The sequence below is a fragment of the Thermobia domestica genome, chromosome 2 (assembly GCF_964235325.1).
Source record: "Thermobia domestica chromosome 2, izTheDome1.hap1.1, whole genome shotgun sequence".
Taxonomy (NCBI): domain Eukaryota; kingdom Metazoa; phylum Arthropoda; class Insecta; order Zygentoma; family Lepismatidae; genus Thermobia; species Thermobia domestica.
In genome coordinates, this window is record NC_137455.1 from 34,224,870 (window position 1) to 35,261,355 (window position 1,036,486).

Below are 1,036,486 nucleotides of genomic sequence, written 5' to 3' on the forward strand. Positions count from 1 at the left end.
TTATCATTCACTTGCTTTAGTTCTGAAATTCGCCACCACCACACGAAATTGGGACGATGCAGCAACTAGTTGGCAATAATGTTACGAACGTATCTAATTCCAACAGTAACACCTATATTTGTACTACTAAGATCGTTATTATCACTATCTATTCTGCACTTGTACACGAATTACATAATACAACCTATTTCATTCTAAGAATTAATTACATAATTTGTTAAGAAATTCGTTTCTTTCGAATGGAGATACGAGAATCCCAAGACAAATTCCTAAAACAAAAATAAATAAATAATAAAAAAATGTTTAAAAAGCATATTTTACCAGACTTCTGAAACCAAGCAAACATTCAGAATTGCAATATATACTGTGCGGAGCGTATTTTATTAAGAGTAGGACAAAAATCCACCAAAGTTTACTTAATTAGGACAAAAGCTCACTGGACATTTCACGAGTGAACATTAAATACCAACTGTCAGTGGCGTATTTAGGGGGGTGGCTTCCGGGCTTAAGCCCCCCCCGAAATCACTTAGTATAGTAAAGTAAATGAAATATCTTGCAGAATTTTCACATTTCCAGGCAAAGCCTCCCCCCCCGAAAGTTAGCAAAGCCCTTCCCGAAACAAAATCGTAAATACGCCACTGCCAACTGTATACATAAAGAACGCAGTAAATTTAAAATTGAGCAAAGAACATTTATTATGCAATACAGTGGGTGACATTAATAAGTCTTGAACGTGTAATGTAATTGTTTAAACCACCAATATAGGATTCTTCGTTTGTTTACTGTAGACTTGAAGTGGTGATATCACCGTTGAACAGCACATCGCATTAGTAGAGGGGAAAGAGTTCTGAAAGTGGTATTCAGTTTAGACAGCTGTTGTGATTTCGAACAACAAGTTACAATCTGAAGTATTGTGTCGTAAGCGGTTACGATATTCAAAGCCTTCAACAGTTCGTATGGGTCAGTTAGAAGTGATCTTGACGTGTTTTGTGTATTAATGTTTTATTCTATGAAGTCCTGTAATCGCGGCATAATTTGAAAAGCCAGAGACCTTTCTTCCCGTAAAGTGGAAGTTGTCAAAACACTTCTGGTGAAAGGAAGATATACATGACAAATTGCTATTAGAGTTGGGGTAGGGCAAAAATTTGTGAGTAAAATCTCCGTTGCGATGAGCAAGAAGCAAATGTGTCAGCAAAATAGGCTTTGGAACAGTGGGTGAGATCCAAAGCTATTGCTAAGAGGTATCAAAAAACTAAAAAAGATTGGCTCTGGGAAACAGAAACGCAACTTCTACAGACTTAAACATTAAAATGGCTGAGTATGGTGTAGACATTTAGCCTGAAAATGTTCGAAGGGTTCTTTGTGTTAAGGGAATAAAAGCACTCAGGTCAAGAAAGAAAGCAAAAATTACTCCAATCATTACAAAGAAGCGCCTCGAATGGGCACGTGGCAAAGAACATTGGACTGCTGACGATTGGAGAATAGTGATGAATCATATCTTCGTGTCTGATGAATGTTACAATATGTGCAACTAGTGTTGCAAAGGTCTAGAAAAAACAAAAAGGAAATTTTGGGTAAAAAAAAAAACACAATTTTTTACCGTTTTTCCCGAACCTGAAAAAAACGAAAAGATTGGGAAAAATGGAAATATTCGAATGTTTCACACATTATGCTTTTAAAATGAAAACTACACTATTTTATATTTACTGCTTTACAGTTAAGATCATTGAGTAGTTATGTTTCTTGTATTAGAATAGAGAAATTTAATGGCAATAAATATATTTACACCATTCCTTTAAAGGTAGCACCGTGATAGAATGGAGTTATGGCTACAAAAAATTCTGAAATATAATCGAAGTTAGATTAAATAATATAGACGCATTTAAATTATCTTAAGTAATCTTATAAAGTTACCGTTTCATAGCAGGGAAGTGTTAAAATAACAGGGCCAGAATCATTTTAGTTAATACCAGTATGTTAAAATCAAATATCTATTTTATGGATACACGTATCTTCCTTGTGCTGTGTAAATTTTTGTAAATTTTGAACCCATTGGAAAAAATCTTTTGTTCGGAAATATTGGCAAAACCCGGATAATGTAATTTAAAAACTATTTATTCGCCTGATGCTAATCTTATTTGCTGTAAAGTGTCTGCAGCATCTATACATACAACGTATTTCGCTAGCAGGAAAAATAGTTAAAGCAACATCTTTTAATTTTACTTTTTAGTTTTCTGATAAAAAATACCTCTTTATTATTTGTATACTTTTCGAAGAACTCAAAAAGAGAAACGATTTTCTTTACATATACACACATACACCGCATAAGTGCGTAAATTTGAGCAGCGACAAATATATTAAAGAATATAACATGTGAAACTTCCGTTCGTTATTCTTAAGGACTAGCAGATTACCCGTTCTTCATACGGGGAGAATAGTTTCATTTTCGGTATAAGGAGCGTCAACAATGTCACCAGTGAACTTAGGGACCCCAAAACTATGAGTTTGACACTAGTATCAGTCATTTTCACTTACATGTCATCCTCTCCCTTTAGGAGTAATAATGGGGGCTGAATTTGGATTTAAACGGCATCGGAAGTGTCACTGTTCACCTCAGCCACCCAGAAAAGTATGGATTCGACACTGATATCGACAATTTTCGACCATTTTTATATACCCACATCTTCTCCCGCCACAAGTTGCGGTGCTGAATTTGGATTTAAATGTCATCGGAAGTGTCACTGTTCATCTCAGAACCCCAAAAACCATGAATTCAACACTAGTATAGATCATTTTGGATCATATATATATCCGCCTCCAAGTTGCGGGGATGCATTTGGATTTAAAGTGCATCGGAAGTGTTACTGTTCATTTCACCGACTCTAAAAACTATGGATTCGACACTAATATCGGTCATTTTCGATCATTTTTATATATCTCTCCGCCTCCAAGTTGCGGAGATGAATTTGGATGTAAACGGCATCGGAAGTGTTACTGTTCATCAAAGCAACCCCAAAAACGATGTATTCGACTATAATATCGGTCACACACACACACACACACACACACACACACACATATATATATATATATATATATATATATATATATATATATATATATATATATATATATATATATATATATATATATACTATTTCATATATATACCCCTCTCCTCTGTCCCCAGGTCACGGCGCTTAATTTGGGTTTAAACGGCATTAGAAGTGTCACTGCTCATCTCAGCAATCCCAAAAACTATAGATTCAACACTAATATCAGTCATTTTTGATCATTTTTTTTTTATATATCACCCCCTTCCCCCTCCCTAAAGTTTCGGCGTTGAATTTGGATTTAAACTGCATCGGAAATGTTACTATTTATCTCAGTGGCCCTGAAAACTATGGATTCACACTAATATCGATTATTTTCCAACATTTTAATATACCACCCCCTCTCTCAATTTGCGGGGACAAATTAAAATTTTTTAAACAGCATCGAAAGTGTCACTGTTCACCTCAGCGACCTCGAAAACTATGGATTCACACTAATATCGATTATTTTCCAACATTTTAATATACCACCCCCTCCCTCAATTTGCGGGGACAAATTAAAATTTTTTAAACAGCATCGAAAGTGTAACTGTTCACCTCAGCGACCCCAAAAACTATGGATTGGACACTTATAGCGGTCATTTTCGATCATTTTATACATCTTCCTCTCCTTCCTCCAAGTTGCAGTGCTGAATTAGAATTTAAGCTTCATCGGAGATGTCAGTGTTCATCTCAGCAACCCCGAAAACTATGGGTTCGACACTAAGATCGATAATTTTTAATATATATCCGCACTTCCTTCCTCCAAGTTGCACCTTCAAAGTGAAATGATAAAACCATCTCAGGCCCGAACCTCATCTATGTTGAAAGTTTTTGTCGAAATCAGTCTGGTGGTTCAAGTGTTGTTAAGTTACAAATATAGTTACTTTCATTTTATATATATATATATATATATATATATATATATATATATATATATATATATATATATATATATATATATATAGAGAGAGAGAGAGAGAGAGAGAGTTACATTCTTTCATTTCCAGTCTAGTTAGTTACATTCTAGTATACTTTCATTTATATAGGCTATATGTTTATAAAAAAAACTCAGCTATTGCTTCTGCACTATTTCAATGGTTCGTACTTTAAGACATCCCTTCCTCAACCATGGTTGCGGAATTGATTAAACGTAATGTTCTTGTATTAAATAAATGTATTTTAAATATATATTTCTCATTAATTTCAATTAAGTTGCTTTTCAAAGATCCTCTAAAATTTCAATGAGGCAATATGGGCTATAAGCCATTAACTTCTATGGCCAGCCTGCTACAAACTACAGACTTAAATATTCGATAAAGCATTTCAGTACTAAGTAGTTGCCACAATACCAATATGAACGTATTTAATTCCAACGGTAACAACTATGTTAGTAACACTAAAATTATTATTAATAATGATAACGAGTAAGAGTTTAGGATATTTCGGTGTAGGACGTTTCGGTGTAGGATGTTTCGGTGTACGGACGCTACGGTGTAAGGACGGTTTGGTGTAAGGACACTTGCTGTAAAGGACGTTTTGGTGTATAGCCTAATATTTGATTGCATTAATCATATGCTTGTAATGAAAAGGCATGAAGTGTCATAGTGTAGCCACTCTGGAATAGTGTAAACTGATTAACATTGTTATTGAGTCTCATTGTTATTGAGACAGGATGATAATACAACACCAATCCATTTGCAACAATAATTTCTATTCAGAGATGTCCATAGGCGAGTTTTATAGAATAATAATCAAATTTACTGCAAAATATTCAGCATTATTTCTAAATTGAAATAAATATATTGTACAGTCAGCGACAGTAGAAAATGGAGGTTGGATACATAAGAAATGATAGCTATTTCCAGTAGCAGAATAGTTTCACTCGATGTCTGATAGTTGGACAACCAACATGACAGCAAATACGTGCCCGAAAACATAACATGCCAGGATATTCCTCCATTTGGAGGAAAAAGTATTACTATCTGAGAGCATCACTTAGAGAAACAACCACGAGATAAATCTGCAGAAAATCCATTCACTTTAAGATCAAAGAGATAGGAATTAATGCAAAGGAAACGAAAAGAATAATACGCATCATGCAGAGACCGAAAAAGTATGGAAAGCTAAACAAAATGAGAAAAGAAGGAAAGAGGCAAAGGAAAGAGCAAAAGACATGGGAATAAATTAAATTTTAACACTTAAGGATAAACAGTGTCCGTTTTTCCTCCTGCCCGCTGTATCCGTCCTGGTTTTTCTCCCTTCATAGGATAAATCTCATTCAGCATCAAACGCGAACATCATTTATAGTGTTTTAATTCCTTGAAAAAAAATTAACTCCATCCAGGCTGAGACTCGAACCCCGGACCCTTAGAACGACAGTCAGACGCTGTAACCACTTACCTACACACGCTATGTCAACTGCGGGTGTTTATAAACCAGCCATTATCCGCGCTGTTATCAAACGTCTTAAATCAGCCAAGTTAATCTATACTCTTACTTACTGTTGTCTATATATATATATATATATATATATATATATATATATATATATATATATATATATATATATATATATATAGAGAGAGAGAGAGAGAGAGAGAGAGAGGTATATAAAAATCGGATTAATGGGGGTTAAAAGAATGATTTCGTAACCTCGAAATGGGTCTTCAAGACGGTGATCGCACCACTACTGACATCTGGTAGCCGTGTTAGGTAACACACACATTAGAAATAATGCTTCGAAACCATTAGTTGCACGTTCTGCCGTGGATAAGTCGGTAAGGTGTCTGCTTGTTGAGTAGGCAACTCGAATACACCAATTACTTTTTCCTTCAAAATACATTTCTATATTTTTATATATGTTATTAATAATTGCTTTCTTGCATTTTTGTAAATTACCTTAAATTAGTGAAGGTTCAGTAAAATCAAGAAGGTTAAAATACATATATATGATTGTTTTATCCGTATGTACAGTCCAGAGATGGAGCGGGTCGGGGGGCCACGGGTCAACAGAACGTGACCCACTGCAACCCCCCACCCACCAGGACCCACTTTGTCTTAACAACGTATTACGACCCACAGACTCATTCTGCTCAGTGCATTGTAGACAGCTTCTGAACACTGGTGAATTTGTCTACTTTCAAGGCATCCTTTTTCTTTTCATTTGTTTCTATTGACAAAAGAACTTCCAAATTCACGCTATTCGGCTCTTGCCAGGGGTCACCAGGCAGGGGGGGGGGGGAGAAATATCGAAACATATAAAAGTAATCCAAAATGACCAATATTAGTGTCAAATACATAGTTTTCGCGGTCGCTGAAATCAATGGTGACACTTCCATTAGCAATGAATTGCAAATTTAATAACAAATGTATGCGGACCGGGACTCAGCGGCAATGGGGGGGGGGGGGAAGAATTACCGAGACATGTAAAAATAGCCCAAAATGTCCGATATTAGTGACAATTCCATAGTTTTTGCGCTCGCTGAAATCAATGGTGACACTTCCATTAGCGATGACTTGCAAATTCAGCTACTATTGTATGCGGGCCGCGGGTCAGCGGGTAGGGGATACCGAGACATGTTAAAATAGCCCAAAATGACCGATATTAGTGTCAAATTCAAAATATTCGCGGTCACTAAGATCAATGGTGACAATTTTATTAGCGATGACTTGCAAATTTAGCTACCATTGTATGCGGACCGAGGGTCACATGTGGGGGGGGGGTTACCAAGATGTAAAAATAATCCAAAATGACAGATATGAGTATCAAATCCATAGTTGTCGCGGTCGCTGAGATCAATGGTGACACATTCATTAGCGATGACTTGCAAATTCAGGTGAAATTGTATGCGGGCCCGGGTCACATGTGGGGGAGGTTACCGAGACATGTAACAATTATCTAAAATGACCGATATAAGTGTCAAATCCATAGCTTTCGTGGTCGCTGAGCTCAATGGTGAAACTCTGAGCGCATTCACCCAATTCGGCTAAGGGCCGGAAGTCACTGGGGGGCGACACCGAGACACGTAAAAGTAATCCAAAATGACCGATATTAGTGTGAAATCCATAGTTTTCACGGTCGCTGAAATCAATGGTGACATTTCCATTAGCGATTACTCAAAATCAGCTATCATTATATGCGGTCTGGAGTCACCGGGGGATACCGAAACATGTAAAATAATCCAAAATGACCTATATTAGTGTCAAATCCTTAGTTTTCACGGTCGCTGAGATGAATGCTGATTCTTCCAGAGGCGTTGACTTCTAAATACAACTCCCATCAGCTGGGGACCAGAGACGTTCTTTTTAAATTTCAAACAGGGGTGTCTCAGGGCGCGTTTACAGTGATATGTAAAAGTAATAGAAAATTACCGATATTTTATCGTTTCGTAGTTCAGTATGTTTACATAGATATTTTATCTGACCCTTGCGAAAAGTGGGTATTTCAGCTAGTTATTAATAAATGCAAGATATAAATTATTAATAATATACAGGGATAAAATTTTTAAAGCTTACGCCCAAAAGGCAAGAAGAAGTGAACCGAAGTGATTGAAATTGTGAACAGAGATTGCAGACGTAAAATGAGGGTACGGGTTTCGTATTTTCATAAAGAAAAACGGTTGGGTGGTGCACGGACCCCTCCAAACCTTTGACCATGAAATATGAAAAGTGTTAGTAACACTAGGTCAAATGTGTAAAGGACATGAAGAATTGCAGGGAAACTTTACGTGTTGACAATACGCAAGAAATAAATGAATACTGGTTTTTATTTTCTGCGTCTAAACGGTTTTAGAGGGCGAAACTATCACCGAAAATTTTGAAAGTTTACGCCCGAAAGGCAAGAAGAAGTGAACCGAAGTGAATGAAATTATGCACAGATATTTTACACACAAAATAAGGGAATACGAATTTCGTATTTTCCTGGAAAAAAAGATGGTTGGGTGGGGCACGGAGTCTTCCAAACATTTGATCACGAAAACATTGTAAGCGTTAAAGGTGCCTCCCGAAATATTATAAAATACAATATATACTATTTGTGCTTACTGTTGATCTTCCAAATTTGAAAAATCAGATGGATACACTTGTGAAACGCGAAAGGTCTTATTTCACATATCCAATATCTACACACAATTTCTTTCGCTTCTGTCCACTCCTTCCGCCACCAGACGCCTCGGTCCACCCATTTTTTTTCTTTGCAGGAAAATACGAAACACGTATTCCTTCATCTTACCTCTACAATATTTGAGCACAGTTTCATTCACTTCGGTCCACTTGCTTTTGCCTTTTGGGCGTCAATTTTCCAAATTTTGTGTGAGGGCCTTTTCCCCTTTACCGTTTTTCCACAGAAAATAAAAAAACGCATTAGTTTTTATTCGCATATTGTCACTACACAAAATTTCGTTGCAATTCTTCATGTTCTGTAGGCACTTCTGGCATACTATTATTAGCACTTTTGATATTTCGTGATCAAAGATTTGGAGGGGTCTGTGGCCCATCTAACCGTTTTTCCAGGAAAATACGAAACCCGTATTCCCTCATTTTATGTCTACAATATATGTGCACAATTTCATTCACTTCGGTCCACTTGTTATTACCTTTCGGGCGTCAACTCTCAAAATTTTGGGTCTGGTTTATCGCCCCCTGAAACAACTTTACCACAGAAAATAAAAATACACGTATTAGTTTATTTTATGTGTAGTATCTACCTACCAAATTTTATCAAAATCGTAGTGTTACACTTGGGAAGTGTTACTTGTAAGTCATTGTAGAATTATTTTCCTTGTTTTCCATCAATAAGAAATTGCCTGACAAGTAAAGAGTCCAAATGGATGACTCGAGTTGCGGGATGACACTTAATGCGACTGATAGAGGATATAGAAATATGTATATGTGCAAAGTTATAAGGGCTGAACGCCATAAGAAACGGAGGGGGGTCAAAATAGATGGGAGGAGGGCTATGCTATGTTATTGAAATACATCAAATAAACTATTGAATCATGAAAATAGTGAAAGATAGACAATGCAAACGGTGATAGTTTCTCATATTGACAGAAGAAAAATGGTCAGAGTAGATCGCGAACCTCTGGCGGCACCTTCAAATCCGCCATTTTGAAATCTGTGATAATTTTGGAAATGGAAAGGTAGTGATGTGATATATCAGTTAGGGCCAGCATGTTCTCAAAAGTCAATTATGAACTTTAGTGATCGGTATCTGTACTTAGTTGTTAGATTTAGGATAATCATCATAGTTATTTACGAAAATCTAGGAGACAGATACTCGTATGTTGAAAGTTTGGACTATCACGAAAACACATGTAAGTTGAACATGTCTAAAGCCAAGAAAACTAACCTCGAAATTTGATATCCAAGTTATATATTATTATATTTCACTGTCGAATATCAAATTTCACTGTTAGTTTTCTTGGTTTGTAGATATGAGTTATTTTTTGTCCATAATACGACTAATAATGCTAAAAGACTCACAAATCAAATTTAGTTCGTACCTTTAGCATTTCTTACAATCAACGTTCAATTGTAGTTCTTGGCCTTTCAAAATTATGAGCCTCATAGACTCCTTCTTTCTTACAAATATTAGTATCAGTAATATAACCTATTGAAAAATTATATTAACGGTAACCCACCGACAAACTGTAAGCAACCCCTGTAAAATGAAATGAAGTATTTCATTTTAACAAACCACGATTATGCTCTTTAGGCTAAGGGAGACAATGATTAAGGCAAGTGAATGTTGATGGAAGATATGATGGAATGAGAATGTGGAAGGAAATTAAAGTATTCCAAGAAAACCCACACATGATACGATGGTGTCCACCACAAAGTTTCTTGGCTGAGGATCGAACCAGAGGCCCCACGTGCCAGAAACAAGTGTTTACCACTGCTTCACCGTGTCCTCCCCAATCCCTAAGAGACGCGGGCATCCAGTTAAGAATAACTGACATAAAAAAACGTACTTACCATTTTCTCACAAAGAAAACTCCACGAATCCCACATTCTGACCGTTTGTACTTCTTGTATGTTGGTTTATCACAAACATTATTTAGCATATCGATACATCTGTCAGAATAATAGTGTTTCCTCCAAAGTAGGAGCAGGTAACTTAGTGATAGAGCGCTTACTTCTGGTGCGGGATGGACCTCGTTCGATCCCAGACTTAAAGTTTGTAGTGGATACCATCGTACCCGTGAGATTTCTCGGAATTATCATGTTTTCTCCTACATTCTTATTTCACGAATTATTTCCCAAAAATTAGCTTCCATCCATTACCTCTCTTTATTATTGGATCGGATTTCAGTTTAGCATCCCTTGGGTAGCAAAATTACATGAGATATGGAGCTACGGATTAACGTGAGATCCGAAATGCTTGCACTCCCGCCGCGAATCGGAGCCGGGTCTCCTTTGCGAAAGTCGCAGACGCTACCCAATATCCATGCGTGATCTCTCTGTCTTCATTAGCCTAGAAGGCATAACATTTAAACTTTATGGACTTCATGTAATTTCAGTTCTTCCTTGATAGCCAATTCTATACTGAGACATAGTAGATCAATCAAATGTGTCCATCTTCCCTTTTTTATAATTTTAATGATGTTCTTGTAACTTTGACCGTGTTCTAAGATTCCTGTTAGTTGAATATCGTATTTAATTGTAGTTAACTTGCCTCGGTCAACGTTTCATAAAATATCCCCATAATTCTTCAATTTCTTTGAGATGACCATTGTGCTGCTCCTGTACCATATCCAGTTGTGCATTGATGGAAGCCATGGCTAAAAATAATATACATTTCCTTTCCCCCGACTTCGATCCGATATTTTGTTCTCGAGTTATCGCTGTTTTCGGCATTTTTGCGACTGGTTTTTGGCTGGTCATAGCGCCAAAAGGAAGCATTTGTGCACCCAGGTTGTCTTATCATGGTGTCAGGAATCAGCTCCCAAACGTTGTCAGTGTTGTTTTGAAACACGCTCTATATTTTCATCCTGTTTCTGATTAGCTTCTCTTTGCCAATCAATTTCCAGTATTCCCAAAACAAACCAAAAGTGAACTAAATTCACTAAATTGCCTACCCCCTATGCTTTCTTCTTGTATAGTACTTATTATATATTTATATTGTAGCTGACAGAGATTGCCAATATTGATTGATATATCTGGTTAAAATGCTAGTAGAGGAATTCCCTCTTCAGTACAGAAATTCCCTCCTTGCATCCTACCGTAATTTTAGGCGATATGGGATTAAGTAAGATGGGAATTCCCATCTCGCCTAAAATGATAGACATTCTTATCTTGGAGATATAAGTGGCTGATAAATCGTTAGGCTAAGTGGGATTAGGCTAGATGGGATGGAATCATCTGAAAATGTAGGAAGACGGTAGGTAGCGGCATGACGTCACGCCGTATCCCATGCCTATCTGTGTCCATTGTAAATGCTTAGGAAGTGGGGGGTCGCGATACCCAGTTTTTTGGGGGTGGGGTAGGGTCCCCCGCGTTCCCACGCACTTTTACCTCTGCTGCTAAGTATTAATTGCTGTGAGGACTAACGAAAAATATTATGTGATAATAATAATAACAATAACAATAATAATAATAAAAATAATAATAATAATAATAATAATAATAATAATAATAATAATAATAATAATAATAATAATAAAGGATCTGAATGATACAGATATTTTTTCAACTTTTATTACAATTGCTGTGGGTTCCCATGAATCTGGTTATATTGTTTTTGTAAGGAATAAAGAGGCTTCAAACAATATGATTTGTATAAAAGAAAAAAAAACTAACCACTTATCACTGACAAGTGACCTTGTGTCTGTTTTTTTAACACAATGTTACGAGGCACAGAAGCCACCACGCCTGCGGTGTGCTTGCTTTTTTGCCTCAGGCAGACAGTACTACAATTCTGTCAATTTATGTGTAGCTATCAGTCAACCACACAGGTTCTTTGCAACACTGAATTTTACAAGAAAGGTTTTGTCCATCGGATAGGAAGCGAACGAAGCCCATCGTACGTTGTAATTCCTTCCCCTCTTTTGCACAGTGTGTGAAATTTAACTTGTATACTGTAGTGTTACAGAAAAGAGAACGCTATTTTTTTTAATGACATTATCGAATAAGATTGACCACTATTACAATATATTCAAGATGAAAAATATTCATTTAACAGTCGTCGTACTTAGTTGTCTGCACTGAAATTCCCATAATGTGCTTTCTTTTTTACTAATATGAGCTCCGAGCTTCTTCGTGGCTAAGTGGTTAGCGTACGCGCCTTTGGCGTGAGAGACCCGGGTTCGATTCCGGTGAGAGCTCATGTAGTTCGGATTTCACGATTAATCAGTAGGTCCCGTCTCATATAGCCTCGCTGCTGAAAGGGACGACAAAATCAACTCAACTCATATTCAGCAATATAGGAGATATAACTCAGAGGGGAATTTTGTCCCTGGAAAACCTCCCAAAATCATCAACGGTACGAAATATGTCTGCAATGCAAGATGTCAATCATTTCCAACTCTATGCTCTGTGACCTAGTTTGCTTTTCATGTTTTCAGTAAACTAGACAGACAAAAGGAAGAATAGAGGCTTTCTTCCAGAAAATTGTGTTCGAGGGTGGGGGGTCACACAGGCCCGTATCCATGGGGAGTCTAGGGGGAAGGGCTCACCCTAAATTTTTACATGAGAATGATTTATGAGCATTAAAGTAGTCAGCCATTAAGATTTTTTCTTTTTGTTTTAGGATGATACTAGATTCGACTCCTGGTGTAAGCTCAACTTTCAGTCCTGTGTCATTTGCATGTCTCGTTTCATACAGATTCGTTGAAAAACCTCTAAACATGTGCTATGACTAGTATGCGAACTAGTTTTTTTTAAGCAAAAAAGAGAAATTTCTTGCTTTAGACTCTGCCTTGTAATCCAGTTTTTCTGGAGGCGAGATAGTATGGTTGGGAACGGCCAATCAGATTCAAGTTCCGAACCCACATTAAAAAGACCTTCCTTTATAACCTTGGTGTTGTATAAGGACGAAAAACAAAAATATACTGATAGCTCCAGTAATAGATATTATGGGAAAGATTAAAAAAATAGGTGGTTTTGAAATAGAGAAAGGACAATCCCTGAGCTTTATTAGTATTACTAGCATATGTTATCCGCTTTGCTAAGTTGAAATGAAAATTTAAAAGCACAACTCCGTATTTCATGTGTTTAGTACCCGTGAAATATGCTGTTTTCGTTTTTAATGGCATCGATTTAAACAGCATCGGAAAGATCATTGATCATCTCGGCGACCCTAAAAATCATGGATTCGATACCAATAATGGTCATTTTCGGTCATTTATATGTATATTTCCTCCTCCCCCATGTTGTGGGCCATGGCACACGTTGCCCCCATCTGAAAATATCTAGATTCGACACTACTAATATATATATAATTAAGAAACAATATGTTTGTGACTCTAAATCTCCCGAACCGCCCCACCGATCTTGATCAAATTTGTAACATGGATGAGTTTTACGGCTGGGCTGGTTAAAGGCTATTCACTTTGAAGGTAGAACTTAGGGGGAGGGGGTGTAAAAATAAATAAAACTTAATAACTCCTGAACCACTCTACAGATCTTGATTAAATTTTCAACATACATGAGGCTCAGGCCTGGGATCGTTTTTGTAATTTTAATTTAACGGAGCAACGTGGGGGGCGGAGAAGGAGGGGAGATATATAAAATCAATTTATATAAGACTGAAAGTGACTATTTTTGTAACTTAATAACACTTGAACTATATCTTGAATATCCGACCGATCGCAATCAAATTTTCAAGATATATGAGGTTTGGATCTGGAAACATTTTTGTAATTTCACATTAACGGTACATCCTAGGGAGTGGAGAGGAGGATATATAAATAGAAATTAATAAAACCTAATAACTTTTGAACCACCCAACCCATCTCCATCTAATTTTCAACAAATATGAGGGTCGGGCCTAGGGTGTTTTTTTTTATCGTTTCGCTTTGACGAGCCAATGTAGGGTTGGGGGAGGGGGAGATATATGTAAAAAAAAAATATGACTGCCTTTGTGACTTCATCACTCTTGAACCACCCGACCGATCTAAATCAAATTTTCAACATACATGAGTGTAGGGGCACGGATTACTTTAGGCTGTTCACTTTGATAAAGCAACGTAGGGCAGGGCGAGAGAAAGAGAAATTTTAAAATGATCAAAAATGACCGATATTAGTGTTGAATCCATAGTTTTCGGGCCCGATGAGACAAACAGTGACACTTCTGATGCTGTTTCAGTCCAAGTTCAGCCCTAATAGTTGGGAAGGGGGTACAATGGAGGAGAGGGGTATAAACATTTAAAAATGATCAAAACTGAGTAATATTAGTGTCGAGTCAATAGTTTTAGGAGTAGCTGAGATTAACAGTGACAATTCTGATTCTGTGTGCCACAGCACGGGGGAGGGGGAGCTGTATATAATAATAATCAAAAATGACCAATATTAGTGCCTAATCCATAGTTTTCAGTATCATTCTGATGAACTGTGACATTTTCGATCCGGTTTAAATGAAAAATCAGTTCCGCCACTTGCAGGAAGGGGAGAAATTGATAAATAAAATGATCGATAATGGCCACTATCAGTGTCAATTTTATAGTTTTCTGGGTCGCTTAGATGAACAGTGGTACTTTCGATCCCGTTTAAATTCAAATTCAAACCCACAACTTGGGGGAGAGGGAGGAAGAGATATTTAAAAATAATGGAAAATGACCGATAATTAGTGCTGAATCCACATTTGTGGGGGGTCGCTGAAATGAACAGTGACAGTTTCGATGCCTTGGCCCGCAACATGGGGGAGGAGGAAATATACATATAAATGACCATTATTGGTGTCGAATCCATGATTTTTAGGGTCGCCGAGATGATCAATGATCTTTCCGATGCTGTTTAAATCGATGCCATTAAAAACGAAAACAGCATATTTCACGGGTACTAAACACATGAAATACGGAGTTGTGCTTTTAAATTTTCATTTCAACTTAGCAAAGCGGATAACATATGCTAGTAATACTAATAAAGCTCAGGGATTGTCCTTTCTCTATTTCAAAACCACCTATTTTTTTAATCTCTTTCCCATAATATCTATTACTGGAGCTATCAGTATATTTTTGTTTTTCGTCCTTATACAACACCAAGGTTATAAAGGAAGGTCTTTTTAATGTGGGTTCGGAACTTGAATCTGATTGGCCGTTCCCAACCATACTATCTCGCCTCCAGAAAAACTGGATTACAGGGCAGAGTCTAAAGCAAGAAATTTCTCTTTTTTGCTTAAAAAAAACTAGTTCGCATACTAGTCATAGCACATGTTTAGAGGTTTTTCAACGAATCTGTATGAAACGAGACATGCAAATGACACAGGACTGAAAGTTGAGCTTACACCAGGAGTCGAATCTAGTATCATCCTAAAACAAAAAGAAAAAATCTTAATGGCTGACTACTTTAATGCTCATAAATCATTCTCATGTAAAAATTTAGGGTGAGCCCTTCCCCCTAGACTCCCCATGGATACGGGCCTGTGTGTCCCCCCACCCTCGAACACAATTTTCTGGAAGAAAGCCTCTATTCTTCCTTTTGTCTGTCTAGTTTACTGAAAACATGAAAAGCAAACTAGGTCACAGAGCATAGAGTTGGAAATGATTGACATCTTGCATTGCAGACATATTTCGTACCGTTGATGATTTTGGGAGGTTTTCCAGGGACAAAATTCCCCTCGGAGTTATATCTCCTATATTGCTGAATATGAGTTGAGTTGATTTTGTCGTCCCTTTCAGCAGCGAGGCTATATGAGACGAGACCTACTGATTAATCGTGAAATCCGAACTACATGAGCTCTCACCGGAATCGAACCCGGGTCTCTCACGCCAAAGGCGCGTACGCTAACCACTTAGCCACGAAGAAGCTCGGAGCTCATATTAGAAAAAAAGAAAGCACATTATGGGAATTTCAGTGCAGACAACTAAGTACGACGACTGTTAAATGAATATTTTTCATCTTGAATATATTGTAATAGTGGTCAATCTTATTCGATAATGTCATTAAAAAAAATAGCATTCTCTTTTCTGTAACTTACTACAGTATACAAGTTAAATTTCACACACTGTGCAAAAGAGGAGAAGGGATTACAACGTACGATGGATGGGCTTCGCTTCCTACCCGATGAACAAAACCTTTCTTGTAAAATTCAGCGTTGCAAAGAACCTGTGTGACTGACTGATAGCTACACATAAATTGACAGAATGAAAGTCCTAATTTTAGTCCTGAAGCTGCCTAAGGCAAAAAAGCAAGCACACCGCATGCGTGGTGTTTTCTGTGCCTCGTAACATTGTGTTTTAAAAAAACAGACAAGGTTTGGATTATTTTTACATGTTTCGGTATCCCCCGGTGACTCCGGACCGCATATAATGATAGCTGATTTTGAGTAATCGCTAATGGAAATGTCACCATTGATTTCAGCGACCGTGAAAACTATGGATTTCACACTAATATCGGTCATTTTGGATTACTTTTACGTGTCTCGGTGTCGCCCCCCAGTGACTTCCGGCCCTTAGCCGAATTGGGTGAATGCGCTCAGAGTTTCACCATTGAGCTCAGCGACCACGAAAGCTATGGATTTGACACTTATATCGGTCATTTTAGATAATTGTTACATGTCTCGGTAACCTCCCCCACATGTGACCCGGGCCCGCATACAATTTCACCTGAATTTGCAAGTCATCGCTAATGAATGTGTCACCATTGATCTCAGCGACCGCGACAACTATGGATTTGATACTCATATCTGTCATTTTGGATTATTTTTACATCTTGGTAACCCCCCCCCACATGTGACCCTCGGTCCGCATACAATGGTAGCTAAATTTGCAAGTCATCGCTAATAAAATTGTCACCATTGATCTTAGTGACCGCGAATATTTTGAATTTGACACTAATATCGGTCATTTTGGGCTATTTTAACATGTCTCGGTATTCCCTACCCGCTGACCCGCGGCCCGCATACAATAGTAGCTGAATTTGCAAGTCATGGAAGTGTCACCATTGATTTCAGCGAGCGCAAAAACTATGGAATTGTCACTAATATCGGACATTTTGGGCTATTTTTTACATGTCTCGGTATTTCTTCCCCCCCCCCATTGCCGCTGAGTCCCGGTCCGCATACATTTGTTATTAAATTTGCAATTCATTGCTAATGGAAGTGTCACCATTGATTTCAGCGACCGCGAAAACTATGTATTTGACACTAATATTGGTCAGTTTGGATTACTTTTATATGTTTCGATATTTCGCCCCCCATCCCCCGCGGTGACCCCTGGCAAGGAACCGAATAGCGTGAATTTGGAAGTTCTTTTGTCAATAGAAACAAATGAAAAGAAAAAGGATGCCTTGAAAGTAGACAAATTCACCAGTGTTCAGAAGCTGTCTACAATGCACTGAGCAGAATGAGTCTGTGGGTCGTAATACGTTGTTAAGACAGAGTGGGTCCTGGTGGGTGGGGGTTGCAGTGGGTTACGTTCTGTTGACCCGTGGCCCCCCGACCCGCTCCATCTCTGGACTGTACATACGGATAAAACAATCATATATATATGTATTTTAACCTTCTTGATTTTACTGAACCTTCACTAATTTAAGGTAATTTACAAAAAATGCAAGAAAGCAATTATTAATAACATATATAAAAATATAGAAATGTATTTTGAAGGAAAAAGTAATTGGTGTATTCGAGTTGCCTACTCAACAAGCAGACACCTTACCGACTTATCCACGGCAGAACGTGCAACTAATGGTTTCGAAGCATTATTTCTAATGTGTGTGTTACCTAACACGGCTACCAGATGTCAGTAGTGGTGCGATCACCGTCTTGAAGACCCATTTCGAGGTTACGAAATCATTCTTTTAACCCCCATTAATCCGATTTTTATATACCTCTCTCTCTTTCTCTCTCTCTCTCTCTCTCTCTCTCTCTCTCTATATATATATATATATATATATATATATATATATATATATATATATATATATATAGACAACAGTAAGTAAGAGTATAGATTAAGTTGGCTGATTTAAGACGTTTGATAACAGCGCGGGTAATGGCTGGTTTATAAACACCCGCAGTTGACATAGCGTGTGTAGGTAAGTGGTTACAGCGTCTGACTGTCGTTCTAAGGGTCCGGGGTTCGAGTCTCAGCCTGGATGGAGTTACCTTTTTTTCAAGGAATTAAAACACTATAAATGATGTTCGCGTTTGATGCTGAATGAGATTTATCCTATGAAGGGAGAAAAACCAGGACGGATACAGCGGGCAGGAGGAAAAACGGACATTTTTTATCCTTAAGTTAAAATTTAATTTATTCCCATGTCTTTTGCTCTTTCCTTTGCCTCTTTCCTTCTTTTCTCATTTTGTTTAGCTTTCCATACTTTTTCGGTCTCTGCATGATGCGTATTATTCTTTTCGTTTCCTTTGCATTAATTCCTATCTCTTTGATCTTAAAGTGAATGGATTTTCTGCAGATTTATCTCGTGGTTGTTTCTCTAAGTGATGCTCTCAGATAGTAATACTTTTTCCTCCAAATGGAGGAATATCCTGGCATGTTATGTTTTCGGGCACGTATTTGCTGTCATGTTGGTTGTCCAACTGTCAGACATCGAGTGAAACTATTCTGCTACTGGAAAAAGCTATCATTTCTTATGTATCCAACCTCCAGTTTCTACTGTCGCTGACTGTACAAAGTTCCTGAGACACAGTAATAATATATACAAACTGAATAATACCTCAAAGGAATTTTTGGCGTGGGAGACCCGGGTTCGATTTCCGGTGAGAGCTCATGTGGTTCGGATTCCACGTTAATCAGTATGTGGACGTCTCATATAGCCTCACTCCTGAACGGGACGTTAAACTCAGAATCAATTCATCTCAACTCAAAGGAATTTTGTTGAAAAAAATATAATTACATAGAATCACTCAACTCAGAATCTAAAATTGCAAGCAATTCCTTTTAAGAATGAAATTACATCAGATTTGTAATTTTCACAAACGTTGCTCAGTCTCTTCCTACCATAGGCGTATTTTTTCTTTGTTCTGACTTCATATCCGCCAATTAACTTATTTTTTCCATTTGAACAGCACTAACAAGGAGACTTATGGAAGTGTAATTTACTGATTTGAATGAAACTTTGCATACTTGTAGAATATCAAAAAATAATCGTCACTTTTTTTAATTTTATTTTTGGCAATGGTGCGGGTTTAAGGGTAGAAACCACTCTTTGAACGTTAAAGGTGGCCTCCAAGCATAAACAGAAAGCAATCATTAAAATAGAAGATTAAATGATACGACCAGCTTACTGTCAAGGAGTTTTTAGGACAGGTGATTCAGAACCTGACGTTGAAATTACAAAATTCAAATTGGCGGATCCAATATGATGATTACAATTACAAAGTCTTCTGGTTTGAAATGTTCTGCATTTAGCCAAGAACAATTATAATTGGCAGGGGCTACTGAGAGAAGGTGCAGACTGATTTGAAACCCCTTTTTGTACTTATTTTAACAGGACGTTTGATTAAATCTATAGCCAGAAAGCTAGAAGCCAATGCCAATGCACTTGTCGTGAATGTGAAGCAACACATATTGGAAAATTAAATATTTATAACTCTGATCAATAGGTTTAATTTTTAAATGCAGACGGGACGTACTCTAGTGTTTACGGGGACACAAACAGTAGAAAGGGTGGTACAGTCAGTAAATTCTATGACTCGTAGCTACATCATACAGCCTTCAATTTCTGCAAATAGTGTTTTGTTATCACCACTTTTAATTGTTTTGTAGGAAAACAATGGAACATTTGGTCTTATAGTTCAACACAACCTCTTTAAATTTGAAGATATCCTTGTAAAAGCATCAAATCCGGAAAAATTAACATCAAGTCTTGTGAGATCATGGTTCCAAGAGATTTTTCTTCAAGCGTCTAATGCAAAGTCCATTTTGTTATTAGTTTCGTGGAGTGGTCACAATTCAACTTTGACCTATTTTAAGAACAAAAGAGTAACTCATAATAGAAACAATTTCTGCAGGAACAACTGGTAGGATTCAGCCTCTTGTTGTGTTCTTTAGGCCGTTAAAAATTTTCTTGAGACATTTTTCTGACACTGTCCTTCTCTACAACTATAACATGAATTTACATCTCCGTAATAATATAATTAAGATCTCATCACTGATTCATAATCAGTTTTCTTTTCCTAGATTTGCTAATCTTATTGGGAATGCATGATATAAAAGCGGTTATTGGAAGAAAAACCATCTGTGTTTGAAAATTTTCTTTCAAAGATTGTGCAGCATTTTGCGATTTGTGCACAGTTATTGCCGTAATAAGGTGTGTGTGGTGTACACAATGTTTATGCATCACACACTTTTTTACTATATATCATTACCGTAAAACGTTTTCCCAATCAATTAATAATTATAACATTTGAGGATATAAGAAGTTCTGACATAGAGTGAAGCGAGGGGACTCACTATAAATAAGTAACCCTTGCCAATTACAGAAACATTTAATTTTTATTTTATTTATTAATTTATATATTCTACTTCGTGAATTTATTTCTCCCTAACGAATAATTTTCATTTTGAAGAGTGGACGTTTCGGTGTAAACATTAGAACTTTTACACCGAACCAGCCTCACACCTAAACGTCCTTACACCGAGCAATCCGTACACCGAAACGCCCTGCACCAAAACGTCCTACACCGAAACAGCCGTATCCCAGGAGTAGTTAATTACGAATATGACAATTATTTGCTACAGAAAGACTTCTGTACAAGAAATATATGTGTAAAAATAATTTACTTCAAAACAACACAAGGAAAGCAAAATTTATGACGTACATAACTAAAACACAATATTATGTTACTAATATGAAGTCAATGGTGTGGAAATAGAGAAAAACAGACATTATGAAAGATCTGGGAATCACATTTGGTAGAAAGTTAAAATTTTGTCAACATAGAAATATATCATGGAAAGAGTAAGAAAGGACAATAGGCTTCATTTATTTATTTATTTATTTATTATTTCAGAACGATAGAATATGTATTTATACAAATAACTGGTAAGAACTAAGGCTCTGTAATATGAAACAGTATATCTAAAACTTGACTAACAGATTGACAGTATTCTTCTTACGGACGCGATGGTAGCGCCACAAGAGATTTTTAGGACTTCTGCACTTTAGGACTTCTGCACTTTAGGACTTCTGCCTCGGTATGATTTTTAGGACTTCTGCCTTTTAGGACTTCTGCATTTTAGGACTTCTGCACTTTAGGACTTCTGCATTTTAGGACTTCTGCACTTTAGGAATTCTGCACTTTAGGACTTCTGCCATTTAGGACTTGTGCCGCGAAATAATTTTTAGGACTTGTGCATTTTAGGTCTAATGCCGTTTAGGACTTCTGCATTTTAGGACTTCTGCCATTTAGGACTTCTGCCGCGTCCCCAAGAAAATAATTCGAACGCATATTTGATCACACAAACTAAACGAAACTCTTCACAGTTATGTTGTCCATAGATAATGTTATTTACAGAAAACCCACTACTTTAATAACAAGTGTAACTAACAAACTAGCTAAAATTATAATAAATATAATTAAAAAATTTGAAGTTCCAGTGAAAACAGGGAAACTGAAGCCTGCAGTACAACATGCGAGAAATTATCTTCAGCAGTTACCAGGAACTCTTCGTCAACGAATGCTGGCAACAAGCATTATATTGCTTCATGATCGTCACATGGAGAAACAACGCTTATTAGGTTATTTCTACAGAGGAATTCCAAAGGAGGGAATATTTTATATTGCTTATCTATTCTTGTCATCAAATATGGATGAAATATATATCCCTTGCTACAAATTTTGCGTTGAGACAATTCCACCAGAAGAGTTTGAAGAACTTCTGCAATTATTGGTCGACTTACATATACAAAATTTGCGAGCAATAATGCTTCCTGAGATACATATGCATGACAAAGTTTCAACTGTTTCTTACAGAGGAAAAGTGAATGAAGAAATGGCTGTGTCGAGCATTATGAGATGCACTTGGTTATTACAGAGTCTACTGCAGAAAAACAATTTGCTGACACATCTCAACTTGAATAGGATTAGTACAAATCATATCTTATGGACAATTGGAAGAACATGTCACCACCTTCAATACTTAGATATATGGATGTCCTTAGTAAGCGACAATGGCATCTGCTACCTAACACGCGTGTGGGACTACCGTAAGAATTCCTTTGTCGAGGTAGAACACATAGAAGATGAAATTTCAATGAAAGATTACATATCATATGTTATAAATGTATCGGAATGTGGCACGAAGGAATATGTAAATGATGACATCACGTTGAATATTCAAAACCACCAATCAAGTCTTTGTTTAACATTAAAGTTTCTTTTTGTGCATGAAACTAATATATCACCTGAATGTTTACTTATGACATTGATTCTTCTGAGGAAGTTGGAAACTCTATCATGTTCTATAGATGGTGTACTAAAATATTTGCATGAACGTTACAAGGAAAGTGATAAAAATTTTCAGTGTCCAAGTTTCAATGTGAGTTGTATACATGTGACATATTTAGTACCAGAGTATATAGTTTTGCTGAAATCTGTTTGTCCCAATATTAGTGATTTGAAGATAGAGGCTTTCAGGGGTCTTCATGATGGAATGAAATGGGATGGGCAGTTTAAGCAGTATATAAATTATATTGGAATTAATTTAAGTTTCTTATATGTGGGTAATGGGTTATGTTCACATGATTTGTGGTTTTACTTAAAACAATGTCCTAATTTAGAAAGACTGGAAATTGAAAGTACTAGGGACGAGAAACTAATTTGGAGTAACATGGACGAACTGGTCCCACATCCAAAACTGAAGAAAGCTAAGCTTTTGTGCCTTGTCAGTACGAAGATAGCACAATTATTTCTTGCAAGTTCATTTTCATTAGAGAAGGTGTTATTTGAAGAACCGGTTGAAGACAACTTCTTGTCATCTCTTTCTGTTAGTCCGATGTCAAATCAGTTAACACATTTCCTTATCCCTACCCGTAGAAGTATTCATCCAAAGGACGTGTCCACATTTTGGAAATACAACCAGCAAATTAAAATTATGGGATATTTTAATTTTGAAGTCGAGGATTTGGGTTTGGGGAGAAACATCGACCTCGCTTTCGATAAATCGTGGGAAATGAATGAAGTGTTTTTCTAAATTAATCTAGGACTACCTTATCATACATATATTGATTAGGAGAGATTAACTCTTAAAAGTAATCATCATTAAAAACAGTAAATTCAGACTAAAAAAATACTTCGTTATTCAAATAAATTATAATTAGAGAATTTCAGGTAGAAAATAGTAGCCGCGTATAGAGAAACGCTACACTGGTTGGTCAATTATTTTTAAATAGGGTCTACTTTGTTTTATTGAATAATTACAAATAAAATACATTTGTAGACCATTACAAGAGTTCTTCTTTCCTACAATATACAGTGAAACGTCTTTAAGGCGACCACTCAAAATTTTCAATTGAAGTCAGTAATCTAGAAAATCGATCTTCTGAAAGTTTAATCATTTACCACGTGTTCTTAATTCAGGAGTGAAAACTCAATACGAGACGAGGTGATATTGAGTTATGAGAAGGCTTTTCCGGTACTTCTACACACAAGTTTCTCTCCTATTAACCATATTATATTGTATGCCTTGATGCTTTCTAAAGCATTAAGACAATACACGGAGCAATTATCCTTTTTGTCAGTAAGAAAGAAAATTACTTAAGACTTTTTTTTTTAAACGTTTCAAAAGACCCGATTATGCTAATAATTGCCTACTTTTTCAGATACAACGTGAACATACGATAACATGAATCATTGTGGATCTTTCTCCTGAATTAACACTCACCAGTTCATGTAAAAGCAGTATTTATTATGTCTGTTTATTACTGACGGTACTTCACTAGGAAACTGTCCTTGAAGAGCATAAATATAGGTCACTGCTTACTGGTAATGTTCGAAAATCCAGTAATATCCAGTCTCCAATAGTATTTTCTCCTTGGTGTCCTGAGTTCACTAGTAGATTTTATTCTGTCGCGTGTCTTAGTTACGGAGGAATTCGCGAAGAACAGTCCGTGGAATCTCAAAATAAGCCGATTTTGTTGATCCCTTAAACAGTTCTACAATGAACATGAATAATTGGGAAAGATAGCTTCAAAGCATGTAAATAATGGGAACAGCTTCTGTTGTGTCTTCTATCGTACTTATAAGCGATCATAGAACCTTGAGCTTTGTGCGAGATTCTATTTATGAGTTCGTTTTTTTTATCAGTAATAGGGTCGTTCCCCATCAATTGATTGATCTTAGAACAGATTCTCTTCTTCTGTGGAATCCTTCTTGGCTAGAAGTTTCACAATGATTGTTACAAGTAAGCAATAGTCACTTTCTGTTGAAGCAATTTAATCCAACTAAGAACGGTCTTAGAAGAGCAATTCCATAGGATTCTGCTGCTTGTTATTAGACCTAACTTTGCGTTCTCTTTATTTTAAGATCAAAGCAAGGCTATTAGATACAAGATTACAATAGAGAAGTATGCACATGCTTCTTTTGAAATGTCTGTTTATGTATTATATTAATAAAATCTATTTTCATTTTACGTCTGCTCTTCAGTAATTACTACAGGTAATATTTTCACACTCCATTAATGTAAGTACTTATGGGACTACTGTAAATTATAACTTCATATCTAGAAAGAAAATTATTCGTATATTCATAGGCAATTGTTTTTCAGATTAGGGACAAACTCCAAAATTTACAGAATAATCCACAAACTGTCACAACTAAAACAATAATAAAACAAAGAAAAATCATTCCTTGAGAAGTGATGGTCACTGCAGTTGGCTTAACTTACAGGATTACAAATTGTTATCAAAATTTTATGAAGGTTCACGTGTTTAATGCGGGATTTGACCACCCATGGCATACAGAACAGCTCTGATTCATTTTAAGTTGGAAGCATATATGGTAGAGTCACGGTTTCTTCTTTTCTAGAGGAAAATTTTACATCTCATGCAGTTCACCACTCACGTCCGGAGCGAGGATGCAGGAGGATATCTGCTCTGGAATCTTAAGTTCAAGAATTTGCCGCAGATGTTCAATAATCTCAATTAAATGTGTTTCAGGAAAGCTGTACTTCATCAGGACGTTCACGAAATTGTCCTCAATAACTGCAGCTGTGTGAATTGGGGCATTGTTATCTTGGAAAATCACTCATTATTCGGAATCATCTGGACCGTAAGATGCACATAGTGAACTAAGATGTTCACATGATCACTGACAATATGCGCCCTGTAAGTTTAATGACAGAATCACGGATTACCAGAAATTGCAGTCTACAGAATCACCGCCGTGTTTGATGATAGAGAAACGACGTCAGGACACAAGCTTCTTTGGGTGTTTGTTACATATAATCATGATTTATTATTGGAAATAAGGTGAAAAACTAATCATCTCCTACTTAAGAGTATATTCAGGGCTACATATATACTCAGATTGCGAATTGAATATTTTTTCAGGGCTTTAGTTTGGCTACACGAAATAAAAGTTATGCTCTGTTTTTAACGTCGTGACGATTCCAAAAAATTCTAGAAGGAAAAAAGTTATTACTACCAGGGATGAAAATTTTCTTCTCGATGGGAATAAATTTTTGTCAGGGGGAAATCTCTGACACTCTCTGTCAATTTGCACACTGCTCGTCACGGCTGCTTTGCTGACCTGCACGAACTCAAACATGTTGCCATTAAGGTGGAGTTTCAACTTCGGGAACAGCGAGTAGTCCGCTGGAGCCAAATCTGGTGAGTACGGACGATGGCCTGCTTTTGGCCAAAAACCGCCTCACAAAGTTACAGTTATGGGGCATTGTCGTGGAGAAGACCTCAGTTATAAGAGCTAATTAATTGTGGTCTGACCCGGGTCATTTGGTGGAAGATTAACCTTATAACCTTATATAGATGCTGCCATTAATGGACTGGCATTCTGGAACATTTATGGTGAATGAAAAACTTGGCATTAAAAAGGCAATCAACAAACGCTTGACTCCTGGCTTTTCGAATAAGAACCTTGGTTGGTCTTGGCGTCCCTAGATTGACCCACACCAACTGCTGTCGTTTGGCAAGGGGGTCATAGTTGAGACCGGGGCACGTTTTCCAACTGGCTTTAGTTCTGAAAGAATCCTGCGGGTGGACTGGCTGAAGCAGCAATGCTTGGCACGCCATCTACGCAAGTTTCAGTTGAGTAGCTGTGTTGATGTAGACAGATCTTGTGAAATCATTTTTTCGAAAATGAGTAAACTAGCAGGTCTGCATTAAACATAAAATAAATGTACTAGTGTTAAGCGTACTGCTTTGAGATTGCATGTACTAAAGATGGTGTTCTTCCTTTACGTAATGATGTGTTTGTTTTGCAAATAATATACACCATTACTTGTCAAGGTTATGTTGAAGTTCAAAAATGGCGATGAGGCAGGTTTACCAACAACATACAGGGCACGTATTCCAATATTTTTCCGCTCTCAGTCAGTTTCTCTAATTTTAGTAGAACTATAACTGAAGGGTAAGGGGGAAAAGCAAGCAATGTCCATGTATGTGCCTTCTCGGGTGCTTTGTCCTATCTGTTGGTACTATTTGACTGTATATGCCATGCATACGTAGATGTAAAAATGTCCATGTAAAAAGGGGCAAAAGATGTAACTAACTCTATTCTTCTTACGCGGTTTTCAATATTAAATCGCAGTTTTCTTGAAAATGCAGTTTTGTGACATTCCTTCTTTTCCCCCCTTACCCTTCACTTTACATGTAGGGCCTACTGTGTACAGAAATCTCCGAAATAACAATTTATGGTACAAAATACGTAGCCCGTGACCAGGCACGCAGCCAGGGGGAACGTAAAAAAAGTTGTTATTCTATGCTGACATTTTTTTTTCAAAAATGTCCGAACAACCCCCTCGAAATATTGAACCGGCTGTGGCCATATCCCTCCCCCAAAACAATACTGAGTACGTGCTTGCCATTGACCATATAGTCTATCGTGTAAAAAACTTTAATTTGAGTGATGAAGATGGTTTATGCATTTATTGCTTTGAACCTTTCCCCAGCTCTCAGGCAAAGGAGAAGTGGGTGAGGTACGCAAAATGCAACAACTGAGCACACGAAAACTGTACAAAGGGAGATGTTGTAATTTTTATTCGCGTTCATTGAGATTCAGACAATAATGACTTTTGTTAACTTGTTGATTAGGCCTACCATAATCTCACTTCTTTATACTGTCCAAACAATAAACAAAAAGTATGATACATTTTCAGTAAAAGCAACGATTTATTACCTGTGTTTTAGCACGTGGAGTATTTGGAACACTTGCCGCTGGATAGTTTTAGTAGGTTGGCCAACTTGCCCCGCATACGGGGCACATTTTCCAACGTCACATCATCACACTTAACCATTGGTAATGAAACTCAATATTCATTTTGTGAAAAAATACCTGTTCCACTTCGTTCATAAAGGTATAAGGAAGAAAATGATATCCTGTTTACCTCTAAATAGGTTTCAGATAAACTACCACACATGCAATTAAAAAAAAAAAAAAGTTGACAAATGTGCCCCGGTCTCCCCTACTTGATACACCACGTTTCGTCCCAGATAACAATGGTTTAAAAGAAATTGACGATGAATCAGTTGTCATGACGAGTCTTTCTAACTTGACACTCGCTACCTCTTCTATTCAAAACGAGTGGAAAACTTCCTTTTCCGCAAGTATTCAAGGATGACACGTCTAATGATAGTCTTACTAATGGCAAGGATATTGCTGATTTCCCAGAGGTTCAGATCATTGTCGTTAGGAGGGAAGATGCTCACGGAGTTCACAGTTTTGTCACGACCCGCTCGGGAGAGTAATACTCCCGGAAGTACGTTTTCCGCGCGCTACTCTAGCCAGCTGTTTTACGCGCTATCCTAGTCAGTTGTTTTAAGTTGGTCACAAAATTTATTATGAAGTACAAGGGGAACAAAACAAGCCCTATATCATGGAGTACAAGGGCATAAGTACTACAGCTACTTATCTGCACAAAAGTAAATAAATCACTTTTTTAAGTATTATTTTCATATTATTTTAATTTAATAAGTGTTATAAAAATGTAAAAAAAAAGCTTTCCTCGGGCCGGGTTTGAACTCGCGCGAAAAGAGACTTTTATTACTAGCATATAGCGCTAGCCCACTCGGCCACCAAGGTTGACAGCAGCAAGCGTTTGATTTCTGTTATTTTAATGCAACGTGGCAAGAAGTGAATAACGCCAACCAATCAGAACTGTGTTTCTCGTTTCTACTTCCGGGAGCATTACTCTCCCGAGCTAGTCCTGTTTTTTTTCTTTTTTCTTTCTTTTCTTTCTTTCTTTCTCTTTTTTTTTTGTTCTTCGTCTTAGATTTCACTCGGTGTTGCCTATGAATTCATAGGGAAATTCGTAAAATAAGTTGTTTTCTACTATGCTAGGATTTTCTTCCTGTCTTTTCATCCATGTTTTGAATTAAAATCTGGTAACGACGGGTGCTTATAGCTAGTAATTATATACATATGTCTGTGAGTACAGTCTTTTAAAGGGAAGTGTGTGACCTGATTTCTTTAAAGAAGCTTGTACTACCATGAGCAAAATAAATGACGCGTCTCTTTATTTTGAAGTTTTTTGAAAATATCTCCGTTTTCTTTATATGTTCGAAATTTCGGAAGGTTTCCCCAGCAGGACAGGTTAATAACAAACCCGTTTTTAATATTTGTGTTAGATATTAGCTTAAAATAAAGAAATTAGAAGCAAAAAACATTAAATCGACAGAAATCTCGAGAATTACCAACTCTGCTAAAGTGGGAAATTTTCAAGAACACGAGGGAATTCTGCATTTCAACACGAAGCAGCGACATCTATGTCATTGAGAGAAATGTGGATTAAATCTACAAACTAAACTTTTAACGAATATTTCTAGTATGTCTTATTATATGCATTATCTGCAAACTCCAAATATATGAATATATGCTAAGTATTAACATAAAGATAGAGCAAATAGTGGAAATTATCTATGGAAAAGGACGAATTGGTATGACGATCGTAATGAAATATCGTCTTTACCGGAACAGGCTCAGTTCATGTAAAAAAAACAAATAGCTCAGTTAGTTAAAGCAATGAGTCTGTATGCTGAAGGTAGCGGGTTCGATCCCACGGAAATGCCGTTGTCATTTTTATCTCTACACTACTGTTATTTTATTTATTTTTTTATGTGGGAAAGAATTAAATTGTAACGTATGTGTAAAACTCATGACGACACCAAAAAAAGAAAAAAATGCCGTTGTCGCACTTGCATTACCGTCCCTAATTTTGTTTGCAAACAGTTTCGTAATTATTTCCCCTGTGCTCACTGCTCACCATATGCTCGCTGGCGCATAACGAATGTTTCCCAGTAAATGTTAATTCTAATTTGGAGAATTTTATAAAGTTTCACAATATTTCTCACTAGATACTCTTCTATCTACGTGTTTGGATATTTTGATAACAGATGTCCCTATTAAATGTTTAATTTTCCCTAGATGTTTAATTACGGAAAAGTTTTACAATGTATTTGTATTGAATTGAAATTGTTTTGAATTTACTACATAAGGTAAGTAGACCGAAGGAGGAGAACTCAAGTAATTGATATTCTACGTAAAAGCAACCTATTGTAGAATGATGATGCTTCTTACCTTCAACACATAATCTTTACGTTAGAGAGTCAGACAGAGAAAAATCCTGGTTTTTCCTCCTCTATGACCACCCATCTTAAACCTCTACATATCACTGTTCGTCTCACAAAATTTCGGTGCTCCAAAAACATTCAAATAATAATAATAATAATAATAATAATAATAATAATAATAATAATAATAATAATAATAATAATAATAATAATAATAATAATAATAATAATAATAATAACAATAATAATAATAATAATAATAATAACAATAATAATAATAATAATAATCCTGAATATGCCATCCTTACATAATGTAAGGATATCTTAGTTTCCTAGTTTAAATCTTAAATATCTTAGTTTAAAATGCTTTCTTTAGTACTTATTTGAGCAACCATGTAGGAGGGGGTACGACTTTTTATTTTGCCCCTCTCATTTCAGTAGCCTTCCAACAGAAAGTAATTTTTGATAAGCAGGACAGACAAAATGAATAAGAAATATATTTACAGCATCCTCTCCCCTTTCATGATTGGAATATCACGTAATATTTTTTATTCTACGAAAGATGGCCCTGTGCGGTTAGGGGTAGGTAACTAAAAAATACCTAATATATAGCGCCCCTTGATTGTAATATTACCGCTTCTTTATTTGTACGAGGGAGCCCCTACACACAAGGGTGACAAAAAGAATAGGAAGAGTGTCTATTGATTCCAGTGGTGGATCCAGCACGAACTCCTGGGGGAGGGGAGTTGAAGTGAAACATTCTTTTGATGATGTGAAGCTGTCACAAATTACCACTTAACTAAACTAAACAATAGTGGGGGGAACCGGAACCCAGTCAGTTTAAATTGATGTAAAAGTTTAATTTTTGGCTTCATATTAAAAGTTATGGTTTCAAATGAGAATTTCAGTCCAAGTGGTCAATCATCAAATCTCGTGGGGCTCTTCAGTGTAGGCTAATACAGCCCCCTTATGAGAAAAGGCAAAATTATTAACATGTTTATAACTTTCGAATTTTTCGTCTATTTTAAAGAAATATTTTGCTTCGTATTAAAGTGTTGGTTTGAAATGACAAATTCAGTCCGAGTGGACAATGATCAAATCTCCGGGGGGGGGCTCTTCAGTATAGGGGGCTACGGCTCCCTTATAAGAAAAGGCAAAAATATGAAAATGCTTATAACTTCCGAATTTTTCGTCTATTTTAAAGAAATTATTGGCTTCATATTAAAGCCTTGGCTTCAAATGACAATTTCAGTCCGCGTGGACAATGATCAAATCTCGGAGGGCTCTTCGGTGTAGGGGTTTCGGCTTCTTTATGGGACAAGATTCACGTAGTTGATATTGCAAAATTGTTTTGTATATATAAGTGGAAACTTGCACCATTTGGTTAATTTTACCTCGTATGTTTTGCAGATTCATATTCCAAGCAATAGTTACTTCGCAGAGCTAAAAGAAGGCACTTACTAGTTTCATTAAAATGAAATGTCTTTTATGAGAAGTTCTCATGGAGCCGACGAACGAATAGGCACCCAAACGTTGGTTAAGTCGAACGGTTGAAACCCGTTGAGCTCGCTACAATTATTATTATTATTATTATTATTATTATTATTATTATTATTATTATTATTATTATTATTATTAATAATAATAATAGAGCATTCACCTTTGGTGCATGGGGTCCGTGGCTCGATTCCACTTCGCGCCAAGTGAAATTTGAGGTGGACAAATACCGTGTGCATGGGTATGTGTTTTCTTGAGATTTTCCATTTTCCTCCCACTTTCTTCATTTCACCATTTCATTCATCATCATTCTCCCTTAGCGTAGGTGCATAATCGACCAACGTTAAACTAGATATTGCAATTTCAATAATAATAATAATAAAAATTAATTCAACTGAAAGGACTGTAATTTATGTGGACAGCAATTATCATAAATATGCAACCATTATAAAAACAATGCTTTGAGTAGAAAGATAATCCTTTCCAAGTGTTAACGAATGCGCACGAGATAAGACATGTCTCGAGAAAGAGACAAGACGCGCTTTGTGACATCCAAGATAATACGAGGCAAATGTTTTGGATACGAGATAGCTTGTAAAATGTCTCGTCTTGTCTGGAATGTCTCGAAAACAAAAGTCTAAGTTTTAATATTATCTTTCAAGATCTATTCTCTCAGAAGTAGTTCTCTGCCTTAAAATTAATAACAACATTTGTGATTTAAAAAAAGATAAACAATGCCTAAAGTTAATAGTTAACTTTTCGAAAAGAAGCTTCATTAAGGGTGAACCTGAAATATGTCCACAAACTTCGGGAGGTGATTCGTGACATCAAAAGGAGACAAATGGTCCTCTTGCAGTTTTCGAATTCAGCTTCGTTGTCGAGATACAGGGTTGCCAACTGGTCGTGTTTGAGAAACTCACTGAGAATAAATTCAAGTCCAAGAATAAACTACTACTCATATATTTTTCAGGTCAATTGACTTATACCATGTTGTAAGGTCAAATATTTATTTATGAAGTGTGTACAAAATTCGCCAGGGTCTTTTCTGAGAAAATCGTCGAGAAAAAGTCACCTCCAAGAATAAACTACCCCTTGTAAATTTTTCTAAGAGAAATATCTGATACTGCAATATAGGGTTGTTAATTAAATATTGATTAATGAAAAATAAACAAAATTGTTAAAACCATTTTTGAGAAAATAGCGTTTTTCGATTTTCGGCTGTTTGTAAACCACACTTATTTTAGGTGGTAGGAAAAAATGGAAAAGCTCCTGTAAGAATACTAAGTAAACCCTACGTTTAAAATTTGGTGTAGATAAGTTGAACGGTATGGCCTCTAGGCGAGTGCATATAAAAGTGTGCCGAACGGACGGACCGGAAGGACGGGTGTCAAAAAGTCACATTTTCGGTATGTAGACGCCATGAAACATGTAAATCTGTTGAAATCTGAATTTGATATTATTTTCATAATCACTATATTTTCTTCTCTCTTTTGTCGCTCGAAAAAGAAAAGCCTAAGTTTACCACAAAAAGCTAGGGAGTTTCTCAAAAAATATTCAATTACAGGGCCACCGCACTAAACTTTTTCAATTCAATTTCTTAACTGTGTTAGGCCGCAGTTGTTACTGAAGTGTGTATTTGGATAATACGAATAAAATTATCGTATTATTCAAATACATCGAATGTCAGATTATCGAATAAAAAACTTCGATTGAAGAAAATCCACACTACAAAACTAACTCACACTTTGAGCACATTTTCATTAGACATATAATAGACCAATTAATGCAATCATTGTTTATGAAATATGAAAAAAATCAAATGAGTCACTTTGGGAAAGTCGTTCAAAAAGAACACGTGAAGAGTAACCTACCTCTTGTGAATTGTTTCGAACAATGAGTTAAGATATACTTTTGGTTATTAATGAAATATTTATTTGCGAAATTTGAACAAAATCGCCTGTCGTTCGAGAAAATTGTCGGGGAAATAACCCTGACCCCAAAAATAAACTATCCGTTGTAATTGTTTTTCATAGAAATGACTTATACTAAAATATAGGGTTATTAATGAAATACTTATTTATGAATCATCAATAAAATTGTCCGAGTAATTTTTGAGAAAATCGTGAGGGAAAAATAACTCCCCGAATAAACTATCTCTTGAGGATTCTTTCAGGGTAAGCGAGTTATTCCATATTACTAGGTTTTTAATGAAATATTTATTTCTGAGTACGAACAAAATTGCTTGACTCATTTTTGAGAAAACCGTGGAGGAAAAACACCCCCAAGAGTAAACTACCCCTCGCATATTTTTTCAGGACAAACGAGTTTTGCCATATTGTTCGGTTATTAACGAAATATTTATTTTTGAAATATGAATAAACTCTTTTGAGTCGTTTTTGAGAAAATCGCCCAGACAACACTCCACCAAGAATAAACTACCCCTCGCATTTTTTTAGGACAAACGAGTTATGCCATATTGATAAGTTATTAATGAAATCTTTATTTATGAAATATGAACGAAAACATTTGAGTCCATTTTGAGAAAATCACTGAGAAAAAACTCACCCCCTTAGTATAAACTACCCCTTGTAGATTTTTCTCAGATAAATGCCTTATACCACAAAATAGGGTTGCTAATTAAATATTGATTTATAAAAAAAGAAAGAAAACAAGATCGTTAGAGCCAGTTATGAGAAAATATCTTTTTTCTATTTTCATCGTACAGGAAACTATCCTTGTTTTGGGAGTAGGAGGGAAATAAAAAAAACTATAGGAAATACTATGAAAATCTTAAACTAAAATTTGGTGCAGATAAGTTGAACGGTATGGCCTCTAGGCGAGTGCACAGAAAAGTGTAGCGAACGGGCGGACGAACAGATAGACATGTATCGAAAAATAACTTTTTCGGTGTTAGGGGCTATAATACGTATAAATTCGTTGAAATCTCAAATTTGATTTTTTTTTTCGAACACCATACTTTCTTCTCTCATTTGTCACTTCAAAGTAAAAGGAACTCAGAACTACAGATAAAAGACACCTACTTTTACACATAGACATTATTTATTGATTTAAAACTGTTTTAGTTTGTGTCATTTCACTTCCAATTGAAAGGTTTTACAATGATTAACGGCATACCAACGACGAGACGGAAGTTTTCAGGAAGTAAATGCATTCAGAAGTCTAGACTGCATTACAGCCTGTTTTTATTTCTGCAATTGTTAACAGCTGTAATTTCGTCCAAACGCTACATGAAATAATTTTTCGTTGACGTCATTGTATTACTATTTTAGTATTGTTCTCTTCAGACTTGGTTGAAGTTTTGTCTTAACGGTTATACATTTTTTTCTTATTTCATCGTTACACATAAGAATAAAATGTTGTGGTGACTGGATAGATTCGAACCTACGAACATTGAGTTTTTATTCTTCAAACAATTTACCAATGGACCAAGCTTTGTCCTCACGTTAACGTACGGTTACAGGGTTTATTACGATTTAAATAAAATGGCTGGCTGTTAGAGTTTCCTGCCCAAATATTTCGATAAAAAATTTTCATTGCTTCGTACATTGTTTAGATACACATTTTAGGAGCATTTTAGGAGAATTTTGGTGTATATAATAATTTCATGCCAGATAAAAGCTGGATAAGTTTTAATAACATGTTTCATATGTAGTTCTCAATAATAGACTTGTTGTTCGGGATGACGTTCCAAGGTTTAGCATTGACTAGCAGTTTTTGCTATTAATATCCCTTCTAGCAATATTGGCAGTAGACAAAAGTTAGCCCGTGTTAAAGCTTTTTGCTCCTAATTTAGTTATTTTACTTTATTATTTAACGAATATATTGAAAATTGTCAGAGACACGTATGCAGTAATTTATTTCGGGAGGGGTCCGACTTCAATATTAGGATAAATTATAATAAAATTTTAAAAGATAATCCCCAAAATTAGGCTAAATTTACAGAAAAGTTTGGGTTTCAGAGGGGGTCCGGACCCCCTAGACCCACCCATAAATGCGTTCTTGTTTGTCAGTAACATTTCCTCATTTTGAAACCCTCAAAAACTTCGGATAGACTATATAAAGGAAAACGAGTTATTTTCGATGAAATATCACTTCAAGGAGACGCGTCAGTTTTATTGCACAGTGTGGTATCCCACGTTCACAATGGCAAGAGTTTCTTTCCTCTGATTCTCTGTCATTGTGCTCTATCGAAAGGTTAGGTTTGTAACATATTACTCCTACGAACAAGCATGACTGGCAGATAGGAATACTGAACACAACTCCAGAGAAATGCATGCTGGAACTTACGTTTATAGCTACGCTTTGGTGATTTGCCCTCAAGGTCAATCGAGTGGTAATTCAGTTCCGTCTCTGTTCTTAAGCCATGTTCGTATTACTTCGAACAGTTTTGATAATGAAAAGCATGCCTCTTAATATAACAGACTTCTCTCACGTAAGAAATCGAAACTCAGTTGGTCAGAGCAACTAGTCTGTACGAATTAGGTTGTTAGTTAGTTAGGAGCCCAGTACGAGTGAGGGTTTTTATTACTATTGTTTTTATCTCTTTTATGTGAGGAAAAATCAAATTGTGACATCGCGATATCAAATGTATTTGGTTAGGTAGCTTTGTCTTAGCTAAACTTTAAACATTAGTAACCGTCGAAATTATTTCACTAACCGATCAGTTACTGAACATTTCAAACACGTCAAACCAGTGGCATAACATGAAGGTTAACCTCTCCTCCGCAGTCCTTAGTTATGGGTCCGTACTTTCAAGGGCGGACTAAGGGCCGGGCGACTGCCCGGGGTGCCAGAGAAAGAGGGGCACCAAAACGAGCCTCAAAAAGTAAATTTTACAATGTGCTTTCTACTGACGTTTTTGGTTTATATTCTTGTAAAGTAGTGGCAATTATATGATCTTTTTACATTTCACTATGGAAGAAGAGAGTTTCATAGTACTAAGGGGGCTGTATCGAAAAATTGAGAGATGGCATGTAGAATAAAGAGTGCCGGGAATTAAGTATTGTTTGTTTGTTTGCTTGAGTTTAGCGTTCCACGGTAATGCCTTAATGGGCAAGGGAGATGTGGATACTAATTATAGTGGAATCCGAACCACTTTTATCGTTCAACAGTAATCCACCGGGAATTGGACCCGGTACCACAGAGGGCAGGCGTGCTAGCCACTAGACCAGAGGGGGTGGAGTTGGTATTGTTTATAGCGGGCCATATTCTTTGTGAAGTTTTCCTAGGTAATGGATTTCTTTTTGAAAATGGGTTTAAAACAGGGGCGTCATTTAGGGAGGGCAGGGAGGGGCATTTGCCCCCCCTGAGTTTGAGATGTATATAGATTTTATCATTAGAATAGTAGTAAATCAGTGAAAAACGCGAAATTTTACTTATATCAAGAGGTCTTTCCCCCCCCCAAAGCAAAATCTGAAATGACGCTCCTGGTTTAAACTATTAAAAACACCATGATAAAATGTAAAATATAGGCTACTACTAGGGGAAGGGCGTCAAAAAGTCACTTTGCCCGTGTGAAAATTTGGCCTGCTCCGCCCCGGCGTACTTTCTGTATATTTTTTGGCCTTGCAGCTTGTGCGGTCCCCACGCCACATTGTTGCGGGGGCGCTATTTACGCCTACCTTTCGAACGTAATTCAATAACTGTTTAAGAAATTCTACCATCAGCGTGGAAACGGGAATATATTTTTCTAATAATCCCATAGAACTTTCACTCAGAACGCCAGATGCAATTTTTCAGAGTGGGCTCTGGCTCATATTCAGGAATAATAATAATAATAATAATAATAATAATAATAATAATAATAATAATAATAATAATAATAATAATAATAATAATAATAATAATAATAATAATAATAATAAATATGAATGTCTTTGGAGAGCCGAAATTATGTGACACGAATCATTATAGATAGAGCTTTAAGATGAGTGGTCATAGGGGAGGAAAAACAGGATTTTTCTCTCTCTGACTCTCTAACGTTAAGATTATGTGCTGAAGGTAAGAAGCATCATCATTCTACAATAGGTTGCTTTTACATAGAATATCAATTACTTGAGTTCTCCTCCTTCGGGCAAATTTCCTTATGTAGTAAATTCAAAACAATTTCAATTTAAGACAAATATTTATAGAGAAAATTAAACATTTAATAGGGAAATCTGTTATCAAAATATCCAAACTTTTTTTTTTTTTTTTTTTTTGGTATCGTCATGAGTTTTACACATATGTTACATTTTGATTCTTTCCCAAATAAAAAATAAATAAAATAACCTTAGTGATAAAAATGACAACAGTACTTCCACGGGATTGGAACCGTCTACCTTCGGTATACAAACTCGTTGCTTTATCTAACTGAGCTATTTGCTTTGTTACGTAAGCTGAACCTGTTCTACAGTAAAGACGATTTTTCATTACGATTGGGCTAACAGTTCGTCTTTTTCCATAGGTAATTTCCACTATTTGCACTATCTATACGTTAATACTTAGCATAGATTCATATATTTGGAGTTCGCTGATAATGCATATAATAAGACATACTAGAAATATTCGTTAAAAGTTTAGTTTGTAGATCTAATTCACGCTTCTCTCAATGACATAGATGTCGCTGCTTCGTGTTGAACTGCAGAATTCCCTCGCGTTCTTGAAAATTTCCCACTTTAGCAGAGTTGGTAATTCTCGAGATTTCTGTCGATTTAATGTTTTTTGCTTCTAATTTCTTTATTTTAAGCTAATATCTAACACAAATATTAAAAACGGGTTTGTTATTAACCTGTCCTGCTGGGGAAACCTTCCGAAATTTCGAACATATAAAGAAAACGGAGATATTTTCAAAAAACTTCAAAATAAAGAGACGCGTCATTTATTTTGCTCATAGTAGTACATGATATTATTTTGCGAAGAAATATACAGATTCATGAAGTGTTTCTGTTGTTTCCTTCTATCTTGTGGAGCTAGTGCAAACCGATCTGTTCGGTATGCCTCTGGTTACACTACAAGCAATGAGATGAAGTTATTATTTAACATATTTAAAGTAAAGGATAACTTACCTGACAAAGTTTCAACTTCTCTAAGCTTCTGCAAATCACAAATGACACGGAAACACAAATAGGCCAATGACGTGTATAACGGTTTTGGAATCATTCAGCATTCTGCAATGCAACTTAAGTTTGCCAATTTTCGTACAGCGATCGACAGATCTATATTTACCACAATTCCACTATCCTGGGGTAAAATATGGCGGTGTAAGTGTCAAGGTGGGATACAATTTGAAAAAGTGGTCGTACGTAGCTTTGGAATGGGCACATCAAATTGAGACTCATGCTGCTGAAACAGGAGAACTATCTCGTACACCACGGAGGCACCATGTCACAGAGCAAAACTGATCCCGCTGGAAGAGGCAAAATGGGATTCAAACTGCCGCACAGTGGTCGAAATATATTTAGCAAAAAGCTGGACAAAACCCCAAAAATGAACTCTATCACTGTAGCAAACGTCTATAGTCTTTCAGTAGGGGAATATCCACTCTCTATAGAACAGATCTGGTTTACATCCTGGCATCACTCGTTCATGAGAAAACACCTGTCGAAAGTGGATAATTAGCCGTCTTTGTAAAAATGCTTTTCGTGTGTGGTAGTATGATGGACAAAGTCTCTTAAGTATGTTGATAGTTATGAAATGCAAAATATTGGTATTGTTTATAAGAACAATAGCAATCCTTTAAGGCCAATAGGAAGCCTCTGAGGCACATCGTATGCGCACTGGGGGCATGTTTACAACACTATATTAAAAATCAATGCTTTGCTAAATATTTGTAGAATTTTAAAATTTTCCTAACAAATCCAAGGTTTCATTTTCATTTTAATATTTTCTGTGGTCTCTTAATTAATGATTTTTGTTGGAATTAGCTGCTACTACTTGTTAGCTGGCAAACGAAGCGAGCTTCAATGAGTCTGGGCGCACGATCAATGCTTACAGAGACTGACTGCTAGTCCCATTGTGTCGTGTTGCCTTGGCACCTAGACAAGTCTTCGTGCATATGATAAATAGCTAGAGGATTTACTATACCTGTAGCTCCTCTCCTAATAGAGATAGCCTATTAAGTGAAGAAGCTCAGAAGCCTCGAAACAGACTTCTGTAGATATCGCAAGAAATGGTGCCGGAAAAACTCTAGGAAAGATATAAACATAGACTTGCTACGCATTTTTTTTTTTTTTTTTTTTTTTTTTTTGTCATCGTCTGACCCGAAAATTTCATCATTCAAAACCAGTATGCCCCAAATCATAACAATATGCTGAACGAAATGTTACAACTTTTAAACAGCCATCGCCAATGTTTGGGCACCAGAGACTTTTGAAAGTAATTAATTTCACAATCGAATTTTGTGATTTTTCAATAGTACTTGATTGGGCAACTCCCACTGTTTTGTTTTCAAATATGCATGTTGCGAGATAGTTTCGTGCCTGTAAATATTTCTTTCACGGACTGACTTTTGATTAAATTCATTATTCATGTTTATATGTAATTCTTCGTTACTGTAAAAAAAAAAAAAATGTTTATTTTGTTTATATAATGAGATCTTTACTCTACAATTATAATAACATTACCACAGGTTCTAAATTACTTTTTTTTTTCATAACGACCCAAGATGCTATTTGTAAACCTGATTTTGAAAATGTTGACTTTTTTTCGCCACCTATAGGCTATATGCAACCCGCATCACTGACCATAAGCGGTAAATTACTATTCACATTACAGCAGAAGAGACAAAAATAACCTAATATGCTCTCAAAAAATACCATATCGACAAAAACGAACTTTCAATACGCCCGCAAATAGTTTCGTCACATTTTCTCGTCACTCCGACCACTGCGTGCCGTGGCCTGAACATGAGACATGTCCTACAACTACCCGGCGGGAGCTCATGTGGTTCGGATTCCACGTTAATCAGTAGGTCCACGTCTCATATAGCCTCGCTGCTGAACGGGACGCTAAACTAAAATCAACTACAACTACCATGTCCTACAACTAAGGCCGGCTGTATATTGAGCAGAGGACAGGACAGTTGAAGCGAGGTTCATTATCCTGAGCAATGCAAAAAACCTCATGCTACACAAAAGCCTCTCCAACATTGTGACTGAGGCACATTCAATGCATTCAGGGCTCTCTCTCCGCATCCTCTGCCTCGGTTTGGATGGCCCTCCTTATTTTAATAAGGTACTTAACGTCTGTAATGTTTATACAGTAAAACCTGTCTTAAGCAGAATCGAGCGGGACTTTCAAAAATTTCCGTTAAAGTCAGGTTTCCGCTTAATGGAGGTAAATGTTGCCTTTTAAAAAAAATACATGCTTATAACGGACATACTGAGAAAATATTGTGCGTGCGTTGTACGTACCTTTTTTCAATTACAATACTTCAATTTTCTCTACGAATTAATACACAAAATATGCTATGCATATGCTTTCTTTATTTTTCCCAGTAGTCAAGCAGAGTTTTCTTGATACGTTGCTGCTTGGCTGCTCTACTTTCCGCACACACTTTAGCCTGAGAAACTACACTAAGTAAATCAGAGTATTTTTTTTCGCAAGGCAAATTGTTGCAGTTCCTTTAAACTTCTGAGAGCATCTTGATACGTCTTTATTCTACACTCTTTTTCGAATTCGGTACCGTATTCGTCTTCTTCTTCCATCTCGTCTTTTTCTTTCTGACTTTCCATATGATCCTTGATAAAGGTGAGGGGATTAAGGACAAATTGTGGGGGTGAATATGAGTAGTGGTTGGGGAAGGTCAACAATGCCCAGAAAGATTTAACAAAAGAACAAAGAATTTATCGCAGACATGTAATACATACATATATATATATATATATATATATATATATATATATATATATATATATATATCCTCTTATAGAATGTAATGTATATATTTACCCTCTTACAAAGTTCTAAACGCTGTAGTTCGGAACTCAGAATTTTCCGTTAAAGTTTTATTTTGCTTTCCGTTGTCCGCATAACACAGTTTCCGCTTAATGAAGGGACTTTTACACGTTTTTCACTCCAAAATTCATGGGGCCATGAAATATTTCCGTTTAAGACAGTTTTCCGTTTAATAAAGGGTCCGTTGAAGGCAGGTTTTACTGTATATATATATATTATATAAATCATAAAATTTATTTAAATAAAAGAATGAAGTAGAGAGAGAAGGCGAGTTAAAGGAATATATCAATACCGGACATCGAAAATACCATGAAATCCGGTATTTGGACTTGTCATTTATAGTAATTACATAAATGTTTCAGCGTTTATCCTATTTGATCGAGAAAAGAAAAAACGAGGATGGGAAGAAAAAGGGGCTGAGATTACAGGTACTATAATGCATCCATAACTCGGAATTCCTTGAAGTTAGAAACAAAATTTGGCACTTAAGACTTTCATTTAAAATAGTAAGACAAGTGTTTCAGTGTTTCTTATTTTCATGATTATTCTTAGCCTAGAGTGGAAGAAAATGGGGTGAGCAGCAGGAAAAGAAGTGAGACTACAACTATTATAATTACATATCTCCGAACACCTTAACTTTAGAATGATTAAATCTGTGTTTATGAGTTCTTTCATATTTGTGCTAGAAAGGAAGAAATGAGATGGAAAGAAAGAGGGGTGGAAGTTACATTATTACAAGATACCCATATCTCAGAATCCTTTAAGGTTAGAGGCATGAAATCTGTTGTTTGGACTTTTCATCTGAAATAATTAAACACAAGTTCCAGCCATTTGAAATGTTTAACCTACTTGTACATTGGAAGAAAAAGAGATGGGGATGCTTCCCTAAGATGCGCATATGAGATGTTCGAATTTTGGCTGATATTTTAAGTTTGAGAATTCTATATGAAAGGTGCTCAAATACGAATGCACAATAATCCATAGTGACACGTTAAGGCCTTTGCTTGTTTTAGTATAAAATCACAATTTGTTGTGTCTAAAACTTTTGAAATGACTGGGATCCTCCCTAGTCTAGTGGTCACAATGAGATTATTTGATGCACGAGATCTCGAGTTCGATTCCTACAGCATCGAATGCACTACAGTGGTTCAGGTAACTCTTTTCCAAGCGACCCTAAATGACTATTCAAACTCTCAAGATCTAGACAAGTCGCGTTTCCACATTAAAAAAAAAATATATATATATAATAATAATAATAAAATAATAATAAATTGTTAAGCATTTGGAACAATTAAACGAAGAGAAAGTAATTATATTTTCAAACTTTCATAAACTTTGTTCACCTTCTACGTTGTTAGAATCTAAACATGATTATACACACTACAAAGTTACCTTCAATTTTATATCCCGAGCCGTCCTACTGGTGGGAGCTATTGACCTAGGCCCTGTGTGATAGGAAAAAAGGGTCAGTCCCTTGACAAAAGGCAATAAATTTACTATTCATTCTTGGATTCAAAATACTTCGCTGAAGAACTATCATTTGTAAGACTTTTTTGAGATTGTACCTAGGTATACTACTATTGTAGCGAAGTGCACTTCTAGTGAGATATCACTATCAATATGAAAAACGTCGAAGTTGCTGCAAAATAATTTACTGATGCTGGACATGGAATTATCACGATCATTAGCCTCGCAAGTCGACCGGACGGCCATGCCTATATCAATGTTACGTTGATTATGTCAGTGACTTTTGACTTGTGATCTTAATCAAAGCAAGTAGAAAAGATGGGCAAACTAATGTAACATTGATTCAGAACACTGGATACGTGAGTTTATATATAGCTAGTGTTCAAAGATGCGTACTTTGCTACCGTAAATATGGTATTTTTATTTATGAACCCTATGATCATCCTGATATTTCAGTGAAGGTTCCATTAGAATCATTTTTGTGTTTTTGAATTAATTTCACAAATTGTTGCGCACAAGCCTTTGGCGCGCTGTGCTCTCACTATACATTAAAAATCATGCTTAATTAAGTGATATTTTTTACATTTAACAAAAGCATTTATTTATTTCTGTAAGCTTGCCTATCAACCACTCAAACTCCATACCAGTACCATTTTTTTATGCAATTCACGGACTTCATCATACACAATACCGCAGGTACCGACATCTAATAGTGTCAATGATAGTGCATGTAGCGACGTCTATTAACGTCAATGTGCACCTAGCGACATATTTATGCAACAAAACCTCATGCTACACAAAAGCCTCTCCAACGTTGTGACTAAAGCACAATCAATGCATTCAGAGCTCTCTCTCTGCATCCTCTGCCTCAGCTTGGATGGCCCTCCTTATTTTAATTAGTTACGTAACGTCAGTAATGTTTATATATGTATTAATGACTGTTTATTATTAAGAATTACTGCGATTTATTTGTTTATAGTAATTAATTCTCATTGTGCTCCTCGTCTTTCTACAACCAACATTAGCAAATTCTTTACGCATTGCAGGATAATAGTGTTGCACACAGAGTGACATGTTTTTGTATTACACTAGTTAACAAATTTAAACTTTTTGTTTGTTACATGAGAAAAATCACCTGATCTTAAAGGAACTTTTTGCGCTGAATTCGAATATGCACTCGGTTTCTCTCCATCACGTACAGTTTTCCCGTAACAGAGGGATTTGCGGGAAATTCCCTCAAAAATTTCCCTTTTTCAGATATTTTATTCCCCTAGCTCCTGTCCCCTCACATATAGTAACATAGAAATTATACCTAAGTATACCTTGATTTATATTTAATAAACCCTAAAAGTTTCGTAAAAATCGCTTTGTTCTTTCTAGAGAAATAAATATATTTGTATGTATACTGTGTGCACTGTTTATTGCACCTGATAGTAATGCTTTCCGATCTCCTGAGTTGGGGTAAAAACGATTTGCTTTATTACTACAAACACAGACATAAAAATGAATATTTACAATAGTCAACAACACACTTGTATTGCTCTCTGTAAATTAGAAACGTGTATAAAAATAGAATGTACTTCCAACGTATATTTTTTTTAAACGTACAGTATATGTATATCTTAATACATATATATATATACAATTCTCCAAGTTTTTTCGTTTTGTTCATGAAATGATTATCAATATTTGTTATCAAATGTAACAGAATGCAAAAGAAAGAAAGAAGCTGATGACAAACATTATGAAGTGAAGGAATGGGAACCTAGAGTGAATTACGTACCTGGAGAATGCAACGTCAAATACGCTCCTTTGGTAGATCCTAATAAGATATTACTACCGCCACTTCATATCAAGTTAGGACTTATGAAAAACTTTGTCAAAGCCATGGACACATCTGGTGAAGGTTTCAAATATTTGCGAGATAAGTTCCCTAACCTGAGTGATGCTAAGATTTCAGCGGGAGTGTTTATTGGTCCCCAAATTAGGAAATTAATGCTTGATGATACCTTTGACAGCAAGTTAAACAGTGCTGAGCTAGCTGCCTGGACAGCATTTAAGTGTGTTGTGCCCAACTTTCTGGGCAATAACAAAGCTGAGAGTTACACAGAAATCGTACAGGACATGATACAGAAATACAAAGAGTTGTGTTGTCTTTAAAAATCCACTTTTTGCACTCCCACCTCAGCTTCTTTCCTGCTAACCTAGGTGCTCTCAGCGACGAACAGGGGGAAAGATTCCACCAAGATATAATGGCAATGGAGAAAAGGTACCAGGGACGATGGGATCCTTCAATGATGGGGGACTATTGTTGGGGTCTTGTTAGAGAATGCAACATTTCTTACAAAAGAAGGAAGTAGTGTACGTTTTTGTAACCCAATGGAAGTTTCATATATTGTGATAGTTTTGATTCTCTTTTCATGACCTTTTGGTACATTTGTATTATTGTTTATTGTAAATTGTCACACTTGTAAATTATATTGTATTATATTTTATATATGTGTTTGTGGTAATAAAGCAAAACGTTTTACCTCAACTTAAGAGATCTGAAAGCATTACTATAAGGTGCAATAAACAGTACACACAGTACACATACAAACATATTTATTTCTCTAGAAAGAATAAAGCGATTATTACGAAACTTGGAGGGTTTGTTAAATATGAATCAAAGTATACTTAGGTATAATTTCTATGTTAGTATATGCAAGGGGACAAGATCTTGTAGTGTAAAATAAACGAAAAGGGAAAATTTTGAGGGATTTTCCCGAAAATCCCTCTGTTACGGGAAAATCGTACGTGATGGAGAAAAACCGAGTGCATATTCGAATTCAGCGCAAAAAGTTCCTTTAAGAACAGGTATTTCCTTTTATGTAACAAAACCTTTGTTAACTAGTGTTATAAATATATACAAAGTTATTTAGTGTACGGGGGATGTTTCCAAACTTCTGAGAATTTTATTATCTTAAACCTGTAAAATCTTTTATTTCGATCAACTTGTCCAACTGTCTTAATTGACCTCATTTATGTGGAACCTACATTCAGTTGGCCCCGCATCTTGAAACTTGGTTGCATTGAAACATTATTCCTATGCTGTTCACGTTAACATTTCTCTTTTTGTTGGACTGTGTATATATATGATCTTTTTTATTGCATAGAAACTCTCTCAGAACATATTTCACTGTTGTTATAAAGGTCAATAAAGCAAACAGAAGTGTGAAAACTTGTTCCTTGAGAGTAGTTCCAAAAATTATAGGAGGCGATTATACTATTTGCTGTTGATACCTTCTACCGGCAAATATATAAATAGATCAGCCCATTCATATTCTACAGTGCAAAAAATATGGTGACGATCTAATTCACATGGATTTATTGGGCTATTGGTGCCTTCAGTTTTTGTCACGTGCTCGAAGATTTCTACGGAAATTTGTAACAAAGATCGGACTGAAGTCGCCACGAGTAAGAAAAAAAGAAAGGGTGTGCAGTCCATCTATTGGTCTGCATCACTAGTTAGACTTTCAGTTCGTGGATTAAGTATGGAATTCGTTTCGTCAGTAATTTATTGATTACTATAGAATACGTCCCTGTAACGAGCTAATAGCTCTTGAAGTTGATGAAAGTGTCGCAGCTGTGTAGTTCTGTTACGGTGCCAACAAACGAAGAATCCAGTATCCTGACACCTTTGCTGACTCCAAACTGATCGTTCATAATCTTGACCTGTCGTCTACCACTACATATACTCGCACTAACTTCGCGAATATTAGTCAGTCTTCTTGCACCACGTTCTTCTCAGCAGTTAACGTCTAACGTATATATATATACACACCTCTATTTGGGTATCCACAAACCACGTCTTTTAGAGCTGTTCCATCAGCTGTAACTCAATGTTAAATCACACTTTTCTATACCAAATATTCCTTCTAATCGCCGAGCGATTAGAAAAATTTTAATCTCAGTTTCCTAAAGAAGAAGAAAAGGACCGTTTGAGAACTGTCTTCCTTCTTTAATACAGCGTTTCACGATTCTGTCTTATAGCTTCATGGAGACAGCTGATTAATGAAAGAACGACGAGAAAACCCAGACATTATGTTTTACACCACTAACTCACATGGTTTGTGATTGAAATCACATACACTAAACGTAAGCACTGTACCATGTTCTTCCTCCTCTTGGCGTCTTTCGTATTTTCAGAGTAAACACTTAAAAAACACGTCTGTACTCACATAAAGGCTAAATTCTATTGACTGGTGTTAACATCGCTGGACAAATATGTCATGACTTGTATTTACTGAGAGAAGCTGTAGATCACATATTCATAACAAAGCAACTTACCGTGTGCCTCCAACCTCTTCTTTTAATAGATTATTCCTTCCTCGCTGTGACCATCCTCCACACTATTCTTGTTGTATTACATCTCCTATTGTAATATTTGTTATTCTTTACAGAACAATTTAGCCCAGCAGATGTAAAGGTAAGAATTCGGTAATGCAGCAGAAATGGTGGTGACAACGTTCCAATCGAGGAACGAAATATTCAATTAAAAGAAAGACGGAGGCGCAAGGTAAAGTTGCTTTATGTCACGACTTGGTTCCACATTAAAATATTAGCATATTCGCTCTGCATTATTCAGTGGCCCAAAAATTCCCAAATAAGATTAAAACCAAAGTGATAAAGTGCATAAGAGCAGGACAGGAAGGGGCTAGTAGGAGAAAAAATCGAAGGCATTAAGACGTTCCCCTCTTTAGGAAGTCTAATATCCTCGGACGGAAGAAGTGAAAAAGACGTAAGTTCCAGAATAACTCAGGCTAAACAAGCATTCAACAGGAAAAGAGAACTGCTAACATCAAGAAATGTGTCGTTGGACGTTCGAAAACGATTTATTAAGACACTGGTATGGAGCGTGGTGCTTTACGTATCAGACATGGACATTGAGAAAAGCTGAAATATCCAAGCTGGAAGCATTTGAAATGTGCTGTTGGCGCAGAATGCTGCGCATATCATGCATCAGAAGGAAAAGGAATGAAGACGTACTAAAGGAAGCTAATGAAGGACGACAAATCATGAAGATAATAGGAAAAAGAAGAAATAATATGCTTGGCCATCTTATTCGGCACTTCGATTGGATCACCGTGTTGACAGAGAGAAAGGTAGAAGGAAAACCAGGAAGAGGAAGACTATCTAGTTGCAGTTACGAAGAGAACTTATCAAAGTATAAAACAGCTCTCCCAAAGGAGAAAATTTTTTTAAAATTTCCATATTGCCCACCAACCTTTGGTTGAGGTGAACAAGAAGTATAGGAAAGTCATTCTGTTGTTGCAAATTTGTGATAATATTCTGACTTTCATCAAGTGAATTTTCGTCGAGTTTGATTGTCCATACCTGTGATACCATTTATTGGGGTCTCTTAATCATGATGGCTTTGAAAAGGTTACTATAGAAAAAAAAGAACCCTATTTTTTCAGAAAACAATATTTATTAATCTAGAAAAAAATAACACTCGCGTATACTGTACATGGAATTATTTTGTCTTTGCTTTAAGAAATTACACATTAAAAATATACAAATTAAATAATACTTGCTTTTCAGGAAAGTAAGATTTTTGAAAAGTTCATCCGTAAAAATAATACATGATCCACAACCTTACTGATTATGCCCAAAAAAAGATCACATAAATAATATGCAAATGAAATGTAACCTTCTACGAGCATACATATCAAAAAGTTAAAAGACTTTTAACAATACACTGCAATGAAAAAAAAAAAAAAAAAAAAAACAAAACAAAAAAAAAACAAAAAAAAAAAATAGCTCTTCTGTTTGGTTATGCAGCCACATGGACATGAATATTACGTACATGATAATGGAATGTTAGTGCATGATCAGGTAAACATTCACTTTTGCAGATGAACAATCGCATGCGCACTATCACACACAATCTAACACCGTTTATTAAGTTCACTTTTAAAAAAAAATTAAGAACGACTTCATTTTACTTTCACTTTTGGTTTTTCATAAACTCTTGCGACTAATGCCCTTAATATATTTCCAGGTACCCTTTGATGTTTTTCTATTAAAGACTCGATTACATGTGCCACCTAAAAAATATAAAAAGAATAAAAGAATTAATATACTATATATATATATATATAATTTTTATGCACTACTTCAAAAAGAAATATTAACAAATCACGTTCAAAAACATGAGCACTCATCCATTTTCTTGTTAAGCTCTTTACCCGTAAGAGCCTGCCTTACTAAAAATACTACAAACTTTACCATTTTTCTTTTGCTTGTTTCTTCATAAGTGAAAGGAGATAATGAAATGCAACTTATCACAATCATACATAATGTTATTCTACAACAGAAAATATGAATCTGAAGAATTTTCAGTGTTACCATCTATAAAATCTTCAATGTTCCCAGAATAACAATTTCCCCAAAATCTACGTTAAGGCAGAGACTAGAGGAACGAACTCAATTGCATTTGATTGCGTATCATGTTGTCTTGGAATCCTGTGAGCTATTTTTTAAAGAATAGTTGTATTTAGTTTACTGAAAATTCTTCAGGTTCATATTTTCTGCAGTATAATAACATTATCTATGATTGTGGTGAGTTGCATTTCATCATCTCCTTTCATTTATGGAAAACAAGCAAAAGAAAAATGATAAATTTTGTACTATTTTTAGTAAGGCAGGCTCTTAATTGCACGTAATATGCTTTTGTATAGAGTAAACACCAATTCCAAGGCAGTAATTTAACAAAAAAGTCTTAATAAATAAAATAAAAAAAGACACAATGAGGTCCCAACTGTCTCCTTTAAGATCTACTCCTGACGAGATGTAAAAAACGCATTAGTATACACTAGTGGGAACGCTTTTAAAAAACACTTAAGTAGAAATTCCTGGATCTGGTTCAAAGTTGGTACACTCTTAGGTCACCTGAAACACCCATCCAGAGATGATAGTAGATGCTTTGAAAATTGTTTACTTCCTTCCATTTTTTTCTTTGCATTCGCCAACAATATTGCCAGATCTGAAGATTTTTATAAAGTAGTGAAGTTGTGCTTCAAAAGTAGCGGATTTGAACTATTTCTAATCCGAACATAAAAAAAAAAAAAAAAAAAAAAAAAAAAAAAAAAAAAAAAATTCTAGCTATATAATTTTATTTATAACTATAGTATAGTATAACATAATAAAATGGACGACCTTTCTTATTTCCAAGGTGATATATATGTGATTTAGTTAGTTTTGTGGGCTCTAAAATACACTTTACAACATGCATGCTTTTCATGTTGCATGTTTTACAGCATGCAAGCATGTTTACAGCATGCTTTTTCACTGTTATTCCTCAATTCTTTAATTCATTTGCTAAATTCTTTATCTGGGAGCCATGAATTCTGGAAGTTTTTGTTGTAACTCCATTTCACTCATTATGTTAATATGGATAATACAGTACCACAAATTAAATGTCAAATGTTAACACAGCTCTGTACAACTATTTTAGGCCTGGGTGTTAAACTGAAACAACAACACAGTATGTGATACTGTAAGAGCGCAAATTCAACATAAGTCTAGCGTTGTCAGATGTGAAGATTAAAAAAAAAAGTTCTAAAAGAAGAACTGAACTAGTATTCAATATGTTAGTTTTAGTACAACTATTGTTCATTGCGAATAGAATACTCAGGCCCGTATTTAGGTAAGTGCTATTCTGTGCTCGAGCACAGGTCGGCAAAATTTTGGAATAAAGTAACATATAAAATTAGCAACCCGCAGAGTCCCGCGCAAGCGCGAGAAATATGTTAATGTGTCTAATTCGCTCTAATTACAGTAGTTACTAATTAGCTAGTTTATCTAATTATTTTTAAAAAGTCATTGTCTCCCACCCCTACCTCAAGGGGTGAGGATGAACTTGATCATCATGAAAACTGATACCGTTAAACTTAGTTATCTCGAAAACTATGAATTCAACATTCATATTGGTCGTTTTCGATTACTTTTAAAATCTCGCCCTCTCCCTGAGGAATGGAGTATTACCTTGAAGTTGAATTGGATTAAAACTGTCACTATTTATCTGAGCGACCCCAAAATCAATGAATTTAATTCTAATATTGGTGGTATTCGATTATTTTTAAAATGGCCAAATGTTATTGATGAATGGTTAAGCTTGTTGCCTTGTAATCAAGGGGTCCCGGGTTCGATTCCCGATGGGGACACAAGTTGTTGGGATTCTAAGTTAAGCTGCAGGTCTCGTCCTTAGTACATCATTATCATCCCATGGAAGGCAATGGCAAACCACCATGGGTTCACCTTGCCCAGGGACCTTCAGGCAGAACACCATATCATAATCATTATTGAGAAAATTAGGCCATTTAAAATTACGTTGTAACTTTTGTAACTTGTAATAACTGCTATTCAACAAGAGCTGATATATTTGCAAAATCATGGCTTGTTTCCTTGTTTGAGACATAAGTTTTGCGGGGGGTAGGAATTATTTACAGCACAGAGGCGCACAATATATAAATACGGGCCTGAGAATACTGAACGAATAAAACTTTTATTCTATAATATCAAACTAATAATTTGAGATTTCATATGAAAATATGAAAGTAACGCATTCTGAAGAGTTATACCCTGCAAATAATTAAACGTAGTCCAAAATGTAGCGTGTCGCCCAATTTAAAATTTTGCTAGCGAGAGCATTTAAAACGTAGCCCAATTTGGTAACACGCAAGCTTTAAAGGGGTATATTTTTTTTTTACCTATCTTTATTAGCTTTACTGATTGAAGTTACAGGGTACATACTACATAAATACACTGAAACCTCTGAATAGCGGAAAAATAAATCTCGTTTACAGAGAGATTACACTAATTTAGATTAGGCCCGTATTTATATATTGTGCGCCTCTGTGCTGTAAATAATTCCCCCCCCCCCCCCCACAAACTTATGTCTGAAACAAGGAAACAAGCCATGATTTTGCAAATATATCAGCTCTTGTTGAATAGCAGTTAGTTATTACAAGTTACAAAAGTTACAACGTAATTTTAAATGGCTTAATTTTCTCAATAATGATTATGATGTGGTGTTCTGCCTGAAGATCCCTGGGCAAGGTGAACCCATGGTAGTTTGCCATTGCCTTCCATGAGATGATGATGATGTACTAAGGACGGGACCTGCAACTTAACTTGGAATCCGAACAACTTGTGTCCCCACCGGGAATCGAACCCGGGGCCCCGAAATACTCCCAATAGTGTTCTACATACTGGGAGATTGAAGGGCAAATTCTCTATAAAGAAGCAGAAGTATCACTAGAAAATGTTTACACAGGCGTTGTTGAAGAAGATGCAAATCCTAAATGACAGAAAACTGAAATGGAAGAAGATCCACATAGAATTGTTGATCATATGATTGGCTCACCCGACTTTATATTCTTTCTAGGTTCATTTTAGGATTTCCATCAGAAAACAATTTATTGTGGACAGAGAAAAGGATTTGAAGATCAGCTTACAAGTGTTCTGTGTGGTAGATCACCAGATCACCAACATCTGACAAACATTTTGTAGGGAGGGGAGATTTTCTGTTTACTGTACTGTATCGTAGAATAGTACAGTACTTTATTTTGAAATAACACAAAGTATTTTCTGAGCTAAATATGTCTGAACTGAGAATCGTTCCTGTCCGTTATGAATAGGTCACTAAAACGTTTGGGAAAAACAAGTGTACCAAGGTCAGTAGAAGGGAGGGCTCTCTCCCGTAATACTACTTGCATTTTTGCCGAAAAAATCACGGAGATGTTCGATATTGAGAAGTTTCACTGTATCGGTAGATCTACCTTTGTACTGCTTTTGCCAGTGTATAAACTGAAGGAGCAGCAAGCTATTTACCTAAAACCATTGTTTTTTCAGAAAATTCTGTGTTCTCACGTTCTTACAGAGCAACATCATAAAAAATGAATATTTAAATACCAAGTTACACGAAAGGATTGAAGTGAACCAAGTCCACAGTGCTGATCGAAATTATCCACGAATAACAAGATATTCGACATAGAACAAATGTCTACTGATATTTATTTTCGCTTATTTCGATGGGAATTTTCGGATATTGAATTACTAATACGGAAGGGAAATCCACGTTAGATATGCTTCAAAATTACGATTTTATAAAGACAACTTCTTGAAACAGGGTAAAACAAAACGCAAAATTAAATGAAATACCTGTAATTGTTAAGACTGTAACCAATTGAATAAAACTGAACAAACTCGAGAAAACCAAAGGACCTGTTCATAGTAACCAGGAACCCTTTTCATTAGTGGTGGTGGGTGGTTACAACGAATCCCCTATCTATCAGAGTACCTGAGTTGTAAGTGAACACCGATGTACATATCACACTAAATCAGAACAGAGAGAGGAGTATGCAAAAAATCTACCATCCTACTCTGCGCCGAAGTGCAAACTAACTCTCAGCTGAGAAGAGAAATGTAAAACACGAAAATGCCAATCGAAAGTCAAGATAACGACCACAGGACAGATATAAACTAGACAAGGTCCTTTAATCACCTTAGTTTGTTAAACATCAGATATAAAAGTGGCATATTGTTCTGAATTGAAACCTTAAGGAAAAAAAGAAAGAAAAAAATTAACGAAGAGACTGTAAGGAAGTTTAATTAACTCCTGCAGCGAACAACTCTCTATGGAATGGTCTTCCGTCTCTCAATTTCTCTCCCGCGCAATTTTCAAGATAATCACAGGAAGAACAAAGAATAACATTAAAATTTGTGGCCTATAACTTAGTTAACTAAACTGTATGGCTTATGAAACCCGGTTCAATGTCTCATTCATAAAAGCTCTTCATTGACTTCTGTTCTTAGCCAACTGGATTCAGTTTCTATTTTCTATTCCTACTTCTGAGAGATCTATCTTCATATTGATCTCCCATCTATGCCTAGGTCTTCCTAATGGTCGTTTTTCGATTAGATTTCCAGTTGAAATTTTGAAAGCGTTCCTACTTTCTTCCATTCTGGTTACATGACCCGCTCACCTGAGAGGCTCCTGGACTTGAACTTAACGATGTTTGGTAAAAGGTAAAAATTATGTACTTCATCGTTATGAAGTTTCAGCCACTCCCCATTCCCGTTCCTCTTGGGTCCGAATATTCGCCTCAGGATTCTATTCTCAAATATTCTTAGTCTGCGTTCTCCCCTCAGAGTAAGCGACCACGTTTTACAACCATACAGCACAACAGGTATGATTATCGTTGTATACATTTTAAGTTTCAAATTCCTCGACAGAATTCGTGACAACAAAAGATTTTGAACTGAACAATAACACCAACTCCCTGCTTTCAGTTGGCATTTAATTTCTTCGTGGATATGGTTTTGGTCTGTTAATACTGATCCTAAATATATGGAAGTAATCTAGGAACTTTGTCGAAAGCACCATTTGATACTTTGACGTATTTAAAATTTGCAATATTACGATCCCGGCGAATTTCCATGTATTTAGTTTTATCTGTGTTTACTTCTAACCCTACATCCCTGTAAGCGTTTAATAAAACCTCTGTACTTTTTCCTACTGTTCTATAATCTATCACATTTATATCATTCAGCTTATATCACCACCTGGTGAATACCATTCAGCTTTAGGCCCTTGTTACTAACTATGATTTTTCTTATAGCGTACTCCGGAACGAAGTTGAATAATAATTGCGACAACGCTCTCCTTATTCCAGGCCATTCACGACATGTATCTTCCTACCCGCACTTTACTTTGGGATTTATTTAAACACATCTTAATTAACCTAACTAGCTTTTTCGGTATTCCGAATCCTTCATACGAGAATGCAAAAATTTTATTCGACCACCCTCAAATTGAAATAATAACTCCACAATGACAACATCTTAACACATTGCTGTCGAGATAATGAATACTTGCACTCATTTTAGTTCCACAGGGACTTATACGTTCTTTAAATACCCCTTACACACGTGTTTAAAAAAAATTAAAAATTGTTAAGATTGAAATTTAATCAAGACTTTTTTTTTTAATGTGCTCATCATCCATGAAGACTGTATCACACAACAGATCTCGAGTATGAGGTAAAATCTATTTCATCGCATTGCATCGTATTGTGAGTTTTATATCCCTTGGTTCTGCTCTTTACACAAAGGGAGACAATAATAAACGAATTATAACAACACTTACATAATAACCACGCTCTGAACGGGATTCGAAACCGCGGTAGACAGGCCGCCTTGAGACTGCCAGCCGAATGTCTTACAAAATTTGACAATACCTATCAGCTATGTTGTGTTGAAGTTTCGAAGTTACACAATGTACACTGAATAGTAAGTAACAAGTCGTGATTTTATTTGCATGTAACTTATTTCTGAAAGTCCCTTGTACTTCCTAGCTTTCAGCTCTCCCCTAGTCTTGTTCATAGAGGATATAGACAGGAGGCAAATTTTAAATATCAGGAAAATGAAGAAAAGCGGACTTACTGGGGTAAAGCAAACTGTTCACCTACCTGCCAGTCACACATCGAAAGCTAGAAGTACAAGGGACGTTCATGAGTCACAACTGCATGCAAGTAAAATTGTTAAAATTGCTAAGCGTGTTTGAACGTTGTCTGAAACAGGCAATGGATGTTACTATAGTCATGCACAGTTGCCGACGAAACAATAGAGCATCCTTCATATTCAAACTCTATATACACACACAACATGACCTTTTCTTTTGTCGCCAGCTCCACAAACATAATTATTAATATTACTATTAAAACTGCTACAGAAAACGTACTACAGAATTATGATCCTAGCATACAGTCAAAGTTATCAAACGTAAAATAATAATAATAATAATAATAACAATAATAATAATAATAATAATAATAATAATAACACCGTCAGATTATTAATTACTACATTTACGTGTAATGAAACATACCTTTAATTGCAATTGTTCTGGAGTCAACGTTTCATCATATGGAATTGGCTTCCCTATATGTGTTCTTAGTTTAACAGGAAAACCACCGTAGACTGGAACTAATGGAAGTCTTGTTGCAGAATATAATCTCAACCAAATATTATAACCCCAGCTGACATTACGGAATGCCTCTCGAAGATTTTCAGTAAACATCGGAATTATTGGCTAGAAGTAGAAAGATAAATTAAATGTATGAACTTAAAATAAACATTTCAATAATATACACTAAAATTTCAAGAATTTCTTTCAAATCTCGGAAAAACTAATTATGAAAACATGTTAATTGTACATTGGATTGAAAGTGTTCTAATAATTTTCTATTATGATACTACTGTAACATAATGATGCATTCGGTAACTTCATTTGCTACACCTATATAGTTTACATATAATCTGAGTACATGAAAACCAGATCAATGCACTACGCAAAGTGGTAACATTTCACATCTAGTGGAAAGATCGCACTTTTAACCAAATGTAGGCCTGTGGTAGCTCAGTGGTACAGCCGCATCTCTTGTGTGAAGGGTCATTACCCCGCGCCAGGTGAGTTTTATTGTGGACAAATACCATGTGCGTGGGTTTTCTCGGAGTTCTCTAATTTCCTCACTCTTTCATCATATCACTATTATCGTACATATAGTCACGGTCATCTCTCTTAAGCTCGATGCATAGTCGTAGGACATTAAACAAAAAGATGGACAACATACTAGTAATGCAGTTATTCTTTATTCTTCCCTTTGTTTCCAATTTCCTATTTCATCGATTCTTCTTAAGTTATCTGTCTTTATCACCTATCATTTTTGCTACACAGATTATAACAGTGGGACGTAAAAATTTCGTTTCACTTTGTATCTCAACTTTTGAAAAAAAAAAAAAAAAAAAAAAAAAATCCTTCGTTATTAGAGGAGAGCAATATCTTACCTAATCACTTCCTCTCAGATTTAATCATAGTGATAAACGTGATTGTTCTTAAAATTTGCCAAGTTGCTTCCTTGATATTGCTATTACATCTTTAACCAGCAATATATATATATATATATATATATATATATATATATATTGAAGATCCAAGGTAACTGCGTGTCTGTTATTTTTCATCTATATAAAGTATCATTTTGTACTCCCAAGTGTTTAATAGTTTACTAATGTTTTAAAAGAACAAGAAAAATAACAGAAATTCAGTATCCTTTACAGCTACAATATCTTTCAAATGTTTTTCCATGCTGAAGTCGATTTTGGAAGCTCAACATTACTTACACTCTATGTAGTATACTGTATATGACATTATTAGTGTCTTGCATTATGTACCCACTTAATATTTCCATAATAACAGTTTTGAAAGATATTTCAGCGCGTTGATTGAATTTCAGAAAAACTTACTGACTTCCAAAAAGTTAAAAATTAACATTTGACGCATTCCGTAATAATACGGAATTACTTACTGTTCCATCCGATTTTTGTAAAATTCCAATGATACTTTCGTACATGACTATGATACTTAACACCAAAATTATAAAAGGGGCAGCGGTGGCAGAAATGGTAGAGCGCTCACCTCTGGTACGTGACATCCCTGGTTCGACCCCAACTTGTGCTAGATGATCTTTGAGGTGGACAAAACCGTGTGTGTGAGTTTTTTCGGGGTTCTTCCGTTTCCACTTTCTTCATTCTACCATTTCATTCATTATCATTATCACTGTCCCACTTAGCCTTGGTGCATAATCGTAAGATGTTAAACCAAAAATCTCATTTCATTAGAAATTACAAAATAAATACGTGAATAGTTCTATCACCAAATTAACATTGGAGCATATGATCTGACAATCAATATGCAGAGCATAAACTCACGTTAGTTACAGCAGTGTAACATATTCATAACCTGCATATATATTGTAAATATGTAAAGCGAAGCACGGTGGCACAGTGGTAGAGGACTTACCTCTGGTGCATGGGGTCCCTGATTCGATCTCCCGGCCAAGTAAGTTTGTGCTGGGCAACATCGTGTCCGTGGGTTTTCTCGGGGTACTCCCGTTTCCTCCCACTTTCTCATTCTACTAATTCTTCCATCATTATTAACTTGTTTAATCATCGCCTTCCTTAGTCTAAATGTCATAATCGTGGGACGTCAAACTGAAAGATTCTATCCTCATTTGTATATATGTAAATAATTAAAATAATTCGCCCGACATTCCTCGGTAAATGATATAATACTACGAGCCTTCAACACAGCTGGATTTCCTTCAATACGGGAACCTTCTGGTTGCTGTCGTTCGGATGGAAAGCGACGGGATGGGATGACACTGATTCCATGGATGAGAGGTAAATGTTTATTGTGGGACTTCACATGCGCTGATACATACGCTCATTCAAGTCTCCCTCTGTCAGTAATGAACGCTGGAGCTGTTGCTAATCGCAGAGAAGCTGAAAAGCAAAGAAAATACAACAACCTTCTCGAAAAGTTTGTTTTCACTCCAATCGCTATTGAAACAAGTGGTGCTTGGGGTGCAAGAAGTCTAGAATTCATTAGGGAGGTAGGAAGACGCATTTCTTGTGTTTCCGGCGAAGTTCGCTCCACATCCTATCTAATACAGCGCATATCCGTTTCTATCCAACGTGGTAACGTCTCGTCGGTCCTTGGCACTTTACCACCTGGCAAGGAACTGGATGAGGTGTTTATACTCTGAGAAGAATTGTCTTTGTAGAAGAACGTAATCACAATCTAATTGCTTGATATTGTAAAGATTAAAATAAATATTTCTTTAATATAATATTTCAGCGTTAACACCACTTTGCAGTCTAAAAAATAAATTTTAAAACAGGAAACTAGCCAAAATTTTACAATGAAAAGAAAAAGATCAAGAGAAACAAGCTCGAAGATTCATTGATATGGAAAGCTAAGCAGGCGTTGACGAAACTTTCATTGGAATTGGGACAAAAATCGTACGCAATTAGTAAGCTACTTCATTTTACAGACTTTACTAGAATAATGAATAATATAATTGCACAATAAACACAGGAACGGCAGCACAATGGCACTAAGAGACAAATGGCCTATTGGAAGTTGAATTTTTCGATAGAATCTGCGAGTATAACGCAATACAAGGCACTTAAACATAGTATACCTGTGAGACAAACCCACGATTCTGAAATAATTCCTTTAGTGTACGGTAACACAATTCTAAAGTAGCTTTAAAAAGAAGTTTTTGTTATACAAGTACAAATTCAAAATTAAATGTTGTAATAGATTAGTCAAGGATCTGACTCAGTACATAGTCGAAATGCCTTTATGTTGGAGAAACTCTGCCTTTGTGTAGACAATAAGATGATAATATGCGAAAACATTGACGGACATAAATTTATATTATTAATGACAAAATTACGTACAACTTTCGCTTCCAAGGCAGCTTTTGCAAATCCCAATCTTTTTTTCCACATTAACTGATAATATGAGTTTCCAAATTGAGCCTCATACACTCCTCCTGGAGCTATCGCTAAAAGATTATTTTCTTTTAAAATTCCAGCACACGTCTGCACTGTGCCAGGAATAACTTTAAATGCTTCCAAAACTATGGACCATCCTGTAAGAAGAAAAAAATATCCAATTAGTGTCTATATACTGTACACCAAAACTATGACAACAAAATTATTATTTGTAAATAGTTAAATTTTGTATTTCATAAATTCATGAAAATATTTTAAGTCTGGCTTGAATACAAGAACAACATCAACTGTCTGAACTAAATGGATTAAGTCAGGTTTCTTTCCAGGACTCGAAAAATCCCGCGCGCACTATGGTGACTGGAAAAACAAATATGGTGCTCAACTTTTCTTTGCCCGCTAGTATTCACAATTTTTACCTGCCAGTAGTTCTGATTTTTATGTGGTTGGATGGAATAACAACAAATTCTTTGTGAAGTTCAGTTTTCAATTTACCTCCAATCTTAACATGAATAGCTCGTTTTAGAGAATTTTTATCTACACAGAAGAATAAACAATTAACATTTCAGTGCACAAACTACAAAAAGTACATCGACATAAAAAACACACTGCTGTTTCGTAAAACTTTACTTACATTGTCTTCAATAGCTGTCATCTTGAAAAACATCCTATATACTACGGTAAGCTTGTACTTTTTATACCAGTAACTATAATTTACGGCTAAACCCGGCCAAAATATCGAACAGAATTATTATGGTGCCTGGATTCCCGAACTGACGCTTAGCTCGGAAGAAATATTTTCGAGCCCTGATTGATCCTAAAATCTAATTCAAACTATTGAAGACAACCCAAAACTTATTTTACTCAACCAGATAGACATGTAAAACTATGAAAGGCACATTTCAGGATTTCATATAAAAAGGTCCTCTGGACTGAGCATAACATCATTCGTCTGATTTTGGCACAAGAGTCTTGCCATTTGTCTAGTGTCACAATTCCAGCAATGCTCTGTCTCTACAACATCTGCTAGTAAGCTAGAACGTAAGTACCTTTGCATTACTTTCTCTGGTTATTTCGAATGCTATTTCTCGTATTCAAGCACAGCATTTAAAGCCACTATAATAACAGTAGTTAATTGGATTAGAACTTCTTTAGCATTTTATAACTGGATTTGCATTTTCATCATTATATTTTCAAGATATTAGGAAGACTGGGAACTGACGACTAGTAGTTCGGTTCATAGTTGAAGCTCTCGCAAGTTGTCATATAAGGCTCGTCAGGAATGTAAAGATCCAAACAAAAACATAAAATATACAAGAAATGTATTGGACGCAAGGCAAGTTCCACTGAACACACTGGTGCAGTAGTTATTTCTCTACATATACATAAATGCCACTATTGTGCAAACAATTGTTAAAACGCGGAAAAATTTTTATATCACAGAATCGTAAACATCCAGTAACTGCATCTAAATCCACGTTGTAACTTCTTCCTTGATCTCATCGTCGTCGAACATGTTTTCCCCGAAAATAGTCCTTCACGCACAGGAACAGCTCGTAATCGCTAGGTGCATGGTAGGAGCTGTATGGCGAATGTTCAAGAATGTCCTATTGAAAATAGGGAAGATTTGCTGAATGGGGCTGGGCGTTGTCATAAATAAATAAAGCGGATTCCACATGATAACATGTCCCTCCGTTTGTTTTAGTTGCACGCGAAGATGTTTCAGCATGGACGCTTTTCTTGTGTCTACTAAAACCTAACCACGGTGTGCATTTCGGTGGTTCGGTTTTGCCGCTTCCATTTCCAACGCGTGCTTCTCGCACAAGACTCAGCCCAGCACTGACGAATCACTCCCAATTCTCGTCGTAGGGGTCAAGGTTACTGCTAGTCTTGCGAACTTTTGTATACATGTCCCTTTCACGTACAAATGTGCATCTTTACTTTCCTGACAAGCCTCGTATATATAAATAAGTTTACCGCTAATGATTCATCGTTATTAAAGGAATTCGAAAAATAAGTAACAATACTTAAAGCGCAAATTGAACAATAAAAAAACAACGATCTATAAACTTATTAATACTACCTTCTGGTCAATAGTAGTTTTCAAATTTTTCGTTTAGTGTATGCTACAGGAAAGATAATTAAATATGTGCTGTATGTGATGACATAAATGCAATGAAATAAAATCTTTAGTTGAACACCTTACTAATATCCCTACACACTAAAGGAAACAAACAAAAGTAGAAGAAAAGTTGCACCTAAAAAACTAACACAAAGTTTATTCATCACAAAGCCCTCATGGTTCGGCAACGTCCCCTGATCTTATATATAATATATATATATATCAGCGATTGAATTTGACTCACTGTGATTACATGACATGACTGTTTTCAAAAGAACGCACAACACAAAAGAGGAATTCAGTCTTTCCAATATGTTTCAAACCATACATGCTTTTATTATTCTCTATATCACTAGCACTTTCATCACACGTGCGGAAGATCCGATTTTCATTCCCAATGAAAGTACGGAAAGTTTGGATCTCATGCCAAGTTTCATATAAGCCCAAAGCTGAATAGATAATCCAAGAAGTCTGCTATTATTTTGTATGACTTTTTTAAATCGTAAGAGGTCAATTAGATGGATTACTTGCTAGAAAACTTACTATGCTTTTCTTCACGTTAACTACTTAACTTTAAAGAAAGTGTGGGTGGCATAGTGCCAATGGAAGAACTACAATACATTCATTAAAAGGTTTCTCTTATACAGAGCACCTCTTCTGAAGTTCAAGCTATCGTTTCATAAACTTGCAAGCATATTAGTGTTGTTCCAGAGAGATCCCAATCGATTTTCATACATTCTTGGCGTGTTTGACAATATTTGTTTTATACATTTACTTATTTATTTGTTGCTAGTGACTGACCAGGGTGTCTTCATCCACTCCTGTTATCTCTTTTAGGATTGTTCATACAGAAGTCAAGCATTCCACCACAACTAAAGTTATTATTTTAATATCATAATGGTTATAAAATCTTCATTAAGCAAACATACCATTTTCTTAGAAATAATGTATGTAAAAGGCTAATAGTCACCGCAAGAAACAAACCACATCACTTTCGAAGAACATCGTCTTCATCGTCAGCCTGGGCACCCTTCGAAAAGGATTTAAACCATAGGAAAGAAATTATGGATAGGTAAAAATGCTTAAAAAGAATTTTAAAAATATGCGAAGTAAAAATCTTCTTGTCACTAGAAATAGACATATGTTAGTATTTCCTATTGTGATATGTGATTACTATTAACGTATGTCTGTTTCTAGTGACAAGAACATTTTTACTTCGCATATTTTTAAAATTCTTTTTAAGCATTTTTACCTATCCATAATTTCTTTCCTATGGTCCATAGTGTGCCCAGGCTGACGATGAAGACGATGTTCTTCGAAAGTGATGTGGTTTGTTTCTTGTGGTGACTATTAGCCTTTTACTTACATTATTTCTAATTATCACCGCTCGCAATACAGTGATAATACCATTTTCTTATTTTTATTATTTACAATTTCCTGTTGTTTTACTCTACTAGTCTAGGCTTGGGTAACTTTTTTTTTTTTTTAACCTGCCTTTTGTTTCCTAAATATTTAATTCTCTGTTCGGGAGCTATAATTCCAATTATATCTAAAGTTATTCCGTTATGGATTCAGGACAACGGCAAACAGGAATACCCGTGAAACCTTCATACAGCTAACTATTGTAATATCCCTTCATATACCCTCCCCTAGTAAACTATGTCATGTGTTTCGGCACAAGCACCAACAAGCAGTTGACGGATGCCTTCTCCGAGGGAACACGAAGAGATACGAAGAGGACCCCTTCAACCCCTACACAGGCTCTGCCTTTAAAGACTGGCTTTAAAAAAAAAAAAAAAAAAAAAAAAAAAAAAAAAAAAAAAAAAAAAAAAAACCTCGATGCAGAAGACTTCAGTTATCAACCGTCACATCCTACCTCTCTCTCCAAGCTGCACTGGGCGGTAGAGACTCTTCTATCCTTACCTTTAAGCTGCATCGAGCAAGAGGTATCCTCAGCTATCTCCACACTGCATCGGGCAACAGCATCTTACCCATTTTCGCATCATCGGGGAGGAGATATTACCCTACCTCTACGCTGCATCGGGCATGAGGTTCTTTTAGACCCAGCTACATCAGGGAGGGTCGTTCCTAATCAACAATCACTAAACCTCCAAACTACTATGGACAGGAGGTCTAACTTATAGTGGGAAGATCTATCAGAGAAATCACTTATTTGTAATATAGTGTATGAACTGTATAGAAACTTTTATAATAAAAAAGGTGAGGAAGAAACCCCTGTACCGTTACTCTACGAATATTACATGGTGAAGGTGCCGGGTATCTCTCTATAATATGAACGAAATTATAAAAGGCGTTTTCGTAAAATGTCAAAGGTAATTCACCATTAAAACTAAACTACTGCTTATGGATTTTTCATTTGAAACGACAAACCATATTTCAGGGTTGTTATTCATATTTATTTTAAAAATATGAAAACAATCACTTCAATTTTTTTTTTTAAATCGTTTGAAAAAAACTCATCCACAGTAAACCATTCCTTCTGGATATTTCCTAGATAAACGACTTATATCATACTAGCGTCAATTACCCGCTTAGTTCGGTTAAAATAAGACACTTTTTACTACTACTGAAGGGCTCTCTGATAACGGTCACTTTTAATCATTTTATATATATATATATCCCTTCCCCAAAGTTGCGGGACTGAATTGGAATTTAAACCGCATCGGAAGTGTCACTGTTCATCTCAACGATCCCGAGAACTATGAATCTAACAATAATATCGATCATTTTCGATTATTTTTATATATCTCTCCTCTCTCCTCACCCTAAATTAGTTGCACCGTCAAAGTGAAATGATAAAAACTATTCCAGGCCTGAACCTCAAAATTTGATCGTGACTGGTTGGGTGGTTCCAGACTTAAGTCACAAACATAGTCATTTTCATTTATATATATATATATATATATATATATATATATATATATATATATATATATATATATATATAGAGAGAGAGAGAGAGAGAGAGATAGGGCTGTTAACAGTACACTGATTTATGAAATATGCACAAAATTGCTTTACACGTTTTCAAGAAAATAGCAAATTATGCCCTTCCAGTAAGGGAAGGAAGAAATTAGTTACTTCTACAAAATATTATAAAACAGTATGGTCTGTAAATTTAATAGGGGATAACAGGAGAACAATAGAAAGAAATGCAGAGATCTTATTAAACGCTTGCAGAGACATGGGTTTAGAAGTAAATGCAGAGAAAACTAAATACATGGAAGTGTGTCGGGACCGTAATACAGCAAATTATAGATGCGTTAAAATAATTCTTTTGTTAAAGTGGATACTTTCAAATATCTGGGATCAATATTAACAAACGAAATCATATTCACGAAGAAATTAAATGTCGACTAAAAGCAGGAAATTAATGTTATTATTCAGTTCAAAATCTCTTGTTGTCGCGAATTCTGTCGAGGAATTTGAAGCTTAAAATATATAAAACGTTAATCATGCCTGTTGTTCTATATGGTTGCGAAACATGGTCGCTTACTCGGAAAGAAGAAATGAAATGAAATCTTTGAGTTTTACGTCCCACGGTTATGCGCGGTTAGGCTAAAGCAGACAGTGATTATGAGAAATGAATGAAATGGTGGAATGAAGAAAGTGGGAGGAAACGGGAGAACCCCGAGAAAACCCACGCACACGGTGTTTGTCCACTACAAAGTTCACTTGGCGGGAGCAGGATTTGAACCCGGGACCCCATGCACCAGAGGTGAACGCTCTACCATTGAGCCACCGCGGCTTTTGAAAAGAAGAACATAGACTGAAAGTGTTTGAGAACAAGATCCTGAGACGAATATTCAGACTCAAGAGAAACGGGAATGGAGAATGGCGGAAACTTCATAACGAGGAACTACATAATTTATACGGTTTACCAAACATTGTTAGGGTCATCAAGTCTAGGAGGCTTAGGTGGGCAATATTAAGATGGATCTCGTAGAGATAAAAATACAAAGTAGAAACTGGATCCAGTTGGCTAAGGGTAAGCCAGTGGAGAGCTTTTGTGAACGCGGCATTGAACCTCCGGGTTCCATAAGCCATAAAGTTAGTTAGTATGGTCTGTAAACGAGTATACATTGATTGGTGCGAACGGACGTACAAACATCCAAAAATCCATTTTTTGAAATGAAGTAGCCACGAAACATGTAAATCCATTAAAATTTCGCTTTTTTTTTTTTTTTTTTTTTCCACGATGACCATACTTTCTTTTCTCTATTGTAGCTCGCAAGTGAAAAGAAAAGAAATTAATATTCAACTGACTTTACTGTTGATACTAATGTGTACATCCACTTTGATCCTGGTAGTCAAATTGTTGGTGCACAAGTTTTAGGGTTCGATTCCCGGCAAGGTATAAAATTTTGGTATCTTGCATTTATGATTCGTTCCACTGATCACGCATCACCCAGTGGAACCTGCACTATCTGATTAGCCACAGTCCTTCGTTAGTTATAGCATTACCCAGTCTAATACAAACCTTAAGGTCACAACATAAATATAATGCAACCCGTGAGAATTCATGGAATCGGACAGTGTACAATTAAATTTTAAAAAATAAATAAATAAAAAATGTGATAACAAATGAAAAGATGGAGGACGAAATAACTGATAAAGTATGGTACAGTCCGCAGCAAAAAACCTGCAACATGAACGTAAGTTTATTGTGAAACAACGAAGTCTTTTGCTCCAAAATAAGTGTGCAGGGGAGCACGCCAAGGTTTATCATGGCGTGATTCGTGCCACTTAGACATTATGTTGATTCAATGCGCTATTAGACGTAGTTTCTCAATAAACTTACATGCTCATGTTGCAGGCTTTTTGCTGCGGACTGTACCTATCTGAAAACACTTGAAATCATTTGTCTTATAAAACAATCATATAGAAATCTTCGTGTAAAGTACAAACCTGGTATTTTAAACAGAAATCGATCCGCAACAGTGTGGACTAGGCGACTTTTAAATAACAAAGTCTTTGCCATAAAATAATACATATCAACAGGTATAGCACCATGATAATAAACAATTAAAGCTGGGCCATCTTCTGGAATATTTTCGAATCCTTCAATTTCATAACCTAGCAAAAGAAAAAAGAAAAAAAAGTTTTTAAGAGTAGCTATCAGGAAAAGTATGTTCTATACTTGTAAAATGAGACTAATTTTCCCAGCTGTTACAAACATTTAAGTACACAGAGTCCAATTTTCACGAAGCTTTAACAAAAAACTTTTTTTATTTCTATCTACGAATGGTTATCTTTAATCTCTGACATTTAGAATCAATTTACTTCTTTATTTGAGTTCTGCTAATGTACACTCATGTCCAAAATGATTGTTGCATATCTATAACTGTCTTGTTGTGGGAATATAATTTGATAATGATTTTGCAGGGTACTTTTAATACTGTTACTACGTGTATAATCGGGAAATGTATATTTGTAGTAAATTTCATAGGAAAATAATTATAAATACGAAAATTAGAATGAGTAAAACAAAATGGTGCTAAGTGGACAATAAAATATTTTTTCGTTATATTGTTCTTATTTTCTGCTCTTTCGACATGAAATTTGCCATATTCATGTCTTTGTCTATTATAAACATACTAACATTATAAGAAATACTGGCGAATTCGTTATCAAATTATATTCCTACAACAACATATTTACAGACATGCGACAATAATTTTGGACATAAATGTACATTGGGAGATAATCGCCAAAAAAATTACAGTTAAAAGATAGTTTAAGATCCCTGGCCGAGATAACATGATTCGGGGTTTTGCTTACTTAACCTAATACACAAAGATTATGTTTAATAATATTTCTCATTTTGTGGGCAAATTTGACTACTTATGCGATACAGGATTAAAAAGATTAGTATTTATTCATATGAAATATACTAAGACTATTCATGGCTTTGGATTGTTTTAACAAAAGAGACACTGACCAAAGCTTAATACTTTACTTTATTTTAAATTATAATTTGTTACTGTTTCGGATATCTAGCATATCCTTCTTCAGACACGATCGAAATTAATGAAAATACAGACATTTATATAAATGTTGTTATAACAGAGTTTAAATTCTTTATCTGAATTTATAAATAAAGAAAAGAATTTAAACTCTGTTATAACAACATTTATATATATGTCTGTATTTTCATTAATTTCGATCGTGTCTGAAGAAGGATATGCTAGATATCCGAAACAGTAACAAATTATAATTTAAAATAAAGTATTAAGCTTTGGTCAGTGTCTCTTTTGTTAAAATGAAATATACAAAGAATGTGAAATTTTATAGTGATTCTTTTGAGACGATGCTCAGGTCTGCAGAACTGAACTACAGGTAATATCATTATTTAATCTCTAAAAGATTGGATTGTAGCAAGGTTTCTTAACTGTACGGTAATTCCCCGGTGAGTCCTTCCTTTTAATTTCCAATAGCTTTTTCTCTTGTTTCTAGTTTTACTCTCCGTAAAAAAGACAGGAATCAGACATTAAAGCAACTGAAATGATTGCAATATTTTAATTAGTGTGGATGAATGATGAACAAAATAGATATTCGAAGCTGAAAGTATACATAAGCATCCATAAATGAAGATAACTTGCATTTGTTTCGACGATCCATTATCACTATCTTCAGTGTGGTTAGCCGTATTGAATTCATTTTCATTTAAAGGACGCTTAAATGTACATTTTTCCCACTGTTTAAAATGCGATACAATATTAAGATTAAGAAAGATACATACGCATTATATCCAGTGTTTTTGTATCGCAAAAAAAATTAATTATATACTATTTATAAATCACACTCCTCACAATACATTTATTTTCTATAAGTAGGTCATTTTTCTGGTGAAACCGTTGATGGCCATTATTGACAGGCTTCGCTGTATGCATATATTACCAGAAATGGTTAATATTATCACCCAAAACTAAAGAAGGTAATACTAAGAGCTTTTGCTAAATTGTCGACTGAAAGCAGAACGTTCGTATTATTATTCAGTTCAAAACCTTTTGGCGTCGCAAATTCTGTCGATAAATTTTAAGCTTAAAATATATAAAACGACAATCATGCCTGTTATACTATATGGTTGCAAAACATAATCCCTTACTTTGACTCGCAAAGTTTTAACTGGAAATCTAATCGGAAAACTACCATAAGGAGGCCTAAGTGCAGATGAGAGGTTATTTAGATGGATTTCACAGAAACAGGACTAGAAGCTAGAACTTGGATCCAGTTGGCAAAGGACAGAAATCAATGGAAAGTTTTTATAAACGCGGCATTGAACCTTTGGGTTCCGTAGGCCATAAAGTTAGTTAAATATTTAGTTAGATAGAGAGAGGGAGAAAAGAAAACAAAATAGAGAAGTAGTTGTGAAATTGAGCGCCATTTTTGAATCGTGTAACAGTGCTGCTACAATACAAACAATATTATGTATTCATTTCTTAAAATTTTATTTACTATTTTTCTAAGGGCTAATTTAGTTTATTCTCAATATTGATAAGATTTGCGAACTGAACACACACACAATAATAATAATAATGGAAAGTACATAATATGAATAAAATTCCCAATACTTTACCATGCCAAATCCAGCCATGTGCATCCCAAATGGCAGCAACTGTTTGTCTAGCACCATCCCAGAAGTCCCTTTCGTAAGCGTTTAACAATCGATCCCTAAAAAGAAATTATATCCAAACAATATTAATAAAAAGACGTACACATTATACACTGATACATACAAACACAATTTGGATGTATTTTAACTGAAATTTACTTTCTAAATAAGCAAAATAAAACCTCACAACAATCAAGAATAAAACTACTAAACCACCTGCTCCAGTTATTACTGAAATATTTTCTTGTGAAATACGAACAAAATTATACGGTATTTTCGGAAAATTTTATCAGATCATTAATGAAACATTTACTAATGAAATATTAACAACACTATTTCAGTAGTTTTTGAGAAAATCGTCCGAAAAGACCTCACCCCAAGAGTAAACTACCCCTTCTCGATTTTTCCGAGATATGGCTTATTCAACAATAGAGCGTTGTTATTGAAAAATTGATTTACGAAATATAAACTAAATCGTTAGAACAGCTTTTGAGAAAATCCCTAAATTTAATCTTCATTCTTTAGTTGAGCGAGCACCAAACAAGAGAACAAACTAAAATAGTAAGTTACTAAGAGAGGAGGAAATTGGCAACTTTTAGTCGAGGTTACTGAACTAAAGAAGCAAATTACTACAGGAGTAAATTTATTAACTTCATAGAACGATCACTAATGCAATAGTCTCTGTGATGCTAATACGAAGATCCAGGATGATAATTCGTAAAGATACCGGACACACGTGTTGTTTTGAAAAAATCCCGTAAAAAATGTTACAGAGTGTAAGGTTGGGAGAATGCTGAGGCGAACGCAAACCTTCACTATCATCTCTACCAGCATGCCCAATCCATCTGTTTGGCAATCGGCTATTCAATTAACGTCTGCCATCTGAGTGAAAATCGGGATGGTGCTCCATTATGTTAATAAATGAAGCCGAGGATATGCTGTTAAAGTTGTGAAAGAAGCAATGTCTAACATTTGGAGGTACGAAGTCTTGTGTGTACTTGTCGAAGAAGAAAGTGCCATATACTCTTTCGTGGCTCATAGCCCAGAAACATGTACCTTAGAGGAGTCGCGTACATGCTCCATTTAACATCACAAGATTTTCCAGATTCTGACATATTTGTGCACTTTAACAAATGGTCTCATCACTGAACATCAATAATTATGTGAAACAATCATCATCCATTTCGACTTGTATGTCCTTCGCAGAAAGACTGTCTCTTAGCTTTATCGTTCGGTTGCAGGGCCTGCAACAACTGCAAACGGTAGGATGGAAACGTAAAAACCTTCTCACAGTTAGTTTTGGGATGTTTAATTCTCTGCTGGCTGTGGTGATTGATTTCCACGGATTTCATATAAAACTCCCTCTCATACGCTCTATTTGCTTTAGATTCACAATACCCTAATGGCCAGTGGCTGCATCTTCACCGAACTTCCTAAAATTATGTAGCAAAGTGAAACTAGAGTGAAAAAGTGAAAATCCAACCCACAAAACGCCTCCCTGCCTTCATTGGCAGTCAATTTCTCTCCTATCACCCTAGCGGCGAAAACGATAACTACGTTTTTCTTTTCATTTCCATTCATACCACTTTCACGTGTCTGGGTGTTGCTAAGCAAGATTTGCGTCAGGTTTGTAGTCGGGAAGACCGTCTGTAATAACACTGTATATACACACACAGATATTGAAATTAGCTAACAACAAAAAGCGAAGAACAGTTCCAGAATATACATCTGCATTAATAATTCTTACTTACCGATGAAGCTTATAGATATACAGTATGAGCGCAGTGACGTAAAGTAGAAGAATGATGACATAAGGAAGCAGAAAGGTAATCAGTAGTGGAGTGAACAGCCATGTTAACCACAGAGTATAATTAATGTCGATGTATTCCACTGAAAGAAAGAAAAAATATCAAATATTATACATATACTGCATAAAATAAAAACATACGGTTACATCAAGGTCAAACTAGAGAATGTTCTTTTTCTCCTCACGCATTTTTCAATTGCCTGATGAACTGTCTACAGTAATGATGGACTAAATTTTTTTAGAAGAAGGGAATAAACAAGTGGGCGATAATTTATTAAAAGCAACAGTACATTTTCCAAATATCTTTTAATGCTAAGTCCCATTAATGATTGATGTTTCTCGAAGTCTGGTTCGATCTGAGACGCAGTAATTCTCACACGTAAAGTAATGCTCACACTGATTCTAATATAGCTCTTTTGATTAACTATATTTTCTTTACATTCGTCAAATTATGAACCATTTTTGCGAGCCAGATAGAACCTTTCAGGGGGCCGAATTTGGTCCGCGGGCTGTATTTTGCCCATCACTGAAGTGCTAGGTTGGCGGTCACAAGACCCACCTGTCGTGGATTCGAATCCTGTTTAGCATGATCGTTATGTATTGTCATTTAACAATTATTCTTTTCTCACTGTCTCCTCCAACCGACCCTACCGGGGAAAGGGGGGGGGGGTCGGATTCCTGCCTGTTGGGGGACCAAACGGAGGTGGGGGATGGGCCAATCCCAGGAATCTGGGTAACGGTTCTGATCCCGCCAAAGGGAGAGGAAACTATGATATTGGCCGGCACCAAACTCAAATGGTGACTTAACACGTACAATTGGGTCCGGGATGAGATAAGGGAGTGTCTCGACGTGTAAGTGGTACCTCTACACGACAAGGCGGTTGCCAGTTGAACGATAGAGGTAGGCTGGGCCGGGATTGAACAACTCCCTCGGGCATTGCCTAGGGCCCTGGATTTGGGTTGGACTCTGCCGGGCTGTGGTCATACCGTGGGATTCGGTAGCTTGTGGAAAACAATCCCAGGAATCTGGGTAACGGTGAACACGGGCGGGAGGTGAGCTTGCCTTATAACGCTCGGGCGCCATGCCTGCAGAGCATGGTAGGACTGACTCGTTAGCAGTCTGCCTCAAACAGTAGGTTAACTGGTGGGCACTCAGGACTTGGTCCGGCCGCGCAGTGGGCGTATCCCACTCCCTCAGAGAATGGGGGTTACATCGCTTAGGCAAGTCAGAATTAGGGGACAAATTCTGACGGTGCACCACGTGCACGTGGATACACCAACGTATCGAGGAAATACGGGCGCGGTGCGGAACATTTTCGCGGAACCCGCCCATCAAACAGACCGAACGGTCGCGGGCATGCTCCCCATGCATGCAACTAAGCGTGGCAGTAGTAGACCACTAGCAAACAATGTCTCCTCCAACCTAAAGGGCATAACTGTGAAACTTAAAATTCAAAAATAAACAAATGAAGTGATACGGCGTTATTTTTTGAACTCTATCCACTATGACTAAGGAACTTATTACATAAATAACTAAATTCCTGACCAGAGGTCAATACACTTATTTATTAAAACTAAAATACATAAATGTACAAAGCGTCAGAAAATGTTAGTTATTTTTGGAAACTGTTGACTGCACTCTAGCAAATTCGTAATTTATTCTTTTAAATTTCTCACAAGCTAGGACAAAGAAGAACAGGAGCTCATTAAAAGAAGACACTCAATAAAAATAGTAAATTAAAATGAGCATGACTGAAAGAAAATAATAATCTAGATCTCAGTTCCAAGCAATTACCATTCATGTAGAAACTTAAGTAACTATATGAATCATAAAATGTAAATGTGTTGTATTGTTTCAATAATCATGCAATTTTTCTCTTAATTCATGAGGTACGATTCAACAAAATACAGCCCGCGGACCAAATTCGGCCCCCTGAAAGGTTCTATCTGGCTCGCAAAATGGTTCATAATTCGACTAATGTAAAGAAAATATAGTCGATTCGAAAGAGTTGAATTAGAATCAGTGTGAGCATTTAACTTCACGTATGAGAATTACTGCATCTCAGATCGAACCAGACTTCGAGAAACATCAATCATTAATGGCACTCAGTAGTAAAAATGATTTCACGATTCAACAAATACTTTTGAAAGAAAAAGATCTTGAGATAAACAAGTATTAACAAAGATATTACTAATATTTGTTACAAGAACTGACGAAGAGTATCAAGAAGACGGAAAGACACTGTTTACTTTTAATAAATTATAACTGACAAAGCATTGAAAAGACTGGAACTAAATTTATGTTGTTTTAATGTACACTGTATCATACCCCACAAGAAAGCATTTACGTTTATTTTTTTCACATTGACCCGAAATCTCAATAGCTGATATACTGCCTATTAAAGACATAGCACAAATTGCCACAAATAATTAGGGTTGGCAATCCGTTGCACTGTCACATTCACAAATACTGTAGTCTTCTTTCTTTAACAAAGTTTCTAGGTATAAAAATAGAGTTTCGATAAGTTTCGTGACCTTTTCTTTACCAAACCATAAAATTACGTATCATTCTCAAGAGTGAATTGGGTGCGAATTAGGCCGAATTTTCATGCATGCGATAGACATTTTTGGTGGTCAATTTTGACGTTTTATAGAACAAAATTTTCCAATCTGTACTTATATTTGTACAGAAATTGTGACCCAAAAGCTAAATTTCTTGACAGTTTTCTGATTTCGTGATTTCGTGTATATAATATAGGACTCTACGATGATGATATAGGATTGTAATTTTTTTTTGGACGTCTTAATAGAAGTGTACGATAATGAAGGTGTACAAAACACAGATATACTATTCTAGATCCCCAAAAAATCAACACTGAAAAAAGTCAATGACTATTAGTAATGGAGCAATCATCAGTGAAAATGTTGCTACAGTTATTGCAGCCTTGATTAACGAATCAACGGAACACGATGGTGTGTCTAGGCTGTCAGAACCTATCAATGAATTTCCTTTGCAATCTTCTCTTACGTAGCACAGAAAATAGCGAATAGCTTTGCTAGATTTTCGCAGAAATTCTGTCAAATACTGCTATTATGTATAATTGTAATAATTTTATCATCGCTTAAATGATAGTCCTAGCATCGACTAACTTTTGGTGAATTAACAGCGAACATACAGAATACAGATCTGAAAAAAAAAAAAAAAAAAAATACTATATTCTAGTTTGTATATGTTGGATATTTTGGGAGACAAAGTTTGAAAAATGGTGTGACTTCTACCTGCTATGTACAGTCTTGTTATAACAATATGTGTCTTTCAAAAGCGCTGTACTCTAATCCACATTTGGAATTAAACTAAACAAATGTTAATTTGATCAAGTCAACAAGAGCTTTATGTAAAAACTATCTATTTGAATTTCCTATGAATGGTTACCGAAATACAGGGTATATCAAAAAGGACTTTACAACTGTGAAAACTCGTATTGATTTATTCATTTAACTTACAGACATGCTTTTAGTGTCATTTTGTAGCAAACTACATCAAGTTTTGACTCACGTAGTACACTAGTTCAGAAACAAGCTACCACAAGCGCTAGCGGGAGTTGGGAGCAAAGATGACTGAGTTCACTGGTCCTGGTAAATGAATCGCCCCAGATGGGCCAACTGCATGGCCCCCACGTTCACCAAACCTGGCAACTATTGATTTCTTCTTTTGGGAGTTCACCAAGGATATCGTGTTTGTTCCACCCTTACCGGCTTCTCTACCAGAGCTCAGAGCTAGGATCTAACTCGCAATTGAACAAGTCACACCTGGCTGTAGGTAATAGACTTCAGATCGGATGTGGCTTACCAATGGAAGCCATATTGAACCTCTTTAGGTATAAGGTGAAAAACTTGTATTTTGCTACAAAATGACCCCAAAACCACGTCTGTAAGCCAAATAAATCAATATGAGATTTCAAAGTTATGTCTTTTTTGATACACCCTGTATAGCCCCTTTTAAGAGAGATAGGTGGCTAAGAATTTTTGAGAAAGAAAAGAAAACCTGTATTCCCAAAATAAATTAATTTCGATTATTTAAACCTACTTAGTATCAGGGTTGGCAAAAACCAATATTTTTATTGAAAAGGGGCCGCGGTGGCTCTGTGGTAGAGCGTTCACCTCTGGTGCTTGGGGTCCCGGGTTCGATCCCAGGCCCCGCCAAGTGAACTTTGTGGTGGACAAACACAGTGTGCGTGGGTTTTCTCGGGGTTCTCCGGCATAACCGCGGGACGTAAAACTTAAAGATTTCATTTCATTTTTTATTGAAAAATAAAAAAAAAATTTTTTTTGGTTTAAATAATTTGCTCTATGTATTTATATCACATATGGACAGAAATAAGTTTGTTACGCCTTGGTGTTATTATGCAACAACCGGGCTATGTTGGAAGGGGTCACATAAGCTTAAAGCGGAATCAAAAGCGCTTCTCGGCTCTCATCCGAGTGAAATTCTCCTCCATTTGAACTCGAAACCGGGACTAACTGGCCACAAATGCGATACGTCTACCGACTCACTCACGAAGGACTCATAATAAAAATACATTCTACAGATATTTACATACATGTTAATATAATGCTCAAGAGTCATTTCAGAAGGACAAAAAGATAAACAGTTGCACAATTGAAACCACTATAAAGAATTATATATGGACAATTTCAAAATACTGTAATAGTCCAAGTTTGTTCACGACGACTTTTATTAGTCCAAGTTAAAGAAATACGACAACTTAACTTGCATATCAGTAAGAAAAGTGAATAAAGATACGAATTATTTGAGTCCACTTTGGCTCTGACCCATTTATACATAGATTCCAAAGACACTTTTGATTTCAATAATGCCCCCTCCCCCCAAAAAAGTACGGCATTTCGATGTATTTTTATCAATAGTAAACATTATTAAAACGAAACAATATTTAGAATTTTTCTTTGATTGCATTGTACAACAAAACAAAAAAATCACAGAAAAAAAAAAAAAAACAATCATATACTCATAAAAAGCAAAAGTTGCTTTTGTATAATAATCTCTTTGAGTAACGAATGGGGAATTTAGGTCTGAATATAATATGAATAATATTCAGGAGTAAAATGTGATAACCCACAAATGTGTGTTCATCAAGATTTTACGAACACTTACCTACACTTTTACGAACATTTTTCGGTTCCTGGTTTAAACCACCTTGGTTTAAACCAGACAGTCCTGCCTAGTATGCAACGTTGATTATACCAAATGATCACAAAATACATCTAATTATTCTTAAATTTTTATTACTATCAACAACATACTCACCTAATACATCTTGAATGTATTGAGTAAAACTGCTCAATAGATTCCACATATTATTAAATAGGCTATTATGTTATCAGGAGATCAAATATCATGAACTGTTACACTTCATCTTTGTCTGGATCTTTCTAGTAGAAGCCTTCATGTAAAAGTATCTTCAATCTATTCCGCAATGACATTGTACTGCTTGTTGTTTGTAAGTAGAAAATCCTGAAAAAGAAACATTCTTATGAATTATTTATCACAAATTCCAGGACTAAACCAAATCAATGTATTTCCTTTCTTTTTTTTTTTATGGTCAATAAATTAACAAATGCTAAAAAAAAAAAAATAATACATTGAAGGCCATGTGACTTAAATAGCGTAAACTGGACTCTCCGTTCACTGAGATGACACACTTCACATTTGCTATGTAAAGTAAGTGACAGCACTTAATGTATGACTCACCGGGCGAACATTTGAATATACTGCAAATCAATGAAAGACTGTTTTCTTTCTCAACAATGCAATCTACTGAACTTTTCAAAATACAGCAAGAAAAAATATGTGGTCCGGTGTTCCCAACGATTTTAACGTCATTTTGTTTAGCGTGATGAGATTTATCTATTGATATACGCTTCCTCATTGGATAAATTTATTCCATTATACACTAATACTACTCTTGAATTGTTTTTTTTTTTTTTTTTTTTTTTTTTTATGTCTGCAATGTCTTTTAAAACTAATAGCCGTGTCACGTGTACACCAGTGAAGGAGCTCGGTTTCTATGGTACGATATTTTCTCAATTAATATTGAAACTTCACTTTCGAATTGAACAAAGACTAACAAAGAAGATGGTACCTATACTTAAAATAGAATGTTACTTAAATAATAAAAAAAAAAAAAGCTTCTCGCTCTCTCTCATAGTTTTTTCCTCTATAAAAATCAATACTGAAACCAGAAATTGTAATGGATTTTCTATCACTTCCGGTTCTAGTACAGACTTAAGGATGGGAAGTCTTGGGATGCTTAATCGATTGCAAGAAACCGCTTCTCACTATATATATATTACCCTTTTTGCTCTACAGTGATCAACGTTAAAATCGGACATCAGGGCACATAGTGGTCAGGTCTCTTGTAAATAGTTGAAAAAAGACCAAAAACACACGAAAAAGTGACCAAACGCACACAAAAAGTGACTAAAGCACACGAAAAAGTGACCAAAAGCACACGAAAAGTGACCAAAAGCACATGAAAAGTGACCAAAAGCACACGAAAAGTGACCAAAAGCACACGAAAAGTGACCAAAATCTCATCATGCCCCCTTTTTTTTTCCTTTGTCAATTTCTCCATCACCTCTCTGTTTGTTTGTTGTTTTGTTTCATCTTTTCTTCTTTAATTCTTCTTTTTGAGCTTCCTCCTTTTTTAAGTTTTCTAAGTATGCTTTGTAGTTACGGTTAGCAGACTTAGCAGATGTAAGAAGCTTCTGAGTAAGTGGAACCAGTTCTGGCCTATTTCCGACTTTCTTCACCCCAGACATTATATTTAACTTAGCATTGCGAGTTCTCAAAGCCATGAAATATGCAAATTCATCTCCTACTCTTAAGAAGAACATACAAGAAGCATAACACAAGACGAACATGATGAACCACACAAACACACACACAACGTTGAGCGGAGCGTTAATTATTACGAGAGAAAACTAAAAGGTTATTATGATAGAAGAAAGAATAGACAAAGAAGGGTTCTAAACCACACCTTGAGAGCTTAAGCATCCACCAATCATCCACTGTGCTTTAGAAAGAATAAAAGCTGACTGTTTCACATGTGGCAGCAAGTACTGAAGCTTTCCGAAGAATAATGAGTAACAAGTTTCTGTCTTTTTCCATTTTTATATTTTTCTTAGAAAACTGTCAATACAGAACATAAATCACACGAAAAAGTCACTTTACCTCCTAAAAAACGAACTTCTAGTGACAAATTTGAAAAAAAAAGTAACTTTTAGTGACCAACTTGAAAAAAAAGTAACTTTTAGTTTAAAAAAAAAAAGTGACTCATATGAGCCCTAGGAAATTGTTGATTTCAACCACTTCCAGTTTGGATATCACCTCTATAAACGAACTAGATTCCTACTTCTTGGTCCTCTACATCCTGGCCAAAATTGGTTATCATCAAGTAATTTTTGAGATGGACAGGGTAAATGTAAATATAAGTGTTTTGGTAAAATAATCTTTTTAGAAACAGTGTTGCCATATCTGAAGATTAAAAAGTGGAGAGGTGTTCTAAAAATAGCGGATTTGAACTATTTGTAGCCCAAACATAAGATTGATTTTTTTTTCAGGTAAACACTTACCATTCTTATCCATTTAATAGAAACACTTGGAGTTGGACATACGTCAGATATCTGGGTTGGCAACGGTCAGGCTGCGACTGCACTTTCGTACGTTAGCAATGGTATGCGTGTTACGGAAAACTCCATACTACGCCAGGAGCAGTACAACTGCAGTGTGGAATAACTGGGAAGATGGGCGATCTTTCTGATTTTCAAGGGGACATGCTTGCTGTAGTTAGTTTTGAGAGCTTTGAAATACACTTTACAACATTTACACTTCTCACTGTCATTTATCATTTCTTTAATACATGTTGCTACATTCTTTGTCTGGGCGCCATGGGATTTTTAAGTTCTTGTTTGTACTCCACTGTACTCATGTAATCCAGTGGATAATACAGTAACACAATTATAGTCACGTTTACACAGCTCCGTTGCATTACTTAACCTTTTCAGGACGAACGGCTCAACCCTTGAGCCAGCAATTCAAACCTCTCTAACTCAGCTCCTAATTAACCTAGAGATATGATTTTGGTATGTACCTCTTCAGAAAGGATGGAACTTTCTAATCCTGGTATATCATTCATGTAGTGGGTCCCGCCGTGAAGGGGGAGGGGGGCAAAGTTGGGTGTTTATAGCTTTCCCTCTCTCCCTTCAGAATTTGGGGGAGGTACCCCCTGATGGAGCTACAAGGATAAAAAATGGCATCCATAGAGACAAATGAACATACTTACTAGCCATACCCAGTCCATGACTTTTGGGCTTGAGAGGGGTGAATAGGAGGGGTATTGAATTTACCCTCTTTCTTATTGTATATTTTCTTATAAAGACAAAAAAAAAAAAAAATTTCAAACTTGAGGAACTCTGGCAACATTGTTATTCATCGTACGCAAGAAAAAAAAAATCTCACATTTACGACAGATATTTGGGACAATGATACACAAAAGTCAAACCCGTCGGTTCAATACGAATGGAAAAAGAAATTCGGAACCCCACACCTACGTGACACATCCTGTATACTATTCAATATCCACTGTAATGTACTCTAACGTTGACAGCCCTAGCGACATTCCTAATTATCACAGACTCACAAACCATACCTCGTTGAAAACCGTATAGACCAGCCATTCCAACAATGTAACTTGTGTGTGTCTCGGGCCAAACCAGTAAAAGAAGACGAAAGTCAAAATTTTGGGTGGAAAATCAAATTTTTCCAAATTTGTCCGACTATGGCAACACTGGTTTGTCGTACACAAGGAAAAAAATTCTCACATTTACGCCAGACATTGGGAACAATGATATTAAAAAATGCCGGGTTTAGGTACAATAGGAATGGAGAAAAAAATTCGGAACATCCAACCTACGTGAATCATCCTGTATTTTGCTCGAGAGATTGTGGTATATGCTCACATTGGCAGGCTTGGCCACGCTCCTAATTGTCACAAACATATCAGCTATGCCTCGTTGGAAAGCTTATTGAACAAACATTCCAACAAGGTAACTTTCGTGTCTGTCGGGCCAAACTAGTAAAAGAAAAAGACGAAAATGAAAATTTTGGGGGTAAATTCAAATTTTTCGAAATTTGTCGGACTATGGCAACTCTGCTATTTGTCGTACGCAAGGAAAATAATTCTCACATTTGCGCCAGACATTGGAAACAACTATGTAGAAAAATGAGGGGTTTAGGTGGAATAGGAGTGAAGAAAAAAAATTCGGAACACCGACCCTACGTGAATCATCTTGTATGTTTTCGAGAGATTGTGGTATAAGCTAACATTGGCAGACTTGGACACGCTCCTAATTGTCAAAAACATATCAGCTATACCTCGTTGGAAAGCTTATAGAACAGATATTCCAACAAGGTAACTTATTGAACAAACAAACACACACACACACACACACACACACACACACACACAGAGAGAGAGAGCGAAAGGAAAACAGTTATCACCTCAGAACGCACCGTTCTATTTTTAGCCTGGTCAAGGTCAGCTATAGTTATCAGTTGAACCTAAGGGTCGTAAATATGCAATACATTTCTTTCAACTTCAAAATCTTCCTGCCGAAGCCAAAGGAAAGAAAAGCAATGATCTTTCGACGAACAATGTTAGGTGAACCAATGCGAGTTTATTCTCTGCCGTTAGTAAGATAGTATTTTTCTGCATTCCTACTGCACTTACACGGTTTATTTTTTGCACAATTGTTCACAATAACGGGGATAAATGTGAGAATTATTTTTCTTGCATACGACAAACAACAGATTGCCATAGTCCGACAAATTTTGAAAAACTTGATTTTCCCCCCAAAAGTTTCATTTTCGTCTTCTTTTTCTTTTACTAGTTTGGCCCGACAGACACGAAAGTTACCTTGTTGGAATGTTTGTTCCATAAGGTTTCCAACGAGGCATAGCTGATATGTTTGTGACAATTAGGAGCGTGGCCAAGCCTGTCAATGTTAGCGTATACCACAATCTCTCGAGCAAAATACAGGATGATTCACGTAGGTTGGATGTTCCGAATTTTTTCTCCATTCCTATTGTGCCTGAACCAGTAATTTTTTATATCATTGTTCGCAATGTCTGGCGTAAATGTGAATTTTTTTTCCTTGTGTACGACAAATACCAGTGTTGCCATAGTCGGACAAATTTGGAAAAAATATTTTTTTCGCAAAAATTTTGACTTTCGTCTTCTTTTACTAGTTTGGCCCGAGAGACACGAAAGTTACCCTGTTGAAATGGGTGTCTCATAAGGCTTCCAACGAGGTATAGCTGATATGTTTGTGACAATTAGGGGCATCACCAGACTTGCCAATGTTAGCGTATACCACAATCTATCGAAAAAATACAGGATGATTCATGTTGGTTCGGTGTTCAGAATTTTCCCCTCGATTCCTATTGAATCTAAACCCTTCATTTTTTGATATAATTGTTCCCAGCGTATGGCGTAAATCTGAGATTTTTTTTTTTGATTGCGTACGGTATATAAGAGCGTTACCACAGTCTGACAAAATCTGAAGAAATGTATTCTTGAAAAAAAAAAATATTTTCGTCTTCTTCTTCTTTTACTAGTTTGGTCCGAGAGACACGAAAGTTACTTTGCTGAAATGTCTGTTCTATAAGGTTTCCAACGAGGTATGGTTTGTTTATGTGTGACATTTAGGGGCGTCGCCAAACCTGCCAACGTAAGGGTAGACGAAAATTTCTCGGGAAAATAGGAACAGGATGATTCACCTAGATTCTATCTTCCGATTTTTTTTTTTTTTTACCTAGTTATTGTACCTTTGCCCTTCATTTTTTTGGTATAATTATTATCAATGTCTGGCCTACAGGTCAGAATATTTTTTCTAGCGTACGACTAGAAACAGTGTTGCCACACTCACAAATTTCGGAAAAAATAAAATTTTCACTTTTTCCTCTTTCTTTCTTTCTTCTTCTTCTTCTTCTTCTACGGGTTGGGTACGGAAGCCTCGAAGGTTATCTTACTAGAACCTTTGTTTCATAAGCTTTCCAACAAGGTATAATTCATACCCATGGAAGAATTAGGAGGGGTGCTAGGACCGCCAAAGTAAAGGTCTACGATTTTCTTGAAATCCCTGCCCGTCCTGAAAAGGTTAAAACTAATAATTTGTGAATTCATATATGAAGGGTAAGGGGAAAAAACAAGGAATGTCCATGTATGTGCTTTACCGGGTGCTTTGGTCTATCTGTTGGGGACTCTTGGTACTATTTGATTGTATATGCCATGCACGCGTAGATGTAGAAATATCCATGTAAAATGGGACGAAAGATTTAATAACCCTATTCTTTGTACGTAGTTTCCAATATTAAAATGCCGTTTTCTCAAAAATGTAATTTTGTGACATTCCTTCTTTTTTCCCCTTACCCTTCATATGAGAAAAAGAAAGAAGTGCATTCCTAAGAATTATAGCCTGCAAATAATTAAAAATAGCCCAAAAAGTAGCGTGTCGTTCAATTGGAAACTTTGGTAGCGAAGGCATTTTTAAAATCGCCCAATCCGCTATCTGTAGCCCAATCTAGTAACACTGCTTAGAAAGTGAAAAAAAAAATAATGGGATAAAGCTGATGGGCAACTTTCCATACTCAAGCCATAAAGAGATGTGGTCCACAAAAGTTAAATGATCACCAAAACATAATTAACTGTTTCAAAAAATCATGCTTCGATATAACTCACCAGTACTTTTGACATCACTAACACATTTGTGCAGTCTTCTGAAATTGACGTAACTTGTTACAAGATAGAGGATAACTTTTTACACGACCAAGTCATTACTACAATATCACAAGAGCATAAATCCAAAGTGGAACTGCTTTAAGTTAACTAGTATATATATCAGGTAACCAAGCAAATTCCGTCGCTTTTCCACCCACTACCTTCGAACATCGATATGTCACCTAAGACGTATGTGGAAGATAAAAAATAGTAACCATCAGCATCGACGACCTTCTGCCAACGTTCTGGAAGGCCACGGATTTCACTGCCGTAGAACTTGGTGGGCCGGCAAGCGAAGAATGCACCACGTGCATTTTGCACCTCTACTAGAGTTTTGAACTGGCCTCCTTTAAGGTGACTGTCCAAGGAATGGAACAGGTGATAATCGGACGGTGCAATGTCCGGGGAGTATGTCGAATGCAATAATGTTTTCCATCCAAGGTTAGATGATGTCCCGGGTCATCCTAGCCACATGGGGCTTAGCGTTGTCCTGTAACAGAAGGACCCTTTTGCGATTCAGAAGTACTGGCTCCAGAGTTTTGAGTTTTTCTTAAAAACACAGCTCAACTGCTGACAATACACAGTTGCATTGATGCTCTGACCAGCTGGTAGCAGTTCTCAATGCATGATGTCGCGAGCAGTCCACCAAATACACAGGAGGACCTTCTTCTGGTGCAGTGCTGGTTTCAGCTGTTTTGGAACCGGTTCATGGGATGCTAACTAATGATGATGCCGCCGTAGAGCTTCGTACAGGACCCACTTCTCATCACATATCAATATCCTGTCCAGAAATGGCTCCTTCCTCAGACGAGACAGCAAAGAAACAGGTGTCTGCTCGTGTTGCCTTCTGGCCCGGAGACAAATCATGTGGGATCCATCGACCTAACTTGTAGTGCTTTAGAAGTTGATGGAGATGCTGCCGAGTGGTTTCTCCACTTACACTGAATTGTAGTTCTAGTTCTTCACATGTCTGTGCACTGTTCGCCTCAACTGCTACCTGTAGATCTTCATTCTGTACATGTGTTGGTCTTCCGGCACGTGGTGCGTTTCGTTACCGTCCTTAAACTTGCTAAACCACCCTTGCACTATCTGCGTAATCACGACAACCTCTCGAGAGGCCTGAGATATCTTCCGACCCGCTGCAGAGGCATTTGACCCCAGTTTGAACTCGTATAGTATACACGCCCTTATGATGCTCTGTGGAGGTCCCATGTTCACTCTGTTCTTACGCAAGTTCACGGTGTATCGGAACTGCCACAACCAGGTAGTATGTTGGATATACTCACACCAACAACTGACCTTCGTTTTATCTTCATTCGCATTCAACTCATGGTGTGAGGGCCAATTGAATACAGACGTCCACAAAAAGCGACAGAAATTTCTTGGTTACCGTTATACATTCTTGAACTCATCGATTGTATTAACAGCCTATGTATACACAACTACTTAACAATAGTACACTTTGAAACGTCAATTTGGCTCCATGGATCAAGCTTTTTTTTGACACACACACACACACAAAAAAAAAAACCTCAATTGACAATAACCAAGGAAAAACTGCAGCAGGTGTACATACTTTTTAAAACAGTTGTACAATTAAATCAAATGAATGTTGAAAAAAAAAATCTTTCCAATTGTGACAGATCTTGACTTCCACAATAAATTCAGAAATAACGGCAAAAAAAAATCTGTGAAGGAAACATACGTGTAAACGATATTTTTTCCTGGAAAGTTTACTTCATAATTGTTATTTAACTATTAAAAGAAACAAGCACAATTCTTAGTTTCAAATTCCGTGACGAACTGATCAACAACCTTAAAGAACACAAGAGCTATTTAAAAGAAATCTTGGAAAGTCGTGCATGAAGGAGCCTCAATGAAGCGTTCACTCAATTTAACCTTGGATTTGCTCACTACGAGTGATTTGAAATCATTGCAAGAATTTATGGACGTAACATTGTAAAGAGAAATACACATAACACTGAATATATATCTGATATGTTTCTTCACGAAGTTTGGAATGGTCAAATAACATTATTGAAGCGACCTTGTGCCATTCGTCATGATAGTATTGGTGTGTATACGACGATAACATTGGTAAAAATCACCTATTTGCTGCAATTTTGTGTATTTTCTTGCAGATTTTTCCCAAACAAATATTCCTTAGGGTTATAACTGTTCATTCAGTGGTTAATAGAAAAGGGGTTAATTCAATCTCAACTTGTCATCATCATCATCATCTTCTTCATTATAATCATAGGTATATTCTCAAATTATTGGTAGGAAAACTTCCTTGTAGTCATATGGTCAACGTACGTGCTTTCGGCGCTGAAGTCCCGAGTTCAATTACCAATGGGAGCTCATGTGTTTCGGATCCCACTTAATCTGTACGATCACGTTTCAAATAACCTCGGTGATAAATAACGCCAAACTGCAAATCGACCAACTATTATTGCCAAGTCAGTTGCCGCAAAGTAAGAATCTTCCATTTAAGTTGAACATAAACTGGATATTGCTCATACTTCCAATGGGGCATATGTGGAGGTATATCGGTGTGTGGAAAAGAAACTACGTTTTTCGTAAACACTCCGAAATATAATTGCCTATCATTCATGCTTTCTTCTTTGCGATTAATTGAAATTAGAGATATTTGAACGGAACACCAGTAGTATTTCCACGTGATAACTTTTATGAAACCTAACATTTCGAGTTTCTCTGCGGCTTAAAAATCCTCCCTATCGATTGTGGTTGAAATATCTCAACATTACGGGTTGAATTCAACATCCAAACAATAATAATAATAATAATAAAAAAGTTTGATATCTTTCGTTCAAAGAAAATACTTAAATACGGTTCTATCTTCTTTAACTATTTAAGAATCACTGCTTGAGTTGAATTCGATCAGGGATTAGGAAAAGAAAGGGAGATTCATCACTTCAACTTACACATACTGTAATTTCTTGTACTGTTAGTATAAATAAAGGATATTTACGAAAAATAGTAAATATTTTTGGTAAATATTACAATCGAGTATTCTGAGTGAGAGCATCTAAAATCACATATGCAATTCTCTATGCGTTTCCCTTTCTTTGTGATTCTCAATCTTGTAGTTATCTTTCAGTGTAACGTTTGTAACACACAGAGATGTTCACCCTCGCGAGAGTGGCCCTCTCGAGGGCATCCTCACCCTCAAGTTCCCTCGCCCACAGTGACGCGAGGGCGAGGACAAGTTTTGGCCGCGAGGGCGAGGACAAGCTTCGATGGCGAGGGTGAGGGTGCGCGAGGGCGAGGAAAAGCTTCGACGAAGAGGGTGAGGGTGCGCAAGGGCGAGGACAAGTTTCGGCAGCGAGGGTGAGGGTGCGCGAGGGCGAGGAAAAGCTTCGACGAAGAGGGCGAGGGTGCGCGAGGGCGAGGACAAGCTTCGATGGCGAGGGTGAGGGTGCGCGAGGGCGAGGAAAAACTTCAACGAAGAGGGCGAGGGTGAACGAGGGTGAGGGCCAAGTGTTACTGCGGGAGCGAAGGTGCACGATGGCTAGAGACAACTTCCTTCAGAAGAACGAGGGCACGCGAGGGAGGAGGACAAGCTTCCTTAAAAGCAACTGTTTTGGAGTTTGCTGTTTGACCTCTTTTGGAGAGAGGCAAAATTAAAAATATCATCTTCCATGTCCCCTAGATGAAAAGTTAGTGTCATAGCTAGGTTATACATTAATCCTATATACATTATACATTTTACATACATTATACATTTTTCCTTTCAATTAATTGCAGTAGACAATTTCTCGTGTGTACGTACATAATTATTAAAAATAATAATGCAAATAAGAATAATATTTGATTTTTCCCATGAAAGTTTCCGGGTAGAAATAGCGCTACATTAAGAAGTAAGTGTGCCTCATTGTTGCCCTCCCTGTGCTGGAGACGTTTTAGATAAGAAGTGTCTACTACACTGCCATGTTTAAAGAGTGTTGGTAGACAGACAGACAGTCACTCACGTCATTCAGCTGTAAATGACAAGAACGCTGATATTTGAACAAACACAATCAATGAGAGAACCATCAGAATGCAGTAGATCAGATGGAAAAAGACTTGATGGAATGACTTTGGTTCATAGATGGCCATTTTGCTCTGGACTCTCTCGGACTCGGGCTCATTTTTTCAACTGGACTCTCGCTCATTTATTCCTTTGGGAATCGTGCTCGGGCCCACTTCCCTCAGTTGGACTCGCGCTGACTTATTTCATTGGCGCTCGGGGTAGCGCTTAATTATTGAACCCGAGAACGGTCGAGCGCGAATGCCGAGCTAGCGAGCGTTGGGCTCGTGAGTTTGGATACCCATGAAATGGGCTGATTAATAGCATACATCCTCCTCCAATGTCCACCAGTGATGAAGTTGTTACAATTAATCGGAATTTTTAACTTTTCATAGTTTTGTGACAGCCCAAACTATTATCTGAATCGATATTTGTTAAAATAATGTCAGTCACTATTATATCGATTTTCATTGTTTCTGCTTTTATAATCTACGTGGGTAGAGCTATCATTTAGTTACAAAATAAATGTTTTTCTTGTCCTTAAATAGAAATATCTGACACGTTAATACTGAAATTTTGTTAAAAGAGCTGCTTTAACAAAATAAATTTAATAAGTTCCACAAGACATAAGTTGTTTATGCAGCCGAAATTTGCAACTGTTGACTGATTGCCATTTAGCGTCCTCTTTCGTCGGCGAGGCTATGAGAAGTGGACCTATAGGTTTAACGCGGAATTCGATTCACTGTCGTTCAATGTTCTCTCACTCGGAATTGTCCCCAGGACCCCATGCAACAAAGCGTGCAAGCCAGTGAGATAGGGTTTGTATGTTGTGTTGTTCAATGATTTTTATTAGGAATAAAATACGTTACAGGATGATATACTGATTGTAAATATTATAGTGGAAGTATTGAACGATTGTGTGGTAAAAGGAGAAATATAAATTTGGACAAATTAAAAAAAGGCCTGAAAAAACTGTAGGATATATGAAACATATAAAACTTAGGAAAAGCCACTTCGGCAAAACGAGCAGGATTTTGTTGTGGGTAAACAGTTTAATCATATTATTAATTTCGCACAAATCTGCCACACATCATAGCATGGGCGGCGATTAGGGGGGCAAAGGGGGACAGTTACCCCCCACTCTTTTGAAATGACCCATTAATGTCGCTATATAGTTTCATTTGGAAATATAAAGTTTTTGTATGTATTAAGGTTCATAGAATGAAAATTGTGCCATAAAATATTTGTCGTTCCGTGAGTACGTATTAGTCGTCTTCCCGTGCAGTTAAGAAAGCTACAGGAGTTGTGTTTTAATTGCCACTAAAAATGGCTAAAAATTAACCTATCCGAGTGTACTTTCATATTCATTTCTTCTTACAAGGGCTCGATATGTTAGTCAGCCGCTTTGGAACTAATTGAGATAACATTTCGCAGAAAAAGAGGTCCTTCATAAGCAGTGTTTCTTTCAGAAACAATGTTCTGGGGGGGGGGGGTACACTTAGTATCCCGGGGCGGCACTGCAGGTACTATTCTATTCATTATTATATTATAGACGTATTATTTTGGTCTCTCAGAGCTTCGGGGGGCAGTACAAAAAAAACATGTCTGGAAGAAACACTCTTCAGACTGTTGATAAATGATGTAAACGTCACTATCGACCGAGATCTCCATTGTAACAGTTGTTCCATTTTAGGTGTTCCACAGTAAGTTATACGATGATATGTTTAGTTTCCTTTCTTTAGAACGTATGTTAAGCAAGGGTGGATCCAGGACGGACTTCTGGTGGGGGTGGTGGGTTGTAATACTGCTACTTAGAGCTACTTTTAAGAGCTCCAAACTCTGGGATGCGTTTTGTTTGTATATATAAAATAAAGAAGTTTCCTCTTCTGGGGGGGAGCGATCGCCCCGATCGCCCACCTGATCCGCCACTGACGATAAGGAAAAATTCAACAAATAGGTTGAATAATCGATGCTCTGATCCTCACGAAGGAGGCCCTCTCGAGGCCTCCTCACCCTCAATTACCCTCGCCCTCAATGATATGAGGGCGAGGGTGCACGAGGGACAGGAAAAGTTTTGAGCACGAAGGCGAGGGCGAGCGAGGATAATGGACAACACCTATCGCGAGGATGAGGGTGCGCGAGGGCGAGGAGAAGCTTCGACAGCAAGGGTGAGGGTGCGCGAGGGCGAGGAGAAGCTTCGATGACGAGGGTGAGGGTGCGAGAGGGCGAGGAAAAGCTTCGACGGCGAGGTCGAGGGTGCGCGAGGGCGAGGAGGACAAGTTTCGGCAGCGAGGGCGAGGGTGCGCGAGGACGAGGACAAGCTTCGATGGCGAGGGTGAGGGTGCACGAGGGCGAGGAGAAGCTTCGACAGCAAGGGTGAGGGTGCACGAGGGCGAGGAGAAGCTTCGACAGCAAGGGTGAGGGTGCGCGAGGGCGAGGAGAAGCTTCGACAGCAAGGGTGAGGGTGCGCGAGGGCGAGGACAAGCTTCGATGACGAGGGTGAGGGTGCGAGAGGGCGAGGAAAAGCTTCGACGGCGAGGGCGAGGGTGCGCGAGGGCGAGGACAAGTTTCGGCAGCGAGGGCGAGGGTGCGCGAGGACGAGGACAAGCTTCGATGGCGAGGGTGAGGGTGCGTGAGGGCGAGGATAAGTTTTGGCCGCGAGGGCGAGGACAAGCTTCGACAGCGAGGGTGAGGGCGCGCGAGGGCGATGGACAATTCCATTCGCGAGGGCGAGGGTGAACGAGGGTGAGGGCCAACTGCTACTGCCAGGGCGAGGGTGAGTGAGGTCGAAGTAAAATGAACATCTACGGTAACACACAGACGTACACGAGAGGGAGAATGGGTTTGTTAAATTAGCATCAGCAGCTTCAAACATATTATCTGTATGTATAAAGACGTTTCATAGTGTTCGGGCCACGGGTCTGCCTCAGTTATTGGGTCTTCTCGGGTTATGAGTCTCACTAGTGACGTATTCCATCACTTGTATTTCTTCAATATACTTGCACGGTTTCATTGTTAAGAGATAAATAAACATCATCTCATGAGACTAATAATTAGCGAGTGCAAATTTCATTTTTTGAGTGGAATCACTTTTTTTTTAACGTCTGATCCAGAATCGTGACATAATTCAGGAACAGAAACCCATTGATAATGGTGATGCAATTTCATGAGTTGTCCGTGTATTTGTTACCCAGTTACACATGAGGTATAAGGTCCTTAACAAAACGAAATGACCACAACTCTAAGAAACGCGATAACTTCTACGTTCGTCAGGAAGAACGAAGCAAAAACCTCTGTATGTAGCATTACTTCTGAACTCGCCACATGTGACAAGGAGAAACCCTAAGACACTGTGACGACGTGGATCGTCACGGATATGTGGGTCACTTATTATTATGGATTTATTAGGAAATAGATGGCGCCATCTTTTATTTTTATGGAGACATACGACCTTATTCTCCCTTCGCCCTTTTCCATCCTACCCTTTTGGTCTCAAAATCAGGTTTGTGTTGTAGTAAGAAAATATACTAGAAGATCTGGTACCAGCTGGTAAGGTAAAATGACGAGGTCCTCGTAATGTAAAATCCGGATTGTGATTGGTTGGTTTTGAACCCGGAATGGAAGCCATGGATCAACTGACGTAGATCGTCAGTTGGTCATTGTTCGAGGTATGTAGTGTTTCTTTTTTCAAATCTGTTAAATTAAATTATTGTTTTTTTGTGAAAATTGGTGTGAAATTTATCATCAGAAAATTCGTGAGTATACTCATAAATGTATTTGAAAAATGATAAATACTTATGGATTGTCACATTTAGTCACGAGCAAGTGTAAAATATTGCTGATTGAAAAATTAGATTACTGAAAGACGAAAATTAGAGGTTGGTGTAAGCCATGTTGGAATGGCGACCTTTTTTTTTTAATGTGTGCTAGGCTGTTTTTCCATCAGAAACAGTAAGATTGTTTATTCTTCTTATTACTATTAATATCCAACTGTTAATATTTTGTGTACTATTTGCTCTTTTTTTATTTTTTATTATTATTACTTTTTTCTCTTTGTTATAATAAATTGTTTATCCTTGTTAAAATTGAAATAGTAGGTTTTGTCATTGCTAATTAACTTCCTTAAAACAACTGAGAATTTTTGCTTGCATTTTTCGTAAATTAAAGGTGAGAGTTATACCTATACATATTCTGGGTGCGCTACGCGGCCTTTTAATACAGTACCGGCGAAAGCTCTCCTCGCTTTTTTTCAGGATTATTTCCCCGGTGGGCGGGTCTGTATTTGGATGTTTAGATGTGTGCTATTCTTTTTCATTCTATTCGAGTATGGATTTTGGCCCGGGGTGGTCATTCTGAAAAAGAAGGGGGATTAAGGGTGTTTTTCGTTACAGAACAATGACCAACTCGGTTAAAATACTCTCATTTATTAAATTTAAATTTAAATTCAGTTGTTTACTTTCATGTTAATGGCATATAAAGTCAGTGCTGTGCATGTAATTACTTGCTCGTATATATTAATTGGGTACCTTGTAGGAAGTCTTTGTACGGCAGTTCAAGGAATTGGTTCCGGGGATCGAACCCATGCTATCTGGTATATAAGTATAGAATCGTATCCAAAAATAAAAAAAACAATGGCTGTAGGTGGTGACTCTAGTTTCTTTCTTGAAGAAGAGTTTGTAGACGAAATTCCTGTGGATGTTAATGCGTTTTTGAATATGACTATAGACGAAAAGCAATCAAAAATATTTTCTATGAATGAAAGTGACGCTAAGAAACTGCTGTTGTCCATAACAACTGCTAACAGCAAGAGTGCACCTGTTGGTTCGGGTGTTGTAGTAGGTCAAGGTAGAGGCACTGATAACACAACCATACAGCCGGGTGGAAGTGTGTGTGTGCAAACAGCTGGCAGTCAGCCAGGTCATTTACCTTTTAGCTCGGTGAACGATAAAGCTAGAGTTGAACCTCTATCTGAATTGACACAAAATAGTTGTTTTAATAAGATGGAACAATCATCAGCATTTTTGGTTTTACGTTCATTCATGGAATCATTAGAGAATTGTGATGGTACGGATCCCTTAAAATTGTATCAATTTATTCAAAAGATTGATGAATTTTGTAATATTGAGCGTTTTCCTTTTTCTGCGGTTTTGTATTCATTGCGTGGGAAAGTTACGGTCCACTGCAGGAAATTCTGAACGAGCTGCCACATACATGTAAAAGCTGGGATTTTGCACGTGATTTTGTTTTTCATAATTTATTATCAGAATGTGCTATTCAGAGAATAATAGTAGAATACATGTATCGCCATCAAGAGAATAACGAGGATTTAAAAGCTTTTGTAAAGCGTGTAACCACTGTTGATAAACTTTTGAAGTTGCGTTGTGGGGACGAAAAGCTGATTAGTTTTATTACCAGTGGCGTTCTTCCGAACATAAGGGAGCGGTTGTTTTACCAAAGAAAACCCCAGACAATAGATGAACTTAATAAACTAGTTAGTGAATACAGGTATCATGAACTTTATATGAAGCAGTTTAGTTATAAAACGAGGTCCCAAACAGGGTTGCCGGATGCTCCGGTAGGGAGTGACTTTAAGAATTCTCGTAGAACTATAAGCTGTTACAAATGTCAGGGTCCACATCCAGTGAGGCTATGCCCAGAAAACAAAACTTCGAAAACATTTTCTTCTTTTTCAAATAAGACTAATAGGAACTTAAATCGTTTAAATAAAAAAGATGATGCGGCGTGTATAGAAGTTAAAGTATGTGGAATTGCAGTGAATAGTTGTTTAGATAGTGGGTGTGTGACTAATCTTTTGAATTTGGAGCTCTTCAATAAAATTAAAAACTCTAGTGATGTGCAAGTAAATTATAAAGAGTGTTTTAAAGGAAAGACTATAAATAACGAATCTATGGTGTTGAGACCTTCAGTTTTGGTTCCGTTTACGGTGAATAATTACACCTTTAAATGCAAACTGTTTTTGTTTAAAGATTTGGAATTTCCCATTTTGATGGGACTAGACTGTTTTCGTCAGGAAGGAGATTTAGTGGATTTCAATGAATCTAAGGTTGTTTTTAGCAAAGGAAATGTTACAACCCCTCTTGTTGACTTCCCCTCCCCCTCATCTTTCCAAACGAATTCTTCTGCGGCTTCTTGTCATTCCAGGGGTCCTGGCGACGGAGGGTCATCCGCTAGGCTATTTTTGGGAGATCTCTCTAGTCCCGATGGTACGCCCTGGAGCAAAAGAAAGAACAAACGTGGAGTAAATAGGCAATTGATCTTCGCTCGCTCGAGTTTTCCTGAAACTACTGCTGATAGAGAGAGCGACACTGGAACTTCGTCTGGTGGTCCAAGGATGTTTGGTAATGGAGAGGACAATAACAGGTTTGACAAAAAGCATTCATTCCGGAAGAAACAACATAAAACAGTAAATGGTCTGAGAAACAATAAACATTCGGTTGCGGAACTAAATGAGAATTCCAGCTTTAATTCTAATCTCAAAAGTGTCGCGGATGTAGGTGGCTCTGTTAGTTCTATGCCAATAGAAGGAGAAAAACAGTGTGTTAATAATGATGTAACGTCTTGTTATAGTAATGAAGATAATTTTTCTGATGTTTTGAGTCAGGAAGGGGATCCGTTACTATTAGCATTTAATAATTGTAAAGGCGATAAGTGGGAAATTAGTACAGATGAAAAGGTTAAGATTTTGAATGGTATTGATGAGGATATGGTGAAACAAGATCCTACTTTGGTTCAGTATGTAGAATATTTATTAGATAAATATGCGAATGTCATTACCCACCGAATTGGTACTATCAGTGACTTTGAATACACTATTCAATTAAAGTCTGATGAAGTAGTTCGGGAGCGCCAATATCCTTTTTCGAAAAGTCAGCAACAAGAGTTATCAAACTTAATGGAACAATTATTAGAAAATGGTGTGATACAACCTTCTAAGTCTGAATATAGATCTCCGTGCTTCCTAGTGCGTAATAAAGATGGGTCACCTCGATTAGTAGTCAACTACTCTAAACTGAATCGGCTCATTTGTGGGGACGGCTTGCCATGTCCTAATATAGAGGAATGTATTAGTTCGCTCGCTAAAGCTAAATATGTAAGCAAGATCGATGGGAAAAAAGCCTTTTTCCAGTTACAGTTGACTCCCGATAGCCGTAAGCTCACAGCATTCGCCGTACAGGATAAATTATATGAATATTTGCGAATCCCCATGGGTATCTGTGTCGGAGTACAAGCACTTATGAGGGCCTTGGATGATATCCTGGGAGCCCTACGTGGGCGCGGGGTAGAATACTATGCAGATGACATTGTGATCTTTGGTTCTACACTCCAAGAACATAATCGGTTATTAGAAGAAGTCTTATCGCGTTTTGCGAAAAGGGGTTTAACCATCTCACCAGATAAATGTTTACTTTTGAGGAGTAGTATTGAATTTTTGGGATTTCTTATTAAAGATGGTGAGATATCTATGTTGCCAGATAGGTTGCAAGCCATACAGGATCTCAGTCCGCCTGTAAATCGCCGGGGGTTGTGTAAAATGTTAGGATTTTTAAATTTCTACGCTAAATTCTGCGATAATTATGCAGGTATCGTAGAACCGATGAATCGATTAAGATCTCCGAAGTTGAAGTTTGAGTGGGGTCCGTTACAGGATGCTAGTCTTGCACAAATAAAAGAGGCTTTTGCTGAAAAAATTATTTTGCGAATTCCAGACATGAGTAAGCGCATTTACTTGCATACCGATGCAACTTTACGTTGCCAATCGGCTATTTTTGTCACAAAAGGATGAGCAAGGATTATTGCGTCCTGTTTGGTTCTACAGTAAAACTTTGAAACCAGCTGATTTTAATCGCACTATTTTTCAACTTGAACTTCTTGCTATATATAATGCGGTAATGAGATTTCGCCCGTTTTTGTGTTCGGAGTTTACTATTTTCACGGATAATAGTGCCTTGGTTAATATGCTGCGAAACCCTAAGAACTTAGGAAGATATGCCAACATTGTGCAGAACTTATTTGAGTTCAGATTTAAAATAGTGCATGTTTCGTCTTATAAGAACTATCAGGTAGATTTTCTTTCAAGGATTTATGAGATTAATCCGAATGATATTGATGTTGATCCTTGTCCTTTTAATGACTCAGAGGGATATATGTATAGTCTGTGGAATTTACCGCTAGCACATGAGGACATTAAACAGTATCAGCAATCAGAGGCAGATACTAAGGATATTTATGAGATGGTAAAGAGCCATGGCGGAGAGCATGAACAATATAAGTTAATGAGAGATACTTTATACATAAAAACCAAGGCCAAGGTGTCGCCTTATAAAATACTCGTCCCACGTATTTTGAGACCTCTACTACTAAGCTATTATCATACTTTATTGCCCAATGGCGGGCACTTAGGTTTGTTGAAGGTATACAAAAAGATTTGTAGATATTTTTCTTGGCCAAATATATTCAACGAAGTGCGGGACTTCGTTCGCTCGTGCCATGAGTGTCAATTAGTAAAGGCACGAAATACTCTTCCGCAAGGACAACTAATTTCGGAATATTGTAAGGAAGTTAACGCCCACTATTACGCAGATTTAGCGGGGCCGTTGCCTTCTAGTTTCGGGTATCAGTATGTCCTTCTGTGCTTAGATAATGCGAGTCGTTATCTACATTTAGTTCCCTTACGCAATGCTACTAGTAAGTTAGTAGTTAAGGCGTTATATGATATTTTTTGTAAATATGGATTTATTAGAGCTATTTCCACGGATCGGGGCCCTTGTTTCTCATCGGCCTACTTCAAACAATTTTTGTTTGGTAATGGGATAAAGCACATACGCTGTTCTCCGTATTTTCCAGGAGGGAACGCAGTTGAAAAATATGTGAGACTGGTTAAAACGAGCCTTCGGGCATATCTGGATGGTAAGCAGGAGAAATGGGTGCGTTTCCTGAATGAGCTCCAATTTTCTCTTAATGCTGCGGAACATGCGGAGCTTAAGTTTAGTCCATTTCGTCTGTTTTTTGGGAGAGAACCGGTGGATACGTTGATGGTAAAGTGGAGTATTACACCTGAGGATTTGGAGGGTCCTAATAATGCCCAAATATGGGAGCAAGCTTTCGTTAATATGGATAAAGCATGGGAAGCAAGGCGTCGGTTGTATAATAAGCGGATGCTTCCAGTCACGTTTGCTGTCGGAGACAGGGTGTTGGTTAAGTCTCAGTTAAAATCTTCCTTGAAAGATAACATAAAGTCATTGATGCCACAGTGGTGGGGGCCAATGACAGTCGTATCTAAACCTACTGCTAACACACTTCAATGTAAGACTGAAGATGGTAAAATGGTTGTTACCCATACAAGTTTAGCAAAATTATATAGAGAACAAAGAAATGTTAATAACATCAGTGATAATTGAAAAGTATAATGAGAAGTGAGGGTACCAGTTTTGTGTGTATATGTTGTTATTGTTCACCTTCATAATCAATCAATCATCTACTAACACTTTTTTTCCATCATCATTTCATTTCATCTTCATTGAAAAATGTGTAAGGTACTCCTCAAATCTGGTTAAGATGATTTAATTTGTTCATTTTATTGAAAATTGGTCAGTAATGAAAAATTTCTTTGGGTAAAATTTTTCATCTAAGGAGGGGGATGTGTGACGACGTGGATCGTCACGGATATGTGGGTCACTTATTATTATGGATTTATTAGGAAATAGATGGCGCCATCTTTTATTTTTATGGAGACATACGACCTTATTCTCCCTTCGCCCTTTTCCATCCTACCCTTTTGGTCTCAAAATCAGGTTTGTGTTGTAGTAAGAAAATATACTAGAAGATCTGGTACCAGCTGGTAAGGTAAAATGACGAGGTCCTCGTAATGTAAAATCCGGATTGTGATTGGTTGGTTTTGAACCCGGAATGGAAGCCATGGATCAACTGACGTAGATCGTCAGTGGGTCATTGTTCGAGGTATGTAGTGTTTCTTTTTTCAAATCTGTTAAATTAAATTATTGTTTTTTTGTGAAAATTGGTGTGAAATTTATCATCAGAAAATTCGTGAGTATACTCATAAATGTATTTGAAAAATGATAAATACTTATGGATTGTCACATTTAGTCACGAGCAAGTGTAAAATATTGCTGATTGAAAAATTAGATTACTGAAAGACGAAAATTAGAGGTTGGTGTAAGCCATGTTGGAATGGCGACCTTTTTTTTTAATGTGTGCTAGGCTGTTTTTCCATCAGAAACAGTAAGATTGTTTATTCTTCTTATTACTATTAATATCCAACTGTTAATATTTTGTGTACTATTTGCTCTTTTTTTATTTTTTATTATTATTACTTTTTTCTCTTTGTTATAATAAATTGTTTATCCTTGTTAAAATTGAAATAGTAGGTTTTGTCATTGCTAATTAACTTCCTTAAAACAACTGAGAATTTTTGCTTGCATTTTTCGTAAATTAAAGGTGAGAGTTATACCTATACATATTCTGGGTGCGCTACGCGGCCTTTTAATACAGTACCGGCGAAAGCTCTCCTCGCTTTTTTTCAGGATTATTTCCCCGGTGGGCGGGTCTGTATTTGGATGTTTAGATGTGTGCTATTCTTTTTCATTCTATTCGAGTATGGATTTTGGCCCGGGGTGGTCATTCTGAAAAAGAAGGGGGATTAAGGGTGTTTTTCGTTACAACACCTGTCTTCCGAAAATATTTACTGAGTAATATTCTATACTACTTGAATATACCCATTCTTTGCATGGGGGCACTATTTGGAAGTCAACGCCTGTGGAAGTATTACCATTCATTTCGGCGACCGCGAAAACTATGGATCTGACATTAATATTGATAATTTTGGATTACTTTTACATGTGTCGGTATACCTCCCTCGCCGACTCCCAGCCCGCATACAACTGTAGCTGAATTTGCATATCATTGCTAATGGAAGTGTCACCATTGATCTCAGCGACCTCGAAAACTAGGGGTTTGACACTAACATCGGTAATTGTGGATTATTTTTACGTGTCTCGGTATACCCTCCCCCTCTTGCTGACTCCCGGCCCGCATACAATTGTAGCTGAATTTGCAAGTCATCGCTAATGGAAGTGCCACCATTGATCTCAGTGACCGCGAAAACTATGGAATTGACACTAATATCGGTCATTTTGGATTACATTTATGTGTCTCGGTAACTTACCCCGACCTCGGAGGCGAATAGCGTGAATTTGGAAGTTAATGCGATCGGAGTTTCACCATTGATTTCAGCGACCGCGAAAACTATGAATTCAACACTGATATCGGTCATTTTTTACTACTTTCACATGTCCCGGTAAACGCCTCCCTGGTTCCAATTTTGACAAAAACGTTTAACTCTGGTCTGGAGCCTGGACCAAGGTATTCCTGACTAAAATTTGGTAACTCTCGGTCAATTTGTCTGGTTCCCAAGCCGGTTCCGGTAAACGCCCTCCTGGCTCGAAATTTGAAAAAAGGGGCTCGTCTTGATCTGGGGCCTGGGCCAAGGTACCCCTGACCAAAATTTGGCAACTCTCGGTCCACTCGTCTGGTCTCCAGGCCGCACACAGACAGACAAACACACAAACAAACTCTTTATTGTATTTATATTAGAAGAATAGATTAGATTATAAAAATGAAAGTTACTATGTTTGTGACAATAACTCTCGAACATCCGACCGAATTCTGACAAATTTTCAACATAGATGAGATTCGGGCCTGAGATGATTTTTATCATTTCACTTTGACGGTGCAACTTAGGGAAACATACTTAGGGGAGATACTTAATGATCGAAAAATATGGATATTAGGGTCAAATCTATAGATTTCGGGGTCGCTGAGACAAACAGTGACACTTCCGATGCCGTTTAAAATCCAAATTCAGCCCCATTAGTACTCCTATGGGAGGATGATGACGTAAAAATAATTGAAAATGACATATTAGTGTCAAATTCAAAGTTTTTGGGTCCCTACGGTGATTGATGAGAGTTTCGGTGCCCTTTATGCCCAAAATGAAAAGTATTCTCTCCGTGCGAAGAAGGGGCATTCTGCTAGTAATAACTAAATCTAAAAATAAAAGCACAGTGAAAGTATGACTGCTTAAGATAACTATTTAGAAGCTGCACTTAAAATTAATTCATATGCTTCGGTAGTGCTACGGATTACAAGATGTGAAAACTGGCTATCTTCATAAACATTTACGTCTTCAATGGCAATAGATGAATAAATGAGAAGAACTTCGATAGAAAGCCCAGAACTATCTCAATATTCTACATATCGTATAAATAATGTATGGGTTGAATATACTCACCTATTACCCACTCCAAATACCAATAAAATTCAATATTAGTACTGCTCAAAGTGATCACAACGTTAATTGCGCAACCACCACTGTTTGACCTTTTATAGCTCAAAATTCAAGCCCCTCGCAATAATGTCGGACATGTTTTTGCGTGTTCTCGTATTCACAGTAGTTTCGCAGATACACAGAGCGGCAACGGACTTCATGCGCACGAAATGTGAACCACCGCCATTTTCGACGGGGTCAACATAGCGACCTGAAACTTTCGGCAAAATATTTCTCTTGTTGAGACTTTTCCCAACGATATATTACTCGACTCCCTTTGCCATTTGAAATTTTTAAGTTGACCGCACGTACCTCAATATGGGATGTACCTTTTACAGCTTAAAAGTCAAGACCCTCCAAGACGTGTTTTTGCGTTTTTTCATATACGCAGTCGTTTCGAAGATACACGGGGTGGCAACGGACCTTATGGATATCATATATATATTCCGGAAATTTTACGTTCTTTTACGGGGAAGGAAATAAAAATCACCAGTTAGGAACAGGGTTTTTCGTTCATAAACGTATATTACCAGCAATTAAACAGGTTGAATTTGTTACTGATACACTTTCTTTTATTACTCTTAAGGGACGGTGGTGTGATATTGTTTTAAATGTACATGCCCCAACTGAAGATACGGATGACGATATAAAAGAAAGTTTTTACGAAGAAGTGGAACAGATATTTGATGAACTCCCACGATACCATATGAAGATTCTATTAGGGGATTTCAATGCGAAGGTAGAACGAGAGGATATTTTCAAACCGATAATAGGGAACGAAAGTCTGCATAAGGAAAGTAATGACAACGGTGTTAGACTCGTGAACTTTGCAACATCCAAAAACCTAATCGTGAAGAGTACAAAATTCCCACATCGCGACGTTCATAAATACACTTGGACATCACCAGACGGAAAAACACACAATCAAATTGATCACGTTTTAGTAGATAGAAGAAGGCAATCTAGTATAATTGATGTCCGGTCGTTTAGAGGGGCTGATTGTGACACTGACCACTACCTGGTAGCAGCGATAATACGAGAGAGGTTATCGTTGAATAAAGGTAATATTCATTGTCCGAAAACGGAGAGATTCAATTTAAAGAAATTAGAAGAGAGCCAGGTACGAGAGATATACCAGATTGAAGTTTCGAATAGATTCTCGGCTTTAGAAGATTCGGAGTGCACTAGTGTTGAGGATACCTGGATTAAAATTAGAGATAGCATTAAAATTTCAGCAAAAGAAAAATTGGGACACGCGGAAATACGTAGGAACAAACCAGGGTTCGACCAGGAATGCATTAAACTAGCAGAGAAGAGAAAACAGCCAAAATTACGCTGGCTACAAAATCCGAATGAAATAACTACACAAACTTTCGCAGATATCAGGCGGGAAACTTCCAAAACTCTTAGAACAAAGAAACGCGATTTTCTGAAAGCTAAAATTAAAGAACTTGAAGATAATAGTTAAAATAAAAACATCCGGGACATGTATAAGGGAATCAACGAATTTAAGAAAGGCTATCAACCTCGTGCTTATATATTAAAGCGGGCGGATCCACTACGTAGTTTGTATCAGTATCAAGAGAGGTCACCTGCGTAGGTCGCTTCTAGCGCCTGTAGTGAACTCAGTTGGTTCTTGCTTCTCAAAGTGTTTCCATCTCAACATACCAAATGATTTCGTTTCGTTTCGTTTCATTAAAGTACAGGGTAAATCACCCTGAAATTGGCACAGGCCAGTTTTTTTTTTTTTTTTTTTTTGGCACTTTGTAGATTTTTTCAGATTTATTAACATCGGCGTTATCTACTTTTCCCCCTGTCTTTCGTCGATGACATTTCCAAGTGGCGTCTGTTTATTTTTTTTTAATTTATTGTAAAAAAAAAAAAATTCGCTTTTAAGTGAAAGGCTTTCATGATATTGAAGTTTTTTGCTCGATTCTAGGCAATAGGTTAAGGAATGTTTTCAGTGTTTCCGCGTTATTTATTGTTCTAAAGGAAATGTTGCACATATTTTATGTTGATCCCTTCGTTAAGCCCTAAAGAATGTGCATTTATGTCATACTGTTAAAAATTGTACATTCGTCGCATGCTTACAACGGTGCCAGGAACGTGGCTAGGAGAGGACATGGGGGCCTACGGACCCCCTAAAAGTTGGCTTAGCCCTCCAAATATTTATTTAAAGTTATTTATATGGAGCCCATTTGCTAATATGGCTTCCCAAAATCAGAACTCTAGCTACGTTCCTGAACGGTATCAAAAATTAGAATTTCTAATGTACAGTCATGTCCAAAATTATTGTCGCATGTCTATAAATATGTTATTCTAGGAATAAAATTTGATAACAAATCCGCCCAGTATTTCTTACAATGTTAGTATGTGTATATGTGGCAAATTTCATGTCAAAAGAGCAGTAAATAGGAACAGTAAAATGAAAATAAAATTGCCTTGTCCATTTAGCAACATTTTATTTTACTCATTACTTCTACTAGTGCATTCTCTTCAACTCCATACCCAGTAAATATGCAGATAATCCCAATTATAACATTAATTATTACTTTGTGACGATTAAGGTGTTGCATATGAAAAATTAGTATCCTCCCAATTTCAAATTTAGTCAAAAACTATAATTTGTTCGACACTGTTTCAGGAGAAAAGACATAATTAAAGGCAAACTGCAACTCTTCAATCAAATTAAACTCTCGTGAATTACAAATTATGGGCAATATTTTCCCTTGCAGTTCCACAATCATAACTATTTGAATTCATATTGGTACGAGAACTGGGTGTGAACGTTTGCACACAAACACATATAGGTGTTATTGAAGAATGGAATACTAAATTATTTGTTGTATAACTACACGTATTATAAAAATCGCCTTGTAAACGTTGAAGTTTATTCAGGAAAAACAATATTTTTTTTTTAATGTTTAGGCTTCTAAGATTTATGTAGAAGAACATATTTCGAAATTATTTCGAATTTTTTAATTATGATTTCGTATATGCTAAGACATATTCTCTATCAAAACGAATCCAACGAACCCTTTGTTTAAATCGTTTAAGTAAGTTTCGGCTGTAGAAGATAACACATTAATATACATACATACATATTTCCGCGTTGCCATATTTAGGTCATTCAAACAAGATCCGAAATTCCCTTGCTGAGAATTTATGTAAATAGCAAGCCGCTATGTTTGTAGTACTCACAGTCATCTTGATTATTTCATTCTTCGTTATATATTAAAGTGATGAAAAAAAAAAAAAAAAAAAACTGAAGTAAAATAAAAATCTAAATACAGGAAAAGAAACAAGAATACACAACGCCTTGCCACTCACTCACTGTAGCTAGATTGAAGAAATATATCAGCAAGGCGACTCCGGCATTACCGGCAAAATTATTGGGATGCTTTACTTGGGATGCCTCTCGTAAGCCTCTGTAAAATCATGATACCCTCTCCCCGTGATATATGATGTTCCTTCACTGCAAACTTTTTTTATGCTTACACTGTTCGTTTCATGCAAAAGGCAGAGACAGTTATGACAGGTTATGAAAGGTTTATGACAGAGAAATAAATGTGGAAAACTTAGTAAATAAAAAAATTAACTAAAAATCAATGGTAAAATGGAAAAAACATCCCTAATAGCAAGGAATCGCGAAATAATATTTATCAAGTATTGCATAAATATAAACAGGGTCATACATCAGTTAAATGCCAACTCGGACCCTTAGAAGTACCAATAAAATTTTAAATTCTCCTTAGGAAAAAGTTCCAAGTTACGTCACTGTTTACCAATTTGGTTATTAGGAATCTATAAAAGGCATGGGTGATGATAACCAAATTAATTTAAGATTTTATGACCGAATTGTTTGAAATAATTTATATACGAGGAACGATCAATAAAAAATTCCCTTGTCACATTTCCAAGCATCGTAGAAGCATGCAATATCGTATGTGTAGTTCTGCATATCTGTATAGATCGAGGTCCACACTGGATGCCCCTGCCGTCTATACCTATTGATTATACTATAGAGAGATTGAACCACTTTTTCGGTTAACTGTACCCCACCAGGAATCGAACCCAGGACCATGCGCACCGAAGGCAGGCGCTCTAGTTATTAGACCAAGGATCCTACTGTATACTTTGGGGTTGAAATTAGAAGGAAGAGAGAGGGTCGCTCGCGTCTACGATACATAGGATCATTCAATGTTTCATTTATTGCACAGAGGCCATTTTATATTATAATGCCAACGCAAAAAGTATGTAAAAAAGGCAGGCAGAATAAAGGTAGTTGTCTGCCGACACTCAGACAGCATTGCCAGAGTGTACGATAATTATCAAAACAGATAATTTTGTGCTCACTGATTATAAAACGTACCATAATTTTAAAATTGGGTAGTGGAATATACAATTTCCTCTAGTACGAGTGCGTACTTTCTTTGTGCATACGGAAGACTGTTTGTGTGGAGATAGATAGAAAAAATAATGAAACGAAAGAGCAAACAAAATGACACTTTTCTCTTTGGATCCTAACCGCTTCAGCAGACAAATTTCAGGCCAGGAAGTTGACCATAAAATCGCAATGAAGCTCGATTTTTTTTTTTCGAAGGGAACATGTGTAGCGTTGTTCTTTCCTGTACCTCTGCACAAGAAACAGAAAGCAGGCTTTCTGCTAAATTGAATAGCACAGCGGTACTTCAAATATTGCGAATGGACGTTCCTAACTGCTTTTCCACTTTCTCGACCGACGAATTGTACATATCCCTGCGCAAAGTTTTGTGTGTGTACATAAGTCATCTCTGAAATCTTTCCTGCTGTTTATCACAATGGAAACTGGGAACGCGGCGTATAATGTGTAGTACTGTATGTTGTATGTATTACTGTAAGTGACCTGCTAGGAGTACGATTGTAATTCCTGGAATAAACTAGACGATGGAACATGACAGCTATTGTCACGGTCGAGATGCAAGAATATAAAAATAGTTCGTGCCGGCAGGGTCAGAAACAAGAGAATGTCATTCCCCCCACCCCCACCTATTCCAGTTGGGAAGGAGACCGAGGTGTTTGGAATCTTGGCTAAGATAATTGCCGCTAGTCTAAATTGTGAATCAGCTAGTACAAAAAATGTACTGGAAAAGGAAAAGGTATTGTGGTTATAAAATTTCATCCCTTCACTTCAGCTGTTGCTTTTGGCAATGAGATAATATCGAGTTTGCAGAAGGAAGTCTGCAAATGGGAACAGCTCTTCAATCTTCTCTTCCGTGGTCAATAAACCCCCACCCCCATTTGCAGTAACCTTCACAAAAGACTATTTCTGCTTCAGAAGAAAAATAATATTGGTTGCTTTGTCCATTCATCTGTGAAAGCTTTCAGGAATGTTTCGGAGCTCACTTGGGTGTTCAGAACCGTTCAGAAAAAATCAGTTTGAATTTTACTTTGTATAAAATGTAGATAGCGACTAAGGCTTCACCTCTTGACTGGGATACGGCTGTTTTGGTGTAGAACGTTTCGGTGTGCGGGTGTCTCGGTGTAAGGACGTTTAGGTGTGAGGCTGGTTCGGTGTAGAAGTTCCAATGTTTACACCGAAACGTCCACTCTTCAAAATGAAAATTATTCGTTAGGGAGAAATAAATTCATGAAATAGAAAATATAATTTAATAAATAAAATAAAAATTAAATGCTGCTATAATTGGAAGGGGTTACTGCGAGAAGATTGCAGACCGATTTGAAACCCCTTTATGTATTTATTTTAATGGAATGCTTGATTAAAGTGTCTACCTCCCACTAGTCGAGGTGCTTATTTATAGTGAGTCCCCTCGCCTCACTCATATGTCAGAACTTCATATATCCTCAAATGTTATAATTATGAATTAATTGAGAAAACGTTTTACGGTAATAATATTCCGTATTAAAAAAAAAAAAAGCGTGTGATGCATAAACCTTGTTTATACCACACACGCCTTATTACGGCAATAACTGTGCACGAATCGCAAAATGCTGCACACTCTTTGAAAGGAAATTTTCAAACAGGTGGTTTTTCTTACAAATAACCGTTTTTGTATCATGCATACCCAATAAGATTAGCAAATCTAGAAGAAGAAAACTGATAATGAATCAGTGATGAGATCTTAATTATAATATTATTACGGATTAATACCCACTTCCAATAGAAACAGTGCCCCAAACAGCTGCAGTATTGATTACTGATCTTTTAGACCAGTGGTGTCCAATTATAATGAGCCTGAGGGCCATAACCGTCTTTGCTAACAAGGTGAAGGGCCGCAGCTAATAATAATAATAATAATAATAATAATAATAATAATAATAATAATAATAATAATAATAATAATAATAATAATAATTATTATTATTATTATTATTATTATTATTATTATTATTATTATTATTATTATACAAAAGAAAAATATAAAAATGTATTTGAAATATTACATTCAATGTGATAAATGAGGATGACTAGGAGAGTTTACAAGGGCTGGGATATCTACATCCAATCCTGTTGTTGCGAGCCGCAGAAGATGTAAAAGAGAAGAATCTCCAAGGCAGCTTCTGAAGCGGTTCTTCGCAATTTTCATGGTGAATTGGTATGGTTGGTTTTATTTGGTTAATTGAAGTAATCGTTCTTTCAGCAACGATGCCTTGCCTATAGCTACATTACTGGCTCCAGTGTTGCCTTGGATGTCCGGGCCTTTTTGTTGTACAGAAGCGATAAATGGATGCCTTATTTTGAAAGAAGAGTGGAAACATTAAAAGAATGAACATAAATGAAAATATTATCAGTAATAACAATCGTATGTTGTGAGAGCTTTGTGGGCTGCAGAAAATGGTTTGGCGGGCCGCCATTTGGACAACTCTGTTTTAGACTGTTGTTCCTCCTCCGTAGAGTGACATACTTCGCGTTTGCACACGCGGCACTTGAAATAGAGATAAGACACTAGTCCTGAACGTCTCTCTCTATGAAAATCCATTTTTCTTAAGACACATATCTTTCTGTGGTTTTCTTGGAGCTTTATGGACCACTTGAGAATGTGTCCCAAATTTACAATTCGATAGCCATTTGGAAAGTTATTGCGACTAACAATCTCTGTTTCGGGCTCCACTACAAGAGATGGTAGAGACTCAGTGTCAGAGCTGAAATGACATAAAATAATAATAATAATAATAATAATAATAATAATAATAATAATAATAATAATAATAATAATAATAATAATAATAATAATAATCATATAAAGAATTTATAGAAATGAAAATGAAATTTACAGAAATTTGGTGCTTATATGTTGAACGGTATAGCATCCACGAGAGTGTGAATAGGGTGAATAATTGAAGGACAGATGGTGAAAATTACTTTTTTCCTGTATGTAGGGCTACGAAATGTGTTTATCTTTTTAAAAATTCGAATTAGATTTTCTTCTCTATGACTATTATATTATCTCCTATTGTCGCTCGAAAATTAAACCAAAAAAGTAACTTTTATTTGAAGTTAAAATGTGAAACTGGTTTTGTTCTTTCGTTTGCAATTCAGATAGATTAAAACAGTTCAATTTTAGACTCGGTTTCATGACTTTTCGGGGAATAACCAAGAGTAGAAAATCATGTGGAGCAAAAGCAACGACGAAAAAAAAAAAAAAAAAAAACTCCACGTTGCGGGCGAAAATCATGCTGGTTTGATGAAGCTTTGATGTAAACAAACACTGAATGTTGTTGTAGGAGGCTGAGTCCCCTTCAGGTGTGTGAGTTGACCAAGTATTTCTAAAAATTACTTAGTAGGAATAATCTGTAAATTATGATTTTTTAAATGCTTTCCACTAATAAATTACGTATAGATTTAAAGTTTGAATTTCAGACTTTTTTTTAAAGTAACATTTCGATACATAAAGAAAATATTTATTGTTGAAATTAAATAAGAGAAATAAATCGCACGAAAAAAAAGACTTTTAAGTATAAGTTAGTGAACAACGTGTGTATATATATGTCGTTGGTTTAGTGGCTAGCACGTGCGCTTCTGTGCAAGGGGTCCTGGGTTAGAGTCCCGAAGGGAGAGCATAGAACGATTGTGGTTCGGATTCCATGTTAACCAGTAGGTCCATGTTTCATGTAGCCTCGCTGCTGACAAGGGACGCTGAACTAATATATAATTATGATCGGAGAGAAAAGTGAAATTTGCCATTGCTTCATAAAAAAGTAATTTAAACAAGAATACTTATGATATCTACTGAACCTAATTTCGATTTTTGCAAACTTGTTAAGATCAACGGGTTATCAGTGGTCGATTTGGAGGGAATACGGAGAACGTCGTTCTCCATTTACCAGATAATCGAATATTCGTTCCCCTACTTTATTTCGTTCTCGGACGCGTTCTCCCGAAATCTTAGATAATAATTTTGTTATTCAGTCTATTAGAGCATTTTATATTAATACCTAGAGAGTGTTCCCCCACTTCTTTAAAGCCAAATTTACTACTGCAGGTCGTAAGATATGCAAGGATCGTAAAAATAGTGACTTTTTGTTTAATGTGGCATATTGTTCCAAGCCCTTCATATATAACATTGCGCATAATACTATTATTATCACGCAAATTTTTCACGTAATTGTATTTTAAAAAAATAATACACCTAGCAATATTATAATAATCCACTAAAAGATTAGTGAAACATGTGAAGGGTACAGGGAGAGAACATGGTAAGTATATTTTTTCTTCAATTTTGAGATTGCACCCAACCGTAAAAGTATGCGTTGCACACGATGTTTTGGACTACTCAAAGTATTAGTAGTAGTAGTAGTAGTAGTAGTAAAAAAAAAAAAAAATCATTCCTCTGTAAATTGGATGTTAAAAGCAGCTATATGCATAAAGAACACGCTCAGTCAGACTACAAAAATAGTTTTGGTGTAAAATCAACAAAACTGGATTTACAATGTTCTTTCCCTGTATACATTTAGATAGAATGATAATTTTATAAAAGAATCATTTTATGTTGGTTCAAAGTAATTAATAATCAGGATGTAAAGTAAAATAAATCTCACCTTTCTTTATCGTCTGATTCATCCCTTGCAATTGGAACCTTCATAGAACTTTCACTTGTTTCTTCCAAAGATACACAAACAGAAGTGTCACACTTGGAGCTATCTTCTATTTAAGGTCTTTTTATTCAAGATAAACGAATAGCCTTAGAAAGCTTATTTCTCTTCCTACTTCTGGAAGGACATCGCCGCGTACGACCCATTTCTAAAATACTACCTGAATAAAATTGTGCGTTGGTAACTCTGTCAAGACTTATCCAGACTGCAAGAAGTTCCGAAAAAAAACGTCGCCTAAAGTGGGAGGCGCCACCTCACAAACCAAGAAGGTGGCATTTTACATATTATGAAATTGTTTCATGTCTTATTTTGAAATGCATATGTCTATATCCAAAACTGTGGTACCAACCAAAAGACAAATATATAGGGATTTGCCTGATATGCAATATATAGGAATAAATAAAGTATTTTTCACAAAAATAGTGCTCAAAACTGAAAGTTTGTTCCTCATACGGAATTCAGTAGTATCAGCAATGCAATTTTCCATTTTCAATTAATAATAATTTAACATCTGTCACGATATTTACGTGTATTATTATTTTATGTCAATGAGAAATGTGTAAAGAATCATATACTTTTAAAAAAAATGTTTCTGACAATTGATTACAGAGAAAGACACGTAATAAAAATGCATCATTAATAATTAATTATGCAGCATTTAATTATCTAATTTTGTATAAAATCACTTTTAATCATACATATAGTCAATGTAATTGTGTTTTCATGCAGACAGAACGTGAGTAATGTATTAATATTAGTAAATCTCAAAATGGCAAATGTCTCCTTAAAGAAATCTGACGGTACAGTTCTCATTGATAGGGATAGCATCTTAAATAGATGGAAAGATTTCTTTGACGATTTGCTTAACACGCAACGAAAAACTAGTGTGCGTGGAGAAAAGGTGATACACACCGCAGAACCGTATATTCCAGAACCCAACCGAATAGAAGTGGAAACCGCTATAAAGAAATTGAAGAAACACAAATCTCCGGGTGTAGATGAAATTCCGGCTGAGTTAATTTTAGCTGGAGGCGAAAAATTGTGGAACAAAATACACAAACTCATTCTCCTTATCTGGAACAAGGAAGAATTGCCACAAGAGTGGAAAGAATCAATCATTGTTCCAATTCACAAGAAGGGCGACAAAAATGACTGTAATAATTATCGAGGCATTTCTCTTCTGTCAACATCCTATAAAATCCTTTCAAATATTCTGTTAGCAAGACTGACCCCATACGCAGATGAAATTATTGGAGAGTATCAGTGCGGATTTAGACTAAATCGATCAACTATCGACCAAATATTTACCATTCGAGAATTCTCGAAAAAAAGTGGGAATACAATACCCCGGTACATCAACTATTTATTGATTTTAGAAAGGCGTACGACTCGGTTAGGAGAGAAACATTATACAACGTTCTCACAGAACTTGGAATACCGAGGAAGCTAATTAGATTAATAAAGATATGTTTAAATGAATCCCAAAGTAAAGTACAGGTAGGAAAATTTTTGTCCACGAGCTTTCACGTCGAAAATGGCCTGACACAAGGAGATGCGTTGTCGCCATTATTATTTAACTTCGTTCTGGAATACGCTATAAGGAAAATCAAAGATAGCAACCAGGGCCTACAGTTGAATGGTATTCACCAGGTTATGGCATATGCTGATGATGTAAATTTAATAGGGAATGATAGGAGAACAATAGAAAGAAATGCAGAGATCTTATTAAACGCTTGCAGGGACATGGGTTTAGAAGTAAATGCAGAGAAAACTAAATACATGGAAGTGCGTCGGGACCGGAATACAGCAAATTATGGATGCGTTAAAATATTAAATAATACTTTTGATAAAGTGGATACTTTCAAATATCTAGGATCAATATTAACAGAGAAAAATCATATTCATGAAGAAATTAAATGTCGACTAAAAGCAGGGAATTCGTGTTACTATTCGATTCAAAATCTCTTGTCGTCGCGAATTCTGTCGAGGAATTTAAAGCTTAAAATATACAAAACGATAATTATGCCTGTTGTTCTGTATGGCTGCGAAACATGGTCACTTACTCTGAGGGAAGAACATAGACTAAAAGTATTTGAGAACAAGATCCTGAGACGAATATTCGGACCCAAGAGGAACGGGAATGGGGAATGGCGGAAACTTCATAACGAGGAACTACATAATTTATATGGTCTTCCCAACATTGTTAGGGTCATCAAGTCTAGGAGGCTTAGGTGGGCGGGTCATGTAGCTAGAATGAAAGAAAGTAGAAACATTTTCAAAGTCTTGACTGGAAGACCAAGCGGAAAACGACCATTAGGAAGACCTAGGCGCAGATGGGAGGACAATGTTAAGATGGATCTCGCAGAGATTGGAATACAAAGTAGAAACTGGATCCAATTAGCTAAGGATAGAAGTCAGTGGAGAGCTTTTGTGAACGCGGCATTGAACTCCGGGTTCCATAGGCCATAGAGTTATATATATATGGTAAATATAAATCTCGGTAATAAAAAAACACATCTCAGTCATTTACAATTCAACAAATAAAATGAAGGTTACATGGTTTTTACAATGCTTTTTAGTAATTTAAACGCAATTAAACTTAAGAATTCTTCAATCAACGAAAAACTACCGATTAATACAAATGAGCTAGATGATGTTGCAATTGGCTGAATCTGCGGAATGAACATTAAAAAAAAAATTAAAAAAAAAAAAAAAACTTGTGAACACAGTAAACATCATGAGGGTCATACAACACGTGAACCTTCAACCTTATGTAAATCATGTTCAGCATATTAATGTGTTTTTAAGCACCTTCAAGGACATTCTGAGCCAAAATTAGATGCATTACTGTCATACATGTAACATACGGAAATCTATATTCCTTTTACTATTACCAAGAAAACCTCAGGTTTTATACAAGTACTGGCGAACTCTGACAGAAATCGGCTTAATTACGATTATCTACTTTTTCTTCTGTAATAAAATCTGAGTATAATGTCGGTATTAACTGGTCAAGTAGCCAATACATTTACTTTCTACGTATGTAGTCCCACATTTATTTCTGATAAGCTCTTCTCGCTGGCCCAAGTGGCTAGCGCGCAATCCTTTAGTAAATGGGGTCCAGGGTTCGATTCCCGATGGGAAAGTTTAAACACATTATGTTGTGGGGACCTTAAACTGTAGGTCCAAGTTTCATATCAGTAACGAAAAGAGACACTAACACCAACCAACTTACTTGTCAAAAATACTCCTGTCACGTTTCAGTACTACTATATATATATATATATATATATATATATATATATATATATATATATACACGAGGGTGAGTCAAAATTTATCCACAATGTAGCTATAACTTTTCTTACGTTGTTCATATTGACCTCTGTCCTCGTTTATTTTATTGTTATGCTGCTGTGGTCATGCTATGAAAATCTGATCCTGATTTCTCCATCTGTCTTTCTTTTGTTGGGAACAGACTGCGGCTTCAATTTGGTGCAAATGGCGGGTGCGAAGACCATCATTTAAAATTAACCATTCCAGACTATCTCTCTTCGAGGAGAACTAAATTACAAGATGAAAAAACTAGTCCCAAACAGACCATTCCATACTATACTATCTCGCCTCCAAGAGAACTGGATTACAGAACCAAATAACTGCTCCTAAACAGGCCATTCCCCACCACACTATCTCGCCTTCAAGAGAAATGGATCACAGAACCAAACCACTGGTTTTAAACAGACCATTCCCCACCACACTATCTTGCCTCCAAGAGAACTGGAAATGAAATGAAATCTTTAAGCTTAACGTCCCACAGTTATGCCAGTTAGGCTAAAGGAGACGGCGATAATGAGAAATGAGTGAAATGAAGAAAGTGGGAGGAAACGGAAGAACCCCGAGAAAACCCACGAGCACGGTGTTTGTCCACCACAAAGTCCACACGGCGCGAGCTGGGATCGAACCAGGGACCCCAAGCACCGGAGGTGAACGCTCTACCACTGAGCCACCGCGCCCCCTTCCAAGAGAACTGAATTACAGAACCAAACATCTGGTCCTAAAAAGACAATTCCTCACCACACTATCTCGCCTCCAAGGAACTGGCAGGATCAAATCACTGGTTCCAACTTGTAACTAGAAAAGGATGAATTAGGGTTCACACAAATTCCGGTACTGATTTCCGTGAATTTCCATCATTAAGTAGGTAAATTTTCCGACCCGCAAACACAATTATTTTGTCGTTAGGCTTAGAATTTTTTAATCGGCCGCCACCATCCTCATTGCCATCCAACGCTCTTCTTCATCTGTTGAATACAATACAAACTTGCTCTCCTACTGTACTTATTTTTAAGTCAAGCTCTCTGCATTTAAAATATAATAACACACTAATAAGAATCAAGGTTTTGGCCACATGACTGAAAATAGGCGAAAGTAAGTCAATTTTACATCCTAGTCACGAATATGTACATAAAAATGTCAATTACCAGGGTGTCTACTAAAATTCCAAAACAAAATTTCGTGACCTTGTCTTTCCCAAATCACAAAATTTAGTAACATTCGCAAGAGCGATTTGGGCCAAATTTTCATGCACGCGATAGACACGTGCTTTGATTGTGATTTGGTAGCGTCTAAAGTAGACCATAGTCATTTTTAGTGGTAAATTTTGACGTTTTATATAACAAAATTTTCCAGTCTATACTTACATTTGTACAGATTTAAAAAAAAAAAAAAATCGTGACGAAAGCTAAATTTCTTGACTGTCATAACCGTTTTCTGATTTCGTGACCGATAGACACCCTGATCAATCACATTTTATAGATGATTACAATCCATTTTATACTGGGACCAGTGGCGTATTATCAAATAGGCTTACTACGCACGTGCTTCACGAACCAGCTGGAAGTAGAAACAGTAGGGACTGACGCCTTTGTCTCTAAGAACAAAACGTGGTATTGAGGAACTGGCATAAAGGTAGCTGCAGAAAGCTGAACTTCGAATATTAAGCTGCATTTATTGAACTGCAATACGTATACGTATACAAAACGTAATAAAAAGTGAATGCATATGTAATACTTCATAAGGCAGCCATGATGAACTTAATTTCTATGTGAATAAGGCAGCCATGATGAACTTAATTTCTATGTGAATACACTCTGTAATTACAGAAACATTCGAAAATCATTCGATACTTAAGGCATAGCAACGCAGTCTCATTCGACTATCCTAGTTCAACCATACGGATGCACCCACGAGCAGGTATACCAGATTTGCCCTACTACTGCGCGGGTCATATACAATTCATACTTTTTAGTGGCCACTTAATATAGGTTAGTTGGTGGATTCTGCACTATCGCTTTTACGGTATATGCTCGCATGCTGTATTTAAATCCGTATCAGTTAAGCACTCGTATAGCGAATCTGTACCCAGGAATGCAACTTCTCCCACATGACATAATTAATAAGATGTTAGGAGTGTATTCCCTGATGATGAGAAAAAAAAAAAAAAAAAATCATAAATTGGGATAGCACTAAAAATAACAGATTTAAAGCCTTTGGATAGTTTTTCCACGGTGATGGGGTAGTTTTGGCGCACCATATTTTGGAAGAAGGTTTACAGGTAAAATTCAATATTATGCATAAAATGACATGTTTGCAGGCGACAGAATTACATTACATACTTGTAAATACAAAATAATACAGCTGTATTTTAGGGTTACAAGTGTAGGGTTACTAACAATGTAAAATCATTACACCTGCTTTACAACGGATAAAATAAGTGAGTACATTATGAAAGATGACTATGAGACGCTATTTCCCACCGGCGGTATATTTCTGCACAGTGTAAGAACCTATAGTTCACTTCACTAAGAAGTGAAGCGTTCGTAGTATGAAACCAAGTGCTACTGAAACTCGTAGCATTTCGACGCACCTATCCCCTTCAGATGCAGACCGCGCTGGCTCAAGACAAGAACAGTTGCACAACGGAAACCATTATACCGAATTACATATGGACAATTTCAAAGTACTGCAAAGTACAGAAGAACTAGTCATTACTCCAAGTTAAAGATATAAACGCCCTAATTTGCGTATCAAAGTGAATAAATATACGAATTATTGGCAAGTCTTTACTTTGACTCCAACTGTGACTTTAATCGGTTCTTATAGGTTTAGTAACATTGTGGCCCTTGTACTTATAGTATAATTCTTAACTTCGTATAGTAACATTGTGGCCCTTGTACTTATAGTATAATTCTTAACTTCGTATAGTAACATTGTGGCCCTTGTACTTATAGTATAATTCTTAACATCGTATAGTAACATTGTGGCCCTTGTACTTATAGTATAATTCTTAACAGAAGTCACAGTTGGAGTCAAAGTAAAAATTTGCCGAATTATTAACTCCACTTCGGCTCTGACCTATTTCTACATAAATAGATACCAAAGACATTTCTGATTTCAATAAATGCCTCTCGTGGGGTTTGTATGACCCCCACCCCAAAAAAAGTACGGCATTTCGATATATTTTATTAATAGTAAACACTATTTAAACTAAACAATATTTAGAATTTTCCTTTCATTGCTACTACATAACAATAATAAACTATAAAAAATCACAAAAGAAATATTCATAAACTTATTATTAAAAAAGTTGCTTTTGTAGTATAATCTCTGAGTAATGAATAGGGAATTTAGGTCTGCAGATAATATGAATAATATACGGGAGTAAAACCCGATAGCCCACACATGTGTATTTATTAAGATTTTACGAACACTTATACTTTTACAAACATTTTTCGTTTTTTGATTTAAACTAGTTTTTTTTTTTTTTTTTTTTTTTTTTTTTAACAGCTTGTTTACGCCATGGTTTAAACCAGCCAACCCTGGTTTAGGTTACTTTATATTAGATTATATTAGCGTAGGAGTCCAGCATAATTTTCGAAAAAATGACAGAATTTAACTTATTTCTAATAATATTAGGTTAGTTTAGTTCAGTTCAGGTTAGTTTAATTAAGTTTAGGTTAGATTAGATTTGGTTAGGTCTAAATACTTGCATCTTCCATTTCTCCCGTAAATTTTGCATTTTCTATATACTTTTGGAACCCGTCTGCTAAACATTTACCGAGAATTGTCCAGGATAAGAACTTCCGCTTTTGGAGCATTTGGACACAATGTACGAAAGCATGATTACGTTCACCATTCATTCCAAACCATTGCAGGCGCTAAATGAGGGTTAAAATACGTACAAGTGCATATCAAAGATGACTGTTACGTGACATCAAGTGTCTTCAGCACTATCCCCGTTTATGTACACACCCTCCTTCGTTGACACGCTGTTCTCTACGGATACGGGTCCCCTTGCTGCGCTCCTTTCCTAATTGTTAGATAACATTCTCAAGTTTTGTGGCCACCTAGCACAAGTTTGGGGATAGTTTTGAAACTGGGGGTCAATACAAAGTTAACCTATTCTACCCTAATCTGAACCAACAGAAAACACGAAGAAAATAACACATCTTAACTCAAAATAATTCTGGCCCCCAAAACCGAAAAATATGACGTTCTGGTTGTCGGTTTTAAGACATACATCCGGATGAATATTTATACCCCAAAAGGTAAGCACATCAGTCTTAAAGCATATTACCGATCCGTAAACAATAATTTGGGCATACGCCAAAGCAATAGCAAACCAGAACGTCTTAGAGAACCACCTGACGCAAGAAAACTTCCAAACTTTATTTTTTCTTAAACTGACGGACTATTATAAACCTGCATCGGGCAAGGTTCAAGAACACTGGTTCCCCTACCCGTTGAGCTGTAATAAAGACAGAAAACAACGTACACTGCGGGGCTCTAACCCGCCTTCACTCGCTTACGCTTGTACGGCTATATTACGTGAATTAAATTTTAAATTTTGGTACAGAAAGGAGCCAACGTTACTATTAATCTTTATGGCGGGACGTGTGTTCTAGAACCTTCCCCTGCACCGTTTACGATTGGCTTTCCCCTTAAAGCAAAATGCATTAATGTATATCAGGTTAGTTCAGCATAGATTTAGTTTTCTTGCCAATTTCGTGGCTCATTAAATTAGAGCCATTGAAATTTTTACAATGTTAACTGCTGTAGTAATTTAAGAGGATGCAACGCGATAAATATATCTGAACAAAGTTCAAACTGCCCGGAAGAGTACAAATTGTACACGATTATATGAATAATTGCACACGAGAAGAAAACATTTGTTTCTTAAAGTTGTCTAAACTGCGGAAACAGAATGAAATGAACACAAAGACACAGCAAACGAAGCGAAATAAATTAATATTTAACATATTAGGAAATAGATGTGTGCTTTATACATTATTTCTATATGTTTTTCTCAGTTACGAATTGAATTAAAACTGTTTCAAACTCTTACCTTCACATTCTTTTCATCTCCTTATCTCCATGAAGAGTTAGAATGTTATTTAAGTCATAATACTCTATAAATTACGTCGTCATTTCCTGTCTATTACAATTCAAACTTCCATAAATTTACAAATAGAACACAACTCTGCCTATTCAGCATTTGGTCCTTGAATGATCACCTGTGCCTGTTGTAGAATAACAAGTAGATAGATGGCTCTCGCTCCTCCTGTCAGTATGTTTCCAAAATCACTCCGTAACTCGCACCGTCCCTCATATCGTAAAAAAACACAAATACACCCAGCCAGCAATGGATGTAGATTATGCTACTTTGGACATACACACACTATTGCTATTATATTGATCCATTTCTAAAGAACAAAGACAAATTTAAGCATTTACAGTATGTTGGTCAATCAGTCAGCGTGAGAACTTCCCTTGATTTTCACGTTTTATCGAGAAGTTCCCTTTTCCTCTATTTGCTAAATTTACCTATGAAATCTCTCTATAAAGATTTCCTTCAAATTAAGAACACTGGTGTCAGTGAAGGAGACAGTCTTCTTATTCCCATATTTTCCTTTTTGTTATTTCTACAGGTCTTTTACAAAATACGAAATTAAAACATAATAATTATAGATTGCGAATACAACGGTTGCAAAAACAGCTTAACGAGGGATAATAGTAATAGAGATAATCATTATTTAAGTATTAAGTTTATTCTACAGCTTGTGTAAGCAGCCTCCAAATCAGTACATATGATTTTATAGTTAATTACTGAATCTGAGTAGTAGAAAAATTACGGTTCTGGGCAAGGGGACCCATCAGGAGGGAAGGTGGGACTCACGCCCACTAGAGGAAATTGTACTTCGGAATATCGAAAACCCAATAGAATTTTTAGAGTCGCTTTTCTTGCCCCCGTAGGCGCCCTTTAAATGCGACTGACTTGTACATGGAGCAAGGTATTCAGATCCTATTTCCACATTTAGTAATAGGTCATCAAGTAATACATGTCCCAAAAGTACTGACCATCGAGGTGAAAGGTCAAATATTTAGGCCTTAATAACTTCTAAATGGAGTAATTTGTCTGACCTATTCAATTTCGTACCAAGCTGAAAAAAATAAAAATGAATAAATTTGGGTGTTCTACTTTTTATACCAAACAATAAAGCAAACAAACGCCAATTTAACTAACTAGTGATTTTATTACTTTCGTGATATTCAAATAAACGAAGGAATAAATTTGTACCACCAACGAGAAAAAAACGAAAAAGGACCATTTTAACTAGCTCAGAATTTATGTAACTTTTGTAATAAACAATCCAAAGAATAAATTTGGATGTCCTACTTTTTATACCAACGAAAAACAAAGGACCATTTTAACTAGTTCAGTTTTTTTTTTATAACTTTTTGGGCTATTCAAATAAACAAAGGAATAAATTTCAGTGGTCTATTCAATTTTGTACCAAGCAGAAAAAGTGAAGAAGGTTCATTTTAACTAACTCAGAATTTTATATTTTCTTGCCTATTTCAAACGAACGAAGAAATAAATTTCAGTAGCCTATTTGCTTTTTGTACCAACGAGAAAAAAGCGAAGGGCCATTTTAACTAGTTCAGTATTTTATACCTTTTGTATTATTTAAACAAACGAAGGGTTAAATTTGTGTGATCTATTCAATTTTGTACCAAGATAAAGCAAAAGAAATGCCATTTTAACTACTGAGAATTTTATAACTTTTGTGCTATTCAAATTAACAGAGGAGTCAATTTGTACAAACCAGAAAAAGCGAGGGATTATTTTAACTAGCTCAGAATATCTACATTTCGTGCTACTCAAATAAATGAAGGAATAAATTTGAGTGGCTTAAAATTATTTACTTTTGTACGAGAAAAAGCGAAGGGCCTTTATAATTACTCAATATTTCTGTACCATTTTGTACTATTCAAATAAACGAAAGAATAAATTTGGTTCTTCTATTTCCTTTTGTACCAAGCACAAAAAGTGAATAAATTAGGTTTTTTGTATTAACGAGAAAAAAGCGAAGAAAGTCCATTTTAACTAACTCAAATTTCTGTACCTTTTGTGCTATTCAAATAAACGAAAGAATAAATTTGGGTGTCCTATTTCTTTTTGTACTAACCAGGGAAAAAAGCGAAGTTCCATTTTAAGTAACTCAGAATTTCTGTACCTTTTTATGCTATTCAAATAAACGAAGGAATAAATTTGGTTTTTATTTATTTTTGTAACAACCAGTAAAAAGTGAAGGACCTTTTTAACTAGCTGAGTATTTCTGTACCATTTTGTACTATCCAAATAAACGAAAGAATAAATTTGGGTGTCCTATTTCTTTTTGTACTAACCAGGGAAAAAAGCGAAGAAGTTCCATTTTAAGTAACTCAGAATTTCTGTACCTTTTTATGCTATGCAAATAAACGAAAGGAATAAATTTGGTTTTTATTTATTTTTGTAACAACCAGTAAAAAGTGAAGAAGGACCTTTTTAACTAGCTGAGTATTTCTGTACCATTTTGTACTATCCAAATGAACGAAAAAATAAATTTTGGTGTCCTATTTCCTTTGACCAAACAGAAAAAAGGAAAGATATGCCATTGTTTTAGATCATTTTATACTAAAATAAACGAAGTAATAAATTTGGGTGTCCTATTTAATATTGTAACAACCATAAAAAACCGAAGGTCCATTTTAACTAGCTCAGAATTTCTGTACCTTTTTGTGCTATTCAAATAAAAGAAGGAATAAATTTCTACCAACCTAAAAAACGCGAAGAAGTTCCACTTCAACTAACTCAGAATTTCTGTACCTTTTTGTGCTATTCAAATAAACGAAGAGATAAATTTGAGTCGTCCATTAATTATTTACCAACCTAAAAAGGCGAAGAAAGACATTTTAACTATCTTTTTCTTATCATTTTGTACTACTCAAATAGACGAAGGAATAAAATTGTTCTATTTACTTTTGTACCAAGCAGAAAAGGACCATTTTAACTAGCGCAGAATTTTATACATTTTGGGCTATTCAAATAAACGAGGAAGTAAATTTGGGTGTCCTATTTTATTTTTGTACCAACTGGAAAAAGAGGCCATTATACCTTTTTTGCGCTACCCAAATCAACGAAGGAATAACTTTTAGTGGCTTAGTTATTTTTGTATCAACGAGAAAAAAGAAGAAATGTCATTTTAACCAAGGATCTTATAAAATAGAGAATCTGCCCTTACAACAAAATTCTGAAGCCATACGTCATAGTTTCGAAACCCCTACTCTGCCCACTCCGCCCAATAGGATCGCAATATTTTGAGCCAACAATCATGGCGGAAACAAAAGTAGCCAACAATCATGGCTGGGCTATACGCGTGACATGGACGTATGGGCCTTATTTTCTCTGCTGTGTTATATAGGGGTTGAAAGTGTTCATAAAAGAGAACGAATACACCCCCTAAAAAGGGCCGTAAAAGAGAACGAATACACCCCTATAACAGAGAACTCAATTTATCGACTCCGGTTAGCGTACGCGCCTTTGGCGCGGGAGACCCGGGTTCGACCCCCGGTGGGAGCTCATGTGGTTCGGATTCCACGTTAATCAGTAGGTCCACGTCTCATATAGCCTCGCTGCTGAAAAGGGACGTTAAACTCAAACTCAATTCAATTTATCGACTCGTACCTGGGTAGTCCGGCACTGGGACATTTGTTCTCTGCATCAGTCGGAACTGACGAAATGTGTGTGAGCTCAGTGGCCCAGAACCGGCAATTTTCTACTACTAATCTGTAATAACTTTAAGAAACAAACAATTGAAATTGTGCAGAGCAAGAAGTGAACCTTCATAATTATGCCCAAAGCACAATAACATGAATTCACACAGATGTTCATTTCTAATTTGTATTTTCAGACAAATACTACTGTAGGGTTGTCATATTTCAAAAATGAAAATCTGGGACGCTACTAAATTACGAGAATGTTTGAAATGCTTAAAATGAAAAGAAGTGTTATATACTAATTTACTTTCTTCGATTAGATAGAATTGTTCAAGTATTACGTAAACACATTTTTAGTCATTTTAACCATATCGGTCCAGGCGTCCCCCATAGGGAACACAAAATATGACGATATTATTCTTTCTTTACAACTTTAAAATCAGACTGGCAACATTGAAAACTGTTTACAGGGTAGAGGTCTGCACGGGCCGGAATTTTTAGCCCGAGTTCGGCCCGTGAATTTACAATTTGAGGCCCGACCCGAGTCCGAAATATGTTTTAGGATTTGGTCCAAGCTCGTGTGATAATCAAATGAGCCCGAATTACACAAACTTAATTCACGCAAAATTGAATTTTTATTTGCAGCAATTAGAGGTTTAATTTGGAGTTGTGCTTTGAAAGTTTTTCAGAAAGAACGGTGCAATATATATCGTTATACAGTATATTTACAAGTTAGGCCCCAAAAGGCCCGAGAAATATGGTTGTATATTTAAAAATTTACTGTCCAAGCCCGAAATTATATATGCTTTGTAGACCCGAGCCTGTGCAGACCTATATTACAGGGGACGATCATAAATGGATCATGCTATGTAAACAGTTTTCAATGTTGCCTGTCTGATTTTAAAGTTGTAAAGAAAGAATAATATCGTCATAGTTTATGACCCCTGTGGGAGACGTCGGGACCGACATGGTTAATAGACCTTCTCCTCCCTAGTTAAGGAAACGTAAGCAGATGATTTACCCCCTACTCCCGATAACATTAAAAAAATCACGATCTGTTGTTTCGTGGCTTTCAGAGTCTGTTTTAGCTCATTCGAGGTATGTTTATGTTTCCTTTCAGTTTTGTCTTATGACAGTCGTCACCTCTCACAATTGTGTATGTATTATTAAATAAAATTTGTATTTTTATTTTTGTTTCACTTTGTATTTTTTTTCTCGTGTTCTGTTTGGAGTCTGGATAGAGAAGAATAGCTTTAAAAAAACAGAGCAGTGGTCATCTCACTAAAGATCCGAGAACCCTTGCTGTCACCATGGCAATTTATCGCTCTCGGGTGGCGGAGAAACCCAAGCCATTTTAACGGACACACAAACACACCCACACAGAGAGAAGAAAATTCAAAAATTAACAGAAGAGAGAGAAAGACAAGATTTTAAAAACTAAGTCAGTTGCTACAGGAAGCGTGCAGCGAGAACACAAGACATAACGATTTCTTCACAACGCCTTTGCACACATATGTATATTTTTATTTATCGTTATTATACAAATATGTTCAGGAAATAAATACTCATAGTTAGTGTCGTAGCAATGAAGGTGCTGATATCCCGAATTCCTGCACAACTTGAACTCTCTCTCGTATTGAAATGGACAGTTTGTGTGTGTATAAAATGGTACTCTGTGTCTTCTCCAAAAAAGCGAGTGCAAGGTCCAGCTGGATGCTTTAACACCGGACTCCAAGTGGGACATGAGGATTCTACGTGTCGTGTAAAATTAAAAGACAAGGTAGGATCTATACTTGCTTTCCTATTGGGAGGCGTTTTCCATTTTCATATAAATCTTTCTTGGCACGAATACTTTCAAGACGTCCAAAGGGACGCCAAACAATTTGTATTATATGGGTCAGTTTGGAAGTGTCCAGATCATCGAAATGAGACTTCTGTTATCATTTTTTTTAATTGCTCCTTTTCTTGACCCATTTATTCAGATGTTGACTACTACTGACTCAACAGTCATTTGCCCGCGATTGAAGTGACAAAAGAACATAAATGTTTGAGGGATTTTTAGTGGCCAACTTCCCAGAAACGCTACTCATTTTTTTTTAATTTAAAGTTTGATCATGCAGTGATAAACTTATTTGAAGTACATTTTTTTTGAGTGTGTGTTTTAGAGAATCCTGAAATGAATTATGAAAAGTTTCAAGTGCAGTTAAATCATCGTATCTTCATCACTACGGAAACCAGCTTTTTTTTTTATTTTACTCTATCTAACATCAGTTATTATACATAGTCATTGTTAATTAATATAATCTATCAAAAAAAATCGAAATGTAACTTACGTTAAATTATTCTAAATAATAACTTCAAAATATAATTGGTCATTATTAAGTTATTCAGCCCGCTAAGATAAAAGGTATCTCAAGGGACAGGAATAGATTTTACTTTAAAACAAGAAATATTTGTTTTGTTATTGATAGACTACTACTACACTTCCATTGTGTTGGAAAGAAAGTATCTCAGATAATTTTTGGTTATTGTACGAAGTATAGAAAATGGAATACATATGACGAAATGTGTGTAAGCAAACATAAAGTATTACGATTAATTTTAAAATCATATTTAAACTTTAGTCTCTTTCTATAGGTAGTTGTTAGAGAAAATAGGCGTCGACGACCTAAAGTAATGTAGAGTATAAATATTGGCCAAGAAAGATCGATCTCTAGAAGTAGACTTGTGATTTAATTTCCTGTGTATTGATTTATAGTAATGTATGTTTATGTCAAGTGTGAATCATCTATGTCAAGTGTGTGAATACAACTATGGTATTTTCGTATTAGTATTAAATAGTATTATTAGTTTGCTTTCATAAATATAAAGCAAATTATGAAACTGAATTTTATATACTCTAAAAATATCATCCACTATACTTCATTTTCCTTGTCAATCTTCTTTCAAGTAACTCAAAATTAAAGGTCATGACCCCTATAATCTTAAATTTTCATTAAGCAATATTCTATCTTGCTATTCTTCTATACTTTTCTAAAAGTTTTCCGTCATTTAAGTAACTGATCAAACTAATCAATCAGCTTCTTCATAGATTCGATTCTGGTATTGTCAATACAAGTAATTTGTATACGATAGGAAAACTATTCAAATTTATCAAATGGAATTATGATAATTAGCTTGTAATGTAAAATCTTCTTACAAACTTGAATTTTAATTAAAGAATCGTAATTTGGTTTAAAATGCCGTTTGTATTAATATTACATATCAGTATTATGCAATTTTTGCAGACATTCAAAATTTAGAAAGATATTTCAATGTCCATGTAGTAAATTCATTTTTTTTAACTAATCACCTTTACAGCAAAAGTTCATTGGAATCAGTATGTCACTTTTTTTTTTTAATGCAAATGTTTTCATCAGATGTTGTTACCTGTTGCTATTTTTCTTATCTAAATTAAAAATTCTATCAATGTTATCCAAATTCAGTGTTATCTTTTCTATTCAATCAAGTTCAGATTACCTCTAATCTCAATTTAGGCAGAATAACAAAGCTTTGAGTATTGCTACATAGGGATCTAGCTGAACTGACTTTCACTTAAAACATTATTTTTTTTATAAGTAACTTGGCAATATTCTTCGTTAATTAATTTCTAATAATTTTTCTGGCTACCCATTTTCCTTTTTGTATAAATTATACAGCACAATGAAAGTCAGTGCAGCTCTTCCCAGAAAATCAAAATTAGAGAAACATTTTCCTTTTTCAGCCATGCAGCATGTGTTATATGAAAGAAGATCGGGAGCAAAGCATTTTTTTTTGGCACTTGCAATTTTTTTTTATTCCACTTTTAAGACTTTCCTTTCTCCAAAGCCCTGGAATCCGTTCGGAGAGGGGTTGGTCTAGGAGTGAAGTAGGAGGGGAAGTCATATTTAGGCAGCCCAGCGGACGAATCCCCGCATCTGTAGCGTTTTCAGCTGAACCGAGGTTCGACTCCAGTCGGACTCAAACCCCGGTAAAGCTAACCGTAAAAAAATGACGCCGCGAACAGGCACACGAATTAAGTATACCGTGAAAGTCTGTTCGTGTTGTATAATTTTTTGAACGGTTAATTCATTGCCAATATGTTATGGTGGTGTTTGTTATCTTTAAAGAACTTCTTTCATTGAATTTTTACTTTATTTCTCTTAAGAGAATAATTATATACCTAATCCTATGAAAAAGCAAACTATAATATTCCCTTCCTTTCTTCTTAGCTGAAATCCGGGACATTTAAGCGTCCCGAGAAATATTTTCGGGATACCGGGACGCATATCTTGATTACGTGACGATCCCGGACTTTCCTGGACGAATGGTAACCCTATGCTACTGGATTTCTTTTTATTATATATAATTTCCACTAGATCTCAGAGTTTTTGATAGTGTTGCTTTAATTCTACCTCTTCTCTACACAGGTAATTATGCGTAATCTATTGTTAGGATGTAACATCTTAGGCTAGTTTAGGACGGAAGCATTTATCGTAGCACATCTCGTAACAGATGTGCTGCCAAAAATCTCGTATAATATTCTATGGCATCAAAAGTATATGGTGCTTTTACACGGTAGCATTTTGATAATCATCTTCTCATGACGTAGTAAACAAATCACTGGAGAAGAGTGCAATTATGGTTCCGAAACTAAAACCAGAGATTTCAGTCGCTATTTCTTCTAAAGCCCTTTGTTGCATATACTTATTACGATACAAAGGACTTTTAACATTGTACAAACAAGGATGCTCTTCATATTTTTCAATCAGGATAATAATAGCATCCCTACGCCAACTCATTTTTTCTTTACTACAATTCAATTTCCCACACAAAACAAAGAGCATGGTTTATTTGGCACAAAATCTTTTGCTTTTTTTTTAATACACCACAGCGGTGCAATCGGACCAGAAATGCTGGAGAAAATGCTACGAAATAGAACAGGTTCTATCGACAAGAAATATCATAGGATATGCCATGGCATGGAAAATGCTATAGTATTTGCTATTTTACACGGTAGGATATTGATGATACGATTTTTGCTACAAGAAATGTTACGATAAATGCTTCCGTCTAAAACTAGCCTTAGACTAGTGTTGCTCAAGATGAGAAGTGTTTCTTCTTTTTAAATTCGAGGTGGGATGAGAAACATGACAAATCTTGTCTCATTTTCGAAGCTAGAATGCATACAATACAAGAAATTTCACGAGTCTGTGGGCAACACTAGTTTATCCCAGTCTTAGTTCTCAAACACTGCTTTAGTGTTACATGAATTTGCCTGAAGAGGTGGTAGTCGCCTGGCGCCAAATTTGGAGGATGATCAGAAACATCCCCGTAGAACTGCTTTAAAACTATTTGAGTACGTGAAGCATTATCGTGAGCCAACACCACACCGGAAGTCAGCATTCTCCAACAGTTCTGGATGCCGCTCGTCTGAGTTGTAATGAATCGCAGCTGCCGAATGTTTATTCGCACTCGATTCGATCGTATTACCACACGGACGTGGAAGACCCGGGTTCGATTCCCGGCGGGAGCTCATGTGGTTCGGATTCCACGTTCATCAGTAGGTCCACGTCTCATATAGCCTCGCTGCTGAAAGGGACGCTAAACTAAAATCAACTCAACTCAAATCGTATTACCACACGCACTTTACATTTGGAGGTTTTTTTTCTATTGGAGCGTTCATTTTCAATTGTTATAGCGGACAAGTGAACTGCAACACGACCTTTCCCTTCCGCTTCTCACTGTCTACTAAACTACTGCACACACTGTCACAGGACTGATTTAACTCTTCCCGATCATTTCTTGCATATGCGCAAACGGGGGTATTTTTCGAATTGCCCTCGTATATCGTACGCAATCTACGTAAATCATTCGATCTGAATGAAGCTTAACATGGAGGTAGACCTTGCATTTGCTTAATACGCATATAAAAAAATCCTGTGCAGGCCTTTGGTTCCCGAATTATTGCCTATGACACTTCTACTTCAGACTTACTCAAATTTTCGAAAAAAGAAAAGAAACTTCGCTTGTTAGAACAAAAAATAGGCAAAATTACATGGAACAAACCTGTTCAATGTTAAGTAAATGTAATATGTTTCTTACAATGTAGATTTGCTAAACCCAGTGACAAACAATCTTTTTCTTTTCCCTTTAATCGGGAAACAAATTACCACTTTTCTCTATTTAACGAGAATGCTTGTTGAACGATTACCGATACGAAACAAGTTATCTACTAGAAAGCGTTTCACACGCAGTTTGGTATTTGTGTCTACGTCAGTCAAAAAATAACTACTTTATAATCAATTTATGGTCATCATTATTCATAGTTAAAACTTTATGTCAGGTTAAGTTATTTCCTTTACTTAAAATCATTCCTTTCAGTGCAGTCATAGGAGGCGCAACAAAAGGTAACGGAAATGTGGACTAGCTTTATTTAAATTTACGAAGTAGAAATGAGACTTATGGTTTTTGGGCAAATCCAAAACCTGGCTACACACTTCTCTTTAAAAAACTGTATTATCAAAGCCTTGTATAGAATTATTATTGTTTTAGTTTGAAATAACGATAAGCGTACAAGCTTTTTAAGGAGGTAAATGCCTACAATTTTTAAAGAAATTTGGTTTACAAAAACTCTTTTTATGCATTTACTGTCTGTCAGGGAGACAAGTATATCTAAGAACTACTTAATGGATCACCATCAATTTTGGCCAAGATGGATCAACCATTCCTGGTTTCTACGTTGATTTCTACCTGTTCAGGTTTCAGTAGTCAGTCGATTGGAAAAGGACTATATTCTTGAGACACTTAATTGATAGCAGAAAATCACCAGCGATCAACATTAAAACAGTAGGTGGTTGATTTCTGCTACTTCCGATTTGAATAGAGGGTTAACAGAAAAGATGGTATCTGTTCTTCTTAGAACGTTAAAACGATTCCAGAAGATAGTTTCTCTCTATGTCTTATCGTTTTACTCTATGTAGATCAATATTGAAACCGGAAGTTGTAGCGGATTTCTATCACTTCCGGTTTTAGTATAGAGTTATTGGAGATAAAACGTATTCTTAATTCGACTGCAGGAAACAGCTTTTTGCGGAATCTATTACCGTTTTTGGTCTATAGTGATCAACGTTAAAATCCGAAATGGTTGATTTCTACTACTTTTGGTTAGAATATTTGTGGGCGCGGTGGCTCAGTGGTAGAGCGTTCACTTCCGGTGCTTGGGGTCCCTGGTTCGATCCCAGCTCGCGCCATGTGGACTTTGTGGTGGACAAACATCGTGCTTGTGGGTTTTCTCGGGGTTCTCCCGTTTCCTCCCACTTTCTTCATTCCACCATTTTTCACTCATCTCTCATCATCACCGTCTCCTTTAGTCTAACCGGCATAACCGTGGGACGTAAAACTTAAAGATTTCATTTCATTTTTTAAAGAATATCATTTCCATTAATGAGCTCGATTCCTTATTTTTGATCTTTGTCCTGGCCAAAACTGAGACTTTTTGTCTCCCGGACAGATAGAATAAATATTACGAAGTGCGCACCAAAGTACATGCCCTATTACCATAGTTCAAGAACTAATAACAGTACATTAATATTATTAAACCTGAATTAAACTTTCGACTTTAAAGTTTAACTGTGCAAAATTTCAAGCTTCTAACTTGGTTCGTTTTAAATCTATTCACCTATGAAATAAAGTCTTTATTGATACTCCCCTGAAATGGCGGATTTTAACATAGAGGTATCTCACAAAGATTTTGTGTACATGCTGTGGAAAAGGTACGAGTGACATTCATCACCAGTTAAAGGATGTTTATGGGGCACTGTCCTTAACCGTACTGAGCGGAAGGGTACGAAGGAATTTACAGGGGAAGGGGGAGGGGGGAAACTCAATTCAAGACTTGCCAAGGTCCGAAAGCTAATTTGTGCAACCACTTAAAAAAATTGCTCTTGTTGAGGCCGTGGACAGAAAGCTAACTGTTGAGTAGGGCGGGGCAAAAAAAATAATTGATGCAAATTTAATGGAGATCGCTGCTCTTGCATGTGCTAAGCACACTTTCAGTATGATTTCTAAAAAAATCACACTTCTACTGGTCGCAACTGGAATTTGTCTTGTCTTGTCTTATGATTATTATCAGTCAAATAGGCAGGTGCACCAGCTCACTAGTCATATGTGCTACAAATGCTAAATAGTCAAATGTGTACCTCAAACAGAGGATTTAGGATTCAGAAGTAAAATAGAATAAAATACAGGACACAATCGGGAAAAATGGACACAAGTCAGGAAAACAGTCAAAGTCAGGGAAAGGTCAAAATCGGGAAAGAAGTTCAGACAGGGAAAGAGGGCGAAAAGCCAAGATGAACAGGGCAAAAAGTAAGGGGAAGTGGGAAGTATAACGAATTTGATTCGGTAATTTTATTATTTTGTAATTTTCCAATTTCTCGCTAGATGGCACAACAAATGTCAGTGTATTTTTGTAAAACAAAAGGTTTTGCGTGTAGTTGCAGAATTTCCTTACCACATATTTTAATTATAGTTTATACATATTTTTATTTTTCTCTTGTTTTGCTTAAAATAAATGTTTGTTCGATGCAATTAACACAGTTCCTAAAACTTTCAACAAGTTTTTACCAAATCTTGCATTTATATCTGTACGCCGTGATTTTTTATGAGATGAAAATTTCACTTTGTGGAGGATCAGTCTCTGGTCGACATCACCGTGTTTCTCGTCTGAGACCACAGGGGAGCCACAAGAAAATCTATATTTTTGAAGGAGTTTACACTGTGAAGGATCATAAGATCGACATCACCGTGCTTTTCTCTTATTGAGAGCACAGGGGAGTCACAGCTAGCTTTATACATTCGATTTGAGGACACCCGCCTCATTAATAAACGTGTTCTCACTTTAAGTGGGAGCAGAACAATTTAATAATCATCTATACTTTCGATTTGAGGACACATGCCTCATTAAAAAACGGGTTCTCACTTTTAGTGGGAGCGGAACAATTTAATAATCATCTATACTTTCGATTTGAGGACACCCGCCTCATTAATAAATGGGTTCTCACTTTTAGTGGGAGCAGAACAATTTAATAATCATCTATACTTTCGATTTGAGGACACCCGCCTCATTAATAAACGGGTTCTCACTGTGAGTGGGAATACAGCATGCTATCATCAAATATCTAAGAGGGTGAACCACCTCAGAGAAAACGGACTTCTCATCCCTAGTGGGTATGAAGTATATCTCTTAATCTATTACATTCATATTTAGTTTTAAATTTTCCATACCGAGTATTACGATTTTGTGAAATTGTATGTATTTCAGTATAGCAAACTAACAGTGAGCATGGCTTCATCTTCGAGAGGACCACTGACTCGATCAGAGTCTCGCCATTCTTTATTTGGTCAGCCTGAAGTATTTTCTGGAAGACAACTCCCGACGAAGGAAGAAGTAGTTAAATGCTGCCTGTTCTACAGAAAAATGCTACCTGAAGAGGGGAAAGAAACACCTTCTACGAGAGATATTTTAAAATATGTGGCAAATGATCTTGTCAGTATCTGGAACAAAGCTAGCATTCCAGTCACATGGGATATTCCAGCGTTTTGGGCAAACTTTCAAAGCTCATACGACTTGCCCAACAGCTCCAAAAATATCCACCAGCAAAGCGCACATCACTTACATTCAAAGCGGACTTCAGTAATTTCAAACAAGTATTTGATATCTGTACTTGCAAGTGAGTTAGAAACAAAATAATGGACAGACAGTTGTGTAAATGCGCCATAAAAGTACCACAAATTGAGAGGCATTTCTGGGTAGATCAGACTTCGGGTCGGAAAATGGTAATCGGTTCGATTGACAAGATTGTTTCGAGTTCACTTCAGAAAAAAGCAGAGAGGAAGAACCAGGAAGAGCGGTTTAGGAAAAAGCATTTGCAAAGCCTAACTACGACTAAAACTACTGCCTGTCAGTTGAACTTTATGGAAGAAAATGAAGCAAGTGGTGTGGCCTTGGAAGATGAATCACCTTATGAAGCAAACACATCCGACTCTGAAGACACAGTTTCCGAAAAACGGCCAGCACAAAATAGGCATCAGTACCCAAACTTAAGACAAATGATGGAAAGAACTGGCGTTAGTAACCGAGATGCTTGCAAATTAATTAATGCATGCCTGAAACTGGCTGAACCGGAAAATATACTAGAACCTACAGAGTTGCGGAGACAGCGAATTTATTGGAGAGACAAGGGAGCAGAATCTCGTTCGTTTGACTTGCGCAGGCTAATTTGTGTTGGTTTTGATGGGCGCATAGATGAAACCAGACTATTTGTACCAGATGGAGGACAACTAATAAAGAAGGAGGATCACTACGTTAGTATTATATATCCTAGTGAGCAATACGTGGATCATATTGCTCCACAAAGTGGCAAAGCAGAAGATATTTCAAATGAAATACTCTCTGTTATACGTGACACGGATTCGACAGCTACTTTGCGCGCTGTGGTATGTGATGGAACAAATACAAACACCGGCGAACATTCTGGAATTATACGTCGACTGGAAACAGCTTTAAATCGACCTTTACACTGGCTCATTTGTATATTGCATCTGAATGAGCTTCCACTAAGAGAAATTTTTAAAAATATTGATGGCAAAACAACTGGTCCAAAGGGATTTTCGGGGCATATCGGAAAGATGCTAAGTTTTGATCCACGGGATGTCCAATAGTTGATTTCCATCCCATCACTGGAAATGTCAAGGAATTTTGTGTGAATATCACAAGATTTTAGCGGTGATCGAAAGTATTTGCTGAAGGCTTGCATCGCAGTACAAAAGGAAAAGGACAACGCTGATGCTGCTGTTATAAAATTTTTACAAACTGCTTCTCCAGGTGCCCTTAATCACTCCAGGTGGTTGACGCTCACCAATCGAACTCTTCGTTTGTTCATGAGCACAAGAAATTCATCCAAAAATCTATTGAAGCTTGTAACCTACATCGTTAGAGTGTATGCTCCAAGTTGGTTCGAGATAAAAACCCATTCCAACTGCACTGATGGATCACGTAACTTCTATTTTATTTTGGAGAAAGTTAGAAATTTACCCGATAGTGAGATGAAGGAAGCTACAATAAGATCTCTAAAGTTAAATTGTTATTTTGCCCACAGTGAAAATATTCTTCTTGCAGCTCTTGCAGATCCAGACATTGAAGTAAGAAAAGATGCAGTAAACAAGATTGTTGTTGCAAGAACGACCAATCAAGCTGGAGTGAGAAAATTTTGTATATCAAATATTATGATTCATCTCGAAGAAGAAAACTACTACAAGGTGATTGATTGGGATGCTTCCGTCACAACGCCACCTCGACTTGTAAACTCAATGTCAGATGAAGAATTGCTGGCAAGATTGAAAGAGGACCACTGGAATTTACAGGAATTCAATGTTATTCACAAGCAGTTGCACGAGTAGTAAAAGAAATTTCCAGGGTTTCCACAAAAGTTTTTGGTCATAAAGCCAGACATGGAATGATTGCTTCATCCGAGGAATCAAGAAGGAAGTTTGGATACTAAGCATGCGTTTCTGAAAGCAGATAATTAAGTAATACTTCTTTTAAAAAAATAATGCAGGTTTTAGAACAATAAACCTACTGAACAGAAACAAAACTACTTTTTATCATACGCTAATAATAGCTTCCTTGTTAACTCAAAGTTGGGACCCTTAAATCAAAAGATAAAAATCTGAAATTTTACATACGAAATTATCTTTACCTGTATCAACTTTTAGAACTAGAGACAAAAGCTTCTTTTACATTTCTTGAAGTTCGCCCCGCCCTACTGTTGAGAATATCTGTAACCTTATAGGATTCTCTCATTGCATCGTGGAAGGGTTTTGACAGTCCATGTCAAGGCCGGTTCATGTTACATCCTTCGACAAGAGGGTCTGCTGGATAAGAAATAGGCTTTTTGCAGGATAAAAGCATCGATGGGGTCTCTCATCCATTCTGCTCCAAAGAACTCTCCTTCACTGACCTGTCTATATTCAAAACTAAAGGAGCCATTGCAAGACAACCAACGTCTTGAATCCAGAAGTGCCTTCAGAAGTGACGTTTTTCAGTGTTTAAAACACACCTGATAACAGACTTTTTATACGAATTCGTAGTGAGATTACAATGGTGTGTGAAGATAGACGGAGATTACGCTGAAATGTATGGAAAAAATCTCACCCATATATTGAACATGACCGTCGGAGTTATATGTAGTCGGCACCTACGGTACCTCGGTGTGCACCTCATATAAAGAAGTTTTGGTAAACTGAACTCTTTAAACATTTATAAATGGGTGGCAGTCCAGGTACGAAGAAGAGCCTGTCATTCATACTGCTAACGATTGAAGAGTTCTCTTAAACTTTCTGAAGATGAGGAATCAGAGAAATAACTACTCATTATTTGAAAAAAATATATGTATTAAGAAAAATTCCAGTACTTCAATTACTCTTATGAAATTATTACAATATAATAATATATCAATACATCATGACTAGAATTAAAGAAAAAGTCATTACAAATATCATTATATATTTCTACATTATTTACACATTAATTGCATATTTTCTAAAATAGATATAACAGAACGTTAAACTCGCTATTGAGCTATAGTATTCTAATAAGTAGAAAGAGAATATGTCATTTTTATATCAATGGAACTAAAATTGTCCCTCCGTTGCTTTAAAGGTTAAGTATGGCACATTTTTGTTAAGATTCACAACAATTAACATTTCAAACCGTGTCCTTAGATCCCAATTGGATGATTACATATCTGGAATGATTTAGGCAACCAATCCTGTTGTCATCAACTTCCAGATACTAATTAAAGAACGCAGAGTTTAGGCCAACGTTAAATTTGAACGAGAGCAATCTTAACAAGGACTGAGATATACAAACAGCTTCGTTTAAGAACGCGAATCTCCGTTGCTTTAAATTGTATAGATAACATTTTTTTACTTTAGTTCAGAGGCTACGCGTTGAAGCCACTGTTTGTTTGTTGCAAAGAAAAACGACGTACAGTGAAATATTTCAAATTGTGAATAGCGTGTAAAAATAGTTGCGCCTGAGATTGTTTTTTATTTTATTTTTTATGTATAACCTATTTTGTTAAATTTTAAGCTAGTGTGTATAGATGATCATTAATGTTCTCTCTGAAGAAGACTAAGCTGTGAAGCCTACGTTCTTCAATTAGTGTCTGGCAATCAACGGCAACACGACGAAAAAAAGTAACCACCCAATTAGGAATACCTGGGCACACACAAAAATCTTAGTGATTGTAAATTCCAATTCATTATTCATTATCCTGTTTTCACTGTATGTACATATTTACTTAATATCCAACTCACAGGGAATTGATATATTTATGAGTATGAAATACAAAATTTACAAATCGTATTGTAATAGGAAAAAGAAAAGAAAGAAATACAACTGTGACATTTTTTTGCAGTTCAAACTAAGAGATACAGTTACATATTTCGTGTAGATTCGCGCTTATGAATAATCCTACATATGGTAGGCCAAAAGTCTGCATATATAAAGCACACGTAGATACACTTATCCTAGTGTTAACGTCTGCATTAGAATCAGAATATAGTTCAGTATGGCGTTTAACGTGCATTATCCCAAATGGAAATGTGAAATCATACATATTGAACAGCTTGACTGCATAGCTTCTGGCGTTATGTATGTACATCCTTTCAAGGTTTGTTAATTGTCCTTTCACGATTTGTTGCTTGAGATGTTCCATGTTAAAAATCCACACCTCTGTCTTCACATTGCCCATAGGTAGAATTGCAAGAAAAAGAGGTCAGAGGTCAAAGCAAGGACACTCCATATGACCCTGCCCTCCAGTCCATTTTCTTTGAAACCGCAAATACAACACAGCATCAGTCAATTTTACCAGATAACCAGAGTTGAAATAAAATAGTATATGCAGCGCATGGAAGCAGATTACTGTTAAATACAATCATACATTATTATGCTTATTTTTCAGTTTAGAATTACTATATTGCATTTTTTGTAACGATTTTGTTCCATAGTAATTTCACACTCTGACACACTCACTGGAAACACGTCTAATCTTACATTAGAAGCAGTATAAATGATACAGTAAGAACAGAACCGATAATATACGAAACGCTATTTACAAAATTGACAGTAACATTCTAAATATTTTCGAAACTGTACATTACTACCTGCTTTTATCAGTCTTTCGAAAGGAGAATATTCCTTCTCAGAAATTTGGGAAGCTTTATTATCCTCACTCAAAAATCAATAGACCGCGCCTACTTTCAATATTGTTTCCTAATGAATTGCCAACATACAACACACAAAAACTGCAATGGTTATTTAGTTTGCGGCAACTTACAAATATTACAAAGAAGACTTTTCTTTTTAATTTCCAGAAAAACCAAAGACTAAGATATTTACATAAAAATATGTATCTACATAAAAAAATGTTAAACATACAACTTCTTCACAGCTATACATCACCGTCCCGGTGGAAGCTCACGTGGTTCGGCTCTCACGTTAAGCTGTAGGTCTACTTCTCACACAGCCTTGATACTGAAAGGGGCCTAAACTACAATCCAACCAGCCGAATATAAAATACATATGATGGACTGTATTTTCTTTACCCAGCTAGTAAGTTGTTCACAGAATTGCATGATTTCTCTGATACGAGATGTAATTAATTTTCTTCATTCTTCCATTGCATTGATTTACAAATTAATAATTCAAAACACTGTACTAGTCATAGGAACTCCATACAAGACACTGTTTAAGTGATACATTTAACCTAAATAACATGCATTATCTGTACGAAACAGTGACAGCTGATTGCAGTATAATTCTATGGATTCTACTGTTTCCCCCTTTACCATATTACCGCAATTAGACATATATATATATATATATATATATATATATATATATATATATATATATATATATATATTTGCCAAAGTACAACTCATAGACAGCTTAACATCACATTACAGCAAACCTGATACTTTAAAAGTATTAAGGATGGCCATGAGTAGAAAAACGAAATGAATAATCTAAGAACGTAAAGAAGCATAATTTCAAAATTACAGCAAAGGCTGTAAAACACATATTACATACAACGAGACACATTATTACCATACATTTTCATAATCTTATTGGACCACATCATCAAAGAAATACACTCGAAAACTAGGAAAGTCCAAGTAGAAAACTGGAACCTCAAATCCATTAAACTATCAGAACTGCTATACGCAGATGACATAGTTCTTTTTGCAAATGCCCAAGCTAATCTACAGAGAAATTTGGATATAATAAACCACGAACTGAATAAGCAAAATATGAGGATAAACAAGGGAAAAATGAAAGAAATGAGCATCAGCAGGACAGCATGCATAATACACCTGGGGCTAGAAAAGCTAGAATAAGTCGGCAAATTCAAATATCTTGGAGTTGTCATTAACAGAAACGTACAGATAGAAGGAGAACTGAACTCCATAACAAATAACAAACTACTATATGGCGCCACTAATAGAAGATTCTTAGGGAAGAAAGAAATGAGCCAGGAGACAAAAATAGCAGTCTACTAATTAGTATAGTCTCTACACTTACCTATGGGTGTGAGTTATGGGTACTAAGTGAAAGACAGAAACAAAACCTACAAGCAGTATAAATGGAATTTTTGAGAAGAATTGCAGATCTTGAGGATCTGCAAAACAAAGAAGGATCCATTAGGAATCAAACCATCAGGCAAACATTAAAAGTTAAACCCATGCAGTTGCATACTGAACAAACTCAACTTCGATGGCAAGGGTATATTAGGAGAAAAAAAAAAGAAAGAAAAGGAAAGGTTTCCAAAACAAATGTGGGAAGCAAGATCAGGAGGGTTAGGGATGAAAAGACGGCCAAGATAAACCTGGAAAAAGGCTATGGAAGAGGTTTCCAAGAGACACGACATTCACTGGAAAAGAGTGAAGGATCTGGCGCAGGACAGAAGCAAGTGGCGAGCTCTCTGGAAAACCTTGACACCTAAGTGGTATAAGAGGACTAGATTAAGTAAGTAAAAATAAAGTAAGAATCCAGGTCCGGGAATTCCTGTCAGTACATGACACTTCGCTCTAAAGATTTTATACAACTGAAGAACTGGAAAGACGAAAACATGAAGAGATGTAATTTCATGGATGGTAAAATCCAGAACAAAATTCTGGAAATCATGGGCCACGAAATTCTTTTTTACATACGTAACAAAAATCTCAAACCGCTCTTCTGTTCTCTATCACATCTGATAGATCCCGTGAAGTGAGTGGTGAAGAACAATTAAGTATTTGTGCCAGGTGGGTTGATAAAGACCTGTCCAAAGTTTTCTTGGGTTCCACAGTACATCAAAAACTACTACTGAGTTTATAGCTTCAGTTATTCTGGATGCGATGGTGAGCCTCTAGTTTCTCTAGCTTCTCATTGCTCAACTCAGAGGACAATCTTACTATGATGGCGCTCGAAATATGAGTGGTGAAACATTGATGTTCAATCTATCATACGTAAACTTTTTGCCTTGTACGTACAATGTGGAGCTCACTGCGCTAATCTTGTGAATGAGGATGTTTGTAGTGTGTCAAAAATAGTGAGAAACTCTTTGCAGGGGGTGCATGAACTAGGAATACTGTTTTCGCAGTCACTTCCAGTGAGGTGAAGATTTGCTACTCTGATCGAGGCTAATGCTGGTGGTCTCGTCTTAAATAACTGTGAAAAATTAGATTCTTGTAGCGTAGAAGTATACCTTAAAAATAATTTGGAAAAGACAGGATATAAAGGACGAGATATGAAGACTCTGAGTGGGAGAAGAAGGAAGAAAAGAAAAGTCAAGAGAAAATTTATATCGAAATCAGGGATTAACACTAAGATACCCGCAGAAACCTGTCATACGAACTTTAGTATTTTTTTAATGCAATTCCTAAACATAATATTTTCTTATACCGCTATCAAAAAAGAAAATTATAAGAAAACTTTTATCATTGATATAAAAAGTTTTTTCAATATCTGGACAAAATTTTCATTGTAAGCTTGACGCCCAATTAGTATATAGATATATATATATATATATATATATATATATATATAAAATGAAATGAAATCTTTGGGTTTTACGTCTCATGGTTATGCCGGTTAGGCTAAAGGAGATGAGTAATGATGAAATGGTGGAATGAAGAAAGTGGGAGGAAGCCCAGGCACACGGTGTTTGTTCACCACGAAGTTCACTTGGCAGGGACTGGAATCGAACCCGGGACCCCAAGCACCAGAGATTAGCGCTAGAGGGTTTCTTCTGCAAAATATCCAATACCATGAAAACTAGTCAAGCAAAGGTGGTAAATCCTTATTAAAAATCATTTAGTTCGCACACACACATATAGTCCAGAGACACATACACACATATGAATCAATTCGCTAGAAAATTTTTACAAATTCTCAACTTCTTATATTCAAAAACTTGCATTCTTACGTACAAATTAGAATATAACTGTAAGATCACTACAGCAGAACTGGAATGTTACGGATTTTTCCCTAATAAGCGCATGAAAACTCAGAATCAAAATTGAAATTTCGTTTTATTAGCTTTCCATGACAAAGCATACTGATATATGTCCACAAATCTTCGGGCATTTTCAGAACAAGAAGGCAAAAGATTGCAACTGTACGTAACAAACACACCGAATCTTAGATATATATTGTCCACAAAGAAGATTGAAGTGTGTATTGGTTTCAACATTGTAGTTTGTTGGGTGCAAGAAATTCTGAATACATTAATTTGCGTTCAGATTTGCACTCACTTCATGTATGGAAACTACCAATAGATTTCTTGGGTTAGGAAATTGTAAAAAGGACTGGCGAGGTAAAAGTTTACAGGTATATATATGATATGATATGAAACTCTCATTTCCACTCAGTGGTTAAACGTACACATATCGCGTTCTGTGTTTTCCATGCTATAAAGTTAAGCAGAAGAAGTATTCACTACAATTCATTCAAACTTATTTTTTCTTTCCCTAAAATAGTTTCCAACTTATAGTCTTCGTCACTATGACTGTTCCGCATATACTTTTTTCATAACAACATTTATTAAGATTGGGAATATTTTTGGACACGAAGTTGATATTGTGTGTGAATGATATTGTGTTTGTCGTGTTTTCACGCACTCATATTACGTCATCCTTCCTACCGTGAGAACAAGTGTTCATGTCCTGCAGGAGTCGTAGGTGAAATGACTCATACACACAATTACAATCATTCGCTCCTTTTCACTGAACTGTTTTATGTAGTGCATAAAAATCCAATAACCATGGGAAGAATTTATTAGTTTATACTGCTACATTTTTTTTTTAACTATTATTTCCAAGCTTCTTTCTCACGGGACCAAATCAAATGTTGCCAGTGTTCTCTATTATAACATCGACCTATTGACATTGTCTATGAATGCAGAAAACTTTAACATTTTCTTTATTATTTTACATAATGCATTGTCAACTCTAAGTCTAGCGGACGGGTTGTTCCCGAGCGTGAGTAGAAGCGAGAGTTAGCAAAAAGAGTTCATAGTAAGAAGAGTTAGCAAAAGTTCGTCGTAGAGAGAGCCAGTGCAAGACATCGTAGGAAGTGATAGTATGAAGAATATTGTGTCCCCACATTAATATATAGGATGTGAAGCAAAAGGACAAACGAATACCTTCTGGATACGTAGCGTCCTTTAGAAGGCAAGATACTTCATTGATCAGTATTTCCCCTTTCCCCTTGTCATTATTACACAGTGAAAGTCTAGACCCAGTGCGAATAGCCAATTTATAGTGCAAGTGATATTTAAACAAGAGCTATGTTTCTAGTGTTCGTATATAGTGTGCGCGTATCTACATTTACCATGCAGTGTTAAGAGTTTTATTCTCCATTTCATTTACTCGATTGCCTCAGTGCAATTTCTTCTGTTTGAGCATTTAGCTCTGTAAAGTGAGAATTTTGTGTGTTGTCAATATATATATATATATATTTCTTATTCCGCTCCGTACCCACATATATTCATATGCAATAAATAGGAATTTACCTAAGTAAATATTATCGTCTTCATTCATGTGTGTGTGAATTCCTGCGAGCAGACGGCTTGCCAGTTGCGTATATGTATGCGTGTGCATACGCAAAAGTAAGTATAATACAACCTGAGTCTCAAAAGCACCAACGTGGCTCATGTCAAATCGCTGGTCATATTTCGATATTATCAATCTGCGCCCAAACAGAGTGTGAGCCTGGACCAGAATTGTTATCAGTTGTTTTCTTAGGGAGTTCTTCGGGAGCCAGCACCCAAGGGAAACGGTAGGTAGCATAGATTTATAATAAACTTATTTGTGCATTACTTTGGTGTGCCCACCTCCGACAATTTAATCATTATATTTTAAATGCTGCTATTTCTTCACGCATAGCATAACTATTTGTTGTACATTCTCGTAACGTATATATCAGCAGTAAAGCAGACGATAGCAGTCGACGGCCTTGGCCGCCGCCAGCTGCCAATCACAGTCCTACCTGTGCTTACGTCAACCTGGTACGTGGGACTCACGTACGCAGCAGGGACAAAGGAGATGCATGATGTAATCAGCACTTGAGTGCCGGAAACGAAACAGAAGCAAGCAACTTAGAAAACGCTGCTCGTAATAGTTCAAGTCATGTCGTAATAGTTCAAGTGTGTATTGGTCATCCACATATTATAATTTCTTAAAATTGTTTTCCTATTGTCATACAAATGTAAGTATATCATGATTTGAAAATAGAGCACTTATTTTATGAATATCTCATTGTGTCAGTCTGATTAGGTAGCCTCGTGCGCCTTCAGGGTGTTATCCATAGTACAATAAATTGATACGAATATTTTATTGTTTTGTGTTCTCTTTCAGTTGAAATGATGCTGAAACTTTATTCTATTTATAAGTTTAAGGTTATTGTTTGAATCTTTGCCTACGTGTTGTTAACGGTGAAAGAAGCTATTACTTTAGTGATAACTTGTTTCGTCGTTAATGCTCGGGCAAAATATTCGATCAATGACTACCTAATGTAATGCTTACTCTACTTGGATTTCCATCCTCTGGAGTGAACATCACAGATTCAAAAATTGAATCAATTACTGAAGTAGTGGTGGAGAGATTGGAAAGAACTCTGGAGTTTAGTTCTGAAGAACTGCATGATCTTCGGAAAGATCAGGGACACAAAAATTAGTAGTCTTCAGGAGAAGCTAGCGGAATTGAAGAAATACCAGTGAAGGGAAAACCTTCGGAATACTAGAAAGAACAAAGAAAGATACTGACACCATAGCAATCAAATTGTTTGAAGAGGGGCTAGGTGTTCCCATGAATATAATGAACATTAGTCGAAGTCACAGGATTGGTCCCAGATTAGCGGGAAAACCACGGCCATGTGAAGTTTGCGAACTGCCGAACAAGAGCTAAGGTGTTCAACAATAAAAGCAAACTGACAGGCTCCATGAAAGAGAACTTGTGTCATCATCGACTTGAATTGTTGCGTTCTGCAGTTCAGAAGTAAGTTTACGAGCAGGTGTATACCCAAGATCGAAAAATAGTAGTCCTTAAAAGCGGAAAACTAGACATTTCATCTCTACCAAGGATGAACTTAACAGCTTGCATCTCAATTGTTTGTGTGCGTGTGCCTGTGTTATAGTGATCTTTATTATGAACTAATTTTGACGATATTCATTTTATTTCATGCATTGGACTTAAAGAAGTGCATTTCGTTTCATTTCTGCATTATTTTATTTTTTTCATTTTACGTTACAATGCACTCTTTGTTCACGTTTGAACCTCCCCGTGGGAACTATTCTGATAACGTATTATTACATACCTTTCTTATACGCCATGATAATGCTCCAGCCAATGAGTGTACATGTGCAGAAAAAATGAATAAAATTTTACGCCTGGGTTCTAGACCCATAGACGGAACTTCGGTAGGGAAGCGAGAAGAAACAGAAACCAGTTTACAAGATGGCGGTATAGTGCACAGATCTGCGTTGTGAGTCGTGTTCAATTCTTCTGTTATTAAATTCTTTTCATTTATTTTTCTATACCTTTGTGTAAGTATGTAGAAAGCTAAGAATATGAATAATACAAGTATAGTATATTAGATCTTGTGTGTATTTGATTCAGGATTTTTCCTCTATACATGTTACGTGCATAATTCGCCGTAGTAGATTTTATCTATAATTGCTTAATCCATAACTTCTAATATAGTGGTTTATCGTGGCTATTTGTAGGGTTGGAACAAGACTTCATTTTGTTTGAATCGCATCACAATTTGCAGAAAAACAGCACATGTGTGCAGATAGCTTTGTATAAATTTAGAACTTCTACCAATGTTTAATCGAGACAATGAGAGAGGTTATAGCGAAAAAAAGATCCAGATAATAACTTCAAAACTAGTTATATATATATATATATATATGTAGGATGTTTCAAAACAACACCGACAACGTTTCGGAGGTGATTCCTGACACCCAGATAAGGCAAAAAACTATAGACCAACCTGGGTGCACAAATGCTTCCTTTCGGAGTTATAAGTTGTCGAAAACATGAAAAGTAAACTTTAAAGGTCCATAGCTTCAAAACTATGGGACTTACCGTAGTCGGGTCTAGACTTCACATAGTAACTAGTATGTACTCTATTCAAATATCAAAGCTTCAGAATCCTGCGGTACCTCCGCAACAATTTTATAGAGGTAGTTGACAAGTATTTCAAATTATATTCCAGTAGCCAAACTCCCTCTATAAAAACTGTTCCGGAAGCACTGCAGGATTCTGAAACATGGATATTTCGGTAGGGCACACATTAGTTTCTAAGTGAAGTCTTGACCCGACTACAGTAGGTCCCGTAGTTTTGGAGATATGGACCTATAAAGTTCAGTTTTCCATGTTTTCGGTAGCCTATAACTCCAAAAGGAAGCATTTGTGCACCCAGGTTGGTCTATACTTTTTACCTTATATTGGTGTCAGGAATCACCTCCCAAACGTTGTAGGTGTTGTTTTGAAACACCCTGTATATATATATATATATTAGATAGATAGGTAAATAGATAGATATAGATATATATAAAGTCCAGTCTGAACGACAAACTTTCTGGTTGACGAAAGATAAAGTCAAAAATACCAAGGAATTCCTTCTATGTCCGCCAGAAGCAGCAATATTCCAGTCGATTCAAAACATTGCCCAAAGACAGAAATGGACGTGTCAACCCTTCCTTCCTACGCTAAGCAGCTGAGAAACTTGGGTATTACAATGGATAATCACCTGACGTGGAACGAACATGTAATTAATACAACCAAGAAAGTTTACTCTACATTGCACTCTCTTAATAAACTAAAACACTTTCTTTCAGTAAAGCAAAAGACTCAAATCTGTTAAGGTGCTTCTGCTTCCTATATTTGAGTATTGTGATGTAGTATTTAACGACCTATCCACTACTCTTTCGGCTAAATTGGATCGTATGTACAACACATGTATTAGATTTATCTTTAATCTCCGTCGCTACGACTATATTATGCCGGTATTGAATGGAATAAACTGCTACCGCACCACATTCAGAGGAAACATCACATGGCCCCTCCATATATAAACAATAATTATCAATTCGTTGACCGTCACGGCCGCGTCACTAGGACAAGTAATTCTTTGCTACTTCCTAAACATCGCACAGAGACATAGGTCAAATCATTCGTGCCAACTAGTATCCATCTCTGGAACAGTTTACCTCTCAGTGTGAGAAACATAAAATTAAAATCAAAATTTGCCCTGGAAACGAAAAACCTGCTAAAGCAGAACCTGTCCACTTAACATACCCATTCTCAGATAAACGTAACACAAAACTTCTGTAAAATTTTTTTGCAATTGTCATATTTATATAGTTTTGTTTTGTATGTGTTCCTAATAAACATGTGTGTGTGTGTGTTTTGTATTTATGTATATGTCTGTAATGTGAATCAATGTATCGTGTTTTTTGTTTGTATCAGTTTTCAATTTTTTGTTAGTATTTAGGCGTAAGAGAGGGCCTAACCTCGATGTGTAGAAAAAGGCAATAAATAAATAAATAAATAAATAAATAAATAATAAATAAAGATTACGAGAAAAATCTACTCAAAGCAATACAGCAATTTGTTCTAGTTGATGCAAAGTAAATGTCAATAAAGACTAACAGAACTTGATTTTAGAAACTCATGAAATGCCACCCAAAGCTGACAGAAGAAAAGATTATAATTATCAGCAAAGGTTACGCTGCAGGAAAAGAGATGAAAGAATAACAGATTTGTTTATCAACTTAAACAAATGATCGTCTTTTTATATTCAACGATCCTTCCCGAATTTCCAACGCTGAGGTCTATTTCATAAAATTCCTGAACATGTTTGAGCAACAAGCATCAGGAACTGTTCGATATTACGAAAACGGATTCACTGACGTTTCTATTCCAATCTCCATTCAATGGATGATAAACCAGGAATATTCAACTATCTAAACTCAGATGTTCGACCATATAGACAAATATTAACGTTTAATGAAAAGACTTTGAAAACTTTAAATAAAAATAGTTTTCAATTATTTTGATTGGTTGGATTGGGTTGATGTTTAGAACCGAGGTTATATGAGACGTGGCCCTACAGTTTAAAGTGAAATTCGAACGACCGTTATGTGTTTAAAATTTCCTACCGAGAATCGAACCCAGACCCACCATGCGATTGGACCAATGGAGAAGGCCAACGGTTTTCAATTACTATGATGATATAAGGAAACTGCTATCTGAAAGAAGCTCACCCCTGGAATGTGGAAAATCCAAGAGAGATGGTATGGAAGATGTAAAAGCATATCATAACATGAATTTATCGCAATTAAATAAATGACGGAGTAACACACTGCGTAGAAATTAATGACGAATTACGAGTGTTTATACTCTTGAGTCGAACAACTGAGTTCGACATCAGAGACAAGCGTGCGACATTTCACGGAAAGACAAGACTCCTTGAAAACTTTTGGCAAAATTGTTTCCAAATATCAGAGAGGTATGAACCAAGTAGCTGAGTGTCAGCTATTAGCTGAAAATATTATTATTCCTTCTAGTAAGAAATTATGTTTACAAATTCTCGATTTGTCACTAAGTGTTCGTAAATATTTAAATTTTACATCCCACAGTTATGCGTCTAGGCTAAAGGAGACTGTGATGATGAGAAATGAATGAAATGCTGGAATAAAGAAAGTGGGAGGAAACGGGAGAACCCCGAGAAACCCACGCACATGGTGTTTGTCTACCACAAAGCTCACTTGACGCGAGCTGGAATCGAACCAAGAATCCCATGCACCAGAGGCGAACGCTCTACCACTGAGCCATGGTGGCCCTCACTAAGTATTCGAGACTGGATGCATTTCCGTTATATGTTTCATAACGTAATTTTACCAGCATTCTTTCTGCCTTCTTGTCCTAAGGGTAAGCCTGTAATATATCAATGTGTTTTGTGTTGGGAAGCTTATGAAGGAAGTAAATAAATATTCTGCTAATAAAATTAACGTGTAACATAAAAATATAAACATTGAGTTGTATTTGGATGCATTTCCGTTATATGTTTGATAACGTAATTTTACCAGCATTCTTTTTGCCTTCTTGTCCTAAGGGTAAGCCTGTAATATATCAATGTGTTTTGTGTTGGGAAGCTTATGAAGGAAGTAAATAAATATTCTGCTAATAAAATTAACGTGTATAATATAAACATTGAGTTGTATGTGCGTTTTAGCTTTTCTTATTGTTAGTTACATAGATGTTACCTATGAAACCACTAAAATATTCTCCCGCTAGTGTTTCGATTGTTTCACTTATATTATTGCATATACATCCATGATTCTGTTTTGTAGAACTTTTAACAAGTAACTTTGCATCCTTCTTGTCAGATGCAGGCGATTTACCATAAGTATCTTGATAATCCAATTGCACCTTAATGTTCATATAAACACTTTTTATTTACTTTTTACTTAACATTCAATTCTTCTCACCTTTGTTAATATAAAATTAGAATATTACACCGTCCAATATAGTCACACTGCTTCAGAACGTAACGGACCGTTACTCGGCCTTGGGGCAGTTCTATTTTCTCCGTACAACACACCACTTCGAAGCAGATCAGGATGCGGCGGTCTAAGAAAATGATCTGCTGTAGTCTGAGGAATTGGTGGAGGTCCCAACATACAACCTAAAATAGGAGATGGCTCACACACTCCAAGTGCCGAGCCTACAGTTGCAGATAAGCTGGTAGGAACACTCGGTCGTTCTTCTCCCTCCCTAGAATCTCGACTCGACGACTGCTGATGTGGGGCAGGAGGCGGAGGAGGTTGACATAACGGTGCCATACTAGGTCCAGGAGCCATGGATAAGGAGTTAGTAGGAGGAACAGACTGACTAGAGTGAGGAGGTAATGATGACGAAGAACTCGATTGACTAGACCGTGACCGAACTCGCACTGTAGACTTGCCAACTCCGAAATGTAACAGTTCCAGGTGACGACGAAGATTCCGTGATTGCCGTATCGTTGCTCCGCACAGTGGGCACACCGCCGGTTGGTCTGACACACCTCGAATTTTGGAAGACGCTTTGATGAAAATAAATAAATACATAGATCAGCTATAGAAGAAATGGTAATAATTAAGAAAACTCAAAATATAGCAGCTATATCTTTTGAAGTTGATAAACAATTTTAAACACGCATATTTGGTGATATAAAATCAATAAGAAATATAACAATATATCATATATATATACACACAGGGCCGGCTCTACCATATGTGTAACTCATGCATTTGCAAGGGGCGAAGAAATCTGGATAACTACATTATTTAAAACAAATATTTCTTGTTGGAAACAGACTTCATGATGACGGTACTTTAATTTACTAAGCTGACCTTCTATTTGAATACTACGTTCATAAATCAGGTTTAGTTTAAAGTCACATGGGCAGTGCTAAAGCAAACTGTCTAACAAATTCCAGCATGAATTGTTTGATTGTTGTCAAATACAAGAACCCAAAACTCGAACAGTAGCGAATCTCTTCCATTTAGCTAGTTATTACAGAAGGAAAATCAAGGAAAATAGATAGAAAATCAAGGAAAAGAGCTAGTGGCACTGGAATTGCAAACTGATATATTGAAATTGATGCTCGATATTGAATTCTATAAAAAGGATTACCATCTTTCCTCTGCAGGTAGTTTGCTTTATCGTTCACTAACATAATAGAATATTATCTAAAGAGAAAAGCAACAGACACAATGATATTGCATTTAGGCCCTGGTATTTAGGTAGTGCTTAGACCTTTCTGAGTGCGAGTGCTTTCCCTCTCCTTCGTTGTTCATGAAGGTATAGCACACTTAAAATCGTGGCTTTTAAGACTTCTTCTTTCTGAAGAAAAGGGGGGGGGGGAAATTGTCTAGGAACGGCCCTATATATATATAATTGTATTGCAAGGAGAATGTTTGACACATTATTACCTACTTAATAATATTAATAATACAACTGACTTTATTGTACCTGTACCGGTATATTTATCATATGAAAATTTTCAGGAATTTTTCTATTCTCTTTGTCAGTCAAGATATATAGAGAAAAACGTAACGCTAAAACAACACTCACATTCCTGCCATTAAAAATTAAATGCACAGATTTTATACGAGATCTAACTTCGTCATACGAGAACAGGGTATAATCACTGTTTAGAAAGCACACATGTAACTAATCTGTCAAAAACGAGAAGACACAAAATTGTATTAATATACGTTAAAAAGCCAACAATGAATGCTCATCGTAGTGCGTGGTAGCATATTATAGGATGGCACGGAGCCGAATGACACATTTCAAAGTTGAATATTGTGCAGGCGCGATAGCTTGAGAGTGGGTTACGGCTGAAGCATGGAAGTACATAGGATGCCATTTCAACAGAACGCCGCAATCGTTACAATGGACCTTTAGCGTAACGTCAGGTAACGATGAAATGTCTAAATAATTGCTACTCTTTAATGAATGACTTGTTTCGTAATAAGTACGAGTACAGAAAACACAATGTTAAACGCTCCAACGATGTCCATGGTAACTCTTACGGCAGTTCTATAAAATGGCATCCTATTCCCTTCCAGTCTCCCACCCGTAACCCATTTCAAGCTGTCGCGCCTCCGCGCCACTCTTATAACGTCTGAGAACATAACAGACTATCACTTTAAGTTCCACTGTAAAAGAATACACTCATTGCATCAGTTTTTACTAAATATTTGTTTTTTAAAATTTTATCTTGTCTTTTGAGATTAAACTATTTATTTTCCTACTTACTTAAATAATAATAAAAAGTCCTTAAGATATACTCACATCCTTCTTCTCCACTCTGGCTAGCCCCATCAGTATCATTCCTTCTAGAAGTATCCGAACTATTCATGTCATGATTGGAGACCATAGCACCATCGGAGCCATTTTCGTTTAATTGTCGTTGCCATTTTTTAACCGAACCAGATCCTGAACCTGTAACGAATATTCTCGTGTCACCATAGAACAAATACTAACGGCCGAATGAGGGACAAGAATACAATAGAATTTCAAACAAATAAACTTTTCAATATCTTAGTATCTTACTTACTAACTCAAATTTTAATTCCTGAATAATAATTGCATTTTTAGACTGCTTTTCCCATGAAGACGGTTCGAGGTGCATAAAAGTGAGAGTAAATGAAAAAAAACTCTAGGTTATAAATAAGGAACAAATTTATCGGGAAGAGGAGAACAGAAACTTTGCTCTATATCAGAAGTGATCAACGTGTGGACTGCAGACTACTAGTCGACCAGCAGGTTGTGAGACCCGCGGAGGTGCTTATCATATGTCTGTGTCGATTACTATTATTACGTATTATTTATGATTCCCTCTAGCAAGCTAGTAAAGAGATAACTTGATTGCTAGTGATTACTGAAATGAAAAGCTGCCCTAAAAACCTAAAAAGGAAGACCACTCCTGCCTATATATTGCTAAAGTTTACGCGTCAAGTGGCGCTGTAGTTTACTTGAATGGCGAAGTCGGACTGTATATTGTAACGTTCTTGTAATGGGTCGGTGAAGACTGATGGTATGGGGATTTTTTTTTTCTTAAACCATTTTATTACAAACCTTGCTTAATACAGATGTTACAGGATCTCTTTATAATGTTGTTTTAAAAACTTATTACCGTCTTTTAATACAGTGCAGAGTTATAGTGGTATGGTATATGAGGTTTATAGAGCCCACCGCAGCCAAGAGAAAGGTTAAGTGAGCCTCAGGACCCTGAGCAGCCAAAAGAGCAGTAAGAGGTTCTCAGGGCCCAATCAAGAAAAAGATGTGTACATTTCACGGCCCAGTGCATCCAAAAAAAGTAAGAGGTTTCTAGGGCTAGTGCAGCTAAAAAGAAAGAAAGAAAGAAAGAAAAAAAAAAAGATAATCAATCTAGCCAGACTGATTGTTGTCCAGCGTGCTGCGGCTTTTTTAATACCAAAACTTTGTAGTATGTCTTTGGCCTTTTTTGTGGATAGCGTTGTTGTAGCCTTTCCTTGGGTTACCTATCTGGTGTTGATACTTGTCTGCTGATGATGATGTTTATTTTTAGTACGTGGAAACGATATTATAATATTCCTTTCTTTGCCAAATCAATGTTTCATTATAAGAAGATTTACCGATGGATCTACGAATCAGCAAACTAAATGAGGTTCATCCCATGATACACAAAGAATGAAAAAAATGCACGATTGGACTGAGAACCGAACCAAGGTCTCCGGATTATCTTGCCGATGTGGAACCTAGTTCATTCTCTGAACAGCCATACATTCTTCAATTCTACTAGGGGGTGCGGTGGCTCAGTGGTAGAGCGTTCACCTCCGGTGCTTGGGGTCCCTGGTTCGATCCCAGCTCGCGCCAAGTGAACTTTGTGTTGGACAAATACCGTGCTCGTGGGTTTTCTCTGGGTTCTCCTGTTTCTTTCCACTTTCTTCATTCCGCCATTTCATTCATTTCTCATCATCACCGTCTCCTTTTAGCATAACCGGTATAATCGTGGGATGTAAAACTCAAATATTTCATTTCATTTTTCGATTCTACTCCTCAGAGCACATAGACTGTGTCACAACTTCTGTTGTGCTTGGATAATCCAATGTCTATTACAGAAAACCTCTGACGGTTGATTATTATTGTGATCGCATCACAGCCGAACCGATGGACATGAATCCTTGAACATAGTACATGTCTCAAACTGGGTTATCATCATGTCCCTTTAATTAAAATGTGTACAGTAAAGGAAGTATCGAGACTACAAATTGCAGGCGGTGATAATAGTCAATATAGCAAGTAAAATAAAAATCACAAGCATTAAGGAGTATTTTTAAGGAACACGGTCTTCATCTTCACTGTGTACTGAAGTTTGAAATAGGTTAAAAAGGTAAGACCTTGTGTTAAAGTAAAAAGGATTAAAAATAATTGGGAGTAAATCCACACATTACGTTAGATACTGTGGCACATGAACCATCGTAACAAAAGATTGGTATTCCTCTGATTTCGCAGGTTTCGGCAAAGATAAAGGATGTTTTAGAAAAATGTAATACTTTAGAAGTTTTCCCCCAAAATCAATTGGGAAATACCTAATTTAAGTCTTACAATTCAGTGGGATTTACAATGTCATTTGTCAGTGTGAAAAATTATATATTGGTCAAACCAAAAGGAATATTTGTATCAGAATAGCTGAACATGTTTGTGCAACTAGGACTCTCAATCCTCAACAATCATCTGAACTGATATTACATGTTAAGGAAAGTTAACATAATATTGGCAATGTAAGTTTAACGGAATAATAATAATAATAATAATAATAATAATAATAATAATAATAATAATAATAATAATAATAATAATAATAATAATAATAATAATAATAAGAAGAAGAAGAAGAAGAAGAAGAAGAAATGACCGAACGCAAACTTAAGGTTTTTCCTTCATTTTTGTTTGTTTTTGTTTTACATTCAAAAATTAAACCCTTCACTGAATTCTTACAAAGGGAAAATTAATGCGATTTGGAGTAACCTTTTTACTTCATACTTACGCCGGTTAAAAAAAAAAAAAAAAAAAAATGAATAGTTTTATACTTTGTAACGATGATTCATGTGTCACAGTATCAATCTGACGTCAAGTGCGAATTTATTTCGAATTATTTTCAATTATTTTTATATTCCCGCATTTTTTTTTTTTTTAAACTTTTCTCAAACTTAAGTAAGCTAAAGACGAGGACCGTGTTTCTCGAAAGTACATACTTCTTAATGCTCGTGGTTCTTGCCGAGTTCAAAATTTATATCAGGAACAGAATATTTCAGACCGTAACAATGAATTAATTCGGAGTTTCTCAAATTAGAGGTCGGGATCCCTAAGGACGTCGCGAAATGAGGTGAGAAAGGTAAATAATTACGATCTAGTAGCAGAAAAAAAATATATTTTAAAGGCAGATCTTTATTTCCATACTTACTGCCAAATACACCAAAGAATATTTAAAAAATTTTAAGTAAATAAAGAATCGTTTTGACAAAAAAAAACAACTCCAACAAACGAGGGAAGCAATAAGCAGAAATAATTATACAGCTTTTACAAACCGAAAGTCATTTATGGGTCGCAGGCAAGAGTATCTGATATAAGGTGGGATGGGGGATGTAACGATAATGTTTTAATCTTCAGGGCAAAAAGTGTTTTTAAATCTGACACGAGCCAGAAAGAAAGAAAAAGAAGAAAAATGTAGTGTAGTTAATATTAAATTGCTTGTTTTTTTATGCTTTAAAACAGACTGTTGTTATTTACTAACCACTCGGACAAACACTATATTTTGTTCTTTATGGTTGCTATAGAGATTAGCCTGCTATGAGTGATTTGCAAAGATATAATGCATATACAACAAACAGAGACGTAAAAGTATAGTGACACACAGAATCTGTAGAAGACAAATCTTTGAAAAATATGAGTTTAAAAGCTATTTAACTCAGTATGTCATCATTTGGATATACTGTGTGAATTATGTTTTAAATAGTTCTGTAATTCCGTTTGACGAACTTCGGATAATACGAAGGGTAAGGGAAAAAAAGAAGAAATGTACAAAACTGTATTTTCGAGAAAACGACGTTTTAACATTGAAAATCGCGTACAAAATGAATAGAGTTAGTCAAATCTCTTGCCCCTTTTCTTGGACATTTTTACATCTACGCATGCATGGCATATAGTCAAATAGTACCAAGAGTCATTAACAGATAGAGCAAAGCACACACATGGACATTCCTTGCTTTTTTTCCCTTACCCTTCATATATAACTAACAATCAGTGTTTTACGGTAAAAGGGGGAGAGAGTCGCGATGTGAAATAGGTTGAGAAAGCCTGGATTAATTAATTATTACATTTAAATATTATATATTTTTCATTGTTACACCTCATGAAAGTTAGATTGTTTCTAACGCAGACTCTCAACGTAAACCACACAATGTCAGCGAGGAAACGAATAAACTTATGATGGAAAACTATAGTGGTCGCAAGAAGTCGTGAAGTTTATCCTGGATCTACCAATTTCAGTATCCAATAGAACGCGAGAGTATGTTCTAGTCCTCAACTGCCACCTATAAAATTTTGCCAGTGTTGTCTCTCGCACTATACGGAGAACATCTCCTGGGGATGCAGTGTTCTCGGATTGCTGCTAAGTTTCGTTTTGTTGTTATTTTATATTTTGCTATTATTACTGTTACCGTTCAATTCGAATACAGGGTGTCTACTAAAATTCCAAAATGAAATTTCGTGACTTTTTCGTGACCTTGTCTTTACCAAATAATAAAAATTTCCTAATATTTTCAAGAGCGAATTTGGGTACGAATTAGGCTGAATTTTCATCCATGCGATTAAAACATACTTTGCTTGCGATTTGGTAGCGTCTAAAGCCGACCATAGACATTTTTGCTGGTGAACTTTGACGTTTTATAGAACAAAATTTTCCAATCTGTACTTACATTTGAACAGTTAAAAAAAAATCGTGACCCAAAAGCTAAATTTCGTGACTTTCATGACTATTTTCTGACTTGGTGAATTCTTCGTGACATTCTTGACTTTCGTGACCGATAGACACCCTGGGATAACTGTTAGTGTTCATGTTATAGTTCTGTATCTGCTGTATTTGTGTCGCTAGTTCACAATGTCTTCTAAATTTGGTAACACTTTGGTGCACTTCTGTTGTTTCACGTTTTTTCACGTGTGCGTTCGGAAAGCAGCTCCACAAATAGTACCGAATTCTTCCAATGCATCACACGTGATGAATGCAAAGCAGTTATGATTGGTGTAGAACCCAGGATTCACGAGTAGTCGCGGTAACTATTGACTTGCTATTTCCATGACAAAGTTAAAACATACCGTATACACTCGCGTAATGTCCGCACTTTTTTTTTTTTTCGGACATTATGCGGGTCGTTCAAAAAACGCGCAATTTCCAGTCACATTTTTTTTGAAGCAAATATCATTTTGAACTTCCTACATAATATCGGTAAATAGTTAAATGAAAAGCAAATGAGGACCACTAATTAAAACAAATTTATGGCATTTAAAATCAACAAACAAATTAAGTCTTACCTTTATTTTCTCCTCGAACATAAATTATATTAAATTTATATTATATTTTACACAAAATAAAATAATCCACTATTATTTTGTATAATTTATTCTAATTTTTAAATAGTGTGTCTGGTGCCAGAAGTACGAAAATTGGTACCGTATTAGAAATACCACAAGATCTAACTTAGATTTTCAAGCTGTGATTTTTAGGGTGCGTACATTATGCGGGTCACTTTTTTCCCCAAAAAATATCTCTGAAGTTGGGGTGCGGGCATTACGCGAACGTATACGCTAAAAGCAGGCGTAAATCACACAGAAGAGATTAGACGAGACAAACAGAGTAATAGCAATCAGAGCAAAACGTAACATCTATTTATGCATGTCTAGAAACAAAAGCATTCGGAGTTCTCTCACATACAATCAATTTATAATGTAAGTGTATGAAAGCGCTCGCCATGTTGTTCTTTCTAGTCATACACAAATATATTCTTTTAAGAGTAATTTTCTTCAGAATTAAGAGTACATTTGACTTTTTAGTACAATATAGTTTATTTTTTACTTTTTGTTACACGGTGTTTTCACATTCAATCAGTTCTTGAAATCTATCGTACCTTCGTAAGTTGAAACGTAATTTAGGAAGTATGTTATACTGGACATGGACTCGGGATAATTTTGGTTGCATAACATAATAGGATATATATATATATAGTTAGTAGAGAGCAATATAAATAACTTAATAAAATATATATATAGAAATACATAAAAATAATAATGAAGAACTGTATTGTCACCCGCCTTACTGTGATATAAATTAATCTTATGTATATTAAACTAAATAAATACAATGGAGAGAGCAAACATAACCAATGGCTTTAAAAGCAAGCACTTGGTTTAATTTTTTCCCAAGAAAAGGAAACTAACCTTATGTATATTAAATTTTATATTTTTACTGTAAATGTATATTTTGTATTTGAAAAGGAAAACAGCCAAGCTCGTTTTCTAGAAAGCCAGAAAAACAGGAAATATAAACAAGAGTGAAAGTATCGAAATAATATACGAAATTAGAAAACAAACAGGTGAAAAACAAAAACTGAGGTGTATGTAAACTGTTGTCAACCTGAACAAAGGGTCTTTCCTTCTTCGATCAGTCGGACACTTAGTCTTCTTTCTTCGATATCATCTGGCTGTCATCAGTAGGACTTGAAGGCTTGGAACGAGCAAGATGGCATTCAGCTGCGTGGGATCAACATACTTAACTCCGTAAGATATACCTTTCTTGATATTGTTATGTTAAAACTCAAAACAAGAAGTTCTGAGAAGGCGGAGATTTTCCGCCGACAGCGCTATTCTCTTTGTTTCATTCTTAAAATTTAAACACTTCATGATTGTTAAGATCTGTATATCATATTTGTAATTGTAAGATGTCGCAAAATCTGTTTGTACAGGTCATATTTATTCTTTATATTTTCTACATTAGAATCCATAAAGGACGCATCAGAATTCTATTTCACTATGCTATCTTCAATAACAGTCTGTATTTAAATCAACCATTAGTTCAAAATTTAATCAAATTATCTTCATTTATTTTTATATTTTACCGAGTTAAAATTTAATTAACCGAAGTATATATTAATTTACTGAAACATTACGTCGCTGTGTAAAATTTCATTAGTCCATGACATCGGAAAATAAGTTAAACTAAGGTTACGAGATTTGAGGACAAAGCTGACCCAAGACATGCGTGAGCCATTGTGAGTTAAAGAAAAGCATGTAAAAATATTAAGCAAATCTCACAAAATGCCATTATTTACAAGATATAAATATACCTTCTATTCTTTGCAACAAATACATATTAATACTACAGCAGTCTACTATCAAGGACTACATACGCATCGGAAACTTTAAGTTGACACAATTGCTTTAAAAACTTCCAATAAAATTAGATATTCTCACCTGAACTTTTATGCCGACGTTTTCTTCTCTTTCTTATTGGAAGAAACGAATTAATGACTTCTCTTGTCAATGCTTGATGAGTTAATGACGGAGAAGTAAGTTCATCCAATTTCTACAACAAACAGAACATGCTATTTACACAAGTATTGTTAACAAATGTAAGTGTTTTACAACAAACAATCAATAATCTCGTATTAATGAAAGGTGAAAACAACCGAATGTTTTACACACCAGATCCTCTGTGGTTGCGAATTCAATAACACATAAAGAGTAAAAAACGGATCAGTGGACCGGGATTCGAATCCAGGATCTTCAGCATTGCATGCCGATGTGTTACCTATTACGCTACCCAGAACTGCCATACACTTTCTCACTCCTGAAGTTGTACTTTCCACTCAGACCACATGGCTTGTACCACACTCTAGCTGCTGTGCTTGGACAATCCAGTGTTTATATATTGAGAACACCTTTTTTGACGGTTGTAATATCATATATTAATGAAAATGAGGAAACAACCGAATTTTTTACACACCAGATCTTCTATAGGTGCGAATTCATACAAGCAATGTGGTCTGAGTGGACAGCATTGACCTCAGGAGTGAGAGAGTGTGTGGCTGTTCTGGGAAGCAGATTGGATAGTGTAGAGGTTAACGCATCGGCACGGTATGCTGAAGATCTTGGATTCGAGTCCCAGTTCAGTCATTCACTTTTTACTCTTTGTGTGTTAATCAATCATCTTTCCTTGCGTGCTTTGGGATTCTTATTCTGCTACTTACCTCGTATTGTTTACGTAACAAACTGCTGCCATCATAAGCCAGTCGCAGGTAAAATATTTCAAATTGTAAATTTGTTATGTTTATATATCACAGTTATCTTCAACTTTTCAGCTCTTTTGCATAGGCGATGACCTTTAATAGTTAAAATAGTGACTTTAATATCAGTATTTTCCTAGAAAGGGACTAAAGTGAAAAAATAAGTATATTTCCTTAGAAGCCTATGTTCTTCAGTTTGACACATGATGACAACAGTAATAATTGATGCCACAATACCAAGAAATTAATCATTAGAATAAAGAGTCTCAGAGCACATAAAAAAATATGTTAATGTTTGTTAATATTCATAAAAAATATGCTAGACTTCACGTTTGGCAAAATTTTCAATTACTATTAACTCGTTGCCATAATTACAGTACCAGAAAACAGTGAAAATCACAACCACTTTTACAACACATTTACGCAAAAATGATGAAAAACGACTGGAAAATTTCGAAATGTGGGTGTGGAGAAGGGTGGAGAGAGTTGGTGGGTCGAGCTGAAAACTAATGAGAGGGTATTAGAGATGATTGGGGGGGGGGGAGGAGAAAGAGAGAACAATTTTAGATATTATTAAGAAAAGAAAGAGAAACTGGTTGGGACATTGGCTAAGAAAGAAATGTATCATGAGGAACGTGCTTGAGGGTACGGTAGCAGTTAAGAGAGGGAGCGAATGAAGGAGACTACAATTAATGGATGATATCAGAACAGAAAAATCGTACGTGAAGACAAAGGGGTTAGCGGAAGACGGTGAAGCATGGAAGCTTGTCAGTTGTGGCAAGTGTCCTCCAATAATGGCAGAATACTTATGATGATGATCGTCACACAGGAATGGGACGAAATATGGAGAAAAGTACAATCAAAATCAAATACGAGCAGCGCCACGTGTACACCGCGTGAAAGAGTTTGGTTTGTATGACGTGATAGTTTCTCGCGTAATACTAAAACCAGAAGTAGTAGTAGTAATTTCCACCACTCCTAATTTTAGTAGAGAAATCACACTGAAGATTGAATATATTATTGGGACATTTATTGAATGCAGGAAACTGTTTCTCTTAATCTAATATCGTTTATACTCTATGGTGATCAACGTTAAAACCGGTAGTAACTGATTTCTGCCACTTCTGGTTTGAATTGTGGGTTAAGATAGAAGATGGTATTTACTCTTAGAACGTTAAATTGATTCCAAATAAACAGCTTTCTGCTATCTTTTTATCATTTTTGCTCCATGTAAATAAACACTGAAACTGGAAGTTATAGTACTTTTCTATTATTTCTGAATTTAGTAGAGAGTTAAGAGTGGTGGTGAATTTTATTCTTGGGAGTCTTATTCAATTTTAGGAAACCGTTTCTCCATATTCTCAGTAAACTGGACAGACTGTGTCTGAATACACTCCTACATAGACAGTCCGTTTGCATAATTCTGGGAACATATTCCACACTAAGCTCTTGAAGTCAAATGCTTGAGAGCTTGTAGGAAAGGATGTTGCTCAAACTGAGAACGTGCTGTAAGCGTAATTTTAGCACTAACATGTGTACCATATTTTTGCGAATATAGGACACACCTAAACTTTTATCACGAGTTTATAGAAAAAGTAAATTTCGAATATAGGCCACACTACTAAATTTACGAGAAAGTTGTGTATCAGTCATCCATTCAAAACTAGTGTAACACAATTCTATAGAAATTACATCATGAACAAAGCAACTTCGACACCAGGAGGAAGTTTGCAACGTGCATCTGTCAGAAGTGTGCCTTTGGATTTTAGCTGCTTGTCGGTCAATTTCGAAAGAACCTGTCTCACGAGAAAAAAAAAATGGAATTTTTAATAATATCTTAATGGGGCTGAAGATGACCTGCTTCGTGTTGAGTTGAGTTGATTTTGAGTTTACGACCCGTTCAGCAACGAGGCTATATGAGACGTGGACCTACTGATTAACGTGGAATCCGAACATGAGCTCCCGCCGGGAATTGAACCCGAGTCTCCCACGCGAAAGGCGACTACGCTAACCGCTTAGCCACGAAGGAGCTCAGACCTTTGTGACACTGAGCAGCATTCTGGATCGTCTATTGAGGGTGAAGAATCAAACGCTGGTGATGATGAGATGGTAGGAAGTGATTGTGCTTGACTTGGGTGGGTACAAACAAGATGATGCAGTTTTGGTAAAGAAAGTTGCTTTCCTTTTTTCGAGAACAGGTGCTGTATATAAGTATACTGTATAACAAAGATACGTATTCCTGTTAATAAAAGTATTAAGTGTACAAGTGATTTTTGAGCCAGTGTAAGGAGTTATCGGTACCCAATGAAGGTGACAATTTCTGCGAAAAAGGTAAGGATTTCTGCTATTCTCTTTTTAAGTCTTTGATAGTTTACCAACGCAACCGCAGTAACTTGTAATTGTATTAATTTCAACCCACAAGACACGGTTACATACCATTTTGAAACTGACGAGTTACTATCTGAGGGGGAAAGTCTCGATTATAGGCCGCACCATTATTTTTCAAGCCAAAATTTAGGAGAAAGAGTACGGCTTATATTCCCACAAATATGGTAATACGTGGATCTGTACTATATTACTTTTTTTTTTTTTTTTTTTTTTGTTTGTGTGTGTGTGTGTGTGTGTGTGTGTTCATTGTAGTGCGATACTACTCGTTTGTATGATTGATGTAAATCAACCCAAATAAAACTGCTGACAAGTTTGGTTGCATAATAACCTAGGAGAGAAAGGCAATGTCACTTTGCAAACAAGACAAGCCGGCTGGCCCCGGAACAAAGAATTCACAAGTATTATGTTGAATAAAGCATGATAGTAAATAAAGGAAGCATAGAAAGATTTAAGATGAGAATTATTTCTTTTTCTCTCAAAATGGCTAGCCTTATTTCATCTTTAGTCCACAGTAAGCCAGGAAGACGCCTCCCAATGGGTCTTAGGGAGGTAGGGTAATAGTTCTGACTGGATTAGCTTCCCCTTATCTTTTCTCATTCTTTTATTTCTTTATTTACATTACTTCTGCATCAGCAATTCGTATACAGGGTGTTATAAAACTGTGTCATAATGTTTTGGGAACAAATTCCTCAACATCAAAATAAGAAAAAAAAGTTCGTATTGACCTGTGCTCAAATGTGGATAGTTTCGGAGCTATAGGATGCCGAAAACGTGAAACAAGTGAACTTCAAGAGTTCATAGTTCCACTACTATGGGACCTATCGTAGAAACAGAGGAGTTGGTATATGAACTATCCCCTATCCATGTTTAAGAATGATCCAGTGCCTGCACACCAATTTTTAGAGAGGTAGGCAGAAAGTGATCAAGTACTCCCAAACAGCCTCTCTAAAAATGATTGTGCAAGTACCGAAGGTTCTGAAAGATGGATATTTGGATAGTTCACATACCAGTTCCTCAGTAATGTCTTGACCCGACTACGACCGCTCCTGCAGTAGTGGAACTATGGACCTTTAAAGTTCATTTTTGCACGTTTTCGGCACCTTATAACTACGAAACTATACACTTCCGAGCAAACGTCCATATGAACTTTTTTTCTTATTTCCATGTAAGGAATCCACTCCTAAAATATTGTGACACCCTTTATGCTATCTGCATTTATCAATATAAATATTTCATAAAGCTAAATAAATAAATTTCTTGTATCCTAAACACACCTCTGGATGTACGGCCCCTGGTGCCAATCCTTGAATATTAAGGCAATGAGCAGCTTGTAAGAGCGAAGGAAGCTGATTAGGGTCGACACTAACTTCACCTCTATACACAAATTCTAGGAGAGCCTCCAAATCATGGGCAGTGACTCCAGCCAAAAGCACTACCGGATGATGACATGGTGTACTCTGCAAAGAAGTACATGAAATCAAACATTGACATACTGTTACTATAATATATATACGTCTATTTATAACGTGAAAGATGTTTGTATGAAGAAACATAGCAATATATCATATACTATAGAAGGAACATTTTGATTGACAGATGATGTCCAAGTTTCTCTAATCTTCTGATGAAATTCCTTCTTTGTATTATGATTTAATTCTATTTGCCAGAACATGTTTTGTTCTTTCTACTTTTTTACGTCACTTAAGCTAGGTTGCCATACTGCAAGAATCTTGCAGCTGTCATTAAAAAAAATCTTGCAACAATGTTTTCATCTTGCAAGAAGTCAAACCATGTTCAACTTTCTGGGTCGTCATGCTTGCTACGTGCTATCGCCCTCTCACTGACAAAAAAAAGCAGCTTCCGAAACGACGGATTCTTTTGGACGGGAAGAGAAACCGCGCCAAAATACACATTTTTAACGAGGAGGTGCACTATTTGTCCACTAGAATGCAGTGCTGCATGGATGGAGATATCCTTCTTGCTTTCAGAAAGTTGCAAAATGTAAACAGTAAAATACAAAGATAAGGTTGCAAGATTTTTTTAATGACAACTACAAGATTCTTGCAGCATGGCAACCTAGCTTCATGCATTCCTGTGCAGGTATGACTTCTGATGGATAGATAATTTTCGGCTTTAGCTGTGTATCATGCCATAACAAGGGAACTACGTGAATTACAATGAAATGGTTTATGGGTCAAGTACATCAGAAATAATGGACATCTGGAGTTTATATTCTTTGACTACGTATAACAGACGAAAAGCAATCGGCCAGATTACTGATCTTCGAAAGATTCAGAATCAGTCAGCTTCCGAAATTGTAACTGGAAGCCCAATAGGAAAAAATTCCATTAGGAAGACTTAGGCACAGATAAGAAGAAAAACAGATGGATTTCACAGACATCTATATATATAAAAGAGAACGTACAATTCTTTGTCCGCTCATCACGCTAATACGGCTGAACCAATTTCTTTCATTTTTGGGGGGTTATTAGGATTTGGACCCTAGATGGTTTTTATCATATCACTTTAATTTTTAATTACCAGTGTCTTGAGATAATTGACCATTCAAGTGTCCATAACGTACAAATCCTTTGTTATTAGTTCATCATAGGTAAAAATAAACGTATTTATATGCAACCCGCATGACCGTGTCACTCGGCGGGTTAACATAAATGACAGGCGATATACAGCGGAAAATAGCTTGAATCTTCTGTTTAAAATTTTTTAATTGATTTGCTTATTTTTACAGACACTTTTACAATATGCCAGCACCGGGATGAACGCAGCGAAGCGGGGCGGGTTAACATAAATGACAGGCGATATAATGTTAAGATTTACTGCAATCTTCTATGGTTTTTATCATATCACTTGAAAGCGAAAAAGTAAAAATTATCTAAGTAACAAAGTTTATTGCGTTCCGGGGTGACCGCAGCGAAGCGGGGTGAACGCTGCTAGTAGAAATATAAAGTAGAAACTGGATTCAGTTGACTAAGAACAGAAGTGAATAATGAGCTTGTGTGAATGCGGCATTGAACCTTCAGGTTCTGTGGGCCATAGAGTTGGTTTGTTTCTTAGTGAAATTCAGTGTAGTTTACTTTTTGTTGTATTCATTGTGAATAATAAGCACTTTTTCATACGATTACTGGTTATGAATAATAGATTAAATTTTAATAAAATATTAGGATTGTTTTACTAACATGTCTTGAGGTTATTAACATGTAAGAAGCAATACCTGAAACAGAAAGAATTCAGCCGATTTCAACTGACGAATTTCCAAACGAAGATTTCACTGCTAGCTATGTTGAAATATCAACAGTCAATTCATACAAAGATTCAGCCTAAGGTACAAAAGAAGAAGGAAACTATTCAGAAATACATGTGCACATTGTTAGCGCTAATTGACAAATGTGGTTCCACACTCATAAACAAGAAAGTAATAGATATAATAACGACCTTATTTCATTGGTAGACTAGCAGGGAGGTCGTCTGCTAATGTGGAAACATTTATAGATTTCTTCAACCAATTAGAAACAAGAATGTATAAACCAGCAGAAGTATGTATATAAACAATTAAAACGTGTGCAAAAGAAAGGTCGTCCTTGTCTAGTAGTATATCAACGACTGATACAACTCCATCATCTAGCGAACCCTTTAAGAAATCAGATACGGATTCCAATGTTGATTTAAAAAAAAAAAAAAAAAAAAAAAAAAAAAAAAAAAAAAAAGCACCCACGATTTTAACTTTTCTGTATATGTTTTAATCACTTATTGTTGTCATCTTAAATACGTATCTACTAAGGCATTGTTCCATCGTTTCGTGAACTTATATTACCGTTAACATTCCAGTACCGTACTCCGTTGACACTAAACACTACTCTGAATTTACTTTAAAAGAATCACATGAAGAGTTAATGTACTTATATCTATTAACAGAATGTACGATACTTCACTATCACCCCAATGTTTGTCTTCTGCTATGCCTTTTGAAGTGTGCTCTGATAAATCTAACGGCATATCTGGGCTATAATTTCGGAAAGAGGAAGAAAATAAAGAAAGGAAATACATATATAATTACTATAAGGAAATACTTATATAATTACACATATTTACAGTATTTTTAAACCGATTTTGTCTATCTTCATGGCTGCTGCATTGTATATCAGCATCTGCAACCACTGATACAGCGCATTTTCTGTTGTAGTACTTAGCAACATTTCTCATAGTTCGTTACCATCTACCAATGCATTAAAATGGCTGACTTCTAAAACATTTTTGTAAATCCGTTTCAGTTGACTTTTGATTTTCTGCTTTTACTATACTTTAATTAAGTGTTCAATACGTGAACATTAGTAGTGGCGTATACAGTTTTAAATAACAGTGATATATTGTGTGCACAGATTTTTAAATACCTTTTAGATAGTATCAACTGGAATAATCAAGGGTGGTTCAGGAGATCTTTAGGTTTATTTTGCCATGAGGAGGAAGAAGGCAGACTTACTTTTTAAAACAATTTAGTCGTATAGAGGTTTCTTGACGGATGTGTCGTCAAAGCTTCTGGATATGTATATATATATATATATTTACAAAAGCTCTGCATTGACTTCTGTTCTTAGTCAAAGTGAATCCAGTATCTAGTTTGTATTCCAATTTCTGCGAGATCCATCTTAATATTGTCCTTCTATCTCCACCTAGGTCTTTTTTCAGTTAAAATTTTGAAAGACTTTTTACTATCTTCCATTCTGGCTACATGACCCGCCCACCTGAGCCTCTTAGACTTAACGACCGTGTTAGGTAAACAGTGCAAATTATGCAGTTCATCGTTATGAAGTTTCCTCCATTCCCCATTCCCATCCGTCTTGATCCCCGCCTTACATTTTTACTTTGAAATACTCTCTGTCTGCGTTCTTTCCTTAAAGTAAGCAGTATATATATCTGTGTGTGTAAAATTCTATTATAAAATATGAAAGTTCTAGTATTAAGTTAATGGTAGGATAGAAAAATTCCTACCCAAGAAACTTGTAAAAGAAGAAAAAAAAAAACATATATATTAATGGAGTTTGATTCGATATGATACTCAAAGATCTTTTTTTTTTTCCTTATACTCCAAAGTTTATTCGAAATCATGTTACATAAATTATGGTATCACTATATTTGCACACCAAGTGAGAAATAAGAGGAACGTCATATTACAGAATATCATCCTAACTCATTTTGTATCTAGATGTACCTCGAAGATATGCAAAGCTGTTGGAAGGAACTGCGAACCTTGAGAAGCTCCAATAAGAAAGGACTCGCAGCTGAAAGCACAATCTTGTGAGCTGGAAAGCTACGACCACCAGCCGCCAAAGTGACATCCACCAAATCTCCATGACATCGCAACAGCTGAACTGCTGACATCAATGATGTTCCAAATTCTCCCCACGTCAAACTATACAACTGGTTGCTGCCCATATTTCTGTAAAGAAATTATAACAATGAGTGGTGGCAGATAAGAATTATTTCACATCTTATAAAAATAATAAGAGATGTTGCTTTCACACCAATGCCATTCTGAAAAAAAGTCATATTTGTCAATAAACGCTATAGGATACATATTAATAATTAAAATAAGCACTAACCTTGTGGCTTGAAAGACTATATATATATTTTAAAATTATTTATATAACTAGCGTCAATTACCTGCTTTCATGGGTTAAAATAAGAAAAAATCAGTAATATGTTCCTTTAGTCAGTCACTTTTTACTATTACTCAAGAGCACTCTGATAGTCGATTTTTTTTTTTTTTTTTTTGTCTTGCCAGTCATTTTCGATCATTTTTATAGGTATATTTCCCTCTTCCCAGTTGTGATGCTGAATTTGGATTTAAACGGCATCAGAAGTGTTACTTATTCATCTCAGCGACCTTAAAAAAAAATATGGACACGACACTAATATCGTTCATTTTTAAACATCATCTCTTCTCTCACCAATTTGATGCATCGTCAAAGTGAAATGTTAAAAAGCAATCCCAGGCCCGAACCTCATCTATGTGGCAAATTTCCTTGAGATCGGTCGGCTGGTTCAAGAGGCATGAAGTAACAGATATAGTCACTTTCATATTTATTTATATAGATTTCAACCCTCTCTAGGGTGTTCCTAAATAACCCTTCTTGCTGCTATATCTTTCTTTGAATGTTCAAGGAGGAACGTTCTTCACCACCAAAACTATAACGTACAGTAAGAAAAAACACCAACCGATCTTTTTGTAGTTTGTAGAATTTCACTTTTGGGCTTCTGTTCTCGAAAATTGAATTATAAGCATATAAACGATGAAAACAATTATTTAGAAAAGTGTACCACTCATAATGGTAAGAAACTAAGCACACAAATGTTCGAATATTTCCTTTCTTCCAACGCTATTATGCAAAAAGAGTAATAGTTTATCTCTATTTAGAAAGCCGATAGCAGAATTTTGTCTTTCTGCGATGAGCTTTTGTAAGTCAAACGTTTTCTGCAAAAATTTTCTGCAGAACAAACACTTGTGACTCTTAAAAATACGCTTTACGCGACGTAAAAAACAGTTCAAACTATATGTATGCGAGTAGTCCGTCCACTTAAGACATCTACACATAGCAGGTATGTTTTTGTACTTTTCTGTTGGCTATTTTTTTCTCCTCTGGCAATTCTTCTGCACAGGCATGGCAAATTTTCTGTGATCACATCACAGATCGCGGCATGTTCTGCTATGAGGTTAGAAATTATTCAAAATTCTTCGTTTTCATTTATTTATTTTTTTTAAAGCCTGTTATTAAGGGTAACCTTGAAAATATCCTGTGAACCTTCCTCTTTCCAAAATAGAGCTACGACATAAAAAATATGGGAATTTTGTACAAATTTAACGACACATTATTCTTATCAGTTTCTAGTATCTGGTTAGGTTAGACTTCTCATTTAAAGAGATTAAAAAATGCACAATATCTCATCTTCTGACTTTTGTTTTATTTAGAATGATAGTAGCTTAAATCAATGTTACATGACTTATTATTTACAAGATATGGACAGCAGGGGTGGCTGGTTTAAACCAAAGAAAAAAAAAAAAAAAAAAAAAAAAGAAAAAAGAAAGAAAGAAAAATGCTTTATATCGTGTGAACTTAATGGTGACGTTTCCACATATCAAATCATCCGCATTACGTTTATCTACTTTTCACCTTTTAATCAAGGGATCCCGTGTTCAATTCTCGGTCGAACCACAACCCATCTTTCAAGTGTAAACCAAGTAGCGATTCGAGGTGTCCCTCTAAGCGAAAGTCTTCTCCGTGATAATCTTTGTATTTCATAAGTATGTTAAGCATAAACATACGAAATGAAACCAAATTATATATTTCTACTTGAATGTTGTTTTATAAAGAAGCCAAGCTTGCCTCTTATTGATAGAAATTGGCAAAATTTATTAACTGCCTACGTAGCTTCCAACATCAATTTGTACTTGACTTTGTTTTAATTTTATTGAATGATATCTACATACCAAATTTGTAATTTAATACCTTAGTTTTAGCGTAGTGATTATGATATGTTGACCTTAAAATTTTACATACAAATATATTTAAAGTAATAACAGGATTTTCCCAATGGCTAAGGCGGGAGTTTCCCGATTTATATATAATTCTACTTGTGTAACAGTTTATCTTTTTGTCCTTTTGAAATGATTCTTGACAATTATATTAACAAGAACGCCTATGTAAAGATCAGTACAACGTATTTTTATCAGGAGTCCTTCGTAAGTGAGTCGGCAATCGCATTTCTGACCAATTAATCCCGGTTTTGTGTCCAAATGGACAATTTCTCTTGGATGTAAGTCGAGAAGCGGTTTGGATTCCGCTTTAAGCTTACGTGACCCCCTCCAGCATAACCTTGTTGTTGCATAATAACACCAAGGCGAAACAAACTAATTTCTGTCCACATCTAATATAAATACATAGAGTAAATTATTTAAACCAAAAAAAATCTGGTTTAAAGCCAAAAAACTGGGTTTAAACCAAAAAAACCTGTTTTTTTTTCAATAAAAACCATGATTTTTGCCAACCCTGATGGACAGTAAATGATGCACCTTAGCAAAAACCTAATTACTGCAGCTGATAGACAAAACAGTTCTCTTTTTAAATCTGTAATCAAAATTAAAATATCTTTTTAATTTTCTCTCAGAATCCGACAAGGGTCGGTGATTGAGTCCCTGTGTAAGTCCAGAGACATTTCAGCTACAGTAATTCATTCAAAACTGTAATCTTTGTATGGAAACGAAATCCTGGAGAGATTGAGACAGATGATTTTTATATCAGTGACAAAGGGATGATCTTCCTCTGCAGCAAGAGACCAAAATTTGGCTCGTATGGAGGAAATGATTAATAATAACTGGATAATAATGAGTTGTCAATTGATGGAAAAATTATCAATCTCAAAACGAAGTGCTCTTAGGATTCTTTCAAAATTTGCATATGGAAAATTGTGCTCAAAATGGATGCCAAAGATTCTAACAAGAGAAATGATGCAAACTTGAAAAAAAAAAAAAAAAAAAAAAAAAAAAAAAAAAAAAAAACTTCATTGAATCTTTTGAAGGAACACATACTGTGGTGTTTAAAATCACCATAACGTGTGATGAGACTTGGGTCTATCATTATGACCCTTCTTCAAAAGGCCAGTCAATGTAATGGACCCATACAACGTCGCCAGTCAAGACAAAAATAAAGCTTTCCTTTTCCAAATACAATATCATAATCACCATCTTTTAGGATCAAAATTGGCTCACCTTCACAATGGAAAAAATCTTCCATCAACAATAACAGATGGCCTACTGTAAATCTTTAGAAAAACTAAAAACAGAAATTACAATAAGAAGACCATGCCTAAGGACTTTGGAATTAAATTTCCTCTGGACAATGCAAGACTGCGCACCAGACGCTGGCACAAATTGCAAGACATGGGTAGACTTTAATGCTTCATCCAGCTTGCAGCTCTGACCTGACTCCCTCAGATTTCTACGTTTGGTAGAGTGAAGAATATTCTATAAATATTTAAAAACGATAACAGGGGTAGTTTCAAAACCAAGATGTAACATTTTTACCAAGGTGCCTCTGTGAATTGGAGAGAACGCTGGACCAAATGACAGATAGAGTTATAATTCTTGTTATGGTATGTACATAGGGAAATAAATAAACTATATTTTATTATAATTTGGTTTGCGCATGCGTATATTTTTGTACATAAATTAACAAACGAACGCCAGTTTATCTGAAAGTCGAAGTTTGCGAATTTTTTCGAGCACTTCCGGTTCAAATTTTAGAATTCTGTTTTCACGGTTGGTAACACCTAGTTACCCGCTTTCCGAAAATAATTTTGTATTCCTTCTGTGTGCAACTGTTTTGTCGCAAAAAATTCGAGAAATTGTCAAATTTTCAAAAATCGCCATTTTCTCGAAAACACCATATTTTAAAATTCTGAAATTTTGCCAGATTGTTCAACTTTATATGAATAATAAACACACCACATATCATTCTCAACCAATGCTTCATAAATTAACTACAGCCTTTTGAAGTTAGCGAAGTTCCGTTCACTTTGATGTCACAGATGGCAACACTGGAAACAATAAAAGTGCAACAATTCGATGATGTTCGTGATTCACATTCATTAAATGAAGAATAAGTCTTTTCTTGACTGATTTTTATTATTTTCATCAAGAATGCTCTCTGAAATATTAAAATGAGCCACCCCTACTCCTCCGTTTTCTTAAGCCGAAATAATCTGAGATGGAAATAACGATAACAAAACACAAAAATTTTAAGTTAACTTACTTAAAATGGTCTTCGGGAAAAAAAAAAAATTCGCTGATTTTTTCCCCCACATGAACCAATCATTTGCTTGCTTGGTGTCTTCTTCGCTAACAGCATGTAACCGTGCAGATGCTCCAATACGTGTTGGTGCACTCACAACTCGTAGCACATTGTCGGTAGTCACAAAACACTTATTTTCACTCCTCTTATCTCTTCTGGAAACCTGTACCCTGCTGAAGGTCCATGTGGAAGCATAAACAGCACTTTAGCTTCACGTAATACTTGATTTAATCATAATATTTCTGCTAGCCACCACTGGTTATCATATACTCATGTAACAAAAGTTCCTTTTTGCAGATTTCTTAAATCTACTCTTTGAATTGCAGAAGTTCAATTTTGGGGGAAGCATGAAGTTAGTTCACGGTGACCAGTTACTGCCATAAAATCTTCGCCACTTTCCGAAAGCCAAAGGTGACTTCGTTGAATACCAGTTACCGGCCGCACACTTTCCCACTTTTTCATTATTTTTATTTTTATTTTCGGAAATTGTCGAATTTAGTTCCAGGCAACAAAACGAGAGTAATTCCCGGAGTTTGTACTTGCACTATACTCACGAATTCTTCTGCAGTTTTAATAATGTGTATCTGTCTTCGCCTAATGTTATGCCGCGTTGTCACATTCTTTACAAACCCCCCCCCCCCCCCAATACCGTCGCAGAGACTCTTACATGGCCGGTTTCACTGAAAAAGCACTGCTTTATCGGACCTGTCTGCATCTCGAACATTTGAAAGCGATTTTTAAAGTGGGATGCAGCACCATCAGAAATCACTGACAACTATTTTAACGTATTCGAACCTTTTTCTATAACCTATATTTTCGCTTTCCTTCGAGCATTTTTAGAATCTTGTCTATGGCTATGAGTACACGAGCCAAATCGTGTGTATTGTCGTCACTTATTACAACAAAACTGTCAGTTGTTTCATAATAATGTACCACTGCCGTAAAGATGGAAATTTGCTCGTTTTTCCGGTGATAACTCTGAATGTCACTTTGCAGAATAACAGTCCAGTTTTCAGCGAAGTCCACATGAAGTAAAATAGAATTTGTATCTTGAAATTTTATACGATGTTTTTCGGTAGCAATTATTTCTCATTGGATTTTCTTAATGTAGTCATGAATTACAATTCTTACAGTTAAACCAGCAACGTACGATACGAAAACAGAAAGTGGCACAGTTTTTTTTAAACGAGATCATTGTTTTCCCAAATGGCACACGTAACACTTTCATTTTCATCACAAAAATCATCAAATTGTTGCACTTTTATTGTTTCCTGTGTTGCCAACTCTTGACATCAAAGTTAACGGAACTTCGCTAACTTCAAAAGGCTGTAGTTAATTCATGAAGCATTGGTTGAGAATGATATTTGGTGTGTTTATTACTCATGTAAAGTTGAACAATCTGGCAAAATTTCAGAATTTTAAAATGTGCTGTCTTCGAGAAAGTGGCGCCCAAAGGTGGCGATTTTTGAAAATTTTACAGTTTCTCGAATTTTTTGCGACAAAACAGTTGCACACAGAAGCGATACAAATTTCTTTTCGGAAAGCGGTTAACTAGGTCTTACCAACCGTGAAAACAGAATTCTAAAATTCGAACTGGAAGTACTCGAAAAAAATTCGCAAACTTCGACTTTTCAGATAAACTGACGTTCGTTTGTTAATTTATGTACAAAAAGATACGCATGCGCAAAGCAAACTATAATAAAATATAGTTTATTTATATCATTATGTACACTCATGTCCAAAATTATTGTCGCATATCTATAAATATGTAGTTGTAGGAATATAATTTGATCACGAATTCACCCGGTATTTCTTACAATGTTAGTATGTGTATAATCAGCAAAGACATATATGTGGAAAATTTCATGTCAAAAGAGCAATAAATAAGAACGATAAAACGAAAATAAACCTTTCTTGTCCATTTGGCAACATTTTGTTTTACTCATTCTAATTTTCATATTTCCTTTCCTATGAAATTTACCACAAATATACATTTCCCGATTATACACATAGTATCAGTATTAAAAGTACCCTCCAAAATCATTATCAAATTATATTCTTACAAGAAGACAGTTATAGATATGCGACAATCATTTTGGACATGAGTGTACATACCACAACAAGAATTATAACTCAATCTGTCTCCATAGCTGAATGGTGGAGCTCCGAAGTTGACTATTTTGCTTGTCTTTTACAATTTATAAACTTTATTCCCCGTCTTTGACGGCCCATTACTTGACGGGAATTTTTTTTTTCGACAAAACAAAAAAATGTAAGTCTCTTAAAAACATGTCTAGTTGCTATAAAAAAAAGTTTCAACAATATCTGAGATGGTGATGGTACATGCTCTGCCTGAGTTGAAATGGAAGGCATCTAGAACAACACATTTTATGATGTGAATAAAACCCTCAATTAATTTGTTGTATTCTTAGATAGAGAAAAGGGAAAGAGGAGTCTGCAATTTGGTATCACTGCGCTAAGTATCGTGTTGCTTCTCATCTGAGAAAAGCTGTAAATAAATCATGAATTCATGCATGGAACAGTAGCACAGGATAGCACGTAAAATAGCGCCCGCCCTTGAGCTATGGCTCCTAAATCGACCGACTTCTTTTCTCTCAGGCTCCCCACTGTTCCATGGTACGAAACAAACTTCTTGTGTGAGTATACTAGTAAAATGGCATTCCATTAATTGAAAAGTCTTCATATTTTTGGATTTGGGATACCAGAAATTTTTTGAGTTAAAATTTCTTATCTTCTTGGTATATTTTTATTTTTTCTGCTGTTCAGGTTAGGTTAGGTTATAGTAGATTACGTTACTTTCGGTTAGGTTAAGTTAACTTTGTATTGGTCCCAAAGTTCCAAACTATCCTGAATAGTCTCTTCAGGAGAATTTATTTTGTTAGCCCCTACCAGCCTTTCAATATGACAGTAATATTGGTGCTGGTTTAATCTTGGCGCACCATATTTTGGAAGATTAACAGTAAAATTGAATACTTTGTACGAAAAGACCTATCTACAAGGAATACATTTCTGCAGCCGACAGACTTTTATACAAAGCAATACATCTGTATTTTAGTTTAGAAGTGTAAGGTTACTAGTGTAAAATCATTACAAGTGCTTTATGATGGATAAAGTACTTGAGTGCATATGAAAGATGACTATTAGATGTTATTTTGCATCGACGGTGTATTTCTGCACAGTGTGACTAGTATGAAACCATGATAAGTACTGTTTTGAAACTCATGTCTCTGCCAAAACCCACTGCTTTTTACTATCCTCACTTATGCATATACCCTCCATCACTGACACGCCTGCTCCCTTCGGACGCACCCTAGCGTGAGCTCATTAGCTTTGCCCTGCTCTGACTAGGTTAGATAGCGTTCGTGCTTTTCACTGGGCACCTAGCACAGGTTGGTTTGATTTTACACCGTACGTTTTATTCCATACATCCGGAAGCCGTATTGATACGCAAATCGAAAAATAATTGTATTTCTTTTTAACAATTACTTCTGGTGGACCCCTTGAATTTTATCTATGTCAAGTGAGATATTTTCATGTTGTCCAGCGCAAATCTTTCAGGAGACAATATAAAGGAAATTACTGAAAGAATTATAATTTTTCAACAATTATTTCGAGTGGTGCGCCAAAAGGAAACCTGCAATATATATCTTATGAATAGGTTAAGATTGGCTTTGTCCACATATTTAGTACATACGTTTGGCACGACGGACTTATCGGAACTTAAACCCCTTTAGAGCATTCGGCGATGAGCCTAATCTCCCTCTCCACAAAAGAAGAAAAAAGACAACTGCACCCATAATATGAATGCTGAGGTATTTTCAATCAGCATAAGAATAGGGTTTAAGTATTTTACATTTCTTTAAGAAAATGACTGTAGTTGACTTTGGGAATATGTTTATACAGGGTTTACACTACACACAAACAGACTTGTATATATTACCGGTAATTGTTCATCACTGTAAAATGATACGGAAACCGAATTATTCAACCTACCTATTTCAGAGAAAATACGTTATTTAAGTTTGTTTATAGATTAAATTTTTTAAGTAATTATTTTCACAAAGTGTCACTCACTCAGTACAATTTTCAAGTTTGATACGCTGATTTCGTTTACAAACACGAAGCACAATCTTGTTTTCTTCTTTTACCACTGCAAGCGCTACGATCTGTTTATCAATTTTTTCTTCCAAGATCAATGGAAGAAGTAGACACTAGACATAAGACAGTCGGAAGACAGTGTAAGCGGGTTGAGCGGGTAGCGGGGTATATAGTAACATTGGGGGTGATGATGCAAGGAAAGAAATGTTTCTTGGGGTAAAGGGATCAAAAAGATGCAAAAATTTCTAACACTTTAAAGTATAGACTATCTGCTCATCAAAACATAGGAATTCTAGTCAAGATAACATAGGATAGAATAATAGAATAGAATATTTTATTGTCATTGAGCTTTACAAGCAATAGACAACGTCCGAATGAGATATACATAAAGATACAGATATATATAAAAATAATCATTGCATACAGACAATCAGTTATCTATATATATAAAAGAGAACGTACAAAATTTTGTCCGCTCATCACGCTAATACGGCTGAACCAATTTCTTTCATTTTTGGGGGGTTATTAGGATTTGGACCCTAGATGGTTTTTATCATATCACTTTAATTTTTAATTACCAGTGTCTTGAGATAATTGACCATTCAAGTGTCCATAACGTACAAATCCTTTGTTATTAGTTCATCATAGGTAAAAATAAACGTATTTATATGCAACCCGCATGACCGTGTCACTCGGCGGGTTAACATAAATGACAGGCGATATACAGCGGAAAATAGCTTGAATCTTCTGTTTAAAATTTTTTAATTGATTTGCTTATTTTTACAGACACTTTTACAATATGCCAGCACCGGGATGACCGCAGCGAAGCGGGGCGGGTTAAGATAAATGACAGGCGATATAATGTTAAGATTTACTGCAATCTTCTATGGTTTTTATCATATCACTTGAAAGCGAAAAAGTAAAAATTATCTAAGTAACAAAGTTTATTGCGTTCCGGGGTGACCGCAGCGAAGCGGGGTGAACGCTGCTAGTTGGTTAATATTATAATGAACAACCTAATAATATTTGAAATAAAGTGACACTGCAAATTAGGACACAATGTCTTGACATTCACTAAACTCTTGAATCGAGTAAATGGATTCGTTACTAACCAATCATATAACTTTTTCTTATAGACCTTAAATGGCAGCTGCTGTATCGAGGATGTTAGTTTATCAAACAGCTTTGGTCCTATAACTAAATGACTGTTTTTGATCTTCGATAATCTAGTGAAGGGTATATCAATTTTCTTACACAATCTAGTATTATATGTATGTATTTCATCCCTGAGTGTCATATTTGCTAGGTTTTGCTTAGTGTAAAATAGCACTTCATAAATATATACATTAACTACTGTCATTATCTTAAGCCTGATAAATAAAGGTTTACAGTGTTCTTTATCATGTGTTCCAACAATAATCCTGATGGCTTTCTTTTGCAAAACTAGAACATCATGTGCATAGCATTAAAGTAAGGCACATAGGCTAGATTATAAAATATATAAGTAAATCAATAGTATTGTCAAACAAACAATATTTCCAGACGTGTGTCTGACTAAAACTAATAAGAATCAGTGGCGGTTCTAGAGGGAAAAACTAGAGGGGTTAATATGATTTCAAAAAATAAAAGAAAAAAGAAGAAACAGAACCAAAGATTTCTACTTTTTATTTGTAGGTCGGACTAGCATTTCCTATATTATTTTTGTAGTAAGAAGTAAGTCGGACAACGATTAGTGTTCTGTCGTTTTCGGTATAAGCTACTGGTGGTATAAATTCGTAATAACACCGCATTGTCTATCAGCTATAAATTAAATTCGTAGATGGTGTGTAGTGATTTTCCCTATGTAACAACGTTGTTGATAACAATAAAATAACTACTTGAAACTTATTCTAAGAAATGAAAAAATCATTTAAAACTCGACTAAATACACTTTTTAACATACAGTGTGACTCCTCCCCATCCCATGTTTATAGAAAAAGCTTATCATGGTAAACTTTAATTTCATGTTCAAGAATCGATAACATTAAACTTCTTACAAAATAAATATTAATTATGGGCTACTAAATATTCCAAGACAATTGAAAATATTAGCAGGGGCGGACTGGGTATGTTAGGACCTAGGCCGCTGTTGCCAAGGAGGGCCCTCAGACTATAATAGCAATTTCTAAAATATCGTACAATAAACATTGCGATGAGTCATCGCGTTATGCAGTTGTAAATTCGTTGTTACTTGGTAGTTTTTGCAAGCTATGATTTATCATTGGTCACTGGAAATTTGATGTCACAGCAACTTTTAATCAAGCAGCAAAAGCACAGCATTTTCAGAAACACAAACTCTCGACAGAATATTTTATAATTATTATTGTATTGTCATATGGTAGCTGAAACATTAAACAAATAATACCAATAACTTTGTACTACGGAATGAACAGGGTAGCTTACTGAAAATTCAAATACTAAACAACTAATAATTTTAAAAAGTTAAGACGCTTTTCAGTTCAAATGATGAATTGCAGAGTTACTGGATAACTTCTTCCAAGGACACTAAATTGGAGAACTCAAAATTGAAGAATTCGCAAAATATCATCTCTCTATGACTTACAGTTCCCGAGATATGGCTCCTTAGATCTCCTGAAATTGAAACTTTTTTTTTTTTTTTTTTTTTTTTTAACCAATATCTCGGGAACGGTAAGAATGACGCGAGAACTTCTATCACTACTTTCAGGTAGTTTTTGATGCTATATCAAATGGAGGGCTCAAAATTGAAAAATTCGAAAATAGCACACACACACACACACACACAGAGAAAGAGAGAGAGATAATTCAGTAACGAACTTTTTAAGTTCGTTAATTAGATGTATACCATTCATATTTTATTATCACAGATATTGTTCATTTTTTACTTGCCTTTAAGAGTAGCACGAGGGTAGAGGTGTCATATTAAGCTACAAGGGCGGCAATTGCCACCGTCTTAAGTTTTAAGTGGAGGCCGTGGCTCAGTGGTGGGTTCTCAGCGTGGTTCGCTCGAGGTCACTGGTGTTTCTTTCGAGCAGCTACTACTGCTAGTGTAGTGTGTCGGTTCCTCTTTCTTGTGTGTGTGTGTGTGTTATTTGACTGAATTTAATTGTATTTTTCACCTGTTCTTAATATTATCACATAGTTTTTTTTTTTTTTTTTTTTTGAATTCAGTTTTCTGACAAGTTCGATATGAACACGATTCGCCTCAATACACTTCGCATCAGTTTTCAAAATGTGGTAACTGTGCCACCTTCTATTATTTTACATGAGTGGATTAGAGATACCTTTGGGTTACCGTTGGAAACTGTGCTCAGCATAGAAATGGATTTTCCACGTAAGCTATTAATATATTAAATTAAAAACTCAGGAAGATTGTGAACGCATTTTAAATATATTTACAGATACTGTTAAGTATTCTGATGTTGTAGGTTCGTATAACCTACCTATTGATTCGGCTTCATATTTGATTAAATTGGTCCGCATTCATGCGGTTCCAATGGAAGTTTCCGATTTACACCTTAAACAAGTTTTTCTTTCCTATGGGAAAATTCTGTCTTACCGATGAACTCTACTCTACTGGACATTTTTACCCGGTGCGTACCGGACGGAAATTACTTAAGATCGTCCTCAAAAAGAACATTCCGTCATATGTCACAGTTCGTGGTCTTCGTTTATGGGTGACATATCCTGGACAAATTAAAACTTGTGCGCGATGTGATAGTGATCAGCATTTGATTTCGCAATGTGATAAACGACTGCCTAAACGTGCTTCTGTGACTGTCCCGGTTTCTGGAGGTTCTCGACTACCTCCCGAGTCAAATTCACGCTTGGCTCCGACTCCAGTGCAACTTAAAGCTGTTCCAGATGTTACTAACTTCAGTGGTTTTCCTGTACTTTCTACTTCTTCCCTAGTCAAGAATACTAGTGCTGATGGTGATGTGGAGAATAACCATCCCTCCCTTAGTACCCCTGGAGCTCCTTCTTTAGAGAAATCTTCTGTAACTATTTCGCCTGCTGATCTTTCCAGCACAGGTGTGATACTACCTTCTATTTCTTCTGGATTGAACAGTGGCGTCTAATGTTGGTGTTGCAGCGTTGCGCAACGATCAAAGTATTTCAAGAAAAAAAAATATCAATAGTAGTAAAGAACAGAAAAATACTTTTTAATACTCGCATATATACACTTTAAATAACATATTTTTTACTTTTGTAACTGTCCGTTCCGTTAATCCGTTTTAAAAAGCGAAAAGTAATCCGTCACAGAGTCTCTAATTTATAATGTGTTGCAGCGAGCATACAACGACCAGATTCCTTCAGCGCGACAATTCCTTCAGAGCGAAAGTCTCTTTTTCCCTATCTCAGAAGTTAAAGGGACTGGTCGTTGCAGTGCTTCTGCAACACAGCCTGGTTTCCAGTGAAGAAGAAGGTTTCTCGCGCTAAATAAGATTTCTGAATTTTATTTCACTAGCAATTAACAAATGGAATTTGCTTTTATGCATTCATATTTTTATATTACGGGACTATACTGGAGCAAATCAATATAATGACAATTTTAAAATGCGATAGCAGAATTACAAAATAAGAAAGAAAATATGTAGTAGAGCATAAAAGAAATGAAAGTAGACCCGCGTTTACAAGTTAATTGTTAGCTTATATAGATAACTAGCAGCGTTCACCCCGCTTCGCTGCGGTCACCCTGGAACGCAATAAACTTTGTTACTTAGATAATTTTTACTTTTTCGCTTTCAAGTGATATGATAAAAACCATAGAAGAATGTTAACATTATATCGCCTGTCATTTATGTTAACCCGCCGAGTGACACGGTCATGTGGGTTGCATATAAATACGGTTAGATTTAGCTATGATGAGCTAACAAAGGATTTGTACGTTATGGACACTTGAATGGTCAATTATCTCAAGACACTGGTAATTAAAAATTAAAGTGATATGATAAAAACCATCTAGGGTCCAAATCCTAATAACCCCCCAAAAATAAAAGAAATTGGTTCAGCCGTATTAGCGTGATGAGGTAACAAAGGATTTGTGCGTTCTCTTTTATATATATAGATGAAGGCTTCTTTTACAGTAATTTGTGAACCAAATATTAATAAATCAATATGTAGAATCCACGCCCCTGTGTGGATAGTATTTTAGTATATACATATTTCTTTTATAAAATAAGTATATTTTATACTGTTGATAATTTCCACCTAAAACTGTATGATGAGGAACACCACATTGAATTTGGGACTAGTTAACAATGCTCAAGGGCGTAGCCACGAAGGGGGTCCACCGTGTCCGGACCTCCCAAAAGTTTCGAAACGTGACTAACATTTGTAGACTTTCCTAACGAACTATACTTGTCTGACAGAGAAGCGATTGATTTAGGCTCAATATTTTATTTTACGCCTCATCATGTACTCTTTCTTTTCTTATAAAAATAATCGTTCTATCATTTTTCTAAAAATAGGTGACAGCAATTTAGAATTACTTATCGTTTTTTCGGGTGCATTATCAGACAGGTTCGATATTACGTAGACCTATTGGACCCCCTCAAATACTTAGGACCCCTCCCAGCTAACATGCTGTTCCTACATCTGGCGGTTTTCAAGGTTGCTTTCCAGAACTATGACATTGATAAGCATTGTGTCTCCTCATGTTGAAGTATATGTGTTCATCGTGCATTGCGTAACAACCAAGACAGATGATTTGGAATGTAGTTTTTTCTTTTACGCACATGTGTGTGTGTTGATGTATAAATAGGGTTGCCAAGGCACCTCCTCAAAATTCCCTATGATATAGGTCTGGGCGTGAAGTATCTCTGTTCGAAACTACCCATGGAATGGAAATGTACTATCGTGAACGAAAGTGCATTAGCACATATATTCTGTATGTCCTTAGAACATTCACTAATAAGCTTAATAGATACATTGTGCTATAAATGAGAAACTGAAAATGATCAATCGGCATTGATGAATTGATTGTATTTACCAGTAATTACTATTTCTTTAAAATCATCGAAACAAATGAACAAAAGTATAATAATCTTACGTGACAATTTTGAATGTGGAAAATGAAATTTACTCTTTAAACATATAGAGCCATATGCAGAATCGTTTTGACGTATGATTAGCAACATACTAAAGGCCTGACTACTCCAGGAAACATATGTTAGTTGAACTCTGTAGAACGGCACTAATCATGCGTCAGAACGAGTCTGGATAAGGCATATAGTCTCTACTTCAATTACAGGAAATCACTTTTACACTTTTAATAAATGTATAAAATTACTTGAAAGTAAATTCGAAAATTTCCCTGATACAGTCCCTGTCATCTATCTAAAATTATCTAAACAGTGAACAAAATATATTAATCGTTGATAGATGGTGAAAGGTAACAGTTTTGGGTTTACAGAATGGCAGCTAATTTCTCAATATCTATACTTCAAACTAGATGAAATTGCTTCAAACTAGATACAAATTTGAGAAAAAAAAGTCATAAAGGGGCTGGTGAGAAGTTTGTACCCGTCACCGGCTTTAATCAAAATAACAACAATTTTTCCGACCGGGAAGGTGAAAAACCAGCTAGTTGGCAGCCCGATGTATGAATATGTGACATTCGCAATTCATATACCAGTACTTCTTTTGTATCAGCTGTTTTGGTTATTAGTTATTAGATTTAATATTATTGTGTGTGCTTTAATCCTGCAAATAACCTTCAAATTTTGAATGAATTGTATACCATGACTTCTGTAAATAACTTACAAAAAAATGCCCAGCTTTCAACTGAGGAAAAACTTGCAATTATGACTTAGACAAAAACAAGCAAAGTGCAATTCAGGAGTGTTCAAAAAAAAAATTAAATTTACAGGACATCTTATGGCACTAATATTGTATGTACTAGATACAGTTCCACAATTTATTTTAAATTTTCCTAGATAATTTGTGAATAAAGCGTATTCAATGTACATCTTTTATAACACTAATATCTGCTACGAACTGTCTTCAGTCTACACTGAAGAGGAATTCGGATCACTGTCAGGGACTGAGTTTGCTAGAATGAATTGTTCGCAATAATCTAGAAAAAATATTTAGTGAATCTACAAAACTTCTGAAATTAATATTAACTGTACCTATGGCGTCAGTAAAAGAAGAAAAGTTTTTTTTTTCTTTTCACATCAAAAAGAATTGACACTTTCAAGGAATGTCCCAAGAAAGTTTATTACCATTGGTTATGCTTTCCATCGAAAAAGACCTGACAATAAGAATACTTGAGTTGAGTTTATTTTGAGTTTAGCATCCCGTTCAGCAGCCATGCTATATGAAACGTGGACCTACTAATTAACGTGGAATCTGAACCACATGAGCTCCTGCCGGGAATCAAAAACAGGTCTCCCACGCCAAAGGCGCGTGCGCTTACCGCTTAGCCACGAAGGAGCTCATGAGAATACTAGAGTTCAACCAGCATGTATTAGGCAAATTTGCTCCAATCAAAGAGAGAAGAATGAACTAACTAACTAAATAAGATGATTAATCGGATAAAATGTTCTGCATTTTTTATTTTTTAAAAACAGAATTTTATTTAATTTAACATTTCACATAGCATTTGCTTCTAACGTTATGCTGATTAGTCAATGAGTAAACTTTATATCTTCTGTCTCTTATCGTTCGTACTGCAACACCCGAAACCACAATCCACCGGCCGCCACTGGGATTGAATCAGTTAAGTTCGGATGATATTTTAGAGGCTGCTGCTGCGATGTCGTTAGTAGTGGACTCGTCTCTTTCAACGCTCTCAGTGAACGTTTTAAGTGACCACTCAGTATATGAACAACACGCTGCAGTGTCTAGTCCGGAACTTGTTACTTCTCCTAGTGTTTCTGTTATTCCCACCGGAAATTTGCCTAGTGTGGTGAATGTTGAGATGGTACCTTTGGATACTTCGAAAAAAAAGAAACGCCCTCTCCTTGATAGTAAAGCTCCTAAGTTCAAAAAGTGCTTGCCTCATCTCTGTCTGATGAACATAGTATTGCTCTCCGCACGCGATCTAAACAACTTTCGCAACCACAGGTGCCCACTGTGTCTTATGAACATTCCTTTTCGTCCAACCAAAATGCTGAAACGTCATCTTAATTTTTGGTTAATTTTTTGGGGGTTTAAATTTTTGCGGTGTGGTAATTTATCTGCTTCGTGCATAGGCTTTGCATTTTGTATATTACTCCCCTATGTTTTACATTTTTACTTTTCTATTTTCCATATTATGTATGGTGTTAGGATTGGTACTACAGGGTGTCCGAGAAGTCCTTCCCTGAATACAGAAATTGATAACTCAGAAATAAGATAGAAATATGAAACTGGTGTTGAATTGTTTACAAACTATAAAAGTTTTTGTCTGTGTTAGGTTTGTTCTGTTTTACCAAGTCTCAATTTTTTTGTTTTTTGTTTTAGGTTTGTAGTACGTAAGTAAGAAGCCCAAGAAGCCATGCCAACCAACCAGGAGAAGGCACAGTGTGTCCTGTGGTACCATGAGACACGATCACCAACCACGGTGCAGAGACAGTTCCAGACAACATTTGGGAGGACTCCATCTGATGTCAAGAGCATTAAAGCCTGGTATGAGAAGTTCAAGAACACAGGGTTGGTTGCTGACCTTCCGAGGTCTGGTCGACCAAGAACCTCAGCAGACACGGTGGGAGAAGTCCTAAGTCCTAAGTCCTTCTTTTCTGAGAAGTCCTAAGAAATCGGTGCGCAGGGCCTCACGTGAATTACAGATGCCAAAAAGCTCTATCCATGACATTTTACACAAACGTTTATTGTTTCGTGCTTACAAAGTGCAACTCGTTCAGGCCTTGTTGCCCGACGACGGTACACGTCGATATGACTTTGCGGTCGAAATACTATCACGTATTGAGGACGATAATGGTTATCTCAGACGAATTGCCTTTTCCGACGAAGCGACATTGTTTGTCAGTGGAGTAGTGAATCGCCACGTGTACCAGATCTTGAAACCCTGCAGCAACGAATAACCACAGTCGTTGCATCGATCCCTCCAGTGATGTTGGCTAATGTGTGGATGGAAATTGAATATCGCCTAGATGTGCTACGTGCTACAAAGGGTGCTCATGTGGAAGTGTACTGATGTGACCAAAACTTTTATAGTTTGTAAACAATTCAACACCAGTTTCATATTTCTATCTTATTTCTAGCCTGAGTTATCAATTTCTGTAATCAGGAAAGGACTTCTCGGACACCCTGTATAAACTTTAACGGACTTTCTTCCGCTACGAAACAAGATGCAGTTGCTGCCTTTATTAATACTAGAATGATTGATATTTTGTTTGCCCAAGAGATTAAAATTACTGATTTACACGGTTTATATAATTATACTTTTCTTAGTAATGAAACTGTAGCAGGTAGAGGTACTGCACTTATTTATCGCAGTGATTTACACCTCGATCAGGTTTATAATTATCCTGATGGTCGCATTATTACTGGCAATTTGGAAACTATAAACCTTTGTAATTCCTATAGTCCATCTGGCTCGCAAAACCGTATTCAACGTAATAATTTTTCAGCGATGACGTTGCTACTGCATTGCATGCTGGTACTCGATCTATTATTTGGGGAGGCGATCACAATGAAGTTCCCGGTTCTCAAGATTACTTACAGAACCGTGCCCCTTCCACTAATTTGCTTCATGTTCTTACTCAATTTGGTCTCGTGGATGTTTGGCGTCATTTTCACCCTCACGACCAGGATTATACGTATGTTCATTCTCAAGGAGCATCTCGCATCGATGCTTTTTTCATCTCTGCATCCTTGCTTCCTTATGTGCAGAGCATAGAACTGGTCCCAGACTGTTTTTCTGATCATCATTCTTTTTTTAACTGTTAATTTACCTTTAACACAATATCTACGAAAATCTTTTTTTGGCATCTTAATACTAGTATTTTGTCTCATCCATCCTTTCAAGTACTTCTTCGACACAAATGGAATGAAATAAGTAAGCAATCCTTACGCAATCGTAACATTATGCAGTGGTGAGACTCTCGGGGTAAACCTACCCTTAGACGTCCCTGTCGAGACTATTGTCGTGAGCGAAGTAAAACCTTTCATGAGCAGTATAATTATTATTATCGACTTTTGCATGAGTACCATCTTGCTTATCAACAAGGGGCTCCTGTTTTATCACAAATTAAACAGGTGAAAGCTTTCCTTTTATCATTACATCGTACCAAATTATCCAGTATTAGTATGAGGAGTAAAATTATTTCAAGTCAGCCCACTAAATCTCCCGGTCTGGTTCAAGTAACTACTGAAAGACGTCGGGGCAAACAACGGCTAATCGGTAAGATTCAAGATGAGGAGGGTCGTTTATGGTTGAGAACCAATGTTGCTCCTTGTTTTACCCGTTATTATACCCGTCTTTATAGCCGACATCCTTCTTCTCCGTGCCCTGATGATTTGTTTTCTGAGTTGACTCCCTTAGAAACTGCGGCTCAAGATGTTTTGAATGCCCCTTTTACTGAAAATGAAATCAAGCATGTTATAATGACCACGCCAAAACATAAATCTAGTGGTGTGGATGGATTTCCTTATGAATTTTATCAAACTTTTGCTGATCTTTTTATTCCTTTTTTTTACCGAACTTTTTAATGATTTTCGTGTCAACTTATGTTTAGGGACCTCTCTTACACATAGTATTATAGTTTTACTTCCGAAGCAGTCTCAGTCCCCTTGTGTCACTCAGTACCGGCCTATTAGTCTTACTTGCTGTGATTATAAACTTTTAACCAAGGTTCTTGTTTCTCGTTTAAGTAATTTCCTTCCAAATATTTTACATTTTGCCCAATTTGGTCATGATGTCCAACACCCCCTATATTTGGCGCTAGCAAATATTCGTGACACAATCGCTTTTTTTTAGCGTTATCCCACTCGCGCCACAGCAATATTAAGTACTGACTTTTCCCTTCCCAGACCTTTGATAAAATTGATCATGACTATCTTTTTCGTGTTTTGGATGCATGACATTTGGGCACCAGTCATTTTAATATGCTCCGTGCTCTTTATCGAGATCGTACGGCACAATTGAATCTAATGGAGCGCTTACTTCTTCATTTCGGCTTGAACGTGGTCTAATTCAAGGGTATCCTTTATCCATCCTTTTGTACAGCATTGCAATTATGCCTTTAATTAGTAAAATTTATCATGAAATTGATGGCATTTGTCTTAATCAGGCGGTTCTCAAACTAGAAACGTACGTTGATGATTTTAGCTTCTTTTTTCATTCTCAAAGTAACTTTGATACGATTCATTATAATTTGCACTTATTTAGTCAAGCATCAGGTGCGACCCTCAATGTTGATAAAACTAAATTGTTATGCCTTTCCGACCAAGCACATACGTCCTTTGTTTCCCCCTTCACATCTGTTTCTTGTCATAAAATTCTTGGTATTACCTGGTATCCATCCGTTAAACATACCATCTCGGTAAATTATAATCTTGTCGTTTCTAAGTTGGTTACTTTATTCTATCAACATAAAACAAGAAATCTTACCCATTTTGAACGTGCCACTTTTATTCAGGTTTATGCTCTTAGTCTTTTATATTTTATTATGCAAATTTTCCCACCCTCGGTTGCTATTCTTAACAAAGTAAACAAACATATGTTATATTTTCTTTGGTATCAACATACTCTTCGGGTAAATCGCCAGGTAGTTTGCAGTCGACCTTCTGTTGGAGGCCTTGGTATCAAGGACATTGCTTTACAGGCCAGATGTCTTTTTCTTCATAGAACCTGTAAATTGCTTTGTGTTTTTAGCAATTTCTTTTCGTCACAATACATCATGCGCTGTCTGAGTCACGTGACGCTTACTGCTCCTGTCTCCGTTCATAGACGGTCACAGACCTATCCTTATTTAAAAAAGGTAGTCCTCGATATTGCATATGGCCTTATCTCACGGGCTCGGCTTGAAAATATGACCGTTTCACAATTATATCAATATTATGTTTCTCCCTCTTGCGTTTCGCTTATAGTACGTAAATTTCCTAATAATAACTGGCCTCAAATTTGGCGTAACATTGGTTCCCCAGTTTTATCTTCCCCCATACGTTCGCTTTGGTATTTATTGGTGCATAACTTATTTTTAACAAATGCACGAGCTTATACCCTGGGCATCTCTCCTGCTTCCCTCTGTCATATTTGTGGACAAGCCGACACCTTCTCACATCGTCTTCATACATGTACTAGGATATACCCTCTTTGGCAAAAATATACTCAGATCCTTGCCAGAATCCTTCGCACTGGTACCGAATATATAACTTGTTACAATATGATTTTGCGCCCCGATTTTGTTTTCTTCCCTCCAGTTAAACATAATTTTGTTGTGTGGTTGACTATTACAACGGCTGATCTTTTTCTTCATCTTTCTACGGATCTCTCCCCGGATTTATACATTTCTTGGTTATCTTATTCTCTTTTTGCGTATACCTGTTCCCCAATGTCATCGCTGGTTTGCTCAATATTATCAAGCGATCTACTAATGTTTTTTTTGGCTTTAACTACTGGTATATGTTTATTTTTTGTATTTCTTGTTATTAGTTGCATTTTTCTAATGTTTATTATTGTAACTATTATGTAATTGCTAAATAAACACTATTAAAAAATAAAAAATGGTAGAGCGTTCACCTCTCGTGCGTGGGGTCTCTGGTTCTATTCCCGCTCAACACAAGTAAACCTAACACCGTGTGCATGGGTTTTCTTGGGATTCTACCGTTTCCTCCCACTTTCTTTATTCCACCATTTCATTCATTTCTCATCATCACAGTCTCCTTTAGCCTAACCGGCATAATCGTGAGACGTAAGATTGAAAGATTGCGTTTTAAGTGTGTATATACTTTTAATCAATAATGTACTTCTATACATCTATTTGTAAGGCTAAAGTTAAGAGCCTTTTAATTTAAGTAGCCTTCTAACTGTCTCACAATGCTCAATCAAAACCATAAACTGATTCGAACTGGGAACCATGTGCTTCGAAGGTACGCATTAACTATGGCAGCGCTTTAGTCAGTCTCTTCGATTTCAGAAGAAATCTAAAACTTCAGGAAGCGGGACCATATTTATCGCCTATGTGATACACCTGTATCTTCAAAAATTTTGAAAGGAATTCTCGAACTTTGGGGAGATTCCCCCTAACATCTCTGAATAAAACACTAGGTATGGTAAAATAAGTTATTTTCTGATATATAAACTCAGGATCAATCCATGCAAAGTGATCGAGAAAAAAGAAAAATTGCCATTTGACCTTTTCAAAAAAAAATTATTTTTTTCATGAATGTTTAACCTATATCAGGGTACTTTAAAACCACAATGAATTATCTTTTACAATATCGAATGGCGCCATTTTGCGTTTTTTTCGATTTTAGGCGTTCACATTGGTTTGAATATCTCAGCATGCATTTGCCCTACCAAATTGAAAATTGCTGGGCGTCTCCAACTCGCGCAGAGCTAAAACTTTGATCTCTTAATATTTTTGCCTAAAACAACTTGAAAGTGAAAGGGGTGAAACCAGGGTCTAACAGTAGTAACATTTTTGGACATTGAAGACATGTTTGGGAAGAAGAAACAGTTGACTTAGAGGTCTGAATTTGTGAGTGCATGTAGTCCGAGATCATAAGTTAATACACAAAATTTTACAGATCTGTAGCTACTCCCAAAGGCCTGGAAAAAAAATCGTAAATTTGGGAAATTATGCCAATTTGGCATATTTCACTGTCCAATATCTCTAATGGACCTGGCTGAAAAAATCTGAAATTTTGCGAATAGTTAGTTCTTTAGTATACCATAATACACAACAAAGCGCGTTTTGTATTTTTGAGCAGAAGGGTGTCAAAGTATTCAGTAATGACGTCACACTCTAGGAGGTGTTTTGTTCATAAATTCAACTGGAAATTTGTTGTTCTGAAGAAAAATAAAGTAGGATGAATGGTTAGTCCAGTTAAGGTTCTCAAGCTCGTTTCTTTCCTCTAGTTGTAACACTGTCTTATCACACCCACAGCAGCACTGGTGAAGAATGCCATTATCAGCAGAAGGCAAGGAAAGTCAAAATGCACACTTGACATAAAAAAGTCCTTAAGTACTCCTTGCTCTTTCTGCTTACTATATCAATGGTATTCAATCATGTTTATTCTTGTTTTAACTGTCAACTCATGCAGAAGAGAAGGGGATACCAGATTGAAGTGTAACAGACTCGTTTTCTAGAAGGTTTTGAGAGCACTAATGTTGAGGATACTTGGCTTCAAATTTGGGATAGCATTAAAATTTCAGCAAGAGAAAAACTGGGGCAACGGGAAATACGTGGGAACAAATCATGGTTCGAATAGTAGGGGTCCCGTTATATCACGCCGAGTCAGCAAAAATTTTTGTGACGTCATAGGTCAAAGGTCAATGACCTTGGCCAGGAGTCAATGACCTAACCGTATTTAGGACCACCCCCTCTAAATTTTGGCATCATAGGTCAATAACAGATCACGTGACAATACTCATATTTGACATGATTTACCCAAAGAAAGAGATACCACCCAATTCTAAGAACAATTACCAATTATTAATTTAACAATAAGAAATGTACCCCTCCGAAAATTTAAGATTGGTACATAAATACACCTGTGTCTTATGAAAAAGTAATAAATCCTGTACTCATTCCATAATAAAGCCGGTCAATAACCTTTAATATTTGAATAGTTGGCCATAAGAGAGACACCCACATTTGCAATGGGTCCTAGAAAACGTTTACCGAATTTTGTTATTTGATAATTCCCAAATTTAAAAGGGAACATAAACATATAAAGGTAATAAACCTCTGTACATACCCATATAACGTGCTAAATCCTTATCAAAGGGGGTCAATAACCTCCGAAATTTGATCTTTGGTAGTTCTTTACCCATGAAAGGAAACGAGGTGGACCATCCAAATTTATAGTGGTACATATTGAAGTCCTGTACCATAATACCAAATGCTTATATTAAACAATTTCTAAAACTGAGTGGATGAGCCAAGATACTTCTCCCAAATTTTTAAAGGTTGCATCAATGTACCCATGTCTTTTAATAGGAAATGAACCTATATACATGATCATAAAATCATATAAGGTAATAAGACCGCATCAAAGGGGATAAATTGGGCCAAAAACCAAACACGTGGTACAACATATTGCTTATGTTTATATTTTGGCAATTTTTTACCCATGAAAGGGAACAAGGTGGACCACCTAAATTTATCATGATACATGTTGAGGTCATGTACTATGATACCGAATGCTTAAATTGGAAAAATTCCAAAATTTAAGGGGTTGGCCATGGTACCCCTCCCAAAAATTTAAAGGGGTGCACCAATGTACCCATGTCTTATGATAGGAAATTGACCCTATACATGACCATATAACCATATAAGGTAATAGGACCTCATCAAAGGGGATAAATTGGGCCAAAAACAAAACACATGACCGTAATAATTTTCAACAATTTTGCACCCCTAAAAGGGAACGAGGTGGACCATCCAATTTTATCATGAATCACATTAAGGTCCTGTGCTATAATACCGAATGCTTAAATTGGTAAATTTCCAAAATTGAAGGGGTGGGTCAATGTACCCCTCCCAAAATTTTAAAGGGGTTCACAAATGTACCTATGTTTTATAATAGAAAATGGACCCCTATACATGACCATATAACCATATAAGGTAATAGGACCTCATCAAAGGGGATCATTGGGTCAAAGACAAAACACGTGGTACAACTTATTGCTTACGTTTATATTTTGGCAATTTTGTACCCCAAATTTATAGTGGTCTATATTAGAGTCCTGTACTATGATACCAAATGTTTAAATTGGTCAATTTCCAAAATTGAAGGGGTGGGCCAAGGTACCCCACCCAAAAATTTAAAGTAGTGCATAAATATACCCATGTCTTATAAGAGGAAATGAACACCTGTATACGTCTATATCACCATGTAGGGTAATTAAACCTCATCAAAGGGGGATAAATTAGGTCAAAAACCCCGAAATTTAACTTTTTGGCAATATTTTACCCATGAAAGGGAACGAGGTGAACCACCCAAATTTATCATTATACATATTAGGGTCCTATACTATAATACCAAATGTTTAGATTGGGCAATTTCCAAAATTAAAGGGTGGGCCAAGGTACTCCTTCTAAAATTTTTTAGGGGTGCATCAATATACCCATATCTTATGAAAGGGAATGGACCCCTCTATACGCCCATATAACTTTATAAGGTAATAACATCTCATCAAAGGGGATAAATTAGGTCAAAAGCCCCCGAAATTTGAATTTTTGGCAATTTTTACCCATGAAAAGGAACGAGGTGGACCCCAATACTACTAGAGGTAAATACTATGGTCCTAAGCTACCATACCCAATTTTTAGATTTGGAAATTTTCAAAATTTAAGGAGGGTGGTCCTATGTACTCCTGCCAAAATTTAGGATGTGGACCAAGGTACCCCTGCCAAAATTTAGAGGGCGTGGTCCTAAGTACCCCTAGGTCATTGACCCCGGGCCAAGGTCATTGACCTTTGACCTATGACGTCACAAAATTTTTGCTGACTCGGCGAGATATAACGGGACCCCTACTACTTTCGACCAGAAGTACACCAAACTAACGGAGAAGGGAAAATAGGCGAAACTGCGTTGGCTACAAAATCCGAACCATATAACCACTAAATTTCGTTAACAACATACGGGAAACTTCCAAAATGTTTAGAAGAGAGAAACGCGATTTTTGAAAGCTGAAATTAATGAAAAATAATAAAAGAAAAGAAATCGTGACATGTTCGAGGGCATCAACGGATTTAAGAAAGTGTATCAACGCATATACCGGGTGAGCACAGAAACAGTCCCAGGTTTCAAATTAGTGTAAATTTAATATGCGAAGGAATATTTTGCTGAAATTTTGAACAGTGATACATAAACTCAAAAAGTTTTTGTAGCAATAATTGAAATCACAAACACTCGATGTGCGCCCCACCTACAACGCGGGGAAATTTCGAGGCGGTAATCTAGCTCCAACCACACGTTGTGAAGCATATCCGGTGTGATGGAGTTGACAGCATCACTGATGCGTTGTTGGAGATCGTTCAGAGTTGCGGGCAGTGGAGGTGCATACACTTTGTCCTTCACAAATCCCCACAGAAAGAAGTCACAAACAGTGAGGTCAGGTCATCTCGGAGGCCACTTTCAAAGAACTTGATCATTGACTCCAGAGCGCCCTATCCATCGATTTGGGAGGTTCTCGCTTAGAAACCTGCGTACAGCATGATGCCAGTGTGACGGCGCTCCATCTTGTCGTAGAACGAAGTCGTCTATCTCTGCATTACTAAGTTGCTGAATCAACCAGTTACGTAGCAATGCTAAGTAACTTTCAGCTGTAATTGTTTGTTCCTGAAAGAAGAACGGACCGTGAACCCGACGCTCTGATACTGCACAAAAAACATTGATTTCCGGTGAGTCATGTTCCACATTTACAGTTGCATGAGGATTCTGGGTTCTCCATATCCTTACATTGTGTCTATTCACCTTTCCATTTAAGTGAAATGTCGCCTCATCGCTGAAAATGATCTTCGTCAGAAAGTTTTCGTCGTCCTCCATGAAATTATGCATAGTTTCACAGAACTCACGGTGCTTTACCTTGTCTTGTGGGTATAACTTCTGAACCAACTGCCGTCGGTACAGGTAACACCGCAAACGTTTGCGTAAGATCGTGCTTACTGTTGTTTGTGGCATCTGCAACTCTCTGCTAGCTTTACGTGTAGACTTCTGTGAGCTGTGTACGAAGGCTGCTCTTACGCGCTCCACAGTTTCCTCGGAGACTGGACGTCGCCCTGAATGTCCTTTTCTTTGATCACAAATGCACCCCGTCTCAATAAACGTTCTATGTCACTTCACAATGGATTTGTGTGTGGGTGGATCAGCATTAAATTGTCGTTTGAAATCACGCTGCACTCTCACTAAACTGCTTGTTTTTGCAAATTGTAAAACGCACCAGCTTCGTTGCTGTTGGGTGAATGCCATTTTCGATGTTAGTGCCCTCTAGCTGCCCTGGTCAGAACTAGGAATCTGAAAAGATAAATGGGAAAATACTTTGAGTTTACTGAGCTCTGTACAAAATTTCATGTAAATATTCAATTAAATGTTAATTATAGTATATGCCACTTTAAAATCAGGTACGGTACTGTTTCTGTGCTCACGCTATTAAAGAGAGACGAAAGAACAATTCTTACTGATGCAGATAGCATATTGAATAGACTAAAAGATGTCTTTGACGATTTGTTTAACACGCAGACAAAACCTAATGTTCTTGGGGAAAGGGAAATGCACAGCAGAAGCATAAATTTCAGAGCTTGAGTTAAGTTGATTTTGAGTTTAACGCCCCGTTCAGCATTGAGGCTATATGAGACGCGGACCTACTGATTAACGTGGAATCCAAACCACATGAGCTCCCGCCGGGGATCGAACCCGGGTTTCCCACGCTACAGGCGCGTATGCTAACCGCTTAGCCACAAAGGAGCTCATAAATTTCAGAGCCTAGCCGAACAGAAGTAGCAATTGTTTTAAAGAAATTAAGGAAACATAAATCTCCGGGTGTAGACGAATTCCGGCTGAGTTAATTTTAGCTACAGGGGGAAATTGTGGAATAAGAAACACAAACTCATTCTCCTTATTTGGAACAAGGAGGAATTACCAAAGAATGGAAAGAATGAATCATCGTTCCAATTTACAAGAAAGGCGACAAAGTGGATTGTAATAATTATTGAGGTATTTATCATCTGTCAACATCCAATAAAATCGTTTCATTCATTCAATTAGTAAGATTGATCCTATATGCGGTTGAAATTATTGGAGATTATCAGTGTGGAATTAGACGAAATCAATCAACTATAGGCCAGATATTTACCATTCGACAAATACTCGAAAAGAAATGGGAATACAATAGCCCGGTACATAAACTATTTTTGATTTTAGAATGCCTTAAGATTCTATTAGGAGATAAATATTATACAACATTCATACAGAATTTGGAATACCGAAAAACCTAGTTAGGTTAATTAAGATGCGTTTAAATGAATTCCAAAGTAAAGTCTGAGTAGGAAAATTCTTGTCCACAAGTTTCCTCGTCGAGAATGGCCTGAAACAAAGAGATGTGTTGTCGACATTATTATTCAACTTTGTTTTGGAATACGCTATAAGAAAAATCAGAGATAGCAGGGCCTAGAGCTGAATGGTATTCACCAGGTTATAGCGTATGCTGATGATGTAAATCTGATAGGAGATTATAGGAAAACAAGAAAGAAATGCAGATATTATTAAATGCTTGAAGGTTTAGAAGTAAATGCAGAAAAAAACTAAATACATGGAAGTTCTCTGGGATCTTAATACTGCAAATTGTGGATGCATTAAAGTATAAAATAATACTGTCGATAAAGTAGATACTTTCAAATATCTAGGATCAATACTGACAGAAGAAAACCATATTCACGAAGAAATTAAATGTCGACCGAAAGCAAAGAATTCGTGTTGTTATTCAGTTCAAAATTCAGTATTTTGTCGTCGGGACTTCTGTCGAGGAATTTGAAGTAAAAAATACATAGAACGATAATCATGCCTATTATTCTGTATTGCTGCGAAACATAGTCGCTTACTTTAAGGGAACAATGCAAACTGCAAGTATTTCAGAATAAAATCCTGAGACGAATATTCGGACTCACGAGGAACGGCAATCGGCAATGGCGGAAACTTCATAACAAGTAACTGCATAATTTACACCCTTTACCGAACATGGTTATAGTCAGGGTCGGATCGAGCCACCGGGCTACCGGGCAATGCCCGGTGCGCCCCTCCAAAGAATCGCCCCCTAATATGCAACGTATAAAAAGAAATCGGAAGAATGGGCCAAGCTTTAACCCATGAAAATCGACGCGGCGTCGTGGAAAGAAGGCAAACCTATTAGAAGCAGATGCTGATTCCTGCAAAAAAAAAAAAAAATCTTATATCCTAAATCTTCGAGACTGCCAACAGACAGACTGAATACAGTATTGAAGTTAGCGATCCTACCTCATGTGCTACGAATGCTACTGTAAGAGTGGAAAATGAACAGGAAAACTCTAGTTTCATGTATGCTGGAATTAGTGCTCCCACGCTACGAATGCCACTGCCAGAGTGGAAAATGAACAAGAAGGTTCTACTATATCAGACGTAGACCTACTGATTTACGTGAAATCGGAACAGCCTCATGAGCTCCCGCCAGCAAACGAACACTGCTCTCCCACGCCAAAGGCGCGAATGTTAACCGCTTAGTCACGAATGAGTTCTATATTGATGAAAGAATGTTTTAAATGTTAATACTATTGACTTACTGTAGAAAAAAACTGTACAACTTGATTTCTGACATTGCGATGCTAGTGCTGCGTGTGAGGAAAAAGCGCCCGCGCTCCCCTAGTGATGCCTATCCGCCTCTGGTTAGAGTAATCAAATCTAGGAGGCTCAGGTGGGCGGGCCATGTAGAGAGAATGTCAGTTGTTGGTGCGGATATAACCAACATACTACCTGGTTGTGGCAGTTCAGTTACATCGTGAACGTGCGTAAGGACAGAGTGAACATGGGACCTTCACAGAGCGTTATAAGGGCGTGTATGCTGTACGAGTTCAAACTTTGATCAAACGCCGCTGAAGCGGGGCGGAAGATATGCCAGGCCTTTGGCGAGTATGTCGTGACTACGCAGAGTGCAGCGGTGGTTTAACAAGTTTAAGGACGGTGACGAAACACTCGAAGACGCACTACGTGCCGGGACACCAACACATTTACAAAATGAAGATTTTCATGCAGCAATTGAGGCGAACAGTGGCCAGACATGTGAGGAACTGGGACTACAATTCAGTGTGAGTGGCGATACCATTCAGCAGCACCCTCATCAACTTGGGAAGCACTACAAGTTGGGTCGAATTGGTTCCACATGATTTGACTCCGGGTCAGAAGACAACGCCAACAAACATCTGTGTTTCTTTGCTGTCTCGTTTGAGGAAGGAGCTATTTCTGAACAGGGTGTAGACATGTGATGAAAAGTGGGCCCTGTACAAAGCTCCACGGTGCCGTTATTATTGGTTAGCATCCCATGAACCGGTTTGAAAACAGCCGAAACCGGCACTACACCAGAAGAAGGTCTTCCTGTGTGTTTGGGGGACTGCTCGTGGTATCGTGCATGGGGAACTGCTACCATCTGGTCAGAGCATCAATGCAACTTTGTGCTGTCAGCGGTTGAGCCGTGTTCAAGAAAAACTCAAAACTCTGGCCAACTCACTTCTGTCAACGTTCTGGAAGACCATGGATTCGCGGTAGAACTTGGTGGGTCGTGAAGCGAAGAAAGTATCAAGTGTATTTTGCATCTCTACTAGGGATTTGAACTGGCCTCCTCTAAGGTGATTGTCCAAGAAATGGAACAGGTGATAATCGGACGGTGTAATGTCCGGGGAGGATGGCGGATGCAATAGTATTTCCAATCCAAGGCGTAGAATGGTGTTCCGGGTCATCCTAGCCACGTAAGACTTAGCGTTGTCCTGTAACAGGAATACCCCTTTGCGATTCAAAAGTGCTGGCTCCAGAGTTTTGAATTTTTCTTGAACACGGATCAACTTCTGACAGTACACAGTTGCATTGATGCTCTGACCAGTTGGTAGCAGTTCCCGATGCACGATGCTGCGAGCAGTCCACCAAACACACAGGAGACATTCTTCTGGTGCAGTGCTGGTTTTGGCTATTTTGGAACATGGGATGCTAATCAATGATGACGGCGCTGCGGAGCTTCGTACAGGACCCACTTCTTATCACATGTCTACTCCCTGTTCGAAATGGTTCCTTCCTCAGACGAGACAGCAAAGAAACACAGGTGTCTTCTCGCGTTGCATTCTGATCCGGAGTCAAATCATGTGGGAACCATTGACCCAACTTGTAGTGCTTCCCAAGTTGATGGAGGTGGTGCCGAATGGTTTCTCCACTCATACTGAAATGTAGTCCCAGTTCCTCACATGTCTGGCTACTGTACGCATCAATTGCTGCCTGAAGATCTTCATTTTGTACATGTGTTGGTCTTCCGGCACGTGGTGCGTCTTCGAGTGTTTTGTCACCGTCCTTAAATTTGTTAAACCATCGCTGCACAGTCTGCGTAAACACGACACCCTCACCAAAGACCTAGCATATCTTCCGCCCCGCTTCAGCGGCGTTTGACCCCAGTTGGAACTCGTATAGCATACCCGCCCTTATTACGCTCTGTGGATGTCCCATGTTCGCTCTGTCCTTACCCAAGTTCAGGGTGTAACTGAACTGTAACAACCAGGTATCACAGTATGTTGGATTTACCCACACCAACAACTGACCTTCGCCTTATCTCCTTTTGCATTCAACTCACAGTGTGAGGGCCAATAAAACACAGACCTCTACAAAAAGTGACAGAACGTTCTTGGTTACCTTCATATGAAAAATAAGTTGGTGTTTTTTCAAAAGTGATCCAACTTTTCCTCTGCACTTTCTGTACTGATACATACTATTCTTAAACAATTATTTGGGCAATGAGTTCCGAAAAGTGGTTTCTATTAAAACGTTCACACAAGTGATTTTGAGTTAAGAAGCCCGGGAGACTGGCAATGATTTCAAAAGTTTGAAATGTTAGGTTTGTTTGGATGATTTATTGCTGGGACTTTACATCTAAAATTGTTTCATACGTAGCTTTACTTAAAACCAAAGAGTGTTATTTTCTGTTTTTTCTGTTTTTAATTGGTTCCGACCCTGGAATTTAAATTACGTACTATCCTGTAATACTAGCATTGTTTCCGTTTGTTGATACGTACACGAGACATGTAACATTTGATACGGAATGCTGTAACGAGTTTTCAATAACAGTACTATTTGATAGAGCAAGTGCTATCTGCAGTTGCGTATTTACGATTTTGTTTTGGGAGGGACTTTGCTAACTTTTGGGGGGGAGCTTTGTCTGGAAATGTGAAAATTCAGCAAGATATTTCATTTACTTTACTATACAAAGTAAGATTTCGGAGGGGGGCTTTAGCCCGGAAGCCATCCCCCTAATACGCCACTGGCTATCTGGTACTATACATTTTTATTTCTACGCTCTAGTCGAGTTCTTTTGGAGTCATTGCCCACTAAAACTGTTGTTCTGTAGTAGCAATTCAATAACACATAACAGACATAGATGCCAAATCGTAGAATTTAATGAAAAGTGTTTCCTGTAAAGTTATTTCTTTTTCAATAATAATAGCAAAGAAATAGTAATTGATACCACTTTCCTTTTGTAATTTTGCAGTTGACCTTCTGTCGAGGTACTGTATTCTCGTCACGCTATTGGATATAGAAACATCAGCATTTGATTCTTCACATACGATTTAGTTATTGAATATAATTTGTTTGAAGTGTCTACGTGCACTACGAGCTGAGAACAGTGTCTGGCACGGGTGGTCGGATACTCCTTTGAATATATATACGAGGGGATATCGTAAAGTTTTAATTATCATAGAAAAAAAATCAAGATACAGGGATTGTTGTGATTTGTAGTTGTTAACCCCTTTCTATGTAGTCACCACCCAGATTTACACATTTCTCCCAGCGTTCCTTCAGTTCACGAATACCGGCATTGTAGAAGTCCGCACACTGTGTTTCAAACCACTCTTCTACCTCATGAATGACGTCGTCTGTGTTGTCAAAATGGTGACCTCGCAACGGATTCTTCACTTGGGAAAACAATAAGAAGTCACTGGTGGGAGATCGGGAGAATAAGTGGGAAGCCACACACCCTTGCTTTGTCGACAGCAACTTGAGATAATGAGCTGGTGCATTGTCAAGTAGGGAAAGAACGGCTTTCGAAAGCATGTCGTGGCGTTTCGTTTTTAGACCATCGTGCAATTTGTCTAGGAGTTTGCTGAAGTACTTTTCAGTGACGGTTTGTCCTTTTGCAAGATAATCTGTGAGGATTACTCCACGAGAAAAAAAAAAAAAAAAACGAACAGCATGACTTTCCTTCCTGTCTTTTGCAGCTTTGCTTTCTTGGGAGTTGGAATCTGTATGCTTCCACTGCATGCTCATGGTTTTTGTCTCCGGATCATACTGATATATCCATGTTTCATCCATGGTTACCAGACGCCCGAAAAAAAATCCCTTTCTAACAGCGTCAACGTCTGTTGGGAAAGGTCACACTGCGAGCCTCAATCTTATCCATCTTGCACTTTGGTCACTTTTGGCACACCCTGTAACAAAATAACAATCGTTGACCATAAGAACCAAATATAACACTAACAATATTTCATCATCATATCTTAATAACTTTTTGGTGGTAATTAAAACTTTAGGATATCCCTCGTATATATATATTAAACAAAACTCGAGGACATTCCATTTAATAAATGTGAGTACCTATAATGTAAATATTGAAGAAATATGAGAAATAGGTGTGAATTTTCCCATCCTTCTTACACAATAATCGTTATTGTGTTAACCACTCAGGTCATATTGCAAGTGACATAACGGATGAAGAAAAACGCAAAGAGACATTGCTCTTCGAATCATCGAATATAACTGTTCACATCGAAATAATATCATTTTCAGTTGCTAATTTGATTTTTACACTTAGGAAAAAAAAAGGCTTAAGCATGCATGAAATAGAGGAATCCTTTATAACAATGACTTGTTGTTAACATTCTAATGTAGTTCCATCCGCAATGTAGTCCCTAATTCTATTAGTGTGTCGCTGCAAGCCATTGTCGATCTTCTGTTTGTTATTCGACTGCGATGGTCGCGAGGCAGTTGCCAACTGCTCAAGGCATTAGTGATCGTCGAAACAGAAACTGGCCTCGTAACAGCCAAGGGACGTGGCTAGACTCGACAAAGAACACAGAAGCTAAAGATTAAAGAAATAAAGAAGAAACGAACGAAAAGACAACACTCAAAGAAAGAAAGATAAAAAGTAAAAGGAAGAAAAATCAAGAAGGGACGGACTACTGTCATTTGGAACTTCATTCTAAAAATGGCTTTGAAAGAACTATCTTATTCCTGGTTTTCTTTCCTGATATTAAGAAACTATACCAGGCGCGCACTCAGAAATTTTTGTTGGGAAGAGTCCAAAGTTTAGGGGGGGGGGGAGGGTACAACAATACAAGACAGTACGTCTATGTAATACTGAATCATTGTTATTATAATCCGAATATGTGGTAATTATTGTTAAGTACAAAAATTATAAAAGTATAGATTTTTTATATAAGAAAAGAAAGAGTACAGAAGTATAAAATCGGCTAAAAGGAAGTTACCGTGGCACCATACTTTTCAACTTTTTTCTGTTTAAATTTTTATTTCGATGAGCTTATCCTATAGCACCACTTTTGATTTCTGGAACTGGCCGCTTCAAACTCAAATTAGGGATCAAAAATAAACAGTAGGACCACTTGGGCAATGCAGACCAGACTGGGACGAAATGGGTGTCATTCGATTCGTATTCATACGTACATGAATCTTATTTCATTTCCCCGAAAGTTTTATTTTGACTCCGAAAATTAACGAAAATCTCGAAATTTCGATCTTGGATTTTCGTTAATTTTCCGGGTCAAAATATAATTTTTGGGCAAATGGCATATCAACTATTTGTGTATGTGTAATAGTGGGCTACAGTGGGCTGCATTGCACAAATGGTCCAACATTTTATTTTTGAACCCTAACGTGACCTTAAAGTGGTCGGTTCCAGAAATCAAAAGTGGTGCCATTGGACACAGCTAATCAAAGTCTACATTTTAAACCCCCCAAAATCTGAAAAATATGGGGCCACGGTAACTCCCTTTTAACCGCAAAATCAAACCTTTAGGCTACATCAATCACTTTTCTGCTAAACAAGTATAGTTATGTTAAGAAAATGTATGAATGTGTGTCGAGTTAAGATTTTTGGGGTGTCCAGATCTGGTGGACTGCCCATGTGGGTGCGTCCCTGAGCTATACTCTACCATTTTTTCACAAGAAATCAATAAAATTAACATAATTACTTTTGTAAAGGTGGTTCATTAATTTGGAGTTTAATTCCTTTTATTAGTCTTCCAAATTATGCAATGCATAAGCATCTAAACTCAGAACAAACCCTACCTTGTGGTTCAGTGGTTAACACCCATGTCTTTGGCGCACGGGTTCTGGGTTCGATTTCCAGTGGGGGATCCTTGAAATTTAAACGCATTACGATTATTCGGGTCCCACCTTAAATTATAGGTTCACGTCTTACATAGTCTCAGTGCTGAAAGGGACGCTGAGGTCTAATGGGCCTAACCCAACAATAACAGTCTTATAGAGCAGCCGTGTCTGACCAGCCGTCTGTCTATCGACATGTATCAGAGCTAGAGTTGCCTGCAAGACAAGAGTTACGACTGTCTAGTCTCGAAAAGGTGTCGTAAATGTGAAATTTCATTTCGGAAAGTGAATATGTTTTTATTAGACGAGCACTGTTTACTGTTTGCTTATGAATATTATTTGTTGATATATTAGGAGTCTTCAAGTAGGATGGCAACACCATTAATTTAAAGCATTTCTTGTTCTGATGCTAGCAATGCATCGAAACGAAAATTATCTGCTAAACACGTTCTCCTTTACCATGTCTTATTCCTTGAGACTTGAGCTGTTGATGTAAAGATTGGAAGAAAGAAGAATGATACAAAGGGTCACTTTCTGAAGAAGAAAATATTTTCTTCAAATAAAAGAGCTATTTTCGAGAAGATTAGTGTTACGTGAATATAGAGACTAGATCGAAAATTTTTAGTGTTGTATTAAAAGTAACCTAAATGACGTAATGTAAGCGTATTCGTCTGGTACTCAATTACTGCCTGGTGTGTTCTGAGGAAATTATTTGCCAAAATTATGGGGAATTTCGGAATAGGGATTAACCGAAACAATACAGTAAAGGATTTTCCAGCTAATTTAATTTTAATATACGTAGCATGGGTCAGAACCATTGGTTTGTCACTGATACCATAAATGGATGTTTGTAACGGAAAAACAGACACGTTTTTTGGCAGTGCGGACCACGGAATTATAGACGTTTCTGCGCCACTGTCCAGGAGAAAACGCTTCTTTACATTACCTAAATGACCTTCCACATATGCTAATTGACCATCGAGGTGTAGTGGTAGCGTAATAGACGAAGTTGCATGACGTAGTGCTGTTGCTGCAGGGGTAGGATCGGGCGAAACTGCAGGAGCGGAAGGCTCCTGCACCGTACCTAGTTTTTTTGATCAGTAACGGCACTAGAAGTTGGCGGTGGCTGGGCTACCGGATGCGGCGTAGGTTGGTAGAATGGGTATGGAGGAGGAGGAGGGTATCCATAGTATGGATACGGTGATGCATACGGAGGGTATGCACGGGGAATTTGACCGACATATGATTGGGAATTATTTCCAAGGGGCTGTTTATTTGCCTGTTTTTTCTTTTTGTTCTTGGGCTTCTGGTTCGTGTTACGTACTGGGTTCGATTCCGAGCCTCTGTCAGAACCTTGCCCTTTCTTATATCCCTTTTGTTGCCATCCATGAGAGCACGGTGGACATTGTTGGCATGTCGGTTGCGGCTGAGGATGGTGATGCTGCCGCTGATAATTACCATCATTAGCAGGTGAATGTGCCCGTGGGGTGGGGGTGGGGCGATAAGATTTTTCGGCAAAATGAACATGCGAAACGGATGCCTTTTCATTAAACTGTAGTTGGAGTGATTCGAGTTTCTCCAATATCTCAGAAAAAGGATCTGCCTGTGCTACCGGGTTCGATTGCATTTTGAGAGCCGTTGCTGGCGATGCCACTGCATGCTGCCTGGGATCGCTAGCTACAGTCTCTTGATCACAAAGACGTTTTTGAAGCAGTAGGTCTGCTTTTTGACGTGTAAACGCGTCCTGCACAAAAGCATCAAAATTAGGGTACGTCTTCTGTGAAAAATAGTGCATATGCGATGGAAGCATAGCAATGACCGCGTCTGCTACGAAACCTTTAAATGATAGATTAAGATTGTATTTATCTGCTAAAAAATTCTTTTCGAATAAGAAATGCGTTACGGGGTTGACACTACTTGATCGACTACTAGAGCGAGTATTAGCCATGTTAATGCAATCACACACAAATAAACAGAGACAAAAAATGCAAATTGCACTGAGAGAGAACAGCGAAAAATACAATATCACTTAAAGATTAGGAGCAAAAGTCATGCATAGCATAATATCAGAACCAAAATAGCATAGTCCTTATAATTCCTCTATCAATTCGGGGAGCCATAATACATAAATTTACGTGATTAATTGTGATTACTTGATAGCATAATGGTTGGGATGATGTAATTATTAACTAAGTTGAAGGAACTTACATCTAACTCGCTAATTACCTTGTCACGTGAGAGAGAACGGGGATTTTAATAACAACTATTAAAGTTTAATGATAACACTCATTGCTAGTCTATCATTTTATTTACAATCAAGAGAAGTTATCAGATTGAGCTTAATTGGCCCTTACAACTTTATCAAAGTTTACATTAATGCGCGACCTGAATGTCGGCATGAAACTGGAGCCAATTATCTCATATAAATACTTATAAACCAAATCAAAATGACTGTCCATTTTCAATGAAATGTTATTAAATTAAATAATCTGAATTAAATGGAATGATCATGAGTCTACAAATGCAAATATAGATACAAACATAAATACAAGTCCTGGCACAAAGGACTAAGGTGCTTGAGGAATGTAATCTGGACTAATGCTACCTCCGGTTATAATTTTATGCGTGTCAGAAAACAATAAAGATTAATTCCAACTTACATGATTAGTCTCCAATAGAACATCCAACAATAGAGTAACAAGACGTACAAAGTTATTCGCGACTAACGATTTCGGAGAACGCGACTCGTATAGTCTCATCGTTTAAGTGCAACTCTCCTCTGGTAGATTTTACCAGAGCTTTTATACACGATTTGTTTTTCACTTTTCATCTTTCTGTTCTCTATTTCTGGACTATCTTAACCACAAAAGGGTTGTTTTCTGTGACGTCAGTACGGAAGTCCTTGTCTACCTTCACAAATATTTTGTCACAGGTATACGTTTCTGTTTTACAAATAGTAGCTGTTTTTCCTTTCACTTCACCTTGTTTGTTTCTAAAAGTGGATTGTTTCCGTGAATTCGCTTTCTAGACACCTTTTGAAATTAATCGTTTAATACAACACTAAAAATTTTCGATCTAGTCTCTATATTCACGTAACACTCCTCCACTTAAAAACATACTACTGAGTGATCCTGAAATGGACACCAATAATTGATTTCGATCTAGTCTCTATATTCACGTAACATTAGAAATGCATTATTTAAATTGAACGTTCAGAATTGAAGTAACGGCATATTTATGGAAGAAGTAACACCATATTTATGGATGAGGAAAATTATTGTCTTTAATAGTATTGTCCAAGAGATGAATAATTTCTCGTCTTGTATAGGAAACGAGAAGCACATTTTAAAATTTGAGACAATATGAGAAGAAAGGCCATTTCATGAATCTCCTGGGTAACACTAATTCAACCAAATCTTAGATATCAAACATTGTTTTAGTGTTACCCATCATCAGTATAAAAACTCATGATTCATAGTGCAAGGGCTATCCAGGAAGTAACAGACGTTTTGAAATAATAAAAAGTAAGAGAATGAACAAAACAAATTGTTGAAAGGTACACTCTTAAGCTGTTTGTCCACAAAATCGCCATGCAAATTAAGGAACTTATCATACCATGGCACAAGTTTCTCAATACCGTCACGGTAGAAGTCTGCCGCCTGCGATTTCAACCACTGGCTTACACCGGCATTCAGTTCGGCGTCAGTATCAAAGCGTTGTGTAGCGAGCCATGTTTTCATCGCTGTGAAGAACCGGGGATGATTTCCACAAACTTTGTCGTCAAATTTGCCTCATCAGTTCATCAGACACAAAGCTCGGCCTAACACTGATCCTTATCGTGAACATTGGAACGGTCATTTTTTAAAATCAATGCACCATTGCCTCACTCGGCACTCACTCATTATTCCAAGTCCGTACACTTTACACAGTTGGCAATGGATTTTAATTGGCTTTCTTCTTTTTGCCAACAAAAACCTAATCACAGAACGCACTTTACAAGAGGAGAGATTTTCTATTGCAGCGCACATTGTAACACTATAGAAAAATTAGTAAGACTGTCACAGTTCTCACGTTATCACAGCTGGATGCGTACTGAGTGTAGCAACGTTGTGACACTAAGATGACGACTCTAGCCCTGCCCACTGTCGCTATAGACCTAAACGTCTGGTACTTTCTGAAAAACCCTCGTGTAAGGACTGAGTGTTACATGATTCATAGTATAGAAACTATAAGTGTTACATGATTCATAGTATAAAAACTATAAGTGATACATGATTCATAGTATAAAAACTATAAGTGATACATGATTCATAGTATAAAAACTATAAGTGATACATGATTCATAGTATAAAAACTATAAATGTTACATGATTCATAGTATAAAAACTATAAGTGTTACATGATTCATAGTATAAAAACTATAAGTGTTACATGATTCATAGTATAAAAACTATAAGTGTTACATGATTCATAGTATAAAAACTATAAGTGATACATGATTCATAGTATAAAAACTATAAGTGTTACATGATTTATAGTATAAAAACTATAAGTGTTACATGATTCATAGTATAAAAACTATAAGTGAAACATGATTCATAGTATAAAAACTATAAGTGTTACATGATTCATAGTATAAAAACTATAAGTGTTACATGATTCATAGTATAAAAACTATAAGTGATACATGATTCATAGTATAAAAACTATAAGTGTTACATGATTCATAGTATAAAAACTATAAGTGTTACATGATTCATAGTATAAAAACTAAAAGTGTTACATGATTCATAGTATAAAAACTATAAGTGATACATGATTCATAGTATAAAAACTATAAGTGTTACATGATTCATAGTATAAAAACTATAAGTGAAACATGATTCATAGTATAAAAACTATAAGTGTTACATGATTCATAGTATAAAAACTATAAGTGATACATGATTCATAGTATAAAAACTATAAGTGTTACATGATTTATAGTATAAAAACTATAAGTGTTACATGATTCATAGTATAAAAACTATAAGTGATACATGATTCATAGTATAAAAACTATAAGTGTTACATGATTCATAGTATAAAAACTATAAGTGTTACATGATTCATAGTATAAAAACTATAAGTGTTACATGATTCATAGTATAAAAACTATAAGTGAAACATGATTCATAGTATAAAAACTATAAGTGAAACATGATTCATAGTATAAAAACTATAAGTGTTACATGATTCATAGTATAAAAACTATAAGTGTTACATGATTCATAGTATAAAAACTATAAGTGAAACATGATTCATAGTATAAAAACTATAAGTGAAACATGATTCATAGTATAAAAACTATAAGTGTTACATGATTCATAGTATAAAAACTATAAGTGATACATGATTCATAGTATAAAAACTATAAGTGTTACATGATTCATAGTATAAAAACTATAAGTGTTACATGATTCATAGTATAAAAACTATAAGTGTTACATGATTCATAGTATAAAAACTATAAGTGAAACATGATTCATAGTATAAAAACTATAAGTGATACATGATTCATAGTATAAAAACTATAAGTGTTACATGATTCATAGTATAAAAACTATAAGTGTTACATGATTCATAGTATAAAAACTATAAGTGTTACATGATTCATAGTATAAAAACTATAAGTGATACATGATTCATAGTATAAAAACTATATTTTTTAGTGGGGTGGGGGGACTCTGAACGGCGGGCGACTCTGAACATATTAACGTTTGTCATTTGTTTCCAAAAACCACCACCTTGAGTTTGGTAGAAAGTGGTGGAATTGGAAGACGTTCATGTGGTGAGCTAAATATTCGTGCGACATGAGGAACTCACGTTTGTTTTGGAGAGGAAAGCGAAAGAGACAAACACAAATGTAAAGATCAAGTAATAATATAGCCATATTGTAGTTTGAGACCTTGTGTATATAGTGTGTAATTTCTATGAGAGACAGCACAGAACCACGTTGTTGATGCATGGAAGTTTGGCGAGGATTTAGTCATGCCTGACTGCTACATGGTGACTGGTGCTGCCATCTGTGAAAAATTACGAACACTTAACCGACAACCTGCGTTGTGGGGCTACTCTGAACAGATTTGATGGGGTGACACTGAACACAGCTTTGTATTGCTGTTATGATGTTTTTACTGTACAATTTGTATACAGTGCCTTATCAGAGTTTCATGTTTCATTACAGCTACCCAGAGACTACAAGAGAGTAAAGAATGGCACAAAATACGAACGATGGAATGAGCAAACAATAGCGGAAGCCTTGAGGAAATTAAAAAAAAAAAAAACTGTCCCTCTGTCAGGCTGCCGAGAAATACGAGATACCCAAGGGCACGTTACACTTGCGGTTGAAATCTGTCAGTAGGAGGTCACAAGGAGGTCAGTCCGTGTTTGGGAAAGAAGAGGAAGACGAAATGGCAAACTTGTTGCTCAAGGTGGCACGGAAAGCTTTCCCTATAACATCGCAAAATGTATGAAAAGCCATATTTGACTACGCTGAAAAGAAAGCACTGAAACATCTTTTCGACAGGGAGACGCGATCGGCGGGAAAAGACTGGCTTCGATTGTTTCTCAAATGAAACCCTGAATTATTATTACGAACGCTGAAACAGCTATCTCTTACAAGAGCAAATGTTTTCAGCAAGGAGGTTGTCACAGAACATTTTGATCTCCTGCATCAAACCGTAGAAGGCACTGGCTTGGTCAACTCTCCGGAACACGTCTACAACGTGGAAGAGACTGACCTTTCTTTCAACAATAAACCAAAGCGTGTTGTGGCAGACAAAGGTTGTTCAAATGCAGTGTTCGTGACATTCGCCGAGAAAGGAGAAAATGTTTAGTTAATCACGTGATGTAACGCTGCAAGCGCTTTTATTTCTCTGTCCTGGGTTATCTGCAATAGGTAACTGAATCCAATGTTCAAAATGCAGTCGTTGGTACCGCATAGTCTGTGTGAGCACTGATGACAATGTACTTTTTATCTGTGGACGATGCAAAACCAGTGCGTGAGCACATGTCAGCATTGCTTCGTTTTACGGGGTCTACGTTCCCCAAAGAGTTTTAATACACAGTAGATATATTATTGATTTTGTTTTGACTTTAGTAAATCTCTTCCTTTGTTTTTATTGGACAGATGATACATGCAGATTATTTTTCCCTAAAATATATACATTTAGTATTTCTGCATATTTTTAGTGCTTTTTTTAATGTTCAGTGTCACCCCTCCTTTGTTCAGTTTCACCTCTCGATCGTGGGTGACTCTGAACACAACACACGTGTTCATTTCCACGCACGTAGCATCCATTCTATACCAGATATTGCGCATTGCTTGCACCGAGAGTTGAACAACATATTGGGGTTTCGATTCCATGTAAAGTTTCTTCCATTCGTTGCGAACCGTTTGCTTATAAGATAAATTACCACGAAATTGTTCAGTGTCCCCCCACCCCACTTTCTAAGTGTTACATGATTCATAGTATAAAAACTATAAGCGCTACATGATTCATAGTATAAAAACTATAAGTGAAACATGATTCATAGTATAAAAACTATAAGTGATACATGATTCATAGTATAAAAACTATAAGTGTTACATGATTCATAGTATAAAAACTATAAGTGTTACATGATTCATAGTATAAAAACTATAAGTGTTACATGATTCATAGTATAAAAACTATAAGTGAAACATGATTCATAGTATAAAAACTATAAGTGATACATGATTCATAGTATAAAAACTATAAGTGTTACATGATTCATAGTATAAAAACTATAAGTGTTACATGATTCATAGTATAAAAACTATAAGCGCTACATGATTCATAGTATAAAAACTATAAGTGTTACATGATTCATAGTATAAAAACTATAAGTGATACATGATTCATAGTATAAAAACTATAAGTGTTACATGATTCATAGTATAAAAACTATAAGTGTTACATGATTCATAGTATAAAAACTATAAGTGTTACATGATTCATAGTATAAAAACTATAAGTGTTACATGATTCATAGTATAAAAACTATAAGTGTTGCATGATTCATAGTATAAAAACTATAAGTGTTACATGATTTCTCGTGTCATCTTGTGTCGAGGATAACACTACTCTTTTATATGTAGTTCCAACTTGTCTTTTGGTAGTAGTATAGTTACTTTTCATTGTCTGTTATTAATGTTTCTTCCAGTATAGAATGACCTGGAAACAGCAGTGATTTCATATTTCCCAGTGGCGACTTTAAATGCAAGGGGGTGAAAAGCAGCATTGAAAATATATTGGTAATCCACGATTAAGCTTGATCGGAGATACGCCCCACGGATTACCCCCTAAAATTATCACTGTTCGGAACACTGTACAAGGTATGACAACGCTGTAACACGACATCTATCCTATATGAAAAATTTCCGGATAGGTGGAGTGGACGAGATAGTCTGATTCGGTGACCGCTATTATCATCTGACTTCACAGCCATATTTTTCTTATGAGGTTTTGTAAAGGATCAGGTGCAACGAACCACTATAGACGTACAGGACTTCAAAATACGCATTCGCGATACGTTTGAACATGTCACCATGGATTTCCTAGGGAGAACATGGAGAGATATGGAATACCGAATGTATCCTCGTCGCCATAAGTGCCTTTACATCGCAGTGACGGGTATGTGACCGCGCAGTACTCCAAGGAAGGGATGGTTGTATAAGAATTTTTTATTAATTTTGAAGAGTTTTTATTTTGACTAGGGAATTAACATAGGTATAGGGAGTAAAGACACAGATTTGAAGCATCAGTGCACGAAAAGATTCGTATTCTCACTTTTTCTATTTATTGCTTTATATGTTAAGTTAAACACCACAATATGTATCACTGATATCGCAGATCGAATTATTTTGTAAAATCGTGTCTGTAACCTATTGTCAAAACATTCATCTCAAGACATGATGTAGAGAAAAGAGAAAGAGATAAGACATCTGTAATATATGTATAATTACTCAATAAGTAATTATAATTAAATTAGACTCAATAAGTAATTGTAGAAATTAGTTAAAGGACACGTAAGAGAGCGAAAAGGAGGTCTAGAAGTCTGAACTTTTTAGAAACGTCCTAGATAGGTGAAAATATAGTTAAAAATTGCAAAAGATATCATGTAATTTATCTTTCTTTTCTTATATCCTAGTATACTTTTTTCTTTCACATCCAAACATCTCTATTCAGAATTACGAGATAAAGATGAAGAGAGAAACATTTCAATCTCAAGAATTATATCAGAAAAAGATCTTTTGACTTAGGTGAGATTCGAACTCGTAACCCTTGAATCCATAAGTCTGCGCTCTACCGATTGAGCTAACAATTGCTGTTGCAAAAGCATGATTTCTACAACTACCGGTTGCTGAATGGTGTGTATTAACGAAATTGGCCAAGACAATTGCTTCATATAGCTATTGCAATAATAATAATAATAATAATAATAATAATAATAATAATAATAATAATAATAATAATAATAATAATAATAATAATAATGAACAGGATTTAAAAAGTCGCATTGTTAAAAGTTTGATGTGCGAAGTTAGTCCTAATATGAGATTTTATTAATTATATATAATAAATGTAAGCGTGGTTTATTCGTGCATGCTACTCAAACTGCGCAACTCATAAGGGTTGTACGCGTATGGTACTGTAGCCTTGCGTCCTCCAACCGTGAAGAAAGATTCGGTTTGAACCTATGCGTGTTCTAAGAGGAAGGAGGAGATTCAAACAAAGAAAAGTGGTTTAGAAATTATGCAAAAATAGAATATCTCACGAGGTGAGGTGATATAGAGTTCAGCGTCTCTTTCAGCTGTGACTCTATACAAGATGTGCATCTACGACTTAACGTGGAACCCGAACCACAGGACTCCTGCCGACACAAGGGCGCCCATATTGTGGTTTTCAAAGGGGTAAGTATAAGCGACATTTCAAATATAGTTCCAAATTTTGGGGTAAATATTCAAACAATTTTTGGGTTTTCGATCTTGCAAAGTATAATTTCCTCTAGAGGGTACAATCGCCCCTTCTTACTCCCTTAATGGGCGCCCCTGGAGACACAGGGACATGCAAAAATAATCGAAAATAAACGATATTAATGTTAACTCCATAGGTTTTGAGTACATGAATTATGAAACCTTCTATATCGTTCACATCAAAGTTTAGCATTATCGGCATGGAGGTTTAATGGGAGGGGTGAAAATTTAATAATTCTTAATTGAAAGATATGAGTGTCTATTCAATAGTTTTCGGTGTTGCTAAAATTAATAATTACACTCCAGATACCATTAAAGCCCAAAGCTTTACTCTTTCGTTAGCAGGAAGGTTATTCATTTACTTAACTCAGGAGACCTTAAAGTTAAGGATATGAAACTCGATGCATATATTTCTAATTCAAAATTATTAGATACGTATTGTAGCTTAGACTTCTAAGGAGGGGAAGGGCCAATTTATGCAATGATTTCCTTCACATTCGAATAAAATACTGTTCCATTATATTGCGAAAACTCATTTCGAGTAGTGTCATTGCTAATAGTTTTCCGTGTTTGTTAGGCCCCTACTCATTTATAACAGAATCTCACTTTTCCTGTAACACCTAAGCAAGCACTTAGTAAAGTAAATGCCATTAAAATCTATATTCATAGGACAGTGGTGCAAATGCAGTTGAGCTCTTCGGCAATCTTTAGCATGGAAAGAGAAAAAAGCCACCACATTGATATTGGAAAAGTAGCTAATGAATTCCTCCCCGAAAAAGGTCACCCGCACATTTATTTTACAGATGGTGGTTTATAGCTATACGTAAGTTTGTTGAAATTGCTCCATAGTTGTGGGGGTGAGACACTGAAGCCATCCGTAATAAGGGGGCAAGTGGCATGTAAAAGTACTCAATATGAACAATATTAATATCGAAATCTTTATGGTATTAGTTTTCGTGTTCGCAGATGAATAATGACGCTGTCGATGTTGCTTAAGTTCAAGTTAAGCTTTGGTTGGCATGGAGGTCAGAGTGGGAGGGTGACAGGCAAATAAATAAATAAATAAATAAAATCAAATCAAATCGAAAACATCCTTTATTTGTGTCGAATATATATTTTTCGGGATCTCTGACATAAACGGTAATATTCCAGATGTGGTATATGACCAAGGTTGGCCCCATTCGCATGCGGTTTCAGAGGAGAGAACCGGTGAAGATTTCAGAACAGTTCCTTTGACTTAAGTTTCAATACACTTAGAGTGAAGAGTGGTAATACACAAATACTGGTGTCACATCCGGACCTATCAGAGGTACGATTTCTGGGGAACTGTCGTTGCTCCAGGGAGGCATTACCCCATGATCAGTCCCTAAAATTCTTACTGCTTTACAGGAGCGTAGGCAGGAATTTATTTCAGTGATCGAAAGCATTTTTAGGGTTAATTGTTCAGAAGGTAATGTATACGTATACTAAATTCGTTTGAAATCCCTCCAGGAGCCCATGTTGCATCGTACGTTCAACTGTACTTTTTTCTGAATCAAAACTCTCTCTCTCTCTCTCTCTCTCTCTCTCTCTCTCTCTATATATATATATATATATATATATATATATATATATATATATATATATATAACAGTAACAGGATCGGTTGTAGACATTTTGTAAGTGTAAATAAACAATATTTAGTCGCCCCCGCCTAAATGATAATAAAAGAATAGAATGCTGTAATGGACAAAAATTCTTCAGATAATTGTTACAATTACAAATTTCTTCAATATATAATAATTCAGTCTTCCTGTGAGTATTAAAGGAAAATGGCGAAATTAAACCTAATTAACTGTGGATGAATCATGTCCAAAGTTCCAGTTTTAATAATTTATATATTTTTTTTATTAAATAAGCACAGGAAACAACTAAAATGTATACCTAAGATGTATTTTGACAAATACAGTTGAAACATAAAAGTCGAAACAGAATAGATCTAATGAGCTTTAAGTTTAACATTATCACAGGTTTGATTTTGACAAAGAGATATGCTCTTACATTTCATTAAAAGCATATTTAAGTAGTGTTTTCCAGTGATACAAATATGGTAGTTAGCTTAATTTCTCGTTTTCTTTGTTACTGTAAAGTTCATGTTATAAAGACACTTTTCTGGCTTTCAATTTGGCAAAATCTCTTATTATTGCATCAATATCAATTTCATTCAGAATGTAATTTTCAATGGCCATCAAAGCTAGTCCATTTAATCGTTCTTGAGATATACTTGATTTCAAATAATTCTTTATTAATTTTAGTTAAACTAGTTCAATACACAACAAATGACAAAAGTGTGTGTCTTAATTGATATTTAATTTGTCCTCGATCCGTGGCAGCACTTTAAAATCAGCTTCCTTCGCAAAAATTCTTTTCAGGGCCCTTTAGGCCTATAGAACAATTCAATTCTTTCATGTTTCTTTCCAACATAAACGTACGAAATCAGGCAGTAACACAATGTAAACACAAGCAAAGATGCAACCAAGTTTTTTCTTTCGGGTTCGAAGATTTTTCGGAATAGCCTACAAATGCAAATAATTTTGTGTATCTGCCCCTGAAATTGTGCTAATTGAAGGATCCAGACTCTCAGACTACCTGTGCAGTGTTTCGTCCACACATATTTTTAGGGGGCCACTTTCCCCCGGGAGGAGATCAAAATAATACGTCTGTAATATAATAATAAATAAAAGAGTAGCAGCAGTGGCCCTCTGAATACTAAGTGTACCACACCGGAAGATTTTTTCTGAAAGGAACACTGCACCTATTAGGGATGCCCACGAGACAAGATGTGTAGCCGTCTCGTCTCGAAAATGTGTTGTAAAAGTGATGTCTCGACTCGAAAAATATATATTTCTCTATTGGAAGAACCGTGTCTCGACTCGAATTTTGTCTGGAAAATCCTGTCTCGATTCGTCTCGTGCGCATCCCTAGCACCTATGTCGGTGCATCCCTGAACACAAGTAACTAATAATCAAAACTCTACTTTGCATTAGAATTATTACTAATTTAAAATATCGCTCCATCTAAATTTAATAACAGAGAATGGATTAATAATTATTGTTATACTGTTATAATAAAACAAGCATCTGTATATGCTGCTGTGATTGAAAGTGAGAGTACTAAAAAAAAGAAAAAAAGGAACTACTTGTCATCCAAATGACCTTTCATCGCTTTCGATTATATCCTTTCAAGTTATATACTTATATGCCGCGTGAAAACTAATTGTAATCAAACATATTTTGAAATACATGAAATTTAATTCAGACCCGTAACAGAAATGACCGTATCGTCCCATTTTAATTCAACAATTAAATTACTGCAATCAGGTAAAATAACCTTAGTTTCAAAAGAATGTCGACCTGCAAATGCTTCGTTAACAGTGACTGGTATTGACAACTCCCCACCTCAACATTTGTATGATTTTGTCCAGAACGCGAAAGAAACCTTTTAGAGCCTTCGGTTGCCTCTTATCTTCTTTCATGTTTTGTAGCTTTTTTTCGATAAAATGCTCACTTGGTTTTGTATCGTTGCTCATTATTATTACATGAAAAACAAAGTACTATTAAAAAGTGAAAGCACACATCATTATAAATTTAAAAAATAAAACAAAAACGAAATGACTTAGGATAGAAATGAAAATCTTGACGAACGACAAATGAACTAATAGATATTAAACAAAGTGAGCATTAAGCACTGGACAGCGATTTGAGCCATTAGGAACTTAAGTTAAAATTTCCCTCAGAAATGATTTTTAAAAAATCCGTTTGTACCGCCCGTCTTTTCTTAGTATTCGCTCCACTCCCTGGGCGAATGGACAAGAAAAGCCTACTTGCTTGCATGGGGGCCCGAAGAAATTTTTTAGAGGGGTCATCTTCCTGGTTGGTATATTACGTTTGGTATTTTTATTTGTATTAAGAAAATCTTAAGAAATTATACATATATATTATACTTGTCGTAAGCCAGGTGGGGCCCGGCCCCCTCGTCCCCTTTTGGGCGCCCATGCTTGCTTCAACTTTGATAATGTGAATTTCATTTACGGTGATCTTTCTCAACCTTTAACTGAGGTCATTGAACCCAAGTACTATGCGAAGACACTGTTTAAGACAAGATGGAGGAGCACCCTTGGAGACATTTCTTTTTACTGTGATAATGCCACCCAATCAATAAACAATACTTGCGGTTGAATTCCTTTCGTTTGTTGATCCATTCGGATTTTAAAGACATATTTGGCAATGATATTCTCTAGCAAGGTGTCGGAAGGATTGTTGAGGAAGGAACGAAGAGTCTGTTATATTTGTATGTTGTGCATATGGTGGGATTGTGGAAAGAATACCACTGTCTTTAGCTCTACGGTCATAGTGCTTAATACAACATCTATTGGAAAGCTAAATTTACCTTCATTTTATCCCATATTCGTAAAATATCCCTTTTCCCTCTTTAAAAAGGTCTATCCTGCGCCGTGGAAATTTTCCTGAAACTAGCATCACTTGTGCGTGTGGTATTGGCATCAATTGATGTACGAGTCCATTTCATTTGTAAAGGGTGTTTTACAGCCAACCACGCAAAGATTCGACTTTATTGTCCTTTTGATGTATTTTATCTGTATCTCAGTCTATACAATATTTATTTGAAGCTATATGAGGAAAATTTTTCATCATAACATTTTTTTAAATAAATATTTACATTTAAAACAAAATTCATTTTTCTAATTTGGCTCCCTGTTCACCTGGCGCCTCCTGCGAACGCGTAGTTCGCAGGCTTCAAGATCCGGTCCTGCAGTAACAATGAAATTCTGTATTACCGCCCGATTATCGTTGTTGTGAAAACATTCATCATGATATGACGTAGGGAAATGAGTTACATTAGGGTTTTAAGATCTAATATCAAAGTTGAAACATCGCAAGTAAAACAAAAACATGTAATAGCAAATAGTTTTGAAAATAATTTCAGTTTAAACTAGCTGCGACTACATTTAATTCAAAATTAAACTTCTGGAGTGCAACATATGAGCGTAGCTAAAAGAAAAAATCAATAAGAACAGTCGGGATTTGAACCTAAGACATACAAGTAGGAGTTCCTTACACTAACCATTCATCTACTATATTTTGTTTACTAAAAATATTTTCCATGCAGCAAAATGCCATTTCACACTGAAACATTAACAACATAAGAACAAAGATTTCAAGAAAATTTGCCAAAGCTTATGTATTAAAGGTATCCTGGTATTCGCCCAGTGGTACTGCAAAATCACTAGTCAGGATGCCTCGTATCGAAATTTGAACCGGGAGACTCTCAATTACGAAGCGTCAACACTAACCAGTAACCTTCGTTCGCTCAGTAAATGTCTTCAAATTACTTTTCTGTAATTATTTTTCAAACATGTTTATTATTTTCATGAAGCAAAGAGCGCATCTTCTACTTGGGTTGAGAACTATATCTACTATACTTCTAACAGTCAACTAATAGTTGATGTTCATTATTTCTATCGATTTTCTACGTCTACTAAGTTATTTCAATTTTTTATAAGTTTTCCCTTCCGTTTATGACAATGATTAGAAATGAAGGCTTCTCTTCTTATAGAAATCTTGATCATTGTAACATTTTTAGTCAAAATTCTGAATTATTGAAAATATTTAAATTAGTTAGAATGAAGAGGATAATACTAAGAAACATGGTTAGAAAAAAAGAAACATTGTTGTTTAACGAATTGATAAAATCAAGCTTTTTCAAAACATAAAAAAATACTGTATGGTATGGGATGATCATGGAAAAAGTAAAAATAGCCATCGAGGACACACTAACCAACTACTGTACGCGGATAAGTCTAGGTTTGTTAACTTGGTAGACGTATATGAAGAAACCACTAACAGAAAATAGCTGATAGCTTTACGCCTAATCATCTCAGCGACCTCGAAACTATGAACTCTACATTAACATAGGTTGTCGTTTTCGATCATTTTATATGTTACTCCCTTGTCCGAAGGTATGCCTTACCCCTTATCCCAATGCATGAAAAGCAAATAATATTTTCGCAAACACCGCGAGGGGCAGGGAGGGAGTAACAGAACGCACACAGCTCGCTGTATAGCTTTAGGGCAAATACCTAAAGGCATAAGCAATAGGCCACTTGACCAAGAGCAATGTTGCCAAACGTAAGACAATGTAAGCCCACGCGCAGCCTGTCTCTTCGCGTGACATTACCTTCTACACAAAATCACTGACCCTTCGAACAAGATAACATTGTTGCGCCTCTCAGAGTCAGGTTTAATTGCATTTGTGTTGAAGAAATGAAATGAAATCTTTAAGTTTTATGTCCCACGGTTGTGCCGGTTAGGCTAAAGGAGACGGTGATGATGAGTAATGAATGAAATGAAGAGAGTGGGAGGAAATAGGAGAACCCCGAGGAAACCAACGCACACGGTATTCGTCCGCCACAAAGTTCAATTGGCTGGGCCTGGGATCGAACCCGAGGCCCCAAGCACTAGAGGTGAAAGCTCTGCCACTGAGCCATCGCGGCCCTAAAGGAAAAGAAAAGAAAAGCGCACCCAAGACAATACCTCTAGAGTTGGGGGGAAACTTGTCCAAATAGACTTTTCTTTTTATTTACATTTAAAAAGAAATAAAATATATTTCCATGATGGAATAAAATTCCACTAATATAATAGACATCTAAATTAGAAATAGCAAAAACAGCTGAAAGTAAGGAGAAAGCAGTAATTTCACATCAGGTTCCAAAGAGAATAAACAGCACCGAGTAAGCAAACAACAGCGTTACTCCTCCTGTGGTCCTGTCCCGAGCATGTGTCAAAGGTGACGTCATTGCACGATATGACGGAAACGCGTTCAGTGATGAACTTACCAAGCCTGTAACTACTGTATTTACACCACGGAATTCGACACTCTATAAAGTGCCTTTTTTATCTATACAGGATTATGCGCGAACAACATTATAACTGTTACATTTTTCATTCTCTGTTGCAAGAAAATAATTGACATAAGGATAGGACCTGTACTTAAACGCAAAATTACATAAACGGTCTGGTAGTTTTAGTTAGAACGATCCGTCAAGTGGAGGTGGGGTAAGTTCTCAAACATTTAAATATACGACGTCTTATATACTGTAGGTGCACTACGCAACCAGTTACTAAAGAACAAACCTCGAAGTAGGACTGCTATCAAAACGAGACAATACGAGACTATTTACAATATTAGTCTCCTTTCAACCGACAAATAGCGGTCTCAGTCTCGTCTCGATAGTTTCGAAATAAATTATTTGAAATTATTCCACACTAAATTCGACAGTAGATAAATAAAATACACCTCCAATAGTTCTCCTTATTGCTTCAGAATATATAATGGATGCACGATTTTCTACTAGATAAAGTATGAATTAGCAATTCATATACAACATTCAAAAATACATATGTCTGTTTCCATTAAATATACTCATTGTTTCTTAAATTATTTATTTACTAATTGAAATACCCGGCGTTGAAATACTAATTGAAATACCCGGAGATTAGTTTTCCCAGTAGAATACATATTTGAATCGGAATGAAATACTACGAATCCATTTCCAGCAGGAGCAAATGAATTAACTTGCCGCTAACGAAGAATAAAAACTTGGGCTTTTATGGTATCGGGAGTGTCATTATTCACTTCAGCGACCCCGAAAACTATTGAATAGACACTCATATCTTTCAATTAGGAATTTTTAGGACCTCGAAAGCTATGGATTTAACATTAATATCGTTTATTTTCGGTTATTTTTACATGTCCCTGTGTCTCCCATGATAGAGCTAGAGGTGATATGGGTTTCGATTCCCGGCAGGAGTCGTGTGGTTCGGGTTCCACGTTACGTCGTAGATTCATATCTTGTATAGAGTCGCAGCTGAAAGACACGCTGAACTCTATATCACCTCACCTCGTGAGATATTCTATTTTTGCATAATTTCTAAACCACTTTTCTTTGTTTGAATCTCCTCCTTCCTCTTAGGACACGCATAGGTTCAAACCGAATCTTTCTTCACGGTTGGAGGACGCAAGGCTACAGTACCATACGCGTACAACCCGCGCAGTTTGAGTAGCACGCACGAATAAACCACGCTTACATTTATTATATATAATTAATAAAATCTCATATTAGGACTAACTTCGCACATCACTTTTAACAATGCGACTTTTTAAATTCTGTTCATCATCTTCTTTATTATTATTATTATTATTATTATTATTATTATTATTATTATTATTATTATTATTATTATTATTATTATTATTATTATTATTATTATTATTATTATTGCAATAGCTATATGAAGCAATTGTCTCGGCCAATTTCGTTAATACACACCATTCAGCAACCGGTAGTTGTAGAAATCAGGCTTCTGCAACAGCAATTGTTAGCTCAATCGGTAGAGCGCAGACTTATGGATTCAAGGGTTACGAGTTCGAATCTAGACTAAGTCAAAAGATTTTTTTCTGATATAATTCTTGAGATTGAAATGTTTCTCTCTTCATCTTTATCTCGTAATTCTGAATAGAGATGTTTGGATGTGAAAAAAAAGTATACTAGGATATAAGAAAAGAAAGATAAATTACATGATATCTTTTGCAATTTTTAACTATATTTTCACCTATCTAGGACGTTTCTAAAAAGTTCAGACTTCTAGACCTCCTTTTCGCTCTCTTACGTGTCCTTTAACTAATTTCTACAATTACTTATTGAGTCTAATTTAATTATAATTACTTATTGAGTAATTATACATATATTACAGATGTCTCATCTCTTTCTCTTTTCTCTACATCATGTCTTGAGATGAATGTTTTGACAATAGGTTACAGACACGATTTTACAAAATAATTCGATCTGCGATATCAGTGATACATATTATGGTGTTTAACTTAACATATAAAACAATAAATAGAAAAAGTGAGAATACGAATCTTTTCGTGCACTGATGCTTCAAATCTGTGTCTTTACTCCCTATACCTATGTTAATTCCCTAGTCAAAATAAAAACTCTTCAAAATTAATAAAAAATTCTTATACAACCATCCCTTCCTTGGTGTACTGCGCGGTCACATACCTGTCACTGCGATGTAAAGGCACTTATGGCGACGAGGATACCTTGTTCGTGCCGCTAGGAGTGCATACCTTGACGTGTATGAATAACGTGTACGACGTGTATGAGGAAACGAAACTTCATGTGTTATCTTGCTACATGTTGAAAACCGTTTGTTAGTATCTAGTATAGTTTTAAAGTTATTTAAGTCTAAAGTTATAATTTCCGGACACACGGTATAAGCCTATTTGTGACAGCTTATGTGAACTGGCAACTCTGCTATGAGTAGGTATATAATTTTATTTTTATTTATTATCTTTCTCGAAAATTGGTTTTTGGCAAACAACAATGCCTCTGATCTCAAAGTATCAGTAGAATTCAGTTCAATTTATGGTAATCTCAATTGTCATGGTGACATAGCTGTTTTTATCCCTTCAAATAGAATGAATCTGGTGAAGGACAAAAAAATGTGGTGTCGCATTGCAGGTAGCTTTGAGAACGAGAATAACCACGAGATTTAGACAGAAACATGATTCTCACTTATCACATTGGGTTTTTATTATTGTTATTTTCTATATGGTCATCATATTTACCTTTTATCTTGCTAGAAAACTGTCGTAACTATATTTCACGCTCTTTATGTTTCCGAACTGCAAAATGATTCCCAAGCGGTATAATAAAGTCATCTCTCGTTACGTTTGTAGCATCATTTTCAATTTTTCCTGCCTTAAATCAGAAAGGCTGCAGAAAAGAAAGGAAATATGGTTCTACTTGACTTTTTTTTGTTGTTGTGTTAATACCTCCTCAATACTTTGTGTCAAGAAAGAAAGAAAGAAAGAAAGAAAGAGAGAGAGAGAGAGAGAGAGAGAGAGAGAGAGAGAGAGAGGAAAGAAAGAAATGAATCACATGAATAGAAATCATTGAAGAAACCAGGGCATTGTTCCGTATCCCTTAATAAATTCTCACTGGTTAAATACGGGACCGGCTCTACCATGTGTGCAACATGTGCATTTGCACAGGGCGACAAGGTTCGAGGGGCGGCAAAATCTGTCATAACTATATTATTTAAAATAAATATTTCTTGTTGGAAACAGACTTTATGATGGTAGTAGTTAAATTTACTAAGCTGGCCTTCTATTTGAATACTATATTCATAAGTCATGTTTAGGTCACATTAGTTTAAGGTCACATGGACAGTGCTAAAGCAAATTGTCAAACAAATTCCAGTATGAATTTGCTTGATTGTTGTCAAAGACAAGAATTCAATTCTCGAACATTAGCAAACACCTGCTCCATTTAGTTAGTTATTACAATTTTGATATGAAAACTAGTCTTGTCTTTGTCACAAACAAGTCCCTTATCATTAAAGGTGGAAACAAGTTTTTATTTATTTTTTAACAGATGTTGAAGGAAAATAAAGAAATGAATATAAAAGAGCTAGTTGCACTGGAATTGCAAACTAATATATTGAGATTGAAGCTCGATATTGAATTCTATAAAAAGAATTACTATCTTTCATCTGCAAGTGTGTTCGTTTTATCTTTCACTAACATAATAGATTATTATTTAAAGGAAAAAAAAAAAAAAAAAACAGACACAACGAGATCGTATTTGTAGTATTTAGGCCTTTCTGAGTGCAAGTGCAGTTTCCCTCTCCGTTGTTCATGATGGGTTAGCATTCTTAAAATTCGTGTTTTTTAAGATTTGTTCTTTCTGGAGAAAGGGGCAAAAAATGATGCCATAGCACGGGGCGGTAAATTGTCTTGGGCCGGCCCTGGTTACGGAGAACTTATTAATGGATAATACAAGTAATTTCTTCACTTCAGATGACAAGTGAAGTGTATGATGCCAAATTCCAAATATTGCGATAGGTTATTTTTTGTTCATTGAAAGGTTGGAGCCTAGATAAACAAAAAGCACGTTTGCTTTGAGAGGACTTGTTTTCGCTGGACTCTACTACTATTTGGCTTGACACGTTGTGTCTTGCAACTACTCAATTACTGTTAAGTCCGCTAATAAACAATAGTCCGATTAAAATAAAAGTTGTCAACGGTAATAAACTCTTGGTGTATGTAAAAGTGAAGGTGCTTTAGTATTTGATACGTCAACGTAACGGTAAACGTGGTATTTCTGAGTCCCCGTTTTTGAATCAAAAGATCCAGTATATTTTAGTCAAAACTTTTCTTCTAGGCCTTATATCTCGAGAACTACATATATTGTATCCAAACCCAAGCTATCACTTAACTCAGTATGATGTGCTTATTCCGTCTAAAATACGAAAACTCGATTTAGGGACCCTTCAAAAATTTTGTGGCCAAATTATCGGCCAAGATCGCAATAGTTTGATGCATTTTTTAAATCATCTCTAAAAGTCTTGTTTGAAATCTTATTTTAATAATTGAGTTTTAAGTTTTTTTAAAAAAATATTTTGTGCATTCTATTTTCTAGATGGTAAGAAAATGTCAAAATATTCGTGACAGATGATCTGAAACTGATTTACGTAAACTCTGAGGGCCACCGAGGAAGTTATGAGAATCTCACGTTTAACATGTACGTTTAATATTCTCCGCGGGACTTTGAGAGACTGGTTCAAACGAAGCACCAAAAACCATATGGAAATATCCCTGCAGTTCTGTATTGTCCTATGATTTTTCGCTAGGTAATCTCATTTTCACCTTTGCAGCAAGTGGTGCTTCAGAGCAAGAATAACCCATAGTACTTACAGACACTCAATCTATTTCTGCATTTCCCTCAACATCACCCAGTGGCCCACTCTATTCACTAGCTGCTACCGACACAACAGATCTGTCGGTGATCGTTTCTTATATGCTAAGGAAGCATTGACAACACATGTCATGTTTGCAATAGCTGTTTTACTTTCCTAGGACAGAGAAGCGCAAATCGTCAAGAAAGATAGAGACTTGTTTTGCGAGGACTGTGGGATATATTACTCCGATCTCAGGAGTCCTATTAATTGGAATCAACATACTGAATGCAAACCATAGTTTCACTAAAGATGTGATTCAGGTAGCATTCTTAAATGTGGTTTGTGACATATTATGTGATGTTTCCTAGCTCTGACAAATAGTGGTACACGTGATAGACAGTTATGTTCCAACATTTGCAATTTCAACCTCGTGTTCTCAATGGTATGAGATATAGAGCCAGACAACATATTGCCACTAATGCTGTTTAGTTTGCATTTAAAATGTATTTACTTAAGCCAATTACACTCCTCCTGTAGTTACGAACGTAGTGGCGTTATTTCACGACATGCCTGGTTATAACGCCTTCTTATATTCATTCGAATTTTGGGAACATTGTTGTCGTCCATCTGTAAAAATACTTCAGTTTCTTCATTGCATTGCAGCTAAGGGTTCACTTTTTTGCCATGTAAATTTTATGGTTCTAAAAGTAAACTACCTGAATACCACAGCGATATATTCATTGAGTGCGCAATTTCCCGATGTTGCCTTATAACATTTTAATAAATAGTATTTATAACGGGGAGTCTTGCTCTCCTCCAGCAAAAATTGAAATGCTACTGGTTAGGAGGAAAATTCACAAACAATTTTCCCCACCCAATTATTATTATTTTGTTGAATGTTGAAAGAAGAATAATTTACATATCTAAAGGAAAAACAAGTTTTTTTTTTCGAACTTCTAAATGAAATAATTATGTTAACTTTTCTCTGTTCTACAGTTTAATCAAAATTTAAGGTGGATCACTAGGTGTTCTCGGTGCTATGCTAAACGCTGCTTGAATAGTGCGGCGTTGCCAGGTAGTGTCGTGTGTTTACTGGTGCCAGATAATAAAGGATGTAATCATGGAATTCTGCTTGGATACTTACTGGAGAAATTAGTTTTCGACTCTTACCGCAATTCACAGCTAAGTTCCGCTTCTCGAACTGCAATGCTAGAATCCAGGAATTAAACGTACAAATTTGGCAACAACGCATTATGGCATTCTGCGCAGGTTTCTTCTCAAACTCTATTTCCTTAAATATAAATTAATATTTAAATAAAATATGAAATATAACACGAAAAACGGTCAAACAATATATCTATTTCGTAATAACATCGTTACTTTACACATACAAATAAACATTTCATAAAATCGAGCACTTCTAGTAAGATCTAACAGCTCATTGTAAAAGGAATCAAATATTTTCTTTTATTTGTTACCTTTTTCGATATCAGAAGACACAACCAAATGAATCAGTGTTTTGTGTTGTAGCTGAAACATAACTTTATCTTATAGTACAATATTTATAATATGTAACGTTTCATTGCGCAGAAGTTAAGGGAATGAGCTAAAATATGTACTGACTTCCGGGTGGAGATCCACCTTAACTCGTAGGAGAACTTCAGGTTGTTTTAGTAACTGTGGTATCTTTCTTTAAGCTTACAATAGTCCCTCTTCTCTCTCCCTCATTATGACATTATTCCTCATTGTATGGGCTTAACTTTTAATTACCGAGATGATTAAAGCAACAATAGCATGTATTTAGAATTTCACTCGATTTGTTTTGAAAATGAAAGGAAAATAAACTATTAAATTGTGAAGATGAACATCGAATACAAAAATAAAATAAAGCAAAATGAAATGAAATAAAGCAAAATGAAATAAAATAAAACAAAATGAAATGATATAAAGCAAAATAAAATAAAATAAAGCAAAATGGAACAAAATAAAGCAAAATGAAATGAAATAAAGCAAAATGAAATAAAATAAAGCAAAATGAAATGAAATGAAACATGTAAAGTTTTATGTCCCACGATTATGCTGTGTAGGTTAAAGGAGATGTTGATGATGAGAAATAAATGAAATGGTGGAATGAAGAAAGTGGGAGGGAACGAGAGAGTTCCGAGTAAAACCCACGCACACGGTGTTTGATTACACCAGCTTGCGCCAAGTGGACTTTGTGTTCACCACAAAGCTCACTTGGTGCAAGCTGGGATCGAACCAAGAACCTCATGCACCAGAGGTGAACGCTCTACCACTGAGCCATCGTGGCTCAAAATAAAATAAACCATCAAACTAGAAGGACGAATACCGAACCTTGTTTAATCCTTTACAAGACGGGGCTCGCAGGGCTTTAAATTCCCCGTTGCGGAGGGTTTGTAATGCCAAAAGGAAGTAACCAGTTCCATGAGTAATATGTTACTAATCTGTCAAAACTGATTAACACCTATGAGTAACATGTTACTTATTAGCCTTGTAAAGGTTAAGGTAAGGAATTCAAAGTAGAAACGGGTTCCAGTTGGCTAAATATAGAAGTCAAGTGAAGTTTCTGTAAATGCGGCATTGAATATCTGTTTCTTTAATCCATAGAGTTAATTAGTTAGCTTAATGTAGTCCGATGCCTGTACATGTGACGTCAGAGTTTAATATTCGGAAACACAAATCTGTATGTATATATTTGGAAAGACTCGCCTATTTCAAAGGATTATATATCCGATTGAACTTTTACGTTGGTTCGTAGTATTGAAATATCGAGACGTACTGCTTTAAGTGGGGTTTAACCCTTTCACAGAGGAAGTCGACTTTTGTCGACAGAACCAAATTTCCTTAAAATGCGAATGTCGACGATAGTCGACGTGTTAAAATTTGTTTGTCCGTATCTTGGCTTTGTCGAGAGTAGTCGCCAAAGTTGTACCGTTCATTTTTGTTTGTGTTCTATTGTTTTCGAAATCACACAGAAAACCTTTGGCGACTACAATCGACAAACCCAAGATACAGACAAATTTTAACACGTCGACTATAATCGACATTCGCAGGTTAGGGAAATTTTTTTCCGTCGCCTTCCACAGTGAAAGGGTTAAACTACTTATTCATGTTTGTATTCGAGACTAGCATGCTCACCGGAGTTAGAATTACAGAAATACGAAACAGATTATCTATCTGACTTTTTCATACTAAACATACATACTTCTTAAATGAATGCATAGATCTTTCTTCGGAACTTTTGCCGGGAAATACAAGCAAAGTTTTCAGTGAATATTGCTTGATTATTTAATAAGCATACGTCCGACTGTTTCGAAAAATACAACGTCTACTTATCCTTATTCCCTCCATTGCATCCCTGAAGCCAGGGGCGGATCCAGGACGGGCTTTGGGGGGTACTAATACTGCTACTTAGAGCTACTTTTAAGAGCACCAAACTCTGGGATGGGTTTTATTTACATATAAAACAAAAAAGTTTCCTCTTCTGGGGGGGGGGAGCGAGTTATTATGGAACACTGCTTTTAAAATCATGGAAGAGGATTTTTATATGCTCACAAATCTATAGATACGAGAAGAGAAAGGCAATACGAGATGAATATGTAGACAAGGATGCGTCTGTGACCACATCCCTCTCATCTCTATCTTGATGACGGTGACAACTTTCTGACATTGTCTCGTATATTTGGAAACATTCGGCGTTAAAGTATTACATTAAAACAGAAAGGAAGAGAACCGCGAAAATTGTAAAAATAAAATAAAATAAAAATAAACATGTGTTTAAAACAAGTCTTAAAAATACACGTGTTTAAAACAAAATGTTTAAAACGTATAGAAAATTTGTTTTAAAAGAAATAAATTGTTTAAAATAAGTTTTAAACATTTTACTTTAAACAAACAACCCTGGTTAGAATTGAGGGTAAACGGAGTGACAGAACCTATTGTTGGAACGCTGAATTGATTGCAAAAAATCGCTTTCGAATAGACGGTTAACGGAGGGATGGAATCTATTGTTGGAACGTTTAATCGAGTGCAAAAAAATTCGGTTTTGAATAGAGGGTTAACGGAGGGATAGAGCCTATTGTTGGAACGCTGAATCGAGTACAAAAGAAAATCGATTTTGAGTTGAGTTGATTTTGAGTTTATCGTCCCGTTCAGCAGCGAGGCTATATGAGACGTGGACCTACTGATTAACGTGGAATCTGAACCACATGAGCTCCCGCCGGGAATCGAACCCGGGTCTCCCGCGCCAAAGGCGCGTACGAAAATCGATTTTGAGTAGAGGGTTAACGGAGGAATGGAACCTATTGTTATTACGCTGAATCAATTGCAAAAAAGAGAAAGAAAATAACCTTGACAGATTTTACTGTTTTCTCTCAATGGAAATCAGTATTGAAGCCTGAAGTACTAGTAAATTTCAACCCCTGCCATTTTTGGTCGAGTGTTGCGCGTTATGATGGGATGTTCCCTTGAGATGCTGAATCTATTATAGAAAATCACTTATCGACATGCGCGCACCAACAAGATTTTTAGTTTGATAGAAACAAAATAAAATAAATATTTCTCACTTGCCATTATCAAAAAAATAATAAGCGATTAAAACACTGAGATGGAAGTTAAAGTTTCTAACCTCTGAAACATAATTATTTCTTTCAATGTATAAAGGCAACCAAGCAACACATTTAAGTTAGTCATTTTGTAATTTATGTTCACAATAAAATCCTTGCATAGTTTTTTTTCTGCAATACCATTAAAATTATTTGCTTTTATGAAAACTTTTTCACTTTAATTTGTATGAATGTGGCATTTTCTTTTAGTAACGTGTTGATAATATCATTCCTTCTTGCAATTATTGTGCATTATCTAAGTTGTTTAAAGTATTCACTTACGATTACATAGAATATTCAGTACAGTAACGTATCTTTAACCTTGGACCCCTGTTTGAGCCCGTTTCTCTTACGTTTTAGTCAGCCGTATAACCGACTGAGCTGGGGCACCCCAACTTATCGTTATAGTACCGGTATATTTTACTTTACAGCACAGCTCTTTATGACAGTGTTCATGGAAGGTTTTAACTGAAAGGAAATCAATAAAATATATATATATATATATATATATATATATATATATATATATATATATATATATATATCGAGACTCTCCTGAGAACATATAACACGGCCCACCATTGATATGCACCCACATAAGTTTCGGAAAGTCGGCCCCGTTGCTTGTCGATATCTATTAACGTTTTTGTTGTATGGCGATAAACTTAGAAACCGGAAATTGATAATTAAACCACTTTCGGTTCCAATAGAGTGGAAAAGGAGGAATTGGAACCAGGACCGGATCCAGGATTTTCTGAGGGGGGATGCACCAATAACTATCAGTACATTTGAATTAAATGTTAATTTTTTTAAATGCCTTTTCGCATCTGTGATGTGTATGAGGAACTCACTTAAACTATTGTGTTTAGCAAAACCACTTTCTTTTAAGCCCGAAACGGAAACATGACATGAAATTTTAGGAAAGTATTGCTATTTCCACTGCCAGTTTCTCACTTTAGATAGTGTATATCCAGAACGGACGGGGGAGGTGCACGTGCTCCGGTGCACCACCCCCTAAATCCGGCCCTGGTTGGAACCTATTCTTGGGACACTGAATCAATTGCAAAAAAATTGCTTCTCGATATCTGTTACCATTTTTTTCCTGATACTTGTTGCAAGACAGATGGACGGATGTACATTGCCGTTCTATAAGACTTTCACTCTTATACATCGCATAGTTTGAAAGTCTAACAATTAGTAAATTATTTACTAAATTTATTTCCTGATAAAGCTGATTACCTGAGTGGATTAGAAAATACATTAAAATTAAACCGTGACGCGAGGACCCGAAAGTCTTTCTCCAATGGGTGACCAGTGTATAATTCATTCAGTCGGAGTTGATTTTTTGGTTTCTCGATTTCTTGAGTTAGGAATTCATGTTTCTCAGTTCTACACTTTTTAATTAGATTACACACGAAATTTCAATTTGTGACACCTAAGGGATCAATAATTAGGGGAGATCAAAGTTTCGTAAATAAATAAATATACTTTTAGGACTTCAATCCAAGGGTGTCAACTGGGAGTGTAGAAGGAACCAATTGAGGCACCTAGTATCAAAATTTGCCACATCCATTTCGCTTAGTTTCGAATAATCTCGCAAAACGTACAGTGAAGCTCCATATACACAGTCCCATATACATATACACAGCTCCATATACAAAGTCCCATATATGAAGTAGTTTTTTAGTATGATATATTAAGCTTTCAAACAAAATTCTGTTTGCATGGAATTCCTTTAGATTAAACATATAACAAGCGATATATAACTTAATTTCGGTAAAAAAAATGGATACTAGGCGCCTCAATTGCCCTCTCTCCAAGTTTGGAATACTCAGATTGCAATCAATAGTATGTGAACCTTACTTACTTACTCTCTCCCTCAAACAAATTCTGAAATCATGCTACAGCCTTGATTCGTATAGCCTCGGTGTTAGAAACGTCATTAAACAACATACACACTACTACGCTACCACTATGTCAACTACTACTACTATTACTACTATCACTATAATAATAATAATAATAATAATAATAATAATAATAATAATAATAATAATAATAATAATAATTCTAACAAGAATTTGGTGTCCTTAATTTTTTATTTTTCTCGACTGATATCTGAACCTAAGGTAAGGATTGATATAGAAATATCAAAGTGTCTATCAATTTCGATGTGGGAATGGAACAATGATCGGAGGCTTTCCCTTAGTACCACAAACCAAACAGGATTATCTTTACTCTAATGACGGAGGAAAGGATTAATGTAATAAATTCTGATCCACTTCATTTAAAAAATTCCCTCAGATATTTTATTGTTAATGTTTCTATCGGAAAAGATGTGCCAAATGTTTGAAAACATTGTTAGTAAAACATAAATTAGAAAATTGTAGACGAAATACATAAGGTAACAATTCAAAGTATTAAAATACTTCGTCATTTTACCATTCTCGGATAATTACATAGCTGTTTGCCGAATACTCTCAAAATAAAAGACCTTTCGCTATAAATTCGTTTCTTGTAAGTCTTATATACAAAGGTGAACATAGTAAAAGATAAATTTTGTAAGAACATCAGATACACTCAGATAGGGTGGAGTCAAAATTACATTTTCGTTTTCACTTAAAAGCGCGGACCGAGCACACTGCCTTAGGGGACGCCAAAAGATAAATTTTGTCAGCCGTACATTAAAATTCGGTGGACTGTTATGGCTTATTGCGATTGTTCTCAGGGACATTTTCTCCTTCAGAACATTTCTGTTTTTCAGGGGAGAAAATCGAGATTCAGAGTAGAAAGTAAGAAGAGAGATACACGGAAGGAAGGAACCATGGTATAAGAGGGACATATAAAGAGAAGAGAGAAGTGCCAGCAGATAGAAAAATAAAAGAGAAAAGAGGGCGTGGAAGAGGGGAAGAGGAAGAAAAAAAAAGACCTTTTCTTTTACAAGTTGTGACTTGCTCAATTCAGCGAAACTGTGAGTTATTTACGATGTTCGTTGGGAAACTCGGCACCCACCAACTTCTTGTCCTTGTCGTCCTCCTCCATGATTAATGACAAATCGTCTCAAAGGATGTCACCTTTTCACAAAGTAACATCTCAAAACTTATACTCCGTTCACTGCCAGCTTTACCTAACAAAATCAGTGTCGCCTTTGACACAGGAATATTCATGAAAGAGTTACAGCCTATCTCACAAAATCAAAAGAAAGACTCGCTTTATTTCTAAACGTAACGTAAAATATATATTGAAAAAAAAATATTATTTGATGTATACAGATCATTATCAAGATGATGAAAACACATGTAGTTTCAAACACGTCGAATGTGCAAAGCAGTAACGCAGAGAGCTATTGTTAGTATATACGAAGGATAATCGAAAAGAAAAGCATAAAACTTTTAGGTTATTCACTGTAACTTAAGAGTCTTCATCCCGGCGAAATTAAAATACCGCTAATTTTACATTAATTATGTGATATCTTCAAATAGATAAAAGATAATCGAAATGTGGAACAAGAGCGCCCTAGACAATATTATTTTACATTAGATACCGTTGTCACGACTCACTTATCTGCTTTCGATTTCGAGCCATTTTGAAAATCGGCATTTATTTTCGCGTTTCTAAACGGCTGAAAACATAAAGCCACTAGGTGACTTCTGATAACGGTACCTCTCGCAAAATAATATTGTCTAGGGCGCTCTTGTTCCATATTTCAATTATCTTTTTATCTATTTGAAGATATTACATAATTACTGTAAAAATTAGCGGTATTTTAATTTCACCGGGAGGAAGACTCTTAACGAAAATTTATTTGTAGATTAATAACATGTCTATCTTAGTGTAGGTGTGAAGAGTTCGGATTCTGATCATGTATATCCGAGAAGCGGAAGCTAAAAATGATGCATCGTCTGGAAAATTGGTTAAGAGTAGAAGTGGGGTTAGTGGTGTGGTTCCTGTGGACCAAAAAAACACTACACTGGCTGATATTCGTAGGCAGATGGTAGAGGTGTATGGGGAGGTCTAAATTTCAAAGCAACATTTTGTAGGGAATTGGTGTCGTACCTTCAAAAAAAGACGGACCAATATTGTTAATGACAGCCTTCGACACAGCGGTAAACCCAGAAAACTTCTGCCTTTGTGATAAGCGGCTGAACAAAAACTATGATCCCATCCAGGACTAGTGTTGAGTGCCCTCTATCATCAGGTGTGTTGATCTTCCAGTTATGTCTCACACATAAGCCATAATTAGGCTTTGTAACCTTGTTTTTCGATCATCTCTCGTTTAGGTGATCATCTGTAATACGTCACGTGGGGTAGTACGGAGTTATGTGTTGAAGCGGACAGGCGGTGGAGAACAAAATGGAAGACTACTCTGAATTTCAAATAGGTTAAATTGTGAGTGCGCAGCTGTTTCAGGCAAGTGCATCTAAGGCTATCAATGTGCTATATGTGTCATGGCCTACAGAACTCAGGGCAAAACAACATTAGCGAAGAGTAGTGGTGAGTGGAAAATAAGATTCAGTGAAGGGATTGCCGAGGATTGAAGAAAATTATCGCTGATGACCATAGAGTGAATGCAGCAAAAGTGGTTGCGAAACCGAACCAGCACCTGGAATAGCCTATTGCAATATCACAGTCCGTCTCGAGTTGCATAATCTGGACATTTGAGGTCTGATTGTATTTTTCAAGCTAATCACCACTAGCAATGGTGTGGAGAGACGCAAAGTGGGCAGACGATAAATGGAAACATGTAATATGATGCTATTATTACATGTTTCACCTTATTTCCAGCAATACTCCGTGTCTCATTATGACGAACGCCCAAAGAAGAAAATTCTTGGTATTTCGTGAGTTTTACGTACGGACACATCACACATTACTGCCAATGCTTGCAAATTTTAGGTGAACTCGTGCATTCTACAGTCTGGACGTTTCTGGCCAATAACTAGCGTCGGATTTCCGGCTAGGCAAACAAGGCAAATTGCCTAGGGCAACAGGACTTAAAAAAATAGAACAAATATTTTTTCTAAATTATTATTTTAACGTTTTATGTTTTGTTTGATATGGTACGTTTCATTATTACTCTAAAATAACAAACCTAATTTTATGTCAAAATTCAAACACCTGGCGCACTTGCCACTGATCAGAAAACGTTGCAGGATGCCTTTTACTGAACTGCTGACTCAATGTTCGCTACAGCTGACGGATGAGTGAACACTCCCAGTCAGGTGGGTAGTGACGGGCAAGGGCCTCTGACCATAAATTGTCTAGGGCCGCAAGATACGTAAATCTGCTACTGTCAATGACGCGATTTCTTAATACACAATGTGTCATTTCACACTGTTGGGGAAGGGGGGGGGGGTGAACTATAACACTTTCTCTGATCTGCTGTATTAGAAGAACTTAATGTTATTGAATATTTTTTTGTTACCTCTGACTCCAGAGCATACAGTATATGCTCTTTTACTCTTACCGTCGAAACTGAGCCCTGCATTGCACGGTAGCTCAATGGTAGACGCTTAGCTCTGGTGCGTGACGTCCTTTGTTTCGATCTCCGACCAAATAAGTTTGTGATGGACAACATAGTGTCCGTGGGCTTTCTCGCGGCATTTTCTCCCATATTCTCATTCCACCAAGTCTTCCATTATCATTCACTTACTTTAATCTGGTACGTTAAACTGAAATATTTCATTTCATTTTTGTTTGAACACCAAGGCTGTATGAAACGTGGACCTACATTTCAAAATAAAATCCAAATTATAATAATAAATTCAAATGTTAAGGCTCTTCCACTGGGAATTGAACCCGGAAACTCGTGCAAGAAAGGAGCGTACTGTAGGTGCTAGAGCAGCGTTAAGAGCAGGAACGAAATAGAGGCATAGATCATTACATATAATATGTAGATTGATTGCTACGCATCTGTGTTCACAGCCCACACGTACGAATACTGAGACATAAATCGGATTTCGAAGCACTTATTTACTTGCAATTTCATGTCACACACATTAGTAGAATAGAAATCATAACAATTCGATATACTTTTGTTCAGGAGCTAGGATCACCTAAACTCTTTTACATATTTACCCTGCCTGTCTGTGTGTCGGTCAATCCGGGAGACCCCCCCCAAAAAAAAAATCCTCTGTGAAATTTTGTTCAGGATGTAGAGGGCTGTAAGCAACCATGACATCGCCAATGCATTGAGCAGTAGCGTAGCCAGAATTTTTTCAGGGGGGGCAATGAAGGGCCCAAGAAAATTTTGAGGGGGTCATCTCCAGTGAATGAAAAATTTTATTCACACACACACACACAAGTTTATATATATATATATATATATATATATATATATATATATATATATATATATATATATATATATATATATATATATGTTTGTGTGTGTGTGTGTGTGTGTGTGTGTGTGTGTTTTCAAGGTGAATGTTTTCAACTTTGTTGTTCATAATTTTACACTTTTACAGTGAAAATGTAAGAATTAAGTACCTTAAATAACTAGGATACATTACACTACAATTGATTTCTAATATAAGTAAATAGTTATTTAATCTCTGCCTTAAAATATGTGTGCCTCGTTTATTTAAGTGGAAGCAGAAAATTACACTTTTACAAGTAAAGAAAATAATTTATAGGTTCATGCCTCTAGTTGAAAGAGGATTTTTCTATTCTTGTGGACAGCAGCAAACAAATCAACAACTTCTTTAAGATCTAACGATTTAGCAATTTTTTCAATATAAAGTAATCCTAAGTTTTTCAACAGATCATTAACAAGATAAGGCATCCAAATGATACAGTTATAATAGCTAAAACCGAAGGAGGACTACAGGAGATGATTGACTAAATAGTTGTCACTGAAAAACTGTGTGGAGTGGAAATTAACATCGAAAAGTCGAAAGTCTATCCCGTGGAAACGCACCCTTACGGATCAGAATAGTACAAAGAGAGCTTGAAGAGGTCGATAATTTCACATATCTGGGAAGTATTTTGACGGGAGACGCTTACTGCACCAAAGAGATCAGGTCAAGAATTTTCATAGTTAAAGAACCATTCAACAAGAAAAGATCATTCTTAACTAACAGGCTCAATATTGGACTTAGGAAGAAGTTGGTCAAGTACTATATATGGAGCATTGGACTGTATAGTTCAGAGATTTGGACATTACGGAAGTTAGAGAAGAAATATTTAGAGAGCTTCGAAATGGGGTGTTGGAGAAAAATGGAGAAGATGGAATAGATAGAGAGAACAACAAACGAAGATGTTTTAAAACGGATAGGAGAGTTGAGTTGATTTTAGTTTAGCGTCCCTTTCAGCAGCGAGGCTATATGCGACGTGGACCTACTGATTAACGTGGAATCCAAACCACATGAGCTCCCGCCGGGAATCGAACCCGGGTCTCCCAAAACGGATAGGAGAGAAGAGGACACTTTTAGCTACCATACTTCGTAGGAAGGCCAATTAGATTGGACACATTTTGTGAAGGAATTGTCTTCTTTACACTGCCATAGAAGGAAAGATGGAAGGGAAGCGACGAATAGGAAAAAGGACACAGCTGATCGATGGTTTAAAAAATAGAATTTAATATTGGGAGTTAAAAGAGGAAGCTGAAGATCGAGAAATGTGGAAGAAACATTTCCAGGCCCAAATCTAAAATTGAAAAAGAAACATCCTTAGTCCCACGACCTGCCGAAAGGCAGAATACTTAATAATAATAGTAATAATAAGTTTTTCAACCTATTATTAGTCATTGAATTGCGTTTATGTCTCTAATCATTTCAAATTTGAGAGTAACCTTTCACATGTAACACTAAAAGCTGGTATATTCACAGAGATGATATCTAGCTTGTAGGTTTCTAGTAGTGCGTTGTTGTAGACGCAAAGATAAACGATATTCATCAAGGAATCAACTTTGGTTTTCTCTTGTCTTCATACAACTTGATTGTATTTGGAAAGATTTTAAGTTCACATTTTCAGATCACTTCCATAATGCTGGGCCATAGGCTCGACAATGTTATAATTTAGAAAGTTTTTACTTTTTGGATGTGATGATTGATCTAATGATTTTGCTACATGATCCTTATGGTCTTTTTCTGATTAATCTTCCAGTTAAGACTTTGTTCCTACTTTCTTCCATTCTGGCTACATGACCTGCTCACCTGAGCCTCCTAGGTTTGATAATAACAATGTTTGGTAAACCATATAAATTATGTAGTTCCCCGTAATGAAGTTTCTGCAATTCCCCATTCCTGTGCCTCTTGGATCCGAATATTCGCCTCAGGATGTTGTTCTCAAATACTTTCAGTCTATGTTCTTCCCTCAAAGTAAGTGACTACCTATGATTGGTTTCGGAACCATACATTACAACAGGCATGATTATCGTTTTACATATTTTAAGTTTCAGATTCCTCTACAAAATTCGCGATGACAAAAGATTTTGTACTAAATAATAAATTGGATTCTTTGCTTTTAATTTCTTCGTGAATATTGTTTTCGTCTGTTAATATTGATCCTAGATACTTGAAAGTATCCACTTTTTTCGAAGTATTATTTGGTATTTTAACGCACCCATAATTTGAAGTATTACGATCCCGACAACGTATTTAATTTTCTCTACATTTACTTCTAAATCCATGTCCCTGCAAGCTTTAATAAGACCTCTGTATTTCTTTCTGGTGTTCTCCTATCACCCCCTGTTATATTTACATCATCAGCATACGCCATAACCTGGTGCATATCATTCAGTTCTAGGCTCTATTTGCCATGTTTGATTTTCCTTATAGCATACTCCATAATAAAGTTGAATAATAACGGCGACAACGCATCTTCTTGTTTCAGGTCACTATCAACAAGGAGATGCGTTGTTGCCTTTATTCAAGTTCCATAAACTTCATTTAATTATCATGTCAACTGTTCATATGGTAAAGTGGATATTACCGATTCTTGGATAAAAATTTCACGTTGATTATTTTATTCCAGGGAGTGTAATATTAGGAAATGAACAAAGTTTGGATTGTAGAGTTTCCGGGGCCTACTGTTATCATTGAAGTAGATTGCGTTTTAATGATTTTTAAAAATATGTAATATTAATATTCTTTACATCATGCATGTGGAAGTTGCATCACGGGATGGGCCAATTATAGAGGAGTTACTAGCATCGAAGGCCGTACTATTCAATGGAGAATCTCGCCCATCGTACACGAACATCACAGGGACACAAAATCTGTTATAACGGTAACCATCATATTTACTTACTAAAGAAAAGCAGAAGAAAATCTATTTATTTACCATTTTAATGGAAAACTTGACCGTTTATGTTCTGGACTTGTCTCTCAATGATTGGTGGTACACTAGAAATCGGTTAGGCTGAAGGAGACGGTGATGATGAGAAATGCATGAAGTGGTGAAATGAAGAAAGTGGGAGGAAACGGGAGAACCCCGAGAACACCCACGAGCACGGTGTTTGTCCACCACAAAGTCCACACAGCGCGAGCTGGGATCGAGCCAAGGACCCCAAGCACCGGAGGTGAACGCTCTACCACGGTACACTGGATGTTCCAGTGCGGAGAATACTTTCAAGGTGGGCATCAGTTATCCAGGAAATAAAAACCCAGTCCAATTTAAGAGATTACATAAGAAATAAACTTTCAATAACGGGTCAGGCAGGCCAGATGAAAGAGTTCAATGGGCCGAAATTGGCCCGGAGGCCGGCTGAATTGAATTGGAGTTTTACGTCTCACAGTTATGCCGGCAAGGCTAAAGGAGACGGTGATGAAGAGTAATGAAAGAAATGGTGGAATGAAGGAAGTGAGAGGAAACGGGAGAACCCCGAGGAAACCCACGTACACGGTGTTTGTCCACCACAAAGTTCACTTGGCGGGAGCAGGATTTGAATCCGGGACCCCAAGCACCAGCGGTGAACGCTCTACCACTGAGCCACCGCGGCCCCCGGAGGCTGGCTGTTGCACATGGCTGTTTTATAGGATATTAAATTGGCTATATAGAGACTTACACACAATGAAATAGAACGGCCAAAATATTGAACCAAATTTGATAACATGTGCTGTTAAACTAAGAAATAAAACTAGGTTTGACAGATGTTTGAGTAATCGGTAAGAAATGCTCGTGTAGGAAACTTATGTTTTTCTTTAAAGAGATACAAGAAAAGAGTATAATAAAATAATATAACTGAAAGAAGAAACAAGTAAAAAAAAAGTATAGTATACTTCTAGATGTCCATCCTCATGAAGTTTCGGACAGTTGGACGGCTTCAAGACACGAATCCCTGATCTAGTTTGGTTTGACGTTCCCTAGTGAATAAGCAAAGAGATACGAGCTATTTTTTGTTAGGTCTAAGGAATCTCACAATTCTAGACACGTTCCCATCGTATGCCAGGAGAAACAGCGTGTGGTTTAGAAACAGGTACAGTGTTCTCCGTCTTCGGCACAAAAAAAGGAATAGATAGGCGAGCTATATATACATGCTTTCTTCTCCTTCTTAACTTCCATAGTATTTGAAGACAAAAACGAGAGCATACAGCCATGTTATAGGACGTTAAGGTACGTGAAATATTATAGTCATTTCAGGAATATGGGGCTATCGAATCTGAAATACAACTTTACTTAGCAGAAGAGAGCAGGGATAAACGGTTCATGATCAGAATATTCTCTCGTTCTTGCTTTTTCTAACTTTTTTTTTTTTTGGTATTTTGTTTTGTAATTTCGTAGTAGAATGTTTAAAGCCGCTGCCTGAAGCTACTTTTTTTTTTTTTTTTTTTTTTTTTTTTTTACTCCATTCTTTCTGAATTTCAAAAGACAATCAGCAAATGGCAGAAACTTGTACGGAATTTCTCTTTTATCCTCCAGTAATTGAAGACGATGAGTTGCTTTAGGTTCTATATTAAGGGAGGATTTTTTAAAAAAAAATCTTTAAGCTGACTAGAAATGCGATTGACGCAAATTTGAATGACTGCTGAGTTAGTATATTGACGCGGATTTCAAGCAGCTTTGATCACTAACCCTTTCGTGGGTATAGAAAAGTTTTCTTTTCCCAAAAATCATACCTGGAGGATCTCTTACCTGCTTTCACTTTGAGGGAAGGATTAAAAAAAGTATCGAAATAAGTCGTTGCAAGGGAGAGTTTCCGGGTTTTAATCCCATCCCCTTGAGCAAGATTATTATACGAAAATTAACATTTAAATATCGAAATGAAATGAAATGAAATCTTTGAGTTTAACGTCCCACGGTTATGAACGTTATGCTAAGGGAGAAAATGATTAAAGCAAGTGAATGATGATAAAAGAGATGGTGGAATGAGAAAGTGGGAGGAAATTGAGGTAACTCGAGAAAACCCACTGGAACGATGTTATCCATCGGAAACTTACTTGGCTGGGATCGAATCAAGGACGCTATGCACCAGAGGTAAGCGCTCTACCAATGAGCCACCGTGACCATATTTACAATATTAATATATGCAAAAAAAAAAATCACCTTGAATGATATTAACTTTACAACTTGACTTCCCCTTTGATAATGTTCTGCGTATTCCATCGGAATATGTGACTATTGAGCATACATTAGCAGGATAGTTGTTGCAAATTGAGAAGTTCCCTTATAACTGACCTTCTCAGTGGCCTCTTCTTGGCACAATAGTCATCTGTTCTTATAAGAAGTTCTCAACGTTCATCAACTGTGATCTTTTCAACTTTGTTCTCTTTTTAGACCACCAGTCCCTGGTTCGATTCCCGATGGGGATAATCGGTCGAAATTGTGTAAAAAGCTTTTTCAGGTCAGCCAACCTAAGTGAGATTTCCCTCATTCACAACAGGCAGAGGCCAAGATGGTACCTACTATGCAGGTCCCAGGTCGCTTCCTTTCTTCCCCAATGCTTGCTTCCTACCCTTTCCTTAGATAATGTTGTCGCCGAGGGACGTCATCCCTCATACTTGACGGGCAAACATGGCTATAGATGCCGAAGGTCCAGAAATCTAATTCCTAAAACTAATCCTAGTGAAGGGCTAACTGGCCATAGATGCCGAAAGCCCAGAAATCTAATTCCTAATCCTAGTGACGGGCTAACATGCCCATAGATGCCGAAAGTCCAGAAATCTAATTCCTAATTCTAATCCTAGTGACGGGCTAACATGGCCATAGATGCCGAAAGCCCAGAAATCTAATTCCTAATTCTAATCCTAGTGACGGGCTAACATGGCCATAGATGCCGAAAGCCCAGAAATCTAATTCCTAATCCTAATCCTAGTGACGGGCTAACATGCCCATAGATGCCGAAAGCCCAGAAATCTAATTCCTAGTTCTAATCCTAGTGACGGGCTAATATGGCCATAGATGCCGAAATCCCAGAAATCTAATTCCTAATTCTAATCCTAGTGACGGGCTAACATGACCATAGATGCCGAAAGCCCAGAAATCTAATTCCTAATCCTAATCCTAGTGACGGGCTAACATGGCCATAGATGCCGAAAGCCCAGAAATCTAATTCCTAATCCTAATCCTAGTGACGGGCTAACATGGCCATAGATGCCGAAAGTCCAGAAATCTAATTTCTAATACTAATCCTATTGAAGGGCTAACATGCCCATAGATGCCGAAAACCCAGAAATCTAATTCCTAATTCTAATCCTAGTGACGGGCTAACATGGTCATAGATGCCGAAAGTCCAGAAATCTAATTCCTAATCCTAATCCTAGTGACGGGCTAACATGGCCATAGATGCCGAAAGCCCAGAAATCTAATTCCTAATCCTAATCCTAGTGAAGAGCTAACATGGCCATAGATGCCGAAAACCCAGAAATATAATTCCTAATTCTAATCCTAGTGACGGGCTAACATGGTCATAGATGCCGAAAGTCCAGAAATCTAATTCCTAATTCTAATCCTAGTGACGGGCTAACATGGCCATAGATGCCGAAAACCCAGAAATCTAATTCCTAATCCTAATCCTAGTGACGGGCTAACATGGCCATAGATGCCGAAAGCCCAGAAATCTAATTCCTAATCCTAATCCTAGTGACGGGCTAACATGGCCATAGATGCCGAAAACCCAGAAATCTAATTCCTAATCCTAATCCTAGTGACGGGCTAACATGGCCATAGATGCCGAAAGCCCAGAAATCTAATTCCTAATCCTAATCCTTATAGACTTCCAAACTATGCTTTGCATACGCTAGGGAAGCGTTAAAGAACGGCTATACCTATCCGTCCGTCCAACACTAGGTATTAGAACAGAAATGGTAAGAGATCACGAGAAGTAGCATTTACAATCGATTCAGCATTTAAAGAATAGTTTCCATTTCCGCCTTTACTTCTCTACTGAAATCTCAAGTGGTAGAAAATTTTTCTACTACATCCGGTTTTAGTATTCATCTCTATAGAGCGAAAACAAGTAAGACATAGCGAGAAATCACTTTTTGATATGGATTCGGCACCACACGAAGATATTCTATTCTGTTCCGACCTTGAACCATTTATTCAAACCGGAAGCGGTGGAAATCTAGTTCCTATAGTGGAAAACAGTAGTTCCTATAGAGTACGTCAAAAAGTATCCACAATTTTGACATCTCTTCTTACATTGTCCTCGCTTATTTTATTGCTATGCTATTGTGGTCAGACTATGAAAGTTTGACTGTAATTCCTCCACTTGACTTCCTTTTGTTTGAGATAGATTATGGCTGCTACATTAGAAGTGTGCACCAAAGAGGAACAATGAGCAGGGGCCGCAACCCATCAAAGACTTTCGGCACAATATGGAAACAGTGTTTTGCCGCAACAGAGTATCTATGAATGGATTGAAAAATTCAAAAATGGTCGCACAAGGGTCAAGCACGAGGAAAGAGCCGGACAACCATCTACGGTCGCAAATGATGATAATATTAAGCGTGACATGGTTCTGTTAGACAGAGATTGACTACGAAAGAAGTGTCATATCGTCTGGCCCCTGATACACCTTCCGACCCAAAAAAACAGATCACTGCTCCTTGTTCTTTTTTGGTACAAACTTCTAATGGAGCGGCCATGATCTATCTGCAAGAAAAGGAAGACAAATGGAGGAATTGGGAACAAACTTTCATAGCATGACTACAACAGCATAGCAATAAAATAAACAAGGACATAGATCAATATAGACAATGCAAGAGGAGTTATATTTTCATTGCGGATAATTTTTGTCTTACTCTCGTACATAGCGGCAGCCAGATTTTAAAAATAAGGATTCGGTACCGAACAGTCGTTCTTTCAGAAAAAAATGTTCCGGGGGGGGGGGCACTCTGCTGGTACTATTTTATTTATTATTATATTATTGACGTATTATTTTGGTCTCGTCCGGGGGGCACTCTCAGAGCTCAGGGGAGGGGCAGTGCCCCACAAAAAACGTGTCTGGAAGAAACACTGATACCGGTCCCGAAATAATATATTTCATTCCAGTTTCTATTCTTCTACTCAAATTAGAAGTAGTAAAAAAAGGAAAGAATAGAAAACTAATACAACCAGGGCCGGATTTCCCAATAGGCCCGGTAGGACCGGGACTATGGGCGCAAGCTCCCAGGGGGCGCACGGCCGAGAGAAAAAAAATAAAAAATCTAGAAATAAAAATAAATAGCCATAACTTAACATATTTTTTGAATTGATTTTAAAAAATCAGGCTAATAAAGCATTCTGATTTTGAAGTTTTTGTGTCACGTTATCAAAATACTTCATGTAAGCTGTGTTTCTGAGATTAAAACTATTTTATAATGTATTACAGAGATTTTTTTTATTTATTTGCCCAAATGGCTAAATTCTAAATGACTATATTCTTTTATTGCAACCAGAATTTATGAGTGTATTACTTGCATTTCAGTGTTGAATTCGCATTAGATGGAAGTCTACCGTAGTTTCACACAGTGAAACGAAACTTATATATCCTTCACTATAGCTTTCACATCGTCTCTGTAAATACAATTGAAGGGAAGACTGAGAGAGAGAGAGAGAGAGAGAGAGAGAGAGAGAGGGGGGGGGCAAGCCACAAAAACTAAATTCCGAGAAATCGAAGGGTAAAGTTTAGAACAAATAACTGCAAACTTTCCGCTGTGATGTTTTTTTTTTTCTTATTTCTGCATACTGCTCTACAATAGGTAAGGTTAGGTTTCTAACCTAACCTAACCAAATTGTCCGTGTTATGGTCTGATTTCAGATTTCAGTAGAATGGGTGGTACACGGATGGAAAAATGGCATCATCTTTATCAGATCACTGTACTTCAGATCATTGATCTTCCTACCATCAGGAAAGTTGATCTTCCATCCATCCAAGCTGTCCAACAGAGGCCATAGATCATCCGTAGCGGACACGATACATTTGCTTCCTGTGCCTGAATGTTTCTGGAACACACGAATTTTCCTCCATACCTCAACAGATGAGTAGGTGAGGATGAGCTTAGGTTCAGTAGCCGATACTCTGACACCAGTCACCTTTCGCATTTTCACCTTGCTCCCAGTTTCATCCACTGTGGGTTTAAATAACACTTTGGAAATGGACTGTATATCTTTCATATCAGATGACATCATACGTATTACATGAAATGGATCCTGCACTCTGGCTTTCCAACAAGATTATACCCCTGTTCAGGCAGGTATATATGATTTGTTTTCCTGATTTTTTCTCGATAACTACAAAGTCAGCATCACACGGCATAAAGGCGTGGCTTGGAATCAGGTAGTAGTAACATATTTCTTCAAAGTTGTGTGAATGAACCAGAATGTAATACAACAAGAAAATGGTAATGTTCTTTTTTTTGTCCAAAGCAGCAGTCCGAAAAGAAACATAGTTCTATCTTATGTAGAACATGGCCCGGATTCAGAAGAAATTCCAGTAAGCAGGATCCGATTTTAGATGAATCACGGGAAACTACTGTTTCTAGGCACATACACATGTAAACATTTTCCATATTGCATTGCTGTCTACTGTTTCATTTCTTTCTTGCAACATTTCGTTTCCGCATTTAACATATGTTTACGAACTTTTGTTGCCGTTGTGTTTGGTAGCGTGCTACCAGGCTCCGCCATCTTTGTTTACAAGCAGACGTGTCTTCTAATTGGCCGTTCTAGCTGGACTGTGGTTTGACCCCTTCTCTCAGGACATGAGTTGTGCCGTAAACCGTCACATATTTTCATTCCTATTTTTGAAGACACAGGGAACAAATCAGATCCATACTTAGTTCGGAAACTGATAGACAGATGACAGAGCAATGCATTTCCACCATAATCTCATTTTTCGTCAGCGTATGGTTTGGCACCCTCTCTCGCTCAGCCCTTCAATTCCTTCTTAAACAATGTTCTAACCAGGTTCTTTTGCTTATTTTATGCCTTCAGAATGTTATTCTTTCTTCTCTTTCTATTCCTAGCACTTCCTCCAATTCCTAGTTTTTCGGTTGACTAAACTTATTTTCTTCATTCTTTCTTTTGGTTTTACCTTTCTAGTCTTTCCATTTCAAGGGGCCACGGTGGCTTACTGGTAGAGCGTTCATCAGAGCGTTCGAAAGGGGAAAGAGAAGTTGCTATGACCAAGAAGGATACTTTCCCCAAAGCAAATGAAAGATTTTCTCCGCAAGAGGGCAGAGCGGATGGGGCCGAAGTATGTTTCACATATGGGGTCCCTGATACGATCCCAACTTGTGCCAAATGAACCTTGTGGTGGACAAACACCGTGTGTGGGGGTTTCCTCGGGGTTCTCCCGTTTCGTCCCATTTTCTTTATTTCATTCTTTTCACTGTTTCCTTTAGCCTACACGGAATAACCGTAGGACGTAAAACTTAAAGATTTCATTCCATTTCTTTCTATTTCCAGTGTGTCTCTGCTGGCGCTACTGTCAATGTACGTTTTCCCGTACCTCCCTCGAAAGAGGAAAGAGAAGTTGCTATGACTTTCCCCAAAGCAAATTGAAGGTTTTCTCTGTAAGAGGGAAGAGGGATGGGGCCGAAGTATGTTTCACATATTTTCCGAGGGCACACTTGAAGTAGAAAGACTCTACTATTGAACTGAATTGTAATGTAATAGTTGAGCTACGCGTTTTGGTATTTTATAACAAAACAAAAACGCGCTCGTGCCACTAACCCAAAGGGAGGGAATTGCCTTTTACTTCTTCGTCATTGGACTGGAATCCCTGGTGGCGGGGCCCTGCTCTCGTTTTCTCATATGACCAAATCTGATTTCAGAGTTGAGAGTACATAACTTTGAACAAGTCTTCTCTGCAATGTTTCTTAAAGAGGGAGATTTATAAGTTCAGACTTTTTCGACCAAAGTTTAAAATTCAGAAAGTAAAAACAAAAGTCAATAATAGCCTACAGTAATATGAACAGATACAAGATATAACTAAATTCGTACAATTTATTATATGGCGAGGTACGAGCTATACAAATTCGCAAATGGGGTGAAATATGTTTCTCTGTAAACAAGATAACTTTTTACCTATAACAGCTAGAGGGCTGAAATTTGATATGGAGGTACTTTAGGTCGATGCTGAGATCCAGTAACCGAACCAGCCATCTAGGGTCACTCTCAAGGTCAAAAGGTCAAATTACTAAAAAATTTCTAAAATCTATAAAAAGAGACCTATACGTTACAGTGGCCTTAAAAAGGATATGTGTAAGCAGATGACGCACACTTACCTGCACAAAATAGGAACACCCATGGGTCATATTGAAGAGTAGGAAAATTATTTTTTCTAGTACATCACTATTTGTTCTTGAAAAGTTTTTTTTTATTCAGTGTCAAATACTAATAGTGGTTTACAATAACATAAAGACAATGCATGTTTTTCAAGTTAACAAATATTAAATACATTCACTAAGGAATATAAAAGCATCACGCTAACAGTTGTATCATACCACTACAAATTTGTGTCACGATACTGATACATCTGGTTATTATTTAGCGAGAAAGGTATTTCGCACCCAGTAGCTAAAAAAGTTGCGAAAAGGGCACAATATATATATATATATATATATCGCAATTTATTGCGTTATACACATATACTACCATAAATCTGTTTGTATAAGAGCTCACTTAATTAAGGGACAGGTACTCCAGGTCTTGCTCTGTGATACTATTTGTGAATTAGTTGCTTCAATCTTTCGATGCGTGTATCTCCCATACCATACGAGTCGATTATTCCAACTTACTCTATCACGTTGTTAATCTCCAAAACCTAAACACAAGTGCCCATTATTGGCATATGGGAAGAAGATCAACTGTGACTAGAGCATCTTTTCATCACAATATTGGTGTATGCCGCCGTACTCGAATGTCGAAACATTGTACACCTTCATCAGCAAAACTTCGTCGAAGACAGAATAAATATTAGGTATAGGGCAGAGTGAAAAGGGGCGGCCAATTATTCGAATGTCGGTTATCGTTTATGTATCCGCTCAACATATAAAAATAAATTATCATCACAGAAGTTGACACGTTCCGGGTTGGATCCAAGAAAGGTAAAACCTCTGAAATTGAAGGAGCCACTCTTACGTCATCATAAAAGTTGAAATCTCTGGCAATTATAATTGCTGTGGGGATTGAGTCGTATAGAGCAGTTGTCCGGCGTGTTATGCCTTTTCTAGGTAAGAGTAGAAATCTTATGCTAACTTATGTGCTTCGGAGTTATATTCATTACAAATATCCATTTTTATAGGCTATATAGAAGTTCTTGGAATGGAATGGAATCTTTGAGTTTTACGTCCCACGGCTATGCCGGTTAGGCTAAAGGAGACGGTGATGATGAGTAATGAATGAAATGGTGGAATGAAGAAAGTGGGAGGAAACGGGAGAACCCCGAGAAAACCCACGCACACGGTGTTTGTCCACCACAAAGTTCACTTGGCGGGGGCTGGTATAGAAGTTCTTATTTCTATATTTTCCGCAATTATTTTAGCTTTTCTACAGGTAGTAGTGCATGTTTTATCTGTATTTTTCTTGGTTTTAAGGGTGTTTGTCTCGATGTTTGCACCAGACTCATATCTATCACTTGGATATCAGGGATTAAAAATCCTAAATTTTCTTCATATTTCCGACGCTGTACAACTGCAGCTAAATATTTTTTCCATCGGAGTTCAGTGAACATTGGGTTGAACATGATGCCGGATAATGTTTTGTATCTACTTATATGTTAATCCCAAGCTAGCTTCTCTGTTACAAATGCCCACTACAGCTTTGTCAAATCAATCAGTTTTGTCAGTGCGGTCATAGATTTAATTTGGGCTGGAAAGGGTTAAATTGTCTGATAGATCATGGAGGCAGAGGCGATGGGGGCGGATATCTTCAACCGACGCCGGGAGAAAGGGTTTTTCTTTTTCCTCTCGCAGAATCAGTTGAGAAATACGTTCGAGAGAAGTTAATTGAACACCGGAAGTGAGAATGAGGAAAATTTAATTGATGTGACTATCTTTAATTTCTATGTGTTTCATTTTTGAAAATGTGTGTTTTTTTTTAAACTACACTTATACCCCCTGCTATGGTTTTAATGGGGTTTGAATCTATCATAGGAACCTCGCCATCTTTGTTCCACGAGCGCCTAGTATTAGGGGCAGCCAAATTGGCGTTGGCGTGAACCAATGAACATGGAACTCACTGTTATCAAACCTTCAGTGAGAATTTAATATTTATTGGACAAATATTGCAAGATATGCACGAAATTCTTGTCTTACTGAAAGCAAACATACATATCACCCAAATCAGGCTTTTACACCACAATGTTAGCAATGTCTTTGTAATTGAGTTGGTCGGTGTGCGAGCTATGCTGAAGGTCGAACATCAATTCTACTGCCACACAAAGGAGTACAACTAGTCGAATACAATACGCATACGAAATAATGCGCAAGAGAATGTAAGAATTGAAATAACATATTTTCCGGTGAATTATGTAAGGTGCTTCTTATTATAGGACACACCCCAAAATAAATTTCATTTGTTTTAGAGAAACCAAAATTATAAGGAAAAGAATGACAATAATTTAAGTAATAAAAGTTAAAAATATAAAAAATATAATTTTTTGTAATGTGTGAGCTATCAGGTAAAGGTCATGCATACAGTTCTGTTACGTGGTTTCAAGAGTTCTTGGAGCACCAAAGGAAGTGCACATGAGGAAGATTTTGGAAATTAAAAGAGAATGCGCAAGGTTTTGTTAAAAAGAGAAACACAATGATTTGTGCCTTCAATTCATAAAATCCATTCCACTTTAAGACCTATTCTAAGGGTAGATAAAAATAGGATATATTGTTCTAATTTAAAAAACTTCATTTATATTTTTCCGCTGAAAAACTATTTCTATACTTGAAGGAAAGAATGAATGTCAATAGTTTGTGCTTATCATTAAATTTAAAAAAATATATATATATTCAATATAAAATAATTGCTAAATTTTTTGGATACCAGCAAGGGCGCCGATTTCTTTGTAAATTTTGGGGGGGGGGTGGCATTCAGATGCCGAAGCTATATATATGAGGATTTTAAGACAAATTGCATTCAAATTATGCCAAATATTGTATATTTATAAATACAATAGCGGGCCCCCCAGGATCGGCGCCCTTGAGTACTAGGGTAATATTTCGAAAAAAAAAATACTAGTCTTGTAGTATCAAATACTTACAAATTAAGAAAAAATACAATTGTAAATATACAGTAAAACTGTGGTAAGTTGAGAAAGAAAAATACTAGGATTCATAAATAAACATTTGCTTCAATTTTAGTGTTTTTATAAAATTCTCCACGGGATGAAACGTAACCATTCTCATGACCAGACACGAGACAAGAGAAACAGAGATGTTTCAACAGAAAAAAAAAAAAGATACATTTTCCGAGGCAGATAATCACTTTCCCGACATCGTTTGGAGACAACACATTCTCAACTCTCTTGTCTTCTAGACAACCGTTGTTTTGCTTCACGATATTTTACACATATAGATTTGTAAGCTTTAAGAATCCGCTCTCAACAAGGTGACTCAATCTATCACTAAACTTTGCTTATTACTAGAGACCGGATATTTAGGCATTAAAAATCTGGAAAATTGGCACTTAAAATGTAAAAAAATAGGCAGTAAAATAGGCACTAAAATAATTCGAAATAAATATAAATACTCAATACAATTAAAAAAATAAATTCAAGTCATAGATAATGTTCAAGGAATATAGGAACATACCTGTTTGTTAATATCTTATTTTACTTTATTTTACCTTTGTTAATATGTATAGGGTCTATAGAAAAACGAAGCTTGACATGTATTCCATGCATATTTGATAAATACATTCTATACAGCATTTTATCCTACACAGAACAGTCCAAATTTTATACACTTTATCAGTACACACAGCAGTCCAAAGTTTCACAGCACTTTATTAGTACACATACTAATCCAAAGTTCTACTGCATCTTGTTACTACAAACAGTACGTATATTTCTCGGAAAAGGCAGAATCCTTTCTTGAAACACTAAACTAAATATTTTTCTCAATAAAGTCATATTTTGAAGGAAGTTCATACAATAGGCAACATTAGACACTAAAGCAAATATTTAGGCTGGGAGGGGCGAAATAGACAAAATAAGAGGCTTTAGTTGAAACTATAACCCCCAATATAAACTTTAAAATGTTATTTTTAATCCTATCTTTAATATTAAAGAATACGCATTTTGCCTAACATCCGGTCTCTACTTATTACATACTAGTGGTCTCTTATACTGTACAAGTGAGAGAAAACTTTTTAAGTTGGAGATTTTCAACATTTTATCTTTGAAAAATTTCATCAACAACCAATAAGAATAATTATTAAGCCTCGTGCCAGTTTTTTGGAAACTAGTTATTTGTTTACGAAAGTTACCCTGGAACATGTTTATAAAGTTGGAGGTGGATTGGAGCTTGATTGACGCCAGTCTTAAACACTAGACCGTATTGGGAAAGATCAAAGGCAGCATGCACCATCGTTATATACGAGGTGGCATCAAAAAGTCCGTGCAATCACCTAGAAGGTGACGAACTACGAACCCCTCGTACATCCTTTTATAGTCTCTGTATGTTAACCATCAAAATTCTGGACTTGTTAGAATAACTCTTTCTTTCTTTCTTTTCTTTCAGGTACATCACTGAAGGTGCGATGATTGACAAGCTTAAGGCATAGAGGGTCATTAAGTTCCTCTATCTTCAGGAGAAATCAGCAAAACAGATCCACGAAGAGATGAAAGAAGTCTATTGGATGAAAGCCCATCCTATGAGATGGTATCCAAGTGGTATCAGATGGTCGCTCGAAAATATTTACTTAAACATGCTTTTTTGAAAACATACCGTGAATTCACTCCATTTTTCTGACTGATGTCAGGTTCAAGCGAGAAACGCCATATTAATAGGGCTTAAAACAATGCACTATGTTCGACGGAAATCGAAAAATCATATGTAGGTAATAAGTAAGCATGTTATATTTATAAAGAGGAACTGAATTTACTCCCTTGTTTCCAATTTCAACTTATGGGGCGTTTACACTTAGTCGATTTAGTCGCACGACTAAATCGACTCGCTGCATTTGTCACTAAATCGAAGCAACTAGGCCGAACCAGATCGATGGATGTGTTCAATTATTTCAACCACAGAAAATAGAACGTCTTTTAATTCAGTTGCCAGTCGATTAGTCGCCTTCGATCAACAAGCGATTAAGTTGAAGTCCCGTTTACACGGTCGATTAAGTTGAAAGTGACCTCAATTCAACTGAATCGAACGCAAATCGACTAAGTGTAAACGCCCCATTAGTGAGAATTATGAGAGAACAGATAGCTCAGCCACTTATCTAACGATTTAAATAAAAATGGAAGTGATTGTGTTTGTGACTTAATGACACTTGAACTACAATAACCGATCCCGAACAAATTTTCAACATAGATGTTTTTCGAGACTGGGATAGTTTCTATCATTTCATTTTGACGGTGCAACGTAGGGGAGGGGGAAGAGAGATATATATAAAAATGATCGAAAATGACCGATATTAGTGTCGAATCCATACTTCTCGTGATCGCTGAGCCACAAAGAATATTAGAGCTAATGCTTCATAACTGACTGCAGGACTCAATCAGCATCTGAAACGTTATGTTTTTACAATGACACTCTGACGGGAGCAGCATAATCTCAACATCACCGATTTTTGTTGCAATTTAGAAATCTCTGTTGACCTCCTCCAACATGGTAGTGCAAAAAAGATATTAGAGGACATCAAACATAAACCAAGAAGGAAAGTAATACGTTCCGATGGTTAATCTTTCATCAACTGCTGAGGATACCAAACATGGATCTCCGATGATTAGACAACAATAACAATATTCCATGAGTCTTCTTTCTCTTTGTTTCTAACAACAAGTCAGGCTCATGTATGATTAACTCCGAAAGAGATGTACCTTTACACATGGCTGTGGTTCTATGCGACATAGTGACATGGGCAGCATTATTACGGTATCCCGCTTGTTTTATTATTACTCTCAAATCACGAAGCATTTACAATGGATACGTGGATATTTTAGGTGAGTAGGTAAATCTGATGGTACAAATGTTATCCCCTAATAACGACGCAATCTTCAACGACGACAATGCTCCAGATTACAGAGCCAGACCTGTTCAGGTTTGGTTTGAGAAACACTGGGAAGGACTTACCCAAGTTGTGCATTATTAAATATCTATGGTCAGTTCTAGGAATAGAATTGCAGCGCAGATTTCCTTCTTTGCTGACGTAACCAAGAACTGACTGCTTGAAGAACGATCTACTATTTTCTGGAAGAGAGTATATGGCGTATATGGCCAGGTGTATATGGCGTTCCAAAAGTAACTAGGCGATTTTAAAACTTGTTTCAGATTTCGAAATTAGACGTAAGAAAGTCACCTTCGAAGATGACTAACGCAATGTGATGCCTTTGTTAGGGGTTTGTAACTCATTTAACTCGAACAAGAAGATCATGTTCTTCCTATACACAACAGAATAAGATCAAGAATGTACAAGGCTGAAAACGGTAGGCACTTGAAGAATATTATAGTGTATTTAAGAAGTAATGAAACAGAAACAACTTCATAGATTACGCTATTGTTCTATGTCAATCCTTGTGTTGCATGCTAAGTTGAGTCAACGCTGTATTAATAAATTAATTTGCATTCCTATTTACTTTCTTATTCTTCATGAGTTTGAACTCGGAGGACAACTTACTTCCAACAATAAGTTTATTTCTGAGGTTAGAGGAAGTCAAACCTTAAGTTTCATTAAAGTCGGAAAAAATATTACGAAAGTTATCATCGAAAAGACAGACAACGAAACAAACTCATGAACTCAGGCTGAGTCGGAGTTAAGAAGCTCTGTTCCGCTCTCATCAACTAGTCTGAATTGAGAACCTAACTCAGTTTTCTCACTGATGATTATAAATCAACTTAACTGTCCCTTACTTGCCCTTAAAAGTCAGGCATTGCTATACTTCTATATTGTGAGAATAAAACATCTCATAGAAATGACTCAAGAACATCTTTTAGAATATAATGTATTTCTCAGATATTTAAGAGAATAAAATGAGAATTATTGGTAGAGAGAAAGTTGAGGACCTTATTTTTAAAAACGAATATTTCCACCTGTTTTTCTTGAAATCACCTTTAACCGTTTTTTTTTTTTTTTGAATAAGCTTTGTCGGATTAGGCAACATGGTTTACGCAAACGGAAAGGACTCATTAAGGACTGAATATTGTAAAAGCATCTTTTTAAACTGCAAAATCTACTACTGTTAAACTTAAATAAGAAAGTCATTAAAATTCAAAAAAGCAAAAATTTCCGTTTTCACCCCAAAAGGCGGCTTTTATATACAGGTGACCCATAATTATGTATATGATGTTTAACTGATTGTGTAGTATTTGTAATTCTGGACAAAAAGCTTCGATATGGAAACACTGAGTAGCCTGAGAGTGAGGATAACGGTCACTAGACTTAGAATCGTTAGTGTATGCCAGAGAGGATGGCGGAACGCTTGTCTCTGAAACAGGGCATACATTGTGTGCATTTGTATTCTGCAATAAACAATTACGCGGAGGTGAGGCGGAGCTTATCTCCCGATTTGATGCCACCTGACTTTTTCTTATGAGTGTTTTAAAGGACAAAGTGTATCAACATCACATACGCAATTTGGTTGGACTACGAGAACCTGTCACAGAAGAGTTCTACACGATACCAGTACGAGTATCTCAAGTTGCTTGTGACAACGTTGCCATCTATTTGGGTGATGCATTTGTGGACCATGCCATGGAGAAATGAGATTAAAATTCTTGTAAGGAAAGGTGTGAGAGTAATGTGTTTATGTTTAATTTTATGTTCAAGTTATGTTCCTAGTTTTTTTTTTTTTTACCACAGTCTTTAAAATATCATACATAATTATGGGCCACCCTGTATATAAAAACTCTATTCCAAAAAAGATGAATTTCTATTTCTGGTGCCAGGGGATATTGTAAAGAACGGTATCTGATGTTAGAACCATGCCCGCAATTGGATCCAATCGAGACAATCAAAGAAATAAACACTTTTGCTTTTGTCCTTTATGGGCCTGAATCAACTCATTTATGAACCTATGTTATAAAGTTTCGCAGGGTATTGGAGGTATCAACGAACGGTTTCTTCACTCCAGTTGAAAATCTCTCTCTAAATGCTTCATATGATTGGCTATTATTAGTTTCAACAGCCGCCTTGGGTTTCTGGGTGTCTGAAGTATGTAGACGTCTCACATGTCTTAGAGGGATTGATAACAATTGAGATTCAACTTGAATTGTGAAGTCCAGTCTATAAATCCAGATTTAAAGGCCGATGCGCTAACTACGCAATATCAAACTAAAAACCTTGCTGAAGTAATTTTGTTTGAAAAATCCAAGTATTTTTTTCCGATGTCGTAATTAGTATACAGTCTGTTTGAGGTTTCTTTATTGGTTCATCAATTTGCAACAAGAAGAATGTACTGCTATTACTAATAGTACTAAGTTACTTTATGTGAAACATTGCATCTGCTACAGTATTTTATATAAGAACTTTAAGAGAGAATCCCTTATAAAGTTTACAGATAAGGAAGGGTGATGGATCAACTTGGAGAATTTTAATTTGAGGCAGATGTTTCAATATTGTCAGAATTAATCTAGATAGAATATTAGAATATCAACTATCTCTTGTTGTCTTGGATTCAAAGCTTTACCTTAAACTTTGAGCAGGTCATCCTGATATATCGATCATTCCTCTCAGGCAAGAAGACTGAACCTGACTCTTGCTCAATTTCTGTGAATTAGCAGAGAAAGTTAGACATTTATCAAAACACAATTTGAACCTCACGTCTCTAAAATGATCGAACTTCCCAAACTGAGCTTGATTTGTCTAAATGCTCTACTCTAAGAAGGTTTCAAGCTTATTTACCTATCAAGTATAGTTAGGCACAAGCCACATATTAATGTAGTAAAGATGGGTAGTTTCTTTTAACCTCTGTGCTAGAAATTGAGAATCTAGATAAAGAGATATACTGAGAATTAGGATTAGGAGTATTTCATATGCATGAACGAAATATAATCATGACTTCATTATACTTATTATATTCACTTCAGCACGTCAAGTAACATTTTCCCCATTAAAGGCGTTCTAATTTCTTAAAGCATCAATAAATTACCTTCGCAGAGACTTAAGAGGTCTAATCACTGCGAAATTAAAATACCACTAATTTTACAGTAATTATGTGATATCTTCAAATAGATAAAGGACAATCGAAATGTGGAACAAGAGCGCGCTAGACAATATTATTTTGCATTAGGTACCGTTATCAAGAACCACCTACTAGCATTCCGTTTGCAGCTATTTAGAAACGCGAAAATAAATATCAGTTTTCTAAATGACAGGAAATCGAAAGCAGATAAGTGAGTCGTGATAACGGTATCTCATGTAAAATAATATTGTTTAGCGAGCCCTTGTTCCACCTTTCGATTATCTTTTATCCATTTGAAGATATCACACAATTACTGTAAAATTAGTGGAATTTTAATTTGGCCGTGATGGGGCCTCTTAATCAGGATTTATACAACAAACTCTACGTTTATCATAAAATAATTGCAAAATTTATAACTATCAGTAAAGGGTAAAAAACTGGTATAACAATTGAGAAAGGAAATAAAAGAACGCAAGTACTATAAAGAAAGAAGTATTTTAATACTCCACAGTTGTACACCCACGGACATCCTTAACTGGGGATATGATTTAGCGTGCCACCTGCTTTCGGCGGAAACATATCTAGGCATTCATTTTTTTGGTTCAAACTTACATTCAAAATTACAACAGCCAGAGAAATGTTTTACGCGTGCCAAGACTACATCAGTATCAACAAAAGGAAAACAAGGAAACGTGGATATTTAGTGTAGGATAAGGCATGTAGGAAGATAAATTAGAAAGTTCTAAAGAATTCTGAAATGTATACGTATTACAGAGTTTACAAAGAGTTTTGTTTCCATTCTCTGAGAATTGCACATTCCATGTTTATTTAAATATTCTCCATCGAAACTGAAACACAATGTTTAATTTCGTTTACTCGTGTTAAACTTAGAGATATTGCATGTTTTAACTGACTCTGATCCAAATGACTCTCTTTACTCCATTATGGCTCTGTTTACCTTCCTCAATTATGCATGTTTGCTATTTTAATTACGTATAATTTCTCTAAGCAATTTGACATATTAATTAATTTTGTTCGGTATACGAATTTAAACATTTTACATAATAATTTTCGGTGAATGTTTTAAATTACTACTAGAAGTTATGATTATGTTCTAACAACAGTTATGAAAGTAAACACACACAAGTTATGAGATAAATTATTCTGTTTTTTTTTTAAATAATAGACTCTTCCGTTATGTTTCCATCATGTTTGCGCAATTATGTTTATCAGAATACTAAAAACAAATATTTACAGTTTACACTACTTTTCGTTGTAAACATTATATTGACATTACAATACATGTAGATATTTCAATACGAAATACAAGTGTGGTGGTATACATAATGAAATAGACTCTTCCGTTTTTTTTTGGAAAAGAAAGAAGACAACATTACAATAACCGCCGATAAACCTATATAGTTGTAATTATAAATTTATATAGTTGTAATTATAAATTTAGTAACGGTTCTGTGCACCGGTGATAATTTTCAGTTTACTTTGGATTCTGCTAGCTTTATAATTTTTTGGTGTAAAGTTCACATACAAAACCAATGTGCTTTCAGATTGTTTTTTCTTGGCAAACATTTTATTAACAGATTTAGGTTTATATTAATGAGATAAAGCATGTTTTACAATTGAAATTAGGTTCACGCAACGAAATATGCTAAATTTTAATTTGTGTAAATATGTTTTAAAGCAATTTCCCATTGAATCAGTTTTTGGTTGCTAATTCTGTACATGAATACGTAGTGCTCCAGTATACTCAGAGCTATTTATCTTAAATATGGTTTACTATTTTCGAGAAAAATCCTGAGCTTGAGTTTTTTTTTTTTTGGAAAGAAGAATTAGTTAGGAAGATATTTCACAAGATTTTAGAGAAATCCTAACCAGATCTCTGGAAATTGAACCATGGCTATATTCCTTCACATATAATAAGATGTACTGTAAAATAATCCTGGAAGAGCAATTATACTCTTACGTCTCTACCAAGATCGTCACACATTACATAAACATAAATATTGTATCTACTAAAGAAAATGGTTGTTAACTTTGGTAAAGAAAAAGTATTTTCATCTAAAAATTTATAAATTTATAAACAGATTATACTTTCTTTCACCATTTTGAGTTACAGCTCCCTCGTGATTAAGCGGTTAGTGTACACGTCCTTGCATAAGAGACCTGGGTTCGATTCCAGCAGAAAGGACATATAGTTCGGATCCCACATTAAATTATAGCTACACGTCTCATATACCTTCGCTGCTGAAAGGGACATTAGGCTCAATATCAAATCAAATGAAAAATCAATTTGAGTCAATAATTATTTATTATCTACAATTAAACGAAACTAATTTTTAAACATACAGACTTCAATACTTTATAAAATTTAAGAATTGTAAATGCTGTTAGTATTATATTACTTTGAAATCATATGTTCATAATTTTTCGTATTTAATCTTATCCCAATCTACGTAATGTTCATCTTCCATAAAATTCTTGTTTTGAAGTAAGTATATTGTATTTAACGAAAGTTAAACCAAAAAGAAAAATAAAACTTGCCATGGACTTTTAGTGTGTCTTTTAATACGATAAACGTCCTTTGAGTTAGACCTGAAATACTTTATTACCGGTAAAATCGGCGATCGATCAACAATTATTGTTTTTAAGAAACAGTTTCTTTCGGAGCATGAAAGACTAAGGGGAAAATGTCTGTTAAATTATGATATGTTTGCATCGTGAAGTCTCGTTACAAAGTATGAACATGTTTACTTTCTGTCAAAGTTTAGATTAGTCAATTATTTACTTTATTTTCTAAGGGCGGAAGAATGGCAACTCTGTTGTCAAAGTGTGTTTTGCATACTACAGATTTAATATTGTTTCTTTTAATTTTTTTTGTATTATAAACATTGATTCTAATTATCGTTCACAGATAATTTCTTCCGTAATAGAATGGAAGTCAAGGTTTCGATTTTTTGTAGATAAGGATTTAATATTGATGTTTCTAAGCTTTTATCTGTGTTATTTCAAATCCAAAACCAAATACGTTTCAAATATATTATGGTAAAATGATCGCCCTACTAGTTTTAATTTTACTCTACAGGTCAGTATTTAAATTTAATAATACTATATGATGATCGTTCCAACATTAGTTCTACATGTGATGGTCTTAGAAGGAATATACGAAGGCAAAGGGATGGGAGAAATTGGTTTATATTTTGTGCACTGAAAAATATCCTGCTTTATAATAGAGTAGAAATAATAAAATTGTCTAATTAACATAATATAGTAAGAATCAAGATATAATGACCTAATAGCATTACAGACGTACAATATCTTTACAGCATACAATGTTTCAAATAAATACAATATAAGGTTTTTTGTAGCAAAAGTAAAAACATGATTTAGTGATATATTTATATACCGTATATATATGTATATATTATCTTATTTATATTCAATTATTTTATACGTATAATACAGAAATGCGTTACAAAGTCTCGTGATGTTCATTAAAGTGAAGTGTTTTGATGGACGTATAATAAGTTTTATCTAACATGGCATTATTAGGCACAAATGGAGCGCCATTTTTGGTTTGCCACAATATCTTGGATTTCAAAAACTACTTACAATTTCTGTGAAGTGGCAAAATGTTTTTCTACTTTATATAACTGTCCCTTAAGAAGAATGTTAACATATTTTTTACAGATTAGTTTTATATTTAATTAGTAGAAAAGGAGCACAGTTGTATTTACTAAGTTTTTCCTTATATTAACACTATCTACAGTTGGAGAAAATAGTAGATGTTAAACATCAAGAGATTTTGTAATTCTGTTGAAAATAGTTAATGAACTTGCGAAGGAAGAAGAAAATGCTGTTTAACAAAATATATACATACGTAATAGTATACATGAAAAGCAGGCGGACAGTAACTAGGCGAGTTTTCACAGTATATCGTATCTCACGTACGTTGAACTTCACAAAAGAACATATTGTTTTGCTCTAACATTGGTTGTAACACATCAATTTACTTTTTATATAACTATATATGTCTTTACAATTCATAATACAAAATATTTAACATTTAATGCAAGATCGTTAATTTTAAATAGTAATTCAATTTATTATTATCATAATTATAAACACAAGCTGATAATTTAAAACATATTGTATAAACTGGGTTTGATCTATAGGCCTGCATAGCATTTGGATAATTTAGATAAAGTAATAGAGATGCAATTTCGATTCGTCTTCCAAATTATGATGATGGTGAACTTACTACAGTATATACTTACTTTTGTCCAGTTTTATTAGATGTATTGTACATCATCTATTACATATACTGCAAGTAGAATATGAATAATAGTCGATACTCAAAATTGTTGGTTATAACCTTTCACCATGCTTTCTTCAAATGCAACAACCACTAAAATAGTGTTGTGTACCAGTTTCAAGTAGTACGTTATCTGTAGATTAATAGAAATTTATTACAAACCCTCGAAAGTAAGTCATCAAGTAAAAACTACTGTGAGTTGAACAGATAATCAAACAATTTCATCAGTTAGTTTGAAAACAACGTGGTTGTACATTATATTGGCCTTTACTGCAATGATAGTAAGGTTGTATTCATTCTTTTTAACTTTCTACTGTTAGTTCATGCTCCTTTTAGTAGGCACGCCCTATACATACTTACAGTATAAACAAAGCTTCAAGAGCTTTGATAAATATATATACACGAACAAAAATGCAGAACAATAATATGCTTGAACGATGTTAATTTTTAATATACTCATTTACTAAACCTCTCGTTTCCAACATTAAAATGACATTAATACCGAAATCAATCATAGAACATGAAAATTCGCCTAGTTATTCCTTTATAATTTAATAGATACCGCTGAACAACTGGTGGTAGGATAAGCTATCTTTCACATTTTTAAACCGCTGTTAAGACCCAGCTTGGTGACGTGATATGCACAGGTGATATGACTTTTATTATTTTTATAAAAAAAAGTTCATTTTCGTGTCCTCAGGTTAAGCAAAAGACAAACACTCACTTGATAGTGTAAAAGGGTCAAAGAAAAGGTAAAGATGTGTGATAGGTTATTACATGTTTTGTTATATATAGCACTGCAACACAAGTTTAATAGTGATATAAATTTGGGAACAAGATATGGTGAAAATCCTGCTTGCAATTTACCATATATCACTCTACTAACGTCTGGTGTTCGTTACTTTTTTCCCTTGTACCACCCAGCACTCACATGTCAAAAAAGGGGCGGGGCTACGCTTGTAGGCACCCATTTATTGGTTTATATATATTAAATATGTATATATATGTTTGTAGCTTATGGCATGTATTGCATTCCGCCCCTGACAATCACTCCTGCACTATCATTCTATCGCAAACACACACATATACAGTCAACAAACATACATTGCAAGCACACACTGTTTTTCTCTTAAATTTTGTACAGATAAAACGCTAAGTACATTCTGACCACTTTTGACAAGGTTTTGCTTTGATATTTTTTTTTAAAACAAGATGGTGCTGAAGAATCGAAGTTACGTATGGTAAGGTCGCTGCAAACCTTAAATAAATTTAAGAACATGTAAGATATTTGTCACTTATCGCAGATACTTTACAAATTTCTTATAGTAGAAAAGATGACGGTATGACTTATTATCTAGCTATTGATAAATTTTCAATATAACTGATAAATATACCTATCGTTTTGTCTTATGAAACTACCTTTTTAAAGATTCGATACAAACTCACGATATACATTTTCTTATTATGTAACCATAATAATAATAATAATAATATGTTAATTTTGATTACCTCTTCTAAAGTGCTATAAAGTTGTTTCATTTGAAAATTCTTATATATTTCTGTATTTTTTATTATAGCTATGATGGTTGACCCATTCTTGAACAAGAACACTTCATGAATACATACTATTAATAACATTTAGAACATTTCACAAATGCGAAAATCAAATATAGTTACTTGGTAGATAATTTATATGATTTGAAATCAAGAGTAAGTTTTTATTTTTTAAAATGTCACACGCATTTTCGGTATATTAAAATCCTTATAAAGTAATTACTACGCTATAGTTATTAAGATGTAGGAAGTTCGTTGACACTATCTTCCCATGATCTCGTATATGAGTGATTCATCTGTAAGATCTCATATTCAGTTAACAGTAAAATTATTTTTTTCAAATTCTTTCAATAAATATATTAATGAAACAATATATTATACACAGTTAACTAACGTTAGTGACGGTTGCTGTAATTATAACTTCAATGATACTTAATGGTGACATTCATTAACATACTTGACAATGCAAAATTATCCTCTGTCAAATACATTAAATGTTATTTTCTTGTTGTTTGCATTATAATTAACGTACAAAAAATAAATTAGACTGCAACTTTTCTTTTATAAGGTGATTCCAATACACGGAACAATATAATACCATTTTTCATTTACAAATATAAACCGTTACAAGATTACGAGCGAATACCGTTCTGACATTGTCATTAATTTCAGTTTGTACGTAAGTTGGATGAATACGAACTGAAATTTTTAACAACTAATAATTATGCCCTTAGACTGGGGTAAATTCCGAGAAAACGCACGGAGACATTGTTTGTCCATTATAAAATCATTGTCTGGGATAGAACCTGCGACCTCTTGTAACAGAGGTGAGCGAGTTGAGTACGGTTATCTCGTAATTACATTTAGTGAAATATTTGTCTAAGTGGGTAGATTATTTTTATATTACCTCTTAAATTGATATCATAGTTACGAAGATAAAAAAAAGTGATTATGCAGATGTAGAGCAAGTTAGTAATATAACACATTTTACAGATGAGTGTTTCGTAACTAAGGTTTGTACGTTCGTAATCCAGACTATGTCTATCGTGAATATGGATCGAATACATATTGTCTTACAATGTTTTTATAAAACATATACTATATTTGTACCTATCATACTATATATAATTATACTGGCAGCGTTTAGATGAATTTGTATACTGAAGAGTAATTGACAGAGAAAGGCTTGCGGCCACCTCGTTTTCTTTTGTTTAGTTTAAATTTTTTATTGTCTTTTGATGGACTGTACAAGTAGAAACCAACACCCTTAAAATCTCACAGAAGGCAATTAAAATATGGAAAGTAATATTGCTATTTATATCCGATAAATACTCCATAACATTGTAAAGGATAATAATTATTTGTAAACCTAAAATTATTGCAGAAAATGAATGTTATAATCATACTTTCAGTTAATTTGTTTCGAACTACGTAACCTATGTATTAACGTTACAGATATTAAACATATTCTATAACAGATCATGTAGAACATTTTAACATCCATAAATTGGTGTTCGGAAACAGCTAATTAAAATTGCAAGTTTAATATCTAATTTATTATAATTAAAGTGTGTATATTGCAATATATGTATGCACGACTATCTAATATTTCGAATAAATAATTTTTGAAATCACTTTACAGTGTTTTTACTTTGGGAGTATCTTCTTTTAGTAATTTCACTATAGCCATAATACTTATTTATTTTGTAAAAGATTGGACACAGATTACTTTCAAGCTTAAAAAAATTAATTGCCAAAATTATTATTATTATTACAAGTTCTGCAAAAAACTTTTAGATAGTCAAATAACATTAAATATCTCACACAGTTTTTATAATTCTTTTCGATTATGAATTGTTATAAGGGATTGAAACACACGTCATATATAGATGTTAAAAACAAAGGCAGTTCTTTTTCTTACTTAAACTGGGGAAATGATGTGAATAAAATAACAGCTCTTTCGAATGTAATGAAATATTTTAGTTAAAACAGAGGTACGATAATTAGTTGGACATTGATGTAGAGTTTGTTTTCCGTATATATTTGAACAAATTCATTAACGCAGTTGTACCTAATAACTACAATGTCTTAAGTTAATGTATATGTTAAAATATTTTAGAAAACAGGAAAATATTGAATCAAGAGACACTTTGTGTGCATCAGCTACGAAAAATATTTACACATTGGAATGGATATATTTATACATATAATTTTATATCATTATTCTTGTTAAAATGTTAACCAAGAAATTACAGAAATAAATGTAAACCATAAACATATAATCGTTATAAACATCATATTGAATGCATTATTTACACTATATCTTTAGTTCTTATGATTATCTAATTGATGTCGTAATGCATTAGCTTGTATTGTTCAACCATAATAATTACAGAAAGTTTAGATAACTAACGCATATACATAATATTACCAAAAAGGATTGCCTTCTGCAAGGGTTTACCTTAACACACAGATCTACTTGTAGAACACATAAATGTACATATTTCACCAGCCAAAAAACATCTTTTCATCAAGAATATTTGTAACTTCAAGTTTAGCACCATCTTTTATAAAACAGTTCTATGAAGAGAGGATTTTATAATTAGGTTATCACAACGATATGTAGTTTTTAAAAAAGAGGGGAAAACACTCTTTCACTCATTTCAACAACAACTGCTGGTAAGGAGAAAAGGTTCAAAGGGGAAATTAAGATGGAATACAGATATATATAAGTGTGTATATAATAAATATATAGAATTATATCAGAAGTAGCTCCAACATGTGATGCTGTAGTGGTACTCTTGTGTTGATTCACACAATGAATCTTCAAGAAAAAATTCTTATTTTCTTTTTTTAAAAACTATGTACACAAACACAGCAAAAACAAAACACTATTGTTTCTGTAAAGTGTCAAAAATAAATTCTCTATAAACAGGCTCTAGGAGAACACACCGACACGGACTTTCCAGCTCGCTTATTTTTTAAAATTATTATTATTATTATTAATATTATTTATTTATCAATACTTTTTTTTTTACTTATTAACGTGTCTATGTTTTAAATTAATTCTTTTTCTCTCACTAGATGGCAGGCAGTATGTGGCTGATTATTACAAGGAAAAGGGTAGCATATTTTCCTCCTTGTTGCAGAAAACAACATAACTTGAACGCCTTATTTGCACACACTCGTTGATATTTTTCTTGTAGAAAATATTTTTTTCTATTAACTTGTTATACATATTCTTTTTTTCGTGTTTAGCCACAATTAAGAACTTAATAAACGTTTACTTTTTTTTTTTTTTTTTTGCCTTTTTTAAATTATAGAAAACATAGAGAAAAGATTTTTCAGGAGTAACACAATTGCTTAAGCTGAGCTCGAACTTTGAACAAAAGAAAAGAGTATGTTAAAGTGCTTTTTTTTTTTTGCTATTTTGTTTCATAAATACATTGAATTTACGATAATTATTCTATTGGTCAGACGACATAGTTTTCATAAAGCTTTGGTAGGTGTTAGTTTTCAAATTTACATATATTCGTCGAAGGAAAACTGAAAAATTTGTATGGAATGTACAAATAAGTGTGCACTTATTATTATTTTTTTTTAATATAACACGTGTTTCTTTTTCTTGTTATGTTGTTTAGATTTATCAACTTGCCACTCGCATAGAACAAGAATGTCTCCATACTCACATATGACACAATATCATTGGCTGCACTACACTTTCTCGCTGTTAAAATATACAGTATTTTTTTTTTTTTTACTAATTTATTTATATGTTTCATACGAGTGTGTCATTGTTATATTCATTTCTAAAAGCATTGGTTCACAACTTTCTTTCCCAATTTACACAACACTGATGGCATATCCCCTTCATTAGCTTCTAGCTGTACTGTTATGTAATCCAAACAGGCACTTTGCTTCCATAGGTTTTCATGTTGGAAAATATTGTTTGTACTTATATTTTTCTTCTTGAAATTTCACTCCTCTTTTGTCAATACTGTTGGCCAATCGTATGTAGTGCTGCTTTTTGTAAATGTTTTTTTTCTTAATTAGAGTTTTTTTTCTTCTGAAATAAACGTTTTTGTGATCATCTGCTGGTTTTGATGATTCTTCTAATCTTATTTCAACAGAACGATATGAACAGTATATATAAAGTTTTCTTTTTCTTTTTTTTTTTTTGAAAAAAAAAATAGCAACCCTCCGAGGCATTTGTTGGTTGCTTTGCCGACTGGTAGTTGGGTACGACTTACCCAGTCGGACTTAACCCTGCGAACCACCGCACCAAGTCTACCTCTGAAAAAAAAAATACAAAATCATTAGTCATCATAGACAGGAATTAATTGTTTCATACCAACAAAAATGTACATTTGCATAAAGTTCATATTAGGTTATGTTAGAAGAGAAGTATGTATTAGATAATGTTCATTGCTAGTTAGACAACAGCATGAAAACTGAGAGTTGGAAAATCGATTTTTGGAAGGAAATGAACGTTTCAAGACCATAGATATGACAGAAAACTTCAGGGATTTAGGATTTAGGAATTAGAGTTCTGGGTTTTCAGCATATATGACCTTGTAGCACGTCACGTATCAGAGATGACGTTCCTCGGCGATCACACTATCCAAGAAAAGGGACGGAAGAAAGGATTGTTGAAGGAAGGAAGCTACCTGGGACCAATATGTTAGTTACTATCCCGGCATTTGCCTGGTGTGAATGAGCAAAACCTCAATCAGGGTGTCTGATTTTTGATTTATTGATTTTAGTTTAGAGTCCCTTTTTAGCAGCGAGGCTATATGAGACGTGGACCTACTGATCAACGTAGAATCCGAACTACATGAGCTCCCGCCGGAAATCGAACCCGGGTCTCCCACGCCAAAGGCGTGTACGCTAACCACTTAGTCACGAAGGAGCTCAATAAGAGTGTATGTCCTGTAAAAGCTTTTACTCTTTTTCAATCGAGTGTCCCTACTGGGAATTGTATCCGGGACCGCTCGCACCAAAGCGAAAGCATTAACGGCTACGCTAGAAAACTTCAAGCAAAATGCGGGTTCATACGGGCGGCAAAATGCGGGTAATTATATATTACATTATTTTGCTACATTTTTGTTTTAAATTATCATTTCACAAACCAATTGTATGGAATGTAAAATATTAGAAAGTATACATGACATTTTAGGCGAGAAATTGAGGACATTTTACGGAGAATTTGTTTGGAAGAAGTTATGGACAATAACTTTATTGGTTGTTGGTTTAAAGTCCCCACTTGTTCGAGCTACGCACCTATTGAAACATCGAGATACATCAAAACTAGGGTTACCGATCGAGGGAAGTCGAGCATCGAACTAGGGTCTGTCGCACAGAAGGCGTCCATAATTACCATATAGATACGAGGGCGCTTCGAAATGTGTGCATACAGAAAAGAGTATCATATATAAATGGAAAAGAAAAATATTAAGGGGGCAGACTACTGAATATTTTTGAAAAACTAATAATTTTTCTTTTGCCCGTTTTTCGTAAGAGGAAAGAGGTAATAAAATGTAACTTACCACAATAATAGATAATGCTATTTTACACTCGAAAATATGGATCGAAAGAATTTTCAGTGTTGCCATCCATAGAAATAACAGTGTGACCAGAATTTGAATTACTCAAAAACCTAGGTAAAAGCAGCGACTAGAAAAATAAACTCAACGGTAATTGATCACTTATCATGCTGTCTATCCTTCTTGTTTACTACTTTTTAAATAATATTTCTATTTATTTTATAAACTTTACATAAATTCTTACAAAATAAATAAGTCATTACAAAATAAATAGAAACATTATTTAAAAAGTAGTAAACAAGAAGGATAGACAGCATGATAAGTGATCAATTACCGTTGAGTTTATTTTTCTAGTCGCTGCTTTTACCTAGGTTTTTGAGTAATTCAAATTCTGGTCACACTGTTATTTCTATGGATGGCAACACTGAAAATTCTTCCGATTTGTATTTTGAGGTGTAGAATAACATTATCTATTATTGTGGTAAGTTACATTTTATTACCTCTTTCCACTTACGAGAAACGGGCAAAAGGAAAATTATTAGTTTTTCAAAAATATTTAGTAGTCTGCAGCCTTAATAAAATGTTGAAAAAATGTAAGATCGAAGAACAATATTAGAAATAAAAATTAAAACGGGAAGAGAAGAAATTGTATGCTAAAAGATATAATGAAAAGTGGAGTGAATTTAGAAAAAGGGATATAAAGGCTATTGCCGACACACAGTATCTGTAAAACTAAATACAACACACTAAGCAAGGCTATATGATTATATATATATATATATATATATATATATATATATATATATATATATATATATAAACACACACACAAACACATAACAGTTTCAACACACTAAAGTTAGCTATGAAATTTACAGACTATTCCAACAAGTGTGTTCCAGCAATTGAAAACGCACTACAAAAGATGCATTAATTGTATATGGGACTGTTTTTTTTTTGAAGGAGACAAATATGAATAACTTCCACAAACGATAAGTACTAATATATTTAGAAAGTTCGGTATCTTTCTGGACAGACTTTGTACATGTAAACACTAAATCAGGGAAAGATTGTGGTTGATAAAGACTCAAATTTAGTCTATGATACAGTCATTGTTTTTCAAATTCAGAATACTTTTGGTATTTTTTAATAATTGCAGGAAATTTATTATAACGTTACTAGATTAGAATACAATATTAATGCTGTAGTTATTTTTTCTACTTATAAAGTTAGTCTAGTCTTATAGAACGGATATGTTCATCTGTTCCTATTGGTTCGACACAAGTCAGAGCAAAACTGGTAAGAAATATGGAGAAGTAGGTTTTCGAAATCAGTTGAGCATCCAAAGAATAGGTTCCACCTCAACCATTAATCCTCTATTTAAAAACAAACGAAAGTGGTAGCATTAACTATTTAAGAAATCAACCTTGAAATGAAATGAAAACTTTATGTTTTACGTTCCACAGTTATCCCGGCTAGGCTATAAGAGACGCTGATGATGAGAAATGAGGGAAATTGTGCGATGAAGAAAGTGGGAGGAAACTGGAGAACCCCGAGAAAACCCACGCACATAATGTTTGTCCACTATAATTTCACTTGGCGCGAGCTGGGATCGAACCAAGGACTTCATGCACCAGAGGTTAACTCTCTGCCACTGAGCCACTGCGGCCACCGAAATTTACTACTATTTTTGGTTTAAATATCGATCGCCGTGGAGCATAAAGAGAAAAGATAGTGAACAACAGTCTCTTCGAACTGATTCAGCGTCGGAAGAATGTGTTTTATGTCCTACGTTAACCTTCAATTCAAACGCAAAGACCAAAATTCAACAGTTCCCAGTTTTCCTACGTTAAACTCCAATTCAAATCGAAAGAGCAAAATTCAACCGTTTCCACTTTTCCTACGTTAACCTCCAATTCAAATCGAAAGAGCAAAATTCAACCGTTTCCAATTTTCTTACGTTAACTTCCAATTCAAATCGAAAGACCAAAATTCAACCGTTTCCACTTTTCCTACGTTAACCTCCAATTCAAATCGAAAGACCAAAATTCAACCGTTTCCACTTTTCCTACGTTAACCTCCAATTCAAATCGAAAGAGCAAAATTCAACCGTTTTCACTTTTTCTACGTTAACCTCCAATTCAAATCGAAAGACCAAAATTCAACCGTTTCCACTTTTCCTACGTTAACCTCCAATTCAAATCGAAAGAGCAAAATTCAACCGTTTCCAGTTTTCCTACGTTAACCCCCAATTCAAATCGAAAGACCAAAATTCAAACGTTTCCAGTTTTTCTACGTTAACCTCCAATTCAAACCGAAAAAACAAAAAATTCAACCGTTCCCAGATTTCCTACGTTAACCTCCAATTCAAATTGAAAGACCAAAATTCAACCGTTTCCACTTTTCCTACGTTAACCTCCAATTCAAATCGAAAGACCAAAATTCAACCGTTTCCAGTTTTTCTACGTTAACCTCCAATTCAAACCGAAAAACCAAAAATTCAACCATTCCCAGATTTGCACCGTTAACCACCAATTGAAACCGAAAGACCAAAATTCAACCGTTCCCAGTTTTCCTATGTTAACCTCCAATTCAAATCGAAAGATTAAAATTCAACCGTCTCCAGTTTTCCTACGTTAACCTTCAATTCAAATCGAAAGACCAAAATTTAACCGTTTCCAGTTTTCCTTCGTTAACCTCCAATTCAAATCGAAAGACCAAAATTCAACCGTTCCCAGTTTTTCTACGTTAACCTCCAATTCAAACCGAAAAAACAAAAATTCAACCGTTTCCACTTTTCCTACGTTAACCTCCAATTCAAATTGAAAGACCAAAATTCAACCGTTTCCACTTTTCCTACGTTAACCTCCAATTCAAATCGAAAGACCAAAATTCAACCGTTTCCAGTTTTCCTACGTTAACCTTCAATTCAAATCGAAAGGCCAAAATTCAACCGTTTCCAGTTTTCCTACGTTAACCTTCAATTCAAATCGAAAGACCAAAATTCAACCGTTCCCAGTTTTCCTACGTTAACCTCCAATTCAAATCGAAAGACCAAAATTCAACCGTTCCCAGTTTTTTTACGTTAACCTCCAATTCAAACCGAAAAACCAAAAATTCAACCGTTCCCAGATTTCCACCGTTAACCACCAATTGAAACCGAAAGACCAAAATTCAACCGTTCCCAGTTTTAATGTCTATCGCCACGGTAATAGAAGAGCCTTTTTGGAATAGATTCGACATCGAAAGGAAAGGTACCGGTACCACCTTCACTTGTATCTCTCTTTTAAAGCCGGAAATGGTATAAATTTACTATTATTTCCGGTCTCAATATTAAAGTTGCATAGGTTGGAAGTTTACCGTAGTTCCACGAAGTAAAACGACACTACAGTATTTTATTTTGTTTAAAGTTTTCTCATGTTTTAGCGATGTTTTCATTTTTCCATTTTTTGAAAACATGGATTATTGTACCATGGAGACTTCTTTCACATATATTTATCTCCTATCTATAGAGGTACTTAAAACGTTCTTTTGATACAGTCATTCTAAATATGTCAATAAGAAAATTCGTGAACGATAGTCTTAAAGTACGTATTTGTATTCGGATGGCGTACAAGAAAAGAGAGTTCTTACGTGCACAAACAGTGTGTGTGTCATACATCATAAAAACTGCTTCGGCACTTTGAGTGTTTTATCCTAACTTGATTCACTACACTTGCATACCGCATGCTCTCCAACACGTCGCTGAGAAGATGAGAGCCAAGTTTCCCAGAGGCCAACCAACTTAAGTATTTTTCTCACGAAAAAAAAAGAAAAGTGTTTTTGAAGGCACCGTGTGAAGTGTAACGTGTGAAAGTTTACAAGGAACAATTGCCAGCTGTACTACTTCCTCCGGAGCGTATTAATACTAGATGCGGCACTTGGATATGGGCAAGTCAGTTTTACAACGAACATTCTGAAGAAATCAAATTTGTGCAGGACTCATTTTCGGGAAACTCAGCTGCATCGGTACATACTGCTCGAAATCTCTCCAAGAACCGCAAACTTGCTTGCGACATGGCACTCATAAACAGCAATTTTGGTTGGATTGCTACAAGCATCAACAAACTTGAAACTGTTAGGCTTTTATACAGGGTGTCCGCTGAAGAAAGTCAAAGATTTTGGGAGGTCATAGGGGAGGTCATTCTAAGCAAAAATGCTTATGTGAACATAGGGTCTATTCCCCCTCGTTCCGAAGATAGTGGTGGGGGTAACTTTTTGCCTCTTGCACTTGTCGATTTTCGTTTGAAACATTCTAGCACACCCTGTAGTCGAGGTTATGTTACATACTATACCTCGTTCGAAAGCTAATGAAACAGGCTAATGAAACGAGTACTTCTTAATCGTGTTCTTTCCCATCGCTGGATTGGACGTGTTGCAACATAAGACCTTCTCCCCTGGCTAGTCCGTTCGCCGAATTTAACACCATGCGATTTCTTTCTGTGGAGATTTGTTTAAGATAGAGTTTATGTACTGCCAGTGTCCATGTCGCTTAAGGAAGTTTGTGATTGGATAACGTATGCACTGCAGACCATGTCCATAGACGATCTACACCGAGTGTGGGAAGAATTTGATTACCGTGTAGATGTGAGTCGTGTGAACAAGGGTGTACATATTGAAGGATTGTGATTAATGCATCAGAAACTTGCACAATTGCCGCTGCTTATGCTGCAAGGTTTGCCGTATAAGGTAATAAATAGATTTATTGTTAAGTTTTGAAAGCGCACAATTCATTTATAAACCCTCTGTATAAGTAGGCCTAATGTGTAGGGGCTTTCGTTTCTCTTCGTTATTCCTACTTTTAACATTTTTTGATGGTTTATAAACAACAATAATAACCCAACGAAACATCCAAACGCATTATTTAACCACGTACTACTATGCAAAACCAATTATAATCCACGAAAGCCATATAAACTAGACACATGAGCCAAAAAGAAGAACGCGGCATGCACGGGGCTACAAAGGGGGTATAGCAACGTGGCAACAATGTCAGCCAAACTACCAATAGGAATAAAGATATGGACATTTAGCGTCACTTTGAATCACAATCCTCCTTGTTGATGAATGTTAGATCACTTACCTAAACAAACCACTCATCCTTTTGGCTGGAAGAGATGTCGCTGAAAGAGATAAAATAATATATACTGAAATATTGATACAAAAAGATTAAACTACACAAATTTATATATAACAAATAATGTTTCGTAGAAAAATCATTACTATTCCGTAAGCAAGCACGTCTACAGTAAGTCTAAGTTTGCTCTTAATTTCCCTTGATAGACTTAGCCTTAGAAATTCACTTTGTGTATGCTTCTCCCAATAGTGTAGATTTTAATTCATGCTTGACAGATGTGTCAATTTAAAGGAATTTTAAGGCTCGTCTTATACAATGTATTATTGCCAAGTCTGAAATAAGCTTGTAATCGAGGAACTAGCAAGTTTCGTATAGTCTTGGTTGTTAAGTCTGCAGCCATGTAATGCAAACTTGTGCAAGCTACAGATTTAGCTTTGAAGGTTTGAGTAAGCCAATTAAAAGCCTAGAATGCTATTAGGGTAAGTTAAATTGATAAACACAGGGTGACCACAAAGTCCTGTTACCCCTGAGAATAAGAAAGACAATCCACTAAACGTATATAAATAACTAGACGGAAAGAACTGAATGGTGTGAACAACAATGCTTTCGAGAAATTTGTTGAGATAGAACAGTAAGTGTCCAAAGGATCAGTCCGTCGACCATCATTCTCATGACAAAAGATAATACGCCATCAGGTTCTATGCGACATTTGCAGGTGTAACTTGAGTGAAAGTTTGTTTCACAACTTCTGTCAGTTCGGCAGTGGTATCGTCACGGTTTTGTGCAACGATATCCTCTATGAACCCCCATAGCGCATTATCACAGGTTCTGAGGTCTGGGCTTCGTGGTTGCCAGGTAGGTGGTGCGGGCAGATCCGCACTACTGTGACCAATTCAACGCCCAGGAAAGGTTTCCGTAAGATATTCGTGTACGGCGAGTGCAGAATGGGCAGGCACTCACAACATTAGCATTTATCAAGGAGTAACGGGAAAACTTACATTAGCATTTATCAACGGGTAACGGGATTTTGAGGCCACCCTGTATATGACAAGTAATAAAATAGCATAATATTAGTACGTACCAACCACTTAATTAATATACAAGTAATCTTGTTTATAAGAAAAGTTTAATTAAAAATTGCGATGAAAATTGGATATAAATGAAAAATAAATAGATTACATTTTTTTTTAAAAAAAATACCTAACTATTATCAACGTTAAAAGGATGTCACATTTATTTACATACATTTTGATAAGAAAGTTAAAAGACTATGAACTAACTTTAAGGTGTGTACTCTCAACATTGAAGAATTTATATGAAACATTACATATTAAAATTGTAGGAAACGTACGTAAATTTATGTTTTGATATTACGATTTCTTCCATACCTTCTACCAAAACGCTCTATCTTTCTTGCCTTCTTTATATGATTTCAGAGTTATTTCATAAATGGAATAAAATATAAAATTTTATCAAGATAGAGCAACATGACAGTGAACATTGCCCTATTCAGTAATTTATTACCTTTACTGCCATCTATCCTGAGAAGGGAGAAAAAAAATGAGGTATAAATTAACGCCCTTTTTCTGTGTTCTCTCCCGGCGGAAGGAGTTTCTGGTGTCGCTGTCTGGAAATAAATCAAAACTCTTACCTGTCTGATCCCGAGCTTCTCACTTTGCCGGGAAGAAGAGGTGCGCCTGGTGGACGCTGTACCCGAGGCTGTCCGCAGGGGGAAACATGTTTCCCGGAGGATAAACACACGTAGCTCCTGGGTAAGGGGGAGTCTTCTCCAGCGGTGCCCCGTTCGACCCGTACGTCTGTTGCACTGTAAAAAGTGAGTCTGATCAAAACGCGGGGAAAATTCGCCTCTCATTTTAAGATAATCTATATTAGTGGTTCTCAACCTTTTTAAGTATGGGCCCCACTTTAGAGAATATTAACACAGAATTTACAAATTAAGTTAATACATCTTAAATATGTATTAACTATATGAGTATAAGAATAACTCTGTGAATAGAAAACGTATGTAAATTCGCTGAAAATCAAATTATTTTTATTATTTTCTAGAATCAATAATCTTTAATCAACTAAAAGTTACTTATTAAAACTTAATAAAATGTAAATGTTATACATTACTTTTACCAAATTACATACATTAATATATATATATATATATATATATATATATATATATATATATATATATATATATTAGTAGATCCATTAATATTGAATCTCGATATTGAATTCTATAAAAAGGATTATTATAAGTATAAACATATTATTATAAGTATTTAATGAAAATAAAGAGATTGTATTTGTAGTGTTTAGGTCTTTCTGATTGCGAGTGCACTTTTCCTTCCTTTCATTGTTCATGATGGGGTAACAAACTTAAAATCGTGGCTTTTAAGAGTTGTTCTTTCTGGGGAAAGGGCGACGACGGCAAATTGCTTAGGGTCGGCCCTGCCGATAAGTCATTCTTTCGTATTATTTTATATTTTATGCTCGTTTTCCCTGGAAGATACCGTTCCTTTTATTTTGTATTGTTTATGTAGCTGCAACGTTCAAATAACAAATACTTCATACGCAACGCTCTTCTTCATACATTCAATCCTTAAATACTAAAATACCCATAGTTAGACCGGGATTGAAGCACGTGAAATAAATATCCATGGGTAGGTCGGGATTGAAACATGCGAACTAAATATCCATAGGTAGGTCGGAATTGAAACATGCGAACTAAGTATCCATAGATAGGTTGGGATTGAAACATGTGAACTAAATACCCATAGGTAGGTCGGGATCGAAACATACGAACTAAGTATTCATAGGTAGGTCGGGATCGAAACATGCGAACTAAATACTCATAAATAGACTGGGATTGAAACATGCGAACTAAGTATCCATAGATAGGTTGGGATTAAAATATGTGAACTAAATACCCATAGGTAGGTCGGGATCGAAACATACGAACTAAGTATCCACAGGCAGGTCGGGATTGAAACATGCGAACTAAATACTCATAAGTAGACTGGGATTGAAACATGCGATATAAATATCTATAGGTATACCGGGATTGAAACATGAGAACTAAATAACACAAGATACAGGAAAGAAAAAAATAGAAGAAGGTAAAAAGTATGGTTCAGGATATGGAAGAATAGAAAGATGAGTCAAACTAATCAAGAGATTGCTGTTCCAAGAAGAAAACGACAGAGAATAAACTTATGTGATTATTTCACAGAGCAAGTTATAACTAATAGAAAGAAGATTTGGAAAGAAAATAAACAGCAGAAATACATGAAAAAAAAAAACTATTACTATTTCGGCCTTTTCTTTTACCAGATTAAAAAGTAAGGAAAAAGTTGAAAATAAGCCGGTATGGAAAAAGTTCTTTGAATTTGTATGTTCTGTTTCAGTGTAAGTATTCTCTGATCAACAAATTTCTTATTTCAGGAAAGCCAAAGAGAGGAACAAAGAGAAAGGAAGTTAGGAAGAACGATAGAAAAATAATGAGAGAAAAGGAGAAAGATAAAGAAAGGAAGAGATAGAGAGAGAGAGACCAAGAAATAAAAGATTGTGTTGTCTCATTCCATTGAATGTGCCAGAGAGAGTTAGTTGATGACGAAGCCGAATGTGTTGGAGACGGATGTTCGTCGTTTCCTTGGTGGCAAGTGTGAAGGAAGGGGAAGAAGGGGTGAAATTGGAAACGGAGGAAGAAGCAGAGGAGTGTCTCTCTCATACCACTTGCACCCCCTCCACCCCCTTTGACGAGTAACTTGTTAAATTAAATCGTCGCCTTCTCCCGAAATGTGATGCAGAACCTGTCAAACACTTCTGGCGCTCAGTTCTCTGCTAGAGTGTGATGAGGCGATGGCTAAGTGCCATTTCGTACAACACAAGAAGAATGGATTGGATAGTGAAGAAATAAGAAAAATAAAGTAGAAATCTACTTCACAAACCACAATAACCTTCCCTGGAATATATTAGTATTGAAATAATAATAATAATAATAATAATAATAATAATAATAATAATAATAATAATAATAATAATAATAAACAACTAGCAGTGTCATGTGTCCATCACGAGAAGGAGCTTTGTTTGTATAGCACTCACTTGTTTGTATAGGCACACATTCAGTTAATCGCTTTCAAAATAAGCTCCTTGAGAACACATACACTTGTTCCACTGCTCTTTCCATTTAGGCTCCTTGAGAACACATATATTTGTTCCACTGCTCTTTCCATTTAGGCTCCTTGAGAACACATACACTTGTTCCACTGCTCTTTCCATTTACGCTTCTTGAGAACTCATACACTTGTTCCACTGCTCTTTCCATTTAGGCTCCTTGAGAACACATACACTTGTTCCACTGCTCTTTCCATTTAGGCTCCTTGAGAACACATACACTTGTTCCACTGCTCTTTCCATTTAGGCTCCTTGAGAACACATACACTTGTTCCACTGCTCTTTCCACTTAGGCTCCTTGAGAACACATACACTTGTTCCACTGCTCTTTCCGTTTAGGCTCCTTGAGAACACATACACTTGTTCCATTGCTCTTTCCATTTAGGCTCCTTGAGAACACATATACTTGTTCCACTGCTCTTTCCATTTACGCTCCTTGAGAACACATATACTTGTTCCACTGCTCTTTCCATTTAGGCTCCTTGAGAACACATATACTTGTTCCACTGCTCTTTTCATTTAGGCTCCTTGAGAACACATATACTTGTTCCACTGCTCTTTCCATTTACGCTCCTTGAGAACACATACACTTGTACCACTGCTCTTTCCATTTACGCTCCTTGAGAACACATACACTTGTTTCACTGCTCTTTCCATTTACGCTCCTTGAGAACACATACACTTGTTTCACTGCTCTTTCTATTTAGGCTCCTTGAGAACACATATACTTGTTCCACTGCTCTTTCCACTTAGGCTCCTTGAGAACACATATACTTGTTCCACTGCTCTTTCCATTTACGCTCCTTGAGAACACATATACTTGTTCCACTGCTCTTTCTATTTAGGCTCCTTGAGAACACATACACTTGTTTCACTGCTCTTTCTATTTAGGCTCCTTGAGAACACATACACTTGTACCACTGCTCTTTCCATTTACGCTCCTTGAGAACACATACACTTGTTCCACTGCTCTTTCCATTTACGCTCCTTGAGAACACATACACTTGTTTCACTGCTCTTTCTATTTAGGCTCCTTGAGAACACATATACTTGTTCCACTGCTCTTTCCACTTAGGCTCCTTGAGAACACATATACTTGTTCCACTGCTCTTTCCATTTACGCTCCTTGAGAACACATATACTTGTTCCACTGCTCTTTCTATTTAGGCTCCTTGAGAACACATACACTTGTTCCACTGCTCTTTCCATTGCTAGAAACAATGTTCCAAAGTTCAGACGTCGCGTTGGTTTGGATGTCTTCTACGGTGGCAAACGGTTACCATTAAGATTATTTTTGATCCTGGGGGAAAAGCCAGAAATCCGCTGGTGCGTAATCTGGTGAGTAGGGAGACTGGTAGAGGAGTAGAACGTTCGTATCTGCGAGCGTTTTTGCCAAACCAACGCTACGGCTCAACTTCGGGACATACCAAAACATGCGTTTTTTTTTCAGCAATGGCAGGAGTAATGGACAAGTGCGTGTGTTCTCACGGAGCCTATTTGAAAGGCGATTAAATGAATGTTTACCTATATTGTGGTAATAAATAGTAACAACAAAACTTCGAGAACATTTTGACTGACCCTCGTATTTCTTCAATGAATATTGAAACCGGAAGTCTTAGTAGATTTCTACTACTTCCGGTTGTAATAGATATTACACTGAGAAGAAAAGGTATGTGATGTACGTATAAACGTAGGCTACATGCGTATTTCCTCTAGTTTTTGGACTTTTCGTACAATCCTATGTAATACCCTGCAGCAAACATACAACTGAAAACATATGTTTTATAGTACTTTCCGTGTTGCGAACAAACGTACTTTATGTACTAAAAGAAAGAACTTTATATAGGTGATCAGGATATCTCATACAGAAGGACGTATATAACATATAACTCACAGATATACGTACGTATGTAATATAGAGAAGACTGTTAGGTGTCAGACATCCTGCAGCGGTATGATGTAACATCTAAGCAGGAAGAAAGGCAGTATGTATGTAGCATATGGATAACGTATGCTCCTTACAGATTTCCGTAGTAAACTTAAGGATTCCATATATTTGTACAACATACCACTATCCGGATAACAGATTTATCTCAGTGTTGAGCGCAGATATGATATATTCTTGGGACGTTAAATTGATCACAAAAAAAAACTGCTTCTTGCTATTTATCACCGTTTTTACTCTACAGCAGTCAACATTAAAAACCGGAAGCGGTTGATTTCTACCACTTCTGTTTTGAATATAGTGTAAAGAGAGAGAAGATGGTACCTATACTTAGAACGATAAATCGATACCAAAGAAACCACTTCTTGCTATCTCTTTTCGTTTTAGCTCTTTGTAGATAAATATTGAAACCGGAAACTGTAGTGGATTCTATCACTTCCGGTTTAGCAGAAAGGTTAAGGATGGAGATTAAATATATTCTTAGAATGGTTAATTGATTACAGGAAGCCGCTCCTCGCTATCTATTCCCATTTTTGCTCTATAGTTATCAACGTTAATAACCGGAAATGCTTCATTTTTATTATTTCCAGTTTGAATCCTCACCTTCATCAACGTACTCAATTTCTGACTTTTGACTCTACGTCATGGCCAAAATTGAGGTGACTCATCAAATAGTAAGATTTCTTTTTTGTTTTCCTGACAAATTACACATACAAAGCCAAACAGGGTAAGAAGGTCTTATCAGATTACGTCTTCTGTGTTGCTACTCATACAAACATAATAGAAGATTGGCGAATCATTTGCGTGAGTATGACAGACTTTTTTCCTTCAATCTTCCGTAGACTGTTATGCCAGTGTCACTGATAAATATTAGAAGATCTGATGAATCATTTACATGACTAGGATGGACGTTTTCCTCCAATCTTCCAAAGACAGTTATGCCGGAGTCACTGATAAATATTAAAAGATTTGATGGTTCATTTACATGACCAGGTGGGTTTTTTCCTTCAATCTTCCGTAGACAGTTATGCTGGAGTCACTGATAAATATTAGAAAATTTGATGAATTATTTACATGACTAGGATGGACTTTTCCCCTTCAATCTTCCGTAGACAGTTATGCCGGAGTCACTGATAAATATTAGAAGATCTGATGAATCATTTACATGACCAGGATGATCTTTTTTCTTCAATATTTTGTAGACAGTTACGCCGTCTTTTTCGCAATGACATTTTTGACTATATTTTCGGTTTAATGAACGCCATCCAACGGCTGTACGATAGACACCAGTAGTCAACTGCTACGATCTGGCGGGAAAACTGAACAAAACAAGGAAAATAGAACCAGTGAGAGGTGTCAGTGTTGCAATTTAGCTATTGTATGGCTAAATCTATCAATTTTCATATATTCGTTAGCCAGATAAAAAATGTGGTTTGGCTATGATATAATTTTAGCCAAAGTTAACTAACTAACTAACTAACTCTATGGCCTATGGAACCCGGAGGTTTTCAGTGCCGCGTTCACAAAAGCTCTCCACTGACTTCTATCCTTAGCTAATTGCATCCAGTTTCTACTTTGTATTCCTATCTCTGCGAGATCCATCTTAATATTGTCCTCCCATCTGCGCCTAGGTCTTCCTAATGGTCGTTTTCCTATGGGTCTACCAGTCAAGACTTTGAAAGCGTTTCTACTTTCTTCCATTCTAGTTACATGACCTGCCCACCTAAGCCTCCTAGACTTGACGACCCTAACAATGTTGGGTAAACCGTATAAACTATGTAGTTCCTCGCTATGAAGCTTCCGCCATTCCCCATTCTCGTTCCTCTTGGGTTCGAATATTCTTCTCAGGATCCTGTTCTCAAATACTTTCAGTCTATGTTCTTCCCTCAGAGTAAGCGACCATGTTTCACAACCATACAGAACAACAGGCATGATTATCGTTTTATATATTTTAAGCTTCAAATTCCTCGACAGAATTCGCGACGACAAGAGATTTTGAACCGAATAGTAACACGAATCCCCTGCTTTTAGTCGACATTTAATTTCTTCGTGAATATGATTTTCGTCTGTTAATATTGATCCTAAATATTTGAAAGTATCCACTTTATCAAAAGCATTATTTAATATTTTAACGCCTCCACAATTTGCCGTATTACGGTCCCGACGCACTTCCATGTATTTAGTTTTCTCTGCATTTACTTCTAAACCCATGTCCCTGCAAGCGTTTAATAAGATCTCTGCATTTATTTCTACTGTTCTCCTATCATCCCCTATTAAATTTACATCATCAATTTTAGCCAATGTTACATGCAAAATTGTAAATTTTTAGCAATTGTTCTTAGCAACAGTTTTACAATCAAACTTTATATTTACAAACTGTAAATTGAAACGAAGATTGTTACTTTTCCAATCCTTTTCCTTGCAGAAGTATTTCCACTCCATAGTACGTATCTTACTTCTATCATTCTCGCCTATGCCTCACGATAGAGGTATGCACGAGCCGGAAATTTTAGCCCGAGCCCGGCCCGGCCCGTGAATTTATAATGTGAGGCTCGACCCGAATCCGGAATATGTTTTAACATTTAGGCCCAAGCCCGGACCGAGCTCGTGAGATAATCAAATGAGCCCGAATTACAGAAAATTAATAATTAACGCAAAATTGTATTTTTATTGGCAGCAGTTAGAGGTTTAATTTTGCAGTTGTGCTTTAAGAGTTCTCAAAAAAAGTCCAATAAATATCGTTGTGCAGTTTTTACAAAGCTAAGCCCGTAAATGCCCGAGAAATATGATTGTATATTTTAAAATTTACGGCCCGAGGCCAAGCACAAGCCCGTGTAGACCTCTATCTCACGGTCGCACGGTAATTTAGGATTCCAGATTGTTTTCCATAGTTTATTTGAAAGCATATTTAATTTGTATATTTTATACGTCATTTAGGTATTTTCTGAAGGCATCTTTTGGCAACAGTGAAAGGAACTGTAATTCTGGTATATCCCTCGTAGGAAGTACTATGCAAATTTAATGTCCATGAACGTGGTCTCCCACATAACACACTAACGATAAAATTAGTCTCAATCGTTAGTGTATTATTAGTACTTCTTAGTGCACAACCCCTAAGGTTAGTGCTTCATTAGTGTAGACTAGAGCGAAAACAATGGTAGGGGATAAGTACACGCTTCCCCCACTTCAAGCACTAACGAAGAAATTAGTGCCATTCGTTACTGCATCGTTAGTGCTTCTAGAAAACACTAATAGTTTCGTTAGTGTTTCACTATTAGTATAAGTGTGGCTAGTTGCATATCACGAAGCTTCCATAAGAAATACATGGGGAATGTTTCATTGCGTCAAATTCTCGCCAAATTCGAAAGCACTAATGATCTCTAGTAGTGCATTGTTTTTGCTCTACCATTATTTTGGCTCTAGAGCCTACACTAATGAAGCAATGATGTTAGAAGTTAGTGCACTAAGAAATACTAACGATGCACTAACGAATGACTAATTTTTTTCGTTAGTGCTTGAAGTGTGAGCCACCATGAACTTGGACCCCTAAGTTTTTTTACTTGTAGCATCTACACTAATGAAGCACTAACGTTAGGGGTTAGTGAACTAAGAAGCACTAACGATGCACTAATGATTGAAACTAAAGTTGGTGCGTCATGTGGGGGGCTACAAGTTCACGGACGTGCTAATTTAGACAATATATTGTTAGAAATATCGGTGAATAGCTGTATCAAATATACTTTTTATGTTAATTTTGTTTATGTATCTTTCAATTAACTATTGAAAATCATAAATGAATGTGAAGTTAATTTCTATAAGAGAAATTCAATTATGAATGAGAAAAAAATTAAAACTCAAAATTATTTCTATTTCAAATAATAACTAAATTCATGAATGTAGGCTGAACCGTTCAAAGCATTATTTAAAAGTAGCTTGTAGTTTCGTTTTTGAATGGAAATTATTTATTCAAAAAAGAGAAGACTGTAGTAGAGATCGTATAACGTTTCTGTCGCTGTACAAAATACATAAAATATATATTTGCGTGAATTCGTGTAAGAGCTTTAAACCACACTTCCTGCGCCTAGCTCAATGTTCAACCGTTACTCCTTCGCTCTACTTTAACTCCATCTATCGACAAGCAAAGAAAGGAACGTGAGGAGTAATTGAGTTTTACGAGGCGGACATCAAACCTCAACGCGTTTCACTTCTTCACTACAAATAAAACTACCTTCGGCTGACATACGAATTATACATTTTCCTGGAATTTATTATTCCTCGTATAGATGGGTATATGTCTGTATATGGGTGTGATCTTCTAATGTCGTTGTCGAACGCCTAAGAAACAGTATTGCCAACCTATTAGGCTTACTTTTTTGGAGCGTACATTTTTTTTTTTTTTTTTTGAGAGAATTAGGAAACAGCAAAATACCTTCGGCTGACAACTACAGAAGCTAGTGACGGCAATAAGACACACGGAAGGATGTTCATTCTTCCATGCAGTAGCGTAACGCAAAAATGTCGCCCCCCCGCAGGATTATTTTTGGGCCCCCCTTTCCATGCCCATTAACTTCCCATTATATTATGTCCCTGTGTAAGACAGTGGTTAATACATCCAAGTAATATAATAAAATTATAATTAAAATTAATACTCACCGAAAAAGGCAAAACTAATTTTCCCTTAACCTTCGAATGCTAAGATGATTTTTTAAACTGATGTTGCTAAAATGGATGAATTTTTACCCAACCATATTTTTCATTTCTAAAGTGAATAATGTTGTTCAGGGAAATGGATATTCCGTATTCAGCTCACTTTTTGTAGCCTATAGTTCTTGGTATTTGCTTCGAGGTGGGCCCCCAAACTCTGAGGGCCCCCCGCACTGAAGACCCTGCGGGCCCCTCAGTTACGCCACTGCTTCCATGGTTCTTGATGCGTCCCATAAATCTTTGTTTTCTCATGTAGGGACTCAGTGGTGAAGCACTCATCTTTGTTGCGAAGGGAAGTGCCATGCCGTGGGAGGGGGGCGAGCAGAGCGACGTCTCTGGGTGCCGAAATAAGGGGGGCGCAAAATTCAGGAGCAAAAAAGAAAAGACATATATAAAATGGAAGAAAAAATTAACAAAATGTGATCAAAATCAAGGAAAACAGGGTTTATCTTTGAAATATTTCTTACACATCGCGCCAATCATGGTGGCGCTTCGCGGCTGATTTGTCGACCTTACTATGTACTGGGGCAACGTCGTATACTCTCACCCCGGGCGCTAATTTTCCACGACACTGCACTGGCGAAGGGTTCCTCCTTCGATTCAAGGCCATGTGAATTCGAAGTGATATTAAGTTTTACGTCCCGCGAATATGCCCTTTAAGCTAAAGGAGGCGGATATTTAATGGAAAATCTTTCAGTTTAACGTCCCACGTTATGCTCTTAAGACAAAGGGAGACGGATGATTAAGGCAAGTGAATGATGATGGAAGAATTGGTGGAATGATAATGTGGAAGGAACCCCGAGAAAACCCACGAACACGATGTTGTCCACCACAAATTTACTTGGCCAGGGATCGAACCATCGACGCCACCTAACAGAGGTAAACGCTGTGCCACTGATCTACTGTGCAATGGATAATTAATGGAGTAAAATGATAGAATGCGAATGTGAAAGGAAACGCGGTATTGTGTATCACAAACCAACTTGATCTCGGATCGAGTCAGTGATCCCCAGCACTAGAGGTAATCGCTCTACCATTGGTCCACCCTGACCTGGCCATATGAATTTGTAATGGATAACAGCGTATTCATGACGTTACCTCAGAGTTCCTCCGTTTCCTCCTACATTTAAATTCTCCTAATTCTATTCCACAACTATTAACTTATATCAATATCTGTCAACTTTAGCTGAAAGTCTATAATATTGGGACGTTAAACTAACGACGTCTGAAGCAACTTAGCTGATATTTTCCCGTAGCAGACAAATCCCATTGACACCCAAGAAAAACACATGGATGTTTCTATTATTACCCAAAATTTCAACTGCGAGCATGGGATAGGTAAGAACAGTGGCGGATCTAGAAGGTAAAAACTGGGGGGGGGGGTGCGGCAGCCAGAACCCAGGTTGTGATAAGTATATCATGAGTTTACTATAAACTTCCAAAACTATATGCATAATAGAGTAAACTATTTTTGTCACTCAAAAGCCTGGGGGGGGGCTAGACCTCCGGGAACGGACTAAATTCGCCACTGGGTAAGGGTATCCCGTGGACATGTGATATTTATTGACTGCACCTACTAGTGGCAGAGTCTACTGTTCTTTCTTTGGGGGAGAGGGACTTTCTAGAAGGACCATGGGGAAGCTAAGTATCCACAATGTTAGCACAGATTTATTTTATCTTGTGCAGTTGGCAACCTTGCAAATTCACTCTAGAAATGACACAGTTAGGGGAAAAAAATACTGCTATAACTCGGAGAAAAAATCAGTTCGTAGAAAGAAATCAGTTCTTTGCATGAACGGTTAGATGAAGGAAATGCTAACTAAGGTGGTACCTATATTTATCCATCTTTCCGATGAAAAGAGAGGGAACATTATTTACTGGAAGTTCTGGTACAGTTAGTAAGTTATCCCGAGAACGGATTTTACATTTAGAGGCCATTCATTTCGTACGTTTTTTTTTCTTTTTTCACGACGTCCATGTTGATGTAGGCCATAAAATGATTAACGATGTGCCATGTCGCCTTTTGGAGGCATAATACTTGTTTTTTAAGAAGTAAATTTGCGACACGCACTTTTAGTTTTACTTTGTAAGAAGAGCTAAAAATGCTTTTGGGCTCCTATTTTTTCAAATTCAATTTCTAGATTTCCAAACTGTGTTTGGCATAAGAATCGCAAGTTTTATTAAACGGTTATGTCAGTCTGTTGACAGATATTAGAGAGAAAGTGATAAGGGACAGAGAGAAGCGTTTAATTAATTAATTAAATTATTTATTTTAAATGCATTCAGCGACTAAGTCTCATTTCCATCCTTAACTCTCTACTCAATCCCAGAGTAGTAGAAATAAATCATTTCCCATTTTAACTTTAATCTCTATATAGATTTTTTGCAATAAATTAACCGCCACAAATATATTTCATTTCCATCCTTGCCTTTAGTATGGGGAACCTGGGTTCGATTCCCCGCGGGAGCTAATGTGGCTCGAATCCCACGTTAAGCTCTATAGTTCCACGTCTTATATAGCCTAGCTGCTGACACGAACACAAAAACCAAACGGGACCGAGGTGGCTCAGTGGTAGAGCTTCACCTCTGGTGCATAGGGTCCCCGGTTAGATCCCATCTCCGGCCAAGTGAGCATTGTAGTGGACAAACACCATGTGTGTGTGTGTTTCCTAAGGTTCTTCTGTTTTCCTCGCACTTTCTTCATTCCACCATATCATTTATTTGTCATCATCACCGTGTCCTTTGGCCTAACCGATATAACCTTAGGACGTAGTTATTTGTAACATCATACGTGAATTTTTAATAATTTGAATTAGATATATTTAATTAATTAAATTTAGATTTCATTTCATTTCTATTTAAACCGCAAGTGATAGAAATAAGTCATTTAAACATGTAAACGTTGATCTTCATACTAGGGATAGGAAAAACCGGTTTTATAAAAACCGGAAACCGGTTTCTAAAAACGAAATCCGAAAAAAACGACATTTTAGATTTCTTCAAAACCGGTTCGGTTTTCACCGAAAGTGGTTTCGGTTTTCTCTAAAAATCGGTTCGGTTTTCACCGAAACTGGTTTAGGTGAAAACTGTTTTGGAAAAGACATAAAACCATTTCTGTGGAAACAGAACTTCTAATGTATAATCCACATCGCAAATTTTAAACCCATTTTCGTGTGTAGGATTATAAGTGAGTTATAGTAAAATGTGAAATGTTGAATTTTATTTGTTGAAGACTAATGAGCAATATACAGTACATGCCTTTAAATTGCCATAAAATCCATCAATAACTCATCTGATTTGTAAAAGTGAACAGCCATATTATCAGTTGAATTGAAATAAGTCATCATCAATAATGTAGCAGCTAGCCGAGGCGCAGGAAGTGGATGCACCATCGTTGGATTGTGAATTGATTGTGTTTGTATAGACTGCCATTGTCCAAATTTTCAGTAGTATGACTTCTTTAGGCAAATCATAATCCTTACAAACACTTCTTATTTCTCTGTAGACCCGCATGAATCATCATGATTGCGTTTTCCAGCTAATTAATTATCCTATTTGTTTCCTTTAATAAATAAAAGCAATTTCTGTGGCTTGAAGAACCGAACATTTTACTGAATTTGTATTGGAAAACTTTCATTCTTGCAATGAAATGCGAAAATTAGAATAATTAAAAAAAATAGCAAGCGGGGCCGTTACAGGAGACATTAAAATTCTTTCTGAGTCGATAAGTATTGTTAAGTAATTGTAAATCTGTAGGTGGGGAGAGAGAAGAATGAAAAACAAGTGTTTGTTGCGTAATAAAACACCCTCTGTCTAGAGAAATCAATTAATACGATAATATACGTATATTGACTAATTTTTATAAATTATGCTTTATTTTCAAAGAAAAGGTATTTTTAGAATTAATTTAACGGCTAATAAAAGGACAAAAATGGCAAAAGAGTTTCATAAAATAAGCTATATTTCAGGCTATAAGCATTTCGTATATTTGAATGGCTAAATGCCTCTTCAAATAGGCTAGATTTAGCCAAGAAAATAGGTTAAATTGGCATCACTGGAGCGGCACTGTTACATCCCAGTGTAGCGTACACGAGAAACTTGATTGGTCGGCTATTTATTGCATAAGTAGTGCGCCTTGTTACTTGAACAATACTGTTTTTGATTTGCCTATCATGTTAGACTTCGATTAAAACGCACATACTGTAACGTATGTGCTTGTTTTAGTAGATTTTCTTTTTGAAAACGTCAAACAAGGTGGTTAAGATGTTCACGAGAAATCATTCATTACTTTGCCTTAACGAACAATTTTATTAATGAAGTTAGGGAACACATTACCCATTCATTTTTTTTTTTTTTTTTTTTTTTTTTTTTGTTGTGGGAGAGTTGTTACGGAAATGGCTCACCCTTACTACTTCCAATTCTGTCGCAGACCCTGAGTTGTACTAAGAACACCATTTAGAACTGTAATTTGCCATGTTTTCCCTTTAACTTTCCTTTCTATAAAAGAAAAAAATAAAAGTTTGTCCCCTTCTCTGTGTGCTCGTCTCTTTCCATGACATTTAAGTAAATCTCCAAAATCTAGGTTGCAGCAGCTTCTACTCTGTGATTGACAGAGCTAAGGAATCCAGGCAGCTTTCCAATTCAAAGTAATCCTTCCAAAAATTCCATCTCTCCTCGAAAGATGGCGCAGCAGTATACGCGAATGGAAAACGACTGGAAATGAACTATCACAAAGAGAGATTTTGGTACAGTAGATCCATATAAAATTTTGCAAAACGTTGTTCTACATAATTCATATGAGATTAGCAGATAAATATATACAATCATGTGTACTTGTATGAGAGTACATTCAGCGCGCTACGTTGATGGCTTTATGACAACAGCATGTTCGATATTAGACGGAATTCATTGTTTTTTGTTGTCTTTACTTGTTGGGATTTCCATCCATTGTTTGGGAACATCTACTATCAGGAGTCATCGGCGTTGCTTACTTCTGATTTATTCAATACTCAAATAACATTCCTACAATATTGCCCAAGGGTGTCGATCCTGGGGGACCAGCCCTCCACATTGCTCATATGGGCCCCTATGTATTTTTATGAATATGTATTATATTTTTATTGTTATATGTATATTTTATGAATATACTATATTTCTCATAATTTGAATTCAATTTATCATAAAGGTTCGATCCCACCTCGCGCCGTGTGGACTTTGTGGTGGACAAACACCGTGCTCGTGGGTTTTCTCGGGGTTCTCCCGTTTCCTCCCACTTTCTTCATTCCACCATTTCACTCATCTCTCATTATCACCGTCTCCTTTAGCCTAACCGGCATAACCGTGGGACGTTAAACTTAAAGATTTCATTTCATTTTTTTCAATTTATCATAAAATCTTCACATATGCCTTCTTAGACCTTTGTCTGCAACCAAATACACATCTGAATGGGTCCCCTCTAAAGTTACAGAGAAATCGGCGCCCTCGGTATTGTCTATAAAGATGTGAAGCAAAGTCAAGCAACCTGTAAGTTCCAGCAATTATTATGGCTAATAGCCATTCATTAATTGATTTGTACTGACGTTCTTTTCTTTTTTTGGGGGAGGGGTCAGCAGCGAGGTTACATAAGACCTGACCAACAGTTTATAGTGGGGTTTGAGCCACTGTATCATACGTAGTCCATTCCATGTTCTCCCTCCGGGAACCGAACATTGGACCTTGTTTACAATAGACAAGCGCTCTTACCACTAGACCATTGATGAAGGCATAGATACTAATTGTATTTTGTGATTCATTATATCAATGAAGACGAAGGACGTAGAGATTATATGTTCAACAAACGTTCCGAGAGCACTTAAAATATTTCCTGTACATCAGTAGAATATCCTATATGTATTGGTGTTGCTTCAGTCGTTTAAAAAGATCGATTAATTCAGCTCGTGTTTTCGGTTACATGGAAAACATATTGGTGTTGCTTCAGTCGTTTTAAAAGATCGATTAATTCAGCTCGTGTTTTCGGTTACATGGAAAACATATTGGTGTTGCTTCAGTCGTTTTAAAAGATCGATTAATTCAGCTCGTGTTTTCGGTTACATGGAAAACATATTGGTGTTGCTTCAGTCGTTTTAAAAGATCGATTAATTCAGCTCGTGTTTTCGGTTATATGGAAAACATATTGGTGTTGCTTCAGTCGTTTTAAAAGATCGATTAATTCAGCTCGTGTTTTCGGTTACATGGAAAACATATTGGTGTTGCTTCAGTCGTTTTAAAAGATCGATTAATTCAGCTCGTGTTTTCGGTTACATGGAAAACATATTGGTGTTGCTTCAGTCGTTTTAAAAGATCGATTAATTCAGCTCGTGTTTTCGGTTACATGGAAAACATATTGGTGTTGCTTCAGTCGTTTTAAAAGATCGATTAATTCAGCTCGTGTTTTCGGTTACATGGAAAACATATTGGTGTTGCTTCAGTCGTTTTAAAAGATCGATTAATTCAGCACGTGTTTTCGGTTACATGGAAAACATAAGCTGAACTATAGCACGGCCAACAAGAGATGGTCCCTGACGTTTCTTATCACATTGCGGTGGGACATTGCAGCCCCTACTTTGATACCAGTGTTACCAACCACGATCACTCTGTCTTATACCATTAATTAAATTGTCACTACAGTTGCACCGAAAAACACGTTGACACGCGAGTAGTGGCAATGTCACTGCGAGCTGTCAGAGACGTTCTCTTACTGGACGCACTTTAACATCTTGTACTGTACATCTCATATAGTGGTATCCATATAATTTTATATGAAAAAAAAATTGGATTCGGGATAGATTTTCATGATGAAAGTAAGTATCTAGAAAGGATTAGTCTTGCGATTGAGAAATCACCTTATGTCTAATCAAATATAGTTATGTACATTTTACACTTCAGTGCGACGATAATCATAATACTTTGTCATTTTTCTAGGGACGTTTAATCAGAACTAGCAATGCATATTCAAATGATAAGTAGCTGTTTGTCTTTGGATATCTAATCAGAACGTTGATGCATATTCTCGTGATAAGGAACTGATTTGTCTACGGATATCTAATCAAAACTCGCCATAGGTATTCTCGTGATAAGCAGCTGGTTTGACTAGGAATATCGCAATGCGTATTTTCCTGACAGGAAACTGATTTGTTGTAGTAGACTCGTATTTAGTCAGAATTCGCGATGCATCTTCTCGTGATGAACTGCTAATTTGTCAAGGGATCAGAACTCGTGATGCATATTTTCGTGTGCGATTCATATTCTCGTGTTAAGCAGCTAATTTGTTAAGGATATCTAATCAGAAGTTGCGACATATTCTTGCGAAGAGTAGCTAATTTGTCTAGGAATATCTCATCAGAATTTGTGATGCATATTCTTGTGATACACAGATGTGTATTTTCGTGATAAGTAAACTTTTCTAGGGATATATAATGTCGATGTCTTTTCTCGTGATAAGAAGCTTATTTATCTAGGGATTTCTAATCAGAGCTTACGATACATATCTTCGTAGTATTTAGATGCGTATTCCCATGATAAGAAGATTTGTATAGAAATAAGCTATATAATGAGAACTCGTAATGCATATTCGAGTGATAAGTAGCTAATTTGTTTAGCGATTTCTAATCAGAGCTACGATTTTGTGATAAGCAACTCGCGATACTTGTCCTCACGTTAAGCAGTTGTAAATGAAGTAACCATATAATAGTAAAATCCCCCTTTTCATGCTGTTTGAGAGGCTCTTTCCATAAGAACACTAATTGCAGATAGAGCCATTTCATTGGCTCTAAAATAGCTATTTCTTGGATTATAATTTTCCAGATAGCACGTTGATTTATATATATATTTGTTTTACTTACGAGTAATTTCGGGTCGTATGTCTTACTATGAAGATGTCTGCCTTACCTTTGGTCTTGAACAACTGTCCTTCATTAATGTTTGTGGAAATGTAATGCCATTCGGAGTCTACGAGGAAATTAAAGAAAAAAAAATCATGTTAAAAATATTTATATAGCTTCACGTTCATAAGCCAATATGGGTGCACGTGAGGAAGCGTGAATCTAAATATGAGAACAAAATCAATAGACAGTGAAACCATATAGGTGCAAGTGCACAAGTGTGAGTATTTTTGAACACATAGAAGATGCCTGTATATGTATATTCCTTTCGATATATAAATAGCTGTTTTCTAACGTAGAAGGAAATCGTGTTATTAGTTCCTGTTCTTCATAATCTTCTCCCTTATCCTTATGTGCATAAAAGAACATGTGTGTTATTCTCTGTATCTATCTATCTATCTATCTATCTATCTATCTATCTATCTATCTATCTATCTATCTATCTATCTATCTATCTATCTATATATATATATATATATATATATATATATACAAATAGATAGATATGTGTGTGTCATCACATTTTCCAATAAAAAAAGTCATCTAGAACCACGAAATCTTGTTCACAGATAAACCTTCAATAGATCTAATCACATACGAAGCAATTTCTTAAATTTTCAACTCGAGCGGGGGATTAGGGTCACACGTTCCAGAAATTCATTCTACAAACCCTATTCGTTAGACAACCAAAACGACTTTACTGTATTGAAGGTTGCATACTTTTCAATTCATGTCAGGAAGGGGCATTTACTGTTTCATTTCAGATGTATGTAGTGTATATGCTACTTTATTTCTCGGAAACTACTGATCAAATCTAAATCAAGTTTCGTGGGCAAGTTGCCCATAGTCTAAGGCAGCGTTTCCCAACCTTTTTCAACTTGCGGCACACTACGGCTGTAACTTGAATTCTCGCGGCACACTCATAGATATTATTATTATTATTATTATTATTATTATTATTATTATTATTATTATTATTATTATTATTATTATTTTATATTATTTGCAAATATAAAATACCATGGTAATTTTTTTCTGTGATTACTGATCTTCTCACAGAAATGAAAGCTCGATCACTGGTTTTCCCCTATGTTAATTCATCATGCTTATTTTTTGTTCTAATTTTAAAAAAGAAAACATTTGCAATGAAATATAGGACTCACATTTTTGAAAATACGCTTTCTTTTTCGAAAACTGTATCCAACCTTTCACTAAAAACGAAGATCACCAAATAACAAACGAAGAAACAAATGTCTTGTACTTTTAACTTTGCTGTTTTAACCAAAACCGGTGCATATTATTGCAATGACACAGCTCGGGATGCGTCGAAGTCAAAACACAGCTGTTGAACAAAGTACAAGTGCGTACCGTACAAGTGCTTCCATTTCTCGGTGTTAGTATGACTCTCAATTGAAGCGTAACATAGCACCTAACCGTGGAAATATGTACGAGCCGAAATACTGTCTGCTACGCAGTAATAGATGTAGAATAATGTATTACAATTACAGTAATTTTTTCCATGGTAGAAATTCATAGTAATGTGAAATACAAAAGTATACATTTTTTTCCCTATGTCTTGCAATTTGGTTGCTATGGAATTTATAATTTTGTTTCGATTTCCTCGCGGCACACCAGCGGTCCCTTCGCGGCACATCAGTGTGCCGCGGCACACCGGTTGGGAAACACTGGTCTAAGGAATAAAGATTGCTATATTTGGGTAGGCCAGATGCAGGCTCAGGTCGACATGTATGTGGTATTTTATTTATCGGCAACTGCTGACAGAATCTGTACTTAAGTTGGTGGGTCGGCCAGGAACAGGCTAGGTTCGGCTCGAGTTATATGTGGCACTTATTTCTGGGTAACTACTGACCGGATCTGAACCAAATTTGGTAGGTAACTAGCAAGGGCGCCCATGTTGTGGTTTCCAAGGGGGAAAGTATAAGTGACATTTCAAATATAGTTTCAAATTTTGCTGTAAGTAATGTAAAAATTCTATTAGGTTTTCGATATTGCCAAGTATAATTTCCTCTTAGGAGGGGGGCGAGCGCCTCACCTTGCCCCCCTGATGGGTGCCCTTGGTAACTAGCCCTTCGTGTAAAGACAAATTATCCTTATATTTTTCATGGCCTAATTTGGTCAGAGCCAAGTTCTGGTTGGCTTGGCTCTGCTATAGTTTTGCGAGCCCCGGAGTTTCTGAATTTGGTTCACCGACAGTTGACTGTATGGAAGGTCGGACGACCGGAAAGCTCGAGGCCGAATGGTCACAGGGACGGATGGACCCGTCACCTCCCTATATATATATATATATCATCTGCCTACTCAATGACGAGATCGCAGGAGTGCAAGGACATTAATGTACCCAAGGTTTACAGTTCGACATATGGTAGCTCTTCTCATAGGGTTACCGGATGTCGATAGCCAAGGCATAGGCTAACCTGTGATGGTCCGTGAGTCCCGTTAGCTTACATTGTGGATGTGGACGGGAACACCTTGGCAGCTTACACAACGTGTGAAAGACCCGAAGGTAACTGACGAGTGTAAATGACTCGGTCCCAAAACAGTGAGAGCTCGTATACTTCAGACATACTGAAGTAGTTCGGCTTTGGATTAATAACCCTATCGGGGAAGTGGAAACGATGCCTATGCGGTATCTCTTGGCACATGCTGAACGACAAAAGGTAGGCAGGGCCACGACCCAAGCCATTCTCCCACAGGAAAACCTGATAAGGGGCATCCCAGATAAGGGTTGGTTTGTGCCGGGTTGTGGTTATACCATGGGATTCGGTAACTTGGTGATTCCGTCTCCAAGAAAAGGTGATCTTGCCTTATAACACTTGGGTGCGGTCACTGCAAATAATGATAAGCTGTTAGCCGCTAGGGGTGCTGTCAAGAATTGTAAGGCTATAACTCAGAATAGCCTTGACTTTATAAACGAATATCTGTTGGCAAATAACGGACCACCCACAAATGCAATGAAGGTCAATAATGAACGTCATTAACAGATGATGACCAGAACGAGTCCCGGCAGACGCTTACCAACCTTTGTCCCAACTAGTTGTATTTGTAGGTATTTTAGTCTCTTTTCAGCCAATAAGCAAACGCGCGTAGTTTCATGTGAGCGATTCAAAATTTGATCTAGAATGGAGGTATCTGCTTTAGTTGACACCCCAAGTATGACTACAATCTCATTTTAAGCAATAAACGCCATCTTGTATCGTAGATCTATTCTCCATATGCTGAAAAGGAAAGTTAAGAGAAAACAGGAGTGAACACAGCTAGAGTGGATTTAAAAGGATCAATTTAACACGGGCCATATAAACACTTTTCATTATACCGTGTGTATCAAAAATCCGGGACAATAGGCCAACTACGTTATGAGTAAATATACGATTATTTTGGTGCCCTTTATATCCAAAATGAAATGTATTCTTTCCGTGCGAAGAACGGACATTCTGGTAGTATTGTATACGTAAGACGCTTTTGGTAAATATAAGTTCTCAAAAATTAAAACCTAATCGCTAAAGCTAAGGAAAGATAAGTTATCTAAGATTCTAATTCTTGTACATAACTTTTAGGACATTAGGTACATTTTCTTCTCTTAGCTTAAATCTACACAATTTTAATTTTTAGCCACGGTAATTTTTCTCAAGAGCCGCCACTGAACGCCTTTAAATTTTTCCACTTTACATCCTCCTTCAGTGCAAACTTTTGGGTGGTATTCTAGTAATTGCTTGAATACGAAAGAAAGTGTAGTATAGCTTTAGATCCATCCATAGTTTGGTTTCGTTTACTTATCACTAGCAAAAACCCAAAGATGAAGAACACCAAAATTTAGGAATGGTAGAAGTATTGTTGATCTTATTCTTTAGATAGTGTGCTTTCGAGTGAAGAAAAAAAGAAAATGGCACTTTTTAACAGCACAAAATGCCTACTGGATACACTGAGAAATATCCGATATCCGCACAGCAGTATATGGTACAAATATAGGGAATCTTCTTGCTTACTACAGAAATCAGTACGAAACATACGTTATCGATACGCTACGTACGCACTGCCCTTAGATGTTACATCATGCAATTGCAGGATGTTTGACAGTCTTTTTTATATTACATACCTATACGTATGTTACATATGTCAGCTATATGTTACATCCGCCTAACTGTATATGAGATTATACACAGTTCTTTCGTTCGCACGGAAAGCACGTCTATTCGAAACACTTACGCGGAAAGTACGTATAAAATATACTTTTTCAGTTATACGTCTGCTGTCTAAAATCTACAGGATTTACACATGTAACCTACGTTTTTACGTACGCCACATACGCTTTTATTTTCTCAGTGTACTTTAGGGTTGTATTCGAAAAACTTGACTACCCTGATTACAATCTTACCTGCACTTTTCTCACACAATTTAACCATTGTAATACACTCTGTAAAGAAAAAATAGCGACACCTCAGTTCTCAAGCCAACTTACACAGAAAACCATAGTTGCAGCCCGTTGGAAGAGAAATAGAAGGAAATGAAGAGTGGGATAGTTTATTTGCGTTATCTGCAACACCTGTGGTGTATGACATCGCTTGCCAATTGTTTGTGTATCAGTAATATTTTCGCTAGATGGCACTGAGTGCGTCTCGTAAAATTATTGTAGTGAGAATTCTGCATTGCATTTGTTATGTGTAAACTGAGGTAAATAGCATTTTATGTTTGTTCTTTGCTTTCTCATTGTTTGGATATCGTCAAGTGGCAAAATTGTTGTTGTGCAGCGTTGTTTGTGTGTGATATTGTTGCTACATGTGGATTGTAAACAAATAAGATGGGTAGGAAATGTGACTTGTTGCCACATGAACAAGACATAATTCTTGCTTTGCGCAACTGAGGCAAGTCACTAAGGGAATAGATGGAATACTGAAAATCCATCGTTCTACGGCAGGAAGAGTAATTCACAAGTAGAAACAGCATAACAAATCGTCCCTTCGTCAACAGTGTGAAAGAAAAAAAGAAAGCATCACCCAGAGCAGATTGCTAAATGAAATCAACAGCACTGCAGGTTTAAGGAGTGATTTCCCCAAAAATAGTTTTTGTAGTTTGACATGATCTTGGAACTGCAGTCACTCGTACAACTATATTGTCTTGACTGTATGAAGAGAATATTACAAAGAAGAAACCGAGTAGAAAGTCGAAACTGACAAAACACAGAGGACTTCAACATGAAGTTTTGTGAGTCGATATGCAACTTGGACTTACGACAACTGCAAGCACGTCGTTTTCTTCGTTGAAAAGAAGTTTAGAATAGTGGGAAACGATGGTGGTGTGAAGTTGTAGATACGAACAAGCAAGGAACTTGACAAGGATTTTGTTTAAGAGATACAAATATTCAGTTACTGAGTGATTTCATCGGCTTGGTTAACCGTTAAAGACGTCAGAACGACGAAAGGATCGTTTGATGCACGAAAATATCTTCAAATTCTAGTACGTAAAGTTCTTGCAACAGCTAAAGATGACTTTTCTGAAGAAAATTTGGACTACTTCCTCTTCCAGGACGATAATGCTTCATGTCACCGAGCGTAAATCGTTCAAGAATATGACTATTTAGAGACTCATGTAGCCTACAAACTCATCTGATATGAATCCAGTTGAAAATTTGTGGATCAATATGAGCAGAAGATTCAATAGACAACTATCTCAAATAGAATGGAGTTCAACTAACAGATAATCCGGGTGTTATTCCGTGAAATCGAGGTTGCATTTTGCAATAGCCTTGTTACCAAAGGGCTCCGATGATTCACTGCACTGCAGAAAGCCCATGGTGCACATACAAAATATTAGTTTGGTGTATGGTGCTTCCTAATGTTTGCACACAATATGTTTTACCCTTAAGAAATTCCATTTCTTGTTTTCTGCTATTGTTGTTGATCTTTTTCAGTTTTATGTATAACTCTTCCTATAAACGATTTTGCTCAAAACACACATAGCTACTTATATGTGCATATAAATTCATTAAATTCATGTCAAAAGCCTGAAACTTTGGCGCAAGTATTAAGAATGAACTGCTCATTAGGAATATGCATTGTAATATTATCAGGAATTCATGTACAAAATCATATTGATTAAAGTATGTTGCGAAAACCATATCCGAGCAAGTGTCGCTATTTTTTCTTTACAGAGTGTACTATTAACAATTTAAGCATAGAAAGTTATTGAATAAAGATGAATTAAAAAGGAATATTGTAATATCTGATTGTAAGATGCTATTTTTCACGGATTTAAAGTGGATAACTTTAATCACTTTTATCAAAAAAATATGATTCTTGTGGGTTATCAAGTTTTTTTTCTATCACACCATTCAGTTATAGAATAACCCAAATAAAGAGGTTAACTATTTATGATAAGTGAAAATAATTTTGTCATCTTCAGTAAAAAAAATTATATAGGTTAGTTTTTACTGTATGTCATTATCTCCTGTGATGTCTTTCAATAGCCAGAAAGAATAATCATCATAAGCATTCGTACCGGCTGCATTTTTGCTACGGGTAGAAAATGTTTATCAAAGGTAGTACAGTGCACGTATCTAGCAAGACTGTGGTGAAATTTACAGTATAAAGTGTAGGACAACAAAATAAAAACATAATATGAAGTGACACTGAAGTATACCTCATAGTACGCAAACACTGAACTATATCTCTAGCATGCAGGACATTGAAGTATACTTCATAATACGCAGGACACTGAAGTATAGCTTATAATATGCAGGACACTGAAGTATACTTCGTAGTATACATCTTAGTATTAAGTATACCTCATAGTATAAAGTGAATGACAACAAAATGAAGACATAATATGAAGTGACTGAATATACCTCATGGTATGCAGGACACTGAAGTATACCTCATACTATAAATAGTATGACAACAAAAATGAAGACATAATATGAAATAACACTGAAGTTTATTCTCGTAGTATACAGAACACTGCGGTATATCTTATAGCAATGCATATTTGTTGATGCATATATTTTCTGAAATTGTTAGGGTAAGACAAAAAAAAAATAAATAAATAAATAAATAAATAAAAATAAAAATAAAAATAATAAATAAATAAATAAATAAATATGCTCGTTTGCTTAAACTTTCAAGTCGAAAAAGTCATTGGAATAAAGTAAGTATTTATTACAGTATTAACAGAATGGCCAGAATGTTTTTCTTAACCTCTCAGGCCGGTATTCAAATACTTAGCAGTGTATTTAAATTGCCCTAGAAAAATAATTTTTACAATATGCTACAAAATTATTGATCACAAAACAAACTATTTAGATCCCATTTTGAGTACGGTTTTTATTCGAACGTACAGTACACGCGTGCGGCGGGTCTGCGTGAGGAGTTATACATACACACAACATATAACCAGACCGGAAGCCAGTCAAAAAAGTTTTTTCGGGGGGGGGGGCGGTAAAAGTTAGGGGGGCCCGAACCAACCATATTATAGTTCATTTGCAAGCCTACCGTGACAATTTTAAGGGGCCCGGCTCACCCTAGCCCTCCAGTAGATACAGGCCTGCATATAACTGGAAAGAGTACTTCATTTTTTTAAAGACGTTTTAAAATACATTTATTATATATTTATGTAACATTATGACACCTAATACTTACAAGGGTAAGTATTCGTCGGCGGCTGCGGGGCTGAGGGTAAAGGCCTTGATCTTCGGTGCAGGTAGACGAAGAGGCTGATGAGCGCAATGCAGATGAGAACAATGATGCTAGCAGCGACCACGATAAATGCAGTCATACTCATCCCAAAAATCATTTGTTTTGCTAGATCTGTAAAAAAAAATAAATAAACAATCAAGTAGTAGATTGTTTTACATGTAATCCATTCCATAATTTTTAATTACCAATATATACGAGGTATGATTAAAAAATACGCCGGATAATTTTATTAGAAACAAAGTAACAAGCTAACATTTAATTTGATTTAATCTCCTTCAAAGTGCTGTCCTTGGTTAGCAATACACGTATCCCAACGTTGTATCCATGTCTGGAAGAATTTCTGGAAGGCTTCTTTTCGAAGGGCGTTCAACTGTTCTGTTTTAACCCTCTCAACGTCAGGAATGGTGGCATAACGTTTTCCTTTAAGCACGGTTTTAATTTTTGGGAAGAACTAGAAGTCGCATGGTGCTATATCTGGAGAGCACAGCGAATGTGGACAGACAGGAATTTTTTTTTTCGGCCCAAAACTCGCAGATCAAAAGCAAGGAGTGGCACAGCACGTTTTCACAGTGAAGAAGGAAGCTATTTGCAAATTTAATCGGCGGATAAAATTTTTTTCACAGACCTATACGAAATGTTTAGTTCTTTGAAAAGCTCTCGAATAGTCATTCGCCTGTTCGAAGAAATCATTTGTGCTATTTTTTGCGTTTTCATCTGTCTTTAACGTTAAAGCACGTCTCGAGTGTCGCTCGTTTTCAACCAACTCCTTGCCGTTTGGGAAATTTTGTTCAGTTGGAAAATATACAGTTAATCAGCATATTGTGTCTATGTTTTTTGTTTGTCTTCCCGTAACGATACTCATATCATGCCAATACTGCTCTTAACGCATATATTCTTAATAGCTACGAACACCCAAATTATTTATAGCATGTTTCCCGGCCTATTTCTCCTACACTATAGTGATCGTAAGGAGTCGTGAAGCTGGATCTACATCTACTAATTTCCGCACCCAATAGAACGTAAGAATGTGTCCCAGTCATCAATCCCCATCGATGAAACTTTGCCAGTTTCATTTTTCGCGCTATACGAAGAGCATTTCCGAAGGTTATAGTATTATCGGATTGCCGCTTAGTTTCGTTTTGTTTATTTTTGTTGTTGTTGTTGTTGTTGTTGTTTGATATGTTTGCTATTATTATTGTTATCGTTTAATACAAATGATGGTTAGTATTCGTCTATAGTTCTTTAAGAGCTTTTATTGTCACTCGTTCGTCAGTTTGGCAACATTGTTGGTGCGTTTCTGCCGTTTCACTTTTTCTCTCGAGTGTGCGTCACCGAATTCTTCCGATGCATCACACCTGAGGCAAAGCAGATCTGTGATTGGTGGAGAGCCCAGGTTTCACGAGTCGTCACGATCATTATATTAGTACATTGATTTTGATTATTATTGATACATGAATGAAGCATGGCCTAATTTAGAGTTAACTGCTGTATCGCCGGACCAATTTTAGAAAATTTATCGAGTCAATTGGATAAGTTATTTAAATTTGTGAGGAAGAATGTGTAAAAGTCAGGTAAGGGGAATAGTAAAAGTTAAGAAAGTGGTTGTATTTGTTGGTTGTTTCTGATATTGTAAGCAGCACTGTATGTGGAGGCGGATGGACTATTTCACGGACAGGTACACTGTTTTTTTACTATACGGACCCATTGATTGTAGAATGTAGAGTCAAATTTGGACAAGTCTTTAAATTGCCCATTTCGTGTCGAGAACAGAACCCAACCAACCTTGCGAGACTTCTAACCCGTTCCTACTCCTCCTTCTACTATTACTACAACTACTCTAACAGCACAAGATGTGTTAGGCATGTGCCATTTAGGTGTCCCAGCTACTTTTTAAGTACCCGACACTTGGTACATATGGTATTCATGTGCTAAGTATGTACTTCAGCTACCTAAAGTTTTAGATGTTTGTTACACCTAATTGATATTTGCGACTATGTACCACAAATGTAGCATTTATATACCTGGCTCAGTTTCGCACTATGATAATCATTTTTTTATGTCGTCACTTGGAACATATATCTTTCATATTTGAGGTACCTCCATTAGGTGCATACTTTTTCAGATACTTGTGACACATAATTGATATCTGCAGCGACGCACGAATGACAGTCAGCTGATTGCATTTGCTCATGCGCAGTAAACATGCAACGGTTTCTCGCGCTCTCTGCTCCACTTTCTATCCTTCTAGTACACAATCGCTTAGAAAAAAATAAGCAACAAATGCATCAAATTTGGGAGATGAATATAGAAGAAGGAAATGACATAACTGGTGAATAACAATTAAGATGAATATTTCACGTAGTGAGGGATAAAGAATTGTTTGTTTTAGATGCCAACTGTCGCCGATCATTTGAAAGTGAATATGGAAGAGCCATGAAATAAAGTAAAGAGACGCGCGTCATTTTGTTATAAAACTACATGGCAAAGCGGATTTTATCTGATCTCAAACGGTTATACTCGAATATACAGGGTTACGAGAGCACTTTGTTTAGCCAAATTAAAAAGACCCCAATGATTTATCCCCCAACAAGCGACGCTTTCTTCATCGTCTCCGTGGCCAAGTCGGAAGAGGACGCGCCTAGTACAGAGGGTTGGTAGTTCGCGCCCACCCACGGATGCTTTTTTTCTTTCTTTTTAAAATGTTTTTTAGATTGAGCATAATGTAAACACATTACGCATAAAGGCAATTTAACATATTTTGGGAAGTAATTTTCGCTTACGGTATGGGGAAAAACATACTAGGTAAGTTCCTTAGGTACATGACAGGCATGTGCCTAGGGGCGCGGACATAGACTGTGACTATCACTTGCCATCCATGTGATTTCTCTCTCATAGGTACATGAGGCACATACTGGGCACATTCTGGGCACATAGACATATGTCTGCTATGTAATTGTGCTGTTAGGGTACTACTCTTATTCCTCGTCCTACTACTACTACTACTTATAGGGCCTACTATGAATCTGTATAGCAATACTGCACGCCTAATGTAACGTAATCTAACGTAACTTAAAGTGATCCAACCAAATATAACCGAATGCAGTACATTTTTGTACTTTTTTCGATTTTCAAATTGATCGATTCAGCACTAATGCCCTAACTTATGTTTTTATCACATTAGTTTTTCCTAGAGGGTCCCTTAGGGGAAGAAAACATCCGTAGCAACAGTATAGGTTAAAATTGAGAACATTAACTTCATTTTATTTATTTTAATTGAATCGCAAAAGAACCAGTTTCTTTCTCTTTTAAAACACATTTTAAACACTACGATTTTAACACCGTTTATTGTATTATAACCGATTGCAATTAATTCTCCTTTACTCATAAACATCCAACTACATAATTGTTAAGTAAGAAATAAATAATAATTGAGAGATTCTTCCAACGAATTGACCACAAAATGTAAAAATAAATATGGCAAACGCAATTTTATATTTGCCGCTATAAAGTTAGCATGTGAAAACTCTTCAAACATTTCGATTGTATCTAAATACAAGATACGTTTAACTTAGAGTTAAAAAACTTGAGTGATTAGAAAAAGAAGATTTAGAAGAGTGAGAGATTTAGGTAAGGAACAAATTGAGATATTAGATAGTGTGTTCAAGGGTGCGAAGTCGTAACAGTCGTCGTGGAGGAAGAAGGGAGACAGAAGCTTAAAAAACTCTTGACACTCAAATGTTTCGACGTACAAGGTCCATAATTGCTAAACTATGTAAGATTGGGAATACGTTAACCATTAGTTATCCATTAATTAAGTCTACATGTGAAACATAAATGTTAATTACCAGTATATTATATGAACTACTGTAATTAATTTGGAAGATGCTGAAAATACTATTTTATTCTCCTCCAGTAAGTTTTTAGTGAGGAAGAATTTTCTGCTAAAAATATAAAGTGGGAGGAATTCCCCCCCCCTCATTGTTCCTACGATTTCGCACCCTGGATACGTCGTAAGAAACTATAAAAATAAAAGAAAATACCAATCAATTTATGTGACTCAATGATATTGTGTAAGAGCACAACTGGCTCAATATCACTGCACTTGCAGTTAAATGCGTATCCTTAGGGGGAGGGGGAGGATTCAAATACAGATTGGTTGTAAATTCAATACCTACTTTTAATTTAGATTATCCTACAAAATAGCACCAGCTCTAGCCGGCGTGTAATACTAATGTGAGGTTTACCATTTATGATTTCAGAAGTTGATGCAAGCGAAAACCACAAAATGCCTGGTGTATACAGCGTAGAAGACAGAACTAAGATTGCCGCCAGGTATGAAGTTTCGTGGTTGGTGGTGCAAGTGCAGAGATGGAATGGCCTGCACGCAACCCCGACTTAACCCCATGCGATTTCTTACTTTGTGGTGGGCTAAGGAACTAGTGTACAAGTTCAACAAACAAAATATCCGTGAAGTGTTCGCAAATGTTCCAGTTGAGATGCTAAGAAGAGCCGTAAATTCTGCTCCTAAAAGATTGCAGAAGTGTGTGGAAAATGCGAGTATATAGTTGAAATGTAGCGTAATAACCAAATGGTACACCCTAAGAAAGTATTCAATGGAAATAAAACTGTGATAGGCTTTTCACTTTTTGAAATATTCATTGTTACAAATAGGTACTGATTTTAGAATCACCCTGTACATTTCACAAAACCATTCTCTCCGTGCAAAGAACGGGCATTCCAGCTACATGCGAAATATATGTTACTTAACAGTGTATATGCATTATTGCATGTAATTAATTTGGAAGTCAATTAAATATGAATTGTAACGTTGGTTTATACAGAAATTTCAAAGATTTTTACGAACAAATATAAACAATTCGCATATTAATAATTTTATTTTAAAATATAATATTTTATTTACTGATATTCGTACTGTTATTTGACGATCACCAGCAGGGTTCAGATACGTGGAGTTATGTTGTATAATTTTACTTACGTGTACATTCTGCGCTTGTGGCTTCGTCCGACCAATCTCCGCAATGGTTGATATCATCGCACACAAGATCTTTACTAATGCAGAATTCTTTGAGAGTGCAGCGGAAGTCCACAGTGCAGTGGTCTAGAACGAGATCAAAACAAACAGAAAAGCAAATCAATATTATTTTCTGTAGGCAAAATACTAGTTTTTACTTAGCTATAACCATGTAAGTTAGCTTACGACAGAAATAAAAGCAAGGCAAATGTTACTAGACATATGTAGAGGACTGTATTGTAATAAATTAGTTTAAATTCAGTAGATCAGGGTTTCTCAATCTGGAAGTTGCGAAGATAAGTGTTAGAGATAAATATAATTAGAATCTAATACCGGAAAATATTTGAAGATATTATTTTGAATTTTGTTCTGATAGGCATATTTTTACTTTTATACATATTCTTAAAAAGAGCACAAAATAGGTCTACTAAACATTTTCAACAGGTGCAGAGTTGTTTAAAAATCAAACCAGAAATTATAAGGCTGGGTGGCACTTGCAAGAGAATGTGATAAAATGGTGGTCGTGATAGCAATTAGGTTGAGAACCACTTCATTAGATTATATTTTCTAAATTATAAAATCAGCAGAGTCCAATGCGTGTGAGTTGGTAAGGGCGGAAGTAGAGAGGTGGCATTTGGGGACGATTTTTGACCTACTGCGCATGCGCAAACTGTTCATGTTCCAGTTCCGGTTCCTGTTCCGAATCCGATTCCTGTTCCGGTTCCGATTCCTGTTCCGACTCATCTTCAAGTGCCACCTCTCTACTGGCGGATATTTCATGCAAGCATCCGTTGCTTTCGTTGTTTGCAATTTCTATGTTTAGCCAACAGAAAGTTGTGTTACATGTAGATCGTACTTAAATAACTTTCTCAATTGGCTATTCAGCCACATCACAAACAAAGAACGCAACGGACGATTGCATGAAAATTCGCCTTAACTCAATAAGCCCGACACTGGCGATTTTAAATGTGAATTAATTAGGAAAAAACGAATGCAGACGCTGCTGCCATTTTTAACTATGAATTAGTAAATCAAATGAAGTCGACGTTGCCGATTTAGATTGTGAATGTTTTAAATCGACGAAGGCAGAATAAGTTTAACTAAATTATATAAAAATTAAAGTTGACTCCAGTCATATCCTGTAAGTTTTATGACAAAACTGCTGTTATATCGATTGGCATTTAATATTATAACAATATTATTTTCTATCGTAAAACACCTAATAAATTCTCGACAAGTAAAATTGAAAATGTCATCCTATTATACAGAGTGTCCCATAATTATGTATATGATGTTTGACTGACTGTAGTATTTGTAATTCCGGACAAAAAGTTTGGATATGACAACACTGTGTAGCGTGAGAGTGGGAATAACAGGATTTGCCTGATAAAATTCGAGTCGAGACATGGCTCCTACGATAGAGAAATATATAGTTTTCGAGTCGAGACATCACTTTTCCGGCACATTTTCGAGACGAGACAGCCACATATTTTGTCTCGTGCGCATCCCTAGGGATAACACTGTCATTGGACTCAGAATCGTTAGTATATGCCAGAAAGAATGGCGGAACGTTTGACCCTCGAACAGTGTGTGCGTTGTGTTGTTCGGTCGATATGGATCTGTGGAATGGCCAGCTCGATCTCCCGATTTGTGCGCTACCTGAATTTTCTTATGAGGTGTTTTAAAGAACAAGCTGGCCGAACTACAAGAAGCTATTACAGAAGAGTTCCAGAGGATACCAGTATGAATCTGTCAAGATGTTTGTGACAACGATACTCTTCGTCTCTAGGCATGTACCGATTTGGATGGAGCACTAGTGGACTGTTCCATGGAGTACAGAGATTAAAATTCTTGTAACGAAAGGTATTAAAGTAATGTGATTATGTTCAATTTTATGCTCAAGTAGCGTTACCACAGTCTTATGGGTCACCCTGTACTTTATTAATCAAGAAAGTTACAAATGTAAATACTTATTGAAGTCGGCAGTATCAGAATTATCTATAAAATTCTAATGTGTGACCGGCAAGTTTGTCCTTAAACGATAATTTTTAAATTGCCATGATGAGTACCAAGAAAAATAATATTCGACATTAAAACTATTAGTGGTTAATTATTATGGCTAACATCGGAATATTTAACAATTTTGTTATGACATTACGTTTTTAAGGAATTTTAAGAGGCCTCATCACTGCAAAATTTAAGTACCGCTAATTTTACAGCAATTATACGATATCTTCAAATAGATAAAAGATAATCGAGGAGTGGAACAAGACCTTCCTAGACAATGTTATTTTGCGTGAGATACCGTTATCATGACTCATTTATCTGCTTTCGATTTCCAGCCATTTAGAAAATCGGCATTTATTTTCGCGTTTCTAAATAACTGCAAACGGAAAGCTACTAGGTGACTCGTGATAACGGTACACCATGTAAAATAATATTGTCTAGGGAGGTCTTGATCCACTTTTCGATTATCTTCTATTTATTTTATGGTATCACATAATTACTGTAAAATTAGCGGTATATTAATTTCCCAGTGATAGGGACTCTTAAGGAATCTGGCAGAGTTCACAGATCAAAATTAACGTTATCTGTGCTCAATATTTCTGTCATTGATTTATGAAGAACTATTTTCCTTTCGTTTTCTTGAAATGACCTGGAATTTTAATGGTGTGATATTTCTGATTTCCTCCTCAAATTTGATTCTTCACTAAGTTCACCTCCACTTTTTTTTTTTTTTTTAATTAGTCAAGAACGTAAGGCAATATACGAGGACTATCCAGAAAGTGATTGACATTTCGGAATAAAAAGAAGACAAATGAAAGTAGATACATTTTGAAGCCACACTCTTACACTACTTTCTTACATAGTCGCTATAAAAATTTCGGCATTTATCATAGCGATAGACACACTTACAAAATCCACTGTCATAAAAAGTTCCCGGCTCTGACTTCTACCATTCCTGCACGCCAAATTGAAGGCCTGTTTCGTCATTAAAGCGCTGTGTATCTAGCTAGGTATTCATGTAAGGAAACAATGGTAATAACTTGGTGCGAGATCCGGGCTGTATAGCGGATGATCGAAAACCTCCCTATGAGAAGCACGTAACATTTACTGAGACCGTTTGGCCTAATGCGGGTGGGTGTTGTCATGACACAGCAGGAATTTTGCACGCAGTTTTTCTAGGTGTTAGTTTTGGATTCTTTTTCGCAACTTCTGTAATGTTTCGCAATATTTTTCTGTGGTAATTGTTGTATCATTCCAAAAAAGTGGACTAGCAGTACACCTTCCCTATCCCCAAAACACAGTAGCCATGCATTTTCTTTCAGACGTGATTTGCAAGTACTTTCTTTCTTTCTTTTTGTTTTTGTGAACTGGCATGTCCCCACTCCATGGACTGTTTTTTTTTATTAATTTCACAATTAACGTGCTTAATCCAGTAACAACATCACACGTGCACCACATCTCGTCCCCAGTAACGATACAAGGAATAACGGAATCGCTGTCTTTGTTATAGGGCTCAATGAATTTCAAGGCTGAGTTTTGTGTTTCTCTGTCAAAATGTTTGGAACAAATCTTGGAGAAAACTTATGATAGCCTAATTTTTGGGTCACACCTTCATGCAATAAGCTCTGTGAAATTTGCGGAAATTCAATATCGTAAAACGAGTAGTTTCACGAATCTTGTCATTGATTTTAGCTACCAGTTCACCTGCCACAAAGCTCGATCACCCATTTCGATCTTCATTGTGAACATTTGTGCGTCCATCTTTAAACACGAGGCACCAACGCCTCATTCCATTTTCACCAGGCCCATATTCACGGGAGGTCCAGGGGGCCGGGCTTCCCTAAATTTTTGCTGACCCCCTTAAAATTTTCACGGTAGGCTTGCAAATGAACTATTATATGGTGATGAACTATAATATGATTGAACCGCCCCCTCCCCCCTATATTTTTGGGTTGGCTACGGGCCTGATTTTCACTGTTCACATTTTTATGGAAAACTTCACGCAGTTGTCAATGAATACACATCTGTTTAGGGTTTATCGCCAACAAAACTCGTATGAACGACCTTAGATACATTATAACTGGCTATATTTTCAATCGGAGCACTCATATTAACAATATACGAATTATGAACATAGCAGAAGCAACTCCAACTTCACACTTCCACAGCTGGATGCGTACTGAACGAGCGGAAGTCACTGCACAAAATGGCGGTGCTTGACCCCCCTCCCTATCAGCACCCTGACGAAACGTGAGTAACTTTTAAGACAACCCTCGAATAATAATAAAAATGTAGAAAATAAGATTGAAAGTATTCAATAATATGCCAAAAATCCCATAAACAGTAAAAGGAAACCATTAAAATTGCAGTTCATTAAAAAAAAAGATAATTAAGATAATTCCCACTTTTTCAATCTATATATATAAAAGAGAACGCACAAATCCTTTGTTACCTCATCACGCTAATACGGCTGAACCAATTTCTTTTATTTTTGGGGGGTTATTAGGATTTGGACCCTAGATGGTTTTTATCATATCACTTTAATTTTTAATTACCAGTGTCTTGAGATAATTGACCATTCAAGTGTCCATAACGTACAAATCCTTTGTTAGCTCATCATAGCTAAATCTAACCGTATTTATATGCAACCCACATGACCGTGTCACTCGGCGGGTTAACATAAATGACAGGCGATATAATGTTAACATTCTTCTATGGTTTTTATCATATCACTTGAAAGCGAAAAAGTAAAAATTATCTAAGTAACAAAGTTTATTGCGTTCCAGGGTGACCGCAGCGAAGCGGGGTGAACGCTGCTAGTGGACTATAAAATAAAGATTCCAACACTAGTACGTTTTAAATTTTCATTAAAATTACAAGTAACTAACACTTTTTGACAAACTAGCTGTCATTGAATCACTGTTTAATAACATCGACACGAAGTATTTTTTTCCATTAAAATAAAGATAGTAATATTAAGATGTCCCATAACGTATCCTCGTTATCAAGTTATTTAAAAGTATTTTTTTTTTACAAGGATACAACACAAATTATCCTGAGTGCAATACAGATTTTTCTCTATGTACATAAAACTTAAAAAGGAGAATGTTAAATATATTTTTATTAATACACTAAATTACATTGTATATTTGCGTATGCGAAATGTGAAGATTTGTATTCCTGCACTGCCACTAATTTGATTTGTCTGCAGAAAGCAAAATTTATACGAAATACACAAGAACGCAAATTAGACAAGACTACCAGGGCCTTTTTCTTTTTCTTTTTTTTTTTTCTGGTTCTCAGCTGTCGCAAGCATAAATCAATGTCTTATTTGCTGCAAAAGCATGTAAATTTATGTTCCGTCTGAAAAAAAAAAGGAAAATGAAAGGAAGAAAGAAAGCAACATATAAACAAAACTTGGAAGGCAGGAAAAAGAAAATAAATAAAAGTTTCGCAAATTAAGACAAAAGATCGGGAGTATTCTAGGTCGACAAAAGAGAGTGGTGGTCAACCGGATAACTTTAGTTGCTGAATTAGGAATCGGTTACTACTGGAATCAAATTAATTCTAATCGAAACTAAACATATTCCCTAAAAATTATAATTATTAAAGAGCAAGTTTTACAGAATCCTAACTATATATAAAACTACTTGAACCCACATAAAATAAAAGGGTACTTCCGTTTGACGTGGGAAGTTCAAATTTGGCATGATTGTAGTTGTCAAAAGTGAATATTTTTAATTTTCAGAGGGTCTAAAGAGGCAATGAAGAAATTTTCCATGTTATTTAAATGAGCCTTTTTTGGACCTATAATCTCATATTTTAGGTACTTGGAACTGAAATTAAAACTAGAAATTCTTCATGCTTGTACGTTTTTGTTAGCGTTACCTTAGTGAACCACCAAAAATAAAAAAAATCCAACAGTAGAGTGGTTTTATGGGGAACTGAAAAATATTTCCTATGTTACTCATATGAGATGTCTATATCCTAAAATGTTTAGGCACTTCCGGCAGGATCTACACTCCGTGAAGGCTTGGAGACAACTGGCGAATGGTAGGCTGGTAGCTAAGATCCCCACCTGCACCCAACCAGTGCAGTAACGCAGTACCCCCAACTAATAAGTCCTACTACTTCCAAAACAAACCGTACTATCAGGGACGTACGGAAGGGGGGGGACACGGGGGTCCGGACCCCCCCGAAATTTGGACTTTTTAAAAATTTAGCCTAATTTTAGGGGCAATTTTAGCAATTTTAATATAAAATAGCTTCATATTTAGTTTGAACCCCCCCGAAATAAATTCCTGGGTACGCTACTGCGTACTATATATAACTAGATCAGCTAAAGTGGACACTAGTAAAGGGTCCAAATGAATGAATCGAGTTGCGGGATGAAACTTAGTGCGCCTGATAGAGGATGGGAAAATATGTATATGAGCAAAGTTATAGCGGCTGAACGTCATAAGAAACGGAGGGGGAGGAGGTCAAAGTTGTTGGGAGAAGGGTTATGCTATGTTATTGAAATACATCAAATAAACTGTTGAATCGTGAAAATAGTAGAAGATGGACAATGCAAACGATAGCAGTTTCACATATCGGCAAAAGAAGAACGAGCAGAGTAGATCACGAACCTCCGCCGCCATATTAAAATCCACTGTTTTGAAATCGACGATAGTTTTTGAAATAGAAAGTTAGTCATGTGCTATATTAATTAGGACCAGTATGTTCTCAAAAAGTCAATTATGAACTTTAGTGATCGTTATCTGTACTTATTTGGAAGATTTAGGATCAATTTTACGAAAATCTAGGAGAGCGATACCTGTACGTTGAAAGTACGGATTATCACAAAAACACATGTAAGTTAAATATATCTATAAACCAAGAAAACTAATAGTGAAATTTGGATATCTAAGTTGTAGATTATCACATTATTATTATTATTATTATTATTATTATTATTATTATTATTATTATTATTATTATTATTATTATTATTATTATTATTATATTTTACTGTTAGGTATCAAATTTCACTGTTTTCTTCATTTGTAAATATGTTTAACTTACATCTGTTTTTGTGATAATCCAAACTTTCAACATACAGGTATCAGTCTTCTAGATTTTCGTAAATAACTATAAAGATGATCCTAAATCTTGCAAATAAGTACAGATAATGATCACTAAAGTTCATAATTGACTTTTTGAGAACATGCTGGTCCTAGTTGATATATCACATAACTAACTTTCCATTTTAAAAAAATGACAATTTCAAAATGGCGGCGGAGGTTCGTGATCTACTCTGCCCATTCTTCTTTTGCCAATATGTGAAACTACGACTGTTTGCATGGTCTATCTCTCACTATTTTCACGACTCAACAGTTTATTTTATGTATTTCAATAACATAGTATAGCCCTTTTCCCACCAAATTTGACCCCTCCCTCTCCGTTTCTTGTGGCACTCAGCCGCTATAACTTTGCACATATACATATTTTCACATCCTCTATCAGGGGCACTAAGTTTCATCTCGCAAGTTGATTCATCCATTTGGACCCTTTACTTCTAAGGTCGACGCTACCGATTTCAAATGTGACTTAATAAGTCAACTAAAGGTAACATTAACAATTTTAAATATGACAATTAAATCGACTAAATTTGACTACAGCAGATAATGTACTTCAAAAAGCGTCTCTTTTAAAAAAAAGTGCAGAATGATTGAATTGACGGTAGTAGAAAGAAAGGAAGACAGATTGCAGTTTTACCTGTGCTTTATCATGCATCAGTGTTCACTGTAAATACTCTTTTGTATCTCGCGTTGACTACGACACAGGATACAGTATTTTATTTCTATAGAATCTCTTTCCCCATCTCTCTGGCTGTTGTATCTCTGTGAGTGACAAATGCGCATCAACACGAGACAAATCTGGTGGTTTCAGTAATTTGCTTTGATTCACAATGGCACAACCAACAAGGGACACACCGAGGGAAGAAAAGAGAGAGAAGAAAAATCTTTCTGATTTACATTTCGATTGCAGTCTATTTGGAAACTGTTCAACTTGGTGCGCCAAATAACTGGTCCAACATAAAGCATAGAGTTAAAAAAAAAAAAAAACCAAGAGTTGAAAAACGAACTATACAAAATACTGAGTTTCTGTTACGTCAATAACCGATAAGAACATAAAGTAAAGTTCACTACTGTTTATAGCTTAGTTAAGAGAAAGTGCAACAATTTTTGCCAAGAGTTAAATAACGAAGAACTATACAAAATACTGAGTTTCTGTTACGTCAATAACCGATAAGAACATAAAGTAAAGTTCACTACTGTTTATAGCTTAGTTAAGAGAAAGTGCAACAATTTTCCCAAGAGTTGAATAACAAAGAACTATACAAAATACTGAGTTTCTGTTACGTCAATAATCGATAAGAACATAAAGTAAAGTTCACTACTGTTTATAGCTTAGTTAAGAGAAAGTGCAACAATTTTCGACAAGAGTTGAATAACAAAGAACTATACAAAATACTGAGTTTCTGTTACGTCAATAACCGATAAGAACATAAAGTAAAGTTCACTACTTTTTATAGCTTAGTTAAGAGAAAGTGCAACAATTTTTGCCAAGAGTTAAATAACGAAGAACTATACAAAATACTGAGTTTCTGTTACGTCAATAACCGATAAGAACATAAAGTAAAGTTCACTACTGTTTATAGCTTAGTTAAGAGAAAGTGCAACAATTTTCGACAAGAGTTGAATAACAAAGAACTATACAAAATACTGAGTTTCTGTTACGTCAATAACCGATAAGAACATAAAGTAAAGTTCACTACTGTTTATAGCTTGGTTAAGAAAAAGTGCAACTTTAGGCTGTATCGAACGGTTAAAACCTAAACATTCGTCGGAAAATATTTAGGTTTCTCATGTAGTTAAGTAATTTGCTTTCTTACCTTTGGTGTAAAAGTACCGGTTTCAACTCCCGATGGAAAACATGTATTTTGATTGTTTCTTTCTTTCTTTCTAGGAGCGTGGCTACATGAGACATGAATAGGGTTGCCAGACGTCCCGGTTTTCAATGAAAGAATTAACTGTCCCGAAAGAGGCTTTCGGGACGCCTGTTTGTCCCAGTTTTCGTTCTTCGGACTGAAAAAAACATCAACCTGTAAGAACTAGTATGTTTCACTAAAAACGGAAGATTTATGTAGCCAAATAATTTCAAACAAACAATAAGGAGTTTGAAAATCACATAATTTCTTTCGTGCTATGGGGTTGTTTCGCTTCCAGAGGGAAGAAAAAGAGATTTAAAAGGAATTCAAGAGGAGCATATCTTACGGCAATAATTTCTCGAATATCACTTTCAATAGAAATGAACGTCTTTTTCTCGGTGACGGGCTTTAACTACTAATTATTTTATACTTCATTTTTTTTCTAAATGCTTAGTTTATAGCATTATGGTAGTGTTTCTGACCCAGGTGATGACGCAAGAAAGAAAACAGTATCTCTTCAATCATAAAAGATAGGGTGTGTTGTAATTGGCGCAATATTTAGGACTCGTTACAGATAACAATTCGGAATAAGGGATGCCTATGTTACCTTTTCATATTCTTTATACTCTCTTGTGAGGCTTCATTTATCTTAACTGTATATAGGATAAACTGGAAAATTGTGAGCAATAATCTGGAAAAGACGAGCACTTAAGAGTCTTCATCCCGGCAAAATTAAAATAAAGCTAATTTTACAGTAATTATGTAATATCTTCAAATAGATAAAATATAATTGAAATATGGAACAAGAGCGCCCTAGGCAATATTATTTTGCGTGAGGTTCCGTTATCACAAGTCACCTAGTGGCTTTCCGTTTTCAGATGTTTAGAAACGCGAAAATAAATGCCGATATTCTAAATGGCTGGAAATTGAAAGCAGATAAGTGATACGTGATAACGGTATCTAATGTAAAATAATATTGTCTAGGGGGCTCTTGTTCCACATTTCGATTATCTTTTATCTATTTGAAGATATCACATAATTACTGTAAAATTAGCGGTATTTTAATTTCGCCGGGATGAAGACTCTTAATTGATTCTGACCAAATGAGTAGGACCCCTCACCTTACATATAGCCTGAGATTTGTGTCCCGGTTTTTCGTTTACAAAATCTGGCAACCCTAAGCATGAATTTATAGTTGAAAAGTTGGGATCCGAACCACCATAATGTGGGATCCGAACCACCATCGGAATCTCGTACACCAGAGGCGCACGCGATAGCCACCAGTTCCAAGCCATTTTCCAATTAAATGCTAGGTGACGTCACAGCTTGCTTCTCGATTTCTCAGTCAGAGGGAAAGGAGCTGGCTGGGTAAGCTGATTTATAAAGCACAGTGATGACAGGAGAACAAACATGTGATCCGAGGTTAAGGGAGTACAGTAATAATGATAATGATTAAAATAGTGGAATGAAGAATGTAGGAAGAAACGGGAGAACCCGAGGAAACTCAGGAACACGTTGCCTGTTCAGCACAAAGTTCATTGGGCATGAGTCAATAAAATCGATAGCTTAGTGACTGGTTTTGTGGTCATTTTATTAATATAACCATGACAATGCTTATACTGATAACGCTTCTGTTCCTTTGTGCTTTTCTGATTTTCTTACGCAATGTTGTCGATTTGAGGGGGAGGGGGCGGCAGTAACTAAATATAGTGGATTCGGCTTCAAGGATAGCGAAAAAATAAAATTGGCGACATTTCTGGTGATATTTAAAGCACTTTTTTGCGACTTATTTACAAGTCTAGCGATTTTTTTTTGTTGCTGCGAACTTGTCCTGTAAAAATACCCTAGGTTCAAAGCTGTTTTAATATATATTCCTTTTTGTTATATATACACACTTAGTTTAATCTGCGAAAACGACAAAGAGTTGGGCAAGTTACAATTTCACCATCCCTTTATAATCCCACTTTGTTTTCTGCTACCTTTGCCGTCTAACGGAGAATATTTCAAACCATCAATGTCCTTTAGTTAATAAAGTTCCCGTTGATAAACATAATAATACATCATTACCGATAGGAAGTTAGCTGTATTATTATGTTTCCTACTACAACATTACGGAGAGGAAATTACTCTGTCTTCACTCTAACTGACGCTATTACAACTAATCGACTTAGTATCGGTAATGGTGTATTATTATATTTCTCGCTACAGCATTACTGATAGAAAATTAGTCTCCCTTCACTTTAACTGAAGCTACTACAACTAATCGACTTCCTATCGGTAATGCTGTATTATTACGTTTCTCACTACAGCATTACCGATAGAAAATTTGTCTGCCTTCACTTAACTTACGCTATTACAGCTAATCGACTTTCTATCGGTAATGTTGTATTATTAGGTTTCTCACTACAGCATTACCGATAGAAAATTTGTCTGCCTTCATTTTAACTGATCCTACTACAGCTATTCGACTTACTATTGGTAATATTCTATGTTTCGCAACGCAGAATTTCCGACAGGTAATTAGTTTGCCTTCACTTTAACTGACCCTATTACAGCTAATCGACTTTCTATCGGTAATAATGTATTATTATGTTTCTTACTACAGCATTACCGATAGAAAATTTGTCTGTCTTCACTTTAACTGGCGCTATTACAGCTAATCGAATTCCTATATATAATAATGTTTACGTTAAACTGAAGGCAAACAGGTCTGAGATCAATTTTGAGTCCATTTCACTACATCCCTACTAATAAATAACTGAAAGTTTCAGTGACTGAAGATGGTCATAGAGTGGGTGAACTAATGTCACCTGGCCAACCACTAGATACAGGCAAGAGTGAAGCAGTTATTAGATTCTTTATTTCGTTTGTGTACTTTCATTTTTTGTTCAGTTCTTAAAACTCGTAAAACGCAAGTGAATCACTTCGTGAAGGTAATTTTGTCGGAAGTATTATGGCTTTAAAACAGGACTGTCATTGGTTTCGATTTGATTTGAGTTTAGCATACCGTTTAGCAGTTAGGATATATGAGACGCAGACCTCGTACATACAGCTTAATGTAGGATCGGCATTATGTGAGCTTACACTGGGAATTGAACCAGGAACTCCCGCGCCAAAGGCGAGTACGCTAACCACTTAGCCACGAGCGAACTCTGGCGAGTTTTTGAGTCAACGTATTGACAAGTCTCTCTTGCGTTATACTTAAGCAAAAAAATAAGAAGAAGAAGAAGAAGAAAAAAAAGAAAGAAATTAACGAAAACAAAGTTTTAATAACTTGTAAGAAATTTACAAAACACATTCCGTTTAAGTGTTAAGTAGGTATATATATTATAAACCAGAAAAACTAAGGTAAGTAGAGAAAATGTTCAAGTCTGTTGTATAAGTGTGGACCAGAATGAAATAAATCAGGGTTTAAAAAAAAGGCTTTGAAAATAGGGTTGAGCTGAACGAAGGGGAATAACGGTTCAATTAGTTTAATGGACGCTCATCAATAGAAGAATGTTAATAATTAGCCGTGACAGCGGTTCCCTGTGGCCTCATGTTTTTTTAGTGGTCTCTGTTCAGAGGACCAGAACCTGATTACCAACTATGATTAATCGATTTCCAAGCTCCCCGTGAAACACTTGTCAATGCGATTTGTTGTTACCAGCATCTTTGCCAATCTGTCTTTCTTTTTTAACCACATGTTTGTATATATATATATATATATAAATATATATATATATATAAACACCAATAAATCTTTTCTTGACAAAGAGAAGTGTCGTGTTCATTAAAAACAAAAATAAACATTATAATCCATGAGTCGAAGTTGGTGTCATTGAAGATTGCAACACAGTCCATTCGTCAGTCAGGTCGCAGTATATTGGTATTAACACGGTTTCATGGTGAATGATAGTATTTAAAACGTGAATGACTTTGAAACAAGCGAAGGAGTTTCTCCCCGTCATTCTAGTCTTTTTTATTAATTCTAGTGCAAGTAGTGCGTAAGCTTAACTATCTCCGTGTTATTTGGTTTTATTAATACTGAATAATGTAATATACACTATTATCATTAATTCGCTAACAATAACTTCAGGGTGTAACTTCTTTCCTTATTTGTATAAATAAAAATGAAAGTGAGTATGTGACTTAGTAAGTCGTGAACCACCCAACCGATCTCGATCAACTTTTCAACATAAGGTTCAGGCCTGGGATGCCTTCTATCATTTCACTTTGACGGTGCAACTTAGGGGAAGGGGGGCAGAGATATATATAATAATGATCGAAAATGACCGATATTAGTTGAGTTGAGTTGATTTTGAGTTTTACGTCCCGTTTAGCAGCGAGGCTATATGAGACGTGGACCTACTGATTAACATGGAATCCGAACCACATGAGCTCCCGCCGTGAATCGAACCCGGGCCTCCCACGCCAAAGGCGCGTACACTAACCGCTTAGCCACGGAGGAGCACCTGACTGATATTAGCTGTCAAATCCACAGTTTGCGGAGTGGCTAAGGTAAATAGTAACACTTCCGACGCTGTTTAAATCCAAATTCAGCCCCGCAATTTGTGGAAGGGAGAGATAATATACAAATGATCGAAAACGACCGATATTAATGACGAATCCATAGTTTTTGGGGTCGCTGAGACGAACAGTAACACTTCCGATGCCATTTAAACCCAAATTCATTCCTCTATGTCCAAAATGAAACGTATTCTCCCCGTGCGAAGAACGAGTATTCTGCTAATATCTTGTAACTATAGAAAGAAAGAAACTATGACGTAATAATATTAAACAATATATATATATATATATATATATATATATATATATATATATATATATATATATATATATATATATATATACGGAAAACAAAGTTTAAGTGGCTAATGTAAATCATTTATACCTTTACTCTTTAAACAAACACAAGAGAAAATAAACAAAATATCGTTCTTTTATAGTTAAAAAGTACGTTTAACCAAGAGGAAACGAGATAGGAAATTTCACATAAAACTAACTGCGAAATCTCTCTCTTATGTAGCCACAAGGTAACTAGCATTATACATACAATAAAATATCAGTATAAAGAAATTTTGTTAAGCTCCGGAAGTACCGTATTTTGTTATAGTGTAACTTTGTTCTACAAAAATAAGTCAGCGCTTAAGGTTAGTGTAAAGGGACAAGTTTTGCCGATAGATGTCACTACAGTCTTCGTATCTCTTCCATTTATTTTTTACCTTTCACGAAAATTTACAATTTCTTTTACAAATTTCAACGTAGAGACTTCAAATTTTTAGAGAAGGAACTTCATAACCTATTACAGGGAACAATCCGTGCCGATTTTTTATTTAGAATTTTCTTCATTGTTGAAACAATTTAATTGTTAAAGGTTTGAATATCCATTTCAACAATCAAAACATTTCAACAATGAAGAAAATTCTAAATAAAAATCGGCACGGATTATTGCCTTCGATAGATTATGAAGTTACTTTTCTAAAAAAATTGAAGTCTGTAGGTTGAAATTTGTCAAGAGAAATCGTGAATTTTCGTGAAAGGTAAAAAATACATGGAAGAGATACGAAGATTGTATTGCCATCTATCGACAAAACTTGTCCCTTTAAACCAACCTTAAGAAACTTACCTGTTAATATATCCACTGCAGGATTTACATTACATCAACATAAATTTACTAACAAAATAGGCTTTATTGTACGAGAGGAAAAATTAGGATATAAAGGATGTCCCAGGAGGAAGTGGCAATACTTTGGGGAATAGTAGTACGGGTGATTCTACACAAAAAAGTTGCTGTGATCATTTTACTATTCTCAACAGTTTGACAATCACAGGTTGTGAACCATTTTTGACCTTATTTATTGGTAACGCTGTATTTTCAGACGTGAGATACAGCACATTTGAATGGTGATGGAATGGTCTTTCAAATGGTATGTAGCACGTGGCAGTAATGCGTTTGGAAAGGAAATTCTTGAGGCGGTGATGCTATCCAATTTCCTTAAACTATCTAAATATGATTTTATTTTTTTTTTTTCAAATTTCCCTCAATAACTTCCTTTTCAAGCACACAACTGCCACATACTGCATAAAATTGGAAATGTCATTCCTTCATCATTCAAATACTCTATGTTTCATCTCTATATAATAATTGCAGAGTGAATAATAAGCGACATAACGACAAAATGATTCACAAACTGTGGCTCTCAAACCGTTGAGAATAGGACACGTGACCATATGAACTTTCTTGTTTAGAATCACCGATACTACAATTCCCGACGTATTGCCGCTTCCTTCCAGGACACCCTGTATACATGAAGTAATGTAATGTATTGTAATTTCAAGACATATTTTTATAATTTTTCAGCATACCAATTTTTTACATTGTACACAATGCTCTGGACTCTTTCTAAAAAGTTCGTGATTTTCTTCTGAACACTTCCGTCAGGAGCGGATCCAAAACGGACTTCAGTTGGGGGGGCGGTGGGTTGTAATACTGCTACTTAGAGCTACATTTAAGAGCTCCAAAACTCTGGGATAGGTTTTATTTATATATAAAATAAGAAAGTTTCCTCTTCTAGGGGGAGGGGCGATTGCCTTCCTGGATCCACCCCTGATTTGCGGACACAAACCCGACCGTCCAAGATGATCACCAACCACTGCAACATAGATTTTGTTTCATCACTTCTCACCTGATGAAAAAAATATATCTTGGCTACGAATTAGTTCCTTACGTATTTCTTTCATTAGAAAATGCGCAAAGCTTATTTAATGGAATAACGCTCACTGCCTACTTTCAAATCGCTATCCCGCTCGACTAATCGAACATATGTAGGTAAAATGCCTACAATGTCACCTTGATAATAAAATAATTTAATGTAATAAGAAAATAAATTTTAAAACAGGATGAACTTATCAGGTTAGCGAACAGACGATTCTATCTACAACTGACGTTCTGTCATACTATCTGTATGGTTATCACTTTATGGTTCCCTTTAGCGGACTAGTGGAAGGACGATTGTCTACAACTGACGGCCTGTATCATACCTTTTTGTATCTATCATTGTTATTATTTTATCATTTCGACTATCGGACTAATGATCAAATGATTATGGTATACTAATGTCCAAAAATGATTGTCGCATACCTATAACTATCTTCTTGTAAAAATATAATTTGATAATGGTTTTGCAGGGTACTTTTAATACTGTGTATAATCGGGAAATGTATATTTGTGGTAAATTAAATGGACGAGAAAGTTTTATTTTCGTTTTATTGTTCTGTTTCGTAACTAAAAATAATGGTTTTTGTTGCTATTTGGAATAAGTGATTATGGGAGATTGCTTATTATTATACTCGGTAGTAGGATAATACTATTTTTATGCATTTTGATAATTTAATGAAATTAGTTACATAAAGGAATGGTTATGACAATAATGTGTAGTACATAAAAAAGACCATGACAATAATATAGAAATTACAGATTGAACAAAAATATGCCTGTCATGGAGAAGACCTCCATGCACGAACTTCTTATGCGTTGTTTCTCGGCATAATTAATAAGTACTTACAGAAGGTTATAGCGGTACAGGCTGAGGTCCATCCTGATGAGGTTCTAATGGTCGACTCTGCCAATGAATGGCCAAAAACTGACCCATTGTTTACCATTTCTATGATTTATATATCCTGCTCTTTTGGCTTTTCACCTATATGCAGTTCCTTATTTTGTTTTTATTATTTGGACATTTTCACTTTCATTTTTAGCTTTCATTTTTTTGAAAGTTCGTTTACGGAACCTCATCCTGTTTGTTTCTTTTATATTTTTAATTTTGAAAGTTTTTAATACACATTGAGATGAAATTACATTACAGTTCTTATTTACTGCTCTTTTGACATGAAATTTGCCACATACATGTCTTTGTCAATTATACACATACTAATATTGTAAGAAATACCGGGCGATTTCGTTACCAAATGATATTCCTACAACAATATATTTATAAACATGTGACCAGTGGTGTATTCAGGGGATGGCTAGCGGGTGTAACGCCCCCTTCCACCTAGCCTCGTCTAATCGAATTCACATGGAGAGTTTACAACAAAAAAAAACAATAATTAAACAAACTGTCAATATGAACTCAGATCACAAAGCCTGGCAGAGAGGGCTTGGGAGAGGAGAATCGAGCAGTTTCGCGTAATCAACTATGCTAGTATTAGCTGGAATTGCAGATCCAATATTTCTAGTTGGAAAAGGAAACACACTAAACATAAACTTAATGAACATGTACAACAGTGTTTCAAGTTTTAAGATAACAACTTTATTTGCAATATAAGGAGGTGTATATGAACTAAAACGTTTGAATAGCTTATATACACTCGTTTGAAATGTGCAATAAACAACTATTCTAATAATAATTATCTGATGATTAAGTTGATTAAATCTCAAAAAATTTCAATTAAAACTTTACTAGTTGATTCTTATCTTCTTTAAATTTAATTTCAATTATATTTCAAACAGTTTCTCCAATCAATAATTACTAATTCTCTTCAAAACTTGACTTTAACAGTTAATAATCTCTCAACGACTTTTACGACCATTAACTACTCATTGATAAATTTCTTCAAACATGAATAATATTTCTGAACTAAAATCTTACAATATTTTTTGATCTTAATTAGTTAATTTATCAAATTAATAGCAGTCAAATTAATATCTGAATCAATATCTTAACTTTCAAGCTTATGACAACTTCGAGAAAAAATTTATATATTTCTTTCGAGAAAATAATATCTAAATACGCTCTCCTTCTGACATATGGCTAACAGCTGAAAAAGAACTACTTAATTTAAACGAAATATCGGATCCGCAGGTGGTTTATATCTTGTTTCAACGATTAAGGTCAAAGTAGAAAGAATAATCGCCACAATTTCTGGGAGGAAAAATAACTACTGTTGGAAGGCAAAGGTTCGCGAAGTTTAAACCCTTTGGAAACAAACTATCAACGACCTCACAATCAACAGTTTTGACAAACACAATTACTATAAGTAAATATAATATTAACTCACCAGGTGTCGGAAAACTTAATGGTTTACCTATTTCCTTTTTTCCTCTCGTTTGGTATTTGGCCTCTTTGACTAACTGTTGACTATGCACGTACGCAATTCTTGCTCTGTGCCAGAAATTATACTATCACGTTGTTACAGAGGATAAATTCCAGGACAAATCTTTAGGATTGCCAGAATAAAAAGGTAACCAAAATAGCAATCACTACGGACTCTACTAAGAAATGTCCTTCACTACAAAAATTCTCTCTCATTAATAAATTTCCTTCTTTTTTCAAAAAAGAAATATTTCAGAGAGATTAATAAGTAATGAAACAGGACCAAAATGCACAATGAATTCACTCACCAAATAGAACTGAATAGAGCGAATTGAGGGTTCACTTTGCATGCCCACTTTCCCTCTCTGACTCTGTAACAAGCACAAAAATAGGCTATTTCCTTGCCAACTTCTTTCACTAACACTGTGAACTTGTTCAACACATCGTGATATTTAACTTCGCTTAACTCGCAAAGAACAAATAGTAGCAAAAGATTTTCTGGCACGGAACTTAGACTTGCCCACGTATATTCACTCACAAACATGTCCTACTTAACACAAAACAAAGCAAGAACACGTAACCACCAAACAACTCCATCCTCTCTGGGCTAACGTAGGGAACAAGATCACGGGTCCCTGAGTCACCGAGCCAGGTAGAGTTGGAGGGAAAAGCCACGCCCACCGAACAAACACGCGCAAAACCTTTTTTTCCCTCAAGTTGTCATAGCATATAGATTCTCAGTCAATTCCTCCTTACATCATTCCTATCAAACTTTTTATATACTTTTTTCTTTCTCCTATTTTTCTAAAATGAATACTTTTTACAAAGAGAAAAAGATAGTTTTTAAATACTGAAACTGATAAACAATAGGAGTCTTAATAGACAATATATTGCTCAATGTACAATTTCCTTCATGTAACCATCCATTCTTCTTCTTCCCAGATCCAGAAGGATGGTGCGTTACATCCGCCACGCCTTAGAATAAAAAAAAATATACAAAGCTATATTTTTTTTGCAGGAAATCTACAAAATAGAAAAACAAACTATTAGTCCAACAACATATTTACAAATATAATAAATTAAATACCTATAAACAATTCTTTGAATGCAAATCATTCATTTAATAATTAAGTCAACAATTTACTATTTACAAAGTTTAGAGATCTCTAGGTGCATTAAGTATTATCAAAATTTTCCTTATTCCATGGCCATGGTAATTAAATGCAAATAAATTAATAGATTAGCAATAACAAAACTATATGCAAATATACAAGATCAATTAACAATAATAAAAATATATGACTAATAGTTGTAAATATTCAATAATCCTTATCACAAATGAATTAATTTCATTTCTCTTCCATTTCTGTTATTAATTCATAACTCTAGGTTCTCTATATACTTTTATTTCCGAGACATGACTTCTACGGAAGGAATTTAAACTATTGTCTTCATCCGATACTAGTACTGTACTTGGGGTCAGGAAACGACGGACTACAAATGGACCGAGCCATTTGTCACTAAGAGACTTTGCTATTTTATCTTTAAGAGATGACTTTACATGGGATCTAATAAGAACCTTATCTCCTAATCCAAAGGATACTTCCCTTCTCCTCTGAGCCATTAATTTCTTTCTTTTATTCCACGATTTCTCCATATTCTGCATGGCATTTAGCCAGAGCTCTTGGGTTGATTTACCCCCAATATCAGACTCTGAGATGTTCCATCGGTTCTCCAAAGGTGTGTTGGTCGGACGTCCAAAAAATATCTCGATTGGAGACATCTTCAATCCAGAATGCTCACTAATATTCAATGTGTATTGCAAATCGGGAATAAGATTAGACCACTGGTTTTGCTTATCTGCAAAATAAGCTCGAATTGACCCCTTCAATGTCTTAATAAAACGCTCAGAAATGTTTCCTTCAGGATGATATGGACTAAGCTTAATATGATTTATGCCAAGTCCAAACATAAACTTTCTGAAATGCTCAGATACAAAAACTGAAGCATTGTCAGTAGATATTGCTTCAGGAAATCCCAACCTACTAAACATATACATTAGCTTTTCGGTAATTGATGCTGAAGTTAAAGTTCTTAGCTTCTCCAACACCACAAACCTACTAGCGTTATCAACTCCAATGAGTATATACTTAAAGCCTTTAGAGGTGGGTAATATTCCAATGATGTCAATCATCCAATGTGATCCTATTCTCTTATTGTATTCAGAGATTAGGTGTCCCATTTTCTTTTTATTTTCCTCCTTTGACAACTGACATCGATGGCAACATCGAACAAACTCCGTTACTTCTTGCTTCACATTTTCCCAAGTGAATCTCTTATATAGCTTCTTCAAGGTCCGATAAATGCCAGAATGGCCGCCAACCAGTTTATCATTATGATAATATTCGATTAGCACTTTTCTTAGATTCTTGGGAATAACAATCTTGTAAGGGTTGTTTACCGAGTTCGTCTTTTTCATTAGTATGCTCTTATTCAGGATATAGCCTGAAACTAACTCACCCTTTTCGATCTTCCGAATAATATCTCTTAATTCAGAGTCTTCTCTCTGCAGCTCATCGATCGGTTCTTTTATCAAAGGAAGTCTCCACATATGCGCTAACCTTAGATTCTCATTAAAGGCAGCTAATCCCATAGGCCCATCAATAATGCGGAATTCAAAGGGATCGTAAACCCTTGTCAATGTGTCTGCTACTAAATTCTCGGAAGACCTAACGTGCTTTATTTGAAAATCAAATTGACAAAGGGTTTCTACTAATGGTCCGTATTTCATAAGTCTCTTTGAATTGCTGAGAATCCAAGTCAAAGCCTTATTGTCCGTTAGTACGTCGAATTCCTTTACCAAGTAATGCCGGAACCGAGCAATCGTTTTTACCAAGCTAATGAACTCGATTTCATAAATGCTGCGGTGTTTGTCAGCTTCCGACAGTTTCTTACTGAAGAACGCAACGGGCTGGTACTCCCCCTTGCTGTTCTCCTGCTGCAAACACCCAGCGATACTCTTCCCTGAGCCATCCACGTTTACTATAAAACGTTTATTGAGGTCAGGAGTTTTTAACACGACATTCTCCACCAATAATTTCTTCAAGCTGTCAAGAATCTTTTGATGTTCTAGATTCCATTCAAATTTTCTATTGACAGACTTGAGTTCACTTAAAGGTCCCATGAGTTCTTGCATTTCGGGCGCGAACTTAGAATAATAACTAAACAACCCGAGAATTTTCATCAGACCTCTACGATTCCGTGGTGGAGGAATATTTTGGATTGCTGATACCCGTTTCGGATCAATCTCCATTTGGTCCCCTGATATTACATAACCTAGGTAATTAATCTTATTATAGAAAAACAAACACTTATCAGGTGAGACCGTTACATTATATTTTCTAAATATATCGAAAACCTTTATAATTGTTTCCTTATGTTCCTTTACAGTATCTGAAAATATCAATACATCGTCGAAATACGTTTTTACACCCTCTTTTTCCAAGTCTCCTAACAATTTTTTCATTACACGAGTTAATAGGTTACTTCCAGTTTTAATTCCAACTGGTACTCGTGTATAACGATATAATCCCTTTGGAGTAACTATTGTAGTAATGTCTCTTGAGTTATCGTCTAGTTTAATCTGATTGTACGCACGCCGTAAGTCAATGCGTGAATACAGCATTTTCCCCGACAACCCTGTCAGACATTCCTCCAAGTTTGGAGCAGGAAAAGGATCATTAACTATTAATGAATTAGCCTTAACGTAATTTCCGACAATTCTAAATGTATTATTTTTGTTCTTAACAAAGGAAGCAACTGCTAGCATAGTTGGAATGGTCTACTTCCTCTAAGATACCCTGTTCAACCAACTCTCGAATTTGTTCGTCAAAAATCTTTTCCTTTCCCTTCGGGATTGGAAATGGATTTTGTTTAAATGGTTTGTCTTCTAATAAATAAATATGACCGGTGAAATCTTTGATGCATCCAACTCGTTCAGTGATAACATCTGCATAATCTTTATTAATCGAATCTATGAATGAATTAACATCCTGATTGCGATACTTCCAGTTTTCATCATCTGATTTTTCCCCCTGTGTGTTCGATGGGTTTTTCACCTGTGGAGATCGTTTACATTTGATTTCTCCCTGGTGAGAATCTTTATTGAAATATTTTTTATTTCTCTTGACAAGTTTATGGAAGTTTTCTGCCTGTTCAATATCCACATCTGATGCTTCCGATGAACTGTGATGATGTCCAGTCTGTACCTTCGAAGCAGAAGGAAATTCAATATAGGATTCATTAACCTTGGATTCCTGACTCTCGTCCCTATTCACCAGATCTGCACTCTTCTTCTTCTTTATCCTCCTCTTTCTTGACCTCTTAGAAGGAATCTTCTTTTTCAAACAACCTGAAGATTGATCCATTTCTTCACTTCTTCCATCAACTTCCTTGTTCTTCTCCATGGCTATCTGCTCTTCTTTTTCATCTTGCTGAGTTTGAACTAAATCTCTACCATTAACATCGGTCGAGATCATAGCCATGTCGACACATGTTGTTCTACCAGGTGTTTCCTCTGTATGAGTGGTTGGAAATCTTCCTAGTTCCAATCCTTCACCATTCACGCTAGGAGATCTTGATGTATCACTAACTGCATTTGCTGGAATTCCCTTGGTGTTGGAAGCCCTCAACAGATCGCACTCAATCCAATTCTTCATCTCAATTAATTGTGATGAATTAGGAACTTCAATCGTAAGTAATCGATCTTCTAAGTTATTCAGTTCAAGTTCGCATTGAATTCCCCTATCACAATATCCCGAAGAATTGTAATCCGATCTAATAAAAATCGAAGAAACACTCGGTGAAGTCTGATTTACTGATTTCTTTTTCGCTGGTCTTCTTATAAATTGTCGCTGGTCTTGAGGATCTACAGATCTGAATTCACTTTTAAACACGTTCTTCTGAAATGTTAAACGGACTGTCTTTCTTCCTCCGTTCAAAACTAAAATATGCATCTCATAATCCAATACAGCAGATGTAGATCTAAGGAAAGGCATTCCTAACAAACACTCACATGGTAGCTGTTCCACAACACGAAAATTCACCACTTGGAAATATCCGGATAAGTTAACATTCAACGTAATCTCTTCTCCCGTGGAGAAATGTAAACCTGAAGGGGCATTCACCGTTTTTTCTTCCACAGTACGTATATGTTGTTCGGCACCACTGCGACGAACTAACGATCTAGTAACAAGATTAAAACTAGAACCTCCGTCTACACAGACACTAGTTAATATATTATTAATCTTGCCAATAACGAAAGTCGCTACTAATCCGTCCATCTCCGAAGGAATTTTCTGGTTTACTGTCTTTTCCATAACTTTTGAACGATCTCTATTGTTATCAACTTTCGAGAATCCTGAAGGTATCGAAACCTCGGAATTATCATTCATTCGATTCGATTTTACATAATTACTTGAAAAATTCTTATATTTCTGTTTATTGTCACTGACTTTCAACTTATTAGAAAGAACCATTTGATTTTTACTATTGACTCCCATCGCTCTATTATACTCAATTTGTTCTCGAGTACTCATTATAAATCTTTCGGCTATGTCTAATAGTTCTAAACGGCAATTAGGAAAATAATTTCCTAGCATCCTATTCCTTTGGTTTGGGTTCATTCCCATTAATATTATTCTAACTAATTCACATTCTTCCATGTTTAATCCTAATACATTCATTGAAATAGTTACAGATTTCACATATTCATTCATGAGTTCCGATAATTTCTGCTTTCTATAAATTCTGTCACTCACTAATGAATGAACAGTTGTAGGAGTAATAAATCTAGATAATAAGTTATTCTTAAACACATTCCAATCTAAATGATCATTCAATGCCGAAGTAACTATTCTTAAAACAACCCCATTAAATTTTGGAAATAGAACAGATAGTATCATGTTAAATGAATAGCTGCTCTCCATTAGTATTTCTTCAATTTTGAACAATAGTTCGAAAATTTGCAAACTATCACTACCATTCACGTTTTTAATATTCATAAATCTATTCTCCAAATAAGTAAAAGATCTAGAATGGGTATACTTCAACATTAATTTATGTTCATAATTAGCTTCTGAATGATGATCATCTAAATTTACATGAGATTGTACTCCCCTATCAATATTTCTACCGTCTAGATTTCTCATACTTGGACCAAAGTTAGAATTGCCAGCATGCATATTATTTATTCCTACTCTAGGAGTCGAACTGAGAATATTCGAAACTCTATTATAGTAATTACCCAACTCTAAGTATCTATTTCGATATCTATTTTCATTGGAAGAATTTAAATCAGGAAGAGAAGTCCCCATCTCTCTTCTTATAGGCGGTTCATTAAATGTAACCCTATGTTCTGGTCTAGAAATATTCAGGCTAGGAGGATTAGCTATCCTACTAAAACCGTAAGTCTCCGCTGAACTATTAACTGAAAAATTCAAATTATTCCTATCTGGAGTAGGATAGAACCTAACACCCGAATTAGTATGCATCGGCGGCGTTAAACTCATACTCAAAGAGCCGAAATTAGAATTTAAACTCGGATGACCAGTTGCATCAATAGTAACAAATTCTGAGTCTGGCATGTCAATGCTGATATAATCACGTTCGCTTTGAAGGTTATCCATAATATAAAAATAAACAAAGCAAAAAAAGCACAATATATAAACAATACTTATAAATAGTCATATACAGATACTAAATTACTACTACTACTAGGAACACAAACTAGAAATTGATACGAAAAACCTTGGAAGAGATCTGAAATTATTCATAAACAACAATAATGTTCGACCAATCAATGATCCTCAAATTCAAAGAACAGAAAACGGAGTGGCGATATATTTTTATCAATATTCGGAAAAATTATCCTCAAAATTTCAAAATTTATATTCATAAACAATTTAGAATTCAATTTCATTCAAATTATCTAGGTTAGATACAATTATCAACTCTAAGTAGAATGATAATGTTGGAGGAAAATGAGAAATTTGAAAATTTAACTACACAAATTTGAAAGTCTTTCTCAATAATCATCAAATGATTTATAAATATTCATAAATTTTACCAAAAATTCAAAAAAATTATTTTAGTGGAACTAAAATGTAGGAGGAAAAGACTATCTCTCTTTAATAGGACAAAATTCTAACAAAATTCAATTCCAAATAAATATACTTAAATATCATTCCATTTATCAAAGTCCTAACAATATTATAAACTTTTTTGTAGAATGAGAATGTTGGAGGAAAGTATCAACTAACAGCTTAAAAATGTGAAAATCTACTAACAAATTTAATTTAAAGCAGTCAATACTCCAACACATTCACAATCTTATTCTTTAAATTCAATATTAAATTCAAGTGGAATGAGAAAGTTGGAGGAATCTGAAAATTCAACTAAGTTTTTACAAGAATACTAATGGCAAAGATAAATTACAAAAATATATTTTAGGATATTCTACTTCAATAATATTTCCTATTCATTTCACTTTGTAACTCTTAGTGGAATGAAAATGTATAAGATATCCTAAAAATAACACAAACATAAACTTACTCTCTTAATGATATAGATATGGGATCTTAAAATGAAGATCTTGTTCCCTACGGAAATTGTAACGCCCCCTTCCACCTAGCCTCGTCTAATCGAATTCACATGGAGAGTTTACAACAAAAAAAAACAATAATTAAACAAACTGTCAATATGAACTCAGATCACAAAGCCTGGCAGAGAGGGCTTGGGAGAGGAGAATCGAGCAGTTTCGCGTAATCAACTATGCTAGTATTAGCTGGAATTGCAGATCCAATATTTCTAGTTGGAAAAGGAAACACACTAAACATAAACTTAATGAACATGTACAACAGTGTTTCAAGTTTTAAGATAACAACTTTATTTGCAATATAAGGAGGTGTATATGAACTAAAACGTTTGAATAGCTTATATACACTCGTTTGAAATGTGCAATAAACAACTATTCTAATAATAATTATCTGATGATTAAGTTGATTAAATCTCAAAAAATTTCAATTAAAACTTTACTAGTTGATTCTTATCTTCTTTAAATTTAATTTCAATTATATTTCAAACAGTTTCTCCAATCAATAATTACTAATTCTCTTCAAAACTTGACTTTAACAGTTAATAATCTCTCAACGACTTTTACGACCATTAACTACTCATTGATAAATTTCTTCAAACATGAATAATATTTCTGAACTAAAATCTTACAATATTTTTTGATCTTAATTAGTTAATTTATCAAATTAATAGCAGTCAAATTAATATCTGAATCAATATCTTAACTTTCAAGCTTATGACAACTTCGAGAAAAAATTTATATATTTCTTTCGAGAAAATAATATCTAAATACGCTCTCCTTCTGACATATGGCTAACAGCTGAAAAAGAACTACTTAATTTAAACGAAATATCGGATCCGCAGGTGGTTTATATCTTGTTTCAACGATTAAGGTCAAAGTAGAAAGAATAATCGCCACAATTTCTGGGAGGAAAAATAACTACTGTTGGAAGGCAAAGGTTCGCGAAGTTTAAACCCTTTGGAAACAAACTATCAACGACCTCACAATCAACAGTTTTGACAAACACAATTACTATAAGTAAATATAATATTAACTCACCAGGTGTCGGAAAACTTAATGGTTTACCTATTTCCTTTTTTCCTCTCGTTTGGTATTTGGCCTCTTTGACTAACTGTTGACTATGCACGTACGCAATTCTTGCTCTGTGCCAGAAATTATACTATCACGTTGTTACAGAGGATAAATTCCAGGACAAATCTTTAGGATTGCCAGAATAAAAAGGTAACCAAAATAGCAATCACTACGGACTCTACTAAGAAATGTCCTTCACTACAAAAATTCTCTCTCATTAATAAATTTCCTTCTTTTTTCAAAAAAGAAATATTTCAGAGAGATTAATAAGTAATGAAACAGGACCAAAATGCACAATGAATTCACTCACCAAATAGAACTGAATAGAGCGAATTGAGGGTTCACTTTGCATGCCCACTTTCCCTCTCTGACTCTGTAACAAGCACAAAAATAGGCTATTTCCTTGCCAACTTCTTTCACTAACACTGTGAACTTGTTCAACACATCGTGATATTTAACTTCGCTTAACTCGCAAAGAACAAATAGTAGCAAAAGATTTTCTGGCACGGAACTTAGACTTGCCCACGTATATTCACTCACAAACATGTCCTACTTAACACAAAACAAAGCAAGAACACGTAACCACCAAACAACTCCATCCTCTCTGGGCTAACGTAGGGAACAAGATCACGGGTCCCTGAGTCACCGAGCCAGGTAGAGTTGGAGGGAAAAGCCACGCCCACCGAACAAACACGCGCAAAACCTTTTTTTCCCTCAAGTTGTCATAGCATATAGATTCTCAGTCAATTCCTCCTTACATCATTCCTATCAAACTTTTTATATACTTTTTTCTTTCTCCTATTTTTCTAAAATGAATACTTTTTACAAAGAGAAAAAGATAGTTTTTAAATACTGAAACTGATAAACAATAGGAGTCTTAATAGACAATATATTGCTCAATGTACAATTTCCTTCATGTAACCATCCATTCTTCTTCTTCCCAGATCCAGAAGGATGGTGCGTTACACGGGCTCAAGCCTCCCGAAATAATTTAATTATTATTTTTTTCGTATTATACGTATAACACAAATGCTTCTTACTGGTTCTCAAGCCACCCTGAAACAAGATTCTAAATACGCCACTGCATGCGACAATAATTTTGGACACGAGTGTACGACTGACTTCTAGTGGACTTACTGGTAGTTACCCGCCAAAGAATGTTACGATCTAACTTACTCGTAAATCCTCTAGAATGCTTTAGAATAGTTTTTAGATGGCAACATTGAAGTATTTCAAAAGTTCGTGATCTTAATAATGGATTCGTTGTGAATATAGAAATATTGTTCAAAAGTCACCTGCAGATTATTTATGTCATAAGTAGGCGAGCTGACTTCGCTACTGTGAACAGCTATTCTTCTGTTTATTAGTATTTTACCAGTGAATTTCTACCAGTTTTGTCGAAGCATTTAGTTGCAATAAATCTTCCAGGAGGCGTGAAGAAGAAACAAAAACTTACCACTAGTAAGTGGGTAAAGGGATAACTACGAAAGCAACTAACGTAGACGTTCAAAAATATTTTTGTTATTGAATACGGATAGAGTCACACAAACTTTAATTTGCTCTCGACGTGTGCCAGGAAAGTACGCAGAACTAATACAGAGTACTTATTTTAATACAGAGTCTTTATTAAGACAAGTAGATCGCCAATAATTTTTGAAATGAAAAGTAACTCTCAAATTTAAAAAGGTTAGCCACTTCTGATGTAATATGTAGTGTCAAATTTTATTTAGGCTATAACGAATATCCTACTTGGAAGTAGCTCTAATATACCCACTTGCTGTTCCAACATATTTGAACGATATCATTTGTATTTTTACAAAATGTTACTTATGTCTATGAGAACATAAAGGCTGAAACACGAAAAGATACGGTTATAGAAGCCTGCTTTCACGTTTTAGTAAAGATGTATCAATATTTTATGGAGGAACGAGTGTTTATTGTGTGAAAAACTATTGCATTAATGATTCAGTTATATTTGGGTGATCAAGAAGGATATTTGATATTTTCATAATATTTTGTGATAACCATATTTTATTTCATTTCTTAAACGTTGCACATATAACACGAAATGGTTTTGTTTTATTTCCTCTTGAGTTCTTTCTTCAACCATCATTTTGTGAGACTTCTTACGAATGGGAATCCTCTCGATTAAAAGTACGAGAATCGAATCCGAACAACACACAAAAGTTGCAACTTGGTATACGTAATGAATTTGGAAAATTTGATCAAAATCGTTTAGTAGCTTTTACCGACGCAAGGGAGTCAAAATTTCGAAAAAAAATGAAAAAATAGGCATGATCAGAGTAAAAGTGGGTTCGTTCACTCCCAAAAAATAAATGGCATCCCTCCATTTCCTAAAAATTACAATAAGCAAGGATAGACACGCGTCACGGCGTGACGTCATGCGCCACTCTACCTTTTCAGATCCAGTTTTACCCCCTGGGCATAATATAATATTTTTAAAAAGTATTGAGAATGCAGCAATCATTTCCAAATACATTGTATGTTTACAGTACGTAAATTAACAAGAAAAATTTCCACTTTAGTGAATTGATAGCTTTTACTACCGAGTGTATTCAAAGACTTATCAATAATCGTATTATGGAGGTACGAGATGTCAGATTTGTAGCTCAACAACTTCAAGGGAATAATCGGGCAAAAGGGCTGACAAACCTAGTTCTAGGACTTACAGCTAAATTGGGATATACAGTAACTGAATAGACTGCAAAATGTAAGTCTTAAAAACAGAAAATAATGGACAAAGATAGGAGGTAAAAAAGAAGAGCGAAAGGGAAGAGCTTTACGGAAGGATCTCAGGTAAAATACCTTTCTAGATGAGTTGACTTGACTCTTTGGGACCCTCTTCGCTGCTCTAGGTCCTGATTGTGAATGTGGATACTCGAGTGGCCCTGGCCAGTCAGACGGCTCATACAGTTAGTAGCAGTTTAAACCTGTATGAGTTAATAGTGGTGGCCCGACATGGATCTTCGTCTCTCTCTCTCTCTCTCTCTCGGATCGATGTTTGGAAACACTGGGCTAGTGTGTTTAGTTGGCTTTCGGTTCAGGATCTCCCCTCCCACATTTCTGAATCTACCTCCCCCACGATGATCCTGGTGACAACTTCTCTTGGCACCGCTCTCGGACGTCGGTCTCCTCTTCTATCTTTCCAAACTGTCTCTCTTGATCATCACTCTCTCTGACGCCCAACCAACGTTCACGACTGCTTTTTTTATTATTATTATTAATCCTTAAACCTAACGAAGTGCTGAGTATTGAGGTTGGTCGTTTGTGCAGGAAAACAAGATACGCGCTGGCATATGTTGGATATTGAGTAAAAAGAAACTCGTCCATTGTTTATTGCAATTATTTGCATAAATGATTAGGAGAGTTTTAAATAATTAGTTTGGATTCTCCTTTGTCTAGTCGGCTGATGGGGTATATTAAAAGTAAAAATACATCATCATTTGATGATTCTTGTTATTTATTCGTTTACAGCATTAAAGTATGCTTACTAGTGTTTTTTTTTTTTTTTTTTTTTGTATTTTAACACGTTGTATAAAAACTTAATACTCTTACAATTACATTTAAATGAAATGAAATGAAACGAAATCTTTTAAGTTTTACGTCCCACGATTATACCGGATAGACTAAGAGAAAGGTGATGATCAGAAATAAATGAAATGGTGGAATGAAGAAAGTGGAAGGAAACGGGAGAACCCTGACGAATCTCACTTACACGGGTTTATCCACCACAAAGTTCACTTGGCGCGAGCTAGGATCGAACCAGGGACCCCATATACCAGAGGAGAACGCTCTACACTGAGCCATCGCGGCTCTACAATTATATTTAAGTATGAGTAGACCATTGTTCATGTTGTAGACTAAATTAAGTTGATACACTTACTTGATGCACAAGTGCCTTGCTTTGCCTTCTTGCTCAAATAAACTCCAGCAGTGCTTGACATTTCGTTAGGCTTCCAGATTTATAAAAATCCGTAGTTAGTAGGTTGAGGGGTCAAAAATAGTGCTAGGGAAGTTAGAAGAAGAGAACAAGGCCCCAGAACAGTGCCAAGAAGAGTTGCCTCCAGGTTTATTGTGGTAGAACTAGATTCAGAAATATGGAAGTGGAAAGATCCTGAACCAGGAGCCAACTGGCCAAACCAGATAACCATTCCTAAGCGCCGAAGATTCTGGTTTGATTACCAGTAGAAGCTTAAGTGGTTCGAATCCCACTTTAAGCTGTAGATCCACGCCTCATATAGCCTGTTTGCTGAAAAAGGCTAAGCACTTAAACCAAGGCTTAATTTTTATGTAACATCAACCTCTAAAGTATGTAGAGTACATAATTATGTAATAAAATGTCTGAAATATGTAAAAGATGTAATTTCATAATGAAATATGTAGATACTATAAATTTTTACTTGTAACATTAATTCTTGCTTTCTTGTAAATTTCTTTCCTCATAAAGAGGCATGTTTATTTTCAAAGGATTTACAGAAATTCAAATTACAATATTAGAATGCTTACATTAAGTGTTCTTGATCTTCTGCAGTGTATGTTCAGATATTAACCACAGTTTGTATATTTAATTTACAATATGCTACTAGGTACATTCAAAATGCTCAGAAGTAAATGTTTGTCACCGATCAGACAATATATTATTGTACTCTGATATACTTCTCTCTACATCGCAAGAAGTAACCAGAGCATACTTCAGGAGGTGAATGTGGTTGGGAGGAATATCATTAGAAAGATTAACTGTTTCACCATTGAGAATGAGACTCACTGTAAATAAGCTGTTTTAACCTTCGTTCCTTTCAGCCACTGCGTCACATTTGCTTCGAATTGTCTCTCTCACATCTCCGACAGCAGCCACTTTCTTTCCTGCATCCTCATCCACGGTTTCCGGGAGAAGAAGCTTAAAGTGTAAAGTTTGTTGATGCTTGTAGCAATCCAACCCAATTTGCTGTTCATGCATCGCATATCGCAAGCAAGTTTGGCGTCCTTGAAAAGATGTTGAGAACTGCATACTGATATACTGAGTTAAGCGAAAATTAGTCAGGCACAGGCTTGGCTTCTTCAAAATGATCATTGCAAAACTGACTTGACCGTATTCAATAATAGTGTCCGGAGGAAGTGGTACGCCAGGCAATTGTTTCTTGTAAACTTGAACATGTTATAGTGCCTTCAGAAACACTTGTTTCGTAGAAGAAATAAGTTGGTTGACTCGGGGGTGGATCCAGGACAAACTTCTGGGGAGAAAGAGCGGTGGGTTCTAACACTGCTACTTAGAGCTACTTTTAAGAGCTCCAAACTCTGGGATGGGTCTTATTTATATATAAAATTAGAAAGTTTCCTCTTTTGGGAGGGGAGCGATCGCCCTGCAACGCGTTTGTTGAAGAGCATGTGCCATGCAAGTGAAGTGGATCAGCTTTTAACATGATTACACACTGTGTAAAGAAGAAATCTCTCTTGCACGTCAGAAGGATACAATACTTTAAGACTATCAGTCACATATCGTGTTATGATGGAATGATTTGTACGCTCCAGCAATTTGCATGCAATGAGATGTGGTATAGAGGGAGAACCAGCAATTAGCTTTCTAACTGTAAAATTAACTACATACTATTTCAAAACATCAGTTGTCTCGTCGACGGATGTCCATTCATAGAACTGCCAACTTCTGTCCTAATTGATTCTAAAGCTTCTTTGTAGGAAACTGGAAGATATTTCTTTAGAAAGGTTGACTCATCAGGAATTTTACGGTCAAAATATTTTTCAAGGAAATACCGGAGCTTCGGTACTTGAATTTTGTACCAAAAGGATGTTTGATGCAATCATTGCTTCGCACATTTCCTTGTAAAATACACTGAATGAAGAATCCTGTTGCACTTGGGTCAGTAGAACTCGCTTCTTTCCACTTTGTAATTGTTTATTTTTCACATGAAGTGAGGTGCAATTATGCTGCTCTAACTAGAACTACTTAATTCATCCAATTTTTCATCGCAAAAACAAATTTGTCATGGGCGGTAAATGCACCATCGACTGCTATCCAAGACTGCAACTTCTGAGATAAGAAGGAGGCAGACGGAACTATTCCGGCTTTGTATAGTTGAAACTCGGATTAAATACTGAGGTAAACTCTTCTTAAAACTCCAATGGTTAAAATGAAAAGCTGATGAATTATATATGTACAGGAACACAGACAGCATGATAAGTCATCAATTACCGTTGAGTTCATTTTTCCAGTCGCTGCCTTAACCTAGATTTTTGGTTAGTTCAAATTCTGGTCACACTGTAATTTCTATGGATGGCAACACTAAAAATTCTTCCGATTCGTATTTTCCGGCGTAGAATAACATTATCTATTATTAAGGTAAGTTACATTTCATTATCTATTTTCACTTACGAAAATGTGGCAAAAGAAAATTTGTTAACTTTTGAAAATATTTAGTAGTCTGCCCCCTTAAATTTTACTTTTTATCTATCACACTAACATGTAAGCGAAAAAGCCCAATGGCTTTTCTTCTTAAGGACTGTTTAATGTAACGAATATTTCGAATCTTATGAATATGTGACATTGAGTAAAAAATGTAAAAATATGTAATATGAAACTTTAACTACGCTACTGAAGTCATTCGTCAAAATTTTTTAATATTTCGTCAACGCGTTGTTAAGGCTTTGGAGGTTGTTGGACGCCACATTTTTCCTCAGTGCAAATATGCTGCCGTGACCGCACCAACTCATACAGCGCCCTCTCCAAATACGGAAGGTCTTTTTGCCGAACCCTGTATAAAGGAAGGAAATGTATAATTACATGAAAATCCGGACTCTAGTAATAAGTAAGTAAAAATATCATGCTTGAATACTGTAGTATTAGCTATTACAAAGTTGTAATTATGGATGAATTGGTTCTTTTCTTCCCGCAAATATGAAATTTGAAGAGAAATAGTTACTAATATTACAATTACATATACTAACGAATACGGTAATCTTTTTTAAAAAGCCTAGCTACGAGTTTTGCAAATGGCATTAAAAATTAGATTAGATAAAAAAAAATCATGGCGCTACCAGAATTGGTATAAAATGATGATAAATGTGTTGAATGAAAAGTAAAATAAAACGAAAACTAAAAACGTGAAAGTTACGAGATTCATCTATGAGTTTTTGAAAAAAAAAAAAGATTTTTAGAGTACGATGAATTATTCTTGCGTATCAACTATATTATGTTTTAAGTATTAATGATTTAAAAAAAAATAAAATAGTGAACAATTTTATTAGGACGGACCACCTACATATATGTATTACAGACATTTCACTGATCACTGGCAGTCATTCTGAATTGTGGTAATTTATATTTCATATTAAAAGGAAAATAATGTTCCAAGTTTTCCATAAATTACATTTTAAAAGCATTTTATTTTATTCACAATCGACAAAGTTTGTTAAGAAATGAACACTTATTCTTTTTTTAAAAAATCTCTTTTCAGTTGAAAGTGACATGTTTTGACTAGAAATATTTCAAGGACATGAATAATATATGTCGTTCAACCGTTAGTAATAAATCAATAATATAATTTTTCTTTATTTGAAGGTTAATGTCTGGTTTATTTTACGCACTTGTATAGCATTTTTTTTATCATTTCTTTAGCACAGTGACCTTAATTGGAGTTCTAGTTTTAGCCCTCCGCTGGTCGTGCTAGCCTTAGATGCATGGGTAAGGTTGCCAACTTTTGAAAATGCAAATACCGGACATCACCTTCAACACATATACTCTTAAGATTGTGACATCATCGGTTGTCAAGAATGTGAACAATCTGAAAGTGGTTACTTTACATAAAATTGCATGATTTGGAATTCAAATTTAATAACTTTAGTTAGTAAACTTACTTATTCCATTTTTGGTTGAGTCGGCCATGTAAATATTGTAGTCTACCATCAATAATACATCGTATTTAAAATAGAAAAGCAAACATAAATACGCTATGCACAAAATATACTTGAAAAATAAGTCTTACTAGTTTCGCTGGGGCTTGTAATGTCTCATAATGCCTACATATTTTTCGTTACTGAATCTGGATGCATTATTTAATTGAAAGATGTAGCTGAAGATGAAGCAGTGTTAGCTGCGCTCTTGAAAATGTACTTTTCTTGACCTTTAGCAGCTTTGATAAGTTCAGTAAATTTTCCTGCCTTCAGCTCTTGAGAAAATTCCGCGCACGGCAGGTGGGCATCAAAGCGAATTGTAAGCTCTGCTTTAAGCATGTTCTTCGACACACGATTCCTTTCATCATTCTAAAATAATTTGAATAGAAAAGACAAGTATAGAATAGGACTAGTAAGACGAAAAACTACTGGACATTTAACGTCCTGTTTTGAGGTCGTACTGGACACCAGACAAGAAGGCCAAAAACGGAACTGTCCGGTAAAATACGGGGCGGTTGGGAATCTGGGGCCCGGTTGGCATGCACGCACAGGATCTGGAGTTCGATTCCCGGTGGGAAAGTCTACAATATTGAGCCCGTATCGTAGTGGTTCGGATTCATATCTCATGGTGCTGAAGAAGATACATTCTGTATTCATACTTTCTTGTATATTTCAAATTAATGTATTAAAAAAAACACTTAACTTATTGAGCAGTTTGAGGGAAGTTAATGCTAAGCACCACTTCTGATGAAATTAAGTTATTAGGTAGAATGGTTTGAGATTGGACCACACAATATTTTGTATTATAGTTTCAGTTCAGAAATACACCTGAAGATGGCAGCGCAAGATTGTTTGGTATGTGTGTGCATCATTCCCTCGCTTCGACTCACTACATTTTTCAGACCTTGTTGTCGGTATTATCCACTTTTTATCATCGCCCGTGATCAACTGCTTCACGAACTCCGTGTTAACTTATTGTTTCTTACCGCAGTGCAAAAGATGTCGCACACAATCAGCATTGACAACTTAGTTTATTTCAAACTGAACGTAATTTGACTTAGGTCACTATTTTAGCAGTGCCAAATTTCTAGTCTCTTTTTTCATGCAAATTAGCTTATTTTATTGCAGTAATTTATCGGCTGAATCCTTCTCTTTCTGCCACGTACTGCAGATGTCGGTTGTATTTTGTTGTAACTTGTATGTTATTTACTCTGCTGATTCCAGGATACAATGTAAGAAGAATGTATTGCAAATATCTTATTCGTTTTTCATTATTACATGTGGGATACAAAATCGCATTTTGATTGCTATAAGAAAGTATTCGCACTGTTCGTTTTCAATAATTGTATTTACCTCTGTCCAGCCGTAGGACTAAAAACACTTTAGAAGTACCGGTAATTGATGGATCACTATCCATTTTAGATACGATATAAAGGGTCAAAAGTTAAGAATGGAATGATATTCAAACGGGAAATCCTAGAAATGAACTGTTTCCTGTTTTAACGTTGATGCAAAAAACGGGAATAGCGAGAAGTGATTTTTTGTAATCGATGAATCGTCCCCAAGAATGCATATCTTCATCCTTAACTCTCTTACTAAAACGAGAAGTAATGAAAACCCATAAGCCTGGTTTCAATATTGATCGACATAAAGGAAAAACGATGAGATAGCGAAAAGCCTTTTTTGGAATAGGTTTACTGTTCAAAGAATAGGAGTCATTTTCTCTCTTAATCTTCTATTTAATCTGGAAGTGTCAAAAATCAACCACTTCCGGTTTTATGATTGATCCGTAAAAGGTAATAGATAGCGAGAAGTGGGTTCCTGCAATCAATTAAGCATCCTAAAATATACTCCAACTCTAGATGGAAATTCACTACAACTTCTAGTTTCAATATTATTTGAATGTTCCTTACATTTCCGTGCCACCTTAACTATATTTAGAGAGACGTATTTGGCATCTTGATCCAAAGAAGGCTCTTAACCTATGCGCAGAATTCTCTTTTGACGCACGCTGCGCATTGACGTCACTTTCGAGTAATTTCAGTTTGTCTCCTGCTTCGAAACTGTCATGAGCATTTTGATCCAAGGTAATAATCTTTTTAGAAATTGGAACGAGATGAGTCTTGTTGTCATAAAACTTTAAGGCATCTTTCACAATCAAAATACTGTTTAAGGTTCTACAAGACATCTGAGTCTTTTCCTCTGTTAGAACATTTTTTGATACTGAAAATCTCCTTTCAATATCTGCATTATCATGGTAGAGGCAGAGTGTAGATTTTATTACCTTATTTACTAGAGGAAATTTTGGTTAGCCATCCGCCTTCTTAAATCCCATAAAAAGAGCCCAGTAACTGTCAATACGTGAAGAAGTAATTTCACTTCCATCAGGTTCATGCTCAAGCTGCAGACATTTCCATTCGTCAAAAAGTTGATCATCTGGCATTGCAACAGATAGTGCTTTTGCTACAGTTCTGATGTATCTGCAGCTACTTTGTGATTTTCTAGCTTCAGGATTGAGAAATGGTAGTGCTCGTTTAATGTGAACAGAATTAGTCATTGTATTTTGCACCAAATGTTTACCACCTGAAATATAATGTGTTTGTAGACTCTTCAAGAACTGTTAAGCATCCACTTCTGGTAGTTTAGTTAGTTCTTTTCTTGTTTCCTCTGAAATGACAATTTGTTTTAAAGACAGTAAATTATCGGATTCAAACAACCTGCAAATTGGTCCAATCATATGACGCTGACTTCACTTCATTAGCAGCAGCACATTTAGACACTCTGCTTGCGATGATAGTTCCAATGACGTTTAATAACTCTGCACGTAAAATATGAACCAACGGAACTTCACTCTGATAACGATGTGTAAATTTCTCATATAAGTTGGCAGAAGACAATATAAAGTGCAACTGAGCTAACATCCCAGGCTTTTTGAGTAAATCTACAATTTTCCTCACAGACCGCTTGTCCAAAACAACACTTCTTTATAGATGGAATATACTTCAAGAAGTACCATCGTACACCAGTCCACTGTTCAAGCAATCTTTCACATATTTATTACCATGTATTTACGTAATTTTCTATTCATCATCATTATTATTTTATTTTATTTAATTACTGGCATTTTCTAGTACATTGGCCACAATCCAAACAATATGACTAACATGTAAGTAAGGATAAAAATAAAGAATTAGTAGACTAATGTTTTAAAAATAGCGACCGATAGAGACTTCGGCCAAATAAAGATACTTTTAGATTAAAAAGAGACTCGCTCTGATGCCTGCATTGTGCAACGTTCTTACAGAATTTGGAATACCGAGAAACTAATTAGGTTAATTGAGATATGTTTAAATGAATCCCAAAGTACAGTTCGAGTAGGAAATTTTTTGTCCACGAGCTTTCATGTCGAGAATAGCCTGGAACAAGTAGATACGTTGTCACCATTACTATTCAACTTTGTCCTGGAATATGCTATAAGGAAAATCAAAGATAGCAACCAGAGCCTAGAGTTGAATGGTATTCACTAGGTTACGGCGTAAGCTGATGACGTAAATTTAATAGGGGATGATAGGAGAACAATAGAAAGAAATGCAGAGATCTTATTAAACGCTTGCCGGAACATGAGTTTACAAGTAAATGCAGGGAAAACTGAATATATGGAAGTATTACGGGACCGTAATACAGCAAATTATGGATGCGTTAAAATAGCGAATAATACTTTTGATAAAGTGGATGCTTTCAAATATCTAGGATCAATATTAACAGACGAAAACCATATTCACGAAGAAATTAAAGGTCGACTAAAAGCAGGGAATTCGTGTTACTATTCGGTTCAATATCTCTTGTCGTCGCGAATTCTGTCGAGGAATTTGAAGCTTAAAATATATAAAACGATAATCATGTCTGTTATTCTGTATGGTTGCGAAAGATGGTCGCTTACTCTGAGTGAAGACTAAAAGTATTAGAGAACAAAATCCTGAGACGAATATTCGGACACAAGAGGAAGGGGAATGGGGAATGGCGGAAATTTCATAACGAGAAACTAGATACTTTATACGGTTTACCAAGCATTGTTAGGGTCATCAAGTCTAGGAAGCTCAGATGGGCAGATCATGTAGTGAGTATGGAAGAAAGTAAGAACGCTTTCAAAATCTTAATTGGAAGGCCAATCGAAAAACGACCATTAGTAAGGTCTAGGTGCAGATAGGAGGACAATATTAAGATGGATGTCGCAGAAATAGGAATACAAAGTAGAAACTAGATCCAGTTGGCTAAGGATAGAAGTCAGTAGGAAGCTTTTGTGAAGGCTAAGGATAGAAGTCAGTGGGAAGCTTTTGTGAAGGTTAAGAATAGAAGTCAGTGGGAAGCTTTTGTGAAGGCTAAGGATAGAAGTCAGTGGGAAGCTTTTGTGAAGGCTAAGGATCGAAGTCAGTGGGAAGCTTTTGTGAAGGCTAAGGATAGAAGTCAGTAGGAAGCTTTTGTGAAGACTAAGGATAGAAGTCAGTGGGAAGCTTTTGTGAAGGTTAAGGATAGAAGTCAGTGGGAAGCTTTTGTGAAGGTTAAGGATAGAAGTCAGTGGGAAGCTTTTGTGAAGGCTAAGGATCGAATTCAGTGGGAAGCTTTTGTGAAGGCTAAGGATAGAATTCAGTGGGAAGCTTTTGTGAAGGCTAAAGATCGAAGTCAGTGAGAAGTTTTTGTGAAGGCTAAGGATCGAAGTCAGTGAGACGCTTTTGTGAAGGCTAAGGATAGAAGTCAGTGGGAAGCTTTTGTGAAGGCTAAGGATAGAAGTCAGTGGGAAGCTTTTGTGAAGGCTAAGGATAGAAGTCAGTGGGAAGCTTTAGTGAAGGCTAAGGATAGAAGTCAGTGGGAAGCTTTTGTAAAGGTTAAGGATAGAAGTCAGTGGGAAGCTTTTGTGAAGGCTAAGGATAGAAGTCAGTGGGAAGCTTTTGTGAAGGCTAAGGATTGAAGTCAGTGAGAAGCTTTTGTGAAGGCTAAGGATAGAAGTCAGTGGGAAGCTTTTGTGAAGGCTAAGAATAGAAGTCAGTGGGAAGCTTTTGTGAAGGCTAAGGATAGAAGTCAGTGGGAAGCTATTGTAAAGGCTAAGGATAGAAGTCAGTGGGACGCTTTTGTGAAGGCTAAGGATAGAAGTCAGTGGGAAGCTTTTGTGAAGGCTAAGGATAGAAGTCAGTGGGAAGCTTTTGTGAAGGCTAAGGATAGAAGTCAGTGGGAAGCTTTTGTGAAGGCTAAGGATAGAAGTCAGTGGGAAGCTTTTGTGAAGGCTAAGGATAGAAGTCAGTGGGAAGCTTTTGTGAAGGCTAAGGATAGAAGTCAGTGGGAAGCTTTTGTGAAGGCTAAGGATAGAAGTCAGTGGGAAGCTTTTGTGAAGGCTAAGGATAGAAGTCAGTGGGAAGCTTTTGTGAAGGTTAAGGATCGAATTCAGTGGGAAGCTTTTGTAAAGGTTAAGGACAGAAGTCAGTGGGAAGCTTTTGTGAAGGTTAAGGATAGAAGTCAGTAGGAAGCTTTTGTGAAGGCTAAGGATAGAAGTCAGTGGGAAGCTTTTGTGAAGGTTAAGGATAGAAGTCAGTGGGAAGCTTTTGTGAAGGTTAAGGATAGAAGTCAGTGGGAAGCTTTTGTGAAGGTTAAGGATAGAAGTTAGTGGGAAGCTTTTGTGAAGGTTAAGAATAGAAGTCAGTGGGAAGCTTTCGTGAAGGTTAAGGACAGAAGTCAGTGGGAAGCTTTCGTGAAGGTTAAGGACAGAAGTCAGTGGGAAGCTTTTGTGAAGGTTAAGGACAGAAGTCAGTGGGAAGCTTTTGTGAACACGGCAGTGAATTTCCGGGTTCCATAGTCCACAGAGTTAGTTTTTTTTAATTAGTTATGAATAGTCCGTTAGTACGTTTCCTACAATCAATAATTCTAACTATGCTTGAATAAGGTAGCACACTAAAAAAAAAAAAAAAAAAGATTATATTTCTTATATGTATGTATTCTGAATTATTACTTCTTTTAATTTCTAATTTAAGGATTTTTGATTTGTGTTTACTGTATAAAAAAGGAAGCACGGTAGCTCAGTAGTAATACACTTACATCTGGTGGGCGAAGTCTCTTGTTCAATCCCCGACCAAGTATGTTTGTTGGACAAGTCCGTGGGGTTTCTGGGGGTACTCTCATTACCTCTCACATTCTCATTCCACCAATTTCATCATCAACATTCACAAGCCTTAATTATCTATCTCCCATAGTCTAAAAGGCATACTCGTGGAATGTTAAACTCAAAGATTTCATTTCATTTTTATTACGTACAAAGCCTAGCCCCGAACAGTTCCAATAATGATAATATAGAATTCTGTAAGGATACATTAAGTGGACCACTTTACAAAATTATGTTGTATATAGTAGTTATATATATATATATATATATATATATATATATATATATATATATATATATATATATATAAAATAGAAGTGCGAAAAGTGCTTAGCGAAAACAATAAATTAAGACAACGAAAACAAAGTAGTGATAACAAAAGTGATTAATAATTTCTTTCTCTATTTTACTTCAAATGGATAAGGTAATTAAGATTAAAGCCATTGCATGCAAGAGGGAAATAATAATTTGCACTAAGCTGCTTGAAATAACTTTTTAACTCCTGCATTTTACAAGCAACGCGTCTGTTCCTGATTTACATTCATGCGGCACTTCCAAACGGCTTTCACAACACTGAAAACATGTCTCAACAATAGCCAACATTTCCCGTATTATTAGAAATTACAACGGCATTTACGTTGCACGCAACACAGAAGACAAAACAATCTATTGATCGGTTAAATGCAAACTGGTGTTAACTTCTTTTGTAAAAGAAATGAAAAATTACATATTCATATTATAAAGGTAACCAAAAAGTTCTGTTGCTTTTTGTGGAGGTCTGAGTTCAATTGGCACTCACATCGTGAGTTGAATACGAATGGAGATAAGGCGAAGGTTAGTTGTTGGTATGGGTATATCCAACATACTACCTGGTTGTGGCAGTTCAGTTACACCGTGAACTTGCGTAAGGACAAAGTGAACATGGCTCCTCCATAGAGCGTCATAACCCTCCATAGAGGGTCTGTGCTGTGCGAGTTCAAACTGGGGTCAAACGCCGCTTCATTTAGTACATATTTTGGTCTTCCAGCATGTGGTGAGTCTTCGAGTATTTCGTCACTGTCAATAAACTTGTTAAACCGCCGCTGCAGCAGGCCTTTGGCGAGGATGTCGTGAATACGCGAACAGTCCAGCGGTGGTTTAACAAGTTTAAGGACGGTGACGAAACACTCGAGTCGCACCACGTGCCGTAAGACCAACATATGTACAAAATGAAGATCTTTAGGCAGCAATTGAGGCGAACAGTGGCCAGACATGTGAGGAACTGGAACTACAATTTAGTGAGTGGAGAAACCATTCGGCAGGACCTCCATCAATTTGTAAAGCACTACAAGTTGGGTCAATGGGTCCCACATGATTTGACTCCAGGCCACAAGGCAACGGAAGCAGACACCTGTGTTTCTTTGCTGTCTCGTCTGAGGAAAAAGCCATTTCTTGACAGAGTGTTGACATGTGATGAGAAGTGGGTCCTGTACGAAGCTTTACGACGCCATCATGATTGGTTAGCATCCCATGAACCGGTTCCAAAACAACGGAAACCAGCACTGCGCCAGAAGAATGTCCTCCTATGTGTTTGGTGCACTGCTTGTGGCATCATGTATAAGAACTACTGCCAGTTGGTCAGAACATCAATACAATTGTGTACTGTCAGCAGTTGAGCCGCATTCAAGAAAAATTCAAGACTCTGGAGTTGTGAATCGCAAAGGGGTCCTCCTGTTACAGGACAACGCAAAACCCCACGTGGCTGGGATGATCCGCGACACCATTCTATGCCTTGGATGGGAAACACTATTGCATCCTCCATACTCCCTGGACATTGCACCGTCCTATTATCACCTGTTCTATCACTTGGACAATCATCTTAGGGGACGCCAGTTCAAATCCTGGGAAGAAGTGCACTTGATACCTTCTTTGCTTCACAGCTCACCAAGTTCTACCGCGATGGAATTCATGGCCTTCCAGAATCGTTGTCAAAGATCGTGGATGCTGATGGGGACTATTTTTGATCTTCCATGTACGTCTTAGGTGACATATCGATGTTCGAAGGTAGTGGGTGAAAAAGCAACAGAACTTCATTGATTACCTTTACATATTCTAAGATGAATATTTTTCGTCTTTACTGAAACAGAGCCTGGTTAGGATTGAGAGTAGAAGCATAAGTGTCTCGTTCCGAAGATGAACAAATCTGAAATAGACTTTAGCTAGTCCATAGCACCATTTTTTAAAATTTCCTTTGGGGCATTAACATTAGTATGCTAATAGCAATTATCGTGGTAAATATATAGAGTCGTCGACATGGTCTCCCGTAGCGGGGAGAAAGGGGCAGTAACTCCCCCTGGATTATCGAAGGATGTTCAGTTTTTGGGTCAAAATTTACTAATTTTCTCTCATATACTATATTACATAATACATTTATAATAAATACTGTACGACTACAGTTTATTTACTATAATTGATAAAGATATATGCGTAATTAACTTGTTTTATATTATACTATGTATCATCAAAGCGTGTATATATTTTTGACTGTGCTTGTATGTTGAGTTTTTCTCCGTCCTCTTGGAATCTGTTTTCACCATCTTGGAATTGATCTTGTGCCCTCCTGCAAATAATTCTGCAGGGCGTCCCTAGTTGTCGGCCAACACCAAAAAGTGTTTAAAATCCGTTGTGTGCCTCTCAGTCTGTGGCTGCAATACTAGGACGACGGCACACTGAGAAAAATCCGTTCTCCAGACAGCCGTATATTGTACAAATATACGGAATTCTCTTGCATACTATATGGAGCATACGTTATCCGTATGTTACATAGGCACTATCCTTAGGTATTACATCATGCCGTTCCAGGATGTCTGATATCCAACACTCTTCCTTATATTACGTACATATATGTATGTTATCTTCGTCAGCTATATGTTATACAGAATAACCCAAAAGTAGGTATACATAATTTCTCGCGTTTGAGTCATTATTTATCAAAATGATTTGAGAAAATCGAAATCTCACTTTTAGGAATGTATTACTCGGTGCACACGTAAGAAACGGATGTTCTCAAATACGATGATTTTTCTCTCGAATTTAAGAAACCATTTTTAACAGTGCACTATCTTGTGAGTTATTTAGATTAATTCCTATTTGAGCGGAAGTAGAGGCGTCAATTTGAAACCTTGGGCTATAGTTTCTCAAATAGTATCAGCTTTATTCATTGGCAACGCGTGGTTGCATAAATATAAAGTTTTAAAACTGGTTTATATTTTTTGAAACATGCTGTATATGTGACGGATGAAAACCGATTCAGTTTTAACTCACGAACTGACTGTGTTTTATGTTGATGTAGTATAGTACGTAAATAAACAGAAAATCTTCCTTCGCAATTTGAATGTTTAGTTTAGAATCCCGCAATCGTTTTTCGTGATTGGAATTTCAAGGATTTTTCACAATTCTAGGAAAATTCTGGAGGGTTACGTTCGTTCAAGAATTTTTCTTTCAATTTTTTTAATATTTTTTTGCTAATGTTAATTGAAAACTGGTCTTGTTGCTACTGTCTGGAGATAGCTACAATCCTGGTAATTCATTAATAAATAATAATAATAATAATAATAATAATAATAATAATAATAATAATAATAATAATAATAATAATAATAATAATAATAATAATAATAATAATAATAATGAAATACTTTGTGTTCTCGAAATGAATCAAAAAATTGCTTACACCACTCTTGAGTTTAACCTATTCCTACGTGCATGCTTATAGCATTAATGAAGCAGAAACAACTTACTACGATCTCTGACAGCAGTGATTATGAGCTTGAAGCCATTGGACTCCGTGCCCCATGCATCCGTCACGTACTTCAACGTTACAAAGTTGGTCTTGGTCGATATTGTTCCAACGTTCTCTTTCGTATTCCGGCAGGAAAGGTCCGCCTGTAAAACAAGAACAACATAGAACAGCATTAATAATTTAGTAATTTTTAAAGAAGGCATAAAGTAGTTAATTCTAGTTTACACAATCTATTTTTCAACTTAATCTACGCAAGAGGTATTTCGGAGCAGTGATTATTTTAGTGGGTAGCTCGGGGAAATTACCTACCGGAGCTATTGTTCTTGCAGAAACGATGAAACTCCATGGTTACTTTTATGGTTTCTCGAAAAATTAAGGTTTCTGAAATGTCCAAATTTTGATACTAATCATTCAGTAACTTTCTTAAATCAAAATATTTCATTACCCTAACTATATATAAAACTACATGAGCTGACATAAATTATTGATCACTTCCTGTAGGGCTACAGTGATAAAATTTGGCATCATTATAGCTTTCCGGAACTAACACACAGAAAAATTGCCAAAAGTGAATATTTTTGATTTTTAGAGGGTCCAAAGAGGGGATGAAAAATTTCTCTATGTTATTTAAAAGGGTCTTTTTTGGACCTATAATCTCATGTTTTAGGTACTTAGAATTGGAATAAAAACTTGAAGTTCGGTATACTTGTACGTTTTTGTTAGCGTTACCTAAGTTAATCAACAGACATAAAAATTTCCAAGTGTAGAGTGGTTTTATTATGGGGAACTGAAAAATCTTTCCCATGTTATTTATATGGGATGTTTTATACACCCCAAAACGTTTAGGCACTTGCGGCAGGATTAGAATGATGAAATTTGGCATGATTGTAGCCTTCCAGAACTAACCGACAGGAAAATTGCCAAAAGTGAATATTTTTAATTTTTTAGGGATCAAAAGGGGGATGAAGAAATTTCCATGCTATTTAAATGGGCGTTTCCTTGAGATACAAAATCTTATCTTTTAGATAGTTGAAATAGGAAAAGAAACGAATAGAATTGTGGGTTCAAGAGGTGCGAGGCCGAAGGCCGAGTAAAGACAGTGTAGGGGCGAAGCCCCCGGATGGGCAGATTCAGAAAATATGAAGAAGTAAGTTTACGAAATTCAGTGTTGATTCAAAGGCTGATAGATAAGAAATGCAAGGCCGTAGGCCGTAGGCCGAGCAAACTCGGGGTCTGGGGGCGGAGCCCCCAGCTAGTCACCACTCCTAAATTTAGAACGTAATGTACTGTTTTTCCTCTTTTTTTATGGTAGGGACAATTTGGATATCAAAATTTGAAACCAAAAGCAATTTTAAAACTTAATAACTTCTACAGTAATTAATAATTTTTATTTGAGATTTCGCAACTGGAAACTTAGAGGTTTGTTGTTCCAGATTTGAAGAAGTTGAAGATATGGAGAGATTCAGCATTGATAAAAGAGACAGTCACAAGTATAGAACTTTATTTTGAATATCAAGGATCAATTACTGCGACTCAAAGAGCCTATCATAAATGCATTCTCGCAATACTATACTCAAGTTAATAGAGCGTTTTCGACAGCATAGGAATCCATAATTGACCTGTCAGAAGACCACTTTTTCCAATACACAGAATTAAGAGCAAGAATATGCGAGGCTGAAAATGGCAGGCATTTGAAGAATGATAACTTCTAAAAGTAATGAAATAAATCTCCTTAGATTATTCTATGTCTCTGTGTCAGCCCTTTTTATAGAATGCATTTCTTAACAATTGTTTGAGCTCCTCAGTGGCTAAGCGGTTAGCGGACGCGTCTTTGGTGTGGGAGACTTTTCCCAGCGGAAGCTCCTGTGGTTCGGATCCCATGTTAGTCTATAGGTCCACCTCTTATATAGCCTCGCCGTTAAAAAGGGCGCTAAAAACAAACCAAATCAAAATTAACAATTAGTAGCTCTTGAAATCGCCTAGTTACTTTTGGAACACCTTGTATATCACCTTACAAGGAGGATGATGACAATTATTTTTTGAAAGGTTGTTCATTTTAGTTTGGGGGGTTTCATTCTTTCAAAAAAGAAAAAAATAAATGAAATCCTGCAGTTTTACGTCCCATGATTATGCCGGTTAGGCTAAAGGAGACGGCGATGATGAGAAATGAATGAAATGGTGGAATGAAGAAAATGAGAGGAAACGCGAGAACCCCGAGAAAACCCAGGAGCACGGTGTTTGTCCACCACAAAGTCCACACGGCGCGAGCTGGAATAGAACCAGGGACCCCAAGCACCGGAGATGAACTCACTACCACTGAGCCACCGCGCCCCCTTTCAATAAAGGAGCCTACGGGAAACACTGTACTTGATAGGGGATACATAGTGATAGATAATGAGATAAAAGCACAGGGGAGATAATGAGGTAGGAGATAATGAACACACTGGAGATAGATAATGAGAAGTTGCGCCACTTTCATAAAGACGACAGGTAAAATATACATTGTTTGAGGTTGGCCTGTTCCATGTGCTGGCCAGGCAATTTGTTAGTCGAATCAGCGTAATTCAAGCTAGTTGTGTAATTGCCTCATGAGGGTGGATCAATAACAAACATAATGTGCTCTCCTCGGTAATCAAACCCGGAGAACTAAAGAACGCCGGACCCACGTGTAGAGCCCAGCCCATTACAGAGGAAATACAGAAATCAATTTCAAATTACAATGTGAACTAATTAATACAAATAGTGTAAGTTAATGCATAAGTATTTTTTAAATAAAAGTTGCATACGTACACAATCACAGACTCACACAGCTACTATTTGTCCCAGTCCAGCTGATAGGCAATCAAAACGAACTCTCCCTCTTTGCCGTTTCCAAAAAGGGAAAGCAAGTCGTTGGTCTTATCATGGAGGGAAAGTTTTTTGCAACTTAAAATATCGTGTATAATCTAAATTTTTATATATCAGTTTACTCGTACCTGATATCGCCAAAATGATGTTTCTGTTCATTTTAGCCAATATCAACCCCTCCTACCAACAATAACCAGATTAAAATTTCGTCTTTAAAAAAGAAAAGTTTTGGTTATTATTTATGTATTGTTAACTTCCCTGTGTCGGTATCTAAATTTGGGGATGATGACACAGGAAGTTACCTTCTGTTCACCATCTAGAATGAACGGGAAATAAGCTGACTTAAATCATGTAAGAGGTAAAATACTTGAAATAACAAATCAGATTTAAAATGAATTATGCTCATGTATTTCAAATATGAATGAATATTTAAATGTGTAAAGTGTGTGTGTAGAGCGGTTAAGTTAATCCTGCCAGATCTCGATAGCGACATTGCTGGACATTATACCACTGATAACAGATTCAACGAAGGAACACATACCTGATGGCTCTTGGACTTCCCTTTGCGTGCAGATGACGACGTGGGCCTGCAGACACAACCTCCTGGAACGTCAATGAGCTCGGTCTTCTTGCGTCAACGAGGTCCTTCTATGGAGTCTTAAACCGTCATTCGTAAACTTACGTATTCTCGGAGTAACATGGCTCTTATCTCGCTAGTTCGATGTTGCTTTGTTATAACTCACTCCGTCATGAAAAATCTCGTGTCGTTAGTTGTGACTCTCTTTCCTCCAACTTCTCTCTCTACCGACTTTCTCGTTCTCCGACTACCTCGGGCTTCGACTACCTCGGAGCTCGACTAACACCGACTTCCTCCTTGAGACCAGCAACCCTCTGGTTGTGTTCAGCTTCCTTGCTTCTGGATTCCACTTCATCATCATTACATCAGAGACGTGATGTCCCTTCTCCAGGACGCTTCTCAGTTTCCCCATTGTTGATCAGTGATAAAAATCTCCAGAATGCCTACGTACGCGATACTGGCAGTTTTAACATTTCCAAAATTATTTCTGTGTTAACAATTATTTACAAAATTTAGTTACATCAAATTTCCTTAATTCTGTCCAAGTAATGACTACTTCAGATTCTTTTCGCTTTTACATCAGTTACAATAATGTCCCGCATCATGTATTCCTTGATGCCAAAGTTATATAATCATTACACAAATCTAACTACACAACTTGTAGCTTGTGAAATGTTTTTGTTATTTAATATTTCTTAACCTCATGCTAAAATAATTCAATGGATAATTTCTGACTTCTCAAGAAAACAAAATGATTAATCAAATAGAAAATTAAATGAAATAAATATTGAAAATATAGGCTCTGGGCTACAGTATTAACGATTTCATTTTAGTGGTACTTTAAAATTGAATTTCTCGAAGTAAGAATTCATTCGTTATTAAGTTAATTTTAATAACTCATTCAAAAGTAAGAGATGTGAGCAAACCAATTTTGCAGACATTCTCAATTTGTTGTTATGAAACTCTTTATTATTTTTTAAAACACATTTTCAGATGTTCTAAATTTCAATGTGCTGGGATTGATAATGGTAAGAGAAAGACTAATATTTACATTTATCAGACTACAAGATTTTCAGAGAGAAAAGGAAGATTTTACTATTTCTCTGAAGGAAGAAAGGAAGATTTTACGATTTTTGACAGGGAAAAATAGGAAGGTTTTACGATTTTCTAGTGGGAAAAAAGAGGGATTTTACAATTTTTCAGAGAGAAAAGAATGATTTTTCAGAAGAAAAATTAATATTTTTCGATTTTTCAGAAGGAAAACAGAAATACTTTACGATTTTTCAGAGGGAAAAAGATTTTACGACTTTTCCGAAGGACAAAGGAAGATTTTACAATTTTTCCGAAGGAAAAAAAATGTTGCGATTTTTCAGAGGTAAAAAGAAAGATTTTACGATTTTTCAGAGGGAAAAAGGAAAGTTTTACGATTTTTCAGAGGGGAAAAACGGAAGATTTTCGAGTTTTCGGAAGAAAAAAGTAAGATTTTATGATTTTTTAGAGAGGAAAAAGGAAAATTTTACGATTTTTCAGAGGAAGAAAAGGAAGATTTTAGATTTTTCAGAGGGAAAAAGAAAGATTTTACGATCTTTCATGGGAAAAAGGAAAATTTTATGATTTTCCGAGGGAAGAAAGGAAAATTGTATAATTTTTCAGAGGGCAGAAAACGGAAGATTTTACGAATTTTCAGGCAAAAAAGGAATATTTTACCACTTTTCAGGCATAAGAGGAATATTTTACGATTTTTCAGGGAAAAGAGAGATATTACTATTTTTCAGAGAGAAGAAAGGAAAAGTTTACGATTTTCAGAAAAAAGAAGAAAAATTTACTTTTTTTCAGAAGAAAAAAAGGAATATTTTACAATTTTTCAGAGGGAAAAAGGAAGATTTTACGATTTTTCAGAAGGGAAAAACGGAAGATTTTCGAGTTTTCAGAAAAAAAAGTAAGATTTTACGATTGTTTAGAGAGGAAAAGTAAGATTTTACGATTTTTGAGAGGGGAAAAGAAAGATTTTACGATCTTTCATAGGAAAAAGGAAAATTTTATGATTTTTCCGAGGGAAGAAAGGAAAATTTTATAATTTTTCAAAGGGCGGAAAACGGTAGATTTTACGAATTTTTAGAAAGAAAAAGACTTAACGACTTCAAGGGAAAAAGGAAGATTTTACGATTTTTCAGGCAAAAGGGGAATATTTTACGATTTTTCAGGCATAAGAGGAATATTTTACGATTTTTCAGGTAAAAAAGAGAGATATAACTATTTTTCAGAGAGAAGAAAGGAAAAGTTTACGATTTTTAGAGGAAAGAAGAAAAAATTTACTTTTTTTCAGAAGAAAAAAGGAATATTTTACAATTTTTCAGAGGGAAAAAGGAAGATTTTAGATTTTTCAGATTGGAAAAACGGAAGATTTTCGAGTTTTCGGAAGAAAAAAGTAAGATTTTACGATTTTTTAGAGAGGAAAAAGGAATATTTTACGATTTTTCAGGCAAAAGGGGAATATTTTACGATTTTTCAGGCATAAGAGGAATATTTTACGATTTTTCAGGGAAAAAAGAGAGATATAACTATTTTTCAAAGAAAAGAAAGGAAAAGTTTACGATTTTCAGAGGAGAGAAAAAATTTACTTTTTTCAGAAGAAAAAAGGAATATTTTACAATTTTTCAGAGGGAAAAAGGAAGATTTTAGATTTTTCAGAGGGGAAAAACGGAAGATTTTCGAGTTTTCGGAAGAAAAAAGTAAGATTTTACGATTTTTTAGAGAGGAAAAAGGAAGATTTTACGATTTTTCAGAGGAAGAAAAGGAAGATTTTAGATTTTTTAGAGGAGGAAAAAGTAAGATTTTACGATTTTTGAGAGGGGAAAAGAAAGATTTTACGATCTTTCATAGGAAAAAGGAAAAATTTTATGATTTTTTCCGAGGGAAGAAAGGAAAATTTTATATTTTTTCAGAGGGCGGAAAACGGAAGATTTTACGAATTTTTAGAGGAAGAAAGACATTTTACGACTTCAAGGGAAAAAGAAAGATTTTACGATTTTTCGGGCAAAAGGGGAATATTTTACGATTTTTCAGGCATAAGAGGAATATTTTACGATTTTTCAGGGAAAAGAGAGATAATACTATTTTTCAGAGAGAAGAAAGGAAAAGTTCACGATTTTCAGAGGAAAGAAGAAAAAATGTACTTTTTTCAGAAGAAGAAAGGAATATTTTACAATTTTTCAGAGGGAAAAAGGAAGATTTTAGATTTTTCAGAGGAGGAAAAGTAAGATTTTACGATTTTTTAGAGAGGAAAAAGGAAGATTTTACGATTTTTCAGAGAGAAAAAAAAGATTTTACAATTTTTAGGGGGGGGGGAAGTAAATTATACAATAATCAGAATTTATATTTAGTAAATACATAAAAGATTTCTGGAGTAGTTTCATTAATTGTAATACATAGAAAACAACAAAGTATATTACAATTCCAAGTGGGAGCTCATGTTGTCGGCATCCCATATTAAGCTACAAGTCCATGTCTCATATTGCCTTGCTACCGAAAGAAATACTATACTCAAATCCACTCAGTCAAGTCTATTATATAAATCTTCGTTGCCTTTTAATTGTATTTTAATGAAGACTTTGAACCTCTTAACAGTTCCACGTTATCAGGGGCCGCATTCCATCAAAGACTTTCGGCACAATACAGAAACAGTGTCTTGCCGCAACGGAGTGCCTACGAATGGATTAAAAATTACAAAAATGGTCGCACAACTGTTACGCACGAGGAAGAAGCCGGACAACCATCTGCGGCCACAAATAATGACAACATTTGAGCGTGCACGTGACGTGGACAATTGAGTATTGGCCCCTGATGCACCTCCCGACCGCAAACATCGGATCACTGTTCATTGTTCCTTTTTGGTGCAAATTTCTAATGGAGTGGCCATGATCTATCTGCAACAAAAGGAAGACAAATGGAGAAATTTGAATCAAACTTTTATAGCATAACAGCATAACAATAAAATAAACGAGAATAGGTCAGTATGAACAATGTAAGAAAAGTTATAGCTACATTCGGATAATTTTTGACTTATCCTCGTACAAAGCAACAAAAATAAACAGGGACAGAGGTCAGTATGAACAATGTAAAAAAGTTATAGCTACATTCAGGATAATTTTTGGCTTATCCTCGTACAAAGCAATAAAAATAAATAGGGACAGAGGTCAGTATGAACAATGTAAGAAAAGTTATAGCTACATTTCGGATAATTTTTGACTTACCCTCGTACAAAGCAACAAAAATAAATAAGGACAGAGGTCAGTATGAACAATGCAAGAAACGTTATAGCTACATTGCGGATAATTTTTGACTTATCCTCGTACAAAGCAGCAAAAATAAATAAGGAGAGGTCAGTATGAACAATGCAAGAAACGTTATAGCTACATTGCGGATAATTTTTGACTTATCCTCGTACAAAGCAGCAAAAATAAATAAGGACAGAGGTCAGTATGAACAATGTAAGAAACGTTATAGCTACATTGAGGATAATTTTTGGCTTATCCTCGTACAAAGCAACAAAAATAAATAAGGACAGAGGTCAGTATGAACAATGTAAGAAACGTTATAGCTACATTGAGGATAATTTTTGACTTATCCTCGTACAAAGCAGCAAAAATAGATAAGGACAGAGGTCAGTATGAAGAATATAAGAAAAGTTATAGCTACATTGAGGATAATTTTTGGCTTATCCTCGTACAAAGCAACAAAAATAAATAAGGACAGAGGTCAGTATGAACAATGTAAGAAACGTTATAGCTACATTGAGGATAATTTTTGGCTTATCCTCGTACAAAGCAACAAAAATAAATAAGGACAGAGGTCAGTATGAACAATATAAGAAAAGTTATAGCTACATTGAGGATAATTTTTGGCTTATCCTCGTACAAAGCAACAAAAATAAATAAGGACAGAGGTCAGTATGAACAATGTAAGAAACGTTATAGCTACATTGAGGATAATTTTTGGCTTATCCTCGTACAAAGCAACAAAAATAAATAAGGACAGAGGTCAGTATGAACAATATAAGAAAAGTTATAGCTACATTGAGGATAATTTTTGGCTTATCCTCGTACAAAGCAACAAAAATAAATAAGGACAGAGGTCAGTATGAACAATGTAAGAAACGTTATAGCTACATTGAGGATAATTTTTGACTTACTCTCGTATATTCTTACATTCTTTTCAGACTGCAGGAGAAGGGGAGCACAAGATAATGGATAACGTATTTTACCTAAAATCAAAATAGCTTTAGTTGTCATTGTGAATAAATGTTTTTGAGTCAAACTTTTAGTTGAGCATACTCTACAGGATAATTAACTGCTTTCCATTCATCTATATCATTTTGCACGTAAATTCGGATCTTATATACTGTACATATTTTTAAGTAGAGAAAACTGAAAATTCTTTACATACAATTTATAAATTTACTATTTCACCTAGTAGTTTCGCAGTTAATACCCTTAAAATAGTGTTATACTGTACAATTATGATTTTAAGTGTGAAGAGGAAACGCTTATTTAATTGAAAGAAAGACTAATGAGCAAAGAACTTTTTTATAAGAAAGTTTCGAATAGTAGAAAAGTAGGAAAAATAGCAAGTACTCTATCTCCGACTAGAAATGCAGATAGACTAAGACAGGTCAAAGGGAGAGGAGGAGGGGGCTATAGAAAAGGGAAAGGACTTGTTGCTACAGCAGAATCACGTGACCTTACCCTGGGGACAGATTCTACTACAAGCAGTTTGCTGAGGAAATTGTTTCCTTCCACAACACTGTAGTTGCTAAGCAACAACCACAATTTTCCTTTTCTCTCTCTCTCTCTCTCTCTCTCTGTCTGTTTTTTTCACATACACGTCACTGATCACAGCTGAGAAAGATAGAGAAAAACAAGAAGAACCGGAAAAAAATAAGAAAAATAAAACAAATAAGAAAGATATGTCTTGTGGTCTCGGCTTCGTGATAAATGACCATCTCAGATTTAGGGAAAAATGGAGCATCCAATTTGTTGGCATTTCCAACGCTATTTCACCTCTTTTTACACTGAAGATAAGACACGGCCAATTAAGTGAAGTTACCGTTCTGTACAAAATTAATAATAGAACCTTTCAAGTTTGACCTGATGATTAAAATATAAACCAACTTTGTGAGAACACATTTTTATTAAGTGATTTCATTGGAAAACTCGATTTCTCTGTTTGGATTAATATTGCAATGAATTTTAAAACTACTTCTGCGGATCACATTGTTTTTTCTGTTTTCCACGCTTATTTACACAGTGAAACATCCTTTAAGAGATACCTCTCAATAGTGGACAGCTTCCTAATTCGAAGATACATTTTTGTCTTGAAAATAAATAATATTATGGGAGAGAAACTCCATTTTACGGATTCAGGCAGTTTTCTTTTACTCCAAATATTTTAGTAACCTGAGGGAAGAACTTAGACTGGATGAATTTGAGAACAAGATCCTGAAACGAATATCCGGACCCAGGAGAAACGGGAATGGGGAATGGCGGAAACTTCATGACAAGAAACTGCATAATTTATACCCTTTATCAAAGATTGTTAGGGTCAATGCCGGAGGTTGAATGTCGCGTTCACTAAAGCTTTCCGCTGAGTTCTATCCTTAGCTAACTGGATCCAGTTTCTACTTGTATTCCTATTTCTGCGAGATCCATCTTAATATTGTCCTCCCATCTGCACCTAGGTCTTCTTAATGGTCGTTTTCCGATTGGATTTCCAATTAAAACTTAGAAAGCGTTCCTACTTTCTTCCATTCTGACTACATGACCTGTCCACCTGAGCCTCCTAGACTTGATGACCTTAACCTCCAAAATGATAACTAAAAATCTTGAATTTAGAATCATTCAAGAATGATGGAGTGAATATAACTACCTATCAAGTGATTTTTTTAAAAAGTATGTCCCTCGATAACTTTCGTAAACAAAATTTCGATTTTGATAGAATATGTCTTATGTATTCTATGAGATCACCCCAAAAATACTCATTGCTAAAAGTTAAAATCAGTCAAAAATGAGGGAGCATTTTAATGCTCTCTTCAGCTAAAAAAAATGTTCCTATGAAAATCTCCAACTTAAAGAGAAAGGAAAAAAAAACTATCGCCTGATTCAACTATGAACATCCTCACTAGTTTCTTACATATTTTGAAAAAAAATAAATAATTGAATGAAGGTTCGAAGTTAAAAGAAAAAAAGAAAATGTATGTGAGCTAATTAGTAAAGAACTACCATATTAGAAAATAAAATAGCTAGAACAGAATATATAAAACATTAAATGTTGCATGTTGTCCACTGTTCTTTGACTTAGGAAAGAACAAGATTGTAAGAATCGAATAAAGAGTAAGAAAATTAAACTTAACTTCTGAGAAAGACAACTCCTTCCAAAAATCAACTCCACTTAGTGTTTGACTTTGGACAGAAGGAAGGAAAGCTTTCTCTAAGATTGGAGTTTGCAGAGAATCCTTGGAGACTTGCATGACGCAAAATCTTAGCGGAATGCTTGCTGTACGGGCAAAAAAAAAAAAAAAAAAAAACTACAACATATTTCTTTTAATTCGTTGCCAAACATACTGTATTGATTAACACTGAGATATCATTGGAAATCCAATTAAGCAAATTGTACATTTTCAAACGTGTCATACGTTCAGAGAATGATATTATGTGAGTATGTGTATGATTATATGGGCAAGGTGAGTGAAGAAAACTTCGGCAATAAATTGATACACCAAATGGAATTCGTTAGTGATTGTGTTTTGTCTTTTTGTGAGAACGAAGTCATGAAAATTAGATCCGTTTTAAAGCGGACTCATTCCTTCAGCATTATGAAGACCCGATCTCATACTGTTGGACTTTTCCTTATGAGACTTTACCAAAGACATTTTGCATTGTGTTAAAAGCGATAATGTGAAGCACTTGAAAGCAAGCATCAACAAGGGAATTGGCACTGTTTTCCCAGGCATCATTGACAAGACGTTATATGAAATTGATTATAACGAAGATATGTGTCATCTTATGAATGGTGTACACATAGAAACGTATTGGTATGCAAACGCACTTTAAAATGTGTCCCTCACAGTGTAATGGAATTTGTAACACTGCACTTATTTTTACACTTTTGTTTTTCACTATTTGGGATGCCAAACAAAATGGTATATCATTCAACCATGTAAGAGCCATCACCACTGCACAGGAGCCTAACGGATCGTCTCCATCCTTTCTTGAGGGCCCGTTAAAAATGTAAAAGAATCTAGCCTAAGATATAATATTAAAAACATTTCATAAAATCGGAACGAACAAAAGAAAATGAACATTGTAATGGCGATATAATGTTCAACTATAATTTGAACTTTGAAATACGCCTAGTTCTATACAACCCACATTGACGTGCTGTGAATCGGGTTGCATATCATTCAGCATTTTTAATTTTAAATTCTAGCTTTCAATGAATTTTGCTGAAAATGATAAAATAGGTGACTACAAAATCACAAGAAACTTAATGCCTTTGCAAACCTAAGAAGTGATGCTCTAAGGGAACCATGTCACCTTTTACAGTGAGACTTACAGCGAAGTTTGCTCTCATCAAGCTCTTTATTTGCAAAATAACAAGAGGACAGTTAAGCGGGAGGGCACCCATGTAGGGGGTTCTGGGTCCTCTGAAACTTCATAACTGGAAATACTTTTGTACGCTTTCTTAACATACTATGCTTGTTGAACACAGAGTTGATTGATGTAGCTAGCATAAAAGATTTTATCTTATCCTTATTCCTTCTTATAATAAATTATAATTTATTCTGCAGGGGCCGAGGTGCCTCAGTAATAAAACGTTCATCTCTGGTGCGTGGGACGCGTGTTCGATCCCAGTTCACAACAAAAGGGTTTTATGATGGACAAACACTGCGTGCTTGGGTTTTCTAAGAGTTCTTCCGATTCCTCCCACTTTGTTCATTCCACAATTTCATACACTCCTCACCATCATCGTCTCCTTTAGATTACACAGCATAATCCTGGGACGTAAAACTGAAAAATTTCATTTCGTTTTCTTTTCTTTTTTTTTCTGAGAATATAGATGGTAGTACTTATCGTCTTTTTTCAGATGTAGAGTAACACCGATTCAATACTAGATCGATGTAGTGTTTTGTAGTGTCAGGGGGTACAGTGGGTCAGTGATAGAGCACTTAACTCTGGTGCGTGAGGTCCCTGGTACGATCCGCAACCAAGTGAGTTTGAGGTGAATAACATTGTGTCCGTGGCTTTTTTCGGGGTACTTCCGTTTCCTCCCACTTTTCCATTCCACCATCATTCACTTCCTTTACATCATAATCATAATCTCCCTTAGCCTAAAGGGTATAATCGTGGGACGTTAAACGGAAACATTGTCTTGTAGTATTGGGCTCTCGTTCCCAAATTTTGAGCCTTTCCCAACAAGAATTTGTGAGTGCGTGCGACACGCAATGCAGCGTAGATGGTTAATAACAGTATAGCGCAAAATTATTATTAACTCTTAAAATTTAATTTTAGTTTAAATAAAAGAATGTCTAAAATTGATACCTAGTATCTGTCGATAGATGAGATTTAGCTGAACATAATGAAAAGCTTGAAGGTAAATTTCCATATGTAGTTTCCAAGAAAATAAAATAAAACAATCTTTTTTTTTTTTACTAAAGATATAAAATAGAGGATCTGCCCATATTTATCTTCATTCTATTAACTCAATGAAGTCAAAAAAACAACCGAGCATCTGATTGGCTACTTTCGTTTCCTCCATGAAAGAGGACTCAAAGCATTGCCATCTTATTGGACGGAGTAAGGGAGGCGAAATTGTGACATATGGTTTCACGATTTTATTGTATAGGCAGCTCCTCTGTTTTATAACATGTTTGGTTTTTATGGCATTAAAAAGCATGCTGTTCCTTGCCAATAGTAACTAGAGGTTTTTATTCTGTTAAAATATTGTTTATTTATTTATTTATTTACTGCATACGTAAAAATATACCAAATTGTATCTATTGAGGTTTGCTTTAACGGTGACACATACACCTCCTAACAATGATACAAATACTCTTTTAACAGTTACGATAATATGTGATCAATAATCAAACGACTGATAGGAATATGCCTAACTTTAATGCTAATTACCAAAGTAATAGGTCTACTATTGTTAAAATCAAAACTATTTTCTTTTCATTTTCAAATATTAAATATATTGTTTTTAAGGCTATCAAAATCTCTAATGCAGATTTTCTCTAATTTGATATTTGCGCGTTGCTCAACGTGTGAATTTGCACCAACTGATCAACACACACACACACACACACACCTACGTTCAGCTACACTACTCGTGCACTACCTATTATGACGTGTTCACATATGTTAAACGCATAATCAGGCAACCTAATGACTGTATTGCAAAATTATAACAGCATTCCGGCAACTTTTGGCTGCCCCTCGTATATATATATATATATATATATATATATATATATATATAACCAATCACCAATCAAAACAAGCAATCACACTGAAACTCTTCAAAGTAACGTGTTCTTTACCGTCGGCGCGAGAATTTTCCTAGATTTTGAAGTTTTATCGCAAAAATTCCCTTTTTCCCTTCTTGCTAAATTTACCAACAAACTACAAACAGTGCGATCACCCTGTATAAGAATTGATAGATCAAATACTCGTTAGATAAACAAAAATAATGAAACAGCACAGATTTATCCTAGAATTAATACGTGCGTTACCCTTACTTTTCCCTAGTTGTTACAGTGTTATTTACTAAAATGAAGGAAAATTGCAAGGAGGTGCAGGGATTTTCTTTGTCCGTAATGTACTATTAAACACGATATAAGATAAACACAATACTACAAATCGAATTTAATATTAAAGTGATTATGAATTCATAAATAGTCATTAGAACAAAAGAATTCACTAGAATCTATTAACGTACATTAAAAAAGAACGTTCTGCCCCCTCTATTGTAAACCGGGATAGAAAAAAATCGCCAAATTATAAGAATAGATTTCCTTTCACGTAGCCATTACACTAATAAATCAAAGTTCTTAATAACCTTGTGGTCGTTAGAAACGAGCTTTTAGATAGATTTAAAGTGTGGTTAGGGCAATTTAAGGTTTAAATATGAAGCTGTAGGTTGCCCTCTAATTCAGTTAGTTAAATCCTTGCTTGCGAGTCCTGAATTAATTAGTCTCGTTATTCATTCTTTTAAGAAATACAAACACAGGCTAAAGTTTAGTGTGCATATAGATCCTATACGTTAGGAACATTAAATTCAGCAGATTTATTTTGGAAGGAAGTAATTTTTGAGAAAAAAAAAACTCGTTGAAATAAAGCAAAAGAAACATATTTGAATTAAATGCAAAATAATTTTTGAAATTAAGGCGTTAAAACTTACAATAAAAGCGAATTACAATAAATGATACGGAATACAATATCTAATTCCCAATTTGCAGTCTGTTATAAATTATACATACAGGGTTTTGTTTGGGAGTGTCTCTGGGAGTAGTAGTGTACTCACGGAGACACACCAGATCGGGCATGTATCCAAGGGAGTCTAAGGGAACCAGCCCCCCTAAAAGTTTCACGGTAGGCTTCTAAATGAACTATAATATGGTAATGAACTATACTAAGCTTGGATCGTCACCCCCCCCCTAACTTCAGCCGGGCCCCTCTATATTTTTGGGCTGGCTACCGGCCTGCACCAGATCCGAATTACCAGCCGTAACTTCGTACCTCAACATACATACTTTTATAACTGTACTTGTTTAACAGGGAAATGATTGATGTAGCATGAAAATTTAATCTTACATTTCATCTGTACTCTTTCTCTTATAAAAACAATATAGTAATATCATTTGTTCTGAAAATATAAGTGGAAGTATTTTACAATTGCTTGTAGTTTTTTTTTCGGCTGCAGAATAATACTCGTTCACAGTGGCGAATCTATCCCCAGGCAAGGCTGCCCAGTTTTTTTGAGTAACAAAATTAATTCAAGTAGTATTATTTTGTATTTATATATTTTTTAAAGTTTATAGTAAGAGTTCCTTGCATTCTTTATTCGAAAATTTCTGAAACATTAAATATTCCTAGTTTGTGTTAACGAAATGCGTAAACGGATTTTAAATTATAATGATTTGCTTATAACTATTCTAGTCTGAGTTCTGGCTGCCCCCAGGTTTTACCTTCTAGACCCGCCACTGCTCGTTCAATACTACTTAGATGTAGTGGCCAGTAGTATTGGACCTCTCCCCAAAAAGCAATGGACCCCTTCCAACAAAACTTTCTGGATGTGCGCCTGCTTGAGAGTAATATTCCATCCCAGACAATGAAAAACACCCTGGGAATGATACCTCACTCCAGACAATGAAAACATTTCGAAGGGGGAAAGAAAAGAGGATAGCTGCGAGATAGCGTAACATGTTGTAAAAGGGGATAGCGTAACATGTTGTAAAAGTTCCATTCACAGATTGGAACTTCCTCCCGGAGATCTTACTTTTAAGGAGATTGGTTTATCAAAACTCCTTTATGTATCTACTTAACTAGCTCCATCTGTCCGTCCATCCTGAGGACAAAATATTTCAAGAACTATTCGACGGATGACTACCAGTTTTATCCAGAATATAGCAGGGGAGGATTCAGGACGGACTTCTGGGGTGCGGGAGGTTGTAATACTGCTACTTTGAGCTACTTTTAAGAGCTCCAAACTCTGGGATGGCTTTTATTTATATATAAAATAAAAAGTTCCTTCTTCTGGGGGCGGGGCAATAGAACCACCGATCGCTCCCCGGATCCGCCACTGGAATATAAAGTGTCGAAAGTTGGGTATCTAGTTCATGAATGGAAACTATATTCAAATCGGAAGTGGTAGAAATCAACAATTTTCGGTTTTAAAAAGTTCATTACTATAAAGCAAGAACGGTAATAGATAGCGGTAAAATGTTTCCTGCAATTAATTAAGCATCCCAAGAATGCATTTTTATCTCCACGTTTAACTCTCTACTAAAACTGTAAGTGCCACAAATGCGTCAAAATTTTTCATTACTATGTTGATCTACGTTTATCTGAGAGATTGATACCCTTCTTATATTAGATCTTCGTAAGATTAAAAAAAAAATGTTTGTGATATGAATTGAGAACCACAAGAACAAGTTCTAACTCCGCCCATGTCCGTCGATTAAAATTAGGAATAGTAGTTTTGACCACTTCCGGTTTCAAAATTTAACCACTTCAGTTTCCATTCGCAAAAAAAAAAAAAAAAAAAAAAAAAAAAAAAAAAAAAAAAAAAAAATTACAAGAATTTTAATACGGATTCAGCATCCGAAAACTTCCTACGCTTCTATCTCTCTTTTTAGTATTTTGTGGAACCAGAAGAGAGAGATTTAATAAATTCCCGTTTAGATTTTGGTCTAAAACAGACCAAAATCATGTTGTTTTTTTTTTTGGGGGGGGACAAGTATTCAGTTTTACAACAATAATTAAATATTCGCATTTACGATTTCTATATTGGTATCACTTTCAATGTATGAAGCTGATAGTTTATCGTAATTTCAAATTTACGCTATTATTATTATTATTATTATTATTATTATTATTATTATTATTATTATTATTATTATTATTATTATTATTATTATTTGAAATTTGCAATTTCACTCCCATCCTAAGATGGCCGGGCCATAGAAGGCAATGCCTTCTCCGAGGCCATGAGTATTCATTTATTGGTAGGATCATTTGAAGATGAGTATCAGGATTTACTTATATATTGATATATTTATCTGGCTATGACACCATTTTAATGCGATTGTTTAAACTTAGAAATCGACTTTAACTATAAAATTTAATTAACATTTTGTCATTCTCTAGCGACTAGGAAGTAGCTCCATTGTAAATTATTGACCCTCAAATATAAAATTAATATGAGAAAAGATAAACACAATTTAATAATACGATATCAGCCTATGTTTTCGAAGTTGAATTATGAATAAAATATAAAGTATATGGTCTCTGTTCAACAGATGTCGCTACTATCATAACTGTAACGTATGACGTATGGTAGTCAGTCAGTAACTGGTTCATATTTGATTTTAAGGAGTGGCAGGTGGTTCAGTGGTACAGCGTTTATCTCTGGTGTATAGGGTCCCTGGTTCGATCCCTTGCCAAATTAGTTTGTGGTGGACAACATCGTGTCCGTGGGTTTTCTCGAGGTGCTCCCGATTCTTACTACACTCTCATTCCATCAATTGTTCTATCATCACTCAACTGTCTTAATCAATCGTCTCCTTCACGCTAAAGGGCATAGTCGTGAGACAATAAACTGAAATAGTTTGTGTTATTTTTTTGAGGAGCAGAAGTCCATTTTAAAGTTTGGAAATGTCGCTGACGTTCTACGTCAGTAGAAGCGTGAGTTTGAAGCAGAAGTTTTTATACACGTCCTTGTGACTAGTTTGAGCGCCGCAGACAAATTTGACCGTCCTTGCACAAGAACTGGTCCCAGTTGTGATGTGTCAGATCGCAAGTATAACGGCTACAACTAATACCACATTCTGTAATTTCGTAGGTGCAGGAAAATTTTATTGTGCTTCACTGTAATATGTAGGGGTGTCATTCGGGGAGGGCAATTGTGCCTGTGAGTTTAAGAAACACGCGCATTTTAATAAATAAATAAATAAATAAATAAATAAAACATTTGGTGTAACAGCCCGATTTGTGAGCCTGAGCCCCTCCATGCCATCTGTTAGCGATTGGTGGAATTACGTCCAGTCTTGCTACGAACGCGTGATCAGTGCACCGTGTCGCCCTATCGCTAACCGGCATATCGGGAGCTTTCTAGAGCTATTCACGTGACTTCCCAGTTTGCCTCACGACCTTGAGTGGACGCCGAAAATTGGGAAAGTACCGGTCTGGAATCGAACCCGGGATCACGCGGACAAGAATCCAACGCTCTAACGCTAGACTACATTTTAATAAATAATACAATAAAACATTAATTTAAAAAAATGAGGAGGTCTTATGTTGGTGGATACTCGTGCGACCACTCCCTTGTTAAAAGTAAAATGAGCTACTCCTTGGAATCCGAACTTAATTCGTTCCACAATCCCGTTCTTAAACTTTCAAGACAATTTTTCCGTATAAAATAACAGAAACGGGATCAGTGGCGGATCCAGGGGGAGGGGCAATCGTCCCGATCTCCCCCCCCCCAAAGAGGAAACTTTCTTATTTTATATATATATAAATAAAACCCATCTCAGAGTTTGGAGGGGGGCGCGGTGGCTCAGTGGTAGAGCGTTCATCTCTGGTGCTTGGTGTCCCGGGTTCGATCCCAGCCCCCGCCAAGTGAACTTTGTGGTGGACAAACACCGTGCTCGTGGGTTTTCTCGGGGTTCTCCCGTTTCCTCCCACTTTCTTCATTCCGCCATTTCACTCATCTCTCATCATCAACGTCTCCTTTAGCCTAACCGGCATAACCGTGGGACGTAAAACTGAAAGATTTCATTTCATTTTTCAGAGTTTGGAGCTCTTAAAAGTAGCTCTAAGTAGCAGTATTACAACCCAGAAATCCCCCTGGATCTGCCCCTGAACTGGATTTATCCGATCTTGTCTCCTATGAATTCGAATTTTCAATGCCGATTTTAACAGTGAATACACTGCGTTTTTAAGCTAAAATATTAACAAATTATAATAATATTTTATTTAAAAAACTATAAATTAATTCTTCAATATCCTTAGCGTTTAACGAAAAGGAACAAAATGTTCAAAGACGAGAAATACACCATCGATAGATCTCCCTTGTAGAACAAAATTATATGCGTAAGTGTAAAATTTCATGCGTAGTTTTCGAGAAAAAATGGATATAACAAATTATTTTGTAAACCTAAAATTTGATACTGAAGGAAAACCCAGCTACCTATAAGATGAGACTAATACTGAAGAACCCTTCTGAAGCTCTTCATTAGGACACTACCAAGATCACAATATATTGTGTGGTTAACGAGAATGAGCTCAAAATTATGATTAAGTCTTAAATTTTAATTTCTATTTCAGCAAAATGTTGCCCAAAGATAAGACATACATCAATCAGTTGATAAATCACATCATGCTTTAAAAAAATGACATCAAATCAAACTACTTGGCGTAGCAGCACTTTGTGGGCAAGAGCCGCAGAACGCAATGCGTGAGTGATTGGAAGCACTACGTACAGCCTAGCGACGGACACGCCTAGCGGCGAAGTCTCTAACAGGCATATCAGGAGTTTTCTAGTCTAATCTTTTAGTCACGTATCTTCCCAGTTTGCCTCACGACACCAAAAATTCGAAAGCACCGGCTGGAACCCGAGACCATGTGGACGTGAATCCAAAGCTCTGACCACTAGAATAAAGTGACATTCCTACAATAATTGTAAATTCGGATGCGTGATTCCCGAGAAAGTCGACAAAAACGAACTGTTATAGCGGTAAAAAGTATGTTGTTATTTGCGAATAATAACTGATAGACCTACTTCTGTTCGAAGTTCGAATAATTGTTTATATATATATACTGTGTTAAATATCAGATCGTGTATTTTTCTAATACTGATACATATACCTACAGTACTCGTAGTGACATATATAGACTCCTTTTCTCTATATTTAATTTTAAAAATAATATCATGGCGCATATGGGGGGGGGAGGAGGAGAGAGCCTATTGCTTAGGCAGAGAAACAACATTCCATCACAACACAAAGCAACTATGTTTTAGTTGTACTACGAAGCAACTATGTTGGTAGTTTCGGCGAAAAATGAAATGAAATCTTTGAGTTTTACGTCCCACAGTTATGCCGGTTAGGCTGAAGGAGACGGTGATGAAGAGAAATGAGTGAAATGGTGGAATGAAGAAAGTGGGAGGAAACGGGAGAACTCTGACGAAACCCACGCACACGATGTTTGTCCACTTCACTTGGCGGGGGCCGGGATAGAACCCGAGACCCCAAGCACCAGTGGTGAACGCTCTACCAGTGATCCACCGCAGCCCCGTTGGTAGTTTCGGTGTCTGTGTCATAAACGTACGAACAAAGTGCTCGGTGTTCGGATTCTGGAGGAAAATTTTGCTTGAATCTTTCTTTCATATTCCTAATTGTTCGAGCCCTTCATATTTCTTTTGTTAAGGTATCATACTTTTCTTTCACAGACATTGTATGTTTTGAACAGTGGCATTATTTAGGATGGGAGTAGGGCAATTGCTCTTCCCCGTGAGATACAGAGTCGGATCCAGAATTTTCTGAAGGGGGATGCACCAAATAACAGCCAGTACATTTGAATTAAATTTGAGTTTTTAAAATACCTTTAGGTATCTGTGGTGTGAATGAGAAATTGCCTGGGAATGCTAAGTATCTGCTCTCGATGAATCCTTTTCCTTCAACCATCAGAAAATTGACTTAAACTATAGATTTTGCAAAACTCGCTGCTAGCTTCTCCCTTTAGGTACTATATATATATATATATCAATAGTAGAGGCAGGGTGCCTCTGTGCTAGAATGCTTGCCACTGGTGACTGGGTTTCCTGGTTGGATCTCCAGGAAAAGTAAGTTTGTAATGCACAACATCGTGTCCGTAGTTTTGTCGGAGTACTCCAGTTCCCTCCCATATTTCATTCCATTAATTTTTCCATAATTAATTTGCCTTAATCTTCTGTCTCCCTTACCCTAAAAGCATAGTCGTGGAACTAATTGAAATCGTCATACTCTATCCATATCAACGAACTATCTTGCGTCCCCCATCCCCCGAGCCATATCTAAAAAGACGCTGCTGATTTCGAACCGCCTTTTTTATTCATAATACAGCATATTCTATTGAAACATTTGGTTGACCAATGTTGATTAGATTGGAATATAAAAAGAAAGACGCTGAATGGACGTGGACGAAGACAAATTCATTGAAACAGAGAGAAGAAAAGAAGGCATCTTATTGGACTATTGAGGGGAAGTAGACAACATTTGTTGGAGGCAGGAGAAAGGGGGAACAAGATAAAATTTATGAGCAGCCATTTTGGACCTTACATTCAATTCAAGCATTTTATCTTCTCAATTTTCATTGTATGGAAAGCACAAAAGAAACTTCAGCTCCTGATTCTCTCACTAACAGCAAGAAAAACGACAGTATTTCAATCTCTGCCACCTTTCTATTTATCAACGTATCACACTTACTAAAATATGTGGAGCATTCAAATTTTGAACAGGAATGTTTGCGCTGCGTATTATTTATCTTGCGTTAGGCGCGTACAATTGAGTTGCACAATTAGGCGCGTGGGTGACAGGTGTCACCAACCCAGTGGCGTATTTACGATTTTGTTTCGGGAGGGGCTTTGCTAACTTTCGGGGGGAGGCTTTGCTTGAAAATATGAAAATTCTGCAAGATATTTCATATACTTTACTACAGTAAGTAAGATTTCGGGGGGGGGGGCTTAAGCCCGGAAGCCCCCCTAAATACGCCACTGCACCAACCTATTAAAATATATTTAGAATAAGTAAAATTATCATTAAATGACGATTCTTTCATTTATTTGATAAAATATTAATTACAAGTTGTAGTTTTGGTTGTACAGTCCGCAGCAAAAATACCTGCAACATGAGAATGTAAGTTTATTGTGAAACGACGAAGTCTTTTGCTCCAAAATAAGTGAGCAGGGAAAGAGCCGAGGTTTCTCCTGGCGTGCTTCGTGCTACTTAGACGTTATGTTGATTCCCTGGGCTGTTAGGCGTAGTTTCACAATAAACTTACATGCTCATGTTGCAGGTTTTTTTTTTTTTTTTTTTTTTGCTGCGGACTGTACACATGCTCTGCTGAATATAACGGATTTTTTTCATGATTACTAGACTGATTTCAAGCATGTTGCACAAATGTCTTTTAGATGTTGTACACACATCTAATCTTACATTGCAAGCATGGCCTCCTTTTAGTTTTGCCTCTTCCTCTTCCACAGGCATAACAACATCCTCTGGACCCTGATGTCTTCTCAAGATCAACCATTCCCTCTTCCCCAACACAAAGCAACAGTTGGCCAATCTTATCTTTCTTATTTGAATAGAACTTGGGGAATAGATCATCGGCGTTGTATCTGAGGTTTAATTATTCCCCAGGCGATATCCTCGAAAAAAACTCCTTGATGATAATTAAGGTGAACTGGTAATGAATTTCAGGATCCAAACTGCATTAATTACACATATATTTAGAAGATCACCACGGACCGTCTTGTTTCGATTCGGTGTTGAGGTCGCTTGCACTGACGCGAACAATTTCATAAACACTTCCATCTGAACACATTTCCGACTCCCTTTCTTCCTTCTCAAGCCACTGCTGAATAACGTTCTTATCATTTGTCTATCTGTCGTCCGGCGTTTTGACATTTTATTTGTTACGTATATAGGCGCGCGGTTAACAATTGTCACCCAAACACGCTGCTACAAAGAAAAATTATTTTACAAACTGTAGGCAGAAAACAGAAGTGTACTATTGTCGTCACAACAAACACCAGGAATTAACTTTCAGCTACTGAAAGGCGCAACTCCGAACACCAATATACAGTGTTAATAGTTTGAGACAAAAATCACTGGGGAACACTCAGGCCCGTATCCAGGGGGGTCTAGGGGGGCCGCCCCCCCTAAATTTTGGCTGGCCCCCTGAAAATTTTACAGTAGGCTTGCAAAAGAACTATCATATGGTTGGATCGGGCCCCCCTAGCTTCAGCCGGGCCCCCCTAAGTTTTTGGGCTGGCTACGGGCCTGGGAACACTGTCACCGACGCGCCTAATCTAGTGGGAAACTTCTACACTATTTCTTTTTTCTATGAAATCCCCTCCGACTTCAAACATTATCCAACATCGCTGACAACAGAGCGCTATTCTGCAGAGGTAAAAATAAAGCGAAAACGCTATATAACATAATATCCTCCGGGGATTCCTTAACCCCTGTTATGAGGAATCAAAAATTTCACAATGTAGCAACGTTGTAATTTAACTTGGATCAATTGATATTGTTCCACGAATCCGTCACGCAGTTACATCGATTGTTATAGTAATTGGTAGTTCTTGTGTTGACGTTTTGATTTTAATTGCCATCTGGAATAATCGTTGTCACTATTTGATGAATTGGTACATCTGCTCTATGGTTCTTTACCTGCGATGTTTAAACATAGTGCAATTAGAGTCTCGAAAAATATACAATTGTATATATATATATATATATATATATATATATATATATATATATATATATATATATATAGCAAAAGAAATTCATATAAATGTGTGTTCTATTCTCAACTTTTGAGAGCTACAGATTGTGAACTATTTTTGACCTTGTGTTGCTTATTGCTAAAGGAAACTTTTGAAATCAGTGTTGTCATCCAACTTTCTTATTAACCTCTACAGACCTGATTTTTTTTACTGCACCAAAAAATTATTTCTGAATATTTTCTAGTTAAATATATGTATGTCGGTGTATTAAAAGAAGTTTCTTATTAAATAGTGCCACAGGGGAACAGGGAGGGCATGTGCTCATTTGAGTACTTTTGGGGCGTACTACATGTATTTATTCTAATATAAAAATAAATAAAGGATGTTTTTGTTAGGAATGAGACAAATATTAGCAGCTAGTTATCAATAAAAATTTATTTGCTTTCGTTTTCAAGCAGAGTTCTTTCTTTTAACATAATTCAAGATCCATTCAGTACAAGTATAATTACTCCTGAGAATTTAATGAATTCACTCCATACCATAAACGACTTTTTGGAACTGTTAAATGAAAAATCGAATGTTAATGACAAAAATATTTTTGTAGTGTTTACAACAAAGTTAGAACAAAGTAGGCTATATTGTTGTGATGTATCCTAACAAAATAAGAAACAAGGAAATATGTATTAACTAGCAGCGTTCACCCCGCTTCGCTGCGGTCACCCTGGAACGCAATAAACTTTGTTACTTAGATAATTTTTACTTTTTCGCTTTCAAGTGATATGATAAAAACCATAGAAGATTGGAGTAAATGTTAACATTATATCGCCTGTCATTTATGTTAACCCGCCGAGTGACACGGTCATGTGGGTTGCATATAAATACGGTTAGATTTAGCTATGATGAGCTAACAAAGGATTTGTACGTTATGGACACTTGAATGGTCAATTATCTCAAGACACTGGTAATTGAAAATTAAAGTGATATGATAAAAACCATCTAGGGTCCAAATCTTAATAACCCCCCAAAAATGAAAGAAATTGGTTCAGCCGTATTAGCGTGATGAGCTAACAAAGGATTTGTACGTTCTCTTTTATATATATAGATAGATTGTATATTTACCTTTCGCACCTTATAAGATAAGCTGCTATAATAATCATTTACCGTCAATGTTTCATTAGAACAATCATACATTTTACATCGCGAGAATAACTTTAATGAGAACACTCTTATTGTCCTTAACTATCACATTAATCTAATTCATACATGCTGTGCTCCCATATATCATGTCTCTTTTTGGTGCTTGATTTCGAAAACAAGAAATTGAATCTAATTCCATCTTAGTCTGCCGAGCATCATACTCTGATACAGTACTGGTGCTGGTTTCATTCAATGTGAAGTCACTATTGCTGGCCTCATTGTCGTCTGATATTGAAATGTCACTAGGACATTACCTAAATTTGTAGAATGTGATCAGGATTATGCAGTACTTTTCTTCTGTAAGATGCTGAAATAAATTAAGAACAATTCCTTAGAATGTAAGTAGCTACTGCTGAACATTATTCCATAAAACGAAGTTACTTGAATTTAGTCGCAAACAAGGAAAAACTGGTAAAATTAAAACAAAGAAAGAGCGCAATTTAATATAGAAATATTTAGAAATTATAGTAGCCATCACCTCTCATGATATTCCAGCAGTTAAAACTTTCATTAACACTACTTAATCGGAAAATAAGTTAAAAGCATAAACAGAGAAAGGATAAAATCAGCGTTATGGTCGGCAACCTCAATTACGGCTTACGCCCGTTGCATAAAGAGATGTAACACTTTATAAAGAGAATATTACAATACAAGCCTATTTTATTACATTACTTATATCTCAACTGCTTTTAACACATCTTCTTAATCCACCATCTAATACTTATTTATTTCTAAATGCAAGTAAAACAAAACAAAAGTTAAAATAGCTTTTCAGAGAAAAAAAAATATCTAGCAATATCAAAAGTACTCAAATGAGTACAGGGGAATAATATGTATACGTAAGTACCAAAGTACTCATTTGAGTACATGGTAGTTTTTACTCAGTTCTGAAATGTACAGAACATCCCTGCTACAAATAATACCTTTATATCAAGAAGTTGATAAAAAATTACAAGAAAATAATTTTTTGAACCATGCCGAAGATAAATAAAAGAATATACTCATGTTTTTTGTGAGGACCTTCAATCCTTTCCTCTCCTGCTGCAGCCATTCTTATGAATCTCACACTGTGTGCTCAATGCTGTCATCAAATAGACCCAGAGTGCATTAAATGTGTTCTCGGATAAGTACTTGAGTAGCAAAACGTGTAAGGATGCGATTGAAATGAAACAACATATATTTACGTAGTATTCAAATGGATGTACTCAAATGAGCACTAGGGGACCGTAGAGGTTAAGTAATCTTAACTTTCAGTAATTTCCCCTCAATAATTTCTCTTCCAAAGATACCACTACCACAAGTTGCATATCGTTGGAAAGGACATTCTATCACCTTCAAAATACATTCCGTAGAATAACTACAGTATGAGTAATAGGCAACACAAAGTCAAGAATCGTTGACAACCTGTAGCTCTTAAACTGTTGAGAACTGGTCCGATATTCTTATGAGCTTTTTTTTTTTTTTTTTTTTTTTTGTTATTGTTGTTTAGAATTACCCACAATATTATTTCCCAAAGTATTGCCACTTCCTCCTGAGACATTTTGTATATAGAGTTTGAAGACAAGTTCTCTCGTGAAAGGAAAAATTACGTTTAAATATTCATTAGCAGTCTTGTTATCTTTATTTTATAATGGCTTCTTGATTTTCTCTAAGTGGTATTCTCTTGTAACAAAGCCTCAAGGCTAGTATTGAGTTTCCTCCATCAATAACCTTTTATCAAAACACAGATAATGCATTAGTTCTTCCAAGCGACTAGATGCTTCTAATGTACAAACGTTACCTTTTTAAAAAATCATGTGTTGTGTATTATCCGGCTTGTTGAATCTATGAGAAATCAGAGCACTCTACCAGAGAGAATACTAATTTAGGTGCACAAGCGACAATCTGTGTCGTGTGTCATATCCAAGAACTTTGTACAGTATTGTAGCTGTTGTCGAAGACTTTTTTTTCCCCCCAAAACCACAAGTCATCTAAGTTCTATTCTTAGTTTGATGCTGAGATTCGATCTGCTCTTAAAAACAAGAAGCTCTGGTGGTCACTCTAGAAACAATATCCAAACCAGTTTACTTACAATATTTTTTCACAAAATCGCCGATATGCCAAGTTTCTATTTAGAAAAAAAATACAACAATTATGTATCCAACATTGCAACTTCGTTTTGTTCGAGACCTAACAGCTCCTGGTCTCTTATTAATTCAAGGAGAAATAAAATTAGTATATCCATGAACGTCAACTGTGCTGGAAGCACGGTTACTGGAGAAAACAGAGCTGAATCATTCAATAGCTATGTTTACAGAAATTTCTCCACACAGACAGTACCAAATCCTCTTTCTGCTCTTGAAGCTGTATGTTCGCCATTCCCTATCCTTAATTTCTACTATGCCCGCTGAAGTCAAGTCACCTTTTTCAGCTCTACCTGATCATCGTGCTCTTGAACCTGACAATATTTATACTATCTTCCTTCGCAATATATCGGCGTCAATTGCTTATCCCATGGCTTCCTTATTTAATAGATGTTTTACAGAAGGCTTTCTCCACCAGCTTTGGAAACGGGCTAACATTATTCCGATCTATAAATCTGGCACTAAAACTGATGTACGTTCCTATAGACCCATTTCTCTTCTCTCTCCGTGGTCAATTCTTTACGAGAAAATCATTAAGGACAGACTTTACAAGTTCAAAGCCATTTATTTGAACATTGTACAGCATGGCTTTCTGCAAAAAAAAAAAAAAAAAAAAAAAAAAAAAAAGATGCCTCACCAACCTATCACAATTTCTTATTCATGCTATAAATTGCATTTCAGAAACTTCTCAACTGGACGTAATATAATAAGATTTCTCCAAAGCATTCGATAAAATTTACATCCATCCGCCCGTTACTCTTCACGATAACTCTTGAACAGAAACATCCGTCCAACCTTTCGTTACTCCTCACGATAACTCTTGAACGGAAACGTCCTTCCCATCTGTTCGTTACTCCTCATGATGACTGTTGAACAGAAACAAAATTTTTGATCTCTTCCTTTATTTGTTCATAGTCAGTTCAATGTAAGCAAAAACTCAGAAAAGACCAAATAATATAGTCAGTAACTAATACCATTCCTCAGCTCTCTCTAGTGCCACTAGCGTCCTGCAAAACCAAACCCTCAGTCGCGTTCTGGTATCAACATTCTTTTCACTAGTAGGACAGCGATGGCTCAGTGGTACAGCGTTAACCTCTGGTGTGTGGGATCCTTGGTTCGATCCTACCTCGCGCCAACTGGAGTTTGTGGTGGACAAACACGTGTGGGTGGCTGTTCTCGGAATTCTCCCGTTTCCTCCCACTTTATTCATTCCACCATTTCATTCATATCTCATCATCACCGTTTCCTTTAGCCTAGGCAGCATACCCGTGGGACGTAAAACAATTCAGGCCTCATCGTATCTCAAATCGGAATTATCAACCTTTCCCTTCAGCATCTTTCTGATTTGTTGTTGATTATTGAAGTTTAACACTTCCTTTTTCAGTATCAAGGTTACATGAAACGTAGACCTAGCAATGTAGGGTGCAATCTGAACCACTGTAAAGCGTTAAATACTTACCCACCGGGAATCAAACCAAGAACCCCATGTTCTAAAAGTGTGCGCGCTAGATAGAGAAACTAGTCCCTCTGATTTCCTGTTTTTTTTTTTCCTGTAGTCTTTTGAACCACAGCGACGAGAAGCTGGTCCCCTATTCCTGGCATAGTGATCGTTACGTTCTGTAAAAATAGATGTCTGTTACGTTATGTAAAGGAGTTGGAACTCTCCAGGCGCGCACCCAGCAAATTTTGTTGGGAGGGAAAATGAAATCTTTCGTTTGACGTCCTACGATTATGCCTGTTAGGTTAAAGAAGACGATGATTAAAACAATTGAATGATGATTGAAGAGTTAGGAGTGGAAAATGGAGTACAGACGATTTTTCTCTCTGGGCTGTCGGCATCGATTGCCATATTAACCCGTCACGTTTGAGGGATGACATCCCTCGGCAAACATACTATCCGCTGAAAAGGAAAAATGAAATGAAATCTGTAAGTTTTACGTCCCACGGTTATGCCGGTTAGGCTAAAGGAGACGGTGATGATGAGAGATGAGTGAAATGGTGGAATGAAGAAAGTGGGAGGAAACGGGAGAACTCCGAGAAAACCCACGAGCACGGTGTTTGTCCACCACAAAATTCACTTGGCGGGGGCTGGGATCTAACCCGGGACCCCAAGCACCAGAGGTGAACGCTCTACCACTGAGGCCCCGCGCCCCCCGCGGAAAAGGAATGAAGAAAGAATTGGGGAAGGAAGGAAGCGATCTGGCACCTATGTGTTAGGCACCATCTTGGCTTTTGCCTGGTGTGAGTGAGGAACTCAGGAAAACCTCATTCAGGGTAGCGGGCCTGAGAAAACTTTTTATATTGTTTCCACCGAGCGCTCCCACCGGGAATCGAATCCGGATGATGATGATGATGATGATGATGGAAGAATTGGTGGAATGAGAAAGTGGGAGGAAAGGGAGGTACCCGAGAAAACCTACGAGCACGTCCACCACAAACTTATTTGGCCGGGGATCGAACTAAGTGCTGTACCACTGAGTCACCGTGCCTCCTTTAGTTGGGAGGGGTCCAAGCTTTTTTCTTGGGGGGGGGGGTCCAATACTACAAGTCATTGCATCTATGTATTATTGAACGGGTATTATTCTGCACCCGAAAAGACGATAAGTAATTGCAAAATATTTCCATTTTTATTTTCAGAAGAAAGTAATAGAACTACAATGTTTTTATAAGAGAAAAAAGTACAGATAAAGTGTAAGATCAAGTTTTCGTGCTACATCAATCATTTCCCTGTTAAACAAATATAGTTTTATTAGGAAAATGTACAAACGTATGTTGAGTTACGAAGTTATTTTGGAGAGGTCCCGGACCCTTTGGATCCTACCCGTGGGTGCGGCCCTGGAATTGACTTCGGGCAGAACTCTCATGTAAGCAAACTGTTTTAACAAATAAGTTATACATCAGAACTTTTATGACGTTCTACAATATTAGAACATGGATGCCAAATTAGTTCATAAACGATTTTCTTCTAGCTTATTAAATATACAACCTTTCTGATCAAGAGTTTGGTTTAACTAGAAATACTTTTTCTAAACTTTGAAAATGAAGAGTAAAAGTGCCATCTTCTCCTTTACGATATTCAGGTTTACAAACTACTTGGAGGAAACTAGATACAATAAAGTAACCTCATTTATATCGCTTTAATCATAATCTATAAACTCATCCTAACTATGGTACGTATTGTATTTCATGGAGATTTGATATTTTTCCTCCGGTTATTGTAAGATTATATAGTTCTCAAGTTTGCCTCTGTCTATTATTCTATGGTTCAGAACTACCATATGTTCTCTTTTCTCCTATACGAACTGCCGTACCAACTAAGTCAAAACTTTCCGGTACTTTGATTACAGTTTTGGCAAATAAGAGAAGATAAAGAGGTTCACTTGTGCTGATTCTCACAAGTCGCTTGTTGGCAAAACTTCACCACAAAGTCAAAACTAATGTTGTGCGGATACGAATTGTGTGATTAAAGTTACATAGCACCTGACAACAGCACTTGAATAATCAATAGCCAACCCTTTTGCTCCAAGTTGTCCTATTCGTACAGATTTACTTTACACCTTCCACAGGGAAATCATTACATTTTTTAAAAGTAAGCTTACATGTTTCTTACGCTTTCTGAAGTCTTATTTGATAAACTACTTAACGTTCCCTATCTTAGATTGACTTTACAGGTACACAAGGCAAATGTATACAAACATGGGATTTCGCAACGGGAGATAAGGTTGAACAAATATCTCCACTGGATTTTCGAAAAGGATTCAGTTCTTCGAAACACATAAACATGTTCAAAATACATGTCAAAAAGCATTAGAAATGAAATCTTTCAGTTTAACGTCCCACAATTATGCCCTTTAGGTAAAGAGAGACGGATGGTTAAGTCAAGTTAATGATCATGATATAATTGGTGGAATGATAATGTGTAAGGAAACGGGAGTACCCCAAGAAAACACACGGACATGATGTTTTCCAGCACAAACTTACTTGTCCGGGAAAATCACGCCCTAGAGGTACTCTCTACCACTTTTTCTGTTTTTAAAGAATTAACTGATTTACCGAACGTGCTTCAATAACTTGATTACCTAATTAATTTTTACTCCATTTTACTCGTTCCTTTCAGCAACCTATAAGGACAGGGACACAAACATACAAACACCAAGAAGTGTTAAAATTCCAAAGTCTGTCCCACCGGAAATCGAACCGGAGACAACGTAAATCAAAGGTGCATGCGCTAGCCACTAGACCAACTGGGAACACCGTGTGCGTGGGTTTTCTCGGGGTTCTCCCGTTTCCTCCCACTTTCTTCATTCCACCATTTCATTCATTACTCATTATCACCGTCTCCTTTAGCCTAACCGGCATAATCGTGGGACGTAAAACTCAAAGATTTCATTTCATTTTAGACCAACTGGGAGAGCAACCACAAAGCCATCGTAACCAGAGAAATGGTTCATGCGGCATGAAAATTTGATCTCACATTTCATCAATCTCTTATAAAAAAAACAATCTAGATCTATCATTTTTATTTTCTGAAAATACAGGTAGATGTATTTTACATTTGCTTATCGTCTTTTCGAATGCACAATATAATGCCCATTTAATACTACAAAGACGTAGTGGTTTGAAGTATTGGGCAACCCCATCCCAAAAGCTTGGACACCTCCCAAACAAAAATTTCTCGGTGGACGCCTGCACTGTATGCTTAATTATATATAGCCCAAAATTATTATGATTAACTCTAAAATTTTAATTTTCGCTTAACTATTCGCACAATATTGTCCAAAATGAGTCACATATCAATCAAATAGGGAACAGCAAGATGAATAAAATAAAATGCTTGAAGGTAAATTTTCATGCGTAGTTTTCGAGAAAATCGCGGAAAATGAATTTTTGTGGCTCGGAAAGTGTGTCGTTTGTAGCCAATAATAATTGATTAAAAAAAAAAGAAATATTGTGTTGGAATCCATTGTTAATTTATTAGGGCAATGTACACTTTTTTTTAAAAAAAATACGCCCTTAAACGTTAGATTGGCTGTATTGATATTTATCTTCTCCTAAAAATGACTATTTATCTTCTAAAAATGACACATATACTCCTAATGAGGGATGCCCATCCCACCCCTACCTTTTTTCTCCCAAATATACCTTTCTCCCCGTCAAAATTTTATATCCATTATTCCCCCAAAATTTGCCATTGTCTTTCTTAAATTTCCCACTATGCTTCCCATTATTTAACATTTTGTCACAAAATTTAACCTTTCTTACCACAAATTTACCTTTCTTCTCCCAGATGTATCATCGCTAGTCCCCAAAGTTTATCGTTCTGGTCCCCAAAATTTACCATTCTTATAACAAATTTACTTTTCTCTTTCCAAATGTATCATTCTGCTCCCCAAAATTTACCATTCCTACTTCAGATTTATTTTCCCCCTCGAAATTTATCATTCTGACACCCCAAAATTTAACATTCTGTAACCAAATTTACTATTCTTCTCCCAATCTTACCTTTCTCCTTCCAAATTTATAGTTGTCGTCCCCAAAGTTTACCATTCTCTTCCACAAATTCAGTGTTGTACTCTCAAGTTTACCTTTCTCACCTTTACATTCTGATTCACACAAAATTTACGGTTCTACTCCAAAATTCACCTTTTACTTTCCAAATTTATCATTGTACCCTTCAAAATTTACCATTCTGTCGCCAAATGTATCATTCTTCCCCTAAACTTATTCTGCTCCCCTCAAACTTACTATTGTGTCCCTTAAAATTTAGCATTCTGCATCCACATCTACCTTTCTATCCTCTAAATTTACCATTCTGCTCCCCAAAATTTACCATTCTTAACCCAAATTTACCTTTCTCCTTCCAAAGTTATCATTCTGCTCCCCAAAATTTTTACATTATTACTCCAAACTTACTCTTCTCCGAAATTTACCTTTCTCCTCCCAAATTTATCATTGTGCTCCCCAAAGTTTACCATCCTTCTTCCTAAAACTTACATTCTTTGCCAAAATTTACTTTCTCCTTCCAAATATATCATTGTGCCCCCGAAAGTTTACCATTCTTCTTCCTAAAATTTACAATTCTCACCCCAAATTTACTTTTCTCCTTCCTAACTTATCATTGTGCTCCCAAAAGTTTACCATTCTGCTCCATACAATTTACAATTCTTACACCCAATTTACCTTTCTCTTTCCAAATTTATCATTCTACTCCCAAGATTTACCATTCTTATCCAAAATTTACTTTTCTCCAAAATTTACCTTTCTTCTCCCAAATTTATCATTGTTCTTCCCAAAGTTTACCATTCTTACTCAAAAGTTACTTTTCTTCTTCCAAATTTAAAATTCTCCTCACCAAAATTTAACTTTTTCCTCCCAAATTTATCATTGGGCTCCCAAAAGTTTACCATTCTGCTCCCCAAAATTAGCGTTGTACCCTGAAGCTTACCTCTCTTCTCTCTAAATTTACATTCTGCTCCCTGAAAATTTACGATTCTTCTCCCAAATTCACCTTTTACCTTCCAAATTTATCATTATGTCCTGTAAAATTTACTACTCTGACCCCAAAATTTATCATTCTAGCCCCAAATTTAGCTTTCTCGTCTCTAAAAATACTAGTTTTCCCCTAAGTTTACCATTCTCAATTTTGATTCTGGATTTTCAATAAAATATTATGTTCCCCAAATAATCTCACGTGCATAATCTGCGTCATGAAACTTGTCTGTTGACATCCCTGCCCCTAACAGTAATATACATAGTATTAACAGTGACACACACATACACATAAACACTGACACGTTTCCTTTTAAAATGACGCACATACTACTCACAGTATCAAATAGTATTTTGTAGCCTACCTAAAAGAACTAAGTAATTCTACTGGAGAGTTTGCACCACTGATTGGCTATGGCATTCGGCCAGCTATCAAGAATCTAGCCACTGAGGGTATTTCTAATCCGTTTCCTCTCTTTCCCCTCCGTCCCCCTTTCTTCTTACTTCGTCTGCGACCAAGTCATCCTTTCCCTCCTTCTCTCTCCTGCCATATATTATGACTTGGTGGGTGATATTGGTTATCCCTCTCCTTTTCCAACACTACATTCCACGAAATCTTTTAAGACGAGTTCAAGATTTTTTTTCTTTTTCCTTCTTCTTCAACAGGAAAGAACTTCTACGGAATTTTCCCCAACAGATTGAAACTTCAACGACCAACCAAACATTACTTTATATATATATGGCAATAGAAATGGTCAAAATTTACGACCTCTTGCTTGATATTTTATACAATTTTGCAAAATGTAACACTAGCACAGTTGTGAGAATGAAAAAAATCACAAGTGTGATCTCTTAAATTTTGATTTTGTCACTTTCAAGTCAGAAATTGTACCACCAAATGGAAACTAATCATATTTTCTCTCAAAGTGTTATATTCTGTAGTTAAGAGTATAGTTTCCCTTTATTATGGTAATACATAGAAATGTTATTAACTATAAAAGTCGTCAATATCACAGCGTCTAATGTGCCTATTGCGTCTTCGAAGTAATAGTACTTATAGCTTTTGCTTTGATCTTCAACTTTTACTTTATATCCCCTTTACTTTATTCTTTCTTTATAGAAAACTCACATTATACATATATGGGTCGGAAAGTGTCCGTTTCACCTGTTTCTTCTAGTAGAGAACAAAAAATACGGTGAATAATTTTATTCGAAACAAAGTAATACGCTTACATGGAATTTGATTTAATTTCCTACAAAGTACTGTCCTTGGCTACCAATGCACGTATCTCAACGTTGAATCCATGGCTGGAATCATTTCTAGAAGGCTTCTTTGGGAAGGGTATTCAGTTGCTCTGTCGTGGTCTTCTCAATGGCAGCAATGATGTCCAAACGCTTTCCTTTACGCACCGTTTTAATTTTTGGGAAGAGTAAGAAGTTGTCTGGTGTTATATCTGGAGAACACAGCGAATGTGGACAGACAGGAATACTTTTTCGGTCAAAACTCGCGGATTAAAAACAAGGTATGGCACGGCGCGTTTTCGTGGTGAAGCAGAAAGTCATTTATCCATTTAATGGGCGGTTGAAATGCTTTTCAAGGACCCGTATGAGATGTTTAGTTCTTCAGAAAACTCTTGAATAGTCATTTGGCTGTTTGAACAAATCATTTGTGCCACCTTTTGCGCGTTTTGATCTGTTTTAGACGTCGAAGGACGTCTCGATCCTTGCTCATTTTCAAAAGACTCCTTGCCGCTTTTGAATCATTCATACCTGTGGTCAAGCGAGGCGGTATGCGGTGGTATGCCATACTGTCACTGGTGTCTCAGTGATGAAGGCATACCGCCTCTGGTCTTTCAGTAATCAAGACATACCGTCACTGGAGAGTAGATGCTAAATACCTTTAATAAATCCATTTTATACCCAGTAATTGACGAATAGCTTTTCACGTAAAAAGATTTTATTTCTTATGTACAGATAATTTCTAAGTTGACAACACCGACATTTTTATTTTCTTTTCTTCTACTTTTTGCTTTTAAAATGTGGTGTCTTCAAAGGAGTGCATCTAGTTTATATTTTGATGTCATATTGAATTGTTTCTTCCTTATATGTGTGCGTGTTTCGAGCATGGGCGAGTTTACGGGTTGTCTGCTGTGGGGGTCGGATCTTCCAGGGGTTTAGAATACCCCTCAGTCGAGTGGAGGATCCGGGAGTTTTTCTCAAGAAATTGTTAATATAAAAACTGGGTTTTTGAGCATTTTCGTGTAATTTTCTGTAATATAACATTAGGGAATATTTTTTTATTTCTTTCAGAAAGTTGTTGGCGAGCGATGATCAAAGTAACTCCATGCCTCCCCTCCCCCCGTAACTAAAGAGAAGGTATCTAATGGTTTTTAGTCTTTATGTCAATAGAAATGCAAATGCAATCTTTTGAGCAACATATCCTCACTGTATTTCAACATTTAGATAGCCGGATGTCGAGTCAAAATCGTAATAAAACATACCGCCTCTGCTTTTTCTCCACTTCGAACACTGATTCACACGACTTGTAAACAGTCTTCAATGTCATTGTTTCATCGCCATACTCTGATTGTGACATTTTGTGAACTTCTTGGGCACTTTTATATAGCTTAGAACTAAACTTAATGATAGCGTGCGACAGACACTCTTAATACATTCTCACTCTTCTGCCTCTAGAAGCCAACTAACATGTCACAACTCGTTCAAACTCAACACTGACTGTACCAAAGGTTTAGGCTACCGGGTTTACTAGTTGAAATGAATATAACGTCGATATATACCATTGTACAAGTACATTCACCGTACTTTTTGGTCATACCTTGTATCTAATCGTTTCAAAAACCTATTTTCTGTAGGGAATATAACATATGCACTTTAGGTAGTAATGACAGGTACCAGTTTCTCAATTATCATTGAAACAGGAATTGGTAGTAGTTTTCTAGTAGAGGAATTAGAACGGAATATTTTCTTGGGACTGCAATATAACAGCTTGTTATTATCAATTACTATCAGTACTATCAATTACTGTTTTCACTCTATAGCAATAAACATTAAAACCGGAAGTTGTTGGATTGTGTTACTTCCAGTTTGAATAAATGCTTAAAAGAGAAGATAGTACCTATTCTTAGAGCGATAAATCGGTTACAAATAGGCCTTTCTTGCTATCTTTTTACGTGTTTTTCTCTGTAAATCAATATTGAAACCGGAAGATGTAGTTATCATTTCCGGTTTTAGTAGAGAGTTAAGGGTTGAGATGAAGTCTATTTTAGAGGCTTAATCGATTTCGGGAAACCAGTTTTCGGTATCCATTACCGATTTAGGTCGATAATGATCAACGTTAAGGGCCTTCACTACAGCGAAATTAAACTACCGCTAATTTTAGAGTTTTTCTGTAATATTTTCAAAACAAATAAAAATATTCGAAAAGCAGAAACGTAGTGAACTAGACAATACGATTTCACATGTGATACCTTAACCACAATTCACATACCTTTATCTGCTTTTGGTATGCCGCTATTTACAGAACCCGCAAAAAATGCTAAATCTATCTACAGTTGCAAATCGAAAGCAGATAGATGGGTTGTGATAACGGTATCACATTCAAAATTGTATTGTCTACTTCACTACGTTTCTGCTTTTCGAATATTTTTTTTTATTAGTTTTGAAGATATTACAGAAAAACTCTAAAAAATGCGGGAGATTAATTTCAGTGTAGTGAAGACCCTTAAAACCGAGAAACGGATGGTTTTTGTCACTTCCGGAGAATGGATCACCTCCCTCAACTAACTTGATTGTTAAGTTTTCACTCTATACATCCTGTTCAAAATTCAGTTTTACGTCACACGATTATGCTGGCTAGACTAAAGGAGACAGTGATGATGAGAAATGAATGCAATGGTGGGATAAATAAAATGGAAGGAAACAGGAGAACCCCGAGAAAGCAAACAGGGTTCACGGTGTTTGTCTACCATTAGGTCCACTTGGCCCGAGTTGGGATCGAACCAGGGATCCCATGCACCAGAAATGAACTCTCTGCCACTGAGCCACCGCATCTCCAGCTGAAAATTGATTATGATCCATCAAGTAATTCTAAATATTTTGACTTTCAAACAAACGGACATATGGACAGCTATGGGTTTGCGTCGCGCACGAACTGACAGACGGACGGACAGATGAAATACTATATAAAGGGGGTTTGGCTAATAAATCAGATTCCTTAATACTGTTAGAGATATCAGGTAATAGAGGAAAATAGATCTTAAAACATTTTTTTGAGAAGATATTATTTGAACCTTAATATTAAGATTAGGAAATATATTTGTGGGATTTCGGCATCTATGGCCGTGTTAGCCCGTCACAAATAAGAGGGATGACGTTACTTGGCGATGACAGTACCCGAGAAATTGGAGAGGAAGAAGGGAAGGGAATAAGGAAGGAAGGAAGTGGCCTGCGACCATTATGTTAGCTACCGTCCAGGCATTTTCTTGATACACACAGATCCCGAAACGACTCAAAAATGCACATCTTCAAATTTGGGCATACTTTAATGTGTACAAATGAATTGCCTTCTAATGGTGGACATAAGGAAATATATAGATTTTTTGACATTACGGATGGTGCGCCATGAACATACAAAATGTGAGCAACTATAGCATGTCAAAATGATCTACTACCTTGTTTTCATTAGTTTTGACGGATTAGTATGTTATGGTTTGATCATTGGGGCAATGCTTGAGATCATATAATTGTACGTCAAAATTTTATACACATGCGCGGAAACATGAAGCGGTTGTCGTTTGTCTCTTGTTATCAGTGTTACCAATGTAGCACTTTGTCGCTTGATTTAGAAATTTTTCAGGATATTTTTTATCAAAAACAATTCGTTCATTTATATCGTTAGAATAGAAATTTAGCACCTTTTAAATGTTGTCTAGTGACTAAACTAGCATTATTTAGACTAAAATTAATATTTCTAGCGTCTTCTTGCAGTGTGTTTAGTGACAGTATTATTCACGTTGTTGGCAGTGTATTTAGTATCATTACGACATGTGTGTGTACCCTATTACGGTCAGGTTTTACATATATTTTTATGCCATACCTTGTACTTCGGGCTCTGTGTGTATAAATGAGGAAAAAAACCAGAAAAATCTCACTCAGGACAGCTGGCCTGAAAAATCTGTTCCATCTTTTCGACCGAGTGTCACACCAAAAACGAGAGCATTAGTGATTATGCTACGCGACGACACACAATTATTTTAACCTTGTTTCTCAGTAGGAAAGTAGGTACGTTTATAATCTAGTTTAAGTATATTAATATCTATTAAAGTTACATTAGCGACTTTGCCAGTTTTTCAATCACTCATGTGAAAACGATACTGCTTTACACTCATGTCATTGGATATTTTCAACGAACTTAAAAAGTACATTACTGAATTCTCTATATCTGTATGTGTTTGTGTCTGCTACTTGCGAATTTTTCAATTTTGACCTATGCCCTCCATTCGATAGAGCACCAAAACTATCTGAAAGAAATTATGAAATCTCCCGCGTCAATTTGTCCTTTCCTGAAATATTGTCCAAAAAAGTTCTGATTTCGAGAGATTTAAGGAGTCATATCTCAAAAACTGTAAGTCATAGAAAGTTCATATTGGTGTTGATCAATACCTAAGATGATGGTGAAGATTTTGGGTACTAAATAGTAACCAGTGGGCACTGGCCAACTGGTCACCGTTTCCCAGATATTGGCCAAAAAAGTTCCGATTTCCGAAGTTTTAAGCAGCCATATCTCGGAAATTATAAGTCATAGAGAGATGATATTTTGCGAATTCTTCAATTTTGAGCTCTCCATTTTGAGCACCTGTCTTCGTAAAACAATATAACGTAGAACGTTTTAACAGAACTCTTAAACAAAACATATGGAAATAATTTAATACTCAAGGAAGTTATAAATGGATATATAATAATAATAATAATAATAATAATAATAATAATAATAATAATAATAATAATAATAATAATAATAATAATAATAATAATAATAATAGTACATAGAAAAATTGTTATAAATCCTGTAGAAGTTAATAAGAAAAATAATTCTTTTAAAATTCGTTCTGGCATTCTTGGAGCATTCTCAACTGGTTTTATCTTACTTTCACGTCCTCTATCACATCCTTCAGTTGGTCGGTCAATTATCATCTCATCTTGAATGTTATTTTTATTTTATTACCAAAATGAGTCAAGCAATAGGTACATATATGGATTAAAATAATTAACAGAAATCGATCAGGTTACAAAATATAAGCATCATACTACAAATTGTGACATTCGAAAGTAGTCATATCCAAAATGATTGTCGCATATCTATAACTGTCTTGTTGTGGGAATATAATTTGATAATGATTATGTAGGGTACTTTTAATACTGTTACTGTGTGTATAATCGGGAAATGTATATTTCTGGTAAATTTCATAGAAAAAGAATTATAAATACGAAAATTAGAATGAGTTAAACAAAATGTTGCTAAATGGACAAGAAAATAATTTTTTCGTTATATTGTTCTTATTTATTGCTCTTTTGACATGAAATTTACCACATGCATGTCTTTGCCGATTATACACATACTAACATTATAGCAAAATACCGGGCGAAATTGTTATCAAATTATATTCCTACAACATATTTATAGACATGCGACAATAATTTTGGACATGATGACTGTACCTATTAAGAGTTGTTTCACTATAATTAATTATTATTTGTATTTCAAACGATTAGAAACAATTTTCACTAGATTTTTTTTTTCACTCACTCTGGGTTCAGTTGAGTTGATTTTTAGTTTAGCGTCCCTTTCAGCAGCGAGGCTATATGAGACGTGGACCTACTGATTAATGTGGAATCCGAACCACATGAGCTCCCGCCGGGAATCGAACCCGGGTCTCCCACGCCAAAGGCACGTACGCTAACCGCTTAGCCACGAGGGAGCTCTTCACTCACTCTGGGTAGCTTCTATGAACTTGATATTATTGAATATTAGTAGAGGAAATTATGAAGTAAAATAGCGTAACCATTTTCCATCAGGATACAAGATGATATGGCGGGCTGTCTCAGATACCAGAGTCCCTTGCTCCATCTCAGGCGATGTGCGATTGTGGTGGACAACATCGCGTTCACGTACTTTTTTTTTCGAGATTCTCCCACATTCTCATTCCATCTGTTTTTCATATTCTCCCAGTTTCATTAATCATCAGTCTCCTTTATCCTAAATAACAAAATGCGAGATTTTAGATAAAATATTTACTTTCATTTTTACCAGGAACACGTTCATCTCTAAGCGTCCACTTTAGCGTGATCCACTGATTACACACCTCACTGCAAGAGCACTCTGGGTAAAGTATAGTAAAGTATTTATTTCTGTCGCTTTAATTGAGACCAAAAAAAAGTAAATTTATGCAAAGCACTAAGTTCGTCTTTCAAGTTGTAAGACCCTCTTTCAACAACACTAAGTACGTTTTCAAACAGTGTACCCCCGTCCAAAAAAAAAGTAACAGAAAATACATTGTATGTACAGAGTTTTGCCATCAATTGTTCTCTCGACGTACAGACTAATCCCATCCGCAGTAGCAGCAAAAAACATAGGAAAAAAGGGGGGAAAGGATTGAAGTAAGTAGCATTAGATGGTAAAAACAGGAAAACGGGAGAGAGAGAGAAGGCGTGAAGGTCTAGAGAAAACTTTTCGTAAAGCTTAACAGATTGAACGTCCTTCTCCTAGACTTCTATGAATAAAATTACAGTTAAGGCTTTCGTAACAGTTAAGAAATTGAGCCAATTTTGGCGCTTTCCAAAATGTTACAAGTACCTCCCTCATTTCGTTTTCTTGTGGGCATTGTGTGTGCGTAACGTATAAGAACAAAAAGCATTGATGCGAGAACTACACTACAAAGAGGAAGAACAATCCAACAACATTGGCACAGGAGTAAAAATTACAGGAGAAATAATCTCGTCTTACACAAGATAAGAAATGGGTGTGTCGGAGAGAGTTTGTTTTCCAGTAATTTTTTTTCATCTATTGTAGACTAGGAAATATGGAATAAAGAAGGCTGTTTTTTGTACCTTATGCATTGTTCTCGACATCAACGAACTCTTTACGTATTACAAACAAACACTTCTAATTAAGGCCTTAGTTATTTATCTACGCCAAAGGATATTCTTGGTCTTTACCAAACTTCTCTTCATTGTGCATAATCCACCTGTTTAGTAAGATCTTTGCACTCTTTTGCTTTTTTTTAAAACCCCTTTTGTTTCTCGATTTATTGCATTGTTAACTTTGATTCGTTTATTTATTACCTCATTTGCTTAAATGTCGTCAGACAAACGGTAAATGATGCAAGACGTATTTGCATCCATTACTTTCCTTCATGTCTTGTCGCTTGAAATGTTATTTTATTCTCGTTAGGTGTTTTGAGATACAAAATTCTCTGTTGGAACTAGTTAAAAGTCTTGTATATCTGATAGAGGTCTGAACGGGCTCGGGCCGATCCATGATTTTTCTTTCTTTCTTTTTCTTTTTATAAATTGAACGTCTCACTGTTATCGACCGAGGTTAAGGCAGGCTGGAAAACCATGAGAAAACCCCTCCACACAGTGGATACCACAAAGCCCACTTGATGGGATCTTGTATCAAACCAAGAATCCTATATGCCAGAGCTAAGCGCAGATCTGACCCAATGCAGATTTACTCCCATAGATGTAAGATTCATCTTTTGAATAGAATGATTAAAAAGTCACACAACCCATGGCGCAAATGTTTAATCTTTATTGTTGTTGTAGCAGGTCACAACTGATAAAACGTGAAGCATAAATCTTTTAATACAGTACAATACTATGGCAGGATGTTACACACACGAGAAGCAATCATTTTCATACTTGAATAAGTAAAACTATACTGTATAAGAAGCTTGAGTTGCGAACAGGAGTAAAAGTGCGGGGAAACGCGGGTGGACACCGCTCCCTCACTTCCCGAAAATATCTGTGGCGTCCCCCACTTTCTAAATAAATTACAATGGACAAAGATAGGTACGGGTGACGGTGTGACGTCATGCGTCCCCCTACCTTTTCAAATCCACTTTTATCCCTGACTACGAAGCCACTGCGACACGCTATGCAGAGGCATTTTTCGGGAAAGTATCTCCGTACTCTCCGTACAAATCAACCATTAAATATCTGTACAAATAGATCAAGAAATCTATCAGTGTATTAGATGCTCCGTGAAGTGGCAGCCTGACGGTTCTCACCAGGGACAAATTGACGAATATCCGTGCACTAACCAAGAATAATCCGTAGAAGTACTCCATGGGTTGCGCCTAGGGGGGCGCGATGGCTCAGTGGTAGAGCGTTTACCTATGGTGTATGGGATACTGGTTCGATCCCCGACCAAGTAAGCTTATGGTGGACAACCTTGTGCATGAGTTTCTTCGAGATACTGTCATTTCCTACCACATTCTCATTCCACCAAATATTCCGTCATTATTCGCTTGCCTTAATCATCCGTCTCCCTTAGTCTAACGGGTATAATCGTGGGTTGTTAAACTGAAAGATTTCATTTCACTTTTTCCATGGGTTGTGCGACTTTTTGGTCACCCTGTACAAACTTGTTTTGTGTGCTAGTTGTCGAAATATTTCTGTATTGCTCTATCTCTTTGTTAGTAGTTTTTTATCTTTAAAAAGATGAAAATTGATTTTAAATAAATAAATTATATACCGACTATTGTTGGCGACTGTACTAGAGCTTAAACTGGAATTTATGTTACTCTTTCTTTCTTAAAAGAAAAACAAAAAAAAAAAAAAAAAAAGAAAGAAAGAAAGAAAGAAAGAAGAAAGATGTTAAAACTTAAAGGCAAAATTCCGAATGTAACATTTTAAACGTTTCTTTTTTCCAGAATTTCTTCTGACAGTTAAGAGAGCGCTTTACGTACGATAGCTAAGATCGTAGAGCCTGTTACGAGAGAAAGCAGGTTTAAACGAGCTCTACAGTTATGACATACATTTACATAATTGTGAACATTTTATAAGAATGTGAATAGGATTTTAACAAAAGGACCCAGAGAATTTAGCTTGTAACAGATGATGACGTAAGTGAATATGGAGAAACGATGTATGTACGTACTATCATGATTATAAGTAAATGTTTCTTCGTTTTCTTAAAAGAAGACAAACAAAAAGAGGTAAAATATAAAAGAGAAATGAGTCGCGTATTCTACAAAGTATGCTTTACGTGTAACAGAGCGTAAACAAGAATTCATGCAAGTTAAGTGGTCGAAGAAAATGCGAAATATATATACTTACGCAGAAAGAGATGAAAACAAACAGTGTTGCCACGGTTCAATTCTAAATTTTCTAAAAGCACTTTATGGAATACAGTAAAACCCCTCTTTTACGTTCTTGTATTTAACGTTTTCCAGTTTTGAACATTTTAAAAAGTGCCTTCAGTTTCCTTACATTCATAATATTTTAATACTTCCCCTTTCTACGTCCATGATACTTTAAATCTCATTATTTGACCTGCCAATAATGGAATAATATCTATGATGATGATGATAATTCTGTAAATTGAAGAAAAATGTTTATCCTCAAACGCTTTGAATATGTTTCCAGAAAATACTAACTCAATTTCAAAGAACTAAATATTTATGGAAACAGTGGAGGATGAACTTCGAAACAAACTATGTTACAAGACAAATGTTGCTATTAAGTATTGTAAAATAGGATGATATTCCGATTATAGGATTGATTTAGTTTCATACTTTGTCTCACTTGGTAAGTTCTCCTCAAAAAAAAATTTTTTAAAGCATTAGTACCTTTCTTGAATATCAAGTGGTTTTAAAATAATTTCATATCTCATCTTACGAGACCACTTCGTTCCAGAAAGCTACTCGTATCATGCAAGTACCGCATAAACTTTTACCACATAAAATAGTGAAAAATCCCATAAAATTATTCATTATCTTTAACTAAATGTGTTAAGATAAACATCAATTAATATGGTATTTCATGGAGAAAGACGGTAATTTTCCCTTTAAATGCCAATGATAAATACACTATAGTAATATAAGAAATAAATCAATGAAGTATACTAATGTAGTGCACACCTAAAGATATATATATATATATATATATATATATATATATATATATGAGGCACATTCTGAAATTAAGTGTCGAAAATACCCGGAAGTGAAGGAAGAATACGTAGGCAAGGCCAGGCGCGATTCTTGTTGTGTAGAGGCATGGTAAACATGACCTTGCACGTGTAGTCTACCTCAGAGTGAGAGTAAGCGCGGTAATCAGATCTTGTTGGCAGAATTCTTTCACACAGACATACAAAAGCTGGTGCAGCGTTACGACAAATGTGTCAACGAGGGAAGGTTGCACAAGTTTAAAAAATAAGCTATGCATTACCAGGGTATGTACTAAAATTCCAAAATTAAATTTCGTGACTTTTTCGTGATCTTTTCTTTTTCAAGCCATAAAATTTAGTAACATTTCCAAGAGCGAATTTGGGTGCGAATTGGACGAAATTCTCATGCATGCGATAGAAGCGTGCTTTGTTTGCCATTTGGTAGCGTCTAAAGTCGACCATAGACATTTTTGGTGGTAAATTTTGACCTTTTATAAAACAAAATTCTCTAGTCCTATACTTATATTTGTACAGATTTGTACGGTGGCTAGGTCAGCCTATTCTTTCAAATTTGGAGAGGGGCGCATAGGATACTTCTCAAATTTTTGAAATTGTCAAAATTAAAAATTCGGCATGGTAGGATAAGACTATGGTATGTACCTCTGTAAGGTAGAATGGTCAATCTAGTTCCCTTTTATGGGTAAAAAATTCAAATTTGGGAGGTTTTAAACTTTCTTTGCTCTCCTTGATGAGGTGTTATAGTATTATATGGTTACATTGATGCGTATAGGGGTCCATTCTTTTCCATAGGATGTAAGTACATTGACGCACTTCTCTTAAATTTCCGGAAGAATACATAGAACCAACCTTTAAATTTATCAAAAAACGTTTAAAAATTTTATAAACTTTAGGACTTGAATATATACTTCTGTAAATTTGATTGATTCTGATTGTTCCCTTGAAATTACCAAAACAATACGTAATAAATATATATTACTATGTGTGTGTAAATATATATTACTAATTTACCTCTTACAATAATTTTAATTTATGGCATTATGTGGTCCTATGGATTGCTTTATGCGTCCATTCTGTTTCACAGCATAAGCATAATTGATTTACCTCTCTTAAATTTTGGGAAAGGCACGTTGGTCCACACCACTAAATTTGAGAGTTGCAAAAAAAAAAAAAAAATAATAATAATAAATAAATAAATATATTTCGGTATGTATATTTTAGGGAATTTGGATAGTCCTGTTAGTTCCCTTTTATAAGTAAATAATTGTCATTAATTCAAGATTTTGAGGCTTTTGACCTGTTATATTCTCTTTTATGAGGCTTTATTGTTAAACAATGACGCAATATATATATATATATATATATATATATATATATATATATATATATATATATATATATATATATATATATATATATATATAACATATTATTATTATTATTATTATTCAAGGCTCAATTTTAAAATCACTAATGATTTCGATTACTAAAATTTGACAAGTGGTACCTTAATATAGGACCAAGATGTAATGCACATCCATTAAGATAATTTCCACTTGAAAAAAATCTTCTAAATCATATATATCAAATTTGATTCAAGAATTTTCAGACGGACCACACAAGATTATCTAAAATTGAAAGATTAAAATTAATAAAAGCACCCCCTAAATTTTTGTCTACAAAATTTGATTTTGTAAAATTTTGGGAACAGCACCGGAGACATGAGAATCACTTAACTTTTCAAATATAGTAAAGTATATACCTCATAAGACATCATTCCTAAGTATGATGAATATAACCAAGAAATATATCTCACAAATGTGTATTTAATAAATGGTTCCTGAATTTAGACAGGTATCTTGACCAGATGTATATGCTTACATGCATTTTTGGCCATTTATTTTTGTTCATGGAAAGGTAAGAGGTGAACTAACCAAATTTACAGAGGCATGCCTTTGTTCCTAGAACAGCAGTTCTCAACCGTTGTGTTGTGTCGCGACACATTGGTGTGTCACGTAGGGCGTATCGCGAAATATTAGAATTTAAAGGTCATGAAAAATTTAATAATAATTAGTTAAAATCAACTTTGCGACAAACTGTAGCAGTCAACGCCTCCAGCGGTAGCAATAATGCTCAGTGCTATATAGAGTCATTACATTATAAAAACTGATAGAGTTACATTACTATAATTTATGTTATTATTATTATTATTATTATTATTATTATTATTATTATTATTATTATTATTATTATTATTATTATTATTACTAATAAAAATATTAAACAAGTGCGTTGGGATGTTCTGTACGTTAAAGTGTGCCGTCAGTCAAAAAACGTTGAGAACCACTGTCTTAGAGAACAATTAGTAAGTTTTATTTTATTTGACAATATCCAAATTTAAGTGTGATCTTATGTACCTTTTCCAAATTTAAAAGGCTTGCACCATAATAACTATGTCCTATTTAAGAACAGATGCCTCTGTATTCGTCTGTATAACATATTGTGCTATAAATTAGGTCAATAACCGATTAAGCGATAATACATATTACTTACGTATAATTTTGACAATTTTTATCTGTAGAAGGGGACAAGCAGAACCATCTAAATTTACAGAAGTATTTTATATTTGAGCTCTAGAAAACATTTACCAATATTCATCATTGACAATTTTTAAATTTAATGAGTGGTCCTATGAGCACCTTCTAAAATTTTAATCCCAGCCCCCGCCAAGTGAACTTTGTGGTGGACAAACACCGTGTGCGTGGGTTTTCTCGGGGTTTTCCCGTTTCCTCCCACTTTCTTCATTCCACCATTTCATTCATATTGTGCTATAAATTAGGTCAATAACCGATTAAGCGATAATACATATTACTTACGTATAATTTTGACAATTTTTATCTGTAGAAGGGGACAAGCAGAACCATCTAAATTTACAGAAGTATTTTATATTTGAGCTCTGGAAAACATTTACCAATATTCATCATTGACAATTTTTAAATTTAATGAGTGGTCCTATGAGCACCTTCTAAAATTTTAATCCCAGCCCCCGCCAAGTGAACTTTGTGGTGGACAAACACCGTGTGCGTGGGTTTTCTCGGAGCTCTCCCGTTTCCTCCCACTTTCTTCATTCCACCATTTCATTCATTACTCATCATCACCGTCCCCTTTAGCCTCACCGGCATAATCGCGGGACGTAAAACTCAAAGATTTCATTTAATTTTTTCTAAAATTTTAAGGCAATTAAACATCTATTTTGTATTAAGTTGTACATTCATTACAAATATTCCAATAATGTACTACACAATTATCAAACGTATTCATATAAAGATCCCCTTAAAATTCCTGGTAACATATCGCTAGTTAAAGAGAAGACGTAACCTTCTAGGAACCTCGCTTGTTCTGAGGGAAATAATAAGACTCCTATTTATTTTTTTTTTAAATAATGTATTTTGCTTACTAGGTGAGACACTATTTTCAAGAGAAGAGCTAAATTATTTAGCAAAAGATATTAGACCCATCTATAGAATTACCTGTAATTTCCGAAAGTGTATATAGAGGACAAACTTTGTAATTTGAACCAAGATCTGAGATGTATGAGAAGCTTACAGAGATATTTTGATGCCAGATAATTGGATGCAAAGAATTTTTAGTCTATAATTTTTCTCTGGTCTTTTCGCTAAATTTGAAGGCTGTCTGTCCTTGGAAAATATCGGTACGTACACATCTTTCTTTCCTTACATAGGTTTATGATAGACTGTTTCGTTCTTTTCTTAAGAGTGTTGAGCAGATTCGCCATATTACTTTTATAGTTTATTAATTTACATGAGCAAATATTTTCTTCGGGGGGAAATTAACAGGGAGTTTAATACTCTGAATTTGCCGATTTCTTGTTTAAGTCTAATAAAATGATTATTGTTTCGTGAAAATGCACTTGCATTGTATATAAATTCAACATTAGTTACCAGGGATATACGCAGGAGGTGGATATATATATATATATATATATATATATATATATATATATATATATATATATATATAATAAACAAATCGAGGGGCATTTAAAAGGATTTTAAGAATAAATCTGGAAATTCAAATCATTAAAACTCCAGGTCATTTCAAAGAAGAAGAAAATTCTTCTTCATATAAAGCAATGGGTAAAAATTAGTACGTATATAATAATACCCTTAACCCTTTTGGGGTTTTGGAATTTTTAAGGTAAATTTTAGACTTTAAGCTAAACAACTACTGCATCATCACTATTTATTCTAGGATCATGGTTCGTACCTCATTTTATTCAACATAAAACAATCTTCCAACCGGTACTATTTGCTTGTGCGCATCGTATACCTGAAGATGAGAATTCGAGGAATATATGTTTCTGAGGAGGTGAACCTTTGAATTTCTTACACCAGCGTTTCTCAATCTCATTTTCAATCGAGACCACTTTCATTCGTCAGAATGTTTTGCGGACACCAGAGTATCCGTGATGTCTTTATAAGGTGAATTTATCTTCCTTTTCGGTTGTTTCGAAGATATGTCAATAAATGTACATTAGTATGTTTTAAAATAATATTAATTAAAATTGCCTTAATTTTATGTTGATATTAATGAAAGAATGGAAGAATTCCGTTGAGGAATTTGAGGCTTACAAGCGACAATCATGTCTATTGGGTTCTGTACGGTTGCGTAATATGGTCGCTTACTCCGAAGGTAGAACACAGACTAAGAGTATTTGAGAACAAGGTCCTGAGACGAATATTCGGATACAAGAGGAACGGGAATGAGGAATGGCGGAAACTTCATAACAAGGAACTACATAATTTATACCATTTACCAAACATTGTTAGGGTCATCAAATCTAGGAGGCTCAGTGGGCAGGTCATGTAGCCAGAATGGAAGCAAGTAGGAACGCTTTCCAAGTCTTAAACGATCATTAGGAAGACCTAAGCACATATAGGAAAACAATATTAAGATGGATCCCGTAGAAATAGGAATACAAAGTATAAACTGGATCCAGTTGGCTAAGGATAGAAGTCAATGGAGAGCTTTTGTGAACGCAGCATTGAACTTCGGGGTTCCATAGGCCATATAGAGTGGTAGTTTTTAGTTTTATTAATGAAAGAAAGTAAGTATATATATTAGTTTTTTTTACATAATCAAAAATAATTTAGTATACAGTAGTAATACAATATCTCTATAAGGGGTATTAAAATTTAAATACTCTTCACCTTATGAAATTTGTATATACAATCTATAGGTATTAATAAATGAGAACTAACAAAAGCACTAAATATATGCTAATAACTCTTGTATAAACTTGTGTATTAATATCCTTGTGCACATCTTTGAGAGCAGATAAGTGTACAAAGAATTAGGGAAGGAAAATATATAAGAAACACATAATTATGAAAAATACATTTTGCAAATAATTTAATAAGTATGTAACAAGCACCTAATTAAAAATTTAAATTTTGCAAATAATTGAATAAGTATGTAACAAACATCTGATTAAACATTTACGTTTTTGTTGCAATGGATGTAAAAGTGGAGGGAAAGCCTGATTGGCACTCAGAAGAGTGGGCATATCCTCTTTTCACTTTCTGTTTATATTTTAAACGTTATTTTTGAATTGATCTTTCATAATACAGGATATTCAAAATGATATTCCCAGTTACAAACTTTAATAACACAAGTTTTTTAAACGCGCACACACATGAAATGATATCAAAAAAAAAGAGAAACTCAAAAAGTTTTAGTATCTGGCAAAGGTGATGTATTGGTTGCGAAGCTCACCACTAGGGCGACAGTAACACAAGATGGCAGCAAATGAAGAAAGGAAAGCTTTTAATGTGCTAAATTTTCATAGTAAGCAGTTTCAAGTTTTGCAACAAAGTCAACCGGTATGGGTAGAATTTCAGTTGCTTACGAATAATGCTCCACACAGTAGGCTGCGGTATTTGTAATTCTATGCCTCTTTTCACAATGGATTTCTGTGAACTCTCGTGAAACTGGCCCGAACACGCCCCATTGTTTCCGCTCTTGCCCATGGGCGAACAGGCGATTTCTTCTTGCAGATGCACCCTCTTGCATGAAAATCGAAGTACCATTTATGAATACTGTGCCGCTAAGGGGTTCTTCTACAAACTTAATTCTTAAACTTCTATGGACACTAATAATATACTGGTTACTATGAAAAATTAACATACAAAAAATTCTCCTCTCTTTGTTTGCTGTCATCTTGTGTTATTGTCGCCCTAGCGAAGAGCTGCGCACCTAGTACATCAGCTTTGCCAGATACTAAATTTTTTTTTGAGTTTCTCTTTCATTTGATACTACTTTCATGAATATATGTGTTTAAAAACGTGAGTTATTAAAATTTGTAATCGGGAAGATCATTTTGAATAACCCTGTATGTCGATGAAAGAGATGTTACGTTCTCGAAACTGTGCACAATGCTTATTGATATACGAGAGACAGACAATAGTAAGTCACATTTTCTAACTTTCGACTAAAGTGGAAAAGAAACTTCAACATTTCGATGCAGTGCAATGTAATGACATACCAAACACGCATCCCCTGTCGTCTGCAGGAGTAATTCTGAAATTAAACTACCTACACACTGTTCTGTGGTCCGATCCCAACACATTTCCCAGAATAAATCAATTTCACCAAAAGTGGCGCTTACCATTGTCTTCCACCGAACTCCTAATATATTTGGTACATTGGTCAGCTTTGGTTTTATTAATACTATTGAATGTTTTTAAAGTAAAAAGGGAACAATATACAAATCTATAGGCGTTTGAATCTCTCAAATATGGTATGTGATGTATAACGCACTTAATATTTTTTGTCTTTTTTTCCGAATGTTTAATCTACGGAGAGCAAAATGACAGATCTTTAGGACCACTTGTGAGGAACGCTACCTTAAACCATACCATTAACGACAAGGAAATGCAAGTAAGGTTTTAGTATTTTGGAATTATTTGCAAAAAAATTGACACTACCAACCTTGTGTCGCAGCAGGCAAAACGAAATAGGCATTCGCAAGTGTTAAGACGATTTTATATATACACACAATGTGTTTTATACAAGTAGATGTACACGTAAAAAGAATTTACATAATGGTACATTAGTATTCCAAATAAGTTTAGCCAAGATGGAGTGACAAAGTACCGCACGACGCGCTTTTAAACGAAAGAATAAGACACATATCTGGTACGTGAGTGTTAGACGTGTCTTTTCTGTATAATAACAATGTAGAGGAGAAATAAATTGTATACAATATTCTCTCGCTTCTTTACGTAGACTTAAGTAGGAGTGCTTTTACTGCAATTTTGGGAGAAACGCCTGACGTAATATGCAATAATAGGTTTCATGCTGGTATTTTGTAGTAAATTGTCACGTTCAAATACTAAAAAAAAAGTATGAATGGTATAGAAAGCGCGCCCAAACGATAGCCAGTCGGGAGACTTTGAATTTAAGCCGTCATAAAGTTTCTGATCCTTTGGAAGGAGAAAAAACTAAACGTTGCCATACGTAGTGCCTTTCTTTTCCTCTCCCCCTTTCCTCTCTTCCATCCATGTGTCTAACAGTGTGTGTGTGTATGTGTGAGGTTATGTCAAAGAAAAAGGATCATTGACAAAGATTTGGCAACAGTTTGGGTTCAGTTTATTGCCTGTCAATTACTTTTCAAGGAAGAGAAAACCAAACAGGACAGTATGAAAAGAAACCTCACACGGGGGCGGCATCCCTTTGTGAGCAAGTGGCTGCCTTTAGACTGAGGCTACTATAAGATGGTTACTGCGAAAAATTAACTTCCTTTTCCTGGTGAACTAGCCCCACTTCATCGATGTACAGAGTAAGAGGCTTAGGCTTAGGATTTTAGATTTCTGGGCTTTCGAAATCTATAGTCATGTTAGCCTTTCACGTATGAACGATGATGTCCAACGGCGAACACATTACCCGAGGAAACGCTAGGAAGAAAGGATTAGGGAAGGAAGAAAGCGGTCTGGGAACTATATGTTAGGTACGATCTCGGCATTTGCTTGGTGTGAATGAGAAAAACCCAGGAAAACTCCATTCAGGATGGCTGATCTGAAAATGCCGTTACACTTCTTTGACTGAATGTTCCCAGATGTACAGAGACATGAACATAACGTAAACAAGAAATGAAAATGAAATGAAAGTTTTTCAGTTTAACATCCTATTTATGCCCCTTAGGGTAAAGGAGACAGATGATTAGTAAAAATGAATTATTTTGAATAAATTCATGAAATGAAAATGTAGGAGGAGAAAAGTAGAGAAAATCCAGAATATTCACCGAAAAATGTTGTCCACCACAGTCTCACAGCCCGGGATCGAATCAAGGATCCCTCATACCAGAAGTGAATGCTCTACCATTGACCCAGTATGTGAACAATGATTGATTTTTTCCAGTCTTGTGGTAATTCCTCCTTGTTCCAGATAAGAAGAATTAGTTTATATATCTTGTTCCACAATCTTTACCCCCCAGCTATGATTAATTCAGCTGGAATTTTCTCTACACCCAGAGATTTGTGTTCCTTTAATTTTTTTGTATCGATTTATACTTCTCTTCGGCTAGGCTCTGGAGTATACGGTTCTGCTGTGTGCATTTCCCTTTTTCCACGAACATTAGTTTTTACCTGCATGTTAAGCAAATTGTCAAAGAATTCTTTCCATCTATTCAAGATGATATCTGTACCAATGAGAACTGTTCCGTCGGCTTCTTTAATATATAAGCACGGGGTTGATAACCTTTCTTAAATTCGTTGATACCCTTACACATGTCCCGAATGTTTTTGTTTTTACTATTATCTTCAAGTTCACTAATTTCAGTTTTCAAAAATCTTGTTTTTTCTATATGTTTTGGAAATTTCTCGTCTGATGTCAAGGGAATTTCGTGTAGTTATTTCATTCGGATTTTGTAGCCAACACAGTTTTGTTTGTTTCCTCTTCTACGCTAGCTTAGTACATTTCTGACGGAACCATGGTTTGTTCTTTTGTATTTCTGTGTGCTCCAATTTTTCTTTTGCTGAAATTTTAATGCTATCTCTAATTTCAACCCAAGTATCCTCAACACTAGTGCACTGTCAAGAATCTATTCGATAATTCAATCTGGTATTTCTCTCTCACTTGGGTTTCTACTAATTTATTTTAATTAAATCTCTCCGTTTTTAGAAATTGAATATTTCTTTTATTCAACTATAATCTCTCTCTCTTATTATCGGTAGTACCATGTAGTGATAAGTGTCACAGTCAACTCTTCTAAACGACCTAACATCAATTATGCTGGACTATTTTTTTCTATCTACTAAGTCCTGATATTAATATAAATGTATTGACACCTTACTCTTCAAATTCCATTGACGTTTTAAGTTTTACGCTTTATCTTGCATTTAAGATGAACGTCTTTAGCATCCACCATATTAAATTTAATGTGGCGCCACATCCTAATGTCACTTCTTAACTTCCGACAAATCTCTTGATATCTTATTTGTCTAATTCTATAAACTATTTAGGTTTTAAGTGAGAAGTTAGAATTTACTCAGCGCAAATACCTCGTGTCGCTTCTGAAATTACGACAAAATATATTCACATCTTATTTATCAAATTCTGCCAAACCATTTACTATTTACATAGAATTCAAATGTTATCAACATGTCAACATAGTCAAGCAATGTTAGGTTCGCGGTTTGGATTTATAAAGCTGGTAAAGGACAGGAATCCTACAATTATTGGTTCGCATTATTTAATTCACAGGCAAGCCTTAGCTGCAAAAAACTTTACCAGAGAACCTGAAGCACGCATTACCATCGTAAATCAAAGTATCGCAACCGTTTGAAAGTGGAAAGATATATTAGGTGTACTTTATCGAACTTATCACCGAATATCATGAAACTTTTGAAGGGAAAGCAATATCAGCCAGGACATTGAGTTTTCTCTTTGTCCTTACTTGGTAAGTTTCTGAACTCCATCTTATATACTGAAATAGTATTTTGTACTTATCTTGAACAATTTTGTAAACAAATTAATTAGAGTAATTACTTAAGTTTTTAATAAAGTAGAAGTCTTGAATTCATAATTTCAGGCTGTATTTCGATCATTGATTGCACCCTCCTTGCTCACTCTTCACGACTCCCTCAGGTGCGCCCCTCAGGTTGGAAACCATTGGACCAATTAAATGTTTCATGTGACGTCATGTTATAAATGTCTCTTCTTAGTTTACAATAAATCTTTTGATAACGTAATTATGAGATTTCATTAGCATTTAGGTTTCCTGTTTCCTTCCTTCTGCTAAGCAAGTTTCTAGATGAAACTTAGGCCAAGATTTCGTTCACTTTCCTAACTAATTTGAATTTTCTAAATCTGAAAACGAAAATGAAGTTATTCTTAAAGACTTACGGAAACAAAGCTCAAATTCGTTAGGATTTAGGATATTGATTTCTGGGCTTTCGGCATTTATGACCATGTTAGCCCGTCACCTATGAGGGATAACTCCCTTGGCGAGCACACTATCCGGCGAAACGGAGGGAAGGAAGGATTCTAGGACCTATAAGTTAGGCACCACCCCAACATTTGCCTGGTATGAATTGGGAAAACCCACGAAAACTTCATTCAGGATAGCTGGCCTGAGAAACCTTTTTACATTTTTTCGACCGAGTGTCCCAACCGGGAATCGAACCTGGATCCCTCCCACCGGAGGCGGGAGCATTAGCGACTACGCTACACGGGGCCACTCAAAATTGCGCCTTTGGCGTGGGAGACACGTATTCGATTCCACGTTAATCAGTACGTCCACGTCAGAGGCACGTAGTCAGGATTTCGTATTAGGGGGGTCCGTGTCGAAGTATTTTGGTTATCACACTAGGGGCTTGATCATTCTAAACTATTTTACAGGCAACATATATTGGTTCATTTTGCCAGGATCTCGTAATGGGGGAGGGGCGTGACATAAAATACTGTGGTTATCACACCTGAGGCTCGATCAATCTAAACTATTTTATTGGCAACATATATTGGTTTGTTAGGACAATAAAATGTGGATATATTAGTAACTATTTTAATAACAAACTATGTAGATATCTCGAGTAAAAGAATATTAAAAAAGTGTTGAAAAAGATATAGTATTCCAAGGTCATTCTTTTCTTCTTGTTTTTATCTTCGTTTAATGCCGTCAAGAATAGCAACAAGATCTCTTTCGGCAGTAAAGGCATTCTATAAAATGGATTAATGTTGCCGCGAAATTAAAAATTTCTTTAACAAGTGTAACTGGAGTCTATGTTTCCAGGCTCATATTATTGGTGATTGTGGGCATTTCTTAAGTTCTACCTGAGAGTCTATCTGATCGAACCGGTTTATCGATCGTCATTTGTAGTCCATAGGATTAGTATCGAGCTAGATGGAATTCGGAATGCTCTGTTACAATAATATCCATTTTTAACTTGACCCTCACACCATTTCATCCACACAAACCTCCTCATAAGAAAGAGTAACCAAACGCTTGCTGTAGGTTTTTATTTTTAACACTGATTCTTCTTTTTCTTTCATTCTTCCTTAACTTTTTCATTTCTGGTTTCGAAGGGGGTCCGGACCCCCCGGAACCACCCCTTCGCTACGCGCCTGGTCCACGTCTCATATAGCCTCGCTGCTGAACGGAACGTTAAATTCAAAATCCATCCATCCATCGTTAGAATATGGCTGTATTAAAGGATTTTTGGTTGTTCTACTTTATTGATCCTTAAATATGGAATAATGATAGAAGAGGATAGTATCATATAAACATAAAAGACAGATCACTGACACAAAGTACGATAAAACGCTACAAAATTTATTTGAAATGACATACTTCATTTACCTTCTATTCTTTAGAAATTCTCATTTTAATTCAATATTCCAAAGCAGATCTCCTTAAAGGACATGCAACCCTAATGACATCAAAGTTAGCTTGGTTGCGTGATAGGCACGGCGCCTGCCAAGAGAAATGTTATTTGAAGGTGCGCTGACCTTCACACGTGTAACGTCGCCAAGCGCTCCTTCGAGTCCTGACCTTCGAAAAGTTCCGAAGGAAAAATCAAAAGACAATACAAAATATTGTCTCTAACATCGTGGCTTAAATTTTAATCTTAAACTTGAAACCAAATATAATTTCATTTGTGGAATTTTTCAATACCGAGGTTACACGAGAGAGTAAGGGGCGTCCTTATGAATGACTTGTGAGTATTATGTCGTGGGTGACTCGGGTTCGAATATCGGTGGGAGGTCATTTGCTTCAGATCGCATGTTAAGGTGGTACTTCACGTCTCATATAGTCTCTGTGCTGCAACCAACGAGCAAAGTAACAGGACCGCGGTGGCTCAGTGATAGATGGTTCACTTCCGGTGTGTAAGGTTCCTGGTTCGATTTTAGCTCACACCAAGTGAATTTTGTGATAGACAAATACCATGTGCATGAATTTTCTCAGGTTCTCTCTCGTTTTCTCCCATTTTCTGCATTCTAGCATTTGATTCATTATCACCGTCTCTCAGCCTCGATACGTAATCGTGGGACGTTAAACTAAATGAAATTAACCTAAATCTTAAACTAAGGTCCAAACCACATGCTCTAGGTTTAGATTTATTGATTGTTTGAGGTTTAATCGAGACTTCAGCAGCGTGGATATTTGTCCCCATCTAGATCAACACCACTACTAATGCTCTAGGCTTTGAACCCGGGACCAGACATAAAGCAAATACACATACTTATAACTAAAAAAAATCGGATACGGATCCATTTACATCCAGATACCTAGGATCTAAATCCGAATTCAAATCTTTCTTCAAGATCTGGATCTTGAATCTTGAAAAAAAATTCGAACCAGGATCCCACATTCGGATCTATTGATTAAGCATGTTAACACTTTTGTAGTCCCTTCTTGCTGGCATTTGGACAATGTCACTGCTGATAAATGGAAACAATAGTAAACATACCAAAATCATATATTTTGAACTCGTCAAAGTAAGTGGCGTACAGAGAACATAAACAAGGACGGGAGGGGGAGGGATGATTCAAGCTCCGAAGTTCATATCATGTCAGATTTTTCGTATACATCGCTTATCTTGATTGAAGATTTTTTAGGGCTTTTGCTTAGCCTCACTAAACAAAATTAGGGTTATTTTGTTTAAAAATAGGCCCTAGGAAATTTCTTTCCATAATTTCTTCCTATATTAAATTGAGAAGTGTTAAGCAATTTAGCTGTAACTGAAATTAATTATATTATTACATCCTTCACTCGGAAGACAAAATCACAGAGCAAGAAAAATATTGTACCAAAACTTGTTTAGAAATCTCATCAAGTTAAGACTTAATCTAGTGAAATCTCTATTGCATGGTCACGGTTATAGTATCTCTTTTCACAGGAGTTTAAGGCAGAAGTTAAAGATATACACTATAATTATTTCACTAAAAGTTACAATCAATTACCGGCATACACTCTCTCACTGCGAAATTACAACATAGAATACGGCCCAAGATTAAAATAATGATTGATAAACAATTACAATAGACCAAGGCGCAAAATTTCAAAGTCAGACGCACTCACCAATCCAATAAATGATCGCCAGTATCTCTCACGTATAAATTATGAAAGCTTCTCTCCACAAACACACAGCCTTTGGTTTTACAAAGAGAGAAATTACATCAGGACATAAAATTTTAAACCAAATTCAGGACAATCAATTTTGAATTGGACAATTCATATATATGTTTTAAAAAATCTTATTTTAAGACCACATTTGTGTAACGTTCTCTCTCTCTGTACTGAAATACTAGCTGTCGATTGCAGTTTTCCGATCAAAGTCCTGAAGTGAACGGCCATTGAAGAACATAATTAGCAAATTATCCAGTGTGTCGGTCTTCAGTGAATTACTGCATGCAGTTTGAACTCTGTTGAGACTGCCGAAACCTCTCTCACATGAAGCATACTCACAGGTAAAACTTAGCGTAGTCGCTAACGCTCCCGCCCTCGGTGCGAGCGGTCCCGGGTTCGATTCCCGGTTGGGTCACTCGGTCGAAAAAGTGTAACACGCTTTTTCAGGCCAGCCACTCTGAGTGAGATTTCCCTGGGTTTTTCTCATTCACACCGGGTAAATGCCGGGGTGGTGCCTGACTTATAGGTCCAAGGCCGCTTCCTTCCTTCCCCAATCCTTTCTTCCTTCCCTTTCCCCGGATTGTGTGCTCGCTGAGGGACGCCATCCCTTACATCGTGAAGGGCTGAATGGCCTTGGAAGGTCCAGAAATCGGAATCCGAAATCACAGGTAAAACTGCACAAAATGTGACAATGGGAAGCAGAATTGGGAAACTCGCAATCAAGATTTTACTGTAAATCTTTTTCAGTGTCTGATTCAACGTCAGTGAAGAAAACAACGTTTATATCCTGCCCACTCTACTAAGACACTGAGGGCAGGAAAAGCGGGGCGAATTACAACATTGTGAAGACTTCACTTTTAATGTCTGTTGTAAAGACTTCAAATACAGTGTTTTCTCTCACTCAGTGACAATTATTTCCGTGCGAAACAGAAAATGCACAGCCTTGTGAGTTAGAAATCATTCCTACTGAACACTGGTTGCCAGCTCTAAATTTCTAGTCGCCAATGGCGACCGGAAATTTTGCGCTCTGCAATAGACCAGTGTTTATTTCAATTAAATGTGAATGTGGTGATACTATACATAGAGCAAAACACTAGTACTTTCTTTGATAATTTTTATCAATAATTAGCGTCAATTACAAGCTTCGCTAGCTTAAAATAAGAAAAATTAGTAATATGTTCCGTTAGTCAGTCACTTTTTTTTACTATGAATGCGACACTAATATCGGTTATTCGTGATCATTTTTATATATCTTTTCGTCTCCCAAGTTGCAGGATTGAATTTTGATTAAACGGCATCGGAAAGTAACTGTTCATCTCAGCGACCGCGAAAACTATGGATTCGACACTAATAATGGTCATTTTCGATTATTCGACCTCCCCCTTCCCTAAATTGCACCGTCAAAGTGAAATGATAAGAAAAAAAAAAACATCCCAGGCCAGAACCTCGTCTATGTTGAAAAATTGATCCAGGTCAATCGAGTGGTTCAAGTGTTATTAATTCACAGACATAAGTCGCTTTCATTTTTATTTATATAGGTTCATTGTAGTGAATTTTTGGCAATATTTTATTCTAAATATTTAGTGATGTATGTTGAAACCTTTTTCTAGTAGTTGCTTGTAATTCTTTGCCACTTATTTTCTTTAATTTCACTGAAAATTATATTTGACACTAATTCCTTGTAAACTTACCAGTATTTTATTTAAAATTTTACTACTAATACCTGACAAGATTTTTTTTTGGTAATTTTTAGGCACTCATTCATTTTGATTTTACAAAAATATCTTATAGCGTAATTAGTAAAGAAAATATATTAATTGATAAAAGTGTACATACATTTGTATACACGACTATGTAATGTATAGGTTCAAAGTGCATTTAATGCTTAAATAAATTGTGCAGCTAAATATCGTTAAAGAAAAAGGAAAATAAAAGAATTGCTGTTTAATTTCATGCGTTTCAACGCCATAAAAACAAGAGATAGTTGAATTTTTAAAGGATATATATTTATAACAGATAGCTAGGGAAATTGTCACTTTTGCACACGTCCTTTTTTTCATTGTTCGTTTTTCAACAGCTCGATCGTAATTCAAACAATCTTCTCGTTCTGTTGCCTCTTCAAACAAGAAACACACAGTTCCCCCTCTTTTATTTCCTCTCTCTTTGTTTCCTCCCACTCATCCTTGACATTAGGGGAAAGTAAATTTCGCCTGCAATTCAGTTTTCATTTGCCACAAGTGAAATGCTCGCGGCATTAAGGACGCAGAAACATAAACACTTGAAATGATATATTTAGTTTCGAGGTTGTTTGATCTTCTGCATTTATTTTTTTTTTCTTGCTACGCACCTGACTGAAGTCTAAATAACTCCCAAACACTAAACGCCTACAGGAAATGCAGCTAGAAGATTGGAATCCTCTTATGTTACCGTTTTCTCTGTTAATTATACCTATACTAATCAATGCTACATTCAACGGATGACTACGGCCATATGTATTCAAATTCGCGAGCCTAACTCTCGTAAGCGCGGTACTCGCGCTCAACCTGACTCGGGTTCAGGGGCGGATGAAGGGCCGGGCAAATGCCTGGGGCGCCCCAGTCAGAAGGGCGAGCCTCAAAGAGTAAATTTTAGAACGTGTTTTCTACTGACTTTTTTGGTTTATATTCTTGTAAAGTAGCTCGATTACATCATCTTTTTTTTTTTCATTCCATCATGGAAGAAGAGAGTTTCATATTACTAGGGGGCTGTATGGACAAATGGAGACATGGCATGTAAAACAAAGAGTGGAGGGGGAGTTGGTATTATGTAGTGGGCCATGTTCTTTGTGAATTTTTCTCAGGCAATAAATGTTATGAAATTTTATATATGTTATTCTTTTAAAGTGGTAGTGAAGGGGAGCATGGTGTCGATTGAGTTCGACATTCTTAAGGCATTGACATAGATGTCATTGTCATAGATTTTGCAGACAAAAAAGCTCGAAAGGTTATATTGTAATTGCTGCGAGGTGCTGAAAACAAATGTATTTAAAACTGTTTAATTTTTTTCTAATTTTTCAGTAATAGTGGAATTTAACATTTTATTTATTTTTCTTAAGTTTTGTTATGTTATTAATTATCACGCCTGAGGCCAAAGTTTGCAAATTAGGAAAACAATTTATGTAAATTATTCTAAATTTTCATTTTTAGGTATTATTCTTATGGAAGGTAAAGATATGAACGCTTTTTCATAAAGTTCCCTAAACTGACTTTGACATGGTTTACTTACTTATCAAACTTACGAAAGTTAGAGGATTTCTTATACTTGATAAAACCTGTTATTAAGCTTTAGTCTTGTAAGAGTATTCAGCTTTTGAACAAATTCATGAGGCACGTTTTTATGAATGCTATGGACATCAACTACTAAAACCTACATAAAAAGGGTTGTTTATCTTGCTGTGTATAAAACACGTTCAACAAAAGGCATGATTCAGCATAAGTGTCGTGTGGTGTAACGTCACACATAAATGTCGTGTGGTGTTATATTTGACACTAATTCCTTGTAAATTTACCAGTATTTTGTTTAAAAGTTTACTACTAGTCCCTGACAAATATTTTGTTGTAATTTTTTGGCACTCATGTATTTTAATTTTACAAAAATATCTTATAGTGTAATTAGTAAAGAAAATATATTACTTGATTAAAGTGTACTTTAGTTGTACTTTATTTATTTGTATTCAACGTCATAAAAGCAAGAGGTAATTGACACTGTGAAATAAATAGATTACAATTTCGCGACACTTATGCTGAATCACACCTTATGTGAAATGTATTCTATTTATTAGTATTTCACATTAATAGAATAGATTATCACATAGTCGGATATGGTAGAATGACTCCTGATGTATTGATATAACAAAACAATTTACAATATAGCAGTAATAATGTTAATTCAATACATGCTCTTCGATATTGTTTTTGTTTATACATATCGGAACATTAATAATAATAATAATAATAATAATAATAATAATAATAATAATAATAATAATAATAATAATAATAATAATAATAATAATAATAATAATAGAATTGATACATATGTATATTTTTCAGTACTAAATATTCCTATATTATGTATTTGAGTATTAACTTTCTTTTTGAAAAATGGGTTTAAAATATTAAAATCAGTATAATAAAATATAAAATATAGTCTAGGACTATGGGGCGCCAAAAAATCACTTTGCCCAGGTGAAAAGTTTTCCTTGGTCCGCCCCTGCTCGGGTTCAATAATTGAGCGCGCGCCCAAGTGAGCCCGAGTCCCAATGAAATAAGTGAGCTCGAGCCCAAGTAAATGCAAGCAAGAAGTGAGCGCGAGCCTGCTGAGAGAGTGAGAGCGAGCTCGCTGAGGGAAGTGAGAGCGAGTCGAGTGATCTCTAGCAAGTTTAGATTAGTGAGAGCGAGCCCAATGGAAAGAAGTCAACGCAAGCCTAGTTAAGATTAGTAAGCGAGAGCCCAGTTGAAAGAAGTGAGCGCAAATCTAGTTAAGGTTAGTGAGCGAGAGCCCAGTTGAAAGAAGTGAGCGCAAATCTAGTTAAGGTTAGTGAGCGAGAGCCCAGTTGAAAGAAGTGAGCGCAAATCTAGTTAAGATTAGTGAACGAGAGCCCAGTTGAAAGAAGTGAGCGCAAATCTAGTTAAGGTTAGTGAGCGAGAGCCCAGTTGAAAGAAGTGAGCGCAAGTCTAGTTAAGATTAGTGAACGAGAGCCCAGTTGAAAGAAGTGAGCGCAAGCCTATTTAAGATTAGTGAGCGAGAGCCCAGTTGAAAGAAGTGAGCACAAGTCTAGTTAAGATTAGTGAGCGAGAACCCAGTTGAAAGAAGTGAGCGCAAATCTAGTTAAGGTTAGTGAGCGAGAGCCCAGTTGAAAGAAGTGAGCGCAAGTCTAGTTAAGATTATTGAACGAGAGCCCAGTTGAAAGAAGTGAGCGCAAATCTAGTTAAGGTTAGTGAGCGAGAGCCCAGTTGAAAGAAGTGAGCGCAAGCCTAGTTAAGATTAGTGAGCGAGAGCCCAGTTGAAAGAAGTGAGCACAAGTCTAGTTAAGATTAGTGAACGAGAGCCCAGTTGAAAGAAGTGAGCGCAAATCTAGTTAAGGTTAGTGAGCGAGAGCCCAGTTGAAAGAAGTGAGCGCAAATCTAGTTAAGGTTAGTGAGCGAGAGCCCAGTTGAAAGAAGTGAGCGCAAGTCTAGTTAAGATTAGTGAACGAGAGCCCAGTTGAAAGAAGTGAGCGCAAGCCTAGTTAAGATTAGTGAGCGAGAGCCCAGTTGAAAGAAGTGAGCGCAAACCTAGTTAAGGTTAGTGAGCGAGAGCCCAGTTGAAAGAAGTGAGCGCAAGCCTAGTTAAGATTAGTGAGCTAGAGCCCAGTTGAAAGAAGTGAGCGCAAGCCTAGTTACGATTAGTGAGCGAGAACCCAGTTGAAAGAAGTGAGCGGAAGCCTAGTTAAGGTTAGTGAGCGAGAGCCCAGTTGAAAGAAGTGAGCGCAAACCTAGTTAAGATTAGTGAACGAGAGCCCAGTTGAAAGAAGTGAGCGCAAGCCTAGTTAAGATTAGTGAGCGAGAGCCCAGTTGAAAGAAGTGAGCGCAAACCTAGTTAAGGTTAGTGAGCGAGAGCCCAGTTGAAAGAAGTGAGCGCAAGCCTAGTTACGATTAGTGAGCGAGAACCCAGTTGAAAGAAGTGAGCGCAAGTCTAGTTAAGATTAGTGAACGAGAGCCCAGTTGAAAGAAGTGAGCGCAAGCCTACTTAAGATTAGTGAGCGAGAGCCCAGTTGAAAGAAGTGAGCGCAAGCCTAGTTAAGATTAGTGAGCGAGAGCCCAGTTGAAAGTAGTGAGCGCAAGCCTAGTTACGATTAGTGAGCGAGAACCCAGTTGAAAGAAGTGAGCGCAAGCCTAGTTAAGATTAGTGAGCGAGAGCCCAGTTGAAAGAAGTGAGCGCAAGCCTAGTTAAGATTAGTGAGCGAGAGCCCGTTGAAAGAAGTGAGCGCAAGCCTAGTTTAGATTAGTGAGCGAGAACCCAGTTGAAAGAAGTGAGCGCAAGTATAGTTAAGGTTAGTGAGCGAGAGCCCAGTTGAAAGAAGTGAGCTCAAGCCTAGTTACGATTAGTGAGCGAGAGCCCAGTTGAAAGAAGTGAGCGCAAGCCTAGTTAAGATTAGTGAACGAGAGCCCAGTTGAAAGAAGTGAGCGCAAGTCTAGTTAAGATTAGTGAGCGAGAGCCCAGTTGAAAGAAGTTAGCGCAAGCCTAGTTAAGATTAGTGAGCGAGAACCCAGTTGAAAGAAGTGAGCGCAAGCATTAGTGAGCGAGAATCCAGTTGAAAGAAGTGAGCGGAAGCCTAGTTAAGATTAGTGAGCGAGAGCCCAGTTGAAAGAAGTGAGCGCAAACCTAGTTAAGATTAGTGAGCGAGAGCCCAGTTGAAAGAAGTGAGCTCAAGCCTAGTTACGATTAGTGAACGAGAGCCCAGTTGAAAGAAGTGAGCGCAAGTCTAGTTAAGATTAGTGAGCCAGAGCCCAGTTGAAAGAAGTGAGCGCAAGCCTAGTTAAGATTAGTGAGCGAGAGCCCAGTTGAAAGAAGTGAGCGCAAGCATTAGTGAGCGAGAATCCAGTTGAAAGAAGTGAGCGGAAGCCTAGTTAAGATTAGTGAGCGAGAGCCCAGTTGAAAGAAGTGAGCGCAAGCCTAGTTAAGATTAGTGAGCGAGAGCCCAGTTGAAAGAAGTGAGCGCAAGCCTAGTTTAGATTAGTGAGCGAGAACCCAGTTGAAAGAAGTGAGCGCAAGTCTAGTTAAGGTTAGTGAGCGAGAGCGCAGTTGAAAGAAGTGAGCGCAAGCCTAGTTAAGATTAGTGAGCGAAAGCCCAGTTAAAAGAAGTGAGCGCAAGCCTAGTTAAAATTAGTGAGCGAGAGCCCAGTTGAAAGAAGTGAGCGCAAGCCTAGTTACGATTAGTGAGCGAGAGCCCAGTTGAAAGAAGTGAGCGGAAGCCTAGTTTAGATTAGTGAGCGAGAGCCCAGTTGAAAGAAGTGAGCGCGAGCTCACAAGGAAGGAACATGAACCTGTCATTCTGACATCCGAATCAAACCTAGTCAATTCGATAAGCATAACAAAGATATGTTCACGAAAAAAAAAAAAAATAGTTGCCATGGGCAACGGAGTAAATCCCTGGGGCCCATTAACCCTATTAGAATAAAGAAAATCGTAGACTCGCAGTAAAATAGCTATTGTATCAACACTGTTTATTGGAAAGTTATGGCTTATAGTTCATTCTCTTCAGCATGAAACAAGCTTTCCAGACGTGCTATGTGTTGGGGCCCATAACGTACTTGAACCGGAAAAATGGGGAAATTGTCACGAAAATTCCCTCCAGAAATCCCTTCCATCAACTTCGGACCCCTCTGGAGTGGCCCCGGGTAAAAGTAGACAATCCAATTGTATCCCGAAGAATTCTTTAGGGGATAAGAAATGAGTGTACCAAGTTTTGTATCGATAGACGGAATAGATATAGGGGAATAGGTGGGGGATAGACGGAATAGATATGAGGGAAAAGCTTATATACCAATACACTAGTTTAGTTTAGTTTAGTTTTATCAATTCTACACAGAGGAAGAAAACTTATGTAGTATAGGTAAAAACGTAGGTTACATGTGTAAATCATGTAGTTTTTGGACTTAACGTACAGTAAATGCATAACTGAAAAAGTATATTTTGTACTTACTTTCCGTATAAGTGTTCTTTCCGTTAGATAGAAAAAAATTGTATATAGGCGTTCAGGATCTCACATACAGATTGACGTATGTAACATATAGCTGACGTATATAATATACGGAAGACTGTTATATGTCAGATATCCTGCAGTGGCATGATGTAACAGCTAAGTGGGAAAAAAGGCAGTACGATATGGATAACGCATACTCCGTACAGTTTCCATACTAAACTTAAGGATTCCGTATATTTGTACAATATATCGCTGTCCGGATTTTTCTCAGTGTACACTATACGTACGTGTTTTGTATTGAAAACGTTTTCTAATAGTTGAGAACAAAAAAAAAAAAAAAAATACAGGATTTGGATTGTTTGAAAAATACATCTGACGGCAAATTTTATGGGCGACATCTATATTTGCTTTTCTAGAAGCGGAAGAAGGATTTGATTTAACGTACATGTTACGTACGAAAATGCTCCTATATTTATTTTCACGTCACTGGTATCCAAATATGATTAAATATATTTGTCATATGATTGGACGATTATTTAATTATATATATAGACAATGTCATCTGAAATTTGATTCTGTTCTCTTTTTTTCGCTGTGAATCCTATATTGATGACTTATCTCATTGAGTTGTTTGGTGTGCGGTAATTCGTTTGCCTCTTTCCACACCTGGTTGCGGTTGAGACAAGCTAATGTTTCCACTTGATTTATTCTATCGTTGTTTCTCCCTCATTCAAGTCTCTTCCTTCTCTCCACCTGATTCTTGGATTTCCTTTCGCCTTCTCGCTAGGCAACCCGCATCCCTCAGCAGCAGCCTCTTTTTCCCGAGTCCCGTCACGTCTGCTTCAAGTTGATCGACTGCAGTATTGATTCTCGAATCCAGTCCTTTCCTTCCTCGTTCTCTTATGTAGTACTTTCTCCTTTCACGTATCCTTTTGCTTTTACTAGTTTTTTTCTTCCCCTTTCGCTTTTTTGTTCTCTATATACCTTAGTCCTTAGACAAAGAATCAAATTGTATGATGGAATGTTTGCAGAAATCATAAAGCAAACGTGCTATATATTTTTTCCCCTCTTGGTATTTGTACTTTAGCATTTTTCCCCTATTCTTGTTGGCTTTTTCCCTTTAGTTTATATGTATGTATGTGTAAGTGTGTTTGTGATAGAGAAAAATCCCTTTAAGTGACGTCAAGATGAAAAAAAAAAAAAACGGGAGAAAATCTCATCTAATGCAAAAGGATATTAAATCTCAGGCATCAAACCGTGTTTCTTTTCTTTTTTCCCGCGTTTAACTATAAGCAGAATTAAATTTCAATATAAAATATTGACAGAACAGGAAAATAAAGGGAGGGGAAAATATTCTATTTTTTTCTTTGATCATGTAATAATATTCTCTTACTTTTAAAGGACTTAACTTTTTGTTTCAGATCTTGCTGATGGACAACAGATGTTGCTATAAAATAGTTGAAAAATTAATCTTTCTAGTTTAGAATTAACAGATAAATGATTGACGGGTTTAAGAGTTAAAATGGAGAGCTTTGTAAAGAACAACATATTGTTTCTAGACTTTCTTAAAGAGTCTATTCGTATCCTTTCAATATCTTCTTTCTTCCTCTTCTTTCTTAAAATATTAACACTTCCTCTCGCGTCATTGTACGAGGTGTGATCAAAATATACGGTGAATAATTTTATTATAAACAAAAGTAATAAGCTTACATGGAATTCAATTTAATCTTCTTCAAAGCACTGTCCTTGGCTAATAATGCATATATTTCAATGTTGAATCCATGACTGGAAGCATTTCTGTAGAGCTTCTTTTTGAAGGGCGTTCTGTTGCTCTGTCATGCCCCTCTGAATGTCAAGAATGGTGTCAAAACGTTTTCCTTTAAGAGTCTTCATCCCGGTGAAATTAAAATACCGCTAATTTTACAGTAATTATGTGATATCTTCAAATAGATAAAAGATCATTGAAATATGGAACAAGAGCGCCCTAGACAATATTATTTTGTGTGAGGTACCGTTATCACAAGTCACCTAGTGGCTTTATGTTTTCAGCTGTTTAGAAACGCGAAAATAAATGCTGATTTTCAAAATGGCTCGAAATCGAAAGCAGATAAGTGAGTCGTGATAACGGTTTCTCATGTAAAATGATATTGTCTAGGGCGCTCTTGTTCCACATTTCGATTATCTTTTATCTATTTGAAGATATCACATAATTAATGTAAAATTAGCGGTATTTTAATTTTGCCGGGATGAAGATTCTTAAGCACTTGTTTTAATATTTGGGAAGAGGCAGAAGTCGCAAGGTGCTGTATCTGGAGATCACAGAGAATTATATATTTTCGGCCAAATCTCGCGGATCAAAAGCAAGGTGTGAAAAAGCGTGTTTGTGGAAAACAAGGAAGCCATCTGTCCATTCAATCTACAGTTTTAAAATGTTTTTAGGAACCCATACGAGATATTTAGTTCTTCAGGAATCTCTCGAATAGTCATTCGCCTGTTTGAACAAATCATTTGTGCCACTTTTTGCATGTTTTCATCTGTTTTGACGTCAAAAGGCGTCTCAATCATTGGTCATTTTCAACCGACTCCTCGCCGCTTTTAAATCGCTCATACAACATGTAAACATTCTTCATCGCCATCGACATGCATTTTGACAGTTTGTGAACTTCTTTGGCACTTTTATGAAGCTTAGAAGAAAAAATTAATTTTGGCACGCCATAGACACTCTTAACATGTCATTACCCTTCTGCCTTTGGAAGCCAACTAACATGTCACAAGTCGTTCAAACTCGCTACTGACTATACCAAAGATTTAGGCTAGCAGGTTTTATTAGTTGAATTTGGGCACAACGTTGATAGGTGGCACTGTGCAACTATATTCACCGTACTTTTAGATCACACCTCGTAGAATTAAGAACAAAACCAATTCTTCTTATCAGTAGTGAAACTGTTACTCATACAAAGGCGTTAGGAGTAACGTGTGAACTGTAAATGAGTAACATCTTCCAACAATTACATAGGGTTAGTCAATTGGCATCGTCACGAAAAGACACATGAATGTTGACCTTCACTTCCATTGAAGGTCATGCGTAAGTCTTCATTTTCAAAACGAAAAGTTGATGTACTATTTTTTATATTAATATTGCTGTATTGTCGTAGGTAGAGTGAATTCGTAACAACAGCTATCGTGACTGCAAGAATCCTTATTTTCTCTGACTTTCTTTCACTGGTTATATCAAACACACATAAATATATCCACAGTTGGATCCAGGATTTTCTGACGGAGGGTGCACCAATAACTACCGGTACATTTGAATTAAATTTGATTTTTTAAAAAGTACCTTTAGGGATCTGTGATGTGAATGAGAAATAGGCCTACTGTTTTCCTTGTGAATCCTTTTCCTTCAACCTTCAGAAGATCGACTTAAAACTATTGTTTTTACAAAACTCCGCTTTCTTTTAAGCCCCAAACGGAAACACGACTGCAAAAGTTCAGGGAAGTGTGGCTGTTTTCACTGCTAACTTCGCATTTTAGATAGTGTATATTTACAACGAAGGAGGGTGCACGTGCTCCGGTGTACCCCCTAAATCTGGCCCCGCCCATATCAATACTGGTCCTGTTCACAGTAAAAGTAAACGAAATATTTAAAAAAGAAGGAAAAAGATGGAGAGGAATTTAACCCTTATGTGTGATCGATTCGAAACTCAAATACTAGGACTAATCCTTAAATTTCTAAGTCAGAGCACTGTGCACGGTGGCTGAACAGTAGAGTTCTTAACTTCTGGTGCGTAGTCCTTGGTTTGGTAGCAGGTAGTGTGCATTTGTAGTGGACAATATGGTTTGTGTTCATACATTTTCCCGGGGTTCTAAGATTTTCTCCTACATTCTCATTCTACCAACGCACTTTTTAATTAATCGTGAGTCTTATAGCCCTAAAAGTTATAGAACGTAGGACGTTAAATTAAAGGCAGGTAAAAAATGAAATCTTTAAGTTTTACGTGTAACGTATATGCCTGCTAGGCTAAAGGAGACGGTGATAATGAGAAATGACTGAGTTGATTATGAGTTTAACGTCTCTTTTCAGCAGCGAGGCTATATGAGACGTGGACCTACTGATTAAAGTGGAATCCGAACCACATGAGCTCCCGCCGGTAATCCAACCCAGGTCTCCCGCGCCAAAGGCCCTTACGCTAACCGCTTAGCCACGGAGGAGCTCTAAGGGAGAAATGAATGAAATGGTGGAATAAAGAAAGTGGAATGAAACGGGAGCACCTATAGAAAACCCTATCGGTTCAAGAGTTATTAAGTCACAAACTTAGTCATTTTTATTTTTATTTATATTGATTTTTGTACATCTCTCCCTCCTCCTCCTCCCCTACATTGCTTTTCAAAGTGAACTGACAGATAACCTTTCACGATTGAACCTCAACTATGTTAAAAATATGATCGAGATTGGTCGTTTGTTTCAAGAGTTATTAAGTTTTATTTATTATTTTATAACTCCCCCTTCCCCACCCCTAAGTTTTACCGTCAAAGTGAAATCATGAAAACACTCCCAGGCCCAAACCTAATCTATGTGAAAATTTGATCGAGATCGGTCGGCTGGTTCAAGAGATTAGGAGTCACAAACATAATCACTTTCAATTTTACACTATAGATTCACTGTTGTAGTATAATGTTATATCGTTCAATCCTCGATGTGCCGTATACCTAAGGAGGCTAAAAGTTGTATTAATAAACAATTATTCAATGTATAAGCATCCGCCCATGAAATCAAACTTGCGGTCACATGCACTAAGTTTTTGTCAATGTCATGAAAATGTTATTTCGATATTAGTTTTAAGAGCACACATTGAAAATTTCCAACGGATGCTTGAGTCTCGGAGCCAAGGTCTTACCCATATAGTCGACACCTATGGTGTACGGTATTACCGATGTTCAATACTACACTTCTCTTTAATTTCGGAAGAACACCACTAATATGCTTTGAAATGAAATGAAGTATCTAGTTTAACGTCCCACGATTATGCACCAAGGCTAAGGGAAACAGTGATGATGAGAAATGACTGAAATGGAGGAAACGAAAAAATACCGAGAAACTCAAATACGTGGTGTTTGTCCACCAAAAAAGGTCACATGGTGCGTGACACCTGGGTGGTTTGAAAACGAGTAATATGTACAGAAAACGCGTACAACCAATTCAGAAAACGACATATTGTTGCTATAAGCTACAGGGGCAGATCGACTCACACGGATTGCATAAACTATTGGGAATACATTCACTCCAGCAGCATTTTTACTGAAGGCAAGAAATCCATCTCCTTTTTTACATTATATAAAAAAATCAAGTAGTGCCCGTACTTGTGCAAGACTCTTGCGCAAGAGTCTTGGTCTTGGTCTTGGTCTTGCAGGTATGGTCTTGGTCTTGGTCTTGGTCTTGCACCCCTGGTCTTGGTCTTGGTCTTGATCTTGCATCGGTATTCCTGGTCTTGGTCTTGGTCTTGCATGCAAGACTCTTGCAAAAACTGCAAGACTAAGACTCTTGCGCTCATCACTAATAGACACACATTTAGTCTTCCGGATGGACAAAAGGAGTTCTAAGACATTAAATTCCTTAAAACTTAGAGAATTTTTACAAAAGCTACCTTGCAACATATTTTTCTGGCACCACTATAGTGTTAATTCGTAATCCTGAAGTACGAGTTTAACCGTGACTATTTTAACTCCCTTTATAATTGATCGAGTTGAACTTTTATCTGTAAGTATATAGTGTGTGTAGGGTATAATGAAGAAAATTAGGTGGATCGAAGTAGAAACTAAGTAGGAGATCCTGGGAAACAATAGGAGATAAAAGAGTAATATTAGATGTAATTTTAAAAAACTGGAAGAAACATGGTTCGGGGAAAGTTTCTCTAGCTGTGTTCTGCGGTACTCTGGTGTGCCTTGGCAGGCTTTAGAAAACCACCGCGGAATACTTGGTAAGTTATATTGAAATAATATCAAGCCTAGGTTATACGGTAGAAGGAAAAAGAGGAAGAGAGCAAAATATGCTACAGTTCATAGATAGTATTAAAACAGATAACTGATACGTGAATAAAAGCTTTAATTCCAGTACAGTAACCCGCTGATAATGGCAGAATACCTATAATGAAGATGAATATTGTAGATAGACCTAATTGGCAATCATCGAAAAAACAATCTCAAAGATTAATCAAAAGTGATTTTTTCCTTAACAAAAATTACAGCGAAACACACAGATATATACAAATAATCAAATATATAAACGAAAGCAGTATCGACATGGTAGTAACATTCCTTCTCTTGCTTTAAATATTTATTTAATTCAATACTTTTCCATTTACTACGTTATGCGGACAGCGGTATATTGTTAAAATATACGGTTTACATACGTTTACTACGGAAATCTGTACAGAGCACTCGTTATCCATAATATGCTACATACGCACTGCATTTTTCCCATTTAGATGTTACATCATGCCGCTGTAGGAAGTCTTACATTTAAGAGTCTTCCGTATATATATATAAACGTCAGGTCATCTGTATATGAGATCCTTACCACCTATATACAGTTCTTTCTTTCATACGGAAAGTACGTGTAGATAGAAATGATTATAAAATATACGGAAATGATTATAAAGTATATGGAAATGATTATAAAATATACGGAAATGATTATAAAATATATGGAAATGATTATAAAATATACGGAAATGATTATAAAATATATGGAAATGATTATAAAATATACGGAAATGATTATAAAATATACGGAAATGATTATAAAATATATGGAAATGATTATAAAATATACGGAAATGATTATAAAATATACGGAAATGATTATGAAATATATGGAACTGATTATAAAATATACGGAAATGATTATAAAATATATGGAACTGATTATAAAATATACGGAAATGATTATAAAATATATGGAAATTATTATAAAATATACGGAAATGATTATAAAATATATGGAAATGATTATAAAATATACGGAAATGATTATAAAATATATGGAAATGATTATAAAATATACGGAAACGATTATAAAATATATGGAAATGATTATAAAATATATGGAAATGATTATAAAATATATGGAAATGATTATAAAATATATGGAAATTATTATAAAATATATGTAAATGATTATAAAATATATGGAAATGATTATAAAATACATGGAAATGATTATAAAATATACGTTTTCGATTATATATTTGCTACAGGATCTTACATACAGTCGTACGCTAAGTCCGAAAACTACAGGATTTACGAATGTAACTTGCATTTTTACGAACCACACATACGTTTTCTTTCCTCTGTGCACCAAAAACAGTTTCTACCTCCTGGAAAAATTGGGATAAATCAAGAATACTTAATAGAACTCGAAAATGACTTAAAATGCCGTTTTACCTGGTGTAAGCCTAAGAGTCTCTTGGCTGGGGGGCTTAAAACGTTTCTGTTACAGAATCTCCTCGTATGTCGAATAGAAAACCTTCATATTACATTGATCTTATTGATTTTTCTTCAATAGCGAGTGCTATCAATGCAGTGTCATGATAAATTACGCGTATGAAATCTATTCAACAGAATCCCATAAGAGGTCTTCCAACCATTCAAATTATTATTCTCCCATCTTTTTCTCCAACTTTCTCTTCTCACGAACGAACAACTGAATTTTCTACTTACTTCAACCTTTCTTATCTCCTGCTATTACGAGGGAACACCGCATTATACCTGTCAAACCCATTTGGATCGTCATTGTGTGATAAACGCCTTACGAAAAAGTCATCAAAATGGTGAAGTTCTTTATCAGAACAAAAATCAATTTATGTACAATTTTAAATTTTTTTTTCAGAGGAATATTTAAGAGTAAAATGCTTCTATCGTACAGAGTGAGCTTTAAATGAAAGAACCTATTTTAAAGAATATTCCTTATTACGACAGCATGCCTACCAGGTGCTCATCTGCGAAGGAGTCTATCGAGTTCAGACCCCCAGAACTTTCTAATTTACATTTGTGCAACTTTCCAATAAAACCGTACTTCTTTAACAGGAAAAAATTATTGATGTGGCATGAAAATTTGATCTTACAGTTCATCTGTACTATTTCTCTCATAAGAACAATCTAATTCTATTTTTTTTTTTTTCATGAAAATATACGTGGAAGTATTTTACAATTACTTATCGTCTTTTGGGTGCAGTAATACGTTTCAATACTATATAGACGTAGTGGAATAATTTTTAGGGGATCAAGCTTTGTAGTATTGTCCCCTTCTCCAAAGCTTGATCCCCTAAAAATTATGGGTGCGTACCTGATGCTTACTATCAGTTATGATTTCAGGGATGGCCTGGTGGGGAAATTCTTGTCCCTGGAGCATTTCTCCCATCCCCAACAATTTGTATTGTATTTTCGCAGTGCTACTTTCAAACTTCGTTTCTTCATTTTCCCCCCAGAGATAATCTTCTGAAAGCATTACTGCTTACTGTTACTATATGTAGGATTTTCAAGGTAGGGGAACGGTACAGGCCGGTAGCCAGCTCAAAAATGTAGAGGGTCCCGGTAGAAGTTAGGGGGGGACGATCCAACCTTATATTAGTTATTTGCAAGCCTATCTTGAAAATTTTAAGGGGGGCAGTAAAAATTTAGAGGAGGCCCGGCTCCCCCTAGACGCCCGTGGATACGAGCTTGGCACGGCATCTCAGTGGTAGAACGTTTACCTCTTGTGTGAGGGGTCCCCGGTTCGATTCCTGGGTTAAGTAAGTTTTTTGGTGTACAACATCATGTCCGTGGGTTTTCTCGGGGTTCTCCCGTTTGCTCCCACATTCTCATTCCACCAAATATTCCATTACCATTCACTTGCCTTACTTATTCATCTCATTTGGCCTATCAGACCTAATTGTGCGACGTTAACCGAAAATTTTTACTTCATTTAAACTTATATATGTTATGAAAAAGTGTGTTCAAGAGATGGCTCTACAAAAGCGGTTTCTTCAATTATTTCAACACCAGATTATTTCCTTCTAGTTTTGTTTAGAAAAGCCTCAACTTGTGCCTTTCTGAAAGTTAGCAAGTAACTTTAGTACCTGTGTATGATAAGAGACAAAATGGTATTTTCACAAATGTTCACTTTTAGTTACTCCTGTAACATTTATAATGATAAAAAGAATTATTTAGAAATAGTATGGTTTGTATCTACATAATAAATGTACATATTTGTTTTGCAATTATTATATGCAGTCAGTGGCGTATTTAGGATTTTGTTTTGTTGACTATGCACATCACGGGGATCAGGGGAGCAATTGCCCACCTGAGTTTGAGAATTAAATCTATTTTAATTTATGCATAAATTGAAGTTTTAATGGCAAGTATTGCAGAATGATGAATCTTATGTGATATAGAAAAATTTAGCAGTGAATTTAACAATTTATTCTATTTATAGAATGAAAAGGAAGCATCCTCTTGGCCTACCTAATTTCCCGGGGTACTTATCCCCTCCTCTTAATTTTCTTGAATTCAAACATTTAACTTTTTTTATAACTAAACAATGTAAATATTTCTTCGCTATAATAACTAAAGCCCTGTTATGTTGATAACCGTGCAAGTTGGTGTGGAACACCAATTTCGCTTATCAGCTCCTCTTACGTTAGTTTTGGTGTTAGTGACGATGACTGACTTGAAACACAACTAACAACGGTCGAAAGTATGATAGGAGAATGAAAGAAAATAACAACTAAGAAAAAAAAAACAGAAGAGTAGAATGGACGAAAGAGAGAAAAAACGCAGTTTTTACATGAAATGAAATTTCACAAATACAGTATTATATCTGAACAAAGAGCACAAGAAAATGGAAAGTCAATGAAATTCTTAGAAATGGTAAGAAAGATTATTGTTGTACGTGGAATGCGAAAAACTAACAATTTTTTTTTTTTTTTTTTTTTTTTTTGGGTGGAGGAGACTTGAGGCTGATAGCGCCAGAAATCTCTAGTCCTGAAGCTTCCCCAAGATCTGGTTCTTCGCCAAGAACAAAAAGGGCCTCAAAGGCATGGGCGTCCGAAGGGCAGGGCTGGGCCCGGGCCTCCCTCTGGATCACGAAAATGTATACGTAATATAGCAAACCACACATATTAAATACCAGGCGTAATATAGCACCCCTCCCTAGAAAGTTTTCTTCGGGCACCCCTGTTCAAAGGTAACCGTTTTGCCACCGTAGAAGCAGCACCGTAACTTAGATTTTTTCTGGGGGGAAGCATTAATACACGTATTTGGGCCCCCTAGAAAAAGTTTTTCCTAATTCTTGGGCCTCATCTTTCCATCTCTCTCTTACTCTTTATGCCCCTCCCCCCGGAGTCTGTAGGCCCTTCCACTCTGCAAGGTCTGCGGGGCCGTTAGTTACTCCCCTGGGACCGTTCCATATATGATAAATTAATTAAGGGAACAATATTGACAGATCTCAAAGTCATACGAATAAATATTATTTCTAGCGCCCCTAATATATATCGAAATGGGCCCACGATTCACTTTTGTTTTATTTACCTTTTGTGTGCTGTTTTGTTTAGTGAACCTGTTTGATGCTTTATTTATGAATTCGTGTTCGTATCGTATATGGAGTTAGAAAATTTTGTCCTAAAATGCCCTCCCCTCGAACGACGGGAAGCTTCCCTACGGTCACTTTCCCCCTGCCTCCCCCCCAAAAAAAAAGTCACGGCACTGCGTAGAAAACATTCAAACTAACGCGACGTCTGAACTTCGGAACATACCAAAACCGGACTTTCAGTGTTGTTTCCAGCTGCGGCGGGAGCGGTGGAACAAATGTATGTGTTCTCAAGGAGCCTATTTTGAAGGCGATTAAGTGAATGTGTTCTCAAGGAGCCTATTTTGAAGGCGATTAAGTGAATGTGTTCTCAAGGAGCCTATTTTGAAGGCGATTAAGTGAATGTGTTCTCAAGGAGCCTATTTTGAAGGCGATTAAGTGAATGTGTTCTCAAGGAGCCTATTTTGAAGGCGATTAAGTGAATGTGTTCTCAAGGAGCCTATTTTGAAGGCGATTAAGTGTAAGTGTTCTCAAGGAGCCTATTTTGAAGGCGATTAAGTGAATGTGTTCTCAAGGAGCCTATTTTGAAGGCGATTAAGTGAATGTGTTCTCAAGGAGCCTATTTTGAAGGCGATTAAGTGAATGTGTTCTCAAGGAGCCTATTTTGAAGGCGATTAAGTGAATGTGAATCGAAATTTTGGTAATAAATAATAATTACAACGAAATTACGGAAACTTTTAGACTGTCCTTCATAAGTAAAATAATATTATCGAATTTTAATACCATTATGCGAACACATTATGTGTAGTCATTTAACGTTAATTTACTTGTAAACGTCACAACGTTCAATCTTATTCAGAAATCAACCTCACTTCCCTCAACTTGGTTTAGTTTGCTGCCTCTACAGAGTACTAATGAAGCGAATATATTTTTAAGCAACCGTGACAGCAACGATTCGTCAAGCGTGGATTCTGCACCAATCATAGTCACACTTCACGTGTGACACATCGGAAGATTCGGTAGAGCTGTCTTCCAAACACACACACTTGAGAAAATTGCAAACGTCAGAAGTGCACTAACAGTGTTGCCAGCATTTGAAAACATGGTGAACGAGCAACAACAACAACAAAAAAAGCACTTAAAGAACTATACCAAGGAACGATGACAATTAAACGATAACAATAGTAATAGCGAAAATAGAAAGAAAGAACGAAAGTACACAAAACGAAACTTAGCAGCAATCCAACAACACTACTCTCAGAAGATATTCTCCGTAAACCGCGAGAGACGAGGTTGGCAAAATTTCATGCATCAGGGTTGTCGATTGGAACACATTGTCGCGTTCTATTTGGTGGTGAAATCGGTAGATTTAGGACAAGCTTCACGATTCCTTGCAATCACTATAGTTGTTCTTAAGGTTTATCCCCTACAAAAAGGGGCGTCATTTGAGAACGGAAGAGCAGCGCAACTAGTTGTTCTTAGGGCTCATCCACTGTAACGGGGGTGTCATTTGGGAAGGGCAGAGGAGGCAATCGCCCCTTCATCCCGAGCTTGAGTAATATATATATATATATATATATATATATATATATATATATATATATATATATATATATATATATATTAATCTATTGTATACTAAGATACTTATAAAAATGTGAAACTCCTATGTCGTTGAAAAATCTTACTAATTTCCTCCAAATTCAAAATCTGAATTACATTGTAAAAAAAATTCAATCTGTTTGCCATGCCTCTATGTAAATCAATTTATACCTATAAAGTAAAATTACTAATATATGAAATGATGTTAATTTACATTTTTATCAATAAAAATATCATATTTTCTTCTAAATTTACTATAAGTTTGTAGAAACAACAGCGCATTTTGTAATTTAATCTAAGGAAATGTATATCAACTTGCAAAATGAAGGGTAGATGATTTTACATTGATGTTTGATAAATTAAACTACAGATTTTTTTTTCAGTGTAATGTTTCTGCAATTTGAAAGCCAATTAGCGTTGGACAGGACTTTTATACTATTCCCTGTTCAGCGTAAGCTCTAAACTCAGATAAACAAAATATTTGTATCCTTCCGCTCGTCACAAATACGATTGGCTAGTGATGTATCACTCCCACTCCCCAGGGAGAGGAGCAAATTATACACGTGCATTTTGACAATTGTCTCGTGTTGCCCAGATACTTAGGGCAGCAGCAGAAAAGAAAGAAAAATACTTGAAAGACTTTTTTTTAAAAAGTTTAAATTTAGCTGGTAAGCAATTGTTGTTTAGTGAAGGAAGGTTTCTTTTGTTGGTGTTTCACCACAACACTCGCGGAACTGGGATTCGTGTGAGACATCTTTTGGCGCCATAATTACTGCGCAAGCTTAGTGTTTATTTCTATTGTTTCATTAAACACACTCGATTGCAGTATTATTAGATAGTCCGTATTATATTTTTGTCATTTATAATAATAAAATAGTTTTATATGGAGCTTCATAGTGAAAGTAATAACCAAATCATGTGAACGATTTTGCAGAGGAGTACAAGCGTAGGTAGGCCAACAGCAAATCAGCGAGATTTAGTTTCACGTAGCTTTGTTTATCACAGTTTAAAGCTTAGGCCGAACAGGGTTTAGATATAGAATCACACACACACAGACACAACAAAAAGAAATCCTTTTTATCTGGAAGCAGATAGAAAGGAAAAAAATTAAATTTTCGGTAAAGATTAGATTTCTGTGGAAACATACAGTCCATAAGCACGGCCTACGAGACTTCTATGAACTATACGTGACGTTCCTGCTTGCTTCCATGTTCTTCAGCTTCTGAGTGAAAACTGTAATTGAGGATGCCTCCGACAGTTAGAACTTTTTTTTAACTCTTTATAAGATATGATATTAGCATATATAACAGGAATTTTCGACATTTCCTCTGGCGCAGCACCAAAACACATTATTTAATAATACCCCCACGCAGACTACAGGTTGAGAAACTTTGACGTAAAATGATTCTTGAATCTTGAGCAGATGCGAAGAGAAATTAGGACATTCTGAGGCACAGATACGAAAGAAGGCAGTATTTTTCATAACAATAGAATATAGGAGAAATTCGATTAATTACCCATTTAATACAACATACCGAATGGATCACTGTTCTGTTTGAGGGAAAGTATGACGATAAATAACTTATTTACAATATCTGCATGAGATATTAAATATTTTCACTACCACCTATTTCAATGTTGTAAAGTTCTGCTTATGCAGCTATAAGTAAGAGCAAATTATACATGGGAACGTTTTCTCTCACTACCGAATTTTATTATAAAAAATCTTATTATAAATGGTATAATACAAAATCTCTCTAATATAAATAATGCATTAATACTAGGTAAAGAGAGGTATCTCAAGGCCCGAGCAGCCGAGCGGAGGATAGAGCTCCGAGCAAGCTAGATGGAATGGATTTAGGATCCCTGATGCTCCACGCAAGCTGAGGGGAGTTTGAAAGCCACAAAGATTCACACTAGCTGAGTGACTGAGGTTAGGATTCCCATAGAGTTCCGATCAAGTTCAGTGGGCAGGAAAGGAGCTCTAGAGCTCCGAGCAAGCTAAAGGCTTTGGGTTATGTGGCACCTAAAGTTCCAAGGAAGGTGAAGGAGAGTAGGTGATCAGCCGAAGACTGATAGTAGTTAACTGAGATCTTCCTGGGTTTATAGATGCCCTAGTGTGAAGATAGCGCTGGAGTGATTTCGCTGATGTTCCTGTCTTCTGCTATTGTAGCAAGTCGTAGTAGGACGCACATGGCTGGTGTTTAAAAATATGAGCACATGTTGAATGTCAATAAACAGAGCCATGTGCGGATATTATAATATCCAAGGCGAGCTTCGTTGTGAGTGTGTTGAAATGTTTTATAGGTAGAGTCAAATAACGGTCCGGGCGTGTCTTTTCCCCTTCACTAATTTTATTATAAAATTCCTAAATACAATGTCTTTGATTTACAAAGAGCAATTAATAATGTCTTTTCCCCTAATTGACCAGATGAAGGAGATTCGTGTTTTGCAGGGTGCCCCTTCCGCTAATGGGGTTATCTATCTCACCTATAACTTGCAAGGTTATAGGCGAGATAGATAACTTCCTCAGCTTACAGCAGCCTCGCGAGGTTTTAGTTGTAGTTAGAATCCCTAGTCCAGTGCGACATAGGGCTTAGGAAAGGTGTACCCCTAGTCCAGTGCGACCTCAGACCAGTAATGGTTGGTCGATCAGTGGTCAGACTGATGCCAGGTCCTTCCGTGGTCCCTCTTTTATTTGTCCTCTTTGGGTGGTTCGTCCTAGTTCGGATCCTTTCGTGTGGTCCGTCTCCTTCGCGCATCATGCAAGAGACACATATTCAGTCACCAGTGAGTGGAAGCATTGAGTTTCAGATTCCACGTAAAGCTTTATATTCATTATTGACCAAAGGAAACGAAAAGAAAAAAAATAGCTAGGGGATGTGCAAGAGGGCTTCTAACGCTACAACGAAAGTTCTGTGAACCACTTTCGCATTATTCCATTAAACAGAGCACAGTCTCTTTAATACTTTTCAAGCTTTTTGTTTGTTTCTTCAATAGGTTTTCCTTGATTAAACAGTACTCAATTCAAATATAAACATGCACGCATCCGACTTAGAACGTTGTCGACAGGGCCATAACTTGTGAGGGGGCAGGGGAAGCAACTACCCCTCCAGGGAAACTCCCTGCCGGTCGAGGGGGGCCCATTTTAACACAAAACTTTCTTACTGTATATACGATAAGAACATGAAATTATAAATGAAGCATCAAATAGGTTTACTACATTACATAAACAAAACAAAACACAAAAGGCAAATAAACAAAAATGAGTCATGGGCTCATTTCAGTAAAAAAATGTCTACTATTACGGGCCTTAGAAAAAATATTTATTTGTATGGGTTTTGAGATTTGTCAATATTGTCCCCTTAATTAATTTATCATGTTTGGAACGGGCCAAGAGGCCGTCCCCGCAAACCTTGTCGTGCGAGAGAGCCCACAGGCTCCGGCAAGCCCATAAAGAGTAAGAGAAGAATGGAAGGAGGGGGCCCAAGAATTAGAAAAAACATCTTTTCTCAGGGGGGCTAAATACCCGGTGCGGCGCTGGTTGTCGACAACAGTATAACAAGAAAAAAGTGTTCAAAATTGTCAGTGAACTTCAAAATGACACTTCAAATATAAAAAATGAAACTTGCGATCGAGTTACCATCTTGTGGAAAGCCATGGATTCTTATCAAACACTCCTCGTAATGGAGATCATTGAAAGGACACACAACTGTGATTGCCTTAACAATGTAGCTGAAAGACCAGAGCGGGCACGGTGCAAAGATTAACGTGGACTTATAAATGGGAATTACAAAATCAACTGAGCTCTACTTTGAAAGGAATTTTCGTTAAAATGGAGATCGTACCTATTTCACCTGAATTCTGAAATGAGGGGAAACTATTTATATCATGTTGGATACCAATTAAAAAGCTGAGAAAAGAAAAGGTATTGTTCTTCTTTGCGTCGATTAACCCAATGTTAGAGATATATCATTTTTAGCGCCCTAGGAATATGTTTCATCCTCGTCGTTAACCCTGTAATTCAGCCGGGAAGGATAGAATTCCACTCGTATTGGAGCAAAAGTGGTACAAAATAACTAGAAACTGTCTTTTGTTATGGGTTCAGCATCATATGAAAAGATCTTGTCTCTGATTTAATCATTCTGCTCAAATCGGAAGTAGTTGAAATCTTTTGCAACTTCCGGTTTCAATATTAATCTTCTTAGAGGAAAAATTATGATAGATAGCGAGAAACAGTTTTTTTTTTTTAAAATGTGAATTTAAGGTCCCCAGGAACAGGTTCAATCTAGTTTCCCATCTCTATACTGAAACTGAAAGTTAAATTTACCGCTTTGGATTTTTAGTACTGCATTTCTATAGGGAAAAAGCGACAACATATAGCGTTAAATCTTTTAGATGTTGATTTAGCGTCCCAAAAATAGGTTTCGCCCTTCCCCTTATCAACCTATTAAAACTGGAATCCTGGCCTCGCGTAGCGTAGTCGCTAACGTTCTTGTCTTTAGTACAAGTGGTTCCGGGTTCGATTTCCACTTGGTCGAAAAGATGTAACAGTTTTTTCAGGCCAGTTATACCGAGTGAGATTTCTGCTGTGTTTTTCTCATTCACACCAGGAAAATGCCGGGATGGTACCTAACATACACTTTTGAAGGCGTTTCCTTCATTCCCTTTCCTCGGACAGTGTAATCGCCAAGGGACGTCATTTCTCATAGGTGATGGGCTAACATGGCCATAGATGTCGAAAGCCCTGAAAAATATAATTCCTAAAACCGAAGTCGTGCTCCGTGTAGCGTAGTTGCTAACGCTGGTGTCTTTGGTGCTAGTACTTCCTGGTTCGTTTTCCGGTGGAGACACTTTGTCGAAAAGTCGTAACAGCTTTTTCAGCCCAGCCATCCTGAGAGAGGTTTCACCTGGATTTTACTCATTCAGGTCAAGCAAATGCCGAGATGGTACCTAGCATACAGGTCCCAGGCCACTATCTTCCTTCCCTGGATAGTGTGTTCGCCTAAGGGATGTCATCCCTTCTACGTGATGGGCTTAAGACCATAAATACTGGTTTTAATTTTCAGATACCGTATCTGAAAGACGGGCCTGAGCCAAATCTAAAAATAAAATGCCCAGAAATTTGTGTAAATAAATAAATAAATAAAACCGGAACTGATAACTATATTAGTCCTGTTAGATTATTGGAGACCTATAGTTCGGAAGTCTACCATAATTTCACAATGTGAAAAGAAATTATTATTATTTCCTTTGTTAAGAGTAGCCTTCTAAGACTCATGGCGTGTGTTGGAGCCAACCTTTTTAAGAGTGTTAAACCGCTGCAGAGATCTTCCAAAGTACTGCAATGACCTTTTTTCTATATATATAAGGATACAGAGCTTCCCGCTAAAAATCAAGACTCTCTCTCTCTTTTTTTACTACATATAAATATTTCAAATATCGTAGAAGCTGATATTTGAAAGAGAGTGAAGATTGAGCGACTTGACACGCTGAATGACAAGAAGCATGTCCGGTTACAAAGAGTGAACTTTCACCCGCCGCGTCATTCTAAGATGAAAGAGACTCCGGGGGAAGCGATGCATGGGATGGATCTTACAGAAGAAGGAAAGATAAAAGGAAAAAAAGAAGGTAAAGCAAAAGCCTTGTCTCCAAGAATGTGGAAAAGAGAGAGAAAGTCTACATTCAAAGTAATGAAGAAACTGAGAAAAAAAAAAGGAGAGAAAAGTAACGCAAGATAAATTATTCAGTGAGAGCATCTTCTGTCGTCCTTAAGACACAACCCATCGTCTGTTCTCATGCTGCGTTCACGGGGGTAGGCAGAGGGAAGAGGGGAGAGAGGTAGAAGCAGACAGATTGGCAGGGCCTGCCGTCTCGCTCGATGAGCTGCCCTGAAGGTCCTGATTTCACGGCCCGCCACACACCAAATAACCAGCCGAAGAAGGCAATTAACTACTGCAATTTCCAGTTCATCTTCTCAGACTCACGGGATAAGATTCATTTCTCTCTCTCTCTCTCTCCTTCTCCGTGCTCACCCAGTTTCACATAAAGATAGATAGATAGATAGGTACTACAGAGTACACACGTATCTACACCTCCCACGAGATTTATGGAGATATATTGATATCCTGTGTCTTTGCAACTACGCTCAGGAAATCTTTCACAAAGAATACTCTTTCTCTCTCTCTCTCTCTCTCTCGGCGAAGAGATACTGTGCGTCATCTGAGTAATAATTCCAAGCCATCCACCGTTGTTTCAATATCAGCTCTTCCTGTAGCTCCGGCAGATCTTTCCAAAAGTTCTCAATATTAAATGGCTCCTGTGTTTCTTGTTTGTTTTCTCAGTGCAAAGACAGATGTTTCCCTAAAAACAAAATATAAATAAAAGAAAAAAGACGACGAAGCGAGCATTTCCAGATATACTCAACTGTCTTTTAAAGCCAAATCTAGAACGAAACAATGTCCCAGCATTTGTTCAGACGGAAAATATAATAAAATACACGCACATGCATGGTTTAGAACATAAAATACAGAGAATTTCAAGAGTAAGTTGTGTCTTTTTCCCATAAATATGTTAGAAAGAAATCGTGCTTGAGAATTACGATCAAACTTCAAATCTAAAAAGTTTCAATTCTTGGAAAGAAAGCAATAGATTTTGATCTACCACTGATTTTTTTTAAAAAGAAGAAGATCAACACAAGAACCTATCGCAGTGTCTCGATGGGTTTAACGTGTTATTCGAATCACTGATTACTTAGCAAAAAGTAAATTTGGGTATTTTATGCCGAAATCCTTTTAACCTTTTAGAGACCCCTTAAATCTAAAACGGTCCACGCCTCATACAGTCTCCATTTTAAAAATGAACGTTAAAGAAGGGCGATCAAATTCAGAAACTAGAAACTGCTGGACACTCGACAAACTGGAATAATTTGATAACCGATCTAGCATGGGTGACCAGATTCAGAGATTAGAAAAAGCGGAACACTTGACAAACTGGAATAATTTGATAACCAATCTAGCATGGGAGACCAGATTCAGAGATTAGAAAAAGCGGGACACTCGACAAACTGGAATGATTTGATAACCGATCTAGCATGGGTGACCAGATTCAGAGATTAGAAAAAGCGGAACACTTGACAAACTGGAATGATTTGATAACCGATCTAGCATGGGTGACCGGATTCAAAGATTAGGAAAAGCGGGACACTTGACAAACTGGAATAATTTGATAACCGAGTTAGTATGGGTGACTAGATTCAGAGATTAGGAAAAGCGGGACAATCGACAAACTGGAATCATTTGATAACCGATCTATCATGGGTGACCAGATTCAGAGATTAGAAAAAGCGGGACATTTGACAAACTGGAATAATTTGATAACCGATTTATCATGGGTGACCAGATTCAGAGATTAGAAAAAGCGGGACACTTGACAAACTGGAATAATTTGATAACCGATCTAGCATTGGAGAACCTCAAGCTGTGTGCCAGTTTATTTTGTCGTCCCAGAATGGATATTTTTGCTTGGATAAATAGCCCACTCCCCAGTTATACAGAAGTCGGTGTTGCTGCCATTTAGATAAGGTATAGTCATTTTGTGTCATTGTTCTTGCCATTGAGGAGGAGTCTAGCTTTTCAAAATAATCTAATTTTTATTTATATATTCTTATTCTAGTTTTAATTTTTACATTGTCTTTTAATATGTAAGAGCAAGTGAAGATCATGCTGTCAATCTAACTAAAACAGAATTCGTAGCACGCATTTCCTGAAGACAAGTGCTAAAAATTATATATTAACTTATGTACGTAAACTAATATACATAACCTTCTAGCAGAGTACGGAAAAGGACTGCTGCATTGCTTATGTGTTTTATCTTATGCATGTAAATTATTCTGATCTTACATTCACCTTACACTGCTTTACTTACTCCTTGATATTTTTGGTTGGGATCATACCTTTGGGATTTGTTCAGTCTTCCCAGAATGCACCACGATCATCATTATGGGCTCAGTGACGAAACAAGCATACGTTTCCCAACTGATTCAAGTAAGAGCTTTTGTGCAATTTTCTTTGCCGGACATTTCTCACTTATGCAAATAAGGTCTGTCCAAACATAATATTGAATATTCATTTTTAGACACTCTCTTAGGTGAATTAATTTTTCAATATTCATGACCTACAAATGGGATACACGGAAAGGAAAAAAAAAACAGAGAGCAAGACCGGGTAAAAATATATAAAAACAATCTCGAAAATGAAATGAAAAGAAAATGAAGATAAACAAAGTATTCAAAGGAAAAGAGACACAATTTCAAACTGTTACTCTTTAACTTTTAAAAACTGGATATATAGATGTCACAAAGAATGCTAATAAACAAACCTGTACAATCATTTCGTGTTTATAAATATAATACACTTTTTCTTTCGTGTTATTACTATTTTATACTGTAAATTGTCTATGTTTAAGGGAGGTTACTGTACATTTAACACGACGTAGTGATCTTCACCTGAACATTCCCACTCACATGCAACAATACAGAAGTATGTAATTACCCGACCAGTAAAGTACTTTTGTTTGATAGTAAGTATTTCTTCTTCCTGTAATTTATTTGCTAATAAATTATGTACTAATTGTTGTCAGTGATGACAACCTGTGGGAAAAATCCCATATCGTGGGAGTTTTTGACCTTATTTTCTTGGAAAGGGATAAAAAAGAAGCAGCATATATGGGATTTTTCGAGAAGATCGAAATTTACGGCTTATTCATTTATACGTTGTGAAAGGTGACTAACACAGAGAAATTTAATTTTTAATAATATAGCGTACTTTTAATTAGTATAACGTGGGAAATTCACACGTAAAATGGGATTTTTTGCCTCTCGATATGGGATTTCATATTATTTCAGGTTGGCAACACTGATTGTTGTGACATATCGACAGCACAAAGGTGCTAAGCGCCACTTCCCTTGATTTCCAACTAAGTGCATATCCTGACTACCCATTTCATGTTTTCTGACTTTTAGGATTTCTGGTAACTTTTGTTACCATGGCATAGTATCGTCTTTGACCGCTTATTTAGGTTCTATAACAGGTATTTAAGCCAATTTCTTTTAGTAGTCAAGTCAAGGATGGACCAAAGAACACCCCAGATGCATTTAGGAACCGGATGGTCAACTTGGCGGCGCCAAGTAGGGGCGGAGGGTGGTGACTTTTTATTTTTTCATAAGGCAAATTTAAAAAAAAAATCACGCATTTATCTTTCAAGATATGAGATTGCAACTTTGCATACGGATTGTATGTACCTTCGGATATTTCTAAAATTTTTCTGAGATCCCTACGTGAATCCGGGTTTGGGCACGAGGGGCATAAGTGTTCGAGGGGGTGATTTTTCAGAAAAATTCTTTTTCTCTCGATTTTTTCGATTCAAGTATACGATACGTACACGAGACTGGTACCGTTGGGAAGGGCTTGTTATAGTAAAGAAAAGAACGTTTGAACCATGACTCTATGCCTAATCATGACGCAGTAAATTCTTATAATATATATATATATATATATATATATATATATATATATATATATATATATATATATATATATATATATATATATATATATATATATATATATATATAGATATATATATATGTGTGTGTGTGTGTGTATATATAGAAAGTCCCTAAATTCAGATTTTCAACAATTTTTCCGCCCTTTGTTTTCAAGATACAAGATTGAAATTTTGTACACGTATTATGTACATAACAAAGTATTTGTAGAAAAAAATCAGATTCCTACGTCAACCCAGGCCTAGGCCAGAGGGGCAAAATGTTTGGGTTGGATTTTCAAAAATACTTCTGGGTTTTTTCCCTAAGTTTCCGGTTCAGGTGTACGATACGAACATGTGAGCAATATCGTTGGAAATGGTTTATTATACTGAAGAAAATGGCGTTTGAACCATGACTCTAGGTCAAACAGGAATGACGCAGTACATATTGTATTTTTTTTATAAATATGCATATACATATATGAAAAAAATGGGTCACCTTCAGACTCAAAAATTTCTCCCAACCTCAGTTTTTAAGATACAAGAACGATATTTTGCACACGTATTATATACATAATAACGTATTTTTTTTTTTAAAAAATATTAGATCCCTACCTGAACCCAGGCCCGGGCGAGAGGGTCACTAAAATTTCAATTTTTTCAATTTTCTTGTTTCTGGTGTATAATATGGACAAGAGAGTGGTATCGTTTGAAAGCATGATTGTAATGCGCCGCTATTATCTAGCTGTCCCGAAGCGCATTACATAAAATTCATTTGGTGATGGGGTGTCTGGTCCGCATTTTGTGATATTAAGATTAAAATCTAAAGAATAACTTTTTTGAATCGAACTTTAAACAGTTAGTTAGCAGTTCAATTTTATAAATAGTTTACATAGTATGGGTTTGTGTTTTGTAACTACGAATTCAGCTTAAAAATATGAAGCTGTAATAAGTAAAAACCTCGGATCGTTCGTCAAAAGCTAATCCATCTGTAAAATTATGTATGTATTTATATTTAATGCCTAGAAATATCAAATCAGTTCTAGTTGTTGCAAATATATTGTTATTTGTTCACAGATGATGTGCAGCTTTATAGAAAACAGAATGAACGATAATTAATAATTTTGATTATGTTTATAAATATAGTGAGAATATTAATTCTAATTTTGAATACAGCCGCTATAAACTTGAAAAGAAGATGAAAATGAGTTTAATGAAATGATGAACTATAAGAATTATATACGTTTACAAGGAAGATGATAATATGAAATATATAATGAATATGTTATAAGTATAATATGTAATTTGGAAAAAGGCTGTTGAAAAGTTTAGAATTGGCTCCTATTAAAATATAATCTAATATTCATATGTTCTTCAATGCTGCATAGTCTAGTTGACATGTAAACGATGTTTCCTGCACAGCTTGAGTTTGAATGGGCACTTTTACTACGTTCTTCATTGTGGTAGTTTCTTGATTTGCGCACCGAACCTCCAAATTTTATATAATGGAACATGTACCTGTGTGTATGACAAGGTGCATTTCATGATCTATCCTGAAAAAACGATGTATGAACCATGATCATACGCTAAATAATAGAAAAGCAGTAACTGCTTGAGTAAAAGTCTAAAAATTTACCTCAAAAAGTGGAAATCCCTAAAGGGTTAATGTTGTGCAGAAAAGAGAGAACTGGCAGAAAATATGAAAGGTATACAGTGAAAACTGAATTCTAGAAGAAAGAAATAATCTGAATTAATTAGTGTTTCATTCGTTTTTATGTTCTCCTAAGAAATTTGCATTTTGGCGTTTAGCACTTTTCTGCTTTCTGGGGGCGATGTGACGCTTAAATATTACCAGCTCGCGGAATGAGCAATAAAATTTATTTATTCATTTATATGAAAGTACACAGGCATACACCTATAACATACCTTCTTGACATACATAATTGAAGGTGACATGAACCTTACAAAGAAAAAAACAGTATAATATGAAAAAAAGAAAAAGAAAAAAACTAATAAAAAAGAAAAAGGAAAGAATGTACAATCCAGCCATAGGAAAAAATAATATACACATATATCGGTAAGTTTTCAAACAACGATAAATCATACATGGTCATTATTCAGTATTTCATACAGACGTTTAACAAATTTAACTTCCCCAATCAGCGGCGCAAATCTGTCATCAACATTGGGGGGACGGGTAAGACCGTTCCCTTTTTGTTTTTTAAAAAGCGATGTTCAAAATATTTATGAAGTTGAAAAACAATGCTGTGGAAGATCAGGGGAGCAGAGTTATCTTCAACATTGCGAGGCCGACACATTTGAGGCTTATTCTGGGGGACATCAATTTCATCTCACTTTCCTTTGTGGCAATCGGAAACAAATCATCACATTTCTCTCCAAAAAACACATTTCACATCGGATTATTGGGGGGGACAGTTCCCCCAGTTCCAAGATTGGAAGGGACATCCCCGGGATTTGCGCCAGTGTTCCGAATTGAAAACAGGTCTATCCTATCATTTAATTTGTTATAGATTCTCAGCATTCGCATAACAGGTGAATGTGCATGAATTGAACTTTTCGACATAGGTATATAAAATATATTTTGATTTCTGGAGCGATATTTTGGTACGTAGAAAGGGATTTGTTGCAACAGTGTTGAACTATTAATTCTATTTGTCAATATATTTCTTAAAATAATAAGAGAATGTACAGTTCTTCTATCCTTTAAACTACTTAGTTTGAATGGCGAGCGTAAAAGCGACACTGACAAGTAAGTTGTTAAGCCTGATTTAAATGTTTTATAATATAAATACCTCAAAAATTTATTTTGAATTACCTCAATTGATTGGATGTCTCTCTTAAAGTGAGGATTCCAAATTATCGATGCATACTCTAGTTTGCTTCTAACGAGGGTCTCATATAACTTAATAATTAAAATCTCTGCAAAAACATTAGAATTCTTCAAGCATTGTAGTGAAAGGTGGTTTAAGTATCGGTTTGGGATCAAAATCTCTTAGCCAGAACATTGCTTGCCAAAATCTCGCCTAGCCAACATCTCGTAGGATAAAATCTAGCCAAGTACAAAATCTCATCGCCATAATATTGGCAGATAACTATTTTTTCAGTGTATAATATTCAAATACATTTGTTCCATGTACTGTTAAAGTTAAAAACACACGAAGCAACAATGGTAACGACACGGTTCCAACTTTAATTTATTCGCGGAGGGGGGGGGGAGTGCAGAGGAAGACAGTTTTGGGAACAGATATATTTGGTATACCGAAAATAATAGTTTTATTTTACAAGACCAAAGTTAAAATATATGATTGGAGAGGACGCGAAGCCAACTGAGGCATGAACGGTCTTTTTTTTCTTTTCGCACAACATACTTTAATATTGTATTTTTAATATGGTACCTCTAGAAATATACGAGCCTAGGGACTCATATTATTTAGAAATTTTACAGGAGAAATATATAATACTACTTTGATAAAGCAGCGTGCAAGTAAATATCTGAGGGTTATACCTATGAGTTGCAAAACAGGAAGGAATAATGAAGGTGTCAGCCATGGAATGTACTTAAAGGAAACCATTATCCATGGTATTTGAAGGAAAAAGCAGTGTATAACTCATAATACACAAAATAGGAGTACACAAGGTGTAAGTACACGTACACTGAGAAAAAAATGTAGGTGGCGTACTTAAAACGATAGGTTACATGCGTAATTCCTGTAGTTTTTCGACTTAACGTACAGCAGACGTATAACTGACAACGCATGCTTTATAATACTTTTTGTATAAGTGTTCCATCTATACGTACTTTCTGTATGAAACAATATAGGCGGTCAGGATCTCACATACAAATGGACGTATATAACATATAGCTGACGAAGGCAACATAAGTATATGCATGTGATATACGGAAAACTGTTAGATATCAGACATCCTGCAACGGCATGATGTAACATCTAAGGGCAGTGCCTATGTAGCATACGGATAACGTATGCTCCGTTCTGATTTCTATAGTAAGCAAGGGGATACCGTATATTTGTACAATATACCGGTAGCCTACCGGTGTCCGGAGAACGGATTTTTCTCTGTGTAGATTACTTGAAGATTATATTGGGTAGGTAGATGAGTTCGCTGATTTCTTTGAAACCAATTGGGGTTTTAACGATGAATTAGAGGTTTAAAATTGTGATGTTATTAGTTTCTCCTTCAAAAATGAAATGAAATTTTTCGAGTGATTAATATAAGGAAATGATTAAAATATAATTGGTGGTTTTATTATGTGGGAGGAAACGAGAGAGTACCGATAAAACACATGGATACAATATTGTCCACCACAAACTTCCTTGATCTAAAAATCGAATCAGAGATCCTTTTCACCAGAGATGAGCAGTCAACCACCGAGTCACCGTGCGAACTGATTTCTTCTCCGATTTTTATTAAATTGTTATTGCTTTTTCAAAAAGAATTTGCATCTATACACAGACACAATAAATTTAATATTATCTATATTATTAAACACTATATTTATGGATGCGTCAAAATATCAAATAATACTTTTGATCAAGTGGATACTTTCAAATATCTAGGATCAATATTAACACACCAAAGAAATTAAATGTCGACTAAAAGTAGAGAATTCGTGTTACTCTTCAGTTCAAAATCTTCTGTCGTAGCAATTTCTATCCAGGAATTTGAAGCTTAAAATATATAAAAGGATAATCATGCCTGTTGTAATGTATGGTTGCGAAACATGGTCGCTTACTCCGAGGGAAGAACATAGACTGAAAGTATTTGAGAACAGGATCCTGAGAAGAATATTCGGACCCAAGAGGAACGAGAATGGGGAATGGCGGAAACTTCATAACGAGGAACTACATAATTTATGCGGTTTACCTAACATTGTTAGGGTCGTCAAGTCTAGGAGGCTTAGGTGGGCAGGTCATGTAGCTAGAATGGAAGAAAGTAGAAACGCTTTCGAAATCTTGACTGGAAGACCAATCGGAAAACGACCATTAGGAAGACCTAGGAGCAGATGGGAGTTCAATATTAAGATGGATCTCGCAGAGATTGGAATACAAAGTAGAAACTGGATCCAGTTAGCTAAGGATAGAAGTCAGTGGAGAGCTTTTGTGAACGCGGCATTGAACCTCCGGGTTCCATAGGCCATAGAGTTAGTTATATTTATATATATATAAAAATCTGACCAGAGAAATACAATTGTTTATTAAAACTAAAAAAAAATGTGTTGCAGTAACTTATTCAATACTAATTCAATAATTTAACTTGAAATTGTTAAAACTATTGGTCATAAAAATTTGTATTTATCAAATAAGTTACAGAGTCATAAGGGATAGAGCTTCATTAAGAATTATATATAATAAAATTTATTTTTGATGGAGTATGTGGCATTTAAATAGATCTGAAGAGAAATCAGTAAAATCAAACTTTTAAAATTATAGTTCGTTAAGAGAAAAACAGAAAAATAATCGTCCATATAAATAAATAAGCTAAAAAAATATGTCAAACGTGTTCAAACCATTACTGTTACCTAATATGATCGCAATTTTTCCAAATAAAAAGAGATCCCAGAAATAGTCCTAAAAATGTTGGTGCAAGTGTAAAGTTTAGTTTATCTTATTGTCTTGCACCATTATAGTGATTGCGAGGACCCTTGAATCTTGACATAGATTTACCAATTCCACCACCCAATACAACGCGAGGGTGTGTCCTGGTCATCAACCCCCATCCATGAAAATTTGCAAGTGTCATTTCTTCAGCTATACGTACGTGTGTGTCATGTCATGTCTTTCAGTTTTACGTCCCACGATTATGCCGGTTAGGCTGAAGGAGACGGTGATGATGAGTAACGAATGAAATGGTGGAATGAAGAAAGTGGGAGGAAACGGGAGAACCCCGAGGAAACCCATGCACACAGTGTTTGTCCACCACAAAGTTCACATGGCGGGGGCTGGGATCGAACCCGGGACCCCAAGCACCAGAGGTGAACGCTTTATCACTGAGCCACCGCGACCCCGTCTTCAGCTATACGGAGACCATCTCCTGAAGATACAGTATTGTCAGGTTGCCGCTATTTCATTTTGTTGTTATTGTTGTGGTCCTTATTTTATATATTTTGCTATTATTATTGTCACCTCTTTATTTGAATAATTGCTAGTATTCTTTAAGAGCTGCTTTTTTGTCATTTGTTTGTTATGTCTTTTAAGTTGGCAACACTGTTGGTGAACTTTTGCTGTTTCACTTCTTCGCAAGTGTATGTTCGGAAGGCGCTCTACGAATCGTCCCGAATTCTTCCGATGTATCACACGTGAGGGAAAGCAATTCTATGATTTGTGTAAAGCCCAGGCTTCACGAATCGTCGCTGTCACTATAATACATTGATTTTTTGGAGCTTACTTATTTCCAGGCATATTTAATTTAACTTGGAGCTTAGTGTCGAGGTTATGAGACGTGGACTTCGAACTTATTGTGAGTTGAGTTGAATTGAGTTTGAGTTTAACGTCCCGTTCAGCAGCGAGACTATATGAGACGTGGACCTACTGATTAACATGGAATCCGAACCACATGAGCTCCCGCCGGGAATCGAACCCGGGTTTTCTCATGCCAAAGGCGCGTACGCTAACCGCTTAGCCACGGAGGAGCTCAGAAATTTATTGTGAGTTCTGAATCACATGAACATTCTCCGAGGATCAAACCTGGACCTTCCGCGCCAAAGGCGAGTATGCTAACATTATAACCACCAGAGAGCCCGCATATTTAAATTATATTACAAAGGAAAGGACGGGAATATTCTTCTTCTCGCCCCTCTCCCGCCAAAAGTCTTCATGTGAATGACCCTATGCATTGTAGCTTACGTAGGTGTAACCAGAAGTGGAGAAAGAGAGAAAGTAGAGATAATGTTTGTATTATCCGTTGAGTGGGAGCTATCATCTCTGCTTGGCTCTTGAAAATATAAAGAAATAAAATGAGAAGATGCGTGTGAGGAACAACTTGTAATTTTCCAACCGGCTTCCTCGCACTAGAAAAGCAAGTAACAGTGAAGCAGTGATGGCGAACGAGGGAATTGTGTGGATCGCTATTGAGGAGGAGTCAATGGGACTCAAGTGGCAGGAAGAGAAACACAAGGCCCTGAGAGACAGACGAGGAAACTCAAGAACTCAGTGAAACCTTCCTTCCGAATCGTTGAATCCAAATCCGAAACGTTCACTAGTCAAATCACTCGTATTGGTGTTTCACCGTAAAAAAAAATTATTGCAATGCTATTTATGTTTGAATTAAACGCCGTGGACTGTAATTTCTACAATAAAAAATAAAAAATTGGAAGACTTACTTAACTTCGTACTACAGCTTGCAAGACTTACTTTCACTAACCTGTGCATAGTTTACAAGATTTACTTCCATTACCCTGTGCTACAGTTGTAAAACTTACTTAACTTAATTCAGTATTCTATTCTATAGTTTGTAAGACTTACTTCCACTATTATGTCCTAAGTTTGAAAAAACTTATCTTACCTAGTCCACTATTCTGTACAATACCTTGTAAGACTTACTTCCACTAGTCTGTGCCAAGTTTACAAGATTTACTTCCATTACCCTGTGCTATAGTTTGTAAAACTTAACTTACTTCAGTATTCTATTCTATAGTTTGTAAGACTTACTTCCACTATTATGTGCTACAGTTTGAAAAACTTATCTAACCTAGTCCACTATTCTGTACAATACTTTGTAAGACTTACTTTCACTAACCTGTGCATAGTTTACAAGATTTACTTGCATTACTCTGTGCTACAGTTTGTAAAACGAACTTAATTCACTATTCTAATCTACAGTTTGCAAGACTTACTTCCACTATTAGTGCTACATTTTGCAAAATTTACCTAACCTAATCCACTACTCTGTACAATACTTACTTCCACTAACGTGCACCAAGTTCACAAGATTTACTTCAATTACCCTGTGCTGTAGTCTAAAAAACTTACTTAACGTAATAAATCAGTAGTAGAGCGCTTACCTCAGGTGCGTGGGGACCTTGGTTCGATCTGTGGACAAGCAAGTTTGTGGTGGACAACATCGTGTGTGTGGGTTTTCTCGTGATACTCCCGGTTTCCTCCTACATTGTCATTCCACCAACTCTTCCATTATCATTTATTAGCCTAAATTATCCTTCTCCTTAGCCTAACGAGCATAATCGTGGGACGTTAAACTAAAAGCTTAATATCCGAGATAGTGGTACTACAGCTTGCAAGACTTACTTTTACTAACCTGTGCCAAATTTACAGGATTTACTACCACTATCTCGTGCCACAGCTTGCAAATCTTACTTAACTTAAGCCAAAATCTGTGCATTCCCTTTCAAAACTTGTTTAACTTAATCAACTATCCTGTGCTACATCTTCCAAGACTTACTTCCATTAATCTGTGCCAACCTTACAAGAGTTATTTAACTTGTTTACTATTTAGTGCTTCAGCTTACAACTCTTAACTTAATAATCTACAATACTATACTTTATGTTGCAAAACTGAATGAACTTAATTCACTATCCTGACTAACCTTGACTATAAGTCTCAAAAAAACATAATTTCATCCAGAGCTCCGTAGTGGTATGTAGTTGCCGTACTAACTTTCGGTGCGGAAGATGTGGATTCGACTCTCGGTGAAAACTCACATAGTTCGGATCCCATAATAAGTTGTAGGTTCCCAAATGAACGTTAAACTGCAATCTCACCAACAATTTGATCCAGTACAGTTTTCAAGTCAATTTGATTCAATACCTTATTTTACAGTTTTCAAGATGTAACTAGAACTATTTGTGCCAAAAACAGGGTTTACCAGGTATCCACTATTGTTTTATTATTGTTGTTTTCTTTTCTGGTAGAAGTGGCGTTTTTAACTTAAATTTGATGAGGGACATAGAACCAGTTAATTACGCTATTGCAACTGAGCTTTAAAACTGCCCAACCTAGAAGAACGGAGCAATTTCTTTGATTAACTTTTTGACCGATATAATGCACACGTCGAATCCTATTGGATTATAAATATTCAACGTGTTCTAAGGTTTTGACAAAGAAGTAAGTTAAGATAAATCTTCATACTCATTTTTTTTTTCAATTATTTAATTTCAGATTTGTTACTATTAAGCCTTCTTCATATTCCACTTTATAATATTAAGGTGTCAAATGCATTCGCCATCTTCATTTACTTTTGCCAATTGATTTATGACGTAAATTCTTTTTGTTTCTGTGAAATTTGAAATAAAATTAAATTGTAATTGCTCTATTGTACTGATTTCTTTTTCAAATTTATTTAAATTGTCCCTAAGCTTGTGAAAATTAAATTTTCTTACATATAATTCTATATTTAACAAAAACAAATTTAGTTTTTTTTTTAAGTTTAAAAAAAAATTACGTGTAAAGCAAATTCATTTTGAAAGGGTCAAGAAATTTTACCTACAGGATGTGCACAAATTTCTGGTACTCCTTGATAAATGCTAATCTAAGTTTCCTTGCTACCCCTTGATAAACGGTAATGTAAGTTTTCACGCTACCCCTTTATAAATGCTAAAAAGGTTTTCCATTGTTTCAAAATGTGTGAACGATGATTGATACTTCCAATTACAGAATTGAAGAACGTGTTACTGCAAGTTGTTGGGTGAATGAGAGAAACCACACTGGTAAGAACTGGCAGAAGTGCATGCAGATTTTCGGACAAGGTTGGAACAAAATTCCCCGCATGTGATGATATGGGCAGACGTGGACAACAGTAGACGCCTGTTTGGGCCGTCAACAGTGTTGTGAATCACCACCAATACATGGACATGTTGAAGAACTTATTTGTTCCTCTCTTGGAGAAGCACAGAATCAAGGAGACATGTTGGTTTCAGCATAATGGAGTACCTGCCCATTATGCCCTCGTCGTACGCGAATATCTTACAGAAGTCTTCCCTGGGCGTTGGATTGGTCGTGGTAGTTCAGATCTGCCCGCACCACTTGCATGACCAACACAAAGCCCAGACCTCACCACCTGTGCTTTGTGTTGAGGTCATAAAGGGGTCACAAAGGGCATCGTTGCACAAAACCGTTACCATATCACTACCGAATTGATAAAATCTGTGAAACAAGCTTTCAATCAAATTACACCTGCAATGCTCTGCAAAATGTCGCACAGAACCTGGCGGCGTATTTGCTTTGTCATAAGAATGGCGGTCCATAGACAGATCCTTTATACACTTAATGTCTCCTATCTCAATAAAACTTGTAGAAAGCATTGTTCTTTCCATGTAGTTATATATATACGTGTAGCGGTTTATATTACTTATTTTCAGGGGTAACGGGAGTTTGTGGCCACCCTGTAGACTGAAAAGAAAACAAGCAGTAAAATTACATACTTTCAGTTTAAAACAAAAAATAGAAAAATAATTCCTCATATAACTCGATAGATAGAGAATAAAATAAATCAAAATAAATTAAAGATCGTATAGGTACTGAATATCGTTAAATCTTCTGATCGGCCTACCCAAAGGCCTTTTTCCCTTAGAGGCTTTTCAATCATCGCTCTATGTATGCCATGCCTATACTCCATCTATATAAGCAATTAAAAGTTTGGAAAAATATAAGAGTAAGCCAAAGGGGAAAAAATCCTCTTAAAAAGTCAAATACGAGAGAGTTTTCAGATTCTTTACCTGGCTTTAGTAGAGCTGCTGCGACATGCCGTAAATTTACAGGGCAAATAGTGAAGCGTTCTTTTTTTTTTTTTTTAAAAAAAAAAAGAACTTTGCTGAAGAAAAAAAGCGCAAACGAATGTGAAGACCACAGCCTGAAGCCCTGTGAAGCGTTCCTCAATGTCACAAACAAGATTGTGGAATGGCATTCTCCATTAATATCCAGCAGAGCTTCTTAGTGGAGATAACTCACGGGATTGATTAATAACTGTAATAAGACGGCTTTCTCGCGTCAAAGGAGGAAAACTCAAAGAACAAACTGTAAGGGAAAAAAAGAGAAGGTAAACTTTTCCAAGCACTCCAATTATGATTAATATCCATTTGATGTGTCTTTTCCCTTCTATTAACACAAACTTATTCTCGAGTTTCGTGTTTCAGTTTGGTTTCAGGAAATGACAGTAGTAAGGCTCTATTGAAAGGATATAGTAATGCCTGAAAAACATCTTTTTTTATTTGCTATTTCTATCTCTTTAAGACTTTCAAACTATGTTTGGCATAAGTGTCGCAAGTCTAATAGAACGACTTCGTCCGTTCGTCTGTCTGTCAACAGATATTAGAGCAGAAATAGTAAGACATACCAAGAAGTCGTTCCTTTGCAACCCGTACTTATAGATCCATTACTAAGAGATACCGAGAAGATGTTTCTTTTAAACCCGTACTTATAGATCCATTACTAAGAGATACCGAGAAGCTGTTCCTTTTCAACCCGTTCTTATAGATCCATTACTAAGGGATACCGAGAAGCTGTTCCTTTTTAACCCGTACTTATAGATCCATTACTAAGAGATACCGAGAAGCTGTTCCTTTTCAACCCGTACTTATAGATCCATTACTAAGAGATACCGAGAAGCTGTTGCTTTTTAACCCGTACTTATAGATCCATTACTAAGATATATCGAGAAGTTGTTCCTTTGCAACCAGTACTTACCGATTTATTACTAAGAGATACCGAGAAGCCGTTCCTTTGCAACCAGTACTTATAGATCCATTACTAAGAGATATCGATAACCGTTCCTTTGTAACCGGTACTTATAGATCCATTACTAAGAGATACCGAGAAGCTGTTCCTTTTCAACCTACTTATAGATCCATTACTGAGTGATACCAAGAAGCTGTTCCGTTTCAAACCGTACTTATAGATCCATTACTAAGAGATACCGAGAAGCTGTTCCTTTGCAACCCGTACTTATAGATCCATTACTAAGAGATACCGAGAAACTGTTCCTTTTCAACCCGTACTTATAGATCCATTACTAAGATATACCGAGAAGTTGTTCCTTTTCAACCCGTACTTATAGATCCATTACTAAGAGATACCGAGAAGATGTTTCTTTTAAACCCGTACTTATAGATCCATTACTAAGAGATACCGAGAAGCTGTTCCTTTTCAACCCGTACTTATAGATCCATTACTAAGGGATACCGAGAAGCTGTTCCTTTTCAACCCGTACTTATAGATCCATTACTAAGAGATACCGAGAAGCTGTTGCTTTTTAACCCGTACTTATAGATCCATTACTAAGATATATCGAGAAGTTGTTCCTTTGCAACCAGTACTTACCGATTTATTACTAAGAGATACCGAGAAGCCGTTCCTTTGCAACCAGTACTTATAGATCCATTACTAAGAGATGTCGATAACCGTTCCTTTGTAACCGGTACTTATAGATCCATTACTAAGAGATACCGAGAAGCTGTTCCTTTTCAACCCGTACTTATAGATCCATTACTAAGAGATACCGAGAAGCTGTTCCTTTTCAACCCGTACTTATAGATCCATTACTAAGAGATACCGAGAAGTTGTTCCTTTTCAACCCGTACTTATAGATCCATTACTAAGAGATACCGAGAAGATGTTCCTTTTTAACCCGTACTTATAGATCCATTACTAAGAGATACCGAGAAGCTGTTCCTTTTCAACCCGTACTTATAGATCCATTACTAAGGGATACCGAGAAGCTGTTCCTTTTCAACCCGTACTTATAGATCCATTACTAAGAGATACCGAGAAGCTGTTCCTTTTCAACCCGTACTTATAGATCCATTACTAAGAGATACCGAGAAGCTGTTCCTTTTTAACCCGTACTTATAGATCCATTACTAAGAGATACCGGGAAGCTGTTCCTTTTCAACCCGTACTTATAGATCCATTACTAAGAGATATCGAGAAGCTGTTCATTTTCAATCCGTACTTATAGATCCATTACTAAGAGATACCGAGAAATTATTCCTTTGCAACCAGTACTTATAGATCCATTACTAAGAGATACCAAGAAGCTGTTCCTTTTCAACTCGTACTCATAGATCCATTACTAAGAGATACCAAGAAGCTGTTCCTTTTCAACCCGTACTTATAGATCCATTACTAAGAAATATCGAGAAGTTGTTCCTTTGCAACCAGTACTTATCGATTTATTACTAGGAGATATTGAGAAGCCTTTCATTTGCAACCAGTACTTATAGATCCATTGCTAAGAGATACCGAGAAGCTGTTCCTTTTCAACCCGTACTTATAGATCCTTTACTAAGAGATACCGAGAAATTGTTCCTTTGCAACCAATACTTATAGATCCATTACTAAAAGATATCGAGAAGTTGTTCCTTTGCAACTAGTACTTATAGATCCATTACTAAGAGATATAGATAAGCCGTTCCTTTGCAACCAGTACTTATCGATTTATTACTAGGAGATATTGAGAAGCCTTTCATTTGCAACCAGTACTTATAGATCCATTGCTAAGAGATACCAAGAAGCTGTTCCTTTTTAACCCGTACTTATAGATCCATTACCAAAATATATCGAGAAGTTGTTCCTTTGCAACCAGTACTTATAGATCCATTACCAAAAGATATCGAGAAGTTGTTCCTTTGCAACTAGTACTTATAGATCCATTACTAAGAGATATAGATAAGCCGTTCCTTTGCAACCAGTACTTATAGATCCATTACCAAAAGATATCGAGAAGTTGTTCCTTTGCAACTAGTACTTATAGATCCATTACTAAGAGATATAGATAAGCCGTTCCTTTGCAACTAGTACTTATAGATCCATTACCAGAAGATATCGAGAAGTTGTTCGTTTGCAACCAGTACTTATAGATCCATTACCAAAAGATATCGAGAAGTTGTTCCTTTGCAACCAGTACTTATAGATCCATTACTTCAAGTTTGAGTATTGAATTAGTATAGGTCGACAATCTTAGATTCACACTGTGAAACGATACTCACTTGTTTCCTTTCTAAATATTTTCTTAGCTGCATCTTATAATAAAAAGATGAGAAAAGATAAAATTTCCACATTTCAGTGTAGGAGGATCAGTACCCGAGTTTGTCTTCTTGTTTTATGTCCTTTTGCAACAACGAGGTTAAGCACACAACAACGAGTAAAGTAAATTTGCGAGTGTAGCACAGGATAGTGGAATTAAGTGTTGTAAGCCTAGCACAGTTTAGTGGAAGTAATTCTTGCACACTGTAGCACAACATAACGGATTAAGTTAAACAAGCTTTGCAAGCCAAGGATCGTGGTTTGAGTTAAGTAAGACTTGTAAGCTGTAGCAGACACACGGCACATCCTGAGTTCGATTCCGGTGAACTTTGCGTTTGCATAGATCATCTTCCAAGATCAACTCACACAGTACAGGCCGTTCCCCACCAACTATTTTGCCTCCAAGACAGCTTGATTACAGAACGTCACTGGCCCTGACATGCACCAGTCGCGAAGGTACAACCTTTTAAAGGAGGCACCACGAAAATGTTGAGGAAGTCCTTCGTGTTTGACACACTTTGAGAAAAAAGTAAATGTATGAGCTATCTCGATCGGTGGTCGTTCATCGTCCTGGGATGAAGGAAATCCTGGACTCGAAGCCCGGTCATTATCCTAGTTGGGGTTTTCTCAGAGATTTTTTAAGGTAAAGTGACGGAGTTCCATTATACAGGGTGTTTCAAAACAACACTGACAACGTTTAGGAGGTGATTCCTGACATCAAGATAAGACAAAAAGTATAGACCAACTTGGGTGTACAAACGCTTCCTTTCAGAGTTAGGCTGCCGAAAACATGGAAATAATGAACTTTAAAGGTCCGTAGCTTCAAAACTATGGGACCTATCGTAGTCGAGTCAAGACTTCATTTAGGAACTAATATGTGCCCTATTCAAATATCCATGTTTCGGGATCATGTGGTACTTCCACAACAATTTTTATGGAGGTAGTTGATGAGGTACTTCAAATTATATGTCCGTAGTCAAACTCCCTCTATAAAAATTGTTGTGGGATTACCGCAGGATTATGAAACATGTATTTTTTTGCTTCTCGCTTTTATTCTATGAGACATATTATTTTCCAAATGAAATCTCGATTCGACTATGGTAGGTCCCGTAGATTTGAAGCCACGGGCCTCACAAATTCACTTTTTCCCGTTTTCGGCCCTCTATAACTCCGAAATGATGGATTTCTGCACTCAGGTTGGCCTAGACTTTTTGTGTTACCTTGGCATCAGGAATCATGTCTCAAACTTTCTCGGTGTTGTTTTGAAACACCCTGTATACAGTCCTTTTCTTCATTCCTTGAAATATATAATCTGAAATCATCGTTGTCTTTATTTCATTTAAACGAAATCAAAACACTTTTCAACAGAATAAAATAAATAAATAAAAGAATCACAATATACGTAGCTTTATGCTGTAAAGAACATTACACTTCAAATGCATTACAGTAAACAATTTTAATGAGTAGGGGGATTTGTCCTCCTTAGATCCCTTGTAACTCCGATATACATATTTAAGTTGGATAATCGCATTATAAGATTCAAAAGAAAATTATATTAGTAATCTGCTTATCAGAAAATGCTAATTACTTTTTCTTTTTAATTTGGAGATATTGGTACCCTTTGATTAAGATTATGTATTAACTACCTTGGTAGCGGATATATTCAGTGTATCAAAGGCTAGGAATCGCCTATAACTACTAAAGAAGATTTTGTACGACGGATGCAAAACCTGTTTTACACGGATGCAAAACCTGTTTTACACGGATGCAAACCTTGTTTTACGTGGATGCAAAACCTGTTGGATTCACAGCGATTACGGAATAAAAAAAATCTGTTAATTCACGACGACTGTAAAACCTCATAACTTTCAAAGACATATGGTATTTGTATGAGACATACAATTGCTGAATTTATTTAGCTTACTTCATTGGTAAAGTGTTCTAGATTCAATTCTTGCTAAAAGGCAAGTTGAAGTCTTGTATTTGTGATTCAGTTTTTAATTATATATTGTTTTATCAATGGACATACTCTTTGTCTGAGTAGAGTACTAAAAGCTGCTTAATATTGTCGAATAAAATCCTATATAGTTGCAAAAGCTGTTAACGCCACAGCGGTTATGGACGCAAAAAAAATATGAATATTCAGAAGCTTATAAAAACTATTAATTTACAAAACAATTGATGATCATACGTACTGCTACTGTTGGTGTGATTTGCCATCTGTTAAACTGGTTCAGTGTTCTGGATTTTCTTTGGAAGGCATGTGGATGTCTTGTATGTGTCGTTCATATTTTAATAATACAAAATAGACTTTTACTTTAAGCAACATTCTCCATGGAAGAAAGAAGTTTGCCTGAGGGGTTAGAATGTACGCTGCATCTAAAGTCTTGGAAAGAAAATACGCAAGAGATATAATTTTATTGCAGTCATCCACATGCCTTCAGGAATGCAAAATTCGATCAATTACGTACCGAAGTGTCCACCGAAAGGATGAGGCCATTTCGTTCATCAGTGCATCGAAAGTTATTCACGAAATTTCATGGTTTTTAGTGAATTTTGTTCCAGGGAAAAATTAAAGCCATATCACTTTAACAGTACCACGTGAAGAAGATTATTTTGTATGGCGTGCTCTTTTCTTAATTAATATTGAAGCCGGAAGTTGTAATAGATTTCTGTCACTTCCGTTTTCTGTACAAAGATTAGGGTGGACATGGCATACATTCTTGTGACGCTTAAATGATTGTGGAAAACATCTACTCGCTATTTACTAGCACTTTTAACCTATTTCGATCAACGTGAAATCAGGAAGTGGTTTGCCACTTCCGCTTTGAATACAAGATAAATAGAGAAGATGACCTATTCTTAGAACTCTTAATCAATTCCAAAACCCTTTTCTTGCTATCTCTTATCGCTTTTGTTCTATGAAGATCATTATTGAAACCGGAAGTTGTAACGGGTTCCTACCACTTCCGGTCTTAGTAAAGAGTTAAGGCTGAAGATAAAATGTATTCTTGGGACGCTTAGTCGATAGCAGAAAACCATTTTTCACTACCTACCTGCATTTTTTCTCTATTGTAATTAATACTAAAACCGGAAATAGTCTATTTCTACCACTTCTGGTCTGAGTATCACCTCCGTCGACTAACTCGATTTCTAACTTTTGACCCTCTACGTACTTGGCGGAATTTATGGTGATCCATCAAATAGATCATGAGGATCTTTGTCTGCCGGATGGACACACGGACAAAGATAGGGTAAGAAAGGAGCTCTTGTAAACCAAACTCCTTAAAACAATTGCTGCGTCTTATCAGGAACAAATTTTGATAAATATTTACAGGAGCAAAATCCCTGCACTATATGGAGCGGACACCAACAGGGTGGAAGGCGTCTATAGTAACCGCTACGACTCGTAAAAACTGGAATTATAGAACTGCTTTCCCTTACGTGTGATACATCGGAAGAGTTCGGTATGATTCGTGTAGCTGCCTTCCAAACACACAGTTGAGAAAACGTGAAATAGTAGAAGTGCACCAACAATTTCCAAACTTCGATGGTATAGCAAACGAGCGAAAAAAACAGCACTTCAAGAACTATAACACGAACAGTAACAATTATTCGAATTCAGCGGTAACAAGAATAAGGCAATTCAACAACACTGTACCCTCAGGAGATGTTCTCCGTATAGTGCAAAAGACTACACTGGCAAAACTTCATGGGTGGATGTTGACGACCAGGACACACTCTCGTGTTCTTCATGAAATAGGTAGATCTAGGTCAAGCTCCATGACTCCTCGCGATCACTATAATTACACATCCAAGCCATCGCTACATTTTACAGACGAATGGAAGTTAAAATCAGAATTGGTGCTATACTCTTTGCCGACATCTAGTGAGGTCTTTCGAAGCCATCCCAATTGACTAACTCTTTGCCGACATCCAGTGAGGTCTTTCGAAGCCATCCCAATTGACTAACTCTTTGCCGACATCCAGTGAGGTCTTTCGAAGCCATCCCAATTGATTATTGTGCCTTTGGAATTCTTAGTAAGATACTGGCATGTGTGTTCAGCCTTCATCCTCTGGAAAGAGTCACAACAGAAGTGGAACAAAAATAAATACTTGTACACCTGTACAGAAATCTTTTCCAGTAGAAAATGTGCAGTGGTGCAATTGTCAAGTCACATACAAGACAACCGGTGATGGAATAGCGTACTACCATAGGCGAGTGAACAATTCAAAGTTGTCTATTTGAAATCTATCTGCTCCTGTAGATTGTGCTCAAAGTTTCACCCAACACTTTCTATTACTTTATAAATATCCACAACGCTTTCATATTAGAGATACTTGAATATCGGCAATAATACAGTTTTCGAGGATGGAGAATTTCCAGCGATTGTACACATGCAACATAGATGTCAATCAACTCGTCTTGATAAACGAAAGTGATATGTACTGGAATTAGTCACTTCAGGTATACGGTATCTAATAGTTTCCAGGGTTAAGTACCGCTTTCTGGACCACTTTCCTTCGTCAAGACGATTGATATATAAGTGTATATGTTGCGTGTGTGCAATCGATAGAAACACCCCATCGCCGGAAACTATATGAGGAGTCATGTACCAAGAGTGATCAATTCTGGTACCGATTGCTTTTTTTTGGTCAAGCGTAGTTAATTGATATATATATATATATATATATATATGTTGCATGTGTGCAATTGTTGAAAATACCCCACACTCGGAAACTATTATTCCCAGAATATCCATTATCATTAGCTAGCTTACAATTTTAAGTACACTGGGAATGAATTCCATTGTAAGAAATGAATATTCAATTTTTTTGAGTTGTAAATGGTTTCACCTATTGTAATAAGTGGGTGTTTTTGAGTTTACACAATTTATTTCTATTCATACTAACAAAGAGCTATTAGCTGCAACCTTCTATGGAATTTTTAGTTGGCGTAGACTGGTCTTTAAATCTCTTTTATGTTTGCTTGAATGTTAATACCGTCAACACCTTTTTCCTGTATTAGCAATTTCTAAACTTCTCTACCATGAAAGCAAAGACGTAACGTTACATTTCATGACAATAGCAAGAAAAAGGGGGATTTTTAAAAATCTTTTGTCTTAAATTTCGAAAATAATTATTCGATCTTCTTTTCTTTTTTTATCAGGGGAAAAACAAAAAAGGAAAGTTAAGCACATTTCTTTTAAAAAACAAAAGAAATTAAGAGGGGAAAGTGCCAGTCTTTAATTTTTCTTAACCATTAACAATTTTATCAAAAGGGAATGTACCAACCAACCCGTTGTCATCCCTCAATCTTTACCGCCCACACCGACTCCCGGTCCCGGAGACTCTCTCTACAATGATTGCTTTTCACTTTTGAGAACAGTTGAAACTCATGAATTATTCAACGATTTCTACATGTTCATCCCTCCCTCTTTTCTTCCTCCTCCCCGGGTTTGATTCTCCCTACCTCCGTCTGTGATAAGAGAGGGTTTGGCCAAAGGGACCAACATTACCTCTGCTATTTTCAAAGAAAAGATTTTTTTTCATATATCCTTTTCTCTTCATTGGCCTAAAAATGTGTTTGTGTTTGTTATATTATGTGTGTGTATGCGTCTGTGTGTGGGTTTAGATGTCGATTTCTTCTAATTTTTTTTTACTATTCTTTTCTTTTCAACGCAAACGGAAACTTAGAAAAAAAATCATTTTCACATCTCGATGCAGACGATCTGAAATCTACAGAGAGAGAATTGCAAATATATATCTACCTCGCGTAACCTTAACGTTTTGGATATTGAGAATTCTATACTGAAAGGAATATTAGGTCTATATTTTTCTCTTCTGATTCTAGACATTTATATTTTATTTATATGTGTATACATTATTGTAGAAAATCTCATTTGTAAAAGTGGAAAAGATGAAAATGGAACAAGGGGGAACAAGAACTCTATTCGACATTGTAGGGGCAGCAATTGCATTAAAATCAACTTCAATGGTGTAAGAAGAAGGAAATGTTTTGTACCTTTGCCCCTTGAAATGCAGACTCAAACTGAATGTCATAAAAAAAAACTATAGCAGGGCGCAAAATTTCAGTCATACGCACTCGCCAATCCAAAAATGATGGTCGCCAGTACCTCTCACATACAAATTATGAGAGCCTACTCCCCCCTTGGCCTTTGGTTGGATAAAGTAAGATATTACATCAGAGCATAAAATTTCAAAAGCAGACAATTCGTTTCAGGATAATCAATTTTGAATTGGACAATTCATTTCAGTGACAATTATTACTTTCATGCGAAACAGAAACTGTATAGCCATGTGACTTTACGCAGAAACCATTTTTACTGAATACTGGTCACCAGCTCTAAATTTCTAGTCGCCATTGGCGACCTGGCGACCGGAAATTTTGCGCCCTGAACTATAGTCAATAAATAGAAAATCTATCTGCAATTATTGGCAGGTCACTTGCTGCACCTGAGAAGTCTCCATGCTCCACGGTCTTGTGCTAAACCTCTTCGTCTTCACCTACGATTTCCCTGTTTTGATAACGTGCATTAATTGCAGTCTGCTTTGCCCCCTCCCTCTCTTTCCTGCCACCATACCCTCTAGGATGTCCCTCACGATACAGTTCCTTCTTAGCCAATGTCCCAACTAGTTTCTCTTCCTCTTCTTTAATAATATTTAAAATTGTTCTTTTCCCCGCCACCATTTCTAACACTCTCTCATTGTTTTCCGCTCGATCCAACTAATCTTCTCCATTTTTCTCCACACACACACATTTCGAAAGCTTCCAGTTGTCTTTCATCATTTTTGCGTAATGTCCATGTTTGAGACCCATACAGCACAATACTCCACGCGAAGTCTTTTTCTGGTGACGCAAAATAGTATTTTCTTCCTTCTAAAGGCTTCTTTTGCCATTCCTATCCTGGTTTTGTTTCACATTCGCACTTCATAATCGTCACTAACAATACTACCCAGGTATCGAAAACTACTCACCTGTTCTATTTTCTCCTCTTCTACTTCTATATTTGACACCAACCTCCTCGTTCCAATCACAATGGTTTTTGTCTTACTAACATTTATTTTCATCCCATACTCTTCATAACCCCTCCTCAAGTTTTCTAACAGCTTATTGATTAAGATTCTGTAACAAGCGCCACATCATCTGCAAACGGTATACACCTAATCATTCTACCTCCTACTGAAATTCCGTCTTCACTTTGAAGGCTCTTTTTCACTATCTCTTGTTGTGAAGTACATTGATATTAAATTAATTTTTGGAATTTGTTTTCCAGGATTGTAATATGCACAAGGTTGATCGACATATCCGACCGATCTCGTGTTTAGTCGATTCAGAACTATAAAACCGAGATCATTATCCTTGTGGTGTTTTTCAAATGAGACAAGTCCAATGAAGCTATTCAAATTTAGACTATTAAAACGTCTTCTATAACATTACCATCTTCTATAACACTGCCAACGCAAACCATGCAGGGAGGAATGGGATATAACTCCTATGTTTATGGTCCAATGTAGTTTGTTGCAGTGGAAATTGAGATAGCGGGTGATAGTCCAAATGCTGATTGAGTGATAAACAACAAGCTTTTCATAGGGTAAGCACATTTTGAACATCGTCAAATATGACCAGTCAGAATTTTGTGCTAACTAGACTATGCCTTATTAAAAAAAAAAAAAATTGCTGAACGTCAATATCCGTTTGGAGATCCCTATAATTAAGTTCATAAGTAAGTCAAATAGAGTAAGTTTGAAATTCAGTTTAAAACCAAAACAGTAAATTGTCCTAATAACAACTAATTAACTAATTAAATCTATAGCCTATGCGAGCCGGAAGTGCAACGCCGCGTTCACAAAAGCTCTCCACTGACATCTATCCTTAACCAACTGGATCCAGTTTCTACTTCGTATTCTTATTTCTGCAAGATATACCTTAATGTTGTCCTCCCATCTGCGTCTAGGTCATCCTAATGGTCGTTTTTCGATTGAATTTCCAGTTAAAACTTTGAAAGCGTTCCTACTTTCTTCCATTCTGGCTACCTGATCTGCCCTTCTGAGCCTCCTAGATTTGATGACCCTAACAATATTTGGTGAACGATATAAATTATGTAGTTCCTTGTTATAAAGTTTCGGCCATTCTCCATTCCCGTTCCTCTTGATCCGAATATTCGTTTTAGGATCTTGTTCTCAAATACTTTCAGTCTGCGTTCTTCGCTTAGAGTAAGCGACGATGTTTCGCAACCATACAGAACAACAGGCATGATTATCGTTTTATACAGGGTGGTAGGTAAATAAACCGAAAAACTTTGGGAGGCGATTCCTTATACGAAATGAAAGAAAAAAGTTCTAATAAACATGGGTCGAAAAACGTCTCCTTTCAGAGTTATGATCTATTGAAAATTCGAAAAGTCACTTTTCAAAACTCCCTAACTTAGAAACTATAGGACCTATCCCAAGCGGTTTAAGGAATTACAGAGGAACTAGTATGTGTTCTATCTAAATATCCATGTTTTACCATCCTCCGTTATCGGTGAAAGGAACTGTATAAAGGAAGTTGAATTATAGGAATACTCCTTTAAGACATAGTGGTGCGTTCGTTTCGGTAGTACCGGTGAATTCTGAAACATGGATATTTAGAGAGAGTGTATACCAGTTCCTTTGTAATCCTTAAACCGCTTGGGATAGGCCCAATAGTTTCTAAGCCTGGGCGTTTTGAAACGTGATATTTTGAATTTTCGATAGTTCATAACTCTGAAAGGAGACGTTTTTCGGTCCATGTTTATTAGAACTTTTTTCTTTCACCTCGTATAAGGAACCGCTTCCCAAAGTTTCTCGGTGGAGTTGTCTACCATCCTGTATATTCATATATTAAGCTTCAAATTCCTAGACAGAATTCGAGATGACAAGAAGATTTTGAACTGAAAAATAACGCGAATTCCCTGCTTTTAGTCTATGGTTCTAATAATGCAGCATTTAAAAGAGAAATCAAATGTTTTCTTTTCTTTCCTTGATGTTATTGTGCTCCATCTTGCACAATACAAGACATCTCCAGTCCTTATTTCGAACACCACTTTAATCTGTTGATCTCGTCTTATATCAGCTTAGTCACTAAAACAAATTTTAAATTTTAGTTTATCAGTAATTCGAAGTTGTGCTGTATAGTCACTTTGGTATACCTAAGTTATCGTATATACCTTATGAATAATGTAATATACTAACTTGTTACATTTGTTCTATGTGAAATAAGTATACGATGAACTGTTATTACATGAAAGGAATGACTGGTGATAGTCCCCACATAAATCCAATAGATACTAGCATATAAGAATCTAAAAACCTTCTCATTTTGCTCTATCAGAATAATTTATATGAAATAACTTATAGTTAATATTTCATGAAAACTCAATAAGAAATTTATGCTGTTTGCTGAAACTGTGATTTAGGATTAAGGACGCACCCACGGAAGTATCCACCGGGTCCGGATACCAGGAACGTACGCAACGGGTGGGTCTTGGGGGTCCGGACCTTCCCACCGAAATTTCAACTTTTGTGTAAATTTAGCCTAATTTTAGGGACAATTTTAGGAATTTTAGTATAAAATACTCTCACTTTGAGTTTAAACCCCCCCCCGAAATAAATTCCTGCATACGCTACTGCCGGATACCCCCCAAAATTTCCTAACTCAACATATATTTGTATATTTTCTCAATCAAACTATACTTGTTTAATACTGTAATGGTTGATGTACCACGAAAATTTGATCTTAAAGTTCACCTGTACCCTTTCTCTTATAAAAGCAATCTAGTTTTATATTTTTTTCTGAAAATATATATGAAAGTATTTTACAATTATTTATCAGGTGCAGATTAATACCCATTTAATACTACATAGACGTATCGCTGGTAGTATTGGACACCTCTAAGGTTGGGCCCCTCCTAACAAATATTTTAGGGTAAAATTTTATAGGACTGACTCTTTTACAAACCTATTCTTATAATTCACGGATATATCCGACCGTGTTTACGTTTCTTTGTTAAAGTTTAAAATGCCTCCGCGAATTGAGAATCCCGCCGACTGTGAAGTACACGCTGTGATCTGTTTTCTAAAGGCATGAAAGGGACTGAAATGCGTCGCTAGATTAGTGAAGCTTATGAAGGATAGAATTATACGAATGAATTAGACCTTTTAAAGATGGCCGCTCTAACATTCGTGATGAGCAACGATGAAGACTTGGTACAGAAAGTTGACGAAAGAGTGAAAAAGTTTTACGGTTTCGTCAATATCTGTTATCGCTCATAATAAATTCATAAACGCTAATGCATTATTTTTGGATCATTCCTAAAATTCTTGGCCAATATTTTGATTATTTTTTTGATCATTCCTAATATTCTTGTTTGTATCCTTCATCAGGATTTTTTTTTGCTTTAATATGCATTTACAGTGGTTTTCAAAATGTTATTATCATATAATAAGATTATTAGTACTATTTAAATAAACATTTTCCACTTACATTTCGAAAATTGCAAAGAAAACGTTTTAGTCTTTTGCTATCGTTACATTTCTAGCTGTCGTTAGAGTCGAAGGTAATCATTTGGTATAGATGAGCTAAAGACACAATGAATAAAAAAGCGCGCCGTTAGTTGGAGGAGGGAGGGGAACAAAAATCACCACTTCATTTGCTGCAAATGACCATAATCGATTTTTCAATCGTCTTTCACATATATTTTTTTCTTCCCTCTCATTCTGTCTTTTTCTCTCTCTTTTCATTTTTTCTTTCTTTTTCGAAAGTTGCTGATTGAAAAGAGAAAAAAATTGGATGGAAGAACAAGATAGACACAAGAAAAGGATGGATGGAGTCAAGTTGATTTTCTTTTGGTTTTTTTGTTTAGAAAAAGAATCAAGTACTATTGCTCAGAAATGTATGTATGTAAAATCATAATAATAAATGTACACAGATGCACTCACATATTTAATTCAGAAATCCCAAAGGTTGATGTTTTTTAAATCCACCTGAAGATGTTTTATTTATATATATTAAACAACAACTCATTTTCAACGAACATAGAAAGTTCGTTACTGAATTCTCTACGTCTGTCTGTCTGTCCGTCTGTTATTTGCATTTTTTTTTTCAATTTTGAGCCCTCCATTCGATAGAGCATCAAAAAGAACTGAAGGAATTTTTCGCGTCCATCTTACCGTTCCCTAGATATTGGCCAAAAAAATGGCCGATTTCCGAACATTTAAGGAGCCAGATCTCGCGAATCCTAAGTTAAAGGGAGGTCATGCTGGTGTGGATCAATACCTAAGAGGATGGTGAACATTTGGGTACCAAATTGTAACCGGTGGCCATTGTTCCCCAGATATTGGCCAGAAAAAAGTTCGAATTTCGGGAGATTGAAGGAGTCATATCTCGAGATACGTAAGTCAGAGGAAGATGATATTTTGCTAATTTTTGCAAGAAACAGAAGATACGGATAAAAATATTTACTTTTTACATGTAGGAACAATTACAGTTATCTTTCTCTCTCCATTCGGGGGACGCGGTGGCTCAGTGGTAGAGCCTTCACCTTTAGTGTTTGAGGTCCCGTGTTCGATTCCAGCCCCCGCCAAGTGAATTTTGTGGTGGACAAACACCGTGTGCGTTGGTTTCCTCGGGGTTCTCCCGTTTCCTCCCACTTTCTTCATTTCTCCATTTCATTCATTACTCATCGTAACCGTCTCCTTTAGCCTACTCGACATAACCGTGGGACGTAAAACTCAAAGATTTCATTTTATTTCCATCTCTCCATTCTTTTTAAGTTCGTTCTTGGCAATGCTCTTCGAGTATTCTCAACTGGTTAGTTTTACGTCCCACGTTTATGCTCTTTAGACTGAAGGAAACCACTGATAAATGAAGGTAAAGGTGACTAATTATCAAGTGAAATTAGAATGTAAGTGAATGATTATGGAAGGATAGAATGTGGGAGGGAATGTAAGAATCCTTAGAAAAGCCATGGACAATACTACAACGTTGTCCACCATAAACTCGCGTGGTCAAGAATCAAACTAACGATCCTTTCCACCACAGCCAAGGGTTGTTCTACCACTAAGCTTACGTGGTTTTCTTCAAAATTATAACATATACATATAATTACATATTGCGGTTTCAGTTCGTTTAAAATTACTTTAGTATCCACTAAAACTTACCACGATAATTATTTTAGCAAATTAAACCATTTTTGTTCCTTTCAAACTTTATGTTTCCTTAATACTTACAATTAATTTTGCAGAAATTAAAAATACATTTCAATCACTTATGGCTTCCTCACTTATTATATCTTGAACAGCATAAATAAAACAAGTTTAAACAAGTCTGGCCACAAGATTTGTTATCATAAGGTACCGGACTATTGTCCTGGTTGCCCTCGAACTTAATATACATAAATGTTATCGTTGCAAAATAAACAAGGAAGTATCATTTCACATTGTGTAACTAAGATAGACTTCCAAACTCCTGATAGCCGGGAGCAGCGGGGAGGTTCTGTAATCTAGGCTTCCTGGTGGCAAGGTAATTTGGTCTGAAATGCCCTATACTGTATAAGTTGATCTTAATCTGTGCACTCATCAACTGTACCGGGTACAAGTCTTGTTGACGGTTTGGAGCCCGTTTTAATAGTAGGTTTAGTCCTTTATAACCTTGGTCTTGTATAAGGACGTAAAACAATACAGATAAACATAATCTTAACTATAGGAATTAAATATCAAAACCAGATATTCTGCTACATCCGATTTCAATAGAATGATAAGGGCGAAAACTATTCTCGCAACTGGAAGTGCGAGAGTCATTCGCTTTGAAAAGGCTATATTTTCAAAAGTACCGATATTACACATACACACATGAAAGATATATGGAAAGAACCACAAAGTCACCAAGTTTGTAATGTGTAGAGTTTGGAACACCCTCATTGTCACATCCAACTTCTGACTACCTAAACGATCAACTTCCGCATCGCTGATTTGGGCGTATTGGTGAGATTGACCTATCTTTGTTCCCCTGGCCTTCCAGATCTCCTGATTTAACGCCCTACGACTTCTTCCTGTCGTGGCTAAGCGGTTTGCGTACGCGACTTTGGCGTTGGAGATCCGAGTTCGATTCACGGTGGAAGCTCATCTGGTTCGGATTCGAAGTTAATCAGTAGGTCCCGTCTCATATAGCCTCGTTGCTGAGAGGGATGTTAAACTCAAAATCAACTCAACTCAATTCTTGCTGTGGGGGTACGTTCAGGACCTTGTTTCCGTGCCCCAACTACCGCAATCATTAGTCGAGCTCAAAGAACGCATCATTGCTGCAGTGCAGAGAATTGACAGGACTATGCTACAGAATGTATGGAATGAGTTCGAGTATCCTCTGGACATGTATCGTGTTACCAAACGGGCACATATTGAACATTGGTAGAAGTGTATAAACTTGGTGAGTGTGTGGTTCTTTTCATATATCTTTCATGTGTGTACGTCTAACACTTCTGAAAATATAGCCTTTTCAAAAGGAACGAATCATTTATACTAGTCCTGTATTTCTCTATTGTCTGGTTTCAATATAAAAACAATAGCAAATATAGAATCTATTCCTAGAATGGTGAATCCATATAAAACATTTTCTCGCTATCTATTACCGTTGTTTCTTTATGAAATCATTATTGAAGGCTGAAAATACATAATTCTACCACTTTCATATGGAGGGTATGGCGACACAGTCGTTGGACGTTTATCTCTGGTGCGAGCGGCCCCTGGTTCGATCTCAGACCAACAAGATCACAGTTGGTGGTGTAGAACATCGTGTAATGTGTTTTCTCGGGATTTTCCTGTTTCCTTCTACATTCTCATTCCACTAATTCTTCCATAATCATTCACGTTCCGGTTTCAATAGAAACATAAGGATGGTGATCGTATTTATTCTCAGGACGTTGAATCGATACCAGAAAAAGATGTTTTCGCTCCGCGATACCAATTTTACTCTGGTACTTGTTGACAAACGGATGGACGGAAATAACCTTACGGTAATACTTCCCATGCATATAAACAGCATAGTTTGATAGTCCAAAAATAAAAAGGACTAATAAAAAATCAATTTTTGTCTCGCAGTAAATTCCAGTATGGTTTACTATCGTTATTGAGACCCTATTCCGTACAATTCATTTGAAATGTTTCCTCAAAATAGTATGGTCTTTGTTCACTCAATTGTTAGTGCTTTCTAGCTTATCCACCAGACGGCAGCACTAGTATTTAAGTGAGCCAAGGCAATTCTCAGCCCGGTTCCAGCCAATTGAAATCTCTAAGGAGAAAGTTGGGGTCCCTGGCGCGTGAATAGCTTCCAGATTCGTTTCGTTACCTTTTCCGCGATTTACCTTACTCAAACCACTGTTGCCAGTTACGGTGTTTTTTTTCTCTTTGTCTATTTACTTTTAAATTAATCGGAAAAGATTAATGCATTCAAATTCTCTCTTTTGTTTCAGACTTTATTTTGAATTTTATTTTTTATAATAATATCCAAAAGAATACCTGTACAAAGCTTTAGAAAAAGAACTAAATAACTAAATTTCGGTTCATGAAGTTCGGAAGGTCTGAAACTGACCCGTTACTGATTTTATGTTTGATGATATATGATCAACACATTGATAGTCCCATCGAAGTTGCTCTTACTGAGTCAGCTAGGCCTACTTCTTTCATTCAACAAGTAGTTAGTTCTATTCCTGTTCTACTGTTTCAATTTATCCCAGAAGAAAAGGATTTCTATAGTTTGCACAGAAACAAACCAAACCTTTTCTCTTGAAGGTAAGATCTATGTGTGTCCTTGTTCAAGGAAAGAACAGGTCAATCTTGTTGTCCACTCTCGTGACAATAGCAAGTTACAAACGCTTTGTAAAATTGTCAATATTTCTCATTAAACTGTAAACTGTAGCCCTAATACTCTTTTCAGAGTTTTACTTCGGGTAACAGAAGTTGATTAAGCTTGTAATTTTACTTTTATACTATATACCATTGTGTAAAATTTAATATTCCTTTCTATGTATGGTTTCAGAGCCTCATAAAATCTTTCATTCGAAAAAACTGCAGTTACAAAAATTGCAGTTACAGAATGCAGGTGCTTTGTTGTTTGAATATGGAAGCTTAATACCGAGGCTTTATGAGACATGAACCAACACAATGCGTTCAAATTCCAGTGCTTCCTCACCGGGAACCAAGCCCAGGACCACGCGAAATCAAATGGGAATGCACGAGCCACTAGACAGCACAAAGGGCTAGAATCCCAGTATCCTTGAACTTTATAGTGCTTGAGACTATCATAGTGCTCAGATGTCAGCGAACCTTTTCCCTATGAATTAGAAAGCATGATGGTCTCAATAATGGGGTTGCCTCTAGTGCGAGCAGTCCCGGGTTCGATTTCTGGTAGGGGCATTCCGTCAAAAAATGTAAAAGCTTTTTATGGTCAACAATTCTGATTGAAGTTTTTCCTGGGTTTCCCGCATTCACACTAGGCAAATGCCGGGATATTACCTTCCTAATGGCCCCAGACCGCTTCCTTCTTTCCCTAATTCTCCAGATAGTGAGATTGTGGCGGAACGCCTTCCCTCATACCTAACGGATTAAAATGGCTACGGATGCTAGGAGCCCAGAATTCTAATTTTCAATCCTAATCCTAAACCTCAATAATGCGGCAAGTGCTGGCTATCACTCCAAATCGAGCCAAATACCTCTGACCTTCCAGTTAAATATTCGCTGCACTCGAATTGGCCTTTGGTAGCTGAAGGATATCGTTGGTTCTAGACCTAAAGTCTTAACTTAATGTGTTTGATTTGCATAATTACGTTGGTTCGAGAACCGTTTGTCAAATATATTAGGAACAACTTTCTGAGAATTTTATTAGATAAGATAAATGTAACTATACTGCTAAGATGTAAGAGTAATTGAAAGTCATTTACTGTTATAATTCAATATCATAATTAGTAATTTGTAACCAGAACAAAAAAAAATATATATATATAGCTACCAGTGGCGGATCTAGAAGGAGAAAACTGGGGAGCCAGCTAGAATCCAGACTGTGATAGTTATATCATGAGTTTACTATAAATTTTAAAACGATATATAAATAGATTAAATTATTTTTGTCACTCAAAAAACCGGAGAGCCAAGGCCCGCCGGCCCTGGGTTAGATCCGCCACTGATTACTAGAGACTTATACAGTAATTAATCTTCAAAGAAGTTAAGAAGAAAACTCTTCAATACCAATGACTATCGTAATTTGGAAAAGTTACAACGAAAGTTTTTCAACTCAAAAATATCAGTACTTTCAACAGCCCCGTAAAGGTTGCAGTTTTTTGTCTTTGTAGCTTTCCATTCAAAAAGTTAGACAAAGCTTCTTTTGCTACATTCAACCAGTACACGTTTTACTCACACATTTTGCAATATTTTAAATTGTAACGAAAGCTAGTTTTCACAATTTCACTCAATACGCATTTACAAGTCTGTTGGTCGACAACTTTCGAAAATTGAAATTTTCTGATTTTACTTAAACTTGGCGCATGCTTTCCACCAAACTTAGAAAAAATATTTCTATCATTTAGAAATGAAATTTATCAGAAATAACAAATAAAAGACGGGGCAGGGGTATAAAATCTGTAATTTTTCGTATTCATAATTCGTGATAACAAAGCTGTTTTGTTTGATAACTATCGTAAACATTTTCCAAGTTTGATTTAATACGCTGTTTGTGTCCTATTTGACTTACTAATTATCATTAATTGTGGTTGAAATCGGTCAAGAAGAAGACAGTAATTCCATTCCAACTTATACAATTGTTTGCATATCTACTAACTTTAACTGTCAGCTGCCAATTGACGTTAGGTCTAACCCGCTGCGACTCATATACCACGAAATTTGGGATACTAATGCCATCTCGTGCGCAAAAGGCTCAACACCATTTTCGACTACACTTACTCCTCCTATTACTAAAAATGTGTTCCACAGTAAATTTCATTTTTAAAAAACTCCACTTTTCATGACACCGTTCTTCTAAGGTAAATGAAGAGGAAGAAGGGGTCATTTACAGGGTATGGTGTGAGGACTGCGATATGTCATATATAGGAGAGACAGGAAAGAGAATGAAAGAAAGGATAAAACAACATGAAGATGATGTTAGGAAGAAAAAAGATACCAATGCCATATACAAACATGTTAAGAAGACGAATCACGCAATTAATTGGGATAAGACGGAAGTATTGGAGATGGAGAAAAGAATGATAATAAGGAAGTGGAAAGAAGCGGATTGGATAAAGAAGGTAGGAAGAGATAAACTGATGAACTGGACAGGGGGCTTACCAATTAATGAATCATGGCAAGGAAGTTTGAATAACATAGAGAAAAAAATAAATAAATAAATAAATAAAAAATTAAAAAAAATAAAAATAAAAGGCCCTTATAAGAACCAAAAATAAAGGAAATGATTAATTGGAAAGTGAACACGAAGACTTATAGGATGGGCTGAAGGCCTCGGTAAAGAAGAAAAATAAATAAATGAATAAATAAAAATAAAAAAGTACAACAATGACTCTATATATGACTGTTAAAAGAATTTAAAATTTTTTTATAACAATGAATATATATATGACGGTTAAAGAATTTAAACTCTGTTATAACAACATTTATATATATGTCTGTATTTTCATTAATTTCGATCGTGTCTGAAGAAGGATATGCTAGATATCCGAAACAGTAACAAATTATAATTTAAAATAAAGTAAAGTTTTAAGCTTTGGTCAGTGTCTCTTTTGTTAAAACAATTAATCCAAAGCCATGAATAGTCTTACTATTAATTCAAACAATTATTTTAGTAGAAATATTTGAAGAATTATTTATTATTCAAACACTTAATATATTCCATAAGTTATCAGTTATAAGTTATCACAATTATTATTGTGAAAGTAAACTTCCACAATTCCACATGAGATACATTTGTCTGTAGGTTTGTTTATGTTTCTTTTTTACAACGATAAGTTCAATAAAAAAAATACATTTTTATGAAACATGGCATGTAATTTTTTTGAAGAGTAAAGGCAGTCCCTATTATTTGCGATTGTAATTAATCAAAAATAAGGAGAGTGAACGCGAATAATATAACGCTTGAATGAATATTCAAACACGAAATTATTCAGATGTAACCAGAGCTTGTTGAATCCGTTTGAGTTATGGTGAAAGTATTCGTTGAATTCATTCTGGTATTATAAACAATGTTATCTGGCAACATTGCTTAAAGAAGTTTGTTCAGGCGCCATTTCAATGAGGAGGGAATTGGATGTATTCGTTGGCCGAGTAGAGAAGGACCTTCCTCATTCTCCATGGAGAAGGACGTTCTGCATATTTTAGTGTATATATATATGTGTGTGTGTGCGTGTTCTGCGTGGATGGAAGGGTCACTATCTGGCCAAAAGAGGTCACGATGTGTGCGTAGAAGAGAATCGATTAATCTAACCCAGTTGAATTGACACGAGGCGGGCTCTCTTCTTTTTTTATTCTTTTTTAACTTTTAGTGGGTTTAACTTCCATTTTTCTAAAAAAAAATCTTTTTTCATTCAATGAAACACAACGATGAAAGGCTCTTTTGTTCGCCCGTCACCCAAATTAGATTGTAATGTAACGATGGAGACTGCAAACATGGGAAGAAATCCTTACTCATCCCTGTCCGAGCTAAATTCTGTTTTAGAAAGTACACGGTACACAGTAGAATTATTCAGTCAGGCTAAATGAAAAAAAAAATGAAATTATCAAACAGTAGTATAAAATTTATTCTGTAAAGTTGCAGAGATTCACTGACAAAGGTAATGACATCAAACATTTTCCCCAGAAATTCGTCGTAAATCTAACGATAGGAGTTTATGGTGTCCTTTTTGAATATAAAATTAAGAGCTTATTTTCGCACTTTTACAGCAGATGCTAGAGCGAATGCAAGATATGTTTAAAATTTGTCCTTCGTAATTTTTGGTACTTAAAAAATACAATAATGGTATAATCGTTGATGTTTCGGGACATTTAAACTACGTGGTTCTCAATTCTATTATCGATGAAAGTTCAAAACCTTTTAATATAGACCAACCGTCATAAATGAATTCAGAATCCACTATTTGATTATTAAATCTTATGTTAATAAGTAGCAGTATTATGTGTACACCACGTGAAGGAATTTGATTTGCGTGACTTTCTCACTATTAAAACCAGGAGCGATACTAGATTACTTCCGGTTTTAGAAGAAAGAGAGTGGGAATAGAGGATAAGGAAGAATATTGAAAGTAACGGCATGGTATGTAAGCAGCCTGACTTTTAGGTAAAGCCTTGTTGCATAGTAACAAGGTGCAATGTATCTATTTATACTAATATAATAAAATAATTATGTTCTTGTCTGTCTCTCATTAGCTTCTTGCATAGAAAGAAGTGTACTTTGAACCACCACATTTTGTACACAGATAGATTTGACCTAGGTCTACTCCTGTAAGAAGTCTCTTTTTCGATTTTTGGCTCGGGAGGGTCACATTTGGGGGGTGAAAATGAAGGTGAAAAAGTATGCACGTTTCTAGTGGTTTATCATAACGCCATGTGTATATGCAACCCGCATGACTTCGAGGTTGTGCGGGTATATATAAAAGCCTAGGATAACTACAGGGAAATGGAGTAAGGACTTTTTACTTCTTTTTAATTGGTAGTCTGAGTTTAGCGTCGGTAACGTCGAGTCCTTACTCTTTTTTTTTTTTTTTTTTTTCAGGTACTGAATTAAGACCTGACAATAACGGATGCGTAGAGTTAGTCTATAATAATAATAAGAAGAAAAACTGTGGGAATACATGAGATGGCAATATCTTCGGATCAACTGTTGAATCACCATCAACGAATTCAATTTCTAGCATTCTACCATTTATATCCTGACTAAATTGATGCAGATCGATCAACTTCGTGATGTGATTTGCTGTCTCCCGGACGCACCGACATGCAGGGTTCAACCTATATAAAGGTGTTTAGTAAGCCAAATTCACTAAAAATAAATATAATCTTGTTTCTGATCGCATCACCGACCAAAACGGTTAAAACGATTGAGATGAATTTTTGAATCCACTTAGTACTTACTTCAAACAGGGATTTTTATCATGGCACTTTAAGTTAAAATGTGTATAGTATGTAGGGGTTAGTGAAAGTTCCAAAATTTATGCCCGAAACAGAATATTTCACGGACGCAAACATTGGATTCATTAATTATTATATTTTAAACATTATCCGTGTTTCATTGTCAAATGATCTAATATGTATTTCCATTTTTCTACTGTAGACTTTCAAGATCAACATAAATCATACAGTGCCAGCGAGAAAGCCCAGACACAACAACAGATTTAGAAAAAAAAGTAGAGGGCAATGAAATCATATGGAAGTGGTTAGATAAAGAGAAACGAGTGGATATATTTATCATTTACAATTAAAGTCGAGCTTATTATTCACCAGACGCGCATTTAGAAATTTATGTTGAGAGGAGTCCAAGCTTTTGTTGGGGGTCCAATTCTACAAGCCACTACATCTATGTAGCATATTGAACGGGTATTATTCTGTATCCGTAAAGACGATAAGAAAATGTAAAACACTTCCACCTATATTTTCAGAAATAAATGATAGAACGAAATTGTTTTTATAAGAGAAAGAGTTGAGTTGATTTTGAGTTTGTTCTTTTCAACAGTGAGGCTATATGAGACGGGACCTACTGACTAACGTGGAATCCGAACCACATGAGCTCCCGCCGGGAATAAAACCCGGGTATCCCGCGCCAAAGGCGCGTACGCTAACCGCTTAGCTACGAAGGAGCTTTTATAAGCGAAATAGTTCAGATGAAGTGTAAGATTAAATTTTCATGCTACATCAATCATTTCCCTGTAAAACAAATATAGTTTATTAGACACCCCGCGGGTACGTCACTGTCACTAACCATTCCACTGCGATTGAAATATATATTCTAAGCAAGGGATGAGGGAGGGTAAGGGTGGAAGAGAGTTAATATGTTCCTTTTAAATGAAATCTTTTACTCTAATGTCCCACGATTATGGTCTTTACGTCTTTGAATTAAATAGCAGTTGTAACCAGTGGAGTAATGCTGAATTTTGTAGTAACTACACTGAACTGCATAGAAACTGAAATGCATGTTTAATGGAAGAACGAATGTTTGCTAGGTATCACTAGTTTGGCTTCATGTATTTTAACGAAGATACAATGGCAGTAAATTTTCCCATCTTTAGTTTTTACTATTACGTAAACTTTTACAATAACTAACTTTTACAGCTCAACGCAATTCCTCAAACATACTCAGTCTCACAATTCTCACTAGGTTTGGATTTCTAGTTACTGAAACACATTATACCTGTACTATAGTAATCAGTAAAACTAAAAGCTTAAATATTTTGGTACGGTTATAGAAAGAAAATTACCCTCTTATTAGTGGCGTCAATTTTTGTATAACTTTGGGAGCCATTTATTTTTGTCAGATATAATTCAACAAGACATCAATGAGAATACTAGTACAAATACGTAGGCAAGTATCGGGGGACCTGGGACTATTCGCGCTCTCAGAATCGTCGCCCATGTTTCCTGTGACCTATCGGATCCCCAAGATTGGTATCCATGTCTCCTATGTTATTCAAATTCGAACTACATATTGGCATTGCGAATTAGGGAGATTGATAGTCGGATGTCATCAGGGGCGGATCCAGAGGGAGCGATCGCCTCCCCCCAGAAGAGGAAATTTTCTTATTTTATATATAAATAAAACCCATCCCAGAGTTTGCAGCTCTTAAAAGTAGCTCTAAGTAGCAGTATTTTTTTTCCCTCCACTACCCCTGTCTAAGCCACTTCTTGTGGTGTTACTGGCAGTCGCATCTGCCCCTAACTATTTAATCTCCCTTATTACTATAATTTATCTATACTCTCTTTTCGACTTTTCTATTTTCCTAATAAGGTGGGATTGGGGCTTATTTTCTTTTAGCCTGATTCGTAATTATTAAATCAGGCCGTAAATTCCTTTTTTAATTGTAGTCTGAAAAAATATATATAATTAGTAATTTTACAAATACGCATACATACAACATTACAGATATATAAATGATATAATAACAGTATTGCCCTCCGCCCAGAAGTACGTCCTGGATCCGCCCCTGGATTTCACAAGATGGATCGTTTAGATGAAAGCAAATTCGTACCTCCCCTTAATGTTACTAATTATGTAAATGGTCAAAAGTAAAGCAAAGAATAACCCTGTTGAACGTGGATAGTTGAAATTGTGTGATGCTGTTAACTTAGTCTCTTTGTTGGCAAATTATACACAACAGTTAATTTTTTTCTCGCTCCAGAGAAAATGAGACGTAATCCCAGGACAAAAAGTAGATTAATAAAAGTGTTTAACAGTAACCCCGTGGTAATTCAAAAAACTGAAATTATGGCTGTTTTATTTTTATTTTCTTTTTTCTAAAAAAGACAAGAAAAGAAAAACACGTAACTGTAGAAGTATTCATTGTATATTCAATAGTAAAAAAAAAGAAAAAAACCCTGCTGGTATACGATGTTACTTTATACACTCGAACTTAAGAATATTGTTACTTTGAAAGTGCAATGGTTTATCTCCACAGAAACAGAGTTTCGTTATTGAATCCTTTTTTGTACTTCAATCGCATCAAGGATGCCCGCTTGGCCTAATGGCTAGCACGCTTGCCTTTCGTGTGCGTGGTCCCGGATTCGATTCCCAGTGGGGGTATAGTTGAAAGAAAAAAGTGGCTCGGATTGCACTATAATCAATAGGTCCACGTGTCCCTTAGCCACCCAGGCCTAATCGTGGGACGTTAAACTCAAGTAAACCAAACTAAACCAAACCAATCGCATCAACTAGGATTAGGGCACTTTTTTTTACCCAACTATTTCATATATTGCTTTATATTAACCTCTCTACTTCTTTGTAGCCCACCCATAGGTGTTTTTCTTTTCAAAGGACCCAAAGTAAAAGCAAAGCATGAGAAAGAAGTTTGTGAAACCAAGAAGAATGTGTTTCCCTGCTCCAAAGGATGAGGGAAAAACTTTATAGAATTTGTTGTAAAGTGCTGCAGTGTTGACAGGGAATATCAACGGACTTCTGGCATTCACATTCTTAACTCTATGTGTGGCTTGTACCAAGTGGTTAGTTGAGCAATGATTCTTTAAAAAATATGTCAGAACATTTCGCTGAGAAAACTCCATATTTCAGGCTAGACACAGCCAGGAACGTATGTACGTACACACGAGTCATAGAAACCCAGGTTCAGTGTAACACATTAAAAATGGAGATAGAATATGGTATGAGTCTGTCTATGAGAGAGAAATTTAAGGAAGATCTAAACTCAAAACAATGTTGATATAACAGTGCAACCGAGTTTTCTTGTTACGACGCTGCTGGTGCTGGAATCAGCTGAGGCTATTGTTTATTGGCTGCTAGCGAAATCCGTGCATTTGCTTCCGTGCGTCTTGTGCGTTCAAATTTAAATGTTCTTATACCGGGACATCGTACACCAGAAGCGCTAGCCACTAGATCAGTACATAAGGCTGTAAAGTTTTGTTTCCAGCTTCTTGTAGAAGTGTCTTTAAGTCATTAGGAAAGATATCAGCAATAAAGGAATAGGTCGTCAGCCCCAAATGTTCTTTTCATGAGAAATTAGCATAAAGTTTGTCAAATAAAGTAACATTTAAAAAAATGGGCCACACTTTTCAAATTTAGTGGGGAAAAGGAAGAAAGCAATACGCGACTATAAGCCACTTCCTTAAAATTCAAAGCAGAACGGTGAATTAGAATTCGGAGAAAAATTTCTTATATTAAAATGGGATAATGTTGGAACACTCGGTCGAAAAAGTACATGAGCTTTTCCGGGTCAGCCATTCTGAATGAAGTTTTCCCGGATTTTTCTCCTTCACACCAGACAAATGCCGAGATGGTTCCTAACATACCGATCCTAGGCCATTTCCTTCCTTTCCCAATTCTTTCTTCCTTCTCTTTCCTCGGATAGTGTGGTCGTTGAGATACGTCATCCCTCACACGTGACGGGATAACATGGCTGTAAATGACGAAAGTACAGAAACTTAATTCCTAATTACTAATTCCCCAAAATAGGATAACAATTTTGAGTGAAAACGATGGAATTTGATACGGTTTCTGCAATTGAAATGTGTTATTTTTCTTTGTTATTACTAAGTTCTTAAGAGTCTTCACCAGAGCAAAATTAAACTACCGCAAATTTTCGAGGTTTTCTGCAATATCTTCAAAACAAATAAAAAATATTCGAAAAGAAAACACGTAGTGCACTAGACAATATGATTTTGCATGTAATACCTTTACCACAACTCATGTATCTGCTTTTGGCGTGCCGCTATTTACAAAACCGGCCAAAAATGCTAAATCTATCGACAGTTGCAAACCGAAAGTAGAAACATGAGTTGTGATAACGGTATCACGTGCAAAATCGTATTGTCTAATGCATTAAGTCTTTGATTTTCGAATATTTTTATTTGCTTTGAAGAAATTACAAAAACTCTAAAATTAGCGGTAATTTAATTTCGCTGTGGTGAAGACCCTTAACCCTTTAGCTAGGTGCAATTTCGCTACTTTGTATATCTCGATATGTAACTATGTTAAATGAACAAAATTCGATCTTGACGTCTTTATCGCTAAGTGGAATCATATAATGTTTTATAACCATATTTATAGAAGTTATTTAAATTGTTATTATTGACTTACCTTATGAGTGCCGACGGCATGCGCCCCATCATAAATGAAGAGGTGGTCGTTGCAGTCCAGAAGAAGGAGATCGAATCGCAGGACGAAACGTTGAAGAATGCTGTGCGTTTGGAATGTGACAATACAGTTCAGGTTCCGTTCGTTTTGAGAACGCAGCACTGCTCCGTCGATCTTTCGGTACATACTCTGGAGAAAATGGTTCTTACACAGCGAGTTTACGTTGTCTGGAAAGGAGAAATTAAAAGACAAATTATTATGTGTGATGGATATAAAGTGTAGTTATCTACTAACAATTTACAATTCCTATAAAATAAAACTAGTCTTTGTCTAGCCGGGGCTCCGTCCCTAGATCCCCGTGTTTGCTCGGCATACGGCCTCACATTTCCTAAACCCACAATTCTATCGAGTTTCAAGTTTCTTTTCCTATTTCAACTATCTAAAAGATGATATTTTGTATAGCAACAAAACGCCCATTTAAATAACATGGAGATTTTTTATTTTCCCTTTTGGCCTCCTAAAAACTAAAAATATTCAGTTTTGGTAATTTTCCTGTTAGTTACTCCCGGAAGGATATAACCATCCCAAATTTCATCATTGTAGCCCTACAGGAAGTGCCTAAATATTTTGGAGTGTAGATGATGTCTCATATAGATAAAATGAGAAAGATTTTTCAGTTCTCTATAAAGACACACTAACATTTTTATTTTTGGTGAATTGATTAGGTAACGATAACAAAAACGTACAAGTATACTGAATTTTAAGTTTTTATTCTAATTTCAAGTACATAAAATTATAGGTTAAAAAACGCCCATTTAATTTCTTCATCCCGCCTTTAGACCTCTTAAAACTTAAAATTATTCACTTTTGGTAATTTTTTTGTGGGTTAGTCCCAAAATGTTACAATCATGCCAAATTTCAACTTTCCAGATCAACCGGAAGTACTCGTTATTTTATGTAAGTTCATATAGTTTTATATATGGTTAGAATTAGGATATTTTTAATGTGTTAAGAGAATATTTTGTTCAAAAGGCAAGATATGTATGTATTTATTTTGTGGCCCAAATAATCTGCATCGTAGAGGCATGTAGTTGTTGATAAATGTATACCGAATTTCGTGAATTGAAATAATCACTTTTGATTGTAAATATAAACAATTAATAGCTTGAAAGGAGGGTATGTTGAACAAAATGCAAATAAAAATTGTCATTTCTCTTCAAACTAAATCACGTTTAAAAATGAGTTTGTGTATAACCACTTTCCGAAACTGATGTGGCAACGCCACAATGTGATCTGCCATATACTGAGAAAAAATTTTACTGTGAAAATGATTTGAGACCCCCCCCCCCCTTCTTAATATTAAACAGCAAACCACATTTATGTTCACATCTACACAATCTATTTTCAAAAAAAAAAAAAAAAAAAAAAAAAAAAGAAGAAGAAGAAGAAGAAGAAGCTTGCGTCAAATGAGCTTTGTGTAGGACAAACAACGTGTGCGTGGGTTTTTCCGGGTTCTCCTGTTTCCTTCTACTTTATTCACTTCACCATTTCAGTCATTCTTATCATCACCGTCTCCTTTACCCTAGCCGGCATACACGTGGAACGTAAAGCTTAAAGATTTTTACCAGTTTCATATAAAGCAAATATATAGGTACGAAGCCATAGCGCTGTGGCGACTTTTAAAAATCAGCATAAGAACTATTCCTATTCCTATTATTATTATTATTATTATTATTATTATTATTATTATTATTATTATTATTATTATTATTATTATTATTATTATTATTATTATTACTTTGCACACCAATTACTTTCTGGTTAGAGACGCATGGTAGCTCAGTGGTAGAGAGTTTACTTCTGGTGTCTGGGTCACTGGATCGATCCCCGGCCACGTAAGTAAGTTTGAGGTGGACAAGATCGTTCCTGTGAGTTTTCTCGGGGTACTCCCGTTTAATCTCACTTTCTAATTCCATCAATTCTTCCATTATCATTCACTTGCCGTTTCGTCTCCGTTAGCCTAAAAGGGCATGAGCATGGGATATTAAACTAGGGATGGCCACCTTTTTCTTCGAAAACGAAAAACGAAAAATTTATTCGAACAACAAAAAACGAATTTTTTTTTCGAAATAAGAAAACTTTTTGAAACAATGAAACATCGAAAAATCATATTTCCGAAAATCGAAAAAAAAGAAAAGGATTTTTCAATAAAGGCCATCCGTACGTCAAACTCAAATATTTCATTTCATTTTATTTTGTGGTTAATCAAATATTAATGCTCATATTGGCTACTGTTGGAGAATCAATATTTTTCTGAATATTAACAAATTTAATATTTTTAAGAGGAGGGGTAAATTTTAAATTGGTACTGAATATCTTTCATATTACAGTGGAAGTATTTCTGTTTACAATTTAATATTGGCCTTTCATAGCTGACATCCTGCGACCCGTAGCTTGCAGTTTAATGTGTATCCGTCTTCGCTGGTCTAGTCACGTGCTCCTTTTGGTGCATGTGGTCCCGGGTCGGGTTCGATTCCCAGTGGGACAGCACAAAAAATTAATTTCATAGTCACGTGCAATTCGTACTAGAAATTGAATGCGGGTAATTTAGCCCGCACCTGATATATTCTGCAAGTATTTTTGTGTGTCTGGTTTCCAAGGTTCCATTTTATACATCGTAACAGTTGAAGATTTTTTTAAAAATAAGATACATTAAAGCGACAAAGAAAGTTACAGGTAAGCAGACGTAAAAGCCTTGGTGCTGGAAACCTCAAAACAAACAAACAAAAAATTATATTTCGTGTTTCATGCAGAACGCTCTGTGATACTTATTTTCGTGTTTCAAAGACAGCATGCATGGTAGTTACTTGACTACTAGGAAATCCTCTGTGATATTCAACAAATATTCCAAGTATATACTGCCAATATTCGATTACAAAAGTTTTAGGAAATGTCTATGATGTAATATTGTGTACAAATGACATGTTTGTCTAAATGTACACCAAACAAATCACGAAGCAAGTTTTAGTGACTAATGTTTCTTGTGTGCATTTTGGGAAAATCACATATTCTCAATATCAAAGGAAAAGCAAGCATCAAAATCAATCTTTTGACGTAGACTATTAGAGGATTATAAGCAAATGCCCTTATTCAACAATTCCCGTCTAACACATAGCCATACAGCTTAGGTATTGCTAATATTGAACTCTAAAACGGGCGCTAAATTTTAAAACGTCATCTTCTGAGATTCGTATTAAACTCTCTCATCCAACTAGATTAATGTTTGATGGCATTGTTTCTCCACCAAATGCAAAATACTTTCTTATTTTGCAAAATAATAATAATAATAATAATAATAATGATAATGAAAAATTTAGTTTTTTTCTGTTTTTTTATAATTTTCTTACTTTCCATATTTGTTTTCCTATATCGGATTCTATATACAATTAATACAATACATTACAAAATACAATATTTGTAAATCCTGTATTCAATCCCTGTCAGGCTATCTTGCTTGATTTTTACCTGAGAACGTAAGTTATACAATCTTACCACAGTAGGTGTCGTTTCGGTTGCCTAACAACGTTTACAAGAAACAGTGGGACCAATTTGTGAATCCCGTGTTTAATCCGAGTCAGGCTACCTTAATTGAGTTTTGCCTGTAAACGTAAGTTATGCAATCTTACCACAGTAGCAATCGTTTCGGTTGCCTAACTATCTTTATATTTTGGCCTATACCGAGATAATTTTTGGATTACCTAAATTCAAACTAGTGGTCAAGAAAATATTTCGATGAAGAAACGGACAGATAGAAAACATTTTTGCTTGTTTTGTTACCAAGTTACTCTTACATCTCATTTTCCGTTCAAGAAACGCTTTACTGTGAGCTTCAGATATATGATTAGAAGAAGATAATCGTGTTTGACTTCGGTTTACAAAATTCAAGTCATTTATTTTAAGTATGATGCTAGTTTAACACGTATGTATGAAGGCAACCAACCCCCGCAGTCTCCTTCAGTTATTATTTAAATTACAATATTTTTTAAGAACACTTATTTATATTCATTATATTTCCATTTTTATTTTTTTTTATCTCTGCTGTAACTTGGACAGTCGAAGTATTTGTAGAATATAGGAAATAAACCTATACAAACTAATTCCCCTTCTCCGTTGCAATAGAATTTCTTCGTGGCTAAAGGTTAGCATACACTAGAGGAAGTTTTAGCTCGGGCCCGGCCCGGAACGGCCAGACCCGAGTCCGAAATATGTTTTAGCCTTTAAGCCTGAGCCCGTGTGTTAATCAAATGAGCCCGAAATAAGCCCGAATTACAGAAGCTTAATACAAGGGTCGGCTGATAAGTTCCCGGCCCGACCCCATTCTGAATGTACTACCCTGATGTAATTGATGTCATTTGAAGTGTTGATCTTTTATATGTTTAAGTACCAAATTTCATGATTCTACCGTGAACGGTTTTTATTTTATAGGTAATTGAATGAACCATGGCGGAGCCAGATGTCATATTCACCAAAGAGGAGTTGCGAAGTCTAATGAAGTTCTTCTTCCTGCAACAGAAGTCGTCCAAGGAAATCCATGGTTGCATGCTAGACATATTGGGTGGACAGTGCTCTTCATACTCCACTGTGAAGAAATGGTGTGCAAACTTTAAGCGTGGTGAATTTTCAACATAAGATGGTGACAGATGTGGCAGGCCAGTGTCAGTGTCAACTCCGGAAAAAGTGGACCAGATTCATGACCTGATTTCGAGCAACAAACGGATTTCCCTTCAGGAGATAGCTGACAAGTGCACAAGCACATATCCAAAGAACGTGTTGGGTCAATAATCCATGATAAGTTGGACATGCGCAAGCTTTCTGTGAAATGGATTCCGAAATGTTTGAACGCAGATCAGAAACGCGAACGTGTGAGATCATTGCAGGTGATCTTACGGTATTTTGCGAACTCCAAGGACGATTTTTTGAATCGGATTGTTACCCAGGATGAAACGTGGTCGCATTACTTTGATCCGGAAACCAAATAGCAGTCATGCGAGTGACGCCACTCAGGATCTCCAAGGCCCAAAAAATTCAAAGCACAAAAGTCCGCATTGAAGGTGCTTGCCTCAATATTCTGGGATAAGGATGGTATTTTGCTCTCAGACTACCTTCCAAAGGGCCAAAACATAACTGCAGAGTATTACTGCAGTCTGCTGGCTAAGGTAAAGGACGCTATTAAAGAAAAGCGCCAGGGAAAGTTGACACGAGGTGTCTTGTTCTTGCAGGACAATGCTCCCGTCCACAAGGCTGGCAGAACAATGGATTTTCTGAGGGACCTAGGGTTTCAGTGCATTGACCACCCACCTTACTTGCCAGATCTTGCCCCTTTTGATTATTATCTTTTTCTAAAACTCAAAACAGCACTGAAAGGACAGAAATTTCACAGTGATGAAGAGGTTATAACAGTTGCGGAACAGTTTTTTGCAGACCTCGAGAAATCTTTTTTTTTTTTTTTTTTTTTTTTTTGAGGGGTTGGAGAAGTTGCAGCATCGAAGTGCCAAGTGTGTTGATCTTCGAGGGGACTATGTTGAATAGCCTCACACTTTCATGCCTGCAGCTCATGTCCTTCTGGGTCGGGCCGAGAACTTATCAGCCACCCCCGTAATTAACGCGAAATAGTACTTGCGTTACAACAATTAGAGTTTTAATTTTGCAGTTTTAAAGCTTTCATGATTCGGAGAGAATAATGAAATAAAGGTTATCGTTTACACTTCCTAACTATATGAATTCTCTAAAGAAAATGGTCATTTATATTAATTATGTCTTCTATAGCCTCAGTGCATAATCCAGGCCGTACTAAATATTTCATTTTATTTATATAAACTCTCATGAAATACCTAACTTGAAATGAATACTCTTGAAGATATACTGAACTCACTCAGACAGTCCTCAAAGCAGTCATTGTCGATTCCTGTGAAGGAAAGAATGGACTCCGCACTCTGACTCCTCAAACTTTAACTATCAGATAAACTAAGCATGTTTATTTCTGTTACTTTTAGTTTTTCTTTCCACTACACAGTTAGCTTTACTGTCAATTGCACAATGATAATCAGATTTTTAGCGTGGGCGTTTCGAGTTACAAATTTAGATGTGTTTTAAAAGTTCTGCAGTAAGAACGTTCCGATAAATAACGCTGTACATTATATTTACAAAGTTAGACCCGACAAATGTGGTTTTATATTAAAAAATTACAGTTCGATCCCGGCCCGAACCCGAAATGATCTATTCTTTGGAGACCCGAGCCTGGCCCACGGCTCGGGTTGGGCCTAAGCCTGCGGGCTCGTCTTGAACCTGTGTAGACCTCTAGTTTACGCGCCTTTGGTGTGGAAGACCGGGTTCGATTCCCGGCGGAAACTCGTGTGGTTCGTATTCCAAGTTAATCAATAGGTCCACGTCTCATATAGCCTCGCTGCTGAAAGGGAATTTTCATGTCTCAAATTTCTAGATGAACAGTTTAATTTCATAATACTGTCATCATTTTGCTATAAAAGACAAGAAATATGCGGTTGTGATTTTGATGGCACCACTGACGTAGTAGGCCTATAATATCCTCGATCATTCAGGAAAAATCAGTAAAAGACAAGAAAGAAATTAGCTAAATGATTCTCCTCATCTAGCAAGTCTTTTTTTTTTAAAAAAAAAAGAAAGAAAGAGAGAGAGAGAGAGAGATGGTAGTGCCTCATTATTCATATGCATACATATTACGTTACATAATTCATATCTAGGTATATGAAAAATGTATTTAAAAAAATAAAGATATACAACAAAGGAAAGGTAATAATACATTTTGTATTTTTTTTTACAAAAATATAATTAATTAAATTTAATGTATACACGACGTATAACATCGTTAACAAGGCTAACTTAAAGTTATTTCCATTTCTTTCATGTAAATCCTTGTTTTTTAATATATATCAGAGAAAACAATACTCATATTTCGCATCACAGTTGTTATTAACCCTTTAATTGTCAAGCATTGACAGCATTACCATTAAAATATTTAGTTTGCTTTTATGGTTGAACCATGTCTGTCTGATCATAATTTCGTAATTTTTCAAGTATTTTTGTACTTTGGTTACAAAATACAGGGTGTTTATTTCAAAGCAACATTGCCATAAAGTAGGTCTTATTTGTAGCTACTAAGCAGCATTGCCCTATTATGGTCAAATATCATAAGAATACTTTTAGTAATTATCAACAGTTTCGTATTTTCCTACAGAGCAAGAAACCACAAATAAAAGAAAATGGAAAAAATTCGCGGAACGCAGGAGATAAAGCTTCTAGAATACTTACTTTGACTGTTCCCTGTTGACGAAGATTAGAAGTATCTAAACAAGCGATCAGCAAATCATGAATATGAATAGTGTATGAAAGCAATGCCAATTAAATGATCACTGAAGTTATAATTCGTGCGGAAAACGCAATACAATGCGTTGTTACTTGATAGCAACAGTGCCAAATAAAGGGTTAACTAATATTTTAAGACTAAAATAATTTTCTATATAATTTGAAAGAATTCTAAAAGCAATTTGTTTCTCTAATGTTGATTATTAATGTTAGTTTTTACTGTTTTAATAAAGAACGGAGTTTTGCGCTTATTTTACTTTCAATATTAGAAAATAACTAAAAATATCTGCTAATTTTTGTAGAATGAATGCACTTCAATTTCGTAACTGTTGATTGCATATTATCCTCTACAACCTTCATTCAAATTAATCTTATCCAGCATAATTCAAGGATACATTACTTAACATAATTGTTCAAATGAATTATTTTCTTCAGATATTATCCAAAGTATCACCTCTCAAATACTTGGTTGAGATAATTTCTTATAACACCATTCCAAGATATGTAATGCATTGTATATGTTTTGCAAAGACATTAACAATAGTTTGAAAACTTTGCAGAAAAAATAATTGACGACTCGCTGTAGAAAACAATGTAAGTGCCAAAAACAATAGTTATTCTAACAGTAGAGACAAAAGATAGTAAATTGGGCGCAAGCGTGTAAAAATAGAAAATACTATTGCTTAGAAATACAACCTAGCATATAACGAAGTGAATCTATGTATGAAAATCTAACTAAAGCATAAACGCATTATAATGAAAATAAGTGAAACAATTTGAAGGTGACACTTACATCGTTTTCTACAGCGATGTAAGTGCCAAAAACTATCAAGGCTTCAACACTGAAGATGTCTCCTGATGATAAATCATCCCTTGGAGCTTCTTCGTAGCTAAGCGGTTAGCGTACGCGCCTTTGACGTGGGAGAACCTCGTTTGATTCTCGGCGGAAGCTCATGCAGTTCGGGTTCCACGTTAATCAGTAGGTCCCGTCTCATATAGCCTCACTGCTGAAAGGCACGTTAAACTCAAAATTAACTCAACTGAAATCCAGTCATCCTCTGAAGACATCATCCAAACTATTAAAAACCTCATCTTCTGAAGGATAGCCAAACACATTAATTAAAAAAATAAATCCTATTACCCATCTCCAAATGAAACTACAAATAAATGAATACTCACGACCGAAGAGAAGGTGTTACTTTCTGTGGCCCACCAATCTTCAGATGGAAATGAAATTGCACTTTAATGAAAGGTTAAAGGACAAACAAGAATTTTTGCTTTGCTTATATTTAAGTTGAGACAGAGACCATGACATAAATTGACAATAGAACATAGCAAGAAGAGGAGTAGGCTAATCAGGAATCACTGTTAGGCCAACAACCAAGATAAAATAGAGATAATAATATAAATTACCGGCAGGGCTATGGGCGAAAAAATAAGCTAAATAGGAATTGCCGTTTCGCCTACATCTAGGTTGAGATAGGCAATTGATACCAAAACTATAAACGGAAAAAGGATGAGTCCAACCAAATTGTCGGCAAGCTACAGGGCAAACAAGAATTTTTGTTTTCCTATATGTAAGTTGAGATAGTGACCATGATTTAGAACTATAGGAAGAACAGACGTAAGCTAAACAGGAATCATTGTTAGGCCTACAATTAAGATAAAATACAGATAATAATATACATTTCCGGCAGGACTATGGACGAAACAAATAAACTAAACGGAAATTGTTGTTTAGCAGTCTTAGTCCAAACAGGCGAGCACCCAGAATTTTTTTATTAGGAGGAGTTCGAAGTTTTTTTTTCCTGTGGGAGGGTCCAATATGTCTATGTAGTATTAAAGCTGTTATTTGGCAACCGAAAAGACGATAAGTAATTGTTAATTACTGCCATCTGTATTCTCAGAAAATCTGATAAAACTAGATTAATTTTATAAGGAAAGGAAGGTGTAAATCATGTCTTAAGGCTCCATCAATATATATAGGTAAGGGTATATATATATAGTTATATATATATAGTTATGTTAAGAAAGTGTGAAAATATTAGTCAAGTTTCGAAGTCTTTTTTTTGGGAGGGGAGTCCTGACTTGATGGACCCCGATAGTCGGCTCATCCCTAATCTAAACAGGAATGGATCTTCTGAATGAACATTACTACTACTAATAATAATAACGTACAAAACAAAAGAAAACAAATAATGCTAATCTTGACGTGCTAATTCCGATGTACATTTTGTGTTACTTTGCTGAAAAAGAGAATGGTGCCATACCACAAAGACAAGTGTATCAATACCATGATTAGCTCGCATGATTAGCTCACTTTCTTATGCATGAAAAGTGAAAACGGTTGAATAACAAGGATGGCGTACATAATATATCCTAGAGCAAACAGGAGGGTAATTGGCACGAAATATAATGTCAAATCACGTAAAACTAATAGGGTACATACACATGTGTAAGCTTAAAGCGCTTTGATCATACGTGTTTACCATTGCGCTTCGGTTCCTGTTTCACATACGAACACAAGACCCTCTTACATAGTTTTGTGTGTGTCCGTGTGTGGAGCGGAAAGAGTGCATGCCACAAGCTACAACTTGCCCTTGTGTGCATGTTGGTCCATGTAGAAAGAACACTCTTATTTTGAATTCTAAAGGGAGAAAGGAATCGATTCCGCATTGTTTCTTTCTTATTTTCTTTTTATCTTTTTTCGGGATGTGCAGCGTTGCCAGGAATCGTAAGTTATTATAACGCTCTTTGGACTCTGCTCATTTCATCACACAAACATAAAGTTCTCTATCATTTGGTCGCCAGCATTTGTTAATATTCATTTTTGTGTGCCTTATTAAGTGTCAATGAAAACATAGCTGGAAATTGTAGTTGCTTAAAGCGTAGGATAGAGATATTTTTCATAAGAGATATCCTTGATACGTAGACTCTCTCTCCGTAAAAATTTTCTGAGATAATAGCACGTACATTCAAAAATATTAGTCAACTATTAAAAGCTCATGTGCCACTTTTCTATTCACTTGGATTGTGACAAGACATGGACTGGCCCACGAGGACACCGGGACATGTCCCGGTGCGCCCTTAGAAATATTACATTATAAATAAAGGTAAGAATTATTTTTTAATAAATTGCTACCGTGCCGATGGAAGATAGAGTGCACCCTTGCGTAACCACATCAAAGATAAACAGTTTTATTTATTCTTCTGTATAAGAGAGTTCTGTACAATAAATACGTACAATTACTGTTGGTAAAGAACCCGTGAAGGGTACATAAAGCACATTAAGAAACATCATATTATAGATAAGTGGTTTCACTTGTTCTTCTGTATACTAGTTATGAGTTGAGTTGATTTTGAGTTTGACGTCCCGTTCAGCAGCGAGGCTATATGAGACGTGGACCTACCGATTAACGTGGAATCCGAACTATATGAGCTCCCGCCGGGAATCGAACCCGGTCAGTATACTAGTTTTGTTTAATAAATTGAAATAGTGGCTGTTGCTAAACAACCTGTGACGAGTACAGTTCACCCTATTATTATTATTATTATTATTATTATTATTATTATTATTATTATTATTATTATTATTATTAGTAGTAGTAGTAGTAGTAGTAGTAGTAGTAGTACCTGTTTTGTGTTATAAATTAATATAGTTGCTATTGACAGATAACAAGTAAAGAGTAATATGTATAAAGTTACGCATCTACAGGGTGGTCCATAAATCTTAGTACAGTGGATTATTTTGGAAATAAACATGATTAAAGCAAATCTGACTAGCGGATGGCGGACTTGGATAAAGGAGCTACCGATTGATGCATGCGTGGTGAATGGCGGCCATCTTGATGGCCACCATCTTGGATCCAGGTTATTTTTTTCAAGTGAGAAGGTAGGCATGTGACACATCAATTAACACTGATTTTTGTAGGGAAATGCAGTCCCGCAAGCGGAAATGTGTTATCATGTCCCGTTCCAAAGTTATGATGCCCCAAAGTCCCAGCTACAGAATGTGCTTCACATGTTGCCAGTCCATTGCAACACACAACCGGAGTCTTTTAATCCAGTCCTCCTGAATCCGTAACAACACAGCCGGGGTGATGCTATCACAGACTTCCTGAATACATCCATGTAGGTGTGCAACATCCTGAATCTTCTACTGATACACCAGGTGTTTTAAGTGTCCCCATAAAAAATCCAAAGGAGTGAGGTCCGGCGACCGGGCTGGTCACTCCACAGGGCCTCGGCGACCGATCCAACGTCAAGCAAAATGCAGATGTAAGCATTCCTGCACAGACAACGCATAGTGCGTTGGGGCACCATCTTGCTGACAATATCGCGGCAAGATGGCATCAGGGTGGAGAACACCGGGTACCAGAGGAAACAGGAGAACACCGAAAAAAACCACGTACATGGTATTTGTCCATCACAAAGTTCACTTGGCGCGAACTGGGATCGAACCAAGGACCCCACGCACCAGAGGTGAACGCTCTACCACTGAGCCATCGGTTGTTCGTTTGGGAGTAGATACCATGTCTATCAGACTCAATGGCAGATGTGATTTTCCATATGAGAGTAGATACCAAATACATTACTGCTCTCAATGAAAGGTGTATCTTGTCCATTTTGGAGTGGATGTTACGTATATTGCCGAACTCAATGTCAGATGTAATCCACTCATTTAGAAGTAAGACAAACTGTGCGTGAAATTCAATGGATATTTTAGTGATTAATTATCACAGATAATGATAAATCGATCATCATTTTTTTCATGGAATCAGAGATATTCTAGTTATCCATTTTGTTCATGGATGGGTGCCGTCATCGTCTTCACTGCGATTTTTCTGTTTCCATATAATCCTTCAATTGTAGTCTCCTTCGCCCCCTCCCCTCTTTCTTGTCACTATATCCTTTAAAACGTCCCTCATTATACAGTTCCTTCTTTCCCAATGTCCCAACCAGATTCTCTTCTCCTTAAGAATAATATCTAAAATAGTTTCATTCTTACCCACCATTTCTAAGACCATCTCACAAGTTATCCGCTCGACTCAGCTAATGTTAATTCTTTCCATTCTTCTTCATACCAACATTTTGAAAGTTTCCCGTCGTTTTCCATCATTTTTGCCAAATGTTCATGTTTCTGACCCATACAGCACAATACTTCACACGAAATATTTTATTTTTTTCTCAACCCTTTATTCACGTTTCTACATAATAGTCTTTTCTTTTTCCCAAAGGTTTCTTTCGCCATCCCTATCCTTGCTTTTATTACACATTCACACTTCATATAATCACTAATAATCAGTGGCGTATTTACGATTTTGTTTTGGGGGGGCTTTGCTAACTTTCTGGGGGGCTTTGCCTGAAAATATGAAAATTCTGCAAGATATTTCATATACTTTAATATAGTAAGTAAGATTTCGGGGGGTGCATAAGCCCAGAAGTCCCCTAAATACGCCACTGCTAGTAATATTACCCAGGTATCGAAAACTGGTCACTTATTTTATTTTCTACCTTCCTACTTCTACATTTGACACCGCTCAATTCGCTCCAATCATCATGGCTTTTGTCTTCCTATGGGTATATTGAAGCATTTTTCTTATATTTTGGCACGACTACATAAGTTCACCCCTTAAATTTGAAAGCTGTCAAAGGACAAAATTTTGTAAATGTTCCCTCGGACCATAATATATACTGTAAAGTCTCTGTAAACTTGATTTGTTACTCCCCTAGGACTCTCTAGGACCGTAATAGCTATATACTGTAAACTGAACTCTGTAAACTTGGTTTGTCCTGTTTATCCTCTATGGGTAAAAAAAATATCTACAGAATACAAACATAAGCAATACGGCGTATCAGGTGATAAGTTATTGACCTCATTTATCCTATTTGATGATTCTCTTTGATATCACATGATTATATGGATGAATTTTGGGATTCGTTCTCTTGAATAGGATACAAGTATCATAGTGCACTCCTCTTGAATTTCAGAAAAGTATATAGAACCACTCTTAAATTGGGTATTGTCAAAAAGTGACAAATATTTTTAGGACACAAATACAAGTCGTTTCAAAACAACACCGACAACGTTTGGTAGGTGGTTTCTGACACCAAGGCAAGACAAAAGGCATAGATCAACCTGGGTGCACAAATGCTTTCTTTCGGAGTTACAGGCTGCCGAAAACACGTAATGTAATTTGGACAGGTAATGGCTGAAACAGGTAATTTGGATAGGGCACATATTAGTTCTTGAGTGAAGTTTTGGCCCGACTACGGTATGTCCCATAGTTTTGGAGCTATGTACATTTAAATTTCATTTTTTCATGTTTTCGGGAGCCTATAACTCCGAAATTAAGGATTTCTGCACCCAGGTTTGTCTATACTTTTTTCTTGTCTTGGTGTCAAGAATCACCTCCTAAATGTTATCGGTACTGTTTTGAAACACCCTGTATACCTTTTGTGAATTTGGTTAGTCCAACTTGTTAGCTTCTATGGGTATAAAAATGTCAAAAACAGATACGTAAGCAACATGTGATATCATTTTGTTGGGAAACTTTGAATTAGTCATGTTTTGTGTATGGTGTGGGGATTATAAATGTATCATAAGGTTCTATATATTTAAACAAAAACTTTTGTTTTCAGTGAGTGGAATACTTTTAAAATTAAGGTGGATCACCACCCGGAAGTCAGTACATATTTTAGCTCATTCTCTTAGCTCATTCTTTTAGCTCATTCTCTGCTAGATTTCATGTAGCAGATGTATTTAGTATGTTAGAAAACAAGTTCAAAAGAATTGTCAGGCAATAACTTCTGCATAATTAGACGATGTATATTTTTGTATGTATAATAGTGTATATTAAATAATTATGTATACGATACTATAACCGGGCATTAAGCGTATTGTGTTATCCTTATGAAATAAATAAATAAATAACATTTTTGCTAAACTGAGTTGTAATTTTACAAGGAAAAGATGACAATAAACTTGTCAGTTAGAGATTTAAAATTTACATTGAAAATTTCGTACTGTATGAAATAATCATCTTGTGTCCTGTTAGATTAATATCCAAACACAGTTTATAATGGTAATTTTAGTTTGATTCTTTGGAATTCATGTAAGGAAGAGTAAGTGTTAAATTCTGAATCCCTTGCAACCCTACCAATGAATGACGGTGGTCGAAGTGTCATGAACAAAATAGTGGAAGAGCCTTTCTATTCTAGCCACTCAGATTGAGTAGACACAGAGAACTTCGAAGAGAATATGTGTATAGCGGGTTGTAGGGAGAGAGAGAGGAAGGGAACATCATGCGCTCAACACACTGGAACGCTTATATTGCCAGCTCTTAATTGCGTTCGTCTAACATTAACACCGCGGTCATTAGCGAAAAATTTTTCAGACTACTGCTTCTGAATTTTGCAACGTTCATTACTCCATTTATACACGCTTTTCTGCCTCACCTGCTTTTTCTCCTCCTTCTCTCTTTACTTCTTCTTCTTCTTCTTTTTTTAAAAAACGAGAAGAGGAAATCGATCATTTACGCCATACTGTTAATATCAGCATATGGCGGAAGAAAGAATAGATTAATTTTAAAATAACTGTAACAAAAACGCTTACTTTGTCTTTCAGTATACTATAACATTCATAACCTGTTATATATATATATATATATATATATATATATATATATATCAGATGTTTCAAACTTTGTGGTGGACAAACACCGTGCTCGTGGGTTTTCTCGGGGTTCTCCCGTTTCCTCCCACTTTCTTCATTCCACCATTTCACTCATCTCTCATCATCACCGTCTCCTTTAGCCTAAACGGCATAACCGTGGGACGTAAAACTCAAAGATTTCATTTCATATCAGATGTTTCAAAGCAACACCGACAACATTTGGGAGGTGACTCCTGACACCAAAATACGACAAAAAGTATAGACCAACCTGAGTGCACAAATGCTTCCTTTCGGAGTAATAGGATGATGAAAACTTGGAAAAAAAAAAGAACTTTAAAGGTCCATAGCTCCAATACTATGGGACCTACCGTAGTCGGATCAAGACTTCACTAAGGAACTAGTATGTACACTATCCAAATATCCAAGTTTCAGAATCCTCCAGTACTTCCGCAATAATTTTTATAGAGGTAGTTGGTGAATACTTCAAATTATATGCCTGTAACTAAACTTCCTCTATAAAAATTGTTGCGTGAGTATCTTAGGATTCTGAAATATATTTTTGGATAGCGTACATATTAGTTCCCAAGTGAAGTCGTGATCTCACTATGGTAGGTCCCATAGTTTTGAAGCTATGGACCTTTAAAGTTCATTTTTGCATGTTTTCGGCAGCCTATAACTCCTAAAGGTAGCATTTGTGCACCCAGGTTGATCTATACTTTTTGTCTTATCTTGGTGTCAAGAATCACATCCCAAACATTGTCGATGTTGTTTTGAAACACCCGATATATATATATATATATATATATATATATATATATATATATATATATATATATATACTGTATATCACCTATGGGTCACAGAGCATTATTCTAATGTGTATATATATATTGTTGTATACGTCATAAAATATATATTGTATACCTTTCGGGTCCTCGTCTAGACACTGTACCGTATTGCACTGGGTGGCAATGTTGTAGATAAAGAACCTCAAAGATCTACCGATCCATCCACTAGTTATATCCATTCTTACTAGATGGCAGTTAAAGTCGACAGACGTGGAAACTAGCACCATTTATTAGCGTAACAATATATGTAACTTCTTGATAGATTCGTATAGCAACGCGAATCCAAGTTAATCTGCAACGTTGCCACATAATGAAATCTTGATGTCCTGTAGCGGCTGAAGGAAGCCCCAGAAGGTATACCATTATAGAGCACTTTGCATTATTTTGACCTGAAGAATAGCGCTTTGTTGTTGTGGGCGTTATTTTTAGAACACTCGGTATATCGTATGCTCTATCCCCCGTACAGGCTCATACGTTGAATATACGCTAGAGAGTAAAAATATTGCGTGAGTATACGCCATATACGCACACATACCTCCATTACATTCCTGCTGCTAACGATCATATTGAATTCAGTGGTCTTTCTATCTTCAGTGAAATACATATTCCTTTACGTAATCATACTTCTAACAAAAATAATAAAATACTGGTAATAAATAAATAATAATTAAATTTAAAAGATAAGTGGCTATTTCTTGTAAGGTAGCCTTATACAGCAAAAAGCACAAATATGTTGACTGGTCCATTTACTCTTGATCTGTACCTTACTATAATCAATATTTGTCATTATCAATGGTGTTCTACACACGGGCGTCGATCCTACCGAGGACACCAGGAACGTGTCCCCCGAATATTTGTAAAACGGTTTTCGTCCCCCCTCCCTCCAATATTTCAAGTGTCTTAGGTCAACTATGACTCAAAAGAGGCTCCACCATTTAGCACTTTACTACGTCCACAAAACAATGCTAGACAAAGTGGATTTATGTATATATATATATATATATATATATATATATATATATATATATATATATATATATATATATATATATATATATATATAAAGTAGCACAAAAGTTTGTTTCCAATTGTGAAAAAAGGCAGTCAGTGGTGGAGTAAAATGTAAAGTAACCTTTTTTTTTTAGATAGCGAGCAGCAAAGCGAATTTAGTTTAGCTAAAAAAAAAAAGAAAAGAAAAAAGAAAACAATTTTCAACTAATTTTTCTAACTATCCATCGTTGAGTCTCATTTAGATTAATTATATGGTTGTAGACCTAAAACCTGTTTTCAAATCTTTATTAGTCCTGAATATATTCACTTCACATTCTTTTATCATTATTTTGTTTTTACATACACTTGGTACCATTCAAGTTTAATTAAAATTGTAAAGCAAGATTGAATTTCATTGTTTGAATAAAAAACTGTAAAGTATATATATATATATGTGTGTGTGTGTGTGTGTGTTTGTGTTTCTTTTAGTACCATGTCCCCCCCCCAAAAAAAAAGAGAAAAACTGGACTATTGAAGTAAACATAAAACACATTTTTTAAAAAGTTCTTTCTTTTTTAAGTCAAAAATACTTAAAAGTATAATGCACCAAGACACTATATATATATATAATATATTCCCGGAAACGATCCCCGGACCTTCTGCTTTCCTGGGGTGTTCCATCATACCCTCCAGTCCCTCGGTAGCAAGGTTCTTATAAAATAGAGGATCTGCCCTTACAACAAAATCTTGAAGCCATACGTCACAGTTTCGCCACCTCTACTCTGCTCACTCCGCCCAATAGGATCGCAATGTTTTGAGCCAATAATCATGGCCGAAACGAAAGTATCCAATCAGACTATGGCAGAAACGAGAGTAGCCAATCTGACGTGCAGATGCTCGGTTGTTTTTTGGCTTCATCGATTTAATAGGATGAAGATACATATGGGCAGATCCTCTATTTATAACATCCTTGCTCGGTAGTCTGCCCCCCACAATGTTTACGTGTTGCTGACGCCAACGGTTCTACAAAATAACTATCAAAATCTTAACTTTTCATACATAATTTTGAAATATATTCTTTACAGTCTTGTCTGTTCAATCTTGTTTGTACAGACTAAACCTCTCTCAAACTACATGTAACGGTATGTGCTACCGTTAAAAAGCACTTTGTACCACGCTCATATTCCCAACAATAATAATAAAATAAAGACTTTAAAGAACTCTTAAAAGATAGACGTTACATTTGACATTTGCGATCCTAGATATTGTCTCTAACGGCATAGATTTATCAGCCTACACTGTCTGTCAAACCTCCTACACACACGCATACACAAACAAAAGACATTCCTGATTTCAATGCCCACACACAAAGTAGAAACTTATACGCGACGTGATTGTGCAACATCAACTAATTAGAAACCTTCTTCAGACGAATTAGAAATTTAAAAAAAATCAGTCATATAACGTGGAAATTAAATCCACACTGTGTGAACTTAGAGAAATATATATGTATATATGTTTCAAAGTTTTTCCATATTTTCCGTAAATTACGGTGTGGGAAGAATGCTTCTTAACTTTTCAATTGGTAAACATTGATAACATTACCATTAAAATATTTAGTTTGCTTTTATGGTTGAACCATGTCTTCCTGATCATAATTTCGTAATGTTTCAAGTATTTTTGTACTTTGGTTACAAAATACAGGGTGTTTATTTCAAAGCAACATTGCCATAAAATAGGTCTTATGTGTTGCTACTGAGCAGCATTGCCCTATTATGGTCAAATATCATAAGAATAATCTTAGTAATTACCAACAGTTTCCTTAAAATATTTTCCTACAGAGCAAGAAACAAGAAATAAATAAATAAATAAATAAATAAAAAAGAACTTTCTCGGAACGTAGGAGATAAATCTTCTACAATACTAAATTTGACTGTCCCCTGTTGACGAAGATTAGAAATATCTAAACATGTGACCCACAAATCATGTATATGAATATTGCATGAAAGCAATAATGCCAATTAAATGCTCACTGAAATTATAATTCGCTCGGATAAGGCAATAGAATGCGATGTTGCTTGAGAGCAACAATGCCCAATAAAGGGTAAATAATCCACTTAAGAAATAAGTTACGTAAAAACAAACATTATAAGCAGGGGAGGATCCAGGAGGACCGACTTCCGCGGGGGTGGCGGGTTGTCATACTGCTACTTAGAGCTACTTTTAAGAGCTTCAAACTCTGGGATGGGTTATATATATATATATATATATATATATATATATATATATATATATATATATATATATATATATATATATATATATATATATATATATATATATAATAAGAAAGTTTCCTCTTCTGGGGGGGCAATCGCCCCGATCACCCCTGGATCCGCCACTGATTATAAGCACCTATTCTACACCTAATTGGTACATCTATTCTTAACCTGCAGCGCCAAATTTTACCGTGGAAAATTCGTGCTGTGACCGTGGAAATTTCCAAATACCCTACTGTCTACCCCAGACAATTACCTAGAAGTATACCAAGCCAAGGTGTGGATTTTATCGACTGGCTCACATAATAAGGTATATAACTTTTTTTCTTGAAATTGAGTTATTACCACTTCGAGGTAGTTTATGATCATAATTGTCATCTCACAAAATTCCACACTGCAATACATAGTAGGAACATACTTATAAAACTTCAAAAGTTTTTACGTATCTCAAAACAAACTTTTACTTGCATCAACATACCGACGTATTTCAAGAGCTCAATTGGTATAATGCAAGTGAGTCGAGATTGTATGTAGTGTGCCGTGTGATCTGGGTCGAATTGTGAATGGGTGATCTTTTAAATGAAGCAGCTCATCTATGTTAAAGTTTGTTCTGAACTTGGACAAATCACTACAGAGACGTACGAAATGACGCTATTCGTACACAGCATCAGCAGAAAACTGAAAAAAAAAAACACCCACAAACAGTCAAACATTCTTGGTCAGTATCACCTAGAGCACGCATGCACCTAGACATTTTTGTTGGAAGGTGGCCAATTTTGGGGAGAGGTTAAATACTACAAGCCACTACATCTATATAGTATTGAATAGGTGTTATTCATGTCTAATTACGAAGTTCTGGGAACGGTCCGAACCCGGTCATCCCATTGTGGTTGTCTCTTTGTCTCGGAGGATGAATTATGAGTTCCAAGACAGGTACCAAGATAATTGCACCCCAGTATAAGTAACCTGGCTTTCCGAACCCAAAAAGGACAGACAAGTTTGATTTCAGGTGAAAATAATACTATTTTTTTTTACATGTTCGGGATCGTGCATAAACAAATTGTTCTCTGTCCAAACTGTCAATACGGAGGTTTACATAGCTGTCTTTCAACGGTTACGTGACTCCGTTCGTCGTAAAGGCCGGACAATTGAGCATGTGGACAGTGGCTTTTTCACCATGACAATGCTTCTTATCACATTTGAGGAATAATATCTGACTTCTTGACCAAACTACAGAAATATACGTTAAAATAAATAAAAAAAAAAAATCTGACACCATCAAAAGCATCCAGAACATCACGAGGAGGGAACTGTATTTTACAACAGGAGTTCCAGGACTGTTTCCAGCGATGCCTATTGGAATAGGGTGTAGAATCTACACCTAATTGGTACACTGTAGATGCGGTAAGAAAATGATATGAAGGGGACAAGCAAGAATATATTTGCGGCAGGAAAGTATTTTGAAGGGGACAAGTAAGAATAGATGTGTGGCAGAGAAGTATTATGAAGTGGACAAGTAAGAATAGATTTGTGGCAGAGAAGTATTATGAAGGGACAAGTAAGAATAGATTTGTGGCAGAGAAGTATTTTGAAGGGGACAAGGAAGAATAGATTTGCGTCAGAAAAGTATTTTGAATGGGACAAGTAAGAATAGATTTGCGCAGGAAAATATTTTGAAGGGGACAAGTAAGAATAGATTTGCTTTAAGGAATTATTTTGAAGGAGAACAAGTAAGAATAGATTTGCGGCAGGAAAGTATTTTGAAGGGGACAAGTAAGAATAGATTTGTGGCAGGAAAGTATTTTGAAGGGGACAAGTAAGAATAGATGTGTGGCAGAGAAGTATTATGAAGTGGACAAGTAAGAATAGATTTGTGGCAGAGAACTATTTTGAAAGGGGCAAGGAAGAATAGAAAATGAAATGGAATCTTTAAGTTTTACGTCCCACGGTTATGCCGGCTAGGCTAAAGGAGACGGTAACGATGAGAGATGAGTGAAATGGTGGAATGAAGAAAGTGGGAGGAAACGGGAGAACCTCGAGAAAACCCACGAGCACGGTGTTTGTCCACCACAAAGTCCACTTGGCGCGAGCTGGGATCGAACCAGGGACCCCAAGCACCGGAGGTGAACGCTCTACCACTGAGCCACCGCGCCCCCAAGGAAGAATAGATTTGCTTAAAGGAAGTATTTTGAATGGGACAAGTAAGAATATATTTCTTTCAAGGAAGTATTTTGAAAGGGACAAGTAAGAATAGATTTGCTTCAAGGAAGTATTTTGAAGGGGAACAAATAAGAATAGATTTGAGTCAGGAAAGTTCTTTTAAGAGAACAAGCAAGAATAAATTTCCGGCAGAAAAGTATTTTGAAGGGGATAAGTAGGAATAGATTTGCGGCAGGAAAGTATTTTGAATGGGGTAAGGAAGAATAGATTTAAATTATCCCTATTAATTTTTACAGGATAAGACCAGGAGTTAATGAACAGTACTATTATACGGGACTATTACATTGATAGACAAATTTATATATTTGCAGTAATATCTCTTTCTATGATTAGCAGTATACCTTCCACCCACTAGCGGTGTCGGGAAGAGACGGATCGCATGCTGAATGATCAATGTATAAGTAGTTTTACAACAAATCAGAATAAAGTAGTGCAATATTTTATGTAGTGCAACCCTATCTAAAGGTTGCCTTTGAGGGCTGCGGTCACCTCTAGTGCTCTCCCACGGATCCGGCAGTAGACCAAGGATCAATGTACCGTCAAGGTATTTCGAGGTGAACCCAGTAAATTAAAGTAGAGAGATAATTCTGGAACAGGGTTCAGAAAATCTATAGATAATCTTGGTTAGATTTGATTGGATTTTCAGTTTAGCTTCCCTTTCAGCAGCAAGGCTATATCAGACGTAGATATACAGCTTAACGTGGAATCCGAACCATATGAGCTTCAGCCGGGATCAGATAATCTTGGAATTTAATGAGTAGACCATACACGTGTCAGTTAAATTTCTTTATTTTGTTAGCTAGAATCTTACACATGCTGTGGTGCTTCATAATAGAGTATGGGATTTTTCTTTTTTTTTCTGTGTAATCATACAGGTAGTGTGAGCAAGTTTGGTATACGCGATCCCGAGCCTCAGATTTCGTATTGAGACATAATTGGGGTGTTATTTTGAGAGAACCCCGCCCTAGAAAACGGGAAATAATATCAACAACGTTAGTCAATACAGTAGTTACACATCACGTAACTAAAAAGCAGTCTCGTGGGATAAGTTTGGAGGGGCTGAAAATAGAAGGGAATTTTTAATCCTTTAAAACCACAATTACGTTTACTCTCCAATTCACCCTTTTTACATCTAAATATTTTTCTACCTGTTGTGATCATACTTCAGGTAACAATTCAAGAAATAGTATTAATACTACGAGGCTATTTATTCTACTAGTATTAGTATTAGTAGTAGTAGTAGTAGTAATGAGGTTGATTTTAATCTCATAAATGTTCACCGAAGATAGCTCACAAGAACGCTCGTCGATGATGTTTACATTGTTACCGCGGAACACACTCTCCTGTAAAATGCATGTTAATACCAGACCGGAGACCTTTGGGATGCTGCTCGCTAATGCATGTATGAGTGAACTCGGATGGCCACCGAACCCTAACGGAAGTGGAATTGGTGATTGTTCCACCACGATTCCTCTCTCTTTTACCCTTTTACCCTTTTACCCCTCCCCCCTTACATCAACAAATGTCTTCTCTATACGCCGTGTAAATACATAAATAAATAAAAGCAACGTATGTAGCTAACGTAAAACATTGCTCTTTTGTTCCATGAATGATGTAGGTACTCCAATATTTAGATTTTTTTTGCAAGTTTATTTATATTTGTATGTAGTACGTTTCAAACACATGGTTATTGTGTAGCTCTCTTATCTGTATGTGACCACAGGGATATTTTTTAAGGGTCAAATTACAAAATTCTTCAGTTTTGTAATAAATATTTACTATCCCATATTAATTGCATGGTTAATGAATACTTTAAGCACCATTTTTAAATAAAATGAAAGCAAAAAGGAAAACATGTAACAAATTTTAAGAGGCCCCATCACGGCGAAATTAAAAATATCGCTAATTTTACAGTAATTATGCGATATCTTCAAATAGATGAAAAGATGATCGAAAAGATTAGCTCCCTAGACAATATTATTTTAAATAAGATACCGTTATCACGACTCACTTTTCTGCTTTCGGATTTCAGCCATTTAGAAAATCGGTATTTATTTTCGCATTTATAAATGGCTGCAAACGGAAAGCTATTAGGTGACTTGTGATAACGGTATCTCATGCAAAATAATATTGTCTAGGGCGCTCTTGTTCCACATTTCGATTATCTTTTATCTATTTGAAGATATCACATACTTATTGTAAAATTAGTGGTATTTTAATTTCGCAGTGGTTAGGTTTCTTAAAGATAATACGTAACAAAAAATATATGAACATATTAATATTTGATCTTTGATCTTTATCCGCTATGGCAAACATATATCTCTAGATCTTATTTCTGCCATAGTGGATAAACTAATCTTTATTATGGTCATCCGCGCATGTTTTATGAAATGAAATCTTTCAGTTTAAAGTCCCACAATTATGCCCTTTAGGCTAAGGGACACGGATGATTAAGGCAAGCGAATGATAATGGAATAATTGGTGGAATGAGAAAGTGGGAGGAAACGGAAGTACCACGAGAAACCCACGGACACGATGTTGTCCACCACAAACTTGCTTGACCAAAGACCGAACCAGGGACCCCAAACACCAGAGTTAAAAGCTCTACTACCGAGCCATTGTGACCCGCACGCCCATGTTTTATGGTTAACGGTGGTACCGTACGTATATCTTGTGTTTAACAAATTCTTTGAAATAAAATCCGGAGAACGAGGTGGCCGCAGGAAGAAAAAATGTAATCTTCTTCTATTTTAAGAAGAATCGAAAAGTAAGTATAAACATTAGTATACTTACTCTATGGAACTCCATATTTTTGAAAATAAACACATGAAGCAAGGTCTACAGTTAATGTGGAATTGGAGCCATATTGACCCCGCCGAAAGTAAATAAGGTCGTTGGTGCTGAAAAGTGTCGTTCAGTTACTAATGCAAAGTCTCTTTCAAAATTTACTTTAAAAAATCCCTGTAATGTTATTCAAAACCAGAAGTAAAAAAGTACAAATTTGAATTTTCTTTGGCTATTAAAGCTCTTAATTACAAACAAGATACTGAATTGTTTTACATAAGGTTTAAAAAAAACTGCTCATGCAGTTATCAATAAAATAACATTTTACATTAACGCTCCACTTTTGCCTAGTGGCTAGCAAGCCAATATTTCGTACACGGAACCCAGATTCGATTCTCAGTAGAAGAGCTTTGAAATCTGAATCATTACGATAGTCAGTATTCTACCTTAACCCTTATCCGGGCAAGACATTTTTGTAACGTAAACGGGCAACCGGGGCCTGTGAGGCCCAGTATATATTTTAAGTGCAGAATACACAAAATCAATGCCTATTTTCACTTACTGTTCATACTAGTCTAGAATGTACCGGTATATATTTTTGTCAAGTAGCGAAACTTCGTGTCACGCTTTTGTAAGCCGACCAAGCAGAATAGCAAATCCGGTCCAGACATTTTTGTAACGTAAACGGGCAACCGGGGATTGTCAGGCCCAGTATATATTTTAAGTGCAGAACACTCAAAATTCAATGTCTGTTGCCGCATACTGTTCCGACTAAAGGTTACAATAGTCACGTGTTCAATATATAATTATGTGACAATTTGATCTAATATTTGACAGGAGTTTCACTAAAGTTATACGGGGCCTCCTAGGCCCCGGTTACGTCAGGAAAAGATTTTCAAATTTAAAAAAAAAGCTTTACCAACTCGATATGTTCATGATTTTAACTTTGACGAAAGATAGAAGAATTCAGTATTTTATGTCTTCGAAATATGTATGATTATTGAGAAATTTTAGAAAAATGAAGCTACTGGGCCAGGGAGGCCCCGGTTGCCCGGACAAGGGTTAAAATACAGGTACATATTTCATGTAGGCATTGACGTAACTATGATATTTTGCTAGAAAGCGTCACGACGCCTTACTTCTGAGAATGGATAGAACCTTAATTAATGATATTCTACGGCTGTCAAAAGTCTTCTAGGAGGGTCTGGCGCCTAGAGAGCTGCAGAACATAAACTCTTATCCAACCAAATTATTTGCATTATACAACGTAGTTGGAAAAACAAAGCCAAGGACGTTATGTCACATGTAAGCTAATGTATATTATGTGTTATGAAATAGGGCAAAGCTTAAAATCTAAATTATAAAAGACTAACATCATATGTGTAGTAAAAAAAACATGTTATGTAAACATTATGCGTTTTTACACATATGTAATGTTTACAGTACCGGTAACATGTAAATCAGAAACAGTGGCGTAGCAGAACGCAGAAAAGAGCAACCATTCTTCCGCCTGACGTCATTTCGCCTGGAGGCAAAGTCGATGGAAGGAGAATAAAAGACGAGAAATTTCCCCCCTCCCTCCTCAGCCAATACTTTGATGATGAGACTCTAGGGTTCGGAGGGAAGGGGGCAAGGAATCTGCGATGTGATCCCTGCTGAAAAGAGAGAAAGATGGCTCTGATAGATCATTACAGGCGCTGCTCTAACCGTAGGAGGCGATGATGCGAGGGAAGCGTTATCACAAGGAATGCGGATCACTGGGAGATGTTATTAAAAGGGAACGAACACCCAACGAAAAGAAAAAAAATATATAGATCAAAAGGAAATGCTAGATTAAGGAAAATTGATGAATAGCGGTACTTTCAAGAAGATAGTGAAGAAAAAGTAGGCAAGTCACTGATACAATCCTAGATTATTTTTCTTTTCGTCTTTTTATTCTTTCGTAAGGACTATGTAAGTACACATATACGAAAACTACCGCCGCCCTTTTTCTCATACACATGTCATTTTCCTGGAAAGTAGCACTGATTTGAGTCAACCTTATTCTCCTACTTCTTTCAATCTTCCAGGATTTTACAAAACTACCAAGGAAAAAAAAGTAGGTATTGATAGGTTACATAAGATGCACTATTCACCCGCTTGTATAACCTCTTAGTTTTTTTTAAAAAATAATGGCCACAGTGGTAACATAACTTTTCCAAGAGGAACAAAAAGTATGTTACTAACGACAGTATGATGTCAATCTACGTAAATACAGCTCAAAACTGTTCGTAGTTCTTTATAACTAACAGTAATTTGAATATGATGTCCTGTGACTGATGAAGTAGCACCATCTACGCTATCTAGTGGTAATATAAATAAGTTATCTTGTATAAGATACGTTTCGTTTACCAAAGATTACAGGATCCAAACGTTTCTTTCTCTCGCTTTGTATCAGTTCTAGAGAAATGTGTTATGGAGTCCTTTTTCTAAAAAAATCCATAGTGTCTCTTTCGACTGAGAGATATAACGCAGGCCTATGGAAGGTTCATTGTTATATTGTTCCTGAAATTTAACAAATACAGGGTGGAGCATGGTATCCAAAATTTATAGATAACGGTGTATAACAGTATTCTGGACATTACAAATTCATTTTGTATAAATGCAATTAACTTGTTATATTTTGGTGCAAAGAATACGATTCTATCTTCTTTTTGTGAGAAGTTATACGGTTTTAAATATTTTATTAGAATATTTATGGGTGGCCATGTTGATGGCGTCATAAGTTTTGGTCTATTAGAACGTTACTTCTTCCATCCTATATTATGAATTAGGTGAACTAAAGACTGAATCTGCAGTGGTGGAGCAACTTTCACTCTTTATTTAATGATACAAGTATAACATATCCATAAATTACAGCTACGAAGCGAACACACCATATCTTATATAAAATCACATAACTACCGTATGTGAAACGATACAGAAGACATACTGGTACCGTTTTATAGATCATAAGATCTGCATCTTTTGTTGTTACAATATTTTTAGAACTCTTGAAAATTATGGAGGTATTCAGATTTAAAATTAGAAACGAGTGTCAAAAAATACTTTTTTCATGTTTCCTTCAATATATCTCAAACATGATACCATATACAGATATTGCAACTTTATTTTGGGACAAAAAACGATAGTTTGACCTCTATTCTTTTGGTAATTATACGCGTTTAAACATTCTATTGGAAATTTCACGGGCAACCATGATGATAACGTACAGTGGTGTATTTAGGAATTTGTTTTCGGGGTGGCTATGCACAACACATGAATAGTCTTACTAATGAATAAGCAGTTTTCCTTTTGGGTGCTTAAAAATTTTAATGAAGTTTTGCGTATTACAAATTTATTTCGGGGGGGGGGGGCTTCAGCCTGATAGTCACCCCTAAATACGCCACTGATGACGTCATAACACTTGATCTACTGGAACGCCAGTTTGGTCCTCCTTCTATTGTTTGTATATAACCCCAGGAATGAGTCTGCAATGGTGGCCAAACTTTTACACACAGTAACTTCCAACTCAATTTGACATAGGGATTCATACCTACTATAATATGTTCCATTGTTTGTAGAGCATCGCAGACACAGTTGGGATTTTGTGACAAATTTATTTAGGTGGAAGTTATAGTGTCCTTGTTCTGTAGCTTATTGACAATGGTCCATCTCTTTCTTGGTGATATAAAACCTGCGGGTTTTGTAGATGGGTTATCTATCAAGTTACAGTCAGATACATCCAGGGCCGGATCCAGGATTCTCTGAGGGGGGAAGGGTGCACCAATAACTACCAGTACATTCGAATTATAAATTTTAGTTTTTTAAAAGCCTTTAGGCATCTGCGATGTGAATGAGGAATTCCTTTGGAAATGCTAAATGTCTGCTCTCGATGAATTCTTTTCCTTCAACCTTCAGAAAATTGACTTAAATTATTGATTTTGCAAAATTCACTGCTAGCTTCTCACTTTAGGTAGTGTATATTTGCAACGAAGGGGGTGCACGTGCACCTTTGAATCCCCTAAATCCGGCCCTGGATACATCACTGATCTTCTAGATGTTTCACATTCTCATTAGTATCAATATTTTCATCCAGGAACTTTCTACCTTCTCGCCAGAAAGGATTTTCTTGAGGCGGTATGAAGAAAGGTTATTGATGGAGAGTGGACAATTGTTTAAGCGCTTTGTATATTCCTTTAAAGTGGTTGCTCCTTTTCCTTATATTAGAGGGGAATGTTGACAAGAACAGAAAGCCATTGATTTGCTGTTGGTTTGCAGTTACCATTGATTGTTTTCAATATAACGCTTAGTAATTCTTATTGTTAGCACTTCTCTCCCATTCTGGAGCACAATATTCAGCCATGAGTGTACTAACGCCAAGGCTGAAGCTTTAAATGTTTGAGCATCACTACCTCATCCAATTTCTGCAAATCTTTTTTTTAAAAAAAAAAAAACATTGTTTCTGGTACTTTATTTTCCAGTTTTATCAAATATTTTCATATATTAAACTATTATCAAGGAAAACATCTAAATACTTGGAAGCATTCTCATATTTGACTTCCTTTTTGCCACAAAAGAATACATTTTGTTGATCATTGGCATACGAGTTATTTAGATGAAAGAAACCATAGACAGTTTTAGTTGGGTTGGGATTTGGTCTCAGGGACCACTTCTTAAAGTATGATTCTAAATTTGTTAGATTCTAATTGACAACGTTTTCTATGATATCTGCTGTTTGTGCTTGTGTTATCAAAAATATGTCAGCTGAGTAGGTGAATACACTAAACCTGACGTTTTTCTGGGCATGTCATGAAGATACTAACTAAAGATAAATGAAGCAATACTGAAAAAAAGGAAGTCCTTTTTCTATTCAATCTTCCTTCTAAAAGAAATAATAATAATAATAATAATAATAATAATAATAATAATAATAATAATAATAATAATAATAATAATAATAATAATAATAATAATAATAATAATATGCATGTATGTAAGTGAGTAATTATTGTTTTCATATTCCTAAATAACATTTTTGGTTTCTTTTTAATATGTAAAAACCTGGTCCTCTTCAAAACTTATGACCCTCCCCCTAGAAAAAGTTGCTGGCTACACCGCTGTAAGAGGCATAATCGGGTGATGTAACAGTGAAATATTTCATTTCATTTCATTTCATGTTGTGCATAAAACGATTATTCTTTGATCTCGCTACAACACACAGAAAACAAAAGTATATAGTGTACGTAAAAACTATGTTATATGCGTAAATCCTGTAGTTTTTGGACTCCACATATAACTATGGGTAACACACTGCAGTGAACCTACAACTGAAAACATATGTTATACAATATTTTCCGTATGAATGTTCTATCCGTATGAAACTAAGAAATATATGTAGGCGGTCAGGTACTCACACACAGGCGGAATTATATAACATATAGTTGAAGTATATAACATACGAATACACATGTAATATTCGGAAGACTGTTAGATGTCAGACATTCTGCAGCGGCGTAGTGTAACACCTAAGCGGGACAAGGCAGTACATATGCAGCATACGGTACATACAGATGCTCCGTACAGATTTTCGTAGTAAACTTCTGGATTCCGTATATTTGTAAAATATATATCTGTATCGATAAGGGATTTTTCCTAGTGCATTTATAAAGAATCACTGTGACCACTACCTTTCCAAAAGTTAGGATAATGGAATATTATTGTTTAAATTTCTTGAATTACTGCAGATATTTGGATTCGAAACCGAGTATTTTCAGTGCAAAAAAAAAAAAATGTTGGATTCAAAAGTTAATACTATTTGAAAAAAAATAAATAAAAAGTATTCACTTCTTTTCGGAGAATGTTTTTAACAAAGAAAACCATGCATTTAATTATATTCTATCTAAGTTATTTTTTTTAAAAAAAATACAAAAGACTCGTTTCTTTTCTACTCTTTTTGATGGCATGGTTTTTGTAGTATTCTTTTTCAAAGAAAGTAACTCAATTGTTCCGAGACACAAAACTAGGATGAAACACCCAAGATTCAATTAAATCGTTATTCCGCAGGCGATGTTTTTTTTTTCTGGGGTATCCTTTCAGTATTATTTCTTGTCTCTCCTTTTTTTCGTTTCAAGAAAGAAAAAATATATAAAACAAGAGGAACGAAAGAAATGGTGGCACAGAAAGACGGAAGAAAAATTTTTTAAAAAAGTCTGTGTATCTTGAGCCAAAATTGTGAACTATTTTTCGTTCTTTTCTACTTTTCATATTTTTTCCCTTTTTTTTCGTTCATTATGGGGAGAAAGGTTGGAAGGATTCTTTTACTCTAGAAGTTTTCCATACCATATATATATATATATATATATATATATATATATATATATATATATATATATATATATATATATATAAATAAAGAAAACAGTCAAAAGTTGAAAGATTTTCTTGTTGGCTCAGTTTACTTCACACACACTCATACGCATATATATATATATATATCAGTTGGAGACCGACCGGCGTCTGCAATAAAATTCCCGGCAGCCGTCATCTTTCTGCTACAGCCGTTGCTGTTTCTTTTACTCAGACTGCTGGGCTCCTCCAATGCTTCTACACACGATATGTTCTCTTTTCGGAGTCCTTGGTTCTGCTCCAATATCAAAAATCTGAGAACCGGTAACTAGAAATTAAATAAAGACTTTCCTAGTGTCTTGTGCTATCGGAGAAACTATTTAGCACAAACTCCGTAGTATATCATATACAGGGTGACTCAAAATTATGTATATTATGTTTCAAAGACTGATGTAAATAAACTAACAACATAACTCGAATATAAAATTAAACATAAACATATTACTCTCACACCTTTCCTTACAAGAATTTTAATCTCTGTTCTCACCACCAATCCACCAATGCTCCATCCAAATAGATACATGCCTGGAGACGGAGAGCAAACTTGTCACAAGCAGCTTCCCAGACTCGTACTGGTATCCTGTGGAACGCTTCTGTGATAGCTTTCCGTGTGTGCATGTGATGTTGACATACTTTGTCCTTTAAAATATCTCATAAGAAAAAGTAAAATGTTTTACAAATCGGGAGATCGAGCAGACCATTCCGCAGAATACAAACTTACACGACGCACACGCTGTAATGGGGCGTTTACACTTGGTCGATTTAGTCGCACGGCTAAATCGACTCGCTGCATTTGCGACTAAATCGAAGCAACTAGGCCGAATCAGATCGATGGATGTGTTCAATTGTTTCAACCGAAATTGAATGCTGCTTGTCGACTCGTTCTCCTCTGGTCGATTCGAAATTGTCTGGCAATTTTAAAGATGTCCAAGCAAAAAGTAATTGGTACAATTTGCGGTGTTATAGCAGAAGAAAATAGAATCGACCACAGAAAATAGAACGTCTTTCAATTCAGTTGCTAGTCGATTAGTCGCTTTCGATCAACAAGATATTAAGTTGAAGTCCTGTTTACACGGTCGATTAAGTTGAAAGTGACGTCAATTCAACTGAATCGAACGCAAATCGACTAAGTGTAAACGCCCCATAATAGAGACAATCGTTGCGCCATCCTGTCTACCATACACTAACAGTTCTAAGTCCAGTGTCCGCTATCCACACTCTCGTGCTACATAGTGCTTCCATATCGAAACTTGTTCAAAATTACAAATACTACAGTCAGTCAAACATCATATACATAGACTAATTATGGATCACCCTAGACAATTTTCCTTCTACGTATTTTTTTATACTATACCTTTAAAACAAAATGCTACTACATTTCCATTTGAGAAAATAACGTCCAAAGTAGAACGAAATAATAATTGCAAGATACATAGCACGATGGAAATGCTAGACTTACTAATTGAATTCCAGGATTCATGTTGGTGTCACTCATGAAGTGATTTAGTTCACGAAAATATACACATTTATACGTATTATTACTATTGCGTACATATACGTCAAATGAATAAAGCCATTTAGAAATTGGTTATTGCAAAATTAACAGAAATTTCTGTCAACATTCTAGCCTAAAACTAAATGATGGAGCAGAAGATATTGTTTCAAAGATTTCGGGTTAAATATCAGTTACTGAATTAAATCATTCTCCTTATTCACCCAGTTTATCTTCTAGTAATTTTTGGGCTGGTTGTCCAAGAGGAATAGGAACGGGGAATGGCGGAAACTTCATAACGAGGAACTGCACAATTTATACCGCTTACCAAACATTATTAGGGTAAACAAGAGACTGAAGTGGGCAGGTCATGTTGCCAGAATGGAAGAAAGTAGGAACGCTTTCAAAGTTTTGACTGGAAATCCAAATAGGAAAACGATTATTAGGAAGACCTAGGTGCAGATGGAAGGACAGTATTAATATGAATCTCGTAGAAAAAATGGCTGGTTACAATTGGCTAAGAACAGGATGAAGTCAATGGAGGTCTTTTGTGAACGCGGTATTGAACTTCTGGGTTTTATAGGCTATAGAGTTAGTTAGCTCTATGTCGATTAATACTCAAACAATAAGTTGTAGTGCTTTTGTATCACTTCTGGTCGTAGTAGAGAGTTAAAGATGGAGGTTAAATAATTATATTCTTTGGATATTTATTCGGTTACAAGGTATTACTTCTCATTCTTCATTACCGTTTTACTTTATAGTGTTCAACGTTGAAATCGGGAAGCCTTGTTTTATCCTACTTCTGCTTTGAATATCAACTGAATAAGAGTTCCATTCCTAACTTCTGTCCTCCTACTTCTTGTTCAACACTGATGTTGAACCCTCAATTAGTTTCTTTAAATATTTTGTCTCCGGGACTAACGAACACAGTTTTTTTTTTTTGTTTTCCGGATGCAAGGATACACATACAAACAGAGTAAATATATAAATGAGACAGGGTAAATATATAAATGAGACAGGGTAAATATATAAATGAGACGGGGTAAATATATAACTGAGGCAGGGTAAATATCTAAATGAGACAGGGTAAATATATAAATGAAACAGGGTAAATATATAAATGAGACAGGGTATACATATAAATTAGGGCAAATATAGATATGAGGCAGAGTAAATATATAAATCAGACGGTGAGGCAGGGTAAATACATAAATGAGACAGGGTAAATATATAAATGAGGCAGGGTTAATATGTAAATGAGGTAGGATAAATATATAAGCGAGACACGGTAATTATATAAATCAGACAGAGTAAATATATAAATGAAACAGGTTAAATATATAAATAAGACTGGGTAAATATATAAATTAGACAGGTTAAATGTATAAATGTGGCACGGTAAATGTATAAATGAGTTTCTGTAAACCTATTTCATTAAGAAATAGCTTTTTGATTAAAATGTGAAATAGGGCAAACAGTGGACATTGTGATTTTTTAAGAAAGTGTTCTCCTATTGGTATACTAAAAGAAGGGAATAAAGTATTCTAAAGAAATTTATTTTTTATTTTCAATTAAGTACTAGGAACTGCCGCTGGAATTAAATTATAACTGATTCTCGTTTTCGGAAGAGAAATGACAAAATGCCTGTATTTAAGCTACTAAAAAGAATCTATTAAAGTTTCCAGTTCATTTTATCTACTTTGAATTGAAAAATCATTATGCATTTACGTAGAACCCATTATGAGGTTCTTTTGTATGCAAAAGAAAACTTCTTACTCAATAAAAAGGAAAATTAGTTTTGAGATAAACAAGTAAAGAAACCATGATCTATAAATGTGAGAAAAAAACAGTCATTAATCGATTTTTGCTTAAAAGACAGAAACATTGAAACAAATAATTATCTAAAATGTATTCTTCATTTCGGGGAAGTGTTTCTAATAGTGATCTTCAAATGAAAATTTTCAATAAGTTGCTCTAAGTCAGTGATTTCCAACTGGGGACGCGCCCTCCTGGAGGCGTGTAAAAAGCGAGCAAGGGAGGTGCAAGTTGCTGACAAATAAAGTGTGAAATTGTTAATAGATCATCAATTGTAATGGCCAGTTAAACTTTAGCTTTAGCAAATTTTACAGGTGCTACATATTCGACGTTTTGTTTTTATTTTTGGAAACAAGGAGGTACAGTACGCAGTGTTTATGAAGGGAGTACAAAGTAAACAAAGTTAGAAGCCATTGCTCTAAGAACTACAGAAACACAACAACCAAATTTACACTTACATAACGTAGTAAAGCATTCAAGTACACATAAGAAGTAATACTATTGTTATAAAATAGTTTTTTCACATTATGAAAATTTTACTTACATAAGATAACATAGCTTCAAAGAATACAGAAATAATATTCATGTGGAGAAAACTCTACTTACATGACAAAGAATTCCAGGGACACAGACAATAAATAATACTCGTACTTCCATATAAAATATCTCATGTTATAAGCACTTTACTTTCTTAATACAACATTCAAAGAGCACAAAAGAAATAATACTACTGTTGAAAATTATCTTACGTTATGAAAACTTTACTTATATAACAGAATCTTCAAAGAACACTAGAAAAATATGGAGAAATATCACACCTTATAAAAACTATGTTAGATAACGGAAAATTCAAAGAACACACAAGAAATAATACTACTGTAGAAAAGTATATTAATTACATTATGAACACTTACACAACACAGTCTTCAGAGAACATTCAACAAATGGTACTACATTATAAAAATATTTCATATCATGAAAATTTTACACACGTAACAGTCTTCAGAAACCCGACATAAGAAAGAATACTACTGGAGAAAAACTATCTCAGGTTTCGAAGAGGAAAAAATATCTCTCGGTTATATAAACATTTTACTTAAATGTAAGTCAATACAATTTCAAAAACAAAACAAAAAAAATGCTTCTACTGGGAAGCATTCCACAATTTGAAAGCTTAAGTTTAACAAGAATGTTCACCTTTGGTGAAAACACTCACAGCTTTGACCCTACGTAATATCAAATTGATAACACATAAATCTTATTTGAAATACTTATCTTTGGTTCCTCTGTCTTCTGCGCATGGCTAAATTATTAAGGCTCTTTGCTTTTCGGTAGGAACACTTTTATTGGCAAAAGACAGTATTATGTTTTATATATAAACTGTTTTCTAAATTGCGATATTGTTTCACTAAATATATATACTAAAATGGTTTTAATGTATGATATAAGGTATATACTCTTGGACAATATTTCTTGTAGAAAACTAGGCAGAAAAAATACGTTCTGAGAAACTGTCTTCAGCTCATCTCTTCGTCTTCAGGTAGAAAATTTCTGTTTTAACATATCCATCAACCGTAGCCTCTTTCGGCCTCTTTCTCCTTTTCCTACCGCCATACTTTGTAACACGTGCCTTGTATTATATTTCCTTCTCGACCAATGCCCTAACCAGTTTTTCGTCTTCTTCTCAATTTTACTTAAAATTCTTCTTTCCTCTCCTACTATTACTATCACTTACTAATTCGATTTTTGTTCGTGAATGCTAACTTCTCTTCAATCTTCTCCAGCCTTTCTCACCGGTCTAGTTGGAATTGCGCGCGCCTTTTGGTTACTTGGGAACCAGGGATCGATTCATGGAAATTTAAATGCATTATGGCATTTCGGAATGCATTTTAAACTGTAGGTGCATGTCTCAATGCTAAAAAGGTATGCTAAACATCAACAAACCAAACATTTAATTCTTCTCCACACCCACTTTTCGAAATCATATCTTTTAAAATCACTTCTGCGTGTTGTCCATATTGCTGCCCCATAGAACAAAATACTCCATACCGAAATAATTTTATGAGGTGTTTGGAAATAAAAGGAGGAAAACTAGTTTTAAAACTGTATTTGGAAAGTAACAACTAACGTCAATAGTGTTGAGAAAGTTACGGATTCAATTCAAGGCATTAGTTCTAAAATGTTCAACTATCATACAAATCGAAGTGTTTTAATGTTTTGATATTCCATGAACAAAGTCCATTGGTCGCGAATTTAGAAAGTACACATTGGTTATATATTAGATGTGGCTTAGCGGGTAAGACCTTCAAACAGTATTAGCTATGGATTAACACCACACGATCCTTGGTTTCCTTGAAACTTGAACATCAATGACAAATATTGAATTGTGTGATTGCGCTTTTTAGAAAATAACGTGGTATATACACTACAGGAAATAATATGAGCAACTCTTGCTTTTGCTATCCCAGTTTAGTTCTAGTTCTCGTTGAATATTGTCTGAAGTATCGAAGATAGAAGACACGTGTTCGTCTTCATTCACTTCGTATGCTGAGTGGTGTAGGGTGCAATAAGCACCATCTGACTCCGTACGCAGACATAAAATAGGATAATTTTAATCTCAGCCGGCTCTACCACTTTTCTTATTTTCAAAATGACTCATGAAACCTAGTATTTAATACGTTAACATACACTATCGTACACTCTGTACAATATACAGAGTTCCAAGTTTTCATTTGTTTTCGTTTCTTTACATATAAATACAAAGCACTGAAGCAAATTAGACTTTTAATGTACAGGTACGCGCTGATTTTCTTCTACAGAAAAGTTGTCCAAATCATACATAACAGAAGATAGGCAACCATTTACACACTGACGGAATTTGGGTTGCAGATATAGTACACTATCCAAGTTTGTTAGTTCAGTTCTCAACATTGTACTGTATAGATGTTTTAGGCTAGTGGTTCCCAACCTGGGGAGCGCGTCCCCTTGGTTACGTAATGTAATTTATCGAATAATTTTGACTGTGATGACGTTGACAAAACATTCCACGGTGTTCGTTGACAGTTTGCACAACATTCGCTTCGCCACCTTTATAATAAATTCTCAATATAACAACACGCTGTTCAGTCAAGAAGCGCTCCATTCCTACCCGTACAGAAAACAGATGACGAGATTAGCTGTTTGGCGCTCTGTGACTACTATAGATGAAAATCGTGTAACGTTCAGTGCAATCAACTTAATAGAACAGACATGTTGGACATTTCAAAAGTTGCGTTCTGTATGAGACATTATTTTTACATTTACTGTACGCAAATAAATAAGTTATTTATTCTAGCACAATAAAAACAATGCATTATTATTTGACAAGGAAGGACATACTTTTTAGCGCCATTAGAGTTTGTATTTTTAGATTTTTCTCGAAAACTATACATAAGAATTTATCCTGTAACATCTCATTTCATTTGGGCCATATTACAGTTTAAAAATGATAAAGTAAACCATATTCTTATGCTACACTGAGAGAAAACAAGCTGACGTTCTGAAGTGGCAAAACTTAGGAGAACTCTGTATCATACAAGATTTTTCTGTACCACAGACTTTGTACCTGTTTTTTGCTTAGCCAGGACCAATCTGTGCAACTGCAAATAGATGGAAAGTATATTTTCTCTCTACCCTTTCTCATAGACGTGCGCAACGTGGGTGCCATGAGTGCCTTGGCACCCTCATTAGACAAACTTCTTTTATGTAGAATTATTACAAACTGAGAAGAGATTACGTGTAAATTATTTCCCGTCTGCATGTCTGCCGTGCGTCGCCGACGCAGCGTCGGCTGCAATGACGCTATCTTTTCTTAGGGCAAGGGGGGGACGACATTCCATATGGTGGTACTTTAGATCTGGCACCCACATTCCCAATGTCCTGCGCACTCTAGTGTCCTTTCTGTCAGCACGTGCAGGATACAGGAAATGATGATTATGTACTTTGATAAACTTGATGAAAAAAACAATGTAATAAAATTTTCTTTCTTGCGAGAAATTGCGCATAATGTCGATCGCACAGTTTACCTGTCGGGCAGTGCTCGTGCTAAAATTTCCCTCGATTGACACAAAACTTTTCCCTTTTCTTAGTTTGATGACTGTCTAATTCCTATGACAGAAGTTATGTAATAAGACTAACTTAGCTATATTAAAGGAAGTGTCAACCAGGGGCGGATCTAGCACGAACTTCTGGAGTGGCGGTGGGTTGTAATACTGCTACTTAGAGCTACTTTTAAGAGCTCCAAACTCTGGGATGGGGTTTATTTATATATAAAATAAAAAAAACTTTCCTCTTCTGGGGGGGGGGGGGCGATCGCCACTGGTGTCAACCACATTTCTCTTATTCATTTGCTTTTCGTTTCTATTGTTTTTTCCTTCATTTTTACAAAGAAATACACACAAATACACGGAGCCAACAATGGGTGCTAATTATGCTACTTTGAAGACAAACACACAAACTATTGATATTGTATTGGTTTATTTCTGAAGAACAAATGAAAATTTAAGCATTATAATTGGTCAATCAGTTAACGCGAAAAATTCTCTGGATTTTCACGTTTTATGCAAAAATTCCCTTTTCCTTTTTTACAAAAATTTACCTTCGAGATTTCTCTAGATTATGAAAATTTCCCTCAAACTACGAAAACTGCTGCCGGGGCAGAAGCAGAGTCAGAAAGACCGTTGTAGCCGTTATCTACAACTTTTCCTTCTAAATACGTTTGATTTTACTCCCAGTTTATATAACCATACTGTGTACTATCGTCTTGATAGTATCAATGAAAAATTTCGTGAGGGTATACGCAGGGCCGGATTTATCACTAGGCTCTGGCTTTGGGGGCGCATCTTGGACGAACACTTAATAAAAAAGACGAAAAATGCAAATGTTAAACATTAATAATAACAATAGACGTAATTAAAGTCATAATAATAATAATTCCAAGTAATAATTCCTTTAAGGCGCGTATTGGCCTCGTCACACCTTATTACCACTCCAAAACGCATTAAAATTCATACAAGAAAAACTGAAACAAAGATATGGATACAGTAAGTGAAGTTTATCTTTTTTTTATTTTCTACTTTGTTAAAAGTTTGTACGTCGGGGTAAGGAGTGGCAAATACAAGGTCTGTCCGAAAAGTAATGTCACCAAGTCTACAAGTATGAACAAAAACATTTATATAATAATAATAATAATAATAATAATAATAATAATAATAATAATAATAATAATAATAATAATAATAATAATAATAATAATAATAATAATAATTGTACATTAACATTCTATCAAATATTGTACTCCTATGTCGATATATCTTGCCAACAGGATTCCCAATCTGGGAAGGCATCTTGGAAGGCATCTTCAGAAAGTGCGTTTAAACCCATTTCACAACCTGCTTTCACGTCGTCAATTGTTCTGTAACTATATTCTTTCAGGGGTGATAGTTATTTAAATATTTAACTTGTGAGCAATTAAATGAACACTTATTCGACGGTCTGTTCGCAAAAGTTCTTTCACATTTTCGTCGTTTGAGGAGATTTACGTGCGTCCAGCACGGGCTTTTGTCGTCGACCTCTTCATAGCCTTACAAAAATGGCTTATGCCATCTGTAGATATGCTTTTCTGATAAACACTAATACCCGAAGGCCTGTTGAACCATTGGAAAACTTTCCGCTATGGACTTGCTGAATTTCACACAACACTTGATCGCGAATCTTTGTTCCAGCGAGCGCTGCATCACGAATTATGCAAGAGACGAAACTGAAATCGCCTGTTTTTCACCTCCGAGAGCTCGGAGACAACTGAGCAAGCACTCACTCGGCAGTTGATTTACATCACTATCGATTTCAACGGATAGAGCGAGTTGTAACGTACCCGTCGCTTCACAATAAAACGTATTACATTTCTTTCCGGACATACCTTGCATCTTTCGGCCTAGATAACGCAAAATATTAAATCTGGTCATAAGTATACGCCATTCTGTCTTAATAAGTAGTAAGGTTAACCTTCGAGGAGTGATCAAAAAGTAAGGTTACAAAGCCAGCAGTGAAACTTGTATATGAATAGGCGTGCGCAACGTGGGTGCCATGGGTGCCTTGGCACCCCCATTAGACAAACTTTTTTTATGTAGAATTATTACAAACGGAGAAGAGATTACGTATAAATTATTTCCCGTCTGCATGTGTGCCGTGCGTCGCCGACGCAGCGCCGGGTGCAATGACGCTATCTTTTCTTAGGGGAAAGGGGTGAGGAGGACATTCCATGTGGTGATACTTTAGATCTGGCATACATTCCCAATGTCCTGCACACGCTAGTGTGTATATGTTATTTCATTCAACCAATACAGCTAATTGATAGTACATACATTAGGTTACTTTTCGACATAGTCTCCATATGGGTTGAGGCACTTGACGCATCGTGGGATGAGTTTGAAGATTTCCTCCTGCTAAAAATCCTGTCCTTGCATGTTAATCCACATTGATACGAAGTGTTTCACCTCCTCGTTTGAAGCGAAGCGACGGCCTCTTAGGTACTCCTTCAAGTGCGGGAATAATTGAAAGTCGCTTGGAGCGAGGTTCGGGCTGTAGGAAGGGTGGTCGATGATGGTCCATCTCTGTGTTCAAGTCTCTTGATGCCGTATTGGGTCGGCCACTGCGCTCCTCGTCGGTAATGTTTCCTCTACCAGCCACAAACTTTCGACACCATTCTGCGACATATTGACGAGACATTACAGTCTCTTCGTAAACCTCTACCAGCTGCTGATGAATTTCAGCCACGGTTACATGTTTCCCCCACAGAAATCCAATAACCGAGCGGAATTCTTCGCAAGACCAGTTGTCCAAACAAGTCGCCATTTGTGTTTACCTACAACTAGCGCCATAGGTAAACTCTGCAGAGTTGCCAACTCCATGTATTAAAATTACCGCACAACAGATGTAACTCCAGAAATATCGGCCTTGTAATCGTAGTTTCTGATTCTCCCTCGTAATAATAGCATCCACTTTTAGGTTCTCAAAAATGAGTTTTTTCTTTATCGATTTATCGGAAATCTACCCACGATGATTTACACTTAGTAGCAGCATTTTGTTCAGCTCAATTAGATGTATCGAATTGGTCTAAGGACGATTTTTCCCGTTTGTAGAATTTAACAGAGTAATGATATTTTTCCCCTTAACTTTTAATCTATTGGTTTTCCGAAGAATGTTGAGTAGGACGATGAGGAAATCTCGTGCAAAAATAACCATTCTCGACATCTCTCGAGCAAATGAATGGAAAGTTCGAAAATTACATGGACAGTAATTAGCAAAACGATTGAATGAAGAGATCTTTTGTTTTGGAGGAAAAACAGAAATTACTGCTTGGGGAAAATGGCTGCTAACTTGTAATAATAGTAAAGAAAAGACCATTGTTAACACGGTGGATTGATTTGTGCAACTAAAATATCTGTCAATTACAATTTTACAAAGGAGACTTCGTTCAATTCTTCTCGCTCCGTGAACTTCAGGAAAAAGACGTTATGCTGCTAAAAAGCTGAGATTTTTCTTTTCTCCTTCAGAAAGCCAGTCGAGTTTTGGTTTCAACAATTAGAATAATGTTTCCAATCGGACTAAGTGACTAAGAAGAAATTACAGTGACAACTCTAATTTAATTTTGATTTAAGTTAAAATTCAATTTTGACATATTAATTTCCATTTAGTTACAGCTTGATTCCTGCTCTTTAAGAAATTTCATTCCATAATTGTCTGTATTATCAAAGTTATATTATTGTAGCTTCTTACACACGTTCCTCCATGACAAGACAACTGTGGCGGAGCTAAAGGGATGCCCGCCTCCTATCTTATTAGTGGCAGTTTGTTGCTACTAACTAAAATATTGAAAACAGTAGTAAAATCAATAAATAATTTGTACTATCTGACGTTCATAATTATCAACGAACCTAAAAGGTTCGTTACCAAATTCTTTGTGTGTGTGTGTGTGTGTGTGTGTTTGTTATTCGAAAACTTTTTTTCAATTTTGACCCTCCATTCGATAGAGCATCGAAACCTATCTGAAAGAAGTGACGGAAATGTTCACGTCACTCTTACCGTTTCCGAGATATTCACCAAAAAAAAGTTCAGACTTCAGGAAACTTAAGCATCCATATCTCGGGAACCTAAGTCATAGAGAAATCACATTGGTGTTGATCAATGCCTAAGAGGATGGAGAATATTTTGGTACCAAATACTAACCGATGGCCACTGGCTAACTAGGCACCGTTCCCCACATATTGTCCCAAAAAAGTTCGGATTTCAGGAGATCTAATAACCCACATATCGGGAACCGTAAGTCATAGGGAGATGATATTTTCAAGAAAGGCATGTGGAGACAATTGAGTACTCAAGGAAATTACTTATAAATGGATAGAAATATTACAAGAATTGTTTAATGAGTATAATAATAATAATAAAAAGTACATAGAACAATTAGAATAAAGCGTGTAGAAGTTAATTAGAAAGACTAATTCTTTTTAAGTTCATTCTGGCAATGCTCTTGGAGAATTCTCATTTTTTTTAATGAAACAGCAACATCAGATAAGATCTTAAAGAACAAACATTTGGCTTGGCTATTAAAAAGAAGCTACTATAATGAGTCTGGGTGTTGTATAATGTTTATCACAAAGCTATATTATGATTCCTTTATTGAAACAGACATCAGCGCTAGTCTTGTTGTGCCCTTCCGGCTGGTGTAGTTGCTAACGCGTGTACCTTTGGTGTACGTCGTCTCGGGTTTGATTCCCGGTGAGAGAGCCTTTGGAATTTTAACTGTCCTTGATGCTTGTGGGTTCGTGTCCCTATCGTTACAGGTTACTGGAAGAAACGAGTAAAAAACAGTAAACAGGTAGTAATTAGGTAATCAAGTTACTGAGGCATTTTCGGTAAATCCATTTTTAAAAAATGGTCCCGGGTCCGATCCCCTGTAGAAAAGCACAAAATTTACTTTCATTAACAATCTTTTGTTTAGCCTAAAGGCATATGCGTGGGATGTGAAACTAAAAGATTTCATTTCATTGAAACATTATTTCTCCTTTTCCTTTTCTGTTAAAAAGTGTGTTCACTTTTTTTTTTAATGAAGTGAAAGTGATTCAAGAATAGACGTTTCAGATTTATCATTTCAAAAAAGAAAAAATATATACAAGTCCGTACCCAGCCCAAAAATGTAGGGGGGGCGGTAGAAGTTAGGGGGTCCAACCATATTATAGTTCATCACCATGTTATAGTTCATTTGCAAGCCTACCGTGAAAGTTTTAGGGACATTTCAATAAGGACATTGACTAGGTTGAAAACTCAAAGTCTTCCTAAAGGCAGATGACTCCATATATAGCGTCAAGTTACTTTTATTTTTTTTTATTTCAGCGTATTACTTTTATTAAAGCGTATTAAACAGGATTGGGTGCCTCAAAATTTTAGAGACCGCCTTGCTGTCACCCTCTGAACTACGCTACTGCAAAGTAATTCATAAAATATTTGTTATCAAAGGTACCATGGTAACTAACTACTATTCGCAAAGACTCCCTTTACCACGTAAAACTTCTCTGCTACCAATCGTTAGCAAGGGGATAAATTCTGAGTCCGGAGATAACAGGTAAAAATATGTATGACGAATTCGTAGTTGAAAATGTGCATGTTCAAAAATTACTTAAGAATCCGCAATATAGGTTGTTTACAAAGAATTTTCCGATTTCATAAGGCTTTTATCTTTCTACATGCGTGTGCACAAAACCTGAATAAATTTCTAAAATACGCTTAGGAATACAGCTTTAATTTACTTTTCACAAATAATGTGTCCTCCACCGGACGCCTGACATTCGTCTAGGTGCTAGTGAAATTCATCTTATACTTTTGCAAGTATATTTGGTCTTATTGCAGTCACTGCGTTTGCTATCTGCAGCTTACCCACAGTTGTTGGAAGGAGAGGCAATTACGTAGAGTGTATTATAACTCCCTATGAAAAAACATTACATACAGTGAGATCAGGCTTTTACGATGCTAGTGGTAAAATGCTAGATATGCGTAGCTTCTTACAACCAATCCATCGTTGAGGTAGCTCATCCGTAAGAAATGCTTTGACACGCAGATGTCAGTGCGGTAGTGCTTCGTTCTGTTGAAAACATAAATTTTCTCTCCGAAAACAGAGCAAAATACATTAATAATTGGAGAGTCTCTCTCATACTCAATTATGATATTCGGCCACTGAGTGTCCCATATCCTTACGTTGTGGTGGTTTACTTTTACAAGTAAATAATGTGATTTCGTTACTGATCATTAAACGGGAAAGAAAATTTTTATTTTCCATGTTCACGCCAAGAATGAATTCACGGTGCTCTACATTTCGTTGTTTATCTCTTACGAAGGGCTTATAGCAGTTGAATTCTGTATGATCTGAATACAAACATCGTCGCAAAACACATTAGACAATCACACAGAGAATTGCTAGTTTTTGGCTCGCACGACGAGCAGGCTTCTATTTACTACGTGCAAAGCTCTGCAGAATGCGCTGAGCGTCTTGGTCTTTAACATGGGGAGGGGATCTACGGACTTTTCCTTACATGAACAAACAGTGTCTTCAAACTGCTAGCATCAACGTCGAGTGCTCTGAGTTGCAGGAGGTGCAGTGCCGTAATGTCAATGAAAATCACGCTGTATGGTTATAACAGACCTACAGTTATTGAAACGAAGAACCCGAAACATTTTTGTTGCTGTGTTCTCTCTATCTCGACTCGACAGACTCTGGTTACTGAACGAGCAGTAACGCAGAGCAGAAATAAAGTAAGGTCTATTATACGCCATAATACACAGAAATATCTTGCACAACATCCCGGACAGGGATACCCGCAAGATTTTTCCAGAGGTGGAAGAAAAATGCCGTTTCCAAAGGGATAAAAAAAATCGACATATAACCACAGAAGTAAATACACGCATTTTTATGTTAGCGTGCTCATAATACATAATATAAAACAGCAATTACTTATCCACTTATAGTATCTAATATAAATATATTAAATACTTTAGTATCTGAGAGCAGATTAGTATGTTTTGACGTACGTATATTTCCAAGAACTGAACGCCATTCGAAAATCCAGAGACCAACTATCCCATTGACTCCCACTGCGTGCGGCCATGACCGCGAGTTTCGCTATAACGCAATTCTTATTATTGCCGAAACCACTTGTCACAAAACCTTCTTACTTTTAGGGAATGATCTAAAGACTTGGGAGTATAAAGCTTATATGTTCAACATGGCACAGCATGAAAACAAAATTGCCCATTACTGCGAATTTGTAGCCAGTAATGTCGAAAATTTCAGTCTCTATGTCCTTTTTCAGTTTCAGTTTGTGAATTGTTTCAGGATTCGTGCTAAACACTCTGTCATTGAAGTAGCCTTAAATATGTCACATGGAGTTCAATTCAGTAACTTTGGTGACTTTTAAACCCGTTCCCATGTAACTGAGGATAACCGTTGGACAACACACGTGTATCAAACATCCCATGAAGACAATCCAGGACTATTCTTGCCGTACTTCCGTACTTTCTTCCATCACAAATCCCATCAATAGTTTTGAACTTGGGGCCGTGGTGGCTCAGTGGTACGCGTAGAGCGTTCACCTCTGGTGCATGGGGTTCCGAGTTCAAACCGTGTTCCCACCAAGTGAATTTTGTGGTGGACAAACATCGTGTGCGTGGGTTTCCTCGGGGTTCTCCCGTTTTCTCCCACTTTCTTCATTCCACCATTTCATTCATTTCTCATTATCACCGTCTCCTTTAGCCTAGCCGGCATAACCGTGGGACGTAAAACTCAAAATTTTCATTTCAGTTTCAAACTTTTGCACCAGTCTTAACACTGTATTTCCGAATGGTCTATTCTGTACATTAAACTGACTGCGGTAATCTTTTTGAGTCTGAACAACGCTTTCCGTTACTGTAATAATGTCTCACAATGGTAATCTCATGCTTTGTGCTGTATCCTTCCATTTGTATATCGTTAAAGAATCACGATGTCACACGGTTCACATTTCACACAGCTGCCTCTTTACGGTCAGTTGCAAGCAGCTAACTTGAAACAACAAGAAAACACCAACACAACTTTGGTTTCTGTCTGTTGCAAACATATATAAGCCTAACCAAAGAGATTATGGTTTCAATTCCTCAGTCCAGAGATGGAGAGGGTCAATGGTCGTGGGTCAAGTGGGTCAAGATTTGTGAGTGGGTCAGTGGGTCGTGGGACACAGAATGTGACCAACTACAACCAACCGTGATCCCCTTTGACCCATTCTGACCCACAGACTCACCATAACCCACTACAACCCACTCTGCTGAGTGCATTGTAGACAGTATCTGCTGAACATTGGTCAATTTATTTTAGGTTTTACTTTCAAGGCCTCCATCTTTCTTCAATTATCATTTGCTACTATTTACTTACCTGAGATATCTAAGTAAAACAAAAGAACTTCACGCTCTTTTGGATATTAATATTTGTAATTGTAATAATAGCAATAGGACTCATTACTTCGCTTTCGAGACTCAATCAACTTATACACTTTTTTCCTTTACGTTAGCCTGACTTCCGAATTTCATCCTATTTTCCACTGAAAAGTATCTGTGACACAACAAGGAAATAATTATATATGATAATTAAATTGAAATTCATCGTAAATGGCCCATAAGAAATACTTTACCATTTCATATTGTAAACATCAGATTCACCGGTATTGTAAAGAGCGGTGCTTGAGCGATTGACCGTAGAAATTCAAACTCCGATTAATGATAATTTCACAGCCTTGTTTTAGTACAAGTGTAAAGTCAGCGGAAAGGAAGGCGTAGATCATGTCAGTTTTGATGACGATCGGTTTTGGTGGGCCAAAGTGAATTACGGTGGGTGATAGGTCATGGTGGGTCAAAGTGGGTTACCACGGATCGTGGGTTACTGTGGGTGGTGGGTCAGTAGGTCATGGGTCAAGTTTTCATTGACTGCCTTAGCCCTCTTCTCACTAAAAATACCAATATATACAGTAATACCACGTATTCTACTTTTTATAAACAGAACAAATAGTTTCATGTATTAAAAATCACCCTGTTTGTTTAAAAGGATTTTACTGTATTGCATAACACAGACAGTTCTTGGAAGCAATTAACGGCATTCCTGGACTGTATTCAATTTTACCAACTTTGACAACTTCTGACATACAGTATGTTTTGAGAAAGAACTTTTTTTCTAATTTATTCACAAAATCTTTTATTCCCGCTGGTTAATTAAAGAGCTTTAATTTAACCTTTTATTAAAAGATTTCACGAAGTCAGAAGAGCAAGCAGTAAACGGTCTTGTATGTCTGCCTATCTTCAGGAATTGTTCCGACATTGACCGCAGTTCCTGGAAGTGCACTCAAAAGCAAAACACAAAACCAATATTAACTCTTCGGTCGTTTAGAACAGAGAGATATAGTTGTGCTGGAGAGTTTGCTACCGTTTGAACATTTCCAAATACAAAGAATAAATAGATAAGCTTATAAAGGGAAACTTCTTGAAGTGCTCAAATGTCCACTAAATGATTCAGAGAAAAGTTGAGAACCAATCAATGGCCATTACTTTCGTCTTCTTTCTCAGCTATCGTTCAATTGAAGCCACTTTCGTTTGGAGGGAATTGGTCAAAGTAAGTAAAATCGACAATTTCCTTTCTTTCTTTTTTTCTTTTTTTTTTCAAGGGTAAGAGAGAGAGGATGCGAGTTAACTATAGAAGAAGAAAGCAAGCAAAAATAAAGTGGGTAAATTTACCCTCTGCCTTCTCGTCACTGATAGACTCAAAAAGCTCATTCCGAAAGCCCGTTTGAGATGTCGAATAGCATTCAGTCACACACACACACATACAGACATATAAACATACTCTTGTGGAGAAACAGTGTTGCCAATTTAGTGGTTTCAGCATTAAATTTCATAGTTTTGAATGCTTGTTGGATGGGGTAATTTTCAGTCTCGTAGCTAGTGAAAAAAATCTAGTGAGTCATGAATCATTTTTAGTGTAAATTTAGCGTTAAAAAAAAAAAAACACTTGGCATTATGCAATCCTGTCCCCGTCTATTCTCTTTCAGGCGTTGTTCTGAATAATATCACTATTCAGCGGTGAAAATCTGTCTTCAACATTCGGAGGAGGGGGACGGGTAAGACTGTTCCCATAATCTTTTTTTTTCTTCTTCTTAAGTGATGTTCAAAACATTTATGAAAAGTTGAAAAACAATGCTGTGGAGGATCAAGGGATCAGAGTTGTCTTCAATATTGGGAGGCGGGCAGATTTAAGGCTTATTCTGGGGGGGGGGGAGCGGAGATGAGACTCATATTACTGTAGATGAATCTGATTTCTGAGGTGAACCTGTATATTATACAGCAAGGGACATCAATTTCATCTCACTTTTCTTTGTGGCAGTCGGGCACAAATCACCACATTTCTCGGGCAAAAAACACATTTCAAATCAGATTATTGGGGGAGGGGTTGCACCAATTCCAAGATTGGGGGATATGTCCTCTTTATCCCCCAGGGATCAAAATTACTAATATAGAGAAGAAACAAAAAAGTTCCTTTAAAACATCTCGCCCTACACAAACCAACGAAGGGTTGACGTTAGATAAATTCATTGTGGTTCTAGTACTGAGAAATACGGAAGTAAGTCTTGGTGTTAAAAACGGTGGCACTCTTGTTTCATGTGCGACGCTAACTGCGGGGGATTAGTAATTAAATTTAGATTTTTGAAAGAAAAACTGTTTGAAACTAGAACTAGATGAACTCTCGAGTTAGAATCATTTAATCTACTTCTCGACTTTTAGGTATAATACACTCTACACTTCTTACAATTGACTGTACACAGTTTATAATTATATTATGGAAATTCCAATAAATCATAACAACATAATCAGAATTTTATCAAGGGGATGACGTCAAGCTGCCACGTTAATATCGTTTCAGGATGTTTCTTCATGTCTTAATATTGTAAAAGTCCATTTTCTCATATCTTGTGTACTGAAGGTTAAAACCTAGAAACTTCCCTTGAACACGCCACTAAACCAGACTCCATTTCGTATGAAATATAAAAAGCGCCTTTTTGATTATTGTTTTCCAATCTGGTGAAGTTTTTAGTGGCTTCTAACCTATCTCGTGGTATTTTGGTAGTTTTTGAGTCTTTGATCTGGTGGTAAAAAATGATAATATGTTGGCAATACTGTGGAGGAAAGACCGAAAGGGATTTTAGCTCAAAAACTTCACAGCCAACCTCGGTCGTCTACAATTCTGAACTCACAGACGCTGAGCATTCTGGGGAAAAAAAAGTAAACCTACTTCTCCTTCACAAGACAAAAGAGGAACCACTATAAATCTCCATTTCCCATCTCTCTTTGTGTGTGTGTGTTGCTTGCTTGCTTGGTTGGTTGGTATATAATACGGAATTCCGCTAGCTGATGCAGACTAATTAGGCATTCCGAACACAAACTCATAGACAAACACAGTTCAAAATGTTTTTGAAGGGTCTTGAATGGCAGCACTGTTTTACGTGTGCCCTATAAAATGGTTGAAACCCTTCAAGCTAAAGCCCTCTATGATACTCTCTGAAGAAGAAACAGGAGTTAAAGTTTCTTTGTATGTACGTATATATATATATATATGTATATATTTATGTGTGGATTTCTAGCTTTATATATGCGATGTCCCATGTCCAAGTAAACTTTATGTGTACAAGCGGGCAGTGGCATGTCTATATAAGTAAATAGTACATAGGGTAAAAAGAAAATCATATTTTTTTTCCTTTGATTTCTGTTCACTCGGCAAAAAAACAAAAGATTATGGTTTTCAGAAAGAATCAAAAACAAAAGCAAAATCTGATTTATAGCTTTAAGGGTAAGAAATTTAAGGGTAAGCATTCTTCTTTATTTTACAAATCGCATTAAAATGGCATATAAATAGTTCCAAAAATAATTTTGTCGCTTGGAGATTTTTTTTTTTTTTTTTTTTTGCGAAAGGAACAAAATGTTCAATATTTTGAAAAGCCTATACAAAGAACAAAAGGCAACAATTGAGGTAGAAAAAGAGGGGGCACGGTGGCTCAATAGTAGAGAATTTATTTCTGGTACGTGGGGTTCCTGGTTCGATTCCCGGTTAAGTAAGCTTCTGGTGGACAACATGGTGTCCGTGGGTTTTCTCGGGTCCTCCAGTTTCCTTCCACATTCTTAGTCCACTAATTTTTTCCATAATTATTCACTTGCCTTAATAGCCTAACAGACATAAACGTGGGACGCTAAACTGTAAGAAAGGAGAAGAAGAAGAAGCAACAATTCTGAAGGGGATCAAGGAATGATGCTCATTGTCACCAATTTTATTTAATCTGTATATTGAAGAAGCAATAATAGAAATCAAGGATACGAATACTGTTTATACGAATACGAATACCAAGGATACGACACATAATTAGATTTGTGAACAATATTGCGCTGTTGCTAGACAGTGAGAATAAAAATAGAGGCAGTTCTAAACTCAATGCAACAAGTGCTTAACAGCAAATTCAAGACGAAGATTCACAAGAACAAATTAACGTTGTGGGATGTGCAAGAAAAGTAATAATATGAAATATGAAGATCAAAATAGGAAAACATAAGGCAGTAGAGATGCAGGAATTCCGTGACTTAGGAAACAAAAGAACAAGGGAAAGGTGGTAGTATAGAAGATAGTGATAGAAAAGGTGGTGCTAAAGAAGATGGTGCTCTATAAGGTCGTGTTATAAAAAGTGGTGCTACAAAAGGTGGTGCTATGCAAGATGGTACTATAGAAGGTGGTGCCATAGAAAGTGATACTATAGAAGGAGATGCTAAAGAAGATTGTGCTATAGAAGGTGGTGCTATAGAAAGTGATGACAAAAAAGATAGTGATACAGAAAATGGTGCTATAGAAGATGATGCTATAGAAGGTGCTGTTATACAAGATGGTGCTACGGAAGATAGTGCTATATCTGACAATGAAGCACGCATACCCAAATTTACAAAGAAATCGTCGACCCTGATGTCTACCACTTCCATTTTCAAGATTTACTTTGGTGTTTCGGCGTTTTCCATTGTTATCCAGCACCGAAGTTATGAAGGACACGGTCTATTATTAAACGCGGGCTTCGAACTCGACCGAGGCTTGAATGCGGTGGATAGTGAGTTCACAGACCCATCATGCAAGATAACCCCTCGTACTACACGCCGTTTCTCACAATACTATCCACATCCAGATTTCAATAGTGTATCTTCCATACAATAAACTCGGTAGTAGTAGCGAGAAACAATATTCTAATATAAGTTCAGCGTCCCAAGGATGTTCCACCTATTTCGTTATAGCTGTATTAAAACCGGAAGTGGCAATATACCACTTCCGGTTTCAACATTAAATAATATGATTTGAAAGCTTATTGTAGTTTTACAGCGTGAAAAAGAAATTCTCGTCTATACTTTTTTAAACACATATTTTCAAACAACACATTTCGTTCGTAAAATGCATTATTACACTAAACAGAATAATTATACATGTTCAGAAAGTTACGAAACCTTATGAGGAATGCCATGTTTTTTTTTTTCCGTTATAGGTGCTGAATAACTGAGCAGATGTGTTATACGTTCCAACGATGTCCATTCATTGTGATAAGTACAACCGTACCAGCAGCTGTGCTTTGACCTAAACGTCCTACACAGAGAAATACGGAGCAGGTGTTCCAAACAAATGCTTTATCAAGCGGCTGTACGATGAGTTACAAGAGACAGGTAGTTTAGTGGACGGACTTCTAAGCGGTCGACTAAGGATGATAACAGAACAGTTGATTGATATACAAAGTGCATATGTTGAGAATCCATAAAAAATCAATGCAAGAACTTTCGAGCCAGTTCGGGCTGCACAGTACACACACGGCCTTGCGCAAGTATTTGAAAATTAGAACGGCCCAGTAATTACTTCCCAAAGACATAGAAATTAGATTTCAGGGCTTTCGGCATCTATGACCATGGCCATGTTAGCGTACGAGGGATGGCGTACCTCGGCGATTACACTATCCAAGGAAAGAAAAGGGAGAAAGGATTGGGCAAGGAAGGAAGCGGTCTGGGATCTGTATGCTAGGTCAACGGCGCCGACTTTCCAAAATTTCTGTGGGTGCATATCAATGACGGGGCGTGTTAACCTATTTATTTTCAGAAAAGGCTCGATATTTGATTGATTTATTTTTAGTTAATATATTTTATGAACACTGTCATAAAGGGCTCTGCTATGACAAAAGTAAAATATACCGGTACTATAAGGGTAAGTTGGGGCTGCCCTAACTCAGTTGGTAACACGGCTGATTTAAACGCAAGAGAAACGGGTTTAAGCCCGGATCCAAAGTAAAATCTTGTGGGTGCCGGAGCCCTGGAGCACCCATGTAGTTTGCGCGCATGTGCTAGGTACCATCTTGGTGTTTGTCTGGTACACTTTTTCGACCGAATGTCCCCACCGGGAACCGAATCCGGAGATGGAGCCCCGAAAAGACTATTGTTATTGGTTCATGGAATCAGTAACGTCCGAGGGGTCTTGACTATTGGTACAGAACTGATAAGACATGATTCCATCTGGATGGATACATTAAACCCCGAAAACACTTGCGTATGGGCCAATGATAACCCACATGTGTTGAAGGAGTTACCTTGCACATACAGAAAATTGGAGTTTTGTGCACCATATCAAATAGTCACGTGTTTACCTCTGTGAAGAACAAAACGATAGCAGTTAATGTAGAAAATGTAATAATAATAATAATAATAATAATAATAATAATAATAATAATAATAATAATAATAATAATAATAATAATAATAATAATAATAATAATAATAGATCTTTTCCCATAAAGTTGCGTAATTTACTGAATACTCTGTATATCACTCCCATCTACTTTTCTTTTCACTACCTTGTATGTGACTTTATTCTTCTACACTGAAGAAAGGATAGAAACCGAGAAAATGCCGGAAATTTAATCTCCATTAGATGGACCAGAAAATTTAAATTTAAATTTGGCAACGTTGTAACTGATGTTTACACACGCACTTTCAGTTTTTTGTTTGTTTGACTGTTGTGATAGCAAAGCAATTGTGAACAAATAAACAAAGAGTAATTATGATGCTTTCATCCACGGGAACTGTTTCGATTTCAATCAAACGATTTCACCAAATTCATTAATCCTGAGTGAAAATTCGAGTTCAAAATGCGGAACGCTGAATTATCCATAACAGTCATTTCCAAATAGATATTTTTCTTTTAGGTAAACAAGATTTTCATTTTTTTAAAGACAAAAATACATTTAGCTTATTATTCATTCATATACTCTATGTCATATGTATAAATTTGAAATGTAAAGGCCACTTTCCCCTCCCTCCCCCACACATAGTTTGTTCTTTGTGTTTTCTGTGAATCTGAATGTAACACTTTGATTTAAAAAATGCATACAAATAAAATTATCGATATTAAATATAGAAGTTTTCGTGCATATTCAGATAGCCCAGCATACGAATGAAAATTTTGTCTAAAATCTATTATTATTATTATTATTATTATTATTATTATTATTATTATTATTATTATTATTATTATTATTATTATTATTATTATTATTATTATTATTATTATTATGAAGAAAGAGCCCAAGGAAGTTATTTATACAAGAACCAAATATGTGGCCATAAGGTAGAAACAACATAAACAGTTAAGTCGTCGATTGGTTACATCTCGATTTCAAATCGATCTGGTCATGAAATGAAATGAAATCTTTGAGTTTAACGTCCCAAGATTATGCTTGTGAGGCTAAGGGAGATGATGATTAAATCAAATGACCGATGATGGAAACATTGGTGGAATGTGAAAGTGGGAGGAAAGGGGATTATCACCCGCGAGCAGGATATTGTCCACCACAAACTTACTTGGCAAGGGATCGAACCTGACGCCCCACATAGCAGTGGTAAGCGCTTTACCGCTGAGCCATCTTGCCCCCTCAATTTGGTCATAAAAGTCGTCCATCGGCCTGTTTTTCACGAAGCTACTAAACTCACAATACTTGCTCGTACACTTACAATATTCGTACTCCGGTGTACGTACAAGTGTGTGTTTCTCAAAGCAAAAAGTGTAAAAATACTAAAGCCTGTGACAAACATCTTGGCATTTCAGCTAAACGAATAAAACGCAAGCTCTGACGCGACGTTGCCGAGTGCTAAGGGTGTGTTGCTATGGCTAAGCAGGCACACTATAGCGCGATCAGGTGACAGGGGATAGACGTGGATGTGTACAAAATAAAATTGGCAATACCTCTGGCCTCTCATTTGCTAGCAGCATTTAAAGGAAACTTGGAGCGCCGCCTTCAAATGCCAAGATGTTTGTCACGCCGCGTAACTACAACTGTGGAACTAGTGTTACAAGGGCACTTTCAATGATCGTGTTTCACAAAAACACTGGTGCAATGACATATAAATTAATAGTCAATACCCACAAGGCATTTACAGCATTTAAGTAATGTCATATGTATAAGTAAATTAAGTGTTCTCGCACCGAAATAATCCAAATTAAAGAGGCAGCACAACATATTAAAACATCTCGCTTTAATTTCATTAGTTATAGCATTTTATGTCTGTATATATACATAAAAGGGTTAATTATGGCTCAGGGATAGAGCGCTTACCTCTAGTGTTTAGGGTTCCTGGTTAGATTCCCGAGCAAGTGGTGGACAACATCGTGTTCGTGGTTTCCTCGGGATACTCCCGTTCCATCATCATTCACTTGTCTTAATCATCCGTCCCCTTAGCCTAACGGTCATAATCGTGGGACGTTAAACTGAAAGAAATACTTGATATAAAATAGGGACAAATTTGTAACTGATATACATTAAATTATCTCTTTATTCTCTTATGCTCAGAATATCCAATTCCGTTGTATTTTAAGAACGAAATGAATATAACGCTAACAAGAAATAGTGAAAGAAGTATAGTTTTAAACAGCAGGGACCTATTTCGCATCCGACATATTTAGCAGCTGGCTTTTAGAATAGATAGCATGGCTGTTGAATCAATTCCCCTACTCACAAGCCATGTAAGATTTCTGAGAAACACAAATTAGAAGAACCTGTGACATTCACTTATGAGTTAGTTAAGTAGCAGTTTTGAGAATTAGACAGGAGGGCTTAGTGGTAGAGACCTTAACTCTGGTGGATGGGGTCCCTGGTTCAATCTCTGCCCAAGTAAATGGGTGATGGACAACATTGTGTTTGTGTGTTTTCTCGGAGTACTCCAGTTTCCTCCCACATTCTCATTCCACCATTTTTTCATTCATCACTCACTTGCCTTAATCATACCTAGGTAGTCTTCATTTGCCTAACGGGTATAATCGTGGCTCATTAAACGGAAAGGAAGATCACCATTAGGTAGCCTATTATACAGTACAGTATAGAATGAAATACCGTTTTGGTTAATAATCAGTCTACGATTTAGCCTACTTTTACACTACACTAGAATTTGAAACGCTTTGGTCGTACTAACTTTAATGATTTTTTTTAAAAAAATAATCCTCATACATTTGATTACAGCACTTTCGTCCTATTTGTGTGAATAAGCCTCAACAAATTTCTTTAATTCATACAAATTAGTGAGAGTATAGGTTATTTATAATAATAACCACATAACCTTGTCTTTACAGCCAATCGTAAGTGCGAGTCGGTCGACGAATAACTGTATAATACAAACAAGGGCACACCCAGGGGAGACCCACAGGGTCCGGACCTCGTAAGACCTCCTAACTCAACATACATTTGTATACTATCATAATAAAACTATAGACCATCTACTTGTTTAATAGGGAAATGGTTGATGTAGCATTAAAAAATTGATCTTACATTCATCTATACTCTTTCTCTTACAAAAACAATCTAGTTTGTAAATATAGTTGGAAGTAATTTAAAAATACTTATCGTATTTTCGGGTGGAGAATAATACCTCTTCAATACTACATAGACGTAGTGTCTTTTAGTATTGGACCCCCCCCCCCCCCCAACAAAAATTTCTGAATGCGCGCCTGAATGCAATTAGAACTGTGACTGTCATATTTGGCTCCATAACAAAAACAAACCATTCTCTTAACCCTTTTCTCCATGATTTTTTCTTTTCGCGAAAAAAAAATCAGTATTGGAAACCCTGACATGGGAACTTGAAAAATGAATTAAAATTTGAATTTTAGATTTTTCACTTAATTCCGAGGAGAAATAAGTAAGCGCCACATATGACGCACTTATAACTCACAAAGAACAGGCCAGATGACACCAAAATCTGTTATTCATACACGTCAATATCTCACATAGCAGACAAAACAGTCATTTGATGCCTTTGATAAATCACAAAAAAGCTAAAGTGAAAAAAAGGGTATGTGCCATATATGGCACAGCATGCGGTAAGGGGTTAATATACACATGTCTCAGAATAGTTTTATAGAGTTTCATTTAAGAAATTATATAAGTTGTACAGTCTGCGACAAAAGTTGTTTCTGTTTGATTAAATTAGTTTCGTAAATAAATTCAGAATGGAAGGACAATATGAGTACAGTTTCAATGAATTAAAAAGAATGTAATTTTCCAAACGTTGCAGCCATATCACCGTTATTCCCAAAATAAATTTTACCAAACGGAAGATCCATACCTCTAAAAGTCCATAGCTCCAAAACTATGGAACCTACCGTAGTCGGGTGAAGACTTCACTGAGGAACTAATATGTGCCCTATCCAAATATCCAAGTTTCACAATTTCGATCCCAGCTTGCGCCGTGTGGACTTTGTGGTGGACAAACACCGTGCTCGTGGGTTTTCTCGGGGTTCTCCCGTTTCCTCCCACTTTATTCATTCCACCATTTCACTCATCTCTCATTATCACCGTCTCCTTTAGTCTAATGGGCATAACCGTGGGACGTAAAACTTCAAGATTTCATTTCATTTCCTTTCCAAGTTTCACAATCCTGCGGTACTTCCGTAACAATTTTTATAGAGGTAGTTGGTGAGTACTTCAGATTATATGCCCGTAGTTAAACTCCATCTATAAAAATTGTTGCGTGAGTATCTTAGGATTCTGAAACATGTATTTTTGGAAAGCGCACATATTAGTTCCTAAGTGAAGTCCTGACCCGGCTACGGTATGTCCCATAGTTTTAAAGCTATAGACCTTTAAAGTTCATATTTTTTATATATTTTCGGCAGTTGATAACTTGGAAAGAAAGCATTTGTGCACGCAGATTGTTCTGTACTTTTTATTTTATCTTGGTATCAGGAATCACCTCCCAAACGTTGTCGGTGTTGTTTTGAAACACCCTATATATATATATATATATATATATATATATATATATATATATATATATATATATATGGGATTTATTGGCGTTTTCATCAGCTTTTCAGCACTCTTTCCAGTCCTGCAAATTGAAAAACAAGTGTAGAGATGGATGGAATAGCTCTATGATCCGTTATCTTCATGTGAAAAACGCAAGGTGTTCATGTGTGTTTCCTAACTCTTTTGAGCACCAGATGGCTCTCAGAGCAAAGTTTGACGTGTGGGACATAGAGACCATGATTCATGGCTGGTTGAAAACCATTTGTCTCTCACCACCGTTTCTTTTTTTATTTTATTATTTTTTTTTTAATTTTTCTTTTATTCTCTTTGATATTTTGCCTCTCTTGAAAAGCGCAGTGCAAGCAGCCCGTCTTCCTGAACAAGCGGAATTTGTCGTTTGATATATGATTACAATTACAAGGGGGGTCATCACCAGTGTTTCATGTGTCACAGCACCCGAGCTATCAATGAATCTCTTTTGGTTTCAATAACTCTTTCCATTAAAGATACATATATATATATAATTTAATCGAGTAGAACAAGATGCAAAGAGATTCATTGCACGCTAAATGCAAACGAAAAAAAAGTACAAATTTAATTTTCATAATTGCCGCAGCTGTTACTTTGTGATTCTAATCTTAATATAAGTGTAATACAATTACTTAATTTGTTATTTTGAGTTTCTGATCTTAGTTTAGAAGTATAGTGAAGAATTTAATTTGTTACTTTTAAATTCTAATTTTAGTTTGAAAAATCTATATGAATAATAATGAAAGTGACTATGTTTGTTTGCTACTTAATAACTCTTGAACCAGTCGATCGATCTCGATCAAATTTTCAACATAGATGCGGTTTGGGCCTGGGATCATTTTCATTTTAGTTTGACGGTGCAAGTTAGCGGAGAGGGAGATATTTAAAAAAAATGATCGAAAATGACCGATATTACTACCGGACTCATGACTTTCGGGTTCACTGATATATATATATATATATATATATATATATATATATATATATATATATATAAATGATCGAAAATGACCGATATTAATGTGGAATCCATAGTTTTCGTGGTCGCTGAGATGAACAGTGACATTTTCGATACCGCTTAAATCCAAATTCAACCCCTCAACTAGTGGAAAGGGGATATATATATTCGAAAATGACCATTATCAGAGAGCACTTCAGTAATAGTAAAAAGTGACTGACTAATGGAACATATTACTCATTTTTCTTATTTTAATCCAGCGAAGCATGTAATAGGCGCTAGTGTAGTTTAATATTTAATTCGTTGCTTTGAAATTCTAATCTTACATAGTATAAAAATATACTATAATATTTAGCTTGTTACTTTAACTTTTTAATAGTAGTGGGAAATTTGAGTCTCCACCTATTTCGCTATACATGTTTCTATTGTGTTTCTGATTTTTCAACAAAGGGCTAGGGTTTGGAAATCGTATTGAAACGAGTCTATCAACTATGAAGGACTTCTAATATTACATAAACATAGTTTACATAAACGTATAATATAGTATTAAATTAACATAATTGAACTTGATCATCTGCTCTCTCAACCTTTAGACTTTTCCTAGCTTTTCAATTTGGCACAAGCTCACAAAAAAATCTTAGCAGAAAAATTTAGTTAAATATTTGATTTGTTATTCTAAGCTTTGAATTTTTGTATAAAAATGTACTCTCATATTTAATTTGCTACTTTGAAATTCTAATCTGCATGTAAAAATACAAAGTGTAATGGAAACAGTATTAATCAAACGTTTAGTAAGGAATTTTCGTTCGGGAATCTCAATTATGTTTCTAGCATTGCTTTCTGAGCTTTCTCTAATACAAAATACAAATGGAACAGCATTAACCAAAACATTTATTACATAACTTATAACTTCTTTTTAGGTAGCATGGTTATAGCAATGCTTGTGGCATTTATTAACAAAATATTTGAAGAAAGAAGCAATAATTGAAACATTTGTGGAACAAATCCAAGAAAGAAATCTAGAATATGTTTACGATAAAGATTTCTTTAGTCACTAATGCAAAATGTAAAAGAAACATCATTTACTAAGACATTTATTAAGAAATTTTAGTCAAAATATTGCAATATTTTGCGCTACTGGGGCGGTAAAGCAGTGAATATACGAATCTTTTTCTGCTTTTATCCACCACCTTTTTTTATAAGCGCTATAATACACTAGAATTTCTAAGTTTTAAAAAGTTATTAAAAAGGGCATCTGGAGACGCGGCTGTCTCTAATTCCCACCCAATTCTTTTTGTATGGTTCAAGTGAAATTTTGTAAGGACGTTTCAAGGCCCAATGCAGCAGAACAGAGCGGGTCATCGTAAGGAACACTCCATGGCCCGACGCAGCCAGAGTGGGTTGACGTTAAGGAGTACTCCACGGTCCAGTGCACAGTGACGTAACTAGGGGAGGGGCAAACGGGGTTTGTGCCCAGGGCGCCAGATTGGGAGGGCGTAAATTTGGGCAAATACATCAGGGAGCGTTTTGGTTTGGTTGATCAGGTGGGCGCTAAGGCGAGTTCTTGCCCCCTTGTGACAACTATCGTATTTGCGTCGCTGCCAGTGCAGCCAGAGTGAGTGTGTTGACGTTAAGGAGCACTCCGCTCCCAACCAGCTGAACAGAGTATGTAGTTCTAAAGAAGTACCCCACGCCCAATGCAGCCGAAAAGAATGGTGACATGCGGTCAAAATAGGAATGGAATGGCGTTGAGGTGTTCGCTGCTCCTCCTTTTAAGTCTAATCTTTGCGTCCCTTTCGGTACTGGCGCCAGTGTAGATGACGTCTTTATTTCTTCACTGCCATGTGACACCAAATGAAGTGTAGTCTGCTTGGTTTGCATGTACGTGGCTGGCAGACGACAGTTGGCTGGGTACAATACGATATGTCTATAACAAGGTATCTCTACATTTAATCATTCATCGACTGTGGATGCTAAAAGAACAATATAAACGTAAGGAAAGAGAAGAAACAAAAGAAAGTTCATTTAGAGACATCTTTTGGACAAGTTCCAATCTTTATGAAGTATCCTCTACGTTGCTAAGTCAGAAACAATTTCTCGTGCTTCTAAGTTCAATGATAAAGAAAACAGCTTCCCATAGAAACGATATTTATTATCAGTTTTTAAAAAAGACATAACAACCTTTTGAAATATTTAGCCAAACCATGCCTAGTCACTGGATATTGAGTTATTTGGACGTAATTAGATAAAATCGCATTTCGCTTTGCTTCTAACTAATAAATTATTCACTTAAAAGTTATTAGGAGATATATTCCAATCATGGTATATGAGTGAAGTTCAAATTGTGTCATGTATGAACCCAACCTGAATATTGAAGGTTTAGTGAAACTAGGTTATGTATGTGACAGACTCCAGAAAAGAGGGCATTTTTAAATTTTACAAGAACATTCATATTACTCGACAAATCTCTTTATACTGTTTAGTACTACGTCATTTTGGCTTTTTATGACATTGATTTTTATGGAAAATTAGTAATATGTATTTCGATTTCTTTAAAATGTACTATACACTAACTTTAAAGATTTGAATTTACTACTTTCTTCTTTGAATCTAATTACATTCCCTTGCTTTCTGAAAAAGAATTTTAGGAAATATGATACCTCAGTAGTAGATTGCTAATTCTTGGTGCTAGGGGGTCCTTGGAGCTTCTGACGGAGAACATCATGCGTGTGGGTTTTCTCGGGGTTCTCAAGTTTCTTTCCATATTCTCACATCATGGTTTATTTCATAATCCATCATCTCTATTAATAATGCGTTTACTTTAGATTAAAGGGTTTTCGTGGGACGTAATACTAGTTGAATTTTATATGTGATGGTATTTAAGGAAACTCACATCGATAAAAATTAATTTTTTATCGCTTCTGACTAAGAACAACTTACCTAATGTTCTAATTCTTTTAAAGGTAAAAAAATAACTTTTATCGTTTCCCTAAGGGAAGAAGACTTACCTGATGTTCTAATTCCTCTACTTAAGGGAAGGCAACTTATTTAATGTTCTTATTCCTTTACCTAAGGGAAGGTAATTTATGTTCTAATTCCTCTAGCTAAGGGAAGGCAACTTACTTAATGTTCTAATTCCTCTAGCTAAGGGAAGGCAACTTACTTAATGTTCTTATTCCTCTACATAAGGGAAGGTAATTTATGTTCTAATTCCTCTAGCTAAGGGAAGGCAACTTATTTAATGTTCTTATTCCTTTAGCTAAGGAAAGCCAACTTACTTAATGTTCTTATTCCTCTACCTAAGGGAAGGTAATTTATGTTCTAATTCCTCTAGCTAAGGGAAGGCAACTTACTTAATGTTCTAATTCCTCTAGCTAAGGGAAGGCAACTTATTTAATGTTCTTATTCCTTTAGCTAAGGAAAGCCAACTTACTTAATGTTCTTATTCCTCTACCTAAGGGAAGGTAATTTATGTTCTAATTCCTCTAGCTAAGGGAAGGCAACTTACTTAATGTTCTAATTCCTCTAGCTAAGGGAAGGCAACTTACTTAATGTTCTTATTCCTCTACATAAGGGAAGGTAATTTATGTTCTAATTCCTCTAGCTAAGGGAAGGCAACTTATTTAATGTTCTTATTCCTTTAGCTAAGGAAAGCCAACTTACTTAATGTTCTTATTCCTCTACCTAAGGGAAGGTAATTTATGTTCTAATTCCTCTAGCTAAGGGAAGGCAACTTACTTAATGTTCTAATTCCTCTAGCTAAGGGAAGGCAACTTATTTAATGTTCTTATTCCTTTAGCTAAGGAAAGCCAACTTACTTAATGTTCTTATTCCTCTACCTAAGGGAAGGTAATTTATGTTCTAATTCCTCTAGCTAAGGGAAGGCAACTTACTTAATGTTCTAATTCCTCTAGCTAAGGGAAGGCAACTTACTTAATGTTCTTATTCCTCTACCTAAGGGAAGGTAATTTATGTTCTAATTCCTCTAGCTAAGGGAAGGCAACTTACTTAATGTTCTAATTCCTCTAGCTAAGGGAAGGCAACTTACTTAATGTTCTTATTCCTCTAGCTAAGGGAAGGCAACTTACTTAATGTTCTAATTCCTCTAGCTAAGAGAAGGCAACTTACTTAATGTTCTTATTCCTCTACCTAAGGGAAGGTAATTTATGTTCTAATTCCTCTAGCTAAGAGAAGACAACTTACTTAATGTTCTAATTCCTCTAGCTAAGGGAAGGCAACTTATTTAATGTTCTTATTCCTTTAGCTAAGGAAAGCCAACTTACTTAATGTTCTTATTCCTCTACCTAAGGGAAGGTAATTTATGTTATAATTCCTCTAGCTAAGGGAAGGCAACTTACTTAATGTTCTAATTCCTCTAGCTAAGGGAAGGCAACTTACTTAATGTTCTTTAGCTAAGGGAAGGCAACTTACTTAATATTCTAATTCCTCTAGCTAAGGGAAGGCAACTAACTTAATGTTCTAATTCCTCTAGCTGAGGGAAGGCAACTAACTTAATGTTCTAATTTCTCTAGCTAAGGGAAGGCAACTAACGTAATGCTCTAATTCCTCTAGCTAAGGGAAGGCAACTTACTTAATGTTCTAATTCCTCTAGCAAAGGAAAGGCAACTTACTTAATGTTCTAATTCCTCTAGCTAAGGGAAGGAACTTACTTAATGCTCTTATTTCTTTAGTTAAGGAAAGGCAACTTACTTAATGTTCTAATTTCTCTAGCTAAGGGAGGGCAACTAACTTAATGTTCTAATTCCTCTCGCTAAGGAAAGGCAACTAACTTAATGTTCTAATTCCTCTAGCTAACGGAAGGCAACTTACTTAATGTTCTTATTTCTTTAGCTAAGGGAAGGCAACTTACTTATTATTCTAATTCCTCTAGCTAAGGGAAGGCAACTTACTTAATGTTCTAATTCCTCTACATAAGGGAAGGCAACTTACTTAATGTTCTTATTTCTTAGCTAAGGGAAGGCAACTAACTTAATGTTCTAATTCCTCTAGCTAAGGGAAGGCAACTAACTTAATGTTCTAATTTCTCTAGCTAAGGGAAGGCAACTTACTTAATTTTCTAATTCCTCTAGCTAAGGGAAGGCAACTTACTTAATGTTCTAATTCCTCTAGCTAAGGGAAGGAACTTACTTAATGCTCTTATTTCTTTAGCTAAGGGAAGGCAACTTACTTAATGTTCTAATTTCTCTAGCTAAGGGAAGGCAACTAACTTAATGCTCTAATTCCTCTAGCTAAGGAAAGGCAACTTACTTAATGTTCTAATTCCTCTAGCTAAGGGAAGGACCTTACTTAATGCTCTTATTTCTTTAGTTAAGGGAAGGCAACTTACTTAATGTTCTAATTTCTCTAGCTAAGGGAAGGCAACTAACTTAATGTTCTAATTCCTCTCGCTAAGGGAAGGCAACTAACTTAATGTTCTAATTCCTCTAGCTAAGGGAAGGCAACTTACTTAATGTTCTAATTTCTCTAGCTAAGGGAAGGCAACTAACTTAATGTTCTAATTCCTCTCGCTAAGGGAAGGCAACTAACTTAATGTTCTAATTCCTCTAGCTAAGGGAAGGAACTTACTTAATGCTCTTATTTCTTTAGCTAAGGGAAGGCAACTTACTTAATATTCTAATTCCTCTAGCTAAGGGAAGGCAACTAACTTAATTTTCTAATTCCTCTAGCTAAGGGAAGACAACTTACTTAATATTCCAATTCCTCTAGCTAAGGGAAGGCAATTACTTAATGTTCTTATTTCTTTAGCTAAGGGAAGGCAACTTACTTAATATTCTAATTCCTCTAGCTAAGGGAAGGCAACTAACTTAATGTTCTAATTCCTCTAGCTAAGGGAAGGCAACTAACTTAATGTTCTAATTCCTATAGCTAAGGGAAGGCAACTAACTTAATGTTCTAATTCCTCTAGCTAAGGGAAGGCAACTAACTTAATGTTCTAATTCCTCTAGCAAAGGAAAGACAACTTACTTAATATTCTAATTCTTCTAGCTAAGGGAAGGCAATTTACTTAATATTCTAATTCCTCTAGATAAGGGAAGAAAACTTACTTAATGGTATTATTTCTGTTTGTAGCAATTACTACGTCAGGTTACTTGTTTTCCATTAGTTTCAAGCGACAAATACTTAACTCTTGTCTATGTGACTTCCCTTAAGTGTAGACGCTCAATTACGTGAATTAAATTTGGTTAATAAATGTTAAAATTACATACAAGAAAATTTAATTTTCACTAAGAGGCGTTTAAATAATGTTCGTATATTTCCAAAAGAAATCAGTAAAAACCAAGCTATTAATTTTCTAGTTCAGTTCTATTAACGTCCCATATAAATTAATGGGGAAAATATGACGTATGAGTACGTACTCAACAATGTTAAGGACATAGCGAGAAAATTATATTTTGTAAGCTATACTTTTACAGAAATAATAAAATTTCTTCCTTTGCACATACAGCTGGATGTGTTATATTTCCTTGGAAATCGAAAATTGCAACAATATTAACAATTATTAACAAAAAATATAACAAGTATCTCATGTGTTACGAATCTTGAAGTTGAAGCAGTTCTCTGTATCTCCGAAAGATAATATATGTTCTTCAATTTTCCTAAAATCCCGCCCGGAACCTATTTTAGGGCTCGAAAAAGAGAACATGTTCGGGTAAAAGAGTATATCTGCTAACCCTAAGTGAAACTTCAATTACCTGATAAATCAGTTCTGGACGTATTCGAAATTTGCATAAATCTAGATAAGCGGGGAAATAGTCATCATCATCATAATAGGTATTGTGTCATTATTGGCAAGTCATTTTCCGCAACTGAGAAGCTTCTATGCTCCACAGACTTCAGCTAACATCTTCGTCTTCACGTACGACTTTTCTGTTTTGATATCGTCCATCAACTGTAGTCTCCTTCACCCTCTTCCTCTCTTTCTTGCCACCATACCCTCTAGCATGTTCCTCATGATACAATTTCTTCTTAGTCAATGTCCCAACCAGTTTCTCTTTGTCTTCTCAATAATATCTAAAATTATTATTTTCTCTCCCACTATTTCTAATATCCTCTCATTTTTTTGCGCTCGACCCAACTAATTCTTTCCATTCTTCTCCACACCCACATTTCGAAAACTTCAATTCGTTTTTAATTATTTTTGCGTAATACCTATATTCTGTCCCAAAGCATCTTCTGAGTCTTTTTCTCAACTCCTTGTTCAAGGTCCCACAAAACAGACTTTTCTTCTTTCTACAGGCTTCTTTCGCATTAAAAATTAAAATTTACATTATGGAAGAAGCCAACGTAGAGCTCGAACCTGCGAACCCCCATAGTCAACGACTAGGCCCGAATACGATAGACTGCCCTACTACAGAGGTTGACACTGGCCAAGAAAGAATAACAAACTAACACATATTCAAGTTGTCAGTTTCTAACAAGGAAAGTACTTGGGCTTGAACAGGTGAATACGCACAAGGAAAGCATGTGTAATGTTGGCACCCCGGTAGCAAACAGTGATGTCCGTTTTTCTGCAAGATGATGTATACGTCCGCAAGAGCAGGACAAAGTAGAACACGTACTATAACTACAGAGCGTCTATAAAGTCTGACACCGGGCCATTTTTGAGGAAAAGTGTTGGATGTATGGAAAAATCGGCGCACATGTATCCCATTATTTGTAGGGGCACATATTTCGAATGAAAACTTTGTGTCCCAGGTCCTACGGAGGATCCCAGACAGGGCCCAACCAAAATTTTCAAATGGTAAGGGGGATCAAGTAATATCTCCTTGGAAATGTATTGCAAAAAGAAATAAGGTGAAGCAAGTCCCGAGACTGCATGCGCAGTCTACGCAAAATGGTGGTCACAAAATACTTCATGACAACTGTGTTGACATTTTGACTACCTACCATTTTGTACAGGGTGAGCACTGAGACTCGGGACTTGCTTCACCTTATTTCTTTTTGCAATACCATTCCAACGATATAACATTTGACTCCCTTACCATTTGAAACTTTAGGTTGGGCCCTGGTGGAACCTGGGACACAACCTTTACATTCAAAATGTGTACTCCTAGAAATAATGGGATACGTGTGTGCTCATTTTTCCATATGCCCAACATTTCTCCAGAAAAATGGCCCGTGTCAGACTTTACAGACACTCTGTAGTTATGGCACGGACTCTAATTTGTCCTGCTCTCACGAACGTTTACACCACCTTGCAGAAAAACGGACATCACTGTTTGCTTCCGGGGTACAAACATTATACATGGTTTCCTTTTTGTGCGTATTCGCCCGTTCGAGCCCAAGTACCTTCCTTGTAAGTATTTAACGATGCATACATGTTTTGTAGGGTAGTGAGGCCCAGTAGAATTTTCGTGGGCCTTATTTACCGACCATGTACTCGTCATTTTATAAATCATTATCTATAAACATGTTTCGAAATAAAACGAAGTAACTAGTATCCCAAATCAATATCGACTTTTGCTGTTATCTGGAAAGAATCAACAATATATATATATATATATATATTAGGGTGGTCCAAATTTAAATAAATTTAGGAATTTCTTTGGACTCACCCCATAAAATGGTTCCATGTGGAACCAAATTAAGCCAGGAGAAAAATTAGATCCATTGAATAATTTTAAATGGTGCCCCAAACGACCTAAAATTTTGAATGCGTTTACAATACATAGTGTATGGGGAAAAGCTGGAATAAACTCTCGTAATTTAGAAACGGCTCAAGGGAATGAAAACATATCTTGGATAATGGAACTAGAGGAAGAGACCAACCTAATCTTGTATACGTTATCATGGCGGCCGTCTTGAAACCCACCATCTTGAATTCAGGTCAAACTTTTAAATAGGAAGAGGGTCATGTGACATATCTTTTTGAGGTAGCATTTCACCAGATGCACAAATCTGGTATTATTTTCAAGTTATCTATATTCATGTAAGAGTTATTACGTGTGAAAACAAAATGCTTCATGTAATGTTATTTTATTGCAGTTATGGAACACAGATATGTAAGATTTTTTTTTTTTTTTTTTTTTTACATAAACTGAAACAACTGCTTGTTTCGCTTTGAACTACAAATAATTTTTTTCCATCAAGATGATTCATAGACCATTATGAGGAAAGGGTAAAATTATAACTTGGAAGAAATTGAAATATCTCTTATTTGTGCAGTATCTTTTTGGTGAGTTATGAATCTTATTTGCTAAATTGTTCACTTTGTCGCATATAGGAAAAGATTGTCTGTGGGCCTTTATTAGCTGCAAAAGAAACTGTTTGTGCTCCTCGTTTTTCGTAAGAACGTAGTTGTAATCTTCTATAATTAGTTACACTCCCCTTTCTGCACACCGTTTGTTACGTAGATGAATTAAACTATTGTCTTTCCTTGAAGATAGTCATTGTTATTTGGCCATGAAGTCGGATCACACTCAAGAAACCCTTTGGGTATTTTAAATCTCTCGAGGAAAATTTGTTTGTTGTAACAAAACCACTGATTTCTCTTTTCACAAGAATTTTTATAATATCATCTCTTGCGTCAAGCCTCTCTGCTGCTTCACGGTTTCCCCTTATAGTTTTAATTCTTTCAACCATTTTTTGCTTTTCCATTATGGTAACTCCATCATCAAAAAACTCCAATGCTACGAGTTCCTCCGTCAAGTACCAGAGTCGGCGTGAAAATTTAGAAAGAGGCACTTCAGGTAAGTCAGCATCTATTTGTCTTTAACTGTACAAATCTTTCAAAAATTGTAGATCTTGTAATGGTGAATGGGATGTTTGATCACATTTAAGCCAACTGTGAACATATAGTTCTTCGTTGAACAAAATTGTTGGCGAAAGAGAAATATTTTAAATAGTAGCTTGCTTTTCCCATCCACCTTACATGGTGAATTGCTCCAGGCAAACGAAAGAAAACTCTTCAAGGAGGTATGCCACCCAAGAATATAATGGTCAGTTCTAAAAATTCCCTGTAATCTTCTCTGCAGTGCCCTGCTTCTACAAGTTTGATAGCAAAATTCAACACTTCATTTCTTACATCGGAAATATTGTTTGTTACATCATCATCATCAATTCCTGGAATAAAGTTAGTGCAATCTATTCTAGACCACTCGTTCTGAAAACACTTCAATAGGAGAACGTCCGGTCCAGATGCAAACGAAACACAACAGTTATCAAATACACATTTCAAAACTAGTTCATAAATGTGGTGTCTACAAGGAAGGTATAGAAGGTTATTTTGGAGCTACTGCTCTAGTACCGTTGACAAGATCCATATTGCAAGGAGTAGTGTCACAATAAACTGCCTGCACGAACTTTACCAAGTTCCATTCTTCAAGCGAATGTACTATAGTAGAATCAATATGTTCTCTTGATGACGACAAAATGGGAACACCAATTAGCCTCTCATGACCATCACCTGTAATAATTATTGATAACCTGCCGGCAGTCTCTCTGCCAGTCAAATTCAGCAGTAGTTTTCCTTTCCAATGCACAACTAACGCACTTGATGCACTCAGAAATTGTTTCTTGTAGTTCTGTGCAACTTCACTACAGGTTTTCTCTCAGCATCGGTGAATGAAAGACCCATTTGTTGCTATTTCCTCTACATTATGGCCTAATGCCTCTGCAGTCGCTGTCAGAATATGTGTTACTGCTCTATGAACTTTTATCGATTAAGAGCAACACCAGTCTTTGAGTAATAAAATTACTTTTTTCCCCTTTTACATCTCTTGTACAGTCCGGGCACACACGCATTCGTATTTACATTTTCTCTAACATTCTCAACTGGGTTTTCCTCTTCATTACTTGATCTGCTCCATGTCTTTTGGCGTAAAACATTCAAACAAATCATTTTCAGAAGTGCATTTTCTTTCGCGTTCCTCTTTCGTTTGAAGCCGTGCATATCCCTTTCGTTCTTTTCACGCCAAACTCATGTCTTTACTTTTAGTCGTGTGAGAATTATTAATTTGAAAAGGAGAAATCTTTTCACAGGCAATAATTCTTACATGACTAAAGCTATCTTTAAAATAGTGCCAGATTTGTGCTTCTGGTAAAACGATACCTCAAAACAATATGTCACATGACCCTCTTTCTATTTAAAAATTTTGACCTGACTCCAAGATGGCGGATTTCAAGATGGCCGCAATGGCAGTACTATAGAAAATTAGATATGTTTCTTCCTCTATTTCTATTATCCAGGGTATCTTTGGCCGTTTCCTTACATACGTCACATAACATTACCTTTAGCCGTTTCTGAATTACAGGAGTTTATTCCAGATTTTTCCCATATACTATGTACTGTAATCGGATTCAAAATTTTAGGTCGCTTGGGGCACCATTTAATATTATTCAAAGAAGCTAATTTTTCTCCTGGCTTAATTTAGTTCCATGTGGAAGCATTTTAGGGGGTGAGACCAGCCCGATCTGAAAACTGATATTTATAGACCACCCTAATATATATATAATTAGCAGAATAGCCTTCTTAGCATGGGGAGAATACTTTTCATTTTGGACATATAAAGGAATGAATTTGAATGTAAACGGCATCGGAAGTGTCACTATTCGTCTCAGCGATCTCGAAAACTATGGATTCGACACTAATATGGAACATTTTCGATCATTTTAAAATATCTCTCCCTCCCCTACGTTGTACTGTCAAAGTGAAATGATAAAAACCATTACAGGCCCGAACTTCATCTATGTTGAAAATTTGATCGATATTGGTCGTCGAGTTCAAGAGTTATTAAGTCACAAACGTACTGACTTTCATTTATATATTTATAATGTATGTATGTGTGAGTCAGAAAAAGAACAGTATATCGAACAGGGTAAACAATAGTCTGGTTTCTGCTTTAGTGGCATTCGCCGCTCACCATTACTAACTCCATAAATAAATAAATGGAAAAAATAAAAAGTCAAGAAAGAAAGAGGAAAAAGGATTAGTTCATTAAAAAGTGTAAGCAATTTACCAACAAACTAATAAATACTACTAGGCATGGCGTACATACGAAATCCAACCTCAACACTGTTCAGCACTCAGTACTGATTGGATTTTTTAAATACTTTATATTTAACAATTCACCAAAGATGCTAAAAAATGTTCCAATAAAACTTTCGAAAGAGATTAATATCATAATCATGGAAGCTAAATATTTAAAAATACACAAACAATAAACCTAACCAAATACCCAGTTTCAATGTTTTCGATCATTTTAAATAAAGTTATTGGTAAAGTATCACATTACAAATTAATAATGTTATACTCTTGAATGCTGACAACTAATTAGAATTGTGAATAAGGTTTGGTTTTCAAATAATTTGAATCATTGTTAATTTGCCATATTGTCGCTCAGAATAACTACACCCATTTAAAAAATATCTCGTAGGAATGAAAGTTAATAAAATAAAGATCAAATAACACATGAAATGAAGATGAAATAGATGTGAAAATCATTAAATAATCATAATCCATATCGACACGCCAGCTAAGCTTTATTTTCCCATATTACATACATCTTTCCTGCACATTTTAAAATACAGGGTGGGCTAAAAGTCTCATTATTTGAGGCCGCGGTGGCTCAGTGGTAGAGCTTTCACTTCTCATGCATGGGGACGCTGGTTCGATCGCAGCTCGATTCACCTGGACCCAGCTCGACCCTGGTTCGATCCACCAGTAAACTGTGGTGGACAAGCACCGTGTATGTGCGCTTTCTCTTTGTTCTCCCGTTTCCTCCCACTTTATTCATTCCACCATTGCACTCATTTCTCATCATCACTGTCTCTTTTAGCCTAGGCGGCATAACCATGGGACATAAAAATCAATGATTTCCTTTCATTTTCACAAGTCTCATTAGACTAGTTTGTTCTCAAAACTTCAAATCGAAATGATTTCAGCAACATGGAGCATCAGCATATTATTCATTTGTCATGAGAGAGTATCCCAATATTCAATTGACCGGGATCACCATCTATACTCCCGGAAGTTCCATTGGACAATGAATTATAGGGATATATCAAACAAAAGTTGCTTGCACTGTTTAAGTGACAAACTTACAGAAACAGTTCGAAATTTGGTCTATCTCGCAGTCAGATTCTTTTCTCCGCATTACAATACATCAATCTCGATTCTTTTAACATGCTATCCATGGAAAATGACGCCCTGGGTTCCTGTAACTTGTGTCTAATATGAATCTGGATATGGGATACAGAAAAGTATGTTTTAGCATTCAATTAAGATACATGCAGCTATAAAAGTCTAGCCTCGAGCGGAAAATGCAAAAATCGAAGAAATTATTAATTGTACACAGGGCTGTTTTACCCTTCTCAAACAGATTAACGAATATACCAAACAAAAGACAGTAACATTGATTTTTACAGGGCGAAATACGTATGAACCTTTACCAATAAATCATTTATTTCTGGCCAGTCTTTACTTTTAATAGACCCTGATTTTATATTCACTCAAAACTGGAGAAAACTGATCATTTGGGTTTCCTGGTAGAGAAAAACGAAATCTTAAATCTTTATAATGTTTTTCCTTCACATACTTCCCAATTATAATTTATTTTAGGTGGTAAAGAAGCTGGTGGATTATTTATATAATAAATATCCTATAGTTTTTAAAGAGAAAAACTGAATATGAACCCATTAGATTTTATTATCTATTTTTGTTTACAAAACATAATTAAACCTTTTTCCTTATTTTTGTTATTTTGTTTCTGAGTGTAATTCTTCTTGAAGCCATCTCTATACATGAAAACACATGATCTGCCGTGAAACAGGAAGAGTATAACTTATATTATCTGTTAGCTAAAGTTCATACTACATAAGGAAAGACTTTAGACATACTCCGACAGCTAAATTGGAGAATAACTACAAGAATAATGTGTCGGAAGTCTTATGACAGATAATTTTTTATTCGTACAAGGTCCGACAGTGGATCGAAAAAGATAAAAGTTATTGTAGAAAAAGTCCTTTACGGTTAAAATCTATTTTGCTGATTGTTTTGCTGCTGATGACACAGTGGATATGTCAGCAGTGACACTCAACTACATGTAGCTTCTCTTAATTTGTTTAGATTGTCCACCATGTTGTACTCAAATAATAGTCCATATGATAACGTATTATTGCTGTGGCACGTTTTAGAAAGTTCCCTAGAGCAATATAATGATTCTTACAAGAATGTTGGCAGAAGATTTTTATTAGCGAAGCGTTTTTGTACATATCAAGGTATAAGGGATTCAGAGCACAAGGAAATCAAATCAAATTTCCAAATTTGTGAGAAAAAAAAGACATTGAATTTATACGGTACGCTTACGTACATGGTAACATTGTCGTTTACATTATAAGAGTTGTTAACAATTAATGAACATGAATCTTATAAGCTCTTAAAGCAGTTTCAGAAAAGGGCGCCATCCTGGTGGGCCGAGGGGGCCCGCACCCCCCCCCCCGCAAAGCTCATGTGAGTCCCCTATTGTATTTATAAATATACAATATTTGGCATAATTTGAGTGCAATTTGTCTTAAAATCTTCATATATATATCTTCTGCATCTAAATGGCCCCCCCAAATTTATAGAAAAATCGGCGCCCTTCGTTTCAGATAGAGATCTTAAAAAGGAAATATGGCCAAAATAACCAAAACTGGACTTGCTTGGCTTTTGCACTGAACGCACGCAATTTGCTGGTTATCCTATAACTGATAGAAACTATAATTATTACTTTCCTATATGTGTTCTAATTGATCATGCTATAGAGGTCTGCACGGGCTCGGGCCGTAAAGTTTTAAATATACAATCATATTTCTCGGTTTTTTCTGGGCTTAACTTTGTAAATACACTGTACAAGGATATTTATTGGACCATTCTTTCTGAAGAACTTTTAAAACACAACTGCAAAATTAAACCTCTAATTGCTGTAAATAAAAATACAATTTTGCGTTAATTATTAAGTTTCCGTAATTCGGGCTCATTTGATTATCTCACGAGCTCGGGCCGGGCTCGGGCCTAAATGCCAAAAAAAAAAATATAGAGCTGGGGTCTGCCTCATATTATAAATTCACGGGCCGGGCCCGGGCTAAAAATTGCGGCCCGTGCAAACCTCTATAATGCTACTAGAATAAAAGTACTGTAATGTTAAAATATAACTTAATAGTTCTTGTATGTAGTAACTCTTGATTTTATACAAAGCAAACACTAACTTACACGAATAAGAGTATCACTTAAAATTAAACTCATTTATATATATATATATATATATATATATATATATATATATATATATATATATATATATATATATATATATATATATATATATATGCTAAAACTAAATATCATTACAGACTGCAATGCTATGCATTAAATTCTCTTAACTTTACCACTTTAACTAGACTTGCTCAGATTTGTTCAACTCTAATACAATTCGTAGGTCTATAAAGATTCCAGTGTAACTTTCTCGAAGCACTTTTCTCCTAAATTGTAGAGAATTTATAGCTTTCACAGAACGGGAAATAAAACTAGTAGAAAAGTAGTTCTAAGCAGCAGAAGAGAAAGAGAAAACCCGGAATAAAAACACCAAGAGCAGAAGAAATACTTGGCGTTATAGTGGTGTCAAAATGATTGCTGGACTCCAGTGCTAAGGATATAAAACCACAAACACGCAAGACGTGGCAGTTTCTTATCTCTTGAAACATTTATAACTCTGGTTAAATTGCTTGTTCGCTGCCTAAATAATCTTCATTTTTGTTTCTTCAAGTACCTCTAGTGAAAGTATTAGCATATTTAAGATTCATAAAACAGTATTGTGTAAACGTAAAAGACGCTTTTGTTCCTAAATAGTTTATTGCTGACTTCTTCTTGCTATGAAATACACGAACGAAAAGTTATTTAATTGGCAACCGACGTACGGTTTTTCATTGCCAATAGACACGAACTGCACTTTTAAAATACATACATTTATTCGTCTACTAACTGTATACATCTAATTAGATTTATTTTGAACAAATGGTTGCACGTGTCTATTTGTGGCGTATGTTCGCGGATTCAATTTCCATTAGAAACACAAAGAATTCAGCATTGTAGAGTTTAGGAAACACGAACTTTGATCTGGAGAGCCAGAAATAATGCCCTTATAAATCACTGAAATACCACCCAATTAACACGTTTTCTCTTGGACTTACAAGGGGTGTTCAAAAACAAACCGAACTTTTGGAATAATGCATCAACCCGCCGAGGGAGCGCGCTGCAGCTACTAAGCGCATCTAGCGGAAGATTTAGACAGCTAACTTCAATCGTTTCACTACGACCATTAGTCGCCGAGCTACAACTGCTGAAGTGAGCACGTGCGCAAGCTGATCGCTGAATTAATGATACAGTGTCAATGAAAAAAACTTTGAAGAACAACGTGTGTGTAATGCAATTTTGCTACAAACTTGCCAAAACATTTAGAGAGATATTTCAATTGCTTTTCAATTCATTAAGGGTCGCCTCGTTCGAAACAAGGCGACTCGGTCAAAGATCAAGGTGTTGGTTGTGTTTTCTGATTGGAAAGGCATTGGTCTATTGTATCACAGTGTCGCATGTATCACATGGCTAAATGGTAAACAAACAGTTGTACCAGGATATTTTAGCGCGATTGGGGATATTGTGTGCAGAAAGAGTTCTGTTTGTGGGGAAACCAGACTTGGATGGTGCATCGTGCCCATACGCTCCTCGTCTGCAGTTATCTGGCAAAACATCAGATTCCTGTTGTACCCCATTCACCCTATCTTCCGGAATTTTTCCTATTTCTCTAATTGAAACTTAAGGACATCGTTTCCAAACCATAGAGAAGATTCAGGACAATGCGACAAGAGACCTAAAGAAGATTCAGGACAATGCGATAAGAGACCTGAGCACAATCTCAGAAAGTGAGTTCCAGGAGGCTTTCTGAAAATGGAGGAAACGTTGGAAATGGTGTGTTGCCAGTAGTGAAGTCTATTTTGAAGAGGAAAGTGCTTAAAATATTGTACAATGAGAAATAAAGATGTTATAGAGTAAGTTCAGTTTCTTTTTGAACACACCTTGAATATACGGTCCCTACAAAAATTCCAGCTTTTCCTGTCAGTTTAGAGCATCATTGAGACATGTAAGTTGTAATAAAAAATAAAAAATAAAAAGACATGCTAAGTAGGTGACAAACAAAGTTTAGAGATTCTAATTAAGACTAATGCAACGTATATTGATTCTGTTTGAATAGAATCGCTACAATATCACTTCAAACAAATGCTCTTTCCTCTTTAGTGAAAAAAGAAAAATATGCAAAGAGAAACATAATGTGGAAAAGATGAACTCGTTTATTACTATTATTATGCGAAACTGCTACAATGTACGCTATTTGTTCTTTACTTGTTTACATTATTTCAAGTGTTACTTCAGAAAAAAAATATAATTACTGTACTTTAGCACAAAACATAAATCTCTGTTCGTCAGCAAAGTACCGCAAAACGACAAAACAGTCAACAACTTTCAGCATACAAACTCTTCACAGTATCATCGCTAGATGTCAAGAAAATAATATTTTTGTTTAGCTGCGAACCCGAATAAGTTTTTCTACAAACTGTGAACCTATCAACACCCGTAGATGGTATCTGAGAGACAGTCATACATAATGCTTGAGCTAGATTCGTGCTTCGTCCGTTTGCATTAGCCCCTTACCGCATGCCGTGTCATATATGGCACATGCCCTTTTTTCACTTTAGCTTTTTTGTGATTTATCAAAGGCATCAAATGACTGCTTTGTCTGCTGTGTGAGATATTGACGTGTATGAATAAGAGATTTTGGTGCCATCTGGCATGTTTTTTGTCAGTTGTAAGTGTGTCATATATGACACTTGTTTCATATATGACTTATTTCTCGTCGGAATTAAGTGAAAAATCTAAAATTCAAGTTTTAACTCATTTTTCAAGATCCCATATGAGGATTTCCAATATTGATTATTTTTTCTTTCGCTAAAAGAAACAAATCCGGCCCTGGTTCCAGCATAACTCTGGAAATCCTGGAGCAATTTCAACTAAATTTGATACATATATTACTTACAATCTGGAAAAGAACACTGTGGGGAGTAAAATACCTTAGGGGGAGTGGGAATGGATAATATGTAAAACTGATCGAAAACGACCGATATAAGTGTCTAATTCATAGTTTCCGGAGTTACTGAGATGAATACTAACATTCCCGATACCAAGTTCAGCCCCGCCTCCATTAGCATTCCTGCAGATGGGTAGCGGTGAAATGCAAAAAGATTTATATTAACGTCGATGGTTTAGTGGGGTCACTAACTTTATTGGCGACAGTACTGATGACATTTAAGCCCAATGCTTAGTCAAAAATGGGCATATCAACTAGTCTGGGCATCGGAAGGGGTTACATGTAAAAATAATCGAAATCAACGATAGCGACTATTAGTGTTGAATTCATAGTTTTCATAGCTTCATAGGAATCCATAGCTACAGTATGCAGAGACTATACAAACATTTGCTACAGTGTATAGAGATACAGAAAATAATTACAACAATATATGGAAGCTATAGAGAATAGTTTCAATAGTATACATAGAGCATAGAAAATAATTGCCACAGAATGCAAAGATTATAAGAAATAGTTGTTATAGTATAGAAAATAGTCGCTACACTATACAGAGATTATATAAAAGGTACTACAGAAAATAGTTAATACAGTATGTAGAGATTATAGAAAATAGTTGCAATACTGTATGAAGAATTTAGAAAACAACTGCTACAATACGCAAAAACTTAAGAAAATAGTTGCTGCAGTACAAAGCGAGTATAAAAAAGTTTCAACAGTATACAGAGACTTGTGTTTCTCAACCGCTCTTTCGCGACATATTGGTTTGTCACGAATATGTGTAGGATGTGTCGCGAGATTTTTAATGTCTTCTAAGATCTTCCGCAAAGAAATTATCTTTAGAAAAAATAAAAATTTATGGGAAATCGACTTGATTTCACATTTGTCTTCCAAGTTTAAAGCTCGAAAGTTTATAGTCTTCATCCCGGCGAAATTAAAATACCGCTAATTTTACAGTAATTGTGTGATATCTTCAAATAGATAAAAGATAATTAAAATATGGAACAAGAGCGCCCTAGACAATATTATTTTGCGTGAGGTACCGTTATCACAAGTCACCTAGCGGCTTTCCGTTTTCAGCAGTTTAGAAACGCGAAAATAAATGCCGATTTTGAAAATGGCTCGAAATCGAAAGTAGATAAGTGAGTCGTGATAACGGTTTCTCATGTAAAATAATATTGTCTAGGGCGCTCTCGTTCCACATTTCGATTATCTTTTATCTATTTGGAGATATCACATAATTACTGTAAAATTAGCGGTATTTTAATTTCGCCGGGATGAAGACTCTTAAGAGTTTCTTTTATGTTAATATGTTTCTATTCAACAGTCTTACATAATTTACTTGTGAGATTTGTATCTCATAGTCGTTCCATAATAAAACCAGTTGAGAATGTTCGAAGACTATTGTCAGAAGAACTTAGAAAGAATTAATTTTGAATCAATAATTAATGGCACAATAATTATTGAATCAATATTGGTACCGTATTGATCAACACCAATATCATCTCTCTATGACTTACGGTTCCTGAGATATGGCTCCTTAAATCTCCTGAAATCGGAACTTTTTTTTGCCAATATCTCGGGAACGGTAAGAGTGACGCGATAAATTTCAGCAGTTCTTTCAGATACTTTTGGATGCTCTACCGAATGGAGGGCTCCAAATTGAAAAATACGTAAATAAAAGAGAGACAGACAGACAGACAGACACACACACACACACACACACACACACAGAGAGAGAGAGAGAGAGAGAGAGAGAGACATAATTCAGTAACGAACTTTTTAAGTTCGCTGAAAAAATGCACTGTATGTACAGTATTTTTATGTGTTTGCTTTTTTGCATCTAGGAAAACATCATATGCAGGAGTGTCACGAAGATTTGAAACGTACTTTGGTGTGCCCCAACGGAAAAAAAGGTTGAGAAACGCTGACCTAGACTGCAGAAAATAGTTGCTCAAGAACTATAGAAAATAGTAGATACGGGAGACTATAGACAATAGTTGCTATAGTATAGAGAGATTATAGAAAATTCTTACTATAAGAATATATAGACTATAACAAAAACAGGAAACAATCAACTAATTTTATTGGTTCCGTTCGAAAATTTGACAATAGATTGGTCTATTAGAAGAAGAAGAAGAAGACGTTTAGAAGAGGTGGGAGAAAGAATGGGAGAAGGAGAGAAGGGGGAACATGTTGCAGAGACAAACGTAGTCTAGCACTGCGAGACTTCTGTTAATCTACGGTTTCCACACGATTTAGCGCTCGACGGGGTCATGATTTTCCGAAGCCCCAAGCAACATGATTCTGTGGAACGAACAACTCCACACACAAAACGATTCTCCACCTCTCTGAACACAAGCACACTCCCCGCTTCTCCCATCAGCTCCAGGGGATTCTTTAACTCCAGTTTACCTACGCCCAAAACCCTCTGAAGGGTGAAACAAAACTACGTATGTTAACGCTGGAGCTCAGAGTGACTGTGTATATACGTGATGCTAGATAGAAAACAGAAATTTTCTTCTAGCTTCCGGGGGTTAAAGTTGAAATGTACCGTTGTTCAAACAACTACATATATTACTGTATATCCGTGCAGATTACACATTTGACTGGAGAGAGCAATGCTACAACATCAAGGTTGTCACACAGCAAAATAGAATTTCATGTTTCCGCTTTCCTGCATAGCTCCTAGTGTAATGCGCTAATGAAACAGAAAATTGAATGAAAAATAAACGAAAATTTATAATAATGATTCCCAAGCTATAAGGTCGGGAAAGGTCAACAAGAGAGGTGTGTGTTATCGAAAGATTGCGTCGTATAGGATACAATCAAAATCAAGAGATAAACAGTATCCTATCCAAATTAGATTACACGGGAATCAAATTCGGAACTCCTGCATCAAATATGAGAATTGTAAAGATTTAACCGAGTATGGAGCCCATAAAGTTTGTTGTTTAACGTGGGTTACAGTCATACAGTGGTAGAACGCTTATGCTCAAAGCGTATGGTCAATAGTGCGATCTCAATGCATGTGAATTTCTGCTGAACAAATCCTGACCATTATTTTGTCACATATTCTTCAGCATTCGTATGTCACCGATTCTTTCGTAACCATGCGTTTAATAATAATAATAATAATAATAATAATAATAATAATAATAATAATAATAATAATAATAATAATAATAATAATAATAATAATAATAATAATAAAATAGGATTTGGGGTTAGATTACTGGGCTTTCGGCATCTATGGCCAGGTTGCTCCGTCACACATGAGGGATGACGTCCTTCAGTGATCACACTATCTGAAGAAAGAAAGGAAGAAAGGAGTGGGGAACTAAGGAATCGGTATGGGAGTTGTACGCTCATGTCCAAAATTATTGTTGCATGTCTATAAATATCTTGTTAAAGGAATATAATTTGATAACGAATTCGTCCGGTATTTCTTATAATGTTAGTGTGTGTATAATCAGCAAAGACATGTATGTGGTAAATTTCATGTCAAAAGAGCAATAAATAAGAACAATGAAAGGAAAATATAACTTTCTTGTCCATTTAGAAACATTTTGTTTTACTCATTCTAATTTTCATATTTACAATTCTTTTCCTATGAAATTTACCACAAATATACATTTCCTGATTATACACATAGTATCAGTATTAAAAGTACCCTACAAAATCATTATCAAATTATATTCTTACAAGAAGACAGTTATAGATATGCGACAATCATTTTGGACATGAGTGTACCATCCCGGCATTTGCCTGGTGTGTATGACGAAAATCCAAGAAAACCTTACTGAAGATGGCTGGCCTAGAAATCCATTTCAACACTTTTCCAACAGTGTGTCTTAATTAAAAATGAAATGAAATCCGAAAGTTTAACGCCCCACGATTATAACCTTTAGGCTAAGGGAGACGGATGATTCAAGCAAGTGAATGATGATGGAATAATTGGTGGAATGCGAGTGTGGGAGGAAACGGAAGTACCCCGAGAAAACCCACAGACATAATAATAAACTCGGGTAGACAGTAAAAAGGATCATGCGTTTAAAGTTTCAGTTGTGGCCAGTAGATCTCAACCTTTGGATGATGTTTGTCACCACCTATCGGCGACATGTGTAACTTCTACTACTTTCGTTTCAGTAGTAGAAAATGGGATATGGATGGCTACCGTCACCCGTTAACTTGTTAACACATTAATAATCACAATCATTCTAGTTACCTACTTTTTAAAAAAATCATTTCTCTTTAAGACTTATCTTGTGGAATAATGGATGGGTTAAGTTATCGTAAACCATTGAGATGTTAACGGATTCAATCCATTAAGTACTCAGCCGAGCGGAGGTAATTGATCTAGTTATCTATTACAAGAAAAGGATTCAAAAATTAGCTTTCGTTCAAGAGTTATCTTGTGGAGTAACGAATAGGTTAAGTCACCGTTAACCGTTAAAATGTTAACGGATTGAATCCGTTAAGGAACCCAGCCGAGCTGATATAATTGATCAAGTTATCTATTATCAGAAAATAATTTAAAAATTAACTGTCGTGCAGGAGTTATCGTACGAAGTAACAAACAGAGGGGCTAACAACTCAATTTTATAACTCGCACTGGAGTGATCCTAATAAAAGAGTATAATGATGAAAGAATTGGTGGTTTGACGTGGGTAAATCCAAAAGGAAACCTATGCAAACGATGCTGTGCAACAAGAATTAATGAGAGTGCTTTTACGATCAGGGCCAGATGATGTAGGAGAGTGCTTTTACGATCAGAACAAGAACAGAAAGAACGATTTGAGCAAAAAAGGGGAGGGAACTGAGTAGATGGAGGAAAATAGAACAAGTATTGGCAGTGTAAGGTTGGTTCAGGAATTTATCAGTAGTAATATCTGCAAACCTAGAGACTATGCCTTGTTCCTCCGTCACCAATGTCTTTCATGAACGCTGGAGTCAATGCTGCCTTCTCGTTGCTCTCTCTGTGTGGTTTACAGTGCAGCAGATTCTGACGTCACAGAGCATCAAGTTGAAAATGATATCTTTTTCAGAAATTGTTTTGTATGTACATATATGTCACAGAGCACCAAGTTGGAAATGATGTTTTTTTAGAAATTGTTTTGTAAGTACACTTATGACACAAAGCATCAAGCTGGAAATGATATAGAAATTGTTTGGTAAGTACATTTATGTCACAGAACATCAAATTGGAAATGATATTTTTATACAAATTGTTTTTTAAGTGAATTTGTGTCACAGAGCATGAAGTTGGAAATGATATTTTATAGAAATTGTTTTTTATGTCACAGAGCGTCAAGTTGGAAATGATACTTTTTAGAAATTCTTTTGTAAGTACATTTATTAAAAGCTTCTGTGTGACTGAAAAATCTTCCAAATATGTTTGTAAGCTTCATTTATTGTGAGTACGACTGTACACAAAGGAAGATTCTTCGAAATGTCTTTTTAAAAATAAAGATAAAAATAAAGAATATAGTTTTGGAACTTCCGTGACCTAAGGAATTTGGGAAAAGTTTGTTTCTTTTTCTTCTATACGGTATTCTCTAAAAGTAATCCTACACGGTACATTGTTTCCTTGACTTCTGTTCAGTCTAGAAATCATGATGGCCACTGTAGCTGGAACAGAGGCGACTTTCTCACGCTATAAATTGGAAGAGAGTACTGCTACCTTGTCCCTTGAACAAAAGACAAACAAAGGAAACGAAGAAGAAGAAGAAGAAGAAGAAGAAGAAAAGAAAAAACAAGACAAAATACAGTGTACGAGACGGTCCTGGAAATGATGAGTCCTAGAAGGAGAAATATGGAACTTGACGACTTGAGATTAGATTTGGTGAGTGGAGGGGGAAAACAGAGAGAAATGGAGGTGGAAAGGTCTTCTCCTGTTTGTGACATACACATATAAGCAGGTCTTTCAGGGAAAAGTAAAGTCTCGAAACATACTTTTCTTCCTATGAACACAAAAGTTCACAAAAGAATTTGTTGAAAGAGAGGATATTTTGAAATAATCTTAGAGATTTTTTGTCTTATTTATTTTTGAAATAACGGAAGAATCTTCCTACATTTATTAACTGGCACTTACAAACATTTTCCCGGTTTTTTCTTTCCAAAATTGAAATAAAAAGTGTGGTTTTTAATAAAGTAAAATGCTTTTAACTATTGAAAACGCTGGTTTACGTTTCACTGTCAAACCACGAGACTTACATTTCTTCAGAGTAAACTGGTGATTATTATTATTATTATTATTATTATTATTATTATTATTATTATTATTATTATTATTATTATTATTATTATTATTATTATTATTATTATTACTAAGTTTATTAATAAAGCACACGTAAGATTTACTAGTATTACGACTTACGAAAGGAACTCTCTATGTATTTTTTTGAGATTCCGTAACTAAGCGCGTCATATCATCTGTAAAACATATTCACGTAACCACAGCGGCGCAAATCTGTCTTCAACATTGGGGGGACAAATAAGACAGTTCTCTCTCTCTCTTTTTTTTTTTTGTTAAACGATGCTCAAAATATTTGTGAAGTTGAGAAATGAAATGAAATGAAATCTTTAGTTTTACGTCCCACGATTATGCCGGTTAGGCTAAAGGAGACGGTGATGATGAGAGATGAGTGAAATGGTGGAATGAAGAAAGTGGGAGGAAACGGGAGAACTCCGAGAAAACCCACGAGCACGGTGTTTGTCCACCACGAAGTTCACTTGGCGGGGTCTCGGATCGAACCCGGGACCCCAAACACCAGAGATGAACGCTCTACCACTGAGCCACCGCGCCCCCTTCTAAATCAATGAATGCAATATACACATCTTTCAGTTTTCTATAAACATTTCATTAATTATCCTTTATAAGTCAATTGCATCTCTTGTGCCCTTACCTCTCCTGAACCAAAACTGTTTCTCTTCAATTTCTTCACCTTTGTTACTAAATACAACCTTCTGCTCAGTATTCAAAGCTTAATTTTTTTGCCAAATGCGATAGGGGACTAATAGTTCTATAGTCCTCACATTTCTTCGGATTCGAGTTCTTAGCCAATGGTATCATGATCGTCCTCCGGAAATCTTTTGGACACTGTATATTTATTGCGGAGTCGAAACAATTCTTTCTTTCCCTTGTCTCCTATATTCATAATGCATTTGATTGATATATTATGAATGCCGGTTGCCTTTCCATTCCAAATCTCGGATATAGCTTTTGCAAACTCATCTCCTCGAAGAACAGTATAACCTTTATCATCCTCGCATACTTCATTTTCTACTTCAATATATATGTCACATGGTCTATCCGTACTCTCATGTAAGTCTTCAACATATTCTTTCCATCTTTCACTTCTCTCATTGACTGATTTCCTATTGTTATTTTCTACTATAGGTAGTGAATAATTTCTCTTTCAACTATTTACAGAAATTTAACAGTCTTGTGAAAGAATATATGCGTAACAAAATAGTTTGAAAAATGTATAGAAAATATCTGGAAAACAAAATCAATAATAATAAGGTCGTAGTTGTAATTTGTGTTTACATTTCAAATTGCATAAGAGGAATTTTACATTAAGGTCTATATTCTACAACAATAGTAGCCAAATTTATGACACTTCTGAGCTACCGTACCATTTTTAAATCCTACTGTGAGCTACCAACCAAAAGAACAAACAGCTGTTGTCGTCAGCGCCCCCTGTCGTTAGCATCAGCTCAGTGAACGAATCAAGGTTAGCCAACCGGAGCGTTAAAGCCATCTACCGAAAATGTCCCTGTGAGCTACTAGTAGTTCGCGATCGACGGTTTGGCGATCACTATTCTATAATAATGCCCAAAATCCTAGATTTCAGTAGATTTTTAGATTTTTAATTGGTGTATCATTATCTTATGTATTAAAATGTATACAAATGTCAACCTCAATGGGGGGCAGAAGCCACAAATGACGCCCCTGCACCAAAGGAGATAGGTAAAGCTAGCTTCGTACTACGTAAACATATACATAATAAAAAAGAACATTTTTTATTGTTCTCAAATCAGAAAAAAACACATATACACACGCTTGAAGGAAAACATGCATATCCTGTATTTACGGAAACAAAAACAAACGTTCTTCATATACTGAAATATTCATTTATTTTTAGAATAACGCACCAGGCTTTATATGGCAAACACTTTAATAAAATAAACTCTTCTTTGCTACATATACGAAATGACACTCATGTAAGATTGTTGAATGTAGCTCCACGGAGAGAAGACGGCAATAAATCAAGCGGTGCTTACAATGAGTCTCCGTCCCCTTCCAGTCATCAAAGTAGTCTTTTACATCTTTTGAAAATGTACAGGAAAATAGGTATTTATTTGATTACAGGTTTGCTTCGCTTCTGGTATCTTACTTAGCATAATATGAAACGTTATGATGTCACATTTTTCAATCCGAGAGGAGGAAAAACTTGGCCACATAGAATTTCCTTGTTATATACATTTCAGAGGTGACACAACGTACATGTATTTTATGATATAATATACAGGATGTTAACAAACTAGACCGACAAACTGTAGATGATTCGTTGCATCAACATAAGAAAAATGTTCGTATGAACCCTTGAGAAAAAGTGCAGAGCCGCGGTGGCTCAGTGGTAGAGCGTTCACTTCTGGTGCATGGGGTTCCTGGTTCGCTCCCAGGTCGTGAAAAGTGAACTTTGTGCTGGAAAAACACCGTGTGTGTGGGTTTTCTCGGGGTTCTCCCGTTTCATTCTACTTTATTCATTACGCCATTCCATTCATTTCTCATTATCACTGTCTCCTTTAGTCTAGCCGACATAAGCGTGGGACATGAAACTTAAAGATTACCTTGAGAAAAATTGCATAGCTTCGCAGTTCAAGAACGTGGGAAAAATACACCGAAGGACACGTTAGTTCGAACGTGAGAAATCGTGGAGCCGAAGGTCCTTAAGAGCATAAAGTAAGTCACTCATATAGTGTCCAATAATACATATTGCAGTAATGTGCAATGGATACCCAAAGGATTCCACCAAAAGGTAAAAGGAATTTCGAAAATATGCTCGGACCTAAAGATGGGTTCGAAATAGGCAAAACATAAGGCTTGACAGTAGTGAATACGGAATGGATCAGCAAGAAGTCAGAAGTGTTATGGACTGTCAGCACCATAGTTTGTCATGTTCGAAACTACGCGTACTGCGATGTACAGTACACGTTTGTTTCAAGCTTTTGCTAGGCTCCGTAATTATGCACTTTCCCCAAAGGTTCATCATACAAACTTTTCCCCTTAATTTGACTTGAGGAGTCACCCTTCACAGTTTGTCGGTATAGTTCGTTAACAACCTGTATATTATACTTTCGACTACATTCTTGAGTTTTGTTTGGCATTGTAGTAGTACATTGAAAGTTTTCTGTAAGGTGGTAGAATTACATGTTGCAAGATGGTCGTATACGGTACACATAAAGCATATTTTGTCCTGTAATTTCACGTTAGTCGGTCTGTTGTCAGTGTTCAGTGTGAGTTTCGTACAAAATGTCGTTAAAAAAACACTATCATCAAATTAGTCTAATCGCAAGTGGTGTTCACCATACTCAAGACAACAGGATGTATTTGCAAGGAAAAGTCTTCTGGTAAGCCTTCCACGGCTAAGGCAGATGTCAAGAGAGTTCAATCTTGTTTCCAATACAGCTCTCAGATTGTCAAGAGAGTTCAATCTTGTTTCCAATACAGATCTCAGATGACAAGAGAGTTCAATCTTGTTTCCAATACAGCTCTCAGATGCCAAGAGAGTTCAAGCTTGTTTCCAATACAGCTCTCAGATGTCAAGAGAGTTCAAGCTTGTTTCCAATACAGCTCTCAGATGTCAAGAGAGATCAAGCTTGTTTCCAATACAACTCTCAAAAGTCTACAGCCAGAGCTAGTCGAGAGACATTATGTATATACAAACCACCTCTACCGCAAAATGTCCGAAGACTGCAAGAGCACATTACTGCTGGAGTAAAAACTGTGGGTGAAAACATGCTGAAACGGATATAGGAGGAATTGAGTTAGGAAATTGATGTATGCAGAGTAGATTTCTGCAAGGGCCGAAATTTTTAACCCGGGCGCGGCCCGGCCCGACCCGTGAATTTATAATGTGAGGCCCAACCCGAGCCGGAAACATGTTTTAGCCTTTAGGCCCGAGACCGTATATTAATCAAATGAGCCCGAAATAAGCCCGAATTACAGAAACTTAATAATTAACGCAAAATTGTATTTTTATTTACAACAATTAGAGGTTTTATTTTACAGTTTACTTTTGCAGCGCTTATTTTCCACTAATAAATATTTTCCTTTTTGTAATTTTGTAATATTTTCGACATCCATTGTGTTGCGATTCCGTTTCGGCAACATTTGATTTCTCTTTTTTACAAGTGAAAATGGGAATGCTATATTTTTTATGGACAATCTGTGAAAGAAATGCTTCCGATATTAGCAAAAGAAAGAAATAATAATAATAAGAAGAACTAAAATATAAAGTAACATCATCTTGAAGAAGAAAAAAATATAACTTGCATTGAATGGTTTTGTTCTTTTAATTCAGTATAAAAAAACAGCACTTTCACTTACAGATAAGCTAAGCATGTTTATTTGTTACTTTTAGTTTTTATCTCCACTATACAGCTTTACTCTCATTTGCGTAATGATAATCTGAATTTTAGTATGGGCGTCTCAAGTTATAAATTTAGATGTGGTTTAAAAATTCTCCAGAAAGAATGATCTGATAAATATATTACACAGCATATTTACAGAGTTAGACCCAAAAAGGCCTGGGAAATATGATTGTATATTTAAAACTTTAGGCCCATGCTCGGCCCGAGCTCGGCCCACAGGCCGGGTCGGGCATAAGTTCGCGGGCTCAGCCCAAGCCCGTGCAGAACTCTAATGCAGGGTAGCAAAAGAGGTTCACATTGAGCATATTTAAATTTTAATCAATTACAATTTCACACTTTTACAGTTATAATACTTACGTGTAAACTTTTAAGTAATTTCGCAATTAACCCTAGGAACACCAAGGGGAGGGGGGCTCAGAGGCCCACAAGTTATTTTTGTTACATTTTGTAACATTTCTAATTGCATAAAAAATCTGAAAAATATTGATATTGTCAAACTTGACCCCATTCATAATAAAACGTACTTGCTTAGTTTTTCGTGTTTTATGTTTCTATTTATAAATAAAGAAAGTGCTGTGGGCCTTAGAGGCCTCCCATTGGTAGCACTAAGGGGCTATTCACCGCATACGCTAAGTGTATTCCAGTGTTTTGGATATGGTATTTATTTTATTTTGGTTTGCAACTATTTTGGTATTACAACATGCAGCGCACTCTTAGCTATTGTTCTGGTGCAGTGTTGCCAACTGCACATTTGAGGAAGAACCTAAAGAACTTTAAAATGTATGTGACATAGAAGTTAGTGAGCTCGAATATAGCAAGGTGGAAATAACCCTGTCAGATTTTGATGCAAAATACAGCGATTTGAAAATTTTATTTGATAATGCAAGTGAAACAAATGGAAGCAGTGGTACGTTTCTTACAATTTATTCCTTGTAATATTCATGATGCTGTAATGGCGATAGTTTACAAAACTGACAGACGATTCATACCTTATTTGCTTATGTTTTACATGTTCATTCCGCAGATGCAAAAACCTGACGTTGTACTACTAGAAAATTGTAACTTGTGTTGGCAACACTGCTTCTCTGGTGACATCCCCTATAGTGACCAATGAATGTCCCTCACACTATCTATCTTTTCGTGGAGACATAATTTGAAAGAATTTCGCCATTCCAAGGATAACCGGGAATGGAATTATGAAAGATTAATCCTGAATTCATTGCAATACTGAAGTATACCCCCACTCTTCCCCATTCTACCCTACTTTACAGCACCACCACCAAAATGCTTTTAGAAGCCACCTTTGTACACATACTATTACACTGTACTAAGTTGCTATTGATCTGTTTGATAGCTGTTTTACACAAACAAATAAAATAAATAGGTCATAGTAACTGACATAAATAAAAATGGTAACTTAAACAATTACACACATATAGTTGGCAACACTGTACGTAGAAACCTAGTAATAGCAGATAATAAAAATATATGATGTCTTAGACATCCCAAGTTCATATCATACTAGATAAATTATTTTCCGTGAGAAATCATGTCCTTTATGTTGTGGGCCTCAGAGCTCCCCTCCCCTGTTGGTGTTCCATGTAACCCAAAAATACCTTGGTGTTCCTAGGATTAATATGTAGTTATAAAGAGATCATATTAAACGGTAAAGTAAATAAATAAATGTGATGTGTATTGAAATTAGCTTATTCTAGGTCGCCACTTCGTTTTGTAGCGGTAAAATCTGGAACTACCATACTACTTCGAAGATATGTTTGAAAATAAAATTCCTTGTATTTAGCTTTATTAGTATTTACGCAATCTGACACTGTAATAAAATCAAAATAATACCAGATTCTTCCAAATCCTTACTGATGAATTTTATGGCCATTAAATACTAACTATTTCTTATATACAAGCTATAGAATTAATTCCTACACCTAAAGAATTTGCTTTTCAACTTTTATTTTATAATTTGCATGTTAGCAAAACAGTGATTATGTTTCATAAAATAGTTCCACATCTGCTGATAGATGTCACTTTTTAATCAACATAATAGGATGTTTAATACATTTAGTTCAGGTTAATAATATTAAACAATCAACAAGCATGTATCCCCCAACACAAATTTACAGATCTCAATTTCCAAATAAGAGAATAAAAATTCATGCTGTTAGTATTCTATCAATTCATACAACATTATACGATTGTGTTACTAATTGTATTACCTATATTCTAGTAGGTATTTTCTACACTTCATTATTAGTACAGGTACTTGTACATGCATTGGTAAAGAAATACTACACACATCTTCAGATTCTTGTACATGCATTTACTGAAGAAATACTACTAGGACAAGACCTGGAAAATAATTTAATCTAACCTGTGATCGGAATTTCTACATTTTTCTGTACTATATTGAACAAACATGAACAATCGCACTTAATTTCAAAGTAACATGAGATCAAATATGCAATCCATTTTACCACTTAATTAATGAAGAATTAGATTAGATTTAGTATAGAGCAGGTTCAGATTTACTATATTTCAACTCAGAAAATGATTTTGATTATAGGCCTACATTACATTCTACAATAGCCAAGACTTGTTTATTTACGTAAATTAATTTTTTATACGCTAGTCATCATTTCTGAACTTTTTAAAATTTTGTTGTAGCTAAGACATTTGTGCAGTGAATCTAGGTATCAGCCATCCCCTTTCGAGGGAGGCGAGCTGAAGTTTCTTAAGTACTGATCATTTTGAAGGCTATGTCACTTGTAAAATATATTCCACTGAAGAATTAAATATCACTTGAATGAGCTAATTATATAGCTAAATCTAGTTTACCTTATTCACAGCTACTATACAAATCCAAATTTCCTTTGATCAGTTCGCAGCCAATATATTTGTGTATAATTTACTATTTCCACACAAATTTTTATTTAAATACCATCCAGTTTGAACTAAAATCACTTTGTTTAATCCTTTAACTAATTATTGATTCGAAGGCAGCTCAAAACTTGGAAAATTACGTAATTTGCTGCTTACTAAATTATATTGGATCGACCTTTATACAATTTTTTTTTTCTACAAACTCTCGAACCCAACTAACTTTACTTTTGCTTTACTATATATCGAAGTTTGGGGTTTACATAGCCGTATCCATGGAAACGTGTATATTATTTCTATAACTATTAAAATTTACAAGGATAACTAATTGCCTCCATATTCGTACGCTCAAATATGCACTACTTAATGACGTATGACGCAAACTAGTCATATAGCATCATTGCAAAATATTTTAAACTAATAACATATAGCAATCCAATAAATAACAACATATAACAAAAACGAAATAAACTACAAAAATAACGAAAATATATTTTGGTGAATAAATTCAAAATTTGATTCGCCACAAGGTTTCCAGCACTGGGGTTTAAAAATAAGTTTTCAAACGAAGTGTAAAAACTTATTTTTAAAATTAATTTTCTATTTTTTTAAGATATTAAGTATAGAACACGTTCAATGAACAGCTTTACATATTTGTCCAGCTGAGAACCTAAAAATGACAGTTTATTATTTTTATAAGTTAATTTAATAAGACTTTAAAGTTTATCAACAGATTATTATACTGATTTTCCTTACTAACATTAAGTTTTTCGTACTAGCATTTATTAATCTTTTCTCTAATTGATATGTATAAGCACAATTCTCTTTGCTTTTGAATTCTCACTTACACTTAATATCGTCACGTTTCTTTCTTTTTCTGAGATTATTAGATTTCACTAATCAATGCTCCTTAAAATTTCTCAGTAATTCTTGTTTCTTTTCTTCTGAGCAGTTAAAAAGTTTTAAGTTGGAAAAGTTCTGACTTCCTATGTCATTTCCTTGTAAATCTTTCAGAATAGCCCTATTTCTTAATACCTTATAAACAAGAAATGGACCACAATAACAAAAGAAATACTTGTGAATCGTTTGCTTAATAGCAGAAGATTGATGATGTGTTCTAATTAAGACTAAATCATTCTCCTTTATAGATATTCCCTTTTTGACTTTATTCTCATTATCAGACTTGTTTTGCTTTGGTATATTGAATTCCGCTTGGAACTGTCTATCTTCTAAATTTGTCTCTTCTAGAGTTTTAGGCCAAGGATACATTCTGCGAAAATGTAAGTCAGCTGAATATGATAGAAATAATTCCAGAGGTGATTTACCAGTAGACTCACATACTGAGTAGTTCAAAGAATCTTGTGTTAGCTTTAATATTTGGAACCACTTGGTGTGATCATCATGACACTTTAATCTAATTAGCTGGTTTAAGTTTCTGTGAACTCTTTCTATCAAACCATTTGAAAAAGGAGAATATGGTGATGTTACAATATGTTTAATGTTCTTGTTGTCGCAAAAATGTTTCCATCTCTTGGATAAAAACTGAGCTCCACGATCACTTACTAAATAAGTTGGATATGGTAGCATATAAAAGTACTTACTTTCTAAAACGGAAATTATCTCTCTTGAATTTGCCCTTTTCAGAGGAAAGAAAGTTACGAATCGGGAATATACGTCTATAATTGATAATATATAATTATACCCACTACTTTTAGGTAACCTCCCAACTATGTCAATACATAATTTCTCGTGAGCTCTATTTGCCTCTATGTGACATGGATCTTTTGCAATTACTTGGTTTGAATATTTTATTTTAGCACATTCTACGCAGTCCTTTATATGCTTCCGAACGTCTTGCTTCTGGTTTTTCCACTTAAATAATTTCTGAATAAAAGCCATACATTTCTTTATACCAAAATGTGTTTTCCCGTGAATTTTATCTATTATTGATTTAACCATAGTCTTTGGAACTACCAGTAACCAATTTTGTGATATCTTATTCTTAAAGTATAAAGCATTTTGATGAATGCATGTTTTCGAAGGATGAACTTTTATCAACTTTTTACAGTAATCATCCTTTTGTTGTTCCTCCTTTAATTCTTCGAAATCAAACAACGGATAGTCCTCACTCGTTAGAAAATTTATGAAATGATACTCAGTTTCCAAAGGAGGTTCAGGTGGATGTCTACTTAGTATATCTGCTATTCTATTTTCCTTTGTAGAAATATGGCAAAAGGTAAGGTCAAACCTCTGCAGTTTAAGCAAAATTTTGGTCGTTCTTACATCCAAATTTTTCACACTGAATGCATGTGTTACTGCCATATTATCTGTGTGAACTATTACTGGCCTACCTAGTATGAAACTGGAAAATTGTTCACAACCATATAACACTGAAAGTAATTCCAATTGGTATATGCTCAATGAAAACTCATGGGCTTTTATTCTTCGGCTAGCATAAGCTATGACCTCAGGTTCTTCTTGATTATCTGGAAATTGTGCTAAGTAACTTGCTAGACTTTGGGCACAGGCATCTGAATACAAATGAAACTGTAGATTGTAATCTGGTTGTGCTAATGCTGGAGGATTACTGGCTATAATACGTAAATTTTCGAAAATATCTAACAATTCTTGGGTAAAAACTAATTTTCTGTCTTTCTTTAATAAGTCGAAAAGTGGTGCAGTAAGCTCAGCGAAATCCTTTATGTGCTTTCTTCTAAATGAAATAAGCCCTAAAAATGAGCGCAATTGTTTCTTTGTCTTCGGAAGCGGAAAATATCTAATAGGCTCGTTCATTTTTGGGTTTACCTTGATCGTTTTCCCACTGACTACATGTCCCAAGAATTTTATTTCCTTTCGTATGAAACTACATTTTTTAAAATTTAATGCAAAATTAGCAGAATCAAATATCTGAAAGACTGTTTCTAAGTGTCTAAGATGGTCGTCTATAGAAGTGCTGAAAATCAACTGGTCATCTAGGAAATTTATCACGAATGATTTCAACCGTGTTCCAAAGAATTTATTCATCACTTCTTGGTAAACACTTGTAGCTGAGCGTAGTCCCATCGGAAGTCGACAGAGACAGTATTGTCTGTTTGAATATAAGAAACTCGTACACTCATATGAGTCTGGATGGAGGGGAATTCCATAATACGCTTGTGTAATATCGATACTTGAATATATGTTCGCACCTGCTAGTCTTACTAATAAATCTGCTACAGGCTCAACTTGAATTTTAGGACTTACGACCTTCAGATTTAGTAATCTGAGGTCCAAAACTGGCCTCACAGCCCCATTAGCTTTCTTGACGCAGTGAATTGGGTTTAAATAGGGACTACTCTTCTCAACAGCCACCCCTAATCTCAACCAGTTTTCTAATTCATGTTCAAAAGCTTCACGTAAGGCTTGTGGTATGGGATAAATTTTCCCTACTACTGGCTCATCATCAGTTAGTTTTATTTTGTATGGTTCGACTTTTATCAATCTTGGATCATTTGAAAATAAATGTCTATATCTGAGAAGTAATTCTACTAACTTATCTTTAACAGATGATGACAAATCTTCCCTTTCATTTACAGCGGTTTTGATTTCATCTTCACTAATACTTGAGGTTCTATTTATTTCTGCATTTTGGGATTCAGATGAAACAGAGTCTATATATACAGTCTGTTCATTTTCTAAATTTATTGTCACTTCCTTTTCAAAATTATCCATAATTTTTAAAATTTTGTCCTTACAATTAAGTGTTACTTTATGTCTGATGAAAAACGGATAACCCAATATAAAATCTGGTTTTAAATTCTTTAAAACATACACAGGTACTTCAAATATACTACCTTGAATCTTAATGTTTATTATTTGGAATCCCTTCACAGTAAAACTTTCATTTCCAGCAAATCCCTTCAGAACTAATGAAGTCATTGGCTTCAATTTAGCAGTCGGAAATTTTGCATTAATCCGTTCCCAAACTTTATAATTTAATAAATTTAAGTCACTCCCAGAATCCAAGATGGCCTTTAACTTAATATCGGCAATATGACAATCGAGAGTCGGAGAAGGATATGTCACAATTTCATCTATTTCCTTTTCTTCTTCATTAATAACAAAGCAAATCGATAATTTCAATGGAGGTTCATTTGATTCAAAATTTGTTTTATTCTCAACCGTAACATCTATTCTTTCTTTAATAAGTGTTTCTTCTTCCTCGATAATTTCTCTAACATGTTTCCTATCAGTAAATTTATTTGATGGGGATGATTTCTCTAGGCAGTCGATACCCCCATCACAACCTAACGGCTGCCAGAGACATTTCCCTGATTTGTATTTGAGGTATTAATTTCTTCCGTCTCTCTAGAGGGATTTCCTGACATTGAACTTTGCCTATTTTGATTCGAATTCTGGTAAAATCGAGGAGGATATGAACCTTGAAAATCTCTAACATTACTGGGCAAAAATGGCACAGGATGAAAGGCATAGTACGGTATATTTTGATTATGAGGAACATTTCTCCAATTCCTAAAATTTCCTATGTAATTATTCCCAACTCTATTATCACTATTACCATTTCTATTTTCTCTGTACCTTCCATAATTATTTATATTCTTACTACTCAAATTAGTTCCATTATTTTCAAATCTAGAGCTTCTTCTGTTAGAAAACCTATTGTGATTATTTCTATTATTGTCACGTGGGATGTTGTTATTTCGGTACATGTTACTTGAATTTTCTACATAGTTTTCCTCAGTTTGACACGACATTTCAAGAGTTTTAACCTTATTAAATTTCTTAGGTGCTGCTTTTACTCTATGAATATTTGCTTTTTTTCTATGTCCATCGTCTATCAATACAGTATTTGATTTATCAGGAGACTGCCACTCCATAAGAGTGTATGTAAGTTCATTAATGGATTTAGGTTTTGTTAGTTTCAGTAACCTGGATTCTTCGTATGGGAGAGCATCAAGTACCAAATTAATGGCATCAATTTCAGATGGCTTACTAACTATATCGAAATATCGTTCCAATAAATACCACGTATATTCTGTCAAAGATTTGTATTTAGATGGATCATATTTCATAGACTGTAGCTGTTTTAACATTAATCGTTCCATTTGTGGAGAAAAGAACTGTTGAGTGAAGTAGTAAATAAAATCTGGATAAGACCTTAATCTGGACTCGATTGATTTAAACCATGACTGAGCTTGTCCTTCTAAGGTATTTGAAATAGCGTATAACTTCATACTGTCATCTAATTTAAAATAATCTAAGCATTGAGTCAGTTTTCGTAAGTAATTTCTTGCAGATTCCTTTTCTATGTTACCTGAAAACTTAGGTAGTTCTCGGAAATCACTCGATAACCTAACACAAGCTTTACCTTGAGATTCATTGTCTACATTAGTTCTATGACTATTAGGCAACCTGATATTTGGTAGATAATTATTAGTTGGAACATTAAAATTTGTATAATCTCTCATTGGAGAGTTCAAACCTTCATTCGGATACCTATCATTACTACCAAACATCAAATCCGGCAAAACATCAACAAAATCAGAAGGTTGACCATTTTGAATGTTGTTGTTGTTAAGAACTTTAGTATGCATAGATGGCGTTACTTTGTTAGTTCTAGCGCGCATGGGAATAAATCTAAAGTCTTCATCGTCTCCTTCAGAACCACTACTAGGACCTTCCGAAACAAACAAGTCTTGATTTCGCGTTTCTCTAGAATTTCTGTTGCGCCTAACATGAGTATTAGTGTAAATCACGTGTCTATTTGAATCATTTCTTTCAGAAGCAACCCCTTCCTTAGACATGCTAACCTTATCCTCCAATTTAGAAAGCCTATTTTCTAAACTGTTGAATTGTGACACTTCTGAACAAATTCGCCTTTCATGATCACCCAATCTTGTATTGTGCTTATCTAAAATGGTTTGTACCCGTTCTGTAGTTTTTTTCCAGTTCTGGTCTATCAGCTTTACATTATTACTAACTTCATTAAATGATTCTACAGTAATTTTCATCTTGTCCAAATCTGAAACGATTTCTTTCACCCTATTTCCAGATCTATCTACATCAGATTTCACAGTATTTAACTCTTCATGCAAAGAAATTATTTCGGCACAAACGCTTGATATTTGAGTATTCAAATTACTAACTTGTTCTGATACCTCTTTTTTTAGTTCAGTAACCTGACCTACTAAATCTGATCGCACACGAACAACCTCTACTTGTACTTCACCAACCTCAGTACGTATTTTAGATAAATCTGTTTTCATTTCATTTATCTGTTTACTATTATTTCCAGCTTCAGAACGTAGCTTAAAAATTTCAGTATGAACATTAGAAATTTCTGTTTGTACTTTAGCTTGTGTCTGGACAATCTGTGCATTGCTTTCCTCTAACTTTGTAAACTTTTGTACAGATGTATCCTTCAATTCTCTCAACTGTTCAGAATTTTTATTTAACATTTCAAACAACCCCATAGATATAAACCATTCTTTCATCTGTTCCAAACCTTGATCTAAATTTACAATGTCCTTTCCTTTCCCCCCATTTCCATTCTGTGGCAAAGTGCTTATATTATCTACTACGGAATTACCACTAACAGTACTAAACTCGGATTCAGTAGGAGATTCTAGTCCACTTCCAGAAACATCAACTGAATCTGTACCATTTTTCTCGTTATCGCTGATAGTGCTTTGATCTTTACACTGTTTACACATCCATGTAGCATTACCTAATCGGTATGGTTCATAATCTTCCACAGTCATTGTGGAACAACTAACATGAAATCCCGCTGAACATTTATCACAGATTAGTACAGAATCGTCTTTCTTTTGTACACAGCATTTAACGATCATATTGGTTTTATTTCCTTTGCGAGTACGCACCATCTCACAACCGAAATAATAATAATCAAAAATATAACGTCACTAGTTTTCTTCAGATAATATTTGCTTATTAAGCAACTATATCACAAAAATAGCTCAACCTACCCTACGAAAAAGAGATAAGACTGAACCTGACACACTACACAATGTTTATCTATTATTGTCTTAGCCTTTTAATTTCAACTTTCTTATCAATTTATTATCGCAATATTAATCACCACAGGCCTCATCAGAAAAGGACAAATAAAATCCTGATTACTGGGAAAGCCACTCTTTGTAGTTATAAAGAGATCATATTAAACGGTAAAGTAAATAAATAAATGTGATGTGTATTGAAATTAGCTTATTCTAGGTCGCCACTTCGTTTTGTAGCGGTAAAATCTGGAACTACCATACTACTTCGAAGATATGTTTGAAAATAAAATTCCTTGTATTTAGCTTTATTAGTATTTACGCAATCTGACACTGTAATAAAATCAAAATAATACCAGATTCTTCCAAATCCTTACTGATGAATTTTATGGCCATTAAATACTAACTATTTCTTATATACAAGCTATAGAATTAATTCCAACACCTAAAGAATTTGCTTTTCAACTTTTATTTTATAATTTGCATGTTAGCAAAACAGTGATTATGTTTCATAAAATAGTTCCACATCTGCTGATAGATGTCACTTTTTAATCAACATAATAGGATGTTTAATACATTTAGTTCAGGTTAATAATATTAAACAATCAACAAGCATGTATCCCCCAACACAAATTTACAGATCTCAATTTCCAAATAAGAGAATAAAAATTCATGCTGTTAGTATTCTATCAATTCATACAACATTATACGATTGTGTTACTAATTGTATTACCTATATTCTAGTAGGTATTTTCTACACTTCATTATTAGTACAGGTACTTGTACATGCATTGGTAAAGAAATACTACACACATCTTCAGATTCTTGTACATGCATTTACTGAAGAAATACTACTAGGACAAGACCTGGAAAATAATTTAATCTAACCTGTGATCGGAATTTCTACATTTTCTGTACTATATTGAACAAACATGAACAATCGCACTTAATTTCAAAGTAACATGAGATCAAATATGCAATCCATTTTACCACTTAATTAATGAAGAATTAGATTAGATTTAGTATAGAGCAGGTTCAGATTTACTATATTTCAACTCAGAAAATGATTTTGATTATAGGCCTACATTACATTCTACAATAGCCAAGACTTGTTTATTTACGTAAATTAATTTTTTATACGCTAGTCATCATTTCTGAACTTTTTAAAATTTTGTTGTAGCTAAGACATTTGTGCAGTGAATCTAGGTATCAGCCATCCCCTTTCGAGGGAGGCGAGCTGAAGTTTCTTAAGTACTGATCATTTTGAAGGCTATGTCACTTGTAAAATATATTCCACTGAAGAATTAAATATCACTTGAATGAGCTAATTATATAGCTAAATCTAGTTTACCTTATTCACAGCTACTATACAAATCCAAATTTCCTTTGATCAGTTCGCAGCCAATATATTTGTGTATAATTTACTATTTCCACACAAATTTTTATTTAAATACCATCCAGTTTGAACTAAAATCACTTTGTTTAATCCTTTAACTAATTATTGATTCGAAGGCAGCTCAAAACTTGGAAAATTACGTAATTTGCTGCTTACTAAATTATATTGGATCGACCTTTATACAATTTTTTTTTTCTACAAACTCTCGAACCCAACTAACTTTACTTTTGCTTTACTATATATCGAAGTTTGGGGTTTACATAGCCGTATCCATGGAAACGTGTATATTATTTCTATAACTATTAAAATTTACAAGGATAACTAATTGCCTCCATATTCGTACGCTCAAATATGCACTACTTAATGACGTATGACGCAAACTAGTCATATAGCATCATTGCAAAATATTTTAAACTAATAACATATAGCAATCCAATAAATAACAACATATAACAAAAACGAAATAAACTACAAAAATAACGAAAATATATTTTGGTGAATAAATTCAAAATTTGATTCGCCACAAATAAAAGATAAATGGAGTTGAAGTTGTTTAAATCACTTTAAAATGCCCTAGACTGTTAAAAATAATTTATTAAATTTGGGAAACCGTTTCTTAACTGCGCACCGAGACAATATTTTCTTAGAAATGAAATTTGGCAATTCTCATTCATAAGGAAAGTAACAATATTTTCTCGTGTCGCTTTATACAACCTCATCTACTTTTCTTCATTTCTCATTAATAAACGTTTTAAACTCTTGTTTCTGAGGAAAGATATTCTCGGTGCACAGATAAGAAACGCTTTCTCAAACTTAAGAAATTTGTTGCAGATAGATCATGATAATATCTAATCGTGTACGAAGTTACGTTTTTCGATTTTTGACTCAAGGGGGCAGCAGGGGTAAACAATTATAAATAAATTTGAACCATACTACCTAGAAGGTAGTCAACCCAAACGTCCTTCCTGTGCTACACGTTCCATGCCTCATAGAAAAAAATGTAATGAAATCTTTGAGTTTCAAGTCCCATGAGTATGTCTGAGGTTGCTTTAAGAATTGGTAGAATGAGAGAGTGGGAGAAAACAGGAGTTCCCCAAGAAAACCTACAGACACGATAGTGTCCACCAAAAATATTTTTGGCCTGGGATCGAACCAGGGACCTTACGCACCAGATGTGAAAACTCTACCACTGAACCACCGTGCGTCCTATTACATATACATACTACGCATTTCTTTACTTTAAAATATTTCACACAAACGTTTTCTATTCCATGTGAGGAACGACCACTCCTGCTAGCATCTGATAAAAGTGTAGACATGAAATATAATTATAGCGACATTATTTCGAAATGACGTTATTTCTCTGAGATGCATGAATCGTGTATCTTGTTTTGGATACACCTATGTGTTATAGTGTTAATTAAAGAATAAAATTACCAAAATCTGCACGAAATCTTCTGGTAGTAGAAAAACCTGAAACATTTTATTTCTTATTACAAGAGCTGACCTACAGGAAAGCGAAAAAAATCTCATCAATCACGAGATTAGAATAACCGTGAATTCTAGATTTAACACACACACACACTCACACACACACACACACACATAAATTCATATTGCTCAATACACTTTTATAACATACATATATATAAATCACCTTCAATGAGATATATTAGCTGATGGCAGAAGTTCAATTTATAGGAAGCAAATTGCTTCATCCAGCATCCAATCAAAACGTCTTGTATTAGGTGTCCACATGGGAAATTAATCCAACATAGAACTCAGTCAGAAACCTCTGCACTCTGGGAAATTAGCCCCACCGTCTGAAACCTTCTGTAGTAGGACCATTCGCCTGGGAAATTACACGATAACAAAGAGTCTCCAGGGAATCGATAGTGAATCGTGCTGTTAGAATCAGGAGGCCACCTCACTGCTTCCAGTTTTTGACCTCTCTCTGTCTCTTGCTCTCTTTTTCCCTCCCCTGAGTAACTCGGTCTCTAAATTAGAATAATATTGTTTGAATGACGGAATGAAAAGAGGTCATGAGTCCCCTCCCCCCTATTCCCTCTCATTTACAAACCGTTATATTGTTTCTGTAACTCGTCACCTTACTATTTGATTAACCAGAGAACAATGAACTCTGCAAATGGCATAACACAAACTAGCTTTTCTCCCTTTACAGTTGTTACAAGGACAAAATAATTAGAATCTGTTAGACAAGGGTTTCCATATATATCAACATAAGATAAGTCATTTCAATTATAAATCTTTTTCTCTTATAGACTCAGAATTGCAAGATGGTTAAAATAAAATTTCGACAAATTGCTGACAAATATTTTGTCGGTATATCACTGCTAAATTACATGTGTATTGTATTAAAATCAACAAAGATTTGTCGTTATTTCAATGCTAAATACTAGCAAATGCTGAACGTGACATTACGGGCAATATTTTGCCTTCTCAATTTTGCGTTTTTCATGTAGAATTCTTCTGAATTCAAAGTCCCGTATGAAATTCGAACACCTCCAATGATTACTTTAATGAACTACTCGACCTTTTCTCTTTTCCTTCTAGGTCAAATAACAAAACATGTAGCTACGTGTTCAACTTTGTTAAGGAAAAGTCCAAATAGCATATTTAACTTATGAAACGTGAATATACTGATTAACGTGGGGTCCGAACCACATGAGCTCCCGCCGGGAAACGAACCCGGTTCTCCCACTCCAAAGGCACGTACGCTAACCATTTAGGCACAAAGGAGCTCTAAGACAATAAATAATTGTAAAATACTTTCACCTACATTTTCAAAAACAAAAAATGATAGAACTAGATTTTTTTTTTTTTGAATATAAGAAAAAATGTGCAGATGAAGTGCAAGATAGAATTTTCATGCTACATCAATCATTTCCCTGTTAAACAAGTATAGTTCTATTAGGAAAGTATACGATTGTATGTTGAGTTTGGAAGTTTTCTGTGGGTATCCGGACCTCGATGGACCACCCGTAGGTATGCTTCTGCTTGAAGGTGAATTCTAGTGCGTACATTTCGAGAATATAGAAGTTACGAATTTTTATGACGTTAAAAGAAAACGTTGTTTTGTTTACTGCCAGTCTGACACGTTGCAGAATACCTTTATTATTATTATTATTATTATTATTATTATTATTATTATTATTATTATTATTATTATTATTATTATTATTATTATTATTATTATTATTATTATTATTATTAACACGTTGCGTACCAGTGACATTCTTGTCCCTTATTAAAGGTGGTATTAATCATGGAAATGCTGAAATTTGTTAGTGGATGCAAAGCAAAAGTTATTTCTACCAATTCTCCTTAGGTGACAGCACCTTACTGCCAGAAAAACAAAAAAAAATGTTGTCTCAATAGATGGCAGTTCTAAGGAAGCATTCAATTACAACACACATGTGTTTGTTTTGACGATAAACAGTTAGCAACTTCGAGATCCGAAAAGGAAAACTTTTGTCTTTGATCTCCGGTCAGTGCTGCCAACCTGAAGCAGCATAAAATCCCTTCAGAACATCAGATTTTCCCTTTTTCAGTCCAAATGTTCCACAATGCAAATAATTGTTTTTATCAGTAATGTGAATACTCTCGAATAACTATGCCCTTTATAACTTCTAGACAGTCTTTTAACAGTACATTAAACCAGTATTACAGCATGCACATAGGAAAATGACACCTGGAACGCAAAGGGCTAATTTATATACTGCATAAGAAAAAGATGAACCATTTATTTGCAGATTATATATATTGTTTGATTTCTTCTAACAGTAATGTAAACACTACTTATAACTATTCATCAGAAACTCTGGTTCCTTTAACCCCTTTTCGCATGATATTTTTTCTTTTAGCGAAAAAAATAATCAGTATTGAAAATCCTCATAAGTTTATGGGAACTTGAAAAATGATTTAAAACTTGAATTTTAGATTTTTTACTTAATTCCGACGAGAAATAAGTACGTGTCATATATGACACACTCAAGGTAAACTTTCCTAGAAGTGCGCAGTGATACAATTCTAAGGGTACACTTGTAAACCAATTTCGAAGCATATTTTGTGGATTATATTTCGAGGTACAGACTGAATCAAGCAAACACTATCGCCTAAGTGTGGAGCTACAGAAGGAATAACATTACTTTGAACCCCAGTATATATTTCGAATCATAACTGAAACCTGAAATTCCACTCAGAACGAATGCTGTATAACCCTATTTATGAGGTTTCTTTGCGTTATATTGTTTTATCGATGATCTGCACTTTATGGAAGTGATTTGCTCATTCACTGCCAATTCTTTGGAGACATCTCTCAGACGTTCTCGTATCTGTTCAAGAAAAGGCCTAATTTTTTGAAGTAGGCCATGGGCAAGTTCTCCTGCAGGAATAGAAGTTGAATTAGCATTGAAGTGAATAAATTGCTTGAATTCTTCTAACTGATCAAAACTGTTTGATCACCTGATTTACCGCATCATGACCAAGCCTTCAATTCCAGTAATGTCTAGTAGCTGCGAGTTGAATAATTGGCATGTAGAAAACCACACAATAAGCTGTTCAAGTTTATTTGTAGTTATTTGTAGGCGAACCTACGTTGAATATAGGTTTGACTGTTCAACTGCGTAATGAAAAATCTCATCAATGAAAAAGTATTTGAAATATTCAATAGGCGTTTATAGCTGTTTTAGTTCTTCAGATAAGTCCTGAAGTCCTTCAAATTTTAGATCTTCTTGGGACTTTTCTATGTTTCTAGGTCTCCGCTCGATGATTTTTAAATCGCTCGATGACATAGACCTCCTGAGAATTAATTATGAAACAGAGAGGGACGTCATCAGCATCTGAATTCATTGCATCATCAGAATTGGGTATGACAATCCTCTCAGGGGCAGGAGCAACAGAATCTTCATCTGAGTCTGATAACAAAATATTGGCATTTCTTGGATCTACTGCTGATTCATCTTCGGGTAAATCTGATAATTCACTGTCTTCACCATTTGGAAGTTCTCTAACAGCTACTGATGAATGTCCATCATAAAAGGAAGCCCCAGATCAATTGTTGAAACAGAATTGCAGAACGACTATAGTAGTTGTCACTTTCGCACTTCAAAAAACATAAAAGTACCTGTAAACGCATGGTGTGACATATATGGCACATACGTTTTTTTCCACATTCCTCCAATACAAACATACAAACTGAAGATCGTATTTTTGGAAATACATCTCAAAGTACTTATCTTGAATGTAATATTTTTTGTTTGGAAAAGTGCGCACAATGTTTCGCGAAAAAAAATATTTTCACTGATAAAAATATCCACTGCTTCACAGAAACCGCATGTCAACGTTTCCCCGCCTAATACAACTCACAAAGAACATGCGAGATGACACTAAAATATCTCATTCATACACGTCAATATCTCACACAGCAGACGAAACAGTCTATTGGCGCCTTTGATAAATTACACAAAACCTAAAGTAAAGGAAAGGGGATGTGCCATATATAGCAAAGCATGCGGTAAGGGGTTAAGAATAAAGCATGTAAATATAATACTGTACTACAATCGTATGCTGGAAACAAATATAAATTGGCGATCATTAATCACAAATTATCAACACCAAACCAAACACCACATATTATTATTATTATTATTATTATTATTATTATTATTATTATTATTATTATTATTAAAATGAACATACGTACGTTAAGAGAAATAACATAGCAATTTCTACAAAAATTAAACTGTTTTAACTTTATGATAAAGGTTCTAGCTGCCATTCTCGATTTTATTGTTATTGTGTATTCTTAGTGTATTTTTATATTATAATCTTTTGTTTAAAGCACCAATCTTTTATGTTAAAATATGACAATAAGTGACCAAGATTTTTGCGTGCTGAATGAGCAATTTTAAACAAGATTGACTCATTCTTTTAAATGGTAGTTAAATGAGACTTTAATTTGCATAGTTCTGTTAATCGTATAACTATGAAATTGACTGTTTTTATTTCTTTTTTGATTTATATATCAGTTTGAACCTTATAATGCCAATGAATCAACCTTCTGAAAAAGACCTTAATTTGCTCTAAGAGTTATTCTATATTATAATTTGTCTGGTCTGTTTAAAATCATTTTAACAAGCTGCTGTATTTTTGTGCATGAGTTGTTTACATCACATAAAAAGATAAAAATATTATTGTTGTTGTTATTGAAGGTTTGAGAATTCAATGATGCATATGAAACCGCACAAATGGATCATATCAACAAGCAGCAAGGAAAGGGTGTAAAGTATCCAAGGTCCATGAAAGGAGAAAAGCCGTAAAAATAAACATGGTTGGGAACCACTGGTTTAAAGATATTATCCACTGCAGTTGCGTTGATGCTCCCAAATCAGGAATCGAACCTGTGCCACCGTGCATCAAAAACACACGTTATAGTGCCACTACACTGCGGAGAAAAAAGCTAATTAAATAATGTGATTTAAAATTTCTGGTATCCTGAGCATGAATAATATAAATATCTGAAAATATATCCTACTCACAAACCTATCGTAGCCTCCATTAAAACCACACTGTCACAATTTACATTAGTAATTTAACACAAAATTTCAAAATGTATTGGTCACGAAGCTACTGTTTGTCTTTCGAAGATAAACCACATTAATTAGCATTTAACTAACACGAAATAATTTGATATATATATATACAAACTTCTGTTTAAAACTTGTTTTATAAAAACATTGTTACTTCAATTTGTGGTTATCTGTGCATAAACGTTGCACACTATACCCGCACAAAATAATGAACGCATTGAGAGAAAACTGTGGTGACAGTGGTTTTTTTCGCAGGGGCCAACGATTTCCGGAGTTAAAATATGCCTCTCTTTTGGATCCCCTGTAGGAGAGATATCGTGGAAGAGGATGATGAATCAGGAAATAAGTAAATAACGCCAGAAAGGAATTGAAGAGAAATAGATATAAATATGAAAGAATTAAGAGTAGAAATATGGAACTGCGCTCTATGCTACAGGAATGAAAATTAGAAAATAATCAGAGGAAGGATGAAACACATTATTCTAATTTAATAAAATGAGTGAAGTTTTCTACAAAGTAAACGGGAGTTACGAATGGGAAGCTATTTCACTGAGATAAGCAGAAAGAAGAATTTGAGAAGTATTTTGTCGACAAATGGTTATTGCACCAAAGAGATCAGGTCTAGAATTGCCATAACCAAAGAAACATTCAACAAGAAAAGATGCCAAATAACTAGCAGTCTTAGAATTGGGCTAAGGAAGAAGTTGATCAAGTGCTACATATGGAATATTGGACTATATGGTTCAGAGACTTTGACACTACGAATGTTAGAGAAGAAATATTAAAAGAACTTCGAAATGTGGTATAGGAGAAAGATACGGAAAGAAAGAGAAACCAAAAAATATGTTTTAAAACGGATAGGAGAGAAGAGGACGCTTTAGCCACCATCCTTCGTAGCAAGGCCAATTGAATTGGACACTTCTTCCGAAGAAATTTCTTCTTCATGTCGCTATAGAAGGAAAGATGGAAGGAAAGTGAGGAATAGGAAGAAGAACACAACTAATCGATGATTTGAAGAATAGAATAAAATATTGGAAAATAAAAGAGGAAGCTGAAGATCGAGAAATATGGAAGAAACATTTCCAGGCCCAAACCTAAATAAATAAGCCTAGGACCTTCCACAAGGCAGAATACTTAATAATAACTTGCAGAGAGACGATCGTAATTATACGCGAGCAATTTTGGGCAAAGACTTGCACTTGGAAAGTTAATTTTAGTATCGTGATGCTAAAACTTAAAGTGAAAAAAAAAAGAAGAATCTAGTACAGAGAGTACCAATCAACGAACAAAATTGAAGAAAAACGTAATAAACCACACTGAAAAATGGGTTTAGGTGTAATTGTAGTGATTTTAATGCTGTAATTTAAAAAGAACAGGAAACTGTGCCAGGCAAATACAGTATAAGGTTACAAAAGAAATGAAAGAAAGATAAGAATTGACAGAACTTGCTCTTAATCGAGAATATATGATTCAGGCCCGAAACCAGCCACAGAGGTTTAGAGGGGGGCATGAATATATTAGGAGGGGGCAAGTCATTAAAAATTCTCTTTAAAATATTTAAATTGTGTTTTTTGTATTAATAATAGCATTTTGTGTTGATGTCTGGACGGGCCACGAAAAGATTAGGGGGGCCTGGTCCCCCTACCCCCCTCTGGTTACGGGCTAGATTTGATTCAAATAGCACAAGAAGTGAGATATGCATGAAAATCATTAACAGACGAATGGATAAATCAAATAGGTGAAGTTTTCATTCAGATAAGAGTTTGGAGTAGTTTAAGGTAAACAAAAATTATCGTTGCTGTAGACATGTTCTGACGTCACATCATAACTTCATCATACAACGGTACGTTGTTTATTTTTATATTTTTTTGGGCAATAAATATTTTTTATATGTACTAACCCAGGTTATGAAGAAGAAGTTAGTTTAAAATAATATAATTGTCAAGTATACAAAAAGATATTCATATGTCATAAAATAATAAGGTTGTTAATACGTCGTTGGCAAAACAACTATATATAAACAAGATATAATAATAAAATGGAAGGATTATGGTAGATGAGTTCGTCATTTTAAAAGGCTCAATAGTAAAATAATTATTATATAAAGAACCAGTGGAGGATATTTTCGTTGTAATCAAGATGATATTCCAAATGTGGAGTGTAACCTAAAGAATTTGAATAGCAAATAGCTGAAGAATGACAACGTGAGAAATCGATCAGTACGGAAATTTATAAAAAATATTTTTAAAAAATAGACAGTGAGAACATACTGAATTTTGGACGTATCATTCTAGGAAACCAATATCTCGGTTCAGCAATAAGAAAAAGGTGTAAAACTCCACGGTTTGTGGAAGAAATGATGAAAAATATTCGGCTAACGAATGGGTGGAAACAAGAAAATTCCGAGAAAGACAAGAATATATACCTATAAAAGTTATAAAAAATCAAACCAGAGAAAAGAGCATGCACAGGAATAAATCTACAATAGAAAGTATAATAACAAAGAACAATTTAAAAAATGTTGAGAGATTAAATCTAATAAAGAACAATTTTAAAAGTTTTGAGAAATTAAATATAATAACAAAGAGCAATTTAAAAGTTTTGAGAGATTACAGGTAATAACAAAGATCAATTTTAAACGTTTAGAGAGATTGAATGTAATAACAAAGACAATTTTAAAAGTTTAGAGAGATTGAATGTAATAACAAGGAAAAGTTTTAAAATTGTTGAGAGATGATATCTAATAACAAAGAAGAATTTTTAAAATGTTGATTGATGAAATCTAATAACAAAGAACAATTTTAAAAATGTTGAGAGGTAAAATCTAATAGAAAGAAGAATTTTGAAAGTTTAGAGAGATTAAATGTAATAAGAAAGAAGAATTTTAAAGTTTAGAGAGATTACATGTAATAACAAAGAACAATTTTAAAACTTTTTAGAGATTAAATGAAATAACAAAGAACAATTTAAAAGTTTTGACAGATTAAATGCAATAACTAACAAGGAAGGGTCACGCAGTGGCTCCGCTGAGATCGGAACGAGACCATTGTGTTTGCATTTTATATGTTATAACTAGATGGATCCCAAAGTTATACGTGCCACCGGGCGGAATATCGTGAGTTACAACATATTTTGTAATGTAAGAACTACAAAAAATTACAATGCAGAATAGTTTGAACCGTCATTTGTTCGGAAATGGTTGAGTAAGTGAAAAACTCTGCCAACACTTATCCCACCATTTTCAACGAGAAACTTTTTGTGGTAAGAAAAAATGCCCCAGGGTCCCCCGCGGGGTCCCAGATGGGGTCCAACTGAAAATTTTCAAATGGCAAGGGGGGTTAAGTGGCACATCATTTGAAATCTGTTGTAAAATGAAAGAAAATGCAGCAAGTCTCGACTCTCTACAACAACCGTGTGCAAAAGGGCGACGGGTCAAAGTGTAAACAAAAACTTAATTGGAAAGTCCATGACTACCCCTATAAATCGGAAACGGTAAGACAAATGTGGAAACGGAAAGAAAGCGTGGCATTATTTTCAAAGCACAACGTGAAAATATCTTGTTCCAGAGTCCCCACATGGTCCCAGGTGGAGTCCAACTAAAAAGTTTCAAATGGCAAGAGAGGTAAGGCATCGTTTGAAAGCTCTTGTTAAGTGAAAGAAGATGGAGCACGTCTCGACTATCTACGACAACCCTGTCCAAAATTGCGGCGGGTCAAAATATTAGCAAAAGCTTAATTGAAAATCTATGGCCACCTTGAATCCAAGAGACAGCTTAAAAGCTATATCGAATGGATAGGCATACCAAACTGCTGAAGCTAGGAAAACCAAATTTGGCATGAATGTTGATCAGTGGATGACGAAAAGATGCGAAATGTTCAAAAACGAAACGTCTTGAGTTCAAAATGCCGTAGTATGTATCGAACGCATGTCCAGCTCAAACCACTGGTGTTGGAGGTAATCCAATATGGCTGCCAGCGTGAAAAATGAGTTTGTATATAAATATGTTATTTCTTGGAATACTGTAATTAAACCAACAAAGTTTGGCGCAACTCGAAGTACTGAAATGACTTACACATTGTTTGGTACTACTCGCCAATCTTGCAAATGATTTTTTTTTTGTATATTTGGTATTGCTTGGAGTATTGCGATCAAACCAACGAATTACATACAAATGTAACCGCCACGAATACGCAGTTACGAATTACAATAGAGCCACGACCTACTGGTGCAGGAAGTCCTTTATGCATGAACCACGTATGACAAAATTAGAGGAAGTCAGAGTTGTGTGTTCATCGCATATTCGTTATATTAAAGTAAATGATGACGAGGGAACCAAACAAAACATATATGTGTTGTTACCGAATGAAATTATAATTGAGGTGAATCGAAATTCAATTGTTCTTTAATCTTCCTATTGTTTCTAAATATATAATAGAGAAAAATAGAGATTTAAATTTGTACTGTTATGAACGACATAAGTTTTAACCGGCCATCTTGGATTCGAGGTGGCCATAGTTTATCAAATAAGCTTTTGATTACTTTTTGACCCGCCGCAATTTTGGACAGAGTTGTCGTAGAGAGTAGAGACTTGATCCATCTACTTTCATTTAACAAGATCTTGCAAACGATGAGCTACTTAACCCCTCTTGCCATTTGAAACTTTTTAGTTGGATCCCACCTGGGACCATGTGGGGACCCTGGGACAAGACATTTTACCTTAAATTGCTGTACTTTGAAAATAATGCCACACTTCCTTTCCTATTTTCACATTTCTCACCGTTTCCGATTTATAGGGGTGACCATTGACTTTTCAATTAAGTTTTTGTTTAAATTTTGACCCTCCGCCATTTTGCATAGGGTTGTCGTAGAGAGTCGAGACTTGCTGCATCTTCTTTCATTTTGCAACAGCTTTCAAACGATGTGCTACTTAATCCCTCTTGTCATTTGAAAATTTTGAGTTGGACCCCACGTGAGACCCTGCGAGGATCCTGGGCAAACTTTTTTATCCGAAAAAGTGTGTTCTTGAAAATGACGGAATACATATTATCCGAGTTTTCCATTTACCCAACCGTTTCCGAACAAATGATTCGGTCAAAATATTCTGCCAGCTTTGTAGTTCTTACATTACAAAATATGTTGTAACTCACGATATTCCGCTCGGTGGCACGTATAACTTTGGGATCTATCTAGTTATAACATATCAAATGAAAACTCATTTGTCTCGTTCGGATCTCAGCGGAGCCACTGCGTGACCCTTCCTTGTAAGAACAATTTTAAAAGTTTTGATAGATTACATATAATAACAAAGAACAATTTTAAAAATGTTGAGTGATAAAATCTAATGACAAGGAACAATTTTAAAAATGTTGAGTGATAAAATCTAATGACAAGGAACAATTTTAAAATTTTTGGAGATGAAATCTAATAACAAAGAACAATTTTAGAAGTTTTGAGGGTTTAAATGTAATAACAAAGAACAATTTTAAAACTGTTGAGAGATTAAATCAATGGAAATTATTATTATTATTGAAATTTCTGTTATTAATGTTATTTTTAGATAAATAAAAATGACTCGATGTTGAGTTCGCTCTTACTACTCGGAACTCCTTATACATAAAAATTCATTCACTGTTCAATCCTAATTATATGACCGATAAACACCCATGGCATACAGCTAAAACGTCAAAAATTGGCTTGATTTTAATTCTCTTGATGTATTATGTATGTAAATTTCACTCACAGTAGCTTGAGCACAGTGGTGTAGAAGAAACAAAACATTCAGTTAAATGGTGGCAACCAATGTGTTATTGTTTCGTTAAACATATAGATTTCAAATTAGTAATAATTTAAAGTAGTGATACTTAAAAAAATATGTGTATGGAAAAGCGCTGATCTTATATTCCAGTGTGTGGAAAACGATTTTTTCCTGTTGGTATTTCCATCGTACAAAATTTCAGAAATTTTTAAATTTCTAATTTAAAAGTTAGAAGGTCGTTTCAAGGAAAATAATCAAAGGATTGGATTGGATTTTTTATTTTAGAGTCTCATTCAGTAGCGAGGCTATATGAAATGTGAGCCTACAACTTAACGTGAGATGCGAAGCTCCTGCCGAGAATCAAATCCGGGTCTCTCACGCCAAAGACGCGTACACCATTTACATAGCCACAACAGAGTTCCCCTGTATTAAAGTTTTGAAGCGCCAATGACAAGTCCTTTTCTTCCTTACAAACACTGGATTTTTTATCTTCAAATATGTTACTAAATCCTTCTCTGCTAGTTAAACTTACGTGTTCACATTTTAATCTGCAAACTACGAATGCTAAAATGGTGTTTCTCCTTTTAATTCCTTGACATTTCAAACATATTCCTTCACTTTAATATAGAACAATTTACTAAGATCTTAATATGAACGTAAGAAGTTAAATTAAAATCTTCAAAAAATGGTAATAGACTCATATTTCCAATCCTAGGATATAGGAATTAGATTTCTGGGCTTTCGGCATCTATGATCGTATGAGAGATGACGTAAACCGCGATCACACTATCCGAGCAAAGGGAAGGAAGGAAGCGGCCTTGGACCTATATGTTAAGTACCATCCCAGCATTTTCCTGATGAGAATGAGTAAAATCTCACACAGGATGGCTGTCCTGAAAAACGTTTACACTTTTTCGACCGAATGTCCACTGGGAATAGAACCCGGGACCTTATTTCCAATCCTAACTCTGACTAGAACTCATAGCAGTACCTTAGTACAATTGCGTGTACCACGAGTCTATTTCAGGTATTGCGTATGAGTGTCTCAGATACCTTTCGCGAGTCGTGGTCGGTTTTCGGTCTTCTCATGGAAGAGTACTTGTTTTAAGCTCCCGGAGAAATTAAAATACCGCTAATTTTACAGTAATTATGTGATATCTTCAAATAGATAAAAAGATAATTGAAATATGGAACAAGACAGACAATATTATTTTGCGTGAGGTACCGTTATCACAAGTCACCTAGTGGCTTTCCGTTTTCAGCTGTTTAGAACCACGAAAATAAATGCCGATTTTCAAAATGGCTCGAAATCGAAAGCAGATAAGTGAGTCGTGATAACGGTTTTTCATGTAAAATAATATTGTCTAGGGCGCTCTTGTTCCACATTTCGATTATCTTTTATCTATTTGAAGATATCACATAATTACTGTAGAATTAGCGGTATTTTAATTTCGCCGGGATGAAGACTCTTTACGTCGCACGACTATTGACTAATTTAAGAGGAACTATAATGATGAGATAAATGATAATTGTGGAATGGTGGAAGTAGGAGAAAACGGGAGAATCTGGAGAAAACCCACACATACGGTGTTTGACCACAATATTAAAACAGAACATCTAAAGATTTATATTTGCCATGTAAGAGTATTTTGTTTTTACTACCTAATATACAATTTTAAAAATACATTAAACTGACAGAAAACTGGAAAAAATGAAATGAAAAATTTTAGTTTAACTTCTCATGTTTATGCACTTTACGATAAGGGTGACGATAATTAAGACAAAAAATGAAATGAAATCTTTAAGTTTTACGTCCCACGGTCATGCCGGTTAGGGTAAAGGAGACTGTGATTATGTTAGATAAGTGAAATGGTGGAATGAAGAAAGTGGGAGGAAACGGGAGAACCCCAAGAAAACCCAAGAGCACGGTGTTTGTCCACCACAAAGTCCACACGGCACGAGCTGGGATCGAACCAGAGACCCCAAGCACAGGAGGTGAACGCTCTACCACTGAGCCACCGCGCCCCCGTATAACTAAGACAAGTGAATGAAGATGGAAGAATTAATGGAATAAGAAGGTGCGGGGAAACGGGAGTATCCAAAGAAAACCCACGCACACGATGTTGTCCACCACAAACATTCTTGACTGGGGATCGAATCAGGGACCTTACGAAGCAGAGATAATCGCTGTATCGCTTAGCCACGGTGTTCTCCACTGCTGGAAGATGGAATATGCATACGTGCATAAGTTCAACAGCGAAAGTATTAACTTCGTTTACAGTTTAACATACGAAAATAACCAATGTAATTATAAGAATATAAATTTGTTTATACAGGGTATTTCAAAACAACATCGACAACGTTTGGGAGGTGATTCCTGACACCAAGATAAGACAAAAAGTATAGACCAACCTGGATGTACAAATGCTTCCTTTCGAACTTATAGGCTGCCGAAAACATAAAAAAAATGAACTTTAAAGGTCCATAGTTCCAAAACTATGGGATCTACCTTAATCGGATCAAGACTTCACTTAGGAATCAATATTTGTGCTATCCAAAAATACATGTTTCAGAATTTTTACAGAGGGAGTTTGGCTACGGGCATATAACTTGAAGTATTCTGGGAGCTGGCTTTACTGTGAGGCTGAGAAATTCAGAGTTGATTGACAGGTGCCCCACCCCCGTCATCAAGAAACGGTCACTCGATGGCCCTGGGCAGGGTTGCCAGTGCGCTGTAAAAAATCACCTAATACTCACTTAACTCAAAGAGTTTATGCAAACTGTGCAATCCCTATCGAAAGATTTTTTTAAAAATTTGCATAAGCAGTTACGGTATTTGAATACATTTTGCATATTACTCACCTTCTATACTTTATAATCATCCGCGTGGTGGAGCGGTCTAGCATTTTAGTCTTCGATTGCAACATAAAGGGTCAATTCCGCTGGGGTGTCGCGGGTTCAAACCCTGCTCCCGCCAAGTGAACTTTGTGGTGGACAAACACCGTGTGCGTGGATTTTCTTGGGTTCTCCCGTTTCCTCCCACTTTCTTCATTCCACCATTTCATTCATTTCTCATAATCACCGTCTCCTTTCGCCTAACAGGCATAACCATGGGACGTAAAACTCAAAAATTGCATTTCATTTTTTTCAATTCCGCTGGGGATAGTTGAATGTGATGGTTCAAATTCCGCTTTATGCAAGAAAAATGTAGGTCCTACATTTAGAAGCTTCTAAGCTTGTTTAGAGCGTTAATTCTTATTAATATAATAATAATAATAAATATTAATTCTTATTAATAATAATTATATCTAAGAATATTCCGCTCTTTCGAAGAAATTTTGTTAGCTCTAAAAATAGCATTGTCTTCGTATAATACATTTATTTACAATCTAATTACAGATCTTATACATAACACTTGAAATATATCAATTATAGGGGTTATACATAATTCCCTATTAACAGTTTAGAGGTGCAATGAAGAATATACCGGTATGTGTTATATTTAAGTTTGATTAATCATTATCACTAGAGACCAGATGTTTAGGCATTAAAAACCTGGATAATAGGTTGCCAAATAGGCACTTAAAATTTACAAAATAGGCAGTAAAATAGGTACTAAAATGTAACAGAAAGTAATGAAGATAAATAGTCAATACAATTTTTAAAAAATAAGTCATAAATAATGTTCAAAGTATATAGAAACGTGTATACGTGGATACACGCAAATTAGACTGTGATAACAGATGCTTCCGTTTTTTTCTCCCTCGCTTCTTCGTCGCACTGCACTATGACCTTCCTTATCACTTCTCTAGTTTCGCTGTGTATAGTTTGCCCTCTCTTAGTCTGTGAGGCCATTGTCAAATGAATACTAAGCAACAAAACCGCGACCACAACAAAATCCAACAAATAATCAACTAACTTTTCAGAATGACAATCATGTGACTATTTTTTTACGACTGGCAACGCTGACATATAGAAGGAGGGCAAGAGAGTGTCGCAAGAGTCAGGCAGAAAAAATGTTGAAAATTTTCCCCATCTACCTCAGCCCTCGCTGGTAAACAAGCTAGCTTCCTATAATACTCACCAACTACCTCTATAGATATTGTTGCAGAAGTACCATAGGGTTCAGAAGCACCATAGGAAACTTGGGCATTTATATAGGGCACATACTAGTTCCTAAGTGAAGTCTTGACCCGAGTAAGGTAGATCCCATAGTTTTGGAGCTATGGTCCTTTAAAGTTCAGTTTTCATGTTTTCGGCAGACTATAACTCCGAAAGGAAGCACTTGTGCACACAGGTTGATCCATACGTTTTGTCTTATCTTCGTGTCAGGAAACTCCTTCGAAACTTTGTCGGTGTCCTTGTGAAACACCCTGTATAGCTATATATAACTATATATAACTATATATATATATATATATATATATATATATATATATATATATATATATATATATAAATGTTTGATGTTCGATTAACGTTATCATATAAAAGATAGCCGTTGCGATAACGTAAGTAAGGAAATGAATTATTTTCTTGGCTTTTAAACTATTTATGTGAAACATAGTTTATAAAGCGTGAGATAAAAAGAGGGAAAGAGGTAGGGAAACGCTTTGAATATTTTAAACCAAGAAAGCAAAAATTCGGGTAAACGAGAAATCCTAAACATTCTTACTTTTACCTTTTCCCCAAACTAACATAAGATGTAGAAAAATGGTGCGGTAAAAGAGAGCGGGGGTAGGAAACATAAATATTTTAAGATAATTCTTTCTGGGATACACAGATTACCAAAATAACTCCCGTGAGAGATTTTTTTTTTATTTTCAAAAGTTATAGCATGACTCGAACAAAACTTAGTGACACTAACGACCCTACACTAAACGGAGTTTTAGTCGAGGTTTTAAAACTTAAGAACAACGGTGTAGCACAACAGAGGAAAAAAAAAGAGAAAAGATTTTGGAAAAAAGGAAATAACCATTCTGCAAGAGACCTAGAGGAAACGTCTAAGGAAGGCGGAGAAGGTAAATACATTAACTTGACAGTCGGATTCCAATTTCTCCCAGGGAAGGATGACAGCTACTTTTGCGTTATGCTTTTGAACAAAGTTTAAGAGGAGAAAAAAAAAGAAAGGAAATAAATAAAAGGTAAACGTTGGTAAATAAACGTACAGTTGTGCACAATAGAAGCACAGTGTAAGTGTTTGTGTGATTTTACATGTAGAAGTCATTTACCTGAAACTAATAAAGCAACTGAAAATGAAGAAACTAATTTTGAACTTTCACATTGATTTAATAATGTACTGATTACTTTCCTTCGTAACTAGTATATGTATCACAGTTAGAGAAAAATGAATAACAATTTGCTAATTAGTATTTTGTTACTTTACATATACAATTTATTAATAAAGAAAAATTAATAACAATTTGCTAATTAATATTCTGTTACTTTACATATACAATTTATTAATAGAGAAAAATGAATAACAATTTGCTAATTAGTATTCTGTTACTTTACATATACAATTTATTAATAGAGAAAAATGAATAACAGTTTGCTAATTAGTATTCTGTTACTTTACATATACAATTTATTAATAGAGAAAAATGAATAACAATTTGCTGATTAATATTCTGTTACTTTACATATACAATTTATTAATAGAGAAAAATGAATAACAATTTGCTAATTAGTATTCTGTTACTTTACATATACAATTTATTAATAGAGAAAAATGAATAACAGTTTGCTAATTAGTATTCTGTTACTTTACATATACAATTTATTAATAGAGAAAAATGAATAACAATTTGCTGATTAATATTCTGTTACTTTACATATACAATTTATTAATAGAGAAAAATGAATAACAATTTGCTTAGTAGTATTCTGTTACTTTACATATACAATTTATTAATAGAGAAAAATGAATAACAATTTGCTAATTAATATTCTGTTACTTTACATACACAATTTATTAATAGAGAAAAATGAATAACAATTTGCTAATTAGTATTCTGTTACTTTACATATACAACTTATTAATAGAGAAAAATGAATAACAATTTGCTAATTAGTATTCTGTTACTTTACATATACAACTTATTAATAGAGAAAAATGAATAACAATTTGCTAATTAGTATTCTGTTACTTTACATATACAATTTATTAATAGAGAAAAATGAATAACAGTTTGCTAATTAGTATTCTGTTACTTTACATATACAATTTATTAATAGAGAAAAATGAAAAACAATTTGCTAATTAGTATTCTGTTACTTTACATATACAACTTATTAATAGAGAAAAATGAATAACAATTTGCTAATTAGTATTCTGTTACTTTACATATACAATTTATTAATAGAGAAAAATGAAAAACAATTTGCTAATTAGTATTCTGTTTATTAATAGAGAAAAATAAACAATTTGCTAATTAGTATTCTGTTACTTTACATATACAATTTATTAATAGAGAAAAATTTAAAACAATTTGCTAATTAGTATTCTGTTACTTTACATACACAATTTATTAATAGAGAAAAATGAATAACAATTTGTTAATTAGTATTCTGTTACTTTACATATACAATTTATTAATAGAGAAAAATGAAAAACAATTTGCTAATTAGTATTCTGTTACTTTACATATACAATTTATTAATAGAGAAAAATGAATAACAATTTGCTAATTAATATTCTGTTACTTTACATATACAATTTATTAATAGAGAAAAATGAATAACAATTTGCTGATTAATATTCTGTTACTTTACATATAAAATTTATTAATAGAGAAAAATGAGTAACAATTTGCTAATTAGTATTCTGTTACTTTACATATACAACTTATTAATAGAGAAAAATGAATAACAATTTGCTAATTAGTATTCTGTTACTTTACATATACAACTTATTAATAGAGAAAAATGAATAACAATTTGTTAATTAGTATTCTGTTACTTTACATATACAATTTATTAAGAGAAAAATAAATATTTGTTAATTAGCATTCTGTTATTTTACATATACAATTTATTAATAGAGAAAAATAACTAACAATTTGTTAATTAGCATTTTGTTACTTTAGATATACAATTTATTAACAGAGGAAAAATAAATAACAATTTGCTCATTATCATTCTGTTTCTTTACATACACAATTTATTAACAGAAAAAAATAAATAACAATTTGCTAATTAGCATTCTGTTACTTTGCATATACAATTTATTAATAAATAAACATCTTCCATGAGAATAAAATAATTTGCAAAAATAATTTACTGTCACTTATTTTTTGCAATATACGATATGACAAGGTTTGTTCAGAAACTATTTGTTTTGATTGTTTCCCGCCACCAGGAAAGAGTGGAGTATGGTCTGCATGGGCAGATATATTAGTGTGGGATGTCAGGTATACGATGCGATCCAGCTCAGTTGTTTCTCGACCTTTACAGACTCAGGATCGCGCCCGGAGTGAATGGTTGTTGTGGAACGCCGTCAGAGAGTACCCTCATGGCTAAGCGGTTAGCATACATGCCTTTCGCGTGGGAGAGACCTGGATTCGATTCCCAGTGGCAGCTCATGGATCTGAATCTCACGTTAAACTGTAGATCCACGTCTCTTATAGCCTCGGTGCTGAAAGGGATGCTAAACTCAAAATCAAAACGCCTTCAGTAATTAACATGCAGCGTACTATTGAAAAGCGGTCCTGATCGACTTTTGTTTGAAACTGAAACGTTAAGGGTCCCGTTACGTTGAAAGGGACATCACTGATACCGGTATTTTTCCACCACGACAATGCGCTGAGTCACACTTCGCTATGCAAGAAGATTGTTTGCGCGGCAAAGAACAACGTCGTAAAGCTATCTTAATCACACAACAGTCCTCCTGACTTCTTTCTTGTCTTTGAGGTAAAACTGAGCCTGAAAGGAAACCATTATCAAATGGTAAAAAAAAAAAAAAAAAAACAGTTTCAACGCAGTACCTGAAGGAGATTCCGGTTGCGGCATTTTATGGGGTATACTTACTGTGTAGCAGAAGCAATGGCAAGGATGTATTGATGCAAAAGAATATTGTTTTGAATAATTTCAACCAATTGTAGTTACATATAAAGCCTATCTGCAATAAATTTGTTTTCGTGAATGTATTCCCTGCCCTTTTCAGCACAATAAAAAACAGTTTTTTCTTCTCGATTTTTCGAACTCTACGTATGAGAATTGACCTCTAACGGCGTAATTTCATTTAATTGAAAGTCATCTAACAATTGAACAATATTATAGTTAACCAAAATTTAAAATTTAAGTGCTACACATAATTTTGGTATATATTTAATTAACCATATTGTATACTGCTGTTTTCCTAGTGTAATAATAAATTTATAAGTGATAGGGCATAATAACTTATTAATTTTATCTTAGCAAGTTGCTCCCCGCAAGCCTTCGGCTCGTCTGCAAATTCCTTGTACACTAGCGACATCTCTTGACGTCAGGTAGAAGACAGAGCAGCTATCGACATCTATTATCCTAATTGTGTACTATTAGGAATTAACATGACTGACAAATGAAGCGTCTTGTGTTTATAATAAAGAATAAGAACATCTAAATATTTCGCCTAGACTCTTATGCAACCCGTTCTTCTTTACAGTTTGAAGTTTGCATACTAGTGGTACTTCACAGACTTAAGTGTATCTGATTTATAAATAGGATATGTGGCGAAGTTATCGTACAGTATGAGTTTCTCAGGTCTTCAAAAGAATGGTTTATTTCGATTATCTCAACAACTACACATGAGAATTTACACTAATCTTATAACTTAGTTCAGTCAGGTTGCAAACTTTCAAAGTTAGACGCACTCGCCAATCCAAAAATGATGGTCGCCAGTACTTCTCACGTACAAATTGTGAGAGATCCCCCCTCCCAGTGGCCTTTGGTTTGACAAAGAATATTACATCAGGCATAACATTGCAAAACCAGACACTTAGATTCAGGATAATCAACTTTGAATTGGACAATTCATATAATGTTAAAAAAAATTATCTTACTAAAGACTTCACGTTTGTGTAACGCTCTGTCTCTGCACTGAAGTACCAGTTGTCGATTGCAGTTTTCGGATCAAAGTCCTTAAGTGAAGGGCCATTGATGGAAATTAGCAAATCATCCAATGTATCACTTTTCCGTGAATTCGTGTAGGCAGTCTTAATTCTGTTGAGACTGCTGAAGCCTCTCTCACATGAAGCAGTACTCTCAGGTAAAACTGCAAGAAATGTTACAATTGGAAGAAAATTTGGGGATCTCGTAACGAAATTTTCACTGTAAATCTTTGTTGTGAAGACTTCACTTTCCATGTCCATTATGAAGACTTCACACTCCGTGTTTTCTCTCACTCAATAACAACTATTTTCCTGCGGAACAGAGAATGCGCAGCCCTGTGAGTTTAGGCACAAACCATTCCTACTAAACACTGATCGCCACTTCTAAATTTCTAGTCGCTAATGGCGACCTGGCGACCGGAAATTTTGCGCCCTGGTTCAGCTTAGTATGAATGAATTGGTATATTATCTTTGAAGTGTATCGTGCATAATCATTGACTTTTCTTTATTACTCATCAACAAGTAACATTGCAGAATTTATTATTTTCCATTTAACTTCTAATGTAATTCGTCAATAAACTTCAAAGTGTTATGATTTACTGTAAAGTAAAGCAAAGTATTCGCCACATTCAGTCAGGGGCAGATCCAAGACGAGGAAGAAGCAGTGAAAAATTCTCAGCTTTTTCTAACACTGGGCTTTTGCAGTACTGATGTCTGAGCCACAGGAGGAGTGAACAACTCTTCTGAGCCTAAACCGTTGGGAACGAGGACAAACAAGGATTAATCAAATTCCCTCAACGGGAATCAAACATGTGTCATCTGCTTTGTAGGGACACACCTTATCGACTACGCTACCAGGGTAATCAAGACTTTAATTTTATGCACAAGTATTGAAAGTCTTATATCTGCAGTGTTTCCGTGTGTCTGTCGCCTGATATTATAACAAGAATGGTAAGGAAGAATGAAATTGTTTTAAAACCGACTTAAAAAAGAGGTTCTCAGTTTGATCTGTATGTGAGTATGTATGTTCGCGATTAAATCAAGAACTGTTGATCATATTTCGATGCAGATTTCACTAATCAAATAACCCGTTCCCAACGAATGTTTATACGTATAAAATATTTGGAAAAAATAAAAAAATATATATAAATCAAATAGAAAGGTAACCAAGAAAGTTCTGTCGCTTTTGTGGAGGTGTGTCTTCAATTGACCCTCACACCATGAGTTGAATGCGAATGGAGGTAAGGTGAAGGTCAGTTGTTTTTGTTAGTATATCCAACATACTACCTGGTTGTTGCAGTTCAGTTACACCGAGAACTTGCGTACGGACAGAGTAAACATGGAATCTCCACAGTGCGTCATAAGGGCGTGTATGCTATACGAGTTCAAACAGAGGTCAAACGCCACTGAAGCGGGGCAGACGCGGAATATATGCCACGCGTTTGGTGAGGGTGTCGTGACTACGTGGATAGTACAGTGCTGGTTTAACAAGTTTAAGGACGGTGACGAAACACTCGAAGACGCATCACGTGCCGGAAAACCAACACATGTACAAAATAAAGATTTTCGGGCAGCAATTAAGGGGAACAGTGGCCAGACATGTGAGGAACTGGGACTACAATTCAGTGTGAATGGAGAAATCATTCGGCATCACCTCCATCAACTTGGGAAGCACTAGAAGTTTGGTTGATGGGTCCCACATGATTTGACTCCGGTTCAGCAGGCAACAGAAGCAGACACCTGCGTTTCTTTGCTGTCGCGTCAGAGGAAGGAGCCATTTGTGGACAAAGTGTTGACATGTGATGAGAAGTGATGAGAATGATGGAGTGCCTGTACGAAGCTCCACGGCGCCGTCATCATTGATTAGTATGCAATGAACCGGTTCCAAAACAGCCGAAACCAGCACTACACCAGAAAGTCCTCCTATGTGTTTGGTAGACTGCATGCGGCATCGTACATCAGGAACTGCTACCAGCTGGTCAGAACATCAATGCAACTGTGTACTGTCAGCAGTTGAGCTGTTCAAGAAAAACTCAAAGGTCTGAAGCTAGCACTGCTGAAGTGCAAAAAGGTCCTCCTGTCAAGACAATGCCAATCCCCACATGGCTAGGATGACCCGGGACACCATTCTACGCCTTAGATGAGAAACAGTATTGCGTCTGCTATACTCCCCGGACATCGCACCGTCAGATTAATATGTTCCATTCCTTGGACAATCACTTTAGAATATGCCAGTTCAAATTCCTAGTAGAGGTGCAAAATTCACTTGATACCTTCTTCGCTTCACGGCCCACCAAGTTCTACCGCGATTAAAGTCCATGGCCTTCCAGAATGTAGGCAGAAGGTCGTCGATGCTAATCGGGCTTTTTTGATCTTCCAGGCACGTCTTAGGTGATATATCGATGTTCGAAGGTGATGGGTGAAAAAGTGACAGAACTTTCTTGGTTACCTTTATAATTCATGCAACGAATAATAAAAACATCCTAAAATATGCTGCAACCAGAAATCCCACAGTGTAAGTTGGGTTGCTTACGACGAATGGGGTAAGACCCCTTTTTAGCCAGCTTTCTCCAAATAATTTAACACTGATGGTGGACGTTTAGGTCATTGGCAATGTCATGACTGTTTACGTGCCGGTCTTGCTCAACGTTTACTGAAATATCATGCACTTTTTTCTGTAATTAGTCGTCCACTATGTGAATCATCTTGTGGATTGAAATCTCCAAAACTAAAGACACTGTTTTACTGATTTTTATGTCTATGTTTCCTGTTTGAAGTGTCTAAATATGCGTAGCGTACTAACAACGAACGAATAGGGAGTTACGATGGCCAATTCCTAGAGCGCTTACATCTGGTTTCAAGAGTCAGATGTTTGATTCTAGGCCCTGTGAGCTTGTGACGGACGATATTGTGAGAGAGAGGGGATGGAAAGAAATTCAAGTATGGGGACAGAGAGGAATATTTTCACATATGCAAGATTAGAATTGGAAAAATAAAGAATCGGGCAGCATCCATATTTTAAGAAAAATTATTAGTTTGTGAAACATAAGAATCAATGTTTCTTGGTGGAACCGACGAGCATCAAACTCGCAGTTATCGAATTAAGGTGAAGAATTCTTTTCGAAAGATCAGATGATTGCGCAGAAGGAGAAAGATCTTGACATTTGGACAATAGAAAATTAAAGAAGTCACAGCTCTCGAACCAAGAACTTCTCGATTATGAAGCCACGACGTTAACCACTCACCCACCGAGAATGCTATTTAAATCATGTTCTTCTCGTATATCTCAAGAATGTCAACATTTTCGAGATACGGAAATTGGAATTTTGGTCTTATTTCTATTGTGAATAGTAATTTATCAGGAATACCCAAACAGGCATTGCAACGTGTCGAAAATACATTGGTGCTTGATAGGGAAGAAAGATCAGCGTCTGAAATACTGTAAGGTCTCACAAGTGAACGTTCTCACCTAACATCTCTCATCAGGCATCTAGGCAATCAGACATCTAGGCATGGCCTCCCACCTAAGCTTCCTATACAGTTTATTCGTAAAGTACTAATTGAAACTAGTAAAAATACGAAATCTGACAAAAGGGTATAAGAGTTAGAAGAGTCTAAATCTAACATTGTAATCTATGGAAAATCTATATTTGCACGTTAGTCTCGATCTTCAAGATCATCTCCATGGAATTCGATTGGCTAACTTTTGACTGTCTCTACATTCTCATTAAAACTGATTCATTAAAGTAGTTCCTGAGATTTTTGTCTCCAGGACGAAAATACTGACAGTAAATGTATAAAGAAAGGACGGAAATACTGACAGAGTAAATGTATAAAGGAATTTTAATTGTTTAAATAAAGTAATTAACTAACTAACTCCATGGCCTATGGAACCCGAAGGTTTAATACCACGTTCACGAAAATCGACTTCTCTCCTTAGCCAACTGGATTCAGTTTCTATTTCTGTAAGATTCATCTTAATATTGTCCTCCCATCTGCGCCTAGGTCTTCCTAATGATCGTTTTCCGATTGGACTTCCAGTTAAAACTTTTGAAAGTGTTCCTATTTTCTTCCATTCTGGCCATATGGCCTCCCATCTGAGCCTCCTAGATTTGATGACACTAACAATGTTCAGTAAACTGTATAAATTATGTAATTTCTTGTTATGAAGTCTCCGCAAATCTCCATTCCCGTTCCTTTTGGCTCCGAATATTCGTCTTAGAATCTTGTTCTCAAATACTTTCAGTTTACGTTGTTCTCTCAGACTAAGCGACCATGGTAGCGAAAAATATATATACACGGTGGTCCAAAAGTCGTGTTACACCCTTTGGATTTATATATATATATATATCGACGAGATGAAGTTATGGATCTGAAAAAGGATACAATGCGATAAGAGACGAAATAGTAATTCAATCCAGATCCTCTCTCTCTCTCTCTCTCTCCATATATATATATATGGACATCCAATGTTTCGGAGGGAAATCGGTAGCGCTAGGAACCGGCAACTTCATGTTTTTTTGTGTTCGGAATAACGTGTGATGCGATGCATTTCGTCTCGGTATATTTCACGTTTTCTTCACTTATAAGAAAACATTACAGCAAGCGTTCTCCCGAGTACAAGAGACTGTGCTGCTGACGATCCTTAACACTTCCGAAATTGCGCCAAAGGATTCCGTGTTCACTGTTGCCAAGGTCTATCGTTTGCCTACTTTGGATCAACCATATAATCAGAGCATGTCTCAAAATTCGGTTGATGGCATCTCTGGGAATTTCACCCTGGATGGAATACTCTGTACACCCATTGAACATTAATGAAATACGCATTTTTGGATTTCGTATGTGTGACTTCCTGTACGCTGATAAGGGCCACCATCCATAGTTTCTCGAATTGGAAATAGGGCCTCTTGAAATTTGGCTTTTTCGGGATTTCGGACAGCCTTAACTCTGAAACTATGCATTTTTCTCCACAGGTTCATTTGAACTTTTTTGTCTTATTTTGATGTAAGGAGTCACCGATTACAGTTTGTCGGTATAGTTCATTAACACCTGTATATATATATATATATATATATATATATATATATATATATATATATATATATATATATATATATATATATATATACATGTGTGTGTGTGTGTGTGTGTGTGTACAGTGAATTTGAAAAGCTTTTTTTTTTCACCACAATATGTTTTTCCTTGGTGGAGTCAGCTTAAATCTTGTTAGGAAATCCTGTTGGATGTTATTTATTGGCTTTTCTTGTGGGAGATCTCTCATGTTCCCACGTGCTCATAACAATCAATTCTTCCATAGATTCCTCAGAGCAAGTGTCCACATTTTGCAACCGTACAGAATAACAGGCATGATTGTTCGCTGATGAATTCAAAATATATTCTACGCCAAGATAAAATCTGTGCATGATTGTCTTGGTTTACAACACTACTTAAAGAGTATTGTGAACTGGTGTTCAGTTAATAAACTTGGAGTGAATATACACGAATGTAATGTATTATCATTCAGCAGAAACAAAAGTACACTTCAATATGATTATAAGCTTAGTAATACTTCTATAAGTAGACCTAATACAGTTAAAGATCTAGGTGTTACATTTGACCCTAAAATAACGTTCATTAAACACATCAAAAATGATACTCATGATGCATTTAAACTATTAGGATTCATAATCATAAGTGGTAAGGACTTCAGAAATATTGAAACACTCTTGGAAACGTATTATTCATATGTACGCTCCAAGTTGGAATATGCTGTCGTGATTTGGAACCCCTCACAACAAAAATATCGCCAACAAATTGAAAGAGTTCAATCAAGATTTCTTAGGTATTTGAAATGCAAAATAACTGAAATTTATCCTTCACTTGAAAGTCATAGTACACTGATAGACAATTCTAATATTTACTCATCAGAAGAAAGGCGTAACATTGCTGATATGCTATTCCTCCAAAAAATAGTTCAAAATGAATTCGATTGTTCAAACTTTATATCTTTATTATACTTCCATGTTCCTTCAGTTACAACTAGAACCAATAATACAGGTCTCTTTTATTGCAAAAAGGCTAGGACCAACATAATGCTGAAGTCACCAATCTGCAGAAAATGTTCTGTCTATAACAAATTATGTCATAAACATGATTAAATACATATACATATATATATAATGTCCTGTAAATCACTAAAAAAAACTGTCGCAAAATGAATTATACGCTTGTTGTGTAGATTATCGTTTTATATATTTCAAATTCCTCGACAGTGTTCGCGACAACAAAAGATTTTGAACTAAATAACAACGCGAATTTTCTGCTTTTAGTCGACATTTAATTTCTTCGTGAATATGATTTTGGTATGTCAATATTAATTCTAGATATTTGAAAGTATCCACTTTGTCGAAAGTACAGTATTATTTGATATTTTAACGCATCCATAATTTGGTGTATTACGATCTCGACGAACTTCCACGTATTTAATTTTCTCTGCTTTGACTTCAAAACCCATGTCCCTGCAAGCATTTCTTTCCATTGTACTTCTATCATCTCCTATGAAATTTACGGGCCGCGGTGGCTCAATGGTAGAGCGTTTGCCTCTGGTGCATGGGGTCTTTGGTTCGATCCCAGCTCGCGCCAACTGATCTTATGGTGGACAAACACCATGTGCGTGGGTTTTCTCTGGGTTCTCCCGTTTCCTCCCACTTTCTTCATTCTCCATTTCATTCATTTGTCATCATCACCGTTTCCTTTAGCCTAGGTCTCATAACCATGGGACGGAAAACTTAAAATATTTCATTTCCTATTAAATTACATCACCAGCATACGCCATAACCTACTGAATATCATTCAGCACTAGGCCCTGGTTGCTATCTTTGATTTTCTTTATAGAGTACTCCAGGACGAAGTTGAATAATAATGGCGACAACACTTGTATCAGGCGTATGCTTGTTTTAGGCGCTGCTTAACTAAACTCCTTAAAAGTATTTTCCGCTAGATCTGACCATTGTACTATATTGGAAGCCATTATTCAAGACAACTAACAGTAAGTATTAAATGTTCCAGTTCTAACTGTATGTTTCGAAGAGATAACATAGGTTATTAAAACACATAAAAAAATAACGAAAACACACAAAAATACAAGAGAAGTCAGTCGACTGGAGTATAATGAAACTAAAGAAGTAGAAAATAATCCCCTTACACGGTAAAATAAAAATCGTAGAAGTATTCACTGTATCCATGGTTACAAGTTCTTACGCTAGCAACGAGACAACTCTCTGTAATGTTGTGTTTTGTTTCCTCAACTTCTGGGAATATTTTGTACATGGTGGTCAGTGTTTGTGACATTTTCCAGTCTGCAGGTCACACCTCGTCTCTTGAGAGGATTGGTTTCTTCATTCAAAAATACAGAGTGGCTCAAAAGTAGGTATACAGTTCCGTACTGATCAACTCATTGCTTTTTATATAATTTTTATTGTTATCCATCAGGTAGACAGTTTCTTGTTCTTAACGTGTTTTTACTTGTATCTTCAAATCGGAACAGTCGAAGCAAAGAAACGTAACAGCTAGAATGTTATACTTGACCAATGCAGCAGTATACACCTACTTTTGGGCCACACTGTATATTTAACGTTCGAATAATTTCCTCAATTCTCTTTTACGTACTATAGATCAACTTTGTATTAGAGTTCAAATTTAGATTTTTATATTAGGTAAATAAATGTTGCCTTTTTCTTTTTTTTTTCAAAGACCTACTGCCAAATTCACAACGCTCTCATTTGAAATCTCGCATTGGAAAAGGAAATTTTAGATTTTCAGTCCAGCAGCTACTGCATCATCATCATTTACTTTATGATTATATTTTTGCATGTCATTCTCTTCAGAATAAAATGCACTTTCAAATGGTTTCTTGCGCATCTGAGCATGAAAGAAACATTCGGGAGAATTTCTGTAATATTTTCCATTGTACTGTACAAACTTTACTTTCAGCAGACTTAAATCTGATTTGAATAACTCGGTGAGAGAAACATCTTTATTGTAAAAGCTATTAACGTGCAACAATTTCGTCAACTATCTACTTGGCTTTATCAGACATTATCTATTTTAAAATAGTTTAAATTAGGGAGAATTTGGTAAAATTTCCCTCCGAAAATCCCTTTCCTTAAGTTTCGTGTCCTCGGAAGCGATAGTAAGTAAATGTGTAAGACCCTAACTTACCGCAAAATTAACATGAAATATAGGCACTACTTATGTCAAATTTCATTTCAAAATCTTCCATAGCTAAGAGGGGAAAATACTTCCATAGCTAAGAGGGGAAAATATTTACTAATGCTTTGTGAATATACGTAACCGAACCTACAAATAGGCAATAAATAGAACATATCATAAATAGTTCCAAATACACCACTATTCATTCTTGTATTATAGTTAGTATTTGATTCTTTTTAAAATGAAATAAGCTTTCCAATGATATGCAAATGTACAAGATATATGGGAAGAGATTATTATTATTATTATTATTATTATTATTATTATTATTATTATTATTATTATTATTATTATTATTATTATTATTATTATTATGCCATTATTGGCAGGTCATTTACCGCAACTAACAAGCTTTTATGTTCCATAGTCTTCCGCTAACCTCTTTGTCTTCAAGTACGATTTTTCTCTTTTAATATCGTCCATTAATTGTAGTATCCTTCGCCCTTTCCCTCTCTTTCCTGCCACCATACCCTGTAACACGTCCCTCATGATACAGTTCCTTCTTACCCAATATCTCAACCAGTTTCTTTTCCTGTTGTTAATAATATCTAAAATTGTTCTATTCCTCACCACTATTTCTAACACCCTCTCATTCGTTTTCCGCTCGACCTAGCTAATTCTGTCCATTCTTCTCCACACCCACATTTCGAAGGCTTCCAGACGTTTTTTAATCATTTTTGCGTAAATATTTTCCCCTAAAAACATTTTTAAAGTTTGTTGGCTCCAACTAAAGAGAACGGAAGGGAGAAAACGAAAGAAAAAGCTATAAGGTTCATTTTCCTTTATTTTCGCATGTATTGTCGATCTAAGTAAATGATTGTTGAGAAGATAAATACAAGAATTCTGCCACCTTCATTAGAAAGCACATGGCAATGTACCAAACCCAAACATGCAAGAACGTTAGAGCACTTAGAGTAAGAGGAAGCCCAGGATCTTTTCTTCTGGTTGAAATTTCCAAAAAGAGTGCGTTTGTGTATGTTTGAGAGAGAGAGAGAGAGAGAGAGAGAGAGAGAATCACTTTCAAACAATGATATAGCTTTTCTCGAGCTAGTTAATAGATGGTTAATAGTTAATAGCTAGTTTTCTCGAGCTAAACGGTGCGTGCATCACCTATGATGCAAGGAATTTAAAGGGTCAAACACCTTAATAATTATTATTTAATCAATTATTCTATAGTAGTTTTAGTACTTGATAAGATAAAGTACTGCTCTCTTATTGTCTGTGGTAAGACACACAGAAAACAGTTACCATAAAACCCGGGGATAAAGCAGTGAGAATTGATGCTCATCTAGGACTGTTTTTAGGAAGAGGACATTGGTTTTATCCAGAAAGTTTGGATCAACATGTATATGGACATTTCATCCAGAAGTTACAACAGATAAAAAACAGTGGTTTTGCAACACATAAGAATAATCATGTAGTAACACTGAATGGATGTTTGGTACTGGCTGACCGTGTGTTAAGTGTTCTAAGTTAGTAGTTAGTGATTTCTAACACGTGAAGCTGAGTAGAATGGAAGCGTGTGTTGAAGAGAATAACTGTGATGATGGAAAATGGGAGATCTCTGTGAGTTTGAGTTCACATTGTGAGTGCACATTTAGCTTTAAAATAGTCAGTGTGCCAGGCATATTACAAGGAAGGGTGTGAAAAAGATTATGACAATCTACAGAACTAATGGCAAAACAATATCACTGACGAGTAACAGTGAACGCAAGAGAAGGTTTAGTGACAGGTAACTCAAAGCATTGAAGAGCATTATCACCAAAGATCTTAAAATAAAGGGATGCAGGTGCTAAACTCAACTAGCACCTGCAACAAAATCACAGTCGGACACATGTTGCATAACCTGAACATCTGCGGTGAGTTAAAGCTCGCGAACTGATTACCGCCAACAACTTCAACGCGACGAAACTGATGTGAAGTGGAACCCTCATTATTGTTGATGCATAATGTGGATGGATAATACTCTTTCACCTATTTTCAAAACAGGTCATGTTTATGTATGGTGGATGTCCAAAAATAACTTATGCTATAAACTATTCTCTGCCTGCTTGAAACATGTAGTAGTTTTGTGATGCAGTGCACCGCAATTTCCTATTACTTCACGGTTTGTATGATTACGCTCAGAAGACGCATTACTGCCTGAGATTTTGTGGACATTTTAGATGATCATCCTCATCCTTAGGTGCAGGTGTTGTTTCCCACAAATGACAAAATGTTCCAAGATGTAGTTTCATGTGTTCATGTGTAGTTTCGTGAATATCAGGATGAACTGCAACTCACTTGGTTTGTCTATTCTCCAGTCCTCAACGATCTTGAACACCTTAAATTTGTTTATGACCTCAAACTTCAGAGCAGAGACCTTCCTCCATACTTGCTAACAGAACCGAGTACTGCACCGGATAGTACTTTAGTTATCTATTAATCACCTATAATTATACATTTTCTTTATTGTAGTATATGATGTAACTAGGATATGAATTATTTCATTTTTGTATTTTTGTATTGTATTTTGCGTTGTAACTTTAGTTGCAATATGTATACAAGAACAATGTTAGATTTAATTGTAATATCTATTGTAAAGGAAGCCTAATAATAGATAATAATAAATAAAATTAATTCTTTTGTCGAATTAGAAATAAGTTACCACTGATATACTTATATTGTCATATCCCGCACATGGTTCTGTTTACTAACAACCAACACATGGCCATATTTATAAGCATTAACAATGTGCGTCCTACTACAGTTTACTACAGTGCAGACGACATGGACACTTTGGCGTGGGAGACCCGGGTTCGATTCCCGGCAGGAGCTCATGTGGTTCGGATTCCACGTTAATCAGTAGGCCCACGTCTCATACAGCCTCGCTGGTGAACGGGACGCTAAAACTAAAATCAACTCAATGACATGGACACTAGTGACACCACTAGAGACAACCAGCGCAACCGCTAGACTGGAGCAGCCACAAAACCAGGAATATCTCAGTTAACCACTATCAGTCTTCGGCTGGTCACCTACTCTCCTTCAGCTTCCTTGGAACTCTAGGTGCTACATAACTCAAAGCCTTTAGTTTGCTCGGAGCTCTAGGGTTCCTTTCCTGCCCACTGAGCTTGATCGGAACTCTGTGGGAATTCTAACCTCAGTTACTCAGCTTGGGTAAAGCTTTGTGGATTTCAAACTACCCTTCAGCTTGCGTGGAGCCCTGGGAATCCTAAATCCATTCCACCTAGCTTGCTCGGAGCTCTGGAGATCCTCTCCTAGGCTGCTCGGGTCTTGGGATACCTCTCTTTACCCAGTAATATTGAATTATTTATATTAGAGAGATTTTGTATTAAACAATTTATAATGAGAAGATTTTTTATAATAAAATTCGGTAGTGAGAGAAACGTTCTTGTGTATAATTTCCTCTACTTATACCTGTATAAGCAACGTTGTAATATCCATAGACTTGTTATACCCTGTATAAGTATTTTATATTCATATTCTTAAAAATAATCATCTCATGTTCTGTCGCTCTTACTAGTCTAGTGGCTAGCGCATGCACCAGGTCTATTCCCAGTGGGTGAGTCTTGAACTTAGAATGCATCATAATAGTTCAGATCCCAGCTTAAAACCGCAAGTCCACGTCTCATAGAGACTTCGTACTGAATAAGGGTGCCAAACTCAAACCAACCCAACTTATGATACCTTCTCTTTTATCACTACAAACGTGCAATAGACAGATATATAAGGAAGGAAATTTCATACTATACTGAAAACAAAATTATGCGTAAATGTGAATTATGTGAGATAGGCATAACAGTTTATGGAAAAACTCAACCAGAAAAGTGAAGAGACAGGGTCATTTTCTATAGAAAAACCTTTAAAGAATATTAGAATATCACGAAATAGAAACATATAGCTCAACAAAAACATGTATTTAAAAAATGGCATACAGATATAAATGGCAGCACAAAATGAAAGGAATACCATTAAAAAGTAATTAAGGATAAAATGAAAAGCAAACTTTCAACTAATTAAAACCGAGAATTTCAGGAATGACCGTTTGTATATATTGTAACAAATAATGGAGGCTACACTGAACTCTATATGTAGAAATATGTATTGGGAAAATAGTTTGTTACGCTAGTCTTTATTACACCTTTATTGCACTACCACTAGGTCCGTTTTCATTAATGATTCAATGCAAAATCTGTAAACTATATTGAAAAAACATATAACAACAAAATATTGCTATATTTTTACAAGAAAAAAGTTGTTTTGCAAATACAATAATTACATATCTGGCCATTTCCCAATGCGCTCTCCGACATAATGTTTTTCCTACTCAAACACATTTTTTTTTCGATTATGTTTCATATCTGCTCAGTTCATATTATGACCGATAATATGTTATTTTTGGATCATTGTCAGCGAACAAAATTGCTATTTTTAAAATTATCTATTCCAAGTTAAACTGCCTGAAAATGTGTTTTTCAACTATTATTAACAGCAGGGAATTTAATTAAGCATGGAACAAACTGTTTACTATACATACTGTCAAATATTGTTTTTGGATTGTATGGTGATCTAACTGCAATTTTGGCGAATGGAGAAAGAAAGTGATGTTAGTTTTGCATATTAAACATAAAGTGAATCTAACAATAAATTGCCATAATGAACTTACATTTATACTAAATACTAGTAGAAGTTGCTATACTTCGCACAGGAAGAATAAGGTTAATACAGGCATTTCATGTTACAGTAAAAACTCGTTAATCCGCACACACGGTACTCCGAACGGCTTTCAGTCGTCGTCTGTACATGCATACCGTATTTTTAGATTTTCATGTTTCACAACAATGCAACAGTAGATAAATGAAAACAAAGCTGCCGGGATTAGTCTAGTCAGTCCATTTTCAGGTATGTACAGTATGTAATACAATAGTAGGTCTTTATTATGTATTTTGTCAATTTATTGTACGTACGTACATAACTAACTAACTCTATGGCCTATGGAACCCGGAGGTTCAATGCCGCGTTCACAAAAGCTCTCCACTGACTTCTATCCTTAGCTAACTGCATCCAGTTACTACTCTGTATTCCAATCACTGCGAGATCCATCTTAATATTGTCCTCCCATCTGCGCCTAGGTCTTCCTACTGTCAATAAATTTATATACCTATTTTAAACTTATTTCGGGTGTTTTTTTTAGCATTACGTAGTAATGCGAACTTTTTGATAATCCGAACAGCTCGAGCAAACAAATATTCGCATTAACGAGGTTAAACTGTATTGTGATTTGATATATATACTTCTACTGCAAAATAAATCACAGACAACCATGCAATAGTCCAATATTTTTATACATGATCTGTGGCTAGTTTTACCTTTCAGTTGGGAAACCCAGTGGCTCAATGGCAAAACGCTTACCTCTGGTGCGAGAGGTCTCTACTTCGATACCCGGCCAAGTAAGTTTGTAATGAACAACATCGCGTACGTGGCTACTCCCGTTTACTCCTACTTTCTCACTCCACCAATTCTTCAATCATTATTTATTTGCCTTAATCATCCATTTATCTTAGCCTAACAAGCATAAACGTGGGACGTTAAACTGCAAGATTTCGTTTCGTTTCTTTATCTTTCAGTTTTTTTTTTTTTTAATTTTCTAGTTTAGTCACATCTGGACAAAAGATATTACATTTGGAAGTAATGAATATTACATTAGTGTAATTCTTGTAACCTGCAGAACATATTTTTTCCACCTTACAAGCTAAAATTTGCAGTAATATTTTCCATCCCGATTGAATCAGAGAAAGAAGTCAGCGAGGACCAATCATATTTTTAAAATGAGCAAAAAAATGTCTGCAGCCGGACTGAGAAGCTAGGTTGTTTCATAAAATAAATGAAGAACTGCATATATTTAACTATTTTTTGTTTATAAAACGTCTTCTTTTTGTAAAAACGTACGCTTTTTGTGCGGTAAAAGGCTAATTTTACCCAAAAAATCTACAATATATACACAAGTATTAATGTGTGTTTCCTATTGAATACTAGAATTTAGAAAAAATAAAAATAAGGACCCTCTCAACATAAAAACGTCTGTTACCTATATTACTAAAACAGAGATATTAACACAGAAAGAATAATTCCCATTATTTGGCCTGACGGCAAAAATAACCCTTTCTAATTGAAGTAATGGATTTTTATCGGGTGTAATGGAAAATGTAGGATTCATACCGCGCACAGTTGTTAGGCAAAAAGAGGGGGAGAGGAAGAACGACCTAACGGCCATTAGATACTTCCCAGTTGATTGAATCAAGCTTTGCTAAAGGAATAAAACACCCAGATGAATTTTCAGGTCCCCAAACACAGGGAAAAAAACATACTCTCATCTATTTTACTCCTATACAAAGGATATTATATATATATATATATATATATATATATATATATATATATATATATATATATATATATATATATATATAGAGAGAGAGAGAGAGAGAGAGAGAGAGTTTTTCACTTTAGTGTCTACATAAAAACAATGACAAACACTAGTTTTAATAAAATGAGAACCTGTGCAAATTTATTTTTATTTGTATTCAAAAGCTTCCATTGTAATTGTTTGACATGTTACTTTGCAAAGGGCCTACTAACAACATACATTCGTGGGTGTAAAAATACATTGTTTAATTATTATTATTATTATTATTATTATTATTATTATTATTATTATTATTATTATTATTATTATTATTATTATTATTATCATTATAATTATTATTGCTTGATTTGAGAAAAGAAATACTATTCCATCAAAATGAATGAGAAAGCTAAGAATTCTTTGATTTCTTCATATCAACGCTGAGTATAAACCAGTTTAGACTATTGAGAATTTTGTATCATTATTTCAGAATGGAAGAAAATAGAAAAGTTGTTATTCTACTTCTACTAGAATCAGTTAAGGTAGTGGTTCTCAACCTAATTCATATCACGACCCCCATTTTATCACATCCTCTTGCCAGCGACCCCTTTATAATTTCTGGTTTGTAATAAGCTTTTGTGGGATTTTTAACATACCTATTGAGGAGATCTCACGATATCAATCTATTTCTATAATAGTAGAATCCATTTTTTGTATTTAGTTGATACAGTAACTTCCCTAAAAGCGAATTAATTAAAACAGAATTTGGTCAGTTCGTTCATATTACAAATATCCGATCCCATCCGTACTGTTTCATAACGGAGGCCTTTTCAAAAATTTAAAACTCCCTTAATTTTGGGGCATTATGATAAGAAAAATAAGTTATTTCTAATTTTGGTTTTAAAAACTTGGATAGTTGTTAAAAACAGTTATTGAGCATTTTAAATACCTTGATAATGTGCATCAAGAAGATTGAACCGGACATTGCTGCACTAACTTTTAATTTTAATTGTATTTCAATATGCAGTTTTTTTTTTTGTATTTTTTTCGTATTCTAGTATGCAGTTTTCATTAGTATCATATTGTACCTCTTTCATTTAAATTGATTTTTAAACAACTTTGTACCTGTTGAAAATGTTTAGTAGACCTTTTTGTTTGTTTGTTCTTAACACTAAGTATAAAGATAAAAGTATGCGTGTCAGAACAAAATTCAAAATAATATTTAAAAATATTTTCCGGTGTTGGATTAAAATTATATTTATGTCTTCCTCTTATCTTCGCCACTTCTATGAAACTCTCTCGCGAGCCCCTTAGGAGCCCATGTTGAGAAATCCTGTGTTAAGGTAAACTCTTGCCTTAATCGACTTTACAATATCAATGTCTTTCATTAATATCGTATAAACTTCTCCTTTACAATTTCTGATATTCCTCTTCATTTATCATATATACCGTAAATACGCGCGTAATTTTCGCCCTCGCATAATTTTATTTTCCTCGCGTAATTTGCGCACGCGAGGATTTGACAGTGATTTCTAAGGTAAGAAACTTCTTAATCAATTTTTTAATGTTATTTTTCTACAAATTTAGAATTAGTTGTTTGTTGTCAATTCTTGCTACAAAGAAAATGTGTACCGGTATATTCGTGTTATTTTGACTGGGGAAAAAATTAGATGATCTTCACTGATGTGGTTAATTTTTTTCCCGCATAATTTACGCACCCTTGTTTCAAAACAACTTTTTTTTGTCTAAAAAAGTGCGAAAATTACGCGAGTAAAGGTAATAACATTGTACTTTTCCGGATGTTCCTTATTTTTACTCTTCACAATAAACATATCTTATGCTCTTAACACTTCACACTCATCTTCACATCTCTTGACCCAATTACATCCACTTTCTGTCACTTAACTCTGTTTATCAACTTACAACATTATTCTACATCAAACTCCTAACTTATAACAACTATGGAGTGTTCCTTGTACTTTTATTAATTTTCACAGCCAAGAATAATCTGATAAGATTTATCATTTTTAATCTCTCTTACTACTACTACTACTACTACTACTACTACTACTATTACTACTACTACTACTAATAATAATAATAATAATTGTTATTATTATTATTATTATTATTATTATTATTATTATTATTATTATTATTATTATTATTATTATTATTATTATTATTATTATTATTATTATTATAACAATAATAAACTTTTGATAAACATTTTCGTTTGAAATACCAGAAACAGACGAGAAAATAATCTAACTTGTTTTGAAAGATTTTTAAAAAGGGAAAAGATTTAACTAATTAAAAATTGCATAAATTCCTGTAGCTGTTAATCACATTAACTGATGAAAACTCCTGTAATTAAGGTTAACTTATGCGTTAAATCTAGGACAAACTTTGTCTCCCACAAACGCAAACACACATACAAGCCCACGAATCAACAGGAAAATCGCTCGTCTCCTCCCCCCCTCTTTAGAAATAGATTTATAAGATCTTCGGTGCCTTTAAACCTCACAAGCCTTTTTACCCTCCCTCCATCGTCTCTATCACTATCTACACCATGAGGGGAGGGTATAGGGAGGAAGATCAGGGTTTCTGCTTCCGACGGTGAGGATGGGGTGAGGATCATGCTCCTTCCATTCGAGGGAAGCTTAATGTCTCCTCATTTGGGGAGGAACTACTTTCGGGGGAAGTGTGTGGAAAACTGTTCAGATCGAACGAATCCCTTGGATTTTCGGGAAGAGTTCAGAGGTCTGGGAAGCAGGTTAGAAACAATGTGTGTATATCTGTGTGTGTGTGTGTGTGTTTAAAACCAGTTTTCTGCAGACTATTTGTAACATCAAAAACTTTGTCGTAAGTTTCTAATGCTAGAAACAAAAAAAACAATGCTTTCCATATTACTCTTTAATTAAGTTCTAAGACCTAGGGAGAAACTTCTCTTCGGAAAATATGTAATAATCAGGAATAATTTATTGACTACAGTTTATCATTAACGTTTTATCAATAACTAAACTAACATTTATATGTTTGAATATATTCTATGTCTAATAAGTGTGATATGGTATGTCTAAATAAAACTGTTTTAAAAAATCTGCTAGCATTATTTCCATCTTAAAGGTTCAAAATTAAATAATTATTTAACTCCTACGGTTATGTCTTTTAGGCTAAGGGAAGCGATGATTAAAACAAGCGGTGCAGCAATGGCTCAGTGGTAGAGCGTTCACCTCTGTTGCATAGAGTCCCTGGATCGATCCCAGTTCGCGCCAAGTGAACTTTGTGGTGGACAAACACCGTGTGCGTGGGTTTTCTCGGAGAGTTCCCGTTTCCTCCCACTTTTTTCATTCCACCAATTCATTCATTTCTCATCATCACCGTCTCCTTTAGCCTACCGGGCATAACCGTGAGACGTAAAACTCAAAAATTTCATTTCATTTTTTTTTCATTAAAGCAAGTGAATGATGATAAAAAGAATTTGTGAAATATGATTGTGGGAGAAAACGGAAGTAGCCCGAGAAAACCCACGAATACTATGTTGTCCACCACAATCTTATTTGGCCGGTGAAAGAACCAGGGACCCCCCGCACCAGAAGTAATCATTCTACCACTGAGACACCGTGTCCCCCTTTCAAAGTTCAAATTCTACATACTAGTATTAATAGTGTATTATAAGTCTGTTTTGTTAAACATGATAAATTGTTTTGAATTAAGCTTAGGTATGAAAAAGTTGTTACATTTATTCAGAAAGGAATGAGAAGGAAATAGAATCACGTAATTCAGTAGTCACTGACACTATGAATTGCACCATTTTTAATGGACAAAGGGTGTGGGAAAGATGGCCTCAATCCAACAAGATCAATAGATAATAGATCTTTGGTACGAATTTCTATTGAATATAGTCCTAATTTCTTAATAGTTGCATTTTCCTATTTGCGTATAGTAACTGAACGCTCATTTGCGGTACAGATAGATAATAAGCAGACGCAAGTTGGATTACCATTAAGCCTGCGGGTAACAGGGCAGTAAATCGGTGGCTTCACCTGTTGCAATACAATTTCTGAGATATGTACCTTACATATATAAATTTAATCATCACGCTCCTTACAAGTAAACAGATTTAAACATTTTTTGAACGTTCAATTATTCCATACAGCAATATCGTAATATAACCACCCGATTTTGGAATTCACTTACAAGAAATTTTCTGTTATTTTCAAAATTGAAAAAAGAAATATGAAAATAAGTTAAAGGTAAGACTCATTGGAATGGGCCGACATGCAGATAAAATTAAGTTTTATTCTTTACTTTGCCGTCCGCTCATTCCGTGCTTTCATTTTTTCTTTTAATGGATAATTTCCAACAGTGAATATCACGCTAAACTCTACTTACAACTAAGTGTGCCACGGTGGCTTAGTGGTAGAATGTTTATATCTAGTCTGTGGGGTCCTTGGTTCGATCCCAACTGAGTAAGTTTGCAGTGGACAACATCCTGTTTCGTGGGTTTTCTCGGAGTACTCCCGTTTCCTTATACATTTCATTCATCAATTCTTACATCATCATTTACTTGGCTTACATCATTCGTCTCCCTTAGCTTAAAAGATATAAACGAGGGACGTTAAACTGAAGCATTTCATTTTATTTCTAATCATAACTATAGTAAGGGAAAATTTTGCTATATGAATCATTCGAATGTCAAATTCAAGATCCAGCACCAAGAGGAAATACGAAGATAAACTTTGGCGTCCATACCGTATGTAAATTCATGCCAGTGAAAAAAACTGGGAGTTAATCGAAAAGGTGGATTAGTAAGAATATTACCCATCATCAATTAACATCGATGTATAGAACGAGAGAATTTCTCTGGACATTTCTCTTACTATTCTGTCCTTTATTGAGGCTTTGACACCGGGATGTTTGTAGGACTATTTCCCATTACAGTCGCCAGGATGTTAAAAGGCCTTCGACCGAACTTCGGAATTTTGGACTCCACTCTCTTGATGTTCAGGCTATCAGTCTGCATGCAATGACGCTAAGACCTCTGTACGCTACAGCTCGATGCCAGGCTACTGAGAGGAACGAACCGATATGTCCATTTACCGGCATATGGGTGCCTAAATGTGTGGACATTCTCGGTGTAACAGAGACATGACTGTTGGAACTTGGATTATAGCAGTGTTCAGTGGATTCAGTATATTTCAGTGTTCATTCTACATATTGGACCACAGAACAAGATATAGCGATACACATGAGTAAGCAAAGAGACTTAATTCACATTCTACTGCCATTTGCTGATCGTATATTTCTTAAATTCCCTAAACTATGAGTTTGAATTTTCTTGAGTTTAGGCTAAGTATCTTAAAAACCAGTTGATATATTAAATTGCCTAATCACTCGGGAGTTCACACTTGCGTCTCTGTTAGGCTCCTTCTAATAGGAGTTATTCGTTCAATACCTAACGAAGTGCCTAGAGTTTAATTTAAGAGCTTTTTTAATTGTTCCAGCTTTTCAGATCGTGCAGATTTCGTAACCGGTAATGACAGCAGTTACTGACAGAAATTTTAGTCGTGACCTTTCCCTTCACTACTTAAATTAAAGGAATACGTACGATAGGAAATGTCTCACGATATTGCATTAAAATTGACCATATATATCAGCTCATCCTTATGAATCAGAGTAGTAAATGGATTCAGTAAAATGAATTATTTTATCATTACTGAACATTGTTTACCACGTAAATCGTCATGAAAAACTACATATCGGAAGTAAGAAATACATATGGCAAAGTAGGAATAAAATTGAACTACTAAAGTACGATTTGCCACCTAACAACGTAATTTAACTCGTATTTCAAATTTTTGTAGTATGTTACTATGTAGACATGTTTTAGAGAACATCTTATGAAAAAACATAAATGTATTTCAAATACTTCTCTCGATTACACGTTTGAAGTGACCATGGCGGAACACAGTGTGACTTCTACCAAGTGTGGGACGATAGCAGGCATCAATTACATCTTGGCAAGGAATATTGGAACAATGGAAATTTTCAATGAATCGACAGAGACAATGGCCAATAACTGTCCTTCAAATAGCACAGTGAAATCATGAGTAGCCGAGTTCAGGAGGGGGAAGAAGAGCAACGAAGATAAAGAGGTGTGAAAGACTCAAAACAATGGTGACCATAGAAATTGTAGATCATGTGAATGGCATGATTCTCACAGACAGATGATTTCCTGTTTACATATTGCAGAGACCCTACTGATAGCGCATTACATAGTGCACGAAGAACTGAATGTGAAAAATTGCCGACAAAGTGGGTGCCCAAACTCCTCACAGCTGATCAGAAGCGGACAAGACGAGGTTTGCACAGTGTTTAGCTGTTTCTCAGTAAGTCCTTCCAACTTTATTAAACAAATTGTTAACGTTGACGAAACACCATTATGTGCGGGTGATCCTGAAACCAAAATTCAGTTTCTACGGTGGCACCATAGTGGGTCACGAAGGCCAAAGAAATGTAGCAGGGAAAATGATGGGTGCCATTTTTATTTGGAGGAGGGATTCCGAGAATGTAACTTTGAGCGAATATCTGGTAAAAGACACTACATTTAATGTTAAACGATGTCAGGACCTACTGCATAAATTGTATACAGCGCTGAAGGAAAAGAGGTGAGGAAAACTGTTCAAATGCATCGTCTTCTTGCAAGACAACGATCTTCGCCACGAAGTATTCATCTCAATGCACAAACTGTGCAAATTGAAGTTCCATATCATTAACCATCTCTCTATTCTCCAGATGTGCCTCCCTCAAACTATCATATTTTCCCAAAATTTAAAATGCACCTGAAAGGTACTGAATTTAGAAACAGAAATAGCGTCATAGCATAACGGTTTTCAGCACAAGACAAAATGGTTTATTATTGTAGAATAGAATTGCTGCAGAATTGCTGTACCTAATCTGTCAATCTGAAACGTTGAACAGAGAGTCATCACTTTGTAGCTGGTGTAATGTTTTCATTCCAAAGCCGAAAACTTATCTAACTCCCCTCATATTTAATGAATGTGAATTAGAAAAACAAATTACTCAGCAAAGCAACGTTTACTTTTAAATAATAACTATGACTGTTTCGCCAACCAACTGAACATATTGCCTTCATCCGACAGACGTTCAAGTTATCTAAGATAGTAAAGCTACTATGAACCAGATAGTTATTGAAAATATGTGGTGAGCCTAAAAGAAAATATGTGGTGAGCCTAAAAGAAAATATGTGTTGAGCCTAAAAGAAAATATGTGGTGAGCCTAAAAGAAAATATGTGGTGAGCCTAAAAGAAAATATATGGTGAGCCTAAAAGAAAATATGTTGAGCCTAAAAGAAAATATGTGGTGAGCCTAAAAGAAAAAAATAGTGATTTTCCACTTCGATACATTTAATTTTGTTTCTTTATTCTCATGTAGAACCTAAATGACTTCGCAGTTTTTGAATTTGATGAGTTGAATGTTAATAGTAAGCAGACTCAGCAGTAAAACTAGATACTATGTTATCACTTAAAATACAAAATGGAGGGAATATAAACAACATAACTTTAAAATTCAACATTTATACAACATTTAAAAGGTTTAACAATTAGACAAATGAAATGTAGACACATCTATCATAATTTCAGAAATGATATTGGCTATAAGGTGTTACAAAAAGATTTACATATGACAAATAGAAATTGTCAATAGCAAAAATTTAAATATGAGAGAAACATTGTATACGGTAATAAATAAAGAAATAGCATGTTTTATTTGTTTATTGAAGTTTTGTATCTCTTTTCATCGCCAAGGTTGTATGAAACGTTGACCTATAGATTAACCGTAATGTGTTCTATATGTTGTCCCACCGGGAATCGAAGCAAGAGTGAGCGCGTTTGCCACTAGACCATTAGGAAAAGCTTAATACTTGGGTACCTCACCATCCCGTTTTACTATTCTTTTTCCGCTCTCTTCGGCTCCCACACGTTCCGATAAATCAAGAAGCAAACCTCCTGCACAAGGATATCTAGCGAAAGCAGTGGCGGATCTAGAAGTTAAAATGACGGGAGTGGGAGGCAGCCCGAATGCAAGCTATGATAGGTATATCATGAGTTTACAATTTTTCATGGGTCATACAGAAGTTTCCAAATTAACTCTCTCCCAATAGATATTATGACTAGTTTGGACGTTGACATTGTGAACCTCAAGAATTATTTTACACATTGCATAACAGGGATTGGATTTCAATGATACTTTGCTGATACATTAAGTGCCTTAACACACTTCGACGAAGGATGTCATGAGTGCAAGGGGGAGCTAACCCCTTATCAGTAGTAGGGACCCGCGTTGGCCCGAATGACTCATCCTTACTCTCTTTTATGACCAGGGTGAAAGGTCAATGACCTGGCCCGGGGTCAATGACCTAGGGGTACTTAGGACCACCCCCTCTAAATTTTGGCAGGGGTACCTTGGCCCATCCCCTAAATTTTGGCAGGGGTACATAGGACCACCCCCCTTAAATTTTGGAAATTGCCAAATCTAAAAATTTGGTATGGTAGCCTAGGACCATAGTATGTACCCCTATTAGTATTGGGTGTCTATGTCGTTCCCTTTCATGGGTAAAAAATTGCCAAAAATTCAAATTTCGGGGGTTTTTGACCTAATTTATCCCCTTTGATGAGGTATTATTACCCTATATAGTTATATGGACGTATACAGGGGTCCATTCCCTTTCATAAGACATGAGTATATTAATGCACCCCTTGAAAAATTTGGGAGGGGTACCTTGGCCCACCCCTTAAATTTTGGAAATTGCCCAATTTAAACATTGGGTATTATAGTACAGGACCCTAATATCTATTATGATAAATTTGGACGGTCCACCTTGTTTCCTTCTAGGGGTACAAAATTGCCAAAAATATAAACGTAAGCAATACGTTATACCACGTGTTTGGTTTTCGACCTAATTTATCTCCTTGGATGAGGTCCTATTACCTTATATAGTTATATGGTCATGTATAGTGGTCCATTATCTATCATAAGACATGGGTACATTGGTGCACCCCTTGAAAACTTTGGGAAGAGTACCTTGGCCCACCCCTTAAATTTTGGAAATTGCCAAATCTAAAAATTTGGTGTGGTAGCCTAGGACCATAGTATGTACCTCTATCAGTATTGGGTGTCTATGTCCTTCCCTTTCATGGGTAAAAAATTGCCAAAAATTCTAATTTCGGGGGTTTTTGACGTAATTTATCACCTTTGATGAGGTGTTATTACCCTATAGGCTATAGTTATATGAGCGTATACAGGAGTCTATTATCTTTCATAAGATATGGGTACATTGGTGCACCCCTTGAAAAATTTGGGAGGGGTACCTTGGCCCACCCCTTAAATTTTGGAAATTGACCAATTTAAACATTGGGTATTATAGTACCGGATCCTAACATGTATTATGATAAATTTGGATGGTCCACCTCGTTTCCTTCTAGGGGTACAAAATTGTCAAAATATAAACGTAAGCAATACGTTGTACCACGTGTTTGGTCTTTTGGCCCAATTTATCCTCTTGGATGAGGTTCTATTACCTTATATGGTTATATGGTTATGTATAGGGGTCTATTCCCTATCATAAGACATAGGTACATTTGTGCACTCCTTTAAAAATTTGGGAGGGGTACTTTGGCCCACCCCTTTAATTTTGGAAATTGCCCCTTTTACATGTTTGGTATTATAGTATAGAACCCTAATATATATATTACTATAAATTTGGGTGGTTCACCACGTTTCCTTTGATGGGTACGAAATTGCCAAATTTTAGTACAACCACGTGTTTGGTTTCGGCTCAATTTATCCCCTTGGATGAGGTCCTATTACCTTATATGGTTATATGATCATGTATAGGGGTCCATTCCATATCCCCTTAAATTTTGGAAATTTTCCAATTTAAGCATTCGGTATCATAGTACATGACCTCAACATGTATCATGATAAATTTGGGTGGTCCATCTTGTTCCCTTTCATGGGTAAAAATTATTAAAATATAAACATAAGCAATATGTTGTACCATGCGTTTGGTTTTTGGCCCAATTTCTTCCCTTTGATGGGGTTCTATTACCTTATATTGTTATATGGTCATGTATATGGGTTCATTTCCTATCATAAGACATGGGTACATTGACGCACCCCTTGAAAAATTTGGGAGGGGTATCTTGGCTCATCCACTCGGTTTTAGAAATTGTTTTAATATAAGCATTTGGTATCATAGTACAGGACTTCAATATGTACCACTATAAATTTGGATGGTCCACATCGTTCCCTTTCATGGGTAAAGAACTACCAAAAATCGAATTTTGGAGGTTATTGACACCTATTTAGCACGTTATATGGTTTATTACCTTTATATGTTTATGTTCCCTTTTAAATTTGGGAATTATCAAATAACAAAATTCGGTAAACGTTTTCTAGGACCCGTTGGTATTCCTCTTATGGCCAAATATTCAAAATTTAAATGTTATTGACCGGCTTTATTATTGAATAAGTACAGGATTTATTACTTTTTTCATAAGACACAGGTGTATTTGTGTACCAATCTTAAATTTTGGGAGGGGGTACATTTCTTATTGTCATATCAATAATTGGTAATTGTTCTTTGGGTAAATCATTGTGATCACGTGATCAGTTATTGACCTATGATGGGATTAGGAGTCCAGGACATTGGTACATTGAAACTTTGTAGGATAATTTGAGAATGCGTCATTGGTATTGATTATTACAGCCAAATATAAACGTAAGCAAGACGTTGTACCACGTGATTGACCTTGATGAGGTAGTGTACAGGGATACATAGCTAACCTTATTGAAACTTATGACTCATAGTCTTAAGGGAATACATGCTACAACACTGGCAAAGTTATTGTTGATGCAATTTGATTGGCTGATCACTATCTTTCCTGCAATCTGATTGGCTGATCACTATCTTTCGTGCAATCTGATTGGTTGATGAGTTTTAAATCTTTGCTAAATTCAGTTTTGTTTTACATTTAAAAATCTTGTTTTCGTTCAACATTTTACACTCAATGATAAATATGATCAAAACCGTTTATTTGTTAATCGAATAGTTAAAAACCGGATAAAGTTTGACGGTTAACCGTGAAACGTAAAAATTTTATAGTTTGAAATTTTTTTTTTGCTTGAAACATTTTGTTTGAAAATTCTTGCTTTCAAATTTTTTGTTTGAATTTTTTGTTTCAGAATTTTGTTTGAAATTTTTTTGACAACTTTTGTTTCAAAATTTTTTGTTTAAAATTTTTTTGTTTGAAATTTTTTTCGTTTCAAAATTTTGTTTGAAACTTTTCGTTTGAAATTTTTGTTTGAAAAAATTTTTGTTTGAAATTTTTTGTTTCAAAATTTTGTTTGAAATTTTTTTTGTTTCAAAATTTTGTTTGAATTTCTTTCGTTTGAAATTTTTTTGTTTGAATGTTTTTTCGTTTCAAAATTTTGTTTCAAAGATTTTTTGTTCTAAATTTTTGTTTCAAAGTTTGGTTTTGACATTTTTAAAAGTTTGTGCACTCATTAGTAAAGAACCGGAACTGTTTAGAACAAAAACCTCTGGCAACATTGTGGTGCAATAGTACACGTCAGAACATGGTGCAATAGTACACGTCAGAACATGATAACGCAACGTCATCAGTTTTGCATCATCGTTCGAGTTAGTATTCATGATAACGTCATCATGGCTACTTGTCTGCAGTTTCTAAACACACGTGATGTGATGAAATCATTTACCAAGATTACTGATTTACAACAGAATGTACCTTATAGAATCTTAGCTAGCCAAATGATCCCTACAGAGTTTGGATTAAGAATCGTAGTGAAGCTTGAAAATGATAAGAATATAATTTTACCAGCAAGATATTTACCCATGGAGGCATCAAAACAAGAAGAACTGCTGCGTTTCTTAAATACTGGATCTGTATCTTTATGCTATAAAAGACTCTTGGGTCGAAGTCATCAGTTTGAATTTAGTACACAGCCGGATTCGTCAGCCATTGTGATGAAATCATGAATCAGCACGTCAGACATAGTTGTATGAATTTGGTTGGTCGGCATGACGTCAGCAACTGTGATGAAATCATGAATTCAAACGTCAGCACATTCCTTACCAATGACGTCAGCAATAACTATAAATCAACCAATACAGTGTCATCCCACGAAATCATTTGAGCAAGTGCTTTTCAGGAGGAAAGATGTGTACTTCTAACGATAAAGAATTCATCTTCGCAAGCTATTATCCAATAAATATATTTCAAACAAAACATGTGATGATTGGTATCAGTGCTAGAACATTTGAACCTGTGATTCGATTGGGCAAAGCAGAACAATTTGGTGTACAACTGACCTGTGAAGAATGGCAAATATTATGTTCACGAATCGACCAAATGAACGATTATTTTCATGATGAGCTAAATGTGACCATAGTCAAATCATTAGGCTCAAATCATGAAGTGGTGCTGCGTACAGTCCTCGAAGAGAAGATGGTGCTGTTACGTAAAAAGAGTACATTTCATGTCCCTCGCAACATGGTGTATCTAACACAAACTGAATGGAACAAATTCATCAGCGTATTTCAGTGTGTGAAACATGCAGTGGAAGTCTGCATCAAAACAAGTATATTCCTGAAAAAGTACTATTTTGAAAAATGTGTTATGCATATTGTACAACATGTATCTAGATATTGTGATGGTTGTCAACATCGTTCGTGGGTGCATACCTGTATTGATAAACAGTTTATTTGTGATCAAATGGACATTGAGTTTCCACCAATTGATATTGCATTAGACCTTAAAAGACTTCAATTGGAATTAAAATTATATGCTAAAGACAAACTAGTGCAAGAAGTTCAAAATACATTGTATCGACAATATCCAGAACCACTATCTGGTATGGATGTATGTGGAGTGTAATAAAATGATCCATTTCAATGAATTGTGTTTTTTCATTTCAAGAACAAACCACATGTTCTGACGTGTACTATTGCATCATGAAAACAAATATTGACAAAGGTTTTTGTTCTAAACAGTTCCGGTTCTTTACTAATAAGCGCACAAACTTTTAAAAATGTCAAACCAAAATTTTGAAACAAAATTTTTTAAACGAAAAAATTTCAAACCAAATTTTCTTTTAAGCAGTTTCGGTTCTTCACTAATGAGTGCACAAACTTAAAAAAATTTAAACAAAAAAAATTTGGAAACGAAAAATTTCAAACAAAAATTTTAAACAAAATTTTGAAACGAAAAAAATTTCAAACAAAAAAATTTTAAACAAAAAATTTTGAAACAAAAGTTGTCAAAAAAAATTTCAAACAAAATTCTGAAACAAAAAATTCAAACAAAAAATTTGAAAGCAAGAATTTTCAAACAAAATGTTTCAAGCAAAAAAAATTCAAACAAAATTTTGAAACAAAAATTTCAAACAAAAATTTTTTCAAACAAAAATTTCAAACGAAAAGTTTCAAACAAAATTTTGAAACAAAATTTACAAACAAAACTTTCGAAACAAAAATTTTTAAACTAAAAATATCACACGAAAAAATGTCAAACCAAAGTTTCAAACAAAAAATTCAAAAACTTTTTAAATGTTAAAACAAAACTGAATTCAGCAAAGATTTGAAACTCATCAACCAATCAGATTGCACGAAAGATAGTGATCAGCCAATCAGATTGCAGGAAAGATAGTGATCAGCCAATCAAATTGCATCAACAATAACTTTGCCAGTGTTGTAGCATGCATTCCCTTAAGACTATGAGTCATAAGTTTCAATAAGGTTAGCTATCAGATTTCTAAAACTCAAGGTCAATCACGTGGTACAACGTCTTGCTTACGTTTATATTTGGCTGTAATAATCAATACCAATGACGCATTCTCAAATTATCCTACAAAGTTTCAATGTACCAATGTCCTGGACTCCTAATCCCATCATAGGTCAATAACTGATCACGTGATCACAATGATTTACCCAAAGAACAATTACCAATTATTGATATGACAATAAGAAATGTACCCCCTCCCAAAATTTAAGATTGGTACACAAATACACCTGTGTCTTATGAAAAAAGTAATAAATCCTGTACTTATTCAATAATAAAGCCGGTCAATAACATTTAAATTTTGAATATTTGGCCATAAGAGGAATACCAACGGGTCCTAGAAAACGTTTACCGAATTTTGTTATTTGATAATTCCCAAATTTAAAAGGGAACATAAACATATAAAGGTAATAAACCATATAACGTGCTAAATAGGTGTCAATAACCTCCAAAATTCGATTTTTGGTAGTTCTTTACCCATGAAAGGGAACGATGTGGACCATCCAAATTTATAGTGGTACATATTGAAGTCCTGTACTATGATACCAAATGCTTATATTAAAACAATTTCTAAAACCGAGTGGATGAGCCAAGATACCCCTCCCAAATTTTTCAAGGGGTGCGTCAATGTACCCATGTCTTATGATAGGAAATGAACCCATATACATGACCATATAACAATATAAGGTAATAGAACCCCATCAAAGGGAAGAAATTGGGCCAAAAACCAAACGCATGGTACAACATATTGCTTATGTTTATATTTTAATAATTTTTACCCATGAAAGGGAACAAGATGGACCACCCAAATTTATCATGATACATGTTGAGGTCATGTACTATGATACCGAATGCTTAAATTGGAAAATTTCCAAAATTTAAGGGGATATGGAATGGACCCCTATACATGATCATATAACCATATAAGGTAATAGGACCTCATCCAAGGGGATAAATTGAGCCGAAACCAAACACGTGGTTGTACTAAAATTTGGCAATTTCGTACCCATCAAAGGAAACGTGGTGAACCACCCAAATTTATAGTAATATATATATTAGGGTTCTATACTATAATACCAAACATGTAAAAGGGGCAATTTCCAAAATTAAAGGGGTGGGCCAAAGTACCCCTCCCAAATTTTTAAAGGAGTGCACAAATGTACCTATGTCTTATGATAGGGAATAGACCCCTATACATAACCATATAACCATATAAGGTAATAGAACCTCATCCAAGAGGATAAATTGGGCAAAAAGACCAAACACGTGGTACAACGTATTGCTTACGTTTATATTTTGGCAATTTTGTACCCCTAAAAGGGAACGAGGTGGACCACCCAAATTTTATCATAATACATGTTAGGGTCCAGTACTATAATACCAAATATATAAAATGAGCAATTTCTAAAATTTAAGGGGTGGGCCAAAGTACCCCTCCCAAATTTTTAAAGGAGTGCACAAATGTACCTATGTCTTATGATAGGGAATAGACCCCTATACATAACCATATAACCATATAAGGTAATAGAACCTCATCCAAGAGGATAAATTGGGCCAAAAGACCAAACACGTGGTACAACGTATTGCTTACGTTTATATTTTGACAATTTTGTACCACTAGAAGGAAACGAGGTGGACCATCCAAATTTATCATAATACATGTTAGGATCCGGTACTATAATACCCAATGTTTAAATTGGTCAATTTCCAAAATTTAAGGGGTGGGCCAAAGTACCCCTCCCAAATTTTTCAAGGGGTGCATTAATGTACCCATGTCTTATGAAAGGTAATGGACACCTGTATACGCCCATATAACCATATAAGGTAATAGGACCTCATCAACGGGGATAAAATCGACCAAAATCCAAACACGTGGTACTACGTATTGCTTACGTTTATATTTTGGCAATTTTGTACCCCTAGAAGGAAACGAGGTGGACCATCCAAATTTATCATAATACATATTAGGGTCCTGTACTATAATACCCAATGTTTAAATTGGTCAATTTCTAAAATTTAAGGGGTGGGCCAAGGTACCCCTCCCAAATTTTTAAAGGGGTGCACCAATGTACCCATATCTTATGAAAGATAATAGACTCCTGTATACGCTCATATAACTATATAGGGTAATAACACCTCATCAAAGGTGATAAATTAGGTCAAAAACCCCCGAAATTTGAATTTTTGGCAATTTTTTACCCATGAAAGGGAAGGACATAGACACCCAATACTGATAGAGGTACATACTATGGTCCTAGGCTACCACACCAAATTTTTAGATTTGGCAATTTCCAAAATTTAAGGGGTGGGCCAAGGTACTCTTCCCAAATTTTTCAAGGGGTGCACCAATGTACCCATGTCTTATGATAGATAATGGACCACTATACATGACCATATAACTATATAAGGTAATAGGACCTCATCCAAGGAGATAAATTAGGTCGAAAACCAAACACGTGGTATAACGTATTGCTTACGTTTATATTTTTGGCAATTTTGTACCCCTAGAAGGAAACAAGGTGGACCGTCCAAATTTATCATAATAGATATTAGGGTCCTGTACTATAATACCCAATGTTTAAATTGGGCAATTTCCAAAATTTAAGGGGTGGGCCAAGGTACCCCTCCCAAATTTTTCAAGGGGTGCATTAATATACCCATGTCTTATGAAAGGGAATGGACCCCTGTATACGTCCATATAACTATATAGGGTAATAATACCTCATCAAAGGGGATAAATTAGGTCAAAAACCCCCGAAATTTGAATTTTTGGCAATTTTTTACCCATGAAAGGGAACGACATAGACACCCAATACTAATAGGGGTACATACTATGGTCCTACGCTACCATACCAAATTTTTAGATTTGGCAATTTCCAAAATTTAAGGGGGGTGGTCCTATGTACCCCTGCCAAAATTTAGGGGATGGGCCAAGGTACCCCTGCCAAAATTTAGAGGGGGTGGTCCTAAGTACCCCTAGGTCATTGACCCCGGGCCAGGTCATTGACCTTTCACCCTGGTCATAAAAGAGAGTGAGGATGAGTCATTCGGGCCAACGCGGGTCCCTACTACTCTTATCATATAGGTCTAGACGTCGCAATGATCATGGATCTTGAAAGATGGAACAACCACCACTCGCAAGCTTTTTTGCACAACTGAACACAAACAAAACCGGACCTAATTGCTGCCCCATGCGTAGTTTTTGAGATCTTGCATGAAACATCTCCAAATATGTAAAATTTTCCGGGCTACGATCATCGTCACGTACCACGCGTTTTTGCCATGTCCTCACTTTTTTCTCCATGTAATATCAGTCATGACCTTTTTTTTTTTGTAATAGTTTATAGACATACACATTTACTTTGTGGCCTAAGCAGACGCCCTAAAAATGGTATCAAAATCACAAATTTCAACTACGGACCCCCATAAATCTACGGTATCATAGCTGTGGATATTTCTGCAGACTCTTTACATGCAATAGTATTCAGCACAAAAGTTACGAATTCTTCACTTTATGTCATTCCAACATACAGTCCCTTTAAAAGTGTAATTTTCTATAGTTTTTCTGGTGATTTCATGTATTCTGGGTTTGCATCCATGCATATTTATTTAGAAGCAAAAGTTTATACTCTGCGTGTACCTCTTGGGGGCGCGGTGGCTCAGTGGTAGAGCGTTCACCTCCGGTGCTTGGGGTCCCTGGTTGGATTCCAGCTAGCGCCGTGTGGACTTTGTGGTGGACAAACACCGTGCTCGTGGGTTTTCTCGGGGTTCTCCCGTTTCCTCCCACTTTCTTCATTCCACCATTTCATCCATCTCTCATCATCACCGGCTCCTTTAGCCTAACCAGCATAACCGTGGGACGTAAAACTTACAGATTTCATTTCATTTCATTTTCTTCGTGTACCTCAGTCTTCTTTAAACATTCATTTTTGTTTGATGTTCGTCTGATTCGTACGACCTGACAGGCACGTAGCCAAGGGGTGGGTCCGGGGTGTCCGGACCCCCCCCCCTTCGAAACCAGAAATTTTAAAAAATTAAGGAAGGATGAAACAAAAAGAGACGAGAAAAAGAAGAATCAGCGTTAAAAACAAAAAAGCTACAGCAAGCGTTTGGTTACTCTTTCTTATGGGGAGTTTTGTATGGAGGAAACGAGGGGAGGCGGTCAAGCTAAAAATGGATGTTATTGTAACGAAGCATTTCGAATTTCATCAAGCTCCATGCTAATCTTATGGACTATCGAAAGAAATCTCGTTGCTATCCTTAACGACATTAAACGAAAATAAAAAGAAGAAGAAAGAAGACAAGAAGAAGCGAGCTCAAATGACTTCGGAAGATCTTTTTCAATACTGTTTTATATTCTTTTACTCAAGATTTTTTCATAGTTATTAAAATACTTACTAACATATCCTCATTTTTTTGTCCTAACAAACAATTATGGGTATGTTGCCAATAAAACAGCATAGATGGATTGAGTCCCTGGTGTGAAAAACAGATTTCATGTCATGACTCCCCCCTTTACGAAATCCTGACTAAACAAACCAATATATGTTGCCGGTAAAATAGTTTAGAATAATCGAGCCCCTGATGTGATAACCACAGTATTTCGTCACGGACTCCCCTATTACGAAATCCTGGCTACGTGCCTGCGACCTGAGCAACTGTAGTTTTCATAAAGGCTTGCAAATGCAAAAATTGGCATTCCACCAGCAACAAAGCTTGTATATACGACAACGTGAATGATATTATTGACCTTTTCATACACTCGGTTCGTCACACTCAAATTTTTATAATTTTCGGAGATGGTCGAACAATCATTTTCATCGTCTTTGGACCACTTCAAATGGATTGACCCGTTTACAACTCTTAATGATACAACTTTCACTTGAAAGCTAATCTTTGAATTGTTAGAAATGTATCATTAAGAGTTCCAATCAAATAAAAATTGTTAAAAATACAAGGACGGATCTTATTGGTTCCTAGATATGACCTCCTCTCATTTTCTGAGATATACAAGCTGTAGTCTTAGAAATTGCATTTCATTGTCTGATGAAGGCAAAAATCATTTGCCGAAACCGTAAAGATATTATTTATTAAATAGTACATACTTTGGTCAGAATTTGACTTTTACTTTATAATAAAAACTAAAAATGTTTCAAAAGAAAAAATACAAAACAATATCCTAGCATTTTTACTTGAAGAATCACCTGTCCTTCTAGGACAAAAAAAAAATAAATAAAAATACAATTAACTGCTGCATTCATTTCCATTACAATGCTTTATAAGTAAGCTATAGAAACGTTTTTGTTTATTTGTATATTCTCTCTCTCTCTCTCTCTCTCTCTCTCTCTCCCTGTGTGTGAGTGAATGAGAGAGAGAAAGAGAGAAAGAAGTGAGGATTGAGGGAGGTTGAAAAAGAGAGAGAGAGAGTGTGTGTGTGTGTGTGTGATGGGATAAAGTCTCTATTTTAAACTCCCAAACCGTGTGATGGGTCTTCTGAAAAAAAAAAAAGGAAAAAATTTCAACCACTCGTCGTGTCAGCATCATTTGGACTCTGCTTTTATTCAGAGAATTTCAAATAAAAAAAATATATTCTCCATAAAAATGCAAATGCGTATTGAAGGCGACGGATCAACTGTGTTTGGTTTACCAGTGAACTACGAGATATTAAAAATAAAAACGTTGATGATAATGGCGTTATTCAGACGAAACTTTTTTTTTAAATATGTTTTGGGTACTGGTATTAGAGTATAAACTTTTTCAAAATTACAGAATTTGTTTAGCAATAAATTTAAAGAAGTGTGTTTTCGCTGTTGTTGCTGTATTTACATGTCGTAACCAAAAGTACTGTATACCTCAACAATTTCGCGGGTTCGTTGCAGTAGAATCAAATATTTTGTTGGATTCAATCGTGTGACTATCGGACCTTGTTAACGCCCACTCTCTTACTACATTATCGGCCTCTTCAAGGATTTTTTTTTTTGGTCTATTTTGCAGACAATCCCAACTAGAAATTTCATTCCACACATGTCATACATACGAAGAATAGTGCTTCCAATCTAGGATACGGCTAGATTGACACACTCATATACACTAAGCTACAATTCCGGAATTGATTCTCTCGATCAAAAAGTAATGTACTTCTATTTCAAAGATTTTCTACTTTCCGAAATTGAAACTGCTATTGTCCATTCAGTTTTAATACATGAAAAAATAATTATATTTTGATCTACCTTCTTTTGGTCGAACTTATTTTAAATTTGAAATAAGAACATTATATTATAATCGGTAATGAAGAAACACCCACATGGGAAATTTCTAGTATAATACACTAATTTATTCTAAACCTTCATGCACAAAACTTTTTGTGTATCGCTTCTTAGCATAATTAAATAAAGGTTATTTAGAAAATAGTTCATTTGTATCAACTAAGAACAAATTTATTTTAAACAGGATTTTAAATTTAGTGCTTTACTAACTTAATTATAATAATGCTATTAACAACCTTGCCCATTTTAACAATTTATTTACTTAAATTGTTAAAATGGGCAAAGTTGTTAATAGCATTACGTTATTATATAATTACGTTATTATAGCATTATTATAATTTACTTATTATTTAATTTACATACCTTTGGTTTTGGCTTTTTACCTATATAAGTTTTTACCTATATACAGCGGCACATTGTAAAAATATACGGAATTCATATATTTACTACGGAAATCTGTACGGAGCAAACATTATCCATATGCTGCACACATACTGCCTTCTGCCCGCTTCAATTTATAAAATGCCGCTGCAGGATGACTGATATGTAACATCTTCCGTATATTACATACATATACGTATGTTACATACGTCAGTTATATGTTATTACATACGTCAGTTATATGTTACATACGTCCATCTGTATGTGAGATCCTTATCGCCTATATACAGTTCTTTCTTTCATACGGAAAGTACGTGTAGATAGAAATGATTATAAAATATACGGAAATGATTATAAAATATATGGAAATGATTATAAAATATATGGAAATAATTATAAAATATACGGAAATGATTATAAAATATACGGAAATGATTATAAAATATATGGAAATGATTATAAAATATACGTTTTCGATTATAGTTTGCTGTAGGATGTTATATATAGCCGTACTTTAAGTCCAAAACTATAGGATTTACGCATGTAACTTACGTTTTTACGTACGACATATAGGATTTTTGCCTCTGTGTATAAAGCGGGAGATAAGGAGACAAACATGTCGTCCGTAAATAGTCGCTAATCCGGGCCTGACCTAGGGCATTTCGAGGATACAATAAACCAATAGATGATAGAACAGAAAATTTCATACATGTCAAAGAGCACAACGTCTGCGAGTATTAAGCAGGGGAAGTAGAAGAGCTCAAAGTATATAGAGAAAAGGTGTGAATGCTAATAAGCAAGTCAGAAAATAAATTTTCCTTGGTGGTTATACACAGAGGAATTTATGAATTAAAAATAATATATTGCGAAAATTACATTATTTCTCCGAGGCTTATTTTATTTCTCCGCGTAAGAAACAAAGACGTTGATGTGTTTATCATACCGCTTTATAAGGTTTAAAAAGTGGGCACGGTCGCTCATTAGTAGGACACTTATCTCTCGTGCGTGGGAGTCCCTGGTTCAATCCCCGGCCAAGTAATTTTGTGCTAGAGAGTCTTGTGCCCATGGGTTTTCTAAGGTTACTCCCGTTTCCTCCCAGATTTTCATTCTTTCATCAATATTTACTTGACTTAATCATCGTTTCCCTTAGCCTAAAGGGCATAATCATGAAACATTAAACTGAAAAAATAAAGCTTAAAGATCCCTCTTGGGAAAAATGCGTATCCTGCGTACGGAAAAGTAATTCCGATCACCTTCACTTCGTCAGTACTTTCAAAATGTCTTCCACTGAGGGCTTTTTCAATGTTAAAAAGATATTGATGTTACTAGGTGCCAAGTTTGGACTGTACGACGGATGTGTAAGACACTCTCAATCGAGGGTGTTCTCGCATTTTCGTCCAAAATAAGAACGCCATATGTCAGATCAGGCCCACAACACCATCCATGCCTCATAACGGTTCGCATTTCGTCCTTTTACAACACGTCTACTCTTCATACTTTCATGGCATTGAATGGACCGACATTTCAGCTAGGACTGCGACAGCGCCATCTACAGAACATTGGTCGTAACATACTAAATGATGTATGGATCGTTCTTATATGAAACCGAGGCCTTGTTTGTCGCAATGTGTTACGATTACTCTGAAAAAAGGGAGAAACTTATTTTCCGACTTCGAATCGTATAATAATTGGAGAACATTCATTATATTAGGTAATTATCTCTAAATAAATTATCAGAATGACATGTAGATTCAGAAAGTTTAGTCAACTAGGCTCTGCTTCCTTAATATACACACCAATCCATTGCCATTGGAATATAAGCGATCAAAACTTGGAAATTCTTGGCAATCATAATAGTGGCAATCATAATTGCACACCAACCAATACACTTAGTTCCATTCCATAATCATAAGGTCATAATAAATCTTATTGGAAGTTCTAACTCATGTTCAATTCACAAGTACATCATAGTAATTAACAAACAGTACTTATCTGTCTCTATTAACAATACTATAATATCTGCAATAGAACCACAAGTCGTTATTGTCAATCGAACTTAAACCTGCGCTCTTCTAATATCCTTGTTTGTTATTGTATGCTATTTAAATGCTACTGTGGATGACGGATTGGAAGGTAGTATAAAAGGTAAATGTGGTTTACGAAAAAGAAATGGAAATTTTGCAGGCAGAACTTGTTGATGGTACGGAACACAAGAGGTCTCGAAATAAGAACTCTCTTTCATCGCTTCCTGACCACGGTTCGGACTTGATACACTCTATGTGCAGTGTTCCTTTCAGGAAATATGTTTCGGGGAGGGGAAACAAACTTAGCATTCCGGGTGCTATTCTAGAACTATTTATTATTAATATTATAGACGTATTATTTTGGTCTCTTCCGGGGGGCATTGTGAGAGCTCCGGAGGGCTGTGCCCCCCAAAAAACATGTCTGGTGTATATGTGTATTTTCCATGTGTGCGAGGGGGGATGTTTCACAGCTAAACTATCATTCTTGCTTTTGCTAAAGAATCTGAGATCGATTTTCAGGCAGAGATGCTTCTATTGAGACCCTATCCAAAACTGAAGATCTATTTCTCATATTGGTAAGGTTCTCAACAGAAACCTTCCAAGCTATACGAATGGTCTATCTCGCTCACCGAAAACCCTTTTTAACTCTAGCTTTCTAGGAGAGGGGCTCGTTCCGTTATAAGACTAGGAAATTTGCTCATTTGTGAAGACACTGACTTCGAGACGGGGCAAGTAATTGAAGGTTCTAAGATATACGGCTCAAGGCCGTGGGAGGAAGCAAGAAATGAAGTTTTGACACAGAATTTCTATCAGAGAGACAAGGTTTACAGGGAAGAGAGTTACTTGTTGATGATATACGCGTAGGTTACCTTGGCTGTCTCTGTAGTTCTCCGTTCTTGCCGTCGTCTTGATGTCGAATAGTGGGTTCGGCTAATAAAGTTCTGTTGAGTATCACGTAACCACCAGATCCTCGATTTTCGGAAATATTAGATTTTTACCTTCCTCCCTAGATCATTTTATTCGGCTACACGCATCTACAGCTGCCAACAAACGCGTAGTCACCTGAGCCACAGTCCAAGACCGGTGTACCCTCTAGTTCATAAAATCGGTAACAATATTTAACACACACTCACAGTGATAGAAAATCGAAGTTTTCAAAGTAAAATTAAGTGTATCAAACCTATCCAAATTCTGGCCACGACGTAAGAATAATTGTGTAGAAGTGGCTGGAGAAATTGTAGATGTCTCTCTGCTTTATTCAGATTGTGTAACGTCTACACAGAAGATTACAGCAACCGCATAACGTTTTAACAAACGAAAAGAAAAATTGAAAATACACTAATTAACAATTTCTGGCTTCAGTTCCGCATTGTCTATACATAAAGCGATTCCTTCTTCGTATTCAAGCATATCTTGAAACATGTAATGTTCATGAAAGAATAAAAATACAGAACGTAACACTTCGTTTCACTTAAAACTAATAATGGGTTTCCTTAACTTAAGTTCTTAGAAATAACAGGCAGTTGGTTCAGGTAGTTTGATTTATTTGTCATCAACACTACAAGCATAAATCCAATGATAATGTTAGTGTGTTACAAAATAAGTTTACCATACTTTTCTTAAACATATAGTGTATATTACCGATGTCAATGTTTTTTGTGTTTGACACATATTTTGTTATAAGAAGGGCATATTCTCAGGATTAGTGATTTCAATAATACGTTGGTCCTTGCTTTTTTGCAATAGAACAGGCCAGAGTTGTCAGTATGAGTTTTGTGTCGGGACATGAAAATTTACTGTCGATATCAGATCCGTACAATTGAACTCGATTTGTACTATTTTATCGAGAAAAATCAGATCTTTTATGCTTCACCTTTGTTCAAGTGTAGGGATACCGAAGCTGTCTATTAATGAAAGATAGTTTTCCTAAGATGGATAGATTCCAGTTCTTTTGTATGCCAAATGTTTGATAAATTTAGATTGGACTTTTTCCAGTTGGTGTCGGTATTGCTGTTGAGATTGGTTCCAAATCACAGCAACATATTTCAGTTTTTATCTGATCTAAGAATAATACATTTTTTGTTAGTGTGGTCATATTGTTAAACTCCTTTCTAGTTCTAATTACGAACCCTAACATTTTGAGAGATTCATGAACTATTTTCACTATATGTTTATTAAATGTTAGTTTCGTACAAGCCCATATCCACGGGGGGTCTAGGGGCGCCCCCCCTAAAATTTTCACGGTAGGCTTGCAAATCAACTATAATATGGTGATAAACTAAACTATGGTTGGATCGCCCCCCCCCCCCCCACTACATTTTTGGGCTGGCTACCGGCCTGGTTTCGTATCAAATGTAGCTCCAAGACCTTCGACTGAATTTAATCTATTTCGTAAGATCTGATTCATTGAATGATTACACTCTATTTGATGTTTGCTTCTAGTAAACGATAAAATGTTACACAGTTTATCAAGAGAACACGAGTTAGCAACGTTTTCCATGTCATGTAAGTTGAAACAATCATGGATGGTCTTTATTATTATTAAGTATTCTGCCTATTGGCAGGTCCTGGGACTAGTGAGGATTTTTTTTTTCAATTTTAAATTTGGGCCTGGAAATGTTTCTTCCACGTTTCTCGATCTTCAATTTCCTCTTTTAACTCCCAATATTTTCTCCTATCTTTCAAATCATCGATCAGCTGTGTTCTTCTTCTTCTTCCTATCCCTCGCTTCCCTTCCATCTTTCCTTCTATGGCGGTGTGAAGAAGACGATTTTTTCGCAAGATGTGTCTAGTCCAATTGGTGTTTCTACAAAGGATGGTGGCTAGAAGTGTCCTCTTCTCTTTTATCCGTTTTAAAACTTCTTCGTTTGTTACTGTCTCTGTCCATTTTATCCTCTCCATCTTCCTCCAACACCACATTTCGAAGCTCTCCAAATATTTCTTCTCTAACTTCCGTAATGTCCATGTCCATGTAATGTTCTGAACCATAAAGTCCAATGCTCCAGATATAGCATTTGACCAACTTCTTCTTAAGTCCAATATTGAGCCTGCCTGTTAAGGGTGATCTTTTGTTGTTGAATGTTTCTTTAACTATGGCAATTCTTGACCTAATCTCTTTGGTGCAGTTAGCGTCTCTCGTCAAAATTCTTTCCAGATACTTGAAATTATCGACCTCTTGAAGTTCTCTTTGTTCTACTCTGATCCGAAGGGTCGTGTTTCCCAGAGGCCTTCTAGAAGGTAAAAACTGGGGGGAGGGGCTAGCTGGAATCCAGACTGGTAGGTATATCATGAGATTACTATAACCCATAAAATTACATAAATAATAGCTTAAATTATATATGTCACTGCTTTCAATATTTCGGTGTTAATTTCCATTTCATACAGTTTTCCAGTGTTAACCATTTTGTCAATCATCTCCTGTAGTCCTCCTACGGGTTTAGCTGTATGGTCTTTATCCTACCGTATATTTTAATATTGACGTCTCTACACCTCCAATCTAACTATGCATATCATACTTGGCGGCATGTGTAGAGAATACCGTAGAATTCTACTTTAGGCAATTATCAACACGCATCAACTCCTTCGTCTTTTCCAGCTAAAAAAAAGAAAGAAAAAAAAGAAACAGAGTTGAAAACATGCTTAAAAAGACTACACAAAGAAGAAGCATAAGAATCCGGAATATTCAGAATTGTTAGGAATAGACCAGAGGGCTTCTGGGACCAGTATTTATGGGCTAAATCCTCTCTCTCTCTCTCTCTTACGTACTGAAGTTTGGTTCGAAAAAAAAAATCAAGAAAAAAAAATAAAGTAAGAGGTTTCGTTTTCGGTGAAATGTTACACGCTCTACAACCGTCGAATTTCTTACAGCGTCTAAATTAAGTTAACAGAACGGGGTGGGAAAGGAACGAACTCGGATTATAAGAGCTCGCGAAAGAGAGAGAGAGAGAGAGAGAGAAGGATGGAGAAAAAGTAGAAGATCTCAGGTTCTGCTGCAAGATTACTCTCTCCTTAGAATGAACAGCAGTCTCAGAAAGGAAAGAAGAAAGGAGGATTAAAAAAAAACAGTCTGGAAGGTAGTAAGATGCGAACGATGATGAATTCGACCTTTGGGCAACGCGAAACCTCCGTTGCCTGATTCCTGTAGTAATTGGAAGGGCGGAAACGGAGAAGCAGAGTTGCTACTTCAAGGGAAGGATTCTTTCTCTGTCTCAATGGTTAAATGTTCTCGAAAGCAAAAGACCTTCCAGTTACTTGGCCAAAAGTTACGGTTTATTTCTTTATCTTCTTCTCCTTCTTCTTTCTTAAAAAATCTCGTATCTTTTGTCGTTTCTTGTCTGCTACCAGTTGCTAACATTACTGATGCTCTTCTACTCCTCCCCCCCAAAAATAGTTTCGTTTCAAATGTCAAAAAGATGCATTATTTCTCTTGATACGAAAGACGAAAAGAATAAAGAATTTTCCTAGGTAGTAAGCTAAACGCTACGTACAGAAATATACATAAATCATATTCTACATTTAGCAATGTGTAAACTTGAAATGAGTTGCAGAATAAATTTACAACCGCCTACAGGTATAAATTGCAAACTCAATGTATCACAGAAACAAAATATAAGCTTAATGCTACTTGTATAGATGATGCGAAAACCTAAGATAAGCATCTGAAAAGAATATGTAAATTTGGAGTGGATTACAGACAAACATGTAAGATGATATGTAAGCTTCAGGTGAATGTTAGGAATAACGTATAAACTTCTAGTGGGTTACAGAAACAATGTGTAAACTTAATGCTCATTGTTTGAATGATGTGAAACTTTTATTTTTGTAATTATGATGGATGAACTTACAAAGGATATGTAAGAATTTGAACCTTGGAATATGCTATTTGCGGATGACGTGTACTGGTGAGTAAGACCAAAGCAGCATTACAAAAGAAATTAGATGCCTGAAGAGGAGTATTGGGGAACAAAGGGCTTAAAATTAGTTAAACCAGGAGAGATACTCTCATGAACTTTCAGGAGAAAATGTAATCGAGAATACAAGAATGTGACTGAACGAAGAAGAAGTGGTAATGACGAGGAAATTGAAGTACTTGGGATCAATACTGCAGGAAAATGCAGGAAGAGAAGAAGATATAAACAACTGAATTAGCAGAGGTTTTACAAAATGGAGACAAGCGACAGGGGTATTGTGTGACCGTAGGGGACCAGGACGCGGCCATTTTGATGATGTTACCAAAGGAGTTTATGGCCTCTGATCAAGTGTCTGTTGGTGATTTCTTATTCCTTCATATGTATACATAACCCCGTGTAACGTGGGTTCCTGTCACCACGGCATGGCGCGTCCTCAGGTTGCGGATCGAGGAGAAGGCCTCTAGATATAGAGGTTAGCTGCGAATATACTGAATAAGCAGTCGCGGACAGCCGACTAGGAGTGGTCGTCCAGCTTGGGGGTTTGGGTAAGGCTAACACCCTCATCCTGGAAAAAAGGTACTTGTTCAGAAACATTCACAAAAGCCTCGGACAAGGACTGATAACTTGGCACGACATCAGCAAAAGAAAATGGACATGAGATTTGGAACATGGAATATTAGAAGTCTTTATAGGGCAGGCACGTTAAAATCTGTAACGAGTGAGTTAGAGAAATACAGGATGGACTTAGTAGGAGTTCAGGAAGTTAGGTGGGAAGGAAATGGATCTGAGAATTCCGGAAATTTTACGTTCTTTTACGGGGAAGGAAATAAAAATCACCAGTTAGGAACAGGGTTTTTCGTTCACAAACGAATATTACCAGCAATTAAACGGGTTGAATTTGTTACTGACAGACTTTCTTTTATTACTCTTAAGGGACGGTGGTGTGATATTATTGTTTTAAATGTACATGCTCCAACTGAAGATAAGGGTGACGATATAAAAGATAGTTTTTACGAAGAAGTGGAACGGATATTTGACCAACTCCCGCGATACCATATGAAGATTCTATTAGGGGATTTCAATGCGAAGGTAGGACGAGAGGATATTTTCAAACCGATTATAGGGAACGAAAGTTTGCATAAGGAAAGTAATGACAACGGTGTTAGACTCGTGAACTTTGCAACATCCAAAAACCTAATCGTGAAGAGTACAAAATTCCCACATCGCGACGTTCATAAATACACTTGGACATCACCAGACGGAAAAACACATAATCAAATTGATCACGTTTTAGTAGATAGAAGAAGACAATCTAGCATAATTGACGTCCGGTCGTTTAGAGGGGCTGATTGTGACACTGATCACTACCTGGTAGTAGCGATAATACGGGAGAGATTATCGTTGAATAAAGGCAATATTCAATGTCCGAAAACCGAGAGATTTAATTTAAAGAAATTAGAAGAGAGCCAGGTAAGAGAGGAATACCAGATTGAAGTTTCGAATAGATTCGCGGTTTTAGAAGACTCGGAGTGCACTAGTGTTGAGGATACTTGGATTGAAATTAGAGATAGCATTAAAAGTTCAGCAATAGAAAAATTGGGACACGCGGAAATACGTAGGAACAAACTATGGTTCGACCAAGAATGCATTAAACTAGCAGAGAAGAGAAAACAGGCAAAATTACGGTGGCTACAAAATCCGAATGAAACAACTACACAAAATTTCGCAGATATCAGGCGGGAAACTTCCAAAACATTTAGAACAAAGAAACGGGATTTTTTGAAAGCTAAAATTAAGGAACTTGAAGATAATAGTAAAAATAAAAATATTCGGGACATGTATAAGGGGATCTGCGAATTTAAGAAAAGCTATCAACCTCGTGCTTATATATTCAAGAAATCTGACGGAACAGTTCTCACCGATACGGATAGCCTCTTAAATAGATGGAAAGATTTCTTTGACGATTTGCTGAACACGCAGCCAAAAACTAATGTGCGTGGAGAAAAGGAGATACACACCGCAGAACCGCATATTCCAGAACCCAATAGAAGTGGAAGCTGCTATAAAGAAATTGAAGAAACATAAATCTCCGGGTATAGATGAAATTCCGACTGAGTTAATTTTAGCTGGAGGCGAAAAATTGTGGAACAAGATACACAAACTCATTCTCCTTATTTGGAACAAGGAAGAATTGCCACAAGAGTGGAAAGAATCAATCATTGTTCCAATTCACAAGAAAGGCGACAAAACTGACTGTAATAATTATCGAGGCATTTCTCTTCTGTCAAAATCCTATAAAATACTTTCAAATATTCTGTTAGCAAGATTGACCCCATACGCAGATGAAATTATTGGAGATTATCAGTGCGGATTTAGACGAAATCGATCAACTATCGACCAAATATTTACCATTCGCCAAATACTCGAAAAGGAGTGGGAATACAATACCCGGGTACATCAACTATTTATTGATTTTAGAAAGGCTTACGACTCGGTTAGGAGAGAAACATTATACAACGTTCTTACAGAACTTGGAATACCGAGAAAGCTAATTAGATTAATTAAGATATGTTTAAGTGAATCCCAAAGTAAAGTCCGGGTAGGAAAATTTTTGTCCACGAGCTTCCACGTCGAAAATGGACTGAAACAAGGAGATGCGTTGTCGCCATTATTATTTAACTTTGTGCTGGAATACGCTATAGGGAAAATCAAAGATAGCAACCAGGGCCTAGAGTTGAACGGCATTCACCAGGTTATGGCATATGCTGATGATGTAAATTTAATAGGGGATGATAGGAGAACAGTAGAAATAAATGCAGAGATCTTATTAAACGCTTGCAGGGAAATGGGTTTAGAAGTAAATGCAGAGAAAACTAAATACATGGAAGTGCGTCGGGACCGTAATACGGCAAATTGTGGAGGCGTTAAAATATTAAATAATGCTTTTGATAAAGTGGATACTTTCAAATATTTAGGATCAATATTAACAGACGAAAATCATATTCACGAAGAAATTAAATGTCGACTAAAAGCAGGGAATTCGTGTTACTATTCGGTTCAAAATCTCTTGTCGTCGCGAATTCTGTCGAGGAATTTGAAGCTTAAAATATATAAAACGATAATCATGCCTGTTGTTCTGTATGGTTGTGAAACATGGTCGCTTACTCTGAGGGAAGAACATAGACTGAAAGTATTTGAGAACAGGATCCTGAGAAGAATATTCGGACCCAAGAGGAACGAGAATGGGGAATGGCGGAAGCTTCATAACGAGGAACTACATAGTTTATACGGTTTACCCAACATTGTTAGGGTCGTCAAGTCTAGGAGGCTTAGGTGGGCAGGTCATGTAGCTAGAATGGAAGAAAGTAGAAACGCTTTCAAAGTCTTGACTGGTAGACCCATAGGAAAACGACCATTAGGAAGACCTAGGCGCAGATGGGAGGACAATATTAAGATGGATCTCGCAGAGATAGGAATACAAAGTAGAAACTGGATGCAATTAGCTAAGGATAGAAGTCAGTGGAGAGCTTTTGTGAACGCGGCACTGAACCTCCGGGTTCCATAGGCCATAGAGTTAGTTAGTTAGTATACATAACCACTGTGTAAAATGGCACACTTGTGTCCGAAATGAATATTTTTGGTAATATTTGCATTAATTCCACCGACTACTAATTAATTGAAATCTAAGTCCTTTTAGCACCGATAATATATAAGATGAATCAATTAGTTTAAAGTAGGATCTGAACCGCTACTTACCCTTCCTCTCTGATCTAGTAGCTACCGTTTGTGCCTATGGTGCAGGGGTCACAGACTCGATTCTCGACGGACATCAAAAAGCATGAAGTAGCTCAGATCCAAGTTTAGAGTGTAGGTCTGATAATACATACGCTGCTAACGAAGAGAATCAAATATCAATCTGGCAATGAATCAACCAAAACACTACTAGAGCTTTTGCCATGGTTACGATTCTCGTAGGGGCCCAGGAGCTCTTATGAAGTTTGGTTATATTTACTTAAGTGCATTAAAATCTTTATTGATATTGTGTTAGTTGGTACGTGACAAACCTGAATGCCTACACCCAAATGTTATATAGAAATCGGCACCATGGGTTGTTTCTTGAGGTTTAGCAGTTTCGCACTGCACCGAGCACCCTAGCATTCCTCACTATGCCACAAAGTCAAGGAAAAATAATGATTTTTTGTGTTATCAGAAAGCAGGTAGAAGAGAAAAGAGCGAGAGAAGAAAGTATTAAAAGAAAAAGGCAGAAAGTAACACTCTTGAAAGAATAGGAGAAAATCAAATGGTTCAAAAACTTTTGAAAAGAAATTGTACCTTCTCAGAGCCCACAGGCTAAACCCTTGGCATTTTATGCCACCCTAGCTTCGCGTAAACCCTCCCTTGCCGGTTACCAAGAGTCAAATTCTTTAACGAATTTAAAATAGTTCAAATATTCATTCAATTCTAACTTAATTATCCAGTGTCCCAGCAGTTCATGAAGCCCTCTTTTTCTATAACAAATCGATTCACATAAATTTTGTTATCATTTTTTTCCCTAGGCTTACAAATGATATTTTGGGGTATAAATACTCTCTCTCTCTCTCTCACACACACACACACACACACACACACACACACATACATACATACATACATACATACATACACATACACATACACACCCCCCCCACACACACACACATACACACACCTGTACGAACAATTTCAAACACTCAATAATGCTTACGTGTGCTTCTTGTAAATATAAAGGTAACCAAGAAGGTTCTGTCGCTTTTTCACCCATCACCTTCGAACATAAATATGTCACATAAGACGTACCTGAAAGATAAAAAAATAGATACCATTAGATCGACGACCTTCTGCCAACGTTTTGGAAGGCCATGGATTCCATCGCGGTAGAACTTGATGGGTCATGAAGCGAAGAAGGTGTCAAGTGCATTTTGTACCTCTACTAGGGATTTGAACTGACGCACTCTTAGGTGATTATCAAAAAATGGAATAGATGATAATCGGACAGTGCAATGTCCGGGTGCAATGAAGCAATAGTATTTCCCAACCAAGGCATAGAATAGTGTTCCGGGTCATCCTACCCACGTGGGGCTTAGCGTTGTCCTGTAACAGGAGGACCCCTTTGCGATTCAGAAGTGTTGGCTAGAGAGTTTTGAGTTTTTCTTGGACACGGCTCAACTGGTGACAGTAGACAATTGTATTGATGTTCTGACCAGCTTGTAGCAGTTTCCGATGCACGATGCCGCGAGCAGTTCCCCAAACACACAGTAGGACCTTCTTCTGGTGCAGTGCTAGTTTCGGCTGTTTCGGAGCTGGTTTATGGGATGCTAATCAATGATGACGGCGCCGTGGCAGGACCCACTTCTTATCACATGTCAACACCCTATCCAGAAATGAATTCTTCCTCAGATGAGACAACAAAGAAACACAGCTGTTTGCTGGCGTTGCCTTCTGGTCCGGAGTCAAATCATTTGGGACCCATCGACCCAAATTGTAGTGCTTCCCAAGATGATGGAGATGCTGCCGAATGGTTACTCCACTCACACTGAATTTTAGTCCCAGTTCCTCAGATGTCTGACCACTGTTCGCTTCAATTGCTTTCTGAAGATCTTCATTTTGTACATGTGCTTGTCTTCCAGCACGTGGTGCATCTTCAAGTGTTTTGTCTCAGTCCTTAAACTTGTTAAATCACTCCTGCACTTTCCGCCACGCTGCAGCGGCGTTTGACCCCAGTTTGAACTCGTACAGCATACGCCCCCTTGTGACGCTTTTTTGGAAGCCCCATGTTCACTCTTTCCTTAGGCAAGTTCACGGTGTAACTGAACTGTCACAGCCAGGTAGTATCTTGGATATACCCATACCAACAACTGATCTGCGCCTTATCTCTATTCACATTCAACTGACGGTTTGAGGGCCAATGGAACACAGACGTCTACAAAAAGCGACATCATTTTCTTGGTTACCTTTATATTACTCGTCACAGTGCTGTGTGCAAAATCTTCTTTGAAGTTTTGTTTTTTTTGTTCTTTTTGAAGTTTTTTTGTTATTTTAGCCCTTATATTATTTTATTAGGATTACGCAATGGGTTTTATATACTATGTACTGTTAGTACGTCCGTCCTTTACTCCCACACAATAACTCTTGAACCGGAAGCTAATTTCTGAATTCTGTTTCTTTGCAAATAGACAGCTATAGCCGACTTGGTTAATTGAATGAATCCATTAATATTAATGGGTAAGAGAGTTAATTGAGTCAATACATTAACATCTTAATTGGTAACAGTGACTTTTACGGTGGCTATCCATATCCAATTTTAAATCTGGAAATCTCCTAGCTTGTTTGCAATCTGCACCGTAGCAAAGAATTGTTGTTGCCTACAACAAAAGGACATAAAGCTTTGCTTACTGCAAAATGTCCCTCCTAATATATCACACATGGAATCCCGTAATCGTAACTGAGTTTATAATTATTTAGAGATTTTATCTGTCTTTTAAAACAAGAAAATTTTATTTTTATTCTATATTCTTGATCATAGAGAAGCACTCAAAAATGTTTTAAAAGAAACATACAGTACGTGTATCTGTAGCTAAAATGTGTATTAGTTTCAATGGAAAAAACATTCTATTCACAGTGTTACGGAACGGATTAAACTCTTGATATATGGTCCGCTGTATAAGAAATTTTTCGATAAAACGTGTTTAAACTAATATAATGTTCATAATTCTTTTCTTACAAGCCACGTGATTGATTAAACACAAAAATATGAAACTGTGACAATTGTGACAATTTCAAAATCTGGTAAATGATGCATTGGATGCAAAGTGGCGTAACTCATTAAAAAAAAAAAAGATTACGTCATTTCCGTGAATTTGAAACCATAACCTTTTGGATGGCAAAGTTGCGTATTTCAGGGTAAAACAACCAGGCCATAGGCCAAAAGATGGCAGTACAAAGAACCGATTGTTTCCGCTTTTTCTATATCGGTTCTAATAAAAGTTTCAATATCTCAAAATGTTTCAAAACTGACTTATACCACTTTGCCATACAACGCCTCAAATAATCTTTTGCTTGCTGTCAGTCGACAGTAGCTATACAATGCAGCTTAACTTTGCACAAAACAAGTTTTGCTGCAATGTTGTATAGTATGTATGAAACGTTCATATACCCTTATACCGGTACCTTACTTATTTAGTGTATCATATTATATTTATTAGTAATATTAATTATTAATGTTTGTTTATGTCGATGTTGATATCATTTTATTGTTGTTGTTATTGTTCCATTGTTAATGGCCTGAGAGTTCACCTCAAGTATTGTTTCGGTTCATGAATGTCTTCACACAGGAGAGAAGTAGCCCCAATCTTTCGATACCTGATAATTCGTTGTGTGGTATTATCAAGATGCAGATTACCGAGTATAGCTACAGAACCAACGAAGAAATTCAACAAGCAGTACAGGATACTTTAGGTACAGCCACACCTGCAATCTTGGAAAAAAAGAAGTATCACTAAGCACCTGGAGATGGATTTAGTTACTTTTCCATTATGATGGAGCACATACGGATATCTTGGACAACAAACCGTACACTGAAAAAAAGTTTTGTAATTAAATTGCCAAACATCAATGTAAAATCAATTACTCTTCATTTTGTAAGTTGATATACATTCCCTTAGATTAAATTACAAAATTTGCTGGTTGTTTTTACAAATTTACAGTAAATTTATAAGAAAATATTATATTTTTATTTATTGATAAAAATGTAATTTCACATTTCATATTAGTAATTTTACTTTAAGGTGTAAATTAATTTACAAAGAGGCTTGACAAACAGATTGCCACCGTTTCTTTGTAAATTTACCTATGTAAACTATTCTAATTAGAGGCTAGTCTTCCCGGATACACTATACAATGATAATTAAGATGGCAAATATTTAGTTAGGTAGAAAGATGTAAAGAGCATGAAAACTTGATAAAGTTTGACAAGTAAGCTGTCAGTGAAGATAGACACAACTTCGAAATATAATGAAGATACAAAGAAAAGAAATTTATAGCACAGCAAAACGTTTTTGTCTTTTAGGTATAGTTATTGTATATAGGAAGGAAAAGTGATATCCTGTTTTTCTATACTACATAGGCCTACATAATATCGTTACATTTTTTTCGGATACTAGGTTTCCGCTAAAACGTTTATCCGATTACAGAATATTCTATTCCCATTTATTCAAATTACCTCCCTTTCTCAGCGTCTGTAGATACCGATATATATATATATATATATATATATATATATATATATATATATATATATATATATATATATATATATGAAACCCCACTCAAAATCGATAGATAGATCGTGTTCTTCGGACTCCCCTTGCGCGACTCCCTCCCTGTTCCGCAACTCGTAGCAGAAGGTCGAAATGAACGTCGTAAATTAAACACTTCTCTCCTTTTTCTATTATTTTTTCAGGCTTCTTTTTTTTAAATGTTTTTATTTTTTTTCCGTCCGAGACAGTATCAGTAATTAGTATTTCCTCCTGTCATCCAAGCCTTATTTATTATGTACCTGGGTTTTTCTCTTCACAAGGAAAAAAATATATAAAATACTGAACAGTACTGTTATGTGTCTCTTTTGGTTAATAGATGCCTTGTTTTGTTACCAAAGAATACTAAAAAGAAAGTAAAAAAAAAAAAAAACAACAACACTAATTTGATTCTTTACTTAAAAGTTCATCTGTATTATAAATCATTCCATATTAAATTGAAACCATTCTATTCTCTTTTCTATACTTTTTAATCTCCAGATTTATATATTACACTTTTTTATTTTGTATTTATTGTGGTAAAGGCTTATGAAGAATATCTGTTGATTTTTTTTAAATTCCTGAAATTACACTGTAACTTGAATTGATGTAAACTGATATAGTCGTGATATCTCTAATTTCAAGCATTCTACCCTATTAAACATTGGAAATAGTAGCTCCTGGTCTATGCACCCTATGACTCTTAGACCTTTCTTTTCATCTTGAGCTTATTGTCATTCAATGCCGGGATGATTCCTAACATACAGGTCCCAGGCAGCTTTCTTCCTTCCCTTTCCCCGGATAGTGTGATCACCGAGAGACATCATTCCTCATACATAACGTGTTAACATGACCATAGATACTGAAAGCCTAGAAATCTAATTCCTAATCCTGATACTTACAGCTATTCCAACTAAAGCTTCTTGTCAGTTTAGTGTATCTTCAAAGCAGGAGTGGATCTAGTTCGGGGCCGGGAGGCCTAGGCCCCCCAGTATTTTGAGTCACAAAAATAATTTAAGCTATTATTTATATATTTTTGAAAATTTATGGTAGAGTATACTTTGTGTTCTGGCTGCCCCCAGTTTTTGCCTTCTAGGTCCGCCACTGATTGAAAGATGTATATCAGACAGTAAAAAGAAGATGGGCATGCGAAATTCGTCGGTAGGATGACGTAACGACGTATCTCAGATTTGATAACCTTTCAGGAGAGAGAAAGTAACTTATGTTTTCAGTTTGTCAAAGTATTATACTAGGGATGTTTGTCAAACTATCATACACATATAAACGTAACCAAGAAAGTTCTCTCGCTTTTTGTGGAGGTCTGTGTTCAATTGGCCCTCACGCCGTGATTGAATGAGAATGGAGATAAGACGAAGATCAGTTGTTGGTGTGGGTATATCCATCATACTTCCTGGTTGTGGCAGTTCAGTTACAGCGTGAACTACCGTAAGGACAGAGTGAACATGCGACCTCCACAGAGCGTTATAAGGGCGCGTATGCTGTACGAGTTCAAACTGGGGTCAAACGCCGCTACAATGAAGCGGAGGATATGTCAGACCTATGATGAGGGTTCCGTGACTTCGCGGACAATACAGCGTTGGTTTAACAAGTTTAAGGAAGGTGACGAAACACTCGAAGACGCACGACGTATCAAAAGACCAACACATTTAGAAAATGAAGATCTTCCGGCAGCAATTAAGGCGAATAGTGGCCACACATGCGAGGAACTGGGACTACAATTTAGTTTGAGTGGACAAACCATTTGCCAGCGTCTTCCTCAACTTAGAAAGCACTACAAGTTGGGTCGTTGGGTTCCACATGATTTGACTCCGGGCCAGAAGGAACGCGAGCAGACACCGTCTGTTTCTTCGTTGTCTCGGCTGAGGAAGGAGCTATTTCTAAAAAGGATGTTGACATGTGATAAGAAGTGGGTCCTGTACGAAGCTCCACGATGCCGTTATCATTGGTTAGCATACCATGAATCGGTTCCAAAACAGCCGAAACTAGCACTGCACCAAAAGAAGGCCCTACTGTGTGTTTGGTGAACTGCTCGCGGCATCGTGCATCGGAAACTACTACCAGCTGGTTAAAGCATCAGTGCAATTGTCTACTGTCAGCTGGTGAGCCGTGTTCAAGAAAATCTCAAACTCTGGAACCAGCATTTCTGAATCGCAAAGGGGTCCTCCTGTTACAGGGCAATGCTAAATCCCACATGGCTAGGATGACCCAAGACACCATTCTACGCCTTAGATGGGAAACACTTGTATCCGCCATACACCCTGGACATTCCACCTTCCGATTATCATCTGTGGAATTCCTTGGACAATCACCTTAGAGGGCACCAGTTCAAATCCCTAATAGAGGTGTAAAAATGCACTTGATACCTTATTCGCTTCACGGCCACCAAGTTCCACCGCGATGGAATCCATTGCCTTCCAGAACGTTGGCAGAAGGTCGTCGATGCTGATAAAGAATATTTTTTTAATCTTCCAGGCACGTCTTAGGTGACATATCGATGTTCGAAGGTAATGGATGAAAAAGCGATAAAACTTTCTGGGTTACCTCTTTTTAACTTTCGTAAGAAATATCTTCGTTGTTATTTGCAATTGAGATTCGTCGCGTTTTTATAAGATCGTGTAGGCTAACAAGAGCTGCATAAAAATAGGCGAAAGTCAATTTCGTCACAAAAAAAGACAGAAAAAAAAAGAAAATCAAAGAAAAAAGAAAAAGGGGAGATACTTTATTATGTCACTCCAAGCCCGTAGCTAGTCCAAAAATGTAGGAGGGGACGGCTGAAGTTAGGAGGGCCCGATCCAACCATATTATAGTTCATCACCATATTATAGTTCATTTGTAAGCCTTCCGTGACAATTTTATGGGAGGGCAGCAAAATTTAGGGGGGCGGACCCCTAGACCCCCTGGATACGGGCCTGTGACGGTCTACAATTACAATATTACTTCAAACAAATACTCTTCTACTTAGATGAAACACGTTTTTACAACAGAACTACAGTTCGGAAAAGGTACAAAACTTATTCATTATTGTTCTCCATTGTATAAGAGTGCTACGATGTTCAGTAATTGATCGTCATCCATTTATATTACTTCATGTATTACTACGAAAAAACGCACATAACAATTTTCCATGTCCGGCAGCGAAGTAAAAGTAAACAAGAACACCAACAATGGATTTCAGTCACATAAAAGCTTCACAATTTCCACGGTAGATGTCAAGCAAATTATGTTTTCTGTTAGGTTTGATCTAACATTAGAATAAGTTTTCTCCACATAGAGAACTGACTACCAGCCAAAGAAGGTATCTGAGAGACTCATTTATATTGCACAAGCTACACATGGACTTTATCCGTTTGCATTAAAAAGGTACTGCGAACTCTAATCAGGATTAGGATGGAAAGTGTTAAGATTGTTCTGAAAATACAGTAGAATATTTTTTATCCGCAACGTCAGTTATCCGTACACTAAAATGAGAAAAAGGACTAAATATGGTCAAAAAATATTTTTTGTGTTAATAACATTCTACTGTAGTTAAGGCTCGCATATTTCGAGTTTTTTCTCATTTCCCCATGTATTTTGTTTATGTTTATATATACAATATGTATAGTAATTTTCTTATATTCAGTACAGTATATTGTAACAAAAAATAACCCTATACGATACGTGCTTTCATTTGCCAAAAATACAATAACACACTGAGCAAGGCTATGTGATAATATGTAAACTAAAAAATCACAATCACCTAACAGTTTCAACACAATAACTGTGTCTTCATCAGACTTCCACTCCTTCTGGCTGGAGTTGGTCATCACTTATATAGTCTCCGGAGATCAACTTTTAATTAGGCTCCGCCCCTTCATTAAAAAGTAACACTTATGTGATTTTCACTTTCACTTTTTAACTCCACACGTGTCCAGTTAAAAGTTTACTTTTTTCGCTGGATACATTTTGTCCTCTATTCTTATTTTTCTTATTAATTTGTTCTGTTTTTTCTTCTTTCCTTTTCATTTTTCTTCTTTAAGTAGGATCTTCTCCCACTCTTTATTTATCGAGACCTTGTTTCCTGCCTTCATAATCTCCCTGGCTTCTTTCCATTTTCTCATCAGAGATCTGATCTCTACTTCTATGACGCCTGCTTCTTCCCACCCTATCCTGGTTTGTCTGTTTCTGATGCTTATATATTGCATTCTAGTCCCTTTTCAATTTTACATCATCCTTGCGCTATTTTATCCTTTCTCCCATCTTCTTTTTTCTTTCTTCTATGTAAATTGCTTTTCTCTTGGTTTTTCTGACTAGTTCAATTATTCTGCTTCCTCCTTTCTTGTACGTCCTAATTCCTGCTTTCCGAAGCATTCTCTTTATATTCTCTGTTTCTTTGCTTAGGCTTTCTATTCCAAACCGTTCTTTGTTGTTGTCTTCTTCTTCTGTCTTCCTCTCTCTTGCTATGTCTCTTGTGACCCCATCCTCTTCGTTGTATCCATTTCTTAGGTCTCCCATTCTTTCCTCCATGCTTTTTATAAAATTTTTCGTACCCTCATCTACATCACTTCGTTTGTGGCAATACACTCTCCATGACACTCTTTTTGGTACCAGGATGTAATAAACTCTCCTACTTCTGACTTCTTTATTTTCATATCTAAATAGTTTATCTCCTTGTCTACTTCTATTTCATTCTCCAATCTAATCCCTTTCTTTTCATTTTTCACGTCTCTTATGAATTTCTCCAGCTGCCTTTTCGTTTGTTTCCATATTCCTAAAAGTCATCTACATAACGGCAAAAACAAGCAGTCTTTCTCCTTCTTTTTCTATTGTCTCCTCCAATCGATTCATTATTATGTATATCTGATAGTACTAGACTCAAACAAGATCCTATGTTAAGTCCTTTCTTCATTTTAACAATCTTGTCTCTGATTATACAGTATCCATTCTCCCTCAATGCCTCTAATCCTTTTCGTACATTCTTACTGTCACAATTTTCTATTCTCTTTTCACTCATTTCCTCTTCTATTACTCTCAATATTTCTTTTTTTTAAGGCTCAGGAACATACTTTTAACATCCAGGCTAAATAACACTGTGCTCTCATTTCTTCTCCCTAATCTATCTATTATACTCTTAACCTCTTGCGCATTCTCTACTTTCCTGTCTTGTCTTTCTCTCATTGCTCGACTATCCTCTTAAGCTTTTTCTCTGACAGTTCTAATATTATTCCTGCAGTTAAGCACCGGCCTCAACTTCACTACTTCTTTGTGGATTTTTGGAAACCCTTTCATCCTAGGTAACTTTCCTTCTTTTCTCACTAACCTCTTGAACCCTTTCTTTTTTATAGTCCTCTATAATATTTTTCTTTATCTTTTCTTCTTTTCTTTTTTTGCCATATCTTCATATGTCTCGTCTTTCAGATTTCCAAGTTTTTCTTCATACCATACTTTATGCATCACAACTATAGTACCCCCTTTTGCCTCTTCCACTACTATGTCCTTTCTAGTTCTTATCCTTTTCATTCCTATTTTTTCTTTGTCATTCAGATTGCCTCTTTGTCTTCTCGACTTGTTATTTACTATATTTAATAATTTCCTCCGAATTCTATTCCTATCTTCTTCATCTCTTATTTCCTGAAGTGCTTCCTCTATCCCATAAACCACTTCTTCCATATCCATCTCTTCTTTGGCTACTCTGAATTTATATCCTAGACTTAAAAACTGTTTCTCTTCTTCAGTAATCTCAATATCTCCTATGAATACCACTCTTTTCTTGTCTATTGTCTCTTCTTCTTTCCAGGCTATTTTTTATCTTTCTCTCTTAATCTCTCTTCTTCTTTTCTTCTGAACTTTTCCTCCTTTACTTTCAAGTTCTTCATCGTAAATTCTCTTGTAAAAATACTCAGACTTTCTTCTATTTCTTCTTTTTTGTTCTTATTTATGTCCTTTATCTCGTTTATTTCCCTCTTCTTCCTTCTTATCTCGTTCCAAATTAATTTCTTCTCTATTTTCGTGAGTAGCTTTCTCCATCTAGTGGTCCTACAATCTACCCCTTTCTTATTGACTCTTAATCCTTTGGGCGTTACTTCTTCTTGCAAGCAGATCCTAAGAAATTTAAGTTGTTCTTCTTTTTTGATCTCCTTCCTCTTACTATCCTTTCACTTGTCTATTTTCCTCCTCAGTTCCGCAAAATGTCTTACAACTATTCTATCAGGACTTGTTTCCATTTTGTACTAAAACACAATAACACACTGAGCAATGCTATGTGATAATACATAAAAAACACACAATCACATAACAGTTTTAAGACAATAACTGTGTCTTCATCAGACTTCCACTCCTTCTGGCTGCTTGGGAGTTGGTCATCTCTTATACTCTCCGGAGATCAACTTTTAATTAGGCTCCGCCACTTCATTAAAAAGTAACACTTATGTGTTTTTCACTTTCACTTTTTAGCTGCAAACGTGTCCAATTAAAATAAGGATAATTAGCCCTTAAGAGATCCGGGGTTTTTGGGCTATTTTTTAGACTTTCAGTCAAGCAGCTACTGCATCGTCACCATTTATCCTAGGATCATGGTTCATACCTCGTTCTCTTCAGAATGGAGCTGGGTTTCAAATGATGCCACTTGCATGCTCATACCATATACCAGGAGCGGGAAAAATGATGTCAAAGGGAAAATTTCGGAGGGAAAATTTTTTCTCGCACTTTGGACCCCCCTGGAGCAACCCTGTGTGAACGTAGCCATCTAAAAAAAATCTCATAGATAGTACTTGGTATACTGAATGTGTGTGCCAAATTTCAAGTTTCTATCTTGAATACCAAGAGCGGGAGAAATTTTATCAGGAATTCCCACCATGCCCCAAATTACCGTAAAGCACCATGATCTCAGGTAAAAAATTTCCTGAGACATCCCTAATTACCCTAGGGTCACGTTTCGCCCATCATCCTCTTCCAAATAGAACTGCCTTTCAGGCGGTATGACTCACGTGTCTCCATCATGTATCTAAGGCGGGAAAATGAGGAAAGCGGGATTTTTTGGATCTAAATACCCTTTTTTCAACTTTTAGGCCCCCCTGGATCCCCCCTGTTTTAACGCAGAGATCTGAAAAAAATCTGGTAAATACTACTCAGTGGGCTGAATGTTTATGCACAATTCCAATTTTCCAGGTGCAAAAGTAAGCCCGCCAAAATAAAAATATACCGTCAATGTCCCATATTCCCGTATACAGAGGGAAATTTTTAAACATTCCCTGCGACATCCCTAATTACCCTAGGGCCATGTTTCGCCCATCATTCTTTTCAGAATAGAACGGCCTTTCAGGCGGTACTATTCACTTGTCCCCATTATGTATCTAAGGCGGCAAAATCCCGTGAAAGGGATTTTTTGGTAAAAATTTTCCTTTTTCAACGTTTAGCCCCTCTGTACCCCCCTGTTTTAACGCAGAAATCTGAAAAAATCTGGTAAATACTACTCGGTGTACTGAATGTTTGTGCACAATTTCAATCTTCTAGGTGCAAAAATAAGCCAGCACAAAAATAGTACCGAAAATGTCCAAAATTCCCCTATACAGAAGTATATTTTGATAAAAAGTCCCTGACACTTCCCTAATTACCCTAGGGCCATATGTCACACATCATTCTCTTCAGAATAGAACTGCCTTTCAGGCGGTACCATTCACTTGTCTGCATCATGTATCTAAGGCGGGAAAATGAGGAAAAACGGGATTTTGGGGTCAAAATATCCCTTTTTTCAACTTTTTGACCCTCTGTATCCCCCCTGTTTTAACGCAGAAATCTGAAGAAAAAATCTGGTAAATACTACTCGGTGGACTGCATGTTTGTGCAAAATTTCAATCTTCTACGTGCAAAAATAAGCCCGCCAAAAATACTTCCAAAATTCTCTGGCATTGCGGAAGACATTACGGATGGTTTCACATCTTCCTGTGTCGAGACATAGGAGGTGATGACGTCATAAACCCCCCCAAAAAGTATTACACGAAAATATAAATTTTAGACTTATGACGTCATCACCTCCTATGTCTCGACACAGGAAGATGTGAAACCATCCGTAATGTCTTCCGCAATGCCTCTGGACTTGAAAAACAAAAAAACCCGGACGAAAAAGCTCAAATAGGAGAGTTATAACGCAATGTACCATGAAACACCCGTATGGTACAAATTGTACCATGGGATCCCCAAAGGGTTAAAGGACAGAATGTATCCAGCGAAAAAAGTAAACTTATAATTGCTCAGCGTGTTATTGTGTTTTATGGAAACAAGGTCTAATAGAATAGTGGTTTGTCAAATAAATGCATGTTTGATGACCCGTAAAAATCATTATCTGCACCCTTTCAGTCCAAATTAATGAGGATACTCTATTGTGTAAGACGCTCTACTATATTATAAAATAAAGTGAAATGAGGGAAACCCAATCTCCCAGAATTCTTCCCCCAAAATGCTATATTTTCTACAAGTGTTAAATAACTAATATTCTCTTTAACTGGCATTAGATAAAATAGTAAGCTGTAGCAGCAGTAGGCACATCCATCACAGTTCCCGTCTCCCTTACTGCATGATGATTAATTGTGGCTGTGTTATGAACTTTCTCCTCGAGAAATCGAATTACATCACGTAGTTCAAACTTGGCAACCGCTTCGATTGAATTCGATATGTTTTCATGTTTGCTGCTGTACAATAATTAAATAGCAGAGTCTATCAATCAGCGTGGAAAATGATCGATGTCAAATGAAAAGTTGTATTTTATTCCTGTAAGCACACAGTCATCACAGTTTTCGTCGTAATCCTTACTATTTCATGATTAATTGTGACTGTATTATGAACTTTCACCTCGAGAAATCAAATTACACCACGTAGTTCACACTTGGCGTCCGCTTCGATTAAATTCGATATGTGTTCATGTTCACTAATCCAGTGATTGAAAGATAGAGTCTGTCTTTCAGCATGAAGAATGAGCGATGTCCAATCAAAACCTGTATTTTATTCCGGTTTCGTTATTTCACGCGATTTTCCTTTGTTTATTTAACAGACATTGAAGAAATAACCTTCATATATATTTAAAATCTATAACTGTTCAAAGAAAATGGCTCTAAATAGATATTTTTATACTCGTAATCCACCAGAGACCTGATCTAATTTTCTCCTTCTTTATGGCAACCCACTGCTAATATGAAATCATATTCGAGGCGACTATTTTGTCCATCCTTATATTCACATTAGCAACTTCATGCATGATGGTACCAAGCAATACCACCAGATAATCGGTTGGAAATATTTACTAGAATTGGACTGAAAATAGTTTCATTCTTCCAAGAAAACAGAATTACGTGTCAAGATTGACCCTTAGTACTCCCACAAGTGCACAGTACTTTTGTGTTTTCTTACTTCATTCTCGTGAATATTTTAGCTTATACAATCAGCTTAGATATAATTCACATGAGAAAAAATTAAAACAATGAAGAAAGGAAGACATAATTAGAAAAAGCCATGTTTTTCTCCGCAATTTTCATGTTTAACGAAGCACTTTCCATTACTCTATCATGGGCTCAAAGAAAATACTTATCTTAAATGTTTTACCAATATTTTGCTTCCAATGGTAGAATGAATTTATGAAACACACATAGACAATGGTACTTACACAGATGAGATGAATTCGGATGGACCCCTTAGAAACAACAGTAACGCTATGCGTTTGCGAACCAATCTATAATACTGCCTACATGTGCATCTTCGTATGATTTAGACAATGGGTACTCACCTAAAAATAAACAAGAAAGATGATATTAATGAAATGGACCACAGTAAAGAATCTCGAAAATATGCTAACAATAGCCCAACCTATGTCCAGAAAGTTCGGTGAATGACGTAATTCTGCTCATGGTCGAAAGAGTGCACCACTGCCGCATTGGGCAGGTCAAAATATGTCTTAATAAGTTCCCGATCGGAGGCACTGCGAGTGTGCTTCTCATGTGTTAGCAGCACGTTAGAAACTGAATCTGTAGCGCGTGCAGTCAGAAACCAAAAATGTATACGAAAAGGAAGCAACGAACCGATACGCTGTTTTGTGTAGGCGGCCTGCAACTGCACGCATCACGGACAACGTACAGAAAATGAAGGATCTTTTGGACCAAAATCGCCGTGCGACACTTCGAATGATAGCGGATAAACTGGGAGAATAATATTCCTCCTATCCCAATATATTCCTTCCTGAGGTTACCACCACATGTGAGACGGGCCACCTCATAATGACCAAGGATTTAAGTATACGCAAGCTTTGCTCCCGAATCGTTTCCCGCACTTGGACGCCGGAACAAATACAACTTCAGCTTAACGCCTGTGGAGACCTCATCGGCATGGCATATCGAGACCCAAATTTCCTGAAAACTGATGTCCCGGGCGACGAAAGCTGGTGCCTGAGGTACAGCTCCAAAGGCAAGCGTCAAAATGAAGTGCTGGGTCCACAGTCGCCGAAAAGCAAGAAGGTGTGACGTGAGAGATCCGCATCAAGACAATGCTCTTGTTCTTCGACTCTGAGGGTCTCATTCCTGAGGGCAAAACGTTAAATGCCGCTAAGTACGTGCAAATACTCAAATATCGGCTGCAACGCTAAGATCAAGCAAGTCTACTGGACCGTACTCCACGACAATGCATTTCTGGTGCAGTAGTTCCAGGCCAACAAGTATTTTGTGTCACTCAATCACCCACCCTACTCCCCAGACTTGACTCCTCCGCATTTTGTCTTGTTCTCCAAATTGAAATCTGCCCTGAAGGACAAGAAGTTTTCGAACATGTAGGACATTCAATGTAATATTACGACCTAGCTGAAGGCCATTTCTAAAGACTAGTACGCCAGCAGTTTCGAGGATTTGTACAGCCCCCCAGAAATGCATTACAATTAATGGGGGTTAGTTCGAAAATCAGTAACTGTTGTTGCAGATAAGATAACAAACCATCCGAAATATAGACACATTCACCGACCTTTCTGGACAGAGGCTGTAACTGCAAAAATTACTGGTAACCACGAAAAGTGAAATTTCTCGTCTCGCCTAAATTCTCATCTCGAAAATGAGACGAGTAGACGAAAATAAGAAAAATCAGGGCATAAATTTACAAGACGAGACGGGATTTTTTGTAGATGAGACGACAGGACGAACGAACCTTCTTTTTACATCGTCTCGTTTCGTGGGCAAAACTAGAGAAACCTATTGTGAAGGTAGAAGTGAAGTAAATTATCGGACAAGTTGTTGTTTGAGTTTGGGTAGATATTCTGTTGTTACCTTTGAAACAAATGAAGTTTAATATTGTGATAATTTATTGATGTTTTATATATTTTACCTTGTATAAGTTTTCATACATAGAGTGTTCATAGAAGGTGTTACAAAAATTTTCCTCAAATCAAAATAAGAAAATCGTTTGTGTGGACCTGTGATCGGAAGTGCACAGTTTCGTAGTTAATAGGGTGTCGAAAACGTGAAAAAATGAACTTAAAAGGTCCATAGTTCCACTACTCGATCGATCAAAACATCACTCAGGAACTAGTATGTGAACTATCCAATTATCCATCTTTCAGAACCTCCGGTACTCGCACAATCATTTTTAGAGAGGTTGTTTGGGAGTACTCGACCACTCTCCTACCTACCTCTCTACAAATTGGTGTGCAAGTACTGGAGCATTCTTAAACGTGGATATTTGAATAGTTCACATATCAGTTCCTCAGCAATGTCTCGACCCGACTACGATAGGTTCCATTAGGGATGTGCACGAGACGAATCGAGACAGGATTTTCCTGACAAAATTCGAGTCGAGACACGGCTCTTCTAATAGAGAAATATACATTTTTCGAGTCGAGACATCACTTTTACAGCACATTTTCGAGACAAGACAGCCACAAATCTTGTCTCGTGCGCATCCCTACGTTCCATAGTAGTGGAGCTATAAACTTTTAAAATTCACTTGTTTCACGTTTTCGACATCCTATAACTCCGAAACTATCAACTTTTGAGCACAAGTCCATATGAACATTTTTTTTTATTTCAATGTGGAGAATCTGTTCTCAAAATATTGTGCGACACTTTTGTAACACCCTGTATATCCTATTTTTTTATATGTGTTTTAAGGGAATAAAAGTAATTGGAACTTTTTGGTTGAAAGTTCAAAAGGTAATTTAGACATATTTGGTCACAACTTGAGGACTTATAATGTCAATCAAAGCTTAGTCCTTTACACCCATTCGTGGTAAGCTCATGGTCTATCCTTTAGTGCACATTTCCTCATAAATTCATGTCGTTAAGTGTGTGTGAATCACGTTATAAATACATCGTATTTTTTTTTTTCATCTCAGAAACGCTGCACAAATAATGACTCGCCTTACATTTAAGTGTTTGCAGGAAAGCCACAGTTTTCCTTGTACCGAGAGAGGATTTTCCCATTTACTGAAAGCCAATCACTATAGTGACTGTACTGTTCCGTATAACTTGGTTTTGCACTTCTTTTTTTCTTCTTCTTCTTTCTTAGGGGAAACAGTTTGCGCAGAACACGCTCTAAAACTAATTGGTTCTGGCTGTTTCCAGTCATTAAGTGGCTTAAACAGGTCATTCAATACGCTATTGGTACCACAAGCATCTGTTTTAATGAGCTTCAATGAACAGTCGCTTCCGTTAACAAGCGGAAATGCAACTTCTTACTGTGTATAAAAGATATGTTATTAGTAAGTGTTTTTTCTTTCGTTAATTTATAAGAACCTTTATATGAATTCTTAGAACAAAATACTTATCTAAGTCATATCTCCCTGAAAACATATGATACTGCGGTTTTGAGCTGGTGTGGTCTATAATTGCTGGGAAAATCATCTTACATAGGTTTTTAAAGCATTTCTTTTAATAATAAGTGCATGAAGCACTTATATCATAGCTAATGAATCGTCTAATCGTTTAACGTTTTTATTTAATGAGAAAAGCGTCTTAGACATGCTTCGAGGACGACGCTAAATCGGGGAAATCATCTACAGACACACTTAATTACATGACTTTTATGTTTTCGGGAAGTTCGTTTAGAGATGCAATTTTTTGAATGTATGCTCGGCATCAGGGATGTATGCAGGGGTGTGGATTCTTGGAGTGCAACGAAATCCCGATTTTTTTAAAAAAAAATTAGCCCAATTTTACGACGATTTTACAAAGTTTAATATAATTCATTCTAATATTAAATTTAAACCTTTCAAAAGTTTTGGAGCTTTCCCGCCTACGTACGTGCCTGCTCGGCATGATTCTGCTATCATTTAGATAATAATAATAATAACAAACTAGGGAGTAACTATTGAAAATAGAGTTCCATTCAAGAGGTCAATAACAGGTTTGATACATATACGAGGTCTGGCCAAAAACGGATAGGCCTGGTGCCAAAAATATGGTTTATTGTCACAAACTTACAAAATAAAGCTGATCCCTTTCAGCATGCTCCCATCCCTTCTCCATACACGTTTGTATACGAAGTGTTTATTGTTGAAAGTAGTTGTGGAAACCTTCACTGTCACTGTCTTGAGTACTGCTGCTGTTTTCAGCTTCATTTCTTCCACAATCTAAAAATGAGTTCCCTTGAGGGCGGATTTTACTTTCGGGAAAAGAAAAAAATCGCACGGTATCAGGTCCGGTGAGCAAGATAGGTGTTCCAACACTGGAGTCTTCTTAGCTGCTAGGCCAAAGCAATACGCGAAAGAGCATTGTTGTGATGCACAATCGATTTATTGTTCTCACAGATTCACCAAAACCTGTTGATAATACTGCTTATTCACTGTCTGACATGATAGTACCCATTCAATCAGAAGCAGACCGTTGATATCAAAGAAAACAATGAGCATGACCTTCACTTTCCATTTGCTCTTGCGTGTTTGTTTTATTTGCGGTAATGAAGGAGTTTCCTTTTCTTTTCAGGATCATACTGAAAAACCCACGTCTCATTACCAGTGACGATTTTCGTTAAGAAGTTCGGTTCTGCTTCTAGGCGTTCCATTGTGTCACTGCACACGTGCTCTCGGAAATCCTTCTGCTCCCGTGTGAGGTTTTATGGTACCATTCTAGTGCAAAGTTTGCATTTAAAATAGTCGTGCAGAATTGCAAGGACAGAATTAATGGGCAATTTATCGATCCCCATCATATCTGCTATCATTGAAATGCTGAGCCTGCGATCTTTCCGGACAATGTCAGACATTTTTATCACATTTTCTTTTATTGTCGCTGTAAAAAGATGACCTAGTCTTTCATCAATATCAACTTTCTCGCGTCCTTCGCTGAAGCGTTTGTGTCACTCAAATACCTGCGTACGTGACATCGTATTATCACAATATAAATCCTGTAACAGTTTTACACACTCATACATTTGTCATTATTCCAGCAACACGGTCTCACACCTCTCTCTTCAATCGCTGCTCACAGACAGACTAAACCTGACTGAGAGCGGCAAATAATGTATATCATTCTTTTCTCGAAGGTTCAAGGTTGCTCTGCGCAAATGCGCTCCCCACTGCTTACGTATACCCCTGACAGAGTTGCCAGTCCTGTTATATTTTTTTTAGCAAAGCCTCGTATATTTGTTTCAAATAACAAATAGAAAAAAATACTAAATCGAAAGCTCAACTTTGATATATCATAACTCGGAAATCAAGTGCCTGTACCCACCACAACATGTGATATATGTACTAAGTTTGTCAAGGTCTTCCGTCATGCCAAATTTGATCAACATCGAATGAATTTCGTCAATCGTGTACGATATAAACTATCCGTGGGATTGTCTTTTATTTTTAGAAAAATGACACGAAGGATGGAAATAGATTAAATGGCGTTTCTGGATTCCATTATTTAACAAATAAGTATCTGAAAGAACATTGTTTATAAACTTCTAAACAATAGAGTATTTCAAATGAAAAATGTATGTATGTCAGATAGAACCAGTTTCGAATTTTTACTGTTTCCATATTTAAGTATGGATTTGTGAAATACAAAAGTGAGTTTTAAATCTTTCAATATTTGCATAAACCAAATAGCAGGTGGATGTATACGCTGTCATCTACTGTAAGGAAAAGATCAAACTGGCCCAAGAGGTACTGTAGCAAGTGGATTATTTAATACGGAGGCCATCACTTCGACAGTATTTTAGTCAATTGAAGCGGAAGTATTCTGCATTACGTCAAAAATACCCTGTATTCATAAATCAAAAGCGCATCCTGTTGCAATAGGATCACACAAAACTACACTACTGGCTTGAAAAATGCAACAGAAAGTTCAACCACTTAATAGCATCTAATTTATGTAATATACCTATCATATAGTCCTGACCTTGTCCTTCGAATTACTACCTGTGGACAACATCATGTCCGTGAGTTTTCTTGGGGTCCTCCAGTTTCCTTCCGTATTATCATTCCACCAGTTCTTTCACCATCATTCACTTGCCTTCATTGTCTGTCTCCCTTAGCCAAACAGGCATAATTGCAGGACGTTAAACTGGAAGATATAATTTCATTTCATTAAATAGCTAAATAACATTTACAACTATTTAACTATTTAGTATGAATCTTGAAGTTAAAGCAATTGTTCATGAACTCCAAAAGAGAGCCTTTCTCTATATTTCTAAATATCCTCCCGGTCCATCTTTGGACAAGCCGCACATTGAACAGAGGACAGGGCAGCCGATCCGTGGTACAGCACTGTAAGCAAACGCAACATCGCCTCCTTCTGTATATTGACTCAAGAACGTGCTGCGCAAAAATCTCTCCAACGTTCACATGGTCAATGCACTCAGGCTTCTTCGCACCCTTTCCTGCCTAATTCTGTCTCGGTTTGGCTGTCTTGACTATGATCAATCTGCAGCCGGCATTAGAACCCGAAAAAAGAGATCATGTCCGAGTAAAAGAGGACATCTTGCAACCCTACGACAACAATAAATTCCACCTCCACATTTATCTCTCTATTCCAGCGTTTTTCAGTATTTTTACAGTTGATAGCACACTTAACAAAATTAACGTTTACTTCCTTTGCTTAGCTAATTTTAAGTTAGTTTATACAGTGAAACTTCAATTATACGAAACAATTGACTTCTAGTCGCAATCAGGATAATTCAAGGAATCATTAAATGAAGGTTATTTTGTAAATATTTTTTCTAAATAAAGCTTTTACTACAAACAATTAAAAAAAGATACAGTACAGTACTAAGCACTTACATATATTTAGAAATTATATGAATATGTCCAATAAAATTAATTGTTTTTCCGTAAAATTCCAATTCGAACATAAATTTTACCGATCGCCTAAATGGAAAATTATACTCTTACGAACGAATATGTACAGTTCGTATTTCAAGACGATTCTTTTTTTCTTGAGAATGTTATATGATCTTAATGTCAATATTTAATGATCCGGATGGGTGGAGTTCGGATAATTGAAGTTCTACTGTAATTTTTAATCATATAGGAACATTACGTACTGAAATTGCAAATTTCTGACTTTCAAATAATGGAAAATAGTTATCTGTTAACCGTTCTGAAGGATATAAACAAAAATTATTTTTCCTATAAAGCATATATTATATCCCATAATGCCCTAACTTTGTTGCGGCATAGCAGGAGTATCGTCGTGGTACATTGTTTCAAAATGGCTGGATTACTTATCTAATGATGTACAAGAAAACGTATGTCGTTATATTTTATGAACTAGATGACGTATGAAGAATATTTATACTAATTGAATAATTATGAATCGTTTTTTAAATACTGCATTTATTTAGGATCCCAAGAACAAGTTTTATTTATACTCCTAGTCAGTGGCGTATTTACGATTTTGTTTCGGGGAGGGCTTTGCTAACTTTCGGGGGGGACTTTCCCTGAAAATGTGAAAATTCTGCAAGATATTCCATATACTTTACTATAGTAAGTAAGATTTCGGGGGGGCTTACGCCCGGAAGCCCCCCTCTAAATACTCCACAGCTCCTTGTGTTGTAAAGGTGTGCAAAAAAACAGGGAAATTTGGATTTTAAAAAAACAGTTTTTTTACACTTTTTCCCCGAGCTTGAAAAAAAAAACGGAAATTTCGCGAAAAAATATTTTTTCTAGTTAACTATATTATGCTTTTAAAATGAAAACTATTTTATATTTACTAGTTTACAGTTAAGATCACTGAGTACTTACGTTTCTTGTATTAAAATAGGGAAAATTTGCGGCAACAAATATATGTGAACCACTCATCCAAACTCTAAAGTTAGTATCGTGATATAATGGAGTTATGGCTACAAAATAAACTAATCCTAGTTAGCTTAATTAATATAGACCAGGGTGTTCCAACCTGGGAGTCGCGATCCCTAAGGGGTCTCGAAGATTAGCGGAAGAGATAAAATATAATTAGAATCCAATACTGGAAAACGTTTTATATTATTATTTTGAATTTTGTTCTGATAGGCATATTTCTATTCTTATACATACCGTTAAGAACAACAAAAATAGGTCTACTTAACATTTTCAACAGGTGCAGAGAGGCAAGTCAGAACCCAGACTGTGATAGGTATATCATGTTTACTATAAATTTTCGGAAAAATATAAATAATATCTTAAATTATTTTCGTCACTCAGAACACTGGGCCTGGCCTCCGCCTAGATCCGCCACTGGGAAGAAAGATTTTTTACCAACAGGTTCAACATTTTCAGAAATTTTACAACACTAGTCTCTACTGGAATAAATGTTGTCATATCTCTCATAAATTTTTCTCTGCATTTTACGCTCTTTTTGACACGTTTTACTATGTGATATCATATATGAACATCACTCATCTCTAAAAGTATTCTTTTCTTTTCCTTAAAGGAAAATGGGAAATCGAAACCGAAACTTGAAATTTTAGAGGCAATTTCCGATTTTGATATTAGTAAAGAAAAGGTAAATATAGTTATTGTGAGGTGGATTAAGCGTAACCATCTTTGTGCCTCTAATGTAACGGGAAGTTTCTAAATACCTTTTAACTCCATGTCCCATGGAATCCGAATGTTCAATACCGCAATCACAAAAGATCTCCGCTGACCTGTATCATTAGACAACTGGATACAGTTTCTACTTTGGATACCTATTTCTGCTAGATGTTTTCTTTCCGTTCTGGTATCCAGTTAAAATTTTGAAAGCATTTCTAATTTCTTCTGGGCTACATTACCTGCCGCCCTGGGCCTCCTAGACTTAATGACCCTAACAATGTTAAGTAAGCGGTATAAACTATGTAGTTCCTTGCTGTGAAGTTTCTTCCATTCCCCGTTCTTGTTCCTCCTATTCTGGTTTGAATATTCATCTCAGTATTTCTTATTTTCTAACGTTTCAGTCCGTGTTTCTTCTTAAAGTAAGCAACCGTGTTTCTAAACTATACAGCACAGTAATCATAATTATCGTTTTATATACATATTTTAAGGTTGAAATTCTTAAATAGACAAAATCCTCTTAGAAATTTTTGTTGGTAGGGGCCCAGGTTTTGAGGGGGGGCGATCCAATACTAAAAGCCACTACGCCTATGTAGTATTGAAAAAATATTATTCTGCGCACGAAAAGACGATAAGTAATTGTAAAATACTTCCACGTACTACATTTTCAGAGGAAAATGATAGAACTAAATTGTTTTTATAAGAAAAAAAAGTACAGATGAAGTGTAAGATCGAATTTTTACGCTATATCAATCATTTCCTTGTTAAACAAGTAGAGTTTTAGTGAAAAAATGTAAAAATGAAATGAAATTTTTGAGTTTTACGTCCCACGGTTATGCCGGTTAGGCTAAAGGAGACGGTGATGATGAGAGATGAATGAAACGGTGGAATGAAGAAAGTGGGAGGAAACGGGAGAACCCCGAGAAAATCCACGCACACGGTGTTTGTCCACCACAAGGTTCACTTGGCGGGAGAAGGGTTTGAACCCGAGACCCCAAGCACCAGAGGTGAACGCTCTACCACTGAGCCACAGCGGCCCCTCGTGAAAAAATGTACAAATGTATGTTGAGTTATAAATTTTTCGTGGGCGGCCTGGATCCGGTGTTCCCCTTCCCATGGGTGTGTTCCTGCTCTTAGACAAAAGAGTTTAGACGGAATTACAACACTTATTCCCTGCTTTCAGTCGACATTTAATTCCTTTGTGGATAATGTTTTGCTCAGTAATGTTGATCTCCTAGATATTAGAGAGTATCCACTTAGACGAAGGTAGTATTTAGTATTTTAACGTATCTATAGTTTGAGCATTAGGGTCACGACCAATTTCCTTATACTTCAATCACCTCTAAACCCATGTTCCGTCAGACGTTTAATGAAACCTCTGTATTTCCCTTTTTTCATTATTTTTTTATTATGCTATCAGATTTGACAGCATAATTCGATAAAATCCCTTTAGTATCTATTAAGTATATTTGAAGTTTAAATCCAGGTGAAGCATAATCAATCCAACACCTGGACAAAGTTCAAGTCTAGAAGTTCCAGGTACATTGAACAAAGAAAGCTGCGAGCGCTTTTGGCAAAGTGTGCAGGCAGCAGAGGATAGAAATCCACAAAGATTGAGAGCAGTGGCAGTGCCATCTGTTTTCCACGCGAGTTGTTTAACAGTAAAAAGGATAAAAGGGAGAGCGCTTGAGGTGGATTTAGTTGGTGCTGTTTACTTTGACAGTATTTTGTGATGTGCAATCCCGTGTCTAAAAGTTTTGCAATTAAACTTCTGAGTGATGCCCCTCCGGTTGTAGCTTTACTTACTTGTTTACTTGCTGTTGAATGTCATGTGACCCGCATCTTCCAAATCAAACTTTCTTAAAATAAACAACGTTTTTTTTATCTTTCCTTTTATTCCTGCATAAAGAAACGGGTGTTACTTACCACAAAATCCAGGAAGAGATTTCGAGTTGACTAGAAAATCGAGAAATATAGCTGTATCATAAGTAGAATCAACTAAAGTTTTGAAATTAAGGACTTTAGATACAACTAAATTCTTCATCAAAGTCACTTATTTATCTTGGTAACTACAGAACACTGTCAAGACTGTTTTAGAAACGACTTTTGTGTTTCAGTTAATAATAATTGAAGAAGCTTCAACTCTACTTCCAGCATCAAAGGTAGAGTTCTTCTCTCTGGTGCGTGGAATCTCTGATTCGATCCCGGCCAAGTACTTGTGGTGGACAACATCGTGTCCGTGCATTTTCTCGGGGGACCCCCGTTTCCTTTCAGGTTCTCATTACATTGATTATTCCTGCATTCATTTGCCTTAATCATTGTCTTCGTTAGCCTAATGGGTATAGATCTAATCGTGAGGCGCTGAAGTAGAAAAGACTTCATTTTCTACTTCCAGCATAGATAAAACTTATGTTTCTTTGCTGAGGAAGGGGGCACGGTAGTTCAGTGCAGGCCCGTATCCACGGGGGGCTAGGGGGCCCCTAAATTTTCACAGCCCCCCCCTAAAATTTTCACGGTAGGCTTGCAACTGAACTATAATATGGTGATGAACTATAATATGGTTGGGTCGGCCCCCCTAATTTCTACCGCCACCCCTAAATTTTTGGTCTGGTTACGGGCCTGGTTCATTGGTAGAGCGGTTACTTCTGTTGGGTGGAGTCGTGGGTTGATCGCGACCAAGTAAGTTTGTGATGGGCAATGTCGTGTCCGTGTGTTTTCTCAGGATACTCCCGTTTCCTCCCACATTCGCATTCCATCAATTGTTCCATCATCGTTCACCCGCCTTAATCATCATCTCCGTTAGCCTAAAGGATATAATCGTGGGACGTTAAACTAAAGATTCGTTTCTTTTTCATTTCATTTTTCACTAAGGAAAAAGCAGTGATTAAGATAGTTTGCATTAGGTCTGTAGCCACAACGCTAATACAGGGGGGAAGTGATTTTTTGGGGGGAGGGTTATGTTGAGTTCACCTTACATTCACACACACATATTAATAAGACAACTGAAAGTTTCAGGGAGCTGAAGGTTATCGCAAAGAGATTAAGTTGCCTTCGCTAAGAGATTAAGTCTGGTTTTGTATGATCAAAATACAGGACAAGTCAAAATGATAGACCTCATTTCAGAAATTTATTCTGTGAAATCTAATAAATATATATTATTGTGAGACAAATGCTAAGAAAGGCAAAGAGTCAAAGTATTCTTCAAACGTATCTCAAGTGTTCAATGTGATCATATCGTATAACACCGCACACATCAAGCCGATAGTCTATCTGCTGAAAGTGTTCTTCAAACGTATCGCAAGTGTTCTCGCGTAACACAGCACACATCAAGCCGATAGCCTATCTGCTGAAAGTGTTCTTCAAATGTATCGCAAGTGTTCAATGTGATCATCTCGCGTAACACAGCACACATCAAGCCGATAGCCTATCTGCTGAAAGTGTTCTTCAAACGTATCGCAAGTGTTCAATGTGATCATCTCGCGTAACATGGCACACATCAAACCGATAGCCTATCTGCTGAAAGTGTTCTTCAAACGCATCGCAAGTGTTCAATGCGATCAGCTCGCGTAACACAGCACACATCAAGCTGATAGCCTATCTGCTGAAAGTGTTCTTCAAACGTATCGCAAGTGTTCAATGTGATCATCTCGCGTAACACAGCACACATCAAGCCGATAGGCTATGTGCTGAAAGTGTTCTTCAAACGTATCGCAAGTGTTCAATGTGATCATCTCGCTTAACACAGCACACATCAAGCCGATAGGCTATGTGCTGAAAGTGTTCTTCAAACGTATCGCAAGTGTTCAATGTGATCAGCTCGCGTAACATGGCACACATCAAGCCAATAGGCTATGTGCTGAAAGTGTTCTTCAAACGTATCGCAAGTGTTCAATGTGATCAGCTCGTGCTACACGGCACACATCAAACCGATAGGCTATCTGCTGAAAGTGTTCTTCAAACGTATCACAAGTGTTCAATGTGGTCACCTCGCGTGACACGGCACACACTAAGCCGATAGGCTATCTGCTGAAAGTGTTCTTCAAACGTATCGCAAGTGTTCAATGTGATCATCTCGCGTAACATGGCACACATCATGCCGATAGTCTATCTGCTGCCAAACCTTTTGTAGTATGTTGCGGTCAATATCAGCAATGGCTGCTGTGATGCGGCCACACAGGTCATCCAATGTTATTGGAAGTGGTGTTACATAAACAAGATCTTTAACAAAACTCTACATAAAAAGATTGCATGGAGTCAAGTCAGGGAAACGAAGGAGAAGTCGATCCTCCTCGTAGCACCATTTTCCCTAACTGCTCGCTGCTGACTCTTACGGATATAAAGTGGAGACATTGCGTAGAAACTAATATTTGAAAATTAACTTTTCAAAGCGCTTGTCTCACGATAACATCTGTTTATTAGATTTCAGAGAAGAAATTTCTGAAATCGGGTCCATCACTTTGACTTGCCCTGTATAAAGGTTCGTTGCTGTTTGAAGTTGAGGATGTTAGACACGAAACATTTTTCATCCAACTTACATATGTTGTTAACTTGACTTTTGAGAATTCGTGTTGTGTGTCCTTCTTCAACATAATTATGGGCCATCCGGTATTGTTAACATGGGTCACAGGGCCATAATCTGGGCTTGAACCCGGTGCTGTTAGCGAGAACACAAAAAGAAACATCATACAAGATGAACTCTCCCAGTACAGGGTGGCCATAATTTTGCATATGATGTTTCAAAGACTGTGGTAAAAAAAAAAAAAACTATCAACATAACTTGAACACAAAGTTGAACGTAAACACATTACTCTCGTACCTTTCCTTACAAGAATTTAAATCTCGGTTCTCACCACCAATCCACCAATTCACCATCCAAACCGATACATGCCTGGATACGACGAACAACATTGTGACAAACAGCTTGACAGACTCGTACTGATATACTGTGGAACTCTTCTGTGATAGCTTTCCTTAGTTCGGCCAAATTGCGTATGTGATATTGATACACTTTGTCCTTTCAAACACCCTTTAAGAAAAAGTCTGGTGGTTCAAAATCGGGAGATCGAGTTGGCCACTCCACTGGCCCTCATCGACCAATTCAGTGGATCGGAAATGTTTCGTTGAGACACTCTCGCATTTGTATGGCATACCGTGGCGGAGCTCCATCTTGCTGCTACTACAGGTTATCCGCACCCTCAGGCTACATAGTGTTGTTGCATCAAAACTTTTTGTCCAGAATTACAAACATCATTACATTCAAACATCATATACAAATTATGGGACACCCTGTATATTCTGTCCTCTATCACACTATCTCGTCTTTGCCACCGATCCTGCATATTTTGCTAACTGTAGAACATTGACTTTTTTAAAAACGAAATTCTTCAATTCGCTTAATTATCACAGCTTTCAATTCTACTACCACTTATGACACTTTTCTGCGGAGGAAACGACAATTCAAAGGAAAGTTTGACAGGAGTGTTATCTTTCATTAACATTATTAAAATATATATTTAGAAATAGTGGAATGAAAAAAGTGAAAGGAAACCCACGGACACGATATAAAACCAAGTTCATTTGACGCGAGCTGGGAGCGAACCAGAAACTCCATGCTCCACCAGAGGTGAATGCTCTACGACAGTACCACCGCGGCCCCTCTCCACAAAATAATTCGTTTCACGTTCTACGTTTGTGTGCTTTATGTCAAAGATGACGGGTGATTAATGGAAGGGAATGACTGCAAAAATGGTGGAATGAGAATGTGTGAGAAAACGGGAGAACTTTGAGAAAACTCACGGACATGATAATGTCCACCACAAACTTTCACGGGCAGGAATCGAACAAAAAGCCCCTCTGTAATTGAAGTTCCTCTTCCACCCAATATTATTTCGCAAACTTGTCTTCCATGAGATCTGTTGATCTTCATCACTTTTGACCCTTTTCCTCGTGACAAACATACCAGCATCGTAAGCAGAAATTCGTCAATGGGAAAGTGTAAAGCTCCAAAGTTCATATAATTCCATGTGTTTATATTATATGCATGCATCATACAGTATATACATACAGAAAGTCAAGGTCACTATTTGCAACTCTTCTAAACAATGAAAGGACCTATATGGGTCAGCGGAACACTAAGTGGGAAATACTGATTCACTATATTTGTTGATTATTTCTCGCAAACATAACCCGACAGATTCTTACAATTCTGTAATTTGAATCTAAAAGTTTTTTTCAGAATTTCAATAATTTCTAACATTGGTCATTTCGATCCAAGCCACAGAATTATTTTTTGGAGATAATACAATATTCTCCGGATATTTCGAAGAATGTAATATTTTCCGCATACCTAATAGAAGTTAAAGTATACATTCGAATATTTTTTGGGAATGGATCATTTTACGGAACCACAATTTTGTAAATGTACAGAAATATGACAGTATACAGAAGCTGAATTTTATGTTTACAAGTGGAGCATTACTTGTATGAAACCATGACAAGTGATATTGAAACTTGCAGCATTGGAAAAACCCACTTATTTCATTACCGGTGCTTTTGCGTATACCCACCATCACTGATGCGCCCGCTCTCTTTGCACGTCCCCTGCGCTACTGCGTGAGCTCACCAACTTTGCCCTGTTCTGACTCGGTTAGATAGCATTCGTGCTTTTAAGTGGCCAGCTAAGACAGATTCTTTTTGCAGTGTAGATTTATCCCATTATCCGAAACGAAATCGTAAAAGAATTGTGATTTTTCAACAATTATTTCTGGTTGCCCGCTTGAATTTTACCTTTACCAACTGAGATATTTTCATGTCGCCCAGTGTAAATCTTTTAGAGGCCAGTAAGAAGTAAATAAGGGAAACATACTTCTTCAACGATTATTTCGAGTCGTGTGCCAAACGTAAACTTGCACGATTTTATTAACGAAATTCTCAGGAAATATTGATTTCACCCGTAAGGATTCCCATATTTGGATTCAATATGAAATGTTCTTCCAAAATTATACTTCATGTTTCGAAGGACATTTAGTATCTCCCCAATATCCATCGACGCCTTCGAACCGGTACTGTGACTTATTTAGAATGAGCCTTTATTAACTACCTCGTTTATATGAATGCTCATCGTCACTAACGTGTCTGCTCCCTACGGATGCACCCCGTTGCTAACGCACATCATCCCTGCTGCGCTTCTGCCCTGACTCAGTTAAATAGCATTCGTGCTTTTTATTGGTCACCTAGCACAAGTTGTTTTGTGTTTTATGCATCATAATTTGGGTATTATTTAGTTTCTCACCCCATATTACTTGCTTTCTATTCTGGCTCACTTGGCAGTGGTTAACATTCGTTATTTGTAGCTATGATGTAGTTATGAGTATAAATACAGTGCAAACGTGTGGCATAAACACGACGGGATGCCATTTAGTATCTCCACCAAATGCATCGACGGTTCTGGAGCTGGTACTTGACTTAGAGTGAGTCGTGTTAATTACCTCATTTATACAAATGCCCATCGTCACTGACGCGTCTGCTCCCTACGGTTGCACCCCACTGCTAACTCTCGGGCACCCCTGTCCTGAGTCGGTTAGGTAGCATTCGTACTTTTTAGTGGCCACCTAGCAGAAGTTGGTTCACGTTTTATACACTGTAGTTTTTATGCCATACGTTCACTTTCATGATTACATCACAATTACAAATAACGAATGGTAACCTCTACCAAATGAGCCATAGTCAATACCAATTGATCTGGGGGAGAAACTTATTTCTCCCGTATATTTTAGATTTTGTGCATCTGTAATGCACTGTAATAAACTGTTAGACCTAATGCATCAGTTTATTTTGCAAACTTCTGGTGTTAGTGTCTCTTCATTTACCCTTTTCCGGAAGTTTCTAGTGGAGGAATAGGAAGTGCCACAACCCATGCACCTACAATTTTGCACCCTGTTCTAGTGTCGTCAAGGAACTTGCCCGCTCCATCTATATACAAAGGCCTATTTGTTACGCCAAATTTACGGCCACTAAAATAACCAATACACATTAACTAACAGAAAAGTAAATATATACAAAAAGTAAGCTTACCACGATTTGCACAATTAACCACACACTTAAAATATTCATTTTCTGCTGCCAAATAGTCACCTTTATTTGCAACTTTCATACACTCAAACCGCTGATAGTTGCCATAGATATTACCCAGAAGTCAAGTCGATACATGTGACTTTGTAACTAAGCACTTTGGTCAGGAATACCAAATCACTTAAGATTTGATTAGCATAACCAAATTTATCAACCAACTGTTCTGACCAAAAAATATAGTGTTCATGACCAAACACGTTTGGTATAAATGACCAAGTTTTGGTTAAACTAACTAAATAAAGTGACCAAATGTCTTGACCAAGTCATTTTTCAGTGTATATATTGAAAGATATTAACCTATTAGGTACTTAATGGAATAGAGGAAAAAATAGTAAAATAAAACTGTTTTTAGTATGGTCCGAAGCGGGATTCAAATTTTGTATATTCGAACTACGAAACCACGGCGTTAACTTCTCCATACATTTTTACAACACTCGTCGCATGAAAAAAGAAAACCAAAACAATACATAATTTACAATATAAGGTACTTGCTGCAAATAATTCCCACCTAAGAAAAATTGCTCCATTACGTAAATACTTATAATGTAATAGACATAAATTGATATGCATTTTATTTGTTAATGTTTTATCTATCTTATGGTGTATTTACTTTAACTTAAACATTGAGCTAATTGCATGAAAACGTATTGAAATAGAAACATACAAAATTGCCTTATTACCCGCATGGTAGGTAAATAAGGCCCACTATTTGAAAAGTAAAATTTTACGACCTGAGAGACCACTGGAACTCAATTAACGTCTAATATTTTTATAGCACTTTAAATACTAATAATAAAAGGTTATTTAGTAACAATATGGATATGAAATAATAAGGATGTAAGTTTAGGTAATCTTCCATGTGTTATGCAGTCGTTAGTAAAGTCGTTGCAACTAACTGAATTTTAAAGAATAAGCTTGGACATATAATAAACAAGTCACCATTGAAAACAGATTTCACACTAACTTTCAACAATGTTTACACTTGATAACACTTGAAGCAAATGAATTCCTCATTATCGGCGTCGATCAAGACAATGCATTCGTCATATACCCATACACCGCATCTTTTACAGCTTCGCAAGTCACCAATCCATTCTTTAGCGCACAATAAACGATATCACGATATTTTGAGCACTCAGAACCGCACGAAAATGTACTTAGAATATACCCAAAAACAGTGGTATGAGCTATTCTCATGCATTATAATTAGAGATTTACATTATGAAAGACACCAATGTAGAACTCGAACCTATGAGCCCCCATAGTCTACAACTAGGTGCGAACATGATAGACCGCCCTACTACAGAGGCTGGCATTGGCCAAGAAAGAATAACAAACTACCGGTAACACACATTCAAGTTGCCAGTTTCTAAGTATTTAACAATGCATACACGTTTTGTAGGGTAATGAGAGTCAGTAGATTTTTCGTGGGCCTTATTTACCGACCATGTACACGTCATTTTATAAATCATTATCTATAAACATGTTTCGAAATAAAACGAAGTAACAACTATCCCAAATACTAAACACTATGACCATCACAAATATTCAATATGATCAAGATATTTCGCGTTAGCTTTATTCTACACACAAAAGATGAATTTGTCTTGCCTCCGTAAATAATATCAACACTTGGAAACTGACTTCTCGATGATTCAATAGTGCCAGCGTTCCGTCTGAGCAGGGACAGGAAGACGAACTCTCGTAAGTAGGCATTGTTTGAGTAATCGCTGCTTGCGACATTGCCAGATTTCTCCTACAGTGCTTCTAGCATAGGAAATTTTGCACTAGGCCTTATTTCCATCCGGGACTTATGTGCCTCAAGTACCTTATAGTGGATTCAGGGGCATACCCACAGCGGGACCCACCAGATCCAGACCCCATAACTCTGAAACTTCGAAATTCTTTCTGCTATGGACCTCAAACAAAAATTTTTGGGTGTGCGCCTGGTGGTATGTCTACCATAATAACAAATATTATCACGTAAACTACAAGTGTACAAATAATAATGACAAAACGGTGTAGATTTTGTTTAAAATTAAACATATAAACGCACTAATATACCGCTACTCTTTAAAGTTAGCCAAATAATTATGCAAACTTTAGTTTGGTCAATTCACTCAATTTTATAAAGGAAAAACGTTTCATTGCATTCATTAGTGTAATTTCCCACTTTTCCATTGAACTGTTTATCCATTAGATCACTGTATTACTTGAAATATTTTAGTTTAACGTCATACGATTATGTCCTTTAGGCTAAGGGAGACGGATGATTACGGCAAATGAATGATGATGGAAGAATTAGTGGAATGAGAATGTACGAAAGTACCTGGAGAAAACCCACGGACACGATGTTATATACCACAAACTTACGTGGCCCGGGATCGAACCAGGGACCCGACACACCAGAGGTAAGCACTTTACCACTAAGCAACCGTGCCCCCACCATATTACTTGAGACAAAAGGAAAGAAAATGAATTACTTTTTTTATTATGTGACATAATTTTGGATCAAATATGGACAATTCGTTAATGTGATCAGATGTAAGGTTTCCATAGTATTACTCATACCAAAAATTCTTCTACAATTAAACATTTTAGTTTAAACATCGTGTGGGTGAATGTAAATGTGCTCGATGTTTAGATACTATATTGCATTATTTTGCAGAGCAAAGATAAATAATTATTGTTATTTGCATTGCAAATCTTGTTTGTAAATTTCATTATTATGCGTATAAGAAATTCACACATTATGAACTTTTAAATACAGAAATCAGCTCATTTATGGTAATATACAGATATTACGTTACGGATGGAGTTGCTCGATTATATTGTAACTACAGTGTCGTAAATTACTAAATATTCTCATTGTATATTGTATAATATGGTCATATCCATTTTATATAAAATGAGCAGATATAATGAATATGCACTATATAACTATCGGATAAACAAGGAAATATTTTTCATACTGTACAGACCTTTTTAATCAAAAAGATTTTTAAAAAATATATTATGAGTACAAAAATCAGATCATTTATAATAATATACAAATATTGCGTTATTACTACACAACAAAGAACGGAGTTGTCCGATTACGTTCTAACTGTAGAGTTGCAAATTACTAAATATTGTAATTGCATATAATATGAGTATTTCATTTTGCATAATGAACATGAACTCAGCAATTATCAGATGAAAAAAGGCACATTTTCATATTACATAGACGTTTTTAATCATAAAAGTTATTTTTTTTTAAATAACATTGTGAGTACAGATTTTTTTTAACTTTAAAGTGAACTTCTGTCTAATTTTAAATAATTGGCTACAACGAACTGAAAAATCTCTCTTAAGTCCAACTAAGAAATACTTTTGATTCGCACCAAGAACTGAATTCTTTGATTAAGACGGTCGGAAAGTTCACCACATTTGAATTTTACGATATATTTTCACAAGCATTTCAAACATTGGCAAATATAGCAAATGCAAGCAATAGCTTTCGTAGAACATAAATTTGGCCTTTTCTAAAAACCCAAATGCAATAGCAGATGACACTTACGTTAGAAATGAATAGGAACTTAAAATTTTGGAAAGATAATGTATTATCTCAATAGCCAAGACACGAGCTATACTAATGACCCCTAAATCCAATGCAACAACAAGTAGCTAAGAACGTTAGAATTCATATCCTTATTTTCTTTTTATACTTTCATGTATTCCGTTCTGTTATTTCACGGATTACATGTGTTATGCGTTAAGTATTTGGTACTCTATCATCCACTGTTATACTTCGTTCTTATTTTCTCATGGATAATAACTTATTTACTACTGAAAGCCATCTGCTTATTTTATACATAATACCTCCTCACATTACAGTACATTTTGTTTCAGTACGATTAGTAGTTTTAATTTTCTCGACAACGATTCAAATATTTTTGAAAGCAAAGTCAATGAGACTATAGACAAAGTATCAGTTAATGTTTCTGTAATATTTCTTGTCAAATTATATCTTGAATATTTGTGAGAAATTTTACCGTACCGTTTTGTATTTCTGCTCATATTATTTGAAAATGCCCTATACTTAGTACTCTACGTGCAACATGTATTTATGAAAAATGATTTTTAAAATACATAATTTACTACAACCTTGTTTTGTCTGAGTTTCTTGTGTAAAGCACATTTGAACCCAATTAGCTTCAGTAATTAGGTTGGACCAGGGTGCGAATTAGGCGATTTTTCTAGGGGGGATAAAGTAAAAAGAAATGTTTAAATCAACTTGCTATAATCGCGCCAAACCTACTGACAACAACAATTAAACTTACCACAATTGGCTTAGGTTTGGGGGAAAGAACACCAGTATTATACCATTTTTATCCTAACCTACGAGCAGCGGATCTCACTTTCTTTTTCAAAAAACATACACACGCAGGTCCCAACACACATCAATACTAACCTAACCTAACCAAATTACTTTTTACAGTGATTTTTTTTAAAAACAATACTCAAACGGATTTACGTTTAGCACATTGAATTGAAGAATTTCAATGATCTAAGAAATATAACTGAGGATAGGAGGAAAAAAATAGCATCCACCCTGGGAATCTTCTTCTGCCTTCCAGCCAGGAATAAAAGCTTTCTGGAGGGGGGGGGTTCCCCTTCATCCCTGGCCGTAATTCGTACCCTGGGTTGTACTAACCAGTAAGGTAAAAGTAGGATATCCAATCATTTCCCATAAAATTCGAAATGATAAAAACTGAAAATTGAGAAGGTAGAGCGATGGGATGGGACACGATGAAAATTTGGGTTATGTATATAATTTGAGTGAATAGTCTCATTACACAGTTATTCACTTGCACATCATAAAGATATTATTATAATGCAAAACAGATGACAACCTTTTCGCAATAATATAGGTTCTCTTCCTAAGAACACGCGAAGATTCAATTGTACAGTATTCATCCCTCGTAGAAGAATTCACAAATCCTGTGATTATGATGGAGACTTCACTGTACAAACATTTTCTCAGAGTAAGAACGCAGTGTTCACGAATTCCCTCAGGGTTAGGACACAGTGTCCATGGACTTTCTCAGAGTTAGAACACAATGGTCATGGATTTTCTCAGGGTTAGGACACGGTGTCTATGGATTTTCTCACAGCTAGAATACAGTGGTTTCTCACGGTTAGAACACATGTCCATGAACTTTCTCAGAATAAGAACGCAGTGTTCACGAATTTTCTTAGGGTTAGGACACAGTGTGCATAGGTTTTCTCAGAGTTAGAACACAGTGGTCATGAATTTTCTCGAGAATACAACAAAGTAACCATAAATTTTCTCAGGCATAAAACAGTTTCCATGAATCTTCTCTGGCTTAGAAATGTTTCCATGAATTTTCTCAGAGCGAAAAACAGTGTGACCACATATTTTCTCATGGATAGAATACAGTCATCATGGATTTTCTTTGCATTAGGACACGGTATTCATACATTTTCTCGAGATTAAAACACTATTTCTATGTCTTTCCTTGCCGTTAAAACAGTTCGGCATAGATTTTATCAGGATTAGGACACAATATTTATTGATTTCTTCAGGGTTAAACGATTTAACCCTCGCACTACCTAGGTATTTTTTTGTAACGTGAACTACCAAGGGACAGGGCCATTTTGTACCCACCTGTTAAGATCAAATATATCTCGCGAAATAAATAAATTAGAAACTCACAAAAACCTACAGTGACTGAAGTGAACAGTACACGGGATAAGACTAACAACTATTTACTCTACTGCCATCTAGGAGTGAAGCTTCTAAGTGTCAGTCACATCTCCTACTAACTTTGGTACTTGGTACCCGCATACTTAAAATAGCAAATTTATGAGACATGCTAACATAAAACTATCACAAAAAATCTACAGTGACTGAAGTGAACAGGCGAAATACAGCTATTTATTATACTGCCATCTAGGAGTGACACTTCTAAATGTCAGTCACATCTTCTACGAACGAGAGGGTATTTTGTGCCCACCAACTTAAAATAACAATTTTATGAGACACATTAACGTTCAATTTGCACCACCGTAAGGTATACGCTTTATCTAAACATGTTGAGCAAATATCATATTCGTTTACAATTTTTAAAAAAAGATTAGAAGAGTAATTAAAAGGCATACTGTGGTGGGTACAAAGTACCCCCTGTTGGTGGTGCGAGGGTTAAAACACAGTTCCGTACCTATTAGAATCTTTTAAGATTAGAACACAACGTCTCTAAATTTTTCCCGTGTTAAAATACAACGTCCATTGATTATATCAGAGTTAAAACACAGCGCATACAAATCTTTTAATGGTTATAACGCAGTATCTATAATTGTTTTCAGCGTTAGAATACAATGTCCAATGATTTACTGAGGGTTAGAACACAGTTTCAATGTATTTTCTCAGGATTCTTTTGTTTTCCTTCTACTTTTTAATTCCACTAGCTATTTCATATTCATTGGCTTTCAATTATCATTTATCTCGTTTCACTAATAGGGTAAGAACATAGGACGTTAGCCTGAAAATATTGATTTTCCGTTTTCAAGAAGAAAAAAATGACATATTTTTGAAAACTTCCCCGTTGAACTCAAAGAGCGTTTACTCCACTGCTAACATTATACGTTTTAGTTTTATTTACATTTCGCTTTAGTAAAGCTGTATCTTTCTTTCATTTGGTCCAATTTCGTTCTTTGTTAAAATCTCAAGTGAAACAATTAAATAATACGAAAGGCAAGAGAAAATGAAAGATGGGAATAGAAGAGGAAGTGTACCGTTTGCTCAAAAGATTGAGTCGAATCCTCTCAAAACGGGGAAAAAAAGAGAGAAGAAAGAAGGGGGGGGGTGAAAAACAGGAATATCCCTTTTTTGTTTTTGTCGTCATCTTCGTCGTTGCTAATATAACATAAAGCGGAGACAACAGAAACAGCCGCTGTTGGAGAGAACCTAAAATTAAGCAGCAGGCAACCAAATTGCATTGGTGCTTTGCTCTGTCAACAATTTCTTGCAGTAATTATCTTTGTCTGTGTCTCGTACGCCATTTCTTCTAGTTTACTTTGGAGGCACTAATTCTTTTGACCCCGTGCTTCTGCCTAATGCTTTTTACTTGAATTAATTATCTCGACGGAATTTATTTACACACAACGAACGAACTGTACCGACAGAAATATCTCACAGAAAGACAGACACAACTGTAAAACAATCACAACATCATGATACAGGGTGTCCAACGAAGCTTAATATACAGGGTGTTACAAAAGTTTGTCACACTATTTTGGGAAGAGATTCCTTACATCAAAATAAGAAAAAAGCTCATACGGACCTGTGGTCGGAAGTGTATAGTTTCGTACTTATAGGGTGATGAAAATGTAAAAAAAAATGAATTTTAAAGATCCACAGTTCCACTACTATAGGACCGATTGTAGTCGGGTCAAGACATCACTGAGGAATTAGTATGTGAACCAGGCCGGTAGTCAGCCCAAAAATTTAGGGGAGGCCCGACTGAAGTTAGGGGGGGCCCGATCCAAAAATATTATAGTTTATCACCATATTATAGTTCATTTGCAAGCATACCGTGAAAATTTTAGGGAGGCCCGCAAAAGTTTAGGGGGGGCGGCTCCCTAGACCCCCCTGGATACGGGCCTGATGTGAACTATCTAAATATCCATCTTTCAGAACCTCCGATACTTGAACAATCATGTTTAAAGAGGCTGTTTGGGAGTACTTGATCACTCTCCATCTATCTCTCTTAAAAATGGTGTGCAAGTACTAGAACATTATATCCGTGGGCTTTCTGAAGCTACTCCTGTTTCCTCCTACTTTCTCATTCTACCGATTATTCCATTATTAGTCACTTGCTCTAAGCATCGTGTCCATTATCCCAAAGGCCATAATCCTGGGACGTTAAACTCAAAAAAATTTCATTTCTGTATTATACAGTACAATACTCCAAAGGGAACATTTTTAATGAATCTTTTTCTAAACTCTTTCTTCAAAGACTAACAAAACAGACTTTTCTTCCTCCTAAATACTTCTTTCGCCATTCCTATCCTTGCTTTTATTTCACGTTCACACTTCATGTCAGCATTAATAACACTATCCAGGTATCAAGAACTGGTCACTTGTTCCATTTTCTTCTCTCCTACTACTATATTTTAACATCGACGCTTCCTTGCTTGATCAAACTTCATTTGTATTATCTTTAATGAAGAAGTAAGTGAAATTAAAACATTGTAATACTAGTTCATTTCAAACACAAGAAATGAATGCTTTCTCATATAAATCAATGACCTAAAAACAATGATGGCTCAGAAACTCAAAACCTTTAAGAACTAAAAAGCTGTAACATAGGAAACAACTTATGCGCGAGTTTTAATCGTAGAAGATAGCTCAGTGATGCCAACTCGTGGAATACATCCAATTTTGTGGGATTTTTTGATATTTTTTTTTAGAAAAGGGATAAAAGGAATTTTTGTTGTAATTAGCAGCATTTATGGGATTTATATATATTAACACCGTTAGTGCATACATGGAGTGAGGTACTAACGTTTTATACACCTTAAATTAAGTATTGACAAGAACTGTTTACGCTGACTAAAAGTCTAGAAGGGTACATTGAACAGTGTTGCCAACAAAAGAAGAGAAAAAATGAGTTTGGAAAAGGTACAATAACTTGGAAAAGATCACTATTGCAGTATGGTTTAAAAACCATAATGCAAGGCGGTGGAGCATGAGGAGCAGCAGTGCTGTGGTTATGCGAGATCGATAAGTCACGCACTGACTGAGATATTTGATATCTTGTTAAAGCTGAGTTTGTAAAAGCTGGCAACGCTATGTGTGCCAACGGCGTTTTCATTTAACACACGTTTCACGTTATATCTCGCAAAGTTTGTAACACTGATCTGAGTTTACCTCTCTTTTGTCTTTATTTTTAATTGTTGCTTCCAATGACGATATCCAACTTAGGTCCTTTGATTTATTAAAACATAACTTTGTCTTGGGTTGACAACACTGTTCACCTGGTGATGTTCGTCAATACACAGGCAGGTGTCCTCCTTTCTCTTGTCGCTTCGTGCAAAGTTTCGCCTCTCTGTCTCTTTTGGTTTCTCCATTATCACGGTTGGACATTGTAAATTATAATGTGGAAAGTTCCTAATATATATACTTAATATATTTCGTATGACATGGTAAATTCGTATAACATGGTAAATTCAAGACTAAATGGTAATTTCTGCCTACCGAAATAAGATTTTATAACATTTCAGGTTGGCGTCACTAAGAGAGCTCCTCTGACATCATCCTTCTTCAACTTTTCTAGCGAAATATGAGCAGCGTAATGAAGTGGAACTGTTTTACAAAGAGTTTTAGAGTTTCCCTTTCATAAAAATTGAGCATGAAAAGTTTGAATGCAGTCCTTCTTTGCGTAGAGGTTACATACATGATCCTCCGTAAATTATTGAAAGCATACTAAAATTAAAATACCTTTCAAAGTTATTAACAAGAGATTATATAGAAGGTATGGACTTACTCGAAAGCAAATCAGATGTACAAGTAACAAAATTCAAGTATTGTTTTGTAATCGGGTATATACGTATCAGTTTTATATATATAAAAAATTATCAAAGGTTAAAAGTGGGTGAAACAATTTTACAAAATTTTCGCAGAGATGGAAGATGAGTCGAATTAAGTTGTTTAAAACATCTTATACAAGAATTACTGTATTTTTCTCTTTCCATGTTCCCTAAAATTAGAGCAATAATACATAAATGATAAAACTTTTAACGTGTACTCGCAAAAGATACGTATATATAACACTTCAAAACTAATGATGCCTATTCCGTTACTATTCATTGAAAACGTAATTAAAATAAATTAATAGTCTCTTGTCATAACTGCCACAGAAAAGGCATAACCTTCTGCGGCCCGCCCATCTTTGATGGGAATGAAAGACATGAAAAAAAATTGTCATAACAGTTATAATCGATTGATATTTTAGTACGTGCTTCGTTGTTCAATTTAATTTTTCTTTGAAGATGACGCTGTAGGTGTAAAATAGGGGGGATTGCCATTTTTGAGCATGATCCTATTGTAATGTGATTCCAGTTTTTGTATCGCCGTCTCAAAGAACGTAGGCGCCTAAGTGAAAAATTAGTTTCTAGCAGGTCCGAAACTAGTCACATATGTTTGGAGGTGCCATGGATATGTTAGGGGAGTCAAGTCATCAAAACGTCTCTTACAAATATCTAAATTGTGTTTTCTGTATTGAGGTCTGGAGAGACCACGAAAAGTTTGGGGGCAAGGCCCCCTAGCCCCCCTCTAGTTGCGGGCCTGGTTTCTAGCCAGTAGAACACGAAACAGTGCTATTGATTTGGAACACCCCGTTTGCTAATGTAAGATTTGTTTGGATTACAGTTTAGTATCCCTTTTAGAATCGAAGCTGTATAATCCTCAACCCAATGTGGAAACCCAAGAGCTTAACTTAAGATCTGAACCACATGGATTCCCGCTGGGTATCGAACCCAGGTTTCTCTCGCTTTAAGATGCATGCGTTCACTAGATACCCATGAGAGAGCTCTACTCACATAAGAATTTCATCTGTATATGTATAAGTAAGCGGTTAGGAAGCAATGATTCGATGTGTTATATACAATATCTTTTTTGGGGGGGTGCGGTGACTCAGTGGTAGAGCGTTTACCTCTGGTGCATAAAGTCCTTATTTCCATCCCAGCTCGTGCCAAGTGGGTTTTGTGGTGGACTGGTTTCGTTTCGTCTATTTGAATAAAGGACAGAACTTATGGCACGGCTATGTAGATGGACATTTAACAGAAATGGGAATAGAATCATGATATTGATCAGGAGGAACCATAGGCAGAACATTTTTACTAGCTTTGAGATATGTATTATATAATATTAGACCGAAACTTGAGACCATAATTCTAGATGTAAATTCATATTATTTAAAGAAAATGTCGATAAAATTCTAGCTTTGGATTTCGAATAGTAATTTATATCACATGAGAAGTTTCAGTTAATATAGACAACTTTAGATATTTTAAAGTCACCAATACTATCTATTTCATACTTCAAAGAATTCTTTCTTAGAAGCAACAAATTGCAATAGTTCATAAAGTATGTAACATAGTACATTGGATGAAAATAACAACATGCAAGTAGCAATATAATAATAATAATAATAATAATAATAATAATAATAATAATAATAATAATAATAATAATAATAATAATAATAATAATAATAATACAGTGACGTAGATAAAGAGGTCTTGCTTTGTAGTAGAGAGAACACATCCAGGCAGGCTTTCCAGGGTATTTTCTTCTCTCACCATATGAATAATGAGATACTCGTAGTATTTTTATATATTCATACTATTGTCGATTCCTATTCTCAGTAGTTCCAATGCAAAAGCAGCTTACAGCTGTAAATATGTGGAACTTCTTTAAATGAAAGAAAAAAATTAGTATTTTATTGCTTAGGTCTACTCTCCTTGCCAGAGCAAATTACATTCCTGCCTTCGTACGTGAAACTGACAGCGATAAAGTTTTTCATCAAGATACGTTCATCATAGTATTCTGCAGAGCTTCTACTATGCCCATAAAAAGAGATGCACTTTTCCGTATTATTGGAGTTTTCCGAGTAAAACTCTGGAAGATAAGTGTGCACATAGATGCAACCAACATCACTACATTGTTTTGAGGGTTGCATACCGCGAAGATTTTTGTGCTTTGAATTACATGTATAGTATTTCTTCTGGCATCCCACAAGGATCCAATTTGGGCCCCTTATTAATTATTATGTATGTGATCTATGTAACTTCTAGAAATGTTCGGTGAAGCTAATACACTAATAGAAGATCCTGAAATTGCAAAGTGTAATTTTATTTAATTTTGTGTTTAGCATCCATTTTAACAGTGAGGCAATTTGAGACGTGGACCTACAAGTTAACGTGGGATCCAAACCACATTATCTCTCTCCGGGAATCGAATCCGAGTCCCTCACACCAAAGGCGTGTACGCTAACTGCTTAGTCACTAGGAAACTCTCGAATTAGTGTAAATGCATATTCATTTGTATTCATTAAACTTGCTTTTAAAAAAGACAAGTTTTGAAGTTATGTTTATGGTCGTATTTTCACAGGATTCCCCTGTGCTGGATACGTCAAAACGATATGTTAAACAATAGACAGTTCCCAGCCCGGAAGTCCATTCCGAAACATCGCCAGCCACCTTATTTCTCTGAGTATGCTGCTATCAAAGTTAAAAAAAAAATCTTCAAAGAAATGTAAACATGTGAATATCCAACGCACTCTGCAATAAATATACTGCGCAGACAAATTACTGCGTGTTTCTTATAGCGCCTTTTTCAGCAACGAAGCTATATGAGACGTAGAACTACAGCAAAGCGAAGTCCGAACCACTGTAATGCATCCAATGCTCTCCTAGGGAATAGAACCCGGGGCTACGAGCATCAAAGACCTAGTGCCACAATCATTATGCAAAAATGCATTGCTAAGCAAGGGATCTATTATGAAAGGGGTCTATTATCAAACAGATGCGAACTAGTAAGTAAGCAAAAAATTTTCGTTACAACTGGTTTCAGAAAATAAACTATCATATCTTAGGTACTTAGGTAGAACAAATGGTACCAGAAGTTGATATCTAGAATCCAAGTCACGATCTCCTAGCTTAAGGACGAATGAACTCAACCATCATTTGATGGTATAAAAGCTTAAGTGAGACTCAGTTTGGTCTCTGGAATTGGTGACCATCTCAGATTTCAGATGTCGCTCTCAAGGCCTGTCTTCGAGTCTCGCTTCGTCTGTTCATATAGTTCATTCTACCAAAGATCTAGTGACACTTTGAACGTCAACGAAGAACTAGCAACGAGTTTACCCGATTGCGGGAAAGAAATCGTGCTTCACTGATTTTAGCAAGTTTTTATTTAAGTATGTGCTGCATTTGTTTCTTAAGGTTTAACCTCAAATTAACATTTCAGCTTTATTTTGCATATTTGCCCTTAATTCATGGTCTAAATACAGGGCGTTCGGAAAGTCTTTATACACCAGTGGGAATTCGATTAAATCCGTTCTTAGACAAAGAAATAAAAACTGAAACTTGTATAATTAAGAATCGAGGAGCGTTTTTTTAAAACTCAGTAGAGTAAATTTTGAGAAACGGATTTATGTATGGGATAGGTATGTTTTTTTTATACTACCAATTAAACTGTGAAATCAGAAACAGCAAATCTCGAAATGTGCAATGTGTCTAGAATACTCAATCAGGAACTTTTCGTCAGAACTCGATAGAGGTGATGTACAATAATAAAAAATGCAGTTCCTGTAAAAAAAAAAGTTTTGTGCTCTCTCAAATTTTGAAAAAACGCTCCTCCATTAATCTCTATTTATGACAATTTCTGATACCAGTGCCAGACTTCATATAAAACATAAACAGTGTTGAAAATCGCACAATATATTTCTCTTTGCGGCCTTGAATATGTCACTAATCACGTATATAGGGACTTTGCGAACATCCTGTAGCAAGGAGTGATTTTTAATGCCAAATCTGACTAAATCCATACTCTAATTTTAATAAGGTTCTTTTGTGACTAAACGATTTCCGTACGCGCCTTTGGCGAGGGAATTACCGGAGGAAGTTCATGCCATTCGAAACATTAACACGTTCGCTGCGGCAGTGTAAAACTGTGTTTGGATCCTAGTGCTATACGAGTAATCGTGTGTCTCGTTGAAGGTTTGTCTGTCGATGCTAGTTATGTTAAAAATCTATACCACAAACGCACAGATGTAATACAATGCATAGAACAGCACCGCACCGAAATGAAGTATCGCACGAGCCACTAGTGACTCGAAACGCAGCGAACGTGTTAAACAGTAGACCCATGTCTCATATAGCTGATGAATAGGACGCTAACCTGAAAATAAAAGCAAGTACAATTTTGATAACTAATAATCCGAAAACTAAATGACAATATTTCATATGCGTACTAAGCAAATTAAGATCTACCTCCTTGCGAAGTCAGGTGAAGGTGAAATGAGTTCTTGAAATTGCACACGATACAAACTCTTGTTGTTGTTATTGATCTTAAGGAAACTCAAATGAAAACTGAAAATAGTACTTACCTATTAAAACTATAGACTGGTGCAAATAGGCTGAGCAAGAAAATTAACAGTTCATTTCCTACAATCAAAACGTTCTAAACTTAAAGCAGTGCATACTATGCACAGTATATTTAACATTAAAACAATGAATATCTTTTATTCCAATAAAGATTAACTATTATTATGACCAGTCACAAGTAATATTAATATCAACAATATTCGTCATTATCACTTCACGTAAAAATGTAACTTCAATAGAATTGAGATACGGTATGCTTAAAGTTTTGACAGAGCATATCTTTAAACACCTGTGCAGTTAATTCCCTCCCCCTTACGCTAAATTTAAAATTGTTTTTCGTGTCAACGGTTTGATAATCGTTTAATTAGATATGATCAACGATTTCTAACATTTGGTCAGCTTTACTAACATAAAAATAAGGTATATTTAGTAGGGGATAATTACGCAGTATCCCCCTCCCCCTTATTTCAGATTCGATTTCTCAGTGCTAATCGTTTGATTAGGTTTGATTAATAATGTTCAACCTTTGATCAAATTTACTAACAGACCTATAAAGGTTAGAAAAGGGGGGCTAGCCTCCTACACATCTAATTCGGCTCTTGATTATGTCAATTGTTTGATCAAGTATTATTGTATTAGACATTGTTGATCATACCTGATCAAACGATTGACCCGAAAATAATTTTAAATATAGCATGGAGGGGGGGGGGCGAATAACTACATACAGGTCTTCAAACTCTTAAGACACAGTTTTTTCTTCTATTAAAATGAGATATCGTTGATCCACTGTGGTAATTGGTTTGAGGGCTGTTATTAAAAACTTGCAACACTGTAATCTCTTATCCCTCAGTAGTCACACTGAATCACTTCCAAACGTGCTGGGATCCCATCGCGGATACAGTCTTGTTTCTTTGTTGAAGGTTAACGTTAATTTTCAGTATCAAGGCTATATAAGACAATGACCTTCAATTTAAAGTGAAATTCGGACCACCGTAAAATATTGAAATTTTAGTACTGTCCCATAGGGAATCGAACCCAAGATCATGTACCCTAAAAGCGCACGCGTTAACCACTAGACTAGCGGAGAGAGCTATGACTAAATTGTATTAACACAAGTAATAATTTTGAAAGGAAACAATTATTCATAGATTTGTTTTAAATATCAATTTTTATTATTTTTACAATTGAGCCGGAAATATGACGCACTCAGATAAAGATTTTTTTAATTGACGGAACAAAAGAAAGAAGAGACAAAACCCGAATAGAAGCTGTATCTTTAAACTTTCAAGAGAGATAAAGAAAATACAATATCCAAATACAAGACGAAAGCTTAAAATTAGAAGGAGAAAAAATACTGCTTTTATGTTACTAAGTACCAGACATCTATATTTTGAAAACAACTTTCGTTCCACAAGATCTCTGTATGATGTGTGCAATCAAAGTAGAAATATATGAGCGATACAGATGGAAGTCCTCGTTCTTTCCATTGGATTTCTTTACTTCTAGCTTAAATATCAAGAAACGCTCTAAAAATTCAAAGTACCAAACTACATTTCACTAATTTATTAGTCCAAATGGGGATTCTCTGACTGGTCATGGTTTACAATGGTTGCAATCACCTTCTTACTCTAACATGTCAAATTGTTCATCAAAACTCTTGTATATATGTACCGGTATATATCAAACAGGGGCGGATCCAGGACGGACTTCTGGGGGGGCGGGCGGTAGTAATACTGCTACTTAGAGCTACTTTTAAGAGCTCCAGACTTTTTATAGATGGGTTTATTTATATATAAAATAAGAAATTTTTCTGTTCTGGGGGGCCGATCGCCCCGATCGTGCCCCCTGGATCCGCCCCTGATATCAAAGGAATTCCGAGATATTTATATACTAGTACTATAATAATAAAACGACCATATATATACACCGTATTCTCGCGTGTATACGCCGCACTCATATATAAGCCGCACCCTTAAAATTTACCTTTACATCCGTTTAAAAAAATCTCAAGGATAAGCCGCGGGTAGAATGTCTATCAAACTACAGCTAAAAAAAATCATGTGTACGTACTTATCATACACGAAGACTTTTTTATTCTAAAATAAAATCACACTGTCACTACCACTAGAGAGGTTGCTCAAAATGTAAGTTGTAATGTTATTCACTGTCACTACCAGTAGACAGGTTGCTTGCACTATCAGTACCTGCATTAAAGGCATCACTGGCATCACGACCACTATCGCTGATATCCCATAGCATATCATCCTGGGAGCCGTCCAGAACATTGGATATTCCACACGTAAAAAATCCTTTGACAATCGTTTCAGGTTTAACACTTTCCCAGGCTGCCAGAATCCATTTACACACAAGCCGCACAGTCGGACGTTTGATCTTACCTTTGGGTGTACGGTCGTGGTTTCCTGCAATCATCCAATCATTGTAAAGTCTCCTGAATGAACTTTTAAAGGAGCGATTAACAGTAACATCAAGGGGCTGAAGCATGGAAGTAAGGCCCCCAGGAACAACAGTCAGTTTTACACTCATTTAATGTTCGCTTCACACGAGGAGTCACGTGAGCTCGGAAGCTATCCCAAACTAACAAGCTCTTAGGTTTCAGCAAACCACCAGGTCTTCTGTTCCACACCATTTGTAGCCAGTCCAACACCAGATTCTCTTCCATTCATCCTTTTTCCTGAGCACACACAAAAATACCCGGCGGTATGTCTTTTGGTACAGTCTTTCGCTTCAAGACAACGTAGGGTGGTAGTTTTTTTTTTCCTCTGCCAGAACAGCCAGCATAACGGTACATCGCTGCTTCTCACCACCTGTAGTTTTTTTTTTTTTTCAGTAAATGGGTGTTTGATCAGCATTACCGATTTGGGAGAGCGCATACCCATTGGCTTCTCGCTTACGGATAATGAATCTCTGAAACTTCAAAATTTCATCGCCAAAGTCTGCTGGAAGACGTTGAGCAACTCTTGTCCTACGACGCAGGGACAAGCCACTCCGACGCATGAAAGTGCACACCATCCAGCACTTGCTCGAAAATCGTGGCTTACTCCCAAACGACGACCCTCTTCAAGAGCTTGAAAGCGTATCATATCAACTGTAACAGCATAACCTGAACTTCTTTTCTCATTAACGTAAGATAAAACATTTTCTTCCAATTGTGGATACTTAGCTGCTTTTCCACGAAACGCCTTCCTCTTGCCCCTTGTTGCTTGAAGTTCATTCTTCTGCTTTTTCCAACGTCGCACGTTGGATTCATCCACGTGAAAATGACGTGCAGCAGCTCGGTTCCCGTTTTCCTCAGAGAATCGGATAACTTATAAGTTCCATCTATACATACTTTCCGTATAAGTTCCATCTATACATACTTTCCGTATAAGTTCCATCTATACATACTTTCCGTATAAGTTCCATCTATACATACTTTCCGTATAAGTTCCATCTATACATACTTTCCGTATAAGTTCCATCTATACATACTTTCCGTATAAGTTCCATCTATACATACTTTCCGTATAAGTTCCATCTATACATACTTTCCGTATAAGTTCCATCTATACATACTTTCCGTATAAGTTCCATCTATACATACTTTCCGTATAAGTTCCATCTATACATACTTTCCGTATAAGTTCCATCTATACATGCTTTCCGTATAAGTTCCATCTATACATACTTTCCGTATAAGTTCCATCTATACATACTTTCCGTATGAAAGAAAAAAACTGTATATAAGTGGTAAAGGTCTCACATACTGACGGATGTATATAACATATAGCTGGAATATGTGACATCTAAGCAGAAAAAAGGCAGCAAATGCATAACATGTGTTCCGTACAGATTTTTGTAGTAAACATATGGATTCCGTATATTTGTACAGTACACGACTGTCCGGCATGCCGGTAGCCTGCCCAAAAATGTAGAAGGGGCCGATAGAAGTTGGGGGGCCCGATCCAATCATATTATAGTTCATTTGCAAGCCTACCGTGAACATTTTAGGGGATCGGTAAAAATTTAGGTGCGCCCAGCCACCCTTGACCCTCCTTGGATACGGGCCTGCTGTCCGGATAACAGATTTTTCTCAGCGTATACTCTATAATTTATGAATTAATAAAAGTTTACAATTTTTTAATTGTAAACTTGTTTCTATCAAAATTATTTCTTGCGTGAATTTTAGAACACCCGATATAACTAATAGTAAGCATGTAACAATTTTATGCTAGTGATCCAGGATTCAATTTTCATAAAATTCTCAGTTCACGAATCCTGCGTGAAATGGCGTAGATACTTGATCTGAGTGATCATACATCGCTCGTTTAAACTTTAGACTTCAAAGTCGACTAGAAGACATCGCCGGTTGAAAATGGTATTGTAGATATTAGATGATAAATACATCTAACTGCAAAATTACAGAATGTTGTATGTGTAGCTTTCTTTTGATATAAAATAAAAGCCTTTGTGGTAGAGCTTAGTTAAAGGTTGTGCGAAAAGAAAATTATCTAATAAATCACTAACGTTAAATCGCAAAACTTCTTTCTTGGAATATAAATGTTACATAACCCTTAATGAAACAGCTGCTCTTTTCTTTTCTTTCCTTTCATGTAAGAAATTACATTTCATGTCTTGCGGCTCTGAAACTTCCGGGAAGACGTAAATAAGTTAACAATAAAGAAAACAAGAGGAGGAAGAAGAAGACAGGAAATTGGTCTTGTGACGGGATGTTTGGTGGCTAATTTCTGTAAATAAGTTATTGAAGACTCGCATACGACATCTGAGTCAAAAATGTTCAATAATAATGTTTCATATAGTACATTAGAATGAATATTTCTTTTAGTAAAACATGTTTTCTACATGGTGGTTATGAGCTCTAAAATAAATGATGGATTTTGTTTTACAATTATGCTAGAATGAATGTTATTTTAGATCAAAAGATCCAATATATATTTCAATCAAAAATTTTCATGTACGCCTTATATTTGGAGAACTACATATAGTTGTAGCCAAACCCAAACTATCACTTAAACTTAGAATACTGTACTTATTTCGTAGCAAATACGAAAACTCGATTTAGGGCCGTTCAAAAATTTTGTGTCCCCCTGATCTAAAAACTAATTATTTGCCAAGATTGCAATCCTCTGATGCATTTTTTGAATAGCTTCTAAAATTCTTGGCCAATGTCGCAATGTTTTGATCCATTTTTCTGTATCATTCCTAAAAGTCTTACTTGTACAGAAAGCCACACATATTCTCGGCACACTGAATCCATATGCTTGGAACGCTGAATCCATATTCTTTGAATGCTGAATCAATATTCTCGGAACGCTGAATCTATATTCTTGGAAAGGTAAATTTATGTTCTTGGAAAGTTGAATCTATATTCTTGGAACGCTGAATCTATATTATTGGAATGCTGAAGCCATATCAAAAAACGTTTCTCTGTATCTCCTACAGGTTTTGCTCTCAAGCCTATCGAAAAGCAGATTAACAAAGACGTTTATAAACCTTCCCATGCATATGCAAAACATAGTTTACATGTATTTAAAATGATGATATTTGTTATAGTGCACTTAACAGGCATTAAATCAACGCACTAAACGTCATGTCATTAAAAATCAATTTCCCGTGTAGAATTTAAGCAGTTAGGTAGAGTTTGTCAAAGGAGGCGTTAATAGACTTGTCATAATCTCATCAGTGATGTGACGTCACGTCAAATTCAATGTAGCGAATGCTATATGACGTGTTCTTAAAACGAAAATTCTCCCGTAGAACCTTAACAGCTGAATAAGATTTGACGAACGTATAAAATTCAAAATGGCCGACACTAAACGAAATTTTTCTAATATTCAAATTACCATTTAGAACCTAAATAACAACTCGCCAGGATTTGTCAAACGAAGCTTCAGTAGACTTGTTATAACACGAGAAGTGGTATAACGTCTCATAAAATGTAATATGACGGACTTTAAAGGGATTGGCGAAGATTTCAAATAAATACACACTTTGTTCATTTTTACTATACTGTACATACAACAAAAAATGAGTTAATCTTTAATTATTCAATGTGTACTAAACGAATAAGCCTCAGCCTAGCTATTTTTAAATACGCTTTTAAAATAATAATTGCATGTTCATGGTACCATTTCAATATATGTGTGTGTAGTGAAAGATGAAAAAAAACGAACGTCGAACAATTTAATTTTCTCATTAGCTTAGGCAAATGACATGATACCTACCGCGCCATTTTAGCTGCGTTGTATCAGAATAACGAAGGTTTAACGCTTGGATAGCTTCCAAGGCTCGACGTAGATCGAATTCACGATATAATGCAAGAGTTTCTGATTAAGTTTCGTATTGCAGGTAGAAATGATGCTCGGAGTGGGAGGAGAGAGGAGTTGGGGAAGAATTTTCTACAATGGAAGCTCAATACACACACGACATGTTACACAGAACATTCTTTTTTTTTTAATCCTTTCGTTTCAAAGAAATTTAATCAAAGCCAACCAGCACAAAGGATATTTCAATTAACGCATACTCATTCATAGTCACTCGTTTTTTATTTCCTCTCTCTAATCCCACATAACCCATACACATACATATGAGTAACATATCAGATTCATTTTCCCAAAAAAATCACCTTTTCCTAAGGTGAATATAATATTCATCTCAATACGTTTTCATCCATCATATTACTTAGATATATTTCGAAATCCATATTTAATTTAAAAATTTATACTGTAATATTTCTGGGGGGCACGGTTGCTCAGTGGTAGAGCGTTCAGCTTCGGTGCTTGCGGTCCCTGGTTCGATCCCAGCTCGTGCCTTGTGGATTTTGTGGTGGATAAACACCGTGCTCGTGCGTTTTCTCGGGGTTCTCCCGTTTCCTCCCACTTTCTTTATTCCACCATTTCATTCATTTCTCATCATCATCGTCTCCCTTAGCGTAACCGGCATAACCGAGGGGACGTAAAACTTAAAGATTTCATTTTTCATTTTTTGTAACATTTCTGACGTAAAATTACAACACATCTTTGGCAAATGAATTATCACAAAATCGTCGTTTAAATACTAACTATCTTAGCTGAAAAAAGGGGGATTTAGGTATTAGATTTGTGGGCTTTCGGCATCTATGGGCATGTTAGCTTGTCACGTATGAGGGATGACGTCCCTGGGCGATTACACTACCTGAGAAAAGGGAAGAAAGAAAGGATTGGGGAAGAAGGGAAGCGGCCTGGGACCTATAAGTTAGGTACCATTCCGGCATTTTGCCTGGTGCATATGAGGAAAACCCAGGAAACTTCACTCAAGTTGCCTATGGCCTGAAAAGCTTTTATACTTTTTGGACCGAGTGTCCTCACCGGGAATCGCATCCGATACCACTCGTATGAAAGACGAGAGCGTAGCGCTTAGCAGAAGAAAAGTGGTTGATAGTACTAAGTATAACAATGTTTCATATTAAAATATTGATCAGTATTAATAACGACCAAGATGCAAACACACTATATTTTCGCCCTCAACTAAGTCTGATGGCTTGAAAGCGTTAATTTGGTGTACCTGGTCCCAGATTCGATTCCTGATGAACACTCTACAGTTGTTAAAATTCCACTTTAAACTGTGTCTCGTCTTTCATAACCTCGTTGCTGAATAAGAAAACGTAAATACAAAGTAGTCACATTTTCAAAGTCCTCACTTTGCTATAATATAACAGGAATTGCATTGCAGGCGTTGGGAGACCGCTTTGTGACAAGACCGCGATATCACGATACGTAATAGGCCTATTATTGTTTTTTCACGATTTTGTGAACATAACTTCATTTCTAAAGCAACCACTTGTACAGTCAGAGACAACATTTCTTTCCGTTTGATTAAATTTCTTTCGTAAATACGTTCGGAATGGAAGGACAATTTGAGTACAGTTTTCGGTAAATTAAAGGTAATGCAATTTTCTGTATATTCAAGCCTTGAAACTCAGTACGTTCCACCGTTATTCCCAAAATAAATTTTACCGAACGAAAAAAAAAACTTTTGTCACTGACTTTACAAGCAGTCATCAACTTCATTATCCTCCCTGACTCGAGCTTTGTTTCCAACATCACTGTTCTTCCCTTTTTATTTATCGCCTTTTGCTATTCGTGTTGCATATTCGCGAAACATTCTCGCTATTTTTTTCTTAATCCTTGAAGCCTTGTTGCCTCGACTGATATAATCTGTCGATCACAATATTACAACTAGAAAATTTAGAAGCTTGTAGAGCCACCGGTTTTCATAGTTTAGGTGACAATGAATTCTTAAAACGTATGTTCAGAATGCTCAGGAAACGTATTTTTCTTTGAATGTGTCAGTCCTCTAACAGTCATGAAGGCCATCAACTGAATAAAATCAAATTTTACAGGAACTGACCAGATTAGTATTGAATTTAGTTTTAAAAATTGTTTTTTATACTAAATCCTATCAGTAATATTTTCAACCGTTCTCTTGTCAGCGGCACTTTTCCATTTGATTGGTCAAAAGCCGACGTCTTCCCAGCAAAAAGTAATATCACAAGTATTAATGATTTTCGGCTAATTAACATTTTTCATGCTCTTTCAAAGGCATTAGAATATATTGTTAGTGATAAAATTAGAAGGCGCCTAATGAAATACAATTTTTTAGACCCATTTCAGTCAGGCTTCAGAAAGTACCATAGTGCTGCTACAGCTCTTCCTTATGTTACTGACGACATTAGACTAGCAATGGATAGGAACAGTGGCGGCGGTTGGACGTTAAAAGTGAGGGGGCAAGACATGATCTGAATATTTGTATTTAAATGTTAGCTTTCCTGGTTGTTTCTAACATTTTGTTTGACGAAAGGTTGTATAACTAATAGGATACTACATTTTCAGTTAAAATACCGTATATCGTATATAATAGTTTATTAAGTAAATTGAGAAGAACAAAGCAAGTAGATACTAGCCCTTTGTACTCTTAAACAACGAAAGTGTAAGAAGAGATTTGATTCCTTGCTCATGAACATCTTAAAATTCTGTCTGGAAAATTGTGTGATCAGATTATTTAATAAATTTGCAAAACAAATAAATAGAAAGGATAACATTAATCATAGTAATGAATAATGATGCTTGTTTTGCTAAAGTTATATTGAAACTGAGGATTAATGAAAAACTTAATATTTAATTCCACACATGCTATTAAATGTATGTTATTACTCTTAGAAAAGGAAAGACAGTAAATACTACAAGCATATGCTACGACATTTAAAGAAATATTTGCTTTTGCAACTTCTTGAAATATGTTCGTTGCCATTAGGTGCAGTTTTCACTTTCTTGGAACACATCAAAACACAACAATACTTAGAATCAATCCACACTTCAGTTATACAAAATAAACTTAAAAGCTAGAATTATGTTCAATTTACTAAATTTTATTGTATATACACTCGTACATCCTTAAACCCAACACTTCACTCGTATATTACACTACAAAACAATGGAAAAGGTAGAAGTTGTTTCTTATCACGCTCTTTTTAATCGATATTCCTTACTTTAGAAAGAAGAAAAGACATTGTAGGAACTGTCAATTTTTGTGCAATTAAAGAATAACTTGTGAAATAGGCCCTACTTTTTTGCATAATGTTCTTTCGATTAGCTTCAAAGCGGCTTACTAACATATCGAGCCCTTGTAAGAAGAAATGAAAGTATGCTGAAATTGTGCTACAATAGGTTATTTTTTGGGGTTATTTTCTGTGGCGATTAAAACGCAATTACTGTAGCTTTCTTTACTTCACGGGAAGACAACCAATACGTATTCACGCAACAGCAAATATTATATGACAGCATTTTTTCCTATTAATCAGTAACACATACACATACATTTCCAAATGAAACTATATACATTAATTGGTTATTTCAAAAAAGTGCGGGGGCAACTGCCCCCCTCTGCTCCCCCTAATCGCCGCCCATGGATAGGAAGTAGGTAATTGTTCTTGCTTTACTAGATTTCTCTAACGCTTTTCAATCAATTATACATAAGATTCTCTTCCATAAATTGGCGACGAAATTTAACTTCTCCAATGGTGCTGTGAAATGGGTTAAAGATTATCTAAGGGTCGGAAGCAATTTGTAACCGTAGCTAATACTTCCTCTGCGCTGAGGATTCTTATTCACGGCGTCCTTGGTTCTTGGCCCTCTCCTGTCTGTACATTAATAAAACTTCCTTCTGTCTTACAATATTGTATCACCTATACGCAGATGATTTTCAAATATATATCTCACAAGGGACGTATGCAAACCGTGACAGCTAGATATTTACGAAAATTGGCGCCCTGACTAATCGTGGATCGCTAATCATCGTGGTTATATTCAATCGGTACGGAAATGTCTTGTTTACCCGCTACGGAAAATACATATACCAAGCAGTGACCGGGTGAAGCTGTGCTAAGTTATACCCCCAAAACGCCGGAAAAAGGCAGAAAATGAAAATGAAAAACGTGTGCACGTAACCTGATACCTACGGGAGGGGGTCATGTGACCAAGAACGCGGCAGTAGTGTCACACAAGCAGTGTTGCCATCCCAACATAAAGCTACAGCTTTTCAAATAGAATGTATATCATTTTATGGCAATAAAACAATTGGCATAAGACGTGAAAGAAAATAAGCAAAAAGTGAGCTATCATTGTTGCCAAATAAGGGAGATATGAGGTTCTAAAGTTGTGAAATTATGGAGTCCGTACAATAAAACGAAGTGACTAACGGGCTTGATACGCCATGTCGAGTGTGCGGCTAGGGCGATAAATGTGCGTATATTGCCATACTAACTGTGGCTTTTCTGTTCTATGTATTGATATAGTATATTAAAATATTTTGCACCTGTATATTACTGATAACCTAAATTCAGTTTTTTTTTTTTTTTTTATCTTCATCGTTGTCTCACATGCTAACTATAGGTTTCTTATACTCTCGACTGACACTTATAACAGTTCATTCATCTTTGCGAATCGATTCTGACGTACTTTCTTTTCACACATTTGTTAACTTTCGTGCCACATCTTTTCTGTACTCTTTTCAGGCTTCGTTTCTGCGGTTTGGAAGGCATGCAGGTTTTTATACAGTGTTTCAACCTCAAGACAGTTGGTTTTATAGCTCTCGGGAACGGTTCGAGATATCGAGTCCACACAAACGCCATTGGAGTTGTTGCGCTTACGGCAACTCTACCATGTGCCCTTTTTGGGTGAATCCTGTATCAAGCCTGTTAATTACTGGATGCTGTGCATGCTGTAATTTACTCTCTACTGTACATTTGGTCCATTTGTAGTCTTCTTCTTGTAGTACATTGTTCATTTCTCTGTATGAACTCCATACTTTCTCAACTTTAGAGCTTCATATCTCCCTTATTTGGCAACAATGATAACCCATCTTTTGTTTATTTTCTTTCACGTTTTATGAAAATGGTTTTAATGCCATAAAATAGTATACGTTCTATCTGGAAAAACTATAAATTTGTATTGGGATGCCAACACTGTTCGTATGACACTACTGTCGTGTTTTTGGTCACGCGTCCCGCTCCCGTAGGTATAAGCTTACTTGTATACATTTGTCATTTTCTGTCTTTTTCTGGCGTTTTTGGGGTGTAACTCGGCACAGCCTCACCCGATCACTGCTTGGTATAGGTATTACACGTAGCGGGTAAACAAGGCATTTCCGCACCGAGTGACTATCACCACGATGATTAGCCATTCACAATTAGTCAGGCCAGAGTATAACTTGTGGAGGGGCAGGAGGCAACTGCCCCTCAAAGGAGGTCCCCGCCGTTCGAGGGGGGCTCATTTTAATACAAAATTTCCTTACTCCATATACGATACGAACCAAATGAAGCATCAAAAAGTTTCACCACATTACATAAACAAAACAGCACACAGAAGGTAAATAAAACAAAAATGAGTCGTGGGCCCGTTTCAGTAAAAAAATTGTCTACTATTAGGGGCCCTAGAAATAATATATATTCGTATGGCTTTTTAATTTGTCAATATTGGCCTCTTGATTAATTTGTCATGTGTGTACGGGCCCAGAGGCGAAACTAACGGCCGTGCAGAAGGGCCCACAGACTCCGGGGACCCATAAAGAGTAAGAGAAAGATCGAGAAAGGGGGCTCAAGAATTAGAAAAACAACTTCTTCTAGGGGGCAAAAATACGCGTATTAATGCTTGTCCCCCAAGAAAAAATCTAAGTTACAGCGTTGAGTCAGGGTACCAATTTTCATAAATAGGTAGCTGTCCTGGTTCATATATGTTCATTGTCAGGTCAACCCGAAAATTTTAACAATTCGATTGAATAAATGAATGAGGATTTGCACAGGATTTACTAGTGGTCAAAAGAAAATGGATTAACCATAAATCCACTTAAATCTAAATGCATTTGTGTCTCCTCTAAACGACTTATACAAATGCACCATTAGACTATACCAACAGTACAGATAAATAGAACAATTACTCCATTGTCTGAAACTGTTACAAATCTCGGGGTAATAATTAACTTCTTGAGTGGAAACTTCATATCAACACTGTATGTAAGAAAGCGTTCTGGTCTTTGCATTCACTCATTTTGACTAAAGAAAATTCTACCCACTGAAAGAAAGCTACTACTTGTAAAATCTCTAATATTTCCTCACCTTAAATATTGTGATGTAGCTCTATCAGACTTAAATTAAGAATTAGCGTATCATTTGCAACATACCCAAAATGCCTGTATACGGTTTGCCTATAATCTCAAACGATCAAATCATTTAACTCCATACTACAGAAAGCTGGGCATTTTGAAACTTGCCGATAGACGTTATTTGCATCGACTTACATTTCTCTTTAAGGCTTTGCGATTTGAACAATCTTTCTATTTATTTCAACGTTTGAAACCACTAAATACTCACCACGATCACAATATAAGATCAGGTGTAAATAATCTCCTTTCTCTTCCCCTACATTTGTCAAAATTCTACTCGAATGCGTTCTTTGCATCCACTATCCGTGCGTGGAATGACCTTCCATCCAACACAAGGCAATGTCAGACAATCAATCTATTTAAGATGTCGGTTGAACAGACCCTTCATAAGTCTATCAAGGCTTACTAACATCTGAAAAAATGCTGATTTTTATTGTTCCTACCTTTTATTTGTTCTTTTTATTCACTAAATGAATGTGACTATATTATGTGGTTATTTGTAGTAATGTATGTATGCATGTGATGTGATACGTGCGTTTGTGTGTGTGCGCGTGTTTGATTGGGATTGTTTTATATAATTTATACTTATTTTATAATTATTATTGTATTACAAATCATGATCATTGCATGGTCAAGTGGGAGACAAAGCATGATTAGCCTTAACTTTGCCATGTAAAATAAGACTAAATAAATAAATAAATAAATAAAGCACAAGTACAACAGTTCTCAGTACCAAAGATATTGGAAATTCGATCTAGACTGCACGTCTGGTAACTCTAGTTGGAAAATAGTTGATCTTATATTTTCACTCGTGTCTTCAGACAGAAGGATATAAAGGTGATCCATTAAATTAGACACTTCGCATTATTTTAGATACATTATTAACGTTTAACGGAAGAACATGTCGAAAGTTGAGACACACATAAGTCGATAGATATCATTCACCTAAAAGAAACGGTATGGATGGGTGTAAAACCATATGCGTCATGTTGGGGAAAACTGAAAAAATTATATATATATATATATATATATATATATATAAACCTAAATGTTGCTACTATAGGAGAACTAGAGAAATTGATGCCACGATAGAAAACAACTAAAAGTTCGAATTTCTATACGTATTTATATCCCAAGTTTGACGTCTTCCTTGTTGCGATTCCAGGGACGTGTTTCAATTAAATTTATTGAAATGAATATCCTCGAATTAAGTATAAAAATGACAAGTAGAATTTTAGCCAAGCGTGGGCACTTTTTAGCAGTGGTATGGTCGTTAGATATTTCATTTATTCTTCCTTGTCTTCTGACGCTGATACTAATACTCCTAACAGTTGTACAATACTACTACCAGTTATGCACATACACCCCTACTTGGAAATAACTACTAGAGTCAAAATGAAAATAAGTCTTTTAGTTTAACGTTTCACGAGTATGCTCTTAAGGCTAAGGGGGACGGATGATTACGTCAAGTGAATTATGACGAAAGAATTGGTGGAACGAGAAAGTGGAAGGAAACGGAAATACACTGAGAAAACTCACGAGTCGAGATATTGTCCACCACAAACTTTCTAAGCCGGGGATCGAATCAGGGTTCCTACACACCACAGATAAGCACTATACTACTGAGACATTATGTCCCCAACCTCTAGAGTCGTAGTGGTGTAGTCGGTAAGGTACATAAGTAACCCGAATTCGATTTTCGGTTAAGACAAATTATTTTTCGTTCTACCCTAGTTTCAACCCCGTCAAGAGCCTTTGTAAACTCGGGAAAGCAAGGGAAGGAGGAAAAAGTACCCAGAAAGTAGTGCAAACTACCTCATCTCGTGTAAATGCCAAATTCTACCAACTGTAGAGCCTAATCTCCACGCAAAAATTGAGATTCATATGTTCTATCCCGAATGGGACCTTAAGCTACTTCTATGAAAAACCGAAATCACATTTTACTTCTATCTTGAAACACAAGTATTAGCTGAGGTGGCAACCCTGCTGAGCTATACAAATATTGGTGCAACACAACCGCGCAATCAAAATCAATGGCGTTCGCCCAGGAAGTTATTAGCGTCTTGTTATCTGCCAAGCGTTTGTACGTAGAACATGTGCAGCACAGATAATCATAAAGGCGTACTGGCTTTATATCGATGAATATTTTATCAGTATGATAGCCAACGTTGTTGCCCAGCGTCCTTACACCAAAGTATTTCTCATTACCCTTCACTTTTTCTAGTAAAAAAAAGAAATACTCAATCAGTATATTTTGTGTCGGGTAAAAAAATGTCTCTCGACGCTACAACTCATTTGCATCATATTTTGAGGCAAATTTTATATTATTAATCTCTCTATATATTTTCATCCACATACGTAAAAAAGTTCAACCAATGTTACTGTTTTCACACTGGTGCTTCAAAAAGCGAATCTCTGATACAATAAGAATTGGTGATTAACAAGAAATCCGAGTTCATACATAATAATAATAATAATAATAATAATAATAATAATAATATGGCTGCAGAATTGAAGGAACACACGGGATAGTTTCTTAAGGACTTTTGCTACAACTTGCTTTACCCGCGGGTCTAAAGGCCAGCACGCACACCTTTAGTGCATGGTATCCCGGGTGGAGGAGCTCGTGGAGGACCCTTGACATTAAATTTGAACACATTGTAGTAGTTCTTATTCCACCTTAAAAACTGTAGATCCACATCTTACATAGCTTCGGTGTTAAAAGGGATAATTATAGACTTCCATAACATTTTCTTGTAGCTTACTAGTTAAAGTGTTAGTTTGCAGCTTGGCAAGATATCAAATTAAGATTCAACCACACGAACGTCTTCCTCCAGCGTGTTACTATAGGCAAAATTTTGCGTTTCTTCTTCTGTATCTTTTATATATCATAGAACTACCGGAAACTCGAATTCTGGCAGAAGACTTTAACATCTAAAATGGGTATCTTAGGGAAGCCTCCGTACTATCTTTTCTCCCATTCTAGGTAAAGCAAGGGGCACATTGGCTCAGTGGAAGAGCACATACTTCTGGTGCATGGGAGCCAAGTAAGTTTGTGGTCCGGGGGTCCATTGTGACCATGAGTTTTCTTGGGATACTCCCGTTTCCTTCCACATTTTTATTTCACCAATTCTTCCATCATCATTCACTTGCCTTAGTCATCCGTTTCTCTTAGCCTAAAGGACATAGTCGTGGAACGTTAAACGGAAAGATTTCATTTTCTAGATCAAACATCTTAGTTGAAAAGTTCAAAATCTCATATTTCATGTCTCCAACCTTAAGGGGTTCTGAGATAAGGACATCTTAATACACTAGTTGTAGTCTCCAACCCTGCTGTTTTTACTACTCACCTTATTTTCGTTACTTGTAGGTCATATATATATATACGAGGGAGGGCCCAAAAGAAACCAGACTTTCGTTCTAAAAAAATAATTTCTTACATTTTTTACAAAATTCTTTCAGTCTCCTCTTCAAAGTACTCTCCATTAAATGCGATTCATTTCTCCCATCTTCTTTCCCACTGTTTGAAGCACTTCTGGAACTCTTGGAACTTTTATATCGTCCAACGCGCTCTGCCAAGTTCTTTTTACAGCCTCTACACCATCAAAAAATTTTCCTTTTAGATTTTGTTTAATTCTCGTAAAATGTCATCATGTTGATCAAAAAGTTCGGATCACTTTCAATCTGATTTCTCAAGTCCTGGCTCAAATTCAGACGAATGATTTGATCCTGTATGAACGGGCGAGAAACAAACTTAGCGGCAACATGTCTCATTTGCAAAACTTTACGCTGGCACGAGCTCCAACTCACTCCTGCCTGTTTTGAAATATCATCGATCATGAAACGACGATCCTCGCTGATTTTGAGGCAGATTTGTTCGATGTTTTCGTCGTTTCGAAATGATGTAGAGCACCGAGAATGATCATGATTTTTAACACTCATCTTACCACACTTAAAGCGCCCAAACCACTCAAAAAATTGTGTGCAGTTCATAGTGTCCTTCTTGAAAGCCTGTTGAAGCATTTGGTAAGTTTTCGTTTCCGATTTTCCAAGTAGGAAGCAAACACACTCCTTGTTCCTTTGAATCTGCCATAACGATTTCGCAGGCGGCAAACGAGAACAGTTGAGAAAAGCAATAATACGACCAAACGTTAACCTCCTACCAGACGTCGCTTGGATAACTGATCTGGGAAGGTCTCTACTAGACCCACCTAGTAGGAGAACTCTCTACTACGCCTAGGAACGGCAGCCCTCTTTCAATCCGGTTTCTTTTGGGTCCCTCCTCGTATATATATATATATATATATATATATATATATATATATATATATATATATATATATATATATATATATATATAGTGTGTGTGTGTGTGTGTGTGTGTGTGTGTAAAACGGTGAAACACTTGTCTTATTTTATTGAATGAGAGTAAGTTCAAATACGAAATGTTATGCCTGTAACCTTAAGATACTCCGAGTTATAGCCTCTTATTACAATAATTGTAATGTTTGTCCCTATTTTTCCAGAACCTCTTTTCTTTTTTTTTCCAGAACAAATGTAAGAAAACGCTAAACAAGTATCTTACTATTTTAAAAAAGAAGTCCAAATATTCAATTTCATGCTTTTAACTTTCAGAGATTCCGAGATGTATAGACATACTATTATAATAACTGAAATACTAACCTTTTTTTTCATTCATTTTCTACACTTGTATGTGAAATATCAAAACACTCTGAAATACGTGCCCAATTATTTTAAATGAGAAATTTATATACCAAATTTCTTATCTCTAATCTTCGCAGATACAGAATATTTTAATATAATAATTGATACCCCTATTTCTCCCCATCCTCAACGAACTTCCAAGAATCCTTCCTTACTGGTACTTTAAGCCGCAAATCCTATGCAGCGTCCAAATTTCGAGTTTCTAAGTTTAGTGGTTTGGCTTAGGCCTTGTGCAGTCAGTCGCTCATTCAGAAATTGTTCTTTCCTACATAGGCGAAAAGATAAGAAAAAACGTTTGTTTGGTGAACCTATAGTTTAACGTTGAATTCTAAACCATACGAGATCAACCGGGAATAGAACTCTGGTCTCCTGTAAGTCATTAAACCATACATCCACTAAAGACTCAGCAGAAAATAAACAACTGTAACTGCTAGTAACAGATGTATTAAATTTGAGGGTGAAATAAAATTTTAGAAAACACTTCATCAAACTGTATAAAAATCGTAATAAACTAGTTTTCTCTCTCTCTCTACTTTTGCAACTAAGGCATGGTTTTCATTCATATCAGAATGAGCAAAACATTACAATTTAACAGCTATATACCCAGGAGGTGGTCCTCCTTTGTAAACATCTATTCAGCATATTTCCTAACCATTTATTCAAACCGGAAGTGACAAAATCAACCATTTCTGGATTTAACTTCGATCGATATACTTTTAAACCAATAAGAGAGAGTGAGAAGCGATTTTCTGCGTCCAATAAATTGTTCCAACAATATATATATATATATTTCATTTTCACTTTAATCTTGGTCTATCAACACCGGAAATAATATAAATCTATACCACTTCCGTTTCAATACTAATTGATAGAATATCACACCATGCAAACCAAACTCCTTTCCGTGGTGTACATTTGATACTGCTGCTTGTTTCAACTATAATCCATTGTTCCTATTTTCTATATGAAAAACTGCTATGTCGTTTCTTCCCTTGCTGGTTCGTTAAAATGCACCAACAATATAAGTTAACCTGACAAGAGAATAATGAATTTTTGTTCCGTATGTAGATAATTAGAAACTACAATCACCGAGCTCAAGATGGCAGCCTGAAAGCCATTTGCATCATAATCAGACAAATGAAAGTTTTTAACTCGAGCTATGCGTGTTGGTAATAATAGTGTTCGTATCCTCAGGTTCATGTTAGATTAGCTAGTATCACGAATTTTTTTCTCACAATAAAATTACTGCTGTTGCTTAGATGTTAATAAAAACGTAAAGTTCATACTGCAAACTATAATTTATGTCCATGGTAATTTATCAACACTAAGCATCTTCATGATTTGCTGACGAACAAGAAAGCTATCAGGAAAGTTGGTGGTAAAGACGTTTGACAGACGTATTGCTTTCTTCTACCATTATTATTACATCACTACAAGAGCACACCCACGCAGTGGAACCACCGGGTCCACACCTTTCAAAAAACTTCCTAACTAAGCATACATTTGTATACTTTGTCAATAAAACTATACTTGTTTAACAGGTAAATGATTGATGTAGCATGAAAATTTGACCTTACACTTCATCTGTACTCTTCCTTTTATAGGAGCTCAGTGGTAGAGTGTTCACTTTTGGTGCATAAGGCTCCTTAGTTCCATTCAAGCTTGCGCCAAGTGAGCTTTGTGGTGGACAAACACCGTGTGCGTGGGGTTTCTCGAGGCTCTCCCGTTTTCTCCCACTTTCTTCATTCCACTATTTCACTCATTTCTCATCATCAGCGTTTCCTTTAGCCTAGCCGGTATAAGCGTGGGACGTAAAACTGAAATATTTCAAAGATTTCTTTCTTTTATAAATACAATCTAGTTCTATCTTTAATTCTGAAAATATATAGGTGGAAGCACTTTACAACCACTTATCGTCTTTTCTGGTGCAGAATAATACCTTCAATACTATGGTAATTGTACCGATTATGGCGCGGGTCCCTAATATGGCCCACAGGCAATATCTCTGCAGATTTACGTTGGTGCTACTAGATGACAATATAAACTATGTCCTCATGACAAGCGTAAACATATTTGCGCGGCTCAGAAGACATAGTTTATATTGTCATACAAGTACCATACATAGATCCTTTCCGTTCCCAAAGCTCAAAGCTCTCCCGACAAAAATCTCTGGATGCGCCCCTGCATCACTATCAGAGACCAGAAGAAAATTAGAAAAGAGCAATATTTCTAAAACGGGTGCTATTTGCCCTCATTGGTTCCTATAGTCACCTAATAAATTCTCTCCCCCGCCCCCCAAAAAACACAATACCTGCTTTTAAACTTAATTCATTGCTCTGACTTCCTCACACACTATTATGTAGTGACAAACCCAAAACGAAATTAAAAGTTTGGTTTTACGTCCCGCTCATATTTCCTATAGACCAAACGCAAGCTTGCTGAAGGAATGTGATTTGATTACGGAATAATTGGTGGAATAAAAGTGTGGATAAACACCGAGGAAACCCACGGATATGATGTACAATGTTGTCTTCTACAACCTCGCGTGGTCAAGAATTGAACCAGAGCCCCTTCGCAGTAGAGATGAGTGCTCTTCCACTGAGGTACTATGCCAACATTTTATGTATACACATTTCTTTCAAAACTAGCTTTCACGTATCTATTTTATCTATTAATCTTACCTAATATTATGATTTTATATATGAAGTATATGTAGGTTAAAAGACTTTTCTTTTGAATTTTTTTTTATATTCTTTGTGTATTTAGCCCTTTATGAACGGATATCATTCTTTCTTCGGAGATGAAAAAAGTAATGAACGTCCTAAAAAGCATCCAAGCTTATGATTGGATATTGAATGACTTATTTGACAAATTTAACGCAAATGAGGCTTATAAACTACACTTGTCCTCTCAATCTACATGTGTATATATACCACACCGTCAAGGGTTTAGAGACGGCTATCAATCTTTCTTCAGAGACCCCTACAAGAGATCGAAGCCTATTTTTTTGTATTGAATGAGTTATTTGACAAAATATACGTAAATTAGGCTTATAAACTACACTCGTCCTCTCAATCTACATGTTGAGTTTATGTATACCATACCTGTCATTAACATGGTGATTGACTGTGTTTATATACTACACATGTATCTAAAGAGTTAGGGACGGCTATCAACCTTTCTTCAGAGATAAAGAAACTAATGAACCTCCCAAAAGACACCCAAGCTTGTGATTGGGTATTGAATGACTTATTTGACAAATTTAACGCTAGGAGACTTATAAACCACACCCGTCATCTCAATCTACATGTTGTTTTCATATACCACACTCATCTTAATAGTGATTGTCTGTCTTTATATGCCACATATATATCTAAAGGGTTTAGGGGCGGCTATCAATCTGTCTTCAGAGACAAAAATGGACCCCTACAAGAGATCGAGGCCCATGATTAGGTATTGAATAACTTATTTGACAAATTTAACGCCAATGCAGCTTACCCAGCACGCCTATCTTCTCTAATCAGGTGTGCTTATATACCGTCCTCAAGATAATGATGTCACACACATATGTCTCTAAAGGGTTAATATATTTTTAAAACAACAGAAATTCACGTATATACGTTACAACGATAACGTTGTATGTAACATTAGCAATCTCTGCCTATTTACAGAAAAGGATCAGAGGCGAATTATGTGAGCAGTATAATGTATAAAGAAAAAGAAAGACATATAGAGATTTCGAGATATTATTTGTGTAATTGGTAACTAAAATAAGAGTTGTTGTTACTATAGCAACGTCGTAAATAAATGTACATGTACGTAGACATCTTGACGAGAAAATAAGTGTGTGTATGAAGGTCTAGATATTTTATTGTTTATGCAGAAAAGTTAATTATGTACACTTCTCATGGTCAAATATTAAAAACCAGTTAAGAAAGTATTAAACGCGTTGAATTATTTTGAAGATTAACTTAAGATACGAACCAGGCCCTTACAACGTGATTCAGTGTATGGAGGAGACTGGACAGACAGTTTTAACTTCACCAGGTAAAGAATGTAACTATAAATTAAAAGAAAAAAGAACTTCCTGCCGCAGATGTGGCTTTGTATAAAAGGTTCCATTTAATACATATTTAATAGTGTCTCATTAATTTCATCTAATTTTCTCTCGACTTCTCCTAAAATTTTAATAAAGCACTTTGCGTTATACATCCTGTGAACAGCACTGTTTCTGCACGAGATTTAATCTTTGAATGATAATATACCTTGTACGATCTAACATAAGAAGTAGCAGCGTCATGTGTACATGACGTGAAGGAATTTAGTTTATATGGCTTGATATTGTTGCAATTAATATTGAAACCAGAACTGGTAGTAGATTTCTACTACTACCGGTTTTAATAGAGATTAGAACTGAGGTGGAATATATTCTTGGGACACTTAATTAGTTACAGAAAACTGCTTCTCGCTATCTATTACAATTTTTGATTCCTAACCGGTTTGAATATCACCTCCATCAATGAACTCGATTCCTAACAGGTTTGAATATCACCTCCACCAATGAACTCGATTCCTAACCGGTTTGAATATCACCTCCCTCAATGAACTCGATTCCTAACTGGTTTGAATATCACCGTCATGAATGAATTCGATTCCTAACCAGTTTGAATATCACCTCCATCAGAGAAGTCGATTCCTAACCGTTTGAATATCACCCCCATCAGTGAAATCGATTCTAATCGGTTTGAATATTACTTCCACCAATGAACTTAATTTCTAACTGGTTTGAATATCACCTCCGTCAATGAACTCGATTCCTAACCACTTTGAATATCACCTCCACCAATGAACTCAATTTCTAACCGGTTTGAATATCACCTCCACCAATGAACTCAATTTCTAACCGGTTTGAATATCACCTCCACCAATGAACTCAATTCCTAACTGGTTTGAATATCACCTCCACCAATGAACTCAATTCCTAACCGGTTTGAATATCACCTCCACCAATGAACTCAATTTCTAACCGGTTTGAATATCACCTCTGTCAATGAACTCGATTCGTAACCGGTTTGAATATCACCTCCACCAATGAACTCAATTTCTAACTGGTTTGAATATCACCTCCACCAATGAACTCAATTCCTAACCGGTTTGAATATCACCTCCACCAATGAACTCAATTTCTAACCGGTTTGAATATCACCTCCACCAATGAACTCAATTCCTAACTGGTTTGAATATCACCTCCACCAATGAACTCAATTCCTAACCGGTTTGAATATCACCTCCACTAATGAACTCAATTCCTAACCGGTTTGAATATCACCTCCACCAATGAACTCAATTCCTAACTGGTTTGAATATCACCACCAATGAACTCGATTCCTAACCGCTTTGAATATCACCTCCACCAATGAACTCAATTCCTAACCGGTTTGAATATCACCTCCATCAATGAACTCAATTTCTAACCGGTTTGAATATCATCTCCCTCAATGAACTCGATTCGTAACCGGTTTGAATATCACCACCAATGAACTCGATTCCTAACTGGTTTGAATATTACCTCCACCAATGAACTCAATTCCTAACCGGTTTGAATATCACCTCCACCAATGAACTCAATTTCTAACCGGTTTGAATATCACCTCCGTCAATGAACTCGATTCGTAACCGATTTGAATATCACCTCCACCAATGAACTCAATTTCTAACCGGTTTGAATATCACCTCCGTCAATGAACTCGATTCGTAACCGGTTTGAATATCACCACCAATGAACTCGATTCCTAACCGGTTTGAATATCATTTCCATGAACGAACTCGATTCCTAACTTTCGACTCTCGACAACCTGGCAAATATCGATAGTGGTTTACCAAATAATTATTGAGATTTTCGTTTGAGAAATTATTGAGAGACACACATACATGAACAGATAGGTAAATATATATATATATATTTCTCAACCAAACTTCCTTAATTAATAGTCTATTATAATATCTTAGAAAACAATATATACATGTGGGAAGAAAATAAATGTTTGAAAAACGAAAGGTGACTGGAACGAAAGCAAGGGAACTATATCAACTAGGCGCGCACCCAGAGTTTCTTACTGGGAGGGGTCCAACATTCGGAGGGGGAGTCCAATGCTAGAAGCCACTACATCTATGTAGTATTCAACGCATATTATTCTACACTCCAAAAGACGATAAGTACTTTTAAAATACTTCCACGTACTACATTTTCAGGGGGGAAAATGATAGAACTAGATTGTTTTTATAAGAGAAGGAGTACAGATGACGTGTAAAATCACATTTTCTTACTACATCAATCATTTCCTTGTTAAACAAGTATATTTTTTTCTGAGATAATTGAGTATATAATACTGTAGGCTTCTCAATGAAATATCGATTTATGAAACATGAACACATTTATTGCCTGAGTTATTTTTTTATTGTTAAAAAGCTACCCTTGTACGTTGTTCTTACTGAAAAAGATTCATACCATATTGCAGGTTTCTCAATGGAACATAAATTATTTGTTACACGTACGAACAAAATTGTCTGGATCGTTTAAAAAAAAACATCCAAGAAAAACCCGAGTAAACTATCCCTTGTAAGTTTTATAATAAAAAAAAACTATTTATACAATATTCTAGATAGATATTTATGCAATATTCTATTTTCTTAATGGAACATTTGTTTGTGAAATATAAACAAAATTGTCTAACGTAAGTCATTTTTAAGAAAATAGTCCGTGAAAATACTCCTTTCTAAGATTAAATTACCCTTGAGAATTGTTAAAGGAAAAATGATTTATACATTATACGTAATAGCCCTCTTAATATTTATTTTTGGAATTTGAATAAAATTGCCTGAGCCGTTTTTGAAAAAAAAAAACATCCGTTAACATTAAGAGTAAACTACCCCTTCTGGATTTTTTTTAGAAAAATTACTTATTCAATAACATAAGCTTATTAATTGAACATTGATTAATGGAAAATATGATCGTTAGAACCATTATCAAGAAAATCATAGGTTTTTATTTTCATCCTTCAATAAACTACTCTCACTTTTGGGGGTAGGAAAAACATTTGAAAAGAAACCTTAAAAAATCATACAAAATCTGTAAGTTTAAAGCTTGGTCTCGATAACGTTAAACGATATGACTTGCGTTCAATAAGACTGTAACTATGACCCAATTTTGGTCGAATAAGAAGACTGAAGAACGTTGTTATTATTAAAGCCCATATCTCAATGACCTCTAGATGAGTGTACATCAGGACGAACTAACAGACAAACAAATGTCGTAAAATCTTCTTCTCTGTATGTGGAGGCTATGAACGTGAAGCTCCGTTGAAATGTCGAATTCGATTATTTTCACTATCACAAAAGTAATTTCTCTCCTATAGACGCTCGAGAGTAGAAACGAGAAAGCAAATATTTCAGATGACATGACAGTGATACTAATACTTGGGAGTATCGAAAAGCCAATAGAATTTTTTACATTAGTTACAGCAAAATTTGAAACTATATTTGAAACGTTGCTTATACTTGCCCCCCCTTGGAAACCATAACATGGGAACCCTTGCCTGTATAGCAGTGGTTCTCAATCTAATTCCTATCACGACCCCCATTTTATCACATCCTCTTGCCAGCGACCCCCTTATAATTTCAACTTAACCTAGAGTACGAGTGGATTAAAACCACATTTGGTCAGTTCATTCATATTACAAATATCGAATCCGATCTGTCATACTGTTTCAAAATGGAGGCCGTTTGAAAAATTTTAAACCCTTAATTTTGGATCATATGAGAAATAATAAAGTGATTTCCAACTTTAGTTTGAAAACTTGGACAATCGTTAAGAAAAGTTACTGCGTATTTTAAATAACTTGATAATGTGCGAAGGAAGATTGAACCGGTCATTGCCGCACTAGTGAAATCGCACCAAGCTCAGGTATCTCATTAGTTGATTTTTCTGGTATTTTAATATGCAATTCTCATTAGTTTCCTATCGTACCTTTTTTTAATTTAAGTTGATCTTTAAACAACTCTCTGTTGAAAATGTTTAGTAGACCTATTTTTGTTGTTCATAACAGTATGTAGGCCTATAAAAATAAAAATAAAAATAAAAATATGCCTATCAGAACAAAATTCAAAATAAAATTTAAAAACATTTTCCGATATTAGATTTTAATTATATTTATCCCTTCTGCTTATCTTCGCGACCTACATGAAACCCTCTCGCGACCCCCCAGGTTGAGAAACTGTGCTGTATAATATTTTCTTCTTCGTAAAATAAAGGATAGAAACTGCATTATCCATAACATTCGCCAAATATATATATATATATATATATATATATATATATATATATATATATAACAGAGCAAAATAAATATACGTTACCTTTTTTCAAATACAAGCGTTACCTTTGTTTCAAAATGTAAGGAAAATTCATTAAATTACACGTTTCAGTTGCAGAGAAGCATTACTCAGAAATACTGCACAACATATGTCAGTGAACATATAAGATACAAATTAAAACACATATGTATTTTATTTTTAAAAAAGGAAGACAAAAACGTTGACGAATGCATAAATGAAATGATGGCCGGAGGGGATCTCAAGTTAAGAGAAGCAAAACGGAGCAAATAATAACAGAATGGAACACTATAACAAACAATAACACAATGGGCTCTCTGTCTTATTTTAAAATACAGTTTTCCAAATAGAAGCAAGGAGAAAAAAAGGAAAATAAATGCTATCCTAACTGTTAATTAACAGATAAGTTTTACTTCTCACTTCTGATATCAAAACAGATTCGTGTTTCCCATGTTGTGATAGAGAGTACAAATATATATATAGAAGGAGTTCTCAATATAGCATAATACCAGAAGCAATTCGAAACAAATAAAAAAAATAATAAAAAGTAAGGATCACCACACTAAACTTTCTTGCTCCAATTTCTTAAACTAAATCATGCTGTCTCAAGTTTTGTCTTCTCTGTTAAGCCTCTATTTAAACCGGAAGTGGTAGAAAACAACCATTTAAGCCATAGAATAGAAACAAAAATGAGCTACTTCTAGCGCGTGTCATTCATGTATCTCTGTTATTACGAAATTCAGAGTGTCGAAAATATTGCAGGTTCACTGCTGGTTATCATAGTGCATAGTATCCCATGAGTATGTTCATTATTATACACAGAAATTTCTGGCATTTTACTTTGTTGCTAACTTTGTATTTGTTCCGACCTTTAAATTTAATGTTACTATCGTTACCATGGCAACGAGAGTGATTCAAAAAATCAATGATTCTGTGAATGATATACAATATACAAATTGCTACTGTGATAATGGGAACTTCCTTTTGTTTGATTCAGTCTGCAAAAATATGTTTCATCTCCGAGTTTTGCTCTATTTGAACCGGAAGTGATAGACATCAATTGGCACTTCCGGTTTCAATATTGGTCTCTATAGAACAAACACAGTAAGAGATAGCGAGTAACTGGGTTTCTGATATAGATTCAGCGCCCGAGGAATACGTCCTATCTTTGATCTTATTCCTACCAGCAACAAATATTTCTTGATATACTACTTCAAATTAAGAGTATTAAATCGATTAAATTTGGAGGTCTACCGTAGTTTCACACTGTGAAAGGAAACTTACTTATTTAACAAAGAATTACAAAAAAAAATCTCCAGTACATGTTGGAATATTTTCAGAATTTATTTATTTATTCAACAACCAACAGAGACAGCTCAGAAGCCATTTTATACTGAATATCTAACAACAACAATAACAATGTAAAGGATTTTGGGGAAGGTATCGGCCAGGGCGTGTTTAGTACGTACCATCCCGACATTTGCTGGTAGGATTCAGGAAAAACCTGGAAACCCCACAGTCAGGATGGTTGGCGGCAGCCGGAATCGAACCCACGACTTCCCGAATCCGAATCTCACTCTCTACTGCTTGAGCTACAACTTATTATAAAATTAAACTCAAAATAAAACCGGATTCAGATTTCGTTTGTTGTACCTCAGTAAAAGGGGCTTCTGAACGTTCAATGCTAAAACCATAGACGAGGAATAGTGTGAAGTTATAGAGCCAAATGGAATCTCGTGGTTCTGTTCAGTCAAGGAAAATTCTACATCAGATGTTGCAAAAACAAGACGAGCATATTTTTGGGAACAAAATTGCGGCAAAAAAAATCGTCTTGGAACCAGAAATACAGTAAAATAACAATTATTCGTGAATCTGAGTGGCAAGAAGACCACGGATAACCCGAAAAAAGATTTAAGATGACGTGCAAACACGAAAAAAATATTCCAGCACAAAAACTGTTTTATAGTACTGAAAACATAATAAAACTTGAAAAATGCGTACAGGACAGCAGTAACCTTTGTTCTATGTATAAATCACTAAAATAAAGAACAAGGCTCAGGTCGTCAAAGTCAGTGATCAGAGAATATGAAAGTCATGGCCAAAACAAAATACCAAGAGCCTGTCATCCACAAATTCCGAGAAGGCCTATAGGATTAAGATGCACAGTAATTTTGGACCTTCTCACTGTAGGGCCTATTGTATTTTATCGTTGTTGGCTTGCATAATTATTATTATTATTATTATTATTATTATTATTATTATTATTATTATTATTATTATTATTATTATTATTTAGTTTCGTAATTAATCCTCCAGTCGTCGCCCGCGGACTCTCACTCCGCCCTGAACAATATTTACTAAAACGCAAATCACTCTTCCCAAGTCCCGTTTCTCATACCTTACAACAATCGGCTTCTGCTTATAAGATAATTATCAGAGTAGAAAGTTTTGAAAGTTTTTGAGTTTTACGTCCCACGCTTATACCGGTTAGGCTAAAGGAGACGGTGAAGATGAGAAATGAATGAAATGGTGGAATGAAGAAAGTGGGAGGAAACGGGAGAACCCGAGAAAACCCACGCACACGGTGTTTGTCCACCACAAAGTTCACTTGGCGGGAGCAGGGTTTGAACCCGGAACCTCATACGCCAGAGGTGAACGCTCTACCACTGAGCCACCGCGGCCCCATTATCAGAGTAGAGTTGCACTCCAAAATGTGAATCATTGTTGGAAACATTGATTTTTAGAATGTAATTTATTTTTATGTTTTAGAATATACAGTACTTATTTGCATGCGAAGTGTCAGTCTGCAGTGACTGCATATGAAAAATAAGCAAGCGCAACTGCAGTAGGGTTAAAAAAATCGCGGCATTCACAGATAATCGTAGCTTTACTATATACTGCGTTGTAATTGTTTTAAAAAATCAAATAAAGGACGAATATTACTTAATAAAAATGTTTATGTGTATTATGTGTACAATAAAGTAAAACAACATTTCTGAATTTTATCCACACAAATCTTTTAAAAGAGTTATCTTAATCTGGTAACACTTTCTTATTGTTAAAATAATAGCATTAAGAACAACTTTTCTCAACTATGGAAGAACTTAATCTGTGAAGTGATAAAGTAGAACCACAAAAGGTTAAACGAGAACTCGCAGTTAATATAGCAATAATACATCGTAGATATCCCCCTTCCCTTTTAGCCTGTATATATTTATCAACAGAAAGAATTTTCTTCGGTACCGATGTCATGCAAACTTGGCCAAGCTAAAGCGCGTGTTGCTATTTATTTTAAGTAGAGGAAAAAAGCAAAGGGGAAGATATTTATCCTTCAATTGGTCGAACCCCTAACTAGGTTGCATAAGTAGAGCACTTCCTTTACCCTTGGTAGTGTTGCAAACTCGAAACAGTCAATATTCTAATGCAGCCCTGGCCACGGCGAGCAGATAGTGGAAACTCTCCTCGTGAGCGCTCACGAGCATTCTACGTGCAAATATCATTGTTCGTGCTTCGTGAATCTTCGGGTTCCGTCCTTCGAGGAGCGGAAGTGTTGTCAACCTTGGCGGTAATCACTAGCCCACCAAATAAAAAAAAAAAAAAAGTGTGTATGGTAACTGATTGCCATGTAGTGTAAAGTGTTTTTTACAATGTGGTAACCGTTAACTATAGACAACACAAACTTGTAACAGCAATCAAATGATAAACTATGTACGTTCCTTTTCTTCTTTTTTCTTTCCTTTTGTTAAAGAAGGATGTGGTGGAATCAAACCAACGCTTACATTTATAAAAATTTGCTAGTTTGCCCAATGGAAAACCGGTTTTCAAGAGAGATATATATATATATATATATATATATATATATATATATATATATATATATATATATATATATATATATATATATATATATAATCAAGTTCTTAATCCGAGTGTGGGTTTGTTATATTATGTTGTTTCGCTTTTTGGGAAAAGAGAGAATCTGTTGATACAAAAAAAAAAATACTGTAGCACTTGTTTGTAATTATCTAAGTATTATATCCAGAAAATTAGCTTATGAATGTATGTGTGTACGAATAGGCTTAGCAAGGGGTTGGTTGTGGAGATTAGAAGCCACTATTACACCATCAATAGGAAGAATAATATTTCTTACTCCACTTTTAAAGTTACTTTGATCGCAAAGAATCAAACAAAATATTAAGAGAGCCAAAGAGATTTTCCATTTTTAAGAGTGACCATTAGTGACTACCATTAGTGTTTTTTTTAACAAGGAGTGTCTTTTTAATAATGAAAAACATGTTGTGCCTGGCTGGTTGCTTGCCGGTGGCTTGTTAAAAGTGAAAAAGAATGTTAAATCATATCAACGACTGAAGCTACACGCTTGTCTTTCTTCGATAGATACTGATTGATTTTGAAAGTCACAATGTTGTAGGGCTACTGTAACAGCGTAAAATCGGAAAGAAACGTTCCAACTGAATGATACGAATAATTATTCCCAATATCTTGAACATGAAACGTGGGTTGCACGGATAACGCTTAAAGTGGGCTGGACTGCACTGGAATTTCCTTCCGGCAAATTAGTGTTTGGTCGGAACTCAGTTCTTCTGTGTAATTGTCTCTTAACAACATTTGAACATTTCTTTTAGATAATAATAACAAACAAACTAACTAACTATATGCCCTATGGAACCCGAAGGTTCAATGCCGCGTTTACAAAATATTTCCACTAACTTCTGTCCTTAGCCAACTGGATCCAGTTTCTACTCTGTACTCTTATTTCTGCAAGATCCATCTTAATATTGTCTTTCCATCTACGCCTAGGTCTTCCTAGTGGTCTTCTTCCAATTGGGTTTTCAGTTAAAATTATGAAAGCGTTTCTAATTTCTTCCATTCTGGCTACATGGCCTGCCCACCTGAGCCTTCTACACCTAATGACCCTAACAATGTTAGGTGAGCGGTATAAACTATGCAATTCCTCATTATGAATTTCCTCCAATCCCCATTTTCATCCCTCTTTGGTCCGAATACTACTACTACTACTACTAATAATAATAATAATAATAATAATACGTATTATTATTATTATTATTATTATTATTATTATTATTATTATTATTATTATTATTATTATTATTATTTTCAATCTCCCGTCGTTCTGCTATCAATCTAGGAACGAAAGGCGTTTACAACTGAGCAAACGTGAAGCGAGTGACAACTTACAGACCGAGTGATAATGTAATACAACGTCACGAATTGTGTAAGCAAGCTAAAAAGGTCTGAAACAATTCGTTTCCGATTTTTGCAGTCGTTTTTACGTCTGTAAGCTGACATGTTTAATATTAGTTTCTTTCTTTCTTGTTCATTTGTTAGTTACTTCAACGCTAACTGTAACCTCTATCATGCGTCTTCCTCGACCAAAAAACGTACCAATTTTATTTCCTGCAGTGTTTTCGCGTCACTGCTTTCGAAATGGGGAGGGGGAGGGGGAGAGCACACTTGCACATTTCACGCTTGCGTTTGCTCAATGCTTCAACATCGTGCGAATTTCTGACCAGGCTTGGCCGTAAGTTTTTTGCCATCATGTGTGGTTGGCAACACTTATCGGATGCAGTGGAAGGGGCGAAGCTACCACCATCTGTGTTCACCTGCTCTTTTCTTCGCTCGTGCTCGCTCGCGCTTCGGCTCCGGGAGCCAATTCATGGACAGGCCTGTTCTAATGGAATGGTCTGATATTCAGCTCTCTTTTTTCCGCAAACAAATGTTGGTTATTTTATATTTTAATACACTCTATGATGTTTTTGTATAATCAGGTTAGAATGCCGATAATTTAGTCTATGTATATGAGTGTCGTAGTTATCAATGTACCCTCGAATAAGGTACTAGAAATTACCATTAGCATATGTTTTTAGAATCTTTCTATTAGGTTTCTTTATCAATGTCCTCTAATAAAGCACTAGAGATTACAATTAGCATATTTTTTACAATAGTTTCATTAGATTCATTTTCTGTTTGTTCGAGTCAAATCCTGCAACACAAATTACAGGCACTTCCATATTAACTAGAGATTTGAAATTCTTCACAGCTATGTACAATCATGTCCAAAATTATTGTCGCGTGTCTATAAATATGTTGTTGTAGGATTATAATTTGATAAGGAATTCGCCCGGTATTTTTAATAATATCGAAAACCATATCTATTACACTTTTAAAAGCTTACACCAGGTTCAACATTGTCATAACCAGCTTTCTGACATACGTAACGAAGCATAGTTCGATAGATATCCGCCAAGAACTGATTGTAGATGACCGAATGTCATTTCGGGACAAAGAACCAACCAAGTAAATTCGGCTGCTGCACACGGGAACGTAACTGGAGGTAGTCAGTAATTTGTTTGGCATATAATTTGTATTGCCGAAAGAAATATACGTCCAAAGATTTACCATATTTTGCAGTTTTTGGTGGGATTAGTTTCACATCGACACGTTTTCTTACACGGGCATCCCGGAGAATATGTTCATCCTTGTGTCCCGACCAAGATTCACACAGTACGAGTGATGTATCGTTGTCAGATAAATGTGAATTTAATACCGACACAAAAAACTTGGTAAGATGTTCTTTCATCATCTTTCCGCTTATACTTGCGTCCACTACTACATTGGGAAGTCCCGAGTCTGTATGTGCGCCCTATGCAAAATGGTGATCTAAGACATGACAATTGTGTTGACATTTTGCCTATCTACCATTTTGTACCCAGGGTGAGCGTAAAGACTCGGGACTTGCTCCATCTTGTTTCTTTTCACAATACCTTTCCAACGATATACTACTTGACCCCTTACCATTTGAAAATTTTGGTTGGACTCTGCCTGTGACCCTTCTGGAGGACAACTTTTTCATGCAAAATGTGTGCCCCTAAAAATAATGGGATACATGTTCTCCGATTTTTCCATCCACCCAAACCCTTTCTGCAAAAATTGCCCGGGGTCAGACTCTATAGACGCCGTATAGTTATGGTACGTGTTCTACGTAGTCTTGCTCTTGCGGATGTTTACAGCATCTTGCAGAAAAAAAGACATCACTTATTGCTTCCGGGGTGCTAACATTACGCATGTTTTTCTTTCTGTGCGTATTCACCCGTTCAAGCCCAAGTACTTTCCTTGTTAGTAATACCTTTTGCAAAAAAAAAAAAAAAAAAAAAAAAAAAAGGAAGTTTGGGAGAAAACACTCGCCTGAAGAGAAACTAAGCATGTCATTTGAAAGACCAATCCATGCCGATTACAACAAGCTAATAAAATTCCTATACGGTTGAGAACTGTTTGAGAGATTCAACTTGGAAGTTTATGTGAAAAAATGAGTATTTGCGCATTTAAAAGCCTCAAGTATTGTCTCCCATGGCGTAGCCTGATGGTTTGAACTTGTTACTGCTTGATCATTGGGGTCCATTCACAGAAAAATTGTCCATTGTAAGTGGATAACGGAAATCAAAGACGTAATGGTTGAGAATATACCAAAGAACTGTACATGATTTGTACAACCATTTGATTGTTTGGACTCTGATCAATCAAAGATTATGACAGGAGAATTGTATAAAGTATGAAACTTCATCCGGACGTTGTGATGTACCAACGAAACAATCAAATAAAGTTCGTGTCCACGCTAATGAATCATTTCCGATCACCGCGATACATTGGATTGTTTCAGTTTGCGTTCCATAAGGCAGGTTACCGAACAAATTACGTACGTACCTTTTGAATCAGCTGTCGAATTTGCTTTTCATTTTGGCTATACATATGCAACGAATGCAATGCAAATACACATATAAAATGTTTATGGTGCAAGGAAGTCTTTTGTCTGCGCCATTTCTTCATAGAACAGAAGAATAACAGTTATCAATTTTCATCTTTAACCTATCGTTATTGTGAACTGTATAATGACTAATTTTAACTAACAAACCCATTAGTTATTACAAAACAGATTTTTCTGTTACCTCCGATAGCTTTCAATTCGTATGACAATATTCGTTGCTAATAACGTTGTTCTTAACTCGTTTCGTTTAAATGGGCATATACCCGTTTTTTCATATAAACTTCGAACTTGAATCTCTTCTCAGCCGTACAGGAATTTTATTAGCTTATTGTAATCAGCATGAATTGGTCTTTCAAATGGCATGCTTAATTTCTCTGCATGCGAGTGCTTTCTCCCGAACTTCCCTTGTGAGCAGTGCGACAGTTAAACTGAGACTCAGTTGATTGGCATAAGGACGAAATTAATATAATAATGAACACAGAATAGTATTTTCTTTTTCTTCTTCTGGTCAATACATTTTTATAAAGCCTTCTTCCTCCAGACTGTAAATTATTCTTAAGCATTGACATCACGGTTATATATGCTACTCATGGGCGGCGATTAGGGGGGCAAAGGGGGGCAGTTGCCCCCCCCACTTTTTTGAAATTACCCATTAATGTATATAGTTTCATTTGGAAATATAAAGTTTTATATGTATTATTGGTTCATAGAATAAAAATGGTGCCATAAAATACTTGTCGTTCCATGAGTACGTATTGGTTGTCTTCCCGTGGAATTAAGAAAGCTACAGGAATTGCGTTTGAACTGCCATTAAAAATGGCCCAAAAATTAACCTATTGGAGCGCCACAATTCGAGCGTACTTTCATTTCTTCTTACAAGGGCTCGATATGTTAGTCAGCTGCTCTGGAACTAATTGAGATAACATTTTGCAAGAAAATAAGTCCTTCACAAGTTATTCTTTAATTGCACAAAAATCGACAGTTCCTAAAATGTATTTTCTTCTTGCTAATAATAAGGTTTATTTTGATTTGATTTTTTTCAGTTTAACAGCAGCGAAGTTATATGAGACGTGGACTTAATGATCAACGTGTAGTCCGAACCACGTGAGCTCCCCCCCCCGGTAATCGAGCCCGGGTCTCCCTGGTCAAAGGCGTGTACGCTAACCGCTTAACCACGAAGGAGCTCAGTAAAAATATTAATTTGGCATTGTAATATACGAGTTTAGGGGTGTACATATACAGTTTTGTATATACAATTAAATTTAGTAAATTCAGCATAATTCTAGGTTTTAGGATTATTTTGTATATTTGAACTGTGGAGTGACTTAAGTACTTTGATATATTCCAAGAAAGTGAAAACTGAACTTAATAGCAGCGAACATGTTTCGGGAAGCTGCAAAAGTATTTCTTTAAATGTTGTAGCATATGCTTGTATTATTCACTGTTATTTTAAGAGTAATAACACATATAACAGCATGCGTGGAATTAAAAATATAAGTTGTTCATTAATTTCCAATTTCAATATAACTTTTGGAAAACAAGCCTCATTATTCATTACTATGATTATTTTATTAATATTATCCTTTCTGTTTATTTGTTTTGCAAATTTGTTATTAAATAGGACCCTAATTTGATCATACAATTTTCCAGACAGATATTCATGAGTAAGCAATCAAATCTCTTCTTACACCTTCGCTGTTTAAGAGTACAAAGGGCTAGTATCTCCTTGCGTTGCTCTTGTCAATTTACTTAATAAATTTGAAACAAGATATACGGTATTTTAACTGAAAAAGACAGTATCCTAATAGTTATACATCCTTTCGTCAAACGAAGTGTTACAAGCAACCAGGAAAACTAACATTGATATCAAATATTCAGATCATGTCTTGCCCCCCCCCACTTTTAATGTCCAAACGCCGCCACTGATGCTACTCCAAAGCTTTTCAACTATTCTTACTTTATTTTTACCTCTCACCGTTCCTGGTCACGACTTTCCACGTGCTAGTACTAATGAATATTTTATATAAAGAAAAAAAAAGATACAACGAACTTCCAATGTTAGCTGTCACTGTTAAAAATGATTCTCCAGAACAATTCATGTATTTGACAATATGACAATTTGATGGAGAGACGTTCCTATTAACACTTTACTATCAATTGTTGTAATGATGTTTTATGAATAAAGCATATAATTAATTAGTAATAATCCATTGAGCAGTGGTAGAGAGAGGATTACGTTTCTGGTTAGAGACACTATGGCAAGTATATATATGTACACACACATACATACATATATATGAGTAAACAGCTACATGTAAACCATAGTGCTTGTATATCATCATTAATTAATCTCATTACGAAGTCACATATGAGTTGTCACATGCATATATTAAATGAACAAAATTCAGTTCCACAATAAAACTGTAAGAGAAAATCTCTGTATTCTGCAAACATATGACTAGGCCATTGCCTCTACTTACTGGGACATGTATGTGTTTTGCATTTCTCCTCTTTATATATCTATATCTATCTACATATATATATAGATAGATAGATATACATATAGATATAGATATAGATATAGATATATACTGTTTATTTCAAAAGTGACATAACTCAATCCCTAACTTTTCAGGAAAAGCGTTCGAAACGCAGTGAAAACAAATGAGCGCAAGAAGGACACAGAGTGCTCTCTAGCGCCCAGTTCTGGAAGCACATCTGTGAAATTTTTACCAGAGATAGACATCAAGATTAGCTTTCATTTTCTGTCTTTTAGTCAATAAGGGCGATTTTTGAGTTATGTCACTCTTGAAATAAACAGGCGAAATAGGTATATATCAAAACCTAGTATATGATCTGTAACACCAATCATGACAAATGACAGTTGAGGTGAGTTAGAATGCATGATAGGTTAATGTTTCCCTCCGCTATAACCACCAAAATCATCAACAAAGGAATCAATATCTGTCAACAAAGTCCAATGTCTAAATTTTAAATTTTGGTAACATATTTTGAAATATGATAATTTTTATGTGACCATGATTAAAATTATTTAACTACTATCAGCAGTCCACGCATTAGGATCTTTTTATACCCTATGGTGCTTAGCAAATCATTTCGCAATGTCACTGTAGTATAACATATCATCATATATCGTTAGTTTATCACTCCCGAAAGGAATAGTAAAAGATCGTCTAGTCTTTATGATACCAGTACTCTGTCTAGAGAGAGTATTGATAAGTAAGATGATTGATAAATTTGTTTGCAATTAACGACGGACTGCCTTCTCTTTTGCCTTCAAATTGTAGATGACACTCTTTTAGTTTCTTATTGGTGGTCCAATGATCCTTCCCTCGCTTCTAATTGGTGCACTCACCGAAAGACTTCCGAGTAGGGTCATTTAGAGAAATCTCGACACTCAGGAGACACTCAACACTTTTAAGGTCTGGCAAAGCTAGTGATCATACACGCACGCGAGAAGAAAATTCAGTACGTGGAAGGTTAGTGTCTATTCTCGGTGACAAGTTGCATATGCAGAGAAGTTAATTGCCTGTTGCAAAGGAAGTAGAAGCCTCTAAAATAGGCACATAAAGCTCTATTTAAGAAACAATATCCATGTTATAAGTTTCAGTAAGTCAAAAATAAGGTATAGCGGTAATATATGCTGATGAAAGGGGGGGGGCAAAGGATTGGTATTACGATAGAGTATACCCTCCGTATGCATCTGTGTCAGATTGACACATAGTGTTTGTTACAGTGACAACTCGTGCCAAATTTTGTTGATCAATGCATTTAGGGGATAAATCGACAATGATTGTAGGGAGATTTCGACATGTAGTTCCTTTGTTATAAGGAAAGTCATCAGACAAGAGGAGTACCATCTAGTTTATCTTAGTGTATACATGATAGGTTCAGGTTACATAACAAACTCTCTTTCTCAGCTTCTGCGTCATTTAGTCCGGTATAAGCCTAATGGTAAAGTAACTTTGGTTTTAGATCAGCACAGTACATGTGTCAAAGATCCTGATATATTAAAATGCCTCTAATGCTCCCACTACGCAGTACTCAAAATATTCAATCCTTAATGTATCCTTCTGCCTCAGTTTGAAAAAAAAAAATCAACTTATGTTACGACAACTTTGTTCATAGGAACCCTGGCAAAATATTGTGAAAAAAGACTATGAGAAAGTCAGTTTCAGTTGGAAGAAATAAGCATCTGTTGGATTCTTCGCATATGGATTCCGAAAATGATTGTGTTAAATTGTAATTTTCGATTATTGATTATTATGCGTAGTGAAATATTGAAATACAATATGTTGCGAAACAGGTTGAAAACAAAGTTTGATAACAAAGAACTTACATTGTTTCAGTGTTATTGTATTTCGACTTAGTTGTAATGAATTGCAGCTAAGTTTGCAAATAAGTCATATCTAGATAATAGGAACCTTACATCTAGTATTTCATCGCGTTTTATGTTTGTTGTAAAGGACATTGTTTTCAAAGATGTGAAGGATTTCATTGTTTATATAGTGTCGACATCTTTCATAGTAAGTGTCGAGTTCTCCCGCAAGACTTCCAAAATCTACTGATCCGCATCATTATTCCGTTTACGTGATCTTGCATTTGCAAGTACTGCATTCACGGGCAAGATTTTGTTTTATAGCTAGGGCAATGATTATTGTCAAACATTATAACTTTTACAGAATAAAATTATCGTAACTTTTAGAGTAGTGTCGAGTTGTTTCTTAACGTGTCGAAATGTCTCTAAATGACCCTATGATTGGAACATCTATAATAGTTGTTATAACTCTCTCACTTTTGTTTTTCTACGGAAAGCAACTAAATAACGGTTTCTCTCCAATTATCGTCCCCAGAACTTTGGACTTGCAGTCTTTTCTGAGGATCCAGCGCTACCCTCCTCAAAAGAAGAGACTTCACACTCAGAACCTGGAAATGCTACCTATTTACTCCCAAAAAAGATAACACTGGACCTACGCAGAAGCCTAAACTACACTAGAAAACTCATCTCGTTCCATTTACACATATGTGCTCAATATTCTACCGGGAACATCGCTAAGAGTTTTGAGGATTCCTACACGTCTCCTGTAGTACACCTGTTTTCTTCAGACCCGAAAACAGTACCATACCTCATCGCCAAGGGTGTTACTCTTCAAGGAAAACGCCATGAGGTTGAAACATCACGTAGTGAACCTCATTCTACTCCATGCTGGAATTGTCCATATGGCAATGTAACCAAAGAATGTTGTCAGCCTACAGTTTGATAGTACTGGAGTGATGTCCATTGAAAGAATCTTCATTGTGAGCTATTTCTTAACAAGAACTTTTATTTTACATGCAAGAAACTTAGTCATCGTAACTACATTTTCTATGTATATCGACCAATTTGCGTTCTTGAAATCATTGATTTAGTACCGAATACATTGTTTCCCCAAGTAGCTAACATTGAGCGACTACTTGGACCACAACTACTGCAACATGACGGATCATCATTCAGTTGTCACGGTCGCGCAATTATGGACAGACAACTTCCTGACAGATGGATCGGCAGAGAAGGACCAATTGCTTGGCCTCCTCGTAGCCCTGACCTTACACCTTTGAACTTTTTCTTTTCGAAGCACATAAAAGATCTCGTTCTGCTCAGAAAATTCAAGATTTAAATCAACATAAATAACGAATAATGAACAGAATTCTATCCATCTCCGCAGACATGCTGTTTAATTCATTCAATTAGTTTCATAATCTCTAGTTTTTCATGTGGGCTCTATGATAAGCGTATGCAACTCTGAATATATTTTTGTGTACACCCTGTATATATACGTAAAAGTTAACAATAAATAAATGTTTGATATTCCTTATTGCTTTCAAATTTTAAAAAAAGTAATGGGGAGCGTAGCAAGGACGGTTAATCTACTTCCACTTTCCCGCTGAGATCGTCCGCATTTACCATCAGTACCTACACTGTTTCAGCTGTTACAGTTTCCAGTGTTTACTCAAGCACATCGTAAAAGAGAAACCAAGTTATTTACAGATTCATTTTCAGAGTATTCTTATATGTATAGTTAAAAAAAACTGGCATCTGACAGTTGGACAGAACATGTGTTGTGCATTCGACGTGTTTTTGCCAAAGGCTTTGCAACGTTGGACAGAACACCTGGTGGCTTGGAGGCGTCAGTAATACAAACATCATCTCTAGCGGCAAACTTAGAATGTTTTAATAATATACTAATTCTAATCGTTATAATATGGCAAGATGATTTTTAACTTTTGATTTCCAAATAACAAATATAATAGTACTAGAAATATTTGACAGAAGATTCAACATCCAACTACCAGCAATAGCGCGATCAGTGACCTTGATTGCCTAGAAACAATATTGAAAAATACTGCAATGATTGACGAACAACCCTTCCTATCGTTTTCTTTTGTAGAAAGTGCAGCTGTCTGTCAGATACCACCTTTCGTTTAGCATACAATAGTATGACGCAAAACAATAATTAGAATTGGGATTAGGAACAGGGGCGTCATTTAGGGGGGCAGAATTATTCCCTCTGAGTTTGAGATTTATATAGATTTTATCAATAAAATAATAGTAAACGAGTGAAAAACGCGAAATTTTATTCATATCAAGGGGTCTTGCCCCCCAGCAAAATCTGAAATGACGCTCCTGATTAGGAATTAGAATTCTGGGCTTTCGGCATCTATGGCCATGTTAGCCTATCACACATATGAGGGATGGCGTCTCTCGCCAATCACACTGCCCGGGGAATTGGACAGGAAGAAAGGAATGGGAAAGGAAAGAAAGGATTATTATGTTAGGTACTATCCTGCCATTCACTTCGTACAAATGAGGACAACCCAGGGGAAGCCTTACTCGGGATAGCTTGCATGAAAAAGCTGTTACACCTTTTCGAATCGTAAGTGTTCCCACCAGGAATCGAACCCGGGACCCCTCGTATTATGAGTAACCTATAAGGCTTTTGTTTCAGATTCAGACTTCCAAATTATAAAGATTCGCTATATAAACCTGGAAAGGTAGACATATTATCTCCGTTTCATTGTCAATAGAAGAATAAGGGTGAGTACGTACGGAATCAATTTTTATGACGTTAATAAATATACATTAATAAGTTCTTCCTATCTGTTACCGTTTTTGCTCTATCTGGATCAATATTTAAACAATAAATAGCCTTAAATCGCTACCATCTCCATGCAAGTAAAGGTATAAAAGCCACAGAAGAAACACATTCTTAGAAATTTGAGTTTATATCGATACTTCTCGTTATGTATTACAATGTTTGTTTTACGGTGATCAATGACGGAGCATGGAATTTTAAATTATAATCATTTCCTGTTTGAGAAGAGGGTCAATAGAGGTAAAAGAATCTATTCTTGAAACACTGAATCTACGAGTCGTATATCAGAAGTCCATTTCTTCCTGTCCCATACATTTTTAGTCCGATGTGTGCCAAACGATAGACGAACGGATGGACATAACTGTTCTACAAGACCTTCTGTTCTTATGTAGGTATATACCAAGTTCAGAACTGAGAAAAGTTAGTTTCGTTTCACAGTTGCGAAAATATCGTAAACTTCAAACTATGAGAATTCAATACAGACTAACTAAGTCTATGGCCTATGGAACCCGGAGATTCAATGCCGCGTTCACAAAAGCTCTCCACTGCCTTCTATCTTTAGCCAACTGGATCCGGTTTCTACTTTGTATTACCATTTCTGCAAGATCTATTCTAACGTTGTCCTCCCATCTGCGCCTAAGTCTTCCTAATGAAAGTTTTCCCATTAGATTTCTAGTCAAAACTTTGAAAGCGTTCCTACTTTTCTTTTATTCTGGCTACATGACCTACGCACCTGAGACTCCTAGACGGTAACCGGTATAAATTATGTTGTTCCTCGTTATGAAGTTTCCGCCATTCCCGTTCCTCTTGGGTCCGAATACTCGTCTCAGGATTTTATTCTCAAATACTTTCAGTCTCCGTTCTTCCCTTAAAATAAGCGGCCATGTTTCGCAACCATATAGTACAACAGGCATGATTATCATTTTATATATTTTAAACTTCAAATTCTCAACAGAATTCGCGACGAGAAAAAAAAATTGCACTGAATAATAACACGAATTCCCTGCTTTCAGTCGACATTTAATTTCTTATTAGGAACTATAACAGTCTTAGAAGAGATATACAGAAAAAAAGATGGAATCCTTCCTTATAACGCTGAAATATTTTTCAGTTGCTATCTGTTAATGTTTTTATTCTATAGTGATCACTGTTTAAACCGGAAACAGATAATTTGTACCACTTTCAGTTTGATTAGATTCTTAACGGAGGAGTTGGAACCTATTCTTGAAACATTTGAAAAAAATAAACAGTTTTCGATATCTCTTACTCTATTCATTCTGATAGCCGTCTACAGATAGATAGATGGACGGTCGGATATATTCGTTCTATAAGACTTCTGACATTAACGCATAGCATAGTTTGGAAGTCTGAAACTAAGAGACTTATGTAAGTAAAATGGAACTTAAAGTATCATTGATAAGTTGTGAAACTAAGGCTTATTATGCCGAAACAGATAGTAAAAATCTAAATATGTGATAAATTGTTAGACTTGTGGCTTATCACGCCGAAACAGGTAGTAAAAATTTAAATATGTGATAAATTATGAAACTGAAGGCTTATTACACTGAAACAGGTAGTAAATATATAAACATATGATAAATTGTGAAACTGGAGGCTTATTACGCTGAAACAGATAGTAAATATCTAAATATGTGATAAATTGTGAAACTGGAGGCTTATCACGACGAAACAGATAGTAAAAATCTAAACACGTGATAAATTGTGAAACTGGAAGCTTATCACACAGAAAGAGATAGTAAATATTTAAACATGTTATAAATTGTAAAACTGGAGGCTTATCACACATAAATAGATAGTAAATATTTAAACATCCTCCTTTACTGTTATTGATTAAGACTAAATTTCTTTTTCTTTTTTTTAAGTAAGATTCACCGTGAAGTTTAATGGGGTAAAGAGATTATTTTCAAGGAAAGATACATATTTGACCCCAATAAAAGAAATGAAGATGGCAACTCTGTTAGAATGTGAGTGCGAAAGGCTTTCCGCTGCCTCCCACAACGCGTGTTACACGCTCGTATTTTCTGAACCTTTGGCACACGAGAACTGAACCCACCATAACCTAAACTTTTATCTTACAAGTCAATCGTTCGCTTCGCTTTTTTATGCGCTCAAAAACAAGGCCATTCTTTTAAAAAAAGAACTTGTAAAATTCTCAGCTATATTCACTCTTGTTTCGCCTGCTGTCTTGTAGGGAGTGAACATATCGCAGTTTGTTGCTGAAATTTGTGGATTATTTATACTGATAATACTCTAGAAATAAGTTATATTCTTTTCTTAACACATCATCATAATAAGTATTCGGGCGTTTCTGGGATATATATCACTTTTCAGAAATGGGGATATCTCAATGTACAACCTCAGTTGCGGATCTAGAAGGGGGCGCTCACTCCCTCCTCAAGGAAAAATATAATTTTTTGTATTACTTCCACGAGATGGCTGATAACTGATTTTCTTCTTTCAATGAATTAGAAAAATAATATGCTCTCAGTATTAGTTACTTCAAGTTAGCTAATGCCCTTAACTAACTAACTAACTAACTCGATAGCCTGTGGAACCCAGGGATTCAATGCCGCGTTCACAAAACTTTCCATTGACTTCTGTTCTTAACCAACTGGATCCAGTTTCTACTTTGTATTCCTATTTCTCTGCGAGATCCATCTTAATATTGTCCTACCATCTACGTCTGGGTCTTCCTGACCTGCCCAACTGAGCCTCCTAGTTTTGATGACCTTAACAATGTTTGGTAAATGGTACAAATTATGCAGTTATATAATTATTATTATTACAAGTTTCCGCCATTCCCCATTCCTGTTCCTCTTGAGTCCAAATATTCGTCTCAGGATTTTAATCTCAAATACTTTCAGTCTATGTTCTTCCTTAAAGTAATCGATCATCTTTCACAACCATCCAGGATAACACCCATGATTATCGATTTATATATTTTAAGCTTCATTATATCCTCAAATAGCTTGTAATAGTTTGTGCTCTTTTCGTCTGTTCCATCCTTTTGTGAGAGACTGTATAACAAAATACTTTGGTTTGTGTAATATTTACCTGTACCTTGGGCAGAAAGTACTCATACATATGCACTATACTTAGTAGAATGTTCATTTCATATTAACAAAAGAAGAATGTTTTTAATGTATGTAAGTGATTATTATGGGATAGTTGTTGATATGGACATGTTTTATGGTTACCTAGTCAGTGAGTTTGTGTACTTAACAGTTTTAAGAAAAGGATATTATAAGTTATATCAAATAATAAACCAGTTTAGCACCGTTTATAGACGTTGTCTTTTTTTATTAAAAAGGTGAGATTAATGGTACATAATTATCAAAGCTAATATTTTCATGCCAAAGAAATACTACCACTTCGAATTTTTATCTCAGCAAACGAACCAGGTTTACGACTATCATTTTGATAAGTCGTTGTAAAAATTTTGGTGCCGAAACCCGGGACTTTGTAAATTCAGTTCCCGAAGAAGAAGAGTAAGGTTGAATTTACTTTTACTACAGTTAATGAATACGAACTTAACCATATTGCGAAGTGGTAAAGTAATCATAAGAAAAATGGACAACGAAACAATGCAGCAGGAATCAAATACTAGTGACCAAGGTGAAACTAGTGTAACACCAGGTTTGTCATCAGAGGATCGACTCTTGTTAGCTGTACAGCGACAAATAATGCAGATGTCTACCGAGATAAAGCAGACCATAGAGCAGAAGTCTGACGAAGCTAACAAGCGATACGAAGAATTAAAGCAGACCATGGAACAGAAGATAGAACAGAAGTTTGACGAAGCTCATAAGCAAAATGAAGAATTAAGTAGACGAATGGAACAGAAGTTTGACGAAGCTAACCAGACCATGGAACAAAAGATAGAACTTAGGTTTGACGAAGCTAACAAGCAATATGAAGAATTAAGTAGACGGATAGAACAGAAATCAGATGAAACGAAACAGACAATTGTCCAGGTGGTGAACGACATATCCTCACAGTTCGAGGAAAAGTTAAAAAGGATATCCGATGATTGTCAAGAAAAGCACAATCACCAAAACCAAGAAATTAGTGCTTTAAAAAAAGACTTAGAAGTAATAGAATCTTCCATTAAACAGCAAAAGATCCAGGTTAGCAACAATTCTAATAACATACGTGTAAATACACAGTTGTTAGCTACTATTCAAGAAGAGATTAGAACGTTACAGGCTAAAGACAACATTTACCGTAATAACTTGGGTAGTGATCGCTTTGAGTTTCCCCACTCACCAGAGATGAACTCGCCTTCGCCGGGGTCTGATGAAGATATTATACTAGAAGAAAGTTGTCCGAAGAGTACTGACGAGCGAAACATAGATGGTGTGACGACACAGCATGTCACGGATAGGAACTATCACTCAACAAGAACAAGGAATGAGAAAAAGAAGGTAAAATTAAGTGTTAAGATGAGTGAAATTCGAGCTATGAGCAAATTCAGTGGTAAGTGTAATGAGAATGCTACTTCTTTCTTAGAGAAATTCCAAGACGAATGCAATATAATGTGTATCGATCGATCACAATATATGAAATTAATACCCCATGTATTATTCCCACCTTGTTCCTTATGGTTTAAGGCAATACGTGATCACATTAGTTCATATGAGGAATTCAAAGCGGCATTGATCGCAAATTATGAAAATGACTTTTTGCTGGCAAATAGAGATGCCACCCTTAGAAATCAACACTTCAATCCTCGATTGCACAAATCTCTTGTAGAGTTTGTTGTAAATGTCTACAACGAATTAAAGGTCGTTAATCCTTTGCAATCGGAATCGAGAATAATAGCATCGATTCGAAATTTGCTTCCATTTAAACTGCAACAGATCTTATTTTCCACACAGTGTATGAGTTTCAGCCATTTATTGATGCTTGTCCAATGCTACGAAACTCAATACCATGCCATGAACCCACAATCAGGAATGGGTAAAAATAAGAATAATTCAGATCATTTGGTGCCTGTTCGGAATTTAAATATTCGGAGTGTGAATAATACAGGACCTAACCTAAGCCGAGTATACTCTAGCAATCAAAATGAGCACAATAGGCAAGGTTATGTAGGGAATCCGCCTAACCTAATTAATAGTAGCAATTCGTATGTTAGACCATATAGTCAAAATAGATTTAAAAATCGACGTAATGTATGGCGAAATTCCAGAAATACAGCGAACTACGCGGATAGACGTAATGGAAGGACAAGAGATGGCACTTCGCATCAAGATCCAGGCATTGAAGTAATTTCTGTACAGAACAATAATACGGGACATAATCACGATTGTGCTGTACAGTGTACCTTATTGGAACCATACACGAGTATGAATTTAAACTAATCGCGGCTGATGTGGTAGGGGTTAAACCCATGTCAGCTGTGGATTCTCATGAACATTTATCTAAAAATTTAAGTGATAATTCTTACGAACATTTATCTTCCAATTTACATGTTCATGCTAATTATGAAAATGATCTTTCACATGACGTCACTGTAAATAATTATTCTGAAATAGCAATTAATAGGTGTCAGTACCAATTTATACCGGTTGTAAATCGTTGTTGGTTTGAAGATGATACTGTCAATGATGGTTTTAATATTGAAGAAAATTTTGTATTTTTAAAGTCATATAGTACAGCTAAAATACCTATTAAAGTTAATGGGTTAAGTACTGAAGCTCTACTTGATACAGGAGCAAACGCCTCTCTATTATCGTATTCATTGTGGAAAGCAATTACTAGTAATTATTCGAATCCTAAGCTACAAAAGGCTGAGAATCTTATTATAGTTGATTTTACCGGTAAACATAAAAAGAGAGTAGCAGGAATTACTCGTGTGACAATATCTATTCAAGATTTTGAAATATCAATCCCTATTCTGGTGATAAAGGATCTTAACGAGAAATTAATTATGGGCTTAGATTTATTATCCCAATTACGTGTCATGCTTGATTTTAAAAACCAAACGTTGACGATACCGGGTATACCTCAGGAAATTGTTCAGAAACTGCTTCCAAAATTAGATAATCTTGCTTGTCAATATAATGATATGTCTCCTATAGTGAATAATGTTTCTATTAGTGCAAAAAGTGATAAATTAAATGATCCCCGATGGGAAGACAAACAAAATTTGATGAATATAAAGGACGATGTATTATTTTCTGAACATGTTAAATCACTCGAAAGCAGCCTTGATTTTGCTGATAATACAGTAATAGCCGACTTTAAGAACATCTTATATAAACATAGAAATGTCTTTTCAGAACGTCCTGGACGTTGCAAGGATTTTGTTTATTCTTTTAAAGTTAAAACAGACAAACCCATAGTAACCAAGCCCTATATAATTCCATATAGATACAGGGAGAATGTACGGCAGCAAATTGCAAATATGTTAAGAGATGGGATCATTAGGCCTTCAAGAAGCGTCCACCTTAATCCATTACATGTTGTTCCAAAGAAAAATGGTTCTCTACGTGTGGTATTAGATTTGAGACGCACGAACAGCCACATTGATCTGGAACAAGTGAGGTATCCTCCAGTAGAAGAAATACTAGCTTCTTTACAAGGGAACACTGTATTCGGAAATCTAGATCTAGTGATGGCGTATAATCAGGTCGAGTTACATGAAGATTCAAAACCATACACAGCATTTAGTTTTGAAGGTCACTTGTACGAATACAATCGTGTAGTCTTTGGGCTTATCAATGGTAGTGCAGCATTAGCATCCTGCTTGAACAAAGTTCTAGGTCAAGACTTACGTAGCAACGTGATAACGTATGCTGATGACATCTTAATCATGGGGAAAAATCCACATGAATACTTGAAGTACTTAGATATAGTTTTAGACAGATTGGAAAGTTCAGGCCTTACTATCAATCTACAGAAATCCAAATTTCTGCAGAATTCTATAGAATTTCTTGGGTACCAAATTGATGCCTCTGGTTTACAATTCAGTCAATCTAAAGTTCAAGCCATAGAAGATCTACCTGCGCCAGTTAATGTGAAACAGACACGACAAATATTAGGACTCTTTAATTGGTTTCGCAAGGCCATCCCGCGATTCGCTGAGATAGCCCAGCCTTTATTTATGATCATAAAGAAAGGGGTACCATGGCAATGGGGTCCTATTCAAGAACACAGTTTTAATAAGTTGAAGGAGTGCGTAAAACGAAACATCCATTTGAACCACCCCAGATACGACGTTCCTTTCTATGTACAGTGTGACGGTTCTCAACTTGGAATCTCTGCAGTACTCTGGCAACCTAACCCAACCATTCAGGAACCAGCTGTTATACATTGCGCTAGTCGTACTCTAAAGAAAGCTGAAAAGGGATACACCACGACAGAAATTGAACTTTTGGCTATACGTTTTGCAATACAAAAATTCGCTCCATACCTTAGCGGATGTCATTTTATAGTACTTACCGACCATAATTCATTGCGATACCTCAATAGCGTACAAGGATATAATAACAGATTACTTCGCTGGTCGTTAGATCTTCAAGCTTATGATTTCGAAGTACAACACATTAAAGGGGTAGATAATGGACCCGTAGATACCTTATCACGTCTGTTTCCTGGAGAAGAGCAACATATTTTGTCCATTAACGAATTTAAGATCTTACAGGATGAAATAGCTACCATTTCGATAGAAGATTTAAGAGAACATCAAATGAAGTATCATGAATATAAACAAATCATGGAACATTTATCTTCATGTGGCGAGGGATGTAGTTGTCCCAAACACTGGAATTCCAGATTTAAATTAAACAACGGGATTTTACTTATTAAAGATTTCAAATTCAAATCTAGGAACAAAATTTGCATTCCACCTACGTTAACAGCACGCATATTAAAGGCCTACCATGATGATTTCGGACATTTTGGATATGTGAAGGTATGTGCCTTGGTTAATAAATCTTTTTACTGGAAGGGAATGAGAGCTCAAGTCAAAAATTATATCAATGACTGCATTGAGTGTATGCAAATTAAGCATAATTATCAGGCCATACAAAAACCAATGCTCTCAATAACACCTGAGAGACCACATTCATTTCTATCGATTGATTTATATGGACCGTTACCCAGAGCAGCTACTGGAGAAGTTTATTTGTTAACAACTATGGATATCTTTTCACGATATGTGGTAGCCTATCCCTTGCGTAAAGCAACCTCCGCTGCTATCGTGAATAAAATTCTGAATGTATATATTCCACATTGTGGCCCTATCGAGCATATATTATGCGATAACGGTTCACAATTCAAAAGTGATGTGTTTCTCAAAGCCATGAACAAGGCCAACATTAAAATTCATTTTGTGACTCCGTACCATCCAAGTAGCTCCGTGGTAGAAAATGTACATCGCAATTTTGGTATGTTGTTTCGGCACTTTTGTAAGGATAAACATGCTGAATGGATTAAGCATGTCAACCAAATTACGTACCTTTTGAACCATTCTATATCAGACACTTTAGGTGTGTCTCCTGCTAATGTGCATAATGGCTCTGATTTGATTTTCCCTGTGGAACAACATTTTGATGTCAAATTAGAAGATTCGACAATTATGGATTCATCCAGTTTAGTGAATATGGTGAAGATCCGAAGACATAACAAGTTTTTGAAACGTAATTCGCAAGTAGAGTCTTTGCAAGAAGGAAAATATCGGATCAAGGTCAATGACTTAGTTTTTGTTAAACAACATCCGCAAAGTAATATGTTGTTAAAGAGGATTTATAAATTTTGTGACATCTTCTCAGGTCCTTATTTATGTTTTAAGGAAATAAATCCTAAAGTTTTCGAATTGTTGAACGCTAAAACGGGGATGTCAATTGGACTTCGCAATATAGATGAGTTAAAGGTTTGGAAACCTACTCCGTATACAAAGGAAAAATGGATGCATCTAGTGAAAGAATTAGTAGCACCTGACATTCTTGCTCAAATAAATAAGAATGAAAAATAATAATAATAATGAAAAATGTATTTATATAATAACAAAAGGGTGTCTTTTGTTTCTGTAAAAATAGATTTATTTACTTACATGTGCTTATTCAAACGTAGATTGTGTTTAATTTTTGATTTTTGTTCAATTATATTTTCCTTGATTTTCATTCATCAACGATAATTTTTCAATGACTTGAATTCTTTCTTATTAACGTGAAGGATTGTAATTTAATTCATGATTAATCAAGCACAAAAATTGTTTTCATTATATTAATTTGTGTTAAAACTTTCTTGTTAAAAATAGGTATTTGATGAAATGAAAGAATTGTTATGAATGTATTTATATATATATGTATATGTGAAATATAATGAATAGATATACAAGGTGCGATCAAAATATGATGGACATATGTGATGTAAACAACACTAATGTAAACGGACCAGTGGTTCTTGAAGATAAAAGCCAAGCCTACTCATGACTTTTATATTCAGTCCCTTTGTCGAGCGACATTTTTATATAACAAAATACTTTGGTTTGTGTAATATTTACCTGTACCTTGGGCAGAAAGTACTCATACATATGCACTATACTTAGTAGAATGTTCATTTCATATTAACAAAAGAAGAATGTTTTTAATGTATGTAAGTGATTATTATGGGATAGTTGTTGATATGGACATGTTTTATGGTTACCTAGTCAGTGAGTTTGTGTACTTAACAGTTTTAAGAAAAGGATATTATAAGTTATATCAAATAATAAACCAGTTTAGCACCGTTTATAGACGTTGTCTTTTTTTATTAAAAAGGTGAGATTAATGGTACATAATTATCAAAGCTAATATTTTCATGCCAAAGAAATACTACCACTTCGAATTTTTATCTCAGCAAACGAACCAGGTTTACGACTATCATTTTGATAAGTCGTTATAACTGAAGAGATATAAACCTCTCATGGATGAAAGTCTAACTTGTATAAAATATTAATAAGAGTTGTTGCAGACTTTGACGCCCAGTCATCCCCGGCACCAAAATAAATAAATACGAACTCCCCAGATTGGCCAGATATAAACAAGTGATTTCAGATTAAATTATACATAGGTTTTACACAAGCTGTAAAATAGGAGTTATAATACAGTGAGTTATAAAAAACAAAGAATTTTCTCCATTACCCCTCTTTCAAAAATTCTGGCGCAGAGATCGTTTCAACAGAGACAGTAGCTGAAAGCACTCATACTAAACAAAGAAAGGAAGAACGTCATATATATCAAGAATATACCGAAAATATCTTATTTAATTGTAGATCTATGCCCCCAGCTCTTTTGGATTCGGCCCTGTATAATCATTGACATAGTGCAGTGGGTTCAACTGTTCACGACCTACTCTCCCAAGAACAATGTTAGATGTTTCAGTTTACTTTCTTCATGATAATTAAATTCTAAATATGTACACTCATGTCCAAAATTATTGTCGCATATCTATAACTGTCTTGTTATGAAAATTTAATTTGAAAGTGATTTTCCAGGGTACTTCCAGTACTGTTACTATGTGTGTGATCAGGAAATGTATATTTGTGGTAAATTTCATAGGAAAAGAATTCTAAATATGAAAATTAGAATGAGTAAAACAAAATGTTGCTAAATGAATAAGAAAGGTTATTTTTCGCTATATTGTTCTTATTTACTACTCTTTTGACATGAAATTTTCCACATACATGTCTTTGCCAATTATACACATACTAATATTCTAAGAAATACCATGCGAAATCGTTATCAAGTTATATTCCTACAACAAAATATATATCGATTTGCAACAATAATTTTGGACATGACTGTACATGTACACAATTTTAAAATATATCAAAAACAAAAGTATATTTCAACTTCAAGATTGCAACAAGAAATCTCATACTAATTTCATGTTTCCGTTTTTTTTTTGTTTTTTTTTTTAATGTTCATTGTGTCTTAAGAAGCCAAATTTAACAAATGAATACGTTTATCATAAGCTAAGGTAATCTAGCCTAAGGGATAATTAAACGGCGTGACAAACATCTTGGCATTTGAAGGCGGCGCTCCAAGTTCCCTTTAAATGCTGCTAGCAAATGAGAGGCCAGCGGTATTGCCACGTTTATTTTGTACACATCCACGTCTATCTCTTGCCACCTGACTAGCAGGATTGCCGCTGTAGTTCCTCTGCTTAGCTATAGGCACACTCCTTAGCACTCGGCAACTTCGCGTCAGAGCTTGCGTTTTATTCGTTTAGCTGAAATGCCAAGATGTTTGTCACAGGCTTTGAATTACCGGAGACCATTCTACACTAAGCTAAAGTTAGATATTCGGAGCAAACTTAAGCTACGTTTATCAAATCAAAATTTATCAATTAATCATTAAATTCCACTAATTCTAAACCAAATGAAGATAACCTAATCGAAGTTAACAAAGCTACACTTACCAAAGCTAAGAAAAATTGGGTAACGAAGCTGCTTACTTTAAGTTGAACTTGTACTGTATAAGCTATCCGAGACTAAACTTAACTATTTGAAGTGAAAACAACCTAAGCTACATTTACCAGAGCTATAGGTTTACAGAATATTTTAATTAAATATCCATTATTCTTAATTTAACGTCCCAAGATTATGCGTGTTAGGTTAAGGTAGACATATGAATAAGGCAAGTGAATTGATGGAATGAGAATGTGGGAGGAAAGGGAAGCTCTGAGAAAATTCACAAACACGATGTTGTCCACCACAAATTTATTTGGCCGGGGATCGAATTAGGAACTCCACGCACCAGAGGTAAGCACTCTACCACTTAGCCAACGTGCCCCCAAATATCTACTTGTGAAAAATATTCTAATAAGATGCTATATTCTACAGCAACAGGGTTATGTCCTCACTGGTTTTCGGGTGTCAACATACTTCGGAATTAGTGAAATTATTGTTGCACTACAGCCCCCTCTCCCACGTTCGGATACTCTCATCTCACACACTTCGACTCAGTGTGTAGCGATACTGTGAAGAATATATCGCCCACTAAATATTCGGCACATTATTATTGTGTGTTCGGAATTCTCATATTGGCTGAATAACAACATTAGTTAGATTTCGTGATATAACTCTGAATCCGATTATATCCTCGCATTTATTAGCGAGAATGCAATAGTTAACGATCTCTGACACTTTTGGTTTTAGCCTTTGCATGTTTCGTTTCTTTCTACTCATCTTATTTTTAGTCACTCTTCTTGTTATATGTTTTATTTATTATTTTAGCGTTTTCACGACCTCTATTTTTTTTATCAACTTTTGTGTAATTTTATTATTTCATAGAGCTTGTGTCGAGTTAATACTTTTTAGAAGTTCTAATGTTGATCAATGTATTTTATTTGGAGGGTCTTTTTTTATTTTATTTTTTTTAAGGAGAAAGATATGTCAGCTGTTTGCCTTTTTTTACGGAGGCAAATAAACTCGGAGTTCATGTTAATACATCAGTCAATAAATCTATTTACCAGATCTAAAATACTTAAGCTATTCAGTTTAAAGTGAAGGAAAGTGACTCAAAGTGTAATTTTCCTTCGAAATATTTACTATTTAGCTTACTTAGTACTGTTCACGTATATTGAGCTTAAGTGAAGTTACTTATTTTTAGCTTAAATATGTTCACGTATATTCAGCTTAAGTGAAGTTACTTATTTTTAGCTTAAATATGTTCACGTATATTCAGTCTAAGTGAAGTTAGTTGAGTTTAACTCAAATATCTTCACGTATATTGAGCTTAACTGAAGTTAATTAAGTATAGTTTAAATATGTTTACGTATATTGAGCTTAGGTGAAGTCAAGTTTAACACAAATATGGAAATGTATAAGGAGCTTAAGTGATGTTAGTTGTTTTTAGCTTAAATATGTTCACGTATATTGAGCTTAAGTGAAGTTAGTTAAGCTTAAATATATTCACGTATGTTGATTTTAAGTGAATTTAGTTAAGTTTAGCTTAAATATGTTAGCGTATATTGATCTTAAGTGAAGTTAGTTAAATTGAGCTTAAAGGTGTTCACGTATATTGAGCTTAAGTGAAATTAGTTAATTTTAGTTTCAATATATCTTAGCAAGAACAACAGACATGTTTATTTGAGCTTCCTCGTGTTAGAGGTCTACACGGGCCTGAATTTTTAGCCCGGACCTGGCCCATGAATGTATAATGTAAAGCCCGACCCGAGTCCGAAATAGATTTTAGCATTTAGGCCCGGACCCGGCCCGAGCTTGTGTGATAATCAAATGAGTCCGAAATAAGCCCGAATTACAGAAACTTAATAGTTAACGCAAAATTGTATTTTTATTGACAGCAGTTAGAGATTGAATTTTACAGCTGCACTTTAAAAGTTCTCCAGAAAGAACGGAGCAATAAATATTGTTGCACTGTATATTTACAAAGTTAGGCCCGAGGAGGCCCGAGAAATATGGTTGTATATTTAAAAATTTACGGCCCTAGCCCGGCCCGTGCCCGAAGTAATATATGCTTTGTAGGTTCGAGTTCGGCCCGCGGTCTCAGCCCGAGCCCGTGCAGACCTCTACCTCGTGTCTATATAAGATTGGCATGGGTGCCTTTGACGTGGAAGAAACGGATTCGATTTCCAGTGGAAGCTCATATGGTTCGGATACCACCTTATGCTGTAGGTCTACGCTTCATATAGCTTCGCGCCTAGAAGGAACACTAGATTCTATCCAAAATACATGTTTGAAATCAATAATACTGTCTTGGTGAAGTATTGTGACCAAAAATGTGTCATGATATTTTCCACTAGATCAAGCTACAAGAACAAGGAGACTATTACCAGATTACAAGATAAAATAGACTGTAATCCCAGTAACAAGTAATAATTCGTTTGATTCGGGCTCAGAATTCAAGTATAATTAAATATTATATATAAATATACAACAACTACGTCACTTCTTGTGTGTGGATTCGCTCTTCGATCCCAGGACACGTAATTTCGTGGCAGACAATACCATATCCTTAGGTTTTCTCAAGTTCCTGCTCAGCCATCGCTACGCAGAGAAAAATCCGTTCTCCGGACAGCGGTATATTGTACAAATATACGGTATCCTCTTACTTATAGAAATCACTACGGAGCATACGTTACCCGTATGCTACATAGGCACTGCCCTTAGATGTTACATCATACCGTTGCAGGATGTCTGACATCTAACTGTTTTCCGTATATCACATACATATACTTATGTTACCTTCGTCAGCTATATGTTATATACGTTCATTTGTATGTGAGATCCTGACCGCCTACGTTGTCTCATACAGAAAGTACGTACAGATGGAACACTTATACAGAAAGTATTATAAAACATGCGTTTTCAGTTATACGTCTGCTGTACGTTGTCCAAAAACTACAGGAATTACGCATGTAACCTATCTTTTAAAATACGCTACCTACATTTTTCTTTCTCAGTGTACTAGTCTAGCAAGTTGGCACGGCCACTCCTCTGGTGGACGTGGTAACGGGTTTGATTTCCGGCGGGAGAGTCTATGAACGCGTTATGATGGGCTAACGTCTCATATAGCTTCAATGCTAAAAGGGAATGCTAACCGAGCTAATTTCCACATATTTATACAAGTTCCACCCCACATTTTCATTCACTAATTCTTTCATAAAGTTTAACTTGTATTTCTTTCTTGTATTAACTTGTATTAACTTTCTTGTACTTTAGCGTATTTGACATGGCTGTGGTACTTCGAATTAAAGACTGCAGTTAATTTTGTTTCAAAACAAAATTCACAGATTTGGTGAGAAAAAAGAACGTTCTTCACAACTTCGAGATGATCTGTTTTACAATTGCTTGATCGATTGGAAATTGTCTTTTTTTAACAATGTAAGCTCATATGACATGCAACGAACTACTTAGTATGGAATACTAACTAATGTTCAATTTTTTCAGTATTCATAGTCAGGAATCGAACTAGGACTAGGCTTACAGAAAACATTCGTGTTAGTCATGTGTTCACAAAGGAGTACTTTGACTTACGACAGGAATATTCTGAGTTCAAAACTTATCAATATATGAATTCTATCTGATGATAGCTTTTCTTGAATTACTTGGTTGGTAACTTAAGAAAATAGTTGGATGCCACGACTAACGCGCATATTTCCTGCATGCGTGACCCTAGGTTCGATTCCATGTTTGGCTCAGTGGTGGAGCGTTCGCGTCTTGTGCTTGGGGTTCTTGGTTGAATCTCCGCTTGAGCCAAGTGAGATTTGTGGTGACAAACACCGTGTGCATGGGTTTTCTCCAGATTCTCCCGTTTTCTCCCGCTTTCTTCATTCCATCATTTCATTCATTACGCATCATCACCGTCTCCTTTAACTTGGTCGGCATAATTGTGGGGCGTAAAACTCAAAGATTTCATTTTCTTTTCCATCCGGTGTACTTGCCTTTAATAGAACTCCTCTTAAACCATAGCTTCAGCCCTTTATGTTGGTCTAGTGGTTAGAGATCGCGCACCTTTGTTGCATTTGGTCCTAGGTTCGATTCCCGATTACAAAGAATTAAAATATGAAGGTATGTCGGATTCCATCTTAAACTGTAGATCCACACTTAACATGGCGTTTGTACTGAAAAGGAATGCTAAATTTTAAGAAGCTAACAATAGTTCTGTCTCAAACTGCTTCGGTGCTGAGATAAGACATTAAACTCCGATTAATTACATTCATTCGTAATAATGGAATTAGTGTAAAGAACACAGCACCGCAACCATAAAAGTATTATTTTGTAAGAGATAAATATCAGATAAATGTAGATATCAGGCTTCTACTGAATGAAAACCAAATATGTTTATTTATTTATTTATTTATTTTTATTTTTTTAAGGTTAAAATAGTGTCTTGTCCCATTACGGTGTTAATGTCAACAACGTACCCTTGGTTTTATGAGGGAAACTCGATCCACAAATACACTTTATAGATCCGATACCGTCTTGATTTTACCTTAACATGATGTAATCCGTCAGATGCAAACTCTTCTGGAGAGAACAAGTGGATAAAAAAAAAAAAGAGACAGAAAAAAAATATAACCGCACCAAATTTTCTCATCATAAGATTGTAGGGAGTAAGCTTTCACATCCATTCTGTAGGAAAGGCACAAGTGTGTAACTTGAGTTTTGGTAGCATTAGTAGAGGCAGTAATTTGCATGATGTACTTTAACCTGCCATTAAGCGTGTCATAGTCGAGTGCCACAGTTCATTATCTCCACCTTTTACGCCCCACCCCTCTTTCGCCTTGCCTTTCCCTCCGCAGTGAAGAACAGTCGCTTTCATCCACAGCAAGGAAATGAAAAGAGGATAGGGCAATAGAGGGGAGGGGGAGGATAGGGAACCAAAGGATCTAGGGGGGGATTAATTTACCTCCAAAACCTGAAGCACCTTATTCAAAGGGGAGAAAATCATTATCCAAAGGCGTACTACTACTACAGTAGATACTACCAAGAATACACGTATACAAATGAAGAAGATCGGAGAATAGGGTTGCCAGATGTTCCACTTTGATGGGACATATCCCAATCACTTTTTACTCATTTTCCCTCCGTGTTCCATTTTCAGATTTGTTAAGTCTCATTATCTAATCATTTGAGCCTATTTTATTATTGCGGAGTGTTCAGTTCCAGCATCAATATAATCAATAATACCTAATGCAACACCAGGCATGTATAGTCTTATTCCAATAACTGGTCACCCACATACTTTAAATCACCTTGGTCTCCTCTGTTAATAGTAAGTAAGACAAACTTGTTAACTTATTATTATTATTATTATTATTATTATTATTATTATTATTATTATTATTATTATTATTATTATTATTATTATTATTATTATTATTATTATTATTATTATTATTATTATTAAATATTCTGCCTGTTGGCAGATCCTGGGACTAGTGAGATATTATTATTATTATTATTTTAGGTTTGGACCTGGAAATGTTTCTTCCACGTTTCTCGATCTTCAGCTTTCTCTTTTAACTTCCAATATTCTCTTCTATTCTTCAAATCATCGATCAGTTGTGTTCTTCTTCCTATCCCTCGCTTTCCTTCCATCTTTCCTTCTATGGCGGCATGAAGAAGAAATTTCTTCAATCCAAGAAGTGTCCAATCCGATTGGCCTTCCTACGAAGGATGGTGGCTAGAAGTGTCCTCTTCTCTCCTATCCGTTTTAAAACATATTCGTTGGTTTCTCTTACTCTTCTTTCTATCTTCCTCCTACACCACATTTCGAAGTTCTCTTAATATTTCTTCTCTAATATTTGTAGTGTCGAAGTGTCTGAACCATATAGTCCAATACTCCATACATAGTACCTCTCCAACTTCTTTCTTAGTTTGATATTAACCCTCCAAGTTAAGAGTGATTTTTTCTTGTTGAATGTTTCTTTGGTTATGTCAATTCTTGACCTGATCTCTCTGATGTAGTAAGCATCTCTCGTCAAAATACTTCCCAGATACTTGATTTGATCAACCTCTTCAAGTTCTCTTTGTTCCGTTCTGGCTCGTAACGGCTCGTTTTCACAGGATATTCTCATAACTTTCGATTTTTCAATGACTGGTTTAAAATAAAAATAAAAAATAAAAAAACAGGCAAACGACAAATATTAGGTTCATAGGTAAACGTACAAGACTTTCAAAGACAGAATGACCAGGATTTTTGCTCAAGTGTAATCTTACATTTACTGTCTACAATAATGCCATTGCTAAGAAATTGGCCGATCTGACTTAGTATTTTTATTATAAAAATGTTTGGTCAGAACATCGACTAACAAAAACGTTATTTTTGGTATTTTATAATGAAAGTTTGTTATATTTTCATTCTAGTCAGGGGCGGCTCTCCCATATGTGTAACACATGCGTTTGCATAAGGCGGTAACTTTCGAGGGGCGGCAAAATCTGTCACAACTATAAAGGTAACCAAGAAAGTGTTGTCACTTTTTCACCCACCAACTTCGAACATCGATACGTCACCTAATACGTACCTGGAAGATAAAAAATAGTCCTCATTAGCATCGATGACTTTCTACCAATGTCCTAGAAGGCCATGAATTCCATCGCGGTAGGCAGTGAAGCAAAGAAGGTATCAAGTACATTTTGCACCTCAACTAAGAATTTGAACTGGCGTTCTCTAAGGTGATTGTCAAAGGAATGGAACAGGTGATAATCGGACGGTGCAATGGCCTGGGAGTATGGCGGATTCAATAGTGTTTCCCATCCAAAGCGTAGAATGATGTTTCGGGTCATCCTAGTACACCATTATATATTATTTAATGGTTAACTTTATATATTATTTAATGGTCATCCTAGTTACCTTTATATATAATTTAAAATAAATATTTCTTATTGGAAACAGACTTTATGATGATGATAGCTAAATTTACTAAGCTGATCTTCTATTTGAATACTACATTCATAAATCATGTTTACGTCTCCTTAATTTAGTCACATTAGACAGTGGTAAAGCAAATGGTCAAACAAATCTCAGCAGGAATTGCCTGATTGTTATCAAATACAAGAACTCAATTCTCGAACAGTAGCGAACACCACTTAGTTATCACAGTTTTGATATGAAAACTAATCTTGTCTTTCTCACAAACAAGTTCCTTATCATTGAAGGTGGAAACAAGTTTAAAAAAAAAACAAATTTAAAAGATGTAGAAGGAAGATCAAGAAATAAAGATAAGAAAAAAGCTAGTTACACTAGAATTGCCAACGGACATATTGAAATTGAGGATCGATATTGAATTCTATAAAAAGAATTACTATCTTTCCTCTGCAGGTATGTTTGCGTTATCTCTCACTAAGATAATAAATTATTTTTAAAGAAAAAAACAGGCACAACGAGATTGTATTTGTGCTGTTTAGGCCTTTCTGAGTGCGAGTGTTCTTTCTCCTTCGTTTTTCATAATGGAGCAACATACTTAAAATCGTGGTTTTTAAGATTTGTTCTTTCTGGAGGCTAATGACGTCATTCCACGGGGCGGAAAACTTCGTAGGGTAGGCCCTGATTGTAGTACAGTTCCATGATTAACTTGCCTCTATGATTCATTAAGAACATATACAGGGTGGACAATTTATCCTGATACGCTCTTGAAAAAAGTTTCAACACAAAACGCTAAAAAATTCTCACTATGCAAATATCGACAGGGGTGGCGGTGATTGTTTGACATATACAGTAATACAACGAGTTTAACAGTTATATTTGTTTTCAAATAGCATTACGTCAGGTAATTACATATTTTAAATTTAGATGTTAAACGGGAATTTACAATACTACACTTATTTTACATTGTTACAAACTAAGAATTCTACAGTATCACAAACATAGAAAAACAACCAAATTTTGGAGGGTTCTATAACATTAATAGTGCAAGTGAGACGGACGTGGTAACGCATACCCAAAGTACCTTAGTGTCCAATACTACGGTTATCATATGACGTGTTTTTAACGAGTAGAAACAAAGCTATAAAGTACCAGCATCAATTACAGCTTCGCTGAGTTAAAATAAAAAAAAAATAGTACAGTACAACCCCTCAAATCCGAACTAATTGGGGCTGAAGCCTGTTCGGATTTCGGGGGGTTCGGATTACCCGGGAAATAATATTACTTACTTATTTCGTCACTGAATTGGCGGTAAAAACAACGACTGAAGTTAGACAGGGTGGCCCAGTGGTCGAAAGGGCAGTGACCTTGACTGGCGGGTGTACACTCATGTCCAAAATGATTGTCGCATATCTATAACTGTCTTCTTGGAAGAATATAATTAGATAATGATTTAGAATAAGCATTAAGTCTAAAAATGTTAAAACCTTAAGAAAAAACTAAATTTGTGCGATTAAATCTATTTTTTTATTTTCCAGCTGTAGTTATTTTTTTTTCCTGAGAACGTGTTCGGATTTGCCGGGTTTTCGGATTTCCGGGGTTCGGATTTGAGGGGTTCTACTGTAATATGTTCCATTAGTCAGTCACTTTTTCCAATTACTGAAGAGCTCTATGATATCGGCCATTTTTTATCATTTTTATATATCTCCCCCAAGTTGCGGGGCTGAATTTGGATTTAAATGGCATCGGGAGTGTCACTGTTCATCTCAGTGATCCCGAAAAGTGTGGATGCAACACTTTCGACCATTTTTAAATATCTCCACTCCTTCTCTTCCCTTAAGTTGTACTGTCAAAGTGAAATGATAAAAAAAACCATGCCACGCTCGAATCTTATCTATGTTGAAATTTTTGATCAAGATCGGCCGTGTGGTTCAAGAGTTATTACGTCACAAACATAGTAATTTTCATTTTTATTTGATTGAAAATCGACTTTCTTCAAAGCACATCATTTCGAAGAAAGCGCTTCGATAAGTATCACATCCAATTACGTAGATGATTTTGAATAGAAACAAAGATCATATAGCTGTTTGATATCGCAAACCGTTCCTGAGATACGAAAAAATCGTAAAAGTTGCTATATTACTTACAATGGTATATTTGTGGGCACATTTCCAACGATTGTTGCTTTTCTTTGATTCTCTTACATCACAAAGATAATTTTAAGGAGGTGTAATTACTAGTTGTCGGAATTATATAATTTTGAAGAGTGTTGCAAACTTTACAACTGTTTATCATATCTTCAGAATGTTTTGAGATATCAAATTGCTGTGAACGATATTATCATCTTTCCACCTATTGAAAATCAGGTCTGTGATTGGACGAAGTATTTATCTAAGCAGATTTTCGAAATAAAGCTTTATGAAAAAAAAAGTCAAATTTTCAATCCCTTTTAACTTTGTTCCTTTTCATTCGAAATTCGTCATATAATGGTCACAGAAACAGACACTAAAGCTCTTTAGATATTCATTACTCCGTCCATCTCACGTTATTACTGGTGTAGAGGCCACTAATGTTTGTGATGCTGTAGTGCCTTCAGGGTGCAACACTGAATAACAAATTTGATAAGTTTTCGTTCGACACGTAGATTTGAAATGTGAAATAACTTGACGTAGTGCCATTTTAAAAATCATAATTTTATATTAAGTTGGTAACACTGTTAATCTGATATTATTTCAGATTATGTCAAATAATATATCTCTACCGATATTTCCAAGGTACAATTTTTATTTTGTCTCTTAATTCAAAAGTTACAAGAGCGTATGAAGTTACCTGTCTCTTACCTGTCTGTTACCTGTCCATCCTGTATATCTCTTAAATAATTGTAAAACATATTTTACATTTGTAAACACTTTTGAAGATGCCATGATGTCATTAGTATAGTGGTATCAGAAAATTCAATAAAATAAATGTTATTAAACACATTTAATAGTATGTTTAAACAAGTATTAAAGACCAAGCTACTGTGAAAAAGATTGTTGTTGCAACCGAAATATCAAAATGGCCATATTAATGATATGGATACGACAATACCTTCATTATGTCAAATAACTTCTATACATAGTTAATGTCTAATACAAAGGTTAAGTTAGTGACGAGATCATTATATCTAGGTAAAAAAAAAAATATATATTTGAATTGACTCTAGCAAGTAAAAGACACTGACTAATTTCCACCAAAGCTCCATGTAAAATTGGAGGAAATGCCGATCATTACTGCTGAAAATCAAAATATACAAGTAAAAGTATAGCAAATAAACGATTACGATTAACAATAAGACATTGTCGATTTATTCGAAAATTAAAGCAATTTTAGTTTAGGAGGACTTTCCTAGAAAAATCTATCTAGTTAATCTGTAATTATTATTTAAGAAGTGATGGATTCGTAAAGAAATCAAATATTGTTTTCAGGAGGTTAGACATTTATTTACGAGGGCTATCCACAAGTACCAGACGTTTTGGCCTATCGCAGCAGTGGGTGGGGCTAGAGTCGCCATCTTGGTATCAGATCGTTGCATTCATCTGTGGTAGCGGGAGGACTGTAATGCTTTTACTGTGCTTTCTGTGACATGTTAAAATGTGCGGTGCAATAGATGTGAGGTACGTTATGTGATTAGGTTTTTGTTGGCAAAAAACCACAAGCCAATTGAATTCCATCGCCAACTGTGTGAAGTGTACGGACATGGAGTTATGAGTGAAGGCCGACAACGCACGTCCACACACTTCCAAGCGTACCCGAGAGCTCTTGGATGGTTTTGAATGGGAGGTGTTCGATCACCAACCATACAGCCCGGATTTGACACCGAGCGACTACCACCTCTTCCCAGCGATGAAGACATGACTCGCTACACAACGCTTTGACACTGACGCAGAACTGTATGCCAGTGTAAGCCAGTGCTTGAAATCGCAGGCCGTAGATTTCTACCGCGACGGTATTGAAAAACTCGTGCCACTTTATGATAATTGCCTTAATTTGCATGTCGATTACGTAGAAAAATAGCTTAAGAGTATACCTTTCAAATGTAGATAATACAATTTGGTTTGTTCATTATGTTGCTTTTTTATTTCAAAACATCTGTTACTTTCTGGACAGACTTCGTATTTATAGCTACCGTCACTCTTTGGCAAAAAAAATAGATAAATGATAACTAAATTCTAGGCGGCCAAAGACCCTCAAAATTGAAAACTCTTAATAATAGTCGTTCGTAAGGGATATGCATTTTGTATGTCAAGACAAACACGAAGAATTGTATTTAACTAGTCTAAGGTTTACGGAACATTAAAAGTTCTATAATTAAAAAATAATTAATTTGTAGGTTAAAGAATAAACGAATCTGTAATATGTACGATAAAATAACTAATAAATAAGTTTTATGAAGTACTCACGTACAGTAACACTTATATGAAGCTGACGTTTATCAAGGAGTGATGGACTTACCTAAAATAAAACAAAAAAAAAGGAAAATGGATTAGCCACCAGAAATACTGACTGATACGATTATAATAATTATATGTTACACTAAGCCAAATGACTGAAGATATTATAACTGATTTATTCTATGAAATAAGAATTGCTACTTTTGCTATAGAAGATAAGTAACAATAATAATATTGATATAAGTAATGATGTATATGTTATGACAGAACGTAGTACTGTTACTAGTGGTGGGCACAAAAACCGGTTTTTCGGCTTTTAGAAAATCCGAAACTGTTTTTTTAAAAATCTCAAAAAACCGGTTTCGGTTTTCTCCAAAAACCGGTTCGGTTTTTCACCTGATTCTGTTTCGGTTTTCTTCAAAACCGGTTCCGTTTTTTTTTTAAAAAAATGTTCTATTTCTTACCAGAATAGTGCTTGGTTGTTCTCCGGAAACCGAATCCGTTTTCACAGAAATAGTTTTATGTGTTTTCCAAAAGTTTTCACCAAAACCAGTTTCGGTGAAAACTGAAGCCGGTTTTGAAGAAAACCGAAATGTCGATTTTTCGGGTTTCGGTTTTTTTAGAAACCGGTTTCCGGTTTTTATAAAAACCAGTTTTGCCCATCCCTAACTGATACATAGATATTAAGACGCATATGAAATACGTTGATCGATTGATTGAACATAGAAATACGTAACTGAAAAACGATTGATCTAATTTTCTTATACATATTTCAAAGCGATGTTCTAGTAGTTTATAGAACAGATAAAAATAATACAGGGGGCACGGTGACTCAGTGATAGAGCGCTTATCTCTGGTGCGTGAGGTCCCTAGTTCAATCTCTGATCAAGTAAGTTTGAGGTGGACAACATCATGCTCGTAGGTATTCCCGTTTCCTCCCACTTTCTCATTCCACCAACTTTTCCATCATTATTCACTTGTTTTAATCATCCGTCTCCCTTAGCCTAACAGGCATCATCATGAGACGTTAAAACTCCAAAGGATTTCATTTCATTTTAAAAATACTAGCAATGGTATTTTATATCCACGCAAAGCAAGGGTTAGGTAGTCCGGTTTGGGTACAAAACCTCCCGGCCAGAACCTCGCGGCGACAACGTCGTGGACCAAAACATCGCCTGGCCTAAACCTCGCCTGGCCAAAACCTCGCCGCCCAAAACGTCGCGGGCCAAAATCTCGCGGGGCCAAAACTTCGCCTGGCCAAAACCTCGCCGGGCCAAAACCTCGCGCCCCAAAATATCGCCATACCCAAAATCTCGCCTGACCAAAACATCGTTGTAATGATCTCGCGACACAGAATCTCGCCTGGTCTAAATTAAGCGAGACGTAGTGTCGCCTGGGAAGAAATGTCGTCAGGATAAAACCTCTTCACGACGATTTCTTCAATGTAGAATGTTCTATATATTACTATATGTATACATTTAGTAATAACACATAATTACATTAAAATAACGACAAGAAAAATTCTAATGCATGCTTTGGAAATCTATATATATATATATAAGTTAAATGATTATGTTTGTTACATTATACCTCTTGAACCATCCTACCGATCTCAATTAAATTTTTAAACATAGATGAGGTTCTAGCCTAGGATGTCTTTTATAATTTCACCTTGTCGGCACAACAAAAGGGAGGGGGATATATATATATATATATATATATATATATATATATATATATATATATATATATATAGCCGTAGCTAGAGATTTCGATGCCCGGGGCGAAGTAGAATTCGGCGCTCCTACTCTCATCACACCAAGCTTTTCCTTCCTTTTTTTCTTTTTACTTGTAAGAAAAACAGCAGATATTGTTATACTACACTGAATTTTTATTAAGCTGCAGGAGAGATTTTGGCCCATGAGGTTTCGGCGCCGAGGTTTTGACCACGCGATGTTTTGGGTGGCGAGGTTTTGGCCGGACGAGATTTTGGGCGGCGAGGTTTTGGCCACGCGAGATTTTGGGCGGCGATGTTTCGGCCGCGAGATTTTGTCCGTATCCCAGGTAGGGTTAGTCCATATTGCCTTTGGACAAAAGTTAATGCGTTTTTTTTATATCGATTTGGTTTTCCACATAAAATAATGGGATAAACATCATTAATGACAAGAATATTTTTCTTGAATAGAAAGACGAAGAAAGATGTTTGATTTGGACATAGCTTAACTCGAATATATATTAATATTACGAATAGAATTAATTCATTCGCATAGAATATTCTAGAATTAATTCAACCGAAGACTGCATACAACTACAAGACCTACAGCGAGTTCAAACATGGTGCGATGACAACAAATTAATAATAAAAGTATCAAAGTGTAAATCCCTTTCTTTTACGAGAAAAATAAATCCCATCACCTTTGACTATACACTGAAAGAAACTACACTGAAAGAGAAATCAAATACTGTCAAAGATTTTGGCGGTATTTTTGATCCTGAACTAAATTTCAATGAACACATAGATATGATAACAAACAGCGCATATAGAAACTTAGGTTTAATTTACAGAATAGGGCAAGACTTGTTCAGTGAGACAACGTTTACAACACTTTATTTTACATATGTTAGATCAAAATTAGAATATTGTTCTACTATATCAAAATCAATAAAATGTTAGAAAAAATGAGAAGGGGCTTTGAAGAATATGGGATGAAAATAAATGTTAAAAAGACAAAAGCCATGGTGATTGGAACGAAGGGGTATGTGTCAAATATAAACGTAGGAAGGGAGAAAGTAGAGCAAGTGGATAGTTTTCGATATCTGGGTAGTATACTTAGTAATAACATGAAGTGCGAACGTGAAATAAAAGCAAGGATAGGAATGGCGAAAGAAGCCTTTAAGAAGAAGAAAAGTCTGTTTTGTGGGAACTTGAAGAAAGAGTTGAGAAAAAGACTCATAAAATGCTTCATGTGGAGTGTTGTACTGTAGGGGGCGGAAACGTGGACATTACGTAAAGGTGATGAAAATCGACTGGAAGCCTTCGAAATGTGGGTGTGGAGAAGAATGGAAAGAATTAATTAGGTCGAGCGCAAAACGAATGAGAGTGTGTTAGAAATGGTGGGTGAGAAAATAACACTTTTAGATATTATTAGGAAGAGGAAGAGAAACTGGTTGGGACATTGTCTAAGAAGAGATTCTATCATGAGGGACGTCTTAGAGGGTATGGTGGCTGGAAAGAGAGGGAGGGGACGAAGGAGACTACAATTAATGGATGATATAAAAACAGAAAGATCATACGCGAAGACGAAGAAGTTAGCGGAGGACCGTGGAGCATGGAAGCTTCTCAGCTGCGGCAAGTGACCTGCCAATAAAGGCAGAATACCTATGATGATGATGATGATATAGACCCCCAATAATAAAAAAATACTCTCAAGAAATAGAAAACATCCAAACAAAATTCTTGAAAATGTTTACATGCAAAAAAAAAAAAACTAATTATTATCCCAAATATTTTTCCTACAACGATCTAGTAAATAACTTTAATTTATCAATGCTCTTTATTCTAGTTTCTTTATAATACTCGTAGATATGCGTTTTTCAATCCTATACCTCACATTGAAAGTTTATTTATTTATTTATTTATTTAACAACCACCATATACAGCTCAGAGGCCATTTTACACTGGATATCCTACAACAACAATAACAATGGAAAGGATTAGGGAAGGTATCGGCCAGGGCCTGTTTTAGTAGGTACCATCCCGGCATTTGCCTGGTAGGACTGAGGGAAACCCTGGAAAACCTCAGTCAGGATGGTCGGCAGCGGGATTCGAACCCATGACCTCCCGAATGCGAAGCCAACGCTCTACCACTTGAGCTACTTCGTTTTGTATTGAATTCTGTTTGTAAAACACTAATGCATCATAAACTTCATTCGCAGTTTTTTTTTTTAATCATTCTTTGAAGTGGTCAATGAACTATCTTTGTGTGTGTGTGTGTTTGTTTGTTTGTTTGTGTGTGGGCTTGTGTGTGTGTTTGTGTGTGTGTGTGTTATTTGCAAATTTTTCAATTTTGAGCCCTCCATTCGATAGAGCAGTCACTCTTATCGTTCCTGAGGTATTGGCTAAAGAAGTTCCGATTTCGAGCCATATCGAAATTTCAATAATAATAATAATAATAATAATAATAATAATAATAATAATTATAATAATAATAAAAATAATAATAATAATAATAATAATAATAATAATAATAATAATAATAATAATAATAATAATAATAATAATAATAATAATAATAATAATAATAAGTTCTCAACGCTTTTTTTATCTTCTTTTTCGTCATAGTGCTGTATATTTAAATCTATTATAATAGAAAGAGCAAAAAATAATATATTATGTTGCATACTTTAGCTACCAGGGATAGAATCGCATTACCTTTTCGCATAATAAGAACTCTTTTTTTGTATTATAATAGACTATTGTGTACAGCAAAATGCATCGATGCATATATAAAAAGCGTCTCTCTACCTATCTTATACAAACATTTACAGTGCTTCCCTCTTCTGTAAAAAACCGGAAAGCTATTATATAGCTGCATGCCCTCTGGCGCTTGGAGAGTTGCAGTTCTGTTATTCTTTATCCGCACTTTATATTTCGTTATGTAGAAAGAAAAACAAAATTTGAAAACAAACAGGTTAATCCTTTCATAGAGAGGAAAGGGAGTATATATACACGCATACATGGATGTATTTGTCAGGAGAGCCTACTGTTGAAATATTTTTTTCCGTTTTGCCTCCAAGCTTAATTCTATCTTCAAACCAATTTCCACGTTTTCAATTATTGTGATATCCAGGATATATACTAATGTCATATGTGGAAAATGTAGAAGGTGATTCCTCAGGTCATAAAGAACAAATAAATCTTATATGAACAGTTGTTCTCATTAGTGTATCGTTACATCACTGCAGAAAGTTAATGGAAAAACACGAGGTGTGATCAATAAATACGGTGAATAATTTTATTAGAAACAAACTGATTGATTTAATCTCCTTCATGTACCCATAAAATTGCTCATAAAAAAGATTTTTTTAAAACATGAGTCTTACTTCAAGTGAATCGGTCATTGCAGAAAGGGCACATGTGACATTTTGGTCGAAATTAAGATAACATTAGATTTATTGTCTACATAGGTAGGCCCATTATTTGCTACAAAGAGATCTCAGGTATCGCCTTCTGAAGGTAGTTATTTTAAATATTAAAAACGAAGTTCAGTGCAAAAAGGGCACATGTGCAACACATGTGCCTTTTTTGCACTGAACGCAGTTTGTAACACATACTACTACTGAAGGAAACTCTTATATTGAACGCACTGTACACAGTCATTTATGACACTTTCTCCGCTAAAATGCGTCTATATAATTAGATACCTAGTACGACACAGTTCGTCGTAACAGTTATATCGTTTGTTCGTCGTGGGTATTGGCGTATTGTTGAACGTGTAATGATTAGTAGTGCTGACTTTGCCATGTCTGGAAGTAGTAACGATGATTCTCCGCTGACGAAGAAACGAAAAGGAATTCGGCATACTGAGAACTACCAGAGAAATATCATGAAACAAGCTAAAGTTAAAGAACTACCACATTCATCATATTCTGGCAAGTATATTCCAGCTGTAAGAACAGGTGATGATTGACAGTGTAGATGAAAGTGTTTTTCAAAAATTACCGTAAGTGTACTGTAAAAAATGAGGTGTTGAAACAACACAAAATGGCTACCATTTTTTTTTAGCGTGTTACTTGTGTGTTAATTTACCACCAAGACATTGGCTTCCGAGCATATCAGAAATAACTAATTACTATCTGGGAGAATTTGCATTGGTATTTATCGTTTAATATGAGCAAAGCTTTGCGAAATATCTTTGGCACTTATGCCAAGTAACGAATAATGTTCTATGTTTTCTGTAATCGGTCACAATAATATTATTATAAACCTGTGAATCGTCTGACAACAGTTACATAGGCAACAGTTCTTTCACCGTATGTTCATATATGCTAAGACACAAGAATAACAGATAAAGAAAACAAGATGGAAGCACAGCTATCTGTGTAACTGTTGTCAGAGAATTCACAGGTTTACAACAATATTATTGTGACCGATTACAGAAAACATAGAATGTTATTAGTTACTTGCCATAAATGTGAACTGTGTTTCGCAAAGCTTTGCTCATACCAAACAATAAAAAACAATGCAAATACTTACAGCCAGCAACGAGGAATTTCTGATATGCTCTGAAGGTGATGTGGCTGGTACAAGAACTTAGATTGGACATTGTATTAGAGAGTGATCTTTAAAGGCGTTTATACGTTAAAGATTTATTAGGGTACCTTCTTTCAAACCTCAACTAAATTACCTTACGTTTTGTTAAGTTACTCTTTACTTATTTCTCAAAGCAATTCGCGCAACAGTATATTCTTCGTACATCATATAATATTTGTAGGTTACTAACAAACAATAGTTTGTTGCTTCATTCTCAGTTCAGTCAGTGCAGAAAGGGCATATGTGCAAAATTTCAAACTTGTCTATTAAGAAAATGAACAACGATCGAGAACTATTGTTTCTGACAAAATATTAGCGTACCTTGACTGTCAAACCACGTGGCATGCCATTTTGGTAACAGCACATACGTACGAACTAAACGTGTTTTTTTCCTTTTTCTCAAAAATATAGTTTTATAACATGTGTCCTTTCTGCAATGACCGATTCAATTAAGAAGTACAAAATTTCAGATCTAATTTCAATTGTTTATCTGATTTGTTTTTTTAGGAAACGTAACACATAATGTTTGCAATGTCATTTCAAGGAAATTGCATCTAAAAGAGCACTTCTTGAAAAAGCAATTTGCAAAACTGTACAATACAATTTCACTGCTAATAACGAAGGTGTAGGCAATCACTGATGAACGTGAACGTGAAATAAAAGCAAGGATAGGAATGGCAAAAGAAGCCTTTATTGGGAAGAAAATACTCATATCTTAAAAAAAACGTTTTGCTGCACTCTAAATTCCTTTTTCTTGTATCTCATTTTATTTCGAAGTGTGTTTATATCTTTACTGACTGCTCACTTGTCAACATTTATCAAGTTTTCATGCTCTTTAGAACTCTCTACTGAAGTAAAGACTTGAAACAAAATTATAAAATGCTTTGTGTGGAGTATTGCACTGTATGGGTCAGAAAAATGGACATTAAGAAAAATGATGAAAAACAAGAAGTGTGGGTGTGGAGAAGAACGGAGAAAATTATCAGGGTCGAGTGAAAAACGGGTTGATGAGTTGAGTTTAACGTCCCTTTCAGCAGTGAGGCTATATGAGACATGGTCCTACTGATTAAGTGGAATCCGAACCACATGAGCTCCCGCCGGGAATCGAACCCGGATCTCCCACGACAAAGGCGCGTACGCTAACCGCTTAGCCATGAAGGAGCTCGAGCGTAAATACGAATCAGAGGATCTTAGAAATGATAGGAGAGAAAGAACAATTTTAAATATTATTAAGAAATGCAAGAGAAACTGGTTGGGGCATTGGCTAAGAAGAAATTGTATCATGAGAAACGTGCTAAAGGGTAAGGTGGTAGGAAAGAGCGGGAGAGGGCGAAGGAGACTACAATTGATGGACGATATCAAAACAGAAAAATCATACGTGAAGACGAAGAGGTGGAGGATGGAACCTTCTCGTTTGCGGCAATTGATCTGTCAATAATGGCAGAATACCTATGATGATGATGATGATGATGTATATTTGATGTTCTTAAATTCATTTCTATCAATATATAAGGCTCCCTGTTTACCGAAACATATATTTTGTTTACTTTAAAGAGTCTACATAACTGTAAACAAAACAATTATTCAGCTATTTTAACGAATATTGGTGAAACTATCTGTGTCAACACAATAGAAGTAAACGTAGGTAAAAGTACATATACATCTATTGTATGAATGTGTGTGTGTATATATTTGAGCACTGGCTAGACATGATAATATGCATTAAAACAGTATAAAATAATGTAGGCTGTTGGTGTGCAAAAACAGATAACCTTTCTCTTGACGAACGAACGCTTTGTATTTTCACTTCCTATTCGCTCTCTCTCTTTCTCGCTGGTCAGCTAGTTCAGAGTTGAACTGATGGTGTGGCTGGTCCGCAACAATTGCTTCAATTAAACCCTATTCACCATGTGACAGCGCGAAAGAAACAGGCATTGTTATCATAATTGACCTGTGCAACAATCATTCCCAATTAACGCATATCCATTATAGCCCCCTGCGAACAGATCTATCTATCACTGCAGCAGCAGCCACATTTCAAGTCAGTGACAAAGCAAACGGTATGTACCCTACATTATATGGTGCGTTCTCTATTTGGAATAGGGATTTTATTCAGATATCCTGGTCATCCTCTGGCCAGGACGCATGATGCATAGAGGAGGGCATGATGCATAATCCCTCTTAAATTTTTACGTACCTATTGAAATTATTCAAGACAATGTTTTTATTAAAGAAAGGCAATTTAAGACTGAAGTCGATACTCTCAAGTTTGCTACTCGTTATTTGTGTGCTTATAAAATTAAGGAGGGAGGCACTGTGGTAGAGTGCTTACCTTTGATGGGTGGGATCTCTGGTTCGATTCCCGGCCAGAACGCATGATGCATAGAGGAGGGCATGATGCATAATCCCTCTTAATTTTTGCGTACCTATTGGAATTATTCAAGACAATGTTTTTATTAAAGAAAGGCAATTTAAGACTGAAGTCGATACTCACAAGTTTGCTACTCGTTATTTGTGTGCTTATAAAATTAAGGAGGGAGGCACTGTGGTAGAGTGCTTACCTTTGATGGGTGGGATCTCTGGTTCGATTCCCGGCCAGAACGCATGATGCATAGAGGAGGGCATGATGCATAATCCCTCTTAATTTTTGCGTACCTATTGGAATTATTCAAGACAATGTTTTTATTAAAGAAAGGCAATTTAAGACTGAAGTCGATACTCTCAAGTTTGCTACTCGTTATTTGTGTGCTTATAAAATTAAGGAGGGAGGCACTGTGGTAGAGTGCTTACCTTTGATGGGTGGGATCTCTGGTTCGATTCCCGGCCAGAACGCATGATGCATAGAGGAGGGCATGATGCATAATCCCTCTTAATTTTTGCGTACCTATTGGAATTATTCAAGACAATGTTTTTATTAAAGAAAGGCAATTTAAGACTGAAGTTGACACTCTCAAGTTTGCTACTCGTTATTTGTGTGCTTATAAAATTAAGGAGGGAGGCACTGTGGTAGAGTGCTTACCTTTGATGGGTGGGATCTCTTGTTCGATTCCCGGCCAGAACGCATGATGCATAGAGGAGGCCATGATGCATAATCCCTCTTAATTTTTGCGTACCTATTGGAATTATTCAACACAATGTTTTTATTAAAGAAAGGCAATTTAAGACTGAAGTTGACACTCTCAAGTTTGCTACTCGTTATTTGTGTGCTTATAAAATTAAGGAGGGAGGCACTGTGGTAGAGTGCTTACCTTTGATGGGTGGGATCTCTTGTTCGATTCCCGGCCAGAACGCATGATGCATAGAGGAGGCCATGATGCATAATCCCTCTTAATTTTTGCGTACCTATTGGAATTATTCAAGACAATGTTTTTATTAAAGAAAGGCAATTTAAGACTGAAGTTGACACTCTCAAGTTTGCTACTCGTTATTTGTGTGCTTATAAAATTAAGGAGGGAGGCACTGTGGTAGAGTGCTTACCTTTGATGGGTGGGATCTCTGGTTCGATTCCCGGCCAGAACGCATGATGCATAGAGGAGGGCATGATGCATAATCCCTCTTAATTTTTGCGTACCTATTGGAATTATTCAAGACAATGTTTTTATTAAAGAAAGGCAATTTAAGACTGAAGTTGACACTCTCAAGTTTGCTACTCGTTATTTGTGTGCTTATAAAATTAAGGAGGGAGGCACTGTGGTAGAGTGCTTACCTTTGATGGGTGGGATCTCTTGTTCGATTCCCGGCCAGAACGCATGATGCATAGAGGAGGGCATGATGCATAATCCCTCTTAATTTTTGCGTACCTATTGGAATTATTCAAGACAATGTTTTTATTAAAGAAAGGCAATTTAAGACTGAAGTTGACACTCTCAAGTTTGCTACTCGTTATTTGTGTGCTTATAAAATTAAGGAGGGAGGCACTGTGGTAGAGTGCTTACCTTTGATGGGTGGGATCTCTGGTTCGATTCCCGGCCAGAACGCATGATGCATAGAGGAGGGCATGATGCATAATCCCTCTTAATTTTTGCGTACCTATTGGAATCATTCAAGACAATGTTTTTATTAAAGAAAGGCAATTTAAGACTGAAGTTGACACTCTCAAGTTTGCTACTCGTTATTTGTGTGCTTATAAAATTAAGGAGGGAGGCACTGTGGTAGAGTGCTTACCTTTGATGGGTGGGATCTCTTGTTCGATTCCCGGCCAGAACGCATGATGCATAGAGGAGGCCATGATGCATAATCCCTCTTAATTTTTGCGTACCTATTGGAATTATTCAAGACAATGTTTTTATTAAAGAAAGGCAATTTAAGACTGAAGTTGACACTCTCAAGTTTGCTACTCGTTATTTGTGTGCTTATAAAATTAAGGAGGGAGGCACTGTGGTAGAGTGCTTACCTTTGATGGGTGGGATCTCTGGTTCGATTCCCGGCCAGAACGCATGATGCATAGAGGAGGGCATGATGCATAATCCCTCTTAATTTTTGCGTACCTATTGGAATTATTCAAGACAATGTTTTTATTAAAGAAAGGCAATTTAAGACTGAAGTTGACACTCTCAAGTTTGCTACTCGTTATTTGTGTGCTTATAAAATTAAGGAGGGAGGCACTGTGGTAGAGTGCTTACCTTTGATGGGTGGGATCTCTTGTTCGATTCCCGGCCAGAACGCATGATGCATAGAGGAGGGCATGATGCATAATCCCTCTTAATTTTTGCGTACCTATTGGAATTATTCAAGACAATGTTTTTATTAAAGAAAGGCAATTTAAGACTGAAGTTGACACTCTCAAGTTTGCTACTCGTTATTTGTGTGCTTATAAAATTAAGGAGGGAGGCACTGTGGTAGAGTGCTTACCTTTGATGGGTGGGATCTCTGGTTCGATTCCCGGCCAGAACGCATGATGCATAGAGGAGGGCATGATGCATAATCCCTCTTAATTTTTGCGTACCTATTGGAATCATTCAAGACAATGTTTTTATTAAAGAAAGGCAATTTAAGACTGAAGTTGACACTCTCAAGTTTGCTACTCGTTATTTGTGTGCTTATAAAATTAAGGAGGGAGGCACTGTGGTAGAGTGCTTACCTTTGATGGGTGGGATCTCTGGTTCGATTCCCGGCCAGAACGCATGATGCATAGAGGAGGGCATGATGCATAGTCCCTCTTAAAATTTTACGTACCTATTGAAATTATTCAAGACAATGTTTTTATTAAAGAAAGGCAATTTAAGACTGAAGTCGATACTCTCAAGTTTGCTACTCGTTATTTGTGTGCTTATAAAATTAAGGAGGGAGGCACTGTGGTAGAGTGCTTACCTTTGATGGGTGGGATCTCTGGTTCGATTCCCGGCCAGAACGCATGATGCATAGAGGAGGGCATGATGCATAATCCCTCTTAATTTTTGCGTACCTATTGGAATTATTCAAGACAATTTTTTTTTTAATAAAGAAAGGCAATTTAAGACTGAAGTCGATACTCTCAAGTTTGCTACTCGTTATTTGTGTGCTTATAAAATTAAGGAGGGAGGCACTGTGGTAGAGTGCTTACCTTTGATGGGTGAGATCTCTGGTTCGATTCCCGGCCAGAACGCATGATGCATAGAGGAGGGCATGATGCATAATCCCTCTTAATTTTTGCGTACCTATTGGAATTATTCAAGACAATTTTTTTTTTAATAAAGAAAGGCAATTTAAGACTGAAGTCGATACTCTCAAGTTTGCTACTCGTTATTTGTGTGCTTATAAAATTAAGGAGGGAGGCACTGTGGTAGAGTGCTTACCTTTGATGGGTGGGATCTCTGGTTCGATTCCCGGCCAGAACGCATGATGCATAGAGGAGGGCATGATGCATAATCCCTCTTAATTTTTGCGTACCTATTGGAATTATTCAAGACAATTTTTTTTTAATAAAGAAAGGCAATTTAAGACTGAAGTCGATACTCTCAAGTTTGCTACTCGTTATTTGTGTGCTTATAAAATTAAGGAGGGAGGCACTGTGGTAGAGTGCTTACCTTTGATGGGTGGGATCTCTGGTTCGATTCCCGGCCAGAACGCATGATGCATAGAGGAGGGCATGATGCATAATCCCTCTTAATTTATGCGTACCTATTGGAATTATTCAAGACAATGTTTTTATTAAAGAAAGGCAATTTAAGACTGAAGTCGATACTCTCAAGTTTGCTACTCGTTATTTGTGTGCTTATAAAATTAAGGAGGGAGGCACTGTGGTAGAGTGCTTACCTTTGATGGGTGGGATCTCTGGTTCGATTCCCGGCCAGAACGCATGATGCATAGAGGAGGGCATGATGCATAATCCCTCTTAATTTTTGCGTACCTATTGGAATTATTCAAGACAATGTTTTTATTAAAGAAAGGCAATTTAAGACTGAAGTCGATACTCTCAAGTTTGCTACTCGTTATTTGTGTGCTTATAAAATTAAGGAGGGAGGCACTGTGGTAGAGTGCTTACCTTTGATGGGTGGGATCTCTGGTTCGATTCCCGGCCAGAACGCATGATGCATAGAGGAGGGCATGATGCATAATCCCTCTTAATTTTTGCGTACCTATTGGAATTATTCAAGACAATGTTTTTATTAAAGAAAGGCAATTTAAGACTGAAGTCGATACTCTCAAGTTTGCTACTCGTTATTTGTGTGCTTATAAAATTAAGGAGGGAGGCACTGTGGTAGAGTGCTTACCTTTGATGGGTGGGATCTCTGGTTCGATTCCCGGCCAGAACGCATGATGCATAGAGGAGGGCATGATGCATAATCCCTCTTAATTTTTGCGTACCTATTGGAATTATTCAAGACAATTTTTTTTTAATAAAGAAAGGCAATTTAAGACTGAAGTCGATACTCTCAAGTTTGCTACTCGTTATTTGTGTGCTTATAAAATTAAGGAGGGAGGCACTGTGGTAGAGTGCTTACCTTTGATGGGTGGGATCTCTGGTTCGATTCCCGGCCAGAACGCATGATGCATAGAGGAGGGCATGATGCATAATCCCTCTTAATTTTTGCGTACCTATTGGAATTATTCAAGACAATTTTTTTTTTATTAAAGAAAGGCAATTTAAGACTGAAGTCGATACTCTCAAGTTTGCTACTCGTTATTTGTGTGCTTATAAAATTAAGGAGGGAGGCACTGTGGTAGAGTGCTTACCTTTGATGGGTGGGATCTCTGGTTCGATTCCCGGCCAGAACGCATGATGCATAGAGGAGGGCATGATGCATAATCCCTCTTAATTTTTGCGTACCTATTGGAATTATTCAAGACAATGTTTTTATTAAAGAAAGGCAATTTAAGACTGAAGTCGATACTCTCAAGTTTGCTACTCGTTATTTGTGTGCTTATAAAATTAAGGAGGGAGGCACTGTGGTAGAGTGCTTACCTTTGATGGGTGGGATCTCTGGTTCGATTCCCGGCCAGAACGCATGATGCATAGAGGAGGGCATGATGCATAATCCCTCTTAATTTTTGCGTACCTATTGGAATTATTCAAGACAATGTTTTTATTAAAGAAAGGCAATTTAAGACTGAAGTCGATACTCTCAAGTTTGCTACTCGTTATTTGTGTGCTTATAAAATTAAGGAGGGAGGCACTGTGGTAGAGTGCTTACCTTTGATGGGTGGGATCTCTGGTTCGATTCCCGGCCAGAACGCATGATGCATAGAGGAGGGCATGATGCATAGTCCCTCTTAATTTTTGCGTACCTATTGGAATTATTCAAGACAATGTTTTTATTAAAGAAAGGCAATTTAAGACTGAAGTTGACACTCTCAAGTTTGCTACTCGTTATTTGTGTGCTTATAAAATTAAGGAGGGAGGCACTGTGGTAGAGTGCTTACCTTTGATGGGTGGGATCTCTGGTTCGATTCCCGGCCAGAACGCATGATGCATAGAGGAGGGCATGATGCATAATCCCTCTTAATTTTTGCGTACCTATTGGAATTATTCAAGACATTTTTTTTTTAATAAAGAAAGGCAATTTAAGACTGAAGTCGATACTCTCAAGTTTGCTACTCGTTATTTGTGTGCTTATAAAATTAAGGAGGGAGGCACTGTGGTAGAGTGCTTACCTTTGATGGGTGGGATCTCTGGTTCGATTCCCGGCCAGAACGCATGATGCATAGAGGAGGGCATGATGCATAATCCCTCTTAATTTTTGCGTACCTATTGGAATTATTCAAGACAATGTTTTTATTAAAGAAAGGCAATTTAAGACTGAAGTCGATACTCTCAAGTTTGCTACTCGTTATTTGTGTGCTTATAAAATTAAGGAGGGAGGCACTGTGGTAGAGTGCTTACCTTTGATGGGTGGGATCTCTGGTTCGATTCCCGGCCAGAACGCATGATGCATAGAGGAGGGCATGATGCATAATCCCTCTTAATTTTTGCGTACCTATTGGAATTATTCAAGACAATGTTTTTATTAAAGAAAGGCAATTTAAGACTGAAGTCGATACTCTCAAGTTTGCTACTCGTTATTTGTGTGCTTATAAAATTAAGAAGGGAGGCACTGTGGTAGAGTGCTTACCTTTGATGGGTGGGATCTCTGGTTCGATTCCCGGCCAGAACGCATGATGCATAGAGGAGGGCATGATGCATAATCCCTCTTAATTTTTGCGTATCTATTGGAATTATTCAAGACAATTTTTTTTTTAAATAAAGAAAGGCAATTTAAGACTGAAGTCGATACTCTCAAGTTTGCTACTCGTTATTTGTGTGCTTATAAAATTAAGGAGGGAGGCACTGTGGTAGAGTGCTTACCTTTGATGGGTGAGATCTCTGGTTCGATTCCCGGCCAGAACGCATGATGCATAGAGGAGGGCATGATGCATAATCCCTCTTAATTTTTATGTACCTATTGGAATTATTCAAGACAATGTTTTTATTAAAGAAAGGCAATTTACGACTGAAGTCGATACTCTCAAGTTTGCTACTCGTTATTTGTGTGCTTATAAAATTAAGGAGGGAGGCACTGTGGTAGAGTGCTTACCTTTGATGGGTGAGATCTCTGGTTCGATTCCCGGCCAGAACGCATGATGCATAGAGGAGGGCATGATGCATAATCCCTCTTAATTTTTACGTACCTATTGGAATTATTCAAGACAATGTTTTTATTAATAAAGAAAGGCAATTTAAGACTGAAGTCGATACTCTCAAGTTTGCTACTCGTTATTTGTGTGCTTATAAAATTAAGGAGGGAGGCACTGTGGTAGAGTGCTTACCTTTGATGGGTGGGATCTCTGGTTCGATTCCCGGCCAGAACGCATGATGCATAGAGGAGGGCATGATGCATAATCCCTCTTAATTTTTGCGTACCTATTGGAATTATTCAAGACAATTTTTTTATTAAAGAAAGGCAATTTAAGACTGAAGTCGATACTCTCAAGTTTGCTACTCGTTATTTGTGTGCTTATAAAATTAAGGAGGGATAAGCATAATAAAAAGTTAAGCATAGTCCTCGCATTTGATTTGATATTTTTTTTATTTTTTGTGACGGTGATGTGGGACCAGCTCGCGTAAATCACACTTTGTAGATCGACAAACTTTGTGTGTCTGTGCGGATTTATCGGGGTTCTTTCGGCTTCTCCCACTTTTTTTCATCTCATCATTATCATCCACCTCGTTATCACGGACTCCATTAGCCTTGTAGCACTAACATGGAACGTTAAAATAAAACTAACGTTGAAAGCTAATCGCTAATAGATAATAGATTATTTCTAGTTAATAATGTAGAATTGGTTTCACATGACGAACTCTTATGTCTACTTCTTTTTCTCCCTTAGCCTTAAGGGCATAATCGTGGGACGTTAACCTGAAAGATTTCATTTCGTTTCTTACATCAATTTTTATTGAATTTAGTATTTTAGTTTAACGTCTCACAATTACGCCCTTTAGGCTAAAGGAGACGATGATTGAGGCACGTGAATAATAATGGAAGAATTAGTGAAATGAGAATGTGGAAGGAAACGGAAGTACCTTGAGAAAACCCACGGCTATAATGTTGTCCATTACAAACTTACTCAACCGAGGATCGAATCAGGGACTCCATGCGTCAGATGTAAGCGTTGTACCGCTGAGCCACCGCGCCAACATCAAATTTAAAATTAAAAAAAGTCAGATTCGTAAATGAGCTTGCATTATGGACAATCTAATAAAAAAAACCAAGAAACAAAGAAGTTTACAGGTGTGTAAATATGAAACCGGAATTTGTTCATAGATGGCGTTAGCTGTCACTGTGGTTACCGTAAAACTGTGTCCTTGGTGCCACTTGCTTATTTTGACTAGGGATGGTCTTTTTCGAAAAATCTGTTTTTCGATTTTCGGAAATTTCATTTTTCGTTTTTCGCTTTTTCGAAACAATTTTCGTTTTTCGTTTTTTCGTAAAACGTTTCGTTTTTCGTTTTTTCGAAAAGATTTTCGTTTTTTTTTTCGAAAAAATTCGTTTTTCGAAAAAAATTTCGTTTTTCGTTTTTCGTTTTCGAAAAAGCATTTTTCGAAAAAATGTGGCCTCCCCTAATTTTGACTGCTGCTAACGATTTTAACTCACAACCAGACAAGTTTCATGTCATACTGTATTGTTTAATTGCGTTGAACATGGCAGAATTTGTACCTACAAACTACGAGTACTTTGCGGACAGCATTGATTTTCTTACTATTTGAAGAAAACAGCTGCAGAATCGCATTGCATCCTTGTCGAAGCTTACGATGATAATGCTTTTCGTAATCACAGTGTTATGAGTGGTTTAAAAAATTTAAAAGCGGTGATTTTGATGTGAGAAACAAAGAACGTAGATCACCAACAAAGTTTGCAGACGCGAATTGCAAGCTTTGTTGGATGAGGATAACGCTCAAACGCAACAACTCGCAGATCAATTAAATGTGACGTGAGAAGCAGTTGCCATACGTTTAAAAGCCATGGGCAAGATTCAGAAGATGGGAAAATGGGTTTCTCATGCATTGACTGAACGACAGCAGGAACATCAGAAAACCACTTGCAAAATTCTGCTCACCAGGAACAAAAGAAAATCATCCATCGAATTGTGACTAGTGACGAAAAGTGTATCTATTTCGAGAATTCTAAGCTTAAAAGATCATGGGTAACTCCAAAAGAACCGACGACATCGACTGCAAGACCAAATCGCTATAGACGGAAGACAATGCTTTGTGTTTTGTGGGATCAGAAGTGAGTGATCTATTATGAACTGCTGAAACCTGGCTGGCGAAACCGTTAATACCCAACGTTACCGACAACAAATGATAGTTTTGCATCTAACTTTTGCGTGATAAACGACCAGAATATGACCAAAGATAACATAAAGTGATTGTGCTTCACGATAATGCACCCTCATACACACAGCAAAACCGGTCAAGGAAACGATTGCGACGTGTGGCTGGGAAATCCTTCCGCATGCGACTTACCAGACTTGGCGCCTTCCGATTTTCACTTATTTGCACCCATGGGACACCACCTGCTGACCAGCGTTTCACATCTTACGAAAATGTACAAAAATGGCTTGATGATTGGTTTGCAGCACAAGAGGAACAGTTAATTTTGGTCTGGCATCCACAAATTGTCGGAACGATGGCAGAAATGTATCGCTAGCAATTGCCAACACTTCAAATAAAATTTCTTAGCATTGTCATGCAATCACTGTGTCTTTTCTGTACATAAATTCCGGTTTCATATTTACGCACCTAGTATTATTAGTTATATGAGGAACAAAGAAAATAAATAATACTTATAAAAGAAACCAAGAAAGTTATTAGTTATAAGCGAAACAAAGAAAGTATAAAAAGGAAAGATAATGTTATTTACCTAGGTATAAAAGAAGTAAAGACAGAATTAGTCATTATAAAACAAGGTAAGTTGGTATTACTCTTTTTAAAAAAGATAAGACGGCACTTTTATAAGATAGAAAGTGTTTAGAAAATTCTAAAAGAAATTGCCAACTATACTTAATTTACTTCTCAATTGGCTAAATTATTCTCCCCTTTCATGCAATTTATAAAAGAAATTATTTTTTGTAAAGACTTGCAAAAAATGTTGATTCAAAACGATGCAGAATTGTTATACGTAACTTTGTAACATTAAACCAAACACAATGGATTCTTTACTGTTCAGTATAAACCCTTTTTCTTATTTTTTAAAAAGTGTCTGAAATAAATAAATAAATGAATAAACTTCATCTTCTATCAACTTTGAAATCTTATATTTTCTTTCTTTATTCAGCATTCCATTTTACGTCTTACAGATTTTCTTCTGCAGCTTGTTTTCTTCTACTTCAACCATCACATAGATTTTTCTCATATTTTTTAATAAGAATAAAGAAGTTTTCTTTTACAAAAAAATTAAAAGAAATAACCACATTCCCTTCCATATTTTTTTCAGTCCGTATAAAACTTGTCTTAAGATGTAACCATGGCAACAGTATTACAAAGGTTTCCTTCACGTCGTTATAAGTACAGGTGGAAATTTTTAGTGCCAGACTATAAAAGCAGCATGTAAACAAAGAAATAAAAAAATAATGTTTCAACTAATGAATTAAAGGTTTATTATTTATTTTCAAATACTTATTGTGTTCTCATTTTCACTTGTATTTATAAGGTACATAGATATAAGTGCATGTCTGTTTGCTCAACGTTGTTGTCAAATGAAACAATTATATCTTTGAGAGGAGCAAGCAGGAGTGCAGAACGCAAAATACTTTTGGGAGTAGAGTCAGGACAAAATTAAAACACTCTGGTACCCTAGACTATACTACCAGAATCGTTCGCTCCTTAGAAAACCTAAACTTCCCATTATCAAAGGAGTATATTGTATTTTGATTTGTGTATTTTTCACAGAATCTTATTCTTGAACCTGTACATGGGTTTATAAACAGTACGAGGCAGCAGTAGTAACCATGTCCTCTATTATACTGAAAAAATGTTAGAAGATAAATTGTATTAAACAGTGAATTATTTGCACTAGGTAAAAACGTGATCATGAAACAGCATGACCAAGTTGGCGTGGGTTAGAAACCCGAATTTGTCCGTGTTACTAGAAATTGTCATAAAATATTTTTTTTTTTTTTAAATAATAAAGCGACGTCAGCGATGTGCACGCACTAGACTTCTTGGGCCGTATGCAGAGTCATTTTGACGCGTGATTAGTGCCATCCTAAAGAGTTCGACTAACATATGGTTCCTGTGGTAATAGGCCTTTAGTATGACGTTAATCATACGTCAAAACGACTCTGCATAAGGCGGATTGAATCCAATACAAAATAAAGCAAACAGTACTCATATTTTTTTAAAAAAAAAAAAAGTGTACTAAAACATGAGATTGAGACAGGACTGTAGACCCCGACGTCATCTTGCTCCGGACTCTTTCACAGAATCATTGATAACTGACTAACTCTCGTTGCTATGGTAACGATAGCAACAATACATTTAAAACCTGGAACAAAATCAAAGTTAACAACAATTCGAAATGTCAATATGTATAAAAATTCAAATAATAATAGGATCATTCACATTCTTAACAGCTAATTAGCAGTTCACCTACAACATATCATAGAATCGTTGATAACTGATCAATTCTGATTGCCATGGTAATTATAGCAACCATATGTTTAAAGGCCGCAACAAAATGAAAGCAACAATTCGAAATGTCAATATGTATAATAATCCACATAATAATAGGATAATTTACTCCTCAACGGCTAATCATCAATACACCTAGAACATATCACAGAATCGTTTATAGCTGACCAACTCTCGTTGCCTGGTAATGTTGGCAACAATACATTTAAAGGTCGCAACAATTCGAAATCCCAAAATGTATAATGATTCACATAACAATGGGATAATTTAAAGTTCTCAACAGCTAAACAGCAGTGCCCCTACAACACATCACAGAACCGTTAATAACTGACCAACTATTGTTGTCATGGTAACGATAGAAACAATACATTTAAAGGCAGCTACAAAGTCAAAGTTAGCAACAATGAAAATTGCATAATCGTGGGACGTTAAACGGAAAGATTTTTTTTCCATTTAGCAGCGCTAGAATCAACTTTTATTTTATCCTTTGTGAGCAAATGATGGAGAAGTGGAAAGAAAGGAAAGAATTAATGGCCAACACGTTTCGCAAAAATGAACGAATATGAGTTTGATTGGGGTGCATGCAACTGAATTCGAGATATTTTCACTATGGTAGATTAACTGTTTTAAATTTTCCAAATCTGATTTTAATCCTCTTAAAAAAGAATTAATTACCATGTATTCTTGTCTTATTTTATTCCCAGTGTCCCTGAAAAATGTAGTGGTACATTTGATCTTAATTCCGTAAACGAAATGGAACATACTAATTATTAAAATATACTTTATGTCTTAACAGCAGCCTTCTCCAACCGGTGTGTCATAAATCTTTAAAATTTAAAAATAAATTTTATGCTTCAAGAAGACCTGTAAGTCTAGATTTTGTACATTTTATTATTAGCATGAAGCCTTTCTAACAATAAGTTAAAATCTGTTTTGAAACAAACTGTACCAGTCGACCCCTGTAACGGTAGCAATAATAATCAAGTTTAAACTAATCTAAATGTGTCGCGATGGCATGCAGTAAAGTCTATCGTCAGTCAATAAAGACTGGGAGACAATGCCTTACAATATGTGTTATATTTGATTTAAGTAGTGTTTAAGTGGTGTAGAAGTCTTGTACAGAAGTAACTTTTTAACTTACATTGAAGTTTTGTACAGAAGTAACTTTAAACTTACGTTGAATTTCTGTACAGAAGTAACATTTAAACACATTTAAGTTTTGTACAGAAGTCTTTTAAACTTATGTTGAGGTTTTGTACAGAAGTAGTTTTTAAACTTACACTGACTAGTATTTAACGATTATGTTTGAAGGTAATGGTAACTTAATATTTATAATAGTGAATATAAACTTAAATAAATTTGAAAATAGAGAAGATAATTTCCTGCACCTTTTTCTAATATTTAACTGAAGTAACATTCGGGAGCAGGAAGTCTGGAAGTGTGCGGATACGTCTTTGATATTGCAACCACTAGTTTAACAAGCTACTTACCGCTGTTGTTATGCTGCTAGAAATCACCTCGAAACGACATAAGAAATCTAAATGCTACCTCTAATGGTAACCATGACTGACTTTCTTAGTATTTTATGCAACTCAATGCAAAGAGAAGATTCTAAAATATAAGACCTTCGAAAAAGAATGAAGGTGTTTAGTGGGACTGCTCTGCAGATAGATGTTATAATGCTTGTCTTTTACAACATTTGTGTAAGTTCTATATAAATTAAAATTAATGCACATGCGCACTGACCACCCGTAACGATGAGAAATTGGCTTCATTGCAGTACTATGTACACTTTCAAGATTAATTGTATCTACTTATGATTCAAAGTGAAATGATAAAAACACACATCGACCCAACTCTAAACTATGTCTAAACATTATGGGCCTTATGCAGAGTCGTTTTGACGTTATATTAGTGCCATACTAAAGAGTTCGCCTAACATATGTTTCTTGCAGTAGTCAAGCCTTTAGTATGATGCTAATATAACGTCAAAACGACTCTGCATAAGGCGGTATAAGGATAATTTGAAACAGTATAGCCGTTTAGTCGTGAAAACGCAACGTATAACATCGATTGAATGTCAGTTTTACGTATATTGAATGAATTATAAATACAAACTACAGATCAAAAGGTTTGAATTTCAAAGTTTATTGTAAAATTATAAGAGAAACAAAATATGCAGCTGTATATGAGCTCTATCGTGTTGAAGTCCCTTAGATAAAGGGTTGAACATACAAATAAACAATATGCAGTATAGTGTTAACAGTGCGAATAAAGAAATGACAATATTACATTATTAAAAGCCTGGAAAATAGCAAACCAATTACTGGCAAAAGAAAAAAACGTAATCTTGCTAGGCCAGTTTATTTTTTAAGAATGAAACTATATCAGAAATAGTCATTGGAACACTTTGATGCTAGTGGTCTACTGTTCCACGCTTAATTGCATGCATGGAGAGCATGCCCGCGACCGTTCGGTCTATTTGATGGACGGGTACCGCTCAAATGTATCGCACCCCGCCCGTAGTTCCTCAATACGCTATTGTTTGCTCGTGCACTATGTGTACCGTCAGAATTTGTCCCCTAATTCTGACTCGTCTAAGCGATGTAACCCCCATTCTCTGAGGCAGTGGGATACGCCCACTGCGCGGCCGGACCAAGTCCTGAGTGCCTACCAGTAGACCTACTGGTTGAGGCGGACTGCTAGCGAGCCAGTCCTACCATGCTTTGCAGGCATGGCGCCCGAGCGTTATAAGGCAAGCTCACCTCCCGCCCGTGTTCACCGTTACCCAGTTTCCTAGGATCCCGGACTCCCGTATCTCATCCCGGACCCAATAGTACATGTTAAGTCACTTTTTGAGTTTGGTGCCGGCCCATATCCCACAGTTTCCTCCCTTTAGCAGGATCAGAACCGTTACCCAGATTCCCGGGATTGGCCCCTCCCCCGCCTCCGTTTGGAACCCCAGCAGGCAGGAGTCCGACACTCCCTCCCCCCCCCCGGTAGGGTCGTCCAAGCAATACGGGACTTCCTCTAATTACGGTAGAGGTACACCATACATTACCAGAGCCAATGACTGATGTAGACCGTTTGCTCAAAGGCAGACATTGTCATTTGGGAGCCGTGTCTCCCCTGGTAGACACGCCCAAACAATACGGCGCTACCTATCTTTAACATGTTTAGGTACCACGTACACGTTGTAGCTAAGCTACTTGTCCGAAACCCAATGGTACGTGTAGGCCACCATTAGAAGGGACACCCACATCCTATCTCGGTAGGGCCGTTCAAGCAATACGGAACTACCTCTTATTACGGTAGAGGTACACTGTACATTACCAGACCTAATGGCTGATGTAAACTGTCTACCTTTAAAGACAATGGCCATTTGGGAGCGACGGTAGGGTCGTGAGCTCCTGTACCCAGTAGGACACAGAAAACCTGGGACGAAGGAGCGACCCACTTCCTCAGCACTCCTGAGGTACGAGTATGCGTTAGGATACTAAGTATCCCTTCCCGGACCCAAGAGAACGCATAGCACTCTCTTTGAGGACAACCTAGATTATCCTCCCGGTAGGGCGCTGGATCCGCCCACACTCTTGGACACACCAGCTACCCACTCTTTTTAGCGTGTTGGGGTACCACGCAACCTTATCTCCCGGATCCAAGGGTACGGCCTAGTTGCCCATTTCGGGGGATACCCGACGGTTCACCCCCACCGGTAGGTACAGCAGCCGAAAATGCCTACCCTTCTGAGAACGTGATGGGGTCGCACGTACTCTCCCAGATCCAATGGCACGAGTTAGTCGCCCATTTCGGTGGATACCCAAAGGTTCACCTCCGCCGGTAGGTTGTTGTCCTGCTTTACATACAACAGCACAAGAGAAGTTGAAGTTCGCTCAGGACATTCGAAAAGGAAGTTTGTTTCCAAGCCTCCCACTCGAACCAATCTCCCCCAAGGCACACTGTGGTCACAATGCATGTCACAAGGAGCCTGCCTATGGAGTCCCCTCCCCCTTTCTCAGCACGGGCTTGGAACCGGCCATGGCGGGGTTTATTAGTCATTGGAACAACCTTAACCACTCATACAAGTTGTTTTTTTAATCTGAAGAAATGAAACGAACCTGGGACTTAAGGAAAATTTGTGACTACGCCACTGATTGTTTCTATTGACAATATCATCCGTATTTAAATGAGTGTTTCTTCCAGACACGTTTTTGGGGGCACTGCCCCCCCCCCCCGAGCTCTGAGAGTGCTCTCCCGGAGGAGACAAGGACTCCTTTGATATGATGTCCATTTTCTCAGATTCCTACCTAACTCTTTAATAGAAAGTAAGAAAGCGTTTTCTGTGTTCGAGCAATTTAATTTGCACTAGACAAATGCTGCACTAAGTTCAGTCTTTACGAGGATTGACAAACTAGCTTCGTTAATAACCCATCTATATGTATAGCACATACAAAGGTGATGAAAAAAAGGACTATCTAAAAGTAAATTCATATATTTCTTTTCTCTTTGCAGGTAGAGGCACCAACCATCATGGGCAACAGTACATAAGGTCAGAATTTCATCTCTGCATGCCAAGAGAACTATATTGTATTCTCAAATTCTCAAGGTCAACTTCAGACCCAAGATTTTCGTCATCCAACAATACTACAAATTCAACAAAAATCTGATCATGGTATGGCCCATGTGTTGTGTTGCTTCCTTTTCCATCCAATACTACTTGCAGAATGCTCAGTGAACTGTTTCCAGTATGTTGTTGAATTTGTAGCGTTGTCTGACAAAAGCTTGTTACTTCAACGTGTATGGCGCCATCTATTGGTTTGGTTCACCTTGAAAATATCAGACTCTTCTTTTCGCACGCAGGGTTGAAATTCTGACATATTTTGTATACAGCTGCCCATAAAGTTTGGTTCCTTTACCTGTTAAGCAGGCCGGTAGCCAGCCCAAAAATGCAGGGGAGCCCGGCTGAAGTTAGGGGGGGCCGATCCAACCATATTATAGTTTATCATCGTATTATAGTTCATTTGCAAGCCTACCGTGAAAATTTTAGGGGGGCCAGCAAAAATTTAGGAGGGGGCGGCTCCCACTAGACCCCCCCTGGATACGGGCCTGCTGTTAAGAGATTAGAAATATAAGGCTTTACTTTTGGATAGTGTTTTTTTTAACACTCTGTAGGATATGGTATCTCTCTATACATAAAAGTCCTGACTAACTGACCATAACCTAGACTAAATTGCTTCGCTAAACACTTGAAATTTGAAATAGGATTTATAACGTGAGGTTTCTTTAGGAAGGGATAAAATGAAATATTTCAGTTTAACGTCCCACAATTATACCCTTTAGCCTAAGGAAGACGATAATTAAGGCAAGTGAAGCATGGTGGAATGAGAAAGTAGGAGGAAACGGGAGTATCTCGAGAAAACTCACGGACACGATATTGTTCACTATAAACTTACTTCGCCGGGATCGAACCAGGGACACCAAACATCAGATATAAGCGCTGTACCATTGCGCCACCGTGCTTTTAGAGATAAAATAGAGTTCTCGATAATTATAATAATATGTCCAAATTTCCGATTACCTTAAGGTTACAGACATTAACCTTGACACTTCGGGGCCCGCGTTGGCTCAGTGGTAGAGCGTTCACCTCTGGTGCTTCGGGTCCCGGGTTCAATCCCAGCCCCTGCCAAGTGAACTTTGTGGTAGACAAACACCGTGTGCGTGGGTTTCCTCAGGGTTCTCCCGTTTCCTCCCACTTTCTTCATTCCACTATTTCATACATTACTCACCGTCTCCTTTAGCCTAACCGGCATAAACGTGGGACGTAAAACAAAAGATTTTATTTCATTTCATTTTGACACTTTGATTTTTCATTAAAAATAATTACACACGTGTGTGGCTTTCTTTATATTTCAAATAGAATAAAGGAATAGGGGTTGAAAATTCAAATTTAAAAAACGTGAAAGGGAATACCAATTACTATAATAATTACGTGCATTCAGGGGTAAAAGTGGATCTGAATAGGTAGGGGGGTGCTTGAGGTCACGCCGTCCTCCGTGTCTATCGTTACCCATTGTAATTTTTCAGAAATGTGGGGGGAACGCCAAAGTTTTTTTGGAAGTGAAGGAACGACATCTGTCCGTGTCCCCCTGCGTGTATTGCATAACATGATTATTATAATTTGTATTTTCTATAATGAAGTTAAAAATAATTTAGTTTGACTTTCGGACCCCTGCCTGCACGCACAATGAACCCTGCAGGAGTTCGCGGACCACATCTAAAAACTTGCTGGTCTATATTGTAGAATCAGCTTCTTCTTTCGAACACTATTACGTTATTTGTCAAACTTCTGTGAGTGTAATAATAAGCGTAAACAAACTAAAAGGCCAAATGAGGGAAACGTAAAGATAAAAGAACGTACCACCCAATAAAGACAGCAAAGATTCAGCAGTCAATAAAGGAAAACGGCGAACCTGAACTCACAGCCTTTCCACCAGTTCTCTCGAAGAAAGAAAAAAAAAAGCTTTGGACGCACAAAAACCGCATACAGCATAGACCCAATTACAATGCAAATTGTTCTACGATCTTTCGCCCTTCTTTCTCGATCAACGTCGTTTCCATGGAAATCGGCACGTGTCCCCCCTCTCCCTTCCTCCGCCCCTGGAAACCACCTTCTTCTTATGAGATCTCATTTTAGCATCACAAACTATAGAACGACAGGAAAAGGGGTTTTGTTCCTTTAACCTCCTTACGAAACTCCTTTCTTACCCCCTCCTCCCGTGCTGAATTGGGGAAAAAATCACAAGGGTTAGAGGGGAGGTGAAGAGGGTAAGACGGGAAGGTAGGTAGATGTGGACGCAATACAGTATTGTAAGAACGAAGAACGTTAAAAAAAAAGTGCGAGTGATTCTTTTTTGCCACAAACACAACGGGAGTTTCCAATTTAGGGATCCTTAATTGAAAGCTGACTGTAGAAAGTTTTCTCTAAAAAAATTTTTAAAAAATAAAATAAAGTTTCAGATACATTATATTCTCTTTTTTTCTTTCTTAATATTTCCTCGTTTTTTTTTTAACTTTGAAAAATCTCTCACGCACACTTGCTATGTTCAAAACCAAATTTCAGGATTGAATTTTTCAAGGGGAAGAAAAAGTGCCATTTTCTCTTCGTGCTCAAACTTTTATTACTGTCCCATTTTGCTCCTCATTTTCTCTTTGAGACACGAAAAAATTGCATTTTATATACCCTCCAGAGTATGCTTGTCTTCTTCTTCTTCTTTTAGGATGTAGAAGTAGAGAAAAGTAATAATTATTTCGTTCAGAGATATTTGGTTAACCAGTGAGGCCGGCATTGGAAAGAAGCCGCCATTCCTTTCTGGGTTTTTATGTCTTTCTTGGCGTTTATAGTAACTTCTTTTCTTGCAGCAGAATGTAGAACTACCACATTTTCGGTTTTCCTGAGTGAAATATATCCAAGCCTCAGAATTGGCTACCGTACTTGAAATTGGTATATTCTGTTGTCATGGTCACCATGTTTTTAGAGGGTAATAAATTCAGCCAAGAATCACACCTACAAATTTCAATTTTGTCCGGGAGATAGCAACCGATGGAGCAAGAGTGCTGTCATCTAACGGCGCGACATGTAACGTCTAGCATTCTACAATTGTACACGGGGACATAATGGATCAGTGGTAGAGCGCTTACCTCTGGTGCGTGAGGTCCCTGATTCGATCCTCGGACAAAAAAGTTTGAGGTGGACAATATCATGTCCATGGTTTTCTCGGAGTACTCCCGTTTCCTCCCACATTCTCATTCCACTTACTCTTCTATTATCATTCATATGACTTAATCATCCGTTTCCCTTAGCCTAAATGACATAATCTTGCGACGCTAAACTGAAAGACCACATTTACAATTATACACGTTTGTTTCAGTAGTAGAAATTGGGATATGGATAGCCATTGTTAAAGTCACCCGTTATCCGTTAAGATCTTAACGGCTTAACTCCGTTAACGAACTTGGCCAAGATAATCACTCTAGCTATCTATTCCAAAAACAGAATAAAACTTGTTTTTATACAGCAGTTATCATGTGGAGTAACGAATGGACAGGAGTAGACAGAATTTTATAAGCCCTACTAGCTTGATCCTAATAATCGGAGAACTTGTGGTTTTAACCTATATTCCGTATCGTTTTGAAACGTTAGTGTGGTATCCTATAGAATCTTTGGAATACTATGTAAATATTTCGTGTATTTTCTCCATCCTCAACTACTACCACGACGCTACTGAAAGCACTAGAGAAGTTACGCTGGCACATGCGCCACGCTAGGACCTTACTCTCTCCCGTGCAGGCAGTCGCTTTGCGCAACATACATTTTCCTAGCTATAGGACGCGTGGGAAAGTTATTTTCTGAATGTGCCTCGTATAAAATTGTGCTTTTTGTCGTCTTCTACACACCGTTTCAATGCATTGCCATTCTCCAAAGTGATTCAGAGAAGTTCTAAAAGAAGACCAAAGATACACGAGATTGTACGTGTTTGACTAACATTTACTATTGTTGCTTGCTTTTACTAAGAAGAACTCGTCCCTACAACCCTAGACAATTAACAATAATGAAACTAGTCACTGCTTAGGATTAAGATTTCTGGGTTTTCAGCATATGACCATGTTAGTTCGTTACATATTATGGATGACGTTCCTCAGCGGTCATATTATCCAAAGAAAGGGAAAGAAGAAAGTGTTGAAGAAGGAAGGAAGTGGCCTGGTACTGGTACCTGTATGTTAGGTATCACCCCGGTATTTGCCTGGTATGAATCAAGAAAACCTTACTCAGAATGGCTGGCCTCAAAGAATTCAACTTTTCGACCGAGTGCCTCCACCGGGATAGTAATTGCTCAAGAGAGTTCTGGCAAGCAGAAGCGAGTGATCGAAAATAAAATTGATTTCGAGATTGTGAAGTAATACTTTACTGTGAAATTAATGTATCAAGTAAACCTTCTGAATTTAAAGCATTTTCGTGGTCCTTACACCCATTTGTTACATCTCATTTGCTCTAAAGATATATAAAATATTCAAATAGTACGTGTGCAAGATTCTTGCAGGTAGGTCTTAGTCTTGGTCTCGCATCGGGATCCCTTTCTTGATCTCGGTCTTGCATGCTAAACCAGTATTTTTTGTGCTCTTTCTCTCAATCTGAGTAAACACACAATCAGCGGCGAATTAAAAGGTAACTCCAAAATAACTTCAGATCCGATAAGAAAAATCTGTGCAAGAATATTTTGAAAGAAAACAATAAATAATAGAAAGAAAATATCATGCAAAGAATATGATGAATTCAAGAAAGAAAAAGTGATCTGTTTTTTAATATAAATAAGTGGGAGAGATTTTTATTTTTTCTAAAAATAAGTAGTAATTTGGTTACAGAGATAGAAGAGTGTGTATATACTAAGACAACAAAATCCGAATCACTTCGGAAAGCGCAGAGAAATCGTGCAGAAAAATATATTCTGGCTTCTTTGCCGCTTCGTGTCTGTTTTTGTATTAATCTAATAGTCTTTTCATAGACAGCTAGATGCGAGTTAGAAATATGCGGGCAGGTACTATACAAATCAAGTGATGGATCACTCCCTGGTTTGGTGACTGATGGATGGATGGGTGAATGGAGAATTGAGTTGTTGTTCTCTGCCATTCTTATATACGTCAGTCAGTCAACAAAACCTATACGGAACGGAACATTATGGAAATCGTATCAAACTGCATAAATTTGATTTTAAAAAAAACTTTCGGATTTCATATTTAGAAAGGGTCTTGAAAATGTAAAACGTGTACAATTAGATCATATATAAGATCGTACGCATAAGTAACTACATGTCATTGAACAGTGAGTTTCTTACGCAGTTTTATATTGAATCTTGGGTACTCTAAGAGTTAGGATAATTTACTTAACGTGCTGGTGTGGGTTTTCACTAGGTTTTCCCGCTTAATCCTACATTTTCACTTTACCAGTTCTTTTATATAATCATTTACTTCCATTAACTATCAGTCTGCTTTAGTCTAAAGCAATGATCGCCAAACCGTCGATCGCGAGTTACTAATAGTCAAGGGCGCCGATTTCCCTGTAACTTTGGGGGGTGTTGGAATATAAGTGGGCACAAAGTGCTCATTAATTGACACTGTCCGTTAGAAAAAAGAGGAATTTGTATGTGCAGATATTATGGGATATAATTGTCAGATTGATATACATATTGAGTACGTAGTTTTACGAAGATTATTGAAATACTAGGAAGAGGATTAACACGATACAAATTTTGATTATTAATAGTAAGATCTTAAGATACAGATGATATATGATTTAAGTGTATATGAACGAGTACAGATTAAGAATAAAGGGATGTTAATGGATATGTGGTTACAATGATTTAAGGATTTCGATATCACACTTAGAATACCGGTATTACATATAGAGATATAAGTGTACTAAGCGTAATTTTGAATTAATTGACTTTTAGGACCTAACAGGGGGGGGCATTTATAAAGAAAACACATGTAACAATACATATAACAATAAAAAATACATATAAAATATATCTTCATAAAAATACACGGGGGCGCACATGAGCTTTGGGGGGGCGGTCCCTCGGCCCCCCAGGATCGGCGCCCTTGCTAGTAGTTTGCGGGGACATTTCCGGTAGATCTCGTTAAGGGTCCGGTTGGCTAACCTTCAAATGTAGGTTTATAGGCAATAAACAAATGTAACATTTAAGTTAGTAGTTCTTTTGGTTGGTAGCTCAGAGTAGGATTTAAAAACGGCACGGTATCTCAAACGCTTCATAGATTTGGCGACCACTGGTCTAAAGGGTATTACCATGGACCCATAATTAAAGGTTTATTTTAATTTTATTTTATTTTGCTTGAGAGAAGGTTCGAATCCCGGTGGGAAATTTTTCCGAACCACACACCTGAAGTAAAAATAGAAGCGAATTCTAACCATGATAGTTATAGACAATAACTTTAGAGAATCTGATGCTGAAGTAAAACATCCTGCAATTGAATGTGCATAACCTGGCCGACATAGCACTTTTACTGGATACGATATAATGGAATTTGAATTAACGTATAAAATGCCAAGCTACACATTGCATACTTCTAGGTCCTTGTATCTAAAAGCTGAGTTATAGCTCCGAAGAAAATCTAAGAATAAATATTGGAACAAAATATCTTCAGTATACACATATGAGCATTGTGAAGCTTTGACATGTACGAGTAAAACGCACAACGAATTAATATAGTAAAACTTTATTCAGAAACTCCTGGCCACCATCTGTCTTTGGAAATTCTGTGCTCTCTTATATAATATAAGAATAAAGATAAAGTTGGGGCCATGGAGACTCAGTTTTAGAACGCTCACTTCTGATCCCTGGTTCAATTCCAGTTCAAGGCACGTGAACTTTGTAGTGGGCAAGCACTGTGTGCGTACCTTTTCTCGAGGTTCTAGTGTTTCCTTGAACTTTGTTCATTATCATATGTATGATCATCACCGTCTCCATTAGCCTACATGCATAATCATGAGACGTTAAAATAATAATAATTAAAATATTAAGTTCGCCCTCATTTGAGATAGGTCATTCCATCACAGCCTTCGTAAAACTCTGACACAGCAACCACCTCCGGTGCTTGGGGTCCCTGGTTCGATCCCAGCTCGCGCCGTGTGGACTTTGTGGTGGACAAACATCGTGCTCGTGGGTTTCCTCGGGGTTCTCCCGTTTCCTCCCACTTTCTTCATTCCACCATTTCATTCATTTCTCATAATCACCGTCTCCTTTAGCCTAACCGGCATAACTGTGGGATGTAAAACTTAAAGACTTCATTTTTTTTCTGACACAGCAACGCAACGTTAAAGCATGCAATAAATTATTCATTAAGTCAATTATCACAAACAAAAACCTCAAATTTTGCGTTGCGTTAACGCAAATCGTTACGGAATGGGCTCGAATGTCAAGAAACGTGTTACAGTAGGGGTGCAACTGCAGGTGTTAATAATATGATAATATGTATATAGTCATATGTATGTATGCACAGTGAGTTCACAGTGAGTACGCACAGTGCATATTCTGAAAAAAGGTTTGGTTTGACTTTAGTATAAAAAATACCAGCCTGCCTGAAAATGTCATGCCCTTCCCCCAAAAAAAACTTCCTCACTGATCTATAAACCAGTGGCGTCTGTCGTCTTTAAAGAATTTTTAACTCTTCTGAAGTAACGCACCTTCTATAGAAGACTGTATCATTGTTAGAAACATTTCTACAACTCATTTCGTTGAACGATTTCAGCATAAATGTGACGGCGTTTTAGATATCCGAAATGTTACCAAATCTGTGTCCTTAGTGAATTTTCTTTTCTTAATTTTGGAAACAGCAAATCATACACCGCTTGAGTGATTATCTCAACCGCGGTTGTTAATCAAGTCAATTCGTTAGCATCTTACTGGTAAAGGTGGCTGGAAACATGACTAAGGTTAGATTTTTTTTTTAATGTTAAAAGGTAAAATATTTTTGGAGGTTAAACGTGTCTTAATATTTAAAACGTTTTTGAATTTAACAATTTTTTTTGTAAAAGCTCAAAAAATAGTGATGAGGTTAAAGCTTTACATACTTAAGGTATGAGAAGGCAGGGGCACACCGACGGGTAAGCCTACCATGCCCAGACCCTTCCCCTAAAACTCCGTAGCTCAACACACATTTCTACGATTTATCAATAAAACTATACTTGTTTAATAGGAAAATGATTGATTTAGCATGAAAATTTGATCTTCATGCTAAATGCACTTCATCTGTACTCGCTTTCTTTTAAAAAAAATCTAGTTTATCATTTTTTTCTGAGAATATAGATGGAAGTATTTTACAATTATTTATTGTCTTTTCGGGTGCAAAATAATACCCGTTCAATACTACATAGACGCAGTGGCTTGTAATATTGGACCCCTCTTAACAAAAATTTCTAGGTGCAGGCCTGTTTAGGACGGAGACTTTTACAATCTCCGATGATGATACAATCCTATGGTACTTTCGCAACAATTTTTATAGAGGTAGTTGGTGAGTACTTCAAGTTATATGTCTGTAGCCAAACTCCCTCTACAAAAAAAAAAAAAATAAATAAAATAAAATAAAATAAAAAAAATTAATAAATAAATAAAAAGTATGAATATCTTCGGATTCTGAAACAAGGATTTTTTGGATAGTGCATATATTAGTTCCTAAGTGATGTCTTGACCCGACTACGGTAGGTCTCATAGTTTTGGAGCTATGGACCTTTAAATTCAATTTTTTTCTATGTTTTCAGCAGCCTATAACTCCGAAAGGAAGCATTTGTGCAGCCAGGTTGGTCCATAGTTTTTGTCTTATCTTGGTGTCAGGAACTAGATTCCAAACGGTGTCGGTGTTGTTTTGAAACACCCCATATATATATATACAGCGGTGGATCCAAGGGGGGCTATAGGGGCTATAGCCCCCCCTTGACGCTCAGATATACACTGGATAAATGGGCTTCAATCCTGCTTTACACTGGATAAAACGGCAAAATATGGTTTAGCACCTCCCTTGATCATATCCTGGATTCGCCCCGATATATATATATATATATATATTGGGGAAGCTAAAACGTCACTTGCAGTATGAGTGAGAGGGCATATAATACTTACTGCTTCGACTAAATGTTACTTTTACATGATACTCGCTGCCGTGATTATCAGGGTTTATTTTGTCTGCTATGACCGTATTTCGCTGTCATGAACTGAATCGACACTATGTACAACGGAACACAAAATCTTTCAGTTTTAAATCGCACGGTTATGCCCTATGGATTACGGAGACGAATGATTACACAGAGAAAAAATAAACGTATGTGGCGTACGTAAAAACGTAGGATACATGCGTAAATCCTGTAGTTTTTGACCTTAAAGTACGACTATATATAACATTTTGCAGCAAACGTATAACCAAAAACGTATGTTTTATAATACTGTTCGTATAAGTGTTTTATCTACGTGCACTTTTCCGTATGATTGTATATAGGCAGTAAAGATCTTCTACACAGATGCACGTATATAACATATAGCTGACGTAATATACAGAAGATTGTTAAATGTCAGACATCCTGCAGCTACATAATGTAACATATAAGCAGGAAAAACGACAGTACGTGTATAGCATATGGACCATACAGATTTCAGTAGTAAACATATGGATTCCGCATATTTGTACAATATACCGCTGTCCGGATAACGAATGTTTCTCAGTGCAATTAAAATAAAATGGTTGTGAAAGAAACTGATAGGTAAAAATGTAGGAGGAAACCAGACAACCCCGAGAAAACTCACAAACACATATTGTTCACCACAAACTCACATGGCCTGGTTTCGAACTTACGATCCGTCCTAACAGAGGTGAACGCTGTACCAATGGTAAGTGTTTCTGATGTACACTCATGTCCAAAATTATTGCCACATGTCTACATAATATTGTTGTAGGAATATAATTTGATAACGAATTCGCCCGGTATTTCTTATAATGTTAGTATGTGTATAATAGACAAAGACATGTATGTGGCAAATTTCATGTCAAAAGAGCAGTAAATAAGAACAATAAAACGAAAATGAAAATTTCTTGTCCATTTAGCAACATTTTGTTTTACTCATTCTAATTTCCGTATTTATAATTCTTTTCCTATGAAATTTACCACAAATATACATTTTCCGATTATGCACATAGTATCAGTATTAAAAGTACTCTGAAAAATCATTATGAAATTATATTCTTAAAAGAAGACAGTTATAGATATGAGACAACCATTTTGGACATGACTGTACGCTTATGCAGAATCGAGTTTTAGGTGTTAGAGGAAAAGAATAAATGTTAATAACATAATTATACGAATTCCTTGCGAGTTTATTTTTTCCTGTTCATAATAACGAGGTTGCTCTTTGCGTGCTGTATCATGGCAATAATGAACGTAATCCCCTATCGCAGCACGTTTAACCAGCGGAGTGAAAAGGTATTACTCTTGTAACGTACCTTTTGCTTCTTTGTCAAATGAGTTATCTTCTTTTGCTGGGAAACAAAAGATCATCAAAAAAGGAAGCAAAACGAGAAGCTAACAATTCATCTTTATGTATATACAGGAGAGCAAATTCTACTTGCAAAATAAACCTAATTAGCCCAAAAGTTGGGAAGACAACTTCTTGACAACCGTTGTAGCATTCTAGCAACCCGTCACCCCTTTTTACCTTTTATCCCCAAACGAACCTTCATTACATTTCTTCCTGTTAAAACGAAACAAGCTTACCCATAATGTTGCTCATGTAACTCTAAAGAGACTGCTGCTACACATAGCAAGATGAGATGATGCACGGAAGATTTTACCTGTCATAAAGTCACAAAAAAAAAAATGAAGAGGAAACTGAAAAGTTGATTTTCTTCGTTCGTTTCATACAATCTTACTCTGCTTCTTCTTCTTGTTGGTGTTCCATTCTTCATCGCCTTCCTTACTCTCTCCTTATTCCTTTTCCCTTTCCACCTCCCTCTGTTACCTTGCTTTTGTTGCCTCTTGAGGGAAAGAGAGAGATTTCGAATTTCTGTCTCCGAAATTTCGTTACAGTGCCCCAAGGGAAACGACGATTTGATGTTACGCTGACAATCTACTCAGATTTTTTTTTTTTTTTTTGAAAAGTGAACACAATATTTTTGTTTCATAATAGCTTTCTTTTATACAAAAAAAAAAAAAAAGGAAAATAGAAAAATAACAATATGTAGAAAACATTTCTAATATGCTTATTTCTGAAGCATCCAATCTTTGCCGGAAGAACGTAAGATTAAAGTAAAAAAAAATATGTTTATTTGAAATATAAACAGTTATTTAGCATCTGGCCTCTGGAAACTTCTTGATACACTCACAACTGACATGCGTACCGGGAATCTCTCATATGGAAGTAGCTCTTCTATCTAGGAGTTCAAAAATGTATTCTTCTCCAATTCATCTGCTTACTGAAGTGGTACAAGAAGGCACGGTGGCTCAGTGGTAGAGCGCTTGCCAATGGTGCATGGTGCTTCTGGTTCGACACCCGGTCAAATAACTTTGTGGTGAACAACATTGTGTTAATGGGTTTTCTTGGTCTACTTCCGTTTTCTCCCACTTTCATTTCACCAATTTTTCAGTCATCGTTCACTTGCCTTAATCACCCGTCCCCCTTAGCCTAAAGGGCATATACATGGGACGTTAAACTGAAAGAAAGAAAGAATGGAAAAAAGAAGATGAATTAATGCAAGTGAATTAACGTTTTTGCTGCATGTAAGATGCACCCATTTTCTGTATTCAATTTTGAGCACAAAATAGTTTTCCATTTCATAATATAAGTTTTTTTTTTTTTTTAAAGAAAAAGATGAAGTTATATTTTAGCAAGAAACAAAGCCAGGTATGGCCTACCTGTTGAATCATAATTGCTACATATTTTAAAATTCCAAATGAATTGTGCCTATAGTAACAGAATTTGAAAAAGACAGTAACATATAAAGGTTTTTTCTTAACTTGAGACAACGTGTAACTGCTACGGACTAGTTTATGTCCACACTAGATTTTGATTGATATTTGTTTGGCGAACCCAACCTTAATCTCCTAAGACAAAAAGTACTGGAGAAGTATGAGGAATGCCTTGGAGCCTCATCTCAAACGAAGGAAAAGCCCCAACCTACACCTCTTCGCTGGAGAAAGCGGCTAACGTAGGTAGGAACCGACTGATTCCCGGAATAAGGAGTCTGTGTACATGGGATCATGAGCGTGGGATTTTCTCGCTGTTCTCCCGTTTCCTTACAATTTCTTCATTCCACCATGTCATACATCATCACCATCTCCTATAACCTAGCCAGCATAACCGTTGGGCGTAAAACTTCAAGATTTCATTGCATTTCAACAGGTTAAGACGGAAACTCAACAGGTTAACACGGATTCGGCAACGGTGCATATCAAATGTTCGAAGTTCGGTTTCAAATTGTGAGGAAACTGCAAAGATGGCTTCAGGTGGCAGGAGCGTCAGGTATGTGAAAGAATGTTTCACTTATATAATCTATAAGCTAATAGATAAAAAACACGAAATTTTGAACGAAACAAAGGAAAAAATTCGTTTCGCATATGCCTCAGTACCAATAGATGAACAGTATTGTCAAGCCAATATAAACTTAACAACATAAACAACTTACTTAAGATTGTTACATTTTTCAAATATAGATTTTAAACGGAAGCTTATAATACCACATTTATTTATTCAGTACGCTACAATATCACAAACACGAATTTTGCAACATCCTACCACGTAACACCAGAAGTAAGGCATACGGGCAAAATTGCCGTAACCGTGAACATGGTATGACGCATTTCGAATAACTGTGAAGAAAGTTCAATACCGGGTTCATTTACTGTTAAAAGACTGTCTTAGACCGTTATAGAGGGCATAATTATTGTGTATGCCTAAGGAGAGTATTCACATTAGTGATAGAAACAATTATTGGCATTGTGGAACATTTGAACTGCAAAAGGGATGTTCAGAAGGGATTTTATGCTGCTTCAGGTTGGCAACACTGATTGGAGATCAGAGACAAAGGTTTACGTTTTCCGATCTAGAAATTGATCTCGAAGTTGCTGATTATTTGTCGTCAAAACAAACACATGTGTGTTGTAATTGAACACTCCCTCAGGCCGGCCATCTATTGAGAACACATTTTTTTGTATTTTCTGTAAGGTGCTGCCATCTGTAAGAAATAGTATAACTAAATCTTGCCTTTCTTTCACTAACAAATTTCAACATCTCCAGGATTAATAGGATCCTTAATAAGGAACATATTTTCATGACATCCACGTGAATGTCACTTGTACGCAAGGGATTAAAACTAACGGCGTTACGGGACAACGAAGATTTTGGGATAGTGAATCTAGGCAATGATAAAAATTTTAAATAGAGCAAAATATCTTTAAACTCGCTCAGCAATCAGACAGAGGTTTTGGTAATGTAGTTCCCAGAAATTATTCAGAAGCTCAATAGTCAATATTATAAGGAAATCAATATTGCCAACTTAATATAAACCTATTTATTTTATTCAAAAGTTACTGGGGCAAGTTAGCAACGCTGTTTCCTGTTAGGGATATAAAATTTATCATTTTGAGAAATCATGTTGGACGTGTTGCAACTTAATGTAATACCATCTGAATAAAAATGTCTACCAAGCTGGAAACTACCCGTTAATGGTAAATACTCACGAATTGTCTGTAGATACTACGCTATCAAAATATCCTAATGCTTTTCGATGCGTGTTTCGAATATATTTCAATTTGTTTACAAATTTTATCATTGACTAGATTCATGAACTTCGAATCTTTATTACACCATAATTTTATTATTTATTGTTATTAGAAGATCAAACGGGAAACATCACAAACGTTTAGTATGTCTACTATAAATAGTTCTTTTCATACTTTCTAAATTGGTTTTGCAGTTGGGAAATATTCCTTATAACTGCAAATTTCCGCTACGAAACAAGTTTTAAATTACGTGCTACAAGTTTTATTGTATGATCCATTTAGGAATTAAAAATATAGATCGTCGACGTATGTTGAGGACCGTGGTAAAGACACACAAAAAAATTACTACATCCTGAATCAGTACCCTTGGGATCTCAGAAAAGAGGAATCAAGAAGAAAGAGTAGAACCATAAGAGAGGAAAGGAGGAAACAACGGATGAGCAAAAGAGGACGACCCTCAGCCACAACAGATTCTTTGAAACTCCGAAGCCTATTGTGTGTTGCTCCCCCTGGTTTTTTTCTTTCTTCCTTACACTTCTTTTTTTCAACTCTTTCTTCTCTTCTTTTCAATTTTGACTCTCTAAGTACAAGACTCTGTTCATTGTTGCGAAGCCAGAAGTCTTCTGAATAGCGCTAGAGTGGCGACATCTCTGCCTCCACCCCCTATTGGTCTATTCTATTCTGTTCTATTCTATAGCCAAACTGAACTGCGAAAAGCGTCGCTGGTTGTCAATAAGCTATCAACCAGTCTTCAACTATAATATCTAAATGGCTACTAAGATATCCGCAGTTTTTGGCAAAGAAAGGGGAGACGCTTTATTTCCAAGTTCAGTTTCAAAGATCCAGCAAAGAGAAGCTGCTTCCCTCGAGGTTCCTTCCAGCGCTACTTCCAGACCCTCTTCAATGTTCCGAAAAAGATAGAAAGAAATCCTGTCTGGGTCAGATAGCTTTTCAAGAGGCAGTATTCTAGCAGAAACGCAAGAGTCTGCAATACATCCAATGTTTAATACATAACTCTGATTTTTCATTCATAACAATTAATATATTTTAGAAAAGTGTTAAGTATATAGTTTGCCTATCAGACGTCGATGTAATTACTATATTGATTTTTTTTTTTTTTTGGTTTACTTCAAAATATGCAAATTACAGAAAACATATGGAAATTTCATAAACATTTGTTTGGGAACTTATATAAGAGTGGTTGTTTTTTTTATTAAACCTCCGTTCAGGCACCAATGAAGAGTCATGTGATATAACAAAACGCAAGTCGAAGCAGATCATTGAATATCCATTTTCCATACCGCCAGACTCCATTATTCAATCACTGTGGAGTAGTGAATGTGAAAACACATCTAGTGGAACTGAAGCGCCCGCCAAGTGTGAACTACAAGACATAATTAGTTTTCTTCTGGCGGAAAAGAATAATACAGCTGCAATTCATCGTCAAATACAGGGTGTCCAATATACAATGCAACCCGGAGTCTGGGATAGTAGAACTTTTGAAGCGGTACACAAATAATGGATATACCAAAATGAAGCTTTGTTCATACATATATTTTTAAATTAGGAAGCAACAATTGAAGTACACTAGGAACCACACAGTGTTGCCAGATGTAACCAAGGTGTAAATCAATTGTTTTACAAGTCACGTAAATTGACTCATAACTCATACGTATAGATGTTCTGTCGTTAATTTTCAGTTTGTACAGTTGGAGTAGCTTAGAAACTATGGAATGGAAAAAAAGAATTTTTCATTTCCATCGATAACTAGTCGGATGGGGCCTCTGTAAGGGGTTACTAGGGAAAACGTGGCTTTCATAAATTAACATTCTGAATTAGCAACAGTGCTGATATTTCAGTGCATCAAAAGGTGTGTTAAGGATCTGTCTACATTATGCAATTCCTGAAAATAATGAAAAAGAAACTTTGAAATTATCGTGATAAAACTTTTACTTACATGCAGCCGGTAACACTGCTATTCATTGAATCAAAATGGTGGCACTTCCATAATCTGCCGTAGAACTGACAATTCAGTTCGTGATGAATAGCAATGTTGCCGGGATCATGTAAGTAAAAGTTTTATCATGATTATTTCAAAGTTTCATTTTCATTGTTTCCAGGAATTGCATAATGTAGACAGATCCTTAACACACCTTTTGATGCTTTGAAACATCAGCACTGTTGCCAATTCAGAATGTTAATTAATGAAAACCACGTTTTCCCTAGTAACCCGTTACAGAGGCCTCATCCGATTAGTTATCGGTGGAAATGAAATTTATTTTATTCATTCCATACTTTCCAAGCTACTCCAACTATACAAACTGAAAATTAACGACAGAACATCTGTACGTATGAGTTATGAGTCAATTTACGTAACTTGTAAAAAAAAAAAAAATGATTTACACCTTCGGTTACATCTGGCAACGCTGTGTGGTTCCTAGTGTACTTCAATTGTTGCTTCCTAGTTTAAAAATATATGCATGAACGAAACTTTATCTTGGTACATCCATTATTTGTGTACCGCTTCCGGTTCAAAAGTTCTACTATCCCAAACTCCGGGTTGCATTGTATATTGTACACCCTGTAGTAAGGATTGTGGTAGGGACATTATAAGTGGTGGTTGTGTGCACTAGTGCTCTAGAGAGTTTAAAGGACTCTTGACATACGCGACAAGAATAAGCAAGGGTTGAAATGTATGATGGCAGATGACCTCGATAGAAGCGCGAATAATGAGGTTCGTGGATGGGGTAGCTTATGGTCTCTCAACTGTTTGATCTTAGAAATTCAGAGAACTCAACAGGCAGCCGCAGAAATCGAGTTATACAACATAGTTCACATTTGGTAGGCGTTTCGATTGCATTCGATGTGTGGAACTAGCAGTCGCCTGAAGAAATCGAAATACATAACGTAGTTCACACTTGGCGTACGCTTCGATTGCACACGTTGTATTTACAAGCTCACTACTTCACAATGCGTTAATGACAAAGTTGTCTATCGGTATGGGAGATAGATGGCGTCTAATGCACCGCTATATATATATATATATATATATATATATATATATATATATATATATATTGTAATATCCTATGTGATGTTGTAAACAAATAATTCCACGCATCAGTGATTACAAACACCACCACGTGGTTCGGCAAGGGGATCTCCCACCAGATGGATCTACAGTCACATGCAGATGACGGCTTCTGGCCCCTACCACGGAGCAGAAGACGACATCGGAGCAGCAGCGCCACCACCACAGAAAGGACCCTATAAATTGGATGGACGAAGACAGCTCGATACCAGTTTTCTGGTGACCCTCCTCTAGTCTGCTTCGGGACTTTAGGAGTAACCTAAACCCAGGGTCTCTAGTCTGCTACGGGATTACGCCTATCCTTTCTCCTGGCTAGCCTGCCTCGGGGCTCTGTTGGAGATCCTGTCTGTGACCTTACGGTCAAAGACCACCTATAACTAACCTTTGATTCTAGAGAGGTTAATTTGTACAGTATTTTGTGAAAATACTTTTATAGTGGAAGCTTTTATAATAAAACTGGTAGTGGGAGTCGATTCCGGACGCTCTTTTTATTAAATGCTCTACCCACAAAACCTATATGAGACAAAGTTTTACAATATATATGTGTTTCATCACCTGTGTAGCTCTTGGAGCTTGAAAAATAGTTCTCGTAGAAATAATCTACACGAATGTATTGATTATGCTATTATTATCATATATATATATATATATATATATATATATATATATATATATATATATATATATATATATATATGGGCACTTCTTCAATTCATTTTGATCACTGGAAAACCGAGATGCGTATACATGCGGATTTTTGGTAGTGATATTGATCTGGGTTTTATTCTAGTTTAAATTTCTTACGAACATAGTACTTTTGTCACTATTTTATTGTACAAGGGGCGTTCAATAAATTTCCACGGATGGTTATAATATTGTTATTAATTGCAATACGACAATGGAATTTTAGGTGAACATACTTTGATTCTTTGACTACAAGACAATGTCACTCAATATAGTCTTCATCTTCTGTGACGCATCTCATCCAACGTTCTTTCCATACTTTAAATGTACTTTGGTAAAATTCAGGTGGCTGACCTTTACACCATTGTTTCATACAATAAATGACGACCATGTGACTGTAAAATAATGTTTTACCTCGCAAGTGGGCCTTTAGATGACCAAACAGGAAGAAATCCCAAGGAGCCAAGACTAGACTACAGGGAGGCTGAGGGACAACTTCCCATCTCATTTTCATTATATTCTGCTGGGTCATCATATCTGTGTGAGGCTAGGCATTGTCATGATGGAATTTGATTACTTTATCTTTCAGCTCCGGTTTCTTGGTCTGAAGAATTCGTTGTACCTTATTAAGTGACAAAAAATAATGCTTCTTGTTAATTGTGGAGCCATGCTCCAAGAAGTCTATGAAAATAACACAGCACTAATCCCAGAGGAAGGAAACTTTATTTTCTAGCCTGATTTGGAAAGTGTTAAGTTTTTTTAAATCGCTAAAAGCAACGCAACTTTTAGTTCTATTATAGTACGTTGAGTTATTGTAGCCAATAAGAAAAGTTCTACTACTTTCTGTCATCTGAAGTATAGCAGATTCTAAACTTTTCATTTCAACACATCTGCTGTTTAAAACTATCAGATAGTCTTGGAAGAAGTGAGCCTTTTGCACACGAGATGGCGTTAGTATCCTACAACTCAGGGTATAGTGTCGCAGTGGATCAGACCTAACGTCACATGACTGCTGACAGTCGTAAAACTAGTGCATGTGCAAAGTGTTGGAATTATTACAACTAGACGAAAGGCATTGCGAAGCGAAGATGACTTAACTTTACACAAAATTGCACTTATATACCAATTTTATTTCGATAAAGGCACGTATGATGAGGAGGCTAGTGAACAAATTTGTGCAGTTTATGAACAAGATGCGTTATCGAAAGTATCAGCCAAAAGATGATTCAGTCGCTTTCGTCCTGGCAATTTAGATGTCGAAGACGCTCCTCGCAGTGGGCGACCAATCACAGAACAGTGGATGATATTCTGAAAAAAACCGAGCAAGGCCCGTATGTAAGCATTAATGACACTGTTAATGAGCTAAAAAAAAGCATCACGAAACAGTGTTAAACTATTTGACGAAACTGGCTATAGAAAGAAGTTCTACGTTTTGGTATCACATGATCTGAGTCAAAAACATTTTTTCTATCGAGTTTCTAGATGTGAATCAGAACTGAAACTTAACGAACTCGAGCCAATTCTGAAGTACATCCGGCCTAATGTAGAGGAGAGCAGGTCGGATAACAAAAAAAAAAAAAAAAAAACAGATAGGCCAAAGTTTTATGATTACAACTGTACGTATTCCACAGTTATAATAAGGAACAGCGGCAAGCGTACTGTATTGAGGTCCGTTACACACTGACGAAACAATGAACAAGAAGCAGAACGCTGCTCTTTTCCTTTCACAACTTGTATTTTGCACACGGCACGTAGGAGGATCGTAGCAGACGCCCGCTTCCAATGCCTTGGCAATGTTGCCAATGTAACGCCTTCCTTGCTTTCCTCATTTAATTACGATACAACCAAACTAGTACGGAGGCCGAATCCTCGGGAGTCTACTGTTTTTGCTAACGAGTGATGAAAACTTGATAACTTACGAGAACAATGTACGTAAAAGATCGTAATCGAAGTGAGGAAAAGTTCCACAGTCTGTGGCAAACCCACATTGTGGTTATCATGTGCGTTTGGTAGGGTTGGAAGAGAATTGTGCATCACAAGCTACTGCCGTCGGACAGAAAGATTGACTTGGACTGTACTATTGACAACCAGCGCGAGTACACCTAACAATTCAAAAGAAACGATCAGAACTAGTGAACAGAAAGGATGTAGTAAAGCATGCTAACAACACCAGATCGCATACATCTTTAACGATCCGTTAAAAATTGAGAGAACTTGACTGCCTGTTTTTTTATGAATACACCGTATAGCCCGAACTTGGCACCGTCAGCCTATCACTTGTTTCAATCTCTGGAAAACTCTATGAATAGAGTTAACTTTTGCTTTCTAAAGAGTACTGTGAAAACTACGTGACTTTTTTGACCAGAAACCAGAGTTCTATAACGACGGGATTATGGTATTGTCGGAAAATGACAAAAACTCATCGAACAAAATTGTGTGGTTTCATAAAATGACTTTCAAATCACAATAAATGTATTCTGAATTTAAACCTCCAAAGACTCGATACATTTTAGATAACCTCATATAACATTCATATTTTACCAACAATAATTTCTTCATAAATCTAATGTATATGTTGAAGTGTACGGATATATGTAACAAGTGTTCGAGTGTTATGCAAAAGCGGTGATCTATCTATATAAATAAAAATGAAAGTGACTGTGTTTATGACTTAACAACTCTTGAACCACCCGACTGATCCCGATCAAATTGTCGACTTTGATGAGGTTTGAACCTGGGATAGGTTTTATCACTTCAGTTTGACGGTGCAACTTAGGAAAAAATGACGAGGAGATATATAAAATTATCTAAAATGACAGATATTATAGTCGAATCCATAGTTTTTGGGATCGCTGAGATAAACAGTGCCGATGCCGTTTAAATTCAGATTCAGCCTCTCAACTTCAGAGGAGGAAGATGTATAAAAATAATAATAAAAAAATGACCGATATTTAGTATCGAATCACAGTTTTTGGAGTCGCTGAACTGACACTTCGGATGACTTTTAAATCCAAATTCAGCCCTTTATATCTCAAATGAAACTATTCTCCCCGTGCGAAGAACGGGTATTATGGTAGTTCTTCATAAATCTAATGCATATGTTGAAATGTACACATATATGTAACAAATGTTCGAGAGTGTTATTCGAAAGTAATAATGTAAAAAAATACATGGAAGAGTTAATATTGATTTAAATGCGTAGGTAATTCCACAAGCAATTAAATCCATAATATTGAAAATTAAAATTATCCAGAACCGTAATATATTTTATATGAAAAACATTACAGTTGATTATTTCAAACTGTGAAACTCAATTAAATATCATCAAATAGCCAAAGTAATATGCAACGAAAATTAATAAATTATCAAAGCCTAAAATTCCAATTTTACGCCGTCAGAGATTAGTTTATCCGCCACGTTTCAAATACTATTATAATAAGCACAAACAATTTTGTTATTGGATTTTGCAATTAATTATCTTTGTTAGCGATTTAAATCTCTTTTGATATTGTTACTATATTCCTTTTGTTTGACAGCGTACAGGTATATGCTAATTAAAAGGTAATTCTAATATAAAACCATGTTTGCTTCATATATATATATATATATATATATATATATATATATATATATATATATATATATATATATATATATATATATATATATTCCTATTGTGCTGTCATGAATAAAACGTCAGCATTAATTACTAGTTTTCCAAATTAGAGAAAAGTGGTTTTGCATGAGGAACGTAATTAAACTAATTACAGGATCCAAAGCACCGCATCCTTAACCTTGATTAAAAGCTATTTAGCATGTGTAAGCATTTCGAAGTACCTTTATTCCCTTGTCATAAATAACAAAATGATTGTCGAACTGCCATCCCATTAAATGTCTTTTTGTTACTATTAATTGGTTAGTATTTGGCTTAATTTTCAAAGGACTTTTTATCGTTAATTTGATAAATCAATCATTTTTATGTATAATTAAATTTTGAAATTGTGTATCAAATCGATATGAACACAACAACAAAGCACACATCATAAATTTATATATAAATATGTATATATTGAGGTACATCATTTAAAAATATAGTGTCCAACCGTTATAAGTTGGACAAATCAAAAGAGGAAGAAAAGTGAAACTTTGCACGAAGCAACTATAAGGAAGGGGGACATCTTTGCATGTATTAACCAGAAATACCCAACAGACAGTATTGCTATCCAAATATATAGTTATTTTTTTTTCAAATGGCATTACGTCAGATTATTACATATTTCAAATCAACATATCAAACGAAAACTTAAAACACCACATTTATTATTCAGTGTTGCAAACTAAGGATGTTATAGTATCACAAACATCCAAAGTTTGGAAGCCACATATAGCACAACGGAAATGGATAGGATAATGCACATCGAAAGAACCTCTGTGTTGGATACCATGGTAATGGTATGACTTGTTCCGATTAAAAAGGAACGAAGTAACAAGAATTTCAAAATTTAAATTTTTTCGAAAGGTTGGGATCCCAATTATCATGTGGGCCCTCATGTATTTTTATGAATATGTATTTTTTATTTTTATTTATTTATTTATTTATTTTATTTATTTAACAACCACCAGATACAGCTCAAAAGCCATTTTACACTGGATATCCAACAACAACAATAACAATGGAAAGGATTTGGGAAGGTATCGGCCAGGGCCTGTTTAGTAGGTACCATCCCGGCATTTGCCTGATAGGACTGAGGGAAACCCTGGAAAACCTCAGTCAGGATGGTCGGCAGCGGGATTCGAACCCACGACCTCCCGAATGCAAAGCCAACGCTCTACCACTTGAGCTACTTCGCTGTTTTATGTATTTTCATGAATGCCCCCAAAGTTACAGCGAAATCGGTACCCTTGCTGCTGGACCCCCTTGCGTGCGCCACTGCTACTCATATACGGAAGAATGTGACTTCATTCCCATCAATCTAGCAATTAGTCGTTAATGTGTACTCTAACGTTGCTTCATACGCACTGTATCATACACAAAATGTATGTGTATATATGTAGGATCTGTTATGGAGGATCTGTAATGGATGATCTGTTTGAACAACCGATACACTAATTGGACAAATAAACTATTCAGGAGATCTCAATTCCATGCTTAATGAAGTTTTGGGAAAGTCCTTACTTGGACTATAGCTTGGAAACGGATAGCATTGGTAAATAGATTCAACCCGCAATAAATAAACTTAATAAAGAAAAATAATTTTAGAAATTAAAGGCAAATGCATCATAAATACTTGTATTATTATATGGAAAAGAAAGATTTATTATCTCGTCATAGCCGTTTCATAATTTCTATTTTAAAGATATAAAATCAGCCTTCATAAGAAAGTAGTCGATTTTGCTGTTGGTATCCTAACCAAACTTTATATATTTATTTTATTTATTAAGACATATTTGTGGGATGGACATTTTAGAAACAAATAAGTTAGGTATCTAACGTAACATACTGGTAATTTTGTTCAAGGATGTTATAAAATAGAGGATCTGCCGATAAGTTTCTTCATCTTATTAACACAATGAAGCCAAAAAGCAATCGCGCATTGGCACGTCTGATTGGCTACTCTTGTTTCCAACATGAATGTTGACTAAAAACATTGGGATCTTATTGGGCAGAGTGGGTAGAATGCGGGTGGCGAAACTGTGATGCGTGGCTGCAAGATTTTGTTGTATAGGCAAATCTTCTATTTTATAACATCCTTGGTTTTGATGGATTCACTTTCAGTGTAACACACCCAAAATTATTCTTCTTGATAGAAGCTTATTCGTTTCAGATCTCATACAAGGGTCCATCTTTTACATAGCTTTGGAGCTAGAAAGAATATATAAGCACAAAATAACAAACAGACATTAGTCTGCTGAAATTGAGAACAAAATCCTAGCTAAACGTCATTAAGGATGGGTAAATTCTGATTCTAATTTCTAAGCAATTCCTTGATCTGGCTTTTAAGTACAGTACAAGTTTCGAGTTGGGAAGATTTCATTATATTTTACACAGTAACTTAAGATACATATACTTATCAATACCGTTAATTAGTTAGTTTTTAAGAACTATCTTTTACCAAAATTTCCAGGCAAAGCTCCACGCAAGCTAGGTGGTTGCGGTTAGGATTATCTCAGAGCTACATGCAAGCTAAGAGTGGTTGAGTACCCACAAAGCTCCAGGCAAGATTCTGCAAAACTCCAGGCAAGCTAAGAGAGGGAAACTGACCGGCCGAAAATGATGTCGGTTGAGGCGTTGCGTGGAGTTTTATACCTTCTTCTGAGCAGCGGTGGCTCCGGTATTCCGCCTCTATCACATGACCGGATTACAATATACTTACTCTGACTGCCCGTGTATCTGTCCGGGTCATAATATTTCTAGAACTATTTGATGAATCACCACAATGAAGTTTGGCCACGAAGTAGGGGGTCGAAAGTGAGAAAACGACTTCATTGATAGAGGTGATCTATCTATTGGGAATGGTAGAAATCAATAATTCTCAGTTTGATCACTATAGAGCCAAAACTATAATAAATAGCGAGACGCGGTCTCCTGCAATCAATTAAGTCCGAAGAACATATTTCATTTTCATCCTTAACACTGTACTAAAACCGGAAATAATAGAAGTCCACTATAACTGTCGGTTTCAATATTGATCTACGTAGAGTAAAAACGATCAGAGATTGCCGGACGCGGCTTTGAAATCGATTTAGTGTTCTAAGATCAGCTACCATCTCTCCTAATCCTCTATTCAAGCTCGGCCATCAAATATAGTGATCGTTATTTCTTAAATGATGGGCTACTAGCCTACCAAATTTCGTTCAGATTCAGCCAGTTGTTACCAGAATAAAGTAAATATAGTAAATAAAGTAACACATACGTATGGACTGAAGCATATAAGCTCAAGTATGCGTACGCCAGGATCTAAAAGTACAAAAATGGAAATGAGTTTACTCTGACGATTTTGAAATGAATGAAATGAAGCTTTATGTCCCACGGTTGTGCCGGATAGGCTAAAGGAGACGGTGATGATGAGAAATGAAGGCAATGATGGAATGAATAAAGTAGGAGGAAACGGGAGAACCCCAAGAAAACCCACGCATATGGCGTTTGTCCACCACAAAGTCCACTTGGCTCAAGCTGGGATCGATCCAGGGACCCCACACACCAGAAGAGAACGCTCTACCACTGAGCCACCGCGGCCTTTTTCTGAGAATTTTGTCGAAAACGACTTTAACAACTTTCTTCATATTTTCAGTTGCAAGTATTTAATCAATAATTGTATAATATGATGATTAATTTCTCACAAAAATCCAGAAAGAATAGCTTCCTTCTGGGGATAAATTTTGATCGGACGATTTTCTCCACAAAGATTGTAAATTCTTGTTCACATGTTAAAAATATTGCATTAGTAACTCGATAGTATGGAATATATTTTTCCCTGAAAAATTCAACAAGTATAGTTTACTTGTTGAGTGAATTTCTCTCGGACGATTTTTTAAAGGAAACGGCTACGTATGTTTTGGTTAATTAATTGTTTCTCATAATGAGAAAATATAGATTGCTGGACGGGTAAGTTTTGTTCGGAAGATTTTCTTGGGAAAGGTTTTAAAGATTTTGCTCATGCTCCATAAATAAATATTTCACTTCGAAGAAACACTACAATCTTAATATTGCAATATCAATTCATATCTATAGACAACACGATGCGCTTCTCCACAAGAATTACAAACAGGCGACGGATGCCTTCTCCGAAGAAGTACGAGGAGGACACGAAGAATCACGAAGAGACCCCTACAACCCCTTCACAGGCTCCGACTCCAAATTCGGCTATAAAAGAACATGTTAAGAGGCAGAATACATCAGTTCCAGCTGATCAATTCCTACTTTTTTCTCCAAGCTCCTCTGGGCGACTGAAACTCCCTAAACTCACCAATCTCCACGCTGCACTGGGCAGGAGATATTAACCCACCTCTTCGCTGCTCTAAGCAAGAGGTTCCTTTCCTTTACCACATTGTACGGGTAATAGAATCCTTTCAATCTCCACGTTGCACTGGGCAAGAGATACTTAACCTGCCTCTGCGCTGCTAAGGGGAAGAGGCTCCTTGCAAATCTCCTCGCTGATCTGGGCAGGAGATTCCTAACCATCAATCATAAGAAATCCACGATTCTCTGGGCAACAAGTCCAAATCCATAGAGAAAGGATTATTATTGGAGACTTCTACTTATTTCTAGTACTGTGTACATAAACTTGTATAGAACTTTTTATAATAAAAGGTGTGGAAAAAGAAAACATGTGTACCGCTTCCCTACCGTACATTACTAGATATATAAAATGATGTGTGTGTGTCTGTTTGTCTGTCATAAGATTTTCGCTTAAAAAGGAGTCACCTAGAGCCACCAAATCCTGTACAGAGGTAGATCGTCAACAGATCTAATCATGTACGAAGCCGTTCTTTTAAATTTTGACTTGAGAGGAAATTGTGGGAGACAAAATTTAAAGTACATAAATTACGTAAGTCAACCATACAACCTGTGAAATTCGCAGCCCAGTAGTTTTTTTCTGTCGTTCAGATTACATACCTTTCAGATTTTTCATTAACTTTATTTTTCCAGTGCGGAAAACGGACATTTCAACAAGTATACTATAATTTGTTTCTCGTAGAAAATTCAGAAAATGTAAATGACTAACATATTGAGCTTTTCACTAACAGTTTTCTGGAAAATAGTTATAATATTAACACTGTTCGTATTTCACAAATAAATGTTTCATACTTAACCATAAAACATGGCACAATACATTTCATGTATTCTTTTTAAACTATTGAACTCGAAGGTTGGATTATGTAGGAAGGTCGGACGTTTTATGTGCAGAATACAAATATGTCATTTATTTGCATAAACTCAACACCGACAGTGTGAAAGAGGATGTTCGGGAAATGTAATTTTATATAAACAGGAGAAAAACTCATAAAACATGGAATATGTTTTGTTTCATGGACAGAACGAAAATAATTTCACTGAAACGAAGTTTATAAATTGTACTCAAAAGACTGAGAAAACGAGCATCTTGATTATTTATACTTTATTTTTTTCCTTTCAATCGTCGGATATGCATTCATGAAATTTAGAAAACATATTTTATAAATGGAATATTCACACATCACCCTTGCACAAATCTATTTAAATCTGCGCCTACTACAACATAGCTTCTTGTAAAGTGCTGGTTTGAGAGAGAACGTTCGGGTTGGGGGCTCTCAGAACCCCAGTAAATTCGATCCCATATAAACGAAATATCAACCAAAAATTAAATGTTTGTATATGTTTCAAGTATTTTCATTACTGTCATCTGTTACCAGAATAAACAGTGGCTAATTATTGTGGGAGTCTGTTTGTTGCTGAGAAATTACTTAAGAAGCCCCATCACACTGAAATTAAACTACCGCTAATTTTACAGTAATTATGTGATATCTTCAAATAGATAAAAGATAATCAAGAAATGGAACAAGAGTTCGCTAGACAATATTATTTTACATGAGATACCGTTATCACGACTCACTTATCTGTTTTCGACTTGCAGCCATTTAGAAAACCGGCATTTATTTTCGCGTTTCTAAATGGCTGCAAACGGAAAGCTACTAGGTGACTCGTGATAACGGTTCCTTATGCAAAATAATATTGTCTAGGGCACTCTTGTTTTACATTTCGATTATATTTGATCTATTTGAAGATTTCACATAATTACTGTAAAATTAGCGGTATTTTATTTTCGCAATGATTAGGACTCTTAAATCACTAACGCGTTATCCTTGTTTACTACGTATTGAATCTTGAATTTACATTTGCTCTTAACCTAAGAATCGTATTATTATGTTTTCATAACAAAATGTCAGTTTCGCATGTTGTAAATCATAAATATTACTTCAAAACAAATCTAGTAAAGTCGTTAACGGAGAGAAATTTAGTATTAAAATATAATAAAATAAAATTTTACGTGCTCGAAGAATAAACATGTAGCATGTTTACTTAACATTTAATAATTTATTGGAAGGATGAAGTCAGAAACACATAAAAAGCATTATTCCTCTCTCAAAACAAGATTTTAAACAAGCTAAAACATTTAATTCATAAAATATGTGTTTTAGTGTGAATGGAAAAGTACTGTTTTGCTGTATATAAAATTACTAAATACATGCATAGGTGCAATATGGGTATGTATGTATGTATGTGTGTGTGTGTATGCGTGTGTGTGTGTGTGTGCGTGCGTGTGTGTGTGTGTGCGTGTGCATGCGTGTGTGTGTGTATGTGTGTGCATGTTGTGTGCGTGCGTGGAAGCGAGAGATAGAATGAAGAGAAAGCTGATCAGGAACATAGATCTAGAATGTTCACCTCAATCGTAGTATTTGTACTACTACTACTACTAGTAGTAGTAGTAGTAGTAGTACTTGGTGAGTACTACCACTTCTACTGCCACGCTACTGTTACTACTTCTACTACTACTTGCTTCAGTGTTGAAGAAGCCTGTGGTAACTGTATATAGAGGCTCGCTCTACGAGAGAGCACAGAAGAGCGAACTAGTCTAAAACGAATCGCGCGATCAATAAGGGTTTGAGCATACAGAAGAGGCGCTGTACTCGCATGAAACACGTTCACCTTCACATGGAAGGAAAAATGGTAAAGGATTACACACGGCCAACTTTGAATTGCGCATGCTCTTGCTTTGTTACTACACACATACACGCATCTACTCGTATGTATAACAGAAAAACAAAAGGTGAAAAACGCATAGCAAAGCTACGCGAAACAGTTTTAATGTATAGGACGACATATATATGAATAAAAGGTAGGGGCGGCTTGTGCTTTCACAAGAAGAAGAGCTCACGGTAAATACAGATATCCTTTGGAACTTATTTCTCTCTTCCTACATATAATACACAAAGTAGAAACAGAAAGAAGAAGAAATAGATTGTTCGTAATAGTAGAGTGCCAATAAAAGCTACGAAGGGAAAACAAAGGTACGTGCTCTGTGGGAAACAAGAGCTTACTACTATCATTACATTTAACCTTCCCCCGCATCGTCTCTCCTCTCTGTTCTTCGCTTCACATACTTACACATACACGCACACACACATACTTGGAGATATGTAGCGCGCGCAGTTACAGTGATTTAGAGAAAGAGCACCAAGGATTAATTTCCAACGAACAACACGATGAGAAGTTTTTTTTTTTTTTTTTACTCGCTAACTAACTTTTCTAACTTCACAAAAAAGAACGAATGTAGGGAGAAAAAACGGAAAACTTTTATTAACGCCCTGAAACGATTAAACTAGACGTAGAAGAGTGTTTATTTTTTCCGTTAACATCCGGAGTAAAGAGACCTATTATGTATTTAACGATTTATATATAATTATCCCTTTCACACGACACAAGAATTGTTAAATTACAGTTTTCTTCCTCTTTCATTTTCTCTTTAAAAATAGATAATAGAATTTAATTCTAAGAGAACCTTTTTTTTAAAAATTTATTTATAAAAGCTCTAGTGCAGTGGTTCTTAATCTAATTCTTATCACGATGTCCATCTATTTCTATAATAATAGAATTCATTTTTTGTATATAGTGGATACAGTGATTTCCCTAAAAGCGAATGGATTAAAACCAAATTTGGTTTGTTCATTCATATTACAAATATCTAATCCGATCCGCCATGCTGTTTCAAAATGGAGGCCGTTTTATGAAAATTTTAAAACTTGCCAACTCTCTTAATTTTGGCTCGTATGATAATAAAATAAAATGAGTTCTAATATTGGTTTTAAAAACCTGCACAGCTGTTTAAAAAGTTATTGAGTGTTTTAAATGACTTGGTAATGTGCGTCACGAAGATTGAACCAGACATTGCCGCACTAATGAAAACACACCATGTTCAGGTATCTCATTACCTTTCAATTTTAATTATATTTCAATATGCAGATTTTGTTGCATTTGTATTTCTCTGGTATTTCAGTGTGCAGTTGTCATTAGTTTTATATCGTACCTCTTTCATTTAAATTGATTTTTAAACAATTCTGTACCTCATGAGAATGTTTAGTAGACCTATTTTTTTCGATCTTAACAGTATGTATATAAAAAAATTAGGCCTATCAGAACAAAATTCAAAATAATATTTAAAATTATTTTCCGGTATTAAATTCTAAATATATTTATCTCTTGCGCTTATCTTCGTGACACACAAGGGGTCGCGACTCAAGGTTGAGAAACCCTGCTTTAGTGTAACTAAGTGGTGTCAAGCATGTATCGTTTTGGCAACAACGCCTCGATTGGGTGATTTTGTTGCGTAAAATTACGTAAATACTCATTTAATGTAATTGGATAGATTTGATTTTGAGATCCAGATCCTATTTGACCGAATTCCCTTTCGCCGAAGACAAAAATGATGGACTTCTTAGTATAAGGGAATTTAGAGTGTAATTCTTGATTAAAAATTAAATGGTTAGTTGAGGGAAGCATAACGAGCCTCTACTATTCAACTCAATCGGCATTATCTTTTCTCGAAAATTCTAGTAAAAATATCCGAGTTTAATAAAACTTTATATTTATCTTTTTTCATTCCGATTTTAATGAAACTTTATATCTATCTTTTTACATTCTTCTGATATAACCCTGTCGTTTGATATTACAATCCGTTAAGAATAGAATATGAAACGAAATGAAATATCTCTGTTTAACGTAACACTATTATGCCCTTTAGGCTAAGGGAAACGATGGTTAAGGCAAATAAATGATGATGGGATAATTGGTGAAATGATAAAATGGGAGGAGACGGGAGTACCCCAAGAAAACCCACGGAAACGATGTTGTTCATCACAAACTTATTTGGGCAGGGATCGAAGCAGAGGGCTCTACCACGGAGCCACTTCACTACATATTGCAAGTTTGAAGCTATACAGTAACTTCCGGAAAAAACTACGGAAAATATTCGGTTTTCATTAAATATAGTGAATACTTTTCCAGTGGGGAAACACCGTTCCCTTATTTCGAGCAATTACCACATGAACGTTTCACTGTATAGACCATACTTGAATAATAGAGGTAAAATCAGGTTAGTCAGACAACGACATCTGTACCATTCGTAGGAAACTCTAGTAGTTCGGGGGTCACATGTGGATCTGTGTATTGGAAAATCAACCGAAAAGATCAAAAAAGAAATCAACTGGAAAAGAAAAATGTAGCCCATGGAAGACATAGTTGACTACCCGTGGATTCACCACTGTTCACCAGTACCAAAACATTGAACTTGTTGTCTCCCAATAACAAAACGAAAGTGTTAAACCTTTTGTTCTCATGGTTCTTGCCATAAACCATAAATGTTTTCCCATTAATACTACATCTAGCGTACGCCCAAACGGTATTTAAGAGTCTAGATAAGCTATTCCAGTTTCTTCCTAATCGTAAGAAGAGTGCGCCAATCTAACTGTAATTTGGGTTGCACAATAGTAAAACCTTCATTCATTCTGTAACATTAACTGGTATTTAAGAATCTAGAAAAGATAATCCAGTTTCCTCCTAGCAGTTAGAAGATTCCGCCAATCCTAGCTGCAATTTCGGTTGCATAACAGTAACGCCTTTATTCGTTCGTTTATATTGAGATATGAATGAACTTCTGAAACGCCTCACAAACTCTTTCTGCTGCTCGTTATTGGTAGGGATATGCATAAGACGAAATTTAAGGCCGTCTCGAGAATATGCTGTGTTGTCTCAACTCGAATCGTTTTCGAGGCAAGAAAAAAATAATACAAGATAAAATATTTAATAAAAAATTAATGTAGGAAACCTTCACCAAGGTCTCATTCATTACGAAGGCTTTTTTTGTTTGTTTGTTTGTTTTTTAACCTTCGACTTTGAGCTCAACAAGTCATTTATACATAGTAAAATTTTGATGTTTGGGAGCTCATTGATTGCAGCTCGACGTATTACTAAAATAAAAATTAAGCCTCAAATATCTTTACTTAATTTTTAGTGCTTAGAAAATACTAGTTACTGCAATAGCTTGCGCTGTCGATATGTTCCTTATTCTGAAAGATAAAGTCTTCCATTCAACTATGATTTGGTTGGCTTTGATGGCGAAGTAAGCAAAATTAAAGACCATGTCAAAAACATTCATTTCGTAACTAAAAATTATTTTGTGTTTTTTAAGACAATCACTCGAATTAAATTATAATATCATTCTCCCCTTTCTGAACTATTTTTAAAAAGATGCAGTTGGAACTGATAAGTGCTTAAGGTTCGAATGCCCAAGTCATAAGTTACTACGAAGATGCTAGCGTCAGATTGTTTTATTCAAACAAATTGAATGTGACTATGAAAGTATGTGTTGCTAGCTGTACAAATTGTGTTGTGTGTATAAGAAAGCATGTGTTGGCAGTTGACAGCAATACACTTGATGCCATATACTCACTCGATGTCCACACAGAGCTGCTTCGTGGTTAAATGGTTAGCAAACGACCCTGGTTCGCTTCTAGGTGTTAGCTTATCTGGTTCGGATTTCACGTGATGCTATAGTCCCATAACCAATTATGTAATACAGGAATTTTCAGTGGGAATACGCTACAGTCAAAAGTATAGCGTATACTCATCTCCATATACACTCGTTCTTTTTCCATAAATTTGAGCTAAGCATATACTGGACTACAAAAATATGTGGGTATATGCTCATTTACATCCCTGCTCATGCCTCATATACCTTCAGCTTCGAACGTTAAATTTCAAACCAACCAAGTAATAGAACTTAATACTCGAATATCCCATGTAAACGAAATTTCAAGTACATTATGATGTAGCTATACCAATGATGTATATAATTTCAACAAGGGTATGTTCAAATACCCAAATTCATAGTGACAATATTTTAAATGATAATAATTGCACTTAAACATGTATTATTACTATCATTAGTATATTATTATTATTATTATTATTATTATTATTATTATTATTATTATTATTATTATTATTATTATTATTTATTATTTATTATTTATTATTATTATTATTATTGAAGACTGGGAGAAAAAAGCACTGAAGATGTAGGAAAAATGCCAAATAAATTGTAAAAGAGACAGTTTATATTCCGAAAATGAATATAGACACTGCATTTTTATGAAATTATTTAAAAAAAAAACACATTAAATGAGTTGATCTACATTAAGATTGTAAATGCCACTTTCTAAGTGTCAATAATCAAAACGCATCAAAACGATGAAAAAGAAAGGAAACTACATATCACAGAAATGTTAGTATCAACAAAGAAAAAAATAAATATTTCAGTTTAACGTTCCACGATTTTCCCTTTAGGTTAAGGGAGATGGATGATCAAGGGAAGCGAATAAAGATGAAAGAATTGGTGGAATGAGAATGTGTGAGAAAATGAGAGTACTCCGAAAAGACCAATAAACACGATGTTGTCCACCACAAACCTACATGGTAAGGGATCGAACCACGGACCCCATTCACCAGAGGTAAGCGCTCTATCACTGTTCCACCATACTTCCTAATGTCAGAGAAGAGATACTAATATTTATCATTCCCGAAAATTAAATTAAAAGACTTCATATTTTGTAAGCTCTACTTTGAAACCTTATAAAGCAGCCATGCTATAACAACACATGCTAGTCCACTTCTAAACACAAGATATCACAAGTAATTTGTTTGCGTTGTCCACACACAAGGTTTGTCCATTAAGATGCATTTGAGGCTTCAAAACGATTATTGAAGATCTATCGATGTAATAGAACCGTATTTGAAGCACGTTACAATCTTGTGATTCATAACAATATTAACCAAGCTATTCATGTATTTGGTTCGCCAACAAACAACTTCTCACGCTTTGGCGAGAAGCGTTAAATTCCTTATTCTATTGGTTATCTTTGTGTTTCAGATAGAAAAGTGAACAAAACTTAAGAAAAGAGAACAAGAAAGTGTATTCACGATTTCTTGTGTAGATGTAATAAAGTGTACGGGCCAACGCACACTACACTTTCTTGTTCTTTTTTTTTTTTTTTTTTTTGAACCGATTCATATCGTGTCGTAGTTATAACGGAAACATTTATTTACGAAATATGAGTAAAATTATAATAAATGTTTTGGAAACTTTTATAGCAAAGAAAAGTCACGCCATTAATAAACTACGCCTTGTGATTTTTAAATGAAAAATGGAATATTTATTCATGAGATATGAACAAAATTGTCTGAGTTGTTTTTGAGAAAATCGCCCTGGAAGAACCTATCCCAACGGTTTTTTTAATAAAAATAATTTATGTCATACTGTAGGATTGTAAATGAAACATTTATTTATGAAAAAAAATATCTGAGTCCCTGTGAGAAAATGTTTGAGAAAAAAATCACCTCCAAACTACACCTTTCGAATATATTAATGAAAATGAATTTTTATCATAATGTAGGTTTCATAATGTAACATTTTTTAATGTAGTATGGACAAAGTCTTCTGAATCTTTGTTGAAAAAAATCCTCCAAGAAAATCTCATCCCAAAAGTAAACTATCATTCTCGATTTTCTCAGAAAAATGGTTTATAATACATTAAAAGCTACATTGAGAAAAATCCGTTATCCGGACAGCAGTATATTGTACAAATATACGACATCCATATATTTACTACGGAAATCTATGCTTTTCCATATGTTATCCATACTGTCTTTTTCCCGCTTAGATGTTACGTCATGCCGCTTCAGGATGTGTAACATCTAATTCGAGATTTCTGTATATTACATACATATACTTATCTTATATACATCAATTATACAGAGTGGCCCAAAAGTAGCTATAGAGTCATGTATGTTTTATATATGTAGGTCTTTATACCTACTTTTGGACCACTCTGTATGTTCTATACGTAAATCTGTATGTGAGATCCTTACCGAATATATACAGTTCTCTCTTTCATACGGAAAGTACATATCGATGGAACACTTATACGGAAAATATTATAAAACACGCGTTTTCAGTTATACACTTACTACGATGTGCTACACGTAGTCGTACGTGAAGTCCAAAAACTACAGGATTTACGTATGTAACCTGCGTTTTTAAGTACGCTACATATTTTTTCTGTATAGTTAATGGAATGTTGATTCACGAAATATAAAAGAAATCGTAGAGCCGTTTTCGATAAAATTGCATTATCTTTATTTTTACCCTTCAGTAAACTACCTTTGCTTTTTTGGGTAGGAAGAAACTTGAAAGACCCCTCTGTGTAATCACATTATAAACTTAAAGTTTAAAATTTGATCAAGATGTATTAAGCGGTATGACCTCTAGACAAGTGTACATCAAAACGGACAGATGGACGGACAAGTAGGGGCCATGAAACACGTAAAGCAGTTGAAATCTCGCATTCGATTCAGGATTACTATACTTTCTTTATGCTTATCATCACTGGAAAGTAAAAATAGCAAAATATGACATTTTGACGAAACTGACGGTCTTTTATTACCACACTGAGAAAAATCCATTACCCGGACAGCGGAATATTGTACAAATATATGGTATTCTTATGTTTACTACGGAAATTTGTAAGAAGAATGCATTATCGATATGCTACATACATACTACCCTTTTCCCACTTAGATATTATATCATGCCGTTACAGGATGTATGACACTTAACAGTCTTCTGTATATTACATACGTCACTTATATGTTACATACGTAAATCTAAATGTGAGATTCTTACCGCGTACAAATAAATGTAACACTTATACTGAAAGTATTATAAAACATACTTTTTCAGTTATACGTTAGCTGCAGTATGTTACATTAAGTGGTATGTTAAGAGCGAAAACTACAGGATTTACGCATATAGCACAGGTTTCTACGTACGCTACATATACTATTTTCTGTGAAATTAAAAGAAGTTGATTTACGAAAAATAAACGAAGTGTTAGAGCCGCTTTCGATAAAATGACATTTTAAAAAATACTCCTTAGTAAACTACCCTTGCTTTTTGCTGTAGGAAGAAAACTCGAAAAACCCCTGTGGGTAATTATACAGGGTGGGCCATTTTAATCAATCCACGAAAATATCTGAAAAATGATAAAACATAGAAGAAATGTTTGAAGTACACGTTATATATTGCTAAGGGGAAAACCAATTCCGCCAAAAGTACCCCTCCTCGCTCCCCGTAAATGGGAGTAACTTTGAAATGTCAAATGGGAACTTGGGTTGAGTAATACCTCGTTCGAAAGGTCTTGGAAAACTTAGTAACGCTGTCCCAAAAGATGTTTCATATGGAGCACCAGTTTCAAAATGACCGCCATAATATAGTCCGGAAACTCCAGTATCCGTAATATGAAAACCATGGAAGGTAAATGAATGTAACAAAATTGAAATACGTAAATATCATAGGGCACTGGGATCAAAGGGATCACATCATTTGATATGCCCGATGATATTTACGTATTTCAATTTTGTTCCATTCATTTACCTTCCATGGTTTCCATACTACGGGTACTGGAGTTTCCGAACTATATCAGCGGCCATTTTGAAACTGGTGCTCCATATGAAACATCTTTTGGGACAGCTTTACTTAGTTTTCCAAGACCTTTCGAACGAGGTATTACTCAACTCATGTTCTTCCCATTTGACATTTCAAAGTTACCCCTCGTTACCCCCATTTACGGGGGGCGGGGAGGGGTACTTTTGGCGGAATTGGTTTTCCCCCTTAGCAATATATAACGTGTACTTCAAACATTTCTTCTATGTTTTATCATTTTTCAGATATTTCCGTGGATTGATTAAAATGGCCCACGCTGTATATAAAGCTTAAAGTTTAAAATTTGGTCAAGACACATTAAGCGGTATGACCTCTAGGTGAATGTACATCAGGACAAACATAAAGAAGGACATCGAAAAATCAGTTTTCCGAAATGTATGGACCACAAAACGCGTAAATCAATTGAAATCTCGAAATACATTTTTATCCATTACTATACATTCTTTTTGCCTATCATCGCTGTAAAGTAAAAATAACAAAATATGGTAATTTTTGTCGTTTCGCCAAAATTGGTGGTATTTTATTACCAGTGAGTCACACACGTTACCCCTATGCCATAACAAACTTTAATATTTTTTTTCCCCCATCAAGTAATTATCTTTCCATGTGCCGTGTGGTGTTGCCCCTACCGCTAAAACAAGGTTCCAGAAGTTAAATATACTGTAATATATTTTGGTGTTTTTGTTTGTTTGTTTGTTTTACTTCTAGCAGCACTCCCGGTTGGTACAGGCGCACTAAGGATAAAACGTATGTGGCGCATGTCAAAACGTAGGCTGCACGTGTAAACCCTATAGTTTTTGACTTCACGTACAGCAAAATATAACTGAAAAATTATATTTTACACGTACTTTCCGTATAAATGTTTTGAATAAACGTACTTTCTGTACGAACGAAAGAACTGTATATAGGCGTCAGGATCTCACATACAGATGGACGTATGTAACACATAGCTGACGTATGTAACATACACATATGTATGTAATATACGAAAGACTGTTAGATGTCATACATCCTGCAACGATACGATGTAACATCTAAGCAGGCAAAATATGTAGCATATGGATACGGTATGTTCTGTACTGATTTCCGTAGTAAACATAAGGAATCTGTATATTTGTACAATATACCGCTGTCTGGATAACGGATATTTCTCAGTGCGGAAGATTGAGAACATTTGATATATATGTCATTTCAGGATTCATTCAATGAAGCTAAGAAATACACTAGAAATAACATCAATCAGAGTGGTAGGCCGCGGGTTTAAACAGAATACATCCATATCACTGTTTCAAAACTGAAAACTTATACAATGACATGCAATAATTCTACTTAACAGTACATATTAACGTTTTTATTCTATTATATTTGTACTAAATAAGAAAATTCTCAAATTTTAACGGGTATTCTATATCGATCAACTAAATCTATTCATTTATATTTAGATGCAGAAAAAGAAAGTTCTTTTAGAGTCTATTTCAGTTTCTTTGCAGTTAACTTCGAAAGAGTTAGTAGGCTATTGGGTAATCGAGAAGTTTAAAATGATAAATTCGTTCCATTCCTGTTTTTCTTTTTATAAATTGTTGTGTGCGGGTATGTGTGTCGCAAGAGGTGTTTTTCAATAGAAGACACATTCACAGAAATAGATAGCAATGGTCTCACTAAACTAGACTCTCACATAGAGGAAATGAGAAAGAAAGAAATAAAAAATAGACAATGGTGTACAGAATAAATGAGTGCATACATTGAAAATTCACTTGAGTAAAGCGCCAGCCTGGTTTCTTCTTTTCTGAAAAATGTGTTGCATGCTGGTGAAATGGTTTTTAGAAACCCCCAAAGCAATTAGAGCCAGTGAAGTATGTCACGCAAAAAGCTGGGTTGCTAGCTTTTACACAAGAGAGATAGAAAAATTTACTGTAGTGTACACTACATGGAGTCCGGAAGCGTGAAAATGTTGAACAACGCTAAAGACGAACGATAACACATAACATCAACTTGGTTAAGACATCAATATTTCCCAGAAAATTACTTATACTTGTATACAATATCTGATTCGTACACAGTACGAGCATGTGCTTTCTTAGTACTGTTGATATCGACATTTCGTTTAATTCATAATGTTATTATTAGTAACCGTATGTTCAGGCTCTAAAAGCATGGAAAATTTGGACTTAACTGACTAACTCTGTGGCCTATGGAACCCGAAGGTTCAATGTCACGTTCACAAAAGCTCTGCATTGACTTCTGTCCTTAGCCAACTGGATCCAGTTTCTACTTTGTATTCCTATTTCTGCGAAATCCATCTTATTATTGTCCTTCCATCTCTGCCTAGGTCTTCCTAATGGTCGTTTTCCGATTAGATTTCCAGTTAATACTTTATAAGCGTTCCTACTTTCTTCAATTCTAGCCACATGACCTGCCCACCTGAGCGTGTTAGACTTGATTACCCTAACAATGTTTGGTGAACTGTGTACATTATACAGTTTATTTATTTATTTAACAATCACCAGATACAGCTCCGAGGCCATTGAAACTGGATATCTAACAACAACAATAACAATGGAAAGGATTTGGGAAGGTATCGGCCAGGGCCTGTTTAGTAGGTACCATCCCGGCATTTGGCTGGTAGGACTGAGGGAAACCCTGGAAAACCTCAGTCAGGATGGACGGCAGCGGGAATCGAACCCGCGACTCCCCGAATGCGAAGCCAACGCTCTACCACTTGAGCTACTTCCTCATTATGAAGTTTCCGCCATTGCCCATTCCCGTCTCTCTTGGGTCCGAATATTCGTCTAAGGATTTTGTTCTCAAATACTTTCAGTCTATGTTCTTCCCTCAGTGTAAGCGACCATGTTTCGCAACCATACAGAACAACAGGCATGATTATCGTTTTATATATTTTAAGCTTGAAATTCCTCGACAGAATTCATGACGACAAAAAATTTTGAACTGAATAATAACACGAATTCCCTAATTTTAGAGTACATTTAATTTCTTCGTGAATATGGTTTTCGTCTGTTCTTATTGATCCTAGATATTTAATTGTTTTTTTTATATATATATGATTCAAAAATAGGCAATAAAGTAGGACAACTCTAAACAATGAAGAAAAGCATCCAATGACGTATAGCATTCAAATAATCTATAAACATGCTTGATTGTTGATTATCATCCAAACAAAGAACCATGAGATTCTCTCTACAGTGTCTTATAAATTATTTACAGAATATTATTACTTCACATCACAGCCCAAAGTTATACAGCACGTTACGTATAGCAGTTCGGAGAAACCAATTAGATCTATTTTGCATAATAAATTATATTGAAATGTTGCGAATTTCTACTATGCAAAGTATGAAAATAAACCCTGATAAAGGCAGTAGGAGAGATCAAGCGAAATGTTTCCATGTATGAGTTATAGATGGACCCCGTTAGTCACCGTTATACGTTAAGATGTTAACGGATTAATTCCAGTAACGAATTTGGCCGAAGTAATCGATTTAGCCATCTGTTGTAAAAAAAATAAATAAAAAGAATTCAAAACTATGCTTATGCGTATGGGATACGGGCTATAGATACCCACTGACTGGTATCGACTTGTGTTGCCCGCAAGGCTAGATTGAGAACTGTCTTGTCTCGAAAAGATATAATGAAAGTGAAAATGCTCTGTCGTCTCGTAAAATAGATTTGTTTCTATTTGAAAAGTTCTGTCTCGTCTTAGGTTTGGTGGGTAATACTAGTATCAATAATTGAGGATAACTGTACATTCTTTTTTTTTTTTTTGTTTTGCTTTACCACGTAGTGTCACACCCATCATTCAAAAAAAAAAAGTCGCTTTAATGTAACTGGAATTACACCTCTGGGTTATTGTCCTGAAACTTGCCAAATGAACCTCAAAATCGTATGCACTCATTTATGTCAAACCGCAAACCGAACACAAAGTGGAACTCTCCACTTCCCAAATGATTAACATGCTAAAATGAACAAACAAACTGAATATAAAGGGCACCAAATGAAAATTTAACACACCAATAAATCGATTTAATTTGTAATTTGTGTTTGTAATCTATTACTTTTAGCATAAAAGTTTAAACCTTTTAGTGGTAGAAAGGTTATAAAACTTAACCTTTCACTGCAAGCGAAAGTAATAATAAACCAATATATGCAGTACTAATACAAAGTTTTGTTCCTTAGTTATTTCTAGTAAGAGCTAGAGTAAGCTTTAATTTATAAATGAATGTATATTTAGAAGATGTTTGGAAGGGTAATATTTACTCTCACCGTCCTTATTTCTTTACAATGAAATATTGTTTAGGATGATTTGTCACATGATAGAAAAGAGGTGAAAGAAAAACAAGACGATGATTTGCGACATGATAAAAGTAGATTGAAAGAAGAACCAGGAATAGGAAAAAAAATACGATATTGTTTAAGATGATTTGGAACGTGATAGAAAACATTATGGAAGAAAATTAAAGAAGGGAAATATGAAATATGATATTGTTTAAGACGATTTGAAATATGATAGAAAATACTGAGGAAAGAAAAACAGGAAAAGGATAGAAGAAGACGATATTGTTTAAGAAGATTATGGACAATATACGAAATATGGTGAAAGAAAAGCAGAGGAAGTAAATAAAAATTACTGAAATTAACCAGTGATATTAAATGGAGTAACCCCATACATCAAGACATGGGCGGCGATTAGGGGGGGCAAAGGGAGGCAGTTGTCTGAAATAGCCTATTAATGTTTATAGTATCAACCAGGGAAATTTGTATATTAGCATTGATATACAAATATTCAGATCATGTCTTGCCCCCCCCCACTTTTAACGTCCAATCGCCGCCACTGCATCAAGATTAAAAGATTAGCAAAGGTCCGTAAAAAAATGTAGCAAGTGATATGTGATGACAAAATACACATGATGATGGTCACAGTTTAAATGAAATTCAAAAGAAAGATCTAGAGAGTAGAGACTAACATATCAGGAGCGTCATTTGTGGGGGGAAAGGGAAAAATTGCCCCCTCTGAGTTTGATAAATACATGCTTTTTAATAAATTGTATAATAATATACCTATAAAAACATGAAACTCCTATTTCGGCGGTCAATCCAGCCCCCTCCTCCTGGTATAATAAAATATGACGCTACTCTAAGTCATGGGACTAAGAAGAAATATATTCTGGAATTTGAACAAAATATTAAATATCTAATTCAAGGGGGTAAAAGCAAAAAAGGACAATATCCAAATAATAAAGTGCTTCCTTGAAATTCAATGAACAAGAAGAAACACAAGTGGGTTTCCTTTCACATTGACAAACTAAGGTATAACTCCAAATTATAGGAAGTCAATACTGAAACCGGAAGTTGTAGTTGTTACATCATTTCCGGTTGCAATAAAGTGATAAAAAACGGAAATAAAATCTGTTCTTGTGACACCGATTCAAAACCGAAAACAGTTTCTTGGAATCTCTTGCAGAGTTTTTTGCTCTACAAGAATCAATATTGAAAACGGCAGTTGCGCTAGCTTACCTGTATGCTATTTCAGATTTTAATATAAGAATAAAGACTGAGACAGAATATATTTTTGTGATTCAAAATCCTTTCAAAAATTATGCTGATCGTCTCTTATTAATGTTTTCGCTCTATTCCAAACGGCAATACCGTTGGAAATAAATGTTGAAACCAGAAATGATAATAAAGTTCTACTCCTTTCGGTTTTAGTAAATGTAAGAACGCAGAAAGAGCATATTGTAATACCCCTTCATATTAGTAAATAGCACCAAGTGCTTCGGCACAAGCACCCGACGGAGTCTCACCGATGGAACACGAAGAGATACGAAGAGGACCCCTTCAACCCCTCCACAGTCTCCGCCTCCAAAGACTAGCTTTAAAAGCGAACACCTTAAGGCAGGAGACATCAGTTAATAACTGATCATATCCTACCTATTTCTCCAAGCTGCATCGCGTGGGAGAGACTCCTCTAACCTTACCTCTGAGCTGTAACTTGCAGGAGGTATCCTCACCTATCTCCATGCTGCAATGGGCAAGAGATACCAACCATATCTCTGAGCTGCTATGGACAAGAGGTTCCTTTAGACAAAGCTGCAATGGACAGGGTCGTTCTTAAACCACAAATCTTAAAACCTCCGAACTGTAACGGGTAGGAAGTCCAAATTATAGAGGAAAGAATTACTAGAGAATTACTTACTTATAATCTTCTATATAAACTATAATGTCTTTTATACAGAGTAAGTGAGGGAAAACAAGTGTCATTTAGAAAAATTCCGTTATCCGGATAGGGGTACAATGTAGAAATACACGAATCCATATGTTTACTATGGAAATCTGTACGAAAAGTCTTATAAAACATACGTTTTCAGTTATATGTTTGTTGCAAAAAGTTACCTATAGTCGTACGTTAAGTTCAAAAAGTACAGGATTTACACATGTAGCCTACGTTTTTACGTACGCCATATAACTTTTTTCTCTGTGTACTCTACTGAATATTACACTGTTCTTTAGACACTCAACGTATATCGAAAAATCGTTTCTTCATATCCCTTATGGCTCTTGCTCTGATACCTGTTGATAGTCAAACAAACGGAGAGACAGCCAATTATGAGTGTTCTTTATGACTTTCCATAATTACGATTGTAAGCGTTAAAAGTCAATTAAATTCAGAGAAAAAATAGTTATATTATTTTGCCATGAAAAAAAAATGGCTTATTTCCCGGCCAATAGGTAACATTATTATTTGTCTGCTGTGATGAACCTGTATCTTAAACCTAAAAGTTAATTATTTCTTTCTACATTATTCAAGCAAATTATAGCAAATAAGAAATGAACGTTAATATTAAATTACTATTTGCTCTACGTTAAATTACTCTGTTTCACACAATCAAAAATATCTTAATTTTGCGTTCATTTACATACGAATTGACAAATAAAACAATCTAGAGTATCAACTTCCCGCTTGAGAACTGCTTCAAAATAAATGCTCCATGCTATGGACTGAAAACTTTCAACGCTTGATATTAAATTGCCAAGTGGGAGTCGAGAGAGGTATTTCCGCGTGAAATATGTTGGCATTTATTTAGGGCTACCAAACGACAAGTTAATTCTCCTGATGAATAATCATCACTAACTAAACTGGTTGCGACAATAAACTTTGCGTGCGAGTTAGTTTGACTAAGTTTGGAAAGGTTAGAGGTTTCACTCCCACAACTTCAAGAGTTATAAACGAAACGGGGAAAGAGGAATCATTTTGCAGAACAAACAACAAAGCAACTGAACAAACAAACATTAGAGAAAAATTATCCTCTGTGTTTACAGGGCGGTGAGAAGCAATATGTTAATTACTTCGGACATCGTTTACTTATTTGATTTTTTAAAAAAAAAAATACTTGATACTAACAAATGTTGATATGTAGGCGTATGCAATGAGTCTCGAACTCACGCTCACACTAATTCGAAATTGTAATTGAGTGAGCGTGAGTTTGTGAGAATGACGCTCGGCTGTGAGGTTGACTTTGAGTTCAAGTCATTATAATGCTCGATTGCTGTAGTGAGCTGAGGCTGAAATAGCATAATGTCAGTTTGGCAATAAATCTTAGTTTAACGTCCCACGATTATGCCTGTTAGACTAAAAGATACAGATGATTAAGGCAAAAGAATGATAATGAAATAATTGGTGGAATGAGAAAGTGGGAGGAAAAGGAAATACCCCGAGAAAACACATGTACATGATGTTCTCCACCACAAACTTATTTGGGCGGGGATCGAACCAAAGACCCCACGCACCAAAGGTAGCGCTCCATCACCTTTTTTTTTTAAGTTAACTGATTTTCCGAACGTTCCTCAATAACCTTAATTTTCCTATTTATACCCGTTTTACCCGATTTTATAGTTTTGCCAGTACCTCCTTTAAGAAGAGGGTCACGACACAGAAACATCGAGGACAGCTAAAATTCCAAAGTCTCTCTGACAGGGAATCGAACCCAGGACCTGTACATCGAAGGAACACGTGATAGCCACCAGACGGGGAGGCTATTACAGAGCCTCTGTGCCCTCCAGTTTAGTGATATGAGTGTCAAGTTGAATGAATGTAACTTCGAGATGACGTTATAAGAGATAGATTGAATGAGGTTAGTAGTGTTAACCACGAGACAAGAACTAAAGTTCTCCAGTATCGTCTCGAAAATTTTGCACAACTCTCGTCTCGTCTCGATAATCAAAGAATCATTTTTCATCTCAATTCTCGTAAAGCTTGACACGTATTTTTTGTTGTAAATTTATGTTCAAAATTTATCCCCTGACTTTTTTCTGTCGTTCTATCTAGAAGGTATAATAATCCATCTGCGTTACGAGAGGTCCACTATAGGTGTGATATAACAAATAGTAAATAGAAAATCTTTCAGTTTAACGCCCCACGATTATGCCCTCTAGGCTAAGGGAGACGGATGATTAAGGTAAGTGAATGACGGTGGAAGAAACGGTAGGATGCGAATGTAGGAAGAAACGTGAGTATCCCTAGAAAATTCACGAACACGATGTTGTCCACCCCAAACTTACTTGGCCGGGATCAAAAAATGAACCCCAAGCACCAGAGTTAAGCGCTGTACCACTGAGGCACCTTGCCCCCCACACTATATATATTATTGAAGGATAATATATAACGACTTGTGCATTTTTAAGCATTGATAAACGCTATTCATTATGCTCGTACAACAACCTTATCACTTTATATTATGTTACGCTAATATTAAGGTAGATCTCGCAGAGATAGGAGTACAAAGTAGAAACTGGATCCCGTTGGCTAAGGATAGAAGTCAGTGGAGAGCTTTTGTGAACGCGGCATTGAACCTCCGGGGTTTCATAAACCATAGAGTTAGTTAGTTAGTTACGCTTAAACAGTGATTAAGATCCAAGACTCGCATCAACTAGTATTGTCCACAAGATTCGAGAAATGTCTCGTCTCGTCTCAAGTCACGTCTGAAAAACGAGACGAAAATTGTAATGTTTCTTTCTTCGTCTTGAATTTGAAAATTTTAACCTCTCGTCTCATTATTGTTCATGATATAAGAAATTAATTGTCTCGTGGGCAATACTATCAGTTAGATCAAAGTGAACATATTTGTAGGTACGTAGACAAGGAGGCAATAAACAAGGTGATTACCTTGAGGGGTAAAAGTGGATCTGAAAAGGTAGGGGAACGCATAACTTCACGACGTCCCCTATGCCTACCTTTGCCCGTTGTAAATTTGTTAGAAACTGAGGAGACGCCACAGATATTTCCTGGAAGCCGAGGGAGGGCGTCTCCCCGCGTTCCCCCACACTTTTACCCATGACCTTAACCTAATCTCACTTAATTTCATGCTCATAACACCATAGACTTTATGTTCACATCATTTCTACCTCATGTTCACTCAACCTTAAACTTGAATCACCAGTCTGTGGTGATGCCTACGATGCGAGAAGTGGATTTTGAAACTTGAAACGATGTGTGAGCAATGACAAGTCTCGTCTCGTTTATGAGACGAGATGAGAAATCTCTCGATCCTCCTGGGTAACATTAGTCCACACAAGTCTTAGATTTCAAAGTCTGCTTTGAGTGTTTAGTGATTAACATATACAAATTATACAGTGATAAATTGATTGTACGAACACAATCAACAACATGTATCAGCGCTTAAAGATATATAAGTCATTACACAATATGGCTACTTCAATAATAAATATAATTTAATTGTTATTATATCACACACTTTGTGGACTTCTCATGACACGGAAGGATATTGATAACTTCTAGATTGAATTAAGAAGAAAATAAGAAAAAATGAAATCTTCCAGTTTAAAGTCCAGCGATTATGCCCTTTAGGCTAAGGGAGACGGATGATTAAGGCAAGTGAATGATGATGGGTGAATCAGTGGAATATGAATGTGGGAGGATACAGGAGTACAAAGAGCCAAACTCCACGAACACGAGGTTGTCCACCACAAACTTATTTGGACGGGGATCAAACTAGGAAATTCACGCACCAAAGGTAAGCGCTCTACCATTGGGGCATTGGGCCTAGTTTAAAATAGAATATGCGCCAGTGTAGTACGTTCGATGATCTCCTACCGGAAATCGAACCTAGGTTCTTGTGCACCAAAGGCAGACGCGTTAACCACTAAGCCAGCGCTGAGGACAACATATTTATGAGTCGAGGTGCTTCAAGCAGGGGCGTTATTTGGGTTTCAAGAATGTCAAATGTCCTCCCTAAATTTGAGATCTACATACATTTTAATTACAATACATCAATGAAAAAATATGAAAAATCTATTATATCAAGGGCAGTGGCGTAACTAACGGCTCCGCAGGGCCCACAATTCGGGGAGGCCCAGAGCAAAACGGGCCCAATTCAGTTTCGAAAATTATGTGATGTTAAAAAATATAAAGTTGTAACTATATCTAATTTTTTGCTGTAATAACGGCAATATCTGAGAGATTATTCAGTAAAGCCAACAAAATACACACTAATCAGCCAATATATTATCTTCACCCGCTACTTTTTGAACGAAATCATTGGGCTGACGTACGGAGCACTGCAGAACCGCTCACCCAACAGTGACAGGGATCTTAGTCGATTAGTCAGTGTAATGCTTGTGCGTTGTATGGGGAAGGACGGCGATATAACAGAGTTGAGGAAGGGGCGAGACGGCTACGGATGGGATTTTGGAACCAGCCGACTTGTTTGGTATTAATGATCTGTCGTGATTAGTATCTTCTAAGGTTGGGAAAAGGACCGTGAAATCATCACTAAACCAAACAACAAAAAATGGGCAGCTACATCTCATTAAAAACGTCGGATGTCACACGTTTTCGAGGTTGGTACAACAACATTTTATTTATATACTTAAGATATTTTGTTGCATTTTAGAATTGTTTCATATAAGAACTCTTCAGTGTATTTTCAACTATGAGAAATTAGTTTTATTTAAAAAAGTAGTAACGGTAAGAGGGTTCTAATGTGTACAAAGACATTAGAACGTGAAATATATCTTCTAAATTATAATTTGATAAATTTCTAATAACTCAGATTTGCAGTTGCGAAAAAATAATACATAGTAGTATTTATTTTTTATTTTACGTAGAATTTTGTTTTTAGCATTTGTCGGATCATATTTCCCAACAGCTGCTAAAATGGCAGCCCCATATTAAATATACAATTTACATTATTTGGCATACATTTATTATTATTAGCAGTAACTATACAGTTTAAGAAGTAGGTTACATATACACTATGTGATCAAAAGTATCCGGACACCTGGCTGAAAATGACTTACAAGTTCGAGCTTCCTCCATCGGTACTGCTGGAATTCAATATGGTATTGGCCCACCCTTAGCCTTGATGACAGCTTCCACTCTCGCAGGCATACTTTCAATCAGGTGTTGGGAGGTTTCTTGGGGAATGGCAGCCCATTTTTCACGGAGTGCTGAACTGAGGAGAGGTATCGATGTAGGTCGGTGAGGCCTGGCACGAAGTCGACGTTCCAAAACATTCCAAAGGTGTTCTTTAGGATTCAAATCAGGAATCTGTGCAGGCCAGTCCATTACAGAGATGTTATGGTCGTGTAACCACTCCGCCACAGGCCGTGCAGTATGAACAGGTGCTCGATCGTGTTGTAAGATGCAATCGCCATCCCCGAATTGCTCTTCAACAGTGGGAAGCAAGAAGGTGCTTAAAACATCAATGCAGGCCTGCGCTGTGAGAGTGCTACGCAAAACAGCAAGGGGTTCAAGCCCCCTCCAAGAAAAACATGACCACTACCACCTCCGAATTTTACTGTTGGCACTACACATGCTGACAGATGACATTCACCGGGCATTCAGCATACCCACACCCTGCCATTAGATCGCCATATTGTGTACCGTGATTCGTCGCTCCACGCAATGTTTTCCACTGTTCAATCGTCCAATGTTTACGCCCCTTACACCAAGCGAGGCGTCGTTTGGCATTTACTTGCGTGATGTGTGGCTTATGAGCAGCCGCTGGAACAATAAAATCCAAGTTTTCTCACCTCACGCCTGTCATAGTACTTGCAGTGGATCCTGATGCAGTTTGGAATTCCTGTGTGATGGTCTGGATAGATGTCTGCCTATTACACTTTAAAACCTTCTTTAACTGTCAGCGGTCTCTGTCAGTCAACAGACGAGATCGGTCTATAGGCTTTTGTGCTGTATGAGTCCCTTCACGCTTCCACTTCACTATCCCATCAGACACAGTGGGCCTAGGGATGTTTAAGAGTGTGGAAATCTCGCGTACAGACTTCTGACACAAGTGACACCCAATCACCCGACCACGTTCGAAGTCCGCGAGTTCCGCGGAGCGCCCCATTCTGCTTTCTCACGATGTCTAACGACTACTGAGGTCACTGTTCGTAATGAGTACCTGGTAGTAGGTGGCAGCACAATGCACCTAATATGACAAACGTATGTTTTAGTGTGTCCGGATAGTTTTGATCACATAGTGTATATACTTCATAAAGTAATCCTGCCTGTATAGGTAGTAAATAAGTGTTACCTAGGTATATTTGCGCACATAATTATATTTTAAAAACATTTCATAATGTGTTACGTTTTACATACTCTGCGATCGAGATCTTTTAAGCCAGAGAAGCCATCATGAAATAAGGAACGATTGTACAATGCAAAAAAAAAAAAAAAAAAAAAAACGATGTTTGCTTTTGATATCAATGCGCAGTCGAGGTTGCCGCCTCTGGCAGCTTTCTGCACTCACAAAAAAGATTGTACTTCACACTTGCTGCCGGCTGTTTTGTTGGTTTCCTCTTTGAATGTTTTGTCTACTCTGCAGTCTGCATCACGGGTAAAACAATAAAAAGTGTTTAGCTACATGCTAATACATCTGCTGTTTTCCATGGTCTCTGTTATTAATATAAACTCTGAGAGTTTAGACTTCGCTTCAGTTGATGCAACTGGCAAGTTTGAAGAAATTGTATTTTATTTCCTTCTATACACTGTGTTCTACTTGTGAATAGTTTTAGTTAGCTTTTTTTTTTTTTTTTTGTTTACATCTGCATAGAAAAATTTAGTTTTCTACCTTATGTAAGTTGCTAGTAAATTTTGTATAATTTACATAAAAAATGTAACGAGTAAATTACCTTGTTAACTCCAGTCTTAATGTTCCGGTACAAGTATGGGACCTGTGGAACGAATATAAAGGACGTCCCGTAGATATGTACCATGTTTTCATTCAATGTGGCAGTTAAGTATTAACTTTTGTTGGCCAAAGTATAGAACTGGCCATAGTCGAATGGACTGAGGCGTTGGGTTGTAGATTGCAAGGTGCAATCTACTGTGGATTCCAGTCTCGCCAAAGAGCATGGGCGTTTTCAACTACTCTGGATATATGTATGTTAATCTCACTATAGTATGGAACAAAGGAAAATAATAAGGAATATTAAGAAGGCCCCAAGAAACTGAGTCAGCTACTTTTAAACATAATGTTCTTAATTCGCAATCAGGAGGATCCGAGTTCGAATCCGGTGGTTTGCTATTCTGATTATATACCTTGACAATTTTCCTTCAGTTTCACTACGTAAATGCTAGATTATTGACTTTAAATATAGCTCGATTTACTTTCCCCATTGCTGTGCTTATTATTGTTGATTGTTAGTTATTTCAATGCAAATTTGCGTTGCAGTTATATCTCAACATTCGTTAAATTAAATTGCTTCTAAAATTTCAAACAAAACACATTAATTGATTAATTATGATATGTCCAATATGCGGCTTTCTAAAGCCTTAGTCTAACTTATTGAGTAAGGACGACCAGGAAAGTACATCCTGACAGGGAGGAGAGATTCTTCGAACTCCCAAATGGGCCGATTGCACAAGTCATTGATTCATGCCATTTTACTGATCTTGTATCATAATAATAATCATCATAAATGTTTTGCCATCACTGGCAAGTCACTTGTTGTTATTGTGAAGACTTTATGTACTACAGTGATCAGCAAATCTCTTCGTATTGATGGAACAGTCATCCGTACAATAAGAAGCTAAGATAATCCGTTCTTCCGTGCAGCACAATGCTCAGCTAATTTCTCTGTCTTGATGTAGTTGGGCTCTGTGCAGTATAGTGTTCACCAAATCTGTCTTGATGTAGCCGTCATCCGTGCAGTAAGGTGCTTAGCTAACCTCGTTGGTTTGATGCAGCTGTCATTTGTGCATTACGGTGCTCAGCAAATCTCTTCGCCTTGATACAGCAACCATCAGTTGAGTACGGTTATCAACTTTGTCTTGGCGTAGCAGCCATCCTTGCAGTACGGAGCTTAGCTCAGCTCTTTCTCTTGATTGAGCAATCATCCGTGCAAGTGGTGCAAGTACGGTTCTCAAACAATCTCTTTATCTTGATGTTGCAGTTATCCAGACAGTTCAGCGCTCAGCTAATCTCTTTGTCATCATGTGCTAGTCATCCGTACAGTAGTGTACTCAGCTAATCTCTTCGCTCTCAGATAGCAATTATTTGATTGTATACCGTTAACCAGTTTTCCGCTTTCCCCCCATTCCTCTTCTTGTTCATCATATTTTCTGTCGCATTTTTGCAAACACAAATTTATTCTCAAACAATGCCCTAATTTTCCTCACTTTATTAAATTTTTATATTATCTTCTAATTTTTAAAACATTCATTAGCTTTCCAGTCAATTCATCTAATTTCTCTATTTTCTCCATACCTACACTTAGATAACTTTTACTTTTTTCATCACTTTTGTTTGATTCCTTAGTGTCCTACGCTGCAATTTGACTCGATGTTTTATTTTATTTATTATTCATTTATTTATTTCATTTAAGTATACAGAGTTCGACGCTACGTTTGCAGAGTAGTCGACAACAAAAAGTGTATTTATGAGTGTTTTATTCCGAAATTTTACCAATTTTTTCTTTTTGTTTTGTTTATTATTTTAGAAGTTCATAGAAAATAAAAGTTTTATTTTTCAATGCTATATTCTGCAAATTTTACCAAATGATTTATTGTACATTATTTGAGTTTGCAGTGATTGAATAGTTATTAGACAATAATCATTTGATTCTTCCGTGTTTTATTTTGCAATTGTAATAAGTGTTTTATCTGTGTTTTGCATATTATTCGAATATACAGTATTTGAAGAGATCCTCGACAACATAATATTCTTCAGAATTCTATTTCTTCAGTTTTATCTAGTTTTATGCAATATTTGAGAATACAGCTATTGGTGATCTTCAAGACAACAAAATGTTTGATTTTTAAGTGTATTATTCTGCAATTTTATTCGATATATATTATCTATGTTTTGCACAAAAGTTTAATACGTAAGTGTTTTATGCCAAAATTTTATTCATTGTTTTATGCTATAATTTTATTCACTGTTTTATGCTACACTTTTATTCATTGTTTTGTGCTACAATTTTATCCATTGGTTTATGCTACAATTTTATTCAGTGTTTAAAGCTAAAATTTTAAGTGTTTTATCCTACAATTTAATTAATTGTTTTATGCTACAATTTTATTCAGTGTTTTATGCTACAATTTTATTCACTGTTTTATGCTACAATTTTATTCAGTGTTTTATGCTACAATTTTATTCAGTGTTTTATGCCATAATTTTATTCATTGTTTTGCGTATGAGTGTTTCTTGAGTGTTTCTACAATTCACACATTGTTTCATATGTGTTTTGTAGTATATTCTATTTTAGAATTTCATACAGTGCTTTACATGTGCTTTGTACACTCATGTCCAAAATTATAGTCGCATGTCTATAAATATGTTGTAGGAATATAATTTGATAACGAATTTGCCTGGTATTTCTTACAATGTTAGTATGTGTATAATCGGCAAAGATATGTATGTGGCAAATTTCATGTCAAAATAGCAGTAAATAAGAACAATAAAACGAGAATAAAACTTTCTTGTCCATTTAGCAACATTTTGTTTTACTAATTCTAATTTTTGAATTTAAACTTCTTTTCCTATGAAATTTACCACAAATATACATTTCCCGATACCGATAATAGTATCAGTATTAAAAGTACCCTGTAAAATCATTATCAAATTATATTCTTACGAGAAGACAGTTATAGATATGCGACAATCATTTTGAACATGAGTGTACATCATTTGAATACAGACATTATAGAATTCGTCGATAACAAAACATCTGAAAGAACCTACAAAAACTAAAAAACGTACAATCTGAGACAATAATTTTTACAAGTTGTAAATATAGTCAAGTAAAAATACTAAAATAATCTCGTAATTGAAGTATTTTCTAAATAGTACTACTGATATCTGTAATTTGTCATGATTTTATGGTTTATACAATTTCAAAATATGTGATTTTGAAAATATTTTAATTAATATTACAAGATTTATATGTTGGAAAACTTGAGGAAAGATGGTAAAGAACATGGAATGAAAATAAATGTTAGAAAGATTGGAACGAAGTCATGGTGATTGGAACGAAGGGATCGGTATGAAATATGAAGTAGGAGGAAAGCAAATGGAACAGGTGACTAGTTTTCGATACCTGAGTAGTATTATTAACAATGATATGAAATGTGAAATTAAATCAAGGATAGGAATAGCGAAATAAGCCTTTAAGAGGAAGAAAATCTTTTTAAGTTTAACGTCCCACGGTTATGACGGTTAGGCTAAAGGAGACGGTGATAATGAGAAATGAGTGAAATGGTGGAATGAAGAAAGTGGGAGGAAACGGGAGAACCCCCACGAGCTCGGTGTTTGTCCACCACAAAGTCCACACGGCGCGAGCTGCAATCGAACCAGGGACCCCAAGCACCGGAGGTGAACGCTCTACCACTGAGCCACCACTCCCCCATTCTTTAGGAGGAAGAAAATATTATTTTGTGGAACCTTGAATAAAGAGTTGAGAAAAAGACTCATAAAGTGCTTTGTAAAAAAATGAAAAAATGAAATGAAATGAAATCTTTGAGTTTTACGTCCCACGATTATGCCGGTTACGCTAAAGGAGACGGTGATGATGAGTAATGAATGAAATGGTGGAATGAAGGAAGTGGGAGGAAACGGGAGAACCCCGAGAAAACCCACGCACACGGTGTTTGTCCACCACAAGGTCCACACGGCGCGAGCTGGGATCGAACCAGGGACCCCAAGCACCGGAGGTGAACGCTCTACCACTGAGCTACCGCTCCCCCATTCTTTAGGAGGAAGAAAATATTATTTTGTGGAACCTTGAATAAAGATTTGAGAAAAAGACTCATAAAGTGCTTTGTGTGGAGTATTATACTGTATGGGTCAGAAACATGGACATTACTGAAAAATGATGAAAAACGACTGGAAGCTTTCAAAATGTGGGTGTGGAGAAGAATGGAGAGAATTAGCTGGGTCAAGCAGAAAATGAATGAGAGAGTGTTAGAAATGGTGGGGAAGAAAAGAAAAAAATTAGATATTATTAAGAAGAGAAAGAGAAACTGGTTGAGACATTGAATAAGAAGGAACTGTATCATGAGGAACGTTCTAGAGTGTGTGGTGGTAAGGGAAGAGATGGAGGGGGCAAAAGAGACTATAGTTAATGGACGATATCAAAATAGAAAAAATCATACATGAAGACGAAGAGGTTATCGGAAGACCCTGGAGCATGGAAGCTTATCAGTTGCAACAAGTGACCTGCCAATAATGGCAGAATACCTATGATGATGACAAGATTTATTATTTTCTTGTCAGAAAATGCTGGAAACAGTATTTAGTTTAACAGTATTTTCTAATTATAGATCGCTTGCTTTCTAAATCTTTGATCTTCTTCATTGCATCTACTTTATCTAGGAAAATTAACGAATGTTCTAATTATACGAATAAATGCATTCCAGTAAAAGAAAAATAAAGTTGAAGTAATACTATTTTCCAATGGTCCACATTTTGTTTGATCTTTAAAATTAACAGGTGGGACCTATTTGTACATCAACCAATTATAGAGATGTGTGTATTAATTTGTGCTATCACCAAGTTCGACATGAACTTTAACTTATGGTATTTTCAACGTGTACCAAAGACATGTAAGCATTGTGTGTGGAACAATTTATCAGGTGTAATAACAGCCTATATTTTACATTGCACATGTGGTACCGTTGTATTTGCGGTGTTATGTTTGTTGTATACTGGATGAGTTCCAGTGATTGTGTGCAAGTGTTTTAGCACTATATAAGCTACAGAGCATATGTGAACTAGATAATGCTTATTGAGCCGGTTAATGTAAATCTTTCCGCCCCCACACTCCTTCCCATTTATAATTATACTTAATAATTAGGTAGGTCTACGGTATACGTTGATCAAGTAACGTAGTAATCAGATTATTCTAGCATGATTATTATTATTATTAGCTGTTAATAAATTGTCTAGCGCAATAGTACGGAACCCGTCGTGAATACTGAGCGTGGGACAGTATGGAAGGGACGGGGGAGGATTTAAATCTGACACCGCCGGCAAACAAGACAATGAAATGACGCAACCCAGGCAAATCGTTTTGTTTGGTTACTCCTGCACGAGAGTAATTTCATTAATTGCATTGCCCACATTGTATGAACAGGAGTGGGATTCTGTTAACAGAGGCTGCGGGTGGAGGAGAGAGAGGTTTGCGATTTACTGTTGCTTTCGAATCTCCTCTGACCTCAGTATGTTCCGTCTCTCTCTATATATATATGCATATATATATTTTTAATGGATAGGTTTAACAGAGCAAGTAGGGGGGAGTGAGGAAATCGTGTAAAATTTCTCGTATTCATCAACCGACATTAATTTCACAAATGAAATGATCAGAAGCAATAGCTCGGAAGCCATTTTATTCCCTGTTACACTGTTACAAACACATACACACATACATGTACATAGAAAAGAATTTCAAAACTCGAAAAACATAAATGTATCAAATCAATATTGTCTAAAAATTTCTCATTGGAATTACGTATAAAAAAAGGCTTCAACATTAGTGTCCCAGAGGGCACTACTATGGATTGTACTCTCATGTGTATGGCAGCTTGCTACTTCCGGTTCGAAACCTCGAATTGTCCCTTTTGAATATTTCATTATTTCTCTTCTTTAGCCACTGCACAATTATTTGTATGGTAAAATTTTGAATTCGCATCTAAATTCTTCACTAATGTTTTATATTCATCATCATCATTATAGGTATTCTGCCATTATTCGCAGGTCACTTATTGCAAGTGACAAGCTTCTATGATCCAGGTCTTCCGCTAACCTTTTCGTCTTCACGAACGATTTTTCTGTCTTGATATCGTCCATTAATTGTAGTCTCCTTCGTCCCCTCCCTCTCTTTCCTGCCACTATACTCTCTAGAACGTCTCTCATGACGCAGTTCCTTCTTAGCCAATGTCCCAACCAGTATCTCTTTCTCTTCTTAGTAATATTTAAAATTGTTCTTTTTTCCCCCCACCATTTCTAACATTCCCTCATTCGTTTTCCGCTCTACCCAACTAATTTTCTCCATTCTTCCCCACACTCACATTTTGAAGGCTTCTAGTCGTTTCTCATCATTTCTGCGTAATGTCCATATTTCTTATCCATATAGTACAATACTCCACACGAAGCATTTTATACGTCTTCTTCTCAACTCTTTGTACGAGGTCGCACAAAATAGTATGCTCTTCCTCGTAAAGGCTTCTTTCGTCATTTCTATCCTTGCTTTTATTTCACGTTCACACTTCATATCATCACTAATAATACTACTACCCAGGTATCTAAAACTAGTAACTTGTTCTAATTTCTCTATTTCTACTTTTATATTTGACACCGATCTCTTCGTTCCAATCACCATGGCTTTTGTCTTTCTATTAAGGTTGGGCAAAGCTGCGGAACACAGGCTCTGTTGACCCTTACACTAGAGAACTGCACGGGCCGGGCTTGGGCGGGCCGACTTCGTTATTTCTTTGGGCCGGGCCGGGCTTGGGCGGGCCGACACTGTTATTTCTTTGGGCCGGGCCGGGCTTGGGCTGGCCGATACTGATTTCTCTTCAGGTCGGGCCGGGCTGGGGCCGATCAATTGCAATTCTTTAATAATTATTGACTTTCGTTAAACGATAATTGGAATAAAGCCAAACGTTGAAGAAGTGTGTCCGTGAAAAATGTTACAAAGAATGCAATAGCTATTTACAGTTTGTGTTGCTTAGCGGCTCCCTATCACTATAGAGGATTGCAGGCATTATGCGGTAAATTGATTCTCTGACCTTGACCTTCACTGAACTCAAAATATAAAAAGAACGGGTGGGAATGTTTTGCCTGTCGCTAAACAATATTGCCATCTTCACTTTATGCTAAAAATCAATTAAGTTAGATTTTTGTTACAGGGAATGGAGTTTTTGTTCTCTCGATGACAAGCAAAGTTCTAGGAGGCAATGGTACCATTCGGGAGGCAAGTGTCAGGTTGTGAACCAAAGTTTAGAAAATGTTTCTGAGGGTTAGGTAAAATTTAGTACTTTTTTTTAATTTATCGGGCCGGGGTCGGGCCAAAAACTTTAAAAATTTATCGGGCCCGGGCCGGGCTTGGGCCAAGAATTTTTAAAAACTTATCGGGCCGGGCCGGTCTCGGGCCGAAAATCTCCTAAACTTTTCGGGCCCGGGCTGGGCCGGGCCTAGGTACGTTCGGGCTGGATTGGGCTCGGGCCGAAAAATTCGGCCCGTGCAGGTCTCTACCTTACACCCATTCAAATATTAATTCCCACAGAAAGTACAAATAAGGTATCAGATACATACTAACTCAGCTATCAAATATAGCGATATTTTATTTCTTAGACTGTGAATTTTTTGCTCATCAAATTTTGTTCAGATCAGAAAGTGTTAGAAATGGTGGGGGAGAAAAGAACACTTTTAGATATTGTTAAGAAGAGGAAGAGAAACTGCTTGGGACATTGCCTAAGAAGAAATTGAATCTTAAGGGACGTCCTGGAGGGTATAGTGGCGAGAAGGAGAAGGAGGGAGCGAAGGAGACTACAATTTATGGATGATATAAAAACAGAAAGATCATACGTGAAGACGAAGAGGTTAGCGGAGATCCGTGGAGCATAGAAGCTTCTCAGCTTCGGCAAGTGACCTGACCAATAAGGGCAGAATATCTATTATGATGATGAGTAGTTTGCAGGAAATAAAGTACACGCACACACATACACGTGGATCATAATTATAAGTTTCCGTATGCCCTCGTCAGGAGCTAATGAACATTAAAATTTAGAGAGTAAGCCAGAGAGTATTTATGGATTAACAATTTTATTGAAACCTTTAACGTTTCCACGACTGTGTCTTTTAGGCTAAGGGAGATGGATGATTATGACAAGTAAACGATCATGAAAGAATTGATGGAATGAAATTGTAGGAAGAAACAGAAGTGCCCTGAGGAAACTCACGGACATGATGTTGTCCACCAGAAACGTACTTAAGCGGGGATCGAACCAGGGACAGTTAGTATAGTTCCTAGACAGTTAGAATAGTTAATATAATTGTGTCATAGTTATCGGAGAACATATTTTTTTTTTACGTTTACAGAAACAAAAATGTTTTGTCAAAAACTACGCATGAGGATTAACACTCTCTCATGTCATCTTGTTCACAGAGATCTCTACATTCAAATATGACTCAGCTTTGGATCCTTTTTCCCGTTAAACGTAATATAATGTGTTACAGCTTGATTTCTTAATTGAAGATCCACGTATAGATAAAAATTTATTATCAGACACTTGGTCATATTGTAGAGAACCAAACTGTTGTCTAATGCAGCGTTTCTCAACCGTTGTGTCGCGACACATTGGTGTGCCACGCATCCCTCTAAGGTGTGTCGCAAAATTTTACAATTTTAAAATCATAAAGAATAAAATTGAGACAGACTGTACCAGTCAACACCTCCAGCAGTAGCAATAATGCTCAGTGCTGTATAGAGTCATTAATTATAAAAACGTACAGAGTTATACTATTATAATTTATGTTAATAATAATAATAATAATAATAATAATAATAATAATAATAATAATAATAATAATAATAATAATAATAATAATAATAATAATAATAATATGTCGCGATGTCCTGGCCTTCAGTAAAATGTGTCGTCAGTGAAAAAAGGTTGAGAACCAATGGTCTAGTCCACGAAATTCGTTAGTTCAACTTTGTACAACAACACGAAGGTTCTTGAAAATCTGAAATATTTAGATTCACTGAAAGATATTCCAAAACCCTAATCCTTGAACGACGTATCATATTGAATCCCTGATTGGTCTAAAAAAAATCTAATTGAATAGCGGTTGATGTTTCTACACAGCACTGAGACTACATGAGAAGAGATCTTGTGTTGAGAGGTAAGTGCTCCTTTCGCGGATCGAAAGCGGGACCAAATACAAATAAAGCGCATGTGTTAGTCATTTTTGGTTAGTGAAATTTCAGCCATACACAGAGATGGATGTAGAAGGTGAAAACTGGGGGGGGAAGCAGCCAGAATCCAGACTATGGTAGCTGATGAGTTTATTGTAAACTAACAATATATATATATATATATATATATATATATATATATATATATATATATATATATATATATATATATATATATATATATATATATAGTAGCTTTAATTATTTTGTCACTTTGAAAACGGGGGGGAGGCCTGCTAGATCCGCCACAGTTTTTTTTCATCTAATTTTTCATGTTATCTGCTCCTCATTTATTGATTACTAGTTGTTGTATCGCCGAGACTTTCGTTGCTGTACACTATTCGTATTTTAAAATTGGGCTAATTAAAAGTTCTAATTCTTTATAATTAACTTTCTGTTATTTGCCCACCAACTAACTTGCGTCTACACATATATTTAATGTTCCAATCTAAATATGTTGACAGCCCTTGACCTATTTTCAAATAATTAAATTGAAACAGTGTAGTTTTTGAGTTGCAATTAAGTAATCATAACAGTTTTAAATTTGCAAATTGCCTGCATGTCTACACTTATTGGCGTCAAGCACGTAGCACAGTTTGCGGCATCCACTAGCCAGACTGTTTACTGTATTAAGAATTAGCGTACCGCACTGGCATCTTTGTTTTTTTTCCACAAATTGGATAATTCTAGCAATGAAAACAAAGACAAGTGCACTGAAATGTCAAGAACAATTAAGAACATTCGTGTTTGACAAGATTGAATATTTTTAAAGTTCCACTTTTTACGTAACTAATTTTTGCTGTACTTTTTGTAATTTTATTCAGGGCCGTATTAAGGTAGGGGGATAGGGGAGCAGTAGCCCCTGGACTTCAGGTGGGCGGGGTCCTCCACCCTGATCAAAATCACAGCTGTCTCTCTAAAAGGTATCATACAAGATACAATCACCATCATAAGATCAAATATAATAAAAATATTCAACTCCCTTAACGTTCCTACTGTAATTCCACAGAAATGTATTACGCGAAGTCAGTAGGGGTCACATATCTTTTCTAGACCCGGGCCTCCAATGGGTTAATATGGCCCTGATTTTATTACATTATTATTATAGGACAATACCTCTAGCCCGACTGAATTGACTTGAGTCTAATGTATTTTTTTCCTGCACAGAGGGTTATACTGTTTAAATTAGAATCTGAATCACTTTACAGAACTGCATCCTATGGAAGTTCTCCCACGAGGATTCGAACCCGAGACCACACGCATGGGAAAAGACGGGCATTACCTACAAGGAGGAATCGGTAACGTCGGCGAAAATTATTGTTTATAGAAAGGCATTGAAGTGTTAATTCATCAACTGTGACTGCGGAAAATGGTAGACCAATAGTAGTAAAACAAATTGAAAAGAATTTCTTAGATGGATTTAATAAATTGCATACAATTCTAAGCATTGTGGTCAATATCTCTTTAAAGTTTATGCAACATTACTCTATTACTGGTAATAGAGTAATGTTGCATAAAGTGGGTTAAAAGTGGGTTAAAAGTTAAGTAAGAGAAGCATAAATGGAAGAACAAAGAAGTTTCAAGTTATATAAAAGAAATAAAAGAGAAAGAATAAGACGGACTAAAGTTATGTAAAGGAAGTTAATGAATAAGAATAAAACAGACTAAACTTATGTTAGAAAAGCAGAAGAGAAGGAATGCAAAGGATTAAAGATATATAAGAAAAGCAGAAGACAAAGAATAAAAAGAATTATAAACCTGTAAGAGAAACAGGAGAGAAAGAATAAAAGGGATAAAGTTATGCAAGAGAAGCAGAAGAATAAGAATAAACGGACTAAAGTTACATTAGAAAAGCAGAAGAAAAGGAATAAAATGGATTAAAGTTATGTTAGAGAAGCAGAAGAGAAGGACTAAAATGGATTAAAGCTATATAAGAAAAGCAGAAGAGAAAGAATAAAAAGGATTGTAGTTATGTAAGAGAAGCAGAAGAATAAGAATAAACGGACTAAAGTTACATTAGAAAAGCAGAAGAAAAGGAATAAAAGGGATTAAAGTTAGATAAGAGAAGCAGAAGAAAGAATAGAACGAAATAAAGTTATGTAAGAAAAGCAGATGAGAAAGAATAAAATGAATTTGTAAGAGAAACAAAAGAAAAGGAATAAGATGGCAAAGTTATGTTAGAGAAGCAGAAGAAAAGAAATAAAATACGTTAAAGTAAGAGAAGCAGAAGAGAAAGAATAAAATGGATTAATGATAGGTAAATTACTCTCTTTTAGCTTTAACGTCCTACGATTATGCCCATTAAGTTAAAGAAGACGCATGATTAATGAAAGTGAATGATAATGAAAATTAAAGTTTTGTGCTCTCCCAGAGTGAATCGAATCCGGAACCATGTACAACAAAGGGACATTTGCTAGCCACTAGACCTGTGGATAAGACATGGATTAAAATTGTATGAGAAAAGTAAAAAAGATAAGAATAAAGTGGGTTCAAGTTACGTGACAGAAGCCGAAGAGAAAAATAAAGTGAATTCAAGTTATATACGAGAGAAACTGAAGGGAATGAATAAAGTGGGTTCATGTTAGTTTTCACATATTTGATTATATGTATACGATATATACACAGTATGAATTTCTGTGAAATGTTCATTGCATGCAGATGCAAACCTTTAACAAGCGAATATATACATAATATATTATATACTGCATGTATTGAATATTCAATATAAATTTTTTTTAAATAAAAATGAAAGTTACTATGTGACTTAATAACTCTTGAATCACCCAACCCATCTCGATCAAATTTTCAACATATATGAGATCAAACCTGGAATGGATTTTTATCATTTCACTTTGACAGTAGAAGTTAGAAGAGAAAGAGAAGGGGATGGCTAGATAGATAGATAGATAGATAGATAGATAGATAGATAGATAGATAGATAGATAGATAGATAGATAGATAGATAGATAGATAGATAGGGTGCTTCAAAACAACACCGACAACGTTTGGGCGGAGATTCCTGACACCAAGACGAAAAGTATAGACCAACCTGGGTGCACAAATACTTCCTTTCGGAGTTATAGGCTGCCGAATACATGAAAAAATGAAGTTTAGAGGTCCATAGCTCCAAAACTATGGGACTTACGTAGTCTAGTCAAGACTTCACTTAAGAACTAATATGGGTCCTGTCCATAAATACATGTTTGAGAATCCTAAGGTACTCACGCAACAATTTTTAATAGAGTGAGTTTGACTACGGGCATATAATTTGAGTACTCACCAACTACATCTATAAAAATTGTTGCAGAAGTACCATAGGATTCTGAAACTTGGATATTTGGATAGGTCACATACTACTTCCTAAGTGAAGTCTTGATCCGACTACGGTAGGTCTCATAGTTTTGGAGCAATGGACCTTTAAACTTCATTTTTCCATGTTTTTGGCAGCCTATAACTCCGAAAGGAAGCATTTGTGCACCCAGGTTGGCCCAGTGTTGAATCCATAGTTTTCGGGGTCTTTATGATGAGTAATGATCCTTCCGATGCCATTGAAACCTAAATTCAGTCCACAATAGTAATATTTAATTTTTGAGGCAAAAACAAAAGGAAAACCATCGTGTATCAGAGAGCACTTCAGTTATAGTAAAAAGTGACTGACTAAAGAAACATATTACTAACTAGCATATATTACCCGCTTCGCTGGGTTGAAATAAATAATTTAAATGCACACTGATATTGCTCATTTTGGATCATTTTAATGTATGTCATCCCTCCTTATCCCCCAAGTGTCAGAGCTGAAAATGGACTTAAACAGCATCAGAAGTGTCACTGTTGATTTCTGCGACCGCAAGAACTATAGATTCAACAGTAGTAGCTGTCATTTTTGACCGTATATATATATATATATATATATATATATATATATATATATATATATATATATATATTCCCCACCCCCATGTTGCGGGCCATAGCATCGGAAGTGTCACCGTTCATCTCAGCGACCTCAAAAAATGTGGATTCAGCACTAATATCGGTTATTTTCGATGATTTTAAAATATCTCTTCCTCCCCTTCCCCAAGTTGTGGAGTTGAATTTGGATTTAAACGGGATCGAAAGTATCAGTGCTCATCTAAGGGATCCAGAAAACTATAAATTCGACACTGATAGTGGTCATTTCGATCATTTTTACATCTCTCTTTCTTCCCCTCCCCCAAGTGGCGGGGCTGATTTTAGATTTAAACCGGATCGGAAATGTCACTGTTCATCTGAATGATCCCGAAAACTATGGATTAGACACTAATATTGGTCATTTTCGATCATTATTATGTATAACTCCCCCTCCCCCTGCTCCTTGCTGCAACACACGGGATCAGAATTGTCACTGTTAATCTCAGCTACTCCTAAAACTATGGATTCGACACTAATATTAGTCATTTTCGATCATTTTTAAATGTTTATCCCCCTCCCCTACGTTGTACCCTTCCCCTCCCCAACTATCAGGGCTGAACTTGGATTCAAAACAGCATCAGAAGTGTCACTGTTTCTCTCATCGACCCCGAAAACTATGGATTAAATACTAATATCGGTCATTTTTGATCATTTTGAAATTTCTCTCCCTCCTCCCCCTCCCCTACGTTGCATCGTCAAACTGAATAGCCTAGAGCAATCCTTGCCCCTAAACTCATGTATGTTGAAAATTTGATTGAGATCTGTCGGGTGGTTCAAGAGTGGTGAAGTCACAAAGGCAGTCATTTTTATTTTATTTTTTTACATATATCTCCCCCTCCCCCTCCGCTACGTTGACTCGTGAAAGTGGAACGATAAAAAAAAAACTCCCAAGGCCCGACCCTCATATATGTTGATAATTTGATCGAGTTTGGTTGGGTGGTTCAAAAGTTATTAGGTTTAATTAGTTTTTATCTATACGTCCCCCTCCTCTCCCCCTCCCTTAGGATCTACCGTTAAAGTGAAATTGCAAATATATTTTCAGATCCGAACCTCATGGATCTCGAAAATTTGATTGAGATCGGTCGGATAGTTCAAGAGTTATTAAGTTACAAAAATAGTCACTTTCAGTCTTATATAAATTGATTTTTATATATCTTCTCCCTCCCCCTCCCCTAAGTTGATCGTAAAAGTGAATTGACAAAAACATCCCAGGCCCGAACCCTATCTATGTTGAAAGCTTATCAAGATCGGTCTGGTAGTTCAAGAGTTATTAAGTTTAATTTATTTTTATAGATTTCTCCCCTTCCCCTCCCCTAAGTTCTACCGGTTAAAGTGATATGATAAAAACCACCTCTCAGGTCCGAACCTCATCTATGTTGATTTTTTAAAAGATCGGTCGGGTGGTTTAAGCGTGATGAAGACACAAAGACAGTGACTTTTATTTTTACTTTTTTTTTTTACATATATCTTCCCCCTCCCCCTCCTCTTCGTTGCACTGTACAAGTGAAATGAAGAAAGCATCCCAGGCCCAAACCTTATCTATGTTGAAAATTAGATCGATATCGGTAAGGTGGTTCAAGAATTATCAAGTTTTACTCATTTTCATATATTTCCCCTTCTCCCCTTCCCCTCCCCCAAAATCTACTGTCAAAATGAAGTGATAAAAAACTTCCCAGGTTTGAACTTGATATATGTTGAAAATTTGATTGAGATCGATCGGGTGGTTCAAGAGTTATTAATTCACAAACATAGTCACTTTTGTTTTTATATTTATTGATTTTTGTATATTTCCCCCTCCACCCCCTCCCCTACGTTGCTCCGTCAAAATGAAATAATAAAAATCATCCCAGTCCCAAACCTCATCTACATTGAAAATTTGATCAAGATCGGCTGGTGGTTCAAGAGTTATTAAGTTTTATTTATTTTTTTCTATGTCTCCCTCCTCCCCCTCCCCTAAGTTCTACTGTCAAAGTAAATAGCTAAAAGCACTCCCAGGCCAGAACCGCATCTACGTTGGAAATTTGATCGAGATCGGTCGGGCGGTTCAAGAGATTAAGAGACAAACATAGTCACTTTCAATTTTATAATATAGAGTACTAGCAGCGTTCACCCCGCTTCGCTGCGGTCACCCCGGAACGCAATAAACTTTGTTACTTAGATAATTTTTACTTTTTCGCTTTCAAGTGATATGATAAAAACCATAGAAGATTGCAGTAAATCTTAACATTATATCGCCTGTCATTTATGTTAACCCGCCCCGCTTCGCTGCGGTCATCCCGGTGCTGGCATATTGTAAAAGTGTCTGTAAAAATAAGCAAATCAATTAAAAAATTTTAAACAGAAGATTCAAGCTATTTTCCGCTGTATATCGCCTGTCATTTATGTTAACCCGCCGAGTGACACGGTCATGCGGGTTGCATATAAATACGTTTATTTTTACCTATGATGAACTAATAACAAAGGATTTGTACGTTATGGACACCTGAATGGTCAATTATCTCAAGACACTGGTAATTAAAAATTAAAGTGATATGATAAAAACCATCTAGGGTCCAAATCCTAATAACCCCCCAAAAATGAAAGAAATTGGTTCAGCCGTATTAGCGTGATGAGCGGACAAAAAATTGTACGTTCTCTTTTATATATATAGATAGATAGATTTTTCTTATTTCAACTAACGAAGCTGGTAATGGACGGTAGTATTTGGTAAAAAATTACATTGAAATCTTTCAGATTTACGTCTCACGATTATGGTGGGCAGGCTAAATGAGATAAATATTTGATAACAAAAGAGATATATGTAATAACGTCTATTGAATTCAAAAGATCAATTTGTCAAATGGTCGGAATTTAGCGCCTCAAGCTCATCTATGATCTTATTACTAACAAGATAACTAATTCTCTGTTTTGGACCATCTCCCCCCTATGATCTACAAGCTATGTTTTTACAGAAAGAAAAACAAAAGAGCTTTAATATATAAGCCGATGTTTCACGTTCTAATCCTAAATCGGATTAGGAAAGTCATCTAAGCGAATATAATCTGTTAAAAGCAAACTAATAAGCGGTCTACTAATTATTTTCTCATGTATAATGTCTGTTCTTCGTTTATAACAATAACGGGTCTTCTTTGATGATATACATACGTAGGTGGTGATACCGCGTGATACAGATACGAGATCTTTCTTCTTTTAAGTTCGAACTTTTCACTGTCTTGTCCTTAACGAATTTCATATGCAACAAATAAGAGTACTCCTAACAATTTTGGTTTACCAAAATTACTTTATATATTTCCCCTCTGTTCGTGTGCATATGTGTATAATTTTTAACATTTTTAAATTAACCTCTTTCCGAATGCAACACCTCAAATTCTTAAGTATTAGAACCCCAGAAAATAATGTTTAAATATTGTTTAAATCCGTCGACTTCTTCCCGTCGCGCATTGGCTTCAAAGTTAATGAAATTTTGGAAATAGTTTACAAATAAAAGTAGATCGCAGTTCAAACGGGAAAAAATACTAACAATTTAATATTTTCTTTATTGAATACAATTTTAAATGTTCAAAAACAAATTATTTTTAGAGCATTTGTAAGATTTAAAAAAAATATCATAGAAATGTGAAGTTTCCAAACTTTCGTCAAAATTTCGAGCACTTACGCGACCGTCTATTCAATTCGCAACTTTTCCGTGGTATTACGACTTGAAAAAAAAAATCTTTTGAATTCTTTCGGCTCATCCAGGGGCGGACCTAGAAGGTAAAAACTTGGGAGATCCAGCTTATGATAGTATATCATGTTTACTATAAACTGTCAAAAATATATAAATAATAGTTTAACTTATTTTTGTCACTCAGGAAACTGGAGTGGTCTAGGTCTCCCGGCTCATGGAAATGTATTAAATTTCTTAAGATATTCTTATTACAAATAAAAAGTACCGAACATAATATGAGGAAGATGAGCCCCCTAGAAAATTTTGTTCGAGCGCCCATGCCCCAAGCCTCCGGCCCCTGGCCATATCCGCCACTGGGCCCATCCTAATGTATATATTATATTGTGTCAACATTTTAAAGGAAAATTACAGTGTAAAATTATTTTATTATCGCGTTATGTATAGATATGCACAACTTTCCAACTGTACAGAGTGTTTCAAAACAACACCGACAACGTTTGGGAGAGGATTACTGACACCAAGATAAGGTAAAAAGTATAGACCAACCTGGGTGCACAAATGTTTCCTTTTGGAGTTATAGGCTGCCGAAAACTTGAAAAAAAAAAGGAAATTTAGAGGTCCATAACTTTAATATTATGGGACCTACCGTAGTCGGGTCAAGACTTCACTTGGGAACATGTACGTATCCTATCCAAATATTTATGCTTCAGAAGCCTGCGGTACTTCCGCAACATTTTTTTTAAATACAGGTAGTTGGTGAGTATTTCAAGTTAAGTGCCCGTAGCGGAACTCCCCTTGCAAAAATTGCTGCGTGAGTACCTTAGGATTCTGAAACATGTATTTTTGGATAGTACACGTAGTAGTTCCTAAGTGAAGTCTTGACCCGACTATGAAATATCCTATGGTCTTGGATCTATGGACCTTTAAAGTCCTTTTTATGTTTTCGGCAGTCTATAACTCCAAAAGGAATCATTTGTGCACCCAGGTTGGTCTATACTTTTTGTCTTATCTTGGTATCAGGTATCACCTCCCAAACGTTGTCGGTGTTGTTTTGAAATCCCCTGTATATCTGCAAACCTTTAAAAACTAGACGTAGCAATACTTCTTTTTAAAAAAAAATCTTTGGCCAACCAACTACCGTGAATAGAAGTGAACAGAGAGAATTTGTGTGTCCGTAATATGTTAACTGAAACCTTTTGAGTTTGAATGAATGGCCTCGTACCGATATTTCATTATTACGGTAACGGAAGTAAAAAGAATCGTGACTTTCTGTTTCTCGTTTCTTCTAATTTTCTACTTTCAACGCAACGGAAGAAAACGAATGTTTCCTGCTTTCAACCGTGTGCAACCGACAAGAGCACATATGTCACGAGTGAAATCGACAGACAATGACAGATGGAGCCACTAATAAATCAGGGCTCTATATTGAAGAGTTTGTTGTTTCCTCTACTTCCAACAAACGTTCTCTTCTACGTATGTATTTTATTATTTTATTATTTTCTTTTCAACCTTAATCTACTACATGAGTTCTTCTATTAACCTCACTCTATTATTTAAGAGACTCCAAGACTCAATGCCTCAAAAACTTCAGTAGTTTGGTTCGGTTAGAGTTTAGCGTCTCTTTCAGCACCGAAACTATATAAGACATGAAGCTACAGCTTAACGTGGGATTCGACGACATGAGCTAAAGCTTTGGATCTGTCACAATTTTATATGTTTTATATGTGCCTCCGATATGGTCAATAATATGGAACCATGGTAGAGTAACGACCCGTCCCGATTTTGTCCGGACAATGGCGATTTTCGAGAAAATGTTCCGTGTCTCGACGAGACTCTGTCGGGACTTTAAAATCTCCTGACTTCATATTATCTGTGAATATAAATGTTAGTAGCTATTATTATTATTATTATTATTATTATTATTATTATTATTATTATTATTATTATTATTATTAGTAGTAGTAGTAGTAGTAGTAGTAGTAGTAGTAGTAGTAGTAGTAGTAGTAGTAGTAGTAGTAGTAGTAGTAGTAGTAGTATTAGAGCTTACTTTTCGCATTATTATATGAAGCCTTCGAAATAAAGAGTAAATCCAAAACAGCAGCAGGCAGGTAGCAATGTTCCTGGCGACAAAAAGTCTAAGTACACTTTGAAAATTGATGAAAATTGACTCCTCAAGGCAGCAATAAGTAACCAGAAATCACTGGCGGATCTTGCCCGGGGCCGGGGTGTAGGCTCCAGTATTTTGAGTAACAAAAATAATTTAAACTATTATTTATATATTTTTGAAGTTCATAGTAAATTAATGATATACCTATGATAGTTTGGGTTCTGGCTGGCCCCCGAGTTTTTACCTCCTAGATCCGCTCCTGCCAAAAATGTACCTTTAAATGTGAGCAGCAACACCAGCAGCAGTAGACCTGGGGGTGGCAGTAGCTGAAGCAATAATAACAATAACAAATAATTGCTACAACAAAAATGACATTAAAGTATTGGGATAGTTAACTATTTCTATTTTTAACTTTGCATATATTTAGGTACGTAACATTTAGGACTAAACATAAGCTACATACTATTTAAATTGGACACATTTTTATTATATGGCGGGTGGGTGTGTAAAGTGCGCTAAGTCAAAAATTAGTGTTTTAGAGAAATGGCATTTGAAAATTCAGACATAAATCCAAAATCCGGTTTTGGGGAAATTATTAGCTGTTGTGGCTCTTTATGTTAATAAGACTGCTGTTTGGATGTACGTCTGAAAACCAAAACCGGATTTTTGTATCTATATTTGAACTTTCAAATACGATTTCTCTAAAAACACTAACTCTTGACTTAACGCACTTTACACAACCACCCGCCATATTATATTATAATTTAATTTATGTTACTTTCTTTTTATCAATTAGATATAATTATATAATTCGATCTTCACTTATAGAAAGACTCATTACATTATTACATTAAAAAAGAAGCTCTAGTACATCTGCCCCCCACCGCCAAATGCTAATGTATCGTAAAATGTCCCTAGATTTTGCTTACGAGAGGCAGAAAAAAGCATGAAGCATCCAACTATTTTCTTAAATCATAGTATTCAGAAATATGTACTCCAATTACCGTTAGTTCAATTCAAATTTGCACGTAATCTTTATAGATGAAAGAGGTTACGTAAGAGTTGTATTCGTTGTAATAAGTTGTCGATATTTCAGAATTCCTTAAGTCTACAGACATGAAATTCAATATTTGGACATTTGATTTAATATAATTAATCATGTGTTTCAACGTTTTTCAATACTTGACCTAGAAGGGAAGAAAAGGGATAGGAATGATTCACTAAGATGACCATACAAGATGTTCGAATGTCATGCAAGTCTTCAGAGGATCTAATCGCGTAGGAAGCCATTTTTTCGATTTTTGACTCGAGAAGGATTAGGGGGTCAAACTTTTTGTAGTACATATGTACAGTAAACTATACTTCTGTAAGATAGGCAACACACATTGTTCTGATGTATTGCAGGTCACATAACCCTAGAGTCGATTGGAATAATGCCGAAAGCATTCCTCATTGTTATGTATTTCGCACATTTCGTTACTTTCAAAGGTTTTTCATACTATTATTCTTCAAAGAACGAACACTTCTAATAGAATATAGATATATAATGGATGAATAAATGAGGAAGGTATATGGAAATTAAGATGAATATGCATGTATTAAAATGTGCATTTGAAGGTACGCGGGTAGTTCGAAATTCAACTATTAATGAAGATTTGCCAGAAAAATATAAGTACTATCAACGTTTTTAAGGAAAATTCCTTAACTGAAAGCTTACTCTGCTGTACTATTTTGGTAGTACCAATCTTAAATTTTATTTAGAATCAAATCTTATCCTCATTTTGTTTTCTGGAACATAAGAAAATACGCAACTAAGTTTACTGGTAAGCAATTGTATGTAAATGTGAATTCGTCTTATGGGCTTATGAATCTTTACTTACATAATTGAACTCATTACGAAAAACTGGCACATACATACTTTTTCTTTCTAAATTCCGAAATTTGTTCCTGAACTTCTGGAAATCGGACTCGGAATATTTTTGTTACTGCACGTGGCTTTACGTCACGCCCACGAGCTTTTAGATTATCAACCTCAGCAAAGATCCTGATATAAAATATTACGTAATTTTAAAGTTGAGAGCTGGCAGTTGTGGCACTTCAGTACAGTGAATCTTAAAGGATAAGTAACGTAAAATTAACTTAAATTTTAAACCGTATTCATCCTAATTTAACATCGCCGAAATAGGAGGTTTTCGGCATAATCGTTGTAGGACTAGCAAAGGTGTACTGGTCATCAGTATTTCGTCCCCAAGATAAGAATTCGCCGCCAATCAAGACCATGTTAGGATCGGAGCTGAAATGACAATCAAAAGAGTTTAACTGAATGTTCATCATCATCAGGTTCAATCAGGTATGTATGAGAGAAATCTGTGTTAACAGTAAGCTTTACAAGTGCGTAAGACGATTCATTAATAGACATATAAATTCATATTCAAAATTTAAAAAAAACTATTAAACCTCTTTTAAGATTGATTTATGAGATTTCATTATTGTACCTCTCGTAAACACCCCAAATTAGAACCTTAGAGATAGAAATAATCTCATATTTCAGCATGGTGGAGGCTGGGGTTCTTGATTCCAAATTTATAGATAAACAGTACAATTTAAATGCATTTCAAGTCTGGAGACTTGGTTCTGTGACTTATGTTCACTGTTTGATCCCAAAAAACAGTTCTACAGTTCTTAAAGATAATTATTTCAATAGATTCAGACAATTCAACATGCAGATAGAGATTTGAAACCCAAACCCGTCCACCCTTAATTGGTGACTAAGTAATTGTAAGGTGATTTAGAATTTTAAGCCCGGAGACATTAAATACTAGATGAATTGTAATTATTTGCTAGTAACTAGAAGTAAGTTAAATCAAAACAGCACTATGAGTACTACTAAAAGTTTGGAATTTCCAAATGTAAGAAGTGATGGAAAACAAGCAAGACCTGAGCCAAAAATCAGGTACTTTACGCTGCATGCTTGGAGATTTCCTGCTTTTATAGAATACTCTCCTAAGTACAAAACTTCAGTTGAAAACGAACTCAGAAAAAGCTTATTCAATAGATTTAAGTGGTTTATTGTGCATAGAGACATCACAATCAAATTTGATTCAAAGTAAAATTTTTAGTGATAAATCTTGTACAGGTTCATAGATATTTTGAATCTGCTACAAGACAACGTAGTTGTTATTTTCAGAGCTGATGTAGACCAGAACAATTTAGATAAGTTGTTTCAGATACCTAGTTCTAGATTCGATTTCGAACCGTCCTATCAGATAACAGATGTCGTAGAAACATTCATGAGATATCATGAACGCTTAAATTACTCAGTATCACCTGAAGTAATTCTCTTAGATTATCAGTTTATGCACATATCTTTAAAAAAATCATTCTCGGATGTTTTCTTAAAATAAAGACAAAGAAAAGTCTAGAATTAGAAACTTAGGATCGTTACATTGTGTATATAGTGTATATAGGTTAAGGAATATTTAGTTATTTTTATTTCATTTCATTATCATTTTGACGTAGTTTTTTTAAGGATCGCTTTTAAGCGAGAAGTAATTTTCTCATAATTGAATACAACAACTTTTAAGCTGAATCTGTCTATTTCAATGTCAATAACCAGAGAAAGTATTATGATTAAGGCATAGCATCTAACAAAACAAAACAAAGAAATGGAAGAAAAGCAAGCATAAAAGCTCAACTGAAATGCTTCTTATGTCTTCATGACATGCAATAAGCAGAAAAAGAAAGCTTGCTTGATTTGAAAACAACACATAGAGCAAATCTACCTTAATGACCTAGTTGTTATATCCCTTTTCTAAAAGGAATATAACCACTAGGTCATGAAAGTAGATTTTTGAATTTAAGACATGAATAATAATATGAATTAAATACATTAAATAAAGAATAGGATAGATATATGACTAGGATAATTAGTAATAAGTTTGGAAAAGGACAGAAATACAATACCAAGGTTACGAAGAACATAAATATGTGTTTTTGGGTTTTGATTTGACCAATGAATTAAGCCGTTGGTAAGCTTCCAAAGCTCCATCGAGATTAGACAAAATTCTAATCTCCCCAATTTTTGAAAGTCAAAACGTAAAGATACCGGAAAAAACGCGATTTAATAATGATAATACCCATTAGTAGAATATTCAAAATTTTTAAAGAAATTGAAATGTGAACAAGTTAGGCAAATACTTTTTGTAGAGAATATTAGGAAGGGAACAAGCAAAGTTTTGTTAGCAAACAGGAAATTAAGAGTCCAACGGGCTATCTCCGATGACTTTGCTATGCAATCTTCGAAGACATACTAAGTGGGAGGCTGCTTAAGGAACAGCGCCCATAAAGGGTTAAACAAAGCCTCATTTTGATCGTTTGTAAAGCATGTGATTCTTCTTTAATTGTCCATTTAATGCTATGACTTCTATCGAACTAGCCAGTATCTATGGAAATACGATATTAATTATTTGGTAAACAAATTGTTTATTTATTAAAGCATTGGAATAAAATATTAAGTTCTATTACTGTTACATAAATTTTATAATTCCATAATAGAATAGTTAATATGAATTTTAAGCAGGTACTCACGTACTACAGACACATATACGTGTATATTTCGTCAATGAATCCGAGACGCAGAAAACTACTTACCTGAAAAGAGAAACACATAATTACAAAATTAGAGAAGAATAATCAATGGAATTTACTATACTATTACCAGCGGTGCTATTCTAATTTTTAACAAGCGGTTCTGAATATATATATATATATATATATATATATATATATATATATATATATATATATATATATATATATATATATATACAGGATGTTAATGAACTGTACCGACAAACTGTAAGAGGTAATTCCTCACATCATTACAAGAGAAAAAGTTCATATGGACCTATGGCGAAAAGTGCATTGTTTCAGAGCTACGGCTGTCCAAAATCGCGAAGAAGCTAAATTTCAATAGGCCCTATTTCGAATTCCAGAAACTGTGGATGGTGGTTCTTGTCAAAGCAAAGAAAGCCACGCATACACAATCCAAAAATGCATATTTCATTTGTCCATAGGTATATGGGGTGTAATTCTCAGATATGTTTTGAATACAGTTTTCAGATATACTCTGATTTCAAGAAAGGCTCAAAGTAGGCAAAAGGTAAACCTTGACAACAATGGACATCCAATGCTTCGGAAGGAAGGCGGAAGTGCTAGAAACCGGTAGCTCCATGTTTCTTTGTGTTCGCAATAACGTGTAATGATATTTCGACACGGTATACTTCACGTTTTCTTCAGTTATATGCATGAAAGAAAACATTGCTCCATGCGTTTTCCCGAGTACGGTAGACCGTGCTGCTGACGATCCTTAACACTTCCGACATCGCGCTGAATGATTCCGTGTTCATTGCTATCAAGGCTAGTCGTTTGCCTACTTCGGACCAATCATAAAGTCAGAGCATATCTCAAAATTCGGTTGATGGCATGTCTGGGAATTTCACCCTGCAAGGAATAATCCGTACACCCATTGAACATTAATGAAATATGTATTTTTGTATTGGGTATGAGTGACGTCGTTTATGTTGGTAAGAACAACAATCTACAGTCTCTCGAATTCCAAATATGGCCTTTTGGAATTTGGCTTTTTCGCGATTTTGGACAGTCCTACCTCTGAAAGTATGCACTTTTCGACATAGGTTCATATGAACTCTTTCTCTAATTTTGATGTTAGGAATCACCTCTTAAAGTTTGCCGGTATAGTTCATTAACACCCTGTATATAAAATATGCAATATATATATATATATATATATATATATATATATATATATATATATATATATATATATGACATATTTTGAGGAATGATAGTATGGGTCATGACAAGCAAACGTTCGAGATATCGATGAAAAGACCACTCTATTTCGTACACATTGCTTCGAAGGCACATATCTCCGGAACATGTATGTAGCATACGTAATAGGCATTAGATAAGAATCACATTCATTACATTCACAGATCTCAGTATTCAGGGAAAATCTCGGAATTTATATTCAAATTTCTGTGTGTCCATTGAATTGAATGGCACAATTAACAGTTCGAAGTGACTTGCTTTCAGAACTATGTAAGCGCGCGTTAAAATTACGGAGTTGTTTTCACGAATTTGTTTGGTTTCTTTCTTTCACTCTTGACTAGGTCATGCGAGAGTGTCTCTGTGTGTGTGTTTATGTTTGGGTATAACAAACGGTACTTGGAACTCGAAATATTTTAATAACTGGTGCGAACCAGCTGAATAGCACCACTGACTATAAGTTACTAGATAAGGTATTTATTTCTGTAAGTGTATGATAATGCAATAATATACTAGTGTACGAATATATGAATATATGAGAATATTAAATATTGAATATAATTAAGTACGCAATTTTGGTATACTGAATATAATTCTATGAATAACTGCATACGTTGATTAAGATAATGATTGCATATATTAATCAATATAGATGCCTAAGCAAGAATTAACACTACTCAAAGAGAGTCGTAGGTATGTGTCAGTAAAGAAAAAGTAATGAAGTTAAAGAGCTTATTAGGTCAAAGAAAACAAATCTAAGAATTGAAGGGTATTCCCAATTTGCCACTTGGATAGTTAAAGATACGATTATAGTGTAGCGCGGACTCAGGATATCGTATCGTTTAAAATATTAATATAAAAATAGAATAAGACTTGATTTTTGCACTTCGATAAGTGATTATTTTTCATGATTTTAACGAAGGTATATATTCACGAATATGGATTATACGTATTTTACTCCAGAATAGCAATGGAGAAAAGAAGGAAAACGACAAGAACTAGTATTTAAAGATACCATCCCGACATTCATTCGTTGGAACTCAGAGATCTGCTGTTTGGATAGCTAGCCACTGGATTCCTGTTTGTGAATAAAGCATGCTGACCACTAATAACAATCTTGGATTGGTTTGGATTGTAGTGGAATAAAATCCATCGGTAATGCTTTCAATTCTGTGGCGTTGAATGTTCGAATTCTGTAAGGCATAAAGTTACTGGTGTATGTATGAATTCAATTTTGTTATATGATAATTATTACATTGTAACATTGTAGAAAAAATACGCTTTAAAATTGAAATACAGAAAAAATCACCCAATACCATCAAAGCCAAATGCAGTACACTAATGCTCGTTCATATAAGGTGAAGCTATTACGTGACTATTATAACGTAATGCATTTTGCCTGGATAACATTGTTACTTGGTAATTGAGAGAGAAATTGCAACAGAAACTATTTCAATTTACGCAGAGCATGAGTGAAATCCTGTTCATTCGCAGGGGAACTGGGGATATATATCCATTTATTAATTAATTATGTCCATTAACAGACGTACACAGCAAAGCGCTATGGGTGTATTTGTACATGATGTGGAGGCGCACAAAATATTCTAGTTCTTACTACGTTCATATATTTCTATATAGTTGTAGCTCATTAAAATTATATTCTATGCAATGCACGAGTACGATAAGCATTATAGTACGGTTACGTCCTATGTCTGTTTATCTCTCCGCCCGTTTGTTGACAGGCATCAGATGAAAAAGCGGTAAGAAATATCGAGAAGCGATATTAAGGAATCGATTCAGCATCCCAGGAATAAATCCCGTATCCTCCTCTAACCTTCTATTCACATCGGAAGTGGGAGAAATTAACAATTTTCTGTTGCAACGTTTGAACGTCATAAAGCAAAAGAAGTAACAAACAGCGACAAGTGGTTTCTCGGAATCAATTCAGCATCTTTAATGCTAAATAACCCTTCTCTCTTATCATTTGGAGTACATTTCGCAACTGAATCCAAACGTTGCTTTGGAAATTCAGTGTCTTTAAGGCTAAATAACCTTTCTCTCTTATCATTTGGAGTACATTTCGCAACTGAATCCAAACGTTGCTTTGGAAATTCAGCGTCTTTAAGGTTAAATAACATTTCTGTCTTAACATTTGGAGTACATTTCTCAACTGAATCCAAACGCTGCTTTGGAAATTCAGCGTCTTTAAGGCTAAATAACCTTTCTCTCTTATCATTTGGAGTACATTTCGCAACTGAATCCAAACGTTGCTTTGGAAACTCAGCGTCTTTAAGGCTAAATAACCTTTCTCTCTTATCATTTGGAGTACATTTCGCAACTGAAGCCAAATGTTGCTTTGGAAATTCAGTGTCTTTAAGGCTAAATAACCTTTCTCTCTTATCATTTGGAGTACATTTCGCAACTGAATCCAAACGTTGCTTTGGAAATTCAGCGTCTTTAAGGCTAAATAACATTTCTGTCTTAACATTTGGAGTACATTTCGCAACTGAATCCAAACGTTGCTTTGGAAATTCAGCGTCTTTAAGGCTAAATAACCTTTCTCTCTTATCATTTGGAGTACATTTCGCAACTGAAGCCAAATGTTGCTTTGGAAATTCAGTGTCTATAAGGCTAAATAACCTTTCTCTCTTAACATTTGGAGTACATTTCGCAACTGAATCCAAACGTTGCTTTGGAAACTCAGCGTCTTTAAGGCTAAATAACATTTCTGTCTTAACATTTGGAGTACATTTCGCAACTGAATCCAAACGTTGCTTTGGAAATTCAGCGTCTTTAAGGCTAAATAACCTTTCTCTCTTATCTTTTGGAGTACATTTCGCAACTGAATCCAAACGTTGCTTTGGAAACTCAGCGTCTTTAAGGCTAAATAACCTTTCTCTCTTATCATTTGGAGTACATTTCGCAACTGATGCCAAATGTTGCTTTGGAAATTCAGTGTCTTTAAGGCTAAATAACCTTTCTCTCTTATCATTTGGAGTACATTTCGCAACTGAAGCCAAATGTTGCTTTGGAAATTCAGTGTCTTTAAGGCTAAATACCCTTTCTCTCTTATCATTTGGAGTACATTTCGCAACTGAATCCAAACGTTGCTTTGGAAACTCAGCGTCTTTAAGGCTAAATAACCTTTCTCTCTTATCATTTGGAGTACATTTCGCAACTGAATCCAAACGTTGCTTTGGAAATTTAGCGTCTTTAAGGCTAAATAACATTTCTCTCTTATCATTTGGAGTACATTTCGCAACTGAAGCCAAATGTTGCTTTGGAAATTCAGTGTCTTTAAGGCTAAATAACCTTTCTCTCTTATCATTTGGAGTACATTTCGCAACTGAATCCAAACGTTGCTTTGGAAATTCAGCGTCTTTAAAGCTAAATAACCTTTCTCTCTTATCATTTGGAGTACATTTCGCAACTGAAGCCAAATGTTGCTTTGGAAATTCAGTGTCATTAAGGCTAAATAACCTTTCTCTCTTATCATTTGGAGTACATTTCGCAACTGAATCCAAACGTTGCTTTGGAAACTCAGCGTCTTTAAGGCTAAATAACCTTTCTCTCTTATCATTTGGAGTACATTTCGCAACTGAATCCAAACGTTGCTTTGGAAATTTAGCGTCTTTAAGGCTAAATAACATTTCTCTCTTATCATTTGGAGTACATTTCGCAACTGAAGCCAAATGTTGCTTTGGAAATTCAGCGTCTTTAAGGCTAAATAACCTTTCTCTCTTATCATTTGGAGTACATTTCGCAACTGAATCCAAACGTTGCTTTGGAAATTCAGCGTCTTTAAGGCTAAATAACCTTTCTTTCTTATCATTTGGAGTACATTTCGCAACTGAAGCCAAATGTTGCTTTGGAAATTCAGTGTCTTTAAGGCTAAATAACCTTTCTCTCTTATCATTTGGAGTACATTTCGCAACTGAATCCAAACGTTGCTTTGGAAATTCAGCGTCTTTAAGGCTAAATAACCTTTCTCTCTTATCATTTGGAGTACATTTCGCAACTGAATCCAAACGTTGCTTTGGAAATTTAGCGTCTTTAAGGCTAAATAACATTTCTCTCTTATCATTTGGAGTACATTTCGCAACTGAAGCCGAATGTTGCTTTGGAAATTCAGCGTCTTTAAGGCTAAATAACCTTTCTCTCTTATAATTTGGAGTACATTTCGCAACTGAATCCAAACGTTGCTTTGGAAATTTAGCGTCTTTAAGGCTAAATAACATTTCTCTCTTGTCATTTGGAGTACATTTCGCAACTGAAGCCAAATGTTGCTTTGGAAATTCAGCGTCTTTAAGGCTAAATAACATTTCTGTCTTAACATTTGGAGTACATTTCGCAACTGAATCCAAACGTTGCTTTGGAAATTCAGCGTCTTTAAGGCTAAATAACCTTTCTCTCTTATCATTTGGAGTACATTTCGCAACTGAAGCCAAATGTTGCTTTGGAAATTCAGTGTCTTTAAGGCTAAATAACCTTTCTCTCTTATCATTTGGAGTACATTTCGCAACTGAATCCAAACGTTGCTTTGGAAATTCAGCGTCTTTAAGGCTAAATAACCTTTCTCTCTTATCATTTGGAGTACATTTCGCAACTGAAGCCAAATGTTGCTTTGGAAATTTAGCGTCTTTAAGGCTAAATAACCTTTCTCTCTTATCATTTGGAGTACATTTCGCAACTGAAGCCAAATGTTGCTTTGGAAATTCAGTGTCTTTAAGGCTAAATAACCTTTCTCTCTTATCATTTGGAGTACATTTCGCAACTGAATCCAAACGTTGCTTTGGAAATTCAGCGTCTTTAAGGCTAAATAACCTTTCTCTCTTATCATTTGGAGTACATTTCGCAACTGAATCCAAACGTTGCTTTGGAAACTCAGCGTCTTTAAGGCTAAATAACATTTCTGTCTTAACATTTGGAGTACATTTCGCAACTGAATCCAAACGTTGCTTTGGAAATTCAGCGTCTTTAAGGCTAAATAACCTTTCTCTCTTATCATTTGGAGTACATTTCGCAACTGAAGCCAAATGTTGCTTTGGAAATTCAGTGTCTTTAAGGCTAAATAACCTTTCTCTCTTATCATTTGGAGTACATTTCGCAACTGAAGCCAAATGTTGCTTTGGAAATTCAGTGTCTTTAAGGCTAAATAACCTTTCTCTCTTATCATTTGGAGTACATTTCGCAACTGAATCCAAACGCTGCTTTGGAAATTCAGCGTCTTTAAGGCTAAATAACCTTTCTCTCTTATCATTTGGAGTACATTTCGCAACTGAAGCCAAATGTTGCTTTGGAAATTCAGTGTCTTTAAGGCTAAATAACCTTTCTCTCTTATCATTTGGAGTACATTTCGCAACTGAAGCCAAATGTTGCTTTGGAAATTCAGTGTCTTTAAGGCTAAATAACCTTTCTCTCTTATCATTTGGAGTACATTTCGCAACTGAATCCAAACGCTGCTTTGGAAATTCAGCGTCTTTAAGGCTAAATAACCTTTCTCTCTTATCATTTGGAGTACATTTCGCAACTGAATCCAAACGTTGCTTTGGAAACTCAGCGTCTTTAAGGCTAAATAACATTTCTGTCTTAACATTTGGAGTACATTTCGCAACTGAATCCAAACGTTGCTTTGGAAATTCAGCGTCTTTAAGGCTAAATAACCTTTCTCTCTTATCATTTGGAGTACATTTCGCAACTGAAGCCAAATGTTGCTTTGGAAATTCAGTGTCTTTAAGGCTAAATAACCTTTCTCTCTTATCATTTGGAGTACATTTCGCAACTGAATCCAAACGTTGCTTTGGAAACTCAGCGTCTTTAAGGCTAAATAACATTTCTGTCTTAACATTTGGAGTACATTTCGCAACTGAATCCAAACGTTGCTTTGGAAATTCAGCGTCTTTAAGGCTAAATAACCTTTCTCTCTTATCATTTGGAGTACATTTCGCAACTGAATCCAAACGTTGCTTTGGAAACTCAGTGTCTTTAAGGCTAAATAATATTTCTGTCTTAACATTTAGAGTACATTTCGCAACTGAATCCAAACGTTGCTTTGGAAATTCAGCGTCTTTAAGGCTAAATAACCTTTCTCTCTTATCATTTGGAGTACATTTCGCAACTGAATCCAAACGTTGCTTTGGAAATTCAGCGTCTTTAAGGCTAAATAACCTTTCTGTCTTAACATTTGGAGTACATTTCGGAACTGAATCCAAACGTTGCTTTGGAAATTCATCGTCTTTAAGGCTAAATAACCTTTCTCTCTTATCATTTGGAGCACATTTTCCAACTGAATACAAATGTTGCTTTGGAATTGTAACCGTTGACTAAGCATTTACAAATCATTGTGTCACTTGCAAAAGAAATACTCAGGTGGAGAACCTATCGATGCCGTAACAGCAAATATTTAATAATAATATAAATAATTAAAATAGGAAAAGAAAATAAATAAATGTAAATAAAGAATAAAGAATATATCTCCCAAATGATAGACTACATTTCATATGACTATGGAAAAGAATTATGATTTGGAATCTATCCGGTTTTTACGTTTCATTATCGATGGTTGTTGCTATGGCCCTCAAATATAAGTAAAAGTTCCTTCGACGAGTATAAATGAATATTCTTCCCTGGACCACTACCCTTTTTCCAATGTGGGCTCAAGATGTATGTACTAGTTATCAAGATGAATGTCACAAAGTGGTAATATCGAAATAATTTAAAATTTCGGACTAATTTAGAATTTCGAATGAGTAATAGTATAGCCGGAATCTACTCATGGCTGAGAAAATACGCATGGGCGCCAACCATGTATCAGCTTTCCTGTTATGCCGATTCTCTACGTGTAAATTACATATGCATATTTGTCACACACTGAAGAAGCGTAGTAGTCCATAAGACTGGGGAAGAAAGAAAGTAAGTAGCTAACGAACACAACACTGAATCACCCAATAACTAAACATGATCAACTGTAAAGAAGTGTCACGCAACGGAATTCTCGCTTGATTTTCATAGGAACACAATATGGAAATAAGTTCTTCCAGGTTCTTGCCAAGGACAGCATTCCCCCATCCCATGGAGACTTCAATCCATTTATACTGATTTAATCTATACCCATTTATCGTAGCATCATAAGACCTAAATATAAAGTTTACTGTATTTTAATATTATGATTTAAATTCGTATAGCTTATAGTAAACAACAACAACAATAATAATACCGGGTTCAGAGTAGGATTATTTTAATGGTCGTAGATTGTCGTGATATAATTTAACATATGCTTACATAGAACGTCATATGTCCACGCAACAAACCTGAACATAGTTTTCCAATGTTTTCTCAAAACTTCCTTGGATTTTTTTTTTTAGGTACAACTTTTGTATATACATTTTCAGTAGCATTCGTAATAAATATCAAGCACAGTTTCATTGTTTACAGTCAAGTTATAAATATTTAACCTAAGAAAAATAGTGATTGGTGTCTATGAGGAGTTTCATCTACAACTACATATAAGAAATTAGCTAATTATTTTTCAATTTTTTTTTAAATTGTAACTAGCTCGTGGACTAACTAGGGTCCCTCCGTGAGCTACAAATATATACTGGAGTACACCTATTTGCAATATGCTTATTTTTGTATACTCTTATGTATAACAAACTAATATATTATTTAACTTATGACACGTGCATTAATTCCTAGCCAGCTAGTATCAGTTTCTGAAGGGAACACATACCCGGCTACATTTACATTCAAATCGAAGAAACATTATGATGATGTACATGACGATGAAATACATTTATGGACATGAGAACCTACGAAATTACTATTAAAATACAAGAAACCAGAAACTCCCTATATACACCAATCACCAACATGCACACATTCACTCACTAAGATATACATGCACAATCGTTTTCAGAAATCTAAACTAACCTACTAAGTGTTGGCATGCCAATGTACTAGAATAATAATTCGGAAACTGTGCTGAAACTAGGTCAATCTATACCATGATATTTAATATTTTTGCTTGTTGCCCAATGCTTACTTGAATCTTCAAATTTCAATTTTGAATTAGCAGCCGAAGCTTGTGAGGGGAGACAGGGAGACATAAAATTCTCAAATTACTGAAATTTAAAGGCTACATCATGGTTAATAACGCTGAATTTAATTGCACATAATATTAGGGAGTAAATCTACGTAATGCCCAAACTAACGGCTAAGCTGCCCATGGCAGTGTAATCAAAGTTTAGCTACGAGCCATACTTTGCTTTCTATTTCACTTTCGAAATTATACAAGCACCGGGATTAGTCAGTACTTATTACGGTTCAGTAACACTTATTATTCTAGTTGTTACCTTATATCAGTTGTATCTGGAAAGTAAATCTTGATTTTTACCCAAATTGTTAACTGGCTTATAAATAAAGGACACGCCCCCTTCATTCAAACTTCATCAAAGTACCTCGAATACATCCGCGTTCTCCTGAGCAACACATGATGACTATTTTCATGTCAAAATAGTCCCATGGTCCACTCAAGATTTTTCAATGGTTTCTATTTGCAAAAAGGTATTAAATTACGTAACAATTAATTTAGACGATTTACACAAATTTTTGTAGATATTAGCCCAATACAATTTTATTGTTTCATATGCATGCAAACAAATTTTTACCTACGCTGTAATCTTTATGACGCTTCAACCTTGGCATTACATTTTAAAGCAACCAACAGATGCCGACACACACACGATTTAAACAGAATAGTTGCGATATTTGCTGCATATCAATAAATGATTAAATGCTTACACTAGATTTAATGAAAATTTTGTAACAATCGATCAGTTATTGCTCCAAAAATAATATTTAATCTGCACTTTGTCCTATTCCTGTTAATAATCTCACAAAACGAGTACCTAATATTGTTTGATTTCTTTAAAATTTAACAAAATACAAATGTGTTTGTCTTCATTCTTTTCGAACTCTTATTTTCTGTTGTTGAGATTGCAGCCCCGTGAATATTATTTATGAATTTATCATTATGTCATTAATTTGCCCCCTGTCCATTTTAAATTCTAAATATACTCTTTCATAATAATTCTAATGTGCAGCTTCATGTAGAGTATGGTAATTTAGTTATTATTGGCCTAAATATATATTAAACGCATTATATTTTCATAACCGCAATTGAAAATACTAATTACAATGGTTACCTGAATGGCATAATCTACTTTTGAAAGGTACCATTTAAACACAGACTGGTACAAGTATAGAATAAACGCTCCACTTAAATGCATTTGAGACTGTAATTTGAAATTACTGTTTCAATTTCCCCCCAGCTGGTAAAAAAAATATTTCGAGAGAATATTTTTTTATTTAGCCTTTTTATGCTTTTTAACAGATTTTTAAGTTCCTTCGCTTCACATGACTTTCCCTTACTCCTTGATCAACCCTCATAGTTTAAAATTAATTTAAATTTTCACAAGATTTAAAGAATCATTCTGTATCGTTTAGTTGCTGTTGTTCTTGTTCCACTTAGTGCCAAATTGAACTTTATGTTATTTTTGTTAATCATATTTCTAATGGAATTTGTTATTTATTCATTTTTTTTATTATAGCAGGAGTTAGCACAACAGTGATTGTTTTATGAATGATGAATACACATATATATAAAGATTCAATACAATGACAAAAAATCAAATAGCTTGAGCAACCATGCTCATTAAACCACTGCAGGGTCCTATCAACTGCAGGCTAAAGTGAAATTTCTAAGAATACCCGCGAAAGTTAGGAAATTAATATTCTAACTTCACTTATTCACTTATTAATTAATAATTATTACACTAGTAATGAAAAATTGGTAAGAATGAAATAATCACTGCGCACTTCTATTATGAAGCAAAATGAACAGCAACTATTAAATACCGTATACAATGTTACAGACAATAATATAGTCCAGAAAGTTATTTGTATCTCACACTCTATGTATATATTTTAGAATTAAATAACGGAAGACAATAAGCATTGTTGAATACACTTTAACAAAAGTTACTCAAATTGCAAGGGAAAACAACGAAGCAATGCAAGAAAGGAACCAAAATTTAACACATTTGTTATTCTTCCTCTTCCGGATAATCTTTTAAAAGAGCCTTTCTTTTCTTTTCACTGCAATTGAACAGTTTAATATTTGAGAAATTTTGTGCTCGAATCTCTCTTCCTATTAAGTCTTTTAATTCTACGTTATTTTTATTAATCTTTGTGATAATATACGGGCCGAGGTATGTCAACATATACTTGTGCGTTAAGCGTTTGGAAGCGTCCGACAATGGATGCGTTTTTACCATAACTAAATTTCCACGTTCCAAAACAATCTCTGATGGGGACTTGCCTTGTGCCTTTCTGTTATTTCTGTTTCCTAATTTGGGGACAACCTCGATATAACGTTTGTCGTTTTTAATATCTCTTAGTTCATCTGGCCACGGGAAGTTATCTTTGTGTTGCTCTGCAGCGGAATAAGAGATGAAAAGCTCTGCAGGTGTTTTTCCAAGTGCACTATGGTAACTATAATTTAAAAGATCTTGCGTTGGTTTCACCACATCCTTCCATTTAGCGTGGTTGTTATTGCAACATAACCTTATAATTCTATTCAATTCTCGGTGAGTTCTCTCCAATATCCCATTCGCTTTTGGGTTGTAGGGCGTTGTAGTGACGTGTATTATTTTATGTGCCTCACAGTATTTACGCCAGAGACTAGACAAAAATTGGGGACCTTTGTCCGAGAGTATAAATTTCGGGTACGGGAACGTATAAAAATAATTCTTTTCCAGTACGCGAATTATTTCTTTCGTAGCTGACGTTCGAAGCGGGAAGTAACATACAAAACGACTATATACGTCTATTACTGACAAAATGAAATAAAATCCATAGCTGCATGGCAGCTTACCCACAATATCCACACAAATCTTTTGGTGTGGCTTGTCAGCTTCTATTTTATAGGTTTCCCGTTTTACAATCCGATTTGAATATTTTGTCTTTGCACAAATTTCACAATCGCTTATAAAATCTTTGAAGCTTTTTCTCTGGTTCTTCCAATAAAATAATTGTTTGGCAAATTTCACACATTTGTCCACCCCGAAATGCCCTTTATTGTGTATGATAGTTACAAACTTTTGTACCAAAGTTTGAGGCAACACCAAAACCCAACGTTCATCCTGAGAGTTCCGGACGAATAGAATGTCATCAACTACTTTAATATTATTACCTGCATTATTCGCTAATTTCTGTTTTAGCTGATTGCAGAGTTCATCATTACCTTGCTCTCTCAGTGTTTCTTCTCTATCTAACGGGAAATCATCTGCACTGGTTACAAAATAAATACATTTTTCACCAGCGTCACTGGTATCATTAGGAACATTACGACTTAATATGTCGGCAATACTATTGTCAGTTCCTTTAATGTGGATAAATGTTATGTCAAATCTTTGCAGCTTCAATAACAATCTGGTTGTCCTCGGATCCAAATTCTGTAACGTGAACGCATAGGTAACAGCGTTATTATCACAGTGAACAACTATTTTTCGCCCTAAGATGTAGTAGTCAAAATATTCACACAAATAAACTACCGCCAACAACTCCATTTGGAAAATGGAGTACGAAAGTTCGTAGGGTTTTAGACGCCTACCGGCATATCCTATCACACGGATCTCTTCCGGAGTATCCCCGTACTGCGCTAAATATCCTGCTATAGCCCCAACCGACATAGCAGCGTCTGAGAAGATATGGAAGTCTTTGTTGAAGTCCGGCTGGCTTAATGCCGGTGGACTACTGAGCATTTCTTTCAATTGATGGAAAAGCTCAATGTGTTGATGTTCCATTTTGAATTTACGATCCTTCTTCAGGAGGTCATAGAGAGGACCTGTCAGGCTGGAGAAGTGAGGGATGAACTTTTTCCTCCACGCTAAAATTCCTAAGAAGGAACGAAGTCTCTTCTTAGTTGTTGGAATTGGGAATTGTCGGATGGCTTGGTTATGCTTGGGGTTAACTTTAATCTCTAATCCATTGACAATATGCCCAAGAAATAAAATTTCAGATTGCACAAACTGGCACTTCTTGAAATTTAAGGAAAAGTTGGCACTCTGAAATATTTTGAAGACTGTTTCTAAATGCTGAAAATGATCCTCGATTGAGTTACTAAAACACATAAGATCATCTAGGTATACTATTACGAAATTCCTAGTATTGAGCCCAAAATATGAATTCATAACATTCTGAAATACTGCCGGAGATGATTTTAATCCCATCGTGAGTTTTAATAGCACATATTGGCGTCCTAAATAAACAAAACTTGTGCATGATACTGAATCTTCATGCAACTTTACACCGTAATATCCCATAGTTGCATCAACTGAAGAAAATACTTTACTATGGGATATGCGGGTTAAGATTTCATTTATAGGCTCTACTTGAATACGGGGAGTGATGACCTTTTGGTTCAACAACCGTAGGTCGATTACTGGACGTACCCCTCCCGAAGCTTTTCTAACACAATGGATTGGATTTCTATAAGGGCTTGGTTGTTCTCTTGCAATTCCCAGTTTGATCCACTTGTCAATTTCTTTTTCAAACTCAGCTTGCATCGATTGAGGGATGGGATATAATTTCCCTACTACCGGATTATTATCAGTGAGTTGGATCTTATATGGTTCACACTTTATTTCACGAGGATATTCACAAAAGAGATGCCGGTACTTTAACAGGAGTTTCAACAGTTGATCACTAATATTACTATCTAAGTCATTCCTGTCTTCAATATAATTTCTAATCTCTTCTTCGGAGATAGGATTATAATCACTTGTCTCCAGATCTTCTATTGATTTTTTATATTCACCGGAAACTTCATCTTTGATTTGGATTAACAAAACACTTGGATAATTAATATCTAGGGAAACCTTGTCACCGTAATTATTCCTCAAATAGAGTTTTCTATTTTCACCATCAAGGTGAACTCCAAATTTAGCGAAAAAAGGTGAACCTAAAAGAAAATCTGATTTCATATCTTTGATTACGAATACTGGAACATCAAATAGGTTTCCCTGTATATTAATTGTCAGTGTTTGCATTCCCTTAATGACAAACCTATCTTGACCTGCAAAAGCACTTAGACTCAAATTAGGAACAGGCTTCAATTTTGCCGAGGGATGATAATCTTGTATTCGCTTCCAAACGTTATAATTTAGCAAAGAAATTTCTGCTCCCGTGTCCAAGATTACACGAATAGGAATTCCACCCACCTCACAAACAACTGATGGTGAGGGATAGGATTCAAAATTCCTATCTTCGTATTCGGGATCCTCTTTTAGCACGAAATATGTACGGAATTTCAAAGGGTATTCGAAATTACAGTTGACCGGAGTAAATTCTTTAACTACTGTTTCCGAATCGTTTTCATCTATTTCTTGTGGGGAGAGAGGTTCACCGGTGCAATCGTCGATATCCCCACTTACGGACGACTGCACCGCGAGTTTTCCGAACCCTGGCTCTGATTTGCTTCTGTGCTAGCAGAACCCTGACTAGGGCCAGTAGAACTAGCTACCACAGGAGAAGGGTTATTAGTAGAAGAAGAATAACTCTGGCTGGTTTGATTATGCCATGGAGGCATACCAGGGTAACCGTAGCTGAAATACGGTAAAGGCATACCGAATCTCGGGTACATAGGAGGAATAGGTAACCCATTATACAGGGGCATAGGCATCCTAAAATCATTGTTATTTGCACTATTCTTAGCCGAATTAAAATTTTGATTATTTGCCACATTGGAATTTTGCCTAAATCTATTTCCATTTCGGTTATTATTAAATCTCTTATTACCATTATTGTTACCGTTGCGGCTGTTAAAATATTTACGGTTATTTCCCCTACAAATATCGCTACTATTTTGAGTGTTATTTACGCTACTATTATTTCGCGTAGTTTTAGTCTCTTCATATTTTCGTTCCTCCTGATTGTCCCTATTCTTGAAAGAATTCGGTGGAACTACATTATTAGTTTTACTCTGCGTAATTTGTTCTGCTTTTGCCTGACGGATAGCGAGTTTTCTGTTACTACCATTTCGATTGCTAGATGTTTCTAGCCGATCACCAGGCTTGCAATCAACCTTGGCGAGTCTCAGCGTGAGATCTCTGACGGTAGTGATCGGTCCTAGTTTAAGTATGCGGCTTTCCTCCGCTGGTAGACATTCCATTATAAGATCTACGAGCTCCTGCTCACATGGGTTAGAAACTGTGGAATGGTATTTTTCGGTAACAAACCAGGCAAAGTCTACCAGAGACGGAAATCTCGATTTATCGTATTTCAAACCATACAATGCTCTTTTCTGAACTTCTTCAAGATGAGAGGATATGTATTGGCGCCTGAAACGACGAACAAATTCATTGAAAGTTTTAACCTTATGTGAAATATTACGGTACCACGATCTAGCGGATCCATCGAGACACCGTCTTGCTATATAAAGCCTATCTCGCTCGTTTAGATCATATAACTCCATTGTCTCAGTGAGGTCCTCCAGAAATATCCGTGCTGTCCCCTGGGACAGAACGCCACTGAAACGGGGAAAATCACGCAGATCGCGGAAGTACGAACCCCGACGATGCTTTCTATGATCGAACGAGACTGACTTTTTCCCATGCCACTTCCTATCTTGGTGTGAAGTATCAGACTCCTCACTGCACGAGCTACTCGAAGTCGCGGTAACCGTACTACTGCCATTTGCACTTGTTTCATTGCGGGCAAACTTAAGTCTCTTTCTCCCGTGGTGTACTCTATTGCCCTTCTCTTCATCCGAAAATCTCAATCTTTTCCGCCGACTGACTGGGGTTGAGTGCCTAACACCCTCATTTGTACGCCTGTTACTATGGTGAGAGTGGGTATGGGCTTTACTACTTGTTTCTGAATCATTACCTCGATCGGAATCATCCCAGTTCTTAGTTACACTCTGATCAATTGCACTTGTGGTTGGAGTATTCTCGCAAGCAATTGCTTGCGTCAATCCTTCAACAACAGCATGCATTTGATTTACGTTTTCCCGAATGTAGGCAATATTTCTTGCCTCGGTATTGCAGATTTCCTGCACACCAGTAAGCTTTTGTGCGAATTCTTCAGTGTTCTTCGAAACTACATCTCCCTGTTTGTCTAATCTCACACTGAGAGAATTGCACTTCTGTGTAATATCTTGTAGTTTTCTTTCTAAATCTGTATCAGTTTCCTTCAGTTTCCGAATTTCACCTTCCAATTGACCCATTACTTTACTAGTCTCTCCGTTTACATAAATCTTAACCGTGTCTACATCAACAGATAAATTTTCCATTCCCTCATTTATCTTAGCAATGTCCTTAGCAAATTTATCATCAAGGTTATCTACTCTTTCGTTAACCTCATCTAGCCCATGTTCACATCTCTGTTCTACACTAACCAATTTTTCAGTCAATATGTTAATATCTGATTTCAACTTGTCTTGCAATTCATTAATATTAACTATAACGTAACGTTCAATCTTTTCTACCTTGTCACATTGTTTTTGCAATCTGATTGAGAAATCATTTTTCAACGTTTCTACGTCTTGCCGAATATTTGTTTCTAACTGTCCTAATTTACTGTCTTGTTCTGTAAACTTAACATTTAACTTATATTCTAAATTTTCTGAATTTTCTTTAAGTTTTTCTTCCAATTTACACTCTAGGTGACAACTAACAGTATTCGAAAATTTTTCCCATGCTTCTTGCTGTTTGGCCATCATATCAGCCATTAGCTTTATGAGTGCCTCATTCCCCGTCGATAACTCTTCTTGAGCAACAGGCACAGTTACCATTGCACTCCCGGCACCTGTTGCCGCAGATGTCGTGGCAGTCAAGTCAACACTGTCACCCATTCTTGTACTATCAAGGGTTACCAAAGGTGAACTACCAATATTATTACTACTTGCAGCACCAAACTGAAAATTCGCTGCACCCCTATTCTCACTATTTTCCAAACTGTCACCGCCATTGAACTTGTGTTTGCAATCAGGACAGCTCCATGGCTGTGTATCCTGTCTTAATACTCTTATTTGTGTGCGAGTTAGATTCAAACAGCTCACATGATACCATCGAGAGCAGGAACCACAGTTCACTGACTCGGCATGCTGTTCGTCACATTTCACTTCACAACATGCGTGAATCTCAGCTTCACGTCCACTTTCTTTTATAAAGTTAACCAGCATATTCGACTTTTTAACCACTGACTCATACATACACTACCATGTACAGCCAGCCATCAGCCAGACACGCAGACTTCTCCCCTACAACTATTCACATAAAACAGTATGATGTTTACTTATGTAGCCATTAAATTATTAATAGTCTCCCTTCTCCATTATTTCAGTAATCAAATTATTGTCTCCATGTGATAGACGAAGTACTGTACCAAGACATCATAAAAGAAAATAAACGATAAATAAACAAATGCAAGAAAAGAAACTAAACAAATAATATACAACTTTTTTTTTCTTTTTTTTTAAGTTAGGCAAATGAAACAACAATCAGAAGATTCATTAAATTAAAGAAATCCTGTGACTGAGTCGCCATTGTAACCGTTGACTTAGCATTTACAAATCATTGTGTCACTTGCAAAAGAAATACTCAGGTGGAGAACCTATCGATGCCGTAACAGCAAATATTTAATAATAATATAAATAATTAAAATAGGAAAAGAAAATAAATAAATGTAAATAAAGAATAAAGAATATATCTCCCAAATGATAGACTACATTTCATATGACTATGGAAAAGAATTATGATTTGGAATCTATCCGGTTTTTACGTTTCATTATCGATGGTTGTTGCTATGGCCCTCAAATATAAGTAAAAGTTCCTTCGACGAGTATAAATGAATATTCTTCCCTGGACCACTACCCTTTTTCCAATGTGGGCTCAAGATGTATGTACTAGTTATCAAGATGAATGTCACAAAGTGGTAATATCGAAATAATTTAAAATTTCGGACTAATTTAGAATTTCGAATGAGTAATAGTATAGCCGGAATCTACTCATGGCTGAGAAAATACGCATGGGCGCCAACCATGTATCAGCTTTCCTGTTATGCCGATTCTCTACGTGTAAATTACATATGCATATTTGTCACACACTGAAGAAGCGTAGTAGTCCATAAGACTGGGGAAGAAAGAAAGTAAGTAGCTAACGAACACAACACTGAATCACCCAATAACTAAACATGATCAACTGTAAAGAAGTGTCACGCAACGGAATTCTCGCTTGATTTTCATAGGAACACAATATGGAAATAAGTTCTTCCAGGTTCTTGCCAAGGACAGCATTCCCCCATCCCATGGAGACTTCAATCCATTTATACTGATTTAATCTATACCCATTTATCGTAGCATCATAAGACCTAAATATAAAGTTTACTGTATTTTAATATTATGATTTAAATTCGTATAGCTTATAGTAAACAACAACAACAATAATAATACCGGGTTCAGAGTAGGATTATTTTAATGGTCGTAGATTGTCGTGATATAATTTAACATATGCTTACATAGAACGTCATATGTCCACGCAACAAACCTGAACATAGTTTTCCAATGTTTTCTCAAAACTTCCTTGGATTTTTTTTTTTTAGGTACAACTTTTGTATATACATTTTCAGTAGCATTCGTAATAAATATCAAGCACAGTTTCATTGTTTACAGTTAGTTAATATTTACTTTGATCTATATTTAAATCACAAGATTACACACACTGCACATGCAACTAACACATATCCATGCAAGTTATAAATATTTAACCTAAGAAAAATAGTGATTGGTGTCTATGAGGAGTTTCATCTACAACTACATATAAGAAATTAGCTAATTATTTTTCAATTTTTTTTTTTAAATTGTAACTAGCTCGTGGACTAACTAGGGTCCCTCCGTGAGCTACAAATATATACTGGAGTACACCTATTTGCAATATGCTTATTTTTGTATACTCTTATGTATAACAAACTAATATATTATTTAACTTATGACACGTGCATTAATTCCTAGCCAGCTAGTATCAGTTTCTGAAGGGAACACATACCCGGCTACATTTACATTCAAATCGAAGAAACATTATGATGATGTACATGACGATGAAATACATTTATGGACATGAGAACCTACGAAATTACTATTAAAATACAAGAAACCAGAAACTCCCTATATACACCAATCACCAACATGCACACATTCACTCACTAAGATATACATGCACAATCGTTTTCAGAAATCTAAACTAACCTACTAAGTGTTGGCATGCCAATGTACTAGAATAATAATTCGGAAACTGTGCTGAAACTAGGTCAATCTATACCATGATATTTAATATTTTTGCTTGTTGCCCAATGCTTACTTGAATCTTCAAATTTCAATTTTGAATTAGCAGCCGAAGCTTGTGAGGGGAGACAGGGAGACATAAAATTCTCAAATTACTGAAATTTAAAGGCTACATCATGGTTAATAACGCTGAATTTAATTGCACATAATATTAGGGAGTAAATCTACGTAATGCCCAAACTAACGGCTAAGCTGCCCATGGCAGTGTAATCAAAGTTTAGCTACGAGCCATACTTTGCTTTCTATTTCACTTTCGAAATTATACAAGCACCGGGATTAGTCAGTACTTATTACGGTTCAGTAACACTTATTATTCTAGTTGTTACCTTATATCAGTTGTATCTGGAAAGTAAATCTTGATTTTTACCCAAATTGTTAACTGGCTTATAAATAAAGGACACGCCCCCTTCATTCAAACTTCATCAAAGTACCTCGAATACATCCGCGTTCTCCTGAGCAACACATGATGACTATTTTCATGTCAAAATAGTCCCATGGTCCACTCAAGATTTTTCAATGGTTTCTATTTGCAAAAAGGTATTAAATTACGTAACAATTAATTTAGACGATTTACACAAATTTTTGTAGATATTAGCCCAATACAATTTTATTGTTTCATATGCATGCAAACAAATTTTTACCTACGCTGTAATCTTTATGACGCTTCAACCTTGGCATTACATTTTAAAGCAACCAACAGATGCCGACACACACACGATTTAAACAGAATAGTTGCGATATTTGCTGCATATCAATAAATGATTAAATGCTTACACTAGATTTAATGAAAATTTTGTAACAATCGATCAGTTATTGCTCCAAAAATAATATTTAATCTGCACTTTGTCCTATTCCTGTTAATAATCTCACAAAACGAGTACCTAATATTGTTTGATTTCTTTAAAATTTAACAAAATACAAATGTGTTTGTCTTCATTCTTTTCGAACTCTTATTTTCTGTTGTTGAGATTGCAGCCCCGTGAATATTATTTATGAATTTATCATTATGTCATTAATTTGCCCCCTGTCCATTTTAAATTCTAAATATACTCTTTCATAATAATTCTAATGTGCAGCTTCATGTAGAGTATGGTAATTTAGTTATTATTGGCCTAAATATATATTAAACGCATTATATTTTCATAACCGCAATTGAAAATACTAATTACAATGGTTACCTGAATGGCATAATCTACTTTTGAAAGGTACCATTTAAACACAGACTGGTACAAGTATAGAATAAACGCTCCACTTAAATGCATTTGAGACTGTAATTTGAAATTACTGTTTCAGAATCTGAACACACAGCATGTTATTTGTGTGTTTGTGCGTACGTTTCATTAGAAATACAGTTGGTTGTTGTTATCATGGAATATAACTCACCTTCAAAACAATAATCTCTTTTCTCCTCCTTATCTAGGTTCCACGCATATACCATCTCTATTCTTTTTTAAGGTGGATACAGGTCCTTATATTTTAAATCAGTAATTTATATTTTATTCAAATACTATTATTATTTGTCAATACAGTATTTTGTTTGAAAATCTAGTTTATTTATTGTTAAAATCATTTTGAAATTTATGGAACCCAGGAACGGATTAATCCAGTTTCTTATTGTAGAAGCGAAAAATTATCTTGGTACTAGATCGAAGTTCTGGAACAAATTCAGTTGGCATTCGAACGTATCGCTCTATAAGGATTGTATAGTACCTTCGGCAACGAAGGAAATATTATTATTATCAAAATAAATGACTAAACTCCAGAATTTCTTTCCTAAAGGTGGTATCATCTATCTTGTAACTAATTAACAATCAAGTGAAGACAATAACGATAGCGTCGTTCTCTTTGTACGTAGGGTCTCTCGAGTTATGTATCCCGTAGGCAACTAATTTGACCGTTTTTCCTCAGTCCCAATAGTAGTATTGTCCATGAGACGAAAATGCACGAAAACGAGACGTGAAATGCATTTTCAAATTCGAGACGAGACGAGACGAGAAATATACACAATTCTCGTCTCTTTTTCGTGTCAAGAAATTTCTCGAGTCTCATGGGCAACACTAGTTCACCAAGGTTTTTGGCCTCCGACACTGTTTTCGTGCTACAAGATTCATAGTATTAAAAAACTATAAAAGTTTAAAAATAATTTTACGTGCATAAAGATACTTCCAAGTCATAACACAATATATATATGTTTCAACAATAAATATGGGTTTGAATGTTGTTATATCACATCCTTCTTGGACCCCTCGTGACGCACAAGGATTTTGATAACTTATAGATGAAATTAACTGCAAACTCAGGGTACGTTAATATTGAACGTAAATTTACAAAACGTGACGAAATGAGACGCCTTCTAAAATAGAGACGAAACGAGACGAGACGAGAAAGGATTCTTCGAGAACAAAGATAATAATCCTACAAAACTAACGAGACGAGCCAAGAAAACCTCATTTCTCGTCTCGTCTCGTGGGCAGAACTACTAACCAAGAGATGTGTGACACTGCTCTTATATACAAGGTTTGTCCGAAAAGTAGTAGGACTGATTTTTTTCCCGCCAAAACATGGTGGAGGCTAGGATGTTGCTGCTGTTTGGTGGTGTAACGTTATTTCTTCTGTTATATTCCCTGATTCAAATATACTTTGAATATTTATAAAGCACAAGAGATTACAATGAATCACACAACACAGTTATGCACTTTTGGATATATATGTATTTCAACATATGCCATATTTGTCACATTAAAATATACATTTAATCCTTATAAGATGGTTCTTCGTTCTATCTTTTTCTAGTTACCTTAACAACGACATAAACAAGTTGCCATAGCAACGAAAACAAGAAATATGTCAATATAATACAAATTTCAAATTATGTCTTTATATATTTTCTTCTTCTGTTAATATTGTCATTACGAGAAAATCCAACATTAACTCTTGTATTATAATTGTAATCTTCTTTAATATTGATGTTTCGCATGGGAATATAATTAGCTTGATTTCTGTTAGATTCTAGACCTTGCAATCTAGACTGATTCTCATAATTTTGAACTATCATTATTAAATGATTAAAATTAATACACTGCGATGAGATCAATACTTGCTGTAGCCTACACGGTAATAATATTCTTATTGATGCAGCAATAATGCGTGATTCCTGCTGATATGGATTGATCTGTTTCAAGTCATTATATGCTACAAATATCTGTAAGACTTTTGTCCACTTTAGGATCAAAACGTCGGTTTCTAATCTGGGCATCCTGGTCTGCTAACATAAAATCGTTTTCAAAATTTGCTAGCAGCGCATTTTTAAAATCTGAATAATTACGCAGACTACCTCTGATCGCTTTATACCATACCGAACAAAGTGATAACAAAATATGTGGCAATATTTTGAGGAAATTAGCCTCATCTATACCAATTAGTTCGCATTCTTCTTCGGTTTTTTTTCTTTAAAAAAAAGTACTCGCTGAGATGTCCTAAGATCTACCGCTGAATTTAGTTAAGGATCTTATTTCACTAAATTTAACGCGATTACTAGTACTAAAATACCTTAGATGTCTAGGTTTGACGTGTGTATAGTTTCTGCGATGTGATCTTCTTTCTTCGTCCTCGATATTAGAGATGGTGTTCTCCCTTTCAGAATATCCTTCTGATGAATTGCTGTCTTCTTCACAGGGTCTTAATTCAGTTCTCCTACGTTCCTTATACACTACGTTGAGGGCAGGATCAGGATTACACTTTGCTGTACTGATTTTCTCTTTGATGGTCTGTACCTCTTCTTGCAGTCTCCGAATTTGGTTTGTAAGTTCATTGACTTGCATTTCTACTACATCAACGGTACTTCTCACCGCCGCAAAACTATGGATAATTTGCTCTATCGGTTATTTCCAGTTGCTGGGTTACTTGCTCCAATTTGGAATCCATCTGCTGTCCTATTTGTTGTGTCACTTGCTCCAACCTGGAATCCAAATTTTGTGTTACTTGTTCCAATCTGGAATCCAAATTTTGTTACTTGTTCCAATCTGCAATCCATCTGCTGTGTCATGGAATTCATCTGCTGTCCTAGCTATCGTAATAGATCGATCACATCCGTTGAAGTCTCAGTTGCTGGGATATTAACATCTTCAACTCCTGTACTGGTATTCATTTTAGTTATTCGACATATTTTTCTTTTATTACGTAGTAAAATGTAATCCATGATGTTGAGATAGTTTACTGAAACTTCTAACTAATCTCAAGGTTTCCACGGTTTCGGTACCGTATAAATATCTAACGTTATTTCTTCCGTTACATTCCCTGATTCAAATATATTTTGAATATTTATAAAGTACACGAGATTACAATGAATCACACAACACAGTTATACACTTTCTTCAACATATATCGTATTTGTCACATTAAAATATTATACATCCAATCCTTACAAGATGGTTCTTCGTTCTATTTTTTTCTAGTTATCTTAACAACGACATAAACAAGTTGTCATAGCAACGAAAACAAGAAATATGTCAATATAATACAAATATTTTAAATTATTTCTTTATATATTTTCTTCTTGTTGTTAACTGTTTGTACCTTTTAAATAGCACTTTTGCCCGTAAATAGAAACAATACTTAGAGTGTACATACAAAATATATATATTATCGTTGTAGTGGTGGGTCTTAGCTACCGGCACACCAGTCGCCGTCGTCTCCAAGCCTTCACTGCAGTGTTGCCACAGTCCTATCTCTGGAGTGGGCTGAAAAATAGTACCAAATTGAAACAAAAAGGGCTGAATTCATTATTTTATACCAGCGTAATACATGGCTCTATAACACGAAACTAAAAGGGATGCAGTTCTAGCACTCCCCCCCCCCTCCTCTTCCAAAACTGCAAACCAAGAAAGTACTCTTTTTAAAAACATTCAAATAGGAGTAACCCGAACAACCGTGGAAGTAGATGAAACTTTTATTGAACGTAGGAAGTTTAACAGAGGTCACAAATTAAAAGGGAAAAAAGTTATCATTTTCGGTATGTATTGTAAGGAAATCAAACGCGCCTTTATTTCAAAGTGACCAATAAACCAAAAAAGTATTATGGCCATATACAGAGAAAAATCCATTCTTCGGATAGCGTTATATTGTACAAATATACGGAATCCTCTTGCTTACTACAGAGATCACTGCGGAGCATGCTACATACGCACTGCCAGGGGCGTATTTACGATTTTGTTTCGGGAGGGGCTTTGCTAACTTTCGGGGGGGCTTTGCCTGCAAATGTGAAAATTCAGCAAGATATTTCATTTACTTTACTATACTAAGTAAGATTTCGGGGGGGGGCTTAAGCCCGGAAGCCACCCCCCTAAATACGCCACTGCGCACTGCCCTTAGATGTTACGTCATGCCGTTGCTGATGTCTGATATCTAACACGGTTTCTTATATTACATACATATATGTATGTTACATTCCTCAGCTGTATGTTATATACGTCCATTTGCACTTGAGATCCTGACCGCCTATATTGTTTCATATGGAAAGTACTTATAGATGGAACACTTATACGGAAAGTATTATAAAACATACGTTTTCAGTTACACGTCTGCTGTACGTTAAGTCCAAAAACTACAAGAATTACGCATGTAACCTATATTTTTAAGTACGCCACCTACATTTTTTCATTAGTGTATGAAAAAATATAAAACTAGAAATAAATCAATCATCGAGTTTGTGTGTAAATAGTACGTTATAATAAAATATTAAAATATAAATTATTGCTCCTTATTCTTGCTCATTTCACGACCGAAGGAGAATAATAGAATGTAAGAAGAATATAAGGTAAGTAAACTGATATTTGAAAAAAAAAAATGTACAACTGGTCTAGGTACGACGAATGGGAATTTTAAGCTGGTTACCCACCGTCACTAACGGGTGTCCGCGGTCCGTCGTACAGAGTCCTAGAACCTCCCTGAAAGACATCAAAAGAAAGAGATGTAAAGATGACAAGTATTTGTTAAATGGTGCTGAATTGGGTAGAATAGTACCAACTTTTCCACAAAAGGGGCTGAAAATGCCAGCGTGGTACCAACGGGCCGATGAATGACAAAAAGGGCTGAATTTGGTACAGTTGTACCAAGTGTGGCAACAGTGCTTCACTGTATGTAGATCGAGTTTAAAGTGAATCCATTTCAAAGTGTCTTGTCATCTACACAATGAATCGTTTATTAGAACAGCGTTACGAGCTGAGGTTTTGCTTCAAACTGGGTAAAACTGCGAGTGAGACGCATGACATGATCAAGACTGCTTTGCCTCACCTCGCCCGAAAAACGTCCGCATGAGCAAGTCGAAAATGAAATTGATGTTAATCATCTTTTTTTTTTTTTTTTTTTTTGACTGCAAAGGAGTGGTTCACAGAGAGTTTGAACCGCCTGGCCAGACTGTGAATGCTGCATTCTACGTGGAAGTATTTGAAGACTCAGAGAATGAGAGTCATCCGCTTCAGTCCAGCAATCATCGGATCATGGAAGCTTCATCACGATAATGCACTGAGTCGCACCAATTTTGCTATCATGAACTTCCTGACTAAACATGGCATCACATAGCTTCCCCAGCCACTCTACAGCTCAGATGTCACTCCTGCAGACTTCTTCCTCTTCCCCCGACTGAAAAGAGTCATGAAAGGGGCACCACAGTTCAGTCCAGGTCATTCAAGAGGTCGTAACGAGTGAGCTGAAGAGCATTCCAGTTTCCGGAGCTTTCAGAGATTGGCAGAGTCGCTGGAAACGCTGAGTTAATGCAGAAGGGATATATTTTGAAAACTATTAAGTCGATGTATCAAAATTGCGAATATATTTTTTTAAAAAGAATCATTCCTACTACTTTCCTGAGAAACCTTGTATAAGACCTTGTTTAAGTTACTTCCCTATATCACCTATCTTTACCTCTATACTCCATTGTGAGCAGCTACAGTGGCTTTTACACTATCTCTCAAACTTGATTAATAAATAAAATAAATAAATAAAATTCTTAACTTTATTTTATATCTCTTTATGTCGTTCATAGCCTTTGTTTTTTTGATCTTTCATGCTGATTTTATGTTTCCTGTTTTCAGTGTAATTTTATTCTCATTTCTCATTAGATGAAAAGTATATTCCGGAGATGAAAATTTCACAGTCGTCTGGTTCGAAAGAGCATTAGGTGGGGCAGAAAACACACTCTCATGCACAAACTAACAAGGTCTGTGTGGGTGAGAGAGAAAATGTGTTTGTGTGTGTGAAAGGTGAGAGGGAAGAAGAGGGCATTAAAAAAGCATAAAACAATTTTCTACTTGATAGTCTAAAGAAGAAAAAAGAAACAGAAAATAAAATAAAATTTGGAACAGAATTACGTTAAGCACAAAAGCATGAGTAGGAGCCAAATGAAATTTATTGACAAAAGGCTAATATGTTCTTTCATTAAGATATATTTGATGTAGCTATGATATTGATTATAGAGATGCACTTTAAAAGGTAAACAAAAGGAACAATATTGAGAAACAAATCTGCAATTATTCCTGTCCTACGGCAGTTAAAAATAACGAAAATATAAAATATGCAACCTCCCATATACTAATGTAATGTATAAAATTGAAAGTGGAAAATGTTTGTGATTTAATAACTCTTGAAACCCGACCGATTTCGATCAAATTTCCAACACAGATAAGATTCGGGTCTGGGATTTTTTTATTTATTTATTTATTTATTATTATTTTTTTTTTTTTGTCATTTCACTTTGACGGCGAAACATAGGGAAGGAGGAGTTTTTTAAAAAAATGATTAAAAACTTTCGATATTAGTGTCGAATTCATAGTTTTCAGGGTCACAGAGAAGAACAGTGATACTTCTGATGAAATATCCAAATCCAGCCCTGCAACTTCGGGTAGGAGGGCGGGAGATATAAAAATGATCAAAAATGACAATTTTAGTGATGAATCCAGAGTTTTTATGATCACTGAAATGAACAGTGATACTTCCAAAGACGTTTAAATCCAAATTCAGCACCATTGCTTTTTATATCCAAAATAAAACATATTCTCCCGTGCGAAGAACGGGCAATCTGCTAGTATTCTATTATGATTAGAGAATTAGGAACATATTGGTTGGTTGATTGATTGATTGAGAATATAACATGTTTTTCAGCAGCGAAGCTACATGAGACGTGGACCTAAAGGTTAACATAGGATATAAACTATATGAGCTAGCGCCAAAAATGTAACTCGGATCTCCCGCGCCTGAAGATGCGTAGGCTAATTATATAGGCACGAGGGAGAACACCAACGTATTGTACGGTTGGCAAATAATTGCGCATATATAGTGCCAGATAATTCTGAGATGGAAGAAGATTAAAGTTGGTTTAAGTTTCTGAATGATGGATTCGAACCAAGATACAGGTGCAGTTTTACAATAGATTGTAATATAAAATGTAATTTTATGGTTAAAATGAATGAGTGCATATAAAAGGGGATTATGTAAAATATTAAATTTCATAGGTGGAGCATTTCTGCTCAATGTAGGAAAGCTGTGCTATATGAATAGCTAAGGCACGGGGCCACCAATTTTGCCCCGCCATGACGCGCAATAGATACAATTCTTGCTTGTAATGACTACCTAACACAGGTTGGTGCGTGTTTTGTATGAATAATTGTTTTTGCTTACATCCACCGTTGCTTCGCGCCAGTTTCCTATGGACACTCCCCACTAAACTTACTGCACTGCTAAACTATTACTTATATCAGAATTAAATGACTAGGACCTAAGTCTGTACCTTAAGATATAAAACCTCAATTGAATTTAGGAAAGAAGAATAATTACGAATTCTGTTTAATAAAGCTTGACATGGATGATGTAATAGTTATTAAAGGATACCTGAAGCAACCAAATAAACGGCCAGAACTGGTCAACAATTCCAGGGCCATAGCGGACTTAGATACTACGGCGCTGCATCCCCTCCTTTGTACAACCTTTGTGTGAGGTTACCAGTACAAGAACTGGTCAACAGAAAAGATCTTGTAAATCATGCTGGCCACGAAAAAGCTGCATACATTTGTAATGTCCAATCAGAAATTGAGAGAAATTCATTTGGAGATTTTAATACATTCACTATCCGAAAGAACCAATCAGGAAGGGGATTTAAATATGGATGACCATACAATAGAACGAACAAGAAAGTTTAGGTACCTGGGAACGACAATCACCGGAGACAATAAAACAGCAGAGGAGATACAGGAAAGAATAAGAAACGGAAATAAATGCTATTATGCATTACAGGATATATTCAAATCTAGAAACGTCAGCAGAAAAACAAAGTTAAGCCTGTACAATACCATACTAAAACCAATAGTTATGTATGGTTCGGAAAGTTGGGTAATAACCACGAGAGAGAAGGAATGGCTAGTGAGATGGGAAAGAAAAATCCTGAGAAAAATATATGGACCAATAAGGGAGAATAACGCATGGCGCATTAGAACGAATTTAGAATTGCAAGAACTATACGACCAATCAAACATAATTGCAAGAATCAAACAATAAAGAATAAGATGGGCAGGACATGTACAGTGCATACAGGAAAGTAGAACTGCTAAGAAGGTGTTTGTAGGGAAACCAGGCGGTCGAAAGAGAAGAGGCAGGCCTAGAAAAAGATGGGTAGACAACATAAAAGAGGATGTAAAGAAATTAGGAATTAGAGGTTGGAGAAGAAAGGCAGAGAATCAAGAAGAATGGAGGAGAGTGGTTAGGGAGACCAAGGCCCTTCAAGGGCTGTAGCGCTGACTAGTAAGTAAGTAAGTAATACATCCACTGCAAAGCCTGGGTCTGGCGCCATCAGATTATCATTGTTTCGGTCTCTGAGAACTTTCTGAATGGTATTAAGTTAGTTTCAAAAGAGGCCTATGAAAACCACGCGAAACAATTTTTTGACCAGAAACCACAAAAGTTCTAAAGTGATGGGATTATGGCGGGAAAATGGCAAAAGATCATTGAACAAAATGGTATATAATGTTATTTTCAAATAACAATAAATGTTTTCTGAATTTTGCCCGAAGGCTCAATGGCTTTTGGACAATCTGATAAAATATTTTTGGGTCAAGTTTAAAAGACGGGATCCAGAAATAAGTGCACATATCCTAACCTAACCTTAACAAATTGACATTTATGCAAGTAGATTAGTAACAACCTAACATTCCCTAACTTAATCTAACCTACCTTAACCTAACCTAAACTTAATATTTTATACCATCATTATTACTTGGCAATAGTTTTGGGTTTAGGGGGCCAAAATTAGGTAAAACAAAAAGCATAATGTTTACAAGAGAAATTACTTGATATTACGGAACGGCAATTACTATATAAAGGGAAAGAACACATGGAAGGATATTTAGCCGAATACTATTCAGATGTTCAGTGAAACAAGATAATATAGTGTACAACTTTTTAAAAGCAGTAGCTGATCTCTACAAAATGTAAAGGTAAGTAGTAACCTAATCTAATTTAACCTAAACCATCAAAAATACAGAAAATATAGCGAGAAAGTACGAATTTTAACCAAAACATTCTGGACCCCCAAATCCAAAATTAAACCAATATTTGGACTAATTCTGTAAAGGCCGACAATTTTAAGAATTTAAATATACGTGTGAATACATCCTGAAGTATCCCTGTCTAAGAGTAGTTAGAGAATTACTAAGGTACTTAGATATAACCCTGCAATTACCTTGTTCTACGTAATCAGAAAATTACTAATATAAATTGAAAGATCCCTAAAGTATTCTTATGCAAGTCTATTGAGGAAATGATAATTATATTGACAGGGAGTTAGAAGATTGAAAAATGGAAAATCAAAAGATGGAAAGATGTCCCTCTCTTAATGGTCTGTAGGCTAAAGAAAAGTAATGCTTATTGAGAACAATTGAATGACTATGGAGGATATTTGGTGGACAGAATTTGGGATGGAACGGAAGAATCTCGAGAAAATCCATGGACATTATATTCACCACAAACACAGATAGTCTAATAAGTTCTAGGAATTATCATAGATTCATTCTACCACTGAGGCATCATGACCCCAGTGCAAGATCTTTGGGTCTATGAGATAAGAAATGACATCACACTGGTCTTCATGACAGATTAATAGAAAGTAGAAGGGAACAAGATTATGCATTTGAGAGTTTCGCAGTATGATGGCTGATATCCAAATATTATAGTTGTCAACATTCATTCTTATTAAGAAAGGAAGCCAAGAAACGACACTGAGAACCATAAATAAAGGTATAAGCACGATGATCATAGTAACGAGGCATGATAGCTCAATGTCAGAACGCTCATTCCGGTACAAGGATCACTCTGGTTGATCCCAAACTTTGTGAGTTTATAATGAATCATGTTCGTGGGTTCTCACAGGATTCTCTCTCACATTTCTTTCCGCATTCTTATTCTACACAATCTTTCCTAATCATTCACTTTAATAACAATAACTTCTTCAGCCATCAGGACATTATCGCGTGTGATGTTAAATGAAGTGGGCCGTAAGTTGTAGGAGGAAAGGGGCAACTGCTCCCCCCTCAAGGAAGCTCCCTGCTGTTCGACGCGGACCCACTTTAAGACAAAATTTACTTACTCCATATACGATACAAACATGAAATTATAAATGAAGCATCAACTAGGTTCACTATAGTACATAAACGAAACAGCACACAAAAGGTAAATAAAACAACAATGAGTCGTGGGCCTATTTCAGTAAAAAAAATGTCTACTATTAGGGGCCCTAGAAATAATATTATTCTTATGACTTTGAAATTTGTCAATATTTTCCCCTTATTTAATTTCTCATGTATGGAACGGGCCCAGGAGGCGTAGCTAACAGCCCCGCAGACCTTGCCGTGCGGCAGGGTCCACAGGCTCCTGGGGCCCATAAAGAATAAGGGAAAGATAGAAAGAGGGGGGCCAAGAATTAGAAAAACAACTTTTTCTAGGGTGTCTAGGGTTTTCTAGGGTATTAATGCTTTCCTCCTCCTTCCCCCAGCAAAAATCTAGGTTACAGCGCTGAAATGAAGTGTTTTATTTTGTTAAAAACAAGTGAGCACCTCTTTTAAACGAACTCTAAAGAAGGCTAATCCTAGGTATGCGGTTTGTTGGTGGAAGTGTAACTAATGCGTTCGCAAGGAACACGGTAGAAGCCGAAGCGCCAAACATTGGAGAAGATTGTCACTAAAGACCACAGAGCGAATACTGGAAAAGGCACTTCGGAACTCAATCAGCATCTGGAACCGCCTATTGCGACAATCACAATCCGATGAGGTTGCATAACATTCGCGGTCAGGTCGGAATCTCCAAATGGCCGATCACTGGGAAGAAAATGGTGTCGAAGACGTACAAATTGGACTGCCAATATTTGGGACCCATAGTATGGTCTGATCAGTTCTTTTTCACTTTATTTTCAAGATAGGGCGTGCTTTTTGAACAGCAGATGTGCAACGAAGCTTATGCTTCGAACTGCCCCCTCCTTCCAAATTATAAAACCTGGTGGTGACTCTATGATGTGGGATGCCATTTCCTAATATTCCGTGATTCCTTTGATTACACTCACACGACGCATTGCTCCGGTAAAGGTTAGAGGACATTTTAGGTGGCTACGCCCGTCACAGAGCCTAGATGCTTCTGGAATATGACGCAAGATGGCAATGCTCAAAGTCGCACTACTAGAGCTGTTAAAAGGTGGATTCATGAACATCAAGATAAACTACAAAACCTCCCTTGACCGGCCCAATCTCAGGCCTTAACGTTATTGAACAACGTAGTCAGTTCTGGGAAACAAATGTGGAGGGTGTTAGAAATGGCGCAGGAGAAAAGAACCATTTTAGATGCAATTAAAAAGTTTAAAAAAACTGGTTGGGACATTGGCTATATCATGAGGGGCGTACTAGAGGGTGTGGTGTCAGGAAACAGGGGAGAAGCGAAAGAGGCAACAATTGAAGAAAGTTATCAAAACTGAAAAATCGTATAAAAACACAAAGAGCTTAGTGAAATCGTGGAGTGCCGCATGCTTCTCAATTGCGGCAAGTGACCTACCAATAGTGGCAGAAAATGAAATGAAATCTTTGAGTTTTACGTCCCACGATTATACCGTGTAAGCTAAAGGAGACAGTGATGATGAGAAATGAATGAAATAGTGGAATGAAGAAAGTGGGAGGAAATGGGAGACCCGAGAAAAACAACGCACATCATATTTGTCTACCACAAAGTCCACTTGGCGAGAGCTGGGATATCGAACCAGGGACTCCATGCACCAGAGGTGAACGCTCTACCCCTGAGTCACCGCGGCCCCTCAATAATGGCAGAATGCCTGCGCCAATGATGATGATTGTGATTATGTTAGTCCGTTCTTGAACTAATATCCTCCTCCATCCTCGCTGACGAAAGCATTACAGAAGAATAGTGTAATACGTCTCCATTCCACAACGCATTAGAGCAGTTCTGCAGGCTAACCGTGTCGCGTTGCATTTTCTTCAGGTATTTCCATTATTTTGATAACAAACTGTATCATGTAGAGTTGAACGATATATATGGTTCATAAGCTACACCATCCCATTCAGAATCATACAATACGCAAAGAGAATATTGTCAATTTTCTGAACCGTGGATGACCTTATTTTCAAAATTGAAATGCGTTTTAATTTTGTTCAGAGTAAAACTAAATAAACGATACTGTTTACAAGCGAACTGCCGCTCTCTTGCACCTACAAAGTTAGCCAAGAGCATTTTGCTTCAGGTGTTAACCCTTAACACAGAATCACACAGGTTTGCTTTTTAAAATACATTTAAACCAAACAAAAGAATACCGATGCCCTTTAAAATAAAGTTTCAATGGAGAAGAAAAGGGGAAAAGAGAACAAAATAGGATTATAACCAAGGATACGATAGGACGACAACTTCAATATTATTATTATTATTAACTATGAAACAAACTATGAGACATTATACAAATTGTTTATTATTGTATGTCACCATGCTTCAATTATTTCGTGATACTGTTTATAGGAGTGATTTCTCCGAGCAGGAAATGAGCAACGACTTAACTGGGGAGGCACGGTGGTTCAGTAGTAGAGCGCCTACCTCTGGTGCGTGGGGTCCCTAGTTCGATAACGACCAAGTAAGTTTGTGGTGGACAACATCGTGCCCGTAGATTTTCTCGAGGTACTCCCGTTTCCTCCCAGACTATCATTCCACCAATTCTTCCATCATCATTTAGTTGCCTTAATCGTCGTCTCCCTTAGCCTAAAGAAGGGGCATACACGTGGGGCGTTAAACTAACTCATTTCATTTCATTTTTTTTTTTTTTTTTTTTTTTTTTTTACAAACTATGAGGACTTCCTGTTTCAATATGGACAGAGACGAAAATTATTCTTGGGAAGTCGAATCCACATATTTTATATACATATTTAGCTTTCTCTGCCGATTTTGGTCTATGTGGATCCAACATAAAACCAGAAATGATAGATCTGTTTTTAAAAAAGTAATAAGAGTGGAAATGAATCATATTGTTGGGTCGTTGATTACATATAAATAAGCTTTAAAAAAAATTTTAAAAATTTAAAAAAAAAATTAAAAATCCTTGCATTTTTGTGTAACTGGAGTTGGCTTCTTCGTGCAGTGCTTTGCCCTGATGGGGTGATTGAGGGAACACAGTGGATTTTGTTCATTTTGTGCTGTTTTCGTGTTTTGTTGCATTGTGCAAAATGCGTGTCAGTTATTATTCGTTAAACTGCATGTCAGTTTAAAAAAAAAATCGAATTCTTCAACAATAACATTATCTATCAAGCCTAAGTTTAAATAATTCAACAATGAAGATAAATGCAAACTGTTCACAAGATTTATCCATCTTATCCGAAAATGAAATGTATTGTTCTCAATGCGATAAAAAATTCCCTACAAAGAAAGGATATAACATACACAAGACTAGAAAACACGCTACACAGGAACAACACTCAATTACGGAAGACTTTACGCACGAGTTGGCTAAATTAAAATCAAATATATGGGTAATAAAAAGGATTCCAAGAGGCATACGAGGTGCTGTAGCAGACAAACTTTCTTCTATCATTAGTGATTGTGCCAACAAAAATGATTTAACTTCTTGGAAGAAATTGTTTAGATTTGCTTTTCATAATCTACGAATCCCCAGAAACCGAACAACATCCTCAGTCACTAACATAATCAAACAAAATCTAAGAGAGTCCTCTGTAGTAGAATGTCCTGCAACTTCAAGTAAGAAGATCAAACCCGACTTATCTAAACTGATTACAGCCAAAATCGCTGATTTTGATACTAGGGGTGCCTTAAGATTACTGATATCTGACAATTCTCTGGCTCCTTCGAGTGAGGAAACTTTTGCTAGTCTACAAAACAAACATCCGTCTCCTTCCAGAGTTTTAGAAATGCCGGAGCAACCAGAGTGCTTGACATCTCTCCTTGTAAATGAAGACATGGTATCAAGAGCAATCCATAATTTTAAGAGTGGCTCCGCTTCTGGAATCGATGGCTTATCCCCTCAACACCTGAAAGACTTAATTTCTAAATCTACAGGAGCATCAGGGTCTGTTTTACTAGGCGAAATCACGAAATTGGTTAACACCATTTTAAATGGAAACGTAAATCAAGACGTGTGGCAATACCTTTTTGGAGCCAATTTGTGTGCTTTACGAAAAAAGGATGGCGGAATCAGACCTATAGCAGTTGGATGTGTTTTTCGACGACTAGCATCCAAGATAGCTGTTTCGCTCGTTTACAACCAATGCTCTCAATACTTACAACCACACCAACTGGGGTTTGCAACTAAAAAAGGCAATGAAGCTATTATACATGCCACACGGACATACATAAAGAGGAATGAAAACGCAAACAAAGTAATCTTAAAAATTGACTACAAAAATGTATTTAATTCGGTGGAAAGAGATTCAATGCTAAAAGAAGTGAAATCTTTTATGCCACATTTGTATCCTTTTTTTTTGGCAAAGCTATGCATATCCATCATTATTATTTTATGGAGAAAGAACTATCTCATCGCAAGTAGGATGCCAACAGGGAGATCCTGCAGGTCCAATGTTGTTTAGTTTGGCTATTCATCCGATAGTCCAAGCGCTTTGTTCTGAATTGAACGCCTTTTATCTGGATGATGGAACCCTAGGAGGATCGCCGAATATAGTCATAGAGGACATGAAGCATTTAATTGCAGAATCTAAGAAAATTGGACTAGAGGTGAATCCATCGAAATGTGAACTCTATTACACATCGGGTAAAATAGACACAGACGTAGAAACCCAATTTAAAGAGCTGTTGCCAGGCATACGTATTTTACAACCAGATGAATTATCGCTATTAGGGTCTCCGCTCCACGAAGAAGGGTATGATATCCATTTCGAGAAACATATGAATAGTTTCAAAGTAATAACTGAGAGACTAAAAAATTTACCAAATCACATAGCTTATTTTCTTCTCAAAAATTGCTTCGGCATTCCAAAGCTAACGTACTTTTTAAGAACTGTTCCAACATGGAAAATACCATCTAAAGTTTTACAGATAGATAATTATTTGAAAAAGGCATTACAGCTAATAATCAACTATTCCCTAAACGAAACCCAATGGACACAAGCAAGCCTTCCAGTCCGCCTAGGAGGTCTAAACATACGGAAAGCATCGGACTTGAGCCTACCAGCCTTCCTTTTCTCTTGCCATGGGGTGCGTCCACTTGTCTCCAATATTTTAAATAGTTCAGTTGACAACGTGGATATACATCACATGGATGAGGCTTTGGAAATTTGGAAGGGGATCTACAACAGTAAAATTCCTGAGACAAAAGAATTTCAAAAAAGTTGGGATGCAATATTATTACAGGAAGTAATAGATAATGAAGTAATTCCTGAAAGTATAATTGACACTGTGCGTATGAAGGCTTTACAGAAAAAAGACACCGGTGCTTGGTTGCAAGCCACGCCATCTAAAACAATTGGAACCTTTTTAGATAACAAAGTTTTTCAAATATGTGTAGCTTTGCGTCTGGGGTTAAATATCTGCCATACATTTACTTGTACATGCCAAAGCAGAACGGATGAAAAAGGGTTACACGCACTAAGTTGTACTAAAAGTGGAGGAAGATTAGTACGCCATGGTGAATTGAACAACATAATAAAACGAACACTGGCGAGCATTGATTTTCCAAGCATTTTGGAACCACCAGGAATGTTTCGAGAAGATGGAAAGCGGCCAGATGGAATTACCCTAACTCCATGGAAAATGGGTCAACGGTTGATATGGGATGTCACATGCGTGGATACCTTTGCACCATCTTATTTGCCATCAACACAAAACGAAGCAGGTAGTGCAGCTGAAGTGGCCTGCAAGAGAAAACACTCCAAATATTCTAAACTGAAAGAAGAGCATCTTTTCGTTGCTTTTGCAACTGAAACTATGGGGGTTTTCAGCAAAGAAGCTTACAAATTTTTGAAAGAACTGGGTTCCAATTTGATTGCTAAATCAGGCGACGCCAGAAGCCAACAATTTTTAGTACAACGCATTAGCCTAGCTATACAAAGAGGCAATGCGATTAGTATCTTAAGCTCCTTCCCTTCACACAAGTTAGAAGAAATCTTTTATCTTAATTAAACATAAATTTTCCCTTATAAATTTTCAAAAATAATTCATTTTAGCGGCTCATTCTTGAAAAATATTTGATGTATAGAATATCCATTATTTAACGGATTCATAAGATCATAATACATAAATAGCTTATATTTTTTCATATCTGTAATTTCTTGCTCTGTCTCTTCATAATATCATTGTGGCATTGGGGTTTTATATTTGCCATCTAAATGTACTAAAAGTATTTCACCTGTTCTCTAAAACTCTTTCTGTGAAACCAATACTAATTTTATTTTTAAACATATTCATTTATTGAATTTTTCAGTTCTAAAAATATTTGTCTTTTGAACTCTAATTTTGTTAGAATACAATAAACAACTATCACTCATGCTAAGGGTAAATAGTAACTAACTTGGAAAAAATTGTAGTGTAAGTTTTAGTCTTACAAGAGTAAAATTGTCGTAAAAGTGATAACCATTTTGTTTACGTGCCTGTGATTATATAATTTTAAAATTTATTTTCAAAATTATAATATTTTGTTATTATATGTAAAAAAAAACTTTTTTAGAAACATGCTTTTTTTAAAAAAAAAATGAACTCAGTCATTTGATTTCCATGAGAATTGCAAAATGTATAAATAGATTCATATGAAAGCGTTCCCCACGCCCTTCTGTTTCAATCACGCATAGATTTTTTAAAAAAGAATTGTTTGGAAACATATTTCAATTTTTACTTCTTGGATCAAAAGATCCAATATATTTCAGGCAAAAATTTTCCTCTAGGTTTTATATCTCGAGAACTACATATAGTGTAGCCAAACCAAAACTAACAATTTACTCAATATGATGTGCTTATTCCGTTAAAAAAAAATACGAAGACTAGATTTAGGGACCATAAAAAATTTGGTGGCCCCTGATTCAAAAAATTCAATATATTTCATATAATCAAACATTTTCTTGTACGCTCCATATTTTGAGAACTAGAAACCGGTAGCTCCATGTTTCTTTGTGTTCGCAATAACGTGTGATGATATTTTGTCACTGTATACTTTACGTTTTCTTCACTTATATGCGTGAAAGAAAACATAGCACCATGCGTTTTCCCGAGTACGACAGACCGTGCTGCTGACGATCCTTAACCCTTCCGACATCGCGCTGAAGGATTCCGTGTTCATTGCTATCAAGGCTTATCGTTTGCCTACTTTGGACCAATCATAAAGTCAGAGCATATCTCAAAATTCGGTTGATGGCATGTTTGGGAATTTCACCCTACAGGGAATAATCCGTACACCCATTGAACATTAATGAAATATGCATTTTTGGATTGCCTATCAGTGACTTCCTTTACACTGATAAGGAATACCATCCACAGTCTCTCGAATTCGAAATACGGCCTCTTGACCTTGGTTTCTTCGCGATTTTGAACAGCCCTAACTCTGAAATTATGCTACTTTGAACACACACACACACACACACAAACCCACATGAGCTATTGCTGTTGTTTGGGTTTATTACTGAAGAACAAAGACAAATTTAAGCATTTATATTGGTTAATCATCCAGCGTGAAAATTTCCCTGGATTTTCAGGTTTTTGTTGAAAAATTTCCTTTTTCCCTTTTTGCTAAATTTACCCACGAAATTTCCCTAGATTAGAGAAATTTCCCTCAAACTACGGACATTCAATAAAATCTACTTGTTACCAAAGTTCTTGTGTTAATAAATTAAACAAGAATTTTAGGAAAACCAAAAATGGACCAAAAGATTGCGATCTTGCCCAATAATTAGTTTTTGGATCAGGGTCCACAAAATTTTTTGAACGGCCCCTATATCGAGTTTTCGTATTTCCCACGAAATAAGCACATCATATTGAGTTAAGTGATTTGACTACACTATATCTAGTTCTCCAGATATAAGGCCTACAAGAAAATTTTTGAGTGAAATATATTGGAGCTTTTGATCCAAAAACTGCCATAGTTTTAAACAAAATGTCGCTTAATATATAATGCATCGGGAATTTATATTTGTAGACACTGTTGTAGACTTTCGATGCTCGATGTTTTATTCTGGTCTATAGATGTCAAACTACCAGTCATGAAGGGACTGATAAGAAGTTTCTACCGATCACCGGCAGAGGCAGGTCTAGAAGGGAAAAACTGGGGGAGGGCAGCCAGCCCCAGACTATGATAGAAACATGATGAGTTTACTATAAACTCTCAAAAATATATAAATAAAAGCTTAAATTATTTTTGTCACTCAAAAAACTAGGAGGCCTAGCATCCGTGTCCTCGGCCTAGATCCGCCACTGGTCACCGACCTTAATCAAAATATCAGCAAATATTTCGGAGCAGGCCGAACCCTAATTTCAGTATTAATTTCACCTTTTGGTAGGTAGAGTGGTTCTAGTACAATTCATTGTTTAAGGTTTACAAACAAATTGACTATTCTTGATTTTCTCAAAAACTATGCATGAGGATTTATTCTCAATTCATATCATTCTGTTCAGCTTAATAAGATCTATCAGTTAGTATATGTCATGTTTTTGTCAAAATTTCGTTAAACGCTAATAATTTTTGAGTTTTTCAATTTACATTTTTTGTCAGACTCAACAATATATACAAAGGTCTATACACTGAAAAATCCTATATACGTGGTGTGATTGAAAAGTTTTAAGACGGTTGGCAACACTGATCAGGGAATAATCGCCCGTTAGCATTGAAGCGGTGGCTTGGTGTGTCCTTGGGACATGTTGAAACATGCATCGAGATATCTTTATTCAGTACGGCGTAGCAACCATTTGAGTGCGGGCGCGTGTGTGTGTGTGTGTCTTGGCGGATTTTTAAGTGCGCAAAATGGATGAAAAATTGGAACAACATATTTATGTGAAATTTTATTTTAAAACGGAAATCTGCTTCGGAGACTTACGAACTCTTAAACACAGTTTTTGGAGACAAATGTCTGAGCCGGTCAAACGTGTTTATCTGGTTTCACAGATTCAAAGATGGCCGCGAGTCAGTAGAGGATAACCCCCGGTCTGGCCGGCCTTCAACATCAAAAACTAACGAAAACATTGCGAAAGTTGGCGATTTAGTGCGCTCGAACAGTAGACAATTAGGGAGATGACTGAAGACCTGAATTTAAGTTTCTATGCGGTTCAGTCAATTTTAACTGATGATTTGAACATGCGTCAAGTGTCCGCGAAATTCATTCCGAAAGTGTTGTCACACAAGCAGAAACAACACAGTCTTGAGGTGTCCCAAGAACTGTTTAATCGAGCCGAAATGGACTCAGATTTCTTGAATAGGATAATAACAGGTGATGAATCATGGGTTTATGGGTATGACCCAGAAACAGAAGCCCAATCTTCTCAGTGGAAGAGTCCAGATTCACCAAGACCAAAGAAAGCGTGACAAAGTTGGTCGAATGTGAAGACAATGTTGGTGTTTTTTTTTTCGATTCTAAGGATATCGTGAATTTGCCCCTAGGGGGCAGACAGTCAACCCGGAATACTACAAAAGTGTCCTTCAGCGTCTGCGTGAAAATGTGCGGTGGAAAAGACCTGTCCTCTGGAAAGGAAAGACATGGATTCTCCACCACGATAATGCACCAGCGCATTGTGCGTTCTCGATCCAGGAATTTTTGGCAAAATTCAACATTCCTGTACTTCCGCAACTCCCGTATTCCCCAGATTTGGCCCCGGCCGACTTCTACCTCTCTCCTAAATTAAAATTGTCATTGAAAGAAAAGAGATTTGACTCAATTGAGGACATTCAAGAGAGTGCTTCACACCATCACAGAAAATAATTTTCAGGAATGCTTCCAGAAGTGGAAACACCGTTGGAATTGGTGTGTTCATTCAGCACGGGACTACTTTGAAGGAGATCCATCACAATAGCCTGTAAGTACTGCCATTTTTAAATTACAAGCCCAGTCTTAAAACTTTCCAATCACACCTCGTACGTTGTTAATTTCGACGAATATTCTCTTTATCTTTTACCCAAAAAATTACTGGAATTTTCCCACGTGTTAGTATCATTATTCCTGGTACTGTGTCTCTTTTTACCCGAGAAAGAGTAATGAATTTTTTGAAGCAGCCTCTTTGTCAGCTCACATACTAAACTGTAAAGAAACACTATTATTGTAAGTGCTGCGAATTTCGAATTTTTTATAATACAAGATGTTTTAAAAAGTTAAAATTCATTATACTGTGCCTGCAAATACATATCATTTAATAAACCTTACATTCAAACTGTTTAAATACAGGATTTGACAATCAATTCTTGTTTTAAAATTAAATGTTGTTAAATCTTTCATCTATTGACAATATTTTCATTTGTATTTTAAGTCAACATCCGTTCTTTTCTATGATTTTACCCATCGTTTTCTATCAATTCTTCTAACATTGTATCGTTCACAAGTGGTAAATGTATAAAGATAAGCAAAAAGGTTCTGTCGCTTTTTCACCCACCACCTTCGAACATCGATATGTTACTTAAGACGTGCCTGGAAGATCAAAAATAGTCCCTATTAGCATTGACAACCTTCTGCCAACGTTCTTGAAGGCCATGCATTCCATCGCGGTAGTACTTGGTGGGCCGTGAAGCGAAGAAGGTATCAAGTGAATTTTGAACCTCTACTAGGGATTTGAACTGGCGTCCTCTAAGATGATTGCCCAAGGAATGGAAGAGGTGATAATCAGACGATGTTTGGCAGAGGCAATAGTGTTTCAGATAAAAGGCGTAGAATCGTGTTCCGGGTTACCCTAGCCCGAAGACCTTAGCGTTGTCCTGTAACAGGAGAACGTCTTTGCCATTCAGAAATGCTGGCTCCAGAGTTTTGAGTTTTTCTTGAACACGGTTCAATTGCTGACAGTACACAATTGCATTGATGCTCTGACCAGGTGGTAGCAGTTCCCGATGCACGATGCCGCGAGCAGTCCACCAAAAACACAGGACATTCTTCTGTGCAATGCTGGTTTGAAACCGGTTCATGGGATGCTAACTAATGATGACGGCGCCGTGGACCTTCATACTGACCCACTTCTCATCACATGTCAGCACCCTGTGCAGAAAGGACTCTTTCATACGAGGCAGTAATGAAACACAGGTGTCTACTGGCATTGCCTTCGGCCCGGAGTCAAATGATGTGGGACACATCGGCCCAACTTGTAGCGCTTCCCAAGTTGATGGAGGTGCTACCGAATGGTTTCTCCACTCACACTGAATTGTAGTCCCAGTTCTAGGGCTGTTCTGATAATCGAGTAATCGATAACAATTCGATAAAATTTCAAAACCGTTTCATCGATAAAGAATTTTAATTTTATAGAACTTTCGAGACTCCCGAAATGTTTGAGACTCTCGAAATGTTTGGGACTCTCGAAATGTTCGAGACTCTTGGAATGTTCGAGACTCCCGAAATGTTCGAGACTCTCGAAATGATCCAGACTCCCGAAATGTTCGAGACTCCCGAAATGTTCGAGACTCTCGAAATGTTCGAGACTCCCGAAATGTTCGAGACTCTCGAAATGTTCGAGACTCTCGAAATGTTCGAGACTCCCGAAATGTTGAAGACTCCCGAAATGTAAGAAATATTAGACAACTTCGAGACACTCGAACTGTTCGAGAGTCTCAAATTGTTTGAAATCAGCAAATACAGAATTATATCAATATGATCGCATTTGTCGAGTCGCTTGAATATTTTGAAAAGTTCGGGATTATCGGAGTGTTCGGGAGAAACAATGTATTCGAGGTTATCATAGTTGTATATAATATGTATTACATATATGCAGGGTGTTCGCTTTAAAACTTCTCTCCTTAGCAATGAAGTGAAGGAAAAGTTTTTTCCCACAGATCTGTACAAGGTTTAACCAGTCTGTGAGAAGAGAGAAAGAAGAAGAGAAAACATGCATCACCGGAATGGAATTGGAATCCAAGACACCATTAGGCTACTAATAGTCATTTTGCCGATTGCGCCAATAACGGGGCAGGCAAAAAAATAATTTTACATATGATTTCGACAAATACAATTTTGCAATATCTTATTAGATGAAAAAAGTGGTTTGACTAGTTTGGCTGCAAGAAGGAATCATTGGAGAGGTGAAGGAACCGAACTGTCCATCACTACTTTTGATAATACCCGAAACTTCGATAATATTCGAAATGTCGATAATACCTGAAACTTCGATAATATTCGAACTTTCGATAATACCCGAAACTTCGATAATACCGGTACTCGAAATTTTGATAATACCCGAAACTTTGATAATACTCGAAATTTCGATAATACCCGAAACTTCGATAATTTCAAATACTCGAACGGTTTCGAGTAACCGATGACAACTCGATAAATTTTCACTCCCGAAGTTCGATAGGTCTTCAGCCTTATCGAACACTCCTACCCAGTTCCTCATGTGTCTGGCCACTGTTCGCCTCAATTGGTTCCTGAAGATCTTCATTTGTACATGTGCTGGTCTTCCGGCATGTGGTGTGTCTTCAATTACTTCGTAACTGTCCTTAAACTTGTTAAACCACCGTTGCACTGTTCGCATAGTCACGACACTCTCAGCAAAGGCGAGTCATATCTTTCGCCCTGCAGAAGCGGAGTTTGACCCCAGTTTGAACTCGTACAGATTCACGCCCTTATGACGCTCTGTGGAGGTCCGATGTTCTCTCTGTCCTTAAGCAAATTCACAGTGTAACTGAACTGCCACAACATGGTAGTATGTTGGATATACCTACACAAACAACAGACCCTCGCCTTATCTCCATTCGCACTCAACTCACGGTGTGAGGTCCAATAGAACACAGACCTCCACAAAAGCGACAGAACTTTCTTGATTACCTTTATAGTAAGTGTGTTAATATTGGAAAATGATAAACAACAATCTGCTAGTTAACGGTTTATTTTGCTACATATATGTAGAATATAAAAATAAATAGTTCCTTCTAGCGAAATAACAACTGCCAATTATTATTAACAATTTTTACCACCATAAAATTCTCCGGTTTTTTTTTTCTCGACATGAGAATCTACCCTCGTGCATGTTATTTTGTTGAACTCAATGTGGTCTATCAACCAGTGGTAAAAGTGCAAGGGAACGCGAGAGGACGCCGTCTCCCCACCTGCAAAAAATATGTACGGCGTCTCCCCAGTTCTTAAAAAAATAGAATCGGCAAAGATATGCAGGGGGCGGCGTGACGTCATGCCGCTACCTACCGTCCCCCCTACCTCTTCAGATCTACTATTACCCCTACTACCAACTGATCATGTTTTATATTTGGACAATGTTTTAGTGAAACAAGAATTAAATTTTTAGAATTAATGATAATTTTAATCTACTTATACATCTCATTAATCACAGTATCTACTACAATGTGGCTCTTGACTTGCTAAACTGTCATACTAAAAAGTTTAATGTGGGTGTACAGTAGGACGTCGATAATCCGAACGTCAAAAATCCGAACGCGATCCCTAGAAGCTAGTGACAGCACACTAATACAATTTTCTTTGTGTGAAGTCAGTGTTTCTATACAGGTTGTCTTAATGTGAGTTACAAGAACAGTGTAATTTAGTGTATGAGCAGATTCTTCAGAAACACTAAACGTAAATAGCGTTACGTACGGTATTATAATTCCACTGTATCCATAAAAGAGCATACCGTACAGTATATTTAAGCCTAAATGGCATTTTCTTTGTGATTTTCGAAAATTCGAACAATTTGAAAATCCGAACTACCAGTGGTCACAATTAGTTCGGATTTTCGACTTCCTACTGTATTTCGGTATCCGTTTTACGTCAACCAGTGGATTGGTTCTCGTACAGAGTCAATTTTTAGGTTAACAAATTACAGTGGTATCTCGAGTTACGAACTTAATTTGTTGTCAGGCTCCTTTCACGAACCAAAACAACTTTTACCATTGATATAAATGCAAATCCAATTTAATCCACCTCAGAAACAGTGTGTTTTGTAACTTATTTATGGATGTTTTTCTTCTTGTTCTAGGTCATTTTCCAATTAGCTGGGGTCAGCTTTTCTCCAGCGATCTCGATTTCCTTTTTATCTTGTATCATATTCGTCGTAGTACCGTAATTGCGGGCTATTTGGACCCTTAATGGGCTTGGACCCATACCAAAAATTCGTTTAAAGTCCCATATGCAACGCAATAATGAGTGAATTCAGAGTTAGATCCGTTAGATGGGATCACAATGCAGGCGTACACACATTGAAACTAGTTCTGTGGTAGGCTACGATTGAGCAGCATCGGCGAGAAAGGTCGTTAACGAAAAGAGTGTATTTATTGACCGCCAAACTTTTATGTGTGGACACTATTTGCAAGGAAATGGAACCAATGCTAAGTATACACGTAAGTAGTTACATATAGGTTAATGAAACTAACATCGTAAACTTTCTCATATACAATAAGATGTGTGCGTAATTGCATTATTTATGAAGTGTGTACATATGGCCTGGAAAACATAGATATTTTGTCCCACTACATCTTTTGTTATCTTTATCCCACCCCATCCTTTGTTATCCTTATCAATGGAAAATAAAGGTCTGTTGTCACGTGTCACACAAGTAAGGACTTTTCATTATTTCCTTAAGGATACCGGTACAAAATGGTACATCAATATAAAAGATTGCCTGCAGGTCGAAAATATGCTGATTTTTCATAACAGCTTGAAGAATGTTTACCAGCAATTCAGTCGGGGAAAATGTCGCAAAAAGAAACAGAAGTTCACTTCAAGATAAGTCGTTCCACCAGAGAAAGAAGATTAAAGAACAGGTCAAGGCAGAATCCGGGACATCTGAAAGTGTTCACTGAAGAAGAAGAATTAGCCTTCGCTAGTCATCTTGATAAAGTTTGTGATTTCGGATTCCTCGTTGATTAACTTGATTTCAGATTTATTGTGAAGACCTATTTTGCCATGCATGGGAGAACTGTCATTGCTTTCTAAGACAATCTTCCCAGTCGAGATTGAGTGAAGTTATTTTAGAAAATGCACCTCCAGTCAACGACTAGATTCGCTGCTAATATAGATAGGGCTCGTGCAGCTGTAGAAGAAAACGTAATCAGGTATTACAGTCATTATATTTGGTAGTACCTCTTAACATGTTCTCTTTGTGGTTTGCAGTAAATAAAAAGTGTTGTCCTTGGAACACCTACGTCCTACTTAGTTTCAGAGCACATTTCAATGGTTTTCCTACAGAAAATATGGGGATGGGTTCAAGTAGCCCGAACGCGAGTCTTACTAGGACCCATTTTTTACAATAATCGCCTGTGCTTTGTTTTCAATATATGTAACTAAAACTGTCCTCGTTATGTACAATAAAGCCTGTACAATAAAGCCACTTAATATGGGTTACGACAATAACTTTCGAGTTTTCTTGGATGAAAACAGGCCGAAGGAACGAATTTATTGCAAAATTGGGTCCAAGTAGCCCGCATCTACGGTACTACATAACATCATATCATTCTACACACAATCTTCTCACTGCTTCTTTGGTAGGCTTCGCGCTCAGTCCTATAGCACCCACTCCGTGAACTACGTATTCCAATGTACTTCTTACATGCCTACACAGCAAAAAATGAGGTGTCGAAACAACACAATATGACTATCACTTTGGCGTGTTGCTTGTGTGTCAATTCAACACCAAGCTCTTTTTTTTGTGACTAGCCGTTCCGGCTAGAACTCTGTCACAGGGTTACGCCCTCTCTTAGGGAACTGAAGTGTGGAAAAGTAGATGTGGGTGATTTTGAGACGGTCTCAGAGTCCCTTATTAAATCTTGTTCCAATTATGAAAGACTTAAGGACCTTTGCGGGCCTTAACATCAGGCAGAGTAAGTGTGAAAGCTATTACATGATGTACATGAACGTTAAGTCTGGACATAGAGAATGAACACCAAGCACATCGCCTTCAGAGCATATCAGAAATACCTCATTGCTCATTGAGTATTTGCATCGTGTTTTATTGTTTGATATGATCAAAGCTTTGGGAAATATATTTCGCATTTGTTACAAATAACTAATAACATTCTATGTTTTCTGTAATCAGTCACAATAATATTGTTGTAAACCTGTGAATCTCTGACAACAGTTACACAGATAGCGGCGCCTCCATCTATTTTCTTTATCTGTTATTCTTGTGTCTTAACACTTATGGACAGAAGATGGCAGGACTGTTGCCTAAGTAAGTGTTGTCAGACGATCCACAGGTTTACAACAATACTATTGTGACCGTTATTACTTGGCGTAAGTGCCAAATATATTTCGCAAGGCTTTGCTCATATTAAACGATAAATACCAATACAAATTCTCTCAGGTAGTGACGTATTATTGCTGATATGCTCGGAAGGCGACGTGCTTGGTGCCGATTTAACACACAAGTAACACGCTAAAGTGGTAGTCATTTTCTGTCGTTTCAACACCGCATTTTTTACAGTGTAAACTATTCAGTCTACTTTCTTGCAGTTTTTCTACTACTGGTCTTACTTTTATTGCTTCTGGATCACTTCATTCTTAATTCTGTTTTCCTGCGTCACTTCGCACATCCACCTCAGCGTCTTCATCTCCGCAACCAGAGACGGATCCCCGATAGCACCGGCCCCATCAGAAGAAGAAACTTTCTTATTTTATATATAAATAAAACCCATCCCAGAGTTTGGAGCTCTTAAAAGTAGCTCTAAATAGCAGTATTACAACCCACCTCCCCCCCAGATGTCCGTCCTGGATCCGCCCCTGTCCGCAACATGTAACTTCTGTTCCTCTCTCTTCTTCATTGTCCAATATTTCGCTCAGTATAATAAAACAGGTCTCACTACTGTTTTATAAACTTTTTATTTAAGGTATATTGGTACTCTACAGTCACATAACATTATCAGCGATTTTCTCCATTTTGTCCAGTCTCTGCTAATTCTGTTGTTTACATCTTTTATTCCCGCTTTTACCTGCAGCATTGATCCCAAGTATTTCAATTTCCTCGTCATTACCACCTCGTCTTCGTCCAAGCTTGTTCTTGTATTCTCAATTATATATATATATATATATATATATATATATATATATATATATATATATATATATATATATATATATATATATATATATATATTCTGAAAGGACGATGTAAATATACTGTCTTAGTTTTACTAATTCTAACTCCTTTGCTTTCCAATGCTCCTCTCTAGGTATTTAATTTCTCTTGCAGTACTGTCTCGGTCACATTCACTTGTTCGATGTCATCCGTAAATAGGATATTCCAAGGTGCTAACTTTTGGATATCCTTCGTAAACTCGTCCATTACAACTGTAAAAGGGTATGATCTAAGACTAGATCCCTGATAAAGTTCCGCTTTACTGTGAACCTTTATGTTATTCCACACTCGCTCCTTACGAATTGCACAGGTGTATGTGTTCGGAACACGCTTTTATTTCAGTTCCCGCCAAATAATGTTACGTGGCACTCTATCATATGCTTTCTCTAGGTCGATGAAAGCTATTTGGATGTTCTCCTGGTATTCTCTGTACTTTTCCATTGGTAGGGGGCAAAGAAGTTCAGTGGTAGAGCGCTTACCTCTGGTGCGTAGGGTCCATGGTTCGACCCCCTGTTCAAGTATGTATCCGTGAGTTTCTCGGAGTATTCCCGCTTCCTCCCACATTTTCATTCCACCATTATTATTCTCTTACTTCAGGCTCTTCCTTCAATCTCTTCCAGAGCTTCATTGAATAGTTTATATCAGTTACCATATTCTTGCAAATCTGGATTGTTTTTAAAAACCCTAAGCAAAGTAACTGCTTCTTCATTCCTTTGGTATATTTCCTGTTTTCAATATCCTATTGAAAAGTCAATTAAACCATTGCAACCCTTCTTTACCAAAACCTTTTCATGCCTCAATAGGGATAAGCAAACGAATTTTTTTTCAAGATCAACGACGCAACAACATAAACATTTCCAACGCGGAAACCTGATTACAACTGTTGCTAAAATATTGTGCCAAAAGCGACGTGTACATGTTTGTGCACCCAGGCACTGATCAAGGGTCGAGTCAAAATTTATTCGCAAATTATCTTCAAGGCCGATTTTTGTTCGTGACTAGAGGCGTTCATGTCCAACGATACCACTGTATTCGCTTTTGTTTCTTCTTTTTTTTGTCGGAAACTATGCATGATCTTTTTTTACATCCATGCACATTATAATATTCGGTAGAGTGACAGTACATTGGTTTTCCGAACCTTTTTTACTATAAAAAACGTTATAGAGTTAATATACAAGATTACACATAAATAATTCTCTAATAGTTCTTTCTCTATAATTTGGATCTTCTGCCCGCAGCATCTCGAAGGTTTAAGGTTTGTTGTTTAAGAACGATCCTGCTCGTTACAGCTGGGTCTAAAGAAACCTCGCCCGTTATAAAGTTGGTATCTCCTGCCAGTTGCAGCACGGAGATGGGTAAAGAACCCCTTGCACGTAGCAGCTCAGAGGTAATGTTAGAGACGTTTCTCCCGCCCGATGCAGCTTGGAGAAAGAGATAGGATATGATGAGTTAACAACTGATGTCTTCTGCCTACAGGTGTCCATTTTTATAGCCAGTCTTTGGAGGCGGAGTCTGTAGAGGGGTTGAAAGGGTCCTCTTCGTGTTTCTTCGTGTTCCATCGGTGTTACGGCTCCGTCGGCTGCTTATTAGTGTTCATGGCGAAGAACGAGGTTTCGTTTACTAATACAGGATGCTTCCATATGAGAGGATATTGCAATACCATTTTAAGTTCAGTAAGATTTATCGATACGTCTCGCGTTTGGACAAATTTTACCCCATTAAACACTAATAAAATAGTAGAATTTATTAATTGCGTGCTTTATACGTTCCAAAAAAGTGGCAGGTTATATATAATGTTCTTTGTCTTCTTGTAAAAGTGACACGCACACTTTTAACAGTAACATGCATACTCCTGAGTGACATACATATTGTTATAAGAAGTTTGCAAGATCTCATTTTTTTTCTGGCACGTTTTACGTTATATATTTCTATTTTCCCCGTAAAACCATTTTCAACGAAATTAAAAAGTTCGTAACTGAATTCTCTCTCTCTCTCTCTCTCTCTATGTCTCCCCCCAGTCTCTCTCTCTCTCAATCTCTGTATCTGTGTGTGTGTGTGTGTGTGTTATTTACATTTTTTTAAAAAATTTGAGCCCTCCATTCGATAGAGCATTAAAAACTATCTGAAAGAAATGATGGAATTTTTCGCGTCACTCTTACCGTTCCCGAAATATTGGCTAGAAAAAGTTCCGATTTCGGGAATTTAATGAGCCAATATCTCGCAAACCGTAAGTCATAGCGAGATTATATATGTGTTAATCAATACCTAAGAGGATGGTGAACATTTTGGCACCAAACAGTCACTGTCCAATTAGCCACTCTTCCACAGATATCAGCCAAAAAGTTCGGATTTCGGGGGCTTTAAGGAGCCATATCGCGGGAACCGTAAGTCATAGAGAGATGTTATTTTGCAAATTTTTCAATTTTAAGCCCTCTACATTTTCAGCATGTGCCTTCGTAAAACAACATGTCGTACAACGTTTTAACAGAACTCCTAAACAAAACATTTAGTACTCAAGGAAATTATAAATGGATAAATATATTACAAGAATTGTTTAATGAGTATAACAATAAAGTACATAAACAATTGGTGTAAAGCTTGTAGAGTTATTTCTTTTAAAGTTATTTCTAGCAATGCTGTTGGAGCATTCTCAACTCGTTTCTGCTGTTTTAATAAATAAAAGAAGTAATAGTTCAGGGCACTTTTAAAATATTTTCTATAAGTAGTGGGGATGAAATGTACTCTTGGGACAGTTAATCGATTGAAGAAAACCGCTTTTCGCTATCTAGGCCTACTATCGTTTTTGCTATATAGTTATTAACGTTAAAATCGTAAATCGACTTCTACCAGATCCGGCTTGAATATCTAGTCCATCAACGAACCCAATTCCTTTCTATGACTCTCTACATCCTAGCCAAAATTGAAGATGAACCATCACGTAATTCTTGACATTTTGTCTATCCCGGACGGACGCACTGACCGACATGTTTTGTCTCCCAGACAGACGAACACACTGACAGATGGTGGGTAAACCAAACTCCTTAAAAAAAAAAAAAAAAAAAAAAAAAAAAAAAGTGGTGGAATGTTCGTCTCTGATATGAGTAGTTTCTGTTTTGTTCCAAGGCCACACGAGTTTGTGCTCCATACTATGTTACTTGTGGGTTTTCTGGAAGTTATCCCGTTTCCTCCCACATTACAATTCTACCAATTACTTCCATAATATATAATCCACATCCATTAATCGTCCATCTTTTTTTAGCTTCAAGGGCGTATAGAAGAGGGGGGGCACAAAAGTAGAAATTTCATTTCTGTTGATAAGTATCATACCTTAGGTGGAATACTTAGTAATTACAATTGAAAAGTGTCTCTAAACAGAGAAGCTATGGAGTGTGGAGAGCTCTACGAAATTCAAAGAACAGCATTTTGATATGTACAGTAGTAGTCACGAATCATGTAAATGCATTGAAATATCTAATTTGAATTTTTCACGACTCTAAAATTCCACCGCCTCTAAAGTTTAGGAAAAACCTAAGAAACATTGCTCGCATGATGTTTAGTAATACATAATGAATGTTCTGTATAGTATATTGCTCTTACGAAAAGATATACCATAATGTTTAGTAAAGGAAAATGGCTACTTCTTAAAACGTGCACGATATATTAAGATTATAAGATTAGCTAAAAGAGCATAATAGCATTGTACACGTAGCTAATTTTTCTATCACAATTTTCATCCTTAATATGTTTTCGTGCTTCAGGGTGTAAGTGGTTGTCCTTCCTAATCACCGGTTAATCATAATTAGCAAGATTTAACAACGATAATTGTACGTAATGACAGTAATGAAAGATATCAGAATTAAGCATCTTGTCATGAAAGACTTAGATACAAGTGAAACGATAATTTTAAGCAAGATAAGATTCAACAGAAAATTTTCCCTTACTATATATAGAAGAATAGATCTGAAGGATTGCATATTTATTAAAATTTTGTTATGTTAATGTCATAGCTATTTTTGTAGAGTTTTGGTGCTATTCTTATGTTCGTCACAAGTTTCGAAGTGTTCTTCGTTCTGGAATAAATTTAATTTCAATATTTGATGTCCATTATTATGTAATGGTTGTTGGAATACGTAAGGAAAGGTCTGCTTCGACGATTGCACCGTTACGTGTTAAGGAAAGCTAAGACCTACCAAATTCTATAAGACCTTCACTATAACCCTCGGCTCCTTTGAATCAAACTTTGTGAATTTGTTTCTGATTTTATGCACGAGATTACTTTACAATGTATTCACACGATGATCCAAAAGTCCTGTTATATCCTTATTGATTTATATATTTTCCGATGAAATAACGTTCTGGATCAGAAAAAAAAAATATAACGTGATAAGAAACGAAATAGTAACTTTATCCAAATTGACTATCTGGAAATTATTTTAGTTTAAAAAATATGTATTTGTGCACTATCAGGTACGTTGTGAAATTCTACGCAGCAGTTAATGGGTATCCGGGAGCGGAGCTTATTTTATGCAATATATATATATATATATATATATATATATATATATATATATATATATATATAGAGAGAGAGAGAGAGAGAGAGAGAGAGAGAGAGAGAGAGAGAGAGATATTAACATTTAAAACACATTTCTGACCAGAACAAAATGAATTATTTAATAACTATACGTTTTTGTTACAGTTCCAAGGACCTAAAGACCTCTTCATCAGACATTGAGAAAAGACAGATGACAGCAAATCTTATATCTTCCTCAGCCGTTAGTTAGCATATTCACTTATATAATTTTAATTGTTGCTTTTATATCTATAAAATTTAAATTTGTAATATGTAACAATATCATATAATTACATTGTTAATACATGTTAATTGTCAATGCAATTTTAAAATGCTATTAATCTTTATATAAAATAAAATAAAATAACAGATATAAGATTTGCTGTCATCTGTCTTTTCTCAATGTCTGATGAAGAGGACGTTAGGTCCTTGAAACTGTAACAAAAACGTATAGTTATTAAATAATTCATTTTGCTCTGGGCAGAATTGTGTTTTAAATGTTATTGTGATTATCCAGAACCATGGAGTTTATTTATTAAGATTTAGATATATAGGCCTATACATGCAGCGGTTTGGAAAAGCTTTTTCTCCTACCGCAATATCGTTCTCCTTGGTTGAGTCACCTTGTTATATCTTGTTACGAAATCCTGTTGGATGTCATTCATTGGTTTTCCTGTGGGAGATCGCTCATTTTCCCAGGTGCTCATGACAACCGATTCTTGTATAGTATACACTGACTCATCAACTATGGCTCATGCTCTCTAGAGACAAAATGAGAGGTTGTACATTACTATCTGCACACAACTACTTTTGGATTACCCTGTAGTAATTCAGTAAGAAAGAAAGAGAAGTCTCGGACTGTCGAGTTCAAACTGCCCTATGGAGCTACTTTTTAAGGCATACCATAAACTCAAGGAGTACAGAAAGGCCTCACAAACGTGAATACCCGTAGTGAGGAGCAAAGAGAGAATTGCGCCCCTCGTATTTTCGAAGGGTGTTCAGTTCTTGGAAATCTATATAAATAAAAATGAAGTGATTGTGTTGATGATTTAATAAGTCTTGAACCACCTGACCGATCTTGATCAAATTTTTAACATAGATAAAGTTTGGACCTGGAATGTGTTTTATCATTTCACTTTGACGGTGCAACTTAGGGAAGGAAAGATATTTTAAAATGATCGAAAATGACCGATATTAGTGTCGAATTCATAATTTTGGGTTCGCTAAGATGAACAGTGACATTTCCGATGCCATTTGAATCCAACTTCAACCCCTCAACTAGGGGAAAGGGGATATATATTCGAAAATGACCGATATCAGAGAGCGATTTAGTAATAGTAAAAAGTGATTGGCTAACGGAACATATTACAATTTTTTCTTATTTTGACCCAGTGAAGTGGACAATTGACGCTAGTACATATCAATGCATATTAATTTGCTCTCATATGCTGTAGTACTTAATATTTTTATATTGAATACTATAGTACTGTAGTTAATATTAAATATTTATACCGGTATTACTGTAGTTAATATTATTGTGGCGGTAACACATATTTACTGTATTTAATAAGGATATATGCGTGAATATTTGTTGTTTTATACGATGTGTTGTGTACACGCGTGCACCAAAGTGTGTGTATTTACAACTGTACTTGAGTGTCAGTCTTTTGCTGCCCATAGAATCAAGACTTTCGCCACCCTACCCTCCGTAGGATCTCTATTTCTTTCGCTTAGAAAAAATCCTGCGAGTGTCCCTGTCCACAGAGATTCCATGCTGAGATCTCTATCCATTTATTAATTTTTCAACCATTGTTTTCAACACGTAATAGGTAGTTTTGGTTGGTTTGTTAATTGGCTGCAGTTTAAGGTGCAATTTCAGCATCGAGGCTACAAAAGACGTAACCCTATGCTTTAAGGTGGAATTTGAACTATTATAATGCATACAAATGTCAATACTTTCTCACCGGGAATCGAATAAGGGATCCGGTTTAACAATAGCGCGAGCGCTAGCAACTAGACCAACAGACAATATGTAAATATAGGCAAAGTGAACATTGGATGTGCGAAGTTTCTAAAAAATTAACGTATTTCAGGATGCAAAAATTAACACTATTTAACAGTGACATTGTATTTGATGTGTTTGACTGAATAATAAGAAATTAGGATTAGAATTGGATTTCTGGGCTTTCGGTATCTGTGGTCATGTTAACTCGCATCATATGAGGAATGACGTCTCTTGGCGATTACACTATCCGAGGAAAGGGAAGGAAGGACGCGGCCTGAGACCTATATGTTAAGAAGTTTCTTTTCGGCATTTGCATTGCGTGAATGATTAAAACCCAAGAAAGCCTCACTGAGGACGACTGACCTGGAAAAAGCTTTTGCACTTTTTCGACCAAGCGTCCCCACCGGGAATCGAACCCAATAACAATAAATAATGAAATTTAAAGGGAAAGGCAATGCACTCAAGAAAATTCGGAAATGTTAAAAAATTCTTTTCTGAACAACTTGATTCCTAAGCCTGAGCTTTCATGCTATTGGTCCTCCAAATTCGGCTGAATAATTCCTATACCTAGGGCTTGAAAAATCTTGCTTACAAATACTAGCCAGACTATTTTGCAGTCACAGTGTTTATACTCGCGAAATGTAAAAATATACTCGCCACTGGCGAGTGGATTTTTCAAGCCCTGCCTATCCCTATTTTGTTAGTATAGCACTATCACAATTGTGAATTCGAAACTGTTTCGCCACTAAATTTGGATAACGCCTAAAACTGATTTGGAACTCAATTAGTTACAAAACATTCTATTTTACCTGAAATGTCCTCTTTATTATTATTATTACTTTCGAGCAACGAAAGGAGAAAAGTAAGTATATTGAACGTGAAAGAAATCAAATTCAATATTTTAATGGATTTACACGTTCCAAGGGCCATAAATACCGAAAAACTGACTTGACAAGTTTCGGATGATTTTACTCAAATTATACTAAGGTGATTTTGTTCATATTTCATACATAAATATTTTATTAACAACCTGATAATATGGAATAATCAGGCGATTTGTCCTAAAGGGGGGCGCGGTGGATCAATGGTAGAGCGTTCACCTCCGGTGCTTGGGGTCCCTGGTTCGATCCCAGCCGTGTAGACTTTGTGGTGGATAAACAACGTGCTCGTGGATTTTCTCGGGATTCTCCCGTTTCCTCCTACTTTCTTCATTCCACCATTTCATTCATTTCTTATCATCACCGTCTCCTTTAGCCTAACCGGCATAAGCGTGGAACGTAAAACTTAAGGATCTCATTTTTTCATTTGTCCTAAAAGATCAACAAGGATTAGTTTATACTTGGAAATGAGTTTCCTTCAGATAATTTTCTCAAAAACGATTCAGGCGATTTTGTTGATATTTCAATAACAACTCTATAACTCTGCAAAAATTATTCCTTACGAAAAAATCACAAAGGGTAGTTTACTCTTGTGGGTGAGTTTCTTTCTGACAATTTTGTAAAATATGATTTATGTGATTTTTTATGTCTTTTTTAAACAACTATTTCATTAATAACCCTAACATATGACATAAGTTATTCCTTATGAAAGAAAAATCTACAATGGGTAGCTTATATTTGGGGATGAGTTTTCTTTGGACGAAATTTGGGGAAAACGCCTTATAATTTACAAGAAAATATTTCCTTAATAACTGCAGCACAAAATGATTTAGTTTAGTGAATTAGAACGAGAAAGAATATAGCAGTGGTCCATACCTCTTTCTAAAAAACGTAAAATGATGAAACACAGCTCTACGCTCTTCTAATTCTACGCAAAAAAAAAGGACAGCTATAATTTGCCTACAGTGAAACTAAAAAAAAAAAATGAAATGAAATCTTTAAGTTTTACGTCGCACGGTGATGCCGGTTAGGCTAAAGGAGACGGTGATTATGAGAAATGAATGAAATGGTGGAATGAAGAAAGTGGGAGGAAACGGGAGAACCCCGAGAAAACCCACGAGCACGGTGTTTGTCCGCCACAAAGTCCACACGGCGCGAGCTGGGATCGAACCAGGGACCCCAAGCACCGGAGGGAAACGCACTACACAGTGAAACCAGTGATGTATTGCTAGTATGTAGTTTGGTAGGTATACGGTCCACAGTTTTCAAAATATGACATACGATGTTTTTATCAGAAAATGCGGTGAATAATTTTATTAGAAACCAAGTAATAAGCTTATGTGGAATTTGATTTAATCTCCTTCAAAGTACTATCCTTGGCTAACAATATACTTATCCTAACGTTGAATCTATGGCTGGAAGCACTTGTAGAAGGTTTCTTTTGGGAGGGCGTTCAACTGCTCTGTCGTGACGCTCTCTCAGTGGTGTCTAACCGTCTTCCTTTAATAATGGTTTTAACTTTTGGGAAGAGCCAGAAACCGAGTTATATCTGGAGAGTATGGTGGATGTGGGCAGGCAGGAGTACTTTTTCGACCAAAAATTCCTGTTTGTCAATCAAAAGTCGGCGAACGATTTTCACACTTACTCTTCTCATTTCCAAATCGGTGATTAAAATGCTTTTTACGGACCCGTACGAGATGTTTAGTCCTTTGGAAAGCTCCTATTATTATTATTTGCTTGTTTGAACGAACAAGTTAACACGTTTCCTCCTGTTTTTGAGGCTTATGGACGTCCCGAATATTGCTTATCTTCTCCCAACACATTTCTGCTTGTAAAACACTGATACCACTTGTAAAACAGTCTTTAGAGTTACGGCATTATACACCAATTTCAACATTTCATGAGTTTCTTTGGCACTTTTTAGCAACTTGAAACAGAATTCAATGTTCACGCGTTGTTCATACGCGACAGACACGGTAAACACAACCTTGCTCTAGCGGCTCTGAACGCTGACTAACAAGTCATAACGTGTTTTAACTTGACGCTGCCTATCTCAGTAGATCAGGCTATCGGACAAATTATATCAAATGATTGTAGCTTCAGCAGTTGCAACTAAAATACAATAATTCACCGCATTTTTCGATCACGTCTTGTATACCCACCCTCGTATATGTTCGTTCTTTCGTAAATTTAAGGTGGGTACAAACTGGACTTTAAAGATATTGCGTAGATGGTTATACACCGTATACGTCACATTTCATTCCTAGATATATATAACAGAAATTGACGTCAGAGTCACAGGTTTAGTACTGCTGGTAAAATATATTTAAATATGCTTAAAAGTTCTGCAAAACAGAAAATATAAAAAGTAATTTAACAGATAAAATGGGGTTTATACTTGTTCACATTTTGTAGATAAATGTTTTTGACAGATGTCCTCTTTCTCAATACATAAAATAAATAAAAAACCTGACGAAACGGAAGAATAAATCGACAGAGAAAATTTAACGTTACATTAGAGAAGCAAGACTGCATCTATATTATTTTATATCTATGATATGAGGTTACAATCGATCAAGATTCACCGAATAGTATGGAAGAATATCTGTACATAGATAATTAATGTTGATTAAAAGCGTACGATCCAGCATTGAACAAGTTTGAACAAGTTAGAACTGGAAAGTATACATTAAAGCGAAGTACTTAATCTCTTTGTTGTTCCCCCGTTCCCATTTAACATTTCTCCTTATGCGTAGATGAGATCAGTAGACGAAATGACCAAGATAAATAAACCTGGCAGTCGTTTTCCATCCAACAACAGATGACAGAGCTTATGCACATTTGGACGAGGGACTTTCAGCCGATAAGCTCTCAATGGCCTTCCGTCACGCTCTGCTCGCTTCACTTGTCCCTACCCAGAGATTAGACGATTTCTGCAGGCACAGAATAATCTATAGCTTCCACATCGAAAAAAAAGAAGAAGAGAAAGAAAAAACAACAAGTTGAATGAAAAGTAATCCGATCGTTATACTATCATCAATACCAAAGCGTTGAAATTTGGACCCTTTAAGTAAGTATGGACTTTTTAAACACATGTATTTATTTAGAATGTGAAATCTCCAAGTTTAGATATCGGTAGATTAATTTTAATAACATTCAAAATAAAGGGGACAAAGTAGGATGAATTTGTTCAAAAATTAAAATTATTTCATTAGATCTTTTCATTTCATTGCATCGAGCAATACATTAGCCTTATTATTCACAGATAAACTATAAGGACCCACTACAAACGTGGTTATAAATACAGGATGCCCAACCATTTTTAGGAAAAGGCACTTGAATTCAAATGAAGTGTTTATAATATCAAAGAAGACATCGTAATCCAAACAGAGTTGCTACCTCTCCACAATGCACCTGAACACAAGCTCCAACATTGCAGGAGTAATTGCACACACCGATGACAAAATGTCATTTGTCAGTATGGGATCACATCAAGAGTCAGGTGTGCAAGGTAAAGATTTGGTGCACCTGCGAGACCGCATTTCGCACCATCTACAACTGCTCTTAGGCGAAAGGAATCACATCTCCTACAACGGCGAATATGAGTGATTGTGTTCATAGGCGTAGCTAAAGCTAAGGATCATCATCCTAGGATACCGTTGGATCACAGATATTGAATTGTAGTAGTTCTTTCAATTCTCAGAAATGAGGAGCTATTTCCCTCCTTAGCGAAATATTCTAGTTACGCCAATGATAATCCGCCACGTCAACGCCAGATGTCACGTCATGTGGCATGCAGAAATTCCTGTTCAAGTGGTGCTGGAAAATGCTAGAGGCAGTGGCGGATCTAGAAGGTAAAAACTGGGGGGGCAGGCAGACCCTAGACCATGATAAATATATCATGAGTTTATTATAAACTTTCAAGAATATATAAATAATAGCTTAAATTTTTCTGTCAGTCAAAAAACTGAGGGGCCTAGGCCCCCCGGCCCCGGGCTAGGATCCGCCATTGGCTAGAGGACTTCTTACTCTCAGAACATGTGTTTTCGTGAAATATCTCGTGATTGTGATTTGTTCCTATGACACATCCGTACTCTCACTATCTCCGTAGGACATTCTTTGAGCATTATCACAAATGATGCATTCAACGACATATGACATTTATCAGACATTTCGAAACATGTCATTGCAGCGGCTGGATTATAATGTATTTCAGTTTAATCACATTTTTACCTTTTATGCATCAAACATGTCGCTACGTCACAGAAAAAGAGAAGTCTTCCTGTTTCGTCTTGTCTCAAATAAAAGAAGTCCAATAACAATTAACAAATAAATAAAATAACATAAAAAATACAAAAGTAGTCAAATTGTAATAAGGACATCAAGGTATTTGTATTGTTCATAAGGACACAGTTAAGTTTATAACTCTACTTAATTTAATGCACATAAACGTTTATATTGAGTGATAATGTGAAATATTCTGTACATAGTATTAGTACTTATTTATGATGATGAAGCATTACTTAATTCCGCAAGCTTTTATTACGCATACATTAGCTTTTTTTATTTCTTTCTTTTCTTAATGACTTCTGTATCATTGCTGTTCTTCAGTAATTAATTTACGTTAAAACCAAAAACAAATTACTTGTGAACGATTGTTTATTTCTTAAGAAGAAGAAGAAGAAATTTAGTAGACAAAAGTTCAGTTTATTTGCTAAGACGAACAAGATATTTCAACCGTTAACTTTTCAGTAGTACCCATTATCTCCAAAATTATGAAGGCGAACTTTTTTTTTTTCCTTTCTTCCATTCAAACTTTTTAAGTTCCTGACTCTTACTCAAGTTTTATACTTAACAACATTCATTTAAAAATATATATGGGATTTTATTATCGGTCCCAAATACTTCACTGGCATTTCGATAGCATCGTAAAATACGCATTCAACATAAAAGGGGGGAAAAAGTAGACACAGAAAATGATGAGTAAACTCTTTTTGGGAAAATAATTTGGTTGTATTTTGGCCTAAATCCAAGCAGATTTCGAGATATTTTTTTTTATCCCCGTTTGTTTCACGCTTTCTTTTTATTCTTTCCAATATCCACTTTATTTCATTATCTTAATTAGATGTTCTTCTGTGTATTTAGATTAAATTGCATTCTAGTTCTTTTCAATTATTCATACAAAATGAAATTGTGGTGTATTTTAGTGTGTGTATATTCATTAAAAAAAAATATGCAATATATGAAGTACTGTATCTGATAACTTATTTCAGCCAACTTTCGGCTTCCTCTATTCATTTTATATAAAAAAAAAGGTATATAAAATGTAGATATACAGGGAGGAGCAGAGGAAACGCATGTTTTTAAAACCGCTGGTACTAGTCGATGAGTAGGAGTATTGATTTAGAACGACCGTTGGCAGACAGCTCAGACAATGCAGTTTCATTCGCTGTGGAGCGTTGGACCGTAGAGCATCCATGTGTGTGCGGTCGAGCAGTTCTTTAGAAACAGTGATTCTGTGGTCACGGTTCAACGTCTTTTCCGCCGAAAGTTTAATGTAGGACGTCGAGGTAGAGTCCCAGAAACAATGAACCGTGGTCACGGTTCAACGTCTTTTCCGCCGCAAGTTTAATGTAGAACGTCGAGGTAGAGTCCCAGATCGAAACACTATACTCCGATGGGTTGCAGCGTTCAGAAGTACGGGATCTGTGATGGAAAAAGAAACCACCTGGTCTTTCCCGTTCAGTGCGAACTCCAGGAAACGTAAATTGAAAAGAACAGGTCTTGCTAGTCCGGGGCGATCCGTTAGGCAACCGACTGTATCACTGGATATGTCACGTCGTTCGCATCATCGCATCTTACATGCTCTCAAATTTCGCCCGTACAAAATAATGATTGTCCAGCAGTTAAATGAAATGTATTTTGTGCAGTGCCTAGAATTTCCTTGCATAATGGACGCTATTCTTACGGAAGAGATACGACGGTACGGACGACATTCTTACGAAGATGTCCCAGTATTCGTAAGTGATGAAACCCATTTTCATCTGAATGATGTTAATGCATAGAAATGCTCTACGCTCTAATGCTCCATAGCAACTAAAACTGCATTGTTGCGAGCTGACTGCCAACGGTCGCTCCAAATCAATACCCCTACTCGTCGTCGAGTACTAGCAGTTTAAAAAAATATGCGTTTTCTTTGCTCCACCCTGTATGAGTAAAGGGGAAATAGGGGCATGTTAAAACCAGTATTTATATTTATATTATATTTATATTATATTTATGTTACATTATTATGTGACCATAAGGGGCAAAAAGAAATTACAATTTATGTATAAAATGTATGTATGTGTATATTAGGGTGATCCTAACTTTTCAACTCACCAGTGTTTTTTTTTTTAATTTACCCCCCCCCCCCATTGCATTGACTTTTAATACCCTTACTCAACCCTTCAAGGCTAAGTCTCTAGGCCTGCACAAGCTTGCATTTACACAGTTGTAGTTCCTCAATTGCAAGCTTGCTTCAGACTTGCCAATAATACGTAATACATTTCTTTAAACTGACACACCTATCAAGCACGACTTAAAATGTGCACTTGGTAAAGCCATACACATAGAGAATCGCTAAAGCTAATGCTAACACGCACGTGTTTCTGCAGTTTTCAGTCTTACATCTGGTCTAAGCGTACACAGGTTTATGTCTCAAGACTATCTGGACTTAAAGCAAGACTGAAATTTACACTTGGGAAGCTATACATAGGGAGAATCTTTAATGTTAAGTTTATCAAGGGAAATTAAGAGCAAAGTTAGATTTACCGTAGACGTGGTTGCTTACTGGGCCGTAAAATGGTTTTGTATCAGATTAAAGCAACCCATGAGAAGAAAATAGCTCAACTGAATAGTATTAAATGGTGCCGCCAGAGACCTCACGTTTTCCATGCATTTACAATACAATATGAGGCAAAGGTATCCTGTAAATTTGGAAAGACGATTGTAAGTTAACAAACAAATATTATTAAGATTATAACCTGAAATGATTAAAGATAAGTTGGATATAACATCAGATGTGTGTTTGTTGGTCAAAACAATCCCAAAACGATATATCACATGATAATTTTCATATCAATACTATTAATGCCCCCTTACTATTATTCAATTGAGCTCATTTTCGGTTGAGTTACTTTGGTCTAATATGCAACCATTTTATGGAGTGAGACTCAAGAAAAATTGGAATTTGAAAAATAATAAGAATCATCCTACTATATATATATATATATTCCAGCTTAACTCTGGAACCTTTCAAGCAATTTGAACCAAACTTGGCACGTAAATGACTTGCAACCTGAACGTCCGTAGTGCTCATAGGGGTGTCGATGGGAAGGAAATTCAGTTTAACAGCCCCTAGCTTATTAGGCAACACTTCATAACTCAATACAATGTTGGTTGCCTGCACAACAGGGATAATACTTTCATTGCAATATACAGTATATCCTACGGGGCGAAGGGGTTCATATACTTTCTGTAAACCTCTTCTCATGCGGAGAATGGGCATTTCAGACAGGGGCAATATCGTTGTTATTTATTCTACTCAGTTCCTTATTTTCCAATACTTTGGAAGGGACACGGTGGCTCGGTAGTAGAACGCTTACCTCTGGTACATGGGGTCCCTGGTTCAATCTCCGGCCAAGTAAACTTGTGGTGGACCACACCGTGTCCGTGTGTTTTCTCGGGGTACTCCTGTTTCCTTTCACATTTCTTTTCACCAATTCTTCCACCATCATACACTTGCCCTAATCATCACCCCCTTAGCCTAAACAGCATGAACGTGGGAGGTTAAATTGAATATTTTTATTAACTTTTTTCATACCCTTTAGGCTAAGGGAGACGATGATTAAGGCAAGCGAATGATGAGGAAAGAATTGTCTAAATGAAATGTGGAAGGAAACAGCAGTATCCCAAGAAAACCCACGGACATGATGTTGTCCACCACAAACTTACTTCGCTGAGGATCAAACCAGGGACCCCATGCACCAAGGGTAAGCGCTCTACCATTGAGCCACCGTACCTCTCATGGCAAAAAGAAAGGAAGAAAAAGAAACAAACGAAGAAAAGGTAACGAAAAAGAGAGAAAATCTGGAAAAATGTCTTATTTACAGAAGCACATTGCCAGATGGACTAACAGAAAATTGTGAGAAGTCACCAGAAATGCTGGAATCAGTGCAGCTGACGTGTGTGTACATAACTCATCTATGTGCGATCTCTATCCTTTTCTTTTAATTTTTATTCCAAATGTTACTTCTCCTTTTCAGATCGAGCGACAAGAGAGAGGAAAGAAGAGGAGTTGATATACGTACCACGCTTCTTGCCGTCGTGATCAGAGAACCAAAAAGCGCGTCTGATGCTGACGGAAAGCGAGAAAAAAGGCTTCTTGCCTCATAATCTCCCTGCTGTGAAGGCAGGGAGAGAGGGAGGGGAAACACGGGAGACCCATTACTTCAGCACCACCACAGGATTCTCTGAGGCACGTGTTCGAGGCCTCGCCAACCTCAAAAACAGCTTCTGCCACTCTCTCCAGATTTTCGCTACAATGCACCGGTGCTTCATAGGAAATAAAGACTCACAAACTCTCATCCATTTTTTTCCGTTCGTTTTCAAAGCCTTGTGTAAGATTGTTCTTGCCTCCCATCACACAATATTGTCTTTATCTGTTAGAAGTTCCTACACCTCTTTTTACTTACCCATTCTCAAGGCATAAATGTAAAATTGGTGCAGGTAGAGAATAGAGCTACGTAAAATGCAACGTAAAACTCATTATACTCTCACTTTAAGATAAAAAAAAATAAACTGTTAGTATCTTGAAAAAGTGTATTTTATATGCGAATATTCAATTCCTTGGTGCAGATTTTCTTTAGAGCAACATAAGAATAATCGTTATAAATACAGTTTTCCGAAAAAAAAAAAAAAGTCTTAAACTACCTTTGAAAAACTACTATCGATTTTTACTAGAATTCATACACGCAGTGACACACTGAGAAATGAATGAATCAGAAACAGAACGAAGGCAGGCGAATAGGGCACGAATTTGACTGGGCTCTATTTATACTAAATTTTGCCTAAAATACGCTTGGCAGTGACGTAATTATTTTCCTTCATTTGGAGAGAATGTAGAAACTTATGACTTGTTTATTTTTAGAAATTGTTTGAAAATTTAGAGCTCGTACTTTTTTTAAGCGGTGACATTATTACTACGTATCCTATGTTTTCTCACAATCTATGTACACTCATGTCCAAAATTGTTGTCGCATGTATATAAATAAAAATGAAAGTCACTATATTTGTGACCTCGTATCTCTTGAACCACCAGACCGATCTAGATCAAATTTTCAACATAGATAAAGTTCGGACCTGGAATGGTTTTTACCACTTCACTTTGACGGTCTAACTTAGGGGAGGAGGAGGAGAAGGGAAGCTTTAGGGATTTAGAGTTTAGATTTCTGGGCTTTCGGCATCTAAGGCCATTTAGCCCGTCACGTTTGCCTGGTGTGAATGAGGAAAACCTAGAAAAACCTCATTCAGGGTCACTGGCCTGAAAAAGCATTTTACACTTTTTCGACCGAGTGCCCTCACCGGAAATCGAACTCGGGACCGCTCGCACCAAGAGAGGGGAAGATATTTACAAATGATGGAAAATAACCAATATATTAGTGTCGAATTCATAGTTTTCGTGGTCGCTGAGATGACCAGTGGCATTTCCGATGCCATTTAAATCCAAATTCAACCCCTCAACTAGGGGAGAAGGGATATATATTCGAAAATGACCGTTATCAGAGAGCACTTCAGTAATACTAAAAAGTGACTGACTATTGCAACATATTACTAATTATTCTTATTTTAACCCAGAGAAGCGGATAATTGACCCTCGTAATATATATTGATGTTGCTGTTCAAAAGCCAACGGTTAGCAAATTAGAATCACATAAAAGGATCCCCCCCAAAAAAAAACAGTGGAATCTGACAATATACTTAAACTTTTTATTACTGAAAAGGTTTGCAGGGGGACGAAGACAAACATTCCCGCCAAGGATGCTTCAGCTAATTTCTTTGGAGAGTGATAAAGGTCCTCCCATTCCTAGGTAATTCGTATCCTGGAAGATATAAAAACTTTATTTGTAAACAACAAAATGCTATTCCTTATCCCCCTCCATTCTTCTATATTTATTCTCTCGTATACTGTATGAAATCCATTAAAATAAATCCAAAAACAAATATTATATATGGAATTAAAGATGAACAAATATAATGTTCATGTATAAAATAAACTGTTGCTATCATTTGACGAAAAATGTTCGAGAACTATAAGCTGACCACTTGTTCGAAATACCTTTAAACAAATGTTACTTCGCCAGGACCGATATAATATATTTCCATGCAGATCTAATTTAGGAAGAATCAACAACATTAGGCATAATGAAACATTATAAGGTAATAGTTTCGAAATTTATCTTCGTCTGTTTTTCTCTGGCATGATTCCAAGTGTGGAACTCGATATTAAATCAACTTAGTACACATTTACTGTAAGGATACCAGGAGTGACGTATTTAGATGAGGGGCTATCGGGCTCAACGCCCCCCCCCCTCCGAAATAAATTTGTTAGTTTTTCGCATTCCACATATAACAATAATCCTTCTTAGCATTTCTAAGAATTTCATTGACTGTCCATTTTCTTATGCTATTTGTTCCGAAATACATACAGTATTTGTCAATTTTCATTCCACCCAAGAACTGCGTTCTTTTTTCTTTCTTTCGTTCATTCTATTCTTCTTTTTCTTTTTCTTGTCGTTACTTTCTTTCGTTTCTCCTATCATATTTTCGACCGTTGTTAGTTATGATTCAAATCGACTGTCGTCAGTAACACTAAAACTAAGAGGAGCTAATAAGCGAAACTGGTTCCACACCAACTTGCACGGATATCAACATAATGGGACTTTAGTTATTATAACAAAGGAATATTTACATCATTTATTTATAAAGAAAGGTAAATGTTTGAATTAAATAAAATCACGAGGGAGGAAAAAGTAGCCCGGGAAATTAGATAGGCCAACAAGATGCTTCCTTTTTCTTCTATGAATAGAATAAAAGGTTAGATTCACTGCTAAATTTTTGTATCATATCACGTAAGATTCACCAATTCTTGCCATTAAAACTGTAATTAGTATATTTCAGCTTAACTTGTCTCAATATTTTCTTTCAGGTAAAAACGTACTCAGATAAAACTGAATATTTCCATTGTTTCTAAAATGAAATCAATTAAGTTGAAAATAGATTATAAATATTCAACGGGCGTAATTTGCAGGGGCGTCATTTCAGATTTGCCTGAGGTGTAAGATCCTCCACCCACATACGAGTTTCACGTTTCTTCCTAGTATATTAGTAGACAATCGGTTAAAATATATTTAATTCTCAAGCTCAAGTGGGCAATTGCCCACCTGCTTCCCCAATGACGCCCTTGTGTGCTTGGGTTTTAAAGGATGAAAAGGAAAAAACAAAATCCTAAATACGCCATTGTCTATGCAGATCTAGTTCATGTAGTCAACACCATTAGGCGTAATGAAGCATTATAAGCTAATAATTTCAAAATTCTTCTTTATGTGTTTCTCTCTGACATAATTCCAAGTGTGGAACTCGATATTGAATCCACTTAGTACACATTTACTTTAAGAATTTCAGTAAATATATTTGCAAATTAAATGTTTTTTTTATTTATCACTATAAATATACACCAAAGACTAGCGTGTGTTAAAGAAAAACAGATAGCACTGATTACTTCGTAGTTTCAAATTTTAAAATCTTGATTTCTTCCGCACTGGTGCTCGTTAACAGAAACAAACGTAAATCTTTACCACATACACAGAAACTAAAATAGGAACACAATACGTGTGGATAAAAACAACACATCGTTAACATTCACAGAAAATACAATAAAAAAAGCGTGCACACTTACACACACAGATAACAAGCACACTCACACAAAGAATATATTTATTATGCTAGCCACTGATCACGACACATTGACTGGGAAAAGTGCGGCGAGAGGGTGCTGTGGTAGTGGCGGGATCTTGGTCTGATAATGTCACCCGTTTCGTTATTTGCTGTTTTGATTAATGACAGAAAGTCCCGTCAGCGTCCTCAAATGATTATCATTTGGGCTCCTCACGAAATCAATCCCTAATCAAGATCTGTCCTCTAGATGGCATGGTGGTCGTTGTTATCGAAAAGGCACTTGATTGGTGACCCACTTTCACAAAACTTTCCAGGCAGGAAAAAGAGGGAATACGAGGAAAGAAAATGGTGACTTTTGCAGCAAACTATAAGTTTTACATAACTTTTTTTCTTCTTTTTAAATATTCTTTTCAAGGAACAGTTTTCGTGTCTAGAATGAACAGAACTTTCTTTTTGTTCTTAATTCTTTAGTCTTGCGTTGGTAGCACAAAAACGTGACAAGAGATGAAAAAAAGAAGAAAAATTGAATTTTAAAATAATACTTTTTTAATAAAAGAAAAGGTAGAGAAACAGGAATATAAAGTTTGTCAAATCGAATTCATAAAAGACACAAACTAGAATTGATTCGTATTTTGGATTTTTTTAAAAGAACTTTGAAATCACGTCAATCTTCTCAAATCATTTTGTGCCAGTTACTAACTGCTCACAAGAAGTGTTTCCCAAGATTTTTATCTTCCTACATTTCTAACATTAAAGCGCATAGTGTGGAGAAAATGTTTTAAACCTCGTTTCTTTCCAAGGCCGCACGCAGAGGGAAAGGGTATTAGGTTGAAAGTAAAATCTCGAATTTCTCAAGTTTAAACAAGATAAATTAGAATTTTTCAAGTTTTTTACACTAAAAGTCCATTTTTTTAAACTTTCCCTTAGATTTTTTTTTTTTTTTTTTTTTTGTATAGATTGGCTCTTTTCCCAATCGAACTTTTAAAGTGATTATCCTTGAACTTGCAGAATTAATTTCGTAAATCAGTGTCTTTACTAACTAATTCTAGACTTTAAGAAACTATCGCTTAGATGAATTAGGATCACGGGAAACAATAACACTTTAGTGTATTGTGTGACAATCTCACTAGAAGTAAATCAAAGCTTTTCCGAGTTATTCATAGACTTCCGCTAACCTCTTAGTTTTCACGTACGATTTTTCTGTTTTGATATCGTCCGTTAATTGTAGTCTATTTCTCCCCTTCCCTCTCTTTCCTGCCACAATACTCTCTAGCACGACACTCATTCACACAGTTCCTAATTAACCAATGTTCCAACCAGTTTCGCTTCCTCTTCTTAATAATATCTAAAATTGTTCTTTTCTTCCCACTATTTCTAAGACTCATTCATTTTCCGCTCGATTCAGCTAATTCTCTCCATTTTTATCCACATCCACATTTAGAAAGCTTCCAGTCGTTTTCTCAACATTTTCCCATAATTTCCATGTTTCTGACCCATACAGTACAATACTCCATACGAAGCATTTTATGGGTCTTTCTTTACTCTTTATAGCTACAAGGGCCCACAAAATAGTATTTTCTTCCTCCTAAAGGCTTCTTTCGCCATTCCTACCCTTGCTTTTATTTCACGTTCACACTTCATATCATCAATATTAATACTACTCATGTATCGAAAATTAGTCACCTGTTCTATTTTCTCCAATTCTACTTCTACATTTGACACTAATCCCTTCGTTGTAATCACGAGGGCTTTTGCTTCTCTAACATTTATTTTTTTATCCCATATTCTTCACAGCCATTCCTCAAGTTTTTTAACACCTCATTAATTTTTTTTTCAGATTCTACAACAAGCGTCATGTCATCTACAAACCGTATACACCTAATCATTCTACCTTCTACTTCAATGCTGTCTTCATTTTGTTTGTTCTTTTTCACTCTCTCTTCTAGATAGATATAAAATAAGTAGTCGAGAGTCAACATCTCTCTTGAACTCTCCTTCCAATTGCTCTTCTACGACATTTCCTCCTCTATGCTAACACTTACTTGTTGGTTCATACATAAGTTTCTTATGAGTTTTCGATCTTTCTATTCCAACCCAACCTTCTTTAGATCGTCCTGAAATATAGTTCTAAAATATTGTTTCTCAGTTTCTTCTTAGTCTGCCCAAAAGTCCTTTATTACGTGTCTTACAACTCAATAATGCTCCATAATGTTGATCTAGTTTTTTCTTAATATAATTAGGACTACAACAATACAATTGTAAGAAAATGGTGCTTCCATAAGAGAGAAATTATCTTTGATAATAGTTTAAAGCAATGAAACCTTTCTCGCTATAGTTTCAGGTATTGCGTCAAGCGTCATCCTGTTATAATGCTAAACCAACGATCGTTTTGCTTATTCTATCGCTAAATTTTTTTTTCAGGTTTGGTTGTCCCTTAACGTTTAGTGTCAAATTTTAGCACCGAGATTGTATCTTATATGGACTTGCGGTTTAAGGTGGGGTCAAATCTACCGTAATACGTTCAATGTTTTATTGGAAATCGACCCCGAGACGCTAGCTACTAGACAGCTGTGAGGGTCCGACATTTTTAGAGTCTGCACAGATCCTGAAGAAGTGACAATAGGACCAGTGTAATGATTGTCGGGTTTAACCGCTCAAGTCGGTTCGACGTACCTTTCTATGGACCCTCAAAGCGCTTCTAGAGGTGGTTCGACGTACACGTATACGTCCCGTGCAGTAGTGAAGAACTGATGCACATTCTGCCATCTGTTGTTTTCCCACATGACAGAAAACGCATGCCACTCAAGAATAGACGGTAATATGCTGCTTCTGTTGGTTTTCCTTCTTATTACATGAAATAATGTTTAATTTTCTGACATTATGCGAAAAGTGTTGTTTTGGTGATTTAACATCCCTCATCCCTCAACGGCTTATGGGTATTTAACTCCCGAATCAAGAGGTTAATTGAAAATATCAAACCCAAAGGACTGTTGCAGTAACTGGCACTAAGCTTGAGAACCGCGCTGCCGTGTCGTGACAAAACGCTGTAACTTTGGCGAAGAAGTTTTGCGAAAATGAGCCTTAAAGATTTCATACGAACATGTGATCTGTATCGTGTAGAAATAGTGTATCTTGACTTTGGAAACACGTGGTTACATGTAATGTTACGTAAATGCATGTTGTGTGATTAAATTTGGTGAAAATTGATTGGTTGACCATTATTGCCTATTTACACTGGTTCTACACGATACAGATCACATTTTCGGAAGAAAACTTTAAGGCTCATTTTCGCAAAACATCTTCGCCAAAGTTACAGCGTTTTGTCACGACACGGCAGCGCGGTAGTGGTCATCTGGAGTAATAAAAAAAAAAAATAGAAAATTATGTGACAAGCATTAACATGTTTTCTGTAGTCTACTTTTTGAACAAACTCTATAATAAAAACAGTAAAGATCACTACATCTATGAATAAATAGCTTTATGCTTATTATATTATAAAGATTACGAATATCGGAACATTTTTGCCTAAATATTTATGCAACCCACAACTTTTAAGTGTTGTGTTGGATTGCATACGAGCGTTACGTAAAACGTATCCTTATGAGAGAATGAGGGTATTGATGACTCAGCGTTAAAGTCACTGTTACAAGTGAAGGTGTTAACGGAATGACTCTGTTAACGAATTCGATCGAGATAATCGTTATATCTTGCTATTGCAAAAAAAAAAATCTAAATGTTCTTTTCATTCAAGGGTTATCGTGTATAGTAACAGATAGACGGACACATGTATTATTATTACAATTTTATTAAGAAGAAATAGCGTTATCCCAACAAATAACAAACAATTTCCACTTCGAATATAATAGATCGTTTCTGCTTCTTTTTGTTTTGACTTCGTTGCAGTTTAAGTAACAGAGAATACCTGGTTTTGAGAGAGATCAGTAGAAGTGGACAGATTAGAGAAGAGATAAATAGTGTTGGTGTGGAATATGGAGTCGATCACAACAAATGGATAAAGTCCCAGAATATGGAGGTTGAGAAAGAACATAATCCGGCCAGATTCCACTAGAGGCCATAGCATTTCCTCTCGGACTAATGATAAACTGAGTTCGTTGAAAGTCAAGAATACTACTGTGGAAGACGAAATCACTTATTAACTCTTCAAGCCAGTTCGACGTATACGTCTATGGCCTTCATAGTGATTCTAGAGGTGGTTCGAAGTACACGTATATTTCCCGTGTAGTAGTGACAAAATTATGCATTTTCTGCCACATGTTGTTTTCCCACATGAACGAAAATGCATATCGTTCAAGAGTAGACTGCAATGTGCAGCCATCTGTTGGTTTTCCAAACTGTACCACACAAATTTGGACTTCTAAGGTAACTAGAACACAAGACGAGGAGTAGTTTGTAAGCGTAACATGATAAATATTATTATTATTATTATTATTATTATTATTATTATTATTATTATTATTATTATTATTATTATTATTATTATTATTATTATTATTATTATTGTTTTAAATGTACATGCTCCAACTGAAGATAAGGGTGACGATATAAAAGATAGTTTTTACGAAGAAGTGGAACGGATATTTGACCAACTCCCGCGATACCATATGAAGATTCTATTAGGGGATTTCAATGCGAAGGTAGGACGAGAGGATATTTTCAAACCGATTATAGGGAACGAAAGTTTGCATAAGGAAAGTAATGATAACGGTGATAGACTCGTGAACTTTGCAACATCCAAAAACCTAATCGTGAAGAGTACAAAATTCCCACATCGCGACGTTCATAAATACACTTGGACATCACCAGACGGAAAAACACATAATCAAATTGATCACGTTTTAGTAGATAGAAGAAGACAATCTAGCATAATTGACGTCCGGTCGTTTAGAGGGGCTGATTGTGACACTGATCACTACTTGGTAGCAGCGATAATACGGGAGAGATTATCGTTGAATAAAGGTAATACTCAATGTCCGAAAACGGAGAGATTTAATTTTAAAAAATTAGAAGAGAGCCAGGTAAGAGAGGAATACCAGATTGAAGTTTCGAATAGATTCTCGGTTTTAGAAGACTCGGAGTGCACTAGTGTTGAGGATACTTGGATTCAAATTAGAGATAGCATTAAAAGTTCAGCAATAGAAAAATTGGGACACGCGGAAATACGTAGGAACAAACCATGGTTCGACCAAGAATGCATTAAACTAGCAGAGAAGAGAAAACAGGCAAAATTACGGTGGCTACAAAATCCGAATGAAATAACTACACAAAATTTCGCAGATATCAGGCGGGAAACTTCCAAAACTTTTAGAACAAAGAAACGGGATTTTTTCAAAGCTAAAATTAAGGAACTTGAAGATAATAGTAAAAATAAAAATATTCGGGACATGTATAAGGGGATCAGCGAATTTAAGAAAGGCTATCAACCTCGTGCTTATATATTAAAGAAATCTGACGGGACAGTTCTCACTGATACGGATAGCATCTTAAATAGATGGAAAGATTTCTTTGACGATTTGCTGAACACGCAGCCAAAAACTAATGTGCGTGGAGAAAAGGAGATACACACCGCAGAACGGTATATTCCAGAACCCAATCGAATAGAAGTGGAAGCCGCTATAAAGAAATTAAAGAAACACAAATCTCCGGGTGTAGATGAAATTCCGGCTGAGTTAATTTTAGCTGGAGGCGAAAAATTGTGGAACAAGATACACAAACTCATTCTCCTTATCTGGAACAAGGAAGAATTGCCACAAGAGTGGAAAGAGTCAATCATTGTTCCAATTCACAAGAAAGGCGACAAAACTGACTGTAATAATTATCGAGGCATTTCTCTTCTGTCAACATCCTATAAAATCCTTTCAAATATTCTGTTATCAAGATTGACCCCATACGCAGATGAAATTATTGGAGATTATCAGTGCGGATTTAGACGAAATCGATCAACTATCCACCAAATATTTACCATTCGCCAAATACTCGAAAAGAAGTGGGAATACAATACCCCGGTACATCAACTATTTATTGATTTTAGAAAGGCTTACGACTCGGTTAGGAGAGAAACATTATACAACGTTCTTACAGAGCTTGGAATACCGAGAAAGCTAATTAGATTAATTAAGATATGTTTAAGTGAATCCCAAAGTAAAGTCCGGGTAGGAAAATTTTTGTCCACGAGCTTCCACGTCGAAAATGGCCTGAAACAAGGAGATGCGTTGTCGCCATTATTATTTAACTTTGTGCTGGAATACGCCATAAGGAAAATCAAAGATAGCAACCAGGGCCTAGAGTTGAACGGCATTCACCAGGTTATGGCATATGCTGATGGTGTAAATTTAATAGGGAATGATAGGAGAACAGTAGAAATAAATGCAGAGATATTATTAAACGCTTGCAGGGACATGGGTTTAGAAGTAAATGCAGAGAAAACTAAATACATGGAAGTGCGTCGGGACCGTAATACGGCAAATTGTGGAGGCGTTAAAATATTAAATAATACTTTTGATAAAGTGGATACTTTCAAATATTTAGGATCAATATTAACAGATGAAAATCATATTCACGAAGAAATTAAATGTCGACTAAAAGCAGGGAATTCGTGTTACTATTCGGTTCAAAATCTCTTGTCGTCGCGAATTCTGTCGAGGAATTTGAAGCTTAAAATATATAAAACGATAATCATGCCTGTTGTTCTGTATGGTTGCGAAACATGATCGCTTACTCTGAGGGAAGAACATAGACTGAAAGTATTTGAGAACAGGATCCTGAGAAGAATATTCGGACCCAAGAGGAACGAGAATGGGGAATGGCGAAAGCTTCATAACGAGGAACTACGTAGTTTATACGGTTTACCCAACATTGTTAGGGTCGTCAAGTCTAGGAGGCTTAGGTGGGCAGGTCATGTAGCTAGAATGGAAGAAAGTAGAAACGCTTTCAAAGTCTTGACTGGTAGACCCATAGCAAAACGACCATTAGGAAGACCTAGACGCAGATGGGAGGATAATATTAAGATGGATCTCGCAGAGATAGGAATACAAAGTAGAAACTGGATCCAATTAGCTAAGGACAGAAGTCAGTGGAGAGCTTTTGTGAACGCGGCACTGAACCTCCGGGTTCCATAGGCCATAGAGTTAGTTAGTTAGTTAGTTTATTATTATTATTATTATTATTATTATTATTATTATTATTATTATTATTATTATTATTATTATTATTATTATTATAGTATAAATGCCATTATTTGTAAATTTTCGTATAGTGTGGAGTTTCGTTCACAAGTCCTGAAAATTTTATTGTAGTTGAGAAAATGTTTTTCAACATATGTTTAATTTTGTGATATTATGCGAAAATTGCTGTTCTGGAGATTTAAAATTACCGCCTCTCGCAGCGGCTGATGGGTATTCAACTCACGGCTTGATGGGTTAATCTGTCCAGCTAGCCATAGTCCAAAGAAGACGAGATCACCTGAAACCAAGTTCTCTATTACTAAGAAGTCATGTCCAGATAAGTCAGGTATTATGCTTGGGGTTCATTAGCTCACATCATTCTTTTTCCTTTCTTCTTCCTTCCTTCTTCTTCCTCCTCCTTCTGTAGGTTTTACTATTGGAAAAGTACTGTTTCATTTCCCACACTAAAAATTAGATCTAAATTAGCATTTTGTTTAGTAGTAAGTCTTAGCACGAGGAATGTTTACTCACAACCCTCGTACATTCCTTGCATTATTGAATTACGCTACTCCGACATTCCCTGGTTGCACATTATATTACACTTCGTAGTTCCCGAAACTATAACAAGGAATATCTAACTCTCGTAGTAAAAGTCTAAAACAACGATTAATCTTGGTAAGATGTGGTTACTATCACACATGTCATCAACAGATAGGTTCATTCATTAATTTGAAATTTAACGTTCCGTTCAACACCGAGGCGACATGAGACGTGGCCCCATAGTTTAAAATGGAATCCCGCCGGGAATTAAACCCAGGTCTCCGAAGACGAAGGTGCTTACGATAACCATATGGTCACCATATGGTGATTGGAAGTATAGCGTCCCGTTTAATATTGAATTTATATTAAACAGAGATCTACATCTTAACATGGCATCCGAACCACATGAGGTCCCACCGGGAATGGAACCCGGATCAACAGGTAAAGTACAATCTATCGTTAAAGAAGAACCAAAAGTATTTACTTCAATTGCAAGAAAAAATTGAAACTCTTCGATCGAGGCTATTACAAGTAAGGACAAATAATAAATCTTTCTTCTGATACAGTTTGTAGGTTACACTCACAAGACATCGCCTTCAGTCCAGTTTTCCTGTTGTCTTTAGTAAAATTTTCCTTCTTTTAGTTGTGCTCAGTGGAAGAGAGATCTCCTCCAGGGCTGCATTTGAAATACAAAGGATTTTTTTTCCAATACCGACGTTGGCTGAAGCACAAGAATGCGATGTTTTTAATATCGTCGACCTGACTCCAGCAAAGTGGAATGTTAACTGCCGCTTTTGGAGTGCCTCTCGTTCATATCTTCTAAAACCGCCTTCCCACAAATGCTCTGGCATTAGTTGATCTTTTTTTCACCACTAGGTCATCTAGTAAATAATAAGGAAATACTTAGACCAGATTTTCAGAAAATATTGACCTGAATAGTTTTTTCCTCAGGAAATTCCTATTAAACCAGCTTATTTCTGACCATTTATATACCTTCCTTTTACCTTGTTTTGGAGACAACAAAGAACTAAGTTTGTCCGTTGTACCACGCATACATATCCACAACGTACTGGTATAGTAGTTAACGTGTATTTTATCTAAACATTATTCTGGTCATTAAAGTAAACTAATTGCTCTCCACAAACCATCGGTGCAATATACATTATAGTTTCAAATCGTGATTAATTAAATGCTTTAATGTTTATATTTAACAATTATCTTTATTATTAGTATTACTTTGTCTGCCAAAGACCAGTTCAAACTCCATAGTATGTTCATGCTGTTATTCAAGGACTTACACACAACACTGAGTTGCTTTAAATCATTGAGTAGAAAAATAAATCGTAGGTGGCAACATCTACTAGCGTGACAGCTCACCATTAGAAGTTAGCGTGATTGCTTATTATTAGGAATTAGCGACACCGCTTACTGTTAGGAATTAGCATGATTGCTTATTATTAGGAATTAGCGACACTGCTTACTGTTAGGAATTATCGTGATTGTTTATTATTTGGTGTTAATGTGACTGCTTACTATTAGGAATTAGCGACACTGCTTACTGTTAGAAATTAGCGTGATTGCTTATTATTAGGAATTAGCGACACTGCTTACTGTTAGGAATTAGCGTGATTGTTTATTATTAGGTGTTAATGTGACTGCTTACTATTAGGAATTAGCGACACTAGTTACTGTTAGAAATTAGCGTGATTGCTTATTATTATGAATTAGCGACACTGCTTACTGTTAGGAATTAGCGTGATTGTTTATTACTAGGACTACTAGGACTGTTTACTATTAGGAATTAGTCTGACTTCTTACTATTAGGAATTAGCGTGACTGCTTACTATAACATATTAGCATGACAGCTTACTATTAGGAATTAACGTGACTGCTTACTACTAGGAACTAGTGTGACTGCTTATTATTAGGAAGTAGCGTGACTGCTTATTATAGGAATCAACGTTTACTATTAAGAATCAACGTAACTGATTACTATTAGGAATTAACGTGACTGCTACTGCTTATTACTATGAATTAGCTTGACTACTTACTATTAGGAATTAATGTGATTGCTTACTATTAGGAGTTAGCGTGACTACTTACTATTGGAATTAGTGTGACGCACATACTGACAGATTAAAGAAGATTGCCTTTCATTAGAATACGTGTGTATTGTCATGCTTTAAAAAGGATGAAAACCACAAATTCTATTCACAGCTATAAGCAATGTAAAAAAAAACAGAGTATTTATGTGAATTCTCTAAGCAAAAAAAAAAAAGTTAATGTTGAACTAATGTTAGAGTGTTCTAATTATTTATGAAGGGTTTCTTATTGGAACGAAGCAGTTGCTGTCAAATGGGAGAAAATATAACAGGTGATTAGTTTTCAATACCAGAGTAATATTATTAGTAATGATATGAAATGTGAAACTGAAATAAAAGCAAGAATAGGAATGACGAGAGAAGCCATGAGGAGGAAGAAAATACTATTTTGTGGGACCTTGAATAAAGAGTTGAGAAAAGATTCATAAAATACTTCGTGTGGAATATTGTACTGTATGGGGCAGAACATAGATATTACGCAAAAATTATGAAAAACGAATGGAAGCTTTCGAAATGAAGGTGTGGAGAAGAATGGAGAGAATTGGTTGGGTCGAGTGAAAAAGAATGAAAGTGTTAGAAATGGTGGGGGAGAAAGGAACAATTTTATATATTATTGAGAAGACTAAAAGAAACTTGTTGGAACATTGGCTAAGAAGAAACTGTATCATGAGAGATGTGCTAGTGGATATAGTGGCAGGAAAGAGAGGGTGGGGGGCGAAGAAAACTACAATTGATGGACGATATCAAAACAGAAAAATCGTACGTGAAGACGAAGAAGTTAGCTGAAGACCGTGGAGAATGAAAGCTTCTCAGTTGCGGCAAATGATGTGTCAATAATGGCAGAATACCTATGATGACGATGATGCTTGTATCCGAGGAGTGTTGGCAATGTACAAATAGCCATGAATTCACGAATGAAGTACGTGTAGAACCATAGATTTCGCCATTGAAATTATTGTTTGTGAGTCACTTCAGTTTTGTCAGCAACAGATTGTTCGGCGTATTCGGCATACGTCTGTTTGTTCTGTTTTCCTGAGGATAGGGGCAAAGTTACTACGTCAGACATTTTGGAAATAACTATGCTGAACCAAAAAGAATGTACTAATTACTTTTTACGCGAGGAAAATTCCTTCATACTTTCCTGTTGGAAGTTGAAAGTAGCACAAAATGATACAAAATATTGCACTGGGCTCAAAGTACCAGAGAAGGTTGCACATACTCTAATTTGAATGTTGGGTTGCTGTGAATCTGTGCAAAAAAAAAAAAAAAAAGATGTATATTATTCTTAGGACTCTCATGAATATTTTGTGGTAGAATCTCTAATCTTGTTAACGTGTATTCATGTGGGCTTGATTGAAACTCCTTTGTAGTTGAAGCACTCACTCTGGACTATATAAATATCGCACAATACATGACGCAACAAGTATCAGTGTATTTATGTTTAGAAGTAGTATAGACGCACTAAGCTTAAACTCTATATTTACGGAATCTAAATAATAGATTCCAAACTTTCTCATATTTTGATGTAGATCAGCGCTTCCCAACCTTTTTCAACTTGCGGCACACTACGGGTGTAACTTGAATTCTCGCGGCACACTCATAGATATTATTATTATTTGCAAATATAAAATACCATGGTATTTTTTTCTATGATTACTGATCTGCTCACAGAGATGATTATTGCAATCACACAGCTTGCGATGCGTCGAAGTCAAAACACAGCTGTTGAATAAAGTGTTGTTCTGTCATTCACGTGCGAATAAGTGTTCTACGAACGTTCACTTGCGTACCGTACAAATGCTTCCATTTCTCGCTGTTAGTATGGCTCTCAATTGCAGCGTAACATAGCAGCTAACCGTGGAAATGTGTAGGAGCCGAAATACTGTCTGCTACACAGTAATAGATGTAGAATAATATACTACAATTACAGTAATTTTTTCCATGGTAGAAATTCATAGTAATGTGAAATACAAACATATACATTTTCTTCCTATGTCTTGCAATTTGGTTGCTATAGAATTAATAATTTTGTTTCGATTTCCTCGCGGCACACCGGTTGGGAAATGCTGATGTAGATTATCAAAATTGGCTCAGTTTACAACTCCCATTTAGAATAATTTAATAGTTCCAATCGGTATTCCACGTAAGGAGATTACTTTTTTTTTTTTATCAACATATGACTATATTATTACTGATGTAATTGAATATGCTGTTATTTTGTTTCAATATTTGTTGAAACGTTTAAGTATGACACGTTACCTCTACCCTTGTTACTAGAAAGAAACTGCAACAGTCATAATTGGATGATAACGAAATAACGCTCATACCATTGGCAAAAGGTACCTATACTTGAATAAAATTCTATTTGCGCTTTTTATTCTAAATTGAAGGCGGGATTATTTTTAAACATATCCGTCCATGAGTCAAGAGAAAATGAACTCAAAAGTTAGGATCTTTAAAGTACTGTTTAAGCCCATAATGAAAGTGACCAGGTTTAGATACGTTTCTAATTGCGCTCTTTACACTAATTTGAGCATTCCAAATCCGATTGGAACCACCTTTAATCAGACTCCTCCACGGCGGCGTGAGAAAACTGAGGATATAATACATAGGTACATATAAATATTCCAAATTTAATCTTTAAACGCCCATAGACGTAACTTCTCAGCCCCAATTAGACCCAGGTAGGAAGATAATTTTGGTATCAATGTGTTTCTGAAGAATGAAACTTTCCTGCGATATGCTTGTTTAAGAGGGGTATCACGGCGAAGAAGGAAGAGTAAGGTTCGTGTCTGTTCTTTTTCTTTTCTTTTCTTTCTTTCTTTCTTTTCTTTTTCTTTTTTTTTACATCAGATTTTTGGGGTGCCATTCACACTCATAAAAATGTGAAGCAATGATAATACCCTGTATGCGTACTTGTTGCTTGTATGGGAGAGGAGGGTGGAGGCAAAGGTGGCCAATTTTTTGAGTCTAAGTTTTTTTTAACGTAAATTACATTTATTTTCTGGACGATTCCATGTAAGACAAGATATCTTTTCAGTGATTTGATGCAGAAGCATAATTCTAGTTGCTGTACATGATGTGTGCAGCAAAAATGATAATTAGAAGGGTCACCAGGGTTGTCAATGCGAAGGTCTGCAACAGCCCTTCGAAAATGATCTACACGGCATTTTATAGGAATTTCATTTTGAATTTTTATCTTCCTTTGTATGGCACCAATGACTATCACTTTTACATATTATTGTCACAAGTGTGTTGCCTACACATTAGCATCATTTTGTCAGTGTAGGGTGACTACAAGGGTTCCCAGAACCCCCTAAATTCCACTTGTTATAGTTCTAGGCACATATGGGTTTTGTTGGTTATTTTTCGGGTTTAATTTTTTTTCGAAATATTTCAATGCCTTTGGAGTAAAAACGTTAAAATGTGATTTATATTTCACGATTGTTATTGTCACAACTTGCAACAATTTTCTGCTCAGTGTTGTTTTGAAAAAGTGGCCGATTTTGAAAAAAATCATGAAATTTTACATTGGATTGCCGAAAAAAATGTATACAGCAAATTTAGAAGGTCTCGTGCTCCTATCGTCAAAATTTTAACTTAAAAGTCCGAAAATTGCATCCTATCGTTGATACCCGCTATTTTGAAAAATTGCCACCATTTTGAAGTTTTACGTTGGATTCCCGCCAAAATATTCACAACCAATTTAGAGTATCTCGTGCTTCTATTCTGAAAATTTCAACTTAAAAGACCGAAAATTGCGGCGCTTTGTAGCACGGATACCCGCTATTTAAAAAAAAAAAAAAAAAAAAAAAAACAGGTCATTTTGAAATTTTATGTTGGTATGCCGCGAAAATCTATACAGGTAATTTAATAGTTTCTTGTACTTGTACCCTGAAAATTTAAACTCAAAAGACCGAAAGTTGTACCCTGTGCTGTGTGTAGTACAGGCAAACGAACAAATATAGATCTAGTCATCCCAGGAGTTTCAGTGACGTTCGTCAAATATGAATATCAAATATATATTATATATTAACTAGCAGCGTTCACCCCGCTTCGCTGCGGTCACCCCGGAACGCAATAAACTTTGTTACTTAGATAATTTTTACTTTTTCGCTTTCAAATTGCAGTAAATGTTAAAATTATAGCGCCTGTCATTTATGTTAACCCGCCGAGTCAAATGGTCATGCGGGTTGCATATAAATACGTTTATTTTTACCTATGATGAACTAATAACAAAGGATTTGTACGTATGGACACTTGAATGGTCAATTATCTCAAGACACTGGTAATTAAAAATTAAAGTGATATGATAAAAACCATCTAGGGTCCAAATCCTAATAACCCCCCAAAAATAAAAGAAATTGGTTCAGCCGTATTAGCGTGATGAGCGGACAAAGGATTTGTGCGTTCTCTTTTATATATATAGATTTAAAACAACGATATAATTCATTATTTATAAAATAAATGTTTCAAAATGTCTTATATGTAATAAATATTTTCCAGCGTAAAATAAATTGTCTTATTGTTGAAGTTCACTTCCGATATTGTTGCGTTCAATAAATGGGAATTTTTCGAGCACTTGTTGCAAGACTGTCCTTTCCCGAAAATTAATTTAAAACAATTAACAAATATATAATTCATATTTTATGAAGTAAATGTTTCAAATTGTCTTAAATGAAATTAAATATCTTTCAGTGTAAAATACCTAGGTAAATAGTTTTATTGTTGAAGTATTCACTTCCAATGCTTTGTGCGTTCAATGCGGGAATTTCCCGAGCACTCCTTTCATGACGGGTTTTTCCCGAGAATATAGCTTTCTTTACTGTACATCGAAACTTCCATTAGTATGAGGTTTGAATTTAGCACTTAAAATAGTAAGCGTTACGTACTCTTCGAAACTTCAAGCATTAAACTTCTTAAATTTGACAAGAATTTTTACGCTATTGCTGATGTTGATTCTACAGAATGCTTATTTGAAGAGTAGCAACAAGTGACTGAACTAAACTGTTATTATTGGAAAACCAAATTTTACTGAATAATTATGTTACTATCGAAGATAAGGAATAGTACTAATCGTTTTACTAATATATTTACATATTTATTCGGGGCATCGGCACCTATGGCCTTAAACTCGCCAAATGTATGAGGAATGACGTCCCTCGGCGTCGCCGAGTCGGCGAGCACACTACTCACGGAAAGTATTTTCTAAATATAAAATTGAATGTTTTACTTGGAATAGGCTATGAGCATAATCCATACATTAATTTGCTCTATAATTATCTCAAGCTAAGTTTTTTTCTTTTATTCATTCAGTGCATTCAGAATTTTATGAAGGTCTTGAAAGTTGTATATCTTAACGTGAAAGCATCTAATTCGTCCATGGAAAGTCCAAAATCTGATAAAAATAACTTGCAATGTGATCACTTTAGTTGTACCAATAATATACTAACAAAAAGGCGGGTGGGTGTTTTCAGATGGATCCAAACCGAAAAAAAACACCCGTTTTTTTTCGGGCTGGGTCCACTTGGGCAAACCCTAAGGCCTCCCACGTGAGAGTATACGATTTCGTTCAAATCCCTGGTTGGATTGGAAAGGTTCCATGACCGCATGGACCTATATTTAAAAATTGTTCTGTTCGATCCTCCATCCCCAAATTAATATAAAAAGCATAATTGGAAATATATGCAACTATGGACATTTTTTATCATTGGCAGAAACGGTACTTCAAAAATTATCCCAAGCTTGGGGTAATTTTTTCTCATGACCCTGTGGATGGTTATCTTAAAAATAGTTTGATTGGATTCAGCATGTTCAATTTACTGTAGTGTAAAGAAGTGCAATTTATTCAAAAAAATTTGTCCCAGATCTGGATAAATTTAGAAATTTGTCCAAGCTTGAGCGCTTTTTTTTAACCAGTAGCATAAGCATTGTTTCTTGAGATCAAAGGATTAATTTTTTAGTCCATTTCTGTCTTATTTATGTACAATCATGTCCAAAATTATTGTCGCATATCTATAAATATGTTGTTGCAGGTATATAATTTTGATAAAGAATTCGCCCGGTATTTCTTATAATGTTAGTATGTGTATAATCGGCAAAGACATGTATGTGGTAAATTTCATGTCAAAAGAGCAGTCAATAAGAACAATAAAACGAAAATAAAACTTTCTTGTCCATTTAGCAACATTTTGTTTTACTCATTCTAATTTTCATATTTATAATTCTCTTCCTATGAAATTTACCACATTTCCCGATTATACACATAGTATCAGTATTAAAAGTACTCTGCAAAATCATTATCAAATTATATTCTTACAAGAAGACAGTTATACCGGTAGATATGCGACAATCATTTTGGACATGAGTGTATCTGTAAAGAAAAAAGTTTGTAAGACAGTTAATTTCACTTTCAGCTCATGGGAAAGTTGTTACTGTTTGCTTCGCTATCAAATATCGTCGTATGAGAACCAGAGAAACATAACTCCATTTTCGTAGGTTTACAGGGGAGAGGACAACAATATCATTTGCTTAGAAAGATGTGTTTTTAATAAGATAGTAACTGAGCTACATTACAACAGATGATCGACAAGGAGAATAGATGGTGTACGGTTCTTTTTACACCAATTGGGGCTTTCAAAATTATGTCCAAACATGAAGAAAACGAAAACCGCATTTTTGGAGTTAGGTTCCTCTGGTTCTCATGCGACGATATGGTAGTGGTATTAGGCACTGTTTCAATCCACGAGTCACTGTACACCTAAGTAACAGACAACCAGCTTTACATCGTGTTGTTGTTGGATTGCATAAGGCGTAGGATATAATGCTTAATTACGGCAAACTACTGCTATTCTCTTTCCAGCCTTAGAAAAAAGTAGATGTAAACAAACCCACCTGACTACCAGTTTGTCGATGACCAGTGATTGGTTGTTGGTCTTAGTGCACTAGTATCCTACCGCAAAATAATCCATACTAAAATAATAATTTCAAATAAAAATATCTGAATTTATCCTACAGTTTGTGATAAGAAGCGCAATATATATAATATTTAACAACAGATGTAGCTTTATTACAACCTCACCCGTATCTGAACATATAGTATTTGCTGTGCATGCGTATGCGTTCACGCGCCTTCCCCACTTATTTAAAACTATTGTAGAATGCAGAGTTTCATGGCGACGATGTGTGGCAATAGCCCGTTTTCGTCTCGTGTTGTAAAACACAAAAGAAGACAACAGGAATAAGAGACAATCTTGTTTATATAAGGATTTAAGAAAATATATATCTCCAACTTAGCAGTAGTCAGTGTCAGTCCGTTAATTATTTTCCAACAAACTGTAGCCTTATAGTCTGGAAATTATGCGACGATGGTAAGTAAGCAGACGATCTTGCTGTTCACGTCTCTCGCTGCCGAAGCACGTGTGAGCCGCGGAGTAATTCATTTTGCTTTGTTTACGTCTACTTTGTTCTAAGGCTGGAAAGACTTTAGTTGTCAACTTTAGTGAGTGTAACGGTAAAAAGTGCAGTGAATACTTCACTGAATGTAAATACTCATAGCATAATGTTCACATAGGATCAATACGCGTTTATGTAGTTATGTCCTTTACCGGGATCCAGGCTATATTGGACGATAATTTAGAATAGAAATAAAAATCTTTGAATTTAACGTCCCACAACAATGTTCTTTAAAAGTCTATTTGATACAACTTGTCCCTTCTGACAGTTGCTTTCATGTTTTTTCCTTTCTGCACGTAGTCACAACAATCAGGCAAGAAGAACTGTTTCTATAGCAACAGCACGTTCAGCAATTATAGTAGCTAATTTCTCTCGCTCTGCAATGGAAAACATTCCACCATTTCCGCACGTTGCAAATTTGAATATAAACAAATGCACATTGTTTTAGTTGAATGTCAAGGACTTGCTGGTTATGGAGTGCATTTTTTTTAGTTCTCTTTTGTGCCATTTAATTTTATAAAACAGAGATTTACTTGCAGTGAATAATTTCGTGTTTCAATACCCGACGCAAAAGCTGGCAACACAGCATTGAGCACCACGTGCACGCAGCGAACTGTCAGGAAGGACAAGTAGTGTCAATCGCAGTATAGGCTAAGGGAGATGTATGATCATGGAAGAATTGGTGGAGTCAAATTGTGGGAGGAAACGGAAGCACCTTGACAAAACCCATAAATCCACCACAAATTCAGTTGTCTCGTGATCAATCCAGGAACGCCATGCACTAAAGGTAAGCACTCTACCATTGATCCATCACGCTTCCCTAGTTGAAAACATAATCTGCACCGCTATAGCACGTTCGATGATCTCAAACCAGAAATCGGATCTAAAACTCTGTGTACCAAAGGCAGACGCGTTAGTCACTAAACAAGCGAGGATGACAACACATTTATGAGTCGAGATGCTTAAAGCAGGGGCGCAATTTATGGCTCAAGGATGGCAAATGCCCTCCCTATATTTGATACGTTACATACATTTTAATCTATATATGTAAAAATAAAACTGACTTTGTTTGTGACTTCATATCTCTTGATTCACCCTTGAGCTCCTTCGTGGCTAAGCGGTTAGCGTACACGTCTTTGACACGGGAGACCCCGGTGGGTGCGATTCCTGGCGGGAGCTCATGTGGTTCGGATTCCACGTTAATCAGTAGGTCCACGTCTCGTATAGCCTAGCTGCTGAACGGGACGTTAAACTCAAAATCAACTCAACTCTTGAACCACCCGACCGATCTCGATCAAATTTTCAACGTATATGAAGTCCGGAACTGAGATGTTTCTTATCATTTCACTTTGACGGTGCAACGTAGAGGAGGAGGAGGAGGAGATATATATAAAACTTAGGGGAGGGGGATATATATAAAAACAATCGAAAAATGACCGATATTAGTGTCGAATCCATAGTTTTCGGGGCTGCTGAGATGAATAGTGACACTTCCGATACCGTTTAAATGCAAATTCAGTCCCCATTGCCCTTTATGTAAAAAAAATGAAACATATTCTCTTCGCACGAAGAACAGAAAATCTGCTGGTTACAATATATCAATGAAAAAACGTGCAAACGCATTATATCGAAGGTTGAGGATAAATTTTCCAATATTATTATAGTGTTTAACGGGAGCGGAAATGTCTAAAGGTCAGCCATACACCATATCGATAAATCTCATCGACTTTAACAACATGATAGGGTTGAGTGTAAAACCTCATGCGTAGTTTTCGAGAAAATTGGGATCTTTTTTCCAATGCTAGAAAATGATAGTGTACGACAACCATGTTGTGCAATAAGAAGAAACTCACCCTGAGGTATGCAATTATTAAGCTCTTCAGCACAGTACTAGCAAGATGATATACATATACTATAATTAAAGAGGTATACTATAGTCCAAAATTACGATAAACTTTCAAAATTCTAACCTTTGTTTCACTATAATACAATCTAAAGGTAACACATATATGAATCGATAAATCATATCGAGCTAAACAAAATGACATGGGTTAGGCTAAATTCACATGCGTAGTTTTCGAGTAAACATTGAGAAAACGAATTGTTATGGCGCTAAAAAATTGTGTCGTTCTTGCCAATAAATAATTTACAGCAGTGGTGGATCCAGGAGAGCAATCGCGCCCATCCCCAAAAAGAGGAAACTTTTTATTTTTTATATATATAAATAAAACCCATCCTAGAGTTCGGAGCTCTTAAAAATAGCTCTCGTAGTCTAGCTCTAAAAATAGCTCTCGTAAAAATAGCTCTTAAAAAAAAGTAGCAGTATTACAACCCCCCCCCCAGAAGTTTGTCCTGGATCCACACCTGATTTACAGTTTTTATTTTGCTAGGGCAAATTGTGTCTATTGTAGCTAGTCTTCTCCCAACGATGATACACGTATTTGTAATAGTGACATTACATATTCTTAACATTTAGGTTCATACTACTTGTAAGATACTTACGCATAATTAAAGTAATTCTAGTCTACATCGTAGTTGCTAGTTTCTCAAGTCAATATATTTTCCAGTTTAAGGTGATATCTATGCGGATATTTAGAAGTGGTGGCCACAAAAAAATGGTTATTAAAAAAAAAGAAAGAAAGAAAAACGGTTCCATTTTCCATCAAAAACTTTTAATTTTTTTCAAAGATGGTTTGGGTTTATGTTTTAAAAATAAGTTAGGTTTTCTATCAAAACCGGTTTGTGTTGTTAAACTAGTTCAGTTTTCAATCAAAAATTGGTTGGTTTCGGTTTTAAGACTAGTTAGGTTTTCTATCAAAACCGGTTTCAGTTGTTAAATTGGTTCAGTTTTATATCAAAATAGCGGTTCGGTTTTAAAACTAGTTAGGTTTCCTATCAAAAATCGCTTCCTTTTTAAAATTGGTTCAGTTTTCAATTAAAAACCAGTTTCAGTTTTAAAACTAGTTAGGTTTTCTATCAAAAACCGGTTTCTGTTGTTAAACTGGTTCGGTTTTCTATCAAAAACCGGTTTCGGTTTTAAAACTAGTTAGGTTTTCTATCAAAAACCGCTTTCTTTTTAAAATTGGTTCGTTTTTTTTCAAAAACCGGTTTTGAATTTAAAACTGGTTCAGTTTTCAATCAAAAATCTGTTTCAGTTTTAAAACTAGTTACGTTTGCTATCAAAACCGGTTTATGTCTTTCAACTGGTTCGGCTACCTATCAAAACTGTTTTTTTTTAATTGGTTCGGTTTTCTATCAAAACCTGGTTTCGATTTTAAAACTAGTTAGGTTTTCTATCAAAACCGGTTTCTTTTTAAAATTGGTTCGGTTTTCTATCAAAACCTGGTTTCGGTTTTAAAACTAGTTAGGATTTCTATCAAAACCGGTTTCTTTTTAAAATTGGTTCGGTTTTCAATCAAAAATTGGTTTCGGTTTTAAAACTAGTTAAGTTTTCTTTCAAAAACTGGCTGAGATGAAAAAATCGAACAGGTGTTTTTGAAAAATTTAAATCGGTTTTGGAGAAAATCGATATGTCAATTTTCCGTTTTTACTAGATGTCAATTTTTCGGTTTCTGTTATTTTTTTCAATAACCTGTTTTGCCCATCCATAATATTTGGAACTTGTTTACAGCTACCATAAACAAAAATAGAACTGTTCACACAAACAAGATCTAAAATTAAATTGTTTCAGTATACAAACATTTTGATTGAGAAAATGCCTCACACAGAATAAACAAACATTTTATTGGCAGAAGAAAAGACTTCCGAGATTCAAAGAAAATTAAAGGAAATTCTCTCTTAAACGCGTATCCTGATACTGCTTTTAACACTGATCACGGTTCTAAAGAATTTCTCTATTTTTTTATTATTTATTATTGTTTTTCTTCCCAACGATCGATCATTCCTTTCTTTTTTCCCCACGTGAGAACACATTTTAAAACGTAACGGTGATTAACGAATTTATAGCGTGCACGAGAGACGTCAAAATATTTAAGGATTCAGGTACTGCCAGGGTCCATCCAGAAGCAGCCATTCTTTCGACGTCAATTCAACACGACAATGGATGAAAAGAGAAGGAAAAGCACTCATCTCATAAATTTGAAAGTAAGAAGAGAAAGTTGGAAGAGAACACATTGGGTAAACTTAATAAGAGATTCTGTTACTGTTATAAACAACTCAATAACGGTGTAAATTGCGATGGCGCACCAAAGCACAAGCAGCAAAACAAAATTTTTTCTTTGAAAGAATACAAAGACTCCTTGCGAATAACAATAATAATGTTATTATTAAAATAACGAAAAACAAGTGTGTGAAGAATAAGTATTTAAAGCAAAATACTTCCATTTTACATTTTTTTAAGTTCTAAATTAACAATAAATCTTTTCATTATAATAAAAATAGATTTCAAGGATATGAAGTTTGTTCAAAAAGTATCCGATCTTAATTTTTCGGATTACTGTAGTTAGGGAGGCGTACGTTGATGCATGAATATACGTGCTCTTAATGCTAATTCTTATTTATTTATTTAACAATCATCAGATACATCTCAGAGGCCATTTTTTATTGGAAATCTAACAACAACAACAACAACAACAACGAAAAGGAGTTGGGAAGGTATCGTCCAGGGCCTGTTTAATAGGTACCATCCCAATTTTTGCCTGGTGGTGCTGAAGAAAACCTTGGAAAACCCCAGTTAAAATGGTCGGCAGCAGGAATCGAACCCACGAACTCCCGAATGCGAAACCCATGCTCTACCACTTGAGCTACCAAACTGCAGATGAGTCAGTTCGCGGCAGATCGCCGATGAGTGAGGGAGCGTAAGGGAACGGTGTCGGAATTTCTATTTTCACAACATTACTAAGAAAAGTTTGAAACAACGCTACTGCATTAAATTTTGTGTTCAGCTTGGAGAAGCCTTAGTGCAAACGATCTATAAGATTTGACAGGCCTTCAGGGACGAAATGTTCTTCACATTTGATAGACTTTCCTGGCCAAACACAGCACACATGCTTCTTCAGGTTTCCTACTCTCCAGATATGTCTCCATATGGTTTCGGGCTTTTCCTCCGAAGCTGAAAATGACTCTGAAAGAGAGCAAATTTCAGTGCAGAGATGACATCATGCAGAATTCGGCGGACCAGCTGCGCACAATCCCAAATGAGGCGTCCCAGTGCTGATTTCATTAGTAGGAGAATAATTGACAGAAGTGTTTGGCAGTTCAAAGGAACTGTTTGAAAAGAGATTAATGTAATATTGTGGTATTCGAATTCTTTTTAATGAATACAAGTCGGAAACTTTTTCAACGAACTTCATGAAATTACAATCCAGGACTTGAGATACGCTATGCTAGACAAACTATAGAACTTAGTCCTGTGTTCGATACCCGATAAAACAACCTTGAAATATGAACCATTACGGGGTTCTGATTTCATATTTAACTGTAAGTCCAGGTTCCATATAGCCTCTATGCTGAAAAGAGACGCTTAAACTCCAACTACAGAATCAGTACCTAAGTGTAAAATCATATCGTTTTATGATTATATTGTAATGTATCACGTGCTAGTGTTTATAAACAATGTCACCTGCTCCTGTTTGTAAACATCAACGAGATGGATTTACTTTGGAGTACTGCACCTTACGTTGGATTACTACAAGAAATAGGCGACTAACCACTAGCACCACCTATAAGTCACATGACGACATGGGAGTAGCAGCGCCATCGCCACCAGGAGCGCCTAAATATTGGAGAGCATCCAGCGGACAGGCACCAGTCTGCGATTGGCCTCCCTCCTCTTGCTTGCCTGGAGCACTAGGAGAAATTCAACTTCAAACCCTCTAGTCCGCTGCGGGACTCTATCCGGCTTAGTCTGCTTCGGGGCTCTATAACTCTTAACCCCCTCACTGATTGCCTGGAGAATAGGGGTTTCCTACGCCATTCTACCAAGCTTGCCCGCAGTTCTGTAGAGAACCTCTCCTTGGCCGCACGGTCTTGGGCTCTACAATTTTCCATCACAATAGAGAAAATTTTATTGAAGTATTTCTGTAAATACTGTTGTTATTAGAGGATTTTTTAAATAATAAACCTGCAGTGGAAGTCAATCTCGGACTCTAGGATATTTTCCTAGGGAGAGGGGCGTGGCTCCTTATGTTTAAGCACTGCAAGAACTTTCAGAAATCTTTGCAATTATAATGTTTATTAACTTTATTTATTAAATTTTAGTTCAATTCTTTCCCGCCTGTCCTTATTGCCGCTGCAGTAAGTTTGGCAACTCACTAGCAATCGTGTCTTCCGCTATTTTAATTTTTATCTCTTGATTATATTTCTCTCTCCCGTCTTTAGGTCTATGTTCCCTTACCTACAAAGTGAGATTGGGGTTCTTTTAGATTAGTTCCATTTGTTCATTCTTTTATTTCTCTTTTTTTCTTTTTATTTATTTTCTAAAACACAAATGCCATGTCCTTTAACTTTTTTTTTTTTTTTTTTTTTTTTTTAGAAATTTGAGAAAGCGCTATACTACCCACTATCAAAGTCAGGAATCGACTTAATTACATTGATACACCAAGGCTGTATTCAGAAAAAAAGGAACTCGGACGCGGACTAAGTAAAATCAACTTGTTCTAATAATGACAAAGAGAACAAATTGTAGTTTTATAACTTCAATTTTGAAAATTATAAGTATATCAATTATTTATTAAATTTATATTTTTAAATTTCACGTTACTTTGGAGACCGAAGAATATTACATGGAGAAAACATTGTATGTGGCGTAGTACGTAAAAACGTAGGTTATCTGCGTACATCCTGTATTTTTGGACTTAGAATATGACTATGTATAACATCCTGCAGAAAATGTATAACTTAAAATGTGTTTTATAATCCTGTCGGTGTAAGTGTTTCATCTATGATGACTATGTATAACATCCTGCAGAAAATGTATAACTTAAAATGTGTTTTATAATTCTGTCGGTGTAAGTGTTTCATCTATGATGACTATGTATAACATCCTGCAGCAAACGTAACTTAAAATGTGTTTTATAATACTGTCGGTGTAAGTGTTTCATCTATGACTATGTATAACATCCTGCAGCAAATGTATAACTTAAAATGTGTTTTATAATACTGTCGGTGTAAGTGTTTCATCTATGACTATGTATAACATCCTGCAGCAAATGTATAACTTAAAATGTGTTTTATAATACTGTCGGTGTAAGTGTTTCATCTATACGTACTTTCTGTATGACTGTATATAGGGGATAAGGATCTCATACACAAATGAACGTAGATGTATAACAAATAGCTGACACGGGAGGGTCACACAAGTTATCGCTAAAATCTGATTGTCATATAGCACATCTGATAGAGAATCTCGAGAAATGAAAATGAGCAAAATTTAAGGTGCTATGGACAAGAAGGATACGACCTACGGGGCTTCAAAATTTGAATATCCAAAAAATTATGTCATGGAATTATGTATGTTTAAAGTAAATATCTTGAAAACTGTTAAACCAATCAAAACAAAAGTTGCACATTATAATGAGAACAAAATACTCTATCAAAAACCACAAACAGTGTTGCCATAGATGAAGCAGTGTTGCCAACTTACCATAAAAATATTTTGTTTCAAAAAGCACCATATGCAAGTGTTCACTCAAACGCACTATTATCACTAAACATAATAGTGAAGTGTAGTGGTAAAGTGTTACACACTGTTAGAGCTACGTGTGCTGAAAATGTACAATGGAGAAGTCTGATATGTGACAACAGATGGTAAAAATGGAATCTGGGTCTTATACTATGAATTTAGTTCAAATGCCTAACACCGATAGTATAACATAGCAAAATGTCAGCAGTGTCATAAAATATTGATGCATTTGAAAAACGAAATTATGATGCCATTTTAACGTCCTGTGTCAGCTCCGAAGCTATATAGGACGGGACCTATAGTGTAAAATAGGATCCAAACCACTATGACAAAGGAAGATAACAATGAAATGTAAGGTGAAAAGTACAACAAAAACATGTCCGAGGCAGAATTGGAACCCGCATCTCTAATAGGTTGGTTGTCTAGCCTTCTAGACCACACGCTATCCCGGCCGACTAAAAACGAAAGGAGATAGTAATAAAATAATTATATTTCCAATGTGAATATGGTAATATTACAGTGTATGGAATGTAAGAAAGGAAGTAAAAGAGTATGTCACTTAACACGAAAGACATACGCTAAGAAACTACTCTTCCAATATTGATAAGAAAATCTGGAGAATCATTTTACAGAATTAGAAAACACGTGTTCCTTTCCAAGCGTGTATTATTTTGTTTTCGCGAGTTGTCTGCTTATTCACTGAGGCTACGGAAGTGTAATACAGATCCGTCATTTTTTTCCCAATGCATTCCTTTATTACCCTGTGTTGCCACATATCAGACTTCCCCATTGTACATTTTCAGCATACGTAGCTCCAACAGTGTCCAACACTGTACCACTACACTTCACTGTTATGTTTAGTGATAATAGTGCGTTTTAAATCTGTGAATACTTGTATATGGTACTATTTTGAAACAAAATATTTTTATGCTGAGTTGGCAACACTGCTTCATCTATGGCAACACTGTTTGTGGTTTTCGATAGGGCATTTTGTTCTCATTAAATTGTGCAACTTTTGTTTTGATTGCTTGAACGGTTTTTAAGATATTTACTTTAAACGTACATAATTCCATGACATAATTTTTTGGATATTCAAATTTTGAAGCCCCGTAGGTCGTATCCTTCTTGTCCATAGCACCTTAAATTTTGCTCATTTTCATTTCTCATGATGCTCTATCAGATGTGCTATATGTCAATCAGATCTTAGCGACAACTTGTGGGACCCTCCCGTGTGAGATATATAATATACATATGTAATACACGGGAGAGAAATAAATGTCAGAGATCCTGCAACTGCATGATGTAACATCTAAACGGGGAAAAGGCAGTACATATGTATCATACGGATAGCGTGTTTCGTGCAGATTTCCGTAGTAAACATATGAATTCCGTACATTTGTACAACATACCGCTGTCCGGATAACGGATTTTTCTCAGTGTACGTACGCTCATGTGCTTACCTAATCCGTAATTAAGAAAATTACTGCACCAGGTTGTAATAGAATATTTTCTACATCTTTCGACTGTACTTTCACATTCAAATCACGACATGTGAAAGCAAATGAAACAAAGTTCTTGCGATGAAGCATTGTCATGGAGGAATTAGATGTTGCTAGATGAAAAATCCTGCTCGCTACATAATAGTGCTACTGTTAATAGGAAGCACAAATGATACAAAGCTTGAAACTCTCGTTTATTTTCGGGGTTCAAAGTCTTACAATTATTTGAAATGGTTCATAAGAATAAAATTAAAATTTGTTCTCTTTATTATTAACAAATTGTAACGGCATTCGAACATTTATCTTCCAAAATGGATTGATGAGATAATATTTCATTAAAACATGAGTTTATTTTCTTTCGTGAAGCTGTCACATGTTGGAATTAAATGATGAAGACAAAGAATACAGAGGGAAATATATTGTATCTTGGAAGAGGATGGTTATATTTTCTCCGAAGACTTATTTTTCCCCTCGAGGCTTGGTCACTCGGAATTCTCTCCGTGTCAGCAGCCCGAAGCAAGCAGGAAGGAAGATCTATTCCACAATTGTAGCAAAAGCTATAAGAAGAACACGACCCTACCAGAGACTCTGGGAGCAGAAGAAATATAGCAAAGTCTGCAGAGGATATGAAGCGCTAAATTGCGGTCACAACCTCGTGTTGCTATTACTGACAGCAAATGCCAAGACGGCCCCTGTTTTGCATCAGGCAAAAGGCTACGAGGAAGGAGGGAATAAAAATATTAAATTTTCCTCATTTTACTGTCGCATATCCACATTATGGGTGTTCAATTTTCTCCTACAAACTCTCTCTCTCTCTCTCTTCTTCACGTTTAGGAACCATAGGCGAGGACTACAAGAGAGCACGCTTGCTTGATTGGCTGTATAATATTTTAGCATCCCTTGCAACGCTGAGGCTATATGAGAGGTGGACCTACAGTTTAAGGTGGAGTCCGAACTACCGTTCCCGTTTATATTCAAGTCTCTTCTCATGGGAATTGAACCAGGCATCTCGTACACCAAAGACGCGCGAGCGCTACCCACTAGACCAGAGAGGAGGGCTCACAACGGGGCACAAGGACCCATGTCTCCTTTGAGGCAAGAAAGAAAAATAGGTGACTAATTTTGAATATGCAAGTATTATTATACTTCCAAACTACACCATGTTACGTACCGGTGTAAGTGTCGGAAGTCTTATAAAACGCCTATGTCCGTTCGTCCTTCTGCCTATTGATATGTATTAGAGCAAAAGAGGTTAAAAGATATATTGAGAAGCTGTTTTTTTGCAATCGATTCATAGTCTTAAGAATATCTTCTATGTCTCCCTTAACTTTCTATTCAAACCGGAACTAGTAGAAACCAACCCTTTTCGGATTCAACGTTGATCGTCAAAGAACAAAAACGGAAATGGATACCGATAAGTGGTTTTTAGCAAACGACTCAGCGTCTCAAGGCAGCATGTCATCAGCACCCACAATGCCTTACCAAAACCTGAAGTGAATAAAATTTACTAGTACTTCCAGTTACAATATTGATATCCGTAGGTCAGAAACGGTAATAGGTATCGAAAAGCGTTGTTTGCAATCGAGTCAGTAGTTTCCATTTCTTATATTAACCTTGTATTCAAACCAGAATTTGCAGAAACCAACTATTTCCGGTTTCAACGTTGATCACCAAAGAACAAAAGTAGTAATAGATAGCAATAAGCTTCTTTTGCAATCGACTTAAGAGAATCAAAACAACATATAACATCACCACCCATAATCCTTTATCAAAACTAGAAATAGTTAGAATTTACTAGTATTTCCGTTTTCAATACTGATATCCGTAGATCAAAAACGGTAACGGATATCGGAAAGCGTTCCTTTGCAATGGATTCAGCTTCCCAAGAATAGATTCCATCTCTTCCATTACCTTTCTATTCAAATCGTGGTAGAAATTAATCGTTCCCTTTTTCAATGTTGATCGTCATGGTACTAAACGGTATTTTTTTTAATAGATAGCGACAAATGGTTTGTTCTAATCGATTCAGTGTTTCAAGAGCACATACCATAACCGCAATACTCTTGCAAAACCGACAGTACGTTATTGTTAAAAGATATTAAAAATTGAGTAGATGCCTTTGGAATTTAAACATGGGAGAAAATAAGGGGAAATGGCTGACTGAAACGTTAAACTGAAATATTGTGAATGATAGGAAAGCAAAAAAATAATTATAAGAGATTAGGATACTGTGTGAGGAGAAAATGTTTGCTAAGGGATATGATATAAGGTATGATCAAAGAAAATAAGAGAAAAAATAAAGGTACACTAATGTCCAAAATGATTGTCGCATATCTATAACAGCCTTCTTGTAAGAATATAATTTGATAATGATTTTGCAGGGCACTTTTAATACTGATACTATGTGTATAATCAGGAAATGTATATTTGTGGTAAATTTCATAGGAAAAGAATTATAAATACGAATATTAGAATGAGTAAAACAAAATGTTGCTAAATGGACAAGAAAGTTTTATTTTCGTTTTATTGTTCTTATTTACTGCTCTTTTGACATGAAATTTGCCACATACATGTCTTTGCCGATTATACACATACTAACTTATAGCAAAATACCGGGTAAATTCGTTATCAAATTATATTCCTACAGCAACATATTTATATACTTGAGACAATAATTTTGTACATGAGTGTACAATTAACAAAGTATCAAAGCAGGTAATTCTTACGAGAAAACGAAGAGATTTTTTTTTATAGTTTTATTTTCTACGATTACATTTTGAGACTAAGAGACACGGCGATGATAATAAAATGGTGGAATATGGAAAGTGGAAGGAAAACGGGAGAATCTCGGGAATATCCATCTACACAGTGTTTAACCACCATAAAACTCACTTGGTGAAAGCTAGGATTGAACCAGGGACCCCATGTCATAGCATTGAGCCACCTAGGTCCCGAAAGAACGTGGAGGTTACTTGAGGGTCGTAGAACACATCTTAATTTGTGGTATCTAACATTTCCCTCATTGGTTTCTTCCTTCCGTCTCTCTAGCTAAATTATCCATTATTCTCCGCTCCCATATTTCAAATTCTTCCAATCGTTTTCAGTCGTTCCTTCGTAATGTTCATGTTTCTGCTTCGTACAGTGCAACCTTTCACGTGAAAATCTCATATTAGAACTTTCTATTCCACCTGCATAGCAGTGATAGAATGGGCAACAAACTTACGTTAGTGACCCGTGACCCGGTCTGATCCGGACAAAACCATGATCCAATCAGGTCTAAACCAGTAGCCCGCATAGATCCATGACCAGGAGACAAAATGTCATATTACATGCGTATGGGTAGTATTGTGAGCCTACTAATGAAATTTTAACACATACGATTATCTCCTCTCTCATTGCCATTTCACTAAATATATATTTTTTTTGCTCGCTGTTTGCGTATGTGTGTGTCAAACATTGCACTGGAAGATAACTACAAGGTTTATCAGATGGAGGGTTTATCAGGGTTTATCAAAATCACAGAAGAGATAAACTACATCTTTCTCTTATGAGGGATCGCCCAAGTTTAATCGACCAGCAGAACGTGTTGTTTAAAACATAAAATATATCACTGAGAGGGAACAGTGTTTTGTTAGTTCTTTTTCTAAAGAAACTACATATGGAGAAACGAATAAACATAAAATATTCAAAACATGGTATTTTGCTTAAGAAATGCTACACCAAGAATCAAACAGTTGGCTGTTTGAGCTCAAGCAGTGAACATTATCAAACAGTTATAAAATTATGCGTAATGCTGCAGAGATGACATTTCGGTTAATTCTGGGTTGCCAGGTCTGTTTCGGGTTACCGGGTCTGAGAAGTGATACCCAGACCCGGATGACCCGCACAAAAGTCGTGACGGAAGTGACCCTTGACCCATTCCATAATTGCTACAAAGCACTCCTTTCTTTTCTTCTTCCCAAAAGGCTTCTATCGTCAATTCTATCCCTGCAAGGTAATACATTAATTATTATTTTCAATTCAGGGAAGTTATTTTGATTGACTGTGATGACAGATAGGTATTACAGTGGGTATTGTGAAGACTACTTATAAAGATATGAAAGAAAGAACCTATATATGATATGATATCCCTTTTTTTCTTTCTATAACGAAGAAAAGAATAATGCGGAGGAGGTGGAAGCACCTGTCAGCGCCAAACTTTATTGTGAATATTAGACGACGCTCACGTGCGTCAACCCTTATCATCGACATCCAGCTCACAGTCATCTCCATTAGAGCTCGTGCATGAACGGACAGGACGCGCGTCGTCTGAAATTACGACAATCAATACGTTTCCTGGAAAACCACATAACACTGATTGTCTCGCCATATAGCCACATGCCATACGTCGACCCACAACAGAAAGCACGTATTTCTCTTCTTTTCTCTCTCTCTCTCTCTCTCTCTCTCTCTATTTCTTCTGTTGATTCTTGGAAGAGAAAAGGAATAATAATACCACAATAGGTGGAGGAGGAAACAAGGCGTATGCGTGTTGGTAGCGGCAATTGAAAAGGGAAATAGAAGACAGAATTGATTATTTATTATTCATTTTAAGTTATTCATGGGTATCGAATATCTTTTAGCATGAATCTGTCTTTTTGATACTTTATAAGCCAGAGTTAAGTTGAAGAAATATTGACATATCGAAGGGACTGTCTACAATAAATCCACAAATACTCGGCTTTGGGATATATTGTATTCCAAACCCTAACCATAATTACCTCCACTTCCATATCCTTCATTTCCATGTAGATTTTGAACCGCTAGGAAACGAAATCGACCAGTATACACATAACTATACTGCATTCAACCTTACCTCTTGTTTCTTCCAACCAATCAAGTATAGCAGACAATTCTCACTGCTGCCGCGTTATAGACACGCTTGCGAACAATAAATTCAATTAGCAAATGCATTAGAATAGTTCCCCAGCGCGAATAGATGTCTATGCACTAGGGCTGGATTAACTCATCTGGAGGCCCGTGGGTAGAAAAGATATGTGCCCCATGCTGACTTCACCTAATACATTTCTGTGAAGTATGATCATATTTTATGATGATTGTATCTTCATGATTCTTTTTAGATAGCCACTTGACATTTTGATCAGAGTGGAGGCCCCTGTTTGCCTGGAAGCCCGGGACTATAGCCACTCTAAGCCCCTCCCTTATTCCGGCCCTGCTGTTCACCCGCCAACTAGAAGTCAAGTCCAAGCGTGACTCGGAGCCCGCTCTCCCAGTAACTAGGCCTACTATATAGGAATCAAGTCCCTGATTGATTAGGAGCTCACCAGCTCACATAAATTAGTCCTGCCTTTCATAACTTCGTATTCCATAAAAAAAATAAATAAAAAAAATCACCATTTTATTAGATCAAGAAACATTTGCTTTTAATATATATTTTATAGTGTCGTCTTGGTATTGGAGACATAGCCTGTGATATTCGTATAAACAGCTATTTTCGTGGTGCTCTACGACCTTCAAACTAATGCAAAGATCTTTTATATAGAAGCATATTCTCGGGTGTGTATCCGTTCGAAACGGATGATGTATAAAGGTGTTTAAAATGCGTTCTCTCCAGTGTATATTGAAGCATTTCAGTAATATATTAGCATTATATAAAATTTGTTACTTGTAAAATAATTCTAACAACTGGAAACTTACACAGGGTATAACCATAGACGTTAAACTAAAAGATTTCATTTCTTTTACATTTTTTGTAAACTTATACAGACTATTATGAACACAGTTAACTATTTTCCCGGCAAATAGATACTGCTTGATCTTGCCAGTAACGTCTTTGCATCTAAAGTTTTAGTGTGGAGACTTAAGAATTTTAATTTTTTTTTTATTATTTGTAATGTTGAATTTAAGGATGGATCAATGGTAGAAAAGTAGGACTCATTTACAAAAATTGAGCTTTAAAGGACACGAGATTACAAGAAGGCTCCAGAAATTGTATTTGGAATTTTCAAAGAAATATTTCAATATTAAAATTAACTTCATTTTACTACATAATGTGTCTGCTTCATTTGAGAATATAAATAAGCAGAAAGTGTAAATGTTTTACCAGACAAAGAAAAACAATACCTACATATTGCTGTTATTAAGTGACAGCGAGAAACCGGATTGATGTCTTCCTGTGTTACAAATTCTGAAAACCTCACGCGTTTCTCCGAAAGGATAATTGAATACTACTTAGACCTAATATTAAAAATAAGAATATAATATATATATATAGAGAGAGAGGATGTTAATTTATTATGTAGCAAAAATCCACCGGTGAAATCCTCACACCTAAACAATAATAAAAATGAAAGTTCATATGAACATAAGGCGAAAAACGCGTTGTTTTAAACTTAGGAAATGCCGAAATCGAGAAAATTGTAACTTTGAGGCTACTTAGCTCCAAAGCTATGAGAGATATCAACGGCGGTTAAAGAAATATTAGAGGAACTAGTGCACTGTCTATCTAAATAACTATGTTTCAGATTTAGGTTCTACCGGCGCATATGATTTTAGAAAGAGGGTAGGAAGAGCGGAACCTATACCGCAACTCCCTCTATAAAATCCATTGCACCGATACGTCCCAACTCTGAAACATGGTTACTTAGATAGACAACGTACTATTTCCTCTAATATTTCTTTAACTGTCATTGATACCTCCTATAGTTTTCGAGCTAGGCAGCCTCAAAGTTACAATTTTCTCGATTTCATCTCGTAACTTTGAAAGAACGTGTTTTTCGCGTTATGTTCATATGGATTTTTTCTATTATTTAGGTGTGAGGATTTCACCAGTGGATTTTGGCTACATAATAAATGAACAGCCCGTGTATATATATGGAATATTTTGTATTTGTGGAAAATACATGTATGTTTGAGAAAAATCCAATTGTTGGTGTGGAAGAGGGCGTGAGCGAGCTAGAGAGAGAGAGAGAGGGAGAAAGAGAGAGCAAGGAGATGTCTTTTTCGTATTTTTGTCAAAGTCATCTATTTTAGAATGACAAGTCTATTTCCGTTTCATAATCATGCCGCCATCTTTCTTTTACACTAGAATTTACCCATTCAGATTATCTACCCTACCTTCAAGCTTTTTTTCTTTTTTTATTCCCATAGCTGGTCGCTATTCGCATGGCATTTGCAAGTGACGAACATTTTCTATTACCACCACACCATTATTATTATTATTATTATTATTATTATTATTATTATTATTATTATTATTATTATTATTATTATTATTATTATTATTATTATTATTATTATTTTACTATCGTGTGTAAGAAAAGGAAATACAAAGAATTCGTCACTCTTGGGACAACATAATGTGTATTTTTTTTAGTTTAATGTCCCACGATCAGGGATAAAAGTGTATCTGAAAAGGTTCACGTCACGCCGTCACTCTTGCCTATCTTTCCCCATTGCATTTTTTTTTTTTTAGAAAGCGAGGGGACGCCTCAGATATTTTCTTTAAGTGGGGGAGGACGTCTCCCCGCGTTCCCCTTCACTTTTACCCCTGCCCACGATTATACTCCGAGACTAAAGAACCCAGTGATGATGATAATGAATGGCATGATGGAAACCGGAAGAACCCTGAGAAAACCCCCAACACATAGTATTTGTTCAGCACAAAACCCACTTCCAACTTTGATCTAACTAAGGAACCACACACATCAGAGGCGAGCGCTCAACTATTGAGGTGCCGCGAAGCCCAACATAATGTTCCGTATTGTAAGAGTTAATTTTGCATGATGGTCTGTGCATCTACCATCTTCACCGGATTCAAGACCCCGTACGATCGGAGCCTACGTTAATGGTAGATTCAGTCCTTCAAAATCTTTTTATTGTAAGTGCGCAAGCCACAGAAACTAAAAAAAAAAAAAAAAAAAAAAATGAAAGAAAGAAAGAAAAAAACTCGAGGCACCCATTAGTCACGGCTTTTATTTATTACTAAACGTTTAGTACTGCGATTATTAATAAAGTAAACAATTTTTATGTAAGAAAAAGGATTAGAAAACTGTTGTTTTATTTGTGGCTAGTTGAATATAAACATTATTTCTGATTATATATCAAAGTATCTCTCTTTTTACCCTTTTTTCAAAATAAGGTGTAAAAAATAAGCATCTCAGATGTATAGTTGAATACAAACTAAACCAACTTTTCTTATCAAGATGGAAACATCAAGAGGATATTAATGGTCATGAGCGGACAGATAATTTTGTCTCCATTACAAAGAGTTAGTAATTTTCCGTTGTCACTGGAAAGCACAAGGAACGTAAGTTACTCTTCTATTCAATAATGTTGTCCTTAGATCTTCAAGTTCGAGTAAAAAAAAGAAAGGTTTGTTTTGTTCATGTAAATACTATACTTTCAGTAATAAGGGCAGGATGCATGTCCAGGTGCTTTTACAATTTGCTAACATACTCCGGCAGTTTTCAGCATTTTTTTTTTTTTTTTTTTTGGTAATAGAAATCGCGATAATCTTTCACTTTGCCTCGCAACACAAACACACAGCACGCCTCAATAACGTAGCATTTCCCCTAATTATGTTGTGCCAGAAAGAAAAATTTCCCTACTGCAATAGGAAAGGATATTTGATTGTCTTCTTCTCCTCTCCCCCCCCCCCCACACAAGCCCATTTCCTGGATATTCTGTTCAGGTATCAAACCATTGTAAATGTATTAATGTGTGCAATTGCGTAGCATACGTGGGTGTCAGAACAGCAGAGTTAATTCACATTTTATGAGAAATTTGTTTTCTAAATTATCTTTGCTAAAATTATTCTAATTTGTGTGGTGTATTAGTGCTGCTATTATTCACAGCGGCCGTTGAATAGTTTACTTTTCTTAACTTGTTAGCTGGAAACACTTCTAATGGTGCGAGCTGGAAACACTTCTAATGAGCGCGAGCAGAAAAAGCTTTCTGCTTATGTTCTTAATAAAAGTTCGCCAACAGTCATAAGGTCGTTACCGTTTCGTCTTTCTCCACTCCCAGGTTTCTCCAGGTATCCATTTAACTAGGGATGACCAATTCCGAAGTTTTTACTTTCCGGAATCCAGAAAGTAAAATCGGAAAATTCTGAATTTCGGAAAAATTCCGGATTTCGGAATAATTCCGATGTCGGAAAAAATTCTGAATTCAGATAAAATCCGGAATTTAGAAAATTCCGATTTCGGAAAATTTTGGTCATCCCTACAATTAACCCACACTATGCAAATCTATGAGCTACATTTAGACAAAGACGAAACAGTCGAATAAATTCCTCCCCTACCGGAAATCGAACCCGGGGCGTCCGGTTACTACATCTTACCGACTACATCACCATCGCTCTTCTAACTGTAAACAGGATGTTGAAATTTGCCAGAACAATCAGTCTGGCGGTTTGAAGTAACCCACGAATCATTTCCTATTTCCTTGTTGGAGAAGATACAACTAGTAGCTCACAGACTAGATAATCAAGTTTTCAACAATAATGTTATTATTGTTCAAAAGACGTATATCCCTCTTGAAATATTTGTGTTATTTTCTCATATCATAACTCTAAGAGAGTGAAAACCTGTAAAGCGTATATACCAGAAACAAACACAGCCACATTCTTTAATGAAGAGAGTGGCTTTAGAAAGCTCTTGTGTGCAGCCTCTCTAATAGACAGTAATAGAGCTCGGCGCTGAGGGAGAAAAGCCGATAATTACAGTCGTTGTAACGTAGTAGCTATCATTTTGTGCTTAAATAACACTCGCACTACGTCAAAGATTAATCTTTGTCATCAATGATGTTTACTTTTTGTTCAGTTCTCTTCTCTTCTGCCCCCGACTGTTTCGTTTCACTGATTTTGCTGCTGTGCTTTCTCTAATGTCACAGATAGTACAGGGTTTTCTTGTAACAGTTATCGAACTATTCTTTAAGATTCTTTTTGGCAACTTTATTACTGAATTATGTAAATAGAACACAATGGTAATTTACAGTAGCCAACGTCCTACAGTAATGGAATACCGCTCTTCGTGACACCAGCTAAATCAAGCAGCGGTGGATTTGGTCAAAGGGAAGATGGATGACCCTTTATACTCACCAGATGGTATTGGCATTGCGTCGTCCATCTAGCGTCGTGAGGATAATTGGGGAGCTATTTGAAAGCAGAAGTAGCGAGCTTTGATCTAGAAAGCCAGTATTAACGGCCATGTGGTAGGTTCTGTTGCGCCAGGAGTTTAAATAAATACAGTGATATCTGTCTTACTAGACCACATTTAATTTCGACAGAAGATACCCAAGTAATGGAAGGGTTAAGGATGATGTATGTACCTCTACCAGTACTTCAGGTTGGTTGGTTTGGAATTTAAGCGTACCTTTCAGCACCGAGGCAATATGAAAAATGAATTTACAGTTTAACGTGGAATCCAAAGCACGTGCGCTCTCATCTGCAATAGAATAATGGTCTCCCGTGCTGAAGGGGCGTAAGCCAACCATATAACCACAAGGAAACTCTACAGTACCAATAACATCAAGAAAGAAAAATCAATTTTGCTGGCGCTAAAAAAGTGTGTTGTTTGTTGCCAACATGCTATAACCTTTATATCGTACGAAAGAAATCCTTAGTGAGAAAGCGACTGACTGATCAACGCTCTGGCGAAACCGCTTAACCTAGAAACTTGACGATTGAACAGTATATGATTTGTGACGTAAGGCACCACTAAGAAAGTTTTTTTTTTTTTAATTCAACGAAGAGGGGGATAAAAAGGAGTGAGAAAGTATTCTATTTAAATGTTCATATCTCGGAACTTCTGAAGGTTAGAGACATGAGGACTTCTAATTTAAAATAATCAGACTCATATTTCAGGTTTTAGACTTATATTTGACCTAAAACGGAAGAAAAAACAGTTAGTAGGAAAAGAGGGTAGGAATTAAAATTATTATAATAAGATGCCTATATCTCGGAATCTCGTAAGGTTCGATACATGAAATTCGGTATTTCGAATTTTCACTTAAAATAATTAGGCAAGTATTTACCCGTTTTTTTTTTTCACATTTAATCTAGAAAAGAAGAAAGGAGAATAGGAAGAAAAGGTGGAGATTACAATTATTATAATAAGAGTCCATAACTCGGAATGTCTTTTAGAGACGTAAAATTTGGTATTGGACTTCTCATTTTAAAATAATAATACATGTGTTTCAGCGGGTGTTTATATATATTTTTTTCTAGGAGAGAAGAAAAGATGTAACAATGGAGAGGGGTGGGTAGCTATTATTATACAGGTAATAAGATGTCCATATTTCGGAATCCCTTAAAGACATGGAATTTGGTGTTCGGGCTTATTATTTAAAATAAATTAAACATGTGTTTAAGCGTTTTTAGATGTATCACCTAGATTGGAAGAAAAAGGGGTGGAGGACTTCCCTAAAATGTCCATACGAAACGCTCGTGTTTTGTGTAAGACTTCGAGGTCAGACAAACTCTATTATGAAAGGTCCAAAAGGAGGAATGCAAAATATTACCGACAGTAGCAGTGGGACCATTTGCTAGTAACTGATATTTTTTTTATTATTCTCAAATGTATTGTTTAGTAAAGTACATAAACATGTAAAAAAAATACAAACTATTCAGTAGCCGATTGTATTTATTTCTTTTTGTCTTCTGCTAATAATGGCACACATACTTCTAACATTGGAACACGTTTCTAGCAGTGGAACACATACTTCTAACAGTAGAACACATGCTTCTAACACTGGTACATATGCTTCTAACAGTAGAACATATGTTTCTAACAGTGGCACACATGCTTCTAACAATGGAACACATACTTCTAACAGTGGAACACATGCTTCTAACACTGGCACATATGCTTCTAACAGTAGAACATATACTTCTAACAGTGGAACACATACTTCTAACAATTGAACACATGTTTCTAATAGTGGCACGCACACTTCTAACAGTGGAACACATACTTCTAACAGTCAAACACATACTTCTAACAGTCAAACACATCTGGAACACATACTTCTAACAGTGGCACACATATTTCTAACAGTATTACATATACTTCTAAGAATGGAACAGTGTACAACGTAATTTACTAAACTGTCAACGACATAATACTGTGTATTTCTTTTATCGATAATCATAGAACGACTAGATAAGGTGATAGGATACTTTTAATTTTTTTTTTTTTTGTAAAAAATCAGTTTTCTTTGCAAATATAAATACACTGTAATCTAATATTGTATATTGATTAGCTTAGTACAAAATATATTTTGAAATTTCTTTAAACTAGTTGTTCTCCACAAGCCTTCGTATCATCTTCAAATTGTCCGCACGCTGGCGATCATCTCCTGGCGTCATGTATGAGGCAGCGCAACTAGCGACAACTCTGAGCTATAGCCTCACTGTGAGCTATTGGACATTACCGAAGCGCCTTGTATTCATAATAAGAATTAAGAATAACTAAATATGTTCGCCCAACACACCCAAGTTTACAAATTAGCATTACCCAGAAACTCTTTTTTTTTTCTTTCTTCATTCTAAACAGAATAGTATAAATGAAAATTAAAACGTTTTATCTTTTATGCTAAGGGAGACGGATGATTAAGACAAGTGAATGATGGTGGAAGAATTGGTGAAATGAGGATGTGGAGGAAACGGGAATATTCCGAGAAAACTCATGAACACGATGTTATCCACAACAAATTTACTTGGCCGAGGTTCGAACCAAGGATCCCACGCACCAGAGGTAAGCGCTCTTCCCTGAGCTATTGTACCTTCTAGGATAATATAAAAGTGAGATTAGGAATACGTAATGAATAATGAACACACTGTATATACAAAAGGTAAAGTTAGACTCAGGGAGAAAATTTTACGTGTTGTCTTAAAAAAATAAATTTATTATGAATACATCAAAATTATATAAAATGCTGTCTTATCCAGCGCAAACGCAAATTTCGAAGTTCTCACCTTCACTGTTCCATTTTGACAGAATATTTGCAAAATATTTGAAAGGGAACAGAATTTCAATAGTGTTAAGATTTCTTTTACCCTTTTTGTTTATTATTTACTTTGAATTTATTTCTGCATAATGTGATTAACATTATATTATAAATAGCTCTTATTAAATTGTTTTATTGCAGAATCTTAGATACTGCAAACAAGTTAAATTTTAAATCCCTCGATTGATTGTTGCCACAAATCAGAAATATTTTTTGAATAGTTCCGAAGTATTATCATTATTGAATCTCCTAGGCTGCAATAAACAAGTTTTCGAATTTTTCATCTCGTTTCTTACAGTGATGTTCTTTCTTCTTTGTCTAGTCTGTTTGGATAGCTCTTTGGGTCTCCACCAGCTAAGTCATTAAAAATAGAATACAGTAGTTTAGAATGTACCATAGAAGTTGTGAAGAGTCTTCATGAAGCCATCACACATATTCATAAATATGGAAGCAGTCACACAGATGTTATCGTAACAGAAAATAGTACGTAATAAATTATATACTGTATTGTTATAAATTCGAAATAGGTTTTATGTTTAATTAAGATAAAAGATTTCTTCTAACTTGTGTGAAGGGAAGGAGCTTTTACCCTTATTATTACCTAGTTATTATGTTCCTTCTTTTTTAATTAACATGCACCCTAGACAGAATTCTGGGAAAGAATATATATATATATATATATATATATATATATATATATATATATATATATATATATATTAGTTATCAATAGTTTCATTGATAATAACATTTCAAGACGGAAATATATGATTTATATGTTGCTAAAATTAGACTTATGTATTGTTTAAGTGATTTCAAGGAATAAATAATGTAAAACATATTTAAGATACGTGATAGACAAAGTATTACTGTACAAAGCCTAAACTTATTAAATGTTATGGTTTATAAGTTACTAGAGGCACCTGATAAGAAAGCAAAATAGAACACAATAGTTAATATAATGTTGGACTATTATTTGAGTATAATTAGAAGCAAGCTGATAAATATATTTATTGAACTTGGATTAAATATTGAAGTTAACTAATTGTAGATAAAGTATAAGAATGATATAGATATAGATATATATTTGATATCTTTATACATTTCGTAAACAGCTATAATATTTTTTTTCGCCGAAAAGTAAATGATTTCGAGATAAAATACAATTTCTATGTTGAATTCTGAATCGTTAGTCACGTGACAAAATCCACGTGCATTTAGGATTAGGAGTATTTTAAATGATTCACGAGTGAGTCGTAAATGGAAATGGTGAAATATCATTGGGCATTGATTACGACCGAGAACAAGAGTAGAGAACTCGCAGCGTGAATCACTGGACTCTACCATGCAGGAGAAGGACTACGTTTTTCTGGCACGTGAAACAGAATAAAGCGAGGTTACACCATGGAGGAAATCAATATGATATTCCGGCGGGGTTTGCAGTGTGTGTGAGTGTGCTCACCGAACGTGAGACCGCGTGCTACGATTATACAGTCACAGGATAGATTTGTTTAAAAGGGCAATGTTTTTAAATTCCATTCGCATACATAATGGACATATGAATTTATTTCGTTTTATTCATCAATTAATAGTTAAATAAGGGTACTCACATGATCTATTGGGCTCCGTTTCCACTCCGCCCGCTAGGAGGAGCAGAAGTAGCAAGAGCCACCGAGCCCGCCATAGGCCCGGTGACAACAGCGCCATGCTGGCTACGTGGCCGGTAATCCCATCACGTCGTTGTATGCATCATGCTCTGTAATCTAGCGGCCGATGGTTGAAGTGGCAAATATTGTTATTCGTAACGGAACTGGTTTAAAAACACAAAGCACTCACATGCTAGAAACAAGTCACACAACACCAAAAAAATCCACCAGTACCACAAACCAAGCACTCGCCGACATCGAGAAACCCTTGAACGCAACGCGCGCTCTCTCTCTCGCTCGCTCGTTCGCTCTCTCTACAGACAGAAGGTGCTGCTCCTGCTAGTCTCACACGTAGAACACACTAAAATTATCGATCATGTGACGGGGACGCCATCTCCCGGTGCAGTGCACAATTACACAATGCCAAATTGGACTGCTGTTGTCAATTGTTGTTGTCATGACGACAGGCGGGAAAGGTCAGTCTCTTAACTTTTCTCTTTGCACAACTTTCAACTCGGTACGTACAGGCCTACAATTGCTTACGTCATAACGGAAACAATGAAGATTTTTTTAAAACTTTTATTTTTGTAGTAAATTTCATATGACCATTTAGTTGCTTTTGGGTTTACGTTCCTTTCCAGCCGTTAAGTTACTTGAAATGTGAATATAGGGCCGAAGGAACGGATAGACGACAATATTGGGCGTCGCTGTTTAGGGGCGCTAAACTACGATTCTTAAAGTCGTAAATTATGAAGAAGTTTCGTTATTAACGATACATTTCAAATATTGATTTTCTCTTTAATCTACGCTTAAAATTGAAAGATTGAAGAACAGCATTACTTTTGCAACTGAATATTTAGATGTAAGGGCAAACGGCAGTCAAAATCTTTGACAATATTTATGAAATAATTAAAGCGAAATTTAACTACCTTCAGATGTTTCCATGTTTCTTAGGAACAGTTGAACATAACGGCACAGGATTTGATTACAGTAGCGTTATTTCACGTTTTGCCGGGGGCGGGAGGTTACTAGAGGGTGAAAATCGAAAACCGCGGTACTCGTAAAACGGCTCTAATATACGATATTTTATTAATAAATCATTAGCAAGAATATAATAAAATATATTTTATTTTTCACAAAATTTCCGAAATAGTTTACTCATACGGATATCTTTTGTTAGGACTATTTTCTCAAAAATGGCCCTGATGCTTTACTTGGTATTTTTTAAAATTAATATTTTATTTTAAATCTTAAGACATGACTAATATGTCTTTCTGTACTGATGGGTGAATATTTTTCACATTATCAGAAAATGCATATTAGAATTTACTACCAGTACATATCTCGTAAATAAATAATGTATTATATCGCCTTCATATACGTTCCGGCATTTAACTTTTTCTAACCTTGTACATCATTGTAACGATCTCTAGTTTAGAGAAAAAAATGGTACCATAGATATAATATAACACCTAGGTAGAACTGGCCACGACAATGAAATTGACAACGAAGAATCAATGCTTTTTAGTGTACCAAATAAATTTTCCATACTCATAATCAGGGCTTGAAAAATCTTGCTTGTAAGTATTCGCCAGCCAAAAAATCTACTAGCCAGATCATTCTGCAGTCACAGTGTTTATACAAATAAACAAAAATCACTTTGTGACAAAGTAAACATATCAATAGGCATACTTTTTTTTTTTTTTTTTACAAGGGCGCCGATTTCTCTGTAACTTTGGGGGGAGGCATTCAGATGCAGAAAGCATATATGAGGATTTTAAGACAAATTGAATTCAAATTATGCAAAATATTGTATATTCATAAATATAATTCGGGGAACTACATGAACTTTGGGAGGCCCGGGGCCCCCCGGCCCCCTAGGATCGGCGCCCTTGCTTTTTTATTTTGATTATTGACATGTTTCTTACAAATAATAATAAAAAAGAGTAACATGTGCTATTTATTCTTGAATTTATGTTTTTGATTGATCGGGCTTTATTTGACAAATGTAAAAAAGTACTCGCCACTGACGAGCAGGCGAGTGGATTTTTCAAACCCTGCCCATAATGAAGGCCGTACCGAGGAGAACTTTGTGAGCTCCCTAGAAACAATGTTATTACATCTAAAAATATCTTTCAATGCCATTTCCTTGTAAATTTCTTGGGGGTATGTAAGACCCCGATATCCCTCTCGGTAAGACATTTTAATAACAAGCAAGAGAGTTTCGTGTCACAGCGTACACCATGTAAAACAGTTTGGTTTCGTTTATAGCAAATCAAACTTCTTAACAAACTAAATATTACTTAGTCATAAGTATAGGATTTTAGCTCAAATTAAATTAAGTAGTATACTTGAAGATGAATGAATATTTTTAAAGTAGAAAATATTTAAATTTTTAGACTTTTCGAGGATAAATTCATTTTAGCATTGTGTTCCACGGACAGATTAGTATTTTGTATCCTGAGCATTATACTAACCCGCTAATCTCGGAACACTATTGGTAGTCTGTCAATCAAGGATAATATTCATAACTAAAAGCATAGGGATGTATGGAGAACCGATTTTTGATTGCTCATATCTTGGAATCAACTGGATGGATCACTTGCATCGACGACTCAATCCATAACTTTTGATTCTGTACACCTGGGCCAAAATTGTTCATCTCCCAGACGGACATAAAGAGAAGCAGATTAAATATATGAGATAAAGGAGTCTTTTTTTTTTTTTTTTTGTAAACCAAACATCTTAAGCACGGAGAAAAAAGAGAACAGAACAAGATTTTTTTTTAATTTGGAAATATTTTTGAACGTTATTTTTATAGTATAAATTTTATAGCAATTGTGAAATTCAGATGTTCGTGCTCGTACAACAGAATATTTATTTATTTATCAACAGTACTAGACAAGTTATTTTATACTGAGAACTAGCAACACCAATGAAAAAGAGAAGAAAATTTAGCCAAAACCTGTAGCCCTACGTGTTTTTGAAGATAAGATCTTAACATTCTTCTGGTAGGACTTAAGAAAATAGTAGAACTCATTCAGGATCATAGACCATCACTTGAAATTTTTAGAGAGTGGTGTACTGTTTTGTTTAGTAACGCATCTCCTCCTTTCACAAAAATGGACGCTTACTAATATTTTGTATGGAATTGTTCAGTCACTTCAGGGTACTTCATCTCTATTGAAAAAGCTGTGACAAATACTACTCTGTACCATGTTATTGTATTAAGGACCCGCAGGAAAGAGAGCTAAAGGCGTAGCACATCTTAAGTTTTTCATATTACTTTAAATCATATTAAATATACCGTACAAGGTGCAAAATCATAGGGTGCTTGTATAAATTCTCATGCAACACGTTTTGAGATCCCTCACCTACCTCTAAATAATAATAACTGGGAAAGGAAACACATCTACAATACTTCTTATCTTCTTGAACCATATTCTCACTTTAACATCTTCATTCACACCCACTTGCTTACAAAAACTAAGAAAAATACTTATTTTTATATATGAACATGGGTGACCCCGCGTAGCGTAATCACAAACGCTCTCATCTTTGGTGCAAGCAATCCCGTGTTCGATTCCCGGAGGGGAAAATCGGTCGAAAAAAGTGTATTTTTTTCATGCCAGCCATCATGAGTGATGTTTTAATCATTCACATCAGGCAAATAGCGAGATGGTGCCTAACCATACAGATCTTAGGCCGCTTTCTTTCTTCCCTTTACTCGGATAGTGTGACGACGGTGAGGGACGTTACCTCTCATACGTGACGGGCTAAAATGGCCATAAATGCCAAAAGGCCAGAAATCTAATTTCTAATACTAATTGTATATTAACGTGAAATTGAAGAATGGTGATATTCGTATTAGGTTGATGTAAATGAAACATACACAGCAAAAAATGAGGTGTTGAAATAACACAAATTGACTACCACTTTAGCGTGTTACTTATGTGTCAGTTGAACACCAAACATATCGCCTTCGACCATATCAGAAATACCTCGTTACTGGCTGTAAGTATTTGCATTGTTTTTTATTGTTTGGTATGAGCAAAGCTTTACGAAACATATTTCGCATTTATGACAAGTAACTAATTACATCCTATGTTTTCTGTAATCGGTCACAATAATATTGTTGTAAATCTATGAACCATCTGACAACAGTTACACAGATAGCTGTGCTTCCATCTGTTTTCTTTATCTGTTATTCATGTGTCTTTAGCATATATGAACATAAGATGACAGAACTGTTGCCTAGAGCTCCTCCGTGATTAAGCGGTTAGCGTACGCGCCTTTGGCATGGGAGGCCCGGGTTCGATTCCCGGCGGGAACTCATGTGGTTCGGATTCCACGTTAATCAGTAGGACCACGTCTCATAATAGCCTCGCTGCTGAAAAGGGACGTTAAACTCAAAATCAACTCAACTGTTGCCTATGTAACTGTTGTCAGACGATTCACAGGTTTACAACAATATTATTGTGACAGATTACAGAAAACATAGAACATTATTCGTTACTTGGCATAAGTGCCAAAGATATTTCGCAAAGCTTTGCTCATATTAAACGATAAATACCAATGCAAATTCTCTCAGGTAGTAAATAGTTATTTTTGATATGCTCGGAAGGCGATGTGTTGGTACTGAATTACCACACAAGTAACACGCTAAAGTGGTAGTCATTTTGTGTTGTTTCAACACCTCATTTTTATTTACAGTGTACGCTTTGACGTATGGTGAGAAGCTCACCTCAGCAATAACACAGGGATACTCGGCATAGCGTACATGCAAATGCGTTTCTTTTTTCTTTCTTTTGCGGCAATGAGAGGGAAATAGTAGATACTCATTCATCCACTTTAGAAAAGTAAAACAATTTTGTACTCTTCAATAGTCGAAAAGAACAACAGTATCGTATGCAAATTGTATATATCTTCCGATACCTGCGCTGATGACAACGGGATTGACTATAACTTCAACAGAAGAACACAATAAAATCACTTCATTAAATAACTAAAAAGAAGTGTGCGAAGCACTCCCAAGGCTGCATAGAATATAACGGAAAGAAAAAGCGCATCTAAAATGTCACAAACAAATGAGCGGAAACGTGAGACACGATTAGGGAACGAAATGAAACGTAACAAATTCAGAGGCGATGACGAGATGATGATAAAAAGGAGTTAATGAGATCATTAAATGATAACTACTGACTAATAATGTTAATATTTCCAGAATGAAGTTCTCAAAAATGCTGTAGGGTCTATATATCAGAAGTTCAAAATCAAACAAGTAACTACGAGGTGCATCCAGAAAGTAAGTTTCCCACGTGTCCCATAGCTGGGAAACGGTATATTGCGCGAAGTGACTACGTGTACGTGCGAGAGTAATGTTCTAGCATGGCACATGCACTAGTGGAACTTCCCTAGTGCTCTCAGTAGCGTCGTAGCAGTGGTTGAAGATGGACGTTCCTATTCCAGCTCCCGCCGCGTGTGAAGTGCGAGAAGGGATAAAGTTTTTGAATGCACAGGGCATAGCACCAATTGAAATCCATCGTTAGCTGTGTCAGATCCATGGGCCTAACGGCATGAGCAAGCAGTTCCTGCAGATTTTCCGCTCCTTATTGCACACCACTGTCACGGAGTGCCTGTTGATCAAGAAGTTTTGTGTTGAAGCAATTGATCCTAGAGCACAAAGCAAGGCGCACAGGGTCAGCATTGACATTTTTGCAACGATACAGCTGACGATTGATTTTAATCGGTACTACGCCCTATGCATTCAAAAACTTTATCACTGCTCGCACTTCACACGCGGCGGGAGCTGGAATAGGAACGTTCATCTTCAACCACTGCCACGACGCTATTGAGAGCACTAGGGAAGTTCTGCTAGTACATGTGCCATGCTAGGACCTTACTCCCTCACGTACACGTAGTCGCTTCGCGCAACATACCGTTTCGTAGCTACGAGACGCATGAGAAACTTACTTTCTGGATGCACCACGTATATCAGTTTCGAAAGGGCTCACAATGATACACGAGAGTTTATCAACAATACTTAGGTCTAGAATGGAAATTATGCAACATTGAACTTCGAAAAATTTCTCAACAAATGCAATTCGATTTCTATATTCTCTGACAATTCGTTTTGTAACATTTTATTGGTTTAAAAAAAATACCTCCATAAACAAATAAACCACACACTTTACAGCACCATCATTACACTTGTTTATCATACAAGTGATCGTACTTTTGTCGCCTCATTTCATTGAAAAAAAAAAGAGTTGTATTTTCCCTTGAGGAGGATACATACCACTTATAGATCGATCACTGGGCGACGGAAGATTTTCTCTCTTCATTCTTGCGCGAAAGGGTGTAAAATTTGATGGTAGCGCAAACTGGCTATTATCCGCAGTAACACTTTGGGGTATTAGCTATAAGGTGACAAGTAATGAACTATATGAAATAAAACGGAAATTAGTGACAAACTACGTAGTACACAAACTGTATTGCAAATGTAAACGGCACTACAGACATTCGGATTTAAGTTATGACATGTTCGATATGTCTGCCATCTCTGGCGATGATGTGCAACCGACGAACAGCAAAATTCTGCATGACCCGCTGAAGTGTCGGAACATCACTTGATGTCGATGACCACCTGAATGTCAGTTTTCAGCTCGGCAATGGTTTGGGGGTTATTGCTGCACACATTGTCCTTAACATAGTCCAACAAAAATGAGTCACATGGGTTCAGATTCGGGGAATATGGCGGCCAAGCGAGTTCCTTTCCAGTGGCCTCTGGGTACCCGAGAGCCAGAATGCGGTACCTAAACTACTCCTCCAGGACATCAAACGCTCTCATGGTCCGATGAAGTCGAGCTCCGTCTTGCATGAGCCACATCTTGTTGAAATCGGGGTCACTTTGGATAATGGATATGAAATCGTTTTCCAAAACCGTCACGCATCGTGCAGTAGTCACCGTGCTTTCAAGGAATATCGCACCGATTATTTCATAGCTGGACATTGCACACCACACCATCACCCGTTCAGGGTGGAGAGATTTCTCTATTGCGAAATACGGATTCTCAGTCCCCCAAATGCGCCAATTTTGCTTATAAATCTTAATTTTCACTTGCAAATTGCCATCAATACGCTGCGTGCGCATGCGCATACGAATTCCCATCATGCCCTGTGCTCAGCCACGCAGTTTGGACGTCATCACACAAACCGCTCAGAAATTATGACGGTTTTATTTCATATAGTTCATTAATTGTCACCCTGTATTTTGTACTAACAATACAGTGAGAGTATTGTTATATATATATATATATATATATATATATATATATATATATATATATATATATATATATATATTCCCTTAAGGATAGTGCGTTTCCTCTTTTTGGATCCGGCACTACGAACGCCATATTTTACATCGTCATAAAAAATTCTTTTCTAGGTTTTCTCGAGAACTACGCATGAGAATTTACCCTGAAAGCGAGAGTAACAATATATATTACAGGGTGGCCCAAAAGTAGGTATATACACCCCTGCATTGATCAAGTATAACATTTTAGTTTATGGGCTTATTTACTTCGGCTCTTCTGAGCTTAAGATATAAGAAAAAACATATTAAACAAATAATAAAGAAGCTAAGTCTACCTGATGTACAACAATAAGAAATTATATAAAATGCAATAAGCTGATCAGTACGGTACTGTATACTTACTTTTGGGCCACCTTGGATTCTCATAGCAATAGATCATTTGATATTGAAGAAAAGAATCTTATATATTTTTTTAAATAACACTTCAAAAAATAGCTTTTTTTAGTTAGTAATATTTCCATTCAATTGCTAAATAGTCACAACGCAATACATTTAAACTTTTTTTTAGTCATGTCTGTTGGAAACTGATATTTTAGCTGATCACTATCCAGGCAGTGTGAGAGAACGATGAAAGGTCCCCGTGTCAATGGAGACGAAGATACGTAGAAAGTGTGTGACAACGTTCGATTGCACTTGTCCTTTTGAGCACCTGAGTTTGACAGTTGTTACCAGTGTCAACTTTCTTGATGGCTTCTATTGATTGCCACTACTTTCGATTGGCACTTTCTAAAAGGGACATTGCTTCTCATTCGAAGTGCACATTAAACATAGCAAGATCGAAGTTGCTTAATATATTGTAAGATGATAGAAACTTCTCACTGGTTAATATTTCTTCATATTTTGCATGTAAATTGATTTGTAAAATATTATTAAATTGAATTTTATAATAAATCGTTGTCACTTACGATGATGAAGGTCAATCACACGAACTCTCGCCAACAAGGAAACACAAACACTCACAATTTCTTCGTATAGGGTACGACATATTCTATTAGTTAGAAAAAAGTTGCAATATTCTGATATTGCCGAGTCTGAGAAATAAAGCTTTCTTCCTATATAATTGAAAAATACTACTATTTTGACGGAAGAAGAGAATCCGCTTATTGATACGGATAGAAAAGATTCATGGACGGGCTCGAAAGATAGCAATGACAGTTGATCTGAGTCTGTGACAAAGACGAAATTGGCCTGTTTGAACAATAATCTCTGCTTCGAATACATCATCATAATAGTGTGTAGAAATCTCATTTTTTCTGTATTTATAAACGTAAAAATATTTAATTTTCAATGTCAAGTCGCGCCACACTTGGTCCTATCTACTGTACATAAATATAAAGTGGCTATGCGATTTCATACCTCTTGAACCACCCAATCGATCTCGATCAAATTTTCAACATAGATGAAGTTCGGGCTTGGAATGGTTTTCATCATTTCACTTTGGCGGTACAACGTGGGGGGGGGGAAGGAGTGGGATATATATATATATATATATATATATATATATATATATATATATATATATATATATATATATATATATATATATATCGGATCCGGGTGGGGACTACTTCGGGAAGAATCATCAAAGGAGAAAGTAATAGCTTTCATTTCAGCTGGAACGTACGAACTCTACGACGTGCGGGTAAACTTGAGAATTTAAAAATGGAAATGGATAAATGTAAAATGGACATAGTGGGCTTGAGTGAAGTGAGATTACCAGGAAAAAGTGAGATAGTATCGGGAAAATACAGAATATTCTTTCGGGCGGCATTAAAGACGAGAATGGTGTCGTGACAATAATAAAGAACGAAGTAGCAAGAAGTGTAACAAAGTGGAATGTTGCAGTGACCGATTTATGTTTGTGAAACTAAGTGCAAAACCAGTGGACATTGAGATAATACAAGTTTATATGGCAACAACCGACCACGATGACATTGAAGTAGAAGTAATGTATGATGAGGTTAGTGACATTTTGCATCAGGAAGAAAGAGGTAATGTCAACGCCATAGTAATGGGAGGCTTCAACAGCTTACATGTTAGTAGGAGAAGGAGCTACGAATGAGACATTAGGACCATTTGGACTAGGTAGAAGAAACGAAGGGAGTCAAATGCTTATCGATTTATGCAGGCAACATGATCTGATGGTGATGAACATTGGTTTAAGAAAAGAAAAAAACAGCTGTACACGTGGAAAAATCCAGGAGATAAGAAACTCTACCAAATAGATTACATTCTTGTGATGCAGCGTTTCAGGAATAGTGTACGAGACGTGAAGACACTACCAGGAGCGGACATTGATTCGGACCACTATCTCCTAGTGGCGGAAGTGCAAACCCGGTTAAAGTCGACCAAGAGAAATCGGAGGAGAAATCGAAAATGGAACTTAGAGCGACTAAGAGATATAGACAGCAATGCGAAAGAAGAGATTGAAGAAAAATTCTGTGCATTGGGCGATATGGTCGGCAATGTAAAAAATAGATCTGGAAATCTAAACTTGTGTATTGACTTATGACCCCGGACTACATACGCACAAATTCAGACCTCTACGTCAGTTGTTTTCTCTTGCCAAACATATTTTCAATGTCCAAAAAATGTTGCTACTTTAGATCCTGATTTCACCCCCTTCAAGTGGTTTGAGGCAAAAATGTTAAGAGATCAAAGTTTTAGCTCTGCACGAGTTGAAGACGAACAACAATTTTCAATTTGGTAGGATAAATACATGCTGAGATATTCAAAACAACGTAAACGCCTAAAATCGAAAAAAACGCAAAATGGCGGCAGCCGCTGCGTCGCCATGCGATGTTGTAAAAAAAAAAATTAATTGTGGTTTTGAAGTACCCTGATATAGGTTAAACATTCATGAAAAAGTTAGATTTTTTGGAGATGGTCGAGCGGTACATGCTTGATTACTTAGAATGGATTGACCCTTAAAGAAATCGGAGTCAACTGGAGAGACCGAGGACTCGTTCGAAACTTGTACATAAGACAACGAGTGAAGTTGCGCTTGAATGAAGGAGAAACCAATAGTGTGGAGATTAGACTAGGAGTCACACAAGGATGTAGTTTGTCGCCCCAATAACTCAACATTTACACTGAATGTTTAATGAAGGAAGCATTAATGGGGATTGGAGCTTTCAAGATTGGAGGGCAGTTCATAAACAAGATCAGGTATGCAGATGATACGGTTATAATAGCTAGAACAGAAGAAGGATTACAGGAGATGATTGACAAAATAGTTGACACCGGAAAACTATATGGAATGGAAATCAACATCGAAAAGTCGAAAGTCATGAGAATATTCCGAGGAAACGCGCCCTTACGGGTCAGAGTAGAAGAAAGATAACTTAAAGAAATGAAATAAAATGAAATCTTTAAGTTTTACGTCCCACGATTATGCCCGTTAGGCTAAAGAGACGGTGAGGATGAGAGATGAGTGAAAATGGTGAAATGAAGAAAGTGGGAGGAAACGGGAGAACCCCGAGAAAGCCCACGAGTACGGTGTTTGTCCACCACAAAGTCCACACGGCGCGAGCTGGGATCGAACCAGGAACCCCGAGCACAGGAGGTGAACGCTCTACCACTGAGCACAGCGCCCCTAAGAAGTCGAGAATTTCAAGTATCTGGGAAGTATTTTGACAAAAGACGCCTTCTGCACCAAAGAGATCAGGTCAAGAATTGCAATAGCTAAAAAACATTCAATAAGAAAAGATCACTCTTAACTAGCAAGCTCAATATTGGACTTAGGAAGAAGTTGGTCAAGTACTATATCTGGAGCATTGGACTGTATGGTTCAGAGACTTGGACATTACGGAAGTTAGAGAAGAAATATTTAGAGAGCTTCGAAATGTGGTGTTGGAGGAAGATGGAGAAGATAAAATGGACAGAAAGAGCAACAAACGAAGACGTTTTAAACAGATAAGAGAGAAGAAGACACTTCTAGCCAGCATCCTTCGTAGGATAGCCAATTGGATTGGATAGATTTCGCGAAGAAATTGTCTTCTTCATACCGCCATAGAAGGAATGATGGAAGGAAAAATAGGAATACGATAAAGAACACAACTGAACGATGATTTGAGAAACAGAAGAAAATATTGGGTGTTAAAAGAGGAAGCTGAGGATCGAAAAACGTGGAAGAAACATTCCCAAGTCTAAATCTAAAATTTAAAAAAAACAACAACTCTTTAGCCCCAGGACCTGCCGAAAGGCAAAATATTTAATAATAATAATAATAATAATATTAATAATAATAATAATAATAATAATAATAATAATAATAATAATAATAATAATAATAATAATAATAATAATAATAATAATATATTAGGGTGTTTCTTATATAAGGTAATTTCATGTTACGATACGCACACCCATGAAATGTATTCTATGTGACTTTAAACACGCATTAGTGAAATAGCAGCTCCCTACGAGAACGTTAACCCGTGCCGACTTGACGACAAAGTCATGAAATGACGTTTCCGCATTACAATGTAATTTAGAATGTCCAACCGTGATAACGGAGAAACCAAAGAGACAGAGAAACGGAACTTTGCACGAAACAACTAGCGAAAAGAGAACGCCTGCCCGTGTATTGATGAACATCACCAGATGAATAGTGTTGCCAACCCAAGACAAAGGTATGTTTTTGTAAATCGAATAATCGAAATCGAATATTATTGGAAGCAACAATGAAAATAAAGACAGAAGAGATGGTAAAGCAGGTCAGTGTTGCAAACTTTTCGAGAAATAACGTGAAACATGTGTTAAATACAAACGCTGTTGGCGCACGCAGCATTGCCATCTTTTACAAACCACATTTCTCAGTTTTAACAAGATATCAAATATCTCAGTACGTGACTTATCGATCTCACATAACCACAGTACTGCTTCTCATGCTCTACCACCTGCAATATAGGTTTAAAACCATACTGCAATAGTGACCATTTAAGATGTACAAAACGATAGTACCTCACTTCTGTGTGCGCCAACGACGTTTGCATCTAACACATGTTTCACGTTATTTCTCGAAATGTTTGCAACACTTACCTGCGTTTACGATCCCTTTTGTTTTTATTTTCATTGCTGCTTCTAATGAAATACAATTTAGGTCATTCGATTTACAAAGAATATAACTTTATCTTGGGTTGGCAACACTCTTCAACTGGTGATGTTCGTCAATACACGGGCAGGTGTCCTTTCTTTAGTTGTTTCACTCAAAGTTCCATTTCTCTGTCTTTTTTGTTTTCTCCGTTATCACGGTTGAACATTCTAAATTACATTATAATGTAGAAACGTCATTTCATGACTTTGTCGTCAAGTCGGGACAGGTTAACATTCTCATAGAGAGCTGCTACTTCACTAACGCATGTTAACGGTCACATAGAATACATTTGTCGGGTGTGCATACCATAACACGAAATTGCCTTGTATAAGGGACACCCTATATAAAGTTATATAACGCGCCGTATGGACTTTGTGGTGGACAAACATCTACTCGTGGGTTTTCTCGGGTCATTTCTCATCTTCACCGTCTCCTTTAGCTTCACCGGTATAACCGTGGGACAAGAAACTCAAAGATTTCATTTCATTTTTAAAAAATAATTCTTGAACCACGAGACCGATCTCGATCAAGTTCCGGTTGGGAGGTTTCTATCATTTCAGTTTGAAGATGCAACTTAGGGGACGGGGATATTTAAAAATGATCGAAAATAACCGATATTAGTGTCGTACCCATAATTTTCGGGGTCGATGAGATAAACAGTGACACTTCCGACGCCGTTTAAATCCAAATCCACCCCTTTACTTCTAAAATGAAACGTATTCTCCCCGTGCGAAGAACGGGTATTTTGCTAGTTGTGAATAAACAGTAGCAGATAGAGACATGCCACTTGCTACATTTTCTCACTTAAGAACGTGAGAGAAACTTTCATTTCGGAGTATTTTTACGTAGGCCTATAGTAAATAGTTTTCTGTAAAATTTGAAAAACATATGAAATGTAATAAAAGAATAGTATGAAAATTCGCATATAACTTCCAATTCTGTCTATAAAGAGCATTGTATTTGGACCAATTGCACATAATATGGTGCAACTGTTATTTATGAAACGATTTCCGAATTTGTTGCATACGCTTCTCAGAATTAAAACTGTGCAGCCGCCTAGTGATGAGCAAATGCAAGGCCAAGACTATCCGGGTCTTGGTCTTGGTCTTGGTCTTGGTCTTGCACTGGAATCCTTGGTCTTGGTCTTGGTCTTGGTCTTGGTCTTGGTCTTGGTCTTGGTCTTGCATATCCAGTCTTGGTCTTGCATACCCAGTCTTGGTCTTGCATATCCAGTCTTGGTCTTGGTCTTGCATTGGAATCCTTGGTCTTGGTCTTGCACTGGAATCCTTGATCTTGGTCTTGCACATCCAGTCTTGGTCTTGGTCTTGCACTGGAATCCTTGGTCTTGGTCTTGCACTGGAATCCTTGGTCTTGGTCTTGCACTGGAATCCTTGATCTTGGTCTTGCACATCCAGTCTTGGTCTTGGTCTTGCACTGGAATCCTTGATCTTGGTCTTGCATATCCAGTCTTGGTCTTGGTCTTGCACTGGAATCCTTGGTCTTGGTCTTGCACTGGAATCCTTGGTCTTGGTCTTGGTCTTGCACTGGAATCCTTGATCTTGGTCTTGCACATCCAGTCTTGGTCTTGGTCTTGCACTGGAATCCTTGGTCTTGGTCTTGTACATCCAGTCTTGGTCTTGGTCTTGCACTGGAATCCTTGGTCTTGGTCTTGGTCTTGCATGCAAGAGTCTTGCAAATCTTGCTTTTAAGAAATCTTATGATTTTCATAGGTAAATTTTACTCTGGATATAAGGGATAATAAATTCTACAATGCGCCAATAGTAACGGAAATACAATGTATGTTTCTAAATGTAATATAGTTTACTCTCGTGTAAGTATGATGATAGTGTACAACATAGGCGATGACCTTTATTTTTTTCCCCAATGGTTGACCACGCTTCACTACATATAAAATAAATCACAATGTCCCGCAATATTTTTATATTTTTAACAGATCCAATACTCCACTGGTTCCCAAACTGGGGAGGCTACCCCTGAGACGCATGGAAGATAATCAAGACAGCACAGATTACTGAAATACCATGAATAGCAAAATTACATTTACACTCTACAGGTGTGAGATTTATTTTTCCTTTTCAACCACGATTAGTTAATCTTTGTATCGAACAAATTCCTACTAAACGTTAAAATTTTGTTTTACTGATTTTAATATGTACTATATTGGGCATAAACATGGACATTACGCAAAAGAGATTTAAAAAAATAGAGGTTTTCGAAACGTGGGCATGGAGAAAAAAAGAAGAGAGGTATTAGAAATATTAGCAGTAGGGGAGAAAAGAAGAATTTTAGACGTAATTAAGAGGAGGAAGAGGAACTGGTTGGGACATTGGCTGAGGAGAAACTGTATTATAAGGAACGTGTTAGAGTGTATGGTAGAAGGAAAAAGAGGGAGGGGTGAAGGAGACTAGTTGAAGGAAGGCTAGGAGGAAGGAAGGAGACTAGGTGACCACCGTACATCGAAGCTTCTCAGCTGCAGCAAGTAACCTGACAATAATAACAGGAAAATTATGATAATGATATGTTTAGCAATGTTGGCCAAAAACAGAAAGAGAGAAAATTTAAATAATAATGATTATAGTCAAACCTCTTAAAATTTTAGAATAATTTGAGTGAAAACTGAAACGACTCAACTGCATATGTCTTAAAAATACAAAATAACGGCATCAAACTCTTAAGTTATTTGAAATAACTGTACAAAATCACTCACTTGAGAATATGGATTATTTATTATTGTATAATGTTATATCACTTAATCCTCGATGTGTCGTATACCCAAGGAGGCTAAATATTATATTGATAAACAATTATTTAATGTATAAGCATCCGCCCATGAAATTAAGATTGCGGCCGCATGCACTAAGTTTTGTCAATGTCATGAAAATGTTATTTAGATATTAATTTTATGAGCACACATTAAAAATTTCCAACCGATGCTTGAGCCTCGGAGCCAAGGCCATACTCATATAGTCGACATCTATGGTGTACGTAATTACTGATGTTCAATACTATATTTCTCTTTAATTTTGGAAGAACATCACTAAAACGTTTTGAAATGAAATGAAATATCTAGTTTAACGTTCCACGTTTATGTCGACACTAAGGTAGACGGTGATGATGAGAAATGAATGAAATGGTGGAGTGAAGAAAGTAGAATTAGACGGGAAAACCCCGAGAAAACTCAGGCACACGACTTTTGTCCACCAAAAACTCCTGTGACACAAGCTGGGATCGAACCAGGGACTCCTTACACCAGAGGCGTTCTACCACATTTTTTTAAAAAAGTTAACTGAATCACCGAACGTGCCTCATTAACTTGCTTATCTTACTAATTTCTACTTAGTTTTACTCGCTTTTTACTCATTTAATTCGCTTTACCAGTAAACGAGAACGACAGGGACAGGAACACAGAAACATCATGGACACTTAAAATTCCAAAGCCTCTCCCACCGGGAATCGAACCCGGGACCGCGAACACCAAAGGCGCACGTGCTAGCCACTAGACCAGCGACCACTCTGGAATTCACCATCATGATGGATGGAGCACATGTTTTATGAATTAAAGAAAACATACAGTACGTAGTATTTGAGGGCAATTGTAGAAGATATTTAACTTTATTTTAACTTCTGAGTTATCGACATTTTTTTCTTTTCTACGTCATTTTTTTTAGCTATCTGTGTTTCATTTCTTAAGAGATTAGTAGGTCTACTGAAGCTTCTAGCACATAAGTTAAACTTAAGTTTTTCAATATATCCGTCAGAGCGTACTTCCACATTTTTGTTATACTGTAGCTGTGCAATGATTTAGCAATAATCTCCCGCATACAACCTTGAAGACCATTTTATACTGATAATCAGTGGCGGATTTAGAAAAGTATTTTGGGAGGGTTTTTCCATATTAATGTTTAGTTTTTCTAAAAATACCCAATTTTTATTGGAGGAGAGCTTGAAGTTTATGAGTAAAGGCATAAGAAATATTTCGATTGTTTTAGAAATTCCGTAATTTCGGGGAACAGGCAAGGGCGCCGATCCTGGGGGGCCGGTGGGGGCCGCTCCCTCTCCCCCTCCAAAGCTCATGTGGGCCCCGTACTGTTTTTATGAATATACAATATTTGGCATAATTTGAATGCAATTTGTCTTAAAATCCTCATATATATATATATATATATATATATATATATATATATATATATATATATATATATATATATATATATATATATATATATATATATATATATATATATATATATCTTTTGCATATGAATGGCCCCCCAAATTGACAAAGAAATCGACGCCCTTGGGTACAGGCTTTAATCTGTAAGACATCCCACTGCTGATAATTAGTAATAACAACGATTTAAAAACGATAAAGGAAGTCGGCCAAGATTCACAGTACACGAACCATCTCTACATTCACAGATGGAATTAAGAAAAACTCTTGTCAAAATGCTCGAATTCGGGGTTGAATCCCGGACTTCCCGATAGAAGTGCAAAAACTAACCACTCACTCATGGTTGTTGTGCAGTTGTGCTTAACTTAAATATATTATCTCTCTCTATGGCTTATGGAATCCGAAGGTTCAATGCCGCGTTCACAAAAGTTCTCCACTGACTTCTATCCTTAGCCAACTGGATCCAATTTTTACTTTGTATTCCTATTTCTGCGAAATCCATAATAATATTGTCCTCCCAACTGCCCCTAGGTTTTCCTAATGGACGTTTTTCGATTGGATTTCCAGTTAAAACTTTGAAAGCGTTCCTACCTTCTTCCATTCTGGCTGCATGATCTGCCCACCTGAGCCTCCTAGACTTGATGCCCGTAACGATGTTTAATAAACCGTATAAATTATGCAGTTCTTCGTTATGAAGTTTCCCCCATTCCCGTACCTCTTGTGTCCGAATATTCATCTCGAGGATTGTATTTTCAAATCCTTTCAGTCCGCGTTCTTCCCTCATCGCAAGCGACCATGTTTCATAACCGTACAGAACAACAGGCATGATTATCGTTTTATATACTTCAAACTTCAAATTCCTCGACAGAATTCGCGACCACAAAATATTTTGAACTGAATAATAACACGAATTTCCTGATTTCAGTCGACATTTAATTTCTTTGTGGATATGATTTTGGTCTGGTAATATTGATCCTAGATATTTGAAAGTGTCCACTTTGTCGAAAGTATTATTTGATATTTTAACGCATCCACAATTTGCCGTATTACCATCCCGGTGAACTTCCATGTATTTAGTTTTCTCTGCATTTACTTCTAAACCAATGTCGCTGCAAGCGTTTAGTAAGGCCTATGCATTTCTTTCTATTGTTCTCCTATCATTTCCGATTAAATTTACATCATCAGCATACGCCATAACCTGGTGAATACCATTCAGCTCTAGGGTCTAGTTGCTATCTTTAATTTTCCTTATAGTGTATTCCGGCACAATGCTGAATAATAATGGCGATAACGCATCTCCTTGTTTCAGACCATTCTCGACGTTGAAGCTCATGGACAGGAATTTTTGTATTCGGACTTTACTCTGGGATTCATTTAAACACATTTTAATTAATCTAACTAGCTTTTTCGGTATTCCGAATTCTGTGAGAATTGTACAATAGTTCCTTCCTATCCGAATCGTAAAGCTTTTTAAAATCAATAAACAGCTGATGTACTGGGTAATATATTCCCATTTCTTTTCGAGTATTTATCGAGTAGTAAATATCTGGTCGATAGTTGATCGATTTCCCTAAATCCACACTGATAATCTCCAATAATTTCATCTGCGTATGGAATCAATCTTGTTAATATAATGTTAAGAGAAATGCCTCGCTAATTATTACAATAAGTTTTGTCGCCTTTCTTGTGAATTGAAACAGTGATTGATTCTTTTCACTCTTCTTAAATGTATTCCATATTTTTTTTTTTTTTAATTTGAATTCCTGTCGTTAAAAATTCAGAAACCTTCAGGACTGGGTAAACCGTGAAGGAATGGTGGTTATAAGCTTAGGAAACCACACGATCAGATGAACGGTGTATTACGCATATGATCCATGAACAGAAAATTCGGTACTTGCCCGATTCTAAACAAACTTAAGGAACAGTCAGGGCAGTATAGAATTCGAAATTTTACCGATTTTGCAGATCCGAAGCCCTGATAGGTGGTAACAGATTATTACGTATGTGATCAATGAATGAAAAATTTGTTCGAAATATCATACAATGTGTATGAAAGTTAAAACTTAAAAGTTTCAAGAATGTGCAGAACCACCCGAAACCAAGCTCTTGATGTGCAGCCTTTAAGATTATCATATAAATGTATTTCCCTCATGTTTTATTTTATTTTGTTTCAAAAAGAGGGTGTGTGATATTTTGAAGTAAAAATACTACATACAATTTTGCTAGTTATTTGTGTATCATTTTTTAAAATAAAAGTATTTACTTTTGTGTAAAGTTAAAGAGGTTAAAAAATTATTACATCTATTGGTTAATCTTTAGGAATTAATAATTAAATATGTTAAGAATTTTAAAAATCATCTTTTCGAAATTCATGGTTTATTTTAGGTTTTATATTATTACCTACATCAACCACTAATTAAATGAGTTTTTGTGCTGTAGAGAAGCAAAACAAAGTCTGCTTTATCAATTTAAAGCACAATTTTGAAAAAAGCCCAAAATTTCTTAAGCAAAAAAGCGAAGCAGAAAAAAACGAGTTTTTTTAAGCCGTTTTTTTCGAGCCCTTGCATCTCTACTGGGAACACATTAACTCGCGACATTTTAACTAGAGCCAAGACATTCAAGGGAAAAATATAATGATTTTTTCCTTCCTTTTTACATTCTTAAAAAAATCAGTAGTACAGGTACTTATGCAAGACTCTTGCGCAAGAGTCTTGGTCTTGGTCTTGGTCTTGGTCTTGCACCCCTTGGTCTTGGTCTTGGTCTTGCATCGGGATTCCTAGTCTTTGTCTTGGTCTTACATGCAAGACTCTTACACAAACTGCAAGACTAAGACTCTTGCGCTCATCACTACAGCCGCCCCTCATCAGTTCAAAAGCTCAGATAACGCGAGGATAAATTACATTGGGGATATCAGAAAACTGACAAGTTGCGCCCAGGATTTTGTAAATTCTGTATTTGGCAGGGGTAAAATTAAGGGGAAATGCGGCGGACGCCATCCCCCACGTCGACAAAATATGTATGGCGTCCCCTCCAATTTCTAAAAAAATACAATTGGAAAAGATGAGCAGGGGAACGGGATGACATCATGCCGCTACCTACCGTCCCCCTTCCTTTTCAGATCCACTTTTACCCCTAGTATTTGGTAGAGCGTAAAATACGGGATCTGGCCTGGGTTGCATTTAAATAAAACTGAACACTTACAAAATGAGACAGAGTGTGATGTTGAAAGGGTAGAAGTTAAGAAAAGAAGAGAAATAGCTATTAGAATAGATTAATGTACTTATACTTACTTGCAGGTTTCGGTGTTCCTTCCCTCATGGTTCCTTCGGTGGGTCAACGTTCGTCTATTCGTAAATCTTGATCTCTCCTTCCAAGTAAACGATGAAGCGGATGAACATTAAGATGCACTGTGACTCAAACAAAGAAATCAGTGCATCTGCGGTGATTAACTCAACCGAGATTGAAGTTACTGTGCACACGACGAAACATTGTTATTAATAACTCAACAACGTTAGAAATATTAAATGCTCTTACAAGGGAACATTTTATATTGATAATAGCATTGCCCAATCAAACAATGTGCAATCGATAGAGGAGTGGAGAAAAGTAAGAAATCCAAAGTTTTACGGGTCGACACCCAGAAACACAGGAGATCAGAAGGATCTAGAATCATTCTGATCAAAATGATTAAAATAATCAAAATCACATTTACACAATACTATAGTAAAGCCTCCTGGTAACATTTCAATTCAATATCGGAATACAATGCTGCATATTACATTGATTTATGTAAGAAAAAAACACTACTTACGCCCTTATTACATCAAACTCCGCAATTGTTAATATTTGACCTTTTTTAAAAATCAACATTCCAAATTCCGTACTATATATATATAATCATTCAAGAACTTTGTTATACATGTAAGCCATAGTCTAACGATATCTACTCGTGCGACTGTTTATTATTGGATTAGCGTAACGCACGTACTTCGCCATTTCTTATTAAGAAAGTTGTTCCACTCAACCTGCTGCCCGCTGTACACCATACCTACGCGTAAATAGGTTAAAAATCAACCGTAACTGTTTACATTGAACGAAATTGAATTGAATTGAAGTCACATCAATTGTTTCAGTTTACGTCCCATGACAATGTCCTTTAGGCTAAGGGAGACTAAGGATGATTAAGGCATGTGAAGATGATGGAAGAATCAGTGGGATGGTGATGGGAAACGAAACGGAAGTTGTCCATGTTGTCGACCACAAATTTACTTAGCCGGGATCGAACCAGAGACTCCACGCACCTGAGGTAGGAGCTCTACCACTGAGCCACCGCGTCCCCTATTTAACGAAATTATTTATTTATTCAGCTTACCTTGCAATCACACTAAACTTCATACTATATTTATCTAAATATTCAAGGATTTCGTTATACAAGCTAGCAATAGCACACGTAGCTATTAGTGTGATTCTTTATGTTAGAACAAGCGTGACTTTTGCCGCTTATAATTGCAAGGATCTCGTTATACACAACAATTCTGGGAGCGACAACCCATTAACGTTAGACAGGCAAATGATAGCGTACGTAGTGACTTATACTGACATGATGCTTTACTATTTGAAATTAGTGTGAAACGTTTGCCGTTTAAAATAAGGAATTTTCTTTGTGCATCCTACTTTTCTACAACCAACAATATAAATATGTAAGTGAGGTTGTATATCATTCCAGGATAGCGTCTTGTACAAATTGACATACTTCCCTTTTATGCCGTATTTATCCGATTATCTGCTCAAGAATCTTCAGTTGCTCCAAAAAATGTTGGGTCACTGATATAATACATGATTGGGTCACTGATATAATACATGAAGTCATTGTCTTACAACATTCTGTTTTTTTTATTTTATTTATTTTTTTTAATTCACATGTAGTTACCTACATTACAAAATTTATTCCCATAAAGCAGGATATAACCAGCATAACCTTTATTCTCATAAAGCAGAGTATAACCAGCATAACGTATACTATATACTGAATGAGCTTCAAAGTAAACTTAAAGCAGAAATTGTGGACAAAAATGAAGTCATTGAAAGACTCAAGAGCTTTGACGACAGTTGCTTTTCTCCCAAGCTTGTAAGAAATCTCTACAATCAAAGAAACTCATCCTCTACAGAGGAAGTTCTCTCCAGTGTTCTATTGTAAGCAACGACATTGGAAATGACATTCAGGCTTTGAAATCTAGCGTACAGCTCTTGCCTACTAGTGATAATCTAACTAACCTTCTAAACGTCAACAGTTGATGTTCAAACGGAGATTAATTTGCTGCATACCGATTAGGTAAGGTTCATTTCTATTGACAGGCTGAATGGTATCTTTGTTACTTTCAAAGGCTGTGAAAAGTATCGAGGAAAATGCTTTGAAGCATAAAAACATTATCGAACAGGTAAAACAAAATATATTCAAAGTACAAAAAGCAATAGACGAACTCTTCGACAAGTATGTGTATTTGGATAAATCTAAGGAACTACTATTTAAAGGAAGCTGTTACCATACCAACTCACAAAGAACTAACTCAATTAGGAGAAACCTTCAAGCAAACCACGGATCAGATTAGAGCAACTTTGATACCTTCGCAAGTGAAACACTTCTGTCTCTTAATGGATTAGAAGTCATTGCATTCGTAATAGTACCGTGAAATGAACATGCAATACGATAACTATACATACTAAGTCATACGAAAACTTCTATGAGATCTCAGTGAAATGGCGTTTCCAAATCTATGAAGTGAGAGAAATGACAAGTAAAGAGTCCAAATGGATGAATCGAGTTGCTGAATGAGACATAGTGCACCCGATAAAGGATGTGAAAATATATGTATGTGCGAAGTTATAGAGTTGAGAGCCATAAAAGACGGAGGAGAAGGGGGCCAAAGTTGGTGGGAGAAGGGCTAATGCTATGTTATTGAAATACATCAAATAAACCGTTGAATAGTGAAAGATAGACAATGCAAACGGTGGTAGTTTCACGTATTGACAAAAGAAGAATGGGTAAAGTAGATCACGAACCTCCGCCGCCATCTTGAAATCCGCCATTTTGAAATTGTGATATATTTTGAATTGGAAAGGATAGTGATGTAATATATCAATTAGAGCTAGCATGTTCTCAAAAAGTCAATTATGAACTTTAGTGATTGTTATCTGTACTTATTTGGAAGATTTAGAATCATCTTTATAGTTACTTTCGAAAATCTAGGAGACTGATACTCGTATGTTAAAAGGTTTGATTATCACGAAAACACTTGTAAGTTAAACATATCTACAAACCAAGGAAACTAACTGAAATTTGATATCCAACAGTGAAATTTGATAATATACAACTTGGATATCAAAATTCACTGTTAGTTTTCTTGCTTTGTAGATATGTTTAACTTACAAGTGTTTTCTTGATAATCTAGACTTTCAACATACGAGTATCAGTCTCCTAAAGTTTCGTAAATAACTATAACGATGAACTAAATCTTGCAAATAAGTACAGATAACAATCACTAAAGTTCATAATTGACTGTTTGAGAACATGCTGGGCCTAATTGATATATCACATGACTACCTTTCCATTTCAAAGAAATATCACATATTTCAAAATGGCGGATTTCAAGATGGAGGCGGAGGTTCGTGATCTATTCTGTCCATTCTTCTTTTGCCAATATGTGAAACTACCACTGTTTGCATTGTCTATCTTTCACAATTTTCACGATTCGACAGTTTATTTGATGTATTCCAATAACATAGCATAGCCCTTCTCCCACTAAATTTGACCCCCTTCCCCTCCGTTTCTTATGTCGCTCAGCCGCTATAACTTTTCACATATACATATTTTCACATACTCTATTAGGCGCACTATGTCTCATCCCGCAACTCGATTCATCCATTTGGACCCTTTACTTGTGAGTTCTTTTCTTACGTGAATATAAAAAAAGAAAAATGTTGACTTTAGAATCAGGGATTGTTATCTAACAAGGGAAGAGAGGGAGATTATATATCGAACTGGAAGATGGTTCATACACCAATTGAAAGCACTAATGACATCTATTACGAAACTGTAATAAAAATTTTCCGAATGCATATACTGTGCGAGTTATATTAATATACAGATTGTCTAGAAAACCCGTTGCCACCCCTAGAAATCGCAAACGATACGACAGATGTCAAAACAGGAAAGTACGTGTTGATCATTTTAAAAGTACAATGTATCAAAGCAAAAATTGTTGTCCCAGGGCAACCCGCAAGGTGCCAGGTGGGGTCCAACTCAAAATTTGCAAATGGTGACGACATCAAGTAGTGTATCGTTGGAAAGCTGTTGGAAAATGAACGAAGACGAAACAAGTCTCTACTCTCTAAAAGTGGTAGCCGGTCAAAATGTCAGCAAAAACTTCATTGTAAAGTGTATGTCTACTCTCATAAACCTGAAATAGTGCGACAGATGTCAAAACAGGAAAACACGTGAGTCATCATTTCGAAAGTAGAATGATTGAAAGTAAAAATATTTGTCCCAGGGTCCTCAACAAGGTCCCAGACGGGAACTCCCAACTGAAAACTTTCAAATTTTAAGGGGGGTCAAATAGCATATTGTTTGAAAACTGTTGTTAAATGACAGTAGATGAAAGAAGTCTGGACGTTCTACGAGAACTCTGTGCAAACATATTGCGTTTTGTTTCTTTTTTCTTTAGTCGAGTGTTCGTTTCGTTTCGTTTAATTCGTGTACGCAACGTAAAGAAAGGAAATGCGCCTAATAAGAGATTCTGCTCTTCCGACGGAGATTATTATATTGAAGTGGAAGATGGCTTATACACTAATCGAAAACACAAACTATGCTCATTAAGAAACTGTAATATTATTTTTGGTCCGAATGCATGTACGGTGCGAGTCATATGCATGTTTAATTTTAAGTTTTCCCATTTTCACCGAATATTGTATTAGATAGCATCGGAAATGGTTTGAATAAATTCTGAAACTGATTTTCTAAACATTTGTGTTTGACAAAAGTGCTAAATCGTAGTTCATTTTACATGCACAGTGAATAGCTACTTCCATACACATGTAGTTGTTTCATTTAACAACAGCTTTCAAACAATATTCTATTTAACCCCCCTTAAAATTTGAAAATTTTGAGTAGGACCCCGTCTGGGACCCTGGGACAAATATTTTTACTTTCAATCATACTATTTTCGAAATGATGACTCACGTGTTTTCCTGTATTGACATCTGTCGCACTATTTCAGATTCATGAGGGTGGCCATATACTTTACAATGGTGGCTTTGCTGACATTTTGACCGGACACCATTTTGCACATGATAATTTTAGGGAGTAGAGACTTGTTTCGTCTTCGTTCATTTCCTAACACCTTTCCAACGATACGCTACTTGATCTCGTCACCATTTGCAAATTTTGAGTTGGACCCCACCTGGCACCTTGCGGGTGGCTCTGGGACAACCATTTTTGCTTTGATACGTTGTACTTTTAAAATGATCAAACACGTGTTTTCCTGTTTTGGCATCTGTCGTACCGTTTGCGATTTCTAGGGGTGGCAACGGATTTTCTAGACACCCTGTATATTAATATAACTCGCACAGTATATGCATTCGGAAAATTTTTATTACAGTTTCGTAATAGGTGTCATTAGTGTTTTCGATTGATGTGCGAGGTGTAATGAAGTATTTCTTCCTCCAACAGATGTCGCCCAAGGAAATCCATGGTTGCATGCTAGACACATTGGGTGGACAGTACTCTTCATACTCCACTGTGAAGAAATGGTGTGCGAACTTCAAGCGTGGTGAATTTTCAACAGAAGATGGTGACAGGTGTGGCAGGCAGTGGCAGTGTCAACCCCGGGAAAAGTGGACTAGATTCATTACCTGATTTTGAGCAACAGACGGATTTCGCTTCAGGAGATAGCTGACAAAGTGCACATATCCAAAGAACGTGTTGGGTCCATAATCCATGATCAGTTGGACATGCGCAAGCTTTCTGCGAAATGGATTCTGAAATGTTTGAACGCGGATCAGAAACGCGAACGTGTGAGATCATCGCAGATGATTTTACGGCATTTTGCAAACTGCAAGGACGATTTTTTTAATCGGCTTGTTACCCAGGATGAAACGTGGTTGCATTACTTTGATCCGGAAACCAAACAGCAGTCATGCGAGTGGCGCTACTCAGGATCTCCAAGGCCCAAAAAAATTCAAAGCACAAAAGTCCGCAGGGAAGGTGCTTGCCTCAATATTCTGGGATAAGGATGGTGTTTTGCTCTCAGATTACCTTCCAAAGGACCAAACAATAACTGCAGAGTATTACTGCAGTCTGCTGGCTAAGGTAAAGGACGCTTTTAAAGAAAAGCGCCGGGGAAAGTTGATGCGAGGTGTCTTGTTCATGCAGGACAATGCTCCCGTACACAAGGCTGGCAGAACAATGGATTTTCTGCGGGACCTAGGGTTTCAGTGCATTGACCACCCACCTTACTCGCCAGATCTTGCCCCTTATGATTATTATCTGTTTCCAAAACTCAAAACAGCACTGAAAGGACAGAAATTTCACAGTGATGAAGAGATGATAACAGCTGCGGAACAGTTTTTTTGCAGACCTTGAGATTTTTTTTTTTGGAGGGGTTAGAGAAGTTGCAGCATCGAAGTGCCAAGTGTGTTGACCTTCGAGGGGACTATGTTGAATAGCCTCACACTTTCATACTTGTAGCTCAAGTCCTTCTGGGTCGGGCCGAGACTTATCAGCCCACCCTCGTATCAATGTAGCTATGTCCTATGAAACAAAATAGACCCCTCTACTCAACTATACAGGGTGTTCTAAAAATTCGTCACAATATTTTGAGAATAGATTCATCACATCAAAAGAAGAAAAAAATACATATAGACTTGTGGTCGAAAGTGTATAGTTTCGTAGTTATAAGATGCCGAAAACGAAAAAAAAAACTTGAAAGGTTCATTATTATAGGACCCAACGTAGTTGGGTCAAGAGATCAGTGAGGAACTAGTATGTGAACTATACAAATATTCATCTTTCAGAACCTACAGTACCTGCACAATCAGTTTCAGAGGGGCTATTTGGGAGTACTTGATCACTCTCCACCTACCTCTCTAAAAATTGGTGTGCAGGTACTGAAGTATTCTTAAACATAGATATTGGGATAGTTCACATACCAGTTCTTCAGTAATGTCTTGACCCGACTACGATACGTCCCATAGTTGTAGGGCTATGAACTTTTAAAGTTCACTTGTTTCACGTTTTCAGCACCCTATAATAGAGACCTGCATGGGCCGAATTTTTCGGCCTGAGCCCAATCCAGCCCGGACGTAAGGTAAGCCCGGCCCAGCCCAGGCCCGAAAAGTTTTGGAGATTTTCGGCCCGAACCCGGCCCGGCCCGATAAATTTTTCAAAATTCTTGACCCAAGCCCGGCCCGGGCCCGATAAATTTTCGAAGTTTCATTTTCTCGGCCCGCCGGGTCGAAATCAGTGTCGGCCCACCCAAGCCCGGCCCGGCCCAAAGAAATAATAGAGTCAGCCCGCACCAAGCCCGGCCCGTGCAGGTCTCTACCCTATAACTCCGAAAGTATCCACTTTTAAGCACAGATCCATATGAACTTTTTTTTTCTTATTTTGATGTGAGGAACCTATTCTCAAAATATTTGTGACATACTTTTGTAACACCCTGTATAACCACGTAACATGATAAAGCCTCATTTTAGTGAACCGTGGTCCAATACATTCAAAATACCATTTCGTGCTAATTCAAATTTCCCACCATGTTACTTAGGCATATTTTTTAACATTTTTAGCATAGAAAGGCACAATATGAACCAATAAAATTTACAAAGATATGTATTTGCGTCCTAGAAAACATTTACCAATTGTTGCTTTTTGACAATTTCCAAATTTAAAGGGTAGTTCTATGTACCTTTCCCAAAATTTAAGAGGAGTACATCAAATTATTCATGTTTTATGAAAGGTAATGGACTCTTGTTCCAGGCCCGTATCCAGGGGGTCTAGGGGGCCGGTCCCCCCTAAATTTTTGCGGGCACCCTATAAATTTCATGGTAGGCTTGGAAATGAACTATAATATGGTGATGAATTATAATATTTTTGGATCGCCCCCCTAACTTCAGCCGCCCCCCCCCCTAAATTTTTGGGCTGGCTACCGGCCTGCCTTGTACTCAACTATATGTCTTGCAATGAAGCCTTACCAAAAAATTATAAATCAGGTCAATAACATACCGCGTGCTGAGCACATAACAATGTGCATATCTTTGACATCCTTTTATCCATAGAAGGGAAAAAGTAGTACAAACCAAATTTACAGAAATATATATTTGTGTCCTAGAGAACATTTACCGAATTTTATCTGTCAAAATTTAAGACGGGGCCGCGGTGGCTCAGTGGTAGAGCGTTCACCTCTGGTACTTGGGGTCCCGGGCTCGATCCCATCCCCTGCCAAGTGAACTTTGTGGTGGACAAACACCGCGTGCGTGGGTTTCCTCAGGGTTCTCCCTTTAAATCCACTTTCTTCATTCCACCATTTTCTCCATTACTCTTCATCACTGTCTCCTTTAGCCTAGCCGGCATAACCATGGGGCGTAAAACTCAAAGATTTCATTTTTTAAAATTTAAGACGAGAACATCAATGCATCTATGTCCTATGAAAGAGATTTGACTCCTATACTCACTCATTAACCATAAAAGGTAATAAAGCCTCATCAAAAATGATAAAATAGGTTAAAACCTCTGAAAGAATGTCAAATTCTTTTTACTCAAGAAAGGGAGCGAAATAAACAACTCAGGGTTACAGAGATACGTATTCCGGTGATATGCTATCATACCAAATTTTTAAATTTGACAATTTCCAAATTTAGGAGTCGTGGTTCTATGTACCCCTCTCAAAATTTGACGTGGGCCCAGGTACTTATGCCAAAATCAAAAAGGCATTGACCTCTATGACGTCATACTACGTGACCAAGTCAAGGGATATCCTCAGCCAATCAGAGCCGAGTTCGATCAAGTCTCACAGTACTAGTGACATATGCATTGTGGACCTAGTGTTTACTGAAGGCACATTGAATTGTGACCAACATAGGAACTTGTTTCGCAAGATGTTTCTCACTTCTGTACCCTGAAGGTGAGTTATCAACGTATGCCCTTTTAGAATGGCGGTGTCTCTGTGCTACGAGGCGTAAGTCCACCGTTGATAGGATCAATATAACCCTCGCCAATGGATTAAGAGATGAGAGCCACTCCAGTAGCCACTAAGATTTCCAGATCTCACTCCCTGCAATCTTATCAGATAAAATCATTATGTATCAGATCAGAATCAATGTTATCCGTAAACTATAGCAGCGCATAGCGCACGCACACTGTGTTATGATGGATCTCCATGTGCTCAGAAGAGAGGAGTGAAAAAAATAACATCTTAGACTATGCATAGAACTAGATGATCTCCACACTACGAGATGGTCTAAGTACCGATCTCCCACATTCATATTTGAATAACTCTTGCAAGAATAATATTAGTCAAAAACTCATATCAGACTAGTGTTTTTTGGCAATTATTTTTGCCTCAAACGACATTACATATTCATTTTCCATTTTAAGAATTTTCTAAGATTCAAGATAGCCGACATTATTGCCACATGATGTGTTAGGTAGAATGTCTCCCATAACGGCCACAGCGCGATTTCATCCAGGGGCACGTGCATTATCTTTCATTATAGTATAGATCAGCGTTTCCCAACCTTTTTTGAACTTGCGGCATACTTCGGGTGTTACTTGAATTCTCGCGGCACACTTATAGATATTATTATTTGTAAATATGAAACACAGTGGTATTCTTTCTGTGATTATTTATCTCCTTCTCACAGAGAAGAAAGCTCCAACACTGGTTTTTCCCCATGGTAAATCATTATGCTTACTTTTCATTCTAATTTAAAAATAGAAAACAATTGCAATGAAATATTGGACTCAGGTTTTTAAAAATACACTTGCTTTTTCGAAAACTGTATCCTACCTTTAACTAAAAAGGAAGATCACTAAATAACGAACGAACAAACAAATCTTTTTTTACTTTTAAAACACAAATATAGGTAATTTGTCGAAAGAATTTAATGATATTTTAAATTTTCAAGTTACAAAATAGTCTGCAACAATAAAGAAGCAATAATGGTCATAACAATGATAATAAATACTTTCTTCAACATTAGAAATGTAGAGAACAGTAACCCGGTATGAAACTTAAAATTGTAGATTCATATTAGAGGTTTATAGTAATGTGAAATACAAATCTACAATTTTCAATACGTTTTGCAATTTGACTGCTATAAAATTAAAAATTTTTGTTTTGATTCCTCGCGGCACACCAGTGGCCCATTCACGGGACACCAGTGTGTCGCGGCACATCGGTTGGGAAACGCTGGTATAAATAATTAATCAATTAATTAATTTTTAAGCTTAAAATTTATTTTATTGCTGTGACACTTGGAATGAAGTTTGAATTAAGCAAAACAAAGAACAGCAAACCAGAAAAGTAAAATTTTATTGCAAAACTATATAAAACAAAGGGTTGTTATTCTCTCTCTGTCAAAAATAAAAATTAATGTTAAAAATTCGTCCGTCGCGCCGCCCCTAAAATCTGTCGAGTATAGAAAATCGAAATGAGATCCGTAATTCCCTTGCGCGATGCAGGTATAAAGGGTTAATTTTGTTTTATTATTTTTTAGACTGACATACATAAACAACTTGTGGGGAACAATATCTACTTCCTGTATGTGTTTCGATAGGATGTAATCAACTTAAGACACATATGTGATAAATACGTGCACCGTTGAAGATGACGATTAGAGAGGTCCATGGAAGGATTAACTCGCGAGAACATTAACAAAATGCATGAAATCATCACGAATGATCGACAAATGTCCACCAGGCAGATTGCTGAGACAGTGGACTTATGTACTGCTTGCGTTGATCGAATTATCACCTAGCATCTGGGAATGAGCAAGGTTTCCGCGAGATGAGTACTAAAACTTTTGACATCTGATCAAAAGCTCACCAGACATAACATTTCAAGGGATAATCTTCATCTTTTTCGGACAAATCCAGATGTATTTCGCAGTCGATTCATAACAATAGGTGAGACCTGGGTTCACCATTTCCAATCAAAGTACAAACAATGTTTCGAGCAGTGGAAACCTCTCATCTCCCCCATCAGAAGAAGGCCAAATCAATACCCTCAGCTAGAAAAGTGATGGCTACAGTTTTCTGGGATTCGGAAGTTATAGTGATGGTGGATTATCTTCCAAAACTGTGAACAGTGACAGAGGAGTACTATGCAAGTCTTCTACGAGAGCTGATAAATATTCGGCAGAAGCGTCATAGGAAAGAAACAGCAGGTGTGCTTCTCCATCAAGACAATGTCCCTAGCCAGAAGTTAGTCATCGCAATGGCAGCAATTTACGATTGCAGCTATGGGTTTGTTCCCTACTCACCTTATTCGCCTGATTTGGTCCCTTCTTTCATTTCTTTCCAAAGCTCAAAAAAGGTCTAAGGTACTCATTTTGACACTAATAATGACGTCATGTATGCCGTAGATGAAAGCTTACACGCCTTTGACAAATCTTTTTTTTTTTTTTTTTTACCAGTGTCATTAACGCACTTGAACATTGATAGGCAAATGTATAGACTTGTCATGGGACTATGTTGAAAAGTACCACCATCCATATAGTCTGTGCTGTTCCGCTCATAGGTAGGCTTAGAACTTTTGTAACAACCCTCGTATATGTAACCAGTGTTGGAATGTTAGCAATTATAGCTTCTTAACCCTCGACATGACGAGCAAGAAAGATGACGAAAAGTACAGGAATACAATTGACAGGTTTATACTACCTGAGTGAGTTAAATAAAAATATCATGTCTGACCAAAGCAAACTTAAAGATAGTATTCTTAAGTTGAAACATTATTTAAGCAAGAGGTTCAAGGGTTAATTGTAAGAACATAGGCGCTTCTACGAGCATCAGAAGCAACTGAAGCCATCCAGAACAAAAGTTATTTAATTGCTTGGGTCTTAAATCAAGAGCGTATCAGAGTTAAATAAAGATTTAATCACTGGGCTAGTTCCAGTTATTGCAAAGAATTTATTAACTATCCACCATCCGCTGAAGATTCATCTGAAGACTTTTTTTTTTTATTACATCACAAACTCGTTCTCGATCACTCCCTATTATTGAAGCAAAATCAAATTCATTTTCTAGACTTGGACCACCTGACCAATCTCAGTACCAATCCCACTAATAAAGATATTTGGTTTGTACTTCGTTCAGCCTCTGTCGGAATAAACGGAATGGAAATTGAGATAATGGAAGGAATCATTCGACAACGATGATGTCATTATATTCGATGACAATCGTTTTTACATCGTAAGTCATGCAAGCGATACAAAGGAACACTCGGGTGTTGCTTACTCGCAAACAACCTAGTCCAACTGTATACACTGATAAAGATCACACGTCATACACTGGGATTCTTAAATTCACAAATGCTCTGTATTAACACAATGACCATCATCGTCCATTGAGAAGTATCGTACGCTCATCAAACCCATCTGGAGTCAAGTGAAAACCGGAAATGGTATTGCTTCAGTTGTGCTGTATACTTCATTACCCAAAGAGTTTATATGGATGGATGATATTCATATGCTTGTTCACCGTCTGTTAGAGTACGTTTATTTTTACTTGGCACGCTTCCCGCCTAAAAGATGGATCTATCCGCAACACGTTGTTGCCATGCCACGGTCAGGTTGAGAGTTACAATATGCTAAGAAACACAGTAAAACGGCACATTACTCACAAATCACTGTAACACACTTGTTGACGTGTGGCAACTAGTGCTGTCGAATTTTTGTGACATTTGCGGTTTTCGGTTTTTGAAAAAAACGATTTTCTGAAAACCGAAAACCGTAAATGCGGTTTCGCAATCAAAACTGCAAAATCGGTTTTCAAACCGATACCGCAAAAGCAGTTTTCAAAACCGAAACCGCAAAAGCAATTTTCGATTTTTAAAACCGACATTTCGGTTTTATGAAATTTCACTTTTTGAAAAAAACGGTTCTCGTTTTTTTTTTCAAAAACCGATTTCGATAGCACTAGTGGCAACTAAGCACTCCAAATACCCGCCAAATATCAATGACCTCATTTGATGGGCTGGCTGGCAATTAACATCACCTACACGACAAACTCAATAAGAAATCTATTCGGCTAAAACGTTCACATAAGTGCAAGCAGAAAATACTTTAAAGGCCAATCAAGTGCGCTGGCGGGAAGTGTGCCAAGATAAAGCAAACGTACTTTAGTTATAGCAAGCGAAGTGATGGCTGGCAGTAGCGTAGCCAGGATGTGTGTTTGGGGGGGGGGGGCAAGTGCTGTTATAGGTACCAAATTTCACATAAGTAAATCCCCACGCTAAGCGGGTTTGCATATCCAGGCTCCTAACTATGAAAATATTTACGATCACTCCAACCCCAATCATTTCACAGATTCAACCTGTTGTATAAAAGTTATTAGGACATAAAATTGAATGTAATTTATACGAAAAACCCTTTTATGCATTGCAAGACCTGTAACGTCCAAATATTCACCACAAACTTATAGTTGTATCGACATAAACAAACAAACAAAATAAAAAAGTGTGGAGCAGGAAACCACTTTACACAAAAGTCAAAAGAGGTTATTGAAGGCATACGAACTGGTCGAGCGGTTTGGGTGACTAGTCTGTCAATCAGAAGTTTATGTGTTCAAACCCTGTAGAAAATATTCGTTTTGTTTTTTTTTCTTAAAAGTGTGTTCCTATTTTCATCAGAGGACTGAGAACATTTCTTTGAATAAATCTTTGGAAACTACTTTTCTCTCAAATTCGATTAGAAGCGAACATTATATGAATTGCAAATCTAACATCCACAGCTGAGAACAAAATATTAAGTATGTTCAATATGTCATTATTATCCTTTGATTTGTAGTGAAAAACTAATTATAAGCATTGACAATTTCAGAAGATTCTCCCCCGGTAATGGTCAAGATATGAATGAGAAAAAACTGATAAAACATTATTAGTCCATTTGAGCATGATCGAAGATAACTTATGGCCACGAAGGGGAAATTTATGTCGACAGGATCTCAAATTCTCCGACAGGTCATGCCCTGAAATCTTCACTGTTTGAAAGGTATCCTTAACAAATAGAATATTATATTTATTTCTCCTTCTACGTTTTGAAATGGAAAAATCATAATTTTAAATAGAATTATAATACGATAAGCATAAAGATTTATACAACTAATGAAGTAAATATCCTTGTGTAAGTTATCGATTTCTATTCGGATTAAAACTCGAATATTCGTTTGCATCACATTTTAAAGTAAATCCTCTCTATATATAGTTCCTACTGGAAAGCATGTTTAACTCCAATTACTTAATCAATATTTTTAATAATATATTTTAATTGTAATACTCTTACTATTCAATGTTGTATGCACTTAATTTCCCAAAGCAAAACCTCACAAATGTATAATTGACTAGTAAATATTATCAAATAAATTATCATTTAGTTTACGTAAACATTGCATCGCCTGATTTGAAACTTCGTATTTTAAATAATAATAATAATAATAATAATAATAATAATAATAATAATAATAATAATAATAATAATAATAATAGTAGTAGTAGTAGTAAAATCATAGCCATATCTTTATCAGAATTTCAGGCTTAGTCAATAAATGAATTCAACATAGTCTCTATTCGAAGCTCTATTTAATCGAATCAGATAGAAATACGAAGAGGAACTTCGAGAACAGGTAAAAAAAATGTTACTTTGGTGGGTTTGAAAGTAACTTTTAAGAGTTTTTTTTTTTTTTTTTTTTTTTACAATTACAGACAAATGCCTTGGACACTATTTTCTTTTCTTTAAGTTAACTGATTCACCGAACGTATCTGACATATGAGTAACTTGTCTCTATTTTCTACTCGGTTATACACGTTTTACAATCTTTTCCATTAACCTTGAACGACAAGAACACGAACACAAAAACATCCACGTAGGTATGACAGTTAAAATTCCTAACTTCCCCCACGGGGAATCGAACCCGGAACCACATACACCTGAGGCACACGTGCTAGCCACTAGACCAGCGGGAAGAACAAGTAAAATGTATTTTGTAGTGTCTGAAGTTTATAGCTATTTCACCCTGTTGTAGTATGTCTATTGATTTTTTAATGTTTACCGTATTCGTTACTTTGAGGAATGATATATATTATTGATATAGGTTTTATTACATATTCGGCCATAAATATTATATAAATTATCAGAATTATTCATGATCTTCCATGGAAATTCACTGGTGCATGCGCAGTAGAAAGAGAAGAACACAATTTTCTGATGTTGGTCAGAACGCAAATTTCTAACAGGCTGTCTGAATTCCTTGGTGGAAAGCAGTAGTTCCCAACCTAGGGACCTGCAGCTTCCTCCTGAGTAAGCATGAAGAGCGAGTAAGGTGGCGAAAGCTACTGGCATAAAAGAATTGTGCAATAAGTAAATAAAGCACTACTTATTATGACTTTCAAATTCAGCTTGACAATTTTATAATTGTCGTTTTACAAAAACATCATATTGCACTAGGAGGGTATGCAAAAGTTTTGCTGGAAATAAATATAAATTCCTGGGATGATGATGATGATGATGATGATTATTATTATTATTATTATTATTATTATTATTATTATTATTATTATTATTATTATTATTATTATTATTATTATTATTATTATTATTATTATTGGTCTCCTACTTCTTGGCCAAGATGTGAAATATTCACTACCTTCTTCATACCGCTAAATCAATTTCTTCACTGTTTTCTCGTCACAGCTCATACCCCTAGCTATCTGAATGGCAATTTGTCTAATTGTTGCTCGACCTATGATTTTCCCTCGCATAGTAACAGATAGTTTTCTACAGCTTTTAGAGCGAGGTATTTTGACAACCTGTAGAAATTTGCATTGTGATTCGTATTAGCAATGACAGTAAAGTGGATATTTCTGTTCCTACTGTGCATCATCAGTATCATTATATCAGAAGTATTCCGCCATTACCAGCGGGTCACTTACCGCAGCTGAGAAGCTGCCATGCTCCACGATCTTCTGTTAACCTCTCCATCTTCACATACGATTTTTCTGTTTTGATATCGCCAATAGCCTAATTCTGTTTCTATATAGTCTAATTCGTCCTCTCCCTCTCTTCCCTGCCACCATACCCCTCAAAATACTATTTCCTCCATCCTAAAGGCTCTTTTCGCCATTTCTATCCTTGCTTTTATTTCACGTTCGCATGTCAAATCATCACTAGTAATAGTACTCAGATATCGAAAACTAATCACTTGTTGTTTTTTCCCGCTCCTACTTCTATATTTCACACCGATCGCTTCGTTTCAATCACCATGGATTTTGTCTTTCTAACATTTATTTTCATCCCATATTCTTCACAAGCCTTTCTCAAGTTTTCTACATCTTATTAATTTTCTTTTTAGATTCTACAACAACAACCATATCAACCCCAAACCGTATACACCTCACCATTCTATCTTCTACGGAAATTCCATCTTCATTATGTAGACTCGTTTTCGTTATCTCTTCTAAATAGTTATTAAATAAAATATAATCGGCGGAATATAGCCCTATAATCTCTGTTGAACTCATCTTCCAATTACACTGTCTGTCTACTGCGCATGCACCAGTGAATTTCCATGGAAGATCATGAATAATTCTGATAATTTATATAATATTTATGGCCGAATATGTAATAAAACCTATATCAATAATATATATCATTCCTCAAAGTAACGAATACGGTAAACGTTAAAAAATCAATAAACATACTACAACAGGGTGAAATAGCTATAAACTTCAGACACTACAAAATACATTTTATTTGCTCTTCCCGCTGGTCTAGTGGCTAGCACGTGTGCCTCAGGTGTATGTGGTCCCGGGTTCGATTCCCCGTGGGGGAGGTTAGGAGTTTTAACTGTCATACCTATGTGGATGTTTTTGTGTTCGTGTTCTTGTCGTTCAAGGTTAATGGAAAAGATTGTAAAACGTGTATAACCGAGTAGAATATAGAGACAAGTTACTCATATGTCAGATACGTTCGGTGAATCAGTTAACTTAAAGAAAAGAAAATAGTGTCCAAGGCATTTGTCTGTAATTGTAAAAAAAAAAAAAAACTAACTCTTAAAAGTTACATCCAAACCCACCAAAGTAACATTTTTCTTTTATCTGTTCTCGAAGTTCCTCTTCGTATTTCTATCTGATTCGATTAAATAGAGCTTCGAATAGAGACTATGTTGAATTCATTTATTGACTAAGCCTGAAATTCTGATAAAGATATGGCTATGATTTTATTACTACTACTACTACTATTATTATTATTATTATTATTATTATTATTATTATTATTATTATTATTATTATTATTATTATTATTATTATTATTATTATTATTTAAAATACGAAGTTTCAAATCAGGCGATGCAATGTTTACGTAAACTAAATGATAATTTATTTGATAATATTTACTAGTCAATTATACATTTGTGAGGTTTTGCTTTGGGAAATTATGTGCATACAACATTGAATAGTAAGAGTATTACAATAAAAATATATTATTAAAAATATTGATTAAGTAATTGGAGTTAAACATGCTTTCCAGTAGGAACTATATATAGAGAGGATTTACTTTAAAGTGTGATGCAAACGAATATTCGAGTTTTAATCCGAATAGAAATCGATAACTTACACAAGGATATTTACTTCATTAGTTGTATAAATCTTTATGCTTATCGTATTATAATTCTATTTAAAATTATGATTTTTCCATTTCAAAACGTAGAAGGAGAAATAAATATAATATTCTATTTGTTAAGGAAACCTTTCAAACAATGATAATTTCAGGTCATGACCCGTCGGAGAATTTGAGACCCTGTCGACATAAATTTCCCCTTCGTGGCCATAAGTTATTTTCGATCATGCTCAAAGTAGACTAATAATGTTTTATCAGTTTTTTCTCATTCATATCTTGACCATTACCGGGGAGAATCTTCTGAAATCGTCAATGCTTATAATTACTTTTTAATTACAAATCAAATGATAATAATGACATATTGAACATACTTAATATTTTGTTCTCAGCTGTGGATTTTAGATTAGCAATTCATATAATGTTCGCTTCTAATCGAATTTGAGAGAAAAGTAATTTCCAAAGATTTATTCAAAGAAATGTTCTCAGTCCTCTGATGAAAATAGGAACACACTTTTAAGAAAAAAACAAAACGAATATTTTCTACAGGGTTTGAACACATAAACTTCTGATTGACAGACCAGTCACCCAAACCGCTCGACCAGTTCGTATGTCTTCAGTGACCTCTTTTGACTTTTGTGTTGTAAAGTGGTTTCCTGCTCCACACTTTTTTGTTTTGTTTATGTCGATACAACTATAAGTTTGTGGTGAATATTTGGACGTTACAGATCTTGCAATGCATAAAAGGGTTTTTCGTATAAATTACATTCAATTTTATGTCCTAATAACTTTTATACAACAGGTTGAATCTGTGAAATGATTGGGGTTGGAGTGATCGTAAATATTTTCATAGTTAGGAGCCTGGATATGCAAACCCGCTCAGCGTGGGGATTTACTTCTGTGAAATTTGGTACATGTAGAAACATTACAAACAAAAAAGTATATAAACATAAAAATATATAAAAAATTACAAACATCAAAGTACCAAAGTACATTGTCGGACCGCTTTGGGGGGGGCCCGGCCCCTCTGGGCCCCCCCTTCCCTACGCCACTGATGGCTGGTAACAAAAACTTTGAAAATGAAAGATCTAGTATGCCCCCATACATGCACACACATGCATGAGGAAACCGTCCAACTTGCATGAAAAATGATAAAACCACAGGCAAGTTGATCGTATGTGGTCTCGTTCATGCATGTTGGAAAGTTTTGAAAATCTTCTGTAAACATGCGTGATAATTTTGCCGTTCTTCATGCATGTTTATCGTGCATGTGTTCGTTCATGCAAGTTGATTGTTTTATATTTAGTTCCGCCAATCGCGACAACAGAAGGAATCACGTGACTCTCCTACGTAATGCCAAGGTCATTAAGTTGGACAGCAAGTTGGTACATGTATGGGCAAAAGATTCTTCCAGCATGTATCATGAAACAAATCTTCCATGCATGTTGGTCATGCAAGTGTGTGCGTCCATGGTGCATGATTAGCTTTCGCCTAATCAGAGAGTGTGGGCTATCTTGCGTTTCGATATTGTAAACTTAACGATAAGAAAAGAAGTCTGCTATTGAAATACCTGCTTGATCTCTTGGCTCTGTTTGGAGAATTATCAGATAACAGACTTCTGGTTTACAGAGATCTTACATGCAACAAATGTTGTTGTGTAGTAAAATATCCCCTAACGGGATACCGACTCCGCTACACTATCCACAGCTCTAACGAGTGCCATACGGGAGGAGATAACTTCAGACCGAAAATAACTTTCAGTTCCATCACCATTCCTCCTAGGAGAACTGAGTTTGTAATTCCACAAAAAGTTTGGTTATGACGATGTAGAGCAAGATAATCCCTGCAGCCATCCACCCACCTTATTTAAAAGGTTTGTTTTAAACTTATCTTCATCTCGCCAGTGCTGGTTCCATTCCGTTTCTTTCTGTTTTTTTTTTCTTAATATACGCTTATTTACTTTATTTTTAACAGGGTATAAACTCACTTTAATCACCAGAGTCGCCCGCTATCAGTGACGTTTTTGAAGTTGTTTTCACTTAACCCTTTCAGCCCCAAGGGCACCGATTTCTCTGTAAATTTTGGGGGGCCCATTCAGATGCAGGAGGTATATATATGAGGATTTTAAGACAAATTGCATTCAAATTATGCCAAATATTGTATATTCATAAATACAATAGGGGGGCCTACACGAGCTTTGAGAGGGCCCGGGCTCCCCAGGATCGGCGCCCTTGTTCAGCCCTGACCTACACAATTGTGCAGGCAGATAGAATCACCAATATTCATAATGTCGGCCGAACATACACAATTGTGCAGGTTACTTTACCCGAAAACTACTAGCTTAAATAAAAACTAAATCATATTATGAGAATAACTAGATCATACTAACTTAGGAAATTATATTTCTTTTGTTTTTTGAGATTTAAAAAAGTCGTCCGGGTGTAAAGGGTTAAAACTGTTTTTCTTTTAACTTTCTAGTGGAGCAATACTACGAAAGGAAAGGATTGGTGAATTATATAAATTATTATTATTATTTAACAATCACCAGATACAGCTCAGAGGCAATTTAAACTGGATATCTAACAACAACAATGAAAAGAATTAGGAAGGTATCGGCCAGGGCCTGTTTAGTAGGTACCATCCCTGCATTTGTCTGGTAGGACTGGGGAAAACCCTGGAAAACCCCAGTCATGATGGTCGGCAGCGGGAATCGAACCCATCACCTCCGGAATGCGAAGCCAACGCTCTACCACTTGAGCTACTTCGCTCGGTAAATAACTTCTATTTGAAATTACGTAAGGCTTCATAGAAGAATAAGTAAATAAATAATAAAACGAGGCTATTAAAATTGTTCTCATAATTTTGTTGTCCAATCACACAACTTGAACGTTTAGTGAGAAGGAAGAGACGAATTAATGCCTTAGACGAGACCATACCACGGGCACATCACCTAATAAGACGACTTCATCTTTGACTCGCGACATCCGTGCAGACAAAAAGTTCGAACGTAAAGCTTTTACGACGTGTAATAGACAAAAGTGCTATGGTGTCATAGACTAGGTGAACAATCGGTTTCTCTAGCTGTAACTAGCATTATGAATACAAGAGTAAAACGTGGCTGGCATTATGAAATCGAAACTACAGAGAATAAAATTGATGATCCAGCAGTTTACATACCAGCGAATAAAATACGTAATTTAAATCAAGTGCATGTTGGCGTTAACCCATTTAATCCCAAATTATTTTTGTTTCAGAATTTCTTAATTCCTTCTAAACTTATTGATTCTCACCTCATTTAATATATTTTGAGGATTTTAGTATTGTTGATTTTTAGTTTATCGTCCTATACAGCAGCGAGGCTATATGAGACGTGGACCTACCGATTAACGTGGAATCCGAACCACATGAGCTCCCGCAGGGAATCGAACGTGGGTCTTCCACGCCAAAGGCGCGTACGCTAACCGCTTAGCCACAAAGGAGCTCAAGAGGAGTTTAGTAGTAGCAGATGGACTGATAGCAGGTCTTTATTGTAAAAGACGAAATAAATCCACAACAAATAATCCACAGACAAAAATTGATAAAAAATAAATTGTTCCCATTTGGGAACAGTGTGATTAAAAGGGTTTAAAGAAAACACAATTGCAACGATGCTTGCCAAGAGGCACTGGAATAAAATTAACCTTGAGTGCAAACCAGTTGGAACGTTTTAAGAAAGTGCATACAGGATGCTATGTGTTTACTATACCCACATACTAGCAGTAATTGAATCATTAGGATGATTACCAAGCGGAAGTGCTGCTAAAGTGAAGATGCTAATAAATATAAGAAGGAGCTGGAGGAACAGAGGAGCCATAGTGCTATAATTGAGAACGCGTTGCTTAAGGTCAAATTTGTTGGGCTCATTAGCCACCGTGGTAAAAGAAAAGTCGTCCAAGAATTGCATCAAAGAAAATATGACTTTAAGTAGTTCCCACATAGTATCAAGTTATCAGCGCTGTCTCTAAACCAGCGTTTCCCAACCGGTGTGCCGTGAATGGGCCGCTGGTGTTCCGCGAGGAATCGAAACAAAATTATTAATTTTATAGCAATCAAATTGCAAAACGTAGGGGAAAATATATGTTTGTATTTCACATTACTATGAAACTCTACTATGAATCTACAATTTTAAGTTTCATACCGGGTTACTATTCTGTACATTTCTAATGTGGAAAAAAGTATTTGTTATCATTGTTATGACCATTATTGCTTCTTTATTGTTGCAGACTATTTCGTAACTTGAAAATTTAAAATATCATTCAATTCTTTCGACAAATTACCTACATTTGTGTTTTAAAAGTAAAAGAGTTTTGTTTGTTCGTTCGTTATTTAGTGATCTTCCTTCTTAGTAACAGGTTGGATACAGTTTTTAAAAAAGAAAGCGTATTTTTAAAAACTTGAGTCCAATATTTCATTGCAATTGTTTTCTATTTTAAAATTAGAATGAAAAATAAACATAATGAGTTACCACGGGGGAAAAACCAGTGATAGAGCTTTCTTCTCTGTGAGAAGGAGATCAATATATATATATATATAAAAAACTGTGTTTTATATTTACAAATAATAATATCTATAAGTGTGCCGCGAGAATCCTAGTAACACCCGTAGTGTGCCGCAAGTTGAAAAAGGTTGGGAAAGTCTAAACTTTTACGATCGCGTTTAACCCTAGAAAGTCCGTGCTCGCATCTGCTACGTGAAGGACCAACGGGGGAGGAGGTCAAATTTGCCGGCGCTGGTTTTAAGTAGCTTTCAGAGTATATTTGTTCACTTTGAGTTAACGCATTGACCTTAATTTCAATAGATAAACTTTTCAAGGAATTGTGCTTTCTATTTGTAAAAAAAAAAAAAAAAAAAAAAAAAATGGTTAAATACAATGTGTACAATTGCTTATATAATAGACCAAATTTCTTATAATACTTTACAGAAAACCAGTATTATAACTAACCATCCAGAAGGTATATGAAAGCCTAGTTGTTTATATAAAGGAGAAAAGTAACATTTTTAAAAAGTAATAAATGTTTTAGATATAAAGATATAAATAAAAGGAATTTTTGGGGAAACAAAGATGGGAAGCATCTATGATCAAGGGGGGGGGGTAGACAAATTGGCCCGCACAACATTATTTTTACAAAAAAAAACAATGCAGTACATTATGGTTGAAAAAAAAACGAAAATGAACCTGTCATCAAAAGGAACAATAAAAAACAGAGAATCCTGATACATATTAATCCATATAAATTAAATAAAAGAGAACTCGCGGGGAAAATTGACCCCCTTGGTCTTTCTAGGGTTAAAGGCTCATAGCTTATTATTTTTTTAAAAAAAAGTCGAAAATAAATCTTTTAGAATCAAAATTAATTAACAGAGAATAGTTTTAATAGCCTCATTTTATTATTTATCTAATTATTCTTTTATAAAGTCTTACATAAATAATGTTAGTACTTAAAAGCAAGTTTTACTATCGACGATTCCGTCTTACATGCAAACCTTCAGAGGTCAAAACCAACATTGTTGACTAAATTTGGCAATGAAGTGGAGAATATAAAAAGAAAAAGAGTTTAAGCAAAATTTAAAATGCATCCGTCCATAAAGACGGGCGCAGTGGCAAAAGAAAAAAAAACTTGAGTAATCAAAATAAACCATAACAATGAGTTTTAAGTCTGAAAGGTTTGATGTATCTGTAAAGCGAGTAAATTGGTGAAAACAAAAACACAGAGACACCGGTAGGAAGTAGACATCTATTAGAGCAGCGTTTCCCAACCTTTTTCAACTTCCGGCACACTATTGGTGTTACTTGGATTCTCGCGGCACACTTATAGATATTATTACTTGTAAATATAAAACTGGTATTTTTTCTGTGATTATTGGTCTCCTACTCACAGAGAAGAAAGCTCGATCATTGTTTTTTTTTCCGTGGTAAATCATTATGCTTATTTTTCATTCTAATTTAAAAATAGAAAACAATTGCAATGAAATATTAGACTCAAGTTTTTAAAAATACGCTTTCTTTTTAAAAACTGTATTCAACCTTTTACTAAGAAGGAAGATCACTAAATAACGAACGAACAAACAAATCTCATTTACTTTTAAAACAGAAATGTAGGTACTTTGTCGAAAGGATTGAATGATATTTTAAATTTTTAAGTTAGGAAATAGTCTGCAACAATAAAGAAGCAATAATGGTCATAACAATGATAACCATTTTTTTTTTCAACATTAGAAATGTACAGAACAGTAACCCGGTATGAAACTTAAAATTGTAGATTCACAGTAGAGTTTCATAGTAATGTGAAATACAAATATACATTTTTCCCTACCTTTTGCAATTTGATTGTTATAAAATTAATAATTGTTTCGATTCCTCGCGGCACACCAGCGGCCCATTCACGGCACACCAGTGTGCCGCGGCACACCGGTTGGGAAACGCTGTATTAGAGGGTAGGCTTGTCATGTCTGCCATCTTGAAATCGGCCATCTGATATCTTGCTCGATATTTTTTCGTTAAATAAGAAAGGGGTCGTGTAATATATCAAATTGGGCTAAAATTTTAAGAGAAATATAATGGTGAACTCTATGTTGATGTGCGTTTATATTTGTAAGAGATAATGAAATGGGACGTTGGTATAAAATCGTTCGTTCCGAGATTTCTTAACAGCCTCATCTTTCTGAACAAAATTCAAGCCAGAAAAATCTAATATCGCTAGTGTGTACTGAATAGGTGGCTGCTTATGAAGGATTATTTTCTAACTCGTCTGGAATAATCCAATAGAGAACACACCATCCATCTTCTATCAGTTCTTAAGGTTTGTGATCATCTAATCCCCATTTCATATGTCTTACAAAGATAAACGTACGGCAACAGACGAAACTGGCAGACGACATTAACGCAAAAAAAAAAAAAAATGCTAGTCTCAGTGCACACATATTATATATTTTACTAATAATCTAGTTGTTACTAGCAAAAAATAGTAGTACAATGTGGTTCTAATGGAAACAAATGTGATTACTATGTTTAATGATTAAACACTATAGTGGTAGTTACACTAGTGTGTATTTAGCTTACAGTTTCAACAGTAATTAGTATAAAAATTGCTATGTTAATAATCTGTACGTATGTATTTATCATGTATGTGTATTTATATTCTGTACTTACCATGTCAGAATGTTATTGTAGAAAGATAGTAAGCTAAAATATACCTATCATGTATATATCTTCCTTCAAAGTTCAGTGTCCGGAATCGTCAACCTACTGTCCGGATTCACCCTTCCAAATTTACAAATCAAAGATTTTGTCAACTTTCAGAAAATTATTTTTTATTTATTAACATGCAATTCCAGGAAAACTATTTCAGTTGTATATGCATACCAACATATAATTAAATAATATGACGAAATATTGGATATTTTCGTTTAGCGGGGTAGTAGTAGTAGTAAAAGAAAGAAACATCTAAACTGTTCGAATTCACCCAAACTTACCCTACATAAATGAAGAGAGTAACTAAGTTATTTAAGTAAATTGTTGCAAAAAAAAAAAAATGTCAATACAACACGTAGCTACTCTTGTATAAATTATAAACTATTAACTTCCACGCCTTATCCGTTGGTTTAGTGAGTAGCGCGTGTGCCTTTGTTGCATATAATTCCGGGTTCGATTTCGGTGGGAGAATACAAAACTTTAATTTATTATTTATTCACATCATTAATTATCCGTCTCCTTTAGCCTTAAGAACACAACGGGACTACGGTGGTCCAGAGGTAGAGTGCCCACTTCTGGTGCGCAGAGTCCCTGGTTCGATCCCAGCTCGCACCAACTGGACTTAGAGGTGGGAAAACATCGTGTGTGTTGGTTTTCTCGGGGTTGTCTCGTTTCCTCCCATTCATTCTTCATTCCACCATTTCATTCATTTCTCATCATCTCCGTCTCCTTTAGCCTAGCCGGCTCCAGAGGTCACCAAAGGTCGCACTGGTTCAAACTTGGCATGCAAAAAATAGTTGTGTGTTATTCCGGGCTATGGCAAATGAGGATAGTCCACGTAATGGTGTGACTTTTAGGGATGCTCTCACGAGACAAGATTTGTGGCTGTCTCGTCTCGAAAATGTGCTGTAAAGGTGATGTCTCGACTCGAAAAATGTATAGTTCTCTATTGGAAGAGCCGTGTCTCGACTCGAATTTTGTCAGGAAAATCCTGTCTCGACTCGTCTCGTGCGCATCCCTAGTGACTTTTGGTGACTTCTGGAGGGCACAGGGTTGGTCATAGGGAGTTGGCCCCATATAAACAATTGATCAGGGGATCCTCAGCTACAACATATCCAAAAATCACCCAAATCGGACAGACGAAGAAATGCAATATTTTTGTATGGTGTCCTTTGCTTCGTTACTCTATTGATTAAGGTTATAGTGTTAAGCAAGCTTCAGAACATGTAGACACGGTATACAACCTAAAACTCGCCAGAAAGCGTGACGTAGATAATGCCTTAATGGAGAAACCGCTTGTAGTAGTAATGGTAGACGGTAATACCACAAATAAGCGTCGACTCTTTGAACAAATCACAGAAGCATCACATTCAAATTAGTGCCAAACGACAAACCACTTGTATGCACATTATAGTATGTAGCACGATCGCAACAACTGATACGGTGTCCTTTTTCTTTCTTACATGTCTACCACACAAGTATAAGTGAATGTCTTTAGAGAATTCGTATTTATCACGTGCCATTCACTACAAACAAACTTCCTATTATGCACTTTTGATTGGTGGCGGAAGCAAGTGTTTTATACTGAGAGTTGATGCATTCAGTGCACAAGGGAGTCAAGTCCAATTCTGATATTTTGGACAAATTTCACCTTTTAAGATCTCTACTTGAATCTCCTTTCATAGCTTAAAATGATTCAAGTCCAAATATCGCAAATAAGTCTTATACGGTGAAAAAACTGAAACTTTTTCGTGTAATTAAGCATTCCTTATAAACTTTGTCTATTTTTCTCACAATTTAGACTATGTGACTTGATTTATTCGTGCTCTGACCGCGCCAAATGTCTTCTGAATATTTTATTATAAATTAAATTCTAGATACTTTTTCTACTTTATTTTAGGATTTCATGAATTTATTTTTCTACGGGAGATCAATAATTAGACGCAGGGGCGGATCCAGGACTGACTTCTGCGGGAAGGGGGAGGAGAGTTGTCATACTGCTACTTAGAGCTACTTTTAAGAGCTTCAAACTCTTGGATGGTTTTTATCTATATATATAAAATAAGAAAGTTTCCTCTTCTGGGGGGGCAGTTGCCCCCCTGGATCCGCCACTGATTAGACGCTACTTTTAGCTTATTACTTCAATCTCGTGCATTATCATACTTATAAATTAGTTGTTGGCTTTATAAGACCTGAAATCCAAAACAAATGCACTTCTACTAAGAATCGAATCCAAGGTTCCCACACTTCTTTCACGAGAATATCATTTAACCGCAAAGGAACGCAGCACATTTTAATCCGCGTATACTTGGACCATTTCTGAATTTACTTTGTAGGAATAACGTGGGATTCGATATACGCATACTGTTTGGGACCAGTAAGTAAGTATAACTACAATGAATAGTAGGAGACCTATAGCCTACTTATCAAGGACGCATTTCATATTTGTATTTTAACCTATGTCTGACTGCTTGAGGTAAATGCGGAAAGTTTCTAGAATTGTTTATTTATTTAAGAGCAGAAATATTCGTTCTTGAAACGGGAAAGAGTAGATTATATGAAAAATATCTGGAAGGTTTATTTGAACTGCCTTCCAGTTATTTGAACTCCTTAGGATGTGTATTTGAATCAAAGTGAACTGAAGAAAACAGCTCGATCAAAGTGTCGTTCAAACAGTTCAAACAGCTTGATCAAACAGTTCGAAAGTCATTTCAAATGATTCATCCGTTTTCTCGTGGTAAGACTGACAACCTCGATGTCAGTTTTACATATTGACAAAAAAAGTTAGAAATTGGCTTTTCCACATTAAAGATTGAATTTTCGAAAACGTTATAGCATGCATATTTTTAACTATATATATATAACCTTAACTCCACGTAAATAAGTTTATGTGCCAAGTATCATCGTCGTAACAGTAGAGATAATCAATTCGTTAAAATAAATTTTGACTCCAATATCCCCCTTGATACATATTTTAATCAAATTAACATAATAAAAACCCGGTTCAAGCTAAGTGCTAACTGCATTCTAAAAAAATAATTTCAAATAATTCAGAAGTTTCCCCAGGATGATGGGACGGTTCTTTATCCGAATGTGAAGAAAATCATTGTACAAGTTGTCTCCCCCACTTAAAAGCAGAATATTAACAAGCATTTTAGAGGTTATACAAAATTCAGTTAATAAAAAACGTGACAATCTTTCACAAGATATGGTCACATGCAAGGGTTGAAAAATAGAAAAACAAAGTAAGGAACAGAAAAGGCTAAGCCATCACATTCTGCCGTAGCCTATATATATAGATGAATGAGATAACATCAAAATTTAAATTTATCAGTGCTTGAGTCTTTTGCGGTATTACTAACAGGAGGCAGCACCTAGGCGCTTTGAGAATTCTTTTGCTTCGCCTCTTCTTCAGTTCCAACTTTAAGAACCAGACCTACCAAGGGCGCCCATCAGGGGGGTAAGGTGGGGCGCTCGCCACCTCCCCTAAGAGAAAATCGTACTTGGGAATATCGAAAGCCCAATAGAATTTTTACATTAGTTATAGCAAAATTTGAAACTATATTTGAAACTTCGCTTATATTTGCCCACCTTTGAAAACCACAACATGGGCGCCCTTGAGACCTACCACTATGCAGCGAGCTCACGTCATGGATTCATGGCTACCAAATGTTTCTTCTTAGTTTCTTCAACCACTTTTCATATAACTTTAATATGAAGTTGTTGAATTGTCGAACATCTTCGTCATCCTATTCCCTTACGCAGGGCCGGCGAGAGGGGAGGGCAGGAGGGGCCAGAACCCTGGGGCCCGAGGCCCCAAAGGGGGCCCGGCGGCCGAGGATAAAGAATTACTAAATGTTGTATATTTTTACTCAGTTCGCTTCCAATCAGTGCGCTCTTTGTGTAACAATTTTTGTGTACTGTGGTCTTGCAAAGAAATGACAGGTGACCAGATCAAAGAACAAGCAGCTGCACTAGTCCAGCGATACCCAAAAGATTTAGGAGATGATCTTTCTGATGAACTGCATAGCCTGAAATTGATATATTCGGCCAATTTTGGTGAGAAAACGCTTTCACCATGGGATCTCCTAAATAACATCAAAACTTTGAATCTAGAAACTTTATTTCCAAATCTGACAGTGGCCCTTCGTAAATTCGCCACAATTCCTGCTACCGTTGCTAGTGCAGAGCGCTCTTTCTCTCCGTTAAATAGAGTAAAAAATGTTTTACTCCCTACAATGTGTCAAGACAGATTATCAAGCTAAGGCTTGTTGGCAGTGGAGACAGAACTTATCAAGTGTACCAAACTGGATGCTCTCATTGATGAATTCGCCCTGAAAAAGGCCAAAAAGGGAATTTTGTTGTAACTATACGTAGAAAAGGATAAATTGTAACTGTAACAGTTGTCTAGTAGTAATACATATAATAAATTTCTCCTACAGACAATTACTATTAATATCATATTATTAATCACACTATAATTAACTTGAGCAATATTTCATTGAAGTAACTAAATTAGGCCTAATGCCTCATGTCTCTAGTTAAGGAAGACTAACTGCATAGCTTACTTCTATATAATTATTTATAGCAACAATTTGTGCAAAGATTTCATAGTACAGGGTAGGTTGGATGGTTGAGAACATTTACTTTCTCAGCTTTTATTAACTATTTAATATGTTCTTTTTGTATTTCCTTCACAAATTAGTGTGTTTGAGCATTTGATTGAGCATTAGGGGAGAACTTTTGCTATTACAAATAGATAAGTTACTTTTTTCTATATTTTGATACCATTATATTTAAATATATAATTTTTTTATTCATTTTAGTTTTGAAGCCTTCAAAAATCTTAGAACCAACAAGTATAGGGTCTAACCAAAATCATAAATAGTGAATTAATTAGGTTTTTTTTTTTTTTTTTTTTTTTTTTTTTTTTTAACGAACAGTGAACATAGGCTAGGTTCAGAGTTCTTATTATTCACTTATTTGGAGATATAGCAATACTGTTTAACATGTAAATTAAACGCATTAATGGTCTAATAAAGAGTTCAAAATAAGTCTTAATGTTCATTTTAGTTTACCTCCGTCCAAAGTGGTAAGTACGTAAAAAGTCATTTAAGGGGCCCGGGATTGATCAGCCTCGGGGCCCGCGACCGCTCTCGCCGGCCCTGCCCTTACGTCAGGGCCCTCGATCGAGACTTTTACCAGTGATTTCACATGATCAGGAGAAAGTTGAGCCTGCTCGGAACACAAAATTCTGGAAAAGGACTTCTTCACAGAAGCTGTGCCAAGAGGTACGAGTAGAATCAATTTCACTACGGAGGACAGGAATGGAAATATTGCTTTTACACAGACATTGCACATACAAAAGATCTGCTGGCAATCGTCGTAGAATCGTGTACTCAAAAGAAATATCTTCTAGACATAAGATAAATATTAGGAAAAGCTTCTTAAAGTCTGGATTTTCCTCTTTCCCTTTAAGGGTCTTCTGAAATGATGCCAGAGCCTGAAAGTCGTCATTTGAAGTAAATACAGTATTACGATCCCAACGAACTTCCATTTATTTATTTTTCTCTGCATTTACTTCTCAACCTATGTCCCTGTAAGTGTTTAATAAGACCTTTCTTTTCTTTTTTTGCAAATTTTACTTTCTACAATTGCGAAATTTCCAAATTCCGAACTTTCGACAATCTGGAATTCGGAAATTGAATTAATGATTTCCTAATGCTACCTATTCGACCACCCTTGGTTTTTAAACACGATATTTCACAAAACACCAGGTTAGAAGTATTTAACTAAATACAATTACGTATATTTCAGTCTCTCGCGTAAAGTGTGGGGAAAATGCTCATAAATTTAAAAAGAGTAGAGCATAGCACTTTACTTAAATTATACAATAAATAGTGTATTTTACTTTGCATGGCTGTGACCACGTATTAAACGAATGAAGTTCATTTACGGTATAAACAAAACACCAGATGCAAATGCTGTGTGTTAGCTATTACAATAATATCTTTAACAACGTAAACCCCATGCTGTAATGAGAATATTGAGAACAATATAATAATTACTTATGTCTTGAAATGATTGTATGAATATACACATATTCTATCCATCTATCTATCCTACTGAACACTGGTCGCCAACTCTAAATTTCTAGTCGCCAATGGCGACCAGAAATTTAGAGTTGGCGACCAGTGTTCAGTAGGAATGCTTTCTGCCTAAACTCACAGGGCTGCGCAGTTTCTATTTCGCACTAAAATAATTGTCATTGAGTGAGATAAAACACAGAATGAGATGTCTTCACAACGGACATGAAAGTGAAGTCTTCACAACGTTGTAATTCGTCACTCCTTTCCCACCTTCAATCGAAAACTTTATTACGAGATTCCCAAATATGTCTCCACTTGTCGCATTTTGTGCACTTTTACCTTTGAGTACTGCTTTAGGTGAGAGAGGCTTCATCAGTCTCAACTGCCTACAGGAATTCACTTAAGATTGTTCAGGAATTCACTGGATAATTTGCTAACAATTTCCATCAATGGCCCTTCACTTAAGGTTTTTCATCCGAAAACTGAAATCGACAACTGATACTTCAGTGCATAGAAGGAATGGCCAGAACCGGTTTCTGGTGGAACCGATTTTTGGCTCTGAACGGATCCGGTTCTAGAACCGGGATTTCGAATCCAGGTCTGGAACCGGTTCCTCGAGGAACCGGAACATTGTGGCCATCCCTACACTAAACCCGAGCTGCTGGCAGGCTGTGAACATTGAGCTAGATAAAATGGTGGAAGCGACAGGCAGGCGCCCAGGCGGCGGCCGCTTGTCTCATTTGGCTAAACAAACTGGGTAACTGGCAAATCCATTGGCTAAACACCCACTGGTGAACCATTTTTTTTTTCTGGGGGGCACAAGCGCGTGGTTTTCTTTATACTGTTTTCAAGGTGAACTTTGTGCCTCCTTTACGGGTTGTGGGGGGCTTTCGGATCCAAGTCTAAAACCGGTTCCTAACATCCGGTTCTGGAACCGGGTTTTCGGATCCAGGTCTGAAAACGGTTCTGAAAACTGGATCTCCAAGAACCGAAACTTTGTGGCCATCCCTAGTGCATAGAGAGTGTTACGCAAACTTGAAGTCTTTAGATAAGATATTTTTTGTAACATATATGAATTGTCCAATAAAAAATTGTCCTGAATCTAATTGTCTGGTTTTGAAATATTATGCCTTGATGTAATCTCTTTCTTAGTCAAACGAAAAGGCCGTGGAGTGGGGCGGGATCTCTCATAATTTGTACGCTAGAGATACTGGCGATCATCATTTTTGAATTGGCGAGTGCGTTTGACTTTGAAATTTTGCACTCCCTGATATATATATATATATATATATATATATATAAGAAATCCAGTGCTTTACTATTGAGCCAACATGAACACTCCTGCGGAGCTCAAAGCTCAAAGACAATGACGTTCAAATCCTTTTTTTTTTCCTTTGTCTTTTTCATTCTACTATGGATACGAGAACTATGTTCGCTGTCTTTCCTTTCATTGGAAATGATGTTTTATGTATGGAAACGTAAATGACAAAACCAACGTGTGCTCACATGTATATATATTTTCGAAATACTATATTACTATGTATTTCAATGAATGTTACTTTTGTCTACACTTGATAAAAATTTCAACATGTCTTATTATGTACTTAAAAGAAGAAAAGTACATCTACACATTTTTTCCCGATTGCGAATGTTGGCTTGGGGGCTCGAACCTGGCATCATTGGTTCACTGTTTCCGAAGATATTCGAAGTTCGACTTTGAAAATTTTTAGCTCAAAATAGCTATAATCAACGCGCTCATTCTTTCTGGAATAAGGTGTACAATGTAACACTGTACTTCAAACAAATAATTATAAAAAATTACAAAATGTCAATAAGTAGAGAGGAGCAAGACATCAAAAAATAAAATTTCAAACTTTACAAAAAAAAAAAAAAAAAAAAAAAATACATAAATATGATTTCTATTGTTTTTGCTAGCCTGAATGTTAGAATCATGGACTTGAGCCCCATTGTCATATATGTTACGTTTAAGACGTTAAACACTCAAGGAAATTCAGTATATCTGATCTCCGGTAAACTTACGGAAATTAAACGCACATTTTGGCGTTCCTTGTAGATATATCATTGGTAAACGTGTCTTCAACTGAGATTCTCGGGTTCGATTCCCGTTAAGAGCGCGTGTAATTCAGATTCTAAGTTAAACAATAGGTCTACGTCTTGGTACTGAAATCGAGTAGTCGAATGAATTTTTCATTTGTTTTAGAAACGACAGAAATCGAATATATACTTGAATGTCATGCATACTATTATTCAGTTCAAAATCTTTTGTCGCCGCGAATCCTGTCGGGAAATTTGAAGCTTAATATATAAAACGATAATTATGCCTGTTGTTCTATATGGTTGCGAAACATGGTCATATACTCTGAGGGCAGAACGTAGACTGAAAGTATCTGAGAACAAGATTCTGAGACGAATATTCGGACCCAAGGGGAATGGGAATGATGAATGTCGGAAACTTCATAACGAGGAACTACATAATTTATACCGTTTACCGAATATTGTTAGGGTCATCAAATCTAGGAGGCTCAGATGGGCAGGCCATGTAGCCAGAATAGAAGAAAATAAGAACGCTTTCAAAGTCTTAACTGGGAGACCAATCGGAAACGACCATTAGGAAGACCTAGGCGTAGATGGGAGGACAATATTAACCCTTAAACGCATGACATGAATTGTACCTTAGTTTCCATAACATGGGTCTTTATGATGGGTCCATGGGTCCATAACATGGTCCATAAGATTAGTCTGTTCAGAGTATATATTTCTAAAAAAATCCAATTCAAAGTACAAGACTAGTAGTAATAATACTACTACAAATATAATAACATTTTAGTAAAACAAATACTAATTTGTTATAGTAAAGAACTATTCTAATACTACTATAAAGATTAGTATTAGTATTATATACTAATACTAATATATAATAGTAATCTAATACTAAAATATACCGCGGGTCAGAAATGACCCATGTTATGTATACTACGTATAGAAATATATATAATAAAATGTAAAAAATAAATACAAAACCAAAAACTTAAATACATTATTTTTATGTAGTAAACAAACCAATAGAAGATGTCACGGAGAAAAACTACTGTGCAACAAATATTGCAGACAAAAATCTATACATAAATTACTGCTGGGTCATTTTTGACCCATGTTCTGCGTTCTAGGGTTAAGATGGATCTCACAGAAATAAGAACAGAAAGTAGAAACTGGATGCAGCTGGCTAAGGATAGAAGTCGATGGAAAGTTTTTGTGAACGCGGGATTGAATTTCCGAGTGCCATAGTCGATAAAGTAAGTAAGTAAGTTAGTTATTTTAATGAATCATGAAACTTTCATCAATCTTTAGTTTACAACTAAATAAATACAATAAATATACGAAAATTGAAGCTAGTTAACTTTTCACCAATATTTACGAATACGTAGGTCTTCTATTAATTTCAAATTACACTTTTAAGAAATATGTATGATAATGAGATGCAAGCGAATGAATTTGATAGAGTCGATTATGAAATTCAAACTGACGAAACATCACTCCAGATTCAGATTGGGCAACATCAATTGTTTTAGACTTCATGCTTTGAATAGCTTTTCTTGAATTCTTTGTGATAAGTGAAGTATTAAAATGAAGATCCATCAATCAAATTCAGATTAGGCAACATCGTTTGTTTTCCACTTCATGTTTTCAATAGCCTGAGTTCTCGAATTTTGTGATAAGTAAAGTACTTAAAATTAAGATCCATCAATCAGTTTCAGATTGGGCAACATCAATTGTTTCCCACTTCATGCTTTGAATAGCTTTTCTTGAATTCTTTGTGATAAGTGAAGTACTTAAAATTAAGATCCATCAATCAGATTCAGATTGGGCAATATCGATTATTTTCCACTTCATGCTCTGAATAGCTTGAGTTTTTTAATTCTTTGTGATAAGTACATAAAATTAAGATCAATCAATCAGATTCAGATTGGGCAATATCGATTATTTTCCACTTCATGCTTTGAATAGCTTTCCTTGAATTCTTTGTGATAAGTAAAGTACTTAAAATTAAGATCCATCAATCAGATTCAGATTGGGCAACATCAGTTTTCCACTTTATGCTTTGAATAACTTGATTTTTTTTTTTTTTTTTTTGCTAAGTAAAGTATTACAATTAAGATCCATCAATTATTTTCTTTTTTCCACTTCATGCTTTGAAAAGCTTGAGTTCTTGAATTTTTTTGTGATAATTACTTAAAATGAATATTCATAATTGTAAGCCTGGGTGCAACAACTGCAGAATAAATATCAACTTCTGATACAAACCTACAATACATCATATTGTATGATTGTTTTGTACAACTAACTTCCAAACATAAGATCTCTAAAATAATTTCCAGAAGAGAAGGGAAAATTTTAAACCTATGTTTCTCACTTCTAAATTATTTTTGGTAAGACCACTATTATATTCAAGTCCACAATTCTGTATGTAAGACATATACGGATATGTGATTATGTAATTCGTTGTTATTTCTCCTCAAATATTTGTGCCTCCCATCAGAATTTAAAGAATGCCTTCAATGTTGAAAATCATTAGTGGCCCCGAAATCGGGGAAAAGAATTTCCGGGACGGAGAGTAAAAGTCAGTTTCGCTGCCATTGCCAATATGATTTGATTTTTATAGAAGCAGCCTTTGTTAATAACATAACTATTTTAAGTTCTATATGCAGGCGAATTTCTTTGGAACCCACCTAAACAAAGGAAGCTTGAAGCACAGGAGAAAAAGTACATCACGCTTGACTCATCGATAAAGTATATTGAACAGAGGTTACATTAGCGCGCTTTCCGCCATCTTAGTATCTGAAAGCTAATTTCATTCTGTGTTAAACACTGAGGATATTTTTTCATGCACCATACCAAGATGGCGACTTTTCATGAGTTGCGAATAGGCTTCACATTTGTCACGTGATGGCCATTAACTCAGAAAATCCTTTTGACAACTACAACTACAAATGAAACACAAACTTATTTTACAAATATTAAGTTTAATACGTTTACAATGCAGATAGTATGATAGATTTAATTTAGAGACCAAGGCTTACATTTTAAAATGCACTACCAAAACCGTAATTTAAATCAAACATTCTTTTTTCATGCAAATACTCTTCCAATTAACAATAAAGAAATACATTTTAAATCCCAAATTTACAATATTTAAAACATACACAAACAAATCAATTCATTACAAAAGCATAATTTTATATGACTAGGTTATTACTATTGCTTGCTTTTCTCGTGTTTACAAAATATTCATTGGACTAGATTACAAAATTGCTGTAAACAATATAACAGTCATAATTATACATATTCTTAACGCTGAAAAACAATTAAATACAAAGAGAAAAACGCAAGATTAACAGACAAAAAATGAGTAAAAAGCATGTATATATATGTACAGAAATAACAAATAAACATTTTAATATATTTTAAATTTAATACATAGATAAAAAACAGACTTATAAGTACTCTTCATGCAACACCATCTGCAATAATATATATATTTATAGATAAATAGTACTGTTTAAAAAACAATTAAGCTATATAAACAACACCATTTCCTATTATTTACTCCTATAATATTATCAAAAACGATAAGAAAATAAAGAAATTCATTCAGATCAGAGTAAGTGGAATATACACCAACAAATTAATTTCTGTTCGATTCCATTTTCTTACAGGCCAAAATTTCAATTCATCAAATTAATTATTGGTAACATTAATCATATAATATGTACGATGTTGGTAACTTGCATGTATTTATGAGTAAAATGTTGTGTACATGATGAAATCATAGATCGTACTAAAATAAGCAAAAGTACCTTAAAAAGAGTTTCAGAGCTTTAAGAGGCCTTACCATGGCGAAACTAAGATACCGCTAATTTTACAGTAATTATGTGATAACTTCAAATAGATAAAAGATAACCGAAAAGTGGAACAAGAGCTCGCTAGACAATATTATTTTACATGAGATACCGTTATAGCGACTCACTTATCTGCTTTTGATTTCCAGCCATTTAAAAAATCGGCATTTATTTTCGCGTTTATAAATGGCTGCAAACGGAAAACTATTAGGTGACTCGTGATCACGGTACCTCACGCAAAATAATATTGTCTAGCGCGCTCTTGTTCCACATTTTGATTATCTTTCATCTATTTGAAGATATCACATAAATAATGTAAAATTAGTTGTATTTTAATTTCGCAGTGATTAGGCCTCTTAACCAATAGAGTGCGGAAAAATATTATTTTGAAATGCTCTTTTTCGAAACTTACGAGACCTAGCAAAAAACGTTTGAGAAATTCAGAAACTCTGTAAGCACTATATAAACATATATATTTCATCAGTATGTGATATCTCTCTGCAACGAATTTTGAGAGTCACTGCTGGAGAACCTTCCGGTACTCAGCCTTATCCCCTAAAATTACATTACTACCGCATAATTCTGAAATATAATTATTTAGACAGTTTCGCAGAGTTTGGTTGGAACTTCGAATCGCTTTGGCTGGGTGCCACAATTTTTGAACTAGAGCATTTACACAATATTATTTTCTGAACTTTCAACAACTTAGAACTTTGAAAGCATTTTCTTTCTGACTTACACTTCGTATATTTCATTTATTTCTTTGATGTATACGTATATAACTTCATCATGTACATAACCTCTTTAAACAAGACATGTCTGAATCCTAGAATCACAGCAGGAAAAAAAGAATAAATAGCACAGAAATAAATTACATATACTGGCCATATTAACTGTCAACAAACAACGGTATGTTTATTTGAATGTCATTATACCTCACTCTTTTTCAATTACGTAAATAAATGCTTAGAAAGGGCTTCGCTTTGGAAGATGTTGATCAAGAGATACCTTTGATCTAACGGAGGGAGAAGCCACTACATTTAAGTTTACTGTAGATTATCTACAACACTATTAACAGGGTTATCTTACTTTCATAAACTCTTTTCTTTTTTTCTTATGAAAATTTATAAAGAAACGCATTTTCTTTGATCTGCAACTACTTACACCAAGTAATTAAGTCTACCACGAGAGGACTGAAATGCAGAAAAACTTTTTTTAAAATTGTACAAATATGTTTACAATCTTACACAACGGGCTGCTTACGTAACAAAGATTATTCTTTTTATTTTTAGAAAAAACATTGTGCCAATATTGAAAATGTTGTCTAGCGAAAGATATTTATATATACGTATATAAATGCAGCCTGCTTACAAGCATCAAGTAATGAGAACTACGAATGTATATTTTTTTGAGGTAATGAATGGGCGAGAAGTTCTGTACCTAATATGCTAATAATAACTAATAATGGACAGCGCAAATACACATTATTCAAGTTGTGCTTTAATATTTGTGCTTTTTTAGTCATTGTAAAAAATATTATACGTTGGGTTATTCATTATTTAAATTTATTTATTTCTTGCTCAACTTGCCCCTTGCAATCTGTATTTTAGCCCCGATGAAATACTGCAGCCATACTAAACACTTTTAGTACCGGTTGTTAGCATTGCTTTTTAAATACATATTATTATTTAGAATATACAGTTAAGTACGCTGGTATCATATTAAACCATTACGACAAAGCTCACAATATGATGCCCACTTACATTTGAATGCTCACCTCCACAATAAACCTTTTATTTTTTAACGAAAGCAACACGTAATAGGGTTACCTTCTTCTGAATAACGGTTGGCGTCGCTTGGAAACATGATAGAGCGCAACCAGAATTATAGTAACCATACTTTTCCTTCCACCATTAATTTATGCAGCCAGCTGCATAAAGAAAAATATGTTTAAACGATGCAACCATAAATATAGATTAAGTGTTTCACTCATCATCTTGGTGTTCTTCTTCATTTTCTTCCATCTCCTCCTCTTTAGGGCGTGTCCATTTAATAAGTGTCTCTGGTGACCGATAGAGGAAGATTAATTTAGCAAATAAGTCCTCCTCTAATTCGAACTCACCACTCTCTCGTACTAGATATATGTCCAAACAGAGCTACAAATACACAAAGAAATATTCATTTCATTTATTTGTTCACAGCAGAGTATACAACTCTAATAAACTGAATACAATAAAAATACCAAAATAATAATATTTCTTACTCAATAACTTATACAGTATAATAAATTTAATAAATTATATTTTCGATATATGTACACTAAATATAAAATCCGTGCTAACTACCAAAACGAAAATATTGAGTAAACAGCCCAGATGTTACTTCAGAACTGATGGGACATACAGGCACGCGCACAGACCACATTTTTACATTAAATCGAACTTTTCCATTTTTTGGCACTTATTACGGATTTTATATTCAGTATATATATGGCGTAAAGAAAAGGTCATTACAAACTTTGGCAGGTGATTTCTGAGATCAAAACAAGAGAAAAAGTCCTCTTGTAGTTTCTCGATTTCAGCTTTAGTTTCGAGATACAGAGTTGCCAACTTGGAATTCAAAATCGACTCCTGACAATTGGAACTGAACACAAACATGTGGACAAACTTCGGGAGGTGATTCCTGAGACCGAAACAAAAGAGAAAGTCCTCCTGCAGAAAGTTACAGTGCAACCGTCTGTGTGGAGAATTTTAAGAAGACGCTTACAACTACGTCCTTATCGTTTGTAGTTGCTACAACCTTTAAAGCCAACAGACTACGGTTTACCTGCCAACTTTACAAATGAAATGTTGCTGCATGACGATGAAGATTCTCTGGATCGTGTCGTCTTCAGTGATGAACCGACATTTCACCTAAGTGGCAATGTAAATACTCATAATGTTCGCATTTGGGGGTCAGTAAATCGCCGCGAGATGGTACAGTTGCAACGAGACTATCCTGAATTGAATGTGTTTTGTGCTATATCCCGGCAGAAAGTTTACGGGCCTTTCTCGCCCATCGACTCGATGTATGCCGTGTGACGAATGGTGCTCACATTGAACACTTGTAGCATATACTGTCTAAATTGCTCTTTCATCTGATGTATTATTTATAATTGTACGTTAAATGTAATACGTATTATAAAGCCTTAAAAACCCCGATATTCATTTTGAAACACCCTGTATTATTCTAATATTCAGTTATATACCTTATGTATTTGAAACAATCAGAAAAGTTCACGTACAGCATAAAGATTACCATAAAATAGATTTAAAACACATACCATATAGGACGCCTTCTTCAGAACACTTGGGTTGCAAGGTTTCATTTTTTAAAAAGAGAATTATTTATTTATTTCGAAAATAAGACTTTAAGTCCCATAAAATGTAATTTTTTTAAGGATTCAACTACTATGATGTCATAATTTGCATTCATTAATTTCTGGATTATAAGAAAAGATCTTGAACTACCTATTAGTTTACCTAAAAGATAGGTTTTATTATTATTATTTTTTTTAACATAATAGAGAGCTTAATTACTAAACCTTCGACATTGTTAATTTCTTTCCCTTATTTTGCCAAGAAATGGAAAGAAATGCGGTGCGCTATCAAAAGATCTTGTTTTGGAGGATTAGTGATGTTTAATTTCTCTCTAATAAACTGTGATCACAAAATGCTTCCTATTATCATAGAAATTACTTTTCTAATGCATCCGACCTTAAGCTCTGCCCTCTGATATAGTGGTTAGCGTGTAGTGCGCCCCTGATGCACGTTGTTCTGGGTTCAATTCCCGGTGGGAGAGCTTAAGATTTGAACATATCATTGCGGTTCGGAGTAAACCTTAAACCAGGGATGCAAATAAGTAACAAAATTTTATTAGCCCAAGAAAAATGCTAGTAGCCCACATTCCCAATTGTGACTTTTACTGTTTTAAAGCTCGCCCGCACCGATGAACCACTCGCCTCGGTCGAGTGGGCGAGCGGTTGTTTCAATCCCTGCCTTAAACTGTATGTTTACATCTCGTATAACTTCGGTGCTGAAAAGAGACACTAAACTCGAACAAACAAACAAAACATCCTATCTTGACTGAGGGATGCTAACTTGAACAAACATAAAACATCCCATTTTGGCTAAGGGATGCTAAACTTGAACAAAAACAAAGAATCCTATCTTGATTAAAGAATGCTAAACTTGAACAAACAAACAAAACATCCAATCATGACGGACGCTAAACTTGAACAAACAAAACATCTTATCTTGACTAAGAAGTTAAACTATCATCATAATTATCAAGCTTGACAATTATCGATCAGGCTACAATTTTCTACATGTAAACCAAACAGACGTCTTCTATTCAGAGTTCTCGAAACAAACACGCTGCTAAGCCAGGGATTCAGGTAGCCAAAGCAAGTCAACTGGTTGGGTATTAACGTCATAGAACTCCATTTCGACTTTCTATCAGCACATTCAGACGTTCACAAAGTGCTTTATTATTATTATTTTTTCTTTACTCAAAATTCCATAGCTTTGACGTAAAACACTTGCTTTCAGAGCATTAACGTGCTCTACGACAGCACAATTCGGATAACGAATGCCCCAGTTTTCCCCCCAAACTCACCCAGTAAAACACAGTGTTCGAAAATTTGATAGTACATGAAAAAAAGCTTTGGTGAGTATCAAAAGAAAGAGTTAATTAAATGGTTTTACCTGAAGTATTCTGTCAACGTTGGGCATATCATCAAACATAATGGTAAATGAAACTCCGGAGAAAAAGCCCCTCACGTATTTACTTGCGAGAAACACCAGAGTAGTATAGAGACCAATGATCCTGGAAAATTAGAAACAACATTATATTGATAATTATTGTTTAATACAAATAATCATCATTAAATGAAATAGTTGAATATTTACCCTTAAGAAAAATCAACGAACATGATTAAATAAATGTTTTACTATAATTACATATCAAGTGTATGGAACACATTTTAATAACTCAAATCACTAACGTTATAGTGTTCCTTACAATTTAACTTCTTCCCTATATTTCAAGGAAGTTGCTCGGTCACTCTTCTTCAAGAGCACACGATGGTTTAAGTCCTTTTTCCAAATATGTTCTTCACATTGTTTCTGTGTGTCTCAAAAATTGTAACTAAACAAATTCTCGTAAATTTTATCGATACTTGTGGTCGCCTATCTTTCCCACTAGTAAAACTATTACTTATTTTTCCACATAGCAATATACATTAGAAAGCCCTACAGTTGGTGCACTAACAATATTTACTAACAGTCTGATGAAAAGAAGGTCATTAGTAAATACTACAAGGTGAGTAATTCGAGTTATGTAACACTAATTTGAATATTTTAAGTAATTTCTTAAATTCAAACTTTTGTAAGACACTTAATCCTTTAGGGGCATAAAAGTTCTAAAAAGCCAGCCCGCCAGGGAAATTTAAGGCTAATTTTTAATATGAAATGTACGTTCTAGTTTATTCAAATATAAATACGTTCAAATCAATTTCAATACTCAGAAAAGGAACTGATATTTCACAGTTCACGCATTGCATGTAAATATAAATTTTTAGTTTTGATTATCACTACTTACCCGCCACCAGACAGAAATCTTAAGCCAGCAGGGAACTCTTTGTCATTGAAAATATATATGTTAAGATACTGGACTTGATTACAAGGCCCGCCAAATGGCACTTTTCTAAGTACTTTCTCATAAAATGAGTCCGTACAATTTTCTTTGATTCCCCACCATTCCTGAACAGCAGTTAGGTTGCTGAAGTTTCCAAAATTTAACATCAAGTTCAAGGATCGGAAAGGTGAATGGTCTTCTGCAATAGTATTATACATAAATATTAATTGCATATAAGTTATTGAAAATGCAAACAAAAATCAGTTTTGAAACCTACTTTAGGTACAAACATTTATGTTAGGATTATCGCAGTACATATTCTAACAAGTTATACTACTCTACTCTGTTATCTTAAAAAAACGTAAAGGTTCATTGCCGCAGAAACGAAAGCTTGCCACTGAATCATCATCTTGAAAAAAATGCTTTATACAATTCTCAAACTTACTTTATCTGTCCAAGAACTTGTCGAACATCAAAGTGTTTCCAACTAAAACTCTATACACTACACACGCGTATTATCAAATAAGCGATATATCACGCTGATCTTCAATAATGACAATATAGAGGAAGTGAATACATTTGAATATTACGGCACAGTTGTAGCAACAAGCCGAGGTGACCGAGCTCACAAGGAAGGGTCACGCAGTGGCTCCGCTGAGATCCGAACGAGACAATTGTGTTTGCATTTGAAATGTTATAACTAGATGAATCCCAAAGTTATACGTGCCACCGGGAGGAATATCGTGAGTTACAACATATTTTGTAATGTAAGAACTACAAAAAAAAATTACATGGCAGAATAGTTTGAACCGAGTCATTTGTTCGGAAACGGTTGAGTAAGTGGAAAACTCGACCAACACGTATCCCACCATTTTTAACGACAACCTTTTTGGGGTAAAAACTTTGTCCCAGGGTCCCCCGGAGGGTCCCAGACGGGGCCCAACTCAAAATTTTCAAATGGCAAGGGGGGTTAAGTGGCACATCATTTGAAAGCTGTTGTAAAATGAAAGAAAATGCAGCAAGTCTCGACTCTTTACAACAACCCTGTGCAAAATGACGGAGGGTCAAAATGTAAACAAAAACTTAATTGAAAAGTCCATGGTCACCCCTATAAATCGGAAATGGTGAGACTTGAAAATAGGAAGGGAGTCTGGCATTATGTTCAAAGTACAACAATTTAAGTGAAAACGTCTTGTCCCAGGGTACCCACAGGGTCCCAGGTGGGGTCCAACTAAAAAGTTTCAAATGGCAAGAGAGGTTAAGAAGCTCATCGTTTGCAAGATCTTGTTAAATGAAAGTAGATGGAGCAAGTCTTGACTTTCTACGACAACCCTGTCCAAAATTGTGGCGGGTCAAAATGTAAATAAAAGCTTAATTGAAAAACTATGGCCACCTTGAATCCAAGATGGCCGCTTAAAACCTATGCCATTCATAACAGTACAAATCTAAATCTCTATTTTTCTCTATTATGCATTTAGAAACACTAGGAAGACTAAAGAACAATTGAATTTCGATTCACTTCAACTATTATTTCATTCGGTAACAACACATATATGGTTTCTTCTTAATGCACGTTCGTCGCGGTTCTCTCGGCATTATTTACTTGAATATAACGAATATGCGATGAACACACAACTATGACTTCCTACTCATAGTTAAAAAAAAAAAAAAAAAAAAAAAAAAAAAAAAAAAGTTGAATACTTTCGGGTATTTTTCTAATTTTGTCATACGTAGTTCATACAGAAAGAACTTGCTGCACCAGTAAGTTGGGGGCTCTATTGTAACGTATTCGTGATGGTTACATTTGTATGTCATTCGTTGGTTTGATCTCAATACTTCAAACAATACCAAATAAAAAAGAAATCATTTGCAAGATTGGCAAGTAGTACCAAACATATGTAAGTCATTTCAGTATATCGAACTGCGTCAAACTTTGTTGGCTTGGTCACAGTATTCCAAGAAATAACATGTTTATATACAAACTCATTTTTCACGCTGGCAGCCATACTGGATTACAGATTATACTCTTTGATATTTTCTGGGCTATTAACCATAAACGTTCACTTCTCCAACACCAGTGGTGTGAGCTGGATATGCATTCGATACATAGTGCGGCATTTTGAACTCAATATGTCGCGTTTTTGAACATTTTGCATATTTTAGTCACTTACTAATCAACATTAATGCCAAATTTGTTTTCCTAGCTTCAGCAGTTTGGTATGCTTATCCTTTCGATATAGGTTTTAAGCGGCCATCTTGGATTGTTTTCCAATTTGTTTACATTTTGACCCACCGCAATTTTGGACAGGGTTGTCGTAGAAAGTCGAGACGTGCTCCATCTTCTTTCACTTAACAAGAGCTTTCAAACGATGTCCTACCTCTCTTGCCATTTGAAATTTTTTAGTTGGACCCCACCTGGGATCATGTGGGTACCCTGGGACAAGACGTTTTCACTTAAATCGTTATACTTTGAAAATAATACCACACATTCTTTTCTGTTTTCACATTTGTCTCACCATTTCAGATTTATAGAGGTGACCATGGACTTTTCAATTGTTTTTGTTTACACTTTGACCCGTCGCCATTTTGCACAGGGTTGTTGTAGAGAGTCGAGATCTGCTGCATTTTCTTTCATTTTACAACAGCTTTCAAATGATGTGCCACTTAACCCCCCTTGCCATTTGAAAATTTTGAGTTGGACCCGTCTGGGACCCTGCGGGGGACCCTGGGACAAAGTTTTTTACCCCAAAAAGTTTGTCGTTGAAAATAATGGGATACGTGTTGGCCGAGTTTTCCACTTACCCAACCGTTTCCGAACAAATGACTCGGTTCAAACTATTCTGCCATGTAATTTTTTTGTAGTTCTTACATTACAAAATATCTTGTAACTCATGATATTCCTCCCGGTGGCACGTATAACTTTGGGATTCATCTAGTTGTAGCATTTCAAATGCAAACACAATTGTCTCGCTCGGATCTCAGCGGAGCCACTGCGTGACCCTTCCTTGTCAGAAGTAGTTCCCGGAGTGCAAACCCTTGGCCGAACTCCGACAACCAAACCCTATTCCTTATCCTATCCCTATTCCTTAGACGATGGGCTGATTGCTTACCACATTTGGTCCAGATCTGGTCAATATTTACCGACAAATAAGTCACATACAAGCCTAGCCTGTCCCTTGGTGAGCTCGACCACCCAACAGAGCGAGCTTTTTTCCTTACGATGAGCTGTTTGCCCACCGAATTTGGTTCTGATCCTGTAAGTAGTTACCGAGAAATAAAGTACCACATACAAGACAAGCCGAGCTTGGCTACCAAATATAGCGCTTTTTATTTCTTAAACGATGAGCAAATTTGGTTCAGATTCGGCCAGTAGTTACCGAGAAACACGTATATTCTATGAAAGTCTAAGATCTTATATGCTTGGGCCAAGAGCTACAAATGAGAACGAAGTTCTATTGTAGTAAAAAAATACACTAATAGTAAGGAATGCACATAATTACCCCGTGGCAAACTCTTTTTATTGTTGCGAAAAATAATTAAGAAAGTAAAAATATACAGTAGTACAAAGTAGAGAAAATAATAATAATAATAATAATAATAATAATAATAATAATAATAATAATAATAATAATAATAATAATAATAATAATAATAATAATAATTTTATTTAACAGTAATTTTCAATGTGATACTTACTTAAATTCCCCATCAACTGACGTACCAATGCTGCCTTTCTCTGATTGGTTACTTTCAAAAATTTCGGGAATATATTATTAATCTGTACAGGATCTGTTTTATTCCCAGTAAGCATGACAGAAAGCCTTTGCCTCATTGGGTTTTTCTTTCCATCTATTGTTGGCTCTAAGAACACGGTCTGTGACTCTGTCACTATGCCGGATACTTCGGGATTGTTGGAAGTTCGAGAAACAGTCCATGTTAGTCTTGCTTCAATTGTTGAATCTGTGGAATAGAGAATGTGTAATAAGTATTCTCGTTCAAACCACACTAAACGCCGTTCATACGCTAGCTTATACTTATTACTATATTTTATCTGTTCTTAGCATACTATTTAACGATTGCTTCGTTGAAAGAAAAATATAGCTCTATCAGGTGGCGTGGCCTAACCTTACCTTACATTGCCTAACCTAACCTAGGCTCATCTTATGCTTTTTGTCGAAAAGCAAGTGAACAACCAACTTCGGAATAAATCCACAGTAAACTCCTTTAGCTTAAGCTATACTCCTCTTAAACAGATCAGAATAGCAAAATTAACTGAACTGATGTTATTACAGCATAAAATATGAACACACTCTTAAAATAATTTTATAAGGTCCCTAAAAATGACTTACCTCCAGCGATTTCCTCTATCATTTTCTGCTGAGCTGGAGGAGATATGCTCCACACAGATGTCGAATTACCATTCATTCTGGCAACTATTACATCTTGGTAATCATAATTGGAAAGGAAGGTTTGGGCTGAACGATCTTTTCTATATACACTAATCAGTGAATTCCAATCAGCCTCGCTGAACCTACAAGGAATAATAATAATCACGAATAAAGCAGATTTCAGCTACGCGCATTATAATTTTGCTTTAGAAATCTTACCCATTCGTGAACTATTCACTAGTTAGTTTCATACTGAATTTCCAACAATAAATACACATTTAGCATATTGTTATTTAATTATTTCACAACATGCGTGCAAATTTTCACAGTTGCATTTTGATTTCCCCGGCATTCTTGTCTTTCAGTTATCAAACTAAAGAATATCTGAAGGAGAATGGTCATAAAGTAGCTCTAAAAGAATAGCCTAACACCGAAAAAAATTCAGGTACACATGTTGGTAGTTGCTAACGCCTCTTTGGGCCAAGTGGTCATGAAATTGACTTCCTGTGTTAAAATGAAACTAAATTTTAGTTTAGCGACCCGAGGTTAGGTTCATAGTCTAGAGAAGAAAGATCAACGAAAGTGGGTAATAAAAAAACTGGTGGAATGAAACTAATAAGAAGTATTGCAAAACCAAGCTCAGGAATTCTATCATTTTACTTACAGATTTCTGTAATTCCTGAATTTTTATAGTTGCAAGCTTTCGACTCTCCCCTTGGAGTCTTTGTCACGGAGGTCAAAACACAAGAAGAGAAAGAACAGAAATATCAAGGAATAAAAACGAATGGATTTACCAAGGGAAAAGCTGTGTTGTACACCCCCACCCCCCCACCCCCCACACACACACACTCACAAAAAAAAAAACCGTTGTCCAGGCTGCTGTGATTACCAATGCCAATTACAAAATTTTCACAGCATTGGCAAATAAAAATAACAACATGAGTTAGCAATCTTTCAACAAGGAGCAGGAACGGCGTGCAAATTAAATCCGCTATATTTTAGTTCGCTTTACCTCGTTTGGAGATCGCTGAAGCACTGGACAACATGTTTTTTGTACAATACAGCTCTTCCCTTGGTAAGTTCGTTCCTTCCTTGATGTTTCTATTCTTTCTCTTCCTGTTTCAAACCTCCGTGACAAAGGAGAGTAGAAAGCTTGAAACTATAAAAATTCAGGAATTACAGAAATTTCTAAGTATAGGAGTGCTCAAAAAGAAACGAGCCGAGGCCGAGGAACAGAAACTCTTACCTGTATGTTAGAAGTATTTGGCCTGGCTGTTGAGGCACTTGTCCTACTGCGACACAAGACATTGAATGGCTGTCTCGTAGAATTCCCTGGGCTGCATTGTAACCAGTTTCGAACATACTACTAGACATTGTCGTCCGAGGTGAATCGTTTAGCCCTCAGAGCCCTTTTAAGGGGACCAAAAATGGCGTAATTGCAGGTAGAGAGGTATAGATGGAGGGTGACTGAGAATCTCAAACTTGAATTTCTGCACGACTGCCCGGACTGTGTTGGCCGTATGAGGTCAGGCATTGTCATGGAGCAAAATGACCCACGAGTGAGTTTGCCTGGTCATTTCGATTTGATCCCTTAGCGAAGGCTGGTCAATGACTGCGCGTAACGCTGGGCATTCACTGTTGTCCCATGCTGCAGGAAGTCTATCAGAAGGAAGCCGTTTTGGTCAAAGAAAAACGTCAGTATTACCTTTCCTGCACTTGTGTGGATGGCCTTGGATTTTTTGGTGGTGGTGATCCTGGATACTTCCACTGGAGACTTTGTCGTTTCGATTCTGGTTCGAAATGATGACACCAAGATTCATCTCCAGCCACCACTCGTGCCAGGAACTCATTCCCTTTCCTGGCATAGCAATGCAGATGATCAAGATAGTGGGTCATTCGACATGCTTTCTGTTATGGTTGAAGACTGTGGGGCACCCATTGCGCGCACGCTTTGCGCCAGTTCAGTCTTTCCGTCATGATGGTGTACACACTTCCGACGCTCAAGTTGACCTCGGCGGCTACAGCTTTCACTGTAACTCTGCGGTCCTGGGTAACGAGTGGATGACCGCAGAGTAGTAATCAGCTGGACGATGTCATCGGTAATGCGGTGTGGTGTTCCAGACCGTGCATCATCGGCTAACGACACCCGTCCTTCCCTGAAGCGCTTATGCCACTCCTTGACCCTTGCAGGGGACATGCAGTGTTCACTGTACACTTGTGACGTTCTTCAATGAATGTCCGTTCGCTCCTACTCCTTCCGCCGTCAGAAAACAAACACCACCACCTTGTTCTTCCTTAGATGCCTCTATTTTACTGTTGCACTGCTCACAACACAGCTGACCGCGTTGGACAATAATTGGCGTCTGCTTCTGCTGGCTTTATAAGTCACGTGACTTACACACGTGACACTATAGCGGTGGGTTGTGAACTTCAGCGCTCTTGTTGAAACGCCTTCGGCTCGTTTCTTTTTGAACGCTCCTTATAGAATGATTATAACAAGTAACTTCCCACCACAAACGCACATGACCTATGGCTGAATCGATTGCTGGTGGTTGAAGTTTAGTGTTCATTTTCAGCACGGGGGCTGTATGAGACGTGGACCTACAGTTTAAAGTCGAATCGGAGACTTACCATTGAGTCATTGTGATTACGGAATTCCTTTATTGTAGGTAATACTCTGAATTAGCAATCACGCTAATCGTCTACCAACAACACACAAACATGGAAGAAAGAATGAATAATATGGCCTCACGAATAATAGTGCGAAAGCTACTGAATAGAGCAGTCGTATCTACAGGTTTAACACACAAACTACCTTGTACGGCCATTTGTGGTTGGAAAGATATCTGTAATATCCTGACTGTTAACTGTGATCAATAGAAGTAAGCGTATCTTCTTTAACAAAATCCGGAAATTATACGCACGGTATGTAACCATGGATGAAAACTGAATACAATATCAAGGTTTCTACCTCCTGGTACCAAATAATCAGAAATTATTTAATTTCCGGAAGACATTTTTCTTTTTAACTACCATAAATCCCCGTTTTCTGAAACATCAACTATTCTTCTCATGGAAGTTTCAATTACTAACTTTGGTTTTTTTTTTTTAAGTAAAGTGACGGTCTGTGCTTCATATCAAACTTTGCAACGGACTTGCAAAATACTTTCTACTAATCTACTATAAAAACACTCACAGCACTCCATTTTTATTTGTTTATTGACTGAGTTAGCAGCCCATTAATGAGCGAACAATTAATTCTATTCAATATTGAAAAAACTAAAAACAATAATCTAATCACTAGCCAAACAGAGAATCGAACTCCGGCCTCTTCTACGCTTGAAGGATACTCTACTACTGAGCTGCAGTAAAACATTCTTTAGACTACATAATAAAAGACAAATTCTGACCAAAGCATATATTATCTAATAAATAATTGCGTTACAGTTTCGGCAAATTATCTTTGCCTTCATCAGACACATTATGAAATACAATTTCTAACACTACAGCTTATATACTTCTTAAAATGAGATGAAGTCATTTCTAGGAACCAATGAGAATCGTCCTTCCATTTTTAACGCTTTTTAATTGATTACATATTTGCAACTTTTAATAATCCAACTTTCATTTGAGAGCTAAACTTTTAATTGGCACACCTATGTATTCTTAATGAACTTTCACTTTTGAGAACATATTGGTTCCTAGATATGACCTCCTCTCATTTTAAGAAGTACGTTAAGCTGTAGTCTTAGAAATTGTATTTCATAATGTGTCTGATGAAGGCAAAGATAATTTGCCGAAACTGTAACGCAATTATTTATTAGTAGAGACCGGATGTTTAGGCACTAAAAACCTGGAAAATAGGCAGGCAAATAGGCACAAAACATTTACAAAATAGGCAGTAAAATAGGCACTAAAATGTAACTCGAAATAATGAAGATAAATACTCAATACCGTTAAAAAATACATTCAAGTCATAGATAATGTTCAAAGAATTTAGAAACATACTTATTTGTTAATATCTTCTTTTATTGTATATATAAAAACGAAGCTTGTTATGCATTCCATATATACTGGGTGAACCTGAAAGATGAGCACATACTTCGGGAGTTGATTCGTGACATTCAAGAGGACTTTTTGTTTTCTTTTCATGTCATGAATCACCTCTTGAAGTATGTGTACATCTGTCGGTTGCGTTGCAATTGTCAAGATTCGATTTTCGATTCCAAATTGGCACCACTATCATTCGTACACGATACGGAATTCGACAAAATACAAGAGGACTTTTTGTTTTCTTTTGATATCATTAATCACCTCCCTAAGTATGTGCACATCTTTGAAGTTCACCCTGTATATATATATTGTAGCACATGTTTGTAATATATATGTAATATATATGTATACGTATACGTAATATACGTATATATGTGTGTATTATTTATATTATATAAATTATATATTATCCCAATGAAAGGTTATTTTGAAGTAAATGCATAGAATAGGCAACATTAGGCACTAAAGCAATTATTTAGGCAGTAAAGGTCGAAATAGGCAAAATAGGCAAAATAAAAATGGCTTAAATCGAAACTATAACCTCCCATATAAACTTTAAAATGTTATTTTCGATCATATCTTTAATATTAAAGAATAGGCATTTTGCCTAACATCCGGTCTCTATTTATTAGATAATATATACTTTGGCCAGAATTTGTCTTTTATTGTATATTATTAAGATTCAAAGCTAATTCAGACTACATAACCTGGAAATTATATTGTATGGACGATTCAATCTTTATGAATAAGTTGAATAATAACATTCACTCAGGAAAGCGAGAGACCGGGGTTCGATTATCATCATTTCCGTATTCAGATTTGTATGTATGTATTATAATACAATTCGATACTAACTTGTATTATATGAAAAAGAAATTATTTAAAAATCCATTTTTAATTTTATAAACTCATATATACGAGGAGTTAAAGCTTCCGAACACAAGCTCGAACTTAAACTTTCCTCGTAAATTTGCTTACCTGAACAGTGAGTTGTTTTGAACTGATATTCGAAATACCGGTTGATAAGCTCCAATTGTTAATTCCATCGTGACATCGTAAGGAACGTTTGGTGTGCCCACGGTACCTCCAAGAGCGAAGAACACAAGCGGAAACCATAGAACAGCAATAATTGCAAACAGGAATCCTCCTCCCATTCCGTACTTTATCAAAGTTCTCTTCGGCTCTCCCCGTGCCTGCGGGTATTCCTTCTCTGCTCTACGTTGGCACTGTGAACAAACAGAATCATATAGGAACAGCATACAGACTCTGTCAATCTGCTAATGTACAGCGTGGGCCGGAAGTGGACGTACCCCTAATTGTACTTCTTCGAAGACAATGTTAATGGACATTCTTACCTGGAGATGCTTAATGAGTGGTTGGTAACTCAACTGGAAGAAAATAGTATCAAAGACACTGTTGTGATACAGCAGGATGGAGCACCAGCGCACTTCGCGATTGACGTGAGCAATTACCTGAATCAGACATTTCCTGGCTGCTGGATTGGAAGAGATTGTGTATCTTCACCAGCTCCCTTTGCCTGGCCTCCAAGGAGTCCCGATCTGACGACACCAGACAATGCTCTCTGGGGTTTCATAAAGCAACAAGTAAGAAACATTCGATATCACACAACGCAGGAATTACAAGCAGCTGTGGAATACGCCTTCACCCTTGTGACTCCGGAATATCTCCGCAAAACATCTGCGAGAACTTGGTGCAGAATTCAGCTGTGTTACGACATGGATGGTGATCATACCGATGTTTATGACTCTTAAGATTTCAAGGTAACTGTATACAGACATTCTACCATTACTAACACTATACTGTTGAAACCAAAGGGGAAAAGGTACGCCCTCTTTCAAACCACCCTGTAACTTACCCAGTAGTTGTGATTATTTTAAAAGTGTCCAAATATGTTATGAGTAGAAATACAAACTAAAGTCCTTGACAATGCAAAACCACACTCAGGAATTCTATCATTCTACTTACGGATTTCTGTAATTCCTAAATTTTCTCTAAGCTTTCAAGCTTTCGACTCATCCCTGGAGTCTTGGTCACGGAGGTTAAAAACAGGAAGAAAAAGAATAGAAACATCAAGGAATAAAAATGGAACGGTCTTATCAAGGAAAAAGCTGTGTTGTATGGAAACACGTTGTCAAGTACGTCAGCAATCAATGAGTGATGATGATGCAAATTAAAATATGACGGAGCTAATTTGTGCGCCTTTCTTGTTCCTTATTAGAAGGTTGCCAACTCATATTATTATTTTTATTGTTGTGAAAATTTTGTAATTACCGCCTCCCAATCGTCACTCAACCATCTCCAGTTTGTCTATTTTTTTTTAAAGGTGAATAAATAAATATTCAAAAACCAGTCTCTACTTCATTTCTAGCTCCAAATAAAATTTTTGAGTCTTCTACCCTGTGTTACGTTTTTTTTAAATACTTCGATAAACCTGACACCGGATTTTCCGCTTTTGAATCTCTAATATGCTCCTCTACTCGGACTTTTAGATTTCAGTTGCGAAGCGAGTTATATAGGCAAAACGAAGAGAACCTCCGTGATTCCTGTTTTTAACCTCCGTGACCAAGACTCCAGGAGAGAGTCGAAAGCTTGGAAGCTTAAAGGAAATTCAGGAATCACAGAAATCTTTAAGTAGAATGATAAATTCCTTGAAGCTACAGCTTGAAGCTACACGCGCACGTTCAACTGAATGATGTTCCAATAAATCGACTCCCAATTATTTCTGGCTTTCTAGACCGTAATTATCTATTTAAAAACAAGTATTATTATACTAACTACAAATAATAAGCGCACTAGATTAAAACATTCCCTGATATTTCGTTCGTTTATGATTGATATAATCTAAGGATTAAGCATGGTAAAAGGTATACTGTATATAGGATCAAAAAGGTTAAAAGTAATTTTTATTTACTGTATTAATAGGATACATATTTAATAATAGCAAACCCACACAAATGAGCACCCATTGGTAACAATGACAATCTTGATCGCAGGCCCTTCAACGATAGTTTGTCTTCTTCATCAGTACATTTTTTAGGAAGTTTGTGTTCCTTGAAAAAATTATATTGTCGCTAAATTTTCTCTAATGTATAAACAAATCTGAACCCAAGTGTCCTTCAATTATATATGTGCTTCTAACCAGTGGGCGCTTACGCGTGTAAAAGCTTTATTATTAAAAATAAGTTGTTGGGAACTAATGAGCTGACCAGATATCATCTAACTGAATGTAAACCACCTGGCCGACCATTTAATAGCTACAGCATCACATCTCATTTGGCATAAAAGAAATATCTAAAAGAATAAGCGAAGAAGAAATTCTGTTAGCAGAAGGACTGCTATCATTTGATAGTTCAGAAGCAATGTGGAGGAATATTGCAAACACAAATTTAGGTATTTAGGTATTTCACGCTCCTGGGCCCAATAAAATTTTTCGCCCCTTTCCCTTATTTGTTGGTATTCAATATAGGCCGAAACAATACGATCGCGTTCACTTACACTGAGCCAACCAGAAATGGAAAAAAGAGTACATAACCGAATGTATGGATTATGCTGGAAGCTAATCAGTAATGGCCTCAGCTTCTTCTAACACCAGTAGCATCGTAACGAGAAAACTCGGTCGCTATGGTATCAACACTATTTTCAATATAAGTCTCCCTTCAATTTTTCTCTTGCTGACAGCCTCTTTTCCCGCATAACATACTTCAATTTCAATTTTTTTAAATGCTGCCCTTGAAAATTTTCCGCCCCCCTGTGGCTTGTCCAATTTATGAGTTCTTTCGCATATTCCGCAATAAAATTTAACAAATTGAGATCAAATCGAGGCAGACTACAATATCAGTTCTTTAGATACAAGACTGATACTCCATATTCTAATTACATTACTTACAGTGCATTGACGTCAATTTACTTCTTAGTGAGTCAGCACTTAAGATTAAAATAAAAACAAACAGTAGTACTAATAAGCAGCTTATGAAAGTATAGATTGAATATCATAATTTAAACCAGCAATTAAATATTTTTTACCTGAAGAAAGAAATGAAATATTATAATTAAAAAGCACCGTATGAACTTACCTTTAATTGAAATATATGAGCAAAAATATCTTCCAACTTGAGCCAATCAGATAACGTCATACTTGTATCGGTCCAAATCCAATCCATCAAAGTTCTCATATCAAACAATAATGGTACAGCCATAAATCTGAAATAATGAACATTCTCTTAGAAAAATTAATTACTATTACTGATTAATGCTGTATTTATATATATATAAATTAACAGTTGATAAACATACAAGCTGATTTTGTTACAATGCTTCAGTATATGAATTTTACACTTTCCATCTCTAAATCTTTTGATACAAATACAATAACCTTATTCTTTCAGGTAGCATAACGACTGTTGATTTTCATCCTTTATCCTTAGTACTTCAATTGACAGAAAGTGCCGAGTTGAAAGTCCATTGTAGGGGATTAGTATATCCTCTTTAGGTTATTCAAATCGGATAAAGAATATGTATGAAATATAAAGATTTTAATCCAAATATGTTGATCCTGACTCCACACACTCTTTGGATTATATGAAGCAGTCTGCTGAATGATATGATATTAAAACTGACGGTTTGTATATTCACACTCTCTAGAATTCCAGTTCCAGTTCCAGTTATCTCCCTTGCGGATGATTTTAATAAAGAAAGTCACAGCCTTAAGGACGAACTGACTGCTTCACTAGTTTTGTTAAAACTGTTTTTGATAAAATTATAAATGTAAAGATGGTCCGTTCCAACATGAACGAATTGGCCTGTTCTAGCTAGATTTGTTTTTACAAATTCGTAAGAATTAATGGGGGGTAGAGGTGCCAGACATAAAAATTATGTAATATTATATTAAGATTATAACAAACTAAATTATGTCTAAAAGTAAAAGTGATTTCTATATTAAAACTGAAATAATTAAAGAGTATAAATCCCAATACTTAACAAGCCGGACGCCATCTTGATCTCCCTATAGAATTATTTACGAAAGTAAATACTGCACAATTCCATGGATACAATATTTATTTTTTTAAAGAAAATATATATGCAACAAATATAAAACATTGTTACAGACATAAAATCGATCATTGTTATTAATCTGTTGTACATATGCACAGTAAAATAACAATACAATTGTTACGTACACAAAATTATTTTTAAGCGAAATTTTCAAGTAAAATTATTAGTAACACGACTAATCGAATACAATTCACTAAAGGAGGTGGGTATAAAGAACGGATTTTTCCCGCCTATGATAGTCATAAAAAGTGTTTATAAAGGCAGTATATGTATCTCAAACTAGAAATACAAACTGCTGAGTAAAGCAAGATTTATTTTAAAAATAAAGTAAAAAAATGTGTAACAATTTCGCCAACTAATTGAACATTTTGGCTTCATCAGACATTGTAAAAACAAGTGAGAGTTGTACCTAAATATGACATGATCCCGGAAAATGAATCTGAACGCTGATTGGCTGATCAAAACGGATTTAGCCAATCATAACAAAAGTTGACAAAAGTGAAACTAAACACCATAAATCCCTTTTCCTTAGTAGTTCAGCTTATTTTTCCGCCGGAAATTTTATTTTTCTACAGGTTATTTTAACGCAACGAAGTCATGTGCAGACGGAAATAGAGAATTTAAATTATGTAAAAGATTACAAAAACAAAAGAGCTATTTGAATACTATAAGAAAAAAAGTCTATGTACTGATGGATGCGGCGGTATTTTGTATAAAGTAACACGATAGGTGATATTTGCATGAATTTCATACCTCTTTCCATTTTTGCCTACGAATCGGCAGTTCAATTCGTTTACACTTGCAAAGACTATTCGAAATCGTTCATGGCTTTTGATCAGTATATTCTATATTACGAAGTTTAAGCGAATACGAAGTCCCTACCTGAAGAAAGGCACTCTTGGACGTCGGCTTCAGTCGACCTAGGAAGTGAAAGGGTGGGTCCGTTAGCGACCTAACTCCTTCTACAAGACGAATTGATCGTCTCGTCTTCCAGTGGGATAAATGTGTTTAAATGTTATATTTCTGTAAGATGCATACGAAACGTATTGTAGCAAGTCAGAAAAAGAACATCACAAACATAGCATGGTTATTGACACTTTGTCAGTTTAGACATTTTTTTAGAACAACAAACAACAGTTTTGGTATGAGGCGCTTTATGAACCATTATATTTCTTATTTTCGTGAAGACTTGAAGCAACAAGCTTATCAAGAAACATTTATGTTATGTGGTTCATGAGGTGTCTCATACTAAAATTGTAGTTGTAAGTTCGAAAAAAAATGTTTAAACTAGTAGAATGTCAACAAATATGCTTTATTTGTGAAGTTCTGTATGTGACTTGCTACAACATTATTCATATGGATTTTAGACATGCTTGAACTTAATATTCGTATGATATACTGGCTTTTATGAACATTTTACCTTCTACGACTTATCATAGGCACAAAAAGGCTGATCTTTATCCACCTCCTTTCTTGACTAGTGAATGTCTATAATTAATGTCTTGAAATTGATGGTAAATGTTTCATTTCTTTTTTTGTCTTTTCTCGAATACAATTTCCCATTTCTCGCAAGGAAGCTTAATGCATCAAAATAGAATAAATATAACGACGGGTGTTTCTAAGTTATTCGCGCCCTTAGACCCATGTTAAAAAAAAAAAAAAAAAAAAAAAAAAAAGTAGCTACATATTAATTTTAAGTTAACGGTGAACAAAACTAAACGTATTAAAATGAAACAAAAACAATTTTTCAATTATCAATTTAACCACTGGCATGACAGTCCTTCGAGAACCTGAGCCTGTTCAATTGCTATCTGTAAGCAACTACGGGAATCACGTCCAGTCTAGCAACGAACATGTGCTCAGTGCATCGCGGACGCCCTGTCTCTAGCAGGCGTCTCAGGAGCTTTCTGCACGTAAATGCCGTCACGTCTTTATTTACGTGACTTCCCAGTTTTCCTCACGACGCTGGATGAGCGGCGAATATTGAGCGCACTGGCTGGAACCCTTAAGAGTCTTCATCCCGGCGAAATTAAAATACCGCTAATTTTACAGTAATTATGTGATATTTTCAAATAGATAAAAGATAATCAAAATATGGAACAAGAGCGCCCTAGACAATATTATTTTGCGTGAGGTACCGTTATCACAAGTCACCTAGCGGCTTTCCGTTTTCAGCTGTTTAGAAACGCGAAAATAAATGCCGATTTTCAAAATGGCTCGAAATCGAAAGCAGGTAAGTGAGTCGTGATAACGGTTTCTCCCGTAAAATAATATTGCCTAGGGCGCTCTTGTTCCATATTTCGATTATCTTTTTTATCTATTTAAAGATATCACATAATTACTGTAAAATTAGCGGTATTTTAATTTCGCCGGGATGAAGACTCTTAACCACGTGGATTGGAATCCAACGCCCTATGCACTAGATTATGGAGTCCCCAATTATAAATTTAATTTTTTCACCGTTTGTTTGGTGGGCTCTAACGCCTGGTGCCCATAGTCAGGCACTTAACGGTCGTCTTGTGGTAAAAACGTCACTGAATATAACATATAAAAGAGTGAAAAATAATTAATGCATTAACAAATTCGTCTTAAAGAATAAGATTGTAAAATGCAATATTGAAGTATGAACACTCTGTAAGCTAAGTTATACTACTACGCTAATACTTAAAGCTTTGATAAAGTTGTCTTAAAAATAAGATTGTAAAATACAATATTTTTGAAGTATGAATACGCAGTAAACTAAGCTATAATATAATAGTCATTAAATTACGCATCAAACTATCATTGTTAGCTTTGATATAACGTACAGTACAATCAATCTTTCACAAGAACAATGATTTGAGTCAATAAATATAATATTCTTCAAACGTGATATATCACTTTACGGACTATGAGATTATTTTGTTAACATGTACTGTAACGTACAGTACAATCAACCTACAGATTATTTTGTTAACATGTACTGACCATTTATTTCTAATATACGGTATAGTATGTGCACGACTCATGCAAATCATAATTAAATCTTTCGCTGTTAACAATACTACGAGAAACAAAAGTTGTAACAGTATTAACGATTGTATTACAGTTGTCATACATGCATAATCGTTTTGCGTTTCATAATTTGGCTTCTCCTAATATATATTATATATATATATATATATATATATATATATATATATATATATATATATATATATATATATAACTTAAACATAAATGAAATGAAATGATTAAGTTTTACGTCCCACGGTTATGCCGGTTAGGCTAAAGGAGACGGTGATTATGAGAAATGAATGAAATGGTGGAATGAAGAAAATGGGAGGAAACGGGAGGACCCCGAGAAAACCCACAAGCACGGTGTTTGTCCACCACAAAGTCCACACGACGCGAGCTGGGATCGAACCAGGGACCCCAAGTACAGGAGGTGAACACTCTACCACTGAGCCAAGGCGCCCCAACTGAAGCTTAACCTTTGTCTTATACATTCATGGAATATTCGATTATCAGTCATAAAATCCTAGACCTTTGATTTATTTTGATTACATGTATTAAGCATGGATTGAGAAATCAGAATCTTTTCGATAATCGATTAGGCCTCTCAACTTATTTTTGCGGAAGAGTTCTTTGTATAATATTAAAATAGCTTACAATTAAATGAACTAAAAATGGATAGAGCTTATAATAAGGGAAAAAAAAAAGAAAGAAAAGAAATTCTATGAAATATTTAATGTTACGCACTGAGAAGTTCTGATATATATTTTAAATACATAACATCCGTATTATCGTATTCTAAAATATACTACTTTAAAAACTATGTCAGTATTTACTAGAAACAACTAAACAATTTGGAAATTCTTACCCTTTAAACAAGAATAAATTCAGGTAGTTATATTTCTTGCAAACGAAATTTCCAAGGATGCGTGTAGGATAACCACATCTAATTTGATACGCAGATAGTAAGAGATATACACATTTTACGATATACCATATCTGAGGAGGTAATGCTGCGTTGAATTGCCTAGAAAGTAAGATAATTATTTTCATTATAAACACAAAATATTAATTTTTCTAAACTGTTGCTTATTCATATATCTTTTAGTTTTGATTTACTTGTAACATTCATATCAAATATAAATACAACAAAAGTTACAATAGTGATTTTTATACTCATTTATAAATACATAGCACTATAAAACTTAAATGACCGTAACACAGCACTTATTATTGTCAACATATTTACGTATATAGTCTGCGGCAGTGAATCAGGCGATTTTAAAAATGTTATTATAAGAAAATGATGAAATTTATTTAGGTGTGACAAGTTGGAATACAAACAAGGCATGAAAGCATTTATTTATTTGTGAATTTAAATCACCTAATAGAAAACAGTGTTGCACAAAAATAATAAAAAACAATGTTGCAATAAAAGAAAATTATCACAATGATTTTTTCTTTTGTTTTGTTTTGTTTTCAAATATCAAGATTTCTTGTATCTATACGCTAATTGCAGAACTGAAACGCAGCATTCACGAAGAAGTTTTGAGAATTCCCTTAGATATGCTGCAAAGAGTAATGAGTGACCTTAGAACAAGGTTACTGAATGTGTACAGCGGAATGGCGATCATTTTGGGGCAGTTACATTTTCGGTGGAACATTATTTTCTTTATTGTGTGCCACGCTCTTTTCCGCTTGGTGACTTAAGTTCACAAACAAATGTTTTCATGTCTTGTTTATATTCCAACTTGTTATCACTTTCTCGTAATAACGTTTTTAAAATCACCCAATTCACTGCCGCACCTATTATATTTCTTTTTAAATGTATCTGTAACTTAACACAGATATATATTTCTAGGTATTACAGATAGGATAGAAACACTGTAATATAAGCACAAAATGAAATTCTTTCACTGTTGCTTCTTCAGGAAGAGAATGAAAAATGACAATAAACTGAAATTTCTATTTAACGTCCCACAGTTATGCCTTTCAGGCTAAGAACGCGAATATAATGAGAAAGAATGATAGTGAAATAATTGGTGGAATAAGAACCGTGAGAACCCTGAGAAAACAAATGGACACAAAGTTGTACTCTACAAACTCAGAGGGGGCGCGGTAGCTCAGTGGTAGAGCGTTCCCCTCCGGTGCTTGGGGTCCCTGGATCGATCCCAGCTCGCGCCGTGTGGACTTTGTGGTCGACAAACACCGTTCTCGTGGGTTTTCTCGGTGTTCTCCCGTTTCCTCCCACTTTCTTCATTCCACCATTTCATTCATTTCTCATCATCACCGTCTCCTTTAGCCTAACCGGCACGACCGTGGGACGTAAAACTTAAAGATTTCATTTCATTTTCTACAAACTCAGATGGCCTGGGAACAAACTAAGGACCCAGAGGGGAAAACGAAAAGGTAAAATAAAAAATATTGACGAATGACAACTGAAAAAATATCAGCTCTGAAACTATTCTGGCTCTCAGTCACATGTACCCTCCATCTGCAGGAAATGTCAATTCTAGGAGAAATCGCGAAGATCCTCATTGCCACAACGCATCAGCACATCATACCATTTAATCATATACAACAGAACCGGACAATTATAGTATCATTTTACGCAGAAACGGCACTTGATATATCTACATAGTAAACAACCAACAACAGTAATTATAAACATATATTTCTTTATGTAAAGACTAAAATACATGGCTGTATTAGTCTTTACATATAGAAATATATTTCCGCCATGTATTTCCGCGCTATACACGTGTAGAAATTAAATTCCTTACAACAACAAAAATAAATAAAAATAAAATGCAATGCAAATCGAAATGAGTCCAAAATAATGGTAAAAATTAAAGTGCGCATACGATGAATATATGCGACGGCAAATATCGTCCATACAGATATTGGTGAGAACGGATTCTACAATTCTGAATTTCTTTGTTTAACATTTACAGTAATCTTCAATAAATCTACTCATTTTGAAACACTACAAGCGTGGTCCAAAAATATCCAGAAGAAATAGTGAATTTAATAAAATACATAAAAATTATGAGAAGAAATAGATATTAGGGTAGGTGGCAGTAGTGTTTTTAGGAGTCAAATAGTGCCAGCCATGCCCGTAGCCAACCCAAAAATTTAGGGGGGCCCCGACCCAATCATATTATAATTCATCACCATATTATAGTTCGTTTGCAAGCCTACCGTAAAATTTTATGGGGGCCAGCCAAATTTTAGGGGGGGGCGGCCCCCCTTGCCCCCCGTGGATACGGGCCTGGTGCCAGCATCCAAAATTCATTGACAGATTATTCGCTGTACGAGGAATTGTACTGTCATGACAACATATTATAATGATGATTGGTATATAAAATAAAGTATTTCTGACACGAGGTGGAGATATTAGTTTACACACGTTCCATATTGTTCTGATTCGAACCAACCACATTTCTATATTTCCAGCACTTTTAAAAGAGAAATCTCACCAATTTAAAGCAATAAAGGAGTAAGATGCACTGAAGAGAAGTGGTTACAACAGCAAGGGGGTAGGATTCTTATGCCGATACAACAAATGTCTGAACTAGCAAGGCAATTATACAGAAAAGTACATCTGAACTAATTCTGTTGATCATTATTTATATTACTGCACTGCAGATACGAGCTTTCATACCTTCATTTTTATCCATCCTTCCTTTTTCCAAAGATTTCGTCAACAATTTTATACTTTTTAATTTGTAAATCAAGCTTTGCTAGACCTACGACAAAACTTCTTTATCCATTTAGTATAAGGGATATATCCTAAGAGTACACAACACTCAATTTACAGAAACACAATACGTGGTGAATATACAGGGTTTGCCCATGAAGTAGTAGGATTAATTTCCCCCCGCCAAAACGTGGTAAAGGAGGGGATGTTATCGTGCTGGTTGAGTGGTGGTGGGTCTTAGCTACCAGCGCACCAGTTGCCAGTCATCTCCAAGCCTTCACGGAGTGCAGATCGAGTTTAAGGTGAACCGCTTTCAAGGTATCTTATCACCTCTACAATGATTCGTTTGTTAGAGCAGCGTTACGACGTGAAGTTTTGCGTCAATCTGGGTAAAGCTGCGAGTGAGACCCATGACATGATCAAAACTGCTTATGGGAGTGATGTCATGGGTCGATGAAGTGTGTTTGAGTAGCACAAGTCGTTTCGGGAGGGAAGAGAGCAAGTTGAAGACGAGCAATTGTCAGGACGCCCTTCAACAGCAAAAAGCGCTGAAAACTTACTGAAAGTGCGAAATCTTAGTGAAACGAGTCGCCCACATCCGTCCAGCAATCGTTGGATCATGAAAGCTTCATCCCGACAATGCGCCGAGCCTTTGCTGTCATGGAATTTCTGACCAAACATGGTATTACACAGCTTCCCTAGCAACCCTACAGTCCGGATGTCGCTCCTGCAGATTTCTTCCTCTTCCACCGACTGAAAAGGGTTATGAAAGGACGGCACAACGGCTCGGTCCAGGCCATTCAAGCAAGGAATCTGAAGAGCATTCCAGTTTTTGAGTTCCAGGAAGCCTTCTGTGATTGGCAGAGTAGATGGTAACGCCGTGTTGATGCAGAAGGTCATATTTTGAAAACTATTAAGTCGATGTGTCAAAATTGTGAATAAATTAAAAAAAAAAATCAGTCCTACTACTTTCCAGACAAACAATGTATTAATAATGTAACTGTACGAACGATCTATACACAACTCCTGAATTTATCGCCTTACCTCTCGGTAACGCCTGGTAGAATGAAAAACATCCAAATATGAACGCCTACAATGAGACCAACTTGAAAAATGATTTTTCCCAGGATATATTTTCGAAGGTAGAGCGCGCGATCTACCACAATGAGACCAAACTGGAGAATCAACATCACAAGGAAAGGAACAGGAACTTTGTTTTCTTCTAGATAGGCAGCTACACCACCGTCTCCTTGTTGTGCCTAACAAAAGAAAATTAATTCCAATCAAATTATAGTAGAATCATATAGTTTACTCCTCATAAGCAGAAGAAATATACAAAATCTCTCTCTTGCTACGAACATTTGTGATACTCTTAATATTAACTTGACTATAAGACAAACACTCGGTTTTGAAGATACTTTTTTAACAAATTCTGGATAATTAAAATTACAAATTATTTTTATTGATCCTTAAGATACAAGATCCTTTATTGATCATTTATTGATCCTTAAGATACACACATATACAAAATAAATAAATAAACTTTATCCTAAACTGTAGCGGTAAATAAAAAAAAAAAAAACAAATACCGGTAAAATATGTTACTGTAAACAAAAACAAATACGGTAGTTTGCGGTACATGCATTTTACTTTCATAACTTTTTTTTTTCTATTTAAAATCAAAAAAACAATGGAGGTATATTTTAACGTTTGGTATAAGCTTTTACACAACGAAAACACACTGACGTCAACTACTGAAGTTTAATATGAAAATGCAAGACGACCCCATATTTTTCGAACTATGAATTTGAAAAAAAAAAAAAAAAAAACTTATAGTCGAGTAAATTTGGTAGTATGCGAATCTCTTATATCAGGTTAGAAACAAACTTTATTCAAAAGTTTTCTTTTAAGATGTCAAGAAAACAATGTTGATATACTATATATAAAATTACATGTTTGTCAATATATTGTGGTCAACAATTAAAATAACATTTCGCAACTGTAATGTATATTCAGCATTGTTATCAACCATTAAACACAATTAACTAATCAGCAATATACTAACGAAAGAAGGAAACAATTGATTTTCTATTTTACACACCAAATTCCCTATATGTGCGAATTCTAGCGCAAAGAGTGAAAAAATGATTGACTGGACAGGGACTCGAACCCGGGACCACCGGCATACCGTACCGATGCGTTAACTACTACGCCATACAGTCCGCTTCCCGTTGGGGGGCGCGGTGGCTCAGTGGTAGAGCGTTCACCTCCGGTGCTTGGGGTCCCTGGTACGATCCCAGCTCGCGTCGTGTGGGCTTTGTGGTGGACAAACACTGTGCTCGTGAGG

At 36.0% G+C, this 1,036,486-nt stretch overlaps 4 protein-coding genes and 1 long non-coding RNA gene across 8 annotated transcripts in view; 1 reads left to right on the forward strand and 4 right to left on the reverse strand.

Moving 5' to 3' along the window:
- Positions 1-48,328: 48,328 nt before the first annotated feature.
- On the reverse strand, positions 48,329-116,781 carry LOC145671393 (DGAT1/2-independent enzyme synthesizing storage lipids). The gene is made up of 8 exons (XM_081740514.1): positions 116,600-116,781; positions 76,177-76,383; positions 70,795-70,933; positions 69,008-69,102; positions 66,337-66,504; positions 59,232-59,425; positions 55,813-56,016; positions 48,329-48,967 (listed from the first exon to the last, which is right to left on the reverse strand). The coding sequence occupies exons 2-8, from the start codon at positions 76,223-76,225 to the stop codon at positions 48,857-48,859; spliced, it is 960 nt and encodes a 319-aa protein (XP_081596640.1). The 5' UTR covers positions 76,226-76,383; positions 116,600-116,781; the 3' UTR covers positions 48,329-48,856.
- A 15,987-nt stretch (positions 116,782-132,768) lies between these two features.
- Positions 132,769-172,278, reverse strand: LOC145671398 (transcription activator GAGA-like). 2 transcript variants are annotated; one of them, XM_081740538.1, is made up of 6 exons: positions 172,151-172,278; positions 163,458-163,647; positions 159,467-159,649; positions 154,993-155,104; positions 147,775-147,924; positions 132,769-146,014 (listed from the first exon to the last, which is right to left on the reverse strand). In XM_081740538.1, the coding sequence occupies exons 2-6, from the start codon at positions 163,641-163,643 to the stop codon at positions 145,464-145,466; spliced, it is 1,182 nt and encodes a 393-aa protein (XP_081596664.1). In that variant the 5' UTR covers positions 163,644-163,647; positions 172,151-172,278; the 3' UTR covers positions 132,769-145,463. The 2 variants fall into 2 exon arrangements, with proteins under 2 accessions (XP_081596664.1, XP_081596653.1); XM_081740527.1 differs by having other exon boundaries at positions 172,070-172,273.
- Positions 172,279-252,093: 79,815 nt separating this feature from the next.
- Positions 252,094-951,811, reverse strand: loaf (low-density lipoprotein receptor domain containing lost and found). 3 transcript variants are annotated; one of them, XM_081740552.1, is made up of 9 exons: positions 951,434-951,811; positions 470,948-471,171; positions 344,314-344,458; positions 299,622-299,744; positions 294,569-294,736; positions 286,927-286,986; positions 269,812-269,977; positions 268,167-268,206; positions 252,094-261,794 (listed from the first exon to the last, which is right to left on the reverse strand). In XM_081740552.1, the coding sequence occupies exons 1-8, from the start codon at positions 951,528-951,530 to the stop codon at positions 268,167-268,169; spliced, it is 1,023 nt and encodes a 340-aa protein (XP_081596678.1). In that variant the 5' UTR covers positions 951,531-951,811; the 3' UTR covers positions 252,094-261,794. The 3 variants fall into 3 exon arrangements, 2 of the variants coding, with proteins under 2 accessions (XP_081596678.1, XP_081596688.1); XR_014128520.1 differs by lacking the exon at positions 286,927-286,986 and having other exon boundaries at positions 269,812-269,985; positions 951,434-951,805; XM_081740562.1 differs by lacking the exon at positions 286,927-286,986 and having other exon boundaries at positions 951,434-951,808.
- On the forward strand, positions 949,906-959,738 carry LOC145671411 (uncharacterized). Its single transcript, XR_014128521.1, has 2 exons — positions 949,906-950,306; positions 959,356-959,738. It is a non-coding gene; the product is annotated as an uncharacterized LOC145671411 (long non-coding RNA).
- A 47,621-nt stretch (positions 959,739-1,007,359) lies between these two features.
- LOC145671415 (piezo-type mechanosensitive ion channel component-like) overlaps positions 1,007,360-1,036,486 on the reverse strand; it is a gene marked incomplete in the record, with an annotated part of 344,967 nt that continues 315,840 nt past the window's right edge. The window contains 9 exon segments of the mRNA XM_081740588.1: positions 1,007,360-1,010,411; positions 1,013,001-1,013,121; positions 1,013,896-1,014,130; positions 1,017,628-1,017,891; positions 1,018,281-1,018,462; positions 1,023,351-1,023,598; positions 1,026,467-1,026,593; positions 1,031,308-1,031,466; positions 1,035,184-1,035,398. Coding sequence (XP_081596714.1) covers positions 1,010,241-1,010,411; positions 1,013,001-1,013,121; positions 1,013,896-1,014,130; positions 1,017,628-1,017,891; positions 1,018,281-1,018,462; positions 1,023,351-1,023,598; positions 1,026,467-1,026,593; positions 1,031,308-1,031,466; positions 1,035,184-1,035,398 — 1,722 coding nt within the window.

Excerpts from the sequence above, each read along its gene's own strand:
- LOC145671393 (XM_081740514.1), bottom strand. The coding sequence starts at position 76,225 with ATGTGGAATCTATTGAGCAGTTTTACTCAATACATTCAAGATGTATTA. Across the intron at positions 69,103-70,794 it reads TATATCTATAAGCTTCATCG|GGATCGATTGTTAAACGCTT; the intron begins GTAAGTAAGAAT and ends ATTTCTTTTTAG. Across the intron at positions 56,017-59,231 it reads CTGCCTTGGAAGCGAAAGTT|CCAATAATTCCGATGTTTAC; the intron begins GTACGTAATTTT and ends TTCTACTTCTAG.
- LOC145671398 (XM_081740538.1), bottom strand. The coding sequence starts at position 163,643 with ATGGGCAGCAACCAGTTGTATAGTTTGACGTGGGGAGAATTTGGAACA. Across the intron at positions 155,105-159,466 it reads CAGGGGCCGTACATCCAGAG|AAATTGGATGAACTTACTTC; the intron begins GTGTGTTTAGGA and ends TGTTTGTTGTAG. Across the intron at positions 147,925-154,992 it reads ACGTCGGCATAAAAGTTCAG|GTTCAGGATCTGGTTCGGTT; the intron begins GTGAGAATATCT and ends TATTCGTTACAG.
- loaf (XM_081740552.1), bottom strand. The coding sequence starts at position 951,530 with ATGGCGCTGTTGTCACCGGGCCTATGGCGGGCTCGGTGGCTCTTGCTA. Across the intron at positions 286,987-294,568 it reads GCCGACGAATACTTACCCTT|ACTCCGAATGGCATTACATT; the intron begins GTAAGTATTAGG and ends ATTTCCTCGTAG. Across the intron at positions 268,207-269,811 it reads AGAAGCTCGGGATCAGACAG|CGACATCTCTTCCAGCCAAA; the intron begins GTAAGAGTTTTG and ends TATCTCTTTCAG.